Raw genomic sequence first — 1153433 nt, 5'->3', positions numbered from 1 at the left:
CTCACATTTGGGAAAATGTGCACTTATTGGTGATAGGGAGCATGGCCTTGTGAGGGAGAGGCTGTGTGTCACAAACCTGATTTGAGTTTTTTGAGGAAATGACAAAGGTGATTGATAAGGGCAGGGCAGTAGATGCCTATATGGACTTCAGCAAGGCCTTTGACAAAGTCTCTCAAGACAAGCTGATACATAAGGTGAAGTCACATCAGATCCGCAGTGAGCTGGTAAGAGAGATACAGAACTGGCTTAGTCATAGAAGACAGAGAATAATGGTGGAAGGGTACTTTTCTGACTGGGGGGTCTGTGACCAATGGTGTTCCACAGCAATCAGTGCTGGGACCCCTGTTATGTATAATATAGTAGGGGAATGGGTCTGGGTGGGTTACTCTTCGGAGGATCTGTGTGAACTTGTTAGGCCGAAAGGCCTACTTCCACACTGAAGGGAATCTTAAAAATAAATGATTTGGAGAAGAATGTGGCCTGATAAGGAAGTTTTGGGATGGCACAAAGAAGGGGGGAGCTGCAGATAGTGAGGAGGATTGCCAGAGGATCGAGACAGGCTGGAGACTTGGGCGGAGAAATGGCAGATGGAGTTTAATCTGAACAAGTATGAAGTGTTGCATTCTGGGAGATCTAATGCAGGCAGGAAGCCTGCAGTGAATGGCAGAGCCCTTAGTAGCATGAACATAGAGCAGAATCGAGGTGTACAGATTCGCAGTTTCCCTGAAAGTGGCAACACAAGTGGATAAGGTGGTCACGAAGGCATATAACATGCTTACCTTCATTGGTTGGGTCACAGAGTATTAAAAACTGGCAAGTCATGTTGCGGCTGTATGGAAGTTTAGTTCGACCACATTTGGAATATTGTGCATAGGTCTGGTTGAACACTACCTGCAGGATGTGGAGGCCTTGGAGAGGATAGTCAAACAGTTTACCAGGACGTGCCCTGGTTTGCAGGGTATTAGCTGTGAGGAGAGTCTGGACAAACCTGGTTTGTTTTCACTGGAATGTGAAAGGATGAGGAAGGTGAGGGGGGGTGGAGACCTGATAGGTGTTCACAGCATTATAAGAGGCCTGGATAGAATGGATGCTCAGAGTCTTTTTCCCCGGGTAGAAATATCAGTTATTCAGGGATGTAGGTTGAAGATAAAATGGGGTAAGTTTAAGGGAATTGTGCAAGGCAGGTTTTTTTTACACAGAGAGTGGTAAGTGCCTGAGGAGATGGTGGAAGTGAATACAATAACAACATTAAAGAGGCGTCTGACCAGATACATGAGCAGGCAGGGAATAGAGGGATACAGACTGTGCAGAGGCAAAAGGTTTTTAATTTAGAAAGGAGTCATTGGTGGGCTGAATGGCCTGTTCCTGTGTTTCCTATTCTTTATCCTCAAGGGCAACTTGTAACAGGCATTAAATGCTGGATTACCCACCCATGAAAGATTAAAATCTCTGAGCCACGTGTAACTGGTTTGGGGTCTTGCTGATGAAGGAGTCATGTGGGAAGCAGGGGTTGTGATTTTCTGGGGCACTGGGATCAGTGTTCAGGGAAGAGTGAGCTATTCCTTGGATGGGCTGCAGTTCAACTCAGCCAGCACTGATGCCCTGCCCCATCATATAATCAGGGCTAGCCTTAAACGAACAGAGGGGGAGGGTTCACGCAACAGGAGATTTCTAAATCTGAAAAGAAAGGTCAAGGTAACCCTGTGGGTAAAGAGGAGCAGAAGGTGACAGGAAACAACAGAGAGTCTTACTGAAATCCACATAGACTACGTCTACCGCCCTGCCCTCATCGACCTTCCTGGTCACTTCATCAAAGAGCTCTAACAAATTTGCGAGGTATGATCTCCCATGCACAAAGCCATGCTGACTACTCCTAATCAAACCCTGTCCTTTGAAATGCGTGTATATCTTACCTCAGAACCTTCTCAAGTCACTTACCCACCACAGATGTTGAGCTTACAGGTCTATAGTTTCCAGGTTTATCGTTGCAGCCCTTGAATAAGGGCACAACATTCACTCCCCTCCAGTCACCCGTGGCTAATGATAATGCAACAATAAGTAAAGGGTCTTGATTAACACATTGACATATAACATCATAGCAATCGGGGAGAGATAGTTGAGGGAAGGACAGGACAGACATCTCAATATTCTACGGTGTACATACACTGATAGTGATGGTATATCACAAACTCTAACAGGGACGGGAATTTGCAGAGTCTGGAGCTGATTGTATTTTACACACTGACAGAGACATGCTTTTGCAAACCCTGACAGTATTGGCATTTTACACACTATCACAATAGCTGAAGCTTTCACTTTCTGATAATAATGGGATTTTACACACGCTGATATTGATAGAATTTTAGACACTCTGAAATTGATAAGGATTTATACATTCTGGCAGTGATGTGATTTTCCACACTGATAATTATGGGATCTTATGCCTTCTGACAGTGATGGGGTTTTACACAGTCTGAAATTCATCAGATTTTACACACTAAGGCTGTAAGTGGTGTGCTTTTATGTTAAAAACCACACAGCACCAGGTTATAGTCCAACAGGTTTAATTGGAAGCACACTAGCTTTCGGAGCGACGCTCCTTCATCAGGTGATTGTGGAGGGCTCGATCGTAACACAGAATTTATAGCAAAAATTTGCAGTGTGATTTAACTGAAATTATACATTGAAAAATTGATTGTCTGTTAAGCCTTTCATCTGTTAGAATATAGTGATAGTTTCACTTCTTTCATGTGTAAGTCACAAAACCTTTTTTTTTAAAGTTGCATTCTTGGGTTAGCTGTTAACAATGGTGATAGCTAGACAATATGTTGAAGGTGTTAGCCCCCTGTGTTCTCTGTCTATGACCTGATGTTTAGATTGATTCTAATCTAAAAAGTGAGATAACGGAGTTTTACATAAATTCCTGCAGTTTTTGAGCTCAGAGTTCTACATAAATTCATGCAGTTTTTGAGCAAAGTACAATGTAACTCTGCAAGTACAAATTCACCCCACAAAATATATGTGCGCATGTGGGTCTTTGTCTGTCTGTGTGTGTCTGTCTGGGGTGGGGGTTGTGAGTGTGAGAAAGTGTGTGTGTGTTTAGTAAGTCTGTGAGGGGGTGCATGTGTGAGTGTGGGAGTGTGTGTATCTATAAGGGTGTGTGTGGGTGTCTGTGTGCGTCTGTGTGTATCTGTGTCCGTGTGTATGTGAGTGTGTGTGTGTGTAGGAATATCTGTGTGTGTGTGTGTGTAGTGCAATGGTGATCACCTGTAATGTGACATGAACCCAAGGTCCCGGTTGAGGCCCTCCCTATGGGTACCGAACTTAGCTATCAGCCTCTGCTCGGCCACTTTCCTCTGCTGCCTGTCCCGAAGTCCACCTTGGAGGATGGTCACCCGAAGGTCCGAGGCTGAATGTCCTGGACCATTGAAGGGTTCCCCAACTGGGAGGGAACCCTCCTGTCTGTTGATTGTTGTACGGTGCCCATTCATCCATTGTCGTAGCCTTTGCTCGGTTTCCCCAATGTACCATGCCTCTGGGCAGCCCTGCCTGCAACGTATAAGATAGACAATGTTAGCTGAGTCACATGAGTACCTGCCACGTACATGGTGGGAGGTGTCCCCACGTGTAATGGTGGTATCTATGTCCACACTCTGACACGTCTTGCAGTGTTCACCGTGACAGAGTTGTATGGAGTTGTCCTGAGAGCCGGGCAGTTTGCTACGAACAATGATCTGTTTGAGGTTTGGCGGTTGTTTAAAGGCAAGTAGTGGAGGTGTGGGGAAGGTCTTGGTGAGGTGCTCATCTCCATTGATAATGTGTTGCAGGTCATGAAGAACATGGTGTAATTTTTCAGCTCCTGTCAGTTGCAGCACTACACACACACACACACACTTTCTCACACTCACAACCCCCACCCCAGACAGACACACACACACACACACAGACAGACAAAGACCCACATGCGCACATATATTTTGTGGGTGAATTTGTACTTGCAGAGTTACATTGTACTTTGCTCAAAAACTGCATGAATTCATGTAAAACTCTGTTATCTCACTTTTTAGGTTGGAATCAATCTAAACATCAGGTCATAGACAGAGAACACAGGGGGCTAACACCTTCAACATATTGTCTAGCTATCACCATTGTTAACAGCTAACCCGAGAATGCAACTTTAAAAAAAGGGTTTTGTGACTTACACATGAAAGAAGTGAAACTATCACTGTATTCTAACAGATGAAAGGCTTAACAGACAATCAATTTTTCAATGTATAATTTCAGTTAAATCACACTGCAAATTTTTGCTATAAATTCTATGTTACGATCGAGCCCTCCACAATCACCTGATGAAGGAGCGTCGCTCCGAAAGCTAGTGTGCTCCAATTAAACCTGTTGGACTATAACCTGGTGTTGTGTGATTTTTAACTTTGTACACCCCAGTCCAACACCGGCATCTCCAAATCGTGCTTTTATGTGTTATGGAATAGCCACACACAGACATTCACACATACACACACATACAGATGCACACATACACACACATACAGACGTACACATACACACACACAGACACACACACGCGCACGCACACGCACACACAGACACAGATGCACACAGACACACACACACACGCACACAGACACATACACACACACAGACACACAGACACACACGTGCACGCACACGCACACACACACAGACACACAGACACACGCACACAGACACACACACACGCACACACAGACACACACACAGACACACACACAGACACACGCACGCGTATGCACACACACACGCACAGACACACACACACAGACACACACACACAGACACACACACATGCATGATTGGACTGGTCTGCCACTAGGCTTTAATCAAAACATGGCAGGTCAGGCAGCACCCAAGGAGCAGGAGAATCGACGTTTTGGGCATAAGCCCTTCTTCAGGAATGAGGAAAGTGTGCCAAGCAGGCTAAGATAAAAGGTAGGGAGGAGGGACTTGGGGGAGGGGCCCTCCTCCCTACCTTTTATCTTAGCCTGCTTGGCACACTTTCCTCATTCCTGAAGAAGGGCTCATGCCCGAAACGTCGATTCTCCTGCTCCTTGGATGCTGCCTGACCTGCTGCGCTTTTCAGCAACACATTTTCAGCTCTGATCTCCAGCATCTGCAGTCCCCACTTTCTCCTTTAATAAAACATACTTTATTCTTTCAAGACTATTAAAATAAAAGTCATAACTTCCTTGAAATATCCAACAAGACAATGTATTATTTAATCATTAATCATCAGGTGTTCCAATGTAGGCAGCATCACAGAACCACACCATTTGCGAAAACCTCACTGCTTAAGATTTCACTCAAGTTTTTAGCTCGGCAGAACTTCTCAACATGGAAGACGGAAGTAGAAACCTTCCTGGGTCTGTGTGAGCCCTGACCCACCCACTGCTGCTTCTTCTGTCTCATTGAAAAAAAACATGGAGGAAGAGCCCTTACCCAAGCCCTAACCCTGACCTTCCACATTCTACCAGCACTGTGACAACACACCTTTGCAAGACTAACTGCACCGAAAACATCTCTCGTAAAAGCACAGTACCATCACGCCTTCCCGCTAAAACATAAACTATCATTTTCAAAGCCGTATATGCACTGTATTTACTTGAAACGTGCAAATATTAAAAATACAGTTCATTTCAGACTGTTCTTTCTGTCACTAAAAGCTTCGTTCATCCAAGCCATAACAAAGCATTGCCAATTACATTGTCTCATCCTGCCACATGTATACTTTTCAAATTGAATAGCTGTAACAATTACCTCCATCTAAATAGTCTGGTAGTTTTCTCCTTAAACTTTCCCAAAAACGTTAAGGGACTGTGACCAGTAAACATAATCATCTCAGAAACATTACCATATAAATGTTGCAATGCTAAAACCAAACACCAAGATCTGTTTCTCACTGGTAGAATATTTATTTTGATAAACATTTAGCTTTCTGGAAAACTATCCAGTTGGTCTCTCTATTGTCTTCATGCAAGTGTACAGCATGGACACGCACATCACTCACAATAGCCAGCTCACACGGCTTTCCGTGGCTGAGTGTGGCTAACACTGGGGCAGTGGTCAGCACAGCTTTCAGGCGGGGAACTGCCTTCTGACATTCCTCAGTCCGCTGAAACTTTCTTCATTTCTTCAACAGGCCAGTCAGTGGAGCAACCGCTCGCCTTAAATCTGGTGCAAGTTTCTGATAAAAGCTGCTCAGGCTCAGAAATCATAGCAATTCACTCTGTGTCGATGGCATAGGGAACTCCCCAACGGTGGCCCAGTGGTTAGCACTGCTGCCTCACAGCACCAGGGTCCCAGGTTCGATTCCAGCCTCGGTCGTCTGTCTGTGTGGAGTTTGCACATTCTCCCTGTGTCTGTATGGGTTTGCTCCGGTTTCCTCCCACAGTCCAAAGATGTGCAGGTCAGGTGAATTGGCCATGCTAAATTACCCATTGTGCTAGCTGCATTAATTAGAGGGAAATCGGTCTGGGTGGGTTACTCTTCGGAGGGTCGGTGTGGACTGGTTGGGCCGAAGGGCCTGTTTCCACACTGTAGGGAATCTAACTGGGACCATCTGTCCCAGATGGCTCTCACTGTCCACCCTATCTAACCCTCTGATTATCTTATACGTCTCAATTAAGTCACCTCTCAACCTTCTCTCTCACGAAAACAGCCTCAGTTCTCTCAGCCTTTCCTTGTAAGACCTTCCCTCCATTCCACGCAACATCCTAGTAAATCTCCTCTGAACCCCTTCCAAAGCTTCCACATCCTTCCTATAATGCGGTGACCAGAACTGCACGCAATATTCCAAGTGCGGCCGCACCAGAGTTTTGTACAGCTGCAACATGACCTCATAGCTCCGAAACTCAATCCCTCTATCAATAAAAGCTAACACACTGTATGCCTTCTTAACAACCCTATCCACCTGGATGGCAACTTTCAGGGATCTATGCACCTGGGCACTGAGATCTCTCTGCTCATCCATACTACCAAGAATCTTACCATTAGCCACACAACCTTTATTCCTGTTGCTCCTTCCAAAGTGAATCACCTCACACTTTCTCACATTAAACTCCATTTGCCACTTCTCAGCCCAGCTCTGCAGCTTATCTGTGTTCCCCTATAACCTGCAACATCCTTTAGCACCATCCACAATTCCACCGACCTTAGTGTCATCTGCAAACTTACTAACCCACCCATCTATGCCCTCATCTCGGTCATTTATAAAAATGACAAACATCACTGGCCCCAAAACAGATCTTTGTGGTACCCCCCACTAGTAACTGAACTCCAGGATGAACATTTCCCATCAATCACTACCCCCTGTCTTCTTTCAGCTCGCCAATTTCTGATCCAAACCGCGAAATCACCCTCAATCCCATGCCTCCGTATTTTGTGCAACAGCCTTCCATGGAGAACCTTATCAAACACCTTACTGAAATCCATATACACCACATCAACTGCTTTACCCTCATCCACCTGTTTGGTCACCTCAGAGAACTCAATAAGGTTTGAGGGGCACGACCTACCCTTCACAAAACCGTGTTGACTATCCCTAATCGGACATCTCCTGGCTTTGGTACCATCGGTATGGGTGAGCTCCATTCATAGAGTCATACAGTACAGAAACAGACCCTGTGGTCCAACCAGTCTATGCCGACCATAGGTGGGAGACAGTGAGGACTGCAGATGCTGGAGAGTCAAAGTCAAGAGTGTGGTGCTGGAAAAGCACGGCAGGTCAGTCAGCATCCGAGGAGCAGGAGAATCGATGCTTCAGGTGTTAGTCCTTCATCAGGAATCCCAAACTAACCCAGTCCCACCTGTCCGCACTTGGCACTCCAAACATCTCTTGTCCATTTACTTATCGAAATGTATTTTAAATGTTATAACCTGTACCCGCATCCACTACCTCCTCTGGAAGTTCATTCCACACATGAACCACTCTGTGTGGGAACAAATTGCCCCCATGTCTTTTTTAAATCCTTCTCCTCTCACTTTAAAAATATGGCCCCTGCTCTTGAAATCCCCGAGGGAACGGACATCTGCCATTCACCTTATGCAAACTCTGATTATTTTATAAACCTCTAGCTGATCACCACTCAACCTCCTAGCCTTCAGTGCAAAACGTTCCATAGTCTCCTTACAACATAAACCCCCCACCATTCCCACCAACATCCTGGTCAATCGCTTCTGAGCCCTCTACAGGTTAATAATATACTTTCGAGAACAGGGCAACCAGTAGAGTCCTCATCAGTGTCCTGTACAACCTCATCCCACCTCCTGTACTCAAAGGTCTGAGCAATGAGGGCAAGTGTGCTAACTGTCCTCATAACCACCCTATCGATCTGTGATGCAAACTTCAAAGAATTATGTTCCTGAACCTCTAGGCCTCTCTGTTCTACAACACTACCCAAGGCCCTACTTTTAAATGTATAAGTCTTTTTTTTTACCAAAATGTAATACCTAACATTTATCGAAATTAAACTCCATTTTCACTCCTCAGTCCATTGTTCCAATTGATCAAGATCACTTTGTGATCACAGAAAACTTTCTCCACTGTCCATTATACCATCAATCTTGGTGTCATCCACAAATTTACTAGACACGCTTTTGATATTTTCATCTAAATGATGGGCGGCACGGTGGCACAGTGGTTAGCACTGCTGCCTCACAGCGCCAGAGACCCGGGTTCAATTCCCACCTCAGGCGACTGTCTGTGTGGAGTTTGCACGTTCTCCCCGTGTCTGCATGGGTTTCCTCCGGGTGCTCCGGTTTCCTCCCACAGTCCAAAGATGTGCAGGGTCAGGTGAATTGGCCATGCTAAATTGCCCGTAGTGTTAGGTGATGGGGTAAATGTAGGGGAATGCACTTCGGCGGGTCGGTGTGGATTTGTTGGGCCGAAGGGCCTGTTTCCATACTGTAAGTAATCTAATCTAAATAATTTATGTCAATGACAAACATGACCCAGCCCCAATCCCTGTGGAACATCGCTGTGTCACTGGCCTCCAGTCTGAAAGACAACCCACCACCATCACTGTCCATCTATTCAGTCAATTTTGTATCCAGTTGGAAAGCTCATCCTGAATCCCATGCGACCTAACTTTACTAATTAGTCAACCGTGTGGAACCTTGCCCAAGGCTTTACTGAAGTCCAAGTAAACACTATTCACCACTTTGCCCTCGCTGCAGCTCCCTCTGATTGCGTTGTCTCTGAGCATTCTTTCAATCCCTTTCTAAACCTGTACCAATATTATAGGATCCGGTCCTCTAAGCCTCGAAGAATGTTGCTTTAGTTGGAATAGCATTTCCTGTATCTGCATCATGCAGAATCACGATCATACTTCTGAGCTTATTCCCACTTATCTCTCCATGTGACTTTAATACCTCTTTCAGGGTAACTTCAAATTTCCTCTGGAAGGTAGCTCAATAACTTATCCCAATCTTTGACAAATTCCTCGTTATTCAACTTAATTTGAGGAATATCAGTTTCAAACTTATCTGGATTAGATTCTTCCCTCTGTGTTGTAACACAGTGTATTGGTCAGAGTATTGAGTACAGGAGTTGGGAGGTCATGTTGCAGCTGTACAGGACATTGGTTAGGCCACTGTTGGAATATTGCATGCAATTCTGGTCTCCTTCCTATGGGAAAGATGTCGCGAAACTTGAAAGGGTTCAGAAAAGATTTACAAGGGTGTTGCCAGGGTTGGAGGATTTGAGCTATAGGGAGAGGCTGAACAGGCTGGGACTGTTTTCCCTGGAGCGTCGGAGGCTGAGGGGTGACCTTATAGAGGTTTACAAGATTATGAGGGGCATGGATAGGATAAATAGACAAAGTCTTTTCCTTGGGGTCGGGGAGTCCAGAACTAGAGGGCATAGATTTAGGGTGAGAGGGGAAAGATATAAAAGAGATCTAAGGGGCAACTTTTTTCACACAGAGGGTGAATGTATGGAATGAGCTGACAGAGGAAGTGGTAGAGGCTGGTACAATTGCAACATTTAAAAGGATGGGTATATGAATAGGAAGGGTTTGGAGGGATATGGGCCGGGTGCTGGCAGGTAGGACTAGATTGGGTTGGGATATCTGGTCGGCATGGACGGGTTGGACCGAAGGGTCTGTTTCTGTGCTGTACATCTCTATGACTCTATGAGTCTAAGTACCACATTCTCCTTTCACTTTCCATACCTATCCAAATCCTGTTTGAGCAGATTCACACGACACACTCAAAGCTTTCCTTCAATCTGGTGTTTTCATTAAAATTCACCTCACTCAATTTACTTTGATAAGGCCAACTAAACCTTGCCTTTAAATCTTCACCTACCATACACCTTATCTCCAAACGTTATGAATTTTTGATCTCTTGGTTTGCTTCCTGTTCCATCACATGCTGTGTTACTTTCAAATGCTGTCTAGCCAACTCAGCCGCTCTATTTAATCTCTTCCTAAAATCTGACTCACAGCGCTGATGAAGAGTCATCTGGACTCGAAACGTTATTGCTTTGTCTTCACGGAGAATGCCTGACCCACTGTGATTGCCAGCATCTTTGGTTTTCAGCATAATCCAATAATGTAGTCTCTGAACACAGACTCACCAATTCTTCTTTAATTAATTTAAGGGGTCCTCTCCCCTCGTGTCCAAAAACTAATTCAAGTGGACTGAATTTAGTTGATTCATTCGGTGCATTCCTAATTTCAGAACGTACAAATGGAATTCCTTTATCCCAATTCTCTGGCTATTCATGACTATAAGCCCTCAATGTGCCACCATTAAAGTTTGATGCCACCATTCCAATGTTCACTGTGATTCTGGATGGTACCCAGTTAATTTAAATTGTTTTATTCCAAGCCTATCCGTTATTTCATGAGTAATACTTTAATGTCAAATTTGATCCTTGATCCAATTGTATCTCTGTGAGTCGTCGGTATGGAGTGAACAATTTGAGTGACTCTTCTACAATGCTTTTAGCCACGTTACTAGAATATTGGAATGGCCTCTGGAAATCAATTGGACACATCCATTGTGGTCAACAAATAGTGATTCCCACTTTTTGTTTTAGGGAGGGGTCCCTAATGAATTGAGATGTTTGTAAAAGGTTATTTAAGGGGTATTAAGGGGGGTTATTTTAACACTGCCTGAGATTTTCCTATTACCTGGGAACTTTTTTCTAATAGATTCCCTGCAGTGTAGAAACAGGCCCTTCAGCCTAACAAGTCCACACCGACCCTCCAAAGAGTATCCCACCCAAACCCAAGCCCCATTATTCTACACTTATCCCTGACTAATGCACCTAACCTACACATCCCTGAACAATTTAGCATGGCCGATTTAACCAACCTGCACATCTTTGGACTGGGGGAGGAAACCCTCGCAGACACGGGGAGAATGTGCAAACTCCACACAGGCAGTCACCCGAGGTAGGAATCGAACCTGGGTCCCTGGCGCTATGAGGCAGCAGTGCTAACCACTGAGCCTCCGTGCTGCACCATTATGTGATGTGTTCAGCAACATTTGACCACATCTTTATGTAATCCAAGTCAATAGAAATGTTTTTGTATTGTCGCTAGAGTTATCTTTATTCCCAAATGATGTTCTGCTGGTAATTAATGTACTACCCGCAACACTTCATTTCTATAAACAGCCAGTAACACAACTCGATGAACTTATGCCTATTTTTCATCTGCCTGAATATGTAATGGTCTCCATTTCCTCATCAAGACATCATTTTTTAGATAGTAACATGCTTAGTCTGTGTATGACTTTTGATACAGCTGCTTTATTTTTCCATTTTTCTGTTGTAATTCATCTCACATCTCTGAAGGAAAAATGCCCTCTTTGTCGTCTACTCGTTCCTGTTTTCCCTCAAGCATTTGATCAAAAATAGTTTAGTCATAGTCACAATCATAGAGATGTACAGCATGGAAACAGACCCTTCGGTCCAACCTGTCCAGGCTGACCAGATATCCCAACCCAATCTAGTCCCACCTTCCAGCACCCGGCCCATATCCCTCCAAACCCTTCCTATTCATATACCCATCCAAATGCCTCTTAAATGTTGCAATTGTATCAGCCTCCACCACTTCCTCTGGCAGCTCATTCCATACACGTACCACCCTCTGCGTGAAAAAGTTGCCCCTTAGGTAGTTTCTGATAAAATGACTGCAGCGTATTGTCAAAGGGGAGAGTGAGGATCCAGAAGTTGTTCTACACACTGCTAAGATTGACGTTATCAGAGAAAAGAGTTGAGGCTTTGCAGGGTGAAGATAGAAAGTTAGGTAAAGGGTTAAAGAGCAGAACCTCAAAGGGAGTAAACTCTGAATTACTCCCAGTGCCATCAGAGTAGGAATAGGAAAACAAGGCAGATAAATCAATGGCTGAGGAGCTGATGTAGTGGATGAGGATTCAGATTTTTGGATTATTGGGATCTGTTCAGGGCCAGAAAAGACCTGTTTAAAAGGGATGAGTTTCACCTGAACTGGAGAGGGACCAATATCCTGGTGGGGAGATCAGTGAGTGCAGTTCGGAGCCTTTAAACTAATAGGGAGGGAAATAGCAATGAGAATAGAAAGACAGATGAGGATGTTTCTGAATTTAACAAAGCAAGTTAATTAGAAAAGGCAGGCAACAGCAAGTCAGAAATCAAAGTAACTTTAAAGAATTAAACTGCATTTATTTCAATGCAAGGGATCTAACAGGGAAGGGAGATGAATTCAGGGCATGGTTAGGAACATGGGACTGGGATATCATAGAAATTACAGAAACATGGCTCAGGGATGGGCAGGACTGGCAACCCAGTGTTCTGGGGTTTCGATGGTACAGGAAGAATAGAAAGGGAGAGGAGAGATATGGGGAGTGATGTTCTTCATTAATGAAAAATATTCCTGAGGTATCGTCTAGTGAAGCTACATGGGTAAAACTCAGACGTAAGAAGGGGGTGATCAGTTTGACGGGATGTACTATAGGCCCCTCCCAATAGTCAGCAGGAAATTGAGGAACAAATATGCAGAGAGATATCAGATACATGTTAGAATTATAGGGTTGTAATAATAGAGGATGTTAACTTGCCAAACATAGATGGGGACTGCCATTGTGTTAAAGGCTTGGTTAGTGAGGAATCTGTCAATGTGTTCAAGAAAAGTTTCTTTTTTAATACGTAAATGTAGCTACTTGACCTTCCCTTGGGAAATAAGGCATGGCAAGTGACTGCAGTGTCAGAGACGGAGCACTGTGGAGCCAGTGATCATAACTTTATTATGTTTAAAATGGTTATGGAATAAGATAGGCCCTGTATAAAAGTTTACTATTCTTAATTGAAGCAAAGCAAATTTTGATGGTATGAGACAGAAACTTTCAAGATTTGATTGGAGTAAAGGGTGATTGGCAAGTGGGAGGCTTTCAAAAGTGGGATAACAAGAGTTCTGATGCATTATGTTTCTGTTAGAGTGAGGGGTAAGGCTGGTAAGTGTCGGAAACAATGGATGAAGAAAGATATTGGGGCTCTGACCAAGAATAAGGCGTCATACATTGGTAAAGACAAACTGGGATCAAGTGAATCTCTTTGAAGTGTATAAGGCGGGTAGGGGCATTCTCGAGAGGGAAATCAGGAGGACAAAGAGGGAATATGGGATCACCTTGTCAGATAAGGTGGGGGATAATCCAAAGAGATTTTACAAATATGTTAGTAACGAAAGAACAACGAGGGAGAAATTAGGGCCCCTTGAAGAGCAATAAAGTCACTTACATGTGGACCCACAGGAGAGATGCTAAGCAAATATTTCACATCAGTTTATACAATGGAGAAAGATATGGAGGTCAGGGAACGCAGGGAAAAAAAAATCGATGCCTTGAAACAGTCCATATCACAGATGAGGAAATGCTGGAGGTCTTAAACAACATAAAGATGGATAAATCTCCTGATCAAGTTTACCCAAGGGCATTGTAGGGAAGAAATTGTGGGGCGTATAGCAGAGATATCTGTGTCATCCCCTGGTGAAGTGCTAGAGGACTGGAGGCTGGCTAATGTTGTACCTTGATTGAAGAAAGGTTGTAAGGAGAGGCCTGGGAACTACTGACTGGTGAGTCTGACATCAGTGTTGGGTAAGCTGTTGGAGAGGATTCTGAGCGATAGGATTTATGTTCATTTGGAGAGGCAAGGACTGATTAAGGATAGCCAGCTTTGTGCGTGGGGAACCGTGTCTCACAAACCTGATTGAATCTGTTGAGAATGGAACAAAAAGGCCGGAGCCGTAGACATTGTCGAGATGGACTTTAGTAAAGCCTTCGACAAGTTTCCGCATGGAAGAATAATTAGTAACGGCACATCACATAGGATGCAGAGTGAGATCGCCAACTGGATCCAAAATTGGCTTGATGGCAGAGAACAAAGGGTGGAAGTCGAGGGTTGTTTTTCCGATTGGAGGCAAGTGACCAGCAGTGTTCCACAGGGATTCCTGCTGGGTCCACTTTCATTTCTCATTTATACAAATGATTTGGATGAGCATTTAGGAAACCTGGTTAGTAAGTTCGTGGGTGACAGTAAAATTAGTGGCATTGTGGACAGTGATGAACGTTTCAAAGGGATCTTGATCAATTGGGCTGATGGGCTGAGGAGTGGCAGGTGGAGTTTTGATAAAACCAACAAGGGTAGGACTTGTACAGTCAATGGGAGGGCCCTGGGTAGTGTTGTCAAACAGCGAGGCCTGGGGTCCAGATGGATAGTCCTTTGAACATTGCTTCACAGGTGGACAGAGTGGTTCAGGAGGTGTTTAACTGGTTGCCTTCATTGCTCAGGCCTTTGAGTATAGGAGTTGGGATGGCATGTTTAGATTAGATTAGATTACAGTGTGGAAACAGGCCCTTCGGCCCAACAAGTCCACACCGACCCGCCGAAGCGTAACCCACCCATACCCCTACATTTACCCCTTACCTAACACTACGGGCAATTTAGCATGGCCAATTCACCTGATGTGCACATCTTTGGACTGTGGGAGGAAACCGGAGCACCCGGAGGAAACCCACGCAGACACGGGGAGAACGTGCAAACTCCACACAGTCAGTCGCCTGAGTCGGGAATTGAACCCGGGTCTCTGGCGCTGTGAGGCAGCAGTGCTAACCACTGTGCCACCGTGCCGCCCGACTTTGGAAGAACACATGTTGTGGTTGTGCAGGGCATTGTTGAGGTCGCTTTTGGGAATACCGTGCACAGTTCTGGCCGCCCTTGCTATAGGAAGGATATTGTTAAATTGGAGAGGGCTCAGAAAAGACTCACCTGGAGGTTTGCCAGGATTGGAGGGGTGGGGTTAGGAGGTACATGACCCCAGTGTGAAGAATGTAATGGGGTTGTATCAGAGGTGTCACTGATCTGAAATGTTACTCTGTCGACACTCTCTGCACTCAGTGGCCGACCTGCTGTGACGCTGCCCCTTTAAACATCATCTCTGCGATGTAACACTGTCCATTTAAACAGCCCCCAACACTGTGCCGCTGTCCCTTTAAGCCTTCAATGTTCTGTGATGCTGTCCCTTTAAACATCCTACGTGCTGTGGTACAGTCCATTTAAACACGGTAAAAACAAGGACTGCAGATGCTGGACACCAGAGTCTAGATCAGAGTGGTGCTGGAAAAGCACAGCAGGCCAGGCAGCATTCCAAGAGCAGGGAAATCCTCCTCAGATACTGCCTGACCTGCTGTGCTTTTCCAGCACCACTCTAATCCAGTCAATTTAAACAGCCTCCCCACCCCCGCCATGACACAGTCCCTTTAAACAGTTCCTACATTGAGATAATTTCCATTTAAACAGCCTCTACTCTGTGACACTGTCCCTTTAAACAGTCTCTACTCTGTGACACTGTCCCTTTAAACAGCCTCTACTCTGTGACACTGTCCCTTTAAATAGCCTCTACTCTGTGACACTGTCCCTTTAAACAGCCTCTACTCTGTGGCACTGTCCCTTTAAACAGCCTCTACTCTGAGACACTGTCCCTTTAAACAGCCTCTACTCTGAGACACTGTCCCTTTAAACAGCCTCTACTCTGTGGCACTGTCCCTTTAAACAGCCTCTACTCTGAGACACTGTCCCTTTAAACAGCCTCTACTCTGAGACACTGTCCCTTTAAACAGCCTCTACTCTGTGACACTGTCCCTTTAAACAGCATCTACTCTGAGACACTGTCCCTTTAAACAGCCTCTACTCTGAGACACTGTTCCTTTAAACAGCCTCTACTCTGAGACACTGTCCCTTTAAACAGCCTCTACTCTGTGGCACTGTCCCTTTAAACAGCCTCTACTGTGTGACACTGTCCCTTTAAACAGCCTCTACTCTGTGACACTGTCCCTTTAAACAGCCTCTACTCTGAGACACTGTCCCTTTAAACAGCCTCTACTCTGTGACACTGTCCCTTTAAACAGCCTCTACTCTGAGACACTGTCCCTTTAAACAGCCTCTACTCTGTGGCACTGTCCCTTTAAACAGCCTCTACTCTGAGACACTGTCCCTTTAAACAGCCTCTACTCTGAGACACTGTCCCTTTAAACAGCCTCTACTCTGTGACACTGTCCCTTTAAACAGCCTCTACTCTGAGACACTGTCCCTTTAAACAGCCTCTACTCTGTGACACTGTCCCTTTAAACAGCCTCTACTCTGTGGCACTGTCCCTTTAAACAGCCTCTACTCTGAGACACTGTCCCTTTAAACAGCCTCTACTCTGTGACACTGTCCCTTTAAACAGCAGTCCCATTAGCCTGCTCCCTCACTGTCACACGTTTCGATGATTTGACGAGACCCAGTGCTTCAGGTAAATCACCTGAAAAGTCATTGTCAGGTAAAAATCCATGAAGGAGCTGACTCAGTGGGCTGAATGGCCTAATCCTGCTCCCACATCTTAAGGGCTGACCAATCGGACGGCTCGGGGAATGGCCACCCTTGTGCTTTGAGTAATGAGGTATTGAAGGGGAAGTTATTTTGCTGGTGTGGGGGCACAGCCTGAGCTCTGTTGTTAGCTTTGATGTTTCCGAAGGATATTCTGGCCCCTAGATGAATTTTACCCGAGCTGCAGGCTCCTACCATCCAGGCACCCTCACCATGAGGCTTCTCCCAGTGAGCAGTCCATGGGTGCTGAGAGTTAATGGTCTGTTCACTCCATCACACAGGCCCCAGCCAGCTGCGGAGAGAGGGTCTAGCAACATCCACCACACTTCCTTTCGATGGGAGACCCTCTCTTCATTAACAAAAACATCTCCACGAATCTGAAAACAAAACAATGCAATCCCTTCAGTACAGGCCAATGAAGGCCAAGTCTTCTCAAATCTCCCCAACCCATTCATTACACCCCAACCCCCACATTACACCCCAACCCCCTCATTACACCCCAACCCCTTCATTATACTCTAACGCCCACATTACACCCCAACCCCCACATTACACCCCAACCCCCCACATTACACCCCAACCCCCCACATTACACCCCAACCCCCACATTACACCCCAACCCCCACATTACACCCCAACCCCCTCATTATACTCTAACGCCCACATTACACCCCAACCCCCCACATTACACCCCAACCCCCTCATTACACCCCAACCCCCACATTACACCCCAAACCCCACATTATACTCTAATGCCCACATTACACCCCAACCCCCTCATTATACTCTAACGCCCACATTACACCCCAACCCCCCACATTACACCCCAACCCCCTCATTACACCCCAACCCCCACATTACACCCCAAACCCCACATTATACTCTAATGCCCACATTACACCCCAACCCCCACATTATACTCTAACGCCCAAATTACAACCCAACCCCCACATTACACCCCAACCCCCACATTACACCCCAACCCCCACATTACACCCCAACCCCCTCATTATACTCTAACGCCCACATTACACCCCAACCCCCCACATTACACCCCAACCCCCTCATTACACCCCAACCCCCACATTACACCCCAAACCCCACATTATACTCTAATGCCCACATTACACCCCAACCCCCTCATTATACTCTAACGCCCACATTACACCCCAACCCCCCACATTACACCCCAACCCCCACATTACACCCCAATACCCACATTACACCCCAATCCCCATATTACACCCCAACCCGACATTACACCCCAACCCCCACATTACACCCAACACCCTCATTATACTATAACGCCCACATTACACCCCAACCCCCACATTACACCCAACCCCCACATTACACCCCAAACCCCACATTACACCCCAACCCCCTCATTACACCCCAAACCCCAATTACACTCTAATGCCCACATTAAACCCCAACCCCCACATTACACTCTAATGTCCACATTACACCCCAATCCCCAGATTACACCCCAAACCCCACATTACACCCCAATCCCCACATTACACCCCAACCCCCACATTACACCCCAATCCCCACATTACACCCCAACCCCCACATTACACCCCAACCCCCACATTACACCCCAATCCCCACATTACACCCCAACCCCCACATTACACCGCAATCCCCACATTACACCCCAACCCCCACATTACACCCCAACCCCCACATTACACCCCAACCCCCACATTACACTCCAAACCCCACATTACACCCCAATACCCACATTACACCCCAATCCCCACATTACACTCCAATCCCCTACATTACACCCCAACCCCCACAGTACACTCCAACCCCCACAGTACACCCCAAGCCCCACATTACACCCCAAACCCCACATTACATCCCAGCCCCCCACATTACACTCCAACCCCTACATTACACTCCAACCCCACATTATACTCCAACACCCACATTACACCCCAAACCCCACATTACACACCAACCCCCACGTTACACCCCAACCCCCACATTACACTCTAACACCCACATTACACTCCAACCCCCACAGTACACTCCAAACACAACATTGCATCCCAACCCTCACATTACATCCCAACCCCCACATTACACTCCAAACCCCACATTACACCCCAACCCCCACATTACACCCCAACCCCCACATTACACTCTCACCCCCACATTACACCCCAACACCCACATTACACTCTCACCCCCACATTACACTCCACCCCCTACATTATACCCCAAACCCCACATTACACCCCAACTCCCAGATTACACTCGAACCCCCATTACACTCCAACCCCCACATTACACTCCAACCTCCACATTACACTCCAATCCCCACATTACACCCCAACCCCCACATTACACTCTAACACCCACATTACACTCCAACCCCCACAGTACACCCCAAACACAACATTACACTCCAACCCCACATTACAGCCCAAACCCCACATTACACTTCAACTCCCACATTATACTCTAACGCCCACATTACACTCCAACCCCCACATTACACTCTAACCCCCACATTACACTCCAACCCCCACATTACACTCCAACCCCCACATTACGGCCCAACCCCCACATTACACCCCAAACCCCAGAATACACCCCAACCCCCACATTACACTCCAACCCCCACATTATACCCAAACTCCCACATTACACTCCAACACCAACATTACAGCCCAACTCACGCATTACACTCCAACCCCACATTACACCCCAACTCTGACATTACACTCCAACCCCCTCATTCCACCCCAACTCTCACATTACACTCCAACCCCCACATCACAGCCCAAACCCCACATTACACTCCAACCCCCACATTACACTCTAACCCCCACATTACACTCTAACCCCCACATTACACTCCAACCCCCACATTACAGCCCAACCCCCACTTTACACCCCAAACCCCACATTACACCCCAACCCCCACATTACACCCCAAACTCCACATTACACCCCAAACCCCACATTACACTCCAACCCCCACATTACACTCCAAACCCCACATTACACTCTAACCCCCACATTACACTTCAACCCCCAAATTACACTCCAACCCCCACATTACAGCCCAACCCCCACATTACACCCCAACCCCCACATTACACTCCAACCTCCACATTACACGCCAACCCCCACAGTACACCCCAAACCCAACATTACACTCCAACCCCACATTACAGCCCAAACCCCACATTACACTCCATCCCCCACATTACACTCCAACCCCCACATTATACTCTAACGCCCACATTACACTCCAACCCCAACATTACACTCCAAACCCCACATTACACTCCAACCCCCACATTACACTCCAACCCCCACATTACACTCCAACCCCCACATTACAGCCCAACCCCCACATTACACCCAAAACCCCAGAATACACTCCAACCCCCACATTACACCCCAACTCCCACATTACACTCCAACCCCCACATTACACCCCAACTTCCACATTACACTCCAACCCCCACATTACAGCCCAACTCCCACACTACACTCTAACCCCACATTACACCCCAACTCCGACATTACACTCCAACCCCCTCATTACACCCCAACTCTCACATTACACTCCAACCCCCACATCACAGCCCAAACCCCACATTACACTCCAACCCCCACATTACACTCTAATGCCCACATTACACTCTAACGCCCCACATTACTCCCCAAACCCCCACATTACACTCCAACCCCCACATTACAGCCCAACCCCCACATTACACCTCAAACCCCACATTACACCCCATCCCCCACATTACACCCAAACTCCACATTACACTTCAGCCTCCATATTACACTCCAACCCCCACATTACACCCCAAATACCACATTACGGCCCAACCCCCACATTACACTCTAACCCCCACATTACACTCCAACCCCCACATTACACTCCAACCCCCACTTCACACCCCAACACCACATTACAGCCCGATCCCTAGGTTATGTCCCAACCTCCACATTACACCCAACCCCCACATTACAGCCCAAACCCCACATTACACTCTAACCCCCACATTACACTCCAACCCCCACATTACAGGCCAACCCCCACATTACACCCCAAACTCTACATTACACTTCAGTCCACACATTACACTCCAACCCCCACATTACACCCCAAGCCTCACATTACAGCCCAACCTCCACATTATACTCCAAACCCCACATTACACCCCAAATACCACATTACGGCCCAACCCCCACATTACACTCTAAGCCCCACATTACACTCCAACCCCCACATTACACTCCAACCCCCACATTACAGCCCAACCCTCACATTACACCCCAAACTCCACATTCCACTTCAGCCCCCACATTACACTCCAACCCCCACATTACACCCCAAATACCACATTACAACCCATTGCCCCTATTACAGCCCAAATACCACATTACAACCCATTCCCCCTATTACAGCCCAACCCCCACATTACAGCCCAACCCCCACATTACAGCCTAATCCCCACATTACAGCCCAACCCCCACATTACTCCCAACCCCCGTATTATAGCCCAACCCCCACATTACAGCCCAGCCCCCACATTACTCCCAACCCCTACATTACAGCCCAACCCCACATACACCTCAATCCCCACAATACGGCCCAACCCTCACATTACAACTCAAACCCCACATTGCGGCTTAGCCGCCACATTACAGCCCAACCTCCCCATTACAACCCAAGCCCCACATTACACCCAATCCCCACATTGCAGCCCATCCCCCACATTACTGCCCAACCCCTACATTGCAGTCCAAACCCCATATTACAGCCTCACCCCCACATTACACTCTAACCCCCACATTACACCCCAAACCCCACATTACACCCAACCTCCCCATTATTACCCAACCTCCCCATTATTACCCAAACCCCAAATTACACCCAACCCCCATATTACATCCTAACCCCCACATTACACCCCAAACCCCACATTACATCCCAACCTCCCCATTATTACCCAACCCCCACATTACACCCAACGCCCATATTACATCCTAACCCCCACATTACACCCCAAACCCCACATTAGATCCCAACCTCCCCATTATTACCCAACCCCCACATTGCAGCACAACCCCCACATCACTGCCCAACCACCACATTACTCCCAAACCCTACATTGCAGCCCAACCCCACATACACCTCAATTCCCACATTACACTCCAACCCCCACATTACACTCTAATCCCACATTACACTCCAACCCCCTCCTTACACTCTAACCCCCTCATTGCACTCTAACCCCCACATTAAACTCCAAGCCCCACATTACACTCCAACCCCCACATTACAGCCCAACCCCCACAATACACCCCAAACCCCACATTACACCCTCAACCCCCACATTACACCCCAAACTACACATTACACTTCAGCCCCCACATTACACTCCAACACCCACATTACACCCCAAGCCCCACATTACAGCCCAACCCCCACATTACACTCCAATCCCCACATTACACCCCAAACACCACATTACAGCCCAACCCCCACATTACACTCCAATCCCCACAATACACTCCAACCCCCACAGTACAGACCAACCCCCACATTACTCCCAAACCCTACATTGCAGCCCAACCCCACATACACCTCAATTCCCACATTACACTCCAACCCCCACATTACACTCTAAAGCTCACATTACACTCCAACCCCCACATTACACTCTAACACCCACATTACACTCCAACCCCCACATTACACTCCAACCCCCACATTACACTCTAACCCCCACATTACACTCCAACCCCCACATTACACTCCAACCCCCACATTACAGCCCAACCCCCACATTACACCCCAAACCCCAGAATACACCCCAACCCCCACATTACACTCCAACCCCCACATTACACCCAAACTCCCACATTACACTCCAACACCAACATTACAGCCCAACTCCCACATTACACTCCAACCCCACATTACACCCCAACTCTCACATTACACTCCAACCCACACATCACAGCCCAAACCCCACATTACACTCCAACCCCCACATTACACTCTAATGCCCACATTACGCTCTAACCCCCACATTACACTCTAACCTCCACATTACACTCCAACCCCCACATTACAGCCCAACCCTCACATTACACCCCAACCCCCACATTACACCCCAAACTCCACATTACACTTCAGCCCCCACATTACACTCCAACGCCCACATTACACCCCAAATACCACATTACAACCCATTCCCCCTATTACAGCCCAACCCCCACATTACAGCCCAACCCCCACATTATGGCCCAACCTCCACATTACAGCCTAATCCCCACATTACAGCCCAACCCCCACATTACTCCCAACCCCCGTATTATAGCCCAACCCCCACATTACTCCCAACCCCCACACTACAGCCCAGCCCCCACATACACTTCAATCCCCACAATACGGCCCAACCCTCACATTACAACTCAAACCCCACATTGCGGCTTAGCCCCGACATTACAGCCCAACCTCCCCATTACAACACAAGCCCCACATTACACCCAATCCCCACATTGCAGCCCATCCCCCACATTACTGCCCAACCCCTACATTGCAGCCCAAACCCCATATTACAGCCTCACCCCCACATTACACTCTAACCCCCACATTACACCCCAAACCCCACATTACACCCAACCTCCCCATTATTACCCAACCTCCCCATTATTACCCAAACCCCACATTACTCCCAACCCCCATATTACATACTAACCCCCACATTACACCCCAAACCCCACATTACATCCCAACCTCCCCATTATTACCCAACCCCCACATTACAGCCCAACCACCACATTAGTCCCAACCCCCACATTACAGCCCAACCACCACATTACTCCCAAACCCTACATTGCAGCCCAACCCCACATACACCTCAATTCCCACATTACACTCCAACCCCCATATTACACTCCAACCCCCTCCTTACACTTTAACCCCCTCATTGCACTCTAACCCCCACATTAAACTCCAAGCCCCACATTACACTCCAACCCCCACATTACAGCCCAACCCCCACATTACAGCCCAAACCCCACATTACACCCTCAACCCCCACATTACACCCCAAACTACACATTACACTTCAGCCCCCCATTACACTCCAACACCCACATTACACCCCAAGCCCCACATTACAGCCCAACCCCCACATTACACTCCAATCCCCACATTACACACCAAACACCACATTACAGCCCAACCCCCACATTACACTCCAACCCCCACAATACACTCCAACCCCCACAATTCAGCCCAACCCCCACATTACTCCCAAACCCTACACTGCAGCCCAACCCCACATACACCTCAATTCCCACATTACACTCCAACCCCCACATTACACTCTAAAGCTCACATTACACTCCAACCCCAAGATTACACTCTAATCCCACATTACACTCCAAACCCCACATTACACTCCAACCCCACATTACACTCCAACACCCACATTACAGCCCAACCCCCACATTACAGCCCAACCCCCACATTACACCCCAAACCCCAGAATACACCCCAACCCCCACATTACACTCCAACCCCCACATTACACCCCAAACTACACATTACACTCCAACCCCCACATTACAGCCCAACCCCCACATTACACTCCAACCCCCACATTACACTCCAACCCCCACAATACATCCCAACCCCCACATTACAGCCCAATCCCCACATTACAACCTAACCCCCATATTACAGCCCAAAATCCACATTATACTCCAACCCCCACATTACACCCCAAACACCACATTATGGCCTAACTCCCACATTACACTCCAACCCCCACATTACACTCCAACCCCCACTTTACACCCCAACTCCCACATTACAGCCCGATCCCCACATTACATCCTAACCCCCTATATTACAGCCCAACCCTCACATTACACCCCATCCTTTACATTACAGCCCCACACCCACATTACAGTTGAACCCCCACATTATTTCCCAACCCCCACACTACAGCCCAACCTCCACATTACACTCTAAGCCCCACATTACAGCCCAACCCCCACATGTGGGCCCATTCCCCACATTAGACCCCAATCCTCACATTATAGCCCAACCCCCACATTACACCCCAACTCCCACATTACACCCCAAACCCCACATTACATCCCAATCTCCCCATTATTACCCAACCCCAACATTACACCCCAACCCCCACATTACATCCTAACCCCCACATTACACCCCAAACCCCACATTACATCCAAACCTCCCCATTATTACCCAACCCCCACATTACAGCACAACTCACACATTACGGCTCAACCCCCCACATTACTGCCCAACTCCCATATTACACCCCAGACCCCACATTACATTCTAACCCCCACATTACACCACAAGCCCAACATTACATCCCAACGCCCACAATATTACCCAAACCCAAATTACAGCACAACCCCCACTTTACTGCCCAACCCCCACATTACACTCTAACCCCCACATTACACCCCAACCCCACATTACACTCTAACCCCCACATTACTGTCCAGCCCCCACATTACTGCTCAACCCGCACATTATATCCCAACCCCCACATTACACCTGAATCCCCACATTACGGCCCAACCCCACATTACACACCAACCCCCACATTACAGCCCAATCCACACATTACAGCCCAACCCCCACATTACAGCCCAATCTCCACATTACAGTCCAACCCCCACATTACACCCCAACCTCCACATTACAACCCAACCCTCCACATTACACCCCAAGCCCCACATTGTACCCCAAACTTCACATTACAGCCCAACCCCCACATTACAGCATAAACCCCACATTACAGCCCAAACCCCAGAGTACACTCCAACACTAACATTACAGACCAACCCCCACATGGGGGCCCATTCCTCACATTACTCCCCAACCCATATATTTTAGCCCAACCCCCACATTACAGTCCAACCCCCACATTACACCCCAACCCCCACAGTACATCCTAACCCACACATTACACCACAAACTCCACATTACATCCCAACACCCACATTATTACCCAACACCCACATTACAGCACAAACCCCATTTTATGGCCCAACCCCCACATTACACTCTCACCCCCACATTACAGCCCAACCCCCACATTATACCCAACCCCCACATTACAGCCCAACCCCCACATTAATTGGTGGCACGGTGGCACAGTGGCTAGCACTGCTGCCTCACTGCACTAGAGACCTGGGTTCAATTCCCGCCTCAGGTGACTGTCTGTGTGGAGTTTGCACATTGTCCCCGTGTCTGCGTGGGTTTCCTCTGGGTGCTCTGTTTTCCTCCCACAATCCAAAGATGTGCAGGGTCAGGTTAATTGGCCATGCTAAATTGCCCATAGTGTTAGGTGTAGGGGAATGGGTTGCTCTTTGGAGGGTCGGTGTGGACATGTTGGGCCGAAGGGCCCATTTCCACACTGTAAGTTATCTATCTATTACAACTCAATCCTCATATTATACCTGAACACCCACATTGCAGCCCAACCCCTACATTACACTCCAATCTCCTCAAGAGAGTGAACTCCCTTCATTACAGAGTAATTGCCAAATTATGGCTCAATCTTCTCATTACAGCCCGAAGGCTTCTAAAGAGTTTGAACAATGATTTCAGAATTCTCAGTTGCAGTCATTGGGACAATATTGAAATACTACTGTCATTAAATAACTGATATTAGTCACAGTTCCATTTCTCTCTCATTTCTTTCAGCTCACAACCCTGTTTATTTTGGAGCAACTTTCTGACAATTACTAAGAATATCTGAGCTTGCTATCACAACGTATCTCAAACTGTGAAACACAGTCAGAATTCAACTCCAAAAATAGCACTGTCAATCTTGAACCAGGCCCACCCCCCAAACCATACAACCCGACAGTCAGATTCACAACACAATGTATCCAAAGGAAGGACAGTACCACAGGACAGACCCTCACTCAGAGTAACAGGACAGGACAGACTCTCACTCAGAGTAACAACACAGGACAGAACCTCACTCAGAGGAACAGGACAGGACAGACTCTCACTCAGAGTAACAACACAGGACAGACTCTCACTCAGAATAACAGGACAGGACAGACTCTCACTCAGAGTAACAACACAGGACAGAACCTCACTCAGAGGAACAGGACAGGACAGACTCTCACTCAGAGTAACAACACAGGACAGACCCTCACTCAGAGTAACAGGACAGGACAGAATCTCACTCAGAGTAACAGGACAGACTCTCACTCAGAGTAACAACACAGGATAGGCTCTAACTCAAAGTAACAGGACAGGACAGACTCTCACTCAGAGAAACAGGACAGACTCTCACAGAGTAACAGGACAGGACAGAATCTCACACAGACTAACAACACAGGACAGACCCTCACTCAGAGTAACAGGACAGGACAGACTCTCACTCAGAATAACAACACAGGACAGACTCTCACTCAGAGTAACAACACAGGACAGACTCTCACTCAGAGTAACAACACAGAACAGACTCTCACTCAGAGTAACAGGACAGGACAGAATCTCACACAGAGTAACAACACAGGACAGACTCTCACTCAGAGTAACAACACAGGACAGACTCTCACAGAGTAACAACACAGGACAGACACTCACTCAGAGTAACAACACAGGACATAATCTCATTCAGAGTAACAGGACAAGACAGACTCTCACTCAGAGTAACAACATAGGACAGACTCTCACACAGAGTAACAGGACAGGACAGACTCTCACACAGAGTAACAACATATGACAGACTCTCACTCAGAGTAACAACATACGACAGACCATCACTCAGAATAACAACACAGGACAGACTCTCACTCAGAGTAACAGGACAGGACAGACTCTCACTCAGAGTAACAACACAGGACAGACACTCACTCAGAGTAACACCACAGGACATAATCTCATTCAGAGTAACAGGACAGGACAGACCATCACTCAGAGTAACAGGTCAGGACAGATTCTCACTCAGAGTAACAACACAGGACAGACCATCACTCAGAGTAACAGGACAGGACAGAACATCACTCAGAGTAATTAGACAGGACAGATCATCACTCAGAGTAACAGGACAGGACAGACTCTCACTCAGAGTAACAGGACAGGACAGACCATCACTCAGAGTAACAACATAGGACAGACTCTCACACAGAGTAAAAGGACAGGACAGACTCTCACACAGAGTAACAGGACAGGACAGACTCTCACACAGAGTAACAACATATGACAGACTCTCACTCAGAGTAACAACATATGACAGACCATCACTCAGAGTAACAATACAGGACAGACCATCACAACAGAGTAACAGGACAGGACAGACTCTCACTCAGAGTAACAGGACAGGACAGACACTCACCCAGAGTAACAACACAGGACAGACACTCACTCAGAGTAACACCACAGGACATAATCTCATTCAGAGTAACAGGACAGGACAGACCATCACTCAGAGTAACAGGTCAGGACAGATTCTCACTCAGAGTAACAACACAGGACAGACACTCACTCAGAGTAACACCACCGGACATAATCTCATTCAGAGTAACAGGACAGGACAGACCATCACTCAGAGTAACAGGTCAGGACAGATTCTCACTCAGAGTAACAACATGCGACAGACCATCACTCAGAGTAACAACACAGGACAGACCATCACTCAGAGTAACAGGACAGGACAGACCATCACTCAGAGTAACAGGACAGGACAGATTCTCACTCAGAGAAACAGGACAGACTCTCACTCAGTCACAGGACAGGACAGACACTCACACAGAGTAACAGGACAGGACAGACTCTCTCACAGAGTAACAGGACAGGACAGACTCTCACTCAGAGTAACAACATAGGACAAGCTCTCACACAGAGTAACAACATACGACAGACACTCACTCAGAGTAACAACACAGGCCAGACTCTCACTCCGAGTAACAGGACAGACTCTCACTCAGAGTAATAGGACAGAACAGACTCTCACACAGAGTAACAGGACAGGACAGACCATCACTCAGAGTAACAGGACAGGACAGACTCTCACTCAGAGTAACAACATACGACAGACTCTCACTCAGAGTAACAGGACAGGACAGGCTCTCACTCAGAGTAACAGGACAGACTCACACAGAGTAACAGGACAGGATAGACCATCACTCAGAGTAACAACACAGGACAGACTCTCACACAGAGTAAAAGGACAGGACAGACTCTCACACAGAGTAACAGGACAGGACAGACTCTCACACAGAGTAACAACATATGACAGACTCTCACTCAGAGTAACAACATACGACAGACCATCACTCAGAGTAACAATACAGGACAGACCATCACAACAGAGTAACAGGACAGGACAGACTCTCACTCAGAGTAACAGGACAGGACAGACACTCACCCAGAGTAACAACACAGGACAGACACTCACTCAGAGTAACACCACAGGACATAATCTCATTCAGAGTAACAGGACAGGACAGACCATCACTCAGAGTAACAGGTCAGGACAGATTCTCACTCAGAGTAACAACACAGGACAGACACTCACTCAGAGTAACACCACCGGACATAATCTCATTCAGAGTAACAGGACAGGACAGACCATCACTCAGAGTAACAGGTCAGGACAGATTCTCACTCAGAGTAACAACATGCGACAGACCATCACTCAGAGTAACAACACAGGACAGACCATCACTCAGAGTAACAGGACAGGACAGACCATCACTCAGAGTAACAGGACAGGACAGATTCTCACTCAGAGAAACAGGACAGACTCTCACTCAGTCACAGGACAGGACAGACACTCACACAGAGTAACAGGACAGGACAGACTCTCTCACAGAGTAACAGGACAGGACAGACTCTCACTCAGAGGAACAACATAGGACAAGCTCTCACACAGAGTAACAACATACGACAGACACTCACTCAGAGTAACAACACAGGCCAGACTCTCACTCCGAGTAACAGGACAGACTCTCACTCAGAGTAATAGGACAGAACAGACTCTCACACAGAGTAACAGGACAGGACAGACCATCACTCAGAGTAACAGGACAGGACAGACTCTCACTCAGAGTAACAACATACGACAGACTCTCACTCAGAGTAACAGGACAGGACAGGCTCTCACTCAGAGTAACAGGACAGACTCACACAGAGTAACAGGACAGGATAGACCATCACTCAGAGTAACAACACAGGACAGACTCTCACAGAGTAACAGGACAGGACAGAAACTCACTCAGATTAACAACACAGGACAGACACTCACTCAGAGAAACAGGACAGACTCTCACTCAGAGTAACAGGACAGGATAGACCATCACTCAGAGTAACAACACAGGACAGACTCTCACAGAGTAACAGGACAGGACAGATTCTCACTCAGAGTAACAGGACAGGACAGACACTCACTCAGAGTAACAACACAGGACAGACACTCACTCAGAGTAACAACACAGGACAGACTCTCACTCAGAGAAACTGGACAGGCTCTCACTCAGAGTCACAGGACAGGACAGACTCTCACTCAGAGTAACAGGACAGGACAGACCATCACTCAGAGTAACAACACAGGACAGACTCTCACTCACAGTAACAACATAGGACAAGCTCTCACACAGAGTAACAGGACAGGACAGACTCTCGCTCAGAGTAACAACATAGGACAGACACTCACTCAGAGTAACAGATCAGGACAAACTCTCACTCAGATTAACAACACAGGACAGACTCTCACTCAGAGTAACAACACAGAACAGACTCTCAATCAGAGTAACAAGACAGGACAGACTCTCACTCAGAGTAACAGGACAGGACAGACTCTCACTCAGAGTAACAGGACAGGGCAGATTCTCACTCAGAGTAACAGGACAGGACAGACCATCACTCAGAGTAACAGGACAGGGCAGATTCTCACTCAGAGTAACAGGACAGGACAGACCATCACTCAGAGTAACAGGACAGGGCAGATTCTCACTCAGAGTAACAGGACAGGACAGACCATCACTCAGAGTAACAGGACAGGGCAGATTCTCACTCAGAGTAACAGGACAGGACAGACCATCACTCAGAGTAACAAAACAGGACAGACTCTCACTCAGAGTAACTGGACAGACTCTCACACAGTAACTGGACAGGACAGACTCTCACTCAGAGTAACAACACAGAACAGACTCTCACACAGAGTAACAGGACAGGACAGACCATCATTCAGAGTAACAACACAGGACAGACTCTCACAGAGTAACAACACAGGATAGACACTCACTCAGAGAAACAACACAGGACATAATATTATTCAGAGTAACAGGACAGGACAGACCATCACTCAGAGTAATAGGACAGGACAGATTCTCACTCAGAGTAACAACACAGGACAGACCATCACTCAGAGTAACAGGACAGGACAGAACATCACTCAGAGTAATTAGACAGGACAGGCTCTCACTCAGAGTAGCAACACAGGACAGACATTCACTCAGAGTAACAGCACAGGACATAATCTCATTCAGAGTAACAACACAGGACAGACCATCACTCAGAGTAACAGGTCAGGACAGATTCTCACTCAGAGTAACAACATAGGACAGACTCTCACACAGAGTAACAGGACAGGACAGATTCTCACAGATTAACAACATATGACATACTCTCACTCAGAGTAACAGGACAGACTCTCACTCAGTAACAGGACAGGACAGATTCTCACTCAGAGAAACAGGACAGACTCTCACTCAGTCACAGGACAGGACAGACACTCACACAGAGTAACAGGACAGGACAGACTCTCTCACAGAGTAACAGGACAGGACAGACTCTCACTCAGAGGAACAACATAGGACAAGCTCTCACACAGAGTAACAACATACGACAGACACTCACTCAGAGTAACAACACAGGCCAGACTCTCACTCCGAGTAACAGGACAGACTCTCACTCAGAGTAATAGGACAGAACAGACTCTCACACAGAGTAACAGGACAGGACAGACCATCACTCAGAGTAACAGGACAGGACAGACTCTCACTCAGAGTAACAACATACGACAGACTCTCACTCAGAGTAACAGGACAGGACAGGCTCTCACTCAGAGTAACAGGACAGACTCACACAGAGTAACAGGACAGGATAGACCATCACTCAGAGTAACAACACAGGACAGACTCTCACAGAGTAACAGGACAGGACAGAAACTCACTCAGATTAACAACACAGGACAGACACTCACTCAGAGAAACAGGACAGACTCTCACTCAGAGTAACAGGACAGGATAGACCATCACTCAGAGTAACAACACAGGACAGACTCTCACAGAGTAACAGGACAGGACAGATTCTCACTCAGAGTAACAGGACAGGACAGACACTCACTCAGAGTAACAACACAGGACAGACACTCACTCAGAGTAACAACACAGGACAGACTCTCACTCAGAGAAACTGGACAGGCTCTCACTCAGAGTCACAGGACAGGACAGACTCTCACTCAGAGTAACAGGACAGGACAGACCATCACTCAGAGTAACAACACAGGACAGACTCTCACTCACAGTAACAACATAGGACAAGCTCTCACACAGAGTAATAGGACAGGACAGACTCTCGCTCAGAGTAACAACATAGGACAGACACTCACTCAGAGTAACAGATCAGGACAAACTCTCACTCAGATTAACAACACAGGACAGACTCTCACTCAGAGTAACAACACAGAACAGACTCTCAATCAGAGTAACAAGACAGGACAGACTCTCACTCAGAGTAACAGGACAGGACAGACTCTCACTCAGAGTAACAGGACAGGGCAGATTCTCACTCAGAGTAACAGGACAGGACAGACCATCACTCAGAGTAACAGGACAGGGCAGATTCTCACTCAGAGTAACAGGACAGGACAGACCATCACTCAGAGTAACAGGACAGGACAGACCATCACTCAGAGTAACAGGACAGGACAGACTCTCACTCAGAGTAACAACATACGACAGACTCTCACTCAGAGTAACAGGACAGGACAGACTCTCTCTCAGAGTAACAGGACAGACTCACACAGAGTAACAGGACAGGATAGACCATCACTCAGAGTAACAACACAGGACAGACTCTCACAGAGTAACAGGACAGGACAGACACTCACTCAGAGTAACAACACAGGACAGACACTCACTCAGAGTAACGACACAGGACAGACTCTCACTCAGAGAAACAGGACAGACTCTCACTCAGAGTAACAGGACAGGATAGACCATCACTCAGAGTAACAACACAGGACAGACTCTCACAGAGTAACAGGACAGGACAGATTCTCACTCAGAGTAACAGGACAGGACAGACACTCACTCAGAGTAACAACACAGGACAGACACTCACTCAGAGTAACAACACAGGACAGACTCTCACTCAGAGTCACAGGACAGGGCAGATTCTCACTCAGAGTAACAGGACAGGACAGACCATCACTCAGAGTAACAAAACAGGACAGACTCTCACTCAGAGTAACTGGACAGACTCTCACACAGTAACTGGACAGGACAGACTCTCACTCAGAGTAACAACACAGAACAGACTCTCACACAGAGTAACAGGACAGGACAGACCATCATTCAGAGTAACAACACAGGACAGACTCTCACAGAGTAACAACACAGGATAGACACTCACTCAGAGAAACAACACAGGACATAATATTATTCAGAGTAACAGGACAGGACAGACCATCACTCAGAGTAATAGGACAGGACAGATTCTCACTCAGAGTAACAACACAGGACAGACCATCACTCAGAGTAACAGGACAGGACAGAACATCACTCAGAGTAATTAGACAGGACAGGCTCTCACTCAGAGTAGCAACACAGGACAGACATTCACTCAGAGTAACAGCACAGGACATAATCTCATTCAGAGTAACAACACAGGACAGACCATCACTCAGAGTAACAGGTCAGGACAGATTCTCACTCAGAGTAACAACATAGGACAGACTCTCACACAGAGTAACAGGACAGGACAGATTCTCACAGATTAACAACATATGACATACTCTCACTCAGAGTAACAGGACAGACTCTCACTCAGTAACAGGACAGGACAGACCATCATTCAGAGTAACAACACAGGACAGACACTCACTCAGAGTAACAACACAGGACATAATCTCATTCAGAGTAACAGGACAGGACAGACTCTCACACAGAGTAACAACATATGACAGACTCTCACTCAGAGTAACAACATACGACAGACCATCACTCAGAGTAACAACACAGGACAGACAATCACTCAGAGTAACAACACAGGACAGACTCTCACTCAGAGTAACAACATACGACAGACACTCACTCAGAGTAGCAACACAGGACAGACTCTCACTCAGAGTAACAGGATATCCTCTCACTCAGAGTAACAGGACAGAACAGACTCTCACACAGAGTAACAGGACAGGACAGACCATCACTCAGAGTAACAGGACAGGACAGACTCTCACTCAGAGTAACAACACAGGACAGACTCTCACACAGAGTAACAGGACAGGACAGACTCTCACACAGAGTAACAACATATGACAGACTCTCACTCAGAGTAACAACATGTGACAGACCATCACTCATAGTAACAACACAGGACAGACTATCACTCAGAGTAACAACATAGGACAGACTCTCACACAGAGTAACAGGACAGGACAGACTCTCACACAGAGTAACAACATATGAGAAACACTCATTCAGAGTAACAACATATGACAGACCATCACTCAGAGTAACAACACAGGACAGACACTCACTCAGAGTAACAACACAGGACAGACTCTCACTCAGAGTATCAACACAGGACAGACACTCACTCAGAGTAACAACACAGGACATAATCTCATTCAGAGTAACAGCACAGGACAGACAATCACTCAGAGTAACAGGTCAGGACAGATTCTCACTAAGAGTAACAACACAGGACTGACTCACACTCAGAGTAACAACACAGGACAGACTCTCACAGAGGAACAACACAGGACAGACTCTCACTCAGAGAAACAACACAGGACATAATATCATTCAGAGTAACAGGACCGGACAGACCATCACTCAGAGTAACAGGACAGGACAGATTCTCACTCAGAGTAACAACACAGGACAGACCATCACTCAGAGTAACAGGACAGGACAGAACATCACTCAGAGTAACAACACAGGACATAATCTCATTCAGAGTAACAGGACAGGACAGACCATCATTCAGAGTAACAGGACAGGAGAGATTCTCACTCAGAGTAACAACACAGGACAGACACTCACTCAGAGTAACAGCACAGGACATAATCTCATTCAGAGTAACAGGACAGGACAGACCATCACTCAGAGTAACAACATAAGACAGAATCTCACACAGAGTAACAGGACAGGACAGACTCTCACACAGAGTAACAACATATGACAGACTCTCACTCAGAGTAACAGGACAGGACAGACTCTCACTCAGAGTAACAGGACAGACTCTCACTCAGTAACAGGACAGGACAGACCATCACTCAGAGTAACAGGTCAGGACAGACTCTCACTCAGAGTAACAACATAGGACAAGCTCTCACACAGAGTAACAACATACGACAGACACTCACTCAGAGTAACAACACAGGCCAGACTCTCACTCCGAGTAACTGGACAGACTCTCACTCAGAGTAACAGGACAGAACAGACTCTCACACAGAGTAACAGGACAGGACAGACCATCACTCAGAGTAACAGGACAGGACAGACTCTCACTCAGAGTAACAACATAGGACAGACTCACACACAGAGTAACAGGACAGGACAGACTCTCACACAGAGTAACAACATAGGACAGACTCTCACACAGAGTAACAGGACAGGACAGACTCTCACACAGAGTAACAACACAGGACAGACTCTCACACAGAGTAACAGGACAGGACAGACTCTCACTCAGAGTAACAGGACAGGACAGACACTCACCCAGAGTAACAACACAGGGCAGACACTCACTCAGAGTAACACCACAGGACATAATCTCATTCAGAGTAACAGGACAGGACAGATCATCACTCAGAGTAACAGGTCAGGACAGATTCTCACTCAGAGTAACAACACAGGACAGACACTCACTCAGAGTAACAACACAGGACAGACCATCACTCAGAGTAACAACACAGGACAGACCATCACTCAGAGTAACAGGACAGGACAGACCATCACTCAGAGTAACCGGACAGGACAGATTCTCACTCAGAGAAACAGGACAGACTCTCACTCAGTCACAGGACAGGACAGACACTCTCACAGAGTCACAGGACAGGACAGACTCTCACTCAGAGTAACAACATAGGACAAGCTCTCACACAGAGTAACAACATACGACAGACACTCACTCAGAGTAACAACACAGGCCAGACTCTCACTCCGAGTAACAGGACAGACTCTCACTCAGAGTAACAGGACAGAACAGACTCTCACACAGTGTAACAGGACAGGACAGACCATCACTCAGAGTAACAGGACAGGACAGACTCTCACTCAGAGTAACAACATACGACAGACTCTCACTCAGAGTAACAGGACAGGACAGACTCTCTCTCAGAGTAACAGGACAGACTCACACAGAGTAACAGGACAGGATAGACCATCACTCAGAGTAACAACACAGGACAGACTCTCACAGAGTAACAGGACAGGACAGACACTCACTCAGAGTAACAACACAGGACAGACACTCACTCAGAGTAACGACACAGGACAGACTCTCACTCAGAGAAACAGGACAGACTCTCACTCAGAGTAACAGGACAGGATAGACCATCACTCAGAGTAACAACACAGGACAGACTCTCACAGAGTAACAGGACAGGACAGATTCTCACTCAGAGTAACAGGACAGGACAGACCATCACTCAGAGTAACAACACAGGACAGACACTCACTCAGAGAAACTGGACAGGCTCTCACTCAGTAACTGGACAGGACAGACTCTCACTCAGAGTAACAACACAGGACAGACACTCACTCAGAGTAACAACACAGGACATAATCCCATTCAGAGTAACAGGACAGGACAGACCAACACTCACAGCAACAGGACAGGAGAGATTCTCACTCAGAGTAACAACACAGGACAGACTCTCACACAGAGTAACAGGACAGGACAGACCATCACTCAGACACAGGACAGACTGTCACTCAGAGTAACAACATAGGACAAGCTCTAACACAGAGTAACAGGACAGGACAGACTCTCGCTCAGAGTAACAACATAGGACTCTCACTCAGAGTAACAGATCAGGACAAACTCTCACTCAGATTAACAACACAGGACAGGCTCTCACTCAGAGTAACAACACAGGACAGTCTCTCACTCAGAGTAACAGGACAGGACAGACCATCACTCAGAGTAACAGGACAGGGCAGATTCTCACTCAGAGTAACAGGACAGGACAGACCATCACTCAGAGTAACAAAACAGGACAGACTCTCACTCAGAGTAACTGGACAGACTCTCACTCAGTAACTGGACAGGACAGACTCTCACTCAGAGTAACAACACAGGACAGACTCTCACACAGAGTAACAGGACAGGACAGACCATCACTCAGAGTAACAACACAGGACAGACTCTCACAGAGTAACAACACAGGACAGATTCTCACTCAGAGTAACAGGACAGGACAGAACATCACTCAGAGTAATTAGACAGGACAGGCTCTCACTCAGACTAACAATACAGGACATAATCTCATTCAGAGTAACAGGACAGGACAGACCATCACGCAGAGTAACAGGACAGGAGAGATTCTCACTCAGAGTAACAGGACAGGACAGGCACTCACTCAGAGTAGCAACACAGGACAGACATTCACTCAGAGTAACAACACAGGACATAATCTCATTCAGAGTAACAGGACAGGACAGATTCTCACTCAGAGTAACAACATAGGACAGACTCTCACACAGAGTAACTGGACAGGACAGATTCTCACAGATTAACAACATATGACATACTCTCACTCAGAGTAACAGGACAGACTCTCACTCAGTAACAGGACAGGACAGACCATCACTCAGAGTAACAAGTCAGGACAGATTCTCATTCAGAGTAACAACACAGGACAGATTCTCACTCAGAGTAACAACATAGGGCAGACTGTCATACAGAGTAACAGGACAGGACAGACTCTCACTCAGAGTAACAGCACAGACAGGCTCTCACAGAGTAACAACACAGGACAGACACTCACTCAGAGTAACAACACAGGACAGACACTCACTCAGAGTAGCAACACATGACAGACTCTCACTCAGAGTAACAGGATAGACTATCACTCAGAGTAACAGGACAGGACAGACTCTCACACAGAGTAACAGGACAGGACAGACCATCACTCAGAGTAACAGGACAGGACAGACTCTCACACAGAGTCACAGGACAGGACAGATTCTCACACAGAGTAACAACATATGACAGACTCTCACTCAGAGTAACAACATGCGACAGACCATCACTCATAGTAACAACACAGGACAGACTATCACTCAGAGTAACAACATAGGACAGACTCTCACACAGAGTAACAGGACAGGACAGACTCTCACACAGAGTAACAACATATGAGAAACACTCACTCAGAGTAACAACATATGACAGACCATCACTCAGAGTAACAACACAGGACAGACTCTCACTCAGAGTAACAACACAGGACAGACACTCACTCAGAGTAACAACACAGGACAGACTCTCACTCAGAGTAACAACACAGGACAGACACTCACTCAGAGTAACAACACAGGACATAATCTCATTCAGAGTAACAGGACAGGACAGACAATCACTCAGAGTAACAGGTCAGGACAGATTCTCACTGAGAGTAACAACACAGGACAGACTCACACTCAGAGTAACAACATAGGACAGACTCTCACACAGAGTAACAGGACAGGACAGATCATCACTCAGAGTAACAACACAGGACAGACTCTCACAGAGTAACAACACAGGACAGACTCTCACTCAGAGAAACAACACAGGACATAATATCATTCAGAGTAACAGGACAGGACAGACCATCACTCAGAGTAACAGGACAGGACAGATTCTCACTCAGAGTAACAACACAGGACAGACCATCACTGAGAGTAACAGGACAGGACAGAACATCACTCAGAGTAACACCACAGGACATAATCTCATTCAGAGTAACAGGACAGGACAGACCATCATTCAGAGTAACAGGACAGGACAGATTCTCACTCAGAGTAACAACACAGGACAGACCATCACTGAGAGTAACAGGACAGGACAGAACATCACTCAGAGTAACAGCACAGGACATAATCTCATTCAGAGTAACAGGACAGGACAGACCATCACTCACAGTAACAACATAGGACAGACCATCACTCAGAGTAACAACATAGGACAGAATCTCACACAGAGTAACAGGACAGGACAGACTCTCACACAGAGTAACAACATATGACAGACTCTCACTCAGAGTAACAGGACAGGACAGACTCTCACTCAGAGTAACAGGACAGACTCTCACTCAGTAGCAGGACAGGACAGACCATCACTTAGAGTAACAGGACAGGACAGATTCTCATTCAGAGTAACAACACAGGACAGACTCTCACTCAGAGTAACAACATAGGACAGACTCTCACACAGAGTAACAGGACAGGACAGACACTCACTCAGAGTAACACCACAGGACATAATCTCATTCAGAGTAACAGGACAGGACAGACCATCATTCAGAGTAACAGGACAGGAGAGATTCTCACTCAGAGTAACAACACAGGACAGACACTCACTCAGAGTAACAGCACAGGACATAATCTCATTCAGAGTAACAGGACAGGACAGACCATCACTCACAGTAACAACATAGGACAGACCATCACTCAGAGTAACAACATAGGACAGAATCTCACACAGAGTAACAGGACAGGACAGACTCTCACACAGAGTAACAACATATGACAGACTCTCACTCAGAGTAACAGGACAGGACAGACTCTCACTCAGAGTAACAGGACAGACTCTCACTCAGTAACAGGACAGGACAGACCATCACTCAGAGTAACAGGTCAGGACAGACTCTCACTCAGAGTAACAACATAGGACAAGCTCTCACACAGAGTAACAACATACGACAGACACTCACTCAGAGTAACAACACAGGCCAGACTCTCACTCCGAGTAACTGGACAGACTCTCACTCAGAGTAACAGGACAGAACAGACTCTCACACAGAGTAACAGGACAGGACAGACCATCACTCAGAGTAACAGGACAGGACAGACTCTCACTCAGAGTAACAACATAGGACAGACTCACACACAGAGTAACATGACAGGATAGACTCTCACACAGAGTAACAACATAGGACAGACTCTCACACAGAGTAACAGGACAGGACAGACTCACTCAGAGTAACAACATATGACAGACCATCACTCAGAGTAACAACACAGGACAGACTCTCACTCAGAGTATTACGACAGACTCTCACTCAGAGTAACAGGACAGGATAGACCATCACTCAGAGTAACAACACAGGACAGACTCTCACAGAGTAACAGGACAGGACAGACACTCACTCAGAGTAACAACACAGGACAGACTCTCACTCAGAGAAACAGGACAGACTCTCACTCAGAGTCACAGGACAGGACAGATTCTCACTCAGAGTAACAGGACAGGACAGACCATCACTCAGAGTAACAAAACAGGACAGACTCTCACTCAGAGTAACTGGACAGACTCTCACTCAGTAACTGGACAGGACAGACTCTCACTCAGATAACAGGACAGACTCTCACTCAGAGTAACAACACAGGACAGACACTCACTCAGAGTAACAACACAGGACATAATCCCATTCAGAGTAACAGGACAGGACAGACCATCACTCACAGCAACAGGACAGGAGAGATTCTCACTCAGAGTAACAACACAGGACAGACTCTCACTCAGAGTAACAGGACAGGACAGACTCTCACTCTGAGTAACAACATCGGACAGACACTCACTCAGAGTAACAGATCAGGACAAACTCTCACTCAGATTAACAACACAGGACAGACTCTCACTCAGAGTAACAACAATGAACAGACTCTCAATCAGAGTAACAAGACAGGACAGACTCTCACTCAGAGTAACAACACAGGACAGACTCTCACTCAGAGTAACAGGACAGGACAGACCATCACTCAGAGTGACAGCACAGGACAGGCTCTCACTCAGAGTAACAACACAGGACAGACTCTCACTCAGAGTAACAGGACAGGACAGACCATCACTCAGAGTAACAGGACAGGTCAGATTCTCACTCAGAGTAACAGGACAGGATAGACCATCACTCCGAGTAACAAAACAGGACAGACTCTCACTTAGAGTCACAGGACAGGACAGACTCTCACTCAAAGTAACTGGACAGGACAGACTCTCACTCAGTAACAGGACAGGACAGACCATCACTTAGAGTAACAGGTCAGGACAGATTCTCATTCAGAGTAACAACACAGGACAGACTCTCACTCAGAGTAATTAGACAGGACAGACCATCACTCAGAGTAACAACATAGGACAGACCATCACTCAGAGTAACAACATAGGACAGAATCTCACACAGAGTAACAGGACAGGACAGACTCTCACACAGAGTAACAACATATGACAGACTCTCACTCAGAGTAACAGGACAGGACAGACTCTCACTCAGAGTAACAGGACAGACTCTCACTCAGTAACAGGACAGGACAGACACTCACACAGAGTAACAGGTCAGGACAGACTCTCACTCAGAGTAACAACATAGGACAAGCTCCAACACAGAGTAACAACATACGACAGACACTCACTCAGAGTAACAACACAGGCCAGACTCTCACTCCGAGTAACAGGACAGACTCTCACTCAGAGTCACAGGACAGGACAGACTCTCACTCAGAGTAACAGGACAGACTCTCACTCAGTAGCAGGACAGGACAGACCATCACTTAGAGTAACAGGACAGGACAGATTCTCATTCAGAGTAACAACACAGGACAGACTCTCACTCAGAGTAACAACATAGGACAGACTCTCACACAGAGTAACAGGACAGGACAGACACTCACTCAGAGTAACAACACAGGACATAATCTCATTCAGAGTAACAGGACAGGACAGACTCTCACACAGAGTAACAACATATGACAGATTCTCACTCAGAGTAACAACATACGACAGACCATCACTCAGAGTAACAACACAGGACAGACAATCACTCAGAGTAACAACACAGGACAGACTCTCACTCAGAGTAACAGGACAGGACACTCACTCCGAGTAACAACACAGGACAGATACTCATTCAGAGTAACACCACAGGACATAATCTCATTCAGAGTAACAGGACAGGACAGACCATCACTCAGAGTAACAGGTCAGGACAGATTCTCACTCAGAGTAACAACACAGGACAGACCATCACTCAGAGTAACAGGACAGGACAGAACATCACTCAGAGTAATTAGACAGGTCAGACTCTCACTCAGAGTAACAACATAGGACAGGCTCTCACTCAGAGTAATTAGACAGGACAGACCATCACTCAGAGTAACAACATAGGACAGACCATCACTCAGAGTAACAACATAGGACAGAATCTCACACAGAGTAACAGGACAGGACAGACTCTCACACAGAGTAACAACATATGACAGACTCTCACTCAGAGTAACAGGACAGGACAGACTCTCACTCAGAGTAACAGGACAGACTCTCACTCAGTAACAGGACAGGACAGACCATCACTCAGAGTAACAGGTCAGGACAGACTCTCACTCAGAGTAACAACATAGGACAAGCTCTCACACAGAGTAACAACATACGACAGACACTCACTCAGAGTAACAACACAGGCCAGACTCTCACTCCGAGTAACAGGACAGACTCTCACTCAGAGTAACAGGACAGAACAGACTCTCACACAGAGTAACAGGACAGGACAGACCATCACTCAGAGTAACAGGACAGGACAGACTCTCACTCAGAGTAACAACATAGGACAGACTCACACACAGAGTAACATGACAGGATAGACTCTCACACAGAGTAACAACATAGGACAGACTCTCACACAGAGTAACAGGACAGGACAGACTCACTCAGAGTAACAACATATGACAGACCATCACTCAGAGTAACAACACAGGACAGACTCTCACTCAGAGTATTACGACAGACTCTCACTCAGAGTAACAGGACAGGATAGACCATCACTCAGAGTAACAACACAGGACAGACTCTCACAGAGTAACAGGACAGGACAGACACTCACTCAGAGTAACAACACAGGACAGACACTCACTCAGAGTAACAACACAGGACAGACTCTCACTCAGAGAAACAGGACAGACTCTCACTCAGAGTCACAGGACAGGACAGATTCTCACTCAGAGTAACAGGACAGGACAGACCATCACTCAGAGTTACAGGACAGGACAGATTCTCACTCAGAGTAACAGGACAGGACAGACCATCACTCAGAGTAACAAAACAGGACAGACTCTCACTCAGAGTAACTGGACAGACTCTCACTCAGTAACTGGACAGGACAGACTCTCACTCAGATAACAGGACAGACTCTCACTCAGAGTAACAACACAGGACAGACACTCACTCAGAGTAACAACACAGGACATAATCCCATTCAGAGTAACAGGACAGGACAGACCATCACTCACAGCAACAGGACAGGAGAGATTCTCACTCAGAGTAACAACACAGGACAGACTCTCACACAGAGTAACAGGACAGGACAGACTCTCACACAGAGTAACAGGACAGGACAGCCTCTCACTCTGAGTAACAACATCGGACAGACACTCACTCAGAGTAACAGATCAGGACAAACTCTCACTCAGATTAACAACACAGGACAGACTCTCACTCAGAGTAACAACAATGAACAGACTCTCAATCAGAGTAACAAGACAGGACAGACTCTCACTCAGAGTAACAACACAGGACAGACTCTCACTCAGAGTAACAGGACAAGACAGACCATCACTCAGAGTGACAGCACAGGACAGGCTCTCACTCAGAGTAACAACACAGGACAGACTCTCACTCAGAGTAACAGGACAGGACAGACCATCACTCAGAGTAATAGGACAGGACAGATTCTCACTCAGAGTAACAGGACAGGATAGACCATCACTCAGAGTAACAAAACAGGACAGACTCTCACTCAGAGAAACAGGACAGACTCTCACTCAGAGTAACAGGACAGGACAGACTCTCACTCAGAGTAACAACATAGGACAGGCTCTCACACAGAGTAACAGGACAGGACAGACTCTCACTCAGAGTAACAACATAGGACAGGCTCTCACACAGAGTAACAGGACAGGACAGTCTCTCATACAGAGTAACAACATATGACAGACTCTCACTCAGAGTAACAACATACGACAGACCATCACTCAGAGTAACAACACAGGACAGACCATCACTCAGAGTAACAGGACAGGACAGATTCTCACTCAGAGTAACAACACAGGACAGACTCTCACACAGAGTAACAACATATGACAGACTCTCAGTCAGATTAACAACATATGACAGACACTCACTCAGAGTAACAACACAGGACAGACTCTCACTCAGAGTAACAGGACAGGACAGACTCTCACACAGAGTAACAGGACAGGACAGACCATCACTCAGAGTAACAGGACGGGACAGACTCTCACTCAGAGTAACAGGACAGGACAGACCATCACTCAGAGTAACAGGACAGGACAGAACATCACTCAGAGTAATTAGACAGGACAGGCTCTCACTCAGAGTAACAACACAGGACATAATCTCACTCAGAGTAACAACACAGGACAGACACTCACTCAGAGTAACAGCACAGGACATAATCTCATTCAGAGTAACAGCACAGGACAGACCATCACTCAGAGTAACAGGTCAGGACAGATTCTCACTCAGAGTAACAACACAGGACAGACTCTCACTCAGAGTATTACGACAGACTCTCACTCAGAGTAACAGGACAGGACAGACCATCACTCAGAGTAACAGGTCAGGACAGACTCTCACTCAGAGTAACAACATAGGACAAGCTCTCACACAGAGTAACAACATACGACAGACACTCACTCAGAGTAACAACACAGGCCAGACTCTCACTCCGAGTAACAGGACAGACTCTCACTCAGAGTAACAGGACAGAACAGACTCTCACACAGAGTAACAGGACAGGACAGACCATCACTCAGAGTAACAGGACAGGACAGACTCTCACTCAGAGTAACAACATAGGACAGACTCACACACAGAGTAACATGACAGGATAGACTCTCACACAGAGTAACAACATAGGACAGACTCTCACACAGAGTAACAGGACAGGACAGACTCACTCAGAGTAACAACATATGACAGACCATCACTCAGAGTAACAACACAGGACAGACTCTCACTCAGAGTATTACGACAGACTCTCACTCAGAGTAACAGGACAGGATAGACCATCACTCAGAGTAACAACACAGGACAGACTCTCACAGAGTAACAGGACAGGACAGACACTCACTCAGAGTAACAACACAGGACAGACACTCACTCAGAGTAACAACACAGGACAGACTCTCACTCAGAGAAACAGGACAGACTCTCACTCAGAGTCACAGGACAGGACAGATTCTCACTCAGAGTAACAGGACAGGACAGACCATCACTCAGAGTTACAGGACAGGACAGATTCTCACTCAGAGTAACAGGACAGGACAGACCATCACTCAGAGTAACAAAACAGGACAGACTCTCACTCAGAGTAACTGGACAGACTCTCACTCAGTAACTGGACAGGACAGACTCTCACTCAGATAACAGGACAGACTCTCACTCAGAGTAACAACACAGGACAGACACTCACTCAGAGTAACAACACAGGACATAATCCCATTCAGAGTAACAGGACAGGACAGACCATCACTCACAGCAACAGGACAGGAGAGATTCTCACTCAGAGTAACAACACAGGACAGACTCTCACACAGAGTAACAGGACAGGACAGACTCTCACACAGAGTAACAGGACAGGACAGCCTCTCACTCTGAGTAACAACATCGGACAGACACTCACTCAGAGTAACAGATCAGGACAAACTCTCACTCAGATTAACAACACAGGACAGACTCTCACTCAGAGTAACAACAATGAACAGACTCTCAATCAGAGTAACAAGACAGGACAGACTCTCACTCAGAGTAACAACACAGGACAGACTCTCACTCAGAGTAACAGGACAAGACAGACCATCACTCAGAGTGACAGCACAGGACAGGCTCTCACTCAGAGTAACAACACAGGACAGACTCTCACTCAGAGTAACAGGACAGGACAGACCATCACTCAGAGTAATAGGACAGGACAGATTCTCACTCAGAGTAACAGGACAGGATAGACCATCACTCAGAGTAACAAAACAGGACAGACTCTCACTCAGAGAAACAGGACAGACTCTCACTCAGAGTAACAGGACAGGACAGACTCTCACTCAGAGTAACAACATAGGACAGGCTCTCACACAGAGTAACAGGACAGGACAGACTCTCACTCAGAGTAACAACATAGGACAGGCTCTCACACAGAGTAACAGGACAGGACAGTCTCTCATACAGAGTAACAACATATGACAGACTCTCACTCAGAGTAACAACATACGACAGACCATCACTCAGAGTAACAACACAGGACAGACCATCACTCAGAGTAACAGGACAGGACAGATTCTCACTCAGAGTAACAACACAGGACAGACTCTCACACAGAGTAACAACATATGACAGACTCTCAGTCAGATTAACAACATATGACAGACACTCACTCAGAGTAACAACACAGGACAGACTCTCACTCAGAGTAACAGGACAGGACAGACTCTCACACAGAGTAACAGGACAGGACAGACCATCACTCAGAGTAACAGGACGGGACAGACTCTCACTCAGAGTAACAGGACAGGACAGACCATCACTCAGAGTAACAGGACAGGACAGAACATCACTCAGAGTAATTAGACAGGACAGGCTCTCACTCAGAGTAACAACACAGGACATAATCTCACTCAGAGTAACAACACAGGACAGACACTCACACAGAGTAACAACATATGACAGACTCTCAGTCAGATTAACAACATATGACAGACACTCACTCAGAGTAACAACACAGGACAGACTCTCACTCAGAGTAACAGGACAGGACAGACTCTCACACAGAGTAACAGGACAGGACAGACCATCACTCAGAGTAACAGGACGGGACAGACTCTCACTCAGAGTAACAGGACAGGACAGACCATCACTCAGAGTAACAGGACAGGACAGAACATCACTCAGAGTAATTAGACAGGACAGGCTCTCACTCAGAGTAACAACACAGGACATAATCTCACTCAGAGTAACAACACAGGACAGACACTCACTCAGAGTAACAGCACAGGACATAATCTCATTCAGAGTAACAGCACAGGACAGACCATCACTCAGAGTAACAGGTCAGGACAGATTCTCACTCAGAGTAACAACACAGGACAGACTCTCACTCAGAGTAACAACATAGGACAGACTCTCACACTGAGTAACAGGACAGGACAGACCATCACTCAGAGTAACAACACAGGACAGACTCTCACAGAGTAACAACACAGGATAGACACTCACTCAGAGAAACAACACAGGACATAATATCATTCAGAGTAACAGGACAGGACAGACCATCACTCAGAGTAACAGGACAGGACAGATTCTCACTCAGAGTAACAACACAGGACAGACCATCACTCAGAGTTACAGGACAGGACAGACCATCACTCAGAGTAACAGGACAGGACAGATTCTCACTCAGAGTAACAACACAGGACAGACCATCACTCAGAGTAACAAAACAGGACAGACTCTCACTCAGAGTAACAACATAGGACAAGCTCTCACACAGAGTAACAACATACGACAGACACTCACTCAGAGTAACAACACAGGACAGACTCTCACTCAGAGGAACAGGACAGGACAGACTCTCACACAGAGTAACAGGACAGGACAGACCATCACTCAGAGTAACAACATAGGACAGACTCTCACACAGAGTAACAGGACAGGACAGACTCTCACACAGAGTAACAACATACGACAGACACTCACTCAGAGTAACAACACAGGACAGACTCTCACTCAGAGGAACAGAACAGACTCTCACTCAGAGTAACAGGACAGGACAGACTCTCACTCAGAGTAACAACACAGGACAGACTCTCACTCAGAGTAACAACATAGGACAGACTCTCACACAGAGTAACAGGACAGGACAGACCATCACTCAGAGTAACAACACAGGACAGACTCTCACAGAGTAACAACACAGGATAGACACTCACTCAGAGAAACAACACAGGACATAATATCATTCAGAGTAACAGCACAGGACAGACCATCACTCAGAGTAACAGGTCAGGACAGATTCTCACTCAGAGTAACAACACAGGACAGACTCTCACTCAGAGTAACAACATAGGACAGACTCTCACACAGAGTAACAGGACAGGACAGACCATCACTCAGAGTAACAACACAGGACAGACTCTCACAGAGTAACAACACAGGATAGACACTCACTCAGAGAAACAACACAGGACATAATATCATTCAGAGTAACAGGACAGGACAGACCATCACTCAGAGTAACAACATAGGACAGACTCTCACACAGAGTAACAGGACAGGACAGACTCTCACACAGAGTAACAACATCTGACAGACTCTCACTCAGAGTAACAACATACGACAGACCATCACTCAGAGTAACAACACAGGACAGACTCTCACTCAGAGTAACAGCACAGGACAGAAACTCACTCAGAGTAACAGGACAGGACAGACACTCACTCAGAGTAACAGCACAGGACATAATCTCATTCAGAGTAACAGCACAGGACAGACCATCACTCAGAGTAACAGGTCAGGACAGATTCTCACTCAGAGTAACAACACAGGACAGACTCTCACTCAGAGTAACAACATATTACAGACTCTCACACAGAGTAACAGGACAGGACAGACCATCACTCAGAGTAACAACACAGGACAGACTCTCACAGAGTAACAACACAGGATAGACACTCACTCAGAGAAACAACACAGGACATAATATCATTCAGAGTAACAGGACAGGACAGACCATCACTCAGAGTAATAGGACAGGACAGATTCCTACTCAGAGTAACAACACAGGACAGACCATCACTCAGAGTAACAGGACAGGACAGAACATCACTCAGAGTAATTAGACAGGACAGGCTCTCATTCAGAGTAACTACACAGGACATAATCTCATTCAGAGTAACAGGACAGGACAGACCATCACTCAGAGTAATAGGACAGGACAGATTCTCACTCAGAATAACAACACAGGACAGACCATCACTCAGAGTAACAACACAGGACAGCCTCTCACTCAGAGTAACAGGACCGGACAGACTCTCACTCAGAGTAACAGGACAGACTCTCACTCAGTCACAGGACAGGACAGACTCTCACTCAGAGTAACAGGACAGGACAGACTCTCACTCAGAGTAACAGGACAGACTCTCACTCAGTAACAGGACAGGACAGACTCTCACTCAGAGTAACAGGACAGGACAGACCATCACTCAGAGTAACAACACAGGACAGACACTCACACAGAGTAACAGGACAGGACAGAATCTCATTCAGAGTAAGAACACAGGACAAACTCTCACACAGAGTAACAACACAGGACAGACCCTCACTCAGAGTAACAGCATAGCACAGACCCTCACTCAGAGTAACAGGATAGGGCAGACTCTCACTCAGATTAGCAACACAGGACAGACTCTCACTCAGAGTAACAGGACAGGACAGACCATCACTCAGAGTAACAACACAGGACAGACTCTCACTCAGAGTAACAGGACAGGACAGACCATCACTCAGAGTAACAACACAGGACAGACACTCACACAGAGTAACAGGACAGGACAGAATCTCATTCAGAGTAAGAACACAGGACAAACTCTCACACAGAGTAACAGGACAGGACAGACCCTCACTCAGAGTAACAGGACAGGACAGACCCTCACTCAGAGTAGCAACACAGGACAGACTCTCTCTCAGAGTAACAGGACAGGACAGACCCTCACTCAGAGTAACAGGATAGAGCAGACTCTCACTCAGAGTAACAACACAGGACAGACCCTCACTCAGAGTAACAACACAGGACAGACTCTCACACAGAGTAACAGGACAGGACAGACCATCACTCAGAGTAACAGAATAGCCAGACTCTCACTCAGAAGAGGTCAGTGAAGGTGTTGCTCAGCGTACGCATTGAGCTGAGATGTCCATGTCTTTGCCTACACACTCTGTATGGGAATGTATGTGTGTGGTGGCTATTGCTGGCAAGGCTGGTGGTTCCTCCCCTTGAGCTGAGTGACAGTCTGGGCCATTTCAGAGGGTCATTCTGGATCAGCCAGATTACTCTGCATATGGAGATGGCCAGACCAAGTTGGGATAACCAATTTCCTCCCTAAAGGACATTGCTGATCCAGATGGCTTTTCTGAAGACCTACTGATAGCAATTCAGGAAATTAGTGTGAAATTGATAGCTGTCCTCATGGATATTCACCACAAAAAGTGCTTTCACAAGGTGTTGCGGAGGGTTTGGGCCCTGTATCTCCCCCAGCTCCACCCGGCCATGTGTAACAGCAGGCAGTGATACCAACATGGTCCCTGACCTTCACTCAGCTCCAGAGAACTCTCCAAGCTTGCTCTGTCACTGTGAGACATTTACAGTATAAACACTGGTTCAGAGGCTGCACAGAAAGTTACATGTTCAATGAAGGGAGAAAAATGCAGCAAGATTGTCTCAGCTCATCAGACTGGATCAGTGAGACTGAACGGTACACACACACACAGGCAGCAAAGATTAACTCATTGTCTACCCTGTCCAATCCACCCTCCTTCCAATCCACCCTCTGCCCAATCAACTCTCTGCCCAATCCACCCTCTGTCCAATCAACTCTCTGCCCAATCCACCCGCTGTCCAATCCACCCTCCGCCCAATCCACCCTCCGCCCAATCCACCCTCCGCCCAATCCACCCTCCGTCCAATCCACCCTCCGCCCAATCCACCCTCCGCCCAATCCACCCTCCGCCCAATCCACCCTCCGTCCAATCAACCCTCTGTCCAATCCACCCTCCACCCAATCCACTCTCTGTCCAATCAACCCTCTGTCCAATCCACCCTCCGCCCAATCCACCCTCTGTCCAATCAACTCTCTGTCCAATCCACCCTCTGCCCAATCCGCTCTCTGTCCAATCCACCCTCTGTCCAATCCGCTCTCTGCTCTATGTCCAATCCACTCTCGGTCGATTTCAATCCCTGTCCAATCAGCTTTCTGTGCAATCAGCTCTCTGTCCAATCTGCTCTCTGTCCAATCCACTCTCTGTCCAATCTGCTCTCTGTGCAATCAGTTCTCTGTGCAATCCAGTCTGTGTCCAATCAGGTCTTTGTCCATTTCACTCTTCGTCCAATCTACTCTCTGTCCAATCAGCTCTCTGTCCATTCTGCTTTCTGTCCAATCCACTCTCGGTCCAATCCACTCTCTGTCCAATCAGCTCTCTGTCCATTCTGCTTTCTGTCCAATCCACTCTCGGTCCAATCCACTCTCTGTCCAATCAGCTCTCTGTCCATTCTGCTTTCTGTCCAATCCACTCTCGGTCCAATCCACTCTCTGTCCAATCAGCTCTCTGTCCATTCTGCTTTCTGTCCAATCCACTCTCGGTCCAATCCACTCTCTGTCCAATCAGCTCTCTGTCAAATCCAATCTCTGTCCACTCAGCTCTCTGTCAAATCCAATCTCTGTCCACTCAGCTCTCTGTCCCATCCACTCTGTGTCCAATCAGCTCTCTGTCCAATCCACCCTCTGTTCAATCCATTCTCTATCCAATCAGTTTTCTGTCCAATCAGCCTTTTGTCCAATCAGCTCTCTGTGCAATTTGCCCTCTGTCCAATCCACTCTCGGTCCAATCCACTCTCTGTCCAATCAGCTCTCTGTCAAATCCAATCCCTGTCCACTCAGCTCTCTGTCCAATCCAATCTGTGTCCAATCAGCTCTTTGTCCAATCCGCTCTCTGTCCAATGAGCTCTCTGTCCCATCCACTCTGTGTCCAATCAGCTCTCTGACCAATCCACCCTCTGTTCAATCCATTCTCTATCCAATCAGTTCTCTGTCCAATCAGCCTTTTGTCCAATCAGCTCTCTATGCAATGTACCCTCTGTCCAATCCACTCTCTGCCCAATCTGCTTTCTGTCCAATCAGCTCTCTGTCCAAGCCCCTCTCTGTCCAATCAGTTCTCCGTCCAATTCACTGTCTGTCCAATCCCCTCTCTGTCCAATCCACCCTCTGTCCAATTATCTCTCTGTCCAATAAGCCCTCTGTCTAATCCACTCTCTGTCCAATGCACTTTCTGTCCAATCCACTCTCTGTTCAATTAAGACTTGGTCAAGAGTTTGGTTTGATAATTGAGAGCACCAGCAGAAATATAGGAGACATTCTCTCCTCAGGCAGGACCGGTGAGGGATCTGTTCCTGGGCCTCAGCTGTTCTTACATCGATTAAGAGCTTACACACTGCAATGGCGAGATTTATACCCCAGAAAGTGGAGACACAAAGATCAGAGGCAGAGTGAGGAGGGGCTACAGGAAGGTCTACAAATTCCAAAGAGACGTTGACAGAGAGAGAGTCGAGGAGAAACCTACTTCCCTGAGAACAGACAGGGCTCAGCAGCTGGGAATGGGATTGGGATCGGGGTGGTGGGGGTTGGGAGATGATTAACAGGAGAACTAGAGGGAAGATGAAAAGAAATGGTTTTCACTGAGGGGGTTTTGAGGTTTGGAATTCACTGTCTGGCCAAGTGGTGGGCAGAGAAACCCCCCTTTCGATTTAAAAAGGCTTGGAGATGGCATCAGCTCCTGGACTCTGATTGGGATCAGGTCAACACCGAGGTAATGGAGGGAATGGCCTCCCTACCATTGTCAATGGTTGATGGGTAGCTCTCTCTGTCAGTGTGACAGGTAAATTCTAACATGGGAGTAGAATTTGAGTGATTTGACCATTTTGGACATTCAAGAATATTTTCAAGATGGAATTTATGGGACAGTTAAAATTGAAACAGATTTCAGGGTCCAGGACCCAGATCAATAAAACGTCAAGCATGAAGTGATTATGTTTATACCCTGTGAACTGGAATGTGAAGGGGAAGATGGTTTTTAGCTGCAGTCTTCCACAGCCCTGATAAGCCCGTACCAGCAGCGCTGACCTGGACACAATATTTTAAGAAGATATTGTCATTGGGAGGAATCATAGAGTCATAGAGATGTACAGCACGGAAACAGACCCTTCGGTTTAGTCCCACCTGCCAGCGCCCGGCCCATATCTCTCCAAACCCATCCTCATCTTATGGCCCACTGGAATGTGAATGCCACCGTGTCCATCACTGCTGGAGTGATCTGCGGGAGTCCATCTGGTGTCGAGACCAGAGTCCAGCTTTACAAGAATATTCCCAAGTCTCCAAGGTACAGAGCATGAGGAAAACCTGCTGCCTCTTGGTTCGTACTCACCGTGGTACACAAGGAACGTGGGTGATATCATTGAGACGTTGAAAGGGATAGATGGGGTTGGAGAATGAGGAAGTTCATTGGCTGCTACACGGGGTGGGGGGGTTAACCGCAGGAGCTCCAGAGCGAGAGCATCAGGCAAATCAGGAGCTAAAGGGTGCTCCTCACATCCAGAAGGAGAGCACAGACTGCAATCACAGACGTCTAATCGATCCTGTAACCTGGCCAAGCTATTAAGGGGAAACAAAACCGAGACAGCGAAACGGAGGTAAGGTACAGTTCAAGCATGATCTCATTGGAAGGCTCAAGGGATCGAAAGACAGTGTAATTCAGCAAAACACACATTATACCTGCACAGAAGGAGAGCTACAGTAAACCCACAGGGATAACACACACTGACCCCCCATTAAAACTGAGTCCTGGGACCACGGTACATTCATTTTTAAAAATCCATTGTTCTTAAACAATTTCACCTCTGACCTGGGAGTGTTTGGGGACGGTGTAGAGGGATCTTTACTCTGTATCTAGACCTGTGTTGTACCTGTCCTGGGAGTGTTTGGGGACGGTGTAGAGAGATCTTTACTCTGTATCTAGACCTGTGTTGTGTCTGTCCTGGGAGTGTTTAGGGACGGTGTAGAGGGATCTTTACTCTGTATCTAGACCGGCACTGTGCCTGTCCTGGGAGTGTTTAGGGACGGTGTAGAGGGATCTTTACTCTGTATCTAGACCTGTGTTGTGTCTGTCCTGGGAGTGTTTGGGGAAGGTGTAGAGGGATCTTTACTCTGTATCTAGACCTGTGTTGTGTCTGTCCTGGGAGTGTTTAGGGACGGTGTAGAGGGATCTTTACTCTGTATCTAGACCGGCACTGTACCTGTCCTGGGAGTGTTTGGGGACGGTGTAGAGGGATCTTTACTCTGTATCTAGACCTGTGTTGTGTCTGTCCTGGGAGTGTTTAGGGACAGTGTAGAGGGATCTTTACTCTGTATCTAGACCGGCACTGTACCTGTCCTGGGAGTGTTTGGGGAAGGTGTAGAGGGATCTTTACTCTGTATCTAGACCTGTGTTGTGTCTGTCCTGGGAGTGTTTAGGGAAGGTGTAGAGGGATCTTTACTCTGTATCGAGACCTGCTTTGTGTCTGTCCTGGGAGTGTTTAGGGACGGTGTAGAAGGATCTTTACTCTGTATCTAGACCTGTGTTGTATCTGTCCTGGGAGTGTTTGGGGATGGTGTAGAGAGATCTTTACTCTGTATCTAGATCTGTGTTGTACCTGTCCTGGGAGTGTTTGGGGATGGTGTAGAGGGATCTTTACTCTGTATCTAGACCTGCATTGTGTCTGTCCTGGGAGTGTTTGGGGAAGGTGTAGAGGGATCTTTACTCTGTATCGAGACCTGCTTTGTGTCTGTCCTGGGAGTGTTTGGGGAAGGTGTAGAGAGATCTTTACTCTGTATCGAGACCTGCTTTGTGTCTGTCCTGGGAGTGTTTAGGGACAGTGTAGAAGGATCTTTACTCTGTATCTAGACCTGTGTTGTGTCTGTCCTGGGAGTGTTTAGGGACGGTGTAGAAGGATCTTTACTCTGTATCTAGACCTGTGTTGTACCTGTCCTGGGAGTGTTTGGGTACAGTGTAGAGGGATCTTTACTCTGTATCTAGAGCTGTGTTGTACCTGTCCTGGGAGTGTTTAGGGACGGTGTAGAGAGATCTTTACTCTGTATCTAGACCTGTGTTGTGTCTGTCCTGGGAGTGTTTGGGGACGGTGTAGAGGGATCTTTACTCTGTATCTAGAGCTGTGTTGTACCTGTCCTGGGAGTGTTTGGGGATGGTGTAGAGAGATCTTTACTCTGTACCTAGACCGGCACTGTGCCTGTCCTGGGAGTGTTTGGGGACGGTGTAGAAGAATCTTTACTCTGTATCTAGACCTGTGTTGTGTCTGTCCTGGGAGTGTTTAGGGACAGTGTAGAGGGATCTTTACTCTGTATCTAGACCTGTGTTGTGTCTGTCCTGGGAGTGTTTAGGGACGGTGTAGAGGGATCTTTACTCTGTATCTAGACCGGCACTGTGCCTGTCCTGGGAGTGTTTGGGGACGGTGTAGAGGGATCTTTACTCTGTATCTAGACCTGTGTTGTACCTGTCCTGGGACTGTTTGGGGACAGTGTGGAGGGATTTTTACTCTGTGTCTAGAGCTGTGTTGTATCTGTCCTGGGAGTATTTGGGAATGATGTGGAGTGAAGTTTGTTTTCAGTTTATACGAGTGGAGGGAGTTTTACATCCAATTTAAAACCACAGAGAGAGTATCAGCTCTTATCTAAGCCTCTACTGTCCCTGTCCTAATGGGGACAGAGTTGTTGCAATTTCGCTCTCTGTTTAAAAGAGTAGAGGAAGCTTTACTCCGTATCTAACCCCGTGTGGTATACCCCCAGCCTGGCACTGCAGACCCGCCCCCCCACCGTAGCAGCTTCTCTGCATGGCATAGCAGCAACACTTGGTAGTCTTCTGGAGGTAAGTGGTCGTCTCTCAGCCTGGCATGGCAATGCCACAGCGATCTCCCAGCCTCCTGAACCTCGAGGTAAATCCTGACGTGGTCTGGAGCCCAGGCCTGGTGCAGACCAGAGGCCTAATACCAGTGTGGACTGGGTTGGAGGACCGCTGTTGTGAAATGCTGGACTTGTTATTTTTCAATTTTCTAAGATCTTGTAGCTGAAGAAGATGTGATTGAGGTTCACAGGGAGGAGGTGTTAACAATTCTGGAAAGTGTGAAAATAGATACGTCCCCTGGGCCAGATGGGATTTATCCTCAGATTCTCTGGGAAGCCAGGGAGGAGATTGCAGAGCCTTTGGCTTTGATCTTTGTCATCATTGTCTACAGGAATAGTGCCAGAAGACTGGAGGATGGCAAATGTTGTTCCTTTGTTCAAGAATGGAGTAGAGACAACTCTGGACATTGTAGCCTTGTGAGCCTTCGGTTGTGGGTAAAGTGTTGGAAAGGATTATAAGAGATAGGATTTATAATCATCTAGAAAGGAATAAGTTGATTAGGGATAGTCAACATGGTTTTGTGAAGGGTAGGTCGTGCCTCACAAACCTTATTGAGTTCTTTGAGAAGGTGACCAAACAAGTGGATGAGGGTAAAATGGTTGATGTGGTGTATATGGATTTCGGTAAGACATTTGATAAGGTTCCCCACGATAGGCTATTGCACAAAATACAGAGGCATAGGATTGAGGGTGATTTAGCAGTTTGGATCAGAAATTGCTAACTGAAAGAAGACAGAGGGTGGTGGTTGATGGGAAATGTTCATCCTGGAGTTCAGTTACTAATGGTGTACTGCAGGGATCTGTTTTGGGTCCACTGCTGTTTGTCATTTTCATAAATAACCTGGATGAGAGTGTAGATGGATGGGTTAGTAAATTTGTGGATGACACTAAGGTCGGTGGAGCTGTAAGTAGTGACGAAGGATGTTGCAGGTTACAGAGGGACCTAGATAAGCTGTCAAGCTGGACTGAGAGGTGGCAAATGGAGTTTAATGAGGAAAAGTGTGAGGTGATTCACTTTGGAAGGGGTAACAGGAATGCAAAGTACTGGGCTAATGATAAGATTCTTGGTAGTGTGGATGAGCAGAGAGATCTCAGTGTCCATGTACAGAGATCCCTGAAAGTTGCCATCCGGGTTCATAGGGTCGTTAAGAATGCGTACAGTGTGTCAGGATTTACTGGTAGAGGGATTGGGTTTCGGAACCATGAGATCATGCTGCAGCTGTACAAAACCCTGGAGTATTGCATATAGTTCTGCGTTATAGGAAGGATGTGGAAGCTTTGGTAAGGGTTCAGAGGAGATTTACTGGGATGTTGCCTGGTATGGAGGGAAGGTCTTATGAGGAAACGCTGAGGGACTTAGGGCAGTTTTCATTAGAGAGAAGGAGGTTGACAGTGACTTAATTGAGACATAGAAGATATTCAGAGGGTTAGATAGTTGGACAGTGACAGCCTTTTTCCTCAGGTGGCGATAGCTAGCACAAGGGGACATAGCTTTAAATTGAGGGGTGATAGATATAGGACAGATGTCAGAAGTAGTTTCTTTACTCAGAGAGTAGTAGGGGTGTAGAACGCACTGCCTGCAACAGTAATAGACTCGCCAACTTTAAGAGCTTTTAAATGGTCACTGGATAAACATATGGATGAGAATGGAATAGTGTAGGTTAGATGGGCTTCAGATTGGTTCCACATGTCAGCACAACATCGAGGGCTGAAGGGCCTGTCCTGGGCTGTAATGTTCTATGTTCTAAGAAGCTGTATCGAGGTACCTTTGTACCTCAGGTAGGGCTGTAAGTGGTAATGTATAAAATTTTCATTGTACTCATTGAGTATATGTGACAATAAAACTAATTCACTTCAATTCCTGAGAGTGTTTGTTGAAGGGACAATGTAGATGGAGCTTTATTTTGTATCGATCAAAATGCTGTCCTTGCCCTGGGAATGTTTGATGGGGGGACAGTGTAGAGAGAGCTTTACTCTGTCTGTAACCCTGCGCTGTCCCTGTCCTGGGGTGTTTGATGGGGGACAGTGTAGAGAGAGCTTTACTCTGTCTGTAACCCTGCGCTGTCCCTGTCCTGGGGTGTTTGATGGGGGACAGTGTAGAGAGAGCTTTACTCTGTCTGTAACCCTGTGCTGTCCCTGCCCTGGGAATGTTTGATGGGGGGACAGTGTAGAGTGAGCTTTACTCTGTATCTAACCCCGTGCTGTCCCTGCCCTGGGGGTGTTTGATGGGGGACAGTGTAGAGAGAGCTTTACTCTGTCTGTAACCCTGTGCTGTCCCTGCCCTGGGAATGTTTGATGGGGGACAGTGTAGAGAGAGCTTTACTCTGTCTGTAACCCTGTGCTGTCCCTGCCCTGGGAATGTTTGATGGGGGGACAGTGTAGAGCGAGCTTTACTCTGTCTGTAACCCTGTGCTGTCCCTGTCCTGGGGGTGTTTGATGGGGGACAGTGTAGAGGGAGCTTTATTCTGTATCTAACCCTGTGCTGTCCCTGTCCTGGGGGTGTTTGATGGGGGACAGTGTAGAGGGAGCTTCACTCTGTATCTAACCCCATGCTGTCCCTGTCCTGGGGGTGTTTGATGGGGGGACAGTGTAGAGAGAGCTTTACTCTGTCTGTAACCCTGTGCTGTCCCTGTCCTGGGGGTGTTTGATGGGGGGCAGTGTAGCGGGAGCTTTACTCTGTCTGTAACCCTGTGCTGTCCCTGTTCTGGGGGTGTTTGATGGGGTCATAGTTGTAGCATGCTTTGTGGAAGTCACTCCCTTTGGTCAGTTAAGCGGGATGAATAATCTATTAAGTGTGACATGTAAAAGTATTTTTAAATAAGTCAGAACACTCTGTTTCACTGAGACACTAAAAAGTGTCTCCAAGTAATCTTTCCAAAACACTCTGCCCGAGCAGGAAGGGTTAGCGCAGGATTCGGGAACTTTGTGCCAAGGTATTCCTTCTGGGAGCCCTGACCATGAGCTCATTATTACTGAGAACAACCTCAAGTCTATCAGTTAGGTGCCAGCAATCCTTTTCCAAAGGAAAATGCATTGATTTCTTTTTCCCCCTGTGTAATTCAGTCTGTGCTGAGTTAATGAAGCTGTAAAACTAAAAGAGAAACCATTTGATTCCTGATCGCAAGCTGAGAGTTAGAATGTCGAAGGGAAGACCCTTGCTATCCCAATGTCTGAGGGATGAAGGTTTGTACAGATTCCGAATGGCTTAGCATTAATGGTGCCATAATGCTCACTGGGTTTGATTGTTTCCAGAGACTCCCCATACCCACACGAGGGGCCACACCCTTCTCTCTCCAGCTGAAGAAGCCCCTTCTCACAGGGAGCGGGGCAAGTGATGTCCACCAACCCTCAGACTGACTGTGGGTCAGAGTTTCCCAGAATGAGACACAGAAAGGGACTGTACTTGATACCAATGGATAGAAGATCTGGTGAGGGAGGGCCAGGAGACATAGTGGTGTCCCGCCTGAGTGAGTAGGGTCAGCAGACGTCCAGAAGGATTAGTATCTTGGGAGGATGGGGTGACGGAGAGCCATGATGCATCCCTACGTTATTAACATAAACGATCTGGATGTGGATGTACAAGGCGTGATTAGTAAGTTTGCGGATGATACAAAATTAGGAGGTATCGTTGATGGCAAGGGAGGTTATCGAAAATTACAGAGGGATCTTGATCAGATGGGGAAGTGGGCTGAGGACTGGCAAATGCAATTCAATAGAGATGTGTGAGGTGTTGCGCTTTGGAAAGTCAAACTAAGGTAGGACCTATGCAATAAATGCTAAGGTCCTGAGGAGTATTCTAGAACAGGAACATAGGAGTACGAGTACATGATTCTTTCAAGGCAGCGTCACACGGTAGACAGTGGTGAAGAAGGCATTTAGCATCTTGGCCTTCAGTGGTCAAGGCATTGAATGTGGGAGTTGGAACGTTACGTTGCAGTTGTATAAGTCGTTGGTGAGGTTGCACTTGGAGTATTGTGTCCAGTTTTGGTCACCCTGTTATAGGAAAGACAGTTAAACTGGAAAGCCTGCAAAAAAAAGATTTACGAGCATGTTGCCAGGTCTAGTAGGACCTGAGTTAGGGGGAGAGATTGGCCAGGATAGGACTTTATTCCTTGGAATATTGGGGAATGAACCTTACTGAGGTTTATAACATCATGAGGGATATAGTTAGGATGAATACATATCGTCTTTTTCCCTGGGATGGGGAATTGAAAACGAGAGGGTGTAGATTTAAGGTGAGAGGGAGCTGAGGGACAACTTCTTCACACTGAGAGTGGTGCGTATGTGGAATGGGCTGCCAGAGGAAGTGGTTGAGGCAAGTACAATAGCAACATGTAAAAACACTTGGATAGGTACATGGATGAGAAGGGTTTACAGGGATATGGACCAAATGTAGACATTGGGAACTAGCTGAGTCAGGACCATGGTCAGCATCAAGCAGTTTGGGCTGAAGGGCCTGTTTCCATGCTTTATTACTCCAAGTCTCTATGTCTAATAGTCAGAGTTACAGTTTATGACCCTTGGGGAGAGGTATGTGCCCTGGCAGAGTGAGAATGGGTGGTGTGGTGCTATAAGGTTGAGGCAGCAGGGAAACGTTGGTCGCACTTGTGGAGTGCAGAAGATCATTGATCTTCTCCATTTCATTGAGTCACTAAGATCTATTACACAGAACAAAGCCATTGTATCCACACTATCAATAATAGCCACCTCACTATTCCAGCAAATGCCCCCTAACATTGTATGCCTTGGCATCCCAATTGTGCGTCTAAACACTTCTCAAAATTGACCAGGGTTTCTGCCTCTTTCACCCTTACAGACTATGAGCTCTGGATTCGTATCAGCCTCTGGGTGAAAAGGGTTTCCTCATATCTCATCTACTCCTTCTGCCCCTTGTCTTAAATCTTCACCCCTGGTCATTGACCACTCCGTCAAGGGAAAAACATTGCTTCCTGCTTACCTTATCAATGCCCCTCACAGTGAGTGACAGACTGTGATACACTTGCTAGGAAGTGATACACAGTCTATTGACTGTGAAAAACACTGACAGACAATGACAGAGAGTGATGCACAGTGACAGAGAGTGATGCACAGTGACAGAGAGTGATGCACAGTGACAGAGAGTGATGCACAGTGACAGAGAGTGATGCACAGTGACAGAGAGTGATGCACAGTGACAGGGAGTGATGCACAGTGACAGGGAGTGATGCACAGTGACAGGGAGTGATGCACAGTGACAGGGAGTGATGCACAGTGATAGAGAGTGATACCCAGTGATGCGCAGTGATACCCAGTGATGCGCAGTGATACCCAGAGATGCGCAGTGATGCGCAGTAATAGAGAGTGATGCACAGTGATTCGCAGTAATAGAGAGTGATGCACAGTGATAGAGAGATAGACAGTGATAGAGAGTAATACATAGTGATAGAGAGCAATACACAGTGATAGAGAGTGAGAGACAGTGACAGAAAGTGAGAGACAGAGAGTGATACACAGTGATAGAGAGTGATACACAGTGATAGAGAGTGATACACAGTGATAGAGAGTGATACACAGAGAGTGAGAGACCGAGAGTGAGAGATAATGATACACAGTGTCACACAGTGTCACACAGTGTCACACAGTGTCACACAGTGTCACACAGTGTCACACAGTGTCACACAGTGTCACACAGTGTCACACCGTGATAGAGAGTGGTAGAGAGTGGTAGAGAGTGGTAGAGAGTGGTAGAGAGTGGTAGAGAGTGGTAGAGAGTGGTAGAGAGTGGTAGAGAGTGGTAGAGAGTGATAGAGAGTAAAGACATGGATATAGAGTGATACACAGGGATAGAGAGTGATACACAGGGATAGAGAGTGATACACAGGGATAGAGAGTGATACACAGGGATAGAGAGTGACGCACAGGGATAGAGAGTCAGAGACAGTGGTAGAGAGTGATATGCAGTCATATAACGTAATGCACAGTGGTAGACAGTTGTTGGCAGTGATGTAGATTGATAGACAGTGATGTAGAGTAATAGGCAGTGATGGAAAGTGATACACAGTGACATAGAGTGATACACAGTGATATAGAGTGATATGCAATGATATAGAGTGATACACAGTGATATAGAGTGATACACAGTCATAGACAGTGATACAGAGTGATATACAGTGATAGTGATGTACAGTGATAGAGAGTGATAGACAGTGATAGAGAGAGATAAACAGTGATAGAGTGTGATGGGGAGTGATAGACATTAACAGGGAGCGATAGACATTGATGGGGAGTGATGGACATTGATGTGGTACGAGAGATATTATTGGGGAGAGATAGACATAGATGGGGGTGATATTGATGGGGAGTGATGAACATTGGCAGAGAGTGATGGACATTGATGGGGAGTGATGGACATTGGCAGAGAGTGATGGACATTGATGGGGAGTGATGGACATTGGCAGAGAGTGATGGACATTGATGGGGTGTGATATTGATGGGGAGTGATAGACATTGATGGGGTGTGATATTGATGGGGAGTGATGAACATTGGCAGAGAGTGATGGACATTGATGGGGAGTGATGGACATTGGTAGAGAGTGATGGACATTGATGGGGAGCCTTTGACATTGATGGGGAGTGATAGACATTGATGGGGAGTGATGGACATTGATGGGGAGCCTTTGACATTGATGGGGAGTGATGGACATTGATGGGGAGTGATATTGATGGGGAGTGATGAACATTGGCAGAGAGTGATGTACATTGATGGGGAGTATTAGACATTGATGGGGAGTGATGTTGATGGGGAGTGATGGACATTGATGTGGAGTGATATCGATGGCGAGTGATGGACATTGATGGGGAGCGATAGACAGTGATGGAGAGTGATATTGATGGGGAATGATGAACATTGGTAGACAGTGATGGACATTGATGGGGAGCGATAGACATTGATGAGGAGTGATGGACATTGGTAGAGAGTGATGGACATTGATGGGGAGCCTTTGACATTGATGGGGAGCCTTTGACATTGATGGGGAGCCTTTGACATTGATGGGGAGTGATGGACATTGATGGGGAGTGATGGACATTGATGGGGAGTGATGGACATTGATGGGGAGTGATGGACATTGATGGGGAGTGACTGACATTGATGGGGAGCGATAGACATTGATGAGGAGCGATGGACATTGGTAGAGAGTGATGGACATTGGTAGAGAGTGATGGACATTGGTAGAGAGTGATGGACATTGGTAGAGAGTGATGGACATTGATGGGGAGTGACTGACATTGATGGGGAGTGATGGACATTGATGGGGATTGATGGACAATGGTAGAGAGTGACGGACATTGATGGGGAGTGATAGACATTGATGCGGAGTGATATTGTTGAGGAGTGATGGACATTGATGGGGAGTGATGGACATTGATGGGGAGTGATGGACATTGATGGGGAGTGATGGACATTGATGGGGAGTGATGGACATTGATGGGGAACGATGGACGTTGATGGGGAACGATGGACGTTGATGGGGAACGATGGACGTTTATGGGGAACGATGGACATTGATGGGGAGTGATGGACATTGATGGGGAGCGATGGACTTTGATGGGGAGTGATGGACATTGATGGAGAACGATGGACATTGATGGGGAATGATAGACATTGGGAGTGATATTGATGGGGAATGATGAACATTGGTAGACAGTGATGGACATTGATGGGGAGTGACGGACATTGATGGGGAGTGACGGACATTGATGGGGATTGATGGACAATGGTAGAGAGTGACGGACATTGATGGGGAGTGATAGACATTGATGGGGAGTGATGGGCAATGATGGGGAGTGATGGACAATGATGGGGAACGATGGACATTGATGGGGAATGATAGACATTGATGGGGAGTGACGGACATTGATGGGGATTGATGGACAATGGTAGAGAGTGACGGACATTGATGGGGAGTGATAGACATTGATGCGGAGTGATATTGTTGAGGAGTGATGGACATTGATGGGGAGTGATGGACATTGATGGGGAGTGATGGATATTGTTGAGGAGTGATGGATATTGTTGAGGAGTGATGGATATTGTTGAGGAGTGATGGATATTGTTGAGGAGTGATGGATATTGTTGAGGAGTGATGGACATTGATGGGGAGTGATGGACATTGATGGGGAGTGACGGACATTGATGGGGAACGATGGACATTGATGGGGATGACGGACATTGATGGGGAACGATGGACATTGATGGGGAGTGACGGACGTTTATGGGGAACGATGGACATTGATGGGGAGTGATGGACATTGATGGGGAGCGATAGACATTGATCGGGAGTGATATTGATGAGGAATGATGAACATTGGTTGACAGTGATGAACATTGATGGGGAGTGATGGACATTGATGGGGAACGATGGACTTTGATGGGGAGTGATGGACATTGATGGGGAGTGACGGACATTGATGGAGAACGATGGACATTGATGGGGAATGATAGACATTGGGAGTGATATTGATGGGGAATGATGAACATTGGTAGACAGTGATGGACATTGATGGGGAGCAATAGACATTGATGAGGAGTGATGGACATTGGTAGAGAGTGATGGACATTGATGGGGAGTGACTGACATTGATGGGGAGTGACGGACATTGATGGGGAGTGATGGACATTGATGGGGAGTGATGGACATTGATGGGGAGTGATGGACAATGATGGGGAGTGATGGACATTGATGGGGAGTGACGGACATTGATGGGGAGTGACGGACATTGATGGGGAGTGACGGACATTGATGGGGAGTGACGGACATTGATGGGGAGTGACGGACATTGATGGGGAGTGACGGACATTGATGGGGATTGATGGACAATGATGGGGAGTGATAGACATTGATGCGGAGTGATATTGTTGAGGAGTGAAGGACATTGATGGGGAGTGATGGACATTGATGGGGAGTGATAGATATTGTTGAGGAGTGATGGACATTGATGGGGAGTGATGGACATTGATGGGGAGTGATGGACAATGATGGGGAGTGATGGACAATGATGGGGAGTGATGGACAATGATGGGTAGTGATGGACATTGATGGGGAATGATAGACATTGATGGGGAGTGACAGACATTGATGGGGAATGATAGACATTGATGGGGAGTGACGGACATTGATGGGGAACGATGGACATTGATGGGGAGCGATAAACATTGATCGGGACTGATATTGATGAGGGATGATGAACATTTGGTAGACAGTGATGAACATTGATGGGGAACGATGGACATTGATGGGGAACGATGGACTTTGATGGGGAGTGATGGACATTGATGGGGAGTGATGGACATTGATGGGGAGTGACGGACATTGATGGGGAACGATGGACATTGATGGGGAATGATAGACATTGATGGGGAGTGACGGATATTGATGGGGAACGATGGACATTGATGGGGAGTGACGGACGTTTATGGGGAACGATGGACATTGATGGGGAGTGATAGACATTGATCGGGAGTGATATTGATGAGGAATGATGAACATTGGTAGACAGTGATGAACATTGATGGGGAGTGATGGACATTGATGGGGAACGATGGACTTTGTTGGGGAGTGATGGACATTGATGGGGAGTGACGGACATTGATGGGGAGTGATGGACATTGATATGGAGTGATGGACATTGATGGGGAGTGATATTGTTGAGGAGTGATGGACATTGACGGGGAGTGATGGACATTGACATGGAGTGATGGACATTGACATGGAGTGATGGACATTGATGGGGAGTGATGGACAATGATGGGGAGTGATGGACAATGATGGGGAGTGATGGACAATGATGGGGAGTGACGGACATTGATGGGGAGTGACGGACATTGATGGGGAGTGACGGACATTGATGGGGAGTGATATTGATGGGGAGTGAAGGACATTGATGGGGTGTGATAGACAGTGATGGAGAGTGATATTGATGGGGAATGATGAACATTGGTAGACAGTGATGGACATTGATGGGGAGTGACGGACATTGATGGGGAGTGACGGACATTGATGAGGAATGACGGACGTTGAAGGAGAGTGATGGACATTGATGGGGAGTGATGGACATTGATGGGGAGTGATGGACGTAGATGGGGAGTGATGGACGTAGATGGGGAGTGATGGACGTAGATGGGGAGTGATGGTCGTTGATGGGGAGTGATGGTCGTTGATGGGGAGTGACGGTCGTTGATGGGGAGTGACGGACATTGATGGGGAGTGACGGACGTTGATGGGGAACGAAGGACGTTGATGGGGAGTGACGGACGTTGATGGGGAGTGACGGACAATGGTAGAGAGTGACGGACATTGATGGGGAGTGACGGACATTGATGGGGAGTGACGGACATTGATGGGGAGTGACGGACATTGATGGGGAGTGACGGACATTGATGGGGCGTGACGGACATTGATGAGGAATGACGGACGTTGAAGGAGAGTGATGGACAATGGTAGAGAGTGATGGTCATTGATGGGGAGTGACGGACGTTGATGGGGAGTGACGGACGTTGATGGGGAGTGACGGACGTTGATGGGGAGTGACGGACGTTGATGGGGAGTGACGGACGTTGATGGGGATTGATGGACAATGGTAGAGAGTGATGGACATTGATGGGGAGTGATGGACATTGATGGGGAGTGATGGACATTGATGGGGAGTGATGGACATTGATGGGGAGTGATGGACAATGATGGGGAACGATGGACAATGATGGGGAACGATGGACAATGATGGGGAACGATGGACAATGATGGGGAACGATGGACATTGATGGGGAGTGACGGACATTGATGGGGATTGATGGACAATGATGGGGAGTGATAGACATTGATGCGGAGTGATATTGTTGAGGAGTGAAGGACATTGATGGGGAGTGAAGGACATTGATGGGGAGTGATAGATATTGTTGAGGAGTGATGGACATTGATGGGGAGTGATGGACATTGATGGGGAGTGATGGACATTGATGGGGAGTGATGGACAATGATGGGGAGTGATGGACAATGATGGGGAGTGATGGACAATGATGGGGAGTGATGGACATTGATGGGGAATGATAGACATTGATGGGGAGTGACGGACATTGATGGGGAATGATAGACATTGATGGGGAGTGACGGACATTGATGGGGAATGATAGACATTGATGGGGAGTGACGGACATTGATGGGGAACGATGGACATTGATGGGGAGCGATAAACATTGATCGGGACTGATATTGATGAGGGATGATGAACATTTGGTAGACAGTGATGAACATTGATGGGGAACGATGGACATTGATGGGGAACGATGGACTTTGATGGGGAGTGATGGACATTGATGGGGAGTGACGGACATTGATGGGGATTGATGGACAATGATGGGGAGTGATAGACATTGATGCGGAGTGATATTGTTGAGGAGTGAAGGACATTGATGGGGAGTGATGGACATTGATGGGGAGTGATAGATATTGTTGAGGAGTGATGGACATTGATGGGGAGTGATGGACATTGATGGGGAGTGATGGACATTGATGGGGAGTGATGGACAATGATGGGGAGTGATGGACAATGATGGGGAGTGATGGACAATGATGGGGAGTGATGGACATTGATGGGGAATGATAGACATTGATGGGGAGTGACGGACATTGATGGGGAATGATAGACATTGATGGGGAGTGACGGACATTGATGGGGAATGATAGACATTGATGGGGAGTGACGGACATTGATGGGGAACGATGGACATTGATGGGGAGCGATAAACATTGATCGGGACTGATATTGATGAGGGATGATGAACATTTGGTAGACAGTGATGAACATTGATGGGGAACGATGGACATTGATGGGGAACGATGGACTTTGATGGGGAGTGATGGACATTGATGGGGAGTGACGGACATTGATGGGGAACGATGGACATTGATGGGGAATGATAGACATTGATGGGGAGTGACGGATATTGATGGGGAACGATGGACATTGATGGGGAGTGACGGACGTTTATGGGGAACGATGGACATTGATGGGGAGTGATGGACATTGATGGGGAGTGATAGACATTGATCGGGAGTGATATTGATGAGGAATGATGAACATTGGTAGACAGTGATGAACATTGATGGGGAGTGATGGACATTGATGGGGAACGATGGACTTTGTTGGGGAGTGATGGACATTGATGGGGAGTGACGGACATTGATGGGGAGTGATGGGCATTGATATGGAGTGATGGACATTGATGGGGAGTGATATTGTTGAGGAGTGATGGACATTGACGGGGAGTGATGGACATTGACATGGAGTGATGGACATTGACATGGAGTGATGGACATTGATGGGGAGTGATGGACAATGATGGGGAGTGACGGACAATGATGGGGAGTGACGGACAATGATGGGGAGTGACGGACATTGATGGGGAGTGACGGACATTGATGGGGAGTGACGGACATTGATGGGGAGTGATATTGATGGGGAGTGAAGGACATTGATGGGGTGTGATAGACAGTGATGGAGAGTGATATTGATGGGGAATGATGAACATTGGTAGACAGTGATGGACATTGATGGGGAGTGACGGACATTGATGGGGAGTGACGGACATTGATGAGGAATGACGGACGTTGAAGGAGAGTGATGGACAATGGTTGAGAGTGATGGACGTTGATGGGGAGTGATGGACGTAGATGGGGAGTGATGGACGTAGATGGGGAGTGATGGTCGTTGATGGGGAGTGACGGTCGTTGATGGGGAGTGACGGACGTTGATGGGGAACGACGGACATTGATGGGGAGTGACGGACGTTGATGGGGAACGAAGGACGTTGATGGGGAGTGACGGACGTTGATGGGGAGTGACGGACAATGGTAGAGAGTGACGGACATTGATGGGGAGTGACGGACATTGATGGGGAGTGACGGACATTGATGGGGAGTGACGGACATTGATGGGGAGTGACGGACATTGATGGGGCGTGACGGACATTGATGAGGAATGACGGACGTTGAAGGAGAGTGATGGACAATGGTAGAGAGTGATGGTCATTGATGGGGAGTGACGGACGTTGATGGGGAGTGACGGACGTTGATGGGGAGTGACGGACGTTGATGGGGAGTGACGGACGTTGATGGGGATTGATGGACAATGGTAGAGAGTGATGGACATTGATGGGGAGTGATGGACATTGATGGGGAGTGATGGACATTGATGGGGAGTGATGGACATTGATGGGGAGTGATGGACAATGATGGGGAGTGATGGACAATGATGGGGAGTGATGGACAATGATGGGGAACGATGGACAATGATGGGGAACGATGGACATTGATGGGGAGTGACGGACATTGATGGGGATTGATGGACAATGATGGGGAGTGATAGACATTGATGCGGAGTGATATTGTTGAGGAGTGATGGACATTGATGGGGAGTGATGGACATTGATGGGGAGTGATGGACATTGATGGGGAGTGATGGACATTGATGGGGAGTGATGGACATTGATGGGGAGTGATGGACATTGATGGGGAGTGATGGACAATGATGGGGAGTGATGGACAATGATGGGGAGTGATGGACAATGATGGGGAGTGATGGACATTGATGGGGAATGATAGACATTGATGGGGAGTGACGGACATTGATGGGGAATGATAGACATTGATGGGGAGTGACGGACATTGATGGGGAATGATAGACATTGATGGGGAGTGACGGACATTGATGGGGAACGATGGACATTGATGGGGAGCGATAAACATTGATCGGGACTGATATTGATGAGGGATGATGAACATTTGGTAGACAGTGATGAACATTGATGGGGAACGATGGACATTGATGGGGAACGATGGACTTTGATGGGGAGTGATGGACATTGATGGGGAGTGACGGACATTGATGGGGAACGATGGACATTGATGGGGAATGATAGACATTGATGGGGAGTGACGGATATTGATGGGGAACGATGGACATTGATGGGGAGTGACGGACGTTTATGGGGAACGATGGACATTGATGGGGAGTGATGGACATTGATGGGGAGTGATAGACATTGATCGGGAGTGATATTGATGAGGAATGATGAACATTGGTAGACAGTGATGAACATTGATGGGGAGTGATGGACATTGATGGGGAACGATGGACTTTGTTGGGGAGTGATGGACATTGATGGGGAGTGACGGACATTGATGGGGAGTGATGGACATTGATATGGAGTGATGGACATTGATGGGGAGTGATATTGTTGAGGAGTGATGGACATTGACGGGGAGTGATGGACATTGACGGGGAGTGATGGACATTGACATGGAGTGATGGACATTGATGGGGAGTGATGGACATTGATGGGGAGTGATGGACATTGATGGGGAGTGACGGACAATGATGGGGAGTGACGGACATTGATGGGGAGTGACGGACATTGATGGGGAGTGACGGACATTGATGGGGAGTGACGGACATTGATGGGGAGTGATATTGATGGGGAGTGAAGGACATTGATGGGGTGTGATAGACAGTGATGGAGAGTGATATTGATGGGGAATGATGAACATTGGTAGACAGTGATGGACATTGATGGGGAGTGACGGACATTGATGGGGAGTGACGGACATTGATGAGGAATGACGGACGTTGAAGGAGAGTGATGGACGTAGATGGGGAGTGATGGACGTAGATGGGGAGTGATGGACGTAGATGGGGAGTGATGGACGTAGATGGGGAGTGATGGTCGTTGATGGGGAGTGATGGTCGTTGATGGGGAGTGACGGTCGTTGATGGGGAGTGACGGTCGTTGATGGGGAGTGACGGACGTTGATGGGGAACGACGGACATTGATGGGGAGTGACGGACGTTGATGGGGAACGAAGGACGTTGATGGGGAGTGACGGACGTTGATGGGGAACGAAGGACGTTGATGGGGAGTGACGGACGTTGATGGGGAGTGACAGACAATGGTAGAGAGTGACGGACATTGATGGGGAGTGACGGACATTGATGGGGAGTGACGGACATTGATGGGGAGTGACGGACATTGATGGGGAGTGACGGACATTGATGGGGAGTGACGGACATTGGGGCGTGACGGACATTGATGAGGAATGACGGACGTTGAAGGAGAGTGATGGACAATGGTAGAGAGTGATGGTCATTGATGGGGAGTGACGGACGTTGATGGGGAGTGACGGACGTTGATGGGGAGTGACGGACGTTGATGGGGAGTGACGGACGTTGATGGGGATTGATGGACAATGGTAGAGAGTGATGGACATTGATGGGGAGTGATGGACATTGATGGGGAGTGATGGACATTGATGGGGAGTGATGGACATTGATGGGGAGTGATGGACATTGATGGGGAGTGATGGACAATGATGGGGAGTGATGGACAATGATGGGGAACGATGGACAATGATGGGGAACGATGGACATTGATGGGGAGTGACGGACGTTGATGGGGAGTGACGGACGTTGATGGGGAGTGACGGACGTTGAAGGAGAGTGATGGACAATGGTAGAGAGTGATGGTCATTGATGGGGAGTGACGGACGTTGATGGGGAGTGACGGACGTTGATGGGGAGTGACGGACGTTGATGGGGAGTGACGGTCGTTGATGGGGAGTGACGGACATTGATGGAGAGTGACGGACATTGATGGAGAGTGACGGACATTGATGGAGAGTGATGGACAATGGTAGAGAGTGATGGACATTGACGGGGAGTGATAGACGTTGACGGGGAGTGATAGACGTTGACGGGGAGTGATGGACGTTGACGGGGAGCGATGGACGTTGACGGGGAACGATGGACGTTGACGGGGAACGATGGACGTTGACGGGGAACGATGGACGTTGACGGGGAGTGCCGGACGTTGACGGGGAGTGCCGGACGTTGACGGGGCGTGACGGACGTTGATGGGGAGTGACGGACGTTGATGGGGAGTGACGGACGTTGATGGGGAGTGACGGACATTGATGGGGAGTGACGGACATTGATGGAGAGTGACGGACATTGACGGGGAGTGACGGACATTGACGGGGAGTGATGGACGTTGACGGGGAGTGATGGACGTTGACGGGGAGTGCCGGACGTTGACGGGGAGTGCCGGACGTTGACGGGGAGTGCCGGACGTTGACGGGGAACGATGGACGTTGACGGGGCGTGACGGACGTTGATGGGGCGTGACGGACGTTGATGGGGCGTGACGGACGTTGATGGGGAGTGACGGACATTGATGGGGCGTGACGGACATTGATGGGGAGTGACGGACATTGATGAGGAATGACGGACATTGAAGGAGCGTGATGGACAATGGTAGAGAGTGATGGTCATTGATTGCGAGTGACGGACGTTGATGGGGAGTGACGGACGTTGATGGGGAGTGACGGACGTTGATGGGGAGTGACGGTCGTTGATGGGGAGTGACGGACATTGATGGGGAGTGACGGACATTGATGGGGAGTGACGGACAATGGTAGAGAGTGACGGACATTGATGGGGAGTGACGGACGTTGATGGGGAGTGACGGACGTTGATGGGGAGTGACGGACGTTGATGGGGAGTGACGGTCGTTGATGGGGAGTGACGGTCGTTGATGGGGAGTGACGGACATTGATGGGGAGTGACGGACATTGATGGGGAGTGCCGGACATTGATGGAGAGTGCCGGACATTGATGGAGAGTGACGGACATTGATGGAGAGTGATGGACATTGACGGGGAGTGATGGACATTGACGGGGAGTGATGGACATTGACGGGGAGTGATAGACGTTGACGGGGAGTGCCGGACGTTGACGGGGAGTGCCGGACGTTGACGGGGAGTGCCGGACGTTGACGGGGAGTGCCGGACGTTGACGGGGCGTGACGGACGTTGATGGGGAGTGACGGACGTTGATGGGGAGTGACGGACATTGATGGGGCGTGACGGACATTGATGGGGAGTGACGGACATTGATGAGGAATGACGGACGTTGAAGGAGCGTGATGGACAATGGTAGAGAGTGATGGTCATTGATTGCGAGTGACGGACGTTGATGGGGAGTGACGGACGTTGATGGGGAGTGACGGACGTTGATGGGGAGTGACGGTCGTTGATGGGGAGTGACGGACATTGATGGGGAGTGACGGACATTGATGGGGAGTGACGGACAATGGTAGAGAGTGACGGACATTGATGGGGAGTGACGGACGTTGATGGGGAGTGACGGACGTTGATGGGGAGTGACGGTCGTTGATGGGGAGTGACGGTCGTTGATGGGGAGTGACGGACGTTGATGGGGGGTGACGGACGTTGATGGGGAGTGACGGACGTTGATGGGGAGTGACGGACGTTGATGGGGAGTGACGGACGTTGACGGGGAGTGCCGGACGTTGACGGGGAACGATGGACGTTGATGGGGCGTGACGGACGTTGATGGGGCGTGACGGACGTTGATGGGGAGTGACGGACATTGATGGGGCGTGACGGACATTGATGGGGAGTGACGGACATTGATGAGGAATGACGGACGTTGAAGGAGCGTGATGGACAATGGTAGAGAGTGATGGTCATTGATTGCGAGTGACGGACGTTGATGGGGAGTGACGGACGTTGATGGGGAGTGACGGACGTTGATGGGGAGTGACGGTCGTTGATGGGGAGTGACGGACATTGATGGGGAGTGACGGACATTGATGGGGAGTGACGGACAATGGTAGAGAGTGACGGACATTGATGGGGAGTGACGGACGTTGATGGGGAGTGACGGACGTTGATGGGGAGTGACGGACGTTGATGGGGAGTGACGGACGTTGATGGGGAGTGACGGTCGTTGATGGGGAGTGACGGACGTTGATGGGGGGTGACGGACGTTGATGGGGAGTGACGGACGTTGATGGGGAGTGACGGACGTTGATGGGGAGTGACGGACGTTGATGGGGAGTGACAGACATTGATGGGGAGTGCCGGACGTTGCTGGGGAGTGCCGGACGTTGCTGGGGAGTGCCGGACGTTGCTGGGGAGTGCCGGACGTTGATGGGGAGTGCCGGACGTTGATGGGGAGTGCCGGACATTGATGGAGAGTGACAGACAATGGTAGAGAGTGACGGACAATGGTAGAGAGTGACGGACGTTGATGGGGAGTGACGGACGTTGATGGGGAGTGACGGACGTTGATGGGGAGTGACGGACGTTGATGGGGAGTGACGGACGTTGATGGGGAGTGACGGTCGTTGATGGGGAGTGACGGTCGTTGATGGGGAGTGACGGACATTGATGGGGAGTGACGGACATTGATGGAGAGTGACGGACAATGGTAGAGAGTGCCGGACGTTGCTGGGGAGTGCCGGACGTTGCTGGGGAGTGCCGGACGTTGCTGGGGAGTGCCGGACGTTGCTGGGGAGTGCCGGACAATGGTAGAGAGTGACGGACGTTGATGGGGAGTGACGGACGTTGATGGGGAGTGACGGTCGTTGATGGGGAGTGACGGTCGTTGATGGGGAGTGACGGTCGTTGATGGGGCGTGACGGTCGTTGATGGGGCGTGACGGTCGTTGATGGGGCGTGACGGTCGTTGATGGGGCGTGACGGACGTTGATGGGGCGTGACGGACGTTGATGGGGCGTGACGGACGTTGATGGGGAGTGACGGACGTTGATGGGGAGTGACGGACGTTGATGGGGAGTGACGGACATTGATGGGGAATGACGGACGTTGATGGGGAGTGACGGACATTGATGGAGAGTGACGAACAATGGTAGAGAGTGACGGACGTTGATGGGGAGTGACGGACGTTGATGGGGAGTGACGGACGTTGATGGGGCGTGACGGACGTTGATGGGGCGTGACGGACGTTGATGGGGCGTGACGGACGTTGATGGGGAGTGACGGACGTTGATGGGGAGTGACGGACGTTGATGGGGAGTGACGGACATTGATGGGGAATGACGGACGTTGATGGGGAGTGACGGACATTGATGGAGAGTGACGAACAATGGTAGAGAGTGACGGACGTTGATGGGGAGTGCCGGACATTGATGAGGAATGACGGACGTTGAAGGAGAGTGATGGACAATGGTAGAGAGTGATGGACATTGATGGGGAGTGATGGACGTAGATGGGGAGTGATGGACGTAGATGGGGAGTGATGGTCGTTGATGGGGAGTGATGGTCGTTGATGGGGAGTGATGGTCGTTGATGGGGAGTGACGGTCGTTGATGGGGAGTGACGGTCGTTGATGGGGCGTGACGGACGTTGATGGGGCGTGACGGACGTTGATGGGGCGTGACGGACGTTGATGGGGCGTGACGGACGTTGATGGGGCGTGACGGACGTTGATGGGGCGTGACGGACGTTGATGGGGAGTGACGGACAATGGTAGAGAGTGACGGACATTGATGGGGAGTGACGGACGTTGATGGGGAGTGACGGACATTGATGAGGAATGACGGACGTTGAAGGAGAGTGATGGACAATGGTAGAGAGTGATGGACATTGATGGGGAGTGACGGACATTGATGGGGAGTGACGGACATTGATGGGGAGTGACGGACATTGATGAGGAATGACGGACGTTGAAGGAGAGTGATGGACAATGGTAGAGAGTGATGGACATTGATGGGGAGTGATGGAAGTAGATGGGGAGTGATGGAAGTAGATGGGGAGTGACGGAAGTAGATGGGGAGTGACGGACGTAGATGGGGAGTGACGGACGTAGATGGGGAGTGACGGACGTAGATGGGGAGTGCCGGACGTTGATGGGGAGTGCCGGACGTTGATGGGGAGTGCCGGACGTTGATGGGGAGTGCCGGACGATGATGGGGAGTGCCGGACGTTGATGGGGAGTGACGGACGTTGCTGGGGAGTGACGGACGTTGCTGGGGAGTGACGGACGTTGCTGGGGAGTGACGGACATTGATGGGGAGTGACGGACAGTGATGGGGTGTGATAGACAGTGATGGAGAGTGATATTGATGGGGAATGATGAACATTGGTAGACAGTGATGGACATTGATGGGGAGTGACGGACATTGATGAGGAATGACGGACGTTGAAGGAGAGTGATGGACAATGGTAGAGAGTGATGGACATTGATGGGGAGTGACGGACGTTGATGGGGCGTGACGGACGTTGATGGGGCGTGACGGACATTGATGGGGCGTGACGGACATTGATGGGGAGTGACGGACATTGATGAGGAATGACGGACGTTGAAGGAGCGTGATGGACAATGGTAGAGAGTGATGGTCATTGATTGCGAGTGATGGACGTTGATGGGGAATGACGGACGTTGATGGGGAGTGACGGACGTTGATGGGGAGTGACGGACGTTGATGGGGAGTGACGGACGTTGATGGGGAGTGACGGTCGTTGATGGGGAGTGACGGACATTGATGGGGAGTGACGGACATTGATGGAGAGTGACGGACAATGGTAGAGAGTGACGGACGTTGATGGGGAGTGACGGACGTTGATGGGGAGTGACGGACGTTGATGGGGAGTGACGGTCGTTGATGGGGAGTGACGGTCGTTGATGGGGAGTGACGGACATTGATGGGGAGTGACGGACAATGGTAGAGAGTGACGGACATTGATGGGGAGTGACGGACGTTGATGGGGAGTGACGGACGTTGATGGGGAGTGACGGACGTTGATGGGGAGTGCCGGACGTTGCTGGGGAGTGCCGGACGTTGCTGGGGAGTGCCGGACGTTGCTGGGGAGTGCCGGACGTTGCTGGGGAGTGCCGGACGTTGCTGGGGAGTGCCGGACGTTGCTGGGGAGTGCCGGACGTTGCTGGAGAGTGACGGACGATGGTAGAGAGTGACGGACGTTGATGGGGAGTGACGGTCGTTGATGGGGCGTGACGGTCGTTGACGGGGCGTGACGGTCGTTGACGGGGCGTGACGGACGTTGATGGGGCGTGACGGACGTTGATGGGGCGTGACGGTCGTTGATGGGGCGTGACGGTCGTTGACGGGGCGTGACGGTCGTTGACGGGGCGTGACGGTCGTTGACGGGGCGTGACGGTCGTTGACGGGGCGTGACGGTCGTTGACGGGGCGTGACGGTCGTTGATGGGGCGTGACGGTCGTTGATGGGGCGTGACGGTCGTTGATGGGGCGTGACGGACGTTGATGGGGCGTGACGGACGTTGATGGGGCGTGACGGTCGTTGATGGGGCGTGACGGTCGTTGATGGGGCGTGACGGTCGTTGACGGGGCGTGACGGTCGTTGACGGGGCGTGACGGACGTTGATGGGGCGTGACGGTCGTTGATGGGGCGTGACGGACGTTGACGGGGCGTGACGGTCGTTGATGGGGCGTGACGGTCGTTGATGGGGAGTGACGGTCGTTGATGGGGCGTGACGGACGTTGATGGGGCGTGACGGACGTTGATGGGGCGTGACGGTCGTTGATGGGGCGTGACGGACGTTGATGGGGCGTGACGGACGTTGATGGGGCGTGACGGTCGTTGATGGGGCGTGACGGTCGTTGATGGGGCGTGACGGACGTTGATGGGGCGTGACGGTCGTTGATGGGGCGTGACGGACGTTGATGGGGCGTGACGGACGTTGATGGGGCGTGACGGACATTGATGGGGAGTGACGGACGTTGATGGGGAGTGACGGACGTTGATGGGGAGTGACGGTCGTTGATGGGGAGTGACGGACGTTGATGGGGAGTGACGGACGTTGATGGGGAGTGACGGACGTTGATGGGGAGTGACGGACAATTGTAGAGAGTGACGGACGTTGATGGGGAGTGACGAACAATTGTAGAGAGTGACGGACGTTGATGGGGAGTGACGGACGTTGATGGGGAGTGACGGACGTTGATGGGGAGTGACGGACATTGATGGAGAGTGACGAACAATTGTAGAGAGTGACGGACGTTGATGGGGAGTGACGGACGTTGATGGGGAGTGACGGACGTTGATGGGGAGTGACGGACATTGATGGAGAGTGACGAACAATGGTAGAGAGTGACGGACGTTGCTGGGGAGTGCCGGACGTTGCTGGGGAGTGCCGGACGTTGCTGGGGAGTGCCGGACGTTGCTGGGGAGTGCCGGACGTTGCTGGGGAGTGCCGGACGTTGCTGGGGAGTGCCGGACGTTGCTGGGGAGTGCCGGACGTTGCTGGGGAGTGCCGGACGTTGCTGGGGAGTGCCGGACATTGATGGGGAGTGACGGACATTGATGGGGAGTGACGGACATTGATGGGGTGTGACAGACAGTGATGGGGTGTGATATTGATGGGGAATGATGAACATTGGTAGACAGTGATGGACATTGATGGGGAGTGACGGACATTGATGAGGAATGACGGACGTTGAAGGAGAGTGATGGACAATGGTAGAGAGTGATGGACGTAGATGGGGAGTGATGGTCGTTGATGGGGAGTGATGGTCGTTGATGGGGAGTGATGGTCGTTGAAGGGGAGTGACGGTCGTTGATGGGGAGTGACGGTCGTTGATGGGGAGTGACGGTCGTTGATGGGGCGTGACGGTCGTTGATGGGGCGTGACGGTCGTTGATGGGGCGTGACGGACGTTGATGGGGCGTGACGGACGTTGATGGGGCGTGACGGACGTTGATGGGGCGTGACGGACAATGGTAGAGAGTGACGGACGTTGATGGGGAGTGACGGACGTTGATGAGGAATGACGGACGTTGAAGGAGAGTGATGGACAATGGTAGAGAGTGATGGACATTGATGGGGAGTGACGGACATTGATGGGGAGTGACGGACATTGATGGGGAGTGACGGACATTGATGAGGAATGACGGACGTTGAAGGAGAGTGATGGACAATGGTAGAGAGTGATGGACATTGATGGGGAGTGATGGAAGTAGATGGGGAGTGATGGAAGTAGATGGGGAGTGACGGACGTAGATGGGGAGTGACGGACGTTGATGGGGAGTGACGGTCGTTTGATGGGGAGTGACGGTCGTTTGATGGGGAGTGACGGTCGTTGATGGGGAGTGACGGTCGTTGATGGGGAGTGACGGTCGTTGATGGGGAGTGACGGTCGTTGATGGGGAGTGACGGTCGTTGATGGGGAGTGACGGTCGTTGATGGGGAGTGACGGACGTTGATGGGGAGTGACGGACGTTGATGGGGAGTGACGGACATTGATGGAGAGTGACGGACAATGGTAGAGAGTGACGGACATTGACGGGGAGCGATGGACGTTGACGGGGAGCGATGGACGTTGACGGGGAGCGATGGACGTTGACGGGGAACGATGGACGTTGACGGGGAACGATGGACGTTGACGGGGAACGATGGACGTTGACGGGGAACGATGGACGTTGACGGGGAGTGCCGGACGTTGATGGGGAGTGCCGGACGTTGATGGGGAGTGCCGGACGTTGATGGGGAGTGCCGGACGTTGATGGGGAACGATGGACGTTGATGGGGAACGATGGACGTTGATGGGGAACGATGGACGTTGATGGGGAGTGACGGACATTGATGGGGAGTGACGGACATTGATGGGGCGTGACGGACATTGATGAGGAGTGACGGACAATGGTAGAGAGTGACGGACGTTGATGGGGAGTGACGGACGTTGATGGGGAGTGACGGACGTTGATGGGGAGTGACGGACGTTGATGGGGAGTGACGGACATTGATGGGGAGTGACGGACGTTGAAGGAGCGTGACGGACGTTGATGGGGAGTGACGGACGTTGATGGGGAGTGACGGACGTTGATGGGGAGTGACGGACGTTGATGGGGAGTGACGGACGTTGATGGGGAGTGACGGACGTTGATGGGGAGTGACGGACAATGGTAGAGAGTGACGGACGTTGATGGGGAGTGACGGACGTTGATGGGGAGTGACGGACGTTGATGGGGAGTGACGGGCGTTGATGGGGAGTGACGGGCGTTGATGGGGAGTGACGGACGTTGATGGGGAGTGACGGACATTGATGGGGAGTGACGGACATTGATGGGGCGTGACGGACATTGATGAGGAATGACGGACGTTGAAGGAGCGTGATGGACAATGGTAGAGAGTGATGGTCATTGATTGCGAGTGACGGACGTTGATGGGGAGTGACGGACGTTGATGGGGAGTGACGGTCGTTGATGGGGAGTGACGGTCGTTGATGGGGAGTGACAGACATTGATGGGGAGTGACGGACAATGGTAGAGAGTGACGGACATTGATGGGGAGTGACGGACGTTGATGGGGAGTGACGGACGTTGATGGGGAGTGACGGACGTTGATGGGGAGTGACGGACGTTGATGGGGAGTGACGGACGTTGATGGGGAGTGACGGACGTTGATGGGGAGTGACGGACATTGATGGGGAGTGACGGACATTGATGGGGCGTGACGGACATTGATGAGGAATGACGGACGTTGAAGGAGAGTGATGGACAATGGTAGAGAGTGATTGACATTGATGGGGAGTGACGGACGTTGATGGGGAGTGACGGACGTTGATGGGGAGTGACGGACGTTGATGGGGAGTGACGGACGTTGATGGGGAGTGACGGACGTTGATGGGGAGTGACGGACGTTGATGGGGAGTGACGGACGTTGATGGGGAGTGACGGACGTTGATGGGGAACGACGGACGTTGATGGGGAACGACGGACGTTGATGGGGAGTGATGGACAATGGTAGAGAGTGACGGACATTGATGGGGAGTGACGGACGTTGATGGGGAGTGACGGACGTTGATGGGGAGTGACGGACGTTGAAGGAGAGTGATGGACAATGGTAGAGAGTGATGGACATTGATGGGGAGTGACGGACATTGATGAGGAATGACGGACGTTGAAGGAGAGTGATGGACAATGGTAGAGAGTGATGGACATTGATGGGGAGTGATGGAAGTAGATGGGGAGTGACGGACGTAGATGGGGAGTGACGGACGTAGATGGGGAGTGACGGTCGTTTGATGGGGAGTGACGGTCGTTTGATGGGGAGTGACGGTCGTTGACGGGGAGTGACGGTCGTTGACGGGGAGTGACGGACGTTGACGGGGAGTGACGGTCGTTGACGGGGAGTGACGGACATTGATGGGGAGTGACGGACATTGATGGAGAGTGACGGACAATGGTAGAGAGTGACGGACGTTGATGGGGAGTGACGGACGTTGATGGGGAGTGACGGACGTTGATGGGGAGTGACGGACGTTGATGGGGAGTGACGGTCGTTGATGGGGAGTGACGGTCGTTGATGGGGAGTGACGGACATTGATGGGGAGTGACGGACATTGATGGAGAGTGACGGACAATGGTAGAGAGTGACGGACGTTGCTGGGGAGTGCCGGACGTTGCTGGGGAGTGCCGGACGTTGCTGGGGAGTGCCGGACGTTGCTGGGGAGTGCCGGACATTGATGGAGAGTGACGGACAATGGTAGAGAGTGACGGACGTTGATGGGGAGTGACGGACGTTGATGGGGAGTGACGGACGTTGATGGGGAGTGACGGTCGTTGATGGGGAGTGACGGTCGTTGATGGGGAGTGACGGTCGTTGATGGGGCGTGACGGTCGTTGATGGGGCGTGACGGTCGTTGATGGGGCGTGACGGACGTTGATGGGGCGTGACGGACGTTGATGGGGCGTGACGGACGTTGATGGGGCGTGACGGACGTTGATGGGGCGTGACGGACGTTGATGGGGCGTGACGGACGTTGATGGGGAGTGACGGACGTTGATGGGGCGTGACGGACGTTGCTGGGGAGTGACGGACGTTGCTGGGGAGTGCCGGACGTTGCTGGGGAGTGCCGGACGTTGCTGGGGAGTGCCGGACGTTGCTGGGGAGTGCCGGACGTTGCTGGGGAGTGCCGGACGTTGCTGGGGAGTGCCGGACGTTGCTGGGGAGTGCCGGACATTGATGGGGAGTGCCGGACATTGATGGGGTGTGACAGACAGTGATGGAGAGTGATATTGATGGGGAATGATGAACATTGGTAGACAGTGATGGACATTGATGGGGAGTGACGGACATTGATGAGGAATGACGGACGTTGAAGGAGAGTGATGGACAATGGTAGAGAGTGATGGACATTGATGGGGAGTGATGGACGTAGATGGGGAGTGATGGTCGTTGATGGGGAGTGACGGTCGTTGATGGGGAGTGACGGTCGTTGATGGGGAGTGACGGTCGTTGATGGGGCGTGACGGTCGTTGATGGGGCGTGACGGTCGTTGATGGGGCGTGACGGACGTTGATGGGGCGTGACGGACGTTGATGGGGCGTGACGGACGTTGATGGGGCGTGACGGACGTTGATGGGGAGTGACGGACATTGATGGGGAGTGATAGACAGTGATGGAGAGTGATATTGATGGGGAATGATGAACATTGGTAGACAGTGATGGACATTGATGGGGAGTGACGGACATTGATGAGGAATGACGGACGTTGAAGGAGAGTGATGGACAATGGTAGAGAGTGATGGACATTGATGGGGAGTGATGGACTTAGATGGGGAGTGATGGTCGTTGATGGGGAGTGATGGTCGTTGATGGGGAGTGACGGTCGTTGATGGGGAGTGACGGTCGTTGATGGGGAGTGACGGTCGTTGATGGGGAGTGACGGTCGTTGATGGGGCGTGACGGTCGTTGATGGGGCGTGACGGTCGTTGATGGGGCGTGACGGTCGTTGATGGGGCGTGACGGTCGTTGATGGGGCGTGACGGACGTTGATGGGGCGTGACGGACGTTGATGGGGCGTGACGGACGTTGATGGGGCGTGACGGACGTTGATGGGGCGTGACGGACGTTGATGGCGAGTGACGGACAATGGTAGAGAGTGACGGACATTGATGGGGAGTGACGGACGTTGATCGGGAGTGACGGACATTGATGAGGAATGACGGACGTTGAAGGAGAGTGATGGACAATGGTAGAGAGTGACGGACATTGATGGGGAGTGACGGACATTGATGGGGAGTGACGGACATTGATGGGGAGTGACGGACATTGATGGGGAGTGACGGACATTGATGAGGAATGACGGACGTTGAAGGAGAGTGATGGACAATGGTAGAGAGTGATGGACATTGATGGGGAGTGATGGAAGTAGATGGGGAGTGATGGAAGTAGATGGGGAGTGATGGAAGTAGATGGGGAGTGCCGGACGTTGCTGGGGAGTGCCGGACGTTGCTGGGGAGTGCCGGACGTTGCTGGGGAGTGCCGGACGTTGCTGGGGAGTGCCGGACGTTGCTGGGGAGTGCCGGACGTTGCTGGGGAGTGCCGGACGTTGCTGGGGAGTGCCGGACATTGATGGGGAGTGATAGACAGTGATGGAGAGTGATATTGATGGGGAATGATGAACATTGGTAGACAGTGATGGACATTGATGGGGAGTGACGGACATTGATGAGGAATGACGGACGTTGAAGGAGAGTGATGGACAATGGTAGAGAGTGATGGACATTGATGGGGAGTGACGGACGTTGATGGGGCGTGACGGACGTTGATGGGGAGTGACGGACATTGATGGGGCGTGACGGACATTGATGGGGAGTGACGGACATTGATGAGGAATGACGGACGTTGAAGGAGCGTGATGGACAATGGTAGAGAGTGATGGTCATTGATTGCGAGTGATGGACGTTGATGGGGAGTGACGGACGTTGATGGGGAGTGACGGACGTTGATGGGGAGTGACGGACGTTGATGGGGAGTGACGGTCGTTGATGGGGAGTGACGGACGTTGAAGGAGCGTGATGGACAATGGTAGAGAGTGATGGTCATTGATTGCGAGTGACGGACGTTGATGGGGAGTGACGGACGTTGATGGGGAGTGACGGTCGTTGATGGGGAGTGACGGACGTTGCTGGGGAGTGCCGGACGTTGCTGGGGAGTGCCGGACGTTGCTGGAGAGTGACGGACAATGGTAGAGAGTGACGGACGTTGATGGGGAGTGACGGTCGTTGATGGGGAGTGACGGTCGTTGATGGGGAGTGACGGTCGTTGATGGGGAGTGACGGTCGTTGATGGGGAGTGACGGTCGTTGATGGGGCGTGACGGTCGTTGATGGGGCGTGACGGTCGTTGATGGGGCGTGACGGACGTTGATGGGGCGTGACGGACGTTGATGGGGAGTGACGGACGTTGATGGGGAGTGACGGACGTTGATGGGGAGTGACGGTCGTTGATGGGGAGTGACAGACATTGATGGGGAGTGACGGACAATGGTAGAGAGTGACGGACATTGATGGGGAGTGACGGACGTTGATGGGGAGTGACGGACGTTGATGGGGAGTGACGGACGTTGATGGGGAGTGACGGACGTTGATGGGGAGTGACGGACGTTGATGGGGAGTGACGGACGTTGATGGGGAGTGACGGACGTTGATGGGGAGTGACGGACATTGATGGGGAGTGACGGACATTGATGGGGCGTGACGGACATTGATGAGGAATGACGGACGTTGAAGGAGAGTGATGGACAATGGTAGAGAGTGATTGACATTGATGGGGAGTGACGGACGTTGATGGGGAGTGACGGACGTTGATGGGGAGTGACGGACGTTGATGGGGAGTGACGGACGTTGATGGGGAGTGACGGACGTAGATGGGGAGTGACGGACGTTGATGGGGAGTGACGGACGTTGATGGGGAACGACGGACGTTGATGGGGAACGACGGACGTTGATGGGGAGTGATGGACAATGGTAGAGAGTGACGGACATTGATGGGGAGTGACGGACGTTGATGGGGAGTGACGGACGTTGATGGGGAGTGACGGACGTTGAAGGAGAGTGATGGACAATGGTAGAGAGTGATGGACATTGATGGGGAGTGACGGACATTGATGAGGAATGACGGACGTTGAAGGAGAGTGATGGACAATGGTAGAGAGTGATGGACATTGATGGGGAGTGATGGAAGTAGATGGGGAGTGACGGACGTAGATGGGGAGTGACGGACGTAGATGGGGAGTGACGGTCGTTTGATGGGGAGTGACGGTCGTTTGATGGGGAGTGACGGTCGTTGACGGGGAGTGACGGTCGTTGACGGGGAGTGACGGACGTTGACGGGGAGTGACGGACAATGGTAGAGAGTGACGGACGTTGATGGGGAGTGACGGACGTTGATGGGGAGTGACGGACGTTGATGGGGAGTGACGGACGTTGATGGGGAGTGACGGTCGTTGATGGGGAGTGACGGTCGTTGATGGGGAGTGACGGACATTGATGGGGAGTGACGGACATTGATGGAGAGTGACGGACAATGGTAGAGAGTGACGGACGTTGCTGGGGAGTGCCGGACGTTGCTGGGGAGTGCCGGACGTTGCTGGGGAGTGCCGGACGTTGCTGGGGAGTGCCGGACATTGATGGAGAGTGACGGACAATGGTAGAGAGTGACGGACGTTGATGGGGAGTGACGGACGTTGATGGGGAGTGACGGACGTTGATGAGGAATGACGGACGTTGAAGGAGCGTGATGGACAATGGTAGAGAGTGATGGTCATTGATTGCGAGTGACGGACGTTGATGGGGCGTGACGGACGTTGATGGGGCGTGACGGACGTTGATGGCGAGTGACGGACAATGGTAGAGAGTGACGGACATTGATGGGGAGTGACGGACGTTGATGGGGAGTGACGGACATTGATGAGGAATGACGGACGTTGAAGGAGAGTGATGGACAATGGTAGAGAGTGATGGACATTGATGGGGAGTGATGGAAGTAGATGGGGAGTGATGGAAGTAGATGGGGAGTGATGGAAGTAGATGGGGAGTGACGGACGTAGATGGGGAGTGACGGACGTTGCTGGGGAGTGCCGGACGTTGCTGGGGAGTGCCGGACGTTGCTGGGGAGTGCCGGACGTTGCTGGGGAGTGCCGGACGTTGCTGGGGAGTGCCGGACGTTGCTGGGGAGTGCCGGACGTTGCTGGGGAGTGCCGGACGTTGCTGGGGAGTGCCGGACGTTGCTGGGGAGTGACGGACATTGATGGGGAGTGACGGACATTGATGGGGAGTGATAGACAGTGATGGAGAGTGATATTGATGGGGAATGATGAACATTGGTAGACAGTGATGGACATTGATGGGGAGTGACGGACATTGATGAGGAATGACGGACGTTGAAGGAGAGTGATGGACAATGGTAGAGAGTGATGGACATTGATGGGGAGTGATGGACGTAGATGGGGAGTGATGGTCGTTGATGGGGAGTGATGGTCGTTGATGGGGAGTGACGGTCGTTGATGGGGAGTGACGGTCGTTGATGGGGAGTGACGGTCGTTGATGGGGCGTGACGGTCGTTGATGGGGCGTGACGGTCGTTGATGGGGCGTGACGGTCGTTGATGGGGCGTGACGGTCGTTGATGGGGCGTGACGGTCGTTGATGGGGCGTGACGGACGTTGATGGGGCGTGACGGACGTTGATGGGGCGTGACGGACGTTGATGGGGCGTGACGGACGTTGATGGGGCGTGACGGACGTTGATGGCGAGTGACGGACAATGGTAGAGAGTGACGGACATTGATGGGGAGTGACGGACGTTGATGGGGAGTGACGGACGTTGATGGGGAGTGACGGACGTTGATCGGGAGTGACGGACATTGATGAGGAATGACGGACGTTGAAGGAGAGTGATGGACAATGGTAGAGAGTGATGGACATTGATGGGGAGTGACGGACATTGATGGGGAGTGACGGACATTGATGGGGAGTGACGGACATTGATGGGGAGTGACGGACATTGATGGGGAGTGACGGACATTGATGAGGAATGACGGACGTTGAAGGAGAGTGATGGACAATGGTAGAGAGTGATGGACATTGATGGGGAGTGATGGAAGTAGATGGGGAGTGATGGAAGTAGATGGGGAGTGATGGAAGTAGATGGGGAGTGACGGACGTAGATGGGGAGTGACGGACGTTGATGGGGAGTGCCGGACGTTGATGGGGAGTGCCGGACGTTGATGGGGAGTGCCGGACGTTGATGGGGAGTGCCGGACGTTGCTGGGGAGTGCCGGACGTTGATGGGGAGTGCCGGACGTTGATGGGGAGTGCCGGACGTTGCTGGGGAGTGCCGGACGTTGCTGGGGAGTGCCGGACGTTGCTGGGGAGTGCCGGACGTTGCTGGGGAGTGCCGGACAGTGATGGAGAGTGATATTGATGGGGAATGATGAACATTGGTAGACAGTGATGGACATTGATGGGGAGTGACGGACATTGATGAGGAATGACGGACGTTGAAGGAGAGTGATGGACAATGGTAGAGAGTGATGGACATTGATGGGGAGTGACGGACGTTGATGGGGCGTGACGGACGTTGATGGGGAGTGACGGACATTGATGGGGCGTGACGGACATTGATGGGGAGTGACGGACATTGATGAGGAATGACGGACGTTGAAGGAGCGTGATGGACAATGGTAGAGAGTGATGGTCATTGATTGCGAGTGATGGACGTTGATGGGGAGTGACGGACGTTGATGGGGAGTGACGGACGTTGATGGGGAGTGACGGACGTTGATGGGGAGTGACGGACGTTGATGGGGAGTGACGGACATTGATGGGGAGTGACGGACATTGATGGAGAGTGACGGACAATGGTAGAGAGTGACGGACGTTGATGGGGAGTGACGGACGTTGATGGGGAGTGACGGACGTTGATGGGGAGTGACGGACGTTGATGGGGAGTGACGGTCATTGATGGGGAGTGACGGTCGTTGATGGGGAGTGACGGACATTGATGGGGAGTGACGGACATTGATGAGGAATGACGGACGTTGAAGGAGCGTGATGGACAATGGTAGAGAGTGATGGTCATTGATTGCGAGTGATGGACGTTGATGGGGAGTGACGGACGTTGATGGGGAGTGACGGACGTTGATGGGGAGTGACGGACGTTGATGGGGAGTGACGGACGTTGATGGGGAGTGACGGACATTGATGGGGAGTGACGGACATTGATGGAGAGTGACGGACAATGGTAGAGAGTGACGGACGTTGATGGGGAGTGACGGACGTTGATGGGGAGTGACGGACGTTGATGGGGAGTGACGGACGTTGATGGGGAGTGACGGTCATTGATGGGGAGTGACGGTCGTTGATGGGGAGTGACGGACATTGATGGGGAGTGACGGACATTGATGGAGAGTGACGGACAATGGTAGAGAGTGACGGACGTTGCTGGGGAGTGACGGACGTTGCTGGGGAGTGCCGGACGTTGCTGGGGAGTGCCGGACGTTGCTGGGGAGTGCCGGACGTTGCTGGAGAGTGACGGACAATGGTAGAGAGTGACGGACGTTGATGGGGAGTGACGGTCGTTGATGGGGAGTGACGGTCGTTGATGGGGAGTGACGGTCGTTGATGGGGAGTGACGGTCGTTGATGGGGCGTGACGGTCGTTGATGGGGCGTGACGGTCGTTGATGGGGCGTGACGGACGTTGATGGGGAGTGACGGACGTTGATGGGGAGTGACGGACGTTGATGGGGAGTGACGGTCGTTGATGGGGAGTGACGGTCGTTGATGGGGAGTGACGGTCGTTGATGGGGAGTGACGGACGTTGATGGGGGGTGACGGTCGTTGATGGGGAGTGACGGGCGTTGATGGAGAGTGACGGACGTTGATGGGGAGTGACGGACGTTGATGGGGAGTGACGGACATTGATGGAGAGTGACGGACGTTGATGGGGAGTGACGGACATTGATGGAGAGTGACGGACGTTGATGGGGAGTGACGGACATTGATGGAGAGTGACGAACAATTGTAGAGAGTGACGGACGTTGATGGGGAGTGACGGACGTTGATGGGGAGTGACGGACGTTGATGGGGAGTGACGGTCGTTGATGGGGAGTGACGGACATTGATGGAGAGTGACGAACAATTGTAGAGAGTGACGGACGTTGATGGGGAGTGACGGACGTTGATGGGGAGTGACGGTCGTTGATGGGGAGTGACGGTCGTTGATGGGGAGTGACGGACGTTGATGGGGGGTGACGGTCGTTGATGGGGAGTGACGGGCATTGATGGAGAGTGACGGACGTTGATGGGGAGTGACGGACGTTGATGGGGAGTGACGGACATTGATGGAGAGTGACGGACGTTGATGGGGAGTGACGGACATTGATGGAGAGTGACGGACGTTGATGGGGAGTGACGGACATTGATGGAGAGTGACGAACAATTGTAGAGAGTGACGGACGTTGATGGGGAGTGACGGACGTTGATGGGGAGTGACGGTCGTTGATGGGGAGTGACGGTCGTTGATGGGGAGTGACGGACGTTGATGGGGGGTGACGGTCGTTGATGGGGAGTGACGGGCATTGATGGAGAGTGACGGACGTTGATGGGGAGTGACGGACGTTGATGGGGAGTGACGGACATTGATGGAGAGTGACGGACGTTGATGGGGAGTGACGGACATTGATGGAGAGTGACGGACGTTGATGGGGAGTGACGGACATTGATGGAGAGTGACGAACAATTGTAGAGAGTGACGGACGTTGATGGGGAGTGACGGACGTTGATGGGGAGTGACGGACGTTGCTGGGGAGTGCCGGACGTTGCTGGGGAGTGCCGGACGTTGCTGGGGAGTGCCGGACGTTGCTGGGGAGTGCCGGACGTTGCTGGGGAGTGCCGGACGTTGCTGGGGAGTGCCGGACATTGATGGGGAGTGACGGACATTGATGGGGAGTGACAGACAGTGATGGGGTGTGATAGACAGTGATGGAGAGTGATATTGATGGGGAATGATGAACATTGGTAGACAGTGATGGACATTGATGGGGAGTGACGGACATTGATGAGGAATGACGGACGTTGAAGGAGAGTGATGGACAATGGTAGAGAGTGATGGACGTTGATGGGGAGTGACGGACGTTGATGGGGAGTGACGGACATTGATGAGGAATGACGGACGTTGAAGGAGAGTGATGGACAATGGTAGAGAGTGATGGACATTGATGGGGAGTGATGGACATTGATGGGGAGTGACGGACATTGATGGGGAGTGACGGACATTGATGGGGAGTGACGGACATTGATGAGGAATGACGGACGTTGAAGGAGAGTGATGGACAATGGTAGAGAGTGATGGACATTGATGGGGAGTGATGGACATTGATGGGGAGTGATGGAAGTAGATGGGGAGTGATGGAAGTAGATGGGGAGTGATGGAAGTAGATGGGGAGTGACGGACGTAGATGGGGAGTGACGGACGTTGATGGGGAGTGACGGTCGTTGTTGGGGAGTGACGGTCGTTTGATGGGGAGTGACGGTCGTTGATGGGGAGTGACGGTCGTTGATGGGGAGTGACGGTCGTTGATGGGGAGTGACGGACATTGACGGGGAGCGACGGACGTTGACGGGGAGCGATGGACGTTGACGGGGAGCGATGGACGTTGACGGGGAGCGATGGACGTTGACGGGGAGCGATGGACGTTGACGGGGAACGATGGACGTTGACGGGGAGTGCCGGACGTTGATGGGGAGTGACGGACATTGATGGGGCGTGACGGACATTGATGGGGAGTGACGGACATTGATGAGGAATGACGGACGTTGAAGGAGCGTGATGGACAATGGTAGAGAGTGATGGTCATTGATTGCGAGTGACGGACGTTGATGGGGAGTGACGGACGTTGATGGGGAGTGACGGACGTTGATGGGGAGTGACGGACGTTGATGGGGAGTGACGGACGTTGATGGGGAGTGACGGACGTTGATGGGGAGTGACGGACGTTGATGGGGAGTGACGGACGTTGAAGGAGCGTGATGGACAATGGTAGAGAGTGACGGACGTTGATGGGGGGTGACGGACGTTGATGGGGGGTGACGGACGTTGATGGGGAGTGACGGACGTTGATGGGGAGTGACGGACGTTGATGGGGAGTGACGGACGTTGATGGGGAGTGACGGACAATGGTAGAGAGTGACGGACGTTGATGGGGAGTGACGGACGTTGATGGGGAGTGACGGACGTTGATGGGGAGTGACGGGCGTTGATGGGGAGTGACGGACGTTGATGGGGAGTGACGGACATTGATGGGGAGTGACGGACATTGATGGGGAGTGACGGACATTGATGGGGCGTGACGGACATTGATGAGGAATGACGGACGTTGAAGGAGCGTGATGGACAATGGTAGAGAGTGATGGTCATTGATTGCGAGTGACGGACGTTGATGGGGAGTGACGGACGTTGATGGGGAGTGACGGACGTTGATGGGGAGTGACGGTCGTTGATGGGGAGTGACGGTCGTTGATGGGGAGTGACGGACAATGGTAGAGAGTGACGGACATTGATGGGGAGTGACGGACGTTGATGAGGAGTGACGGACGTTGATGGGGAGTGACGGACGTTGATGGGGAGTGACGGACGTTGATGGGGAGTGACGGACGTTGATGGGGAGTGACGGACGTTGATGGGGAGTGACGGACATTGATGGGGCGTGACGGACATTGATGAGGAATGACGGACGTTGAAGGAGAGTGATGGACAATGGTAGAGAGTGACGGACGTTGATGGGGAGTGACGGACGTTGATGGGGAGTGACGGACGTTGATGGGGAGTGACGGACGTTGATGGGGAGTGACGGACGTTGATGGGGAGTGACGGACGTTGATGGGGAGTGACGGACGTTGATGGGGAACGACGGACGTTGATGGGGAGTGACGGACGTTGATGGGGAGTGATGGACAATGGTAGAGAGTGACGGACATTGATGGGGAGTGACGGACATTGATGGGGAGTGACGGACATTGATGGGGCGTGACGGACATTGATGAGGAATGACGGACGTTGAAGGAGAGTGATGGACAATGGTAGAGAGTGATGGTCATTGATGGAGAGTGACGGACGTTGATGGGGCGTGACGGACGTTGATGGGGAGTGACGGACATTGATGGGGCGTGACGGACATTGATGGGGAGTGACGGACATTGATGAGGAATGACGGACGTTGAAGGAGCGTGATGGACAATGGTAGAGAGTGATGGTCATTGATTGCGAGTGATGGACGTTGATGGGGAGTGACGGACGTTGATGGGGAGTGACGGACGTTGATGGGGAGTGACGGACGTTGATGGGGAGTGACGGTCGTTGATGGGGAGTGACGGACATTGATGGGGAGTGACGGACATTGATGGAGAGTGACGGACAATGGTAGAGAGTGACGGACGTTGATGGGGAGTGACGGACGTTGATGGGGAGTGACGGACGTTGATGGGGAGTGACGGACGTTGATGGGGAGTGACGGTCATTGATGGGGAGTGACGGTCGTTGATGGGGAGTGACGGACATTGATGGGGAGTGACGGACATTGATGGAGAGTGACGGACAATGGTAGAGAGTGACGGACGTTGCTGGGGAGTGACGGACGTTGCTGGGGAGTGCCGGACGTTGCTGGGGAGTGCCGGACGTTGCTGGGGAGTGCCGGACGTTGCTGGAGAGTGACGGACAATGGTAGAGAGTGACGGACGTTGATGGGGAGTGACGGTCGTTGATGGGGAGTGACGGTCGTTGATGGGGAGTGACGGTCGTTGATGGGGAGTGACGGACGTTGATGGGGCGTGACGGACGTTGATGGGGCGTGACGGACGTTGATGGGGAGTGACGGACGTTGATGGGGAGTGACGGACGTTGATGGGGAGTGACGGACGTTGATGGGGAGTGACGGTCGTTGATGGGGAGTGACGGTCGTTGATGGGGAGTGACGGTCGTTGATGGGGAGTGACGGACGTTGATGGGGGGTGACGGTCGTTGATGGGGAGTGACGGACATTGATGGAGAGTGACGGACGTTGATGGGGAGTGACGGACATTGATGGAGAGTGACGGACATTGATGGGGAGTGACGGACGTTGATGGGGAGTGACGGACATTGATGGAGAGTGACGGACGTTGATGGGGAGTGACGGACATTGATGGAGAGTGACGAACAATTGTAGAGAGTGACGGACGTTGATGGGGAGTGACGGACGTTGATGGGGAGTGACGGACGTTGATGGGGAGTGACGGACATTGATGGAGAGTGACGAACAATGGTAGAGAGTGACGGACGTTGATGGGGAGTGACGGACGTTGATGGGGAGTGCCGGACGTTGCTGGGGAGTGCCGGACGTTGCTGGGGAGTGCCGGACGTTGCTGGGGAGTGCCGGACGTTGCTGGGGAGTGCCGGACGTTGCTGGGGAGTGCCGGACGTTGATGGGGAGTGACGGACATTGATGGGGAGTGACGGACATTGATGGGGTGTGATAGACAGTGATGGAGAGTGATATTGATGGGGAATGATGAACATTGGTAGACAGTGATGGACATTGATGGGGAGTGACGGACATTGATGAGGAATGACGGACGTTGAAGGAGAGTGATGGACAATGGTAGAGAGTGATGGACGTAGATGGGGAGTGATGGTCGTTGATGGGGAGTGATGGTCGTTGATGGGGAGTGATGGTCGTTGATGGGGAGTGACGGTCGTTGATGGGGAGTGACGGTCGTTGATGGGGAGTGACGGTCGTTGATGGGGCGTGACGGTCGTTGATGGGGCGTGACGGTCGTTGATGGGGCGTGACGGTCGTTGATGGGGCGTGACGGACGTTGATGGGGCGTGACGGACGTTGATGGGGAGTGACGGTCGTTGATGGGGAGTGACGGACGTTGATGGGGAGTGACGGTCGTTGATGGGGCGTGACGGACGTTGATGGGGCGTGACGGACGTTGATGGGGCGTGACGGACGTTGATGGGGCGTGACGGACGTTGATGGGGCGTGACGGACGTTGATGGGGAGTGACGGACAATGGTAGAGAGTGACGGACGTTGATGGGGAGTGACGGACGTTGATGGGGAGTGACGGACGTTGATGGGGAGTGACGGACATTGATGAGGAATGACGGACGTTGAAGGAGAGTGATGGACAATGGTAGAGAGTGATGGACATTGATGGGGAGTGATGGACATTGATGGGGAGTGACGGACATTGATGGGGAGTGACGGACATTGATGGGGAGTGACGGACATTGATGAGGAATGACGGACGTTGAAGGAGAGTGATGGACAATGGTAGAGAGTGATGGACATTGATGGGGAGTGATGGACATTGATGGGGAGTGATGGAAGTAGATGGGGAGTGATGGAAGTAGATGGGGAGTGATGGAAGTAGATGGGGAGTGACGGACGTAGATGGGGAGTGACGGACGTTGATGGGGAGTGACGGTCGTTGTTGGGGAGTGACGGTCGTTTGATGGGGAGTGACGGTCGTTGATGGGGAGTGACGGTCGTTGATGGGGAGTGACGGTCGTTGATGGGGAGTGACGGTCGTTGATGGGGAGTGACGGACGTTGACGGGGAGCGACGGACGTTGACGGGGAGCGATGGACGTTGACGGGGAGCGATGGACGTTGACGGGGAGCGATGGACGTTGACGGGGAGCGATGGACGTTGACGGGGAACGATGGACGTTGACGGGGAACGATGGACGTTGATGGGGAGTGCCGGACGTTGATGGGGAGTGACGGACATTGATGGGGCGTGACGGACATTGATGGGGAGTGACGGACATTGATGAGGAATGACGGACGTTGAAGGAGCGTGATGGACAATGGTAGAGAGTGACGGACGTTGATGGGGAGTGACGGACGTTGATGGGGAGTGACGGACGTTGATGGGGAGTGACGGACGTTGATGGGGAGTGACGGACGTTGATGGGGAGTGACGGACGTTGATGGGGAGTGACGGACATTGATGGGGAGTGACGGACGTTGAAGGAGCGTGATGGACAATGGTAGAGAGTGACGGACGTTGATGGGGGGTGACGGACGTTGATGGGGGGTGACGGACGTTGATGGGGAGTGACGGACGTTGATGGGGAGTGACGGACGTTGATGGGGAGTGACGGACGTTGATGGGGAGTGACGGTCGTTGATGGGGAGTGACGGACAATGGTAGAGAGTGACGGACATTGATGGGGAGTGACGGACGTTGATGGGGAGTGACGGACGTTGATGGGGAGTGACGGGCGTTGATGGGGAGTGACGGACGTTGATGGGGAGTGACGGACATTGATGGGGAGTGACGGACATTGATGGGGCGTGACGGACATTGATGAGGAATGACGGACGTTGAAGGAGCGTGATGGACAATGGTAGAGAGTGATGGTCATTGATTGCGAGTGACGGACGTTGATGGGGAGTGACGGACGTTGATGGGGAGTGACGGTCGTTGATGGGGAGTGACGGTCGTTGATGGGGAGTGACAGACATTGATGGGGAGTGACGGACAATGGTAGAGAGTGACGGACATTGATGGGGAGTGACGGACGTTGATGAGGAGTGACGGACGTTGATGGGGAGTGACGGACGTTGATGGGGAGTGACGGACGTTGATGGGGAGTGACGGACGTTGATGGGGAGTGACGGACATTGATGGGGAGTGACGGACATTGATGGGGCGTGACGGACATTGATGAGGAATGACGGACGTTGAAGGAGAGTGATGGACAATGGTAGAGAGTGATTGACATTGATGGGGAGTGACGGACGTTGATGGGGAGGGACGGACGTTGATGGGGAGGGACGGACGTTGATGGGGAGTGACGGACGTTGATGGGGAGTGACGGACGTTGATGGGGAGTGACGGACGTTGATGGGGAGTGACGGACGTTGATGGGGAGTGACGGACGTTGATGGGGAGTGACGGACGTTGATGGGGAGTGACGGACGTTGATGGGGAACGACGGACGTTGATGGGGAACGACGGACGTTGATGGGGAGTGACGGACGTTGATGGGGAGTGACGGACGTTGATGGGGAGTGATGGACAATGGTAGAGAGTGACGAACATTGATGGGGAGTGACGGACATTGATGGGGAGTGACGGACATTGATGGGGCGTGACGGACATTGATGAGGAATGACGGACGTTGAAGGAGAGTGATGGACAATGGTAGAGAGTGATGGTCATTGATGGAGAGTGACGGACGTTGATGGGGCGTGACGGACGTTGATGGGGCGTGACGGACGTTGATGGGGCGTGACGGACGTTGATGGGGCGTGACGGACGTTGATGGGGAGTGACGGACGTTGATGAGGAATGACGGACGTTGAAGGAGAGTGATGGACAATGGTAGAGAGTGATGGACATTGATGGGGAGTGACGGACATTGATGGGGAGTGACGGACATTGATGGGGAATGACGGACGTTGAAGGAGAGTGATGGACAATGGTAGAGAGTGATGGACATTGATGGGGAGTGACGGACATTGATGAGGAATGACGGACGTTGAAGGAGAGTGATGGACAATGGTAGAGAGTGATGGACATTGATGGGGAGTGATGGAAGTAGATGGGGAGTGACGGACGTAGATGGGGAGTGACGGACGTAGATGGGGAGTGACGGACGTTGATGGGGAGTGACGGTCGTTTGATGGGGAGTGACGGTCGTTGATGGGGAGTGACGGACGTTGATGGGGAGTGACGGACGTTGATGGGGAGTGACGGACGTTGATGGGGAGTGACGGACGTTGATGGGGAGTGACGGACGTTGATGGGGAGTGACGGACGTTGATGGGGAGTGACGGACGTTGATGGGGAGTGACGGACGTTGATGGGGAGTGACGGACGTTGATGGGGAGTGACGGTCGTTGATGGGGAGTGACGGTCGTTGATGGGGAGTGACGGACGTTGATGGGGAGTGACGGACGTTGATGGGGAGTGACGGACATTGATGAGGAATGACGGACGTTGAAGGAGAGTGATGGACAATGGTAGAGAGTGATGGACATTGATGGGGAGTGATGGAAGTAGATGGGGAGTGACGGACGTTGATGGGGAGTGACGGTCGTTGATGGGGAGTGACGGTCGTTGATGGGGAGTGACGGTCGTTGACGGGGAGTGACGGTGGTTGACGGGGAGTGACGGACGTTGACGGGGAGTGACGGACGTTGACGGGGAGCGACGGACGTTGACGGGGAGCGACGGACGTTGACGGGGAGCGACGGACGTTGACGGGGAGCGACGGACGTTGATGGGGAGTGACGGTCGTTGATGGGGAGTGACGGTCGTTGATGGGGAGTGACGGACATTGATGAGGAATGACGGACGTTGAAGGAGAGTGATGGACAATGGTAGAGAGTGATGGACATTGATGGGGAGTGATGGACATTGATGGGGAGTGATGGAAGTAGATGGGGAGTGACGGACGTAGATGGGGAGTGACGGACGTAGATGGGGAGTGACGGACGTAGATGGGGAGTGACGGACGTAGATGGGGAGTGACGGTCGTTTGATGGGGAGTGACGGTCGTTGATGGGGAGTGACGGTCGTTGATGGGGAGTGACGGACGTTGATGGGGAGTGACGGTCGTTGATGGGGAGTGACGGACGTTGATGGGGAGTGACGGACGTTGATGGGGAGTGACGGTCGTTGATGGGGAGTGACGGACGTTGACGGGGAGCGACGGACGTTGACGGGGAGCGACGGACGTTGACGGGGAGCGACGGACGTTGACGGGGAGCGACGGACGTTGACGGGGAGCGACGGACGTTGACGGGGAGCGACGGACGTTGACGGGGAGCGACGGACGTTGACGGGGAACGACGGACGTTGACGGGGAGTGCCGGACGTTGACGGGGAGTGCCGGACGTTGACGGGGCGTGACGGACATTGACGAGGAATGACGGACGTTGAAGGAGAGTGATGGACAATGGTAGAGAGTGATTGACATTGATGGGGAGTGATGGAAGTAGATGGGGAGTGACGGACGTTGATGGGGAGTGACGGACGTTGATGGGGAGTGACGGGCGTTGATGGGGAGTGACGGGCGTTGATGGGGAGTGACGGGCATTGATGGGGAGTGACGGGCGTTGATGGGGAGTGACGGGCGTTGATGGGGAGTGACGGGCGTTGATGGGGAGTGACGGACATTGACGAGGAATGACGGACGTTGAAGGAGAGTGATGGACAATGGTAGAGAGTGATTGACATTGATGGGGAGTGATGGAAGTAGATGGGGAGTGACGGACGTTGATGGGGAGTGATGGAAGTAGATGGGGAGTGACGGACGTTGATGGGGAGTGACGGACGTTGATGGGGAGTGACGGACGTTGATGGGGAGTGACGGGCGTTGATGGGGAGTGACGGGCGTTGATGGGGAGTGACGGGCGTTGATGGGGAGTGACGGGCGTTGATGGGGAGTGACGGGCGTTGATGGGGAGTGACAGGCGTTGATGGGGAGTGCCGGGCGTTGATGGGGAGTGACGGGCGTTGATGGGGAGTGACGGACGTTGATGGAGAGTGATGGACAATGGTAGAGAGTGATGGACATTGATGGGGAGTGATATTGTTGAGGAGTGATGGACATTGATGGGGAGTGATAGACATTGATGGGGTGTGATATTGTTGAGGAGTGATGGACGTTGATGGGGAGTGATGGACGTTGATGGGGAGTGACGGACGTTGATGGGGAGTGACGGACGTTGATGGGGAGTGACGGACGTTGATGGGGAGTGACGGACGTTGATGGGGAGTGACGGACGTTGATGGGGAGTGACGGACGTTGATGGGGAGTGACGGACGTTGATGGGGAGTGACGGACAATGATGGGGAGTGACGGACAATGATGGGGAGTGATGGACAATGATGGGGAGTGGTGGACATTGATGGGGAGTGATATTGTTGAGGAGTGATGGACATTGATGGGGAGTGATAGACATTGATGGGGTGTGATATTGTTGAGGAGTGACGGACGTTGATGGGGAGTGACGGACGTTGATGGGGAGTGACGGACGTTGATGGGGAGTGACGGACGTTGATGGGGAGTGACGGACGTTGATGGGGAGTGACGGACGTTGATGGGGAGTGACGGACGTTGATGGGGAGTGACGGACGTTGATGGGGAATGATGGACGTTGATGGGGAGCGATAGACATTGATTGGGAGTGATATTGATGGGGAATGATGAACATTGGTAGACAGTGATGGATATTGATGGGGAGCGATAGACATTGATGGGGAGTGATGGATATTGATGGGGTGTGATATTGATGGGGAGTCTTGGACAATCGTAGAGAGTGATGGATATTGATGGGAAGTGATATTGTTGAGGAGTGACGGACATTGATGGAGACTGATGGACATTGTTATGGAGTGATGGATATTGTTGTGGAGTGATGGACATTGTTGTGGAGTGATGGACATTGTTGTGGAGTGATGGACATTGTTGTGGAGTGATGGACATTGTTGTGGAGTGATGGACATTGTTGTGGAGTGATGGACATTGATGGGGAGTGATGGACATTGATGGGGAGTGATGGACATTGATGGGGAGTGATGGACATTGATGGGGAGTGACGGACATTGTTGTGGAGTGACGGACATTGTTGTGGAGTGATGGACATTGTTGTGGAGTGATGGACATTGTTGTGGAGTGATGGACATTGTTGTGGAGTGATGGACATTGTTGTGGAGTGATGGACATTGTTGTGGAGTGATGGACATTGATGGGGAGTGATGGACATTGATGGGGAGTGATGGACATTGATGGGGAGTGATGGACATTGATGGGGAGTGATGGACATTGATGGGGAGTGATATTGTTGAGGAGTGATGGACATTGATAGTGAACGATGGATATTGATGGAGACTGATGGACATTGATGGGGAGTGACGGACATTGATGGGGAGTGACGGACATTGATGGGGAATGACGGTCATTGATGGAGAGTGATGGACAATGATAGAGAGTGATGGACAATGATAGAGAGTGATGGACAATGATAGAGAGTGATGGACAATGATAGAGAGTGATGGACAATAATAGAGAGTGATGGACAATGATAGAGAGTGATGGACATTGATGGGGAGTGTTAGACATTGGGGAGTGATGGACAATGATAGAGAGTGATGGACAATGATAGAGAGTGATGGACATTGATGGGGTGTGATGGACATTGATGGGGTGTGATAGACATTGATGTCGAGTGATGGACATTGATGTCGAGTGATGGACATTGATGTCGAGTGATGGACATTGTTATGGAGTGATGGACATTGTTATGGAGTGATGGACATTGTTATGGAGTGATGGACATTGTTATGGAGTGACGGACATTGATGGGGAGTGACGGACATTGATGGGGAGTGACGGACATTGATGGGGAGTGACGGACATTGATGGGGAGTGATAGACATTGATGTCGAGTGATGGACATTGATGTCGAGTGATGGACATTGATGTCGAGTGATGGACATTGATATGGAGTGATGGACATTGTTATGGAGTGATGGACATTGTTATGGAGTGATGGACATTGTTATGGAGTGACGGACATTGATGGGGAGTGACGGACATTGATGGGGAGTGACGGACATTGATGGGGAGTGACGGACATTGATGGGGAGTGACGGACAATGATAGAGAGTGATAGACATTGATGGGGAGTGACGGACATTGATGGGGAGTGACGGACATTGATGGGGAGTGACGGACATTGATGGGGAGTGACGGACATTGATGGGGAGTGACGGACATTGATGGGGAGTGACGGACATTGATGGGGAGTGACGGGCATTGATGGGGAGCGACGGACAATGATAGAGAGTGATGGACATTGATGGGGAGTGATGGACATTGATGGGGAGTGATAGACATTGATGGGGAGTGATGGACATTGATGGGGAGTGATGGACTTTGGGGAGTGATGGACATTGATGGGGAGTGGTGGACATTGATGGGGAGTGATGGACTTTGGGGAGTGATGGACATTGATGGGGAGTGGTGGACATTGATGGGGAGTGATAGACATTGATGGGGTGTGATGGACTTTGATGGGGAGTGACGGACATTGACGGGGAGTGACGGACATTGACGGGGAGTGACGGACATTGACGGGGAGTGACGGACATTGACGGGGAGTGACGGACATTGATGGGGAGTGACGGACATTGATGGGGAGTGACGGACATTGGGGAGTGACGGACATTGATGGGGAGTGACGGACATTGATGGGGAGTGACGGACATTGATGGGGAGTGACGGACATTGATGGGGAGTGACGGACATTGATGGGGAGTGACGGACATTGATGGGGAGTGACGGACATTGATGGGGAGTGATGGACATTGATGGGGAGTGACGGACATTGGGGAGTGACGGACATTGATGGGGAGTGACGGACATTGATGGGGAGTGACGGACAATGATAGAGAGTGATGGACATTGATGGGGAGTGATGGACATTGATGGGGAGTGATGGACATTGATGGGGAGTGATGGACATTGATGGGGAGTGATGGACATTGATGGGGAGTGACGGACATTGATGGGGAGTGACGGACATTGATGGGGAGTGACGGACATTGATGGGGAGTGATGGACATTGATGGGGAGTGACGGACATTGGGGAGTGACGGACATTGATGGGGAGTGACGGACATTGATGGGGAGTGACGGACATTGATGGGGAGTGACGGACATTGATGGGGAGTGACGGACATTGATGGGGAGTGACGGACATTGATGGGGAGTGACGGACTTTGATGGGGAGTGATGGACTTTGATGGGGAGTGATGGACTTTGATGGGGAGTGATGGACTTTGATGGGGAGTGACGGACATTGGGGAGTGACGGACATTGATGGGGAGTGACGGACATTGATGGGGAGTGACGGACAATGATAGAGAGTGATGGACATTGATGGGGAGTGATGGACATTGATGGGGAGTGATGGACATTGATGGGGAGTGATGGACATTGATGGGGAGTGACGGACATTGATGGGGAGTGACGGACATTGATGGGGAGTGATGGACATTGATGGGGAGTGACGGACATTGGGGAGTGACGGACATTGATGGGGAGTGACGGACATTGATGGGGAGTGACGGACATTGATGGGGAGTGACGGACATTGATGGGGAGTGACGGACTTTGATGGGGAGTGATGGACTTTGATGGGGAGTGATGGACTTTGATGGGGAGTGATGGACTTTGATGGGGAGTGATGGACTTCGATGGGGAGTGATGGACTTCGATGGGGAGTGATGGACTTCGATGGGGAGTGATGGACTTCGATGGGGAGTGATGGACATTGATGGGGAGTGATGGACATTGATGGGGAGTGATGGACATTGATGGGGAGTGACGGACATTGATGGGGAGTGACGGACATTGATGGGGAGTGATGGACATTGATGGGGAGTGACGGACATTGATGGGGAGTGACGGACATTGATGGGGAGTGATGGACAATGATAGAGAGTGATGGACATTGATGGGGAGTGATGGACATTGATGGGGAGTGATAGACATTGATGGGGAGTGATAGACATTGATGGGGAGTGATAGACATTGATGGGGAGTGATGGACATTGATGGGGAGTGATGGACTTCGATGGGGAGTGATGGACTTTGGGGAGTGATGGACATTGATGGGGAGTGGTGGACATTGATGGGGAGTGATAGACATTGATGGGGTGTGATGGACTTTGATGGGGAGTGACGGATATTGACGGGGAGTGACGGACATTGACGGGGAGTGACGGACATTGACGGGGAGTGACGGACATTGACGGGGAGTGACGGACATTGACGGGGAGTGACGGTCATTGACGGGGACTGACGGTCATTGATGGGGAGTGACGGTCATTGATGGGGAGTGATGGACATTGATGGGGTGTGATGGACTTTGATGGGGTGTGATGGACTTTGATGGGGTGTGATGGACTTTGATGGGGAGTGACGGACATTGACGGGGAGTGACGGACATTGATGGGGAGTGACGGACATTGACGGGGACTGACGGTCATTGACGGGGACTGACGGTCATTGACGGGGACTGACGGTCATTGACGGGGACTGACGGACATTGATGGGGAGTGACGGACATTGATGGGGAGTGACGGACATTGATGGGGAGTGACGGACATTGATGGGAAGTGACGGACATTGATGGGAAGTGACGGACATTGATGGGAAGTGATGGACATTGATGGGGAGTGATGGACATTGATGGGGAGTGATGGACAATGATGGGGAGTGATGGACAATGATGGGGAGTGATGGACATTGATATGGAGTGATGGACATTGATGGGGAGTGACGGACATTGATGGGGAGTGACGGACAATGGTAGAGAGTGATGGACATTGATGGGGAGTGATATTGATGGGGAACGATGGACATTGATGGGGAACGATGGACATTGATGGGGAGTGATGGACAATGTTAGAGAGTGATGGACATTGATGGGGAGCGATATTGTTGAGGAGTGACGGACATTGATGGTGAACGATGGACATTGATGGGGAGTGATGGACATTGATGGGGAACGATGGACATTGATGGGGAACGATGGACATTGATGGGGAGCGATGGACATTGATGGGGAGCGATGGACATTGATGGGGAGTGATGGACATTGATGGGGAGTGATGGACATTGATGGGGAGTGATGGACAATGATGGGGAGTGATGGACAATGATGGGGAGTGATGGACATTGATGGGGAGTGATGGACATTGATGGGGAGTGACGGACATTGATGGGGACTGACGGTCGTTGATGGGGAGTGACGGTCGTTGATGGGGAGTGACGGTCGTTGATGGGGCGTGACGGTCGTTGATGGGGCGTGACGGTCGTTGATGGGGCGTGACGGACGTTGATGGGGCGTGACGGACGTTGATGGGGCGTGACGGACGTTGATGGGGCGTGACGGACGTTGATGGGGCGTGACGGACGTTGATGGGGCGTGACGGACGTTGATGGGGCGTGACGGACGTTGATGGGGCGTGACGGACGTTGATGAGGAATGACGGACGTTGAAGGAGAGTGATGGACAATGGTAGAGAGTGATGGACATTGATGGGGAGTGACGGACATTGATGGGGAGTGATGGACGTTGATGGGGAGTGACGGACGTTGAAGGAGAGTGATGGACAATGGTAGAGAGTGATGGACATTGATGGGGAGTGATGGACATTGATGGGGAGTGACGGACGTTGATGGGGAGTGACGGACATTGATGGGGAGTGACGGACGTTGAAGGAGAGTGATGGACAATGGTAGAGAGTGATGGACATTGATGGGGAGTGATGGAAGTAGATGGGGAGTGATGGAAGTAGATGGGGAGTGACGGACGTAGATGGGGAGTGACGGACGTTGATGGGGAGTGACGGTCGTTGTTGGGGAGTGACGGTCGTTTGATGGGGAGTGACGGTCGTTGATGGGGAGTGACGGTCGTTGATGGGGAGTGACGGTCGTTGATGGGGAGTGACGGACGTTGATGGGGAGTGACGGACGTTGATGGGGAGTGACGGACGTTGATGGGGAGTGACGGACGTTGATGGGGAGTGACGGACGTTGATGGAGAGTGACGGACATTGATGGAGAGTGACGGACAATGGTAGAGAGTGATGGACATTGACGGGGAGCGATAGACGTTGACGGGGAGCGATGGACGTTGACGGGGAGCGATGGACGTTGACGGGGAGCGATGGACGTTGACGGGGAACGATGGACGTTGACGGGGAACGATGGAGGTTGATGGGGAGTGCCGGACGTTGATGGGGAGTGCCGGACGTTGATGGGGAGTGCCGGACGTTGATGGGGAGTGCCGGACGTTGATGGGGAGTGCCGGACGTTGATGGGGAGTGCCGGACGTTGATGGGGAGTGCCGGACGTTGATGGGGAGTGCCGGACGTTGAAGGAGAGTGATGGACAATGGTAGAGAGTGATGGACATTGATGGGGAGTGACGGACATTGATGAGGAATGACGGACGTTGAAGGAGAGTGATGGACAATGGTAGAGAGTGATGGACATTGATGGGGAGTGATGGAAGTAGATGGGGAGTGACGGACGTAGATGGGGAGTGACGGACGTAGATGGGGAGTGACGGACGTTGATGGGGAGTGACGGTCGTTTGATGGGGAGTGACGGTCGTTGATGGGGAGTGACGGTCGTTGATGGGGAGTGACGGACGTTGATGGGGAGTGACGGACGTTGATGGGGATTGATGGACAATGGTAGAGAGTGATGGACATTGATGGGGAGTGATGGACATTGATGGGGAGTGATGGACATTGATGGGGAGTGATGGACATTGATGGGGAGTGATGGACATTGATGGGGAGTGATGGACTTTGGGGAGTGATGGACATTGATGGGGAGTGGTGGACATTGATGGGGAGTGATAGACATTGATGGGGTGTGATGGACTTTGATGGGGAGTGACGGACATTGACGGGGAGTGACGGACATTGACGGGGAGTGACGGACATTGACGGGGAGTGACGGACATTGATGGGGAGTGACGGACATTGATGGGGAGTGACGGACATTGGGGAGTGACGGACATTGATGGGGAGTGACGGACATTGATGGGGAGTGACGGACATTGATGGGGAGTGACGGACATTGATGGGGAGTGACGGACATTGATGGGGAGTGACGGACTTTGATGGGGAGTGATGGACTTTGATGGGGAGTGATGGACTTTGATGGGGAGTGATGGACTTTGATGGGGAGTGATGGACTTTGATGGGGAGTGATGGACTTTGATGGGGAGTGATGGACTTTGATGGGGAGTGATGGACTTCGATGGGGAGTGATGGACTTCGATGGGGAGTGATGGACTTCGATGGGGAGTGATGGACATTGATGGGGAGTGATGGACATTGATGGGGAGTGACGGACATTGATGGGGAGTGACGGACAATGATAGAGAGTGATGGACATTGATGGGGAGTGATGGACATTGATGGACATTGATGGGGAGTGATGGACATTGATGGGGAGTGATGGACATTGATGGGGAGTGATGGACATTGATGGGGAGTGACGGACATTGATGGGGAGTGATGGACAATGATAGAGAGTGATGGACATTGATGGGGAGTGATGGACATTGATGGGGAGTGATAGACATTGATGGGGAGTGATGGACATTGATGGGGAGTGATGGACTTCGATGGGGAGTGATGGACTTTGGGGAGTGATGGACATTGATGGGGAGTGGTGGACATTGATGGGGAGTGATAGACATTGATGGGGTGTGATGGACTTTGACGGGGAGTGACGGACATTGACGGGGAGTGACGGACATTGACGGGGAGTGACGGACATTGACGGGGAGTGACGGACATTGACGGGGAGTGACGGTCATTGATGGGGAGTGACGGTCATTGATGGGGAGTGACGGTCATTGATGGGGAGTGACGGTCATTGACGGGGAGTGACGGACATTGACGGGGAGTGACGGACATTGACGGGGACTGACGGTCATTGACGGGGACTGACGGTCATTGACGGGGACTGACGGTCATTGACGGGGAGTGACGGACATTGATGGGGAGTGACGGACATTGATGGGAAGTGACGGACATTGATGGGAAGTGACGGACATTGATGGGAAGTGACGGACATTGATGGGGAGTGATGGACATTGATGGGGAGTGATGGACAATGATGGGGAGTGATGGACATTGATATGGAGTGATGGACATTGATGGGGAGTGACGGACATTGATGGGGAGTGACGGACATTGATGGGGAGTGACGGACAATGGTAGAGAGTGATGGACATTGATGGGGAGTGATATTGATGGGGAACGATGGACATTGATGGGGAACGATGGACATTGATGGGGAGTGATGGACAATGTTAGAGAGTGATGGACATTGATGGGGAGCGATATTGTTGAGGAGTGACGGACATTGATGGTGAACGATGGACATTGATGGGGAGTGATGGACATTGATGGGGAACGATGGACATTGATGGGGAACGATGGACATTGATGGGGAGCGATGGACATTGATGGGGAGCGATGGACATTGATGGGGAGTGATGGACATTGATGGGGAGTGATGGACAATGATGGGGAGTGATGGACAATGATGGGGAGTGATGGACATTGATGGGGAGTGATGGACATTGATGGGGAGTGACGGACATTGATGGGGAGTGACGGACATTGATGGGGACTGACGGTCGTTGATGGGGAGTGACGGTCGTTGATGGGGAGTGACGGTCGTTGATGGGGCGTGACGGTCGTTGATGGGGCGTGACGGTCGTTGATGGGGCGTGACGGTCGTTGATGGGGCGTGACGGACGTTGATGGGGCGTGACGGACGTTGATGGGGCGTGACGGACGTTGATGGGGCGTGACGGACGTTGATGGGGCGTGACGGACGTTGATGGGGCGTGACGGACGTTGATGGGGCGTGACGGACGTTGATGGGGCGTGACGGACGTTGATGAGGAATGACGGACGTTGAAGGAGAGTGATGGACAATGGTAGAGAGTGATGGACATTGATGGGGAGTGACGGACATTGATGGGGAGTGACGGACGTTGATGGGGAGTGACGGACGTTGAAGGAGAGTGATGGACAATGGTAGAGAGTGATGGACATTGATGGGGAGTGACGGACATTGATGGGGAGTGACGGACGTTGATGGGGAGTGACGGACATTGATGGGGAGTGACGGACGTTGAAGGAGAGTGATGGACAATGGTAGAGAGTGATGGACATTGATGGGGAGTGATGGAAGTAGATGGCGAGTGACGGAAGTAGATGGGGAGTGACGGACGTAGATGGGGAGTGACGGACGTAGATGGGGAGTGACGGTCGTTGTTGGGGAGTGACGGTCGTTTGATGGGGAGTGACGGTCGTTGATGGGGAGTGACGGTCGTTGATGGGGAGTGACGGTCGTTGATGGGGAGTGACGGACGTTGATGGGGAGTGACGGACGTTGATGGGGAGTGACGGACGTTGATGGGGAGTGACGGACGTTGATGGGGAGTGACGGACGTTGATGGGGAGTGACGGACGTTGATGGAGAGTGACGGACATTGATGGAGAGTGACGGACAATGGTAGAGAGTGATGGACATTGACGGGGAGCGATAGACGTTGACGGGGAGCGATGGACGTTGACGGGGAGCGATGGACGTTGACGGGGAGCGATGGACGTTGACGGGGAACGATGGACGTTGACGGGGAACGATGGACGTTGACGGGGAGTGCCGGACGTTGATGGGGAGTGCCGGACGTTGATGGGGAGTGCCGGACGTTGATGGGGAGTGCCGGACGTTGATGGGGCGTGACGGACGTTGATGGGGAGTGACGGACATTGATGGGGCGTGACGGACATTGATGGGGCGTGACGGACATTGATGGGGCGTGACGGACATTGATGGGGAGTGACGGACATTGATGAGGAATGACGGACGTTGAAGGAGCGTGATGGACAATGGTAGAGAGTGATGGTCATTGATTGCGAGTGACGGACGTTGATGGGGAGTGACGGACGTTGATGGGGAGTGACGGACGTTGATGGGGAGTGACGGACGTTGATGGGGAGTGACGGACATTGATGGGGAGTGACGGACATTGATGGGGAGTGACGGACGTTGAAGGAGCGTGATGGACAATGGTAGAGAGTGATGGTCATTGATTGCGAGTGACGGACGTTGATGGGGAGTGACGGACGTTGATGGGGAGTGACGGACGTTGATGGGGAGTGACGGACGTTGATGGGGAGTGACGGACGTTGATGGGGAGTGACGGACAATGGTAGAGAGTGACGGACGTTGATGGGGAGTGACGGACGTTGATGGGGAGTGACGGACGTTGATGGGGAGTGACGGACGTTGATGGGGAGTGACGGACGTTGATGGGGAGTGACGGACGTTGATGGGGAGTGACGGACATTGATGGGGCGTGACGGACATTGATGAGGAATGACGGACGTTGAAGGAGCGTGATGGACAATGGTAGAGAGTGATGGTCATTGATTGCGAGTGACGGACGTTGATGGGGAGTGACGGTCGTTGATGGGGAGTGACGGTCGTTGATGGGGAGTGACGGTCGTTGATGGGGAGTGACGGACAATGGTAGAGAGTGACGGACATTGATGGGGAGTGACGGACGTTGATGGGGAGTGACGGACGTTGATGGGGAGTGACGGACATTGATGGGGAGTGACGGACATTGATGGGGCGTGACGGACATTGATGAGGAATGACGGACGTTGAAGGAGAGTGATGGACAATGGTAGAGAGTGATTGACATTGATGGGGAGTGACGGACGTTGATGGGGAGTGACGGACGTTGATGGGGAGTGACGGACGTTGATGGGGAGTGACGGACGTTGATGGGGAGTGACGGACGTTGATGGGGAGTGACGGACGTTGATGGGGAGTGACGGACGTTGATGGGGAGTGACGGACGTTGATGGGGAGTGACGGACGTTGATGGGGAACGACGGACGTTGATGGGGAACGACGGACGTTGATGGGGAGTGACGGACGTTGATGGGGAGTGATGGACAATGGTAGAGAGTGACGGACATTGATGGGGAGTGACGGACATTGATGGGGAGTGACGGACATTGATGGGGCGTGACGGACATTGATGAGGAATGACGGACGTTGAAGGAGAGTGATGGACAATGGTAGAGAGTGATGGTCATTGATGGAGAGTGACGGACGTTGATGGGGCGTGACGGACGTTGATGGGGCGTGACGGACGTTGATGGGGCGTGACGGACGTTGATGGGGCGTGACGGACGTTGATGGGGCGTGACGGACGTTGATGGGGCGTGACGGACGTTGATGGGGAGTGACGGACATTGATGGGGAGTGACGGACATTGATGGGGAATGACGGACGTTGAAGGAGAGTGATGGACAATGGTAGAGAGTGATGGACATTGATGGGGAGTGACGGACATTGATGAGGAATGACGGACGTTGAAGGAGAGTGATGGACAATGGTAGAGAGTGATGGACATTGATGGGGAGTGATGGAAGTAGATGGGGAGTGACGGACGTAGATGGGGAGTGACGGACGTAGATGGGGAGTGACGGACGTTGATGGGGAGTGACGGTCGTTTGATGGGGAGTGACGGTCGTTTGATGGGGAGTGACGGTCGTTGATGGGGAGTGACGGACGTTGATGGGGAGTGACGGACGTTGATGGGGAGTGACGGACGTTGATGGGGAGTGACGGACGTTGAAGGAGAGTGATGGACAATGGTAGAGAGTGATGGACATTGATGGGGAGTGACGGACATTGATGGGGAGTGACGGACATTGATGGGGAATGACGGACGTTGAAGGAGAGTGATGGACAATGGTAGAGAGTGATGGACATTGATGGGGAGTGACGGACATTGATGAGGAATGACGGACGTTGAAGGAGAGTGATGGACAATGGTAGAGAGTGATGGACATTGATGGGGAGTGATGGAAGTAGATGGGGAGTGACGGACGTAGATGGGGAGTGACGGACGTAGATGGGGAGTGACGGACGTTGATGGGGAGTGACGGTCGTTTGATGGGGAGTGACGGTCGTTGATGGGGAGTGACGGTCGTTGATGGGGAGTGACGGACGTTGATGGGGAGTGACGGACGTTGATGGGGAGTGACGGACGTTGACGGGGAGCGACGGACGTTGACGGGGAGCGACGGACGTTGACGGGGAGCGACGGACGTTGACGGGGAGCGACGGACGTTGACGGGGAGCGACGGACGTTGACGGGGAACGACGGACGTTGACGGGGAACGACGGACGTTGACGGGGAGTGCCGGACGTTGACGGGGAGTGCCGGACGTTGACGGGGAACGACGGACGTTGATGGGGAGTGCCGGACGTTGACGGGGAGTGCCGGACGTTGACGGGGAGTGCCGGACGTTGACGGGGAACGATGGACGTTGATGGGGATTGACGGTCGTTGATGGGGCGTGACGGACGTTGATGGGGAGTGCCGGACGTTGACGGGGAGTGCCGGACGTTGACGGGGAGTGCCGGACGTTGACGGGGAACGATGGACGTTGATGGGGAACGATGGACGTTGATGGGGATTGACGGTCGTTGATGGGGCGTGACGGACATTGATGGGGAGTGACGGACATTGATGGGGAGTGACGGACATTGATGGGGAGTGACGGTCGTTGATGGGGAGTGACAGACATTGATGGAGAGTGACGGACATTGATGGAGAGTGACGGACAATGGTAGAGAGTGACGGACATTGATGGGGAGTGACGGACATTGATGGGGAGTGACGGACGTTGATGGGGAACGACGGACGTTGATGGGGATTGACGGTCGTTGATGGGGCGTGACGGACATTGATGGGGAGTGACGGTCGTTGATGGGGAGTGACAGACATTGATGGAGAGTGACGGACAATGGTAGAGAGTGACGGACGTTGATGGGGAGTGACGGACGTTGATGGGGAGTGACGGACGTTGATGGGGAGTGACGGACGTTGCTGGGGAGTGACGGACGTTGCTGGGGAGTGATATTGTTATGGAGTGATGGACATTGATGGGGAACGATGGATATTGATGGAGACTGATGGACATTGATGGGGAGTGACGGACATTGATGGGGAGTGACGGACATTGATGGGGAGTGACGGACATTGTTATGGAGTGATGGACATTGTTATGGAGTGATGGACATTGATGGGGAGTGATGGACATTGATGGGGAGTGACGGACATTGATGGGGAGTGATTTATATTTTATTAATATTTATATTTATATTTTATTAAACAAATTACAAACAGTTTACAAAAAAACATTTACAGCTGTACATAAGAGACAGCAATTTTACAAGGGAGAGGAGCAGCAAAGCTAGACCCCAAACCCTACCGTTCAACCATTTTACAGGGAGAGGAGGACAAACCTCAAATCCCAGTTCCACGTATGACAAGACAGTGACAATGACATTTGTACATTTGACAATACCGTTACATACAAAAGTGCAGACAATACAGACCCAGCAAGCCCCCGCCCCTCCCAACTTCCGACCACTCTAAGGCAGCCCGCCCCTACCCACCTTCCGGTTCTCGTCCACCCCATCCCCCTTCCAGTTCTCGGACCGCCCTGACACACCTTTCGACCACCTCTAGGACAGCCCGCCCCGGTACCCGCCCAGGGTGACAGCAGTCAGGACAGCCTACCCACCTTCCGGCTTCACTAACCACCCTCAGCACCTTTAGGAGTAACGGACATTGATGGGGAACGATGGACATTGATGGGGAACGATGGACATTGATGGGGAACGATGGACATTGATGGGGAACGATGGACATTAATGGGGAACGATGGACATTAATGGGGAGTGATGGACATTGATGGGGAGTGACGGACGTTGATGGGGAGTGACGGACGTTGATGGGGAGTGACGGACGTTGATGGGGAGTGACGGAAGTTGATGGTGAGTGACAGACATTGATGGGGAGTGACGGACATTGATGGGGAGTGATAGACATTGATGGGGAGTGACGGACGTTGATGGGGAGTGACGGACGTTGATGGGGAGTGACGGACGTTGATGGGGAGTGACGGACGTTGATGGGGAGTGATGGACAATGATAGAGAGTAATGGACATTGATGGGGAGTGACGGACATTGATGGGGAGTGATGGACATTGATGGGGTGTGATATTGATGGGGAGTGATGGACGATCGTAGAAAGTGATGGATATTGATGGGGAGTGATTTTGTTGAGGAGAGATGGACATTGATGGGGAACGATGGATATTGATGGAGACTGATGGACATTGATGGGGAGTGACGGACATTGATGGGGAGTGATGGACATTGTTATGGAGTGATGGACATTGTTATGGAGTGATGGACATTGTTATGGAGTGATGGACATTGATGGGGAGTGATGGACATTGATGGGGAGTGATGGACATTGATGGGGAGTGATAGACAATGATAGAGAGTGATGGACATTGATGGGGAGTGACGGACATTGATGGGGAGTGATGGACAATGGTAGAGAGTGATGGACGTTGATGGGGAGTGATGGACAATGAAAGAGACTGATGGACATTGATATGGAGTGATGGTCATTGATGGAGAGTGACGGGCATTGATGGGGAGTGATGGTCATTGATGGGGAGTGATGGACATTGATGGGGAGTGATGGACATTGATGGGGAGTGATGGACATTGATGGGGAGTGACGGACATTGATGGGGAGTGATGGACATTGATGGAGAGTGATGGACAATGGTAGAGGGTGATAGACACTGATGGGGAGTGATGGACAATGAAAGAGACTGATGGACATTGATATGGAGTGATGGTCATTGATGGAGAGTGACGGGCATTGATGGGGAATGATGGACATTGATGGGGAACGATGGACATTGATGGGGAACGATGGACATTAATGGGGAACGATGGACATTGATGGGGAGTGACGGACGTTGATGGGGAGTGACGGACGTTGATGGGGAGTGACGGACGTTGATGGGGAGTGACGGACGTTGATGGGGAGTGACGGACGTTGATGGTGAGTGACGGAAGTTGATGGTGAGTGACAGACATTGATGGGGAGTGACGGACGTTGATGGGGAGTGACGGACGTTGATGGGGAGTGACGGACGTTGATGGGGAGTGACGGACGTTGATGGGGAGTGACGGACGTTGATGGGGAGTGACGGACGTTGATGGGGAGTGACGGACGTTGATGGGGAGTGATGGACAATGATGGGGAGTGACGGACATTGATGGGGAGTGATGGACATTGATGGGGTGTGATATTGATGGGGAGTGATGGACGATCGTAGAAAGTGATGGATATTGATGGGGAGTGATTTTGTTGAGGAGTGATGGACATTGATGGGGAACGATGGATATTGATGGAGACTGATGGACATTGATGGGGAGTGACGGACATTGATGGGGAGTGATGGACATTGTTATGGAGTGATGGACATTGTTATGGAGTGATGGACATTGTTATGGAGTGATGGACATTGATGGGGAGTGATGGACATTGTTATGGAGTGATAGACAATGATAGAGAGTGATGGACATTGTTATGGAGTGATAGACAATGATAGAGAGTGATGGACAGATAGAGAGTGACGGACATTGATGGGGAGTGACGGACATTGATGGGGAGTGACGGACATTGATGGGGAGTGACGGACATTGATGGGGAGTGATGGACAATGGTAGAGAGTGATGGACGTTGATGGGGAGTGATGGACAATGAAAGAGACTGATGGACATTGATATGGAGTGATGGTCATTGATGGAGAGTGACGGGCATTGATGGGGAGTGATGGTCATTGATGGGGAGTGATGGTCATTGATGGGGAGTGATGGACATTGATGGGGAGTGATGAACAATGGTAGAGAGTGATGGACATTGATGGGGAGTGACGGACATTGATGGGGAGTGATGGACATTGATGGAGAGTGATGGACAATGGTAGAGGGTGATAGACACTGATGGGGAGTGATGGACAATGAAAGAGACTGATGGACATTGATATGGAGTGATGGTCATTGATGGAGAGTGACGGGCATTGATGGGGAATGATGGACATTGATGGGGAGTGACGGGCGTTGATGGGGAGTGACGGGCGTTGATGGGGAGTGACGGGCGTTGATGGGGAGTGACGGGCGTTGATGGGGAGTGACTGGCGTTGATGGGGAGTGACGGGCGTTGATGGGGAGTGACGGACAATGATGGGGAGTGATGGACAATGATGGGGAGTGATGGACAATGATGGGGAGTGGTGGACATTGATGGGGAGTGATATTGTTGAGGAGTGATGGACATTGATGGGGAGTGATAGACATTGATGGGGTGTGATATTGTTGAGGAGTGACGGACGTTGATGGGGAGTGACGGACGTTGATGGGGAGTGACGGACGTTGATGGGGAGTGACGGACATTGATGGGGAGTGACGGACGTTGATGGGGAGTGACGGACGTTGATGGGGAGTGACGGACGTTGATGGGGAGTGACGGACGTTGATGGGGAATGATGGACATTGATGGGGAGCGATAGACATTGATTGGGAGTGATATTGATGGGGAATGATGAACATTGGTAGACAGTGATGGATATTGATGGGGAGCGATAGACATTGATGGGGAGTGATGGATATTGATGGGGTGTGATATTGATGGGGAGTCTTGGACAATCGTAGAGAGTGATGGATATTGAAGGGAAGTGATATTGTTGAGGAGTGACGGACATTGATGGAGACTGATGGACATTGTTATGGAGTGATGGATATTGATGGGGAGTGACGGACGTTGTTGTGGAGTGATGGACATTGTTGTGGAGTGACGGACATTGTTGTGGAGTGATGGACATTGTTGTGGAGTGATGGACATTGTTGTGGAGTGACGGACATTGTTGTGGAGTGATGGACATTGTTGTGGAGTGATGGACATTGTTGTGGAGTGACGGACATTGTTGTGGAGTGACGGACATTGTTGTGGAGTGATGGACATTGTTGTGGAGTGATGGACATTGTTGTGGAGTGATGGACATTGTTGTGGAGTGATGGACATTGTTGTGGAGTGATGGACATTGTTGTGGAGTGATGGACATTGATGGGGAGTGATGGACATTGTTGTGGAGTGATGGACATTGTTGTGGAGTGATGGACATTGTTGTGGAGTGATGGACATTGTTGTGGAGTGATGGACATTGTTGTGGAGTGATGGACATTGATGGGGAGTGACGGACATTGATGGGGAGTGACGGACATTGTTGTGGAGTGATGGACATTGTTGTGGAGTGATGGACATTGTTGTGGAGTGATGGACATTGTTGTGGAGTGACGGACATTGTTGTGGAGTGATGGACATTGTTGTGGAGTGACGGACATTGTTGTGGAGTGACGGACATTGTTGTGGAGTGACGGACATTGTTGTGGAGTGATGGACATTGTTGTGGAGTGATGGACATTGTTGTGGAGTGATGGACATTGTTGTGGAGTGATGGACATTGTTGTGGAGTGATGGACATTGTTGTGGAGTGATGGACATTGTTGTGGAGTGATGGACATTGTTGTGGAGTGACGGACATTGTTGTGGAGTGACGGACATTGTTGTGGAGTGATGGACATTGTTGTGGAGTGATGGACATTGTTGTGGAGTGATGGACATTGTTGTGGAGTGATGGACATTGTTGTGGAGTGACGGACATTGTTGTGGAGTGATGGACATTGTTGTGGAGTGATGGACATTGTTGTGGAGTGATGGACATTGTTGTGGAGTGACGGACATTGTTGTGGAGTGATGGACATTGTTGTGGAGTGATGGACATTGTTGTGGAGTGACGGACATTGTTGTGGAGTGATGGACATTGTTGTGGAGTGATGGACATTGTTGTGGAGTGATGGACATTGTTGTGGAGTGACGGACATTGTTGTGGAGTGATGGACATTGTTGTGGAGTGATGGACATTGTTGTGGAGTGATGGACATTGTTGTGGAGTGATGGACATTGATGGGGAGTGACGGACATTGATGGAGACTGATGGACATTGATGGGGAGTGACGGACATTGATGGGGAGTGACGGACATTGATGGGGAGTGACGGTCATTGATGGAGAGTGATGGACAATGATAGAGAGTGATGGACAATGATAGAGAGTGATGGACAATGATAGAGAGTGATGGACAATTATGGGGAGTGTTAGACATTGGGGAGTGATGGACAATGATAGAGAGTGATGGACATTGATGGGGTGTGATGGACATTGATGGGGTGTGATGGACATTGATGGGGTGTGATGGACATTGATGGGGTGTGATGGACATTGATGTCGAGTGATGGACATTGATGTCGAGTGATGGACATTGATGTCGAGTGATGGACATTGTTATGGAGTGATGGACATTGTTATGGAGTGATGGACATTGTTATGGAGTGACGGACATTGATGGGGAGTGACGGACATTGATGGGGAGTGACGGACATTGATGGGGAGTGACGGACATTGATGGGGAGTGATGGACATTGATGGGGAGTGATGGACATTGATGGGGAGTGACGGACATTGGGGAGTGACGGACATTGATGGGGAGTGACGGACATTGATGGGGAGTGACGGACATTGATGGGGAGTGACGGACATTGATGGGGAGTGACGGACATTGATGGGGAGCGACGGAAAAAGTGATAGAGAGTGATGGACATTGATGGGGAGTGATGGACATTGATGGGGAGTGATAGACATTGATGGGGAGTGATGGACTTCGATGGGGAATGATGGACTTCGATGGGGAGTGATGGACTTCGATGGGGAGTGATGGACTTCGATGGGGAGTGATGGACTTCGATGGGGAGTGATGGACTTCGATGGGGAGTGATGGACTTCGATGGGGAGTGATGGACATTGATGGGGAGTGATGGACTTTGATGGGGAGTAACGGATATTGATGGGGAGTGATGGACAATGATGGGGAGTGACGGACATTGATGGGGAGTGATGGACTTTGATGGGGAGTAACGGATATTGATGGGGAGTGATGGACAATGATGGGGAGTGACGGACATTGATATGGAGTGATGGACATTGATATGGAGTGACGGACATTGATATGGAGTGATGGACATTGATGGGGAGCGATGGACATTGATGGGGAGCGATGGACAATGATGGGGAGTGACGGACATTGATGGGGAGTGACGGACATTGATGGGGAGTGACGGACATTGATGGGGAGTGACGGACATTGATGGGGAGTGACGGACATTGATGGGGAGTGACGGACATTGATGGGGAGTGATAGACATTGATGGGGAGTGATGGACTTCGATGGGGAGTGATGGACTTCGATGGGGAGTGATGGACATTGATGGGGAGTGATGGACTTTGGGGAGTGATGGACATTGATGGGGAGTGGTGGACATTGATGGGGAGTGATAGACATTGATGGGGAGTGATGGACATTGATGGGGAGTGATGGACTTCGATGGGGAGTGATGGACATTGATGGGGAGTGATGGACTTTGGGGAGTGGTGGACATTGATGGGGAGTGGTGGACATTGATGGGGAGTGATAGACATTGATGGGGAGTGATGGACTTCGATGGGGAGTGATGGACATTGATGGGGAGTGATGGACTTTGGGGAGTGATGGACATTGATGGGGAGTGGTGGACATTGATGGGGAGTGATAGACATTGATGGGGTGTGATGGACTTTGACGGGGAGTGACGGACATTGACGGGGAGTGACGGACATTGACGGGGAGTGACGGACATTGACGGGGAGTGATGGACATTGATGGGGAGTGACGGACATTGATGGGGAGTGACGGACATTGATGGGGAGTGACGGTCATTGATGGGGACTGACGGTCATTGATGGGGAGTGACGGACATTGATGGGGAGTGACGGACATTGATGGGGAGTGACGGACATTGATGGGGAGTGACGGACATTGATGGGGAGTGACGGACATTGATGGGGAGCGACGGAAAAAGTGATAGAGAGTGATGGACATTGATGGGGAGTGATGGACATTGATGGGGAGTGATGGACATTGATGGGGAGTGACGGACATTGATGGGGAGTGACGGACATTGATGGGGAGTGACGGACATTGATGGGGAGTGACGGACATTGATGGGGAGTGACGGACATTGGGGAGTGACGGACATTGATGGGGAGTGACGGACATTGATGGGGAGTGACGGACATTGATGGGGAGTGACGGACATTGATGGGGAGTGACGGACATTGATGGGGAGTGACGGACATTGATGGGGAGTGACGGACATTGATGGGGAGTGACGGACATTGATGGGGAGTGACGGACATTGATGGGGAGTGACGGACATTGATGGGGAGCGACGGAAAAAGTGATAGAGAGTGATGGACATTGATGGGGAGTGATGGACATTGATGGGGAGTGATGGACATTGATGGGGAGTGATGGACATTGATGGGGAGTGATGGACTTCGATGGGGAGTGATGGACTTCGATGGGGAGTGATGGACTTCGATGGGGAGTGATGGACTTCGATGGGGAGTGATGGACATTGATGGGGAGTGATGGACTTTGGGGAGTGATGGACATTGATGGGGAGTGGTGGACATTGATGGGGAGTGATAGACATTGATGGGGAGTGATGGACATTGATGGGGAGTGATGGACTTCGATGGGGAGTGATGGACATTGATGGGGAGTGATGGACTTTGGGGAGTGGTGGACATTGATGGGGAGTGGTGGACATTGATGGGGAGTGATAGACATTGATGGGGAGTGATGGACTTCGATGGGGAGTGATGGACATTGATGGGGAGTGATGGACTTTGGGGAGTGATGGACATTGATGGGGAGTGGTGGACATTGATGGGGAGTGATAGACATTGATGGGGTGTGATGGACTTTGACGGGGAGTGACGGACATTGACGGGGAGTGACGGACATTGACGGGGAGTGACGGACATTGACGGGGAGTGATGGACATTGATGGGGAGTGACGGACATTGATGGGGAGTGACGGACATTGATGGGGAGTGACGGTCATTGATGGGGACTGACGGTCATTGATGGGGAGTGACGGACATTGATGGGGAGTGACGGACATTGATGGGGAGTGACGGACATTGATGGGGAGTGACGGACATTGATGGGGAGTGACGGACATTGATGGGGAGTGACGGACATTGATGGGGAGTGACGGACATTGATGGGGAGCGACGGAAAAAGTGATAGAGAGTGATGGACATTGATGGGGAGTGATGGACATTGATGGGGAGTGATGGACATTGATGGGGAGTGACGGACATTGATGGGGAGTGACAGACATTGATGGGGAGTGACGGACATTGATGGGGAGTGACGGACATTGATGGGGAGTGACGGACATTGATGGGGAGTGACGGACATTGGGGAGTGACGGACATTGATGGGGAGTGACGGACATTGATGGGGAGTGACGGACATTGATGGGGAGTGACGGACATTGATGGGGAGTGACGGACATTGATGGGGAGTGACGGACATTGATGGGGAGTGACGGACATTGATGGGGAGTGACGGACATTGATGGGGAGCGACGGAAAAAGTGATAGAGAGTGATGGACATTGATGGGGAGTGATGGACATTGATGGGGAGTGATGGACATTGATGGGGAGTGATGGACATTGATGGGGAGTGATGGACATCGATGGGGAGTGATGGACTTCGATGGGGAGTGATGGACTTCGATGGGGAGTGATGGACTTCGATGGGGAGTGATGGACATTGATGGGGAGTGATGGACATTGATGGGGAGTGATGGACATTGATGGGGAGTGATGGACATTGATGGGGAGTGATGGACTTCGATGGGGAGTGATGGACTTCGATGGGGAGTGATGGACTTCGATGGGGAGTGATGGACTTCGATGGGGAGTGATGGACTTCGATGGGGAGTGATGGACATTGATGGGGAGTGATGGACTTTGATGGGGAGTAACGGATATTGATGGGGAGTGATGGACAATGATGGGGAGTGACGGACATTGATGGGGAGTGATGGACTTTGATGGGGAGTAACGGATATTGATGGGGAGTGATGGACAATGATGGGGAGTGACGGACATTGATATGGAGTGATGGACATTGATATGGAGTGACGGACATTGATATGGAGTGATGGACATTGATGGGGAGCGATGGACATTGATGGGGAGTGACGGACATTGATGGGGAGTGACGGACATTGATGGGGAGCGACGGACATTGATGGGGAGTGATGGACATTGATGGGGAGTGATGGACATTGATGGGGAGTGATGGACATTGATGGGGAGTGATGGACATTGATGGGGAGCGATGGACTTCGATGGGGAGCGATGGACTTCGATGGGGAGCGATGGACTTCGATGGGGAGTGATGGACTTCGATGGGGAGTGATGGACTTCGATGGGGAGTGATGGACTTCGATGGGGAGTGATGGACTTCGATGGGGAGTGATGGACATTGATGGGGAGTGATGGACTTTGATGGGGAGTAACGGATATTGATGGGGAGTGATGGACAATGATGGGGAGTGACGGACATTGATGGGGAGTGATGGACTTTGATGGGGAGTAACGGATATTGATGGGGAGTGATGGACAATGATGGGGAGTGACGGACATTGATATGGAGTGATGGACATTGATGGGGAGTGATGGACATTGATGGGGAGTGATGGACATTGATGGGGAGCGATGGACTTCGATGGGGAGCGATGGACTTCGATGGGGAGTGATGGACTTCGATGGGGAGTGATGGACTTCGATGGGGAGTGATGGACTTCGATGGGGAGTGATGGACTTCGATGGGGAGTGATGGACATTGATGGGGAGTGATGGACTTTGATGGGGAGTAACGGATATTGATGGGGAGTGATGGACAATGATGGGGAGTGACGGACATTGATGGGGAGTGATGGACTTTGATGGGGAGTAACGGATATTGATGGGGAGTGATGGACAATGATGGGGAGTGACGGACATTGATATGGAGTGATGGACATTGATATGGAGTGACGGACATTGATATGGAGTGATGGACATTGATGGGGAGCGATGGACATTGATGGGGAGCGATGGACAATGATGGGGAGTGACGGACATTGATGGGGAGTGACGGACATTGATGGGGAGTGACGGACATTGATGGGGAGTGACGGACATTGATGGGGAGTGACGGACATTGATGGGGAGTGACGGACATTGATGGGGAGTGACGGACATTGATGGGGAGTGACGGACATTGATGGGGAGTGATAGACATTGATGGGGTGTGATGGACTTTGATGGGGAGTGATGGACTTCGATGGGGAGTGATGGACATTGATGGGGAGTGATGGACTTTGGGGAGTGATGGACATTGATGGGGAGTGACGGACATTGATGGGGAGTGACGGACATTGATGGGGAGTGATAGACATTGATGGGGTGTGATGGACTTTGATGGGGAGTGATGGACTTCGATGGGGAGTGATGGACATTGATGGGGAGTGATGGACTTTGGGGAGTGATGGACATTGATGGGGAGTGATGGACATTGATGGGGAGTGGTGGACATTGATGGGGAGTGATAGACATTGATGGGGAGTGATGGACATTGATGGGGAGTGATGGACTTCGATGGGGAGTGATGGACATTGATGGGGAGTGATGGACTTTGGGGAGTGATGGACATTGATGGGGAGTGGTGGACATTGATGGGGAGTGATAGACATTGATGGGGAGTGATGGACTTCGATGGGGAGTGATGGACATTGATGGGGAGTGATGGACTTTGGGGAGTGATGGACATTGATGGGGAGTGGTGGACATTGATGGGGAGTGATAGACATTGATGGGGTGTGATGGACTTTGATGGGGAGTGATGGACATTGACGGGGAGTGACGGACATTGACGGGGAGTGACGGACATTGACGGGGAGTGACGGACATTGACGGGGAGTGATGGACATTGACGGGGAGTGACGGACATTGATGGGGAGTGACGGACATTGATGGGGAGTGACGGTCATTGATGGGGACTGACGGTCATTGATGGGGAGTGACGGTCATTGATGGGGAGTGATGGACATTGATGGGGAGTGATAGACATTGATGGGGTGTGATGGACTTTGATGGGGAGTGACGGACATTGACGGGGAGTGACGGACATTGACGGGGAGTGACGGACATTGACGGGGAGTGACGGACATTGACGGGGAGTGATGGACATTGATGGGGAGTGACGGACATTGATGGGGAGTGACGGTCATTGATGGGGAGTGACGGTCATTGATGGGGAGTGACGGTCATTGATGGGGAGTGATGGACATTGATGGGGAGTGATAGACATTGATGGGGTGTGATGGACTTTGACGGGGAGTGACGGACATTGACGGGGAGTGACGGACATTGACGGGGAGTGACGGACATTGATGGGGAGTGACGGACATTGATGGGGAGTGACGGTCATTGATGGGGACTGACGGTCATTGATGGGGACTGACGGTCATTGATGGGGAGTGACGGACATTGATGGGGAGTGACGGACATTGATGGGGAGTGACGGACATTGATGGGGAGTGACGGTCATTGATGGGGACTGACGGTCATTGATGGGGACTGACGGTCATTGATGGGGAGTGACGGTCATTGATGGGGAGTGATGGACATTGATGGGGAGTGATGGACATTGATGGGGTGTGATGGACTTTGACGGGGAGTGACGGACATTGACGGGGAGTGACGGACATTGACGGGGACTGACGGTCATTGACGGGGACTGACGGTCATTGACGGGGAGTGACGGACATTGATGGGGAGTGACGGACATTGATGGGGAGTGACGGACATTGATGGGGAGTGACGGACATTGATGGGGAGTGACGGTCATTGATGGGGACTGACGGTCATTGATGGGGAGTGACGGTCATTGATGGGGAGTGATGGACATTGATGGGGAGTGATAGACATTGATGGGGAGTGACGGACATTGATGGGGACTGACGGTCATTGATGGGGACTGACGGTCATTGATGGGGACTGACGGTCATTGATGGGGAGTGATGGACATTGATGGGGAGTGATAGACATTGATGGGGTGTGATGGACTTTGATGGGGAGTGACGGACATTGACGGGGAGTGACGGACATTGATGGGGACTGACGGTCATTGATGGGGACTGACGGTCATTGATGGGGAGTGACGGACATTGATGGGGAGTGACGGACATTGATGGGGAGTGGCGGACATTGATGGGGAGTGACGGACATTGATGGGGAGTGACGGACATAGATGGGGAGTGACGGACATTGATGGGGAGTGACGGACATAGATGGGAAGTGATGGACAATGATGGGGAGTGATGGACAATGATGGGGAGTGATGGACAATGATGGGGAGTGATGGACATTGATATGGAGTGATGGACATTGATGGGGAGTGACGGACATTGATGGGGAGTGACGGACAATGGTAGAGAGTGATGGACATTGATGGGGAGTGATATTGATGGGGAACGATGGACATTGATGGGGAACGATGGACATTGATGGGGAGCGATGGACATTGATGGGGAGCGATGGACATTGATGGGGAGTGATGGACATTGATGGGGAGTGATGGACATTGATGGGGAGTGATGGACAATGATGGGGAGTGATGGACATTGATGGGGAGTGATGGACATTGATGGGGAGTGATGGACATTGATGGGGAGTGACGGACATTGATGGGGAGTGACGGACATTGATGGGGAGTGACGGACAATGGTAGAGAGTGATGGACATTGATGGGGAGTGATATTGTTGAGGAGTGACGGACATTGATGGGGAACGATGGACATTGATGGGGAGTGATGGACAATGATAGAGAGTGATAGACATTGATGGGGAGTGATGGACATTGATGGGGAGTGATAGACATTGATGGGGAGTGACGGACATTGATGGGGAGTGACGGACATTGATGGGGAGTGACGGACATTGATGGGGAGTGACGGACATTGATGGGGAGTGACGGACATTGATGGGGAGTGACGGACATTGATGGGGAGCGACGGAAAAAGTGATAGAGAGTGATGGACATTGATGGGGAGTGATGGACTTCGATGGGGAGTGATGGACTTCGATGGGGAGTGATGGACTTCGATGGGGAGTGATGGACTTCGATGGGGAGTGATGGACTTCGATGGGGAGTGATGGACTTTGATGGGGAGTAACGGATATTGATGGGGAGTGATGGACAATGATGGGGAGTGACGGACATTGATGGGGAGTGATGGACTTTGATGGGGAGTAACGGATATTGATGGGGAGTGACGGACAATGATGGGGAGTGACGGACATTGATATGGAGTGACGGACATTGATATGGAGTGACGGACATTGATGGGGAGTGACGGACATTGATGGGGAGTGACGGACATTGATGGGGAGTGACGGACAATGGTAGAGAGTGATGGACATTGATGGGGAGTGATATTGTTGAGGAGTGACGGACATTGATGGGGAACGATGGACATTGATGGGGAGCGATGGACAATGATGGGGAGTGATGGACAATGATGGGAAGTGATGGACAATGATGGGGAGTGATGGACATTGATGGGGAGTGATGGACATTGATGGGGAGCGATATTGTTGAGGAGTGACGGACATTGATGGTTAACAATGGACATTGATAGGGAACAATGGACATTGATGGGGAGTGATGGACATTGATGGGGAACGATGGACATTGATGGGGAGTGATGGACATTGATGTGGAGTGATGGACATTGATGGGTAGTGATATTGTTGAGGAGTGACGGACATTGATGGTGAGTGACGGACATTGATGGTGAGTGACGGACATTGATGGGGAGTGACGGACATTGATGGGGAGTGACGGACATTGATGGGGAGTGACGGACATTGGTGGGGAGTGATGGACATTGGTGGGGAGTGATGGACATTGGTGGGGAGTGATGGACATTGATGGGGAGTGATGGACATTGGTGGGGAGTGATGGACATTGATGGGGAGTGATGGACAATGGTAGAGAGTGATGGACATTGATGGGGAGTGATATTGTTGAGGAGTGACGGACATTGATGGGGAGTGACGGACATTGATGGGGAGTGACGGACATTGATGGGGAGTGACGGACATTGATGGGGAGTGATAGACATTGATGGGGAGTGATGGACATTGATGGAGAGTGATGGACATTGATGGAGAGTGATGGACATTGATGGAGAGTGATGGACATTGATGGTGAGCGATAGACATTGATGGGGAGTGACGGACATTGATGGGGAGTGACGGACATTGATGGGGAGTGACGGACATTGATGGGGAGTGACGGACATTGATGGGGAGTGACGGACATTGATGGAGAGTGATGGACATTGATGGAGAGTGATGGACATTGATGGAGAGTGATGGACATTGATGGTGAGCGATAGACATTGATGGTGAGCGATAGACATTGATGGGGAGTGACGGACATTGATGGGTAGTGACGGACATTGATGGGGAGTGACGGACATTGATGGGGAGTGACGGACATTGATGGGGAGTGACGGACATTGATGGGGTGTGACGGACATCGATGGGGAGTGACGGACATCGATGGGGAGTGACGGACATCGATGGGGAGTGACGGACATCGATGGGGAGTGACGGACATCGATGGGGAGTGATAGACATTGATGGGGAGTGATAGACATTGATGGGGAGTGATGGACATTGATGGAGAGTGACGGACATTGATGGGGAGTGACGGACATTGATGGGGAGTGACGGACATTGATGGGGAGTGACGGACATTGATGGAGAGTGATGGACATTGATGGAGAGTGATGGACATTGATGGAGAGTGATGGACATTGATGGAGAGTGATGGACATTGATGGTGAGCGATAGACATTGATGGTGAGCGATAGACATTGATGGGTAGTGACGGACATTGATGGGTAGTGACGGACATTGATGGGGAGTGACGGACATTGATGGGGAGTGACGGACATTGATGGGGTGTGACGGACATCGATGGGGAGTGACGGACATCGATGGGGAGTGACGGACATCGATGGGGAGTGACGGACATCGATGAGTAGTGACGTACATTGATGGGGAGTGATAGACATTGATGGGGAGTGATAGACATTGATGGGGAGTGATGGACATTGATGGGGAGTGATAGACATTGATGGGGAGTGATGGACATTGATGGGGAGTGATGGACATTGATGGGGAACGATGGATAGTGGAAGATATTATTAGCGATAAAGTGTGACAGACAGTGGTGAAAACTCAATCTGACAGCATGAGAGATTGAGTTTAACATTGGTCTGGACAGTGTAATAAAGATCTATTGATCGAGTGATAGACAGTGAGAGAGCATTAGCTTGATGAAGGCTATGATTGGCTGTCAGTTCACCCAGCTGTCTGGATGGCAAGCTTGTCATGCAGTGTGTGATCCCAACAGCAAGGGATCAATTCCTACACTGGCTGAAGTCACCATCAAGGACTCTCCTAATCAACCTCGGCCCTTTCTGATGCCTCAGGTTAAACCACTACCAGTCATCTCTCTAACACAAGAGCAGCCCGATGGTCTGGCAGTGAGATAGACAATGCTATCGATTGTGTGCTGTGCAGTGTATTGTACAGTGTGATGTACAGTTGTAAACTGTGGGATGGCCTGAGTGACAGGCTGCCATCCCAAGACAGCTGGCCAGCAGAGCAGCCAATAGCTTGGGAAATATACGGAGTGAATCATCTCCATTTGCAGTAAGCCCACCCCCCTGAAAGGCTGGCCAGCCCTTGGACCCTCGGTGAGGAGGAGGGGGCGTTCACAATGCTGAGCTTTGCTCACTGCGTGGGTGGCACACAATTGACGACACCGTTGCTATGGGAACAGGTGGGTGAATAAATCAGGTGGAATGATGAGAGGTTGAAGGAGACACAGAGACTGAGTCACTGCTTCCAATTCAATAGCTTTCCATTAGACGCTTTTCCCATGTCCAGGCTTGAAACTAGAGCTACCTCTCAGGTTAAACTGTTTGGAAGATGGAAACAGCAAGAGAGCTGTGAATTGGCAACTCACTAACATATATAACAGTGTCCTTCACAGACACAGTGCGGCACTCCCTCAGCACTGACCCTCCAACAGTGCGGCACTCCCTCAGCACTGACCCTCCCACAGTGCAGCACTCCCTCAGCACTGACCCTCGGACAGTGCGGCATTCCCTCAGCACTGACCCTCGGACAGTGCGGCATTCCCTCAGCACTGACCCTCGGACAGTGCGGCATTCCCTCAGCACTGACCCTCGGACAGTGCGGCATTCCCTCAGCACTGACCCTCGGACAGTGCGGCATTCCCTCAGCACTGACCCTCCGACAGAGCGGCACTCCCTCAGCACTGACCCTCCGACAGTGCGGCACTCCCTCAGCACTGACCCTCCGACTGTGCGGCACTCCCTCAGTACTGACCCTCCGACAGTGCCCACTCCCTCAGCACTGACCTCCAACAGTGCCCACTCCCACAACACTAACCCTCCAACAGTGCCCAGTCCCTCAGCACTGACTCTCCGACAGTACGGCACTCCCTCAGCACTGACCCTCCGACAGTGCGACACTCCCTCAGCACTGACCCTCCGACAGTGCGGCCACTCCCTCAGCACTGACCCTCCGACAGTGCACCACTCCCTCAGCACTGACCCTCCGACAGTGCGGCACTCCCTCAGCACTGACCCTCCGACAGTGCGGCACTCCCTCAGCACTGACCCTCCGACAGTGCGACACTCCCTCAGCACTGACCCTCCGACAGTGCGGCCACTCCCTCAGCACACACCCTCCGACAGTGCACCACTCCCTCAGCACTGACCCTCCGACAGTGCGGCACTCCCTCAGCACTGACCCTCCGACAGTGCGGCACTCCCTCAGCACTGACCCTCCGACAGTGCGGCACTCCCTCAGTACTGACCCTCCGACAGTGCGGCACTCCATCAGTACTGACCCTCCGACAGTGCCCACTCCCTCAGCACTGACCTCCAACAGTGCCCACTCCCACAGCACTGACCTCCAACAGTGCCCACTCCCACAGCACTAACCCTCCAACAGTGCCCACTCCCTCAGCACTGACCCTCCGACAGTGCGGCACTCCCTCAGCACTGACCCTCTGACAGTGCGGCACTCCCTCAGCACTGACTCTCCGACAGTACGGCACTCCCTCAGCACTGACCCTCCGACAGTACGGCACTCCCTCAGCACTGACCCTCCGACAGTGCACCACTCCCTCAGCACTGACCCTCCGACAGTGCGACACTCCCTCAGCACTGACCCTCCGACAGTGCGACACTCCCTCAGCACTGACCCTCCGACAGTGCGGCCACTCCCTCAGCACACACCCTCCGACAGTGCGGCCACTCCCTCAGCACACACCCTCCGACAGTGCGGCACTCCCTCAGCACTGACCCTCCGACAGTGCGGCACTCCCTCAGCACTGACCCTCCGACAGTGCGGCACTCCCTCAGCACTGACCCTCCGACAGTGCGGCACTCCCTCAGCACTGACCCTCCGACAGTGCGGCCACTCCCTCAGCACTGACCCTCCGACAGTGCGGCCACTCCCTCAGCACTGACCCTCCGACAGTGCGACACTCCCTCAGCACTGACCCTCCGACAGTGCGGCCACTCCCTCAGCACACACCCTCCGACAGTGCGGCACTCCCTCAGCACTGACCCTCCGACAGTGCGGCACTCCCTCAGCACTGACCCTCCGACAGTGCGGCACTCCCTCAGCACTGACCCTCCGACAGTGCGGCCACTCCCTCAGCACTGACCCTCCGACAGTGCGGCCACTCCCTCAGCACTGACCCTCCGACAGTGCGGCACTCCCTCAGCACTGACCCTCCGACAGTGCGGCACTCCCTCAGCACTGACCCTCCGACAGTGCGGCACTCCCTCAGCACTGACCCTCCGACAGTGCGGCACTCCCTCAGCACTGACCCTCCGACAGTGCGGCACTCCCTCAGCACTGACCCTCCGACAGTGCGGCACTCCCTCAGCACTGACCCTCCGACAGTGCGGCACTCCCTCAGCACTGACCCTCCGACAGTGCGGCACTCCCTCAGCACTGACCCTCCGACAGTGCGACACTCCCTCAGCACTGACCCTCCGACAGTGCGGCACTCCCTCAGCACTGACCCTCCGACAGTGCGGCACTCCCTCAGCACTGACCCTCCGACAGTGCGGCACTCCCTCAGCACTGACCCTCCGACAGTGCGGCACTCCCTCAGCACTGACCCTCCGACAGTGCGGCACTCCCTCAGCACTGACCCTCCGACAGTGCGGCACTCCCTCAGCACTGACCCTCCGACAGTGCGGCACTCCCTCAGCACACACCCTCCGACAGTGCGACACTCCCTCAGCACACACCCTCCGACAGTGCGGCCACTCCCTCAGCACACACCCTCCGACAGTGCGGCACTCCCTCAGCACTGACCCTCCGACAGTGCGGCACTCCCTCAGCACTGACCCTCCGACAGTGCGGCACTCCCTCAGCACTGACCCTCCGACAGTGCGGCACTCCCTCAGCACTGACCCTCCGACAGTGCGGCACTCCCTCAGCACTGACCCTCCGACAGTGCGGCACTCCCTCAGCACTGACCCTCCGACAGTGCGGCACTCCCTCAGCACTGACCCTCCGACAGTGCCCACTCCCTCAGCACTGACTCTCCGACAGTGCGGCACTCCCTCAGCACTGACCCACTGACAGTGCGGCACTCCCTCAGCACTGACCCTCCGACTCTGCGGGACTCCCTATGGTTTGGTTAATTGATTATTTTCTCTGCATCGTGAGATTACTGTGAGACTATTTGGTAATTGGGTTTTATTCTATGAAAATCTGGCCCAATTGGGATGGGAATTGGCCACTCCAGCCCTCTTGAGCATTTGGTCACTGAAATCCATGATAGTTGCTATGTGGGGTAGCACTGTACTAACATTCAATATCCTGTCCACTTGGACCATCAGCCGCTATGTTTTCCACATAAACCTTTCCTACAGCCAGTCAGAACCTGCTTTTCACAAGCAGTTTGTTCCTGATAAATGGTCACACTCGCTCCCTGAATAGTAAATCTCCACCCAGACCCAGCTAACACTCCGTGTAAAAATGTCGAAACAGGATCTTTCTGGTATGAGCAAAGCTGTGGCGTCTTTCACAGAGGGTGGGGAGGGCCGTGTGCCTGTTCTAAGTGTGAATTATACTGTCACATGGCACCAAAGTGATTCATGTGTAGGGACACTCAAACCCACACAAGCCAACCCTGCGCAGATTGTCAGTAAAAGTGCCCAAGAAAATAACCCTTGCATCACTCGCTCCTGCAGACGCACTAGATCACCATACTGTGAAGGAGCTTTTTGGCTGAGATTTTAATTGTGTTGCAATATTGAATTGGAAACCCACAGTTAAACTACCTCAGCTAATGCGTATGCACCAATGATGAAAATGATTGTAGGGAAAGCTAGCTGCTTCAACAGGTTATTGGCAAAATCTACTGGTTTAGAGTTGAAGATATTCCTGTCAGTGTGAATAATTACCACACAACACAGTACCTACCCCAACTTCCATGCTCCAGTAACACGTGCTCAAAGAATATTTAAAGACTTGATAAGTACAGACTTTCAGCACGAGGAAATTTCACAGCAGTCTCTCCCTGGAGTTGTGAAAATTAATTGCTGTTTCTAAATGAAGAAGGAAGCTGCCGATTCAAGGGTTGCTTTCAGGTTCGGGGAAGTTTAGCAGAAACACTTTCAGGCTTCATCGAAATGGGAGTGATTTTTAAAATTCACTCGTGGGATGTGTGCGTCGCTGGTACCAGTCCTTCGTTGCCCTGGAGACGGATCTTGAACTCTCTGCAGTCCATGTGAAAGCCCTCCACCCTGTTCCCTGGCCAACATCTCTGTCTCAGGCTTGCTGCAGTGCTCCAGTGAAGCTCAGTGTAGGCTGGAAGAACAACGCCTCATTTTCCACTTGAGAACGCTGTGGCCCTCTGGACTTCATATCAAGTTTGACTATTGTAGGGCTGTCCTCACACACCGGCCTCATTACCCCATGGTCTGCTATTACACACAACCCATTGTTAGTCACTGATAGTCTCCATTAGCAGCCATTCATTCCCCTAGATTGACCATTTGTCTGTCCAACTGTTTGCCTCTCTCCTTTGGGTTCTACCCTCACCGATCATTTCCCCCTCCTCCCCATTCTATCTTCTGCGTAAAAACATACTTTATCCTCGCTACCAACTCTGAAGAAGGGTCACTGAAACGTTAACTCTGATTTCTCTCCACTGCCAGACCTGCTGAGATGCTCCCCAGCAATTTGAGGTTTTGTTTCAGATCTCCAGCATCTTTTGGGTTTATTTTTTAAATCCCCTTATAGCCTGCTTTCACAGCATACGGACACACAGTCAGCGCGTCACTGTGTCAGCAGTTCAAACCACTCCAGAGGTCTCACACACTGAGACACTGACTCAAGGAATAAGGGTGGTATAGTTGGAATGTCACTAGACTGAATGTTCCGAAGCCCCAGGCTAACACTCTTGGAAACATGAGTTCAAGTCTCACTATAGTGGAATCCCATTTATTAAAATCCGAAATAGAAATTTGACTTCATGAGTAATCAGAGAGCTCTCATCGATGGGTTTTAAAAGTGCTTCTAATTCATGTTAAGGGAAGCAAATCTGCGGCCTTCACCTGGTCCAGTCTCCATGTGACTCCAATCCTCACTGTCGTCTGAAATAACTAAGCAAACTGGTCAATTCAGGGGTAATCAGTGGAGGGCAACAAACACTGACCTTGCCAGAGACACGCAGCCATGAGCGAATGTTTGAAAGCTCCCATGTAATGCCATGGGAGCTGACTGATTACACTGAGTTGTGTCCCTTCTTAATGAGACTAAGCAACACCCAGGAAAGGACTTGAACCCTTCAAGACGCTGTCTGCATTCCCCTGCCATTTACACTGAAACAACACAGAATTGTTCCAGTCTGTGAGCATATTCAAGACCCAAGTGAACAGGTCACCCACGGTTAGCTCGTAGTTTAGAGTCATAGAGCTGTACAGCTTGGACACAGACCCTTCGGTCCAACTCGTCCATGCTGACCAAATATCCTAAATTAATCTAGTCCCATTTGCCAGCACTTAGCCCATATCCCTATAAACCCTTCCTATTCATATATGCATTTTAAATGCTGTGATTATACCAGCCTCCACCGGAGCACAGCCTGCCAACCTGAGAATGAGCCTTTTATTCCTAATCACTGCTTCTAACTAATCCTCAATCCATGCTGCTATATCATCCCCAATCCTTTGTGCTTTAAGTTTGTTCATGAACCCCCTGTGTGGGACCTCATGGAAAGCCTTCTGAAAATCCAAATACACGATATACATTGTTTCCTCCTTAGAAAAACCATTAGATTTGTCAACTATGGCTTTCCTGTCATAAATCTCCAAATGATTATTCTCTAAATATCCTTTATAATAAATCCTGGTATGTTTGCTGTTACTTCCTTTCCTCTTTCTTAAACAGTGGGCTTACCTTCACACTCTTCCAAGAGATGCTGTTTCAATTGGATACAATACAATTAGATAGAGCATGGGATAGCCAGCCATGTGTAAGGATGGCTCAAAGTGGCTCAATGGCCCACTCCTACGTTCTTACACTGCACAAGGAAAATGGCTGGTTATTTACTGAACTAGGAGTCTTCAAGGGAAGGAGATTACAAAGCATTGAGATACTGCAGAAGTTTTAAAAAAACTCAGTGTTACCTCTCACTAGGGTAGGGCACTGGAAACCAAGTCCTGCTATTCGCTGAGTCATCATAAGAGTTAAACCTTTATTAAAAGTACTCAAAATTCCCTAATTTACCTACTTTTCGGTCCCAGGTTGACAGTTTCTGTACTTAACAAGAATGATCATTTATCATAAATACTGTAAATCGATTCTAGCTATAGGTAAACACACAGACACGCAGACACCACATGCATGCATACACGCAAGCACACACACATACATATGCACACGCACACACACATGCACACGCACACGTGCACACACACATGTATACACATGCACAGAAAGGAACAAAAATGGTGTTACAGGCAGAAAGAAAGACTGGGAAGGCAGTTCAATGGTCTGCGTCCTCAGAGTTCACCGAGATGACCTTTTCGAATTGTTATGACATGCTGCTCCTTGATTCCCATTCTCCTGCTACTTCCACTTGCTTGTAGAAGGTACAGGGTGGCTGTTCCATACTCTGACTTACTGGATTAAGAGCCACAGCTTTTAGCAACTGCTGAGGGAGAAATGTAAACTGGCTTCCTTCAGGGTTAAGGTGGTTTTTAACTCCAAAATAAATACAGTTCCTGCTCTTGTAGAGATCTAATGGCTTCTCCCAAATAATCACACCCCGCCCTAAGCTATTCCATTAGTTGGGAACCAATCATGTAGCTGTTGATGGGCAGATTACCTTTATCACCAATAACAGATCACTAGTCTCCAGACTAATCAGTTACTTGTGACTGGTCGAATCTTCATTCATCTTTTCTCTTCCTCCACTCCCTCTTCCTCATCCTCTAAATAAAAAGTCCATCTCTCCCCCTCAAATCCCCATCCCTGTCTTTCAAATCAACAGTCCAGTTCTTTCTCTTGCCCGTGCACAATCAATTTATCAGCCTAACTTCCTTCTGCCCCAACCGACAACCCTTCTCCATCAACAGCTCAACTCTTAGTCTGCTGTCTCTCACTTGACTCTCCTCATTCCAACAGCCTGAGTCTCAGCCTCATCCACAAACTCCATCAACAAACACATCGACCTGGACCCAATATACCGGCCACTACAGCGGACAGCTGAAACTGACAACCGGAAGCGGCAGGGACAGGCCACTATAAATGCCGGAGGAAACAACACAGAAGCGATTCACAGGAGGCTCCCAAGCACTGAGGATGTCACCTAGACAGGGGACGAAACGTTTGCAACAAAAACTTCCAGCTCGGCGAACAGAACCACAGCAACGAGCACCCGAGCTACAAATCTTCTCACAAACTTTGAAGATAAGTTCATTAATGATCTCTAATGATTAGTGGAACACTGTGACTATGGAGCTTTGTAAATGGAATTTGTGACAGAATTATTGTTGGAATACTGATGAGTCTTTGTCAGACCTATTGCAGTCCAAAGAAGATTTGACTTTGGAAAAAAATGATTCTGATTATGCTCCAAACAAAAAACCAGGAGAATCATCTACATTTCTTGGGAGAAGAAGGGCAATATTATTACAGGAAAACAGTATAATCTATCCATTTATAGGTATAAAAACTCTAAAGACATATATGACTAACACAGACAGTAGGCCAGATAGCATATGCTAAGCAAATGGTTGATACTATGGGTCAAGGAAGCATCACAGGCACAAACCATGCCCAGCTGTTTTTTTTTAACAAGTTATTTCTATAAAACTATAGCTCATTTCCGGAAAATGTACATGATTAGATATTATTACTTAACAGCAAAATTTCAAAATCCAATGATAACTAATGTATTCGTGGAGAAAAATTGGTGTTGGATTCAGGGGTGAGGATTGAATATCATGCCTGAAAAAACTGAGCCGGGTGGAACAGCTTTCAAAATCAAAAGTGTGTTACAAGCAATACTACAATACAAATAGTGAAAGAGAGTTGACAGTGTGTATGAGATTCACAATCAACACTTCTCACTTTTGAGACGACATGCACCTTTTGGGCTCAGTATTCATCAGGTAACAGAGGGTGGTCAGTTACTTTCAAGGGATAGGTTTAAGAGAAATTAAGTTATGCCAAAACTGTTCAAAGCAACGCCAGTCAGGGAGAAACCAGCCAAGGTACAACATTGGGCTTTACCAGATTCATGGTAGAACAGACAAAAACACCAAAGGATCTATTGAGCTATCTGTGATGATGTAAGAAGGATGTTTTGTATGGCAAAGAACCAGGGGCAGGCAGTCCAAAATAGGCTCAAGCAAATCTGACAAGAACACAAGGCTGAGTAAACATATACTGCTGCTCATTAGTATTGTGTCAAACGATGGCCAGAGAGAACTTTGACAACTAACAGCATTTCACCGACAGAGATGATGGAAAACTAGTTAGAACTTAGCACATAGAGCGTTACAGCGCAATACAGACCCTTCAGCCCTCGATACTGCGCTGACCTGTGATATTAATCTGATGCCCATCTAATCTACACTATTCCATTATTATCCATATGTACGGCCAATGCCCATCTAAATGCCCTTAACGTCGGTGAGTCTACCACTGTTGCAGGCAGGCCGTTCCACGCCCATACTTCTCTTTGAGTAAAGAAACTTCCCCTGATATCTGTCCTAAATCTATCACCCTTCAATTTAAAGCTCTGTCCCCTCATGTTAGCCATCACCATCCGAGGAAAAAGACTCTCACTGTTCACCTTATCTAACATTCTGATTATCTTATACATCTTGATTAAGTCATTTCTTGACCTATTTCTCTCCAACAGAAACAGCCTCAGTTCCCTCAGCCTTTCCTCATAAGACCTCCCTTCCATACCAGGCAACATCCTAGTAAACCTCCTCTGAACCCATTCCAAAGCTTCCACATCCTTCCTATAATGCGGTGACCAGAACTGTACGCAATACTCCCAAGTGCGACTGCACCAGTGTCTTGTACAGCTGAAATGTGACCTCGTGGCTCCGAAACTCAATCCCCTTACCAATAAACGCCAACACACCATATGCCTTCTTAACAACCCTATCAACCTGGGTGGCAACTTTCAGGGATTTATGCACCTGGACACCGAGCTCTCTCTGTACATCTACACTGCCAAGAATTTCATCATTAGTTATTCCAATTTCTCTTTGGAAGGATAAACTAGGGGTCATTAGGTGCCGGCTATGGCTCAGTTATAGGAGAAAGTGAGGACTGCAGATGCTGGAGATAAGAATCGAGAGTGTGTTGCTGGAAAATCACAGCAGGTCAGGCAGCATTCAAGGAGCAGGAGAATTGATATTTCGGGCCGGAGCCCTTCATCAGGAATGAGGCTGGGAGCCTCCAGGGTGGGGAGATAAATGGGACAGGGGTGGGGGTGGAGGTGGGGCTGGGGGAAGGTGTTGAGAGTGAAATAGGTGGATGGAGGTGGGGGTAAAGGTCAGAGGGGAGGGTGGAGTGGATAGGTGGGAAAGAAGATGGACAGATGGGACAGGTCATGAGGACAGTGCTGAGCTGGAAGTTGGAACTGGGGTAAGGTGAGGGGAGGGGAAATGAGGAATCTGGTGAAGTCCACATTGATGCCCTGGGGTTGAAGTGTTCCGAGGCAGAAGATGAGGCGTTCTTCCTCCAGGCGTCGGGTGATGAGGGAGTGGCGATGAAGGAGGCCCAGGACCTGCATGTCCCTCGGCAGACTGGGATGGGGAGTTGAAATGTTCGGCTACAGGGCGGGTGTGGTTGGTTGATGTGGGTGTCCCGGAGATGTTCTCTGAAGCTCTCTGCGAGAAGGTGTCCAGTCTCCCCAATGTATGATGAGACTGCATTGGGAGTAACAGATACAGTAAGAAGAAGAAACATAATGAGGTATACAACCTACTTGGGCTCATAGATCAGTCTTTCAAACACTGAATCATTTAGTCACTGAAGATTTCTAATTGAATCTACAACCTGAAGTAAACTGCTTTCATCCTTCGCCCCAGACCAGGGCAGCAGATTGAACATGAGAGCGTTCCCACACCAAATGAAGAGAAGCAGCACAACACAGGAAAGCAAAGTCAACGTCCATAGATTAAGAACGCGGTGAAAAATCCCAAATCATCCGGCTCAGAAATCTAGGATACTGTAAAAAACAGTCTTTCCACCAGGAGGTGTTTTCTCATGATGGAAATTCTTCCAGATGCTGGGAGAGGGCAGCTTCTCCAGGAAAGAGTTCCTCAGTAAGAGAACGTTAGGAGACTGAGGGTCCTCCCGATAATGTCTTGGGAATTCTCCCTAATTTAGCAAGAACAACATACTCAGCAAGCGACACCCAAGACAGGAAAGGTCTTCCACTGGAGATTGACCTTGTTGGCCACACAGGATTCAGAAAGGAATCAATGCCAACGGTCCGAGAGTCAAACCCCAACATTCTTCCAATGGGAGAATTGTGAAGCCTCTGGCCTACCTGAGGTTGTGATGTCACAGACACACGGGGTGGGGGGGGAGTTGGACTTTTGACAATTGTATCAATGTTAACTGTGGGTAAATATCCTGGGGGGAGATGTAGAAGATAATGGTTCTGAAACAGTGAATGTTGGAGACTGCACCAACACAGAAACATTGCGACATAGAGGCAAGGAGCCCCTCGTCCCTGCACTGCCATTCAATCTGATCGTGGCTGACCATCGAGCTCAACGCCCTAATCCCACCGTCCCATCATCCCCCTTGACCCGTCTAGCCACAAGAGTTTCATCTCCCTCCTTCTTGAGAGCACATAATGTTACCTTCCCATTCCAGGCAAGTGGCAGAATTCCATCGGTGTGGCCTCTTTGCAAGGGCTTCAGTGATTGTCCGTCAGCATGTGCTGGATATATTCGAGGTCAGTACTAACAGGTATAAAGAGATATATAAACAGGAAGAAGCCATGGATCAATGTGATAAACACATACGTTTTTGATACTGTGCATTTTAAATGTTGAAAAAGTAAACATTAAAAAATATTTTTTGAAAAAGGACAGCACGGTGGCTCAGTGGTTACCACTGCTGCCTCACAGCACCAGGGGCGCAGGTTCGATTCCAGCCTCGGGCGACTGACTGTGTGGAGTTTGCACATTCTCCCCGTGTCTGCGTGGGTTTCCTCCGGGTGCTCCAGTTTCCTCCCACAATCCAAAGATGTGCAGGTCAGGTGAATTGGCTGTGGGAAATTCAGTGTTACAAGGATAGGGTGGGGAGATGGGTCTTTGAAGTGTCGGTGTGGATTTGATGGGCCGAATGATGATTCTATGACCTCCATTGCTTTCTGCAGTAGAGAATTCCACAGGCTCACCTCTCCCTGGGTGAAGAGATTTCTCCTCACCTCAGTCATAAAAGGCTTAACCCCCTCATCCTTAAACTATGACCCCTAGTTCTGGACTCCCCCGCCAACTGGAACATCCTCCCTGCATCTGACCTATCCAGTCCTGGTGGAATTTTATAGGTTTCAATCAGATCCACCCTCATTCTTCTGATAATATCCACTCAATATGACAGTATCATACAAACTTGGGTGGGATAGCGAGGTGCATCTTATCACATTGTGGAGTGTAGACTGATATCCTTAATCTTAGCAGCAAGATCAATCTTATGAATCCAACTTACACATGATTATCAATATGTAATAAACAGCACTGAGTTAAGACAAATGTCTCTTTTTGTTCAGACTTGTGAGTGGTTGCACCTTCCTCATTGTAATGATTGTAACGAGGTCAGCCAGCACTGAATCAGAGTCCCCTGACTGGGGCTATTAACAGGGAGGTCAGAGGTTCTGTTCAGTCTGAGCGCTGACTCTGAGGGAGCTGGATCAAGGACTCTCCATATGTAAATAAAGGGGGGACTTGGTGATGGAATACTGGAGTTATTTCAGGGGCACAGAAAAACATGCTCCTGAAGAAATTCGCTTGCAACAGTCATCTTTGAGCTGGAGTAAGCATCATTCTTTTATGTGGGAAGCTTGACTTGTTCGATCCTGGCACTGAAGACTGGGCCCAGTATACAGAAAGAAAGCATTATTGTTTCTGGGAATAAGACATCGGGACAGATGAAAAACAGCGAGTAATTCTCCTGATGGCCTGTGGACCCACAGCATTTCTGATTATTGAGAGCTTCCCTGAGGTTCCAGATGCTAAAACCTTTCAAGAAGTGATGAACTTAGTTAAGGAATATTACGACCCCAAGCCTCCTCTACTTCTGAGACACTATCAGTTTTACTCAACAATTCGTGAACCAGGGGAAATCCCCATCTGATTTTGAATGAGGTTCAGACGACTGGCAAAGGCTTTGATTTAATGAGATGCTGAGAGGCTGTTTGGTATGTGAGATTAATGGTGTAACCATGCAAAAGTACTGACTAGCTGAAACCCATCTAGACTGCAAACAGGCACGACTACTGGCTTTATCATTGGAAAATGCGGCAAGTGGAGCATATGAGTTGCAGGATGTTCCGATGGAAGTAGACACCCTCATCAGTCCAACTGAGCTTGGGGTATACCACTTGAGTGAAGACAATTACACAGCCTTACTCAGGGCATATCCCCGAACAGAGGGACTCCAGGTCAGTCCACAGCAAAACCCCAAAACAAAGCCAAGCCTTGGCCAAGCAGTTAAAATGTTCTTCAGTATCCAGGCCATTGTATTTGCCCCTGGTAGGTGGACCCCCAGACGGCAAAGAAGTCCTCCTAGACCTGAATTGAGTAAGTGAATGTATAGGCCAGTATCAAGGACAGTGCACACCCTGGAGAGCCCACCTCGATCTGGCTTGGAACGGTTACATTGCGCAGCAACGTCCAAACCAGAGCCAAGCAGAATAAACAGCCGGTTAAATGGTGACTCAGATCGAATAGAGATTGATATTGGCATGACCATTTCAGTGAACGTAGTCTTTAACAGCATTTGCTCTGGACTCCAACTGTTGAAGTGGCGCAAGATTTCGGGCTACACTGAGAACCTATGCTGGAGAATACTTACAGATTAAGGGAATAAAATAATCAGACCCCAGCTTGTTGGGGTGAAATTGGCTGTGAAAGATTCACCTGGATTGGCTTGACACTTCTCGATTATAAAAGGGCTACTTGAATGAAGTCCTAAGGAAGCTTTCCAGGACAGTCTAGGGACAAACAAAGGAGCCAAGGCTGCCTTGCATGTTGACCAGGAAGCAATCCCATGATTCTGCAAGGCCCAGGCAGTGCCAAAAGCAGAGGCAGAAATCCGGAGGCTGGAAAGCGAAGGGGTTATGAAACCAGTCCAGTTGGCAGAGTGGACAGCACCGGTCATGGAGATCGTGAACCTCGATGGGTTCAGTTCACCTTTCTCGGGGTATTAAACAAATGCTTAACTGGATTTCGCAGTTGGATAAATATCCAATCCCTCACACAGAGGATTTATACAAAAATCTAGCGCTATCCTTTACAAAGCTGGATATGAGCCAGGTGTACTTACAATTGCGGTGACAACATAGTATATAGAATAAAGAACATAGTATATAGAATATAGAACAACATGGAATATAGAATATAGAACATAGAATATAGAATACAGAACAACATAGTATATAGAAAAAAAATGGAACATAGAATATAGAACAACATAGAATATAGATTAAGGAACATAGAACATAGAACAACATAGAATATAGATTATAGAACAGTACAGCAGAGGAACAGGCCCTTCAGCCCACGATGTTGTGCTGAAGGTGATGCCAAAAGAAACAAATCCCTTCTGTCCTCCCTCGATCCATCTCCTTCCAATCCTTGCGAATTCATGTGCTTATCTAAAAGTCCCTTAAATGCCCCTATTGCATCTACTTCCAGCAGCATGTTCCAGCCTCCTACTACTCTCCTTTAAACTTTCCGCCTCTCACCTTGAATGTACATTCCCCAGTTCAGACATTTCAACTTTGGGAAAATGATTCAATCCTACCTATGCATTTCATAATTTTACAGGCTTCTATCAAGTCTCCCCTCAGCCTCTGCCACTCCAGAGGAAACAACTTGAGTTTTACTAGCCTCTCCTTGTAGCTCATATCCTCTGACCCAGGCAGCATCCTGGTAAACCTCTTCTGCACTGTCTCCAAAGCATCCACATCCTTCCTGTAATGTGGCAACCAGATTTGAACTCGATACTCTAAGTGTGACCTAACCAAAGTCTTATAAAGCTGCACTATGACATCCTGACTCTTCTCAACAATTCCCTGACCAATAAAGGCAAGCATGCCATACGCCTTTTATACCATCCTACCTACATGCATGGCCACTTTCAGGAAGCTATGGACTTGAAGCCCAAGATCCCTTTGTTCATCAATGCTGTTCAGGCTCCTGCCATTAACTGTATTAACTGTATTCCTTTGATCTCCCAAAGTGCAGCATCTCATACTTACTCGAATAGCTTTTTTATAGACTCGCCAACACAGACATGGAGGAGCAGACTGGGAGGTAGATTTTGGAAAGGTGCAGAAGTAACAGGATTGTTGCCATGGGTGACTTTAACTTCCCTAATATTGTTTGCAACTTCCTTCATGCAAATAGTTTGGACGGAGCAGATTTTGTCAGGTGTGTCCAGAAAGGTTTCCTGACTCAATCTGTAGATAGGCCAACTAGAGGGGAGGCCATGTTGGATTTGGTGCTTGACAACAAACCAGGCCAGGTGTCAGATCTCTCGGTGGGAGAGCATTTCGGTGACAGTGACCATAATTCCCTGACCTTTACTATTTAATTGGGCGAGGGGGAATTAGAATACTATGAGGCAGGAAATGGAACATATGCTGGGAACAGATATTCTCAGTGAAATGCATGACAGAAAATGGAGGTTGTTTAGGGAGCACTTGCTGTGAGTGCTGGACAGGTTTGTCCCACTGACGCAAGGAAGGGATGGTAGGGTGAAGGAACCTTGGATGACAAGGGATGTGGAACATCTAGTCAAGAGGAAGAAGGAAGCTTACTTAAGATTGAAGAAGCAAGGATCAGACAGGGCTCTAGAGGGTTACAAGGTAACCAGGAAGGAACTGAAGAATGGACTTAGGAGAGCTAGAAGGGGATATGAAAGAGCAAGAGCAGGTAGGATTAAGGAAAACCCTAAGACATTCTACACTTATGTGAGGAACAAGAGGATGGCCAGATCAAGTGTAGGCCAATCAGGGATAGTGGAGGGAACTTGTGCGTGGAGTCAGAGGAGGTAGGGGAGGTCCTTAGTGAATATGTTGCATTGGTATTCACTACTGAGAGGGACTTTGACATTTGTGAGGACAGTGTGAAACAGGCTGATACACTCAAACAGGTTGTTGTTAAGAAGGAGGATATGCTGGAAAATTTGAATAACATGAAGATAGATAAGTCCCCTGGGTCAGACAGGATATAACCAAAGGTTTCTACGGGAAGCAAGGGAAGAGATTACTGCGCCCTTGGTGATGATCTTTGCATCCTCACTGTCCATTGGAGTAGTGCTGGATGATTGGAGGGTGGCAAATGTTATCTCCTTGTTCAAGTAAGGGAATAGGGATAATCCTGAGAATTACAGACCAGTCAGTCTTCTATCGGTGGTGGGCAAATTATTGGAGAGGATTCTGACAGACAGGATTTACGATTACTTGGAAAAGCATAGTTTGATTAGAGATGGCTTTGTGAGGGGCAGGTCATGCCTCACAAACCTTAATGAATTCTTTGTGGATGTGACAAGACACATTGATGAAGGTAGAGCAGTGGGTGTGGTATGCATGGATTTTAGCAAGGTGTTTGATAAGGTTCCCCATGGTAGGCTCATTCAAAAAGTAAGGAGGCATGGGATACAGGGAAATCTGTCTGTCTAGATACAGAATTGGCTGACCCATAGAAGACAGAGGGTGATGGTAGATGGAAAGTATTCAGCCTGGAGCACAGTGACCAGTGATGTTCTGCAGGGATCTGTTGGTGGTGGAGTTGTGGAAGCTTGTTGTAGGTTGCAACGGGACATTGACAGGATGCAGAGCTGGGATGGGAAGTGGCAGATGGAGTTCAACCTGGAAATATGTGAAGTGATTCATTTCAGAAGGTCAAATTTGAATACAGATTACAGAGTTAAAGGCAGGATTCATGGCAGTGTGGAGGAACAGAGGGATCTTGGGGTCCATGTCCACAGATCCCTCAAAGTTGTCACCCAGGTTGATAGATTTGTTAAGAAGGCATATGGTGTGTTCACTTTCATTAGCAGGGGGATTGAGTTTAAGAGCCACAAGGTTATGCTGTGGCTCTACAGAGCCCTGATTAGACCACACTTGGAATATTGTGTTCAGTTCTGGTCGCCTCATTATAGGAAGGATGTAAATGCTTTGGAGAGGGTGCAGAATAGATTTATCAGGATACTGCCTGGATTGGAGGGCATGTCTTATGAAGAGAGGTTGACTGAGCTAGGACTTTTCTCATTGGAGAGAAGATGGAAGAGAGGTGACTTGATAGAGATGTACAAGATGATGAGAGACATAGGCTGAATAGGCAGAGACATTTTTCCCAGGGTAGAAATGGCTATCATGAGGGGACATAATTTTAAGATATTGGAGGAGGGTTTAGGGGAGATGTCAGTGGTCGGTTCTTTACACAGAGAGTGGTGGGTGTGTGGAATGCACTGCCAGTAATGGTGGTAGAGTCAGATGCATTAAGGACATTTAAGTGTCTCTTGAATAGGCACATGGATGATAGCAAAATGAAGGGTATGTAGGTTGGTCTGATCTTAGAGTAGGATAGAAGGCCATCACAACATCGAGGGCTGAAGGGACTTTACTGTTCTGTGCTGTTCTATGTTCAATTTAAACTCCATCAGCCATTCCTCCGCCCAAATCTGCAACTGTTGTCTATCCCGCTTTGGAAACCTTCTACACTATCCACAACTCCACTGATCTTTGTAACCACTGCAAACTTACTAACCAACCCATCGACTTATGGACCTCCAGCCTGAGAAACACCCTTCCACCACTTCCCCCAGCCTTCCATTGGCAAGCCAATTCGGAATTCATGCAGCTGGGTCACCATATCCCCAGGCATCTTAATCTTCTTGACAAAGAGTCAGTTAGACTCGAAACGTCAGCTCTTTTCTCTCCTTACAGATGCTGCAAGACTTGCTGAGATTTTCCAGCATTTTCTCTTTTTTGGTTTCAGATTCCAGCATCTGCAATCATTTGCTTTTATCTTAATCTTGATGAGCCTACCACGAGGGCCCTTATCGAAAGCCTTATTAAAATCCATGTAGACAACATCCACTGCTATACTCTCATCGATCACCCTTGTCACCTCCTCAAATAAAATAAATCAAGTTAGGAAGACATTACCCATCCCACACACAGCCAATGCTGACTAACCCTAATTAGACTTTGCTCTTCCAAATGTGTGCAAATCCTGTCCCTAAGAATTCTCTCCAATAGCTTCCCAACCACTGATGTGAGATTCACCAGTCTATAGTTTTTTGGATTATCCCTGTTTCCCAACTTGAACACAGGAACAACATTAGCTACTCACCAATCCCCCAGGATTCCTCAGTGGCTAACAAGGATACAAAGATATTGGTCAATGCCCCAGCAATCTCCTCTCCTGCTTCTCTCAGTAACCTGGGGTAGATCCCATCAGAGCCTGGGGACTTATCCACCTTAATGCTCTTCAAGAGGCCCAACACCACTTCTTTCTTGATCAGCAGGTCTTTAAACAATTTAATGTCCAATGTGGACTTCCCTGATAACAGCTCCTCCCAATTAACCCTCCCAAGCTCCTGCCTAATGCTGACGTAATTTGCCTTTCTCCAATTTAGCACCTTCCCGCAAGGCCCTGACCTATCCTTATTCATAGCCATCTTAAAACTTAAGGAGTTGTGATCACTGTTTCCAAAATGTTCTCCCACTGAAAGGTCAGTCACCTGACCAAACTCATTAGCCAATACAAGGCCCAGTATGGGCCCTCGTCTAGTTGGACTATCCTCATACTGTTTCAAGATACCCTCTTGAATGCACCTAACAAATTCTGCCCGGTCTAAGCCTCTTGCTGTAAAGGACCCCCGGTTAATAATGAGGGAGTTAAAGTGAGTCACCATAACGACTCTGTTTTTTATTGCATCTTTCCATAATCTGCCTGCATATTTATTCCTCAATGTCTCGATGGCTGTTGGGGGCCTCCAGTATAATCCCATCAGAGTGATTGCATCCATTTTATTTTGGAGCTCTACTCATACTGCCTCAGTGGCTGAGTCCCTCCAGTCCGCCCGCTGTGACTGCAGCTGTGACATTCTCCCTGATTAATAATGCAACTCCTCCACCTTCCTCTCTACCTCGTCTCAAACAACGAAACCCAGAAACATTGAGCAGCCAGTCCTGCGCCTCTCTCAACCAGGCCTCTGTAATCATCGTCCCAACGTGCTGATCCAAGCTCAACGCTCATCTGCCTCGTACATCCCAGGAGTATGCTACAATTACTACCCTCACAAGGGTTTGTACCAATATACAAGGTGGCCATTTGGGGTAACATGAGCCCATACAAGTTTTCACGGAATTATGGAGAACACCTTACAAGGTCTACCCTGGATGACATGCTCATAATAGGGAAGACCAATAAGGAGAGATAGTCCTTAGACGTTTCTCCCAGGTGGGCTTACATCTTAAAAGGAAACTGCTGTGTTCCAGGCATCCCAAGTGACTTACATGGGCTACAGAGTTGACAAGACTGACCTTATACCCAGTGGAAGATAAGAGGAGGGCGACGAAAGGTGCCTCAGCTCCCAGTTCTGTATCACAGCTTAAATCTTTCTTTGGGCTCGCGAGTCTCTCTGGAAAGTTCATACATAACCTGTCCTCCATCTTGGCACCTCTGCATCAACTCCTAAAAAAAAGGGGGTCAGCCTTGGAAATTATCCCATTGCAGCTTTCAGGGGATTGAAGACAGAGTTGTTATTCTCCAAGGTGTTGGTAGACTATGGTCACAAGTGAGATCTGGGACGCCTAATAGTGTATGCATACAGGATTCTGGCTAATGCAGAGTATAATACACCCAGCTTCAGCAGGCAGGTTCGGCAGTCATACCTGGAGTCAGGAAGTTCTTGTTGGGCCGAAGGGCCTGTTTCCATACTGTAAGTAATCTAATCTAATCTAATCTAATCTAATCTAATCTAAACTAATCCAGAATCTGGTTTCCAGCATCCGCAGTCATTGTTTTTACCTCTGGGTTCAGTCATTCTTCAGTCGACAGATTTTGTTTCTTCTATGTCAGGTTGAGTTAAGTATCGAGTTGGGGTCGGAATGATGGTACTGAATAAGCACGTGGACCGTACGAAAGCTGCAAACTCTCAAAACAAGGCCTGCCCGGCACCTCAACTATGTGTGTTCCTGAACCTGTGGGTTCTCCCCCACCATCACATTTTGAAGATACCTTGGAATCTGAGATGGAGATGGTGGATGTCATCACTTCGGTGTCTTTACTGCCCGAAGAGGGGAATGAATTTCTTCCGAGATGCTCTGGGTGGCAAAGTGCAGGCCGCTGCGTGTTACACGCTGTCTGTATCAGAGGCAGAGTTGGATGAACCTGACCCAGTGCTAAAACACAGGTAAACCCACGGAGAAGCTAGAGAAAAAAGGCACGGCCTATATCCTCAGACCAAGGAGGGGGAAGGATGTAGTGACAGTGATGTGGACCTTGCGGAATGTGAGTTCCCGGATTGGGACTGTCAATTTGCAAAGGAACATGAGAACGCATTGAGAGTTGCTCTCTTTTCTTATTGGTACTTGTTTTAAACTGAGTATCTGTAATTTATTGTTAACAATCTTATCCCTTTATCGCCCTAATGAACCTTCAGTAACAACTTGTAATGAAAAGCGGCAGTTTAGATTAGAGTGGTGCTGGAAAAGCACAGCAGGTCAGGCAGTATCCGAGGAGCAGGAAAATCGACGTTTCGGGCAAAAGCCCTTCATCAGGAATGGAGGCAGGGAGCCCTCAGAATGGAGAGATAAGTGAGAGGGGGGTGGGGGTGGGGAGAAGGTAGCAAAGAGTACAATAGATGAATGGGGGTGGGGATGGAGGTGATAGGTCAGAGAGGAGGGTGGAGCGGATAGGTGGTAAGGAAGATAGGCAGGTAGGACAGGTCATGAGGGCGGTGCTGAGCTGGAAGGTTGGAGCTGGGGTGAGGTGGGGGAAGGGGAAATGAGGAAACTGGTGAAATCCACATGGATGCCCTGGGGTTGAAGTGTTCCGAGGCGGAAGAGTGGGAGGCCTTGCGATCTGTATTCATTTACACTTCCTTCACTGACCATGGGCTGGGTGTGATTGTTGGTCAAACCAATGAGTCACTTTGGAAGCACTGAGTCAGCTGACCAATGGTTTGATGAAAGGTTTAAAGAGAGTTTTGAAGGAGTAAACTGAGTGAGGTGGAGAGGAGGAGAGCTTTAGGAAGGAGATTCCACTTCTTAGTTCCTTGAAGGATGAAATACGCAGTTATCTGAGCTGGACGGGATTGCACAGAATGATGAGAACATCTGAATTGAGATGTGAAGGACCAGGCAGTGATCTTGCTAATAGGTGCATGGGACTTTGTCCATGGAAGAGCATGTGTAACAGAGTTCAGGGTGATCCCAGATTTACAAAGAGAGACCTCCATTGTTACAATGCCACCAGCCAGGATAATCTTCCTTAATACAATCCCTCAGGAGGCAGATTTCAGAGCAGTTCTGGAATTATTGTAAAAGTCTCTGCCACTCAGTGACAGCTGTTGAGGAAGTGAGCATTATACGGGAGCACTCGGTGAGGACCCAGAATGAGATCAGTCTCGGGGTTTTGACCCCAGTACGTAGGTAGCCTCCATCGCGAACCCTCCACGCTCGCAGCTGTTAGGTCAGATTCCACATGAACTGTCACAGCTCCAGCCCTCGCTGACATGACACTCTCCCTGCTTAGAGCTTGTACAAGTGGATCTCAACAGGCCAGGCCTGTGTTTGAAACTATGATCCAATTTGTCACAGTTGCTTGCTTCTAAACCAGACCAGTGTCCTTGTTTCCTTTCCTGACATTTATTTCATTCATTTTGGCAAGTTTCTATTTTTTTTGTGCCTTCGTGGCATGTGGAAGGTCAGCATGCACTGCCCACCCTAAATTGCCCCTTGAACTGATTGAATCTCTGGGCCATTTCACCTGCACTGCTGAGGGTATGGAGTCACATGTACACCAGACCAGGTAAGAACATGCAGATTCCCTTCCCTAAAGATCACTCATGAAGCAGTTTTATGACAACGGATGATGGTTGTCATGGCCACTGTTACTGAGCCAGGTTTGTTAATTGGATTTAAATTTCACTGGTTGCCATGGTGAGATTTAAACCCGGTGTCTCTAGGCCTCTGGATTACTGATTCAGTGACTGTACCACTACAGCACGGCCTCAAAGTTGAATCCACTCCCACAGCCCTTTCGGAAAATGTTTACCAGATCACGGGGTAGCACGGGGGGCTGACAGTGCCATGGAGCTGAGTTCAATACCAGCCTCAGGAGACAGTCTGGGTGGAGTTATACATTTTCTCCGTGTCTGTATGGGTACCAGATGTGCAGATGAGGTGGATTAGCCATGCTAAATTGCCCAGGGTGTCTGGGGTTGTGTGGGCTAGCTGAATTAGCGATGGGAAATGCCATAACCCTAATCACCCCATCACAATAACCCTAACCCTAACCCTAATCCTCACACTAACCCTAACCCTAACCCTAACCCTACCCTAACCCTAACCCTAACCCTAACCCTATTGCCCTAACCCTAAAGAGGAGAAAGTGAGGTCTGCAGACGCTGGAGATCAAAGCTGAAACTTTATTGCTGGAACAGCACAGCAGGTCAGGCAGCATCCAGGGCACAGGAGATTCGACGTTTCGGGCACAGGCCCATCTTCAGGAATGAAGGGCCTGTGCCCGAAACGTCGAATCTCCTGTTCCCTGGATGCTGCCTGACCTGCTGTGCTGTTCCAGCAATAAGGTTTCTGCCCTAACCCTAAGCCTAACACGAACCCTAACCCTAACCCTAACCCTATCGCCCTAACCCTAAGCCTAACACGAACCCTAACCCTAACCCTAACGCTAACCCTAACCCTAACCCTAACCCTATCGCCCTAACCCTAACCCTAACCCTAACCCTAACACGAACCCTAACCCTAACCCTAACCCTAACCCTAACCCTAACCCTAACCCTAACCCTAACCCTATCGCCCTAACCCTAAACCTAACACGAACCCTAACCTGTACCCTAACCCTAACCCTAACCCTAATCCTAACCTATCCATAACCCTAACCTAACCCTAACCTAACCCTAACCCTAACCCTAACCCTAACCCTACCCTAACCCTAACCCTAAACCTTACGCTGACTCTGACCCTGACCCTAACCCCAACCCACTCCCTGACCCTAACCCTGACCCTGACCTAACACCAACCCTAACCCTAACCCTATCATAATAACCCTAACCCTAAACCTAACCCTAACCCTAACCCTAACCTTAACCCTAACCCTATCACAATAACCCTAACCCTAAACCTAACCCTTACCCTGACTCTGACCCTGACCCTAATCCTAACCCACATCCTGACCCTAACCCTGACCATGACCTAACCCCAACCCTAACCCTAACCCTGACCCTGACCCTAACCGTGACCCTGACCTAACCCCAACCCTAGCCCCAACCCTAACTCTAATCCTGATCCTAACCCTAACCTTAACCCTCAACCTAGCCCTAACCCTAACCCTAACATGGTGTTGTGAGATTTTTAACTTGGCTAACCCTAACCCTAACCCTAACCTACCCCTAACCCAACCCACACAGCCCTAACCCTAACCCTAACACTAATCCTAACCCTAAACCTAACTGCAATCCAAACAGCCCTAACCGTAACCCTAACCTTAACCCTGACCATGACCCTAACCCTAACCTTAACCCTGACCATGACCCTAACCCTAACCCTAACCCTAAGCCTAACCCTAACCCTAACCTTAACCCTGACCCTGACCCTAACCCTAACCCTAATCCTAACACTAAGCCTAACCCTATCGCAGCTGCAACCCACACAGCCCTAATCCTAACCCTAACCCTAACCCACACAGCCCTAACCCTAACCCTAACCCTAATCCTAACCCTAACCCTAACCTAACCCTAACCACACAGCGCTAACCCTAACCCTAACACTAACCCTAACCCTAACCACACAGCGCTAACCCTAACCCTAACACTAACCCTAACCCTAACCACACAGTCCTAACCCTAACCCTAATCCTAACCCGAACCCAACACAGCCCTAACCCTAACCCTAAAACTATCCCTAACCCTAACCCTAACCCAAACCGTATAACATGGTGTTGTGTGATTTTTAACTTGGCTAACCCTAACCCTAACCCTAAACCTATCCCTAACCCAACCCACACAGCCCTAACCCTAACCCTAACCCTAAACCTAACTGCAATCCAAACAGCCCTAACCCTAACCCTAACCTTAACCCTGACCCTACTCCAAACTCGAACCCTAACCCTAACCCTAACCCCTACCCTATCAATAACCCTAACCGAAGCCTAACCCTAACCCTAACCCTAGCCCTAACCACACAGCCCTAACCCTAACCCTAACCACACAGCTCTAACCCTAACCCTAACCTAAAACCTAACCCTAACCCTAATCCTAACCCAAACCACACAACCTAACCCTAACCCTAACCCTAACCAAACAGCCCTAACCCAAAGCCTAACACGAACCCTAACATGTACCCTAACCCTAACCCTAAAACTAACCCTAACCCTAACCCTAACCCTATCGCCCTAACCCTAAGCCTAACACGAACCCTAACCTGTACCCTAACCCTAACCCTAACCCTAAAGCTAACCCTAACCCTAACCCTAACCCTAACCCTAACCCTAACCCTATCGCAGCCCTAAACCTAACCCTAACCCTAACCTTAACCCTAACACAAACTCTAAACCTAGCCCTAACCCTAACCCAAACCCTAACCCAAACCCTATAACATAGTGTTGAGTGATGTTTAACTTGGCTAACCCTAACCCTCCACCTACCCCTAACCCAACCCACACAGCCCTAACCCTAACCCTAACACTAACCCTAACCGTAAACCTAACTGCAATCCAAACAGCCCTAATCCTAACCCTAACCTTAACCCTGACCCTGACCCTAACCATAACCCTAACCCTAACCCTAACCCCTACCCTATCCATAACCCTAACCTAAGCCTAACCCTAACCCTAACCCTAACCCTAAGTCCAATTCTAACACTAACCCAAACACTAACCCTAACCCTGACCCTGACCTAACCCTGACCTTAACCCTAATCCTAACCCTTACCCTTACCCTGACCCTAACCCTAACCCTAACCCTAACCACACATCCCTAACCCTATTCCTAACACTAACCCTAACCCTAACCCTAACCAAAACCCTAATCCTAACCCTCACCACACTGCCCTAACCCTAATCCTAACCCTAACCCTAACCCTAACCACACAGCCCTAACCCTAACCCTAACCCTAACCTGTACCCTAACCCTAACCACACAGCCCTAACCCTAACCCTAACCCTAACCACACAGCCCTAACCCTAACCATTATCACCTGATGAAGGAGCGACGCTCCAAAAGCTGGTGTGCTTCCAATTAAATTTGTTTGACTATAACCTGGTGTTGTGTGATTGTTAACGTGGTTAACCCTAACCCTAACCCTACCCCTAACCGCAACCCACACAGCCCTTACCCTAACCCTAACACTAACCCTAACCTTAACCCTGACCCTGATCCTAACCCTAACCCGAACCCCAACCCTAATCCTGACCCAAACCCTAACTGCAATCCACACAGCCCTAACCCTAACCCTAACACTGACCCAAACTCTAACCCTAACCCTCACCCTGTCTCTGACCCTGGCCCTGACCCTGACCCTAACCCTGACCCTGACCCTTACCCTGACACTGATCCTGACCCTAACCCTGACCTGACCCTGACCTAACCCCAACCCTAACCCTGACCTAACCCGAACCCTAACCCTGACCCTGACCCTAACCCTGACCCTGACCTAACCCCAACCCTAACCCTGCCCCTGACCCTAACCCTAACCCTGACCCTGACCCCAACCCTGCCCCTGACCCTAACCCTGCCCCTGCCCCTGCCCCTGACCCTGACCCTAACCCTGACCCTAACCCTGACCCTGACCCTGACCCTAACCCTAACCCTGCCCCTGACCCTGACCCTAACCCTGACCCTTACCCTGACCCTAACCCATGCTGCAGCAAAGGTACATGATGAAACAATCAGCCCCTTTGAGCTGTACCTCCCGTACTCAGACAGTCTCTGCAGCACCCCCCCCCCCCCCCCCCCCGGCTCTGGGATCACCTGCTGCAGACCCCATGGCCTTTCCATCACGATAGGCCTGGCCAGGCCATCCCAGCAGCAGCAAGGAGAGGCAAGAAGCTGGAGGTGGAGGAGGGAGAGGGAGAGACAGAATTAGAGGGAGAGGCGGAAATGGAGAGGAAGGAGGAGGAGGAGGGAGAGGAGTTGGAGGAAGAGGTAAAGGTGAGAGTGGAGGGAAAGAAGGTGGAATTGGATGGAGAGGTGGCGGAGGAGATAGAGAGAGGAGGAGGAGGGAGAATGAGAGACTGGGGGGGGGGGGGGGGAAAGGAAGGCAGTGGCCCTGCCTTCTCACAGAGTGGGGGATTGGAAGCAGCTCCCATCCCAATCGCACAACCCAGACTCTGGGTACCCTGAAACACCCTGTCCCCAGCCTTGGCTGTTCTGGGACACAGTGCTGGGGGGGGGGTGACTCTTGTACCCGTTCGGTCAACAATGAGAAGGCCTGCTGCTGACAGAGGCCCGGTAATTGTGTGGGAGTGTTCGAGTCACCCTCCCTGTGTGTAGGAGTCGCACTGAAAGGGAAGTATTCACAATGATCACAGCCTGTCAGTACTAATGTGCTCTCACTGATTCATCATTCACTGCTTAACTCTTACACTCATGGCTCCACTCTCTCCCTCCTTATTCATGCCCTTTTTTATTATCGCTTCCTTCTCATTCCTTAGCATTACCATGACAACTGGCACACTACATATCATGCTTACTGCTGCAGAGGAGAACAGGGCACTGAAAGTGGGGTCAAAACTTTACTGCTGAGACAGTTCCATGTCTAAGCTGGTGTTGGAGGGATGGGGTCTGGCTGTGAACAGGGCTCACTGGTCTTGGCTCCAAAAAACCGACTTAATGGAACAACACAGCAATTATCAGTAAACGGCTTGTTACTATGGAGACAGCAACCAAACTCCACAATTAGACAACTTCTACCTTCAAATGTGAGAGTTCCTGAAACCACAGTTACAGAGAAACTGACTGCAGGCTATTCGGCCCATCCACTCTCTGATGGTGTCAGGGTTTGAGCAAACCTTCTCCCCTCCCCGTCTTTCTTCATCTCAATCTACCAGCCTCACCCTCAATTCCCTTCCCTTCAGAGGGTTCACTCGTTCTCCCTCAAATGCATCCATTCTACTTGCCTCCATAACCGACTCAGCTGCCACTTCCTCCAACTACCATCCCCCCTCCCCCAAAGCCACCCCACTCCAGCTCGCCTCCCCCCCCCCCCCCCCCACCCACCACCACTCCATGAATATTTCAAAGCATTTGCCAAGGGGGATGTTCACTATGTTTGGGTTCCCCTCGATACTGTATTAACCGGTCTGTTACATTGTGGTTGCGGTAATCCTCACCAGCCCAGGTTTCCAAGAGGCAATGGGCTAAATGGAGATAGGAGACAAGAGGTACAGGACCTCGCTCCTTGGCCTTCCATCACATCCTGGAACCACTGCCACTGTTGGGCAGCTTCCCCATCAATGTGACAAATCTTTACTTCCATTCTCACTTGTTTCGATACCCTCTCCCGTGCTCTTGGGAATTTCCACTTGGCAAGGATCCTCTTTCTTGCAGGGCAGCCTCAACTGGGCGTTGGAGGTCTCCATCATGGCTCTTGGGTCAGAACCAACAGAGAGTTGGGAAGGACCTGCCAGTCCATCGCACAAGCCAACCACCGACTCCGTCTACACTGCCCACTGCCTCGGGGAAAGCAGCCAATGGCATCAAAGACCCCTCCCACCCCGGTTAGAATCTCTTCCACCCTCTTCCATCGGGCAGAAGGTACAAAAGCTGAAACACAGATACCGACAGATTCAAAAACAGCTTCTCCCCTGCTTAAATTGGACTTCTGAATGGACCTGGTAAAAACAATGACTGCAGATGCTGGAAACCAGATTCTGGATCAGTGGTGCTGGAAGAGCACAGCAATTCAGGCAGCATCCGAAGACAGGCAAAATCGACGTTTCGGGCAAAAGCCCTTGATCAGGAATAAAGGCAGAGAGCCTGAAGCGTGGAGAGATAAGCTAGAGGAGGGTGGGGGTGGGGAGAGAGTGGCATAGAGTACAATAGGTCAGTGGGGAAGGACATGTAGGTGATAGGTCAGGGAGGAGAGGGTGGAGTTCAACAGTTTCCTCATTTCCCCTTCCCCCACCTCATCCTAGCTTCTAACCTCCAGAAACTCGATCCCCTGACCTGTCCGGACTTGTCCGACCTGCCCAGCTCCTTTTCCACCTATCCACTCCACCCTCTCCTCCCTGACCTATCACCTTCATCTCCTTCCCCACTGACCTATTGTACTCTATGCCACTCTCTCCCCACCCCCACCCTCCTCTAGCTCATCTCTCCACGCTTCAGGCTCTCTGCCTTTATTCCTGATCAAGGGCTTTTGCCCGAAACGTCGATTCTGAATGGACCTGTCAATTTTTTAATGTCGTATTGATCTCGCTGTTTGTGGACCATCTCAGCAGCCGGAACACCGTATCCCTCACTCTGTTCTACGACCCTAATAAACTCTGTACGGTATGATCAGCCTGTACTGCATGCAAAGCGAAACATTTCACTCTCTTTGAGTGGATTTGGTTTCTTGTTGTCACATGTACCTAAATACAGTGGAAAGCTTTGTTTTGCAAGCACGTCACAGCACACAGATCACAGTGTGCTTAGGCTGAGCCACACGTACAGGTTACAGGACATACGTATCAGGTACATGGAGCAAGGTAGATGTGATAATAATTAATCAAATCAAAAGAAAAATGGTCACTCAGTGTTGTTCATTGTTGCCTCAAACCATTTTGACATTCTGACGGCATTGTCAGGATGGTAGCCCTGTGTGCAGTGCTACCGCACGAGAATGGAAATATAATTTTAATGTAACATGCATCCAATATCAAATACAGTGAAAACTGACTCCCTCCACTCACCATTCACAGAATAATATTTAAAACACAGACCAATTTTTCGGTGTCTGCTGCAAAAGCATACTGCCACCAGTGCACCACGCCAGATTACACCAGCCCACACCGTGCTGCTGGGAATGTCCCACTCCCCAGACTCCACCAGCCCACACCGTGCTGCTGGGAATGTCCCACTCCCCAGACTCCACCAGCCCACTCCGTGCTGCTGGGAATGTCCCACTCCCCAGACTACACCAGCCCACACCGTGCTGCTGGGCTTGCCCAACTCCCCAGACTCCACCAGCCCACACCGTGCTGCTGGGAATGTCCCACTCCAGACTCCACCAGCCCACACCGTGCTGCTGGGAATGTCCCACTCCCCAGACTACACCAGCCCACACCGTGCTGCTGGGCTTGCCCAACTCCCCAGACTCCACCAGCCCACACCGTGCTGCTGGGAATGTCCCACTCCCCAGACTCCACCAGCCCACTCCGTGCTGCTGGGAATGTCCCACTCCCCAGACTCCACCAGCCCACACCGTGCTGCTGGAAATGTCCCACTCCCCAGATTACACCAGCCCACACCGTGCTGCTGGGAATGTCCCACTCCAGACTACACCAGCCCACACCGTGCTGCTGGGAATGTCCCACTCCCCAGATTACACCAGCCCACACCGTGCTGCTGGGAATGTCCCACTCCAGACTACACCAGCCCACACCGTGCTGCTGGGAATGTCCCACTCCCCAGATTACACCAGCCCACACCATGCTGCTGGGAATGTCCCACTCCCCAGATTACACCAGCCCACACCGTGCTGCTGGGAATGTCCCACTCCCCAGACTCCACCAGCCCACACCATGCTGCTGGAATGTCCCATTCCCCAGACTACACCAGACCACTCCGTGCTGCTGGGAATGTCCCACTCCCCAGATTACACCAGCCCACTCCATGCTGCGATCCATTGCCTATTCCTCACAGAGGCGATATCCCTGCTCCAGGCCTCACAGACTGACCAACTCTCTGCAGCCACACTGCCTCTTAACACAATGCTGTCACTCAGCATCCCATTGAAGGCTCTCTCTGTTGGAGTGCTCCCTTTATCAGATCAGTTTGCTTTCCTGTGCCTTATCAGATCAGTATCAGACCCATTACAAAGCCCAGCACATCACACTTTACTTGAAAAGCACTGGGCACTGTCACACTGGAATCTCATTTTTTACATCTCAACACAAACACAGGAAATGAATCCTTTAGAAATTGGAAGTTGTTAGAAACGAAAATCGCTTCTCAATAATCGCTCTAGACAAATTCAGGAAAACAAAGTTTTATTACAAGTCTGCAGAGTTGGGCACTCCTTCAAGAGAAAGAGAGCCCAGAGGCTTACAAAGTTCTCGTTTAAATACAGTATAAGCTCCTCCCCTCTATAGCTCCAAAGAGCCACGAGGTTCACATTTTAAAAGAAATCATTATTTTAAAGTCTGTAACAAATGTCTTCAGAGTCGTTTCGCTATCCTCAGTCTTATCAGCCAAGGTCTCATTCTTCCCTGTCTGTGTTCATCAATCAATTGCAGCTTGAATTGTTAGACACTATTCTACTTTTAAATATATAAAATGTTAAAATGTTCTAAAGGAAACACAAGCTTTGTCTTTTCTGTGGTTCAGGCACATCTTAAAGTTCAAACCAAAATCACTTCTCACAATTCCACCCTTTTCTTTCTTTAAGATGTGCCTGACCAAGATAAACCCCCCTTTTCAAGGGCCCGGGAAATCCTATGTCTTTCGCAGTAACATCACTTTAAGTTCCCGCGTCCCATGTTGTGGAACCACCACTGCCTGGAGTCGGGAAATATTTTTCTGAATTAAAAACTGAATACAGGGAGTTAGGCAGGGTAATACGAGAAGAAGAATCATGCCGCCCCCAACCACCAGCAACGCCGTGCGCCACCAGCTACCACCTAGGAGACCATCCCACCATCCGATGCCACTAAGAGGACGCCAAGATTGTACTGGCACATGGGCCAATCTCCTGATTTCATCGGAAATTTTCAGAACCGCTTTACCATTATCGTCAATTTCTAGACAGCAGTTTGTCAGGTTAAATTTCCCGCACACACCCCCCACATACAGGAGTAAACTGATCAATATCCCCACCAATACAGTCCAAGTAGAGTTCATTATTACTGTCTTTTCAGTTTTACCGACAACGGCTTGTCCCCTTGCTCGCATGTCCAGGTGCTTTCTTCTTCAGGCGGAACAGGCCCCTTTATCCTTGATGCGTGGACCCACCCTTTTTCTTTCGTCCGAACAGCTGCTTCAGTTGTTAACAGAACCAGGAACGGTCCTTCCCACCGCGGCTGGAGCTTTTCGGCCTTCCAGGTCTTAACAAGTATCCAATCTCCGGGCTCCACCTTATGCAGGAGGAAGTCGAGCGGCGGAGTCTGAGCCAGGAGACCTTTCCTTCGGAGTTCTGCAAAAGAACGGGATAAGGCCAGTAAATAGGTTCGGATAAATACATCCCCCCCTTGTAGAGTGGGACATCCATCAACCTTACTCCAATACGGTAATCCGAAGAGCATTTCATAGGGGGAAACCCCGACATCTTGGCGAGGTGCCGTACGTATCCTCATTAGGGCAATGGGCAGGCACTTTGGCCAGGGTAACTTAGTTTCTAACATCAGCTTAGTCAATTGGGTCTTGAGCGTGCCATTCATTCTCTCAACTCGACCCGAACTCTGAGGATGCCAGGGTGTGTGGAATTTCCATTGGATGCCCAGGGCATTACAGATCAAATGGTGTAGCTTAGAAATAAAATGTGTCCCGCAATCGGAGTCAATAGATTCCATTATGCCATATCTCGGGATTATGTTCTCTAACAACAGTCGGGCCACGGTTGGTGCATCGTCTTTGGCAGTTGGGAAAGCCTCTACCCAGTGAGTGAAATGGTCTACTATTACTAGCAGATATTTCCATCTCTGTACTGGGGGTAATTCTGTAAAGTCAACTTGGATCCTCTGAAATGGCCTAATCGCTAGGGGCTGACCACCAGCTGGCATAGAACGCATGGTTTTCTGATTAATACGCCGGCCTGATATTCGTTCTGGCGTGATACGGCGGTGCCCCTTACTGACTTGATGGCCCAGATATCTTACTTCTCGCTCCACAAACTGGAGTTTTGTCCTGGAGACGCGTAGACCCTGTTTCCCCAGGAAGTTCAACAGGGCAACGGTGTCTGCTCGTACCTCCTCGTCTCTTGGTCCTGAGAGTAAGAGATCATCGACATATTGGAGCAATTGATTCTCCGCGTTACACTGAAATCCTTCTAAGATCTGCTCCAGTATTTGTCCAAACAAATTGGGTGACTCCGTGAATCCCTGCGGCAAGACCGTCCATCTTAACTGTCGCTTTCGTCCTGTGAAGGGATTCTCCCATTCAAAGGCAAAAAGGTTCCGACTTTCTTCGTCAAGGGGGCAACTCCAAAAAGCATCCTTCAGATCTATTACGCTGAACCATTCATGTTCGGGGGGAATTTTACTCATTAACGTGTAGGGATTAGGTACCACCGGGTATCTAGCCTGGACTACTTCATTCAACCCCCGCAGGTCTTGCATCAGCCTATACGTCCCATCCGGCTTTCTCACAGGGAGTATTGGAGTATTGAAAGGGGACATACATTCCTCCAGTAGTCCATCTGTGATTAATCTTTCTATCACAGGTTGTAACCCCTCCCGTCCTTCCATAGCAATCGGGTATTGTTTCCTTCTTACCGGGCCTCTTCCTGGTAACATGGTGATTTGGAGAGGTTTGATGTTTAGACCCCCTCTGTTCCCCTCTCGGTACCATACTTCCGGGTCTATTTGTTGATCATCTTCTTCGGTGAGGGCGAACAACCTTACCACCATTTCCCCGTTACTTGGTACCGTTCCGATCCCTAGTTTGACCTGCAAGTCTCTTCCTAACAAATTAAACCCCGCCGATGGCAGTAGAAGGAAGTCTCGTTTAGTAGTTCTGTTTTCATACCCAATTTCCATGTCCTCCACTACTGGGACTTGCAATGTCTTTCCTCCAATGCCAGAAACCCCCATAACTGTTCTTCCTGCTCGGGTGCCGGGGGGTATTTGGATTATACTTGATCTTTCGGCTCCCTAGTCCACCATAAATGTGATCTCCGATCCTTGGGGCCCTACTTTCAAGTTTACCAGGGGTTCCTGTCGATAGTCCTTTTGCCCCAAGGGTAGGAACCCCCGACCTCCCTAATCTTCCTCCATCAGGGCGTACGACCTCACCTCCCGTTTGTAGCGGGGGCACTCTCGTTTAAAATGTCCCTCTTCATTACAATAGTAACATCTGAGTGTCCTCCTCGTTTCCCTGTCGCGGCCTCGAGTTCCTCCACCCTTCCTTTGTTCCGGCCATGGTTCTCTTTTCCTCTGCTCTTGCCACGACTCTCCCATTTCCTTTCTTCCAGCTGTCATTTGTTGCACCGTTTGCATCATTATCTTTGTCGCCTTCCTTTGCTTCTCATCGTCCCTTCTCACAAACACCTTTTGCGCCTCTCGTAGTAATTCACTTAAAGATTTACTATCCCAATCATCCATTTTCTCTAACTTCTTCCGTATGTCAGGCCAGGCCTTTGATACAAACTCTACCCGTATGAGTTGTTGCCCCACGTCCGTCTCAGGGTCCACCCCAGCAAACTGCTGCACATTCTTCCTAATCCTGTCTAGGAAGTCCGTAGGGGTTTCCTCCGGATTTTGATGATTACCAAAGGCCTTGGTAAAATTGTGCCCCTTCGGGGCTGCGTGTCTTATTCCTTTTATCCAATATTCCCGCATGTCTCTCATGTTGCGCCGTCCTCCCTCCGTGTTCTTATCCCACTCGGGGTCGGTGAGGGGAAACTTCTGCTCCCCTCCTTCTCCCCCCTCTCTCTCCCAGACCAAGAGCGCAGCTTGTCGTATCATCTGACGCTCCTGGCTAGAGAACAATGTTTTCATGATGGAACACATCTCTTCCCACGTGTAAGTATTCGGACCCAGGAACTGATCCAATTGTTCAGCAAGTCCCATGGGGTCCTCTAGTAGACCCTTCATCTCCCTCCTGAAATTCCGTACTTCAGTACTCGTCAAGGGGACGTTCACATATCCCGTCCTTCCTTCCTCGCCTCCCATGGGCACTTCCCGGAGTGGATTCATTCTTGCAATCGAGACAGAGTTTTGTCTGTGACTCTTTTCAGCTTGAGATCTAGTCTGTACTCCTGAGGCACCGGGTGGTCCCTCCCCGCTTTCTTCCCCTTCCCCTGAATCGTCGCCACCCGAAGGACTATTTTGCGGGGCAGACGGGGTCACGTAGGGCGGCGGTAAGTGATCTAAAGGTTCCCATTCTTTCTGCCCTTTCGAGTCTTCATTGGTTAACTTCATTTTGCAAGATAGTGCGACTGGTAGCCAACAAAGGGCGTAATCACTTTCCTCCCTAGTAACATTAGGCTTCGAATTGACATATAAAATTAGAGCTTGCCGGACCCAGTCTTCATCAGTGCCGAATTTAGGCCACCACACTGAGTCGCCCTGAATAGGTTTCTGGGACCACTTTTGACAGTATTTTACCATCTTCCTTTTAGATTTTCCCTTTCTTCCAGCCTGATCCCAATTATTTAGCATTCTCCCTAACGGACTATCGTCAGGTACCCCGGGGTATGTGTCATTGTCCCTGTTTAAGCCTACCTTTCCCTTAATCACCTTAGATCCCTTATTTCCCATTTCCGAGGACTTTGTATTTTTCCCGTGATAATCTATCACAATGTAGCCAATTCCCGGACCTTCAGTCCCGTGATCGCCCAGGTTCCTTTGCAGGCACCCCCGGTCTTTGGATTCCTGTGTCCTACGTCTCTGTGACACAAATCACAGGCACCCCGTAGGTACACGTTCCTCCTCAAACACGGTCTCTGCAAAATCCCTCACAGGCGAGCCCCGGTCTCCAGATTCCTGAGTCCCACGTCTCTGTAGAAAAAAAAAATCCACAGGCACCCCGTAGGTACCCAGTCCTCCGGAAACACGGTCCCCGCAAGTTTTGTCTTACCTGGGTTCGGTGCACCGAAATTACTCGATCGTTAACCGTCCCCACTGCCTCGGGTACACCCCTCCTTTGTTTTCCTGAGCCTCCCGGATATCACTCGCTCAAGCCGCGCGGGGCGACAAGCAAGGAATCAGGGACTGCTGAACTCAGCAGGGTGCACCTTCTCCGATATCCTTCCTCAACTCCCCTTGCGACCGGAGTGTTGATCCCGGACGAGCCCCCAAGTTGTTAGAAACGAAAATCGCTTCTCAATAATCGCTCTAGACAAATTCAGGAAAACAAAGTTTTATTACAAGTCTGCAGAGTTGGGCACTCCTTCAAGAGAAAGAGAGCCCAGAGGCTTACAAAGTTCTCGTTTAAATACAGTATAAGCTCCTCCCCTCTATAGCTCCAAAGAGCCACGAGGTTCACATTTTAAAAGAAATCATTATTTTAAAGTCTGTAACAAATGTCTTCAGAGTCGTTTCGCTATCCTCAGTCTTATCAGCCAAGGTCTCATTCTTCCCTGTCTGTGTTCATCAATCAATTGCAGCTTGAATTGTTAGACACTATTCTACTTTTAAATATATAAAATGTTAAAATGTTCTAAAGGAAACACAAGCTTTGTCTTTTCTGTGGTTCAGGCACATCTTAAAGTTCAAACCAAAATCACTTCTCACAGAAGTCAACCAATTTAACAAGTTTAAAATCACACAACACCAGGTTATAGTCCAACAGGTTTAATTGGAGCACACTAGCTTTCGGAGCGACGCTCCTTCATCAGGTGATTGTGGAGGGCTCGATCGTAACACAGAATTTATAGCAAAAATCTACAGTGTGATGTAACTGAAATTATACATTGAAGAATTGATTGTCTGTTAAGCCTTTCATCTGTTAGAATACAGTGATAGTTTCACTTCTTTCATGTGTAAATCACAAAACCCTTTTTTTAAAGTTACATTCTCGGGTTAGCTGTTAACAATGGTGATAGCTAGACAATATGTTGAAGGTGTTAGCCCCCTGTGTTCTCTGTCTATGACCTGATGTTTAGATTGATTCTAATCTAAAAAGTGAGATATCAGAGTTTTACATAAATTCATGCAGTTTTTGAGCAAAGTACAATGTAACTCTGCAAGTACAAATTCACCCCACAAAATATATGTGTGCATGTGGGTCTTTGTCTGTCTGTGTGTGTGTCTGTCTGGGGTGGGGGTTGTGAGTGTGAGAAAGTGTGTGTGTGTGTGTAGTGAGTGCAGAGTGTCTTAAGTCTGTGAGGGGGTGCATGTGTGGGAGTGTGTGTGTCTATAAGGGTGTGTGTGGGTGTCTGTGTGTGCGTCTGTGTGTATCTGTGTCCGTGTGTATGTGAGAGTGTGTGTGTGTAGGAATATCTGTGTGTGTGTGTGTAGTGCAGTGGTGATCACCTGTAATGTGACATGAACCCAAGGTCCCGGTTGAGGCCCTCCCTATGGGTACCGAACTTAGCTATCAGCCTCTGCTCAGCCACCTTTCACTGCTGCCTGTCCCGAAGTCCACCTTGGAGGATGGTCACCCGAAGGTCCGAGGCTGAATGTCCTGGACCATTGAAGTGTTCCCCAACTGGGAGGGAACCCTCCTGTCTGTTGATTGTTGTGCGGTGCCCGTACAACAATCAACAACCCGTTACCGTAGCCTTTGCTCGGTTTCCCCAATGTACCATGCCTCCGGGCATGTGGATGTGATAACTTGCAGTGATTTTGATGATGTTGTAACTGAGAGAGAAGCTCTGATATATGTTAATAATAAGAACTAGCCACGTTTATCTGTGAACCTGGCAATGAATGAAACTCCAGCTTGTAAGAGGACAACAAAATGTACTTGCAGGCCTTGTCACAAAGTGAAACGACACTGCTCTCCAAACAACACTGCCCAGCTTTGATCTTGTTGTAACCATGTCTCTGTAGTGGCTATATGGTCATACCCATTAACCTCAATTTGTGTGGTAATTCATTTAGTTTATTCAGAACACAATGTGCATTCAGGGTAAGGGTCATTAATTTTGTATTTCTGTCATTTATTCCCCTGTTGATGCTATTTGCTGCTGTTTTTCAATGTTTGCAGACTCTGTGTCTCTTCCTGCCCCACTCTGGATATCACTTGCCAGATAGCTGTCCCCTTGCTGCTTTATTTTTAGATTAGATTACTTACAGTGTGTGGAAACAGGCCCTTCGGCCCAACAAGTCCACACCGACCCTCTGAAGAGCAACCCACCCAGACCCATTCCCCTACATTTACCCCTTCACCTAACACTACGGGCAACTTAGCATGGCCAATTCACCTGACCTGCACATCTTTGGACTGTGGGAGGAAACCGGAGCACCCGGAGGAAACCCACGCAGACACGGGGAAAATGTACAAACTCCACACAGTTAGTCGCCTGAGGTGGGAATTGAACCCGGGTCTCTGACGCTGTGAGGCAGCAGTGCTAACCACTGTGCCACCCCACACTCCTGTTTATTTTTTTTTAACCCCCACACTACTGCCTAACTGCGGTAGTGCTTATTTTTTCCCCAGCACCATGGTGTGTGTGTGTGCAGGTGTGAGACACAGTGAGAGACACAAGGTGCACAACTCTTTATTCAGTTTTCATCACCAGGAAGAAAGGAAACACCCGAGTGGCCAGTGACAAGCAGTGCCCTCCACATCAAAGGGCACACACTCCTGTTTATTATATTTTATTGAACAAATTACCAAAAACAGTTTACAACAAACAGTTACATTTACAGCTGCATACAAGAGACAGCAATTTTACAAGGGAGAGGAGCAGCAAAGCCAGGCCCCAAACCCTACCGTTCAAACAGTTTACAGGGGAATGAGGACAAACCTCAAATCCCAGTTTCACATAAAGATATAAAGAGACAACAGCAATGACAGTTGTACATTAGACAGTACTGTTACATACAAAAGTGCAGACAATACAGACCCAGCAAGCCCCCGCCCCTCCCACCTTCCGACCACTCTAAGGCAGCCCGCCCCTACCCACCTTCCAGTTACACTCCTGTTTATTTATTTTTTTAAATTTTTAAAAAAATTTTTATTTATATCTTTTATTTTATTTTTTGTTTCTTTCTCCCGGGTGGCCAGGGACAACACTGCTATTTTTTTCTTTTTTTTTCCTTTTTTATATTAACCCCCACACTACCACCTAACTGCGGTAGTGCTTATTTTTTTTCCCAGTGCACATGGTGTGTGTGTGCAGGTGTGAGACACAGTGAAAGACACAAAGTGCACCAATCTTTATTCAATTTCCACCACCAGGAAGATAGGAAAACACCCGGGTGGCCAGTGACAAGCACTGCCCTTCACATCAAAGGGCAGTGCTGTGTGATCAAAACAGTGAGGGGGAGGGTAGGGACTAAATCAAAATAGAGTTGGAGGGAGAAATGATGCACTCCACTCCCTGCGGCGCCCACCTCTCCCTGAACAACTCCAGGGTGTTGGTGGACACCGCGTGCTCCTTCTCCAAGGACACCCGGGCTCTAACGTAACCGCGGAAGAGGGGCAGGCAATCAGCCCTAACGACCACCTCCACGGCCCGCTGCCTGGACCTGTTGATGGCCAGCTTGGCCAGGCCCAGGAGCAGACCCACAAGGAGGTCTTCAGACCTGTCCTCCCTCCTCCGTACCGGTTGCCCGAAGATCAGGAGCGTGGGACTGAAGTGCAACCAAAAGCAGAGGAGGAGGTTTTTAAGGAAATCAAAAAGGGAGTGCAAACGCCCACACCCAATATATACGTGGTCCACGGACTCCACAGCGCCACAGAACAAGCAGTTGGGCTGGGAGTCCGTGAACCACCGCAATCTGCGGTTGCAGGGGACTGCTGCGTGCAGCACCCTCCACCCCAGATCCCCGAGAGAAAGGGGGAGGACTCCCGCGTAGAGAGCCCTCCACTGGGGATCCCCACCGCCCGGTGGCAAATGGGCACGCCAAGGCGTGTCCGGACGGTGGATGAGGGAGAAGAGGTGGATGGTGTGCAGCAGCAGTCTGTACAGGGCTCTTCTTTTTATATCCCTAAACAAAACAAAATTAAAATACACTCCTGTTTATCTCTTTTTTTTCTTTATCTTTTTTTTTCCCACACTACCACCTAAGTGCGGTAGTGCTTATTTTTTCCCCCAGCACCCATGGTGTGTGTGCGCAGATGGGAGACACAGTGAAAGACACAAAGTGCACCAATCTTTATTCAAATTCCACCACCAGGAAGATAGGAAAACACCCGGGTGGCCAGTGACAAACACTGCCCTTCACATCAATGGACAGTGCTGCGTGATCAAAACAGTGAAGGGGAGGGTAGGGACTAAATCAAAATAGAGTTGGAGCTGAACTGTGTTTATTTTTTTTTATTTTATTTTTTTTAAATTTAACCCCCACACTACCACCTAAGTGCGGTAGTGCTTATTTTATCCCCAGCACCCATGGTGTGTGTGTGCAGGTGTGAGACACAGTGAAAGACACAAAGTGCACCAATCTTTATTCAATTTCCACCACCAGGAAGATAGGAAAACACCCGGGTGGCCAGTGACAAACACTGCCCTTCACATCAAAGGGCAGTGCTGTGTGATCAAAACAGTGAAGGGGAGGGTAGGGACTAAATCAAAATAGAGTTGGAGGGAGAAATGATGCACTCCACTCCCTGCGGCGCCCACCTCTCCCTGAACAACTCCAGGGTGTTGGTCGACACCGCGTGCTCCTTCTCCAAGGACACCCGGGCCCTAACGTAACCGCGGAAGAGGGGCAGGCAGTCGGCCCTAACGACTCCCTCCACGGCCCGCTGCCTGGACCTGTTGATGGCCAGTTTGGCCAGGCCCAGGAGCAGACCCACGAGGAGGTCTTCAGACCTGCCCTCCTTCCTCCGTACCGGGTGCCCAAAGATCAGGAGCGTGGGACTGAAGTGCAGCCAAAAACAGAGGAGAAGGTTTTTCAGGAAATCAAAAAGGGAGTGCAAACGCCCACACCCAATATATACATGGTCCACGGACTCCACAGCGCCACAGAACAAGCAGTTGGGCTGGGAGTCCGTGAACCACCGCAATCTGCGGTTGCAGGGGACTGCTGCGTGCAGCACCCTCCACCCCAGATCCCCGAGAGAAAGGGGGAGGACTCCCGCGTAGAGAGCCCTCCACTGGGGATCCCCACCGCCCGGTGGCAAATGGGCACGCCAAGGCGTGTCCAGACGGTGGATGAGGGAGAAGAGGTGGATGGTGTGCAGCAGCAGTCTGTACAGGGCTCTTCTTTTTATATCCCTAAACAAAACAAAATTAAAATACACTCCTGTTTATATTTTTTTTTTTCTCTTTTTTTTCTCTTTTTTTTTTATTTTTTTTGTGCAGGTGTGAGACACAGTGGAAGACACAAAGTGCACCAATCTTTACTTTTTTTTTTAAAATTTAATCCCCACACTACCACCTAAATGCGGTAGTGCTTATTTTATCCCCAGCACCCATGGTGTGTGTGTGCAGGGGTGAGACACAGTGAAAGACACAAAGTGCACGAATCTTTATTCAATTTCCACCACCAGGAAGATAGGAAAACACCCGGGTGGCCAGTGACAAACACTGCCCTTCACAGCAAGGGACAGTGCTGTGTGATCAAAACAGTGAAGGGGAGGGTAGGGACTAAATCAAAATAGAGTTGGAGGGAGAAATAATGCACTCCACTCCCTGCGGCGCCCACCTCTCCCTGAACAACTCCAGGGTGTTGGTGGACACCGCGTGCTCCTTCTCCAAGGACACCCGGGCCCTAACGTAACCGCGGAAGAGGGGCAGGCAGTCGGCCCTAACGACTCCCTCCACGGCCCGCTGCCTGGACCTGTTGATGGCCAGTTTGGCCAGGCCCAGGAGCAGACCCACGAGGAGGTCTTCAGACCTGCCCTCCTTCCTCCGTACCGGGTGCCCAAAGATCAGGAGCGTGGGACTGAAGTGCAGCCAAAAACAGAGGAGAAGGTTTTTCAGGAAATCAAAAAGGGAGTGCAAACGCCCACACCCAATATACACGTGGTCCACGGACTCCACAGCGCCACAGAACAAGCAGTTGGGCTGGGAGTCCGTGAACCACCGCAATCTGCGGTTGCAGGGGACTGCTGCGTGCAGCACCCTCCACCCCAGATCCCCGAGAGAAAGGGGGAGGACTCCCGCGTAGAGAGCCCTCCACTGGGGATCCCCACCGCCCGGTGGCAAATGGGCACGCCAAGGCGTGTCCGGACGGTGGATGAGGGAGAAGAGGTGGATGGTGTGCAGCAGCAGTCTGTACAGGGCTCTTCTTTTTATATCCCTAAACAAAACAAAATTAAAATACACTCCTGTTTATTTTTTTTTTTTTTTTCTTTCAAAAATTTAACCCCCACACTACCGCCTAAGTGCGGTAGTGCTTATTTTATCCCCAGCACCCATGGTGTGTGTGTGCAGGTGTGAGACACAGTGAAAGACACAAAGTGCACCAATCTTTATTCAATTTCCACCACCAGGAAGATAGGAAAACACCCGGGTGGCCAGTGACAAACACTGCCCTTCACATCAAAGGGCAGTGCTGTGTGATCAAAACAGTGAAGGGGTGGGTAGGGACTAAATCAAAATAGAGTTGGAGGGAGAAATGATGCACTCCACTCCCTGCGGCGCCCACCTCTCCCTGAACAACTCCAGGGTGTTGGTGGACACCGCGTGCTCCTTCTCCAAGGACACCCGGGCTCTAACGTAACCGCGGAAGAGGGGCAGGCAGTCGGCCCTAACGACCCCCTCCACGGCCCGCTGCCTGGACCTGTTTATGGCCAGTTTGGCCAGGCCCAGGAGCAGACCCACGAGGAGGTCTTCAGACCTGCCCTCCTTCCTCTGTACCGGGTGCCCAAAGATCAGGAGCGTGGGACTGAAGTGCAGCCAAAAACAGAGGAGAAGGTTTTTCAGGAAATCAAAAAGGGAGTGCAAACGCCCACACCCAATATATACATGGTCCACGGACTCCACAGCGCCACAGAACAAGCAGTTGGGCTGGGAGTCCGTGAACCACCGCAATCTGCGGTTGCAGGGGACTGCTGCGTGCAACACCCTCCACCCCAGATCCCCGAGAGAAAGGGGGAGGACTCCCGCGTAGAGAGCCCTCCACTGGGGATCCCCACCGCCCGGTGGCAAATGGGCACGCCAAGGCGTGTCCAGACGGTGGATGAGGGAGAAGAGGTGGATGGTGTGCAGCAGCAGTCTGTACAGGGCTCTTCTTTTTATATCCCTAAACAAAACAAAATTAAAATACACTCCTGTTTATTTTTTTTTTTTCTTTTCTTTTTTTTCCCTTTTTTTTTCTTTTTTTCTTTTTTTTTCCTATTTATTTATTTATTTATTTATTTATTTTTTTTTTTAACCCCCACACTACCACCTAAGTGCGGTAGTGCTTATTTTTTCCCCAGCACCCATGGTGTGTGTGTGCAGGTGTGAGACACAGTGAAAGACACAAAGTGCACCAATCTTTTATTCAATTTCCACCACCAGGAAGATAGGAAAACACCCGGGTGGCCAGTGACAAACACTGCCCTTCACATCAAAGGGCAGTGCTGTGTGATCAAAACAGTGAAGGGGTGGGTAGGGACTAAATCAAAATAGAGTTGGAGGGAGAAATGATGCACTCCACTCCCTGCGGCGCGCACCTCTCCCTGAACAACTCCAGGGTGTTGGTGGACACCGCGTGCTCCTTCTCCAAGGACACCCGGGCTCTAACATAACCGCGGAAGAGGGGCAGGCAGTCGGCCCTAACGACCCCCTCCACGGCCCGCTGCCTGGACCTGTTGATGGCCAGTTTGGCCAGGCCCAGGAACAGACCCACGAGGAGGTCTTCAGACCTGCCCTCCCTCCTCCGTACCGGGTGCCCAAAGATCAGGAGCGTGGGACTGAAGTGCAGCCAAAAACAGAGGAGAAGGTTTTTCAGGAAATCAAAAAGGGAGTGCAAACGCCCACACCCAATATATACATGGTCCACGGACTCCACAGCGCCACAGAACAAGCAGTTGGGCTGGGAGTCCGTGAACCACCGCAATCTGCGGTTGCAGGGGACTGCTGCGTGCAGCACCCTCCACCCCAGATCCCCGAGAGAAAGGGGGAGGACTCCCGCGTAGAGAGCCCTCCACTGGGGATCCCCACCGCCCGGTGGCAAATGGGCACGCCAAGGCGTGTCCAGACGGTGGATGAGGGAGAAGAGGTGGATGGTGTGCAGCAGCAGTCTGTACAGGGCTCTTCTTTTTATATCCCTAAACAAAACAAAATTAAAATACACTCCTGTTTATTTTTTTATTTTTTTTCTTCTCTTTTTTTTTGTTTTAACCCCCACACTACCACCTAAGTGCGGTAGTGCTTATTTTATCCCCAGCACCCATGGTGTGTGTGTGCAGGTGTGAGACACAGTGAAAGACACAAAGTGCACCAATCTTTTATTCAATTTCCACCACCAGGAAGATAGGAAAACACCCGGGTGGCCAGTGACAAACACTGCCCTTCACATCAAAGGGCAGTGCTGTGTGATCAAAACAGTGAAGGGGTGGGTGGGGACTAAATCAAAATAGAGTTGGAGGGAGAAATGATGCACTCCACTCCCTGCGGCGCCCACCTCTCCCTGAACAACTCCAGGGTGTTGGTGGACACCGCGTGCTCCTTCTCCAAGGACACCCGGGCTCTAACGTAACTGCGGAAGAGGGGCAGGCAGTCGGCCCTAACGACCCCCTCCACGGCCCGCTGCCTGGACCTGTTGATGGCCAGCTTGGCCAGGCCCAGGAGCAGACCCACGAGGAGGTCTTCAGACCTGCCCTCCTTCCTCCGTACCGGGTGCCCAAAGATCAGGAGCGTGGGACTGAAGTGCAGCCAAAAACAGAGGAGAAGGTTTTTCAGGAAATCAAAAAGGGAGTGCAAACGCCCACACCCAATATATACATGGTCCACGGACTCCACAGCGCCACAGAACAAGCAGTTGGGCTGGGAGTCCGTGAACCACCGCAATCTGCGGTTGCAGGGGACTGCTGCGTGCAGCACCCTCCACCCCAGATCCCCGAGAGAAAGGGGGAGGACTCCCGCGTAGAGAGCCCTCCACTGGGGATCCCCACCGCCCGGTGGCAAATGGGCACGCCAAGGCGTGTCCAGACGGTGGATGAGGGAGAAGAGGTGGATGGTGTGCAGCAGCAGTCTGTACAGGGCTCTTCTTTTTATATCCCTAAACAAAACAAAATTAAAATATACTCCTGTTTATCTTTTTTTTTTTTTTTTTTCTCTTTTTTTTTTTTTTCTTTTAGTGCACCAATCTTTATTCAATTTCCACCACCAGGAAGAACCTTCTGTTTATTTTTTTTTTTTTTTTTTTTTTTTTTTTTTGCTTATTTTTTCCCCCAGCACCCATGGTGTGTGTGTGCAGGTGTGAGACACAGTGAAAGACACAAAGTGCACCAATCTTTATTCAGCCTCCCAGTTGTTTTTTTTTTTTTTTCTTGTTAATGGCCAGGCCCAGGAGCAGACCCACGAGGAGGTCTTCAGACCTGCCCTTGCAAGCCATTATTTTTTTGTTTTAACCCCCACACTACCACCTAAGTGCGGTAGTGCTTATTTTTTTTCCCCAGCACCCATGGTGTGTGTGTGCAGGTGTGAGACACAGTGAAAGACACAAAGTGCACCAATCTTTATTCAATTTCCACCACCAGGAAGATAGGAAAACACCCGGGTGGCCAGTGACAAGCACTGCCCTTCACATCAAAGGGCAGTGCTGTGTGATCAAAACAGTGAGGGGGAGGGTAGGGACTAAATCAAAATAGAGTTGGAGGGAGAAATGATGCACTCCACTCCCTGCGGCGCCCACCTCTCCCTGAACAACTCCAGGGTGTTGGTGGACACCCCGTGCTCCTTCTCCAAGGACACCCGGGCTCTAACATAACCGCGGAAGAGGGGCAGGCAGTCGGCCCTAACGACCCCCTCCACGGCCCGCTGCCTGGACCTGTTGATGGCCAGCTTGGCCAGGCCCAGGAGCAGACCCACGAGGAGGTCTTCAGACCTGCCCTCCCTCCTCCGTACCGGGTGCCCAAAGATCAGGAGCGTGGGACTGAAGTGCAGCCAAAAACAGAGGAGAAGGTTTTTCAGGAAATCAAAAAGGGAGTGCAAACGCCCACACCCAATATATACATGGTCCACGGACTCCACAGCGCCACAGAACAAGCAGTTGGGCTGGGAGTCCGTGAACCACCGCAATCTGCGGTTGCAGGGGACTGCTGCGTGCAGCACCCTCCACCCCAGATCCCCGAGAGAAAGGGGGAGGACTCCCGCGTAGAGAGCCCTCCACTGGGGATCCCCACCGCCCGGTGGCAAATGGGCACGCCAAGGCGTGTCCAGACGGTGGATGAGGGAGAAGAGGTGGATGGTGTGCAGCAGCAGTCTGTACAGGGCTCTTCTTTTTATATCCCTAAACAAAACAAAATTAAAATATACTCCTGTTTATATCCATCAGTCAGAGCTCCCTGATTGGGCCTATAAATCTGATACAATCAGGGAAATCACATTCTATGAGGACCACCTGGCTGACCTCATTACAATCACGACATCCCTCCCACCCTGAATCCAAGCAAAGAGGCCAGTTCTTTGTTTGGAAGTTCTTTCTGAGGTTTGGAACATAGAACAATACAGCACAGAACAGGCCCTTTGGCCCACGATGTTGTGCCGAACATTTGTCCTAGCTTGAGCACCCATCCATGTACCTATCCAATTGCCACTTAAAGGTCACCAATGATTCTGACTCTACCACTCCCACAGGCAGCGCATTCCATGCCCCCACCACTCTCTGGGTAAAGAACTCACCCCTGACATCTCCCCTATACCTTCCACCCTTCACCTTAAATTTATGTCCCCTTGTAACACTCTGTTGTACCCGGGGAAAAAGTCTCTGATTGTCTACTCTATCTATTCCCCTGATCATCTTATACACCTCTATCAAGTCACCCCTCATCCTTCGCCGTTCCAACGAGAAAAGGCCTAGCACTCTCAACCTATCCTCATACGACCTATTCTCCATTCCAGGCAACATCCTGGTAAATCTTCTCTGCACCCTCTCCAAAGCTTCCACATCTTTCCTAAAGTGAGGCGACCAGAACTGCACACAGTACTCCAAATGTATCCTAACCAAAGTCCTGTACAGCTGCAACATCACCTCACGACTCTTGAATTCAATCCCTCTGCTAATGAGCGCTAATACACCATAGGCCTTCTTACAAGCTCTATCCACCTGAGTGGCAACTTTCAAAGAGCTATGAACATAGACCCCAAGATCCCTCTGCTCCTCCACCTTACTAAGAACCCTACCGTTAACCCTGTATTCCGCATTCTTATTTGTCCTTCCAAAATGGACAACCCCACACTTGGCAGGGTTGAACTCCATCTGCCACTCCTCAGCCCAGCTCTGCATCATATCTAAGTCCCTTTGCAGCCGACAACAGCCCTCCTCACTATCCACAACTCCACCAATCTTCGTATCGTCTGCAAATTTACTGACCCACCCTTCGACTCCCTCTTCCAAGTCATTAATAATAATAAGTCATTAATAATAATAAGTCCTATATTAGCATTGGGTCAGCTCCCTCCAACTCTGCCTCTATTAAGGGTGATGTATAAAGCACAGTAGCTCCCTTCTTGTGCCCGGATTGTCTTGAAAGAAATGCATTTTCTTCTTCTGATTTGGAGGTGCCGATGTTGGACTGGGGTGTATAAAGTGAAAATTCACACACCACCAGGCAAAAGTCCGATAGGTTTATTTGGAAGCACTAGCTTTCGGAGTGCTGCTCCTTCACCAGGTGGCAAAGGCATTGAGGTGGCGATCTCCACTGGGGGTCCATCTCAGATTCTGAGGCCTCTTCAACAGAGAAGGGGAGCCCATGGGTTCTGGAACATTCCGAAAGGCGGTCGAGGAACAGGGCACGTTTTACTCTTACTTTGTGGGCTTGCAACATTCGTATGGTCTATGTGTTTGTTCAGGACTGTTGCACCTACCTGAACTTTATATTTCACTGGATGTGACCTCACATTGACCACGCCTCTTACCCATGCAGGACCATTCCCGTGGTTCCTACAGCAAACTTTGACCCCTGAAGTAAACTGTTTCTCTTCTGTTTGTGGAGACTTGTATCTGACATCGGTGTTCCTGATGCCAATTCACGCTCGCCCCTCAGGTCTGGGAAGATCAGATTTAACCTGGCGCAGAGGCTTCTCCCCATTAACAACTCTGCTGGAGCTATCCCTGTCATTGGATGAGGGGTGGTCCTACAATCAAACAGGAACCGGGACAGTTTGCTATCAAGTGAAGATTTAAGCTGATTCTTTCAGCCTGCCTTCAAATTTTGGACTGCTCTTTCGGCTGGACTATTGGATGATGGATGGGATGGAGCTGTGCTTGTATGTCGAATACCAATCGACTTTCGGAAATACTCCAAGTCCCTGCTGGTAAACAATGGCCCATTATCTGTGACCAACACTTCCATGCATTGCAAAAGATGTGTGCAGTTTTTCTATCGTTATCCCCGTGTTTGATGAACAAACTCTGTGCATGTCCAACCACTTTGAGTGGAGGTCTACAACATCTAAGCACATTGGGCCCCTGATAGGGCTGGCATTGTTGACGTGTAATTGAGTCCAGAGTTTACCCAGCTCTCCCCACGGATGTATGGGAGCTGCTGCCGGTAATTTCTGTCCTTGTGGGTGCTCTGGGCACTGGCCCACCAAAGCAGACATAATGTCTCGCCAACATCTTCACCTTGGAAACCCCTGGATGACCCTGGTGGGGTGTTCAGCCAGTGTCTGGCAGCGACCTCTGCACAGGACAATCCCTCTCGCTCCCCGTAACAATATGTGATCTGGTCTCTCCGGGTCCAAAAAGATTTCAGTCCTGGTTGAGATGGACCTTTGGTTTCCTCCATCACCACCAGCTCTTTCAGTTTTGCCAGGATGGGACCTATCTGTGTCCAAAGTCTGATTTTGTCAATTGTGACTGGAAAAGAGTCCAGAAAATTTAAAACCATTACAGATTCTTCCAGTGGTGGTGTACCTGCCAGAGGGAGGAAACCCAATGCATCTACATTTGCTACTTGGCCTGCTGAATGGTGTTCCAACTTGTAACTAAGTATACTTAGTATAAGAGCCCGCTGCTGAATTTGGCCTGGAGCTATGGGTGGTAAACCTAGCAAACCTACATCTGTAAAATTATTGGCGGAACGTCCTGACTCCAAATGTGACCGCCAACTTCCTTCTCCCTCTGAGTGTACTTACACACTACTCTATTGGGCATTCCCCATCATTGAACAACCTGTGAGCTAACACTACCCCAACACTGTACCGGGAGGCATTGTATGTCAAGGCCAGATCTCACTTGGGATCACAGTTGCCAATGATAGCTGTTTCTTCACTCTGGCTTTGCTACGTGACCAGTGCCAAGTCTGACCCTTTATTAAGAGTTGACGGAAAGGTTCCAGGATGAAGGCCAGGGTGTGTATGAACTTTACGTAATAATTCCCCAACCCAAGGAAAGACCGAAGACCCAGTGGGAGCTGGGCCACTTTTAATCACCCTCACTTTTTCTTCCAAAGGGTGAAACTCAGTCTTGTCAACCCTGGAGACCAAATAGGTCAGTTTTCCCTTCCAAGGTGTACGCCCACCTGAGACAAACATCTACGGGAGACATCCAAGTTCTCAAAGTGCTCCTTCCCTGTTATTATCATGTCATCGAGATAAATAGTGACCCTGAGGTAGACCTTGGAAAATGTTCTCCATCGGCCACTGAAAAACTGCACAGGCTGACAATACCTCAAATGGCACTCTCATATATTGGTACAAACCCTTATGGGTATTATTTGGAGAATACCTCTTGGAATCCTTATCTAACTGCAATTGCAGGTACACAAGGTTCATGTCCAGCTTTGTGAAGGACAGCGTTCCCCCCCCCCCCCGCGACTCCGTCCCCTGCCAGCTTTGTGTACCTCTGTGCGAGGGATTGGGTATTTATCCAGCTGTGAAAAGCCGTTCACCCTTTGTTTAAAATCCCGCAGAGGTGAACCAACCCATTAGGCTTTACGCTGAGCGTGACAAATACCGCCCACTCCACAAACTGGACTGGTTTGATGATTCCTTCACTTTCCAGCCTCCGTTTCTGCATCTACGTTTGCCCGTAAGGCAAATGGAACTGGGCGGGCCTTGCAGAATCGTGGAATTGCTTCCTGGCCTCCTTTGACAGTCCCTAGGCCTGCCTGAAGAACTTCTGGCTATTTAGTTAGAACTTCGCTCAGGCAGCCATTTTATAATCAAAAAATATTGAGCCAATCTAGATGGGTCTTTCTCAACCGGTTTCACCCCATCAAACTTGGGCTGTGGCCTTTCACTGCAATCGGTAGCCAGTCATAATAGACCAAAACTAGAGTTTTACCCTTAATCAGTAACGGTTCCCTGGTGTAGGTTCTCAGTCCAGCGGGGGTCTTACACAAACCTAAGGGTTGGAGTCCAGAGCGAATATTGTTGAAGATTGGTTCTGTAAGTTCTGATACAGCCATGCTGGTATCAACCTCCTTTCGAACTGGGCGGCCATTTAACCAGATGTTTATTTTGATTGGCTCTGATATGGAGGTTGCTAAGCAATTTAGCTGTTCCAGAGCTGATGAAACTGGACTTCCCAGGATATGCACGCTCCTGGATACCAGCCTATCAGTTCTCTTCCTCAATTTAGGTCTCTTTTACTGTCTTGATTCTGCATACTGGCAGCAACTACAATGTCTTGTTGGCCAGGATCCTAGAGAAAGATTTAACCACTTGGCCGAGGCTTGGTCTTGCTGTGGGCTAACCTAGAGTCCCTCTGTTTAGGCGACGTCGAGAGTGAGGCTATATAACTGGCTTCACTCAAATGGTGTTCCCCAGCTTGGTGAGGGTGTCCACTTCCATTGGAATATCCTGCAACTCATATACTCCACTCGCCACATTTTCTAATGATAAAGCCAATTGTAGAGCCTTTATGAAGTCCAGTTGAGCTTCAGTTAGCAGGTACCTCTGCATGGCTACATCATTAATCCCATACACTAAACAGTCTCTCAGCACCTCATTAAGGATTAAACCAAAGTCACATGCCTCTGCCAGTCTTCTTAACCTCATCAAAAATCCCAATGCGGATTCCCTGGTTCTCGAATAAAACTGACAGCATCTCAGAAGTAAGAGGAGGCTTGGGGTCGTAATATTCCTGAACTAGATTCGTCAATTTTTTGAAAGGTTTTAGCATCTGCTGCCTCAGGGAAAGTGAGGCTCTCAATAACTGAAAAAGCAGTGGGTCCACAGGCCGTCACCCGAGGCTGTTCATCTGCCCCAATGTCATTTGCCAAGAAAAGAATTCACGCCTTCTTTCCACATACTGGGCCTTCAGTAACAGGATCGAACTAGTCAAGCTTTCCAAATTAAATCATGAGGCCAGAAATGTTTCCCCCAACTCAACGGCGCCTGTTGCGAGTGAATTTCTTCAGCAGCATGTTGATCTCTCATCACGGCTGGAATAACTCCAGAGGCTGGAATCCTGTCACCTTTTAATGACCCATGGGGAGCCCTTGGCACTGGCCAGTTCACTCAGAGCCAGCTCTCAGAGTGAACAGGATGTCTGACACTCATTGTCTTTTCTCTTTTAGTAAAGGCACCACTGTGCAAATAATTTTATTCAATATTTCCACCACCAGGACAACATCCATGTGGCCAGGGAACCAGTAACAAGCAAGGCCAGATACGGGCAATGCTGAGGTGAGCAAAGTGAAGGGGGTGGGTAGGGATTAAATTAAAATGGAGTTGGAGGAGGAGATAGGGGTGGCACAGTGGCTCAGTGGTTAGCACTGCTGCCTCACAGCGCCAGGGACCCGGGTTCGATTCCAGCCTCAGGTGACCGTCTGTGTGGAGTTTGCACATTCTTCCCGTGTCTGCGTGGGTTTCCTCCGGGTGCTCCGGTTTCCTCCCACAGTCACAAAGATGTGCAGGTCAGGTGAATTGGCCATACTAAATTGCCTGTAGTGTTAGGGTAGGGGAATGGGTCTGGATGGGTTACTCTTCGGAGGGTCAGTGTGGACTTGTTGGGCCGAAGGGCCTGTTTCCACACTGTAGAGAATCTAATCTAAAGTTTCACGTCCCTCCCAATGGTGCCCACCTCTCCCTTAAGGCATCGAGAGTGTTGCTGGATACCGTGTGGGCCCTCTTCAGGGATACCCGGGCTCTAACGTAACTGTGAAAGAGGGGCAGGCAGTCAACAGAAATGACACCCTTCACAGCCCGCTGCCACACTGTCCTTATCTTTTCTTTTTCTTTTTATTTTCTTGGTGTGTGTGTGCAGGTGTGAGACACAGTGAAAGACACAAAGTGCACGAATCTTTATTCAATTTCCACCACCAGGAAGATAGGAAAACACCCGGGTGACCAGTGACAAAGGGCAGTGCTGTGTGATCAAAGCCACACTTTCCTTATCTGTCAGCCAGGGTTCCCTGATTGGACCAGATTAACAGCCACAATCAAGGAACTCATATTCCACACAGTCCCCCTGGCTGACCTCGTTACAAATACTACATTTTGGACGTTTAACCATTTTAAGATGTAAATCAATATCAGAGTCACACAGGACTAAGGGGAGAGTGCAGTACAGTGGGGTTAGTTTTGGTATTGATACAGGTCAATGGGGACAGAACGGGGCATGAGTTCAGGATTGACACACAGCTATGAGGTGAGCGGGAACCCTCTCAGAATGGGATCAGATTAGGATTGATACTGCACTGGCAGTGGGCTTAGTTTGGGATTGATGCAGGATTAAGGGGACAGTGGGGCATTGGGATTAGTTTGGGATTGATGCAGGATTAAGGGGAGAGTGGGGCGGTATGCTTAGTTTGGGATTGATGCAGGATTAAGGGGAGAGTGAGGCAGTGGGATTAGTTTGGGGTGCAATACAGGGCTATGGGGAGAGAGTGGGGCAGTGGGATTAGTTTGGGATTGATGCAGGATTAAGGGGAGAGTGAGGCAGTGGGATTAGTTTGGGATTGATGCAGGATTAAGGGGAGAGTGAGGCAGTGGGATTAGTTTGGGATTGATGCAGGATTAAGGGGAGAGTGGGGCAGTAGGATTAGTTTGAGGATTGATACAGGGCTATGGGGAGACTGGGGCAGTGGGATTAGTTTGGGATTGATGCAGGATTAAGGGGAGAGTGAGGCAGTGGGATTAGTTTGGGATTGAAACAGGATTAAGGGGAGAGTGAGGCAGTGGGATTAGTTTGGGATTGATACAGAGCTATGGGGAGAGTGGGGCAGTGGGATTAGTTTGGGGATTGATGCAGAGCAATGGGTAGAGAGGGAGCAGTGGGATTAGTTTGGAATTGATGCAGGATTAAGGGGAGAGTAGGGCAGTGGGATTAATTTGGGATTGAGACTGCGCTCTGGGAATAACATGGCAATAGGATTAGTTTGGGATTGATGCAGGATTAAGGGGAGAGTGGGGCAGTGGGATTAGTTTGGGATTGATACAGGATTAAGGGGAGAGTGGGGCAGTGGGATTAGTTTGGCGATTGATACAAGGCTATGGGTAGAGAGGGAGCAGTGGGATTACTTTGGGATTGATGCAGGATTAAGGGGAGAGTGGGTCAGTGGGATTAGTTTGGGGATAGATACAGGGCTATGGGGAGAGTGGGGCAGTGGGATTAGTTTGGGATTGATACAGGATTAAGGGGAGAGTGGGGCAGTGGGATTAGTTTGTGATTGATGCAGGGCTATGGGGACAGTGGGGCAGTGGGATTAGTTTGTGATTGATGCAGGATTAAGGGGAGAGTGGGGCAGTGGGATTAGTTTGGGATTGATGCAGGATTAAGGGGAGAGTGGGGCAGTGGGATTAGTTTGGCGATTGATACAGGGCTATGGGGACAGTGGGGCAGTAGGATTAGTTTGGGGATTGATACAGGGCTATGGGGAGAGTGGGGCAGTGGGATTAGTTTGGGATTGATGCAGGATTAAGGGGAGAGTGGGGCAGTGGGATTAGTTTGGGATTGATGCAGGATTAAGGGGAGAGTGGGGAAGTGGGATTAGTTTGGGGATTGATATAGGGCTATGGGGAGAGGTATGGCAGTGGGATAGGTTTGGGGATTGATGCAGAGCTATGGGTAGAGAGGGAGCAGTGGGATTAATTTGGAATTGATGCAGGATTAAGGGGAGAGTAGGGCAGTGGGAATAATTTGGGATTGAGACTGCGCTCTGGGAATAACTTGGCAGTGGGATTAGTTTGGGATTGATGCAGGATTAAGGGGAGAGTGGGGCAGTGGGATTAGTTTGGGATTGATACAGGGTTAAGCGGAGAGTGGGGCAGTGGGATTAGTTTGGGGATTGATACAGGGCTATGGGGAGAGGTGTGGCAGTTGGTTTAGTTTGAGGATTGATACAGGGCTATGTGGAGCGAGCGGGGCAGTGGGATTAGTTTGGGGATTGATACAGGACTATGGGGTGAGGTGGGGCAGTGGGATAATTTGAGGATTGATACAGGGCTATGTGGAGCGAGCGGGGCAGTGGGATTAGTTTGGGGATTGATACAGAGCTATGGGGAGAGGTGTGGCAGTGGGATTAGTTTGAGGATTGATACATGGCTATGTGGAGCGAGCGGGGCAGTGGGATTAGTTTGGGATTGATACAAGGCTATGGGTAGAGAGGGAGCAGTGGGATTAGTTTGGGATTGATGCAGGATTAAGGGGAGAGTGGGGCAGTGGGATTAGTTTGGGATTGATGCAGAATTAAGCGGAGAGTGGGGCAGTGGGATTAGTTTGGGGATTGATACAGGGCTGTGGGGAGAGGTGTGGCAGTGGGATTTGTTTGGGGATTGATACAGAGTTATGGGTAGAGAGGGAGCAGTGGGATTAGTTTGGCGATTGATGCAGGATTAAGGGGAGAGTGGGGCAGTGTGATTAATTTGGGATTGATACTGCGCTCTGGGAATAACGTGGCAGTGGGATTAGTTTGGGATTGATGCAGGATTAAGGGGAGAGTGGGGCAGTGGAATTAGTTTGGGATTGATACAGGGCTGTGGGGAGAGTGGGGCAGTGGGATTAATTTGGGATTGATACTGTGCTCTGGGAATAACGTGGCAGTGGGATTAGTTTGGGATTGATGCAGGATTAAGGGGAGAGTGGGGCAGTGGGATTAGTTTGGGATTGATGCAGGATTAAGGGGAGAGTGGGGCAGTGGGATTAATTTGGGATTGATACTGTGCTCTGGGAATAACGTGGCAGTGGGATTAGTTTGGGATTGATGCAGGATTAAGGGGAGAGTGGGGCAGTGGGATTAATTTGGGATTGATACTGTGCTCTGGGAATAACGTGGCAGTGGGATTAGTTTGGGATTGATGCAGGATTAAGGGGAGAGTGGGGCAGTGGGATTAGTTTGGGATTGATGCAGGATTAAGGGGAGAGTGGGGCAGTGGGATTTGTTTGGGATTGAAGCAGGATTAAGGGGAGAGTGGGGCAGTGGGATTAGTTTGGGATTGATGCAGGATTAAGGGGAGAGTGGGGCAGTGGGATTAGTTTGGGATTGATGCAGGATTAAGGGGAGAGTGGGGCAGTGGGATTAATTTGGGATTGATACTGTGCTCTGGGAATAACGTGGCAGTGGGATTAGTTTGGGATTGATGCAGGATTAAGGGGAGAGTGGGGCAGTGGGATTAATTTGGGATTGATACTGTGCTCTGGGAATAACGTGGCAGTGGGATTAGTTTGGGATTGATGCAGGATTAAGGGGAGAGTGGGGCAGTGGGATTAGTTTGGGATTGATACTGTGCTCTGGGAATAACGTGGCAGTGGGATTAGTTTGGGATTGATGCAGGACTAAGGGGAGAGTGGGGCAGTGGGATTCGTTTGGGATTGATGCAGAATTAAGCGGAGAGTGGGGCAGTGGGATTAGTTTGGGATTGATACAGGGTTAAGCGGAGAGTGGGGCAGTGGGATTAGTTTGGGGATTGATACAGGATTAAGGGGAGAGTGGGGCAGTGGGATTAGTTTGGGATTGAAGCAGGATTAAGGGGAGAGTGGGGCAGTGGGATTAGTTTGGGATTGAAGCAGGATTAAGGGGAGAGTGGGGCAGTGGGATTAGTTTGGCGATTGATACAGGGCTATGGGGAGAGGTGGGGCAGTGGGATTAGTTTGGGGACTGATACAGGATTAAGGGGAGAGTGGGGCAGTGGGATTAGTTTGGGATTGATGCAGGATTAAGGGGAGAGTGGGGCAGTGGGATTCGTTTGGGATTGATGCAGGATTAAGGGGAGAGTGGGGCAGTGGGATTCGTTTGGGATTGATGCAGGATTAAGGGGAGAGTGGGGCAGTGGGATTCGTTTGGGATTGATGCAGAATTAAGCGGAGAGTGGGGCAGTGGGATTAGTTTGAGGATTGATACAGGGCTATGGGGAGAGGTGTGGCAGTGGGATTAGTTTGGGATTGATACAGGGCTATGGATAGAGAGGGAGCAATGGGATTAGTTTGGGATTGATGCAGGATTAAGGGGAGAGTGGGGCAGTGGGATTAGTTTGGGATTGATACTGGATTAAGGGGAGAGTGGGGCAGTGGGATTAGTTTGGGATTGATACAAGGCTATGGGTAGAGAGGGAGCAATGGGATTAGTTTGGGATTGATACAGGATTAAGGGGAGAGTGGGGCAGTGGGATTAGTTTGGGGATTGATACAGGGCTATGGGTAGAGAGGGAGCAATGGGATTAATTTGGGATTGATGCAGGATTAAGGGGAGAGTGGGGCAGTGGGATTGATACAGGATTAAGGGGAGAGTGAGGCAGTGGGATTAGTTTGGGATTGATGCAGGATTAAGGGGAGAGTGGGGCAGTGGGATTAGTTTGGGATTGATACAGGGCTGTGGGGAGTGTGGGGCAGTGGGATTAGTTTGGGGATTAATACAGAGTGGGGCAGTGGGATTAGTTTGAGGATTGATACAGGATTAAGGGGAGAGTGGGGCAGTGGGATTAGTTTGGGGATTGATACAGGGCTATGGGTAGAGAGGGAGCAATGGGATTAATTTGGGATTGATGCAGGATTAAGGGGAGAGTGGGGCAGTGGGATTGATACAGGATTAAGGGGAGAGTGACGCAGTGGGATTAGTTTGGGATTGATGCAGGATTAAGGGGAGAGTGGGGCAGTGGGATTAGTTTGGGATTGATACAGGGCTGTGGGGAGTGTGGGGCAGTGGGATTAGTTTGGGGATTAATACAGAGTGGGGCAGTGGGATTAGTTTGAGGATTGATGCAGGATTAAGGGGAGAGTGGGGCAGTGGGATTAGTTTGAGGATTGATACAAGAGATTGGGGAAGTAAATTTAGTTTGGGATTGATGTAGTGGAGATGGTGCCAACGCTGAATTAGATTACATTACAGTGGGAAATAGGCCCTTCGGCCCAACAAGTCCACACCGACCCGCCGAAGCGCAACCCACCCATACCCCTACATTTACCCCTTACCTAACACTACGGGCAATTTAGCATGGCCAATTCACCTGACCTGCACATCTTTGGACTGTGGGAGGAAACCGGAGCACCCGGAGGAAACCCACGCAGACACGGGGAGAACGTGCAAACTCCACACAGACAGTTGCCTGAGGCGGGAATTGAACCCAGGTCTCTGGCGCTGTGAGGCAGCAGTGCTAACCACTGTGCCACCGTGAAGGTTGAATGGCCTCTTCCATGCCAAAAAGCATTGTCATTTTTGATCAATCTCCTTATCAGCAGAGATAACACAGCCCTCATGATAAACCTGGACAGCTATTTGAATCTATTATTGATGCTGTGGGAACAGTACACTTAGGAAACCATAACGTAATTAGGCAGAATCAACACTAATTTATAACGGGGAAATTACGTTTGGCAAACCTACTGGAGACTTTGGAGGGTGTAACTAGCTGGATGGATGAGACAGGTGCCAGTGGATGTAATATATTTGGATTGGCAGAAGGTGCCAGACAAGACGTTGTCACGCAACATGGGGATTCACAGAAATAAAAGCAAAATATCATGGATGCTGGGAATCTGAAATAAAGGCAGAAAGAAAAGTCACGATGGATTCCAAACTTTTTTGTCTGAACAGTTAACCTTTTAAGATATTAAGCAGAGTGGCGCAGCGGGAGCGTGCTGGGCCCATAACCTAGAGGTCGCTGGATCTAAACCATCCTCTGCTGTTGTTCAACGTCTCCTTGTGATGGTGGCTCTGGTCTGCATCTTGCCTTTCAAACGACTTCCTGAGGGTCTAACTGCCCCGTATCATACCGACACCGTCGCCAAACTCACACCATTCAAGTACCCTTATAAGATATGACCTCTGTTCTCTCTACACAGATGCTCTACCACGCCTGCTGAGTTTTTCTGATACTGTCCGTGCCGAGATTGATGGGTTTGGGGGTTGTATATGTAGAAACGTGCAACAAAAAAAAAACTGAAGCGTGAATGAACAGGCCATCTTCAGAAGGTGGGACTATTTGGCTGCCGCGGTGATCAGTTCTGGGCCCTCAGCTATTTCGAATTGAAAGACTCAGATGAAGAGACTGAGCAAAGTGCATCCAAGTTTGCTGGGACTACAAACCTCAATGGGGAAAATACACAACAGAAATGTTGGGGAAAGTGAGGGACCGCAGTTGCTGCAGAGTCAGAGTCGAAAAGTGTAAAAAAGTGGAAAAAGCCCAGGCAGCATCCGAGGAGCAGGAGAGTCTGATCCACTCCCCCTCTCTCTCTTTGATCCACTCCCCCCTCCATCTCTGATCCACTCCCCCCTCCCTCTCTGATCCACTCCCCCCTCCATCTCTGATCCACTCCCCCCTCTCTCTCTGATCCACTCCCCCCTCTCTCTCTGATCCACTCCTCCCTCTCTCTCTGATCCACTCCACCCTCTCTCTCTGATCCACTCCCCCCTCTCTCTCTGATCCACTCCCCCTCTCTCTCTTTGATCCACTCCCCCCTCCATCTCTGATCCACTCCCCCCTCCCTCTCTGATCCACTCCCCCCTCCCTCTCTGATCCACTCCCCCCTCCATCTCTGATCCACTCCCCCCTCTCTCTCTGATCCACTCCCCCCTCTCTCTCTGATCCACTCCCCCCTCTCTCTCTTTGATCCACTCCCCCCTCCATCTCTGATCCACTCCCCCCTCCCTCTCTGATCCACTCCCCCCTCCCTCTCTGATCCACTCCTCCCTCTCTCTCTGATCCACTCCACCCTCTCTCTCTGATCCACTCCCCCCTCCCTCTCTGATACACCCCCCTCCCTCTCTGATCCACTCCCCCCTCCCACTCTGATACACCCCCCCTCTCTCAGATCCACTCCCCCTCTCTCTGATCCACTCACCCCTCCCTCTCTGATCCACTCCCCCTCTCTCTCTGATCCACTCCTCCCCCTCTCTCTCTCTGATCAACTCCCCCCTCCCTCTCTGATCCACTCCCCCTCCCTCTCTGATCCACTCCCCCCTCTGTCTGATCCACTCCTCCCTCTCTCTCTCTCTGATCAACTCCCCCCTATCTCTCTGATCCACTCCCTCCTCCCTCTCTCATCCACTCCCCCCTCTCTCTCTCTGATCCACTCCCCCCTCTCTCTCTGATCCACTCCCCCCGCCCTCTCTGATCCACTCCCCCCTCCCTCTCTGATCCACTCCCCCCTCTCTCTCAGATCCACTCCTCCCTCTCTCTCTGATCCACTCCCCCCCTCTCTCTCTGATCCACTCCCCACCTCTCTCTCTGATCCACTCCCCCTCCCTCTCTCTGATCCACTCCCCCCTCTCTCTCTGATCCACTCCCCCCCTCTCTGATCCACTCCCCCTCCCTCTCTCTGATCCACTCCCCCCCTCTCTCTGATCCACTCCCCCTCCCTCTCTCTGATCCACTCCCCCCCCTCTCTCTGATACACCCCCCCTCGCTAATCCACTCCCCCCTCCCTCTCTGATACACCCCCCCTCTCTCTTATCCACTCCCCCCTCTCTCTCTGATCCACTCCCCCCCTCCCTCTCTGATCCACTCCCCCCTCCCTCTCTGACCCACTCCCCCCTCCCTCTCTGATCTACTCCCCTCTCTCTCTCTCTCTGATCCACTCCCCCCTCTCTCTCTGATCCACTCCCCCTCTCTCTCTGATCCACTACCCCTCTCTCACTGATCCACTCCCTCCCTCCCTCTCTGATCCACTCCCCCCTCCCTCTCTTATCCACTCCCCCCTCTCTCTCTGATCCACTCCCCCCCTCCCTCTCTGATCCACTCCCCCCTCCCTCTCTGACCCACTCCCCCCTCCCTCTCTGATCTACTCCCCTCTCTCTCTCTCTCTGATCCACTCCCCCCTCTCTCTCTGATCCACTCCCCCTCTCTCTCTGATCCACTACCCCTCTCTCACTGATCCACTCCCTCCCTCCCTCTCTGATCCACTCCCCCCTCCCTCTCTGATCCACTCCTCCCTCTCTCTCTGATCCACTCCCCCCCTCTCTCTCTGATCCACTCCCCCCCTCTCTCTCTGATCCACTCCCCCCTCCCTCTCTGATCCACTCCCCCCTCTCTCTCAGATCCACTCCCCCCTCTCTCTGATCCACTCCCCCCTCCTTCTCTGATCCACTCCCCCCCTCTCTCTGATACACCCCCCTCTCTAATCCACTCCCCCCTCCCTCTCTGATACACCCCCCCTCTCACTTATCTCCTCCCCCCTCCCTCTCTGATCCACTCCCCCTCTTTCTCTGATCCACTCCCCCCTCCCTCTCTGATCCACTCCCCCCTCTGTCTGATCCACTCCTCCCCCTCTCTCTCTCTGATCAACTCCCCCCTCTCTCTGATCCACTCCCTCCTCCCTCTCTCATCCACTCCCCCCTCTCCCTCTCTGATCCACTCCCCCCTCTCTCTCAGATCCACTCCTCCCTCTCTCTCTGATCCACTCCTCCTCCCTCTCTCTGATCCACTCCCCCCTCTCTCTCAGATCCACTCCTCCCTCTCTCTCTGATCCACTCCCCCCCTCTCTCTCTGATCCACTCCCCCCCCTCTCTCTGATCCACTCCCCCCCCTCTCTCTGATACACCCCCCTCTTGAATCCACTCCCCCCTCCCTCTCTGATACACCCCCCCTCTCTCTTATCTACTCCCCCCTCCCTCTCTGATCCACTCCCCCCCTCTCTCTCTGATCCACTCCCCCGTCCCTCTCTGATCCACTCCTCCCCCCTCTCTCTCTGATCAACTCCCCCTCTCTCTCTGATCCACTCCCTCCTCCCTCTCTCATCCACTCCCCCCTCTCTCTCTGATTCATTCCCCCCTCCCTCTCTGATCCACTCCCCCCTCTCTCTCTGATCCACTCCCCCCTCTCTCTCTGATCCACTCACCCCTCTCTCTCTGATCCACTCCCTCCTCCCTCTTTCATCCACTCCCCCCCCTCTCTCTGATCCACTCCCCCCTCTCTCTCTGATCCACTCCTCCCTCTCTCTCACTCTCTGATCCACTCCCCCCTCCCTCTCTGATCCACTCCCCCCTCCCTCTCTTTGATCCACTCCCCCCTCTCTCTCTAATCCACTCCCCCCTCCCTCTCTGATCCACTCCCCCCCTCTCTCTGATCCATTCCCACTCTCTCTCTGATCCACTCCCCCCTCTCTCTCTGATCCACACCCCCCTCTCTCTCTCTGATCCACTCCCCCCTCTCTCTCTGATCCACTCCCCCTCTCTCTGATCCACTCCCCCCTCCCTCTCTGATCCACTCCCCCCCTCTCTCTGATCCATTCCCACTCTCTCTCTGATCCACTCCCCCCTCTCTCTCTGATCCACACCCCCCTCTCTCTCTCTGATCCACTCACCCCTCCCTCTCTGATCCACTCCCCCCTCCCTCTCTGATCCACTCCCCCTCTCTCTCTGATCCACTCCCCCCTCCCTCTCTGATCCACTCCCCCCTCTGTCTGATCCACTCCTCCCTCTCTCTCTCTCCTCTGATCAACTCCCCCCTATCTCTCTGATCCACTCCCTCCTCCCTCTCTCATCCACTCCCCCCTCTCTCTCTCTGATCCACTCCCCCCTCTCTCTCTGATCCACTCCCCCCGCCCTCTCTGATCCACTCCCCCCTCCCTCTCTGATCCACTCCCCCCTCTCTCTCAGATCCACTCCTCCCTCTCTCTCTGATCCACTCCCCCCCTCTCTCTCTGATCCACTCCCCCTCCCTCTCTCTGATCCACTCCCCCCTCTCTCTCTGATCCACTCCCCCCCTCTCTGATCCACTCCCCCTCCCTCTCTCTGATCCACTCCCCCCCTCTCTCTGATCCACTCCCCCTCCCTCTCTCTTATCCACTCCCCCCTCTCTCTCTGATCCACTCCCCCCCTCCCTCTCTGATACAGCCCCCCTCTCTCTTATCCACTCCCCCCTCTCTCTCTGATCCACTCCCCCCTCCCTCTCTGACCCACTCCCCCCTCCCTCTCTGATCTACTCCCCTCTCTCTCTCTCTCTGATCCACTCCCCCCTCTCTCTCTGATCCACTCCCCCTCTCTCTCTGATCCACTACCCCTCTCTCACTGATCCACTCCCTCCCTCCCTCTCTGATCCACTCCCCCCTCCCTCTCTTATCCACTCCCCCCTCTCTCTCTGATCCACTACCCCCCTCCCTCTCTGATCCACTCCCCCCTCCCTCTCTGACCCACTCCCCCCTCCCTCTCTGATCTACTCCCCTCTCTCTCTCTCTCTGATCCACTCCCCCCTCTCTCTCTGATCCACTCCCCCTCTCTCTCTGATCCACTACCCCTCTCTCACTGATCCACTCCCTCCCTCCCTCTCTGATCCACTCCCCCCTCCCTCTCTGATCCACTCCTCCCTCTCTCTCTGATCCACTCCCCCCCTCTCTCTCTGATCCACTCCCCCCCTCTCTCTCTGATCCACTCCCCCCTCCCTCTCTGATCCACTCCCCCCTCTCTCTCAGATCCACTCCCCCCTCTCTCTGATCCACTCCCCCCTCCTTCTCTGATCCACTCCCCCCCTCTCTCTGATACACCCCCCTCTCTAATCCACTCCCCCCTCCCTCTCTGATACACCCCCCCTCTCACTTATCTCCTCCCCCCTCCCTCTCTGATCCACTCCCCCTCTTTCTCTGATCCACTCCCCCCTCCCTCTCTGATCCACTCCCCCCTCTGTCTGATCCACTCCTCCCCCTCTCTCTCTCTGATCAACTCCCCCCTCTCTCTGATCCACTCCCTCCTCCCTCTCTCATCCACTCCCCCCTCTCCCTCTCTGATCCACTCCCCCCTCTCTCTCTGATTCACTCCCCCCCCTCTCTCTGATCCACTCCCCCCTCCCTCTCTGATCCACTCCCCCCTCTCTCTCAGATCCACTCCTCCCTCTCTCTCTGATCCACTCCTCCTCCCTCTCTCTGATCCACTCCCCCCTCTCTCTCAGATCCACTCCTCCCTCTCTCTGATCCACTCCCCCCCTCTCTCTCTGATCCACTCCCCCCCCTCTCTCTGATCCACTCCCCCCCCTCTCTCTGATACACCCCCCTCTTGAATCCACTCCCCCCTCCCTCTCTGATACACCCCCCCTCTCTCTTATCTACTCCCCCCTCCCTCTCTGATCCACTCCCCCCCTCTCTCTCTGATCCACTCCCCCGTCCCTCTCTGATCCACTCCTCCCCCCTCTCTCTCTGATCAACTCCCCCTCTCTCTCTGATCCACTCCCTCCTCCCTCTCTCATCCACTCCCCCCTCTCTCTCTGATTCATTCCCCCCTCCCTCTCTGATCCACTCCCCCCTCTCTCTCTGATCCACTCCCCCCTCTCTCTCTGATCCACTCACCCCTCTCTCTCTGATCCACTCCCTCCTCCCTCTTTCATCCACTCCCCCCCCTCTCTCTGATCCACTCCCCCCTCTCTCTCTGATCCACTCCTCCCTCTCTCTCACTCTCTGATCCACTCCCCCCTCCCTCTCTGATCCACTCCCCCCTCCCTCTCTTTGATCCACTCCCCCCTCTCTCTCTAATCCACTCCCCCCTCCCTCTCTGATCCACTCCCCCCTCTCTCTGATCCATTCCCACTCTCTCTCTGATCCACTCCCCCCTCTCTCTCTGATCCACACCCCCCTCTCTCTCTCTGATCCACTCCCCCCTCTCTCTCTGATCCACTCCCCCTCTCTCTCTGATCCACTCACCCCAATCTCTCTCTGATCCACTCCCCCTCTCTCTCTCTGATCCACTCCCCCCCTCTCTCTCTGATCCACTCCCCCCCTCTCTCTCTGATCCACTCCCCCCCTCTCTCTGATACACTCCTCCCTCTATCTCTATTCCACTCCCCCTCTCTCTCTCTCTTTGATCCACTCCCCCCTCCATCTCTGATCCACTCCCCCCTCCCTCTCTGATCCACTCCCCCCTCCATCTCTGATCCACTCCCCCCTCTCTCTCTGATCCACTCCCCCCTCTCTCTCTGATCCACTCCCCCCTCTCTCTCTGATCCACTCCCCCCTCCCTCTCTGATCCACTCCCCCCTCCCTCTCTGATCCACTCCTCCCTCTCTCTCTGATCCACTCCACCCTCTCTCTCTGATCCACTCCCCCCTCTCTCTCTGATCCACTCCCCCTCTCTCTCTTTGATCCACTCCCCCCTCCATCTCTGATCCACTCCCCCCTCCCTCTCTGATCCACTCCCCCCTCCCTCTCTGATCCACTCCCCCCTCCATCTCTGATCCACTCCCCCCTCTCTCTCTGATCCACTCCCCCCTCTCTCTCTGATCCACTCCCCCCTCTCTCTCTTTGATCCACTCCCCCCTCCATCTCTGATCCACTCCCCCCTCCCTCTCTGATCCACTCCCCCCTCCCTCTCTGATCCACTCCTCCCTCTCTCTCTGATCCACTCCACCCTCTCTCTCTGATCCACTCCCCCCTCCCTCTCTGATACACCCCCCTCCCTCTCTGATCCACTCCCCCCTCCCACTCTGATACACCCCCCTCTCTCAGATCCACTCCCCCTCTCTCTGATCCACTCACCCCTCCCTCTCTGATCCACTCCCCCTCTCTCTCTGATCCACTCCTCCCCCTCTCTCTCTCTGATCAACTCCCCCCTCCCTCTCTGATCCACTCCCCCTCTCTCTCTGATCCACTCCCCCCTCCCTCTCTGATCCACTCCCCCCTCTGTCTGATCCACTCCTCCCTCTCTCTCTCTCTGATCAACTCCCCCCTATCTCTCTGATCCACTCCCTCCTCCCTCTCTCATCCACTCCCCCCTCTCTCTCTCTGATCCACTCCCCCCTCTCTCTCTGATCCACTCCCCCCGCCCTCTCTGATCCACTCCCCCCTCCCTCTCTGATCCACTCCCCCCTCTCTCTCAGATCCACTCCTCCCTCTCTCTCTGATCCACTCCCCCCCTCTCTCTCTGATCCACTCCCCACCTCTCTCTCTGATCCACTCCCCCTCCCTCTCTCTGATCCACTCCCCCCGCTCTCTCTGATCCACTCCCCCCCCTCTCTGATCCACTCCCCCTCCCTCTCTCTGATCCACTCCCCCCCTCTCTCTGATCCACTCCCCCTCCCTCTCTCTGATCCACTCCCCCCCCTCTCTCTGATACACCCCCCCCTCGCTAATCCACTCCCCCCTCCCTCTCTGATACACCCCCCCTCTCTCTTATCCACTCCCCCCTCTCTCTCTGATCCACTCCCCCCCTCCCTCTCTGATCCACTCCCCCCTCCCTCTCTGACCCACTCCCCCCTCCCTCTCTGATCTACTCCCCTCTCTCTCTCTCTCTGATCCACTCCCCCCTCTCTCTCTGATCCACTCCCCCTCTCTCTCTGATCCACTACCCCTCTCTCACTGATCCACTCCCTCCCTCCCTCTCTGATCCACTCCCCCCTCCCTCTCTTATCCACTCCCCCCTCTCTCTCTGATCCACTCCCCCCCTCCCTCTCTGATCCACTCCCCCCTCCCTCTCTGACCCACTCCCCCCTCCCTCTCTGATCTACTCCCCTCTCTCTCTCTCTCTGATCCACTCCCCCCTCTCTCTCTGATCCACTCCCCCTCTCTCTCTGATCCACTACCCCTCTCTCACTGATCCACTCCCTCCCTCCCTCTCTGATCCACTCCCCCCTCCCTCTCTGATCCACTCCTCCCTCTCTCTCTGATCCACTCCCCCCCTCTCTCTCTGATCCACTCCCCCCCTCTCTCTCTGATCCACTCCCCCCTCCCTCTCTGATCCACTCCCCCATCTCTCTCAGATCCACTCCCCCCTCTCTCTGATCCACTCCCCCCTCCTTCTCTGATCCACTCCCCCCCTCTCTCTGATACACCCCCCTCTCTAATCCACTCCCCCCTCCCTCTCTGATACACCCCCCCTCTCACTTATCTCCTCCCCCCTCCCTCTCTGATCCACTCCCCCTCTTTCTCTGATCCACTCCCCCCTCCCTCTCTGATCCACTCCCCCCTCTGTCTGATCCACTCCTCCCCCTCTCTCTCTCTGATCAACTCCCCCCTCTCTCTGATCCACTCCCTCCTCCCTCTCTCATCCACTCCCCCCTCTCCCTCTCTGATCCACTCCCCCCCTCTCTCTCTCTGATTCACTCCCCCCCCCTCTCTCTGATCCACTCCCCCCTCCCTCTCTGATCCACTCCCCCCTCTCTCTCAGATCCACTCCTCCCTCTCTCTCTGATCCACTCCTCCTCCCTCTCTCTGATCCACTCCCCCCTCTCTCTCAGATCCACTCCTCCCTCTCTCTCTGATCCACTCCCCCCCTCTCTCTCTGATCCACTCCCCCCCCCTCTCTCTGATCCACTCCCCCCCCTCTCTCTGATACACCCCCCTCTTGAATCCACTCCCCCCTCCCTCTCTGATACACCCCCCCTCTCTCTTATCTACTCCCCCCTCCCTCTCTGATCCACTCCCCCCCTCTCTCTCTGATCCACTCCCCCGTCCCTCTCTGATCCACTCCTCCCCCCTCTCTCTCTGATCAACTCCCCCTCTCTCTCTGATCCACTCCCTCCTCCCTCTCTCATCCACTCCCCCCTCTCTCTCTGATTCATTCCCCCCTCCCTCTCTGATCCACTCCCCCCTCTCTCTCTGATCCACTCCCCCCTCTCTCTCTGATCCACTCACCCCTCTCTCTCTGATCCACTCCCTCCTCCCTCTTTCATCCACTCCCCCCCCTCTCTCTGATCCACTCCCCCCTCTCTCTCTGATCCACTCCTCCCTCTCTCTCACTCTCTGATCCACTCCCCCCTCCCTCTCTGATCCACTCCCCCCTCCCTCTCTTTGATCCACTCCCCCCTCTCTCTCTAATCCACTCCCCCCTCCCTCTCTGATCCACTCCCCCCCTCTCTCTGATCCATTCCCACTCTCTCTCTGATCCACTCCCCCCTCTCTCTCTGATCCACACCCCCCTCTCTCTCTCTGATCCACTCCCCCCTCTCTCTCTGATCCACTCCCCCTCTCTCTCTGATCCACTCCCCCCAATCTCTCTCTCATCCACTCCCCCCTCCCTCTCTGATCCACTCCCCCCCTCTCTCTCTGATCCATTCCCCCCCTCTCTCTCTGATCCATTCCCCCACTCTCTCTCTGATCCACTCCCCCCGCCCTCTCTGATCCACTCCCCCCTCCCTCTCTGATCCACTCCCCCACCTCTCTCTCTGATCCACTCCCCCCCTCTCTCTCTGATCCACTCCACCCCTCTGTCTCTCTGATCCACTCCCCCCTCTCTCTCTGATCCATCCCCCTACCTCTGTCTAATCCATTCCCCCCTCCCTCTCTCTGATCCACTCCCCCTCTCTCTCTGATCCACTCCCCCTCTCTCTCTGATCCACTCCCCCCTCTCTCTCTGATCCACTCCCCCTCTCTCTCTCTGATCCACTCCCCCTCCCTCTCTGATCCACACCCGCCTTCTCTCTGATCCACTCCCCGTCCCTCTCTGATCCACTCCCCCCTCCCTCTCTGATCCACTCCCCCCCTCTCTCTGATCCACTCCCCCCTCTCTCTCTGATCCACTCACCCCTCCCTCTCTGATCCACTCCCCCCCTCTCTCTCTGATCCACTCCCTCCCCTCTCTCTGATCCACTCCCCCCCTCTCTCTCTGATCCACTCCCCCCTCTCTCTCTGATCCACTCCCCCCGCCCTCTCTGATCCACTCCCCCCTCCCTCTCTGATCCACTCCCCCACCTCTCTCTCTGATCCACTCCCCCCTCTCTCTCTGATCCACTCCCCCCCTCTCTCTCTCTGATCCACTCCCCCCTCTCTCTCTGATCCACTCCCCCCCTCTCTCTCTGATCCATCCCCCTACCTCTCTCTAATCCATTCCCCCCTCTCTCTCTCTGATCCACTCCCCCTCTCACTCTGATCCACTCCCCCCCTCTCTCTCTGATCCACTCCCCCCCTCTCTCTCTGATCCACTCCCCCCTCTCTCTGATCCACTCCCCCGCTCTCTCTCTGATCCACTCACCCCTCTCTCTCTGATCCACTCCCCCTCTCTCTCTGATCCACTCCCCCTCTCTCTCTCTGATCCACTCACCTCTCTCTCTCTGATCCACTCCCCCTCTCTCTCTGATCCACTCCCCCCTCTCTCTCTCTGATCCACTGTCCCCTCTCTCACTGATCCACTCCCCCCGTCTCTCTCTGATCCACTCCCCCACTCTCTCTGATCCACTCCCCCTCTCTCTCTGATCCACTCCCCCTCTCTCTCTCTGATCCACTCCCCCCCTCTCTCTCTGATCCACTCCCCCTCTCTCTCGGATCCACTCCCCCCCCCTCTCTGATCCACTCCTCCCTCTCTCTCTTTTCCACTCCCCCCCTCTCTCTCTGATCCACTCCCCCCCTCTCTCTGACCCACTCCCCCTCTCTCTCTGATCCACTCCCCCCTCTCTCTGATCAACTCCCCCCTCTCTGATCCACTCCCCCCTCCCTCTCTGATCCACTCCCCCCTCTCTCTCTGATCCACTCCACCTCCCTCTCTCTGATCCACTCCCTCCTCCCTCTCTGATCCACTCCACGCCTCTCTCTCTGATCCATTCCCCCTCCCTCTCTGATCTACTCCACCCTCTCTCTCTCTCTGATCTACTCCCCCCTCTCTCTCTCTCTGATCCACTCCCTCCTCTCTCTCTGATCCACTCCCTCCCCTCTCTCTGATCCACTCCCCCCCACGTCTCTCTCTGATCCACTTCCCCTCTCTCTCTCTCAGTTCCACTCCCCCTCTCTCTCTCTCTGATCCACACCCCCCTCTCTCTCTGATTCACTCACCCCCTCTCTGATCCACTCCCCCTCTCTCTCTCTGATCCACTCCCCCCTCTCTCTCTGATCCACTCCCTCCCCTCTCTCTGATCCACTCCCCGCCCGTCTCTCTGATCCACTCCCCCTCTCTCTCTGATCCACTCCCCCCCCCCTCTGATCCACTCCCCCCCCTCTCTGATCCACTCCCCCTCTCTCTCTGATCCACTCCGCCCCCCTCTCTGATCCACTCCCCCTGTCTCTCTCTGATCCACTCCCCCTCTCTCTCTGATCCACTCCCCCCCTCTCTCTGATCCACTCCCCCCCCTCTCTGATCCACTCCCCCTCTCTCTCTGATCCACTCCGCCCCCCTCTCTGATCCACTCCCCCTCTCTCTCTCTGATCCACTCCCCCTCTCTCTCTGATCCACTCCCTCCCCTCTCTCTGATCCACTCCCCCCGTCTCTCTCTGATCCACTCCCCCCCTCTCTCTGATCCACTCCCCCTCTCTCTCTGATCCACTCCCCCTCTCTCTCTCTGATCCACTCCACCCCTCTCTCTCTGATCAACTCCCCCTCTCTCTCTGATCCACTCCCCCCCTCTCTCTGATACACTCCTCCCTCTATCTCTATTCCACTCCCCCTCTCTCTCTCTCTGATCCACTCCCCCGTCTCTCTCTGATCCACTCCCCCCCTCTCTCTGATCCACTCCCCCTCTCTCTCTGATCCACTCCCCCTCTCTCTCTCTGATCCACTCCCCCCCTCTCTCTCTGATCCACTCCTCCTCTCTCTCTGACCCACTCCCCCTCTCTCTCTGACCCACTCCCCCCTCTCTCTGATCAACTCCCCCCTCTCTGATCCACTCCCCCCTCCCTCTCTGATCCACTCCCCCCCCTCTCTCTGATCCACTCCCCCTCTCTCTCTGATCCACTCCCCCCTCTCTCTCTCTGATCCACTCCCCCCTCCCTCTCTGATCCACTCCCCCCCTCTCTCTGATCCATTCCCCCCCTCTCTCTCTGATCCATTCCCCCCCTCTCTCTCTGATCCACTCCCCCCTCTCTCTCTGATCCACTCCCCCCTCTCTCTCTCTGATCCACTCACCCCTCCCTCTCTGATCCACTCCCCCCCTCTCTCTCTGATCCACTCCCTCCCCTCTCTCTGATCCACTCCCCCCCCTCTCTCTCTGATCCACTCCCCCCTCTCTCTCTGATCCACTCCCCCCGCCCTCTCTGATCCACTCCCCCCTCCCTCTCTGATCCACTCCCCCACCTCTCTCTCTGATCCACTCCCCCCCTCTCTCTCTGATCCACTCCCCCCCTCTGTGTCTCTGATCCACTCCCCATTCTCTCTCTGATCGACTCCCCTCCTCTCTCTCTGATCCATCCCCCTACCTCTCTCTAATCCATTCCCCCCTCCCTCTCTCTGATCCACTCCCCCTCTCTCTCTGATCCACTCCCCCTCTCTCTCTGATCCACTCCCCCCTCTCTCTCTGATCCACTCCCCCTCTCTCTCTCTGATCCACTCCCCCTCCCTCTCTGATCCACTCCCCCCTTCTCTCTGATCCACTCCCCCCTCCCTCTCTGATCCACTCCCCCCCTCTCTCTGATCCACTCCCCCCTCTCTCTCTGATCCACTCCCCTCCTCTCTCTCTGATCCACTCCCCCCTCTCTCTCTGATACACTCCCCCCTCTCTCTGATCCACTCCCCCTCTCTCTCTCTGATCCACTCCCCCCTCTCTCTCTGATCCACTCCCTCCCCTCTCTCTGATCCACTCCCCCCCCTCTCTCTCTGATCCACTCTCCCCTCTCTCTCTGATCCACTCCCCCCGCCCTCTCTGATCCACTCCCTCCTCCCTCTCTGATCCACTCCCCAACCTCTCTCTCTGATCCACTCCCCCCTCTCTCTCTGATCCACTCCCCCCCTCTGTCTCTCTGATCCACTCCCCCCTCTCTCTCTGATCCACTCCCCCCCTCTCTCTCTGATCCATCCCCCCCCTCTCTCTCTAATCCATTCCCCCCTCCCTCTCTCTGATCCACTCCTCCCTCTCTCTCTGATCCACTCCCCCCCTCTCTCTCTAATCCATTCCCCCATCCCTCTCTCTGATCCACTCCTCCCTCTCTCTCTGATCCACTCCCCCCTCTCTCTCTGATCCACTCCCGCTCTCTCTCTCTGATCCACTCCCCCTCCCTCTCTGATCCACTCCCCCCTTCTCTCTGATCCACTCCCCCTCCCTCTCTGATCCACTCCCCCCCCTCTCTGATCCACTCCCCCCTCTCTCTCTGATCCACTCCCCCCTCTCTCTCTGATCCACTCCCCCCCTCTCTCTCTGATCCACTCCCCCCTCTCTCTCTGATCCACGCCCCCCTCTCTCTGATCCACTCCCCCTCTCTCTCTCTGATCCACTCCCCCTCTCTCTCTGATCCACTCCCCCCTCTCTCTCTCTGATCCACTGTCCCCTCTCTCTCTGATCCACTCCCCGCTTCTCTCTGATCCACTCCCCCCTCTCTCTGATCCACTCCCCCTCTCTCTCTCTGATCCACTCCTCCCCTCTCTCTCTGATCCACTCCCCCTCTCTCTCTGATCCACTCCCCCACTCTCTCTCTGATCCACTGTCCCCTCTCTCTCTGATCCACTCCCCCCGTCTCTCTCTGATCCACTCCCCCACTCTCTCTGATCCACTCCCCCTCTCTCTCTGATCCACTCCCCCTCTCTCTCTCTGATCCAGTCCCCCCCTCTCTCTCTGATCCACTCCCCCTCTCTCTCGGATCCACTCCCCCCCCCCCTCTCTGATCCACTCCTCCCTCTCTCTCTTTTCCACTCCCCCCCTCTCTCTCTGATCCACTCCCCCACTCTCTCTCTGACCCACTCCCCCTCTCTCTCTGATCCACTCCCCCCTCTCTCTAATCAACTCCCCCCTCTCTGATCCACTCCCCCCTCCCTCTCTGATCCACTCCCCCCCCTCTCTCTCTGATCCACTCCACCTCCCTCTCTCTGATCCACTCCCTCCTCCCTCTCTGATCCACTCCACGCCTCTCTCTCTGATCCATTCCCCTTCCCTCTCTGATCTACTCCACCCTCTCTCTCTCTCTGATCTACTCCCCCCTCTCTCTCTCTCTGATCCACTCCCTCCTCTCTCTCTGATCCACTCCCTCCCCTCTCTCTGATCCACTCCCCCCACGTCTCTCTGATCCACTTCCCCTCTCTCTCTCTCAGTTCCACTCCCCCTCTCTCTCTCTCTGATCCACACCCACCTCTCTCTCTGATTCACTCCCCCCCCCTCTCTGATCCACTCCCCCTCTCTCTCTCTGATCCACTCCCCCCTCTCTCTCTGATCCACTCCCTCCCCTCTCTCTGATCCACTCCCCGCCCGTCTCTCTGATCCACTCCCCCTCTCTCTCTGATCCACTCCCCCCCCTCTCTGATCCACTCCCCCCCCTCTCTGATCCACTCCCCCTCTCTCTCTGATCCACTCCGCCCCCCTCTCTGATCCACTCCCCCTCTCTCTCTCTGATCCACTCCCCCTCTCTCTCTGATCCACTCCCCCTCTCTCTCTGATCCACTCCCCCCCCCCTCTGATCCACTCCCCCTCTCTCTCTGATCCACTCCGCCCCCCTCTCTGATCCACTCCCCCTCTCTCTCTCTGATCCACTCCCCCTCTCTCTCTGATCCACTCCCTCCCCTCTCTCTGATCCACTCCCCCCGTCTCTCTCTGATCCACTCCCCCTCTCTCTCTCTCTGATCCACTCCCCCCGTCTCTCTCTGATCCACTCCCCCCCTCTCTCTGATCCACTCCCCCTCTCTCTCTGATCCACTCCCCCTCTCTCTCTCTGATCCACTCCCCCCCTCTCTCTCTGATCCACTCCCCCTCTCTCTCTGATCCACTCCCCCCCCTCTCTCTGATACACTCCTCCCTCTATCTCTATTCCACTCCCCCTCTCTCTCTCTCTGATCCACTCCCCCGTCTCTCTCTGATCCACTCCCCCCCTCTCTCTGATCCACTCCCCCTCTCTCTCTGATCCACTCCCCCTCTCTCTCTCTGATCCACTCCCCCCCTCTCTCTCTGATCCACTCCTCCTCTCTCTCTGATCCACTCCCTCCCCTCTCTCTGATCCACTCCTCCCTCTCTCTTTTCCACTCCCCCCCTCTCTCTCTGATCCACTCCCCCCCTCTCTCTCTGACCCACTCCCCCTCTCTCTCTCTGACCCACTCCCCCCTCTCTCTGATCAACTCCCCCCTCTCTGATCCACTCCCCCCTCCCTCTCTGATCCACTCCCCCCCCTCTCTCTGATCCACTCCCCCTCTCTCTCTGATCCACTCCCCCTCTCTCTCTCTGATCCACTCCCCCCTCCCTCTCTGATCCACTCCCCCCCTCTCTCTGATCCATTCCCCCCCTCTCTCTCTGATCCATTCCCCCCCTCTCTCTCTGATCCACTCCCCCTCTCTCTCTGATCCACTCCCCCCTCTCTCTCTCTGATCCACTCACCCCTCCCTCTCTGATCCACTCCCCCCTCCCTCTCTGATCCACTCCCCCACCTCTCTCTCTGATCCACTCCCCCCCTCTCTCTCTGATCCACTCTCCTCCTCTCTCTCTGATCCATCCCCCTACCTCTCTCTAATCCATTCCCCCCTCCCTCTCTCTGATCCACTCCCCCTCTCTCTCTGATCCACTCCCCCTCTCTCTCTGATCCACTCCCCCCTCTCTCTCTGATCCACTCCCCCTCTCTCTCTCTGATCCACTCCCCCTCCCTCTCTGATCCACTCCCCCCTCTCTCTCTGATACACTCCCCCCTCTCTCTGATCCACTCCCCCTCTCTCTCTCTGATCCACTCACCCCTCCCTCTCTGATCCACTCCCCCCTCTCTCTCTGATCCACTCCCTCCCCTCTCTCTGATCCACTCCCCCCCCTCTCTCTCTGATCCACTCCCCCCTCTCTCTCTGATCCACTCCCCCCGCCCTCTCTGATCCACTCCCCCCTCCCTCTCTGATCCACTCCCCCTCCTCTCTCTCTGATCCACTCCCCCCTCTCTCTCTGATCCACTCCCCCCTCTGTCTCTCTGATCCACTCCCCCCTCTCTCTCTGATCCACTCCCCCCCTCTCTCTCTGATCCATCCCCCCCCCTCTCTCTCTAATCCATTCCCCCCTCCCTCTCTCTGATCCACTCCTCCCTCTCACTCTGATCCACTCCCCCCCTCTCTCTCTAATCCATTCCCCCCTCCCTCTCTCTGATCCACTCCTCCCTCTCTCTCTGATCCACTCCCCCCTCTCTCTCTGATCCACTCCCGCTCTCTCTCTCTGATCCACTCCCCCTCCCTCTCTGATCCACTCCCCCCTTCTCTCTGATCCACTCCCCCCCCTCTCTGATCCACTCCCCCCTCTCTCTCTGATCCACTCCCCCCTCTCTCTCTGATCCACTCCCCCCCTCTCTCTCTGATCCACTCCCCCCTCTCTCTCTGATCCACGCGCCCCTCTCTCTGATCCACTCCCCCTCTCTCTCTCTGATCCACTCCCCCTCTCTCTCTGATCCACTCCCCCCTCTCTCTCTCTGATCCACTGTCCCCTCTCTCTCTGATCCACTCCCCCCTTCTCTCTGATCCACTCCCCCTCTCTCTCTGATCTACTCCCCCTCTCTCTCTCTGATCCACTCCCCCCCTCTCTCTCTGATCCACTCCCCCTCTCTCTCTGATCCACTCCCCCCCCTCTCTCTGATCCACTCCTCCCTCTCTCTCTTTTTCACTCCCCCCCTCTCTCTCTGATCCACTCCCCCCCTCTCTCTCTGACCCACTCCCCCTCTCTCTCCGATCCACTCCCCCCTCTCTCAGATCAACTCCCCCTCCCTCTCTGATCCACTCCACGCCTCTCTCTCTGATCCATTCCCCCTCCCTCTCTGATCTTCTCCCCCCTCTCTCTCTCTGTGATCTACTCCCCCCTCTCTCTCTCTCTCTGATCCACTCCCTCCTCTCTCTCTGATCCACTCCCTCCCCTCTCTCTGATCCACTCCCCCCCACGTCTCTCTCTGATCCACTTCCCCTCTCTCTCTCTCTGTTCCACTCCCCCTCTCTCTCTCTGATCCACACCCCCCTCTCTCTCTGATTCACTCCCCCCCTCTCTCTGATCCACTCCCCCTCTCTCTCTCTGATCCACACCCCCCTCTCTCTCTGATCCACTCCCTCCCCTCTCTCTGATCCACTCCCCGCCCGTCTCTCTGATCCACTCCCCCTCTCTCTCTGATCCACTCCCCCCCTCTGATCCACTCCCCCTCTCTCTCTCTCTGATCCACTCCCCCTCTCTCTCTGATCCACTCCCTCCCCTCTCTCTGATCCACTCCCCCCGTCTCTCTCTGATCCACTCCCCCTCTCTCTCTCTCTGATCCACTCCCCCCGTCTCTCTCTGATCCACTCCCCCCCCTCTCTCTGATCCACTCCCCCTCTCTCTTTGATCCACTCCCCCTCTCTCTCTCTGATCCACTCCCCCCCTCTCTCTCTGATCCACTCCCCCCTCCCTCTCTGATCCACTCCCCCCTCTGTCTGATCCACTCCTCCCCCTCTCTCTCTCTGATCAACTCCCCCCTCTCTCTGATCCACTCCCTCCTCCCTCTCTCATCCACTCCCCCCTCTCCCTCTCTGATCCACTCCCCCCCTCTCTCTCTGATTCACTCCCCCCCCTCTCTCTGATCCACTCCCCCCTCCCTCTCTGATCCACTCCCCCCTCTCTCTCAGATCCACTCCTCCCTCTCTCTCTGATCCACTCCTCCTCCCTCTCTCTGATCCACTCCCCCCTCTCTCTCAGATCCACTCCTCCCTCTCTCTCTGATCCACTCCCCCCCTCTCTCTCTGATCCACTCCCCCCCCTCTCTCTGATCCACTCCCCCCCCTCTCTCTGATACACCCCCCTCTTGAATCCACTCCCCCCTCCCTCTCTGATACACCCCCCCTCTCTCTTATCTACTCCCCCCTCCCTCTCTGATCCACTCCCCCCCTCTCTCTCTGATCCACTCCCCCGTCCCTCTCTGATCCACTCCTCCCCCCTCTCTCTCTGATCAACTCCCCTTCTCTCTCTGATCCACTCCCTCCTCCCTCTCTCATCCACTCCCCCCTCTCTCTCTGATTCATTCCCCCCTCCCTCTCTGATCCACTCCCCCCTCTCTCTCTGATCCACTCCCCCCTCTCTCTCTGATCCACTCACCCCTCTCTCTCTGATCCACTCCCTCCTCCCTCTTTCATCCACTCCCCCCCCTCTCTCTGATCCACTCCCCCCTCTCTCTCTGATCCACTCCTCCCTCTCTCTCACTCTCTGATCCACTCCCCCCTCCCTCTCTGATCCACTCCCCCCTCCCTCTCTTTGATCCACTCCCCCCTCTCTCTCTAATCCACTCCCCCCTCCCTCTCTGATCCACTCCCCCCCTCTCTCTGATCCATTCCCACTCTCTCTCTGATCCACTCCCCCCTCTCTCTCTGATCCACACCCCCCTCTCTCTCTCTGATCCACTCCCCCCTCTCTCTCTGATCCACTCCCCCTCTCTCTCTGATCCACTCCCCCCAATCTCTCTCTCATCCACTCCCCCCTCCCTCTCTGATCCACTCCCCCCCTCTCTCTCTGATCCATTCCCCCCCTCTCTCTCTGATCCATTCCCCCACTCTCTCTCTGATCCACTCCCCCCGCCCTCTCTGATCCACTCCCCCCTCCCTCTCTGATCCACTCCCCCACCTCTCTCTCTGATCCACTCCCCCCCTCTCTCTCTGATCCACTCCACCCCTCTGTCTCTCTGATCCACTCCCCCCTCTCTCTCTGATCCATCCCCCTACCTCTGTCTAATCCATTCCCCCCTCCCTCTCTCTGATCCACTCCCCCTCTCTCTCTGATCCACTCCCCCTCTCTCTCTGATCCACTCCCCCCTCTCTCTCTGATCCACTCCCCCTCTCTCTCTCTGATCCACTCCCCCTCCCTCTCTGATCCACACCCGCCTTCTCTCTGATCCACTCCCCGTCCCTCTCTGATCCACTCCCCCCTCCCTCTCTGATCCACTCCCCCCCTCTCTCTGATCCACTCCCCCCTCTCTCTCTGATCCACTCACCCCTCCCTCTCTGATCCACTCCCCCCCTCTCTCTCTGATCCACTCCCTCCCCTCTCTCTGATCCACTCCCCCCCCTCTCTCTCTGATCCACTCCCCCCTCTCTCTCTGATCCACTCCCCCCGCCCTCTCTGATCCACTCCCCCCTCCCTGTCTGATCCACTCCCCCACCTCTCTCTCTGATCCACTCCCCGCTCTCTCTCTGATCCACTCCCCCCCTCTCTCTCTGATCCTCTCCCCCCTCTCTCTCTGATCCACTCCCCCCCTCTCTCTCTGATCCATCCCCCTACCTCTCTCTAATCCATTCCCCCCTCTCTCTCTCTGATCCACTCCCCCTCTCACTCTGATCCACTCCCCCCCTCTCTCTCTGATCCACTCCCCCTCTCTCTCTCTGATCCACTCCCCCCCTCTCTCTCTGATCCACTCCCCCCTCTCTCTGATCCACTCCCCCGCTCTCTCTCTGATCCACTCACCCCTCTCTCTCTGATCCACTCCCCCTCTCTCTCTGATCCACTCCCCCTCTCTCTCTCTGATCCACTCACCTCTCTCTCTCTGATCCACTCCCCCTCTCTCTCTGATCCACTCCCCCCTCTCTCTCTCTGATCCACTGTCCCCTCTCTCACTGATCCACTCCCCCCGTCTCTCTCTGATCCACTCCCCCACTCTCTCTGATCCACTCCCCCTCTCTCTCTGATCCACTCCCCCTCTCTCTCTCTGATCCACTCCCCCCCTCTCTCTCTGATCCACTCCCCCTCTCTCTCGGATCCACTCCCCCCCCCTCTCTGATCCACTCCTCCCTCTCTCTCTTTTCCACTCCCCCCCTCTCTCTCTGATCCACTCCCCCCCTCTCTCTGACCCACTCCCCCTCTCTCTCTGATCCACTCCCCCCTCTCTCTGATCAACTCCCCCCTCTCTGATCCACTCCCCCCTCCCTCTCTGATCCACTCCCCCCCTCTCTCTCTGATCCACTCCACCTCCCTCTCTCTGATCCACTCCCTCCTCCCTCTCTGATCCACTCCACGCCTCTCTCTCTGATCCATTCCCCCTCCCTCTCTGATCTACTCCACCCTCTCTCTCTCTCTGATCTACTCCCCCCTCTCTCTCTCTCTGATCCACTCCCTCCTCTCTCTCTGATCCACTCCCTCCCCTCTCTCTGATCCACTCCCCCCCACGTCTCTCTCTGATCCACTTCCCCTCTCTCTCTCTCAGTTCCACTCCCCCTCTCTCTCTCTCTGATCCACACCCCCCTCTCTCTCTGATTCACTCACCCCCTCTCTGATCCACTCCCCCTCTCTCTCTCTGATCCACTCCCCCCTCTCTCTCTGATCCACTCCCTCCCCTCTCTCTGATCCACTCCCCGCCCGTCTCTCTGATCCACTCCCCCTCTCTCTCTGATCCACTCCCCACCCCTCTGATCCACTCCCCCCCCTCTCTGATCCACTCCCCCTCTCTCTCTGATCCACTCCGCCCCCCTCTCTGATCCACTCCCCCTCTCTCTCTCTGATCCACTCCCCCTCTCTCTCTGATCCACTCCCCCCCTCTCTCTGATCCACTCCCCCCCCTCTCTGATCCACTCCCCCTCTCTCTCTGATCCACTCCGCCCCCCTCTCTGATCCACTCCCCCTCTCTCTCTCTGATCCACTCCCCCTCTCTCTCTGATCCACTCCCTCCCCTCTCTCTGATCCACTCCCCCCGTCTCTCTCTGATCCACTCCCCCCCTCTCTCTGATCCACTCCCACTCTCTCTCTCTGATCCACTCCCCCCCTCTCTCTCTGATCCACTCCCCCTCTCTCTCTGATCCACTCCCCCCCTCTCTCTGATACACTCCTCCCTCTATCTCTATTCCACTCCCCCTCTCTCTCTCTCTGATCCACTCCCCCGTCTCTCTCTGATCCACTCCCCCTCTCTCTCTGATCCACTCCCCCTCTCTCTCTCTGATCCACTCCCCCCCTCTCTCTCTGATCCACTCCTCCTCTCTCTCTGACCCACTCCCCCTCTCTCTCTGACCCACTCCCCCCTCTCTCTGATCAACTCCCCCCTCTCTGATCCACTCCCCCCTCCCTCTCTGATCCACTCCCCCCCCTCTCTCTGATCCACTCCCCCTCTCTCTCTGATCCACTCCCCCCTCTCTCTCTCTGATCCACTCCCCCCTCCCTCTCTGATCCACTCCCCCCCTCTCTCTGATCCATTCCCCCCCTCTCTCTCTGATCCATTCCCCCCCTCTCTCTCTGATCCACTCCCCCCTCTCTCTCTGATCCACTCCCCCCTCTCTCTCTCTGATCCACTCACCCCTCCCTCTCTGATCCACTCCCCCCCTCTCTCTCTGATCCACTCCCTCCCCTCTCTCTGATCCACTCCCTCCCCTCTCTCTGATCCACTCCCCCCCCTCTCTCTCTGATCCACTCCCCCCTCTCTCTCTGATCCACTCCCCCCGCCCTCTCTGATCCACTCCCCCCTCCCTCTCTGATCCACTCCCCCACCTCTCTCTCTGATCCACTCCCCCCCTCTCTCTCTGATCCACTCCCCCCCTCTGTGTCTCTGATCCACTCCCCATTCTCTCTCTGATCGACTCCCCTCCTCTCTCTCTGATCCATCCCCCTACCTCTCTCTAATCCATTCCCCCCTCCCTCTCTCTGATCCACTCCCCCTCTCTCTCTGATCCACTCCCCCTCTCTCTCTGATCCACTCCCCCCTCTCTCTCTGATCCACTCCCCCTCTCTCTCTCTGATCCACTCCCCCTCCCTCTCTGATCCACTCCCCCCTTCTCTCTGATCCACTCCCCCCTCCCTCTCTGATCCACTCCCCCCTCCCTCTCTGATCCACTCCCCCCCTCTCTCTGATCCACTCCCCCCTCTCTCTCTGATCCACTCCCCTCCTCTCTCTCTGATCCACTCCCCCCTCTCTCTCTGATACACTCCCCCCTCTCTCTGATCCACTCCCCCTCTCTCTCTCTGATCCACTCCCCCCTCTCTCTCTGATCCACTCCCTCCCCTCTCTCTGATCCACTCCCCCCCTCTCTCTCTGATCCACTCTCCCCTCTCTCTCTGATCCACTCCCCCCGCCCTCTCTGATCCACTCCCCCCTCCCTCTCTGATCCACTCCCCCACCTCTCTCTCTGATCCACTCCCCCCTCTCTCTCTGATCCACTCCCCCCCTCTGTCTCTCTGATCCACTCCCCCCTCTCTCTCTGATCCACTCCCCCCCTCTCTCTCTGATCCATCCCCCCCCTCTCTCTCTAATCCATTCCCCCCTCCCTCTCTCTGATCCACTCCTCCCTCTCTCTCTGATCCACTCCCCCCCTCTCTCTCTAATCCATTCCCCCATCCCTCTCTCTGATCCACTCCTCCCTCTCTCTCTGATCCACTCCCCCCTCTCTCTCTGATCCACTCCCGCTCTCTCTCTCTGATCCACTCCCCCTCCCTCTCTGATCCACTCCCCCCTTCTCTCTGATCCACTCCCCCTCCCTCTCTGATCCACTCCCCCCCCTCTCTGATCCACTCCCCCCTCTCTCTCTGATCCACTCCCCCCTCTCTCTCTGATCCACTCCCCCCCTCTCTCTCTGATCCACTCCCCCCTCTCTCTCTGATCCACGCCCTCCTCTCTCTGATCCACTCCCCCTCTCTCTCTCTGATCCACTCCCCCTCTCTCTCTGATCCACTCCCCCTCTCTCTCTGATCCACTCCCCCCTCTCTCTCTCTGATCCACTGTCCCCTCTCTCTCTGATCCACTCCCCCCTTCTCTCTGATCCACTCCCCCTCTCTCTCTGATCCACTCCCCCTCTCTCTCTCTGATCCACTCCTCCCCTCTCTCTCTGATCCACTCCCCCTCTCTCTCTGATCCACTCCCCCCCTCTCTCTCTGATCCACTGTCCCCTCTCTCTCTGATCCACTCCCCCCGTCTCTCTCTGATCCACTCCCCCACTCTCTCTGATCCACTCCCCCTCTCTCTCTGATCCACTCCCCCTCTCTCTCTCTGATCCAGTCCCCCCCTCTCTCTCTGATCCACTCCCCCTCTCTCTCGGATCCACTCCTCCCCCCCTCTCTGATCCACTCCTCCCTCTCTCTCTTTTCCACTCCCCCCCTCTCTCTCTGATCCACTCCCCCCCTCTCTCTCTGACCCACTCCCCCTCTCTCTCTGATCCACTCCCCCCTCTCTCTCTAATCAACTCCCCCCTCTCTGATCCACTCCCCCCTCCCTCTCTGATCCACTCCCCCCCCTCTCTCTCTGATCCACTCCACCTCCCTCTCTCTGATCCACTCCCTCCTCCCTCTCTGATCCACTCCACGCCTCTCTCTCTGATCCATTCCCCTTCCCTCTCTGATCTACTCCCCCCTCTCTCTCTCTCTGATCTACTCCCCCCTCTCTCTCTCTCTGATCCACTCCCTCCTCTCTCTCTGATCCACTCCCTCCCCTCTCTCTGATCCACTCCCCCCACGTCTCTCTCATCCACTTCCCCTCTCTCTCTCTCTCAGTTCCACTCCCCCTCTCTCTCTCTCTGATCCACACCCACCTCTCTCTCTGATTCACTCCCCCCCCTCTCTGATCCACTCCCCCTCTCTCTCTCTGATCCACTCCCCCCTCTCTCTCTGATCCACTCCCTCCCCTCTCTCTGATCCACTCCCCGCCCGTCTCTCTGATCCACTCCCCCTCTCTCTCTGAACCACTCCCCCCCCCTCTCTGATCCACTCCCCCCCCTCTCTGATCCACTCCCCCTCTCTCTCTGATCCACTCCGCCCCCCTCTCTGATCCACTCCCCCTCTCTCTCTCTGATCCACTCCCCCTCTCTCTCTGATCCACTCCCCCTCTCTCTCTGATCCACTCCCCCCCCCTCTGATCCACTCCCCCTCTCTCTCTGATCCACTCCGCCCCCCTCTCTGATCCACTCCCCCTCTCTCTCTCTGATCCACTCCCCCTCTCTCTCTGATCCACTCCCTCCCCTCTCTCTGATCCACTCCCCCCGTCTCTCTCTGATCCACTCCCCCTCTCTCTCTCTCTGATCCACTCCCCCCGTCTCTCTCTGATCCACTCCCCCCCTCTCTCTGATCCACTCCCCCTCTCTCTCTGATCCACTCCCCCTCTCTCTCTCTGATCCACTCCCCCCCTCTCTCTCTGATCCACTCCCCCTCTCTCTCTGATCCACTCCCCCCCCTCTCTCTGATACACTCCTCCCTCTATCTCTATTCCACTCCCCCTCTCTCTCTCTCTGATCCACTCCCCCGTCTCTCTCTGATCCACTCCCCCCCTCTCTCTGATCCACTCCCCCTCTCTCTCTGATCCACTCCCCCTCTCTCTCTCTGATCCACTCCCCCCCTCTCTCTCTGATCCACTCCTCCTCTCTCTCTGATCCACTCCCTCCCCTCTCTCTGATCCACTCCTCCCTCTCTCTTTTCCACTCCCCCCCTCTCTCTCTGATCCACTCCCCCCCTCTCTCTCTGACCCACTCCCCCCGTCTCTCTCTGGTCCACTCCCCCCCTCTCTCTCTGATCCACTCCCCCCCTCTGTCTCTCTGATCCACTCCCCCCTCTGTCTCTCTGATCCACTCCCCTCTCTCTCTCTGATCCATTCCCCCCTCCCTCTCTCTGATCCACTCCTCCCTCTCTCTCTGATCCACTCCCCCCTCTCTCTCTGATCCACTCCCCCTCTCTCTCTCTGATCCACTCCCCCCTTCTCTCTGATCCAATCCCCCTCCCTCTCTGATCCACTCCCCCCTCCCTCTCTGATCCACTCCCCCCTCTCTCTGATCCACTCCCCCCTCTCTCTCTGATCCACTCCCCCCCTCTCTCTCTGATCCACTCCCCCTCCCTCTCTGATCCACTCCCCCCTCCCTCTCTGATCCACTCCCCCCTCTCTCTGATCCACTCCCCCCCCTCTCTCTGATCCACTCCCCCCGTCTCTCTCTGATCCACTCCCCCTCTCTCTCTCTCTGATCCACTCCCCCCGTCTCTCTCTGATCCACTCCCCCTCTCTCTCTCTCTGATCCACTCCCCCCGTCTCTCTCTGATCCACTCCCCCCCTCTCTCTGATCCACTCCCCCTCTCTCTTTGATCCACTCCCCCTCTCTCTCTCTGATCCACTCCCCCCTCTCTCTCTGATCCACTCCCCCTCTCTCTCTGATCCACTCCCCCCCTCTCTCTGATACACTCCTCCCTCTATCTCTATTCCACTCCCCCTCTCTCTCTCTCTGATCCACTCCCCCCGTCTCTCTCTGATCCACTCCCCCCCTCTCTCTGATCCACTCCCCCTCTCTCTCTGATCCACTCCCCCCGTCTCTCTCTGGTCCACTCCCCCCCTCTCTCTCTGATCCACTCCCCCCCTCTGTCTCTCTGATCCACTCCCCCCTCTGTCTCTCTGATCCACTCCCCTCTCTCTCTGATCCATTCCCCCCTCCCTCTCTCTGATCCACTCCTCCCTCTCTCTCTGATCCACTCCCCCCTCTCTCTCTGATCCACTCCCCCTCTCTCTCTCTGAGCCACTCCCCCCTTCTCTCTGATCCACTCCCCCTCCCTCTCTGATCCACTCCCCCCTCCCTCTCTGATCCACTCCCCCCTCTCTCTGATCCACTCCCCCCTCTCTCTCTGAGCCACTCCCCCCCTCTCTCTCTGATCCACTCCCCCTCCCTCTCTGATCAACTCCCCCCTCCCTCTCTGATCCACTCCCCCCTCTCTCTGATCCACTCCCCCCTCTCTCTCTCTGATCCACTCCCCCCCATCTCTCTCTGATCCACTCCCCCCTCTGTCTCTCTGATCCACTCCCCTCTCTCTCTCTGATCCATTCCCCCCTCCCTCTCTCTGATCCACTCCCCCCTCTCTCTGATCCACTCCCCCCTCTCTCTCTGATCCACTCCCCCCCTCTCTCTCTGATCCACTCCCCCCCTCTCTCTCTGATCTACTCCCCCCTCACTCTGATCCACTCCCCCCCTCTCTCTCTGATCCACTCACCCCTCTCTCTCTGATCCACTCCCCCTCTCTCTCTGATCCACTCCCCCTCTCTCTCTCTGATCCACTCACCTCTCTCTCTCTGATCCACTCCCCCTCTCTCTCTGATACACTCCCCCCTCTCTCTCTCTGATCCACTGTCCCCTCTCTCTCTGATCCACTTCCCCCGTCTCTCTCTGATCCACTCCCCCCCTCTCTCTGATCCACTCCCCCTCTCTCTCTGATCCACTCCCCCTCTCTCTCTCTGATCCACTCCCCCCCTCTCTCTCTGATCCACTCCCCCTCTCTTTCTGATCCACTCCCCCCCCCTCTCTCTGATCCACTCCTCCCTCTCTCTCTGATCCACTCCCCCCCTCTCTCTCTGATCCACTCCCCCCCTCTCTCTCTGATCCACTCCCCCCCTCTCTCTCTGACCCACTCCCTCTCTCTCTCTGATCCACTCCCCCCTCTCTCTGATCAACTCCCCCCTCTCTGACCACTTCCCCCTCCCTCTCTGATCCACTCCCCCTCCCTCTCTCTGATCCACTCCCCCTCCCTCTCTCTGATCCACTCCCCCCTCCCTCTCTGATCCACTCCACGCCTCTCTCTCTGATCCATTCCCCCTCCCTCTCTGATCTACTCCCCCCTCTCTCTCTCTCTGATCCACTCCCTCCTCTCTCTCTGATCCACTCCCTCCCCTCTCTCTGATCCACTCCCCCCACGTCTCTCTCTGATCCACTCCCCCTCTCTCTCTCTCTGTTCCACTCCCCCTCTCTCTCTCTCTGATCCACACCCCCCTCTCTCTCTGATTCACTCCCCCCCTCTCTCTGATCTACTCCCCCTCTCTCTCTCTGATCCACACTCCCTCTCTCTCAGATCCACTCCCTCCCCTCTCTCTGATCCACTTCCCGCCCGTCTCTCTGATCCACTCCCCCTCTCTCTCTGATCCACTCCCCCCCCTCTGATCCACTCCCCCTCTCTCTCTCTCTGATCCACTCCCCCTCTCTCTCTGATCCACTCCCTCCCCTCTCTCTGATCCACTCCCCCCGTCTCTCTCTGATCCACTCCCCCTCTCTCTCTCTCTGATCCACTCCCCCCGTCTCTCTCTGATCCACTCCCCCCCTCTCTCTGATCCACTCCCCCTCTCTCTCTGATCCACTCCCCCTCTCTCTCTCTGATCCACTCGCCCCCCTCTCTCTGATACACTCCTCCCTCTCTCTCTATTCCACTCCCCCTCTCTCTCTCTCTGATCCACTCCCCCTCTCTCTCTCTGATCCACTCCCCCCGCCCTCTCTGATCCACTCCCCCCTCCCTCTCTGATCCACTCCCCCTCCTCTCTCTCTGATCCACTCCCCCCTCTCTCTCTGATCCACTCCCCCCTCTGTCTCTCTGATCCACTCCCCCCTCTCTCTCTGATCCACTCCCCCCCTCTCTCTCTGATCCATCCCCCCCCCTCTCTCTCTAATCCATTCCCCCCTCCCTCTCTCTGATCCACTCCTCCCTCTCTCTCTGATCCACTCCCCCCCTCTCTCTCTAATCCATTCCCCCCTCCCTCTCTCTGATCCACTCCTCCCTCTCTCTCTGATCCACTCCCCCCTCTCTCTCTGATCCACTCCCGCTCTCTCTCTCTGATCCACTCCCCCTCCCTCTCTGATCCACTCCCCCCTTCTCTCTGATCCACTCCCCCCCCTCTCTGATCCACTCCCCCCTCTCTCTCTGATCCACTCCCCCCTCTCTCTCTGATCCACTCCCCCCCTCTCTCTCTGATCCACTCCCCCCTCTCTCTCTGATCCACGCCCCCCTCTCTCTGATCCACTCCCCCTCTCTCTCTCTGATCCACTCCCCCTCTCTCTCTGATCCACTCCCCCCTTCTCTCTGATCCACTCCCCCTCTCTCTCTGATCTACTCCCCCTCTCTCTCTCTGATCCACTCCCCCCCTCTCTCTCTGATCCACTCCCCCCCCTCTCTCTGATCCACTCCTCCCTCTCTCTCTTTTCCACTCCCCCCCTCTCTCTCTGATCCACTCCCCCCCTCTCTCTCTGACCCACTCCCCCTCTCTCTCCGATCCACTCCCCCCTCTCTCAGATCAACTCCCCCTCCCTCTCTGATCCACTCCACGCCTCTCTCTCTGATCCATTCCCCCTCCTCTCTGATCTCCTCCCCCCTCTCTCTCTCTGTGATCTACTCCCCCCTCTCTCTCTCTCTCTGATCCACTCCCTCCTCTCTCTCTGATCCACTCCCTCCCCTCTCTCTGATCCACTCCCCCCCACGTCTCTCTCTGATCCACTTCCCCTCTCTCTCTCTCTGTTCCACTCCCCCTCTCTCTCTCTGATCCACACCCCCCTCTCTCTCTGATTCACTCCCCCCCTCTCTCTGATCCACTCCCCCTCTCTCTCTCTGATCCACACCCCCCTCTCTCTCTGATCCACTCCCTCCCCTCTCTCTGATCCACTCCCCGCCCGTCTCTCTGATCCACTCCCCCTCTCTCTCTGATCCACTCCCCCCCTCTGATCCACTCCCCCTCTCTCTCTCTCTGATCCACTCCCTCCCCTCTCTCTGATCCACTCCCCCCGTCTCTCTCTGATCCACTCCCCCTCTCTCTCTCTCTGATCCACTCCCCCCGTCTCTCTCTGATCCACTCCCCCCCTCTCTCTGATCCACTCCCCCTCTCTCTTTGATCCACTCCCCCTCTCTCTCTCTGATCCACTCCCCCCCTCTCTCTCTGATCCACTCCCTCTCTCTCTCTGATCCACTCCCCCCCTCTCTCTGATACACTCCTCCCTCTATCTCTATTCCACTCCCCCTCTCTCTCTCTCTGATCCACTCCCCCCGTCTCTCTCTGATCCACTCCCCCCCTCTCTCTGATCCACTCCCCCTCTCTCTCTGATCCACTCCCCCCGTCTCTCTCTGGTCCACTCCCCCCCTCTCTCTCTGATCCACTCCCCCCCTCTGTCTCTCTGATCCACTCCCCCCTCTGTCTCTCTGATCCACTCCCCTCTCTCTCTCTGATCCATTCCCCCCTCCCTCTCTCTGATCCACTCCTCCCTCTCTCTCTGATCCACACCCCCCTCTCTCTCTGATCCACTCCCCCTCTCTCTCTCTGATCCACTCCCCCCTTCTCTCTGATCCACTCCCCCTCCCTCTCTGATCCACTCCCCCCTCCCTCTCTGATCCACTCCCCCCTCTCTCTGATCCACTCCCCCCTCTCTCTCTGATCCACTCACCCCCTCTCTCTCTGATCCACTCCCCCTCCCTCTCTGATCCACTCCCCCCTCCCTCTCTGATCCACTCCCCCCTCTCTCTGATCCACTCCCCCCTCTCTCTCTGATCCACTCCCCCCCATCTCTCTCTGATCCACTCCCCCCTCTGTCTCTCTGATCCACTCCCCTCTCTCTCTCTGATCCATTCCCCCCTCCCTCTCTCTGATCCACTCCCCCCTCTCTCTGATCCACTCCCCCCTCTCTCTCTGATCCACTCCCCCCCTCTCTCTCTGATCCACTCCCCCCCTCTCTCTCTGATCTACTCCCCCCTCACTCTGATCCACTCCCCCTCTCTCTCTCTGATCCACTCACCCCTCTCTCTCTGATCCACTCCCCCTCTCTCTCTGATCCACTCCCCCTCTCTCTCTCTGATCCACTCACCTCTCTCTCTCTGATCCACTCCCCCTCTCTCTCTGATCCACTCCCCCCTCTCTCTCTCTGATCCACTGTCCCCTCTCTCTCTGATCCACTTCCCCCGTCTCTCTCTGATCCACTCCCCCCCTCTCTCTGATCCACTCCCCCTCTCTCTCTGATCCACTCCCCCTCTCTCTCTCTGATCCACTCCCCCCCTCTCTCTCTGATCCACTCCCCCTCTCTTTCTGATCCACTCCCCCCCCTCTCTCTGATCCACTCCTCCCTCTCTCTCTGATCCACTCCCCCCCTCTCTCTCTGATCCACTCCCCCCCTCCCTCTCTGATCCACTCCCCCCCTCTCTCTCTGACCCACTCCCCCTCTCTCTCTGATCCACTCCCCCCTCTCTCTGATCAACTCCCCCCCTCTCTGACCACTCCCCCCTCCCTCTCTGATCCACTCCCCCTCCCTCTCTCTGATCCACTCCCCCTCCCTCTCTCTGATCCACTCCCCCCTCCCTCTCTGATCCACTCCACGCCTCTCTCTCTGATCCATTCCCCCTCCCTCTCTGATCTACTCCCCTCTCTCTCTCTGATCCACTCCCTCCTCTCTCTCTGATCCACTCCCTCCCCTCTCTCTGATCCACTCCCCCCACGTCTCTCTCTGATCCACTCCCCCTCTCTCTCTCTCTGTTCCACTCCCCCTCTCTCTCTCTCTGATCCACACCCCCCTCTCTCTCTGATTCACTCCCCCCCTCTCTCTGATCTATTTTCCCTCTCTCTCTCTGATCCACACTCCCTCTCTCTCAGATCCACTCCCTCCCCTCTCTCTGATCCACTTCCCGCCCGTCTCTCTGATCCACTCCCCCTCTCTCTCTGATCCACTCCCCCCCCCCTCTGATCCACTCCCCCTCTCTCTCTCTCTGATCCACTCCCCCTCTCTCTCTGATCCACTCCCTCCCCTCTCTCTGATCCACTCCCCCCGTCTCTCTCTGATCCACTCCCCCTCTCTCTCTCTCTGATCCACTCCCCCCGTCTCTCTCTGATCCACTCCCCCCCTCTCTCTGATCCACTCCCCCTCTCTCTCTGATCCACTCCCCCTCTCTCTCTCTGATCCACTCCCCCCCTCTCTCTCTGATCCACTCCCCCTCTCTCTCTGATCCACTCGCCCCCCTCTCTCTGATACACTCCTCCCTCTCTCTCTATTCCACTCCCCCTCTCTCTCTCTTTGATCCACTCCCCCTCTCTCTCTCTGATCCACTCCCCCCCTCTCTCTGATCCACTCCCCCTCTCTCTCTGATCCACTCCGCCTCTCTCTCTCTGATCCACTCCCCCCCTCTCTCTCTGATCCACTCCTCCTCTCTCTGTGATCCACTCCCCCCCCCCTCTCTCTGATCCACTCCTCCCTCTCTCTTTTCCACTCCCCCCCTCTCTCTCTGATCCACTCCCCCCCCTCTCTCTCTGACCCACTCCCCCTCTCTCTCTCTGACCCACACCCCCCTCTCTCTGATCAACTCCCCCCTCTCTGATCCACTCCCCCCTCCCTCTCTGATCCACTCCCCCCCTCTCTCTCTGATCCACTCCCCCTCTCTCTCTGATCCACTCCCTCCCCTCTCTGATCTACTCCCCCCTCTCTCTCTGATCCACTCCCTCCCCTCTCTCTGATCCACTCCCCCCCACGTCTCTCTCTGATCCACTCCCCCTCTCTCTCTCTCTGTTCCACTCTCCCTCTCTCTCTGATCCACTCCCCCCTCTCTCTCTGATTCACTCCCCCCTCTCTCTGATCCACTCCCCCTCTCTCTCTCTGATCCACTCCCCCCTCTCTCTCTGATCCACTCCCTCCCCTCTCTCTGATCCACTCCCCGCCCGTCTCTCTGATCCACTCCCCCTCTCTCTCTGATCCACTCCCCCCCTCTCTGATCCACTCCCCCCTCTCTCTCTCTGATCCACTCCCCCTGCCCTCTCAAGATCCACTCCCCCCCTCTCTCTGATCCACTCCCCCCCTCTCTGATCCACTCCCCCTCTCTTTTTCTGATCCACTCCCCCTCTCTCTCTGATCCACTCCCCCCCCTCTCTCTCTGATCCACTCCTCCCTCTCTCTCTGATCCACACCCCCCCACTGTCTCTCTGATCCACTCCCCCCTCTCTCTCTGATCCACTCCCCCCTCTCTCTCTCTGATCCATCCCCCTCTCTCTCTGATCCATCCCCCTCCCACTCTCTGATCCATTCCCCCCCTCTCTCTCTGATCCACTCCCTCCCCTCTCTCTGATCCACTCCCTCCCCTCTCTCTGATCCACTCCCTCCTCTCTCTCTGATCCACTCCCTCCCCTCTCTCTGATCCACTCCCCCCTCTCTCTGATCCACTCCCCCTCTCTCTCTGATCCACTCCCCCCTCTCTCTGATCCACTCCCCCCTCTCTCTGATCCACTCCCCCTCTCTCTCTGATCCACTCCCCCCTCTCTCTCAGATCCACTCCCCCCTCTCTCTGATCCACTCCCCCCCCTTCTCTCTGATCCACTCCCCCCCCCCACCGACTTTCACTCCCTCCCCCCCCCCCATGTCTGTGCTGCAGCCTGTAGCCGGTAGGGGCAGTACACACTGTATTGGGACTGTATCTGTGCCTGTGTGTCTGTGTGTGAGCCTGTGCCTCCAGCAGCTGTAGCACTGACAGCTTCACAGGGACACACACACACACACACACACACAGAGGGAGAGAGAGAGAGTGTGTGCGGGAGGAGGCAGGGGACAAGGCGGACTGCGGCCAGAGAGACATCCCGGGCACAGCAAGATCCCAGGCTCTGGACTCGTGCGATGGCAGATCCAGCGCATTGATGGAGAGGAGCATCAATGAAGGAGCAAGCAGGAGGTGGGACACCGACATCCCGGGGGGGGCGAGAGAGCCCGGGGGTGGGGGGGCGAGAGAGAGAGCCCGGGGGTGGGGGGGGGGGAGTAGCCCGGAGGTAGGGTGGGAGAGAGAGATATCCCGGGGGTGGGGGGGGGGAGAGAGACCGGGGGTGGGGGGAGAGAGACCGGGGGTGGGGGGGGAGGGAGAGAGCCCGGGGGGGGGGAGAGAGATATCCCGGGGGTGGGGAGAGAGCCCGGGGTTGGGGGTGGAGAGAGAGAGAGCCCGGGGGTGGGGGGGGGGGAGAGAGAGAGAGCCCGGGGGTGGGGGGGGGGGGGGGGAGAGAGAGAGCCCGGGGGTGGGGGGGGGGAGAGCCCGGGGGTGGGGGGGGGGGGTGAGTGAGCCTGGGGTTGGGGGGGGAGGGAGAGAGAGAGAGCACGGGGGGTGGGGGGGAGACAGAGCCCGGGGGTGGGGGGGGGGAGAGAGCCCGGGGGTGGGGGGGGGGAGACAGAGAGAGAGAGATCCCGGGGGTGGGGGGGGGGGAGAGAGCCCGGGGGTGGGGGGGGGGGAGACAGAGAGAGAGAGATCCCGGGGGTGGGGGGGGGAGAGAGCCCGGGGGTGGGGGGGGGAGACAGAGAGAGAGAGATCCCGGGGGTGGGGGGGGAGAGAGCCCGCGGGTGGGGGGAGACGGAGCCTGGCTAGGGGGGGAGAGAGCCTGTGGGTGGTGGGGAGGGAGAGAGAGAGAGAGACCGGGGGGGTGGGGAGAGAGAGAGAGAGAGAGCCCGGGGGTGGGGGGGGGGGCAGAGAGAGCCCAGGGGTGGGGGCGGGAGTGAGAGAGCCCGGGGGTGGGGGTGAGAGAGCCTGAAGGTGAGGGCAGAGCCTGAGGGTGGGGGGCAGAGCCTGGGGATGGGGGAGAGAGTGGGGAGAGGGGTGTGAAGGAGGGGATACTGTTGATGGGGGGTCAGGGAGGGGCGAAGGATCTGCAGGACACTAGTGTAGCGCTGATGGAAATACTCACCCCCCCCCCCCCCCCCCCCATCCCCCATCCCCCATCCCCCATCCCCCATCCCCTCCACTACCCCCTACTCTTCCCCCCAACCTCCTCCGTCCCCTCCCCCGGCATTTATCCTTCCCCTTTCCCTTTCCCACTCCTCTAACACACACCCTGCCCCCCGATTCATTCTGCCCCTCTCTCACCATCTCTTCTCAATACCCACCCCACTTCCCTCCCCCTCCCCCTTACTGTCCCTGTACAGCTCCCTCCCCCCCCTCACCCGTCCCTGTACACCCCTGTCCTTGTACCCCCCTCCCCCCCCTCACCGTCCCTGTACACCCCTGTCCTTGTACCCCCTCCCCCCCCCACCGTCCCTGTACTCCCCCCCCACCATCCCTGTACAGCCCCTCCCCCCTCACCGTCCCCGTACACCCCCGTCTCCTCTCACCGTCCCTGTACTCCCCCCCCCCCCCACCATCCCTGTACACCCCCCTCCCCCCCTCACCATCCCTGTACACCCCCTCCCCCCCTCACCATCCCTGTACTCCCCCCCCCACCATCCCTGTACACCCCCTCCCCCCCTCACCATCCCTGTACACCCCCTCCCCCCCTCACCATCCCTGTACTCACCCCCCCACCATCCCTGTACACCCCCTCCACCCCTCACCATCCCTGTACTCACCCCCCTCACCGTCCCTGTACTCCCCCCTCACCCCCTCACCGTCCCTGTACTCCCCCCTCACCCCCTCACCGTCCCTGTACACCCCCCCTCACCGTCCCTGTACTCCCCCCCACCGTTCATGTACTCCCCCCTCCCACCTCACCGTCCCTGTACTCCCCCCCACCGTTCGTGTACTCCCCCCTCCCACCTCACCGTTCCTGTACTCCCCCCCTCCCCCCTCACCATTCCTGTACTCCCCCCTCCCCCCTCACCGTCCCTGTACTCCCCCCTCCCACCTCACCGTTCCTGTACTCCCGCCTCACCATTCCTGTACGCCCCCCTCCCCCTCCCCCCTCACCATTCCTGTACTCCCCCCTCCCCCTCCCCCCTCACCGTTCCTGTACTCCCCCCTCCCCCCTCACCGTCCCTGTACTCTCCCCTCCCCCCCCTCACTGTCCCTGTACTCCCCCCGCCACCGTCTCTTTACACTCCCTCCCCCCCACACCGTCCCTGTATTCCCCCCCCACCGTCCCTGTGCTCCCCCCTCCCCCTCACCGTCCCTGTGCTCCCCCCCCCTCACCGTCCCTGTACTCCCCCCTCCCCCCCCTCACCGTCCCTGTACTCCCCCCTCCCCCCCTCACCGTCCCTGTACTCCCCCCTCCCCCCCTCACCGTCCCTGTGCTCCCCCCTCCACCCCACACCGTGCCTGTACACTCCCACCCCCCTCACCGTCTCTGTGCTCCCCCTCCCCCTCACTGTCCCTGTGCTCCCCCCTCCCCTCCACACCGTCCCTGTGCTCCCCCCTCCCCCTCACCGTCCCTGTGCTCCCCCTCCCCATCACCGTCCCTGTACTCCCCCCTCCACCCCACACCGTGCCTGTACACTCCCACCCCCCTCACCGTCCCTGTACTCCCCCCTCCACCCCACACCGTGCCTGTACACTCCCACCCCCCTCACCGTCCCTGTACTCCCCCCTCCACCCCACACCGTGCCTGTACACTCCCACCCCCCTCACCGTCCCTGTACTCCCCCCTCAACCCCTCACCGTCCCTGTACTCCCCCCCCCTCACCGTCCCTGTACACCCCCTCCTCACCGTCCCTGTACTCCCCCCTCAACCCCTCACCGTCCCTGTACTCCCCCCCCTCACCGTCCCTGTACTCCCCCCCCTCACCGTCCCTGTACTCCCCCTCCTCACCGTCCCTGTACACCCCCTCCTCACCGTCCCTGTACTCCCCCCCACCGTTCGTGTACTCCCCCCTCCCCCCTCACCATCCCTGTACTCCCCCTCCTCACCGTCCCTGTACACCCCCTCCTCACCGTCCCTGTACTCCCCCCTCACCCCCTCACCGTCCCTGTACACCCCCTCCTCACCGTCCCTGTACACCCCCTCCTCACCGTCCCTGTACTCCCCCCCCACCGTCCCTGTACTCCCCCCTCCCCTCCTCACCGTCCCTGTACTCCCCCTCCTCACCGTCCCTGTACACCCCCTCACCGTCCCTGTACTCCCCCCTCACCCCCTCACCGTCCCTGTACACCCCCTCCTCACCGTCCCTGTACACCCCCCCACCATCCCTGTACTCCCCCCCACCGTCCCTGTACTCCCCCCTCCCCCCTCACCATCCCTGTACTCCCCCTCCTCACCGTCCCTGTACTCCCCCCCACCGTCCCTGTACTCCCCCCTCCTCACCGTCCCTGTACACCCCCCTCCTCACCGTCCCTGTACACCCCCCCACCGTCCCTGTACTCCCCCCCCACCATCCCTGTACTCCCCCCTCAACCCCTCACCATCCCTGTACTCCCCCTCCTCACCGTCCCTGTACTCCCCCCCACCGTCCCTGTACTCCCCCCTCCCCTCCTCACCATCCCTGTACTCCCCCCCACCGTCCCTGTACTCCCCCCCTCCCCTCCTCACCATCCCTGTACTCCCCCTCCTCACCGTCCCTGTACTCCCCCCTCCCCTCCTCACCGTCCCTGTACACCCCCCCACCGTCCCTGTACACCCCCTCTTCACCGTCCCTGTACACCCCCCCACCGTCCCTGTACTCCCCCCTCAACCCCTCACCGTCCCTGTACACCCCCTCCTCACCGTCCCTGTACTCCCCCTCCTCACCGTCCCTGTACACCCCCTCCTCACCGTCCCTGTACTCCCCCTCCTCACCGTCCCTGTACACCCCCTCCTCACCGTCCCTGTACTCCCCCCTCAACCCCTCACCGTCCCTGTACACCCCCTCCTCACCGTCCCTGTACTCCCCCTCCTCACCGTCCCTGTACTCCCCCTCCTCACCGTCCCTGTACTCCCCCTCCTCACCGTCCCTGTACTCCCCCTCCTCACCGTCCCTGTACTCCCCCTCCTCACCGTCCCTGTACTCCCCCTCCTCACCGTCCCTGTACACCCCCTCCTCACCGTCCCTGTACTCCCCCTCCTCACCGTCCCTGTACACCCCCTCCTCACCGTCCCTGTACTCCCCCTCCTCACCGTCCCTGTACACCCCCTCCTCACCGTCCCTGTACTCCCCCCTCAACCCCTCACCGTCCCTGTACACCCCCTCCTCACCGTCCCTGTACTCCCCCTCCTCACCGTCCCTGTACTCCCCCTCCTCACCGTCCCTGTACTCCCCCTCCTCACCGTCCCTGTACTCCCCCTCCTCACCGTCCCTGTACACCCCCCCACCGTCCCTGTACTCCCCCCTCAACCCCTCACCGTCCCTGTACTCCCCCTCCTCACCGTCCCTGTACTCCCCCTCCTCACCGTCCCTGTACTCCCCCCCCTCACCGTCCCTGTACTCCCCCCCCTCACCGTCCCTGTACTCCCCCTCCTCACCGTCCCTGTACTCCCCCTCCTCACCGTCCCTGTACTCCCCCTCCTCACCGTCCCTGTACTCTCCCCCCCCCTCACCGTCCCTGTACTCCCCCTCCTCACCGTCCCTGTACTCCCCCTCCTCACCGTCCCTGTACTCCCCCTCCTCACCGTCCCTGTACTCCCCCTCCTCACCGTCCCTGTACTCCCCCCCCTCACCGTCCCTGTACTCCCCCTCCTCACCGTCCCTGTACTCCCCCTCCTCACCGTCCCTGTACACCCCCTCCTCACCGTCCCTGTACTCCCCCTCCTCACCGTCCCTGTACACCCCCTCCTCACCGTCCCTGTACACCCCCCCACCGTCCCTGTACTCCCCCCTCAACCCCTCACCGTCCCTGTACTCCCCCTCCTCACCGTCCCTGTACACCCCCTCCTCACCGTCCCTGTACTCCCCCTCCTCACCGTCCCTGTACTCCCCCCTCAACCCCTCACCATCCCTGTATTCCCCCTCCTCACCGTCCCTGTACTCCCCCCTCAACCCCTCACCATCCCTGTACTCCCCCTCCTCACCGTCCCTGTATTCCCCCCTCAACCCCTCACCGTCCCTGTACTCCCCCTCCTCACCGTCCCTGTACACCCCCTCCTCACCGTCCCCTGTACACCCCCCCACCGTTCGTGTACTCCCCCCTCCCCCCTCACCATCCCTGTACTCCCCCCTCACCCCCTCACCGTCCCTGTACTCCCCCCTCCCCTCCTCACCGTCCCTGTACTCCCCCCCCTCACCGTCCCTGTACTCCCCCCTCACCCCCTCACCGTCCCTGTACTCCCCCCCCCCACCGTCCCTGTACACCCCCCCACCGTTCGTGTACTCCCCCCTCCCCCCTCACCATCCCTGTACACCCCCCAACCGTTCCTGTACTCCCCCCTCCCCCTTCACCGTTCCTGTACTCCCCCCTCACCGTTCCTGTACTCCCCCCTCCCCCCTCACCGTTCCTGTACTCCCCCCTCCCCCCTCACCGTTCCTGTACTCCCCCCTCACCGTTCCTGTACTCCCCCCTCACCGTTCCTGTACTCCCCCCTCCCCCCTCACCGTTTCTGTATTCCCCCCTCACCGTTCCTGTACTCCCCCCTCCCCCCTCACCGTTCCTGTACTCCCCCCTCCCCCCTCACCGCCCCTGTATTCCCCCCTCCCCCCTCACTGTTCCTGTACTCCCCCCTCCCCCCTCACCGCCCCTGTATTCCCCCCTCCCCCCTCACCGTTCCTGTACTCCCCCCTCCCCTTCCAACCCGACACCACCTCATCTTTTCATTGTCCCCACCCTCATCCATCTCCTCTGCATCATTCCCTTTGTCCTCTCTCCATCTCTTTCCCTTCCTCTTTCCCCCAATCTCCTCTCAGTCTCATTCACACCCACCTCTCTGCACCCCCACACCCATTCATCATTCTTCCCTCCCTCTCTCCTCTCTCCATCCCCCCCTCCTCCCCCTCTCCATCCCTCCCTCCCTCTCTTCATCCCTCCATCCTCCCTCCCTCTTCATCCCTCCATCCTCCCTCACTCTCCATCCCTCCCTCCCTCCCTCTCTTCATCTCTCCATCCTCCCCCTCTCTTCATCCCTCCCTCCTTCCTCTCTTCATTCCTTCCTCCTTCCTCTCTCCATCCCTCCCTCCTCCCTCTCTCCATCCCTCCCTCCTCCCTCTCTCCATCCCTCCTTCCTTCCTCTCTCCATCCCTCCCTCCTCCCTCTCTCCATCCCTCCCTCCTCTCTCCCTCTCTCCCTCCCACTCTCCATCCCTCCCTCCTCCCTCTCTCCATCCCTCCTTCCTTCCTCTCTCCATCCCTCCCTCCTTCCTCCCTCTCTCCATCCCTCCCTCCTCCCTCTCTCCATCCCTCCCACCTCCCTCTCTCCATCCTTCCCTCCTCCCTCTCTCCATCCCTCCTTCCTTCCTCTCTCCATCCCTCCCTCCTCCCTCTCTCCATCCCTCCTTCCATCCTCTCTCCATCCCTCCCTCCATCCTCTCTCCATCCCTCCCTCCTCCCTCTCTCCATCCCTCCTTCCTTCCTCTCTCCATCCCTCCCTCCTTCCTCCCTCTCTCCATCCCTCCCTCCTCCCTCTCTCCATCCCTCCCACCTCCCTCTCTCCATCCTTCCCTCCTCCCTCTCTCCATCCCTCCTTCCTTCCTCTCTCCATCCCTCCCTCCTCCCTCTCTCCATCCCTCCTTCCATCCTCTCTCCATCCCTCCCTCCATCCTCTCTCCATCCCTCCCTCCTCCCTCTTTCCATCCCTCCTTCCTTCCTCTCTCCATCCCTCCTCCCTCTCTCCATCCCTCCCTCCTCCCTCTCATCATCCCTCCTTCCTTCCTCTCTCCATCCCTCCTCCCTCTCTCCATCCCTCCCTCCTCCCTCTCTCCATCCCTCCCTCCTTCCTCTCTTCATCCCTTCCTCCTTCCTCTCTCCATCCCTCCCTCCTCCCTCTCTCCATCCCTCCTTCCTTCCTCTCTCCGTCCCTCCTCCCTCTCTCCATCCCTCCCTCCTCCCTCTCTCCATCCCTCCCTCCTCCCTCTCTCCATCCCCCCCTTCTCCCTCTCTCCATCCCTCCCTCCTCCCTCTCTCCATCCCTCCTTCCTTCCTCTCTCCATCCCCCCTCCTCCCTCTCTCCATCCCTCCCTCCTCCCTCTCTCCATCCCTGCCTCCTCCCTCTGTCCATCCCTCCTTCCTTCCTCTCTCCATCCCTCCCTCCTCCCTCTCTCCATCCCTCCTTCTTTCCTCTCTCCATCCCTCCCTCCTCCCTCTCTCCATCCCTCCTTCCTCCCTCTCTCCATCCCTCCTTCCTTCCTCTCTCCATCCCTCCCTCCTCCCTCTCTCCATCCCTCCCTCCTTCCTCTCTCCATCCCTCCCTCCTTCCTCTCTCCATCCCTCCCTCCTCCCTCATTCCATCCCTCCCTCCCTCCCTCTCTCCATCCCTCCTTCCTTCCTCTCTCCATCCCTCCCTCCTCCCTCTGATCATCCCTCCCTCCTCCCTCTCTCCATCCCTCCCTCCCTCCTCTCTCCATCCCTTTCTCTCTCTGTCCCTCCTTCCCTGAACTTTTTCCATCGCTCCCTCCCGCTATCTACTTCCCTGCACGTCGCTCCATCCTTCCGTCCTTCTCCATCCCTCCTACCCACGTCCCTGCCTCCCCTTCCCTCCCTCCCTCTCACCCCCTCCCTCACACTCCTTGTGCTCCCTCGCGGCGGTGGTCCCCAGCATTACAGATCCCAGTCTCTATCCAAATCGATTGAGAAATACTGGGTGTTGCGAAGACTACGCGAGTTGGAATGATATGTTGAGGTTGTACAGAAAGATAGGCCTATTCGAGAGTACTGTGTGCAGTTCTATCGCCCTGCTATCGGACGGATATTATTAAGCTGGAGCGGGTTCGGAAGAGATTTACCAGGATGTTGCTGGGAATGGTGGGGTTGAGTTATGAGGGGAGGCTGGATAGGCTGGGGTCTGTTTTCACTGGGGATTGAGAGGTGGCCTAACAGAGGTTTATAAAATCATAAGGAGTGTGGATAAGGGGAGTGGCAGGTGGCTTTTCCCTGGGGTGGGGGATTTCAAGAACAGGGGGCATGTTTTTAAGGTGAGAGGAGAAAGATTTTAAAAAAGCAATAGAGACATTTTTATTTTTACATCGAGAGTGGTTCATGTGTGGAATGAATTTCCTGAGGAAGTGATGGATGTGATTACAGTTACAACATTTCAAAGATATTTGGATAAGACATGTTTGGAGGGATATGGGTCAAACATATCCAGGTAGGTGGGTCTAGGTTAGTTTGGGATTATGGACTGGTTAGACCAGGGGGTCTGTTTCCGCACTGTACGACTCTATGACTGTGGTCGTTGGAGGTCAGTCATCTCAGCTCCAGGCCATCATTGTAGGAGTTCCTCAGTGATAGGCCCAAACATCTTCAGTTGCTTCAACAATGAATTGTCCTCCATCATAAAATCAGATGAGGGAATGTTCACCAATAACTGCACAGTGTTCAGTGCCATTCACAATTCCTCAGGTACTGAAGCAGTCCATGTCCAAAATTCGACAAAATCAAGGCTTGGACAGATGTGAGGCCAAACTTTGACCTGATATTCAAGAGCCAGGCAATGACCATTTCCAACAAGAGACAGTCTCAGCATTAAAACCTTGCAGGTCATTGCATTACTGAGATGGAATCCCCTATTAGCCACATCCTGGGGATTAATAGTGACCAGAAACCCACCCAGATTACCACATAAATACTGTGGCTACAGAAGTAGGCCAGAGGCCTGTGACGAGTAACTCCTTTCCTGACTTCCCCCAGGCGGTCCACCACTTACAAGGCACAAGTCAGGAGTGTGATGGAATACTCCCCACTTGCCTGGATGGATGCACCTCTAATAACACTCAATAGGTTCAACACCCCATCCCCTGAGGATTGCAATGGTTCAAGATGACAGCTCACTACTCCTTTCTCGAGGGACTGAGAGACAGACAGTGCAATTCTGACAATGCTATTGATGCCTATGTTCGGGCTGAATATAAAATGACAAACTCTGCCTGCTGGCAATCTGAGGACTTGGGAAACCCAGTTTAAAATTACAGCCGGATTTTTTGAAGATTAAAAATGAGGAAATACTTCAGCACAGGGAAGAAGAATGAAATTTTGAAATCTCTTCCTCCGTCAGCAACTGATGTCAATTTAATTGTATGTTTTTAGTCTGAGGCCTATGGATCTTTCTTATCTAGAGGTACGGGAGATGTGGGAGATAGAATGAGGTCACAGATTAACGATGAACTGGTTTAATTTTGGAAGAGATTCAAGTGACTTAATTGACCTCCTCCACTTCCTTTGAGATTTCCTGAGGTTTATGCGGAGCCAGACTAATTGGGAGATGGTTTGAATCAGTGAATGTGGCCAACATGAAATCTTTTAGAAATGTTTCTGTGTGTTAGTGAGGAAGAGAGAGGTATATATTAAGGGACTATTCCACTGCACTCATAGCTGCACTGTCATCTTTGACCTTGCGCAGACTGGAGTTTAATCAATTCTCCAAAGTCTTGCTCATCCATTGCCTCAGCTTTCACAAAGCAACACTGTCACTTGTTTGTAACACCTCAACTTTCAAACTCTCAGCCTTGTTTGAAATCAGTTAATGGCCTCAGTCCTCCCAACCTCCTCCTGCCCACAACCCATCTTGAGATCTGCAGTCTCAATATCTACAATCCTCTTGTTCCAGTCTTTGCAAACAGCCCCAGTTCCATTTGCTCAGCCACTGGCGGCTGTTCTTACACCCCTGTCTCTCTAAGCCTTTCTCTCCTTTCAGACACTTTAAAAACCTACCCGTCTCAGAGTCATTACAGCATGCAGTGAGGCCATTCTGCCCTGTGCTATATGCTAGATCTTGTTGTAGAAATCTAGGCACTCCCATTCTCCCGCTCTGTCCTTGCAGCCTTGTGAATTTATTTATCTCATGGGCTGCGATTCTTGCATTGTCACCACATGCTATTTGAAAGTATTCGCCCTCACATCCCTCGTGACTCTCGTCAGATGCTCAAATCTGTCTCACATAGAATTTGCACCATCAGCAAATGGAAACTGCTTTTATCATATCCAGACCTTTCATAATTTTGTGTGTCTCCTCAAATCCCTCCTTGGTTTTTTTTTAGATTAGATTAGATTACATTACAGTGTGGAAACAGGCCCTTCGGCCCAACAAGTCCACACCGACCCGCCAAAGCGCAACCCACCCATACCCCTACATTTACCCCTTACCTAACACTACGGACAATTTAGCGTGGCCAATTCACCTGACCTGCACGTCTTTGGACTGTGGGAGGAAACCGGAGCACCCGGAGGAAACCCACGCAGACACGGGGAGAACGTGCAAACTCCACACAGTCAGTCGCCTGAGGCGGGAATTGAACCCAGGTCTCTGGCGCTGTGAGGCAGCAGTGCTAACCACTGTGCCACCGTGCCGCCCACAAGTTGGTCTCCTTAGCTCCAATGGGAAGCTTTTCCATCTTGATCTTGTGGCTAAACTTCCTTGCCCTGGACCCATGCTGGTGTATGCTATCCAGAACCTCTTAAAGATCTTCAAATCCTTCCTTAAAGTGTGGTGTCCACAACTGGTTGTAAAAATCTAGTTGGAGTTTGAGCAGAGGTTTATAAAGATTCATCTTAACTCTTCTGCTTATGTTCACAGTTTTTGATGTGACTTGTTTTATTATTGTCCCATGTACCTAGATACAGTGAAAAGTTTGTTTGTATGCAGTACAGACAGATCATAACGTACGAGGATCATAGAGAGACAGAACAAAGTGAGGAATACAAAGTTGCGCAGAAAGCAAAATCAACATTAGATTTGAAATTTGAAAGGTCCATTCAGAAGTCTAATAAGAGCGGGGAAGGAACTGAACTTGGAAGAGGCTGGAAGGGATTATAACTGGACTGGGAGGGGTCTTTGATAATGTTGGATGCCTTCCCAAGGCAGAGAGAAGTGTAGATGGAGTCAATGGTTGGAAGGTTGGCTTGTGTGATGGTCTAGGCTGTGCACACAACTCTTTGTAGTTTCTTACGGTCCTCAGGAGAGCAGTTGGTGGACCAAACCATGAAGCACCTGGGGAGAATACCTTCAGTGGTGCATCTGTAAATGTATGTATTTATGAAACGCAACATCTCAGATATTTCACTAACCACCCTCTCAGTATCCTGCTACCTCCAAAGATCACTGCATGTGCACCCCAGTTCCCTTTGTCCTTACAACTCTTCAGAACGTTGCCATTAAGCCTCTCCCTATCCCTTCTGCCAAAATGCATTACCTCTCATTTCTCTGGGTTAAACTCCATCTGCATTTATCTGATCATTCTAAGAGCTCATCTACGCCCTATAGCAGCTCATTAGTATCACCCTCACTTCATACACAACTCCCTAAACTCTGTTTGCAGGACCTCATTTTGAATGAGGTCATTAGTCCTGACATGGACCACGTTCTGCACCTGTTCAGCCTCCTCTTTCAAAATGCCCAGCAGTGTTTCCGTGTCACCCTTGACCCTGGTACTCAGGAGGCAATGGAACATCCTGGAGTCATGTTCACTATTCTCACTAAGCAAAGTTGGCATGTAGATGTTATGTCAACATATTCACTCACAGTTTCTCCAGCCAGCACCACACACTTAGAGGTCCCACAGCAGCTAGAGAACCTCGAGGGAACGCTGGTCACATCTTTAGCTGCAGCAACACCTATCTACTCGCCTCCCTAATTCATCTTCGGCCTCTATTGCCCTTCCACACCCCTCACCCCCCCACTCTGCTGTGCAGTTGGACCACCATGGAGTAGGCTCTGACTGGCCTCCACAGAGGAGCCATCACTCACAGCGTTCCTTAAGGCTGGAAACGCGGCTTGTGAGTGAGATACACACAGCAGGTGCACTGGTCCTCTCTTGCCGACCCAATCTCCCTTTGTGTGCACCGCACTCACTTGCGGGGCTGACCACATCCTGGAATGTCAGACAGGTGAATCCACAGTGAGACCCCCAGCTGAAAACCCAGAGACTGACCGATCCAACTGGAAACCCCTCCTGCACATGATCATCCAGACCACCAGGAGCATCCAGGATTTCCCACAGAGTGGGAATTTCCAACTCATGGGCCAGAGCTCTTTGCCATTCCTTAACTAAATAGAATTTGGATCCTTGCTTTTACTTTACTGGGTCTGATGACATTTCCTCCTCGTCGGCCTCTCTGATTTCAATTTTCAAATCTTTCAGCATCTCTACGTACATTTTGTTTTGGTAAACATCCTCTTCCTTCATAAACATTAATATAAAGTCATGAGCAAGTAAGCGAGCTTTGGCCTGTTTGCTCCCAGCAGGCCCCATCATTCCCTCACCTTGAACTTTTCTTTTAATACACAGGGAGAAAATTATATTTATTCTGTTTTACATTCACACTCAGTCCCTCTCTCCTATTTTCCACTCCACTGCCCTCTCATCCAATTGTATCTCTCCTGGTTCTCACTTGAAGGATTCACCAAATGAAAATCAAGCCCCAGTTTTAGTCTTGTCAGGTTCCCTGCCCCATCATCGGAGGAGGCCTGTTGTTTCACTCCCGACCTTTCACCTTTTACTGGGTTGTGAAATATCTCACCCTTAAAGATTACTCACTGCTCCTTTATAGCTTTTCCTGTCTGCCTTCAGTTCTGTTGTACTTTGACCAGGTCCCCCACCGTGCAATTAAAGTTAACCCTCCCCTAGTTTAGAAATTCTACTTCTGATTGTTCCATTTTTCAGCATTATGAATCTAAAGACTGTTATAAGTCCAAAGCTGTGCAGGCCAGGTGAATTGGCCATGCTAAATTGCCCATTGTGTTAGTCAGAGGGAAATGAGTTTGGGTGGGTTAGTCTTCGGAGGGTCGGTGTGGAATTATAGACAATAGACAATAGGTGCAGGAGTAGGCCATTCGGCCCTTCGAACCAGCACCACCATTCATTATGATCATGGCTGATCATCCACAGTCAGTATCCTGTTCCTGCCTTATCCCCATAACCCTTGATTACACTACCTTTTAAGAGTTCTATCAATCTATGTTCTGAAAGTATCCAGAGACTTGGCCTCCACTGCCTTCTGGGGTAAAGCATTCCATACACCCACCACTCTCTGGGTGAAGACGTTTCTCCTCAACTCTGTTCTGAGTGGCCTACCCCTTATTTTTAAACTGTGTCCTCTGGTTCGGGACTCACCCATCAGCGGAAACATGCTTCCTGCCTCCAGAGTGTCCAATCCTTTAATAATCTTGTACGTCTCAATCAGATCCCCTCTCAGCCTTCTAAACTCAAGGGTATACAAGCCCAGTCGCTACAATCTTTCAACAAATGATAGTCCTGCTATTCTGGGAATTGACCGCGTGAACCTACACTGCACTCCCTCAATAGCCAGAATGTCTTCCTCAAATTTGGAGAACAAAACTGCACACAATACTCCAGGTGCGGTCTCACCAGGGCCCTGTATAGCTGCAGCAGGACCTCTTTATTCCTATATTCAATTCCTCTTGTTATGAAGACCAGCATGCCATTAGCTTTCTTCACTGCCTGCTGTACTTGCATGCTTGCTCTCATTGACTGATGTACAAGAACACCCAGATCTCATTGTACTTCCCTTTTACCTAACTTGACTCCATTTAGATAGTAGGAGAAAGTGAGGGCTGCAGATGCTGGAGATCAGAGCTGAAAAATGTGTTGCTGGAAAAGCGCCGCAGGTCAGGCAGCATCCAAGGAACAGGAGAATCGACGTTTCGGGCATAAGCCCTTCTTCAGGAATGAGGAGAGTGTGCCAAGCAGGCTAAGATAAAAGGTAGGGAGGTGGGACTTGGGGGAGGGGCGTTGGGAATGTGATAGGTGGAAGGAGGTTAAGGTGAGGGTGATAGGCCGGAGAGAGGGTGGGGGCGGAGAGGTCGGGAAGAAGATTGCAGGTCAAGAAGGCGGTGCTGAGTCTCAGGGTTGGGACTGAGACAAGGTGGGGGGAGGGGAAATGAGAAAGCTGGAGAAATCTGTATTCATCCCTTGTGGTTGGAGGGTTCCGAGGCGGAAGATGAGGCGCTCTTCCTCCATGCGTCGTGTTGCCAGGGTCTGGCGATGGAGGAGGCCAAGGACCTGCATGTCCTTGGTGGAGTGGGAGGGGGAGTTAAAGTGTTCAGCCACGGGACGGTTGGGTTGGTTGGTGCGGGGTGTCCCAGAGGTGTTCTCTGAAACGTTCCGCAAGTAGGCGGCCTGTCTCCCCAATATAGAGGAGGCCACATCGGGTGCAGCGGATGCAGTAAATGATGTGTGTGGAGGTGCAGGTGAATTTGTGACCGATATGGAAGGATCCCTTGGGGCCTTGGAGGGAAGTGAGGGGGGAGGTGTGGGCGCAAGTTTTGCATTTCTTGCGGCTGCAGGGGAAGGTGCCGGGAGTGGAGGTTGGGTTGGTGGGGGGTGTGGATCTGACGAGGGAGTCACGAAGGGAGTGGTCTTTTCGGAACGCTGATAGGGGAGGGGAGGGAAATATATCCCTGGTGGTGGGGTCCGTTTGGAGGTGGCGGAAATGACGGCGGATGATGCGCTGTACATGGAGATTGGTGGGGTGGTAGGTGAGGACCAGTGGGGTTCTGTCCTGGTGCGGTTGGAGGGGCGGGGCTCAAGGGCGGAGGAGCGGGAAGTGGAAGAGATGTGGTGGAGGGCATCGTCGACCACGTCGGGGGGGAAATTGCATTCTTTGAAGAAGGAGGCCATCTGGGTTGTGCGTTTTTGGAACTGGTCCTCCTGGGAGCAGATGCGGCGGAGTCGAAGGAATTGGGAATATGGGATGGCGTTTTTACAGGGGGCAGGGTGGGAGGAGGTGTAGTCCAGGTAGCTGTGGGAGTTGGTCGGTTTATAGTAAATGTCCGTGTTGAGTCGGTCGCCCAAGATAGAAACGGAGAGGTCTAGGAAGGGGAGGGAGGAGTCTGAGATGGTCCAGGTAAATTTGAGGTCGGGGTGGAAGGTGTTGGTAAAGTGGATGAACTGTTCAACCTCCTCGTGGGAGCACGAGGCAGCACCGATACAGTCATCGATGTGGCGGAGGAAAAGGTGGGGGGTGGTGCCAGTGTAGCTGCGAAACATGGACTGTTCCACATATCCTACGAAGAGGCAGGCATAGCTGGGGCCCATGCGGGTGCCCATGGCTACTCCTTTGGTTTGGAGGAAGTGGGAGGATTGGAAAGAGAAGTTGTTAAGAGTGAGGACCAGTTCAGTCAGTCGAAGGAGGGTGTCAGTGGAAGGGTACTGGTTGGTACGGCAGGAAAGGAAGAAGCGGAGGGCTTTGAGGCCTTCGTGATGGGGGATGGAGGTGTACAGGGACTGGATGTCCATGGTGAAGATTAGGTGTTGGGGGCCAGGGGAGCAAAAATAATGGAGGAGGTGGAGGGCGTGAGTGGTGTCCCGAACGTAGGTGGGGAGTTCTTGGACTAAGGGGGACTGGACCGTGTCGAGGTATGCAGAGATGAGTTCATCTTCCGTCTCAGACTCCAGATGGCCTCCTTCTTCAAAGACCGCAATTTCCCCTCAGACGTGATTGACGATGCCCTCCACCGCATCTCCTCCACTTCCCGCTCCTCCGCCCTTGAGCCCCGCCCCTCCAATCGCCACCAGGACAGAACCCCACTGGTCCTCATCTACCACCCAACCAACCTCCAGATACATTGCATCATCCTTTGTCATTTCCGCCACCTCCAAACAGACCCCACCACCAAGGATATATTTCCCTCCCCTCCCCTATCAGCGTTCCAGAAAGACCACTCCCTCCGCGACTCCCTCGTCAGGTCCACACCCCCCACCAACCCAACCTCCACTCCCAGCACCTTCCCCTGCAACCGCAAGAAGTGCAAAACTTGCGCCCACACCTCCCCCCCTTACTTCCCTCCAAGGCCCAAATGGATCCTTCCATATCCGCCACAAATTCACCTGCACCTCCACACACATCATTTACTGCATCCGCTGCACCCGATGTGGCCTCCTCTATATTGGGGAGACAGGCCGCCTACTTGCGGAACGTTTCAGAGAACACCTCTGGGACACCCGGACCAACCAACCCAACCGCCCCGTAGCTGAACACTTTTAACTCCCCCTCCCACTCCGCCAAGGACATGCAGGTCCTTGGCCTCCTCCATCGCCAGACCCTGGCAACACGACGCCTGGAGGAAGAGCGCCTCATCTTCCGCCTAGGAACCCTCCAACCATACGGGATGAATGCAGATTTCTCCAGCTTCCTCATTTCCCCTCCCCCCACCTTATCTCAGTCCCAACCCTCAGACTCAGCACCGCCTTCTTGACCCGCAATCTTCTTCCTGACCTCTCCGCCCCCACCCCCTCTCCGGCCTATCACCCTCACCTTAACCTCCTTCCACCTATCACATTCCCAACGCCCCTCCCCCAAGTCCCTCCTCCCTACCTTTTATCTTAGCTTGCTTGGCACACCCTCCTCATTCCTGAAGAAGGGCTCATGCCCGAAACGTCGATTCTCCTGCTCCTTGGATGCTGCCTGACCTGCTGCGCTTTTCCAGCAACACATTTTTCAGCCCCAATACCATGTGCCCTCATACTGCTCACATTGTTGGACTAAAGGCCCTGTTTCCGCACTGTAGGGGAATCTAATCTGAACTTGGTGACATGAAGATCGGTGTCAACCATGTGTTCTCCACAGACACTTGGTTTAGCTCGTTCCCTGACCAAGACAGTACTCATGTCTCTCCTTGGTCAGTATTTCTTTGTGGGTTTTTGTGTAACATTCTATTTGATAATGTTTATCAAACACCTTTTGTCTTATGGTGTTCAAGGTGCATTGACCAGCAGCTTTTGTGTATGCGTGTGAAGGAGTGCTACAGGATATTGGTGAAAGAGGTGAAGATATACGAGAGTGTGATTAGAGGCTTCAGGCATGTGAAAATGTGTCTGGGAGTATGGCGGATGGGGTCAAGTCAAGTCACCATTGTCTTACTAGAACATAAGGCTGCTCCCTCTTTAGAGAGAAGACTGGTGATGATTTAACCCAAGGGCCAGCACACCTCAGGCGAGGGGAGGGATTGAGACGGAGAGTCCTTTATGGTAACCTTGACCAACCATTGGGCATTGAACCCATGCTGTCAGCACTGCAGTACTTCACAAACCAACCGTTCAGCCAACTGAGCTAAACTAACTGTCACAGGGGTACATGAGGGTTTAAGGGAGTGGATCAGAGCATGAGTGCTTTTGCATTGTCCTTAATTTAATCGACTGATATTAAATGTATGCAGATGGAGGATTACTTAAACACATATAGACTGGGAGTGACGTAAAGGTGAATTGGTGTCAGGAGATATGTACCTGCAAGGTTTGTGAAGGTTTGTAGCTCAGGTTGAAGTTTAGGGTGTAGGTTCGCTCGTTGAGCTGTAGGTTTGATATCCAGATGTTTCATTACCTGGCTAGGTAACATCATCAGTGGAGACCTCCAAGTGAAGCGAAGCTGTTGTCTCCTGCTTTCTATTTATATCTTTCTCCTGGATGGGGTTCCTGGGGTTTGTGGTGATGTCATTTCCTGTTTGTTTTCTGAGGGGTTGATAGATGGTATCTAAATCTGTGTTTGTTTATGGCGTTGTGGTTGGAGTGCCAGGCCTCTAGGAATTCTCTGGCATGTCTTTGCTTAGCCTGTCCCAGGATAGATGTGTTGTCCCAGTCGAATTGGTGGTTTCTTTCATCCGTGTGTAGGGCTACGAGGGCTAGCTGGTGTTCGTGTATCCTGGTGGCTAACTTATGTACCTGCAATGCTTTGCTTTGTAAATAAATCTGTCCCAAGTGAAAGTTGGCTTTGGATTCATCTTTTACTAGTTGGCTGTTCTTCCTCGAACACTAATTTGCACAGGAAGAGAAAGTGAGGTCTGCAGATCAGAGCTGAAAATGTGTTGCTGGAAAAGCGCAGCAGGTCAGGCAGCATCCAAGGAGCAGGAGAATCGACGGTTCGGGCGTGAGCCCGAAAGGATTCCTGAAGAAGGGCTCATGCCCGTAACGTCGATTCTCCTGCTCCTTGGATGCTGCCTGACCTGCTGCGCTTTTCCAGCAACACATTTTCAGCTTTGCACAGGAAGAGGCAATGATCTCCAGTATATCAGGACCTATATGAATAACTTAGACTAGGGTGTACTGTATAAGGAACAAGTTCAAAATTTGCATATGACTCAAACCTCAGAAGTGTTATGAATTGTGAGGGGATGGAGGGACTGCCTTATGAGAAGAGATTAAGTAGGTGGAGACTGTACTTGTTGGAATACTAAAAAATGACAGGATTGTTCAAGGAATTGACAGTGTGGATGTGGAAGGGTTGTTTCCTCTTGTGGGGGAATCCAGGGCCAGAGGGCACAATCTCAGAATCAGGGGTCGCACATTCAGGACAGAGATGAGGAGAAACTTCCATCAATTCCAGAGCGCCTGGAATTCTTAACCACTGAGGGCTGTCGACACTGGGTCATTAAGTATATTTTGAGGTAGATTTCTAATTAATAAGGGAGTCAAGGGTTGTGTGGGAAAGACAGGAAGGTGGAATTGAGGATTATCAGATTAGTCATGATCTCTTTGAACGGCATAACAGACCCCCAGTGGGCTGAATGGCCCCCTTTCTGCTGCTACACTTTATGATCCTACACTGACATCCAGGTCAGTGGAGTCGGTGCAGATGTGACAGATAAGATTCACAGCACCGAGGTGTCATCGCTTTTGCCCACCATCTGCAATGGGGCGTGGCTATCTCTCTCCCTTCGAGAGAGACAATTGGTTTTACATTGACTTTATAGGGACACTAATCTAAGGTGGAAGACTTTGATAGGATAAATATGAAAAGAAATATAAACTAATGGGCCCCATTGTGAATGGGCTGCACTTATTATTGAAGTCGGTTGGACAGACTGAGCGAGCGACTAATGAAGGAGATGGCGCCCTTACTTTGTTAATGGAACCAAACGTTTAATGACAAGGAGCTGTATAGATCCTGCACAGAGCCTCTGCTGAAGCATTACAATGGTGAGGGAGTGCGGAGCTGTTCAGGAGAATTATTCTCGGATGCAGGACTTCAGTCACACAGCGGAAGCTGGGGCTGTCCTCTCTGGGAAGAGCAGGATGAGAGGGGATTTGCTGGAGGTGTTCAAAATCCCCATGGAACTGGACAGACTGGATGCCGAGAAACTGTTACCATTGATGATTGGCTGGTGCAGATTTACAGTGATTGGTGAAAGAAGCGATGGAAATAGGAGATGAAATGTTTTCACACAGTGAGTTGTTTCGGTCTGGAACACGCTGCCTGAGAGTGTACTGCAGGCAGGTTCAATCGAGGGAATTGTATTGTTACCTGAAGAACTTTCAGGAGAAGGCCGGGTGGGGCTGCGCTTTGCATTTTATAAACACAAGTGGGACCCAAAAGCCCGTCCTCTCTCTGCAGTGATACAGACTCAGTGCTGATCCTGTCTTATGCAGGGGGTCTATCATTGTGATCATTTACTCTCGTCTCTGTAAAGAGGGGGCTGCTGTTCCTGGGGCATTCCAGTCTGTGTCTGGGTAGGGTTGAGGTCAAAGAACACCATGACCTCATTGAGGGGTGGAACAGGCAGCATCAAAGGAGCAGGAGAATCGATGTTTCGGGCATAAGCCCTTCATCAGGCTTATGCCCAAAACGTCGATTCTCCTGCTCCTTGGATGCTGCGTGACCTGCTGCACTTTTCCAGCAACACATTTTTAAGCTCTGATCTCCAGCGTCTGCAGCCCTCACTTTCTCCTTAAGGAGCAGAATGGCCTCCTCCTGTTTCCCATGTTCTTCTGCCAATGAATATTCTTAATTTGTTTGTGACGGCTTTCAGTGTCTAATAGCTTGGCAATGCTTTCATTCTGGGGCTTACCTATCAAGGCTAGTGGGCTGGCATCTGAGATGCCATGACCCTCCCAACAGCTGGCACATTTGGGAGAGAAGGATAGAGGGATGGGACTGTTTGAGAGACAGCTGCAGATAGCAGATTTATCCGAGTATTAACTGAAATGGTCTGATTTGACAGTTTGCTGTCTGAATAATGGGGACAGTAAACTCTTTCCCTCATTCCCTGTGACCAGAGCTTTGAAATACAGAGAAAGCGAATGTGTGTGTGTGAGAGAGAGAGAAAGATGCACAGAGTGAGAGAGACAGGCAGAGAGAGAACGAGTGTGTTAGAAATGCAAAATAAAAGACTGAGACAGAGAGGGTGAGAGACAGTGAGGATGAGAGAGTGTGAGGGTGAGAGAGTGTGAGGGTGAGAGTGTGAGGGCGAGAGGCAGTGAGGGTGAGAGACTGTGAGGGTGAGAGAGTGTGAGGGTGAGAGGCAGTGAGGGTGAGAGACAGTGAGGGTGAGAGAGTGTGAGGGCGAGAGGCAGTGAGGGCGAGAGACAGTGAGGGTGAGAGAGTGTGAGGGTGAGAGAGTGTGAGGGTGAGAGGCAGTGAGGGTGAGAGACAGTGAGGGTGAGAGGCAGTGAGGGTGAGAGGCAGTGAGGGCGAGAGGCAGTGAGGGTGAGAGAGTGTGAGGGTGAGAGATACTGAGGGTGAGAGGCAGTAAGGGTGAGAGAGTGTGAGGGTGAGAGACACTGAGGGTGAGAGGCAGTAAGGGTGAGAGACAGTGAGGGTGAGAGGCAGTGAGGGCGAGAGACAGTGAGGGTGAGAGAGTGTGAGGGTGAGAGACACTGAGGGTGAGAGGCAGTAAGGGTGAGAGAGTGTGAGGGTGAGAGGCAGTGAGGGTGAAAGAGTGTGAGGATGAGAGAGTGTGAGGGTGAGAGGCAGTGAGGGTGAAAGAGTGTGAGGATGAGAGAGTGTGAGGGTGAGAGGCAGTGAGGGTGAGAGACATTGAGGGTGAGAGGCAGTGAGGGTGAGAGGCAGTGAGGGTGAGAGAGTGTGAGGATGAGAGGCAGTGAGGGTGAGAGGCAGTGAGGGTGAGAGACAGTGAGGGTGAGAGAGTGTGAGGGTGAGAGTGTGAGGGTGAGAGACAGTGAGGGTGAGTGACATTGAGGGTGAGAGACAGTGAGGGTGAGAGAGTGTGAGGGTAAGAGAGTGAGGGTGAGAGACAGTGAGGGTGAGTGAGTGAGAGTGTGAGGGCGAGAGGCAGTGAGGGCGAGAGACAGTGAGGGTGAGAGGCAGTGAGGGTGAGAGGCAGTGAGGGTGAGAGACAGTGAGGGTGAGAGGCAGTGAGGGTGAAAGAGTGTGAGGATGAGAGAGTGTGAGGGTGAGAGGCAGTGAGGGTGAGAGGCAGTGAGGGTGAGAGAGTGTGAGGGTGAGAGACAGTGAGGGTGAGAGGCAGTGAGGGTGAGAGAGTGTGAGGGTGAGAGACACTGAGGGTGAGAGGCAGTAAGGGTGAGAGACAGTGAGGGTGAGAGGCAGTGAGGGTGAAAGAGTGTGAGGATGAGAGAGTGTGAGGGTGAGAGGCAGTGAGGGTGAGAGACATTGAGGGTGAGAGACAGTGAGGGTGAGAGTGTGAGGGTGAGAGAGTGTGAGGGTGAGAGAGTGAGGGTGAGAGACAGTGAGGGTGAGTGAGTGAGAGTGTGAGGGTGAGAGACATTGAGGGTGAGAGACAGTGAGGGTGAGAGAGTGAGGGTGAGAGACATTGAGGGTGAGAGACAGTGAGGATGAGAGACAGTGAGGGTGAGAGAGTGTGAGGGTAAGAGAGTGAGGGTGAGAGACAGTGAGGGTGAGTCAGTGAGAGTGTGAGGGTGAGAGACATTGAGGGTGAGAGACAGTGAGGGTGAGAGACAGTGAGGGTGAGAGACGGTGAGGGTGAGAGACGGTGAGAGTGAGAGAGTGAGGGTGAGAGACAGTGAGGGTGAGAGACGGTGAGAGTGAGAGAGTGAGGGTGAGAGACAGTGAGGGTGAGAGACGGTGAGAGTGAGAGAGTGAGGGTGAGAGAGTGTGAGGGTGAGAGACAGTGAGGGTGAGAGACGGTGAGAGTGAGAGAGTGAGGGTGAGAGACAGTGAGGGTGAGAGACGGTGAGAGTGAGAGAGTGAGGGTGAGAGATTTTGCCCTGGCAAAGGAACAGCGATATATTTCCAAGTCAGGATAGTGAGCGGCTTGGGGGGCAACTTGCAGGTGATAGCATTTGCCCCTCTGGATGGAAGTGATTGTGGGTTTGGAAAGTGCTGTCACTGAAGTATGTAGGTATGAGGTATGTAGGGAAGAGGTGTTGGAAATTCTAGAAAGGGTGAAAATAGATAAGTCCCCTGGGCCTGATGGCATTTATCCTAGGATTCTCTGGGAAGCAAGGGAGGAGATTGCAGAGCCATTGGCCATGATTTTTATGTCCTCGTTGTCTACAGGAATAGTGCCAGAAAACTGGAGGCTAGCAAATGTGGTTCCCTTGTTCAAGAAGGGGAGTAGGGATAACCCTAGTATCTATAGGCCGGTGAGTCTCACTTCTGTTGTGGGCAAAGTCTTAGAGAGAATTGTAAGGGATAGGATTTATGAACATCTGGATTGGAATAATGTGATCGGGGATAGTCAGCATGGTTTTGTGAAGGGCAGGTCGTGCCTCACAAACCTTATTGAATTCTTTGAGAAGGTGACTAAGGAGGTGGACGAGGGTAAAGCGGTAGATGTGGTGTATATGGATTTTAGTAAGGCGTTTGATAAGGTTCCCCATGGTAGGCTACTGCAAAAAATACGGAGGTATGGCATTGAGGGTGAGTTGGAGGTTTGGATTAGGAATTGGCTGGCTGGAAGAAGACAGAGGGTAGTAGTTGATGGTAAAGGTTCATCTTGGAGTGCAGTTACTAGCGGTGTTCCGCAAGGATCTGTTTTGGGACCATTGCTGTTTGTCATTTTTATAAATGACCTGGAGGAGGGGTTAGAAGGTTGGGTGAGTAAGTTTGCGGATGATACGAAAGTCGGTGGAGTTGTTGACAGTGAGGAAGGATGTGGCAGGTTACAGCGGGATATAGATAAGCTGCCGAACTGGGCAGAAAGGTGGCAAATGGAGTTCAATGTAGCTAAGTGTGAGGTGATTCACTTTGGTAAGAGTAACAAAAAGATGGGGTACTGGGCTAATGGTCGGATACTTGGTAGTGTGGATGAGCAGAGGGATCTTGGTGTCCATGTACACAGATCTTTGAAAGTTGCCACCCAGGTAAATAGTGCAGTGAAGAAGGCATATGGCGTACTGGCTTTTATTGGTAGAGGAATTGAGTTCCGGAGTCCTGAGGTCATGTTGCAGTTGTATAAGACTCTGGTACGGCCGCATATGGAGTATTGTGTGCAGTTTTGGTTGCCATACTATAGGAAGGATGTGGAGGCACTGGAACGGGTGCAGAGGAGGTTTACCAGGATGTTGCCTGGTATGGTAGGAAGATCGTATGAGGAAAGGCTGAGGCACTTGGGGCTGTTTTCATTGGAGAAAAGAAGGTTTAGGGGTGACTTGATAGAGGGGTACAAGATGATTAGGGGTTTAGATAGGGTCGACAGCGAGAATCTTTTTCCACGTATGGAGTCAGCTATTACAAGGGGGCATAGCTTTAAATTAAGGGGGAGGTAGGTATAGGACAGATGCTAGGTTCTTTACTCAGCGAGTCGTGAGTTCATGGAATGCCCTGCCAGTAGCAGTGGTGGACTCTCCCTCTTTATGGGCATTTAAACGGGCATTGGATAGGCATATGGAGGATAGTGGGCTAGTGTAGGTTAGGTGGGCTTGGATCGGCGCAACATCGAGGGCCAAAGGGCCTGTACTGCGCTGTATTCTTCTATGTTCTATGAAGTGAATCTTGTAGCGAGTATAAACTGTTGCTCCTGAGTGTTGGAGGGGGAGGGTGTGTATGTGTATGGATGTGGTACCAATCCAGTGGGCTACATTGTCCTGGAGGGTTTTGAGCCTCTCCAGGAGCTGCAGCCATCCAGGTAAGTGGAGAGTATTCTAGCACACTCCTCACACCTGCCTTGTAGATGGTGGACAGGCCTCAGGGAGTCAGGAAGGGAGTTACTCGCTGCAGTATTCGCAGCCTATGACCTGCCCTTGTAACTCCTGCATTTACATTGGCACCAACGACATAGGTAGGAAGAGGGGTGGGGAGGTCATTCAAGAGCTCAAGGAGTTAGGCTGGAAGCTAAAAGCTAGGACAGACAGAGTCGTCATCTCTGGGTTGTTGCCGGTGCCACGTGACAGTGAGGCAAAGAATAGGGAGAGAGTGCAGTTGAACACGTGGCTGCAAGGCTGGTGTAGGAGGGAGGGCTTCAGATATTTGGACAATTGGACTGCATTCTGGGGAAGGTGGGACCTGTACAAACAGGACGGGTTGCACCTGAACCAGAAGGGCACCAATATCCTGGGGGGTAGGTTTGCTAGCACTCTTCGGGGGGGTTTAAACTAATTTGGCAGGGGGATGGGATCCGGACTTGTAGTCCAGCAAGTAGGTTAGCTGTTTGTCAGGATGCCCAAGACTGTAGGGAGGCTGTGGAGAAGGTAGCACTGACAGGGACTACTTGCGGACACAGAGATGGGCTCAAGTGCGTATACTTCAACGCAAGGAGTATCAGAAATAAGGTGGGTGAACTTAAGGCGTGGATCGGTACCTGGGACTACGATGTTGTGGCCATCACGGAAACGTGGATAGATGTGGGACAGGAATGGCTGTTGGAGGTTCCTGGTTACAGGTGTTTCAGTAAGATTAGGGAGGGTGGGAAAAAAGGAGGGGGGGTGGCATTGCTAATTAGAAATGGTATAACGGCTGCAGAAAGGAAGTTTGAGGGGGATCTGCCTCTGGAGGTAGTATGGCCTGAAGTCAGAAATAGGAAAGGTGCAGTCACCTTGTTGGGTGTTTACTATAGGCCCCCCAATAGCAGCAGAGATGTGGAGAAACAGATTAGGAAACAGATTTTGGAAAGGTGCAGAAGCCACAGGGTCGTAGTCATGGGCGACTTCAACTTCCCAAATATTGATTGGAAGCTCTTTAGATCAAGTAGATTGGATGGGGCGGTGTTTGTGCAGTGTGTCCAGGAAGCTTTTCTAACGCAGTATGTAGATTGTCCAACCAGAGGGGAGGCCATATTGGATTTGGTACTCGGTAATGAACCGGGACAAGTGGTGGGCTTGTTAGTGGGTGAACATTTTGGTGATGGTGACCACAATTCTGTGACTTTCACCTTGGTTATGGAGAGAGATAGGTGCGCACAACAAGGTAGATTTTATAATTGGGGGAAGGGAAATTACGATGCTGTAAGGCAGGATTTGAGGAGCATACGTTGGGAGCATAGGCTGTCAGGGAAGGATGTGGTGGAAATGTGGAACTTTTTCAAAGAGCAGATACGACGTGTCCATGATATGTATGTACCTATCAGGCAGGAAAGAAATGGTCGTGTGAGGGAGCCTTGGTTGACGAGAGAGGTTGAATGTCTTGTAAAGAGGAAGAAGGAGGCTTACATAAGGTTGAGGAAACAGGATTCAGACAGAGCAGTGGAGGGATACAGGATAGCCAGAAGGGACCTGAAGAAAGGGATTAGGAGAGCTAAGAGAGGGCATGAAAAATCGTTGGCGGATAGGATCAAGGATAACCCCAAGGCATTTTATGCGTATGTGAGAAACCTGAGAATGACGAGAACGAGGGTAGGTCCGATCAAGGACAGTAGTGGGAGACTGTGTATTGAGTCGGAAGAGATAGGAGAGGTCTTGAACAAGTACTTCTCTTCAGTATTTACGAACGAGAGGGACCGTATTGTAGAAGAGGAGAGTGTGAAATGGACTGGTAAGTTAGAAGAGATACCTGTTAGGAAGGAAGATGTGTTGGACATTTTGAACAACTTGAGGATAGACAAGTCCCCCGGGCCTGACGGGATATATCCTAGGATTATGTGGGAAGCAAGAGAGGAAATTGCAGTACCGTTGGCAATGATCTTCTCATCTTCACTGGCAACGGGGGTGGTACCAGGGGACTGGAGAGTAGCGAATGTTGTGCCCCTGTTCAAAAAAGGGAATAGGGATAACCCCGGGAATTACAGGCCTGTTAGTCTTACTTCTGTGGTAGGCAAAGTAATGGAAAGGTTACTGAGGGATAGGATTTATGAGTATCTGGAAAGACACTGCTTGATTAGGGACAGCCAGCACGGATTTGTGAAGGGTAGGTCTTGCCTTACAAGTCTTATTGAATTCTTCGAGGAGGTGACCAAGCATGTGGATGAGGGAAGAGCAGTGGATGTAGTGTACATGGATTTTAGTAAGGCATTTGATAAGGTTCCCCATGGTAGGCTTATGCGGAAAGTCAGGAGGCATGGGATAGAGGGAAATTTGGCCAATTGGATAGAAAACTGGCTAACCGGTCGAAGGCAGAGAGTGGTGGTAGATGGTAAATATTCAGCCTGGAGCCCAGTTACAAGTGGAGTTCCGCAGGGATCAGTTCTGGGTCCTCTGCTGTTTGTAATTTTTATTAATGACTTAGATGAGGGAGTCGAAGGGTGGGTCAGTAAATTTGCAGATGATACGAAGATAGGTGGAGTTGTGGACAGTGAGGAGGGCTGTTGTCGGCTGCAGAGGGACTTAGATATGATGCAGAGCTGGGCTGAGGAGTGGCAGATGGAGTTCAACCCTGCCAAGTGTGAGGTTGTCCATTTTGGAAGAACAAATAAGAATGCGGAATACAGGGTTAACGGTAGGGTTCTTAGTCAGGTGGAGGAACAGAGGGATCTTGGGGTCTATGTACATAGATCTTTGAAGGTTGCCACTCAGGTGGATAGAGTTTGTAAGAAGGCCTATGGAGTATTATCGTTCATTAGCAGAGGGATTGAATTCAAGAGTCGTGAAGTGATGTTGCAGCTGTACAGGACTTTGGTTAGGCCATAGTTGGAGTACTGTGTGCAGTTCTGGTCGCCTCACTTTAGGAAAGATGTGGAAGCTTTGGAGAGGGTGCAGAGAAGATTTACCAGGATGTTGCCTGGAATGGAGAGGAAGTCGTACGAGGATAGGTTGAGAGTTCTCGGCCTTTTCTCGTTGGAACGGCGAAGGATGAGGGGTGACTTGATAGAGGTTTATAAGATGATCAGAGGAATAGATAGAGTAGACAGTCAGAAACTTTTTCCCCGGGTACAACAGAGTGTTACAAGGGGACATAAATTTAAGGTGAAGGGTGGAAGGTATAGGGGAGATGTCAGGGGTGGGTTCTTTACCCAGAGATTGGTGGGGGCATGGAATGCGCTGCCCGTGGGAGTGGTAGAGTCGGAATCATTGGCGACCTTTAAGCGGCATTTGGATAGGTACATGGATGGGTACTTAATCTAGGTTAGAAGTTCGGCACAACATCGTGGGCCGAAGGGCCTGTTCTGTGCTGTATTGTTCTATGTTCTATGTTCTATATATTTCTGGAGCAGTTCAGTGTCTGGTCAATGGTCAACCTACAGGATTTTGACAGTGGGGTATTCAGTGAATGTTAAGGGGCAATGATTAGACTTTCTGTCTTTGGAGCTGGCCATTGCCTGGCATTTGTGTCGTGAATATGTAACTTGCCACTTGTCAGCCGGTGCCTGGATATTGGCCAGATCTTGTTGCATTTGAACATGGACTGCTTCAGTATCTGAGGAGTGGCCAATGATGCGGAACATTCTGCAGTCATCAGCCAACATCCCCACTTCTGGCCTTATGATGGAGGGAAGGTCATTGATGAATTAGGCAGAGATGTTTTGGGCCTAGGACACTGCCCTGAGGAACTCCTGCAAAGATGTCCTGGAGCTGAGATGACTGACCTCCTATCTGTCAGGTATGACACTAACCACTAGAGAGTTTGCCCCCTGATACCCATTGATTCCAGTTTTGCTAGGGCTCCTTGGTGCCACTCTTGATTGAATGCAGTCAAGGGCTGTCACTCTCCTCTCCTCTCCTCTCTGGGATTCAGCTGCTTTGTCCATGTTTAGACCAAGGCTGTAATGAGGTCAGAAGCTGAGTGTCCCTGGCAGAACTCAAACTGGGCGTCACTGAGCAGGTTATTGCTGAGCAGGTGCTGCTTGATAATGCTGTTGATGACACCTTCCATCATTTTACTGATGATGATGGAGTGTAGATTGATGGGGCAATAATTGACCAGGTTGGATTTGTCCTGCTTTTAGAAGTACAGGGTAATTTTCCACATTGTCAGGTAGATGCCAGTGTTATAACTGTACTGGATCTGTTTGGCTAGGGGAGCGGCAAATTCTGGAGTTCAGTACTATTGCTGGAATGTTGTCAGGGCCTGTAGCCTTTGTACTATCCAGTGTCTCCAACCATTTCTTGATATCATGGGGAGTGAATCAAATTGACTGAAGACTGGTATCTGTGACGCTGGGGACCACTGAAGGAGGCTGAGATGGATCAACTACTTGGCACTTCTGGCTGAAGATTTCTGCAAAAGCTTCAGCCTTATCTTTTACACTAATGTGCTGAACTCTTCCATCATTGAGGATGGGGATATTTGTGGGGCCGCCTCCCCCAGTGAGTTGTTTAATTGTCCGTCACCATTCACGACTGGATGTGGCAGGACTACAGAGCTTACATCTGATCCATTGATTTGGGATTGCTTAGCTCTGTCTAGCACTTGCTACTTTTGCTGTTTGGCAAGTAATCCTGTTTGGTGGCTTCACCACATTGACACCTCATTTTCAGGTATGCCTGGTGCTGCTCCTGGCATGCCCCCCTGTACTCTCCATTGAATGAGGGTTGATGACCCGGCTTGATGGTAATGGTTGAGTGGGGATGTGTTGGGCCATGAGGTTATGGATTGTGCCGGTGTACAGTTCTGCTGCTGTTAATGGCCCATTGTGCCTCATAGATAGCCAGTCTTAAGTTGCTTGACCTGTTCAAAGTCTGTCCCATTTAATACAGTGATAGTGCCACACAACACGTTGGAATTTATTCTCAGTGTGAAGGTGGGACTTTGTCTCCACAAGGACTGTACGATGGTCACTCTTACTGATACTGTCATGGGCAGATACATCTGCAGCTGACATGTTGATAAGGATGAGGTCAGGAATGTTTTATCCCCTCTTGTTGGTTCCCTCACCACCTACTGCAGACCCAGTCTGGCAGCTATGTCCTTTAGGACCTGACCAGCTCAATCTGTAATAATACTGTTGAGCCACTTTTGGTGGTGGATTTTGAAATCCCCCACCCAGAGTACATTCTGTGCCCTTGCCACCCTCAGTGCCTCCTCTAAATGGGGTTCAGCATTTGTACCGATTCATCAGTTGAGGGTAGTTGTTACGTGGTAACCAGGAGGAGGCTTGCCCATATTAAACCTGATACTATGAGACTTAATGGTGTCCAGAGTCAATGCTGAGGACTCCCAGGGCGACTCCCTCCTAACTGTATCCCACTGCGCCTCCACTGCTGCTGGGTCTGACCTGCCAGTGGCTCTGGATATATCCAGGGATGGTGATGGTGGTCTCTGGGAATTAGTCATCCTCACAGGATATTACCTGACAGGCTGTTGCTTGATGAGTTTGTGAGACAGTGTTAGTAAGGAGGACTTTGCAGGGTGGACAGGGTTGTTTGGTCATTGTTTGATCCAGTGCCTGGATTTGACTGTCCAGTTTCATTCTTCTTTTTAGACTTTGTCGTGTGTTGTAGTGGAACTGAGTGACTTGGTGGGTTATTTCAGAGGGAGGTTAAGGGTCAATTCGAGTGGGTCTGGAGTCACTGACTAGGCCAGGCCTACAAGGACAGCAATTTCTTTCTGGGAAGGGGAGTGACAGAGGGTGAAGGAGAGAGCGTGGAGGAGGGGGGAGAGGGTGAAGGAGGAGGAGATAGCGGCAAGAGGTGGAGAGAGGGTGAAGAAGAGAGGGTGGAGGAGGGAGGAGAGGGGAGAGGGTGAAGAGGGGGTGTGAAGAAGAGAGTGAAGAGGGTGAAGGAGAGAGCGGGGATAAGGTGAAGGAGAGGGTGGAGGAGGGGGTAGAGGGGAAATGGGGGAGAGGGTGAAGGAGACGGAGAGGGTGAAGGAGACGGGGGGGGAGGGTGAAGGAGAGAGGGTGGAGGAGGGGGGGAGAGGGTGAAGGTGGGAGGGGAGAGGGTAGAGGAGATGGTGAAAGAGAGGAAGAGAGCGAGGGGGGGGAGAGGGTGAGGGAGAGAGAGGGAGAGAGCGAGGGGGGAGAGGGTGAGGGAGAGAGGGAGAGAGCGAGGGGGGGAAAGGGTGAGGGGGGGAAGAGGGTGAGGGAGAGAGCGAGGGGGGAGAGGGTGAGGGAGAGAGAGGGAGAGAGCGAGGGGGGAGAGGGTGAAGGAGGGAGTAGTGAATCAGTGCAGAGTGTGGGAGGAATTGGGTCAGTCAGGGAGTAAAGGAGTGAACAGAGAGACTATAAAATAAGGGTGGAATTCTACAGAGACGTAGACACAGAGGGATGTTTGCCTTAATTAAAATTGAAAATCAGCTGAAAACAGCAGATGGGATATTTATAAATGGAAGTGTAAGGTACAAAATCAAGGATATTATTGTCAACCTTTACAAAACACAGGCTCACCCTCATCCGAAATATCGTTCATTTATTGACATCACATTTTAAGAAGGATGTGGCGGTTTTGAGACCGAACAGGGGAGATTTCTGAAAATAGATCCTGAGATGAGACATTTATGTTACGCACAGAGGTTGGAGAAGTGAGAGATTTGATTTGAGGCGTTCACAATGCTGAGAAAGACACAGAGCCGCAATTCCAAACTGGTGGAGGGATTGAGAACAGAAGAGACAGGTTGAAAGGGTAAAGGATTCCTCCTGCAGTGTTTGTTTCATATCTGGGATGTGCTGCCTGACAGCATGGTGCAGGGGGACAGCTTCAATCAGCACTTTCTAGAAGGAATCCCTGTCAAGAGAAACCTGCCCAGTGATAGGAAAGGTTGGGGGAATAGGCCAAGGCTTTTGAACAAGATAAATAGCCTCCTTCTGGCTGGCTACCTATGAGTCTGTACTAATTGGAATTAGTGTTAGCTTTTATTTCCCCGTGTACACAGGCACAAGAGTGCTATGAAAAGTGTACAAAATTTCCATCCCCAAGCACCATCTTCGGTGCAAAGATACCGAGGTACAAAATCTTATGTACAAAGTAGAAAAATAAAGAAATACCCTTAAAAGTTCAACATTACAGTCCTTTGAAAGCCATGGGCCTGCAGCCACTCTGAACTGGGCCTCCCCGATGGAGACCCACTCTGGGCCCACTCTTTCCTGAATTTGACAAGACAGGGCATTAGGGGACAATTGGTCGAAGCACAAAATACTCAGAGCACTCGTTGGAGTGAGTCGCTTGACTGAAACTGGAGAGGGGTATGGATCTGTGGAAGTGCTGAATGTCAGATGCTGTTGCCACAAGATCGTGGATGTTTTCCGAGGTGTTGTGGCCACTGTTGATCACTCACCAAAACAGATTCACTGCCCACTCATTGTTCGGCTTTCGGTAAGACCTTGCTGAGGTTAAATGCGCTGGGATGTGCAAACGGGGTATCTGGGGAGCATGAGGGTTGCTGTGAAAATACACAGCCTTCCCTTTCTCTGATCTGTCGCAGCCTTCTTAGCACCTGTCAGAAAATGAGAAGTGTCATTGTCTCTGAATGTTATTTGGGAGAGTGTGTGTCAGAGTGAGGCAGAGAGAGAGGAACAGGCAGAGAGAGAGGGGAACAGGCAGAGAGAGAGAGGAACAGGCAGAGAGAGAGGGGAACAGGCAGCGAGAGAGGGGAACAGGCAGCGAGAGAGGGGAACAGGCAGCGAGAGAGAGGGGAACAGGCAGAGAGAGAGAGGGGAACAGGCAAAGAGAGAGAGGGGAACAGGCAGAGAGAGAGAGGGGAACAGGCAGAGAGAGAGGGGAACAGGCAGAGAGAGAGGGGGGAACAGGCAGAGAGAGAGAGGGGGGAACAGGCAGAGAGAGAGGAACAGGCAGAGAGAGAGGGGGAACAGGCAGAGAAAGAGAGGAACAGACAGAGAGAGAGGGGAACAGGCAGAGAGAGAGAGGAACAGGCAGAGAGAGAGAGGAACAGGCAGAGAGAGAGAGGAACAGGCAGAGAGAAAGGGGAACAGGCAGAGAGAGAGGGGAACAGGCAGAGAGAGAGGGGAACAGGCAGAGAGAGAGAGAGAGGGGAACAGGCAGAGAGAGAGAGGGGAACAGGCAGAGAGAGAGGAACAGGCAGAGCGAGAGGGGAACAGGCAGAGAGAGAGAGAGGGTAACAGGCACAGAGAGGGAACTGGCTGAGAGAGAGGGGAACAGGCAGAGAGAGAGAGGGGAACAGGCAGAGAGAGAGAGGGGGGAACAGGCAGAGAGGGGGGAACAGGCAGAGAGAGAGAGGGGAACAGGCAGAGAGAGAGAGAGGAGAACAGGCAGAGAGAGAGAGGGTAACAGGCACAGAGAGGGAACAGGCAGAGAGAGAGGGGAACAGGCAGAGAGAGAGGGGAACAGGCAGAGAGAGAGGGGGGAACAGGCAGAGAGAGAGGGGGGAACAGGCAGAGAGGGAGAGGGAACAGGCAGAGAGAGGGGGGAACAGGCAGAGAGAGGGGGGAACAGGCAGAGAGAGGGGGGAACAGGCAGAGAGAGGGGGGAACAGGCAGAGAGAGGAACAGGCAGAGAGGGGGGGAACAGGCAGAGAGAGAGGAACAGGCAGAGAGAGAGAGGAACAGGCAGAGAGAGAGAGGGGAACAGGCAGAGAGAGGGGGGGAACAGTCAGAGAGGGGGGGAACAGGCAGAGAGAGAGGAACAGGCAGAGAGAGAGGGGAACAGGCAGAGAGAGAGAGGGTAACAGGCACAGAGAGGGAACAGGCAGAGAGAGAGAGAGGAACAGGCAGAGAGAGAGGGGAACAGGCAGAGAGAGAGGGGAACAGGCAGAGAGAGAGGAACAGGCAGAGAGAGAGAGAGGAACAGGCAGAGAGAGAGAGGGGAACAGGCAGAGAGAGAGAGGGGAACAGGCACAGAGAGGGAACAGGCAGAGAGAGAGGGGAACAGGCAGAGAGAGAGAGGGGAACAGGCAGAGAGAGAGAGAGGAACAGGCACAGAGAGAGAGGGGAACAGGCAGAGAGAGAGAGAGGGGAACAGGCAGAGAGAGAGAGGAACAGGCAGAGAGAGAGGGAGAGTGAGGAACAGGAGGTATCAGTGACTGGGGTTGTCAGGGTCCGGTGGTGGACAGGAAACCTAGAATTCAGGAGTTCCAAAACCCACCCGGACACTCTGGGTCAGTTAGACCCGAAACGTCAGCTCTTTCCTCTCCTTACAGATGCTGCCCGACCTGCTGAGATTTTCCAGCATTTTCTCTTTGTTGGTCTGGGAAGATCACTTCTGCCTGGTGAAGTGCGGCCTGTCCTGTGATGTATTGATTGTTGGTAACGGCTCAGTGAGCTGCTGTAAGCCGACAGTGAGGTGAACAAACTGACCTGGCACGGTCACCACAAACTGACTTCCGTGTGTCCGGTGACTGAGTGCTCCTTGAGCGGCGGTGGATGTTTCTTTGGGAATTTTGGGATCGTGCTGTGTAAGATCATGCAGGAGGGTAAGCAGGCACTGTGATATGACGTGTCTAGAGGAGCAGCTGTTCCTATAGCAACCATCGGTCCTCAGTGGCATTGTTTTATAAATAACTCTGGGCAGGGAGAAGCTTCAGATTAATTACCGAGCACAGTTAGTGTGAGCACAGAGCCCAACACCAGGTGACACTGCAGCCTCTCACCCTCAACAGGAACGTGGAAGGGCCAGGGACTAACGCTCAGCTCACCCCTCACCCTCACCCCTCACTCTCAGCCTCATCCCTCACTCCCAAACCAAGCCCTCACCCTCTCACACACTCCTCACACTCACACCCACCCCTCACACACACTCCTCACCCTCGTTCCTCACTCCTCACATGGATCCCTCACACTCACTCCTACACGCATCCCTCACACCCAAACCAACCCCTCACCCTCACCCACACTCCTCACACTCACACCCACCCCTCACTCTCAGCCTCATCCCTCACTCCCAAACCAAGCCCTCACCCTCTCACGCACTCCTCACACTCACACCCACCCCTCACACACACTCCTCACCCTCGTTCCTCACTCCTCACATGGATCCCTCACACTCACTCCTACACGCATCCCTCACACCCAAACCAACCCCTCACCCTCACCCACACTCCTCACACTCACACCCACCCCTCACTCTCAGCCTCATCCCTTACTCCCAAACCAACCTCTCACACTCACACCCACCCCTCACTCTCACCCACCCCTCACTCTCACCCTCATTCTCACACACACTCCTCACCCTCGTCCCTCGCATGCATCCCTCACACTCACTCCTACACGCATCCCTCACACTCATGCACACTCCTCACAATCACACCCACCCCTCACTCCCAAACCAACCCCTCACCCTCACACACATCCCTCACTCCACTTGCAATCCTCAGCCTCATCCCTCACACCCACCCTTATCCTCACACATACTCCTCAGCCTCATCCCTCAATCCCGCCTCAGGCGACTGACTGTGTGGAGTTTGCACGTTCTCCCAGTGTCTGCGTGGGTTTCCTCCGGGTGCTCCGGTTTCCTCCCACAGTCCAAAGATGTGCAGGGTCAGGTGAATTGGCCATGCTAAATTGCCCGTAGTGTTAGGTAAGGGGTAAATGTAGGGGAATGGGTGGGTTGCACTTCGGCGGGTCGGTGTGGACTTGTTGGGCCGAAGGGCCTGTTTCCACACTGTAATATAATCTAATCTAATCTAATCCCTATCCTCATCCCCCCAGCCTCATTCTTTACACTCACCCCTCACTCCTCAATCTCATCCTCACTCCCAGCCCCGTCCCTCACACACACCGAATCCCTACACTGTGAAAACAGGCCCTTCAGCCCAAGTTCGACACAAACCCTCTAAAGAGTAACCCACCCAGACCCATTTCCCTATTACTCTACATTTGCCCCTGGCAGGAATTGAACCCGGTCCCTGGCGCTGTGAGGCAACAGCGCTAACCACAGAGCCACCAGATTGATACAGTCTATATAGAGAGAATGTGCCAGCGAGATTAGTTTTGGATTGATACAGAGGTATAGAGAGAGAGTAAGCTAGTGGGATTAGTTTGAGTTTAGTACAGGAAAATGGGGAGAGAGTGGGACCATGGAATTAGTTTGAGCTTAATACTCGACTACAGGAAGAGTGTCCAGTGGGATTTGTTTGGGATTGATTCAGGGCTGCAGGGAGACAGCAGGGCAGTGGGATTAGTTTGTTGACCACAGCTAAAATGTATGACCCCAGGTGTATTTGATCCATCTCTCTGGTTGAATGGTTACCACTGTCTGGGACCACCGAATGCAGAAGATGAGCTTCCTGACTGGACGCTGACTGTGGAAAGATTGCTTGACCCTGATAATCATTGGCCATTTCCCTCAGTTGTTAATGAGCTGGTGATAAGTTCACCCTGATTTTCTGGATCTCGCTTGCATTCTCACTTGGAGAAACTTTGTGTAACCTCTCGGTGTTCACTCTGTCTCCATCTCCTGGTGAATTTTAACTTGCAAAGGTGGAATCCTGCAGATAGTGGATTTGAGCTATAGGGAGAGGCTGAACAGGCTGGGGCTGTTTTCCCTGGAGCGTCGGAGGCTGAGGGGTGACCTTATAGAGGTTTACAAAATTATGAGGGGCATGGATAGGATAAATAAACAAAGTCTTTTCCCTGGGGTCGGGGAGTCCAGAACTGGAGGGCATAGGTTTAGGGTGAGAGGGGAAAGATATAAAAGAGACCTAAGGGGCAACATTTTCACGCAGTGGGTGGTAAGTGTATGGAATGAGCTGCCAGAGGAAGTGGTGGAGACTGGTACAATTGCAACATTTAAGAGGCATTTGGATGGGTATATGAATAGGAAGGGTTTGGAGGGATATGGGCCGGGTGTAGGAAGGTGGGACTAGATTGGGTTGGGATATCTGGTTGGCGTAGACAGGTTGGACCGAAGGGTCTGTTTCTGTGCTGTACATCTCTATGACTCTATGACCTGAATTGCAAAGAGCAGAGCTTGCAACATTGGCAGAGGCAGAGAGAAGGAGTTGGTGTTTCCAGTCTGTGACCTTCCAACAGACGTCAGCCAGGTTTGGGATCATCGAGGAAGCAGGAGGGGACTAAACTACAGTTCTCTGATCAGGTGGAAGACAGGACAGATCAAATGTCAAAAACAAAATGGTAGAGAAATGACAAAGGAAGCTTGGAGTTTAATGTGGAAAAGTAAGAGGTGATTCACTTTGGAAGGAGTAACAGGAATGCAGAGTACTGGGCTAATGGTAAGATTCTTGGTAGTGTAGATGAGCAGAGAGATCTCAGTGCCCAGGTACATAGATCCCTGAAAGTAGCCACCCAGGTTGATAGGGTTGTTAAGAAGGCATACGGTGTGTTAGCTTTTATTGGTAGAGAGATTGAGTTTTGGAGCCACGAGGTTATGCTGTAGCTGTACAAAACTCTGGTGCGGCCACACTTGGTGTATTGTGTACAGTTCTGGTCATCGCATTATAGGAAGTATGTGGAAGCTTTGGAAAGGGTTCAGAGAAGATTTACGAGGATGTTGCCTGGTATGGAGGGAAGGTTTTATGATGAAAGGCTGAAGGATTTGAGGCTGTTCTCATTGGAGAGAAGAAGGCTAAGAGGGGATTTGATAGAGACATACAAGATGATCAGAGGATTGGATGGGGTAGACAGTGAAAGTCTTTTTCCTTGGAGGCTGACGTCAGCTTGTATGAGGAGTCATAGCTGCAAGTTGAGGGGTGATAGATTTAAGACAGATGTCAGAGGCAACTTCTTTACTCAGAGTGGTAAGGGCGTGGAATGCCCTACCTGCCAACGTAGTTAACTCTGCCACATTAGGGAGATTTAAACAATCCTTGGATAAGCACAAGGATAATAATGGGATAGTGTAGGGGGATTGGGCTTAGATTAGTTCACAGGTCGGTGCAACATCAAGGGCCGAAGGGCCAGTTCTGCGCTGGATTGTTCTATGTTCTATGTACAGGAGTAAACTGGAGGGCAACATATAAACTGATTAAGAAAGCTTCTGGAGGTATGTGAAAATTATTAAAGACAAAATGAGGAACAAAGAGAAGGCAGATCAATTAACTGTATACTTTGGTTCTGTCTTACCAAAAGAGGACACACATAGCATCAGAGTGTTTGGGAACACAGGGTCTAGTGAAGGAAGTCAGTATTATTAAGGAAATGCTGTGGGGGAAATTAGCGGCATTAAAGGCCAAGAAGCCTGTATTTTAGGAAGTGGCCTAAGAAATCGTGGATGTTTTGGTGGTCATCCTTCAAGATTCTATGGACTGTGAATTGGAGGGTAGCTAATGGAACCCTACTATTTAAAAACGAAGGAGAGAAAATAGTGAATTATAGACTTCTTCGTAGTGAAGAAATGGCGACAGTCATAGACTCAGAGATGTACAGCATGGAAACAGACCCTTCGGTCCAACCCGTCCATGCCGACCAGATATCCCAACCCAGTCTAGTCCCACCTGCCAGCACCCGGCCCATATCCCTCCAAACCCTTCCTATTCATATACCCATCCAAATGCCTCTTAAATGTTGCAATTGTACCAGCCTCCACCACTTCCTCTGGCAGCTCATTCCATACATGTACCACCCTCTGCGTGAAAAGGTTGCCCCTTAGGTCTCTTTTATATCTTTACCCTCTCACCTCTAAAAATGGACTCCCCCACCCCCAGGGAATGGACTTTGACTGTTATCCTATCCATGCCCCAGCCTGTTCAGCCTCTCCCTGTAGCTCAGATCCTCCAACCCTGGCAACATCCTTGTAAATCTTTTCTGAATTCTTTCAAGTTTCACAACATCTTTCTGATAGGAAGGAGACCAGAATTGCATGCAATATTCCAACAGTGGCCTAACCAATGTCCTGTACAGCCGTAACATGGCCTCCCAACTCCTGTACTCAATACTCTGACCAATAAAGGAAAGCATACCAAACGCCTTCTTCACTATCCTATCTACCTGCGACTCCACTTTCAAGGAGCTATGAACCTGCACTCCAAGGTCTCTCTGTTCAGCAACACTCCCTAGGACCTTATCATTAAGTGTATAAGTCCTGCTAAGATATGCTTTCCCAAAATGCAGCACCATCAAAAAAGGTTGAAAGCAGAGTATTTGGGAAAGAGTGGTAGGATTGAACAGAGTCTGCCTGGATTTACAAAAGGAAAACCACACTCAGCAAATCAATATGTTGAGCTAATAAGGTGGAACCAGAGGATGTGGTTTACTTGGACTTTTAGAAGACTTTCAGTAAGGTCCCATTTAACAGATTAGTACGAATATTATAATGGATGAGATTGGGGTAGTGTACATGGACAGGGAACTGGTTAGGAGACAGGAAACAGAGCAGGAATACATGGGCCTTTTTCCGCGTAGCAGCCAGTGACTAGTACAGGATCAGTGTTGGGAGTTCCGCTGTTCACAATCTGTATTAGTGATTTAGCTGGGAGAACTAACACTTACAGACAACACAAAGCTGGGTGAGCTGTGAGGAGAGTGCACAGTGTAATCTGGACAAGCACGGTGGGTGGCCCGGTGGCTTAGTGGTTAGCACTGCTGCCTCACAGCGCCAGGGTCTCAGGTTCAATTCCAGTCTCGGGCGACTGACTGTGTGGAGGTTGCACGTTCTCCCCGTGTCTGCGTGGGTTTCCTCCGGGTGCTCCGGTTTCCTCCCACAGTCCAAAGATGTGCAGGTCAGGTAAATTGGCCATGCGAAATTGCCCGTAGTGTTAGGTCAGTTAGTCAGAGGGAAATGGGTCTGGGTGGGTTACTCTTCGGCGGGTCAGTGTGGACTGGTTGGGCCGAAGGGCCTGTTTCCACACTGTAGGGAATCTAATCTAATCAACATGATCATATTGAATGGGGGAGCGGGCTGAATGGCCTACTTCTGCTCCTAGTTTGTGTGTTTCACACAGACAGTAACAAAGCACACACACACACACTACTACTATGAGTCCTGTGAATCTCAGGCCTGATAAACTGCGAGTGTGCCACTGATAGCAGGGAAGCTACAAACCAATACCAGGAGCAGTAATTTAAAATTCAAATTTCAATTGTCTTTTTTGCAGGGTAGATTCATCGTGAAAGGGTCTGAGGAAATTCAGCAAAGGTTACAGCTCCTTTAAGATGACACGGACAGACCCACCAGACATACTGGTATCTACTGTGTATCGAGAGATTAGAGTCAGCCCAATGCCAGGTGAGCCCAAAGTCTACCGAGCCCAGCGCAAGTGTGATGCCTCCAAGCTCAGCTCCTCTGCCCAGGACAGCCAGCATTACGTTCACAAGCGACAGTGTCGAAGCTTTGACTTCCTGCAGTCACTAGACGGCCAGGCAGAGTCTGGAGCCTCCATGGAGGAGTACATGCCTGGGCGAGGTGTTCGACAGCCAAACAGCCCTGAGCCTGCCTGGGACTCGCTGGGAAGACAAGTCCACCTCCGCTCCTCAGCTCCTGAGCTGGTTGCCAGCAGGCTGTGTGCCCACGCAGGGGAGCCCAGGGAGGCCTTCAGACCAGAGACCAAGAAGAGAGGCAGATCTAAGAGTGCCCCCAGGGTGAAGACCATCTACCGGCCCGTCCCAGTGGAGGTGGGCTCACCTGAGCTGACCCGCAGGGGCCGGGAGGCGCTGCGGGGGCACAGGGAATCCCAGAAGAGGACAGAAACCTCACCGAGGAGGGACCAGCCTCAGCCGGCCCGGACCAGGATCAACGAGGTGCACCCCATCAAGCTGCAGCCCCAACGGGGCGATGCCAGCCTGTACTCCCCTCTGTACGTCAGCGAGAGCAGCGAGGGCTACGAGGAGTGCCCAGTTGGCAAGGCCGGAGCAGGGGCACACGTACGGTACCGTGTCGACATGAAGCCCGAGGACCCGGCGATGACCTCATCCTCGCGGATGTGGAAGACCCCGCAAAAGCAGAGCGCCGTCGGCAGTTGGCAGTGCCAGCCTGGGCGCAGTCTGACCGTCCCAGCTAACCGGCGGGCGGGGAGGACTCACTCTCCGAGCGAGTCGTTCGGCGGCGATTACTGGACACTCACCGCTCACAACAACTGCTCCCCGCATCGGTACTACCACCAGGACGAGGGCAGGAGGGGCATCCCGCAGCTGGTCCAGACCATGCCAGCCTTCAGTCAGCAACCTTACGCCGACCCCAGGAGACTGTCCCGCCCAGGGGCACAGCCCAATATCTACTACACTGAGGAACGGGGGAGGCCTTCACAGCATCGCTACACTTCGCCAATGCATTACCACGACTGGTGGGGCACGTACCGAGCTGCCCATGCCCACCAGAGTTACCTATCTCAATGCCCTCCTTACTGGGAAGGCAGAGCCAGCACCCTGTCCCCTCATGGTTCGTACTACGGCATCGACCAGCACAGGCTGGACTCCGAGTCCCGTTACTACTCCAAGTCCTGGGATAACATCCTGTCCCCGAGCCGACACCGGGCCGAGTTCCCGGCCACCGACTGCCGCAGCTACGAGACCCTGCCCCTGCAGGAGAGGCCTGGCCGCTCGGCCGAGTCCAGGCGCCGGCCCACCGTAGTCAACTTGTCCCGGTCCCCGCAGCGGTACGCCGCCCTCTCCCTGTCCGAGAGCTCACTGGCCGACAAGCTCCAGGGGGACGGCAGCAGGGGGAGCCAGGGGAGGGCTTGGTACATCACCCCAGAGATCACCATCACTGACAACGAGCTGCGGGCTAACGGGCCGCCGCAGGCCCGAGTCAGGCCCGAGTCCGGACGGCAACAGGCCCTGGACAGCGGCAACGGCCTCAGCGCCTCCTTCAACGACCTGCTCTCCTGTAACCTGGAGCCGGGCTCGGGCCCAGCGTCGTCAGGGGCAACGGCGGCCGGGGGAGGTGGGTTTGGAGGGGGAGGCTGTCCTCACCGGCCCGGGAAGCAGCAGCAGCTGGACGACGTGCTGGCCGACCTGGTAATCGACACCTGCAAGGCCCCGGCCGCCAAACCCAGCGACTCGGACGCTCTGGTTGACCAGCTGAGGAGGCTGATTGCCGCCGAGGACCTGTCAGGTGACCGCGGCGTGAGAACCGTGCTGGTACACACCAGCGAGCCGCAGAAGGCCAAGGCCCAGCTGGGGACGTTAGGCCCGAGCCCTGAGTCCCACAGCCTGGGCCTAGGCCTGGGCCTGGGCCCGGGCCTATCACGGAGCCCCAGCTACCCAAGTCCGTGCGACGGGCCTCCCCAAGAGCGCGGCGTCTCGGACGACGTGGACACCATGATGTGCTCGAACCTCAAGTGCGGCCTAACGGAGACCCTGTTCAACGCAAGGCTTTACTTCAAGTCGTGCCACAGCTGCTACACGTACTACTGCTCGCGGAACTGCCGCAAGGACGACTGGGAGATGCACAAGGAGGCCTGCGTCTATGGCCGGGTCAGCAGCACGTGTAAGCGGGTGCTGAGGAGCTGCCGCGAGAACCATGCGGCCCACAAGGCCTTCTCCCGCATTGCCAGGATGGGCTACCTGTCCCGGGGAAAGGGGGTCCTGTTCCAGGGCTTCCCGAACCCGGGCTCGGCCGACAACTTCCTGCAGTACGGCCTGGAGAGCCTGCTGCTGGCCCCCACCTACCTGTCGCTGCGGGAGCTGGATGGCTACGCTGAGCCACTGGGCGAATACCTGAGGGAGATCCAGGAGGCCGCCCAGCTCTACGACCCGGACGAGTGCTTCCTGCTGAACGTGTCGATCGCCCTGGGCCAGAAGGTGCCCGAGAACCCGTCACCCCGGCTCCAGACGCCGACGGTGCGCAGGTTTGCCAAGATCGCGCTGGCCTCCGGTAGCCCTGAGAAGAAGGGCAAGGCGCTGAGGGCCGACGACGAGATGGAGACCCTGATCCTGACGCCGCCGCCGGGCACCGGTGACATCGCGCAGGATGACGAGGCGGGACGCAGGGCCCGGGAGGTATGCTTCATCAACGTGCAGCGGGAGCTGCGCATCCGAGGGGTATTCCTGCGGCACGAGTACCCCCAGATCTACCAGGATCTCTGCGAGTTCGTGGAGAGCAATAAGAGATTTACCCCCACCACCATTTACCCCATTGACAAGAGAACGGGCAAGCAGTTCATGTGTATGATCATGGCCGCCTCCGAGCCACTGACTCTCGAGTGGGTTCGCAAACCCAACCTACTGGAGGACATGATGTGAGGCCGCACTTGTTTAATATCTTTGTAGGTATTGTATTTTATACAAGAACTCTCTGCCAAGGGGCTGGGTGTGATCTGAAAGGGAGAAGGCCGTCTCACCTCGACCTCCCCCTCCCCCACCCCTCCGCTCCCCTCCCCTCCCTTCCCCACACAACCTTGTCACCCTCTAACCCCAACTGGGGCCTAGCAGAGCAACAGAGGCCTGGAGAAGGAAACCACCCGGACCTTTACAACAAGGATGTTGTTAATTTGAAGGGCCCGGATATCAGAGTTCCCTGGGTGGGAAAGCTGTGAAACGCACCCTGTTTCTCCCTGAGAATCACTGGGATTTCACTGCCATGGGTGGACCGACCCCTCTCAGTTGCTGCGGACCTCCCATCTTGTTCCCAGTTCAGGGTTTTAAGAAGTCAGGGTGACTTCCTCTCTTTCTGGGGAGCAGGCAGTGTTCCAGTCAGGCCGAGACAGCGGTGGGGTTGTGTGAGGAAAAGATTTACGTCACTGAAGTACAGCTGAGGCCCAGAGGGAAGTGGCGGAGTTAGGATCGATCGAGCTGTCACTACAAAGGGAGGGAGGTTTCAGGGTGGGGAGACTGAGTTAATACAGTCATGATGGCGCCATTATGGCTCCTCAACGACACAATCACAATCATGGGCCGTGGTTGGGCTACTGGAGACTGAGATGGGAGTTTGGGGAGAAGGCTAAAGGCTTTGGAGGCCGTCAGATCAGAGATTCCCGAGAGCTGCCAGATGGTGTGTAAGTGAGATATTTCCTGCAGCGATCTCAGCCGCACATTGACATAAAGACTCACCTAAGGCAGAAACAGGAAAGCATAACAACACCCCCCCCCCCCCCCCCCCCAGCCCAGCACAGTCTGGGAATGTAACCCTCAGCTCACTGCATCATTGCAATTAACTTTGCTGCCACAGATTAGGACAAGAAAATCCAGACAGCTTTCTTGATCCACGACATTTCCCAGTGTCCATATGAACAGAGGGATTTGATTGGAATTTAATAGAAGCCAGGAGTGAAAACTTAACCACACTGTTTATGTACAAACTGGGGGATGAGGTCAAACACTGACATTTCACACACTGGGACAGTGGGCTACAGTCTGGGACATTAGGTCACACACTGGGACAGTGGGCTACAGTCTGCGACATTAGGTCACACACTGGGACAGCGGGCTACAGTCTGGGACATTAGGTCACACACTGGGACAGTGGGCTACAGTCTGCGACATTAGGTCACACACTGGGACAGTGGGCTACAGTCTGCGACATTAGGTCACACACTGGGACAGTGGGCTACAGTCTGCGACATTAGGTCACACACTGGGACAGTGGGCTACAGTCTGCGACATTAGGTCACACACTGGGACAGTGGGCTACAGTCAGGGACATTAGGTCACTCACTGGAACAGTGGGCTACAGTCTGGGACATTAGGTCACACACTGGGACAGTGGGCTACAGTCTGCGACATTAGGTCACACACTGGGACAGTGGGCTACAGTCAGGGACATTAGGTCACTCACTGGAACAGTGGGCTACAGTCTGGGACATTAGGTCACACACTGGGACAGTGGGCTACAGTCTGGGACATTAGGTCACACACTGGGACTGTGGGCTACAGTCTGCGACTTTAGGTCACACACTGGGACAGTGGGCTACAGTCTGCGACATTAGGTCACACACTGGGACAGTGGGCTACAGTCTGCGACATTAGGTCACACACTGGGACAGTGGGCTACAGTCTGCGACATTAGGTCACACACTGGGACAGTGGGCTACAGTCTGCGACATTCGGTCACACACTGGGACAGTGGGCTACAGTCTGGGACATTAGGTCACACACTGGGACAAGGCTACAGTCTGCGACATTAGGTCACACACTGGGGCAGTGGGCTACAGTCTGGGACATTCGGTCACACACTGGGACAGTGGGCTACAGTCTGGGACATTAGGTCACACACTGGGACAGTGGGATACAGTCTGGAACATTCAGTCACACACTGGGACAGTGGGCTACTGTCAGGGACATTAGGTCACACACTGGGACAGTGGGCTACAGTCTGGGACATTAGGTCACACACTGGGACAGTGGGATACAGTCTGGAACATTCAGTCACACACTGGGACAGCGGGCTACAGTCTGGGACATTAGGTCACACACTGGGACAGTGGGCTACAGTCTGGGACATTAGGTCACACACTGGGACAGTGGGCTACAGTCTGGGACATTAGGTCACACACTGGGACAGTGGGCTACAGTCAGGGACATTAGGTCACACACTGGGACAGTGGGCTACAGTCAGGGACATTAGGTCACACACTGGGACAGTGGGCTACAGTCAGGGACATTAGGTCACACACTGGGACAGTGGGCTACAGTCTGGGACATTAGGTCACACACCGGGACAGTGGGCTACAGTCTGGGACATTCAGTCACACACTGGGACAGCGGGCTACAGTCTGGGACATTAGGTCACACACTGGGACAGTGGGCTACAGTCTGCGACATTAGGTCACACACTGGGACAGTGGGCTACAGTCTGGGACATTAGGTCACACACTGGGATAGTGGGCTACAGTCTGCGACATTAGGTCACACACTGGGACAGCGGGCTACAGTCTGGGACATTAGGTCACACACTGGGACAGTGGGCTACAGTCTGGGACATTAGGTCACACACTGGGACAGTGGGCTACAGTCTGGGACATTAGGTCACACACTGGGACAGTGGGCTACAGTCTGGGACATTAGGTCACACACTGGGACAGTGGGCTACAGTCTGGGACATTAGGTCACACACTGGGACAGTGGGCTACAGTCTGGGACATTAGGTCACACACTGGGACAGTGGGCTACAGTCAGGGACATTAGGTCACACACTGGGACAGTGGGCTACAGTCTGGGACATTAGGTCACACACTGGGACAGTGGGCTACAGTCTGGGACATTAGGTCACACACTGGGACAGTGGGCTACAGTCAGGGACATTAGGTCACACACTGGGACAGTGGGCTACAGTCTGGGACATTAGGTCACACACTGGGACAGCGGGCTACAGTTTGGGACAGGTCACACACTGGGACAGCGGGCTACAGTCTGGGACATTAGGTCACACACTGGGACAGTGGGCTACAGTCTGGGACATTAGGTCACACACTGAGACAGCGGGCTACAGTCTGGGACATTAGGTCACACACTGGGACAGTGGGCTACAGTCAGGGACATTAGGTCACTCACTGTGGCAGCGGGCTACAGTCTGGGACATTAGGTCACACGCTGGGACAGCGGGCTACAGTCTGCGACATTAGGTCACACACTGGGACAGCGGGCTACAGTCTGCGACATTAGGTCACACACTGGGACAGCGGGCTACAGTCTGGGACATTAGGTCACACACTGGGACAGCGGGCTACAGTCTGGGACATTAGGTCACACACTGGGACAGCGGGCTACAGTCTGGGACATTAGGTCACACACTGGGACAGCGGGCTACAGTCTGGGACATTAGGTCACACACTGGGACAGCGGGCTACAGTCTGGGACATTAGGTCACACACTGGGACAGCGGGCTACAGTCTGGGACATTAGGTCACACACTGGGACAGCGGGCTACAGTCTGGGACATTAGGTCACACACTGGGACAGCGGGCTACAGTGTGGGACATTAGGTCACACACTGGGACAGCGGGCTACAGTGTGGGACATTAGGTCACACACTGGGACAGCGGGCTACAGTCTGCGACATTAGGTCACACACTGGGACAGTGGGCTACAGTCTGGGACATTAGGTCACACACTGGGACAACGGGTGATGCAATTTGTTTCACACAGTGGACCACACACTGTCACTTCACAAAGTGGGATTGAGGGTCCCTCGCTCTCATTTCACACACATTAACTGCAACTGCGCATTACATGTCATTTGGGACCATGAATCTCTCAATTTCGCCTCACACCCTGCCACGGTTCACACACTGTCATTTCACTGGGACAGTGGGTCACACCCTGGAACAGTGGATCACACTGTCATTTCACTGGGACAGTGGACCACACACTGTCATTTCACTGGGACAGTGGATCACACACTGTCATTTCACTGGGATAGTGGATCACACACTCATTTCACTGGAACAGTGGGTCACACGCAGTCGTTTCACTAGAACAGTGGATCAGATTGTCATTTCACTGGAATAGTGGGTCACACACTGTCATTTCACTGGGACAGTGGGTCACACACTGTCATTTCACTGGGACAGTGGGTCACAAACTGACTTTTCACTGGGACAGTGGATCAAACACAGTCATTTCACTGGGACAGTGGGTCACACTCATTTCACGAGATCACTGGGTCACACCCTGTGATTTCACTGGGATGGTGGGTCACACACTGCTTCCACAGGGACAGTGGGTAACACTGTCATTTCACTGGGACAGTGGATCACACCCTGGAACAGCGAATCACACTGTTATTTCACTGAGACAGTGGATCACCCCCTGTCATTTCACTGGGACAGTGGATCACATACTGTCATTTCAGTGGATCACACTGTCATTTCACTGGGACAGTGGGTCACATTCATTTCACTGTAACAATGGATCACACACTATCACTTCACTGAGACAGTGGATCACACACTCATTTCACTGGGACAGCGGATCACGCATCATTTCACTGGAACAGTGGGTCACACTGTCATTTCACTGGAACAGTGGATCACACACTGTCGTTTCACTGGGACAGTGGGTCACATTCATTTCACTGGAACAGCGGATCACACACTGTCGTTTCACTGGGACAGTGGGTCACATTCATTTCACTGGAACAGTGGATCACACACTATCACTTCACTGGGACAGTGGATCACACACTCATTTCATTGGGACAGTGGATCATGCATCATTTCACTGGAACAGTGGGTCACACTGTCATTTCACTGGAACAGTGGATCACGCTGTCGTTTCACTGGGACAGTGGATCACAAACTGACATTTCACTGGGACAGTGGATCACACACTGTCATTTCACTGGGACAGTGGATCACACACTGTCATTTCACTGGGACAGTGGATCACACACTGTCATTTCACTGGGACAATAGGTCACACACTGATTTCACTGGGTCACACTGTCATTTCACTGGAACAGTGGGTCACACACTCATTTCACTAGAACAGTGGATCACACATTGTCATTTCACTGGGACAGTGGGTTACACACAGTCATTTCACTGTGACGGTCACACAGTCATTTCACTGGGACAGTGGGTCACACAGTCATTTCACTGGGACAGTGGGTCACACACAGTCATTTCACGAGATCATTGGGTCACACTCATTTCACTAGGACAGTGGATCACTGTCATTTCACTGGGACAGTGGATCACAAACTGTCATTTCACTGGGACAGTGGGTTACACACTGTCATTTCACTGGGACAATAGGTCACACACTGATTTCACTGGGACAGTGGGTCACACTGTCATTTCACTGGAACAGTGGTTCACACTGTCATTTCACTGGAACAGTGGGTCACTCACTCATTTTTCTAGAATAGTGAGTCACACACTACGTTCACTGGAACAGTGGAGCACACTATCATTTCACTAGAACTGTGGATCACACATTGTCATTTCACTGGGACAGTGGATCACACATTGTCATTTCACTGGGATAGTGAGTCACACTCATTTCATGAGATCACTGGGTCACACTGTGATTTCACTGGGACAGTGGATCACACTCATTTCACTGGGACAGTGGATCACTGTCATTTCAATGGGACAGTGGATCACTGTCATTTCACTGGGACAGTGGGTCACACTGTCATTTCACTGGGACAGTGGATCACAAACTGACCTTTCACTGGGACAGTGGATCACACACTGACATTTCACTGGGATAGTGGGTCACACACTGACATTTCACTGGGACAGTGGATCACAAACTGACATTTCACTGGGACAGTGGATCACACACTGACATTTCACTGGGATAGTGGGTCATACACTGTCATTTCACTGGGACAGTGGATCACACACTGACATTTCACTGGGACAGTGGGTCATACACTGTCATTTCACTGGGACAGTGGATGACACACTGTCATTTCACTGGGACAGTGGGCCATACACTGTCATTTCACTGGGACAGTGGATGACACACTGTCATTTCAGTGGTTCAGACATTGTCATTTCACTGGGACAGTGGATCATACCCTGGAACAGTGGATCACACCGTCATTTCACTGGGATTGTGGGTCACACACTGATTTCACTGGAACAGTGGATCACACTGTCATTTCTCTGGGACTGGGTCACACACTCATTTCGCTGGGACAGTAGGTAAGAGGCTGGAACAGTGGGTCACACACTGTCATTTCACTGGAACAGTGGTCACACTGTCATTTCTCTGGGACTGGGTCTCACACTCATTTCGCTGGGACAGTGGGTAAGAGGCTGGAACAGTGGGTCACACACTGTCATTTCACTGGAACAGCGGATAACACACTGGCATTTCACTGGGACAGTGGGTCACACACTGGCATTCCATTGGGGCAGTGGGTCACACACTGGCATTTCACTGGAACAGTGGGTAACAGGCTGGAACAGTGGGTCACACACTGTCATTTCACTGGGACAGTGGATAACACTGTCATTTCACTGGGACAGTGGATAAGAGGCTGGAACAGTGGGTCACACACTCATTTTACACACTGGGACTCTGGGTCTCATACACTAACCCTTCACATGCTGTCATTTCACACATTCAAACAGCAGTAACATTATTCTAACAACTGTTATTTCTTATTAGTGTTTGGTGGGGACAGTATGGAGAAAGTTTCACTTCCAGTTTAAAAGAATAGTAGAAACTTTACACTCTTTCTAACCCCTTTCTGTACCTGGTCTGGGAATATTTGATGGGGACAATGTCAAGGGAGCTTTACTCCATTTCTAAGCCCATGCGGTCGCTGTCCTGGGGGGGGGGGGGGTGTGATGGAGACAGTGTAGAGGGAGCTTCACTTCCAGTTTAAACAAGTTGAGAGAGCGTGACTTGGTATCTAACCTGTGCTTTCCCTGTCCTAGGAGATTTTGATGGGGACAATGTAGAGAATGCTTTACCTTCAGCTTATAGAGGAAAGGGAGCTCTACTGTTGTATATCCCCGGGGGGGGGGGGGGGAGGGCAAGAGCGCATTCAGTTTAATCATGGAGTTATAGAGATGTACAGCATTGAAACAGACCCTTCAGTCTAACCTGTCCATGCCGACCAGATATCGCAACCCAATCTAGTCCCACCTGCCAGCACCCGGCCCATATCCTCCAAACCCTTCCTATTCATATACTCATCCAAATGCTTTTAAATATTCCAATTGTACCAGCCTCCACCACATCATCTGGCAGCTCATTCCATACATGTACCACTCTCTGCGTGAAAAGGTTGCACCTTAGGTCCTTTTATATCTTTCCCCTCTTACCCTAAACCTATGCCCTCTAGTTCTGGACTCCCCCACCCCAGGGAAAAGACTTTGTCTATTTATCCTATCCACGCCCCTCATAATTTTGTAAACCTCTATAAGGTCACCCCTCAGCCTCCGACGCTCCAGGGAAAACAGCCCCAGCCTGTTCAGCCTCTTCCTATAGCTCAAATCCTCCAACCCTGGCAACATCCTTGTAAATCTTTTCTGAACCCTTTCAAGTTTCACAACATCTTTCCGATAGGAAGGAGACCAGAATTGCACGCAATATTCCAACAGTGGCCTAACCAATGTCCTGTACAGCTTCAACATGACCTCCCCAACTCCTGTACTCAATACTCTGACCAATAAAGGAAAGCATACCAAACGCCTTCTTCACTATCCTATCTACCTGCGACTCCACTTTCAAGGAGCTATGAACCTGCACTCCAAGGTCTCTTTGATCAGCAACACTCCCTAGGACCTTACCATTCAGTGTATAAGTCCTGCTAAGATTTGCTTTCCCAAAATGCAGCACCTCGCATTTATCTGAATTAAACTCCATCTGCCACTTCTCAGCCCATTGGCCCATCTGGTCCAGATCCTGTTGTAATCTGAGGTAACCCTCTGCGCTGTCCACTACACCTCCAATTTTGGTGTCATCTGCAAACTTACTAACTATACCTCTTATGCTCGCATCCAAATCTTTTATATAAATGGTGAAAAGTAGAGGACCCAGCACCGATCCTTGTGGCATTCCACTGGTCACAGGCCTCCAGTCTGAAAAACAACCCTCCACCACCACCCTCTGTCTTCTACCTTTGAGCCAGTTCTGTATCCAAATGGCTAGTTCTCCCTGTATTCCATGAGATCTAACCTTGCTAATCAGTCTCCCATGGGGAACCTTGTCGAACGCCTTACTGAAGTCCATATAGATCACATCTACAGCTCTGCCCTCATCAATCCTCTTTGTTACTTCTTCAAAAAATTAAATCAAGTTTGTGAGACATGATTTCCCACGCACAAAGCCATGTTGACTATCCCGAATCAGTCCTTGCCTTTCCAAATACATGTACATCCTGTCCCTCAGGATTCCCTCCAACAACTTGCCCACCACTGAGGTCAGGCTCACTGGTCTATAGTTCCCTGGCTTGTCCTTTCCACCCTTCTTAAACAGTGGCACCACGTTTGCCAACCTCCAGTCTTCTGGCACCTCACCTGTAACTATCAATGATACAAATATCTCAGCAAGAGGCCCAGCAATCACTTCCCTAGCTTCCCACAGAGTTCTCGGGCACACCTGATCAGATCCTGGGGATTTATCCACCTTTATGCATTTCAAGACACCCAGCACTTCCTCCTCTGTAATATGGACATTTTTCATGATGTCACCATCTATTTCCCTACAGTCTATATCTTCCATATCCTTTTCCACAGTAAATACTGATGCAAAATACTCGTTTATTATCTTCCCCCATTTTCTATGGCTCCACTCAAAGGCCGCCTTGCTGATCTTTGAGGGGTCCTATTCTCTCCCTCATTACCCTTTTGTCCTTAATGTATTTGTAAAAACCCTTTGGATTCTCCTTAATTCTATTTGCCAAAGCTATCTCATGTCCCCGTTTTCCCTCTTAAGTATACTCCTACTGCCTTTATACTCTTCTAAGGATTCACTCGATCTATCCTGTCTACACCTGATATATGCTTCCTTCTTTTTCTTAACCAAACCTTCAATTTCTTTAGTCATCCAGCATTCCCTATACCTACCAGCCTTCCCTTTCACCCTGACAGGAATATACTTTCTCTGGATTCTCGTTATCTCATTTCTGAAGGCTTTCAATTTTTCAGCCGTCCCTTTACCTGCGAACATCTGCTTCCAACCAGCTTTTGAAAGCTCTTGCCTAATACTGTCAAAATTGGCCTTTCTTTAATTTAGATCTTCAACTTTTAGACCTGGTCTATCCTTTTCCATCACTATTTTAAAATGAATAGAATTATGGTTGCTGGCCCCAAAGTGCTCCCCCACTGACACCTCAGTCACCTGCCCTGCCTTATTTCCCAAGAGTAGGTCACGTTTTGCACCTTCTCTTGTAGGTACATCCACGTATTGAATCAGAAAATTGTCTTGTACGCACTTAACAAATTCCTTGTTTAAGAGAAAGTGTCTCCAGCAGAGTGGCTCCCAGTCCTGGGCGTGAATGGACAATGCAATGGCTTATTCTGTGGTGAGTTTGGTATTGGCTATGTGGTTAATCATGTGGGAGGGTGACAAATGCTGTGCTTTCTCTGCAGGGTGAAGGACAGTGCCCTGCCCTCCTACCCCGCTATCAGTTGAGACCCTTAAGAGGGTAACTAAAGCTGTTTTTGGAGCCTCGACCAGCTGTGGAGCCAGTGTTGGTATTGTCTCAGTCTATAGGGAGCATAGACGGACAAACCCATGGATATTTGGTCGCAGCATGCCAGGCAGTGATCAAGAGCACTCCCAGATGCCTGATCGAGGAGTCCAGCATTAGGAATTGTGTCCTGCTGAGACACCCCCCCACACTACCCCATCCTTGATGCTGATCGTCTCCTCCTTCCCCTCCCGTAAGGCCCACTACCCCAGCCTGCCACTCGTGCCTGGAGGGGCACAGGATGTGCCACAGAGCTCCCGGGAAAGTGGTGAGGCCTGCTCCTCAGCAGGTCAGCAGCCTCCTGCCTTGTTTCCCTGCCCTTTCCTTGATATTACAGGGTTGGATTATTTGTTCCAGTCCCTGGAGTGAGTCTTAGTAGCCCCGTCCCTCCAACCCACACCGAGTGCCAATAGTCACCGCCTCATGGGGTCAGGTGATTTCCCATGCTCCATCCCTGCCTTTCCAGTCCTCCATGAATCTCCTCACCTTCTGATCCCTACCCTCTCCCTCAGCACCTCTCCCATCCCTCCTCACCTTCTGATCCCTACCCTCTCCCTCAGCACCTCTTCCATCCCTCCTCACCTTCTGATCCCTACCCTCTCCCTCAGCACCTCTCCCATCCCTCCTCACCTTCTGATCCCTACCCTCTCCCTCAGCACCTCTCCCATCCCTCCTCACCTTCTGATCCCTACCCTCTCCCTCAGCACCTCTCCCATCCCTCCTCACCTTCTGATCCCTACCCTCTCCCTCAGCCCCTCTCCCATTTCCTTTTGCCTTTCCCTCATACTCTGCTCCTGTTTCATCCATTTCTCCTCTGTCTTACCTTCCTCTCCCCTCCCTTCAGTTCCTCATTCTCCTCACTCAAACTTCCTCACCTTCCCATGCCTCCCCCCCTCACTCCACTCCTACCACCTTCACTACCCCCTCTGCCTTACTTGGCCTATATCTCCCATCATCCTTTCTCTCGGTTTCTAGCTTACTATTCAGCTGTATACGGAATGTCATTGTTCTGTAGTGTCCATAGTCTGTACAGTATTTTAAAATGACAGAGAATGTTGGCTCTGGATTCCAATGACCTGGTCTATATACTGCACACCTGGAGTGAGTGTTCAACCAACCAGAACTATACCTGGACTTGACTGCTGTTATCCTCTCTCCTGACGTCCACAGCATGACCTGGGTGCATGGGTTAGAGACCTGGAAATTATCTCAGTGAAAGCAGCCCATCATTCCAGTTAAGTCAGCCAGTGAACTACTTAAATCAGCTGTTGATCCGAGCTAAATAGTGATGGTTTAATCAGCCAGTGGCCTGTTAAATCACTCAACAATCTAGTTTAATCCTGGTTTAGTCAACTGGTGATCCTGGTTAAATCAGCCAGCAAGCTATTTAAGTCAGCCAATAAGCCCAGTTTATTCAGGCATTGTCTAGTTAAATCAGCCGGGGATCAGGTTGAATTAGCTAGTGATCTATTCAGCTGGTGATCCAGGATCCGATGTGGTCAGGGATGATGGAAGCCACCTGGTTGATAGCAGAGACTGATTTGTGAATTACAATCTTCCATCTGATCTGTGTGAAGCAGTCCACTCCAGATCCTGGTCCTGGTCATCATCTCATTCCAGTTCTGGCTTTACTTTTGGAACTACTCCTCCTCATGATCCCAGTTCTGGTACAGGTCCTGGTACTGGTCCTGATACTGGTCCTGATACTGGTACGGGTCCTGGTACTGGTCCTGATACTGGTACGGGTCCTGGTACGGGTCCTGATACTGGTCCTGATACTGGTACGGGTCCTGGTACGGGTCCTGATACTGGTCCTGATACTGGTACGGGTCCTGGTCCTGGTCCTGATACTGGTCCTGATACTGGTACGGGTCCTGGTACGGGTCCTGATACTGGTCCTGATACTGGTACAGGTCCTGGTACTGGTCCTGATACTGGTCCTGGTACTGGTCCTGGTCCTGGTCCTGATACTGGTCCTGGTACTGGTCCTGGTACTGGTCCTGATACTGGTCCTGGTACTGGTCCTGGTACGGGTCCTGATACTGGTCCTGATACGGGTCCTGGTACTGGTCCTGATACTGGTACGGGTCCTGGTACGGGTCCTGATACTGGTCCTGATACTGGTACGGGTCCTGGTACGGGTCCTGATACTGGTCCTGATACTGGTACGGGTCCTGGTCCTGGTCCTGATACTGGTCCTGATACTGGTACGGGTCCTGGTCCTGGTCCTGATACTGGTCCTGATACTGGTACAGGTCCTGGTACTGGTCCTGATACTGGTCCTGGTACTGGTCCTGGTCCTGGTCCTGATACTGGTCCTGGTACTGGTCCTGGTACTGGTCCTGATACTGGTCCTGGTACTGGTCCTGGTACGGGTCCTGATACTGGTCCTGATACGGGTCCTGGTACTGGTCCTGATACTGGTACTGGTCCTGATACTGGTCCTGGTCAGGTTCTTGACTCTGTTCTGATTCTGCTCCCCATCATGGCTGCCTTGGTTCTTTATGTTGCAATTTCCAGGATGACTGTAATTTGTAATTGTCATGACAGCAGTGATTAAAAGAATGATATTTCAGGTTCAGTTGCTCACTGTGTATTGTATTCGATTCTGTACAGATGCTCATGTGTTCTTGTGTATATATCTCCATGTATGGAACTGATTTTAAGGGAATGTACATGTGTTTGACTGTATATGTGTTGGAGAAAATAAGCTGCCATGTGATCATGTCATCTATCCATCAGTCTCTCTGTAAGTGTGCTTTTCTCATTGTGTGTCTGGACTTTTATGTAAAAATATTCATAGGGCATTGCTGTCAGGGTCTGCATTTATTGCCCTTGAGCTGGTCTAAGGTGGGCTGCCTCTTTATCTGCTCCAGTCTCTTCATGTACTCCCATATTGCTGTGAGGGAGGGAGTTCCAGGATTTTGACTGAGTGACACTGAATAAACAGCGACATGCAAAGAGATGTTAGGGTGGCACGGTGGCACAGTGGTTAGCACTGCTGCTTCACAGTGCCAGGGACCCGGGTTCGATTCCAGCCTCAGGCGACTGTCTGTGTGGAGTTTGCACATTCTCCCCGTGTCTGCGTGGGTTTCCCCCGGGTGCTCCGGTTTCCTCCCACAGTCACAAAGATGTGCAGGCCAGGTGAATTGGCCATGCTAAATTGCCGCATAGTGTTCAGGGATGTGTGGGTTAGGGCTGAAAATGTGTTGCTGGAAAAGCGCAGCAGGTCAGGCAGCATCCAAGGAGCAGGAGAATCGACGTTTCGGGCATGAGCCCTTCTTCAGAAATCCCCGGCTCATGCCCGAAACGTCGATTCTCCTGCTCCTTGGATGCTGCCTGACCTGCTGCACTTTTCCAGCAACACATTTTCAGCTCTGATCTCCAGCATCTGCAGTCCTCACTTTCTCCTCAATGGGTTAGGGGCATTGGCCGTGCAGCGTTACAGGGATGTATCTCAGTGGGATGCTGGTCAGAGGGTTGGTGTGGATTTGTTGACCTGTTCCCACACTGTAGGGATCCTATGGGATTCACTGAGCTGTACTGCCCAAATATCTGTTAAGTGGCAGAAATTGCGGGTTTGGAAGGTGATGTCAAAGGACACTTGATGAGTTACCTTGGGACATGGCCATCACTGATTGTTGTACTTGCTCGGGCCATTCCAAGTGGCAGTTAAGAGTCAGTTGCATTGCTGTGGGTCTGGAGTCACACATAGACTAGAAAAGGAATACAGATCTCTTCCCTAAAAGACATTGGTGAATCAGATGAGATTCCACAACAACGGATGATAGTTTTACGGTCAGTCTTAGTCCAACCAGCATTTTAGTTTCAGATTGAAATTAATTTCAGAAAGATGGAATTCAGCTGGTAAAGCCATCAACTGAACTCAAGATCTTAGGATGTTGTTCAATAGCAAAACTATTAATAGTGCCCATTATATAAAGACATAATTATTAGAATTTGTATGTTTCTGTAACTCTCTGTCTACATATAGCCATGTGAATATCCTTGTGCATGTGTCTGAGTGAATATCCACATTAGATGGGACTCTGGATGAGTGCGTGATTATATGCACTGATCTGTGTTGATGTGCCTGTGTGTATCTGGATATATAGGAATACCTATTGTCATTAATTATTTGCGAAGGGTGTGTTAAAAAATCAAACTCCCCCCACCCCTTTTAACAAGCCGTCCCAAAATATGTACAAAATCAAATTTGACCACCAAGGTGACCTAGTTGCCTGACTAACTGCTATTCAGGACGAAAGCAATTCACATCCGAACAGTGAACCAATCATTCTATTGGTTTGAACTTCATCAAGCATGGATACAGCATGGACACAGACCCTTTGATTCAACTCATCCATGCTGACCAACTATCCCAAACCCGTCCTCTTCATATACCCATAAAATGAAAGGATCTCTCATTTATGCAACTTAAATTGTACCCTTTCATCAGTAAACGTTGTACGATCAGGAAGGAGAGATCAGATCCAGAGTGGGGCGCAGTCTGAGTGAGTGTGTATTTCTGGGGCGTTGGACGAGCATGGGATTAGAACCGGTAAATATTTCTTTTCTTCCTCCTTTTTAAAAGTTTGAAATGCGTTAGTCTGGCTGAAAGGTTAATAAAGGAGCTGGCTCAGTCGATTCTGAATAGGGCCTCAGTAGGTGTTAATAACTAGTGAGGTTTAACGAGTGTGAGACTCATCTCTGACCTGTTGAAAACAGCCGTGCAGCAAATTGTGGAAGGGGAGTGAGAGACAGCCCAAGGAAGTGTATAGTTCAGGGACATTGGAGACAGTTTGGGAATTCAATACAAAGGGGAAGGGGTGCCCTTTGCTGGCTTGTTTGGCTCATAGTTTGTACGGTTTTGTTTACAGGATAGATTGAAGCCTAGGATGAGGGGCTGACCACAAAGATGGTCACGCCACACTGCTGTTTAAGAAGGGGGAAAGGAGAAAATTGAGAATTACAGATCAGTTAGTCCAACATCTGTGGTCAGGGAAGTTGGGCGTCTATAATCAAGGATGAGGGTAACTGAGCCCCTGAAATATTTTTCAGTTAACTATGGGGAACTATATGGGAAAACCATAAGTTCATTGGTTGGTTCTCCCTGCTAATTTGACTATTGTGAGTTGCTTTCAGATTAAAGGTAAATAGAAGTAATGCTTTCCAGGTTAAAACTAAAAGACCATTAGAAAATTAAAAACAAATCAAGCTAAGGTCTAAATAAATAAACTAGAAATGCTAGGCCGGGCAATGTGTTGTACCTGCATGGTTGAAACCACACCTGTAATAAATGTTGATCGCTTGAGGAACTCCAACTCAGAATTAGATATTAGATTCCCGACAGTGTGGAAACAGGCCCTTGGGCCCAACAAGTCCACACCAACCCTCCGAAGAGTAACCCACCCAGACCCATTTCCCCTTGGACTAATGCACCTAACACTAGGGGCAATTTAGCGTGGCCAATTCACCTGACCTGCACGTCTTTGGACTGTGGGAGGAAACCGGAGCACCCGGAGGAAACCCATGCAGACGCGGGGAGAATGTGCAAACTCCACACAGTCAGTCGCCCGAGGCTGGAATCGAACCTGAGTCTAACCACTGAACCACCCCGTGCCGCCATTTTGATGAGCTGGAATGTGAACTTAGAACACCTTGACCCAACAGGAAGGGAGCGAGTTTGTTTCAGGAGGCAGTCACGCCCCTTAGATTAACTATCTTAAATTCAGTCAATGGTCAGGAACAGGAGGGTGTGACTATGAGTGAGACATGTAGAGGGATCTAGGAGGTAGTGCTGAAGGATCCTCAGGCCCTGAGTTTGAGATTTGAGATTCTTACTCCCTTTGTGAAGGACAGCAGGGTTGTTGGGAGAATGAGCAAACTACCATAGCACTGAGGTAAAGGGAGCGATTCAAATTGGGGGGAGAAAGGAGAGAGTTGTAACTGGGAATAGCGTAGTCAGAGGAAAGGACACTGTTCTCTGGCCGGAATCATGAGTCCCAAAAGCTGTCTTGCCTGTCTGGTGCCTGGGTACAGGATATCTCACCTGGGCTGCAGAGGAACTTGGAGTGGGAGGCGAAATGGCTGGCTAAGGGGGTGGTGTGGGAAGGAAGTGGCAGGCAAATGTATAACAAAGGCAGAGTTGTATTAACAGGGGATTTTAATTCTAATGTAGATTGGGAGAGGCACCTTGTCAGAAAGGTTAGTGAATTTCTGGAGTGTGTACAGGATAGCTTCCTACACCAATATGTCCTGGATGCAACAAGGAGACAAGCAATATTGGACTTAGTTGTGAGTCAGATTTAATTAGTAAGCTAATTATGCATGAAAATTTATAAAATAGTGATCATAATATGATCGAGTTCAATGTAGCATTTGAAAGCGAAAGCATGAATTAACTGCTAGAGTTTTAGATTTGGGTCAGGCCGACTTTAACGAGATGAGATGAGTCTGTCTACATTAAACTTGGAGAATCTGCTCATGGGTAAAACAATCGAAAACAGTGGAGGATGTTTTACACAACATTTAACACAACGCAAAACCAGTTTATAACCCTGAGAGGGAAACGTCTCACTTCGCAGGAAGTGTAGCCATGGACAACTAAAGGGATAAGAGACAGCAGGAAGCTAAAGTAAGGGCTTACAACACTCCCCCCCCCAAAAAAAAAGCAGAGATCCTGTTGAATGGGAAAGATACAAAGACCAACAAAGGGCCACAAAGCAGTTTACAATAGCTACTAGAAGGGTCTGTGAACGAAAGCTTGCAAGGAACCTCAGAATCCATGAAGGGAAATGTTATAGTTACATAAAGGGAAAGAAGGTGATCAGCAGCACTGGTGGCCCATTAAAGACCAACAGTGGGAAAAGTATCAATGACCACAGAGAAATGTAGATAGGTTAAAACAATTATTTTGCCTCAGTATTCACATTAGAAAAGGTGGAGAGCTTGCCAGAAGGCCTGAGAAAATTAATAGTTGATGAGGGACAGGGACTGAATCAAATTAATGTAGGTAAAACATTGATAATGAAGAAACTCAAGGAATTAAAGAGTGACAAATCCCCAGGAACTGACGATTTCCGTGGGAAGGTGATAAATGGAGTAGGGGAAGTTAATTGCCCTAATGATAACTTTTCAGAATTATGCCAATACAGGAATCACCCCTGGGCGCGTCACACTGCTGTTTAAGAAGGAGGAAAGGAGAAAATTGAGAACTACAGATCAGTTAGTCCCAACATCCGTGGTCGGGGAAGTTGTTGGGTGTCTTTAATCAAGGATGAGGGTAACTGAGCCCCTGAAACATTTTTCAGTTAACTACGGGGAACCAGCATAGATTCAGGACAGGCAGGTCATGCTTGACAAACCTCACTGAATATTTTGAAGTGGTGAGTCAGGTAGTGAACAGGAGAATGTTTGTGGATGTTTTTCATATGGATTTCCAGAGGACGCCGAAATCCCACACGAGACCGTTAACCAAGGTAAAACCCCACAGAATCGTGGGAAAATTATTGAAGTCAGTTGAGGGGCAAACAACAGGAAATAGGGATAAAGGGTAGATACTCAAAATGGCAGGATGTGACCAGTGGTGTCCCAAAAGGATCTATGTTAGGGTCTCAATTATTCACACTATTAACAACTTGGCTAATGGCATAGAAAGTCACGTACCCCTGTATCCAGATTTGCTGATGACAGCACTGTAGAGAGTGTAGCGGATAGCATTAAATTACAAACAGATATTGCTAGACGCAGTGAATGGACATGGCAGATAAAGTTCAATGTTAGCAAATGTGAAGTTATCCAACTGGACAAAAACAAACAGGATAGATCAGGGTACTTTCTAGATGGTGTGAGTTTCAATACAGTGGCTGTCCAAAGAGACTTGGGTGTTCAGAAGCATTATTCTTTAAACTGTCATGAGCAGATGCAAAAAATATCAAGGTAGATAATGGAATTTCTGACCTTTATGTCTAGAGGACAGGAGTGAAAGGACGCAGAGGTGATGTCGCAGTTACACAGACCTCTGGTTAGACTCCACTTGGAATACTGTGAGCAGGTCTGGGCACCACACCTCAGAAGGACTTGGAGGGATTGCAACGTTGGGTTTACAAGAATGACACCTGAACTTCAGGGGTTAAGCTATGAGGAGAGACTGTACAAAGTAGGCCTGTTTTCTCTCAAATTCAGAACTTTAAGGGGTGATCTGATTGAAGTCTTCACAGAACAGGAAACAACAGAGTAGATACAGATAAACTATTTCCACTGCTCAGGGATTCTCGAACTAGGGGGCAAAATCTGATCATTAGAGCCAACCCGTTCATCAGAGATGGCCCGAAGAACTTTGACAAATAAAGGCTGATAGGTGTTTGGAACTCTCTTCCAAAGAATGGCAGCAGATGTTGGATCAATTGCTAATTTTAAATCTAAGGTAGATAAAAGTTTTAAGTTATTAAGGGATATGGGCCAAGGGCAGGTATATGGAGTTGGGCCACAGATCAGTCATGAGCTCATTAAATGGTGGAACAGGCTTGAATGGCCTCCACATGTTCCTATGTACCCAGATCCAGGGTACATGTCAGGCCTCAGTTTCACTCATTTTCCCAGTAGCCTGTCCGAAGTGGTTATGTTTGGTTTAAGTTCCTCCCTCCCTTTGGTCTCTTGATTTTCTATTATTCCTGGAACTTCTTTGTGTCTTCCGCTGTGGAGACGAGTTCAAAGCATTTGTTCAAAGTCCCTGCGTTTCTTTGTTTCCTCCTCATTAATTTCTGAATCTCATGCTTTGAGGAATCGATATTACTTTGTTAACTTTGATATCTGTCAGTGTGATCTGAGTGTGTGTTGGTCTGTCAGTGTACATTGGTCTGTTAGTGTGTAAATGGGGAGGTGCCAACCTTGTGATATTCTCACTACACTGTTAAACTAGAGACCCAGGTAATGTCCTGGACGCCTGGCTTCAAATCCTGGCATGGCAGAGGGTGGAATTTGAATTCAATAAAAACCTGGTAATATGAGCCTCATGATGATTACCAAACCATTGTCAGTTATCAGGAAAAAAAACCTTATCTGGTTCCCAAATGTCTTTTAGGGAAGGAAACTGCCATCCTTACCTGGTCTGGCCTGACTCCAGACCCATAACTGCTCTCTGGGGAATTTAATGTTGGACAATAAGTGCTGACCGAGCCAGCAATGCTGTCATCCTGTTAATAAATGAATAGGAGTGTGTCTTGGACAGTCAGTGTGGGTGTATAGTAGGGTGCTCGCGAAATGTTTATTGTCACATACCCGAGTACAGGGATATAGTGAAATGCGCAAAGCTCACCACAACCCAGTTCCATCGGAGAAAACAGAAACGAAAGCAAAAGGAATATCCAGTGAGCTCCTGGCTCTCCCCTCCCAATGCCACTGCCAAAAGGAAAATAGAAAGGAAAATAAAAATAAAGAGAACGGAAAGTGAACAGGAAAGGAGCGGGTTAGCCCTTTGCTTAAGGGTCTTAATGCTGCCATCTTGGAAAAATCCAGTGTGACTGTGTGTGTATTGGTTTATCATGGTGTCTATGACTGTGCAGTTATATGTCACTGTGTCTGAAAGTCTGTATCAGCCTCTCAATGTGCCTAGGAGTATGTATTGTGATATCGTAAGTGCCTGTGACTGCATCTTGGTGTGTGTGTGTGTGTGTATGTGTATTTCTTTGTCACTGTAATCTGATAGTACAGTGATCTGTCATTGTGTCTCTCAGTGAGTCTGAGTGTGTGTATTGGTCTGTCTGTGTGTCTGCGAGTGTGCAATTGTCTGTCAGTATGTCTGTGAGTGTGTGTATTGGTCTGTCAATGTGTCTGTGAAAGTGTGTATTAGTCTGTAAGTGTGTCTGTGAGTGTGTGTATTGGTCTGTCAGTGTGTCTGTGTGTGTGTGTATTTGTATGTCAGGATGCGTGAGTGTGTATTGGTCTGTCAATGTGTCTGTGAATGTGTGTATTGGTCTGTCAATGTGTCTGTGAATGTGTGTATTGGTCTGTCAGTGTGTCTGTGTGTGTATTGGTCTGCCAGTGTGTGTGTGTATGTGTGTATTGGTCTGTCAGTGTGTCTGTGAATGTGTGTATTGGTCTGTCAGTGTGTCTGTGTGTGTGTATTGGTCTGTCAGTGTGTCTGTGAGCATGTGTATTGGTCTGTCAGTGTGTCTGTGTGTATTGGTCTGTCGGTGTGTGTGTGTATGTGTGTATTGGTCTGTCAATGTGTCTGTGTGTATGTGTATTGGTCTGTCAGTGTGTCTGTCTATGTGTATTGGTCTGTCAATGTGTCTGTGAGCATGTGCATTGATCTGTCAATGTGTCTGAGTGTGTGAGTATTGGTCCGTCAATGTGTCTGTGTGTGTGCGTATTTGTATGTCAGTATGTGTGAGTGTGTATTGGTCTGTCAATGTGTCTGTGAACGTGTATATTGGTCTGTCAATGTGTCTGTGAATGTGTGTATTGGTCTGTCAGTGTGTCTGTATGTGCATATTGGTTGTCAGTATGTCTGTGAATGTGTGTATTGGTCTGTCAGTGTGTCTGTGTGTGTATGTGTGTATTGGTCTGTCAGTGTGTCTGTGTGTGTATTGGTCTATCATTGTGTCTATGACTGTGCAGTTATATGTCACTGTGTCTGAAAGTCTGTATCAGCCTCTCAATGTGCCTAGGAGTATGTATTGTGATATCTAAGTGCCTGTGACTGCATCTTAGTGTGTGTGTGTGTGTTTGTGTGTGTATGTGTGTGTGTGTATTTCTTTGTCACTGTAATCTGATAGTACAGTGATCTGTCATTGTGTCTCTCAGTGAGTCTGAGTGTGTGTATTGGTCTGTCTGTGTGTCTGCGAGTGTGCAATTGTCTGTCAGTATGTCTGTGAGTGTGTGTATTGGTCTGTCAATGTGTGTGAAAGTGTGTATTAGTCTGTCAGTGTGTCTGTGAGTGTGTGTATTGGTCTGTCAGTGTGTCTGTGTGTGTGTGTATTTGTATGTCAGGATGCGTGAGTGTGTATTGGTCTGTCAATGTGTCTGTGAATGTGTGTATTGGTCTGTCAGTGTGTCTGTGTGTGTGTATTGGTCTGTCAATGTGTCTGTGAATGTGTGTATTGGTCTGTCAGTGTGTCTGTGTGTGTATTGGTCTGCCAGTGTGTGTGTGTATGTGTGTATTGGTCTGTCAATGTGTCTGTGAATGTGTGTATTGGTCTGTCAGTGTGTCTGTGTGTGTGTATTGGTCTGTCAGTGTGTCTGTGAGCGTGTGTATTGGTCTGTCAGTGTGTCTGTGTGTATTGGTCTGTCGGTGTGTGTGTGTATGTGTGTATTGGTCTTTCAGTGTGTCTGTCTGTGTGTATTGGTCTGTCAATGTGTCTGTGTGTGTGTGTATTGGTCCGTCAATGTGTCTGTGTGTGTGCATATTTGTATGTCAGTATGTGTGAGTGTGTATTGGTCTGTCAATGTGTCTGTGAACGTGTGTATTGGTCTGTCAGTGCGTCTGTGTGTGCATATTGGTCTGTCAGTGTGTCTGTGAATGTGTGTATTGGTCTGTCAGTGTGTCTGTGTGTGTATTGGTCTGCCAGTGTGTATGTGTATGTGTGTATTGGTCTGTCAGTGTGTCTGTGTGTGTGTTGGTCTGTCAGTGTGTCTGTGAGCGTGTATTGGTCTGTCAGTGTGTCTGTGTGTGCGTATTGGTCTGACAGTGTGTCTGTGTGTGTGTATTGGTCTGTCAGTGTGTCTGTGAATGTGTGTATTGGTCTGTCAGTGTGTCTGTGTGTGTATTGGTCTGCCAGTGTGTATGTGTATGTGTGTATTGGTCTGTCAGTGTGTCTGTGTGTGTATTGGTCTGTCAGTGTGTCTGTGAGCGTGTATTGGTCTGTCAGTGTGTCTGTGTGTGCGTATTGGTCTGACAGTGTGTCTGTGTGTGTGTATTGGTCTGTCAGTGTGTCTGTGTGTGTATTGGTCTGTCAGTGTGTCTGTGAGCGTGTATTGGTCTATCAGTGTGTCTGTGTGTGCGTATTGGTCTGACAGTGTGTCTGTGTGTGTGTATTGGGCTGTCAGTGTGTCTGCGAACGTGCATATTGGTCTGTCAGTGTATCTGTGTGTGTGTGTTGGTCTGTCAGTGTGTCTGTGAACGTGTGTATTGGTCTGTCATTGTATTGGTCTGTCAGTGTGTCTGTGAAAGTGTGTATTGGTCTGTCAGTGTGTGTGTGTGTGTATTGGTCCATCAGTGTGTCTGTGAAAGTGTGTATTGGTCTGTCAGTGTGTCTGTGTGTATTGGTCTGTCAGTGTGTCTGTGAAAGTGTGTATTGGTCAGTCAGTGTGTCTGTGAGCGTGTGTTTTGATCGGTCAGTGTGTCTGTGAGCATGTGTTCTGATCTGTCAGTGTGTATTGGTCGGTCAGTGTGTCTGTGAGCGTGTGTTTTGATCTGTCAGTGTGTCTGTGAGCATGTGTTTTGATCTGACAGTGTGTATTGGTCTATCAGTGTGTCTGTGAACATGTGTATTGGCCTGTCATTGTGTCTGTGTGTGTATTGGTCTGTCAGTGTGTCTGTGAAAGTGTGTATTGGTCTGTCAGTGTTTCTGTGTGTATTGGTCTGTCAGTGTGTCTGTGTGTATTGGTCTGTCAGTGAAAGTGTGTATCGGTCTGTCAGTGTTTCTGTGTGTGTGTATTGGTTTGTCAATGTGTCTGTGAACGTGTGTGTTGGTCTGTGAGTGTGTCTGTGAATATGTGTATTGGTTTGTCAGTGTGTCTATGAGTGTGTATTGGTCTGTGAGTGTGTCTGTGAGTGTGTGTATTAGTCTGTCAGTGTGTCTGTGATTGTGTATATTGATCTGTCAGTGTGTCTGTGTGTGTATATTAGTCTATCAGTGTGTCTATGAGTGTGTGTATTGGTCTGTCAGTGTGTCTGTGAGCATGTGTACTGATCTGTCAGTGTGTCTGTGAATATGTGTATTGGTCTGTCAGTGTGTCTATGAGTGTGTATTGGTCTGTGAGTGTGTCTGTGAGTGTGTGTATTAGTCTGTCAGTGTGTCTGTGATTGTGTATATTGATCTGTCTGTGTGTCTGTGTGTGTGTGTATTGGTCTGTCAGTGTGTCGGTGAGTGTATATTAGTCTATCAGTGTGTCTATGAGTGTGTGTATTGGTCTGTCAGTGTGTCTGTGAGCATGTGACTGATCTGTCAGTGTGTCTGTGAGCATGTGTATTGCTCTGTCAGTGTGTATTGGTCTGTCAGTGTGTCTGTGAATGTGTGTATTGGTCTGTCAGTGTGTCTATGAGTGTGTATTGGTCTGTGAGTGTGTCTGTGATTGTGTATATTGATCTGTCAGAGTGTGTGTGTGTGTGTGTATTGGTCTGTCAGTGTGTCTGTGAGCATGTGTATTGATCTGTCAGTGTGTATTGGTCGGTATGTCTGTGAATGTGTATATTGGTCTGTCAGTGTGTCTATGAGTGTGTATTGGTCTGTGAGTGTGTCTGTGATTGTGTATATTGATCTGTCAGAGTGTGTGTGTATGTGAGTGCGTATTGGTCTGTGAGTGTGTCTGTGAGTGTGTGTATTGATCTGTCAGTGTGTCTGTGTGTGTGTATTGGTCTGTCAGTGTATCTGTGAGCGTGTGTATTGGTCTGTCAGTGTGTCTGTGAATGTGTACTGGTCTGTCAGTGTATCTGTGTGTATTGATCTGTCCGTGTGTCTGTATGTGTGTATTGGTCTGTCAGTGTATCAGTGAGTGTGTGTATTGGTCTGTCAGTGTGTCAGTGAGTGTGTACTGGTCTGTCTGTGATTGTGTACTGGTCTGTCAGTGTATCTGTGAGTGTGTATATTGGTCTGTCAGTGTGTTAGTGAGTGTGTACTGGTCTGTCAGTGTGTCTGTGATTGTGTACTGGTGTGTCTGTGATTGTGTACTGGTCTGTCAGTGTGATCTGAGTGTGTACTGGTCTGTCAGTGTGTCTGTGATTGTGTACTGGTGTGTCAGTGAGTGTGTACTGGTCTGTGAGTGTGATCTGAGTGCGTATTGGTCAGTGAGTGTGATCTGAGTGTGTATTGGTCAGTGAGTGTGATCTGAGTCTGTGTTGATTGTGAGTGTGATCTCAGTGTGAATTGATCTGTGAGTGTGATCTGAGTCTGTGTTGATCTGTGAGTGTGATATGAGTGTGCATTGGTCAGTGAGTGTGATCTGAGTGTGTATTGGTCCGTGAGTGTGATCAGAGTGTGTATTGGTCTGTGAGTGTGATCTAAGTGTCTATTGATCTGTGAGTGTTATCTGAGTCTGTGTTGATCTGTGAGTGTGATCTGAGTGTGTATTGGTCTGTGAGTGTGATCTGAATCTGTGTTGATGTGTGAGTGTGATCTGAGTGCGTATTGATGTGTGAGTGTGATCAGAGTGTGTAATCTGAGTCTGTGTTGATGTGTGAGTGTGATCTGAGTGTGTATTGGTCTGTGAGTGTGATCTGAGTGTGTATTTGATCTGTCAGTCTGTCGGAGTGCATCTGTCAGTGTGTATCTGCATTAGTGAGGTCTGTCAGATTGTCTTTGAATGTGAGTTTGTATGGTTTTCACACGTGTGTTTGTGTGTGTATTAATCTGTCAGTGTGATCTGAGTGTGTATTGGTCTGTGAGTGTGATCTGAGTGTGTATTGGTCCGTGAGTGTGATCAGAGTGTGTATTGGTCTGTGAGTGTGAACGGAGTGTGTATTGGTCTGTGAGTGTGATCTGAGTGTGTATTGTTCTGTGAGTGTGATCTGAGTGTGTATTGGTCTGTCAGTGTGATCTGAGTATGTATTGGTCTGTGAGTGTGATCTGAGTGTCTATTGGTCTGTGAGTGTGATCGGAGTGTGTTGTTCTGTGAGTGTGATCTGAGTCTGTACTGGTCTGTGAGTGTGATCTGAGTGTGCATTGGTCTGTGAGTGTGATCTGAGTCTGTACTGGTCTGTGAGTGTGATCTGAGTGTGTTGATGTGTGAGTGTGATCTGAGTCTGTATTGGTCTGTGAGTGTGATTGGAGTGTGTATTGGTCTGTGAGTCTGATCTGCGTGTCTATTGGTCTGTGAGTGTGATCGGAGTGTGTATTGTTCTGTGAGTGTGATCTGAGTGTGTATTGGACTGTGAGTGTGATCGGAGTGTGTATTGTTCTGTGAGTGTGATCTGAGTGTGTATTGGTCTGTGAGTGTGATCGGAGTGTGTATTGTTCTGTGAGTGTGATCTGAGTGTGTATTGGTCTGTCAGTGTGATCTGAGTATGTTTTGGTCTGTGAGTGTGATCTGAGTGTCTATTGGTCTGTGAGTGTGATCTGAGTGTGTATTGCTCTGTGAGTGTGATCTGAGTGTCTATTGGTCTGTGAGTGTGATTGGAGTGTGTATTGGTCTGTGAGTATGATCTGAGTGTCTATTGGTCTGTGAGTGTGATCGGAGTGTGTATTGCTCTGTGAGTGTGATCTGAGTGTCTATTGGTCCGTGAGTGTGATTGGAGTGTGTATTGGTCTGTGAGTCTGATCTGAGTGTCCATTGGTCTGTGAGTGTGATCGGAGTGTGTATTGGACTGTGAGTGTGATCTGAGTGTGTATTGGTCTGTGAGTGTGATCGGAGTGTGTATTGTTCTGTGAGTGTGATCTGAGTGTGTATTGGTCTGTCAGTGTGATCTGAGTATGTTTTGGTCTGTGAGTGTGATCTGAGTGTCTATTGGTCTGTGAGTGTGATCTGAGTGTGTATTGCTCTGTGAGTGTGATCTGAGTGTCTATTGGTCTGTGAGTGTGATTGGAGTGTGTATTGGTCTGTGAGTATGATCTGAGTGTCTATTGGTCTGTGAGTGTGATCGGAGTGTGTATTGCTCTGTGAGTGTGATCTGAGTGTCTATTGGTCCGTGAGTGTGATTGGAGTGTGTATTGGTCTGTGAGTCTGATCTGAGTGTCCATTGGTCTGTGAGTGTGATCGGAGTGTGTATTGGACTGTGAGTGTGATCTGAGTGTGTATTGGTCTGTGAGTGTGATCGGAGTGTGTATTGTTCTGTGAGTGTGATCTGAGTGTGTATTGGTCTGGGAGTGTGATCTGAGTGTCTATTGGTCTGTGAGTGTGATCGGAGTGTGTTGATCTGTGAGTGTGATCTGAGTCTGTACTGGTCTGTGAGTGTGATCTGAGTGTGCATTGGTCTGTGAGTGTGATCTGAGTCTGTACTGGTCTGTGAGTGTGATCTGAGTGTGTTGATGTGTGAGTGTGATCTGAGTCTGTATTGGTCTGTGAGTGTGATTGGAGTGTGTATTGGTCTGTGAGTGTGATCTGAGTGTGTATTGGTCTGTGAGTGTGATCGGAGTGTGTATTGTTCTGTGAGTGTGATCTGAGTGTGTATTGGTCTGTGAGTGTGATCGGAGTGTGTATTGTTCTGTGAGTGTGATCTGAGTGTGTATTGGTCTGTCAGTGTGATCTGAGTGTGTTTTGGTCTGTGAGTGTGATCTGAGTGTCTATTGGTCTGTGAGTGTGATCTGAGTGTGTATTGCTCTGTGAGTGTGATCTGAGTGTCTATTGGTCTGTGAGTGTGATTGGAGTGTGTATTGGTCTGTGAGTATGATCTGAGTGTCTATCGGTCTGTGAGTGTGATCGGAGTGTGTATTGTTCTGTGAGTGTGATCTGAGTGTGTATTGGTCTGTGAGTGTGATCTGAGTGAGTTGATCTGTGAGTGCGATCTGAGTGCGTATTGGTCTGTGAGTGTGATCTGAGTCTGTATTGGTGTGTGAGTGTGATCTGAGTCTGTGTTGATGTGTGTGTGTGATCTGAGTGTGCATTGGTCTGTGAGTGTGATCAGAGTGAGTATTGGTCTGTGAGTGTGATTTGAGTGTGTATTGATCTGTGAGTGTGATCTGAGTCTGTACAGGTCTGTGAGTGTGATCTGAGTCTGTACTGGTCTGTGAGTGTGATCTGAGTGTGTATTAGTCTGTGAGTGTGATCTGAGTCTGTATTGGTCTGTGAGTGTGATCTGAGTGTGTTGATCTGTGTGTGTGATCTGAGTGCATATTGGTCTGTGAGTGTGATCTGAGTGTGTATTGGTCTGTGAGTGTGATATGAATGTGTATTGGTGTGTGTGTGTGATCTGAGTGTGCATTGGTCTGTGTGTGTGATTTGAGTCTGTATTGATCTGAGAGTGTGATCTGAGTGTGTTGATGTGTGAGTGTGATCTGTGTCTGTATTGGTCTGTGAGTGTGATCTGAGTGCGTATTGATCTGTGAGTGTGATCTGAGTCTGTACAGGTCTGTGAGTGTGATCTGAGTGTGTATTAGTCTGTGAGTGTGATCTGAGTCTGTACTGGTCTGTGAGTGTGATCTGAGTGAGTTGATCTGTGAGTGTGATCTGAGTGCGTATTGGTCTGTGAGTGTGATCTGAGTGTGTATTAGTCTGTGAGTGTGATCTGAGTGTGTTGATCTGTGAGTGTGATCTGAGTGTGCATTGGTCTGTGAGTGTGATCTGAGTGTGTATTGGTCTGTGAATGTGATCTGAGTGTGTATTGATCTATGAGTTTGATCTGAGTGTGTATTGGTCTGTGAGTGTGATTGGAGTGTGTATTGATCCGTGAGTGTGATCTGAGTGTGTATTGGTCTGTGAGTGTGATCTGAATCTGTGTTGATGTGTGAGTGTGATCTGAGTGCGTATTGATGTGTGAGTGTGATCTGAATGTGTATTGGTCTGTGAGTGTGATCTAAGTCTGTGTTGATGTGTGAGTGTGATCTGAGTGTGTATTGGTCTGTGAGTGTGATCTGAGTGTGTATTTGATCTGTCAGTCTGTCGGAGTGCATCTGTCAGTGTGTATCTGCATTAGTGAGGTCTGTCAGATTGTCTTTGAATGTGAGTTTGTATGGTTTTCACACGTGTGTTTGTGTGTGTATTAATCTGTCAGTGTGATCTGAGTGTGTATTGGTCTGTGAGTGTGATCTGAGTGTGTATTGGTCCGTGAGTGTGATCAGAGTGTGTATTGGTCTGTGAGTGTGAACGGAGTGTGTATTGGTCTGTGAGTGTGATCTGAGTGTGTATTGTTCTGTGAGTGTGATCTGAGTGTGTATTGGTCTGTCAGTGTGATCTGAGTATGTATTGGTCTGTGAGTGTGATCTGAGTGTCTATTGGTCTGTGAGTGTGATCGGAGTGTGTTGTTCTGTGAGTGTGATCTGAGTCTGTACTGGTCTGTGAGTGTGATCTGAGTGTGCATTGGTCTGTGAGTGTGATCTGAGTCTGTACTGGTCTGTGAGTGTGATCTGAGTGTGTTGATGTGTGAGTGTGATCTGAGTCTGTATTGGTCTGTGAGTGTGATTGGAGTGTGTATTGGTCTGTGAGTCTGATCTGCGTGTCTATTGGTCTGTGAGTGTGATCGGAGTGTGTATTGTTCTGTGAGTGTGATCTGAGTGTGTATTGGACTGTGAGTGTGATCGGAGTGTGTATTGTTCTGTGAGTGTGATCTGAGTGTGTATTGGTCTGTGAGTGTGATCGGAGTGTGTATTGTTCTGTGAGTGTGATCTGAGTGTGTATTGGTCTGTCAGTGTGATCTGAGTATGTTTTGGTCTGTGAGTGTGATCTGAGTGTCTATTGGTCTGTGAGTGTGATCTGAGTGTGTATTGCTCTGTGAGTGTGATCTGAGTGTCTATTGGTCTGTGAGTGTGATTGGAGTGTGTATTGGTCTGTGAGTATGATCTGAGTGTCTATTGGTCTGAGTGTGATCGGAGTGTGTATTGCTCTGTGAGTGTGATCTGAGTGTCTATTGGTCCGTGAGTGTGATTGGAGTGTGTATTGGTCTGTGAGTCTGATCTGAGTGTCCATTGGTCTGTGAGTGTGATCGGAGTGTGTATTGGACTGTGAGTGTGATCTGAGTGTGTATTGGTCTGTGAGTGTGATCGGAGTGTGTATTGTTCTGTGAGTGTGATCTGAGTGTGTATTGGTCTGGGAGTGTGATCTGAGTGTCTATTGGTCTGTGAGTGTGATCGGAGTGTGTTGATCTGTGAGTGTGATCTGAGTCTGTACTGGTCTGTGAGTGTGATCTGAGTGTGCATTGGTCTGTGAGTGTGATCTGAGTCTGTACTGGTCTGTGGGTGTGATCTGAGTGTGTTGATGTGTGAGTGTGATCTGAGTCTGTATTGGTCTGTGAGTGTGATTGGAGTGTGTATTGGTCTGTGAGTGTGATCTGAGTGTGTATTGGTCTGTGAGTGTGATCGGAGTGTGTATTGTTCTGTGAGTGTGATCTGAGTGTGTATTGGTCTGTGAGTGTGATCGGAGTGTGTATTGTTCTGTGAGTGTGATCTGAGTGTGTATTGGTCTGTGAGTGTGATTGGAGTGTGTATTGATCCGTGAGTGTGATCTGAGTGTGTATTGGTCTGTGAGTGTGATCTGAATCTGTGTTGATGTGTGAGTGTGATCTGAGTGCGTATTGATGTGTGAGTGTGATCTGAATGTGTATTGGTCTGTGAGTGTGATCTAAGTCTGTGTTGATGTGTGAGTGTGATCTGAGTGTGTATTGGTCTGTGAGTGTGATCTGAGTGTGTATTTGATCTGTCAGTCTGTCGGAGTGCATCTGTCAGTGTGTATCTGCATTAGTGAGGTCTGTCAGATTGTCTTTGAATGAGAGTTTGTATGGTTTTCACACGTGTGTTTGTGTGTGTATTAATCTGTCAGTGTGATCTGAGTGTGTATTGGTCTGTGAGTGTGATCTGAGTGTGTATTGGTCCGTGAGTGTGATCAGAGTGTGTATTGGTCTGTGAGTGTGAACGGAGTGTGTATTGGTCTGTGAGTGTGATCTGAGTGTGTATTGTTCTGTGAGTGTGATCTGAGTGTGTATTGGTCTGTCAGTGTGATCTGAGTATGTATTGGTCTGTGAGTGTGATCTGAGTGTCTATTGGTCTGTGAGTGTGATCGGAGTGTGTTGTTCTGTGAGTGTGATCTGAGTCTGTACTGGTCTGTGAGTGTGATCTGAGTGTGCATTGGTCTGTGAGTGTGATCTTAGTCTGTACTGGTCTGTGAGTGTGATCTGAGTGTGTTGATGTGTGAGTGTGATCTGAGTCTGTATTGGTCTGTGAGTGTGATTGGAGTGTGTATTGGTCTGTGAGTCTGATCTGCGTGTCTATTGGTCTGTGAGTGTGATCGGAGTGTGTATTGTTCTGTGAGTGTGATCTGAGTGTGTATTGGACTGTGAGTGTGATCGGAGTGTGTATTGTTCTGTGAGTGTGATCTGAGTGTGTATTGGTCTGTGAGTGTGATTGGAGTGTGTATTGTTCTGTGAGTGTGATCTGAGTGTGTATTGGTCTGTCAGTGTGATCTGAGTATGTTTTGGTCTGTGAGTGTGATCTGAGTGTCTATTGGTCTGTGAGTGTGATCTGAGTGTGTATTGCTCTGTGAGTGTGATCTGAGTGTCTATTGGTCTGTGAGTGTGATTGGAGTGTGTATTGGTCTGTGAGTATGATTTGAGTGTCTATTGGTCTGTGAGTGTGATCGGAGTGTGTATTGCTCTGTGAGTGTGATCTGAGTGTCTATTGGTCCGTGAGTGTGATTGGAGTGTGTATTGGTCTGTGAGTCTGATCTGAGTGTCTATTGGTCTGTGAGTGTGATCGGAGTGTGTATTGTTCTGTGAGTGTGATCTGAGTGTGTATTGGTCTGTGAGTGTGATCGGAGTGTGTATTGTTCTGTGAGTGTGATCTGAGTGTGTATTGGTCTGTGAGTGTGATCTGAGTGTGTATTGCTCTGTGAGTGTGATCTGAGTGTCTATTGGTCTGTGAGTGTGATTGGAGTGTGTATTGGTCTGTGAGTATAATCTGAGTGTCTATTGGTCTGAGTGTGATCGGAGTGTGTATTGCTCTGTGAGTGTGATCTGAGTGTCTATTGGTCCGTGAGTGTGATTGGAGTGTGTATTGGTCTGTGAGTGTGATCTGAGTGTCCATTGGTCTGTGACTGTGATCGGAGTGTGTATTGGACTGTGAGTGTGATCTGAGTGTGTATTGGTCTGTGAGTGTGATCGGAGTGTGTATTGTTCTGTGAGTGTGATCTGAGTGTGTATTGGTCTGGGAGTGTGATCTGAGTGTCTATTGGTCTGTGAGTGTGATCGGAGTGTGTTGATCTGTGAGTGTGATCTGAGTCTGTACTGGTCTGTGAGTGTGATCTGAGTGTGCATTGGTCTGTGAGTGTGATCTGAGTCTGTACTGGTCTGTGAGTGTGATCTGAGTGTGTTGATGTGTGAGTGTGATCTGAGTCTGTATTGGTCTGTGAGTGTGATTGGAGTGTGTATTGGTCTGTGAGTGTGATCTGAGTGTGTATTGGTCTGTGAGTGTGATCGGAGTGTGTATTGTTCTGTGAGTGTGATCTGAGTGTGTATTGGTCTGTGAGTGTGATCGGAGTGTGTATTGTTCTGTGAGTGTGATCTGAGTGTGTATTGGTCTGTGAGTGTGATTGGAGTGTGTATTGATCCGTGAGTGTGATCTGAGTGTGTATTGGTCTGTGAGTGTGATCTGAATCTGTGTTGATGTGTGAGTGTGATCTGAGTGCGTATTGATGTGTGAGTGTGATCTGAATGTGTATTGGTCTGTGAGTGTGATCTAAGTCTGTGTTGATGTGTGAGTGTGATCTGAGTGTGTATTGGTCTGTGAGTGTGATCTGAGTGTGTATTTGATCTGTCAGTCTGTCGGAGTGCATCTGTCAGTGTGTATCTGCATTAGTGAGGTCTCTCAGATTGTCTTTGAATGTGAGTTTGTATGGTTTTCACACGTGTGTTTGTGTGTGTATTAATCTGTCAGTGTGATCTGAGTGTGTATTGGTCTGTGAGTGTGATCTGAGTGTGTATTGGTCCGTGAGTGTGATCAGAGTGTGTATTGGTCTGTGAGTGTGAACGGAGTGTGTATTGGTCTGTGAGTGTGATCTGAGTGTGTATTGTTCTGTGAGTGTGATCTGAGTGTGTATTGGTCTGTCAGTGTGATCTGAGTATGTATTGGTCTGTGAGTGTGATCTGAGTGTCTATTGGTCTGTGAGTGTGATCGGAGTGTGTTGTTCTGTGAGTGTGATCTGAGTCTGTACTGGTCTGTGAGTGTGATCTGAGTGTGCATTGGTCTGTGAGTGTGATCTTAGTCTGTACTGGTCTGTGAGTGTGATCTGAGTGTGTTGATGTGTGAGTGTGATCTGAGTCTGTATTGGTCTGTGAGTGTGATTGGAGTGTGTATTGGTCTGTGAGTCTGATCTGCGTGTCTATTGGTCTGTGAGTGTGATCGGAGTGTGTATTGTTCTGTGAGTGTGATCTGAGTGTGTATTGGACTGTGAGTGTGATCGGAGTGTGTATTGTTCTGTGAGTGTGATCTGAGTGTGTATTGGTCTGTGAGTGTGATTGGAGTGTGTATTGTTCTGTGAGTGTGATCTGAGTGTGTATTGGTCTGTCAGTGTGATCTGAGTATGTTTTGGTCTGTGAGTGTGATCTGAGTGTCTATTGGTCTGTGAGTGTGATCTGAGTGTGTATTGCTCTGTGAGTGTGATCTGAGTGTCTATTGGTCTGTGAGTGTGATTGGAGTGTGTATTGGTCTGTGAGTATGATTTGAGTGTCTATTGGTCTGTGAGTGTGATCGGAGTGTGTATTGCTCTGTGAGTGTGATCTGAGTGTCTATTGGTCCGTGAGTGTGATTGGAGTGTGTATTGGTCTGTGAGTCTGATCTGAGTGTCTATTGGTCTGTGAGTGTGATCGGAGTGTGTATTGTTCTGTGAGTGTGATCTGAGTGTGTATTGGTCTGTGAGTGTGATCGGAGTGTGTATTGTTCTGTGAGTGTGATCTGAGTGTGTATTGGTCTGTGAGTGTGATCTGAGTGTCTATTGGTCTGTGAGTGTGATCGGAGTGTGTTGATCTGTGAGTGTGATCTGAGTCTGTACTGGTCTGTGAGTGTGATCTGAGTGTGCATTGGTCTGTGAGTGTGATCTGAGTCTGTACTGGTCTGTGAGTGTGATCTGAGTGTGTTGATGTGTGAGTGTGATCTGAGTCTGTATTGGTCTGTGAGTGTGATTGGAGTGTGTATTGGTCTGTGAGTGTGATCTGAGTGTGTATTGGTCTGTGAGTGTAATCGGAGTGTGTATTGTTCTGAGAGTGTGATCTGAGTGTGTATTGGTCTGTGAGTGTGATCGGAGTGTGTATTGTTCTGTGAGTGTGATCTGAGTGTGTATTGGTCTGTCAGTGTGATCTGAGTGTGTTTTGGTCTGTGAGTGTGATCTGAGTGTCTATTGGTCTGTGAGTGTGATCTGAGTGTGTATTGCTCTGTGAGTGTGATCTGAGTGTCTATTGGTCTGTGAGTGTGATTGGAGTGTGTATTGGTCTGTGAGTATGATCTGAGTGTCTATCGGTCTGTGAGTGTGATCGGAGTGTGTATTGTTCTGTGAGTGTGATCTGAGTGTGTATTGGTCTGTGAGTGTGATCTGAGTGAGTTGATCTGTGAGTGCGATCTGAGTGCGTATTGGTCTGTGAGTGTGATCTGAGTCTGTATTGGTGTGTGAGTGTGATCTGAGTCTGTGTTGATGTGTGTGATCTGAGTGTGCATTGGTCTGTGAGTGTGATCAGAGTGAGTATTGGTCTGTGAGTGTGATCTGAGTGTGTATTGATCTGTGAGTGTGATCTGAGTCTGTACAGGTCTGTGAGTGTGATCTGAGTCTGTACTGGTCTGTGAGTGTGATCTGAGTGTGTATTAGTCTGTGAGTGTGATCTGAGTCTGTATTGGTCTGTGAGTGTGATCTGAGTGTGTTGATCTGTGAGTGTGATCTGAGTGCATATTGGTCTGTGAGTGTGATCTGAGTGTGTATTGGTCTGTGAGTGTGATATGAATGTGTATTGGTGTGTGTGTGTGATCTGAGTGTGCATTGGTCTGTGTGTGTGATTTGAGTCTGTATTGATCTGAGAGTGTGATCTGAGTGTGTTGATGTGTGAGTGTGATCTGTGTCTGTATTGGTCTGTGAGTGTGATCTGAGTGTGTTGATCTGTGAGTGTGATCTGAGTGCATATTGATCTGTGAGTGTGATCTGAGTCTGTACAGGTCTGTGAGTGTGATCTGAGTGTGTATTAGTCTGTGAGTGTGATCTGAGTCTGTACTGGTCTGTGAGTGTGATCTGAGTGAGTTGATCTGTGAGTGTGATCTGAGTGCGTATTGGTCTGTGAGTGTGATCTGAGTGTGTATTAGTCTGTGAGTGTGATCTGAGTGTGTTGATCTGTGAGTGTGATCTGAGTGTGCATTGGTCTGTGAGTGTGATCTGAGTGTGTATTGGTCTGTGAATGTGATCTGAGTGTGTATTGATCTATGAGTGTGATCTGAGTGTGTATTGGTCTGTGAGTGTGATTGGAGTGTGTATTGGTCCGTGAGTGTGATCTGAGTGTGTATTGGTCTGTGAGTGTGATCTGAATCTGTGTTGATGTGTGAGTGTGATCTGAGTGCGTATTGATGTGTGAGTGTGATCTGAATGTATTGGTCTGTGAGTGTGATCTAAGTCTGTGTTGATGTGTGAGTGTGATCTGAGTGTGTATTGGTCTGTGAATGAGATCGGAGTGAGTATTGTCTGTGAGTCTGATCTCAGTGCGTATTGATCTGTGAGTGTGATCTGAGTGTGTATTGGTCTGTGAGTGTGATCGGAGTATGTATTGGTCTGTGAGTGTGATCTGAGTGTGTATTGGTCTGTGAATGTGATCGGAGTACGTATTGGTCTGTGAGTGTGATCTGAGTGTGCATTGGTCTGTGAGTGTGATCTGAGTCTGTGTTGATCTGTGAGTGTGATCTGAGTGTGTTGATCTGTGTGTGTGATCTGAGTGCATATTGGTCTGTGAGTGTGATCTGAGTGTGTATTGGTCTGTGAGTGTGATCGGAGTGTGTATTGTTCTGTGAGTGTGATCTGAGTGTGTATTGGTCTGTGAGTGTGATCGGAGTGTGTATTGTTCTGTGAGTGTGATCTGAGTGTGTATTGGTCTGTCAGTGTGATCTGAGTGTGTTTTGGTCTGTGAGTGTGATCTGAGTGTCTATTGGTCTGTGAGTGTGATCTGAGTGTGTATTGCTCTGTGAGTGTGATCTGAGTGTCTATTGGTCTGTGAGTGTGATTGGAGTGTGTATTGGTCTGTGAGTATGATCTGAGTGTCTATCGGTCTGTGAGTGTGATCGGAGTGTGTATTGTTCTGTGAGTGTGATCTGAGTGTGTATTGGTCTGTGAGTGTGATCTGAGTGAGTTGATCTGTGAGTGCGATCTGAGTGCGTATTGGTCTGTGAGTGTGATCTGAGTCTGTATTGGTGTGTGAGTGTGATCTGAGTCTGTGTTGATGTGTGTGTGTGATCTGAGTGTGCATTGGTCTGTGAGTGTGATCAGAGTGAGTATTGGTCTGTGAGTGTGATTTGAGTGTGTATTGATCTGTGAGTGTGATCTGAGTCTGTACAGGTCTGTGAGTGTGATCTGAGTCTGTACTGGTCTGTGAGTGTGATCTGAGTGTGTTGATCTGTGTGTGTGATCTGAGTGCATATTGGTCTGTGAGTGTGATCTGAGTGTGTATTGGTCTGTGAGTGTGATATGAATGTGTATTGGTGTGTGTGTGTGATCTGAGTGTGCATTGGTCTGTGTGTGTGATTTGAGTCTGTATTGATCTGAGAGTGTGATCTGAGTGTGTTGATGTGTGAGTGTGATCTGTGTCTGTATTGGTCTGTGAGTGTGATCTGAGTGCGTATTGATCTGTGAGTGTGATCTGAGTCTGTACAGGTCTGTGAGTGTGATCTGAGTGTGTATTAGTCTGTGAGTGTGATCTGAGTCTGTACTGGTCTGTGAGTGTGATCTGAGTGAGTTGATCTGTGAGTGTGATCTGAGTGCGTATTGGTCTGTGAGTGTGATCTGAGTGTGTATTAGTCTGTGAGTGTGATCTGAGTGTGTTGATCTGTGAGTGTGATCTGAGTGTGCATTGGTCTGTGAGTGTGATCTGAGTGTGTATTGGTCTGTGAATGTGATCTGAGTGTGTATTGATCTATGAGTTTGATCTGAGTGTGTATTGGTCTGTGAGTGTGATTGGAGTGTGTATTGATCCGTGAGTGTGATCTGAGTGTGTATTGGTCTGTGAGTGTGATCTGAATCTGTGTTGATGTGTGAGTGTGATCTGAGTGCGTATTGATGTGTGAGTGTGATCTGAATGTGTATTGGTCTGTGAGTGTGATCTAAGTCTGTGTTGATGTGTGAGTGTGATCTGAGTGTGTATTGGTCTGTGAGTGTGATCTGAGTGTGTATTTGATCTGTCAGTCTGTCGGAGTGCATCTGTCAGTGTGTATCTGCATTAGTGAGGTCTGTCAGATTGTCTTTGAATGTGAGTTTGTATGGTTTTCACACGTGTGTTTGTGTGTGTATTAATCTGTCAGTGTGATCTGAGTGTGTATTGGTCTGTGAGTGTGATCTAAGTGTGTATTGGTCCGTGAGTGTGATCAGAGTGTGTATTGGTCTGTGAGTGTGAACGGAGTGTGTATTGGTCTGTGAGTGTGATCTGAGTGTGTATTGTTCTGTGAGTGTGATCTGAGTGTGTATTGGTCTGTCAGTGTGATCTGAGTATGTATTGGTCTGTGAGTGTGATCTGAGTGTCTATTGGTCTGTGAGTGTGATCGGAGTGTGTTGTTCTGTGAGTGTGATCTGAGTCTGTACTGGTCTGTGAGTGTGATCTGAGTGTGCATTGGTCTGTGAGTGTGATCTGAGTCTGTACTGGTCTGTGAGTGTGATCTGAGTGTGTTGATGTGTGAGTGTGATCTGAGTCTGTATTGGTCTGTGAGTGTGATTGGAGTGTGTATTGGTCTGTGAGTCTGATCTGCGTGTCTATTGGTCTGTGAGTGTGATCGGAGTGTGTATTGTTCTGTGAGTGTGATCTGAGTGTGTATTGGACTGTGAGTGTGATCGGAGTGTGTATTGTTCTGTGAGTGTGATCTGAGTGTGTATTGGTCTGTGAGTGTGATCGGAGTGTGTATTGTTCTGTGAGTGTGATCTGAGTGTGTATTGGTCTGTCAGTGTGATCTGAGTATGTTTTGGTCTGTGAGTGTGATCTGAGTGTCTATTGGTCTGTGAGTGTGATCTGAGTGTGTATTGCTCTGTGAGTGTGATCTGAGTGTCTATTGGTCTGTGAGTGTGATTGGAGTGTGTATTGGTCTGTGAGTATGATCTGAGTGTCTATTGGTCTGAGTGTGATCGGAGTGTGTATTGCTCTGTGAGTGTGATCTGAGTGTCTATTGGTCCGTGAGTGTGATTGGAGTGTGTATTGGTCTGTGAGTCTGATCTGAGTGTCCATTGGTCTGTGACTGTGATCGGAGTGTGTATTGGACTGTGAGTGTGATATGAATGTGTTTTGGTGTGTGTGTGTGATCTGAGTGTGCATTGGTCTGTGTGTGTGATTTGAGTCTGTATTGATCTGAGAGTGTGATCTGAGTGTGTTGATGTGTGAGTGTGATCTGTGTCTGTATTGGTCTGTGAGTGTGATCTGAGTGTGTTGATCTGTGAGTGTGATCTGAGTGCATATTGATCTGTGAGTGTGATCTGAGTCTGTACAGGTCTGTGAGTGTGATCTGAGTGTGTATTAGTCTGTGAGTGTGATCTGAGTCTGTACTGGTCTGTGAGTGTGATCTGAGTGAGTTGATCTGTGAGTGTGATCTGAGTGCGTATTGGTCTGTGAGTGTGATCTGAGTGTGTATTAGTCTGTGAATGAGATCGGAGTGAGTATTGTCTGTGAGTCTGATCTCAGTGCGTATTGATCTGTGAGTGTGATCTGAGTGTGTATTGGTCTGTGAGTGTGATCGGAGTATGTATTGGTCTGTGAGTGTGATCTGAGTGTGTATTGGTCTGTGAATGTGATCGGAGTACGTATTGGTCTGTGAGTGTGATCTGAGTGTGCATTGGTCTGTGAGTGTGATCTGAGTCTGTGTTGATCTGTGAGTGTGATCTGAGTGTGTTGATCTGTGTGTGTGATCTGAGTGCATATTGGTCTGTGAGTGTGATCTGAGTGTGTATTGGTCTGTGAGTGTGATCTGAGTGTGTATTGGTCTGTGAGTGTGATCGGAGTGTGTATTGTTCTGTGAGTGTGATCTGAGTGTGTATTGGTCTGTGAGTGTGATCGGAGTGTGTATTGTTCTGTGAGTGTGATCTGAGTGTGTATTGGTCTGTCAGTGTGATCTGAGTGTGTTTTGGTCTGTGAGTGTGATCTGAGTGTCTATTGGTCTGTGAGTGTGATCTGAGTGTGTATTGCTCTGTGAGTGTGATCTGAGTGTCTATTGGTCTGTGAGTGTGATTGGAGTGTGTATTGGTCTGTGAGTATGATCTGAGTGTCTATTGGTCTGTGAGTGTGATTGGAGTGTGTATTGTTCTGTGAGTGTGATCTGAGTGTGTATTGGTCTGTGAGTGTGATCTGAGTGAGTTGATCTGTGAGTGCGATCTGAGTGCGTATTGGTCTGTGAGTGTGATCTGAGTGTGTATTGGTGTGTGAGTGTGATCTGAGTCTGTGTTGATGTGTGTGTGTGATCTGAGTGTGCATTGGTCTGTGAGTGTGATCAGAGTGAGTATTGGTCTGTGAGTGTGATTTGAGTGTGTATTGATCTGTGAGTGTGATCTGAGTCTGTACAGGTCTGTGAGTGTGATCTGAGTCTGTACTGGTCTGTGAGTGTGATCTGAGTGTGTATTAGTCTGTGAGTGTGATCTGAGTCTGTATTGGTCTGTGAGTGTGATCTGAGTGTGTTGATCTGTGTGGTGATCTGAGTGCATATTGGTCTGTGAGTGTGATCTGAGTGTGTATTGGTCTGTGAGTGTGATATGAATGTGTATTGGTGTGTGTGTGTGATCTGAGTGTGCATTGGTCTGTGTGTGTGATTTGAGTCTGTATTGATCTGAGAGTGTGATCTGAGTGTGTTGATGTGTGAGTGTGATCTGTGTCTGTATTGGTCTGTGAGTGTGATCTGAGTGCGTATTGATCTGTGAGTGTGATCTGAGTCTGTACAGGTCTGTGAGTGTGATCTGAGTGTGTATTAGTCTGTGAGTGTGATCTGAGTCTGTACTGGTCTGTGAGTGTGATCTGAGTGAGTTGATCTGTGAGTGTGATCTGAGTGCGTATTGGTCTGTGAGTGTGATCTGAGTGTGTATTAGTCTGTGAGTGTGATCTGAGTGTGTTGATCTGTGAGTGTGATCTGAGTGTGCATTGGTCTGTGAGTGTGATCTGAGTGTGTATTGGTCTGTGAATGTGATCTGAGTGTGTATTGATCTATGAGTTTGATCTGAGTGTGTATTGGTCTGTGAGTGTGATTGGAGTGTGTATTGATCCGTGAGTGTGATCTGAGTGTGTATTGGTCTGTGAGTGTGATCTGAATCTGTGTTGATGTGTGAGTGTGATCTGAGTGCGTATTGATGTGTGAGTGTGATCTGAATGTGTATTGGTCTGTGAGTGTGATCTAAGTCTGTGTTGATGTGTGAGTGTGATCTGAGTGTGTATTGGTCTGTGAGTGTGATCTGAGTGTGTATTTGATCTGTCAGTCTGTCGGAGTGCATCTGTCAGTGTGTATCTGCATTAGTGAGGTCTGTCAGATTGTCTTTGAATGTGAGTTTGTATGGTTTTCACACGTGTGTTTGTGTGTGTATTAATCTGTCAGTGTGATCTGAGTGTGTATTGGTCTGTGAGTGTGATCTGAGTGTGTATTGGTCCGTGAGTGTGATCAGAGTGTGTATTGGTCTGTGAGTGTGAACGGAGTGTGTATTGGTCTGTGAGTGTGATCTGAGTGTGTATTGTTCTGTGAGTGTGATCTGAGTGTGTATTGGTCTGTCAGTGTGATCTGAGTATGTATTGGTCTGTGAGTGTGATCTGAGTGTCTATTGGTCTGTGAGTGTGATCGGAGTGTGTTGTTCTGTGAGTGTGATCTGAGTCTGTACTGGTCTGTGAGTGTGATCTGAGTGTGCATTGGTCTGTGAGTGTGATCTGAGTCTGTACTTGTCTGTGAGTGTGATCTGAGTGTGTTGATGTGTGAGTGTGATCTGAGTCTGTATTGGTCTGTGAGTGTGATTGGAGTGTGTATTGGTCTGTGAGTCTGATCTGCGTGTCTATTGGTCTGTGAGTGTGATCGGAGTGTGTATTGTTCTGTGAGTGTGATCTGAGTGTGTATTGGACTGTGAGTGTGATCGGAGTGTGTATTGTTCTGTGAGTGTGATCTGAGTGTGTATTGGTCTGTGAGTGTGATCGGAGTGTGTATTGTTCTGTGAGTGTGATCTGAGTGTGTATTGGTCTGTCAGTGTGATCTGAGTATGTTTTGGTCTGTGAGTGTGATCTGAGTGTCTATTGGTCTGTGAGTGTGATCTGAGTGTGTATTGCTCTGTGAGTGTGATCTGAGTGTCTATTGGTCTGTGAGTGTGATTGGAGTGTGTATTGGTCTGTGAGTATGATCTGAGTGTCTATTGGTCTGAGTGTGATCGGAGTGTGTATTGCTCTGTGAGTGTGATCTGAGTGTCTATTGGTCCGTGAGTGTGATTGGAGTGTGTATTGGTCTGTGAGTCTGATCTGATTGTCCATTGGTCTGTGACTGTGATCGGAGTGTGTATTGGACTGTGAGTGTGATCTGAGTGTGTATTGGTCTGTGAGTGTGATCGGAGTGTGTATTGTTCTGTGAGTGTGATCTGAGTGTGTATTGGTCTGGGAGTGTGATCTGAGTGTCTATTGGTCTGTGAGTGTGATCGGAGTGTGTTGATCTGTGAGTGTGATCTGAGTCTGTACTGGTCTGTGAGTGTGATCTGAGTGTGCATTGGTCTGTGAGTGTGATCTGAGTCTGTACTGGTCTGTGAGTGTGATCTGAGTGTGTTGATGTGTGAGTGTGATCTGAGTCTGTATTGGTCTGTGAGTGTGATTGGAGTGTGTATTGGTCTGTGAGTGTGATCTGAGTGTGTATTGGTCTGTGAGTGTGATCGGAGTGTGTATTGTTCTGTGAGTGTGATCTGAGTGTGTATTGGTCTGTGAGTGTGATCGGAGTGTGTATTGTTCTGTGAGTGTGATCTGAGTGTGTATTGGTCTGTGAGTGTGATTGGAGTGTGTATTGATCCGTGAGTGTGATCTGAGTGTGTATTGGTCTGTGAGTGTGATCTGAATCTGTGTTGATGTGTGAGTGTGATCTGAGTGCGTATTGATGTGTGAGTGTGATCTGAATGTGTATTGGTCTGTGAGTGTGATCTAAGTCTGTGTTGATGTGTGAGTGTGATCTGAGTGTGTATTGGTCTGTGAGTGTGATCTGAGTGTGTTGATCTGTGAGTGTGATCTGAGTGCATATTGATCTGTGAGTGTGATCTGAGTCTGTACAGGTCTGTGAGTGTGATCTGAGTGTGTATTAGTCTGTGAGTGTGATCTGAGTCTGTACTGGTCTGTGAGTGTGATCTGAGTGAGTTGATCTGTGAGTGTGATCTGAGTGCGTATTGGTCTGTGAGTGTGATCTGAGTGTGTATTAGTCTGTGAGTGTGATCTGAGTGTGTTGATCTGTGAGTGTGATCTGAGTGTGCATTGGTCTGTGAGTGTGATCTGAGTGTGTATTGGTCTGTGAATGTGATCTGAGTGTGCATTGATCTATGAGTGTGATCTGAGTGTGTATTGGTCTGTGAGTGTGATTGGAGTGTGTATTGGTCCGTGAGTGTGATCTGAGTGTGTATTGGTCTGTGAGTGTGATCTGAATCTGTGTTGATGTGTGAGTGTGATCTGAGTGCGTATTGATGTGTGAGTGTGATCTGAATGTATTGGTCTGTGAGTGTGATCTAAGTCTGTGTTGATGTGTGAGTGTGATCTGAGTGTGTATTGGTCTGTGAATGAGATCGGAGTGAGTATTGTCTGTGAGTCTGATCTCAGTGCGTATTGATCTGTGAGTGTGATCTGAGTGTGTATTGGTCTGTGAGTGTGATCGGAGTATGTATTGGTCTGTGAGTGTGATCTGAGTGTGTATTGGTCTGTGAATGTGATCGGAGTACGTATTGGTCTGTGAGTGTGATCTGAGTGTGCATTGGTCTGTGAGTGTGATCTGAGTCTGTGTTGATCTGTGAGTGTGATCTGAGTGTGTTGATCTGTGAGTGCGATCTGAGTGCGTATTGGTCTGTGAGTGTGATCTGAGTGTGTATTGGTCTGTGAGTGTGATCTGAGTGTGTATTGCTCTGTGAGTGTGATCTGAGTGTCTATTGGTCTGTGAGTGTGATTGGAGTGTGTATTGGTCTGTGAGTATGATCTGAGTGTCTATCGGTCTGTGAGTGTGATCTGAGTGTGTATTGTTCTGTGAGTGTGATCTGAGTGTGTATTGGTCTGTGAGTGTGATCTGAGTGAGTTGATCTGTGAGTGCGATCTGAGTGCGTATTGGTCTGTGAGTGTGATCTGAGTCTGTATTGGTGTGTGAGTGTGATCTGAGTCTGTGTTGATGTGTGTGATCTGAGTGTGCATTGGTCTGTGAGTGTGATCAGAGTGAGTATTGGTCTGTGAGTGTGATCTGAGTGTGTATTGATCTGTGAGTGTGATCTGAGTCTGTACAGGTCTGTGAGTGTGATCTGAGTCTGTACTGGTCTGTGAGTGTGATCTGAGTGTGTATTAGTCTGTGAGTGTGATCTGAGTCTGTATTGGTCTGTGAGTGTGATCTGAGTGTGTTGATCTGTGAGTGTGATCTGAGTGCATATTGGTCTGTGAGTGTGATCTGAGTGTGTATTGGTCTGTGAGTGTGATATGAATGTGTATTGGTGTGTGTGTGTGATCTGAGTGTGCATTGGTCTGTGTGTGTGATTTGAGTCTGTATTGATCTGAGAGTGTGATCTGAGTGTGTTGATGTGTGAGTGTGATCTGTGTCTGTATTGGTCTGTGAGTGTGATCTGAGTGTGATGATCTGTGAGTGTGATCTGAGTGCATATTGATCTGTGAGTGTGATCTGAGTCTGTACAGGTCTGTGAGTGTGATCTGAGTGCGTATTGGTCTGTGAGTGTGATCTGAGTGTGTATTAGTCTGTGAGTGTGATCTGAGTGTGTTGATCTGTGAGTGTGATCTGAGTGTGCATTGGTCTGTGAGTGTGATCTGAGTGTGTATTGGTCTGTGAATGTGATCTGAGTGTGTATTGGTCTGTGAGTGTGATTGGAGTGTGTATTGGTCCGTGAGTGTGATCTGAGTGTGTATTGGTCTGTGAGTGTGATCTGAATCTGTGTTGATGTGTGAGTGTGATCTGAGTGCGTATTGATGTGTGAGTGTGATCTGAATGTATTGGTCTGTGAGTGTGATCTAAGTCTGTGTTGATGTGTGAGTGTGATCTGAGTGTGTATTGGTCTGTGAATGAGATCGGAGTGAGTATTGTCTGTGAGTCTGATCTCAGTGCGTATTGATCTGTGAGTGTGATCTGAGTGTGTATTGGTCTGTGAGTGTGATCGGAGTATGTATTGGTCTGTGAGTGTGATCTGAGTGTGTATTGGTCTGTGAATGTGATCGGAGTACGTATTGGTCTGTGAGTGTGATCTGAGTGTGCATTGGTCTGTGAGTGTGATCTGAGTCTGTGTTGATCTGTGAGTGTGATCTGAGTGTGTTGATCTGTGAGTGCGATCTGAGTGCGTATTGGTCTGTGAGTGTGATCTGAGTGTGTATTGGTCTGTGAGTGTGATCTGAGTCTGTGTTGATGTGTTTGTGTGATCTGAGTGTGCATCGGTCTGTGAGTGTGATCAGAGTGTGTATTGGTCTGTGAATGTGATCTGAGTGTGTATTGATCTATGAGCGTGATCTGAGTCTGTACAGGTCTGTGAGTGTGATCTGAGTGTGTAATAGTCTGTGAGTGTGATCTGAATCTGTACTGGTCTGTGAGTGTGATCTGAGTGTGTTGATCTGTGAGTGTGATCTGTGTGCGTATTGGTCTGTGAGTGTGATCTGAGTGTGTATTAGTCTGTGAGTGTGATCTGAGTGTGTATTGGTCTGTGAATGTGATCTGAGTGTGTATTGATCTATGAGTGTGATCTGAGTGTGTATTGGTCTGTGAGTGTGATTGGAGTGTGTATTGGTCTATGAGTGTGATCTGAGTCTGTGTTGATCTGTGAGTGTGATCTGAGTGTGCATTGGTCCATGAGTGTGATCTGAGTGTGTATTGGTCTGTGATTGTGATCTGAGTGTGTTGACGTGTGAGTGTGATCTGAGTCTGTATTGGTCTGTGAGTGTGATCTGAGTCTGTGTTGATGTGTGAGTGTGATCTGAGTGTGTATTGGTCTGTGAATGAGATCGGAGTGAGTATTGGTCTGTGAGTCTGATCTCAGTGTGTATTGATCTGTGAGTGTGATCTGAGTGTGTATTGGTCTGTGAATGTGATCGGAGTACGTATTGGTCTGTGAGTGTGTTCTGAGTGTGCATTGGTCTGTGAGTGTGATCTGAGTCTGTGTTGATCTGTGAGTGTGATATGAGTGTGCATTGGTCCGTGAGTGTGATCTGAGTGTGTATTGATCTGTGAGTGTGATCTGAGTGTGTATTGGTCTGTGAATGTGATCGGAGTACGTATTGGTCTGTGAGTGTGTTCTGAGTGTGCATTGGTCTGTAAGTGTGATTGGAGTGTGTATTGGTCTGTGAGTGTGATCTGAGTGCGTATTGGTCTCTGAGTGTGATCTGAGTGTATATTGGTCTGTAAGTGTGATTGGAGTGTGTATTGGTCTGTGAGTGTGATCTGAGTGCGTACTGATCTGAGAGTGTGATCTGAGTGTGTTGATGTGTGAGTGTGCTCTGAGTCTGTGTTGATGTGTGAGTGTGATCTGAGTCTGTGTTGATCTGTGAGTGTATTCTCAGTGTGCATTGGTCAGTGAATGTGATCTGAGTCTGTGTTGATCTGTGAGTGTGATCAGAGTGTGTATTGGTCTGTGAGTGTGATCTGAGTCTGTGTTGATGTGTGAGAGTGATCAGAGTGTGTATTGGTCTGTGAGTGTGATTGGAATGTGTATTAGTCTGTGAGTGTGATCTGAGTGTCTATTGGTCTGTGAGTGTGATCTGAGTCTGTGTTGGTCTGTGAGTCTGATCTGAGTGTGTATTGGTCTGTGAGTGTGATTGGAGAGTGTATTGGTCTGTGAGTGTGATCTGAGTCTGTATGGATCTGAGTGTGTATTGGTCTGTGAGTGTGTATTAGTCCGTGAGTGTGTATTGGCCTGTCAGTGTGTATTGTTCCATGAGTGTGTATTGGCCTGTGAGTGTGTATTGGTCCATGAGTGTGTATTGGCCTGTGAGTGTGTATTGGTCTGTGAGTGTGTATTGGCGTGTGAGTGTGTATTGGTCCGTGAGTGTGTATTGGCCTGTGAGTGTGTATTGGTCTGTCAGTGTATATTGGCCTGTGAGTGTGTATTGTTCCATGTGTGTGTATTGGCCTGAGTGTGTATTGGTCCGTGAGTGTGTATTGGCCTGTGAGTGTGTATTGGTCCGTGAGTGTGTATTGCTGTATGAGTGTGTGTTCGTCCGTGAGTGTGTATTGGTCCGTGAGTGTGTTTTGGTCTGTCAGTGTGTCTTGGTCTGTGAGTGTGTAATGGTCTGAGTGTGTATTGGTCTGTGAGTGTGTAATTATCAGTGAGTGTGTATTGGTCCGTGAGTGTGTATTGGTCTGTCAGTGTGTATTGGCCTGTGAGTTTGGATTGGTCTGTGAGTGTGTAATTATCGGTGAGTGTGTATTGTTCCGTGAGTGTGTATTGGTCTGTGAGTGTGTATTGGTCTGTGATTGTGTTTTGGTCTGTGAGTCTGTATTGGCCTGTGAGTGTGTATTGGTCTGTGAGTGTGTGTATTGGCCTGTGAGTGTATATTGGTCTGTCAGTGTATATTGGCCTGTGAGTGTGTATTGTTCCATGAGTGTGTATTGGCCTGTGAGTGTGTATTGGTCCGTGAGTGTGTATTGACCTGTGAGTGTGTATTGGCCTGTGAGTGTGTATTGGTCTGTCAGTGTGTATTGGTCTGTGAGTGTGTAATGGTCTGTCAGTGTGTATTGGCCTGTGATTTTGGATTGTTCCGTGAGTGTGTATTGGTCTGTGAGTGTGTATTGGCCTGTGAGTGTGGATTGGTCTGTGAGTGTTTATTGGTCCGTGAGTGTGTATTGGTCCGTGAGTGTGTATTGGCCTGTGAGTACGTATTGGTCTGTCAGTGTATATTGGACTGTTAGTGTGTATTGGTCTGTCAGTGTGTATTGGTCTGTGAGTCTGTATTGGCCTGTCAGTGTGTATTGGTCTGTGAGTGTGTATTGGTCTGTCAGTGTGTATTGGTCTGTGAGTCTGTATTGGCCTGTGAGTGTGTATTGGTCTGTGAGTGTGTATTGGGCTGTGAGTGTATATTGGTCTGTCAGTGTATATTGGCCTGTGAGTGTGTATTGTTCCATGAGTGTGTATTGGTCTGTGAGTGTGTATTGGTCTGTGATTGTGTTTTGGTCTATGAGTCTGTATTGGCCTGTGAATGTGTATTGGTCTGTGAGTGTGTGTATTGGCCTGTGAGTGTATATTGGTCTGTCAGTGTATATTGGCCTGTGAGTGTGTATTGTTCCATGAGTGTGTATTGGCCTGTGAGTGTGTATTGGTCCGTGAGTGTGTATTGACCTGTGAGTGTGTATTGGTCTGTCAGTGTATATTGCTGTATGAGTGTGTATTGGTCCGTGAGTGTGTATTGGTCCGTGAGTGTGTTTTGGTCTGTGAGTGTGTTTTGGTCTGTGAGTGTGTATTGGTCTGTGAGTGTGTAATTGTCTGTGAGTGTGTATTGGTCCGTGAGTGTGTATTGGTCTGTCAGTCTGTATTGGTCTGCGAATGTTTAATGGTCTCTGTGTGTGTATTGACCTGTCTGTGTGTATTAGCCTATGAGTGTGTATTGGCCTGTGATTGTGTATTGGTCCATGAGTGTGTATTGGTCTGTCAGTGTGTATTGGTCTGTCAGTGCGTATTGGTCTGTGAGTGTGTATTGGTCCGTGAGTGTGTACTGACCTGTGAGTGTGTATTGGTCTGTCAGTGTGTATTGCTGTATGAGTGTGTGTTCGTCCGTGAATGTGTATTGGTCCGTGAGTGTGTTTTGGTCTGTCAGTGTGTCTTGGCCTGTGAGTGTGTATTGGTCCGTGAGTGTGTTTGGTCTGTGAGTGTGTATTGACCTGTGAGTGTGTATTGGTCTGTCAGTGTGTATTGGCCTGTGAGTGTGTTTTGTTCTGTGAGTGTGTATTGGTCTGTCAGTGTGTATTGGTCTGTCAGTGTGTATTGGTCTGTGAGTGAGTGTTGGTCCATGAATGTGTATTGAGGAGAAAGTGAGGTCTGCAGATGCTGGAGATCAGAGCTGGAGATGTCTTGCTGGAAAAGCGCAGCAGGTCCAAGGATATATTTCCCTCCCCTCCCCTATCAGCATTCTGTAAAGACCACTCCCTCCGTGACTCCCTCGTCAGATCCACACCCCCCACCAACCCAACCTCCACTCCCGGCACCTTCCCCTGCAACCGCAGGAGGTGCAAGATTTGCGCCCACACCTCCCCCCTCACCTCCCTCCAAGGCCCCAAAGGAAACTTCCAGATCCGCCACAGATTCACCTGCACCTCCACACATATCATCTATTGCATCCTTTGCACCTGATGTGGCCTCCTCTATATTGGGGAGACAGGCCGCCTACTTGCGGAGCATTTCAGAGAACACCTCTGGGACACCCGGACCAACCAACCCAACCACCCTGTAGCTCAACATTTCAATTCCCCCTCCCACTCCACCAAGGATATGCAGGTCTTTGGACTCCTCCATCGCCAGACCACAACAAAACGACGGCTGGAGGAAGAGCGCCTCATCTTCCGCCTAGGAACCCTCCAACCACAAGGGATGAACTCGGATTTCACCAGTTTCCTCATTTCACCTCCCCCCACCTTGTCTCAGTCAAATCCATCAAATTCAGCACCGCCTTCCTAACCTGCAATCTTCTTCCCCACCTCTCCGCCCCCACCCCAGTCTGACCTATCACCCTCACCTTGACCTCTTTCCACCTATCACATTTCTGACGCCCCTCCCCCAAGTCCCTCCTCCCTACCTTTTTTCTTAGCCTGCTGGACCAACTTTCCTCATTCCTGAAGAAGGGCTTATGCCCGAAACGTCGATTCTCCTGTTCCATGAATGTGTATTGGCCTGTCAGTATTTATTGGTCTGTGAGTGTGTATTGACCTGTGAGTGTGTATTGGTCTGTCAGTGTGTATTGGCCTGTGAGTGTGTTTTGGGCTGAGTGTGTATTGGTATGTGTGTGTGTATTGGTCCGTCAGTGTGTTCTCGTCTGTGAGTGTGTATTGGCCTGTGAGTGTGTATTGGTCTGTGAGTGTGTATTGGTCTGTCAGTATTTATTGGTCTGTGAGTTTGTATTGACCTGTGAGTGTGTATTGGTCTGTCAGTGTGTATTGGTCTGTGAGTGTGTATTGGTCCGTGAGTGTGTATTGACCTGTGAGTGTGTATTGGTCCATGAGTGTGTATTGCTGTATGAGTGTATGTTCGTCCGTCAGTGTGTATTGGTCCGTGAGTGTGTTTTGGTCTGTCAGTGTGTATTGGTCTGTGAGTGTGTATTGGCCTGTGAGTGTGTATTGGTCTGTGTGTGTGTATTGGTCGATGAGTGTATGTTCGTCCGTGAGTGTGTATTGGTCCGTGAGTGTGTTTTGGTCTGTCAGTGTGTCTTGGTCTGTCATGGTGTCTTGGTCTGTGAGTGTGTATTGGTCCGTGAGTGTGTATTGCTGTATGAGTGTGTGTTCGTCCGTGAGTGTGTATTGGTCCGTGAGTGTGTTTTGGTCTGTCAGTGTGTCTTGGTCTGTGAGTGTGTAATGGTCTGTGAGTGTGTATTGGTCTGTGAGTGTGTAATTACCTGTGAGTGTGTATTGGTCCGTGAGTGTGTATTTGTCTGTCAGTGTGTATTGGTCTGTGAGTGTGTATTGGCCTGTGAGTGTGGATTGGTCTGTGAGTGTTTATTGGTCTGTGAGTGTGTATTGGTCCGTGAGTGTGTATTGGCCTGTGAGTGTGTATTGGTCTGTCAGTGTATATTGGACTGTTAGTGTGTATTGGTCTGTCAGTGTGTATTGATCTGTGAGTCTGTATTGGCCTGTCAGTGCGTGTTGGCCTGTGAGTGTGTATTGGTCTTTCAGTCTGTATTGGTCTGTGAGTCTGTATTGGCCTGTGAGTGTGTATTGGTCTGTCAGTGTATATTGGCCTGTGAGTGTGTATTGTTCCATGAGTGTGTATTGACCTGTGAGTGTGTATTGGTCTGTCATTGTGTATTGACCTGTGAGTGTGTATTGGCCTGTCAGCGTGTATTGGCCTGTGAGTGTTTATTGGTCTGTCAGTGTGTATTGGTCTGTGAGTCTGTATTGGCCTGTGAGTGTGTATTGGTCTGTGAGTGTATATTGGTCTGTCAGTGTATATTGGCCTGTGAGTGTGTATTGTTCCATGAGTGGGTATTGGCCTGTGAGTGTGTATTGGTCCGTGAGTGTGTATTGACCTGTCAGTGTGTATTGCTGTATGAGTGTGTGTTCGTCCATGAGTGTGTATTGGTCCGTGAGTGTGTATTGGTCCGTGAGAGTGTTTTGGTCTGTCAGTGTGTCTTGGTCTGTGAGTGCGTAATGGTCTGTGAGTGTGTATTGGTCTGTGAATGTGTAATTGTCTGTGAGTGTGTATTGGTCCGAGAGTGTGTATTGGTCTGTGAGTGAGTGTTGGTCCATGAGTGTGTATTGGCCTGCCAGTATTTATTGGTCTGTGAGTGTGTATTGACCTGTGAGTGTGTATTGGTCTGTCAGTGTGTATTGGCCTGTGAGTGTGTTTTGGTCTGTGAGTGTGTATTGGTATGTGTGTGTGTATTGGTCCGTCAGTGTGTTCTGGTCTGTGAGTGTGTATTGTTCCATGAGTGTGTATTGGCCTGTGAGTGTGTATTGGTCCGTGAGTGTGTATTGACCTGTGAGTGTGTATTGGTCTGTCAGTGTGTATTGCTGTATGAGTGTGTGTTCGTCCGTGAGTATGTATAGGTCCGTGAGTGTGTATTGTTGCGTGAGTGTGTTTTGGTCTGTCAGTGTGTCTTGGTCTGTGAGTGTGTATTGGGCTGTGAGTGTGTAATTGTCTGTGAGTGTGTATTGGATCTGTGAGTGTGTATTGGTCTGTGATTGTGTATTGGTCTGTGAGTCTGTATTGGCCTGTCAGTGTGTATTGGTCTGTGAGTGTGTATTGGTCTGTCAGTGTGTATTGGTCTGTGAGTGTGTATTGGCCTGTCAGTGTGTATTGGTCTATGAGTGTATATTGGCCTGTGAGTGTGTATTGGTCTGTCAGTGTGTATTGGCCTGTGAGTGTGTATTGGCCCGTGAGTGTGTATTGGTTTGGCAGTGTGTATTGGTCTGTCAGTGTGTATTGGTCCATCAGTGTGTTGTGGTCTGTGAGTGTGTATTGGTCTGTGAGTCTGTATTGGCCTGTCAGTGTGTATTGGTCTGTGAGTGTGTATTGGCCTGTGAGTGTATATTGGTCTGTCAGTGTATATTGGCCTGTGAGTGTGTATTGTTCCATTGGTATGTATTGGCCTGTCAGTGTGTTTTGGTCTGTGAGTGTGTATTGGTCTGTCAGTGTGTATTGGTTTGTGAGTGTGTATTGGCCTGTGAGTGTATATTGGTCTGTCAGTGTATTTTGGCCTGTGAGTGTGTATTGTTCCATGAGTGTGTATTGGCCTGTGAGTGTGTATTGGTCCGTGATTGTGTATTGACCTGTGAGTGTGTATTGGTCTGTCAGTGTGTATTGCTGTATGAGTGTGTGTTCATCCGTGAGTGTATTTTGGTCCGTGAGTGTGTATTGGTCCGTGAGTGTGTTTTTTTCTGTCAGTGTGTCTTGGTCTGTGAGTGCGTAATGGTCTGTGAGTGTGTATTGGTCTGTGAGTGTGTAATTGTCTGTGATTGTGTATTGGTCCGTGAGTGTGTATTGGTCTGTCAATGTGTATTAGTCTGTGAGTGTGTAATGGTCTCTGTGTGTGTATTGACCTGTCAGTGTGTATTAGCCTGTGAGTTTGTATTGGTCCGTGAGTGTGTATTGTTCCATGAGTGTGTATTGGTCTGTGAGTGTGTGTTGGCCTGTGAGTGTGTATTGCTCTGTGAGTGTGTATTGGCCTGTGAGTGTGTATTGGTCTGTCAGTATTTATTGGCCTGTCAGTGTGTATTGGTCTGTGAGTGTGTATTGGTCTGTGAGTCTGTATTGGCCTGTCAGTGTGTATTGGTTTGTGAGTGTGTATTGGCCTATGAGTGTATATTGGTCTGTCAGTGTATTTTGGCCTGTGAGTGTGTATTGTTCCATGAGTGTGTATTGGCTGTGAGTGTGTATTGGTCCGTGATTGTGTATTGACCTTTGAGTGTGTATTGGTCTGTCAGTGTGTATTGCTGTATGAGTGTGTGTTCATCCGTGAGTGTATTTTGGTCCGTGAGTGTGTATTGGTCCGTGAGTGTGTTTTGGTCTGTCAGTGTGTCTTGGTCTGTGAGTGCGTAATGGTCTGTGAGTGTGTATTGGTCTGTGAGTGTGTAATTGTCTGTGATTGTGTATTGGTCCGTGAGTGTGTATTGGTCTGTCAATGTGTATTAGTCTGTGAGTGTGTAATGGTCTCTGTGTGTGTATTGACCTGTCAGTGTGTATTAGCCTGTGAGTTTGTATTGGTCCGTGAGTGTGTATTGTTCCATGAGTGTGTATTGGTCTGTGAGTGTGTATTGGCCTGTGAGTGTGTATTGCTCTGTGAGTGTGTATTGGCCTGTGAGTGTGTATTGGTCTGTCAGTATTTATTGGCCTGTCAGTGTGTATTGGTCTGAAAGTATGTATTGGTCTGTGATTGTGTATTGGTCTGTGAGTCTGTATTGGCCTGTCAGTGTGTATTGGTCTGTCAGTGTGTATTGGTCTGTCAGTGTGTATTGGCCTGTGAGTGTGTATTGGTCTGTGAGTGTGTATTGGTCTGTGAGTGTATATTGGTCTGTCACTGTATATTGGCCTGTGAGTGTATATTGTTCCATGAGTGTGTATTGGCCTGTGAGTGTGTATTGTTCCGTGAGTGTGTTTTGGTCCGTGAGTGTGTTTTGGTCTGTCAGTGTATCTTGGTCTGTGAGTGCGTAATGCTCTGTGAGTGTGTATTGGTCTGTGAGTGTGTAATTGTCTGTGAGTGTGTATTGGTCCGTGAGTGTGTATTGGCCTGTCAGTGTGTATTGACCTGTGAGTGTGTAATGGTCTCTGTGTGTGTATTGACCTGTCAGCGTGTATTAGCCTGTGAGTTTGAATTGGTTCATGAGTGTGTATTGGTCTGTGAGTGTGTATTGGTCTGTCAGTGTGTATTGGCCTGTGAGTGTGTATTGGTCTGTGAGTGTGTAATTGTCTGTGAGTGTGTATTGGTCCGTGAGTGTGTATTGGTCTGTGAGTGTGTATTGGTCTGTGAGTGTGTAATTGTCTCTGTTTGTGTATTGACCTCTCAGTGTGTATTAGCCTGTGAGTTTGTATTGGTCCGTGAGCGTGTATTGGTCTGTGAGTGTGTATTGGTCTGTCAGTGTGTACTAGTCTATGAGTGTGTATTGGTCTGTGAGTGTGTATTGGTCTATGAGTCTGTATTGGTCCATGAGTGTGTATTGGTCTGTCAGTGTGTATTGGTCTGTGAGTGTATATTCATCTGTCAGTGTGTATTGGCCTGTGAGTGTGTATTGGTCGGGGAGTGTGTGTTGGTTGTTCGTGTACATTGGCCTGCGAGTGTGTATTTGTCCGTGAGTGTGCATTGGTCTATGAGTGTGTATTGGTCTGTGAGTGTGTATTGGTCTGTGAGTGTGTATTGGCCTGTCAGTGTGTATTGGTCCGTGAGTCTGTATTGGCCTGTGAGTGTGTATTGGTCTGTCAGTGTGTATTGGCCTGTGAGTGTGTATTGTTCCGTGAGTGTGTATTGACAGGTGAGTGTGTATTGGCCTGTGAGTGTATATTGTTCTGTCACTGTATATTGGCCTGTGAGTGTGTATTGGCCTGTGAGGGTATATTGGTCTGTCAGTGTATATTGGCCTGTGAGTGTGTATTGTTCCATGAGTGTGTATTGGCCTGTGAGTGTGTATTGGTCCGTGATTGTGTATTGACCTGTGAGTGTGTTTTGGTCTGTCAGTGTGTCTTGGTCTGTGAGTGCGTAATGGTCTGTGAGTGTGTATTGGTCTGTGAGTGTGTAATTGTCTGTGAGTGTGTATTGGTCCGTGAGTGTGTATTGGTCTGTCAATGTGTATTGGTCTGTGAGTGTGTATTGGTCTCTGTGTGTGTATTGACCTGTCAGTGAGTATTAACCTGTGAGTTTGTATTGGTCCGTGAGTGTGTATTGTTCCATGAGTGTGTATTGATCTGTGAGTGTGTATTGGCCTGTGAGTGTGTATTGGTCTGTGAGTGTGTATTGGCCTGTGAGTGTGTATTGGTCTGTCAGTATTTATTGGTCTGTGAGTGTGTATTGACCTGTGAGTGTGTATTGGTCTGTGAGTATTTATTGGTCTGTGAGTGTGTATTGACCTGTGAGTGTGTATTGGTCTGTGAGTGTGTATTGGTCTGTGAGTGTGTATTGGTCTGTCAGCGTGTATTGGTCTGTCAGTGTGTATTGTTCTGTGAGTGAGTGTTGGTCCATGTGTGTGTATTGGCCTGTTAGTATTTATTGGTCTGTGAGTGTGTATTGGTCTGTGAGTGTGTATTGGCCTGTGAGTGTGTATTGGTCTGTCAGTATTTATTGGTCTGTGAGTGTGTATTGACCTGTGAGTGTGTATTGGTCTGTGAGTATTTATTGGTCTGTGAGTGTGTATTGACCTGTGAGTGTGTATTGGTCTGTCAGTGTGTATTGGCCTGTGAGTGTGTAATTGTCTGTGATTGTGTATTGGTCCGTGAGTGTGTATTGGTCTGTCAATGTGTATTAGTCTGTGAGTGTGTAATGGTCTCTGTGTGTGTATTGACCTGTCAGTGTGTATTAGCCTGTGAGTTTGTATTGGTCCGTGAGTGTGTATTGTTCCATGAGTGTGTATTGGTCTGTGAGTGTGTATTGGCCTGTGAGTGTGTATTGCTCTGTGAGTGTGTATTGGCCTGTGAGTGTGTATTGGTCTGTCAGTATTTATTGGCCTGTCAGTGTGTATTGGTCTGAAAGTATGTATTGGTCTGTGATTGTGTATTGGTCTGTGAGTCTGTATTGGCCTGTCAGTGTGTATTGGTCTGTCAGTGTGTATTGGTCTGTCAGTGTGTATTGGCCTGTGAGTGTGTATTGGTCTGTGAGTGTGTATTGGTCTGTGAGTGTATATTGGTCTGTCACTGTATATTGGCCTGTGAGTGTGTATTGTTCCATGAGTGTGTATTGGCCTGTGAGTGTGTATTGTTCCGTGAGTGTGTTTTGGTCCGTGAGTGTGTTTTGGTCTGTCAGTGTATCTTGGTCTGTGAGTGCGTAATGCTCTGTGAGTGTGTATTGGTCTGTGAGTGTGTAATTGTCTGTGAGTGTGTATTGGTCCGTGAGTGTGTTTTGGTCTGTGAGTGTGTATTGGTCTGTGAGTGTGTAATTGTCTGTGAGTGTGTATTGGTCCGTGAGTGTGTATTGGTCTGTCAGTCTGTATTGGTCTGCGAATGTTTAATGGTCTCTGTGTGTGTATTGACCTGTCTGTGTGTATTAGCCTATGAGTGTGTATTGGCCTGTGATTGTGTATTGGTCCATGAGTGTGTATTGGTCTGTCAGTGTGTATTGGTCTGTCAGTGCGTATTGTCTGTGAGTGTGTATTGGTCCGTGAGTGTGTACTGACCTGTGAGTGTGTATTGGTCTGTCAGTGTGTATTGCTGTATGAGTGTGTGTTCGTCCGTGAGTGTGTATTGGTCCGTGAGTGTGTTTTGGTCTGTCAGTGTGTCTTGGCCTGTGAGTGTGTATTGGTCCGTGAGTGTGTTTGGTCTGTGAGTGTGTATTGACCTGTGAGTGTGTATTGGTCTGTCAGTGTGTATTGGCCTGTGAGTGTGTTTTGTTCTGTGAGTGTGTATTGGTCTGTCAGTGTGTATTGGTCTGTCAGTGTGTATTGGTCTGTGAGTGAGTGTTGGTCCATGAATGTGTATTGAGGAGAAAGTGAGGTCTGCAGATGCTGGAGATCAGAGCTGGAGATGTCTTGCTGGAAAAGCGCAGCAGGTCCAAGGATATATTTCCCTCCCCTCCCCTATCAGCATTCTGTAAAGACCACTCCCTCCGTGACTCCCTCGTCAGATCCACACCCCCCACCAACCCAACCTCCACTCCCGGCACCTTCCCCTGCAACCGCAGGAGGTGCAAGATTTGCGCCCACACCTCCCCCCTCACCTCCCTCCAAGGCCCCAAAGGAAACTTCCAGATCCGCCACAGATTCACCTGCACCTCCACACATATCATCTATTGCATCCTTTGCACCTGATGTGGCCTCCTCTATATTGGGGAGACAGGCCGCCTACTTGCGGAGCATTTCAGAGAACACCTCTGGGACACCCGGACCAACCAACCCAACCACCCTGTAGCTCAACATTTCAATTCCCCCTCCCACTCCACCAAGGATATGCAGGTCTTTGGACTCCTCCATCGCCAGACCACAACAAAACGACGGCTGGAGGAAGAGCGCCTCATCTTCCGCCTAGGAACCCTCCAACCACAAGGGATGAACTCGGATTTCACCAGTTTCCTCATTTCACCTCCCCCCACCTTGTCTCAGTCAAATCCATCAAATTCAGCACCGCCTTCCTAACCTGCAATCTTCTTCCCCACCTCTCCGCCCCCACCCCAGTCTGACCTATCACCCTCACCTTGACCTCTTTCCACCTATCACATTTCTGACGCCCCTCCCCCAAGTCCCTCCTCCCTACCTTTTTTCTTAGCCTGCTGGACCAACTTTCCTCATTCCTGAAGAAGGGCTTATGCCCGAAACGTCGATTCTCCTGTTCCATGAATGTGTATTGGCCTGTCAGTATTTATTGGTCTGTGAGTGTGTATTGACCTGTGAGTGTGTATTGGTCTGTCAGTGTGTATTGGCCTGTGAGTGTGTTTTGGGCTGAGTGTGTATTGGTATGTGTGTGTGTATTGGTCCGTCAGTGTGTTCTCGTCTGTGAGTGTGTATTGGCCTGTGAGTGTGTATTGGTCTGTGAGTGTGTATTGGTCTGTCAGTATTTATTGGTCTGTGAGTTTGTATTGACCTGTGAGTGTGTATTGGTCTGTCAGTGTGTATTGGTCTGTGAGTGTGTATTGGTCCGTGAGTGTGTATTGACCTGTGAGTGTGTATTGGTCCATGAGTGTGTATTGCTGTATGAGTGTATGTTCGTCCGTCAGTGTGTATTGGTCCGTGAGTGTGTTTTGGTCTGTCAGTGTGTATTGGTCTGTGAGTGTGTATTGGCCTGTGAGTGTGTATTGGTCTGTGTGTGTGTATTGGTCGATGAGTGTATGTTCGTCCGTGAGTGTGTATTGGTCCGTGAGTGTGTTTTGGTCTGTCAGTGTGTCTTGGTCTGTCATGGTGTCTTGGTCTGTGAGTGTGTATTGGTCCGTGAGTGTGTATTGCTGTATGAGTGTGTGTTCGTCCGTGAGTGTGTATTGGTCCGTGAGTGTGTTTTGGTCTGTCAGTGTGTCTTGGTCTGTGAGTGTGTAATGGTCTGTGAGTGTGTATTGGTCTGTGAGTGTGTAATTACCTGTGAGTGTGTATTGGTCCGTGAGTGTGTATTTGTCTGTCAGTGTGTATTGGTCTGTGAGTGTGTATTGGCCTGTGAGTGTGGATTGGTCTGTGAGTGTTTATTGGTCTGTGAGTGTGTATTGGTCCGTGAGTGTGTATTGGCCTGTGAGTGTGTATTGGTCTGTCAGTGTATATTGGACTGTTAGTGTGTATTGGTCTGTCAGTGTGTATTGATCTGTGAGTCTGTATTGGCCTGTCAGTGCGTGTTGGCCTGTGAGTGTGTATTGGTCTTTCAGTCTGTATTGGTCTGTGAGTCTGTATTGGCCTGTGAGTGTGTATTGTTCCATGAGTGTGTATTGGTCTGTGAGTGTGTATTGGTCTGTCATTGTGTATTGACCTGTGAGTGTGTATTGGCCTGTCAGCGTGTATTGGCCTGTGAGTGTTTATTGGTCTGTCAGTGTGTATTGGTCTGTGAGTCTGTATTGGCCTGTGAGTGTGTATTGGTCTGTGAGTGTATATTGGTCTGTCAGTGTATATTGGCCTGTGAGTGTGTATTGTTCCATGAGTGGGTATTGGCCTGTGAGTGTGTATTGGTCCGTGAGTGTGTATTGACCTGTGAGTGTGTATTGGTCTGTCAGTGTGTATTGCTGTATGAGTGTGTGTTCGTCCATGAGTGTGTATTGGTCCGTGAGTGTGTATTGGTCCGTGAGAGTGTTTTGGTCTGTCAGTGTGTCTTGGTCTGTGAGTGCGTAATGGTCTGTGAGTGTGTATTGGTCTGTGAATGTGTAATTGTCTGTGAGTGTGTATTGGTCCGAGAGTGTGTATTGGTCTGTGAGTGAGTGTTGGTCCATGAGTGTGTATTGGCCTGTCAGTATTTATTGGTCTGTGAGTGTGTATTGACCTGTGAGTGTGTATTGGTCTGTCAGTGTGTATTGGCCTGTGAGTGTGTTTTGGTCTGTGAGTGTGTATTGGTATGTGTGTGTGTATTGGTCCGTCAGTGTGTTCTGGTCTGTGAGTGTGTATTGTTCCATGAGTGTGTGTTGGCCTGTGAGTGTGTATTGGTCCGTGAGTGTGTATTGACCTGTGAGTGTGTATTGGTCTGTCAGTGTGTATTGCTGTATGAGTGTGTGTTCGTCCGTGAGTATGTATAGGTCCGTGAGTGTGTATTGTTGCGTGAGTGTGTTTTGGTCTGTCAGTGTGTCTTGGTCTGTGAGTGTGTATTGGGCTGTGAGTGTGTAATTGTCTGTGAGTGTGTATTGGATCTGTGAGTGTGTATTGGTCTGTGATTGTGTATTGGTCTGTGAGTCTGTATTGGCCTGTCAGTGTGTATTGGTCTGTGAGTGTGTATTGGTCTGTCAGTGTGTATTGGTCTGTGAGTGTGTATTGGCCTGTCAGTGTGTATTGGTCTATGAGTGTGTATTGGCCTGTGAGTGTGTATTGGTCTGTCAGTGTATATTTGCCTGTGAGTGTGTATTGTTCCATGAGTGTGTATTGGCCTGTGAGTGTGTATTGGTCCGTGATTGTGCATTGACCTGTGAGTGTGTATTGGTCTGTCAGTGTGTATTGCTGTATGAGTGTGTGTTCATCCGTGAGTGTGTTTTGGTCTGTCAGTGTGTTTTGGTCCATGAGTGTGTTTTGGTCTGTCAGTGCGTCTTGGTCTGTGAGTGCGTAATCGTCTGTGAGTGTGTATTGGTCTGTGAGTGTGTAATTGCCTGTGAGTGTGTATTGGTCCGTGAGTGTGTATTGGTCTGTCAATGTGTATTAGTCTGTGAGTGTGTATTGACCTGTCAGTGTGTATTAGCATGTGAGTTTGTATTGGTCCGTGAGTGTGTATTGTTCCATGAGTGTGTATTGGTCTGTGAGTGTGTATTGGCCTGTGAGTGTGTATTGGTCTGTGAGTGTGTATTGGCCTGTGAGTGTGTATTGGTCTGTCAGTATTTATTGGTCTATGAGTGTGTATTGACCTGTGAGTGTGTATTGGTCTGTGAGTGTGTATTGGTCTGTCAGTGTGTATTGGTCTGTGAGTGTGTATTGTTCTGTGAGTGAGTGTTGGTCCATGAGTGTGTATTGGCCTGTTAGTATTTATTGGTCTGTGAGTGTGTATTGGTCTGTAATTGTGTATTGGTCTGTGAGTGTGTATTGGTCTGTCAGTGTGTATTGTTCTGTGAGTGAGTGTTGGTCCATGAGTGTGTATTGGCCTGTTAGTATTTATTGGTCTGTGAGTGTGTATTGGTCTGTAATTGTGTATTGGTCTGTGAGTGTGTATTGGTCTGTCAGTGTGTATTGTTCTGTGAGTGAGTGTTGGTCCATGAGTGTGTATTGGCCTGTTAGTATTTATTGGTCTGTGAGTGTGTATTGACCTGTGAGTGGTATTGGCCTGTGAGTGTGTTTTGGTCTGTGAGTGTGTGTTGGTATGTGTGTGTGTATTGGTCCGTCAGTGTGTTCTGGTCTGTGAGTGTGTATTGGCCTGTCAGTGTGTATTGGTCTGTCAGTGTGTATTGGTCTGTCAGTGTGTATTGGCCTCTGAGTGTGTATTGGCCTGTGAGTGTATATTGTTCTGTCACTGTATATTGGCCTGTGGGTGTGTATTGTTCCATGAGTGTGTATTGGCCTGTGAGTGTGTATTGTTCTGTGAGTGTGTTTTGGTCCATGAGTGTGTTTTGGTCTGTCAGTGTTTCTTGGTCTGTGAATGCGTAATTGTCTGTGAGTGTGTATTGGTCTGTGAGTGTGTAATTGTCTGTGAGTGTGCATTGGTCCGTGAGTGTGTATTGGTCTGTCAGTGTGTATTGGCCTGTGAGTGTGTAATGGTCTCTGTGTGTGTATTGACCTGTCAGTGTGTATTAGCCTGTGAGTTTGTATTGGTTCATGAGTGTGTATTGGTCTGTGAGTGTGTATTGGTCTGTCAGTGTGTATTGGCCTGTGAGTGTGTATTGGTCTGTGAGTGTGTTATTGTCTGTGAGTGTGTATTGGTCCGTGAGTGTGTATTGGTCTGTGAGTGTGTATTGTTCTGTGAGTGTGTAATTGTCTCTGTGTGTGTATTGACCTGTCAGTGTGTATTAGCCTGTGAGTTTGTATTGGTCCGTGAGCGTGTATTGGTCTGTGAGTGTGTATTGGTCTGTCAGTGTGTACTAGTCTATGAGTGTGTATTGGTCTGTGAATGTGTATTGGTCTATGAGTCTGTATTGGTCCGTGAGTGTGTATTGGTCTGTCAGTGTGTATTGGTCTGTGAGTGTATATTCATCTGTAAGTGTGTATTGGCCTGTGATTGTGTATTGGTCGGGGAGTGTGTTTTGGTTGTTCGTGTACATTGGCCTGCGAGTGTGTATTTGTCCGTGAGTGTGCATTGGTCTATGAGTGTGTATTGGTCTGTGAGTGTGTATTGTTCTGTGAGTGTGTATTGGCCTGTCAGTGTGTATTGGTCCGTGAGTCTGTATTGGCCTGTGAGTGTGTATTGGTCTGTCAGTGTGTATTGGCCTGTGAGAGTGTATTGGTCTGTGAGTGTGTATTGACCAGTCAGTGTGTATTAGCCTGTGAATTTGTATTGGTCCGTGAGTGTGTATTGGTCTGTGAGTGTATATTGGTCTGTCAGTGTGTATTGGCCCCTGAGTGTGTATTGGTCCGTGAGTGTGTATTGGTATGTCACTGTGTATTGGTCTGTCTGTGTGTATTGGTCCGTCAGTGTGTTGTGGTCTGTGAGTGTGTATTGGTCTGTGAGTGTGTATTGGTCTGTGATTGTGTATTGGTCTGTGAGTCTGTATTGGCCTGTCAGTGTGTATTGGTCTGTGAGTGTGTATTGGTCTGTCAGTGTGTATTGGTCTGTGAGTCTGTATTGGCCTGTCAGTGTGTATTGGTCTGTGAGTGTGTATTGGCCTGTGAGTGTATATTGGTCTGTCAGTGTATATTGGCCTGTGAGTGTGTATTGTTCCATGAGTGTGTATTGGCCTGTCAGTGTGTATTGGTCTGTGAGTGTGTATTGGTCTGTCAGTGTGTATTGGTGTGTGAATCTGTATTGGCCTGTCAGTGTGTATTGGTCTGTGAGTCTGTATTGGCCTGTCAGTGTGTATTGGTCTATGAGTGTGTATTGGCCTGTGAGTGTATATTGGTCTGTCAGTGTATATTGGCCTGTGAGTGTGTATTGTTCCATGAGTGTGTATTGGTCTGTGAGTGTGTATTGGTCCGTGATTGTGTATTGACCTGTGAGTGTGTATTGGTCTGTCAGTGTGTATTGCTGTATGAGTGTGTGTTCAGCCGTGAGTGTGTTTTGGTCCGTGAGTGTGTTTTGGTCCGTGAGTGTGTTTTGGTCTCTCAGTGTGTCTTGGTCTGTGAATGCGTAATGGTCTGTGAGTGTGTATTGGTCTGTGAGTGTGTAATTGTCTGTGAGTGTGTATTGGTCCGTGAGTGTGTATTGGTCTGTCAATGTGTATTGGTCTGTGAGTGTGTATTGGTCTCTGTGTGAGTATTGACCTGTCAGTGAGTATTAGCATGTGAGTTTGTATTGGTCCGTGAGTGTGTATTGCTCTGTGAGTGTGTATTGGTCTGTGAGTGTGTATTGGCCTGTGAGTGTGTATTGCTCTGTGAGTGTGTATTGGCCTGTGAGTGTGTATTGGTCTGTTAGTATTTATTGGTCTGTGAGTGTGTATTGGTCTGTCAGTGTGTTTTGGTCTGTGAGTGTGTATTGGTCTGTCAGTGTGTATTGGTCTGTCAGTGTGTATTGTTCTGTGAGTGAGTGTTGGTCCATGAGTGTGTATTGGCCTGTTAGTATTTATTGGTCTGTGAGTGTATATTGGTCTGTGAGTGTGTATTGGTCTGTCAGTGTGTATTGGTCTGTCAGTGTGTATTGTTCTGTGAGTGAGTGTTGATCCATGAGTGTGTATTGGCCTGTTAGTATTTATTGGTCTGCGTGTGTGTATTGACCTGTGAGTGTGTATTGGCCTGTGAGTGTGTTTCGGTCTGTGAGTGTGTATTGGTATGTGTGTGTGTATTGGTCCGTCAGTGTGTATTGGTCTGTGAGTGTGTATTGGCCTGTCAGTGTGTATTGGTCTGTCAGCGTGTATTGGTCTGTCAGTGTGTATTGGCCTGTGAGTGTATATTGGTCTGTCACTGTATATTGGCCTGTGAGTGTGTATTGTTCCATGAGTGTGTATTGGCCTGTGAGTGTGTATTGGTCCGTGATTGTGTATTGACAGGTGAGTGTGTATTGGCCTGTGAGTGTATATTGTTCTGTCACTGTATATTGGCCTGTGAGTGTGTATTGTTCCATGAGTGTGTATTGGTCTGTGAGTGTGTATTGACCTGTCAGTGTGTATTAGCCTGTGAGTTTGTATTGGTCTGTGAGTGTGTATTGGTCTGTCAGTGTGTATTGGCCTGTGAGTGTGTATTGGCCCGTGAGTGTGTATTGGTTTGGCAGTGTGTATTGGTCTGTCAGTGTGTATTGGTCCATCAGTGTGTTGTGGTCTGTGAGTGTGTATTGGTCTGTGAGTGTGTATTGGTTTGTGATTGTGTATTGGTCTGTGAGTCTGTGTTGGCCTGTCAGTGTGTATTGGTCTGTGAGTGTGTATTGGCCTGTGAGTGTATATTGGTCTGTGAGTGTGTATTGACCTGTGAGTGTGTATTGGTCTGTCAGTGTGTATTGCTGTATGAGTGTGTGTTCATCCGTGAGTGTATTTTGGTCCGTGAGTGTGTATTGGTCCGTGAGTGTGTTTTTTTCTGTCAGTATGTCTTGGTCTGTGAGTGCGTATTGGTCTGTGAGTGTGTATTGGTCTGTGAGTGTGTAATTGTCTGTGATTGTGTATTGGTCCGTGAGTGTGTATTGGTCTGTCAATGTGTATTAGTCTGTGAGTGTGTAATGGTCTCTGTGTGTGTATTGACCTGTCAGTGTGTATTAGCCTGTGAGTTTGTATTGGTCCGTGAGTGTGTATTGTTCCATGAGTGTGTATTGGTCTGTGAGTGTGTATTGGCCTGTGAGTGTGTATTGCTCTGTGAGTGTGTATTGGCCTGTGAGTGTGTATTGGTCTGTCAGTATTTATTGGCCTGTCAGTGTGTATTGGTCTGTGAGTGTGTATTGGTCTGTGAGTCTGTATTGGCCTGTCAGTGTGTATTGGTTTGTGAGTGTGTATTGGCCTATGAGTGTATATTGGTCTGTCAGTGTATTTCGGCCTGTGAGTGTGTATTGTTCCATGAGTGTGTATTGGCTGTGAGTGTGTATTGGTCCGTGATTGTGTATTGAACTTTGAGTGTGTATTGGTCTGTCAGTGTGTATTGCTGTATGAGTGTGTGTTCATCCGTGAGTGTATTTTCGTCCGTGAGTGTGTATTGGTCCGTGAGTGTGTTTTGGTCTGTCAGTGTGTCTTGGTCTGTGAGTGCGTAATGGTCTGTGAGTGTGTATTGGTCTGTGAGTGTGTAATTGTCTGTGATTGTGTATTGGTCCGTGAGTGTGTATTGGTCTGTCAATGTGTATTAGTCTGTGAGTGTGTAATGGTCTCTGTGTGTGTATTGACCTGTCAGTGTGTATTAGCCTGTGAGTTTGTATTGGTCCGTGAGTGTGTATTGTTCCATGAGTGTGTATTGGTCTGTGAGTGTGTATTGGCCTGTGAGTGTGTATTGCTCTGTGAGTGTGTATTGGTCTGTGATTGTGTATTGGTCTGTGAGTCTGCATTGGCCTGTCAGTGTGTATTGGTCTGTCAGTGTGTATTGGTCTGTCAGTGTGTATTGGCCTGTGAGTGTGTATTGGTCTGTGAGTGTGTATTGGTCTGTGAGTGTATATTGGTCTGTCACTGTATATTGGCCTGTGAGTGTGTATTGTTCCATGAGTGTGTATTGGCCTGTGAGTGTGTATTGTTCCGTGAGTGTGTTTTGGTCCGTGAGTGTGTTTTGGTCTGTCAGTGTATCTTGGTCTGTGAGTGCGTAATGCTCTGTGAGTGTGTATTGGTCTGTGAGTGTGTAATTGTCTGTGAGTGTGTATTGGTCCGTGAGTGTGTATTGGCCTGTCAGTGTGTATTGACCTGTGAGTGTGTAATGGTCTCTGTGTGTGTATTGACCTGTCAGCGTGTATTAGCCTGTGAGTTTGAATTGGTTCATGAGTGTGTATTGGTCTGTGAGTGTGTATTGGTCTGTCAGTGTGTATTGGCCTGTGAGTGTGTATTGGTCTGTGAGTGTGTAATTGTCTGTGAGTGTGTATTGGTCCGTGAGTGTGTATTGGTCTGTGAGTGTGTATTGGTCTGTGAGTGTTTAATTGTCTCTGTTTGTGTATTGACCTCTCAGTGTGTATTAGCCTGTGAGTTTGTATTGGTCCGTGAGCGTGTATTGGTCTGTGAGTGTGTATTGGTCTGTCAGTGTGTACTAGTCTATGAGTGTGTATTGGTCTGTGAGTGTGTATTGGTCTATGAGTCTGTATTGGTCCATGAGTGTGTATTGGTCTGTCAGTGTGTATTGGTCTGTGAGTGTATATTCATCTGTCAGTGTGTATTGGCCTGTGAGTGTGTATTGGTCGGGGAGTGTGTGTTGGTTGTTCGTGTACATTGGCCTGCGAGTGTGTATTTGTCCGTGAGTGTGCATTGGTCTATGAGTGTGTATTGGTCTGTGAGTGTGTATTGGTCTGTGAGTGTGTATTGGCCTGTCAGTGTGTATTGGTCTGTGAGTCTGTATTGGCCTGTGAGTGTGTATTGGTCTGTCAGTGTGTATTGGCCTGTGAGTGTGTATTGTTCCGTGAGTGTGTATTGACAGGTGAGTGTGTATTGGCCTGTGAGTGTATATTGTTCTGTCACTGTATATTGGCCTGTGAGTGTGTATTGGCCTGTGAGGGTATATTGGTCTGTCAGTGTATATTGGCCTGTGAGTGTGTATTGTTCCATGAGTGTGTATTGGCCTGTGAGTGTGTATTGGTCCGTGATTGTGTATTGACCTGTGAGTGTGTTTTGGTCTGTCAGTGTGTCTTGGTCTGTGAGTGCGTAATGGTCTGTGAGTGTGTATTGGTCTGTGAGTGTGTAATTGTCTGTGAGTGTGTATTGGTCCGTGAGTGTGTATTGGTCTGTCAATGTGTATTGGTCTGTGAGTGTGTATTGGTCTCTGTGTGTGTATTGACCTGTCAGTGAGTATTAACCTGTGAGTTTGTATTGGTCCGTGAGTGTGTATTGTTCCATGAGTGTGTATTGATCTGTGAGTGTGTATTGGCCTGTGAGTGTGTATTGGTCTGTGAGTGTGTATTGGCCTGTGAGTGTGTATTGGTCTGTCAGTATTTATTGGTCTGTGAGTGTGTATTGACCTGTGAGTGTGTATTGGTCTGTGAGTATTTATTGGTCTGTGAGTGTGTATTGACCTGTGAGTGTGTATTGGTCTGTGAGTGTGTATTGGTCTGTGAGTGTGTATTGGTCTGTCAGCGTGTATTGGTCTGTCAGTGTGTATTGTTCTGTGAGTGAGTGTTGGTCCATGTGTGTGTATTGGCCTGTTAGTATTTATTGGTCTGTGAGTGTGTATTGGCCTGTGAGTGTGTATTGGTCTGTCAGTGTGTATTGGCCTGTGAGTGTGTAATTGTCTGTGATTGTGTATTGGTCCGTGAGTGTGTATTGGTCTGTCAATGTGTATTAGTCTGTGAGTGTGTAATGGTCTCTGTGTGTGTATTGACCTGTCAGTGTGTATTAGCCTGTGAGTTTGTATTGGTCCGTGAGTGTGTATTGTTCCATGAGTGTGTATTGGTCTGTGAGTGTGTATTGGCCTGTGAGTGTGTATTGCTCTGTGAGTGTGTATTGGCCTGTGAGTGTGTATTGGTCTGTCAGTATTTATTGGCCTGTCAGTGTGTATTGGTCTGAAAGTATGTATTGGTCTGTGATTGTGTATTGGTCTGTGAGTCTGTATTGGCCTGTCAGTGTGTATTGGTCTGTCAGTGTGTATTGGTCTGTCAGTGTGTATTGGCCTGTGAGTGTGTATTGGTCTGTGATTGTGTATTGGTCTGTGAGTGTATATTGGTCTGTCACTGTATATTGGCCTGTGAGTGTGTATTGTTCCATGAGTGTGTATTGGCCTGTGAGTGTGTTTTGTTCCGTGAGTGTGTTTTGGTCCGTGAGTGTGTTTTGGTCTGTCAGTGTATCTTGGTCTGTGAGTGCGTAATGCTCTGTGAGTGTGTATTGGTCTGTGAGTGTGTAATTGTCTGTGAGTGTGTATTGGTCCGTGAGTGTGTATTGGCCTGTCAGTGTGTATTGACCTGTGAGTGTGTAATGGTCTCTGTGTGTGTATTGACCTGTCAGCGTGTATTAGCCTGTGAGTTTGAATTGGTTCATGAGTGTGTATTGGTCTGTGAGTGTGTATTGGTCTGTCAGTGTGTATTGATCTGTGAGTCTGTATTGGCCTGTCAGTGCGTGTTGGCCTGTGAGTGTGTATTGGTCTTTCAGTCTGTATTGGTCTGTGAGTCTGTATTGGCCTGTGAGTGTGTATTGGTCTGTCAGTGTATATTGGCCTGTGAGTGTGTATTGTTCCATGAGTGTGTATTGGTCTGTGAGTGTGTATTGGTCTGTCATTGTGTATTGACCTGTGAGTGTGTATTGGCCTGTCAGCGTGTATTGGCCTGTGAGTGTTTATTGGTCTGTCAGTGTGTATTGGTCTGTGAGTCTGTATTGGCCTGTGAGTGTGTATTGGTCTGTGAGTGTATATTGGTCTGTCAGTGTATATTGGCCTGTGAGTGTGTATTGTTCCATGAGTGGGTATTGGCCTGTGAGTGTGTATTGGTCCGTGAGTGTGTATTGACCTGTGAGTGTGTATTGGTCTGTCAGTGTGTATTGCTGTATGAGTGTGTGTTCGTCCATGAGTGTGTATTGGTCCGTGAGTGTGTATTGGTCCGTGAGAGTGTTTTGGTCTGTCAGTGTGTCTTGGTCTGTGAGTGCGTAATGGTCTGTGAGTGTGTATTGGTCTGTGAATGTGTAATTGTCTGTGAGTGTGTATTGGTCCGAGAGTGTGTATTGGTCTGTGAGTGAGTGTTGGTCCATGAGTGTGTATTGGCCTGTCAGTATTTATTGGTCTGTGAGTGTGTATTGACCTGTGAGTGTGTATTGGTCTGTCAGTGTGTATTGGCCTGTGAGTGTGTTTTGGTCTGTGAGTGTGTATTGGTATGTGTGTGTGTATTGGTCCGTCAGTGTGTTCTGGTCTGTGAGTGTGTATTGTTCCATGAGTGTGTATTGGCCTGTGAGTGTGTATTGGTCCGTGAGTGTGTATTGACCTGTGAGTGTGTATTGGTCTGTCAGTGTGTATTGCTGTATGAGTGTGTGTTCGTCCGTGAGTATGTATAGGTCCGTGAGTGTGTATTGTTGCGTGAGTGTGTTTTGGTCTGTCAGTGTGTCTTGGTCTGTGAGTGTGTATTGGGCTGTGAGTGTGTAATTGTCTGTGAGTGTGTATTGGATCTGTGAGTGTGTATTGGTCTGTGATTGTGTATTGGTCTGTGAGTCTGTATTGGCCAGTCAGTGTGTATTGGTCTGTGAGTGTGTATTGGTCTGTCAGTGTGTATTGGTCTGTGAGTGTGTATTGGCCTGTCAGTGTGTATTGGTCTATGAGTGTGTATTGGCCTGTGAGTGTGTATTGGTCTGTCAGTGTATATTTGCCTGTGAGTGTGTATTGTTCCATGAGTGTGTATTGGCCTGTGAGTGTGTATTGGTCCGTGATTGTGCATTGACCTGTGAGTGTGTATTGGTCTGTCAGTGTGTATTGCTGTATGAGTGTGTGTTCATCCGTGAGTGTGTTTTGGTCTGTCAGTGTGTTTTGGTCCATGAGTGTGTTTTGGTCTGTCAGTGTGTCTTGGTCTGTGAGTGCGTAATCGTCTGTGAGTGTGTATTGGTCTGTGAGTGTGTAATTGCCTGTGAGTGTGTATTGGTCCGTGAGTGTGTATTGGTCTGTCAATGTGTATTAGTCTGTGAGTGTGTATTGACCTGTCAGTGTGTATTAGCATGTGAGTTTGTATTGGTCCGTGAGTGTGTATTGTTCCATGAGTATGTATTGGTCTGTGAGTGTGTATTGGCCTGTGAGTGTGTATTGGTCTGTGAGTGTGTATTGGCCTGTGAGTGTGTATTGGTCTGTCAGTATTTATTGGTCTATGAGTGTGTATTGACCTGTGAGTGTGTATTGGTCTGTGAGTGTGTATTGGTCTGTCAGTGTGTATTGGTCTGTCAGTGTGTATTGTTCTGTGAGTGAGTGTTGGTCCATGAGTGTGTATTGGCCTGTTAGTATTTATTGGTCTGTGAGTGTGTATTGGTCTGTAATTGTGTATTGGTCTGTGAGTGTGTATTGGTCTGTCAGTGTGTATTGTTCTGTGAGTGAGTGTTGGTCCATGAGTGTGTATTGGCCTGTTAGTATTTATTGGTCTGTGAGTGTGTATTGGTCTGTAATTGTGTATTGGTCTGTGAGTGTGTATTGGTCTGTCAGTGTGTATTGTTCTGTGAGTGAGTGTTGGTCCATGAGTGTGTATTGGCCTGTTAGTATTTATTGGTCTGTGAGTGTGTATTGACCTGTGAGTGGTATTGGCCTGTGAGTGTGTTTTGGTCTGTGAGTGTGTGTTGGTATGTGTGTGTGTATTGGTCCGTCAGTGTGTTCTGGTCTGTGAGTGTGTATTGGCCTGTCAGTGTGTATTGGTCTGTCAGTGTGTATTGGTCTGTCAGTGTGTATTGGCCTCTGAGTGTGTATTGGCCTGTGAGTGTATATTGTTCTGTCACTGTATATTGGCCTGTGGGTGTGTATTGTTCCATGAGTGTGTATTGGCCTGTGAGTGTGTATTGTTCCGTGAGTGTGTTTTGGTCCATGAGTGTGTTTTGGTCTGTCAGTGTTTCTTGGTCTGTGAATGCGTAATTGTCTGTGAGTGTGTATTGGTCTGTGAGTGTGTATTGGTCTGTGAGTGTGTATTGGCCTGTGAGTGTGTATTGCTCTGTGAGTGTGTATTGGCCTGTGAGTGTGTATTGGTCTGTTAGTATTTATTGGTCTGTGAGTGTGTATTGGTCTGTCAGTGTGTTTTGGTCTGTGAGTGTGTATTGGTCTGTCAGTGTGTATTGGTCTGTCAGTGTGTATTGTTCTGTGAGTGAGTGTTGGTCCATGAGTGTGTATTGGCCTGTTAGTATTTATTGGTCTGTGAGTGTATATTGGTCTGTGAGTGTGTATTGGTCTGTCAGTGTGTATTGGTCTGTCAGTGTGTATTGTTCTGTGAGTGAGTGTTGATCCATGAGTGTGTATTGGCCTGTTAGTATTTATTGGTCTGCGTGTGTGTATTGACCTGTGAGTGTGTATTGGCCTGTGAGTGTGTTTCGGTCTGTGAGTGTGTATTGGTATGTGTGTGTGTATTGGTCCGTCAGTGTGTATTGGTCTGTGAGTGTGTATTGGCCTGTCAGTGTGTATTGGTCTGTCAGCGTGTATTGGTCTGTCAGTGTGTATTGGCCTGTGAGTGTATATTGGTCTGTCACTGTATATTGGCCTGTGAGTGTGTATTGTTCCATGAGTGTGTATTGGCCTGTGAGTGTGTATTGGTCCGTGATTGTGTATTGACAGGTGAGTGTGTATTGGCCTGTGAGTGTATATTGTTCTGTCACTGTATATTGGCCTGTGAGTGTGTATTGTTCCATGAGTGTGTATTGGTCTGTGAGTGTGTATTGACCTGTCAGTGTGTATTAGCCTGTGAGTTTGTATTGGTCTGTGAGTGTGTATTGGTCTGTCAGTGTGTATTGGCCTGTGAGTGTGTATTGGCCCGTGAGTGTGTATTGGTTTGGCAGTGTGTATTGGTCTGTCAGTGTGTATTGGTCCATCAGTGTGTTGTGGTCTGTGAGTGTGTATTGGTCTGTGAGTGTGTATTGGTTTGTGATTGTGTATTGGTCTGTGAGTCTGTGTTGGCCTGTCAGTGTGTATTGGTCTGTGAGTGTGTATTGGCCTGTGAGTGTATATTGGTCTGTGAGTGTGTATTGACCTGTGAGTGTGTATTGGTCTGTCAGTGTGTATTGCTGTATGAGTGTGTGTTCATCCGTGAGTGTATTTTGGTCCGTGAGTGTGTATTGGTCCGTGAGTGTGTTTTTTTCTGTCAGTATGTCTTGGTCTGTGAGTGCGTATTGGTCTGTGAGTGTGTATTGGTCTGTGAGTGTGTAATTGTCTGTGATTGTGTATTGGTCCGTGAGTGTGTATTGGTCTGTCAATGTGTATTAGTCTGTGAGTGTGTAATGGTCTCTGTGTGTGTATTGACCTGTCAGTGTGTATTAGCCTGTGAGTTTGTATTGGTCCGTGAGTGTGTATTGTTCCATGAGTGTGTATTGGTCTGTGAGTGTGTATTGGCCTGTGAGTGTGTATTGCTCTGTGAGTGTGTATTGGCCTGTGAGTGTGTATTGGTCTGTCAGTATTTATTGGCCTGTCAGTGTGTATTGGTCTGTGAGTGTGTATTGGTCTGTGAGTCTGTATTGGCCTGTCAGTGTGTATTGGTTTGTGAGTGTGTATTGGCCTATGAGTGTATATTGGTCTGTCAGTGTATTTCGGCCTGTGAGTGTGTATTGTTCCATGAGTGTGTATTGGCTGTGAGTGTGTATTGGTCCGTGATTGTGTATTGAACTTTGAGTGTGTATTGGTCTGTCAGTGTGTATTGCTGTATGAGTGTGTGTTCATCCGTGAGTGTATTTTCGTCCGTGAGTGTGTATTGGTCCGTGAGTGTGTTTTGGTCTGTCAGTGTGTCTTGGTCTGTGAGTGCGTAATGGTCTGTGAGTGTGTATTGGTCTGTGAGTGTGTAATTGTCTGTGATTGTGTATTGGTCCGTGAGTGTGTATTGGTCTGTCAATGTGTATTAGTCTGTGAGTGTGTAATGGTCTCTGTGTGTGTATTGACCTGTCAGTGTGTATTAGCCTGTGAGTTTGTATTGGTCCGTGAGTGTGTATTGTTCCATGAGTGTGTATTGGTCTGTGAGTGTGTATTGGCCTGTGAGTGTGTATTGCTCTGTGAGTGTGTATTGGTCTGTGATTGTGTATTGGTCTGTGAGTCTGCATTGGCCTGTCAGTGTGTATTGGTCTGTCAGTGTGTATTGGTCTGTCAGTGTGTATTGGCCTGTGAGTGTGTATTGGTCTGTGAGTGTGTATTGGTCTGTGAGTGTATATTGGTCTGTCACTGTATATTGGCCTGTGAGTGTGTATTGTTCCATGAGTGTGTATTGGCCTGTGAGTGTGTATTGTTCCGTGAGTGTGTTTTGGTCCGTGAGTGTGTTTTGGTCTGTCAGTGTATCTTGGTCTGTGAGTGCGTAATGCTCTGTGAGTGTGTATTGGTCTGTGAGTGTGTAATTGTCTGTGAGTGTGTATTGGTCCGTGAGTGTGTATTGGCCTGTCAGTGTGTATTGACCTGTGAGTGTGTAATGGTCTCTGTGTGTGTATTGACCTGTCAGCGTGTATTAGCCTGTGAGTTTGAATTGGTTCATGAGTGTGTATTGGTCTGTGAGTGTGTATTGGTCTGTCAGTGTGTATTGGCCTGTGAGTGTGTATTGGTCTGTGAGTGTGTAATTGTCTGTGAGTGTGTATTGGTCCGTGAGTGTGTATTGGTCTGTGAGTGTGTATTGGTCTGTGAGTGTTTAATTGTCTCTGTTTGTGTATTGACCTCTCAGTGTGTATTAGCCTGTGAGTTTGTATTGGTCCGTGAGCGTGTATTGGTCTGTGAGTGTGTATTGGTCTGTCAGTGTGTACTAGTCTATGAGTGTGTATTGGTCTGTGAGTGTGTATTGGTCTATGAGTCTGTATTGGTCCATGAGTGTGTATTGGTCTGTCAGTGTGTATTGGTCTGTGAGTGTATATTCATCTGTCAGTGTGTATTGGCCTGTGAGTGTGTATTGGTCGGGGAGTGTGTGTTGGTTGTTCGTGTACATTGGCCTGCGAGTGTGTATTTGTCCGTGAGTGTGCATTGGTCTATGAGTGTGTATTGGTCTGTGAGTGTGTATTGGTCTGTGAGTGTGTATTGGCCTGTCAGTGTGTATTGGTCTGTGAGTCTGTATTGGCCTGTGAGTGTGTATTGGTCTGTCAGTGTGTATTGGCCTGTGAGTGTGTATTGTTCCGTGAGTGTGTATTGACAGGTGAGTGTGTATTGGCCTGTGAGTGTATATTGTTCTGTCACTGTATATTGGCCTGTGAGTGTGTATTGGCCTGTGAGGGTATATTGGTCTGTCAGTGTATATTGGCCTGTGAGTGTGTATTGTTCCATGAGTGTGTATTGGCCTGTGAGTGTGTATTGGTCCGTGATTGTGTATTGACCTGTGAGTGTGTTTTGGTCTGTCAGTGTGTCTTGGTCTGTGAGTGCGTAATGGTCTGTGAGTGTGTATTGGTCTGTGAGTGTGTAATTGTCTGTGAGTGTGTATTGGTCCGTGAGTGTGTATTGGTCTGTCAATGTGTATTGGTCTGTGAGTGTGTATTGGTCTCTGTGTGTGTATTGACCTGTCAGTGAGTATTAACCTGTGAGTTTGTATTGGTCCGTGAGTGTGTATTGTTCCATGAGTGTGTATTGATCTGTGAGTGTGTATTGGCCTGTGAGTGTGTATTGGTCTGTGAGTGTGTATTGGCCTGTGAGTGTGTATTGGTCTGTCAGTATTTATTGGTCTGTGAGTGTGTATTGACCTGTGAGTGTGTATTGGTCTGTGAGTATTTATTGGTCTGTGAGTGTGTATTGACCTGTGAGTGTGTATTGGTCTGTGAGTGTGTATTGGTCTGTGAGTGTGTATTGGTCTGTCAGCGTGTATTGGTCTGTCAGTGTGTATTGTTCTGTGAGTGAGTGTTGGTCCATGTGTGTGTATTGGCCTGTTAGTATTTATTGGTCTGTGAGTGTGTATTGGCCTGTGAGTGTGTATTGGTCTGTCAGTGTGTATTGGCCTGTGAGTGTGTAATTGTCTGTGATTGTGTATTGGTCCGTGAGTGTGTATTGGTCTGTCAATGTGTATTAGTCTGTGAGTGTGTAATGGTCTCTGTGTGTGTATTGACCTGTCAGTGTGTATTAGCCTGTGAGTTTGTATTGGTCCGTGAGTGTGTATTGTTCCATGAGTGTGTATTGGTCTGTGAGTGTGTATTGGCCTGTGAGTGTGTATTGCTCTGTGAGTGTGTATTGGCCTGTGAGTGTGTATTGGTCTGTGAGTGTGTATTGGCCTGTCAGTGTGTATTGGTCTGAAAGTATGTATTGGTCTGTGATTGTGTATTGGTCTGTGAGTCTGTATTGGCCTGTCAGTGTGTATTGGTCTGTCAGTGTGTATTGGTCTGTCAGTGTGTATTGTCCTGTGAGTGTGTATTGGTCTGTGATTGTGTATTGGTCTGTGAGTGTATATTGGTCTGTCACTGTATATTGGCCTGTGAGTGTGTATTGTTCCATGAGTGTGTATTGGCCTGTGAGTGTGTTTTGTTCCGTGAGTGTGTTTTGGTCCGTGAGTGTGTTTTGGTCTGTCAGTGTATCTTGGTCTGTGAGTGCGTAATGCTCTGTGAGTGTGTATTGGTCTGTGAGTGTGTAATTGTCTGTGAGTGTGTATTGGTCCGTGAGTGTGTATTGGCCTGTCAGTGTGTATTGACCTGTGAGTGTGTAATGGTCTCTGTGTGTGTATTGACCTGTCAGCGTGTATTAGCCTGTGAGTTTGAATTGGTTCATGAGTGTGTATTGGTCTGTGAGTGTGTATTGGTCTGTCAGTGTGTATTGATCTGTGAGTCTGTATTGGCCTGTCAGTGCGTGTTGGCCTGTGAGTGTGTATTGGTCTTTCAGTCTGTATTGGTCTGTGAGTCTGTATTGGCCTGTGAGTGTGTATTGGTCTGTCAGTGTATATTGGCCTGTGAGTGTGTATTGTTCCATGAGTGTGTATTGGTCTGTGAGTGTGTATTGGTCTGTCATTGTGTATTGACCTGTGAGTGTGTATTGGCCTGTCAGCGTGTATTGGCCTGTGAGTGTTTATTGGTCTGTCAGTGTGTATTGGTCTGTGAGTCTGTATTGGCCTGTGAGTGTGTATTGGTCTGTGAGTGTATATTGGTCTGTCAGTGTATATTGGCCTGTGAGTGTGTATTGTTCCATGAGTGGGTATTGGCCTGTGAGTGTGTATTGGTCCGTGAGTGTGTATTGACCTGTGAGTGTGTATTGGTCTGTCAGTGTGTATTGCTGTATGAGTGTGTGTTCGTCCATGAGTGTGTATTGGTCCGTGAGTGTGTATTGGTCCGTGAGAGTGTTTTGGTCTGTCAGTGTGTCTTGGTCTGTGAGTGCGTAATGGTCTGTGAGTGTGTATTGGTCTGTGAATGTGTAATTGTCTGTGAGTGTGTATTGGTCCGAGAGTGTGTATTGGTCTGTGAGTGAGTGTTGGTCCATGAGTGTGTATTGGCCTGTCAGTATTTATTGGTCTGTGAGTGTGTATTGACCTGTGAGTGTGTATTGGTCTGTCAGTGTGTATTGGCCTGTGAGTGTGTTTTGGTCTGTGAGTGTGTATTGGTATGTGTGTGTGTATTGGTCCGTCAGTGTGTTCTGGTCTGTGAGTGTGTATTGTTCCATGAGTGTGTATTGGCCTGTGAGTGTGTATTGGTCCGTGAGTGTGTATTGACCTGTGAGTGTGTATTGGTCTGTCAGTGTGTATTGCTGTATGAGTGTGTGTTCGTCCGTGAGTATGTATAGGTCCGTGAGTGTGTATTGTTGCGTGAGTGTGTTTTGGTCTGTCAGTGTGTCTTGGTCTGTGAGTGTGTATTGGGCTGTGAGTGTGTAATTGTCTGTGAGTGTGTATTGGATCTGTGAGTGTGTATTGGTCTGTGATTGTGTATTGGTCTGTGAGTCTGTATTGGCCAGTCAGTGTGTATTGGTCTGTGAGTGTGTATTGGTCTGTCAGTGTGTATTGGTCTGTGAGTGTGTATTGGCCTGTCAGTGTGTATTGGTCTATGAGTGTGTATTGGCCTGTGAGTGTGTATTGGTCTGTCAGTGTATATTTGCCTGTGAGTGTGTATTGTTCCATGAGTGTGTATTGGCCTGTGAGTGTGTATTGGTCCGTGATTGTGCATTGACCTGTGAGTGTGTATTGGTCTGTCAGTGTGTATTGCTGTATGAGTGTGTGTTCATCCGTGAGTGTGTTTTGGTCTGTCAGTGTGTTTTGGTCCATGAGTGTGTTTTGGTCTGTCAGTGTGTCTTGGTCTGTGAGTGCGTAATCGTCTGTGAGTGTGTATTGGTCTGTGAGTGTGTAATTGCCTGTGAGTGTGTATTGGTCCGTGAGTGTGTATTGGTCTGTCAATGTGTATTAGTCTGTGAGTGTGTATTGACCTGTCAGTGTGTATTAGCATGTGAGTTTGTATTGGTCCGTGAGTGTGTATTGTTCCATGAGTGTGTATTGGTCTGTGAGTGTGTATTGGCCTGTGAGTGTGTATTGGTCTGTGAGTGTGTATTGGCCTGTGAGTGTGTATTGGTCTGTCAGTATTTATTGGTCTATGAGTGTGTATTGACCTGTGAGTGTGTATTGGTCTGTGAGTGTGTATTGGTCTGTCAGTGTGTATTGGTCTGTCAGTGTGTATTGTTCTGTGAGTGAGTGTTGGTCCATGAGTGTGTATTGGCCTGTTAGTATTTATTGGTCTGTGAGTGTGTATTGGTCTGTAATTGTGTATTGGTCTGTGAGTGTGTATTGGTCTGTCAGTGTGTATTGTTCTGTGAGTGAGTGTTGGTCCATGAGTGTGTATTGGCCTGTTAGTATTTATTGGTCTGTGAGTGTGTATTGGTCTGTAATTGTGTATTGGTCTGTGAGTGTGTATTGGTCTGTCAGTGTGTATTGTTCTGTGAGTGAGTGTTGGTCCATGAGTGTGTATTGGCCTGTTAGTATTTATTGGTCTGTGAGTGTGTATTGACCTGTGAGTGGTATTGGCCTGTGAGTGTGTTTTGGTCTGTGAGTGTGTGTTGGTATGTGTGTGTGTATTGGTCCGTCAGTGTGTTCTGGTCTGTGAGTGTGTATTGGCCTGTCAGTGTGTATTGGTCTGTCAGTGTGTATTGGTCTGTCAGTGTGTATTGGCCTCTGAGTGTGTATTGGCCTGTGAGTGTATATTGTTCTGTCACTGTATATTGGCCTGTGGGTGTGTATTGTTCCATGAGTGTGTATTGGCCTGTGAGTGTGTATTGTTCCGTGAGTGTGTTTTGGTCCATGAGTGTGTTTTGGTCTGTCAGTGTTTCTTGGTCTGTGAATGCGTAATTGTCTGTGAGTGTGTATTGGTCTGTGAGTGTGTATTGGTCTGTGAGTGTGTATTGGCCTGTGAGTGTGTATTGCTCTGTGAGTGTGTATTGGCCTGTGAGTGTGTATTGGTCTGTTAGTATTTATTGGTCTGTGAGTGTGTATTGGTCTGTCAGTGTGTTTTGGTCTGTGAGTGTGTATTGGTCTGTCAGTGTGTATTGGTCTGTCAGTGTGTATTGTTCTGTGAGTGAGTGTTGGTCCATGAGTGTGTATTGGCCTGTTAGTATTTATTGGTCTGTGAGTGTATATTGGTCTGTGAGTGTGTATTGGTCTGTCAGTGTGTATTGGTCTGTCAGTGTGTATTGTTCTGTGAGTGAGTGTTGATCCATGAGTGTGTATTGGCCTGTTAGTATTTATTGGTCTGCGTGTGTGTATTGACCTGTGAGTGTGTATTGGCCTGTGAGTGTGTTTCGGTCTGTGAGTGTGTATTGGTATGTGTGTGTGTATTGGTCCGTCAGTGTGTATTGGTCTGTGAGTGTGTATTGGCCTGTCAGTGTGTATTGGTCTGTCAGCGTGTATTGGTCTGTCAGTGTGTATTGGCCTGTGAGTGTATATTGGTCTGTCACTGTATATTGGCCTGTGAGTGTGTATTGTTCCATGAGTGTGTATTGGCCTGTGAGTGTGTATTGGTCCGTGATTGTGTATTGACAGGTGAGTGTGTATTGGCCTGTGAGTGTATATTGTTCTGTCACTGTATATTGGCCTGTGAGTGTGTATTGTTCCATGAGTGTGTATTGGTCTGTGAGTGTGTATTGACCTGTCAGTGTGTATTAGCCTGTGAGTTTGTATTGGTCTGTGAGTGTGTATTGGTCTGTCAGTGTGTATTGGCCTGTGAGTGTGTATTGGCCCGTGAGTGTGTATTGGTTTGGCAGTGTGTATTGGTCTGTCAGTGTGTATTGGTCCATCAGTGTGTTGTGGTCTGTGAGTGTGTATTGGTCTGTGAGTGTGTATTGGTTTGTGATTGTGTATTGGTCTGTGAGTCTGTGTTGGCCTGTCAGTGTGTATTGGTCTGTGAGTGTGTATTGGCCTGTGAGTGTATATTGGTCTGTGAGTGTGTATTGACCTGTGAGTGTGTATTGGTCTGTCAGTGTGTATTGCTGTATGAGTGTGTGTTCATCCGTGAGTGTATTTTGGTCCGTGAGTGTGTATTGGTCCGTGAGTGTGTTTTTTTCTGTCAGTATGTCTTGGTCTGTGAGTGCGTATTGGTCTGTGAGTGTGTATTGGTCTGTGAGTGTGTAATTGTCTGTGATTGTGTATTGGTCCGTGAGTGTGTATTGGTCTGTCAATGTGTATTAGTCTGTGAGTGTGTAATGGTCTCTGTGTGTGTATTGACCTGTCAGTGTGTATTAGCCTGTGAGTTTGTATTGGTCCGTGAGTGTGTATTGTTCCATGAGTGTGTATTAGCCTGTGAGTTTGTATTGGTCTGTGAGTGTGTATTGCTCTGTGAGTGTGTATTGGCCTGTGAGTGTGTATTGGTCTGTCAGTATTTATTGGCCTGTCAGTGTGTATTGGTCTGTGAGTGTGTATTGGTCTGTGAGTCTGTATTGGCCTGTCAGTGTGTATTGGTTTGTGAGTGTGTATTGGCCTATGAGTGTATATTGGTCTGTCAGTGTATTTCGGCCTGTGAGTGTGTATTGTTCCATGAGTGTGTATTGGCTGTGAGTGTGTATTGGTCCGTGATTGTGTATTGAACTTTGAGTGTGTATTGGTCTGTCAGTGTGTATTGCTGTATGAGTGTGTGTTCATCCGTGAGTGTATTTTCGTCCGTGAGTGTGTATTGGTCCGTGAGTGTGTTTTGGTCTGTCAGTGTGTCTTGGTCTGTGAGTGCGTAATGGTCTGTGAGTGTGTATTGGTCTGTGAGTGTGTAATTGTCTGTGATTGTGTATTGGTCCGTGAGTGTGTATTGGTCTGTCAATGTGTATTAGTCTGTGAGTGTGTAATGGTCTCTGTGTGTGTATTGACCTGTCAGTGTGTATTAGCCTGTGAGTTTGTATTGGTCCGTGAGTGTGTATTGTTCCATGAGTGTGTATTGGTCTGTGAGTGTGTATTGGCCTGTGAGTGTGTATTGCTCTGTGAGTGTGTATTGGTCTGTGATTGTGTATTGGTCTGTGAGTCTGCATTGGCCTGTCAGTGTGTATTGGTCTGTCAGTGTGTATTGGTCTGTCAGTGTGTATTGGCCTGTGAGTGTGTATTGGTCTGTGAGTGTGTATTGGTCTGTGAGTGTATATTGGTCTGTCACTGTATATTGGCCTGTGAGTGTGTATTGTTCCATGAGTGTGTATTGGCCTGTGAGTGTGTATTGTTCCGTGAGTGTGTTTTGGTCCGTGAGTGTGTTTTGGTCTGTCAGTGTATCTTGGTCTGTGAGTGCGTAATGCTCTGTGAGTGTGTATTGGTCTGTGAGTGTGTAATTGTCTGTGAGTGTGTATTGGTCCGTGAGTGTGTATTGGCCTGTCAGTGTGTATTGACCTGTGAGTGTGTAATGGTCTCTGTGTGTGTATTGACCTGTCAGCGTGTATTAGCCTGTGAGTTTGAATTGGTTCATGAGTGTGTATTGGTCTGTGAGTGTGTATTGGTCTGTCAGTGTGTATTGGCCTGTGAGTGTGTATTGGTCTGTGAGTGTGTAATTGTCTGTGAGTGTGTATTGGTCCGTGAGTGTGTATTGGTCTGTGAGTGTGTATTGGTCTGTGAGTGTTTAATTGTCTCTGTTTGTGTATTGACCTCTCAGTGTGTATTAGCCTGTGAGTTTGTATTGGTCCGTGAGCGTGTATTGGTCTGTGAGTGTGTATTGGTCTGTCAGTGTGTACTAGTCTATGAGTGTGTATTGGTCTGTGAGTGTGTATTGGTCTATGAGTCTGTATTGGTCCATGAGTGTGTATTGGTCTGTCAGTGTGTATTGGTCTGTGAGTGTATATTCATCTGTCAGTGTGTATTGGCCTGTGAGTGTGTATTGGTCGGGGAGTGTGTGTTGGTTGTTCGTGTACATTGGCCTGCGAGTGTGTATTTGTCCGTGAGTGTGCATTGGTCTATGAGTGTGTATTGGTCTGTGAGTGTGTATTGGTCTGTGAGTGTGTATTGGCCTGTCAGTGTGTATTGGTCTGTGAGTCTGTATTGGCCTGTGAGTGTGTATTGGTCTGTCAGTGTGTATTGGCCTGTGAGTGTGTATTGTTCCGTGAGTGTGTATTGACAGGTGAGTGTGTATTGGCCTGTGAGTGTATATTGTTCTGTCACTGTATATTGGCCTGTGAGTGTGTATTGGCCTGTGAGGGTATATTGGTCTGTCAGTGTATATTGGCCTGTGAGTGTGTATTGTTCCATGAGTGTGTATTGGCCTGTGAGTGTGTATTGGTCCGTGATTGTGTATTGACCTGTGAGTGTGTTTTGGTCTGTCAGTGTGTCTTGGTCTGTGAGTGCGTAATGGTCTGTGAGTGTGTATTGGTCTGTGAGTGTGTAATTGTCTGTGAGTGTGTATTGGTCCGTGAGTGTGTATTGGTCTGTCAATGTGTATTGGTCTGTGAGTGTGTATTGGTCTCTGTGTGTGTATTGACCTGTCAGTGAGTATTAACCTGTGAGTTTGTATTGGTCCGTGAGTGTGTATTGTTCCATGAGTGTGTATTGATCTGTGAGTGTGTATTGGCCTGTGAGTGTGTATTGGTCTGTGAGTGTGTATTGGCCTGTGAGTGTGTATTGGTCTGTCAGTATTTATTGGTCTGTGAGTGTGTATTGACCTGTGAGTGTGTATTGGTCTGTGAGTATTTATTGGTCTGTGAGTGTGTATTGACCTGTGAGTGTGTATTGGTCTGTGAGTGTGTATTGGTCTGTGAGTGTGTATTGGTCTGTCAGCGTGTATTGGTCTGTCAGTGTGTATTGTTCTGTGAGTGAGTGTTGGTCCATGTGTGTGTATTGGCCTGTTAGTATTTATTGGTCTGTGAGTGTGTATTGGCCTGTGAGTGTGTATTGGTCTGTCAGTGTGTATTGGCCTGTGAGTGTGTAATTGTCTGTGATTGTGTATTGGTCCGTGAGTGTGTATTGGTCTGTCAATGTGTATTAGTCTGTGAGTGTGTAATGGTCTCTGTGTGTGTATTGACCTGTCAGTGTGTATTAGCCTGTGAGTTTGTATTGGTCCGTGAGTGTGTATTGTTCCATGAGTGTGTATTGGTCTGTGAGTGTGTATTGGCCTGTGAGTGTGTATTGCTCTGTGAGTGTGTATTGGCCTGTGAGTGTGTATTGGTCTGTCAGTATTTATTGGCCTGTCAGTGTGTATTGGTCTGAAAGTATGTATTGGTCTGTGATTGTGTATTGGTCTGTGAGTCTGTATTGGCCTGTCAGTGTGTATTGGTCTGTCAGTGTGTATTGGTCTGTCAGTGTGTATTGGCCTGTGAGTGTGTATTGGTCTGTGATTGTGTATTGGTCTGTGAGTGTATATTGGTCTGTCACTGTATATTGGACTGTGAGTGTGTATTGTTCCATGAGTGTGTATTGGCCTGTGAGTGTGTTTTGTTCCGTGAGTGTGTTTTGGTCCGTGAGTGTGTTTTGGTCTGTCAGTGTATCTTGGTCTGTGAGTGCGTAATGCTCTGTGAGTGTGTATTGGTCTGTGAGTGTGTAATTGTCTGTGAGTGTGTATTGGTCCGTGAGTGTGTATTGGCCTGTCAGTGTGTATTGACCTGTGAGTGTGTAATGGTCTCTGTGTGTGTATTGACCTGTCAGCGTGTATTAGCCTGTGAGTTTGAATTGGTTCATGAGTGTGTATTGGTCTGTGAGTGTGTATTGGTCTGTCAGTGTGTATTGATCTGTGAGTCTGTATTGGCCTGTCAGTGCGTGTTGGCCTGTGAGTGTGTATTGGTCTTTCAGTCTGTATTGGTCTGTGAGTCTGTATTGGCCTGTGAGTGTGTATTGGTCTGTCAGTGTATATTGGCCTGTGAGTGTGTATTGTTCCATGAGTGTGTATTGGTCTGTGAGTGTGTATTGGTCTGTCATTGTGTATTGACCTGTGAGTGTGTATTGGCCTGTCAGCGTGTATTGGCCTGTGAGTGTTTATTGGTCTGTCAGTGTGTATTGGTCTGTGAGTCTGTATTGGCCTGTGAGTGTGTATTGGTCTGTGAGTGTATATTGGTCTGTCAGTGTATATTGGCCTGTGAGTGTGTATTGTTCCATGAGTGGGTATTGGCCTGTGAGTGTGTATTGGTCCGTGAGTGTGTATTGACCTGTGAGTGTGTATTGGTCTGTCAGTGTGTATTGCTGTATGAGTGTGTGTTCGTCCATGAGTGTGTATTGGTCCGTGAGTGTGTATTGGTCCGTGAGAGTGTTTTGGTCTGTCAGTGTGTCTTGGTCTGTGAGTGCGTAATGGTCTGTGAGTGTGTATTGGTCTGTGAATGTGTAATTGTCTGTGAGTGTGTATTGGTCCGAGAGTGTGTATTGGTCTGTGAGTGAGTGTTGGTCCATGAGTGTGTATTGGCCTGTCAGTATTTATTGGTCTGTGAGTGTGTATTGACCTGTGAGTGTGTATTGGTCTGTCAGTGTGTATTGGCCTGTGAGTGTGTTTTGGTCTGTGAGTGTGTATTGGTATGTGTGTGTGTATTGGTCCGTCAGTGTGTTCTGGTCTGTGAGTGTGTATTGTTCCATGAGTGTGTATTGGCCTGTGAGTGTGTATTGGTCCGTGAGTGTGTATTGACCTGTGAGTGTGTATTGGTCTGTCAGTGTGTATTGCTGTATGAGTGTGTGTTCGTCCGTGAGTATGTATAGGTCCGTGAGTGTGTATTGTTGCGTGAGTGTGTTTTGGTCTGTCAGTGTGTCTTGGTCTGTGAGTGTGTATTGGGCTGTGAGTGTGTAATTGTCTGTGAGTGTGTATTGGATCTGTGAGTGTGTATTGGTCTGTGATTGTGTATTGGTCTGTGAGTCTGTATTGGCCAGTCAGTGTGTATTGGTCTGTGAGTGTGTATTGGTCTGTCAGTGTGTATTGGTCTGTGAGTGTGTATTGGCCTGTCAGTGTGTATTGGTCTATGAGTGTGTATTGGCCTGTGAGTGTGTATTGGTCTGTCAGTGTATATTTGCCTGTGAGTGTGTATTGTTCCATGAGTGTGTATTGGCCTGTGAGTGTGTATTGGTCCGTGATTGTGCATTGACCTGTGAGTGTGTATTGGTCTGTCAGTGTGTATTGCTGTATGAGTGTGTGTTCATCCGTGAGTGTGTTTTGGTCTGTCAGTGTGTTTTGGTCCATGAGTGTGTTTTGGTCTGTCAGTGTGTCTTGGTCTGTGAGTGCGTAATCGTCTGTGAGTGTGTATTGGTCTGTGAGTGTGTAATTGCCTGTGAGTGTGTATTGGTCCGTGAGTGTGTATTGGTCTGTCAATGTGTATTAGTCTGTGAGTGTGTATTGACCTGTCAGTGTGTATTAGCATGTGAGTTTGTATTGGTCCGTGAGTGTGTATTGTTCCATGAGTGTGTATTGGTCTGTGAGTGTGTATTGGCCTGTGAGTGTGTATTGGTCTGTGAGTGTGTATTGGCCTGTGAGTGTGTATTGGTCTGTCAGTATTTATTGGTCTATGAGTGTGTATTGACCTGTGAGTGTGTATTGGTCTGTGAGTGTGTATTGGTCTGTCAGTGTGTATTGGTCTGTCAGTGTGTATTGTTCTGTGAGTGAGTGTTGGTCCATGAGTGTGTATTGGCCTGTTAGTATTTATTGGTCTGTGAGTGTGTATTGGTCTGTAATTGTGTATTGGTCTGTGAGTGTGTATTGGTCTGTCAGTGTGTATTGTTCTGTGAGTGAGTGTTGGTCCATGAGTGTGTATTGGCCTGTTAGTATTTATTGGTCTGTGAGTGTGTATTGGTCTGTAATTGTGTATTGGTCTGTGAGTGTGTATTGGTCTGTCAGTGTGTATTGTTCTGTGAGTGAGTGTTGGTCCATGAGTGTGTATTGGCCTGTTAGTATTTATTGGTCTGTGAGTGTGTATTGACCTGTGAGTGGTATTGGCCTGTGAGTGTGTTTTGGTCTGTGAGTGTGTGTTGGTATGTGTGTGTGTATTGGTCCGTCAGTGTGTTCTGGTCTGTGAGTGTGTATTGGCCTGTCAGTGTGTATTGGTCTGTCAGTGTGTATTGGTCTGTCAGTGTGTATTGGCCTCTGAGTGTGTATTGGCCTGTGAGTGTATATTGTTCTGTCACTGTATATTGGCCTGTGGGTGTGTATTGTTCCATGAGTGTGTATTGGCCTGTGAGTGTGTATTGTTCCGTGAGTGTGTTTTGGTCCATGAGTGTGTTTTGGTCTGTCAGTGTTTCTTGGTCTGTGAATGCGTAATTGTCTGTGAGTGTGTATTGGTCTGTGAGTGTGTAATTGTCTGTGAGTGTGCATTGGTCCGTGAGTGTGTATTGGTCTGTCAGTGTGTATTGGCCTGTGAGTGTGTAATGGTCTCTGTGTGTGTATTGACCTGTCAGTGTGTATTAGCCTGTGAGTTTGTATTGGTTCATGAGTGTGTATTGGTCTGTGAGTGTGTAATTGCCTGTGAGTGTGTATTGGTCTGTCAGTGTGTATTGGCCTGTGAGTGTGTATTGGTCTGTGAGTGTGTTATTGTCTGTGAGTGTGTATTGGTCCGTGAGTGTGTATTGGTCTGTGAGTGTGTATTGTTCTGTGAGTGTGTAATTGTCTCTGTGTGTGTATTGACCTGTCAGTGTGTATTAGCCTGTGAGTTTGTATTGGTCCGTGAGCGTGTATTGGTCTGTGAGTGTGTATTGGTCTGTCAGTGTGTACTAGTCTATGAGTGTGTATTGGTCTGTGAATGTGTATTGGTCTATGAGTCTGTATTGGTCCGTGAGTATGTATTGGTCTGTCAGTGTGTATTGGTCTGTCAGTGTATATTCATCTGTAAGTGTGTATTGGCCTGTGAGTGTGTATTGGTCGGGGAGTGTGTTTTGGTTGTTCGTGTACATTGGCCTGCGAGTGTGTATTTGTCCGTGAGTGTGCATTGGTCTATGAGTGTGTATTGGTCTGTGAGTGTGTATTGTTCTGTGAGTGTGTATTGGCCTGTCAGTGTGTATTGGTCCGTGAGTCTGTATTGGCCTGTGAGTGTGTATTGGTCTGTCAGTGTGTATTGGCCTGTGAGAGTGTATTGGTCTGTGAGTGTGTATTGACCAGTCAGTGTGTATTAGCCTGTGAATTTGTATTGGTCCGTGAGTGTGTATTGGTCTGTGAGTGTATATTGGTCTGTCAGTGTGTATTGGCCCCTGAGTGTGTATTGGTCCGTGAGTGTGTATTGGTATGTCACTGTGTATTGGTCTGTCTGTGTGTATTGGTCCGTCAGTGTGTTGTGGTCTGTGAGTGTGTATTGGTCTGTGAGTGTGTATTGGTCTGTGATTGTGTATTGGTCTGTGAGTCTGTATTGGCCTGTCAGTGTGTATTGGTCTGTGAGTGTGTATTGGTCTGTCAGTGTGTTTTGGTCTGTGAGTCTGTATTGGCCTGTCAGTGTGTATTGGTCTGTGAGTGTGTATTGGCCTGTGAGTGTATATTGGTCTGTCAGTGTATATTGGCCTGTGAGTGTGTATTGTTCCATGAGTGTGTATTGGCCTGTCAGTGTGTATTGGTCTGTGAGTGTGTATTGGTCTGTCAGTGTGTATTGGTGTGTGAATCTGTATTGGCCTGTCAGTGTGTATTGGTCTGTGAGTCTGTATTGGCCTGTCAGTGTGTATTGGTCTATGAGTGTGTATTGGCCTGTGAGTGTATATTGGTCTGTCAGTGTATGTTGGCCTGTGAGTGTGTATTGTTCCATGAGTGTGTATTGGTCTGTGAGTGTGTATTGGTCCGTGATTGTGTATTGACCTGTGAGTGTGTATTGGTCTGTCAGTGTGTATTGCTGTATGAGTGTGTGTTCAGCCGTGAGTGTGTTTTGGTCCGTGAGTGTGTTTTGGTCCGTGAGTGTGTTTTGGTCTCTCAGTGTGTCTTGGTCTGTGAATGCGTAATCGTCTGTGAGTGTGTATTGGTCTGTGAGTGTGTAATTGTCTGTGAGTGTGTATTGGTCCGTGAGTGTGTATTGGTCTGTCAATGTGTATTGGTCTGTGAGTGTGTATTGGTCTCTGTGTGAGTATTGACCTGTCAGTGAGTATTAGCATGTGAGTTTGTATTGGTCCGTGAGTGTGTATTGCTCTGTGAGTGTGTATTGGTCTGTGAGTGTGTATTGGCCTGTGAGTGTGTATTGCTCTGTGAGTGTGTATTGGCCTGTGAGTGTGTATTGGTCTGTTAGTATTTATTGGTCTGTGAGTGTGTATTGGTCTGTCAGTGTGTTTTGGTCTGTGAGTGTGTATTGGTCTGTCAGTGTGTATTGGTCTGTCAGTGTGTATTGTTCTGTGAGTGAGTGTTGGTCCATGAGTGTGTATTGGCCTGTTAGTATTTATTGGTCTGTGAGTGTATATTGGTCTGTGAGTGTGTATTGGTCTGTCAGTGTGTATTGGTCTGTCAGTGTGTATTGTTCTGTGAGTGAGTGTTGATCCATGAGTGTGTATTGGCCTGTTAGTATTTATTGGTCTGAGTGTGTGTATTGGTCCGTCAGTGTGTATTGGTCTGTGAGTGTGTATTGGCCTGTCAGTGTGTATTGGTCTGTCAGCGTATATTGGTCTGTCAGTGTGTATTGGCCTGTGAGTGTATATTGGTCTGTCACTGTATATTGGCCTGTGAGTGTGTATTGTTCCATGAGTGTGTATTGGCCTGTGAGTGTGTATTGGTCCGTGATTGTGTATTGACAGGTGAGTGTGTATTGGCCTGTGAGTGTATATTGTTCTGTCACTGTATATTGGCCTGTGAGTGTGTATTGTTCCATGAGTGTGTATTGGTCTGTGAGTGTGTATTGACCTGTCAGTGTGTATTAGCCTGTGAGTTTGTATTGGTCTGTGAGTGTGTATTGGTCTGTCAGTGTGTATTGGCCTGTGAGTGTGTATTGGCCCGTGAGTGTGTATTGGTTTGGCAGTGTGTATTGGTCTGTCAGTGTGTATTGGTCCATCAGTGTGTTGTGGTCTGTGAGTGTGTATTGGTCTGTGAGTGTGTATTGGTCTGTGATTGTGTATTGGTCTGTGAGTCTGTATTGGCCTGTCAGTGTGTATTGGTCTGTCAGTGTATATTGGCCTGTGAGTGTGTATTGTTCCATTGGTATGTATTGGCCTGTCAGTGTGTTTTGGTCTGTGAGTGTGTATTGGTCTGTCAGTGTGTATTGGTCTGTGAGTCTGTATTGGCCTGTCAGTGTGTATTGGTTTGTGAGTGTGTATTGGCCTGTGAGTGTATATTGGTCTGTCAGTGTATTTTGGCCTGTGAGTGTGTATTGTTCCATGAGTGTGTATTGGCCTGTGAGTGTGTATTGGTCCGTGATTGTGTATTGACCTGTGAGTGTGTATTGGTCTGTCAGTGTGTATTGCTGTATGAGTGTGTGTTCATCCGTGAGTGTATTTTGGTCCGTGAGTGTGTATTGGTCCGTGAGTGTGTTTTTTTCTGTCAGTGTGTCTTGGTCTGTGAGTGCGTAATGGTCTGTGAGTGTGTATTGGTCTGTGAGTGTGTAATTGTCTGTGATTGTGTATTGGTCCGTGAGTGTGTATTGGTCTGTCAATGTGTATTAGTCTGTGAGTGTGTAATGGTCTCTGTGTGTGTATTGACCTGTCAGTGTGTATTAGCCTGTGAGTTTGTATTGGTCCGTGAGTGTGTATTGTTCCATGAGTGTGTATTGGTCTGTGAGTGTGTGTTGGCCTGTGAGTGTGTATTGCTCTGTGAGTGTGTATTGGCCTGTGAGTGTGTATTGGTCTGTCAGTATTTATTGGCCTGTCAGTGTGTATTGGTCTGTGAGTGTGTATTGGTCTGTGAGTCTGTATTGGCCTGTCAGTGTGTATTGGTTTGTGAGTGTGTATTGGCCTATGAGTGTATATTGGTCTGTCAGTGTATTTCGGCCTGTGAGTGTGTATTGTTCCATGAGTGTGTATTGGCTGTGAGTGTGTATTGGTCCGTGATTGTGTATTGACCTTTGAGTGTGTATTGGTCTGTCAGTGTGTATTGCTGTATGAGTGTGTGTTCATCCGTGAGTGTATTTTGGTCCGTGAGTGTGTATTGGTCCGTGAGTGTGTTTTGGTCTGTCAGTGTGTCTTGGTCTGTGAGTGCGTAATGGTCTGTGAGTGTGTATTGGTCTGTGAGTGTGTAATTGTCTGTGATTGTGTATTGGTCCGTGAGTGTGTATTGGTCTGTCAATGTGTATTAGTCTGTGAGTGTGTAATGGTCTCTGTGTGTGTATTGACCTGTCAGTGTGTATTAGCCTGTGAGTTTGTATTGGTCCGTGAGTGTGTATTGTTCCATGAGTGTGTATTGGTCTGTGAGTGTGTATTGGCCTGTGAGTGTGTATTGCTCTGTGAGTGTGTATTGGCCTGTGAGTGTGTATTGGTCTGTCAGTATTTATTGGCCTGTCAGTGTGTATTGGTCTGAAAGTATGTATTGGTCTGTGATTGTGTATTGGTCTGTGAGTCTGTATTGGCCTGTCAGTGTGTATTGGTCTGTCAGTGTGTATTGGTCTGTCAGTGTGTATTGGCCTGTGAGTGTGTATTGGTCTGTGAGTGTGTATTGGTCTATGAGTGTATATTGGTCTGTCACTGTATATTGGCCTGTGAGTGTGTATTGTTCCATGAGTGTGTATTGGCCTGTGAGTGTGTATTGTTCCGTGAGTGTGTTTTGGTCCGTGAGTGTGTTTTGGTCTGTCAGTGTATCTTGGTCTGTGAGTGCGTAATGCTCTGTGAGTGTGTATTGGTCTGTGAGTGTGTAATTGTCTGTGAGTGTGTATTGGTCCGTGAGTGTGTATTGGCCTGTCAGTGTGTATTGACCTGTGAGTGTGTAATGGTCTCTGTGTGTGTATTGACCTGTCAGCGTGTATTAGCCTGTGAGTTTGAATTGGTTCATGAGTGTGTATTGGTCTGTGAGTGTGTATTGGTCTGTCAGTGTGTATTGGCCTGTGAGTGTGTATTGGTCTGTGAGTGTGTAATTGTCTGTGAGTGTGTATTGGTCCGTGAGTGTGTATTGGTCTGTGAGTGTGTATTGGTCTGTGAGTGTGTAATTGTCTCTGTTTGTGTATTGACCTCTCAGTGTGTATTAGCCTGTGAGTTTGTATTGGTCCGTGAGCGTGTATTGGTCTGTGAGTGTGTATTGGTCTGTCAGTGTGTACTAGTCTATGAGTGTGTATTGGTCTGTGAGTGTGTATTGGTCTATGAGTCTGTATTGGTCCATGAGTGTGTATTGGTCTGTCAGTGTGTATTGGTCTGTGAGTGTATATTCATCTGTCAGTGTGTATTGGCCTGTGAGTGTGTATTGGTCGGGGAGTGTGTGTTGGTTGTTCGTGTACATTGGCCTGCGAGTGTGTATTTGTCCGTGAGTGTGCATTGGTCTATGAGTGTGTATTGGTCTGTGAGTGTGTATTGGTCTGTGAGTGTGTATTGGCCTGTCAGTGTGTATTGGTCTGTGAGTCTGTATTGGCCTGTGAGTGTGTATTGGTCTGTCAGTGTGTATTGGCCTGTGAGTGTGTATTGTTCCGTGAGTGTGTATTGACAGGTGAGTGTGTATTGGCCTGTGAGTGTATATTGTTCTGTCACTGTATATTGGCCTGTGAGTGTGTATTGGCCTGTGAGGGTATATTGGTCTGTCAGTGTATATTGGCCTGTGAGTGTGTATTGTTCCATGAGTGTGTATTGGCCTGTGAGTGTGTATTGGTCCGTGATTGTGTATTGACCTGTGAGTGTGTTTTGGTCTGTCAGTGTGTCTTGGTCTGTGAGTGCGTAATGGTCTGTGAGTGTGTATTGGTCTGTGAGTGTGTAATTGTCTGTGAGTGTGTATTGGTCCGTGAGTGTGTATTGGTCTGTCAATGTGTATTGGTCTGTGAGTGTGTATTGGTCTCTGTGTGTGTATTGACCTGTCAGTGAGTATTAACCTGTGAGTTTGTATTGGTCCGTGAGTGTGTATTGTTCCATGAGTGTGTATTGATCTGTGAGTGTGTATTGGCCTGTGAGTGTGTATTGGTCTGTGAGTGTGTATTGGCCTGTGAGTGTGTATTGGTCTGTCAGTATTTATTGGTCTGTGAGTGTATATTGACCTGTGAGTGTGTATTGGTCTGTGAGTATTTATTGGTCTGTGAGTGTGTATTGACCTGTGAGTGTGTATTGGTCTGTGAGTGTGTATTGGTCTGTGAGTGTGTATTGGTCTGTCAGTGTGTATTGGTCTGTCAGTGTGTATTGTTCTGTGAGTGAGTGTTGGTCCATGTGTGTGTATTGGCCTGTTAGTATTTATTGGTCTGTGAGTGTGTATTGGCCTGTGAGTGTGTATTGGTCTGTCAGTGTGTATTGGCCTGTGAGTGTGTAATTGTCTGTGATTGTGTATTGGTCCGTGAGTGTGTATTGGTCTGTCAATGTGTATTAGTCTGTGAGTGTGTAATGGTCTCTGTGTGTGTATTGACCTGTCAGTGTGTATTAGCCTGTGAGTTTGTATTGGTCCGTGAGTGTGTATTGTTCCATGAGTGTGTATTGGTCTGTGAGTGTGTATTGGCCTGTGAGTGTGTATTGCTCTGTGAGTGTGTATTGGCCTGTGAGTGTGTATTGGTCTGTCAGTATTTATTGGCCTGTCAGTGTGTATTGGTCTGAAAGTATGTATTGGTCTGTGATTGTGTATTGGTCTGTGAGTCTGTATTGGCCTGTCAGTGTGTATTGGTCTGTCAGTGTGTATTGGTCTGTCAGTGTGTATTGGCCTGTGAGTGTGTATTGGTCTGTGAGTGTGTATTGGTCTGTGAGTGTATATTGGTCTGTCACTGTATATTGGCCTGTGAGTGTGTATTGTTCCATGAGTGTGTATTGGCCTGTGAGTGTGTATTGTTCCGTGAGTGTGTTTTGGTCCGTGAGTGTGTTTTGGTCTGTCAGTGTATCTTGGTCTGTGAGTGCGTAATGCTCTGTGAGTGTGTATTGGTCTGTGAGTGTGTAATTGTCTGTGAGTGTGTATTGGTCCGTGAGTGTGTATTGGCCTGTCAGTGTGTATTGACCTGTGAGTGTGTAATGGTCTCTGTGTGTGTATTGACCTGTCAGCGTGTATTAGCCTGTGAGTTTGAATTGGTTCATGAGTGTGTATTGGTCTGTGAGTGTGTATTGGTCTGTCAGTGTGTATTGGCCTGTGAGTGTGTATTGGTCTGTGAGTGTGTAATTGTCTGTGAGTGTGTATTGGTCCGTGAGTGTGTATTGGTCTGTGAGTGTGTATTGGTCTGTGAGTGTGTAATTGTCTCTGTTTGTGTATTGACCTCTCAGTGTGTATTAGCCTGTGAGTTTGTATTGGTCCGTGAGCGTGTATTGGTCTGTGAGTGTGTATTGGTCTGTCAGTGTGTACTAGTCTATGAGTGTGTATTGGTCTGTGAGTGTGTATTGGTCTATGAGTCTGTATTGGTCCATGAGTGTGTATTGGTCTGTCAGTGTGTATTGGTCTGTGAGTGTATATTCATCTGTCAGTGTGTATTGGCCTGTGAGTGTGTATTGGTCGGGGAGTGTGTGTTGGTTGTTCGTGTACATTGGCCTGCGAGTGTGTATTTGTCCGTGAGTGTGCATTGGTCTATGAGTGTGTATTGGTCTGTGAGTGTGTATTGGTCTGTGAGTGTGTATTGGCCTGTCAGTGTGTATTGGTCCGTGAGTCTGTATTGGCCTGTGAGTGTGTATTGGTCTGTCAGTGTGTATTGGCCTGTGAGTGTGTATTGTTCCGTGAGTGTGTATTGGCCTGTCAGTGTGTATTGGTCTGTGAGTCTGTATTGGCCTGTCAGTGTGTATTGGTCTATGAGTGTGTATTGGCCTGTGAGGGTATATTGGTCTGTCAGTGTATATTGGCCTGTGAGTGTGTATTGTTCCATGAGTGTGTATTGGCCTGTGAGTGTGTATTGGTCCGTGATTGTGTATTGACCTGTGAGTGTGTTTTGGTCTGTCAGTGTGTCTTGGTCTGTGAGTGCGTAATGGTCTGTGAGTGTATATTGGTCTGTGAGTGTGTAATTGTCTGTGAGTGTGTATTGGTCCGTGAGTGTGTATTGGTCTGTCAATGTGTATTGGTCTGTGAGTGTGTATTGGTCTCTGTGTGTGTATTGACCTGTCAGTGAGTATTAACCTGTGAGTTTGTATTGGTCCGTGAGTGTGTATTGATCCATGAGTGTGTATTGATCTGTGAGTGTGTATTGGCCTGTGAGTGTGTATTGGTCTGTGAGTGTGTATTGGCCTGTGAGTGTGTATTGGTCTGTCAGTATTTATTGGTCTGTGAGTGTATATTGACCTGTGAGTGTGTATTGGTCTGTGAGTATTTATTGGTCTGTGAGTGTGTATTGACCTGTGAGTGTGTATTGGTCTGTGAGTGTGTATTGGTCTGTGAGTGTGTATTGTTCTGTCAGCGTGTATTGGTCTGTCAGTGTGTATTGTTCTGTGAGTGAGTGTTGGTCCATGTGTGTGTATTGGCCTGTTAGTATTTATTGGTCTGTGAGTGTGTATTGGCCTGTGAGTGTGCATTGGTCTGTCAGTGTGTATTGGCCTGTGAGTGTGTTTTGATCTGTGAGTGTGTATTGGTCTGTCAGCGTGTATTGGTCTGTCAGTGTGTATTGTTCTGTGAGTGAGTGTTGGTCCATGAGTGTGTATTGGCCTGTTAGTATTTATTGGTCTGTGAGTGTGTATTGGTCTGTGAGTGTGTATTGGTCTGTCAGTGTCTATTGGTCTGTGAGTGTGTATTGTTCTGTGAGTGAGTGTTGGTCCATGAGTGTGTATTGGCCTGTTAGTATTTATTGGTCTGTGAGTGTGTATTGGTCTGTGAGTGTGTATTGGTCTGTCGGTGTCTATTGGTCTGTGAGTGTGTATTGTTCTGTGAGTGAGTGTTGGTCCATGAGTGTGTATTGGCCTGTTAGTATTTATTGGTCTGTGAGTGTGTATTGACCTGTGAGTGTGTATTGGCCTCTGAGTGTGGTTTGGTCTGTGAGTGTGTATTGATATGTGTGTGTGTATTGGTCCGTCAGTGTGTATTGGTATGTGAGTGTATATTGGTCTGTGAGTGTATATTCATCTGGCAGTGTGTATTGGCCTGTGAGTGTGTATTGGTCTGTCAGTGTGTATTGGTCTGTCAGTGTGTATTGTTCTGTGAGTCAGTGTTGGTCCATGAGTGTGTATTGGCCTGTTAGTATTTATTGGTCTGTGAGTGTGTATTGACCTGTGAGTGTGTATAGGCCTGTGAGTGTGTTTTGGTCTGTGAGTGTGTATTGGTATGTGTGTGTGTATTGGTCCGTCAGTGTGTTCTGGTCTGTGAGTGTGTATTGGCCTGTGAGTGTGTATTGGTCTGTCAGTGTGTATTGCTGTATGAGTGTGTGTTCATCCGTGAGTGTATTTTCGTCCGTGAGTGTGTATTGGTCCGTGAGTGTGTTTTGGTCTGTCAGTGTGTCTTGGTCTGTGAGTGCGTAATGGTCTGTGAGTGTGTATTGGTCTGTGAGTGTGTAATTGTCTGTGAGTGTGTATTGGTCCGTGAGTGTGTATTGGCCTGTCAGTGTGTATTGACCTGTGAGTGTGTAATGGTCTCTGTGTGTGTATTGACCTGTCAGCGTGTATTAGCCTGTGAGTTTGAATTGGTTCATGAGTGTGTATTGGTCTGTGAGTGTGTATTGGTCTGTCAGTGTGTATTGGCCTGTGAGTGTGTATTGGTCTGTGAGTGTGTAATTGTCTGTGAGTGTATATTGGTCCGTGAGTGTGTATTGGTCTGTGAGTGTGTATTGGTCTGTGAGTGTGTAATTGTCTCTGCTTGTGTATTGACCTCTCAGTGTGTATTAGCCTGTGAGTTTGTATTGGTCCGTGAGCGTGTATTGGTCTGTGAGTGTGTATTGGTCTGTCAGTGTGTACTAGTCTATGAGTGTGTATTGGTCTGTGAGTGTGTATTGGTCTATGAGTCTGTATTGGTCCATGAGTGTGTATTGGTCTGTCAGTGTGTATTGGTCTGTGAGTGTATATTCATCTGTCAGTGTGTATTGGCCTGTGAGTGTGTATTGGTCGGGGAGTGTGTGTTGGTTGTTCGTGTACATTGGCCTGCGAGTGTGTATTTGTCCGTGAGTGTGCATTGGTCTATGAGTGTGTATTGGTCTGTGAGTGTGTATTGGTCTGTGAGTGTGTATTGGCCTGTCAGTGTGTATTGGTCCGTGAGTCTGTATTGGCCTGTGAGTGTGTATTGGTCTGTCAGTGTGTATTGGCCTGTGAGTGTGTATTGTTCCGTGAGTGTGTATTGGCCTGTCAGTGTGTATTGGTCTGTGAGTCTGTATTGGCCTGTCAGTGTGTATTGGTCTATGAGTGTGTATTGGCCTGTGAGGGTATATTGGTCTGTCAGTGTATATTGGCCTGTGAGTGTGTATTGTTCCATGAGTGTGTATTGGCCTGTGAGTGTGTATTGGTCCGTGATTGTGTATTGACCTGTGAGTGTGTTTTGGTCTGTCAGTGTGTCTTGGTCTGTGAGTGCGTAATGGTCTGTGAGTGTATATTGGTCTGTGAGTGTGTAATTGTCTGTGAGTGTGTATTGGTCCGTGAGTGTGTATTGGTCTGTCAATGTGTATTGGTCTGTGAGTGTGTATTGGTCTCTGTGTGTGTATTGACCTGTCAGTGAGTATTAACCTGTGAGTTTGTATTGGTCCGTGAGTGTGTATTGATCCATGAGTGTGTATTGATCTGTGAGTGTGTATTGGCCTGTGAGTGTGTATTGGTCTGTGAGTGTGTATTGGCCTGTGAGTGTGTATTGGTCTGTCAGTATTTATTGGTCTGTGAGTGTATATTGACCTGTGAGTGTGTATTGGTCTGTGAGTATTTATTGGTCTGTGAGTGTGTATTGACCTGTGAGTGTGTATTGGTCTGTGAGTGTGTATTGGTCTGTGAGTGTGTATTGTTCTGTCAGCGTGTATTGGTCTGTCAGTGTGTATTGTTCTGTGAGTGAGTGTTGGTCCATGTGTGTGTATTGGCCTGTTAGTATTTATTGGTCTGTGAGTGTGTATTGGCCTGTGAGTGTGCATTGGTCTGTCAGTGTGTATTGGCCTGTGAGTGTGTTTTGATCTGTGAGTGTGTATTGGTCTGTCAGCGTGTATTGGTCTGTCAGTGTGTATTGTTCTGTGAGTGAGTGTTGGTCCATGAGTGTGTATTGGCCTGTTAGTATTTATTGGTCTGTGAGTGTGTATTGGTCTGTGAGTGTGTATTGGTCTGTCAGTGTCTATTGGTCTGTGAGTGTGTATTGTTCTGTGAGTGAGTGTTGGTCCATGAGTGTGTATTGGCCTGTTAGTATTTATTGGTCTGTGAGTGTGTATTGGTCTGTGAGTGTGTATTGGTCTGTCGGTGTCTATTGGTCTGTGAGTGTGTATTGTTCTGTGAGTGAGTGTTGGTCCATGAGTGTGTATTGGCCTGTTAGTATTTATTGGTCTGTGAGTGTGTATTGACCTGTGAGTGTGTATTGGCCTCTGAGTGTGGTTTGGTCTGTGAGTGTGTATTGATATGTGTGTGTGTATTGGTCCGTCAGTGTGTATTGGTATGTGAGTGTATATTGGTCTGTGAGTGTATATTCATCTGGCAGTGTGTATTGGCCTGTGAGTGTGTATTGGTCTGTCAGTGTGTATTGGTCTGTCAGTGTGTATTGTTCTGTGAGTCAGTGTTGGTCCATGAGTGTGTATTGGCCTGTTAGTATTTATTGGTCTGTGAGTGTGTATTGACCTGTGAGTGTGTATAGGCCTGTGAGTGTGTTTTGGTCTGTGAGTGTGTATTGGTATGTGTGTGTGTATTGGTCCGTCAGTGTGTTCTGGTCTGTGAGTGTGTATTGGCCTGTGAGTGTGTATTGGTCCGTCAGTGTGTATTGGCCTGTGAGTTTGTATTGGTCTGTGAGTGTGTATTGGCCTGTGAGTGTATATTGGTCTGTCACTGTATATTGGCCTGTGAGTGTGTATTGTTCCATGAGTGTGTATTGGCCTGTGAGTGTGCATTGTTCCGTGAGTGTGTTTTGGTCCGTGAGTGTGTTTTGGTCTGTCAGTGTGTCTTGGTCTGTGAGTGTGTAATGGTCTGTGAGTGTGTATTGGTCTGTGAGTGTGTAATTGTCTGTGAGTGTGTATTGGTCCGTGAGTCTGTATTGGCCTGTCAGTGTGTATTGGTCTATGAGTGTGTATTGGCCTGTGAGTGTATATTGGTCTGTCAGTGTATATTGGCCTGTGAGTGTGTATTGTTCCATGAGTGTGTATTGGCCTGTGAGTGTGTATTGTTCTGTGAGTGAGTGTTGGTCCATGAGTGTGTATTGGCCTGTTAGTATTTATTGGTCTGTGAGTGTGTATTGGTCTGTCAGTGTCTATTGGTCTGTGAGTGTGTATTGTTCTGTGAGTGAGTGTTGGTCCATGAGTGTGTATTGGCCTGTTAGTATTTATTGGTCTGTGAGTGTGTATTGGTCTGTGAGTGTGTATTGGTCTGTCGGTGTCTATTGGTCTGTGAGTGTGTATTGTTCTGTGAGTGAGTGTTGGTCCATGAGTGTGTATTGGCCTGTTAGTATTTATTGGTCTGTGAGTGTGTATTGACCTGTGAGTGTGTATTGGCCTCTGAGTGTGGTTTGGTCTGTGAGTGTGTATTGATATGTGTGTGTGTATTGGTCCGTCAGTGTGTATTGGTATGTGAGTGTATATTGGTCTGTGAGTGTATATTCATCTGGCAGTGTGTATTGGCCTGTGAGTGTGTATTGGTCTGTCAGTGTGTATTGGTCTGTCAGTGTGTATTGTTCTGTGAGTCAGTGTTGGTCCATGAGTGTGTATTGGCCTGTTAGTATTTATTGGTCTGTGAGTGTGTATTGACCTGTGAGTGTGTATAGGCCTGTGAGTGTGTTTTGGTCTGTGAGTGTGTATTGGTATGTGTGTGTGTATTGGTCTGTCAGTGTGTTCTGGTCTGTGAGTGTGTATTGGCCTGTGAGTGTGTATTGGTCCGTCAGTGTGTATTGGCCTGTGAGTTTGTATTGGTCTGTGAGTGTGTATTGGCCTGTGAGTGTATATTGGTCTGTCACTGTATATTGGCCTGTGAGTGTGTATTGTTCCATGAGTGTGTATTGGCCTGTGAGTGTGCATTGTTCCGTGAGTGTGTTTTGGTCCGTGAGTGTGTTTTGGTCTGTCAGTGTGTCTTGGTCTGTGAGTGTGTAATGGTCTGTGAGTGTGTATTGGTCTGTGAGTGTGTAATTGTCTGTGAGTGTGTATTGGTCCGTGAGTCTGTATTGGCCTGTCAGTGTGTATTGGTCTATGAGTGTGTATTGGCCTGTGAGTGTATATTGGTCTGTCAGTGTATATTGGCCTGTGAGTGTGTATTGTTCCATGAGTGTGTATTGGCCTGTGAGTGTGTATTGGTCCGTGATTGTGTATTGACCTGTGAGTGTGTATTGGTCTGTCAGTGTGTATTGCTGTATGAGTGTATTGGTCTGTCAGTGTGTATTGGTCTGTCAGTGTGTATTGGTCTGTGAGTGTGTATTGGTCTGTCAGTGTGTATTGGCCCGTGAGTCTGTATTGTCCTGTGAGTGTGTATTGGTCTATCAGTATTTATTGGTCTGTTAGTGTGTATTGACCTGTGAGTGTGTATTGGTCTCTCAGTGTGTATTGGCCTGTGTGTGTGTTTTGGTCTGAGAGTGTGTATTGGTCTGTCAGTATTTATTGGTCTGTGAGCGTGTATTGATCCGTGAGTGTGTATTGGCCTGTGAGTGTGTATTGACCTGTGAGTGTGTATTGGTCTCTCAGTGTGTATTGGCCTGTGTGTGTGTTTTGGTCTGAGAGTGTGTTTTGGTCTGTCAGTATTTATTGGTCTGTGAGTGTGTATTGGTGTGTGAGTGTGTATTGGTCTGTGAGTGTGTATTGGTGTGTGAGTGTGTATTGGTCTGTCAGTGTGTATTGGTCTGTGAGTGTGTATTGGTCTGTCAGTGTGTATTGGTCTGTGAGTCTGTATTGGCCTGTGAATGTGTATTGGTCTGTGAGTGTGTATTGGCCTGTGAGTGTATATTGGTCTGTCAGTGTATATTGGCCTGTGCGTGTGTATTGTTCCATGAGTGTGTATTGGCCTGTGAGTGTGTATTGGTCCGTGATTGTGTATTGTTCCATGAGTGTGTATTGGTCTGTCAGTGTGTATTGGCCTGTGAGTGTGTATTGGCCTGTGAGTGTGGATTGGTCTGTGAGTGTTTATTGGTCTGTGAGTGTGTTTTGGTCCGTGAGTGTGTATTGGCCTGTGAGTGTGTATTGGTCTGTCAGTGTATATTGGTCTGTGAGTCTGTATTGGCCTGTCAGTGCGTGTTGGTCTGTGAGTGTGTATTGGTCTTTCAGTCTGTATTGGTCTGTGAGTCTGTATTGGCCTGTGAGTGTGTATTGGTCTGTAAGTGTATATTGGACTGTTAGTGTGTATTGGTCTGTCAGTGTGTATTGATCTGTGAGTCTGTATTGGCCTGTCAGTGCGTGTTGGCCTGTGAGTGTGTATTGGTCTCTCAGTGTGTATTGGCCTGTGTGTGTGTTTTGGTCTGAGAGTGTGTTTTGGTCTGTCAGTATTTATTGGTCTGTGAGTGTGTATTGGTGTGTGAGTGTGTATTGGTCTGTGAGTGTGTATTGGTGTGTGAGTGTGTATTGGTCTGTCAGTGTGTATTGGTCTGTGAGTGTGTATTGGTCTGTCAGTGTGTATTGGTCTGTGAGTCTGTATTGGCCTGTGAATGTGTATTGGTCTGTGAGTGTGTATTGGCCTGTGAGAGTATATTGGTCTGTCAGTGTATATTGGCCTGTGCGTGTGTATTGTTCCATGAGTGTGTATTGGCCTGTGAGTGTGTATTGGTCCGTGATTGTGTATTGTTCCATGAGTGTGTATGGGTCTGTCAGTGTGTATTGGCCTGTGAGTGTGTATTGGCCTGTGAGTGTGGATTGGTCTGTGAGTGTTTATTGGTCTGTGAGTGTGTTTTGGTCCGTGAGTGTGTATTGGCCTGTGAGTGTGTATTGGTCTGTCAGTGTATATTGGTCTGTGAGTCTGTATTGGCCTGTCAGTGCGTGTTGGTCTGTGAGTGTGTATTGGTCTTTCAGTCTGTATTGGTCTGTGAGTCTGTATTGGCCTGTGAGTGTGTATTGGTCTGTAAGTATATATTCATCTGTCAGTGTGTATTGGCCTGTGAGTGTATTGGTCCGGGAGTGTGTAATGGTCTGTCAGTGTACATTGGCCTGCGAGTGTGTATTTGTCCGTGAGTGTGCATTGGTCTATGAGTGTGTATTGGTCTGTGAGTGTGTATTGGTCTGTGAGTGTGTATTGGCCTGTGAGTGTGTATTGGTCCGTGAGTGTGTATTGTTCTGTCAGTGTATATTGGCCTGTGAGTGTGTATTGTTCCATGAGTGGGTATTGGCCTGTGAGTGTGTATTGGTCCGTGAGTGTGTATTGACCTGTGAGTGTGTATTGGTCTGTCAGTGTGTATTGCTGTATGAGTGTGTGTTCGTCCGTGAGTGTGTATTGGCCTGTGAGTGTGTATTGGTCTGTGAGTGTGTATTGGCCTGTGAGTGTGTATTGGTCTGTTAGTATTTATTGGTCTGTGAGTGTGTATTGACCTGTGAGTGTGTATTGGTCTGTCAGTGTGTATTGGTCTGTCAGTGTGTTTTGGTCTGTGAGTGTGTATTGGTCTGTCAGTGTGTATTGGTCTGTCAGTGTGTATTGTTCTTTGAGTGAGTGTTGGTCCATGAGTGTGTATTGGCCTGTTAGTATTTATTGGCCTGTGAGTGTGCATTGGTCTGTCAGTGTGTATTGGCCTGTGAGTGTGTTTTGGTCTGTGAGTGTGTATTGGTCTGTCAGCGTGTATTGGTCTGTGAGTGTGTATTGTTCTGTGAGTGAGTGTTGGTCCATGAGTGTGTATTGGCCTGTTAGTATTTATTGGTCTGTGAGTGTGTATTGGTCTGTGAGTGTGTATTGGTCTGTCAGTGTCTATTGGTCTGTGAGTGTGTATTGTTCTGTGAGTGAGTGTTGGTCCATGAGTGTGTATTGGCCTGTTAGTATTTATTGGTCTGTGAGTGTGTATTGGTCTGTGAGTGTGTATTGGTCTGTCGGTGTCTATTGGTCTGTGAGTGTGTATTGTTCTGTGAGTGAGTGTTGGTCCATGAGTGTGTATTGGCCTGTTAGTATTTATTGGTCTGTGAGTGTGTATTGACCTGTGAGTGTGTATTGGCCTCTGAGTGTGGTTTGGTCTGTGAGTGTGTATTGATATGTGTGTGTGTATTGGTCCGTCAGTGTGTATTGGTATGTGAGTGTATATTGGTCTGTGAGTGTATATTCATCTGGCAGTGTGTATTGGCCTGTGAGTGTGTATTGGTCTGTCAGTGTGTATTGGTCTGTCAGTGTGTATTGTTCTGTGAGTCAGTGTTGGTCCATGAGTGTGTATTGGCCTGTTAGTATTTATTGGTCTGTGAGTGTGTATTGACCTGTGAGTGTGTATAGGCCTGTGAGTGTGTTTTGGTCTGTGAGTGTGTATTGGTATGTGTGTGTGTATTGGTCCGTCAGTGTGTTCTGGTCTGTGAGTGTGTATTGGCCTGTGAGTGTGTATTGGTCCGTCAGTGTGTATTGGCCTGTGAGTTTGTATTGGTCTGTGAGTGTGTATTGGCCTGTGAGTGTATATTGGTCTGTCACTGTATATTGGCCTGTGAGTGTGTATTGTTCCATGAGTGTGTATTGGCCTGTGAGTGTGCATTGTTCCGTGAGTGTGTTTTGGTCCGTGAGTGTGTTTTGGTCTGTCAGTGTGTCTTGGTCTGTGAGTGTGTAATGGTCTGTGAGTGTGTATTGGTCTGTGAGTGTGTAATTGTCTGTGAGTGTGTATTGGTCCGTGAGTCTGTATTGGCCTGTCAGTGTGTATTGGTCTATGAGTGTGTATTGGCCTGTGAGTGTATATTGGTCTGTCAGTGTATATTGGCCTGTGAGTGTGTATTGTTCCATGAGTGTGTATTGGCCTGTGAGTGTGTATTGTTCTGTGAGTGAGTGTTGGTCCATGAGTGTGTATTGGCCTGTTAGTATTTATTGGTCTGTGAGTGTGTATTGGTCTGTCAGTGTCTATTGGTCTGTGAGTGTGTATTGTTCTGTGAGTGAGTGTTGGTCCATGAGTGTGTATTGGCCTGTTAGTATTTATTGGTCTGTGAGTGTGTATTGGTCTGTGAGTGTGTATTGGTCTGTCGGTGTCTATTGGTCTGTGAGTGTGTATTGTTCTGTGAGTGAGTGTTGGTCCATGAGTGTGTATTGGCCTGTTAGTATTTATTGGTCTGTGAGTGTGTATTGACCTGTGAGTGTGTATTGGCCTCTGAGTGTGGTTTGGTCTGTGAGTGTGTATTGATATGTGTGTGTGTATTGGTCCGTCAGTGTGTATTGGTATGTGAGTGTATATTGGTCTGTGAGTGTATATTCATCTGGCAGTGTGTATTGGCCTGTGAGTGTGTATTGGTCTGTCAGTGTGTATTGGTCTGTCAGTGTGTATTGTTCTGTGAGTCAGTGTTGGTCCATGAGTGTGTATTGGCCTGTTAGTATTTATTGGTCTGTGAGTGTGTATTAACCTGTGAGTGTGTATAGGCCTGTGAGTGTGTTTTGGTCTGTGAGTGTGTATTGGTATGTGTGTGTGTATTGGTCCGTCAGTGTGTTCTGGTCTGTGAGTGTGTATTGGCCTGTGAGTGTGTATTGGTCCGTCAGTGTGTATTGGCCTGTGAGTTTGTATTGGTCTGTGAGTGTGTATTGGCCTGTGAGTGTATATTGGTCTGTCACTGTATATTGGCCTGTGAGTGTGTATTGTTCCATGAGTGTGTATTGGCCTGTGAGTGTGCATTGTTCCGTGAGTGTGTTTTGGTCCGTGAGTGTGTTTTGGTCTGTCAGTGTGTCTTGGTCTGTGAGTGTGTAATGGTCTGTGAGTGTGTATTGGTCTGTGAGTGTGTAATTGTCTGTGAGTGTGTATTGGTCCGTGAGTCTGTATTGGCCTGTCAGTGTGTATTGGTCTATGAGTGTGTATTGGCCTGTGAGTGTATATTGGTCTGTCAGTGTATATTGGCCTGTGAGTGTGTATTGTTCCATGAGTGTGTATTGGCCTGTGAGTGTGTATTGGTCCGTGATTGTGTATTGACCTGTGAGTGTGTATTGGTCTGTCAGTGTGTATTGCTGTATGAGTGTATTGGTCTGTCAGTGTGTATTGGTCTGTCAGTGTGTATTGGTCTGTGAGTGTGTATTGGTCTGTCAGTGTGTATTGGCCCGTGAGTCTGTATTGTCCTGTGAGTGTGTATTGGTCTATCAGTATTTATTGGTCTGTTAGTGTGTATTGACCTGTGAGTGTGTATTGGTCTCTCAGTGTGTATTGGCCTGTGTGTGTGTTTTGGTCTGAGAGTGTGTATTGGTCTGTCAGTATTTATTGGTCTGTGAGCGTGTATTGATCCGTGAGTGTGTATTGGCCTGTGAGTGTGTATTGACCTGTGAGTGTGTATTGGTCTCTCAGTGTGTATTGGCCTGTGTGTGTGTTTTGGTCTGAGAGTGTGTTTTGGTCTGTCAGTATTTATTGGTCTGTGAGTGTGTATTGGTGTGTGAGTGTGTATTGGTCTGTGAGTGTGTATTGGTGTGTGAGTGTGTATTGGTCTGTCAGTGTGTATTGGTCTGTGAGTGTGTATTGGTCTGTCAGTGTGTATTGGTCTGTGAGTCTGTATTGGCCTGTGAATGTGTATTGGTCTGTGAGTGTGTATTGGCCTGTGAGTGTATATTGGTCTGTCAGTGTATATTGGCCTGTGCGTGTGTATTGTTCCATGAGTGTGTATTGGCCTGTGAGTGTGTATTGGTCCGTGATTGTGTATTGTTCCATGAGTGTGTATTGGTCTGTCAGTGTGTATTGGCCTGTGAGTGTGTATTGGCCTGTGAGTGTGGATTGGTCTGTGAGTGTTTATTGGTCTGTGAGTGTGTTTTGGTCCGTGAGTGTGTATTGGCCTGTGAGTGTGTATTGGTCTGTCAGTGTATATTGGTCTGTGAGTCTGTATTGGCCTGTCAGTGCGTGTTGGTCTGTGAGTGTGTATTGGTCTTTCAGTCTGTATTGGTCTGTGAGTCTGTATTGGCCTGTGAGTGTGTATTGGTCTGTAAGTGTATATTGGACTGTTAGTGTGTATTGGTCTGTCAGTGTGTATTGATCTGTGAGTCTGTATTGGCCTGTCAGTGCGTGTTGGCCTGTGAGTGTGTATTGGTCTCTCAGTGTGTATTGGCCTGTGTGTGTGTTTTGGTCTGAGAGTGTGTTTTGGTCTGTCAGTATTTATTGGTCTGTGAGTGTGTATTGGTGTGTGAGTGTGTATTGGTCTGTGAGTGTGTATTGGTGTGTGAGTGTGTATTGGTCTGTCAGTGTGTATTGGTCTGTGAGTGTGTATTGGTCTGTCAGTGTGTATTGGTCTGTGAGTCTGTATTGGCCTGTGAATGTGTATTGGTCTGTGAGTGTGTATTGGCCTGTGAGAGTATATTGGTCTGTCAGTGTATATTGGCCTGTGCGTGTGTATTGTTCCATGAGTGTGTATTGGCCTGTGAGTGTGTATTGGTCCGTGATTGTGTATTGTTCCATGAGTGTGTATTGGTCTGTCAGTGTGTATTGGCCTGTGAGTGTGTATTGGCCTGTGAGTGTGGATTGGTCTGTGAGTGTTTATTGGTCTGTGAGTGTGTTTTGGTCCGTGAGTGTGTATTGGCCTGTGAGTGTGTATTGGTCTGTCAGTGTATATTGGTCTGTGAGTCTGTATTGGCCTGTCAGTGCGTGTTGGTCTGTGAGTGTGTATTGGTCTTTCAGTCTGTATTGGTCTGTGAGTCTGTATTGGCCTGTGAGTGTGTATTGGTCTGTAAGTGTATATTCATCTGTCAGTGTGTATTGGCCTGTGAGTGTATTGGTCCGGGAGTGTGTAATGGTCTGTCAGTGTACATTGGCCTGCGAGTGTGTATTTGTCCGTGAGTGTGCATTGGTCTATGAGTGTGTATTGGTCTGTGAGTGTGTATTGGTCTGTGAGTGTGTATTGGCCTGTGAGTGTGTATTGGTCCGTGAGTGTGTATTGTTCTGTCAGTGTATATTGGCCTGTGAGTGTGTATTGTTCCATGAGTGGGTATTGGCCTGTGAGTGTGTATTGGTCCGTGAGTGTGTATTGACCTGTGAGTGTGTATTGGTCTGTCAGTGTGTATTGCTGTATGAGTGTGTGTTCGTCCGTGAGTGTGTATTGGCCTGTGAGTGTGTATTGGTCTGTGAGTGTGTATTGGCCTGTGAGTGTGTATTGGTCTGTTAGTATTTATTGGTCTGTGAGTGTGTATTGACCTGTGAGTGTGTATTGGTCTGTCAGTGTGTATTGGTCTGTCAGTGTGTTTTGGTCTGTGAGTGTGTATTGGTCTGTCAGTGTGTATTGGTCTGTCAGTGTGTATTGTTCTTTGAGTGAGTGTTGGTCCATGAGTGTGTATTGGCCTGTTAGTATTTATTGGTCTGTGAGTGTGTATTGGTCTGTGAGTGTGTATTGGTCTGTCAGTGTGTATTGGTCTGTCAGTGTGTATTGTTCTGTGAGTGAGTGTTGGTCCATGAGTGTGTATTGGCCTGTTAGTATTTATTGGTCTGAGTGTGTGTATTGACCTGTGAGTGTGTATTGGCCTGTGAGTGTGTTTCGGTCTGTGAGTGTGTATTGGTATGTGTGTGTGTATTGGTCCGTCAGTGAGTATTGGTCTGTGAGTGTGTATTGGCCTGTCAGTGTGTATTGGTCTGTCAGCGTGTATTGGTCTGTCAGTGTGTATTGGTCTGTGAGTGTGTATTGGCCTGTGAGTGTGTATTGGTCCGTGAGTGTGTATTGTTCTGTCAGTGTATATTGGCCTGTGAGTGTGTATTGTTCCATGAGTGGGTATTGGCCTGTGAGTGTGTATTGGTCCGTGAGTGTGTATTGACCTGTGAGTGTGTATTGGTCTGTGAGTCTGTATTGGCCTGTGAATGTGTATTGGTCTGTGAGTGTGTATTGGCCTGTGAGAGTATATTGGTCTGTCAGTGTATATTGGCCTGTGCGTGTGTATTGTTCCATGAGTGTGTATTGGCCTGTGAGTGTGTATTGGTCCGTGATTGTGTATTGTTCCATGAGTGTGTATTGGTCTGTCAGTGTGTATTGGCCTGTGAGTGTGTATTGGCCTGTGAGTGTGGATTGGTCTGTGAGTGTTTATTGGTCTGTGAGTGTGTTTTGGTCCGTGAGTGTGTATTGGCCTGTGAGTGTGTATTGGTCTGTCAGTGTATATTGGTCTGTGAGTCTGTATTGGCCTGTCAGTGCGTGTTGGTCTGTGAGTGTGTATTGGTCTTTCAGTCTGTATTGGTCTGTGAGTCTGTATTGGCCTGTGAGTGTGTATTGGTCTGTAAGTGTATATTCATCTGTCAGTGTGTATTGGCCTGTGAGTGTATTGGTCCGGGAGTGTGTAATGGTCTGTCAGTGTACATTGGCCTGCGAGTGTGTATTTGTCCGTGAGTGTGCATTGGTCTATGAGTGTGTATTGGTCTGTGAGTGTGTATTGGTCTGTGAGTGTGTATTGGCCTGTGAGTGTGTATTGGTCCGTGAGTGTGTATTGTTCTGTCAGTGTATATTGGCCTGTGAGTGTGTATTGTTCCATGAGTGGGTATTGGCCTGTGAGTGTGTATTGGTCCGTGAGTGTGTATTGACCTGTGAGTGTGTATTGGTCTGTCAGTGTGTATTGCTGTATGAGTGTGTGTTCGTCCGTGAGTGTGTATTGGCCTGTGAGTGTGTATTGGTCTGTGAGTGTGTATTGGCCTGTGAGTGTGTATTGGTCTGTTAGTATTTATTGGTCTGTGAGTGTGTATTGACCTGTGAGTGTGTATTGGTCTGTCAGTGTGTATTGGTCTGTCAGTGTGTTTTGGTCTGTGAGTGTGTATTGGTCTGTCAGTGTGTATTGGTCTGTCAGTGTGTATTGTTCTTTGAGTGAGTGTTGGTCCATGAGTGTGTATTGGCCTGTTAGTATTTATTGGTCTGTGAGTGTGTATTGGTCTGTGAGTGTGTATTGGTCTGTCAGTGTGTATTGGTCTGTCAGTGTGTATTGTTCTGTGAGTGAGTGTTGGTCCATGAGTGTGTATTGGCCTGTTAGTATTTATTGGTCTGAGTGTGTGTATTGACCTGTGAGTGTGTATTGGCCTGTGAGTGTGTTTCGGTCTGTGAGTGTGTATTGGTATGTGTGTGTGTATTGGTCCGTCAGTGAGTATTGGTCTGTGAGTGTGTATTGGCCTGTCAGTGTGTATTGGTCTGTCAGCGTGTATTGGTCTGTCAGTGTGTATTGGCCTGTGAGTGTATATTGGTCTGTCACTGTATATTGGCCTGTGAGTGTGTATTGTTCCATGAGTGTGTATTGGCCTGTGAGTGTGTATTGGTCCGTGATTGTGTATTGACATGTGAGTGTGTATTGGCCTGTGAGTGTATATTGGTCTGTAACTGTATATTGGCCTGTGAGTGTATATTGTTCCATGAGTGTGTATTGGTCTGTGAGTGTGTATTGACCTGTCAGTGTGTATTAGCCTGTGAGTTTGTATTGGTCTGTGAGTGTGTATTGGTCTGTCAGTGTGTATTGGCCTGTCAGTGTGTATTGGCCCGTGAGTGTGTATTGGTCTGGCAGTGTGTATTGGTCTGTCAGTGTGTATTGGTCCATCAGTGTGTTGTGGTCTGTGAGTGTGTATTGGTCTGTGAGTGTGTATTGGTCTGTGATTGTGTATTGGTCTGTGAGTCTGTATTGGCCTGTCAGTGTGTATTGGTCTGTGAGTGTGTATTGGCCTGTGAGTGTATATTGGTCTGTCAGTGTATATTGGCCTGTGAGTGTGTATTGTTCCATTAGTATGTATTGGCCTGTCAGTGTGTATTGGTCTGTGAGTGTGTATTGGTCTGTCAGTGTGTATTGGTCTGTGAGTGTGTATTGGCCTGTCAGTGTGTATTGGTTTGTGAGTGTGTATTGGCCTGTGAGTGTATATTGGTCTGTCAGTGTATTTTGGCCTGTGAGTGTGTATTGGTCCGTGAGTGTGTATTGGTCTGTCAGTGTATATTGGCCTTTGAGTGTGTATTGTTCCATGAGTGGGTATTGGCCTGTGAGTGTGTATTGGTCCGTGAGTGTGTATTGACCTGTGAGTGTGTATTGGTCTGTCAGTGTGTATTGCTGTATGAGTGTGTGTTCGTCCGTGAGTGTGTATTGGCCTGTGAGTGTGTATTGGTCTGTCAGTGTGTATTGGTCTGTCAGTGTGTTTTGGTCTGTGAGTGTGTATTGGTCTGTCAGTGTGTATTGGTCTGTCAGTGTGTATTGTTCTTTGAGTGAGTGTTGGTCCATGAGTGTGTATTGGCCTGTTAGTATTTTTTGTCTGTGAGTGTGTATTGGTCTGTGAGTGTGTATTGGGCTGTCAGTGTGTATTGGTCTGTCAGTGTGTATTGTTCTGTGAGTGAGTGTTGGTCCATGAGTGTGTATTGGCCTGTTAGTATTTATTGGTCTGAGTGTGTGTATTGACCTGTGAGTGTGTATTGGCCTGTGAGTGTGTTTCGGTCTGTGAGTGTGTATTGGTATGTGTGTGTGTATTGGTCCGTCAGTGTGTATTGGTCTGTGAGTGTGTATTGGCCTGTCAGTGTATATTGGTCTGTCAGCGTGTATTGGTCTGTCAGTGTGTATTGGCCTGTGAGTGTATATTGGTCTGTCACTGTATATTGGCCTGTGAGTGTGTATTGTTCCATGAGTGTGTATTGGCCTGTGAGTGTGTATTGGTCCGTGATTGTGTATTGACATGTGAGTGTGTATTGGCCTGTGAGTGTATATTGGTCTGTCACTGTATATTGGCCTGTGAGTGTATATTGTTCCATGAGTGTGTATTGGTCTGTGAGTGTGTATTGGTCTGTCAGTGTGTATTGGCCTGTCAGTGTGTATTGGCCCGTGAGTGTGTATTGGTCTGGCAGTGTGTATTGGTCCGTCAGTGTGTTGTGGTCTGTGAGTGTGTATTGGTCTGTGAGTGTGTATTGGTCTGTGATTGTGTATTGGTCTGTGAGTCTGTATTGGCCTGTCAGTGTGTATTGGTCTGTGAGTGTGTATTGGCCTGTGAGTGTATATTGGTCTGTCAGTGTATATTGGCCTGTGAGTGTGTATTGTTCCATTAGTATGTATTGGCCTGTCAGTGTGTATTGGTCTGTGAGTGTGTATTGGTCTGTCAGAGTGTATTGGTCTGTGAGTCTGTATTGGCCTGTCAGTGTGTATTGGTTTGTGAGTGTGTATTGGCCTGTGAGTGTATATTGGTCTGTCAGTGTATTTTGGCCTGTGAGTGTGTATTGTTCCATGAGTGTGTATTGGTCTGTGAGTGTGTATTGGTCCGTGATTGTGTAATGGTCTCTGTGTGTGTATTGACCTGTCAGCGTGTATTAGCCTGTGAGTTTGAATTGGTTCATGAGTGTGTATTGGTCTGTGAGTGTGTATTGGTCTGTCAGTGTGTATTGGCCTGTGAATGTGTATTGGTCTGTGAGTGTGTAATGGTCTCTGTGTGTGTATTGACCTGCCAGTGTGTATTAGCCTGTGAGTTTGTATTGGTCCGTGAGTGTGTATTGTTCCATGAGTGTGTATTGGTCTGTGAGTGTGTATTGGCCTGTGAGTGTGTATTGCTCTGTGAGTGTGTATTGGTCTGTGAGTGTGTATTGGTCTGTCAGTATTTATTGGCCTGTGAGTGTGTATTGGTCTGAAAGTATGTATTGGTCTGTGATTGTGTCTTGGTCTGTGAGTCTGTATTGGCCTGTCAGTGTGTATTGGTCTGTCAGTGTGTATTGGTCTGTCAGTGTGTATTGGCCTGTGAGTGTGTATTGGTCTGTGAGTGTGTATTGGTCTGTGAGTGTATATTGGTCTGTCACTGTATATTGGCCTGTGAGTGTGTATTGTTCCGTGAGTGTGTTTTGGTCCGTGAGTGTGTTTTGGTCTGTCAGTGTATCTTGGTCTGTGAGTGCGTAATGCTCTGTGAGTGTGTATTGGTCTGTGAGTGTGTAATTGTCTGTGAGTGTGTATTGGTCCGTGAGTGTGTATTGGCCTGTCAGTGTGTATTGACCTGTGAGTGTGTAATGGTCTCTGTGTGTGTATTGACCTGTCAGCGTGTATTAGCCTGTGAGTTTGAATTGGTTCATGAGTGTGTATTGGTCTGTGAGTGTGTATTGGTCTGTCAGTGTGTATTGGCCTGTGAGTGTGTATTGGTCTGTGAGTGTGTAATTGTCTGTGAATGTATCTTGGTCCGTGAATGTGTATTGGTCTGTGAGTGTGTGTTGGTCTGTGAGTGTGTAATTGTCTCTGTTTGTGTATTGACCTCTCAGTGTGTATTAGCCTGTGAGTTTGTATTGGTCCGTGAGCGTGTATTGGTCTGTGAGTGTGTATTGGTCTGTCAGTGTGTACTAGTCTATGAGTGTGTATTGGTCTGTGAGTGTGTATTGGTCTATGAGTCTGTATTGGTCCATGAGTGTGTATTGGTCTGTCAGTGTGTATTGGTCTGTGAGTGTATATTCATCTGTCAGTGTGTATTGGCCTGTGAGTGTGTATTGGTCGGGGAGTGTGTGTTGGTTGTTCGTGTACATTGGCCTGCGAGTGTGTATTTGTCCGTGAGTGTGTATTGTTCCATGAGTGTGTATTGGCCTGTGAGTGTGTATTGGTCCGTGATTGTGTATTGACATGTGAGTGTGTATTGGCCTGTGAGTGTATATTGGTCTGTCACTGTATATTGGCCTGTGAGTCTATATTGTTCCATGAGTGTGTATTGGTCTGTGAGTGTGTATTGACCTGTCAGTGTGTATTAGCCTGTGAGTTTGTATTGGTCTGTGAGTGTGTATTGGTCTGTCAGTGTGTATTGGCCTGTCAGTTTGTATTGGCCCGTGAGTGTGTATTGGTCTGGCAGTGTGTATTGGTCTGTCAGTGTGTATTGGTCCGTCAGTGTGTTGTGGTCTGTGAGTGTGTATTGGTCTGTGAGTGTGTATTGGTCTGTGATTGTGTATTGGTCTGTGAGTCTGTATTGGCCTGTCAGTGTGTATTGGTCTGTGAGTGTGTATTGGCCTGTGAGTGTATATTGGTCTGTCAGTGTATATTGGCCTGTGAGTGTGTATTGTTCCATTAGTATGTCTTGGCCTGTCAGTGTGTATTGGTCTGTGAGTGTGTATTGGTCTGTCAGTGTGTATTGGTCTGTGAGTCTGTATTGGCCTGTCAGTGTGTATTGGTTTGTGAGTGTGTATTGGCCTGTGAGTGTATATTGGTCTGTCAGTGTATTTTGGCCTGTGAGTGTGTATTGTTCCATGAGTGTGTATTGGTCTGTGAGTGTGTATTGGTCCGTGATTGTGTATTGACCTATGAGTGTGTATTGGTCTGTCAGTGTGTATTGCTGTATGAGTGTGTGTTCATCCGTGAGTGTATTTTGGTCCGTGAGTGTGTATTGGTCCGTGAGTGTGTTTTGGTCTGTCAGTGTGTCTTGGTCTGTGAGTGCGTAATGGTCTGTGAGTGTGTATTGGTCTGTGAGTGTGTAATTGTCTGTGATTGTGTATTGGTCCGTGAGTGTGTATTGGTCTGTCAATGTGTATTAGTCTGTGAGTGTGTAATGGTCTCTGTGTGTGTATTGACCTGCCAGTGTGTATTAGCCTGTGAGTTTGTATTGGTCCGTGAGTGTGTATTGTTCCATGAGTGTGTATTGGTCTGTGAGTGTGTATTGGCCTGTGAGTGTGTATTGCTCTGTGAGTGTGTATTGGCCTGTGAGTGTGTATTGGTCTGTCAGTATTTATTGGCCTGTGAGTGTGTATTGGTCTGAAAGTATGTATTGGTCTGTGATTGTGTATTGGTCTGTGAGTCTGTATTGGCCTGTCAGTGTGTATTGGTCTGTCAGTGTGTATTGGTCTGTGAGTGTGTATTGGTCTGTCAGTGTGTATTGGCCTGTGAGTGTGTATTGGTCTGTGAGTGTGTATTGGTCTGTGAGTGTATATTGGTCTGTCACTGTATATTGGCCTGTGAGTGTGTATTGTTCCATGAGTGTGTATTGGCCTGTGAGTGTGTATTGTTCCGTGAGTGTGTTTTGGTCCGTGAGTGTGTTTTGGTCTGTCAGTGTGTCTTGGTCTGTGAGTGCGTAATGCTCTGTGAGTGTGTATTGGTCTGTGAGTGTGTAATTGTCTGTGAGTGTGTATTGGTCCGTGAGTGTGTATTGGCCTGTCAGTGTGTATTGACCTGTGAGTGTGTAATGGTCTCTGTGTGTGTATTGACCTGTCAGCGTGTATTAGCCTGTGAGTTTGAATTGGTTCATGAGTGTGTATTGGTCCGTGAGTGTGTATTGGTCTGTCAGTGTGTATTGGCCTGTGAGTGTGTATTGGTCTGTGAGTGTGTAATTGTCTGTGAGTGTGTATTGGTCCGTGAATGTGTATTGGTCTGTGAGTGTGTATTGGTCTGTGAGTGTGTAATTGTCTCTGTTTGTGTATTGACCTCTCAGTGTGTATTAGCCTGTGAGTTTGTATTGGTCCGTGAGCGTGTATTGGTCTGTGAGTGTGTATTGGTCTGTCAGTGTGTACTAGTCTATGAGTGTGTATTGGTCTGTGAGTGTGTATTGGTCTATGAGTCTGTATTGGTCCATGAGTGTGTATTGGTCTGTCAGTGTGTATTGGTCTGTGAGTGTATATTCATCTGTCAGTGTGTATTGGCCTGTGAGTGTGTATTGGTCGGGGAGTGTGTGTTGGTTGTTCGTGTACATTGGCCTGCGAGTTTGTATTTGTCCGTGAGTGTGCATTGGTCTATGAGTGTGTATTGGTCTGTGAGTGTGTATTGGTCTGTGAGTGTGTATTGGTCTGTGAGTGTGTAATTGTCTGTGAGTGTGTATTGGTCCGTGAATGTGTATTGGTCTGTGAGTGTGTATTGGTCTGTGAGTGTGTATTGGTCTATGAGTCTGTATTGGTCCATGAGTGTGTATTGGTCTGTCAGTGTGTATTGGTCTGTGAGTGTATATTCATCTGTCAGTGTGTATTGGCCTGTGAGTGTGTATTGGTTGGGGAGTGTGTGTTGGTTGTTCGTGTACATTGGCCTGCGAGTGTGTATTTGTCCGTGAGTGTGCATTGGTCTATGAGTGTGTATTGGTCTGTGAGTGTGTATTGGTCTGTGAGTGTGTATTGGCCTGTCAGTGTGTATTGGTCCGTGAGTCTGTATTGGCCTGTGAGTGTGTATTGGTCTGTCAGTGTGTATTGGCCTGTGAGTGTGTATTGTTCCGTGAGTGTGTATTGGCCTGTCAGTGTGTTTTGGTCTGTGAGTCTGTATTGGCCTGTCAGTGTGTATTGGTCTATGAGTGTGTATTGGCCTGTGAGGGTATATTGGTCTGTCAGTGTATATTGGCCTGTGAGTGTGTATTGTTCCATGAGTGTGTATTGGCCTGTGAGTGTGTATTGGTCCGTGATTGTGTATTGGCCTGTGAGTGTGTATTGGTCTGTCAGTGTATATTGGTCTGTGAGTCTGTATTGGCCTGTCAGTGCGTGTTGGTCTGTGAGTGTGTATTGGTCTTTCAGTCTGTATTGGTCTGTGAGTCTGTATTGGCCTGTGAGTGTGTATTGGTCTGTAAGTGTATATTCATCTGTCAGTGTGTATTGGCCTGTGAGTGTATTGGTCGGGAGTGTGTAATGGTCTGTCAGTGTACATTGGCCTGCGAGTGTGTATTTGTCCGTGAGTGTGCATTGGTCTATGAGTGTGTATTGGTCTGTGAGTGTGTATTGGTCTGTGAGTGTGTATTGGCCTGTGAGTGTGTATTGGTCCGTGAGTGTGTATTGTTCTGTCAGTGTATATTGGCCTGTGAGTGTGTATTGTTCCATGAGTGGGTATTGGCCTGTGAGTGTGTATTGGTCCGTGAGTGTGTTTTGACCTGTGAGTGTGTATTGGTCTGTCAGTGTGTATTGCTGTATGAGTGTGTGTTCGTCCGTGAGTCTGTATTGGCCTGTGAGTGTGTATTGGTCTGTCAGTGTGTATTGGCCTGTGAGTGTGTATTGTTCCGTGAGTGTGTATTGGCCTGTCAGTGTGTTTTGGTCTGTGAGTCTGTATTGGCCTGTCAGTGTGTATTGGTCTATGAGTGTGTATTGGCCTGTGAGGGTATATTGGTCTGTCAGTGTATATTGGCCTGTGAGTGTGTATTGTTCCATGAGTGTGTATTGGCCTGTGAGTGTGTATTGGTCCGTGATTGTGTATTGGCCTGTGAGTGTGTATTGGTCTGTCAGTATATATTGGTCTGTGAGTCTGTATTGGCCTGTCAGTGCGTGTTGGTCTGTGAGTGTGTATTGGTCTTTCAGTCTGTATTGGTCTGTGAGTCTGTATTGGCCTGTGAGTGTGTATTGGTCTGTAAGTGTATATTCATCTGTCAGTGTGTATTGGCCTGTGAGTGTATTGGTCGGGAGTGTGTAATGGTCTGTCAGTGTACATTGGCCTGCGAGTGTGTATTTGTCCGTGAGTGTGCATTGGTCTATGAGTGTGTATTGGTCTGTGAGTGTGTATTGGTCTGTGAGTGTGTATTGGCCTGTGAGTGTGTATTGGTCCGTGAGTGTGTATTGGTCTGTCAGTGTATATTGGCCTGTGAGTGTGTATTGTTCCATGAGTGGGTATTGGCCTGTGAGTGTGTATTGGTCCGTGAGTGTGTTTTGACCTGTGAGTGTGTATTGGTCTGTCAGTGTGTATTGCTGTATGAGTGTGTGTTCGTCCGTGAGTGTGTATTGGCCTGTGAGTGTGTATTGGTCTGTGAGTGTGTATTGGCCTGTGAGTGTGTATTGGTCTGTTAGTATTTATTGGTCTGTGAGTGTGTATTGACCTGTGAGTGTGTATTGGTCTGTCAGTGTGTATTGGTCTGTCAGTGTGTTTTGGTCTGTGAGTGTGTATTGGTCTGTCAGTGTGTATTGGTCTGTCAGTGTGTATTGTTCTTTGAGTGAGTGTTGGTCCATGAGTGTGTATTGGCCTGTTAGTATTTATTGGTCTGTGAGTGTGTATTGGTCTGTGAGTGTGTATTGGTCTGTCAGTGTGTCTTGGTCTGTCAGTGTGTATTGTTCTGTGAGTGAGTGTTGGTCCATGAGTGTGTATTGGCCTGTTAGTATTTATTGGTCTGAGTGTGTGTATTGACCTGTGAGTGTGTATTGGCCTGTGAGTGTGTTTCGGTCTGTGAGTGTGTATTGGTATGTGTGTGTGTATTGGTCCGTCAGTGTGTATTGGTCTGTGAGTGTGTATTGGCCTGTCAGTGTGTATTGGTCTGTCAGCGTGTATTGGTCTGTCAGTGTGTATTGGCCTGTGAGTGTATATTGGTCTGTCACTGTATATTGGCCTGTGAGTGTATATTGTTCCATGAGTGTGTATTGGCCTGTGAGTGTGTATTGACCTGTCAGTGTGTATTAGCCTGTGAGTTTGTATTGGTCTGTGAGTGTGTATTGGTCTGTCAGTGTGTATTGGCCTGTGAGTGTGTATTGGCCCGTGAGTGTGTATTGGTCTGTCAGTGTGTATTGGTCTGTCAGTGTGTATTGGTCCGTCAGTGTGTTGTGGTCTGTGAGTGTGTATTGGTCTGTGAGTGTGTATTGGTCTGTGATTGTGTATTGGTCTGTGAGTGTGTATTGGCCTGTCAGTGTGTATTGGTCTGTGAGTGTGTATTGGCCTGTGAGTGTGTATTGGTCTGTCAGTGTATATTGGCCTATGAGTGTGTATTGTTCCATTAGTATGTATTGGCCTGTCAGTGTGTATTGGTCTGTGAGTGTGTATTGGTCTGTCAGTGTGTATTGGTCTGTGAGTGTGTATTGGCCTGTCAGTGTGTATTGGTTTGTGAGTGTGTATTGGCCTGTGAGTGTATATTGGTCTGTCAGTGTATTTTGGCCTGTGAGTGTGTATTTTTCCATGAGTGTGTATTGGTCTGTGAGTGTGTATTGGTCCGTGATTGTGTATTGACCTATGAGTGTGTATTGGTCTGTCAGTGTGTATTGCTGTATGAGTGTGTGTTCATCCGTGAGTGTATTTTCGTCCGTGAGTGTGTATTGGTCCGTGAGTGTGTTTTGGTCTGTCAGTGTGTCTTGGTCTGTGAGTGGGTAATGGTCTGTGAGTGTGTATTGGTCTGTGAGTGTGTAATTGTCTGTGATTGTGTATTGGTCCGTGAGTGTGCATTGGTCTGTCAATGTGTATTAGTCTGTGAGTGTGTAATGGTCTCTGTGTGTGTATTGACCTGCCAGTGTGTATTAGCCTGTGAGTTTGTATTGGTCCGTGAGTGTGTATTGTTCCATGAGTGTGTATTGGTCTGTGAGTGTGTATTGGCCTGTGAGTGTGTATTGCTCTGTGAGTGTGTATTGGCCTGTGAGTGTGTATTGGTCTGTCAGTATTTATTGGCCTGTGAGTGTGTATTGGTCTGAAAGTATGTATTGGTCTGTGATTGTGTATTGGTCTGTGAGTCTGTATTGGCCTGTCAGTGTGTATTGGTCTGTCAGTGTGTATTGGTCTGTCAGTGTGTATTGGCCTGTGAGTGTGTATTGGTCTGTGAGTGTGTATTGGTCTGTGAGTGTATATTGGTCTGTCACTGTATATTGGCCTGTGAGTGTGTATTGTTCCATGAGTGTGTCTTGGTCTGTGAGTGTGTATTGTTCCGTGAGTGTGTTTTGGTCCATGAGTGTGTTTTGGTCTGTCAGTGTGTCTTGGTCTGTGAGTGCGTAATGCTCTGTGAGTGTGTATTGGTCTGTGAGTGTGTAATTGTCTGTGAGTGTGTATTGGTCCGTGAGTGTGTATTGGCCTGTCAGTGTGTATTGACCTGTGAGTGTGTAATGGTCTCTGTGTGTGTATTGACCTGTCAGCGTGTATTAGCCTGTGAGTTTGAATTGGTTCATGAGTGTGTATTGGTCTGTGAGTGTGTATTGGTCTGTCAGTGTGTATTGGCCTGTGAGTGTGTATTGGTCTGTGAGTGTGTAATTGTCTGTGAGTGTATACTGGTCCGTGAATGTGTATTGGTCTGTGAGTGTGTATTGGTCTGTGAGTGTGTAATTGTCTCTGTTTGTGTATTGACCTCTCAGTGTGTATTAGCCTGTGAGTTTGTATTGGTCCGTGAGCGTGTATTGGTCTGTGAGTGTGTATTGGTCTGTCAGTGTGTACTAGTCTATGAGTGTGTATTGGTCTGTGAGTGTGTATTGGTCTATGAGTCTGTATTGGTCCATGAGTGTGTATTGGTTTGTCAGTGTGTATTGGTCTGTGAGTGTATATTCATCTGTCAGTGTGTATTGGCCTGTGAGTGTGTATTGGTCGGGGAGTGTGTGTTGGTTGTTCGTGTACATTGGCCTGCGAGTGTGTATTTGTCCGTGAGTGTGCATTGGTCTATGAGTGTGTATTGGTCTGTGAGTGTGTATTGGTCTGTGACTGTGTGTTGGCCTGTCAGTGTGTATTGGTCCGTGAGTCTGTATTGGCCTGTGAGTGTGTATTGGTCTGTCAGTGTGTATTGGCCTGTGAGTGTGCATTGTTCCGTGAGTGTGTATTGGCCTGTCAGTGTGTATTGGTCTGTGAGTCTGTATTGGCCTGTCAGTGTGTATTGGTCTATGAGTGTGTATTGGCCTGTGCGGGTATATTGGTCTGTCAGTGTATATTGGCCTGTGAGTGTGTATTGTTCCATGAGTGTGTATTGGCGTGTGAGTGTGTATTGGTCCGTGATTGTGTATTGGCCTGTGAGTGTGTATTGGTCTGTCAGTGTGTATTGGTCTGTGAGTGCGTAGTGGTCTGTGAGTGTGTATTGGTCTGTGAGTGTGTAATTGTCTGTGAGTGTGTATTGGTCCGTGAGTGTGTATTGGTCTGTCAATGTGTATTGGTCTGTGAGTGTGTATTGGTCTCTGTGTGTGTATTGACCTGTCAGTGAGTATTAGCCTGTGAGTTTGTATTGGTCCGTGAGTGTGTATTGTTCCATGAGTGTGTCTTGATCTGTGAGTGTGTATTGGCCTGTGAGTGTGTATTGGTCTGTGAGTGTGTATTGGCCTGTGAGTATGTATTGGTCTGTCAGTATTTATTGGTCTGTGAGTGTGTATTGACCTGTGAGTGTGTATTGGTCTGTGAGTGTGTATTGGTCTGTGAGTGTGTATTGGCCTGTGAGTGTGTATTGGTCTGTCAGTGTGTATTGGCCTGTGAGTGTGTTTTGGTCTGTGAGTGTGTATTGGTCTGTCAGCGTGTATTGGTCTGTCAGTGTGTATTGTTCTGTGAGTGAGTGTTGGTCCATGAGTGTGTGTTGGCCTGTTAGTATTTATTGGTCTGTGAGTGTGTATTGGTCTGTGAGTGTGTATTGGTCAGTCAGTGTCTATTGGTCTGTGAGTGTGTATTGTTCTGTGAGTGAGTGTTGGTCCTTGAGTGTGTATTGGCCTGTTAGTATTTATTGGTCTGTGGGTGTGTATTGGTCTGTGAGTGTGTATTGGTCTGTCGGTGTCTATTGGTCTGTGAGTGTGTATTGTTCTGTGAGTGAGTGTTGGTCCATGAGTGTGTATTGGCCTGTTAGTATTTATTGGTCTGTGAGTGTGTATTGACCTGTGAGTGTGTATTGGTCTGTCGGTGTCTATTGGTCTGTGAGTGTGTATTGGTATGTGTGTGTGTATTGGTCCGTCAGTGTGTATTGGTATGTGAGTGTATATTGGTCTGTGAGTGTATATTCATCTGTCAGTGTGTATTGGCCTGTGAGTGTGTATTGGTCGGGGAGTGTGTATTGGTCTGTCAGTGTGTATTGTTCTGTGAGTGAGTGTTGGTCCATGAGTGTGTATTGGCCTGTTAGTATTTATCGGTCTGAGTGTGTGTATTGACCTGTGAGTGTGTATTGGCCTGTGAGTGTGTTTCGGTCTGTGAGTGTGTATTGGTATGTGTGTGTGTATTGGTCCGTCAGTGTGTATTGGTCTGTGAGTGTGTATTGGCCTGTCAGTGTGTATTGGTCTGTCAGCGTGTATTGGTCTGTCAGTGTGTATTGGTCCGTCAGTGTCTATTGGTCTGTGAGTGTGTATTGTTCTGTGAGTGAGTGTTGGTCCATGAGTGTGTATTGGCCTGTTAGTATTTATTGGTCTGTGGGTGTGTATTGGTCTGTGAGTGTGTATTGACCTGTGAGTGTGTATAGGCCTGTGAGTGTGTTTTGGTCTGTGAGTGTGTATTGGTATGTGTGTGTGTATTGGTCCGTCAGTGTGTTCTGGTCTGTGAGTGTGTATTGGCCTGTGAGTGTGTATTGGTCTGTAAGTGTGTCTTGGTCTGTGATTGTGTATTTGTCTGTGAGTCTGTATTGGCCTGTCAGTGTGTATTGGCCTGTCAGTGTGTATTGGTCCGTCAGTGTGTATTGGCCTGTGAGTTTGTATTGGTCTGTGAGTGTGTATTGGCCTGTGAGTGTATATTGGTCTGTCACTGTATATTGGCCTGTGAGTGTGTATTGTTCCATGAGTGTGTATTGGCCTGTGAGTGTGCATTGTTCCGTGAGTGTGTTTTGGTCCGTGAGTGTGTTTTGGTCTGTCAGTGTGTCTTGGTCTGTGAGTGTGTAATGGTCTGTGAGTGTGTATTGGTCTGTGAGTGTGTAATTGTCTGTGAGTGTGTATTGGTCCGTGAGTCTGTATTGGCCTGTCAGTGTGTATTGGTGTATGAGTGTGTATTGGCCTGTGAGTGTATATTGGTCTGTCAGTGTATATTGGCCTGTGAGTGTGTATTGTTCCATGAGTGTGTATTGGCCTGTGAGTGTGTATTGGTCCGTGATTGTGTATTGACCTGTGAGTGTGTATTGGTCTGTCAGTGTGTATTGCTGTATGAGTGTATTGGTCTGTCAGTGTGTATTGGTCTGTCAGTGTGTATTGGTCTGTGAGTGTGTATTGGTCTGTCAGTGTGTATTGGCCCGTGAGTCTGTATTGTCCTGTGAGTGTGTATTGGTCTATCAGTATTTATTGGTCTGTTAGTGTGTATTGACCTGTGAGTGTGTATTGGTCTCTCAGTGTGTATTGGCCTGTGTGTGTGTTTTGGTCTGAGAGTGTGTATTGGTCTGTCAGTATTTATTGGTCTGTGAGCGTGTATTGATCCGTGAGTGTGTATTGGCCTGTGAGTGTGTATTGACCTGTGAGTGTGTATTGGTCTCTCAGTGTGTATTGGCCTGTGTGTGTGTTTTGGTCTGAGAGTGTGTTTTGGTCTGTCAGTATTTATTGGTCTGTGAGTGTGTATTGGTGTGTGAGTGTGTATTGGTCTGTGAGTGTGTATTGGTGTGTGAGTGTGTATTGGTCTGTCAGTGTGTATTGGTCTGTGAGTGTATATTGGTCTGTCAGTGTGTATTGGTCTGTGAGTCTGTATTGGCCTGTGAATGTGTATTGGTCTGTGAGTGTGTATTGGTCTGTCAGTGTATATTGGTCTGTGAGTCTGTATTGGCCTGTCAGTGCGTGTTGGTCTGTGAGTGTGTATTGGTCTTTCAGTCTGTATTGGTCTGTGAGTCTGTATTGGCCTGTGAGTGTGTATTGGTCTGTAAGTGTATATTCATCTGTCAGTGTGTATTGGCCTGTGAGTGTATTGGTCCGGGAGTGTGTAATGGTCTGTCAGTGTACATTGGCCTGCGAGTGTGTATTTGTCCGTAAGTGTGCATTGGTCTATGAGTGTGTATTGGTCTGTGAGTGTGTATTGGCCTGTGAGTGTGTATTGGTCCGTGAGTGTGTATTGGTCTGTCAGTGTATATTGGCCTGTGAGTGTGTATTGTTCCATGAGTGGGTATTGGCCTGTGAGTGTGTATTGGTCCGTGAGTGTGTATTGACCTGTGAGTGTGTATTGGTCTGTCAGTGTGTATTGCTGTATGAGTGTGTGTTCGACGGTGAGTGTGTATTGGCCTGTGAGTGTGTATTGGTCTGTGAGTGTGTATTGGCCTGTGAGTGTGTATTGGTCTGTTAGTATTTATTGGTCTGTGAGTGTGTATTGACCTGTGAGTGTGTATTGGTCTGTCAGTGTGTATTGGTCTGTCAGTGTGTTTTGGTCTGTGAGTGTGTATTGGTCTGTCAGTGTGTATTGGTCTGTCAGTGTGTATTGTTCTTTGAGTGAGTGTTGGTCCATGAGTGTGTATTCGCCTGTTAGTATTTATTGGTCTGTGAGTGTGTATTGGTCTGTGAGTGTGTATTGGTCTGTCAGTGTGTCTTGGTCTGTCAGTGTGTATTGTTCTGTGAGTGAGTGTTGGTCCATGAGTGTGTATTGGCCTGTTAGTATTTATTGGTCTGAGTGTGTGTATTGACCTGTGAGTGTGTATTGGCCTGTGAGTGTGTTTCGGTCTGTGAGTGTGTATTGGTATGTGTGTGTGTATTGGTCCGTCAGTGTGTATTGGTCTGTGAGTGTGTATTGGCCTGTCAGTGTGTATTGGTCTGTCAGCGTGTATTGGTCTGTCAGTGTGTATTGGCCTGTGAGTGTATATTGGTCTGTCACTGTATATTGGCCTGTGAGTGTATATTGTTCCATGAGTGTGTATTGGCCTGTGAGTGTGTATTGACCTGTCAGTGTGTATTAGCCTGTGAGTTTGTATTGGTCTGTGAGTGTGTATTGGTCTGTCAGTGTGTATTGGCCTGTCAGTGTGTATTGGCCCGTGAGTGTGTATTGGTCTGGCAGTGTGTATTGGTCTGTCAGTGTGTATTGGTCCGTCAGTGTGTTGTGGTCTGTGAGTGTGTATTGGTCTGTGAGTGTGTATTGGTCTGTGATTGTGTATTGGTCTGTGAGTCTGTATTGGCCTGTCAGTGTGTATAGGTCTGTGAGTGTGTATTGGCCTGTGAGTGTATATTGGTCTGTCAGTGTATATTGGCCTGTGAGTGTGTATTGTTCCATTAGTATGTATTGGCCTGTCAGTGTGTATTGGTCTGTGAGTGTGTATTGGTCTGTCAGTGTGTATTGGTCTGTGAGTGTGTATTGGCCTGTCAGTGTGTATTGGTTTGTGAGTGTGTATTGGCCTGTGAGTGTATATTGGTCTGTCAGTGTATTTTGGCCTGTGAGTGTGTATTTTTCCATGAGTGTGTATTGGTCTGTGAGTGTGTATTGGTCCGTGATTGTGTATTGACCTATGAGTGTGTATTGGTCTGTCAGTGTGTATTGCTGTATGAGTGTGTGTTCATCCGTGAGTGTATTTTCGTCCGTGAGTGTGTATTGGTCCGTGAGTGTGTTTTGGTCTGTCAGTGTGTCTTGGTCTGTGAGTGCGTAATGGTCTGTGAGTGTGTATTGGTCTGTGAGTGTGTAATTGTCTGTGATTGTGTATTGGTCCGTGAGTGTGTATTGGTCTGTCAATGTGTATTAGTCTGTGAGTGTGTAATGGTCTCTGTGTGTGTATTGACCTGCCAGTGTGTATTAGCCTGTGAGTTTGTATTGGTCCGTGAGTGTGTATTGTTCCATGAGTGTGTATTGGTCTGTGAGTGTGTATTGGCCTGTGAGTGTGTATTGCTCTGTGAGTGTGTATTGGCCTGTGAGTGTGTATTGGTCTGTCAGTATTTATTGGCCTGTGAGTGTGTATTGGTCTGAAAGTATGTATTGGTCTGTGATTGTGTATTGGTCTGTGAGTCTGTATTGGCCTGTCAGTGTGTATTGGTCTGTCAGTGTGTATTGGTCTGTCAGTGTGTATTGGCCTGTGAGTGTGTATTGGTCTGTGAGTGTGTATTGGTCTGTGAGTGTATATTGGTCTGTCACTGTATATTGGCCTGTGAGTGTGTATTGTTCCATGAGTGTGTATTGGCCTGTGAGTGTGTTTTGTTCCGTGAGTGTGTTTTGGTCCGTGAGTGTGTTTTGGTCTGTCAGTGTGTCTTGGTCTGTGAGTGCGTAATGCTCTGTGAGTGTGTATTGGTCTGTGAGTGTGTAATTGTCTGTGAGTGTGTATTGGTCCGTGAGTGTGTATTGGCCTGTCAGTGTGTATTGACCTGTGAGTGTGTAATGGTCTCTGTGTGTGTATTGACCTGTCAGCGTGTATTAGCCTGTGAGTTTGAATTGGTTCATGAGTGTGTATTGGTCTGTGAGTGTGTATTGGTCTGTCAGTGTGTATTGGCCTGTGAGTGTGTATTGGTCTGTGAGTGTGTAATTGTCTGTGAGTGTATATTGGTCCGTGAATGTGTATTGGTCTGTGAGTGTGTATTGGTCTGTGAGTGTGTAATTGTCTCTGTTTGTGTATTGACCTCTCAGTGTGTATTAGCCTGTGAGTTTGTATTGGTCCGTGAGCGTGTATTGGTCTGTGAGTGTGTATTGGTCTGTCAGTGTGTACTAGTCTATGAGTGTGTATTGGTCTGTGAGTGTGTATTGGTCTATGAGTCTGTATTGGTCCATGAGTGTGTATTGGTCTGTCAGTGTGTATTGGTCTGTGAGTGTATATTCATCTGTCAGTGTGTATTGGCCTGTGAGTGTGTATTGGTCGGGGAGTGTGTGTTGGTTGTTTGTGTACATTGGCCTGCGAGTGTGTATTTGTCCGTGAGTGTGCATTGGTCTATGAGTGTGTATTGGTCTGTGAGTGTGTATTGGTCTGTGAGTGTGTGTTGGCCTGTCAGTGTGTATTGGTCCGTGAGTCTGTATTGGCCTGTGAGTGTGTATTGGTCTGTCAGTGTGTATTGGCCTGTGAGTGTGTATTGTTCCGTGAGTGTGTATTGGCCTGTCAGTGTGTATTGGTCTGTGAGTCTGTATTGGCCTGTCAGTGTGTATTGGTCTATGAGTGTGTATTGGCCTGTGCGGGTATATTGGTCTGTCAGTGTATATTGGCCTGTGAGTGTGTATTGTTCCATGAGTGTGTATTGGCGTGTGAGTGTGTATTGGTCCGTGATTGTGTATTGGCCTGTGAGTGTGTATTGGTCTGTCAGTGTGTCTTGGTCTGTGAGTGCGTAGTGGTCTGTGAGTGTGTATTGGTCTGTGAGTGTGTAATTGTCTGTGAGTGTGTATTGGTCCGTGAGTGTGTATTGGTCTGTGAGTGTGTATTGGCCTGTGAGTATGTATTGGTCTGTCAGTATTTATTGGTCTGTGAGTGTGTATTGACCTGTGAGTGTGTATTGGTCTGTGAGTGTGTATTGGTCTGTGAGTGTGTATTGGCCTGTGAGTGTGTATTGGTCTGTCAGTGTGTATTGGCCTGTGAGTGTGTTTTGGTCTGTGAGTGTGTATTGGTCTGTCAGCGTGTATTGGTCTGTCAGTGTGTATTGTTCTGTGAGTGAGTGTTGGTCCATGAGTGTGTGTTGGCCTGTTAGTATTTATTGGTCTGTGAGTGTGTATTGGTCTGTGAGTGTGTATTGGTCAGTCAGTGTCTATTGGTCTGTGAGTGTGTATTGTTCTGTGAGTGAGTGTTGGTCCATGAGTGTGTATTGGCCTGTTAGTATTTATTGGTCTGTGGGTGTGTATTGGTCTGTGAGTGTGTATTGGTCTGTCGGTGTCTATTGGTCTGTGAGTGTGTATTGTTCTGTGAGTGAGTGTTGGTCCATGAGTGTGTATTGGCCTGTTAGTATTTATTGGTCTGTGAGTGTGTATTGACCTGTGAGTGTGTATTGGTCTGTCGGTGTCTATTGGTCTGTGAGTGTGTATTGGTATGTGTGTGTGTATTGGTCCGTCAGTGTGTATTGGTATGTGAGTGTATATTGGTCTGTGAGTGTATATTCATCTGTCAGTGTGTATTGGCCTGTGAGTGTGTATTGGTCGGGGAGTGTGTATTGGTCTGTCAGTGTGTATTGTTCTGTGAGTGAGTGTTGGTCCATGAGTGTGTATTGGCCTGTTAGTATTTATCGGTCTGAGTGTGTGTATTGACCTGTGAGTGTGTATTGGCCTGTGAGTGTGTTTCGGTCTGTGAGTGTGTATTGGTATGTGTGTGTGTATTGGTCCGTCAGTGTGTATTGGTCTGTGAGTGTGTATTGGCCTGTCAGTGTGTATTGGTCTGTCAGCGTGTATTGGTCTGTCAGTGTGTATTGGTCCGTCAGTGTCTATTGGTCTGTGAGTGTGTATTGTTCTGTGAGTGAGTGTTGGTCCATGAGTGTGTATTGGCCTGTTAGTATTTATTGGTCTGTGGGTGTGTATTGGTCTGTGAGTGTGTATTGACCTGTGAGTGTGTATAGGCCTGTGAGTGTGTTTTGGTCTGTGAGTGTGTATTGGTATGTGTGTGTGTATTGGTCCGTCAGTGTGTTCTGGTCTGTGAGTGTGTATTGGCCTGTGAGTGTGTATTGGTCTGTAAGTGTGTATTGGTCTGTGATTGTGTATTTGTCTGTGAGTCTGTATTGGCCTGTCAGTGTGTATTGGCCTGTCAGTGTGTATTGGTCCGTCAGTGTGTATTGGCCTGTGAGTTTGTATTGGTCTGTGAGTGTGTATTGGCCTGTGAGTGTATATTGGTCTGTCACTGTATATTGGCCTGTGAGTGTGTATTGTTCCATGAGTGTGTATTGGCCTGTGAGTGTGCATTGTTCCGTGAGTGTGTTTTGGTCCGTGAGTGTGTTTTGGTCTGTCAGTGTGTCTTGGTCTGTGAGTGTGTAATGGTCTGTGAGTGTGTATTGGTCTGTGAGTGTGTCATTGTCTGTGAGTGTGTATTGGTCCGTGAGTCTGTATTGGCCTGTCAGTGTGTATTGGTGTATGAGTGTGTATTGGCCTGTGAGTGTATATTGGTCTGTCAGTGTATATTGGCCTGTGAGTGTGTATTGTTCCATGAGTGTGTATTGGCCTGTGAGTGTGTATTGGTCCGTGATTGTGTATTGACCTGTGAGTGTGTATTGGTCTGTCAGTGTGTATTGCTGTATGAGTGTATTGGTCTGTCAGTGTGTATTGGTCTGTCAGTGTGTATTGGTCTGTGAGTGTGTATTGGTCTGTCAGTGTGTATTGGCCCGTGAGTCTGTATTGTCCTGTGAGTGTGTATTGGTCTATCAGTATTTATTGGTCTGTTAGTGTGTATTGACCTGTGAGTGTGTATTGGTCTCTCAGTGTGTATTGGCCTGTGTGTGTGTTTTGGTCTGAGAGTGTGTATTGGTCTGTCAGTATTTATTGGTCTGTGAGCGTGTATTGATCCGTGAGTGTGTATTGGCCTGTGAGTGTGTATTGACCTGTGAGTGTGTATTGGTCTCTCAGTGTGTATTGGCCTGTGTGTGTGTTTTGGTCTGAGAGTGTGTTTTGGTCTGTCAGTATTTATTGGTCTGTGAGTGTGTATTGGTGTGTGAGTGTGTATTGGTCTGTGAGTGTGTATTGGTGTGTGAGTGTGTATTGGTCTGTCAGTGTGTATTGGTCTGTGAGTGTATATTGGTCTGTCAGTGTGTATTGGTCTGTGAGTCTGTATTGGCCTGTGAATGTGTATTGGTCTGTGAGTGTGTATTGGCCTGTGAGTGTATATTGGTCTGTCAGTGTATATTGGCCTGTGCGTGTGTATTGTTCCATGAGTGTGTATTGGCCTGTGAGTGTGTATTGGTCCGTGATTGTGTATTGTTCCATGAGTGTGTATTGGTCTGTCAGTGTGTATTGGCCTGTGAGTGTGTATTGGCCTGTGAGTGTGGATTGGTCTGTGAGTGTTTATTGGTCTGTGAGTGTGTTTTGGTCCGTGAGTGTGTATTGGCCTGTGAGTGTGTATTGGTCTGTCAGTGTATATTGGTCTGTGAGTCTGTATTGGCCTGTCAGTGCGTGTTGGTCTGTGAGTGTGTATTGGTCTTTCAGTCTGTATTGGTCTGTGAGTCTGTATTGGCCTGTGAGTGTGTATTGGTCTGTAAGTGTATATTCATCTGTCAGTGTGTATTGGCCTGTGAGTGTATTGGTCCGGGAGTGTGTAATGGTCTGTCAGTGTACATTGGCCTGCGAGTGTGTATTTGTCCGTAAGTGTGCATTGGTCTATGAGTGTGTGTTGGTCTGTGAGTGTGTATTGGTCTGTGAGTGTGTATTGGCCTGTGAGTGTGTATTGGTCCGTGAGTGTGTATTGGTCTGTCAGTGTATATTGGCCTGTGAGTGTGTATTGTTCCATGAGTGGGTATTGGCCTGTGAGTGTGTATTGGTCCGTGAGTGTGTATTGACCTGTGAGTGTGTATTGGTCTGTCAGTGTGTATTGCTGTATGAGTGTGTGTTCGTCCGTGAGTGTGAATTGGTCCGTGACTGTGTATTGGTCCGCGAGAGTGTTTTGGTCTGTCAGTGTGTCTTGGTCTGTGAGTGCGTAATGGTCTGTGAGTGTGTATTGGTCTGTGAGTGTGTAATTGTCTGTGAGTGTGTATTGGTCCGTGAGTGTGTATTGGTCTGTTAATGTGTATTGGTCTGTGAGTGTGTAATGGTCTCTGTGTGTGTATTGACCTGTCAGTGTGTTTTAGCCTGTGAGTTTGTATTGGTCCGTGAGTGTGTCTTGGTCTGTGAGTGTGTATTGGTCTGTCAGTGTGTATTGGCCTGTGAGTGTGTATTGGCCTGTGAGTGTGTATTGGTCCGTGAGAGTGTATTGGTCTGTCAGTGTGTATTGGTCTGTGAGTGTGTATTGGCCTGTGAGTGTGTATTGGTCTGTCAGTATTTATTGGTCTGTGAGGGTGTATTGGTCTGTGAGTGAGTGTTGGTCCATGAGTGTGTATTGGCCTGTCAGTATTTATTGGTCTGTCAGTGTGTATTGGTGTGTGAGTGTGTATTGGTCTGTCAGTGTGTATTGGTCTGTGAGTGTGTATTGACCTGTGAGTGTGTATAGGCCTGTGAGTGTGTATTGGTCTGTGAGTGTGTATTGGTATGTGTGTGTGTATTGGTCCGTCAGTGTGTTCTGGTCTGTGAGTGTGTATTGGCCTGTGAGTGTGTATTGGTCTGTAAGTGTGTATTGGTCTGTGATTGTGTATTGGTCCGTGAGTCTGTATTGGCCTGTCAGTGTGTATTGGCCTGTCAGTGTGTATTGGTCCGTCAGTGTGTATTGGCCTGTGAGTTTGTATTGGTCTGTGAGTGTGTATTGGCCTGTGAGTGTATATTGGTCTGTCACTGTATATTGGCCTGTGAGTGTGTATTGTTCCATGAGTGTGTATTGGCCTGTGAGTGTGCATTGTTCCGTGAGTGTGTTTTGGTCCGTGAGTGTGTTTTGGTCTGTCAGTGTGTCTTGGTCTGTGAGTGTGTAATGGTCTGTGAGTGTGTATTGGTCTGTGAGTGTGTAATTGTCTGTGAGTGTGTATTGGTCCGTGAGTCTGTATTGGCCTGTCAGTGTGTATTGGTCTATGAGTGTGTATTGGCCTGTGAGTGTATATTGGTCCGTGATTGTGTATTGACCTGTGAGTGTGTATTGGTCTGTCAGTATGTATTGCTGTATGAGTGTATTGGTCTGTCAGTGTGTATTGGTCTGTGAGTGTGTATTGGTCTGTCAGTGTGTATTGGCCCGTGAGTCTGTATTGTCCTGTGAGTGTGTATTGGTCTATCAGTATTTATTGGTCTGTTAGTGTGTATTGACCTGTGAGTGTGTATTGGTCTCTCAGTGTGTATTGGCCTGTGTGTGTGTTTTGGTCTGAGAGTGTGTATTGGTCTGTCAGTATTTATTGGTCTGTGAGCGTGTATTGATCCGTGAGTGTGTATTGGCCTGTGAGTGTGTATTGACCTGTGAGTGTGTTTTGGTCTCTCAGTGTGTATTGGCCTGTGTGTGTGTTTTGGTCTGAGAGTGTGTTTTGGTCTGTCAGTATTTATTGGTCTGTGAGTGTGTATTGGTGTGTGAGTGTGTATTGGTCTGTGAGTGTGTATTGGTGTGTGAGTGTGTATTGGTCTGTCAGTGTGTATTGGTCTGTGAGTGTGTATTGGTCTGTCAGTGTGTATTGGTCTGTGAGTCTGTATTGGCCTGTGAATGTGTATTGGTCTGTGAGTGTGTATTGGCCTGTGAGTGTATATTGGTCTGTCAGTGTATATTGGCCTGTGCGTGTGTATTGTTCCATGAGTGTGTATTGGCCTGTGAGTGTGTATTGGTCCGTGATTGTGTATTGTTCCATGAGTGTGTATTGGTCTGTCAGTGTGTATTGGCCTGTGAGTGTGTATTGGCCTGTGAGTGTGGATTGGTCTGTGAGTGTTTATTGGTCTGTGAGTGTGTTTTGGTCCGTGAGTGTGTATTGGCCTGTGAGTGTGTATTGGTCTGTCAGTGTATATTGGTCTGTGAGTCTGTATTGGCCTGTCAGTGCGTGTTGGTCTGTGAGTGTGTATTGGTCTTTCAGTCTGTATTGGTCTGTGAGTCTGTATTGGCCTGTGAGTGTGTATTGGTCTGTAAGTGTATATTCATCTGTCAGTGTGTATTGGCCTGTGAGTGTATTGGTCCGGGAGTGTGTAATGGTCTGTCAGTGTACATTGGCCTGCGAGTGTGTATTTGTCCGTGAGTGTGCATTGGTCTATGAGTGTGTATTGGTCTGTGAGTGTGTATTGGTCTGTGAGTGTGTATTGGCCTGTGAGTGTGTATTGGTCCGTGAGTGTGTATTGGTCTGTCAGTGTATATTGGCCTGTGAGTGTGTATTGTTCCATGAGTGGGTATTGGCCTGTGAGTGTGTATTGGTCTGTCAGTGTGTATTGCTGTATGAGTGTGTGTTCGTCCGTGAGTGTGTATTGGTCCGTGAGTGTGTATTGGTCCGTGAGAGTGTTTTGGTCTGCCAGTGTGTCTTGGTCTGTGAGTGCGTAATGGTCTGTGAGTGTGTATTGGTCTGTGAGTGTGTAATTGTCTGTGAGTGTGTATTGGTCCGTGAGTGTGTATTGGTCTGTTAATGTGTATTGGTCTGTGAGTGTGTAATGCTCTCTGTGTGTGTATTGACCTGTCAGTGTGTTTTAGCCTGTGAGTTTGTATTGGTCCGTGAGTGTGTCTTGGTCTGTGAGTGTGTATTGGTCTGTCAGTGTGTATTGGCCTGTGAGTGTGTATTGGCCTGTGAGTGTGTATTGGTCCGTGAGAGTGTATTGGTCTGTCAGTGTGTATTGGTCTGTGAGTGTGTATTGGCCTATGAGTATGTATTGGTCTGTCAGTATTTATTGGTCTGTGAGTGTGTATTGACCTGTGAGTGTGTATTGGTCTATCAGTGTGTTTTGGTCTGTGAGTGTGTATTGGTCTGTCAGTGTGTATTGGTCTGTGAGGGTGTATTGGTCTGTGAGTGAGTGTTGGTCCATGAGTGTGTATGGCCTGTCAGTATTTATTGGTCTGTGAGTGTGTATTGGTGTGTGAGTGTGTATTGGTCTGTCAGTGTGTATTGGCCTGTGAGTGTGTTTTGGTCTGTGAGTGTGTATTGTTATGTGTCTGCGTATTGGTCCGTCAGTGTGCTCTGGTCCGTGAGTGTGTCTTGGCCTGTGAGTGTGTATTGGTCTGTCAGTGTATATTGGCATGTGAGTGTGTATTGTTCCATGAGTGTGTATTGGCCTGTGAGTGTGCATTGCTCCGTGAGTGTGTATTGACCTGTGAGTGTGTATTGGTCAGTCAGTGTCTATTGGTCTGTGAGTGTGTATTGTTCTGTGAGTGAGTGTTGGTCCATGAGTGTGTATTGGCCTGTTAGTATTTATTGGTCTGTGGGTGTGTATTGGTCTGTGAGTGTGTATTGGTCTGTCGGTGTCTATTGGTCTGTGAGTGTGTATTGTTCTGTGAGTGAGTGTTGGTCCATGAGTGTGTATTGGCCTGTTAGTATTTATTGGTCTGTGAGTGTGTATTGACCTGTGAGTGTGTATTGGTCTGTCGGTGTCTATTGGTCTGTGAGTGTGTATTGGTATGTGTGTGTGTATTGGTCCGTCAGTGTGTATTGGTATGTGAGTGTATATTGGTCTGTGAGTGTATATTCATCTGTCAGTGTGTATTGGCCTGTGAGTGTGTATTGGTCGGGGAGTGTGTATTGGTCTGTCAGTGTGTATTGTTCTGTGAGTGAGTGTTGGTCCATGAGTGTGTATTGGCCTGTTAGTATTTATCGGTCTGAGTGTGTGTATTGACCTGTGAGTGTGTATTGGCCTGTGAGTGTGTTTCGGTCTGTGAGTGTGTATTGGTATGTGTGTGTGTATTGGTCCGTCAGTGTGTATTGGTCTGTGAGTGTGTATTGGCCTGTCAGTGTGTATTGGTCTGTCAGCGTGTATTGGTCTGTCAGTGTGTATTGGTCCGTCAGTGTCTATTGGTCTGTGAGTGTGTATTGTTCTGTGAGTGAGTGTTGGTCCATGAGTGTGTATTGGCCTGTTAGTATTTATTGGTCTGTGGGTGTGTATTGGTCTGTGAGTGTGTATTGACCTGTGAGTGTGTATAGGCCTGTGAGTGTGTTTTGGTCTGTGAGTGTGTATTGGTATGTGTGTGTGTATTGGTCCGTCAGTGTGTTCTGGTCTGTGAGTGTGTATTTGTCTGTGAGTCTGTATTGGCCTGTCAGTGTGTATTGGCCTGTCAGTGTGTATTGGTCCGTCAGTGTGTATTGGCCTGTGAGTTTGTATTGGTCTGTGAGTGTGTATTGGCCTGTGAGTGTATATTGGTCTGTCACTGTATATTGGCCTGTGAGTGTGTATTGTTCCATGAGTGTGTATTGGCCTGTGAGTGTGCATTGTTCCGTGAGTGTGTTTTGGTCCGTGAGTGTGTTTTGGTCTGTCAGTGTGTATTGCTGTATGAGTGTATTGGTCTGTCAGTGTGTATTGGTCTGTCAGTGTGTATTGGTCTGTGAGTGTGTATTGGTCTGTCAGTGTGTATTGGCCCGTGAGTCTGTATTGTCCTGTGAGTGTGTATTGGTCTATCAGTATTTATTGGTCTGTTAGTGTGTATTGACCTGTGAGTGTGTATTGGTCTCTCAGTGTGTATTGGCCTGTGTGTGTGTTTTGGTCTGAGAGTGTGTATTGGTCTGTCAGTATTTATTGGTCTGTGAGCGTGTATTGATCCGTGAGTGTGTATTGGCCTGTGAGTGTGTATTGACCTGTGAGTGTGTATTGGTCTCTCAGTGTGTATTGGCCTGTGTGTGTGTTTTGGTCTGAGAGTGTGTTTTGGTCTGTCAGTATTTATTGGTCTGTGAGTGTGTATTGGTGTGTGAGTGTGTATTGGTCTGTGAGTGTGTATTGGTGTGTGAGTGTGTATTGGTCTGTCAGTGTGTATTGGTCTGTGAGTGTATATTGGTCTGTCAGTGTGTATTGGTCTGTGAGTCTGTATTGGCCTGTGAATGTGTATTGGTCTGTGAGTGTGTATTGGCCTGTGAGTGTATATTGGTCTGTCAGTGTATATTGGCCTGTGCGTGTGTATTGTTCCATGAGTGTGTATTGGCCTGTGAGTGTGTATTGGTCCGTGATTGTGTATTGTTCCATGAGTGTGTATTGGTCTGTCAGTGTGTATTGGCCTGTGAGTGTGTATTGGCCTGTGAGTGTGGATTGGTATGTGAGTGTTTATTGGTCTGTGAGTGTGTTTTGGTCCGTGAGTGTGTATTGGCCTGTGAGTGTGTATTGGTCTGTCAGTGTATATTGGTCTGTGAGTCTGTATTGGCCTGTCAGTGCGTGTTGGTCTGTGAGTGTGTATTGGTCTTTCAGTCTGTATTGGTCTGTGAGTCTGTATTGGCCTGTGAGTGTGTATTGGTCTGTAAGTGTATATTCATCTGTCAGTGTGTATTGGCCTGTGAGTGTATTGGTCCGTGAGTGTGTAATGGTCTGTCAGTGTACATTGGCCTGCGAGTGTGTATTTGTCCGTAAGTGTGCATTGGTCTATGAGTGTGTATTGGTCTGTGAGTGTGTATTGGTCTGTGAGTGTGTATTGGCCTGTGAGTGTGTATTGGTCCGTGAGTGTGTATTGGTCTGTCAGTGTATATTGGCCTGTGAGTGTGTATTGTTCCATGAGTGGGTATTGGCCTGTGAGTGTGTATTGGTCCGTGAGTGTGTATTGACCTGTGAGTGTGTATTGGTCTGTCAGTGTGTATTGCTGTATGAGTGTGTGTTCGTCCGTGAGTGTGAATTGGTCCGTGACTGTGTATTGGTCCGCGAGAGTGTTTTGGTCTGTCAGTGTGTCTTGGTCTGTGAGTGCGTAATGGTCTGTGAGTGTGTATTGGTCTGTGAGTGTGTAATTGTCTGTGAGTGTGTATTGGTCCGTGAGTGTGTATTGGTCTGTTAATGTGTATTGGTCTGTGAGTGTGTAATGGTCTCTGTGTGTGTATTGACCTGTCAGTGTGTTTTAGCCTGTGAGTTTGTATTGGTCCGTGAGTGTGTCTTGGTCTGTGAGTGTGTATTGGTCTGTCAGTGTGTATTGGCCTGTGAGTGTGTATTGGCCTGTGAGTGTGTATTGGTCCGTGAGAGTGTATTGGTCTGTCAGTGTGTATTGGTCTGTGAGTGTGTATTGGCCTGTGAGTGTGTATTGGTCTGTCAGTATTTATTGGTCTGTGAGGGTGTATTGGTCTGTGAGTGAGTGTTGGTCCATGAGTGTGTATTGGCCTGTCAGTATTTATTGGTCTGTCAGTGTGTATTGGTGTGTGAGTGTGTATTGGTCTGTCAGTGTGTATTGGTCTGTGAGTGTGTATTGACCTGTGAGTGTGTATAGGCCTGTGAGTGTGTATTGGTCTGTGAGTGTGTATTGGTATGTGTGTGTGTATTGGTCCGTCAGTGTGTTCTGGTCTGTGAGTGTGTATTGGCCTGTGAGTGTGTATTGGTCTGTAAGTGTGTATTGGTCTGTGATTGTGTATTGGTCTGTGAGTCTGTATTGGCCTGTCAGTGTGTATTGGCCTGTCAGTGTGTATTGGTCCGTCAGTGTGTATTGGCCTGTGAGTTTGTATTGGTCTGTGAGTGTGTATTGGCCTGTGAGTGTATATTGGTCTGTCACTGTATATTGGCCTGTGAGTGTGTATTGTTCCATGAGTGTGTATTGGCCTGTGAGTGTGCATTGTTCCGTGAGTGTGTTTTGGTCCGTGAGTGTGTTTTGGTCTGTCAGTGTGTCTTGGTCTGTGAGTGTGTAATGGTCTGTGAGTGTGTATTGGTCTGTGAGTGTGTAATTGTCTGTGAGTGTGTATTGGTCCGTGAGTCTGTATTGGCCTGTCAGTGTGTATTGGTGTATGAGTGTGTATTGGCCTGTGAGTGTATATTGGTCTGTCAGTGTATATTGGCCTGTGAGTGTGTATTGTTCCATGAGTGTGTATTGGCCTGTGAGTGTGTATTGGTCCGTGATTGTGTATTGACCTGTGATTGTGTATTGGTCTGTCAGTATGTATTGCTGTATGAGTGTATTGGTCTGTCAGTGTGTATTGGTCTGTCAGTGTGTATTGGTCTGTGAGTGTGTATTGGTCTGTCAGTGTGTATTGGCCCGTGAGTCTGTATTGTCCTGTGAGTGTGTATTGGTCTATCAGTATTTATTGGTCTGTTAGTGTGTATTGACCTGTGAGTGTGTATTGGTCTCTCAGTGTGTATTGGCCTGTGTGTGTGTTTTGGTCTGAGAGTGTGTATTGGTCTGTCAGTATTTATTGGTCTGTGAGCGTGTATTGATCCGTGAGTGTGTATTGGCCTGTGAGTGTGTATTGACCTGTGAGTGTGTATTGGTCTCTCAGTGTGTATTGGCCTGTGTGTGTGTTTTGGTCTGAGAGTGTGTTTTGGTCTGTCAGTATTTATTGGTCTGTGAGTGTGTATTGGTGTGTGAGTGTGTATTGGTCTGTGAGTGTGTATTGGTGTGTGAGTGTGTCTTGGTCTGTCAGTGTGTATTGGTCCGTGAGAGTGTTTTGGTCTGCCAGTGTGTCTTGGTCTGTGAGTGCGTAATGGTCTGTGAGTGTGTATTGGTCTGTGAGTGTGTAATTGTCTGTGAGTGTGTATTGGTCCGTGAGTGTGTATTGGTCTGTTAATGTGTATTGGTCTGTGAGTGTGTAATGGTCTCTGTGTGTGTATTGACCTGTCAGTGTGTTTTAGCCTGTGAGTTTGTATTGGTCCGTGAGTGTGTCTTGGTCTGTGAGTGTGTATTGGTCTGTCAGTGTGTATTGGCCTGTGAGTGTGTATTGGCCTGTGAGTGTGTATTGGTCCGTGAGAGTGTATTGGTCTGTCAGTGTGTATTGGTCTGTGAGTGTGTATTGGTCTGTCAGTGTGTATTGGTCTGTGAGTCTGTATTGGCCTGTGAATGTGTATTGGTCTGTGAGTGTGTATTGGCCTGTGAGTTTATATTGGTCTGTCAGTGTATATTGGCCTGTGCGTGTGTATTGTTCCATGAGTGTGTATTGGCCTGTGAGTGTGTATTGGTCCGTGATTGTGTATTGTTCCATGAGTGTGTATTGGTCTGTCAGTGTGTATTGGCCTGTGAGTGTGTATTGGCCTGTGAGTGTGGATTGGTCTGTGAGTGTTTATTGGTCTGTGAGTGTGTTTTGGTCCGTGAGTGTGTATTGGCCTGTGAGTGTGTATTGGTCTGTCAGTGTATATTGGTCTGTGAGTCTGTATTGGCCTGTCAGTGCGTGTTGGTCTGTGAGTGTGTATTGGTCTTTCAGTCTGTATTGGTCTGTGAGTCTGTATTGGCCTGTGAGTGTGTATTGGTCTGTAAGTGTATATTCATCTGTCAGTGTGTATTGGCCTGTGAGTGTATTGGTCCGGGAGTGTGTAATGGTCTGTCAGTGTACATTGGCCTGCGAGTGTGTATTTGTCCGTGAGTGTGCATTGGTCTATGAGTGTGTATTGGTCTGTGAGTGTGTATTGGTCTGTGAGTGTGTATTGGCCTGTGAGTGTGTATTGGTCCGTGAGTGTGTATTGGTCTGTCAGTGTATATTGGCCTGTGAGTGTGTATTGTTCCATGAGTGGGTATTGGCCTGTGAGTGTGTATTGGTCTGTCAGTGTGTATTGCTGTATGAGTGTGTGTTCGTCCGTGAGTGTGTATTGGTCCGTGAGTGTGTATTGGTCCGTGAGAGTGTTTTGGTCTGCCAGTGTGTCTTGGTCTGTGAGTGCGTAATGGTCTGTGAGTGTGTATTGGTCTGTGAGTGTGTAATTGTCTGTGAGTGTGTATTGGTCCGTGAGTGTGTATTGGTCTGTTAATGTGTATTGGTCTGTGAGTGTGTAATGCTCTCTGTGTGTGTATTGACCTGTCAGTGTGTTTTAGCCTGTGAGTTTGTATTGGTCCGTGAGTGTGTCTTGGTCTGTGAGTGTGTATTGGTCTGTCAGTGTGTATTGGCCTGTGAGTGTGTATTGGCCTGTGAGTGTGTATTGGTCCGTGAGAGTGTATTGGTCTGTCAGTGTGTATTGGTCTGTGAGTGTGTATTGGCCTATGAGTATGTATTGGTCTGTCAGTATTTATTGGTCTGTGAGTGTGTATTGACCTGTGAGTGTGTATTGGTCTATCAGTGTGTTTTGGTCTGTGAGTGTGTATTGGTCTGTCAGTGTGTATTGGTCTGTGAGGGTGTATTGGTCTGTGAGTGAGTGTTGGTCCATGAGTGTGTATGGCCTGTCAGTATTTATTGGTCTGTGAGTGTGTATTGGTGTGTGAGTGTGTATTGGTCTGTCAGTGTGTATTGGCCTGTGAGTGTGTTTTGGTCTGTGAGTGTGTATTGTTCCATGAGTGTGTATTGGCCTGTGAGTGTGCATTGTTCCGTGAGTGTGTTTTGGTCCGTGAGTGTGTTTTGGTCTGTCAGTGTGTCTTGGTCTGTGAGTGTGTAATGGTCTGTGAGTGTGTATTGGTCTGTGAGTGTGTAATTGTCTGTGAGTGTGTATTGGTCCGTGAGTCTGTATTGGCCTGTCAGTGTGTATTGGTGTATGAGTGTGTATTGGCCTGTGAGTGTATATTGGTCTGTCAGTGTATATTGGCCTGTGAGTGTGTATTGTTCCATGAGTGTGTATTGGCCTGTGAGTGTGTATTGGTCCGTGATTGTGTATTGACCTGTGAGTGTGTATTGGTCTGTCAGTATGTATTGCTGTATGAGTGTATTGGTCTGTCAGTGTGTATTGGTCTGTCAGTGTGTATTGGTCTGTGAGTGTGTATTGGTCTGTCAGTGTGTATTGGCATGTGAGTCTGTATTGTCCTGTGAGTGTGTATTGGTCTATCAGTATTTATTGGTCTGTTAGTGTGTATTGACCTGTGAGTGTGTATTGGTCTCTCAGTGTGTATTGGCCTGTGTGTGTGTTTTGGTCTGAGAGTATGTATTGGTCTGTCAGTATTTATTGGTCTGTGAGTGTGTATTGACCTGTGAGTGTGTATTGGTCTGTCAGTGTGTATTGGCCTGTGACTGTGTTTTGGTCTGTAAGTGTGTATTGGTCTGTCAGTGTGTATTGGTCTGTCAGTGTGTATTGTTCTGTGAGTGAGTGTTGGTCCATGAGTGTGTATTGGTCTGTGATTGTGTATTGGTCTGTGAGTCCATATTGGCCTGTCAGTGTGTATTGGTCTGTCAGTGTGTATTGGTCTGTCAGTGTTTATTGGCCTGTGAGTGTGTATTGGTCTGTGAGTGTGTATTGGCCTGTGAGTGTATATTGGTCTGTCACTGTATATTGGCCTGTGTGTGTGTATTGTTCCATGAGTCTGTATTGACCTGTGATGTGTTTTGGTCCGTGAGTGTGTTTTGGTCTGTCAGTGTGTCTTGGTCTGTGAGTGCGTAATGGTCTGTGAGTGTGTATTGGTCTGTGAGTGTGTATTGGTCTGTGATTGTGTATTGGTCTGTGAGTCTGTATTGGTCTGTCAATGTGTATTAGTCTGTGAGTGTGTAATGGTCTCTGTGTGTGTATTGACCTGTCAGTGTGTATTAGCCTGTGAGTTTGTATTGGTCCGTGAGTGTGTATTGTTCCATGAGTGTGTATTGGTCTGTGAGTGTTTATTGGCCTGTGAGTGTGTATTGCTCTGTGAGTGTGTATTGGCCTGTGAGTGTGTATTGGTCTGTCAGTATTTATTGGTCTGTGAGTGTGTATTGACCTGTGAGTGTGTATTGGTCTGTGAGTGTGTATTGGTCTGTGATTGTGTATTGGTCTGTGAGTCTGTATTGGCCTGTCAGTGTGTATTGGTCTGTCAGTGTGTATTGGTCTGTCAGTGTGTATTGGCCTGTGAGTGTGTATTGGTCTGTCACTGTATATTGGCCTGTGAGTGTATATTGGTCTGTCACTGTATATTGGCCTGTGAGTGTGTATTGTTCCATGAGTGTGTATTGGCCTGTGAGTGTTTATTGGCCTGTGAGTGTGTATTGCTCTGTGAGTGTGTATTGGCCTGTGAGTGTATATTGGTCTGTCACTGTATATTGGCCTGTGTGTGTGTATTGTTCCATGAGTCTGTATTGACCTGTGAGTGTGTTTTGGTCCGTGAGTGTGTTTTGGTCTGTCAGTGTGTCTTGGTCTGTGAGTGCGTAATGGTCTCTGTGTGTGTATTGACCTGTCAGTGTGTATTAGCCTGTGAGTTTGTATTGGTCCGTGAGTGTGTATTGTTCCATGAGTGTGTATTGGTCTGTGAGTGTTTATTGGCCTGTGAGTGTGTATTGCTCTGTGAGTGTGTATTGGCCTGTGAGTGTGTATTGGTCTGTCAGTATTTATTGGTCTGTGAGTGTGTATTGACCTGTGAGTGTGTATTGGTCTGTGAGTGTGTATTGGTCTGTGATTGTGTATTGGTCTGTGAGTCTGTATTGGCCTGTCAGTGTGTATTGGTCTGTCAGTGTGTATTGGTCTGTGACTGTGTATTGGTCTGTCAGTATTTATTGGTCTGTGAGTGTGTATTGACCTGTGAGTGTGTATTGGTCTGTCAGTGTGTATTGGCCTGTGACTGTGTTTTGGTCTGTAAGTGTGTATTGGTCTGTCAGTGTGTATTGGTCTGTCAGTGTGTATTGTTCTGTGAGTGAGTGTTGGTCCATGAGTGTGTATTTTTCTGTGATTGTGTATTGGTCTGTGAGTCTATATTGGCCTGTCAGTGTGTATTGGTCTGTCAGTGTGTATTGGTCTGTCAGTGTTTATTGGCCTGTGAGTGTGTATTGGTCTGTGAGTGTGTATTGGCCTGTGAGTGTATATTGGCCTGTCACTGTATATTGGCCTGTGTGTGTGTATTCTTCCATGAGTCTGTATTGACCTGTGAGTGTGTTTTGGTCCGTGAGTGTGTTTTGGTCTGTCAGTGTGTCTTGGTCTGTGAGTGCGTAATGGTCTGTGAGTGTGTATTGGTCTGTGAGTGTGTAATTGTCTGTGAGTGTGTATTGGTCCGTGAGTGTGTATTGGTCTGTCAATGTGTATTAGTCTGTGAGTGTGTAATGGTCACTGTGTGTGTATTGACCTGTCAGTGTGTATTAGCCTGTGAGTTTGTATTGGTCCGTGAGTGTGTATTGTTCCATGAGTGTGTATTGGTCTGTGAGTGTTTATTGGCCTGTGAGTGTGTATTGCTCTGTGAGTGTGTATTGGCCTGTGAGTGTGTATTGGTCTGTCAGTATTTATTGGTCTGTGAGTGTGTATTGACCTGTGAGTGTGTATTGGTCTGTGAGTGTGTATTGGTCTGTGATTGTGTATTGGTCTGTGAGTCTGTATTGGCCTGTCAGTGTGTATTGGTCTGTCAGTGTGTATTGGCCTGTGAGTGTGTATTGGTCTGTCACTGTATATTGGCCTGTGAGTGTATATTGGTCTGTCACTGTATATTGGCCTGTGAGTGTGTATTGTTCCATGAGTGTGTATTGGCCTGTGAGTGTGTATTGTTCCGTGAGTGTGTTTTGGTCCGTGAGTGTGTTTTGGTCTGTCAGTGTGTCTTGGTCTGTGAGTGCGTAATGGTCTGTGAGTGTGTATTGGTCTGTGAGTGTGTAATTGTCTTAGAGTTTGTATTGGTCCGTGAGTGAGTGTTGGTCCATGAGTGTGTATTGGCCTGTTAGTATTTATTAGTCTGTGAGTGTGTATTGACCTGTGAGTGTGTATAGGCCTGTGAGTGTGTTTTGGTCTGTGAGTGTGTATTGGTATGTGTGTGTGTATTGGTCCGTCAGTGTGTTCTGGTCTGTGAGTGTGGATTGGCCTGTGAGTGTGTATTGATCTGTAAGTGTGTATTGGTCTGTGATTGTGTATTGGTCTGTGAGTCTGTATTGGCCTGTCAGTGTGTAATTGTCTGTGAGTGTGTATTGGTCCGTGAGTGTGTATTGGTCTGTGAGTGTGTATTGGTCTGTGAGTGTGTACTGGTCTGTCAGTGTGTATTGGTCTGTGAGTGTATATTCATCTGTCAGTGTGTATTGGCCTGTGAGTGTGTATTGGCCTGTGAGTGTGTATTGGTCGGGGAGTGTGTATTGGTTGTTCGTGTACATTGGCCTGCAAGTGTGTATTTGTCCATGAGTGTGCATTGGTCTATGAGTGTGTATTGGTCTGTGAGTGTGTATTGGTCCGTGAGTCTGTATTGGCCTGTGAGTGTGTATTGGTCTGTCCGTGTGTATTGGCCTGTGAGTGTGTATTGTTCCGTGAGTGTGTATTGGCCTTTGAGTGTGTATTGGTCTGTGAGTGTGTATTGGTTTGTGAGTGTGTATTGGTCTGTGAGTGTGTATTGACCTGTCAGTGTGTATTAGCCTGTGATTTTGTATTGGTCTGTGAGTGTGTATTGATCTGTCAGTTTGTATTGGCCTGTGAGTGTGTATTGGCCCGTGAGTGTGCATTGGTCTGTCAGTGTGTATTGGTCTGTCAGTGTGTATTGGCCTGTGAGTGTGTATTGGTCTGTGAGTGTATATTGGTCTGTCACTGTATATTGGTCTGTGAGTGTGTATTGTTCTGTGAGTGAGTGTTGGTCCATGAGTGTGTATTGGCCTGTTAGTATTTATTGGTCTGTGAGTGTGTATTGGTCTGTGAGTGTGTATTGGTCTGTCGGTGTCTATTGGTCTGTGAGTGTGTATTGTTCTGTGAGTGAGTGTTGGTCCATGAGTGTGTATTGGCCTGTTAGTATTTATTGGTCTGTGAGTGTATATTGACCTGTGAGTGTGTATTGGCCCGTGAGTGTGGTTTGGTCTGTGAGTGTGTATTGGTCTGTGAGTGTGTATTGGTCTGTGATTGTGCATTGGCCTGTGCGTGTATATTGGTCTGTGAGTGTATATTCATCTGTCAGTGTGTATTGGCCTGTGAGTGTGTATTGGTCGGGGAGTGTGTATTGGTCTGTCAGTGTGTATTGTTCTGTGAGTGAGTGTTGGTCCATGAGTGGGTATTGGCCTGTTAGTATTTATTGGTCTGTGAGTGTGTATTGACCTGTGAGTGTGTATAGGCCTGTGAGTGTGTTTTGGTCTGTGAGTGTGTATTGGTATGTGTGTGTGTATTGGTCCGTCAGTGTGTTCTGGTCTGTGAGTGTGTATTGGCCTGTGAGTGTGTATTGGTCTGTAAGTGTGTATTGGTCTGTGATTGTGTATTGGTCTGTGAGTCTGTATTGGCCTGTCAGTGTGTATTGGCCTGTCAGTGTGTATTGGTCTGTCAGTGTGTATTGGCCTGTGAGTGTGTATTGGTCTGTGAGTGTGTATTGGCCTGTGAGTGTGTAATTGTCTGTGAGTGTGTATTGGTCCGTGAGTGTGTTTTGGTCCGTGAGTGTGTTTTGGTCTGTCAGTGTGTCTTGGTCTGTGAGTGTGTTTTGGTCTGTCAGTGTGTCTTGGTCTGTGAGTGTGTAATGGTCTGTGAGTGTGTATTGGTCTGTGAGTGTGTAATTGTCTGTGAGTGTGTATTGGTCCGTGAGTCTGTATTGGCCTGTCAGTGTGTATTGGTGTATGAGTGTGTATTGGCCTGTGAGTGTATATTGGTCTGTCAGTGTATATTGGCCTGTGAGTGTGTATTGTTCCATGAGTGTGTATTGGCCTGTGAGTGTGTATTGGTCCGTGATTGTGTATTGACCTGTGAGTGTGTATTGGTCTGTCAGTATGTATTGCTGTATGAGTGTATTGGTCTGTCAGTGTGTATTGGTCTGTCAGTGTGTATTGGTCTGTGAGTGTGTATTGGTCTGTCAGTGTGTATTGGCATGTGAGTCTGTATTGTCCTGTGAGTGTGTATTGGTCTATCAGTATTTATTGGTCTGTTAGTGTGTATTGACCTGTGAGTGTGTATTGGTCTCTCAGTGTGTATTGGCCTGTGTGTGTGTTTTGGTCTGAGAGTATGTATTGGTCTGTCAGTATTTATTGGTCTGTGAGTGTGTATTGACCTGTGAGTGTGTATTGGTCTGTCAGTGTGTATTGGCCTGTGACTGTGTTTTGGTCTGTAAGTGTGTATTGGTCTGTCAGTGTGTATTGGTCTGTCAGTGTGTATTGTTCTGTGAGTGAGTGTTGGTCCATGAGTGTGTATTGGTCTGTGATTGTGTATTGGTCTGTGAGTCCATATTGGCCTGTCAGTGTGTATTGGTCTGTCAGTGTGTATTGGTCTGTCAGTGTTTATTGGCCTGTGAGTGTGTATTGGTCTGTGAGTGTGTATTGGCCTGTGAGTGTATATTGGTCTGTCACTGTATATTGGCCTGTGTGTGTGTATTGTTCCATGAGTCTGTATTGACCTGTGATGTGTTTTGGTCCGTGAGTGTGTTTTGGTCTGTCAGTGTGTCTTGGTCTGTGAGTGCGTAATGGTCTGTGAGTGTGTATTGGTCTGTGAGTGTGTAATTGTCTGTGAGTGTGTATTGGTCCGTGAGTGTGTATTGGTCTGTCAATGTGTATTAGTCTGTGAGTGTGTAATGGTCTCTGTGTGTGTATTGACCTGTCAGTGTGTATTAGCCTGTGAGTTTGTATTGGTCCGTGAGTGTGTATTGTTCCATGAGTGTGTATTGGTCTGTGAGTGTTTATTGGCCTGTGAGTGTGTATTGCTCTGTGAGTGAGTATTGGCCTGTGAGTGTGTATTGGTCTGTCAGTATTTATTGGTCTGTGAGTGTGTATTGACCTGTGAGTGTGTATTGGTCTGTGAGTGTGTATTGGTCTGTGATTGTGTATTGGTCTGTGAGTCTGTATTGGCCTGTCAGTGTGTATTGGTCTGTCAGTGTGTATTGGTCTGTCAGTGTGTATTGGCCTGTGAGTGTGTATTGGTCTGTCACTGTATATTGGCCTGTGAGTGTATATTGGTCTGTCACTGTATATTGGCCTGTGAGTGTGTATTGTTCCATGAGTGTGTATTGGCCTGTGAGTGTTTATTGGCCTGTGAGTGTGTATTGCTCTGTGAGTGTGTATTGGCCTGTGAGTGTATATTGGTCTGTCACTGTATATTGGCCTGTGTGTGTGTATTGTTCCATGAGTCTGTATTGACCTGTGAGTGTGTTTTGGTCCGTGAGTGTGTTTTGGTCTGTCAGTGTGTCTTGGTCTGTGAGTGCGTAATGGTCTGTGAGTGTGTATTGGTCTGTGAGTGTGTAATTGTCTGTGAGTGTGTATTGGTCCGTGAGTGTGTATTGGTCTGTCAATGTGTATTAGTCTGTGAGTGTGTAATGGTCTCTGTGTGTGTATTGACCTGTCAGTGTGTATTAGCCTGTGAGTTTGTATTGGTCCGTGAGTGTGTATTGTTCCATGAGTGTGTATTGGTCTGTGAGTGTTTATTGGCCTGTGAGTGTGTATTGCTCTGTGAGTGTGTATTGGCCTGTGAGTGTGTATTGGTCTGTCAGTATTTATTGGTCTGTGAGTGTGTATTGACCTGTGAGTGTGTATTGGTCTGTGAGTGTGTATTGGTCTGTGATTGTGTATTGGTCTGTGAGTCTGTATTGGCCTGTCAGTGTGTATTGGTCTGTCAGTGTGTATTGGTCTGTCAGTGTGTATTGGCCTGTGAGTGTGTATTGGTCTGTCACTGTATATTGGCCTGTGAGTGTATATTGGTCTGTCACTGTATATTGGCCTGTGAGTGTGTATTGTTCCATGAGTGTGTATTGGCCTGTGAGTGTTTATTGGCCTGTGAGTGTGTATTGCTCTGTGAGTGTGTATTGGCCTGTGAGTGTATATTGGTCTGTCACTGTATATTGGCCTGTGTGTGTGTATTGTTCCATGAGTCTGTATTGACCTGTGAGTGTGTTTTGGTCCGTGAGTGTGTTTTGGTCTGTCAGTGTGTCTTGGTCTGTGAGTGCGTAATGGTCTCTGTGTGTGTATTGACCTGTCAGTGTGTATTAGCCTGTGAGTTTGTATTGGTCCGTGAGTGTGTATTGTTCCATGAGTGTGTATTGGTCTGTGAGTGTTTATTGGCCTGTGAGTGTGTATTGCTCTGTGAGTGTGTATTGGCCTGTGAGTGTGTATTGGTCTGTCAGTATTTATTGGTCTGTGAGTGTGTATTGACCTGTGAGTGTGTATTGGTCTGTGAGTGTGTATTGGTCTGTGATTGTGTATTGGTCTGTGAGTCTGTATTGGCCTGTCAGTGTGTATTGGTCTGTCAGTGTGTATTGGTCTGTGACTGTGTATTGGTCTGTCAGTATTTATTGGTCTGTGAGTGTGTATTGACCTGTGAGTGTGTATTGGTCTGTCAGTGTGTATTGGCCTGTGACTGTGTTTTGGTCTGTAAGTGTGTATTGGTCTGTCAGTGTGTATTGGTCTGTCAGTGTGTATTGTTCTGTGAGTGAGTGTTGGTCCATGAGTGTGTATTTTTCTGTGATTGTGTATTGGTCTGTGAGTCTATATTGGCCTGTCAGTGTGTATTGGTCTGTCAGTGTGTATTGGTCTGTCAGTGTTTATTGGCCTGTGAGTGTGTATTGGTCTGTGAGTGTGTATTGGCCTGTGAGTGTATATTGGCCTGTCACTGTATATTGGCCTGTGTGTGTGTATTCTTCCATGAGTCTGTATTGACCTGTGAGTGTGTTTTGGTCCGTGAGTGTGTTTTGGTCTGTCAGTGTGTCTTGGTCTGTGAGTGCGTAATGGTCTGTGAGTGTGTATTGGTCTGTGAGTGTGTAATTGTCTGTGAGTGTGTATTGGTCCGTGAGTGTGTATTGGTCTGTCAATGTGTATTAGTCTGTGAGTGTGTAATGGTCACTGTGTGTGTATTGACCTGTCAGTGTGTATTAGCCTGTGAGTTTGTATTGGTCCGTGAGTGTGTATTGTTCCATGAGTGTGTATTGGTCTGTGAGTGTTTATTGGCCTGTGAGTGTGTATTGCTCTGTGAGTGTGTATTGGCCTGTGAGTGTGTATTGGTCTGTCAGTATTTATTGGTCTGTGAGTGTGTATTGACCTGTGAGTGTGTATTGGTCTGTGAGTGTGTATTGGTCTGTGATTGTGTATTGGTCTGTGAGTCTGTATTGGCCTGTCAGTGTGTATTGGTCTGTCAGTGTGTATTGGCCTGTGAGTGTGTATTGGTCTGTCACTGTATATTGGCCTGTGAGTGTATATTGGTCTGTCACTGTATATTGGCCTGTGAGTGTGTATTGTTCCATGAGTGTGTATTGGCCTGTGAGTGTGTATTGTTCCGTGAGTGTGTTTTGGTCCGTGAGTGTGTTTTGGTCTGTCAGTGTGTCTTGGTCTGTGAGTGCGTAATGGTCTGTGAGTGTGTATTGGTCTGTGAGTGTGTAATTGTCTTAGAGTTTGTATTGGTCCGTGAGTGAGTGTTGGTCCATGAGTGTGTATTGGCCTGTTAGTATTTATTAGTCTGTGAGTGTGTATTGACCTGTGAGTGTGTATAGGCCTGTGAGTGTGTTTTGGTCTGTGAGTGTGTATTGGTATGTGTGTGTGTATTGGTCCGTCAGTGTGTTCTGGTCTGTGAGTGTGGATTGGCCTGTGAGTGTGTATTGATCTGTAAGTGTGTATTGGTCTGTGATTGTGTATTGGTCTGTGAGTCTGTATTGGCCTGTCAGTGTGTAATTGTCTGTGAGTGTGTATTGGTCCGTGAGTGTGTATTGGTCTGTGAGTGTGTATTGGTCTGTGAGTGTGTACTGGTCTGTCAGTGTGTATTGGTCTGTGAGTGTATATTCATCTGTCAGTGTGTATTGGCCTGTGAGTGTGTATTGGCCTGTGAGTGTGTATTGGTCGGGGAGTGTGTATTGGTTGTTCGTGTACATTGGCCTGCAAGTGTGTATTTGTCCATGAGTGTGCATTGGTCTATGAGTGTGTATTGGTCTGTGAGTGTGTATTGGTCCGTGAGTCTGTATTGGCCTGTGAGTGTGTATTGGTCTGTCCGTGTGTATTGGCCTGTGAGTGTGTATTGTTCCGTGAGTGTGTATTGGCCTTTGAGTGTGTATTGGTCTGTGAGTGTGTATTGGTTTGTGAGTGTGTATTGGTCTGTGAGTGTGTATTGACCTGTCAGTGTGTATTAGCCTGTGAGTTTGTATTGGTCTGTGAGTGTGTATTGATCTGTCAGTTTGTATTGGCCTGTGAGTGTGTATTGGCCCGTGAGTGTGCATTGGTCTGTCAGTGTGTATTGGTCTGTCAGTGTGTATTGGCCTGTGAGTGTGTATTGGTCTGTGAGTGTATATTGGTCTGTCACTGTATATTGGTCTGTGAGTGTGTATTGTTCTGTGAGTGAGTGTTGGTCCATGAGTGTGTATTGGCCTGTTAGTATTTATTGGTCTGTGAGTGTGTATTGGTCTGTGAGTGTGTATTGGTCTGTCGGTGTCTATTGGTCTGTGAGTGTGTATTGTTCTGTGAGTGAGTGTTGGTCCATGAGTGTGTATTGGCCTGTTAGTATTTATTGGTCTGTGAGTGTATATTGACCTGTGAGTGTGTATTGGCCCGTGAGTGTGGTTTGGTCTGTGAGTGTGTATTGGTCTGTGAGTGTGTATTGGTCTGTGATTGTGCATTGGCCTGTGCGTGTATATTGGTCTGTGAGTGTATATTCATCTGTCAGTGTGTATTGGCCTGTGAGTGTGTATTGGTCGGGGAGTGTGTATTGGTCTGTCAGTGTGTATTGTTCTGTGAGTGAGTGTTGGTCCATGAGTGGGTATTGGCCTGTTAGTATTTATTGGTCTGTGAGTGTGTATTGACCTGTGAGTGTGTATAGGCCTGTGAGTGTGTTTTGGTCTGTGAGTGTGTATTGGTATGTGTGTGTGTATTGGTCCGTCAGTGTGTTCTGGTCTGTGAGTGTGTATTGGCCTGTGAGTGTGTATTGGTCTGTAAGTGTGTATTGGTCTGTGATTGTGTATTGGTCTGTGAGTCTGTATTGGCCTGTCAGTGTGTATTGGCCTGTCAGTGTGTATTGGTCTGTCAGTGTGTATTGGCCTGTGAGTGTGTATTGGTCTGTGAGTGTGTATTGGCCTGGGAGTGTGTAATTGTCTGTGAGTGTGTATTGGTCCGTGAGTGTGTTTTGGTCCGTGAGTGTGTTTTGGTCTGTCAGTGTGTCTTGGTCTGTGAGTGTGTAATGGTCTGTGAGTGTGTATTGGTCTGTGAGTGTGTAATTGTCTGTGAGTGTGTATTGGTCCGTGAGTGTGTATTGGTCTGTCAGTGTGTATTGGCCTGTGTGTGTGTAATGGTCTCTGTGTGTGTATTGACCTGCCAGTTTTGTATTAGCCTGTGAGTTTGTATTGGTTCATGAGTGTGTATTGGTCTGTGAGTGTGTATTGGTCTGTCAGTGTGTATTGGCCTGTGAGTATGTAATGGCTTGTGAGTGTGTATTGGTCTGTGAGTGTGTAATTGTCTGTGAGTGTGTATTGGTCCGTGAGTGTGTATTGGTCTGTGAGTGTGTATTGGTCTGTGAGTGTGTAATGGTCTCTGTGTGTGTATTGACCTGTCAGTGTGTATTAGCCTGTGAGTTTGTATTGGTCCATGAGCGTGTATTGGTCTGTGAGTGTGTATTGGTCTGTCAGTGTGTACTAGTCTATGAGTGTGTATTGGTCTGTGAGTGTGTATTGGTCTATGAGTCTGTATTGGTCCGTGAGTGTGTACTGGTCTGTCAGTGTGTATTGGTCTGTGAGTGTATATTCATCTGTCAGTGTGTATTGGCCTGTGAGTGTGTATTGTTCGGGGAGTGTGTATTGGTTGTTCGTGTACATTGGCCTGCGAGTGTGTATTTGTCCGTGACTGTGCATTGGTCTGTCAGTGTGTCTTGGTCTGTGAGTGCGTAATGGTCTGTGAGTGTGTATTGGTCTGTGAGTGTGTAATTGTCTGTGAGTGTGTATTGTTCCATGAGTGTGTATTGGTCTGTCAGTGTGTATTGGCCTGTGAGTGTGTAATGGTCTCTGTGTGTGTATTGACCTGTCAGTGTGTATTAGCCTGTTGGTTTATATTGATTCATGAGTGTGTATTGGTCTGTGAGTGTGTAGTGGTCTGTGAGTGTGTATTGGCCTGTGAGTGTGTATTGGTCTGTGAGTGTGTAATTGTCTGTGAGTGTGTATTGGTCCGTGAGTGTGTATTGGTCTGTGAGTGTGTATTGGTCTGTGAGTGTGTAAAGGTCTCTGTGTGTGTGTATTGACCTGTCAGTGTGTATTAGCCTGTGAGTTTGTATTGGTACGTGAGTGTGTATTGGTCTGTGAGTGTGTATTGGTCTGTCAGTGTGTACTAGTCTATGAGTGAGTATTGGTCTGTGAGTGTGTATTGGTCTATGAGTCTGTATTGGTCCGTCAGTGTGTATTGGCCTGTGAGTGTGTATTGGTCTGTCAGTGTGTATTGGTCTGTGAGTGTGTATTGGTCTGTGAGTGTGTATTGGTCTGTGATTGTGTATTGGTCTGTGAGTCTGTATTGGCCTGTCAGTGTGTATTGGCCTCTGAGTTTGTGTTGGGCTGTGAGTGTGTATTGGTCTGTGAGTGTGCATTGGCCTGTGAGTGTATATTGGTCTGTCAGTGTATATTGGCCTGTTAGTGTCTATTGTTCCATGACTGTGTCTTGGCCTGTGAGTGTGTATTGCTCCGTGAGTGTGTATTGACCTGTGAATGTGTATTGGTCTGTCAGTGTGTATTGCTGTATGAGTGTGTGTTCGTCCGTGAGTGTTTATTGGTCCGCGAGTGCGTTTTGGTCCGTGAGTGTGTTTTGGTCTGTCAGTGTGTCTTGATCTGTGAGTGCGTAATGGTCTGTGAGTGTGTATTGGTCTGTGAGTGTGTAATTGTCTGTGAGTGTGTATTGGTCCGTGAGTGTGTATTGGTCTGTGAGTGTGTATTGGCCTGTGAGTGTGTAATGGTCTCTGTGTGTGTATTGACCTGTCAGTGTGTATTAGCCTGTGAGTTTATATTGGTTCATGAGTGTGTATTGGTCTGTGAGTGTGTAGTGGTCTGTGAGTGTGTATTGGCCTGTGAGTGTGTATTGGTCTGTGAGCGTGTAATTGTCTGTGAGTGTGTATTGGTCTGTCAGTGTGTATTGTTCTGTGAGTGAGTGTTGGTCCATGAGTGTGTATTGGCCTGTTAGTATTTATTGGTCTGTGAGTGTGTATTGACCTGTGAGTGTGTATAGGCCTGTGAGTGTGTTTTGTTCTGTGAGTGTGTATTGGTATGTGTGTGTGTATTGGTCCGTCAGTGTGTTCTGGTCTGTGAGTGTGTATTGGCCTGTGAGTGTGTATTGGTCTGTAAGTGTGTATTGGTCTGTGATTGTGTATTGGTCTGTGAGTCTGTATTGGCCTGTCAGTGTGTATTGGCCTGTCAGTGTGTATTGGTCTGTCAGTGTGTATTGGCCTGTGAGTGTGTAATTGTTCCATGAGTGTGTATTGGCCTGTGAGTTTGTTTTGGTCTGTCAGTGTGTCTTGGTCTGTGAGTGTGTAATGGTCTGTGAGTGTGTAATGGTCTGTGAGTGTGTATTGGCCTGTGAGTGTGTAATGGTCTGTGAGTGTGTATTGGTCTGTGAGTGTGTATTGGTCTGTGAGTGTGTAATTGTCTGTGAGTATGTATTGGTCCGTGAGTGTGTATTGGTCTGTCAGTGTGTATTGGCCTGTGAGTGTGTAATGGTCTCTGTGTGTGTATTGACCTGTCAGTTTTGTATTAGCCTGTGAGTTTGTATTGGTTCATGAGTGTGTATTGGTCTGTAAGTGTGTATTGGTCTGTCAGTGTGTATTGGCCTGTGAGTGTGTATTGGTCTGTGAGTGTGTATTGGTCTGTGAGTGTGTAATTGTCTGTGAGTGTGTATTGGTCCGTGAGTGTGTATTGGTCTGTGAGTGTGTATTGGTCTGTGAGTGTGTAATGGTCTCTGTGTGTGTATTGACCTGTCAGTGTGTATTAGCCTGCGAGTTTGTATTGGTCCATGACCGTGTATTGGTCTGTGAGTGTGTATTGGTCTGTCAGTGTGTACTAGTCTATGAGTGTGTATTGGTCTGTGAGTGTGTATTGGTCTATGAGTCTGTATTGGTCCGTGAGTGTGTACTGGTCTGTCAGTGTGTATTGGTCTGTGAGTGTATATTCATCTGTCAGTGTGTATTGGCCTGTGAGTGTGTATTGGCCTGTGAGTGTGTATTGTTCGGGGAGTGTGTATTGGTTGTTCGTGTACATTGGCCTGCGAGTGTGTATTTGTCCGTGAGTGAGCATTGGTGTATGAGTGTGTATTGGTCTGTGAGTGTGTATTGGCCTGTCAGTGAGTATTGGTCCGTGAGTCTGTATTGGCCTGTGAGTGTGTATTGGTCTGTCAGTGTGTATTGGCCGGTGAGTGTGTATGGGTCCATGAGTGTGTATTGGTCTGTCAGTGTGTATTGGTCTGTCAGTGTGTATTGGTCCGTCAGTGTGTTGTGGTCTCTGAGTGTGTATTGGTCTGTGAGTGTGTATTGGTCTGTGATTGTGTATTGGTCTGTGAGTCTGTATTGGCCTGTCAGTGTGTATTGGCCTCTGAGTTTGTATTGGGCTGTGAGTGTGTATTGGTCTGTGAGTGTGCATTGGCCTGTGAGTGTATATTGGTCTGTCAGTGTATATTGGCCTGTTAGTGTCTATTGTTCCATGACTGTGTCTTGGCCTGTGAGTGTGTATTGGTCCGTGAGTGTGTATTGACCTGTGAATGTGTATTGGTCTGTCAGTGTGTATTGCTGTATGAGTGTGTGTTCGTCCGTGAGTGTTTATTGGTCCGCGAGTGTGTTTTGGTCCGTGAGTGTGTTTTGGTCTGTCAGTGTGTCTTGGTCTGTGAGTGCGTAATGGTCTGTGAGTGTGTATTGGTCTGTGAGTGTGTAATTGTCTGTGAGTGTGTATTGGTCCGTGAGTGTGTATTGGTCTGTCAGTGTGTATTGGCCTGTGAGTGTGTAATGGTCTCTGTGTGTGTATTGACCTGTCAGTGTGTATTAGCCTGTGAGTTTATATTGGTTCATGAGTGTGTATTGGTCTGTGAGTGTGTAGTGGTCTGTGAGTGTGTATTGGCCTGTGAGTGTGTATTGGTCTGTGAGTGTGTAATTGTCTGTGAGTGTGTATTGGTCTGTCAGTGTGTATTGGTCTGTGAGTGTGTATTGGTCTGTGAGTGTGTAAAGGTCTCTCTGTGTGTGTATTGACCTGTCAGTGTGTATTAGCCTGTGAGTTTGTATTGGTACTTGAGCGTGTATTGGTCTGTGAGTGTGTATTGGTCTGTCAGTGTGTACTAGTCTATGAGTGTGTATTGGTCTGTGAATGTGTATTGGTCTATGAGTCTGTATTGGTCCGTCAGTGTGTATTGGCCTGTGAGTGTGTATTGGTCTGTCAGTGTGTATTGGTCTGTCAGTGTGTATTAGTCTGTGAGTGTGTATTGGTCTGTGATTGTGTATTGGTCTGTGAGTCTGTATTGGCCTGTCAGTGTGTATTGGCCTCTGAGTTTGTATTGGGCTGTGAGTGTGTATTGGTCTGTGAGTGTGCATTGGCCTGTGAGTGTATATTGGTCTGTCAGTGTATATTGGCCTGTTAGTGTCTATTGTTCCATGACTGTGTCTTGGCCTGTGAGTGTGTATTGGTCCGTGAGTGTGTATTGACCTGTGAATGTGTATTGGTCTGTCAGTGTGTATTGCTGTATGAGTGTGTGTTCGTCCGTGAGTGTTTATTGGTCCGCGAGTGCGTTTTGGTCCGTGAGTGTGTTTTGGTCTGTCAGTGTGTCTTGATCTGTGAGTGCGTAATGGTCTGTGAGTGTGTATTGGTCTGTGAGTGTGTAATTGTCTGTGAGTGTGTATTGGTCCGTGAGTGTGTATTGGTCTGTCAGTGTGTATTGGCCTGTGAGTGTGTAATGGTCTCTGTGTGTGTATTGACCTGTCAGTGTGTATTAGCCTGTGAGTTTATATTGGTTCATGAGTGTGTATTGGTCTGTGAGTGTGTAGTGGTCTGTGAGTGTGTATTGGCCTGTGAGTGTGTATTGGTCTGTGAGTGTGTAATTGTCTATGAGTGTGTATTGGTCTGTCAGTGTGTATTGGTCTGTGAGTGTGTATTGGTCTGTGAGTGTGTAAAGGTCTCTGTGTGTGTGTATTGACCTGTCAGTGTGTATTTGCCTGTGAGTTTATATTGGTTCATGAGTGTGTATTGGTCTGTGAGTGTGTAGTGGTCTGTGAGTGTGTATTGGCCTGTGAGTGTGTATTGGTCTGTGAGTGTGTAATTGTCTGTGAGTGTGTATTGGTCCGTGAGTGTGTATTGGTCTGTGAGTGTGTATTGGTCTGTGAGTGTGTAAAGGTCTCTGTGTGTGTGTATTGACCTGTCAGTGTGTATTAGCCTGTGAGTTTGTATTGGTACGTGAGCGTGTATTGGTCTGTGAGTGTGTATTGGTCTGTCAGTGTGTACTAGTCTATGAGTGTGTATTTCTCTATGAGTGTGTATTGGTCTATGAGTCTGTATTGGTCCGTCAGTGTGTATTGGTCTGTGAGTGTGTATTGACCTGTGAGTGTGTATTGGTCTGTCAGTGTGTATTGGCCTGTGACTGTGTTTTGGTCTGTAAGTGTGTATTGGTCTGTCAGTGTGAATTGGTCTGTCAGTGTGTATTGTTCTGTGAGTGAGTGTTGGTCCATGAGTGTGTATTGGCCTGTTAGTATTTAGTGGTCTGTGAGTGTGCATTGGTCTGTGAGTGTGTATTGGTCTGTCAGTGTGTATTGGTCTGTCAGTGTGTATTGTTCTGTGAGTGAGTGTTGGTCCATGAGTGTGTATTGGCCTGTTAGTATTTATTGGTCTGTGAGTTTGTATGACCTGTGAGTGTGTATTGGCCTGTGAGTGTGTTTTGGTCTGTGAGTGTGTATTGGTATGTGTTTGTGTATTGGTCCGTCAGTGTGTTCTGGTCTGTGAGTGTGTATTGGCCTGTGAGTGTGTATTGGTCTGTAAGTGTGTATTGGTCTGTGATTGTGTATTGGTCTGTGAGTCTGTATTGGCCTGTCAGTGTGTATTGGTCTGTCAGTGTGTATTGGTCTGTCAGTGTTTATTGGCCTGTGAGAGTATATTGGTCTGTCACTGTATATTGGCCTGTGAGTGTGTATTGTTCCATGAGTCTGTATTGACCTGTGAGTGTGTATTGTTCCGTGAGTGTGTTTTGGTCCGTGAGTGTGTTTTGGTCTGTCAGTGTGTCTTGGTCTGTGAGTGCGTAATCGTCTGTGAGTCTGTATTGGCCTGTGAGTGTGTATTGGTCTGTCAGTGTGTATTGGCCTGTGAGTGTGTATTGTTCCGTGAGTGTGTATTGGCCTGTCAGTGTGTATTGGTCTGTGAGTGTGTATTGGTATGTGTGTGTGTATTGGTCCGTCAGTGTGTATTGGTCTGTGAGTCTGTATTGGCCTGTCAGTGTGTATTGTTCTGTCACTGTGTATTGGTCTGTCAGTGTGTATTGGCCTGTGAGTGTATATTGGTCTGTCACTGTATATTGGCCTGTGAGTGTGTATTGTTCCATGAGTGTGTATTGGCCTGTGAGTGTGTAATGGTCCGTGATTGTGTATTGACCTGTGAGTGTGTATTGGCCTGTGAGTGTATATTGTTCTGTCACTGTATATTGGCCTGTGAGTGTGTATTGTTCCATGAGTGTGTATTGGTCTGTGAGTGTGTATTGACCTGTCAGTGTGTATTAGCCTGTGAGTTTGTATTGGTCTGTGAGTGTGTATTGGTCTGTCAGTGTGTATTGGCCTGTGAGTGTGTATTGGCCCCATGAGTGTGTATTGGTCTGTCAGTGTGTATTGGTCTGTCAGTGTGTATTGGTCCGTCAGTGTGTTGTGGTCTGTGAGTGTGTATTGGTCTGTGAGTGTGTATTGGTCTGTGATTGTGTATTGGTCTGTGAGTCTGTATTGGCCTGTCAGTGAGTATTGGTCTGTGAGTGTGTATTGGCCTGTGAGTGTATATTGGTCTGTCAGTGTATATTGGCCTGTGAGTGTGTATTGTTCCATGAGTATGTATTGGCCTGTCAGTGTGTATTGGTCTGTGAGTGTGTATTGGTCTGTGAGTCTGTATTGGTCTGTGAGTCTGTATTGGCCTGTCAGTGTATATTGGTCTGTGAGTGTGTATTGGCCTGTGAGTGTATATTGGTCTGTCAGTGTATATTGGCCTGTGAGTGTGTATTGTTCCATGAGTGTGTATTGGCCTGTGAGTGTGTATTGGTCCGTGAATGTGTATTGACCTGTGAGTGTGTATTGGTCTGTCAGTGTGTATTGCTGTATGAGTGTGTGTTCATCCGTGAGTGTATTTTGGTCTGTGAGTGTGTATTGGTCCGTGAGTGTGTATTGGTCTGTCAATGTGTATTAGTCTGTGAGTGTGTAATGGCCTGTGAGTGTGTATTGGTCGGGGAGTGTGTATTGGTCTGTGAGTGTATATTGGTCTGTCACTGTATATTGGCCTGTGAGTGTGTATTGTTCCATGAGTGTGTATTGGCCTGTGAATGTGTATTGTTCCGTGAGTGTGTTTTGGTCCGTGAGTGTGTTTTGGTCTGTCAGTGTGTCTTGGTCTGTGAGTGCGTAATGGTCTGTGAGTGTGTATTGGTCTGTGAGTGTGTAATTGTCTGTGAGTGTGTATTGGTCCGTGAGTGTGTATTGGCCTGTCAGTGTGTATTGGCCTGTGAGTGTGTAATGGTCTCTGTGTGTGTATTGACCTGTCAGTGTGTATTAGCCAGTGAGTTTGAATTGGTTCATGAGTGTGTATTGGTCTGTCAGTGTGTATTGGCCTGTGAGTGTGTATTGGTCTGTGAGTTTGTAATTGTCTGTGAGTGTGTATTGGTCCGTGAGTATGTTTTGGTCCGTGAGTGTGTTTTGGTCTGTCAGTGTGCCTTGGTCTGTGAGTGCGTAATGGTCTGTGAGTGTGTATTGGTCTGTGAGTGTGTAATTGTCTGTGAGTGTGTATTGGTCCGTGAGTGTGTATTGGCCTGTCAGTGTGTATTGGCCTGTGATTGTGTAATGGTCTCTGTGTATGTATTGACCTGTCAGTGTGTATTAGCCTGTGAGTTTGAATTGGTTCATGAGTGTGTATTGGTCTGTCAGTGTGTATTGGCCTGTGAGTGTGTATTGGTCTGTGAGTGTGTAATTGTCTGTGAGTGTGTATTGGTCCGTGAGTGTGTATTGGTCTGTGAGTGTGTATTGGTCTGTGAGTGTGTAATTGTCTCTGTGTGTGTATTGACCTGTCAGTGTGTATTAGCCTGTGAGTTTGTATTGTTCCGTGAGCGTGTATTGGTCTGTGAGTGTGTATTGGTCTGTCAGTGTGTACTAGTCTATGGGTGTGTATTGGTCTGTGAGTGTGTCTTGGTCTATGAATCTGTATTGGTCTGTGAGTGTGTATTGGTCTGTCAGTGTGTATTGGTCTGTGAGTGTATATTCATCTGTCAGTGTGTATTGGCCTGTGAGTGTGTATTGGTCGGGGAGTGTGCATTGGTTGGTCGTGTACATTGGCCTGCGAGTGTGTATTTGTCCGTGAGTGTGCATTGGTCTATGAGTGTGTATTGGTCTGTGAGTGTGTGTTGGTCTGTGAGTGTGTATTGGCCTGTCAGTGTGTATTGGTCCGCGAGTCTGTATTGGCCTGTGAGTGTGTATTGGTCTGTCAGTGTGTATTGGCCTGTGAGTGTGTATTGTTCCGTGAGTGTGTATTGGCCTTTGAGTGTGTATTGGTCTGTGAGTGTGTATTGGTTTGTGAGTGTGTATTGGTCTGTGAGTGTGTATTGACCTGTCAGTGTGTATTAGCCTGAGAGTTTGTATTGGTCTGTGAGTGTGTATTGGTCTGTCAGTGTGTATTGGCCTGTGAGTGTGTATTGGCCCGTGAGTGTGTATTGGTCTGTCAGTGTGTATTGGTCTGTCAGTGTGTATTGGCCTGTGAGTGTGTATTGGTCTGTGAGTGTATATTGGTCTGTCACTGTATATTGGCCTGTGAGTGTGTATTGTTCCATGAGTGTGTATTGGTCTGTGAGTGTGTATTGACCTGTCAGTGTGTATTAGCCTGTGAGTTTGTGTTGGTCTGTGAGTGTGTATTGGTCTGTCAGTGTGCATTGGCCTGTGAGTGTGTATTGGCCCGTGAGTGTGTATTGGTCTGTCAGTGTGTATTGGTCTGTCAGTGTGTATTGGTCCGTCAGTGTGTTGTGGTCTGTGAGTGTGTATTGGTCGGTGAGTGTGTATTGGTCTGTGATTGGGTATTGGTCTGTGAGTCTGTATTGGCCTGTCAGTGTGTATTGGTCTGTGAGTGTGTATTGGCCTGTGAGTGTATATTGGTCTGTCAGTGTATATTGGCCTGTGAGTGTGTATTGTTCCATGAGTATGTATTGGCCTGTCAGTGTGTATTGGTCTGTGAGTGTGTATTGGTCTGTCAGTGTATATTGGCCTGTGAGTGTGTATTGTTCCATGAGTGTGTATTGGCCTGTGAGTGTGTATTGGTCCGTGATTGTGTATTGACCTGTGAGTGTGTATTGGTCTGTCAGTGTGTATTGCTGTATGAGTGTGTGTTCATCCGTGAGTGTGTTTTGGTCCGTGAGTGTGTATTGGTCCGTGAGTGTGTTTTGGTCTGGCAGTGTGTCTTGGTCTGTGAGTGTGTAATGGTCTGTGAGTGTGTATTGGTCTGTGAGTGTGTAATTGTCTGTGAGTGTGTATTGGTCCGTGAGTGTGTAATTGTCTGTGAGTGTGTATTGGTCCGTGAGTGTGTTTTGGTCTGTCAATGTGTATTAGTCTGTGAGTGTGTAATGGTCTCTGTGTGTGTATTGACCTGCCAGTGTGTATTAGCCTGTGAGTTTGTATTGCTCCGTTAGTGTGTATTGTTCCATGAGTGTGTATTGGTCCGTGAGTGTGTATTGGCCTGTGAGTGTGTATTGGTCCGTGAGTGTGTATTGGCCTGTGAGTGTGTATTGGTCTGTCAGTATTTATTGGTCTGTGAGTGTGTATTGGCCTGTGAGTGTGTATTGGTCTGTAAGCATGTATTGGTCTGTGATTGTGTATTGGTCTGTGAGTCTGTATTGGCCTGTCAGTGTGTATTGGTCTGTCAGTGTGTATTGGTCTGTCAGTGTGTATTGGCCTGTGAGTGTGTATTGGTCTGTGAGTGTGTATTGGCCTGTGAGTGTATATTGGTCTGTCACTGTATATTGGCCTGTGAGTGTGTATTGTTCCATGAGTGTGTATTGGCCTGTGAGTGTGTATTGTTCCGTGAGTGTGTTTTGGTCCGTGAGTGTGTTTTGGTCTGTCAGTGTGTCTTGGTCTGTGAGTGCGTAATGGTCTGTGAGTGTGTATTGGTCTGTGAGTGTGTAATTGTCTGTGAGTGTGTATTGGTCCGTGAGTGTGTATTGGTCTGTCAGTGTGTATTGGCCTGTGAGTGTGTAATGGTCTCTGTGTGTGTATTGACCTGTCAGTGTGTATTAGCCTGTGAGTTTGTATTGGTTCATGAGTGTGTATTGGTCTGTGAGTGTGTGTTGGTCTGTGAGTGTGTATTGGCCTATGAGTGTGTATTGGTCTGTGAGTGTGTAATTGTCTGTGAGTGTGTATTGGTCCGTGAGTGTGTATTGGTCTGTGAGTGTGTATTGGTCTGTGAGTGTGTAATTGTCTCTGTGTGTGTATTGACCTGTCAGTGTGTATTAGCCTGTGAGTTTGTATTGGTCCGTGAGCGTGTATTGGTCTGTGAGTGTGTATAGGTCTGTGAGTGTGTAATTGTCTCTGTGTGTGTATTGACCTGTCAGTGTGTATTAGCCTGTGAGTTTGTCAGTGTGTACTAGTCAATGAGTGTGTATTGGTCTGTGAGTGTGTATTGGTCTTTGAGTCTGTATTGGTCAGTGAGTGTGTATTGGTCTGTCAGTGTGTATTGGTCTGTGAGTGTATATTCGTCTGTCAGTGTGTATTGGCCTGTGAGTGTGTATTGGTCGGGGAGTGTGTATTGGTTGTTCGTGTACATTGGCCTGCGAGTGTGTATTTGTCCGTGAGTGTGCATTGGTCTATGAGTGTGTATTGGTCTGTGAGTGTGTATTGGTCTGTGAGTGTGTATTGGCCTGTCAGTGTGTATTGGTCCGTGAGTCTGTATTGGCCTGTGAGTGTGTATTGGTCTGTCAGTGTGTATTGGCCTGTGAGTGTGTATTGGTCCGTGAGTGTGTATTGGTCTATGAGTGTGTATTGGCCTGTGAGTGTGTATTGGGTCTGTGAGTGTGTATTGGTCTGTGAGTGTGTATTGGTCTGTCATTGTGTATTGGTCTGTGTGTGTATAATGTTCTGTCAGTGTGTATTGGTCCATGAGTGTGTATTGGCCTGTGAGTGTGTCTTGGTCTGTGAGTGTGTATTGGTCTGTCAGTGTGTATTGGCCTGTGAGTGTGTATTGGTCCGTGAGTGTGTATTGGTCTGTGTTTGTGTATTGGCTTGTGAGTGTGTATTGGCCTGTGAGTGTATATTGGGTCTGTGAGTGTGTATTGGTCAGTCAGCGTGTATTGGTCTGTGTGTGTATATTGGTCTGTCAGCGTGTATTGGTCCGTGAGAGTGTATTGGCCTGTGAGTGTGTATTGGTCTGTCAGTGTATATTGGCCTGTGAGTGTGTATTGGTCTGTGAGTGTGTATTGGCCTGTCAGTATGTATTGGTCCGTGAGTCTGTATTGGCCTGTGAGTGTGTATTGGTCTGTCAGTGTGTATTGGCCTGTGAGTGTGTATTGGTCCGTGAGTGTGTATTGGTCAATGAGTGTGTATTGGCCTGTGAGTGTGTATTGGGTCTGTGAGTGTGTATTGGTCTGTGAGTGTGTATTGGTCTGTCAGTGTGTATTGGTCTGTGTGTGTATAATGTTCTGTCAGTGTGTATTGGTCCATGAGTTTGTATTGGCCTGTGAGTGTGTCTTGGTCTGTGAGTGTGTATTGGTCTATTAGTGTGTATTGTTCCGTGAATGTGTATTGGTCTGTGAGTGTGTATTGATCTGTGTGTGTGTATTGGTCTGTCAGTGTGTATTGGCCTGTGAGTCTATATTGGGTCTGTGAGTGTGTATTGGTCAGTCAGCGTGTATTGGTCTGTGTGTGTATATTGGTCTGTCAGCGTGTATTGGTCCGTGAGAGTGTATTGGCCTGTGAGTGTGTATTGGTCTGTCAGCGTGTATTGGTCTGTGAGTGTGTATTGACCTGTGAGTGTGTATTGGTCCGTGAATGTGTATTGCTGTATGAGTGTGTGTTCGTCCGTGAGTGTGCATTGGTCCGTGAGTGTGTATGGTCTGTGAGTGTTTATTGGTCTATGAGCATGTATTGGCCTGTGTGTGTGTATTGGTCCGTGAGTGTATATTGGACTGTGAGTGTGTATTGGTCTGTGAGTGTGTATTGGTCTGTCAGTGTGTATTGGTCTGTGAGTGTGTATTGGCCTGTGAGTCTGTATTGGCCTGTGAGTGTGTTTTGGCCTGTGAGTGTGTATTGGTCTGTGAGTGTGTATTGGTCTATCAGTGTGTATTGGCCTGTGAGTGTGTATTGGTCCGTGAGTGTGTATTGGTCTGTGAGTGTGTATTGGCCTGTGAGTGTGTATTGGTCTATGAGTGTGTATTGTTCCGTGAATGTGTATTGGTCTGTGAGTGTGTTTTGATCTGTGTGTGTGTATTGGTCTGTCAGTGTGTATTGGCCTGTGAGTGTGTATTCGGTCTGTGAGTGTGTATTGGTCTGTGAGTGTGTATTGGTCTGTCAGTGTGTATTGGTCTGTGTGTGTATATTGGTCTGTCAGCGTGTATTGGTCCATGAGTGTGTATTGGCCTGTGAGTGTGTATTGGTCTGTAAGTGTGTATTTGTTTGTCAGTGTGTATTGGTCTGTGAGTGTGTATTGGTCTGTCAGTGTGTATTGGCCTGTGAGTGTGTATTGGTCCGTGAGTGTGTATTGGCCTGTGAGTGTGTATTGGTCTGTCAGTGTGTATTGGTCTGTGTGTGTATATTGGTCTGTCTGCGTGTCTTGGTCCGTGAGTGTGTATTGGCCTGTGAGTGTGTATTGGTCTGTCAGTGTATATTGGCCTGTGAGTGTGTATTGCTCCATGAGTGTGTATTGGCCTGTGTGTGTGTGTTGGTCCATGAGTGTGTATTGGCCTGTGAGTGTGTTTGACCTGTGAGCGTGTATTGGTCCCTGAGTGTTTATTGGTCTGTGAGTGTGTATTGGTCCGTGAGTGTGTATTGCTGTATGAGTGTGTGTTCGTCCGTGAGTGTGCATTGGTCCGTGAGTGTGTATTGGTCTGTGAGTGCTTATTGGTCTATGAGCATGTATTGGCCTGTGTGTGTGTATTGGTCCGTGAGTGTGTTTTGGTGTGTCAGTATTTATTGGTCTGTGAGTGTGTATTGACCTGTGAGTGTGTATTGGTCTGTCAGTGTGTATTGGCCTGTGAGTGTGTTTTGGCCTGTGAGACTGTATTGGACTGTGAGTTTGTATTGGTCTGTCAGTGTGTATTGGCCTGTGAGTGTGTATTGGTCCGTGAGTGTGTATTGGTCTGTGAGTGTGTATTGGCCTGTGAGTGTGTATTGGTCTATGAGTGTGTATTGTTCCGTGAATGTGTATTGGTCTGTGAGTGTCTATTGGCCTGTGAGTGTGTTTTGGTCTGTGTGTGTGTATTGGTCTGTCAGTGTGTATTGGCCTGTGAGTATGTATTGGGTCTGTGAGTATGTATTGATCTATGAGTATGTATTGGTCTGTCAATGTGTATTGGTCTGTGAGTGTGTACTCATCTGTCAGTGTGTATTGGCCTGTGAGTGTGTATTTGTCCGTGAGTTTGCATTGGTCTAAGAGTGTGTATTGGTCTGTGAGTGTGTATTGGTCTGTGAGTGTGTATTGGCCTGTCAGTGCGTATTGGTCCGTGAGTCTGTATTGGCCTGTGAGTGTGTATTGGTCTGTCAGTGTATATTGGCCTGTGAGTGTGTATTGGTCTGTGAGTGTGTATTGGTCTGTGAGTGTGTATTGGCCTGTGAGTGTGTATTGGTCTACGATTGTGTATTGTTCCGTGAATGTGTATTGGTCTGTGAGTGTGTATTGATCTGTGTGTGTGTATTGGTCTGTCAGTGTGTATTGGCCTGTGAGTGTATTGGTCCGGGAGTGTGTAATGGTCTGTCAGTGTGTATTGGCCTGTGAGTGTGTATTGGTCCGTGAGTGTGTATTGGTCTGTGAGTGTGTATTGGCCTGTGAGTGTGTATTGGTCTATGAGTGTGTATTGTTCCGTGAATGTGTATTGGTCTGAGAGTGTGTATTGATCTGTGTGTGTGTATTGGTCTGTCAGTGTGTATTGGCCTGTGAGTGTGTATTGGGTCTGTGAGTGTGTATTGGTCTGTGAGTGTGTATTGGTCTGTCAGTGTGTATTGGTCTGTGTGTGTATATTGGTCTGTCAGCGTGTATTGGTCCGTGAGTGAGTATTGGCCTGTGAGTGTGTATTGGTCTGTCAGTGTGTATTGGCCTGTGAGTGTGTATTGCTCCATGAGTGTGTATTGGCCTGTGTGTGTGTGTTGGCCTGTGAGTGTGTATTGGCCTGTGAGTGTGTTTGACCTGTGAGTGTGTATTGGTCCCTGAGTGTTTATTGGTCTGTGAGTGTGTATTGGTCCGTGAGTGTGTATTGCTGTATGAGTGTGTGTACGTCCGTGAGTGTGCATTGGTCCGTGACTGTGTATTGGTCTGTGAGTGCTTATTTGTCTATGAGCATGTATTGGCCTGTGTGTGTGTATTGGTCCGTGAGTGTGTTTTGGTCTGTCAGTATTTATTGGTCTGTGAGTGTGTATTGACCTGTGAGTGTGTATTGGTCTGTCAGTGTGTATTGGCCTGTGAGTGTGTTTTGGTCTGTGAGACTGTATTGGACTGTGAGTGTGTATTGGTCTGTCAGTTTGTATTGGTCTGTGAGTGTGTCTTGGCCCGTGAGTCTGTATTGGCCTGTGAGTGTGTATTGGCCTGTGTGTGTGTATTGGTCTGTGAGTGTGTTTTGGTCTATCAGTATTTATTGGTCTGTGGGTGTGTATTGACCTGTGAGTGTGTATTGGTCTCTCAGTGTGTATTGGCCTGTGAGTGTGTTTTGGTCTGTGAGTGTGCATTGGTCTGTCACTATTTATTGGTCTGTGAGTGTGTATTGGTCCGTAGGTTTTTATTGGTCTGTCAGTGTGTATTGGCCTTTGAGTGTGTTTTGGTCTGTGAGTGTGTACTAGTCTATGAGTGTGTATTGGCCTGTCAGTGTGTATTGGTCTATGAGTCTGTATTGGTCAGTGAGTGTGTATTGGTCTGTCAGTGTGTATTGGTCTGTGAGTGTATATTCATCTGTCAGTGTGTATTGGCCTGTGACTGTGTATTGGTCCGTGAGTGTGTATTGAACTGTGAGTGTGTATTGGTCCGTAAGTGTGTATTGGCCAGTGAGTGTGTATTGGTCTGTCAGTGTATATTGGCCTGTGAGTGGGTATTTGTCCGTGAGTGTGCATTGGTCTATGAGTGTGTATTGGTCTGTGAGTGTGTATTGGCCTGTCACTGTGTATTGGTCCATGAGTGTGTATTGGCCTGTGAGTGTGTATTGGTCTGTCAGTGTATATTGGCCTGTGAGTGTGTATTGTTCCGTGAGTGTGTATTGGCCTGTGAGTGTGTATTGGTCCGTGAGTGTGTATTGGTCTGTGAGTGTGTATTGGTCCATGAGTGTGTATTGGTCTGTGAGTGTGTATTGGTTTGTCAGTGTGTATTGGCCTGTGAGTGTGTCTTGGTCTGTGAGTGTGTATTGGTCTGTCAGTGTGTATTGGCCTGTGAGTGTGTATTGGTCCGTGAGTGTGTATTGGTCTGTGAGTGTGTATTGGCCTGTGAGTGTGCATTGGTCTATGAGTGTGTATTTTTCCGTGAATGTGTATTGGTCTGTGAGTGTGTATTGATCTGTGTGTGTGTATTGGTCTGTCAGTGTGTATTGGCCTGTGAGTGTGTATTGGGTCTGTGAGTGTGTATTGGTCTGTCAGTGTGTATTGGTCTGTCTGCGTGTATATTGGTATGTCTGCGTGTATTGGTCTGTGAGTGTGTATTGGCCTGTGAGTGTGTATTGGTCTGTCAGTGTATATTGGCCTGTGAGTGTGTATTGCTCCGTGAGTGTGTATTGGCCTGTGAGTGTGTGTTGGTCCATGAGTGTGTATTGGCCTGTGAGTGTGTTTGACCTGTGAGTGTGTATTGGTCCCTGAGTGTTTATTGGTCTGTGAGTGTGTATTGACCTGTGAGTGTGTATTGGTCCATGAATGTGTATTGCTGTATGAGTGTGTGTTCTTCCGTGAGTGTGCATTGGTCCGTGAGTATGTATTGGTCTGTCAGTATTTATTGGTCTGTGAGTGTGTAATGACCTATGAGTGTGTATTGGCCTGTGAGTGTGTTTTGGTCTGTGATTGTGTATTGGACCGTGATTGTGTATTGGTCTGTGAGTGTGTATTGGTCTGTGAGTGTGTATTGGTCTGTCAGTGTGTATTGGCCTGTGAGTCTGTATTGGCCTGTGAATGTGTTTTGGCCTGTGAGTGTGTATTGGTCTGTGAGTGTGTATTGGTCTATCAGTGTGTATTGGCCTGTGAGTGTGTATTGGTCCGTGAGTGTGTATTGGTCTATGAGTGTGTATTGGCCTGTGAGTGTGTATTGGGTCTGTGAGTGTGTAATGGTCTGTGATTGTGTATTGGTCTGTCAGTGTGTATTGGTCCATGAGTGTGTATTGGCCTGTGAGTGTGTCTTGGTCTGTGAGTGTGTATTGGTCTGTCAGTGAGTATTGGCCTGTGAGTGTGTATTGGTCCATGAGTGTGTCTTGGTCAGTGAGTGTGTATTGGCCTGTGAGTGTGTATTGGTCTATGAGTGTGTATTGTTCCGTAAATGTGTATTGGTCTGTGAGTGTGTATTGATCTGTGTGCGTGTATTGGTCTGTCAGTGTGTATTGGCCTGTGAGTGTGTATTGGGTCTGTGAGTGTGTATTGGCCTGTCAGTGTGTATTGGTCTGTGTGTGTATATTGGTCTGTCAGCGTGTATTGGTCCGTGAGTGTGTATTGGCCTGTGAGTGTGTATTGGTCTGTCAGTGTTTTTTGGCCTGTGAGTGTGTATTGCTCCGTGAGTGTGTATTGGTCTGTCAGTATTTATTGGTCTGTGAGTGTGTATTGACCTATGAGTATGTATTGATCTGTCAGTGTGTATTGGCCTGTGAGTGTGTTTTGGTCTGTGAGTGTGTATTGGACTGTGAGTGTGTATTGGTCTGTGAGTGTGTATTGGTCTGTGAGTGTGTATTGGTCTGTCAGTGTGTATTGGCCTGTGAGTCTGTATTGGCCTGTGAGTGTGTTTTGGCCTGTGAGTGTGTATTGGTCTATGAGTGTGTATTGGTCTATCAGTGTGTATTGGCCTGTGAGTGTGTATTGGTCCGTGAGTGTGTATTGGTCTGTGAGTGTGTATTGGCCTGTGAGTGTGTATTGGTCTATGAGTGTGTATTGTTCCGTGAATGCGTATTGGTCTGTGAGTGTGTTTTGATCTGTGTGTGTGTATTGGTCTGTCAGTGTGTATTGGCCTGTGAGTGTGTATTGGGTCTGTGAGTGTGTATTGGTCTGTGAGTGTGTATTGGTCTGTCAGTGTGTATTGGTCTGTGTGTGTATATTGGTCTGTCAGCGTGTTTTGGTCCATGAGTGTGTGTTGGCCTGTGAGTGTGTATTGGTCCATGAGTGTGTATTGGTCTGTAAGTGTGTATTGGTTTGTCAGTGTGTATTGGCCTGTGAGTGTGTATTGGTCTGTGAGTGTGTATTGGTCTGTCAGTGTGTATTGGCCTGTGAGTGTGTATTAGTCCGTGAGTGTGTATTGGTCTGTGAGTGTGTATTGGCCTGTGTGTATTGGTCCATGAGTGTGTATTGTTCCGTGAATGTGTATTGGTCTGTGAGTGTGTATTGGTCTGTCAGTGTGTATTGGTCTGTGTGTGTATATTGGTCTGTCAGCGTGTATTGGTCCATGAGTGTGTATTGGCCTGTGAGTGTGTATTGGTCCATGAGTGTGTATTGGTCTGTAAGTGTGTATTGGTTTGTCAGTGTGTATTGGTTTGTCAGTGTGTATTGGTCTGTGAGTGTGTATTGGTCTGTCAGTGTGTATTGGCCTGTGAGTGTGTATTCGTCCGTGAGTGTGTATTGGTCTGTGAGTGTGTATTGGCCTGTGTGTATTGGTCTATGAGTGTGTATTGTTCCGTGAATGTGTATTGGTCTGTGAGTGTGTATTGATCTGTGTGTGTGTATTGGTCTGTCAATGTGTATTGGTCTGTGAGTGTATATTCATCTGTCAGTGTGTATTGGCCTGAGAGTGTGTATTGGTCCGGGAGTGTGTATTGGCCTGTGAGTGTGTATTGGTCTGTCAGTGTATATTGGCCTGTGAGCGTGTATTGTTCCGTGAGTGTGTATTGGCCTGTGAGTATGTATTGGTCTGTGAGTGTGTATTGGCCTGTGAGTGTGTATTGATCTACGATTGTGTATTGTTCCGTGAATGTGTATTAGTCTGTGAGTGTGTATTGATCTGTGTGTGTGTATTGGTCTGTGTGTGTGTATTGGTCCATGAGTGTGTCTTGGTCAGTGAGTGTGTATTGGTCTGTGAGTGTGTATTGGTCTATGAGTGTGTATTGTTCCGTGAATGTGTATTGGTCTGTGAGTGTGTATTGATCTGTGTGTGTGTATTGGTCTGTCAGTGTGTATTGGCCTGTGAGTGTGTATTGGGTCTGTGAGTGTGTATTGGTCTGTCAGTGTGTATTGGTCTGTGTGTGTATATTGGTCTGTCAGCGTGTATTGGTCCGTGAGTGTGTATTGGTCTGTGAGTGTGTATTGGTCTGTCAGTGTATATTGGCCTGTGAGTGTGTATTGCTCCGTGAGTGTGTATTGGTCTGTCAGTATTTCTTGGTCTGTGAGTGTGTATTGACCTATGAGTATGTATTGATCTGTCAGTGTGTATTGGCCTGTGAGTGTGTTTTGGTCTGTGAGTGTGTATTGGACTGTGAGTGTGTATTGGTCTGTGAGTGTGTATTGGGTCTGTGAGTGTGTATTGGTCTGTCAGTGTGTATTGGCCTGTGAGTCTGTATTGGCCTGTGAGTGTGTTTTGGCCTGTGAGTGTGTATTGGTCTGTGAGTGTGTATTGGTCTATCAGTGTGTATTGGCCTGTGAGTGTGTATTGGTCCGTGAGTGTGTATTGGTCTGTGAGTGTGTATTGGCCTGTGAGTGTGTATTGGTCTATGAGTGTGTTTTGATCTGTGTGTGTGTATTGGTCTGTCAGTGTGTATTGGCCTGTGAGTGTGTATTGGGTCTGTGAGTGTGTATTGGTCTGTGAGTGTGTATTGGTCTGTCAGTGTGTATTGGTCTGTGTGTGTATATTGGTCTGTCGGCGTGTTTTGGTCCATGAGTGTGTGTTGGCCTGTGAGTGTGTATTGGTCCATGAGTGTGTATTGGTCTGTAAGTGTGTATTGGTTTGTCAGTGTGTATTGGCCTGTGAGTGTGTATTGGTCTGTGAGTGTGTATTGGTCTGTCAGTGTGTATTGGCCTGTGAGTGTGTATTGGTCCGTGAGTGTGTATTGGCCTGTGTGTATTGGTCTATGAGTGTGTATTGTTCCGTGAATGTGTATTGGTCTGTGAGTGTGTATTGGTCTGTCAGTGTTTATTGGTCTGTGTGTGTATATTGGTCTGTCAGCGTGTATTGGTCCATGAGTGTGTATTGGCCTGTGAGTGTGTATTGGTCCATGAGTGTGTATTGGTCTGTAAGTGTGTATTGGTTTGTCAGTGTGTATTGGCCTGTGAGTGTGTATTGGTCTGTGAGTGTGTATTGGTCTGTCAGTGTGTATTGGCCTGTGAGTGTGTATTGGTCCGTGAGTGTGTATTGGTCTGTGAGTGTGTATTGGCCTGTGTGTATTGGTCTATGAGTGTGTATTGTTCCGTGAATGTGTATTGGTCTGTGAGTGTGTATTGATCTGTGTGTGTGTATTGGTCTGTCAATGTGTATTGGTCTGTGAGTGTATATTCATCTGTCAGTGTGTATTGGCCTGTGAGTGTGTATTGGTCCGGGAGTGTGTATTGGCCTGTGAGTGTGTATTGGTCTGTCAGTGTATATTGGCCTGTGAGTGTGTATTGTTCCATGAGTGTGTATTGGCCTGTGAGTATGTATTGGTCTGTGAGTGTGTATTGGCCTGTGAGTGTGTATTGGTCTACGATTGTGTATTGTTCCGTGAATGTGTATTGGTCTGTGAGTGTGTATTGATCTGTGTGTGTGTATTGGTCTGTCAGTGTGTATTGGCCTGTGAGTGTATATTGGGTCTGTGAGTGTGTTTTGGTCTATGAGTGTCTATTGGTTTGTCATTGTGTATTGGCCTGTGAGTGTGTATTGGTCTGTGAGTGTGTATTGACCTGTGAGTGTGTATTGGTCTGTCAGTGTGTATTGGCCTGTGAGTGTGTTTTGGTCTGTGAGACTGTATTGGACTGTGAGTGTGTATTGGTCTGTCAGTGTGTATTGGCCTGTGAGTCTGTATTGGCCTGTGAGTATGTTTTGGCCTGTGAGTGTGTATTGGTCTGTGAGTGTGTATTGGTCTATCAGTGTGTATTGGCCTGTGAGTGTGTATTGGTCCGTGAGTGTGTCTTGGTCTATGAGTGTGTATTGGCCTGTGAGTGTGTATTGGGTCTGTGAGTGTGTAATGGTCTGTGATTGTGTATTGGTCTGTCAGTGTGTATTGGTCCATGAGTGTGTATTGGCCTGTGAGTGTGTCTTGGTCTGTGAGCGTGTATTGGTCTGTCAGTGAGTATTGGCCTGTGAGTGTGTATTGGCCTTTGAGTGTGTATTGGTCTATGAGTGTGTATTGTTCCGTGAATGTGTATTGGTCTGTGAGTATGTATTGATCTGTGTGTGTGTATTGGTCTGTCAGTGTGTATTGGCCTGTGAGTGTGAATTGGGTCTGTGAGTGTGTATTGATCTGTGTGTGTGTATTGGTCTGTGTGTGTGTATTGGTCCATGAGTGTGTCTTGGTCAGTGAGTGTGTATTGGTCTGTGAGTGTGTATTGGTCTATGAGTGTGTATTGTTCCGTGAATGTGTATTGGTCTGTGAGTGTGTATTCATCTGTGTGTGTGTATTGGTCTGTCAGTGTGTATTGGCCTGTGAGTGTGTATTGGGTCTGTGAGTGTGTATTGGTCTGTCAGTGTGTATTGGTCTGTGTGTGTATATTGGTCTGTCAGCGTGTATTGGTCCGTGAGTGTGTATTGGCCTGTGAGTGTGTATTGGTCTGTCAGTGTATATTGGCCTGTGAGTGTGTATTGCTCCGTGAGTGTGTATTGGTCTGTCAGTATTTATTGGTCTGTGAGTGTGTATTGACCTATGAGTATGTATTGATCTGTCAGTGTGTATTGGCCTGTGAGTGTGTTTTGGTCTGTGAGTGTGTATTGGACTGTGAGTGTGTATTGGTCTGTGAGTGTGTATTGGTCTGTGAGTGTGTATTGGTCTGTCAGTGTGTATTGGCCTGTGAGTCTGTATTGGCCTGTGAGTGTGTTTTGGCCTGTGAGTGTGTATTGGTCTGTGAGTGTGTATTGGTCTATCAGTGTGTATTGGCCTGTGAGTGTGTATTGGTCCGTGAGTGTGTATTGGTCTGTGAGTGTGTATTGGCCTGTGAGTGTGTATTGGTCTATGAGTGTGTTTTGATCTGTGTGTGTGTATTGGTCTGTCAGTGTGTATTGGCCTGTGAGTGTGTATTGGGTCTGTGAGTGTGTATTGGTCTGTGAGTGTGTATTGGTCTGTCAGTGTGTATTGGTCTGTGTGTGTATATTGGTCTGTCGGCGTGTTTTGGTCCATGAGTGTGTGTTGGCCTGTGAGTGTGTATTGGTCCATGAGTGTGTATTGGTCTGTAAGTGTGTATTGGTTTGTCAGTGTGTATTGGCCTGTGAGTGTGTATTGGTCTGTGAGTGTGTATTGGTCTGTCAGTGTGTATTGGCCTGTGAGTGTGTATTGGTCCGTGAGTGTGTATTGGCCTGTGTGTATTGGTCTATGAGTGTGTATTGTTCCGTGAATGTGTATTGGTCTGTGAGTGTGTATTGGTCTGTCAGTGTTTATTGGTCTGTGTGTGTATATTGGTCTGTCAGCGTGTATTGGTCCATGAGTGTGTATTGGCCTGTGAGTGTGTATTGGTCCATGAGTGTGTATTGGTCTGTAAGTGTGTATTGGTTTGTCAGTGTGTATTGGCCTGTGAGTGTGTATTGGTCTGTGAGTGTGTATTGGTCTGTCAGTGTGTATTGGCCTGTGAGTGTGTATTGGTCCGTGAGTGTGTATTGGTCTGTGAGTGTGTATTGGCCTGTGTGTATTGGTCTATGAGTGTGTATTGTTCCGTGAATGTGTATTGGTCTGTGAGTGTGTATTGATCTGTGTGTGTGTATTGGTCTGTCAATGTGTATTGGTCTGTGAGTGTATATTCATCTGTCAGTGTGTATTGGCCTGTGAGTGTGTATTGGTCCGGGAGTGTGTATTGGCCTGTGAGTGTGTATTGGTCTGTCAGTGTATATTGGCCTGTGAGTGTGTATTGTTCCGTGAGTGTGTATTGGTCTGTCAGTGTGTATTGGCCTGTGAGTGTATATTGGGTCTGTGAGTGTGTTTTGGTCTATGAGTGTCTATTGGTCTGTCATTGTGTATTGGCCTGAGAGTGTGTATTGGTCTGTGAGTGTGTATTGACCTGTGAGTGTGTATTGGTCTGTCAGTGTGTATTGGCCTGTGAGTGTGTTTTGGTCTGTGAGACTGTATTGGACTGTGAGTGTGTATTGGTCTGTCAGTGTGTATTGGCCTGTGAGTCTGTATTGGCCTGTGAGTGTGTTTTGGCCTGTGAGTGTGTATTGGTCTGTGAGTGTGTATTGGTCTATCAGTGTGTATTGGCCTGTGAGTGTGTATTGGTCCGTGAGTGTGTCTTGGTCTATGAGTGTGTATTGGCCTGTGAGTGTGTATTGGGTCTGTGAGTGTGTAATGGTCTGTGATTGTGTATTGGTCTGTCAGTGTGTATTGGTCCATGAGTGTGTATTGGCCTGTGAGTGTGTCTTGGTCTGTGAGCGTGTATTGGTCTGTCAGTGAGTATTGGCCTGTGAGTGTGTATTGGTCCATGAGTGTGTCTTGGTCAGTGAGTGTGTATTGGCCTTTGAGTGTGTATTGGTCTATGAGTGTGTATTGTTCCGTGAATGTGTATTGGTCTGTGAGTATGTATTGATCTGTGTGTGTGTATTGGTCTGTCAGTGTGTATTGGCCTGTGAGTGTGTATTGGGTCTGTCAGTGTGTATTGGTCTGTCAGTGTGTATTGGTCTGTGTGTGTATATTGGTCTGTCAGCGTGTATTGGTCCGTGAGTGTGTATTGGCCTGTGAGTGTGTATTGGTCTGTCAGTGTTTTTTGGCCTGTGAGTGTGTATTGCTCCGTGAGTGTGTATTGGTCTGTCAGTATTTATTGGTCTGTGAGTGTGTATTGACCTATGAGTATGTATTGATCTGTCAGTGTGTATTGGCCTGTGAGTGTTTTTTGGTCTGTGAGTGTGTATTGGACTGTGAGTGTGTATTGGTCTGTGAGTGTGTATTGGTCTGTGAGTGTGTATTGGTCTGTCAGTGTGTATTGGCCTGTGAGTCTGTATTGGCCTGTGAGTGTGTTTTGGTCTGTGAGTGTGTATTGGTCTGTGAGTGTGTATTGGTCTATCAGTGTGTATTGGCCTGTGAGTGTGTATTGGTCCGTGAGTGTGTATTGGTCTGTGAGTGTGTATTGGCCTGGGAGTGTGTATTGGTCTATGAGTGTGTATTGTTCCGTGAATGTGTATTGGTCTGTGAGTGTGTTTTGATCTGTGTGTGTATTGGTCTGTCAGTGTGTATTGGCCTGTGAATGTGTATTGGGTCTGTGAGTGTGTATTGGTCTGTGAGTGTGTATTGGTCTGTCAGTGTGTATTGGTCTGTGTGTGTATATTGGTCTGTCAGCGTGTTTTGGTCCATGAGTGTGTGTTGGCCTGTGAGTGTGTATTGGTCCATGAGTGTGTATTGGTCTGTAAGTGTGTATTGGTTTGTCAGTGTGTATTGGCCTGTGAGTGTGTATTGGTCTGTGAGTGTGTATTGGTCTGTCAGTGTGTATTGGCCTGTGAGTGTGTATTGGTCCGTGAGTGTGTATTGGTCTGTGAGTGTGTATTGATCTGTGTGTATTGGTCTATGAGTGTGTTTTGTTCCGTGAATGTGTATTGGTCTGTGAGTGTGTATTGGTCTGTCAGTGTGTATTGGTCTGTGTGTGTATATTGGTCTGTCAGCGTGTATTGGTCCATGAGTGTGTATTGGCCTGTGAGTGTGTATTGGTCCATGAGTGTGTATTGGTCTGTAAGTGTGTATTGGTTTGTCAGTGTGTATTGGCCTGTGAATGTGTATTGGTCCGTGAGTGTGTATTGGTCTGTCAGTGTGTATTGGCCTGTGAATGTGTATTGGTCCGTGAGTGTGTATTGGTCTGTGAGTGTGTGTTGGCCTGTGTGTATTGGTCTATGAGTGTGTATTGTTCCGTGAATGTGTATTGGTCTGTGAGTGTGTATTGATCTGTGTGTGTGTATTGGTCTGTCAATGTGTATTGGTCTGTGAGTGTATATTCATCTGTCAGTGTGTATTGGCCTGTGAGTGTGTATTGGTCCGGGAGTGTGTATTGGCCTGTGAGTGTGTATTGGTCTGTCAGTGTATATTGGCCTGTGAGTGTGTATTGTTCCGTGAGTGTGTATTGGCCTGTGAGTATGTATTGGTCTGTGAGTGTGTATTGGCCTGTGAGTGTGTATTGGTCTACGATTGTGTATTGTTCCGTGAATGTGTATTGGTCTGTGAGTGTGTATTGATCTGTGTGTGTGTATTGGTCTGTCAGTGTGTATTGGCCTGTGAGTGTATATTGGGTCTGTGAGTGTGTTTTGGTCTATGAGTGTCTATTGTTCTGTCATTGTGTATTGGCCTGTGAGTGTGTATTGGTCTGTGAGTGTGTATTGACCTGTGAGTGTGTATTGGTCTGTCAGTGTGTATTGGCCTGTGAGTGTGTTTTGGTCTGTGAGACTGTATTGGACTGTGAGTGTGTATTGGTCTCTCAGTGTGTATTGGCCTGTGAGTCTGTATTGGCCTGTGAGTGTGTTTTGGCCTGTGAGTGTGTATTGGTCTGTGAGTGTGTATTGGTCTATCAGTGTGTATTGGCCTGTGAGTGTGTATTGGTCCGTGAGTGTGTATTGGTCTATGAGTGTGTATTGGCCTGTGAGTGTGTATTGGGTCTGTGAGTGTGTATTGGTCTGTGATTGTGTATTGGTCTGTCAGTGTGTATTGGTCCATGAGTGTGTATTGGCCTGTGAGTGTGTCTTGGTCTGTGAGCGTGTATTGGTCTGTCAGTGAGTATTGGCCTGTGAGTGTGTCTTGGTCCATGAGTGTGTCTTGGTCAGTGAGTGTGTATTGGCCTGTGAGTGTGTATTGGTCTATGAGTGTGTATTGTTCCGTGAATGTGTATTGGTCTGTGAGTGTGTATTGATCTGTGTGTGTGTATTGGTCTGTCAGTGTGTATTGGCCTGTGAGTGTGTATTGGTCCATGAGTGTGTATTGGCCTGTGAGTGTGTCTTGGTCTGTGAGCGTGTATTGGTCTGTCAGTGAGTATTGGCCTGTGAGTGTGTATTGGTCCATGAGTGTGTATTGGTCTGTGAGTGTGTATTGGCCTGTGAGTGTGTATTGGTCTATGAGTGTGTACTGTTCCGTGAATGTGTATTGGTCAGTGAGTGTGTATTGATCTGTGTGTGTGTATTGGTCTGTCAGTGTGTATTGGCCTGTGAGTGTGTATTGGGTCTGTGAGTGTGTTTTGGCATGTGAGTGTGTATTGGTCTGTGAGTGTGTATTGGTCTATCAGTGTGTATTGGCCTGTGAGTGTGTATTGGTCCGTGAGTGTGTATTGGTCTATGAGTGTGTATTGGCCTGTGAGTGTGTATTGGGTCTGTGAGTGTGTAATGGTCTGTGATTGTGTATTGGTCTGTCAGTGTGTATTGGTCCATGAGTGTGTATTGGCCTGTGAGTGTGTCTTGGTCTGTGAGCGTGTATTGGTCTGTCAGTGAGTATTGGCCTGTGAGTGTGTATTGGTCCATGAGTGTGTCTTAGTCAGTGAGTGTGTATTGGCCTGTGAGTGTGTATTGGTCTATGAGTGTGTATTGTTCCGTGAATGTGTATTGGTCTGTGAGTGTGTATTGATCTGTGTGTGTGTATTGGTCTGTCAGTGTATATTGGCCTGTGAGTGTGTATTGGGTTTGTGAGTGTGTATTGGTCTGTCAGTGTGTATTGGTCTGTGTGTGTATATTGGTCTGTCAGCGTGTATTGGTCCGTGAGTGTGTATTGGCCTGTGAGTGTGTATTGGTCTGTCAGTGTATATTGGCCTGTGAGTGTGTATTGCTCCGTGAGTGTGTATTGGTCTGTCAGTATTTATTGGTCTGTGAGTGTGTATTGACCTATGAGTATGTATTGATCTGTCAGTGTGTATTGGCCTGTGAGTGTGTTTTGGTCTGTGAGTGTGTATTGGACTGTGAGTGTGTATTGGTCTGTGAGTGTGTATTGGCCTGTGAGTGTGTATTGGTCCGGGAGTGTGTATTGGCCTGTGAGTGTGTATTGGTCTGTCAGTGTATATTGGCCTGTGAGTGTGTATTGTTCCGTGAGTGTGTATTGGCCTGTGAGTATGTATTGGTCTGTGAGTGTGTATTGGCCTGTGAGTGTGTATTGGTCTACGATTGTGTATTGTTCCGTGAATGTGTATTGGTCTGTGAGTGTGTATTGATCTGTGTGTGTGTATTGGTCTGTCAGTGTGTATTGGCCTGTGAGTGTATATTGGGTCTGTGAGTGTGTTTTGGTCTATGAGTGTCTATTGTTCTGTCATTGTGTATTGGCCTGTGAGTGTGTATTGGTCTGTGAGTGTGTATTGACCTGTGAGTGTGTATTGGTCTGTCAGTGTGTATTGGCCTGTGAGTGTGTTTTGGTCTGTGAGACTGTATTGGACTGTGAGTGTGTATTGGTCTCTCAGTGTGTATTGGCCTGTGAGTCTGTATTGGCCTGTGAGTGTGTTTTGGCCTGTGAGTGTGTATTGGTCTGTGAGTGTGTATTGGTCTATCAGTGTGTATTGGCCTGTGAGTGTGTATTGGTCCGTGAGTGTGTATTGGTCTATGAGTGTGTATTGGCCTGTGAGTGTGTATTGGGTCTGTGAGTGTGTAATGGTCTGTGATTGTGTATTGGTCTGTCAGTGTGTATTGGTCCATGAGTGTGTATTGGCCTGTGAGTGTGTCTTGGTCTGTGAGCGTGTATTGGTCTGTCAGTGAGTATTGGCCTGTGAGTGTGTCTTGGTCCATGAGTGTGTCTTGGTCAGTGAGTGTGTATTGGCCTGTGAGTGTGTATTGGTCTATGAGTGTGTATTGTTCCGTGAATGTGTATTGGTCTGTGAGTGTGTATTGATCTGTGTGTGTGTATTGGTCTGTCAGTGTGTATTGGCCTGTGAGTGTGTATTGGTCCATGAGTGTGTATTGGCCTGTGAGTGTGTCTTGGTCTGTGAGCGTGTATTGGTCTGTCAGTGAGTATTGGCCTGTGAGTGTGTATTGGTCCATGAGTGTGTATTGGTCTGTGAGTGTGTATTGGCCTGTGAGTGTGTATTGGTCTATGAGTGTGTACTGTTCCGTGAATGTGTATTGGTCAGTGAGTGTGTATTGATCTGTGTGTGTGTATTGGTCTGTCAGTGTGTATTGGCCTGTGAGTGTGTATTGGGTCTGTGAGTGTGTTTTGGCATGTGAGTGTGTATTGGTCTGTGAGTGTGTATTGGTCTATCAGTGTGTATTGGCCTGTGAGTGTGTATTGGTCCGTGAGTGTGTATTGGTCTATGAGTGTGTATTGGCCTGTGAGTGTGTATTGGGTCTGTGAGTGTGTAATGGTCTGTGATTGTGTATTGGTCTGTCAGTGTGTATTGGTCCATGAGTGTGTATTGGCCTGTGAGTGTGTCTTGGTCTGTGAGCGTGTATTGGTCTGTCAGTGAGTATTGGCCTGTGAGTGTGTATTGGTCCATGAGTGTGTCTTGGTCAGTGAGTGTGTATTGGCCTGTGAGTGTGTATTGGTCTATGAGTGTGTATTGTTCCGTGAATGTGTATTGGTCTGTGAGTGTGTATTGATCTGTGTGTGTGTATTGGTCTGTCAGTGTATATTGGCCTGTGAGTGTGTATTGGGTTTGTGAGTGTGTATTGGTCTGTCAGTGTGTATTGGTCTGTGTGTGTATATTGGTCTGTCAGCGTGTATTGGTCCGTGAGTGTGTATTGGCCTGTGAGTGTGTATTGGTCTGTCAGTGTATATTGGCCTGTGAGTGTGTATTGCTCCGTGAGTGTGTATTGGTCTGTCAGTATTTATTGGTCTGTGAGTGTGTATTGACCTATGAGTATGTATTGATCTGTCAGTGTGTATTGGCCTGTGAGTGTGTTTTGGTCTGTGAGTGTGTATTGGACTGTGAGTGTGTATTGGTCTGTGAGTGTGTATTGGTCTGTGAGTGTGTATTGGGTCTGTGAGTGTGTAATGGTCTGTGATTGTGTATTGGTCTGTCAGTGTGTATTGGTCTGTGAGTGTGTATTGGGTCTGTGAGTGTGTAATGGTCTGTGATTGTGTCTTGGTCTGTGAGTGTGTATTGGTCTGTCAGTGAGTATTGGCCTGTGAGTGTGTATTGGTCCATGAGTGTGTCTTGGTCAGTGAGTGTGTATTGGCCTGTGAGTGTGTATTGGTCTATGAGTGTGTATTGTTCCGTGAATGTGTATTGGTCTGTGAGTGTGTATTGATCTGTGTGTGTGTATTGGTCTGTCAGTGTGTATTGGCCTGTGAGTGTGTATTGGGTCTGTGAGTGTATATTGGTCTGTCAGCGTGTATTGGTCCGTGAGTGTGTATTGGCCTGTGAGTGTGTATTGGTCTGTCAGTGTATATTGGCCTGTGAGTGTGTATTGCTCCGTGAGTGTGGATTGGTCGGTCAGTATTTATTGGTCTGTGAGTGTGTATTGACCTATGAGTATGTATTGATCTGTCAGTGTGTATTGGCCTGTGAGTGTGTTTTGGTCTGTGAGTGTGTATTGGACTGTGAGTGTGTATTGGTCTGTGAGTGTGTATTGGTCTGTGAGTGTGTATTGGTCTGTCAGTGTGTATTGGCCTGTGAGTCTGTATTGGCCTGTGAGTGTGTTTTGGTCTGTGAGTGTGTATTGGTCTCTGAGTGTGTATTGGTCTATCAGTGTGTATTGGCCTGTGAGTGTGTATTGGTCCGTGAGTGTGTATTGGTCTGTGAGTGTTTATTGGCCTGGGAGTGTGTATTGGTCTATGAGTGTGTATTGTTCCGTGAATGTGTATTGGTCTGTGAGTGTGTTTTGATCTGTGTGTGTGTATTGGTCTGTCAGTGTGTATTGGCCTGTGAATGTGTATTGGGTCTGTGAGTGTGTATTGGTCTGTGAGTGTGTATTGGTCTGTCAGTGTGTATTGGTCTGTGTGTGTATATTGGTCTGTCAGCGTGTTTTGGTCCATGAGTGTGTGTTCGCCTGTGAGTGTGTATTGGTCCATGAGTGTGTATTGGTCTGTAAGTGTGTATTGGTTTGTCAGTGTGTATTGGCCTGTGAGTGTGTATTGGTCTGTGAGTGTGTATTGGTCTGTCAGTGTGTATTGGCCTGTGAGTGTGTATTGGTCCGTGAGTGTGTATTGGTCTGTGAGTGTGTATTGGCCTGTGTGGATTGGTCTATGAGTGTGTATTGTTCCGTTAATGTGTATTGATCTGTGAGTGTGTATTGGTCTGTCAGTGTTTATTGGTCTGTGTGTGTATATTGGTCTGTCAGCGTGTATTGGTCCATGAGTGTGTATTGGCCTGTGAGTGTGTATTGGTCCATGAGTGTGTATTGGTCTGTAAGTGTGTATTGGTTTGTCAGTGTGTATTGGCCTGTGAGTGTGTATTGGTCTGTGAGTGTGTATTGGTCTGTCAGTGTGTATTGGCCTGTGAGTGTGTATTGGTCCGTGAGTGTGTATTGGTCCGTGAGTGTGTATTGGTCTGTGAGTGTGTATTGGCCTGTGTGTATTGGTCTATGAGTGTGTATTGTTCCGTGAATGTGTATTGGTCTGTGAGTGTGTATTGATCTGTGTGTGTGTATTGGTCTGTCAATGTGTATTGGTCTGTGAGTGTATATTCATCTGTCAGTATGTATTGGCCTGTGAGTGTGTATTGGTCCGGGAGTGTGTATTGGTCTGTCAGTGTACATTGGCCTGTGAGTGTGTATTTGTCCGTGAGTGTGCATTGATCTAAGAGTGTGTATTGGCCTGTCAGTGCGTATTGGGCCGTGAGTCTGCATTGGCCTGTGAGTGTGTATTGGTCTGTCAGTGTATATTGACCTGTGAGTGTGTATTGTTCCGTGAGTGTGTATTGGCCTGTGAGTATGTATTGGTCTGTGAGTGTGTATTGGCCTGTGAGTGTGTATTGGTCTACGATTGTGTATTGTTCCGTGAATGTGTATTGGTCTGTGAGTGTGTATTGATCTGTGTGTGTGTATTGGTCTGTCAGTGTGTATTGGCCTGTGAGTGTATATTGGGTCTGTGAGTGTGTATTGGTCTATGAGTGTCTATTGGTCTGTCATTGTGTATTGGCCTGTGAGTGTGTATTGGTCTGTGAGTGTGTATTGACCTGTGAGTGTGTATTGGTCTGTCAGTGTGTATTGGCCTGTGAGTGTGTTTTGGTCTGTGAGACTGTATTGGACTGTGAGTGTGTATTGGTCTGTCAGTGTGTATTGGTCTGTGAGTGTGTTTTGGTCTATCAGTATTTATTGGTCTGTGGGTGTGTATTGACCTGTGAGTGTGTATTGGTCTCTCAGTGTGTATTGGCCTGTGAGTGTGTTTTGGTCTGTGAGTGTGTATTGGTCTGTCACTATTTATTGGTCTGTGAGTGTGTATTGGTCCGTAGGTTTTTATTGGTCTGTCAGTGTGTATTGGCCTTTGAGTGTGTTTTGGTCTGTGAGTGTGTACTAGTCTATGAGTGTGTATTGGCCTATGAGTGTGTATTGGTCTGTGAGTGTGTATTGGTCTATCAGTGTGTATTGGCCTGTGAGTGTGTTTTGGTCTGTGAGACTGTATTGGACTGTGAGTGTGTATTGGTCTGTCAGTGTGTATTGGCCTGTGAGTCTGTATTGGCCTGTGAGTGTGTTTTGGCCTGTGAGTGTTTATTGGTCTGTGAGTGTGTATTGGTCTATCAGTGTGTATTGGCCTGTGAGTGAGTATTGGTCCGTGAGTGTGTATTGGTCTATGAGTGTGTATTGGCCTGTGAGTGTGTATTGGGTCTGTGAGTGTGTAATGGTCTGTGATTGTGTATTGGTCTGTCAGTGTGTATTGGTCCATGAGTGTGTATTGGCCTGTGAGTGTGTCTTGGTCTGTGAGCGTGTATTGGTCTGTCAGTGAGTATTGGCCTGTGAGTGTGTATTGGTCCATGAGTGTGTCTTGGTCAGTGAGTGTGTATTGGCCTGTGAGTGTGTATTGGTCTATGAGTGTGTATTGTTCCGTGAATGTGTATTGGTCTGTGAGTGTGTATTGATCTGTGTGTGTGTATTGGTCTGTCAGTGTGTATTGGCCTGTGAGTGTGTATTGGGTCTGTGAGTGTGTATTGGTCTGTCAGTGTGTATTGGTCTGTGTGTGTATATTGGTCTGTCAGCGTGTATTGGTCCGTGAGTGTGTATTGGCCTGTGAGTGTGTATTGGTCTGTCAGTGTATATTGGCCTGTGAGTGTGTATTGCTCCGTGAGTGTGGATTGGTCTGTCAGTATTTATTGGTCTGTGAGTGTGTATTGACCTATGAGTATGTATTGATCTGTCAGTGTGTATTGGCCTGTGAGTGTGTTTTGGTCTGTGAGTGTGTATTGGACTGTGAGTGTGTATTGGTCTGTGAGTGTGTATTGGTCTGTGAGTGTGTATTGGTCTGTCAGTGTGTATTGGCCTGTGAGTCTGTATTGGCCTGTGAGTGTGTTTTGGTCTGTGAGTGTGTATTGGTCTCTGAGTGTGTATTGGTCTATCAGTGTGTATTGGCCTGTGAGTGTGTATTGGTCCGTGAGTGTGTATTGGTCTGTGAGTGTTTATTGGCCTGGGAGTGTGTATTGGTCTATGAGTGTGTATTGTTCCGTGAATGTGTATTGGTCTGTGAGTGTGTTTTGATCTGTGTGTGTGTATTGGTCTGTCAGTGTGTATTGGCCTGTGAATGTGTATTGGGTCTGTGAGTGTGTATTGGTCTGTGAGTGTGTATTGGTCTGTCAGTGTGTATTGGTCTGTGTGTGTATATTGGTCTGTCAGCGTGTTTTGGTCCATGAGTGTGTGTTGGCCTGTGAGTGTGTATTGGTCCATGAGTGTGTATTGGTCTGTAAGTGTGTATTGGTTTGTCAGTGTCTATTGGCCTGTGAGTGTGTATTGGTCTGTGAGTGTGTATTGGTCTGTCAGTGTGTATTGGCCTGTGAGTGTGTATTGGTCCGTGAGTGTGTATTGGTCTGTGAGTGTGTATTGGCCTGTGTGGATTGGTCTATGAGTGTGTATTGTTCCGTGAATGTGTATTGGTCTGTGAGTGTGTGTTGGTCTGTCAGTGTTTATTGGTCTGTGTGTGTATATTGGTCTGTCAGCGTGTATTGGTCCATGAGTGTGTATTGGCCTGTGAGTGTGTATTGGTCCATGAGTGTGTATTGGTCTGTAAGTGTGTATTGGTTTGTCAGTGTGTATTGGCCTGTGAGTGTGTATTGGTCTGTGAGTGTGTATTGGTCTGTCAGTGTGTATTGGCCTAAGAGTGTGTATTGGTCCGTGAGTGTGTATTGGTCCGTGAGTGTGTATTGGTCTGTGAGTGTGTATTGGCCTGTGTGTATTGGTCTATGAGTGTGTATTGTTCCGTGAATGTGTATTGGTCTGTGAGTGTGTATTGATCTGTGTGTGTGTATTGGTCTGTCAATGTGTATTGGTCTGTGAGTGTATATTCATCTGTCAGTGTGTATTGGCCTGTGAGTGTGTATTGGTCCGGGAGTGTGTATTGGTCTGTCAGTGTACATTGGCCTGTGAGTGTGTATTTGTCCGTGAGTGTGCATTGATCTAAGAGTGTGTATTGGCCTGTCAGTGCGTATTGGGCCGTGAGTCTGCATTGGCCTGTGAGTGTGTATTGGTCTGTCAGTGTATATTGACCTGTGAGTGTGTATTGTTCCGTGAGTGTGTCTTGGCCTGTGAGTATGTATTGGTCTGTGAGTGTGTATTGGCCTGTGAGTGTGTATTGGTCTACGATTGTGTATTGTTCCGTGAATGTGTATTGGTCTGTGAGTGTGTATTGATCTGTGTGTGTGTATTGGTCTGTCAGTGTGTATTGGCCTGTGAGTGTATATTGGGTCTGTGAGTGTGTATTGGTCTATGAGTGTCTATTGGTCTGTCATTGTGTATTGGCCTGTGAGTGTGTATTGGTCTGTGAGTGTGTATTGACCTGTGAGTGTGTATTGGTCTGTCAGTGTGTATTGGCCTGTGAGTGTGTTTTGGTCTGTGAGACTGTATTGGACTGTGAGTGTGTATTGGTCTGTCAGTGTGTATTGGTCTGTGAGTGTGTTTTGGTCTATCAGTATTTATTGGTCTGTGGGTGTGTATTGACCTGTGAGTGTGTATTGGTCTCTCAGTGTGTATTGGCCTGTGAGTGTGTTTTGGTCTGTGAGTGTGTATTGGTCTGTCACTATTTATTGGTCTGTGAGTGTGTATTGGTCCGTAGGTTTTTATTGGTCTGTCAGTGTGTATTGGCCTTTGAGTGTGTTTTGGTCTGTGAGTGTGTACTAGTCTATGAGTGTGTATTGGTTTGTGAGTGTGTATTGGTCTATGAGTCTGTATTGGTCAGTGAGTGTGTATTGGTCTGTCAGTGTGTATTGGTCTGTGAGTGTATATTCATCTGTCAGTGTGTATTGGCCTGTGACTGTGTATTGGTCCGTGAGTGTGTATTGAACTGTGAGTGTGTATTGGTCCGTAAGTGTGTATTGGCCAGTGAGTGTGTATTGGTCTGTCAGTGTATATTGGCCTGTGAGTGTGTATTTGTCCATGAGTGTGCATTGGTCTATGAGTGTGTATTGGTCTGTGAGTGTGTATTGGTCTGTGAGTGTGTATTGGCCTGTCACTGTGTATTGGTCCGTGAGTGTGTATTGGCCTGTGAGTGTGTATTGGTCTGTCAGTGTATATTGGTCCATGAGTGTGTATTGGCCTGTGAGTGTGTCTTGGTCTGTGAGTGTGTATTGGTCTGTCAGTGAGTATTGGCCTGTGAGTGTGTATTGGTCCATGAGTGTGTCTTGGTCAGTGAGTGTGTATTGGCCTGTGAGTGTGTATTGGTCTATGAGTGTGTATTGTTCCGTGAATGTGTATTGGTCTGTGAGTGTGTATTGATCTGTGTGTGTGTATTGGTCTGTCAGTGTGTATTGGCCTGTGAGTGTGTATTGGGTCTGTGAGTGTATATTGGTCTGTCAGCGTGTATTGGTCCGTGAGTGTGTATTGGCCTGTGAGTGTGTATTGGTCTGTCAGTGTATATTGGCCTGTGAGTGTGTATTGCTCCGTGAGTGTGGATTGGTCTGTCAGTATTTATTGGTCTGTGAGTGTGTATTGACCTATGAGTATGTATTGATCTGTCAGTGTGTATTGGCCTGTGAGTGTGTTTTGGTCTGTGAGTGTGTATTGGACTGTGAGTGTGTATTGGTCTGTGAGTGTGTATTGGTCTGTGAGTGTGTATTGGTCTGTCAGTGTGTATTGGCCTGTGAGTCTGTATTGGCCTGTGAGTGTGTTTTGGTCTGTGAGTGTGTATTGGTCTCTGAGTGTGTATTGGTCTATCAGTGTGTATTGGCCTGTGAGTGTGTATTGGTCCGTGAGTGTGTATTGGTCTGTGAGTGTTTATTGGCCTGGGAGTGTGTATTGGTCTATGAGTGTGTATTGTTCCGTGAATGTGTATTGGTCTGTGAGTGTGTTTTGATCTGTGTGTGTGTATTGGTCTGTCAGTGTGTATTGGCCTGTGAATGTGTATTGGGTCTGTGAGTGTGTATTGGTCTGTGAGTGTGTATTGGTCTGTCAGTGTGTATTGGTCTGTGTGTGTATATTGGTCTGTCAGCGTGTTTTGGTCCATGAGTGTGTGTTCGCCTGTGAGTGTGTATTGGTCCATGAGTGTGTATTGGTCTGTAAGTGTGTATTGGTTTGTCAGTGTGTATTGGCCTGTGAGTGTGTATTGGTCTGTGAGTGTGTATTGGTCTGTCAGTGTGTATTGGCCTGTGAGTGTGTATTGGTCCGTGAGTGTGTATTGGTCTGTGAGTGTGTATTGGCCTGTGTGGATTGGTCTATGAGTGTGTATTGTTCCGTTAATGTGTATTGATCTGTGAGTGTGTATTGGTCTGTCAGTGTTTATTGGTCTGTGTGTGTATATTGGTCTGTCAGCGTGTATTGGTCCATGAGTGTGTATTGGCCTGTGAGTGTGTATTGGTCCATGAGTGTGTATTGGTCTGTAAGTGTGTATTGGTTTGTCAGTGTGTATTGGCCTGTGAGTGTGTATTGGTCTGTGAGTGTGTATTGGTCTGTCAGTGTGTATTGGCCTGTGAGTGTGTATTGGTCCGTGAGTGTGTATTGGTCCGTGAGTGTGTATTGGTCTGTGAGTGTGTATTGGCCTGTGTGTATTGGTCTATGAGTGTGTATTGTTCCGTGAATGTGTATTGGTCTGTGAGTGTGTATTGATCTGTGTGTGTGTATTGGTCTGTCAATGTGTATTGGTCTGTGAGTGTATATTCATCTGTCAGTATGTATTGGCCTGTGAGTGTGTATTGGTCCGGGAGTGTGTATTGGTCTGTCAGTGTACATTGGCCTGTGAGTGTGTATTTGTCCGTGAGTGTGCATTGATCTAAGAGTGTGTATTGGCCTGTCAGTGCGTATTGGGCCGTGAGTCTGCATTGGCCTGTGAGTGTGTATTGGTCTGTCAGTGTATATTGACCTGTGAGTGTGTATTGTTCCGTGAGTGTGTATTGGCCTGTGAGTATGTATTGGTCTGTGAGTGTGTATTGGCCTGTGAGTGTGTATTGGTCTACGATTGTGTATTGTTCCGTGAATGTGTATTGGTCTGTGAGTGTGTATTGATCTGTGTGTGTGTATTGGTCTGTCAGTGTGTATTGGCCTGTGAGTGTATATTGGGTCTGTGAGTGTGTATTGGTCTATGAGTGTCTATTGGTCTGTCATTGTGTATTGGCCTGTGAGTGTGTATTGGTCTGTGAGTGTGTATTGACCTGTGAGTGTGTATTGGTCTGTCAGTGTGTATTGGCCTGTGAGTGTGTTTTGGTCTGTGAGACTGTATTGGACTGTGAGTGTGTATTGGTCTGTCAGTGTGTATTGGTCTGTGAGTGTGTTTTGGTCTATCAGTATTTATTGGTCTGTGGGTGTGTATTGACCTGTGAGTGTGTATTGGTCTCTCAGTGTGTATTGGCCTGTGAGTGTGTTTTGGTCTGTGAGTGTGTATTGGTCTGTCACTATTTATTGGTCTGTGAGTGTGTATTGGTCCGTAGGTTTTTATTGGTCTGTCAGTGTGTATTGGCCTTTGAGTGTGTTTTGGTCTGTGAGTGTGTACTAGTCTATGAGTGTGTATTGGCCTATGAGTGTGTATTGGTCTGTGAGTGTGTATTGGTCTATCAGTGTGTATTGGCCTGTGAGTGTGTTTTGGTCTGTGAGACTGTATTGGACTGTGAGTGTGTATTGGTCTGTCAGTGTGTATTGGCCTGTGAGTCTGTATTGGCCTGTGAGTGTGTTTTGGCCTGTGAGTGTTTATTGGTCTGTGAGTGTGTATTGGTCTATCAGTGTGTATTGGCCTGTGAGTGAGTATTGGTCCGTGAGTGTGTATTGGTCTATGAGTGTGTATTGGCCTGTGAGTGTGTATTGGGTCTGTGAGTGTGTAATGGTCTGTGATTGTGTATTGGTCTGTCAGTGTGTATTGGTCCATGAGTGTGTATTGGCCTGTGAGTGTGTCTTGGTCTGTGAGCGTGTATTGGTCTGTCAGTGAGTATTGGCCTGTGAGTGTGTATTGGTCCATGAGTGTGTCTTGGTCAGTGAGCGTGTATTGGCCTGTGAGTGTGTATTGGTCTATGAGTGTGTATTGTTCCGTGAATGTGTATTGGTCTGTGAGTGTGTATTGATCTGTGTGTGTGTATTGGTCTGTCAGTGTGTATTGGCCTGTGAGTGTGTATTGGGTCTGTGAGTGTGTATTGGTCTGTCAGTGTGTATTGGTCTGTGTGTGTATATTGGTCTGTCAGCGTGTATTGGTCCGTGAGTGTGTATTGGCCTGTGAGTGTGTATTGGTCTGTCAGTGTATATTGGCCTGTGAGTGTGTATTGCTCCGTGAGTGTGGATTGGTCTGTCAGTATTTATTGGTCTGTGAGTGTGTATTGACCTATGAGTATGTATTGATCTGTCAGTGTGTATTGGCCTGTGAGTGTGTTTTGGTCTGTGAGTGTGTATTGGACTGTGAGTGTGTATTGGTCTGTGAGTGTGTATTGGTCTGTGAGTGTGTATTGGTCTGTCAGTGTGTATTGGCCTGTGAGTCTGTATTGGCCTGTGAGTGTGTTTTGGTCTGTGAGTGTGTATTGGTCTCTGAGTGTGTATTGGTCTATCAGTGTGTATTGGCCTGTGAGTGTGTATTGGTCCGTGAGTGTGTATTGGTCTGTGAGTGTTTATTGGCCTGTCAGTGTGTATTGGTCTATGAGTGTGTATTGTTCCGTGAATGTGTATTGGTCTGTGAGTGTGTTTTGATCTGTGTGTGTGTATTGGTCTGTCAGTGTGTATTGGCCTGTGAATGTGTATTGGGTCTGTGAGTGTGTATTGGTCTGTGAGTGTGTATTGGTCTGTCAGTGTGTATTGGTCTGTGTGTGTATATTGGTCTGTCAGCGTGTTTTGGTCCATGAGTGTGTGTTGGCCTGTGAGTGTGTATTGGTCCATGAGTGTGTATTGGTCTGTAAGTGTGTATTGGTTTGTCAGTGTCTATTGGCCTGTGAGTGTGTATTGGTCTGTGAGTGTGTATTGGTCTGTCAGTGTGTATTGGCCTGTGAGTGTGTATTGGTCCGTGAGTGTGTATTGGTCTGTGAGTGTGTATTGGCCTGTGTGGATTGGTCTATGAGTGTGTATTGTTCCGTGAATGTGTATTGGTCTGTGAGTGTGTGTTGGTCTGTCAGTGTTTATTGGTCTGTGTGTGTATATTGGTCTGTCAGCGTGTATTGGTCCATGAGTGTGTATTGGCCTGTGAGTGTGTATTGGTCCATGAGTGTGTATTGGTCTGTAAGTGTGTATTGGTTTGTCAGTGTGTATTGGCCTGTGAGTGTGTATTGGTCTGTGAGTGTGTATTGGTCTGTCAGTGTGTATTGGCCTAAGAGTGTGTATTGGTCCGTGAGTGTGTATTGGTCCGTGAGTGTGTATTGGTCTGTGAGTGTGTATTGGCCTGTGTGTATTGGTCTATGAGTGTGTATTGTTCCGTGAATGTGTATTGGTCTGTGAGTGTGTATTGATCTGTGTGTGTGTATTGGTCTGTCAATGTGTATTGGTCTGTGAGTGTATATTCATCTGTCAGTGTGTATTGGCCTGTGAGTGTGTATTGGTCCGGGAGTGTGTATTGGTCTGTCAGTGTACATTGGCCTGTGAGTGTGTATTTGTCCGTGAGTGTGCATTGATCTAAGAGTGTGTATTGGCCTGTCAGTGCGTATTGGGCCGTGAGTCTGCATTGGCCTGTGAGTGTGTATTGGTCTGTCAGTGTATATTGACCTGTGAGTGTGTATTGTTCCGTGAGTGTGTCTTGGCCTGTGAGTATGTATTGGTCTGTGAGTGTGTATTGGCCTGTGAGTGTGTATTGGTCTACGATTGTGTATTGTTCCGTGAATGTGTATTGGTCTGTGAGTGTGTATTGATCTGTGTGTGTGTATTGGTCTGTCAGTGTGTATTGGCCTGTGAGTGTATATTGGGTCTGTGAGTGTGTATTGGTCTATGAGTGTCTATTGGTCTGTCATTGTGTATTGGCCTGTGAGTGTGTATTGGTCTGTGAGTGTGTATTGACCTGTGAGTGTGTATTGGTCTGTCAGTGTGTATTGGCCTGTGAGTGTGTTTTGGTCTGTGAGACTGTATTGGACTGTGAGTGTGTATTGGTCTGTCAGTGTGTATTGGTCTGTGAGTGTGTTTTGGTCTATCAGTATTTATTGGTCTGTGGGTGTGTATTGACCTGTGAGTGTGTATTGGTCTCTCAGTGTGTATTGGCCTGTGAGTGTGTTTTGGTCTGTGAGTGTGTATTGGTCTGTCACTATTTATTGGTCTGTGAGTGTGTATTGGTCCGTAGGTTTTTATTGGTCTGTCAGTGTGTATTGGCCTTTGAGTGTGTTTTGGTCTGTGAGTGTGTACTAGTCTATGAGTGTGTATTGGTTTGTGAGTGTGTATTGGTCTATGAGTCTGTATTGGTCAGTGAGTGTGTATTGGTCTGTCAGTGTGTATTGGTCTGTGAGTGTATATTCATCTGTCAGTGTGTATTGGCCTGTGACTGTGTATTGGTCCGTGAGTGTGTATTGAACTGTGAGTGTGTATTGGTCCGTAAGTGTGTATTGGCCAGTGAGTGTGTATTGGTCTGTCAGTGTATATTGGCCTGTGAGTGTGTATTTGTCCATGAGTGTGCATTGGTCTATGAGTGTGTATTGGTCTGTGAGTGTGTATTGGTCTGTGAGTGTGTATTGGCCTGTCACTGTGTATTGGTCCGTGAGTGTGTATTGGCCTGTGAGTGTGTATTGGTCTGTCAGTGTATATTGGCCTGTGAGTGTGTATTGTTCCGTGAGTGTGTATTGGCCTGTGAGTGTGTGTTGGTTTGTCAGTGTGTATTGGCCTGTGAGTGTGTCTTGGTCTGTGAGTGTGTATTGGTCTGTCAGTGTGTATTGGCCTGTGAGTGTGTATTGGTCCGTGAGTGTGTATTGGTCTGTGAGTGTTATTGGCCTGTGAGTGTGTATTGGTCTATGAGTGTGTATTTTTCCGTGAATGTGTATTGGTCTGTGAGTGTGTATTGATCTGTGTGTGTGTATTGGTCTGTCAGTGTGTATTGGCCTGTGAGTGTGTATTGGTCTGTCAGTGTGTATTGGCCTGTGAGTGTGTTTTGGTCTGTGAGACTGTATTGGACTGTGAGTGTGTATTGGTCTGTCAGTGTGTATTGGCCTGTGAGTGTGTTTTGGTCTGTGAGTGTGTATTGGTCTGTGAGTGTGTATTGGTCTGTGAGTGTGTATTGGTCTGTCAGTGTGTATTGGCCTGTGAGTCTGTATTGGCCTGTGAGTGTGTTTTGGTCTGTGAGTGTGTATTGGTCTGTGAGTGTGTATTGGTCTATCAGTGTGTATTGGCCTGTGAGTGTGTATTGGTCCGTGAGTGTGTATTGGTCTGTGAGTGTGTATTGGCCTGGGAGTGTGTATTGGTCTATGAGTGTGTATTGTTCCGTGAATGTGTATTGGTCTGTGAGTGTGTTTTGATCTGTGTGTGTGTATTGGTCTGTCAGTGTGTATTGGCCTGTGAATGTGTATTGGGTCTGTGAGTGTGTATTGGTCTGTGAGTGTGTATTGGTCTGTCAGTGTGTATTGGTCTGTGTGTGTGTATTGTTCCGTGAGTGTGTATTGGCCTGTGAGTGTGTATTGGTCCGTGAGTGTGTATTGGTCTGTGAGTGTGTATTGGTCCATGAGTGTGTATTGGTCTGTCAGTGGGTATTGGTTTGTCAGTGTGTATTGGCCTGTGAGTGTGTCTTGGTCTGTGAGTGTGTATTGGTCTGTCAGTGTGTATTGGCCTGTGAGTGTGTATTGGTCCGTGAGTGTGTTTTGGTCTGTGAGTGTGTATTGGCCTGTGAGTGTGTATTGGTCTATGAGTATGTATTTTTCCGTGAATGTGTATTGGTCTGTGAGTGTGTATTGATCTGTGTGTGTGTATTGGTCTGTCAGTGTGTATTGGCCTGTGAGTGTGTATTGGGTCTGTGAGTGTGTATTGGTTTGTCAGTGTGTATTGGTCTGTGTGTGTATATTGGTCTGTCTGCGTGTATTGGTCTGTGAGTGTGTATTGGCCTGTGAGTGTGTATTGGTCTGTCAGTGTATATTGGCCTGTGAGTGTGTATTGCTCCGTGAGTGTGTATTGGCCTGTGAGTGTGTGTTGGTCCATGAGTGTGTATTGGCCTGTGAGTGTGTTTGACCTGTGAGTGTGTATTGGTCCCTGAGTGTTTATTGGTCTGTGAGTGTGTATTGACCTGTGAGTGTGTATTGGTCCATGAATGCGTATTGCTGTATGAATGTGTGTTCTTCCGTGAGTGTGCATTGGTCCGTGAGTGTGTATTGGTCTGTGAGTGTTTATTGGTCTATGAGCATGTATTGGCCTGTGTGTGTGTATTGGTCCGTGAGTGTGTATTGGTCTGTCAGTATTTATTGGTCTGTGAGTGTGTAATGACCTATGAGTGTGTATTGATCTATCAGTGTGTATTGGCCTGTGAGTGTGTTTTGCTCTGTGAGTGTGTATTGGTCTGTCAGTGTGTATTGGTCTGTGAGTGTGTATTGGTCTGTGAGTGTGTATTGGTCTGTCAGTGTGTATTGGCCTGTGAGTCTGTATTGGCCTGTGAGTGTGTTTTGGCCTGTGAGTGTGTATTGGTCTGTGAGTGTGTATTGGTCTATCAGTGTGTATTGGCCTGTGAGTGTGTATTGGTCCGTGAGTGTGTATTGGTCTATGAGTGTGTATTGGCCTGTGAGTGTGTATTGGGTCTGTGAGTGTGTTCTGGTCTTTGATTGTGTATTGGTCTGTGAGTGTGTATTGGTCTGTGTGTGTATAATGGTCTGTCAGTGTGTATTGGTCCATGAGTGTGTATTGGCCTGTGAGTGTGTCTTGGTCTGTGAGTGTGTATTGGTCTGTCAGTGTGTATTGGCCTGTGAGTGTGTATTGGTCCATGAGTGTGTCTTGGTCAGTGAGTGTGTATTGGCCTGTGAGTGTGTATTGGTCTATGAGTGTGTATTGTTCCGTGAATGTGTATTGGTCTGTGAGTGTGTATTGATCTGTGTGTGTGTATTGGTCTGTCAGTGTGTATTGGCCTGTGAGTGTGTATTGGGTTTGTGAGTGTGTATTGGTCTGTCAGTGTGTATTGGTCTGTGTGTGTATATTGGTCTGTCAGCGTGTATTGGTCCGTGAGTGTGTATTGGCCTGTGAGTGTGTATTGGTCTGTCAGTGTATATTGGCCTGTGAGTGTGTATTGCTCCGTGAGTGTGTATTGGTCTGTCAGTATTTATTAGTCTGTGAGTGTGTATTGACCTATGAGTATGTATTGATCTGTCAGTGTGTATTGGCCTGTGAGTGTGTTTTGGTCTGTGAGTGTGTATTGGACTGTGAGTGTGTATTGGTCTGTGAGTGTGTATTGGTCTGTGAGTGTGTATTGGTCTGTCAGTGTGTATTGGCCTGTGAGTCTGTATTGGCCTGTGAGTGTGTTTTGGCCTGTGAGTGTGTCTTGGTCTGTGAGTGTGTATTGGTCTGTCAGTGTGTATTGGCCTGTGAGTGTGTATTGGTCCATGAGTGTGTCTTGGTCAGTGAGTGTGTATTGGCCTGTGAGTGTGTATTGGTCTATGAGTGTGTATTGTTCCGTGAATGTGTATTGGTCTGTGAGTGTGTATTGATCTGTGTGTGTGTATTGGTCTGTCAGTGTGTATTGGCCTGTGAGTGTGTATTGGGTTTGTGAGTGTGTATTGGTCTGTCAGTGTGTATTGGTCTGTGTGTGTATATTGGTCTGTCAGCGTGTATTGGTCCGTGAGTGTGTATTGGCCTGTGAGTGTGTTTTGGTCTGTCAGTGTTTTTTGGCCTGTGAGTGTGTATTGCTCCGTGAGTGTGTATTGGTCTGTCAGTATTTATTGGTCTGTGAGTGTGTATTGACCTATGAGTATGTATTGATCTGTCAGTGTGTATTGGCCTGTGAGTGTGTATTGGTCTGTGAGTGTGTATTGGTCTGTGAGTGTGTATTGGTCTGTCAGTGTGTATTGGCCTGTGAGTCTGTATTGGCCTGTGAGTGTGTTTTGGCCTGTGAGTGTGTATTGGTCTGTGAGTGTGTATTGGTCTATCAGTGTGTATTGGCCTGTGAGTGTGTATTGGTCCGTGAGTGTGTATTGGTCTGTGAGTGTGTATTGGCCTGGGAGTGTGTATTGGTCTATGAGTGTGTATTGTTCCGTGAATGTGTATTGGTCTGTGAGTGTGTTTTGATCTGTGTGTGTGTATTGGTCTGTCAGTGTGTATTGGCCTGTGAGTGTGTATTGGGTCTGTGAGTGTGTATTGGTCTGTGAGTGTGTATTGGTCTGTCAGTGTGTATTGGTCTGTGTGTGTATATTGGGCTGTCAGCGTGTTTTGGTCCATGAGTGTGTGTTGGCCTGTGAGTGTGTATTGGTCCATGAGTGTGTATTGGTCTGTAGGTGTGTATTGGTTTGTCAGTGTGTATTGGCCTGTGAGTGTGTATTGGTCTGTGAGTGTGTATTGGTCTGTCAGTGTGTATTGGCCTGTGAGTGTGTATTGGTCCGTGAGTGTGAATTGGTCTGTGAGTGTGTATTGGCCTGTGTGTATTGGTCTATGAGTGTGTATTGTTCCGTGAATGTGTATTGGTCTGTGAGTGTGTATTGGTCTGTCAGTGTGTATTGGTCTGTGTGTGTATATTGGTCTGTCAGCGTGTATTGGTCCATGAATGTGTGTTGGCCTGTGAGTGTGTATTGGTCCATGAGTGTGTATTGGTCTGTAAGTGTGTATTGGTTTGTCAGTGTGTATTGGCCTGTGAGTGTGTATTGGTCTGTGAGTGTGTATTGGTCTGTCAGTGTGTATTGGCCTGTGAGTGTGTATTGGTCCGTGAGTGTGTATTGGTCTGTGAGTGTGTATTGGCCTGTGTGTATTGGTCTATGAGTGTGTATTGTTCCGTGAATGTGTATTGGTCTGTGAGTGTGTATTGATCTGTGTGTGTGTATTGGTCTGTCAATGTGTATTGGTCTGTGAGTGTATATTCATCTGTCAGTGTGTATTGGCCTGTGAGTGTGTATTGGTCCGGGAGTGTGTATTGGCCTGTCAGTATTTATTGGTCTGTGAGTGTGTATTGACCTGTGAGTGTGTATTGGTCTCTCAGTGTGTATTGGCCTGTGAGTGTGTTTTGGTCTGTGAGTGTGTATTGGTATGTGTGTGTGTATTGGTCCGTCAGTGTGTTCTGGTCTGTGAGTGTGTATTGTTCCATGAGCGTGTATTGGCCTGTGAGTGTGTATTGGTCCGTGAGTGTGTATTGACCTGTGAGTGTGTATTGGTCCGTCAGTGTGTTCTGGTCTGTGAGTGTGTATTGTTCCATGAGTGTGTATTGGCCTGTGAGTGTGTATTGGTCCATGAGTGTGTATTGGTCTGTAAGTGTGTATTGGTTTGTCAGTGTGTTTTGGCCTGTGAGTGTGTATTGGTCTGTCAGTGTGTATTGGCCTGTGAGTGTGTATTGGTCCGTGAGTGTGTATTGGTCTGTGAGTGTGTATTGGCCTGTGTGTATTGGTCTATGAGTGTGTATTGTTCCGTGAATGTGTATTCGTCTGTGAGTGTGTATTGATCTGTGTGTGTGTATTGGTCTGTCAATGTGTATTGGTCTGTGAGTGTATATTCATCTGTCAGTGTGTATTGGCCTGTGAGTGTGTATTGGTCCGGGAGTGTGTATTGGTCTGTCAGTGTACATTGGCCTGTGAGTGTGTATTGGTCTCTCAGTGTGTATTGGTCTGTGAGTGTGTATTGGTCTGTCAGTGTGTATTGGCCTGTGAGTGTGTATTGGTCCGTGAGTGTGTATTGGTCCGTGAGTGTGTATTGGTCTGTGAGTGTGTATTGGCCTGTGTGTATTGGTCTATGAGTGTGTATTGTTCCGTGAATGTGTATTCGTCTGTGAGTGTGTATTGATCTGTGTGTGTGTATTGATCTGTGTGTGTGTATTGGTCTGTCAATGTGTATTGGTCTGTGAGTGTATATTCATCTGTCAGTGTGTATTGGCCTGTGAGTGTGTATTGGTCCGGGAGTGTGTATTGGTCTGTCAGTGTACATTGGCCTGTGAGTGTGTATTTGTCCGTGAGTGTGCATTGATCTAAGAGTGTGTATTGGCCTGTCAGTGCGTATTGGGCCGTGAGTCTGCATTGGCCTGTGAGTGTGTATTGGTCTGTCAGTGTATATTGGCCTGTGAGTGTGTATTGTTCCGTGAGTGTGTATTGGCCTGTGAGTATGTATTGGTCTGTGAGTGTGTATTGGCCTGTGAGTGTGTATTGGTCTACGATTGTGTATTGTTCCGTGAATGTGTATTGGTCTGTGAGTGTGTATTGAACTGTGTGTGTGTATTGGTCTGTCAGTGTGTATTGGCCTGTGAGTGTATATTGGGTCTGTGAGTGTGTATTGGTCTATGAGTGTCTATTGGTCTGTCATTGTGTATTGGCCTGTGAGTGTGTATTGGTCTGTGAGTGTGTATTGACCTGTGAGTATGTATTGGTCTGTCAGTGTACATTGGCCTGTGAGTGTGTATTGGTCCATGAGTGTGCATTGGTCTATGTGTGTGTTGGTCTGTGAGTGTGTATTGGTCTGGGAGTGTGTGTTGGCCTGTCAGTGTGTATTGGTGTGTGAGTGTGTAATGGTCCGTGAGTGTGTATTTGTCTGTAAGTGTGTATTGGTCTGTGAGTGTGTAATGGTCTGTGTGTGTGTATTGATCTTTCAGTGTGTATTGGCCTGTGAGTTTGTATTGGTCCGTGAGTGTGTATTGGTCTGTGAGTGTGTATTGGTCTGTCAGTGTGTATTGGCCTGTGAGTGTGTATTGGCCTGTGAGTGTGTAATGGTCTGTGAGTGTGTATTGGTCTGTCAGTATTTATTGGTCTGTCAGTGTGTATTGGTCCATGAGTCTGTATTGGCCTGTGAGTGCGTATTGGCCTGTGAGTGTGTATTGGTCTATCAGTATTTATTGTTCTGTGAGTGTGTATTGACCTGTGAGTGTGTATTGGTCTGTAGGTGTGTATTGGTTTGTCAGTGTGTATTGGCCTGTGAGTGTGTATTGGTCTGTGAGTGTGTATTGGTCTGTCAGTGTGTATTGGCCTGTGAGTGTGTATTGGTCCGTGAGTGTGTATTGGTCTGTGAGTGTGTATTGGCCTGTGTGTATTGGTCTATGAGTGTGTATTGTTCCGTGAATGTGTATTGGTCTGTGAGTGTGTATTGGTCTGTCAGTGTGTATTGGTCTGTGTGTGTATATTGGTCTGTCAGCGTGTATTGGTCCATGAGTGTGTGTTGGCCTGTGAGTGTGTATTGGTCCATGAGTGTGTATTGGTCTGTAAGTGTGTATTGGTTTGTCAGTGTGTATTGGCCTGTGAGTGTGTATTGGTCTGTGAGTGTGTATTGGTCTGTCAGTGTGTATTGGCCTGTGAGTGTGTATTGGTCCGTGAGTGTGTATTGGTCTGTGAGTGTGTATTGGCCTGTGTGTATTGGTCTATGAGTGTGTATTGTTCCGTGAATGTGTATTGGTCTGTGAGTGTGTATTGATCTGTGTGTGTGTATTGGTCTGTCAATGTGTATTGGTCTGTGAGTGTATATTCATCTGTCAGTGTGTATTGGCCTGTGAGTGTGTATTGGTCCGGGAGTGTGTATTGGCCTGTCAGTATTTATTGGTCTGTGAGTGTGTATTGACCTGTGAGTGTGTATTGGTCTCTCAGTGTGTATTGGCCTGTGAGTGTGTTTTGGTCTGTGAGTGTGTATTGGTATGTGTGTGTGTATTGGTCCGTCAGTGTGTTCTGGTCTGTGAGTGTGTATTGTTCCATGAGCGTGTATTGGCCTGTGAGTGTGTATTGGTCCGTGAGTGTGTATTGACCTGTGAGTGTGTATTGGTCCGTCAGTGTGTTCTGGTCTGTGAGTGTGTATTGTTCCATGAGTGTGTATTGGCCTGTGAGTGTGTATTGGTCCATGAGTGTGTATTGGTCTGTAAGTGTGTATTGGTTTGTCAGTGTGTTTTGGCCTGTGAGTGTGTATTGGTCTGTCAGTGTGTATTGGCCTGTGAGTGTGTATTGGTCCGTGAGTGTGTATTGGTCTGTGAGTGTGTATTGGCCTGTGTGTATTGGTCTATGAGTGTGTATTGTTCCGTGAATGTGTATTCGTCTGTGAGTGTGTATTGATCTGTGTGTGTGTATTGGTCTGTCAATGTGTATTGGTCTGTGAGTGTATATTCATCTGTCAGTGTGTATTGGCCTGTGAGTGTGTATTGGTCCGGGAGTGTGTATTGGTCTGTCAGTGTACATTGGCCTGTGAGTGTGTATTGGTCTCTCAGTGTGTATTGGTCTGTGAGTGTGTATTGGTCTGTCAGTGTGTATTGGCCTGTGAGTGTGTATTGGTCCGTGAGTGTGTATTGGTCCGTGAGTGTGTATTGGTCTGTGAGTGTGTATTGGCCTGTGTGTATTGGTCTATGAGTGTGTATTGTTCCGTGAATGTGTATTCGTCTGTGAGTGTGTATTGATCTGTGTGTGTGTATTGGTCTGTCAATGTGTATTGGTCTGTGAGTGTATATTCATCTGTCAGTGTGTATTGGCCTGTGAGTGTGTATTGGTCCGGGAGTGTGTATTGGTCTGTCAGTGTACATTGGCCTGTGAGTGTGTATTTGTCCGTGAGTGTGCATTGATCTAAGAGTGTGTATTGGCCTGTCAGTGCGTATTGGGCCGTGAGTCTGCATTGGCCTGTGAGTGTGTATTGGTCTGTCAGTGTATATTGGCCTGTGAGTGTGTATTGTTCCGTGAGTGTGTATTGGCCTGTGAGTATGTATTGGTCTGTGAGTGTGTATTGGCCTGTGAGTGTGTATTGGTCTACGATTGTGTATTGTTCCGTGAATGTGTATTGGTCTGTGAGTGTGTATTGAACTGTGTGTGTGTATTGGTCTGTCAGTGTGTATTGGCCTGTGAGTGTATATTGGGTCTGTGAGTGTGTATTGGTCTATGAGTGTCTATTGGTCTGTCATTGTGTATTGGCCTGTGAGTGTGTATTGGTCTGTGAGTGTGTATTGACCTGTGAGTATGTATTGGTCTGTCAGTGTACATTGGCCTGTGAGTGTGTATTGGTCCATGAGTGTGCATTGGTCTATGTGTGTGTTGGTCTGTGAGTGTGTATTGGTCTGGGAGTGTGTGTTGGCCTGTCAGTGTGTATTGGTGTGTGAGTGTGTAATGGTCCGTGAGTGTGTATTTGTCTGTCAGTGTGTATTGGTCTGTGAGTGTGTAATGGTCTGTGTGTGTGTATTGATCTTTCAGTGTGTATTGGCCTGTGAGTTTGTATTGGTCCGTGAGTGTGTATTGGTCTGTGAGTGTGTATTGGTCTGTCAGTGTGTATTGGCCTGTGAGTGTGTATTGGCCTGTGAGTGTGTAATGGTCTGTGAGTGTGTATTGGTCTGTCAGTATTTATTGGTCTGTCAGTGTGTATTGGTCCATGAGTCTGTATTGGCCTGTGAGTGCGTATTGGCCTGTGAGTGTGTATTGGTCTATCAGTATTTATTGTTCTGTGAGTGTGTATTGACCTGTGAGTGTGTATTGGTCACTCAGTGTGTATTGGCCTGTGAGTGTGTTTTGGTCTGTGAGTGTGCATTGGTCTGAGTGTGTATTGGTCTATCAGTATTTATTGTTCTGTGAGTGTGTATTGACCTGTGAGTGTGTATTGGTCTCTCAGTGTGTATTGGCCTGTGAGTGTGTTTTGGTCTGTGAGTGTGTATTGGTCTATGAGTGTGTATTGGTCTATCAGTATTTATTGTTCTGTGAGTGTGTATTGACCTGTGAGTGTGTATTGGTCTCTCAGTGTGTATTGGCCTGTGAGTGTGTTTTGGTCTGTTAGTGTGTATTGGTCTGAGTGTGTATTGGTCTATCAGTATTTATTGTTCTGTGAGTGTGTATTGACCTGTGAGTGTGTATTGGTCTCTCAGTGTGTATTGGCCTGTGAGTGTGTTTTGGTCTGTGAGTGTGTATTGGTCTGTCACTATTGATTGGTCTGTGAGTGTGTATTGGTGTGTAGGTTTTTATTGGTCTGTCAGTGTGTATTGGCCTGTGAGTGTGTTTTGGTCTGTGAGTTTGTATTGATCTGTGTGTGTGTATTGGTCTGTCAGTGTGTATTGGCCTGTGAGTGTGTATTTGGTTTGTGAGTGTGTATTGGTCTGTGAGTGTGTATTGGACTGTCAGTGTGTATTGGCCTGTGAGTGTATATTGGTCTGTCAGCGTGTTTTGGTCCGTGAGTGTGTATTGGCCTGTGAGTGTGTATTGGTCTGTCAGTGTGTATTGGCCTGTGAGTGTGTATTGGTCTGTCAGTGTGTATTGGTCTGTGAGTGTGTATTGGCCTGTGAGTGTGTTTTGGTCTATGAGTGTGTCTTGTTCCGTGATTGTGTATTGGTCTGTGAGTGTGTATTGATCTGTGTGTGTGTATTGGTCTGTCAGTGTGTATTGGCCTGTGAGTGTGTATTGGGTCTGTGAGTGTGTATTGGTCTGTGAGTGTGTATTGGTCTGTCAGTGTGTATTGGTCTGTGTGTGTATATTGGTCTGCAGCGTGTATTGTTCCGTGAGTGTGTATTGGTCTGTCAGTGTGTATTGGTCCATGAGTGTGTATTGGTCTGTCAGTGTGTATTGGTCTGTGAGTGTGTATTGGCCTGTGAGTGTGTATTGGTCTGTCAGTGTGTATTGGCCTGTGAGTCTGTATTGGCCTGTGAGTGTGTTTTAGCCTGTGAGTGTGTATTGGTTTGTGAGTGTGTATTGGTCTATCAGTGTGTATTGGCCTGTGAGTGTGTATTGGTCTATCAGTGTGTATTGGCCTGTGAGTGTGTATTGGTCTGTCAGTGTGTATTGGTCTGTGAGTTTGTTTTGATCTGTGTGTGTGTATTGGTCTGTCAGTGTGTATTGGCCTGTGAGTGTGTATTGGTCTGTGAGTGTGTATTGGTCTGTCAGTGTGTATTGGTCTGTGTGTGTATATTGGTCTGTCAGCGTGTTTTGGTCCATGAGTGTGTGTTGGCCTGTGAGTGTGTATTGGTCCATGAGTGTGTATTGGTCTGTGAGTGTGTATTGGTCTGTCAGTGTGTATTGGCCTGTGAGTGTGTATTGGTCCGTGAGTGTGTATTGGTCTGTGAGTGTGTATTGGCCTGTGTGTATTGGTCTATGAGTGTGTATTGTTCCGTGAATGTGTATTGGTCTGTGAGTGTGTATTGGTCTGTCAGTGTGTATTGGTCTGTGTGTGTATATTGGTCTGTCAGCGTGTATTGGTCCATGAGTGTGTATTGGCCTGTGAGTGTGTATTGGTCCATGAGTGTGTATTGGTCTGTAAGTGTGTATTGGTTTGTCAGTGTGTATTGGCCTGTGAGTGTGTATTGGTCTGTCAGTGTGTATTGGCCTGTGAGTGTGTATTGGTCCGTGAGTGTGTATTGGTCTGTGAGTGTGTATTGGCCTGTGTGTATTGGTCTATGAGTGTGTATTGTTCCGTGAATGTGTATTGGTCTGTGAGTGTGTATTGATCTGTGTGTGTGTATTGGTCTGTCAATGTGTATTGGTCTGTGAGTGTATATTCATCTGTTAGTGTGTATTGGCCTGTGAGTGTGTATTGATCCGGGAGTGTGTATTGGTCTGTCAGTGTACATTGGCCTGTGAGTGTGTATTTGTCCGTGAGTGTGCATTGATCTAAGAGTGTGTATTGGCCTGTCAGTGCGTATTGGGCCGTGAGTCTGCATTGGCCTGTGAGTGTGTATTGGTCTGTCAGTGTATATTGGCCTGTGAGTGTGTATTGTTCCGTGAGTGTGTATTGGCCTGTGAGTATGTATTGGTCTGTGAGTGTGTATTGGCCTGTGAGTGTGTATTGGTCTACGATTGTGTATTGTTCCGTGAATGTGTATTGGTCTGTGAGTGTGTATTGAACTGTGTGTGTGTATTGGTCTGTCAGTGTGTATTGGCCTGTGAGTGTATATTGGGTCTGTGAGTGTGTATTGGTCTATGAGTGTCTATTGGTCTGTCATTGTGTATTGGCCTGTGAGTGTGTATTGGTCTGTGAGTGTGTATTGACCTGTGAGTGTGTATTGGTCTGTCAGTGTACATTGGCCTGTGAGTGTGTATTGGTCCATGAGTGTGCATTGGTCTATGTGTGTGTTGGTCTGTGAGTGTGTATTGGTCTGTGAGTGTGTGTTGGCCTGTCAGTGTGTATTGGTCTGTGAGTTTGTAATGGTCCGTGAGTGTGTATTTGTCTGTCAGTGTGTATTGGTCTGTGAGTGTGTAATGGTCTGTGTGTGTGTATTGATCTTTCAGTGTGTATTGGCCTGTGAGTTTGTATTGGTCCGTGAGTGTGTATTGATCTGTGAGTGTGTATTGGTCTGTCAGTGTGTATTGGCCTGTGAGTGTGTATTGGCCTGTGAGTGTGTAATGGTCTGTGAGTGTGTATTGGTCTGTCAGTATTTATTGGTCTGTCAGTGTGTATTGGTCCATGAGTCTGTATTGGCCTGTGAGTGCGTATTGGCCTGTGAGTGTGTATTGGTCTATCAGTATTTATTGTTCTTTGAGTGTGTATTGACCTGTGAGTGTGTATTGGTCTCTCAGTGTGTATTGACCTGTGAGTGTGTTTTGGTCTGTGAGTGTGTATTGGTCTGAGAGTGTATTGGTCTATCAGTATTTATTGTTCTGTGATTGTGTATTGACCTGTGAGTGTGTATTGGTCTCTCAGTGTGTATTGGCCTGTGAGTGTGTTTTGGTCTGTGAGTGTGTATTGGTCTATGAGTGTGTATTGGTCTATCAGTATTTATTGTTCTGTGAGTGTGTATTGACCTGTGAGTGTGTATTGGTCTCTCAGTGTGTATTGGCCTGTGAGTGTGTTTTGGTCTGTGAGTTTGTATTGGTCTGTCACTATTGATTGGTCTGTGAGTGTGTATTGGTGTGTAGGTTTTTATTGGTCTGTCAGTGTATATTGGCCTGTGAGTGTGTTTTGGTCTGTGAGTGTGTATTGATCTGTGTGTGTGTATTGGTCTGTCAGTGTGTATTGGCCTATGAGTGTGTATTTGGTTTGTGAGTGTGTATTGGTCCATGAGTGTGTATTGGTCTGTCAGTGTGTATTGGTCTGTGAGTGTGTATTGGTCTGTGAGTGTGTATTGGTCTGTCAGTGTGTATTGGCCTGTGAGTCTGTATTGGCCTGTGAGTGTGTTTTGGCCTGTGAGTGTGTATTGGTCTGTGAGTGTGTATTGGTCTATCAGTGTGTATTGGCCTGTGAGTGTGTATTGGTCTATCAGTGTGTATTGGCCTGTGAGTGTGTATTGGTCTGTCAGTGTGTATTGGTCTGTGAGTTTGTTTTGATCTGTGTGTGTGTATTGGTCTGTCAGTGTGTATTGGCCTGTGAGTGTGTATTGGGTCTGTGAGTGTGTATTGGTCTGTGAGTGTGTATTGGTCTGTCAGTGTGTATTGGTCTGTGTGTGTATATTGGTCTGTCAGCGTGTTTTGGTCCATGAGTGTGTGTTGGCCTGTGAGTGTGTATTGGTCCATGAGTGTGTATTGGTCTGTGAGTGTGTATTGGTCTGTCAGTGTGTATTGGCCTGTGAGTGTGTATTGGTCCGTGAGTGTGTATTGGTCTGTGAGTGTGTATTGGCCTGTGTGTATTGGTCTATGAGTGTGTATTGTTCCGTGAATGTGTATTGGTCTGTGAGTGTGTATTGGTCTGTCAGTGTGTATTGGTCTGTGTGTGTATATTGGTCTGTCAGCGTGTATTGGTCCATGAGTGTGTATTGGCCTGTGAGTGTGTATTGGTCCATGAGTGTGTATTGGTCTGTAAGTGTGTATTGGTTTGTCAGTGTGTATTGGCCTGTGAGTGTGTATTGGTCTGTCAGTGTGTATTGGCCTGTGAGTGTGTATTGGTCCGTGAGTGTGTATTGGTCTGTGAGTGTGTATTGGCCTGTGTGTATTGGTCTATGAGTGTGTATTGTTCCGTGAATGTGTATTGGTCTGTGAGTGTGTATTGATCTGTGTGTGTGTATTGGTCTGTCAATGTGTATTGGTCTGTGAGTGTATATTCATCTGTCAGTGTGTATTGGCCTGTGAGTGTGTATTGGTCCGGGAGTGTGTATTGGTCTGTCAGTGTACATTGGCCTGTGAGTGTGTATTTGTCCGTGAGTGTGCATTGATCTAAGAGTGTGTATTGGCCTGTCAGTGTGTATTGGTCTGTGTGTGTATATTGGTCTGTCAGCGTGTATTGGTCCGTGAGTGTGTATTGGTCTGTCAGTGTGTATTGGTCCATGAGTGTGTATTGATCTGTCAGTGTGTATTGGTCCGTGAGTGTGTATTGGCCTGTGAGTGTGTATTGGTCTGTCAGTGTGTATTGGCCTGTGAGTGTGTATTGATCTGTGTGTGTGTATTGGTCTGTCAGTGTGTATTGGCCTGTGAGTGTGTATTGGGTCTGTGAGTGTGTATTGGTCTGTGAGTGTGTATTGGTCTGTCAGTGTGTATTGGTCTGTGTGTGTATATTGGTCTGCAGCGTGTATTGTTCCGTGAGTGTGTATTGGTCTGTCAGTGTGTATTGGTCCATGAGTGTGTATTGGTCTGTCAGTGTGTATTGGTCTGTGAGTGTGTATTGGTCCGTGAGTGTGTATTGGCCTGTGAGTGTGTATTGGTCCGTGAGTGTGTGTTGGTCTGTGAGTGTGTATTGGTCTGTCAGTGTGTATTGACCTGTGAGTGTGTATTGGTCTCACTGAAGAAGGGTTATACCCGAAACGTCGATTCTCCTGTTCCCTGGATGCTGCCTGACCTGCTGCGCTGTTCCAGCAACACATTTTCAGCTATGAGTGTGTATTGGCCTGTGAGTGTGTATTGGCCTGTGAGTGTGTATTGGTCTGTGAGCGTGTATTGGTCTATGAGTGTGTATTGGTCTGTGAGCGTGTATTGGTCTATGAGTGTGTATTGGTCTGTCAGTGTGTATTGGACTGTGAGTGTGTATTGGTCTGTCAGTGTGTATTGGTCTATGAGTGTGTATTGGTCTGTCAGTGTGTATTGGCCTGTGAGGGTGTATTCTTCTATGAGTGTGTATTAGTCCGTGAGTGTGTATTGGTCTGTGAGTGTGTATTGGTCTATGAGTGTGTGTTGGTCCCTGAGTGTGTGTTGGTCTGTGAGTGTGTATTGGTCTGTCAGTGTGTATTGGCCTGTGAGTGTGTGTTGGTCTGTCAGTGTGTATTGGCCTGTGAGTGTGTGTTGGTCTGTCAGTGTGTATTGGCCTGTGAGTGTGTGTTGGTCTGTCAGTGTGTAATGGCCTGTGAATGTGTCTTGGTCTGTGAGTGTGTATTGGGTCTGTGAGTGTGTATTGGTCTGTGAGTGTGTATTGGTCTGTCAGTGTGTATTGGTCTGTGTGTGTATATTGGTCTGCAGCGTGTATTGTTCCGTGAGTGTGTATTGGTCTGTCAGTGTGTATTGGTCCATGAGTGTGTATTGGTCTGTCAGTGTGTATTGGTCTGTGAGTGTGTATTGGTCCGTGAGTGTGTATTGGCCTGTGAGTGTGTATTGGTCCGTGAGTGTGTGTTGGTCTGTGAGTGTGTATTGGTCTGTCAGTGTGTATTGACCTGTGAGTGTGTATTGGTCCTCCTGAAGAAGGGTTATACCCGAAACGTCGATTCTCCTGTTCCCTGGATGCTGCCTGACCTGCTGCGCTGTTCCAGCAACACATTTTCAGCTATGAGTGTGTATTGGCCTGTGAGTGTGTATTGGCCTGTGAGTGTGTATTGGTCTGTGAGCGTGTATTGGTCTATGAGTGTGTATTGGTCTGTGAGCGTGTATTGGTCTATGAGTGTGTATTGGTCTGTCAGTGTGTAATGGCCTGTGAATGTGTCTTGGTCTGTGAGTGTGTATTGGGTCTGTGAGTGTGTATTGGTCTGTGAGTGTGTATTGGTCTGTCAGTGTGTATTGGTCTGTGTGTGTATATTGGTCTGCAGCGTGTATTGTTCCGTGAGTGTGTATTGGTCTGTCAGTGTGTATTGGTCCATGAGTGTGTATTGGTCTGTCAGTGTGTATTGGTCTGTGAGTGTGTATTGGTCCGTGAGTGTGTATTGGCCTGTGAGTGTGTATTGGTCCGTGAGTGTGTGTTGGTCTGTGAGTGTGTTTTGGTCTGTCAGTGTGTATTGACCTGTGAGTGTGTATTGGTCCTCCTGAAGAAGGGTTATACCCGAAACGTCGATTCTCCTGTTCCCTGGATGCTGCCTGACCTGCTGCGCTGTTCCAGCAACACATTTTCAGCTATGAGTGTGTATTGGCCTGTGAGTGTGTATTGGCCTGTGAGTGTGTATTGGCCTGTGAGTGTGTATTGGTCTGTGAGCGTGTATTAGTCTATGAGTGTGTATTGGTCTGTGAGCGTGTATTGGTCTATGAGTGTGTATTGGTCTGTCAGTGTGTATTGGTCTGTGAGTGTGTATTGGTCTGTGAGTGTGTATTGGTCTGTCAGTGTGTATTGGTCTGTGAGTGTGTATTGGTCTATGAGTGTGTGTTGGTCCCTGAGTGTGTGTTGGTCTGTGAGTGTGTATTGGTCTGTCAGTGTGTATTGGCCTGTGAGTGTGTGTTGGTCTGTCAGTGTGTATTGGCCTGTGAATGTGTATTGGTCTGTGAGTGTGTATTGGTCTGTCAGTGTGTATTGGCCTGTGAATGTGTATTGGTCTGTGAGTGTGTATTGGTCTTTTACTTTGTCTGTGGGTGCCAGTCTTGTCCATTCCAGTCAAAAACAGCTCAGAAATCTGCAGCTGATATCTCTCCTGGTTCCTTAGGTTTATTGCATTTCAATTTCCATTTCAGTGTAAAGTCCCTAAAGATTAAAAATATGGTCTTTTCCAACAGTGCTTGACAGATCTGTCGGCCTGCTCTCCAAACCTTGTCCCAATCCTTCAGGGATTCGAACACACAAATATGCGGGGTAAAAGGACAGCACTTGGTTATTTCTCAAGCCGAGGTTAATGCTGGTGCCGTCCTTTTTATCACTCTCTGTCACGGTTTGATGAAACTGGGTGATTTCTGGGTCAATTCAGAGGACAGATGAAAGTTAACCACATTCCTGTGGGCATGAAGTCACGTGTAAACCAGGCTGATTAAGGAATTCTTTACCAGAAGGATGTCAGCGAATACATTGGAAGTTTACAAAAATCCAATTGTTCAATGCTCAAATTGCAGAGATAAGCTCATTGATTCAACTTTTATTTAATTCGCTAAGTTCCCAGGTGTTGTGATGAGATGTGAGGTCATGTCTCTGGGTGAGCAGTTCCGTTCCAGAACCACTCCAAAATAATTCTCACGTACAAGTTTAGCATTGCATATTCTCAAAAGGAAAGGGTAGACATTGCACTGATTGGACTCCTGGTCCGTTTAGTCAGCACCAGTCAAAAACAGACCTCCATCTTTTCTCATCCCATTTCCCAGTCCTTTATGACTTGGCATCACAAGTGCACATCTGAATACTTCTTCGATGTTATGAGAGCTTCTGCCTCTGATGGCAATGAGTTTGAGATTCCCATCACCCTCTGGGTATAAACGTTTTCCCTCACATCTCCTTAAAACCTTCTGCCCCCGACCTTAACTCTGTGCCACCAGTCATTAATCCCTCCATCAAGTGGACATGTTTCTCCCTGTCTATCCTACCTATGCCCCACATCATTTTATACATCTCAATCATGACCCTTCTCAACCTCTGCTGTTGTAAGGAAATAACCCCAGTCTGTCCAATCTCTCTCCATCCCTGAAACTCTCCAAACCAGGTACCATCCTGGTGAATTTCTCAGTGTGTCGAAGTTTGGTTTTGCTTGTGTTGACATCTGTGCGTGTGTTGGATTGTCAATGTCGATTGCTTTGTCAATTCCTGTGGTTTCTCAAGCTATCTGTGAGGTTTCCTGAAGAAATGTTAACTGAAACACCAATTTGTTATCCAGCAGCTATCTATATCTTTACTTTTCTTTTGAATTTCACAAATATTGACCGCAGCAGCAGAAATGTTATGTTAACACAAAGTTAATGAGGCATCAGCTTGGCAGCACTTTCAGGGAGTGGTTACACAGTGCTTTACAATCCAACCTCAAGGTAGCAGCAGGAAGATACAGCGTTTCCTGCTGTATAACGCCTCCAGGACCCTGAAACAACTTGGCAATGATGTCATGGAGCCGAACATCACTGAGTATAAATAGTACAGTAGGATTGGAGCTAGACCATTCCACTCCAGCCCAGATGACAACATGGACATGAACATGTGGAGGACATAGATCAGCCCTTGCCTAGTGTAACCATAAGATCAGAGCCGGGTATATCACCCGTTACTTTGTACAGCATTATTTTAGTATTAATGTATAATAAATATTGTTACTCTGAAACTGAAGTCTGAAGCCTATTTTTGACTCTGCCATCTCCTTGCCACCTAATCGTTTGGCATCAAATGTGTGTACGAAATTAGATCAGCGTTAGATTCATGTGTTTACCTAAGAAACATTAGAAATTCTAATCTAGTTATCAACAGGATTATTATTCATTAGTTTGGTGTTGAAATATCTGTATAACTTATTTTAAAGTTTGATCTTGTTTGTTCAGATACCATAGACTGTGGTATTCTGTGTTGGATAGTTTCCTGCCAGTAACCCATTCTCAATGATGGCCCACTTTCCTGTTCAATGGTGAACGATTCCTCACTGTGGAGTCAGTCCTCTTATATAACAGGTTAGTTTATTGCATGATAACAATAGATATAATTAACAATAACTAGTCAGGCAGAAGAACTATAGAGAATACATCTGCTCTGTTTCGGTGTACCTCAGCTGTCTCCACCCTCATGCTGATTTCAGCTAATTCATATCAAACTGAGTCAGATGGGTCAGTCCCTTCACTGGGCTGTTAGCCAAACCTTCACATAACCACAACCTGCACTGATACAGTACCTTCAAACAGCTCAAGGCAGCTCTGATTCTTTTGTAGAATTGGTGAGTTGGAATCCATGAGAATATCTCAACAATGAAAGATAAACTAGTAAAAGCTTAAAACCACTCACTGTGAGTGTCACCAGTACTGTAACACTGATGCATGTAAAACGGATGTATGTAACATGTAACTGACACATAATACGATAGTGTGTAAAACTTGCATGTAATGCTAACATGTGTAACACTAATACTGACACCTGGAACATATGACACTGGTATGTGTAACACTGACACATGAAAACATGTGCAACATTGATAAATGAAACTAACACATTTGACACTGACCTGTAACACCGATGGTTTTTGGATGGCAGTATCCTTCTGGGTAGATTTAGGTGCTGGATGTGTTTTGGATGCACGGTGTGTTGTATAGGTGGTAGGTGTTGTGGGAGCAGAATGTGGTATTTCGGTGTTCGGTGTGGTATGTGGGTGGTGGGTGTTGTAGGTGTGGGGTGCGGTATTTGGGTGGTGGGTGTGGGGTGTGGGGTGAGGTATGTGGATGGTGGGTGGTGGGTGTGGGGTGTGGGGTGAGGTATGTGGGTGATGGGTGGTGGGTGTGGGGTGTGGGGTGAGGTATGTGGGTGGTGGGTGTTGTGGGTGTGGGGTGTGGGGTGAGTTATGTGGGTGGTGGGTGGTGGGTGTGGGGTGTGGGGTGAGGTATGTGGGTGGTGGGTGTTGTGGGTGTGGGGTGTGGGGTGAGTTATGTGGGTGGTGGGTGGTGGGTGTGGGGTGAGGTATGTGGGTGGTGGGTGTTGTGGGTGTGGGGTGTGGGGTCAGTTATGTGGGTGGTGGGTGGTGGGTGTGGGGTGTGGGTTGAGGTATGTGGGTGGTGGGTGTTGTGGGTGTGCGGTGTGGAGTGTGGGGTGAGTTATGTGGGTGGTGGGTGTGGGGTGAGGTATGTGGGTGGTGGGTGGTGGATGTCGGGTGTGGGGTGAGGTATGTAGGTGGTGGGTGGTGGGTGTTGTGGGTGTGGGGTGTGGGGTGAGTTATGTGGGGTGAGTTATGTGGGTGGTGGGTGGTGGGTGTGGGGTGAGTTATGTGGGTGGTGGGTGGTGGATGTGCGGTGTGGGGTGAGGTATGTGGGTGGTGGGTGTTGTGGGTGTGGGGTGTAGGGTGAGGTATGTGGGTGGTGGGTGTGGGGTGTAGGTGGTGGGTGTGGGGTGTGGGTGTGGGGTGTGGTATGTGGGTGGTGGGAGGTGGGTGTGGGTTTTGGGTGGTGGGTGTGGGGTGTTGTGGGTGTGGGTGTGGGCTGTGGGGTGAGGTATGTGGGTGGTGGGTGTGGGGTGCGGTATTTGGGTGGTGGGTGTGGGGTGTGGGGTGAGGTATGTGGGTGGTGGGTGTGGGGTGTGGTATTTGGGTGGTGGGTGTGGGGTGTGGGGTGAGGTATGTGGGTGGTGGGTGTGGGGTGTGGGGTGAGGTATGTGGGTGGTGGGTGTGGGGTGCGGTATTTGTGTGGTGGGTGTAAGGTGTGGGGTGCGGAATTTGTGTGGTCGGTGTGGGATGTGGGGTGAGGTATGTGGGTGGTAGGTGTGGGGTGTGGAGTGAGGTATGTGGGTGGTGGGTGTTGTGGGTGTGCGGTGTGGAGTGTGGGGTGAGTTATGTGGGTGGTGGGTGTGGGGTGTGGGGTGAATTATGTGGGTGGTGGGTGGTGGGTGTTGTAGGTGTGGGGTGAATTATGTGGATGGTGGGTGGTGGATGTTGTGGGTGTGGGGTGTGGGTTGAGTTATGTGGTGGTGGGTGGTGGGTGTTGTGGGTGTGGGGTGTGGGGTGAGGTATGTGGGTGGTGGGTGTGGGGTGTGGGGTAAGATATGTGGGTGGTGGGTGTGGGGTGTGGGTGGTGGGTGTGGATGGTGGGTGTGGTATGTGGGTGGTGGGTGGTGCGTGTTGTGGGTGTGGGGTGTGGTATGTGGGTGGTGGGTGTGGGGTGAGGAATGTGGATGGTGGGTGTGGGGTGTGGGTGGTGGGTGTGGTATGTGGGTGGTGGGTGTGGTATGTGTGTGGTGGGTGTGGTACATAGGTGGTGGGTGTGGGGTGTGGTATGTGGGTGGTGGGTGTGGTATGTGTGTGGTGGGTGTGGTACATAGGTGGTGGGTGTGGGGTGTGGTATGTGGGTGGTGGGTGTGGTATGTGTGTGGTGGGTGTGGTACATAGGTGGTGGGTGTGGGGTGTGGTATGTGTGTGGTGGGTGTGGTATGTGTGTGGTGGGTGTGGTACATAGGTGGTGGGTGTGGGGTGTGGTATGTGGGTGGTGGGTGTGGGGTGTGGGGTGAGGTATGTGGGTGGTGGGTGTGGGGTGTGGATGGTGGGTGTGGTATGTGGTTGGTGCGTGTTGTGGGTGTGGGGTGTGGTATGTGGGTGGTGGGTGTGGGGTGTGGGTGGTGGGTGTGGTATGTGGGTGGTGGGTGAGGTATGTGTGTGGTGGGTGTGGTACATAGGTGGTGGGTGTGGGGTGTGGTATGTGGGTGGTGGGTGTGGGGTGTGGGGTGTGGTATGTGGGTGGTGGGTGTGGGGTGTGGTATGTGGGTGGTGGGTGTGGTATGTGGGTGGTGGGTGTGGGGTGTGGGGTGTGGGTGGTGGGTGTGGTATGTGGGTGGTGGGTGTGGTATGTGTGTGGTGGGTGTGGTATGTGGGTGGAGGGTGGTGGGTGTGGTATGTGGGTGGTGGGTGTGGTATGTTGGTGGTGTCTGGTGGGTGTGGTATGTGGGTGGTGGGTGTGGGGTGTGGTATGTGGGTGGTGGGTGTGGTATGTGGGTGGTGGGTGTGGGGTGTGGTATGTGGGTGGTGGGTGTGGTATGTTGGTGGTGTCTGGTGGGTGTGGTATGTGGGTGGTGGGTGTGGGGTGTGGTATGTGGGTGGTGGGTGTGGTATGTGGGGTGAGGTATGTGGGTGGTGGGTGTGGGGTGTGGGGTGAGGTATGTGGGTGGTGGGTGTGGGGTGTGGATGGTGGGTGTGGTATGTGGTTGGTGCGTGTTGTGGGTGTGGGGTGTGGTATGTGGATGGTGGGTGTGGGGTGTGGTATGTGGGTGGTGGGTGTGGGGTGAGGTATGTGGATGGTGGGTGTGGGGTGAGGTATGTGGATGGTGGGTGGTGGGTGTGGGGTGAGGGTTGTGGGTGGTGGGTGTGGGGTGTTGTTGGTGTGTGTGTAGGTGGTGGGTGTGGGGTGTGGGGTGAGGAATGTGGGAGGTAGGTGTGGGGTGTGGTATTTGGGTAACGGGTGTGGGGTGAGGTATGTGGGTGGTGGGTGGTGGGTGTGGGGTGAGGGTTGTGGGTGTGGGGTGCGGGTTGTGGGTGATGGATGTGGGGTGTTGTGGGTGTGTGTAGTGGGTGTGGGGTGTGGGGTGAGGTATGTTGGTGGTGGGTGTGGGGTGAGGGTTTTGGGTGGTGGGTGTGGGGTGTTGTGGGTGTGGGTATGGTTGGGTGGGGTGAGGTATGTGGATGGTGGGTGTGGGTTGAGGTATGTGGGTGGTGGGTGTGGGGTGCGGTATTTGGGTGGTGGGTGTGGGGTGTGGGGTGAGGTATGTGGGTGGTGGGTGTGGGGTGCGGTATTTGGGTGGTGGGTATGGGGTGTGGGGTGCGGTATTTGGGTGGTGGGTGTGGGGTGTGGGGTGAGGTATGTGGGTGGTGGGTGTGGGGTGTGGGGTGAGGTATGTGGGTGGTGGGTGTTGTGGGTGCGGTATTTGGCTGGTGGGTGTGGGGTGTGGGGTGCGGTATTTGGGTGGTGGGTGTGGGGTGTGGGCTGAGGTATGTGGGTGGTGGGTGTGGGGTGAGGTATGTGGGTGGTGGGTGTGGGGTGTGGGGTGAGGTATGTGGGTGGTGGGTGAGGGGTGTGGTATTTGGGTGGTAGGTGTGGAGTGTGGGGTAAGGTATGTGGGTGGTGGGTGTGGGGCGTTGAGTGAGGTATGTGGGTGGTGGGTGTGGTTTGTAGGTGGTGGATGTGGGGTGCGGTATTTGGGTGGTGGGTGTGGGGTGTGGGGTGAGGTATGTGGGTGGTGGGTATGGGGTGTGGGTGGTGGGTGTGGGGTGTGGTATGTGGGTGGTGGGTATGGGGTGTGGGTGGTGGGTGTGGGGTGTGGTATGTGGGTGGTGGGTAGTGGGTGTGGTATGTGGGTGGTGGGTGTGGTATCTGTCGTGGTGGGTGGTGGGTGTGGGCGTGGTATGTGGGTGGTGGGTGTGCTATGTGGGTGGTGGGTGTGGGGTGTGGGTGGTGGGTGGGGTATGTGGGTGGTGGGTGTGGGGTGAGGTATGTGGGTGGTGGGTGGTGGGTACGGTATGTGAGTGGTGGGTGTGGTCTGTGTGTGGTGGGTGTGGCGTGTGGGTGGTGGGTGTGGGGTGTGGTATGTGGGTGATGGGTGTGCTATGTGGGTGGTGGGTGTGGGGTGTGGGTGGTGGGTGGGGTATGTGGGTGGTGGGTGTGGGGTGAGGTATGTGGGTGGTGGGTGGTGGGTGTGGGGTGTGGGGTGAGGTATGTGGGTGGTGGGTGAGGGGTGTGGTATTTGGGTGGTAGGTGTGGAGTGTGGGGTAAGGTATGTGGGTGGTGGGTGTGGGGTGTTGAGTGAGGTATGTGGGTGGTGGGTGTGGTATGTAGGTGGTGGGTGTGGGGTGCGGTATTTGGGTGGTGGGTGTGGGGTGAGGTATGTGGGTGGTGAGTGTGGTATGTAGGTGGTGGGTGTGGGGTGTGGTATTTGGGTGGTAGGTGTGGAGTGTGGGGTAAGGTATGTGGGTGGTGGGTGTGGGGTGTTGAGTGAGGTATGTGGGTGGTGGGTGTGGTATGTGGGTGGAGGGTGGTGGGTGTGGTATGTGGGTGGTGGGTGTGGTATGTTGGTGGTGTCTGGTGGGTGTGGTATGTGGGTGGTGGGTGTGGGGTGTGGTATGTGGGTGGTGGGTGTGGTATGTGGGTGGTGGGTGTGGGGTGTGGTATGTGGGTGGTGGGTGTGGTATGTTGGTGGTGTCTGGTGGGTGTGGTATGTGGGTGGTGGGTGTGGGGTGTGGTATGTGGGTGGTGGGTGTGGTATGTGGGGTGAGGTATGTGGGTGGTGGGTGTGGGGTGTGGGGTGAGGTATGTGGGTGGTGGGTGTGGGGTGTGGATGGTGGGTGTGGTATGTGGTTGGTGCGTGTTGTGGGTGTGGGGTGTGGTATGTGGGTGGTGGGTGTGGGGTGTGGTATGTGGGTGGTGGGTGTGGGGTGAGGTATGTGGATGGTGGGTGTGGGGTGAGGTATGTGGATGGTGGGTGTGGGGTGAGGTATGTGGATGGTGGGTGGTGGGTGTGGGGTGAGGGTTGTGGGTGGTGGGTGTGGGGTGTTGTTGGTGTGTGTGTAGGTGGTGGGTGTGGGGTGAGGAATGTGGGAGGTAGGTGTGGGGTGTGGTATTTGGGTAACGGGTGTGGGGTGAGGTATGTGGGTGGTGGGTGGTGGGTGTGGGGTGAGGGTTGTGGGTGTGGGGTGCGGGTTGTGGGTGATGGATGTGGGGTGTTGTGGGTGTGTGTAGTGGGTGTGGGGTGTGGGGTGAGGTATGTTGGTGGTGGGTGTGGGGTGAGGGTTTTGGGTGGTGGGTGTGGGGTGTTGTGGGTGTGGGTATGGTTGGGTGGGGTGAGGTATGTGGATGGTGGGTGTGGGTTGAGGTATGTGGGTGGTGGGTGTGGGGTGCGGTATTTGGGTGGTGGGTGTGGGGTGTGGGGTGAGGTATGTGGGTGGTGGGTGTGGGGTGCGGTATTTGGGTGGTGGGTGTGGGGTGAGGTATGTGGGTGGTGTGTGTGGGGTATGGGGTGAGGTATTTGGGTGGTGGGTATGGGGTGTGGGGTGCGGTATTTGGGTGGTGGGTGTGGGGTGTGGGGTGAGGTATGTGGGTGGTGGGTGTGGGGTGTGGGGTGAGGTATGTGGGTGGTGGGTGTTGTGGGTGCGGTATTTGGCTGGTGGGTGTGGGGTGTGGGGTGCGGTATTTGGGTGGTGGGTGTGGGGTGTGGGCTGAGGTATGTGGGTGGTGGGTGTGGGGTGAGGTATGTGGGTGGTGGGTGTGGGGTGTGGGGTGAGGTATGTGGGTGGTGGGTGAGGGGTGTGGTATTTGGGTGGTAGGTGTGGAGTGTGGGGTAAGGTATGTGGGTGGTGGGTGTGGGGTGTGGATGGTGGGTGTGGTATGTGGTTGGTGCGTGTTGTGGGTGTGGGGTGTGGTATGTGGGTGGTGGGTGTGGGGTGTGGGTGGTGGGTGTGGTATGTGGGTGGTGGGTGTGGTATGTGTGTGGTGGGTGTGGTACATAGGTGGTGGGTGTGGGGTGTGGTATGTGGGTGGTGGGTGTGGGGTGTGGGGTGTGGTATGTGGGTGGTGGGTGTGGGGTGTGGTATGTGGGTGGTGGGTGTGGTATGTGGGTGGTGGGTGTGGGGTGTGGGGTGTGGGTGGTGGGTGTGGTATGTGGGTGGTGGGTGTGGTATGTGTGTGGTGGGTGTGGTATGTGGGTGGAGGGTGGTGGGTGTGGTATGTGGGTGGTGGGTGTGGTATGTTGGTGGTGTCTGGTGGGTGTGGTATGTGGGTGGTGGGTGTGGGGTGTGGTATGTGGGTGGTGGGTGTGGTATGTGGGTGGTGGGTGTGGGGTGTGGTATGTGGGTGGTGGGTGTGGTATGTTGGTGGTGTCTGGTGGGTGTGGTATGTGGGTGGTGGGTGTGGGGTGTGGTATGTGGGTGGTGGGTGTGGTATGTGGGGTGAGGTATGTGGGTGGTGGGTGTGGGGTGTGGGGTGAGGTATGTGGGTGGTGGGTGTGGGGTGTGGATGGTGGGTGTGGTATGTGGTTGGTGCGTGTTGTGGGTGTGGGGTGTGGTATGTGGATGGTGGGTGTGGGGTGTGGTATGTGGGTGGTGGGTGTGGGGTGAGGTATGTGGATGGTGGGTGTGGGGTGAGGTATGTGGATGGTGGGTGGTGGGTGTGGGGTGAGGGTTGTGGGTGGTGGGTGTGGGGTGTTGTTGGTGTGTGTGTAGGTGGTGGGTGTGGGGTGTGGGGTGAGGAATGTGGGAGGTAGGTGTGGGGTGTGGTATTTGGGTAACGGGTGTGGGGTGAGGTATGTGGGTGGTGGGTGGTGGGTGTGGGGTGAGGGTTGTGGGTGTGGGGTGCGGGTTGTGGGTGATGGATGTGGGGTGTTGTGGGTGTGTGTAGTGGGTGTGGGGTGTGGGGTGAGGTATGTTGGTGGTGGGTGTGGGGTGAGGGTTTTGGGTGGTGGGTGTGGGGTGTTGTGGGTGTGGGTATGGTTGGGTGGGGTGAGGTATGTGGATGGTGGGTGTGGGTTGAGGTATGTGGGTGGTGGGTGTGGGGTGCGGTATTTGGGTGGTGGGTGTGGGGTGTGGGGTGAGGTATGTGGGTGGTGGGTGTGGGGTGCGGTATTTGGGTGGTGGGTGTGGGGTGTGGGGTGAGGTATGTGGGTGGTGTGTGTGGGGTGTGGGGTGAGGTATTTGGGTGGTGGGTATGGGGTGTGGGGTGCGGTATTTGGGTGGTGGGTGTGGGGTGTGGGGTGAGGTATGTGGGTGGTGGGTGTGGGGTGTGGGGTGAGGTATGTGGGTGGTGGGTGTTGTGGGTGCGGTATTTGGCTGGTGGGTGTGGGGTGTGGGGTGCGGTATTTGGGTGGTGGGTGTGGGGTGTGGGCTGAGGTATGTGGGTGGTGGGTGTGGGGTGAGGTATGTGGGTGGTGGGTGTGGGGTGTGGGGTGAGGTATGTGGGTGGTGGGTGAGGGGTGTGGTATTTGGGTGGTAGGTGTGGAGTGTGGGGTAAGGTATGTGGGTGGTGGGTGTGGGGCGTTGAGTGAGGTATGTGGGTGGTGGGTGTGGTTTGTAGGTGGTGGATGTGGGGTGCGGTATTTGGGTGGTGGGTGTGGGGTGTGGGGTGAGGTATGTGGGTGGTGGGTATGGGGTGTGGGTGGTGGGTGTGGGGTGTGGTATGTGGGTGGTGGGTATGGGGTGTGGGTGGTGGGTGTGGGGTGTGGTATGTGGGTGGTGGGTAGTGGGTGTGGTATGTGGGTGGTGGGTGTGGTATCTGTCGTGGTGGGTGGTGGGTGTGGGCGTGGTATGTGGGTGGTGGGTGCGGTATTTGGGTGGTGGGTGTGGGGTGAGGTATGTGGGTGGTGAGTGTGGTATGTAGGTGGTGGGTGTGGGGTGTGGTATTTGGGTGGTAGGTGTGGAGTGTGGGGTAAGGTATGTGGGTGGTGGGTGTGGGGTGTTGAGTGAGGTATGTGGGTGGTGGGTGTGGTATGTGGGTGGAGGGTGGTGGGTGTGGTATGTGGGTGGTGGGTGTGGTATGTTGGTGGTGTCTGGTGGGTGTGGTATGTGGGTGGTGGGTGTGGGGTGTGGTATGTGGGTGGTGGGTGTGGTATGTGGGTGGTGGGTGTGGGGTGTGGTATGTGGGTGGTGGGTGTGGTATGTTGGTGGTGTCTGGTGGGTGTGGTATGTGGGTGGTGGGTGTGGGGTGTGGTATGTGGGTGGTGGGTGTGGTATGTGGGGTGAGGTATGTGGGTGGTGGGTGTGGGGTGTGGGGTGAGGTATGTGGGTGGTGGGTGTGGGGTGTGGATGGTGGGTGTGGTATGTGGTTGGTGCGTGTTGTGGGTGTGGGGTGTGGTATGTGGGTGGTGGGTGTGGGGTGTGGTATGTGGGTGGTGGGTGTGGGGTGAGGTATGTGGATGGTGGGTGTGGGGTGAGGTATGTGGATGGTGGGTGTGGGGTGAGGTATGTGGATGGTGGGTGGTGGGTGTGGGGTGAGGGTTGTGGGTGGTGGGTGTGGGGTGTTGTTGGTGTGTGTGTAGGTGGTGGGTGTGGGGTGAGGAATGTGGGAGGTAGGTGTGGGGTGTGGTATTTGGGTAACGGGTGTGGGGTGAGGTATGTGGGTGGTGGGTGGTGGGTGTGGGGTGAGGGTTGTGGGTGTGGGGTGCGGGTTGTGGGTGATGGATGTGGGGTGTTGTGGGTGTGTGTAGTGGGTGTGGGGTGTGGGGTGAGGTATGTTGGTGGTGGGTGTGGGGTGAGGGTTTTGGGTGGTGGGTGTGGGGTGTTGTGGGTGTGGGTATGGTTGGGTGGGGTGAGGTATGTGGATGGTGGGTGTGGGTTGAGGTATGTGGGTGGTGGGTGTGGGGTGCGGTATTTGGGTGGTGGGTGTGGGGTGTGGGGTGAGGTATGTGGGTGGTGGGTGTGGGGTGCGGTATTTGGGTGGTGGGTGTGGGGTGAGGTATGTGGGTGGTGTGTGTGGGGTATGGGGTGAGGTATTTGGGTGGTGGGTATGGGGTGTGGGGTGCGGTATTTGGGTGGTGGGTGTGGGGTGTGGGGTGAGGTATGTGGGTGGTGGGTGTGGGGTGTGGGGTGAGGTATGTGGGTGGTGGGTGTTGTGGGTGCGGTATTTGGCTGGTGGGTGTGGGGTGTGGGGTGCGGTATTTGGGTGGTGGGTGTGGGGTGTGGGCTGAGGTATGTGGGTGGTGGGTGTGGGGTGAGGTATGTGGGTGGTGGGTGTGGGGTGAGGTATGTGGGTGGTGGGTGAGGGGTGTGGTATTTGGGTGGTAGGTGTGGAGTGTGGGGTAAGGTATGTGGGTGGTGGGTGTGGGGCGTTGAGTGAGGTATGTGGGTGGTGGGTGTGGTTTGTAGGTGGTGGATGTGGGGTGCGGTATTTGGGTGGTGGGTGTGGGGTGTGGGGTGAGGTATGTGGGTGGTGGGTATGGGGTGTGGGTGGTGGGTGTGGGGTGTGGTATGTGGGTGGTGGGTATGGGGTGTGGGTGGTGGGTGTGGGGTGTGGTATGTGGGTGGTGGGTAGTGGGTGTGGTATGTGGGTGGTGGGTGTGGTATCTGTCATGGTGGGTGGTGGGTGTGGGCGTGGTATGTGGGTGGTGGGTGTGCTATGTGGGTGGTGGGTGTGGGGTGTGGGTGGTGGGTGGGGTATGTGGGTGGTGGGTGTGGGGTGAGGTATGTGGGTGGTGGGTGGTGGGTACGGTATGTGAGTGGTGGGTGTGGTCTGTGTGTGGTGGGTGTGGCGTGTGGGTGGTGGGTGTGGGGTGTGGTATGTGGGTGATGGGTGTGCTATGTGGGTGGTGGGTGTGGGGTGTGGGTGGTGGGTGGGGTATGTGGGTGGTGGGTGTGGGGTGAGGTATGTGGGTGGTGGGTGGTGGGTGTGGGGTGTGGGGTGAGGTATGTGGGTGGTGGGTGAGGGGTGTGGTATTTGGGTGGTAGGTGTGGAGTGTGGGGTAAGGTATGTGGGTGGTGGGTGTGGGGTGTTGAGTGAGGTATGTGGGTGGTGGGTGTGGTATGTAGGTGGTGGGTGTGGGGTGCGGTATTTGGGTGGTAGGTGTGGAGTGTGGGGTAAGGTATGTGGGTGGTGGGTGTGGGGTGTTGAGTGAGGTATGTGGGTGGTGGGTGTGGTATGTAGGTGGTGGGTGTGGGGTGCGGTATTTGGGTGGTGGGTGTGGGGTGAGGTATGTGGGTGGTGAGTGTGGTATGTAGGTGGTGGGTGTGGGGTGTGGTATGTGGGTGGTGGGTATGGTATGTGGGTGGTGGCTGGTGGTTGTGGTATGTGGGTGGTGGGTGTGGGGTGTGGGTGGTGGGTGTGGGGTGTGGTATGTGGGTGGTGGGTAGTGGGTGTGGTATGTGGGTGGTGGGTGTGGTATCTGTCGTGGTGGGTGGTGGGTGTGGGTGGTGGGTGTGGTATGTGGGTGGTGGGTGTGTGGTGTGGGCGTGGTATGTGGGTGGTGGGTGTGCTATGTGGGTGGTGGGTGTGGGGTGAGGTATGTGGGTGGTGGGTGGTGGAAATGGTATGTGAGTGGTGGGTGTGGTCTGTGGGTGGTGGGTGTGGGGTGTGGTATGTGGGTGATGGGTGTGGTATGTGGGTGGTGGGTGTGGGGTGTGGGTGGTGGGTGGGGTATGTGGGTGGTGGGTGTGGGGTGAGGTATGTGGGTAGTGGGTGGTGGGTGTGGTATGTGGGTGGTGGGTGTGGTATGTGGGTGGTGGGTGTGGCGTGTGGGTGGTGAGTGTGGGGTGTGGTATGTGGGTGATGGGTGTGGTATGTGGGTGGTGGGTGTGGGGTGTGGATGGTGGGTGGGGTATGTGGGTGGTGGGTGTGGGGTGAGGTATGTGGGTGGTGGGTGGTGGGTGTGGTATGTGGGTGGTGGGTGTGGTCTGTGGGTGGTGGGTGTGGTATGTTGGTGGTAGGTGTGGTCTGTGGGTGGTGGGTGTGGTATGTTGGTGGTGGATGTGGTCTGTGGGTGGTGGGTGTGGTATGTTGGTGGTGGGTGTGGACTGTGGGTGGTGGGTGTGGTCTGTGGGTGGTGGGTGTGGCATGTGGGTGGTGGGTGTGGTCTGTGGGTGGTGGGTGTGGTCTGTGGGTGGTGTGTGTGGTATGTTGGTGGTGGATGTGGTCTGTGGGTGGTGGGTGTGGTCTTTGGGTGGTGGGTGTGGCATGTGGGTGGTGGGTGTGGTATGTGGGCGGTGGGTGTGGTATGTTGGTGGTGGGTGTGGCATGTTGGTGGTGGGTGTGGTCAGTGGGTGGTGGGTTTGGTATGTTGGTGGTGGGTGTGGTCTGTGGGTGGTGGGTGTGGTATGTTAGTGGTGGGTGTGGTCTGTGGGTGGTGGGTGTGGCATGTGGGTGGTGGGTGTGGTATGTGGGTGGTGGGTGTGGGGTGAGGTATGTTGGTGGTGGGTGGTGGGTGTGGTATGTGGGTGGTGGGTGTGGTATGTTGGTGGTGGGTGTGGTCTGTGGGTGGTGGGTGTGGTATGTTGGTGGTGGATGTGGTCTGTGGGTGGTGGGTGTGGTATGTGGGTGTGGCATGTGGATGGTGGGTGTGGTATGTTGGTGGTGGGTGTGGTCTCTGGGTGGTGGGTGTGGTTTGTTGGTGGTGGATGTGGTCTGTGGGTGGTGGGTGTGGTCTGTGGGTGGTGGGTGTGGTCTGTGGGTGGTGGGTGTGGCATGTGGGTGGTTGGTGTGGTATGTGGGTGGTGGATGTGGTCTGTGGGTGGTGGGTGTGGTATGTTGGTGGTGGGTGTGGTCTGTGGGTGGTGGGTGTGGTATGTGGGTGGTGGGTGTGGTCTGTGGGTGGTGGGTGTGTTATGTTGGTGGTGGGTGTGGTCTGGTGGTGGTGGGTGTGCTCTGTGGGTGGTGGGTGTGGTATGTGGGTGGTGGTTGTGGTATGTGGGAAGTGGGTGTGGTCAGTGGGTGCTGGGTGTGGTATGTTGGTGGTGGGTGTGGTCTGTGGGTGGTGGGTGTGGTATGTTGGTGGTGGGTGTGGTCTGTGGGTGGTGGGTGTGGTATGTTGGTGGTGGGTGTGGTCTGTGGGTGGTGGGTGTGGTCTGTGGGTGTGGCATGTGGATGGTGGGTGTGGTATGTGGGTGGTGGGTGTGGTCTGTGGGTGGTGGGTGTGGTCTGTGGGTGGTGGGTGTAGTCTGTGGATGGTGGGTGTGGTATGTTGGTGGTGGGTGTGGTCTCTGGGTGGTGGGTGTGGTTTGTTGGTGGTGGATGTGGTCTGTGGGTGGTGGGTGTGGTCTGTGGGTGGTGGGTGTGGTCTGTGGGTGGTGGGTGTGGCATGTGGGTGGTGGGTGTGGTATGTGGGTGGTGGATGTGGTCTGTGGGTGGTGGGTGTGGTATGTTGGTGGTGGGTGTGGTCTGTGGGTGGTGGGTGTGGTCTGTGGGTGGTGGGTGTGGTATGTGGGTGGTGGGTGTGGTCTGTGGGTGGTGGGTGTGTTATGTTGGTGGTGGGTGTGGTCTGGTGGTGGTGGGTGTGCTCTGTGGGTGGTGGGTGTGGTATGTGGGTGGTGGTTGTGGTATGTGGGAAGTGGGTGTGGTCAGTGGGTGCTGGGTGTGGTATGTTGGTGGTGGATGTGGTCTGTGGGTGGTGGGTGTGGTCTGTGGGTGGTGGGTGTAGTCTGTGGGTGGTGGGTGTGGTCTGTGGGTGGTAGGTGTGGTCTGTGGGTGGTGGGTGTGGTATGTTGGTGGTGGGTGTGGTATGTTTGTGGTGGGTGTGGTCTGTGGGTGGTGGGTGTGGTATGTTGGTGGTGGGTGTGGTCTGTGGGTGCTGAGTGTGGTCTGTGGGTGGTGGGTGTGGTATGTGGGTGGTGGGTTTGGGGTGAGGTATGTGGGTGGTGGGTGGTGGGTGTGGTATGTGAGTGGTGGGTGTGGGGTGTGGTATGTGGGTGGTGGGTGTGGGGTGAGGTATGTGGGTGGTGGGTGGTGGGTATGGTATGTGAGTGGTGGGTGTGGTCTGTGGGTGGTGGGTGTGGCGTGTGGGTGGTGGGTGTGGGGTGTGGTATGTGGGTGGTGGGTGGTGGGTATGGTATGTGGGTGGAGGGTATGGTCTGTGGGTGGTGGGTGTGGTCTGTGGGTGGAGGGTATGGTCTGTGGGTGGTGGGTGTGGTCTGTGGGTGGTGGGTGTGGTCTGTGGGTGGTGTGTATGGTCTGTGGGTGGAGGGTATGGTCTGTGGGTGGAGGGTATGGTCTGTGGGTGGTGGGTGTGGTCTGTGGGTGGTGGGTGTGGTCTGTGGGTGCTGGGTGTGGCATGTGGATGGTGGGTGTGGTCTGTGGGTGGTGGGTGTGGCATGTGGGTGGTGGGTGTGGTCTGTGGGTGGTGGGTGTGGCATGTGGGTGGTGGGTGTGGTCTGTGAGTGGTGGGTGTGGCATGTGGGTGGTGGGTGTGGTCTGTGGGTGGTGAGTGTGGTCTGTGGGTGGTGGGTGTGGCATGTGGGTGGTGGGTGTGGTCTGTGGGTGTGGCATGTGGGTGGTGGGTGTGGTCTGTGGGTGGTGGGTGTGGCATGTGGGTGGTGGGTGTGGTCTGTGGGTGGTGGGTGTGGCATGTGGGTGGTGGGTGTGGTCTGTGGGTGTGGTCTGTGAGTCGTGGGTGTGGTCTGTGGGTGGTGAGTGTGGTCTGTGGGTGGTGGGTGTGGCATGTGGGTGGTGGGTGTGGTCTGTGGGTGTGGCATGTGGGTGGTGGGTGTGGTCTGTGGGTGGTGGGTGTGGCATGTGGGTGGTGGGTGTGGTCTGTGGGTGTGGTCTGTGGGTGGTGGGTGTGGTCTGTGGGTGGTGGGTGTGGGTAGTCTGTTGGGTCTCGGCGCCGGGATTCTGCGCATGTTCAATGGGCGGCCGCGCTGGTTTGGCGCATGCTCGGCCCTGTACAGCGGGGTGTGCGCATGCTCGGCCCTGTACAGCGGGGTGTGCGCATGCTCGGGCCTCCATGGCGCTGAGTTTGTCGGAAGTGGATGATGTCCGCATTGACCCGGGCGGTGTGTTTAAATACGTCCTGATCCGAGTGTGGGGCGACAGCGACCACCCCCAGGACAAGGTCCTCGTCCGCGGCTGGGCCTCCGCTGAGTATCACGGTAAACGGAAGGGTGGCGCTGGCTCAGGCTCAGGGGGGTCACTGGATTCGGGCAGGAGCCCAACTGTACCCCCCCCCCCCGGGGCTCTCTCCCCCCCCCCCCCCCCCCCGGGGCTCTCTCTCCCCCCGCCCCACCCCCCCCACCCCTCACTGCCCCATCCCCCCCCACCCCTCACCGCCCCACCCCCCCCACCCCTCACCGCCCCATCCCCCCCACCCCTCACCGCCCCACCCCCCCCACCCCTCACCGCCCCATCCCCCCCCCACCCCTCACCGCCCCATCCCCCCCACCCCTCACCGCCCCATCCCCCCCACCCCTCACCGCCCCATCCCCCCCCACCCCTCACCACCCCATCCCCCCCACCCCTCACCGCCCCATCCCCCCCACCCCTCACCGCCCCATCCCCCCCCACCCCTCACCGCCCCATCCCCCCCCACCCCTCACCGCCCCATCCCCCCCCACCCCTCACCGCCCCATCCCCCCCCACCCCTCACCGCCCCATCCCCCCCCACCCCTCACCGCCCCATCCCCCCCCACCCCTCACCGCCCCATCCCCCCCCACCCCTCACCGCCCCATCCCCCCCACCCCTCACCGCCCCATCCCCCCCCACCCCTCACCGCCCCATCCCCCCCCACCCCTCACCGCCCCATCCCCCCCCACCCCTCACGGCCCCATCCCCCCCCACCCCTCACCGCCCCATCCCCCCCCACCCCTCACCGCCCCATCCCCCCCCACCCCTCACCGCCCCATCCCCCCCCACCCCTCACCGCCCCATCCCCCCCCACCCCTCACCGCCCCTCACCGCCCCATCCCCCCCCACCCCTCACCGCCCCGTCCCCCCCCACCCCTCACCGCCCCGTCCCCCCCCACCCCTCACCGCCCCGTCCCCCCCCACCCCTCACCGCCCCGTCCCCCCCCACCCCTCACCGCCCCGTCCCCCCCCACCCCTCACCGCCCCGTCCCCCCCCACCCCTCACCGCCCCGTCCCCCCCCACCCCTCACCGCCCCGTCCCCCCCCACCCCTCACCGCCCCGTCCCCCCCCACCCCTCACTGCCCCACCCCTCCCCCACCCCTCCCCGCCCCATTCCCCCACCCCCCGAGGCTGCCCCCCCCCTCCCCTCACCGCCCCATCCCGCGAGGCCCGGGTGAGGTGGGGGAGAGATGAGGGAGTTTTTGACTGAGTAAAGATTTATTGTTACGTGTACGTCTGCATGAAAATCTGTTAAGTTTTATGCCTCCCTACTACAGCACCTATATTAATAATAAATATATAAATTTAAAAAATATGACAATTAAGACAGTTCATCGCTGTTCTGAGAAATGGGAATTGGATAGGTGGCACTTTCTCAGCCAGCACAGGTATGACGGACTGAATGGCTGTACCCAGTACACAAGTTTTCTATGCTGCCCAGTTGGATGTTGGGGGTGTCTGAGGGGGTGAGTTGGTAGGTTGAGTGAGTGGCAGCGCTCTGGGTGTCAGGATGCACTGTACAGTGAGGTTGGTTACACAGGAATGTTAGAAGGCACCTTGACAGTATGTCATATAGTTTAGGCTCTTACACCCATTGTTTATGTACTGGATCTTTGAAAGAGCTATCTTCATAATCCCATTTCCCTTCAAGTATTTATCCACTTTGTAATATCCGATTCGATTCCCTACAGTGTGGAAACAGGCCCTTCGGCCCAACAGGTCCACACTGACCCTTCGCAGAGTAACCCACCCAGATCCATTTCCCTCTGACTAATGTACCTAACGCTATGGGCAATTTAGTTCATCCAACCTGCACATCTGAGAGAGGAAACCAGGGCACTTGGAAGAAACCCACGCAGACAATGTACAAACTCCACACAGACAGTTGCCCGAGGCTGGAATCAAACCTGGGACCCTGTTGCTGTGAGGCAGCAGTGCTAACCACTGAGCCACCATGCTTTCTGTTCTTTGGGGCGTATCGTTCCAGATCACAACTCCAAACAAAAACAGTTTCTTCATGCCCTGTGACATGTCAGCATCCTTAAACGTGTGTCCATTTGATTATGCACCCGGCCCATTTCCCTCCAAGCCCTTCCTATCCATACACCCATCTGACGCTCCAGGGAAAACAGCCCCAGCCTGTTCAGCCTCTCCCTAGAGCTCAGATCCTCCAACCCTGGCAACATCCTTGTAAATCCTTTCTGAACCCTTTCAAGTTTCACAACATCTTTCCGATAGGAAGGAGACCAGAATTGCACGCAATATTCCAACAGTGGCCCAACCAATGTCCTGTACAGCCGCAATATGACCTCCCAACCCCTGTTTTCAATACTCTGACCAATAAAGGAAAGCATACCAAACGCCTTCTTCACTATCCTATCTACCTGCGACTCTACTTTCACAGCAGTTTGCATTTATCTGGATTAATTGCCATTCCACCACTCACTCCAATCACTTTCCTCCCTTCCAACCTGACTCAGCTGCAGATTTTGAGTTTCTGTACTGAGCGTCTGATGCTAGTCACTCTGATCAATCAAACAAAGATATAGACGTGATCCTAAATGTGTACTTTGCATCTGTATTCCCCCAGGAGAAGGACATGACAGATAGTGAGAGTAGTGTGAGGCATACTAATATGCTAGGGCATTTTGAGGTCAAGAAAGAAGTGGTGTTGGGCCTCTTGAAGAGCATTAAGGTGGATAAGTCCCCAGGCTCTGATGGGATCTACCCCAGGTTACTGAGAGAAGCAGGAGAGGAGATTGCTGGGGCATTGACCAATATCTTTGTATCCTTGTTAGCCGCTGAGGAATCCTGGGGGACTGGTGAGTAGCTAATGTTGTTCCTGTGTTCAAGTTGGGAAACAGGGATAATCCAAAAAACCAGACTGGTGAATCTCACATCAGTGTTTGGGAAGCTATTGGAGAGAATTCTTAGGAATAGGATTTATGCACGTTTGGAAAGGGAAAAGTGAGGACTACAGATGCTGGAGATCAGAGTTGAGAGTGTGGTGCTGGAAAACAGCAGGTCAGGCAGCATCCGGTCAGCAGGAGAGTCGATGTTTCAGGCCGGAGCCCATCATCAGGAATTAGCTTGATAAAATCTAATAGGGGCCAGACGGTGGGCAAATCAGAATTCAAACTGATCGATGAATAACAGTTGGTTTGGTCTGTGGTAGTATCTTTTCCTCAAATTTAAAATTGGGTGATAAGATTCAGATTCTCAAAACAAAAAGTCACGAACTATAAAACAATTAAAATATTATACCACAGTTTAAAATTATATTTTAAAAAAAAACAGTTGAGTGGGTGGAGCAGGAGAAAGTGTTGATAAAAGGCAACCTTTAGAGGAAATGCAGAGTGGAAGAGTTTATCAGAAACGTTGAATCCAGCTAACTTGAAGCAATCCGAGCCGTTTTATTGAGGACATTCTAAGTGACTGAAGAAAGGCTTTGCAGCAATTTGATCAGGCCTTCAGGCACCTATGTTATCAGTGGTCTGAATCTGGGCAATGTACATGTCCGTGCTGCTTACAAATGAGGTTCGATATGGATTCGATATAGTTTTGAACAGACCCCTGGTGTGGAGGGAGCTTTTCATGAATCCCACCTTGGGAATGGGAATGTTTGCTATGAGTTGTGTGATTGACGTGGTGCCTCCAACCACTGACTGTTCAAGAAGGACCAGTCAGGTGACAGTCTGCTTATACTTAACAAATACCCAGCAGTCACGAAATGGTCTTGTGTTTTATCATAACTACAGCTGATATCTATGAGGAAGTGTCTAGCTGGATTCAGAAGAAGGGCCTGCACTGTGAGTGTCTAGGTGGTGGCCGAATTAACCACAACAGTGAGAAGAAGACCATTCATGTGTATGGATACTCCATGGTAAGGACAAGTGGCATGCTTTATTACAGCACTGTCAAGGGAGAGCTGCTGCAGAGACAGTGTTTGTTGTCAGCTGTAACCATTTGGGGCTGTCCCCGAATGAGGAAAGCGCAGGAGGATGGGAGGGTGCCAGGGACAGCCGCACGTGTATACTGTTGGGATGGGGACGGGGTGCACATGAGCGGTCCAGATGTACAAAGAAAGCCCTCCTCATCTCCAACTTATAAATTAGTTCTGAACTGTGTGCCCAGTTCCACGGATACAACGTCCTCTCAGCATGTACTGTTATAGACTGCTCTTTTTTTTCCCCCAAGTTTCAGTAAGGTTAGATCTTCTCACTGAGAGTATAGACTATAGACACGTCCTTTCCTCATAAGAGAAATCCCTTGAACCCCGGAATCAGCTGAGTGAGCCTTCCCACAACTGCTTCAATGCAAATACCTTCCAATTTAGGTTAGAAGACCAAAACTCCAAGTGAAGTCTTCCAAACCTTGAATATTTGTAGCAAGACCTCCTTATTTACTCCATCCCTCTTCCAACATACCATGCTCCTTCCTGATTACTTGCTGTATCTGCCTACTAACTAGCTTTTATCAAGGATATATCAAGATGTTATGGGGTTAGTGTGGGGAAATGGTTGTGGACCAACCTGAAAGGGGCTGAATGGCCTGCACCTTCTATTCCCTATGAACAAGGACACCCAGATTCCTCTGTACTGCAACATTCTACAGACTCTTTCTCTCTCTGTTTAAAGAGGTATTCTGCTTTTCTGTTCTTCCTGCAAAAATGAAACAACTTCATTTTTTTCCCCACATAATTTGTCTGCCATATTTTTAATTGATTCACTGAACCTCTCCATTATCTCTTCCAGACTTCTCCTAACCTCTTCCCCTCTCGCTTTCCTATTTTCATATCATCATGATTTGGAGGTGCCAGGGGGACAGAGTTAAAAATCACACCACACCAGGTTATAGTCCAACAGGTTTAATTGGAAGCTCTAGCTTTCGGAGCGTCGCTCCTTCATCAGGTGGTTGTGACAGCCACATGAAGGAGCTGCGCTCCAAAAGCTAGTGCTTCCTAGCAAACCTAGATTAGAGTGGTGTTGGGAAAGCACAGCAGGTCAGGCAGCATCCGAGGAGCAGGAAACATCGACGTTCAGGCAAAAGCCCTTCATCAGGAATTCATTCCTGAAACGTCGATTCTCCTGCTCCTCGGATGCTGCCTGACCTGCTGTGCTTTTCCAGCACCACTCTAATCTACACTCTGATCTCCAGCATCTGCAGTCCTCATTTTCGCCTTCCAAATAAACCTGTTGGACTATAGGCTGGTGTTGTGATTTTTAACTTGATATCCAGTAACTTGGCTACAATGCAGTTGACCACTCCATTCAAATCATTTATACTCAGCGAGAATGACTGAGCTGATGCCTGAAGACCTTGACTGGAACGTGGGAAGCAGGCTATATAACTCTTGAGGGCATTGCAGCCAGTTCCTCATCTGACCTGGGTAGGGATTGCTCCTTTCTCCATTTAACAGTTTCCCCAGTGAATTTAGGTAATTCAGCACAGGCTAGGATCCCTACAGTCCCTGAACACTACGGGCAATTTAGCATGGCCAGTTCACCTAACCTGCACATCTTTGGACTGTGGGAGGAAACCGGAGCACCCGGAGGAAACCCACGCAGACACAGGGAGAATGTACAAACTCCACACAGACAGTAACCTGAGGCTGGAATCAAACCCGGGTAACCACTGCACTTAGCTAGATCCATTCTGACCTAGCCAATTGTAGCAGAGAATTACTTGTAATCCTGCTCATGCATACCTCGGATGGCCCTCAAAGATCGATTCTTCTTCCACGTTTATTTCTTAACTACATCCACGTCACTATTTCAAAACACAATGTCATATTCCAGACAAACACTAACAACACTAACTCTATCATCTCCTCACATGAAAAGATTGCTTCCCTGACAGTCAGTAAAGGTTGAGCAGAAATTTTCTCCAATTAGATATTGTCACCGTGGTTGTGGATTAGCCAGTGGTTACTTAACCAATGCAGTTTAACAGCCTTATCACTGCAGAAAGTTCCCCTTTGATCAGCTTCCCTGACCTGTCCCCATTCTGTCCCCGGCTTCTCTGTTGAGCCTGCCAAGTCTGTGTGCCCCACGTGGAGCGCCTGTTTAACTCTTACATTGAGCATTTCCCCACTGCCTCAAGCCACTGGCAGTGGGGGTGAGCTGGTAATGAAGCGTGTGGCTGTTTGGGGAATGGGGCTGCGGTTGGAGAGAGGCGATTTATGGGAAGGTGAGTCAGTTTCTGAGGTGAACATCTCCTGAAGCCGTCTCTGTTGAGTGTAGACTGCTGACCCAGTCGGAATGTCAGGTGAAGAGATTGGCCGCTGAAGAGCTGCTGAATCAGACAAGTGGAACCTCCGACTGAATCAGCTTCTTCAGGAGAAGAATGCAGTAAATCAGACAGTCAATCCTGATCCGTCCACCTTTGTGAAGGTTTTCTGCTCCCACAGGACCTGAGTAACAAGCTTATCAAATTATCTTGTCCTTTTGTGCACAGGGTTACGGACGTGCAAAGCATGAGATCACAGCAGAGCTTCTGAAAGCCAAATATCCGGACTGCAATGTGACCTGGGCGAATGAGGGTTATTGATGTGACCTGGGCCTGAATGCAGTGCAGCCCTGTTGCTCAACTTATTTCCCTTGGCTCGGAAGCCTCTGGTTGGAGATGCACTGATCATGTCTGACTGCAATCTGAATTAAAGTAAATTATTTCTGAAGCTTCCTGACTGTGGAAGAATACATTGGTCTCTGTCTGTATGGAGCTATGTATTTACTGAGTGAGTGGCTCTGACTGTGGCAGGTGGAGTTCAATGTGTGGAAAGTAGGAGCTCATCCATTTTGGGGCCAAGAAAGGGGACCTTCTCAATGGGGAGAAGTTCAGAACTGTGGGCGAGCAGAGATTTACAGGTCAAAGTGCAGAAGTCGCTAAAAACAAGCGAGTGGATCCAAACCCGAATGAGAAAGGTGAATGGAAGTTCAGTTTCATCCCCATCAGGCTAGAATACAAAGGCTACAAGTTGTGTTCAAGGTATACAGAACTCTGTCCAGCCTGTGGCTGGAGAGATTGTGGCCAGTCCTATATGGCAGCATCAATTCACTAGAAATTCACCAGTACTAAAAGATTAAAGTAGATACATAGGTGACCAATGAGACTATATTGGGTAAAAACAATGACTGCAGATGCTGGAAACCAGATTCTGGATCAGTGGTGCTGGAAGAGCACAGCAGTTCAGGCAGCATCGAGGAGCTTCAGCAAAATCGACATTTCGGGCAAAAGCCCTTCATCAGGAATAAAGGCAGAGAGCCTGAAGGGTGGAGAGATAAGCTAGACGAGGGTGGGGGTGGGGATAGAGTAGCATAGAGTACAATAGGTGAGTGGGGGAGGGGATGAAGGTGATAGGTCAGGGAGAAGAGGGTGGAATGGATAGGTGGAAAAGGAGCTAGGCAGGTCGGACAAGTCAAGGGGACAGTGCTGAGCTGGAAGTTTGAAACTAGGATGAGGTGGGGGAAGGGGAAATGAGGAAGCTGTTGAAATCCACATTGATGCCCTGGGGTTGAAGTGTTCCGAGGCAGAAGATGAGGCGTTCTTCCTCCAGGCATCTGGTGGTGAGGGAGCGGCGGTGAAGGAGGACCAGGACCTCCATGTCCTCGGCAGAGTGGGAGGGGGAGTTGAAATGTTGGGCCACGGGGCGGTGTGGTTGATTGGTGTGGATGTCCCGGAGATGTTCCGTAAAGCACTCTGCTAGGAGGCGCCCGGTCTCCTCAATGTAGAGGAGACCGCATCGGGAGCAACGGATACAATAAATGATATTAGTTGATGTGCAGGTAAAACTTTGATGGAAATGGAAGGCTCCTTTAGGGCCTTGGATAGAGGTGAGGGAGTTAAATCACCCAGTTAAATCCCCTGAGAATCTTGTGTTTCATTAAGTCACCTTTGACTCTTCTCAGCTCAAGAGAAGGCAGGCCGGGTCTGCCTAACCTTTCTTCATCCAGGTATTAGGCCAGTAAACCTCAACTATTTCCAATGCAATAACATTCTTAAAGTGTGTATGGTGCCCAGTACAGTACACAGTACCCCAGATGTGGGTCTCACCAGTGCTCTGTATAACTGAAGCATAACCTCCCTAGTCTTTGCATTAGCCCATGACATTTTGCGAGGTTTCCTGGTAACTTGCTGAACCTACATACTAATCTTCTGTGATTCATGCACCCGGAGCCTTTTGTAACTCCCACCATCTAGGTGATGCACTTTTCTTTCTAGCAAAATCGACATTTTCACACTTTCCCACATTGTACTCCATTTGTCGGATTATGTATCCCTTTGTAGGCTCCTTCTATCCTTTTCACAACTTGCGTCCCCCACTATTATTGTGGCATCAGCCAATTTAATTACTGCACCTTCAGTCTTTTCATTCAAGTCATTGTGTAGAGCTGATGCCTCAGCATCGACCCCAATGACACACCACTTAAAAGGTCCTGCCAGTGTGAAAAAGACTCATTTATTCCGACCGTCCGCTTCCAATGAACCAACTTGTCTTCTAGCCGTGCCAAGCTGTAACCCACAACACCGTGAGGTCCAGTTTCCCACATGAATCTTTGATGTGGCAACTTATCAAATGCTTTCTGGGAATCCACTTTACTGACAGCGCAAGTTACTTCAAAGAACCCGAATAAATTAGTTAAACGTGGTTTCCCTTTGGCAAAACAATATTGGCTCTGTCTGATTACTTTGAACATATCTGAGAACCTGTCACAGAGACGTACAGCTAAGAAGCAAACCCTTCGGTCCAACCAGTCCTTGCCAACCATAATCCGAAACTAAACAAGACCCACCTGTCTGCGCTTGGCCGCTATCTCTCCAAACTTTCTCTGAAGTCAGCATAACCTTTCCAACGAATTGGCTTTGAACCTTGTGTTGTGGAGTTTTGGATCAAAGTGCAGCTGTAAGTTGGGAGATAACCTGAGGGACCACCGCAATGCTGGGAGCTTGATGGAACACCCCACAGGAGCAGATAATACTCTGAGAGATGGCAGCTTTGGTGTAGATAGTCTTTGTTGCAGGGAGCGGGGAGGTGACAAAGCATTTCTTGAGCCCCTGTCACATTGTCAGGCTGTGTGAAAAGTGTCTCACGGCTAATGAGCTACCGTTGAAGTGTAGACACTGATGGAACATAGGAAAATAGCCAGCCAGTATGCACACAGCAAGCTCCCAGAATAGCAATGAGCAAGTTGGGTATCTAGAGCTCACATAACCTTCCTTGAGTTGGAGCTAAGGGTGATTAGTGGAACATACAGATAGATGAGGACACAACAGCTGTTGAAGAAGGCTCTCTCTCTCCCCACCCCCCGCTGCATACATGTTAACATTTAGTGTTAATAAAGATTTGACTGAGAGCTGGTGGAGCCCATGGAACCAGTAACCCAGAAAGGGTTAGTATCTTCAAGGGAGGAACAGTGAAGGACAATCGCTTGCGTAAAGGCAGGTTCCATTGTCAAGTTGTACGTTCACAGCAAATACATTCGGACTGTAGCAAAGTTCACTGCTGGTAATAAAGCAATTGAGAGATGGAGCCCTCCAAGAAACTGCATGTTAAAGAGTGCAAAGATAACCAGATACCGGCCATACAGCCTTGAACACGTTTCAAGGACACGGCCAGTAACGCTCCTTAATACCCACTGTGTTGTTTTGCAACTGCTGAGAATCCTAAGGTAGCGCCAAGTCACACATACAACTCCACAAAATGTTCAAATATTTCCTCGTATCAGTCACAAGCACTAAAATTGCCTGCCACTCCCCCCTCATACTCAACCTTCCTTGACCATGTTTTAGATTTAGATTTAGATTAGATTACAGTGTGGAAACAGGCCCTTCGGCCCAACAAGTCCACACCGACCCGCCGAAGCGCAACCCACCCATACCCCTACATTTACCCCTTACCTAACACTACGGGCAATTTAGCACGGCCAATTCACCTGACCTGGACTGTGGGAGGAAACCGGAGCACCCGGAGGAAACCCACGCAGACACGGGGAGAATGTGCAAACTCCACACAGTCAGTCGCCTGAGGCGGGAATTGAACCCGGGTCTCTGGCGCTGTGAGGCAGCAGTGCTAACAACTGTGCCACCGTGATGGCATGGATTCATTGTGACAGCCATCGAAACACTGACAGACAGTTTGCACCCTCAGCTCAAACGGATTCTGTTGAATATTCTCACTTGCCTTCGTGCTGCTGCTACATACAGTGCTGAGTCACTGAGTAACCAATTCCCATTCTGGAAGGACGAGGGAGGAGCTCGGCTCATTGGGGAACAGCCTGAAGAGAAATTTACATCTACCTCACATCATTGTTGAGGCCTCAAACAGTTCCAGTGGGGTACAAATTATTCCAGTGAGACGCAGTGGGGTGTGAATGAATTCAGCATGATCCATTTGATGCCAGCAAGATGTAGTGGAGTACCTGACTCCAGTAGGTGCACTGAGTTACAGGTGAATCTAGCAGGATGCAGTGGGGCCTGAATGATGGCAGCAGAGTGAGGGTTTCTGGTGCGGTTCTGCTCTGCCTCAGAGTGAAGGAGTAGTGGGGCAATGGTATCAGAGACAGTGAACTGACCTTATCCACCGAGAAGTGTTTGGAAGGAGTCGAGGGTGTGTTGCTGGAAAAGCACAGCCGGTCAGGCAGCATCCGAGGAGCAGGAGAGGCGACGTTTCGGGCATGAGCCCTTCATCAGGAATGAGGCTTGTAGGCCGGGGCGGGGGGGGGGGGGCTGAGAGATAAATGGGAGTGGGGTGGGGTCGGGGGGAAGGTAACTGAGAATGTGATAAGTAGTTGAAGGTGAAGGAGGTGAGAGGTTGGAGAGGAAGGTGGAGCAGATAGGTGGGGAAGGTAATGGACAGGTCAAGAGGGTGGTGCCGAGTTGGAGGCTTGGGACTGGGATAAGGTGGGGGAGGGGTGGTAAGGGTTTGGCGATAGACAAAGCCCAGGACCTGCATGTCCTTGGTGGAGTGGAGGGGGAGTTGAAGTGTTCAGCCACGGGACGGTGGGGTTGGTTGGTGCAGGTGTCCCAGAGGTGTTCTCTGAAACAATCCGCAAGTTCGTGTCCTGTCTCCCTGATGTAAAGGAGACCACACCGGGTGCAGCAGATACAGCAGATGTCTGTTGGATGTGGAAGGCTCCTTTGGACAGAGGTGAGTGGGGAGGTGGGCACCAAGTTTTGCACTTCTTGTGGTGACAGGGGAAGGTGCCGGGAGTGGGGTGTGGGCTGGTGGGAGGGGGGTGGGTGCTTGGATCTCAATGGAATGCTGATAGGGGTGGGGAAGGGAAAAATATATCTGGTGATGGGGTCTATTTGTAGCTGGTAGAGGATGATGCAATGTATACAGAGGTTGGTGGGGTGGAAGGACCAGGGGGGTTCTATCCTTATTGCATTGAGAGGGGTGGGATTCAAGGGCGGTGGTGCGGGAAGTGGAGGAGATGTGCTGGAGGGCATCGTCGATCACGTGGGAAGGGAAATTGCGATCTTGGAAGAAGGAGGCCATCTGAGATTTTCTGAGGTGGAATTGGTCATCCTGGGAACAGATACAGCAGAGGTGGAGGAATTGGGAATAAGGGGTGGCGTTTTTACAGAAGGTAGGGTGGGAGGAGGTGTAGTATATGTAGCTGTGGGAGTTGATGGGTTTGTAGTAGATGTCCATGCTTTTCCGGCCAGTTGTAGTTAGTCGTAATTTCCCTTCCCACATGGTCACGATGGCCTCCAGCACGTCTCCTCCACTTCCTGTACCACTGCACATGAACTCCACCCCTCCCAATGCAACAAGGACAGAACCCCTCCCTGGTCCTCACCTTCCACCCCACATATACATCACATCATCCTCTGCCATTTCTGCCACCTACAAATGGACCCCACCACCAGAGATATTTTTTGTTCCCCATCCCCATCAGCGTTCCGGAGAACCATTCCCTTGTGAGAGCCACACGCCCCACCCCCCCCTGCCAAGCCAAGCCCCACTCTCAGCACCTTCCCTGCCCCAGCAGGAAGTTCAAACCTGCAGCCACACCTCCCCCTCACCTCCGTCCAAGGGATCCCTCCACATCTGACAGAAATCTACCTGTAACGCCACCAATGTCATCTACTGTATCCGCTGCACCCGATGTGGTCTCCTCTACATCGGGGAGACAGGACACCAGCTTGCGGATTGTTTTAGAGAATGTCTCTGGGACACCAGCACCCACCAACCCCACCGCCCCGTGGCTGAACACTGTAACTCCCCCTCCCACTCCACCAAGGACACGCAGGTCCTGGGCCTCCTCCATCGCCAAACCCTTACCAACCGGCACCCGGAGGAAGGACACAACATACTCTGTCTTGGGACCCTGCAACCGCACGGGGATCAATGTGGAAAACACCAGTTTCCTCATTTCCCCTTCCCCACCTTATCCCAGTCCCAAACCTCCAACTTGGCACCGCCCTCCTGACCTGTCCATCACCTTTCCCACCACCTTCATCTACCTTCCTCCCAACCCCACCCCCCTCCCATTTATCTCTCAGCCCCCCCCCCCCCCCCACCAAGACTCCCAGCCTCATTCCTGATGAAGGGCTCCGGCCCGAAACGTCGATTCTCCTCCCCCTCAGATACTGCCTGACCTGCTGCGCTTTTCCAGAACCACACTCTCGACTCTGATCTTCAGCATCTGCAGTCCTCACTTTTACCCAATATTCGGAGGGAGCCCTGGTCTGCAAAGGGTTACAAGGAGCCAGTGCAATTCCTGGTTAAAGTTCTCTCAAATCCTCATAAACCCAACAAGAATGATTGAGAAACAGCAATGTGTTAGGGAGTTGTTGATAGGGAGGGTTAAAGTGCAGGCTTTCTGCTGCTCTGCTGCACTCCTCGGTCATTGCTGAGGGAAGAAGCTGCCAAATGTTCCTCACCGGGATTATATCGCTGATTGTGCTCCCGTGTAGCCTTCTGGGTGAGTTTTGCTTCACATTTGCTCCTGATTCATCACAGACGGGGACATTAGCCCCTCTCACCCCCCTTCCCACCCACCCCCACCTGGAGAAAGCTTTGCCAGCCTTGGTCACACAGTTCCGTCTGACACTTGTTCTCTGCCCTGGGCCTGGAGTGGGGGAGTCGGTGAGGGAGGGGGGCTGGGCTTAACTTGCAGACAAAGGGGAGGGTCAGGCAGTCAGTGGGAACCTCTGCCATTCCTCAGAGTGTGACTGTCAGCACAGGGGAAACCTCAAAGCAGCAACTTTCACAGCGAAACATTCCTGTAACTCACCTCAAAGAGAGAAGACAGCAGGGATTGACAGGGTGGAGCTGTGGTGGCTGTTTCCTTGCCTCATGCAGACACAGGGTCCTGAGAGTTGTTCTGTGTTTGAGCTGTGCTTAGCTGCCCACTGGTGGCAGTCTAGGAGCTCTGGCTGGGATCCCCTCAGGCTGAGAGGCAGCCTCTGAGTGAACGGAGGGAAGGGATGAGGGTAAAGGGTGGGACCTGAGCAAGTGTCCTCCCCGCGACACAGGGTTAGGGTGAGATCGTATCTCCGTGGATGGCGCTGAAGGCAAGGCTGAAGTATCACCCAGGTGAGCACACCGATGGTGTCAGGCAGGCCCTGAGCTCAGGGAGTGTACGGGCCGGTTCCTCAGGGACTGTCCGATATCAGTCACTGTTCATCTCAGGCTCTCTCTGAGACTCTCACACACAATTATCCTGCTGCCTCCGACTACCCAGCACACCCACCCCCTCAGTCCCTGTGTCTCCCCCTTACCCACTCAGGCCCTGTGTCCCCCCCTTGCCCTCTCAGTCCCTGTGTCCCCCCTTACCCACTCAGGCCCTGTGTCCCCCCTTACCCTCTCAGTCCCTGTGTGTCCCCCTTACCCCCTCAGTCCCTGTGTCCCCCTTACCCCCTCAGTCCCTGTGACCCCCCTTGCCCCCTCAGTCCCTGTGACCCCCTTACCCCCTCAGTCCCTGTGACCCCCTTACCCCCTCAGTCCCTGTGTCCCCCCTTGCCCCCTCAGTCCCTGTGTCCCCCCTTGCCCCCTCAGTCCCTGTGACCACCTTACCCCCTCAGACCCTGTGCCACCTTACCCCCTCAGTCCCTGTGTCCCCTATTATCCCCTCAGTCCCTGTATCTGCCCAATACCCCTTCAGTCCATGTGTCCCCCCCTTACCCCCTCAGTCCCTGTGTCACCCCCTTGCCCCCTCAGTCCCTGTGTCCCCCTTACCCTCTCATTCCCTGTGACCCCCCTCACCCCCTCAGTCCCTGTGTCCCCCTTACCCCCTCAGTCCCTGTCCCCCCTTAACGCCTCAGTCCCTGTGTCCCCCATTACCCCCTCAGTCCCTGTATCTGCCCAATACCCACTCAGTCCCTGTGTTCCCCCCATCAGTTTCTGTGCCCCGTTACCCCCTCACTCCCTGTGTGTCCCCTTACCCCCTCAGTCCCTGTGTCCCCCCTTAACGCCTCAGTCCCTCTGTCCCCATTACCCCCTCAGTCCCTGTGTCCCCCCCTTGCCCCCTCAGTCCCTGTGTCCCCCCTTACCCCCTCAATCCCTGTGCCCCCTTACCCCCTCAGTCCCTGTGTCCCCCATTACCCCCTCAGTCCCTGTATCTGCCCAATACCCACTCAGTCCCTGTGTTCCCCCTTACCCCCTCAGTCCCTGAGTCCCCGCTTAGCCCCTCAGTCCCTGTGTCCCCCAAATGCACCCTCAGTCCCTGTGTCCCCCTTACCCCCTCAGTCCCTGTCCCCGTTTACCCCCTCAGTCCCTGTCCCCCATAACACCCTCAGTCCCTGTGTCTCCCCTTACCCCCTCAGTCCCTGTGTCCCACTTACCCCCTCGGGCCCTGTCCCCCCTTACTCCCTTAGTCCTTATGTCCCCCTTACCCCCACAGTCCTTATGTCCCCCTTACCCCCACAGTGCATGTGTCCCCCCTTACCCCCTCATCCCTGTGTCCCCACCTTACCCCCTCAGTCCCTGTGCCCCGTAACCCCCTCAGTCCCTGTCCCGCCCTTAACCCCTCAGTCCCTGTCCCCTCAGACCCTGCCCCCCTTACCCCCTCAGTCCATGTGTCCCCCTTACCCCCTCAGTCCCTGTGTCCCCCTTACCCCCTCAGTCCTTGTGTGCCCACTTACCCCATCAGTCCCTGTGTCCCCCTCCTTACCCCCTCAGTCCCTCTGTCCCCCTTAACCCCTCAGTTCCTGTCCCCCCTTACCCCCTCAGTCCCTGTGTCCCACCTTAACCCCTCAGTCCCTCTGGCCCCTTTACCCACTCACTCCCTGTGTCCTGCCTTTACCCAGTCAGTACCTGTACCCCCTTACCCCCTCAGTCCCTGTGCCCCCCCCTTACCCCCTCAGTCCCTGCCCCCCCCTCAGTCCCTGTGTCCCCCCTTACACCCTCAGGCCCTGTCCCCCTTTACCACCTTTGTCCCTGTGTCTCCCTTACCCCCTCAGGTCCTGTCCCCCCTTACCCCCTCAGTCCCTGTGTACCCCTTACCCCCACAGTGCCTGTGTCCCCCCCTTACCCCTCATCCCTGTGTCCACCCCTTGCCCCCTCAGTCCCTGTCCCGCCTTACCCCCTCAGTCCCTGTGTCCCCCAACCCCCTCAGTCCCTGTGTCCTCCCTTACCCCTCAGTCCCTGTGTCCACACTTACCCCCTCAGTCCCTGTGTCTGCCCAATACCCCCTCAGTCCCTGTGTCCCCCTAACCCCCTCAGTCCCTGTGTCCCTCCAAAGCCCCCTCAGTGCCTGTGTCCCCCTTACCCCTTCAGTTCCTGAGTCCCTCCTTACCCCCTCAGTCCCTGTTCCACCCTTAAGCCCTCAGTCCCCGTCACCCCCCTTACCCCCTCAATCCCTGTACCCGCTTACCCCCTCAGTCCCTGTGTCCCCCCTTACCCCCTTAGGCCCTGTCCCCCCTTACCTCCTCAGTCCCTATGTCCCGCCTTACCCCCTCTGTTCGTGTGTCCATCAACCCCCCTCAGTCCCTGTGTCCCCTATTACCCCCTCATTCCCTGTGTCCCCCATTACCCCCTCAGTCCATGGGTTCCCCTATTACCCCCTCAGTCCCTATGTCCCGCCTTACCCCTTCTGTTCATGTGTCCATCCACCCCCCTCAGTCCCTGTGTCCCCCATTACCCCCTCATTCCCTGTGTCCCCCATTACCCCCTCAGTCCATGGGTTCCCCCATTACCCCCTCAATCCCTGTGTCCCCCTTTACCCCCTCAGTCCCTGTGCTCCGTTAGCCCCTCAATACGTGACCCCCCTTACCCACTCAGGCACTGTGACCCCCTTTAGCCCCTCAGTCCCTGTGCCCCCCTTTCCTCCATTCAGTCCCTGTGTCCCCCCTTACCCCCTCAGTCCCTTAGCCCCTCAATACGTGACCCCCCTTACCCACTCAGGCACTGTGACCACCCTTTACCCCCTCAGTGCCTGTGTCCCTGCTTACCCCCTCAGTCCCTATGTCCCGCCTTACCCCTTCTGTTCGTGTGTCCATCCACCCCCCTCAGTCCCTGTGTCCCCCATTACCCCCTCATTCCCTGTGTCCCCCATTACCCCCTCAGTCCATGGGTTCCCCCATTACCCCCTCAGTCCCTGTGCCCCCCTTTTACCCCTCAGTCCCTGTCCCCTTTGCCCCCTCAGTCCCTGTGTCCCCCCTCACCCCCTCAGTCCCTGTGTCTGCCCAATACCCCCTCAGTCCCTGTGTCCCCCTAACCCCCTCAGTCCCTGTGTCCCTCCAAAGCCCCCTCAGTGCCTGTGTCCCCCTTACCCCTTCAGTTCCTGAGTCCCTCCTTACCCCCTCAGTCCCTGTTCCACCCTTAAGCCCTCAGTCCCCGTCACCCCCCTTACCCCCTCAGTCCCTGTACCCGCTTACCCCCTCAGTCCCTGTGTCCCCCCTTACCCCCTTAGGCCCTGTCCCCCCTTACCCCCTCAGTCCCTATGTCCCGCCTTACCCCCTCTGTTCGTGTGTCCATCAACCCCCCTCAGTCCCTGTGTCCCCTATTACCCCCTCATTCCCTGTGTCCCCCATTACCCCCTCAGTCCCTGTGTCCCCCCTTAACGCCTCAGTCCCTCTGTCCCCATTACCCCCTCAGTCCCTGTGTCCCCCTTACCCCCTCAGTCCTTGTGTGCCCACTTACCCCATCAGTCCCTGTGTCCCCCTCCTTACCCCCTCAGTCCCTCTGTCCCCCTTAACCCCTCAGTTCCTGTCCCCCCTTACCCCCTCAGTCCCTGTGTCCCACCTTAACCCCTCAGTCCCTCTGGCCCCCTTATCCACTCACTCCCTGTGTCCCCTTTACCCCTTCAGTCCATGCCCCCCTTTTCCCCCTCTGTCCCTGTGTCCCGCCTTTACCCAGTCAGTACCTGTAGCCCCTTACCCCCTCAGTCCCTGCCCCCCCTTACCCCCTCAGTCCCTGTGTCCCCCCTTACCCCCTCAGTCCCTGCCCCCCCTTACCCCCTCAGTCCCTGTGTCCCCCCTTACCCCCTCAGTCCCTGTGTCCCCCCTTAACCCCTCAGTCCCTGTGCCCCTTTACCCCCTCAGGCCCTGTGTCCCCCTTAACCCCTCAGTCCCTGTGTCCCCCCTTACACCCTCAGCCAGTGCCCCCTTACTCCCTCAGTACCTGTGCCCCCTTTCCCCCTCAGTTCCTGTGTCCCCCCCTTACCCCCTCAGGCCCTGTCCCCCTTTACCACCTTTGTCCCTGTGTCTCCCTTACCCCCTCAGGCCCTGCCCCCCCTTACCCCCTCAGTCCCTGTGTACCCCTTACCCCCACAGTGCCTGTGTCCCCCTTTTCCCCCCTCAGTCCCTGTGTCCTGTTAGCCCCTCACGCCGTGTTCCCCCTTACCCACTCAATCCCTGTGTCCCCCCTTACCCCCTCATCCCTGTGTCCCCCCCTTGCCCCCTCAGTCCCTGTCCCGCCTTACCCCCTCAGTCCCTGTGTCCCCCAACCCCCTCAGTCCCTGTGTCCCCCCTTACCCCCTCATCCCTGTGACTCCCCTTACCCCCTCAGTCCCTGTGTCCCCCCTTACCCCCTCAGTCCCTGTGTCCACACTTACCCCCTCAGTCCCTGTGTCTGCCCAATACCCCCTCAGTCCCTGTGTCCCCCTAACCCCCTCAGTCCCTGAGTCCCTCCAAAGCCCCCTCAGTCCCTGTGTCCCCCTTACCCCTTCAGTTCCGGAGTCCCTCCTTACCCCCTCAGTCCCTGTTCCACCCTTAAGCCCTCAGTCCCTGTCCCCCCCTTACTCCCTCAGTCCCTGTCCCCGCTTACCCCCTCAGTCCATGTGTCCCCCCTTACCCCCTCAATCCCTGTGTCCCACTTACCCCCTCAGGCCCTGTTCCCCCTTACCCCCTCAGTCCCTGTGTCCCCCTTACCCCCACAGTGCATGTGTCCCCCCTTTACCCCCTCAGTCCCTGTGCCCCGTTAGCCCCTCAATACGTGACCCCCCTTACCCACTCAGGCACTGTGACCCCCTTTACCCCCTCAGTCCCTGTGCCCCCCTTGCCCCCTCTGTCCCTGTGTCCCCCCTTACCTCCTCAGTCCCTGCCCCCTTTCCCCCTCAGTCCCTGTCCCCCCTTACCCCCTCAGTCCCTGTCCCCCCTTTACCCCCTCAGTCCCTGTGCCCCATTAGCCCCTCAATACGTGACCCCCCTTTACCCCCTCAGTCCCTGTGTCCCCCATTACCCCCTCAGTCCATGGGTTCCCCCATTACCCCCTCAGTCCCTAGGTCCCCCTTTTACCCCTCAGTCCCTGTCCCCTTTGCCCCCTCACCCCCTCAGTCCCACTGTTCCCCCTTACCCCCTCAGTCCCTGTCCCCCCTTAACCCCTAAGTCCCTGTGTCCCCCTTTACCCCATCTGTTTCTGTGCCCCATTACACCCTCACTCCCTGTGTGTCCCCTTACCCCCTCAGTCCCTGTGTCCCCCCTTAACGCCTCAGTCCCTGTGTCCCCCTTACTCACTATGGCCCTGTCCCCCCTTACCATCTCAGTCCCTGTGCCTCCCTCGTCCCCTCAGTGCCTCTGTCCCCCTTTACCCCTCAGTCCCTGTGCCCCGTTACCCCCTCACTCCCTGAGTCACCCCTTACCCCCTCAGTCCCTGTGTCCCCCTTAGCCCCTCAGTTCCTGTGTCCCCATGATCCCCTCAGTCCCTGTACCCCCTTACCCCCTCAGTCCCTGTCCCCCCCTTACCCCTTCTGTCCGTGTGTCCCTCCACCCCCCTCAGTCCCTGTGCCCCGTTAGCCCCTCAATACGTGACCCCCCTTACCCACTCAGGCACTGTGACCCCCCCTTTACCCCCTCGGTCCCTGTGTCCCCCCTTACCTCCTCAGTCCCTGTCCCCCCTTACCCCCTCAGTCCCTAAGTCCCCCTTACCCCCTCAGTACCTGTGTCCTCCCCTTTCCCCCTCAGTCCCTGTGTCCCCCCTTACCCCCTCAGTCCCTGTGTCCCCCTTAACGCCTCAGTCCCTCTGTCCCCCTTACCCCCTCAGTACCTGTGTCCTCCCCTTTCCCCCTCAGTCCCTGTGTCCCCCCTTACCCCTCAGTCCCTGTGTCCCCCTTACTCAATCTGTCCCTGTCCCCCCTTACCCTCTCAGTACCTGTATCCCCCTTGTCCCCTCAGTCCCTATGCCCTGTTACCCCCTCACTCCCTGTGTCACCCCTTACCCCCTCAGTCTCTGTGTCCCCCTTAGCCCCTCAGTCCCTGTGTCCCCCATGATCCCCTCAGTACCTGTATCCTCTTACTCCCTCAGTCCCTGTCCCCCCTTACCCCCTCAGTCCCTGTACCCCCCTTACCCCCTCAGTCCCTGTGTCTCCCTTAACCTCTCAGTCCCTGCGTCCCCCCTTACCCCCTCAGTCCCTGTGCCCCCTTACCCTTCACTCCGTGTCCCCTTAACCCTTCAGTCCCTGTGCCCCCCATTACCCCCTCAGTGCCTGTGCCCCCCATTACTCCCTCAGTCCATGTGTCCCCCCATGACCCCCTCAGTACCTGTGTCCCCCCCCCTTACCCCCTCAGTCCCTGTGTCCCCCTTAGTCCCTCATTCCCTGTGTCCCCCATGATACACTCAGGCCCTGTACCCTCTTACCTGCTCACTCCGTGTCCCCTTACCCCCTCAGTCCCTGTGCCCCCTTACCCTTCACTCCGTGTCCCCTTAACCCTTCAGTCCCTGTGCCCCTTTACCCCCTCAGTACCTTGTCCTCCTTACCCCACTCAGTGCCTGAGTCATCCCTTTACCCCCTCAGTCCCTGTGCTCCATTACCCCCTCACTCTCTGTGTCCCCCCTTACTCCCTCAGTCCCTGTGTCCCCCTTACCCCCTCAGTCCCTGTGTCCTCCCTTAGACCCTCAGTCCCTCTGTCCACCATACCCCTTCACTCCCTGCGTCCCCCTTACCCCCTCCCTGCGTCACCCTTACCCCCTCAGTCCCTGTGTCCCCCTTACCCCTCAGTCCCTGTGTCCCATTTCTCCCTCAGTCCCTGTCCACCCTTTACCCCCTCAGTCCCTGTGTCCCCCTTACCCCCTCAGTCCCTATGTCTCCCCTTACCCCCTCAGTCCCTGCCCCCCTTACCCCCTCAGTCCCTGTGTCCCCCCTTACCCCCTCAGTCCCTGTGCCACCTTACCCCCTCAGTCCCTGTGTCCCCCCTTACCCCCTCAGTCCCTGTGCCACCTTACCCCCTCAGTCCCTGTGTCCCACCTTAAGCCCTCAGTCCCTCTGGCCCCCCCTTACCACCACAGTCCCTGTCCCCCTTAACCCCTCAGTCCCTGTGTCCCCCCTTTCCCCCTCAGTCCCTATGTCCCCCTTCCCCCCTCAGTCCCAGTGCCCCCTTACCCCATCAGTCCCTGTCCCCCCTTTCCCCCTCAGTCCCTGTGTCATGCCCTTACTCCCTCAGTACCTGTGCCCCCTTAACCCCTCAGTTCCTGTGTCCCCCCCTTACCCCCTCAGGCCCTGTCCCCGTTTACCCCCTCTGTCCCTGTGTCTCCCTTACCCCCTCAGGCCCTGTCCCCCCTTACCCCCACAGTGCCTGTGTCCCCCCCATTACCCCCTCAGTCCCTGTGTCCTGTTAGCCCCACACGCCGTGTTCCCCCTTACCCACTCAGTCCCTGTGTCCCCCCTTACTCCTCATCCCTGTGCCCCCCCCTTGCCCCCTCAGTCCCTGTCCCGCCTTACCCCCTCAGTCCCTGTGTCCCCCAACCCCCTCAGTCCCAGTGTCCACCCTTACCCCCTCATCCCTGTATCCCCCTTACCCCCTCAGTCCCTGTGTCCCCCCTTACCCCCTCATCCCTGTGTCCCCCCTTACCCCCTCAGTCCCTATGTCCACACTTACCCCCTCAGTCCCTGTGTCTGCCCAATACCCCCTCAGTCCCTGTGTCCCCCTTACACCCTCAGTCCCTGGGTCCCACCTAACCCCCTCAGTCCCTGTGTCCCTCCAAAGCCCCCTCAGTCCCTGTGTCCCCCTTACCCCTTCAGTTCCTGAGTCCCTCCTTACCCCCTCAGTCCCTGTTCCACCCTTACCCCCTCAGTCCCCGTCCCCGCTTACTCCCTCAGTCCCTGTGCCCCGTTAGCCACTCAATACGTGACTCCCCTTACCCACTCAGGCACTGTGACCCCCCTTTACCCCCTCAGTCCCTGTGTCCCACTTGCCCCCTCAGTCCCTGTGTCCCCCCTTACCCCCTCAGTCCCTGCCCCCTTTCCCCCTCAGTCCCTGTACCCCCCTTACCCCCTCAGTCCCTGTCCCCCCCTTACCCCCTCAGTGCCTGTGTCTCCGCTTACCCCCTCAGTCCCTATGTCCCCCCTTACCCCTTCTGTCCGTGTGTCCCTCCACCCCCCTCAGTCCCTGTGCCCTGTTAGCCCCTCAATACGTGACCCCCCTTACCCACTCAGGCACTGTGACCCCCCTTTACCCCCTCAGTCCCTGTGTCCCCCCTTACCTCCTCAGTCCCTGTCCCCCCTTACCCCCTCAGTCCCTAAGTCCCCCTTACCCCCTCAGTACCTGTGTCCTCCCCTTTCCCCCTCAGTCCCTGTGTCCCCCCTTACCCCCTCAGTCCCTGTGTCCCCCTTAACGCCTCAGTCCCTCTGTCCCCCTTACCCCCTCAGTACCTGTGTCCTCCCCTTTCCCCCTCAGTCCCTGTGTCCCCCCTTACCCCTCAGTCCCTGTGTCCCCCTTACTCAATCTGTCCCTGTCCCCCCTTACCCTCTCAGTACCTGTATCCCCCTTGTCCCCTCAGTCCCTATGCCCTGTTACCCCCTCACTCCCTGTGTCACCCCTTACCCCCTCAGTCTCTGTGTCCCCCTTAGCCCCTCAGTCCCTGTGTCCCCCATGATCCCCTCAGTACCTGTACCCTCTTACTCCCTCAGTCCCTGTCCCCCCTTACCCCCTCAGTCCCTGTACCCCCCTTACCCCCTCAGTCCCTGTGTCTCCCTTAACCTCTCAGTCCCTGCGTCCCCCCTTACCCCCTCAGTCCCTGTGCCCCCTTACCCTTCACTCCGTGTCCCCTTAACCCTTCAGTCCCTGTGCCCCCCATTACCCCCTCAGTGCCTGTGCCCCCCATTACTCCCTCAGTCCATGTGTCCCCCCATGACCCCCTCAGTACCTGTGTCCCCCCCCCTTACCCCCTCAGTCCCTGTGTCCCCCTTAGTCCCTCATTCCCTGTGTCCCCCATGATACACTCAGGCCCTGTACCCTCTTACCTGCTCACTCCGTGTCCCCTTACCCCCTCAGTCCCTGTGCCCCCTTACCCTTCACTCCGTGTCCCCTTAACCCTTCAGTCCCTGTGCCCCTTTACCCCCTCAGTACCTTGTCCTCCTTACCCCACTCAGTGCCTGAGTCATCCCTTTACCCCCTCAGTCCCTGTGCTCCATTACCCCCTCACTCTCTGTGTCCCCCCTTACCCCCTCAGTCCCTGTGTCCCCCTTAACCCTGTAACCCCTCAGTGCCTGTGTCCCCACTTTTCCCCGATCAGTCCCTGAGCCCCCCCTTACTCACTCAGTCCCTGTGTCCCCCCTTAACCCCTCAGTCCCTGTGTCCCCCCTTACCCCCTCAGTCCCTGTGTCCCCCTTAACCCTGTAACCCCTCAGTGCCTGTGTCCCCACTTTTCCCCGATCAGTCCCTGAGCCCCCCCTTACTCACTCAGTCCCTGTGTCCCCCCTTAACCCCTCAGTCCCTGTGTCCCCCTTACCCCTTCAGTCCCTGTCCCCCCTTTACCCCCTCAGTCCCCGTGTCCCCCTTACCCCTTCAGTCCCTATGTCCCACTTCTCCCTCAGTCCCTGTCCCCCCTTTACCCCCTCAGTCCCTGTGTCCCCCTTCTCCCTCAGTCGCTGTCCCCCCTTTACCCCCTCAGTCCCTGTGTCCCCCTTAACCCCTCAGTCCCTGTGTCCCCCCTTAGCACCTCAGGCCCTGTCCCGCCAACCTCCTCAGTCCCTGTGTCCCCCACCTTACCCTAGGTCCCCGTGTCCCCCCTTACACCCCCAGGTCCCTGTGTCCCCCCTTATCCCCTCAGTCCCTGTGTCCCCTTACCCCCTCAGTCCCTGTCCCCCCTTACCTTTTCTGTCCGTGTGTGTCCCCCAACCCCCTCAGTCCCTGTCCCCCTTACCCCCTCAGTCCCTGTGCCCCCCCTTACCCCTCAGTCCCTGTCCCCCCTTACCCCCTCAGTCCCTGTGTTCCCCCTTACCCCCTCAGTCCCTGTCCCCCATTTCCCCCTCAGTCCCTGTGTCCCCCCTTTCCCCCTCAGTCCCTCTGTCCCCCCTCACCCTCTCAGTCCCTGTGAACCCTTACCCCTTCAGTCCCTGTGTCACCCCTTACCCCCTCAGACCTTGTCTCCCCCCTCACCCCCTCTGTCCCTGTGTCCCCACCCTTACCCCTTCAGTCCCTGTGTCCCCACTTACCCCCTCAGTTCCTGTAAACCCCCTTACTCTCTCAGTCCCTGTGTCCCCCCTTACCCCCCCAGTCCCTGCCACCCCTTACCCCCTCAGCCCTGTGTCCCCCCTTCCCCACCATCCCTGTGTCCCCCTTTACCCCCTCAGTCCCTGTGTCCCCCCTTACCCCCTCAGTCCCTGTGTCCCCCCTTACCCCCTCAGTCCCTGTCCCCGCTTACCGCCTCAGTGCCTGTGTCTGCCCCTTACCCCCTCAGTCCCTGTGTCCCCCCAATCCCCCTCAGTCCCTGTCCCCCCTTACCCCCTGTGCCTGTGTCCGCCCCTTACCCCTCAGTCCCTGTACCCCCCATACCCCCTCAGTCCCTGTGCCCCCCTTGACCCCTCAGTCCCTGTGTGCTCCCTCACCCCTCAGTCCCTGTGTCCCCCTCTTAACCCCTCAGTCCCTGTACCCCCTTACCCCCTCAGTCCCTGTGCCCCCCTTACCCCCTCAGTCCCTGTGCCCCCCTTACCCCCTCAGTCCCCGTGTTCACCCCATCCCCCTCAGTCCCTATGGCTCCCCTTATCCCCTCAGTCCCTGTGTTCCCTCTTACCCCCTCAGTCCCTGTGTCCCCAGTTCCCCCTCAGTCCCTGTGTCCCCCCGTTACCAGCTCAGTCCCTGTCCCCCCTTACCACCTCAGTCCCTGTGTCACCCCTCACCCCATCAGTCCCTGTGTCCCCCCCTTACCCCCTCAGTCCCTGTCCATTTCCCCCTCAGTCCCTGTGTCCCCCCTCACCCCCTCCGTCCCTGTGTCCCCCCTTTACCCCTTCAGTCTCTGTACCCCCTTACCCCCTCAGTCCCTGTGAACCCCTTAACCGCTCCAGTCCCTGTGTCCCCCCTTACCCCCTCAGTCCCTGTGACCCCCTTATCCCTTCAGTCCCTGTGTCTTCCCTTACCCCCTCAATCCCCGTGTCCCCCCCACCCCCTCAGTCCCTATTCCCCCTAACCCCCTCCCCTTACCCCCAGTTCCTTTGTCTCCCCCTTACCCCCTCAGTCCCTGTGTCCCCATTTACCCCCTCAGTCCCTGTGTCCCCCCTTACCCACTGAGTGCCTGTGTCCACCCCTTACCACTTCATGTCCCTGTGCCCCCCTTATCCCCTCAGTCCCTGTGCCCCCTTACCCTCTCCGTCGCTGAGTTCCCCTTAGCCCCTCAGTCCCTGTGTTCCCCCTTACTCCCTCAGTCCCTGTCCCCCATTTCCCCCTCAGTCCCTGTCCCCCATTTCCCCCTCAGTCCCTGTATCCCCCCTTTCCCCCTCAGTCTCTCGGTCACCTCTCACCCCCTCAGTCCCTGTGAACCCTTACCCCTTCAGTCCCTGTGTCCCCCCCCTTACCCCTTCAGTCCCTGTACCCCCTTACCCCCTCAGTCCGTATGCCCCCCTTACCCCCTTAGTCCCTGTGAGCCCCCTTATCCCCTCAGCTCCTGTGTCACCCGACTCCCTCAGTCGCTGTGTCCCCCCTTTCTCCCTCAGTCCCTGTGTCCCCCCTTACCCCCTCAGTCCCTGTACCCCCTTACTCCCTCAGTCCCTGTGCCCCCTTACTCCCACCAGTCCCTGTGAGCCCCCTTACCCCCTCAGTCCCTGTACCCCCTTACCCCCTCAGTCCCTGTGCCCCCTTACCCCCTCAGTCCCCGTGTCCACCCAACCCCCTCAGTCCCTATGGCCCCCCTTACCCCCTCAGTCCGTGTGTCCGCCCCTTACCCCCTCAGTCCCTATGTCCCCCCTTAAACCCCAGTCCGTGTGCCCCCCTTACCCCTACAGTCCCTATGTCCCCCTTACCCCCTCAGTCCGTATGCCCCCCTTACCCCCTCAGTCCCTGTGAGCCCCCTTATCCCCTCAGTTCCTGTGTCCCCCCTTCCCCCTGTCCCTCTGTCCCCCCGTTACCACCTCAGTCCCTGTCCCCCCTTACCCCCTCAGTCCCTGTGTCACCCCTCAACCCCTGTGTTCCCCCTTACCCCCTCAGTCCCTGTCCATTTCCCCCTCAGTCCCCATGTCCACCCATTCCCACCTCAGTCCCTGTGTCCCCCCCTACCCTCTCAGTCCCTGTGTCCCCCTCTTATCCCCTCAGTCCCTGTCCCCCCTTACCCCCTCAGTCCCTCTGTCCCCCCTCACTCCCTCAATTCCTGTGTTCCCCCTCACCCCCTCAGTCCCTGTGTTCCCCCTCATCCCCTCAGTCCCTGTGTTCCCCCTTACCCCCTCAGTCCCTGTACCACCTTAATCCCTCAGTCTCTGCCCCCCTTACCCCGTCAGTCCGTGTGCCACCTTACCCCCTCTGTCCCTGTGAGCACCCTTCTCCCCTCAGTCCCTGCCCCCCTTACCCCCTCAGCCCTGTGTCCCCCCTTCCCCACCGGTTCCTGTGTCCCCCTTTACCCCATTACCCCCTCAGTCCCTGTGCCCCCCTTACCCTCTCAGTCCCTGTGTCCGCCCCTTACCCCCTCAGTCCTTGTGCCCCCCTTAACCCCTCAGTCCCTGTGTCCGCCCTCACCCCTCAGTCCCTGTGCAGCCCTTACCCCCTCAGTCCCTGTACCCCTTTACCCCCTCAGTCCCTGTGCCCCCCTTACCCCCTCAGTCCCTGTGTCCACCCCTTACCCCCTCAGTCCCTGTGTCCACCCCTTACCCCCTCAGTCCCTATGTCCCCCCTTACCCCCTCAGTCCCTGTGTCCACCCCTTACCCCCTCAGTCCCTATGTCCCCCTTACCCCCTCAGTCCTTGTGCCCACCATAACCCCTCAGTCCCTGTTTCCCCCGTTACCACCTCAGTCGCTGTCCCACCTTACCCCCTCAGACCCTGTGTTCCCCCTTACCCCCTCAGTCCCTGTCCCCCATTTCCCCCTCAGTCCCTGTGTCCCCCTTACCCCCTCAGTCCCTGTGTTCCCCCTTACCCCCTCAGTCCCTGTGTCCCCTTACCCCCTCAGTCCCTGTGTCCCCTTACCCCCTCAGTCCCTGTGTCCGCCCTTACCCCCTCAGTCCCTGTGTCCCCCCTTACCCCCTCAGTCCCTCTGTCCCCCCTTACCCCCTCAGTCCCTCTGTCCCCCCTCACTTCCTCAGTCCTTGTGTTCCCCCTCACCCCCTCAGTCCCTGTGTCCCCCCTTACCCCTTCAGTCCCTGTGTCCCCCTTAACCCCTTTAGTCCCTGTGTCTTCCCTTACCCCCTCAATCTCGATGTCCCACCCCCACCCCCTCAGTCCCTGTCCCCGCTTACCCCCTCAGTGCCTGTGTCCGCCCCTTACCCCCTCAGTCCCTGTGTCCCCCCTTACCTCCTCAGTGCCTGTCCCCCCTTACCCGCTCAGTGCCTGTGTCCGGCCCTTTACCCCATCAGTCCCTGTGCCCCCCTTACCCCCTCAGTCCCTGTGTCCGCCCCTTACACCCTCAGTCCCTATGTCCCCCCTTACCCCCTCAGTCCTTGTGCCCCCCTTAACCCCTCAGTCCCTGTGTCCCCCCTCACCCCTCAGTCCCTCTGTCCCCCTCTTACCCCCTCAGTCCCTGTCCCCCCCTTACCCCTCAGTCCCTGTGTTCCCCCCTAAACTCCCTCAGTCCCTGTACCACCTTACCCCCTCAGTCCCTGTGCCACCCTTACCCACTCAGTCCCTATGTCCCTCCTTACCCCCTCAGTCCTTGTGCCCCCCTTAACCCCTCAGTCCTTGTACCCCCCTTAACCCCTCAGTCCTTGTGTCCCCCCTCACCCCTCAATCCCTCAGTCCCCCTCTTACCCCCTCAGTCCCTGTGTCCCCCCATTCCCACCTCAGTCCCTGTATCGCCCCCTTACCCCCTCAGTCGCTGTCCCCCCTTACCCCCTCAGGCCCTGTTTCCCCCCCTTACCCTCTCAGACCCTGCCCCCCCTTTCCCCCTAAGTCCCTGTGTCCCCCCCATTCCCACCTCAGTCCCTGTGTCCCCCCTTACCCCCTCAGTCCCTGTCGCCCCTTACCACCACAGTCCCTGTGTCCCCCTCTTATCCCCTCAATCCCTGTCCACCCTTACCCCCTCAGTCCCTCTGTCCCCCCTCACCCCCTCAGTCCCTGTGTTCCCCCTTACCCCCTCAGTCCCTGTGTCTCCTTACCCACTCAGTCCCTGTGTCCCCCCCTTACCCCCTCAGTCCCTGTGTCCCCCCTCACCCCCTCAGTCCCTCTGTCCCCCCTCACCCCCTCTGTCCCCCCTTACCCCCTCAGCCCCCGGGGCCCCTTACCCCCTCAGTCTCTCTGTTCCCCCCTCACTCCTTCAGTCCATGTGTTCCCCCTTACCCCCTCAGTCCCTGTGCCACCCCTTACCCCCTCAGTCCTTGTGCCCCCCATTACCACCTCAATCCCTGTGTCCTTCCTAACCCCCTCTGTCTCTGCCCCCCTTACCCCCTCAGACCGTGTGCCCCCCTTTATCCCCTCAGTCTCTGTGTCCCACCTTCCCCCCAGTCCCTGTGTCCCCTTATCCCCTCAGTCCGTGTCCCCCCTTACCCCCTCAGTCCCTCTGTCCCCCTAGTCCCTGTGTTCCCCCTCACGCCCACAGTCCCTGTGTTCCCCCTTACCCCCTCAGTCCCTGTGTCCCCTTACTCCCTCAGCCCTGTGTCCCCCCTTCCCCACCGGTCCCTGTGTCCACCCTTACCCCCTCAGTGCCTGTGTCTGCCCCTTACCCCCTCAGTCCCTGTGCCCCCCTTACCCCCTCAGTCCCTGTGTCCGCCCCTTACCTCCTCAGTCCTTGTGCCCCCCTTAACCCCTCAGTCCCTGTGTCCCCCCTCACCCCTCAGTCCCTGTGTCGCCCCTTACCTCCTCAGTCCCTGTACCCCCTTACCCCCTCAGTCCCTGTGCCTCCCTTATCCCCTCAGTCCCTGTGTCCGCCCCTTACCCCCTCAGTCCCTGTGTCCCCCCTTACCCCCTCAGCCTCTGTGTCCCCTTACCCCCTCAGTCCCTCTGTCCCCCCTCACTCCTTCAGTCCATGTGTTCCCCCTTACCCCCTCAGTCCCTGTGCCACCCCTTACCCCCCAAGTCCCTGTACCACCTTACCCCCTCAGTCCTTGTGCCCCCCATTACCACCTCAATCCCTGTGTCCTTCCTTACCCCCTCTGTCTCTGCCCCCATTACCCCCTCAGTCCCCGTGTGCCCCCCTTGATCCCCTCAGTCCCTGTGCCCACTTACCCCCTCAGTGCGTGTCCCCCCTTACCCCCTCTGTCCCTCTGTCCCCCCAGTCCCTGTGTTCCCCTCACCCCCTCAGTCCCTGTGTTCCCCCTTACCCCCTCAGTCCCTGTGTCCCCTTACTCCCTCAGCCCTGTGTCCCCCCTTCCCCACCAGTCCCTGTGTCCCCCCTTCCCCACCAATCCCTGTGTCCCCTCTTACCCCCTCAGTGCCTGTGTCTGCCCCTTAACCCCTCAGTACCTGTGCCCCCCTTACCCCCTCAGTCTCTGTTTCCGCCCCTTACCCCCTCAGTCCTTGTGCCCCCCTTAACCCCTCAGTCACTGTGTCCCCCCTCACCCCTCAGTCCCTGTGTCACCCCTTACCCCCTCAGTCCCTGTGTCCGCCCCTTACCCCCTCAGTCCTTTTGCCCCCCTTAACCCCTCAGTCCCTGTGTCCCCCCTCACCCCTCAGTCCCTGTGCCCCCCTTACCCCCTCAGTCCCTGTACCCCCTTATCCCCTCAGTCCCTGTACCCCCTTACCCACTCAGCCCCTGTGTCCCCCCTCACCCCCTCAGTCCCTATGTTCCCCCTTACCCCTTCTCTCCTTGTGTCCCCCTTACCCCCTCAGTCCCTGTGTCCCCCCCATCCCCTCAGTCTCTGTGTTCCCCCTTACCCCCTCAGTCCCTGTCTGCCATTACCCCCTCAGTCCCTGTCCCCCATTTCCCCCTCAGTCCCTGTGTCCCCCCATTCCCAACTCAGTCCCTGTGTCCCCCCCTTACCCCTTCAGTCCCTGTCGCCCCTTTCCCCCTCTGTCCCTCTGTCCCCCCTCACCCCCTCAGTCTCTGGGTCCCCCATTACCGCTTCAGTCCTTGTACCCCGTTACCTCCTCAGTCCCTGTGCCCCCTTATCCCCTCAGCCCTGTGTCCCCCCTTCCCCCCAGTCCCTGTGGCTCCCCTTATCCCCTCAGTCCCTGTGTTCCCTCTTACCCCCTCAGTCCCTGTGTCCCCAGTTCCCCCTCAGTCCCTGTCCCCCCCCGTTACCAGCTCAGTCCCTGTCCCCCCTTACCACCTCAGTCCCTGTGTCACCCCTCACCCCATCAGTCCCTGTGTCCCCCCCTTACCCCCTCAGTCCCTGTCCATTTCCCCCTCAGTCCCTGTGTCCCCCCTCACCCCCTCCGTCCCTGTGTCCCCCCTTTACCCCTTCAGTCTCTGTACCCCCTTACCCCCTCAGTCCCTGTGAACCCCTTAACCGCTCCAGTCCCTGTGTCCCCCCTTACCCCCTCAGTCCCTGTGACCCCCTTATCCCTTCAGTCCCTGTGTCTTCCCTTACCCCCTCAATCCCCGTGTCCCCCCCACCCCCTCAGTCCCTATTCCCCCTAACCCCCTCCCCTTACCCCCAGTTCCTTTGTCTCCCCCTTACCCCCTCAGTCCCTGTGTCCCCATTTACCCCCTCAGTCCCTGTGTCCCCCCTTACCCACTGAGTGCCTGTGTCCACCCCTTACCACTTCATGTCCCTGTGCCCCCCTTATCCCCTCAGTCCCTGTGCCCCCTTACCCTCTCCGTCGCTGAGTTCCCCTTAGCCCCTCAGTCCCTGTGTTCCCCCTTACTCCCTCAGTCCCTGTCCCCCATTTCCCCCTCAGTCCCTGTCCCCCATTTCCCCCTCAGTCCCTGTATCCCCCCTTTCCCCCTCAGTCTCTCGGTCACCTCTCACCCCCTCAGTCCCTGTGAACCCTTACCCCTTCAGTCCCTGTGTCCCCCCCCTTACCCCTTCAGTCCCTGTACCCCCTTACCCCCTCAGTCCGTATGCCCCCCTTACCCCCTTAGTCCCTGTGAGCCCCCTTATCCCCTCAGCTCCTGTGTCACCCGACTCCCTCAGTCGCTGTGTCCCCCCTTTCTCCCTCAGTCCCTGTGTCCCCCCTTACCCCCTCAGTCCCTGTACCCCCTTACTCCCTCAGTCCCTGTGCCCCCTTACTCCCACCAGTCCCTGTGAGCCCCCTTACCCCCTCAGTCCCTGTACCCCCTTACCCCCTCAGTCCCTGTGCCCCCTTACCCCCTCAGTCCCCGTGTCCACCCAACCCCCTCAGTCCCTATGGCCCCCCTTACCCCCTCAGTCCGTGTGTCCGCCCCTTACCCCCTCAGTCCCTATGTCCCCCCTTAAACCCCAGTCCGTGTGCCCCCCTTACCCCTACAGTCCCTATGTCCCCCTTACCCCCTCAGTCCGTATGCCCCCCTTACCCCCTCAGTCCCTGTGAGCCCCCTTATCCCCTCAGTTCCTGTGTCCCCCCTTCCCCCTGTCCCTCTGTCCCCCCGTTACCACCTCAGTCCCTGTCCCCCCTTACCCCCTCAGTCCCTGTGTCACCCCTCAACCCCTGTGTTCCCCCTTACCCCCTCAGTCCCTGTCCATTTCCCCCTCAGTCCCCATGTCCACCCATTCCCACCTCAGTCCCTGTGTCCCCCCCTACCCTCTCAGTCCCTGTGTCCCCCTCTTATCCCCTCAGTCCCTGTCCCCCCTTACCCCCTCAGTCCCTCTGTCCCCCCTCACTCCCTCAATTCCTGTGTTCCCCCTCACCCCCTCAGTCCCTGTGTTCCCCCTCATCCCCTCAGTCCCTGTGTTCCCCCTTACCCCCTCAGTCCCTGTACCACCTTAATCCCTCAGTCTCTGCCCCCCTTACCCCGTCAGTCCGTGTGCCACCTTACCCCCTCTGTCCCTGTGAGCACCCTTCTCCCCTCAGTCCCTGCCCCCCTTACCCCCTCAGCCCTGTGTCCCCCCTTCCCCACCGGTTCCTGTGTCCCCCTTTACCCCATTACCCCCTCAGTCCCTGTGCCCCCCTTACCCTCTCAGTCCCTGTGTCCGCCCCTTACCCCCTCAGTCCTTGTGCCCCCCTTAACCCCTCAGTCCTTGTGTCCGCCCTCACCCCTCAGTCCCTGTGCAGCCCTTACCCCCTCAGTCCCTGTACCCCTTTACCCCCTCAGTCCCTGTGCCCCCCTTACCCCCTCAGTCCCTGTGTCCACCCCTTACCCCCTCAGTCCCTGTGTCCACCCCTTACCCCCTCAGTCCCTATGTCCCCCCTTACCCCCTCAGTCCCTGTGTCCACCCCTTACCCCCTCAGTCCCTATGTCCCCCTTACCCCCTCAGTCCTTGTGCCCACCATAACCCCTCAGTCCCTGTTTCCCCCGTTACCACCTCAGTCGCTGTCCCACCTTACCCCCTCAGACCCTGTGTTCCCCCTTACCCCCTCAGTCCCTGTCCCCCATTTCCCCCTCAGTCCCTGTGTCCCCCTTACCCCCTCAGTCCCTGTGTTCCCCCTTACCCCCTCAGTCCCTGTGTCCCCTTACCCCCTCAGTCCCTGTGTTCCCCCTTACCCCCTCAGTCCCTGTGTCCCCTTACCCCCTCAGTCCCTGTGTCCCCTTACCCCCTCAGTCCCTGTGTCCACCCTTACCCCCTCAGTCCCTGTGTCCCCCCTTACCCCCTCAGTCCCTCTGTCCCCCCTTACCCCCTCAGTCCCTCTGTCCCCCCTCACTCCCTCAGTCCTTGTGTTCCCCCTCACCCCCTCAGTCCCTGTGTCCCCCCTTACCCCTTCAGTCCCTGTGTCCCCCTTAACCCCTTTAGTCCCTGTGTCTTCCCTTACCCCCTCAATCCCCATGTCCCACCCCCACCCCCTCAGTCCCTGTCCCCGCTTACCCCCTCAGTGCCTGTGTCCGCCCCTTACCCCCTCAGTCCCTGTGTCCCCCCTTACCTCCTCAGTGCCTGTCCCCCCTTACCCGCTCAGTGCCTGTGTCCGGCCCTTTACCCCATCAGTCCCTGTGCCCCCCTTACCCCCTCAGTCCCTGTGTCCGCCCCTTACACCCTCAGTCCCTATGTCCCCCCTTACCCCCTCAGTCCTTGTGCCCCCCTTAACCCCTCAGTCCCTGTGTCCCCCCTCACCCCTCAGTCCCTCTGTCCCCCTCTTACCCCCTCAGTCCCTGTCCCCCCCTTACCCCTCAGTCCCTGTGTTCCCCCCTAAACTCCCTCAGTCCCTGTACCACCTTACCCCCTCAGTCCCTGTGCCACCCTTACCCACTCAGTCCCTATGTCCCTCCTTACCCCCTCAGTCCTTGTGCCCCCCTTAACCCCTCAGTCCTTGTACCCCCCTTAACCCCTCAGTCCTTGTGTCCCCCCTCACCCCTCAATCCCTCAGTCCCCCTCTTACCCCCTCAGTCCCTGTGTCCCCCCATTCCCACCTCAGTCCCTGTATCGCCCCCTTACCCCCTCAGTCGCTGTCCCTCCTTACCCACTCAGTCCCTGTGTCCCCCCCTTACCCCCTCAGTCCCTGTGTCCCCCCTCACCCCCTCAGTCCCTCTGTCCCCCCTCACCCCCTCTGTCCCCCCTTACCCCCTCAGCCCCCGGGGCCCCTTACCCCCTCAGTCTCTCTGTTCCCCCCTCACTCCTTCAGTCCATGTGTTCCCCCTTACCCCCTCAGTCCCTGTGCCACCCCTTACCCCCTCAGTCCTTGTGCCCCCCATTACCACCTCAATCCCTGTGTCCTTCCTAACCCCCTCTGTCTCTGCCCCCCTTACCCCCTCAGACCGTGTGCCCCCCTTTATCCCCTCAGTCTCTGTGTCCCACCTTCCCCCCAGTCCCTGTGTCCCCTTATCCCCTCAGTCCGTGTCCCCCCTTACCCCCTCAGTCCCTCTGTCCCCCTAGTCCCTGTGTTCCCCCTCACGCCCACAGTCCCTGTGTTCCCCCTTACCCCCTCAGTCCCTGTGTCCCCTTACTCCCTCAGCCCTGTGTCCCCCCTTCCCCACCGGTCCCTGTGTCCACCCTTACCCCCTCAGTGCCTGTGTCTGCCCCTTACCCCCTCAGTCCCTGTGCCCCCCTTACCCCCTCAGTCCCTGTGTCCGCCCCTTACCCCCTCAGTCCTTGTGCCCCCCTTAACCCCTCACTCCCTGTGTCCCCCCTCACCCCTCAGTCCCTGTGTCGCCCCTTACCTCCTCAGTCCCTGTACCCCCTTACCCCCTCAGTCCCTGTGCCTCCCTTATCCCCTCAGTCCCTGTGTCCGCCCCTTACCCCCTCAGTCCCTGTGTCCCCCCTTACCCCCTCAGCCTCTGTGTCCCCTTACCCCCTCAGTCCCTCTGTCCCCCCTCACTCCTTCAGTCCATGTGTTCCCCCTTACCCCCTCAGTCCCTGTGCCACCCCTTACCCCCCCAGTCCCTGTACCACCTTACCCCCTCAGTCCTTGTGCCCCCCATTACCACCTCAATCCCTGTGTCCTTCCTTACCCCCTCTGTCTCTGCCCCCATTACCCCCTCAGTCCCCGTGTGCCCCCCTTGATCCCCTCAGTCCCTGTGCCCACTTACCCCCTCAGTGCGTGTCCCCCCTTACCCCCTCTGTCCCTCTGTCCCCCCAGTCCCTGTGTTCCCCTCACCCCCTCAGTCCCTGTGTTCCCCCTTACCCCCTCAGTCCCTGTGTCCCCTTACTCCCTCAGCCCTGTGTCCCCCCTTCCCCACCAGTCCCTGTGTCCCCCCTTCCCCACCAATCCCTGTGTCCCCTCTTACCCCCTCAGTGCCTGTGTCTGCCCCTTAACCCCTCAGTACCTGTGCCCCCCTTACCCCCTCAGTCCCTGTTTCCGCCCCTTACCCCCTCAGTCCTTGTGCCCCCCTTAACCCCTCAGTCACTGTGTCCCCCCTCACCCCTCAGTCCCTGTGTCACCCCTTACCCCCTCAGTCCCTGTGTCCGCCCCTTACCCCCTCAGTCCTTTTGCCCCCCTTAACCCCTCAGTCCCTGTGTCCCCCCTCACCCCTCAGTCCCTGTGCCCCCCTTACCCCCTCAGTCCCTGTACCCCCTTATCCCCTCAGTCCCTGTACCCCCTTACCCACTCAGCCCCTGTGTCCCCCCTCACCCCCTCAGTCCCTATGTTCCCCCTTACCCCTTCTCTCCTTGTGTCCCCCTTACCCCCTCAGTCCCTGTGTCCCCCCCATCCCCTCAGTCTCTGTGTTCCCCCTTACCCCCTCAGTCCCTGTCTGCCATTACCCCCTCAGTCCCTGTCCCCCATTTCCCCCTCAGTCCCTGTGTCCCCCCATTCCCAACTCAGTCCCTGTGTCCCCCCCTTACCCCTTCAGTCCCTGTCGCCCCTTTCCCCCTCTGTCCCTCTGTCCCCCCTCACCCCCTCAGTCTCTGGGTCCCCCATTACCGCTTCAGTCCTTGTACCCCGTTACCTCCTCAGTCCCTGTGCCCCCTTATCCCCTCAGCCCTGTGTCCCCCCTTCCCCCCAGTCCCTGTGTCCACCCTTATCCCCTCAGTCCCCGTCGCCCCCTCACGCCCTCAGTCCCTGTGTCCCCCTTTACCCCTTCAGTCCCCGTGTTGCCCTTTACCCCCTCAGTCCCTCTGTACCCCCTCACCCCCTCAGTCCCTGTGTTCCCCCTTCCCCCCTCAGTCCCTGTGTCCCCTTACACCCTCAGTCCCTGTGTTCCCCCTTACCCCCTCAGTCCCTCTGTCCCCTTACACCCTCAGTCCCTGTGCCATCCCTTACCTCCTCAGTCCCTGTACCACCTTACCCCCTCAGTCCTTGTGCCCCCATTACCACCTCAATCCCTGTGTCCTTCCTTACCCCCTCTGTCTCTGCCCCCCTTACCCCCTCAGACCGTATGCCCCCCTTTATCCCCTCAATCCCTGTGAGCCCCCTTATCCCCTCAGTCCCAGTGCCCCCTTACCCCCTCAGTCCCCATGTTGCCCCTAACCCCCTCAGTCCCTCTGTCCCCCATCACCCCCTCAGTGCCGGTGTCCCCCCTTACCCCCTCAGTCCCAGTCCCCCCTTACCCCCTCAGCCCCTGTGTCCCCACTCACCCCCTCAGTCCCTCTGTCCCCCCTTACCCCTTCTCTCCTTGTGTCCCCCATTACCCCCTCAGTCCCTGTGCCACCCCTTACCCCCTCAGTCCTTGTGCCCCCCATTACCACCTCAATTCCTGTGTCCTTCCTAACCCCCTCTGTCTCTGCCCCCCTTACCCCCTCAGACCGTGTGCCCCCCTTTATCCCCTCAGTCCCTGTGTCCCACCTTCCCCCCCAGTCCCTGTGTCCCCTTATCCCCTCAGTCCGTGTCCCCCCTTACCCCCTCAGTCCCTCTGTCCCCCTAGTCCCTGTGTTCCCCCTCACCCCCTCAGTCCCTGTGTTCCCCCTTACCCCCTCAGTCCCTGTGTCCCCTTACTCCCTCAGCCCTGTGTCCCCCCTTCCCCACCGGTCCCCGTGTCCACCCTTACCCCCTCAGTGCCTGTGTCTGCCCCTTACCCCCTCAGTCCCTGTGCCCCCCTTACCCCCTCAGTCCCTGTGTCCGCCCCTTACCCCCTCAGTCCTTGTGCCCCCCTTAACCCCTCAGTCCCTGTGTCCCCCCTCACCCCTCAGTCCCTGTGTCGCCCCTTACCCCCTCAGTCCCTGTACCCCCTTACCCCCTCAGTCCCTGTGCCTCCCTTATCCCCTCAGTCCCTGTGTCCGCCCCTTACCCCCTCAGTCCCTGTGTCCCCCCTTACCCCCTCAGCCTCTGTGTCCCCTTACCCCCTCAGTCCCTCTGTCCCCCCTCACTCCTTCAGTCCATGTGTTCCCCCTTACCCCCTCAGTCCCTGTGCCACCCCTTACCCCCCCAGTCCCTGTACCACCTTACCCCCTCAGTCCTTGTGCCCCCCATTACCACCTCAATCCCTGTGTCCTTCCTTACCCCCTCTGTCTCTGCCCCCATTACCCCCTCAGTCCCCGTGTGCCCCCCTTGATCCCCTCAGTCCCTGTGCCCACTTACCCCCTCAGTGCGTGTCCCCCCTTACCCCCTCAGTCCCTCTGTCCCCCCAGTCCCTGTGTTCCCCTCACCCCCTCAGTCCCTGTGTTCCCCCTTACCCCCTCAGTCCCTGTGTCCCCTTACTCCCTCAGCCCTGTGTCCCCCCTTCCCCACCAGTCCCTGTGTCCCCCCTTCCCCACCAATCCCTGTGTCCCCTCTTACCCCCTCAGTGCCTGTGTCTGCCCCTTAACCCCTCAGTACCTGTGCCCCCCTTACCCCCTCAGTCCCTGTTTCCGCCCCTTACCCCCTCAGTCCTTGTGCCCCCCTTAACCCCTCAGTCACTGTGTCCCCCCTCACCCCTCAGTCCCTGTGTCACCCCTTACCCCCTCAGTCCCTGTGACTGCCCCTTACCCCCTCAGTCCTTTTGCCCCCCTTAACCCCTCAGTCCCTGTGTCCCCCCTCACCCCTCAGTCCCTGTGCCCCCCCTTACCCCCTCAGTCCCTGTACCCCCTTATCCCCTCAGTCCCTGTACCCCCTTACCCACTCAGCCCCTGTGTCCCCCCTCACCCCCTCAGTCCCTATGTTCCCCCTTACCCCTTCTCTCCTTGTGTCCCCCTTACCCCCTCAGTCCCTGTGTCCCCCCCATCCCCTCAGTCTCTGTGTTCCCCCTTACCCCCTCAGTCCCTGTCTGCCATTACCCCCTCAGTCCCTGTCCCCCATTTCCCCCTCAGTCCCTGTGTCCCCCCATTCCCAACTCAGTCCCTGTGTCCCCCCCTTACCCCTTCAGTCCCTGTCGCCCCTTTCCCCCTCTGTCCCTCTGTCCCCCCTCACCCCCTCAGTCTCTGGGTCCCCCATTACCGCTTCAGTCCTTGTACCCCGTTACCTCCTCAGTCCCTGTGCCCCCTTATCCCCTCAGCCCTGTGTCCCCCCTTCCCCCCAGTCCCTGTGTCCACCCTTATCCCCTCAGTCCCCGTCGCCCCCTCACGCCCTCAGTCCCTGTGTCCCCCTTTACCCCTTCAGTCCCCGTGTTGCCCTTTACCCCCTCAGTCCCTCTGTACCCCCTCACCCCCTCAGTCCCTGTGTTCCCCCTTCCCCCCTCAGTCCCTGTGTCCCCTTACACCCTCAGTCCCTGTGTTCCCCCTTACCCCCTCAGTCCCTCTGTCCCCTTACACCCTCAGTCCCTGTGCCATCCCTTACCTCCTCAGTCCCTGTACCACCTTACCCCCTCAGTCCTTGTGCCCCCATTACCACCTCAATCCCTGTGTCCTTCCTTACCCCCTCTGTCTCTGCCCCCCTTACCCCCTCAGACCGTATGCCCCCCTTTATCCCCTCAATCCCTGTGAGCCCCCTTATCCCCTCAGTCCCAGTGCCCCCTTACCCCCTCAGTCCCCATGTTGCCCCTAACCCCCTCAGTCCCTCTGTCCCCCATCACCCCCTCAGTGCCGGTGTCCCCCCTTACCCCCTCAGTCCCAGTCCCCCCTTACCCCCTCAGCCCCTGTGTCCCCACTCACCCCCTCAGTCCCTCTGTCCCCCCTTACCCCTTCTCTCCTTGTGTCCCCCATTACCCCCTCAGTCCCTGTGGCTCCCCTCACCCCCTCAGTCCCTCTGTCCCCCCTCACCCCCTCAGTCCCTCTGTCCCCCCTCACTCCCTCAGTCCCTGTGTTCCCCCTCACCCCCTCAGTCTGTGTTCCCCCTCATCCCCTCAGTCCCTGTGTTACCCCTTACTCCCTCAGTCCCTGTAACACCTTAATCCCTCAGTCTCTGCCCCCCTTACCTTCTCAGTCCCTGTGTTCCCCCTTACCCCCTCAGTCCCGGTGTCCCTTACCCCCTCAGCCCTGTGTCTCCCCTCACCCCCTCAGTCCCTATGTCCCCCCTTACCCCTTCTCTCCTTGTGTCCCCCTTACCCCCTCAGTCCCTGTACCCCCTTATCCCCTCAGTCCCTATACCCCCTTACCCACTCAGCCCCTGTGTCCCCCCTCACCCCCTCAGTCCCTATGTCCCCCCTTACCCCTTCTCTCCTTGTGTTCCCCCTTACCCCCTCAGTCCCTGTGTCCCCCCGTTACCACCTCAGTCCCTGTCCCCCTTACCCCCTCAGTCCCTGTGTCCCCCCATTCCCACCTCAGTCCCTGTATCGCCCCCTTACCCCCTCAGTCGCTGTCCCCCCTTACCCCCTCAGGCTCTGTGTCCCCCCCTTACCCTCTCAGTCCCTGCCCCCCCTTTCACCCTCAGTCTCTGTGTTCCCACTTACCCCCTCAGTCCCTGTGTCCGCCCCTTACCCCCTCAGTCCTTGTGCCCTCCTTAACCCCTCAGTCCCTGTGTCCCCCCTCACCCCTCAGTCCCTGTGTCCCCCCTTACCCCCTCAGTCCCTGTACCCCCTTACCCCTCAGTCCCTGTGCCTCCCTTACCCCCTCAGTCCCTGTGCCTCCCTTATCCCCTCAGTTCCTGTGTCCGCCCCTTACCCCCTCAGTCCCTGTGTCCCCCCGTTACCATCTCAGTCCCTATCCCCCCACTACCCCCTCAGTCCCTGTGTCCCCCTTTACCCCCTCAGTCCCCGTGTCGCCCCTTGCCACCTCAGTCCCTGTGTCCCTCTTACCTCCTCAGTGCCAGTCCTCCCTTTAACCTCTCAGTCCCTGACCCCCTTACCCCCTCAGTCTCTGTGTCCCCCCCACCCTCTCAGTCCCTGTGTCCCCCCCACCCTCTCAGTCCCTGTGTCCCTCCCTTACTCCCTCAGTCCGTGTCCTCCCTTACCCCCTCAGTCCGTGTCCCCCCCTTACCCCCTCAGTGCCTGTGTCTGCCCCTTACCCCCTCAGTCCCTGTCCCCCCTTACCCACTCAGCCCCTGTGCCCCCCCCTCACCCCCTCAGTCCCTATGTCCCCCCTTACCCCTTCTCTCCTTTTGTCCCCCCTACCCCCTCAGTACTTGTGTTCCCCCTTACCCCCTCAGTCCCTGTCTGCCATTACCCCCTCAATCCCTGTCCCCCATTTCCCCCTCAGACCCTGTGTCCCCCCATTCCCAACTCAGTCCCTGTGTCCCCCCCCCCTTACCCCCTCAGTCCCTGTCGCCCCTTTCCCCCTCTGTCCCTCTGTCCCCCCTCACCCCCTTAGTCTCTGGGTCCCCCATTCCTGCTTCAGTCCCTGTACCCCGTTACCCCCTCAGTCCCTGTGTCCCCCTTATCCCCTCAGTCCCTGTGCCCCCTTATCCCCTCAGCCCTGTGTCCCCCCTTCCCCCCATTCCCTGTGTCCACCCTTATCCCCTCAGTCCCCGTCGCCCCCTCACGTCCTCAGTCCCTGTGTCCCCCTTTACCCCTTCAGTCCCCGTGTTGCCCTTTACCCCCTCAGACCCTCTGTCCCCCCTCACCCCCTCAGTCCCTGCGTCCCCTTACACCCTCAGTCCCTGTGCCCCCTTCACCCTCAGTCCCTGTGCCACCCCTTACCCCCTCAGTCCCTGTACCACCTTACCCCCTCAGTCCTTGTGCCCTCCATTACCACCTCAATCCCTGTGTCCTTCCTAACCCTCTCTGTCTCTGCCCCCCTTACCCCCTCAGACCGTGTGCCCCCCTTTATCCCCTCAGTCCCTGTGTCCCACCTTCCCCCCCAGTCCCTGTGTCCCCTTATCTCCTCAGTCCGTGTCCCCCCTTACCCCCTCAGTCCCTCTGTCCCCCCAGTCCCTGTGTTCCCCCTCACCCCCTCAGTCCCTGTGTTCCCCCTTACCCCCTCAGTCCCTGTGTCCCCTTACTCCCTCAGCCCTGTGTCCCCCCTTCCCCACCGGTCCCTGTGTCCACCCTTACCCCCTCAGTGCCTGTGTCTGCCCCTTACCCCCTCAGTCCCTGTGTCCGCCCCTTACCCCCTCAGTCCTTGTGCCCCCCTTAACCCCTCAGTCCCTGTGTCCCCCCTCACCCCTCAGTTCCTGTGTCCCCCCTTACACCCTCAGTCCCTGTGTCCGCCCCTCAACCCCTCAGTCCTTGTGCCCCCCTTAACCCCTCAGTCCCTGTGTCCCCCCTCACCCCTCAGTCCTTGTGTCCCCCCTTACCCCCTCAGTCCCTGTGTCCCCCCTTACCCCCTCAGTCCCTGTGCCTCCCTTATCCCCTCAGTCCCTGTGTCCACCCCTTACCCCCTCAGCCCCTGTGTCCCCCCTTACCCCCTCAGCCCCTGTGTCCCCTTACCCCCTCAGTCCCTCTGTCCCCCCTCATTCCTTCAGTCCATGTGTTCCCCCTTACCCCCCCAGTCCCTGTACCACCTTACCCCCTCAGTCCTTGTGCCCCCCATAACCACCTCAATCCCTGTGTCCTTCCTTACCCCCTCTGTCTCTGCCCCCCTTACCCCCTCAGTCCCCGTGTGCCCCCCTTTATCCCCTCAGTCCCTGTGTCCCCTTACTCCCTCAGCCCTGTGTCCCCCCTTCCCCACCGGTCCCTGTGTCCCCCCTTACCCGCTCAGTGCCTGTGTCTGCCCCTTACCCCCTCAGTCCTTGTGCCCCCCTTACCCCCTCAGTCCCTGTGTCCGCCCCTTACCCCCTCAGTGCGTGTCCCCCCTTACCCCCACAGTCCCTCTGTCCCCCCAGTCCCTGTGTTCCCCCTCACCCCCTCAGTCCCTGTGTTCCCCCTTACCCCCTCAGTCCCTGTGTCCCCTTACTCCCTCAGCCCTGTGTCCCCCCTTCCCCACCAGTCCCTGTGTCCCCCCTTCCCCACCAGTCCCTGTGTCCCCCCTTACCCCCTCAGTGCCTGTGTCTGCCCTTTAACCCCTCAGTACCTGTGCCCCCCTTACCCCCTCAGTCCCTGTTTTTACGCCCCTTACCCCCTCAGTCCTTGTGCACCCCTTTAACCCCTCAGTCACTGTGTCCCCCCTCACCCCTCAGTCCCTGTGTCACCCCTTACCCCCTCAGTGCCTGTTTCCGCCCCTTACCCCCTCAGTCCTTGTGCCCCCCTTAACCCCTCAGTCCCTGTGTCCCCCCTCACCCCTCAGTCCCTGTACCCCCTTATCCCCTCAGTCCCTGTGCCCCCCTTACCCCCTCAGTCCCTGTGTCCGCCCCTTACCCCCTCAGTCCCTATGTCCCCCTTACCCCCTCAGTCCTTGTGCCCACCCTAACCCCTCAGTCCCTGTGTGCCCCCTTACCCCCTCAGTCCCTGTGTCCCCCCGTTACCATCTCAGTCCCTATCCCCCTACTACCCCCTCAGTCCCTCTGTCCCCCTTTACCCCCTCAGTCCCCGTGTCGCCCCTTGCCACCTCAGTCCCTGTGTCCCTCTTACCTCCTCAGTGCCTGTCCTCCCTTTAACCCCTCAGTCCCTGACCCCCTTACCCCCTCAGTCTCTGTGTCCCCCCCACCCTCTCAGTCCCTGTGTCCCCCCCACCCTCTCAGTCCCTGTGTCCCCCCCTTACCCCCTCAGTCCGTGTCCTCCCTTAGCCCCTCAGTCCCTGTCCCCCCTTACCCACTCAGCCCCTGTGTCCCCCCCTCACCCCCTCAGTCCCTATGTCCCCCCTTACCCCTTCTCTCCTTTTGTCCCCCCTACCCCCTCAGTACTTGTGTTCCCCCTTACCCCCTCAGTCCCTGTCTGCCATTACCCCCTCAGACCCTGTCCCCCATTTCCCCCTCTGTCCCTGTGTCCCCCCATTCCCAACTCAGTCCCTGTGTCCCCCCCTGTTTTAAAAAATTCTCAAGGTCAGGTTCGTAGGAGAGTAGTCTGACACAGAACAAACGACCAAGAGGCGAGTCTGCTAGAATATGGGCATTTTATTCCCCGTAGCGTCGCCACAACGGGTCTGGCTTATACTCACTCTACATGTTACCGGAACTGGGAGCCGTCAGTTCTCGTAGAGTGGTTGCCAACAACCCACGCTCGGCGGTTAAACGTAACCCCGGAGCAGACTCACCGAACTGGAGACTTTTCCAGCTGATATACTCTTTTCCAGATATAAACATTCATGTGAACAGCAGAGCAAGGCTAAAAAACACATTCCATTCTGGTTACATACAGATAAGAAGATTCACACGGGACTAAGCAACACCTCCATTCCGGTTAGATTCACACATGTATTGGGACATAATTTTTAACCGTTTCACCACATTCCACTGCTTGGAATTTTACACCACACCCCCCCCTTACCCCCTCAGTCCCTGTCGCCCCTTTCCCCCTCTGTCCCTCTGTCCCCCCTCACCCCCTTAGTCTCTGGGTCCCCCATTACCGATTCAGTCCCTGTACCCCGTTACCCCCTCAGTCCCTGTGTCCCCCTTATCCCCTCAGTCCCTGTGCCCCCTTATCCCCTCAGCCCTGTGTCCCCCCTTCCCCCCAGTCCCTGTGTCCACCCTTATCCCCTCAGTCCCCGTCGCCCCCTCACGCCCTCAGTCCCTGTGTCCCCCTTTACCCCTTCAGTCCCCGTGTTGCCCTTTACCCCCTCAGTCCCTCTGTCCCCCCTCACCCCCTCAGTCCCTGTGTTTCCCCTTCCCCCCTCAGTCTCTGTGCCCCCTTACACCCTCAGTCCCTGTGTCCACCCTTACCCCCTCAGTCCCTCTGTCCCCTTACTCCCTCAGTCCCTGTGCCACCCCTTACCCCCTCAGTCCCTGTACCACCTTACCCCCTCAGTCCTTGTGCCCTCCATTACCACCTCAATCCCTGTGTCCTTCCTAACCCCCTCTGTCTCTGCCCCCCTTACCCCCTCAGACCGTGTGCCCCCCTTTATCCCCTCAGTCCCTGTGTCCCCCCTTCCCCCCCAGTCCCTGTGTCCCCTTATCCCCTCAGTCCGTGTCCCCCCTTACCCCCTCAGTCCCTCTGTCCCCCTAGTCCCTGTGTTCCCCCTCACCCCCTCAGTCCCTGTGTTCCCCCTTACCCCCTCAGTCCCTGTGTCCCCTTACTCCCTCAGCCCTGTGTCCCCCCTTCCCCACCGGTTCCTGTGTCCCCCCTTCCCCACCGGTCCCTGTGTCCACCCTTACCCCCTCAGTGCCTGTGTCTGCCCCTTTCCCCCTCAGTCCCTGTGCCCCCCTTACCCCCTCAGTCCCTGTGTCCGCCCCTTACCCCCTCAGTCCTTGTGCCCCCCTTAACCCCTCATTCCCTGTGTCCCCCCTCACCCCTCAGTCCCTGTGTCCCCCCTTACCCCCTCAGTCCCTGTGTCCGCCCCTTAACCCCTCAGTCCTTGTGCCCCCCTTAACCCCTCAGTCCCTGTGTCCCCCCTCACCCCTCAGTCCCTGTGTCCCCCCTTACCCCCTCAGTCCCTGTATCCCCTTACCCCCTCAGTCCCTGTGCCTCCCTTATCCCCTCAGTCCCTGTTTCCGCCCCTTACCCCCTCAGTCCCTGTGTCCCCCCTTACCCCCTCAGCCCCTGTGTCCCCTTACCCCCTCAGTCCCTCTGTCCCCCCTCACTCCTTCAGTCCATGTGTTCCCCCTTACCCCCTCAGTCCCTGTGCCACCCCTTACCCCCCCAGTCCCTGTACCACCTTACCCCCTCAGTCCTTGTGCCCCCATTACCACCTCAATCCCTGTGTCCTTCCTTACCCCCTCTGTCTCTGCCCCCCTTACCCCCTCAGTCCCCGTGTGCCCCCCTTTATCCCCTCAATCCCTGTGCCCCCTTACCCCCTCAGTGCGTGTCCCCCCTTACCCCCTCAGTCCCTGTGTTCCCCCTTACCCCCTCAGTCCCTGTGTCCCCTTACTCCCTCAGCCCTGTGTCCCCCCTTCCCCACCAGTCCCTGTGTCCCCCCTTCCCCACCAGTCCCTGTGTCCCCCCTTACCCCCTCAGTGCCTGTGTCTGCCATTTAACCCCTCAGTACCTGTGCCCCCCTTACCCCCTCAGTCCCTGTTTCTGCCCCTAACCCCCTCAGTCCTTGTGCCCCCCTTAACCCCTCAGTCACTGTGTCCCCCCTCACCCCTCAGTCCCTGTGTCACCCCTTACCCCCTCAGTCCCTGTGTCCGCCCCTTACCCCCTCAGTCCTTGTGCCCCCCTTAACCCCTCAGTCCCTGTACCCCCTTATCCCCTCAGTCCCTGTACCCCCTTACCCCCTCAGTCCCTGTACCCTCTTATCCCCTCAGTCCCTGTACCCCCTTACCCACTGAGCCCCTGTGTCCCCCCTCACCTCCTCAGTCCCTATGTCCCCCCTTACCCCTTCTCTCCTTGTGTCCCCCTTACCCCCTCAGTCCCTGTGTCCCCCCCATACCCCCTCAGTCCCTGTGTTCCCACTTACCCCCTCAGTCCCTGTCTGCCATTACCCCCTCAGTCCCTGTCCCCCATTTCCCCCTCAGTCCCTGTGTCCCCCCATTCCCAACTCAGTCCCTGTGTCCCCCCCCCCCCTTATCCCCTCAGTCCCTGTCGCCCCTTTCCCCCTCTGTCCCTCTGTTCCCCCTCACCCCCTCAGTCTCTGGGTCCCCCATTACCGCTTCTGTCCCTGTGCCCCGTTACCCCCTCAGTCCCTGTGCCCCCTTACCCCCTTAGCCATGTGTCCCCCCTTCCCCCAGTCCCTGTGTCCACTCTTATCCCCTTCAGTCCCCGTGTTGCCCTTTACCCCCTCAGTCCCTCTGTCCCCACTCACCCCCTCAGTCCCTGTGTTCCCCCTTCCCCCCTCAGTCCCTGTGCCCCCTTACACCCTCAGTCCCTGTGTCCCCCCTTACCCCCTCAGTCCCTCTGTCCCCTTACTCCCTCAGTCCCTGTGCCACCCCTTACCCCCTCAGTCCCTGTACCACCTTACCCCCTCAGTCCTTGTGCCCCCATTACCACCTCAATCCCTGTGTCCTTCCTTACCCCCTCTGTCACTGCCCCCCTTACCCCCTCAGACCTTGTGCCCCCCTTTATCCCCTCAGTCCCTGTGAACCCCCTTATCCCCTCAGTCCCAGTGCCCCCTTACCCCCTCAGTCCCCAAGTTGCCCCTAACCCCCTCAGTCCCTCTGTCCCCCATTACCCCCTCAGTGCCGGTGTCCCCCCTTACCCCCTCAGTCCCAGTCCCCCGTTACCCCCTCAGCTCCTGTGTCCCCCCTCAACCCCTCAGTCCCTCTGTCCCCCATTACCCCTTCTCTCCTTGTGTCCCCCATTACCCCCTCAGTCCCTCTGTCCCCCCTTACCCCTTCTCTCCTTGTGTCCCCCATTACCCCCTCAGTTCCTGTGTCCCCCATTACCCCCTCAGTCCCTGTGTCCCCCCTCACCTCCTCAGTCCGTGTTCCCCCTTACCCCCTCAGTCCCTGTCCCCCATTTCCCCTTCAGTCCCTGTGTCCCCCCATTCCCAACTCAGTCCCTGTGTCCCCCCCCTTACCCCCTCAGTCCCTGTCGCTCCTTTCTCCCTCAGTCCCTCTGTCCCCCCCTCACCTCCTCAGTCCCTGTGATGCCCTTGCCCCTTCACTCCCTGTGAGCCCCCTTATCCCCTCAGTCCCTGTCCCCCCTCACCCCCTCAATCCCTGTGACCCCCTTTACCCCCTCAGACCCTATGCCTCCTTACCCCTTCAGTTTCCGTTTCCTCCCCTTACCCCCTCAGTCCCTGTGCCCTCTTACCCCCTCAGTCTCCGTTTCCTACCCTTACCCCTCAGTCCCTGTGTTCCCCCTTACGCCCTCCGTCTCCGTTTCCTCCCCTTACCCCCTCAGTCCCTGTGTCCCCCCTCACCCCCTCAGTCCCTCTGTCCCCCCTCACTCCTTCAGTCCATGTGTTCCCCCTCACCCCCTCAGTCTGTGTTCCCCCTCATCCCCTCAGTCCCTGTGTTTCCCCTTATTCCCTCAGTCCCTGTAACACCTTAATCCCTCAGTCTCTGCCCCCCTTACCTTCTCAGTCCCTGTGTTCCCCCTTACCCCCTCAGTCCCTGTGTCCCCCCTCACCCCCTCAGTTCCTGTGTTCCCCCTTACTCCCTCAGTCCCTGTCCCCCATTTCCCCCTCAGTCCCTGTGTCCCCCCTTTCCCCCTCAGTCCCTCTGTCACCTCTCACCCCCTCAGTCCCTGTGAACCCTTACCCCTTCAGTCCCTGTGTCACCCCTTACCCCTTCAGTCCCTGTCTCCCCCCTCACCCCCTCTGTCCCTGTGTCCCCGCCTTACCCCTTCAGTCCCTGAACCCTCTTACCCCCTCAGTCCCTGTCCCCCCTTACCTCCTCAGTGCCTGTGTCCGCTCCTTACCCCCTCAGTCCCAGTGCCCCCCTTGCCCCCTCAGTCCCTGTCGCCCCTTTCTCCCTCAAGCCCTCTGTCCCCCCTCACCTCCTCAGTCCCTGTGATGCCCTTGCCCCTTCACTCCCTGTGAGCCCCCTTATCGCCTCAGTCCCTGTCCCCCCTCACCCCCTCAATCCCTGTGACCCCCTTTACCCCCTCAGACCCTATGCCTCCTTACCCCTTCAGTTTCCGTTTCCTCCCCTTACCCCCTCAGTCCCTGTGCCCCCTTACCCCCTCAGTCTCCGTTTCCTCCCCTTACCCCTCAGTCCCTGTGTTCCCCCTTACGCCCTCCGTCTCCGTTTCCTCCCCTGATCCCCTCAGTCCCTGTGTCCCCCCTCACCCCCTCAGTCCCTCTGTCCCCCCTCACTCCTTCAGTCCATGTGTTGCCCCTCAGCCCCTCAGTCTGTGTTCCCCCTCATCCCCTCAGTCCCTGTGTTTCCCCTTATTCCCTCAGTCCCTGTAACACCTTAATCCCTCAGTCTCTGCCCCCCTTACCTTCTCAGTCCCTGTGTTCCCCCTTACCCCCCCAGCCCCTGCGCCCCCTTACCCCCTCAGTCCCTGTGTCCCCCCTCACCCCCTCAGTCCCTGTGTTCCCCCTTACTCCCTCAGTCCCTGTCCCCCATTTCCTCCTCAGTCCCTGTGTCCCCCCTTTTCCCCTCAGTCCCTCTGTCACCTCTCACCCCCTCAGTCCCTGTGAACCCTTACCCCTTCAGTCCCTGTGTCACCCCTTACCCCCTCAGTCCCTGTCTCCCCCCTCACCCCCTCTGTCCCTGTGTCCCCCCCTTACCCCTTCAGTCCCTGAACCCTCTTACCCCCTCAGTCCCTGTCCCCCCTTACCTCCTCAGTGCCTGTGTCCGCCCCTTACCCCCTCAGTCCCAGTGCCCCCCTTGCCCCCTCAGTCCCTGTGTCCGCCCCTTAACCCCTCAGTCCCTATGTCCCCCCTTAACCCCCAGTCCGTGTGCCCCCCTTACCCCCTCAGTCCCTATGTCCCCCTCACCCCCTCAGTCCGTATGCCCCCCTTACCCCCTCAGTCCCTGTGAGCCCCCTTGTCCCCTTAGTCCCTGTGTCACCCCTTACCCCATCAGTCCTGTGTCCCCCCTTCCCCCCGTCCCTGTGTCCCCCCTTACCCCCTCAGTCCCTGCCCCCCTTAACCCCTCAGTCGCCGAGTTCCCCTTACCCCCTCAGCCCTGTGTCCCCCCTTACCCCTTCAGTCCCTGTACCCCTTTACCCCCTCAATCCCCATGTGTCCCCCACCCTCCCAGTCCCTGTGCCTCCCCTTACCACCAAAGTCCCTGTGTCCCCACTTACCCCCTCAGTTCCTGTGTCCCCCCTTACTCCCTCAGTCCCTGTGCCCCCTTACCCCCTCAGTCCCCGTGTCCACCCATCCCCCTCAGTCCCTATGGCCCCCCCTTACCCTCTCAGTCCCTATGTCCCCCCTTAACCCCCAGTCCGTGTGCCCCCCTTACCCCCTCAGTCCCTCTGTCCCCCCTCACTCCTTCAGTCCATGTGTTCCCCCTCACCCCCTCAGTCTGTGTTCCCCCTCATCCCCTCAGTCCCTGTGTTTCCCCTTATTCCCTCAGTCCCTGTAACACCTTAATCCCTCAGTCTCTGCCCCCCTTACCTTCTCAGTCCCTGTGTTCCCCCTTACCCCCTCAGTCCCTGTGTCCCCCCTCACCCCCTCAGTCCCTGTGTTCCCCCTTACTCCCTCAGTCCCTGTCCCCCATTTCCCCCTCAGTCCCTGTGTCCCCCCTTTCCCCCTCAGTCCCTCTGTCACCTCTCACCCCCTCAGTCCCTGTGAACCCTTACCCCTTCAGTCCCTGTGTCACCCCTTACCCCTTCAGTCCCTGTCTCCCCCCTCACCCCCTCTGTCCCTGTGTCCCCCCCTTACCCCTTCAGTCCCTGTGTCCCCCTTACTCACTATGGCCCTGTCCCCCCTTACCATCTCAGTCCCTGTGCCTCCCTCGTCCCCTCAGTGCCTCTGTCCCCCTTTACCCCTCAGTCCCTGTGCCCCGTTACCCCCTCACTCCCTGAGTCACCCCTTACCCCCTCAGTCCCTGTGTCCCCCTTAGCCCCTCAGTCCCTGTGTCCCCATGATCCCCTCAGTCCCTGTACCCCCTTACCCCCTCAGTCCCTGTCCCCCCCTTACCCCTTCTGTCCGTGTGTCCCTCCACCCCCCTCAGTCCCTGTGCCCCGTTAGCCCCTCAATACGTGACCCCCCTTACCCCCTCAGTTCCTGTGTCCCCCCTTACTCTCTCAGTCCCTGTGTCCCCCCTTACCCCCTCAGTCCCTGTACCCCCTTACCCCCTCAGTCCCTAAGTCCCCCTTACCCCCTCAGTACCTGTGTCCTCCACTTTCCCCTTCAGTCCCTGTGTCCCCCCTTACCCCCTCAGTCCCTGTGTCCCCCTTAACGCCTCAGTCCCTCTGTCCCCCTTACCCCCTCAGTACCTGTGTCCTCCCCTTTCCCCCTCAGTCCCTGTGTCCCCCCTTACCCCTCAGTCCCTGTGTCCCCCCTTACTCAATCTGTCCCTGTCCCCTCTTACCCTCTCAGTCCCTGTATCCCCCTTGTCCCCTCAGTCCCTATGCCCTGTTACCCCCTCACTCCCTGTGTCACCCCTTACCCCCTCAGTCTCTGTGTCCCCCTTAGCCCCTCAGTCCCTGTGTCCCCCATGATCCCCTCAGGCCCTGTACCCTCTTACTCCCTCAGTCCCTGTCCCCCCTTACCCCCTCAGTCCCTGTACCCCCCTTACCCCCTCAGTCTCTGTGTCCCCCTTAGCCCCTCAGTCCCTGTGTCCCCCCCCTTACCCCATCAGTCCCTGTGTCCCCCATGATCCCCTCAGGCCCTGTACGCTCTTACTTCCTCAGACCCTGTGCCCCCTTACCCCCTCAGTCCCTGTGTCCCCCTCTTACCCACTCGGTCCCTGTCCCCCCTTACCCCCTCAGTCCCTGTGTCTCCCTTAACCTCTCAGTCCCTGTGTCCCCCCTTACCCCCTCAGTCCCTGCGTCCCCCCATTACCACCTCAGTCCCTGTGCCCCCCATGATACCCTCAGGCCCTGTACCCTCTTACCCCCTCACTCCGTGTCCCCTTACCCCCTCAGTCCCTGTGCCCCCTTACCCTTCACTCCGTGTCCCCTTAACCCTTCAGCCCCTGTGCCCCCCATTACCCCCTCAGTCCCTGTGCCCCCCATTACCCCCTCAGTCCCTGTGCCCCCCATTACCCCCTCAGTCCATGTGTGCCCCCATGACCCCCTCAGTACCTGTGACCCCCCCCTTACCCCATCAGTCCCTGTGTCCCCCTTAGTCCCTCATTCCCTGTGTCCCCCTTAGTCCCTCAGTCCCTGTGTCCTCCCTTAGACCCTCAGTCCCTCTGTCCACCATTCCCCTTCACTCCCTGCGTCCCCCTTACCCCCTCCCTGCGTCACCCTTACCCCCTCAGTCCCTGTGTCCCCCTTACCCCTCAGTCCCTGTGTCCCCCTTACCCCCTCAGTCCCTATGTCTCCCCTTACCCCCTCAGTCCCTGCCCCCCTTACCCCCTCAGTCCCTGTGTCCCCCCTTACCCCCTCAGTCCCTGTGCCACCTTACCCCCTCAGTCCCTGTGTCCCCCCTTACCCCCTCAGTCCCTGTGCCACCTTACCCCCTCAGTCCCTGTGTCCCACCTTAACCCCTCAGTCCCTCTGGCCCCCCCTTACCACCACAGTCCCTGTCCCCCTTAACCCCTCAGTCCCTATGTCCCCCTTCCCCCCTCAGTCCCTGTGTCCCCCCTTTCCCCCTCAGTCCCTATGTCCCCCTTCCCCCCTCAGTCCCAGTGCCCCCTTACCCCATCAGTCCCTGTCCCCCCTTTCCCCCTCAGTCCCTGTGTCATGCCCTTACTCCCTCAGTACCTGTGCCCCCTTAACCCCTCAGTTCCTGTGTCCCCCCCTTACCCCCTCAGGCCCTGTCCCCGTTTACCCCCTCTGTCCCTGTGTCTCCCTTACCCCCTCAGGCCCTGTCCCCCCTTACCCCCACAGTGCCTGTGTCCCCCCCATTACCCCCTCAGTCCCTGTGTCCTGTTAGCCCCACACGCCGTGTTCCCCCTTACCCACTCAGTCCCTGTGTCCCCCCTTACTCCTCATCCCTGTGCCCCCCCCTTGCCCCCTCAGTCCCTGTCCCGCTTACCCCCTCAGTCCCTGTGTCCCCCAACCCCCTCAGTCCCAGTGTCCACCCTTACCCCCTCATCCCTGTATCCCCCTTACCCCCTCAGTCCCTGTGTCCCCCCTTACCCCCTCATCCCTGTGTCCCCCCTTACCCCCTCAGTCCCTATGTCCACACTTACCCCCTCAGTCCCTGTGTCTGCCCAATACCCCCTCAGTCCCTGTGTCCCCCTTACACCCTCAGTCCCTGGGTCCCACCTAACCCCCTCAGTTCCTGAGTCCCTCCTTACCCCCTCAGTCCCTGTTCCACCCTTACCCCCTCAGTCCCCGTCCCCGCTTACTCCCTCAGTCCCTGTGCCCCGTTAGCCACTCAATACGTGACTCCCCTTACCCACTCAGGCACTGTGACCCCCCTTTACCCCCTCAGTCCCTGTGTCCCACTTGCCCCCTCAGTCCCTGTGTCCCCCCTTACCCCCTCAGTCCCTGCCCCCTTTCCCCCTCAGTCCCTGTACCCCCCTTACCCCCTCAGTCCCTGTACCCCCCTTACTCCCTCAGTGCCTGTGTCTCCGCTTACCCCCTCAGTCCCTATGTCCCCCCTTACCCCTTCTGTCCGTGTGTCCCTCCACCCCCCTCAGTCCCTGTGCCCTGTTAGCCCCTCAATACGTGACCCCCCTTACCCACTCAGGCACTGTGACCCCCCTTTACCCCCTCAGTCCCTGTGTCCCCCCTTACCTCCTCAGTCCCTGTCCCCCCTTACCCCCTCAGTCCCTAAGTCCCCCTTACCCCCTCAGTACCTGTGTCCTCCCCTTTCCCCCTCAGTCCCTGTGTCCCCCCTTACCCCCTCAGTCCCTGTGTCCCCCTTAACGCCTCAGTCCCTCTGTCCCCCTTACCCCCTCAGTACCTGTGTCCTCCCCTTTCCCCCTCAGTCCCTGTGTCCCCCCTTACCCCTCAGTCCCTGTGTCCCCCTTACTCAATCTGTCCCTGTCCCCCCTTACCCTCTCAGTACCTGTATCCCCCTTGTCCCCTCAGTCCCTATGCCCTGTTACCCCCTCACTCCCTGTGTCACCCCTTACCCCCTCAGTCTCTGTGTCCCCCTTAGCCCCTCAGTCCCTGTGTCCCCCATGATCCCCTCAGTACCTGTACCCTCTTACTCCCTCAGTCCCTGTCCCCCCTTACCCCCTCAGTCCCTGTACCCCCCTTACCCCCTCAGTCCCTGTGTCTCCCTTAACCTCTCAGTCCCTGCGTCCCCCCTTACCCCCTCAGTCCCTGTGCCCCCTTACCCTTCACTCCGTGTCCCCTTAACCCTTCAGTCCCTGTGCCCCCCATTACCCCCTCAGTGCCTGTGCCCCCCATTACTCCCTCAGTCCATGTGTCCCCCCATGACCCCCTCAGTACCTGTGTCCCCCCCCTTACCCCCTCAGTCCCTGTGTCCCCCTTAGTCCCTCATTCCCTGTGTCCCCCATGATACCCTCAGGCCCTGTACCCTCTTACCTCCTCACTCCGTGTCCCCTTACCCCCTCAGTCCCTGTGCCCCCTTACCCTTCACTCCGTGTCCCCTTAACCCTTCAGTCCCTGTGCCCCTTTACCCCCTCAGTACCTTGTCCTCCTTACCCCACTCAGTGCCTGAGTCATCCCTTTACCCCCTCAGTCCCTGTGCTCCATTACCCCCTCACTCTCTGTGTCCCCCCTTACCCCCTCAGTCCCTGTGTCCCCCTTAACCCTGTAACCCCTCAGTGCCTGTGTCCCCACTTTTCCCCGATCAGTCCCTGAGCCCCCCCCCTTACTCACTCAGTCCCTGTGTCCCCCCTTAACCCCTCAGTCCCTGTGTCCCCCCTTACCCCCTCAGTCCCTGTGTCCCCCTTAACCCTGTAACCCCTCAGTGCCTGTGTCCCCACTTTTCCCCGATCAGTCCCTGAGCCCCCCCTTACTCACTCAGTCCCTGTGTCCCCCCTTAACCCCTCAGTCCCTGTGTCCCCCTTACCCCTTCAGTCCCTGTCCCCCCTTTACCCCCTCAGTCCCCGTGTCCCCCTTACCCCTTCAGTCCCTATGTCCCACTTCTCCCTCAGTCCCTGTCCCCCCTTTACCCCCTCAGTCCCTGTGTCCCCCTTCTCCCTCAGTCGCTGTCCCCCCTTTACCCCCTCAGTCCCTGTGTCCCCCTTAACCCCTCAGTCCCTGTGTCCCCCCTTAGCACCTCAGGCCCTGTCCCGGCAACCTCCTCAGTCCCTGTGTCCCCCACCTTACCCTAGGTCCCCGTGTCCCCCCTTATCCGCCCAGGTCCCTGTGTCCCCCCTTATCCCCTCAGTCCCTGTGTCCCCTTACCCCCTCAGTCCCTGTCCCCCCTTACCCTTTCTGTCCGTGTGTGTCCCCCAACCCCCTCAGTCCCTGTCCCCCTTACCCCCTCAGTGCCTGTGCCCCCCCTTACCCCTCAGTCCCTGTCCCCCCTTACCCCCTCAGTCCCTGTGTTCCCCCTTACCCCCTCAGTCCCTGTCCCCCATTTCCCCCTCAGTCTCTGTGTCCCCCCTTTCCCCCACAGTCCCTCTGTCCCCCCTCACCCTCTCAGTCCCTGTGAACCCTTACCCCTTCAGTCCCTGTGTCACCCCTTACCCCCTCAGACCTTGTCTCCCCCCTCACCCCCTCTGTCCCTGTGTCCCCACCCTTACCCCTTCAGTCCCTGTGCCCCACTTACCCCCTCAGTTCCTGTAAACCCCCTTACTCTCTCAGTCCCTGTGTCCCCCCTAACCCCCCCAGTCCCTGCCACCCCTTACCCCCTCAGCCCTGTGTCCCCCCTTCCCCACCATCCCTGTGTCCCCCTTTACCCCCTCAGTCCCTGTGTCCCCCCTTACCCCCTCAGTCCCTGTGTCCCCCCTTACCCCCTCAGTCCCTGTCCCCGCTTACCCCCTCAGTGCCTGTGTCTGCCCCTTACCCCCTCAGTCCCTGTGTCCCCCCAATCCCCCTCAGTCCCTGTCCCCCCTTACCCCCTGTGCCTGTGTCCGCCCCTTACCCCTCAGTCCCTGTACCCCCCATACCCCCTCAGTCCCTGTGTCCGCCCCTTACACCTTCAGTCCCTGTGTCCGCCCCTTACCCCCTCAGTCTTTGTGCCCCCCTTGACCCCTCAGTCCCTGTGTGCTCCCTCACCCCTCAGTCCCTGTGTCCCCCTCTTAACCCCTCAGTCCCTGTACCCCCTTACCCCCTCAGTCCCTGTACCCCCTTACCCCCTCAGTCCCTATGGCCCCCCTTACCCCCTCAGTCCCTGTGTTCCCTCTTACTCCCTCAGTCCCTGTGTCCCCAGTTCCCCCTCAGTCCCTGTGTCCTCCCTTACCCCCTCAGTCCCTGTGTCCCCCCGTTACCACCTCAGTCCCTGTGTCCCCCCTTACCCCCTCAGTCCCTGTGTCACCCCTCGCCCCATCAGTCCCTGTGTCCCCCCCTTACCCCTTCAGTCCCTGTGTCCCCCCTTTACCCCTTCAGTCCCTGTACCCCCTTACCCCCTCAGTCCCTGTGACCCACTTATCCCTTCAGTCCCTGTGTCTTCCCTCACCCCCTCAATCCTCGTGTCCCCCCCACCCCCTCAGACCCTGTGCCTCCCCTTACCCCCAGTTCCTTTGTCTCCCCCTTACCTCCTCAGTCCCTGTGTCCGCCCCTTACCCCCTCAGTCCCTATGTCACCCCTTACACCCTCAGTCCGTGTGCCCCCCTTACCCCCTCAGTCCCTGTGAGCCCAATTATCCCCTCAGTCCCTGCCCGCCTGGCCCCCTCAGCCCTGTGTCCCCCCTTACCCCCTCAGTCCCTGCCCCCCTGACCCCCTCAGCCCTGTGTCCACCTTTCCCCCTCAGTCCCTCTGTCCCCCCTCACCCCCTCAGTCCCTGTGAACCCTTACCCCTTCAGTCCCTGTGTCACCCCTTACCCCCTCAGACCTTGTCTCCCCCCTCACCCCCTCTGTCCCTGTGTCCCCCCTTACCCCTTCAGTCCCTGTGTCCCCACTTACCCCCTCAGTTCCTGTAAACCTCCTTACTCTCTCGGTCCCTGTGTCCCCCCCTTACCCCCCCAGTCCCTGCCCCCCCTTACCCCCTCAGCCCTGTGTCCCCCCTTCCCCACCATCCCTGTGTCCCCCTTTACCCCCTCAGTCCCTGTGTCCCCCCTTACCCCCTCAGTCCCTGTGTCCCCCCTTACCCCCTCAGTCCCTGTCCCCGCTTACCCCCTCAGTGCCTGTGTCTGCCCCTTACCCCCTCAGTCTCTGTGTCCCCCCAATCCCCCTCAGTCCCTGTCCCCCCTTAACCCCTCAGTGCCTGTGTCCGTCCCTTACCCCCTCAGTCCCTGTACCCCCCATACCCCATCAGTCCCTGTGTCCGCCTCTTACACCTTCAGTCCCTTTGTGCCCCCTTACCCCCTCAGTCTTTGTGCCCCCCTTGACCCCTCAGTCTCTGTGTTCCCTCTTACTCCCTCAGTCCCTGTGTCCCCATTTCCCCCTCAGTCCCTGTGTCCTCCCTTACCCCCTCAGTCCCTGTACCCCCCATACCCCCTCAGTCCCTGTGTCCGCCCCTTACACATTCAGTCCCTTTGTGCCCCCTTACCCCCTCAGTCTTTGTGCCCCCCTTGACCCCTCAGTCCCTGTGTCATCCCTCACCCCTCAGTCCCTGTGTCGCCCTCTTAACCCCTCAGTCCCTGTACCCCCTTAGCCCCTCAGTCCCTGTGCCCCCCTTACCCCCTCAGTCCCTGTGCCCCCCTTACCCCCTCAGTCCCCGTGTTCACCCCATCCCCCTCAGTCCCTATGGCTCCCCTTATCCCCTCAGTCCCTGTGTTCCCTCTTACCCCCTCAGTCCCTGTGTCCCCAGTTCCCCCTCAGTCCCTGTGTCCCCCCGTTACCACCTCAGTCCCTGTCCCTCCTTACCACCTCAGTCCCTGTGTCACCCCTCACCCCATCAGTCCCTGTGTCCCCCCCTTACCCCCTCAGTCCCTGTCCATTTCCCCCTCAGTCCCTGTGTCCCCCCTCACCCCCTCCGTCCCTGTGTCCCCCCTTTACCCCTTCAGTCTCTGTACCCCCTTACCCCCTCAGTCCCTGTGAACCCCTTAACCGCTCCAGTCCCTGTGTCCCCCCTTACCCCCTCAGTCCCTGTGACCCCCTTATCCCTTCAGTCCCTGTGTCTTCCCTTACCCCCTCAATCCCCGTGTCCCCCCCACCCCCTCAGTCCCTATTCCCCCTAACCCCCTCCCCTTACCCCCAGTTCCTTTGTCTCCCCCTTACCCCCTCAGTCCCTGTGTCCCCATTTACCCCCTCAGTCCCTGTGTCCCCCCTTACCCACTGAGTGCCTGTGTCCACCCCTTACCACTTCATGTCCCTGTGCCCCCCTTATCCCCTCAGTCCCTGTGCCCCCTTACCCTCTCCGTCGCTGAGTTCCCCTTAGCCCCTCAGTCCCTGTGTTCCCCCTTACTCCCTCAGTCCCTGTCCCCCATTTCCCCCTCAGTCCCTGTCCCCCATTTCCCCCTCAGTCCCTGTGTCCCCCCTTTCCCCCTCAGTCTCTCGGTCACCTCTCACCCCCTCAGTCCCTGTGAACCCTTACCCCTTCAGTCCCTGTGTCCCCCCCCTTACCCCTTCAGTCCCTGTACCCCCTTACCCCCTCAGTCCGTATGCCCCCCTTACCCCCTTAGTCCCTGTGAGCCCCCTTATCCCCTCAGCTCCTGTGTCACCCGACTCCCTCAGTCGCTGTGTCCCCCCTTTCTCCCTCAGTCCCTGTGTCCCCCCTTACCCCCTCAGTCCCTGTACCCCCTTACTCCCTCAGTCCCTGTGCCCCCTTACTCCCTCCCAGTCCCTGTGAGCCCCCTTACCCCCTCAGTCCCTGTACCCCCTTACCCCCTCAGTCCCTGTGCCCCCTTACCCCCTCAGTCCCCGTGTCCACCCAACCCCCTCAGTCCCTATGGCCCCCCTTACCCCCTCAGTCCGTGTGTCCGCCCCTTACCCCCTCAGTCCCTATGTCCCCCCTTAAACCCCAGTCCGTGTGCCCCCCTTACCCCTTCAGTCCCTATGTCCCCCTTACCCCCTCAGTCCCTGTGAGCCCCCTTATCCCCTCAGTTCCTGTGTCACCCCTTACCCCCTCAGCCCTGTGTCCCCCCTTCCCCCTGTCCCTCTGTCCCCCCGTTACCACCTCAGTCCCTGTCCCCCCTTACCCCCTCAGTCCCTGTGTCACCCCTCAACCCCTGTGTTCCCCCTTACCCCCTCAGTCCCTGTCCATTTCCCCCTCAGTCCCTATGTCCCCCCATTCCCACCTCAGTCCCTGTGTCCCCCCCTACCCTCTCAGTCCCTGTGTCCCCCTCTTATCCCCTCAGTCCCTGTCCCCCCTTACCCCCTCAGTCCCTCTGTCCCCCCCTCACTCCCTCAATTCCTGTGTTCCCCGTCACCCCCTCAGTCCCTGTGTTCCCCCTCATCCCCTCAGTCCCTGTGTTCCCCCTTACCCCCTCAGTCCCTGTACCACCTTAATCCCTCAGTCTCTGCCCCCCTTACCCCGTCAGTCCGTGTGCCACCTTACCTCCTCTGTCCCTGTGAGCACCCTTCTCCCCTCAGTCCCTGCCCCCCTTACCCCCTCAGCCCTGTGTCCCCCCTTCCCCACCGGTTCCTGTGTCCCCCTTTACCCCCTTACCCCCTCAGTGCCTGTGTCTGCCCCTTACCCCCTCAGTCCCTGTGCCCCCCTTACCCTCTCAGTCCCTGTGTCCGCCCCTTATCCCCTCAGTCCTTGTGCCCCCCTTAACCCCTCAGTCCCTGTGTCCGCCCTCACCCCTCAGTCCCTGTGCCCCCCTTACCCCCTCAGTCCCTGTACCCCTTTACCCCCTCAGTCCCTGTGCCCCCCTTACCCCCTCAGTCCCTGTGTCCACCCCTTACCCCCTCAGTCCCTGTGTCCACCCCTTACCCCCTCAGTCCCTATGTCCCCCCTTACCCCCTCAGTCCCTGTGTCCACCCCTTACCCCCTCAGTCCCTATGTCCCCCTTACCCCCTCAGTCCTTGTGCCCACCATAACCCCTCAGTCCCTGTTTCCCCCGTTACCACCTCAGTCGCTGTCCCACCTTACCCCCTCAGACCCTGTGTTCCCCCTTACCCCCTCAGTCCCTGTCCCCCATTTCCCCCTCAGTCCCTGTGTCCCCCTTACCCCCTCAGTCCCTGTGTTCCCCCTTACCCCCTCAGTCCCTGTGTCCCCTTACCCCCTCAGTCCCTGTGTCCCCTTACCCCCTCAGTCCCTGTGTCCGCCCTTACCCCCTCAGTCCCTGTGTCCCCCCTTACCCCCTCAGTCCCTCTGTCCCCCCTTACCCCCTCAGTCCCTCTGACCCCCTCACTCCCTCAGTCCTTGTGTTCCCCCTCACCCCCTCAGTCCCTGTGTCCCCCCTTACCCCTTCAGTCCCTGTGTCCCCCTTAACCCCTTTAGACCCTGTGTCTTCCCTTACCCCCTCAATCCCCATGTCCCACCCCCACCCCCTCAGTCCCTGTCCCCGCTTACCCCCTCAGTGCCTGTGTCCGCCCCTTACCCCCTCAGTCCCTGTGTCCCCCCTTACCTCCTCAGTGCCTGTCCCCCCTTACCCGCTCAGTGCCTGTGTCCGGCCCTTTACCCCATCAGTCCCTGTGCCCCCCTTACCCCCTCAGTCCCTGTGTCCGCCCCTTACACCCTCAGTCCCTATGTCCCCCCTTACCCCCTCAGTCCTTGTGCCCCCCTTAACCCCTCAGTCCCTGTGTCCCCCCTCACCCCTCAGTCCCTCTGTCCCCCTCTTACCCCCTCAGTCCCTGTCCCCCCCTTACCCCTCAGTCCCTGTGTTCCCCCCAAACTCCCTCAGTCCCTGTACCACCTTACCCCCTCAGTCCCTGTGCCACCCTTACCCACTCAGTCCCTATGCCCCCCCTTACCCCCTCAGTCCTTGTGCCCCCCTTAACCCCTCAGTCCCTGTGCCCCCTTAACCCCTCAGTCCTTGTACCCCCCTTAACCCCTCAGTCCTTGTGTCCCCCCTCACCCCTCAATCCCTCAGTCCCCCTCTTACCCCCTCAGTCCCTGTGTCCCCCCATTCCCACCTCAGTCCCTGTATCGCCCCCTTACCCCCTCAGTCGCTGTCCCCCCTTACCCCCTCAGGCCCTGTTTCCCCCCCTTACCCGCTCAGACCCTGCCCCCCCTTTCCCCCTAAGTCCCTGTGTCCCCCCCATTCCCACCTCAGTCCCTGTGTCCCCCCTTACCCCCTCAGTCCCTGTCGCCCCTTACCACCACAGTCCCTGTGTCCCCCTCTTATCCCCTCAATCCCTGTCCACCCTTACCCCCTCAGTCCCTCTGTCCCCCCTCACCCCCTCAGTCCCTGTGTTCCCCCTTACCCCCTCAGTCCCTGTGTCTCCTTACCCACTCAGTCCCTGTGTCCCCCCCTTACCCCCTCAGTCCCTGTGTCCCCCCTCACCCCCTCAGTCCCTCTGTCCCCCCTCACCCCCTCTATCCCCCCTTACCCCCTCAGCCCCCGGGGCCCCTTACCCCCTCAGTCTCTCTGTTCCCCCCTCACTCCTTCAGTCCATGTGTTCCCCCTTACCCCCTCAGTCCCTGTGCCACCCCTTACCCCCTCAGTCCTTGTGCCCCCCATTACCACCTCAATCCCTGTGTCCTTCCTAACCCCCTCTGTCTCTGCCCCCCTTACCCCCCCAGACCGTGTGCCCCCCTTTATCCCCTCAGTCCCTGTGTCCCACCTTCCCCCCCAGTCCCTGTGTCCCCTTATCCCCTCAGTCCGTGTCCCCCCTTACCCCCTCAGTCCCTCTGTCCCCCTAGTCCCTGTGTTCCCCCTCACCCCCTCAGTCCCTGTGTTCCCCCTTACCCCCTCAGTCCCTGTGTCCCCTTACTCCCTCAGCCCTGTGTCCCCCCTTCCCCACCGGTCCCTGTGTCCACCCTTACCCCCTCAGTGCCTGTGTCTGCCCCTTACCCCCTCAGTCCCTGTGCCCCCCTTACCCCCTCAGTCCCTGTGTCCGCCCCTTACCCCCTCAGTCCTTGTGCCCCCTTTAACCCCTCAGTCCCTGTGTCCCCCCTCACCCCTCAGTCCCTGTGTCACCCCTTACCCCCTCAGTCCCTGTACCCCCTTACCCCCTCAGTCCCTGTGCCTCCCTTATCCCCTCAGTCCCTGTGTCCGCCCCTTACCCCCTCAGTCCCTGTGTCCCCCCTTACCCCCTCAGCCTCTGTGTCCCCTTACCCCCTCAGTCCCTCTGTCCCCCCTCACTCCTTCAGTCCATGTGTTCCCCCTTACTCCCTCAGTCCCTGTGCCACCCCTTAACCCCCCAGTCCCTGTACCACTTTACGCCCTCAGTCCTTGTGCCCCCAATTACCACCTCAATCCCTGTGTCCTTCCTTACCCCCTCTGTCTCTGCCCCCATTAACCCCTCAGTCCCCGTGTGCCCCCCTTTATCCCCTCAGTCCCTGTGCCCACTTACCCCCTCAGTGCGTGTCCCCCCTTACCCCCTCAGTCCCTCTGTCCCCCCAGTCCCTGTGTTCCCCTCACCCCCTCAGTCCCTGTGTTCCCCCTTACCCCCTCAGTCCCTGTGTCCCCTTACTCCCTCAGCCCTGTGTCCCCCCCTTCCCCACCAGTCCCTGTGTCCCCCCTTCCCCACCAATCCCTGTGTCCCCTCTTACCCCCTCAGTGCCTGTGTCTGCCCCTTAACCCCTCAGTACCTGTGCCCCCCTTACCCCCTCAGTCCCTGTTTCCGCCCCTTACCCCCTCAGTCCTTGTGCCCTCCTTAACCCCTCAGTCAATGTGTCCCCCCTCACCCCTCAGTCCCTGTGTCACCCCTTACCCCCTCAGTCCCTGTGTCCGCCCCTTACCCCCTCAGTCCTTTTGCCCCCCTTAACCCCTCAGTCCCTGTGTCCCCCCTCACCCCTCAGTCCCTGTGTCCCCCCTTACCCCCTCAGTCCCTGTACCCCCTTATCCCCTCAGTCCCTGTACCCCCTTACCCACTCAGCCCCTGTGTCCCCCCTCACCCCCTCAGTCCCTATGTTCCCCCTTACCCCTTCTCTCCTTGTGTCCCCCTTACCCCCTCAGTCCCTGTGTCCCCCCCATCCCCTCAGTCTCTGTGTTCCCCCTTACCCCCTCAGTCCCTGTCTGCCATTACCCCCTCAGTCCCTGTCCCCCATTTCCCCCTCAGTCCCTGTGTCCCCCCATTCCCAACTCAGTCCCTGTGTCCCCCCCTTACCCCTTCAGTCCCTGTCGCCCCTTTCCCCCTCTGTCCCTCTGTCCCCCCTCACCCCCTCAGTCTCTGGGTCCCCCATTACCGCTTCAGTCCTTGTACCCCGTTACCTCCTCAGACCCTGTGCCCCCTTATCCCCTCAGCCCTGTGTCCCCCCTTCCCCCCAGTCCCTGTGTCCACCCTTATCCCCTCAGTCCCCGTCGCCCCCTCACGCCCTCAGTCCCTGTGTCCCCCTTTACCCCTTCAGTCCCCGTGTTGCCCTTTACCCCCTCAGTCCCTCTGTACCCCCTCACCCCCTCAGTCCCTGTGTTCCCCCTTCCCCCCTCAGTCCCTGTGTCCCCTTACACCCTCAGTCCCTGTGTTCCCCCTTACCCCCTCAGTCCCTCTGTCCCCTTACACCCTCAGTCCCTGTGCCATCCCTTACCTCCTCAGTCCCTGTACCACCTTACCCCCTCAGTCCTTGTGCCCCCATTACCACCTCAATCCCTGAGTCCTTCCTTACCCCCTCTGTCTCTGCCCCCCTTACCCCCTAAGACCGTATGCCCCCCTTATCCCCTCAATCCCTGTGAGCCCCCTTATCCCCTCAGTCCCAGTGCCCCCCTACCCCCTCAGTCCCCATGTTGCCCCTAACCCCCTCAGTCCCTCTGTCCCCCATTACCCCCTCAGTGCCGGTGTCCCCCCTTACCCCCTCAGTCCCAGTCCCCCCTTACCCCCTCAGCCCCTGTGTCCCCACTCACCCCCTCAGTCCCTCTGTCCCCCCTTACCCCTTCTCTCCTTGTGTCCCCCATTACCCCCTCAGTCCCTGTGGCTCCCCTCACCCCCTCAGTCCCTCTGTCCCCCCTCACCCCCTCAGTCCCTCTGTCCCCCCTCACTCCCTCAGTCCCTGTGTTCCCCCTCACCCCCTCAGTCTGTGTTCCCCCTCATCCCCTCAGTCCCTGTGTTACCCCTTACTCCCTCAGTGCCTGTAACACCTTAATCCCTCTGTCTCTGCCCCCCTTACCTTCTCAGTCCCTGTGTTCCCCCTTACCCCCTCAGTCCCGGTGTCCCTTACCCCCTCAGCCCTGTGTCTCCCCTCACCCCCTCAGTCCCTATGTCCCCCCTTACCCCTTCTCTCCTTGTGTCCCCCTTACCCCCTCAGTCCCTGTACCCCCTTATCCCCTCAGTCCCTATACCCCCTTACCCACTCAGCCCCTGTGTCCCCCCTCACCCCCTCAGTCCCTATGTCCCCCCTTACCCCTTCTCTCCTTGTGTCCCCCTTACCCCCTCAGTGCCTGTGTCCCCCCGTTACCACCTCAGTCCCTGTCCCCCTTACCCCCTCAGTCCCTGTGTCCCCCCATTCCCACCTCAGTCCCTGTATCGCCCCCTTACCCCCTCAGTCGCTGTCCCCCCTTACCCCCTCAGGCTCTGTGTCCCCCCCTTACCCTCTCAGTCCCTGCCCCCCCTTTCACCCTCAGTCTCTGTGTTCCCACTTACCCCCTCAGTCCCTGTGTCCGCCCCTTACCCCCTCAGTCCTTGTGCCCTCCTTAACCCCTCAGTCCCTGTGTCCCCCCTCACCCCTCAGTCCCTGTGTCCCCCCTTACCCCCTCAGTCCCTGTACCCCGTTACCCCTCAGTCCCTGTGCCTCCCTTATCCCCTCAGTCCCTGTGTCCGCCCCTTACCCCCTCAGTCCCTGTGTCCCCCCGTTACCATCTCAGTCCCTATCCCCCCACTAGCCCCTCAGTCCCTGTGTCCCCCTTTACCCCCTCAGTCCCCGTGTCGTCCCTTGCCACCTCAGTCCCTGTGTCCCTCTTACCTCCTCAGTGCCTGTCCTCCCTTTAACCCCTCAGTCCCTGACCCCCTTACCCCCTCAGTCTCTGTGTCCCCCCCACCCTCTCAGTCCCTGTGTCCCCCCCTTACCCCCTCAGTGCCTGTGTCTGCCCCTTACCCCCTCAGTCCCTGTCCCCCCTTACCCACTCAGCCCCTGTGCCCCCCCTCACCCCCTCAGTCCCTATGTCCCCCCTTACCTCTTCTCTCCTTTTGTCCCCCCTACCCCCTCAGTACTTGTGTTCCCCCTTACCCCCTCAGTCCCTGTCTGCCATTACCCCCTCAGTCCCTGTCCCCCATTTCCCCCTCAGTCCCTGTGTCCCCCCATTCCCAACTCAGTCCCTGTGTCCCCCCCCCTTACCCCCTCAGTCCCTGTCGCCCCTTTCCCCCTCTGTCCCTCTGTCCCCCCTCACCCCCTTAGTCTCTGGGTCCCCCATTCCTGCTTCAGTCCCTGTACCCCGTTACCCCCTCAGTCCCTGTGTCCCCCTTATCCCCTCAGTCCCTGTGCCCCCTTATCCCCTCAGCCCTGTGTCCCCCCTTCCCCCCATTCCCTGTGTCCACCCTTATCCCCTCAGTCCCCGTCGCCCCCTCACGTCCTCAGTCCCTGTGTCCCCCTTTACCCCTTCAGTCCCTGTGTCCCCTTACACCCTCAGTCCCTGTGCCCCCTTACACCCTCAGTCCCTGTGTCCCCCCTTACCCCCTCAGTCCCTGTGTCCCCCCTCACCCCCTCAGTCCCTGTGTCCCCTTACACCCTCAGTCCCTGTGCCCCCTTACACCCTCAGTCCCTGTGTCCCCCCTTACCCCCTCAGTCCCTCTGTCCCCTTACTCCCTCAGTCCCTGTGCCACCCCTTACCCCCTCAGTCCCTGTACCACCTTACCCCCTCAGTCCTTGTGCCCTCCATTACCACCTCAATCCCTGTGTCCTTCCTAACCCCCTCTGTCTCTGCCCCCCTTACCCCCTCAGACCGTGTGCCCCCCTTTATCCCCTCAGTCCCTGTGTCCCACCTTCCCCCCCAGTCCCTGTGTCCCCTTATCTCCTCAGTCCGTGTCCCCCCTTACCCCCTCAGTCCCTCTGTCCCCCCAGTCCCTGTGATCCCCCTCACCCCCTCAGTCCCTGTGTTCCCCCTTACCCCCTCAGTCCCTGTGTCCCCTTACTCCCTCAGCCCTGTGTCCCCCCTTCCCCACCGGTCCCTGTGTCCACCCTTACCCCCTCAGTGCCTGTGTCTGCCCCTTACCCCCTCAGTCCTTGTGCCCCCCTTAACCCCTCAGTCCCTGTGTCCCCCCTCACCCCTCAGTCCCTGTGTCCCCCCTTACACCCTCAGTCCCTGTGTCCGCCCCTTAACCCCTCAGTCCTTGTGCCCCCCTTAACCCCTCAGTCCCTGTGTCCCCCCTCACCCCTCAGTCCTTGTGTCCCCCCTTACCCTCTCAGTCCCTGTGTCCCCCCTTACCCCCTCAGTCCCTGTGCCTCCCTTATCCCCTCAGTCCCTGTGTCCGCCCCTTACCCCCTCAGACCCTGTGTCCCCCCTTACCCCCTCAGCCCCTGTGTCCCCTTACCCCCTCAGTCCCTCTGTCCCCCCTCACTCCTTCAGTCCATGTGTTCCCCCTTACCCCCCCAGTCCCTGTACCACCTTACCCCCTCAGTCCTTGTGCCCCCCATTACCACCTCAATCCCTGTGTCCTTCCTTACCCCCTCTGTCTCTGCCCCCCTTACCCCCTCAGTCCCCGTGTGCCCCCCCTTTATCCCCTCAGTCCCTGTGTCCCCTTACTCCCTCAGCCCTGTGTCCCCCCTTCCCCACCGGTCCCTGTGTCCCCCCTTACCCGCTCAGTGCCTGTGTCTGCCCCTTACCCCGTCAGTCCTTATGCCCCCCTTACCCCCTCAGTCCCTGTGTCCGCCCCTTACCCCCTCAGTGCGTGTCCCCCCTTACCCCCACAGTCCCTCTGTCCCCCCAGTCCCTGTGTTCCCCCTCACCCCCTCAGTCCCTGTGTTCCCCCTTACCCCCTCAGTCCCTGTGTCCCCTTACTCCCTCAGCCCTGTGTCCCCCCTTCCCCACCAGTCCCTGTGTCCCCCCTTCCCCACCAGTCCCTGTGTCCCCCCTTACCCCCTCAGTGCCTGTGTCTGCCCTTTAACCCCTCAGTACCTGTGCCCCCCCTTACCCCCTCAGTCCCTGTTTTTACGCCCCTTACCCCCTCAGTCCTTGTGCACCCCTTTAACCCCTCAGTCACTGTGTCCCCCTTCACCCCTCAGTCCCTGTGTCACCCCTTACCCCCTCAGTCCCTGTGTCCGCCCCTTACCCCCTCAGTCCTTGTGCCCCCCTTAACCCCTCAGTCCCTGTGTCCCCCCTCACCCCTCAGTCCCTGTACCCCCTTATCCCCTCAGTCCCTGTGCCCCCCTTACCCCCTCAGTCCCTGTGTCCGCCCCTTACCCCCTCAGTCCCTATGTCCCCCTTACCCCCTCAGTCCTTATGCCCACCCTAACCCCTCAGTCCCTGTGTGCCCCCTTACCCCCTCAGTCCCTGTGTCCCCCCGTTACCATCTCAGTCCCTATCCCCCTACTACCCCCTCAGTCCGTGTCCCCCTTTACCCCCTCAGTCCCCGTGTCGCCCCTTGCCACCTCAGTCCCTGTGTCCCTCTTACCTCCTCAGTGCCTGTCCTCCCTTTAACCCCTCAGTCCCTGACCCCCTTACCCCCTCAGTCTCTGTGTCCCCCCCACCCTCTCAGTCCCTGTGTCCCCCCCACCCTCTCAGTCCCTGTGTCCCCCCCTTACCCCCTCAGTCCGTGTCCTCCCTTAGCCCCTCAGTCCCTGTTCCCCCTTACCCACTCAGTGCCTGTGTCTGCCCCTTACCCCCTCAGTCCCTGTCCCCCCTTACCCACTCAGCCCCTGTGTCCCCCCCTCACCCCCTCAGTCCTTATGTCCCCCCTTACCCCTTCTCTCCTTTTGTCCCCCCTACCCCCTCAGTACTTGTGTTCCCCCTTACCCCCTCAGTCCCTGTCTGCCATTACCCCCTCAGTCCCTGTCCCCCATTTCCCCCTCAGTCCCTGTATCCCCCCATTCCCAACTCAGTCCCTGTGTCCCCCCCCACCCCTTACCCCCTCAGTCCCTGTCGCCCCTTTCCCCCTCTGTCCCTCTGTCCCCCCTCACCCCCTTAGTCTCTGGGTCCCCCATTACCGATTCAGTCCCTGTACCCCGTTACCCCCTCAGTCCCTGTGTCCCCCTTATCCCCTCAGTCCCTGTGCCCCCTTATCCCCTCAGCCCTGTGTCCCCCCTTCCCCCCAGTCCCGGTGTCCACCCTTATCCCCTCAGTCCCCGTTGCCCCTTCACGCCCTCAGTCCCTGTGTCCCCCTTTACCCCTTCAGTCCCCGTGTTGCCCTTTACCCCCTCAGTCCCTCTGTCCCCACTCACCCCCTCAGTCCCTGTGTTTCCCCTTCCCCCCTCAGTCCCTGTGCCCCCTTACACCCTCAGTCCCTGTGTCCACCCTTACCCCCTCAGTCCCTCTGTCCCCTTACTCCCTCAGTCCCTGTGCCACCCCTTACCCCCTCAGTCCCTGTACCACCTTACCCCCTCAGTCCTTGTGCCCTCCATTACCACCTCAATCCCTGTGTCCTTCCTAACCCCCTCTGTCTCTGCCCCCCTTACCCCCTCAGACCGTGTGCCCCCCTTTATCCCCTCAGTCCCTGTGTCCCCCCTTCCCCCCCAGTCCCTGTGTCCCCTTATCCCCTCAGTCCGTGTCCCCCCTTACCCCCTCAGTCCCTCTGTCCCCCCAGTCCCTGTGTTCCCCCTCACCCCCTCAGTCCCTGTGTTCCCCCTTACCCCCTCAGTCCCTGTGTCCCCTTACTCCCTCAGCCCTGTGTCCCCCCTTCCCCACCGGTTCCTGTGTCCCCCCTTCCCCACCGGTCCCTGTGTCCACCCTTACCCCCTCAGTGCCTGTGTCTGCCCCTTACCCCCTCAGTCCCTGTGCCCCCCTTACCCCCTCAGTCCCTGTGTCCGCCCCTTACCCCCTCAGTCCTTGTGCCCCCCTTAACCCCTCATTCCCTGTGTCCCCCCTCACCCCTCAGTCCCTGTGTCCCCCCTTACCCCCTCAGTCCCTGTGTCCGCCCCTTAACCCCTCAGTCCTTGTGCCCCCCTTAACCCCTCAGTCCCTGTGTCCCCCCTCACCCCTCAGTCCCTGTGTCCCCCCTTACCCCCTCAGTCCCTGTATCCCCTTACCCCCTCAGTCCCTGTGCCTCCCTTATCCCCTCAGTCCCTGTTTCCGCCCCTTACCCCCTCAGTCCCTGTGTCCCCCCTTACCCCCTCAGCCCCTGTGTCCCCTTACCCCCTCAGTCCCTCTGTCCCCCCTCACTCCTTCAGTCCATGTGTTCCCCCTTACCCCCTCAGTCCTGTGCCACCCCTTACCCCCCCAGTCCCTGTACCACCTTACCCCCTCAGTCCTTGTGCCCCCATTACCACCTCAATCCCTGTGTCCTTCCTTACCCCCTCTGTCTCTGCCCCCCTTACCCCCTCAGTCCCCGTGTGCCCCCCTTTATCCCCTCAGTCCCTGTGCCCCCTTACCCCCTCAGTGCGTGTCCCCCCTTACCCCCTCAGTCCCTCTGTCCCCCCAGTCCCTGTGTTCCCCCTCACCCCCTCAGTCCCTGTGTTCCCCCTTACCCCCTCAGTCCCTGTGTCCCCTTACTCCCTCAGCCCTGTGTCCCCCCTTCCCCACCAGTCCCTGTGTCCCCCCTTCCCCACCAGTCCCTGTGTCCCCCCTTACCCCCTCAGTGCCTGTGTCTGCCATTTAACCCCTCAGTACCTGTGCCCCCCTTACCCCCTCAGTCCCTGTGTCCGCCCCTTACCCCCTCAGTCCTTGTGCCCCCCTTAACCCCTCAGTCCCTGTACCCCCTTATCCCCTCAGTCCCTGTACCCCCTTACCCACTCAGCCCCTGTGTCCCCCCTCACCCCTCAGTCCCTGTGTCCCCCCTTACCCCCTCAGTCCCTGTACCCTCTTATCCCCTCAGTCCCTGTACCCCCTTACCCACTGAGCCCCTGTGTCCCCCCTCACCTCCTCAGTCCCTATGTCCCCCCTTACCCCTTCTCTCCTTGTGTCCCCCTTACCCCCTCAGTCCCTGTGTCCCCCCCTACCCCCTCAGTCCCTGTGTTCCCCCTTACCCCCTCAGTCCCTGTCTGCCATTACCCCCTCAGTCCCTGTCCCCCCATTTCCCCCTCAGTCCCTGTGTCCCCCCATTCCCAACTCAGTCCCTGTGTCCCCCCCCCACCCCTTACCCCCTCAGTCCCTGTCGCCCCTTTCCCCCTCTGTCCCTCTGTTCCCCCTCACGCCCTCAGTCTCTGGGTCCCCCATTACCGCTTCTGTCCCTGTGCCCCGTTACCCCCTCAGTCCCTGTGCCCCCTTACCCCCTTAGCCCTGTGTCCCCCCTTCCCCCAGTCCCTGTGTCCACCCTTATCCCCTTCAGTCCCCGTGTTGCCCTTTACCCCCTCAGTCCCTCTGTCCCCACTCACCCCCTCAGTCCCTGTGTTCCCCCTTCCCCCCTCAGTCCCTGTGCCCCCTTACACCCTCAGTCCCTGTGTCCCCCCTTACCCCCTCAGTCCCTCTGTCCCCACTCACCCCCTCAGTCCCTGTGTTCCCCCTTCCCCCCTCAGTCCCTGTGCCCCCTTACACCCTCAGTCCCTGTACCACCTTACCCCCTCAGTCCTTGTGCCCCCATTACCACCTCAATCCCTGTGTCCTTCCTTACCCCCTCTGTCACTGCCCCCCTTACCCCCTCAGACCTTGTGCCCCCCTTTATCCCCTCAGTCCCTGTGAACCCCCTTATCCCCTCAGTCCCAGTGCCCCCTTACCCCCTCAGTCCCCAAGTTGCCCCTAACCCCCTCAGTCCCTCTGTCCCCCATTACCCCCTCAGTGCCGGTGTCCCCCCTTACCCCCTCAGTCCCAGTCCCCCCTTACCCCCTCAGCTCCTGTGTCCCCCCTCAACCCCTCAGTCCCTCTGTCCCCCCTTACCCCTTCTCTCCTTGTGTCCCCCATTACCCCCTCAGTCCCTCTGTCCGCCCTTACCCCTTCTCTCCTTGTGTCCCCCATTACCCCCTCAGTTCCTGTGTCCCCCATTACCCCCTCAGTCCCTGTGTCCCCCCTCACCTCCTCTGTCCGTGTTCCCCCTTACCCCCTCAGTCCCTGTCCCCCATTTCCCCTTCAGTCCCTGTGTCCCCCCATTCCCAACTCAGTCCCTGTGTCCCCCCCTTACCCCCTCAGTCCCTGTCGCTCCTTTCTCCCTCAGTCCCTCTGTCCCCCCTCACCTCCTCAGTCCCTATGATGCCCTTGCCCCTTCACTCCCTGTGAGCCCCGTTATCCCCTCAGTCCCTGTCCCCCCTCACCCCCTCAATCCCTGTGACCCCCTTTACCCCCTCAGACCCTATGCCTCCTTACCCCTTCAGTTTCCGTTTCCTCCCCTTACCCCCTCAGTCCCTGTGCCCTCTTACCCCCTCAGTCTCCGTTTCCTACCCTTACCCCTCAGTCCCTGTGTTCCCCCTTACGCCCTCCGTCTCCGTTTCCTCCCCTTACCCCCTCAGTCCCTGTGTCCCCCCTCACCCCCTCAGTCCCTCTGTCCCCCCTCACTCCTTCAGTCCATGTGTTCCCCCTCACCCCCTCAGTCTGTGTTCCCCCTCATCCCCTCAGTCCCTGTGTTTCCCCTTATTCCCTCAGTCCCTGTAACACCTTAATCCCTCAGTCTCTGCCCCCCTTACCTTCTCAGTCCCTGTGTTCCCCCTTACCCCCTCAGTCCCTGTGTCCCCCCTCACCCCCTCAGTCCCTGTGTTCCCCCTTACTCCCTCAGTCCCTGTCCCCCATTTCCCCCTCAGTCCCTGTGTCCCCCCTTTCCCCCTCAGTCCCTCTGTCACCTCTCACCCCCTCAGTCCCTGTGAACCCTTACCCCTTCAGTCCCTGTGTCACCCCTTACCCCTTCAGTCCCTGTCTCCCCCCTCACCCCCTCTGTCCCTGTGTCCCCCCCTTACCCCTTCAGTCCCTGAACCCTCTTACCCCCTCAGTCCCTGTCCCCCCTTACCTCCTCAGTGCCTGTGTCCGCCCCTTACCCCCTCAGTCCCAGTGCCCCCCTTGCCCCCTCAGTCCCTGTCGCCCCTTTCTCCCTCAGTCCCTCTTTCCCCCCGTCACCTCCTCAGTCCCTGTGATGCCCTTGCCCCTTCACTCCCTGTGAGCCCCCTTATCCCCTCAGTCCCTGTCCCCCCTCACCCCCTCAATCCCTGTGACCCCCTTTACCCCCTCAGACCCTATGCCTCCTTACCCCTTCAGTTTCCGTTTCCTCCCCTTACCCCCTCAGTCCCTGTGCCCCCTTACCCCCTCAGTCTCCGTTTCCTCCCCTTACCCCTCAGTCCCTGTGTTCCCCCTTACGCCCTCCGTCTCCGTTTCCTCCCCTGATCCCCTCAGTCCCTGTGTCCCCCCTCACCCCCTCAGTCCCTCTGTCCCCCCTCACTCCTTCAGTCCATGTGTTGCCCCTCAGCCCCTCAGTCTGTGTTCCCCCTCATCCCCTCAGTCCCTGTGTTTCCCCTTATTCCCTCAGTCCCTGTAACACCTTAATCCCTCAGTCTCTGCCCCCCTTACCTTCTCAGTCCCTGTGTTCCCCCTTACCCCCTCAGTCCCTGCGCCCCCTTACGCCCTCAGTCCCTGTGTCCCCCCTCACCCCCTCAGTCCCTGTGTTCCCCCTTACTCCCTCAGTCCCTGTCCCCCATTTCCTCCTCAGTCCCTGTGTCCCCCCTTTTCCCCTCAGTCCCTCTGTCACCTCTCACCCCCTCAGTCCCTGTGAACCCTTACCCCTTCAGTCCCTGTGTCACCCCTTACCCCCTCAGTCCCTGTCTCCCCCCTCACCCCCTCTGTCCCTGTGTCCCCCCCTTACCCCTTCAGTCCCTGAACCCTCTTACCCCCTCAGTCCCTGTCCCCCCTTACCTCCTCAGTGCCTGTGTCCACCCCTTACCCCCTCAGTCCCAGTGCCCCCCTTGCCCCCTCAGTCCCTGTGTCCGCCCCTTAACCCCTCAGTCCCTATGTCCCCCCTTAACCCCCAGTCCATGTGCCCCCCTTACCCCCTCAGTCCCTATGTCCCCCTCACCCCCTCAGTCCGTATGCCCCCCTTACCCCCTCAGTCCCTGTGAGCCCCCTTGTCCCCTTAGTCCCTGTGTCACCCCTTACCCCATCAGTCCTGTGTCCCCCCTTCCCCCCGTCCCTGTGTCCCCCCTTCCCCCCGTCCCTGTGTCCCCCCTTACCCCCTCAGTCCCTGCCTCCCTTAACCCCTCAGTCGCCGAGTTCCCCTTACCCCCTCAGCCCTGTGTCCCCCCTTACCCCTTCAGTCCCTGTACCCCTTTACCCCCTCAATCCCCATGTGTCCCCCACCCTCCCAGTCCCTGTGCCTCCCCTTACCACCAAAGTCCCTGTGTCCCCACTTACCCCCTCAGTTCCTGTGTCCCCCCTTACTCCCTCAGTCCCTGTGCCCCCTTACCCCCTCAGTCCCCGTGTCCACCCATCCCCCTCAGTCCCTATGGCCCCCCCTTACCCCCTCAGTCCCTATGTCCCCCCTTAACCCCCAGTCTGTGTGCCCCCCTTACCCCCTCAGTCCCTCTGTCCCCCCTCACTCCTTCAGTCCATGTGTTCCCCCTCAGCCCCTCAGTCTGTGTTCCCCCTCATCCCCTCAGTCCCTGTGTTTCCCCTTATTCCCTCAGTCCCTGTAACACCTTAATCCCTCAGTCTCTGCCCCCCTTACCTTCTCAGTCCCTGTGTTCCCCCTTACCCCCTCAGTCCCTGTGTCCCCCCTCACCCCCTCAGTCCCTGTGTTCCCCCTTACTCCCTCAGTCCCTGTCCCCCATTTCCCCCTCAGTCCCTGTGTCCCCCCTTTCCCCCTCAGTCCCTCTGTCACCTCTCACCCCCTCAGTCCCTGTGAACCCTTACCCCTTCAGTCCCTGTGTCACCCCTTACCCCTTCAGTCCCTGTCTCCCCCCTCACCCCCTCTGTCCCTGTGTCCCCCCCTTACCCCTTCAGTCCCTGAACCCTCTTACCCCCTCAGTCCCTGTCCCCCCTTACCTCCTCAGTGCCTGTGTCCGCCCCTTACCCCCTCAGTCCCAGTGCCCCCCTTGCCCCCTCAGTCCCTGTCGCCCCTTTCTCCCTCAGTCCCTCTGTCCCCCCTCACCTCCTCAGTCCCTGTGATGCCCTTGCCCCTTCACTCCCTGTGAGCCCCCTTATCCCCTCAGTCCCTGTCCCCCCTCACCCCCTCAATCCCTGTGACCCCCTTTACCCCCTCAGACTCTATGCCTCCTTACCCCTTCAGTTTCCGTTTCCTCCCCTTACCCCCTCAGTCCCTGTGCCCCCTTACCCCCTCAGTCTCCGTTTCCTCCCCTTACCCCTCAGTCCCTGTGTTCCCCCTTACGCCCTCCGTCTCCGTTTCCTCCCCTGATCCCCTCAGTCCCTGTGTCCCCCCTCACCCCCTCAGTCCCTCTGTCCCCCCTCACTCCTTCAGTCCATGTGTTGCCCCTCAGCCCCTCAGTCTGTGTTCCCCCTCATCCCCTCAGTCCCTGTGTTTCCCCTTATTCCCTCAGTCCCTGTAACACCTTAATCCCTCAGTCTCTGCCCCCCTTACCTTCTCAGTCCCTGTGTTCCCCCTTACCCCCTCAGTCCCTGCGCCCCCTTACTCCCTCAGTCCCTGTGTCCCCCCTCACCCCCTCAGTCCCTGTCGCCCCTTTCTCCCTCAGTCCCTCTTTCCCCCCGTCACCTCCTCAGTCCCTGTGATGCCCTTGCCCCTTCACTCCCTGTGAGCCCCCTTATCCCCTCAGTCCCTGTCCCCCCTCACCCCCTCAATCCCTGTGACCCCCTTTACCCCCTCAGACCCTATGCCTCCTTACCCCTTCAGTTTCCGTTTCCTCCCCTTACCCCCTCAGTCCCTGTGCCCCCTTACCCCCTCAGTCTCCGTTTCCTCCCCTTACCCCTCAGTCCCTGTGTTCCCCCTTACGCCCTCCGTCTCCGTTTCCTCCCCTGATCCCCTCAGTCCCTGTGTCCCCCCTCACCCCCTCAGTCCCTCTGTCCCCCCTCACTCCTTCAGTCCATGTGTTGCCCCTCAGCCCCTCAGTCTGTGTTCCCCCTCATCCCCTCAGTCCCTGTGTTTCCCCTTATTCCCTCAGTCCCTGTAACACCTTAATCCCTCAGTCTCTGCCCCCCTTACCTTCTCAGTCCCTGTGTTCCCCCTTACCCCCTCAGTCCCTGCGCCCCCTTACCCCCTCAGTCCCTGTGTCCCCCCTCACCCCCTCAGTCCCTGTGTTCCCCCTTACTCCCTCAGTCCCTGTCCCCCATTTCCTCCTCAGTCCCTGTGTCCCCCCTTTTCCCCTCAGTCCCTCTGTCACCTCTCACCCCCTCAGTCCCTGTGAACCCTTACCCCTTCAGTCCCTGTGTCACCCCTTACCCCCTCAGTCCCTGTCTCCCCCCTCACCCCCTCTGTCCCTGTGTCCCCCCCTTACCCCTTCAGTCCCTGAACCCTCTTACCCCCTCAGTCCCTGTCCCCCCTTACCTCCTCAGTGCCTGTGTCCACCCCTTACCCCCTCAGTCCCAGTGCCCCCCTTGCCCCCTCAGTCCCTGTGTCCGCCCCTTAACCCCTCAGTCCCTATGTCCCCCCTTAACCCCCAGTCCATGTGCCCCCCTTACCCCCTCAGTCCCTATGTCCCCCTCACCCCCTCAGTCCGTATGCCCCCCTTACCCCCTCAGTCCCTGTGAGCCCCCTTGTCCCCTTAGTCCCTGTGTCACCCCTTACCCCATCAGTCCTGTGTCCCCCCTTCCCCCCGTCCCTGTGTCCCCCCTTCCCCCCGTCCCTGTGTCCCCCCTTACCCCCTCAGTCCCTGCCTCCCTTAACCCCTCAGTCGCCGAGTTCCCCTTACCCCCTCAGCCCTGTGTCCCCCCTTACCCCTTCAGTCCCTGTACCCCTTTACCCCCTCAATCCCCATGTGTCCCCCACCCTCCCAGTCCCTGTGCCTCCCCTTACCACCAAAGTCCCTGTGTCCCCACTTACCCCCTCAGTTCCTGTGTCCCCCCTTACTCCCTCAGTCCCTGTGCCCCCTTACCCCCTCAGTCCCCGTGTCCACCCATCCCCCTCAGTCCCTATGGCCCCCCCTTACCCCCTCAGTCCCTATGTCCCCCCTTAACCCCCAGTCCGTGTGCCCCCCTTACCCCCTCAGTCCCTCTGTCCCCCCTCACTCCTTCAGTCCATGTGTTCCCCCTCAGCCCCTCAGTCTGTGTTCCCCCTCATCCCCTCAGTCCCTGTGTTTCCCCTTATTCCCTCAGTCCCTGTAACACCTTAATCCCTCAGTCTCTGCCCCCCTTACCTTCTCAGTCCCTGTGTTCCCCCTTACCCCCTCAGTCCCTGTGTCCCCCCTCACCCCCTCAGTCCCTGTGTTCCCCCTTACTCCCTCAGTCCCTGTCCCCCATTTCCCCCTCAGTCCCTGTGTCCCCCCTTTCCCCCTCAGTCCCTCTGTCACCTCTCACCCCCTCAGTCCCTGTGAACCCTTACCCCTTCAGTCCCTGTGTCACCCCTTACCCCTTCAGTCCCTGTCTCCCCCCTCACCCCCTCTGTCCCTGTGTCCCCCCCTTACCCCTTCAGTCCCTGAACCCTCTTACCCCCTCAGTCCCTGTCCCCCCTTACCTCCTCAGTGCCTGTGTCCGCCCCTTACCCCCTCAGTCCCAGTGCCCCCCTTGCCCCCTCAGTCCCTGTCGCCCCTTTCTCCCTCAGTCCCTCTGTCCCCCCTCACCTCCTCAGTCCCTGTGATGCCCTTGCCCCTTCACTCCCTGTGAGCCCCCTTATCCCCTCAGTCCCTGTCCCCCCTCACCCCCTCAATCCCTGTGACCCCCTTTACCCCCTCAGACTCTATGCCTCCTTACCCCTTCAGTTTCCGTTTCCTCCCCTTACCCCCTCAGTCCCTGTGCCCCCTTACCCCCTCAGTCTCCGTTTCCTCCCCTTACCCCTCAGTCCCTGTGTTCCCCCTTACGCCCTCCGTCTCCGTTTCCTCCCCTGATCCCCTCAGTCCCTGTGTCCCCCCTCACCCCCTCAGTCCCTCTGTCCCCCCTCACTCCTTCAGTCCATGTGTTGCCCCTCAGCCCCTCAGTCTGTGTTCCCCCTCATCCCCTCAGTCCCTGTGTTTCCCCTTATTCCCTCAGTCCCTGTAACACCTTAATCCCTCAGTCTCTGCCCCCCTTACCTTCTCAGTCCCTGTGTTCCCCCTTACCCCCTCAGTCCCTGCGCCCCCTTACTCCCTCAGTCCCTGTGTCCCCCCTCACCCCCTCAGTCCCTGTGTTCCACCTTACTCCCTCAGTCCCTGTCCCCCATTTCCTCCTCAGTCCCTGTGTCCCCCCTTTTCCCCTCAGTCCCTCTGTCACCTCTCACCCCCTCAGTCCCTGTGAACCCTTACCCCTTCAGTCCCTGTGTCACCCCTTACCCCCTCAGTCCCTGTCTCCCCCCTCACCCCCTCTGTCCCTGTGTCCCCCCCCTTACCCCTTCAGTCCCTGAACCCTCTTACCCCCTCAGTCCCTGTCCCCCCTTACCTCCTCAGTGCCTGTGTCCGCCCCTTACCCCCTCAGTCCCAGTGCCCCCCTTGCCCCCTCAGTCCCTGTGTCCGCCCCTTAACCCCTCAGTCCCTATGTCCCCCCTTATCACCCAGTCCCTGTGCCCCCCTTACCCTCTCAGTCCCTATGTCCCCCTCACCCCCTCAGTCCGTATGCCCCCCTTACCCCCTCAGTCCCTGTGAGCCCCCTTGTCCCCTTAGTCCCTGTGTCACCCTTTACCCCATCAGTCCTGTGTCCCCCCTTCCCCCCGTCCCTGTGTCCCCCCTTACCCCCTCAGTCCCTGCCCCCCTTAACCCCTCAGTCGCCGAGTTCCCCTTACCCCCTCAGCCCTGTGTCCCCCCTTACCCCTTCAGTCCCTGTACCCCTTTACCCCCTCAATCCCCATGTGTCCCCCACCCTCCCAGTCCCTGTGCCTCCCCTTACCACCAAAGTCCCTGTGTCCCCACTTACCCCCTCAGTTCCTGTGTCCCCCCTTACTCCCTCAGTCCCTGTGCCCCCTTACCCCCTCAGTCCCCGTGTCCACCCATCCCCCTCAGTCCCTATGGCCCCCCCTTACCCCCTCAGTCCCTATGTCCCCCCTTAACCCCCAGTCCGTGTGCCCCCCTTACCCCCTCAGTCCCTATGTCCCCCTTACCCCCTCAGTCCGTATGCCTGCCTCACCCCCTCAGTCCCTGTGTTCCCCCTTACCCCCTCTGTCCCTGTGAGCACCCTTCTCCCCTCAGTCCCTGCCCCCTTACCCCCTCAGCCCTGTGTCCCGCCCTTCCCCACCGGTTCCTGTGTCCCCCTTTACCCCCTCAGTTCCTGTGTCCCCCCTTACCCCCTCAGTGCCTGTGTCTGCCCCTTACCCCCTCAGTCCCTGTGCCCCCCTTACCCCCTCAGTCCGTGTGTCCGCCCCTTACCCGCTCTGTCCTTGTGCCCCCCTTAACCCCTCAGTCCCTGTGTCCCCCCTCACCCCTCAGTCCCTGTGTCCCTCTTACCCCCTCAGTCCCTGTACCCCCTTACCCCCTCAGTCCCTGTGCCTCCCTTACCCCCTCAGTCCCTGAGTCCACCCCTTACCCCCTCAGTCCCTATGTCCCCCCTTACCCCCTCAGTCCCTGTGTCCGCCCCTTACCCCCTCAGTCCGTGTCCTCCCTTACCCGCTCAGTCCCTGACACCCTTACCCCCTCAGTCTCTGTGTCCCCCCCACCCTCTCAGTCCCTGTGTCCGCCCCTTACCCTCTCAGTCCGTGTCCTCCCTTACCCACTCAGACCTTGACCCCCTTACCCCCTCAGTCCCTGTCCCCCCCACCCCCTCAATCCCTGTGACCCCCTTTAACCCCTCCGTCCCTGTACCCCCTTACCCCCTCAGTCCCTGTGTCCGCCCCTTACCCCCTCAGTCCTTGTGCCCCCCTTAACCCCTCAGTCCCTGTGTCCCCCCTCACCCCTCAGTCCCTGTGTCCCCCCTTACCCCCTCAGTCCCTGTTCCCCCTTACCCCCAGAGTCCCTGTGTCCCCCTTACCCCCTCATTCCCTGTCCACCCTTACCCCCTCAGTCCCTCTGTCCCCCCTCACCCCTCAGTCCCTGTGTCCCCCCTTACCCCCTCAGTCCCGGTGTCCTCCCCTTACCCCCTCAGGCCCTGTGTCCCCCCCTTACCCCCTCAGTCCCTGTGTCCCCCCTTACCCCCTCAGTCCCTCTGTCCCCTTACCCCCTCAGTCCCTCTGTCCCCCTCACTCCCTCAGTCCCTGTGTTCCGCCTTACCCCCTCAGTCCCTGTGCCACCTTACCCCCTCAGTCACTGTGCCTCCCATTACCACCTCAATCCCTGTGTCCTTCCTTACCCCCTCTGTCTGACTCCTTACCCCCTCAGTCCCTGTGTCCCCCCTTACCCCCTCAGTCCCTGTGACCCCCCTTACCCCCTCAGTCCCTGTGTTCCCCCTTACCCCCTCAGTCCCTGTGTCCACCTTATCCCCTCAGTCCCTGTGCCCCCTTACCCCCTCAGCCCTGTGTCCCCCCTTCCCCCCAGTCCCTGTGTCCACCCTTATCCCCTCAGTCCCTGTCCCCCCCTCACCCCCTCAGTCCCTGTGTCCCCTTATCCCCTCAGTCCCTGTGTCCCCCTTTACCCACTCAGTCCCTCTGTCCCCCCACACTCCCTCAGTCCCTGTGTTCCCCCTCACCCCCTCAGTCCCTGTGTCCCCCCTTCCCCCCAGTCCCTGTGTCCACTCTTATCCCCTCAGTCCCTGTCCCCCCCTCACCCCCTCAGTCCCTGTGTCCCCTTACCCCCTCAGTCCCTCTGTCCCCCTTTACCCCCTCAGTCCCTCTGTCCCCCCACACTCCCTCAGTCCCTGTGTTCCCCCTCACCCCCTCAGTCCCTGTGCCCCCCCCCCCTTACCCACTCAGTCCCTGTGTCCCCCCCTTACCCCCTTAGTCCCTGTGTCCCCCCCTTACCCCCTCACTCCCTATGTCCCCTTACCCCCTCAGTCCCTCTGTCCCCCCTCACTCCCTCAGTCCGTGTGTTCCTCCTTATCCCCTAAGTCCCTGTGCCACCCCTTACCCCCTCAGTCCCTGTGCCCCCTATTACCACCTCAATCCTTGTGCCCTTCCTTACCCCCTCTGTCCCTGCCGCCCTTACCCCCTCAGTCCGTGTCCCCCCTTACCCCCTCAGTCCCTCTGTCCCCCACACTCCCTCAGTCCCTGTGTTCTCCCTCACCCCCTCAGTCCCTGTGTTGCCCCTTACCCCCTCAGTCCCTGTGTTCCCCCTTACCCTCTCAGTCCCTATGTCCCCTTACTCCCTCAGCCCAGTGTCCCCCCTTTCCCCACCAGTCCTTGTTTCCCCCCTTACCCCCTCAGTGCCTGTGTCTGCCCCTTACCCCCTCAGTCGCTGTGCCCCCCCTTACCCCCTCAGTCCCTGTGTCTGCCCCTTACCCCCTCAGTCCTTGTGCCCCCCTTAACCCCTCAGTCCCTGTGTCCCCCCTCACCCCTCAGTCCCTGTGTCCCCCCTTACCCCCTCAGTCCCTGTGCCACCCCTTACCCCCTCAGTCCCTGTGCCCCCCTTACCCCCCAGTCCCTGTGTCCACCCCTTACCCCCTCAGTCCCTATGTCCCCCCTTACCCCCTCACTCCCTGTGTCCGCCCCTTACCCCCTCAGTCCCTATCCCCCTTACCCCCTCTGTCCTTGTGCCCACCTTAACCCCTCAGTCCTTGTGCCCCCCTTAACCCCTCAGTCCCTGTGTCCCCCCTCACCCCTCAGTCCCTGTGTCCCCCCTTACCCCCTCAGTCCCTGTGTCTGCCCCTTACCCCCTCAGTCCTTGTGCCCCCCTTAACCCCTCAGTCCCTGTGTCCCCCCTCACCCCTCAGTCCCTGTGTCCCCCCTTACCCCCTCAGTCCCTGTGCCACCCCTTACCCCCTCAGTCCCTGTGCCCCCCTTACCCCCCAGTCCCTGTGTCCACCCCTTACCCCCTCAGTCCCTATGACCCCCTTACCCCCTCACTCCCTGTGTCCGCCCCTTACCCCCTCAGTCCCTATCCCCCTTACCCCCTCTGTCCTTGTGCCCACCTTAACCCCTCAGTCCTTGTGCCCCCCTTAACCCCTCAGTCCCTGTGTCCCCCCTCACCCCACAGTCCCTGTGTCCCCCTCTTATCCCCTCAGTCCCTGTCCACCCTTACCCCCTCAGTCCCTCTGTCCCCCCTCACCCCTCAGTCCCTGTGTCCCCCCCTTACCCCCTCAGTCCCGGTCTCCTCCCCTTATCCCCTCAGTCCTTGTGCCCCCCTTAACCTCTCAGTTCCTGTGTCCCCCCCTTACCCACTCAGTCCCTGTGTCCCCCCCTTACCCCCTCAGTCCCTGTGTCACCCCTTACCCCCTCAGTCCCTCTAACCCCTTACCCCGTCAGTCCCTCTGTCCCCCCTCACTCCCTCAGTCCCTGTGTTCCGCCTTACCCCCTCAGTCCCTGTGCCACCCCTTACCCCCTCAGTCCCTGTACCACCTTACCCCCTCAGTCACTGTGCCTCCCATTACCACCTCAATCCCTGTGTCCTTCCTAACCCCCTCTGTCTGACCCCCTTACCCCCTCAGTCCCTGTGTCCCCCCTTACCCCCTCAGTCCCTGTGTTCCCCCTTACCCACTCAGTCCCTATGTCCCCCTTATCCCCTCAGTCCCTGTGCCCCCTTACCCCCTCAGCCCTGTGTCCCCCCTTCCCCCCAGTCCGTGTCCACCCTTATCCCCTCAGTCCCTGTCCCCCCCTCACCCCCTCAGTCCCTGTGTCCCCTTACCCCCTCAGTCCCTGTGTCCCCCTTTACCCACTCAGTCCCTCTGTCCCCCCACACTCCCTCAGTCCCTGTGTTCCCCCTCACCCCCTCAGTCCCTGTGTTCCCCCTTACCCCCTCAGTCCCTGTGCCCCCTTACCCCCTCAGCCCTGTGTCCCCCCTTCCCCCCAGTCCCTGTGTCCACCCTTATCCCCTCAGTCCCTGTCCCCCCCTCACCCCCTCAGTCCCTGTGTCCCCTTACCCCTCAGTACCTCTGTCCCCCTTTACCCCCTCAGTCCCTCTGTCCCCCCACACTCCCTCAGTCCCTGTGTTCCCCCTCACCCCCTCAGTCACTGTGTTCCCCCTTAACCCCTCAGTCCCTGTGTTCCCCCTTACTCCCTCACTCCCTGTGCCACCCCTTACCCCCTCAGTCCCTGTACCACCTTACCCCCTCAGTCCCTGTGCCCCCCATTACCACCTCAATCCCTGTGTCCTTCCTTACCCCCTCTGACTCTGCCCCCCTTACCCCCTCAGTCCCTGTGAGCCCCCTTACCCCCTCAGTTCCTGTCGCCCCTTACCACCTCAGTCCCTGTGTCCCCCTCTTAACCCCTCAGTCCCTGCCCCCCTTACCCCCCCAGTCCCTGTGTCCCCCCTTACCCCCTCAATCCCTCTTTCCCCATTTACCCACTCAGTCCCTGAGTCCCCCCCTTACCCACTCAGTCCCTGTGACCCCCCTTACCCACTCAGTCCCTCTGTCCCCCCCTTACCCCCTTAGTCCCTGTGTCCCCTTACCCCCTCAGTCCCTCTGTCCCCCCTCACTCCCTCAGTCCGTGTGTTCCCCCTTACCCCCTCAGTCCCTGTGCCCCCCATTACCACCTCAATCCTTGTGCCCTTCCTTACCCCCTCTGTCTCTGCCCCCCTTACCCCCTCAGTCCGTGTCCCCCCCTTACCCCCTCAGTCCCTCTGTCCCCCCACACTCCCTCAGTCCCTGTGTTCTCCCTCACACCCTCAGTCCCTGTGTTCCCCCTTACCCCCTCAGTCCCTGTGTTCCCCCTTACCCCCTCAGTCCCTATGTCCCCTTACTCCCTCAGCCCTGTGTCCCCGCTTTCCCCACCAGTCCTTGTGTCTGCCCCTTACCCCCTCAGTCCCTGTGCCCCCCTTACCCCCTCAGTCCCTGTGTCCGCCCCTTACCCTCAGTCCTTGTGCCCCCCTTAACCCCTCAGTCCCTGTGTCCCCCCTCACCCCTCAGTCCCTGTGTCCCCCCTTACCCCCTCAGTCCCTGTGCCCCCCTTACCCCCCAGTCCCTGTGTCCACCCCTTACCCCCTCAGTCCCTGTGTCCCCCCTTACCTCCTCAGTCCCTGTGTCCCCCCTTACCTCCTCAGTCCCTGTGTCCCCCCCACCCCCTCAGTCCCTGTGTCCCCCCTTACCTCCTCAGTCCGTGTCCTCCCATACTCCCTCAGTCCCTGACCCCCTTGCCCCGTCAGTCTCTGTGTCCCCCTACCCCCTCAGTGCCTGTGTCTGCCCCTTACCCCCTCAGTCCCTGTCCAACCTTACCCCCTCAGCCCCTGTGCCCCCCCTCACCCCCTCAGTCCCCCCTTACCCCTTCTCTCCTTGTGTCCCCCATTACCCCCTAAGACCCTGTGTCCCCTACTTACCCCCTCAGTCCCTGTGTCCTCCTCACCCCCTCAGTCCCTGTGTTCCCCCTTACCCCCTCAGTCCCTGTCCCCCATTTCCCCCTCAGTCCCTGTGTCCCCCCATTCCCAACTCAGTCCCTGTTCCCCCCCCTTTTCCCCCTCAGTCCTTGTCGCCACTTTCCCCCTCTGTTCCCCCTCACCCCCTCAGTCCCTGTCTCCCATTACCCCTTCAGTCCCTGTACCCCCTTACCCCCTCAGTCCCTGTGTCCCCTTTATGCCCACAGTCCCTGTGCCCCCTTACCCCCTCAGCCTGTGTCCCCTCCTTCCCCCCAGTCCCTGTGTCCACCCTTATCCCCTCAGTGCCTGCCCCCCCCTCACGCCCTCAGTCCCTGTGACCCCCTTTACCCCCTCAGTCCCTCTGTCCCCCCTCACCCCCTCATTCCCTGTGTTCCCCCTTCCCCCCTCAGTCCCTGTGTCCCCTTACACCCTCAGTCCCTGTGTCTCCCCCCTTACCCCCTCAGTCCCTCTGTCCCCTTACTCCCTCAGACCCTGTGCCACCCCTTACCCCCTTAGTCTCTGTACCACCTTACCCCCTCAGTCCCTTAGCCCCCCATTACCACCTCAATCCCTGTGTCCTTCCTTACCCCCTCTGTCTCTGCCCCCCTTACCCCCTCTGTCTCTGCCCCCCTTACCCCCTCAGACCGTGTGCCCCCCTTTATCCCCTCAGTCCCTGTGAGCCCCCTTATCCTCTCAGTCCCTGTGTTCCTGAAACCAGAAAAATAGCGGCAAAAAGTTCAATCATCTGCGGGCGATGCAGGGATGTTGTCAATGAAAACCTTCCTTCTCCGTGATTAGCGAGAGCACGGAATGTACATGTACTGTCTGGAAATGTGGTGGAGGCAGGTTCAATCTGAGGTATTCCCGACAGTGTGGAAGCTGGACGTTCGGCCCATTGAGTCCACACCACCCACCTGCTAACCTGGTGCTGTGAGGCAGCAGTGCTAACCCCTGAGCCACTATTGAGGGGACGTTGGGTGATTGTCTGGATAGAAATGCAGTGCGGGGCCGTGGAAAAGGCAGGCGTTTAGCACTAGGAGATAGAGCTGGTGCCGACATGATGGGCTGAATGGCCTCCTTATGTACCACAGCAATCCTGTGAAAGGTTATCAGATGTGGACAGGAATGTGAATGTGAGATTCTAGTCAGATTGGCTCCCATGTTATTGATTTACTGATAAGCCGATGGTGCAGATGGAGGGATAGTCTCGAAAGGCCAGCTCCAACTTGATTTCTTTGCTTCCAGCTATCTCTTGTAATTTCGAAGTGGATTTCTGTGAATGGGAAGAAAAGGCGAGCGATGATCTTCAGTGGATTCGTGGTAATGGCAGTGATCTGCTGAAGTACAGCCCAATGTATGATCACACTCTCAACGGCAAAGGTAATTAGGGATGGACCATGGGCTCAAACCTCAGGGCACACAGAGCTAAAGGGTCAGGGTCAGGGTGTGATGGTCAAGTGGTATTGCTGCTGGCCTAGCAATCCCAACAGTAGAAGGTGAGGGCTGCAGATCAGAGCTGGAAATGTGGTGCTGGAAAAGCGCAGCAGGTCAGGCAGCATCCAAGGAGCAGGAGGATCCACGTTTCGGGCATGAGCCCTTCTTCAGGAAACGTCGATCCTCCTGCTCCTTGGATGCCGCCTGACCTGCTGCGCTTTTCCAGCACCACATTTTCAGCTAGTAGCCATCCCAAGAGCCAGGCATTGTTCTGGGGACCCGCGATTGAGTGCAGATGGTGGAATCTGAATTCAATGAAGACGTTTCATCGTTAAACCATGAAATCACTGACGATTCTCGGCTCAGGGAAGGCAATCTGCCAGGTTCACCTGGTCTGGCCTACATGTGACATCAAACCCACAACAACTCTCAGCTGCCCCCTGAACTGGCCCGCAACTCCCTCAGTTGTGTCAGTCACTACAAAGTCTCAACAAAGAAATGAAACCAACTGGACCACCTGGCATTGACTTTGGCACTGATTAGAGTGTTGCTGGAAAAGCGCAGCAGATCTGGCAGCATCCGAGGAGCAGGAAACATCGATGTTTCGGGCAAAAGCTTTTCCTGCTCCTCGGATGCTGCCTGACCTGCTGCGCTTTTCCAGCACCACTGCAATCTTGACTCTAATCTCCAGCATCTGCAGTCCCCACTTCTGCCCAGGAGAAGCAACCCCTGTCGAGCCCGCAAAGTCTCCCTCACTAACATCCAGGGGGGGGATTAGTGTCAAAACGGGGAGAGCTGTCTCACAGACTCGTCAAGCAACAGCCTGACATTGTCATACTCGCGGGACAATACCTTACAGACAATGTCCCGGACACGACCATTACCATCCCTGGATATGTCCTCTCCCACTGGGCAGGACACACCCAGCAGAGGTGGTGGCACACAGTGGGATACAGTCAGGACGGAGTTGCCCTGGAAGTTTTCACCATCGATTCCAGACCCCATAAAGACTTCACATGAAACATGGGCAAGGAAATCCTGCTGATGACCACATCCTGTCCTCCCTCGGCTGGTAAATCAGTACTCCTCCATGTTGACCAACATGTCTGAGGGTAGCAGGGGTGCAGAATGTCCTCTGGGTGGAGGGGTGTCAGAGTCAGCACCATGACTACAGATTGAGCTGGTCAGCTCCTAAAGGACACAGCTGCCGCACTGGGTCTGCAGCAGGCGGTGAGGGAACCAACAACAGGAAAAAAAATACACTCAATCTCATCCTTAACAATCTGCAAATGCAATGAATCATTGTTCAGAATCACCGCCACAAAGTCCTTGTGGAGACAAAGTCCTGCCTTCACATTGTGAATACCTTCCAAATAAGCTAAACAGCTTCTGTCATGGGAGACAGACAGAGGGAACCTTGTACTGCCCTCTGAGGAGAAATGGAGTGGGTTTCAACTTGCAGGTTTGAAGAATGCCAGACTTTTGAAACAGACAAGGTTGTCACCGAACATGACCAGGTAGGTTGTCTCCTTATGGGAGAGTCTAGGGCCAGAGCAGCTAACCTCAGGACATAGGACACTTGGGACAAGTGGAGGGTGAGTTTTCTTTGAGAGTAGTGAATCTGTGCTATTCTTTACCCCTGGGTTGTTCAAGCTGAGGTCGATTGGATTTTTAATAAGGGAGGGGATCAGGGGTTCAGTGGAAAAGGCTGGACAGTAGAGTTCAGGGTGCTGAGATCAGACATGATCTTATTGAATGGTGGAGCAAGTATGATGGGCTGAGTGGCCCACTTCTGCTCCTATATCTGATGACTATTTGACCTGAGAGAGAGTTGATGGGCCTTTGACCTGAATCCCTCTGATCATTATGGGGGACAGTGCTCCAACAATGGGTTTAATCCAGGCATTTAAACAAGAAAGGAATTAGTCCAAGGCAGCATTGCTGTTGGACCTGATGGGGAACCTGTAAATGACAGCACATCTACGAGACAGTACAAAACATTCTGGGCGGCACGGTGGCACAGTGGTTAGCACTGCTGCCTCACAGCGCCAGAGACCCGGGTTCAATTCCCGCCTCAGGCGACTGTCTGTGTGGAGTTTGCACATTCTCCCCGTGTCTGCGTGGGTTTCCTCCGGGTGCTCCAGTTTCCTCCCACAGTCCAAAGGTGTGCAGGTCAGGGTGAATTGGCCATGCTAAATTGTCCGTAGGAAGAAGGGCTTATGCCCGAAACGTCGATTCTCCTGTTCCCTGGATGCTGCCTGACCTGCTGCGCTTTTCCAGCAACACATTTTCAGCTCTAAATTGTCCATAGTGTTAGGTGAAGGGGTAAATGTAGGGGAATGGGTCTGGGTGGGTTGCGCTTCGGTGGGTCGGTGTGGACTTGTTGGGCCGAAGGGCCTGTTTCCACACTGTAATGTAATCTAATCTATAAAGCTGTGAACACAGAACACACCTTTCACCACTAACAAAGCATCCTTTGAATTTCAGGATATTACTTGTTTATCCACAATTCATCAGCCTTACACCCAAACCAGGCAGCAAGGCTCACAACGGTCCTCCAGACTGCCACCTCGGCCAATCAGTGCTTATCCTTCTGGTATCACATGTATGGACCGAAAATTGGTGAGTGTTCAGAAAGCATTGGACAGAAATGACTAACACGAGGGGTCATAGTTTTAAGCTGTTTGAAGGAAAGTGTAGAGGGGATGTCAGAGGCGGGTTCTTTACACAGAGAGTTGTGAGAGCATGGAATGTGTTGCCAGCAGCAGTTGTGGAAGCGAGGTCATTGGGGACATTTAAGAGACTCCTCGACATACATATGGTCACAAACATTTGAGGGTGCATACATGAGGTCATGGGTCGGCACAACATCGTGGGCTGAAGGGCCTGTTCTGTGCTGTACTGTTCTATGTTCTACGTTCAAAATCATTCTCAAAGTATAGCCAGGGAACACTCCTCTACATGTACCAACTCTCAGTAGGACACATTCCGACACACACTGACTCTCATTGGGGTACAGTCCCACCCACACACTGACACTCATTGGGGTACAGTCCCACACACACTGACTCTCATTGGGGGACAGTCCCACACACACTGACTCTCACTGGGATACAGTCCCACACACACTGACTCTCATTGGGGTACAGTCCCACCCACACACTGACACTCATTGGGGTACAGTCCCACACACACTGACTCTCATTGGGGGACAGTCCCACACACACTGACTCTCACTGGGATACAGTCCCACACACACTGACACTCATTGGGGTACAGTCCCACACACACTGACTCTCATTGGGGTACAGTCCCACACACACTGACCCTCACTGGGATACAGTCCCACACACACTGATTCTCACTGGGATACAGTCCCACACACACTGACTCTCACTGGGATACAGTCCCACACACACTGACTCTCACTGGGGTACAGTCCCACACACACTGACCCTCACTGGGATACAGTCCCACACACACTGACTCTCACTGGGATACAGTCCCACACACACTGACTCTCACTGGGGTACAGGGTCCCACACACACTGACTCTCAATGGGGTACAGTCCCACACACACTGACTCTCACTTGGGTACAGTCCCACATACGCTGACCCTCACTGGGATACAGTCCCACACACACTGACACTCATTGGGGTACAGTCACACACACTGACTCTCACTGGGGTACAGTCCCACACACACTGACTCTCACTGGGGTACAGTCCCACACACACTGACTCTTACTGGGGTACAGTCCCACCCACACACTGACTCTCACTGGGGTACAGTCCCACACACACTGACTCTCACTGGGGTACAGTCCCACAGACACTGACTCTCACTGAGGCACAGTCCCACACACACTGACTCTCACTGGGATACAGTCCCACACACACTGACCCTCACTGGGGTACAGTCCCACACACACACTGACTCTCACTGGGGTACAGTCCCACACACACTGACTCTCACTGGGATACAGTCCCACACAAACTGACTCTCACTGGGATACAGTCCCACACACACTGACTCTCACTGTGGTACAGTCCCACACACACTGACCCTCACTGGGATACAGTCCCACACACAATGACTCTCACTGGGATACAGTCCCACACACACTGACTCTCACTGGGGTAGAGGGTCCCACACTCACTGACTCTCACTGGGGTACAGTCACACACACACTGATTCACAATGGGGGACAGTCCCACACACACTGACTCTCACTGGGGGACAGTCCCACACACACACTGACACTCACTGGGGGACAGTCCCACACACACTGACTATCACTGGGATACAGTCCCACACACACACTGACACTCACTGGGGTACAGTCCCACACACACACTGACACTCACTGGGGGACAGTCCCACACACACTGACTCTCACTGGGGGACAGTCCCACACACACTGACTCTCACTGGGGTACAGTCCCACGCACACACTGAATCTCTCTGGGATACAGTCCCACACACACTGACTCTCACTGGGTGACGGTCCCACACACACTGACTCTCACTGGGATTCAGCCCCACCCTCACATTGACTCTCACAGGGGTACAGTCCCACACACACTGACTCTCACTGGGGTACAGTCCCACCCACACACTAACTCTCACTTGGGAACAGTCCCACATACGCTGACTCTCATTGGAGTACAGTCACACACACACTGACTCTCAATGGGGGACAGTCCCACACACACTGACTCTCACTAGGGCACAGTCCCACACACACTGACTCTCACTGGGATACAGTCCCACACACACACTGACTCTCACTGGGGTACAGTCCCACGCACACACTGACTCTCACTGGGGTACAGTCCCACCCACACACTGAATCTCACTAGAGTACAGTCCCACACACACTGACTCTCACTGGGGCACAGTCCCACACACACTGACTCTCACTGGGATACAGTCCCACACACACTGACTCTCACTGGGGTACAGTCCCACCCACACACTGACTCTCACTGGGCCACAGTCCCACACACACTGACTCTCGTTGGGATACAGTCCCACACACACTGACTCTCACTGAGGTACAGTCCCGCACACACTAACTCTCACTGGGATACAGTCCCACACACACTGACTCTCACTGGGTGACGGTCCCACACACACTGACTCTCACTGGGATGCAGTCCCACACATACACTGACACTCACTGGGGGACAGTCCCACACACACTGACTCTCACTGGGGTACAGTCCCACACACAGTGACACTCACTGGGGGACAGTCCCACACACACTGACTCTTACTGGGGTACAGTCCCACACACGCTGACTCTCACTGGGGTACAGTCCCACACACACTGACTCTCACTGTGGTACAGTACCACACACACTGACTCTCACTGGGATACAGTCCCACACACACTGATTCTCACTGGGGTACAGTCCCACACACACTGACTCTCACTGGGGTACAGTCCCACCCACACACTGTCTCTCACTGCGGTACAATCCCACACACACTGACTCTCACTGGGGTACAGTCCCACCCACACACTGACTCTCACTGAGGTACAGTCCCATACACACTGACTCTCATTGGGATACAGTCCCACACACACTGACTCTCACTGGGGTACAGTCCCACCCACACACTGACTCTCACTGGGGTACAGTTCCACAGACACTGAAACTCACTGGGGTACAGTCTCACACACACACAGACTCTCACTGGGATTCAGCCCCACCCTCACATTGACTCTCACAGGGGTACAATCCCACACACACTGACTCTCACTGGGGTACAGTCCCACCCACACACTAACTCTCACTTGGGTATAGTCCCACATACGCTGACTCTCACTGGAGTACAGTCACACACACACTGACTCTCAATGGGGGACAGTCCTACACACACTGACTCTCACTGGGGCACAGTCCCACACACACTGACTCTCACTGTGGTACAGTCCCACCCACACACTGACTCTCACTGGGGTACAGTCCCACCCACACACTGTCTCTCACTGGGGTACAGTCCCACCCACACACTGAATCTCACTGGGGTACAGTCCCACCCACACACTGACTTTCACTGGGGCACAGTCCCACACACACTGACTCTCACTGGGATACAGTCCCACACACACTGACTCTCACTGGGGTCCAGACCCACACACACTGACTCTCACTTGGGTACAGTCCCACACACACTGACATTCACTGGGGGACAGTCCCACACACACTGACTCTCACTGGGGTGACAGTCCCACATACACTGACTCTCACTGGGGTACAGTCCCACACACACTGACTCTCACTGGGGTACAGTCCCCCACACACTGAATCTCACTGAGGTACAGTCCCACACACACTGACTCTCACTGGGGTACAGTCCCACACACACTGACTCTCACTGGGCCACAGTCCCACACACACTGACTCTCACTGGGATACAGTCCCACACACACTGACTCTCACTGGGGTGACAGTCCCACATACACTGAATCTCACTGGGGTACAGTCCCACACACAATGACTCTCACTGGGGTACAGTCCCACACACACTGACTCTCACTGGGGTACAGTCCCACCCACACACTGACTCTCACTGGGGTACAGTCCAACACACACTGACTCTCACTGGGGTACAGTCCCACCCACACACTGATTCTCATTGGGGTACAGTCACACCCGCACACTGACTCTCACTGGGGTACAGTCCCACACACACTGACTCTTACTGGGGTACAGTCCCACCCACACACTGACTCTCACTGGGGTACAGTCCCACACACACTGACTATCATTGGGATACAGTCCCACACACACTGACTCTCACTGGTGTACAGTCCCACCCACGCACTGACACTCACTGGGGTACAGTCCCACCCACACACTGACTCTTACTTGGGTACAGTCCAACCCACACACTGACTCTCACTGGGGTACAGTCACACACACACAGACTCTCACTGGGATACAGTCCCACTCACACATTGACTCTCACTGGGGTACAGTCCCACCCACACACTGATTCTCATTGGGGTACAGTCACACCCACACACTGACTCTCACTGGGGTACAGTCCCACACACACTGACTCTTACTGGGGTACAGTCCCACCCACACACTGACTCTCACTGGGGTACAGTCCCACAGACACTGACTCTCACTGGGGTACAGTCACACACACACAGACTCTCACTGGGATTCAGCCCGACCCTCACATTGACTCTCACAGGGGTAGAGTCCCACATACGCTGACTCTCACTGGAGTACAGTCCCACACACACACTAACTCTCACTTGGGTACAGTCCCACATACGCTGACTCTCACTGGAGTACAGTCACACACACACTGACTCTCAATGGGGGACAGTCCCACACACACTGACTCTCACTGGGGCACAGTCCCACACACACTGACTCTCATTGTGGTACAGTCCCACCCACACACTGACTCTCACTGGGGTACAGTCCCATCCACACACTGACTCTCACTGGGGTACAGTCCCACCCACACACTGAATCTCACTGGAGTACAGTCCCACACACACTAACTCTCACTGGGGCACAGTCCCACACACACTGACTCTCACAGAGGTACAGTCCCACACACACTGACTCTCACTGGGCCACAGTCCCACACACACTGACTCTCACTGGGATACAGTCCCACACACATTGACTCTCACTGGGGTCCAGACCCACACACACTGACTCTCACTGGGGTACAGTCCCACACACATTGACATTCACTGGGGGACAGTCCCACACACACTGACTCTCACTGGGGTACAGTCCCACCCACACACTGACTCTCATTGGGGTACAGTCCCACACACGCTGACTCTCACTGGGGTGACAGTCCCACCCACACACTGATTCACACTGGGGTACAGTCACACCCACACACTGACTCTCACTGGGGTGCAGTCCCACACACACTGCCTCTTACTGGGGTACAGTCCCACCCACACACTGACTCTCACTGGGGTACAGTCCCACACACACTGACTCTCACTGGGATACAGTCCCACACACACTGACTCTCACTGGTGTACAGTCCCACCCACACACTGACTCTCACTGGGGTACAGTCCCACCCACACACTGACTCTCACGTGGGTACAGTCCCACCCACACACTGACTCTCACTGGGGTACAGTCACACACACACTGACTCTCATTTGGGTACAGTCCCACGTACGCTGACTCTCACTGGGGTACAGTCACACACACACTGACACTCAATGGAGGACAGTCCCACACACACTGACTCTCACTGGGGTACAGTCCCACACACACTGACGTTCACTGGGGTACAGTCCCACCCACACACTAACACTCACTTGGGTACAGTCCCACATACGCTGACTCTCACTGGGGTACAGTCACACACACACTGACTCTCAATGGGGGACAGTCCCACACACACTGACTCTCACTGGGGCACAGTCCCACACACACTGACTCTCACTGGAGAACAGTCCCACACACAAAGACTCTCACTGGGGCACAGTCCCACACACACTGACTCTCACTGAGGTACAGTCCTACACAAACACTAACTCTCACTTGGGTACAGTCCCACATATGCTGGCTCTCACTGGGGTACAGTCCCACACACACTGACTCTCACTTGGGTAAAGTCCCACACACACTGACATTCACTGGGGGACAGTCCCACACACACTGACTCTCACTGGGGTGACAGTCCCACATACACTGACTCTCACTGGGGTACAGTCCCACACACGCTGACTCTCACTGGGGTACAGTCACACACACACTGACTCTCACTGGGGTACAGCCCCACCCACACACTGACTCTCACTGGGGTACAGTCCCACACACACTGACTCTCACTGGGGTACAGTCCCACCCACACACTGATTCTCACTGGGGTACAGTCACACCCACAGACTGACTCTCACTGGGGTACAGTCCCACACACACTGTGTCTTACTGGGGTACAGCCCCACCCACACACTGACTCTCACTGGGGTACAGTCCCACCCACACACTGACTCTCACTGGGGTACAGTCCCACCCACACACTGAATCTCACTGGAGTACAGTCCCACACACACTAACTCTCACTGGGGCACAGTCCCACACACACTGACTCTCACAGAGGTACAGTCCCACACACACTGACTCTCACTGGGCCACAGTCCCACACACACTGACTCTCACTGGGATACAGTCCCACACACATTGACTCTCACTGGGGTCCAGACCCACACACACTGACTCTCACTGGGGTACAGTCCCACACACATTGACATTCACTGGGGGACAGTCCCACACACACTGACTCTCACTGGGGTACAGTCCCACCCACACACTGACTCTCATTGGGGTACAGTCCCACACACGCTGACTCTCACTGGGGTGACAGTCCCACCCACACACTGATTCACACTGGGGTACAGTCACACCCACACACTGACTCTCACTGGGGTGCAGTCCCACACACACTGCCTCTTACTGGGGTACAGTCCCACCCACACACTGACTCTCACTGGGGTACAGTCCCACACACACTGACTCTCACTGGGATACAGTCCCACACACACTGACTCTCACTGGTGTACAGTCCCACCCACACACTGACTCTCACTGGGGTACAGTCCCACCCACACACTGACTCTCACTTGGGTACAGTCCCACCCACACACTGACTCTCACTGGGGTACAGTCACACACACACTGACTCTCATTTGGGTACAGTCCCACGTACGCTGACTCTCACTGGGGTACAGTCACACACACACTGACACTCAATGGAGGACAGTCCCACACACACTGACTCTCACTGGGGTACAGTCCCACACACACTGACGTTCACTGGGGTACAGTCCCACCCACACACTAACACTCACTTGGGTACAGTCCCACATACGCTGACTCTCACTGGGGTACAGTCACACACACACTGACTCTCAATGGGGGACAGTCCCACACACACTGACTCTCACTGGGGCACAGTCCCACACACACTGACTCTCACTGGAGAACAGTCCCACACACAAAGACTCTCACTGGGGCACAGTCCCACACACACTGACTCTCACTGAGGTACAGTCCTACACAAACACTAACTCTCACTTGGGTACAGTCCCACATATGCTGACTCTCACTGGGGTACAGTCCCACACACACTGACTCTCACTTGGGTACAGTCCCACACACACTGACATTCACTGGGGGACAGTCCCACACACACTGACTCTCACTGGGGTGACAGTCCCACATACACTGACTCTCACTGGGGTACAGTCCCACACACGCTGACTCTCACTGGGGTACAGTCCCACACACACTGACTCTCACTGGGGTACAGCCCCACCCACACACTGACTCTCACTGGGGTACAGTCCCACACACACTGACTCTCACTGGGGTACAGTCCCACACACACTGTGTCTTACTGGGGTACAGCCCCACCCACACACTGACTCTCACTGGTGTACAGTCCAACACACACTGACTCTCACTGGGATACAGTCCCACACACACTGACTCTCACTGGTGTACATTCCCACCCACACACTGACTCTCACTGGGGTACAGTCCCACCCACACACTGACTCTCACTGGGGTACAGTCCCACCCACACACTGACTCTCATTGTGGTGCAGTCACACACACACAGACTCTCACTGGGCTACAGTCCCACTGACACATTGACTCTCACTGGGGTAGAGGGTCCCACACACACTGACTCTCAATGGGGTACAGTCCCACACACACTGACTCTCACTGGGATACAGTCCCACACACACTGACACTCACTGGGGTACAGTCCCACATACGCTGACTCTCACTGGGGTACAGTCACACACACACTGACTCTCAATGGGGGACAGTCCCACACACACTGACTCTCACTGGGGTACAGTCCCACACACACACTGACACTCACTGGGGGACAGTCCCACACACACTGACTCTCACTGGGGGACAGTCCCACACACACTGACACTCACTGCGGGACAGTCCCACACACACTGACTCTCACTGTGGGACAGTCCCACACACACTGACTCTCACTGGGGTACAGTCCCACCCACACACTGAATCTCACTGGAGTACAGTCCCGCACTCACTGACTCTCACTGGGGGACAGTCCCACACACACTGACTCTCACTGGGGTACAGTCCCACCCACACACTGACTCTCACTGGGGTACAGTCCCACCCACACACTGAATCTCACTGGAGTACAGTCCCACACACACTAACTCTCACTGGGGCACAGTCCCACACACACTGACTCTCACAGAGGTACAGTCCCACACACACTGACTCTCACTGGGCCACAGTCCCACACACACTGACTCTCACTGGGATACAGTCCCACACACATTGACTCTCACTGGGGTCCAGACCCACACACACTGACTCTCACTGGGATACAGTCCCACACACACTGACTCTCACTGGGGTACAGTCCCACCCACACACTGACTCTCACTGAGGTACAGTCCCACATACACTGACTCTCACGAGGATACAGTCCCGCACACACTGACTCTCACTGGGATACAGTCCCACACACACTGACTCTCACTGGGTGACAGTCCCACACACACTGACTCTCACTGGGACACAGTCCCACACACACTGACACTCACTGCGGGACAGTCCCACACACACTGACTCTCACTGGGGGGACAGTCCCACACACACTGACTCTTACTGGGGTACAGTCCCACACACGCTGACTCTCACTGGGGTACAGTCCCACACACCCTGACTCTCACTGGGGTACAGTCCCACACACACTGACTCTCACTGGGGTACAGTCCCACACACGCTGACTCTCACTGGGTTACAGTCCCCCACACACTGACTCTCACTGAGGCACAGTCCCACACACACTGACTCTCACTGAGGTACAGTCCCACACACACTGACTCTCACTGGGGTACAGTCCCACACACACTGACTCTCACTGGGCCACAGTCCCACACACACTGACTCTCACTGGGATACACTCCCACACACACTGACTCTCACTTGGGGACAGTCCCACACACACTCACATTCACTGGGGGACAGTCCCACACATACTGACTCGATCTGTAGTGACAGTCCCACATACACTGACTCTCACTGGGGTACAGTCCCACACACGCTGACTCTCACTGGGGTACAGTCCCACACACACTGACTCTCACTGGGGTACAGTCCCACCCACACACTGACTCTCACTGGGGTACAGTCCCACACACACTGACTCTTACTGGGGTACAGTCCCACCCACACACTGACTCTCACTGGGGTACAGTCCCACACACACTGACTCTCACTGGTATACAGTCCCACACACACTGACTCTCACTGGTGTACAGTCCCACCCACACACTGACTCTCACTGGGGTACAGTCCCACCCACACACTGACTCTCACTGGGGTACAGTCCCACCCACACACTGACTCTCATTGTGGTACAGTCACACACACACAGACTCTCACTGGGCTACAGTCCCACTGACACATTGACTCTCACTGGGCTAGAGGGTCCCACACACACTGACTCTCAATGGGGTACAGTCCCACACACACTGACTCTCACTGGGGGACAGTCCCACACACACTGACTCTCACTGGGATACAGTCCCACACACACTGACTCTCACTGGGGTACAGTCCCACACACACCGACTCTCACTGGGGTACAGTCCCACCCACACACTGACTCTCACTGGGGTACAGTCCCACACACACTGACTCTCACTAGGGTACAGTCCCACACACACTGACTCTTACTGGGGTACAGTCCCACCCATACACTGACTCTCACTGGGATACAGTCCCACACACACTGACTCTCACTGGGGTACAGTCCCACCCACACACTGACTCTCACTGGGGTACAGTCCCACCCACACACTGACTCTCAGTGGGGTACAGTCCCACCCACACACTGACTCTCATCGTGGTACAGCCACACACACACAGACTCTCACTGGGATACAGTCCCACTGACTCATTGACTCTCACTGAGCTAGAGGGTCCCACACACACTGACTCTCAATGGGGTACAGTCCCACACACACTGACTCTAACTGGGATACAGTCCCACACTCACTGAAACTCACTGGGGGACAGTCCCACACACACTGACTCTCACTGGGGGGACAGTCCCACACACACTGACTCTTACTGGGGTACAGTCCCACACACGCTGACTCTCACTGGGATACAGTCCACTCACACATTGACTCTCACTGGGGTACAGTCCCACCCACACACTGATTCTCATTGGGGTACAGTCACACCCACACACTGACTCTCACTGGGGTACAGTCCCACACACACTGACTCTTACTGGGGTACAGTCCCACCCACACACTGAATCTCACTGGGGTACAGTCCCACAGACACTGACTCTCACTGGGGTACAGTCACACACACACAGACTCTCACTGGGATTCAGCCCGACCCTCACATTGACTCTCACAGGGGTAGAGTCCCACACACACTCTCACTATTGTACAGTCCCACACACACACTAACTCTCACTTGGGTACAGTCCCACATACGCTGACTCTCACAGGAGTACAGTCACACACACACTGACTCTCAATGGGGGACAGTCCCACACACACTGACTCTCACTGGGGCACAGTCCCACACACACTGACTCTCATTGTGGTACAGTCCCACCCACACACTGACTCTCACTGGGGTACAGTCCCACCCACACACTGACTCTCACTGGGGTACAGTCCCACCCACACACTGAATCTCACTGGAGTACAGTCCCACACACACTAACTCTCACTGGGGCACAGTCCCACACACACTGACTCTCACAGAGGTACAGTCCCACACACACTGACTCTCACTGGGCCACAGTCCCACACACACTGACTCTCACTGGGATACAGTCCCACACACATTGACTCTCACTGGGGTCCAGACCCACACACTCTGACTCTCACTGGGGTACAGTCCCACACACATTGACATTCACTGGGGGACAGTCCCACACACACTGACTCTCACTGGGGTACAGTCCCACACACGCTGACTCTCACTGGGGTGACAGTCCCACCCACACACTGATTCACACTGGGGTACAGTCACACCCACACACTGACTCTGACTGGGGTGCAGTCCCACACACACTGCCTCTTACTGGGGTACAGTCGCACCCACACACTGACTCTCACTGGGGTACAGTCCCACACACACTGACTCTCACTGGGATACAGTCCCACACACACTGACTCTCACTGGTGTACAGTCCCACCCACACACTGACTCTCACTGGGGTACAGTCCCACCCACACACTGACTCGCACTTGGGTACAGTCCCACCCACACACTGACTCTCACTGGGGTACAGTCACACACACACTGACTCTCACTTGGGTACATTCCCACGTACGCTGACTCTCACTGGGGTACAGTCACACACACACTGACACTCAATGGAGGACAGTCCCACACACACTGACACTCACTGCGGGACAGTCCCACACACACTGACTCTCACTGTGGGACAGTCCCACACACACTGACTCTCACTGGGGTACAGTCCCACCCACACACTGAATCTCACTGGAGTACAGTCCCGCACTCACTGACTCTCACTGGGGGACAGTCCCACACACACTGACTCTCACTGGGGTACAGTCCCACCCACACACTGACTCTCACTGGGGTACAGTCCCACCCACACACTGAATCTCACTGGAGTACAGTCCCACACACACTAACTCTCACTGGGGCACAGTCCCACACACACTGACTCTCACAGAGGTACAGTCCCACACACACTGACTCTCACTGGGCCACAGTCCCACACACACTGACTCTCACTGGGATACAGTCCCACACACATTGACTCTCACTGGGGTCCAGACCCACACACACTGACTCTCACTGGGATACAGTCCCACACACACTGACTCTCACTGGGGTACAGTCCCACCCACACACTGACTCTCACTGAGGTACAGTCCCACATACACTGACTCTCACGAGGATACAGTCCCGCACACACTGACTCTCACTTGGATACAGTCCCACACACACTGACTCTCACTGGGTGACAGTCCCACACACACTGACTCTCACTGGGACACAGTCCCACACATACTGACACTCACTGGGGTACAGTCCCACACACACTGACTCTCACTGGGATACAGTCCCACACACACTGACACTCACTGCGGGACAGTCCCACACACACTGACTCTCACTGGGGGGACAGTCCCACACAAGCTGACTCTCACTGGGGTACAGTCCCACACACCCTGATTCTCACTGGGGTACAGTCCCACACACACTGACTCTCACTGGGGTACAGTCCCACACACGCTGACTCTCACTGGGGTACAGTCCCCCACACACTGACTCTCACTGAGGCACAGTCCCACACACACTGACTCTCACTGAGGTACAGTCCCACACACACTGACTCTCACTGGGGTACAGTCCCACACACACTGACTCTCACTGGGCCACAGTCCCACACACACTGACTCTCACTGGGATACAGTCCCACACACACTGACTCTCACTTGGGGACAGTCCCACACACACTGACTCTCACTGGGGTACAGTCCCACACACACTGACTCTCACTGGGGTACAGTCCCACCCACACACTGACTCTCACTGGGGTACAGTCCCACACACACTGACTCTCACTGGGATACAGTCCCACACACACTGACTCTCACTGGGATACAGTCCCCCACACACTGACTCTCACTGGGGTACAGTCCCACCCACACACTGACTCTCACTGAGGTACAGTCCCACACACACTGACTCTCACTGGGGTACAGTCCCACACACACTGACTCTCACTGGGCCACAGTCCCACACACACTGACTCTCACTGGGATACAGTCCCACACACACTGACTCTCACTTGGGGACAGTCCCACACACACTCACATTCACTGGGGGACAGTCCCACACATACTGACTCGATCTGTAGTGACAGTCCCACATACACTGACTCTCACTGGGGTACAGTCCCACACACACTGACTCTAACTGAGATACAGTCCCACACTCACTGAAACTCACTGGGGGACAGTCCCACACACACTGACTCTCACTGGGGGGACAGTCCCACACACACTGACTCTTACTGGGGTACAGTCCCACACACGCTGACTCTCACTGGGATACAGTCCACTCACACATTGACTCTCACTGGGGTACAGTCCCACCCACACACTGATTCTCATTGGGGTACAGTCACACCCACACACTGACTCTCACTGGGGTACAGTCCCACACACACTGACTCTTACTGGGGTACAGTCCCACTCACACACTGAATCTCACTGGGGTACAGTCCCACAGACACTGACTCTCACTGGGGTACAGTCACACACACACAGACTCTCACTGGGATTCAGCCCGACCCTCACATTGACTCTCACAGGGGTAGAGTCCCACACACACTCTCACTATTGTACAGTCCCACACACACACTAACTCTCACTTGGGTACAGTCCCACATACGCTGACTCTCACTGGAGTACAGTCACACACACACTGACTCTCAATGGGGGACAGTCCCACACACACTGACTCTCACTGGGGCACAGTCCCACACACACTGACTCTCATTGTGGTACAGTCCCACCCACACACTGACTCTCACTGGGGTACAGTCCCACCCACACACTGACTCTCACTGGGGTACAGTCCCACCCACACACTGAATCTCACTGGAGTACAGTCCCACACACACTAACTCTCACTGGGGCACAGTCCCACACACACTGACTCTCACAGAGGTACAGTCCCACACACACTGACTCTCACTGGGCCACAGTCCCACACACACTGACTCTCACTGGGATACAGTCCCACACACATTGACTCTCACTGGGGTCCAGACCCACACACTCTGACTCTCACTGGGGTACAGTCCCACACACATTGACATTCACTGGGGGACAGTCCCACACACACTGACTCTCACTGGGGTACAGTCCCCCACACACTGACTCTCACTGAGGCACAGTCCCACACACACTGACTCTCACTGAGGTACAGTCCCACACACACTGACTCTCACTGGGGTACAGTCCCACACACACTGACTCTCACTGGGCCACAGTCCCACACACACTGACTCTCACTGGGATACACTCCCACACACACTGACTCTCACTTGGGGACAGTCCCACACACACTCACATTCACTGGGGGACAGTCCCACACATACTGACTCGATCTGTAGTGACAGTCCCACATACACTGACTCTCACTGGGGTACAGTCCCACACACGCTGACTCTCGCTGGGGTACAGTCCCACACACACTGACTCTCACTGGGGTACAGTCCCACCCACACACTGACTCTCACTGGGGTACAGTCCCACACACACTGACTCTTACTGGGGTACAGTCCCACCCACACACTGACTCTCACTGGGGTACAGTCCCACACACACTGACTCTCACTGGTATACAGTCCCACACACACTGACTCTCACTGGTGTACAGTCCCACCCACACACTGACTCTCACTGGGGTACAGTCCCACCCACACACTGACTCTCACTGGGGTACAGTCCCACCCACACACTGACTCTCATTGTGGTACAGTCACACACACACAGACTCTCACTGGGCTACAGTCCCACTGACACATTGACTCTCACTGGGCTAGAGGGTCCCACACACACTGACTCTCAATGGGGTACAGTCCCACACACACTGACTCTCACTGGGGGACAGTCCCACACACACTGACTCTCACTGGGATACAGTCCCACACACACTGACTCTCACTGGGGTACAGTCCCACACACACCGACTCTCACTGGGGTACAGTCCCACCCACACACTGACTCTCACTGGGGTACAGTCCCACACACACTGACTCTCACTAGGGTACAGTCCCACACACACTGACTCTTACTGGGGTACAGTCCCACCCATACACTGACTCTCACTGGGATACAGTCCCACACACACTGACTCTCACTGGGGTACAGTCCCACCCACACACTGACTCTCACTGGGGTACAGTCCCACCCACACACTGACTCTCAGTGGGGTACAGTCCCACCCACACACTGACTCTCATCGTGGTACAGCCACACACACACAGACTCTCACTGGGATACAGTCCCACTGACTCATTGACTCTCACTGAGCTAGAGGGTCCCACACACACTGACTCTCAATGGGGTACAGTCCCACACACACTGACTCTAACTGGGATACAGTCCCACACTCACTGAAACTCACTGGGGGACAGTCCCACACACACTGACTCTCACTGGGGGGACAGTCCCACACACACTGACTCTTACTGGGGTACAGTCCCACACACGCTGACTCTCACTGGGATACAGTCCACTCACACATTGACTCTCACTGGGGTACAGTCCCACCCACACACTGATTCTCATTGGGGTACAGTCACACCCACACACTGACTCTCACTGGGGTACAGTCCCACACACACTGACTCTTACTGGGGTACAGTCCCACCCACACACTGAATCTCACTGGGGTACAGTCCCACAGACACTGACTCTCACTGGGGTACAGTCACACACACACAGACTCTCACTGGGATTCAGCCCGACCCTCACATTGACTCTCACAGGGGTAGAGTCCCACACACACTCTCACTATTGTACAGTCCCACACACACACTAACTCTCACTTGGGTACAGTCCCACATACGCTGACTCTCACAGGAGTACAGTCACACACACACTGACTCTCAATGGGGGACAGTCCCACACACACTGACTCTCACTGGGGCACAGTCCCACACACACTGACTCTCATTGTGGTACAGTCCCACCCACACACTGACTCTCACTGGGGTACAGTCCCACCCACACACTGACTCTCACTGGGGTACAGTCCCACCCACACACTGAATCTCACTGGAGTACAGTCCCACACACACTAACTCTCACTGGGGCACAGTCCCACACACACTGACTCTCACAGAGGTACAGTCCCACACACACTGACTCTCACTGGGCCACAGTCCCACACACACTGACTCTCACTGGGATACAGTCCCACACACATTGACTCTCACTGGGGTCCAGACCCACACACTCTGACTCTCACTGGGGTACAGTCCCACACACATTGACATTCACTGGGGGACAGTCCCACACACACTGACTCTCACTGGGGTACAGTCCCACACACGCTGACTCTCACTGGGGTGACAGTCCCACCCACACACTGATTCACACTGGGGTACAGTCACACCCACACACTGACTCTGACTGGGGTGCAGTCCCACACACACTGCCTCTTACTGGGGTACAGTCGCACCCACACACTGACTCTCACTGGGGTACAGTCCCACACACACTGACTCTCACTGGGATACAGTCCCACACACACTGACTCTCACTGGTGTACAGTCCCACCCACACACTGACTCTCACTGGGGTACAGTCCCACCCACACACTGACTCGCACTTGGGTACAGTCCCACCCACACACTGACTCTCACTGGGGTACAGTCACACACACACTGACTCTCACTTGGGTACATTCCCACGTACGCTGACTCTCACTGGGGTACAGTCACACACACACTGACACTCAATGGAGGACAGTCCCACACACACTGACACTCACTGCGGGACAGTCCCACACACACTGACTCTCACTGTGGGACAGTCCCACACACACTGACTCTCACTGGGGTACAGTCCCACCCACACACTGAATCTCACTGGAGTACAGTCCCGCACTCACTGACTCTCACTGGGGGACAGTCCCACACACACTGACTCTCACTGGGGTACAGTCCCACCCACACACTGACTCTCACTGGGGTACAGTCCCACCCACACACTGAATCTCACTGGAGTACAGTCCCACACACACTAACTCTCACTGGGGCACAGTCCCACGCACACTGACTCTCACAGAGGTACAGTCCCACACACACTGACTCTCACTGGGCCACAGTCCCACACACACTGACTCTCACTGGGATACAGTCCCACACACATTGACTCTCACTGGGGTCCAGACCCACACACACTGACTCTCACTGGGATACAGTCCCACACACACTGACTCTCACTGGGGTACAGTCCCACCCACACACTGACTCTCACTGAGGTACAGTCCCACATACACTGACTCTCACGAGGATACAGTCCCGCACACACTGACTCTCACTTGGATACAGTCCCACACACACTGACTCTTACTGGGTGACAGTCCCACACACACTGACTCTCACTGGGACACAGTCCCACACATACTGACACTCACTGGGGTACAGTCCCACACACACTGACTCTCACTGGGATACAGTCCCACACACACTGACACTCACTGCGGGACAGTCCCACACACACTGACTCTCACTGGGGGGACAGTCCCACACAAGCTGACTCTCACTGGGGTACAGTCCCACACACCCTGATTCTCACTGGGGTACAGTCCCACACACACTGACTCTCACTGGGGTACAGTCCCACACACGCTGACTCTCACTGGGGTACAGTCCCCCACACACTGACTCTCACTGAGGCACAGTCCCACACACACTGACTCTCACTGAGGTACAGTCCCACACACACTGACTCTCACTGGGGTACAGTCCCACACACACTGACTCTCACTGGGCCACAGTCCCACACACACTGACTCTCACTGGGATACAGTCCCACACACACTGACTCTCACTTGGGGACAGTCCCACACACACTGACTCTCACTGGGGTACAGTCCCACACACACTGACTCTCACTGGGGTACAGTCCCACCCACACACTGACTCTCACTGGGGTACAGTCCCACACACACTGACTCTCACTGGGATACAGTCCCACACACACTGACTCTCACTGGGATACAGTCCCCCACACACTGACTCTCACTGAGGCACAGTCCCACACACACTGACTCTCACTGAGGTACAGTCCCACACACACTGACTCTCACTGGGGTACAGTCCCACACACACTGACTCTCACTGGGCCACAGTCCCACACACACTGACTCTCACTGGGATACAGTCCCACACACACTGACTCTCACTTGGGGACAGTCCCACACACACCCACATTCACTGGGGGACAGTCCCACACATACTGACTCGATCTGTAGTGACAGTCCCACATACACTGACTCTCACTGGGGTACAGTCCCACACACACTGACTCTAACTGGGATACAGTCCCACACTCACTGAAACTCACTGGGGGACAGTCCCACACACACTGACTCTCACTGGGGGGACAGTCCCACACACACTGACTCTTACTGGGGTACAGTCCCACACACGCTGACTCTCACTGGGATACAGTCCACTCACACATTGACTCTCACTGGGGTACAGTCCCACCCACACACTGATTCTCATTGGGGTACAGTCACACCCACACACTGACTCTCACTGGGGTACAGTCCCACACACACTGACTCTTACTGGGGTACAGTCCCACTCACACACTGAATCTCGCTGGGGTACAGTCCCACAGACACTGACTCTCACTGGGGTACAGTCACACACACACAGACTCTCACTGGGATTCAGCCCGACCCTCACATTGACTCTCACAGGGGTAGAGTCCCACACACACTCTCACTATTGTACAGTCCCACACACACACTAACTCTCACTTGGGTACAGTCCCACATACGCTGACTCTCACTGGAGTACAGTCACACACACACTGACTCTCAATGGGGGACAGTCCCACACACACTGACTCTCACTGGGGCACAGTCCCACACACACTGACTCTCATTGTGGTACAGTCCCACCCACACACTGACTCTCACTGGGGTACAGTCCCACCCACACACTGACTCTCACTGGGGTACAGTCCCACCCACACACTGAATCTCACTGGAGTACAGTCCCACACACACTAACTCTCACTGGGGCACAGTCCCACACACACTGACTCTCACAGAGGTACAGTCCCACACACACTGACTCTCACTGGGCCACAGTCCCACACACACTGACTCTCACTGGGATACAGTCCCACACACATTGACTCTCACTGGGGTCCAGACCCACACACTCTGACTCTCACTGGGGTACAGTCCCACACACATTGACATTCACTGGGGGACAGTCCCACACACACTGACTCTCACTGGGGTACAGTCCCACACACGCTGACTCTCACTGGGGTGACAGTCCCACCCACACACTGATTCACACTGGGGTACAGTCGCACCCACACACTGACTCTGACTGGGGTGCAGTCCCACACACACTGCCTCTTACTGGGGTACAGTCGCACCCACACACTGACTCTCACTGGGGTACAGTCCCACACACACTGACTCTCACTGGTGTACAGTCCCACCCACACACTGACTCTCACTGGGGTACAGTCCCACCCACACACTGACTCTCACTGGGGTACAGTCACACACACACTGACTCTCACTTGGGTACATTCCCACGTACGCTGACTCTCACTGGGGTACAGTCACACACACACTGACACTCAATGGAGGACAGTCCCACACACACTGACTCTCACTGGGGTACAGTCCCACACACACTGACTCTCACTGAGGTACAGTCCCACACACACTGACTCTCACTGGGGTACAGTCCCACCCACACACTGACTCTCACTGGGGTACTGTCCCACCCACACACTGACTCTCACTGGGGTACAGTCCCACAGACACTGACTCTCACTGGGGTACATTCACACACACAGAGACTCTCAATGGGATACAGCCCCACCCTCACATTGACTCTCACAGGGGTACAGACCCACACACACTGACGTTCACTGGGGTACAGTCCCACCCACACACTAACACTCACTTGGGTACAGTCCCACATACGCTGACTCTCACTGGGGTACAGTCACACACACACTGACTCTCAATGGGGGACAGTCCCACACACACTGACTCTCACTGGGGCACAGTCCCACACACACTGACTCTCACTGGAGTACAGTCCCACACACAAAGACTCTCACTGGGGCACAGTCCCACACACACTGACTCTCACTGAGGGACAGTCCTACACAAACACTAACTCTCACTTGGGTACAGTCCCACATATGCTGACTCTCACTGGGGTACAGTCACACACACACTGACTCTCAATGGGGGACAGTCCCACACACACTGACTCTCACTGGGGCACAGTCCCACACACACTGACTCTCACTGGAGTACAGTCCCACACACAAAGACTCTCACTGGGGTCCAGACCCACACACTCTGACTCTCACTGGGGTACAGTCCCACACACATTGACATTCACTGGGGGACAGTCCCACACACACTGACTCTCACTGGGGTACAGTCCCACACACGCTGACTCTCACTGGGGTGACAGTCCCACCCACACACTGATTCACACTGGGGTACAGTCACACCCACACACTGACTCTCACTGGGGTGCAGTCCCACACACACTGCCTCTTACTGGGGTACAGTCGCACCCACACACTGACTCTCACTGGGGTACAGTCCCACACACACTGACTCTCACTGGGATACAGTCCCACACACACTGACTCTCACTGGGGTACAGTCCCACCCACACACTGACTCGCACATGGGTACAGTCCCACCCACACACTGACTCTCACTGGGGTACAGTCACACACACACTGACTCTCACTTGGGTACAGTCCCACGTACGCTGACTCTCACTGGGGTACAGTCACACACACACTGACACTCAATGGAGGACAGTCCCACACACACTGACTCTCACTGGGGTACAGTCCCACACACACTGACTCTCACTGAGGTACAGTCCCACACACACTGACTCTCACTGGAGGACAGTCCCACCCACACACTGACTCTCACTGGGGTACTGTCCCACCCACACACTGACTCTCACTGGGGTACAGTCCCACAGACACTGACTCTCACTGGGGTACATTCACACACACACAGACTCTCAATGGGATACAGCCCCACCCTCACATTGACTCTCACAGGGGTACAGACCCACACACACTGACGTTCACTGGAGTACAGTCCCACCCACACACTAACACTCACTTGGGTACAGTCCCACATACGCTGACTCTCACTGGGGTACAGTCACACACACACTGACTCTCAATGGGGGACAGTCCCACACACACTGACTCTCACTGGGGCACAGTCCCACACACACTGACTCTCACTGGAGTACAGTCCCACACACAAAGACTCTCACTGGGGCACAGTCCCACACACACTGACTCTCACTGAGGTACAGTCCTACACAAACACTAACTCTCACTTGGGTACAGTCCCACATATGCTGACTCTCACTGGGGTACAGTCCCACACACACTGACTCTCACTTGGGTACAGTCCCACACACACTGACATTCACTGGGGGACAGTCCCACACACACTGACTCTCACTGGGGTGACAGTCCCACATACACTGACTCTCACTGGGGTACAGTCCCACACACGCTGACTCTCACTGGGGCACAGTCCCACACACACTGACTCTCACTGGAGTACAGTCCCACACACAAAGACTCTCACTGGGGCACAGTCCCACACACACTGACTCTCACTGAGGTACAGTCCTACACAAACACTAACTCTCACTTGGGTACAGTCCCACATATGCTGACTCTCACTGGGGTACAGTCCCACACACACTGACTCTCACTTGGGTACAGTCCCACACACACTGACTCTCACTGGGGTACAGTCCCACCCACACACTGATTCTCACTGGGGTACAGTCACACCCACAGACTGACTCTCACTGGGGTACAGTCCCACACACACTGTGTCTTACTGGGGTACAGCCCCACCCACACACTGACTCTCACTGGTGTACAGTCCCACACACACTGACTCTCACTGGGGCACAGTCCCACACACACTGACTCTCACTGGAGAACAGTCCCACACACAAAGACTCTCACTGGGGCACAGTCCCACACACACTGACTCTCACTGAGGTACAGTCCTACACAAACACTAACTCTCACTTGGGTACAGTCCCACATATGCTGACTCTCACTGGGGTACAGTCCCACACACACTGACTCTCACTTGGGTACAGTCCCACACACACTGACATTCACTGGGGGACAGTCCCACACACAGTGACTCTCACTGGGATGACAGTCCCACATACACTGACTCTCACTGGGGTACAGTCCCACACACGCTGACTCTCACTGGGGTACAGTCCCACACACACTGACTCTCACTGGGGTACAGTCCCACCCACACACTGACTCTTACTGGGGTACAGTCCCACACACACTGACTCTCACTGGGGTACAGTCCCACCCACACACTGATTCTCACTGGGGTACAGTCACACCCACAGACTGACTCTCACTGGGGTACAGTCCCACACACACTGTGTCTTACTGGTGTACAGCCCCACCCACACACTGACTCTCACTGGTGTACAGTCCCACACACACTGACCCTCACTGGGATACAGTCCCACACACACTGACTCTCACTGGGGTACAGTCCCACCCACACACTGATTCTCACTGGGGTACAGTCACACCCACAGACTGACTCTCACTGGGGTACAGTCCCACACACACTGTGTCTTACTGGGGTACAGCCCCACCCACACACTGACTCTCACTGGTGTACAGTCCAACACACACTGACCCTCACTGGGATACAGTCCCACACACACTGACTCTCACTGGTGTACAGTCCCACCCACACACTGACTCTCACTGGGGTACAGTCCCACCCACACACTGACTCTCACTGGGGTACAGTCCCACCCACACACTGACTCTCATTGTGGTGCAGTCACACACACACAGTCTCTCACTGGGATACAGTCCCACTGACACATTGACTCTCACTGGGGTAGAGGGTCCCACACACACTGAATCTCAATGGGGTACAGTCCCACACACACTGACTCTCACTGGGATACAGTCCCACACACACTGACACTCACTGGGGGACAGTCCCACACACACTGACTCTCACTGGGGGGACAGTCCCACACACACTGACTCTTACTGGGGTACAGTCCCACACACACTGACTCTCACTGGGATACATTCCCACACACACTGACACTCACTGGGGGACAGTCCCACACACACTGACTCTCACTGGGGGGACAGTCCCACACACACTGACTCTTACTGGGGTACAGTCCCACACACGCTGACTCTCACTGGGATACAGTCCCACTCACACATTGACTCTCACTGGGGTACAGTCCCACCCACACACTGATTCTCATTGGGGTACAGTCACACCCACACACTGACTCTCACTGGGGTACAGTCCCACACACACTGACTCTTACTGGGGTACAGTCCCACCCACACACTGAATCTCACTGGGGTACAGTCCCACAGACACTGACTCTCACTGGGGTACAGTCACACACACACAGACTCTCACTGGGATTCAGCCCGACCCTCACATTGACTCTCACAGGGGTAGAGTCCCACACACACTCTCACTATTGTACAGTCCCACACACACACTAACTCTCACTTGGGTACAGTCCCACATACGCTGACTCTCACTGGAGTACAGTCACACACACACTGACTCTCAATGGGGGACAGTCCCACACACACTGACTCTCACTGGGGCACAGTCCCACACACACTGACTCTCATTGTGGTACAGTCCCACCCACACACTGACTCTCACTGGGGTACAGTCCCACCCACACACTGACTCTCACTGGGGTACAGTCCCACCCACACACTGAATCTCACTGGAGTACAGTCCCACACACACTAACTCTCACTGGGGCACAGTCCCACACACACTGACTCTCACTGGGCCACAGTCCCACACACACTGACTCTCAAGGGGATACAGTCCCACACACATTGACTCTCACTGGGGTCCAGACCCACACACTCTGACTCTCACTGGGGTACAGTCCCACACACATTGACATTCACTGGGGGACAGTCCCACACACACTGACTCTCACTGGGGTACAGTCCCACCCACACACTGACTCTCATTGGGGTACAGTCCCACACACGCTGACTCTCACTGCGGTGACAGTCCCACCCACACACTGATTCACACTGGGGTACAGTCACACCCACACACTGACTCTCACTGGGGTGCAGTCCCACACACACTGCCTCTTACTGGGGTACAGTCGCACCCACACACTGACTCTCACTGGGGTACAGTCCCACACACACTGACTCTCACTGGGATACAGTCCCACACACACTGACTCTCACTGGTGTACAGTCCCACCCACACACTGACTCTCACTGGGGTACAGTCCCACCCACACACTGACTCTCACTTGGGTACAGTCACACACACACTGACTCTCACTTGGGTACAGTCCCACGTACGCTGACTCTCACTGGGGTACAGTCACACACACACTGACACTCAATGGAGGACAGTCCCACACACACTGACTCTCACTGGGGTACAGTCCCACACACACTGACTCTCATTGAGGTACAGTCCCACACACACTGACTCTCACTGGAGGACAGTCCCACCCACACACTGACTCTCACTGGGGTACTGTCCCACCCACACACTGACTCTCACTGGGGTACAGTCCCACAGACACTGACTCTCACTGGGGTACATTCACACACACACAGACTCTCAATGGGATACAGCCCCACCCTCACATTGACTCTCACAGGGGTACAGACCCACACACACTGACGTTCACTGGGGTACAGTCCCACCCACACACTAACACTCACTTGGGTACAGTCCCACATACGCTGACTCTCACTGGGGTACAGTCACACACACACTGACTCTCAATGGGGGACAGTCCCACACACACTGACTCTCACTGGGGCACAGTCCCACACACACTGACTCTCACTGGAGTACAGTCCCACACACAAAGACTCTCACTGGGGCACAGTCCCACACACACTGACTCTCACTGAGGTACAGTCCTACACAAACACTAACTCTCACTTGGGTACAGTCCCACATATGCTGACTCTCACTGGGGTACAGTCCCACACACACTGACTCTCACTTGGGTACAGTCCCACACACACTGACATTCACTGGGGGACAGTCCCACACACTGACTCTCACTGGGGTGACAGTCCCACATACACTGACTCTCACTGGGGTACAGTCCCACACACGCTGACTCTCACTGGGGTACAGTCCCACACACACTGACTCTCACTGGGGTACAGTCCCACCCACACACTGACTCTCACTGGGGTACAGTCCCACACACACTGACTCTCACTGAGGTACAGTCCCACCCACACACTGATTCTCACTGGGGTACAGTCGCACCCACAGACTGACTCTCACTGGGGTACAGTCCCACACACACTGTGTCTTACTGGGGTACAGCCCCACCCACATACTGACTCTCACTGGTGTACAGTCCCACACACACTGACCCACACTGGGGCACAGTCCCACACACACTGACTCTCACTGGAGAACAGTCCCACACACAAAGACTCTCACTGGGGCACAGACCCACACACACTGACTCTCACTGAGATACAGTCCTACACAAACACTAACTCTCACTTGGGTACAGTCCCACATATGCTGACTCTCACTGGGGTACATTCCCACACACACTGACTCTCACTTGGGTACAGTCCCACACACACTGACATTCACTGGGGGACAGTCCCACACACACTGACTCTCACTGGGGTGACAGTCCCACATACACGGACTCTCACTGGGGTACAGTCCCACACACGCTGACTCTCACTGGGGTACAGTCCCACACACACTGACTCTCACTGGGGTACAGCCCCACCCACACACTGACTCTCACTGGGGTACAGTCCCACACACACTGACCCTCACTGGGATACAGTCCCACACACACTGACTCTCACTGGTGTACAGTCCCACCCACACACTGACTCTCACTGGGGTACAGTCCCACCCACACACTGACTCTCACTGGGGTACAGTCCCACCCACACACTGACTCTCATTGTGGTGCAGTCACACACACACAGTCTCTCACTGGGATACAGTCCCACTGACACATTGACTCTCACTGGGGTAGAGGGTCCCACACATACTGACTCTCAATGGGGTACAGTCACACACACACTGACTCTCACTGGGATACAGTCCCACACACACTGACACTCACTGGGGGACAGTCCCACACACACTGACTCTCACTGGGGGGACAGTCCCACACACACTGACTCTTACTGGGGTACAGTCCCACACACGCTGACTCTCACTGGGGTACAGTTCCACACACACTGACTCTCACTGGGGTACAGTCCCACACACACTGACTCTCACTGGGGTACAGTCCCACACACACTGACTCTCACTGGGGTACAGCCCCACCCACACACTGACTCTCACTGGGGTACAGTCCCACACACACTGACCCTCACTGGGATACAGTCCCACACACACTGACTCTCACTGGTGTACAGTCCCACCCACACACTGACTCTCACTGGGGTACAGTCCCACCCACACACTGACTCTCACTGGGGTACAGTCCCACCCACACACTGACTCTCATTGTGGTGCAGTCACACACACACAGTCTCTCACTGGGATACAGTCCCACTGACACATTGACTCTCACTGGGGTAGAGGGTCCCACACATACTGACTCTCAATGGGGTACAGTCCCACACACACTGACTCTCACTGGGATACAGTCCCACACACACTGACACTCACTGGGGGACAGTCCCACACACACTGACTCTCACTGGGGGGACAGTCCCACACACACTGACTCTTACTGGGGTACAGTCCCACACACGCTGACTCTCACTGGGGTACAGTTCCACACACACTGACTCTCACTGGGGTACAGTCCCACACACACTGACTCTCACTGGGGGACAGTCCCACACACACTGACTCTCACTGGGGTACAGTTCTACCCACACACTGACTCTCACTGGGGTACAGTTCTACCCACACACTGACTCTCACTGGGGTACAGTCCCACACATACTGACTCTCACTGGGTTACAGTCCCAAGCACACTGACATTCACTGGGGGACAGTCCCACACACACTGACTCTCACTGGGGCACATTCCCACACACACAATGACTCTCACTGGGATACAGTCCCACACACACTGACCCTCACTGGGGTACAGTCCCACACACACTGACTCTCACTGGGATACAGTCCCACACACACTGACTGTCACTGGGGTACAGTCCAACCCACACTGACCCTCACTGGGATACAGTCCCACACACCCTGACACTCACTGGGGTAGAGGGTCCCACACACACTGGCTTTCAATGGGGTACAGTCCCACACACACTGACTCTCAATGGGGTACAGTCCCACACACACTGACTCTCACTTGGGTACAGTCCCATATACGCTGACTCTCACTGGGGTACAGTCACACACACACTGACTCTCAATGGGGGACAGTCCCACCCACACTGTCTCTCACTGGGGTACAGTCCCACACACACACTGACACTCACTGGGGGACAGTCCCACACACACTGACTCTCACTGGGGGACAGTCCCACACACACACTGACACTCACTGCGGGACAGTCCCACACACACTGACTCTCACTGTGGGACAGTCCCACACACACTGACTCTCACTGAGGTACAGTCCCACACACACTGACTCTCACTGGGGCACAGTCCCCCACACACTGACTCTCACTGAGGTACAGTACCACACACACTGACTCTCACTGGGATACAGTCCCACACACACTGACTCTCACTGGGGTCAGTCCCACCCACACACTGACTCTCACTGAGGTACAGTCCCACATACACTGACTCTCACTAGGATACAGTCCCGCACACACTGACTCTCACTGGGATACAGTCCCACACACACTGACTCTCACTGGGTGACGGTCCCACACACACTGACTCTCACTGGGACACAGTCCCACACATACTGACACTCACTGGGGTACAGTCCCACACACACTGACTCTCACTGGGATACAGTCCCACACACACTGACACTCACTGCGGGACAGTCCCACACACACTGACTCTCACTGGGGGGACAGTCCCACACACACTGACTCTTACTGGGGTACAGTCCAACACACGCTGACTCTCACTGGGGGACAGTCCCACACACACTGACTCTCACTGGGGTACAGTCCCACACACGCTGACTCTCACTGGGGTACAGTCCCCCACACACTGACTCTCACTGAGGCACAGTCCCACACACACTGACTCTCACTGAGGTACAGTCCCACACACACTGACTCTCACTGGGGTACAGTCCCACACACACTGACTCTCACTGGGCCACAGTCCCACACACACTGACTCTCACTGGGATACAGTCCCACACACACTGACTCTCACTTGGGTACAGTCCCACACACACTCACATTCACTGGGGGACAGTCCCACACATACTGAATCGATCTGTCGTGACAGTCCCACATACACTGACTCTCACTGGGGTACAGTCCCACACACACTGACTCTCACTGGGGTACAGTCCCACCCACACAGTGACTCTCAATGGGGTACAGTCCCACACACACTGACTCTTACTGGGGTACAGTCCCACCCACACACTGACTCTCACTGGGGTACAGTCCCACACACACTGACTCTCACTGGGATACAGTCCCACACACACTGACTCTCACTGGTGTACAGTCCCACCCACACACTGACTCTCACTGGGATACAGTCCTACACACACTGACTCTCACTGGGGTACAGTCCCACCCACACACTGACTCTCATTGTGGTACAGTCACACACACACACAGACTCTCACTGGGATACAGTCCCACACACACTGACTCTCACTGGGATACAGTCCCACACACACTGACACTCACTGGGGGACAGTCCCACACTCACTGACTCTCACTGGGGGGACAGTCCCACACACACTGACACTCACTGGGGGACAGTCCCACACTCACTGACTCTCACTGGGGGGACAGTCCCACACACACTGACTCTTACTGGGGTACAGTCCCACACACGCTGACTCTCACTGGGGTACAGACTCACACACACTGACTCTCACTGGGGTACAGTCCCACACACACTGACTCTCACTGGGATACAGTCCCACACACACTGACTCTCACTGGGATACAGTCCCACACACACTGACTCTCACTGGGGTACAGTCACACCCACACACTGACTCTCACTGGGGTACAGACCCACACACACTGACTCTCACTGGGGTACAGTCCCACACACACTGACTCTTACTGGGGTACAGTCCCACCCACACACTGACTCTCACTGGGATACAGTCCCACACACACTGACTCTCACTGGTGTACAGTCCCACCCACACACTGACTCTCACTGGGGTACAGTCCCACCCACACACTGACTCTCACTGGGGTACAGTCCCACACACGCTGACTCTCACTGGGGTACTGTCCCACACACACTGACTCTCACTGGGGGACAGTCCCACACACACAGTGACTCTCACTGGGATACAGTCCCACACACGCTGACTCTCACTGGGGTACAGTCCCACGCACACACTGACTCTCACTGGGGTACAGTCCCACCCACACACTGACTCTCACTGGGGTACTGTCCCACACACACTGACTCTCACTGGGATACAGTCACACACACACAGACTCGCACTGGAATGCAGCCCCACCCTCACATTGACTCTCACAGGGGTACAGTCCCACACACACTGACTCTCACTGGGTTACAGTCCCGCCCACACACTGACTCTCACTTGGGTTCAGTCCCACATACGCTGACTCTCACTGGGGTACAGTCACACACACACTGACTCTCAATGGGGGACAGTCCCACACACACTGACTCTCACTGGGGCACAGTCCCACACACCCTGACTCTTACTGTGGTACAGTCCCACCCACACACTGACTCTCCCTGGGGTACAGTTCCACCCACACAAAGACTCTCACTGGGGTACAGTCCCACCCACACACTGAATCTCACTGGAGTACAGTCCCGCACTCACTGACTCTCACTGAGGCACAGTCCCACACACACTGACTCTCACTGAGGTACAGTCCCACATACACTGACTCCCACTAGGATACAGTCCCGCACACACTGACTCTCACTGGGATACAGTCCCACATACACTGACTCTCACTTGGGTACAGTCCCACACACACTGACATTCACTGGGGGACAGTCCCACACATACTGACTCGCACTGTAGTGACAGTCCCACATACACTGACTCTCACTGGGGTACAGTCCCACACACGCTGACTCTCACTGGGGTACAGTCCCACACACACTGACTCTCACTGGGGTACAGTCCCACCCACACACTGAATCTCACTGGAGTACAGTCCCGCACTCACTGACTCTCACTGAGGCACAGTCCCACACACACTGACTCTCACTGAGGTACAGTCCCACACACACTGACTCTCACTGGGGCACAGTCCCCCACACACTGACTCTCACTGAGGTACAGTACCACACACACTGACTCTCACTGGGATACAGTCCCACACACACTGACTCTCACTGGGGTTCAGTCCCACCCACACACTGACTCTCACTGAGGTACAGTCCCACATACACTGACTCTCACTAGGATACAGTCCCGCACACACTGACTCTCACTGGGATACAGTCCCACACACACTGACTCTCACTGGGTGACGGTCCCACACACACTGACTCTCACTGGGACACAGTCCCACACATACTGACACTCACTGGGGTACAGTCCCACACACACTGACTCTCACTGGGATACAGTCCCACACACACTGACACTCACTGCGGGACAGTCCCACACACACTGACTCTCACTGGGGGGACAGTCCCACACACACTGACTCTTACTGGGGTACAGTCCAACATACGCTGACTCTCACTGGGGGACAGTCCCACACACACTGACTCTCACTGGGGTACAGTCCCACACACGCTGACTCTCACTGGGGTACAGTCCCCCACACACTGACTCTCACTGAGGCACAGTCCCACACACACTGACTCTCACTGAGGTACAGTCCCACACACACTGACTCTCACTGGGGTACAGTCCCACACACACTGACTCTCACTGGGCCACAGTCCCACACACACTGACTCTCACTGGGATACAGTCCCACACACACTGACTCTCACTTGGGTACAGTCCCACACACACTCACATTCACTGGGGGACAGTCCCACACATACTGAATCGATCTGTCGTGACAGTCCCACATACACTGACTCTCACTGGGGTACAGTCCCACACACGCTGACTCTCACTGGGGTACAGTCCCACACACACTGACTCTCACTGGGGTACAGTCCCACCCACACAGTGACTCTCAATGGGGTACAGTACCACACACACTGACTCTTACTGGGGTACAGTCCCACCCACACACTGACTCTCACTGGGGTACAGTCCCACACACACTGACTCTCACTGGGATACAGTCCCACACACACTGACTCTCACTGGTGTACAGTCCCACCCACACACTGACTCTCACTGGGGTATAGTCCCACCCACACACTGACTCTCACTGGGGTACAGTCCCACCCACACACTGACTCTCATTGTGGTACAGTCACACACACACACAGACTCTCACTGGGATACAGTCCCACACACACTGACTCTCACTGGGATACAGTCCCACACACACTGACACTCACTGGGGGACAGTCCCACACACACTGACTCTCACTGGGGTACAGTCCCACACACACTGACTCTCACTGGGATACAGTCCCACACACACTGACTCTCACTGGTGTACAGTCCCACCCACACACTGACTCTCACTGGGGTATAGTCCCACCCACACACTGACTCTCACTGGGGTACAGTCCCACACACACTGACTCTCACTGGGATACAGTCCCACACACACTGACTCTCACTGGTGTACAGTCCCACCCACACACTGACTCTCACTGGGGTATAGTCCCACCCACACACTGACTCTCACTGGGGTACAGTCCCACCCACACACTGACTCTCATTGTGGTACAGTCACACACACACACAGACTCTCACTGGGATACAGTCCCACACACACTGACTCTCACTGGGATACAGTCCCACACACACTGACACTCACTGGGGGACAGTCCCACACACACTGACTCTCACTGGGGTACAGTCCCACACACACCGACTCTCACTGGGGTACAGTCCCACACACACTGACTCTCACTGGGGTACAGTCACACCCACACACTGACTCTCACTGGGGTACAGTCCCACACACACTGACTCTCACTGGGGTACAGTCCCACACACACTGACTCTTACTGGGGTACAGTCCCACCCACACACTGACTCTCACTGGGATACAGTCCCACACACACTGACTCTCACTGGTGTACAGTCCCACCCACACACTGACTCTCACTGGGGTACAGTCCCACCCACACACTGACTCTCACTGGGGTACAGTCCCACACACGCTGACTCTCACTGGGGTACTGTCCCACACACACTGACTCTCACTGGGGGACAGTCCCACACACACTGACTCTCACTGGGGTACAGTCCCACACACGCTGACTCTCACTGGGGTACTGTCCCACACACACTGACTCTCACTGGGGGACAGTCCCACACATACTGACTCTCACTGGGGTACAGTCCCAAGCACACTGACATTCACTGGGGGACAGTCCCACACACACTGACTCTCACTGGGGCACAGTCCCACACACACAATGACCCTCACTGGGATACAGTCCCACACACACTGACCCTCACTGGGGTACAGTCCCACACACACTGACTCTCAGTGGGGTACAGTCCAACACACACTGACCCTCACTGGGATACAGTCCCACACACACTGACACTCACTGGGGTAGAGGGTCCCACACACACTGGCTTTCAATGGGGTACAGTCCCACACACACTGACTCTCAATGGGGTACAGTCCCACACACACTGACTCTCACTTGGGTACAGTCCCATATACGCTGACTCTCACTGGGTTACAGTCACACACACACTGACTCTCAATGGGGGACAGTCCCACACACACTGACTCTCACTGGGGTACAGTCCCACACACACACTGACACTCACTTGGGTACAGTCACATATACGCTGACTCTCACTGGGGTACAGTCACACACACATTGACTCTCAATGGGGGACAGTCCCACACACTCTGACTCTCACTGGGGAACAGTCCGACACACACACTGACACTCACTGGGGGACAGTCCCACACACACTGACTCTCACTGGGGGACAGTCCCACACACACACTGACAATCACTGCATGACAGTCCCACACACACTGACTCTCACTGAGGTACAGTCCCATACACACTGACTCTCACTGAGGTACAGTACCACACACACTGACTCTCACTGGGTTACAGTACCACACACACTGACTCTCACTGGGATACAGTCCCACACACACTGACTCTCACTGGGGTACAGTCCCACCCACGCACTGACTCTCACTGAGGTACAGTCCCACATACACTGACTCTCACTGGGATACAGTCCCACACACACTGACTCTCACTGGGGTACAGTCCCACACACACTGACTCTCACTGGGGTACAGTCACACCCACACACTGACTCTCACTGGGGTACAGTCCCACACACACTGACTCTCACTGGGGTACAGTCCCACACACACTGACTCTTACTGGGGTACAGTCCCACCCACACACTGACTCTCACTGGGATACAGTCCCACACACACTGACTCTCACTGGTGTACAGTCCCACCCACACACTGACTCTCACTGGGGTACAGTCCCACCCACACACTGACTCTCACTGGGGTACAGTCCCACACACGCTGACTCTCACTGGGGTACTGTCCCACACACACTGACTCTCACTGGGGGACAGTCCCACACACACTGACTCTCACTGGGGTACAGTCCCACCCACACACTAACTCTCACTGGGGTACAGTCCCACACATACTGACTCTCACTGGGGTACAGTCCCAAGCACACTGACATTCACTGGGGGACAGTCCCACACACACTGACTCTCACTGGGGCACAGTCCCACACACACAATGACCCTCACTGGGATACAGTCCCACACACACTGACCCTCACTGGGGTACAGTCCCACACACACTGACTCTCACTGGGGTACAGTCCAACACACACTGACCCTCACTGGGATACAGTCCCACACACACTGACACTCACTGGGGTAGAGGGTCCCACACACACTGGCTTTCAATGGGGTACAGTCCCACACACACTGACTCTCAATGGGGTACAGTCCCACACACACTGACTCTCACTTGGGTACAGTCCCATATACGCTGACTCTCACTGGGTTACAGTCACACACACACTGACTCTCAATGGGGGACAGTCCCACACACACTGACTCTCACTGGGGTACAGTCCCACACACACACTGACACTCACTTGGGTACAGTCACATATACGCTGACTCTCACTAGGGTACAGTCACACACACATTGACTCTCAATGGGGGACAGTCCCACACACTCTGACTCTCACTGGGGTACAGTCCCACACACACACTGACACTCACTGGGGGACAGTCCCACACACACTGACTCTCACTGGGGGACAGTCCCACACACACACTGACAATCACTGCATGACAGTCCCACACACACTGACTCTCACTGAGGTACAGTCCCATACACACTGACTCTCACTGAGGTACAGTACCACACACACTGACTCTCACTGGGTTACAGTACCACACACACTGACTCTCACTGGGATACAGTCCCACACACACTGACTCTCACTGGGGTACAGTCCCACCCACGCACTGACTCTCACTGAGGTACAGTCCCACATACACTGACTCTCACTAGGATACAGTCCCGCACACACTGACTCTCACTGGGAAACAGTCCCACACAGACTGACTCTCACTGGGTGACGGTCCCACACACACTGACTTTAACTGGGACACAGACCCACACATACTGACACTCACTGGGGTACAGTCCCACACACACTGACTCTCACTGGGATACAGTCCCACACACACTGACACTCACTGGGGGACAGTCCCACACACACTGACTCTCACTGGGGGGACAGTCCCACACACACTGACGCTTACTGGGGTACAGTCCCACACACGCTGACTCTCACTTGGGTACAGTCCCACACACACTGACTCTCACTGGGGTACAGTCCCACACACACTGACTCTCACTGGGGTACAGTCCCACACACGCTGACTCTCACTGGGGTACAGTCCCACGCACACACTGACTCTCACTGGGGTACTGTCCCACACACACTGACTCTCACTGGGATACAGTCACACACACACAGACTCGCACTGGAATGCAGCCCCACCCTCACATTGACTCTCACAGGGGTACAGTCCCACACACACTGACTCTCACTGGGGTACAGTCCCGCCCACACACTGACTCTCACTTGGGTTCAGTCCCACATACGCTGACTCTCACTGGGGTACAGTCACACACACACTGACTCTCAATGGGGGACAGTCCCACACACACTGACTCTCACTGGGGCACAGTCCCACACACCCTGACTCTTACTGTGGTACAGTCCCACCCACACACTGACTCTCCCTGGGGTACAGTCCCACCCACACAAAGACTCTCACTGGGGTACAGTCCCACCCACACACTGAATCTCACTGGAGTACAGTCCCGCACTCACTGACTCTCACTGAGGCACAGTCCCACACACACTGACTCTCACTGAGGTGCAGTCCCACACACACTGACTCTCACTGGGGTACAGTCCCACACACACTGACTCTCACTGGGCCACAGTCCCACACACACTGACTCTCACTGGGATACAGTCCCACACACACTGACTCTCACTTGGGTACAGTCCCACACACACTGACTCTCACTGGGGGACAGTCCCACACATACTGACTCGCACTGTATGACAGTCCCACATACACTGACTCTCTCTTGGGTACAGTCCCACACACGCTGACTCTCACTGGGGTACAGTCCCACACACACTGACTCTCACTGGGGTACAGTCCCACCCACACACTGACTCTCACTGGGGTACAGTCCCACACACACTGACTCTCAATGGGGTACAGTCCCACCCACACACTGACTCTCACTGGGGTACAGTCCCACACACACTGACTCTCACTGGGATACAGTCCCCCACACACTGACTCTCACTGGTGTACCGTCCCACCCACACACTGACTCTCACTGGGGTACAGTCCCACCCACACACTGACTCTCACTGGGGTACAGTCCCACCCACACACTGACTCTCATTGTGGTACAGTCACACACACACAGACTCACACTGGGATACAGTCCCACTGACACATTGACTCTCACTGGGCTAGAGGGTCCCACACACACTGACTCTCAATGGGGTACAGTCCCACACACACTGACTCTCACTGGGATACAGTCCCACACACACTGACACTCACTGGTAGACAGTCCCACACACACCGACTCTTACTGGGGTACAGTCCCACACACACTGACTCTCACTGGGGTACAGTCTCACACACACTGACTCTCACTGGGGTACAGTCCCACACACACTGACTCTCACTGGGATACAGTCCCACACACACTGACTCTCACTGGGGTACAGTCCCACACGCACTGACTCTCACTGGGATACAGTCCCACACACACTGACTCTCACTGGGGTACAGTCCCACACACACTGACTCTTACTGGTGTACAGTCCCACCCACACACTGACTCTCACTGGGTTACAGTCCCACCCACACACTGACTCTCACTGGGGTACAGTCCCACCCACACACTGACTCTCATTGTGGTACAGTCACACACACACAGACTCTCACTGGGATACAGTCCCACTGACACATTGACTCTCACTAGGGTAGAGGGTCCCACACACACTGACTCTCAATGGGGTACAGTCCTACACACACTGACTCTCACTGGGATACAGTCCCACACACACTGACACTCACTGGGGGACAGTCCCACACACACTGACTCTCACTGGGGGGACAGTCCCACACACACTGACTCTTACTGGGGTACAGTCACACACACGCTGACTCTCACTGGGGTACAGGCCCACACACACTGACTCTCACTGGGGTACAGTCCCACACACACTGACTCTCACTGGGGGACAGTCCCACACACACTGACTCTCACTGGGGGGACAGTCCCACACACGCTGACTCTCACTGGGGTACAGTCCCACACAAACTGACTCTCACTGGGATACAGTCCCACACACACTGACACTCACTGGGGTACAGTCCCACACACACTGACTCTCACTGGGGGGACAGTCCCACACACACTGACTCTTACTGGGGTACAGTCCCACACACGCTGACTCTCACTGGGGTACAGTCCCACACACACTGACTCTCACTGGGGTACAGTCCCACACACACTGACTCTCACTGGGGGACAGTCCCACACACACTGACTCTCACTGGGGGGACAGTCCCACACACACTGACTCTTACTGGGGTACAGTCCCACACACACTGACTCTCACTGGGCCACAGTCCCACACACACTGACTCTCACTGGGATACAGTCCCACACACACTGACTCTCACTTGGGTACAGTCCCACACACACTGACTCTCACTGCGGGACAGTCCCACACACACTGACTCTCACTGGGGGACAGTCCCACACACACTGACTCTCACTGGGGTACAGTCCCACCCACACACTGAAACTCACTGGAGTACAGTCCCGCACTCACTGACTCTCACTGAGGCACAGTCCCACACACACTGACTCTCACTGAGGTACAGTCCCACACACACTGACTCTCACTGGGGCACAGTCCCCCACACACTGACTCTCACTGAGGTACAGTACCACACACACTGACTCTCACTGGGCTACAGTCCCACACACACTGACTCTCACTGGGGTACAGTCCCACCCACACACTGACTCTCACTGAGGTACAGTCCCACATACACTGACTCTCACTGGGGTACAGTCCCACACACACTGACTCTCACTGGGTGACGGTCCCACACACACTGACTCTCACTGGGACACAGTCCCACACACACTGACTCTCACTTGGGTACAGTCCCATATACGCTGACTCTCACTGGGGTAGTCACACACGCACTGACTCTCAATGGGGGACAGTCCCACACACACTGACTCTCACTGGGGTACAGTCCCACACACACACTGACACTCACTGGGGGACAGTCCCACACACACTGACTCTCACTGGGGGACAGTCCCACACACACACTGACACTCACTGGGGGACAGTCCCACATACACTGACTCTCACTGGTGTACAGTCCCACCCACACACTGACTCTCACTGGGGTACAGTGCCACCCACACACTGGCTCTCACTGGGGTACAGTCCCACCCACACACTGACTCTCATTGTGGTACAGTCACACACACACAGACTCTCACTGGGATACAGTCCCACTGACACATTGACTCTCACTGGGGTAGAGGGTCCCACACACACCGACTCTTAATGGGGTACAGTCCCACACAAACTGACTCTCACTGGGATACAGTCCCACACACACTGACACTCACTGGGGTACAGTCCCACACACACTGACTCTCACTGGGGGGACAGTCCCACACACACTGACTCTTACTGGGGTACAGTCCCACACACGCTGACTCTCACTGGGGTACAGTCCCACACACACTGACTCTCACTGGGATACAGTCCCACACACACTGACACTCACTGGGGTACAGTCCCACACACACTGACTCTCACTGGGGGGACAGTCCCACACACACTGACTCTTACTGGGGTACAGTCCCACCCACACACTGACTCTCACTGGGGTACAGTCCCACACACACTGACTCTCACTGGGATACAGTCCCACACACACTGACTCTCACTGGTGTACCGTCCCACCCACACACTGACTCTCACTGGGGTACAGTCCCACCCACACACTGACTCTCACTGGGGTACAGTCCCACCCACACACTGACTCTCATTGTGGTACAGTCACACACACACAGACTCACACTGGGATACAGTCCCACTGACACATTGACTCTCACTGGGCTAGAGGGTCCCACACACACTGACTCTCAATGGGGTACAGTCCCACACACACTGACTCTCACTGGGATACAGTCCCACACACACTGACACTCACTGGTAGACAGTCCCACACACACTGACTCTCACTGGGGGGACAGTCCCACACACACCGACTCTTACTGGGGTACAGTCCCACACACACTGACTCTCACTGGGGTACAGTCTCACACACACTGACTCTCACTGGGGTACAGTCCCACACACACTGACTCTCACTGGGATACAGTCCCACACACACTGACTCTCACTGGGGTACAGTCCCACACACACTGACTCTCACTGGGATACAGTCCCACACACACTGACTCTCACTGGGGTACAGTCCCACACACACTGACTCTTACTGGTGTACAGTCCCACCCACACACTGACTCTCACTGGGTTACAGTCCCACCCACACACTGACTCTCACTGGGGTACAGTCCCACCCACACACTGACTCTCATTGTGGTACAGTCACACACACACAGACTCTCACTGGGATACAGTCCCACTGACACATTGACTCTCACTAGGGTAGAGGGTCCCACACACACTGACTCTCAATGGGGTACAGTCCTACACACACTGACTCTCACTGGGATACAGTCCCACACACACTGACACTCACTGGGGGACAGTCCCACACACACTGACACTCACTGGGGGGACAGTCCCACACACACTGACTCTTACTGGGGTACAGTCACACACACGCTGACTCTCACTGGGGTACAGGCCCACACACACTGACACTCACTGGGGTACAGTCCCACAGACACTGACTCTCACTGGGGGACAGTCCCACACACACTGACTCTCACTGGGGTACAGTCCCACCCACACACTGACTCTCACTGGGGTACAGTCCCACACATACTGACTCTCACTGGGGTACAGTCCCAAGCACACTGACATTCACTGGGGGACAGTCCCACACACACTGACTCTCACTGGGGCACAGTCCCATACACACAATGACTCTCACTGGGATACAGTCCCACACACACTGACCCTCACTGGGGTACAGTCCCACACACACTGACCCTCACTGGGATACAGTCCCACACACACTGACTCTCACTTGGGTACAGTCCCATATACGCTGACTCTCACTGGGGTAGTCACACACGCACTGACTCTCAATGGGGGACTGTCCCACACACACTGACTCTCACTGGGGTACAGTCCCACACACACACTGACACTCACTGGGGGACAGTCCCACACACACTGACTCTCACTGGGGGACAGTCCCACACACACACTGACACTCACTGCGGGACAGTCCCACACACACTGACACTCACTGGGGGACAGTCCCACACACACTGACTCTCACTGGGGTACAGTCCCACCCACACACTGAAACTCACTGGAGTACAGTCCCGCACTCACTGACTCTCACTGAGGCACAGTCCCACACACACTGACTCTCACTGAGGTACAGTCCCACACACACTGACTCTCACTGGGGCACAGTCCCCCACACACTGACTCTCACTGAGGTACAGTACCACACACACTGACTCTCACTGGGATACAGTCCCACACACACTGACTCTCACTGGGGTACAGTCCCACCCACACACTGACTCTCACTGAGGTACAGTCCCACATACACTGACTCTCACTGGGGTACAGTCCCACACACACTGACTCTCACTGGGTGACGGTCCCACACACACTGACTCTCACTGGGACACAGTCCCACACATACTGACACTCACTGGGGTACAGTCCCACACACACTGACTCTCACTGGGATGCAGTCCCACACACACTGACACTCACTGGGGGACAGTCCCACACACACTGACTCTTACTGGGGTACAGTCCCACCCACACACTGACTCTCACTGGGATACAGTCCCACACACACTGACTCTCACTGGTGTACAGTCCCACCCACACACTGACTCTCACTGGGGTACAGTGCCACCCACACACTGGCTCTCACTGGGGTACAGTCCCACCCACACACTGACTCTCATTGTGGTACAGTCACACACACACAGACTCTCACTGGGATACAGTCCCACTGACACATTGACTCTCACTGGGGTAGAGGGTCCCACACACACCGACTCTTAATGGGGTACAGTCCCACACACACTGACTCTCACTGGGATACAGTCCCACACACACTGACACTCACTGGGGTACAGTCCCACACACACTGACTCTCACTGGGGGGACAGTCCCACACACACTGACTCTTACTGGGGTACAGTCCCACACACGCTGACTCTCACTGGGGTACAGTCCCACACACACTGACTCTCACTGGGGTACAGTCCCACACACACTGACTCTCACTGGGGGACAGTCCCACACACACTGACTCTCACTGGGGGGACAGTCCCACACACACTGACTCTTACTGGGGTACAGTCCCACCCACACACTGACTCTCCCTGGGGTACAGTCCCACACATACTGACTCTCACTGGGGTACAGTCCCAAGCACACTGACATTTACTGGGGGACAGTCCCACACACACTGATTCTCACTGGGGTACAGTCCCACACACACAATGACTCTCACTGGGATACAGTCCCACACACACTGACCCTCACTGGGGTACAGTCCCACACACACTGACTCTCACTGGTGGACAGTCCCACACACACACTGACACTCACTGCGGGACAGTCCCACACACACTGACTCTCACTGGGGGACAGTCCCACACACACTGACTCTCACTGGGGTACAGTCCCACCCACACACTGAATCTCACTGGAGTACAGTCCCGCACTCACTGACTCTCACTGGGGGACAGTCCCACACACACTGACTCTCACTGGGGTACAGTCCCACCCACACACTGACTCTCACTGGGGTATAGTCCCACACATACTGACTCTCACTGGGGTACAGTCCCAAGCACACTGACATTCACTGGGGGACAGTCCCACACACACTGACTCTCACTGGGGGACAGTCCCACACACACAATGACTCTCACTGGGATACAGTCCCACACACACTGACTGTCACTGGGGTACAGTCCAACACACACTGACCCTCACTGGGATACAGTCCCACACACACTGACACTCACTGGGGTAGAGGGTCCCACACACACTGGCTTTCAATGGGGTACAGTCCCACACACACTGACTCTCAATGGGGTACAGTCCCACACACACTGACTCTCACTTGGGTACAGTCCCATATACGCTGACTCTCACTGGGGTACAGTCACACACACACTGACTCTCATTGGGGGACAGTCCCACACACACTGACTCTCACTGGGGTACAGTCCCACACACACACTGACACTCACTGGGGGACAGTCCCACACACACTGACTCTCACTGGGGGACAGTCCCACACACACACTGACACTCACTGCGGGACAGTCCCACACACACTGACTCTCACTGGGGGACAGTCCCACACACACTGACTCTCACTGGGGTACAGTCCCACCCACACACTGAATCTCACTGGAGTACAGTCCCGCACACACTGACTCTCACTGAGGCACAGTCCCACACACACTGACTCTCACTGAGGTACAGTCCCACACACACTGACTCTCACTGGGGCACAGTCCCCCACACACTGACTCTCACTGAGGTACAGTACCACACACACTGACTCTCACTGGGGTACAGACCCACCCACACACTGACTTTCACTGGGATACAGTCACACACAATCTCACTGAGGTACAGACCCCCACACACTGACTCTCACTGGGGTACAGTCCCACACTCACTGACATTCACTGGGGGACAGTCCCACACACACTGACTCTCTCTAGGGCGACAGTCCCACAAACACTGACTCTCACTGGGTTACAGTCCCACACACACTGACTCTCACTGGGGTACAGTCCCACACTCACTGACTCTCACTGGGTACAGTCCCACACACACTGACTCTCACTTTGGTACAGTCCCTCACACACTGTCTCTCACTGGGCCACAGTCCCACACACACTGACTCTCACTGGGATACAGTCCCACACACACTGACTCTCACTTGGGTACAGTCCCACACGCACTGACATTCACTGGGGGACAGTCCCACACACACTGACTCTCACTGGGGTGACAGTCCCACACACGCTGACTGTCACTGGGGTACAGTCCCACACACACTGACTCTCACTGGGGTACAGTCCCACCCACACACTGACTCTCACTGGGGTACAGTCCCACCCACACACTGATTCTCACTGGGGTACAGTCACTCCCACACACTGACTCTCACTGGGGTACAGTCCCACACACACTGACTCTTACTGGGGTACAGTCCCACCCACACACTGTCTCTCACTGGAGTACAGTCCCACACACACTGACTCTCACTGGGGTACAGTCCCACCCACACACTGACACTCACTGGGGTACAGTCCCACCCACACACAGAATCTCACTGGAGTACAGTCCCGCACTCACTGACTCTTACTGGGGTACAGTCCCACCCACACACGGACTCTCACTGGAGTACTGTCCCACCCACACACTGACTCTCACTGGGGTACAGTCCCACCCACACACAGAATCTCACTGGAGTACAGTCCCGCACTCACTGACTCACTGGTGTACAGTCCCACCCACAAACTGACTCTCACTGGGATACAGTCCCACCCACACACTGACTCTCACTGGGGTACAGTCCCACCCACACAGACTCTCACTGGGATACAGTCCCACTCACACATTGACTCTCACTGGGGTAGAGGGTCCCACACACACTGACTCTCAATGGGGTACAGTCCCACACACACGGACTCTCACTCGGGTACAGTCCCACATACGCTGACTCTCACTGGGGTACAGTCACACACACACTGACTCTCAATGGGGGACAGTCCCACACACACTGACTCTCACTGGGGCACAGTCCCACACACACTGACTCTGACTGGAGGACAGTCCCACACACACACTGACACACACTGGGGGACAGTCCCAAACACACTGACTCTCACTGGAGAACAGTCCAACAAACATTGACTCTCACTGGCGTACAGTCCCACACACACTGACTCTCACTGAGGTACAGTCCCATACACACTGACTCTCACTGGAGGACAGTCCCACACACACACTGACACACACTGGGGTACAGTCCCACACACACTGACTCTCACTGGAGAACAGTCCAACAATCACTGACTCTCACTGGGGTACTGTCCCACACACACTGACTCTCACTGAGGTACAGTCCCAATCACACTGACTCTCACTGGGATACAGACCCACACACACTGACTCTCACTTGGGTACAGTCCCACACACACTGACTGTCACTGGGGTACAGTCCCACACACACTGACTCTCACTGGGGTACAGTCCCACCCACACTGACTCTCACTGGGGCACAGTCCCACACACACTGACTCTCAATGGGGTACAGTCCCACACACACTGACTCTCACTTGTTACAGTCCCATATACGCTGACTCTCACTGGGGTAGTCCCACACACACTGACTCTCACTGGGGGACAGTCCCACACACACTGACTCTCACTGGGGGGACAGTCCCACACACACTGACTCTTACTGGGGTACAGTCCCACCCACACACTGACTCTCCCTGGGGTACAGTCCCACACATACTGACTCTCACTGGGGTACAGTCCCAAGCACACTGACTCTCACTGGGGGACAGTCCCACACACACTGACTCTCACTGGGGTACAGTTCTACCCACACACTGACTCTCACTGGGGCACAGTCCCCCACACACTGACTCTCACTGAGGTACAGTACCACACACACTGACTCTCACTGGGGTACAGACCCACCCACACACTGACTTACACTGGGATACAGTCACACACAATCTCACTGAGGTACAGACCCCCACACACTGACTCTCACTGGGGTACAGTCCCACACTGACTGACATTCACTGGGGGACAGTCCCACACACACTGACTCTCTCTGGGGCGACAGTCCCACAAACACTGACTCTCACTGGGTTACAGTCCCACACACACTGACTCTCACTGGGGTACAGTCCCACACTCACTGACTCTCACTGGGTACAGTCCCACACACACTGACTCTCACTTTGGTACAGTCCCTCACACACTGTCTCTCACTGGGCCACAGTCCCACACACACTGACTCTCACTGGGATACAGTCCCACACACACTGACTCTCACTTGGGTACAGTCCCACACGCACTGACATTCACTGGGGGACAGTCCCACACACACTGACTCTCACTGGGGTGACAGTCCCACACACGCTGACTGTCACTGGGGTACAGTCCCACACACACTGACTCTCACTGGGGTACAGTCCCACCCACACACTGACTCTCACTGGGGTACAGTCCCACCCACACACTGATTCTCACTGGGGTACAGTCACTCCCACACACTGACTCTCACTGGGGTACAGTCCCACACACACTGACTCTTACTGGGGTACAGTCCCACCCACACACTGTCTCTCACTGGAGTACAGTCCCACACACACTGACTCTCACTGGGGTACAGTCCCACCCACACACTGACACTCACTGGGGTACAGTCCCACCCACACACAGAATCTCACTGGAGTACAGTCCCGCACTCACTGACTCTTACTGGGGTACAGTCCCACCCACACACGGACTCTCACTGGAGTACTGTCCCACCCACACACTGACTCTCACTGGGGTACAGTCCCACCCACACACAGAATCTCACTGGAGTACAGTCCCGCACTCACTGACTCACTGGTGTACAGTCCCACCCACAAACTGACTCTCACTGGGATACAGTCCCACCCACACACTGACTCTCACTGGGGTACAGTCCCACCCACACAGACTCTCACTGGGATACAGTCCCACTCACACATTGACTCTCACTGGGGTAGAGGGTCCCACACACACTGACTCTCAATGGGGTACAGTCCCACACACACGGACTCTCACTTGGGTACAGTCCCACATACGCTGACTCTCACTGGGGTACAGTCACTCACACACTGACTCTCAATGGGGGACAGTCCCACACACACTGACTCTCACTGGGGCACAGTCCCACACACACTGACTCTGACTGGAGGACAGTCCCACACACACACTGACACACACTGGGGGACAGTCCCAAACACACTGACTCTCACTGGAGAACAGTCCAACAAACATTGACTCTCACTGGCGTACAGTCCCACACACACTGACTCTCACTGAGGTACAGTCCCATACACACTGACTCTCACTGGAGGACAGTCCCACACACACACTGACACACACTGGGGTACAGTCCCACACACACTGACTCTCACTGGAGAACAGTCCAACAATCACTGACTCTCACTGGGGTACTGTCCCACACACACTGACTCTCACTGAGGTACAGTCCCAATCACACTGACTCTCACTGGGATACAGACCCACACACACTGACTCTCACTTGGGTACAGTCCCACACACACTGACTGTCACTGGGGTACAGTCCCACACACACTGACTCTCACTGGGGTACAGTCCCACCCACACTGACTCTCACTGGGGCACAGTCCCACACACACTGACTCTCAATGGGGTACAGTCCCACACACACTGACTCTCACTTGTTACAGTCCCATATACGCTGACTCTCACTGGGGTAGTCCCACACACACTGACTCTCACTGGGGGACAGTCCCACACACACTGACTCTCACTGGGGGGACAGTCCCACACACACTGACTCTTACTGGGGTACAGTCCCACCCACACACTGACTCTCCCTGGGGTACAGTCCCACACATACTGACTCTCACTGGGGTACAGTCCCAAGCACACTGACATTTACTGGGGGACAGTCGCACACACACACTGACTCTCACTGGGGCACAGTCCCACACACACAATGACTCTCACTGGGATAGAGTCCCACACACACTGACCCTCACTGGGGTACAGTCCCACACACACTGACTCTCACTGGGGGACAGTCCCACACACACACTGACACTCACTGCGGGACAGTCCCACACACACTGACTCTCACTGGGGGACAGTCCCACACACACTGACTCTCACTGGGGTACAGTCCCACCCACACACTGAATCTCACTGGAGTACAGTCCCGCACTCACTGACTCTCACTGGGGGACAGTCCCACACACACTGACTCTCACTGGGGTACAGTCCCACCCACACACTGACTCTCACTGGGGTACAGTCCCACACATACTGACTCTCACTGGGGTACAGTCCCAAGCACACTGACATTCACTGGGGGACAGTCCCACACACACTGACTCTTACTGGGGCACAGTCCCACACACACAATGACTCTCACTGGGATACAGTCCCACACACACTGACCCTCACTGGGGTACAGTCCCACACACACTGACTCTCACTGGGATACAGTCCCACACACACTGACTGTCACTGGGGTACAGTCCAACACACACTGACCCTCACTGGGATACAGTCCCACACACACTGACACTCACTGGGGTAGAGGGTCCCACACACACTGGCTTTCAATGGGGTACAGTCCCACACACACTGACTCTCAATGGGGTACAGTCCCACACACACTGACTCTCACTTGGGTACAGTCCCATATACGCTGACTCTCACTGGGGTACAGTCACACACACACTGACTCTCATTGGGGGACAGTCCCACACACACTGACTCTCACTGGGGTACAGTCCCACACACACACTGACACTCACTGGGGGACAGTCCCACACACACTGACTCTCACTGGGGGACAGTCCCACACACACACTGACACTCACTGCGGGACAGTCCCACACACACTGACTCTCACTGGGGGACAGTCCCACACACACTGACTCTCACTGGGGTACGGTCCCACCCACACACTGAATCTCACTGGAGTACAGTCCCGCACTCACTGACTCTCACTGAGGCACAGTCCCACACACACTGACTCTCACTGAGGTACAGTCCCACACACACTGACTCTCACTGGGGCACAGTCCCCCACACACTGACTCTCACTGAGGTACAGTACCACACACACTGACTCTCACTGGGGTACAGACCCACCCACACACTGACTTTCACTGGGATACAGTCACACACAATCTCACTGAGGTACAGACCCCCACACACTGACTCTCACTGGGGTACAGTCCCACACTCACTGACATTCACTGGGGGACAGTCCCACACACACTGACTCTCTCTGGGGCGACAGTCCCACAAACACTGACTCTCACTGGGTTACAGTCCCACACACACTGACTCTCACTGGGGTACAGTCCCACACTCACTGACTCTCACTGGGTACAGTCACACACACACTGACTCTCACTTTGGTACAGTCCCACACACACTGTCTCTCACTGGGCCACAGTCCCACACACACTGACTCTCACTGGGATACAGTCCCACACACACTGACTCTCACTTGGGTACAGTCCCACACGCACTGACATTCACTGGGGGACAGTCCCACACACACTGACTCTCACTGGGGTGACAGTCCCACACACGCTGACTCTCACTGGGGTACAGTCCCACACACACTGTCTCTCACTGGGCCACAGTCCCACACACACTGACTCTCACTGGGGTGACAGTCCCACACACGCTGACTCTCACTTTGGTACAGTCCCACACACACTGTCTCTCACTGGGCCACAGTCCCACACACACTGACTCTCACTGGGATACAGTCCCACACACACTGACTCTCACTTGGGTACAGTCCCACACGCACTGACATTCACTGGGGGACAGTCCCACACACACTGACTCTCACTGGGGTGACAGTCCCACACACGCTGACTCTCACTGGGGTACAGTCCCACACACACTGACTCTCACTGGGGTACAGTCCCACCCACACACTGACTCTCACTGGGGTACAGTCCCACCCACACACTGATTCTCACTGGGGTACAGTCACACCCAGACACTGACTCTCACTGGGGTACAGTCCCACACACACTGACTCTTACTGGGGTACAGTCCCACCCACACACTGTCTCTCACTGGAGTACAGTCCCACACACACTGACTCTCACTGGGGTACAGTCCCACCCACACACTGACACTCACTGGTGCACAGTCCCACCCACACACGGACTCTCACTGGAGTACTGTCCCACCCACACACTGACTCTCACTGGGATACAGTCCCACACACACTGACTCTCACTGGTGTACAGTCCCACCCACAAACTGACTCTCACTGGGGTACAGTCCCACCCACACACTGACTCTCACTGGGGTACAGTCCCACCCACACAGACTCTCACTGGGATACAGTCCCACTCACACATTGACTCTCACTGGGGTAGAGGGTCCCACACACACTGACTCTCAATGGGGTACAGTCCCACACACACGGACTCTCACTTGGGTACAGTCCCACATACGCTGACTCTCACTGGGGTACAGTCACACACACACTGACTCTCAATGGGGGACAGTCACACACACACTGACTCTCACTGGGGCACAGTCCCCCACACACTGACTCTCACTGAGGTACAGTACCACACACACTGACTCTCACTGGGGTACAGACCCACCCACACACTGACTTTCACTGGGATACAGTCACACACAATCTCACTGAGGTACAGACCCCCACACACTGACTCTCACTGGGGTACAGTCCCACACTCACTGACATTCACTGAGGGACAGTCCCACACACACTGACTCTCTCTGGGGCGACAGTCCCACAAACACTGACTCTCACTGGGTTACAGTCCCACACACACTGACTCTCACTGGGGTACAGTCCCACACTCACTGACTCTCACTGGGTACAGTCCCACACACACTGACTCTCACTTTGGTACAGTCCCTCACACACTGTCTCTCACTGGGCCACAGTCCCACACACACTGACTCTCACTGGGATACAGTCCCACACACACTGACTCTCACTTGGGTACAGTCCCACACGCACTGACATTCACTGGGGGACAGTCCCACACACACTGACTCTCACTGGGGGACAGTCCCACACACACACTGACACTCACTGCGGGACAGTCCCACACACACTGACTCTCACTGGGGGACAGTCCCACACACACTGACTCTCACTGGGGTACGGTCCCACCCACACACTGAATCTCACTGGAGTACAGTCCCGCACTCACTGACTCTCACTGAGGCACAGTCCCACACACACTGACTCTCACTGAGGTACAGTCCCACACACACTGACTCTCACTGGGGCACAGTCCCCCACACACTGACTCTCACTGAGGTACAGTACCACACACACTGACTCTCACTGGGGTACAGACCCACCCACACACTGACTTTCACTGGGATACAGTCACACACAATCTCACTGAGGTACAGACCCCCACACACTGACTCTCACTGGGGTACAGTCCCACACTCACTGACATTCACTGGGGGACAGTCCCACACACACTGACTCTCTCTGGGGCGACAGTCCCACAAACACTGACTCTCACTGGGTTACAGTCCCACACACACTGACTCTCACTGGGGTACAGTCCCACACTCACTGACTCTCACTGGGTACAGTCCCACACACACTGACTCTCACTTTGGTACAGTCCCACACACACTGTCTCTCACTGGGCCACAGTCCCACACACACTGACTCTCACTGGGATACAGTCCCACACACACTGACTCTCACTTGGGTACAGTCCCACACGCACTGACATTCACTGGGGGACAGTCCCACACACACTGACTCTCACTGGGGTGACAGTCCCACACACGCTGACTCTCACTGGGGTACAGTCCCACACACACTGACTCTCACTGGGGTACAGTCCCACCCACACACTGACTCTCACTGGGGTACAGTCCCACCCACACACTGATTCTCACTGGGGTACAGTCACAGCCAGACACTGACTCTCACTGGGGTACAGTCCCACACACACTGACTCTTACTGGGGTACAGTCCCACCCACACACTGTCTCTCACTGGAGTACAGTCCCACACACACTGACTCTCACTGGGGTACAGTCCCACCCACACACTGACACTCACTGGTGCACAGTCCCACCCACACACAGAATCTCACTGGAGTACAGTCCCGCACTCGCTGACTCTTACTGGGGTACAGTCCCACCCACACACGGACTCTCACTGGAGTACTGTCCCACCCACACACTGACTCTCACTGGGATACAGTCCCACACACACTGACTCTCACTGGTGTACAGTCCCACCCACAAACTGACTCTCACTGGGGTACAGTCCCACCCACACACTGACTCTCACTGGGGTACAGTCCCACCCACACAGACTCTCACTGGGATACAGTCCCACTCACACATTGACTCTCACTGGGGTAGAGGGTCCCACACACACTGACTCTCAATGGGGTACAGTCCCACACACACGGACTCTCACTTGGGTACAGTCCCACATACGCTGACTCTCACTGGGGTACAGTCACACACACACTGACTCTCAATGGGGGACAGTCACACACACACTGACTCTCACTGGGGCACAGTCCCCCACACACTGACTCTCACTGAGGTACAGTACCACACACACTGACTCTCACTGGGGTACAGACCCACCCACACACTGACTTTCACTGGGATACAGTCACACACAATCTCACTGAGGTACAGACCCCCACACACTGACTCTCACTGGGGTACAGTCCCACACTCACTGACATTCACTGAGGGACAGTCCCACACACACTGACTCTCTCTGGGGCGACAGTCCCACAAACACTGACTCTCACTGGGTTACAGTCCCACACACACTGACTCTCACTGGGGTACAGTCCCACACTCACTGACTCTCACTGGGTACAGTCCCACACACACTGACTCTCACTTTGGTACAGTCCCTCACACACTGTCTCTCACTGGGCCACAGTCCCACACACACTGACTCTCACTGGGATACAGTCCCACACACACTGACTCTCACTTGGGTACAGTCCCACACGCACTGACATTCACTGGGGGACAGTCCCACACACACTGACTCTCACTGGGGTGACAGTCCCACACACGCTGACTCGCACTGGGGTACAGTCCCACACACACTGACTCTCACTGGGGTACAGTCCCACCCACACACTGACTCTCACTGGGGTACAGTCCCACCCACACACTGACTCTCACTGGGGTACAGTCCCACCCACACACTGACTCTCACTGGGGTACAGTCACTCCCACACACTGACTCTCACTGGGGTACAGTCCCACACACACTGACTCTCACTGGGATACAGTCCCACACACACTGACTCTCACTGGTGTACAGTCCCACCCACAAACTGACTCTCACTGGGGTACAGTCCCACCCACACACTGACTCTCACTGGGGTACAGTCCCACCCACACAGACTCTCACTGGGATACAGTCCCACTCACACATTGACTCTCACTGGGGTAGAGGGTCCCACACACACTGACTCTCAATGGGGTACAGTCCCACACACACGGACTCTCACTTGGGTACAGTCCCACATACGCTGACTCTCACTGGGGTACAGTCACACACACACTGACTCTCAATGGGGGACAGTCCCACACACACTGACTCTCACTGGGGCACAGTCCCACACACACTGACTCACACTGAGGTACAGTCCCACACACACTGACTCTGACTGGAGGACAGTCCCACACACACACTGACACACACTGGGGGACAGTCCCACACACACTGACTCTCACTGGAGAACAGTCCAACAAACATTGACTCTCACTGGCGTACAGTCCCACACACACTGACTCTCACTGAGGTACAGTCCCATAAACACTGACTCTCACTGGAGGACAGTCCCACACACACACTGACACACACTGGGGTACAGTCCCACACACACTGACTCTCACTGGAGAACAGTCCAACAATCACTGACTCTCACTGGGGTACTGTCCCACACACACTGACTCTCACTGAGGTACAGTCCCAATCACACTGACTCTCACTGGGATACAGACCCACACACACTGACTCTCACTGGGGTACAGTCCCACACACACTGACTGTCACTGGGGTACAGTCCCACACACACTGACTCTCACTGGGGTACAGTCCCACCCACACTGACTCTCACTGGGGCACAGTCCCACACACACTGACTCTCAATGGGGTACAGTCCCACACACACTGACTCTCACTTGTTACAGTCCCATATACGCTGACTCTCACTGGGGTAGTCCCACACACACTGACTCTCACTGGGGGACAGTCCCACACACACTGACTCTCACTGGGGGGACAGTCCCACACACACTGACTCTTACTGGGGTACAGTCCCACCCACACACTGACTCTCCCTGGGGTACAGTCCCACACATACTGACTCTCACTGGGGTACAGTCCCAAGCACACTGACATTTACTGGGGGACAGTCCCACACACACTGACTCTCACTGGGGCACAGTCCCACACACACAATGACTCTCACTGCGATAGAGTCCCACACACACTGACCCTCACTGGGGTACAGTCCCACACACACTGACTCTCACTGGGGGACAGTCCCACACACACACTGACACTCACTGCGGGACAGTCCCACACACACTGACTCTCACTGGGGTACAGTCCCACCCACACACTGACTCTCACTGGGGTACAGTCCCACACATACTGACTCTCACTGGGGTACAGTCCCAAGCACACTGACATTCACTGGGGGACAGTCCCACACACACTGACTCTTACTGGGGCACAGTCCCACACACACAATGACTCTCACTGGGATACAGTCCCACACACACTGACCCTCACTGGGGTACAGTCCCACACACACTGACTCTCACTGGGATACAGTCCCACACACACTGACTGTCACTGGGGTACAGTCCAACACACACTGACCCTCACTGGGATACAGTCCCACACACACTGACACTCACTGGGGTAGAGGGTCCCACCCACACTGGCTTTCAATGGGGTACAGTCCCACACACACTGACTCTCAATGGGGTACAGTCCCACACACACTGACTCTCACTTGGGTACAGTCCCATATACGCTGACTCTCACTGGGGTACAGTCACACACACACTGACTCTCATTGGGGGACAGTCCCACACACACTGACTCTCACTGGGGTACAGTCCCACACACACACTGACACTCACTGGGGGACAGTCCCACACACACTGACTCTCACTGGGGGACAGTCCCACACACACACTGACACTCACTGCGGGACAGTCCCACACACACTGACTCTCACTGGGGGACAGTCCCACACACACTGACTCTCACTGGGGTACGGTCCCACCCACACACTGAATCTCACTGGAGTACAGTCCCGCACTCACTGACTCTCACTGAGGCACAGTCCCACACACACTGACTCTCTCTGAGGTACAGTCCCACACACACTGACTCTCACTGGGGCACAGTCCCCCACACACTGACTCTCACTGAGGTACAGTACCACACACACTGACTCTCACTGGGGTACAGACCCACCCACACACTGACTTTCACTGGGATACAGTCACACACAATCTCACTGAGGTACAGACCCCCACACACTGACTCTCACTGGGGTACAGTCCCACACTCACTGACATTCACTGGGGGACAGTCCCACACACACTGACTCTCTCTGGGGCGACAGTCCCACAAACACTGACTCTCACTGGGTTACAGTCCCACACACACTGACTCTCACTGGGGTACAGTCCCACACTCACTGACTCTCACTGGGTACAGTCCCACACACACTGACTCTCACTTTGGTACAGTCCCACACACACTGTCTCTCACTGGGCCACAGTCCCACACACACTGACTCTCACTGGGATACAGTCCCACACACACTGACTCTCACTGGAGGACAGTCCCACACACACACTGACACACACTGGGATACAGTCCCACACACACTGACTCTCACTGGAGAACAGTCCAACAATCACTGACTCTCACTGGGGTACTGTCCCACACACACTGACTCTCACTGAGGTACAGTCCCAATCACACTGACTCTCACTGGGATACAGACCCACACACACTGACTCTCACTGGGGTACAGTCCCACACACACTGACTGTCACTGGGGTACAGTCCCACACACACTGACTCTCACTGGGGTACAGTCCCACCCACACTGACTCTCACTGGGGCACAGTCCCACACACACTGACTCTCAATGGGGTACAGTCCCACACACACTGACTCTCACTTGTTACAGTCCCATATACGCTGACTCTCACTGGGGTAGTCACACACGCACTGACTCTCAATGGGGGACAGTCCCACACACACTGACTCTCACTGGGGTACAGTCCCACACACACACTGACACTCACTGGGGGACAGTCCCACACACACACTGACACTCACTGCGGGACAGTCCCACAAACACTGACTCTCACTGGGGGACAGTCCCACACACACTGACTCTCACTGGGGGACAGTCCCACACACACTGACTCTCACTGGGGTACAGTCCCACCCACACACTGAATCTCACTGGAGTACAGTCCCGCACTCACTGACTCTCACTGAGGCACAGTCCCACACACACTGACTCTCACTGAGGCACAGTCCCACACACACTGACTCTCACTGGGGTACAGTCCCACACTCACTGACTCTCACTGGGCCACAGTCCCACACACACTGACTCTCACTGGGATACAGTCCCACACACACTGACTCTCACTTGGGTACAGTCCCACACGCACTGACATTCACTGGGGGACAGTCCCACACACACTGACTCTCACTGGGGTGACAGTCCCACACACGCTGACTCTCACTGGGGTACAGTCCCACACACACTGACTCTCACTGGGGTACAGTCCCACCCACACACTGACTCTCACTGGGGTACAGTCCCACCCACACACTGATTCTCACTGGGGTACAGTCACATCCACACACTGACTCTCACTGGGGTACAGTCCCACACACACTGACTCTTACTGGGGTACAGTCCCACCCACACACTGTCTCTCACTGGAGTACAGTCCCACACACACTGACTCTCACTGGGGTACAGTCCCACCCACACACTGACACTCACTGGGGTACAGTCCCACCCACACACAGAATCTCACTGGAGTACAGTCCCGCACTCGCTGACTCTTACTGGGGTACAGTCCCACCCACACACGGACTCTCACTGGAGTACTGTCCCACCCACACACTGACTCTCACTGGGATACAGTCCCACACACACTGACTCTCACTGGTGTACAGTCCCACCCACAAACTGACTCTCACTGGGGTACAGTCCCACCCACTCACTGACTCTCACTGGGGTACAGTCCCACCCACACAGACTCTCACTGGGATACAGTCCCACTCACACATTGACTCTCACTGGGGTAGAGGGTCCCACACACACTGACTCTCAATGGGGTACAGTCCCACACACACGGACTCTCACTTGGGTACAGTCCCACATACGCTGACTCTCACTGGGGTACAGTCACACACACACTGACTCTCAATGGGGGACAGTCCCACACACACTGACTCTCACTGGGGCACAGTCCCACACACACTGACTCACACTGAGGTACAGTCCCACACACACTGACTCTGACTGGAGGACAGTCCCACACACACACTGACACACACTGGGGGACAGTCCCACACACACTGACTCTCACTGGAGAACAGTCCAACAAACATTGACTCTCACTGGCGTACAGTCCCACACACACTGACTCTCACTGAGGTACAGTCCCATACACACTGACTCTCACTGGAGGACAGTCCCACACACACACTGACACACACTGGGGTACAGTCCCACACACACTGACTCTCACTGGAGAACAGTCCAACAATCACTGACTCTCACTGGGGTACTGTCCCACACACACTGACTCTCACTGAGGTACAGTCCCAATCACACTGACTCTCACTGGGATACAGACCCACACACACTGACTCTCACTGGGGTACAGTCCCACACACACTGACTGTCACTGGGGTACAGTCCCACACACACTGACTCTCACTGGGGTACAGTCCCACCCACACTGACTCTCACTGGGGCACAGTCCCACACACACTGACTCTCAATGGGGTACAGTCCCACACACACTGACTCTCACTTGTTACAGTCCCATATACGCTGACTCTCACTGGGGTAGTCACACACGCACTGACTCTCAATGGGGGACAGTCCCACACACACTGACTCTCACTGGGGTACAGTCCCACACACACACTGACACTCACTGGGGGACAGTCCCACACACACACTGACACTCACTGCGGGACAGTCCCACACACACTGACTCTCACTGGGGGACAGTCCCACACACACTGACTCTCACTGGGGGACAGTCCCACACACACTGACTCTCACTGGGGTACAGTCCCACCCACACACTGAATCTCACTGGAGTACAGTCCCGCACTCACTGACTCTCACTGAGGCACAGTCCCACACACACTGAATCTCACTGAGGTGCAGTCCCACACACACTGACTCTCACTGGGGCACAGTCCCCCACACACTGACTCTCACTGAGGTACAGTACCACACACACTGACTCTCTCACTGGGGTACAGACCCACCCACACACTGACTTTCACTGGGATCCAGTCCCACACACACTGACTCTCACTGAGGTACAGACCCCCACACACTGACTCTCACTGGGGTACAGTCCCACACTCACTGACATTCACTGGGGGACAGTCCCACACACACTGACTCTCTCTGGGGCGACAGTCCCACAAACACTGACTCTCACTGGGTTACAGTCCCACACACACTGACTCTCACTGGGGTACAGTCCCACACTCACTGACTCTCACTGGGTACAGTCCCACACACACTGACTCTCACTTTGGTACAGTCCCACACACACTGTCTCTCACTGGGCCACAGTCCCACACACACTGACTCTCACTGGGATACAGTCCCACACACACTGACTCTCACTTGGGTACAGTCCCACACGCACTGACATTCACTGGGGGACAGTCCTACACACACTGACTCTCACTGGGGTGACAGTCCCACACACGCTGACTCTCACTGGGGTACAGTCCCACACACACTGACTCTCACTGGGGTACAGTCCCACCCACACACTGACTCTCACTGGGGTACAGTCCCACCCACACACTGATTCTCACTGGGGTACAGTCACACCCACACACTGACTCTCACTGGGGTACAGTCCCACACACACTGACTCTTACTGGAGTACAGTCCCACCCACACACTGTCTCACACTGGAGTACAGTCCCACACACACTGACTCTCACTGGGGTACAGTCCCACCCACACACTGACACTCACTGGGGTACAGTCCCACCGACACACAGAATCTCACTGGAGTACAGTCCCGCACTCACTGACTCTTACTGGGGTACAGTCCCACCCACACACGGACTCTCACTGGAGTACTGTCCCACCCACACACTGACTCTCACTGGGATACAGTCCCACACACACTGACTCTCACTGGTGTACAGTCCCACCCACAAACTGACTCTCACTGGGGTACAGTCCCACCCACACACTGACTCTCACTGGGGTACAGTCCCACCCACACAGACTCTCACTGGGATACAGTCCCACACACACTGACACTCACTGGGGCACAGTCCCACACACACATTGACTCTCACTGGGGTAGAGGGTCCCACACACACTGACTCTCAATGGGGTACAGTCCCACACACACGGACTCTCACTTGGGTACAGTCCCACATACGCTGACTCTCACTGGGGTACAGTCACACACACACTGACTCTCATTGGGGGACAGTCCCACACACACTGACTCTCACTGGGGCACAGTCCCACACACACTGACTCACACTGAGGTACAGTCCCACACACACTGACTCTCACTGGAGGACAGTCCCACACACACACTGACACACACTGGGGGACAGTCCCACACACACTGACTCTCACTGGAGAACAGTCCAACAAACATTGACTCTCACTGGCGTACAGTCCCACACACACTGACTCTCACTGAGGTACAGTCCCATACACACTGACTCTCACTGGAGGACAGTCCCACACACACACTGACACACACTGGGGTACAGTCCCACACACACTGACTCTCACTGGAGAACAGTCCAACAATCACTGACTCTCACTGGGGTACTGTCCCACACACACTGACTCTCACTGAGGTACAGTCCCAATCACACTGACTCTCACTGGGATACAGACCCACACACACTGACTCTCACTGGGGTACAGTCCCACCGACACACAGAATCTCTCTGGAGTACAGTCCCGCACTCACTGACTCTTACTGGGGTACAGTCCCACCCACACACGGACTCTCACTGGAGTACTGTCCCACCCACACACTGACTCTCACTGGGATACAGTCCCACACACACTGACTCTCACTGGTGTACAGTCCCACCCACACAGACTCTCACTGGGATACAGTCCCACTCACACATTGACTCTCACTGGGGTAGAGGGTCCCACACACACTGACTCTCAATGGGGTACAGTCCCACACACACGGACTCTCACTTGGGTACAGTCCCACATATGCTGACTCTCACTGAGGTACAGTCACACACACACTGACTCTCATTGGGGGACAGTCCCACACACACTGACTCTCACTGGGGCACAGTCCCACACACACTGACTCACACTGAGGTACAGTCCCACACACACTGACTCTCACTGGAGGACAGTCCCACACACACACTGACACACACTGGGGGACAGTCCCACACACACTGACTCTCACTGGAGAACAGTCCAACAAACATTGACTCTCACTGGCGTACAGTCCCACACACACTGACTCTCACTGAGGTACAGTCCCATACACACTGACTCTCACTGGAGGACAGTCCCACACACACACTGACACACACTGGGGTACAGTCCCACACACACTGACTCTCACTGGAGAACAGTCCAACAATCACTGACTCTCACTGGGGTACTGTCCCACACACACTGACTCTCACTGAGGTACAGTCCCAATCACACTGACTCTCACTGGGATACAGACCCACACACACTGACTCTCACTGGGGTACAGTCCCACACACACTGACTGTCACTGGGGTACAGTCCCACACACACTGACTCTCACTGGGGTACAGTCCCACCCACACTGACTCTCACTGGGGCACAGTCCCACACACACTGACTCTCAATGGGGTACAGTCCCACACACACTGACTCTCACTTGTTACAGTCCCATATACGCTGACTCTCACTGGGGTAGTCACACACGCACTGACTCTCAATGGGGGACTGTCCCACACACACTGACTCTCACTGGGGTACAGTCCCACACACACACTGACACTCAGTGGGGGACAGTCCCACACACACACTGACACTCACTGCGGGACAGTCCCACACACACTGACTCTCACTGGGGGACAGTCCCACACACACTGACTCTCACTGGGGTACAGTCCCACCCACACACTGAAACTCACTGGAGTACAGTCCTGCACTCACTGACTCTCACTGAGGCACTGTCCCACACACACTGACTCTCACTGAGGCACTGTCCCACACACACTGACTCTCACTGAGGTACAGTCCCACACACACTGACTCTCACTGGGGCACAGTCCCCCACACACTGACTCTCACTGAGGTACAGTACCACACACACTGACTCTCACTGGGATACAGTCCCACACACACTGACTCTCACTGGGGTACAGTTCCACCCACACACTGACTCTCACTGAGGTACAGTCCCACATACACTGACTCTCACTGGGGTACAGTCCCACACACACTGACTCTCACTGGGTGACGGTCCCACACACACTGACTCTCACTGGGATGCAGTCCCACACACACTGACACTCACTGGGGGACAGTCCCACACACACTGACTCTTACTGGGGTACAGTCCCACCCACACACTGACTCTCACTGGGATACAGTCCCACACACACTGACTCTCACTGTGGTACAGTCCCACCCACACACTGACTCTCACTGGGGTACAGTCCCACCCACACACTGACTCTCACTGGGGTACAGTCCCACACATACACTGAATCTCACTGGAGTACAGTCCCGCACTCACTGACTCTCACTGAGGCACAGTCCCACACACACTGACTCTCACTGAGGTACAGTCCCACACACATTGACATTCACTGGGGGACAGTCCCACACACACTGACTCTCACTGGGGTGACAGTCCCACATACACTGACTCTCATTGGGGTACAGTCCCACACACACTGACTCTCACTGGGGTACAGGCCCACACAAACACTGACTCTCACTGGGGTACAGTCCCACCCACGCACTGACACTCACTGGGGGACAGTCCCACACACACTGACTCTCACTGGGGTACAGTCCCACCCACACACTGATTCTCACTGGGGTACAGTCACACCCACACACTGACTCTCACTGGGGTACAGTCCCACCCACACACTGACTCTTACTGGGGTACAGTCCCACCCACACACTGACTCTCACTGGGGTACAGTCCCACACACACTGACTCTCACTTGGATACAGTCCCACACACACTGACTCTCACTGGGGTACAGTCCCACCCACATACTGATTCTCACTGGGGTACAGTCCCACCCACACACTGACTCTCACTGGGGTACAGTCCCACACACACTGACTCTCTCTGGGGTACAGTCCCACACACACTGGCTCTCACTGTGGTACAGTCCCACACACACTGACTCTCACTGGGGTACAGTCCCACACACACTGACTCTCTCTGGGGTACAGTCCCACACACACTGACTCTCTCTGGGGTACAGTCCCACACACACTGGCTCTCACTGGGATACAGTCCCACACACAGTGACTCTCACTGGTGTACAGTCCCACCCACACACTGACTCTCACTGGGGTACAGTCCCACCCACACACTGACTCTCACTGGGGTACAGTCCCACACACACTGACTCTCTCTGGGGTACAGTCCCACACACACTGACACTCACTGGGGGACAGTCCCACACACACTGACTCTTACTGGGGTACAGTCCCACCCACACACTGACTCTCACTGGGATACAGTCCCACACACACTGACTCTCACTGTGGTACAGTCCCACCCACACACTGACTCTCACTGGGGTACAGTCCCACCCACACACTGACTCTCACTGGGGTACAGTCCCACACATACACTGAATCTCACTGGAGTACAGTCCCGCACTCACTGACTCTCACTGAGGCACAGTCCCACACACACTGACTCTCACTGAGGTACAGTCCCACACACATTGACATTCACTGGGGGACAGTCCCACACACACTGACTCTCACTGGGGTGACAGTCCCACATACACTGACTCTCATTGGGGTACAGTCCCACACACACTGACTCTCACTGGGGTACAGTCCCACACAAACACTGACTCTCACTGGGGTACAGTCCCACCCACGCACTGACACTCACTGGGGGACAGTCCCACACACACTGACTCTCACTGGGGTACAGTCCCACCCACACACTGATTCTCACTGGGGTACAGTCACACCCACACACTGACTCTCACTGGGGTACAGTCCCACCCACACACTGACTCTTACTGGGGTACAGTCCCACCCACACACTGACTCTCACTGGGGTACAGTCCCACACACACTGACTCTCACTTGGATACAGTCCCACACACACTGACTCTCACTGGGATACAGTCCCACCCACATACTGATTCTCACTGGGGTACAGTCCCACCCACATACTGATTCTCACTGGGGTACAGTCCCACCCACACACTGACTCTCACTTGGGTACAGTCCCACACACACTGACTCTCTCTGGGGTACAGTCCCACACACACTGACTCTCACTGTGGTACAGTCCCACACACACTGACTCTCACTGGGGTACAGTCCCACACACAGACTCTCCCTGAGGTACAGTCCCACACACACTGACTCTTACTGGGGTACAGTCCCACCCGCACACTCATTCTCACTGGCGGACAGTCCCACCCACACACTGACTCTCACTGGGGTACAGTCCCACACACACTGACTCTCACTGGGTGACAGTCCCACGCACACACTGACTCTCACTGGGGTACAGTCCCACACACACTGACTCTCACTGGGATACAGTCCCACACACACTGACTCTCACTGGGGTACAGTCCCACACACACTGACTCTCACTGGGGTACAGTCCCACACACACTGACTCTCACTGGGATACAGTCCCACCCACGCACTGACACTCACTGGGGGACAGTCCCACACACACTGACACTCACTGGGGTACAGTCCCACCCACACACTGATTCTCACTGGGGTACAGTCACACCCACACACTGACTCTCACTGGGGTACAGTCCCACCCACACACTGACTCTTACTGGGGTACAGTCCCACCCACACACTGACTCTCACTGGGGTACAGTCCCACACACACTGACTCTCACTTGGATACAGTCCCACACACACTGACTCTCACTGGGATACAGTCCCACCCACATACTGATTCTCACTGGGGTACAGTCCCACCCACATACTGATTCTCACTGGGGTACAGTCCCACCCACACACTGACTCTCACTTGGGTACAGTCCCACACACACTGACTCTCTCTGGGGTACAGTCCCACACACACTGGCTCTCACTGTGGTACAGTCCCACACACACTGACTCTCACTGGGGTACAGTCCCACACACAGACTCTCCCTGAGGTACAGTCCCACACACACTGACTCTTACTGGGGTACAGTCCCACCCGCACACTCATTCTCACTGGCGGACAGTCCCACCCACACACTGACTCTCACTGGGGTACAGTCCCACACACACTGACTCTCACTGGGTGACAGTCCCACGCACACACTGACTCTCACTGGGGTACAGTCCCACACACACTGACTCTCACTGGGATACAGTCCCACACACACTGACTCTCACTGGGGTACAGTCCCACACACACTGACTCTCACTGGGGTACAGTCCCACACACACTGACTCTCACTGGGATACAGTCCCACCCACGCACTGACACTCACTGGGGGACAGTCCCACACACACTGACACTCACTGGGGTACAGTCCCACCCACACACTGATTCTCACTGGGGTACAGTCACACCCACACACTGACTCTCACTGGGGTACAGTCCCACCCACACACTGACTCTTACTGGGGTACAGTCCCACCCACACACTGACTCTCACTGGGGTACAGTCCTACACACACTGACTCTCACTTGGATACAGTCCCACACACACTGACTCTCACTGGGGTACAGTCCCACCCACACACTGATTCTCACTGGGGTACAGTCCCACCCACACACTGACTCTCACTGGGGTACAGTCCCACACACACTGACTCTCACTGGGGTACAGTCCCACACACACTGACTCTCACTGGGATACAGTCCCACACACACTGACTCTCACTGGGGTACAGTCCCACACACACTGACTCACACTGAGGTACAGTCCCACACACACTGACTCTCACTGGAGGACAGTCCCACACACACACTGACACACACTGGGGGACAGTCCCACACACACTGACTCTCACTGGAGAACAGTCCAACAAACATTGACTCTCACTGGCGTACAGTCCCACACACACTGACTCTCACTGAGGTACAGTCCCATACACACTGACTCTCACTGGAGGACAGTCCCACACACACACTGACACACACTGGGGTACAGTCCCACACACACTGACTCTCACTGGAGAACAGTCCAACAATCACTGACTCTCACTGGGGTACTGTCCCACACACACTGACTCTCACTGAGGTACAGTCCCAATCACACTGACTCTCACTGGGATACAGACCCACACACACTGACTCTCACTGGGGTACAGTCCCACACACACTGACTGTCACTGGGGTACAGTCCCACACACACTGACTCTCACTGGGGTACAGTCCCACCCACACTGACTCTCACTGGGGCACAGTCCCACACACACTGACTCTCAATGGGGTACAGTCCCACACACACTGACTCTCACTTGTTACAGTCCCATATACGCTGACTCTCACTGGGGTAGTCACACACGCACTGACTCTCAATGGGGGACTGTCCCACACACACTGACTCTCACTGGGGTACAGTCCCACACACACACTGACACTCAGTGGGGGACAGTCCCACACACACACTGACACTCACTGCGGGACAGTCCCACACACACTGACTCTCACTGGGGGACAGTCCCACACACACTGACTCTCACTGGGGTACAGTCCCACCCACACACTGAAACTCACTGGAGTACAGTCCTGCACTCACTGACTCTCACTGAGGCACTGTCCCACACACACTGACTCTCACTGAGGCACTGTCCCACACACACTGACTCTCACTGAGGTACAGTCCCACACACACTGACTCTCACTGGGGCACAGTCCCCCACACACTGACTCTCACTGAGGTACAGTACCACACACACTGACTCTCACTGGGATACAGTCCCACACACACTGACTCTCACTGGGGTACAGTTCCACCCACACACTGACTCTCACTGAGGTACAGTCCCACATACACTGACTCTCACTGGGGTACAGTCCCACACACACTGACTCTCACTGGGTGACGGTCCCACACACACTGACTCTCACTGGGATGCAGTCCCACACACACTGACACTCACTGGGGGACAGTCCCACACACACTGACTCTTACTGGGGTACAGTCCCACCCACACACTGACTCTCACTGGGATACAGTCCCACACACACTGACTCTCACTGTGGTACAGTCCCACCCACACACTGACTCTCACTGGGGTACAGTCCCACCCACACACTGACTCTCACTGGGGTACAGTCCCACACATACACTGAATCTCACTGGAGTACAGTCCCGCACTCACTGACTCTCACTGAGGCACAGTCCCACACACACTGACTCTCACTGAGGTACAGTCCCACACACATTGACATTCACTGGGGGACAGTCCCACACACACTGACTCTCACTGGGGTGACAGTCCCACATACACTGACTCTCATTGGGGTACAGTCCCACACACACTGACTCTCACTGGGGTACAGGCCCACACAAACACTGACTCTCACTGGGGTACAGTCCCACCCACGCACTGACACTCACTGGGGGACAGTCCCACACACACTGACTCTCACTGGGGTACAGTCCCACCCACACACTGATTCTCACTGGGGTACAGTCACACCCACACACTGACTCTCACTGGGGTACAGTCCCACCCACACACTGACTCTTACTGGGGTACAGTCCCACCCACACACTGACTCTCACTGGGGTACAGTCCCACACACACTGACTCTCACTTGGATACAGTCCCACACACACTGACTCTCACTGGGGTACAGTCCCACCCACATACTGATTCTCACTGGGGTACAGTCCCACCCACACACTGACTCTCACTGGGGTACAGTCCCACACACACTGACTCTCTCTGGGGTACAGTCCCACACACACTGGCTCTCACTGTGGTACAGTCCCACACACACTGACTCTCACTGGGGTACAGTCCCACACACACTGACTCTCTCTGGGGTACAGTCCCACACACACTGACTCTCTCTGGGGTACAGTCCCACACACACTGGCTCTCACTGGGATACAGTCCCACACACAGTGACTCTCACTGGTGTACAGTCCCACCCACACACTGACTCTCACTGGGGTACAGTCCCACCCACACACTGACTCTCACTGGGGTACAGTCCCACACACACTGACTCTCTCTGGGGTACAGTCCCACACACACTGACACTCACTGGGGGACAGACCCACACACACTGACTCTTACTGGGGTACAGTCCCACCCACACACTGACTCTCACTGGGATACAGTCCCACACACACTGACTCTCACTGTGGTACAGTCCCACCCACACACTGACTCTCACTGGGGTACAGTCCCACCCACACACTGACTCTCACTGGGGTACAGTCCCACACATACACTGAATCTCACTGGAGTACAGTCCCGCACTCACTGACTCTCACTGAGGCACAGTCCCACACACACTGACTCTCACTGAGGTACAGTCCCACACACATTGACATTCACTGGGGGACAGTCCCACACACACTGACTCTCACTGGGGTGACAGTCCCACATACACTGACTCTCATTGGGGTACAGTCCCACACACACTGACTCTCACTGGGGTACAGTCCCACACAAACACTGACTCTCACTGGGGTACAGTCCCACCCACGCACTGACACTCACTGGGGGACAGTCCCACACACACTGACTCTCACTGGGGTACAGTCCCACCCACACACTGATTCTCACTGGGGTACAGTCACACCCACACACTGACTCTCACTGGGGTACAGTCCCACCCACACACTGACTCTTACTGGGGTACAGTCCCACCCACACACTGACTCTCACTGGGGTACAGTCCCACACACACTGACTCTCACTTGGATACAGTCCCACACACACTGACTCTCACTGGGATACAGTCCCACCCACATACTGATTCTCACTGGGGTACAGTCCCACCCACATACTGATTCTCACTGGGGTACAGTCCCACCCACACACTGACTCTCACTTGGGTACAGTCCCACACACACTGACTCTCTCTGGGGTACAGTCCCACACACACTGGCTCTCACTGTGGTACAGTCCCACACACACTGACTCTCACTGGGATACAGTCCCACACACAGTGACTCTCACTGGGGTACAGTCCCACACACAGACTCTCCCTGAGGTACAGTCCCACACACACTGACTCTTACTGGGGTACAGTCCCACCCGCACACTCATTCTCACTGGCGGACAGTCCCACCCACACACTGACTCTCACTGGGGTACAGTCCCACACACACTGACTCTCACTGGGTGACAGTCCCACGCACACACTGACTCTCACTGGGGTACAGTCCCACACACACTGACTCTCACTGGGATACAGTCCCACACACACTGACTCTCACTGGGGTACAGTCCCACACACACTGACTCTCACTGGGGTACAGTCCCACACACACTGACTCTCACTGGGATACAGTCCCACCCACGCACTGACACTCACTGGGGGACAGTCCCACACACACTGACACTCACTGGGGTACAGTCCCACCCACACACTGATTCTCACTGGGGTACAGTCACACCCACACACTGACTCTCACTGGGGTACAGTCCCACCCACACACTGACTCTTACTGGGGTACAGTCCCACCCACACACTGACTCTCACTGGGGTACAGTCCTACACACACTGACTCTCACTTGGATACAGTCCCACACACACTGACTCTCACTGGGGTACAGTCCCACCCACACACTGATTCTCACTGGGGTACAGTCCCACCCACACACTGACTCTCACTGGGGTACAGTCCCACACACACTGACTCTCACTGGGGTACAGTCCCACACACACTGACTCTCACTGGGATACAGTCCCACACACACTGACTCTCACTGAGGTACAGTCCCACACACATTGACATTCACTGGGGGACAGTCCCACACACACTGACTCTCACTGGGGTGACAGTCCCACATACACTGACTCTCATTGGGGTACAGTCCCACACACACTGACTCTCACTGGGGTACAGTCCCACACAAACACTGACTCTCACTGGGGTACAGTCCCACCCACGCACTGACACTCACTGGGGGACAGTCCCACACACACTGACTCTCACTGGGGTACAGTCCCACCCACACACTGATTCTCACTGGGGTACAGTCACACCCACACACTGACTCTCACTGGGGTACAGTCCCACCCACACACTGACTCTTACTGGGGTACAGTCCCACCCACACACTGACTCTCACTGGGGTACAGTCCCACACACACTGACTCTCACTTGGATACAGTCCCACACACACTGACTCTCACTGGGATACAGTCCCACCCACATACTGATTCTCACTGGGGTACAGTCCCACCCACATACTGATTCTCACTGGGGTACAGTCCCACCCACACACTGACTCTCACTTGGGTACAGTCCCACACACACTGACTCTCTCTGGGGTACAGTCCCACACACACTGGCTCTCACTGTGGTACAGTCCCACACACACTGACTCTCACTGGGATACAGTCCCACACACAGTGACTCTCACTGGGGTACAGTCCCACACACAGACTCTCCCTGAGGTACAGTCCCACACACACTGACTCTTACTGGGGTACAGTCCCACCCGCACACTCATTCTCACTGGCGGACAGTCCCACCCACACACTGACTCTCACTGGGGTACAGTCCCACACACACTGACTCTCACTGGGTGACAGTCCCACGCACACACTGACTCTCACTGGGGTACAGTCCCACACACACTGACTCTCACTGGGATACAGTCCCACACACACTGACTCTCACTGGGGTACAGTCCCACACACACTGACTCTCACTGGGGTACAGTCCCACACACACTGACTCTCACTGGGATACAGTCCCACCCACGCACTGACACTCACTGGGGGACAGTCCCACACACACTGACACTCACTGGGGTACAGTCCCACCCACACACTGATTCTCACTGGGGTACAGTCACACCCACACACTGACTCTCACTGGGGTACAGTCCCACCCACACACTGACTCTTACTGGGGTACAGTCCCACCCACACACTGACTCTCACTGGGGTACAGTCCTACACACACTGACTCTCACTTGGATACAGTCCCACACACACTGACTCTCACTGGGGTACAGTCCCACCCACACACTGATTCTCACTGGGGTACAGTCCCACCCACACACTGACTCTCACTGGGGTACAGTCCCACACACACTGACTCTCACTGGGGTACAGTCCCACACACACTGACTCTCACTGGGATACAGTCCCACACACACTGACTCTCACTGGGGTACAGTCCCACACACACTGACTCTCACTGGGGTACAGTCCCACACACACTGACTCTCACTGGGATACAGTCCCACCCACGCACTGACACTCACTGGGGGACAGTCCCACACACACTGACACTCACTGGGGTACAGTCCCACCCACACACTGATTCTCACTGGGGTACAGTCACACCCACACACTGACTCTCACTGGGGTACAGTCCCACCCACACACTGACTCTTACTGGGGTACAGTCCCACCCACACACTGACTCTCACTGGGGTACAGTCCTACACACACTGACTCTCACTTGGATACAGTCCCACACACACTGACTCTCACTGGGGTACAGTCCCACCCACACACTGATTCTCACTGGGGTACAGTCCCACCCACACACTGACTCTCACTGGGGTACAGTCCCACACACACTGGCTCTCACTGTGGTACAGTCCCACACACACTGACTCTCACTGGGATACAGTCCCACACACAGTGACTCTCACTGGGGTACAGTCCCACACACAGACTCTCCCTGAGGTACAGTCCCACACACACTGACTCTCACTGGGGTACAGTCCCACCCGCACACTCATTGTCACTGGCGTACAGTCCCACCCACACACTGACTCTCACTGGGGTACAGTCCCACACACACACTGACACTCACTGCGGGACAGTCCCACACACACTGACTCTCACTGGGGGACAGTCCCACACACACTGACTCTCACTGGGATACAGTCCCACACACACTGACTCTCACAGGGGTACAGACCCACACACACTGACTCTCACTGGTGTACAGTTCCACACACACTGACATTCACTGGGGGACAGTCCCACACACACTGACTCTCACTGGGGTACAGTCCCACACACGCTGACTCTCACTGGGGTACAGTCCCACACACACTGACTCTCACTGGGGTACAGACCCACCCACACACTGACTTTCACTGGGATACAGTCCCACACACACTGACTCTCACTGGGGTACAGACCGCCACACACTGACTCTCACTGGGGTACAGTCCCACACTCACTGACATTCACTGGGGGACAGTCCCACACACACTGACTCTCTCTGGGGCGACAGTCCCACAAACGCTGACTCTCACTGGGTTACAGTCCCACACACACTGACTCTCACTGGGGTACAGTCCCACACTCACTGACTCTCACTGGGTACAGTCCCACACACACTGACTCTCACTTTGGTACAGTCCCACACACACTGTCTCTCACTGGGCCACAGTCCCACACACACTGACTCTCACTGGGATACAGTCCCACACACACTGACTCTCACTTGGGTACAGTCCCACACGCACTGACATTCACTGGGGGACAGTCCCACACACACTGACTCTCACTGGGGTGACAGTCCCACACACGCTGACTCTCACTGGGGTACAGTCCCACACACACTGACTCTCACTGGGGTACAGTCCCACCCACACACTGACTCTCACTGGGTACAGTCCCACCCACACACTGATTCTCACTGGGATACAGTCCCACACACACTGACTCTCACTGTGGTACAGTCCCACCCACACACTGACTCTCACTGGGGTACAGTCCCACCCACACACTGACTCTCACTGGGGTACAGTCCCACACATACACTGAATCTCACTGGAGTACAGTCCCACCCACACACTGATTCTCACTGGGGTACAGTCACACCCACACACTGACTCTCACTGGGGTACAGTCCCACCCACACACTGACTCTCACTGGGATACAGTCCCACACACACTGACTCTCACTTGGATACAGTCCCACACACACTGACTCTCACTGGGATACAGTCCCACCCACATACTGATTCTCACTGGGGTACAGTCCCACCCACATACTGATTCTCACTGGGGTACAGTCCCACCCACACACTGACTCTCACTTGGGTACAGTCCCACACACACTGACTCTCTCTGGGGTACAGTCCCACACACACTGGCTCTCACTGTGGTACAGTCCCACACACACTGACTCTCACTGGGATACAGTCCCACACACAGTGACTCTCACTGGGGTACAGTCCCACACACAGACTCTCCCTGAGGTACAGTCCCACACACACTGACTCTTACTGGGGTACAGTCCCACCCGCACACTCATTCTCACTGGCGGACAGTCCCACCCACACACTGACTCTCACTGGGGTACAGTCCCACACACACTGACTCTCACTGGGTGACAGTCCCACGCACACACTGACTCTCACTGGGGTACAGTCCCACACACACTGACTCTCACTGGGATACAGTCCCACACACACTGACTCTCACTGGGGTACAGTCCCACACACACTGACTCTCACTGGGGTACAGTCCCACACACACTGACTCTCACTGGGATACAGTCCCACCCACGCACTGACACTCACTGGGGGACAGTCCCACACACACTGACACTCACTGGGGTACAGTCCCACCCACACACTGATTCTCACTGGGGTACAGTCACACCCACACACTGACTCTCACTGGGGTACAGTCCCACCCACACACTGACTCTTACTGGGGTACAGTCCCACCCACACACTGACTCTCACTGGGGTACAGTCCTACACACACTGACTCTCACTTGGATACAGTCCCACACACACTGACTCTCACTGGGGTACAGTCCCACCCACACACTGATTCTCACTGGGGTACAGTCCCACCCACACACTGACTCTCACTGGGGTACAGTCCCACACACACTGGCTCTCACTGTGGTACAGTCCCACACACACTGACTCTCACTGGGATACAGTCCCACACACAGTGACTCTCACTGGGGTACAGTCCCACACACAGACTCTCCCTGAGGTACAGTCCCACACACACTGACTCTCACTGGGGTACAGTCCCACCCGCACACTCATTGTCACTGGCGTACAGTCCCACCCACACACTGACTCTCACTGGGGTACAGTCCCACACACACACTGACACTCACTGCGGGACAGTCCCACACACACTGACTCTCACTGGGGGACAGTCCCACACACACTGACTCTCACTGGGATACAGTCCCACACACACTGACTCTCACAGGGGTACAGACCCACACACACTGACTCTCACTGGTGTACAGTTCCACACACACTGACATTCACTGGGGGACAGTCCCACACACACTGACTCTCACTGGGGTACAGTCCCACACACGCTGACTCTCACTGGGGTACAGTCCCACACACACTGACTCTCACTGGGGTACAGACCCACCCACACACTGACTTTCACTGGGATACAGTCCCACACACACTGACTCTCACTGGGGTACAGACCGCCACACACTGACTCTCACTGGGGTACAGTCCCACACTCACTGACATTCACTGGGGGACAGTCCCACACACACTGACTCTCTCTGGGGCGACAGTCCCACAAACACTGACTCTCACTGGGTTACAGTCCCACACACACTGACTCTCACTGGGGTACAGTCCCACACTCACTGACTCTCACTGGGTACAGTCCCACACACACTGACTCTCACTTTGGTACAGTCCCACACACACTGTCTCTCACTGGGCCACAATCCCACACACACTGACTCTCACTGGGATACAGTCCCACACACACTGACTCTCACTTGGGTACAGTCCCACACGCACTGACATTCACTGGGGGACAGTCCCACACACACTGACTCTCACTGGGGTGACAGTCCCACACACGCTGACTCTCACTGGGGTACAGTCCCACACACACTGACTCTCACTGGGGTACAGTCCCACCCACACACTGACTCTCACTGGGTACAGTCCCACCCACACACTGATTCTCACTGGGGTACAGTCACACCCACACACTGACTCTCACTGGGGTACAGTCCCACACACACTGACTCCTACTGGGGTACAGTCCCACCCACACACTGTCTCTCACTGGAGTACAGTCCCACACACACTGACTCTCACTGGGGTACAGTCCCACCCACACACTGACACTCACTGGGGTACAGTCCCACCCACACACAGAATCTCACTGGAGTACAGTCCCGCACTCACTGACTCTTACTGGGGTACAGACCCACCCACACACTGACTTTCACTGGGATACAGTCCCACACACACTGACTCTCACTGGGGTACAGACCGCCACACACTGACTCTCACTGGGGTACAGTCCCACACTCACTGACATTCACTGGGGGACAGTCCCACACACACTGACTCTCTCTGGGGCGACAGTCCCACAAACACTGACTCTCACTGGGTTACAGTCCCACACACACTGACTCTCACTGGGGTACAGTCCCACACTCACTGACTCTCACTGGGTACAGTCCCACACACACTGACTCTCACTTTGGTACAGTCCCACACACACTGTCTCTCACTGGGCCACAGTCCCACACACACTGACTCTCACTGGGATACAGTCCCACACACACTGACTCTCACTTGGGTACAGTCCCACACGCACTGACATTCACTGGGGGACAGTCCCACACACACTGACTCTCACTGGGGTGACAGTCCCACACACGCTGACTCTCACTGGGGTACAGTCCCACACACACTGACTCTCACTGGGGTACAGTCCCACCCACACACTGACTCTCACTGGGTACAGTCCCACCCACACACTGATTCTCACTGGGGTACAGTCACACCCACACACTGACTCTCATTGGGTACAGTCCCACACACACTGACTCCTACTGGGGTACAGTCCCACCCACACACTGTCTCTCACTGGAGTACAGTCCCACACACACTGACTCTCACTGGGGTACAGTCCCACCCACACACTGACACTCACTGGGGTACAGTCCCACCCACACACAGAATCTCACTGGAGTACAGTCCCGCACTCACTGACTCTTACTGGGGTACAGACCCACCCACACACTGACTTTCACTGGGATACAGTCCCACACACACTGACTCTCACTGGGGTACAGACCGCCACACACTGACTCTCACTGGGGTACAATCCCACACTCACTGACATTCACTGGGGGACAGTCCCACACACACTGACTCTCTCTGGGGCGACAGTCCCACAAACACTGACTCTCACTGGGTTACAGTCCCACACACACTGACTCTCACTGGGGTACAGTCCCACACTCACTGACTCTCACTGGGTACAGTCCCACACACACTGACTCTCACTTTGGTACAGTCCCACACACACTGTCTCTCACTGGGCCACAGTCCCACACACACTGACTCTCACTGGGATACAGTCCCACACACACTGACTCTCACTTGGGTACAGTCCCACACGCACTGACATTCACTGGGGGACAGTCCCACACACACTGACTCTCACAGGGGTGACAGTCCCACACACGCTGACTCTCACTGGGGTACAGTCCCACACACACTGACTCTCACTGGGGTACAGTCCCACCCACACACTGACTCTCACTGGGTACAGTCCCACCCACACACTGATTCTCACTGGGGTACAGTCACACCCACACACTGACTCTCACTGGGGTACAGTCCCACACACACTGACTCCTACTGGGGTACAGTCCCACCCACACACTGTCTCTCACTGGAGTACAGTCCCACACACACTGACTCTCACTGGGGTACAGTCCCACCCACACACTGACACTCACTGGGGTACAGTCCCACCCACACACAGAATCTCACTGGAGTACAGTCCCGCACTCACTGACTCTTACTGGGGTACAGTCCCACCCACACACGGACTCTCACTGGAGTACTGTCCCACCCACACACACTGACTCACTGAGGTACAGTCCCACACACACTGACTCTCACTGGGGTACAGTCCCACACACACTGACTCTCACTGGGATACAGTCCCACACACACTGACTCTCACTGGTGTACAGACCCACCCACACACTGACTCTCACTGGGGTACAGTCCCACCCACACAGACTAATAATGGGATACAGTCCCACTCACACATTGACTCTCACTGGGGTAGAGGGTCCCACACACACTGACTCTCACTGGGGTACAGTCCCACGCACACACTGACTCTCACTGGGGTACAGTCCCACACACACTGACTCTCACTGGGATACAGTCCCACACACACTGACTCTCACTGGGGTACAGTCCCACACACACTGACTCTCACTGGGGTACAGTCCCACACACACTGACTCTCACTGGGATACAGTCCCACCCACGCACTGACACTCACTGGGGGACAGTCCCACGCACACTGACACTCACTGGGGTACAGTCCCACCCACACACTGATTCTCACTGGGGTACAGTCACACCCACACACTGACTCTCACTGGGGTACAGTCCCACCCACACACTGACTCTTACTGGGGTACAGTCCCACCCACACACTGACTCTCACTGGGGTACAGTCCCACACACACTGACTCTCACTTGGATACAGTCCCACACACACTGACTCTCACTGGGGTACAGTCCCACCCACACACTGATTCTCACTGGGGTACAGTCCCACCCACACACTGACTCTCTCTGGGGTACAGTCCCACACACACTGACTCTCTCTGGGGTACAGTCCCACACACACTGGCTCTCATTGTGGTACAGTCCCACACACACTGACTCTCACTGGGATACAGTCCCACACACAGTGACTCTCACTGGGGTACAGTCCCACACACAGACTCTCCCTGAGGTACAGTCCCACACACACTGACTCTCACTGGGGTACAGTCCCACCCGCACACTCATTGTCACTGGCGTACAGTCCCACCCACACACTGACTCTCACTGGGGTACAGTCCCACACACACACTGACACTCACTGCGGGACAGTCCCACACACACTGACTCTCACTGGGGGACAGTCCCACACACACTGACTCTCACTGGGATACAGTCCCACACACACTGACTCTCACAGGGGTACAGACCCACACACACTGACTCTCACTGGTGTACAGTTCCACACACACTGACATTCACTGGGGGACAGTCCCACACACACTGACTCTCACTGGGGTACAGTCCCACACACGCTGACTCTCACTGGGGTACAGTCCCACACACACTGACTCTCACTGGGGTACAGACCCACCCACACACTGACTTTCACTGGGATACAGTCCCACACACACTGACTCTCACTGGGGTACAGACCGCCACACACTGACTCTCACTGGGGTACAGTCCCACACTCACTGACATTCACTGGGGGACAGTCCCACACACACTGACTCTCTCTGGGGCGACAGTCCCACAAACACTGACTCTCACTGGGTTACAGTCCCACACACACCGACTCTCACTGGGGTACAGTCCCACACTCACTGACTCTCACTGGGTACAGTCCCACACACACTGACTCTCACTTTGGTACAGTCCCACACACACTGTCTCTCACTGGGCCACAGTCCCACACACACTGACTCTCACTGGGATACAGTCCCACACACACTGACTCTCACTTGGGTACAGTCCCACACGCACTGACATTCACTGGGGGACAGTCCCACACACGCTGACTCTCACTGGGGTACAGTCCCACACACACTGACTCTCACTGGGGTACAGTCCCACCCACACACTGACTCTCACTGGGTACAGTCCCACCCACACACTGATTCTCACTGTGGTACAGTCACACCCACACACTGACTCTCACTGGGGTACAGTCCCACACACACTGACTCCTACTGGGGTACAGTCCCACCCACACACTGTCTCTCACTGGAGTACAGTCCCACACACACTGACTCTCACTGGGGTACAGTCCCACCCACACACTGACACTCACTGGGGTACAGTCCCACCCACACACAGAATCTCACTGGAGTACAGTCCCGCACTCACTGACTCTTACTGGGGTACAGACCCACCCACACACTGACTTTCACTGGGATACAGTCCCACACACACTGACTCTCACTGGGGTACAGACCGCCACACACTGACTCTCACTGGGGTACAGTCCCACACTCACTGACATTCACTGGGGGACAGTCCCACACACACTGACTCTCTCTGGGGCGACAGTCCCACAAACACTGACTCTCACTGGGTTACAGTCCCACACACACTGACTCTCACTGGGGTACAGTCCCACACTCACTGACTCTCACTGGGTACAGTCCCACACACACTGACTCTCACTTTGGTACAGTCCCACACACACTGTCTCTCACTGGGCCACAGTCCCACACACACTTACTCTCACTGGGATACAGTCCCACACACACTGACTCTCACTTGGGTACAGTCCCACACGCACTGACATTCACTGGGGGACAGTCCCACACACACTGACTCTCACTGGGGTGACAGTCCCACACACGCTGACTCTCACTGGGGTACAGTCCCACACACACTGACTCTCACTGGGGTACAGTCCCACCCACACACTGACTCTCACTGGGTACAGTCCCACCCACACACTGATTCTCACTGGGGTACAGTCACACCCACACACTGACTCTCACTGGGGTACAGTCCCACACACACTGACTCCTACTGGGGTACAGTCCCACCCACACACTGTCTCTCACTGGAGTACAGTCCCACACACACTGACTCTCACTGGGGTACAGTCCCACCCACACACTGACACTCACTGGGGTACAGTCCCACCCACACACAGAATCTCACTGGAGTACAGTCCCGCACTCACTGACTCTTACTGGGGTACAGTCCCACCCACACACGGACTCTCACTGGAGTACTGTCCCACACACACACACTGACTCACTGAGGTACAGTCCCACACACACTGACTCTCACTGGGGTACAGTCCCACACACACTGACTCTCACTGGGATACAGTCCCACACACACTGACTCTCACTGGTGTACAGACCCACCCACACACTGACTCTCACTGGGGTACAGTCCCACCCACACAGACTCTCACTGGGATACAGTCCCACTCACACATTGACTCTCACTGGGGTAGAGTGTCCCACACACACTGACTCTCAATGGGGTACAGTCCCACACACACGGACTCTCACTTGGGTACAGTCCCACATATGCTGACTCTCACTGGGGTACAGTCACACACACACTGACTCTCAATGGGGGACAGTCCCACACACACTGACTCTCACTGGGGCACAGTCCCACACACACTGACTCACACTGAGGTACAGTCCCACACACACTGACTCCTACTGGGGTACAGTCCCACCCACACACTGTCTCTCACTGGAGTACAGTCCCACACACACTGACTCTCACTGGGGTACAGTCCCACCCACACACTGACACTCACTGGGGTACAGTCCCACCCACACACTGACACTCACTGGGGTACAGTCCCACCCACACACAGAATCTCACTGGAGTACAGTCCCGCACTCACTGACTCTTACTGGGGTACAGACCCACCCACACACTGACTTTCACTGGGATACAGTCCCACACACACTGACTCTCACTGGGGTACAGACCGCCACACACTGACTCTCACTGGGGTACAGTCCCACACTCACTGACATTCACTGGGGGACAGTCCCACACACACTGACTCTCTCTGGGGCGACAGTCCCACAAACACTGACTCTCACTGGGTTACAGTCCCACACACACTGACTCTCACTGGGGTACAGTCCCACACTCACTGACTCTCACTGGGTACAGTCCCACACACACTGACTCTCACTTTGGTACAGTCCCACACACACTGTCTCTCACTGGGCCACAGTCCCACACACACTTACTCTCACTGGGATACAGTCCCACACACACTGACTCTCACTTGGGTACAGTCCCACACGCACTGACATTCACTGGGGGACAGTCCCACACACACTGACTCTCACTGGGGTGACAGTCCCACACACGCTGACTCTCACTGGGGTACAGTCCCACACACACTGACTCTCACTGGGGTACAGTCCCACCCACACACTGACTCTCACTGGGTACAGTCCCACCCACACACTGATTCTCACTGGGGTACAGTCACACCCACACACTGACTCTCACTGGGGTACAGTCCCACACACACTGACTCCTACTGGGGTACAGTCCCACCCACACACTGTCTCTCACTGGAGTACAGTCCCACACACACTGACTCTCACTGGGGTACAGTCCCACCCACACACTGACACTCACTGGGGTACAGTCCCACCCACACACAGAATCTCACTGGAGTACAGTCCCGCACTCACTGACTCTTACTGGGGTACAGTCCCACCCACACACGGACTCTCACTGGAGTACTGTCCCACACACACACACTGACTCACTGAGGTACAGTCCCACACACACTGACTCTCACTGGGGTACAGTCCCACACACACTGACTCTCACTGGGATACAGTCCCACACACACTGACTCTCACTGGTGTACAGACCCACCCACACACTGACTCTCACTGGGGTACAGTCCCACCCACACAGACTCTCACTGGGATACAGTCCCACTCACACATTGACTCTCACTGGGGTAGAGTGTCCCACACACACTGACTCTCAATGGGGTACAGTCCCACACACACGGACTCTCACTTGGGTACAGTCCCACATATGCTGACTCTCACTGGGGTACAGTCACACACACACTGACTCTCAATGGGGGACAGTCCCACACACACTGACTCTCACTGGGGCACAGTCCCACACACACTGACTCACACTGAGGTACAGTCCCACACACACTGACTCTCACTGGAGGACAGTCCCACACACACACTGACACACACTGGGGGACAGTCCCACACACACTGACTCTCACTGGAGAACAGTCCAACAAACATTGACTCTCACTGGCGTACAGTCCCACACACACTGACTCTCACTGAGGTACAGTCCCATACACACTGACTCTCACTGGAGGACAGTCCCACACACACACTGACACACACTGGGGTACAGTCCCACACACACTGACTCTCACTGGAGAACAGTCCAACAATCACTGACTCTCACTGGGGTACTGTCCCACACACACTGACTCTCACTGGGGTACAGTCCCACACACACTGACTGTCACTGGGGTACAGTCCCACACACACTGACTCTCACTGGGGTACAGTCCCACCCACACTGACTCTCACTGGGGCACTGTCCCACACACACTGACTCTCAATGGGGTACAGTCCCACACACACTGACTCTCACTTGGGTACAGTCCCATATACGCTGACTCTCACTGGGGTAGTCACACACGCACTGACTCTCAATGGGGGACAGTCCCACACACACTGACTCTCACTGGGGTACAGTCCCACACACACACTGACACTCACTGGGGGACAGTCCCACACACACTGACTCTCACTGGGGGACAGTCCCACACACACACTGACACTCACTGCGGGACAGTCCCACACACACTGACTCTCACTGGGGGACAGTCCCACACACACTGACTCTCACTGGGGTACAGTCCCACCCACACACTGAAACTCACTGGAGTACAGTCCTGCACTCACTGACTCTCACTGAGGCACAGTCCCACACACACTGACTCTCACTGGGGCACAGTCCCCCACACACTGACTCTCACTGAGGTACAGTACCACACACACTGACTCTCACTGGGATACAGTCCCACACACACTGACTCTCACTGGGGTACAGTCCCACCCACACACTGACTCTCACTGAGGTACAGTCCCACATACACTGACTCTCACTGGGGTACAGTCCCACACACACTGACTCTCACTGGGTGACGGTCCCACACACACTGACTCTCACTGGGACACAGACCCACACATACTGACACTCACTGCGGTACAGTCCCACACACACTGACTCTCACTGGGATGCAGTCCCACACACACTGACACTCACTGGGGGACAGTCCCACACACACTGACTCTTACTGGGGTACAGTCCCACCCACACACTGACTCTCACTGGGATACAGTCCCACACACACTGACTCTCACTGTGGTACAGTCCCACCCACACACTGACCCTCACTGGGGTACAGTCCCACCCACACACTGACTCTCACTGGGGTACAGTCCCACCCACACACTGACTCTCACTGGGGTACAGTCCCACACACACACTGAATCTCACTGGAGTACAGTCCCGCACTCACTGACTCACACTGAGGCACAGTCCCACAAACACTGACTCTCACTGAGGTACAGTCCCACACACATTGACATTCACTGGGGGACAGTCCCACACACACTGACTCTCACTGGGGTGACAGTCCCACATACACTGACTCTCACTGGGGTACAGTCCCACACACACTGACTCTCACTGGGATACAGTCCCACACACAGTGATGCTCACTGGGGATCAGTCCCACACACAGACTCTCCCTGAGGTACAGTCCCACACACACTGACTCTCACTGGGGTACAGTCTCACCCGCACACTCATTCTCACTGGCGTACAGTCCCACCCACACACTGACTCTCACTGGGGTACAGTCCCACACACACTGACTCTCACTGGGGTACAGTCCCATGCACACACTGACTCTCACTGGGGTACAGTCCCACACACACTGACTCTCACTGGGATACAGTCCCACACACACTGACTCTCACAGGGGTACAGTCCCACACACACTGACTCTCACTGGGGTACAGTCCCACCCACACACTGACTCTCACTGGGGTACAGTCCCACCCACACACTGACTCTCACTGGAGTACAGACACACACACACAGACTCTCACTGGGATATAGTCCCACCCACACACTGACTCTGAATGGGGTACAGTCCCACACACACTGACTCTCACTCGGGGACTGTACAACAAACACTGACTCTTACTGGGGTACAGTCCCACCCAAACACTGAATTTCACTGGAGTACAGTCCCGCACTCACTGACTCTCACTGAGGCACAGTCCCACACACACTGACTCTCACTGAGGTACAGTCCCACACACACTGACTCTCTCTGGGGTACAGTCCCCCACACACTGACTCTCACTGGGCCACAGTCCCACACACACTGACTCTCACTGAGGTACAGTCCCACACACACTGACTCTCACTGGGATACAGTCCCACACACACTGACTCTCACTGGGGTACAGAACCACACACACAGACTCTCACTGGTGTACAGTCCCACCCACACACTGTCTCTCACTGGAGTGCAGTCCCACACACACTGACTCTCACTGGGGTACAGTCCCACCCACACAGACTCTCACTGGGGTACAGTCCCACCCACACACTGAATCTCACTGGAGTACAGTCCCGCACTCACTGACTCTTACTGGGGTACAGTCCCACCCACACACTGACTCTTACTGGAGTACAGTCCCACACGCACTGACTCTCACTGGTGTACAGTCCCACCCACACACTGACTCTCACTGGGGTACAGTCCCACCCACATACTGACTCTCACTGGGGTACATTCCCACCCACACACTGACTCTCACTGGGGTGCAATCACACACACATACTCTCATTGGGATACAGTCCCACTCACACATTGACTCTCACTGGGGTAGAGGGTCCCACACACACTGACTCTCAATGGGGTACAGTCCCACACACACTGACTCTCACTTGGGTACAGTCCCACATACACTGACTCTCACTGGGGTACAGTCACACACACACTGACTCTCAATGGGGGACAGTCCCACACACACTGACTCTCACTGGGGCACAGTCCCACACACACTGACTCTCACTGGAGGACAGTCCCACACACACACTGACACACACTGGGGGACATTCCCACACACACTGACTCTCACTGGAGAACAGTAAAACAAACACTGACTCTCACTGGCGTACAGTCCCACACACACTGACTCTCACTGAGGTACAGTCCCACACACACTGACTCTCACTGGGATACAGTCCCACACACACTGACTCTCACTGGGGTACAGACCCACACACACTGACTCTCACTGGGGTACAGACCCACACACACTGACTCTCACTGGGATACAGTCCCACACACACTGACTCTCACTGGGGTACAGTCCCACACACACTGACTCTCATTTGGGCACAGTCCCACACACACTGACTCTCACTGTGGTACAGTCCCACCCACACACTGACTCTCACTGGGGTACAGTCCCACCCACACACTGACTCTCACTGGTGTACAGTCCCACCCACACACTGAATCTCACTGGAGTACAGTCCCGCACTCACTGACTCTCACAGAGGCACAGTCCCACACACACTGACTCTCACTGAGGTACAGTCCCACACACACTGACTCTCACTGGGGTACAGTCCCACACACACTGACTCTCACTGGGCCACAGTCCCACACACACTGACTCTCACTGGGATACAGTCCCACACACACTGACTCTCACTGGGGTACAGACCCACACACACTGACTCTCACTGGTGTACAGTCCCACACACATTGACATTCACTGGGGGACAGTCCCACACAAACTGACTCTCACTGGGGTGACAGTCCCACATACACTGACTCTCACTGGGGCACAGTCCCACAAACGCTGACTCTCACTGGGGTACAGTCGCACACACACACTGACTCTCACTGGGGTACAGTCCCACCCACACACTGACACTCACTGGGGGACAGTCCCACACACACTGACTCTCACTGGGGTACAGTCCCACCCACACACTGATTCTCACTCGGGTACAGTCACACCCACACACTGACTCTCACTGGGGTACAGTCCCACCCACGCACTGAATCTCTCTGAGGTACAGTCCCACCCACACACTGACTCTCACTGTGGTACTGTCCCACACACACTGACTCTCACTGGGATACAGTCCCACACACACTGACTCTCACTGGGGTCCAGTCCCACCCACACACTGACTCTCACTGGGGTACAGTCCCACCCACACACTGACTTTCACTGGGGTACAGTCCCACACACACTGACTCTCACTGGGGTACAGTCCCACCCACACACTGACGCTCACTGGGGTACAGTTCCACCCACACACTGACTTTCACTGGGGTACAGTCCCACACACACTGACTCTCACTGGGGTTCAGTCCCACCCACACACTGACTCTCACTTGGATACAGTCCCACACACCCTGATTCTCTCTGGGGTACAGTAACACACACGCAGACGCTCACTGGGGTACAGTCCCACACACACATTGACTCTCACTGGGGTACAGTCCCACACACACTGACTCTCACTGGGGTACAGTCACACAGACATTGACTCTCACTGGGGGACAGTCCCACACACACTGACTCTCAGTGGGATATAGTCCCACAATCACTGACTCTCACTGGGGTACAGTCCCACACACACTGACTCTAACTGGGATACAGTCCCACCCACACACTGACTCTCACTGGGGTGCAGTCCCACCCACACACTGACTCTCACTGGGATACAGTCCCACACACACTGACTCTCACTGGGGTACATTCCCACCCACACACTGATTCTCACTGGGGTACAGTGGCACCCACACACTGACTCTCACTGGGGTACAGTCCCACACACACTGAATCTCTCTGAGGTACAGTCCCACCCACACACTGACTCTCACTGGGGTACAGTCCCACACACACTGACTCTTACTGGGATACAGTCCCACACACACTAAATCTCACTGGGGTACAGTCCCACCCACACACTGACTCTCACTGGGGTACAGTCCCACCCACACACTGACTTTCATTGGGGTACAGTCCCACACACACTGATTCTCACTGGGGTACAGTCACACACACACACTGACTTTCACTGGGGTACAGTCCCACACACACTGACTCTCACTGGGGTACAGTCCCACCCACACACTGACTCTCACTGGGATACAGTCCCACACACACTAACTCTCACTGGGGTACAGTCCCACCCACACACTGACTCTCACTGGGGTACAGTCCCACCCACACACTGACTTTCACTGGGGTACAGTCCCACCCACACACTGACTTTCACTGGGGTACAGTCCCACACACACTGACTCTCACTGGGGTACAGTCCCACACACACACTGACTCTCACTGGGGTACAGTCACACACACACAGACTCTCACTGGGATACAGTCCCACCCACACATTGACCCTCACTGGGGTAGAGGGTCCCGCACACACTGACTCTCAATGGGGTACAGTCCCACACACACTGACTCTCACTTGGGTACAGTCCCACATACGCTGACTCTCACTGGGGTACAGTCACACACACACTGACTCTCAATGGGGGACAGTCCCTCACACATTGACTCTCACTGGGGGACAGTCCCATACACATACTGGCACTCACTGGGGGACAGTCCCACACACATTGACTCTCACTGGGGGACAGTCCCACCCACACACTGATTCTCAATGGGGTACAGTCCCACCCACACACTGAATCTCACAGGAGTACAGTCCCGCACTCACTGACTCTCACTGAGGCACAGTCCCACACACACTGACTCTCACTGAGGTCCAGGCCCATACACACTGACTCTCACTGGGGTACAGTCCCACACACACAGACTCTCACTGGGCCACAGACCCACATACACTGACTCTCACTGGGGTACAGTCCCACACACGCTGACTCTCACTGGGGTACAGTCCCACACTCACTGACTATCACTGGGGTACAGTCCCACACACACACTGACTCTCACTGGGGTACAGTCCTACACACACTGACTCTCACTGGGGTACAGTCCCACCCACACACTGATTCTCACTGGGGTACAGTCCCACCCACACACTGACTCTCACTGGGGTACAGTCCGCCACACACTGACTCTTACTGGGGTACAGTCCCACCCACACACTAACTCTCACTGGGAATCAGTCCCACACACACTGACTCTCTCTGGGGTACAGTCCCACACACACTGACTCTCACTGGGGTACAGTCGCACCCACACATTGACTCTCACTGGGGTACAGTCCCACACACACTGACTCTCACTGGGGTACAGTCCCACACATACATTGAGTCTCACTGGCGTACAGTCCCACCCACACACTGACTCTCACTGGGGTACAGTCCCACACACACTGACTCTCACTGGGGTACAGTTCCACACACACTGACTCTGATTGGGGTACAGTCACGCACACACACACAGACTCTCACTGGGATACAGCCCCACCCTCACATTGACTCTCACTGGGCTACAGTCCCACACACACTGACTCTCACTGGGGTGCAGTACCACCCACACACTGACTCTCACTGGGGTACAGTCCCACACACACTGACTCTCACTTGGGTACAGTCCCACATACGCTGACTCTCACTGGGGTACAGTCCCACCCACACACTGACTCTCACTGGGGTACAGTCCCACACACACACTGACTCTCACTGGTGTACAGTCCCACCCACACACTGACTTTCACTGGGGTACAGACCCACCCACACATTGACTTTCACTGGGGTACAGTCCCACACACACTGACTCTCACTGGGGTACAGTTCCACCCACACACTGACTCTCACTGGGGTACAGTCACACACACACAGACTCTCACTGGGATACAGTCCCACCCACACATTGACCCTCACTGGGGTAGAGGATCCCGCACACACTGACTCTCAATGGGGTACAGTCCCACACACACTGACTCTCACTGGGGGACAGTCCCATACACACACTGGCACTCACTGGGGGACAGTCCCACACACACTGACTCTCACTGGGGTACAGTCCCACGCACACACTGAATCTCACAGGAGTACAGTCCCGCACTCACTGACTCTCACTGAGGCACAGTCCCACACACACTGACTCTCACTGAGGTCCAGTCCCACACACACTGACTATCACTGGGGTACAGTCCTACACACACTGACTCTCACTGGGGTACAGTCCCACCCACACACTGATTCTCACTGGGGTACAGTCCCACCCACACACTGACTCTCACTGGGGTACAATCCCCCACACACTGACTCTTACTGGGGTACAGTCCCACCCACACAGACTCACACTGGGCCACAGACCCACATACACTGACTCTCACTGGGGTACAGTCCCACACACACTGACTCTCACTGGGGTACAGTCCCACCCACACACTGATTCTCACTGGGGTACAGTCCCACACACACAGACTCTCACTGGGCCACAGACCCACATACACTGACTCTCACTGGGGTACTGTCCCACACACGCTGACTCTCACTGGGGTACAGTCCCACACACACTGACTATCACTGGGGTACAGTCCCACACACACACTGACTCTCACTGGGGTACAGTCCTACACACACTGACTCTCACTGGGGTACAGTCCCACCCACACACTGATTCTCACTGGGGTACAGTCCCACCCACACACTGACTCTCACTGGGGTACAGTCCGCCACACACTGACTCTTACTGGGGTACAGTCCCACCCACACACTAACTCTCACTGGGATACAGTCCCACACACACTGACTCTCTCTGGGGTACAGTCCCACACACACTGACTCTCACTGGGGTACAGTCCCACCCACACATTGACTCTCACTGGGGTACAGTCCCACACACACTGACTCTCACTGGGGTACAGTTCCACACACACTGACTCTCATTGGGGTACAGTCACGCACACACACACAGACTCTCACTGGGATACAGCCCCACCCACACATTGACTCTCACTGGGCTACAGTCCCACACACACTGACTCTCACTGGGGTGCAGTCCCACCCACACACTGACTCTCACTGGGGTACAGTCCCACACACACTGACTCTCACTTGGGTACAGTCCCACATACGCTGACTCTCACTGGGGTACAGTCCCACCCACACACTGACTCTCACTGGGGTACAGTCCCACACACACACTGACTCTCACTGGGGTACAGTCCCACCCACACACTGACTTTCACTGGGGTACAGACCCACCCACACACTGACTTTCACTGGGGTACAGACCCACCCACACATTGACTTTCACTGGGGTACAGTCCCACACACACTGACTCTCACTGGGGTACAGTCCCACCCACACACTGACTCTCACTGGGGTACAGTCACACACACACAGACTCTCACTGGGATACAGTCCCACCCACACATTGACCCTCACTGGGGTAGAGGATCCCGCACACACTGACTCTCAATGGGGTACAGTCCCACACACACTGACTCTCACTTGGGTACAGTCCCACATACGCTGACTCTCACTGGGGTACAGTCACACACACACTGACTCGCAATGGGGGACAGTCCCACACACATTGACTCTCACTGGGGGACAGTCCCATACACACACTGGCACTCACTGGGGGACAGTCCCACACACACTGACTCTCACTGGGGGACAGTCCCATGCACACACTGATTCTCAATGGGGTACAGTCCCACCCACACACTGAATCTCACAGGAGTACAGTCCCGCACTCACTGACTCTCACTGAGGCACAGTCCCACACACACTGACTCTCACTGAGGTCCAGTCCCACACACACTGACTATCACTGGGGTACAGTCCCACACACACACTGACTCTCACTGGGGTACAGTCCTACACACACTGACTCTCACTGGGATACAGTCCCACCCACACACTGATTCTCACTGGGGTACAGTCCCACCCACACACTGACTCTCATTGGGGTACAATCCCCCACACACTGACTCTTACTGGGGTACAGTCCCACCCACACAGACTCACACTGGGCCACAGACCCACATACACTGACTCTCACTGGGGTACAGTCCCACACACACTGACTCTCACTGGGGTACAGTCCCACCCACACACTGATTCTCACTGGGGTACAGTCCCACACACACAGACTCTCACTGGGCCACAGACCCACATACACTGACTCTCACTGGGGTACAGTCCCACACACGCTGACTCTCTCTGGGGTAATGTCCCACACACACTGACTATCACTGGGGTACAGTCCCACACACACACTGACTCTCACTGGGGTACAGTCCTACACACACTGACTCTCACTGGGGTACAGTCCCACCCACACACTGATTCTCACTGGGGTACAGTCCCACCCACACACTGACTCTCACTGGGGTACAGTCCGCCACACACTGACGCTTACTGGGGTACAGTCCCACCCACACACTAACTCTCACTGGGATACAGTCCCACACACACTGACTCTCTCTGGGGTACAGTCCCACACACACTGACTCTCACTGGGGTACAGTCCCACCCACACATTGACTCTCACTGGGGTACAGTCCCACACACACTGACTCTCACTGGGGTACAGTCCCACACACACATTGAGTCTCACTGGGGTACAGTCCCACCCACACACTGACTCTCACTGGGGTACAGTCCCACACACACTGACTCTCACTGGGGTACAGTTCCACACACACTGACTCTCATTGGGGTACAGTCACGCACACACACACAGACTCTCACTGGGATACAGCCCCACCCTCACATTGACTCTCACTGGGCTACAGTCCCACACACACTGACTCTCACTGGGGTGCAGTCCCTCCCACACACTGACTCTCACTGGGGTACAGTCCCACACACACTGACTCTCACTTGGGTACAGTCCCACATACGCTGACTCTCACTGGGGTACAGTCCCACCCACACACTGACTCTCACTGGGGTACAGTCCCACACACACACTGACTCTCACTGGGGTTCAGTCCCACCCACACACTGACTTTCACTGGGGTACAGTCCCACCCACACACTGACTTTCACTGGGGTACAGTCCCACACACACTGACTCTCACTGGGGTACAGTCACACACACACAGACTCTCACTGGGATACAGTCCCACCCACACATTGACCCTCACTGGGGTAGAGGGTCCCGCACACACTGACTCTCAATGGGGTACTGTCCCACACACACTGACTCTCACTTGGGTACAGTCCCACATACGCTGACTCTCACTGGGGTACAGTCACACACACACTGACTCTCACTGGGGTACAGTCCCCCACACACTGACTCTCACTGGGGTACAGTTCCACACACACTGACTCTGATTGGGGTGCAGTCCCTCCCACACACTGACTCTCACTGGGGTACTGTCCCACCCACACACCTACTCTCACTGGGGTACAGTCCCACCCACACACTGACTCTCACTGGGGTACAGTCCCACACACACTGACTCTCACTGGGGTACAGTTCCACACACACTGACTCTCATTGGGGTACAGTCACGCACACACACACAGACTCTCACTGGGATACAGCCCCACCCTCACATTGACTCTCACTGGGCTACAGTCCCACACACACTGACTCTCACTGGGGTTCAGTCCCACATACGCTGACTCTCACTGGGGTACAGTCCCACACACACACTGACTTTCACTGGGGTACAGTCCCACACACACTGACTCTCACTGGGGTACAGTCCCACCCACACACTGACTCTCACTGGGGTACAGTCACACACACACAGACTCTCACTGGGATACAGTCCCACCCACACATTGACCCTCACTGGGGTAGAGGGTCCCGCACACACTGACTCTCAATGGGGTACAGTCCCACACACACTGACTCTCACTTGGGTACAGTCCCACATACGCTGACTCTCACTGGGTTACAGTCACACACACACTGACTCGCAATGGGGGACAGTCCCACACACATTGACTCTCACTGGGGGACAGTCCCATACACACACTGGCACTCACTGGGGGACAGTCCCACACACACTGACTCTCAATGGGGTACAGTCCCACCCACACACTGAATCTCACAGGAGTACAGTCCCGCACTCACTGACTCTCACTGAGGCACAGTCCCACACACACTGACTCTCACTGAGGTCCAGTCCCACACACACTGACTCTCACTGGGGTACAGTCCCACACACACAGACTCTCACTGGGCCACAGACCCACATACACTGACTCTCACTGGGGTACAGTCCCACACACGCTGACTCTCACTGGGGTACAGTCCCACACACACTGACTATCACTGGGGTACAGTCCCACACACACACTGACTCTCACTGGGGTACAGTCCTACACACACTGACTCTCACTGGGGTACAGTCCCACCCACACACTGATTCTCACTGGGGTACAGTCCCACCCACACACTGACTCTCACTGGGGTACAATCCCCCACACACTGACTCTTACTGGGGTACAGTCCCACCCACACACTAACTCTCACTGGGATACAGTCCCACACACACACTGACTTTCACTGGGGTACAGTCCCACACACACTGACTCTCACTGGGGTACAGTCCCACCCACACATTGACTCTCACTGGGGTACAGTCCCACACACACTGACTCTCACTGGGTACAGTCCCACACACACATTGAGTCTCACTGGAGTACAGTCCCTCCCACACACTGACTCTCACTGGGGTACAGTCCCACACACACTGACTCTCACTGGGGTACAGTTCCACACACACTGACTCTCACTGGGGTACAGTCACACACACACACACAGACTCTCACTGGGATGCAGCCCCACCCTCACATTGACTCTCACTGGGGTACAGTCCCACACACACTGACTCTCACTGGGGTGCAGTCCCACCCACACCCTGACTCTCACTGGGGTACTGTCCCACCCACACACCTACTCTCACTGGGGTACAGTCCCACCCACACACTGACTCTCATTGGGGTACAGTCCCACACACACCGACTCTCACTGGGGTACAGTCCCACCCACACACTGACTCTCACTGGGGTACAGTCCCACACACACACTGACTCACACTGGGATACAGTCCTACACACACCGACTCTCAGAAGCCCCATTTGAAATGGAAATCTCCATGATGTGATTTCGCGGTGTTTCCGGTGTGGTTAAACTGTCATTCCGTGTTTGGCCTGGTTAGTCCTGAATGCCCTGTGAATCTCCCTGTTCTCCCCATCGCCGACATTGGGCTGATGTGTTGGGATTGTGTTGCTGAGGGTTCTGCAGCGTAAATCAGACTGGGACAGATTGGCCCTTATTTTATCAACAACTCCAGCAGCCCGTGTCTGAGCACCATCATGACTGATAGCATTTGGAAGCAGTTAGGAACGCCCCAATCACAGAATCAAATAGTCATTCAGCAAGAGTTTAACTACTAAGTCTTTCAATGTAAATCTATATGATCTCTAACCGAGCAGACAATGTAGACCCATTAACCCATTAACCTGTCCGCGGAAGTGACACTATTATCCATGAAGGGATTATCCAACAAGGCAAGCTGTCTCCAGCCTGTCGTGTGTCACTGACCAACAGGATGTGGGGATCACACTGAGCTCTCTCTGCAGTGTGTCACTGACCAACAGGATGTGGGGATCACACTGAGCTCTCTCTGCAGTGTATCACTGACCAACAGGATGTGGGGATCACACTGAGCTCTCTCTGCAGTGTATCACTGGCCAACAGGATGTGGGGATCACACTGAGCTCTGTCTGCAGTGTGTCACTGACCAACAGGATGTGGGGATCACACTGAGCTCTGTCTGCAGTGTGTCACTGACCAACAGGATGTGGGGATCACACTGAGCTCTCTCTGCAGTGTGTCACTGACCAACAGGATGTGGGACTCACACTGAGCTCTCTCTGCAATGTGTCACTGACCAACAGGATGTGAGGATCATACTGAGCTCTCTCTGCAGTGTATCACTGACCAACAGGATGTGGGGATCACACTGAGCTCTCTCTGCAGTGTGTCACTGACCAACAGGATGTGGGGATCACACTGAGCTCTCTCTGCAGTGTGTCACTGACCAACAGGATGTGGGGATCACACTGAGCTCTCTCTGCAGTGTGTCACTGACCAACAGGATGTGGGGATCACACTGAGCTCTCTCTGCAGTGTGTCCCTGTCCATAAGGATATGGGGGTCACACTGAGCTCTCTCTGCAGTGTGTCCCTGTCCTTAAGGATATGGGGGTCACACTGAGCTCTCTCTGCAGTGTGTCCCTGTCCATAAGGATATGGGGATCACACTGAGCTCTCTCTGCAGTGTGTCCCTGTCCATAAGGATATGGGGATCACACTGAGCTCTCTTTGCAGTGTGTCACTGACCAACAGGATGTGGGGATCACACTGAGCTCTCTCTGCAGTGTGTCACTGACCAACAGGATGTGGGGATCACACTGAGCTCTCTCTGCAGTGTGTCACTGACCAACAGGATGTGGGGATCACACTGAGCTCTCTCTGCAGTGTGTCACTGACCAACAGGATGTGGGGATCACACTGAGCTCTCTCTCTGCAATGTGTCACTGACCAACAGGATGTGGGGATCACACTGAGCTCTCTCTCTGCAGTGTGTCACTGACCAACAGGATGTGGGGATCACACTGAGCTCTCTCTGCAGTGTGTCACTGACCAACAGGATGTGGGGATCACACTGAGCTCTCTCTGCTGTGTGTCACTGACCAACAGGATGTGGGGATCACACTGAGCTCTCTCTGCTGTGTGTCACTGACCAATAGGATGTGGGGATCACACTGAGCTCTCTCTGCAGTGTGTCACTGACCAACAGGATGTGGGAATCACACTGAGCTCTCTCTGCAATGTGTCACTGACCAACAGGATGTGGGGATCACACTGAGCTCTCTCTGCAGTGTGTCACTGACCAACAGGATGTGGGAATCACACTGAGCTCTCTCTGCAATGTGTCACTGACCAACAGGATGTGGGGATCACACTGAGCTCTCTCTGCAGTGTGTCCCTGACCAACAGGATATGGGGATCACACTGAGCTCTCTCTGCAGTGTGCCACTGACCAACAGGATGTGGGGATCACACTGAGCTCTCTCTGCAGTGTATCACTGACCAACAGGATGTGGGGATCACACTGAGCTCTCTCTGCAGGAACATTGAGTCTCAAGGTGCAGCAACAAGGCCAGCCCGAGGAGCTCCTGTGGACAAAGACAGGGACACATGGCAATCAATGGAGATGGGCATCTCATACCATCGCCCCCCAGAACAAGCACTTCCAGGTAACAACATCCTGTCTGAGGGCCGCACTGTCGGGGGGTCAGTGCTGAGGGAGTGGGCACTGTCGGTGGGTCAGTGCTGAGGGAGGGCCGCACTGTCAGAGGGTCAGTGCTGAGGGAGTGCCGCACTGTCGGAGGGTCAGTGCTGAGGGAGTGCCGCACTGTCAGAGGGTCAGTGCTGAGGTAGTGCCGCACTGTCAGAGGGTCAGTGCTGAGGGAGCGCCGCACTGTCGGAGGGTCAATGCTGAGGGAGCGCCACACTGTCGGAGGGTCAGTGCTGAGGGAGTGCCGCACTGTCGGAGGGTCAGTGCTGAGGGAGTGGGCACTGTCGGGTGGTCAATGCTGAGGGAGTGGGCACAGTCGGAGGGTCAGAGCTGAGGGAGTGCCACACTGTCAGGGGGGTCAGTGCAGAGGGAGTGGGCACTGTCGGAGGGTCAGTGCTGAGGGAGTGGGCACTGTCGGAGGGTCAGTGCTGAGGGAGTGCTGCACTGTCGAAGGGTCAGTGCTGAGGGAGTGGGCACTGTCGGAGGGACAGTGCTGAGGGAATGCCGCACTGTCGGAGGGTCAGTGCTGATGGAGTGGGAACTGTCGGAGGGTCAGTGCTGAGGGAGTGCCACACTGTCGGAGGGTCAGTGCTGAGGGAGTGCCGCACTGTCGGAGGGTCAACGCTGAGGGAGTGCCGCACTGTCGGAGGGTCAGTGCTGAGGGAGTGCCACACTTTCGGAGGGTCAGAGCTGAGGGAGTGCCGCACTGTCGGAGGGTCAGTGCTGAGGGAGTGCCGCAGTGTCGGAGGGTCAGTGCTGAGGGAGTGCCGCACTGTCGGAGGGTCAGTGCTGAGGGAGTGCCACACTTTCGGAGGGTCAGTGCTGAGGGAGTGCCGCACTGTTGGAGGGTCAGTGCAGAGGGAGTGGGCACTGTCAAAGGGTCAGTGCTGAGGGAGTGGGCACTGTCGGAGGGTCAGTGCTGAGGGAGCGCCGCACTGTCGGAGAGTCAGTGCTGAGGGAATGCCGCACTGTCAGAGGGTCAGTGCTGAGGGAGTGGGCACTGTCAAAGGGTCAGTGCTGAGGGAGTGGGCACTGTCGGAGGGTCAGTGCTGAGGGAGTGGGCACTGTCAGAGGGTCAGTGCTGAGGGAGTGGGCACTGTCAGAGGGGCAGTGCTGAGGGAATGCCGCACTCTCGGAGGGTCAGTGCTGAGGGAGTGGGCACTGTCGGAGGGTCAGTGCTGAGGGAGTGGGCACTGTCAGAGGGTCAGTGCTGAGGGAGTGCCGCACTGTCGGAAGGTCAGTGCTGAGGGAGTGCCGCACTGTCGGAGGGTCAGTGCTGAGGGAGTGCCGCACTGTCAGAGGTTCAGTGCTGAGTGAGTGCCGCACTGTCGGAGAGTCAGTGCTGAGGGAGTGCCGCACTGTCGGAGGGTCAGTGCCAAGGGAGTGCCGCACTGTCGGAGGGTCAGTGTTGAGGGAGTGCCGCTCTGTCGGAGGGTCAGTGCTGAGGGAGTGCCGCACTGTCGGAGGGTCAGTGCTGAGGGAGTGCCGCACTGTCGGAGGGTCAGTGATGAGGGAGTGCCGCACTGTTCGATGGTCAGTACTGAGCGAGTGCCGCACTGTCGGAGAGTCAGTGCTGAGGGAGTGCCGCACTGTTGGAGGGTCAGTGCTGAGGGAGTGGGCACTGTCAATGGGTCAGTGCTGAGGGAATGCCGCACGGTCAGACGGTCAGTGCTGAGGGAGTGGGCACTGTCGGAGGGTCAGTGCTGAGGGAGTGGGCACTGTCGGAAGGTCAGTGCTGAGGGAGCGCCGCACTGTCGGAGGGTCAGTGCTGAGGGAGTGCCACACTGTCGGAGGGTCAGTGCTGAGGGAGTGGGCACTGTCGGAGGGTCAGTGCTGAGGGAGTGGGCACTGTCAGAGGGTCAGTGCTGAGGGAGTGGGCACTGTCGGAGGGACAGTGCTGAGGGAATGCCGCACTGTCGGAGGGTCAGTGCTGATGGAGTGGGAACTGTCGGAGGGTCAGTGCTGAGGGAGTGCCACACTGTCGGAGGGTCAGTGCTGAGGGAGTGCCGCACTGTCGGAGGGTCAGTGCTGAGGGAGTGGGCACTGTCGGAGGGTCAGTGCTGAGGGAGTGCCGCACTGTCGGAGGGTCAGTGCTGAGGGAGTGGGCACTGTCAGAGGGTCAGTGCTGAGGGAGTGGGCACTGTCGGAGGGTTAGTGCTGAGAGAGTGCCGCACTGTCAGAGGGTCAATGCTGAGGGAGTGCCGCACTGTCGGAGGGTCAGTGCTGAGCGAGTGGGCACTGTCGGAGGGTAGGTGCTGAGGGAGTGCCGCACTGTCGGAGTGTCAGTGCTGAGGGAGTGCCACACTGTCGGAGGGTCAGTGCTGAGGGAGTGCCGCACTGTCGGAGGGTCAACGCTGAGGGAGTGCTGAGGGAGTGCCACACTTTCGGAGGGTCAGAGCTGAGGGAGTGCCACACTGTCGGAGGCTCAGTGCTGAGGGAGTGCCGCAGTGTCGGAGGGTCAGTGCTGAGGGAGTGCCGCACTGTCGGAGGGTCAGTGCTGAGGGAGTGCCACACTTTCGGAGGGTCAGTGCTGAGGGAGTGCCGCACTGTAGGGGGGTCAGTGCTGAGGGAGTGGGCACTGTCGGAGGGTTAGTGCTGAGAGAGTGCCGCACTGTCGGAGGGTCAATGCTGAGGGAGTGCCGCACTGTCGGAGAGTCAGTGCTGAGGGAATGCCGCACTGTCAGAGGGTCAGTGCTGAGGGAGTGGGCACTGACAAAGGGTCAGTGCTGAGGGAGTGGGCACTGTCGGAGGGTCAGTGCTGAGGGAGTGGGCACTGTCGGAGGGTCAGTGCTGAGGGAGTGCCGCACTGTCAGAGGTTCAGTGCTGAGTGAGTGCCGCACTGTCGGAGAGTCAGTGCTGAGGGAGTGCCGCACTGTCGGAGGGTCAGTGCTGAGGGAGTGCCGCACTGTCGGAGGGTCAGTGCTGAGGGAGTGCCGCACTGTCCGAGGGTCAGTGCTGAGGGAGTGCCGCACTGTCGGAGGGTCAGTGCTGAGGGAGTGCCGCACTGTCGGAGGGTCAGTGCTGAGGGAGTGCCGCACTGTTCGATGGGCAGTACTGAGCGAGTGCCGCACTGTCGGAGAGTCAGTGCTGAGGGAGTGGGCACTGTCAAATGGTCAGTGCTGAGGGAATGCCGCACGGTCAGAGGGTCAGTGCTGAGGGAGTGGGCACTGTCGGAGGGTCAGTGCTGAGGGAGTGGGCACTGTCGGAGGGTCAGTGCTGAGGGAGCGCCGCACTGTCGGAGAGTCAGTGCTGAGGGAATGCCGCACTGTCAGAGGGTCAGTGCTGAGGGAGTGGGCACTGTCAAAGGGTCAGTGCTGAGGGAGTGGGCACTGTCAGAGGGTCAGTGCTGAGGGAGTGGGCACTGTCAGAGGGTCAGTGCTGAGGGAATGCCGCACTCTCGGAGGGTCAGTGCTGAGGGAGTGGGCAATGTCGGAGGGTCAGTGCTGAGGGAGTGGGCACTGTCAGAGGGTCAGTGCTGAGGGAGTGCCGCACTGTCGGAGGGTCAGTGCTGAGGGAGTGCCGCACTGTCGGAGGGTCAGTGCTGAGGGAGTGGGCACTGTCGGAGGGTCATTGCTGAGGGAGTGCCGCACTGTCGGAGGGTCAGTGCTGAGCGAGTGGGCACTGTCGGAGGGTCAGTGCTGAGGGAGTGCCGCACTGTCGGAGGGTAGGTGCTGAGGGAGTGGGCACTGTCGGAGGGTCAATGCTGAGGGAGTGCCGCACTGTCGGAGGGTCAGTGCTGAGGGAGTGCCGCACTGTCGGAGGGTCAGTGCTGAGGGAGTGCCGCACTGTCGGAGGGTCAGTGCTGAGGGAGTGCCGCACTGTCGGAGGGTCAGTGCTGAGGGAGCACCGCACGATCAGAGGGTCAGTGTTGAGGGAGCACCGCACTGTCGGAGGGTCAGTGCTGAGTGAGTGCCGAACTGTCGGAGGGTCAGTGCTGAGGGAGTGCCGCACTGTCGGAGGGTCAATGCTGAGGGAGTGCCGCACTGTCGGAGTGTCAGTGCTGAGGGAGTGCCACACTGTCGGAGGGTCAGTGCTGAGGGAGTGCCGCACTGTCGGAGGGTCAGTGCTGAGGGAGTGCCGCACTGTCGGAGGGTCAGTGCTGAGGAAGTGCCACACTTTCGGACGGTCAGTGCTGAGGGAGTGTGGCACTGTCGGGGGGTCAGTGCTGAGGGAGTGGGCACTGTCGGAGGGTTAGTGCTGAGAGAGTGCCGCACTGTCGGAGGGTCAATGCTCAGGGAGCCCCGCACTGTCGGAGAGTCAGTGCTGAGGGAATGCCGCACTGTCAGAGGGTCAGTGCTGAGGGAGTGGGCACTGTCAAAGGGTCAGTGCTGAGGGAGTGGGCACTGTCGGAGGGTCAGTGCTGAGGGAGTGCCGCACTGTCGGAGGGTCACTGCTGAGGGAGTGGGCACTGTCGGAGGGTCAGTGCTGAGGGAGTGGGCACTGTCAGAGGGTCAGTGCTGAGGGAGTGGGCACTGTCAGATGGTCAGTGCTGAGGGAATGCCACACTCTCGGAAGGTCAGTGCTGAGGGAGTGGGCACTGTCTGAGGGTCAGTGCTGAGGGAGTGGGCACTGTCAGAGGGTCAGTGCTGAGGGAGTGCCGCACTGTCGGAGGGTCAGTGCTGAGGGAGTGCCGCACTGTCGGAGGGTCAGTGCTGAGGGAGTGCCGCACTGTCGGAGGGTCAGTGCTGAGGGAGTGGGCACTGTCGGAGGGTCAGTGCTGAGGGAGTGCCGCACTGTCGGAGGGTCAGTGCTGAGGGAGTGGGCACTGTCAGAGGGTCAGTGCTCAGGGAGTGGGCACTGTCGGAGGGTTAGTGCCGAGAGAGTGCCGCACTGTCGGAGGGTCAATGCTGAGGGAGTGCCGCACTGTCGGAGGGTCAGTGCTGAGCGAGTGGGCACTGTCGGAGGGTCAGTGCTGAGGGAGTGCCGCACTGTCGGAGGGTAGGTGCTGAGGGAGTGGGCACTGTCGGAGGGTCAATGCTGAGAGAGTGCCGCACTGTCAGGTGGTCAGCGCTGAGGGAGTGCCGCACTGTCGGAGGGTCAGTGCTCAGAGAGTGCCGAACTCTCCGAGGGTCAGTGCTGAGGGAATGCTGCACTGTCGGAGGGTCAGTGCTGAGTGAGTGCCGCACTGTCGGAGAGTCAGTGCTGAGGGAGTGCCGCACTGTCGGAGGGTCAGTGCTGAGGGAGTGCCGTACTGTCGGAGGGTCAGTGCTGAGGGAGTGCCGCACTGTCGGAGGGTCAGTGCTGAGGGAGTGCCGCACTGTCGGAGGGTCAGTGCTGAGGGAGTGCCGCACTGTCGGAGGGTCAGTGCTGAGGGAGCGCCGCACGATCAGAGGGTCAGTGTTGAGGGAGCACCGCACTGTCGGAGGGTCAGTGCTGAGGGAGTGCCGTACTGTCGGAGGGTCAGTGCTGAGGGAGTGGGCACTGTCAGCGGGTCAGTGCTGAGGGAGTGCCGCACTGTCGGAGGGTCAGTGCTGAGGGAGTGCCGCACTGTCGGAGGGTCAATGCTGAGGGAGTGCCGCACTGACGGAGTGTCAGTGCTGAGGGAGTGCCACACTGTCGGAGGGTCAGTGCTGAGGGAGTGCCGCACTGTCGGAGGGTCAACGCTGAGGGAGTGCCGCACTGTCGGAGGGTCAGTGCTGAGGGAGTGCCACACTTTCGGAGGGTCAGAGCTGAGGGAGTGCCACACTGTCGGAGGGTCAGTGCTGAGGGAGTGCCGCAGTGTCGGAGGGTCAGTGCTGAGGGAGTGGGCACTGTCGGAGGGTCAGTGCTGAGGGAGTGGGCACTGTCAGAGGGTCAGTGCTGAGGGAGTGGGCACTGTCAGAGGGGCAGTGCTGAGGGAATGCCGCACTCTCGGAGGGTCAGTGCTGAGGGAGTGGGCACTGTCGGAGGGTCAGTGCTGAGGGAGTGGGCACTGTCAGAGGGTCAGTGCTGAGGGAGTGCCGCACTGTCGGAAGGTCAGTGCTGAGGGAGTGCCGCACTGTCGGAGGGTCAGTGCTGAGGGAGTGCCGCACTGTCAGAGGTTCAGTGCTGAGTGAGTGCCGCACTGTCGGAGAGTCAGTGCTGAGGGAGTGCCGCACTGTCGGAGGGTCAGTGCTGAGGGAGTGCCGCACTGTCGGAGGGTCAGTGTTGAGGGAGTGCCGCTCTGTCGGAGGGTCAGTGCTGAGGGAGTGCCGCACTGTCGGAGGGTCAGTGCTGAGGGAGTGCCGCACTGTCGGAGGGTCAGTGATGAGGGAGTGCCGCACTGTTCGATGGTCAGTACTGAGCGAGTGCCGCACTGTCGGAGAGTCAGTGCTGAGGGAGTGGGCACTGTCAAATGGTCAGTGCTGAGGGAGTGGGCACTGTCAATGGGTCAGTGCTGAGGGAATGCCGCACGGTCAGACGGTCAGTGCTGAGGGAGTGGGCACTGTCGGAGGGTCAGTGCTGAGGGAGTGGGCACTGTCGGAAGGTCAGTGCTGAGGGAGCGCCGCACTGTCGGAGAGTCAGTGCTGAGGGAATGCCGCACTGTCAGAGGGTCAGTGCTGAGGGAGTGGGCACTGTCGGAGGGTCAGTGCTGAGGGAGTGGGCACTGTCGGAGGGTCAGTGCTGAGGGAGTGGGCACTGTCAGAGGGTCAGTGCTGAGGGAGTGGGCACTGTCAGAGGGTCAGTGCTGAGGGAATGACGCACTCTCGGAGGGTCAGTGCTGAGGGAGTGCCGCACTGTCGGAGGGTCAGTGCTGAGGGAGTGGGCACTGTCAGAGGGTCAGTGCTGAGGGAGTGCTGCACTGTCGGAGGGTCAGTGCTGAGGGAGTGCCACACTGTCGGAGGGTCAGTGCTGAGGGAGTGCCGCACTGTCGGAGGGTCAGTGCTGAGGGAGTGGGCACTGTCGGAGTGTCAGTGCTGAGGGAGTGCCGCACTGTCGGTGGGTCAGTGCTGAGGGAGTGGGCACTGTCAGAGGGTCAGTGCTGAGGGAGTGGGCACTGTCGGAGGGTTAGTGCTGAGAGAGTGCCGCTCTGTCAGAGGGTCAATGCTGAGGGAGTGCCGCACTGTCGGAGGGTCAGTGCTGAGCGAGTGGGCACTGTCGGAGGGTAGGTGCTGAGGGAGCGCCGCACTGTCGGAGTGTCAGTGCTGAGGGAGTGCCACACTGTCGGAGGGTCAGTGCTGAGGGAGTGCCGCACTGTCGGAGGGTCAGTGCTGAGGGAGTGGGCACTGTCGGAGGGTCAGTGCTGAGGGAGTGCCGCACTGTCGGTGGGTCAGTGCTGAGGGAGTGGGCACTGTCAGAGGGTCAGTGCTGAGGGAGTGGGCACTGTCGGAGGGTTAGTGCTGAGAGAGTGCCGCTCTGTCAGAGGGTCAATGCTGAGGGAGTGCCGCACTGTCGGAGGGTCAGTGCTGAGCGAGTGGGCACTGTCGGAGGGTAGGTGCTGAGGGAGCGCCGCACTGTCGGAGTGTCAGTGCTGAGGGAGTGCCACACTGTCGGAGGGTCAGTGCTGAGGGAGTGCCGCACTGTCAGAGGGTCAACGCTGAGGGAGTGCCGCACTGTCGGAGTGTCAGTGCTGAGGGAGTGCCACACTTTCGGAGGGTCAGAGCTGAGGGAGTGCCACACTGTCGGAGGGTCAGTGCTGAGGGAGTGCCGCAGTGTCGGAGGGTCAGTGCTGAGGGAGTGCCGCACTGTCGGAGGGTCAGTGCTGAGGGAGTGCCACACTTTCGGAGGGTCAGTGCTGAGGGAGTGCCGCACTGTCGGGGGGTCAGTGCTGAGGGAGTGGGCACTGTCGGAGGGTTAGTGCTGAGAGAGTGCCGCACTGTCGGAGGGTCAATGCTGAGGGAGTGCCGCACTGTCGGAGAGTCAGTGCTGAGGGAATGCCGCACTGTCAGAGGGTCAGTGCTGAGGGAGTGGGCACTGTCAAAGGGTCAGTGCTGAGGGAGTGGGCACTGTCGGAGGGTCAGTGCTGAGGGAGTGGGCACTGTCAGAGGGTCAGTGCTGAGGGAGTGGGCACTGTCAGAGGGGCAGTGCTGAGGGAATGCCGCACTCTCGGAGGGTCAGTGCTGAGGGAGTGGGCACTGTCGGAGGGTCAGTGCTGAGGGAGTGGGCACTGTCAGAGGGTCAGTGCTGAGGGAGTGCCGCACTGTCGGAGGGTCAGTGCTGAGGGAGTGCCGCACTGTCGGAGGGTCAGTGCTGAGGGAGTGCCGCACTGTCAGAGGTTCAGTGCTGAGTGAGTGCCGCACTGTCGGAGAGTCAGTGCTGAGGGAGTGCCGCACTGTCGGAGGGTCAGTGCTGAGGGAGTGCCGCACTGTCGGAGGGTCAGTGCTGAGGGAGTGCCGCACTGTCCGAGGGTCAGTGCTGAGGGAGTGCCGCACTGTCGGAGGGTCAGTGCTGAGGGAGTGCCGCACTGTCGGAGGGTCAGTGCTGAGGGAGTGCCGCACTGTTCGATGGTCAGTACTGAGCGAGTGCCGCACTGTCGGAGAGTCAGTGCTGAGGGAGTGGGCACTGTCAAATGGTCAGTGCTGAGGGAATGCCGCACGGTCAGAGGGTCAGTGCTGAGGGAGTGGGCACTGTCGGAGGGTCAGTGCTGAGGGAGTGGGCACTGTCGGAGGGTCAGTGCTGAGGGAGCGCCGCACTGTCGGAGAGACAGTGCTGAGGGAATACCGCACTGTCAGAGGGTCAGTGGTGAGGGAATGGGCACTGTCAAAGGGTCAGTGCTGAGGGAGTGGGCACTGTCAAAGGGTCAGTGCTGAGGGAGTGGGCACTGTCGGAGGGTCAGTGCTGAGGGAGTGGGCACTGTCAGAGGGTCAGTGCTGAGGGAGTGGGCACTGTCAGAGGGTCAGTGCTGAGGGAATGCCGCACTCTCGGAGGGTCAGTGCTGAGGGAGTGGGCACTGTCGGAGGGTCAGTGCTGAGGGAGTGGGCACTGTCAGAGGGTCAGTGCTGAGGGAGTGCCGCAATGTCGGAGGGTCAGTGCTGAGGGAGTGCCGCACTGTCGGAGGGTCAGTGCTGAGGGAGTGGGCACTGTCGGAGGGTCATTGCTGAGGGAGTGCCGCACTGTCGGAGGGTCAGTGCTGAGCGAGTGGGCACTGTCGGAGGGTCAGTGCTGAGGGAGTGCCGCACTGTCAGAGGGTCAGTGCTGAGGGAGTGGGCACTGTCAAAGGGTCAGTGCTGAGGGAGTGGGCACTGTCGGAGGGTCAGTGCTGAGGGAGTGGGCACTGTCAGAGGGTCAGTGCTGAGGGAGTGGGCACTGTCAGAGGGTGAGTGCTGAGGGAATGCCGCACTCTCGGAGGGTCAGTGCTGAGGGAGTGGGCACTGTCGGAGGGTCAGTGCTGAGGGAGTGGGCACTGTCAGAGGGTCAGTGCTGAGGGAGTGCCGCACTGTCGGAGGGTCAGTGCTGAGGGAGTGCCGCACTGTCGGAGGGTCAGTGCTGAGGGAGTGCCGCACTGTCGGAGGGTCAGTGCTGAGGGAGTGCCGCACTGTCGGAGGGTCAGTGCTGAGGGAGTGCCGCACTGTCGGAGGGTCAGTGCTGAGGGAGTGGGCACTGTCAGAGGGTCAGTGCTGAGGGAGTGGGCACTGTCGGAGGGTTAGTGCTGAGAGAGTGCCGCACTGTCGGAGGGTCAATGCTGAGGGAGTGCCGCAATGTCGGAGGGTCAGTGCTGAGCGAGTGGGCACTGTCGGAGGGTCAGTGCTGAGGGAGTGCCGCACTGTCGGAGGGTAGGTGCTGAGGGAGTGGGCACTGTCGGAGGGTCAATGCTGAGAGAGTGCCGCACTGTCGGGTGGTCAGTGCTGAGGGAGTGCCGCACTGTCGGAGAGTCAGTGCTGAGGGTGTGCCGCACTGTCGGAGGGTCAGTGCTGAGGGAGTGCCGCACTGTCGGAGGGTCAGTGTTGAGGGAGTGCCGCACTGTCGGAGGGTCAGTGCTGAGGGAGTGCCGCACTGTCGGAGGGTCAGTGCTGAGGGAGTGCTGCACTGTCGGAGGGTCAGTGCTGAGGGAGTGCCGCACTGTCGGAGGGTCAGTGCTGAGGGAGTGCCGCACTGTCGGAGGGTCAGTGCTGAGGGAGTGCCGCACTGTTGGAGGGTCAGTGCAGAGGGAGTGGGCACTGTCAAAGGGTCAGTGCTGAGGGAGTGGGCACTGTCGGAGGGTCAGTGCTGAGGGAGCGCCGCACTGTCGGAGAGTCAGTGCTGAGGGAATGCCGCACTGTCAGAGGGTCAGTGCTGAGGGAGTGGGCACTGTCAAAGGGTCAGTGCTGAGGGAGTGCCGCACTGTCGGAGGGTCAGTGCTGAGGGAGTGCCGCACTGTCGGAGGGTCAGTGCTGAGGGAGTGGGCACTGTCAGAGGGTCAGTGCTGAGGGAGTGGGCACTGTCAGAGGGTCAGTGCTGAGGGAATGCCGCACTCTCGGAGGGTCAGTGCTGAGGGAGTGGGCACTGTCGGAGGGTCAGTGCTGAGGGAGTGGGCACTGTCAGAGGGTCAGTGCTGAGGGAGTGCCGCACTGTCTGAGGGTCAGTGCTGAGGGAGTGCCGCACTGTCGGAGGGTCAGTGCTGAGGGAGTGGGCACTGTCGGAGGGTCAGTGCTGAGGGAGTGCCGCACTGTCGGAGGGTCAGTGCTGAGGGAGTGGGCACTGTCAGAGGGTCAGTGCTGAGGAAGTGGGCACTGTCGGAGGGTTAGTGCTGAGAGAGTGCCGCACTGTCGGAGGGTCAATGCTGAGGGAGTGCCGCACTGTCGGAGGGTCAGTGCTGAGCGAGTGGGCACTGTCGGAGGGTCAGTGCTGAGGGAGTGCCGCACTGTCGGAGGGTAGGTGCTGAGGGAGTGCCGCACTGTCGGAGGGTCAGAGCTGAGGGAGTGCCACACTTTCGGAGGGTCAGAGCTGAGGGAGTGCCACACTGTCGGAGGGTCAGAGCTGAGGGAGTGCCACACTGTCGGAGGGTCAGTGCTGAGGGAGTGCCGCACTGTCGGAGGGTCAGTGCTGAGGGAGTGCCGCACTGTCGGAGGGTCAGTGCTGAGGGAGTGCCACACTGTTGGAGGGTCAGTGCTGAGGGAGTGCCGCACTGTCGGGGGTTCAGTGCTGAGGGAGTGGGCACTGTCGGAGGGTTAGTGCTGAGAGAGTGCCGCACTGTCGGAGGGTCAATGCTGAGGGAGTGCCGCACTGTCGGAGAGTCAGTGCTGAGGGAATGCCGCACTGTCAGAGGGTCAGTGCTGAGGGAGTGGGCACTGTCAAAGGGTCAGTGCTGAGGGAGTGGGCACTGTCGGAGGGTCAGTGCTGAGGGAGTGGGCACTGTCAGAGGGTCAGTGCTGAGGGAGTGGGCACTGTCAGAGGGGCAGTGCTGAGGGAATGCCGCACTCTCGGAGGGTCAGTGCTGAGGGAGTGGGCACTGTCGGAGGGTCAGTGCTGAGCGAGTGGGCACTGTCGGAGGGTCAGTTGTGAGGGAGTGCCGCACTGTCGGAGGGTAGGTGCTGAGGGAGTGGGCACTGTCGGAGGGTCAATGCTGAGAGAGTGCCGCACTGTCGGGTGGTCAGCGCTGAGGGAGTGCCGCACTGTCGGAGGGTCAGTGCTCAGAGAGTGCCGCACTCTCCGAGGGTCAGTGCTGAGGGAATGCTGCACTGTCGGAGGGTCAGTGCTGAGGGAGTGCCGCACTGTCGGAGGGTCAGTGCTGAGGGAGTGCCGCACTGTCGGAGGGTCAGTGCTGAGGGAGTGGGCACTGTCGGAGGGTCAGTGCTGAGGGAGTGCCGCACTGTCGGAGGGTCAGTGCTGAGGGAGTGGGCACTGTCGGAGGGTCAGTGCTGAGGGAGTGGGCACTGTCAGAGGGTCAGTGCTGAGGGAATGCCGCACTCTCGGAAGGTCAGTGCTGAGGGAGTGGGCACTGTCGGAGGGTCATTGCTGAGGGAGTGGGCACTGTCAGAGGGTCAGTGCTGAGGGAGTGCCGCACTGTCAGAGGGTCAGTGCTGAGGGAGTGGGCACTGTCGGAGGGTCAATGCTGAGAGAGTGCCGCACTGTCGGGTGGTCAGCGCTGAGGGAGTGCCGCACTGTCGGAGGGTCAATGCTGAGAGAAGGCCGCACTGTCGGGTGGTCAGTGCTGAGGGAGTGCCGCACTGTCGGAGGGTCAGTGCTGAGGGAGTGCCGCACTGTCGGAGGGTCAGTGCTGAGGGAGTGCCACACTGTCGGAGGGTCAGTGCTGAGAGAGTGCCGCACTGTCCGAGGGTCAGTGCTGAGGGAGTGGGCACTGTCGGAGGGTCAGTGCTGAGGGAGTGCAGCACTGTTGCAAGGTCAGTGCTGAGGAAGTGCCGCACTGTCGGAGATTCAGTGCTGAGGGAGTGCCGCACTGTCGGAGGGTCAGTGCTGAGGGAGTGCCGCACTGTCGGAGGGTCAGTGCTGAGGGAGTGCCGCTCTGTCGGAGGGTCAGTGCTGAGGGAGTGCTGTAGTGTGGAGGGTCAGTGCTGAAGGAGTGCCGCACTGTCGGAGGATCGGTGCTGAGGGAGTGGGCTCTGTCGGAGGGTCAGTGCTGAGGGAGCTCTGCTCTGTCGGTGTGTCAGTGCTGAGGCAGTGCCGCACTGTCGGAGGGTCAGTGCTGAGGGAGTGCCGCATTGTCGGAGGGTCAGTGCTGAGGGAGTGCCGCATTGTTGGAGGGTCAGTGCTGAGGCAGTGCCGCACTGTTGGAGGGTCAGTGCTGAGCGAGTGGGCACTGTCGGAGGGTCAGTGCTGAGGGAGTGCCGCATTGTCGGAGGGTAGATGCTGAGGGAGTGCCGCACTGTCGGAGGGTCAATGCTGAGAGAGTGCCGCACTGTTGGGTGGTCAGTGCTGAGGGAGTTCTGCACTGTCGGAGGGTCAGCGCTGAGGGAGTGCCGCACTGTCGGAGGGTCAATGCTGAGAGAGTGCCGCACTGTTGGGTGGTCAGTGCTGAGGGAGTTCTGCACTGTCGGAGGGTCAGCGCTGAGAGAGTGCCGCACTGTCGGGTGGTCAGTGCTAAGGGAGTGGGCACTGTCGAAGGGTCAATGCTGAGGGAGTGGGCACAGTCGGAGGGTCAGAGCTGAGGGAGTGCCACACTGTCGGGGGGTCAGTGCAGAGGGAGTGGGCACTGTCGAAGGGTCAGTGCTGTGGGAGTGGGCACTGTCGGTGGGTCAGTGCTGAGGGAGTGCTGCACTGTCGGAGGGTCAGTGCTGAGGGAGTAGGCACTGTCGGAGGGTCAGTGCTGAGGGAGTGCCACACTGTCAGAGGGTCAGTGCTGAGGGAGTGCCGCACTGTCGGCGGGTCAGTGCTGAGAGAGTGCCGCACTGTCGGAGGGTCAATGCTGAGGGAGTGGGCACTGTCGGCGGGTCAGTGCTGAGGGAGTGCCGCACAGTCGGAGGGTCAGTGCTGATGGAGTGCCGCACTGTCGGAGGGTCAGCGCTGAGGGAGTGCCGCACTGTCGGAGGGTCAATGCTGAGGGAGTGCCGCACTGTCGGAGGGTCAGTGCTGAGTGAGTGCCGCACTGTCGGAGGGTCAGTGCTGAGGGAGTGCCGCACTGTCGGAGGGTCAATGCTGAGGGAGTGCCGCACTGTCGGAGTGTCAGTGCTGAGGGAGTGCCACACTGTCGGAGGGTCAGTGCTGAGGGAGTGCCGCACTGTCGGAGGGTCAGTGCTGAGGGAGTGCCGCACTGTCGGAGGGTCAGTGCTGAGGGAGTGCCGCACTGTCGGAGGGTCAGTGCTGAGGAAGTGCCACACTTTCGGAGGGTCAGTGCTGAGGGAGTGCCGCACTGTCGGGGGGTCAGTGCTGAGGGAGTGGGCACTGTCGGAGGGTCAGTGCTGAGGAAGTGCCACACTTTCGGAGGGTCAGTGCTGAGGGAGTGCCGCACTGTCGGGGGGTCAGTGCTGAGGGAGTGGGCACTGTCGGAGGGTTAGTGCTGAGAGAGTGCCGCACTGTCGGAGGGTCAATGCTCAGGGAGCCCCGCACTGTCGGAGAGTCAGTGCTGAGGGAATGCCGCACTGTCAGAGGGTCAGTGCTGAGGGAGTGCCGCACTGTCGGCGGGTCAGTGCTGAGAGAGTGCCGCACTGTCGGAGGGTCAATGCTGAGGGAGTGGGCACTGTCGGCGGGTCAGTGCTGAGGGAGTGCCGCACAGTCGGAGGGTCAGTGCTGATGGAGTGCCGCACTGTCGGAGGGTCAGCGCTGAGGGAGTGCCGCACTGTCGGAGGGTCAATGCTGAGGGAGTGCCGCACTGTCGGAGGGTCAGTGCTGAGTGAGTGCCGCACTGTCGGAGGGTCAGTGCTGAGGGAGTGCCGCACTGTCGGAGGGTCAATGCTGAGGGAGTGCCGCACTGTCGGAGTGTCAGTGCTGAGGGAGTGCCACACTGTCGGAGGGTCAGTGCTGAGGGAGTGCCGCACTGTCGGAGGGTCAGTGCTGAGGGAGTGCCGCACTGTCGGAGGGTCAGTGCTGAGGAAGTGCCACACTTTCGGAGGGTCAGTGCTGAGGGAGTGCCGCACTGTCGGGGGGTCAGTGCTGAGGGAGTGGGCACTGTCGGAGGGTCAGTGCTGAGGAAGTGCCACACTTTCGGAGGGTCAGTGCTGAGGGAGTGCCGCACTGTCGGGGGGTCAGTGCTGAGGGAGTGGGCACTGTCGGAGGGTTAGTGCTGAGAGAGTGCCGCACTGTCGGAGGGTCAATGCTCAGGGAGCCCCGCACTGTCGGAGAGTCAGTGCTGAGGGAATGCCGCACTGTCAGAGGGTCAGTGCTGAGGGAGTGGGCACTGTCAAAGGGTCAGTGCTGAGGGAGTGGGCACTGTCGGAGGGTCAGTGCTGAGGGAGTGCCGCACTGTCGGAGGGTCAGTGCTGAGGGAGTGGGCACTGTCGGAGGGTCAGTGCTGAGGGAGTGGGCACTGTCAGAGGGTCAGTGCTGAGGGAGTGGGCACTGTCAGAGGGTCAGTGCTGAGGGAATGCCACACTCTCGGAAGGTCAGTGCTGAGGGAGTGGGCACTGTCGGAGGGTCAGTGCTGAGGGAGTGGGCACTGTCAGAGGGTCAGTGCTGAGGGAGTGCCGCACTGTCGGAGGGTCAGTGCTGAGGGAGTGCCGCACTGTCGGAGGGTCAGTGCTGAGGGAGTGCCGCACTGTCGGAGGGTCAGTGCTGAGGGAGTGGGCACTGTCGGAGGGTCAGTGCTGAGGGAGTGCCGCACTGTCGGAGGGTCAATGCTCAGGGAGCCCCGCACTGTCGGAGAGTCAGTGCTGAGGGAATGCCGCACTGTCAGAGGGTCAGTGCTGAGGGAGTGGGCACTGTCAAAGGGTCAGTGCTGAGGGAGTGGGCACTGTCGGAGGGTCAGTGCTGAGGGAGTGCCGCACTGTCGGAGGGTCAGTGCTGAGGGAGTGGGCACTGTCGGAGGGTCAGTGCTGAGGGAGTGGGCACTGTCAGAGGGTCAGTGCTGAGGGAGTGGGCACTGTCAGAGGGTCAGTGCTGAGGGAATGCCACACTCTCGGAACGTCAGTGCTGAGGGAGTGGGCACTGTCGGAGGGTCAGTGCTGAGGGAGTGGGCACTGTCAGAGGGTCAGTGCTGAGGGAGTGCCGCACTGTCGGAGGGTCAGTGCTGAGGGAGTGCCGCACTGTCGGAGGGTCAGTGCTGAGGGAGTGCCGCACTGTCGGAGGGTCAGTGCTGAGGGAGTGGGCACTGTCGGAGGGTCAGTGCTGAGGGAGTGCCGCACTGTCGGAGGGTCAGTGCTGAGGGAGTGGGCACTGTCAGAGGGTCAGTGCTCAGGGAGTGGGCACTGTCGGAGGGTTAGTGCTGAGAGAGTGCCGCACTGTCGGAGGGTCAATGCTGAGGGAGTGCCGCACTGTCGGAGGGTCAGTGCTGAGCGAGTGGGCACTGTCGGAGGGTCAGTGCTGAGGGAGTGCCGTACTGTCGGAGGGTAGGTGCTGAGGGAGTGGGCACTGTCGGAGGGTCAATGCTGAGAGAGTGCCGCACTGTCAGGTGGTCAGCGCTGAGGGAGTGCCGCACTGTCGGAGGGTCAGTGCTCAGAGAGTGCCGAACTCTCCGAGGGTCAGTGCTGAGGGAATGCTGCACTGTCGGAGGGTCAGTGCTGAGTGAGTGCCGCACTGTCGGAGAGTCAGTGCTGAGGGAGTGCCGCACTGTCGGAGGGTCAGTGCTGAGGGAGTGCCGCACTGTCGGAGGGTCAGTGCTGAGGGAGTGCCGCACTGTCGGAGGGTCAGTGCTGAGGGAGTGCCGCACTGTCGGAGGGTCAGTGCTGAGGTAGTGCCGCACTGTCGGAGGGTCAGTGCTGAGGGAGCGCCGCACGATCAGAGGGTCAGTGTTGAGGGAGCACCGCACTGTCGGAGGGTCAGTGCTGAGGGAGTGCCGTACTGTCGGAGGGTCAGTGCTGAGGGAGTGGGCACTGTCAGCGGGTCAGTGCTGAGGGAGTGCCGCACTGTCGGAGGGTCAGTGCTGAGGGAGTGCCGCACTGTCGGAGGGTCAATGCTGAGGGAGTGCCGCACTGACGGAGTGTCAGTGCTGAGGGAGTGCCACACTGTCGGAGGGTCAGTGCTGAGGGAGTGCCGCACTGTCGGAGGGTCAACGCTGAGGGAGTGCCGCACTGTCGGAGGGTCAGTGCTGAGGGAGTGCCACACTTTCGGAGGGTCAGAGCTGAGGGAGTGCCACACTGTCGGAGGGTCAGTGCTGAGGGAGTGCCGCAGTGTCGGAGGGTCAGTGCTGAGGGAGTGCCGCACTGTCGGAGGGTCAGTGCTGAGGGAGTGCCACACTTTCGGAGGGTCAGTGCTGAGGGAGTGCCGCACTGTCGGGGGGTCAGTGCTGAGGGAGTGGGCACTGTCGGAGGGTTAGTGCTGAGAGAGTGCCGCACTGTCGGAGGGTCAATGCTGAGGGAGCGCCGCACTGTTGGAGAGTCAGTGCTGAGGGAATGCCGCACTGTCAGAGGGTCAGTGCTGAGGGAGTGGGCACTGTCAAAGGGTCAGTGCTGAGGGAGTGGGCACTGTCGGAGGGTCAGTGCTGAGGGAGTGGGAACTGTCAGAGGGTCAGTGCTGAGGGAGTGCTGCACTGTCGGAGGGTCAGTGCTGAGGGAGTGCCGCACTGTCGGAGGGTCAGTGTTGAGGGAGTGCCGCTCTGTCGGAGGGTCAGTGCTGAGGGAGTGCCGCACTGTCGGAGAGTCAGTGCTGAGGGAGTGCCGCACTGTCGGAGGGTCAGTGCTGAGGGAGTGCCGCACTGTCGGAGGGTCAGTGCTGAGGGAGTGCCGCACTGTCCGAGGGTCAGTGCTGAGGGAGTGCCGCACTGTCGGAGGGTCAGTGCTGAGGGAGTGCCGCACTGTCGGAGGGTCAGTGCTGAGGGAGTGCCGCACTGTTCGATGGTCAGTACTGAGCGAGTGCCGCACTGTCGGAGAGTCAGTGCTGAGGGAGTGGGCACTGTCAAATGGTCAGTGCTGAGGGAATGCAGCACGGTCAGAGGGTCAGTGCTGAGGGAGTGGGCACTGTCGAAGGGTCAGTGCTGAGGGAGTGGGCACTGTCGGAGGGTCAGTGCTGAGGGAGCGCCGCACTGTCGGAGAGTCAGTGCTGAGGGAATGCCGCACTGTCAGAGGGTCAGTGCTGAGGGAGTGGGCACTGTCAAAGGGTCAGTGCTGAGGGAGTGGGCACTGTCAAAGGGTCAGTGCTGAGGGAGTGGGCACTGTCGGAGGGTCAGTGCTGAGGGAGTGGGCACTGTCAGAGGGTCAGTGCTGAGGGAGTGGGCACTGTCAGAGGGTCAGTGCTGAGGGAATGCCGCACTCTCGGAGGGTCAGTGCTGAGGGAGTGGGCACTGTTGGAGGGTCAGTGCTGAGGGAGTGGGCACTGTCAGAGGGTCAGTGCTGAGGGAGTGCCGCACTGTCGGAGGGTCAGTGCTGAGGGAGTGCCGCCCTGTCGGAGGGTCAGTGCTGAGGGAGTGCCGCACTGTCGGAGGGTCAATGCTGAGGGAGTGGGCACTGTCGTAGGGTCATTGCTGAGGGAGTGCCGCACTGTCGGAGGGTCAGTGCTGAGGGAGTGGGCACTGTCAGAGGGTCAGTGCTGAGGGAGTGGGCACTGTCGGAGGGTTAGTGCTGAGAGAGTGCCGCACTGTCGGAGGGTCAATGCTGAGGGAGTGCCGCACTGTCGGAGGGTCAGTGCTGAGCGAGTGGGCACTGTCGGAGGGTCAGTGCTGAGGGAGTGCCGCACTGTCGGAGGGTAGGTGCTGAGGGAGTGGGCACTGTCGGAGGGTCAATGCTGAGGGAGTGCCGCACTGTCGGAGGGTCAGTGCTGAGGGAGTGCCGCACTGTCGGAGGGTCAGTGCTGAGGGAGTGCCGCACTGTCGGAAGGTCAGTGCTGAGGGAGTGGGCACTGTCGGAGGGTCAGTGCTGAGGGAGTGGGCACTGTCAGAGGGTCAGTGCTGAGGGAGTGCCGCACTGTCGGAGGGTCAGTGCTGAGGGAGTGCCGCACTGTCGGAGGGTCAGTGCTGAGGGAGTGCCGCACTGTCGGAGGGTCAGTGCTGAGGGAGTGGGCACTGTCGGAGGGTCAGTGCTGAGGGAGTGCCGCACTGTCGGAGGGTCAGTGCTGAGGGAGTGGGCACTGTCAGAGGGTCAGTGCTCAGGGAGTGGGCACTGTCGGAGGGTTAGTGCTGAGAGAGTGCCGCACTGTCGGAGGGTCAATGCTGAGGGAGTGCCGCACTGTCGGAGGGTCAGTGCTGAGCGAGTGGGCACTGTCGGAGGGTCAGTGCTGAGGGAGTGCCGCACTGTCGGAGGGTAGGTGCTGAGGGAGTGGGCACTGTCGGAGGGTCAATGCTGAGAGAGTGCCGCACTGTCGGGTGGTCAGCGCTGAGGGAGTGCCGCACTGTCGGAGGGTCAGTGCTCAGAGAGTGCCGCACTCTCCGAGGGTCAGTGCTGAGGGAATGCTGCACTGTCGGAGGGTCAGTGCTGAGGGAGTGCCGCACTGTCGGAGGGTCAGTGCTGAGGGAGTGCCGCACTGTCGGAGGGTCAGTGCTGAGGGAGTGGGCACTGTCGGAGGGTCAGTGCTGAGGGAGTGCCGCACTGTCGGAGGGTCAGTGCTGAGGGAGTGGGCACTGTCGGAGGGTCACTGCTGAGGGAGTGGGCACTGTCAGAGGGTCAGTGCTGAGGGAGTGGGCACTGTCAGAGGGTCAGTGCTGAGGGAATGCCGCACTCTCGGAAGGTCAGTGCTGAGGGAGTGGGCACTGTCGGAGGGTCATTGCTGAGGGAGTGGGCACTGTCAGAGGGTCAGTGCTGAGGGAGTGCCGCACTGTCGGAGGGTCAGTGCTGAGGGAGTGCCGCACTGTCGGAGGGTCAGTGCTGAGGGAGTGGGCACTGTCGGAGGTTCAATGCTGAGAGAGTGCCGCACTGTCGGGTGGTCAGCGCTGAGGGAGTGCCGCACTGTCGGTGGGTCAATGCTGAGAGAAGGCCGCACTGTCGGGTGGTCAGTGCTGAGGGAGTGCCGCACTGTCGGAGGGTCAGTGCTGAGGGAGTGCCGCACTGTCGGAGGGTCAGTGCTGAGGGAGTGCCACACTGTCGGAGGGTCAGTGCTGAGAGAGTGCCGCACTGTCCGAGGGTCAGTGCTGAGGGAGTGGGCACTGTCGGAGGGTCAGTGCTGAGGGAGTGCAGCACTGTTGCAAGGTCAGTGCTGAGGAAGTGCCGCACTGTCGGAGATTCAGTGCTGAGGGAGTGCCGCACTGTCGGAGGGTCAGTGCTGAGGGAGTGCCGCACTGTCGGAGGGTCAGTGCTGAGGGAGTGCCGCTCTGTCGGAGGGTCAGTGCTGAGGGAGTGCTGTAGTGTGGAGGGTCAGTGCTGAAGGAGTGCCGCACTGTCGGAGGATCGGTGCTGAGGGAGTGGGCTCTGTCGGAGGGTCAGTGCTGAGGGAGCTCTGCTCTGTCGGTGTGTCAGTGCTGAGGCAGTGCCGCACTGTCGGAGGGTCAGTGCTGAGGGAGTGCCGCATTGTCGGAGGGTCAGTGCTGAGGGAGTGCCGCATTGTTGGAGGGTCAGTGCTGAGGCAGTGCCGCACTGTCGGAGGGTCAGTGCTGAGCGAGTGGGCACTGTCGGAGGGTCAGTGCTGAGGGAGTGCCGCATTGTCGGAGGGTAGATGCTGAGGGAGTGCCGCACTGTCGGAGGGTCAATGCTGAGAGAGTGCCGCACTGTTGGGTGGTCAGTGCTGAGGGAGTTCTGCACTGTCGGAGGGTCAGCGCTGAGGGAGTGCCGCACTGTCGGAGGGTCAATGCTGAGAGAGTGCCGCACTGTCGGGGGGTCAGTGCAGAGGGAGTGGGCACTGTCGAAGGGACAGTGCTGTGGGAGTGGGCACTGTCGGTGGGTCAGTGCTGAGGGAGTGCTGCACTGTCGGAGGGTCAGTGCTGAGGGAGTAGGCACTGTCGGAGGGTCAGTGCTGAGGGAGTGCCGCACTGTCAGAGGGTCAGTGCTGAGGGAGTGCCGCACTGTCGGCGGGTCAGTGCTGAGAGAGTGCCGCACTGTCGGAGGGTCAATGCTGAGGGAGTGGGCACTGTCGGCGGGTCAGTGCTGAGGGAGTGCCGCACAGTCGGAGGGTCAGTGCTGATGGAGTGCCGAACTGTCGGAGGTATCAGCGCTGAGGGATTGCCGCACTGTCGGAGGGTCAATGCTGAGGGAGTGCCGCACTGTCGGAGGGTCAGTGCTGAGTGAGTGCCGCACTGTCGGAGGGTCAGTGCTGAGGGAGTGCCGCACTGTCGGAGGGTCAATGCTGAGGGAGTGCCGCACTGTCGGAGTGTCAGTGCTGAGGGAGTGCCACACTGTCGGAGGGTCAGTGCTGAGGGAGTGCCGCACTGTCGGAGGGTCAGTGCTGAGGGAGTGCCGCACTGTCGGAGGGTCAGTGCTGAGGAAGTGCCACACTTTCGGAGGGTCAGTGCTGAGGGAGTGCCGCACTGTCGGGGGGTCAGTGCTGAGGGAGTGGGCACTGTCGGAGGGTTAGTGCTGAGAGAGTGCCGCACTGTCGGAGGGTCAATGCTCAGGGAGCCCCGCACTGTCGGACAGTCAGTGCTGAGGGAATGCCGCACTGTCAGAGGGTCAGTGCTGAGGGAGTGGGCACTGTCAAAGGGTCAGTGCTGAGGGAGTGGGCACTGTCGGAGGGTCAGTGCTGAGGGAGTGCCGCACTGTCGGAGGGTCAGTGCTGAGGGAGTGGGCACTGTCGGAGGGTCAGTGCTGAGGGAGTGGGCACTGTCAGAGGGTCAGTGCTGAGGGAGTGGGCACTGTCAGAGGGTCAGTGCTGAGGGAATGCCACACTCTCGGAAGGTCAGTGCTGAGGGAGTGGGCACTGTCGGAGGGTCAGTGCTGAGGGAGTGGGCACTGTCAGAGGGTCAGTGCTGAGGGAGTGCCGCACTGTCGGAGGGTCAGTGCTGAGGGAGTGCCGCACTGTCGGAGGGTCAGTGCTGAGGGAGTGGGCACTGTCGGAGGGTCAGTGCTGAGGGAGTGCCGCACTGTCGGAGGGTCAGTGCTGAGGGAGTGGGCACTGTCAGAGGGTCAGTGCTCAGGGAGTGGGCACTGTCGGAGGGTTAGTGCTGAGAGAGTGCCGCACTGTCGGAGGGTCAATGCTGAGGGAGTGCCGCACTGTCGGAGGGTCAGTGCTGAGCGAGTGGGCACTGTCGGAGGGTAGGTGCTGAGGGAGTGGGCACTGTCGGAGGGTCAATGCTGAGAGAGTGCCGCACTGTCAGGTGGTCAGCGCTGAGGGAGTGCCGCACTGTCGGAGGGTCAGTGCTCAGAGAGTGCCGAACTCTCCGAGGGTCAGTGCTGAGGGAGTGCCGCACTGTCGGAGGGTCAGTGCTGAGTGAGTGCCGCACTGTCGGAGAGTCAGTGCTGAGGGAGTGCCGCACTGTCGGAGGGTCAGTGCTGAGGGAGTGCCGCACTGTCGGAGGGTCAGTGCTGAGGGAGTGCCGCACTGTCGGAGGGTCAGTGCTGAGGGAGTGCCGCACTGTCGGAGGGTCAGTGCTGAGGTAGTGCCGCACTGTCGGAGGGTCAGTGCTGAGGGAGCGCCGCACGATCAGAGGGTCAGTGTTGAGGGAGCACCGCACTGTCGGAGGGTCAGTGCTGAGGGAGTGCCGTACTGTCGGAGGGTCAGTGCTGAGGGAGTGGGCACTGTCAGCGGGTCAGTGCTGAGGGAGTGCCGCACTGTCGGAGGGTCAGTGCTGAGGGAGTGCCGCACTGTCGGAGGGTCAATGCTGAGGGAGTGCCGCACTGACGGAGTGTCAGTGCTGAGGGAGTGCCACACTGTCGGAGGGTCAGTGCTGAGGGAGTGCCGCACTGTCGGAGGGTCAACGCTGAGGGAGTGCCGCACTGTCGGAGGGTCAGTGCTGAGGGAGTGCCACACTTTCGGAGGGTCAGAGCTGAGGGAGTGCCACACTGTCGGAGGGTCAGTGCTGAGGGAGTGCCGCAGTGTCGGAGGGTCAGTGCTGAGGGAGTGCCGCACTGTCGGAGGGTCAGTGCTGAGGGAGTGCCACACTTTCGGAGGGTCAGTGCTGAGGGAGTGCCGCACTGTCGGGGGGTCAGTGCAGAGGGAGTGGGCACTGTCGGAGGGTTAGTGCTGAGAGAGTGCCGCACTGTCGGAGGGTCAATGCTGAGGGAGTGCCGCACTGTTGGAGAGTCAGTGCTGAGGGAATGCCGCACTGTCAGAGGGTCAGTGCTGAGGGAGTGGGCACTGTCAAAGGGTCAGTGCTGAGGGAGTGGGCACTGTCGGAGGGTCAGTGCTGAGGGAGTGGGCACTGTCAGAGGGTCAGTGCTGAGGGAGTGGGCACTGTCAGAGGGGCAGTGCTGAGGGAATGCCGCACTCTCGGAGGGTCAGTGCTGAGGGAGTGGGCACTGTCGGAGGGTCAGTGCTGAGGGAGTGGGCACTGTCAGAGGGTCAGTGCTGAGGGAGTGCCGCACTGTCGGAAGGTCAGTGCTGAGGGAGTGCCGCACTGTCGGAGGGTCAGTGCTGAGGGAGTGCCGCACTGTCAGAGGTTCAGTGATGAGTGAGTGCCGCACTGTCGGAGAGTCAGTGCTGAGGGAGTGCCGCACTGTCAGAGGGTCAGTGCTGAGGGAGTGCCGCACTGTCGGAGGGTCAGTGTTGAGGGAGTGCCGCTCTGTCGGAGGGTCAGTGCTGAGGGAGTGCCGCACTGTCGGAGGGTCAGTGCTGAGGGAGTGCCGCACTGTCGGAGGGTCAGTGATGAGGGAGTGCCGCACTGTTCGATGGTCAGTACTGAGCGAGTGCCGCACTGTCGGAGAGTCAGTGCTGAGGGAGTGCCGCACTGTTGGAGGGTCAGTGCTGAGGGAGTGGGCACTGTCAATGGGTCAGTGCTGAGGGAATGCCGCACGGTCAGACGGTCAGTGCTGAGGGAGTGGGCACTGTCGGAGGGTCAGTGCTGAGGGAGTGGGCACTGTCGGAAGGTCAGTGCTGAGGGAGCGCCGCACTGTCAGAGGGTCAGTGCTGAGGGAGTGGGCACTGTCAAAGGGTCAGTGCTGAGGGAGTGGGCACTGTCGGAGGGTCAGTGCTGAGGGAGTGGGCACTGTCGGAGGGTCAGTGCTGAGGGAGTGGGCACTGTCAGAGGGTCAGTGCTGAGGGAGTGGGCACTGTCAGAGGGTCAGTGCTGAGGGAATGCCGCACGGTCAGACGGTCAGTGCTGAGGGAGTGGGCACTGTCGGAGGGTCAGTGCTGAGGGAGTGGGCACTGTCGGAGGGTCAGTGCTGAGGGAGTGGGCACTGTCAGAGGGTCAGTGCTGAGGGAGTGGGCACTGTCAGAGGGTCAGTGCTGAGGGAATGACGCACTCTCGGAGGGTCAGTGCTGAGGGAGTGGGCACTGTCGGAGGGTCAGTGCTGAGGGAGTGGGCACTGTCAGAGGGTCAGTGCTGAGGGAGTGCTGCACTGTCGGAGGGTCAGTGCTGAGGGAGTGCCACACTATCGGAGGGTCAGTGCTGACGGAGTGCCGCACTGTCGGAGGGTCAGTGCTGAGGGAGTGGGCACTTTCGGAGGGTCAGTGCTGAGGGAGTGCCGCACTGTCGGAGGGTCAGTGCTGAGGGGGTGGGCACTGTCAGAGGGTCAGTGCTGAGGGAGTGGGCACTGTCGGAGGGTTAGTGCTGAGAGAGTGCCGCACTGTCAGAGGGTCAATGCTGAGGGAGTGCCGCACTGTCGGAGGGTCAGTGCTGAGCGAGTGGGCACTGTCGGAGGGTAGGTGCTGAGGGAGCGCCGCACTGTCGGAGTGTCAGTGCTGAGGGAGTGCCACACTGTCGGAGGGTCAGTGCTGAGGGAGTGCCGCACTGTCGGAGGGTCAACGCTGAGGGAGTGCCGCACTGTCGGAGTGTCAGTGCTGAGGGAGTGCCACACTTTCGGAGGGTCAGAGCTGAGGGAGTGCCACACTGTCGGAGGGTCAGTGCTGAGGGAGTGCCGCAGTGTCGGAGGGTCAGTGCTGAGGGAGTGCCGCACTGTCGGAGGGTCAGTGCTGAGGGAGTGCCACACTTTCGGAGGGTCAGTGCTGAGGGAGTGCCGCACTGTCGGGGGGTCAGTGCTGAGGGAGTGGGCACTGTCGGAGGGTTAGTGCTGAGAGAGTGCCGCACTGTCGGAGGGTCAATGCTGAGGGAGTGCCGCACTGTCGGAGAGTCAGTGCTGAGGGAATGCCGCACTGTCAGAGGGTCAGTGCTGAGGGAGTGGGCACTGTCAAAGGGTCAGTGCTGAGGGAGTGGGCACTGTCGGAGTGTCAGTGCTGAGGGAATGGGCACTGTCAGAGGGTCAGTGCTGAGGGAGTGGGCACTGTCAGAGGGGCAGTGCTGAGGGAATGCCGCACTCTCGGAGGGTCAGTGCTGAGGGAGTGGGCACTGTCGGAGGGTCAGTGCTGAGGGAGTGGGCACTGTCAGAGGGTCAGTGCTGAGGGAGTGCCGCACTGTCGGAGGGTCAGTGCTGAGGGAGTGCTGCACTGTCGGAGGGTCAGTGCTGAGGGAGTGCCGCACTGTCAGAGGTTCAGTGCTGAGTGAGTGCCGCACTGTCGGAGAGTCAGTGCTGAGGGAGTGCCGCACTGTCGGAGGGTCAGTGCTGAGGGAGTGGGCACTGTCGGAGGGTCAGTGCTGAGGGAGTGCCGCACTGTCCGAGGGTCAGTGCTGAGGGAGTGCCGCACTGTCGGAGGGTCAGTGCTGAGGGAGTGCCGCACTGTCGGAGGGTCAGTGCTGAGGGAGTGCCGCACTGTTCGATGGTCAGTACTGAGCGAGTGCCGCACTGTTCGATGGTCAGTACTGAGCGAGTGCCGCACTGTCGGAGAGTCAGTGCTGAGGGAGTGGGCACTGTCAAATGGTCAGTGCTGAGGGAATGCCGCACGGTCAGAGGGTCAGTGCTGAGGGAGTGGGCACTGTCGGAGGGTCAGTGCTGAGGGAGTGGGCACTGTCGGAGGGTCAGTGCTGAGGGAGCGCCGCACTGTCGGAGAGTCAGTGCTGAGGGAATGCCGCACTGTCAGAGGGTCAGTGGTGAGGGAGTGGGCACTGTCAAAGGGTCAGTGCTGAGGGAGTGGGCACTGTCAAAGGGTCAGTGCTGAGGGAGTGGGCACTGTCGGAGGGTCAGTGCTGAGGGAGTGGGCACTGTCAGAGGGTCAGTGCTGAGGGAGTGGGCACTGTCAGAGGGTCAGTGCTGAGGGAATGCCGCACTCTCGGAGGGTCAGTGCTGAGGGAGTGGGCACTGTCGGAGGGTCAGTGCTGAGGGAGTGGGCACTGTCAGAGGGTCAGTGCTGAGGGAGTGCCGCAATGTCGGAGGGTCAGTGCTGAGGGCGTGCCGCACTGTCGGAGGGTCAGTGCTGAGGGAGTGGGCACTGTCGGAGGGTCATTGCTGAGGGAGTGCCGCACTGTCGGAGGGTCAGTGCTGAGCGAGTGGGCACTGTCGGAGGGTCAGTGCTGAGGGAGTGCCGCACTGTCGGAGGGTAGGTGCTGAGGGAGTGGGCACTGTCGGAGGGTCAATGCTGAGGGAGTGCCGCACTGTCGGAGGGTCAGTGCTGAGGGAGTGCCGCACTGTCGGAGGGTCAGTGCTGAGGGAGTGCCGCACTGTCGGAGGGTCAGTGCTGAGGGAGTGCCGCACTGTCGGAGGGTCAGTGCTGAGGGAGCACCGCACGATCAGAGGGTCAGTGTTGAGGGAGCACCGCACTGTCGGAGGGTCAGTGCTGAGTGAGTGCCGCACTGTCGGAGGGTCAGTGCTGAGGGAGTGCCGCACTGTCGGAGGGTCAATGCTGAGGGAGTGCCGCACTGTCGGAGTGTCAGTGCTGAGGGAGTGCCACACTGTCGGAGGGTCAGTGCTGAGGGAGTGCCGCACTGTCGGAGGGTCAGTGCTGAGGGAGTGCCGCACTGTCGGAGGGTCAGTGCTGAGGAAGTGCCACACTTTCGGAGGGTCAGTGCTGAGGGAGTGCCGCACTGTCGGGGGGTCAGTGCTGAGGGAGTGGGCACTGTCGGAGGGTTAGTGCTGAGAGAGTGCCGCACTGTCGGAGGGTCAATGCTCAGGGAGCCCCGCACTGTCGGAGAGTCAGTGCTGAGGGAATGCCGCACTGTCAGAGGGTCAGTGCTAAGGGAGTGGGCACTGTGAAAGGGTCAGTGCTGAGGGAGTGGGCACTGTCGGAGGGTCAGTGCTGAGGGAGTGGGCACTGTCAGAGGGTCAGTGCTGAGGGAGTGGGCACTGTCGGAGGGTCAGTGCTGAGGGAATGCCGCACTCTCGGAGGGTCAGTGCTGAGGGAGTGGGCACTGTCGGAGGGTCAGTGCTGAGGGAGTGGGCACTGTCAGAGGGTCAGTGCTGAGGGAGTGGGCACTGTCGGAGGGTTAGTGCTGAGAGAGTGCCGCACTGTCGGAGGGTCAATGCTGAGGGAGTGCCGCAATGTCGGAGGGTCAGTGCTGAGCGAGTGGGCACTGTCGGAGGGTCAGTGCTGAGGGAGTGCCGCACTGTCGGAGGGTAGGTGCTGAGGGAGTGGGCACTGTCGGAGGGTCAATGCTGAGAGAGTGCCGCACTGTCGGGTGGTCAGTGCTGAGGGAGTGCCGCACTGTCGGAGGGTCAGTGCTGAGGGCGTGCCGCACTGTCGGAGGGTCAGTGCTGAGGGAGTGGGCACTGTCGGAGGGTCATTGCTGAGGGAGTGCCGCACTGTCGGAGGGTCAGTGCTGAGCGAGTGGGCACTGTCGGAGGGTCAGTGCTGAGGGAGTGCCGCACTGTCGGAGGGTAGGTGCTGAGGGAGTGGGCACTGTCGGAGGGTCAATGCTGAGGGAGTGCCGCACTGTCGGAGGGTCAGTGCTGAGGGAGCACCGCACGATCAGAGGGTCAGTGTTGAGGGAGCACCGCACTGTCGGAGGGTCAGTGCTGAGTGAGTGCCGCACTGTCGGAGGGTCAGTGCTGAGGGAGTGCCGCACTGTCGGAGGGTCAATGCTGAGGGAGTGCCGCACTGTCGGAGTGTCAGTGCTGAGGGAGTGCCACACTGTCGGAGGGTCAGTGCTGAGGGAGTGCCGCACTGTCGGAGGGTCAGTGCTGAGGGAGTGCCGCACTGTCGGAGGGTCAGTGCTGAGGAAGTGCCACACTTTCGGAGGGTCAGTGCTGAGGGAGTGCCGCACTGTCGGGGGGTCAGTGCTGAGGGAGTGGGCACTGTCGGAGGGTTAGTGCTGAGAGAGTGCCGCACTGTCGGAGGGTCAATGCTCAGGGAGCCCCGCACTGTCGGAGAGTCAGTGCTGAGGGAATGCCGCACTGTCAGAGGGTCAGTGCTAAGGGAGTGGGCACTGTCAAAGGGTCAGTGCTGAGGGAGTGGGCACTGTCGGAGGGTCAGTGCTGAGGGAGTGGGCACTGTCAGAGGGTCAGTGCTGAGGGAGTGGGCACTGTCGGAGGGTCAGTGCTGAGGGAATGCCGCACTCTCGGAGGGTCAGTGCTGAGGGAGTGGGCACTGTCGGAGGGTCAGTGCTGAGGGAGTGGGCACTGTCAGAGGGTCAGTGCTGAGGGAGTGCCGCACTGTCGGAGGGTCAGTGCTGAGGGAGTGCCGCACTGTCGGAGGGTCAGTGCTGAGGGAGTGCCGCACTGTTGGAGGGTCAGTGCTGAGGGAGTGCCGCAATGTCGGAGGGTCAGTGCTGAGGGAGTGCCGCACTGTCGGAGGGTCAGTGCTGAGGGAGTGGGCACTGTCAGAGGGTCAGTGCTGAGGGAGTGGGCACTGTCAGAGGGTCAGTGCTGAGGGAGTGGGCACTGTCGGAGGGTTAGTGCTGAGAGAGTGCCGCACTGTCGGAGGGTCAATGCTGAGGGAGTGCCGCAATGTCGGAGGGTCAGTGCTGAGCGAGTGGGCACTGTCGGAGGGTCAGTGCTGAGGGAGTGCCGCACTGTCGGAGGGTAGGTGCTGAGGGAGTGGGCACTGTCGGAGGGTCAATGCTGAGAGAGTGCCGCACTGTCGGGTGGTCAGTGCTGAGGGAGTGCCGCACTGTCGGAGAGTCAGGGCCGAGGGTGTGCCGCACTGTCGGAGGGTCAGTGCTGAGGGAGTGCCGCACTGTCGGAGGGTCAGTGTTGAGGGAGTGCCGCACTGTCGGAGGGTCAGTGCTGAGGGAGTGCCGCACTGTCGGAGGGTCAGTGCTGAGGGAGTGCCGCACTGTCGGAGGGTCAGTGCTGAGGGAGTGCCGCACTGTTCGATGGTCAGTACTGAGCGAGTGCCGCACTGTCGGAGAGTCAGTGCTGAGGGAGTGCCGCACTGTTGGAGGGTCAGTGCAGAGGGAGTGGGCACTGTCAAAGGGTCAGTGCTGAGGGAGTGGGCACTGTCGGAGGGTCAGTGCTGAGGGAGCGCCGCACTGTCGGAGGGTCAGTGCTGAGGGAGTGGGCACTGTCGGATGGTCAGTGCTGAGGGAGTGGGCACTGTCAGAGGGTCAGTGCTGAGGGAGTGGGCACTGTCAGAGGGTCAGTGCTGAGGGAATGCCGCACTCTCGGAGGGTCAGTGCTGAGGGAGTGGGCACTGTCGGAGGGTCAGTGCTGAGGGAGTGGGCACTGTCAGAGGGTCAGTGCTGAGGGAGTGCCGCACTGTCTGAGGGTCAGTGCTGAGGGAGTGCCGCACTGTCGGAGGGTCAGTGCTGAGGGAGTGCCGCACTGTCGGAGGGTCAGTGCTGAGGGAGTGGGCACTGTCGGAGGGTCAGTGCTGAGGGAGTGCCGCACTGTCGGAGGGTCAGTGCTGAGGGAGTGGGCACTGTCAGAGGGTCAGTGCTGAGGGAGTGGGCACTGTCGGAGGGTTAGTGCTGAGAGAGTGCCGCACTGTCGGAGGGTCAATGCTGAGGGAGTGCCGCACTGTCGGAGGGTCAGTGCTGAGCGAGTGGGCACTGTCGGAGGGTCAGTGCTGAGGGAGTGCCGCACTGTCGGAGGGTAGGTGCTGAGGGAGTGCCGCACTGCCGGAGGGTCAGAGCTGAGGGAGTGCCACACTTTCGGAGGGTCAGAGCTGAGGGAGTGCCACACTGTCGGAGGGTCAGAGCTGAGGGAGTGCCACACTGTCGGAGGGTCAGTGCTGAGGGAGTGCCGCACTGTCGGAGGGTCAGTGCTGAGGGAGTGCCGCACTGTCGGAGGGTCAGTGCTGAGGGAGTGCCACACTTTCGGAGGGTCAGTGCTGAGGGAGTGCCGCACTGTCGGGGGTTCAGTGCTGAGGGGGTGGGCACTGTCGGAGGGTTAGTGCTGAGAGAGTGCCGCACTGTCGGAGGGTCAATGCTGAGGGAGTGCCGCACTGTCGGAGAGTCAGTGCTGAGGGAATGCCGCACTGTCAGAGGGTCAGTGCTGAGGGAGTGGGCACTGTCAAAGGGTCAGTGCTGAGGGAGTGGGCACTGTCGGAGGGTCAGTGCTGAGGGAGTGGGCACTGTCAGAGGGTCAGTGCTGAGGGAGTGGGCACTGTCAGAGGGGCAGTGCTGAGGGAATGCCGCACTCTCGGAGGGTCAGTGCTGAGGGAGTGGGCACTGTCGGAGGGTCAGTGCTGAGGGAGTGGGCACTGTCAGAGGGTCAGTGCTGAGGGAGTGCCGCACTGTCGGAGGGTCAGTGCTGAGGGAGTGCCGCACTGTCGGAGGGTCAGTGCTGAGGGAGTCCCGCACTGTCAGAGGTTCAGTGCTGAGTGAGTGCCGCACTGTCGGAGAGTCAGTGCTGAGGGAGTGCCGCACTGTCGGAGGGTCAGTGCTGAGGGAGTGCCGCACTGTCGGAGGGTCAGTGCTGAGGGAGTGCCGCACTGTCGGAGGGTCAATGCTGAGGGAGTGGGCACTGTCGGAGGGTCATTGCTGAGGGAGTGCCGCACTGTCGGAGGGTCAGTGCTGAGGGAGTGGGCACTGTCAGAGGGTCAGTGCTGAGGGAGTGGGCACTGTCGGAGGGTTAGTGCTGAGAGAGTGCCGCACTGTCGGAGGGTCAATGCTGAGGGAGTGCCGCACTGTCGGAGGGTCAGTGCTGAGCGAGTGGGCACTGTCGGAGGGTCAGTGCTGAGGGAGTGCCGCACTGTCGGAGGGTAGGTGCTGAGGGAGTGGGCACTGTCAGAGGGTCAATGCTGAGGGAGTGCCGCACTGTCGGAGGGTCAGTGCTGAGGGAGTGCCGCACTGTCGGAGGGTCAGTGCTGAGGGAGTGCCGCACTGTCGGAAGGTCAGTGCTGAGGGAGTGGGCACTGTCGGAGGGTCAGTGCTGAGGGAGTGGGCACTGTCAGAGGGTCAGTGCTGAGGGAGTGCCGCACTGTCGGAGGGTCAGTGCTGAGGGAGTTCCGCACTGTCGGAGGGTCAGTGCTGAGGGAGTGCCGCACTGTCGGAGGGTCAGTGCTGAGAGAGTGGGCACTGTCGGAGGGTCAGTGCTGAGGGAGTGCCGCACTGTCGGAGGGTCAGTGCTGAGGGAGTGGGCACTGTCAGAGGGTCAGTGCTCAGGGAGTGGGCACTGTCGGAGGGTTAGTGCTGAGAGAGTGCCGCACTGTCGGAGGGTCAATGCTGAGGGAGTGCCGCACTGTCGGAGGGTCAGTGCTGAGCGAGTGGGCACTGTCGGAGGGTCAGTGCTGAGGGAGTGCCGCACTGTCGGAGGGTAGGTGCTGAGGGAGTGGGCACTGTCGGAGGGTCAATGCTGAGAGAGTGCCGCACTGTCGGGTGGTCAGCGCTGAGGGAGTGCCGCACTGTCGGAGGGTCAGTGCTCAGAGAGTGCCGCACTCTCCGAGGGTCAGTGCTGAGGGAATGCTGCACTGTCGGAGGGTCAGTGCTGAGGGAGTGCCGCACTGTCGGAGGGTCAGTGCTGAGGGAGTGCCGCACTGTTGGAGGGTCAGTGCTGAGGGAGTGGGCACTGTCGGAGGGTCAGTGCTGAGGGAGTGCCGCACTGTCGGAGGGTCAGTGCTGAGGGAGTGGGCACTGTCGGAGGGTCAGTGCTGAGGGAGTGGGCACTGTCAGAGGGTCAGTGCTGAGGGAATGCCGCACTCTCGGAAGGTCAGTGCTGAGGGAGTGGGCACTGTCGGAGGGTCATTGCTGAGGGAGTGGGCACTGTCAGAGGGTCAGTGCTGAGGGAGTGCCGCACTGTCGGAGGGTCAGTGCTGAGGGAGTGCCGCACTGTCGGAGGGTCAGTGCTGAGGGAGTGGGCACTGTCGGAGGGTCAATGCTGAGAGAGTGCCGCACTGTCGGGTGGTCAGCGCTGAGGGAGTGCCGCACTGTCGGAGGGTCAATGCTGAGAGAAGGCCGCACTGTCGGGTGGTCAGTGCTGAGGGAGTGCCGCACTGTCGGAGGGTCAGTGCTGAGGGAGTGCCGCACTGTCGGAGAGTCAGTGCTGAGGGAGTGCCACACTGTCGGAGAGTCAGTGCTGAGGGAGTGCCGCACTGTCGGAGGGTCAGTGCTGAGGGAGTGCCGCACTGTCGGAGGGTCAGTGCTGAGGGAGTGCCGCACTGTCGGAGGGTCAGTGCTGAGGGAGTGCCGCACTGTCGGAGGGTCAGTGCTGAGGTAGTGCCGCACTGTCGGAGGGTCAGTGCTGAGGGAGCGCCGCACGATCAGAGGGTCAGTGTTGAGGGAGCACCGCACTGTCGGAGGGTCAGTGCTGAGGGAGTGCCGTACTGTCGGAGGGTCAGTGCTGAGGGAGTGGGCACTGTCAGCGGCTCAGTGCTGAGGGAGTGCCGCACTGTCGGAGGGTCAGTGCTGAGGGAGTGCCGCACTGTCGGAGGGTCAATGCTGAGGGAGTGCCGCACTGACGGAGTGTCAGTGCTGAGGGAGTGCCACACTGTCGGAGGGTCAGTGCTGAGGGAGTGCCGCACTGTCGGAGGGTTAACGCTGAGGGAGTGCCGCACTGTCGGAGGGTCAGTGCTGAGGGAGTGCCACACTTTCGGAGGGTCAGAGCTGAGGGAGTGCCACACTGTCGGAGGGTCAGTGCTGAGGGAGTGCCGCAGTGTCGGAGGGTCAGTGCTGAGGGAGTGCCGCACTGTCGGAGGGTCAGTGCTGAGGGAGTGCCACACTTTCGGAGGGTCAGTGCTGAGGGAGTGCCGCTCTGTCGGGGGGTCAGTGCTGAGGGAGTGGGCACTGTCGGAGGGTTAGTGCTGAGAGAGTGCCGCACTGTCGGAGGGTCAATGCTGAGGGAGCGCCGCACTGTTGGAGAGTCAGTGCTGAGGGAATGCCGCACTGTCAGAGGGTCAGTGCTGAGGGAGTGGGCACTGTCAAAGGGTCAGTGCTGAGGGAGTGGGCACTGTCGGAGGGTCAGTGCTGAGGGAGTGGGCACTGTCAGAGGGTCAGTGCTGAGGGAGTGGGCACTGTCAGAGGGGCAGTGCTGAGGGAGTGCCGCACTGTCGGAAGGTCAGTGCTGAGGGAGTGCCGCACTGTCGGAGGGTCAGTGCTGAGGGAGTGCCGCACTGTCAGAGGTTCAGTGCTGAGTGAGTGCCGCACTGTCGGAGAGTCAGTGCTGAGGGAGTGCCGCACTGTCGGAGGGTCAGTGCTGAGGGAGTGCCGCACTGTCGGAGGGTCAGTGTTGAGGGAGTGCCGCACTGTCGGAGAGTCAGTGCTGAGGGAGTGCCGCACTGTCGGAGGGTCAGTGCTGAGGGAGTGCCGCACTGTCGGAGGGTCAGTGTTGAGGGAGTGCCGCTCTGTCGGAGGGTCAGTGCTGAGGGAGTGCCGCACTGTCGGAGAGTCAGTGCTGAGGGAGTGCCGCACTGTCGGAGGGTCAGTGCTGAGGGAGTGCCGCACTGTCGGAGGGTCAGTGCTGAGGGAGTGCCGCACTGTCCGAGGGTCAGTGCTGAGGGAGTGCCGCACTGTCGGAGGGTCAGTGCTGAGGGAGTGCCGCACTGTCGGAGGGTCAGTGCTGAGGGAGTGCCGCACTGTTCGATGGTCAGTACTGAGCGAGTGCCGCACTGTCGGAGAGTCAGTGCTGAGGGAGTGGGCACTGTCAAATGGTCAGTGCTGAGGGAATGCAGCACGGTCAGAGGGTCAGTGCTGAGGGAGTGGGCACTGTCGAAGGGTCAGTGCTGAAGGAGTGGGCACTGTCGGAGGGTCAGTGCTGAGGGAGCGCCGCACTGTCGGAGAGTCAGTGCTGAGGGAATGCCGCACTGTCAGAGGGTCAGTGCTGAGGGAGTGGGCACTGTCAAATGGTCAGTGCTGAGGGAGTGGGCACTGTCAAAGGGTCAGTGCTGAGGGAGTGGGCACTGTCGGAGGGTCAGTGCTGAGGGAGTGGGCACTGTCAGAGGGTCAGTGCTGAGGGAGTGGGCACTGTCAGAGGGTCAGTGCTGAGGGAATGCCGCACTCTCGGAGGGTCAGTGCTGAGGGAGTGGGCACTGTTGGAGGGTCAGTGCTGAGGGAGTGGGCACTGTCAGAGGGTCAGTGCTGAGGGAGTGCCGCACTGTCGGAGGGTCAGTGCTGAGGGAGTGCCGCACTGTCGGAGGGTCAGTGCTGAGGGAGTGCCGCACTGTCGGAGGGTCAATGCTGAGGGAGTGGGCACTGTCGTAGGGTCATTGCTGAGGGAGTGCCGCACTGTCGGAGGGTCAGTGCTGAGGGAGTGGGCACTGTCAGAGGGTCAGTGCTGAGGGAGTGGGCACTGTCGGAGGGTTAGTGCTGAGAGAGTGCCGCACTGTCGGAGGGTCAATGCTGAGGGAGTGCCGCACTGTCGGAGGGTCAGTGCTGAGCGAGTGGGCACTGTCGGAGGGTCAGTGCTGAGGGAGTGCCGCACTGTCGGAGGGTAGGTGCTGAGGGAGTGGGCACTGTCAGAGGGTCAATGCTGAGGGAGTGCCGCACTGTCGGAGGGTCAGTGCTGAGGGAGTGCCGCACTGTCGGAGGGTCAGTGCTGAGGGAGTGCCGCACTGTCGGAAGGTCAGTGCTGAGGGAGTGGGCACTGTCGGAGGGTCAGTGCTGAGGGAGTGGGCACTGTCAGAGGGTCAGTGCTGAGGGAGTGCCGCACTGTCGGAGGGTCAGTGCTGAGGGAGTTCCGCACTGTCGGAGGGTCAGTGCTGAGGGAGTGCCGCACTGTCGGAGGGTCAGTGCTGAGAGAGTGGGCACTGTCGGAGGGTCAGTGCTGAGGGAGTGCCGCACTGTCGGAGGGTCAGTGCTGAGGGAGTGGGCACTGTCAGAGGGTCAGTGCTCAGGGAGTGGGCACTGTCGGAGGGTTAGTGCTGAGAGAGTGCCGCACTGTCGGAGGGTCAATGCTGAGGGAGTGCCGCACTGTCGGAGGGTCAGTGCTGAGCGAGTGGGCACTGTCGGAGGGTCAGTGCTGAGGGAGTGCCGCACTGTCGGAGGGTAGGTGCTGAGGGAGTGGGCACTGTCGGAGGGTCAATGCTGAGAGAGTGCCGCACTGTCGGGTGGTCAGCGCTGAGGGAGTGCCGCACTGTCGGAGGGTCAGTGCTCAGAGAGTGCCGCACTCTCCGAGGGTCAGTGCTGAGGGAATGCTGCACTGTCGGAGGGTCAGTGCTGAGGGAGTGCCGCACTGTCGGAGGGTCAGTGCTGAGGGAGTGCCGCACTGTTGGAGGGTCAGTGCTGAGGGAGTGGGCACTGTCGGAGGGTCAGTGCTGAGGGAGTGCCGCACTGTCGGAGGGTCAGTGCTGAGGGAGTGGGCACTGTCGGAGGGTCAGTGCTGAGGGAGTGGGCACTGTCAGAGGGTCAGTGCTGAGGGAGTGGGCACTGTCAGAGGGTCAGTGCTGAGGGAATGCCGCACTCTCGGAAGGTCAGTGCTGAGGGAGTGGGCACTGTCGGAGGGTCATTGCTGAGGGAGTGGGCACTGTCAGAGGGTCAGTGCTGAGGGAGTGCCGCACTGTCGGAGGGTCAGTGCTGAGGGAGTGCCGCACTGTCGGAGGGTCAGTGCTGAGGGAGTGGGCACTGTCGGAGGGTCAATGCTGAGAGAAGGCCGCACTGTCGGGTGGTCAGTGCTGAGGGAGTGCCGCACTGTCGGAGAGTCAGTGCTGAGGGAGTGCCACACTGTCGGAGGGTCAGTGCTGAGGGAGTGCCACACTGTCGGAGGGTCAGTGCTGAGGGAGTGCCGCACTGTCGGAGGGTCAGTGCTGAGGGAGTGCCGCACTGTCGGAGGGTCAGTGCTGAGGGAGTGCCGCACTGTCGGAGGGTCAGTGCTGAGGTAGTGCCGCACTGTCGGAGGGTCAGTGCTGAGGGAGCGCCGCACGATCAGAGGGTCAGTGTTGAGGGAGCACCGCACTGTCGGAGGGTCAGTGCTGAGGGAGTGCCGTACTGTCGGAGGGTCAGTGCTGAGGGAGTGGGCACTGTCAGCGGGTCAGTGCTGAGGGAGTGCCGCACTGTCGGAGGGTCAGTGCTGAGGGAGTGCCGCACTGTCGGAGGGTCAATGCTGAGGGAGTGCCGCACTGACGGAGTGTCAGTGCTGAGGGAGTGCCACACTGTCGGAGGGTCAGTGCTGAGGGAGTGCCGCACTGTCGGAGGGTTAACGCTGAGGGAGTGCCGCACTGTCGGAGGGTCAGTGCTGAGGGAGTGCCACACTTTCGGAGGGTCAGAGCTGAGGGAGTGCCACACTGTCGGAGGGTCAGTGCTGAGGGAGTGCCGCAGTGTCGGAGGGTCAGTGCTGAGGGAGTGCCGCACTGTCGGAGGGTCAGTGCTGAGGGAGTGCCACACTTTCGGAGGGTCAGTGCTGAGGGAGTGCCGCTCTGTCGGGGGGTCAGTGCTGAGGGAGTGGGCACTGTCGGAGGGTTAGTGCTGAGAGAGTGCCGCACTGTCGGAGGGTCAATGCTGAGGGAGCGCCGCACTGTTGGAGAGTCAGTGCTGAGGGAATGCCGCACTGTCAGAGGGTCAGTGCTGAGGGAGTGGGCACTGTCAAAGGGTCAGTGCTGAGGGAGTGGGCACTGTCGGAGGGTCAGTGCTGAGGGAGTGGGCACTGTCAGAGGGTCAGTGCTGAGGGAGTGGGCACTGTCAGAGGGGCAGTGCTGAGGGAGTGCCGCACTGTCGGAAGGTCAGTGCTGAGGGAGTGCCGCACTGTCGGAGGGTCAGTGCTGAGGGAGTGCCGCACTGTCAGAGGTTCAGTGCTGAGTGAGTGCCGCACTGTCGGAGAGTCAGTGCTGAGGGAGTGCCGCACTGTCGGAGGGTCAGTGCTGAGGGAGTGCCGCACTGTCGGAGGGTCAGTGTTGAGGGAGTGCCGCACTGTCGGAGAGTCAGTGCTGAGGGAGTGCCGCACTGTCGGAGGGTCAGTGTTGAGGGAGTGCCGCTCTGTCGGAGGGTCAGTGCTGAGGGAGTGCCGCACTGTCGGAGAGTCAGTGCTGAGGGAGTGCCGCACTGTCGGAGGGTCAGTGCTGAGGGAGTGCCGCACTGTCGGAGGGTCAGTGCTGAGGGAGTGCCGCACTGTCCGAGGGTCAGTGCTGAGGGAGTGCCGCACTGTCGGAGGGTCAGTGCTGAGGGAGTGCCGCACTGTCGGAGGGTCAGTGCTGAGGGAGTGCCGCACTGTTCGATGGTCAGTACTGAGCGAGTGCCGCACTGTCGGAGAGTCAGTGCTGAGGGAGTGGGCACTGTCAAATGGTCAGTGCTGAGGGAATGCAGCACGGTCAGAGGGTCAGTGCTGAGGGAGTGGGCACTGTCGAAGGGTCAGTGCTGAAGGAGTGGGCACTGTCGGAGGGTCAGTGCTGAGGGAGCGCCGCACTGTCGGAGAGTCAGTGCTGAGGGAATGCCGCACTGTCAGAGGGTCAGTGCTGAGGGAGTGGGCACTGTCAAATGGTCAGTGCTGAGGGAGTGGGCACTGTCAAAGGGTCAGTGCTGAGGGAGTGGGCACTGTCGGAGGGTCAGTGCTGAGGGAGTGGGCACTGTCAGAGGGTCAGTGCTGAGGGAGTAGGCACTGTCAGAGGGTCAGTGCTGAGGGAATGCCGCACTCTCGGAGGGTCAGTGCTGAGGGAGTGGGCACTGTTGGAGGGTCAGTGCTGAGGGAGTGGGCACTGTCAGAGGGTCAGTGCTGAGGGAGTGCCGCACTGTCGGAGGGTCAGTGCTGAGGGAGTGCCGCACTGTCGGAGGGTCAGTGCTGAGGGAGTGCCGCACTGTCGTAGGGTCATTGCTGAGGGAGTGCCGCACTGTCGGAGGGTCAGTGCTGAGGGAGTGGGCACTGTCAGAGGGTCAGTGCTGAGGGAGTGGGCACTGTCGGAGGGTTAGTGCTGAGAGAGTGCCGCACTGTCGGAGGGTCAATGCTGAGGGAGTGCCGCACTGTCGGAGGGTCAGTGCTGAGCGAGTGGGCACTGTCGGAGGGTCAGTGCTGAGGGAGTGCCGCACTGTCGGAGGGTAGGTGCTGAGGGAGTGGGCACTGTCGGAGGGTCAATGCTGAGGGAGTGCCGCACTGTCGGAGGGTCAGTGCTGAGGGAGTGCCGCACTGTCGGAGGGTCAGTGCTGAGGGAGTGCCGCACTGTCGGAAGGTCAGTGCTGAGGGAGTGGGCACTGTCGGAGGGTCAGTGCTGAGGGAGTGGGCACTGTCAGAGGGTCAGTGCTGAGGGAGTGCCGCACTGTCGGAGGGTCAGTGCTGAGGGAGTGCCACACTTTCGGAGGGTCAGAGCTGAGGGAGTGCCACACTGTCAAAGGGTCAGTGCTGAGGGAGTGGGCACTGTCGGAGGGTCAGTGCTGAGGGAGTGGGCACTGTCAGAGGGTCAGTGCTGAGGGAGTGGGCACTGTCAGAGGGGCAGTGCTGAGGGAGTGCCGCACTGTCGGAAGGTCAGTGCTGAGGGAGTGCCGCACTGTCGGAGGGTCAGTGCTGAGGGAGTGCCGCACTGTCAGAGGTTCAGTGCTGAGTGAGTGCCGCACTGTCGGAGAGTCAGTGCTGAGGGAGTGCCGCACTGTCGGAGGGTCAGTGCTGAGGGAGTGCCGCACTGTCGGAGGGTCAGTGTTGAGGGAGTGCCGCACTGTCGGAGAGTCAGTGCTGAGGGAGTGCCGCACTGTCGGAGGGTCAGTGCTGAGGGAGTGCCGCACTGTCGGAGGGTCAGTGTTGAGGGAGTGCCGCTCTGTCGGAGGGTCAGTGCTGAGGGAGTGCCGCACTGTCGGAGAGTCAGTGCTGAGGGAGTGCCGCACTGTCGGAGGGTCAGTGCTGAGGGAGTGCCGCACTGTCGGAGGGTCAGTGCTGAGGGAGTGCCGCACTGTCCGAGGGTCAGTGCTGAGGGAGTGCCGCACTGTCGGAGGGTCAGTGCTGAGGGAGTGCCGCACTGTCGGAGGGTCAGTGCTGAGGGAGTGCCGCACTGTTCGATGGTCAGTACTGAGCGAGTGCCGCACTGTCGGAGAGTCAGTGCTGAGGGAGTGGGCACTGTCAAATGGTCAGTGCTGAGGGAATGCAGCACGGTCAGAGGGTCAGTGCTGAGGGAGTGGGCACTGTCGAAGGGTCAGTGCTGAAGGAGTGGGCACTGTCGGAGGGTCAGTGCTGAGGGAGCGCCGCACTGTCGGAGAGTCAGTGCTGAGGGAATGCCGCACTGTCAGAGGGTCAGTGCTGAGGGAGTGGGCACTGTCAAATGGTCAGTGCTGAGGGAGTGGGCACTGTCAAAGGGTCAGTGCTGAGGGAGTGGGCACTGTCGGAGGGTCAGTGCTGAGGGAGTGGGCACTGTCAGAGGGTCAGTGCTGAGGGAGTGGGCACTGTCAGAGGGTCAGTGCTGAGGGAATGCCGCACTCTCGGAGGGTCAGTGCTGAGGGAGTGGGCACTGTTGGACGGTCAGTGCTGAGGGAGTGGGCACTGTCAGAGGGTCAGTGCTGAGGGAGTGCCGCACTGTCGGAGGGTCAGTGCTGAGGGAGTGCCGCACTGTCGGAGGGTCAGTGCTGAGGGAGTGCCGCACTGTCGGAGGGTCAATGCTGAGGGAGTGGGCACTGTCGTAGGGTCATTGCTGAGGGAGTGCCGCACTGTCGGAGGGTCAGTGCTGAGGGAGTGGGCACTGTCAGAGGGTCAGTGCTGAGGGAGTGGGCACTGTCGGAGGGTTAGTGCTGAGAGAGTGCCGCACTGTCGGAGGGTCAATGCTGAGGGAGTGCCGCACTGTCGGAGGGTCAGTGCTGAGCGAGTGGGCACTGTCGGAGGGTCAGTGCTGAGGGAGTGCCGCACTGTCGGAGGGTAGGTGCTGAGGGAGTGGGCACTGTCGGAGGGTCAATGCTGAGGGAGTGCCGCACTGTCGGAGGGTCAGTGCTGAGGGAGTGCCGCACTGTCGGAGGGTCAGTGCTGAGGGAGTGCCGCACTGTCGGAAGGTCAGTGCTGAGGGAGTGGGCACTGTCGGAGGGTCAGTGCTGAGGGAGTGGGCACTGTCAGAGGGTCAGTGCTGAGGGAGTGCCGCACTGTCGGAGGGTCAGTGCTGAGGGAGTGCCGCACTGTCGGAGGGTCAGTGCTGAGGGAGTGCCGCACTGTTGGAGGGTCAGTGCTGAGGGAGTGGGCACTGTCGGAGGGTCAGTGCTGAGGGAGTGCCGCACTGTCGGAGGGTCAGTGCTGAGGGAGTGGGCACTGTCAGAGGGTCAGTGCTCAGGGAGTGGGCACTGTCGGAGGGTTAGTGCTGAGCGAGTGCCGCACTGTCGGAGGGTCAATGCTGAGGGAGTGCCGCACTGTCGGAGGGTCAGTGCTGAGCGAGTGGGCACTGTCGGAGGGTCAGTGCTGAGGGAGTGCCGCACTGTCGGAGGGTAGGTGCTGAGGGAGTGGGCACTGTCGGAGGGTCAATGCTGAGAGAGTGCCGCACTGTCGGGTGGTCAGCGCTGAGGGAGTGCCGCACTGTCGGAGGGTCAGTGCTCAGAGAGTGCCGCACTCTCCGAGGGTCAGTGCTGAGGGAATGCTGCACTGTCGGAGGGTCAGTGCTGAGGGAGTGCCGCACTGTCGGAGGGTCAGTGCTGAGGGAGTGCCGCACTGTCGGAGGGTCAGTGCTGAGGGAGTCGGCACTGTCGGAGGGTCAGTGCTGAGGGAGTGCCGCACTGTCGGAGGGTCAGTGCTGAGGGAGTGGGCACTGTCGGAGGGTCAGTGCTGAGGGAGTGGGCACTGTCAGAGGGTCAGTGCTGAGGGAGTGGGCACTGTCAGAGGGTCAGTGCTGAGGGAATGCCGCACTCTCGGAAGGTCAGTGCTGAGGGAGTGGGCACTGTCGGAGGGTCATTGCTGAGGGAGTGGGCACTGTCAGAGGGTCAGTGCTGAGGGAGTGCCGCACTGTCGGAGGGTCAGTGCTGAGGGAGTGCCGCACTGTCGGAGGGTCAGTGCTGAGGGAGTGGGCACTGTCGGAGGGTCAATGCTGAGAGAGTGCCGCACTGTCGGGTGGTCAGCGCTGAGGGAGTGCCGCACTGTCGGAGGGTCAATGCTGAGAGAAGGCCGCACTGTCGGGTGGTCAGTGCTGAGGGAGTGCCGCACTGTCGGAGGGTCAGTGCTGAGGGAGTGCCGCACTGTCGGAGGGTCAGTGCTGAGGGAGTGCCACACTGTCGGAGGGTCAGTGCTGAGAGAGTGCCGCACTGTCCGAGGGTCAGTGCTGAGGGAGTGGGCACTGTCGGAGGGTCAGTGCTGAGGGAGTGCAGCACTGTTGCAAGGTCAGTGCTGAGGAAGTGCCGCACTGTCGGAGATTCAGTGCTGAGGGAGTGCCGCACTGTCGGAGGGTCAGTGCTGAGGGAGTGCCGCACTGTCGGAGGGTCTGTGCTGAGGGAGTGCCGCTCTGTCGGAGGGTCAGTGCTGAGGGAGTGCTGTAGTGTGGAGGGTCAGTGCTGAAGGAGTGCCGCACTGTCGGAGGATCGGTGCTGAGGGAGTGGGCTCTGTCGGAGGGTCAGTGCTGAGGGAGCTCTGCTCTGTCGGTGTGTCAGTGCTGAGGCAGTGCCGCACTGTCGGAGGGTCAGTGCTGAGGGAGTGCCGCATTGTCGGAGGGTCAGTGCTGAGGGAGTGCCGCATTGTTGGAGGGTCAGTGCTGAGGCAGTGCCGCACTGTCGGAGGGTCAGTGCTGAGCGAGTGGGCACTGTCGGAGGGTCAGTGCTGAGGGAGTGCCGCATTGTCGGAGGGTAGATGCTGAGGGAGTGCCGCACTGTCGGAGGGTCAATGCTGAGAGAGTGCCGCACTGTTGGGTGGTCAGTGCTGAGGGAGTTCTGCACTGTCGGAGGGTCAATGCTGAGAGAGTGCCGCACTGTCGGGTGGTCAGTGCTAAGGGAGTGGGCACTGTCGAAGGGTCAATGCTGAGGGAGTGGGCACAGTCGGAGGGTCAGAGCTGAGGGAGTGCCACACTGTCGGGGGGTCAGTGCAGAGGGAGTGGGCACTGTCGAAGGGTCAGTGCTGTGGGAGTGGGCACTGTCGGTGGGTCAGTGCTGAGGGAGTGCTGCACTGTCGGAGGGTCAGTGCTGAGGGAGTAGGCACTGTCGGAGGGTCAGTGCTGAGGGAGTGCCGCACTGTCAGAGGGTCAGTGCTGAGGGAGTGCCGCACTGTCGGCGGGTCAGTGCTGAGAGAGTGCCGCACTGTCGGAGGGTCAATGCTGAGGGAGTGGGCACTGTCGGCGGGTCAGTGCTGAGGGAGTGCCGCACAGTCGGAGGGTCAGTGCTGATGGAGTGCCGCACTGTCGGAGGGTCAGCGCTGAGGGAGTGCCGCACTGTCGGAGGGTCAATGCTGAGGGAGTGCCGCACTGTCGGAGGGGCAGTGCTGAGGGAGTGCCGCACTGTCGGAGGGTCAGTGCTGAGGGAATGCCGCACTGTCGGAGGGTCAGTGCTGATGGACTGCCGCACTGTCGGAGGGCCAGTGCTGAGGGAGTGGGCACTGTGGGAGGGTCAGTGCTGAGGGAGTGCCGCACTGTCGGAGGGTCAGTGCTGAGGGAGTGCCGCACTGTTCGATGGTCAGTACTGAGGGAGTGCAGCACTGTCGCAGAGTCAGTGCTGAGGGAATGCTGCACTGTCGGAGGGTCAGTGCTGAGGGAGCGCCGCACTGTCGGAGAGTCAGTGCTGAGGGAGTGCCGCACTGTTGGAGGGTCAGTGCTGAGGGAGTGGGCACTGTCAAAGGGTCAGTGCTGAGGGAATGCCGTACTGTCAGAGGGTTAGTGCTGAGGGCGTGGGCACTGTCGGAGGGTCAGTGCTGAGGGAGTGGGCACTGTCAAGGGGTCAGTGCTGAGGGAGTGCCGCACTGTCGGAGGGTCAGTGCTGAGGGAGTGGGCACTGTCGGAGGGTCAGTGCTGAGGGAGTGGGCACTGTCGGAGGGTTAGTGCTGAGGGAGTGCCGTGCTGTCGGAGGTCAGTGCTGAGGGAGTGCCGCACTGTCGGAGGGTCATTACTGAGGTAGTGGGCACTGTCGGAGGGTCAGTGCTGAGGGAGTGGGCACTGTCGGAGGGTTAGTCCTGAGGGAGTGCCGCACTGTCAGAGGGTCAGTGCTGAGGGAGTGGGCACTGTCGGAGGGTCAGTGCTGAGGGAGTGGGCACTGTCGGAGGGTTACTGCTGAGAGAGTGCCGAACTGTCGGAGGGTCAATGCTGAGGGAGTGCCGCACTGTCGGAGGGTCAGTGCTGAGCGAGTGGGCACTGTCGGAGGGTCAGTGCTGAGGGAGTGCCGCACTGTCGGAGGGTCAATGCTGAGAGAGTGCCGCACTGTTGGGTGGTCAGTGCTGAGGGAGTTCTGCACTGTCGGAGGGTCAGCGCTGAGGGAGTGCCGCACTGTCGGAGGGTCAATGCTGAGAGAGTACCGCACTGTCGGGTGGTCAGTGCTAAGGGAGTTGGCACTGTCGAAGGGTCAATGCTGAGGGAGTGGGTACTGTCGGCGGGTCAGTGCTGAGGGAGTGCCGCACAGTCGGAGGGTCAGTGCTGATGGAGTGCCGCACTGTCGGAGGGTCAGCGCTGACGGAGTGCCGCACTGTCGGAGGGTCAATGCTGAGGGAGTGCCGCACTGTCGGAGGGTCAGTGCTGAGGGAGTGCCGCACTGTCGGAGGGTCAGTGCTGATGGACTGCCGCACTGTCGGAGGGCCAGTGCTGAGGGAGTGGGCACTGTGGGAGGGTCAGTGCTGAGGGAGTGCCGCACTGTCGGAGGGTCAGTGCTGAGGGAGTGCCGCACTGTTCGATGGTCAGTACTGAGGGAGTGCAGCACTGTCGCAGAGTCAGTGCTGAGGGAATGCTGCACTGTCGGAGGGTCAGTGCTGAGGGAGCGCCGCACTGTCGGAGAGTCAGTGCTGAGGGAGTGGGCACTGTCGGAGGGTCAGTGCTGAGGGAGTGGGCACTGTCGGAGGGTCAGTGCTGAGGGAATGCCGCACTGTCAGAGGGTTAGTGCTGAGGGCGTGGGCACTGTCGGAGGGTCAGTGCTGAGGGAGTGGGCACTGTCAGAGGGTCAGTGCTGAGGGAGTGCCGCACTGTCGGAGGGTCAGTGCTGAGGGAGTGGGCACTGTCGGACGGTCAGTGCTGATGGAGTGGGCACTGTCGGAGGGTTAGTGCTGAGGGAGTGCCGTGCTGTCGGAGGTCAGTGCTGAGGCAGTGCCGCACTGTCGGAGGGTCAGTGCTGAGGGATTGTTGGAGGGTCAGTGCTGAGGCAGTGCCGCACTGTCGGAAGGTCAGTGCTGAGGGAGTGCCGCACTGTCAGACGGTCAGTGCTGAGCGAGTGGGCACTGTCGGAGGGTCAGTGCTGAGGGAGTGCCGCACTGTCGGAGGGTAGGTGCTGAGGGAGTGCCGCACTGTTGAGTGGTCAGTGCTGAGGGAGTTCTGCACTGTCGGAGGGTCAGCGCTGAGGGAGTGCCGCACTGTCGGAGGGTCAATGCTGAGAGAGTGCCGCACTGTCGGGTGGTCAGTGCTAAGGGAGTTGGCACTGTCGAAGGGTCAATGCTGAGGGAGTGGGCACAGTCGGAGGGTCAGAGCTGAGGGAGTGCCGCACTGTCGGGGGGTCAGTGCAGAGGGAGTGGGCTCTGTCGAAGGGTCAGTGCTGTGGGAGTGGGCACTGTTGGTGGGTCAGTGCTGAGGGAGTGCGGCACTGTCGAAGGGTCAGTGCTGAGGGAGTAGGCACTGTCGGAGGGTCAGTGCTGAGGGAGTGGGCACTGTCAGAGGGTCAGTGCTGAGGGAGTGCCGCACTGTCGGAGGGTCAGTGCTGAGGGAGTGGGCACTGTCGGACGGTCAGTGCTGATGGAGTGCCGCACTGTCGGGGGGTCAGTGCAGAGGGAGTGGGCTCTGTCGAAGGGTCAGTGCTGTGGGAGTGGGCACTGTTGGTGGGTCAGTGCTGAGGGAGTGCGGCACTGTCGAAGGGTCAGTGCTGAGGGAGTAGGCACTGTCGGAGGGTCAGTGCTGAGGGAGTGGGCACTGTCAGAGGGTCAGTGCTGAGGGAGTGCCGCACTGTCGGAGGGTCAGTGCTGAGGGAGTGGGCACTGTCGGACGGTCAGTGCTGATGGAGTGGGCACTGTCGGAGGGTTAGTGCTGAGGGAGTGCCGTGCTGTCGGAGGTCAGTGCTGAGGCAGTGCCGCACTGTCGGAGGGTCAGTGCTGAGGGATTGTTGGAGGGTCAGTGCTGAGGCAGTGCCGCACTGTCGGAAGGTCAGTGCTGAGGGAGTGCCGCACTGTCAGACGGTCAGTGCTGAGCGAGTGGGCACTGTCGGAGGGTCAGTGCTGAGGGAGTGCCACACTGTCGGAGGGTAGGTGCTGAGGGAGTGCCGCACTGTTGGGTGGTCAGTGCTGAGGGAGTTCTGCACTGTCGGAGGGTCAGCGCTGAGGGAGTGCCGCACTGTCGGAGGGTCAATGCTGAGAGAGTGCCGCACTGTCGGGTGGTCAGTGCTAAGGGAGTTGGCACTGTCGAAGGGTCAATGCTGAGGGAGTGGGCACAGTCGGAGGGTCAGAGCTGAGGGAGTGCCGCACTGTCGGGGGGTCAGTGCAGAGGGAGTGGGCTCTGTCGAAGGGTCAGTGCTGTGGGAGTGGGCACTGTTGGTGGGTCAGTGCTGAGGGAGTGCGGCACTGTCGAAGGGTCAGTGCTGAGGGAGTAGGCACTGTCGGAGGGTCAATGCTGAGGGAGTGGGCACTGTCGGCTGGTCAGTGCTGAGGGAGTGCCGCACAGTCGGAGGGTCAGTGCTGATGGAGTGCCGCACTGTTGGAGGGTCAGCGCTGAGGGAGTGCCGCACTGTCGGAGGGTCAATGCTGAGGGAGTTCTGCACTGTCGGAGGGTCAGTGCTGAGGGAGTTCTGCACTGTCGGAGGGTCAGCGCTGAGGGAGTGCCGCACTGTCGGAGGGTCAATGCTGAGAGAGTGCCGCACTGTCGGGTGGTCAGTGCTAAGGGAGTTGGCACTGTCGAAGGGTCAATGCTGAGGGAGTGGGCACAGTCGGAGGGTCAGAGCTGAGGGAGTGCCGCACTGTCGGGGGGTCAGTGCAGAGGGAGTGGGCTCTGTCGAAGGGTCAGTGCTGTGGGAGTGGGCACTGTTGGTGGGTCAGTGCTGAGGGAGTGCGGCACTGTCGAAGGGTCAGTGCTGAGGGAGTAGGCACTGTCGGAGGGTCAGTGCTGAGGGAGTGCCGCACTGTCAGAGGGTCAGTGCTGAGGGAGTGCCGCACTGTCGGCGGGTCAGTGCTGAGAGACTGCCGCACTGTCGGAGGGTCAATGCTGAGGGAGTGGGCACTGTCGGCGGGTCAGTGCTGAGGGAGTGCCGCACAGTCGGAGGGTCAGTGCTGATGGAGTGCCGCACTGTCGGAGGGTCAGCGCTGAGGGAGTGCCGCACTGTCGGAGGGTCAATGCTGATGGAGTGCCGCACTGTCAGAGGGTCTGCGCTGAGGGAGTGCCGCACTGTCGGAGGGTCAATGCTGAGGGAGTGCTGCACTGTCGGAGGGTCAGTGCTGAGGGAGTGCCGCACTGTCGGAGGGTCAGTGCTGAGGGAATGCCGCACTGTCGGAGGGTCAGTGCTGAGGGAGTGCCGCACTGTCGGAGGTGCAGTGCTGAGGGAGTGCCACACTGTCGGAGGGTCAGTGCTGAGGGAATGCCGCACTGTCGGAGGGTCAGTGCTGATGGACTGCCGCACTGTCGGAGGGCCAGTGCTGAGGGAGTGGGCACTGTGGGAGGGTCAGTGCTGAGGGAGTGCCGCACTGTCGGAGGGTCAGTGCTGAGGGAGTGCCGCACTGTTCGATGGTCAGTACTGAGGGAGTGCAGCACTGTCGCAGAGTCAGTGCTGAGGGAATGCTGCACTGTCGGAGGGTCAGTGCTGAGGGAGCGCCGCACTGTCGGAGAGTCAGTGCTGAGGGAGTGCCGCACTGTTGGAGGGTCAGTGCTGAGGGAGTGGGCACTGTCGGAGGGTCAGTGCTGAGGGAATGCCGCACTGTCAGAGGGTTAGTGCTGAGGGCGTGGGCACTGTCGGAGGGTCAGTGCTGAGGGAGTGGGCACTGTCAGAGGGTCAGTGCTGAGGGAGTGCCGCACTGTCGGAGGGTCAGTGCTGAGGGAGTGGGCACTGTCGGAGGGTTAGTGCTGAGGGAGTGCCGTGCTGTCGGAGGTCAGTGCTGAGGCAGTGCCGCACTGTCGGAGGGTCAGTGCTGAGGGAGTGCCGCACTGTCGGAGGGCCAGTGCTGAGGGAGTGGGCACTGTGGGAGGGTCAGTGCTGAGGGAGTGCCGCACTGTCGGAGGGTCAGTGCTGAGGGAGTGCCGCACTGTTCGATGGTCAGTACTGAGGGAGTGCAGCACTGTCGCAGAGTCAGTGCTGAGGGAATGCTGCACTGTCGGAGGGTCAGTGCTGAGGGAGTGCCGCACTGTCGGAGAGTCAGTGCTGAGGGAGTGCCGCACTGTTGGAGGGTCAGTGCTGAGGGAGTGGGCACTGTCGGAGGGTCAGTGCTGAGGGAATGCCGCACTGTCAGAGGGTTAGTGCTGAGGGCGTGGGCACTGTCGGAGGGTCAGTGCTGAGGGAGTGGGCACTGTCAGAGGGTCAGTGCTGAGGGAGTGCCGCACTGTCGGAGGGTCAGTGCTGAGGGAGTGGGCACTGTCGGAGGGTTAGTGCTGAGGGAGTGCCGTGCTGTCGGAGGTCAGTGCTGAGGCAGTGCCGCACTGTCGGAGGGTCAGTGCTGAGGGAGTGCCGCATTGTCGGAGGGTCAGTGCTGAGGGAGTGCCGCATTGTTGGAGGGTCAGTGCTGAGGCAGTGCCGCACTGTCGGAGGGTCAGTGCTGAAGGAGTGCCGCACTGTCGGAGGGTCAGTGCTGAGCGAGTGGGCACTGTCGGAGGGTCAGTGCTGAGGGAGTGCCGCACTGTCGGAGGGTAGGTGCTGAGGGAGTGCCGCACTGTCGGAGGGTCAATGCTGAGAGAGTGCCGCACTGTTGGGTGGTCAGTGCTGAGGGAGTTCTGCACTGTCGGAGGGTCAGCGCTGAGGGAGTGCCACACTGTCGGAGGGTCAATGCTGAGAGAGTGCCGCACTGTCGGGTGGTCAGTGCTAAGGGAGTGGGCACTGTCGAAGGGTCAATGCTGAGGGAGTGGGCACAGTCGGGGGGTCAGTGCAGAGGGAGTGGGCACTGTCGAAGGGTCAGTGCTGTGGGAGTGGGCACTGTCGGTGGGTCAGTGCTGAGGGAGTGCGGCACTGTCGAAGGGTCAGTGCTGAGGGAATAGGCACTGTCGGAGGGTCAGAGCTGAGGGAGTGCCGCACTGTCGGAGGGTCAGTGCTGAGGGAGTGCCGCACTGTCAGAGGGTCAGTGCTGAGGGAGTGCCGCACTGTCGGCGGGTCAGTGCTGAGAGAGTGCCGCACTGTCGGAGGGTCAATGCTGAGGGAGTGGGTACTGTCGGCGGGTCAGTGCTGAGGGAGTGCCGCACTGTCGGAGGGTCAGTGCTGAGGGAGTGCCGCACTGTCGGAGGGTCAGCGCTGAGGGAGTGCCGCACTGTCGGAGGGTCAATGCTGAGGGAGTGCCGCACTGTCGGAGGGTCAGTGCTGAGGGAGTGCCGCACTGTCGGAGGGTCAGTGCTGAGGGAATGCCGCACTGTCGGAGGGTCAGTGCTGATGGACTGCCGCACTGTCGGAGGGCCAGTGCTGAGGGAGTGGGCACTGTGGGAGGGTCAGTGCTGAGGGAGTGCCGCACTGTCGGAGGGTCAGTGCTGAGGGAGTGCCGCACTGTTCGATGGTCAGTACTGAGGGAGTGCAGCACTGTCGCAGAGTCAGTGCTGAGGGAATGCTGCACTGTCGGAGGGTCAGTGCTGAGGGAGCGCCGCACTGTCGGAGAGTCAGTGCTGAGGGAGTGCCGCACTGTTGGAGGGTCAGTGCTGAGGGAGTGGGCACTGTCAAAGGGTCAGTGCTGAGGGAATGCCGCACTGTCAGAGGGTTAGTGCTGAGGGCGTGGGCACTGTCGGAGGGTCAGTGCTGAGGGAGTGGGCACTGTCAGAGGGTCAGTGCTGAGGGAGTGCCGCACTGTCGGAGGGTCAGTGCTGAGGGAGTGGGCACTGTCGGAGGGTCAGTGCTGAGGGAGTGGGCACTGTCGGAGGGTTAGTGCTGAGGGAGTGCCGTGCTGTCGGAGGTCAGTGCTGAGGGAGTGCCGCACTGTCGGAGGGTCAGTGCTGAGGTAGTGGGCACTGTCGGAGGGTCAGTGCTGAGGGAGTGGGCACTGTCGGAGGGTTAGTCCTGAGAGAGTGCCGCACTGTCAGAGGGTCAGTGCTGAGGGAGTGGGCACTGTCGGAGGGTCAGTGCTGAGGGAGTGGGCACTGTCGGAGGGTTACTGCTGAGAGAGTGCCGAACTGTCGGAGGGTCAATGCTGAGGGAGTGCCGCACTGTCGGAGGGTCAGTGCTGAGCGAGTGGGCACTGTCGGAGGGTCAGTGCTGAGGGAGTGCCGCACTGTCGGAGGGTAGGTGCTGAGGGAGTGCCGCACTGTCGGAGGGTCAATGCTGAGAGAGTGCCGCACTGTTGGGTGGTCAGTGCTGAGGGAGTTCTGCACTGTCGGAGGGTCAGCGCTGAGGGAGTGCCGCACTGTCGGAGGGTCAATGCTGAGAGAGTACCGCACTGTCGGGTGGTCAGTGGTAAGGGAGTTGGCACTGTCGAAGGGTCAATGCTGAGGGAGTGGGCACTGTCGGCGGGTCAGTGCTGAGGGAGTGCCGCACAGTCGGAGGGTCAGTGCTGATGGAGTGCCGCACTGTCGGAGGGTCAGCGCTGAGGGAATGCCGCACTGTCGGAGGGTCAATGCTGAGAGAGTGCCGCACTGTCGGAGGGTCAGTGCTGAGGGAGTGCCGCACTGTCGGAGGGTCAGTGCTGAGGGAATGCCGCACTGTCGGAGGGTCAGTGCTGATGGACTGCCGCACTGTCGGAGGGCCAGTGCTGAGGGAGTGGGCACTGTGGGAGGGTCAGTGCAGAGGGAGTGCCGCACTGTCGGAGGGCCAGTGCTGAGGGAGTGCCGCACTGTTCGATGGTCAGTACTGAGGGAGTGCAGCACTGTCGCAGAGTCAGTGCTGAGGGAATGCTGCACTGTCGGAGGGTCAGTGCTGAGGGAGCGCCGCACTGTCGGAGAGTCAGTGCTGAGGGAGTACCGCACTGTTGGAGGGTCAGTGCTGAGGGAGTGGGCACTGTCGGAGGGTCAGTGCTGAGGGAATGCCGCACTGTCAGAGGGTTAGTGCTGAGGGCGTGGGCACTGTCGGAGGGTCAGTGCTGAGGGAGTGGGCACTGTCAGAGGGTCAGTGCTGAGGGAGTTCCGCACTGTCGGAGGGTCAGTGCTGAGGGAGTGGGCACTGTCGGAGGGTCAGTGCTGAGGGAGTGGGCACTGTCGGAGGGTTAGTGCTGAGGGAGTGCCGTGCTGTCGGAGGTCAGTGCTGAGGGAGTGCCGCACTGTCGGAGGGTCAGTGCTGAGGTAGTGGGCACTGTCGGAGGGTCAGTGCTGAGGGAGTGGGCACTGTCGGAGGGTTAGTCCTGAGGGAGTGCCGCACTGTCAGAGGGTCAGTGCTGAGGGAGTGGGCACTGTCGGAGGGTCAGTGCTGAGGGAGTGGGCACTGTCGGAGGGTTACTGCTGAGAGAGTGCCGAACTGTCGGAGGGTCAATGCTGAGGGAGTGCCGCACTGTCGGAGGGTCAGTGCTGAGCGAGTGGGCACTGTCGGAGGGTCAGTGCTGAGGGAGTGCCGCACTGTCGGAGGGTAGGTGCTGAGGGAGTGCCGCACTGTCGGAGGGTCAATGCTGAGAGAGTGCCGCACTGTTGGGTGGTCAGTGCTGAGGGAGTTCTGCACTGTCGGAGGGTCAGCGCTGAGGGAGTGCCGCACTGTCGGAGGGTCAATGCTGAGAGAGTGCCGCACTGTCGGGTGGTCAGTGCTAAGGGAGTTGGCACTGTCGAAGGGTCAATGCTGAGGGAGTGGGCACTGTCGGAGGGTCAGTGCTGTGGGAGTGGGCACTGTCGGAGGGTCAGTGCTGTGGGAGTGGGCACTGTCGGAGGGTCAGTGCTGAGGGAGTGCTGCACTGTCGAAGGGTCAGTGCTGAGGGAGTAGGCACTGTCGGAGGGTCAGTGCTTAGGGAGTGCCGCACTGTCAGAGGGTCAGTGCTGAGGGAGTGGGCACTGTCGGAGGGTCAGTGCTGAGGGAGTGCCACACTGTCGGTGGGTCAGTGCTGAGGGAGTGCCGCAATGTCGGAGGGTCAGTGCTGAGGGAGTGGGCACTGTCGGAGGGTCAGTGCTGAGGGAGTGGGCACTGTCGGAGGGTTAGTGCTGAGAGAGTGCCGCACTGTCGGAGGGTCAATGCTGAGAGAGTGCCGCACTGTCGGGTGGTCAGTGCTGAGGGAGTGCTGCACTGTCGGAGGGTCAGTGCTGAGGGAGTGCTGCACTGTCGGAGGGTCAGTGCTGAGGGAGTGCCACACTGTAAGAGGCTCAGTGCTGAGGGAGTGCCGCACTGTCGGAGGGTCAGTGCTGAGAGAGTGCCGCACTGTCGGAGGGTCAATGCTGAGGGAGTGGGCACTGTCGGCGGGTCAGTGCTGAGGGAGTGCCGCGCAGTTGGAGGGTCAGTGCTGAGGGAGTGCCGCACTGTCGGAGGGTAAATGCTGAGGGAGTGCCGCACTGTCGGAGGGTCAGTGCTGAGGGAGTGCCGCACTGTCGGAGGGTCAGTGCTGAGGGAATGCCGCACTGTCGGAGGGTCAGTGCTGATGGACTGCCGCACTGTCGGAGGGCCAGTGCTGAGGGAGTGGGCACTGTGGGAGGGTCAGTGCTGAGGGAGTGCCGCACTGTCGGAGGGTCAGTGCTGAGGGAGTACCGCACTGTTCGATGGTCAGTACTGAGGGAGTGCAGCACTGTCGCAGAGTCAGTGCTAAGGGAATGCTGCACTGTCGGAGGGTCAGTGCTGAGGGAGCGCCGCACTGTCGGAGAGTCAGTGCTGAGGGAGTGCCGCACTGTTGGAGGGTCAGTGCTGAGTGAGTGGGCACTGTCAAAGGGTCAGTGCTGAGGGAATGCCGCACTGTCAGAGGGTTAGTGCTGAGGGCGTGGGCACTGTCGGAGGGTCAGTGCTGAGGGAGTGGGCACTGATAGAGGGTCAGTGCTGAGGGAGTGCCGCACTGTCGGAGGGTCAGTGCTGAGGGAGTGCTGCACTGTCGGAGGGTCAATGCTGAGGGAGTGCCGCACTGTCGGAGGGTCAATGCTGAGGGAATCCCGCACTGTCGGAGGGTCAGTGCTGAGGGAGTGCCACACTGTCGGAGGGTCAGTGCTGAGGGAGTGCCGCACTGTCGGAGGGTCAGTGCTGAGGGAGTGCCACACTGTCGGAGGGTCAGTGCTGAGGGAGTGCCGCAATGTCGGAGGGTCAGTGCTGAGGGAGTGGGCACTGTCGGAGGGTCAGTGCTGAGGGAGTGGGCACTGTCGGAGGGTTAGTGCTGAGAGAGTGCCGCACTGTCGGAGGGTCAATGCTGAGAGAGTGCCGCACTGTCGGGTGGTCAGTGCTGAGGGAGTGCTGCACTGTCGGAGGGTCAGTGCTGAGGGAGTGCTGCACTGTCGGAGGGTCAGTGCTGAGGGAGTGCCACACTGTAAGAGGCTCAGTGCTGAGGGAGTGCCGCACTGTCAGAGGGTCAGTGCTGAGTGAGTGCCGCACTGTCCGAGGGTCACTGCTGAGGGAGTGGGCACTGTCGGAGGGTCACTGCTGAGGGAGTGGGCACTGTCGGAGGGTCATTGCTGAGGGCGTGCTGCACTGTCAGAGGGTCAGTGCTGAGGGAGTGCCGCACTGTCGGAGGGTCAGTACTGAGGGAGCGCCGCACTGTCGGAGGGTCAGTGCTGAGGGAGTGCCGCACTGTCGGAGGGTCAGTGCTGAGGGAGTGCGCACTGTCGGAGGGTCATTGCTGAGGGAGTGGGCACTGTCCGGGGGTCAGTGCTGATGGAGTGCCGCACTGTCGGAGGGTCAGTGCTGAGGGAGTGCTGCACTGTCGGAGGGTCAGTGCTGAGGTAGTGCGCACTGTCGGAGGGTCAGTGCTGAGGGAGTGCCGCACTGTCGGAGGGTCAGTGCTGAGGGAGTGCTGTAGTGTCGGAGGGTCAGTGCTGAGGGAGTGGGCACTGTCGGAGGGTCAGTGCTGAGGGAGTGGGCACTGTCGGAGGGTCAGTGCTGAGGGAGTGTCGCACTGTCGGAGGGTCAGTGCTGAGGGAGTGGGCACTGTCGGAGGGTCAGTGCTGAGGGAGTGCCGCACTGTCGGAGGGTCAGTGCTTAGGGAGTGGGCACTGTCGGAGGGTCAGTGCTGAGGTAGTGCGCACTGTCGGAGGGTCATTGCTGAGGGAGTGGGCACTGTCCGGGGGTCAGTGCTGAGGGAGTGCCGCACTGTCGGAGGGTCAGTGCTGATAGAGCGCCGCACTGTCGGAGGGTCAGTGCTGAGTGAGCGCTGCACTGTCGGAGGGTCAGTGCTGAGGGAGTGCTGCACTGTCGGAGGGTCATTGCTGAGGGAGTGGGCACTGTCGGAGGGTCAGTGCTGAGGTAGTGCGCACTGTCGGAGGGTCAGTGCTGAGGGAGTGCCGCACTGTCGGAGGGTCAGTGCTGAGGGAGTGCTGTAGTGTCGGAGGGTCAGTGCTGAGGGAGTGGGCACTGTCGGAGGGTCAGTGCTGAGGGAGTGGGCACTGTCGGAGGGTCAGTGCTGAGGGAGTGTCGCACTGTCGGAGGGTCAGTGCTGAGGGAGTGGGCACTGTCGGAGGGTCAGTGCTGAGGGAGTGGGCACTGTCGGAGGGTCAGTGCTGAGGGAATGCCGCACTGTCAGAGGGTCAGTGCTGAGGGAGTGCCGCACTGTCGGAAGGTCAGTGCTGAGGGAGTGGGCACTGTCGGAGGGTCAGTGCTGAGGGAGTGGGCACTGTCGGAGGGTCAGTGCTGAGGGAGTGGGCACTGTCGGAGGGTCAGTGCTGAGGGAGTGCCGCGCTGTCGGAGGGTCAGTACTGAGGGAGTGCTGTGTTCTGTCATTACTGAACTGAATGGGTGCCCTACGTCCCTCTGGTTGTCGACACCACTTACACCAAATATCAATATAGTGCTTGACATGGCAAGGAACTGTGGAGCTGGTGATAAATGTCTTGTTTGTTTGCAGCTGATGTTTGTAGCCTCTCCAGGAGCTGGTATCGGGGACATTGCCATTGATGACGTGAGTGTTGTGGGAGGGGAGTGTGAAGTCCAGGGACTGTGCTCCTTCGAGGCGAACACTTGCCAGTACACATCACCCGGAATGCTGAGCTGGAACCGCCTCATTGGCAACATGTCCAATCGGCCAGTCACTGACCACACAACAGAGACCGCTGAGGGTGAGTGCACCTTCCATTGTCCAGCTCAGCCTGGACCCAACCTGGCTTCACCTTCACTGTTTAATCTTGTGCCAAGACAGCCATGATGCGATCAGTGTACTCCAGGACATTTGTAGGGGTGGGGGATGCTCGAGGGAGCACTGTGGTAGTGGGGCATCTGAGAGTGACAGTCACTCTCTATCCTTCACTCTGCCTGTCTGCCCTTTGCCAGGGTATGGTACCTCTCCTCAGAGCTACTGTGGTACAGGGAAGGTGCCTTCGGTATTTTCTTGGCCGGTACCAGGCACGTCGTCCCCACAGAGGAGGACTGACATTGTCAGGGTAAGGAGCTGGGCCCTCACGTCAGCAGCAGGCCCTCCCTCCCTCTGCAGGTTATGACCAGAGCCGCCTGTAACCTGTCACGATGGGAGGTGGGAGCAGTGCGTTTTTAAGGGAGAGGTGGCGCGATTCTCAGGGACAGCCGCTGGTCCTCAGAGGGAGGCCGGACCCCAAGGTCAGGTTGTAGTCAGATCAGGTTCGAGAGATGAACGCGCCTGGTCCAGCTGGAGTTGTGAAGCATTAACACCAGCCCTGGGGAGGCCATGATGTGGAGGTGCTCACGTTGGACTGGAGTGGACACAGTCAGAAATCACACAACACCAGGTCAGAGTCCGGTGACAAAGGAGCAGCGCTCCAAAAACTTGTGATTTCAAATAAACCTGTTGGACTATAACCTCGTGTCCTGTGAATTCTGACTTATTTCCGGGGAGGGTGGAGTAACTGGCACTGTCTGCATTCTGGGACTGGAGTTCACGTGAGTCAGAAGCAGGGGATAGACAGAGTTTCCAACTATATACAGGGGGAATAAGATTTGTGGGGGAAGACTGGGTAACTTTAAGGGAAATGACAACTGATCGAACGAGAGGATGCCAGGAAGGGACAGTGAGAGCAGACATGGTCAGAGTTTACAAAAGCAGTAAAGAGGACCTCAGTTCATGGCTCTGGGTCTGAATACATGCAGCATTCATAATCAAACAAATGAATTGTCAACTCCGATTAAAACACCATCTCTATGACCTGACAGCCTCACGTTCCTGATGAAGGGCTTATGCCTGACTCTCCTGCTCCTCGGATGCTGTCTGACCTGCTGTGCTTTTCCAGCGCCACACTTTTCGACAGCCACCTCAAAGACGTGCTTCCGGAGCAAAGGCCAAACTCGAAGGGGAGCGAGTTGGCAGAAGGTGCTCGGGCAGCCCTCTTGATGAGAGGGAACATTTGTACCCACATGAGAAATGATCTTGGGTTCCCAAGTTTCCCAACTTCGAATCAATTAAGGTGGAAGTTAGAAACGTCAAGGACGCTCGTTGTGAGTTCTTCAGAGGCCATCAGAGAGCAGTCTCATGGGCTCAGGTTAAACAGGGCAAGGAAACCCTCTGCTGATTACCACAGACTGTCCTCCCTCGGCTGATGCAATACTCCATGTAAAACAACACTTTGAGGAAGCACTGACGGTGACAAAGACCCAGAATGTGCCCTGGGTGAGGGATTTCAGTGTCCACCACCAGCAGGGGCTCTGCAGAAACACGACTGCTTGAGCTGGTCGGATTTAAAGCACATAGCTGCTGGACTGGATCTAGATTAGAGTGGTGCTGGAAAAGCACAGCAGGTCAGGCAGCTTCCGAGGAGCAGGAAACATCGACATTTCGGGCAAAGTGCAGAGAGTGGGTGAGGGACAGATGCAGAGGGTGTTGCCTGGCCTGGAGAGCTTCAGTTATGAAGAATGATTGGGCAGCCTGGGGGTGTTTCCCTTGGCGCAGTGGGGGCATGAGTGAGACGGCTAAAATTATGAAGGGCATAGGCAGGGTAGACAGGAAGAAACGTTTGCCCCTGGGGAGTCATGCATGACCAGGGGGCAGACATTTATTGGTGGGGCAGAAGGTTTCGAGGAGATGTAGGGAAACCTTTCACACCCAGAGGGTGATGGGAATCGGAACGCAGGAGCAGAGGCCGAAACCCTTCGCACTTTTCGGAAAAATTTAGAGGTGCTCCCGAGATGTCAAGGCATATGGGCCAAGTGCTGGGAAGTGGGATGAGTGGGGTTAGGTGGCTGTTTTTGACTGGTTTGGATACGGGGGGTGAACTGAAGGGCCTTTATAATTCCACAGGTTACGACTCATTCTGGGGCAGGTGGGTCAGACAGTGTTCTGTCCCACGTGTATGTGAAGCCTCCTCAGATGGAGCGTGTTGAGCCCGTTAACTCAGATGGTTTGTGGTCTCCCTTGTGATTAGGACACTTCATGTTGGCCGATACCAGCGCTGGCAACCTTCAGAGCAGCGAGGCACTGCTCCTGGCTTCACCCGTCCAGGAGCCCATGGAAGCTGGTGGCTGTCTTCAGTTCTGGTTCCAGATGAACGGTGACCATCCAGGTAACAGCTTCACAGGGGGGGGGCACCCTCCCACCGTGACCTCTGCAGACCGGAGCTCAGTGACACCGACCACCACCTGAGCCCCGGTCTGCAGCAGGATTCTCACAGACAGACTCTGAGCTCTCCTGGCGGGGGGGGGGGGGGGGGGGGGGGGGGGGCTCCTGTTAGATCAATACAAAAATATTGGCAATATGCTTGCCCATAGCCTCCACAGGCGACCAGTCCTGCTGACGCAACATCGCAATAATTTGTGATCGTCAAAGATTCAATTTGCTTTACACTCACCTACAGGAGGAGAAGGAGAGCACAGCAAAAACATTCACAGCCTCTGAGTGAGGGGGTGGGAGTGAGGGGGTGGGAGTGAGGGGGTGGGAGTGAGGGGGTGGGAGTGAGGGGGTGGGAGTGAGGGGGTGGGAGTGAGGGGTGGGAGTGAGGGGTGGGAGTGAGGGGGTGGGAGTGAGGGGGAGGGAGTGAGGGGTGAGAGTGAGGGGGTGGAAGTGAGGGGGTGGGAGTGAGGGGGTGGGAGTGAGGGGTGGGAGTGAGGGGGTGGGAGTGAGGGGGAGGGAGTGAGAGGGTGGGAATGAGGGGGTGGGAGTGAGGGGGTGGGAGTGAGGGGGTGGGAGTGAGGGGTGAGAGTGAGGGGGTGGGAGTGAGGGGGAGGGAGTGAGGGGGTGGGAGTGAGGGGTGAGAGTGAGGGGGTGGGAGTGAGGGGTGAGAGTGAGGGGGAGGGAGTGAGGGGGAGGGAGTGAGGGGGAGGGAGTGAGGGGGAGGGAGTGAGGGGGTGGGAGTGAGGGGGTGGGAGTGAGGGGGTGGGAGTGAGGGGGTGGGAGTGAGGGGGTGAGAGTGAGGGGGTGGGAGTGAGGGGGTGAGAGTGAGGGGGTGAGAGTGAGGGGGTGAGAGTGAGGGGGTGAGAGTGAGGGTGTGGGAGTGAGGGGGTGGGAGTGAGGGAGTGAGGGGGAGGGAGTGAGGGGGTGGGAGTGAGGGGGTGGGAGGGGGAGTTAAAGTGTGGGCTATGGGGTGGTTGGGTTGGTTGGTCCGGGTGTCCCAGAGGTATTCTCTGAAACGTTCCGCAAGTAGGCGGCCTGTCTCCCCAATATAGAGGAGGCCACATCGGGTGCAGCGGATGCAGTAGATGATGTGTGTGGAGGTGCAGGTGAATTTGTGGCGGATATGGAAGTGTCCCTTGGGGCCTTGGAGGGAGGTGAGGGGGGAGGTGTGGGCGCAAGTTTTGCATTTCTTGCGGTTGCAGGGGAAGGTGTCGGGAGTGGAGGTTGGGTTGGTGGGGGGTGTGGACCTGACGAGGGAGTCACGGAGGGAGTGGTCTTTTCGGAACGCTGATAGGGGAGGGGAGGGAAATATATCCAGACCATGGCAACACGACGGTTGGAGAAAGAGCGCCTCATCTTCCGCCTAGGAACCCTCCAACCACAAGGGATGAACTCAGATTTCTCCAGCTTCCTCATTTCCCCTCCCCTCACCTTGTCTCAGTCCCAACCCTCAGACTCAGCACCGCCTTCCTAACCTGCAATCTTCTTCCTGACCTCTCCGCCCCCACCCCAGTCTGACCTATCACCCTCACCTTGACCTCTTTCCACCTATCGCATTTCCGATACCCCTCCCCCAAGTCCCTCCTCCCTACCTTTTATCTTAGCCTGCTGGACACTCTTTCCTCATTCCTGAAGAAGGGCTCATGCCCGAAACGTCGATTCTCCTGCTCCCTGGATGCTGCCTGACCTGCTGCGCTTTTCCAGCAACACATTTTCAGCTCTGATCTCCAGCATCTGCAGCCCTCACTTTCTCCTGGATAGAGTAAATAGGTAAAGTCTTCTCCCTGGATTCGGGGAGTCCAGAACTAGAGGGCAAAGGTTTAGGGTGAGAGGGGAAAGATATAAAAGAGACCTGAGGGGCAACCTTTTCACGCAGAGGGTGGTACGTGTATGGAATGAGACGATGTGGTGGAGGCTGGTACAATTGCAACATTTAAAATGATGGGTATATGAATAGGAAGGGTTTGGAGGGATATGGGCCAGGTGCTGGCAGGTGGGACTAGATTAGGTTGGGATTTCTGGTCGGCATGGACGGGTTGGGCCGAAGGGTCTGTTTCCGTGCTGTACATCTCTATGACTCTATGACCCTAAGGTTTGAATCCAGGAGATTCTATTTCCAATCCTGGCACCGAGCAGATTTTGCACTGATCATGAATCTCTGTGTCAGACACACTGTCCCAGGTGTGGGTGAGACTGGCAATGGTCATCAATACCTCAACACTTTTCGCTTCTCCCAGGGACTCTGAATGTCTATGTGGAGGAAGAGACACGGAGGAAGCTGAAGGTGTGGAGCATGAGTATAGGCCAGGACCTGACATGGAGCTTGAGCAGTGTCAAGATTCACACAGCACACAAGTGGAAGGTAAGGGTCTGGCTCCCACTCTGTCTGAGCAGCCCAGCGCTGGCTGACACTCACCATCAACATTACAGGCTTTCACTTGTCTCCCTCAAAAAGCCCAGCGCTGCTGGTTACGCGGTGACCTGACTGGGACCATCTTCAGTCTGTTGGTGTTGGTCTCCTGGAGGGGACGGGCTCTCTGTCAGGGGGGAGTTTCTTGGAGGGGTTATCACGGAGGCAGAATTACACAGGGGTTGTCTGAGTGGGGTCCCTTATGTCTGAGGGATTTCTCTGGGGGTCACTGACGCTCTCTCTTTCTGCAGTTAATCTTCGAGGCGATTGGAGGAGGAGCCACTGAGTCACACATTGCCATCGATGATGTCATGCTAAGTCACACAGACTGTCCTCAAATTGGTGAGTGACCTCACTGTGACCCCACTGTGACCCCAGTGACCCCCATAGTGACTACACAGTGACCCCAAAGTGAGCCATACTGTGATCCACACAGTGAGCTTAGTGAACCCCATAGTGGCCCCCACAGTGACCCCCAGATTGACCCCTAGTGTGACCCTAGAGTGACCTCAGTGACCCTCATAGTGACCCCACAGTGACTGCACAGTGACCCCAAAGTGAGCCTTACCATGACCTCCACAGTGACCTCAGTGACCCGCATAGTGACTCCACAGTGACCTCACAGTGACCCCTGGTGTGACATGTAGAGTGGCCTCAAGAAACCCCACAATGACCTCACAGTGAACCCACAGTGATCCCCGATTGACATCCACAGTGACCTCAATGTGACCCCTATTGTGACCCTAGAGTGACCTCAGTGACCCCCACAGTGACCCCAAAGTGAGCCTTACTGTGACCTCCACAGTGACCTCAGTGACCCTCATAGCGACTCCACAGTGACCTCACAGTGACCCCACAGTGATCCCTGAGTGACATCCACAGTGACCTCACATTGACCCCAGAGTGACCTCACAGTGACCCCAGAGTGACATCCAGAGTGACCTCACCCCCCAGTGTGACCCCAGAGTGACCTCACAGTGACCCCAGAGTGACATCCAGAGTGACCTCACCCCCCTAGTGATCCAGTGACCCCACAGTGGCAGCACAGTGACCCCTACTGCATCCTCACAGTGACCCTTGGTGACCCCACAGTGACCTTACAGTAACCCCTGCAGTGATCTCTCTGCTCCAAGCACCTCCCAATGAGTGATGCCCCAATGAGCCACCTCCAAGTGCCATGCCCTACCACCCAGATCGGAGAGGCAGTCAGGCCCCGGGCCTTTCAGCCTGGTGCTCCAGCTGAAATACACCAGCCGCCTCAGCCGCACAGTGACTTACAGTCACACGCTGTGTAATCCAGGGCCTGAAGAAACAGAGGCCTAGGATTTGGGCACACGGTCCCCCCCCTCCGTTTCCTGGCACAATGTGGGGCTTTTCGGCAGCTGGCCCGTCTGTTGATGACAGTACATCACAGAATCAGGCAACCTGACCTTCAGCTCCTTCAAACTCTCTCCCCCCCTACCTGCTGAGGGCCCAGAAGAGCCAAATAAAATCTGAAAGGATGCTGTCAATTGGAAACAACAAGAGATTGCTGGAAAAGCTCAGCAGATCCAGCGGCATCTGTGGAGAGAAATCAGGGTTAATGTTTCAGGTTGAATGAGCCTTCCTCAGAGTTCTGAGGGAGCAGGCTGGTGTGTACCAGGGACGGAGGCACTGCTGAATTTCCAGCTGCTCCTTACATTCCAAACACCTCATCCTGCCCCTCGTGGGCACAGCCTAGGGCCACTATTGGGCACAGTGAGGGGCTGGGCTGGGCTGGGGCTGGACAGAGTTGGGTCTAGCTCAAACAAACTAGCCCAGACTGGTCTGGACCACACTGGGTCAGGGGGGGTTGGGCCTGGAATGTCAGATACTTACCGAAGAACATATTTGGTGAATTGTTCTGGTTTTTTCTGCCCAGGAGCCTGTGACTTTGAACAGGACCTGTGTAATTGGAAGAATGTTCTGGACCCCAATCTAGACACCATGGACTGGAACTGGAGCAACGGGCAAACCCCCAGCTCCTTCATGGGGCCTGAGGTGGACAACACAATGAAGAGCCCACAAGGTGAGTGACAATGGAAGATCAGGTCTTTCCAGCCAAGACAGACCTGCTCCTCTGAGCAGCGAGAGCACAATCACCCAATAGGTCATCCCCATAACAACACAGCTTCACTGATCGGGAGTGGCAGAGTTAACCCAGTAAAAGGGCCTGGATCACAGAAAGGGAACCTCTGCTCATGAATATGTGTTAACATCTGTGTGTGTGTGTGGGCTTCACACGGTGTGTATGTGTCTGTGTGTTGGAGAGTGGGGTGGTATATGAATCACAGTGCACATGGATCCGTGTGGTAGAGTGTGTCACTGTGTGAGTGAGTGTGTCAGTGTGTGAGTGAGTGTGTCAGTGTGTGAGTGGGTGTTTCAGTGTGTGAGTGAGTGTGTCAGTGTGTGAGCGGGTGTTTCAGTGTGTGAGTGAGTGTGTCAGTGTGTGAGTGGGTGTTTCAGTGTGTGAGTGAGTGTGTCAGTGTGTGAGTGGGTGTTTCAGTGTGTGAGTGAGTGTGTCAGTGTGTGAGCGGGTGTTTCTGTGTGTTGGTGGGTGTGTCAGTGTGTGAGCGGGTGTGTCAGTGTGTGAGCGGGTGTGTCAGTGTGTGAGCGGGTGTGTCAGTGTGTTGGTGGGTGTGTCAGTGTGAGAGTGGGTGTGTCAGTGTGTTGGTGGGTGTGTCAGTGTGTTGGTGAGTGTGTCAGTGTGGGAGTGGCTGTTTCAGTGTGTTGGTGGGTGTGTCTGTGTGTGAGTGGGTGTTTCAGTGTGTTGGTGAGTGTGTCAGTGTGTGAGCGGGTGTTTCAGTGTGTTGGTGAGTGTGTCAGTGTGTGAGCGGGTGTGTCAGTGTGTTGGTGGGTGTGTCAGTGTGAGAGTGGGTGTGTCAGTGTGTTGGTGGGTGTGTCAGTGTGTTGGTGAGTGTGTCAGTGTGGGAGTGGCTGTTTCAGTGTGTTGGTGGGTGTGTCTGTGTGTGAGTGGGTGTTTCAGTGTGTTGGTGAGTGTGTCAGTGTGTGAGCGGGTGTTTCAGTGTGTTGGTGAGTGTGTCAGTGTGTGAGTGGCTGTTTCAGTGTGTTGGTGAGTGTATCAGTGTGTGAGCGGGTGTTTCAGTGTGTTGGTGAGTGTGTCAGTGTGTGAGTGGCTGTTTCAGTGTGTTGGTGGGTGTGTCAGTGTGTGAGTGGGTGTTTCAGTGTGTTGGTGAGTGTATCAGTGTGTGAGCAGGTGTTTCAGTGTGTTGGTGGGTGTTTCAGTGTGTTGGTGGGTGTGTCAGTGTGTGAGTGGGTGTGTCAGTGTGTGAGTGGGTGTTTCAGTGTGTTGGTGAGTGTGTCAGTGTGTGAGTGGGTGTGTCAGTGTGTTGGTGGGTGTGTCAGTGTGTTGGTGGGTGTGTCAGTGTGTTGGTGGGTGTGTCAGTGTGTGAGTGGGTGTGTCGGTGTGTGAGCGGGTGTGTCAGTGTGTTGGTGGGTGTGTCAGTGTGTGAGTGGGTGTGTCAGTGTGTTGGTGAGTGTGTCAGTGTGTTGGTGTGTGTTTCAGTGTGTTGGTGGCTGTGTCAGTGTGTGAGTGGGTGTTTCAGTGTGTTGGTGGCTGTGTCAGTGTGTGAGTGGGTGTGTCAGTGTGTGAGCGGGTGTTTCAGTGTGTTGGTGGCTGTGTCAGTGTGTGAGCGGGTGTGTCAGTGTGTTGGTGGGTGTGTCAGTGTGTTGGTGGGTGTTTCAGTGTGTTGGTGGCTGTGTCAGTGTGTGAGCGGGTGTTTCAGTGTGTTGGTGAGTGTGTCGGTGTGTGAGTGGGTGTGTCAGTGTGTTGGTGGGTGTGTCAGTGTGTTGGTGGGTGTTTCAGTGTGTGAGTGGGTGTTTCAGTGTGTGAGTGGGTGTGTCGGTGTGTGAGTGGGTGTTTCAGTGTGTTCGTGAGTGTTTCAGTGTGTGAGTGGGTGTTTCAGTGTGTTGGTGGGTGTGTCAGTGTGTTGGTGGGTGTGTCACTGTGTGAGTGGGTGTTTCAGTGTGTTGGTGGGTGTGTGAGTGTGTTGGTGGGTGTGTCACTGTGTGAGTGGGTGTTTCAATGTGTTGGTGGGTGTGTCAGTGTGTGAGTGGGTGTTTCAGTGTATTGGTGAGTGTGTCAGTGTGTGAGTGGGTGTGTCAGTGTGTTGGTGGGTGTGTCAGTGTGTTGGTGGGTGTGTCAGGGTGTGAATGGGTGTGTCAGTGTGTGAGTGGGTGTGTCAGTGTGTTGGTGGGTGTGTCAGTGTGTTGGTGGGTGTGTCAGTGTACTGGTGAGTGTGTCAGTGTGTTGGTGGGTGTTTCAGTGTGTTGGTGGCTGTGTCAGTGTGTGAGCGGGTGTTTCAGTGTGTTGGTGAGTGTTTCAGTGTGTTGGTGGGTGTGTCAGTGTGTGAGTGGGTGTTTCAGTGTGTTGGTGAGTGTTTCAGTGTGTTGGTGGGTGTGTCAGTGTGTGAGTGGGTGTGTCAGTGTGTGAGTGGGTGTGTCAGTGTGTGAGTGGGTGTTTCAGTGTGTTGGTGGGTGTGTCAGTGTGTGAGCGGGTGTTTCAGTGTGTTGGTGAGTGTGTCGGTGTGTGAGTGAGTGTTTCAGTGTGTGAGTGGGTGTGTCAGTGTGTGAGTGGGTGTTTCACTGTGTTGGTGGGTGTGTCAGTGTGTTGGTGGGTGTGTCAGTGTGTGAGTGGGTGTTTCAGTGTGTTGGTGAGTGTGTCGGTGTGTGAGTGAGTGTTTCAGTGTGTGAGTGGGTGTTTCACTGTGTTGGTGGGTGTGTCAGTGTGTTGGTGGGTGTGTCAGTGTGTTGGTGGGTGTGTCAGTGTGTTGGTGGGTGTGTCAGTGTGTGAGTGGGTGTTTCAGTGTGTTGGTGGGTGTGTCAGTGTGTGAGTGTGTGTTTCAGTGTGTTGGTGGCTGTGTCAGTGTGTGAGTGGGTGTTTCAGTGTGTTGGTGAGTGTGTCAGTGTGTGAGTGGGTGTTTCAGTGTGGTGGTGAGTGTGTCAGTGTGTGAGTGGGTGTTTCAGTGTGTTGGTGGGTGTGTCAGTGTGTTGGTGGGTGTGTCAGTGTGTTGGTGGGTGTGTGAGTGTGTGAGTGTGTGTTTCAGTGTGTTGGTGAGTGGTTCAGTGTGTTGGTGGCTGTGTCAGTGTGTGAGTGGGTGTTTCAGTGTGTTGGTGTGTGTGTCGGTGTGTTGGTGGGTGTTTCAGTGTGTTTGTGGATGTGTCAGTGTGTGAGTGGCTGTTTCAGTGCGTCGGTGGGTGTGTCAGTGTGTGAGTGGGTGTGTCAGTGCGTCGGTGGGTGTGTCTGTGTGTGAGCGGGTGTTTCAGTGTGTTGGTGAGTGTGTCAGTGTGTAAGTGTGTGTTTCAGTGTGTTGGTGGGTGTGTCAGTGTGTGAGCGGGTGTGTCAGTGTGTTGGTGGGTGTGTCAGTGTGTTGGTGAGTGTGTCAGTGTGTGAGTGGGTGTTTCAGTGGTGGGTGTGTCAGTGTGTGAGCGGGTGTTTCAGTGTGTTGGTGAGTGTGTCAGTGTGTGAATGGGTGTTTCAGTGTGTTTGTGGATGTGTCAGTGTGGGAGTGTGTGTTTCAGTTTGTTGGTGGGTGTGTCAGTGTGTTGGTGAGTGTGTCAGTGTGTGAATGGGTGTTTCAGTGTGTGAGTGTGTGTTTCAGTGTGTTGGTGGGTGTGTCAGTGTGTTGGTGAGTGTGTCAGTGTGTGAATGGGTGTTTCAGTGTCTTTGTGGATGTGTCAGTGTGTGAGTGTGTGTTTCAGTGTGTTGGTGGGTGTGTCAGTGAGGGAGCAGGTGTTTCAGTGTGTTGGTGGGTGTGTCAGTGTGTTGGTGGGTGTGTCAGTGTGTGAGTGGGTGTGTCAGTGTGTTGTTGGGTGTGTCGGTGTGTGAGTGGGTGTTTCAGTGTTGGTGGGTCTGACAGTGTGTGAGCGGGTGTTTCAGTGTGTTGGTGAGTGTGTCAGTCTGTGAGCGGGTGTTTTAGTGTGTTGGTGGGTGTGTCAGTGTCTGAGTGGGTGTTTCAGTGTGTTGGTGGGTGTTTCAGTGTGTCGGTGGGTGTGTCAGTGCGTCGGTGGGTGTGTCAGTGTGTGAGTGGGTGTTTCAGTGTGTTGGTGGGCGTTTCAGTGTGTTGGTGAGTGTGTCAGTCTGTGAGTGGGTGTTTCAGTGTGTTGGTGAGTGTGTCAGTGTGTGAGTGGGGGTATCAGTGTGTTGGTGAGTGTGTCAGTGTGTGAGTGGGTGTTTCACTGTGTTGGTGGGTGTGTCAGTGTGTGAGTGGGTGTTTCAGTGTGTTGGTGAGTGTGTCAGTGTGTGAGTGGGTGTTTCAGTGTGTTGGTGGGTGTGTCAGTGTGTGAATGTGTGTTTCAGTGTGTTGGTGGGTGTGTCAGTGTGTTGGTGGGTGTGTCACTGTGTGAGTGGGTGTTTCAGTGTGTTGGTGGGTGTGTCAGTGTGTTGGTGGGTGTGTCACTGTTTGAGTGGGTGTTTGTGTGTTGGTGGGTGTGTCAGTGTGTGAATGGGTGTGTCAGTGTGTGAGTGGGTGTTTCAGTGTGTTCGTGGGTGTGTCAGTGTATTGGTGAGTGTGTCAGTGTGTTGGTGGGTGTTTCAGTGTGTTGGTGGGTGTGTCAGTGTGTTGGTGGGTGTGTCAGTGTGTGAATGGGTGTGTCAGTGTGTGAGTGGGTGTGTCAGTGTGTTCGTGGATGTGTCAGTGTATTGGTGAGTGTGTCAGTGTGTTGGTGGGTGTTTCAGTGTGTTGGTGGGTGTGTCAGTGTGTTGGTGGGTGTGTCAGTGTGTGAATGGGTGTGTCAGTGTGTGAGTGGGTGTTTCAGTGTGTTCGTGGGTGTGTCAGTGTATTGGTGAGTGTGTCAGTGTGTTGGTGGGTGTTTCAGTGTGTTGGTGGGTGTTTCAGTGTGTTGGTGGGTGTGTCAGAGTGTGAGTGGGTGTTTCAGTGTGTTGGTGGGTGTGTCAGTGTGTTTGTGGATGTGTCAGTGTGTGAGTGGGTGTTTCAGTGTGTCGGTGGGTGTTTCAGTGTGTCGGTGGGTGTGTCAGTGTGTCGGTGGGTGTGTCAGTGCGTCGGTGGGTGTGTCTGTGTGTCAGCGGGTGTTTCAGTGTGTTGGTGAGTGTGTCAGTCTGTGAGCGGGTGTGTCAGTGTGTTGGTGGGTGTGTCAGTGTGTGAGTGGGTGTTTCAGTGTGTGAGTGGGTGTGTCAGTGTGTTGGTGAGTGTGTCAGTGTGTTGGTGTGTGTTTCAGTGTGTTGGTGGCTGTGTCAGTGTGTGAGTGGGTGTTTCAGTGTGTTGGTGAGTGTGTCAGTGTGTGAGTGTGTGTTTCAGTGTGTTGGTGGGTGTGTCAGTGTGTGAGCGGGTGTGTCAGTGTGTTGGTGGGTGTGTTAGTGTGTTGGTGAGTGTGTCAGTGTGTGAGTGTGTTTCAGTGTGTTGGTGGGTGTGTCAGTGTGTGAGTGTGTGTTTCAGTGTGTTGGTGGGTGTGTCAGTCTGTGAGCTGGTGTTTTAGTGTGTTGGTGGGTGTGTCAGTGTGTGAGTGGGTGTGTCAGTGTGTTGGTGGGTGTGTCACTGTGAGTGGGTGCTTGTGTGTTGGTGGCTGTGTCAGTGTGTGAGTGGGTGTTTCAGTGCGTCGGTGGGTGTGTCAGTGTGTGAGTGGGTGTGTCAGTGCGTCGGTGGGTGTGTCTGTGTGTGAGCGGGTGTTTCAGTGTGTTGGTGAGTGTGTCAGTGTGTGAGTGTGTGTTTCAGTGTGTTGGTGGGTGTGTCAGTGTGTGAGCGGGTGTTTCAGTGTGTCGGTGGGTGTGTCAGTGTGTTGGTGAGTGTGTCAGTCTGTGAGTGGGTGTTTCAGTGTGTTGGTGTGTGTGTCAGTGTGTGAGTGGGGGTATCAGTGTGTTGGTGAGTGTGTCAGTGTGTGAGTGGGTGTTTCAGTGTGTTGGTGGGTGTGTCAGTGTGTTGGTGGGTGTGTCAGTGTGTGAATGTGTGTTTCAGTGTGTTGGTGGGTGTGTCAGTGTTTGGTGGGTGGGTCACTGTGTGAGTGGGTGTTTCAGTGTGTTGGTGGGTGTGTCAGTGTATTGGTGAGTGTGTCAGTGTGTTGGTGGGTGTGTCAGTGTGTGAATGGGTGTGTCAGTGTGTGAGTGGGTGTTTCAGTGTGTTCGTGGGTGTGTCAGTGTATTGGTGAGTGTGTCAGTGTGTTGGTGGGTGTTTCAGTGTGTTGGTGGGTGTGTCAGTGTGTTGGTGGGTGTGTCAGTGTGTGAATGGGTGTGTCAGTGTGTGAGTGGGTGTTTCAGTGTGTTGGTGGGTGTGTCAGAGTGTGAGTGGGTGTTTCAGTGTGTTGGTGGGTGTTTCAATGTGTTGGTGGGTGTTTCAGTGTGTTGGTGGGTGTTTCAGTGTGTTTGTGGATGTGTCAGTGTGTTTGTGGATGTGTCAGTGTGTGAGTGGGTGTTTCAGTGTGTCCGTGGGTGTTTCAGTGTGTCGGTGGGTGTTTCAGTGTGTTGGTGGGTGTGTCAGTGCGTCGGTGGGTGTGTCAGTGCGTCGGTGGGTGTGTCTGTGTGTGAGCGGGTGTTCCAGTGTGTTGGTGAGTGTGTCAGTCTGTGAGCGGGTGTGTCAGTGTGTTGGTGGGTGTGTCAGTGTGTGAGTGGGTGATTCAGTGTGTGAGTTGGTGTGTCAGTGTGTTGGTGAGTGTGTCAGTGTGTTGGTGTGTGTTTCAGTGTGTTGGTGGCTGTGTCAGTGTGTGAGTGGGTGTTTCAGTGTGTTGGTGAGTGTGTCAGTGTGTGAGTGTGTGTTTCAGTGTGTTGATGGGTGTGTCAGTGTGTGAGCGGGTGTGTCAGTGTGTTGGTGGGTGTGTCAGTGTGTGAGTGGGTGTTTCAGTGTTGGCGGGTGTGTCAGTGTGTGAGCGGGTGTGTCAGTGTGTTGGTGGGTGTGTTAGTGTGTTGGTGAGTGTGTCAGTGTGTGAATGGGTGTTTCAGTGTGTTTGTGGATGTGTCAGTGTGGGAGTGTGTGTTTCAGTTTGGTGGGTGTGTCAGTGTGTTGGTGAGTAGTGTCAGTGTGTGAATGGGTGTTTCAGTGTGTTTGTGGATGTGTCAGTGTGTGAGTGTGTATTTCAGTGTGTTGGTGGGTGTGTCAGTGTGTTGGTGAGTGTGTCAGTGTGTGAATGGGTGTTTCAGTGTGTTTGTGGATGTGTCAGTGTGTGAGTGTGTGTTTCAGTGTGTTGGTGGGTGTGTCAGTGTGTGAGCGGGTGTGTCAGTGTGTTCGTGGGTGTGTCAGTGTGTGAGTGGGTGTTTCAGTGTTGGTGGGTGTGTCAGTGTGTGAGCGGGTGTGTCAGTGTGTTGGTGGGTGTGTTAGTGTGTTGGTGAGTGTGTCAGTGTGTGAATGGGTGTTTCAGTGTGTTTGTGGATGTGTCAGTGTGTGAGTGTGTGTTTCAGTGTGTTGGTGGGTGTGTCAGTGAGGGAGCAGGTGTTTCAGTGTGTTGGTGGGTGTGTCAGTGTGTTGGTGCGTGTGTCAGTGTGTTGGTGGGTGTTTCAGTGTGTGAGTGGGTGTGTCAGTGTGTTGTTGGGTATGTCGGTGTGTGAGTGGGTGTTTCAGTGCGTCGGTGGGTGTGTCAGTGTGTGAGCGGGTGTTTCAGTGTGTTGGTGAGTGTGTCAGTCTGTGAGCGGGTGTTTTAGTGTGTTGGTGCGTGTGTCAGTGTGTGAGTGGGTGTTTCAGTGTGTTGGTGGGCGTTTCAGTGTGTTGGTGGGCGTTTCAGTGTGTTGGTGAGTGTGTCAGTGTGTGAGTGGGTGTTTCAGTGTGTTGGTGTGTGTGTCAGTGTGTGAGTGGGGTATCAGTGTGTTGGTGAGTGTGTCAGTGTGTGAGTGGGTGTTTCAGTGTGTTGGTGAGTGTGTCAGTGTGTGAGAGGATGTTTCAGTGTGTTGGTGGGTGTTTCAGTGTGTGAGCGGGCGTTTGAGTGTGTTGGTGAGTGTGTCAGTGTGTTGGTGGGCGTTTCAGTGTGTTGGTGTGTGTGTCAGTGTGTTGATGGGCGTTTCAGTGTGTTGGTGGGCGTTTCAGTGTGTTGGTGAGTGTTTCAGTGTGTTGGTGAGTGTGTCAGTGTGTGAGTGGGTGTTTCAGTGTGTTGGTGAGTGTGTCAGTGTGTGAGTGGGTGTTTCAATGTGTTGGTGGGTGTGTCAGTGTGTTGGTGGGCGTTTCAGTGTGTTGGTGAGTGTGTCAGTGTGTTGATGGGCGTTTCAGTGTGTTGGTGAGTGTGTCAGTGTGTGAGTGGGTGTTTCAATGTGTTGGTGGGTGTGTCAGTGTGTTGGTGAGTGTGTCCGTGTGTGAATGGGTGTTTCAGTGTCTTTGTGGATGTGTCAGTGTGTGAGTGTGTGTTTCAGTGTGTTGGTGGGTGTGTCAGTGAGGGAGCAGGTGTTTCAGTGTGTTGGTGGGTGTGTCAGTGTGTGAGTGGGTGTGTCAGTGTGTTGTTGGGTGTGTCGGTGTGTGAGTGGGTGTGTCGGTGTGTGAGTGGGTGTTTCAGTGCGTCGGTGGGTGTGTCAGTGTGTGAGCGGGTGTTTCAGAGTGTTGGTGAGTGTGTCAGTCTGTGAGCGGGTGTTTTAGTGTGTTGGTGGGTGTGTCAGTGTCTGAGTGGGTGTTTCAGTGTGTGAGTGGGTGTTTCAGTGTGTTGGTGGGCGTTTCAGTGTGTTGGTGAGTGTGTCAGTCTGTGAGTGGGTGTTTCAGTGTGTTGGTGTGTGTGTCAGTGTGTGAGTGGGGGTATCAGTGTGTTGGTGAGTGTGTCAGTGTGTGAGTGGGTGTTTCACTGTGTTGGTGGGTGTGTCAGTGTGTGAGTGGGTGTTTCAGTGTGTTGGTGGGTGTGTCAGTGTGTGAATGTGTGTTTCAGTGTGTTGGTGGGTGTGTCAGTGTTTGGTGGGTGGGTCACTGTGTGAGTGGGTGTTTCAGTGTGTTCGTGGGTGTGTCAGTGTATTGGTGAGTGTGTCAGTGTGTTGGTGGGTGTGTCAGTGTGTTGGTGGGTGTGTCAGTGTGTGAATGGGTGTGTCAGTGTGTGAGTGGGTGTTTCAGTGTGTTCGTGGGTGTGTCAGTGTATTGGTGAGTGTGTCAGTGTGTTGGTGGGTGTTTCAGTGTGTTGGTGGGTGTGTCAGTGTGTTGGTGGGTGTGTCAGTGTGTGAATGGGTGTGTCAGTGTGTGAGTGGGTGTTTCAGTGTGTTCGTGGGTGTGTCAGTGTATTGGTGAGTGTGTCAGTGTGTTGGTGGGTGTTTCAGTGTGTTGGTGGGTGTTTCAGTGTGTTGGTGGGTGTGTCAGTGTGTTGGTGGGTGTGTCAGTGTGTGAATGGGTGTGTCAGTGTCTGAGTGGGTGTTTCAGTGTGTGAGTGGGTGTTTCAGTGTGTTGGTGGGCGTTTCAGTGTGTTGGTGAGTGTGTCAGTCTGTGAGTGGGTGTTTCAGTGTGTTGGTGTGTGTGTCAGTGTGTGAGTGGGGGTATCAGTGTGTTGGTGAGTGTGTCAGTGTGTGAGTGGGTGTTTCAGTGTGTTGGTGGGTGTGTCAGTGTGTGAGTGGGTGTTTCAGTGTGTTGGTGGGTGTGTCAGTGTGTGAATGTGTGTTTCAGTGTGTTGGTGGGTGTGTCAGTGTTTGGTGGGTGGGTCACTGTGTGAGTGGGTGTTTCAGTGTGTTCGTGGGTGTGTCAGTGTATTGGTGAGTGTGTCAGTGTGTTGGTGGGTGTGTCAGTGTGTTGGTGGGTGTGTCAGTGTGTGAATGGGTGTGTCAGTGTGTGAGTGGGTGTTTCAGTGTGTTCGTGGGTGTGTCAATGTATTGGTGAGTGTGTCAGTGTGTTGGTGGGTGTTTCAGTGTGTTGGTGGGTGTTTCAGTGTGTTGGTGGGTGTGTCAGTGTGTTGGTGGGTGTGTCAGTGTGTGAATGGGTGTGTCAGTGTGTGAGTGGGTGTTTCAGTGTGTTCGTGGGTGTGTCAGTGTATTGGTGAGTGTGTCAGTGTGTTGGTGGGTGTTTCAGTGTGTTGGTGGGTGTTTCAGTGTGTTGGTGGGTGTGTCAGTGTGTTGGTGGGTGTGTCAGTGTGTGAATGGGTGTGTCAGTGTGTGAGTGGGTGTTTCAGTGTGTTGGTGGGTGTTTCAGTGTGTTGGTGGGTGTGTCAGAGTGTGAGTGGGTGTTTCAGTGTGTTGGTGGGTGTTTCAGTGTGTTGGTGGGTGTTTCAGTGTGTTTGTGGATGTGTCAGTGTGTTTGTGGATGTGTCAGTGTGTGAGTGGGTGTTTCAGTGTGTCGGTGGGTGTTTCAGTGTGTCGGTGGGTGTGTCAGTGCGTCGGTGGGTGTGTCTGTGTGTGAGCGGGTGTTTCAGTGTGTTGGTGAGTGTGTCAGTCTGTGAGCGGGTGTGTCAGTGTGTTGGTGGGTGTGTCAGTGTGTGAGTGGGTGATTCAGTGTGTGAGTGGGTGTGTCAGTGTGTTGGTGAGTGTGTCAGTGTGTTGGTGAGTGTTTCAGTGTGTTGGTGGCTGTGTCAGTGTGTGAGTGGGTGTTTCAGTGTGTTGGTGGGTGTGTCAGTGTGTGAGCGGGTGTGTCAGTGTGTTGGTGGGTGTGTCAGTCTGTGAGTGGGTGTTTCAGTGTTGGTGGGTGTGTCAGTGTGTTGGTGGGTGTGTTAGTGTGTTGGTGAGTGTGTCAGTGTGTGAATGGGTGTTCCAATGTGTTTGTGGATGTGTCAGTGTGGGAGTGTGTGTTTCAGTTTGTTGGTGGGTGTGTCAGTGTGTTGGTGAGTAGTGTCAGTGTGTGAATGGGTGTTTCAGTGTGTTTGTGGATGTGTCAGTGTGTGAGTATGTATTTCAGTGTGTTGGTGGGTGTGTCAGTGTGTTGGTGAGTGTATCAGTGTGTGAATGGGTGTTTCAGTGTGTTTGTGGATGTGTCAGTGTGTGAGTGTGTGTTTCAGTGTGTTGGTGGGTGTGTCAGTGTGTTGGTGGGTGTGTCAGTGTGTGAGTGGGTGTTTCAGTGTTGGTGGGTGTGTCAGTGTGTGAGCGGGTGTGTCAGTGTGTTGGTGGGTGTGTTAGTGTGTTGGTGAGTGTGTCAGTGTGTGAATGGGTGTTTCAGTGTGTTTGTGGATGTGTCAGTGTGTGAGTGTGTGTTTCAGTGTGTTGGTGGGTGTGTCAGTGAGGGAGCAGGTGTTTCAGTGTGTTGGTGGGTGTGTCAGTGTGTTGGTGGGTGTTTCAGTGTGTGAGTGGGTGTGTCAGTGTGTTGTTGGGTGTGTCGGTGTGTGAGTGGGTGTTTCAGTGCCTCGGTGGGTGTGTCAGTGTGTGAGTGGGTGTTTCAGTGCGTCGGTGGGTGTGTCAGTGTGTGAGCGGGTGTTTCAGTGTGTTGGTGAGTGTGTCAGTCTGTGAGCGGGTGTTTTAGTGTGTTGGTGGGTGTGTCAGTGTGTGAGTGGGTGTTTCAGTGTGTTGGTGGGCGTTTCAGTGTGTTGGTGGGCGTTTCAGTGTGTTGGTGAGTGTGTCAGTGTGTGAGTGGGTGTTTCAGTGTGTTGGTGTGTGTGCCAGTGTGTGAGTGGGGGTATCAGTGTGTTGGTGAGTGTGTCAGTGTGTGAGTGGGTGTTTCAGTGTGTTGGTGAGTGTGTCAGTGTGTGAGAGGATGTTTCAGTGTGTTGGTGGGTGTTTCAGTGTGTTGGTGAGTGTGTCAGTGTGTTGATGGGCGTTTGAGTGTGTTGGTGAGTGTGTCAGTGTGTGAGTGGGTGTTTCAATGTGTTGGTGGGTGTGTCAGTGTGTTGGTGGGCGTTTCAGTGTGTTGGTGAGTGTGTCAGTGTGTTGATGGGCGTTTCAGTGTGTTGGTGAGTGTGTCAGTGTGTGAGTGGGTGTTTCAGTGTGTTGGTGGGTGTGTCAGTGTGTTGGTGGGCGTGTCAGTGTGTTGGTGAGTGTGTCAGTGTGTTGATGGCCATTTCAGTGTGTTGGTGAGTGTGTCAGTGTGTTGGTGAGTGTGTCAGTGTGTTGGTGGGCGTTTTAGTGTGTTGGTGAGTGTGTCAGTGTGTTGATGGGCGTTTCAGTGTGTTGGTGAGTGTATCAGTGTGTGAGTGGGTGTTTCAGTGTGTTGGTGGGTGTGTCAGTGTGTTGGTGGGCGTTTCAGTGTGTTGGTGAGTGTGTCAGTGTGTTTATGGGCGTTTCAGTGTGTTGGTGAGTGTGTCAGTGTGTTGGTGAGTGTGTCAGTGTGTTGGTGGGCGTTTCAGTGTGTTGGTGGGCGTTTCAGTGTGTTGGTGTGTGTGTCAGTGTGTTGATGGGCGTTTCAGTGTGTTGGTGAGTGTGTCAGTGTGTTGGTGAGTGTGTCAGTGTGTTGGTGGGCGTTTCAGTGTGTTGGTGAGTGTTTCAGTGTGTTGGTGAGTGTGTCAGTGTGTGAGTGGGTGTTTCAGTGTGTTGGTGAGTGTGTCAGTGTGTGAGTGGGTGTTTCAGTGTGTTGGTGAGTGTGTCAGTGTGTGAGTGGGTGTTTCAGTGTGTTGGTGAGTGTTTCAGTGTGTTGGTGAGTGTGTCAGTGTGTTGGTGAGTGTTTCAGTGTGTTGGTGAGTGTGTCAGTGTGTGAGCGGGTGTTTCAGTGTGTTGGTGAGTGTTTCAGTGTGTGAGTGGGTGTTTCAGTGTGTTGGTGGGTGTGTCAGTGTGTGAGTGGGTGTTTCAGTGTGTTGGTGGGTGTGTCAGTGTGTGAGTGGGTGTTTCAGTGTGTTGGTGAGTGTGTCAGTGTGTGAGCGGGTGTTTCAGTGTGTTGGTGAGTGTGTCAGTGTGTGAGTGGGTGTTTCAGTGAGTTGGTGGGTGTGTCAGTGTGTTGGTGGGTGTGTCAGTGTGTTGGTGGGTGTGTCAGTGTGTTGGTGGGTGTGTCAGTGTGTGAGTGGGTGTTTCAGTGTGTTGGTGAGTGTGTCAGTGTGTTGGTGAGTGTTTCAGTGTGTTGGTGTGTGTGTCAGTGTGTTGATGGGCGTTTCAGTGTGTTGGTGAGTGTGTCAGTGTGTTGGTGGGCGTTTCAGTGTGTTGGTGAGTGTTTCAGTGTGTTGGTGAGTGTGTCAGTGTGTGAGTGGGTGTTTCCGTGTGTTGGTGAGTGTGTCAGTGTGTGAGTGGGTGTTTCAGTGTGTTGGTGAGTGTGTCAGTGTGTTGGTGAGTGTTTCAGTGTGTTGGTGAGTGTGTCAGTGTGTGAGTGGGTGTTTCAGTGTGTTGGTGAGTGTTTCAGTGTGTTGGTGAGTGTTTCAGTGTGTGAGTGGGTGTTTCAGTGTGTTGGTGGGTGTGTCAGTGTGTGAGTGGGTGTTTCAGTGTGTTGGTGAGTGTGTCAGTGTGTGAGTGGGTGTTTCAGTGTGTTGGTGAGTGTGTCAGTGTGTGAGCGAGTGTTTCAGTGTGTTGGTGAGTGTGTCAGTGTGTGAGTGGGTGTTTCAGTGTGTTGGTGAGTGTGTCAGTGTGTGAGTGGGTGTTTCAGTGAGTTGGTGGGTGTGTCAGTGTGTTGGTGGGTGTGTCAGTGTGTTGGTGGGCGTGTCAGTGTGTTGGTGGGTGTGTCAGTGTGTTGGTGAGTGTGTCAGTGTGTGAGTGGGTGTTTCAGTGTGTTGGTGAGTGTGTCAGTGTGTGAGCGGGTGTTTCAGTGTGTTGGTGAGTGTGTCAGTGTGTGAGTGGGTGTTTCAGTGTGTTGGTGAGTGTGTCAGTGTGTGAGTGGGTGTTTCAGTGTGTTGGTGAGTGTGTCAGTGTGTGAGCGGGTGTTTCAGTGTGTTGGTGAGTGTTTCAGTGTGTTGGTGGGTGTGTCAGTGTGTTGGTGGGTGTGTCAGTGTGTTGGTGGGTGTGTCAGTGTGTGAGTGGGTGTTTCAGTGTGTTGGTGAGTGTGTCAGTGTGTGAGCGGGTGTTTCAGTGTGTTGGTGAGTGTGTCAGTGTGTGAGCGGGTGTTTCAGTGAGTTGGTGGGTGTGTCAGTGTGTGAGTGGGTGTTTCAGTGAGTTGGTGGGTGTGTCAGTGTGTTGGTGGGTGTGTCAGTGAGTTGGTGGGTGTGTCAGTGTGTGAGTGGGTGTGTCAGTGTGTTGGTGAGTGTGTCAGTGTGTGGGTGGGTGTTTCAGTGAGTTGGTGGGTGTGTCAGTGTGTTGGTGGGTGTGTCAGTGAGTTGGTGGGTGTGTCAGTGTGTGAGTGGGTGTGTCAGTGTGTTGGTGGGTGTTTCAGTGAGTTGTTGGGTGTGTCAGTGTGTTGGTGGGTGTGTCAGTGAGTTGGTGGGTGTGTCAGTGTGTTGGTGGGTGTGTCAGTGTGTGAGTGGGTGTTTCAGTGTGTTGGTGAGTGTTTCAGTGTGTTGGTGAGTGTGTCAGTGTGTTGGTGAGTGTTTCAGTGTGTTGGTGTGTGTGTCAGTGTGTTGATGGGCGTTTCAGTGTGTTGGTGAGTGTTTCAGTGTGTTGGTGAGTGTGTCAGTGTGTTGGTGAGTGTTTCAGTCTGTTGGTGGGTGTGTCAGTGTGTGAGTGGGTGTTTCAGTGTGTTGGTGAGTGTGTCAGTGTGTTGGTGAGTGTTTCAGTGTGTTGGTGAGTGTGTCAGTGTGTGAGTGGGTGTTTCAGTGTGTTGGTGAGTGTGTCAGTGTGTGAGTGGGTGTGTCAGTGAGTTGGTGGGTGTGTCAGTGTGTTGGTGGGTGTGTCAGTGTGTTGGTGGGTGTGTCAGTGTGTGAGTGGGTGTTTCAGTCTGTTGGTGGGTGTGTCAGTGTGTTGGTGAGTGTTTCAGTGTGTTGGTGAGTGTGTCAGTGTGTGAGTGGGTGTTTCAGTGTGTTGGTGAGTGTGTCAGTGTGTGAGTGGGTGTGTCAGTGAGTTGGTGGGTGTGTCAGTGTGTTGGTGGGTGTGTCAGTGTGTTGGTGGGTGTGTCAGTGTGTTGGTGGGTGTTTCAGTGTGTTGGTGGGACACATATGTAAGGATGTATTTGATCCATTTCAGACTGAAAAACGATAGATGTAGGTGTTTCTTCGAAGGTACCAAGTTATATGCAGTGGATGCCTGATGAGGGTCGGGGATTCCGGTGCACAGCTCTGTAAAATGTCACAAATAAATGCAGCAAATGGTCCGGAGCGTGAATGAAATTCTGACCTTAATATTTTCACGGCGGGAGCAGGGATGCTGCAGTTACACAAAACGCTAAAGAGACCCCACTGTCATTCCCGTCTGGAGATCTGGGCACTGGGGTGTTCTGGGTTGGAGAGACGTCAACACAGGTTAATTGGCTCACAACATTTGAGCATTTCATTGTTGGGGCAGCACTGTGGCACAGTGGTTAGCACTACTGCCTCACAGCACCAGGGTCCCAGGTTCGATTCCAGCCTCGGGCAACTGTCTGTGTGGAGTTTGCATGTGTTTGTGTGGGTTTCCTCCGGGTGCTCCTGTTTCCCCCCACAGTCCAAAGCTGTGCAGGTTAGGGTGAATTGGCCATGGGAAATTGCCCGTAGTGTTAGGTACATTAGTCAGAGGGCAATGGGTCTGGGTGGGTTACTCTTCGGAGGGTCGGTGTGGACTGGTTGGGCTGAAGGGCCTGTTTCCACACTGTCGGGAATCTAATCTAACTTTGATACATTGAAGTGGTGAATTAAATACTGTTCCTCACGTTATGGCAGGGCCAGCCCTGTACCCCAGCTCTCAGTGTCGGGGAACATGCAGACTGTGATTTAACCAGCTCTCAGTGTCGGGGAACAGGCAGACTGTGATTTAACCAGCTCTCAGTGTCGGGGAACAGGCAGACTGTGATTTAACTAGCTCTCAGTGTTTGTGAACAGGCAGACTGTGATTTAACTAGCTCTCAGTGTTTGTGAACAGGCAGACTGTGATTTAACCAGCTCTCAGTGTTGGTGAACAGGCAGAGTGTGATTTAACCAGCTCCCAGTGTTGGTGAACAGGCAGACTATGATTTAACCAGCTCTCAGTGTCGGGGAACAGGCAGACTGTGATTTAACCAGCTCTCAATGTTGCTGAACATGCAGACTATGATTTAACCAGCTCTCAGTGTCGGGGAACAGGCAGACTGTGATTTAACCAGTTCTCAGTGTTGGGGAACAGGCAGACGATGATTTAACCAGCTCTCAGTGTCGGGGAACAGGCAGATTGTGATTTAACCAGTTCTCTGTGTTGGGGAACAGGCAGACTGTGATTTAACCAGCTCTCAGTGTCGGGGAGCAGGCAGACTGTGATTTAACCAGCTCTCTGTGTTGGGGAACAGGCAGACTGTGATTTAACCAGCTCTCAGTGTTGGGGAACAGACAGACTGTGATTTAACCAGCTCTCAGTGTCGGGGAACAGGTAGGCTGTGATTTAACCAGCTCTCAGTGTCAGGGAACAGGCAGACTGTGATTTAACCAGCTCCCAGTGTTGGTGAACAGGCAGAGTGTGATTTAACCAGCTCTCAGTGTTTGTGAACAGGTAGACTGTGATTTAACCAGCTCTCAGTGTCGGGGAACAGGCAGACTGTGATTTAACCAGCTCTCAGTGTTGGGGAACAGGCAGACTGTGATTTAACCAGCTCCCGGTGTTGGTGAACAGGCAGACTGTGATTTAACCAGCTCTCAGTGTTTGTGAACAGGTAGACTGTGATTTAACCAGCTCTCGGTGTTGGTGAACAGGCAGACTGTGATTTAACCAGCTCTCAGTGTTGGGGAACAGGGCGACTGTGTTTTAACCAGCTCTCAGTGTTGGGGAACAGGCAGACTGTGATTTAACCAGATCTCAGTGTCGGGGAACAGGCAGACTGTGATTTGGCCAGCTCTCAGTGTCGGGGAACAGGCAGACTGTGATTTAACCAGGTCTCAGTGTCGGGGAACAGGCAGACTGTGATTTAACCAGTTCTCAGTGTTGAGGAACAGGCAGACTATGATTTAACCAGCTCTCAGTGTCGGGGAACAGGCAGATTGTGATTTAACCAGTTCTCTGTGTTGGGGAACAGGCAGACTGTGATTTAACCAGCTCTCAGTGTCGGGGAACAGGCAGAGTGTGATTTAACCAGCTCTCTGTGTTGGGGAACAGGCAGACTGTGATTTAACCAGCTCTCAGTGTTGGGGAACAGACAGACTGTGATTTAACCAGCTCTCAGTGTCGGGGAACAGGTAGGCTGTGATTTAACCAGCTCTCAGTGTCAGGGAACAGGCAGACTGTGATTTAACCAGCTCCCAGTGTTGGTGAACAGGCAGAGTGTGATTTAACCAGCTCTCAGTGTTTGTGAACAGGTAGACTGTGATTTAACCAGCTCTCAGTGTCGGGGAACAGGCAGACTGTGATTTAACCAGCTCTCAGTGTTGGGGAACAGGGCGACTGTGATTTAACCAGCTCTCGGTGTTGGGGAACAGGCAGACTGTGATTTAACCAGCTCTCAGTGTTGCTGAACAGGTAGACTGTGATTTAACCAGCTCTCGGTGTTGGTGAACAGGCAGACTGTGATTTAACCAGCTCTCAGTGTTGGGGAACAGGGCGACTGTGATTTAACCAGCTCTCAGTGTTGGGGAACAGGCAGACTGTGATCTAACCAGATCTCAGTGTCGGGGAACAGGCAGACTGTGATTTGGCCAGCTCCCAGTGTCGGGGAACAGGCAGACTGTGATTTAACCAGGTCTCAGTGTCGGGGAACAGGCAGACTGTGATTTAACCAGCTCTCAGTGTTGCTGAACAGGCAGAGTGTGATTTAACCAGCTCTCAGTGTTGGGGAACAGGCAGACTGTGATTTAACCAGCTCTCTGTGTTGGGGAACAGGCAGACTGTGATTTAACCAGCTCTCAGTGTTGCTGAACAGGCAGAGTGTGATTTAACCAGCTCTCAGTGTTGGGGAACAGGCAGACTGTGATTTAACCAGCTCTCAGTGTCAGGGAACATGCAGAGTGTGATTTAACCAACTCTCAGTGTCGGGGAACAAGCAGACTGTGATTTAACCAGCTCTCAGTGTCGGGGAACAGGCAGAGTGTGATTTAACCAGCTCTCAGTGTCGCTGAACAGGCAGAGTGTGATTTAACCAGCTCTCAGTGTCGGGGAACAGGCAGAGTGTGATTTAACCAGCTCTCAGTGTTGCTGAACAGGCAGACTGTGATTTAACCAGCTCTCAATGTCGGGGAACAGGCAGACTGTGATTTAACCTGCTCTGTGTCGGGGAACACGCAGACTGTGATTTAACCAGCTCTCAGTGTCGGGGAACAGGCAGACTGTGATTTAACCAGCTCTCAGTGTTGCTGAACAGGCGGACTGTGATTTAACCAGCTCCCAGTGTTGGGGAACAGGCAGACTATGTTCAACCAGCTCTCAGTGTCGGGGAACAGGCAGACTGTGATTTAACCAGCGCTCAGTGTTTGTGAACAGGCAGACTGTGTTCAACCAGCTCTCAGTGTCGGGCAACAGGCAGACTGTGATTTAACTAGCTCTCATTGTTTGTAAACAGGCAGAGTGTGATTTAACCAGCTCTCAGTGTTGGGAAACAGGCAGACTGTGATTTAACCAGCTCCCAGTGTTGTGGAACAGGCAGACTATGATTTAACCAGCTCTCAGTGTCGGGGAACAGGAAGACTGATTTAACCAGTTCTCAGTGTTGGGGAACAGGCAGATTGTGACTTAACCAGTTCTCAGTGTCGCGGAACAGGCAGACTGTGATTTAACCAGCTCTCACTGTCGGTGAACAGGCAGACTGTGATTTAACCAGCTCTCAGTGTCGGGGAACAGGCAGACTGTGATTTAACCAGCTCTCAGTGTTGCTGAACAGGCGGATTGTGATTTAACCAGCTCTCTGTGTTGGGGAACAGGCAGAGTGTGATTTAACCAGCTCCCAGTGTTGGGGAACAGGCAGACTGTGTTCAACCAGCTCTCAGTGTCGGGGAACAGGCAGACTGTGATTTAACCAGCGCTCAGTGTCGGGCAACAGGCAGACTGTGATTTAACCAACTCTCAGTGTCGGGGAACAGGCAGACTGTGATTTAACTAGCTCTCATTGTTTGTAAACAGGCAGAGTGTGATTTAACCAGCTCTCAGTGTTGGGAAACAGGCAGACTGTGATTTAACCAGCTCTCAGTGTCGGGGAACAGGCAGGCTGTGATTTAACCAGCTCTCAATGTTGGGGAACAGGCAGACTATGATTTAACCAGCTCTCAGTGTCGGGGAACAGGCAGATTGTGATTTAACCAGTTCTCTGTGTTGGGGAACAGGCAGACTGTGATTTAACCAGCTCTCAGTGTTGGGGAACAGGCAGACTGTGATTTAACCAGCCCTCTGTGTTGGGGAACAGGCAGACTGTGATTTAACCAGCTCTCAGTGTTGGGGAACAGACAGACTGTGATTTAACCAGCTCTCAGTGTCGGGGAACAGGTAGGCTGTGATTTAACCAGCTCTCAGTGTCGGGGAACAGGCAGAGTGTGATTTAACCAGCTCTCGGTGTTGGGGAACAGGCAGACTGTGATTTAACCAGCTCTCAGTGTTGGGGAACAGGGCGACTGTGATTTAACCAGCTCTCAGTGTTGGGGAACAGGCAGACTGTGATTTAACCAGATCTCAGTGTCGGGGAACAGGCAGACTGTGATTTGGCCAGCTCTCAGTGTCGGGGAACAGGCAGACTGTGATTTAACCAGGTCTCAGTGTCGGGGAACAGGGCGACTGTGATTTAACCAGCTCTCAGTGTTGGGGAACAGGCAGACTGTGATTTAACCAGATCTCAGTGTCGGGGAACAGGCAGACTGTGATTTGGCCAGCTCCCAGTGTCGGGGAACAGGCAGACTGTGATTTAACCAGGTCTCAGTGTCGGGGAACAGGCAGACTGTGATTTAACCAGCTCTCAGTGTTGCTGTACAGGCAGAGTGTGATTTAACCAGCTCTCAGTGTTGGGGAACAGGCAGACTGTGATTTAACCAGCTCTCAGTGTCAGGGAACATGCAGAGTGTGATTTAACCAACTCTCAGTGTCGGGGAACAAGCAGACTGTGATTTAACCAGCTCTCAGTGTCGGGGAACAGGCAGAGTGTGATTTAACCAGCTCTCAGTGTCGCTGAACAGGCAGAGTGTGATTTAACCAGCTCTCAGTGTCGGGGAACAGGCAGAGTGTGATTTAACCAGCTCTCAGTGTTGCTGAACAGGCAGACTGTGATTTAACCAGCTCTCAGTGTCGGGGAACAGGCAGACTGTGATTTAACCTGCTCTGTGTCGGGGAACACGCAGACTGTGATTTAACCAGCTCTCAGTGTCGGGGAACAGGCAGACTGTGATTTAACCAGCTCTCAGTGTTGCTGAACAGGCGGACTGTGATTTAACCAGCTCCCAGTGTTGGGGAACAGGCAGACTATGTTCAACCAGCTCTCAGTGTCGGGGAACAGGCAGACTGTGATTTAACCAGCGCTCAGTGTTTGTAAACAGGCAGAGTGTGATTTAACCAGCTCTCAGTGTTGGGAAACAGGCAGACTGTGATTTAACCAGCTCCCAGTGTTGTGGAACAGGCAGACTATGATTTAACCAGCTCTCAGTGTCGGGGAACAGGAAGACTGATTTAACCAGTTCTCAGTGTTGGGGAACAGGCAGATTGTGACTTAACCAGTTCTCAGTGTCGCGGAACAGGCAGACTGTGATTTAACCAGCTCTCAGTGTCGGTGAACGGGCAGACTGTGATTTAACCAGCTCTCAGTGTCGGGGAACAGGCAGACTGTGATTTAACCAGCTCTCAGTGTTGCTGAACAGGCGGATTGTGATTTAACCAGCTCTCTGTGTTGGGGAACAGGCAGAGTGTGATTTAACCAGCTCCCAGTGTTGGGGAACAGGCAGACTGTGTTCAACCAGCTCTCAGTGTCGGGGAACAGGCAGACTGTGATTTTACCAGCGCTCAGTGTCGGGCAACAGGCAGACTGTTATTTAACCAACTCTCAGTGTCGGGGAACAGGCAGACTGTGATTTAACTAGCTCTCATTGTTTGTAAACAGGCAGAGTGTGATTTAACCAGCTCTCAGTGTTGGGAAACAGGCAGACTGTGATTTAACCAGCTCCCAGTGTTGTGGAACAGGCAGACTATGATTTAACCAGCTCTCAGTGTCGGGGAACAGGAAGACTGATTTAACCAGTTCTCAGTGTTGGGGAACAGGCAGATTGTGACTTAACCAGTTCTCAGTGTCGCGGAACAGGCAGACTGTGATTTAACCAGCTCTCAGTGTCGGTGAACAGGCAGACTGTGATTTAACCAGCTCTCAGTGTCGGGGAACAGGCAGACTATGATTTAACCAGCTCTCAGTGTTGCTGAACAGGCGGACTGTGATTTAACCAGCTCTCTGTGTTGGGGAACAGGCAGAGTGTGATTTAACCAGCTCCCAGTGTTGGGGAACAGGCAGACTGTGTTCAACCAGCTCTCAGTGTCGGGGAACAGGCAGACTGTGATTTAACCAGCGCTCAGTGTCGGGCAACAGGCAGACTGTGATTTAACCAACTCTCAGTGTCGGGGAACAGGCAGACTGTGATTTAACTAGCTCTCATTGTTTGTAAACAGGCAGAGTGTGATTTAACCAGCTCTCAGTGTTGGGAAACAGGCAGACTGTGATTTAACCAGCTCTCAGTGTCGGGGAACAGGCAGGCTGTGATTTAACCAGCTCTCAATGTTGGGGAACAGGCAGACTATGATTTAACCAGCTCTCAGTGTCGGGGAACAGGCAGATTGTGATTTAACCAGTTCTCTGTGTTGGGGAACAGGCAAACTGTGATTTAACCAGCTCTCAGTGTCGGGGAACAGGCAGACTGTGATTTAACCAGCTCTCTGTGTTGGGGAACAGGCAGACTGTGATTTAACCAGCTCTCAGTGTTGGGGAACAGACAGACTGTGATTTAACCAGCTCTCAGTGTCGGGGAACAGGTAGGCTGTGATTTAACCAGCTCTCAGTGTCGGGGAACAGGCAGAGTGTGATTTAACCAGCTCTCGGTGTTGGTGAACAGGCAGACTGTGATTTAAACAGCTCTCAGTGTTGGGGAACAGGGCGACTGTGATTTAACCAGCTCTCAGTGTTGGGGAACAGGCAGACTGTGATTTAACCAGATCTCAGTGTCGGGGAACAGGCAGACTGTGATTTGGCCAGCTCTCAGTGTCGGGGAACAGGCAGACTGTGATTTAACCAGGTCTCAGTGTCGGGGAACAGGCAGACTGTGATTTAACCAGCTCTCAGTGTTGCTGAACAGGCAGAGTGTGATTTAACCAGCTCTCAGTGTTGGGGAACAGGCAGACTGTGATTTAACCAGCTTTCAGTGTCAGGGAACATGCAGAGTGTGATTTAACCAACTCTCGGTGTCGGGGAACAAGCAGACTGTGATTTAACCAGCTCTCAGTGTCGGGGAACAGGCAGAGTGTGATTTAACCAGCTCTCAGTGTCGCTGAACAGGCAGAGTGTGATTTAACCAGCTCTCAGTGTCGGGGAACAGGCAGAGTGTGATTTAACCAGCTCTCAGTGTTGCTGAACAGGCAGACTGTGATTTAACCAGCTCTCAGTGTTGGGGAACAGGCACACTGTGATTTAACTAGCTCTGTGTCGGGGAACACGCAGACTGTGATTTAACCAGCTCTCAGTGTCGGGGAACAGGCAGACTGTGATTTAACCAGCTCTCAGTGTTGCTGAACAGGCGGACTGTGATTTAACCAGCTCCCAGTGTTGGGGAACAGGCAGACTGTGTTCAACCAGCTCTCAGTGTCGGGGAACAGGCAGACTGTGATTTAACCAGCGCTCAGTGTGTGTGAACAGGCAGACTGTGTTCAACCAGCTCTCAGTGTCGGGCAACAGGCAGACTGTGATTTAACCAACTCTCAGTGTCGGGGAACAGGCAGACTGTGATTTAACTAGCTCTCATTGTTTGTAAACAGGCAGAGTGTGATTTAACCAGCTCTCAGTGTTCGGAAACAGGCAGACTGTGATTTAACCAGCTCCCAGTGTTGTGGAACAGGCAGACTATGATTTAACCAGCTCTCAGTGTCGGGGAACAGGAAGACTGATTTAACCAGTTCTCAGTGTTGGGGAACAGGCAGATTGTGACTTAACCAGTTCTCAGTGTCGCGGAACAGGCAGACTGTGATTTAACCAGCTCTCAGTGTCGGTGAACAGGCAGACTGTGATTTAACCAGCTCTCAGTGTCGGGGAACAGGCAGACTGTGATTTAAACAGCTCTCAGTGTTGCTGAACAGGCGGACTCTGATTTAACCAGCTCTCTGTGTTGGGGAACAGGCAGAGTGTGATTTAACCAGCTCCCAGTTTTGGGGAACAGGCAGACTGTGTTCAACCAGCTCTCAGTGTCGGTGAACAGGCAGACTGTGATTTAACCAGCGCTCAGTGTCGGGCAACAGGCAGACTGTGATTTAACCAACTCTCAGTGTCGGGGAACAGGCAGACTGTGATTTAACTAGCTCTCATTGTTTGTAAACAGGCAGAGTGTGATTTAACCAGCTCTCAGTGTTGGGAAACAGGCAGACTGTGATTTAACCAGCTCTCAGTGTCGGGGAACAGGCAGGCTGTGATTTAACCAGCTCTCTGTGTCGGGGAACAGGAAGAGTGTGATATAACCAGATCTCAGTGCCGGGGAACAGGCAGACTGTGATTTGACCAGCTCTCAGTGTTGGGGAACAGGCAGACTGATGTAACCAGCTCTCAGTGTCGGGGATCATGCAGAGTGTGATTTAACCAACTCTCAGTGTCGGGAAACATGCAGAGTGTGATTTAACCAGCTCTCAGTGTTGGGGAACAGGGCGACTGTGCTTTCACCAGCTCTCAGTGTCGGGGAACAGGCAGACTGTGATTTAACCAGCTCTCAGTGTTGCTGAACAGGCAGAGTGTGATTTAACCAGCTCTCAGTGTCGGGGAACAGGCAGACTGTGATTTAACAAGCTCTCAGTGTTGGGGAACAGGCAGAGTGTGATTTAACCAGCTCTCAATGTTTGGGAACAGGCAGAGTGTGATTTAACCAGCTCTCTGTGTTGGGGAACAGGCAGAGTGTGATTTAACCAGCTCTCTCTGTTGGGGAACAGGCAGAGTGTGATTTAACCAGCTCTCAGTGTTGGGGAACAGGCAGAGTGTGATTTAACCAGCTCTCAGTGTTGGGGAACAGGCAGAGTGTGATTTAGCCAGCTCTCAGTGTCGGGGAAAAGGCAGACTGTGATTTAACCAGCTCTCAGTGTTGGGGAACAGGCAGTGTGTGATTTAACCAGCTCTCTGTGTTGGGGAACAGGCAGAGTGTGATTTAAACAGCTCTCAGTGTCGAGGAACAGGCAGACTGTGATTTAACCAGCTCTCAGTGTTGGGGAACAGGCAGATTGTGATTTAACCAGCTCTCAGTGTTGGGGAACAGGCAGAGTGTGATTTAACCAGCTCTGTGTTGGGGAACAGGCAGACTGTGATTTAACCAGCTCTCAGTGTTAGGGAACATGCAGAGTGTGATATAACCAGCTCTCAGTGTCGGGGAACAGGCAGACTGTGATTTAACCAGCTCTCAGTGTTGCTGAACACGCAGAGTGTGATTTAACCAGCTCTCAGTGTCAATCAACAGGCAGAGTGTGATTTAACCAGCTCTCAATGTTGCTGAACAGTCAGAGTGTGATTTAACCAGCTCTCAGTGTTGGGGAACAGGCAGAGTGTGATTTAACCAGCTCTCAGTGTTGGGGAACAGGGCGACTGTGATTTAACCAGCTCTCTGTGTCGGGGACCAGGCAGACTGTGATTTAACCAGCTCTCAGTGTTGCTGAACAGGCAGAGTGTGATTTAACCAGCTCTCAGTGTCAATGAACAGGCAGAGTGTGATTTAACCAGCTCTCAATGTTGGGGAACAGGCAGAGTGTGATTTAACCAGCTCTCAGTGTCGGGGAACAAGCAGAGTGTGATTTAACCAGCTCTCAGTGTTGATGAACAGGCAGAGTGTGATTTAACCAGCTCTCAGTGTTGGGGAACAGGCAGAGTGTGATTTAACCAGCTCTCAGTGTTGGGGAACAGGCAGACTGTGATTTAACCAGCTCTCAGTGTCAGGGAACAGGCAGAGTGTGATTTAACCAGATCTCAATGTTGGGGAACAGGCAGAAGTGTGATTTAACCAGCTCTCAGTTTCAGGGAACAGGCAGAGTGTGATTTAACCAGCTGTCAGTGTCAGGGAACAGGCAGACTGTGATTTAACAAGCTCTCAATGTTGGGGAACAGGCAGAGTGTGATTTAACCAGCTCTCAGTTTCAGGGAACAGGCAGACTGTGATTTATCCAGCTCTCAGTGTTGCTGAACAGGCAGAGTGTGATTTAACCAGCTCTCAGTGTCAATGAACAGGCAGAGTGTGATTTAACCAGCTCTCAATGTTGGGGAACAGGCAGAGTGTGATTTAACCAGCTCTCAGTGCCGGGGAACAAGCAGAGTGTGATTTAACCAGCTCTCAGTGTTGATGAACAGGCAGAGTGTGATTTAACCAGCTCTCAATGTTGGGGAACAGGCAGAAGTGTGATTTAACCAGCTCTCAGTTTCAGGGAACAGGCAGAGTGTGATTTAACCAGCTGTCAGTGTCAGGGAACAGGCAGACTGTGATTTAACAAGCTCTCAATGTTGGGGAACAGGCAGAGTGTGATTTAACCAGCTCTCAGTGTTGGGGAACAGGCAGACTGTGATTTAACCAGCTCTCAGTGTCAGGGAATAGGCAGATTGTGATTTAACCAGTTCTCAGTGTTTGTAAACAGGCAGACTGTGATTTAACCAGCTCTCATTGTTTGTAAACAGGCAGAGTGTGATTTAACCAGCTCTCAGTGTTGGGAAACAGGCAGACTGTGATTTAACCAGCTCTCAGTGTCGGGGAACAGGCAGGCTGTGATTTAACCAGCTCTCTGTGTCGGGGAACAGGAAGAGTGTGATATAACCAGATCTCAGTGCCGGGGAACAGGCAGACTGTGATTTGACCAGCTCTCAGTGTTGGGGAACAGGCAGACTGATGTAACCAGCTCTCAGTGTCGGGGATCATGCAGAGTGTGATTGAACCAACTCTCAGTGTCGGGGAACATGCAGAGTGTGATTTAACCAGCTCTCAGTGTTGGGGAACAGGGCGACTGTGCTTTCACCAGCTCTCAGTGTCGGGGAACAGGCAGACTGTGATTTAACCAGCTCTCAGTGTTGCTGAACAGGCAGAGTGTGATTTAACCAGCTCTCAGTGTCGGGGAACAGGCAGACTGTGATTTAGCAAGCTCTCAGTGTTTGGGAACAGGCAGAGTGTGATTTAACCAGCTCTCTGTGTTGGGGAACAGGCAGAGTGTGATTTAACCAGCTCTCTCTGTTGGGGAACAGGCAGAGTGTGATTTAACCAGCTCTCAGTGTTGGGGAACAGGCAGAGTGTGATTTAACCAGCTCTCAGTGTTGGGGAACAGGCAGAGTGTGATTTAGCCAGCTCTCAGTGTCGGGGAAAAGGCAGACTGTGATTTAACCAGCTCTCAGTGTTGGGGAACAGGCAGTGTGTGATTTAACCAGCTCTCTGTGTTGGGCAACAGGCAGAGTGTGATTTAAACAGCTCTCAGTGTCGAGGAACAGGCAGACTGTGATTTAACCAGCTCTCAGTGTTGGGGAACAGGCAGACTGTGATTTAACCAGCTCTCAGTGTTGGGGAACAGGCAGAGTGTGATTTAACCGGCTCTGTGTTGGGGAACAGGCAGACTGTGATTTAACCAGCTCTCAGTGTTAGGGAACATGCAGAGTGTGATATAACCAGCTCTCAGTGTCGGGGAACAGGCAGACTATGATTTAACCAGCTCTCTGTGTTGTGGAACAGGCAGAGTGTGATTTAACCAGCTCTCAATGTTGGGGAACAGGCAGAGTGTGATGTAACCAGCTCTCTGTGTTGGGGAACAGGCAGAGTGTGATTTAACCAGCTCTCAGTGTCGGGGAACAAGCAGAGTTTGATTTAACCAGCTCTCAATGTTGGGGAACAGGCAGAGTGTGATTTAACCAGCTCTCAGTGTAGGCGAACAGGCAAAGTGTGATTTAACCAGCTCTGTGCTGGGGAACATGCAGAGTGTGATTTAACCAGCTCTCGGTGTTGGGGAACAGGCAGACTGTGATTTAACCAGCTCTCAGTGTCAGGGAACAGGCAGAGTGTGATTTAACCAGATCTCAATGTTGCTGAACAGTCAGAGTGTGATTTAACCAGCTCTCAGTGTTGGGGAACAGGCAGACTGTGATTTAACCAGCTCTCGGTGTTGGGGAACAGGCAGACTGTGATTTAACCAGCTCTCAGTGTCAATCAACAGGCAGAGTGTGATTTAACCAGCTCTCAATGTTGCTGAACAGTCAGAGTGTGATTTAACCAGCTCTCAGTGTTGGGGAACAGGCAGAGTGTGATTTAACCAGCTCTCAGTGTTGGGGAACAGGGCGACTGTGATTTAACCAGCTCTCTGTGTCGGGGAACAGGCAGACTGTGATTTAACCAGCTCTCAGTGTTGCTGAACAGGCAGAGTGTGATTTAACCAGCTCTCAGTGTCAATGAACAGGCAGAGTGTGATTTAACCAGCTCTCAATGTTGGGGAACAGGCAGAAGTGTGATTTAACCTGCTCTCAGTGTCGGGGAACAAGCAGAGTGTGATTTAACCAGCTCTCAGGGTTGATGAACAGGCAGAGTGTGATTTAACCAGCTCTCAGTGTTGGGGAACAGGCAGAGTGTGATTTAACCAGCTCTCAGTGTTGGGGAACAGGCAGACTGTGATTTAACCAGCTCTCAGTGTCGGGGAACAGGCAGATTGTGATTTAACCAGTTCTCAGTGTTTGTAAACAGGCAGACTGTGATTTAACCAGCTCTCACTGTCGGTGAACAGGCAGATTGTGATTTAACCAGCTCCCAGTGTTGGTGAACAGTCAGACTATGATTTAACCAGCTCTCAGTGTCGGGGAACAGGAAGACTGTGATTTAACCAGCTCTCAGTGTTGGGGAACAGGCAGATTGTGATTTAACCAGTTCTCAGTGTCGGGGAACAGGCAGACTGTGATTTAACCAGCTCTCAGTGTCGGTGAACAGGCAGACTGTGATTTAACCAGCTCTCATTGTTGGGGAACAGACAGACTGTGATTTAACCAGCTCTCTGTGTGGGGGAACAGGCAGACTGTGATTTAACCAGCTCTCAGTGTCGGGGAACAGGCAGGCTGTGATTTAACCAGCTCTCTGTGTCGGGGAACAGGAAGAGTGTGATATAACCAGCTCTCAGTGTCGGGGAACAGGCAGACTGTGATTTAACCAGCTCTCAGTGTTGCTGAACAGGCAGAGTGTGATTTAACCAGCTCTCAGTGTCAATGAACAGGCAGAGTGTGATTTAACCAGCTCTCAATGTTGGGGAACAGGCAGAGTGTGATTTAACCAGCTCTCAGTGTCGGGGAACAAGCAGAGTGTGATTTAACCAGCTCTCAGTGTTGCTGAACAGGCAGAGTGTGATTTAACCAGCTCTCAGTGTTGGGGAACAGGCAGACTGTGATTTAACCAGCTCTCAGTGTCAGGGAACAGGCAGATTGTGATTTAACCAGTTCTGTGTTTGTAAACAGGCAGACTGTGATTTAACCAGCTCTCAGTGTTGGTGAACAGGCAGACTGTGATTTAACCAGCTCTCTGTGTTGTGGAACAGGCAGAGTGTGATTTAACCAGCTCTCTGTGTTGGAGAACAGGCAGACTGTGATTTAACCAGCTCTCAGTGTTGGTGAACAGGCAGACTGTGATTTAACCAGCTCTCTGTGTTGTGGAACAGGCAGAGTGTGATTTAACCAGCTCTCAATGTTGGGGAACAGGCAGAGTGTGATGTAACCAGCTCTCAGTGTTGGGGAACAGGCAGATTGTGATTTAACCAGTTCTCAGTGTCGGGGAACAGGCAGACTGTGATTTAACCAGCTCTCAGTGTCGGTGAACAGGCAGACTGTGATTTAACCAGCTCTCATTGTTGGGGAACAGACAGACTGTGATTTAACCAGCTCTCAATGTTGGGGAACAGGCAGAGTGTGATGTAACCAGCTCTCAGTGTTGGGGAACAGGCAGATTGTGATTTAACCAGTTCTCAGTGTCGGGGAACAGGCAGACTGTGATTTAACCAGCTCTCAGTGTCGGTGAACAGGCAGACTGTGATTTAACCAGCTCTCATTGTTGGGGAACAGACAGACTGTGATTTAACCAGCTCTCTGTGTGGGGGAACAGGCAGACTGTGATTTAACCAGCTCTCAGTGTCGGGGAACAGGCAGGCTGTGATTTAACCAGCTCTCTGTGTCGGGGAACAGGAAGAGTGTGATATAACCAGCTCTCAGTGTCGGTGAACAGGCAGACTGTGATTTAACCAGCTCTCAGTGTTGCTGAACAGGCAGAGTGTGATTTAACCAGCTCTCAGTGTCAATGAACAGGCAGAGTGTGATTTAACCAGCTCTCAATGTTGGGGAACAGGCAGAGTGTGATTTAACCAGCTCTCAGTGTCGGGGAACAAGCAGAGTGTGATTTAACCAGCTCTCAGTGTTGCTGAACAGGCAGAGTGTGATTTAACCAGCTCTCAGTGTTGGGGAACAGGCAGACTGTGATTTAACCAGCTCTCAGTGTCAGGGAACAGGCAGATTGTGATTTAACCAGTTCTGTGTTTGTAAACAGGCAGACTGTGATTTAACCAGCTCTCAGTGTTGCTGAACAGGCAGATTGTGATTTAACCAGCTCCCAGTGTTGGTGAACAGGCAGACTATGATTTAACCAGCTCTCAGTGTCGGGGAACAGGAAGAATGTGATTTAACCAGCTCTCAGTGTTGGGGAACAGGCAGATTGTGATTTAACCAGTTCTCAGTGTCGGGGAACAGGCAGGCTGTGATTTAACCAGCTCTCAGTGTTGGGGAACAGGCAGACTGTGATTTAACCAGCTCTCAGTGTCAGGGAACAGGCAGATTGTGATTTAACCAGTTCTGTGTTTGTAAACAGGCAGACTGTGATTTAACCAGCTCTCAGTGTTGCTGAACAGGCAGACTATGATTTAACCAGCTCTCAGTGTCGGGGAACAGGAAGACTGTGATTTAACCAGCTCTCAGTGTTGGGGAACAGGCAGATTGTGATTTAACCAGTTCTCAGTGTCGGGGAACAGGCAGGCTGTGATTTAACCAGCTCTCAGTGTCGGTGAACAGGCAGACTGTGATTTAACCAGCTCTCATTGTTGGGGAACAGGCAGACTGTGATTTAACCAGCTCTCTGTGTTGGGGAACAGGCAGACTGTGATTTAACCAGCTCTCAGTGTCGGGGAACAGGCAGGCTGTGATTTAACCAGCTCTCTGTGTCGGGGAACAGGAAGAGTGTGATATAACCAGCTCTCACTGTCGGGGAATAGGCAGATTGTGATTTAACCAGCTCTCAATGTTGGGGAACAGGCAGAGTGTGATTTAACCAGCTCTCAGTGTTGGTGAACAGGCAGAGTGTGATTTAACCAGCTCTCAGTGTTGGTGAACAGGCAGAGTGTGATTTAACCAGCTCTCAATGTTTGGGAACAGGCAGAAGTGTGATTTAAACAGCTCTCAGTGTCGGGGAACAGGCAGAGTGTGATTTAACCAGCTCTTAGTGTTGCTGAACAGGCAGACTGTGATTTAACCAGCTGTCAGTGTCAGGGAACAGGCAGAGTGTGATTTAACCAGCTCTCAGTGTTGGGGAACTGACAGACTGTGATTTAACCAGCTCTCGGTGTTGGGGAACAGGCAGACTGTGATTTAACCAGCTCTCTGTGTTGGAGAACAGGCAGACTGTGATTTAACCAGCTCTCAGTGTTGGTGAACAGGCAGACTGTGATTTAACCAGCTCTCTGTGTTGTGGAACAGGCAGAGTGTGATTTAACCAGCTCTCAATGTTGGGGAACAGGCAGAGTGTGATGTAACCAGCTCTCTGTGTTGGGGAACAGGCAGAGTGTGATTTAACCAGCTCTCAGTGTCGGGGAACAAGCAGAGTTTGATTTAACCAGCTCTCAATGTTGGGGAACAGGCAGAGTGTGATTTAACCAGCTCTCAGTGTTGGGGAACAGGCAGATTGTGATTTAACCAGTTCTCAGTGTCGGGGAACAGGCAGACTGTGATTTAACCAGCTCTCAGTGTCGGTGAACAGGCAGACTGTGATTTAACCAGCTCTCATTGTTGGGGAACAGACAGACTGTGATTTAACCAGCTCTCTGTGTGGGGGAACAGGCAGACTGTGGTTTAACCAGCTCTCAGTGTCGGGGAACAGGCAGGCTGTGATTTAACCAGCTCTCTGTGTCGGGGAACAGGAAGAGTGTGATATAACCAGCTCTCAGTGTCGGGGAACAGGCAGACTGTGATTTAACCAGCTCTCAGTGTTGCTGAACAGGCAGAGTGTGATTTAACCAGCTCTCAGTGTCAATGAACAGGCAGAGTGTGATTTAACCAGCTCTCAATGTTGGGGAACAGGCAGAGTGTGATTTAACCAGCTCTCAGTGTCGGGGAACAAGCAGAGTGTGATTTAACCAGCTCTCAGTGTTGCTGAACAGGCAGAGTGTGATTTAACCAGCTCTCAGTGTTGGGGAACAGGCAGACTGTGATTTAACCAGCTCTCAGTGTCAGGGAACAGGCAGATTGTGATTTAACCAGTTCTGTGTTTGTAAACAGGCAGACTGTGATTTAACCAGCTCTCAGTGTTGCTGAACAGGCAGATTGTGATTTAACCAGCTCCCAGTGTTGGTGAACAGGCAGACTATGATTTAACCAGCTCTCAGTGTCAGGGAACAGGAAGACTGTGATTTAACCAGCTCTCAATGTTGGGGAACAGGCAGATTGTGATTTAACCAGTTCTCAGTGTCGGGGAACAGGCAGGCTGTGATTTAACCAGCTCTCAGTGTCGGTGAACAGGCAGACTGTGATTTAACCAGCTCTCATTGTTGGGGAACAGGCAGACTGTGATTTAACCAGCTCTCTGTGTTGGGGAACAGGCAGACTGTGATTTAACCAGCTCTCAGTGTCGGGGAACAGGCAGGCTGTGATTTAACCAGCTCTCTGTGTCGGGGAACAGGAAGAGTGTGATATAACCAGCTCTCACTGTCGGGGAATAGGCAGATTGTGATTTAACCAGCTCTCAATGTTGGGGAACAGGCAGAGTGTGATTTAACCAGCTCTCAGTGTTGGTGAACAGGCAGAGTGTGATTTAACCAGCTCTCAGTGTTGGTGAACAGGCAGAGTGTGATTTAACCAGCTCTCAATGTTTGGGAACAGGCAGAAGTGTGATTTAAACAGCTCTCAGTGTCGGGGAACAGGCAGAGTGTGATTTAACCAGCTCTTAGTGTTGCTGAACAGGCAGACTGTGATTTAACCAGCTGTCAGTGTCAGGGAACAGGCAGAGTGTGATTTAACCAGCTCTCAGTGTTGGGGAACTGACAGACTGTGATTTAACCAGCTCTCGGTGTTGGGGAACAGGCAGACTGTGATTTAACCAGCTCTCTGTGTTGGAGAACAGACAGACTGTGATTTAACCAGCTCTCAGTGTTGGTGAACAGGCAGACTGTGATTTAACGAGCTCTCTGTGTTGTGGAACAGGCAGAGTGTGATTTAACCAGCTCTCAATGTTGGGGAACAGGCAGAGTGTGATGTAACCAGCTCTCTGTGTTGGGGAACAGGCAGAGTGTGATTTAACCAGCTCTCAGTGTCGGGGAACAAGCAGAGTTTGATTTAACCAGCTCTCAATGTTGGGGAACAGGCAGAGTGTGATTTAACCAGCTCTCAGTGTTGGCGAACAGGCAGAGTGTGATTTAACCAGCTCTGTGCTGGGGAACATGCAGAGTGTGATTTAACCAGCTCTCGGTGTTGGGGAACAGGCAGACTGTGATTTAACCAGCTCTCAGTGTCAGGGAACAGGCAGAGTGTGATTTAACCAGATCTCAATGTTGGGGAACAGGCAGAAGTGTGATTTAACCAGCTCTCAGTTTCAGGGAACAGGCAGAGTGTGATTTAACCAGCTGTCAGTGTCAGGGAACAGGCAAACTGTGATTTAACAAGCTCTCAATGTTGGGGAACAGGCAGAGTGTGATTTAACCAGCTCTCAGTGTCAGGGAACAGGCAGACTGTGATTTAACCAGCTCTCAGTGTTGCTGAACAGGCAGAGTGTGATTTAACCAGCTCTCAGTGTCAATGAACAGGCAGAGTGTGCTTTAACCAGCTCTCAATGTTGGGGAACAGGCAGAGTGTGATTTAACCAGCTCTCAGTGTCGGGGAACAAGCAGAGTGTGATTTAACCAGCTCTCAGTGTTGATGAACAGGCAGAGTGTGATTTAACCAGCTCTCAGTGTTGGGGAACAGGCAGAGTGTGATTTAACCAGCTCTCAGTGTCAGGGAACAGGCAGATTGTGATTTAACCAGTTCTCAGTGTTTGTAAACAGGCAGACTGTGATTTAACCAGCTCTCACTGTCGGTGAACAGGCAGATTGTGATTTAACCAGCTCCCAGTGTTGGTGAACAGGCAGACTATGATTTAACCAGCTCTCAGTGTCGGGGAACAGGAAGACTGTGATTTAACCAGCTCTCAGTGTTGGGGAACAGGCAGATTGTGATTTAACCAGTTCTCAGTGTCGGGGAACTGGCAGACTGTGATTTAACCAGCTCTCAGTGTCGGTGAACAGGCAGACTGTGATTTAACCAGCTCTCAGTGTCGGTGAACAGGCAGACTGTGATTTAACCAGCTCTCATTGTTGGGGAACAGGCAGACTGTGATTTAACCAGCTCTCAGTGTCGGGGAACAGGCAGACTGTGATTTAACCAGCTCTCAGTGTCGGGGAACAGGCAGGCTGTGATTTAACCAACTCCCTGTGTCGGGGAACAGGAAGAGTGTGATATAACCAGCTCTCAGTGTCGGGGAACAGGCAGACTGTGATTTAACCAGCTCTCAGTGTTGCTGAACAGGCAGATTGTGATTTAACCAGCTCCCAGTGTTGGTGAACAGGCAGACTATGATTTAACCAGCTCTCAGTGTTGGTGAACAGGCAGACTGTGATTTAACCAGCTCTCTGTGTTGTGGAACAGGCAGAGTGTGATTTAACCAGCTCTCAATGTTGGGGAACAGGCAGAGTGTGATGTAACCAGCTCTCTGTGTTGGGGAACAGGCAGAGTGTGATTTAACCAGCTCTCAGTGTCGGGGAACAAGCAGAGTTTGATTTAACCAGCTCTCAATGTTGGGGAACAGGCAGAGTGTGATTTAACCAGCTCTCAGTGTTGGCGAACAGGCAGAGTGTGATTTAACCAGCTCTGTGCTGGGGAACATGCAGAGTGTGATTTAACCAGCTCTCGGTGTTGGGGAACAGGCAGACTGTGATTTAACCAGCTCTCAGTGTCAGGGAACAGGCAGAGTGTGATTTAACCAGATCTCAATGTTGGGGAACAGGCAGAAGTGTGATTTAACCAGCTCTCAGTTTCAGGGAACAGGCAGAGTGTGATTTAACCAGCTGTCAGTGTCAGGGAACAGGCAAACTGTGATTTAACAAGCTCTCAATGTTGGGGAACAGGCAGAGTGTGATTTAACCAGCTCTCAGTGTCAGGGAACAGGCAGACTGTGATTTAACCAGCTCTCAGTGTTGCTGAACAGGCAGAGTGTGATTTAACCAGCTCTCAGTGTCAATGAACAGGCAGAGTGTGATTTAACCAGCTCTCAATGTTGGGGAACAGGCAGAGTGTGATTTAACCAGCTCTCAGTGTCGGGGAACAAGCAGAGTGTGATTTAACCAGCTCTCAGTGTTGATGAACAGGCAGAGTGTGATTTAACCAGCTCTCAGTGTTGGGGAACAGGCAGAGTGTGATTTAACCAGCTCTCAGTGTCAGGGAACAGGCAGATTGTGATTTAACCAGTTCTCAGTGTTTGTAAACAGGCAGACTGTGATTTAACCAGCTCTCACTGTCGGTGAACAGGCAGATTGTGATTTAACCAGCTCCCAGTGTTGGTGAACAGGCAGACTATGATTTAACCAGCTCTCAGTGTCGGGGAACAGGAAGACTGTGATTTAACCAGCTCTCAGTGTTGGGGAACATGCAGATTGTGATTTAACCAGTTCTCAGTGTCGGGGAACTGGCAGACTGTGATTTAACCAGCTCTCAGTGTCGGTGAACAGGCAGACTGTGATTTAACCAGCTCTCAGTGTCGGTGAACAGGCAGACTGTGATTTAACCAGCTCTCATTGTTGGGGAACAGGCAGACTGTGATTTAACCAGCTCTCAGTGTCGGGGAACAGGCAGACTGTGATTTAACCAGCTCTCAGTGTCGGGGAACAGGCAGGCTGTGATTTAACCAACTCCCTGTGTCGGGGAACAGGAAGAGTGTGATATAACCAGCTCTCAGTGTCGGGGAACAGGCAGACTGTGATTTAACCAGCTCTCAGTGTTGCTGAACAGGCAGATTGTGATTTAACCAGCTCCCAGTGTTGGTGAACAGGCAGACTATGATTTAACCAGCTCTCAGTGTCGGGGAACAGGAAGACTGTGATTTAACCAGCTCTCAGTGTTGGGGAACAGGCAGATTGTGATTTCACCAGTTCTCAGTGTCGGGGAACAGGCAGACTGTGATTTAACCAGCTCTCAGTGTCGGTGAACAGGCAGACTGTGATTTAACCAGCTCTCATTGTTGGGGAACAGGCAGACTGTGATTTAACCAGCTCTCTGTGTTTGGGAACAGGCAGACTGTGATTTAACCAGCTCTCAGTGTCGGGGAACAGGCAGGCTGTGATTTAACCAGCTCTCTGTGTCGGGGAACAGGAAGAGTGTGATATAACCAGCTCTCACTGTCGGGGAATAGGCAGATTGTGATTTAACCAGCTCTCAATGTTGGGGAACAGGCAGAGTGTGATTTAACCAACTCTCTGTGTTGGTGAACAGGCAGACTGTGATTTAACCAGCTCTCAGTGTTGGTGAACAGGCAGAGTGTGATTTAACCAGCTCTCAATGTTTGGGACAGGCAGAAGTGTGATTTAAACAGCTCTCAGTGTCGGGGAACAGTCAGAGTGTGATTTAACCAGCTCTTAGTGTTGCTGAACAGGCAGACTGTGATTTAACCAGCTGTCAGTGTCAGGGAACAGGCAGAGTGTGATTTAACCAGCTCTCAGTGTTGGGGAACAGGCAGACTGTGATTTAACCAGCTCTCTGTGTTGGAGAACAGGCAGACTGTGATTTAACCAGCTCTCAGTGTTGGTGAACAGGCAGACTGTGATTTAACCAGCTCTCTGTGTTGTGGAACAGGCAGAGTGTGATTTAACCAGCTCTCAGTGTCAGGGAACAGGCAGACTGTGATTTAACCAGCTCTCAATGTTGGGGAACAGGCAGAGTGTGATTTAACCAGCTCTCTGTGTTGGGGAACAGGCAGAGTGTGATTTAACCAGCTCTCAGTGTCGGGGAACAAGCAGAGTTTGATTTAACCAGCTCTCAATGTTGGGGAACAGGCAGAGTGTGATTTAACCAGCTCTCAGTGTTGGCGAACAGGCAGCGTGTGATTTAACCAGCGCTGTGCTGGGGAACATGCAGAGTGTGATTTAACCAGCTCTCAATGTTGGGGAACAGGCAGAGTGTGATTTAACCAGCTCTCAATGTTGGGGAACAGGCAGAAGTGTGATTTAACCAGCTCTCAGTTTCAGGGAACAGGCAGAGTGTGATTTAACCAGCTGTCAGTGTCAGGGAACAGGCAGAGTGTGACTTAACCAGCTCTCAGTGTCGGGGAACAGGCAGACTGTGATTTAACCAGCTCTCCGTGTTGTAGAACAGGCAGACTGTGATTTAATCAGCTCTCAGTGTTGGTGATCAGGCAGACTGTGATTTAACCAGCTCTCAGTGTTGGGGAACATGCAGGGTGTGATTTAACCAGCTCTCAATTATGCGGAACAGGCAGAAGTGTGATTTAACCGGCTCTCAGTGTCAGGGAACAGGCAGAGTGTGACTTAACCAGCTCTCAGTGTCGGGGAACAGGCAGACTGTGATTTAACCAGCTCTCATTGTTGGGGAACAGGCAGACTGTGATTTAACCAGCTCTCAGTGTCGGGGAACAGGCAGACTGTGATTTAACCAGCTCTCAGTGTCGGGGAACAGGCAGGCTGTGATTTAACCAACTCCCTGTGTCGGGGAACAGGAAGAGTGTGATATAACCAGCTCTCAGTGTCGGGGAACAGGCAGACTGTGATTTAACCAGCTCTCAGTGTTGCTGAACAGGCAGATTGTGATTTAACCAACTCCCAGTGTTGGTGAACAGGCAGACTATGATTTAACCAGCTCTCAGTGTCGGGGAACAGGAAGACTGTGATTTAACCAGCTCTCAGTGTTGGGGAACAGGCAGATTGTGATTTCACCAGTTCTCAGTGTCGGGGAACAGGCAGACTGTGATTTAACCAGCTCTCAGTGTCGGTGAACAGGCAGACTGTGATTTAACCAGCTGTCATTGTTGGGGAACAGGCAGACTGTGATTTAACCAGCTCTCTGTGTTTGGGAACAGGCAGACTGTGATTTAACCAGCTCTCAGTGTCGGGGAACAGGCAGGCTGTGATTTAACCAGCTCTCTGTGTCGGGGAACAGGAAGAGTGTGATATAACCAGCTCTCACTGTCGGGGAATAGGCAGATTGTGATTTAACCAGCTCTCAATGTTGGGGAACAGGCAGAGTGTGATTTAACCAACTCTCTGTGTTGGTGAACAGGCAGACTGTGATTTAACCAGCTCTCAGTGTTGGTGAACAGGCAGAGTGTGATTTAACCAGCTCTCAATGTTTGGGAACAGGCAGAAGTGTGATTTAAACAGCTCTCAGTGTCGGGGAACAGTCAGAGTGTGATTTAACCAGCTCTTAGTGTTGCTGAACAGGCAGACTGTGATTTAACCAGCTGTCAGTGTCAGGGAACAGGCAGAGTGTGATTTAACCAGCTCTCAGTGTTGGGGAACAGGCAGACTGTGATTTAACCAGCTCTCTGTGTTGGAGAACAGGCAGACTGTGATTTAACCAGCTCTCAGTGTTGGTGAACAGGCAGACTGTGATTTAACCAGCTCTCTGTGTTGTGGAACAGGCAGAGTGTGATTTAACCAGCTCTCAGTGTCAGGGAACAGGCAGACTGTGATTTAACCAGCTCTCAATGTTGGGGAACAGGCAGAGTGTGATTTAACCAGCTCTCTGTGTTGGGGAACAGGCAGAGTGTGATTTAACCAGCTCTCAGTGTCGGGGAACAAGCAGAGTTTGATTTAACCAGCTCTCAATGTTGGGGAACAGGCAGAGTGTGATTTAACCAGCTCTCAGTGTTGGCGAACAGGCAGCGTGTGATTTAACCAGCGCTGTGCTGGGGAACATGCAGAGTGTGATTTAACCAGCTCTCAATGTTGGGGAACAGGCAGAGTGTGATTTAACCAGCTCTCAATGTTGGGGAACAGGCAGAAGTGTGATTTAACCAGCTCTCAGTTTCAGGGAACAGGCAGAGTGTGATTTAACCAGCTGTCAGTGTCAGGGAACAGGCAGAGTGTGACTTAACCAGCTCTCAGTGTCGGGGAACAGGCAGACTGTGATTTAACCAGCTCTCCGTGTTGTAGAACAGGCAGACTGTGATTTAACCAGCTCTCAGTGTTGGTGATCAGGCAGACTGTGATTTAACCAGCTCTCAGTGTTGGGAACAGGCAGAGTGTGATTTAACCAGCTCTCTGTGTTGGGGAACATGCAGGGTGTGATTTAACCAGCTCTCAATTATGCGGAACAGGCAGAAGTGTGATTTAACCAGCTCTTAGCGTCAGGGAACAGGCAGAGTGTGATTTAACGAGCTCTCAGTGTCAGGGAACAGGCAGACTGTGATTTAACAAGCTCTCAATGTTGGGGAACAGGCAGAGTGTGATTTAACCAGCTCTCAGTGTCAGGGAACAGGCAGAGTGTGATTTAACCAGCACTCAGCGTCGGGGAACAGGCAGAGTGTGATTTAACCAGCTCTCTGTGTTGGGGAACAGGCAGAGTGTGATTTAACCAGCTCTCAATGTTGGGGAAAAGGCAGAGTGTGATTAAACCAGCTCTCAATGTTGGGGAACAGGCAGAGTGTGATTTAACCAGCTCTCAGTGTCGGGGAACAAGCAGAGTTTGATTTAACCAGCTCTCAATGTTGGGGAACAGGCAGAGTGTGATTTAACCAGCTCTCAGTGTTGGCGAACAGGCAGTGTGTGATTTAACCAGCGCTGTGCTGGGGAACATGCAGAGTGTGATTTAACCAGCTCTCAATGTTGGGGAACAGGCAGAGTGTGATTTAACCAGCTCTCAATGTTGGGGAACAGGCAGAAGTGTGATTTAACCAGCTCTCAGTTTCAGGGAACAGGCAGAGTGTGATTTAACCAGCTGTCAGTGTCAGGGAACAGGCAGAGTGTGACTTAACCAGCTCTCAGTGTCGGGGAACAGGCAGACTGTGATTTAACCAGCTCTCCGTGTTGTAGAACAGGCAGACTGTGATTTAACCAGCTCTCAGTGTTGGTGATCAGGCAGACTGTGATTTAACCAGCTCTCAGTGTTGGGAACAGGCAGAGTGTGATTTAACCAGCTCTCTGTGTTGGGGAACATGCAGGGTGTGATTTAACCAGCTCTCAATTATGCGGAACAGGCAGAAGTGTGATTTAACCAGCTCTTAGCGTCAGGGAACAGGCAGAGTGTGATTTAACGAGCTCTCAGTGTCAGGGAACAGGCAGACTGTGATTTAACAAGCTCTCAATGTTGGGGAACAGGCAGAGTGTGATTTAACCAGCTCTCAGTGTCAGGGAACAGGCAGAGTGTGATTTAACCAGCACTCAGCGTCGGGGAACAGGCAGAGTGTGATTTAACCAGCTCTCTGTGTTGGGGAACAGGCAGAGTGTGATTTAACCAGCTCTCAATGTTGGGGAAAAGGCAGAGTGTGATTAAACCAGCTCTCAATGTTGGGGAACAGGCAGAGTGTGATTTAACCAGCTCTCTGTGTTGGGGAACAGGCAGAGTGTGATTTAACCAGCTCTCAATGTTGGGGAACAGGCAGACTGTGATTTAACCACCTCTCTGTGTTGGGGAACAGGCAGAGTGTGATTTAACCAGCTCTCAGTGTCGGGGAACAGGCAGACTGTGATTTAACCAGCTCTCAGTGTTGGTGAACAGGCAGACTGTGATTTAACCAGCTCTCAGTGTTGGGAGCAGGCAGAGTGTGATTTAACCAGCTCTCTGTGTTGGGGAACATGCAGGGTGTGATTTCACCAGCTCTCAATTATGGGGAACAGGCAGAAGTGCGATTTAACCAGCTCTTAGTGTCAGGGAACAGGCAGAGTGTGCCTTAACCAGCTCTCAATGTTTGGGAACAGGCAGAGTGTGATTTAACCAGCTCTCAATGTTGGGGAACAGGCAGAGTGTGATTTAACCAGCTCTCTGTGTTGGGGAACAGGCAGAGTGTGATTTAACCAGCTCTCAATGTTGGGGAACAGGCAGAGTGTGATTTAACCAGCTCTCAGTGTTGGGGAACAGGCAGACTGTGATTTAACGAGCTCTGTGTCGGTGAACAGGCAGAGTGTGATTTAACCAGCTCTCAGTGTCGGGGAACAGGCAGAGTGTGATTTAACCAGCTCTCAGTGTCAGGGAACAGGCAGACTGTGATTTAACAAGCTCTCAATGTTGGAGAACAGGCAGATTGTGATTTAACCAGTTCTCAGTGTCGGGGAACAGGCAGAGTGTGAGTTAACCAGCTCTCAGTGTCGGTGAACAGGCAGACTGTGATTTAACCAGCTCTCATTGTTGGGGAACAGGCAGACTGTGATTTAACCAACTCTCTGTGTTTGGGAACAGGCAGACTGTGATTTAACCAGCTCTCAGTGTCGGGGAACAGGCAGGCTGTGATTTAACCAGCTCTCTGTGTCGGGGAACAGGAAGAGTGTGATATAACCAGCTCTCACTGTCGGGGAATAGGCAGATTGTGATTTAACCAGCTCTCAATGTTGGGGAACAGGCAGAGTGTGATTTAACCAACTCTCTGTGTTGGTGAACAGGCAGACTGTGATTTAACCAGCTCTCAGTGTTGGTGAACAGGCAGAGTGTGATTTAACCAGCTCTCAATGTTTGGGAACAGGCAGAAGTGTGATGTAAACAGCTCTCAGTGTCGGGGAACAGTCAGAGTGTGATTTAACCAGCTCTTAGTGTTGCTGAACAGGCAGACTGTGATTTAACCAGCTGTCAGTGTCAGGGAACAGGCAGAGTGTGATTTAACCAGCTCTCAGTGTTGGGGAACAGGCAGACTGTGATTTAACCAGCTCTCTGTGTTGGAGAACAGGCAGACTGTGATTTAACCAGCTCTCAGTGTTGGTGAACAGGCAGACTGTGATTTAACCAGCTCTCTGTGTTGTGGAACAGGCAGAGTGTGATTTAACCAGCTCTCAGTGTCAGGGAACAGGCAGACTGTGATTTAACCAGCTCTCTGTGTTGGGGAACAGGCAGAGTGTGATTTAACCAGCTCTCTGTGTTGGGGAACAGGCAGAGTGTGATTTAACCAGCTCTCAGTGTCGGGGAACAAGCAGAGTTTGATTTAACCAGCTCTCAATGTTGGGGAACAGGCAGAGTGTGATTTAACCAGCTCTCAGTGTTGGCGAACAGGCAGCGTGTGATTTAACCAGCGCTGTGCTGGGGAACATGCAGAGTGTGATTTAACCAGCTCTCAATGTTGGGGAACAGGCAGAGTGTGATTTAACCAGCTCTCAATGTTGGGGAACAGGCAGAAGTGTGATTTAACCAGCTCTCAGTTTCAGGGAACAGGCAGAGTGTGATTTAACCAGCTGTCAGTGTCAGGGAACAGGCAGAGTGTGACTTAACCAGCTCTCAGTGTCGGGGAACAGGCAGACTGTGATTTAACCAGCTCTCCGTGTTGTAGAACAGGCAGACTGTGATTTAACCAGCTCTCAGTGTTGGTGATCAGGCAGACTGTGATTTAACCAGCTCTCAGTGTTGGGAACAGGCAGAGTGTGATTTAACCAGCTCTCTGTGTTGGGGAACATGCAGGGTGTGATTTAACCAGCTCTCAATTATGCGGAACAGGCAGAAGTGTGATTTAACCAGCTCTTAGCGTCAGGGAACAGGCAGAGTGTGATTTAACGAGCTCTCAGTGTCAGGGAACAGGCAGACTGTGATTTAACAAGCTCTCAATGTTGGGGAACAGGCAGAGTGTGATTTAACCAGCTCTCAGTGTCAGGGAACAGGCAGAGTGTGATTTAAGCAGCACTCAGCGTCGGGGAACAGGCAGAGTGTGATTTAACCAGCTCTCTGTGTTGGGGAACAGGCAGAGTGTGATTTAACCAGCTCTCAATGTTGGGGGAAAGGCAGAGTGTGATTAAACCAGCTCTCAATGTTGGGGAACAGGCAGAGTGTGATTTAACCAGCTCTCTGTGTTGGGGAACAGGCAGAGTGTGATTTAACCAGCTCTCAATGTTGGGGAACAGGCAGGGTGTGATTTAACCACCTCTCTGTGTTGGGGAACAGGCAGAGTGTGATTTAACCAGCTCTCAGTGTCGGGGAACAGGCAGACTGTGATTTAACCAGCTCTCAGTGTTGGTGAACAGGCAGACTGTGATTTAACCAGCTCTCAGTGTTGGGAGCAGGCAGAGTGTGATTTAACCAGCTCTCTGTGTTGGGGAACATGCAGGGTGTGATTTCACCAGCTCTCAATCATGGGGAAAAGGCAGAAGTGCGATTTAACCAGCTCTTAGTGTCAGGGAACAGGCAGAGTGTGATTTAACCAGCTCTCAGTGTCAGGGAACAGGCAGAGTGTGACTTAACCAGCTCTCAATGTTTGGGAACAGGCAGAGTGTGATTTAACCAGCTCTCAATGTTGGGGAACAGGCAGAGTGTGATTTAACCAGCTCTCTGTGTTGGGGAACAGGCAGAGTGTGATTTAACCAGCTCTCAATGTTGGGGAACAGGCAGAGTGTGATTTAACCAGCTCTCAGTGTTGGGGAACAGGCAGACTGTGATTTAACGAGCTCTGTGTCGGTGAACAGGCAGAGTGTGATTTAACCAGCTCTCAGTTCGTGGTACAGGCAGAGTGTGATTTAACCAGCTCTCAGTGTCAGGGAACAGGCAGACTGTGATTTAACAAGCTCTCAATGTTGGGGAACAGGCAGAGTGTGATTTAACCAGCTCTCAGTTTCAGGGAACAGGCAGAGTGTGATTTAACCAGCTCTCAATGTCGGGGAACAGGCAGAGTGTGATTTAACCAGCTCTCAGTGTCGGGGAACAAGCATAGTTTGATTTAACCAGCTCTGTGTTGGGGAACAGGCAGAGTGTGATTTAACAAGCTCTCAGTGTCGGGGAAAAGGCAGACTGTGATTTAACTAGCTCACAATGTTGGGGAACAGGCAGAGTGTGATTTAACCAGCTCTTAGTGTCAGGGAACAGGCAGAGTGTGATTTAACGAGCTCTCAGTGTCAGGGAACAGGCAGACTGTGATTTAACAAGCTCTCAATGTTGGGGAACAGGCAGAGTGTGATTTAACCAGCTCTCAGTGTCAGGGAACAGGCAGACTGTGATTTAACCAGCACTCAGTGTCGGGGAACAGGCAGAGTGTGATTTAACCAGCTTTCTGTGTTGGGGAACAGGCAGAGTGTGATTTAACCAGCTCTCAATGTTGGGGAACAGGCAGAGTGTGATTTAACCAGCTCTCTGTGTTGGGGAACAGGCAGAGTGTGATTTAACCAGCTCTCAATGTTGGGGAACAGGCAGAGTGTGATTTAACCACCTCTCTGTGTTGGGGAACAGGCAGAGTGTGATTTAACCAGCTCTCAGTGTCGGGGAACAGGCAGACTGTGATTTAACCAGCTCTCAGTGTTGGTGAACAGGCAGACTGTGATTTAACCAGCTCTCTGTGTTGGGAGCAGGCAGAGTGTGATTTAACCAGCTCTCTGTGTTGGGGAACATGCAGGGTGTGATTTAACCAGCTCTCAATTATGGGGAACAGGCAGAAGTGCGATTTAACCAGCTCTTAGTGTCAGGGAACAGGCAGAGTGTGATTTAACCAGCTCTCAGTGTCTGGGAACAGGCAGACTGTGATTTAACAAGCTCTCAGTGTTGGGGAACAGGCAGAGTGTGATTTAACCAGCTCTCAGTGTCAGGGAACAGGCAGAGTGTGACTTAACCAGCTCTCAATGTTTGGGAACAGGCAGAGTGTGATTTAACCAGCTCTCAATGTTGGGGAACAGGCAGAGTGTGATTTAACCAGCTCTCTGTGTTGGGGAACAGGCAGAGTGTGATTTAACCAGCTCTCAATGTTGGGGAACAGGCAGAGTGTGATTTAATTAGCTCTCAATGTTGGGGAACAGGCAGAGTGTGATTTAACCAGCTCTCAGAGTTGCTGAACAGGCAGACTGTGATTTAACCAGCTCTCAATGTTGGGGAACAGGCAGAGTGTGATTTAACCAGCTCTCAGTGTTGGGGAACAGGCAGACTGTGATTTAACGAGGTCTGTGTCGGTGAACAGGCAGAGTGTGATTTAACCAGCTCTCAGTGTCGGGGAACAGGCAGACTGTGATTTAACAAGCTCTCAATGTTGGGGAACAGGCAGAGTGTGATTTAACCAGCTCTCAGTTTCAGGGAACAGGCAGAGTGTGATTTAACCAGCTCTCAATGTTGGGGAACAGGCAGAGTGTGATTTAACCAGCTCTCAGTGTCGGGGAACAAGCATAGTTTGATTTAACCAGCTCTGAGTTGGGGAACAGGCAGAGTGTGATTTAACAAGCTCTCAGTGTCGGGGAAAAGGCAGACTGTGATTTAACTAGCTCACAATGTTGGGGAACAGGCAGAGTGTGATTTAACCAGCTCTCGGTGTCGGGGAAAAGGCAGACTGTGATTTAACTAGCTCACAATGTTGGGGAACAGGCAGAGTGTGATTTAACCAGCTCTCGGTGTCGGGGAAAAGTCAGACTCTGATTTAACTAGCTCACAATGTTGGGGAACAGGCAGAGTGTGATTTAACCAGCTCTCTGTGTTGTGGAACACGCAGACTGTGATTTAACCAGCTCTCAGTGTTGGTGAACAGGCAGACTGTGATTTAACCAGCTCTCTGTGTTGTGGAACAGGCAGAGTGTGATTTAACCAACTCTCAGTGTTGCGGAACAGGCAGACTGTGATTTAACCAGCTCTCAGTGTCAGGGAACAGGCAGAGTGTGATTTAACCAGCTCACAATGTTGGGGAACAGGCAGAAGTGTGATTTAACCAGCTCTCAGTTTCAGGGAACAGGCAGAGTCTGATTTAACCAGCTCTCAGTGTCAGGGAACAGGCAGACTGTGATTTAACAAGCTCTCAATGTTGGGGAACAGGCAGAGTGTGATTTAACCAGCTCTCTGTGTCAGGGAACAGGCAGAGTGTGATTTAACCAGCTCTCAGTGTTGGGGAACAAACAGACTGTGATTTAACCAGCTCTCGGTGTTGGGGAACAGGCAGACTGTGATTTAACCAGCTCTCTGTGTTGGAGAACAGGCAGACTGTGATTTAACCAGCTCTCAGTGTTGGTGAACAGGCAGACTGTGATTTAACCAGCTCTCAGTGTCAGGGAACAGGCAGACTTTGTTATAACCAGCTCTCAATGTTGGGGAACAGGCAGAGTGTGATTTAACCAGCTCTCTGTGTTGGGGAACAGGCAGAGTGTGATTTAACCAGCTATCAGTGTCGGGGAACAGGCAGACTGTGATTTAACAAGCTCTCAGTGTTGGGGAACAGGCAGAGTGTGATTTAACCAGCTCTCAGTGTCAGGGAACAGGCAGAGTGTGACTTAACCAGCTCTCAATGTTTGGGAACAGGCAGAGTGTGATTTAACCAGCTCTCAATGTTGGGGAACAGGCAGAGTGTGATTTAACCAGCTCTCTGTGTTGGGGAACAGGCAGACTGTGATTTAACCAGCTCTCAATGTTGGGGAACAGGCAGAGTGTGATTTAACCAGCTCTCAGTGTTGGGGAACAGGCAGACTGTGATTTAACGAGCTCTGTGTCGGTGAACAGGCAGAGTGTGATTTAACCAGCTCTCAGTGTCGGGGAACAGGCAGAGTGTGATTTAACCAGCTCTCAGTGTCAGGGAACAGGCAGACTGTGATTTAACAAGCTCTCAATGTTGGGGAACAGGCAGAGTGTGATTTAACCAGCTCTCAGTTTCAGGGAACAGGCAGAGTGTGATTTAACCAGCTCTCAATGTTGGGGAACAGGCAGAGTGTGATTTAACCAGCTCTCAGTGTCGGGGAACAAGCATAGTTTGATTTAACCAGCTCTGTGTTGGGGAACAGGCAGAGTGTGATTTAACAAGCTCTCAGTGTCGGGGAAAAGGCAGACTGTGATTTAACAAGCTCTCAATGTTGGGGAACAGGCAGAGAGTGATTTAACCAGCTCTCAGTGTCAGGGAACAGGCAGAGTGTGATTTAACCAGCTCTCAGTGTCAGGGAACAGGCAGACTGTGATTTAACCAGCTCCCAGTGTCGGGGAACAGGCAGAGTGCGATTTAACCAGCTCTCTGTGTTGGGGACCAGGCAGAGTGTGATTTAACCAGCTCTCTGTGTTGGGGAACATGCAGGGTGTGATTTAACCAGCTCTCAATTATGGGGAACAGGCAGAAGTGCGATTTAACCAGCTCTTAGTGTCAGGGAACAGGCAGAGTGTGATTTAACCAGCTCTCAGTGTCAGGGAACAGGCAGACTGTGATTTAACAAGCTCTCAGTGTTGCGGAACAGGCAGAGTGTGATTTAACCAGCTCTCAGTGTCAGGGAACAGGCAGAGTGTGACTTAACCAGCTCTCAATGTTTGGGAACAGGCAGAGTGTGATTTAACCAGCTCTCAATGTTGGGGAACAGGCAGAGTGTGATTTAACCAGCTCTCTGTGTTGGGGAACAGGCAGAGTGTGATTTAACCAGCTCTCAATGTTGGGGAACAGGCAGAGTGTGATTTAATTAGCTCTCAATGTTGGGGAACAGGCAGAGTGTGATTTAACCAGCTCTCAGAGTTGCTGAACAGGCAGACTGTGATTTAACCAGCTCTCAATGTTGGGGAACAGGCAGAGTGTGATTTAACCAGCTCTCAGTGTTGGGGAACAGGCAGACTGTGATTTAACGAGGTCTGTGTCGGTGAACAGGCAGAGTGTGATTTAACCAGCTCTCAGTGTCGGGGAACAGGCAGAGTGTGATTTAACCAGCTCTCAGTGTCAGGGAACAGGCAGACTGTGATTTAACAAGCTCTCAATGTTGGGGAACAGGCAGAGTGTGATTTAACCAGCTCTCAGTTTCAGGGAACAGGCAGAGTGTGATTTAACCAGCTCTCAATGTTGGGGAACAAGCAGAGTGTGATTTAACCAGCTCTCAGTGTCGGGGAACAAGCATAGTTTGATTTAACCAGCTCTGAGTTGGGGAACAGGCAGAGTGTGATTTAACAAGCTCTCAGTGTCGGGGAAAAGGCTGACTGTGATTTAACTAGCTCACAATGTTGGGGAACAGGCAGAGTGTGATTTAACCAGCTCTCGGTGTCGGGGAAAAGGCAGACTGTGATTTAACTAGCTCACAATGTTGGGGAACAGGCAGAGTGTGATTTAACCAGCTCTCGGTGTCGGGGAAAAGTCAGACTCTGATTTAACTAGCTCACAATGTTGGGGAACAGGCAGAGTGTGATTTAACCAGCTCTCTGTGTTGTGGAACAGGCAGAGTGTGATTTAACCAACTCTCAGTGTTGGGGAACAGGCAGACTGTGATTTAACCAGCTCTCAGTGTGAGGGAACAGGCAGAGTGTGATTTAACCAGCTCACAATGTTGGGGAACAGGCAGAAGTGTGATTTAACCAGCTCTCAGTTTCAGGGAACAGGCAGAGTCTGATTTAACCAGCTCTCAGTGTCAGGGAACAGGCAGACTGTGATTTAACAAGCTCTCAATGTTGGGGAACAGGCAGAGTGTGATTTAACCAGCTCTCTGTGTCAGGGAACAGGCAGAGTGTGATTTAACCAGCTCTCAGTGTCGGGGAACAGGCAGAGTGTGATTTAACCAGCTCTCAGTGTCAGGGAACAGGCAGACTGTGATTTAACCAGCTCCCAGTGTCGGGGAACAGGCAGAGTGTGATTTAACCAGCTCTCTGTGTTGGGGACCAGGCAGAGTGTGATTTAACCAGCTCTCAATGTTGGGGACCAGGCAGAGTGTGATTTAACCAGCTCTCTGTGTTGGGGAACATGCAGGGTGTGATTTAACCAGCTCTCAATTATGGGGAACAGGCAGAAGTGCGATTTAACCAGCTCTTAGTGTCAGGGAAGAGGCAGAGTGTGATTTAACCAGCTCTCAGTGTCAGGGAACAGGCAGACTGTGATTTAACACGCTCTCAGTGTTGCGGAACAGGCAGAGTGTGATTTAACCAGCTCTCAGTGTCAGGGAACAGGCAGAGTGTGACTTAACCAGCTCTCAATGTTTGGGAACAGGCAGAGTGTGATTTAACCAGCTCTCAGTGTCGGGGAACAGGCAGAGTGTGATTTAACCAGCTCTCTGTGTTGCTGAACAGGCAGAGTGTGATTTAACCAGCTGTCAGTATCAGGGAACAGGCAGAGTGTGATTTAATTAGCTCTCAATGTTGGGGAACAGGCAGAGTGTGATTTAACCAGCTCTCAGTGTCAGGGAACAGGCAGAGTGTGATTTATCCAGCTCTCAATGTTGGGGAACAGGCAGAGTGTGATTTAACCAGCTCTCAATGTTGGGGAACAGGCAGACTGTGATTTAACGAGGTCTGTGTCGGTGAACAGGCAGAGTGTGATTTAACCAGCTCTCAGTGTCGGGGAACAGGCAGAGTGTGATTTAACCAGCTCTCAGTGTCAGGGAACAGGCAGACTGTGATTTAACAAGCTCTCAATGTTGGGGAACAGGCAGAGTGTGATTTAACCAGCTCTCAGTTTCAGGGAACAGGCAGAGTGTGATTTAACCAGCTCTCAATGTTGGGGAACAAGCAGAGTGTGATTTAACCAGCTCTCAGTGTCGGGGAACAAGCATAGTTTGATTTAACCAGCTCTGAGTTGGGGAACAGGCAGAGTGTGATTTAACAAGCTCTCAGTGTCGGGGAAAAGGCTGACTGTGATTTAACTAGCTCACAATGTTGGGGAACAGGCAGAGTGTGATTTAACCAGCTCTCGGTGTCGGGGAAAAGGCAGACTGTGATTTAACTAGCTCACAATGTTGGGGAACAGGCAGAGTGTGATTTAACCAGCTCTCGGTGTCGGGGAAAAGTCAGACTCTGATTTAACTAGCTCACAATGTTGGGGAACAGGCAGAGTGTGATTTAACCAGCTCTCTGTGTTGTGGAACACGCAGACTGTGATTTAACCAGCTCTCAGTGTTGGTGAACAGGCAGACTGTGATTTAACCAGCTCTCTGTGTTGTGGAACAGGCAGAGTGTGATTTAACCAACTCTCAGTGTTGGGGAACAGGCAGACTGTGATTTAACCAGCTCTCAGTGTGAGGGAACAGGCAGAGTGTGATTTAACCAGCTCACAATGTTGGGGAACAGGCAGAAGTGTGATTTAACCAGCTCTCAGTTTCAGGGAACAGGCAGAGTCTGATTTAACCAGCTCTCAGTGTCAGGGAACAGGCAGACTGTGCTTTAACAAGCTCTCAATGTTGGGGAACAGGCAGAGTGTGATTTAACCAGCTCTCTGTGTCAGGGAACAGGCAGAGTGTGATTTAACCAGCTCTCAGTGTCGGGGAACAGGCAGAGTGTGATTTAACCAGCTCTCTGTGTTGGGGACCAGGCAGAGTGTGATTTAACCAGCTCTCAATGTTGGGGAACAGGCAGAGTGTGATTTAACCAGCTCTCAGAGTTGCTGAACAGGCAGACTGTGATTTAACCAGCTCTCAATGTTGGGGAACAGGCAGAGTGTGATTTAACCAGCTCTCAGTGTTGGGGAACAGGCAGACTGTGATTTAACGAGGTCTGTGTCGGTGAACAGGCAGAGTGTGATTTAACCAGCTCTCAGTGTCGGGGAACAGGCAGAGTGTGATTTAACCAGCTCTCAGTGTCAGGGAACAGGCAGACTGTGATTTAACAAGCTCTCAATGTTGGGGAACAGGCAGAGTGTGATTTAACCAGCTCTCAGTTTCAGGGAACAGGCAGAGTGTGATTTAACCAGCTCTCAATGTTGGGGAACAAGCATAGTTTGATTTAACCAGCTCTGAGTTGGGGAACAGGCAGAGTGTGATTTAACAAGCTCTCAGTGTCGGGGAAAAGGCTGACTGTGATTTAACTAGCTCACAATGTTGGGGAACAGGCAGAGTGTGATTTAACCAGCTCTCTGTGTTGTGGAACACGCAGACTGTGATTTAACCAGCTCTCAGTGTTGGTGAACAGGCAGACTGTGATTTAACCAGCTCTCTGTGTTGTGGAACAGGCAGAGTGTGATTTAACCAACTCTCAGTGTTGGGGAACAGGCAGACTGTGATTTAACCAGCTCTCAGTGTCAGGGAACAGGCAGAGTGTGATTTAACCAGCTCACAATGTTGGGGAACAGGCAGAAGTGTGATTTAACCAGCTCTCAGTTTCAGGGAACAGGCAGAGTCTGATTTAACCAGCTCTCAGTGTCAGGGAACAGGCAGACTGTGATTTAACAAGCTCTCAATGTTGGGGAACAGGCAGAGTGTGATTTAACCAGCTCTCTGTGTCAGGGAACAGGCAGAGTGTGATTTAACCAGCTCTCAGTGTCGGGGAACAGGCAGAGTGTGATTTAACCAGCTCTCTGTGTTGGGGACCAAGCAGAGTGTGATTTAACCAGATCTCAATGTTGGGGAACAGGCAGAGTGTGATTTAACCACCTCTCTGTGTTGGGGAACAGGCAGAGTGTGATTTAACCAGCTCTCAGTGTCGGGGAACAGGCAGAGTGTGATTTAACCAGCTCTCAGTGTTGCTGAACAGGCAGACTGTGATTTAACCAGCTGTCAGTGTCAGGGAACAGGCAGAGTGTGATTTAACCAGCTCTCAGTGTTGGGGAACAAACAGACTGTGATTTAACCAGCTCTCTGTGTTGGAGAACAGGCAGACTGTGATTTAACCAGCTCTCTGTGTTGGAGAACAGGCAGACTGTGATTTAACCAGCTCTCAGTGTTGGTGAACAGGCAGAGTGTGATTTAACCAGCTCTCAGTGTCAGGGAACAGGCAGACTTTGGTATAACCAGCTCTCAATGTTGGGGAACAGGCAGAGTGTGATTTAACCAGCTCTCTGTGTTGGGGAACAGGCAGAGTGTGATTTAACCAGCTATCAGTGTCGGGGAACAGGCAGACTGTGATTTAACAAGCTCTCAGTGTTGTAGAACAGGCAGACTGTGATTTGACCAGCTCTCAGTGTTGGTGAACAGGCAGACTGTGATTTAACCAACTCTCAGTGTTGGGGAACAGGCAGACTGTGATTTAACCAGCTCTCAGTGTCAGGGAACAGGCAGAGTGTGACTTAACCAGCTCTCAATGTTTGGGAACAGGCAGAGTGTGATTTAACCAGCTCTCTGTGTTGTGGAACACGCAGACTGTGATTTAACCAGCTCTCAGTGTTGGTGAACAGGCAGACTGTGATTTAACCAGCTCTCTGTGTTGTGGAACAGGCAGAGTGTGATTTAACCAACTCTCAGTGTTGGGGAACAGGCAGACTGTGATTTAACCAGCTCTCAGTGTGAGGGAACAGGCAGAGTGTGATTTAACCAGCTCACAATGTTGGGGAACAGGCAGAAGTGTGATTTAACCAGCTCTCAGTTTCAGGGAACAGGCAGAGTCTGATTTAACCAGCTCTCAGTGTCAGGGAACAGGCAGACTGTGATTTAACAAGCTCTCAATGTTGGGGAACAGGCAGAGTGTGATTTAACCAGCTCTCTGTGTCAGGGAACAGGCAGAGTGTGATTTAACCAGCTCTCGGTGTTGGGGAACAGGCAGACTGTGATTTAACCAGCTCTCTGTGTTGGAGAACAGGCAGACTGTGATTTAACCAGCTCTCAGTGTTGGTGAACAGGCAGACTGTGATTTAACCAGCTCTCAGTGTCAGGGAACAGGCAGACTTTGTTATAACCAGCTCTCAATGTTGGGGAACAGGCAGAGTGTGATTTAACCAGCTCTCTGTGTTGGGGAACAGGCAGAGTGTGATTTAACCAGCTATCAGTGTCGGGGAACAGGCAGACTGTGATTTAACAAGCTCTCAGTGTTGGGGAACAGGCAGAGTGTGATTTAACCAGCTCTCAGTGTCAGGGAACAGGCAGAGTGTGACTTAACCAGCTCTCAATGTTGGGGAACAGGCAGAGTGTGATTTAACCAGCTCTCAATGTTGGGGAACAGGCAGAGTGTGATTTAACCAGCTCTCAGAGTTGCTGAACAGGCAGACTGTGATTTAACCAGCTCTCAATGTTGGGGAACAGGCAGAGTGTGATTTAACCAGCTCTCAGTGTTGGGGAACATGCAGACTGTGATTTAACGAGCTCTGTGTCGGTGAACAGGCAGAGTGTGATTTAACCAGCTCTCAGTGTCGGGGAACAGGCAGAGTGTGATTTAACCAGCTCTCAGTGTCAGGGAACAGGCAGACTGTGATTTAACAAGCTCTCAATGTTGGGGAACAGGCAGAGTGTGATTTAACCAGCTCTCAGTTTCAGGGAACAGGCAGAGTGTGATTTAACCAGCTCTCAATGTTGGGGAACAGGCAGAGTGTGATTTAACCAGCTCTCAGTGTCGGGGAACAAGCATAGTTTGATTTAACCAGCTCTGTGTTGGGGAACAGGCAGAGTGTGATTTAACAAGCTCTCAGTGTCGGGGAAAAGGCAGACTGTGATTTAACAAGCTCTCAATGTTGGGGAACAGGCAGAGTGTGAGTTAACCAGCTCTCAGTGTCAGGGAACAGGCAGAGTGTGATTTAACCAGCTCTCAGTGTCAGGGAACAGGCAGACTGTGATTTAACCAGCTCCCAGTGTCGGGGAACAGGCAGAGTGTGATTTAACCAGCTCTCTGTGTTGGGGACCAGGCAGAGTGTGATTTAACCAGCTCTCAATGTTGGGGACCAGGCAGAGTGTGATTTAACCAGCTCTCTGTGTTGGGGAACATGCAGGGTGTGATTTAACCAGCTCTCAATTATGGGGAACAGGCAGAAGTGCGATTTAACCAGCTCTTAGGGTCAGGGAACAGGCAGAGTGTGATTTAACCAGCTCTCAGTGTCAGGGAACAGGCAGACTGTGATTTAACAAGCTCTCAGTGTTGCGGAACAGGCAGAGTGTGATTTAACCAGCTCTCAGTGTCAGGGAACAGGCAGAGTGTGACTTAACCAGCTCTCAATGTTTGGGAACAGGCAGAGTGTGATTTAACCAGCTCTCAATGTTGGGGAACAGGCAGAGTGTGATTTAACCAGCTCTCTGTGTTGGGGGACAGGCAGAGTGTGATTTAACCAGCTCTCAATGTTGGGGAACAGGCAGAGTGTGATTTAATTAGCTCTAAATGTTGGGGAACAGGCAGAGTGTGATTTAACCAGCTCTCAGAGTTGCTGAACAGGCAGACTGTGATTTAACCAGCTCTCAATGTTGGGGAACAGGCAGAGTGTGATTTAACCAGCTCTCAGTGTTGGGGAACAGGCAGACTGTGATTTAACGAGGTCTGTGTCGGTGAACAGGCAGAGTGTGATTTAACCAGCTCTCAGTGTCGGGGAACAGGCAGAGTGTGATTTAACCAGCTCTCAGTGTCAGGGAACAGGCAGACTGTGATTTAACAAGCTCTCAATGTTGGGGAACAGGCAGAGTGTGATTTAACCAGCTCTCAGTTTCAGGGAACAGGCAGAGTGTGATTTAACCAGCTCTCAATGTTGGGGAACAAGCAGAGTGTGATTTAACCAGCTCTCAGTGTCGGGGAACAAGCATAGTTTGATTTAACCAGCTCTGAGTTGGGGAACAGGCAGAGTGTGATTTAACAAGCTCTCAGTGTCGGGGAAAAGGCTGACTGTGATTTAACTAGCTCACAATGTTGGGGAACAGGCAGAGTGTGATTTAACCAGCTCTCGGTGTCGGGGAAAAGGCAGACTGTGATTTAACTAGCTCACAATGTTGGGGAACAGGCAGAGTGTGATTTAACCAGCTCTCGGTGTCGGGGAAAAGTCAGACTCTGATTTAACTAGCTCACAATGTTGGGGAACAGGCAGAGTGTGATTTAACCAGCTCTCTGTGTTGTGGAACACGCAGACTGTGATTTAACCAGCTCTCAGTGTTGGTGAACAGGCAGACTGTGATTTAACCAGCTCTCTGTGTTGTGGAACAGGCAGAGTGTGATTTAACCAACTCTCAGTGTTGGGGAACAGGCAGACTGTGATTTAACCAGCTCTCAGTGTCAGGGAACAGGCAGAGTGTGATTTAACCAGCTCACAATGTTGGGGAACAGGCAGAAGTGTGATTTAACCAGCTCTCAGTTTCAGGGAACAGGCAGAGTCTGATTTAACCAGCTCTCAGTGTCAGGGAACAGGCAGACTGTGATTTAACAAGCTCTCAATGTTGGGGAACAGGCAGAGTGTGATTTAACCAGCTCTCTGTGTCAGGGAACAGGCAGAGTGTGATTTAACCAGCTCTCAGTGTCGGGGAACAGGCAGAGTGTGATTTAACCAGCTCTCTGTGTTGGGGACCAGGCAGAGTGTGATTTAACCAGCTCTCAATGTTGGGGAACAGGCAGAGTGTGATTTAACCAGCTCTCAGAGTTGCTGAACAGGCAGACTGTGATTTAACCAGCTCTCAATGTTGGGGAACAGGCAGAGTGTGATTTAACCAGCTCTCAGTGTTGGGGAACAGGCAGACTGTGATATAACGAGGTCTGTGTCGGTGAACAGGCAGAAGTGTGATTTAACCAGCTCTCAGTTTCAGGGAACAGGCAGAGTCTGATTTAACCAGCTCTCAGTGTCAGGGAACAGGCAGACTGTGATTTAACAAGCTCTCAATGTTGGGGAACAGGCAGAGTGTGATTTAACCAGCTCTCTGTGTCAGGGAACAGGCAGAGTGTGATTTAACCAGCTCTCAGTGTCGGGGAACAGGCAGAGTGTGATTTAACCAGCTCTCTGTGTTGGGGACCAGGCAGAGTGTGATTTAACCAGCTCTCAATGTTGGGGAACAGGCAGAGTGTGATTTAACCAGCTCTCAGAGTTGCTGAACAGGCAGACTGTGATTTAACCAGCTCTCAATGTTGGGGAACAGGCAGAGTGTGATTTAACCAGCTCTCAGTGTTGGGGAACAGGCAGACTGTGATATAACGAGGTCTGTGTCGGTGAACAGGCAGAGTGTGATTTAACCAGCTCTCAGTGTCAGGGAACAGGCAGAGTGTGATTTAACCAGCTCTCAGTGTCAGGGAACAGGCAGACTGTGATTTAACAAGCTCTCAATGTTGGGGAACAGGCAGAGTGTGATTTAACCAGCTCTCAGTTTCAGGGAACAGGCAGAGTGTGATTTAACCAGCTCTCAATGTTGGGGAACAAGCAGAGTGTGCTTTAACCAGCTCTCAGTGTCGGGGAACAAGCATAGTTCGATTTAACCAGCTCTGAGTTGGGGAACAGGCAGAGTGTGATTTAACAAGCTCTCAGTGTCGGGGAAAAGGCTGACTGTGATTTAACTAGCTCACAATGTTGGGGAACAGGCAGAGTGTGATTTAACCAGCTCTCTGTGTTGTGGAACACGCAGACTGTGATTTAACCAGCTCTCAGTGTTGGTGAACAGGCAGACTGTGATTTAACCAGCTCTCTGTGTTGTGGAACAGGCAGAGTGTGATTTAACCAACTCTCAGTGTCAGGGAACAGGCAGAGTGTGATTTAACCAGCTCACAATGTTGGGGAACAGGCAGAAGTGTGATTTAACCAGCTCTCAGTTTCAGGGAACAGGCAGAGTCTGATTTAACCAGCTCTCAGTGTCAGGGAACAGGCAGACTGTGATTTAACAAGCTCTCAATGTTGGGGAACAGGCAGAGTGTGATTTAACCAGCTCTCTGTGTCAGGGAACAGGCAGAGTGTGATTTAACCAGCTCTCAGTGTCGGGGAACAGGCAGAGTGTGATTTAACCAGCTCTCTGTGTTGGGGACCAGGCAGAGTGTGATTTAACCAGCTCTCAATGTTGGGGAACAGGCAGAGTGTGATTTAACCACCTCTCTGTGTTGGGGAACAGGCAGAGTGTGATTTAACCAGCTCTCAGTGTCGGGGAACAGGCAGAGTGTGATTTAACCAGCTCTCAGTGTTGCTGAACAGGCAGAGTGTGATTTAACCAGCTGTCAGTATCAGGGAACAGGCAGAGTGTGATTTAACCAGCTCTCAGTGTTGGGGAACAAACAGACTGTGATTTAACCAGCTCTCTGTGTTGGAGAACAGGCAGACTGTGATTTAACCAGCTCTCTGTGTTGGAGAACAGGCAGACTGTGATTTAACCAGCTCTCAGTGTTGGTGAACAGGCAGAGTGTGATTTAACCAGCTCTCAGTGTCAGGGAACAGGCAGACTTTGGTATAACCAGCTCTCAATGTTGGGGAACAGGCAGGGTGTGATTTAACCAGCTCTCTGTGTTGGGGAACAGGCAGAGTGTGATTTAACCAGCTATCAGTGTCGGGGAACAGGCAGACTGTGATTTAACAAGCTCTCAGTGTTGTAGAACAGGCAGACTGTGATTTGACCAGCTCTCAGTGTTGGTGAACAGGCAGACTGTGATTTAACCAACTCTCAGTGTTGGGGAACAGGCAGACTGTGATTTAACCAGCTCTCAGTGTCAGGGAACAGGCAGAGTGTGACTTAACCAGCTCTCAATGTTTGGGAACAGGCAGAGTGTGATTTAACCAGCTCTCAATGTTGGGGAACAGGCAGAGTGTGATTTAACCAGCTCTCTGTGTTGGGGAACAGGCAGAGTGTGATTTAACCAGCTCTCAATGTTGGGGAACAGGCAGAGTGTGATTTAATTAGCTCTCAATGTTGGGGAACAGGCAGAGTGTGATTTAACCAGCTCTCAGAGTTGCTGAACAGGCAGACTGTGATTTAACCAGCTCTCAATGTTGGGGAACAGGCAGAGTGTGATTTAACCAGCTCTCAGTGTTGGGGAACAGGCAGACTGTGATTTAACCAGCTCTCAGTGTTGGTGAACAGGCAGACTGTGATTTAACCAGCTCTCTGTGTTGTGGAACAGGCAGAGTGTGATTTAACCAACTCTCAGTGTTGGGGAACAGGCAGACTGTGATTTAACCAGCTCTCAGTGTCAGGGAACAGGCAGAGTGTGATTTAACCAGCTCACAATGTTGGGGAACAGGCAGAAGTGTGATTTAACCAGCTCTCAGTTTCAGGGAACAGGCAGAGTCTGATTTAACCAGCTCTCAGTGTCAGGGAACAGGCAGACTGTGATTTAACCAGCTCTCTGTGTCAGGGAACAGGCAGAGTGTGATTTAACCAGCTCTCAGTGTTGGGGAACAAACAGACTGTGATTTAACCAGCTCTCGGTGTTGGGGAACAGGCAGACTGTGATTTAACCAGCTCTCTGTGTTGGAGAACAGGCAGACTGTGATTTAACCAGCTCTCAGTGTTGGTGAACAGGCAGACTGTGATTTAACCAGCTCTCAGTGTCAGGGAACAGGCAGACTTTGTTATAACCAGCTCTCAATGTTGGGGAACAGGCAGAGTGTGATTTAACCAGCTCTCTGTGTTGGGGAACAGGCAGAGTGTGATTTAACCAGCTATCAGTGTCGGGGAACAGGCAGACTGTGATTTAACAAGCTCTCAGTGTTGGGGAACAGGCAGAGTGTGATTTAACCAGCTCTCAGTGTCAGGGAACAGGCAGAGTGTGACTTAACCAGCTCTCAATGTTGGGGAACAGGCAGAGTGTGATTTAACCAGCTCTCAATGTTGGGGAACAGGCAGAGTGTGATTTAACCAGCTCTCTGTGTTGGGGAACAGGCAGACTGTGATTTAACCAGCTCTCAATGTTGGGGAACAGGCAGAGTGTGATTTAACCAGCTCTCAGTGTTGGGGAACATGCAGACTGTGATTTAACGAGCTCTGTGTCGGTGAACAGGCAGAGTGTGATTTAACCAGCTCTCAGTGTCGGGGAACAGGCAGAGTGTGATTTAACCAGCTCTCAGTGTCAGGGAACAGGCAGACTGTGATTTAACAAGCTCTCAATGTTGGGGAACAGGCAGAGTGTGATTTAACCAGCTCTCAGTTTCAGGGAACAGGCAGAGTGTGATTTAACCAGCTCTCAATGTTGGGGAACAGGCAGAGTGTGATTTAACCAGCTCTCAGTGTCGGGGAACAAGCATAGTTTGATTTAACCAGCTCTGTGTTGGGGAACAGGCAGAGTGTGATTTAACAAGCTCTCAGTGTCGGGGAAAAGGCAGACTGTGATTTAACAAGCTCTCAATGTTGGGGAACAGGCAGAGTGTGATTTAACCAGCTCTCAGTGTCAGGGAACAGGCAGAGTGTGATTTAACCAGCTCTCAGTGTCAGTGAACAGGCAGACTGTGATTTAACCAGCTCCCAGTGTCGGGGAACAGGCAGAGTGTGATTTAACCAGCTCTCTGTGTTGGGGACCAGGCAGAGTGTGATTTAACCAGCTCTCAATGTTGGGGACCAGGCAGAGTGTGATTTAACCAGCTCTCTGTGTTGGGGAACATGCAGGGTGTGATTTAACCAGCTCTCAATTATGGGGAACAGGCAGAAGTGCGATTTAACCAGCTCTTAGGGTCAGGGAACAGGCAGAGTGTGATTTAACCAGCTCTCAGTGTCAGGGAACAGGCAGACTGTGATTTAACAAGCTCTCAGTGTTGCGGAACAGGCAGAGTGTGATTTAACCAGCTCTCAGTGTCAGGGAACAGGCAGAGTGTGACTTAACCAGCTCTCAATGTTTGGGAACAGGCAGAGTGTGATTTAACCAGCTCTCAATGTTGGGGAACAGGCAGAGTGTGATTTAACCAGCTCTCTGTGTTGGGGGACAGGCAGAGTGTGATTTAACCAGCTCTCAATGTTGGGGAACAGGCAGAGTGTGATTTAATTAGCTCTAAATGTTGGGGAACAGGCAGAGTGTGATTTAACCAGCTCTCAGAGTTGCTGAACAGGCAGACTGTGATTTAACCAGCTCTCAATGTTGGGGAACAGGCAGAGTGTGATTTAACCAGCTCTCAGTGTTGGGGAACAGGCAGACTGTGATTTAACGAGGTCTGTGTCGGTGAACAGGCAGAGTGTGATTTAACCAGCTCTCAGTGTCGGGGAACAGGCAGAGTGTGATTTAACCAGCTCTCAGTGTCAGGGAACAGGCAGACTGTGATTTAACAAGCTCTCAATGTTGGGGAACAGGCAGAGTGTGATTTAACCAGCTCTCAGTTTCAGGGAACAGGCAGAGTGTGATTTAACCAGCTCTCAATGTTGGGGAACAAGCAGAGTGTGATTTAACCAGCTCTCAGTGTCGGGGAACAAGCATAGTTTGATTTAACCAGCTCCTAGTTGGGGAACAGGCAGAGTGTGATTTAACAAGCTCTCAGTGTCGGGGAAAAGGCTGACTGTGATTTAACTAGCTCACAATGTTGGGGAACAGGCAGAGTGTGATTTAACCAGCTCTCGGTGTCGGGGAAAAGTCAGACTCTGATTTAACTAGCTCACAATGTTGGGGAACAGGCAGAGTGTGATTTAACCAGCTCTCTGTGTTGTGGAACACGCAGACTGTGATTTAACCAGCTCTCAGTGTTGGTGAACAGGCAGACTGTGATTTAACCAGCTCTCAGTGTCAGGGAACAGGCAGAGTGTGATTTAACCAGCTCACAATGTTGGGGAACAGGCAGAAGTGTGATTTAACCAGCTCTCAGTTTCAGGGAACAGGCAGAGCCTGATTTAACCAGCTCTCAGTGTCAGGGAACAGGCAGACTGTGATTTAACAAGCTCTCAATGTTGGGGAACAGGCAGAGTGTGATTTAACCAGCTCTCAGTGTCAGGGAACAGGCAGAGTGTGATTTAACCAGCTCTCAGTGTCGGGGAACAGGCAGAGTGTGATTTAACCAGCTCTCTGTGTTGGGGACCAGGCAGAGTGTGATTTAACCAGCTCTCAATGTTGGGGAACAGGCAGAGTGTGATTTAACCACCTCTCTGTGTTGGGGAACAGGCAGAGTGTGATTTAACCAGCTCTCAGTGTCGGGGAACAGGCAGAGTGTGATTTAACCAGCTCTCAGTGTTGCTGAACAGGCAGAGTGTGATTTAACCAGCTGTCAGTATCAGGGAACAGGCAGAGTGTGATTTAACCAGCTCTCAGTGTTGGGGAACAAACAGACTGTGATTTAACCAGCTCTCTGTGTTGGAGAACAGGCAGACTGTGATTTAACCAGCTCTCTGTGTTGGACAACAGGCAGACTGTGATTTAACCAGCTCTCAGTGTTGGTGAACAGGCAGAGTGTGATTTAACCAGCTCTCAGTGTCAGGGAACAGGCAGACTTTGGTATAACCAGCTCTCAATGTTGGGGAACAGGCAGAGTGTGATTTAACCAGCTCTCTGTGTTGGGGAACAGGCAGAGTGTGATTTAACCAGCTATCAGTGTCGGGGAACAGGCAGACTGTGATTTAACAAGCTCTCAGTGTTGTAGAACAGGCAGACTGTGATTTGACCAGCTCTCAGTGTTGGTGAACAGGCAGACTGTGATTTAACCAACTCTCAGTGTTGGGGAACAGGCAGACTGTGATTTAACCAGCTCTCAGTGTCAGGGAACAGGCAGAGTGTGACTTAACCAGCTCTCAATGTTTGGGAACAGGCAGAGTGTGATTTAACCAGCTCTCAATGTTGGGGAACAGGCAGACTGTGATTTAACCAGCTCTCTGTGTTGGGGAACAGGCAGAGTGTGATTTAACCAGCTCTCAATGTTGGGGAACAGGCAGAGTGTGATTTAATTAGCTCTCAATGTTGGGGAACAGGCAGAGTGTGATTTAACCAGCTCTCAGAGTTGCTGAACAGGCAGACTGTGATTTAACCAGCTCTAAATGTTGGGGAGCAGGCAGAGTGTGATTTAACCAGCTCTCAGTGTTGGGGAACAGGCAGACTGTGATTTAACGAGGTCTGTGTCGGTGAACCGGCAGAGTGTGATTTAACCAGCTTTCAGTGTCGGGGAACAGGCAGAGTGTGATTTAACCAGCTCTCAGTGTCAGGGAACAGGCAGACTGTGATTTAACAAGCTCACAATGTTGGGGAACAGGCAGAGTGTGATTTAACCAGCTCTCAGTTTCAGGGAACAGGCAGAGTGTGATTTAACCAGCTCTCAATGTTGGGGAACAGGCAGAGTGTGATTTAACCAGCTCTCAGTGTCGGGGAACAAGCATAGTTTGATTTAACCAGCTCTGAGTTGGGGAACAGGCAGAGTGTGATTTAACAAGCTCTCAGTGTCGGGGAAAAGGCAGACTGTGATTTAACTAGCTCACAATGTTGGGGAACAGGCAGAGTGTGATTTAACCAGCTCTCGGTGTCGGGGAAAAGGCAGACTGTGATTTAACTAGCTCACAATGTTGGGGAACAGGCAGAGTGTGATTTAACCAGCTCTCGGTGTCGGGGAAAAGTCAGACTCTGATTTAACTAGCTCACAATGTTGGGGAACAGGCAGAGTGTGATTTAACCAGCTCTCTGTGTTGTGGAACACGCAGACTGTGATTTAACCAGCTCTCAGTGTTGGTGAACAGGCAGAGTGTGATTTAACCAGCTCTCTGTGTTGTGGAACAGGCAGAGTGTGATTTAACCAACTCTCAGTGTTGGGGAACATGCAGACTGTGATTTAACCAGCTCTCAGTGTCAGGGAACAGGCAGAGTGTGATTTAACCAGCTCACAATGTTGGGGAACAGGCAGAAGTGTGATTTAACCAGCTCTCAGTTTCAGGGAACAGGCAGAGTCTGATTTAACCAGCTCTCAGTGTCAGGGAACAGGCAGACTGTGATTTAACAAGCTCTCAATGTTGGGGAACAGGCAGAGTGTGATTTAACCAGCTCTCTGTGTCAGGGAACAGGCAGAGTGTGATTTAACCAGCTCTCAGTGTCGGGGAACAGGCAGAGTGTGATTTAACCAGCTCTCTGTGTTGGGGACCAGGCAGAGTGTGATTTAACCAGCTCTCAATGTTGGGGAACGGGCAGAGTGTGATTTAACCACCTCTCTGTGTTGGGGAACAGGTAGAGTCTGATTTAACCAGCTCTCAGTGTCGGGGAACAGGCAGAGTGTGATTTAACCAGCTCTCAGTGTTGCTGAACAGGCAGACTGTGATTTAACCAGCTGTCAGTGTCAGGGAACAGGCAGAGTGTGATTTAACCAGCTCTCAGTGTTGGGGAACAAACAGACTGTGATTTAACCAGCTCTCGGTGTTGGGGAACAGGCAGACTGTGATTTAACCAGCTCTCTGTGTTGGAGAACAGGCAGACTGTGATTTAACCAGCTCTAAGTGTTGGTGAACAGGCAGAGTGTGATTTAAACAGCTCTCAGTGTCAGGGAACAGGCAGACTTTGTTATAACCAGCTCTCAATGTTGGGGAACAGGCAGAGTGTGATTTAACCAGCTCTCAGTGTCGGGGAACAGGCAGAGTGTGATTTAACCAGCTATCAGTGTCGGGGAACAAGCAGAGTTTGATTTCACCAGCTCTCAATGGTGGGGAACAGGCAGAGTGTGATTTAACCAGCTCTCAGTGTTGGGGAACAGGCAGAGTGTGATTTAACCAGCTCTCGGTGTTGGGGAACAGGCAGACTGTGATTTAACCAGCTCTCAGTGTCAGGGAACAGGCAGAGTGTGATTTAACCAGCTCTCAATGTTGGGGAACAGGCAGAAGTGTGATTTAACCAGCTCTCAGTTTCAGCGAACAGGCAGAGTGTGATTTAACCAGCTGTCAGTGTCAGGGAACAGGCAGAGTGTGATTTAACCAGCTCTCGGTGTTGGGGAACAGGCAGACTGTGATTTAACCAGCTCTCTGTATCGGGGAACAGGCAGAGTGTGACTTAACCAGCTCTCAGTGTCGGGGAACAGACAGACTGTGATTTAACCAGCTTTCGGTGTTGGGGAACAGGCAGACTGTGATTTAACCAGCTCTCTGTATCGGGGAACAGGCAGAGTGTGACCTAACCAGCTCTCTGTGTGGGGAACAGGCATACTGTGATTTAACCAGCTCTCTGTGTTGTAGAACAGGCAGACTGTGATTTAACCAGCTCTCAGTGTTGGTGAACAGGCAGACTGTGATTCAACCAGCTCTCAATGTTTGGGAACAGGCAGAAGTGTGATTAAACAGCTCTCAGTGTCAGGGAACAGGCAGAGTGTGATTTAACCAGCTCTCAGTGTCAGGGAACAGGCAGACTGTGATTTAGCAAGCTCTCAGTGTTGGGGAACAGGCAGAGTGTGATTTAACCAGCTCTCAGTGTCAGGGAACAGGCAGAGTGTGACTTAACCAGCTCTCAATGTTTGGGAACAGGCAGAGTGTGATTTAACCAGCTCTCTGTTGGGGAACAGGTAGAGTGTGATTTAACCAGCTCTCTGTGTTGGGGAACAGGCAGAGTGTGATTTAATCAGCTCTCAATGTTGGGGAACAGGCAGAGTGTGATTTAACCAGCTCTGTGTCGGTGAACAGGCAGAGTGTGATTTAACCAGCTCTCAGTGTCGGGGAACAGGCAGACTGTGATTTAACAAGCTCTCAGTGTTGGGGAACAGACAGAGTGTGATTTAACCACCTCTCTGTGTTGGGGAACAGGCAGAGTGTGATTTAACCAGCTCTCAGTGTCGGGGAACAGGCAGACTGTGATTTAACCAGCTCTCAGTGTTGGTGAACAGGCAGACTGTGATTTAACCAGCTGTCAGTGTCAGGGAACAGGCAGAGTGTGATTTAACCAGCTCTCAGTGTTGGGGAACAAACAGACTGTGATTTAACCAGCTCTCGGTGTTGGGGAACAGGCAGACTGTGATTTAACCAGCTCTCTGTGTTGGAGAACAGGCAGACTGTGATTTAACCAGCTCTCAGTGTTGGTGAACAGGCAGAGTGTGATTTAAACAGCTCTCAGTGTCAGGGAACAGGCAGACTTTGTTATAACCAGCTCTCAATGTTGGGGAACAGGCAGAGTGTGATTTAACCAGCTCTCAGTGTCGGGGAACAGGCAGAGTGTGATTTAACCAGCTATCAGTGTCGGGGAACAAGCAGAGTTTGATTTCACCAGCTCTCAATGGTGGGGAACAGGCAGAGTGTGATTTAACCAGCTCTCAGTGTTGGGGAACAGGCAGAGTGTGATTTAACCAGCTCTCGGTGTTGGGGAACAGGCAGACTGTGATTTAACCAGCTCTCAGTGTCAGGGAACAGGCAGAGTGTGATTTAACCAGCTCTCAATGTTGGGGAACAGGCAGAAGTGTGATTTAACCAGCTCTCAGTTTCAGCGAACAGGCAGAGTGTGATTTAACCAGCTGTCAGTGTCAGGGAACAGGCAGAGTGTGATTTAACCAGCTCTCGGTGTTGGGGAACAGGCAGACTGTGATTTAACCAGCTCTCTGTATCGGGGAACAGGCAGAGTGTGACTTAACCAGCTCTCAGTGTCGGGGAACAGACAGACTGTGATTTAACCAGCTTTCGGTGTTGGGGAACAGGCAGACTGTGATTTAACCAGCTCTCTGTATCGGGGAACAGGCAGAGTGTGACCTAACCAGCTCTCTGTGTGGGGAACAGGCATACTGTGATTTAACCAGCTCTCTGTGTTGTAGAACAGGCAGACTGTGATTTAACCAGCTCTCAGTGTTGGTGAACAGGCAGACTGTGATTCAACCAGCTCTCAATGTTTGGGAACAGGCAGAAGTGTGATTAAACAGCTCTCAGTGTCAGGGAACAGGCAGAGTGTGATTTAACCAGCTCTCAGTGTCAGGGAACAGGCAGACTGTGATTTAGCAAGCTCTCAGTGTTGGGGAACAGGCAGAGTGTGATTTAACCAGCTCTCAGTGTCAGGGAACAGGCAGAGTGTGACTTAACCAGCTCTCAATGTTTGGGAACAGGCAGAGTGTGATTTAACCAGCTCTCTGTTGGGGAACAGGTAGAGTGTGATTTAACCAGCTCTCTGGGTTGGGGAACAGGCAGAGTGTGATTTAATCAGCTCTCAATGTTGGGGAACAGGCAGAGTGTGATTTAACCAGCTCTGTGTCGGTGAACAGGCAGAGTGTGATTTAACCAGCTCTCAGTGTCGGGGAACAGGCAGACTGTGATTTAACAAGCTCTCAGTGTTGGGGAACAGACAGAGTGTGATTTAACCACCTCTCTGTGTTGGGGAACAGGCAGAGTGTGATTTAACCAGCTCTCAGTGTCGGGGAACAGGCAGACTGTGATTTAACCAGCTCTCAGTGTTGGTGAACAGGCAGACTGTGATTTAACCAGCTCTCAGTGTTGGGAGTAGGCAGAGTGTGATTTAACCAGCTCTCTGTGTTGGGGAACATGCAGGGTGTGATTTAACCAGCTCTCGGTGTCGGGGAAAAGGCAGACTGTGATTTAACTAGCTCACAATGTTGGGGAACAGGCAGAGTGTGATTTAACCAGCTCTCGGTGTCGGGGAAAAGGCAGACTGTGATTTAACTAGCTCACAATGTTGGGGAACAGGCAGAGTGTGATTTAACCAGCTCTCAGTGTCGGGGAACAAGCATAGTTTGATTTAACCAGCTCTGAGTTGGGGAACAGGCAGAGTGTGATTTAACAAGCTCTCAGTGTCGGGGAAAAGGCAGACTGTGATTTAACTAGCTCACAATGTTGGGGAACAGGCAGAGTGTGATTTAACCAGCTCTCGGTGTCGGGGAAAAGGCAGACTGTGATTTAACTAGCTCACAATGTTGGGGAACAGGCAGAGTGTGATTTAACCAGCTCTCGGTGTCGGGGAAAAGTCAGACTCTGATTTAACTAGCTCACAATGTTGGGGAACAGGCAGAGTGTGATTTAACCAGCTCTCTGTGTTGTGGAACACGCAGACTGTGATTTAACCAGCTCTCAGTGTTGCTGAACAGGCAGAGTGTGATTTAACCAGCTCTCTGTGTTGTGGAACAGGCAGAGTGTGATTTAACCAACTCTCAGTGTTGGGGAACAGGCAGACTGTGATTTAACCAGCTCTCAGTGTCAGGGAACAGGCAGAGTGTGATTTAACCAGCTCACAATGTTGGGGAACAGGCAGAAGTGTGATTTAACCAGCTCTCAGTTTCAGGGAACAGGCAGAGTCTGATTTAACCAGCTCTCAGTGTCAGGGAACAGGCAGACTGTGATTTAACAAGCTCTCAATGTTGGGGAACAGGCAGAGTGTGATTTAACCAGCTCTCTGTGTCAGGGAACAGGCAGAGTGTGATTTAACCAGCTCTCAGTGTCGGGGAACAGGCAGAGTGTGATTTAACCAGCTCTCTGTGTTGGGGACCAGGCAGAGTGTGATTTAACCAGCTCTCAATGTTGGGGAACGGGCAGAGTGTGATTTAACCACCTCTCTGTGTTGGGGAACAGGCAGAGTCTGATTTAACCAGCTCTCAGTGTCGGGGAACAGGCAGAGTGTGATTTAACCAGCTCTCAGTGTTGCTGAACAGGCAGAGTGTGATTTAACCAGCTGTCAGTGTCAGGGAACAGGCAGAGTGTGATTTAACCAGCTCTCAGTGTTGGGGAACAAACAGACTGTGATTTAACCAGCTCTCGGTGTTGGGGAACAGGCAGACTGTGATTTAACCAGCTCTCTGTGTTGCTGAACAGGCAGAGTGTGATTTAACCAGCTGTCAGTGTCAGGGAACAGGCAGAGTGTGATTTAACCAGCTCTCAGTGTTGGGGAACAAACAGACTGTGATTTAAACAGCTCTCAGTGTCAGGGAACAGGCAGACTTTGTTATAACCAGCTCTCAATGTTGGGGAACAGGCAGAGTGTGATTTAACCAGCTCTCAGTGTCGGGGAACAGGCAGAGTGTGATTTAACCAGCTATCAGTGTCGGGGAACAAGCAGAGTTTGATTTCACCAGCTCTCAATGGTGGGGAACAGGCAGAGTGTGATTTAACCAGCTCTCAGTGTTGGGGAACAGGCAGAGTGTGATTTAACCAGCTCTCGGTGTTGGGGAACAGGCAGACTGTGATTTAACCAGCTCTCAGTGTCAGGGAACAGGCAGAGTGTGATTTAACCAGCTCTCAATGTTGGGGAACAGGCAGAAGTGTGATTTAACCAGCTCTCAGTTTCAGGGAACAGGCAGAGTGTGATTTAACCAGCTGTCAGTGTCAGGGAACAGGCAGAGTGTGATTTAACCAGCTCTCGGTGTTGGGGAACAGGCAGACTGTGATTTAACCAGCTCTCTGTATCGGGGAACAGGCAGAGTGTGACTTAACCAGCTCTCAGTGTCGGGGAACAGACAGACTGTGATTTAACCAGCTTTCGGTGTTGGGGAACAGGCAGACTGTGATTTAACCAGCTCTCTGTATCGGGGAACAGGCAGAGTGTGACCTAACCAGCTCTCAGTGTCGGGGAACAGGCATACTGTGATTTAACCAGCTCTCTGTGTTGGGGAACAGGCAGAGTGTGATTTAACCAGCTCTCTGTGTTGTAGAACAGGCAGACTGTGATTTAACCAGCTCTCAGTGTTGGTGAACAGGCAGACTGTGATTCAACCAGCTCTCAATGTTTGGGAACAGGCAGAAGTGTGATTAAACAGCTCTCAGTGTCAGGGAACAGGCAGAGTGTGATTTAACCAGCTCTCAGTGTCAGGGAACAGGCAGACTGTGATTTAGCAAGCTCTCAGTGTTGGGGAACAGGCAGAGTGTGATTTAACCAGCTCTCAGTGTCAGGGAACAGGCAGAGTGTGACTTAACCAGCTCTCAATGTTTGGGAACAGGCAGAGTGTGATTTAACCAGCTCTCTGTTGGGGAACAGGTAGAGTGTGATTTAACCAGCTCTCTGGGTTGGGGAACAGGCAGAGTGTGATTTAATCAGCTCTCAATGTTGGGGAACAGGCAGAGTGTGATTTAACCAGCTCTGTGTCGGTGAACAGGCAGAGTGTGATTTAACCAGCTCTCAGTGTCGGGGAACAGGCAGACTGTGATTTAACAAGCTCTCAGTGTTGGGGAACAGACAGAGTGTGATTTAACCACCTCTCTGTGTTGGGGAACAGGCAGAGTGTGATTTAACCAGCTCTCAGTGTCGGGGAACAGGCAGACTGTGATTTAACCAGCTCTCAGTGTTGGTGAACAGGCAGACTGTGATTTAACCAGCTCTCAGTGTTGGGAGTAGGCAGAGTGTGATTTAACCAGCTCTCTGTGTTGGGGAACATGCAGGGTGTGATTTAACCAGCTCTCGGTGTCGGGGAAAAGGCAGACTGTGATTTAACTAGCTCACAATGTTGGGGAACAGGCAGAGTGTGATTTAACCAGCTCTCGGTGTCGGGGAAAAGGCAGACTGTGATTTAACTAGCTCACAATGTTGGGGAACAGGCAGAGTGTGATTTAACCAGCTCTCGGTGTCGGGGAAAAGTCAGACTCTGATTTAACTAGCTCACAATGTTGGGGAACAGGCAGAGTGTGATTTAACCAGCTCTCTGTGTTGTGGAACACGCAGACTGTGATTTAACCAGCTCTCAGTGTTGGTGAACAGGCAGAGTGTGATTTAACCAGCTCTCTGTGTTGTGGAACAGGCAGACTGTGATTTAACCAGCTCTCAGTGTCAGGGAACAGGCAGAGTGTGATTTAACCAGCTCACAATGTTGGGGAACAGGCAGAAGTGTGATTTAACCAGCTCTCAGTTTCAGGGAACAGGCAGAGTCTGATTTAACCAGCTCTCAGTGTCAGGGAACAGGCAGACTGTGATTTAACAAGCTCTCAATGTTGGGGAACAGGCAGAGTGTGATTTAACCAGCTCTCTGTGTCAGGGAACAGGCAGAGTGTGATTTAACCAGCTCTCAGTGTCGGGGAACAGGCAGAGTGTGATTTAACCAGCTCTCTGTGTTGGGGACCAGGCAGAGTGTGATTTAACCAGCTCTCAATGTTGGGGAACGGGCAGAGTGTGATTTAACCACCTCTCTGTGTTGGGGAACAGGCAGAGTCTGATTTAACCAGCTCTCAGTGTCGGGGAACAGGCAGAGTGTGATTTAACCAGCTCTCAGTGTTGCTGAACAGGCAGACTGTGATTTAACCAGCTGTCAGTGTCAGGGAACAGGCAGAGTGTGATTTAACCAGCTCTCAGTGTTGGGGAACAAACAGACTGTGATTTAACCAGCTCTCGGTGTTGGGGAACAGGCAGACTGTGATTTAACCAGCTCTCTGTGTTGGAGAACAGGCAGACTGTGATTTAACCAGCTCTCAGTGTTGGTGAACAGGCAGAGTGTGATTTAAACAGCTCTCAGTGTCAGGGAACAGGCAGACTTTGTTATAACCAGCTCTCAATGTTGGGGAACAGGCAGAGTGTGATTTAACCAGCTCTCAGTGTCGGGGAACAGGCAGAGTGTGATTTAACCAGCTATCAGTGTCGGGGAACAAGCAGAGTTTGATTTCACCAGCTCTCAATGGTGGGGAACAGGCAGAGTGTGATTTAACCAGCTCTCAGTGTTGGGGAACAGGCAGAGTGTGATTTAACCAGCTCTCGGTGTTGGGGAACAGGCAGACTGTGATTTAACCAGCTCTCAGTGTCAGGGAACAGGCAGAGTGTGATTTAACCAGCTCTCAATGTTGGGGAACAGGCAGAAGTGTGATTTAACCAGCTCTCAGTTTCAGGGAACAGGCATAGTGTGCTTTAACCAGCTGTCAGTGTCAGGGAACAGGCAGAGTGTGATTTAACCAGCTCTCGGTGTTGGGGAACAGGCAGACTGTGATTTAACCAGCTCTCTGTATCGGGGAACAAGCAGAGTGTGACTTAACCAGCTCTCAGTGTCGGGGAACAGACAGACTGTGATTTAACCAGCTCTTGGTGTTGGGGAACAGGCAGACTGTGATTTAACCAGCTCTCTGTATCGGGGAACAGGCAGAGTGTGACCTAACCAGCTCTCAGTGTCGGGGAACAGGCATACTGTGATTTAACCAGCTCTCTGTGTTGGGGAACAGGCAGAGTGTGATTTAACCAGCTCTCTGTGTTGTAGAACAGGCAGACTGTGATTTAACCAGCTCTCAGTGTTGGTGAACAGGCAGACTGTGATTCAACCAGCTCTCAATGTTTGGGAACAGGCAGAAGTGTGATTAAACAGCTCTCAGTGTCAGGGAACAGGCAGAGTGTGATTTAACCAGCTCTCAGTGTCAGGGAACAGGCAGACTGTGATTTAGCAAGCTCTCAGTGTTGGGGAACAGGCAGAGTGTGATTTAACCAGCTCTCAGTGTCAGGGAACAGGCAGAGTGTGACTTAACCAGCTCTCAATGTTTGGGAACAGGCAGAGTGTGATTTTACCAGCTCTCTGTGTTGGGGAACAGGTAGAGTGTGATTTAACCAGCTCTCTGTGTTGGGGAACAGGCAGAGTGTGATTTAATCAGCTCTCAATGTTGGGGAACAGGCAGAGTGTGATTTAACCAGCTCTGTGTCGGTGAACAGGCAGAGTGTGATTTAACCAGCTCTCAGTGTCGGGGAACAGGCAGACTGTGATTTAACAAGCTCTCAGTGTTGGGGAACAGACAGAGTGTGATTTAACCACCTCTCTGTGTTGGGGAACAGGCAGAGTGTGATTTAACCAGCTCTCAGTGTCGGGGAACAGGCAGACTGTGATTTAACCAGCTCTCAGTGTTGGTGAACAGGCAGACTGTGATTTAACCAGCTCTCAGTGTTGGGAGCAGGCAGAGTGTGATTTAACCAGCTCTCTGTGTTGGGGAACATGCAGGGTGTGATTTAACCAGCTCTCAATTATGGGGAACAGGCAGAAGTCCGATTTAACCAGCTCTTAGTGTCAGGGAACAGGCAGAGTGTGATTTAACCAGCTCTCAGTGTCAGGGAACAGGCAGACTGTGATTTAGCAAGCTCTCAGTGTTGGGGAACAGGCAGAGTGTGATTTAACCAGCTCTCAGTGTCAGGGAACAGGCAGAGTGTGACTTAACCAGCTCTCAATGTTTGGGAACAGGCAGAGTGTGATTTAACCAGCTCTCAATGTTGGGGAACAGGCAGAGTGTGATTTAACCAGCTCTCTGTGTTGGGGAACAGGCAGAGTGTGATTTAACCAGCTCTCAATGTTGGGGAACAGGCAGAGTGTGATTTAACCAGCTCTCAGTGTTGGGGAACAGGCAGACTGTGATTTAACGAGGTCTGTGTCGGTGAACAGGCAGAGTGTGATTTAACCAGCTCTCAGTGTCGGGGAACAGGCAGAGTGTGATTTAACCAGCTCTCAGTGTCAGGGAACAGGCAGACTGTGATTTAACAAGCTCTCAATGTTGGGGAACAGGCAGAGTGTGATTTAACCAGCTCTCAATGTTGGGGAACAGGAAGAGTGTGATTTAACCAGCTCTCAGTGTCAGGGAACAGGCAGAGTGTGATTTAACCAGCTCTCAGTTTCAGGGAACAGGCAGAGTGTGATTTAACCAGCTCTCAATGTTGGGGAACAGGCAGAGTGTGATTTAACCAGCTCTCAGTGTCGGGGAACAAGCATAGTTTGATTTAACCAGCTCTGAGTTGGGGAACAGGCAGAGTGTGATTTAACAAGCTCTCAGTGTCGGGGAAAAGGCAGACTGTGATTTAACTAGCTCACAATGTTGGGGAACAGGCAGAGTGTGATTTAACCAGCTCTCGGTGTCGGGGAAAAGGCAGACTGTGATTTAACTAGCTCACAATGTTGGGGAACAGGCAGAGTGTGATTTAACCAGCTCTCGGTGTCGGGGAAAAGTCAGACTCTGATTTAACTAGCTCACAATGTTGGGGAACACGCAGACTGTGATTTAACCAGCTCTCAGTGTTGGTGAACAGGCAGACTGTGATTTAACCAGCTCTCTGTGTTGTGGAACAGGCAGAGTGTGATTTAACCAACTCTCAGTGTTGGGGAACAGGCAGACTGTGATTTAACCAGCACTCAGTGTCAGGGAACAGGCAGAGTGTGATTTAACCAGCTCTCAATGTTGGGGAACAGGCGGAAGTGTGATTTAACCAGCTCTCAGTGTCAGGGAACAGGCAGACTGTGATTTAACAAGCTCTCAATGTTAGGGAACAGGCAGAGTGTGATTTAACCAGCTCTCTGTGTCAGGGAACAGGCAGAGTGTGATTTAACCAGCTCTCAGTGTCGGGGAACAGGCAGAGTGTGATTTAACCAGCTCTCTGTGTTGGGGACCAGGCAGAGTGTGATTTAACCAGCTCTCAATGTTGGGGAACAGGCAGAGTGTGATTTAACCACCTCTCTGTGTTGGGGAACAGGCAGAGTGTGATTTAACCAGCTCTCAGTGTCGGGGAACAGGCAGAGTGTGATTTAACCAGCTCTCAGTGTTGCTGAACAGACAGACTGTGATTTAACCAGCTGTCAGTGTCAGGGAACAGGCAGAGTGTGATTTAACCAGCTCTCAGTGTCGGGGAACAAACAGACTGTGATTTAACCAGCTCTCGGTGCTGGGGAACAGGCAGACTGTGATTTAACCAGCTCTCTGTGTTGGAGAACAGGCAGACTGTGATTGAACCAGCTCTCAGTGTTGGTGAACAGGCAGAGTGTGATTTAACCAGCTCTCAGTGTCAGGGAACAGGCAGACTTTGTTATAACCAGCTCTCAATGTTGGGGAACAGGCAGAGTGTGATTTAACCAGCTCTCTGTGTTGGGGAACAGGCAGAGTGTGATTTAACCAGCTATCAATGTCGGGGAACAAGCAGAGTTTGATTTAACCAGCTCTCAATGTTGGGGAACAGGCAGAGTGTGATTTAACCAGCTCTCAGTGTTGGGGAACAGGCAGAGTGTGATTTAACCTGCTCTCGGTGTTGGGGAACAGGCAGACTGTGATTTAACCAGCTCTCAATGTCAGGGAACAGGCAGAGTGTGATTTAACCAGCTCTCAATGTTGGGGAACAGGCAGAAGTGTGATTTAACCAGCTCTCAGTTTCAGGGAACAGGCAGACTGTGATTTAACCAGCTGTCAGTGTCAGGGAACAAGCAGAGTGTGATTTAACCAGCTCTCAGTGTTGGGGAACAGGCAGAGTGTGATTTAACCAGCTCTCGGTGTTGGGGAACAGGCAGAGTGTGATTTAACCAGCTCTCAATGTTGGGGAACAGGCAGAAGTGTGATTTAACCAGCTCTCAGTTTCAGGGAACAGGCAGAGTGTGATTTAACCAGCTGTCAGTGTCAGGGAACAGGCAGAGTGTGATTTAACCAGCTCTCAGTGTTGGGGAACAGACAGACTGTGATTTAACCAGCTCTCGGTGTTGGGGAACAGGCAGACTGTGATTTAACCAGCTCTCTGTATCGGGGAACAGGCAGAGTGTGACTTAACCAGCTCTCGGTGTCGGGGAACAGGCATACTGTGATTTAACCAGCTCTCTGTGTTGGGGAACAGGCAGAGTGTGATTTAACCAGCTCTCTGTGTTGTAGAACAGGCAGACTGTGATTTAACCAGCTCTCAGTGTTGGTGAACAGGCAGACTGTGATTTAACCAGCTCTCAGTGTTGGGAACAGGCAGAGTGTGATTCAACCAGCTCTCAATGTTTGGGAACAGGCAGAAGTGTGATTTAAACAGCTCTCAGTGTCAGGGAACAGGCAGAGTGTGATTTAACCAGCTCTCAGTGTCAGGGAACAGGCAGACGGTGATTTAACAAGCTCTCAGTGTTGGGGAACAGGCAGAGTGTGATTTAACCAGCTCCCAGTGTCAGGGAACAGGCAGAGTGTGAGTTAACCAGCTCTCAATGTTTGGGAACAGGCAGAGTGTGATTTAACCAGCTCTCTGTGTTGGGGAACAGGCAGAGTGTGATTTAACCAGCTCTCTGTGTTGGGGAACAGGCAGAGTGTGATTTAACCAGCTCTCAATGTTGGGGAACAGGCAGAGTGTGCTTTAAACAGCTCTCAGTGTCAGGGAACAGGCAGAGTGTGATTTAACCAGCTCTCAGTGTTGGGGAACAGGCAGACTGTGATTTAACAAGCTCTCAGTGTTGGGGAACAGGCAGAGTGTGATTTAACCAGCTCTCAGTGTCAGGGAACAGGCAGAGTGTGACTTAACCAGCTCTCAATGTTTGGGAACAGGCAGACTGTGATTTAACAAGCTCTCAATGTTGGGGAACAGGCAGAGTGTGATTTAACCAGCTCTCTGTGTCAGGGAACAGGCAGAGTGTGATTTAACCAGCTCTCAGTGTCGGGGAACAGGCAGAGTGTGATTTAACCAGCTCTCTGTGTTGGGGACCAGGCAGAGTGTGATTTAACCAGCTCTCAATGTTGGGGAACAGGCAGAGTGTGATTTAACCAGCTCTCGGTGTTGGGGAACAGGCAGACTGTGATTTAACCAGCTCTCTGTATCGGGGAACAGGCAGAGTGTGACTTAACCAGCTCTCAGTGTCGGGGAACAGGCATACTGTGATTTAACCAGCTCTCTGTGTTGGGGAACAGGCAGAGTGTGATTTAACCAGCTCTCTGTGTTGTAGAACAGGCAGACTGTGATTTAACCAGCTCTCAGTGTTGGTGAACAGGCAGACTGTGATTTAACCAGCTCTCAGTGTTGGGAACAGGCAGAGTGTGATTCAACCAGCTCTCAATGTTTGGGAACAGGCAGAAGTGTGATTTAAACAGCTCTCAGTGTCAGGGAACAGGCAGAGTGTGATTTAACCAGCTCTCAGTGTTAGGGAACAGGCAGACTGTGATTTAACAAGCTCTCAGTGTTGGGGAACAGGCAGAGTGTGATTTAACCAGCTCTCAGTGTCAGGGAACAGGCAGAGTGTGACTTAACCAGCTCTCAATGTTTGGGAACAGGCAGAGTGTGATTTAACCAGCTCTCTGTGTTGGGGAACAGGCAGAGTGTGATTAAACCAGCTCTCTGTGTTGGGAAACAGGCAGAGTGTGATTTAACCAGCTCTCAATGTTGGGGAACAGGCAGAGTGTGATTTAACCAGCTCTGTGTCGGTGCACAGGCAGAGTGTGATTTAACCAGCTCTCAGTGTCGGGGAACAGGCAGAGTGTGATTTAACCACCTCTCAGTGTTGGGGAACAGGCAGACTGTGATTTAACCAGCTCCCAGTGTTGGGGAACATGCAGAGTGTGATTTAACCAGCTCTCAGTGTCGGGGAACAGGCAGACTGTGATTTAACCAGCTCTCAATGTTGTAGAACAGGCAGACTGTGATTTAACCAGCTCTCAGTGTTGGGGAACAGGCAGACTGTGATTTAACCAGCTCCCAGTGTTGGGAGCAGGCAGAGTGTGATTTAACCAGCTCTCAATGTTTGGGAACAGGCAGAAGTGTGATTTAAACAGCTCTTAGTGTCAGGGAACAGGCAGAGTGTGATTTAACCAGCTCTCAATGTTGATGAACAGGCAGAGTGTGATTTAACCAGCTCTCTGTGTTGGGGAACAGGCAGTGTGTGATTTAACCAGCTCTCTGTGTTGGGGAACAGGCAGACTGTGATTTAACCAGCTCTCAATCTTGGGGAACAGGCAGAGTGTGATTTAACCAGCTCTGTGTCGGTCAACAGGCAGAGTGTGATTTAACCAGCTCTGTGTCGGGAACAGGCAGAGTGTGAATTAACCAGCTCTCAGTGTTGGGGAACAGGCAGACTGTGGATTAACCAGCTCCCAGTGTTGGGGAACATGCAGAGTGTGATTTAACCAGCTCTCAATGTTGGGGAACAGGCAGAGTATGATTTATCCAGCTCTCTGTGTTGTGGAACAGGCAGAGTGTGATTTAACCAGCTCTCAATGTTGGGGAACAGGCAGAGTGTGATTTAACCAGCTCTCAGTGGCAGGGAACAGGCAGAGTTTGATTTAACCAGCTCTCAATGTTGGGGAACAGGCAGAGTATGATTTATCCAGCTCTCTGTGTTGGGGAACAGGCAGTGTGTGATTTAACCAGCTCTCAGTGTCGGGGAACAGGCAGAGTGTGATTTAACAAGCTCTGTGTTGGGGAACATGCAGAGTGTGATTTAACCAGCTCTCTGTGTTGGGGAACAGGCAGAGTGTGATTTAACCAGCTCTCAATGTTGGGGAACAGGCAGAGTGTGATTTAACCAGCTCTCGGTGTCGGGGAAAAGGCAGACTGTGATTTAACTAGCTCTCAATGTTGGGGAACAGGCAGAGTGTGATTTAACCAGCTCTGAGTGTTGCTGAACAGGCAGACTGTGATTTAACCAGCTCTCAGTGTTGGTGAACAGGCAGACTGTGATTTAAACAGCTCTCTGTGTTGTGGAACAGGCAGAGTGTGATTTAACCAGCTCTCTGTGTTGTGGAACAGGCAGAGTGTGATTTAACCAGCTCTCAATGTTTGGGAACAGGCAGAAGTGTGATTTAAACAGCTCTTAGTGTCAGGGAACAGGCAGAGTGTGATTTAACCAGCTCTCAGTGTCAGGGAACAGGCAGACTGTGATTTAACAAGCTCTCAGTGTCGGGGAACAGGCAGAGTGTGATTTAACAAGCTCTCAGTGTCGGGGAACAGGCAGAGTGTGATTTAACCAGCTCTCAGTGTCAGGGAAAAGGCAGACTGTGATTTAACAAGCTCTCAATGTTGGGGAAAGGCAGAGTGTGATTTAACCAGCTCTCAGTGTTGGGGAACAGGCTGACTGTGATTTAACCAGCTCTCTGTGTTGTGGAACAGGCAGAGTGTGATTTAACCAGCTCTCAGTGTTGGGGAACAGGCAGAGTGTGATTTAACCAGCTCTCAATGTTGGGGAACAGGCAGAGTGTGATTTAACCAGCTCTCAATGTTGGGGAACAGGCAGAGTGTGATTTAACCAGCTCTCAGTGTCGGGGAACAGGCAGACTGTGATTTAACCAGCTGTCAGTGTTAGGGAACAGGCAGAGTGTGATTTAACCAGCTCTCAATGTTGGGGAACAGGCAGACTGTGATTTAACCAGCTCTCAGTGTTGGGGAACAGGCATACTGTGATTTAAAGAGCTCTGTGTCGGTGAACAGGCAGAGTGTGTTTTAACCAGCTCTCAGTGTCGGGGAACAGGCAGAGTGTGATTTAACCAGCTCTCAGTGTCAGGGAACAGGCAGACTGTGATTTAACAAGCTCTCAATGTTGGGGAACAGGCAGAGTGTGATTTAACCAGCTCTCAGTGTCAGGGAACAGGCAGAGTGTGATTTAACCAGCTCTCAATGTTGGGGAACAGGCAGAGTGTGATCTACCCAGCTCTCAGTGTCGGGGAACAAGCAGAGTTTGATTTAACCAGCTCTGTGTTGGGGAACAGGCAGTGTGAGATTTAACCAGCTCTCAGTGTCGGGGAAAAGGCAGACTGTGATTTAACTAGCTCACAATGTTGGGGAACAGGCAGAGTGTGATTTAACCAGCTCTCGGTGTCGGGGAAAAGGCAGACTGTGATTTAACTAGCTCACAATGTTGGGGAACAGGCAGAGTGTGATTTAACCAGCTCTCGGTGTCGGGGAAAAGGCAGACTCTGATTTAACTAGCTCACAATGTTGGGGAACAGGCAGAGTGTGATTTAACCAGCTCTCTGTGTTGTGGAACACGCAGACTGTGATTTAACCAGCTCTCAGTGTTGGTGAACAGGCAGACTGTGATTTAACCAGCTCTCTGTGTTGTGGAACAGGCAGAGTGTGATTTAACCAGCTCTCAGTGTTGGTGAACAGGCAGACTGTGATTTAACCAGCTCTCAGTGTCAGGGAACAGGCAGAGTGTGATTTAACCAGCTCACAATGTTGGGGAACAGGCAGAAGTGTGATTTAACCAGCTCTCAGTTTCAGGGAACAGGCAGAGTGTGATTTAACCAGCTCTCAGTGTCAGGGAACAGGCAGACTGTGATTTAACAAGCTCTCAATGTTGGGGAACAGGCAGAAGTGTGATTTAACCAGCTCTCAGTTTCAGGGAACAGGCAGAGTGTGATTTAACCAGCTCTCAGTGTCGGGGAACAGGCAGAGTGTGATTTAACCAGCTCTCTGTGTTGGGGAACAGGCAGAAGTGTGATTTAACCAGCTCTCAATGTTGGGGAACAGGCAGAGTTTGATTTAACCAGCTCTCTGTGTTGGGGACCAGGCAGAGTGTGATTTAACCACCTCTCTGTGTTGGGGAACAGGCAGAAGTGTGATTTAACCAGCTCTCAGTGTTGGGGAACAGGCAGAGTGTGATTTAACCAGCTCTCAGTGTTGCTGAACAGGCAGACTGTGATTTAACCAGCTGTCAGTGTCAGGGAACAGGCAGAGTGTGATTTAACCAGCTCTCAATGTTGGGGAACAGACAGACTGTGATTTAACCAGCTCTCGGTGTTGGCGAACAGGCAGACTGTGATTTAACCAGCTCTCTGTGTTGGTGAACAGGCAGACTGTGATTTAACCAGCTCTCTGTGTTGTGGAACAGGCAGAGTGTGATTTAACCAGCTCTCGGTGTCGGGGAAAAGGCAGACTGTGATTTAACTAGCTCTCAATGTTGGGGAACAGGCAGAGTGTGATTTAACCAGCTCTCTGTGTTGGGGAACAGGCAGAGTGTGATTTAACCAGCTCTCAATGTTGGGGAACAGGCAGAATGTGATTTAACCAGCTCTCTGTGTTGGGGAACAGGCAGAGTGTGATTTAACCAGCTCTCTGTGTTGGGGAATAGGCAGAGTGTGATTTAACCAGTTCTCAATGTTGGGGAACAGGCAGAGTGTGATTTAACCAGCTCTCTGTGTTGGGGAACAGGTACACTGTGATTTAACAGCTCTCAGTGTCAGGGAACAGGCAGAGTGTGATTTAACGAGCTCTCAATGTTGGGGAACAGGCAGAAGTGTGATTTAACCAGCTCTCAGTTTCAGGGAACAGGCAGAGTGTGATTTAACCAGCTCTCAGTGTCAGGGAACAGGCAGAATGTGATTTAACAAGCTCTCAATGTTGGGGAACAGGCAGAGTGTGATTTAACCAGCTCTCTGTGTTGGGGAACAGGCAGAGTGTGATTTAACCAGCTCTCAGTTTCAGGGAACAGGCAGAGTGTGATTTAACCAGCTCTCAATGTTGGGGAACAGGCAGAAGTGTGATTTAACCAGCTCTCAGTTTCAGGGAACAGGCAGAGTGTGATTTAACCAGCTCTCAGTGTCAGGGAACAGGCAGACTGTGATTTAACAAGCTCTCAATGTTGGGGAACAGGCAGAGTGTGATTTAACCAGCTCTCTGTGTTGGGGAACAGGCAGAGTGTGATTTAACCAGCTCTCAGTGTCGGGGAACAGGCAGAGTGTGATTTAACCAGCTCTCAATGTTGGGGAACAGGCAGAGTGTGATTTAACCAGCTCTCAGTGTCGGGGAACAGGCAGAGTGTGATTTAACCAGCTCTCGGTGTCGGGGAAAAGGCAGACTGTGATTTAACTAGCTCTCAATGTTGGGGAACAGGCAGAGTGTGATTTAACCAGCTCTCTGTGTTGTGGAACAGGCAGACTGTGATTTAACCAGCTCTCAGTGTTGGTGAACAGGCAGAGAGTGATTTAACTAGCTCTCAGTGTTGGGGAACAGGCAGAGTGTGATTTAACCAGCTCTCAGTGTCATGGAACAGGCAGAGTGTGATTTAACCAGCTCTCAATGTTGGGGAACAGGCAGAAGTGTGATTTAACCAGCTCTCAGTTTCAGGGAACAGGCAGACTGTGATTTAACCAGCTCTCTGTGTCAGGGAACAGGCAGACTGTGATTTAACAAGCTCTCAATGTTGGGGAACAGGCAGAGTGTGATTTAACCAGCTCTGTGTCAGAGAACAGGCAGAGTGTGATTTAACCAGCTCTCAATGTTGGGGAACAGGCAGAGTGTGATTTAACCAGCTGTCGGTGTTGGGGAACAGGTACACTGTGATTTAACCAGCTCTCTGTGTTGGGGAATAGGCAGAGTGTGATTTAACCAGCTCTCAATGTTGGGGAACAGGCAGAGTGTGATTTAACCAGCTCTCAGTGTTGGTGAACAGGCAGAGTGTGTTTTAACCAGCTCTCTGTGTTGGGGAACAGGCAGAGTGTGATTTAACCAGCTCTCAGTGTTGGGGAACAGGCAGACTGTGATTTAACCAGCTCTCAGTGTTGGTGAACAGGCAGACTGTGATTTAACCAGCTCTGTGCTGTGGAACAGGCAGAGTGTGATTTAACCAGCTCTCAGTGTTGGGGAACAGGCAGACTGTGATTTAACCTGCTCTCAGTGTCAGGGAACAGGCAGAGTGTGATTTAACCAGCTCTCAATGTTGGGGAACAGGCAGAAGTGTGATTTAACCAGCTCTCAGTTTCAGGGAACAGGCAGAGTGTGATTTAACCAGCTCTCAGTGTCAGGGAACAGGCAGACTGTGATTTAACAAGCTCTCAATGTTGGGGAACAGGCAGAGTGTGATTTAACCAGCTCTCAGTGTCAAAGAACAGGCAGAGTGTGATTTAACAAGCTCTCAATGTTGGGGAACAGGCAGAGTGTGATTTAACAAGCTCTCAGTGTCAGGGAACAGGCAGAGTGTGATTTAACCAGCTCTCAGTGTCAGGGAACAGGCAGAGTGTGATTTATCCAGCTCTCAATGTTGGGGAACAGGCAGAGTGTGATTTAACCAGCTCTCAGTGTCAGGGAACAGGCAGAGTGTGATTTAACCAGCTCTCAATGTTGGGGAACAGGCAGAAGTGTGATTTAACCAGCTCTCAGTTTCAGGGAACAGGCAGAGTGTGATTTAACCAGCTCTCAGTGTCAGGGAACAGGCAGACTGTGATTTAACAAGCTCTCAATGTTGGGGAACAGGCAGAGTGTGATTTAACCAGCTCTCAGTGTCAGGGAACAGGCAGACTGTGATTTAACAAGCTCTCAATGTTGGGGAACAGGCAGAGTGTGATTTAACCAGCTCTCTGTGTTGGGGAACAGGCAGAGTGTGATTTAACAAGCTCTCCATGTTGGGGAACAGGCAGAGTGTGATTTAACCAGCTCTCAGTGTCAGGGAACAGGCAGAGTGTGATTTAACCAGCTCTCAATGTTGGGGAACAGGCAGAGTGTGATTTAACCAGCTCTCAATGTTGGGGAACAGGCAGAGTGTGATTTAACCAGCTCTCTGTGTTGGGGAACAGGCAGACTGTGATTTAACCAGCTCTCAGTGTCAGGGAACAGGCAGAGTGTGATTTAACCAGCTCTCAATGTTGGGGAACAGGCAGAAGTGTGATTTAACCAGCTCTCAGTTTCAGGGAACAGGCAGAGTGTGATTTAACCAGCTCTCAGTGTCAGGTAACAGGCAGACTGTGATTTAACAAGCTCTCAATGTTGGGGAACAGGCAGAGTGTGATTTAACCAGCTCTCAGTGTCAGGGAACAGGCAGACTGTGATTTAACAAGCTCTCAATGTTGGGGAACAGGCAGAGTGTGATTTAACCAGCTCTCCATGTTGGGGAACAGGCAGAGTGTGATTTAACCAGCTCTCAGTGTCAGGGAACAGGCAGAGTGTGATTTAACCAGCTCTCAATGTTGGGGAACAGGCAGAGTGTGATTTAACCAGCTCTCTGTGTTGGGGAACAGGCAGAGTGTGATTTAACCAGCTCTCTCTGTTGGGGAATAGGCAGAGTGTGATTTAACCAGCTCTCAATGTTGGGGAACATGCAGAGTGTGATTTAACCAGCTCTCTGTGTTGGGGAACAGGCAGAGTGTGATTTAACCAGCTCTCAATGTTGGGGAACAGGCAGAGTGTGATTTAACCACCTCTCTGTGTTGGGGAACAGGCAGAGTGTGATTTAACCAGCTCTCAGTGTCGGGGAACAGGCAGAGTGTGATTTAACCAGCTCTCAGTGTTGCTGAACAGGCAGACTGTGATTTAACCAGCTGTCAGTATCATGGAACAGGCAGAGTGTGATTTAACCAGCTCTCGGTGTTGGGGAACAGGCAGACTGTGATTTAACCAGCTCTCTGTATCGGGTAACAGACAGAGTGTGACTTAACCAGCTCTCAGTGTCGGGGAACAGGCAGACTGTGATTTAACCAGCTCTCTGTGTCGGGGAAAAGGCAAACTGTGATTTAAACAGCTCTCAATGTTGGGGAACAGGCAGAGTGTGATTTAACCAGCTCTCTGTGTTGGAGAACAGGCAGGCTGTGATTTAACCAGCTCTCAGTGTTGGTGAACAGGCTGACTGTGATTTAACCAGCTCTCTATGTTGTGGAACAGGCAGAGTGTGATTTAACCAGCTCTCAGTGTTGCTGAACAGGCAGAGTGTGATTTAACCAGCTCTCAGTGTTGGGGAACAGGCAGAGTGTGATTTAACCAGCTCTCAATGTTGGGGAACAGGCAGAGTGTGATTTAACCAGCTCTCTGTGTTGGGGAACAGGCAGAGTGTGATTTAGCCAGCTCTCAATGTTGGGGAACAGGCAGAGTGTGATTTACCAAGCTCTCAGTGTTGGGGAACAGGCGGAGTATGATTTAACCAGCTCTGTGTTGGGGAACATGTAGAGTGTGATTCAACCAGCTCTCGGTGTTGGGGAACAGGCAGACTGTGATTTAACCAGCTCTCAGTGTCAGGGAACAGGCAGAGTGTGATTTAACCAGCTCTCAATGTTGGGGAACAGGCAGAAGTGTGATTTAACCAGCTCTCAATGTTGGGGAACAGGCAGAGTGTGATTTAACCAGCTCTCTGTGTTGGGGAATAGGCAGTGTGTGATTTAACCAGCTCTCAATGTTGGGGAACAGGCAGAGTGTGATTTAACCAGCTCTCAGTGTCAGGGAACAGGCAGAGTGTGATTTAACCAGCTCTCAATGTTGGGGAACAGGCAGAGTGTGATTTAACCAGCTCTCTGTGTTGGGGAACAGGCAGAGTGTGATTTAACCAGCTCTCTGTGTTGGGGAATAGGCAGAGTGTGATTTAACCAGCTCTCAATGTTGGGGAACAGGCAGAGTGTGATTTAACCAGCTCTCTGTGTTGGGGAACAGGCAGAGTGTGATTTAACCAGCTCTCAATGTTGGGGAACAGACAGAGTGTGATTTAACCACCTCTCTGTGTTGGGGAATAGGCAGAGTGTGATTTAACCAGCTCTCAGTGTCAGGGAACAGGCAGAGTGTGATCTAACCAGCTCTCAGTGTTGCTGAACAGGCAGACTGTGATTTAACCAGCTGTCAGTATCATGGAACAGGCAGAGTGTGATTTAACCAGCTCTCGGTGTTGGGGAACAGGCAGACTGTGATTTAACCAGCTCTCTGTATCGGGTAACAGACAGAGTGTGACTTAACCAGCTCTCAGTGTCGGGGAAAAGGCAGACTGTGATTTAAACAGCTCTCAATGTTGGGGAACAGGCAGAGTGTGATTTAACAAGCTCTCAGTGTCAGGGAACAGGCAGAGTGTGATTTAACCAGCTCTCAGTGTCAGGGAACAGGCAGAGTGTGATTTAACCAGCTCTCAGTGTCAGGGAACAGGCAGAGTGTGATTTAACCAGCTCTCAATGTTGGGGAACAGGCAGAAGTGTGATTTAACCAGCTCTCAGTTTCAGGGAACAGGCAGAGTGTGATTTAACCAGCTCTCAGTGTCAGGGAACAGGCAGACTGTGATTTAACAAGCTCTCAATGTTGGGGAACAGGCAGAGTGTGATTTAACCAGCTCTCAGTGTCAGGGAACAGGCAGACTGTGATTTAACAAGCTCTCAATGTTGGGGAACAGGCAGAGTGTGATTTAACCAGCTCTCTGTGTTGGGGACCAGGCAGAGTGTGATTTAACAAGCTCTCCATGTTGGGGAACTGGCAGAGTGTGATTTAACCAGCTCTCAGTGTCAGGGAACAGGCAGAGTGTGATTTAACCAGCTCTCAATGTTGGGGAACAGGCAGAGTGTGATTTAACCAGCTCTCAATGTTGGGGAACAGGCAGAGTGTCATTTAACCAGCTCTCTGTGTTGGGGAACAGGCAGACTGTGATTTAACCAGCTCTCAGTGTCAGGGAACAGGCAGAGTGTGATTTAACCAGCTCTCAATGTTGGGGAACAGGCAGAAGTGTGATTTAACCAGCTCTCAGTTTCAGGGAACAGGCAGAGTGTGATTTAACCAGCTCTCAGTGTCAGGTAACAGGCAGACTGTGATTTAACAAGCTCTCAATGTTGGGGAACAGGCAGAGTGTGATTTAACCAGCTCTCAGTGTCAGGGAACAGGCAGACTGTGATTTAACAAGCTCTCAATGTTGGGGAACAGGCAGAGTGTGATTTAACCAGCTCTCTGTGTTGGGGAACAGGCAGAGTGTGATTTAACAAGCTCTCCATGTTGGGGAACAGGCAGAGTGTGATTTAACCAGCTCTCAGTGTCAGGGAACAGGCAGAGTGTGATTTAACCAGCTCTCAATGTTGGGGAACAGGCAGAGTGTGATTTAACCAGCTCTCTGTGTTGGGGAACAGGCAGAGTGTGATTTAACCAGCTCTCTCTGTTGGGGAATAGGCAGAGTGTGATTTAACCAGCTCTCAATGTTGGGGAACATGCAGAGTGTGATTTAACCAGCTCTCTGTGTTGGGGAACAGGCAGAGTGTGATTTAACCAGCTCTCAATGTTGGGGAACAGGCAGAGTGTGATTTAACCACCTCTCTGTGTTGGGGAACAGGCAGAGTGTGATTTAACCAGCTCTCAGTGTCGGGGAACAGGCAGAGTGTGATTTAACCAGCTCTCAGTGTTGCTGAACAGGCAGACTGTGATTTAACCAGCTGTCAGTATCATGGAACAGGCAGAGTGTGATTTAACCAGCTCTCGGTGTTGGGGAACAGGCAGACTGTGATTTAACCAGCTCTCTGTATCGGGTAACAGACAGAGTGTGACTTAACCAGCTCTCAGTGTCGGGGAACAGGCAGACTGTGATTTAACCAGCTCTCTGTGTCGGGGAAAAGGCAAACTGTGATTTAAACAGCTCTCAATGTTGGGGAACAGGCAGAGTGTGATTTAACCAGCTCTCTGTGTTGGAGAACAGGCAGGCTGTGATTTAACCAGCTCTCAGTGTTGGTGAACAGGCTGACTGTGATTTAACCAGCTCTCTATGTTGTGGAACAGGCAGAGTGTGATTTAACCAGCTCTCAGTGTTGCTGAACAGGCAGAGTGTGATTTAACCAGCTCTCAGTGTTGGGGAACAGGCAGAGTGTGATTTAACCAGCTCTCAATGTTGGGGAACAGGCAGAGTGTGATTTAACCAGCTCTCTGTGTTGGGGAACAGGCAGAGTGTGATTTAACCAGCTCTCAGTGTTGCTGAACAGGCAGAGTGTGATTTAGCCAGCTCTCAATGTTGTGGGAACAGGCAGAGTGTGATTTACCAAGCTCTCAGTGTTGGGGAACAGGCGGAGTATGATTTAACCAGCTCTGTGTTGGGGAACATGTAGAGTGTGATTCAACCAGCTCTCGGTGTTGGGGAACAGGCAGACTGTGATTTAACCAGCTCTCAGTGTTGGGGAACAGGCAGAGTGTGATTTAACCAGCTCTTAGTGTCAGGGAACAGGCAGAGTGTGATCTAACCAGCTCTCAGTGTCAGGGAACAGGCAGACTGTGATTTAACAATCTCTCAGTGTTGGGGAACAGGCAGAGTGTGATTTAACCAGCTCTCAATGTTTGGGAACCGGCAGAGTGAGATTTAACCAGCTCACTGTGTTGGGGAACAGGCAGAGTGTGATTTAACCAGCTCTCTGTGTTGGGAAACAGACAGAGTGTGATTTAACCAACTCTCAATGTTGGGGAACAGGCAGAGTGTGATTTAACCAGCTCTCAGAGTTGCTGAACAGGCAGACTGTGATTTAACCAGCTCTCAGTGTCGGGGAACAGGCAGAGTGTGATTTAACCAGCTCTCAATGTTGGGGAACGGGCAGAGTGTGATTTAACCAGCTCTCAGTGTTGGGGAACAGGCAGACTGTGCTTTAAACAGCTCTCAATGCTGGGGAACAGGCAGACTGTGATTTAACAAGCTCTCAATGTTGGGGAACAGGCAGAGTGTGATTTAACCAGCTCTCAGAGTTGCTGAACAGGCAGACTGTGATTTAACCAGCTCTCAGTGTTGCTGAACAGGCAGAGTGTGATTTAACCAGCTCTCAATGTTGGGGAACAGGCAGAGTGTGATTTAACCAGCTCTCAATGTTGGGGAACACGCAGAAGTGTGATTTAACCAGCTCTTAGTGTCAGGGAACAGGCAGAGTGCGATGTAACCAGCTCTCAGTGTCAGGGAACAGGCAGACTGTGATTTAACAAGCTCTCAGTGTTGGGGAACAGGCAGAGTGTGATTTAACCAGCTCTCAATGTTTGGGAACAGGCAGAGTGTGATTTAACCAGCTCTCAGAGTTGCTGAACAGGCAGACTGTGATTTAACCAGCTCTCAGTGTCGGGGAACAGGCAGAGTGTGATTTAACCAGCTCTCAGTGTTGGGGAACAGGCAGACTGTGATTTAAACAGCTCTCAATGTTGCTGAACAGGCAGACTGTGATTTAACCAGCTCTCACTGTTGGGGAACAGGCAGAGTGTGATTTAACCAGCTCTCAGTGTCCGAGAAAAAGCAGAGTTTGATTTAACCAGCTCTCAATGTTGGGGAACAGGCAGAGTGTGATTTAACCAGCTCTCAGTGTCAGGGAACAGGAAGACAGTGATTTAACAAGCTCTCAATGTTGGGGAACAGGCAGAGTGTGATTTAACCAGCTCTCAGTTTCAGGGAACAGGCAGAGTGTGATTTAACCAGCTCTCAATGTTGGGGAACAGGCAGAGTGTGATTTAACCAGCTCTCAGTGTCGGGGAACAAGCAGAGTTTGATTTAACCAGCTCTGTGTTGGGGAACAGGCAGAGTGTGATTTAACCAGCTCTCAGTGTCGGGGAAAAGGCAGACTGTGATTTAACTAGCTCACAATGTTGGGGAACAGGCAGAGTGTGATTTAACCAGCTCTCAGTGTCGGGGAACAGGCAGACTGTGATTTGACCAGCTCTCTGTGTCGGGGAAAAGGCAGACTGTGATTTAAACAGCTCTCAATGTTGGGGAACAGGCAGAGTGTGATTTAACCAGCTCTCTGTGTTGGGGAACAGGCAGAGTGTGATTTAACCAGCTCTCTGTGTTGGGGAATAGGCAGAGTGTGATTTAACCAACTCTCAATGTTGGGGAGCAGGCAGAGTGTGATTTAACCAGCTCTCAGAGTTGCTGAACAGGCAGACTGTGATTTAACCAGCTCTCAGTGTCGGGGAACAGGCAGAGTGTGATTTAACCAGCTCTCAATGTTGGGGAACAGGCAGAGTGTGATTTAACCAGCTCTCAGTGTTGGGGAACAGGCAGACTGTGATTTAAACAGCTCTCAATGTTGCTGAACAGGCAGACTGTGATTTAACCAGCTCTCAATGTTGGGGAACAGGCAGAGTGTGATTTAACCAGCTCTCAGTGTCCGAGAAAAAGCAGAGTTTGATTTAACCAGCTCTCAATGTTGGGGAACAGGCAGAGTGTGATTTAACCAGCTCTCAGTGTCAGGGAACAGGAAGACAGTGATTTAACAAGCTCTCAATGTTGGGGAACAGGCAGAGTGTGATTTAACCAGCTCTCAGTTTCAGGGAACAGGCAGAGTGTGATTTAACCAGCTCTCAATGTTGGGGAACAGGCAGAGTGTGATTTAACCAGCTCTGTGTTGGGGAACAGGCAGAGTGTGATTTAACCAGCTCTCAGTGTCGGGGAAAAGGCAGACTGTGATTTAACTAGCTCACAATGTTGGGGAACAGGCAGAGTGTGATTTAACCAGCTCTCGGTGTCGGGGAAAAGGCAGACTGTGATTTAACTAGCTCACAATGTTGGGGAACAGGCAGAGTGTGATTTAACCAGCTCTCGGTGTCGGGGAAAAGGCAGACTGTGATTTAACTAGCTCACAATGTTGGGGAACAGGCAGAGTGTGATTTAAACAGCTCTCGGTGTCGGGGAAAAGGCAGACTCTGATTTAACTAGCTCACAATGTTGGGGAACAGGCAGAGTGTGCTTTAACCAGCTCTCTGTGTTGTGGAACAGGCAGAGTGTGATTTAACTAGCTCTCAGTGTTGGGGAACAGGCAGACTGTGATTTAACCAGCTCTCAGTGTCAGGGAACAGGCAGAGTGTGATTTAACCAGCTCACAATGTTGGGGAACAGGCAGCAGTGTGATTTAACCAGCTCTCAGTGTCAGGGAACAGGCAGAGTGTGATTTAACCAGCTCTCAGTGTCGGGGAACAGGCAGAGTGTGATTTAACCAGCTCTCTGTGTTGGGGAACAGGCAGAGTGTGATTTAACCAGCTCTCAATGTTGGGGAACAGGCAGAGTGTGATTTAACCAGCTCTCAATGTTGGGGAACAGGCAGAGTGTGATTTAACCAGCTGTCAGTGTCGGGGAACAGGCAGAGTGTGATTTAACCAGCTCTCAGTGTTGCTGAACAGGCAGACTGTGATTTAACCAGCTCTCGGTGTTGGGGAACAGGCAGACTGTGATTTAACCAGCTCTCTGTATCGGGGAACAGGCAGAGTGTGACTTAACCAGCTCTCAGTGTCGGGGAACAGGCATACTGTGATTTAACCAGCTCTCAATGTTGGGGAACAGGCAGAGTGCGATTTAACCAGCTCTCAGTGTCGGGGAGCAGGCAGATTGTGATTTAACCAGCTCTCAGTGTCGGGGAACAGGCAGAGTGTGATTTAACCAGCTCTCAGTGTTGGGGAACAGGCAGAGTGTGATTTAACCAGCTCTCAATGTTGGGGAACAGGCAGAGTGTGATTTAACCAGCTCTCTGTGTTGGGGAACAGGCAGAGTGTGATTTAACCAGCTCTCAGTGTTGCTGAACAGGCAGAGTGTGATTTAACCAGCTCTCAATGTTGGGGAACAGGCAGAAGTGTGATTTAACCAGCTCTCAGTTTCAGGGAACAGGCAGAGTGTGATTTAACCAGCTGTCAGTGTCAGGGAACAGGCAGAGTGTGATTTAACCAGCTCTCAATGTTGGGGAGCAGACAGACTGTGATTTAACCAGCTCTCGGTGTTGGGGAACAGGCAGAGTGTGCTTTAACCAGCTCTCTGTATCGGGGAACAGGCAGAGTGTGACTTAACCAGCTCTCAGTGTCGGGGAACAGGCAGACTGTGATTTGACCAGCTCTCTGTGTCGGGGAAAAGGCAGACTGTGATATAAACAGCTCTCAATGTTGGGGAACAGGCCGAGTGTGATTTAACCAGCTCTCTGTGTTGTAGAACAGGCAGACTGTGATTTAACCAGCTGTCAGTGTTGGTGAACAGGCAGAAGTGTGATTTAACCAGCTCTTAGTGTCAGGGAACAGGCAGAGTGCGATGTAACCAGCTCTCAGTGTCAGGGAACAGGCAGACTGTGATTTAACAAGCTCTCAGTGTTGGGGAACATGCAGAGTGTGATTTAACCAGCTCTCAATGTTGGGGAGCAGGCAGAGTGTGATTTAACCAGCTCTCAGAGTTGCTGAACAGGCAGACTGTGATTTAACCAGCTCTCAGTGTCGGGGAACAGGCAGAGTGTGATTTAACCAGCTCTCAATGTTGGGGAACAGGCAGAGTGTGATTTAACCAGCTCTCAGTGTTGGGGAACAGGCAGACTGTGATTTAACCAGCTCTCAATGTTGGGGAACAGGCAGAGTGTGATTTAACCAGCTCTCAATGTTGGGGAACAGGCAGAGTGTGATTTAACCAGCTCTCAATGTTGGGGAACAGGCAGAGTGTGATTTAACCAGCTCTCAGTGTCAGGGAACAGGCAGACAGTGATTTAACAAGCTCTCAATGTTGGGGAACAGGCAGAGTGTGATTTAACCAGCTCTCAGTTTCAGGGAACAGGCAGAGTGTGATTTAACCAGCTCTCAATGTTGGGGAACAGGCAGAGTGTGATTTAACCAGCTCTCAGTGTCGGGGAACAAGCAGAGTTTGATTTAACCAGCTCTGTGTTGGGGAACAGGCAGAGTGTGATTTAACCAGCTCTCAGTGTCGGGGAAAAGGCAGACTGTGATTTAACTAGCTCACAATGTTGGGGAACAGGCAGAGTGTGGTTTAACCAGCTCTCGGTGTCGGGGAAAAGGCAGACTCTGATTTAACTAGCTCACAATGTTGGGGAACAGGCAGAGTGTGATTTAACCAGCTCTCAGTGTCAGGGAACAGGCAGAGTGTGATTTAACCAGCTCACAATGTTGGGGAACAGGCAGCAGTGTGATTTAACCAGCTCTCAGTGTCAGGGAACAGGCAGAGTGTGATTTAACCAGCTCTCAGTGTCGGGGAACAGGCAGAGTGTGATTTAACCAGCTCTTAGTGTCAGGGAACAGGCAGAGTGCGATGTAACCAGCTCTCAATGTTGGGGAACAGGCAGAGTGTGATTTAACCAGCTCTCAATGTTGGGGAACAGGCAGAGTGTGATTTAACCACCTCTCTGTGTTGGGGAACAGGCAGAGTGTGATTTAACCAGCTCTCAGTGTCGGGGAACAGGCAGAGTGTGATTTAACCAGCTCTCAGTGTTGCTGAACAGGCAGAGTGTGATTTAACCAGCTCTCAATGTTGGGGAACAGGCAGAAGTGTGATTTAACCAGCTCTCAGTTTCAGGGAACAGGCAGAGTGTGATTTAACCAGCTGTCAGTGTCAGGGAACAGGCAGAGTGTGATTTAACCAGCTCTCAATGTTGGGGAGCAGACAGACTGTGATTTAACCAGCTCTCGGTGTTGGGGAACAGGCAGACTGTGATTTAACCAGCTCTCTGTATCGGGGAACAGGCAGAGTGTGACTTAACCAGCTCTCAGTGTCGGGGAACAGGCAGACTGTGATTTGACCAGCTCTCTGTGTCGGGGAAAAGGCAGACTGTGATATAAACAGCTCTCAATGTTGGGGAACAGGCAGAGTGTGATTTAACCAGCTCTCTGTGTTGTAGAACAGGCAGACTGTGATTTAACCAGCTGTCAGTGTTGGTGAACAGGCAGAAGTGTGATTTAACCAGCTCTTAGTGTCAGGGAACAGGCAGAGTGCGATGTAACCAGCTCTCAGTGTCAGGGAACAGGCAGACTGTGATTTAACAAGCTCTCAGTGTTGGGGAACATGCAGAGTGTGATTTAACCAGCTCTCAATGTTGGGGAGCAGGCAGAGTGTGATTTAACCAGCTCTCAGAGTTGCTGAACAGGCAGACTGTGATTTAACCAGCTCTCAGTGTCGGGGAACAGGCAGAGTGTGATTTAACCAGCTCTCAATGTTGGGGAACAGGCAGAGTGTGATTTAACCAGCTCTCAGTGTTGGGGAACAGGCAGACTGTGATTTAACCAGCTCTCAATGTTGGGGAACAGGCAGAGTGTGATTTAACCAGCTCTCAATGTTGGGGAACAGGCAGAGTGTGATTTAACCAGCTCTCAATGTTGGGGAACAGGCAGAGCGTGATTTAACCAGCTCTCAGTGTCAGGGAACAGGCAGACAGTGATTTAACAAGCTCTCAATGTTGGGGAACAGGCAGAGTGTGATTTAACCAGCTCTCAGTTTCAGGGAACAGGCAGAGTGTGATTTAACCAGCTCTCGGTGTCGGGGAAAAGGCAGACTCTGATTTAACTAGCTCACAATGTTGGGGAACAGGCAGAGTGTGATTTAACCAGCTCTCAGTGTCAGGGAACAGGCAGAGTGTGATTTAACCAGCTCACAATGTTGGGGAACAGGCAGCAGTGTGATTTAACCAGCTCTCAGTGTCAGGGAACAGGCAGAGTGTGATTTAACCAGCTCTCAGTGTTGGGGAACAGGCAGAGTGTGATTTAACCAGCTCTCTGTGTTGGGGAACAGGCAGAGTGTGATTTAACCAGCTCTCAATGTTGGGGAACAGGCAGAGTGTGATTTAACCAGCTCTCAATGTTGGGGAACAGGCAGAGTGTGATTTAACCACCTCTCTGTGTTGGGGAACAGGCAGAGTGTGATTTAACCAGCTCTCAGTGTCGGGGAACAGGCAGAGTGTGATTTAACCAGCTCTCAGTGTTGCTGAACAGGCAGACTGTGATTTAACCAGCTGTCAGTGTCAGGGAACAGGCAGAGTGTGATTTAACCAGCTCTCAGTGTTGGGGAACAGGCAGACTGTGATTTAACCAGCTCTCTGTGTTGGAGAACAGGCAGACTGTGATTTAACCAGCTCTCAGTGTTGGTGAACAGGCAGACTGTGATTTAACCAGCTCTCAGTGTTGGGGAACAGGCAGAGTGTGATTTAACCAGCTCTCAGTGTCAGGGAACAGGCAGACTGTGATTTAACCAGCTCTCAATGTTGGGGAACAGGCAGAGTGTGATTTAACCAGCTCTCTGTGTTGGGGAACAGGCAGAGTGTCATTTAACCACCTCTCAATGTTGGGGAACAGGCAGAGTGTGATTTAACCAGCTCTCAGTGTTGGTGAACAGGCAGACTGTGATTTAACCAGCTCTCTGTATTGTGGAAAAGGCAGAGTGTGATTTAACCAGCTCTCAGTGTCAGGGAACAGGCAGACTGTGATTTAACAAGCTCTCAATGTTGGGGAACAGGCAGAGTGTGATTTAACCAGCTCTCAGTGCTGGGGAACAGGCAGAGTGTGATTTAACAAGCTCTGTGTTGCGGAACAGGCAGAGTGTGATTTAACCAGCTCTCAATGCTGGGGAACAGGCAGAGTGTGACTTATCCAGCTCTCTGTGTTGGGGAACATGCAGAGTGTGATTTAACCAGCTCTCAGTGTCGGGGAACAGGCAGAGTGTGATTTAACAAGCTCTGTGTTGGGGAACATGCAGAGTGTGATTTAACCAGCTCTCTGTGTTGGGGAACAGGCAGAGTGTGATTTAACCAGCTCTCAATGTTGGGGAACAGGCAGAGTGTGATTTAACCAGCTCTCAGTGTTGGTGAACAGGCAGAGTATGATTTAACCAGCTCTCGGTGTCGGGAAAAGGCAGACTGTGATTTAACTAGCTCTCAATGTTGGGGAACAAGCAGAGTGTGATTTAACCAGCTCTCTGTGTTGTGGAACAGGCAGACTGTAATTTAACTCGCTCCCAGTGTTGGTGAAAAGGCAGAGTGTGATTTAACCAGCTCTCAGTGTTGGGGAACCGACAGACTGTGATTTAACCAGCTCTCTGTGTCAGGGAACAGGCAGAGTGCGATGTAACCAGCTCTCAGTGTCAGGGAACAGGCAGACTGTGATTTAACAAGCTCTCAGTGTTGGGGAACAGGCAGAGTGTGATTTAACGAGCTCTCAATGTTTGGGAACAGGCAGAGTGTGATTTAACCAGCTCTCTGTGTTGGGAAACAGACAGAGTGTGATTTAACCAACTCTCAATGTTGGGGAGCAGGCAGAGTGTGATTTAACCAGCTCTCAGACTTGCTGAACAGGCAGACTGTGATTTAACCAGCTCTCAGTGTCGGGGAACAGGCAGAGTGTGATTTAACCAGCTCTCAATGTTGGGGAACAGGCAGAGTGTGATTTAACCAGCTCTCAGTGTTGGGGAACAGGCAGACTGTGATTTAAACAGCTCTCAATGTTGCTGAACAGGCAGACTGTGATTTAACCAGCTCTCAATGTTGGGGAACAGGCAGAGTGTGATTTAACCAGCTCTCAGTGTCCGAGAAAAAGCAGAGTTTGATTTAACCAGCTCTCAATGTTGGGGAACAGGCAGAGTGTGATTTAACCAGCTCTCAGTGTCAGGGAACAGGCAGACAGTGATTTAACAAGCTCTCAATGTTGGGGAACAGGCAGAGCGTGATTTAACCAGCTCTCAGTTTCAGGGAACAGGCAGAGTGTGATTTAACCAGCTCTCAATGTTGGGGAACAGGCAGAGTGTGATTTAACCAGCTCTCAGTGTCGGGGAACAAGCAGAGTTTGATTTAACCAGCTCTCAATGTTGGGGAACAGGCAGAGTGTGATTTAACCAGCTCTCAGTGTCGGGGAAAAGGCAGACTGTGATTTAACTAGCTCACAATGTTGGGGAACAGGCAGAGTGTGATTTAACCAGCTCTCGGTGTCGGGGAAAAGGCAGACTGTGATTTAACTAGCTCACAATGTTGGGGAACAGGCAGAGTGTGATTTAAACAGCTCTCGGTGTCGGGGAAAAGGCAGACTCTGATTTAACTAGCTCACAATGTTGGGGAACAGGCAGAGTGTGCTTTAACCAGCTCTCTGTGTTGTGGAACAGGCAGAGTGTGATTTAACTAGCTCTCAGTGTTGGGGAACAGGCAGACTGTGATTTAACCAGCTCTCAGTGTCAGGGAACAGGCAGAGTGTGATTTAACCAGCTCACAATGTTGGGGAACAGGCAGAAGTGTGATTTAACCAGCTCTCAGTGTCAGGGAACAGGCAGAGTGTGATTTAACCAGCTCTCAGTGTCGGGGAACAGGCAGAATGTGATTTAACCAGCTCTCTGTGTTGGGGAACAGGCAGAGTGTGATTTAACCAGCTCTCTGTGTTGTAGAACAGGAAGACTGTGATTTAACCAGCTCTCAGTGTTGGTGAACAGGCAGACTGTGATTTAACCAGCTCTCAGTGTTGGTGAACAGGCAGAGTGTGATTTAACCAGCTCTCAATGTTTGGGAACAGGCAGAAGTGTGATGTAAACAGCTCTTAGTGTCAGGGAACAGGCAGAGTGTGATTTAACCAGCTCTCAGTGTCAGGGAACAGGCAGACTGTGATTTAACAAGCTCTCCGTGTTGGGGAACAGGCAGAGTGTGATTTAACCAGCTCTCAGTGTCAGGGAACAGGCAGAGTGTGACTTAACCAGCTCTCAGTGTTGGGGAACAGGCAGAGTGTGATTTAACCAGCTCTGTATCGGTGAACAGGCAGAGTGTGATTTAACCAGCTCTCAGTGTCGGGGAACAGGCAGAGTGTGATTTAACCAGCACTCAATGTTGGGGAACAGGCAGACAGTGATTTAACAAGCTCTCAATGTTGGGGAACAGGCAGAGTGTGATTTAACCAGCTCTCAGTTTCAGGGAACAGGCAGAGTGTGATTTAACCAGCTCTCTGTGTCAGGGAACAGGCAGAGTGCGATGTAACCAGCTCTCAGTGTCAGGGAACAGGCAGACTGTGATTTAACAAGCTCTCAGTGGTGGGGAACAGGCAGAGTTTGATTTAACCAGCTCTCAATGTTGGGGAACAGGCAGAGTGTGATTTAACCAGCTCTCAGTGTCGGGGAACAAGCAGAGTTTGATTTAACCAACTCTGTATTGGGGAACAGGCAGAGTGTGATTTAACCAGCTCTCAGTGTCGGGGAAAAGGCAGACTGTGATTTAACTAGCTCACAATGTTGGGGAACAGGCAGAGTGTGATTTAACCAGCTCTCGGTGTCGGGGAAAAGGCAGACTGTGATTTAACTAGCTCACAATGTTGGGGAACAGGCAGAGTGTGATTTAAACAGCTCTCGGTGTCGGGGAAAAGGCAGACTCTGATTTAACTAGCTCACAATGTTGGGGAACAGGCAGAGTGTGCTTTAACCAGCTCTCTGTGTTGTGGAACAGGCAGAGTGTGATTTAACTAGCTCTCAGTGTTGGGGAACAGGCAGACTGTGATTTAACCAGCTCTCAGTGTCAGGGAACAGGCAGAGTGTGATTTAACCAGCTCACAATGTTGGGGAACAGGCAGAAGTGTGATTTAACCAGCTCTCAGTGTCAGGGAACAGGCAGAGTGTGATTTAACCAGCTCTCAGTGTCGGGGAACAGGCAGAATGTGATTTAACCAGCTCTCTGTGTTGGGGAACAGGCAGAGTGTGATTTAACCAGCTCTCAATGTTGGGGAACAGACAGAGTGTGATTTAACCAGCTCTCAATGTTGGGGAACAGGCAGACTGTGATTTAACCAGCTCTCTGTGTTGGGGACCAGGCAGAGTGTGATTTAACCAGCTCTCAATGTTGGGGAACAGGCAGAGTGTGATTTAACCACCTCTCTGTGTTGGGGAACAGGCAGAGTGTGATTTAACCAGCTCTCAGTGTCGGGGAACAGGCAGAGTGTGATTTAACCAGCTCTCAGTGTTGCTGAACAGGCAGACTGTGATTTAACCAGCTGTCAGTGTCAGGGAACAGGCAGAGTGTGATTTAACCAGCTCTCAGTGTTGGGGAACAGGCAGACTGTGATTTAACCAGCTCTTAGTGTTGGTGAACAGGCAGAGTGTGATTTAACCAGCTCTCAATGTTTGGGAACAGGCAGAAGTGTGATTTAAACAGCTCTTAGTGTCAGGGAACAGGCAGAGTGTGATTTAACCAGCTCTCAGTGTCAGGGAACAGGCAGACTGTGATTTAACAAGCTCGCCGTGTTGGGGAACAGGCAGAGTGTGATTTAACCAGCTCTCAGTGTCAGGGAACAGGCAGAGTGTGACTTAACCAGCTCTCAGTGTTGGGGAACAGGCAGAGTGTGATTTAACCAGCTCTGTATCGGTGAACAGGCAGAGTGTGATTTAACCAGCTCTCAGTGTCGGGGAACAGGCAGAGTGTGATTTAACCAGCGCTCAATGTTGGGGAACAGGCAGACTGTGATTTAACCAGCTCCCAATGTTGGGGAACATGCAGAGTGTGATTTAACCAGCTCTCAGTGTCGGGGAACAGGCAGACTGTGATTTAACCAGCTCTCAATATTGGGGAACAGGCAGAGTGTGATTTAACCAGCTCTCTGTGTTGTGGAACAGGCAGAGTGTGATTTAACCAGCTCTCTGTATTGTGGAAAAGGCAGAGTGCGATTTAACCAGCTCTCAGTGTCAGGGAACAGGCAGACTGTGATTTAACAAGCTCTCAATGTTGGGGAACAGGCAGAGTGTGATTTAACCAGCTCTCAGTGTCAGGGAACAGGCAGAGTGTGATTTATCCAGCTCTCTGTGTTGGAGAACAGGCAGACTGTGATTTAACCAGCTCTCAGTGTTGGTGAACAGGCAGAGTGTGATTTAACCAGCTCTCAATGTTTGGGAACAGGCAGAAGTGTGATTTAAACAGCTCTTAGTGTCAGGGAACAGGCAGAGTGTGATTTAACCAGCTCTCAGTGTCAGGGAACAGGCAGACTGTGATTTAACAAGCTCTCCGTGTTGGGGAACAGGCAGAGTGTGATTTAACCAGCTCTCAGTGTCAGGGAACAAGCAGAGTGTGACTTAACCAGCTCTCAGTGTTGGGGAACAGGCAGAGTGTGATTTAACCAGCTCTGTATCGGTGAACAGGCAGAGTGTGATTTAACCAGCTCTCAGTGTCGGGGAACAGGCAGAGTGTGATTTAACCAGCACTCAATGTTGGGGAACAGGCAGAAGTGTGATTTAACCAGCTCTCTGTGTTGTAGAACAGGCAGACTGTGATTTAACCAGCTCTCTGTATTGTGGAAAAGGCAGAGTGTGATTTAACCAGCTCTCAGTGTCAGGGAACAGGCAGACTGTGATTTAACCAGCTCTCAATGTTGGGGAACAGGCAGAGTGTGATTTAACCAGCTCTCTGTGTTGTGGAACAGGCAGAGTGTGATTTAACCAGCTCTCAGTGTTGGTGAACAGGCAGACTGTGATTTAACCAGCTCTCTGTATTGTGGAAAAGGCAGATTGTGATTTAACCAGCTCTCAGTGTCAGGGAACAGGCAGACTGTGATTTAACAAGCTCGCAATGTTGGGGAACAGGCAGAGTGTGATTTAACCAGCTCTCAGTGTCAGGGAACAGGCAGAGTGTGATTTAACAAGCTCTCCGTGTTGGGGAACAGGCAGAGTGTGATTTAACCAGCTCTCAGTGTCAGGGAACAGGCAGAGTGTGACTTAACCAGCTCTCAGTGTTGGGGAACAGGCAGAGTGTGATTTAACCAGCTCTGTATCGGTGAACAGGCAGAGTGTGATTTAACCAGCTCTCAGTGTCGGGGAACAGGCAGAGTGTGATTTAACCAGCACTCAATGTTGGGGAACAGGCAGACTGTGATTTAACAAGCTCTCAATGTTGGGGAACAGGCAGAGTGTGATTTAACCAGCTCTCAGTTTCAGGGAACAGGCAGAGTGTGATTTAACCAGCTCTCTGTGTCAGGGAACAGGCAGAGTGCGATGTAACCAGCTCTCAGTGTCAGGGAACAGGCAGAGTGTGATTTAACCAGCTCTGTATCGGTGAACAGGCAGAGTGTGATTTAACCAGCTCTCAGTGTCGGGGAACAGGCAGAGTGTGATTTAACCAGCTCTCAGTTTCAGGGAACAGGCAGAGTGTGATTTAACCAGCTCTCTGTGTCAGGGAACAGGCAGACTGTGATTTAACAAGCTCTCAGTGTTGGGGAACAGGCAGAGTTTGATTTAACCAGCTCTCAATGTTGGGGAACAGGCAGAGTGTGATTTAACCAGCTCTCAGTGTCGGGGAAAAGGCAGACTGTGATTTAACTAGCTCACAATGTTGGGGAACAGGCAGAGTGTGATTTAACCAGCTCTCGGTGTCGGGGAAAAGGCAGACTGTGATTTAACTAGCTCACAATGTTGGGGAACAGGCAGAGTGTGATTTAAACAGCTCTCGGTGTCGGGGAAAAGGCAGACTCTGATTTAACTAGCTCACAATGTTGGGGAACAGGCAGAGTGTGATTTAACCAGCTCTCTGTGTTGTGGAACAGGCAGAGTGTGATTTAACCAGCTCTCAGTGTTGGGGAACAGGCAGACTGTGATTTAACCAGCTCTCAGTGTCAGGGAACAGGCAGAGTGTGATTTAACCAGCTCACAATGTTGGGGAACAGGCAGAAGTGTGATTTAACCAGCTCTCAGTGTCAGGGAACAGGCAGAGTGTGATTTAACCAGCTCTCAGTGTCGGGGAACAGGCAGAATGTGATTTAACCAGCTCTCTGTGTTGGGGAACAGGCAGAGTGTGATTTAACCAGCTCTCAATGTTGGGGAACAGGCAGAGTGTGATTTAACCAGCTCTCAATGTTGGGGAACAGGCAGAGTTTGATTTAACCAGCTCTCTGTGTTGGGGACCAGGCAGAGTGTGATTTAACCAGCTCTCAATGTTGGGGAACAGGCAGAGTGTGATTTAACCACCTCTCTGTGTTGGGGAACAGGCAGAGTGTGATTTAACCAGCTCTGAGTGTCGGGGAACAGGCAGAAGTGTGATTTAAACAGCTCTTAGTGTCAGGGAACAGGCAGAGTGTGATTTAACCAGCTCTCAGTGTCAGGGAACAGGCAGACTGAGATTTAACAAGCTCGCCGTGTTGGGGAACAGGCAGAGTGTGATTTAACCAGCTCTCAGTGTCAGGGAACAGGCAGAGTGTGACTTAACCAGCTCTCAGTGTTGGGGAACAGGCAGAGTGTGATTTAACCAGCTCTGTATCGGTGAACAGGCAGAGTGTGATTTAACCAGCTCTCAGTGTCGGGGAACAGGCAGAGTGTGATTTAACCAGCACTCAATGTTGGGGAACAGGCAGACTGTGATTTAACCAGCTCCCAATGTTGGGGAACATGCAGAGTGTGATTTAACCAGCTCTCAGTGTCGGGGAACAGGCAGACTGTGATTTAACCAGCTCTCAATGTTGGGGAACAGGCAGAGTGTGATGTAACCAGCTCTCAATGTTGGGGAACAGGCAGAGTGTGATTTAACCAGCTCTCAGTGTCAGGGAACAGGCAGAGTGTGATTTATCCAGCTCTCAGTGTTGGTGAACAGGCAGAGTGTGATTTAACCAGCTCTCAATGTTTGGGAACAGGCAGAAGTGTGATTTAAACAGCTCTTAGTGTCAGGGAACAGGCAGAGTGTGATTTAACCAGCTCTCAGTGTCAGGGAACAGGCAGACTGTGATTTAACAAGCTCTCCGTGTTGGGGAACAGGCAGAGTGTGATTTAACCAGCTCTCAGTGTCAGGGAACAAGCAGAGTGTGACTTAACCAGCTCTCAGTGTTGGGGAACAGGCAGAGTGTGATTTAACCAGCTCTGTATCGGTGAACAGGCAGAGTGTGATTTAACCAGCTCTCAGTGTCGGGGAACAGGCAGAGTGTGATTTAACCAGCACTCAATGTTGGGGAACAGGCAGAAGTGTGATTTAACCAGCTCTCTGTGTTGTAGAACAGGCAGACTGTGATTTAACCAGCTCTCTGTGTTGTGGAACAGGCAGAGTGTGATTTAACCAGCTCTCAGTGTTGGTGAACAGGCAGACTGTGATTTAACCAGCTCTCTGTATTGTGGAAAAGGCAGATTGTGATTTAACCAGCTCTCAGTGTCAGGGAACAGGCAGACTGTGATTTAACAAGCTCGCAATGTTGGGGAACAGGCAGAGTGTGATTTAACCAGCTCTCAGTGTCGGGGAACAGGCAGAGTGTGATTTAACAAGCTCTCCGTGTTGGGGAACAGGCAGAGTGTGATTTAACCAGCTCTCAGTGTCAGGGAACAGGCAGAGTGTGACTTAACCAGCTCTCAGTGTTGGGGAACAGGCAGAGTGTGATTTAACCAGCTCTGTATCGGTGAACAGGCAGAGTGTGATTTAACCAGCTCTCAGTGTCGGGGAACAGGCAGAGTGTGATTTAACCAGCACTCAATGTTGGGGAACAGGCAGACTGTGATTTAACAAGCTCTCAATGTTGGGGAACAGGCAGAGTGTGATTTAACCAGCTCTCTGTGTCAGGGAACAGGCAGAGTGCGATGTAACCAGCTCCCAGTGTCAGGGAACAGGCAGAGTGTGATTTAACCAGCTCTGTATCGGTGAACAGGCAGAGTGTGATTTAACCAGCTCTCAGTGTTGGGGAACAGGCAGAGTGTGATTTAACCAGCTCTCAGTTTCAGGGAACAGGCAGAGTGTGATTTAACCAGCTCTCTGTGTCAGGGAACAGGCAGAGTGCGATGTAACCAGCTCTCAGTGTCAGGGAACAGGCAGACTGTGATTTAACAAGCTCTCCGTGTTGGGGAACAGGCAGAGTGTGATTTAACCAGCTCTCAGTGTCAGGGAACAAGCAGAGTGTGACTTAACCAGCTCTCAGTGTTGGGGAACAGGCAGAGTGTGATTTAACCAGCTCTGTATCGGTGAACAGGCAGAGTGTGATTTAACCAGCTCTCAGTGTCGGGGAACAGGCAGAGTGTGATTTAACCAGCACTCAATGTTGGGGAACAGGCAGAAGTGTGATTTAACCAGCTCTCTGTGTTGTAGAACAGGCAGACTGTGATTTAACCAGCTCTCTGTATTGTGGAAAAGGCAGAGTGTGATTTAACCAGCTCTCAGTGTCAGGGAACAGGCAGACTGTGATTTAACCAGCTCTCAATGTTGGGGAACAGGCAGAGTGTGATTTAACCAGCTCTCTGTGTTGTGGAACAGGCAGAGTGTGATTTAACCAGCTCTCAGTGTTGGTGAACAGGCAGACTGTGATTTAACCAGCTCTCTGTATTGTGGAAAAGGCAGATTGTGATTTAACCAGCTCTCAGTGTCAGGGAACAGGCAGACTGTGATTTAACAAGCTCGCAATGTTGGGGAACAGGCAGAGTGTGATTTAACCAGCTCTCAGTGTCGGGGAACAGGCAGAGTGTGATTTAACAAGCTCTCCGTGTTGGGGAACAGGCAGAGTGTGATTTAACCAGCTCTCAGTGTCAGGGAACAGGCAGAGTGTGACTTAACCAGCTCTCAGTGTTGGGGAACAGGCAGAGTGTGATTTAACCAGCTCTGTATCGGTGAACAGGCAGAGTGTGATTTAACCAGCTCTCAGTGTCGGGGAACAGGCAGAGTGTGATTTAACCAGCACTCAATGTTGGGGAACAGGCAGACTGTGATTTAACAAGCTCTCAATGTTGGGGAACAGGCAGAGTGTGATTTAACCAGCTCTCAGTTTCAGGGAACAGGCAGAGTGTGATTTAACCAGCTCTCTGTGTCAGGGAACAGGCAGAGTGCGATGTAACCAGCTCCCAGTGTCAGGGAACAGGCAGACTGTGATTTAACCAGCTCTGTATCGGTGAACAGGCAGAGTGTGATTTAACCAGCTCTCAGTGTCGGGGAACAGGCAGAGTGTGATTTAACCAGCTCTCAGTTTCAGGGAACAGGCAGAGTGTGATTTAACCAGCTCTCTGTGTCAGGGAACAGGCAGAGTGCGATGTAACCAGCTCTCAGTGTCAGGGAACAGGCAGACTGTGATTTAACAAGCTCTCAGTGTTGGGGAACAGGCAGAGTTTGATTTAACCAGCTCTCAATGTTGGGGAACAGGCAGAGTGTGATTTAACCAGCTCTCAGTGTCGGGGAACAAGCAGAGTTTGATTTAACCAGCTCTGTATTGGGGAACAGGCAGAGTGTGATTTAACCAGCTCTCAGTGTCGGGGAAAAGGCAGACTGTGATTTAACTAGCTCACAATGTTGGGGAACAGGCAGAGTGTGATTTAAACAGCTCTCGGTGTCGGGGAAAAGGCAGACTGTGATTTAACTAGCTCACAATGTTGGGGAACAGGCAGAGTGTGATTTAAACAGCTCTCGGTGTCGGGGAAAAGGCAGACTCTGATTTAACTAGCTCACAATGTTGGGGAACAGGCAGAGTGTGCTTTAACCAGCTCTCTGTGTTGTGGAACAGGCAGAGTGTGATTTAACTAGCTCTCAGTGTTGGGGAACAGGCAGACTGTGATTTAACCAGCTCTCAGTGTCAGGGAACAGGCAGAGTGTGATTTAACCAGCTCACAATGTTGGGGAACAGGCAGAAGTGTGATTTAACCAGCTCTCAGTGTCAGGGAACAGGCAGAGTGTGATTTAACCAGCTCTCAGTGTCGGGGAACAGGCAGAATGTGATTTAACCAGCTCTCTGTGTTGGGGAACAGGCAGAGTGTGATTTAACCAGCTCTCAATGTTGGGGAACAGGCAGAGTGTGATTTAACCAGCTCTCAATGTTGGGGAACAGGCAGAGTTTGATTTAACCAGCTCTCTGTGTTGGGGACCAGGCAGAGTGTGATTTAACCAGCTCTCAATGTTGGGGAACAGGCAGAGTGTGATTTAACCACCTCTCTGTGTTGGGGAACAGGCAGAGTGTGATTTAACCAGCTCTCAGTGTCGGGGAACAGGCAGAGTGTGATTTAACCAGCTCTCAGTGTTGCTGAACAGGCAGACTGTGATTTAACCAGCTGTCAGTGTCAGGGAACAGGCAGAGTGTGATTTAACCAGCTCTCTGTGTTGGGGAACAGGCAGAGTGTGATTTAACAAGCTCTCAGTGTTGGGGAACAGGCAGAGTTTGATTTAACCAGCTCTCAATGTTGGGGAACAGGCAGAGTGTGATTTAACCAGCTCTCAGTGTCGGGGAACAAGCAGAGTTTGATTTAACCAGCTCTGTATTGGGGAACAGGCAGAGTGTGATTTAACCAGCTCTCAGTGTCGGGGAAAAGGCAGACTGTGATTTAACTAGCTCACAATGTTGGGGAACAGGCAGAGTGTGATTTAACCAGCTCTCGGTGTCGGGGAAAAGGCAGACTGTGATTTAACTAGCTCACAATGTTGGGGAACAGGCAGAGTGTGATTTAAACAGCTCTCGGTGTCGGGGAAAAGGCAGACTCTGATTTAACTAGCTCACAATGTTGGGGAACAGGCAGAGTGTGCTTTAACCAGCTCTCAGTGTTGGGGAACAGGCAGAGTGTGATTTAACCAGCTCTGTATCGGTGAACAGGCAGAGTGTGATTTAACCAGCACTCAATGTTGGGGAACAGGCAGAAGTGTGATTTAACCAGCTCTCTGTGTCAGGGAACAGGCAGAGTGCGATGTAACCAGCTCCCAGTGTCAGGGAACAGGCAGAGTGTGATTTAACCAGCTCTGTATCGGTGAACAGGCAGAGTGTGATTTAACCAGCTCTCAGTGTTGGGGAACAGGCAGAGTGTGATTTAACCAGCTCTCAGTTTCAGGGAACAGGCAGAGTGTGATTTAACCAGCTCTCTGTGTCAGGGAACAGGCAGAGTGCGATGTAACCAGCTCTCAGTGTCAGGGAACAGGCAGACTGTGATTTAACAAGCTCTCCGTGTTGGGGAACAGGCAGAGTGTGATTTAACCAGCTCTCAGTGTCAGGGAACAAGCAGAGTGTGACTTAACCAGCTCTCAGTGTTGGGGAACAGGCAGAGTGTGATTTAACCAGCTCTGTATCGGTGAACAGGCAGAGTGTGATTTAACCAGCTCTCAGTGTCGGGGAACAGGCAGAGTGTGATTTAACCAGCACTCAATGTTGGGGAACAGGCAGAAGTGTGATTTAACCAGCTCTCTGTGTTGTAGAACAGGCAGACTGTGATTTAACCAGCTCTCTGTATTGTGGAAAAGGCAGAGTGTGATTTAACCAGCTCTCAGTGTCAGGGAACAGGCAGACTGTGATTTAACCAGCTCTCAATGTTGGGGAACAGGCAGAGTGTGATTTAACCAGCTCTCTGTGTTGTGGAACAGGCAGAGTGTGATTTAACCAGCTCTCAGTGTTGGTGAACAGGCAGACTGTGATTTAACCAGCTCTCTGTATTGTGGAAAAGGCAGATTGTGATTTAACCAGCTCTCAGTGTCAGGGAACAGGCAGACTGTGATTTAACAAGCTCGCAATGTTGGGGAACAGGCAGAGTGTGATTTAACCAGCTCTCAGTGTCGGGGAACAGGCAGAGTGTGATTTAACAAGCTCTCCGTGTTGGGGAACAGGCAGAGTGTGATTTAACCAGCTCTCAGTGTCAGGGAACAGGCAGAGTGTGACTTAACCAGCTCTCAGTGTTGGGGAACAGGCAGAGTGTGATTTAACCAGCTCTGTATCGGTGAACAGGCAGAGTGTGATTTAACCAGCTCTCAGTGTCGGGGAACAGGCAGAGTGTGATTTAACCAGCACTCAATGTTGGGGAACAGGCAGACTGTGATTTAACAAGCTCTCAATGTTGGGGAACAGGCAGAGTGTGATTTAACCAGCTCTCAGTTTCAGGGAACAGGCAGAGTGTGATTTAACCAGCTCTCTGTGTCAGGGAACAGGCAGAGTGCGATGTAACCAGCTCCCAGTGTCAGGGAACAGGCAGACTGTGATTTAACCAGCTCTGTATCGGTGAACAGGCAGAGTGTGATTTAACCAGCTCTCAGTGTCGGGGAACAGGCAGAGTGTGATTTAACCAGCTCTCAGTTTCAGGGAACAGGCAGAGTGTGATTTAACCAGCTCTCTGTGTCAGGGAACAGGCAGAGTGCGATGTAACCAGCTCTCAGTGTCAGGGAACAGGCAGACTGTGATTTAACAAGCTCTCAGTGTTGGGGAACAGGCAGAGTTTGATTTAACCAGCTCTCAATGTTGGGGAACAGGCAGAGTGTGATTTAACCAGCTCTCAGTGTCGGGGAACAAGCAGAGTTTGATTTAACCAGCTCTGTATTGGGGAACAGGCAGAGTGTGATTTAACCAGCTCTCAGTGTCGGGGAAAAGGCAGACTGTGATTTAACTAGCTCACAATGTTGGGGAACAGGCAGAGTGTGATTTAAACAGCTCTCGGTGTCGGGGAAAAGGCAGACTGTGATTTAACTAGCTCACAATGTTGGGGAACAGGCAGAGTGTGATTTAAACAGCTCTCGGTGTCGGGGAAAAGGCAGACTCTGATTTAACTAGCTCACAATGTTGGGGAACAGGCAGAGTGTGCTTTAACCAGCTCTCTGTGTTGTGGAACAGGCAGAGTGTGATTTAACTAGCTCTCAGTGTTGGGGAACAGGCAGACTGTGATTTAACCAGCTCTCAGTGTCAGGGAACAGGCAGAGTGTGATTTAACCAGCTCACAATGTTGGGGAACAGGCAGAAGTGTGATTTAACCAGCTCTCAGTGTCAGGGAACAGGCAGAGTGTGATTTAACCAGCTCTCAGTGTCGGGGAACAGGCAGAATGTGATTTAACCAGCTCTCTGTGTTGGGGAACAGGCAGAGTGTGATTTAACCAGCTCTCAATGTTGGGGAACAGGCAGAGTGTGATTTAACCAGCTCTCAATGTTGGGGAACAGGCAGAGTTTGATTTAACCAGCTCTCTGTGTTGGGGACCAGGCAGAGTGTGATTTAACCAGCTCTCAATGTTGGGGAACAGGCAGAGTGTGATTTAACCACCTCTCTGTGTTGGGGAACAGGCAGAGTGTGATTTAACCAGCTCTCAGTGTCGGGGAACAGGCAGAGTGTGATTTAACCAGCTCTCAGTGTTGCTGAACAGGCAGACTGTGATTTAACCAGCTGTCAGTGTCAGGGAACAGGCAGAGTGTGATTTAACCAGCTCTCTGTGTTGGGGAACAGGCAGAGTGTGATTTAACAAGCTCTCAGTGTTGGGGAACAGGCAGAGTTTGATTTAACCAGCTCTCAATGTTGGGGAACAGGCAGAGTGTGATTTAACCAGCTCTCAGTGTCGGGGAACAAGCAGAGTTTGATTTAACCAGCTCTGTATTGGGGAACAGGCAGAGTGTGATTTAACCAGCTCTCAGTGTCGGGGAAAAGGCAGACTGTGATTTAACTAGCTCACAATGTTGGGGAACAGGCAGAGTGTGATTTAACCAGCTCTCGGTGTCGGGGAAAAGGCAGACTGTGATTTAACTAGCTCACAATGTTGGGGAACAGGCAGAGTGTGATTTAAACAGCTCTCGGTGTCGGGGAAAAGGCAGACTCTGATTTAACTAGCTCACAATGTTGGGGAACAGGCAGAGTGTGCTTTAACCAGCTCTCAGTGTTGGGGAACAGGCAGAGTGTGATTTAACCAGCTCTGTATCGGTGAACAGGCAGAGTGTGATTTAACCAGCTCTCAGTGTCGGGGAACAGGCAGAGTGTGATTTAACCAGCACTCAATGTTGGGGAACAGGCAGAAGTGTGATTTAACCAGCTCTCTGTGTTGTAGAACAGGCAGACTGTGATTTAACCAGCTCTCTGTATTGTGGAAAAGGCAGAGTGTGATTTAACCAGCTCTCAGTGTCAGGGAACAGGCAGACTGTGATTTAACCAGCTCTCAATGTTGGGGAACAGGCAGAGTGTGATTTAACCAGCTCTCTGTGTTGTGGAACAGGCAGAGTGTGATTTAACCAGCTCTCAGTGTTGGTGAACAGGCAGACTGTGATTTAACCAGCTCTCTGTATTGTGGAAAAGGCAGATTGTGATTTAACCAGCTCTCAGTGTCAGGGAACAGGCAGACTGTGATTTAACAAGCTCGCAATGTTGGGGAACAGGCAGAGTGTGATTTAACCAGCTCTCAGTGTCGGGGAACAGGCAGACTGTGATTTAACAAGCTCTCCGTGTTGGGGAACAGGCAGAGTGTGATTTAACCAGCTCTCAGTGTCAGGGAACAGGCAGAGTGTGACTTAACCAGCTCTCAGTGTTGGGGAACAGGCAGAGTGTGATTTAACCAGCTCTGTATCGGTGAACAGGCAGAGTGTGATTTAACCAGCTCTCAGTGTCGGGGAACAGGCAGAGTGTGATTTAACCAGCACTCAATGTTGGGGAACAGGCAGACTGTGATTTAACAAGCTCTCAATGTTGGGGAACAGGCAGAGTGTGATTTAACCAGCTCTCAGTTTCAGGGAACAGGCAGAGTGTGATTTAACCAGCTCTCTGTGTCAGGGAACAGGCAGAGTGCGATGTAACCAGCTCCCAGTGTCAGGGAACAGGCAGAGTGTGATTTAACCAGCTCTGTATCGGTGAACAGGCAGAGTGTGATTTAACCAGCTCTCAGTGTCGGGGAACAGGCAGAGTGTGATTTAACCAGCTCTCAGTTTCAGGGAACAGGCAGAGTGTGATTTAACCAGCTCTCTGTGTCAGGGAACAGGCAGAGTGCGATGTAACCAGCTCTCAGTGTCAGGGAACAGGCAGACTGTGATTTAACAAGCTCTCAGTGTTGGGGAACAGGCAGAGTTTGATTTAACCAGCTCTCAATGTTGGGGAACAGGCAGAGTGTGATTTAACCAGCTCTCAGTGTCGGGGAACAAGCAGAGTTTGATTTAACCAGCTCTGTATTGGGGAACAGGCAGAGTGTGATTTAACCAGCTCTCAGTGTCGGGGAAAAGGCAGACTGTGATTTAACTAGCTCACAATGTTGGGGAACAGGCAGAGTGTGATTTAACCAGCTCTCGGTGTCGGGGAAAAGGCAGACTGTGATTTAACTAGCTCACAATGTTGGGGAACAGGCAGAGTGTGATTTAAACAGCTCTCGGTGTCGGGGAAAAGGCAGACTCTGATTTAACTAGCTCACAATGTTGGGGAACAGACAGAGTGTGCTTTAACCAGCTCTCTGTGTTGTGGAACAGGCAGAGTGTGATTTAACTAGCTCTCTGTGTTGTGGAACAGGCAGACTGTGATTTAACCAGCTCTCAGTGTCAGGGAACAGGCAGAGTGTGATTTAACCAGCTCACAATGTTGGGGAACAGGCAGAAGTGTGATTTAACCAGCTCTCAGTGTCAGGGAACAGGCAGAGTGTGATTTAACCAGCTCTCAGTGTCGGGGAACAGGCAGAATGTGATTTAACCAGCTCTCTGTGTTGGGGAACAGGCAGAGTGTGATTTAACCAGCTCTCAATGTTGGGGAACAGGCAGAGTGTGATTTAACCAGCTCTCAATGTTGGGGAACAGGCAGAGTTTGATTTAACCAGCTCTCTGTGTTGGGGACCAGGCAGAGTGTGATTTAACCAGCTCTCAATGTTGGGGAACAGGCAGAGTGTGATTTAACCACCTCTCTGTGTTGGGGAACAGGCAGAGTGTGATTTAACCAGCTCTCAGTGTCGGGGAACAGGCAGAGTGTGATTTAACCAGCTCTCAGTGTTGCTGAACAGGCAGACTGTGATTTAACCAGCTGTCAGTGTCAGGGAACAGGCAGAGTGTGATTTAACCAGCTCTCTGTGTTGGGGAACAGGCAGAGTGTGATTTAACAAGCTCTCAGTGTTGGGGAACAGGCAGAGTTTGATTTAACCAGCTCTCAATGTTGGGGAACAGGCAGAGTGTGATTTAACCAGCTCTCAGTGTCGGGGAACAAGCAGAGTTTGATTTAACCAGCTCTGTATTGGGGAACAGGCAGAGTGTGATTTAACCAGCTCTCAGTGTCGGGGAAAAGGCAGACTGTGATTTAACTAGCTCACAATGTTGGGGAACAGGCAGAGTGTGATTTAACCAGCTCTCGGTGTCGGGGAAAAGGCAGACTGTGATTTAACTAGCTCACAATGTTGGGGAACAGGCAGAGTGTGATTTAAACAGCTCTCGGTGTCGGGGAAAAGGCAGACTCTGACTTAACTAGCTCACAATGTTGGGGAACAGGCAGAGTGTGCTTTAACCAGCTCTCTGTGTTGTGGAACAGGCAGAGTGTGATTTAACTAGCTCTCAGTGTTGGGGAACAGGCAGACTGTGATTTATCCAGCTCTCAGTGTCGGGGAACAGGCAGAGTGTGATTTAACCAGCTCACAAAGTTGGGGAACAGGCAGAAGTGTGGTTTAACCAGCTCTCAGTGTCAGGGAACAGGCAGAGTGTGATTTAACCAGCTCTCAGTGTCGGGGAACAGGCAGAATGTGATTTAACCAGCTCTCTGTGTTGGGGAACAGGCAGAGTGTGATTTAACCAGCTCTCAATGTTGGGGAACAGGCAGAGTGTGATTTAACCAGCTCTCAATGTTGGGGAACAGGCAGAGTTTGATTTAACCAGCTCTCTGTGTTGGGGACCAGGCAGAGTGTGATTTAACCAGCTCTCAATGTTGGGGAACAGGCAGAGTGTGATTTAACCACCTCTCTGTGTTGGGGAACAGGCAGAGTGTGATTTAACCAGCTCTCAGTGTCGGGGAACAGGCAGAGTGTGATTTAACCAGCTCTCAGTGTTGCTGAACAGGCAGACTGTGATTTAACCAGCTGTCAGTGTCAGGGAACAGGCAGAGTGTGATTTAACCAGCTCTCAGTGTTGGGGAACAGGCAGACTGTGATTTAACCAGCTCTCAGTGTTGGTGAACAGGCAGAGTGTGATTTAACCAGCTCTCAATGTTTGGGAACAGGCAGAAGTGTGATTTAAACAGCTCTTAGTGTCAGGGAACAGGCAGAGTGTGATTTAACCAGCTCTCAGTGTCAGGGAACAGGCAGACTGTGATTTAACAAGCTCTCCGTGTTGGGGAACAGGCAGAGTGTGATTTAACCAGCTCTCAGTGTCAGGGAACAGGCAGAGTGTGACTTAACCAGCTCTCAGTGTTGGGGAACAAGCAGAGTGTGATTTAACCAGCTCTGTATCGGTGAACAGGCAGAGTGTGATTTAACCAGCTCTCAGTGTCGGGGAACAGGCAGAGTGTGATTTAACCAGCACTCAATGTTGCGGAACAGGCAGACTGTGATTTCACCAGCTCCCAATGTTGGGGAACATGCAGAGTGTGATTTAACCAGCTCTCAGTGTCGGGGAACAGGCAGACTGTGATTTAACCAGCTCTCAATGTTGGGGAACAGGCAGAGTGTGATTTAACCAGCTCTCTGTGTTGTGGAACAGGCAGAGTGTGATTTAACCAGCTCTCTGTATTGTGGAAAAGGCAGAGTGTGATTTAACCAGCTCTCAGTGTCAGGGAACAGGCAGACTGTGATTTAACATGGTCTCAATGTTGGGGAACAGGCAGAGTGTGATTTAACCAGCTCTCAGTGTCGGGGAACAGGCAGAGTGTGATTTAACCAGCTCTCAGTGTTGCTGAACAGGCAGACTGTGATTTAACCAGCTGTCAGTGTCAGGGAACAGGCAGAGTGTGATTTAACCAGCTCTCAGTGTTGGGGAACAGGCAGACTGTGATTTAACCAGCTCTCAGTGTTGGTGAACAGGCAGAGTGTGATTTAACCAGCTCTCAATGTTTGGGAACAGGCAGAAGTGTGATTTAACCAGCTCTCAGTTTCAGGGAACAGGCAGAGTGTGATTTAACCAGCTCTCTGTGTCAGGGAACAGGCAGAGTGCGATGTAACCAGCTCCCAGTGTCAGGGAACAGGCAGAGTGTGATTTAACCAGCTCTGTATCGGTGAACAGGCAGAGTGTGATTTAACCAGCTCTCAGTGTCGGGGAACAGGCAGAGTGTGATTTAACCAGCTCTCAGTTTCAGGGAACAGGCAGAGTGTGATTTAACCAGCTCTCTGTGTCAGGGAACAGGCAGAGTGCGATGTAACCAGCTCTCAGTGTCAGGGAACAGGCAGACTGTGATTTAACAAGCTCTCAGTGTTGGGGAACAGGCAGAGTTTGATTTAACCAGCTCTCAATGTTGGGGAACAGGCAGAGTGTGATTTAACCAGCTCTCAGTGTCGGGGAACAAGCAGAGTTTGATTTAACCAGCTCTGTATTGGGGAACAGGCAGAGTGTGATTTAACCAGCTCTCAGTGTCGGGGAAAAGGCAGACTGTGATTTAACTAGCTCACAATGTTGGGGAACAGGCAGAGTGTGATTTAACCAGCTCTCGGTGTCGGGGAAAAGGCAGACTGTGATTTAACTAGCTCACAATGTTGGGGAACAGGCAGAGTGTGATTTAAACAGCTCTCGGTGTCGGGGAAAAGGCAGACTCTGATTTAACTAGCTCACAATGTTGGGGAACAGACAGAGTGTGCTTTAACCAGCTCTCTGTGTTGTGGAACAGGCAGAGTGTGATTTAACTAGCTCTCTGTGTTGTGGAACAGGCAGACTGTGATTTAACCAGCTCTCAGTGTCAGGGAACAGGCAGAGTGTGATTTAACCAGCTCACAATGTTGGGGAACAGGCAGAAGTGTGATTTAACCAGCTCTCAGTGTCAGGGAACAGGCAGAGTGTGATTTAACCAGCTCTCAGTGTCGGGGAACAGGCAGAATGTGATTTAACCAGCTCTCTGTGTTGGGGAACAGGCAGAGTGTGATTTAACCAGCTCTCAATGTTGGGGAACAGGCAGAGTGTGATTTAACCAGCTCTCAATGTTGGGGAACAGGCAGAGTTTGATTTAACCAGCTCTCTGTGTTGGGGACCAGGCAGAGTGTGATTTAACCAGCTCTCAATGTTGGGGAACAGGCAGAGTGTGATTTAACCACCTCTCTGTGTTGGGGAACAGGCAGAGTGTGATTTAACCAGCTCTCAGTGTCGGGGAACAGGCAGAGTGTGATTTAACCAGCTCTCAGTGTTGCTGAACAGGCAGACTGTGATTTAACCAGCTGTCAGTGTCAGGGAACAGGCAGAGTGTGATTTAACCAGCTCTCTGTGTTGGGGAACAGGCAGAGTGTGATTTAACAAGCTCTCAGTGTTGGGGAACAGGCAGAGTTTGATTTAACCAGCTCTCAATGTTGGGGAACAGGCAGAGTGTGATTTAACCAGCTCTCAGTGTCGGGGAACAAGCAGAGTTTGATTTAACCAGCTCTGTATTGGGGAACAGGCAGAGTGTGATTTAACCAGCTCTCAGTGTCGGGGAAAAGGCAGACTGTGATTTAACTAGCTCACAATGTTGGGGAACAGGCAGAGTGTGATTTAACCAGCTCTCGGTGTCGGGGAAAAGGCAGACTGTGATTTAACTAGCTCACAATGTTGGGGAACAGGCAGAGTGTGATTTAAACAGCTCTCGGTGTCGGGGAAAAGGCAGACTCTGACTTAACTAGCTCACAATGTTGGGGAACAGGCAGAGTGTGCTTTAACCAGCTCTCTGTGTTGTGGAACAGGCAGAGTGTGATTTAACTAGCTCTCAGTGTTGGGGAACAGGCAGACTGTGATTTATCCAGCTCTCAGTGTCGGGGAACAGGCAGAGTGTGATTTAACCAGCTCACAAAGTTGGGGAACAGGCAGAAGTGTGATTTAACCAGCTCTCAGTGTCAGGGAACAGGCAGAGTGTGATTTAACCAGCTCTCAGTGTCGGGGAACAGGCAGAATGTGATTTAACCAGCTCTCTGTGTTGGGGAACAGGCAGAGTGTGATTTAACCAGCTCTCAATGTTGGGGAACAGGCAGAGTGTGATTTAACCAGCTCTCAATGTTGGGGAACAGGCAGAGTTTGATTTAACCAGCTCTCTGTGTTGGGGACCAGGCAGAGTGTGATTTAACCAGCTCTCAATGTTGGGGAACAGGCAGAGTGTGATTTAACCACCTCTCTGTGTTGGGGAACAGGCAGAGTGTGATTTAACCAGCTCTCAGTGTCGGGGAACAGGCAGAGTGTGATTTAACCAGCTCTCAGTGTTGCTGAACAGGCAGACTGTGATTTAACCAGCTGTCAGTGTCAGGGAACAGGCAGAGTGTGATTTAACCAGCTCTCAGTGTTGGGGAACAGGCAGACTGTGATTTAACCAGCTCTCAGTGTTGGTGAACAGGCAGAGTGTGATTTAACCAGCTCTCAATGTTTGGGAACAGGCAGAAGTGTGATTTAAACAGCTCTTAGTGTCAGGGAACAGGCAGAGTGTGATTTAACCAGCTCTCAGTGTCAGGGAACAGGCAGACTGTGATTTAACAAGCTCTCCGTGTTGGGGAACAGGCAGAGTGTGATTTAACCAGCTCTCAGTGTCAGGGAACAGGCAGAGTGTGACTTAACCAGCTCTCAGTGTTGGGGAACAAGCAGAGTGTGATTTAACCAGCTCTGTATCGGTGAACAGGCAGAGTGTGATTTAACCAGCTCTCAGTGTCGGGGAACAGGCAGAGTGTGATTTAACCAGCACTCAATGTTGCGGAACAGGCAGACTGTGATTTCACCAGCTCCCAATGTTGGGGAACATGCAGAGTGTGATTTAACCAGCTCTCAGTGTCGGGGAACAGGCAGACTGTGATTTAACCAGCTCTCAATGTTGGGGAACAGGCAGAGTGTGATTTAACCAGCTCTCTGTGTTGTGGAACAGGCAGAGTGTGATTTAACCAGCTCTCTGTATTGTGGAAAAGGCAGAGTGTGATTTAACCAGCTCTCAGTGTCAGGGAACAGGCAGACTGTGATTTAACATGGTCTCAATGTTGGGGAACAGGCAGAGTGTGATTTAACCAGCTCTCAGTGTCGGGGAACAGGCAGAGTGTGATTTAACCAGCTCTCAGTGTTGCTGAACAGGCAGACTGTGATTTAACCAGCTGTCAGTGTCAGGGAACAGGCAGAGTGTGATTTAACCAGCTCTCAGTGTTGGGGAACAGGCAGACTGTGATTTAACCAGCTCTCAGTGTTGGTGAACAGGCAGAGTGTGATTTAACCAGCTCTCAATGTTTGGGAACAGGCAGAAGTGTGATTTAAACAGCTCTTAGTGTCAGGGAACAGGCAGAGTGTGATTTAACCAGCTCTCAGTGTCAGGGAACAGGCAGACTGTGATTTAACAAGCTCTCCGTGTTGGGGAACAGGCAGAGTGTGATTTAACCAGCTCTCAGTGTCAGGGAACAGGCAGAGTGTGACTTAACCAGCTCTCAGTGTTGGGGAACAAGCAGAGTGTGATTTAACCAGCTCTGTATCGGTGAACAGGCAGAGTGTGATTTAACCAGCTCTCAGTGTCGGGGAACAGGCAGAGTGTGATTTAACCAGCACTCAATGTTGCGGAACAGGCAGACTGTGATTTCACCAGCTCCCAATGTTGGGGAACATGCAGAGTGTGATTTAACCAGCTCTCAGTGTCGGGGAACAGGCAGACTGTGATTTAACCAGCTCTCAATGTTGGGGAACAGGCAGAGTGTGATTTAACCAGCTCTCTGTGTTGTGGAACAGGCAGAGTGTGATTTAACCAGCTCTCTGTATTGTGGAAAAGGCAGAGTGTGATTTAACCAGCTCTCAGTGTCAGGGAACAGGCAGACTGTGATTTAACATGGTCTCAATGTTGGGGAACAGGCAGAGTGTGATTTAACCAGCTCTCAGTGTCAGGGAACAGGCAGAGTGTGATTTATCCAGCTCTCTGTGTTGGAGAACAGGCAGACTGTGATTTAACCAGCTCTCAGTGTTGGTGAACAGGCAGAGTGTGATTTAACCAGCTCTCAATGTTTGGGAACAGGCAGAAGTGTGATTTAAACAGCTCTTAGTGTCAGGGAACAGGCAGAGTGTGATTTAACCAGCTCTCAGTGTCAGGGAACAGGCAGACTGTGATTTAACAAGCTCTCCGTGTTGGGGAACAGGCAGAGTGTGATTTAACCAGCGCTCAGTGTCAGGGAACAAGCAGAGTGTGACTTAACCAGCTCTCAGTGTTGGGGAACAGGCAGAGTGTGATTTAACCAGCTCTGTATCGGTGAACAGGCAGAGTGTGATTTAACCAGCTCTCAGTGTCGGGGAACAGGCAGAGTGTGATTTAACCAGCACTCAATGTTGGGGAACAGGCAGAAGTGTGATTTAACCAGCTCTCTGTGTTGTAGAACAGGCAGACTGTGATTTAACCAGCTCTCTGTATTGTGGAAAAGGCAGAGTGTGATTTAACCAGCTCTCAGTGTCAGGGAACAGGCAGACTGTGATTTAACCAGCTCTCAATGTTGGGGAACAGGCAGAGTGTGATTTAACCAGCTCTCTGTGTTGTGGAACAGGCAGAGTGTGATTTAACAAGCTCTGTGTTGGGGAACATGCAGAGTGTGATTTAACCAGCTCTCAATGTTGGGGAACAGGCAGAGTGTGATTTATCCAGCTCTCTGTGTTGGGGAACATGCAGAGTGTGATTTAACCAGCTCTCAGTGTCGGGGAACAGGCAGAGTGTGATTTAACAAGCTCTGTGTTGGGGAACATGCAGAGTGTGATTTAACCAGCTCTCTGTGTTGGTGAACAGGCAGAGTGTGATTTAACCAGCTCTCGGTGTCGGGAAAAGGCAGACTGTGATTTAACTAGCTCTCAATGTTGGGGAACAGGCAGAGTGTGATTTAACCAGCTCTCTGTGTTGTGGAACAGGCAGACTGTAATTTAACTCCCTCTCAGTGTTGGTGAAAAGGCAGAGTGTGATTTAACCAGCTCTCAGTGTTGGGGAACAGACAGACTGTGATTTAACCAGCTCTCTGTGTCAGGGAACAGGCAGAGTGCGATGTAACCAGCTCTCAGTGTCAGGGAACAGGCAGAGTGTGATTTAACAAGCTCTCAGTGTTGGGGAACAGGCAGAGTGTGATTTAACCAGCTCTCAATGTTTGGGAACAGGCAGAGTGTGATTTAACCAGCTCTCTGTGTTGGGGAACAGGCAGACTGTGATTTAACCAGCTCTCAATGTTGGGGAACAGTCAGAGTGTGATTTAACCAGCTCTCAGAGTTGCTGAACAGGCAGACTGTGATTTAACCAGCTCTCAGTGTCGGGGAACAGGCAGAGTGTGATTTAACCAGCTCTCAATGTTGGGGAACAGGCAGAGTGTGATTTAACCAGCTCTCAGTGTTGGGGAACAGGCAGACTGTGATTTAAACAGCTCTCAATGTTGCTGAACAGGCAGAGTGTGATTTAACCAGCTATCAGTGTCAGGGAACAGGCAGAGTGTGATTTAACCAGCTCTGAATGTTGGCGAACAGGCTGAGTGTGATTTAACCAGCTCTCTGTGTTGGGGAACAGGCAGAGTGTGATTTAACCAGCTCTCTGTGTTGGGGAACAGGCAGAGTGTGATTTAACCAGCTCTCAGTGTCGGGGAACAGGCAGAGTGTGATTTAACCAGCTCTCAGTGTTGCTGAACAGGCAGACTGTGATTTAACCAGCTCTCGGTGTTGGGGAACAGGCAGACTGTGATTTAACCAGCTCTCAGTGTCAGGGAACAGGCATACTGTGATTTAAACAGCTCTCAGTGTCGGGGAAAAGGCAGACTGTGATTTAACTAGCTCACAATGTTGGGGAATAGGCAGAGTGTGATTTAACCAGCTCTCGGTGTCGGGGAAAAGGCAGACTGTGATTTAACTAGCTCTCTGTGTTGGGGAACAGGCAGAGTGTGATTTAAACAGCTCTCGGTGTCTGGGAAAAGGCAGACTCTGATTTAACTAGCTCACAATGTTGGGGAACAGGCAGAGTGTGATTTAACTAGCTCTCAGTGTTGGGGAACAGGCAGACTGTGATTTAACCAGCTCTCAGTGTCAGGGAACAGGCAGAGTGTGATTTAACCAGCTCACAATGTTGGGGAACAGGCAGAAGTGTGATTTAACCAGCTCTCAGTGTCAGGGAACAGGCAGAGTGTGATTTAACCAACTCTCAGTGTCGGGGAACAGGCAGAGTGTGATTTAACCAGCTCTCTGTGTTGGGGAACAGGCAGAGTGTGATTTAACCAGCTCCCAGTGTTGGGGAACAGGCAGAGTGTGATTTAACCACCTCTCTGTGTTGGGGAACAGGCAGAGTGTGATTTAACCAGCTCTCATTGTCGGGGAACAGGCAGAGTGTGATTTAACCAGCTCTCAGTGTTGCTGAACAGGCAGACTGTGATTTAACCAGCTGTCAGTGTCAGGGAACAGGCAGACTGTGATTTAACCAGCTCTCAGTGTTGGGGAACAGGCAGACTGTGATTTAACCAGCTCTCTGTGTTGGAGAACAGGCAGACTGTGATTTAACCAGCTCTCAGTGTTGGTGAACAGGCAGACTGTGATTTAACCAGCTCTCTGTGTTGTGGAACAGGCAGAGTGTGATTTAACCAGCTCTCAGTGTCAGGGAACAGGCAGACTGTGATTTAACCAGCTCTAAATGTTGGCGAACAGGCAGACTGTGATTTAACCAGCTCTCTGTGTTGGGGAACAGGCAGAGTGTGATTTAACCAGCTCTCAGTGTCGGGGAACAAGCAGAGTTTGATTTAACCAGCTCTCAATGTTGGGGAACAGGCAGAGTGTGATTTAACCAGCTCCCAGTGTTGGGGAACAGGCAGAGTGTGATTTAACCAGCTCTGTGTTGGGGAACATGCAGAGTGTGATTTAACGAGCTCTCGGTGTTGGGGAACAGGCAGACTGTGATTTAACCAGCTCTCAGTGTCAGGGAACAGGCAGAGTGTGATTTAACCAGCTCTCAATGTTGGGGAACAGGCAGAAGTGTGATTTAACCAGCTCTCAATGTTGGGGAACAGGCAGAGTGTGATCTAACCAGCTGTCAGTGTCAGGGAACAGGCAGAGTGTGATTTAACCAGCTGTCAGTGTTGGGGAACCGACAGACTGTGATTTAACCAGCTCTCGGTGTTGGGGAACAGGCAGACTGTGATTTAACCAGCTCTCTGTATCGGGGAACAGGCAGAATGTGACTTAACCAGCTCTCAGTGTCGGGGAACAGGCAGACTGTGATTTAACCAGCTCTCTGTGTTGGGGAACAGGCAGAGTGTGATTTAACCAGCTCTCTGTGTTGTAGAACAGGCAGACTGTGATTTAACCAGCTCTCAGTGTTGGTGAACAGGCAGACTGTGATTTAACCAGCTCTCAGTGTTGGTGAACAGGCAGAGTGTGATTTAACCAGCTCTCAATGTTTGGGAACAGGCAGAAGTGTGATTTAAACAGCTCTTAGTGTCAGGGAACAGGCTGAGTGTGATTTAACCAGCTCTCAGTGTCAGGGAACAGGCAGACTGTGATTTAACAAGCTCTCCGTGTTGGGGAACAGGCAGAGTGTGATTTAACCAGCTCTAAGTGTCAGGGAACAGGCAGAGTGTGACTTAACCAGCTCTCAGTGTTGGGGAACAGGCAGAGTGTGATTTAACCAGCTCTGTGTTGGGGAACATGCAGAGTGTGATTTAACGATCTCTCGGTGTTGGGGAACAGGCAGACTGTGATTTAACCAGCTCTCAGTGTCAGGGAACAGGCAGAGTGTGATTTAACCAGCTCTCAATGTTGGGGAACAGGCAGAAGTGTGATTTAACCAGCTCTCAATGTTGGGGAACAGGCAGAGTGTGATCGAACCAGCTGTCAGTGTCAGGGAACAGGCAGAGTGTGATTTAACCAGCTGTCAGTGTTGGGGAACAGACAGACTGTGATTTAACCAGCTCTCGGTGTTGGGGAACAGGCAGACTGTGATTTAACCAGCTCTCTGTGTTGGGGAACAGGCAGAGTGTGATTTAACCAGCTCTCTGTGTTGTAGAACAGGCAGACTGTGATTTAACCAGCTCTCAGTGTCAGGGAACAGGCAGACTGTGATTTAACCAGCTCTCAGTGTTGGTGAACAGGCAGAGTGTGATTTAACCAGCTCTCAATGTTTGGGAACAGGCAGACTGTGATTTAACAAGCTCTCCGTGTTGGGGAACAGGCAGAGTGTGATTTAACCAGCTCTAAGAGTCAGGGAACAGGCAGAGTGTGACTTAACCAGCTCTCAGTGTTGGGGAACAGGCAGAGTGTGATTTAACCAGCTCTCAGTGTCGGGGAACAGGCAGAGTGTGATTTAACCAGCTCTCAATGTTGGGGAACAGGCAGACTGTGATTCAACCATCTCCCAATGTTGGGGAACATGCAGAGTGTGATTTAACCAGCTCTCAGTGTCGGGGAACAGGCAGACTGTGATTTAACCAGCTCTCAATGTTGGGGAACAGGCAGACTGTGATTTAACCAGCTCTCAGTGTTGGTGAACAGGCAGAAGTGTGATTTAAATAGCTCTTAGTGTCAGGGAACAGGCAGAGTGTGATTTAACCAGCTCTCAGTGTCAGGGAACAGGCAGACTGTGATTTAACAAGATCTCCGTGTGGGGGAACAGACAGAGTGTGATTTAACCAGCTCTCAGTGTCAGGGAACAGGCAAAGTGTGACTTAACCAGCTCTCAGTGTTGGGGAACAGGCAGAGTGTGATTTAACCAGCTCTGTATCGGTGAACAGGCAGAGTGTGATTTAACCAGCTCTCAGTGTCGGGGAACAGGCAGAGTGTGATTTAACCAGCACTCAATGTTGGGGAACAGGCAGACTGTGATTTAACCAGCTCCCAATGTTGGGGAACATGTAGAGTGTGATTTAACCAGCTCTCAGTGTCGGGGAAAAGGCAGACTGTGATTTAACCAGCTCTCAGTGTTGGTGAACAGGCAGAAGTGTGATTTAAACAGCTCTTAGTGTCAGGGAACAGGCAGAGTGTGATTTAACCAGCTCTCAGTGTCAGGGAACAGGCAGACTGTGATTTAACAAGCTCTCCGTGTGGGGGAACAGACAGAGTGTGATTTAACCAGCTCTCAGTGTCAGGGAACAGGCAGAGTGTGACTTAACCAGCTCTCAGTGTTGGGGAACAGGCAGAGTGTGATTTAACCAGCTCTGTATCGGTGAACAGGCAGAGTGTGATTTAACCAGCTCTCAGTGTCGGGGAACAGGCAGAGTGTGATTTAACCAGCACTCAATGTTGGGGAACAGGCAGACTGTGATTTAACCAGCTCCCAATGTTGGGGAAAATGCAGAGTGTGATTTAACCAGCTCTCAGTTTCGGGGAACAGGCAGACTGTGATTTAACCAGCTCTCTGTGTTGGGGAACAGGCAGAGTGTGATTTAACCACCTCTCTGTGTTGTAGAACAGGCAGACTGTGATTTAACCAGCTCTCAGTGTCAGGGAACAGGCAGACTGTGATTTAACCAGCTCTCAGTGTTGGTGAACAGGCAGAGTGTGATTTAACCAGCTCTCAATGTTTGGGAACAGGCAGAAGTGTGATTTAAACAGCTCTTAGTGTCAGGGAACAGGCAGAGTGTGATTTAACCAGCTCTCAGTGTCAGGGAACAGGCAGACTGTGATTTAACTAGCTCTCCGTGTTGGGGAACAGGCAGAGTGTGATTTAACCAGCTCTAAGTGTCAGGGAACAGGCAGAGTGTGACTTAACCAGCTCTCAGTGTTGGGGAACAGGCAGAGTGTGATTTAACCAGCACTCAATGTTGGGGAACAGGCAGACTGTGATTCAACCAGCTCCCAATGTTGGGGAACATGCAGAGTGTGATTTAACCAGCTCTCAGTGTCGGGGAACAGGCAGACTGTGATTTAACAAGCTCTCCGTGTGGGGGAACAGACAGAGTGTGATTTAACCAGCTCTCAGTGTCAGGGAACAGGCAGAGTGTGACTTAACCAGCTCTCAGTGTTGGGGAACAGGCAGAGTGTGATTTAACAAGCTCTGTGTTGGGGAACCTGCAGAGTGTGATTTAACCAGCTCTCAATGTTGGGGAACAGGCAGAGTGTGATTTATCCAGCTCTCTGTGTTGGGGAACATGCAGAGTGTGATTTAACCAACTCTCAGTGTCGGGGAACAGGCAGACTGTGATTTAACCAGCTCTCAATGTTGGGGAACAGGCAGAGTGTGATTTAACCAGCTCTCAGTGTCAGGGAACAGGCAGACTGTGATTTAACAAGCTCTCAATGTTGGGGAACAGGCAGAGTGTGATTTAACAAGCTCTCAGTGTTGGGGAACAGGCAGACTGTGATTTAACCAGCTCTCAGTGTCAGGGAACAGGCAGAGTGTGATTTAACCAGCTCTCAATGTTGGGGAACAGGCAGAAGTGTGATTTAACCAGCTCTCAGTTTCAGGGAACAGGCAGAGTGTGATTTAACCAGCTCTCAGTGTCAGGGAACAGGCAGACTGTGATTTAAAAAGCTCTCCGTGTTGGGGAACAGGCAGAGTGTGATTTAACCAGCTCTCAGTGTCAGGGAACAGGCAGACTGTGATTTAACAAGCTCTCAATGTTGGGGAACAGGCAGAGTGTGATTTAACCAGCTCTCTGTGTTGGGGAACAGGCAGACTGTGATTTAACTAGCTCTCTGTGTTGGGGAACAGGCAGAGTGTGATTTAACCAGCTCTCAATGTTGGGGAACAGGCAGAGTGTGATTTAACCACCTCTCTGTGTTGGGGAACAGGCAGAGTGTGATGTAACCAGCTCTCAGTGTCGGGGAACAGGCACAGTGTGATTTAACCAGCTCTCAGTGTTGCTGAACAGGCAGACTGTGATTTAACCAGCTGTCAGTGTCATGGAACAGGCAGAGTGTGATTTAACCAGCTCTCAGTGTTGGGGAACAGACAGACTGTGATTTAACCAGCTCTCGGTGTTGGGGAACAGGCAGACTGTGATTTAACCAGCTCTCTGTATCGGGAAACAGACAGAGTGTGACTTAACCAGCTCTCAGTGTCGGGGAACAGGCAGACTGTGATTTAACCAGCTCTCTGTGTCGGGGAAAAGGCAGACTGTGATTTAAACAGCTCTCAATGTTGGGGAACAGGCAGAGTGTGATTTAACCAGCTCTCTGTGTTGGAGAACAGGCAGACTGTGATTTAACCAGCTCTCGGTGTTGGTGAACAGGCTGACTGTGATTTAACCAGCTCTCTATGTTGTGGAACAGGCAGAGTGTGATTTAACCAGCTCTCAGTGTTGCTGAACAGGCAGAGTGTGATTTAACCAGCTCTCAGTGTTGGGGAACAGGCAGAGTGTGATTTAACCAGCTCTCAATGTTGGGGAACAGGCAGAGTGTGATTTAACCAGCTCTCTGTGTTGGGGAACAGGCAGAGTGTGATGTAACCAGCTCTCAGTCTCGGGGAACAAGCAGAGTTTGATTTAACCAGCTCTCAATGTTGGGGAACAGGCAGAGTGTGGTTTAACCAGCTCTCAGTGTTGGGGAACAGGCGGAGTATGATTTAACCAGCTCTGTGTTGGGGAACATGTAGAGTGTGATTCAACCAGCTCTCGGTGTTGGGGAACAGGCAGACTGTGATTTAACCAGCTCTCTGTGTTGGGGAACAGGCAGAGTGTGATTTAAACAGCTCTTAGTGTCAGGGAACAGGCAGAGTGCGATGTAACCAGCTCTCAGTGTCAGGGAACAGGCAGACTGTGATTTAACAAGCTCTCAGTGTTGGGGAACAGGCAGAGTGTGATTTAACCAGCTCTCAATGTTTGGGAACAGGCAGAGTGTGATTTAACCAGCTCTCTGTGTTGGGGAACAGGCAGAGTGTGATTTAACCAGCTCTCTGTGTTGGGAAACAGACAGAGTGTGATTTAACCAACTCTCAATGTTGGGGAACAGGCAGAGTGTGATTTAACCAGCTCTCAGAGTTGCTGAACAGGCAGACTGTGATTTAACCAGCTCTCAGTGTCGGGGAACAGGCAGAGTGTGATTTAACCAGCTCTCAATGTTGGGGAACAGGCAGAGTGTGATTTAACCAGCTCTCAGTGTTGGGGAACAGGCAGACTGTGATTTAAACAGCTCTCAATGTTGCTGAACAGGCAGACTGTGATTTAACCAGCTCTCAATGTTGGGGAACAGGCAGAGTGTGATTTAACCAGCTCTCAGTGTCCGAGAAAAAGCAGAGTTTGATTTAACCAGCTCTCAATGTTGGGGAACAGGCAGAGTGTGATTTAACCAGCTCTCAGTGTCAGGGAACAGGCAGACAGTGATTTAACAAGCTCTCAATGTTGGGGAAAAGACAGAGTGTGATTTAACCAGCTCTCAGTTTCAGGGAACAGGCAGAGTGTGATTTAACCAGCTCTCAGTGTCGGGGAACAGGCAGAGTGTGATTTAACCAGCTCTCAATGTTGGGGAACAGGCAGAGTGTGATTTAACCAGCTCTCAGTGTTGGGGAACAGGCAGACTGTGATTTAAACAGCTCTCAATGTTGCTGAACAGGCAGACTGTGATTTAACCAGCTCTCAATGTTGGGGAACAGGCAGAGTGTGATTTAACCAGCTCTCAGTGTCCGAGAAAAAGCAGAGTTTGATTTAACCAGCTCTCAATGTTGGGGAACAGGCAGAGTGTGATTTAACCAGCTCTCAGTGTCAGGGAACAGGCAGACAGTGATTTAACAAGCTCTCAATGTTGGGGAAAAGACAGAGTGTGATTTAACCAGCTCTCAGTTTCAGGGAACAGGCAGAGTGTGATTTAACCAGCTCTCAATGTTGGGGAACAGGCAGAGTGTTATTTAACCAGCTCTCAGTGTCGGGGAACAAGCAGAGTTTGATTTAACCAGCTCTGTGTTGGGGAACAGGCAGAGTGTGATTTAACCAGCTCTCTGTGTCGGGGAAAAGGCAGACTGTGGTTTAACTAGCTCACAATGTTGGGGAACAGGCAGAGTGTGATTTAACCAGCTCCCGGTGTCGGGGAAAAGGCAGACTGTGATTTAACTAGCTCACAATGTTGGGGAACAGGCAGAGTGTGATTTAACCAGCTCTCGGTGTCGGGGAAAAGGCAGACTCTGATTTAACTAGCTCACAATGTTGGGGAACAGGCAGAGTGTGATTTAACCAGCTCTCTGTGTTGTGGAACACGCAGACTGTGATTTAACCAGCTCTCAGTGTTGGTGAACAGGCAGACTGTGATTTAACCAGCTCTCAGTGTCAGGGAACAGGCAGAGTGTGATTTAACCAGCTCTCAGTGTTGGGGAACAGGCAGACTGTGATTTAACCAGCTCTCAGTGTCAGGGAACAGGCAGAGTGTGATTTAACCAGCTCACAATGTTGGGGAACAGGCAGAAGTGTGATTTAACCAGCTCTCAGTGTCAGGGAACAGGCAGAGTGTGATTTAACCAGCTCTCAGTGTTGGGGAACAGGCAGAGTGTGATTTAACCAGCTCTCAATGTTGGGGAACAGGCAGACTGTGATTCAACCATCTCCCAATGTTGGGGAACATGCAGAGTGTGATTTAACCAGCTCTCAGTGTCGGGGAACAGGCAGACTGTGATTTAACCAGCTCTCAATGTTGGGGAACAGGCAGACTGTGATTTAACCAGCTCTCAGTGTTGGTGAACAGGCAGAAGTGTGATTTAAACAGCTCTTAGTGTCAGGGAACAGGCAGAGTGTGATTTAACCAGCTCTCAGTGTCAGGGAACAGGCAGACTGTGATTTAACAAGCTCTCCGTGTTGGGGAACAGACAGAGTGTGATTTAACCAGCTCTCAGTGTCAGGGAACAGGCAGAGTGTGACTTAACCAGCTCTCAGTGTTGGGGAACAGGCAGAGTGTGATTTAACCAGCTCTGTATCGGTGAACAGGCAGAGTGTGATTTAACCAGCTCTCAGTGTCGGGGAACAGGCAGAGTGTGATTTAACCAGCACTCAATGTTGGGGAACAGGCAGACTGTGATTTAACCAGCTCCCAATGTTGGGGAAAATGCAGAGTGTGATTTAACCAGCTCTCAGTGTCAGGGAATAGGCAGAGTGTGATTTAACCAACTCTCAATGTTGGGGAACAGGCAGAGTGTGATTTAACCAGCTCTCAGAGTTGCTGAACAGGCAGACTGTGATTTAACCAGCTCTCAGTGTCGGGGAACAGGCAGAGTGTGATTTAACCAGCTCTCAATGTTGGGGAACAGGCAGAGTGTGATTTAACCAGCTCTCAGTGTTGGGGAACAGGCAGACTGTGATTTAAACAGCTCTCAATGTTGCTGAACAGGCAGACTGTGATTTAACCAGCTCTCAATGTTGGGGAACAGGCAGAGTGTGATTTAACCAGCTCTCAGTGTCCGAGAAAAAGCAGAGTTTGATTTAACCAGCTCTCAATGTTGGGGAACAGGCAGAGTGTGATTTAACCAGCTCTCAGTGTCAGGGAACAGGCAGACAGTGATTTAACAAGCTCTCAATGTTGGGGAAAAGACAGAGTGTGATTTAACCAGCTCTCAGTTTCAGGGAACAGGCAGAGTGTGATTTAACCAGCTCTCAGTGTCGGGGAACAGGCAGAGTGTGATTTAACCAGCTCTCAATGTTGGGGAACAGGCAGAGTGTGATTTAACCAGCTCTCAGTGTTGGGGAACAGGCAGACTGTGATTTAAACAGCTCTCAATGTTGCTGAACAGGCAGACTGTGATTTAACCAGCTCTCAATGTTGGGGAACAGGCAGAGTGTGATTTAACCAGCTCTCAGTGTCCGAGAAAAAGCAGAGTTTGATTTAACCAGCTCTCAATGTTGGGGAACAGGCAGAGTGTGATTTAACCAGCTCTCAGTGTCAGGGAACAGGCAGACAGTGATTTAACAAGCTCTCAATGTTGGGGAAAAGACAGAGTGTGATTTAACCAGCTCTCAGTTTCAGGGAACAGGCAGAGTGTGATTTAACCAGCTCTCAATGTTGGGGAACAGGCAGAGTGTTATTTAACCAGCTCTCAGTGTCGGGGAACAAGCAGAGTTTGATTTAACCAGCTCTGTGTTGGGGAACAGGCAGAGTGTGATTTAACCAGCTCTCTGTGTCGGGGAAAAGGCAGACTGTGGTTTAACTAGCTCACAATGTTGGGGAACAGGCAGAGTGTGATTTAACCAGCTCCCGGTGTCGGGGAAAAGGCAGACTGTGATTTAACTAGCTCACAATGTTGGGGAACAGGCAGAGTGTGATTTAACCAGCTCTCGGTGTCGGGGAAAAGGCAGACTCTGATTTAACTAGCTCACAATGTTGGGGAACAGGCAGAGTGTGATTTAACCAGCTCTCTGTGTTGTGGAACACGCAGACTGTGATTTAACCAGCTCTCAGTGTTGGTGAACAGGCAGACTGTGATTTAACCAGCTCTCAGTGTCAGGGAACAGGCAGAGTGTGATTTAACCAGCTCTCAGTGTTGGGGAACAGGCAGACTGTGATTTAACCAGCTCTCAGTGTCAGGGAACAGGCAGAGTGTGATTTAACCAGCTCACAATGTTGGGGAACAGGCAGAAGTGTGATTTAACCAGCTCTCAGTGTCAGGGAACAGGCAGAGTGTGATTTAACCAGCTCTCAGTGTTGGGGAACAGGCAGAGTGTGATTTAACCAGCTCTCAATGTTGGGGAACAGGCAGACTGTGATTCAACCATCTCCCAATGTTGGGGAACATGCAGAGTGTGATTTAACCAGCTCTCAGTGTCGGGGAACAGGCAGACTGTGATTTAACCAGCTCTCAATGTTGGGGAACAGGCAGACTGTGATTTAACCAGCTCTCAGTGTTGGTGAACAGGCAGAAGTGTGATTTAAACAGCTCTTAGTGTCAGGGAACAGGCAGAGTGTGATTTAACCAGCTCTCAGTGTCAGGGAACAGGCAGACTGTGATTTAACAAGCTCTCCGTGTTGGGGAACAGACAGAGTGTGATTTAACCAGCTCTCAGTGTCAGGGAACAGGCAGAGTGTGACTTAACCAGCTCTCAGTGTTGGGGAACAGGCAGAGTGTGATTTAACCAGCTCTGTATCGGTGAACAGGCAGAGTGTGATTTAACCAGCTCTCAGTGTCGGGGAACAGGCAGAGTGTGATTTAACCAGCACTCAATGTTGGGGAACAGGCAGACTGTGATTTAACCAGCTCCCAATGTTGGGGAAAATGCAGAGTGTGATTTAACCAGCTCTCAGTGTCGGGGAACAGGCAGACTGTGATTTAACCAGCTCTCTGTGTTGGGGAACAGGCAGAGTGTGATTTAACCAGCTCTCTGTGTTGTAGAACAGGCAGACTGTGATTTAACCAGCTCTCAGTGTCAGGGAACAGGCAGACTGTGATTTAACCAGCTCTCAGTGTTGGTGAACAGGCAGAGTGTGATTTAACCAGCTCTCAATGTTTGGGAACAGGCAGAAGTGTGATTTAAACAGCTCTTAGTGTCAGGGAACAGGCAGAGTGTGATTTAACCAGCTCTCAGTGTCAGGGAACAGGCAGACTGTGATTTAACTAGCTCTCCGTGTTGGGGAACAGGCAGAGTGTGATTTAACCAGCTCTAAGTGTCAGGGAACAGGCAGAGTGTGACTTAACCAGCTCTCAGTGTTGGGGAACAGGCAGAGTGTGATTTAACCAGCTCTCAGTGTCGGGGAACAGGCAGAGTGTGATTTAACCAGCACTCAATGTTGGGGAACAGGCAGACTGTGATTCAACCAGCTCCCAATGTTGGGGAACATGCAGAGTGTGATTTAACCAGCTCTCAGTGTCGGGGAACAGGCAGACTGTGATTTAACCAGCTCTCAATGTTGGGGAACTGGCAGAGTGTGATTTAACCAGCTCTCAGTGTTGGTGAACAGGCAGAAGTGTGATTTAAACAGCTCTTAGTGTCAGGGAACAGGCAGAGTGTGATTTAACCAGCTCTCAGTGTCAGGGAACAGGCAGACTGTGATTTAACAAGCTCTCCGTGTGGGGGAACAGACAGAGTGTGATTTAACCAGCTCTCAGTGTCAGGGAACAGGCAGCGTGTGACTTAACCAGCTCTCAGTGTTGGGGAACAGGCAGAGTGTGATTTAACCAGCTCTGTATCGGTGAACAGGCAGAGTGTGATTTAACCAGCTCTCAGTGTCGGGGAACAGGCAGAGTGTGATTTAACCAGCACTCAATGTTGGGGAACAGGCAGACTGTGATTTAACCAGCTCCCAATGTTGGGGAACATGCAGAGTGTGATTTAACCAGCTCTCAGTGTCGGGGAACAGGCAGACTGTGATTTAACCAGCTCTCAGTGTTGGTGAACAGGCAGAAGTGTGATTTAAACAGCTCTTAGTGTCAGGGAACAGGCAGAGTGTGATTTAACCAGCTCTCAATGTTGGGGAACAGGCAGACTGTGATTTAACAAGCTCTCCGTGTGGGGGAACAGACAGAGTGTGATTTAACCAGCTCTCAGTGTCAGGGAACAGGCAGAGTGTGACTTAACCAGCTCTCAGTGTTGGGGAACAGGCAGAGTGTGATTTAACCAGCTCTGTATCGGTGAACAGGCAGAGTGTGATTTAACCAGCTCTCAGTGTCGGGGAACAGGCAGAGTGTGATTTAACCAGCACTCAATGTTGGGGAACAGGCAGACTGTGATTTAACCAGCTCCCAATGTTGGGGAACATGCAGAGTGTGATTTAACCAGCTCTCAGTGTCGGGGAACAGGCAGACTGTGATTTAACCAGCTCTCAGTGTTGGGGAACAGGCAGAGTGTGATTTAACCAGCTCTCAGTGTCGGGGAACAGGCAGAGTGTGACTTAACCAGCTCTCAGTGTTGGGGAACAGGCAGAGTGTGATTTAACCAGCTCTGTATCGGTGAACAGGCAGAGTGTGATTTAACCAGCTCTCAGTGTCGGGGAACAGGCAGAGTGTGATTTAACAAGCTCTGTGTTGGGGAACCTGCAGAGTGTGATTTAACCAGCTCTCAATGTTGGGGAACAGGCAGAGTGTGATTTATCCAGCTCTCTGTGTTGGGGAACATGCAGAGTGTGATTTAACCAGCTCTCAGTGTCGGGGAACAGGCAGAGTGTGATTTAACAAGCTCTCAGTGTTGGGGAACAGGCAGACTGTGATTTAACCAGCTCTCAATGTTGGGGAACAGGCAGAGTGTGATTTAACCAGCTCTCAGTGTCAGGGAACAGGCAGACTGTGATTTAACAAGCTCTCAATGTTGGGGAACAGGCAGAGTGTGATTTAACAAGCTCTCAGTGTTGGGGAACAGGCAGACTGTGATTTAACCAGCTCTCAGTGTCAGGGAACAGGCAGAGTGTGATTTAACCAGCTCTCAATGTTGGCGAACAGGCAGAAGTGTGATTTAACCAGCTCTCAGTTTCAGGGAACAGGCAGAGTGTGATTTAACCAGCTCTCAGTGTCAGGGAACAGGCAGACTGTGATTTAACAAGCTCTCAATGTTGGGGAACAGGCAGAGTGTGATTTAACCAGCTCTCAGTGTCAGGGAACAGGCAGACTGTGATTTAACAAGCTCTCAATGTTGGGGAACAGGCAGAGTGTGATTTAACCAGCTCTCTGTGTTGGGGAACAGGCAGACTGTGATTTAACTAGCTCTCTGTGTTGGGGAACAGGCAGAGTGTGATTTAACCACCTCTCTGTGTTGGGGAACAGGCAGAGTGTGATGTAACCAGCTCTCAGTGTCGGGGAACAGGCACAGTGTGATTTAACCAGCTCTCAGTGTTGCTGAACAGGCAGACTGTGATTTAACCAGCTGTCAGTGTCATGGAACAGGCAGAGTGTGATTTAACCAGCTCTCAGTGTTGGGGAACAGACAGACTGTGATTTAACCAGCTCTCGGTGTTGGGGAACAGGCAGACTGTGATTTAACCAGCTCTCTGTATCGGGAAACAGACAGAGTGTGACTTAACCAGCTCTCAGTGTCGGGGAACAGGCAGACTGTGATTTAACCAGCTCTCTGTGTCGGGGAAAAGGCAGACTGTGATTTAAACAGCTCTCAATGTTGGGGAACAGGCAGAGTGTGATGTAACCAGCTCTCTGTGTTGGAGAACAGGCAGACTGTGATTTAACCAGCTCTCGGTGTTGGTGAACAGGCTGACTGTGATTTAACCAGCTCTCTATGTTGTGGAACAGGCAGAGTCTGATTTAACCAGCTCTCAGTGTTGCTGAACAGGCAGAGTGTGATTTAACCAGCTCTCAGTGTTGGGGAACAGGCAGAGTGTGATTTAACCAGCTCTCAATGTTGGGGAACAGGCAGAGTGTGATTTAACCAGCTCTCTGTGTTGGGGAACAGGCAGAGTGTGATGTAACCAGCTCTCAGTCTCGGGGAACAAGCAGAGTTTGATTTAACCAGCTCTCAATGTTGGGGAACAGGCAGAGTGTGATTTAACCAGCTCTCAGTGTTGGGGAACAGGCGGAGTATGATTTAACCAGCTCTGTGTTGGGGAACATGTAGAGTGTGATTCAACCAGCTCTCGGTGTTGGGGAACAGGCAGACTGTGATTTAACCAGCTCTCAGTGTCAGGGAACAGGCAGAGTGTGATGTAACCAGCTCACAATGTTGGGGAACAGGCAGAAGTGTGATTTAACCAGCTCTCAGTTTCAGGGAACAGGCAGAGTGTGATTTAAACAGCTCTTAGTGTCAGGGAACAGGCAGAGTGCGATGTAACCAGCTCTCAGTGTCAGGGAACAGGCAGACTGTGATTTAACAAGCTCTCAGTGTCAGGGAACAGGCAGACAGTGATGTAACAAGCTCTCAATGTTGGGGAAAAGGCAGAGTGTGATTTAACCAGCTCTCAGTTTCAGGGAACAGGCAGAGTGTGATTTAACCAGCTCTCAATGTTGGGGAACAGGCAGAGTGTTATTTAACCAGCTCTCAGTGTCGGGGAACAAGCAGAGTTTGATTTAACCAGCTCTGTGTTGGGGAACAGGCAGAGTGTGATTTAACCAGCTCTCTGTGTCGGGGAAAAGGCAGACTGTGGTTTAACTAGCTCACAATGTTGGGGAACAGGCAGAGTGTGATTTAACCAGCTCTCGGTGTCGGGGAAAAGGCAGACTGTGATTTAACTAGCTCACAATGTTGGGGAACAGGCAGAGTGTGATTTAACCAGCTCTCGGTGTCGGGGAAAAGGCAGACTCTGATTTAACTAGCTCACAATGTTGGGGAACAGGCAGAGTGTGATTTAACCAGCTCTCTGTGTTGTGGAACACGCAGACTGTGATTTAACCAGCTCTCAGTGTTGGTGAACAGGCAGACTGTGATTTAACCAGCTCTCAGTGTCAGGGAACAGGCAGAGTGTGATTTAACCAGCTCTCAGTGTTGGGGAACAGGCAGACTGTGATTTAACCAGCTCTCAGTGTCAGGGAACAGGCAGAGTGTGATTTAACCAGCTCACAATGTTGGGGAACAGGCAGAAGTGTGATTTAACCAGCTCTCAGTGTCAGGGAACAGGCAGAGTGTGATTTAACCAGCTCTCAGTGTCGGGGAACAGGCAGAGTGTGATTTAACCAGCTCTCTGTGTTGGGGAACAGGCAGAGTGTGATTTAACCAGCTCTCAATGTTGGGGAACAGGCAGAGTGTGATTTAACCAGCTCTCAATGTTGGGGAACAGGCAGAGTTTGATTTAACCAGCTCTCTGTGTTGGGGACCAGGCAGAGTGTGATTTAACCAGCTCTCAATGTTGGGGAACAGGCAGAGTGTGATTTAACCACCTCTCTGTGTTGGGGAACAGGCAGAGTGTGATTTAACCAGCTCTCAGTGTCGGGGAACAGGCAGAGTGTGATTTAACCAGCTCTCAGTGTTGCTGAACAGGCAGACTGTGATTTAACCAGCTGTCAGTGTCAGGGAACAGGCAGAGTGTGATTTAACCAGCTCTCTGTGTTGGAGAACAGGCAGAGTGTGATTTAACCAGCTCTCAGTGTTGGTGAACAGGCAGACTGTGATTTAACCAGCTCTCTGTGTTGTGGAACAGGCAGAGTGTGATTTAACCAGCTCTCAGTGTCAGGGAACAGGCAGACTGTGATTTAACCAGCTCTCAATGTTGGCGAACAGGCAGACTGTGATTTAACCAGCTCTCTGTGTTGGGGAACAGGCAGAGTGTGATTTAACCAGCTCTGTGTTGGGGAACATGCAGAGTGTGATTTAACGAGCTCTCGGTGTTGGTGAACAGGCAGACTGTGATTTAACCAGCTCTCAGTGTCAGGGAACAGGCAGAGTGTGATTTAACCAGCTCTCAATGTTGGGGAACAGGCAGAAGTGTGATCTAACCAGCTCTCAATGTTGGGGAACAGGCAGAGTGTGATCTAACCAGCTCTCAGTGTCAGGGAATAGGCAGAGTGTGATTTAACCAGCTGTCAGTGTTGGGGAACAGACAGACTGTGATTTAACCAGCTCTCGGTGTTGGGGAACAGGCAGACTGTGATTTAACCAGCTCTCTGTATCGGGGAACAGGCAGAATGTGACTTAACCAGCTCTCAGTGTCGGGGAACAGGCAGACTGTGATTTAACCAGCTCTCTGTGTTGGGGAACAGGCAGAGTGTGATTTAACCAGCTATCAGTGTTGGTGAACAGGCAGACTGTGATTTAACCAGCTCTCAGTGTTGGTGAACAGGCAGAGTGTGATTTAACCAGCTCTCAATGTTTGGGAACAGGCAGAAGTGTGATTTAAACAGCTCTCAGTGTTGCTGAACAGGCAGACTGTGATTTAACCAGCTGTCAGTGTCAGGGAACAGGCAGAGTGTGATTTAACCAGCTCTCTGTGTTGGAGAACAGGCAGAGTGTGATTTAACCAGCTCTCAGTGTTGGTGAACAGGCAGACTGTGATTTAACCAGCTCTCTGTGTTGTGGAACAGGCAGAGTGTGATTTAACCAGCTCTCAGTGTCAGGGAACAGGCAGAGTGTGATTTAACCAGCTCTCTGTGTTGGAGAACAGGCAGAGTGTGATTTAACCAGCTCTCAGTGTTGGTGAACAGGCAGACTGTGATTTAACCAGCTCTCTGTGTTGTGGAACAGGCAGAGTGTGATTTAACCAGCTCTCAGTGTCAGGGAACAGGCTAGACTGTGATTTAACCAGCTCTCAATGTTGGCGAACAGGCAGACTGTGATTTAACCAGCTCTCTGTGTTGGGGAACAGGCAGAGTGTGATTTAACCAGCTCTCAGTGTCGGGGAACAAGCAGAGTTTGATTTAACCAGCTCTCAATGTTGGGGAACAGGCAGAGTGTGATTTAACCAGCTCTCAGTGTTGGGGAACAGGCAGAGTGTGATTTAACCAGCTCTGTGTTGGGGAACATGCAGAGTGTGATTTAACGAGCTCTCGGTGTTGGTGAACAGGCAGACTGTGATTTAACCAGCTCTCAGTGTCAGGGAACAGGCAGAAGTGTGATTTAACCAGCTCTCAATGTTGGGGAACAGGCAGAAGTGTGATCTAACCAGCTCTCAATGTTGGGGAACAGGCAGAGTGTGATCTAACCAGCTCTCAGTGTCAGGGAATAGGCAGAGTGTGATTTAACCAGCTGTCAGTGTTGGGGAACAGACAGACTGTGATTTAACCAGCTCTCGGTGTTGGGGAACAGGCAGACTGTGATTTAACCAGCTCTCTGTATCGGGGAACAGGCAGAATGTGACTTAACCAGCTCTCAGTGTCGGGGAACAGGCAGACTGTGATTTAACCAGCTCTCAGTGTTGGGGAACAGGCAGAGTGTGATTTAACCATCTATCAGTGTTGGTGAACAGGCAGACTGTGATTTAACCAGCTCTCAGTGTTGGTGAACAGGCAGAGTGTGATTTAACCAGCTCTCAATGTTTGGGAACAGGCAGAAGTGTGATTTAAACAGCTCTTAGTGTCAGGGAACAGGCAGACTGTGATTTAACAAGCTCTCAGTGTCAGGGAACAGGCAGAGCGTGACTTAACCAGCTCTCAGTGTTGGGGAACAGGCAGAGTGTGATTTAACCAGCTCTGTATCGGTGAACAGGCAGAGTGTGATTTAACCAGCTCTCAGTGTTGGGGAACAGGCAGAGTGTGATTTAACCAGCACTCAATGTTGGGGAAAAGGCAGACTGTGATTTAACCAGCTCCCAATGTTGGGGAACATGCAGAGTGTGATTTAACCAGCTCTCAGTGTCGGGGAACAGGCAGACTGTGATTTAACCAGCTCTCAATGTTGGGGAACAGGCAGAGTGTGCTTTCACCAGCTCTCAGGGTTGGTGAACAGGCAGACTGTGATTTAACCAGCTCTCAGTGTCAGGGAACAGGCAGACTGTGATTTAACCAGCTCTCAATGTCAGGGAACAGGCAGACTGTGATTTAACAAGCTCTCAATGTTGGGGAACAGGCAGAGTGTGATTTAACCAGCTCTCAGTGTCAGGGAACAGGCAGAGTGTGATTTAACCAGCTCTCAATGTTGGGGAACAGGCAGAGTGTGATTTATCCAGCTCTCTGTGTTGGGGAACATGCAGAGTGTGATTTAACCAGCTCTCAGTGTCGGGGAACAGGCAGAGTGTGATTTAACAAGCTCTGTGTTGGGGAACATGCAGAGTGTGATTTAACCAGCTCTCTGTGTTGGGGAACAGGCAGAGTGTGATTTAACCAGCTCTCAATGTTGGGGAACAGGCAGAGTGTGATTTAACCAGCTCTCTGTGTTGGGGAACATGCAGAGTGTGATTTAACCAGCTCTCAGTGTCGGGGAACAGGCAGAGTGTGATTTAACAAGCTCTGTGTTGGGGAACATGCAGAGTGTGCTTTAACCAGCTCTCAGTGTCGGGGAACAGGCAGAGTGTGATTTAACCAGCTCTCGGTGTCGGGGAAAAGGCAGACTGTGATTGATCCAGCTCTCTGTGTTGGGGAACATGCAGAGTGTGATTTAACCAGCTCTCAGTGTCGGGGAACAGGCAGAGTGTGATTTAACAAGCTCTGTGTTGGGGAACATGCAGAGTGTGATTTAACCAGCTCTCTGTGTTGGGGAACAGGCAGAGTGTGATTTAACCAGCTCTCAATGTTGGGGAACAGGCAGAGTGGGCTTTAACCAGCTCTCAGTGTCGGGGAACAGGCAGAGTGTGATTTAACCAGCTCTCGGTGTCGGGGAAAAGGCAGACTGTGATTTAACCAGCTCTCAGTGTTGGGGAACAGACAGACTGTGATTTAACCAGCTCTCAGTGTCAGGGAACAGGCAGAGTGTGATTTAACCAGCTCTCAGTGTTGGGGAACAGACAGACTGTGATTTAACCAGCTCTCGGTGTTGGGGAACAGGCAGACTGTGATTTAACCAGTTCTCTGTGTTGTGGAACAGGCAGAGTGTGATTTAACCAGCTCTTAGTGTCAGGGAACAGGCAGACTGTGATTTAACAAGCTCTCAATGTTGGGGAACTGGCAGAGTGTGATTTAACCAGCTCTCAGTGTCAGGGAACAGGCAGAGTGTGATTTAACCAGCTCTCAATGTTGGGGAACAGACAGAGTGTGATTTATCCAGCTCTCTGTGTTGGGGAACAGGCAGAGTGTGATTTAACCAGCTCTCAGTGTCGGGGAACAGGCAGAGTGTGACTTAACCAGTTCTGTGTTGGGGAACATGCAGAGTGTGATTTAACCAGCTCTCTGTGTTGGGGAACAGGCAGAGTGTGATTTAACCAGCTCTCAATGTTGGGGAACAGGCAGAGTGTGATTTAACCAGCTCTCAGTGTCGGGGAACAGGCAGAGTGTGATTTAACCAGCTCTCGGTGTCGGGGAAAAGGCAGACTGTGATTTAACTAGCTCTCAATGTTGGGGAACAGGCAGAGTGTGATTTAACCAGCTCTCTGTGTTGTGGAACAGGCAGACTATGATTTAACCAGCTCTCGGTGTTGGTGAACAGGCAGACTGTGATTTAAACAGCTCTCTGTGTTGTGGAACAGGCAGAGTGTGATTTAACTAGCTCACAATGTTGGGGAACAGGCAGACTGTGATTTAACCAGCTCTCAGTGTCAGGGAACAGGCAGAGTGTGATTTAACCAGCTCTCAATGTTGGGGAACAGGCAGAAGTGTGATTTAACCAGCTCTCAGTGTCAGAGAACAGGCAGAGTGTGATTTAACCAGCTCTCAATGTTGGGGAACAGGCAGAGTGTGAATTAACCAGCTCTCGCTGTTGGGGAACAGGTACACTGTGATTTAACCAGCTCTCTGTGTTGGGGAATAGGCAGAGTGTGATTTAACCAGCTCTCAATGTTGGGGAACAGGCAGACTGTGATTTAACCAGCTCTCAGTGTTGGTGAACAGGCAGACTGTGATTTAACCAGCTCTCTGTGTTGGGGAACAGGCAGAGTGTGATTTAACCAGCTCTCAGTGTTGGGGAACAGGCAGAGTGTGATTTAACCAGCTCTCAGTGTTGGTGAACAGGCAGACTGTGATTTAACCAGCTCTCTGTGTTGGGGAATAGGCAGAGTGTGATTTAACCAGCTCTCAGTGTTGGGGAACAGGCAGACTGTGATTTAACCAGCTCTCAGTGTTGGTGAACATGCAGACTGTGATTTAACCAGCTCTGTGTTGTGGAACAGGCAGAGTGTGATTTAACCAGCTCTCAGTGTTGGGGAACAGGCAGAGTGTGATTTAACCAGCTCTTAGTGTCAGGGAACAGGCAGACTGTGATTTAACAAGCTCTCAATGTTGGGGAACTGGCAGAGTGTGATTTAACCAGCTCTCAGTGTCAGGGAACAGGCAGAGTGTGATTTAACCAGCTCTCAATGTTGGGGAACAGACAGAGTGTGATTTATCCAGCTCTCTGTGTTGGGGAACAGGCAGAGTGTGATTTAACCAGCTCTCAGTGTCGGGGAACAGGCAGAGTGTGACTTAACCAGTTCTGTGTTGGGGAACATGCAGAGTGTGATTTAACCAGCTCTCTGTGTTGGGGAACAGGCAGAGTGTGATTTAACCAGCTCTCAATGTTGGGGAACAGGCAGAGTGTGATTTAACCAGCTCTCAGTGTCGGGGAACAGGCAGAGTGTGATTTAACCAGCTCTCGGTGTCGGGGAAAAGGCAGACTGTGATTTAACTAGCTCTCAATGTTGGGGAACAGGCAGAGTGTGATTTAACCAGCTCTCTGTGTTGTGGAACAGGCAGACTATGATTTAACCAGCTCTCGGTGTTGGTGAACAGGCAGACTGTGATTTAAACAGCTCTCTGTGTTGTGGAACAGGCAGAGTGTGATTTAACTAGCTCACAATGTTGGGGAACAGGCAGACTGTGATTTAACCAGCTCTCAGTGTCAGGGAACAGGCAGAGTGTGATTTAACCAGCTCTCAATGTTGGGGAACAGGCAGAAGTGTGATTTAACCAGCTCTCAGTGTCAGAGAACAGGCAGAGTGTGATTTAACCAGCTCTCAATGTTGGGGAACAGGCAGAGTGTGAATTAACCAGCTCTCGGTGTTGGGGAACAGGTACACTGTGATTTAACCAGCTCTCTGTGTTGGGGAATAGGCAGAGTGTGATTTAACCAGCTCTCAATGTTGGGGAACAGGCAGACTGTGATTTAACCAGCTCTCAGTGTTGGTGAACAGGCAGACTGTGATTTAACCAGCTCTCTGTGTTGGGGAACAGGCAGAGTGTGATTTAACCAGCTCTCAGTGTTGGGGAACAGGCAGAGTGTGATTTAACCAGCTCTCAGTGTTGGTGAACAGGCAGACTGTGATTTAACCAGCTCTCTGTGTTGGGGAACAGGCAGAGTGTGATTTAACCAGCTCTCAGTGTTGGGGAACAGGCAGACTGTGATTTAACCAGCTCTCAGTGTTGGTGAACATGCAGACTGTGATTTAACCAGCTCTGTGTTGTGGAACAGGCAGAGTGTGATTTAACCAGCTCTCAGTGTTGGGGAACAGGCAGACTGTGATTTAACCAGCTCTCAGTGTCAGGGAACAGGCAGAGTGTGATTTAACCAGCTCTCAATGTTGGGGAACAGGCAGAAGTGTGATTTAACCAGCAATCAGTTTCAGGGAACAGGCAGAGTGTGATTTAACCAGCTCTCAGTGTCAGGGAACAGGCAGAGTGTGAATTAACCAGCTCTCGGTGTTGGGGAACAGGTACACTGTGATTTAACCAGCTCTCTGTGTTGGGGAATAGGCAGAGTGTGATTTAACCAGCTCTCAATGTTGGGGAACAGGCAGAGTGTGATTTAACCAGCTCTCAGTGTTGGTGAACAGGCAGACTGTGATTTAACCAGCTCTCTGTGTTGGGGAACAGGCAGAGTGTGATTTAACCAGCTCTCAGTGTTGGGGAACAGGCAGAGTGTGATTTAACCAGCTCTCAGTGTTGGTGAACAGGCAGACTGTGATTTAACCAGCTCTCTGTGTTGGGGAACAGGCAGAGTGTGATTTAACCAGCTCTCAGTGTTGGGGAACAGGCAGACTGTGATTTAACCAGCTCTCAGTGTTGGTGAACATGCAGACTGTGATTTAACCAGCTCTGTGTTGTGGAACAGGCAGAGTGTGATTTAACCAGCTCTCAGTGTTGGGGAACAGGCAGACTGTGATTTAACCAGCTCTCAGTGTCAGGGAACAGGCAGAGTGTGATTTAACCAGCTCTCAATGTTGGGGAACAGGCAGAAGTGTGATTTAACCAGCTCTCAGTTTCAGGGAACAGGCAGAGTGTGATTTAACCAGCTCTCAGTGTCAGGGAACAGGCAGACTGTGATTTAACAAGCTCTCAATGTTGGGGAACAGGCAGAGTGTGATTTAACCAGCTCTCAGTGTTGGGGAACAGGCAGACTGTGATTTAACAAGCTCTCAATGTTGGGGAACAGGCAAAGTGTGATTTAACCAGCTCTCTGTGTTGGGGAACAGGCAGACTGTGATTTAACTAGCTCTCTGTGTTGGGGAACAGGCAGAGTGTGATTTAACCAGCTCTCAATGTTGGGGAACAGGCAGAGTGTGATTTAACCAGCTCTCAATGTTGGGGAACAGGCAGAGTGTGCTTTAACCAGCTCTCAGTGTCGGGGAACAGGCAGAGTGTGATTTAACCAGCTCTCGGTGTCGGGGAAAAGGCAGACTGTGATTGATCCAGCTCTCTGTGTTGGGGAACATGCAGAGTGTGATTTAACCAGCTCTCAGTGTCGGGGAACAGGCAGAGTGTGATTTAACAAGCTCTGTGTTGGGGAACATGCAGAGTGTGATTTAACCAGCTCTCTGTGTTGGGGAACAGGCAGAGTGTGATTTAACCAGCTCTCAATGTTGGGGAACAGGCAGAGTGTGCTTTAACCAGCTCTCAGTGTCGGGGAACAGGCAGAGTGTGATTTAACCAGCTCTCGGTGTCGGGGAAAAGGCAGACTGTGATTTAACCAGCTCTCAGTGTTGGGGAACAGACAGACTGTGATTTAACCAGCTCTCAGTGTCAGGGAACAGGCAGAGTGTGATTTAACCAGCTCTCAGTGTTGGGGAACAGACAGACTGTGATTTAACCAGCTCTCGGTGTTGGGGAACAGGCAGACTGTGATTTAACCAGTTCTCTGTGTTGTGGAACAGGCAGAGTGTGATTTAACCAGCTCTTAGTGTCAGGGAACAGGCAGACTGTGATTTAACAAGCTCTCAATGTTGGGGAACTGGCAGAGTGTGATTTAACCAGCTCTCAGTGTCAGGGAACAGGCAGAGTGTGATTTAACCAGCTCTCAATGTTGGGGAACAGACAGAGTGTGATTTATCCAGCTCTCTGTGTTGGGGAACAGGCAGAGTGTGATTTAACCAGCTCTCAGTGTCGGGGAACAGGCAGAGTGTGACTTAACCAGTTCTGTGTTGGGGAACATGCAGAGTGTGATTTAACCAGCTCTCTGTGTTGGGGAACAGGCAGAGTGTGATTTAACCAGCTCTCAATGTTGGGGAACAGGCAGAGTGTGATTTAACCAGCTCTCAGTGTCGGGGAACAGGCAGAGTGTGATTTAACCAGCTCTCGGTGTCGGGGAAAAGGCAGACTGTGATTTAACTAGCTCTCAATGTTGGGGAACAGGCAGAAGTGTGATTTAACCAGCTCTCTGTGTTGTGGAACAGGCAGACTATGATTTAACCAGCTCTCGGTGTTGGTGAACAGGCAGACTGTGATTTAAACAGCTCTCTGTGTTGTGGAACAGGCAGAGTGTGATTTAACTAGCTCTCAGTGTTGGGGAACAGGCAGACTGTGATTTAACCAGCTCTCAGTGTCAGGGAACAGGCAGAGTGTGATTTAACCAGCTCTCAATGTTGGGGAACAGGCAGAAGTGTGATTTAACCAGCTCTCAGTGTCAGAGAACAGGCAGAGTGTGATTTAACCAGCTCTCAATGTTGGGGAACAGGCAGAGTGTGATTTAACCAGCTCTCGGTGTTGGGGAACAGGTACACTGTGATTTAACCAGCTCTCTGTGTTGTGGAACAGGCAGAGTGTGATTTAACCAGTTCTCAGTGTTGGGGAACAGGCAGACTGTGATGTAACCAGCTCTCAGTGTCAGGGAACAGGCAGAGTGTGATTTAACCAGCTCTCAATGTTGGGGAACAGGCAGAAGTGTGATTTAACCAGCTCTCAGTTTCAGGGAACAGGCAGAGTGTGATTTAACCAGCTCTCAGTGTCAGGGAACAGGCAGACTGTGATTTAACAAGCTCTCAATGTTGGGGAACAGGCAGAGTGTGATTTAACCAGCTCTCAGTGTTGGGGAACAGGCAGACTGTGATTTAACAAGCTCTCAATGTTGGGGAACAGGCAAAGTGTGATTTAACCAGCTCTCTGTGTTGGGGAACAGGCAGACTGTGATTTAACTAGCTCTCTGTGTTGGGGAACAGGCAGAGTGTGATTTAACCAGCTCTCAATGTTGGGGAACAGGCAGAGTGTGATTTAACCAGCTCTCTGTGTTGGGGAACAGGCAGAGTGTGATTTAACAAGCTCTCAATGTTGGGGAACAGGCAGAGTGTGATTTAACCAGCTCTCAGTGTCAGGGAACAGGCAGAGTGTGATTTAACCAGCTCTCAAAGTTGGGGAACAGGCAGAGTGTGATTTAACCAGCTCTCTGTGTTGGGGAACAGGCAGAGTGTGATTTAACCAGCTCTCTGTGTTGGGGAATAGGCAGAGTGTGATTTAACCAGCTCTCAATGTTGGGGAACAGGCAGAGTGTGATTTAACCACCTCTCTGTGTTGGGGAACAGGCAGAGTGTGATTTAACCAGCTCTCAGTGTCGGGGAACAGGCAGAGTGTGATTTAACCAGCTCTCAGTGTTGCTGAACAGGCAGACTGTGATTTAACCAGCTGTCAGTGTCATGGAACAGGCAGAGTGTGATTTAACCAGCTCTCAGTGTTGGGGAACAGACAGACTGTGATTTAACCAGCTCTCGGTGTTGGGGAACAGGCAGAGTGTGATTTAACCAGCTCTCTGTGTTGGGGAACAGGCAGAGTGTGATTTAACCAGCTCTCAGTCTCGGGGAACAAGCAGAGTTTGATTTAACCAGCTCTCAATGTTGGGGAACAGGCAGAGTGTGATTTAACCAGCTCCCAGTGTGGGGGAACAGGCAGAGTGTGATTTAACCAGCTCTCTGTGTTGTGGAACAGGCAGAGTGTGATTTAACAAGCTCTCAATGTTGGGGAACAGGCAGACTGTGATTTAACCAGCCCTCAGTGTCAGGGAACAGGCAGAGTGTGATTTAACCAGCTCTCAATGTTGGGGAACAGGCAGAGTGTGATTTAACCAGCTCTCTGTGTTGGGGAACAGGCAGAGTGTGATTTAACCAGCTCTCTGTGTTGGGCAATAGGCAGAGTGTGATGTAACCAGCTCTCAATGTTGGGGAACAGGCAGAAGTGTGATTTAACCAGTTCTCAGTTTCAGGGAACAGGCAGAGTGTGATTTAACCAGCTGTCAGTGTCAGGGAACAGGCAGAGTGTGATTTAACCAGCTGTCAGTGTTGGGGAACAGGCAGACTGTGATTTAACCAGCTCTCGGTGTTGGGGAACAGGCAGACTGTGATTTAACCAGCTCTCTGTATCGGGGAACAGGCAGAGTGTGACTTAACCAGCTCTCAGTGTCGGGGAACAGGCAGACTGTGATTTAACCAGCTCTCTGTGTCGGGGAAAAGGCAGACTGTGATTTAAACAGCTCTCAATGTTGGGGAACAGGCAGAAGTGTGATTTAACCCGCTCTCTGTGTTGTAGAACAGGCAGACTGTGATTTAACCAGCTATCAGTGTTGGGAACAGGCAGAGTCTGATTTAACCATCTCTCAATGTTGGGGAACAGGCAGAAGTGTGATTTAACCAGCTCTTAGTGTCAGGGAACAGGCAGAGTGTGATTTAACCAGCTCTCTGTGTTGTAGAACAGGCAGACTGTGATTTAACCAGCTATCAGTGTTGGGAACAGGCAGAGTGTGATTTAACCAGCTCTCAATGTTGGGGAACAGGCAGAAGTGTGATTTAACCAGCTCTCAATGTTTGGGAACAGGCAGAGTGTGATTTAACCAACTGTCAATGTTGGGGAACAGGCAGAGTGTGATTTAACCAGCTCTCAGAGTTGCTGAACAGGCAGACTGTGATTTCACCAGCTCTCAGTGTCGGGGAACAGGCAGAGTGTGATTTAACCAGCTCTCAATGTTGGGGAACAGGCAGAGTGTGATTTAACCAGCTCTCAGTGTTGGGGAACAGGCAGACTGTGATTTAAACAGCACTCAATGTTGGGGAACAGGCAGACTGTGATTTAACAAGCTCTCAATGTTGGGGAACAGGCAGAGTGTGATTTAACCAGCTCTCAGTGTTGCTGAACAGGCAGAGTGTGATTTAACCAGCTCTCAATGTTGGGGAACAGGCAGAGTGTGATTTAACCAGCTCTCTGTGTTGGGGAACAGGCAGAGTGTGATTTAACCAGCTCTCAGTGTCGGGGAACAAGCAGAGTTTGATTTAACCAGCTCTCAATGTTGGGGAACAGGCAGAGTGTGATTTAACCAGCTCTCAATGTTGGGGAACAGGCAGAGTGTGATTTAACCAGCTCTCTGTGTTGGGGAACAGGCAGAGTGTGATTTAACCAGCTCTCAGTGTTGGGGAACAGGCAGACTGTGATTTAACCAGCTCTCAGTGTTGGTGAACATGCAGACTGTGATTTAACCAGCTCTGTGTTGTGGAACAGGCAGAGTGTGATTTAACCAGCTCTCAGTGTTGGGGAACAGGCAGACTGTGATTTAACCAGCTCTCAGTGTCAGGGAACAGGCAGAGTGTGATTTAACCAGCTCTCAATGTTGGGGAACAGGCAGAAGTGTGATTTAACCAGCTCTCAGTTTCAGGGAACAGGCAGAGTGTGATTTAACCAGCTCTCAGTGTCAGGGAACAGGCAGACTGTGATTTAACAAGCTCTCAATGTTGGGGAACAGGCAGACTGTGATTTAACCAGCTCTCAGTGTTGGGGAACAGGCAGACTGTGATTTAACAAGCTCTCAATGTTGGGGAACAGGCAAAGTGTGATTTAACCAGCTCTCTGTGTTGGGGAACAGGCAGACTGTGATTTAACTAGCTCTCTGTGTTGGGGAACAGGCAGAGTGTGATTTAACCAGCTCTCAATGTTGGGGAACAGGCAGAGTGTGATTTAACCAGCTCTCAATGTTGGGGAACAGGCAGAGTGTGCTTTAACCAGCTCTCAGTGTCGGGGAACAGGCAGAGTGTGATTTAACCAGCTCTCGGTGTCGGGGAAAAGGCAGACTGTGATTGATCCAGCTCTCTGTGTTGGGGAACATGCAGAGTGTGATTTAACCAGCTCTCGGTGTCGGGGAACAGGCAGAGTGTGATTTAACAAGCTCTGTGTTGGGGAACATGCAGAGTGTGATTTAACCAGCTCTCTGTGTTGGGGAACAGGCAGAGTGTGATTTAACCAGCTCTCAATGTTGGGGAACAGGCAGAGTGTGCTTTAACCAGCTCTCAGTGTCGGGGAACAGGCAGAGTGTGATTTAACCAGCTCTCGGTGTCGGGGAAAAGGCAGACTGTGATTTAACCAGCTCTCAGTGTTGGGGAACAGACAGACTGTGATTTAACCAGCTCTCAGTGTCAGGGAACAGGCAGAGTGTGATTTAACCAGCTCTCAGTGTTGGGGAACAGACAGACTGTGATTTAACCAGCTCTCGGTGTTGGGGAACAGGCAGACTGTGATTTAACCAGTTCTCTGTGTTGTGGAACAGGCAGAGTGTGATTTAACCAGCTCTTAGTGTCAGGGAACAGGCAGACTGTGATTTAACAAGCTCTCAATGTTGGGGAACTGGCAGAGTGTGATTTAACCAGCTCTCAGTGTCAGGGAACAGGCAGAGTGTGATTTAACCAGCTCTCAATGTTGGGGAACAGACAGAGTGTGATTTATCCAGCTCTCTGTGTTGGGGAACAGGCAGAGTGTGATTTAACCAGCTCTCAGTGTCGGGGAACAGGCAGAGTGTGACTTAACCAGTTCTGTGTTGGGGAACATGCAGAGTGTGATTTAACCAGCTCTCTGTGTTGGGGAACAGGCAGAGTGTGATTTAACCAGCTCTCAATGTTGGGGAACAGGCAGAGTGTGATTTAACCAGCTCTCAGTGTCGGGGAACAGGCAGAGTGTGATTTAACCAGCTCTCGGTGTCGGGGAAAAGGCAGACTGTGATTTAACTAGCTCTCAATGTTGGGGAACAGGCAGAGTGTGATTTAACCAGCTCTCAGTGTCAGGGAACAGGCAGAGTGTGATTTAACCAGCTCTCAATGTTGGGGAACAGACAGAGTGTGATTTATCCAGCTCTCTGTGTTGGGGAACAGGCAGAGTGTGATTTAACCAGCTCTCAGTGTCGGGGAACAGGCAGAGTGTGACTTAACCAGTTCTGTGTTGGGGAACATGCAGAGTGTGATTTAACCAGCTCTCTGTGTTGGGGAACAGGCAGAGTGTGATTTAACCAGCTCTCAATGTTGGGGAACAGGCAGAGTGTGATTTAACCAGCTCTCAGTGTCGGGGAACAGGCAGAGTGTGATTTAACCAGCTCTCGGTGTCGGGGAAAAGGCAGACTGTGATTTAACTAGCTCTCAATGTTGGGGAACAGGCAGAGTGTGATTTAACCAGCTCTCTGTGTTGTGGAACAGGCAGACTATGATTTAACCAGCTCTCGGTGTTGGTGAACAGGCAGACTGTGATTTAAACAGGTCTCTGTGTTGTGGAACAGGCAGAGTGTGATTTAACTAGCTCTCAGTGTTGGGGAACAGGCAGACTGTGATTTAACCAGCTCTCAGTGTCAGGGAACAGGCAGAGTGTGATTTAACCAGCTCTCAATGTTGGGGAACAGGCAGAAGTGTGATTTAACCAGCTCTCAGTGTCAGAGAACAGGCAGAGTGTGATTTAACCAGCTCTCAATGTTGGGGAACAGGCAGAGTGTGATTTAACCAGCTCTCGGTGTTGGGGAACAGGTACACTGTGATTTAACCAGCTCTCTGTGTTGGGGAATAGGCAGAGTGTGATTTAACCAGCTCTCAATGTTGGGGAACAGGCAGAGTGTGATTTAACCAGCTCTCAGTGTTGGGGAACAGGCAGAGTGTGATTTAACCAGCTCTCTGTGTTGGGGAACAGGCAGAGTGTGATTTAACCAGCTCTCAGTGTTGGGGAACAGGCAGACTGTGATTTAACCAGCTCTCAGTGTTGGTGAACATGCAGACTGTGATTTAACCAGCTCTGTGTTGTGGAACAGGCAGAGTGTGATTTAACCAGCTCTCAGTGTTGGGGAACAGGCAGACTGTGATTTAACCAGCTCTCAGTGTTGGTGAACATGCAGACTGTGATTTAACCAGCTCTGTGTTGTGGAACAGGCAGAGTGTGATTTAACCAGCTCTCAGTGTTGGGGAACAGGCAGACTGTGATTTAACCAGCTCTCAGTGTCAGGGAACAGGCAGACTGTGATTTAACCAGCTCTCAATGTTGGGGAACAGGCAGAAGTGTGATTTAACCAGCTCTCAGTTTCAGGGAACAGGCAGAGTGTGATTTAACCAGCTCTCAGTGTCAGGGAACAGGCAGACTGTGATTTAACAAGCTCTCAATGTTGGGGAACAGGCAGAGTGTGATTTAACCAGCTCTCAGTGTTGGGGAACAGACAGAGTGTGATTTATCCAGCTCTCTGTGTTGGGGAACAGGCAGAGTGTGATTTAACCACCTCTCAGTGTCGGGGAACAGGCAGAGTGTGACTTAACCAGTTCTGTGTTGGGGAACATGCAGAGTGTGATTTAACCAGCTCTCTGTGTTGGGGAACAGGCAGAGTGTGATTTAACCAGCTCTCAATGTTGGGGAACAGGCAGAGTGTGATTTAACCAGCTCTCAGTGTCGGGGAACAGGCAGAGTGTGATTTAACCAGCTCTCGGTGTCGGGGAAAAGGCAGACTGTGATTTAACTAGCTCTCAATGTTGGGGAACAGGCAGAGTGTGATTTAACCAGCTCTCTGTGTTGTGGAACAGGCAGACTATGATTTAACCAGCTCTCGGTGTTGGTGAACAGGCAGACTGTGATTTAAACAGGTCTCTGTGTTGTGGAACAGGCAGAGTGTGATTTAACTAGCTCTCAGTGTTGGGGAACAGGCAGACTGTGATTTAACCAGCTCTCAGTGTCAGGGAACAGGCAGAGTGTGATTTAACCAGCTCTCAATGTTGGGGAACAGGCAGAAGTGTGATTTAACCAGCTCTCAGTGTCAGAGAACAGGCAGAGTGTGATTTAACCAGCTCTCAATGTTGGGGAACAGGCAGAGTGTGATTTAACCAGCTCTCGGTGTTGGGGAACAGGTACACTGTGATTTAACCAGCTCTCTGTGTTGGGGAATAGGCAGAGTGTGATTTAACCAGCTCTCAATGTTGGGGAACAGGCAGAGTGTGATTTAACCAGCTCTCAGTGTTGGTGAACAGGCAGACTGTGATTTAACCAGCTCTCTGTGTTGGGGAACAGGCAGAGTGTGATTTAACCAGCTCTCAGTGTTGGGGAACAGGCAGAGTGTGATTTAACCAGCTCTCAGTGTTGGTGAACAGGCAGACTGTGATTTAACCAGCTCTCTGTGTTGGGGAACAGGCAGAGTGTGATTTAACCAGCTCTCAGTGTCGGGGAACAGGCAGAGTGTGACTTAACCAGTTCTGTGTTGGGGAACATGCAGAGTGTGATTTAACCAGCTCTCTGTGTTGGGGAACAGGCAGAGTGTGATTTAACCAGCTCTCAATGTTGGGGAACAGGCAGAGTGTGATTTAACCAGCTCTCAGTGTCGGGGAACAGGCAGAGTGTGATTTAACCAGCTCTCGGTGTCGGGGAAAAGGCAGACTGTGATTTAACTAGCTCTCAATGTTGGGGAACAGGCAGAGTGTGATTTAACCAGCTCTCTGTGTTGTGGAACAGGCAGACTATGATTTAACCAGCTCTCGGTGTTGGTGAACAGGCAGACTGTGATTTAAACAGGTCTCTGTGTTGTGGAACAGGCAGAGTGTGATTTAACTAGCTCTCAGTGTTGGGGAACAGGCAGACTGTGATTTAACCAGCTCTCAGTGTCAGGGAACAGGCAGAGTGTGATTTAACCAGCTCTCAATGTTGGGGAACAGGCAGAAGTGTGATTTAACCAGCTCTCAGTGTCAGAGAACAGGCAGAGTGTGATTTAACCAGCTCTCAATGTTGGGGAACAGGCAGAGTGTGATTTAACCAGCTCTCGGTGTTGGGGAACAGGTACACTGTGATTTAACCAGCTCTCTGTGTTGGGGAATAGGCAGAGTGTGATTTAACCAGCTCTCAATGTTGGGGAACAGGCAGAGTGTGATTTAACCAGCTCTCAGTGTTGGGGAACAGGCAGAGTGTGATTTAACCAGCTCTCTGTGTTGGGGAACAGGCAGAGTGTGATTTAACCAGCTCTCAGTGTTGGGGAACAGGCAGACTGTGATTTAACCAGCTCTCAGTGTTGGTGAACATGCAGACTGTGATTTAACCAGCTCTGTGTTGTGGAACAGGCAGAGTGTGATTTAACCAGCTCTCAGTGTTGGGGAACAGGCAGACTGTGATTTAACCAGCTCTCAGTGTTGGTGAACATGCAGACTGTGATTTAACCAGCTCTGTGTTGTGGAACAGGCAGAGTGTGATTTAACCAGCTCTCAGTGTTGGGGAACAGGCAGACTGTGATTTAACCAGCTCTCAGTGTCAGGGAACAGGCAGAGTGTGATTTAACCAGCTCTCAATGTTGGGGAACAGGCAGAAGTGTGATTTAACCAGCTCTCAGTTTCAGGGAACAGGCAGAGTGTGATTTAACCAGCTCTCAGTGTCAGGGAACAGGCAGACTGTGATTTAACAAGCTCTCAATGTTGGGGAACAGGCAGAGTGTGATTTAACCAGCTCTCAGTGTTGGGGAACAGACAGAGTGTGATTTATCCAGCTCTCTGTGTTGGGGAACAGGCAGAGTGTGATTTAACCACCTCTCAGTGTCGGGGAACAGGCAGAGTGTGACTTAACCAGTTCTGTGTTGGGGAACATGCAGCGTGTGATTTAACCAGCTCTCTGTGTTGGGGAACAGGCAGAGTGTGATTTAACCAGCTCTCAATGTTGGGGAACAGGCAGAGTGTGATTTAACCAGCTCTCAGTGTCGGGGAACAGGCAGAGTGTGATTTAACCAGCTCTCGGTGTCGGGGAAAAGGCAGACTGTGATTTAACTAGCTCTCAATGTTGGGGAACAGGCAGAGTGTGATTTAACCAGCTCTCTGTGTTGTGGAACAGGCAGACTATGATTTAACCAGCTCTCGGTGTTGGTGAACAGGCAGACTGTGATTTAAACAGGTCTCTGTGTTGTGGAACAGGCAGAGTGTGATTTAACTAGCTCTCAGTGTTGGGGAACAGGCAGACTGTGATTTAACCAGCTCTCAGTGTCAGGGAACAGGCAGAGTGTGATTTAACCAGCTCTCAATGTTGGGGAACAGGCAGAAGTGTGATTTAACCAGCTCTCAGTGTCAGAGAACAGGCAGAGTGTGATTTAACCAGCTCTCAATGTTGGGGAACAGGCAGAGTGTGATTTAACCAGCTCTCGGTGTTGGGGAACAGGTACACTGTGATTTAACCAGCTCTCTGTGTTGGGGAATAGGCAGAGTGTGATTTAACCAGCTCTCAATGTTGGGGAACAGGCAGAGTGTGATTTAACCAGCTCTCAGTGTTGGTGAACAGGCAGACTGTGATTTAACCAGCTCTCTGTGTTGGGGAACAGGCAGAGTGTGATTTAACCAGCTCTCAGTGTTGGGGAACAGGCAGAGTGTGATTTAACCAGCTCTCAGTGTTGGTGAACAGGCAGACTGTGATTTAACCAGCTCTCTGTGTTGGGGAACAGGCAGAGTGTGATTTAACCAGCTCTCAGTGTTGGGGAACAGGCAGACTGTGATTTAACCAGCTCTCAGTGTTGGTGAACATGCAGACTGTGATTTAACCAGCTCTGTGTTGTGGAACAGGCAGAGTGTGATTTAACCAGCTCTCAGTGTTGGGGAACAGGCAGACTGTGATTTAACCAGCTCTCAGTGTCAGGGAACAGGCAGAGTGTGATTTAACCAGCTCTCAATGTTGGGGAACAGGCAGAAGTGTGATTTAACCAGCTCTCAGTTTCAGGGAACAGGCAGAGTGTGATTTAACCAGCTCTCAGTGTCAGGGAACAGGCAGACTGTGATTTAACAAGCTCTCAATGTTGGGGAACAGGCAGAGTGTGATTTAACCAGCTCTCAGTGTTGGGGAACAGGCAGACTGTGATTTAACAAGCTCTCAATGTTGGGGAACAGGCAAAGTGTGATTTAACCAGCTCTCTGTGTTGGGGAACAGGCAGACTGTGATTTAACTAGCTCTCTGTGTTGGGGAACAGGCAGAGTGTGATTTAACCAGCTCTCAATGTTGGGGAACAGGCAGAGTGTGATTTAACCAGCTCTCTGTGTTGGGGAACAGGCAGAGTGTGATTTAACAAGCTCTCAATGTTGGGGAACAGGCAGAGTGTGATTTAACCAGCTCTCAGTGTCAGGGAACAGGCAGAGTGTGATTTAACCAGCTCTCAAAGTTGGGGAACAGGCAGAGTGTGATTTAACCAGCTCTCTGTGTTGGGGAACAGGCAGAGTGTGATTTAACCAGCTCTCTGTGTTGGGGAATAGGCAGAGTGTGATTTAACCAGCTCTCAATGTTGGGGAACAGGCAGAGTGTGATTTAACCACCTCTCTGTGTTGGGGAACAGGCAGAGTGTGATTTAACCAGCTCTCAGTGTCGGGGAACAGGCAGAGTGTGATTTAACCAGCTCTCAGTGTTGCTGAACAGGCAGACTGTGATTTAACCAGCTGTCAGTGTCATGGAACAGGCAGAGTGTGATTTAACCAGCTCTCAGTGTTGGGGAACAGACAGACTGTGATTTAACCAGCTCTCGGTGTTGGGGAACAGGCAGAGTGTGATTTAACCAGCTCTCTGTGTTGGGGAACAGGCAGAGTGTGATTTAACCAGCTCTCAGTCTCGGGGAACAAGCAGAGTTTGATTTAACCAGCTCTCAATGTTGGGGAACAGGCAGAGTGTGATTTAACCAGCTCCCAGTGTTGGGGAACAGGCAGAGTGTGATTTAACCAGCTCTCTGTGTTGTGGAACAGGCAGAGTGTGATTTAACAAGCTCTCAATGTTGGGGAACAGGCAGAGTGTGATTTAACCAGCTCTCAGTGTCAGGGAACAGGCAGAGTGTGATTTAACCAGCTCTCAATGTTGGGGAACAGGCAGAGTGTGATTTAACCAGCTCTCTGTTATGGGGAACAGGCAGAGTGTGATTTAACCAGCTCTCTGTGTTGGGCAATAGGCAGAGTGTGATGTAACCAGCTCTCAATGTTGGGGAACAGGCAGAAGTGTGATTTAACCAGTTCTCAGTTTCAGGGAACAGGCAGAGTGTGATTTAACCAGCTGTCAGTGTCAGGGAACAGGCAGAGTGTGATTTAACCAGCTGTCAGTGTTGGGGAACAGGCAGACTGTGATTTAACCAGCTCTCGGTGTTGGGGAACAGGCAGACTGTGATTTAACCAGCTCTCTGTATCGGGGAACAGGCAGAGTGTGACTTAACCAGCTCTCAGTGTCGGGGAACAGGCAGACTGTGATTTAACCAGCTCTCTGTGTCGGGGAAAAGGCAGACTGTGATTTAAACAGCTCTCAATGTTGGGGAACAGGCAGAAGTGTGATTTAACCCGCTCTCTGTGTTGTAGAACAGGCAGACTGTGATTTAACCAGCTATCAGTGTTGGGAACAGGCAGAGTCTGATTTAACCATCTCTCAATGTTGGGGAACAGGCAGAAGTGTGATTTAACCAGCTCTCAATGTTTGGGAACAGGCAGAGTGTGATTTAACCAACTGTCAATGTTGGGGAACAGGCAGAGTGTGATTTAACCAGCTCTCAGAGTTGCTGAACAGGCAGACTGTGATTTCACCAGCTCTCAGTGTCGGGGAACAGGCAGATTGTGATTTAACCAGCTCTCAATGTTGGGGAACAGGCAGAGTGTGATTTAACCAGCTCTCAGTGTTGGGGAACAGGCAGACTGTGATTTAAACAGCACTCAATGTTGGGGAACAGGCAGACTGTGATTTAACAAGCTCTCAATGTTGGGGAACAGGCAGAGTGTGATTTAACCAGCTCTCAGTGTTGCTGAACAGGCAGAGTGTGATTTAACCAGCTCTCAATGTTGGGGAACAGGCAGAGTGTGATTTAACCAGCTCTCTGTGTTGGGGAACAGGCAGAGTGTGATTTAACCAGCTCTCAGTGTCGGGGAACAAGCAGAGTTTGATTTAACCAGCTCTCAATGTTGGGGAACAGGCAGAGTGTGATTTAACCAGCTCTCAATGTTGGGGAACAGGCAGAGTGTGATTTAATCAGCTCTCTGTGTTGTGGAACAGGCAGACTGTGATTTAACCATCTCTCAGTGTTGGTGAACAGGCAGACTGTGATTTAAACAGCTCCCTGTGTTGTGGAACAGGCAGAGTGTGATGTAACCAGCTCTCAGTGTTGGGGAACAGGCAGACTGTGATTTAACCAGCTCTCAGTGTCAGGGAACAGGCAGAGTGTGAATTAACCAGCTCTCAATGTTGGGAACAGGCAGAAGTGTGATTTAACCAGCTCTCAGTGTCGGTGAACAGGCAGAGTGTGATTTAACCAGCTCTCGGTGTTGGGGAACAGGTAGACTGTGATTTAACCAGCTCTCTGTGTTGGGGAACAGGCAGAGTGTGATTTAACCAGCTCTCAGTGTTGGGGAAGAGGCAGAGTGTGATTTAACCAGCTCTCAATGTTGGCGAACAGGCAGAGTGTGATTTAACCAGCTCTCTGTATCGGGGAACAGGCAGAGTGTGACTTAACCAGCTCTCAGTGTCGGGGAACAGGCATACTGTGATTTAACCAGCTCTCTGTGTCGGGGAAAAGGCAGACTGTGATTTAAACAGCTCTCAATGTTGGGGAACAGGCAGAGTGTGATTTAACCAGCTCTCTGTGTTGTAGAACAGGCAGAGTGTGATTTAACCAGCTCTCAGTGTCGGGGAACAGGCAGATTGTGATTTAACCAGCTCTCAGTGTCGGGGAACAGGCAGATTGTGATTTAACCAGCTCTCAGTGTCGGGGAACAGGCAGACTGTGATTTAACCAGCTCTCTGTTTCGGGGAAAAGGCAGACTGTGATTTAAACAGCTCTCAATGTTGGGTAACAGGCAGAGTGTGATTTAACCAGCTCTCTGTGTTGTAGAACAGGCAGACTGTGATTTAACCAGCTATCAGTGTTGGGAACAGGCAGAGTGTGATTTAACCAGCTCTCAATGTTGGGGAACAGGCAGAAGTGTGATTTAACCAGCTCTCAATGTTTGGGAACAGGCAGAGTGTGATTTAACCAACTGTCAATGTTGGGGAACAGGCAGAGTGTGATTTAACCAGCTCTCAGAGTTGCTGAACAGGCAGACTGTGATTTAACCAGCTCTCAGTGTCGGGGAACAGGCAGAGTGTGATTTAACCAGCTCTCAATGTTGGGGAACAGGCAGAGTGTGATTTAACCAGCTCTCAGTGTTGGGGAACAGGCAGACTGTGATTTAAACAGCTCTCAATGTTGGGGAACAGCCAGACTGTGATTTGACAAGCTCTCAATGTTGGGGAACAGGCAGAGTGTGATTTAACCAGCTCTCAGTGTTGCTGAACAGGCAGAGTGTGATTTAACCAGCTCTCAATGTTGGGGAACAGGCAGAGTGTGATTTAACCAGCTCTCTGTGTTGGGGAACAGGCAGAGTGTGATTTAACCAGCTCTCAGTGTCGGGGAACAAGCAGAGTTTGATTTAACCAGCTCTCAATGTTGGGGAACAGGCAGAGTGTGATTTAACCAGCTCTCAATGTTGGGGAACAGGCAGAGTGTGATTTAACCAGCTCTCTGTGTTGTGGAACAGGCAGACTGTGATTTAACCAGCTCTCAGTGTTGGTGAACAGGCAGACTGTGATTTAAACAGCTCCCTGTGTTGTGGAACAGGCAGAGTGTGATTTAACCAGCTCTCAGTGTTGGGGAACAGGCAGACTGTGATTTAACCAGCTCTCTGTGTTGTGGAACAGGCAGACTGTGATTTAACCAGCTCTCAGTGTTGGTGAACAGGCAGACTGTGATTTAAACAGCTCCCTGTGTTGTGGAACAGGCAGAGTGTGAATTAACCAGCTCTCAATGTTGGGAACAGGCAGCAGTGTGATGTAACCAGCTCTCAGTGTCGGTGAACAGGCAGAGTGTGATTTAACCAGCTCTCGGTGTTGGGGAACAGGTAGACTGTGATTTAACCAGCTCTCAATGTTGGCGAACAGGCAGAGTGTGATTTAACCAGCTCTCTGTATCGGGGAATAGGCAGAGTGTGATTTAACCAGCTCTCTGTGTCGGGGAAGAGGCAGAGTGTGATTTAACCAGCTCTCAATGTTGGCGAACAGGCAGAGTGTGATTTAACCAGCTCTCTGTATCGGGGAACAGGCAGAGTGTGACTTAACCAGCTCTCAATGTCGGGGAACAGGCATACTGTGATTTAACCAGCTCTCTGTGTCGGGGAAAAGGCAGACTGTGATTTAAACAGCTCTCAATGTTGGGGAACAGGCAGAGTGTGATTTAACCAGCTCTCTGTGTTGTAGAACAGGCAGAGTGTGATTTAACCAGCTCTCTGTATCGGGGAACAGGCAGATTGTGATTTAACCAGCTCTCAGTGTCGGGGAACAGGCAGAGTGTGATTTAACCAGCTCTCAGTGTTGTGGAACAGCCAGAGTGTGATTTAACCAGCTCTCAGTGTTTGGGGAACAGGCAGAAGTGTGATTTAACCAACTCTCAATGTTGGGGAACAGGCAGAGTGTGATTTAACCAGCTCTTTGTGTTGGGGAACAGGCAGAGTGTGATTTAAACAGCTCTCAGTGTCGGGGAACAGGCATACTGTGATTTAACCAGCTCTCTGTGTTGGGGAACAGACAGAGTGTGATTTAACCAGCTCTCAGTGTCGGGGAACAGGCAGACTGTGATTTAACCAGCTCTCTGTGTCGGGGAAAAGGCAGACTGTGATTTAAACAGCTCTCAATGTTGGGGAACAGGCAGAGTGTGATTTAACCAGTTCTCTGTGTTGTGGAACAGGCAGAGTGTGATTTAACCAGCTCTTCGTGTCAGGGAACAGGCAGACTGTGATTTAACAAGCTCTCAATGTTGGGGAACTGGCAGAGTGTGATTTAACCAGCTCTCAGTGTCAGGGAACAGGCAGAGTGTGATTTAACCAGCTCTCAATGTTGGGGAACAGACAGAGTGTGATTTATCCAGCTCTCTGTGTTGGGGAACAGGCAGAGTGTGATTTAACCAGCTCTCAGTGTCGGGGAACAGGCAGAGTGTGACTTAACCAGTTCTGTGTTGGGGAACATGCAGAGTGTGATTTAACCAGCTCTCTGAGTTGGGGAACAGGCAGAGTGTGATTTAACCAGCTCTCAATGTTGGGGAACAGGCAGAGTGTGATTTACCCAGCTCTCAGTGTCGGGGAACAGGCAGAGTGTGATTTAACCAGCTCTCGGTGTCGGGGAAAAGGCAGACTGTGATTTAACTAGCTCTCAATGTTGGGGAACAGGCAGAGTGTGATTTAACCAGCTCTCTGTGTTGTGGAACAGGCAGACTATGATTTAACCAGCTCTCGGTGTTGGTGAACAGGCAGACTGTGATTTAAACAGCTCTCTGTGTTGTGGAACAGGCAGAGTGTGATTTAACTAGCTCTCAGTGTTGGGGAACAGGCAGACTGTGATTTAACCAGCTCTCAGTGTCAGGGAACAGGCAGAGTGTGATTTAACCAGCTCTCAATGTTGGGGAACAGGCAGAGTGTGATTTAACCAGCTCTCGGTGTTGGGGAACAGGTACACTGTGATTTAACCAGCTCTCTGTGTTGGGGAATAGGCAGAGTGTGATTTAACCAGCTCTCAATGTTGGGGAACAGGCAGAGTGTGATTTAACCAGCTCTCAGTGTCGGGGAACAGGCAGACTGTGATTTAACCAGCTCTCTGTGTTGGGGAACAGGCAGAGTGTGATTTAACCAGCTCTCTGTGTTGGGGAACAGGCAGAGTGTGATTTAACCAGCTCTCAGTGTTGGTGAACAGGCAGACTGTGATTTAACCAGCTCTCTGTGTTGGGGAACAGGCAGAGTGTGATTTTACCAGCTCTCAGTGTTGGGGAACAGGCAGACTGTGATTTAACCAGCTCTCAGTGTTGGTGAACATGCAGACTGTGATTTAACCAGCTCTGTGTTGTGGAACAGGCAGAGTGTGATTTAACCAGCTCTCAGTGTTGGGGAACAGGCAGACTGTGATTTAACCAGCTCTCAGTGTCAGGGAACAGGCAGAGTGTGATTTAACCAGCTCTCAATGTTGGGGAACAGGCAGAAGTGTGATTTAACCAGCTCTCAGTTTCAGGGAACAGGCAGAGTGTGATTTAACCAGCTCTCAGTGTCAGGGAACAGGCAGACTGTGATTTAACAAGCTCTCAATGTTGGGGAACAGGCAGAGTGTGATTTAACCAGCTCTCAGTGTTGGGGAACAGGCAGACTGTGATTTAACAAGCTCTCAATGTTGCGGAACAGGCAAAGTGTGATTTAACCAGCTCTCTGTGTTGGGGAACAGGCAGACTGTGATTTAACTAGCTCTCTGTGTTGGGGAACAGGCAGAGTGTGATTTAACCAGCTCTCAATGTTGGGGAACAGGCAGAGTGTGATTTAACCAGCTCTCTGTGTTGGGGAACAGGCAGAGTGTGATTTAACAAGCTCTCAATGTTGGGGAACAGGCAGAGTGTGATTTAACCAGCTCTCAGTGTCAGGGAACAGGCAGAGTGTGATTTAACCAGCTCTCAATGTTGGGGAACAGGCAGAGTGTGATTTAACCAGCTCTCTGTGTTGGGGAACAGGCAGAGTGTGATTTAACCAGCTCTCTGTGTTGGGGAATAGGCAGAGTGTGATTTAACCAGCTCTCAATGTTGGGGAACAGGCAGAGTGTGATTTAACCACCTCTCTGTGTTGGGGAACAGGCAGAGTGTGATTTAACCAGCTCTCAGTGTCGGGGAACAGGCAGAGTGTGATTTAACCAGCTCTCAGTGTTGCTGAACAGGCAGACTGTGATTTAACCAGCTGTCAGTGTCATGGAACAGGCAGAGTGTGATTTAACCAGCTCTCAGTGTTGGGGAACAGACAGACTGTGATTTAACCAGCTCTCGGTGTTGGGGAACAGGCAGAGTGTGATTTAACCAGCTCTCTGTGTTGGGGAACAGGCAGAGTGTGATTTAACCAGCTCTCAGTCTCGGGGAACAAGCAGAGTTTGATTTAACCAGCTCTCAATGTTGGGGAACAGGCAGAGTGTGATTTAACCAGCTCCCAGTGTTGGGGAACAGGCAGAGTGTGATTTAACCAGCTCTCTGTGTTGTGGAACAGGCAGAGTGTGATTTAACAAGCTCTCAATGTTGGGGAACAGGCAGAGTGTGATTTAACCAGCTCTCAGTGTCAGGGAACAGGCAGAGTGTGATTTAACCAGCTCTCAATGTTGGGGAACAGGCAGAGTGTGATTTAACCAGCTCTCTGTGTTGGGGAACAGGCAGAGTGTGATTTAACCAGCTCTCTGTGTTGGGCAATAGGCAGAGTGTGATGTAACCAGCTCTCAATGTTGGGGAACAGGCAGAAGTGTGATTTAACCAGTTCTCAGTTTCAGGGAACAGGCAGAGTGTGATTTAACCAGCTGTCAGTGTCAGGGAACAGGCAGAGTGTGATTTAACCAGCTGTCAGTGTTGGGGAACAGGCAGACTGTGATTTAACCAGCTCTCGGTGTTGGGGAACAGGCAGACTGTGATTTAACCAGCTCTCTGTATCGGGGAACAGGCAGAGTGTGACTTAACCAGCTCTCAGTGTCGGGGAACAGGCAGACTGTGATTTAACCAGCTCTCTGTGTCGGGGAAAAGGCAGACTGTGATTTAAACAGCTCTCAATGTTGGGGAACAGGCAGAAGTGTGATTTAACCCGCTCTCTGTGTTGTAGAACAGGCAGACTGTGATTTAACCAGCTATCAGTGTTGGGAACAGGCAGAGTCTGATTTAACCATCTCTCAATGTTGGGGAACAGGCAGAAGTGTGATTTAACCAGCTCTTAGTGTCAGGGAACAGGCAGAGTGTGATTTAACCAGCTCTCTGTGTTGTAGAACAGGCAGACTGTGATTTAACCAGGTATCAGTGTTGGGAACAGGCAGAGTGTGATTTAACCAGCTCTCAATGTTGGGGAACAGGCAGAAGTGTGATTTAACCAGCTCTCAATGTTTGGGAACAGGCAGAGTGTGATTTAACCAACTGTCAATGTTGGGGAACAGGCATAGTGTGATTTAACCAGCTCTCAGAGTTGCTGAACAGGCAGACTGTGATTTAACCAGCTCTCAGTGTCGGGGAACAGGCAGAGTGTGATTTAACCAGCTCTCAATGTTGGGGAACAGGCAGAGTGTGATTTAACGAGCTCTCAGTGTTGGGGAACAGGCAGACTGTGATTTAAACAGCACTCAATGTTGGGGAACAGGCAGACTGTGATTTAACAAGCTCTCAATGTTGGGGAACAGGCAGAGTGTGATTTAACCAGCTCTCAGTGTTGCTGAACAGGCAGAGTGTGATTTAACCAGCTCTCAATGTTGGGGAACAGGCAGAGTGTGATTTAACCAGCTCTCTGTGTTGGGGAACAGGCAGAGTGTGATTTAACCAGCTCTCAGTGTCGGGGAACAAGCAGAGTTTGATTTAACCAGCTCTCAATGTTGGGGAACAGGCAGAGTGTGATTTAACCAGCTCTCAATGTTGGGGAACAGGCAGCGTGTGATTTAATCAGCTCTCTGTGTTGTGGAACAGGCAGACTGTGATTTAACCAGCTCTCAGTGTTGGTGAACAGGCAGACTGTGATTTAAACAGCTCCCTGTGTTGTGGAACAGGCAGAGTGTGATTTAACCAGCTCTCAGTGTTGGGGAACAGGCAGACTGTGATTTAACCAGCTCTCAGTGTCAGGGAACAGGCAGAGTGTGAATTAACCAGCTCTCAATGTTGGGAACAGGCAGAAGTGTGATTTAACCAGCTCTCAGTGTCGGTGAACAGGCAGAGTGTGATTTAACCAGCTCTCGGTGTTGGGGAACAGGTAGACTGTGATTTAACCAGCTCTCTGTGTTGGGGAACAGGCAGAGTGTGATTTAACCAGCTCTCAGTGTTGGGGAAGAGGCAGAGTGTGATTTAACCAGCTCTCAATGTTGGCGAACAGGCAGAGTGTGATTTAACCAGCTCTCTGTATCGGGGAACAGGCAGAGTGTGACTTAACCAGCTCTCAGTGTCGGGGAACAGGCATACTGTGATTTAACCAGCTCTCTGTGTCGGGGAAAAGGCAGACTGTGATTTAAACAGCTCTCAATGTTGGGGAACAGGCAGAGTGTGATTTAACCAGCTCTCTGTGTTGTAGAACAGGCAGAGTGTGATTTAACCAGCTCTCAGTGTCGGGGAACAGGCAGATTGTGATTTAACCAGCTCTCAGTGTCGGGGAACAGGCAGATTGTGATTTAACCAGCTCTCAGTGTCGGGGAACAGGCAGACTGTGATTTAACCAGCTCTCTGTTTCGGGGAAAAGGCAGACTGTGATTTAAACAGCTCTCAATGTTGGGTAACAGGCAGAGTGTGATTTAACCAGCTCTCTGTGTTGTAGAACAGGCAGACTGTGATTTAACCAGCTATCAGTGTTGGGAACAGGCAGAGTGTGATTTAACCAGCTCTCAATGTTGGGGAACAGGCAGAAGTGTGATTTAACCAGCTCTCAATGTTTGGGAACAGGCAGAGTGTGATTTAACCAACTGTCAATGTTGGGGAACAGGCAGAGTGTGATTTAACCAGCTCTCAGAGTTGCTGAACAGGCAGACTGTGATTTAACCAGCTCTCAGTGTCGGGGAACAGGCAGAGTGTGATTTAACCAGCTCTCAATGTTGGGGAACAGGCAGAGTGTGATTTAACCAGCTCTCAGTGTTGGGGAACAGGCAGACTGTGATTTAAACAGCTCTCAATGTTGGGGAACAGCCAGACTGTGATTTGACAAGCTCTCAATGTTGGGGAACAGGCAGAGTGTGATTTAACCAGCTCTCAGTGTTGCTGAACAGGCAGAGTGTGATTTAACCAGCTCTCAATGTTGGGGAACAGGCAGAGTGTGATTTAACCAGCTCTCTGTGTTGGGGAACAGGCAGAGTGTGATTTAACCAGCTCTCAGTGTCGGGGAACAAGCAGAGTTTGATTTAACCAGCTCTCAATGTTGGGGAACAGGCAGAGTGTGATTTAACCAGCTCTCAATGTTGGGGAACAGGCAGAGTGTGATTTAACCAGCTCTCTGTGTTGTGGAACAGGCAGACTGTGATTTAACCAGCTCTCAGTGTTGGTGAACAGGCAGACTGTGATTTAAACAGCTCCCTGTGTTGTGGAACAGGCAGAGTGTGATTTAACCAGCTCTCAGTGTTGGGGAACAGGCAGACTGTGATTTAACCAGCTCTCTGTGTTGTGGAACAGGCAGACTGTGATTTAACCAGCTCTCAGTGTTGGTGAACAGGCAGACTGTGATTTAAACAGCTCCCTGTGTTGTGGAACAGGCAGAGTGTGAATTAACCAGCTCTCAATGTTGGGAACAGGCAGCAGTGTGATGTAACCAGCTCTCAGTGTCGGTGAACAGGCAGAGTGTGATTTAACCAGCTCTCGGTGTTGGGGAACAGGTAGACTGTGATTTAACCAGCTCTCAATGTTGGCGAACAGGCAGAGTGTGATTTAACCAGCTCTCTGTATCGGGGAATAGGCAGAGTGTGATTTAACCAGCTCTCAGTGTCGGGGAAGAGGCAGAGTGTGATTTAACCAGCTCTCAATGTTGGCGAACAGGCAGAGTGTGATTTAACCAGCTCTCTGTATCGGGGAACAGGCAGAGTGTGACTTAACCAGCTCTCAATGTCGGGGAACAGGCATACTGTGATTTAACCAGCTCTCTGTGTCGGGGAAAAGGCAGACTGTGATTTAAACAGCTCTCAATGTTGGGGAACAGGCAGAGTGTGATTTAACCAGCTCTCTGTGTTGTAGAACAGGCAGAGTGTGATTTAACCAGCTCTCTGTATCGGGGAAAAGGCAGATTGTGATTTAACCAGCTCTCAGTGTCGGGGAACAGGCAGAGTGTGATTTAACCAGCTCTCAGTGTTGTGGAACAGGCAGAGCGTGATTTAACCAGCTCTCAGTGTTGGGGAACAGGCAGAAGTGTGATTTAACCAACTCTCAATGTTGGGGAACAGGCAGAGTGTGATTTAACCAGCTCTTTGTGTTGGGGAACAGGCAGAGTGTGATTTAAACAGCTCTCAGTGTCGGGGAACAGGCATACTGTGATTTAACCAGCTCTCTGTGTTGGGGAACAGACAGAGTGTGATTTAACCAGCTCTCAGTGTCGGGGAACAGGCAGACTGTGATTTAACCAGCTCTCTGTGTCGGGGAAAAGGCAGACTGTGATTTAAACAGCTCTCAATGTTGGGGAACAGGCAGAGTGTGATTTAACCAGCTCTCAGTGTCGGGGAACAGGCAGATTGTGATTTAACCAGCTCTCAGTGTCGGGGAACAGGCAGAGTGTGATTTAACCAGCTCTCAGTGTTGGGAAACAGGCAGAGTGTGATTTAACCAGCTCTCAGTGTTGGGGAACAGGCAGAAGTGTGATTTAACCAGCTCTCAATGTTGGGGAACAGGCAGAGTGTGATTTAACCAGCTCTTTGTGTTGGGGAACATGCAGAGTGTGATTTAAACAGCTCTCAATGTTGGCGAACAGGCAGAGTGTGATTTAACCAGCTCTCTGTGTTGGGGAACAGGCAGAGTGTGATTTAACCAGCTCTCAGTGTCGGGGAACAGGCAGAGTGTGATTTAACCAGCTCTCAATGTTGGGGAACAGGCAGAAGTGTGATTTAACCAGCTCTCAGTTTCAGGGAACAGGCAGAGTGTGATTTAACCAGCTGTCAGTGTCAGGGAACAGGCAGAGTGTGATTTAACCAGCTCTCGGTGTTGGGGAACAGGCAGACTGTGATTTAACCAGCTCTCTGTATCGGGGAACAGGCAGAGTGTGACTTAACCAGCTCTCAGTGTCGGGGAACAGGCAGACTGTGATTTAACCAGCTCTCTGTGTCGGGGAACAGGCAGAGTGTGATTTAAACAGCTCTCTGTGTTGTAGAACAGGCAGACTGTGATTTAACCAGCTCTCAGTGTTGGTGAACAGGCAGACTGTGATTTAACCAGCTCTCAATGTTGGGAACAGGCAGAGTGTGATTTAACCAGCTCTCTGTGTTGGGGAACATGCAGAGTGTGATTTAACCAGCTCTCAATGTTGGGGAACAGGCAGAAGTGTGATTTAACCAGCTCTTAGTGTCAGGGAACAGGCAGAGTGTGATTTAACCAGCTCTCAGTGTCAGGGAACAGGCAGACTGTGATTTAACAAGCTCTCAGTGTTGGGGAACAGGCTGAGTGTGCTTTAACCAGCTCTCAATGTTTGGGAACACGCAGAGTGTGATTTACCCAGCTCTCTGTGTTGGGGAACAGGCAGAGTGTGATTTACCCAGCTCTCTGTGTTGGGGAACAGGCAGAGTGTGATTTAACCAGCTCTCAGTGTCCGAGAAAAAGCAGAGTTTGATTTAACCAGCTCTCAATGTTGGGGAACAGGCAGAGTGTGATTTAACCAGCTCTCTGTGTTGTGGAACAGGCAGACTGTGATTTAACCAGCTCTCAGTGTTGGTGAACAGGCAGACTGTGATTTAACCAGCTCTCTGTGTTGTGGAACAGGCAGAGTGTGATTTAACCAGCTCTCAGTGTTGGGGAACAGGCAGACTGTGATTTAACCAGCTCTCAGTGTCAGGGAACAGGCAGAGTGTGAATTAACCAGCTCTGAATGTTGGGGAACAGGCAGATGTGTGATTTAACCAGCTCTCAGTGTCGGGGAACAGGCAGAGTGTGATTTAACCAGCTCTCGGTGTTGTAGAACAGGCAGAGTGTGACCTAACCAGCTCTCAATGTTTGGGAACAGGCAGAGTGTGATTTAACCAGCTCTCTGTGTTGGGGAACAGGCAGAGTGTGATTTAACCAGCTCTCTGTGTTGGGGAACAGGCAGAAGTGTGATTTAACCAGCTCTCAATGTTGGGGAACAGGCAGAGTGTGATTTAACCAGCTCTTTGTGTTGGGGAACAGGCAGAGTGTGACCTAACCAGCTCTCAATGTTTGGGAACAGGCAGAGTGTGATTTAACCAGCTCTCTGTGTTGGGGAACATACAGAGTGTGATTTAACCAGCTCTCTGTGTTGTAGAACAGGCAGACTGTGATTTAACCAGCTCTCAGTGTTGGTGAACAGGCAGACTGTGATTTAACCAGCTCTCAGTGTTGGGAACAGGCAGAGTGTGATTTAACCAGCTCTCTGTGTTGGGGAACATGCAGAGTGTGATTTAACCAGCTCTCAATGTTGGGGAACATGCAGAAGTGTGATTTAACCAGCTCTCAGTGTCAGGGAACAGGCAGAGTGTGATTTAACCAGCTCTCGGTGTCAGGGAACAGGCAGACTGTGATTTAACAAGCTCTCAGTGTTGGGGAACAGGCAGAGTGTGATTTACCCAGCTCTCAGGGTCAGGGAACAGGCAGAGTGTGACCTAACCAGCTCTCAATGTTTGGGAACAGGCAGAGTGTGATTTAAACAGGTCTCTGTGTTGGGGAACAGGCAGAGTGTGATTTAACCAGCTCTCTGTGTTGGGGAACAGGCAGAGTGTGATTTAACCAGCTCTCAATGTTGGGGAACAGGCACAGTGTGATTTAACCAGCTCTCAATGTTGGGGAACAGGCAGAGTGTGATTTAACCAGCTCTCAGAGTTGCTGAACAGGCAGACTGTGATTTAACCAGCTCTCAGTGTCGGGGAACAGGCAGAGTGTGATTTAACCAGCTCTCAATGTTGGGGAACAGGCAGACTGTGATTTAACCAGCTCTCAGTGTCAGGGAACAGGCAGAGTGTGATTTAACCAGCTCTCAGTGTCAGGGAACAGGCAGAGTGTGATTTAACCAGCTCTCAATGTTGGGGAACAGGCAGAGTGTGATTTAACCAGCTCTCAGTGTCGGTGAACAGGCAGAGTGTGATTTAACCAGCTCTCGGTGTTGGGGAACAGGTAGACTGTGATTTAACCAGCTCTCTGTGTTGGGGAACAAGCAGAGTGTGATTTAACCAGCTCTCAGTGTTGGGGAAGAGGCAGAGTGTGATTTAACCAGCTCTCAATGTTGGCGAACAGGCAGAGTGTGATTTAACCAGCTCTCTGTATCGGGGAACAGGCAGAGTGTGACTTAACCAGCTCTCAGTGTCGGGGAACAGGCATACTGTGATTTAACCAGCTCTCTGTGTCGGGGAAAAGGCAGACTGTGATTTAAACAGCTCTCAATGTTGGGGAACAGGCAGAGTGTGATTTAACCAGCTCTCTGTGTTGTAGAACAGGCAGAGTGTGATTTAACCAGCTCTCAGTGTCGGGGAACAGGCAGATTGTGATTTAACCAGCTCTCAGTGTCGGGGAACAGGCAGATTGTGATTTAACCAGCTCTCAGTGTCGGGGAACAGGCAGACTGTGATTTAACCAGCTCTCTGTTTCGGGGAAAAGGCAGACTGTGATTTAAACAGCTCTCAATGTTGGGTAACAGGCAGAGTGTGATTTAACCAGCTCTCTGTGTTGTAGAACAGGCAGACTGTGATTTAACCAGCTATCAGTGTTGGGAACAGGCAGAGTGTGATTTAACCAGCTCTCAGTGTCAGGGAACAGGCAGAAGTGTGATTTAACCAGCTCTCAATGTTTGGGAACAGGCAGAGTGTGATTTAACCAACTGTCAATGTTGGGGAACAGGCAGAGTGTGATTTAACCAGCTCTCAGAGTTGCTGAACAGGCAAACTGTGATTTAACCAGCTCTCAGTGTCGGGGAACAGGCAGAGTGTGATTTAACCAGCTCTCAATGTTGGGGAACAGGCAGAGTGTGATTTAACCAGCTCTCAGTGTTGGGGAACAGGCAGAGTGTGATTTAACCAGCTCTCTGTGTTGGGGAACAGGCAGAGTGTGATTTAACCAGCTCTCAGTGTCGGGGAACAAGCAGAGTTTGATTTAACCAGCTCTCAATGTTGGGGAACAGGCAGAGTGTGATTTAACCAGCTCTCAATGTTGGGGAACAGGCAGAGTGTGATTTAACCAGCTCTCTGTGTTGTGGAACAGGCAGACTGTGATTTAACCAGCTCTCAGTGTTGGTGAACAGGCAGACTGTGATTTAAACAGCTCCCTGTGTTGTGGAACAGGCAGAGTGTGATTTAACCAGCTCTCAGTGTTGGGGAACAGGCAGACTGTGATTTAACCAGCTCTCAGTGTCAGGGAACAGGCAGAGTGTGAATTAACCAGCTCTCAATGTTGGGAACAGGCAGCAGTGTGATGTAACCAGCTCTCAGTGTCGGTGAACAGGCAGAGTGTGATTTAACCAGCTCTCGGTGTTGGGGAACAGGTAGACTGTGATTTAACCAGCTCTCAATGTTGGCGAACAGGCAGAGTGTGATTTAACCAGCTCTCTGTATCGGGGAATAGGCAGAGTGTGATTTAACCAGCTCTCAGTGTCGGGGAAGAGGCAGAGTGTGATTTAACCAGCTCTCAATGTTGGCGAACAGGCAGAGTGTGATTTAACCAGCTCTCTGTATCGGGGAACAGGCAGAGTGTGACTTAACCAGCTCTCAATGTCGGGGAACAGGCATACTGTGATTTAACCAGCTCTCTGTGTCGGGGAAAAGGCAGACTGTGATTTAAACAGCTCTCAATGTTGGGGAACAGGCAGAGTGTGATTTAACCAGCTCTCTGTGTTGTAGAACAGGCAGAGTGTGATTTAACCAGCTCTCTGTATCGGGGAACAGGCAGATTGTGATTTAACCAGCTCTCAGTGTTGGGGAACAGGCAGACTGTGATTTAACCAGCTCTCAGTGTCAGGGAACAGGCAGACTGTGATTTAACCAGCTCTCAGTGTTGGGGAACAGGCAGAAGTGTGATTTAACCAGCTCTCAATGTTGGGGAACAGGCAGAGTGTGATTTAACCAGCTCTTTGTGTTGGGGAACAGGCAGAGTGTGATTTAAACAGCTCTCAGTGTCGGGGAACAGGCATACTGTGATTTAACCAGCTCTCGGTGTTGGGGAACAGGCAGAGTGTGATTTAACCAGCTCTCAATGTCGGCGAACAGGCAGAGTGTGATTTAACCAGCTCTCTGTATCGGGGAATAGGCAGAGTGTGATTTAACCAGCTCTCAGTGTCGGGGAAGAGGCAGAGTGTGATTTAACCAGCTCTCAATGTTGGCGAACAGGCAGAGTGTGATTTAACCAGCTCTCAGTGTCGGGGAACAGGCAGAGTGTGATTTAACCAGCTCTCAGTGTTGGGGAACAGGCAGAGTGTGATTTAACCAGCTCTCAGTGTTGGGGAACAGGCAGAAGTGTGATTTAACCAGCTCTCAATGTTGGGGAACAGGCAGAGTGTGATTTAACCAGCTCTTTGTGTTGGGGAACAGGCAGAGTGTGATTTAAACAGCTCTCAATGTTGGCGAACAGGCAGAGTGTGATTTAACCAGCTCTCTGTGTTGGGGAACAGGCAGAGTGTGATTTAACCAGCTCTCAGTGTCGGGGAACAGGCAGAGTGTGATTTAACCAGCTCTCAATGTTGGGGAACAGGCAGAAGTGTGATTTAACCAGCTCTCAGTTTCAGGGAACAGGCAGAGTGTGATTTAACCAGCTGTCAGTGTCAGGGAACAGGCAGAGTGTGATTTAGCCAGCTCTCGGTGTTGGGGAACAGGCAGACTGTGATTTAACCAGCTCTCTGTATCGGGGAACAGGCAGAGTGTGACTTAACCAGCTCTCAGTGTCGGGGAACAGGCAGACTGTGATTTAACCAGCTCTCTGTGTCGGGGAACAGGCAGAGTGTGATTTAAACAGCTCTCTGTGTTGCAGAACAGGCAGACTGTGATTTAACCAGCTCTCAGTTTCAGGGAACAGGCAGAGTGTGATTTAACCAGCTGTCAGTGTCAGGGAACAGACAGACTGTAATTTAACCAGCTCTCGGTGTTGGGGAACAGGCAGACTGTGATTTAACCAGCTCTCTGTATCGGGGAACAGGCAGACTGTGATTTAACCAGCTCTCTGTGTCGGGGAACAGGCAGAGTGTGATTTAAACAGCTCTCTGTGTTGTAGAACAGGCAGACTGTGATTTAACCAGCTCTCAGTGTTGGTGAACAGGCAGACTGTGATTTAACCAGCTCTCAATGTTGGGAACAGGCAGAGTGTGATTTAACCAGCTCTCTGTGTTGGGGAACATGCAGAGTGTGATTTAACCAGCTCTCAATGTTGGGGAACAGGCAGAAGTGTGATTTAACCAGCTCTTAGTGTCAGGGAACAGGCAGAGTGTGATTTAACCAGCTCTCAGTGTCAGGGAACAGGCAGACTGTGATTTAACAAGCTCTCAGTGTTGGGGAACAGGCTGAGTGTGATTTAACCAGCTCTCAATGTTTGGGAACACGCAGAGTGTGATTTACCCAGCTCTCTGTGTTGGGGAACAGGCAGAGTGTGATTTACCCAGCTCTCTGTGTTGGGGAACAGGCAGAGTGTGATTTAACCAGCTCTCAGTGTCCGAGAAAAAGCAGAGTTTGATTTAACCAGCTCTCAATGTTGGGGAACAGGCAGAGTGTGATTTAACCAGCTCTCTGTATTGTGGAACAGGCAGACTGTGATTTAACCAGCTCTCAGTGTTGGTGAACAGGCAGACTGTGATTTAACCAGCTCTCTGTGTTGTGGAACAGGCAGAGTGTGATTTAACCAGCTCTCAGTGTTGGGGAACAGGCAGACTGTGATTTAACCAGCTCTCAGTGTCAGGGAACAGGCAGAGTGTGAATTAACCAGCTCTGAATGTTGGGGAACAGGCAGATGTGTGATTTAACCAGCTCTCAGTGTCGGGGAACAGGCAGAGTGTGATTTAACCAGCTCTCGGTGTTGTAGAACAGGCAGAGTGTGACCTAACCAGCTCTCAATGTTTGGGAACAGGCAGAGTGTGATTTAACCAGCTCTCTGTGTTGGGGAACAGGCAGAGTGTGATTTAACCAGCTCTCTGTGTTGGGGAACAGGCAGAAGTGTGATTTAACCAGCTCTCAATGTTGGGGAACAGGCAGAGTGTGATTTAACCAGCTCTTTGTGTTGGGGAACAGGCAGAGTGTGATTTAACCAGCTCTCAAAGTTGGCGAACAGGCAGAGTGTGATTTAACCAGCTCTCTGTGTTGGGGAACAGACAGAGTGTGATTTAACCAGCTCTCAGTGTCGGGGAACAGGCAGAGTGTGATTTAACCAGCTCTCAGTGTTGGGGAACAGGCAGAGTGTGATTTTACCAGCTCTCTGTATCGGGGAACAGGCAGAGTGTGACTTAACCAGCTCTCAGTGTCGGGGAACAGGCATACTGTGATTTAACCAGCTCTCTGTGTCGGGGAAAAGGCAGACTGTGATTTAAACAGCTCTCAATGTTGGGGAACAGGCAGAGTGTGATTTAACCAGCTCTCAGTGTCAGGGAACAGGCAGAGTGTGATTTAACCAGCTCTCAGTGTCTGGGAACAGGCATACTGTGATTTAACAAGCTCTCACTGTTGGGGAACAGGCAGAGTGTGATTTAACCAGCTCTCAGTGTCAGGGCACAGGCAGAGTGTGACCTAACCAGCTCTCAATGTTTGGGAACAGGCAGAGTGTGATTTAACCAGCTCTCTGTGTTGGGGAACATACAGAGTGTGATTTAACCAGCTCTCTGTGTTGTAGAACAGGCAGACTGTGATTTAACCAGCTCTCAGTGTTGGTGAACAGGCAGACTGTGATTTTACCAGCTCTCAGTGTTGGGAACAGGCAGAGTGTGATTTAACCAGCTCTCTGTGTTGGGGAACATGCAGAGTGTGATTTAACCAGCTCTCAATGTTGGGGAACATGCAGAAGTGTGATTTAACCAGCTCTTTTTGTCAGGGAACAGGCAGAGTGTGATTTAACCAGCTCTCGGTGTCAGGGAACAGGCAGACTGTGATTTAACAAGCTCTCAGTGTTGGGGAACAGGCAGAGTGTGATTTACCCAGCTCTCAGGGTCAGGGAACAGGCAGAGTGTGACCTAACCAGCTCTGAATGTTGGGGAACAGGCAGATGTGTGATTTAACCAGCTCTCAGTGTCGGGGAACAGGCAGAGTGTGATTTAACCAGCTCTCTGTGTTGGGGAACAGGCAGAGTGTGATTTAACCAGCTCTCTGTGTTGGGGAACAGGCAGAAGTGTGATTTAACCAGCTCTCAATGTTGGGGAACAGGCAGAGTGTGATTTAACCAAATCTTTGTGTTGGGGAACAGGCAGAGTGTGATTTAACCAGCTCTCAAAGTTGGCGAACAGGCAGAGTGTGATTTAACCAGCTCTCTGTGTTGGGGAACAGACAGAGTGTGATTTAACCAGCTCTCAGTGTCGGGGAACAGGCAGAGTGTGATTTAACCAGCTCTCAGTGTTGGGGAACAGGCAGAGTGTGATTTTACCAGCTCTCTGTATCGGGGAACAGGCAGAGTGTGACTTAACCAGCTCTCAGTGTCGGGGAACAGGCATACTGTGACTTAACCAGCTCTCTGTGTCGGGGAAAAGGCAGACTGTGATTTAAACAGCTCTCAATGTTGGGGAACAGGCAGAGTGTGATTTAACCAGCTCTCAGTGTCAGGGAACAGGCAGAGTGTGATTTAACCAGCTCTCAGTGTCTGGGAACAGGCATACTGTGATTTAACAAGCTCTCACTGTTGGGGGACAGGCAGAGTGTGATTTAACCAGCTCTCAGTGTCAGGGCACAGGCAGAGTGTGACCTAACCAGCTCTCAATGTTTGGGAACAGGCAGAGTGTGATTTAACCAGCTCTCTGTGTTGGGGAACATACAGAGTGTGATTTAACCAGCTCTCTGTGTTGTAGAACAGGCAGACTGTGATTTAACCAGCTCTCAGTGTTGGTGAACAGGCAGACTGTGATTTTACCAGCTCTCAGTGTTGGGAACAGGCAGAGTGTGATTTAACCAGCTCTCTGTGTTGGGGAACATGCAGAGTGTGATTTAACCAGCTCTCAATGTTGGGGAACATGCAGAAGTGTGATTTAACCAGCTCTTTTTGTCAGGGAACAGGCAGAGTGTGATTTAACCAGCTCTCGGTGTCAGGGAACAGGCAGACTGTGATTTAACAAGCTCTCAGTGTTGGGGAACAGGCAGAGTGTGATTTACCCAGCTCTCAGGGTCAGGGAACAGGCAGAGTGTGACCTAACCAGCTCTCAATGTTTGGGAACAGGCAGAGTGTGATTTAAACAGGTCTCTGTGTTGGGGAACAGGCAGAGTGTGATTTAACCAGCTCTCTGTGTTGGGGAACAGGCAGAGTGTGATTTAACCAGCTCTCAATGTTGGGGACCAGGCACAGTGTGATTTAACCAGCTCTCAATGTTGGGGAACAGGCAGAGTGTGATTTAACCAGCTCTCAGAGTTGCTGAACAGGCAGACTGTGATTTAACCAGCTCTCAGTGTCGGGGAACAGGCAGAGTGTGATTTAACCAGCTCTCAATGTTGGGGAACAGGCAGACTGTGATTTAACCAGCTCTCAGTGTCAGGGAACAGGCAGAGTGTGATTTAACCAGCTCTCAGTGTCAGGGAACAGGCAGAGTGTGATTTAACCAGCTCTTAGTGTTGGGGAACAGGCAGAGTGTGATTTAACCAACTCTCTGTGTTGGGGAACAGGCAGAGTGTGGTTTAACCAGCTCTCAATGTTGGGGAACAGGCAGAGTGTGATTTAACCAGCTCTCAGTGTCAGGGAACAGGCAGAGTGTGATTTAACCAGTTCTCAGTGTTGGGGAACAGGCAGAGTGTGATTTAACCAGCTCTCAATGTTGGGGAACAGGCAGAGTGTGATTTAACCAGCTCTCAATGTTGGGGAACAGGCAGAGTGTGATTTAACCAAATCTTTGTGTTGGGGAACAGGCAGAGTGTGATTTAACCAGCTCTCAAAGTTGGCGAACAGGCAGAGTGTGATTTAACCAGCTCTCTGTGTTGGGGAACAGACAGAGTGTGATTTAACCAGCTCTCAGTGTCGGGGAACAGGCAGAGTGTGATTTAACCAGCTCTCAGTGTTGGGGAACAGGCAGAGTGTGATTTTACCAGCTCTCTGTATCGGGGAACAGGCAGAGTGTGACTTAACCAGCTCTCAGTGTCGGGGAACAGGCATACTGTGACTTAACCAGCTCTCTGTGTCGGGGAAAAGGCAGACTGTGATTTAAACAGCTCTCAATGTTGGGGAACAGGCAGAGTGTGATTTAACCAGCTCTCAGTGTCAGGGAACAGGCAGAGTGTGATTTAACCAGCTCTCAGTGTCTGGGAACAGGCATACTGTGATTTAACAAGCTCTCACTGTTGGGGGACAGGCAGAGTGTGATTTAACCAGCTCTCAGTGTCAGGGCACAGGCAGAGTGTGACCTAACCAGCTCTCAATGTTTGGGAACAGGCAGAGTGTGATTTAACCAGCTCTCTGTGTTGGGGAACATACAGAGTGTGATTTAACCAGCTCTCTGTGTTGTAGAACAGGCAGACTGTGATTTAACCAGCTCTCAGTGTTGGTGAACAGGCAGACTGTGATTTTACCAGCTCTCAGTGTTGGGAACAGGCAGAGTGTGATTTAACCAGCTCTCTGTGTTGGGGAACATGCAGAGTGTGATTTAACCAGCTCTCAATGTTGGGGAACATGCAGAAGTGTGATTTAACCAGCTCTTTTTGTCAGGGAACAGGCAGAGTGTGATTTAACCAGCTCTCGGTGTCAGGGAACAGGCAGACTGTGATTTAACAAGCTCTCAGTGTTGGGGAACAGGCAGAGTGTGATTTACCCAGCTCTCAGGGTCAGGGAACAGGCAGAGTGTGACCTAACCAGCTCTCAATGTTTGGGAACAGGCAGAGTGTGATTTAAACAGGTCTCTGTGTTGGGGAACAGGCAGAGTGTGATTTAACCAGCTCTCTGTGTTGGGGAACAGGCAGAGTGTGATTTAACCAGCTCTCAATGTTGGGGACCAGGCACAGTGTGATTTAACCAGCTCTCAATGTTGGGGAACAGGCAGAGTGTGATTTAACCAGCTCTCAGAGTTGCTGAACAGGCAGACTGTGATTTAACCAGCTCTCAGTGTCGGGGAACAGGCAGAGTGTGATTTAACCAGCTCTCAATGTTGGGGAACAGGCAGACTGTGATTTAACCAGCTCTCAGTGTCAGGGAACAGGCAGAGTGTGATTTAACCAGCTCTCAGTGTCAGGGAACAGGCAGAGTGTGATTTAACCAGCTCTTAGTGTTGGGGAACAGGCAGAGTGTGATTTAACCAACTCTCTGTGTTGGGGAACAGGCAGAGTGTGGTTTAACCAGCTCTCAATGTTGGGGAACAGGCAGAGTGTGATTTAACCAGCTCTCAGTGTCAGGGAACAGGCAGAGTGTGATTTAACCAGTTCTCAGTGTTGGGGAACAGGCAGAGTGTGATTTAACCAGCTCTCAATGTTGGGGAACAGGCAGAGTGTGATTTAACCAGCTCTCAGTGTCAGGGAATAGGCAGAGTGTGATTTAACCACCGCTCTGTTGGTGAACAGGCAGAGTGTGATTTCACCAGCTCTCAGTGTTGGGGAACAGGCAGAGTGTGATTTAACCAGCTCTCAGTGTTGAGGAACATGCAGAGTGTGATTTAACGAGCTCTCAATGTTGGGGAACAGGCAGAGTGTGATTTACCCAGCTCTCAGTGTTGGGGAACAGTCAGACTGTGATTTAACCAGCTCTCTGTGTTGGTGAATAGGCAGAGTGTGATTTAACCAGCTCTCAGTGTTGGGGAACAGGCAGAGTGTGATTTAACCAGCTCTCAGTGTTGGGGAACAGGCAGACTGTGATTTAACCAGCTCTCAGTGTCAGGGAACAGGCAGAGTGTGAATTAACCAGCTCTCAATGTTGGGAACAGGCAGAAGTGTGATTTAACCAGCTCTCTGTGTTGGGGAACAGACAGAGTGTGGTTTAACCAGCTCTCAGTGTCGGGGAACAGGCAGACTGTGATTTAACCAGCTCTCAGTGTTGGGGAACAGGCAGACTGTGGTTTTACCAGCTCTCTGTATCGGGGAACAGGCAGAGTGTGACTTAACCAGCTCTCAGTGTCGGGGAACAGGCATACTGTGATTTAACCAGCTCTCTGTGTCGGGGAAAAGGCAGACTGTGATTTAAACAGCTCTCAATGTTGGGGAACAGGCAGAGTGTGATTTAACCAGCTCTCAGTGTTGGGAACAGGCAGAGTGTGATTTAACCAGCTCTCAGTTTCGGGGAACAGGCAGACTGTGATTTAACCAGCTCTCAATGTTGGGGAACATGCAGAAGTGTGATTTAACCAGCTCTTCATGTCAGGGAACAGGCAGAGTGTGATTTAACCAGCTCTCAGTGACAGGGAACAGGCAGACTGTGATTTAACAAGCTCTCACTGTTGGGGAACTGGCAGAGTGTGATTTAACCAGCTCTCAGTGTCAGGGCACAGGCAGAGTGTGACCTAACCAGCTCTCAATGTTTGGGAACAGGCAGAGTGTGATTTAACCAGCTCTCTGTGTTGGGGAACATACAGAGTGTGATTTAACCAGCTCTCTGTGTTGTAGAACAGGCAGACTGTGATTTAACCAGCTCTCAGTGTTGGTGAACAGGCAGACTGTGATTTAACCAGCTCTCAGTGTTGGGAACATGCAGAGTGTGATTTAACCAGCTCTCAATGTTGGGGAACATGCAGAAGTGTGATTTAACCAGCTCTTAGTGTCAGGGAACAGGCAGAGTGTGATTTAACCAGCTCTCGGTGTCAGGGAACAGGCAGACTGTGATTTAACAAGCTCTCAGTGTTGGGGAACAGGCAGAGTGTGAGTTACCCAGCTCTCAGGGTCAGGGAACAGGCAGAGTGTGACCTAACCAGCTCTCAATGTTTGGGAACAGGCAGAGTGTGATTTAACCAGCTCTCTGTGTTGGGGAACAGGCAGAGTGTGATTTAACCAGCTCTCTGTGTTGGGGAACAGGCAGAGTGTGATTTAACCAGCTCTCAATGTTGGGGAACAGGCACAGTGTGATTTAACCAGCTCTCAATGTTGGGGAACAGGCAGAGTGTGATTTAACCAGCTCTCAGAGTTGCTGAACAGGCAGACTGTGATTTAACCAGCTCTCAGTGTCGGGGAACAGGCAGAGTGTGATTTTACCAGCTCTCAATGTTGGGGAACAGGCAGACTGTGATTTAACCAGCTCTCAGTGTCAGGGAACAGGCAGAGTGTGATTTAACCAGCTCTCAGTGTCAGGGAACAGGCAGAGTGTGATTTAACCAGCTCTTAGTGTTGGGGAACAGGCAGAGTGTGATTTAACCAGCTCTCTGTGTTGTGGAACAGGCAGAGTGTGGTTTAACCAGCTCTCAATGTTGGGGAACAGGCAGAGTGTGATTTAACCAGCTCTCAGTGTCAGGGAACAGGCAGAGTGTGGTTTAACCAGCTCTCAATGTTGGGGAACAGGCAGAGTGTGATTTAACCAGCTCTCAGTGTCAGGGAACAGGCAGAGTGTGATTTAACCAGTTCTCAGTGTTGGGGAACAGGCAGAGTGTGATTTAACCAGCTCTCAATGTTGGGGAACAGGCAGAGTGTGATTTAACCAGCTCTCAGTGTCAGGGAATAGGCAGAGTGTGATTTAACCACCGCTCTGTTGGTGAACAGGCAGAGTGTGATTTCACCAGCTCTCAGTGTTGGGGAACAGGCAGAGTGTGATTTAACCAGCTCTCAGTGTTGAGGAACATGCAGAGTGTGATTTAACGAGCTCTCAATGTTGGGGAACAGGCAGAGTGTGATTTACCCAGCTCTCAGTGTTGGGGAACAGTCAGACTGTGATTTAACCAGCTCTCTGTGTTGGTGAATAGGCAGAGTGTGATTTAACCAGCTCTCAGTGTTGGGGAACAGGCAGAGTGTGATTTAACCAGCTCTCAGTGTTGGGGAACAGGCAGACTGTGATTTAACCAGCTCTCAGTGTCAGGGAACAGGCAGAATGTGAATTAACCAGCTCTCAATGTTGGGAACAGGCAGAAGTGTGATTTAACCAGCTCTCTGTGTTGGGGAACAGACAGAGTGTGGTTTAACCGGCTCTCAGTGTCGGGGAACAGGCAGACTGTGATTTAACCAGCTCTCAGTGTTGGGGAACAGGCAGACTGTGGTTTTACCAGCTCTCTGTATCGGGGAACAGGCAGAGTGTGACTTAACCAGCTCTCAGTGTCGGGGAACAGGCATACTGTGATTTAACCAGCTCTCTGTGTCGGGGAAAAGGCAGACTGTGATTTAAACAGCTCTCAATGTTGGGGAACAGGCAGAGTGTGATTTAACCAGCTCTCAGTGTTGGGAACAGGCAGAGTGTGATTTAACCAGCTCTCAGTTTCGGGGAACAGGCAGACTGTGATTTAACCAGCTCTCAATGTTGGGGAACATGCAGAAGTGTGATTTAACCAGCTCTTCATGTCAGGGAACAGGCAGAGTGTGATTTAAGCAGCTCTCAGTGACAGGGAACAGGCAGACTGTGATTTAACAAGCTCTCACTGTTGGGGAACAGGCAGAGTGTGATTTAACCAGCTCTCAGTGTCAGGGCACAGGCAGAGTGTGACCTAACCAGCTCTCAATGTTTGGGAACAGGCAGAGTGTGATTTAACCAGCTCTCTGTGTTGGGGAACATACAGAGTGTGATTTAACCAGCTCTCTGTGTTGTAGAACAGGCAGACTGTGATTTAACCAGCTCTCAGTGTTGGTGAACAGGCAGACTGTGATTTAACCAGCTCTCAGTGTTGGGAACATGCAGAGTGTGATTTAACCAGCTCTCAATGTTGGGGAACATGCAGAAGTGTGATTTAACCAGCTCTTAGTGTCAGGGAACAGGCAGAGTGTGATTTAACCAGCTCTCGGTGTCAGGGAACAGGCAGACTGTGATTTAACAAGCTCTCAGTGTTGGGGAACAGGCAGAGTGTGAGTTACCCAGCTCTCAGGGTCAGGGAACAGGCAGAGTGTGACCTAACCAGCTCTCAATGTTTGGGAACAGGCAGAGTGTGATTTAACCAGCTCTCTGTGTTGGGGAACAGGCAGAGTGTGATTTAACCAGCTCTCTGTGTTGGGGAACAGGCAGAGTGTGATTTAACCAGCTCTCAATGTTGGGGAACAGGCACAGTGTGACTTAACCAGCTCTCAATGTTGGGGAACAGGCAGAGTGTGATTTAACCAGCTCTCAGAGTTGCTGAACAGGCAGACTGTGATTTAACCAGCTCTCAGTGTCGGGGAACAGGCAGAGTGTGATTTTACCAGCTCTCAATGTTGGGGAACAGGCAGACTGTGATTTAACCAGCTCTCAGTGTCAGGGAACAGGCAGAGTGTGATTTAACCAGCTCTCAGTGTCAGGGAACAGGCAGAGTGTGATTTAACCAGCTCTTAGTGTTGGGGAACAGGCAGAGTGTGATTTAACCAGCTCTCTGTGTTGTGGAACAGGCAGAGTGTGGTTTAACCAGCTCTCAATGTTGGGGAACAGGCAGAGTGTGATTTAACCAGCTCTCAGTGTCAGGGAACAGGCAGAGTGTGATTTTCCCAGTTCTCAGTGTTGGGGAACAGGCAGAGTGTGATTTAACCAGCTCTCAATGTTGGGGAACAGGCAGAGTGTGATTTAACCAGCTCTCAGTGTCGGGGAATAGGCAGAGTGTGATTTAACCACCTCTCTGTTGGTGAACAGGCAGAGTGTGATTTAACCAGCTCTCAGTGTTGGGGAACAGGCAGAGTGTGATTTAACCAGCTCTCAGTGTTGAGGAACATGCAGAGTCTGATTTAACCAGCTCTCAATGTTGGGGAACAGGCGGAGTGTGATTTAACCAGCTCTCAGTGTTGGGGAACATGCAGAGTGTGATTTCACCAGCTCTCAGTGTTGGGGAACAGGCAGAGTGTGATTTAACCAACTCTCAGTGTTGAGGAACATGCAGAGTGTGATTTAACGAGCTCTCAATGTTGGGGAACAGGCAGAGTGTGATTTACCCAGCTCTCAGTGTTGGGGAACAGTCAGACTGTGATTTAACCAGCTCTCTGTGTTGGTGAATAGGCAGAGTGTGAGTTAACCAGCTCTCTGTGTTGGGGAACAGGCAGAGTGTGATTTAACCAGCTCTCAATGTTGGCGAACAGGCAGACTGTGATTTAACCAGCTCTCTGTGTTGGGGAACAGGCAGAGTGTGATTTAACCAGCTCTCTGTGTTGGGGAACAGGCAGACTGATTTAACCAGCTCTCAGTGTTGGGGAACAGGCAGACTGTGATTTAACCAGCTCTCAGTGTCAGGGAACAGGCATACTGTGATTTAACCAGCTCTCTTTGTCGGGGAAAAGGCAGAGTGTGATTTAACCAGCTCTCTGTGTTGTAGAACAGGCAGAGTTTGATTTAACCAGCTCTCAGTGTTGGTGAACAGGCAGACTGTGATTTAACCAGCTCTCAGTGGTGGGAACAGGCAGAGTGTGATTTAACCAGCTCTCTGTGTTGGGTAACATGCAGAGTGTGATTTAACCAGCTCTCAATGTTGGGGAACAGGCAGGAGTGTGATTTAACCAGCTCTTAATGTCAGGGAACAGGCAGAGTGTGATTTAACCAGCTGTCGGTGTCAGGGAACAGGCAGAGTGTGATTTAACCAGCTCTCAGTGTTGGGGAACAGACAGACTGTGATTTAACCAGCTCTCGGTGTTGGGGAACAGGCAGACTGTGATTTAACCAGCTCTCTGTATCGGGGAACAGGCAGAGTGTAACTTAACCAGCTCTCAGTGTCGGGGAACAGGCAGACTGTGATTTAACCAGCTCTCTGTGTCGGGGAACAGGCAGAGTGTGATTTAAACAGCTCTCTGTGTTGTAGAACAGGCAGACTGTGATTTAACCAGCTCTCAGTGTTGGTGAACAGGCAGACTGTGATTTAACCAGCTCTCAATGTTGGGAACAGGCAGAGTGTGATTTAACCAGCTCTCTGTGTTGGGGAACATGCAGAGTGTGATTTAACCAGCTCTCAATGCTGGGGAACAGGCAGGAGTGTGATTTAACCAGCTCTTAATGTCAGGGAACAGGCAGAGTGTGATTTAACCAGCTGTCGGTGTCAGGGAACAGGCAGAGTGTGATATAACCAGCTCTCAGTGTCAGGGAACAGGCAGACTGTGATTTAACAAGCTCTCAGTGTTGGGGAACAGGCTGAGTGTGATTTAACCAGCTCCCAATGTTTGGGAACAGGCAGAGTGTGATTTAACCAGCTCTCTGTGTTGGGGAACAGGCAGAGTGTGATTTAACCAGCTCTCAGTGTCCGAGAAAAAGCAGAGTTTGATTTAACCAGCTCTCAATGTTGGGGAACAGGCAGAGTGTGATTTAACCAGCTCTCAATGTTGGGGAACAGGCAGAGTGTGATTTAACCAGCTCTCTGTGTTGTGGAACAGGCAGACTGTGATTTAACCAGCTCTCAGTGTTGGTGAACAGACAGACTGTGATTTAACCAGCTCTCTGTGTTGTGGAACAGGCAGAGTGTGATTTAACCAGCTCTCAGTGTTGGGGAACAGGCAAACTGTGATTTAACCAGCTCTCAGTGTCAGGGAACAGGCAGAGTGTGAATCTATCAGCTCTGAATGTTGGGGAACAGGCAGAAGTGTGATTTAACCAGCTCTCAGTGTCGGGGAACAGGCAGAGTGTGATTTAACCAGCTCTCGGTGTTGTAGAACAGGCAGAGTGTGATTTAACCAGCTCTCAGTGTTGGGGAACAGGCAGAGTGTGACCTAACCAGCTCTCAATGTTTGGGAACAGGCAGAGTGTGATTTAACCAGCTCTCTGTGTTGGGGAACAGGCAGAGTGTGATTTAACCAGCTCTCTGTGTTGGGGAACAGGCAGAAGTGTGATTTAACCAGCTCTAAATGTTGGGGAACAGGCAGAGTGTGATTTAACCAGCTCTTTGTGTTGGGGAACAGGCAGAGTGTGATTTAACCAGCTCTCAAAGTTGGCGAACAGGCAGAGTGTGATTTAACCAGCTCTCCGTGTTGGGGAACAGGCAGAGTGTGATTTAACCAGCTCTCAGTGTCGGGGAACAGGCAGACTGTGATTTAACCAGCTCTCAGTGTTGGGGAACAGGCAGACTGTGATTTTAACAGCTCTCTGTATCGGGGAACAGGCAGAGTGTGACTTAACCAGCTCTCAGTGTCGGGGAACAGGCACACTGTGATTTAACCAGCTCTCTGTGTCGGGGAAAAGGCAGACTGTGATTTAAACAGCTCTCAATGTTGGGGAACAGGCAGAGTGTGATTTAACCAGCTCTCAGTGTTGGGAACAGGCAGAGTGTGATTTAACCAGCTCTCAGTTTCGGGGAACAGGCAGACTGTGATTTAACCAGCTCTCAATGTTGGGGAACATGCAGAAGTGTGATTTAACCAGCTCTTCATGTCAGGGAACAGGCAGAGTGTGATTTAACCAGCTCTCAGTGTCCGGGAACAGGCAGACTGTGATTTAACAAGCTCTCTCTGTTGGGGAACAGGCAGAGTGTGATTTAACCAGCTCTCAGTGTCAGGGCACAGGCAGAGTGTGACCTAACCAGCTCTCAATGTTTGGGAACAGGCAGAGTGTGATTTCACCAGCTCTCTGTGTTGGGGAACATACAGAGTGTGATTTAACCAGCTCTCTGTGTTGTAGAACAGGCAGACTGTGATTTAACCAGCTCTCAGTGTTGGTGAACAGGCAGACTGTGATTTAACCAGCTCTCAGTGTTGGGAACAGGCAGAGTGTGATTTAACCAGCTCTCTGTGTTGGGTAACATGCAGAGTGTGATTTAACCAGCTCTCAATGTTGGGAACAGGCAGAGTGTGATTTACCCAGCTCTCAGGGTCAGGGAACAGGCAGAGTGTGACCTAACCAGCTCTCAATGTTTGGGAACAGGCAGAGTGTGATTTAACCAGCTCTCTGTGTTGGGGAACAGGCAGAGTGTGATTTAACCAGCTCTCTGTGTTGGGGAACAGGCAGAGTGTGATCTAACCAGCTCTCAATGTTGGGGAACAGGCACAGTGTGATTTAACCAGCTCTCAATGTTGGGGAACAGGCAGAGTGTGATTTAACCAGCTCTCAGAGTTGCTGAACAGGCAGACTGTGATTTAACCAGCTCTCAGTGTCGGGGAACAGGCAGAGTGTGATTTAACCAGCTCTCTGTGTTGGGGAACATGCAGAGTGTGATTTAACAAGCTCTCAGTGTTGGGGAACAGGCAGAGTGTGATTTACCCAGCTCTCAGGGTCAGGGAACAGGCAGAGTGTGACCTAACCAGCTCTCAATGTTTGGGAACAGGCAGAGTGTGATTTAACCAGCTCTCTGTGTTGGGGAACAGGCAGAGTGTGATTTAACCAGCTCTCTGTGTTGGGGAACAGGCAGAGTGTGATCTAACCAGCTCTCAATGTTGGGGAACAGGCACAGTGTGATTTAACCAGCTCTCAATGTTGGGGAACAGGCAGAGTGTGATTTAACCAGCTCTCAGAGTTGCTGAACAGGCAGACTGTGATTTAACCAGCTCTCAGTGTCGGGGAACAGGCAGAGTGTGATTTAACCAGCTCTCAGTGTCCGAGAAAAAGCAGAGTTTGATTTAACCAGCTCTCAATGTTGGGGAACAGGCAGAGTGTGATTTAACCAGCTCTCAATGTTGGGGAACAGGCAGAGTGTGATTTAACCAGCTCTCTGTGTTGTGGAACAGGCAGACTGTGATTTAACCAGCTCTCAGTGTTGGTGAACAGACAGACTGTGATTTAACCAGCTCTCTGTGTTGTGGAACAGGCAGAGTGTGATTTAACCAGCTCTCAGTGTTGGGGAACAGGCAAACTGTGATTTAACCAGCTCTCAGTGTCAGGGAACAGGCAGAGTGTGAATCTATCAGCTCTGAATGTTGGGGAACAGGCAGAAGTGTGATTTAACCAGCTCTCAGTGTCGGGGAACAGGCAGAGTGTGATTTAACCAGCTCTCTGTGTTGGGGAACAGGCAGAGTGTGATTTAACCAGCTCTCAATGTTGGGGAACAGGCACAGTGTGATTTAACCAGCTCTCAATGTTGGGGAACAGGCAGAGTGTGATTTAACCAGCTCTCAGAGTTGCTGAACAGGCAGACTGTGATTTAACCAGCTCTCAGTGTCGGGGAACAGGCAGAGTGTGATTTTACCAGCTCTCAATGTTGGGGAACAGGCAGACTGTGATTTAACCAGCTCTCAGTGTCAGGGAACAGGCAGAGTGTGATTTAACCAGCTCTCAGTGTCAGGGAACAGGCAGAGTGTGATTTAACCAGCTCTTAGTGTTGGGGAACAGGCAGAGTGTGATTTAACCAGCTCTCTGTGTTGTGGAACAGGCAGAGTGTGGTTTAACCAGCTCTCAATGTTGGGGAACAGGCAGAGTGTGATTTAACCAGCTCTCAGTGTCAGGGAACAGGCAGAGTGTGATTTTCCCAGTTCTCAGTGTTGGGGAACAGGCAGAGTGTGATTTAACCAGCTCTCAATGTTGGGGAACAGGCAGAGTGTGATTTAACCAGCTCTCAGTGTCGGGGAATAGGCAGAGTGTGATTTAACCACCTCTCTGTTGGTGAACAGGCAGAGTGTGATTTAACCAGCTCTCAGTGTTGGGGAACAGGCAGAGTGTGATTTAACCAGCTCTCAGTGTTGAGGAACATGCAGAGTCTGATTTAACCAGCTCTCAATGTTGGGGAACAGGCGGAGTGTGATTTAACCAGCTCTCAGTGTTGGGGAACATGCAGAGTGTGATTTCACCAGCTCTCAGTGTTGGGGAACAGGCAGAGTGTGATTTAACCAACTCTCAGTGTTGAGGAACATGCAGAGTGTGATTTAACGAGCTCTCAATGTTGGGGAACAGGCAGAGTGTGATTTACCCAGCTCTCAGTGTTGGGGAACAGTCAGACTGTGATTTAACCAGCTCTCTGTGTTGGTGAATAGGCAGAGTGTGAGTTAACCAGCTCTCTGTGTTGGGGAACAGGCAGAGTGTGATTTAACCAGCTCTCAATGTTGGCGAACAGGCAGACTGTGATTTAACCAGCTCTCTGTGTTGGGGAACAGGCAGAGTGTGATTTAACCAGCTCTCTGTGTTGGGGAACAGGCAGACTGATTTAACCAGCTCTCAGTGTTGGGGAACAGGCAGACTGTGATTTAACCAGCTCTCAGTGTCAGGGAACAGGCATACTGTGATTTAACCAGCTCTCTTTGTCGGGGAAAAGGCAGAGTGTGATTTAACCAGCTCTCTGTGTTGTAGAACAGGCAGAGTTTGATTTAACCAGCTCTCAGTGTTGGTGAACAGGCAGACTGTGATTTAACCAGCTCTCAGTGGTGGGAACAGGCAGAGTGTGATTTAACCAGCTCTCTGTGTTGGGTAACATGCAGAGTGTGATTTAACCAGCTCTCAATGTTGGGGAACAGGCAGGAGTGTGATTTAACCAGCTCTTAATGTCAGGGAACAGGCAGAGTGTGATTTAACCAGCTGTCGGTGTCAGGGAACAGGCAGAGTGTGATTTAACCAGCTCTCAGTGTTGGGGAACAGACAGACTGTGATTTAACCAGCTCTCGGTGTTGGGGAACAGGCAGACTGTGATTTAACCAGCTCTCTGTATCGGGGAACAGGCAGAGTGTGATTTAACCAGCTCTCAGTGTCGGGGAACAGGCAGACTGTGATTTAACCAGCTCTCTGTGTCGGGGAACAGGCAGAGTGTGATTTAAACAGCTCTCTGTGTTGTAGAACAGGCAGACTGTGATTTAACCAGCTCTCAGTGTTGGTGAACAGGCAGACTGTGATTTAACCAGCTCTCAATGTTGGGAACAGGCAGAGTGTGATTTAACCAGCTCTCTGTGTTGGGGAACATGCAGAGTGTGATTTAACCAGCTCTCAATGCTGGGGAACAGGCAGGAGTGTGATTTAACCAGCTCTTAATGTCAGGGAACAGGCAGAGTGTGATTTAACCAGCTGTCGGTGTCAGGGAACAGGCAGAGTGTGATATAACCAGCTCTCAGTGTCAGGGAACAGGCAGACTGTGATTTAACAAGCTCTCAGTGTTGGGGAACAGGCTGAGTGTGATTTAACCAGCTCCCAATGTTTGGGAACAGGCAGAGTGTGATTTAACCAGCTCTCTGTGTTGGGGAACAGGCAGAGTGTGATTTAACCAGCTCTCAGTGTCCGAGAAAAAGCAGAGTTTGATTTAACCAGCTCTCAATGTTGGGGAACAGGCAGAGTGTGATTTAACCAGCTCTCAATGTTGGGGAACAGGCAGAGTGTGATTTAACCAGCTCTCTGTGTTGTGGAACAGGCAGACTGTGATTTAACCAGCTCTCAGTGTTGGTGAACAGACAGACTGTGATTTAACCAGCTCTCTGTGTTGTGGAACAGGCAGAGTGTGATTTAACCAGCTCTCAGTGTTGGGGAACAGGCAAACTGTGATTTAACCAGCTCTCAGTGTCAGGGAACAGGCAGAGTGTGAATCTATCAGCTCTGAATGTTGGGGAACAGGCAGAAGTGTGATTTAACCAGCTCTCAGTGTCGGGGAACAGGCAGAGTGTGATTTAACCAGCTCTCGGTGTTGTAGAACAGGCAGAGTGTGATTTAACCAGCTCTCAGTGTTGGGGAACAGGCAGAGTGTGACCTAACCAGCTCTCAATGTTTGGGAACAGGCAGAGTGTGATTTAACCAGCTCTCTGTGTTGGGGAACAGGCAGAGTGTGATTTAACCAGCTCTCTGTGTTGGGGAACAGGCAGAAGTGTGATTTAACCAGCTCTAAATGTTGGGGAACAGGCAGAGTGTGATTTAACCAGCTCTTTGTGTTGGGGAACAGGCAGAGTGTGATTTAACCAGCTCTCAAAGTTGGCGAACAGGCAGAGTGTGATTTAACCAGCTCTCCGTGTTGGGGAACAGGCAGAGTGTGATTTAACCAGCTCTCAGTGTCGGGGAACAGGCAGACTGTGATTTAACCAGCTCTCAGTGTTGGGGAACAGGCAGACTGTGATTTTAACAGCTCTCTGTATCGGGGAACAGGCAGAGTGTGACTTAACCAGCTCTCAGTGTCGGGGAACAGGCACACTGTGATTTAACCAGCTCTCTGTGTCGGGGAAAAGGCAGACTGTGATTTAAACAGCTCTCAATGTTGGGGAACAGGCAGAGTGTGATTTAACCAGCTCTCAGTGTTGGGAACAGGCAGAGTGTGATTTAACCAGCTCTCAGTTTCGGGGAACAGGCAGACTGTGATTTAACCAGCTCTCAATGTTGGGGAACATGCAGAAGTGTGATTTAACCAGCTCTTCATGTCAGGGAACAGGCAGAGTGTGATTTAACCAGCTCTCAGTGTCCGGGAACAGGCAGACTGTGATTTAACAAGCTCTCTCTGTTGGGGAACAGGCAGAGTGTGATTTAACCAGCTCTCAGTGTCAGGGCACAGGCAGAGTGTGACCTAACCAGCTCTCAATGTTTGGGAACAGGCAGAGTGTGATTTCACCAGCTCTCTGTGTTGGGGAACATACAGAGTGTGATTTAACCAGCTCTCTGTGTTGTAGAACAGGCAGACTGTGATTTAACCAGCTCTCAGTGTTGGTGAACAGGCAGACTGTGATTTAACCAGCTCTCAGTGTTGGGAACAGGCAGAGTGTGATTTAACCAGCTCTCTGTGTTGGGTAACATGCAGAGTGTGATTTAACCAGCTCTCAATGTTGGGAACAGGCAGAGTGTGATTTACCCAGCTCTCAGGGTCAGGGAACAGGCAGAGTGTGACCTAACCAGCTCTCAATGTTTGGGAACAGGCAGAGTGTGATTTAACCAGCTCTCTGTGTTGGGGAACAGGCAGAGTGTGATTTAACCAGCTCTCTGTGTTGGGGAACAGGCAGAGTGTGATCTAACCAGCTCTCAATGTTGGGGAACAGGCACAGTGTGATTTAACCAGCTCTCAATGTTGGGGAACAGGCAGAGTGTGATTTAACCAGCTCTCAGAGTTGCTGAACAGGCAGACTGTGATTTAACCAGCTCTCAGTGTCGGGGAACAGGCAGAGTGTGATTTAACCAGCTCTCTGTGTTGGGGAACATGCAGAGTGTGATTTAACAAGCTCTCAGTGTTGGGGAACAGGCAGAGTGTGATTTACCCAGCTCTCAGGGTCAGGGAACAGGCAGAGTGTGACCTAACCAGCTCTCAATGTTTGGGAACAGGCAGAGTGTGATTTAACCAGCTCTCTGTGTTGGGGAACAGGCAGAGTGTGATTTAACCAGCTCTCTGTGTTGGGGAACAGGCAGAGTGTGATCTAACCAGCTCTCAATGTTGGGGAACAGGCACAGTGTGATTTAACCAGCTCTCAATGTTGGGGAACAGGCAGAGTGTGATTTAACCAGCTCTCAGAGTTGCTGAACAGGCAGACTGTGATTTAACCAGCTCTCAGTGTCGGGGAACAGGCAGAGTGTGATTTAACCAGCTCTCAGTGTCCGAGAAAAAGCAGAGTTTGATTTAACCAGCTCTCAATGTTGGGGAACAGGCAGAGTGTGATTTAACCAGCTCTCAATGTTGGGGAACAGGCAGAGTGTGATTTAACCAGCTCTCTGTGTTGTGGAACAGGCAGACTGTGATTTAACCAGCTCTCAGTGTTGGTGAACAGACAGACTGTGATTTAACCAGCTCTCTGTGTTGTGGAACAGGCAGAGTGTGATTTAACCAGCTCTCAGTGTTGGGGAACAGGCAAACTGTGATTTAACCAGCTCTCAGTGTCAGGGAACAGGCAGAGTGTGAGTCTATCAGCTCTGAATGTTGGGGAACAGGCAGAAGTGTGATTTAACCAGCTCTCAGTGTCGGGGAACAGGCAGAGTGTGATTTAACCAGCTCTCGGTGTTGTAGAACAGGCAGAGTGTGATTTAACCAGCTCTCAGTGTTGGGGAACAGGCAGAGTGTGACCTAACCAGCTCTCAATGTTTGGGAACAGGCAGAGTGTGATTTAACCAGCTCTCTGTGTTGGGGAACAGGCAGAGTGTGATTTAACCAGCTCTCTGTGTTGGGGAACAGGCAGAAGTGTGATTTAACCAGCTCTAAATGTTGGGGAACAGGCAGAGTGTGATTTAACCAGCTCTTTGTGTTGGGGAACAGGCAGAGTGTGATTTAACCAGCTCTCAAAGTTGGCGAACAGGCAGAGTGTGATTTAACCAGCTCTCCGTGTTGGGGAACAGGCAGAGTGTGATTTAACCAGCTCTCAGTGTCGGGGAACAGGCAGACTGTGATTTAACCAGCTCTCAGTGTTGGGGAACAGGCAGACTGTGATTTTAACAGCTCTCTGTATCGGGGAACAGGCAGAGTGTGATTTAACCAGCTCTCAGTGTCGGGGAACAGGCACACTGTGATTTAACCAGCTCTCTGTGTCGGGGAAAAGGCAGACTGTGATTTAAACAGCTCTCAATGTTGGGGAACAGGCAGAGTGTGATTTAACCAGCTCTCAGTGTTGGGAACAGGCAGAGTGTGATTTAACCAGCTCTCAGTTTCGGGGAACAGGCAGACTGTGATTTAACCAGCTCTCAATGTTGGGGAACATGCGGAAGTGTGATTTAACCAGCTCTTCATGTCAGGGAACAGGCAGAGTGTGATTTAACCAGCTCTCAGTGTCCGGGAACAGGCAGACTGTGATTTAACAAGCTCTCACTGTTGGGGAACAGGCAGAGTGTGATTTAACCAGCTCTCAGTGTCAGGGCACAGGCAGAGTGTGACCTAACCAGCTCTCAATGTTTGGGAACAGGCAGAGTGTGATTTCACCAGCTCTCTGTGTTGGGGAACATACAGAGTGTGATTTAACCAGCTCTCTGTGTTGTAGAACAGGCAGACTGTGATTTAACCAGCTCTCAGTGTTGGTGAACAGGCAGACTGTGATTTAACCAGCTCTCAGTGTTGGGAACAGGCAGAGTGTGATTTAACCAGCTCTCTGTGTTGGGTAACATGCAGGGTGTGATTTAACCAGCTCTCAATGTTGGGAACAGGCAGAGTGTGATTTACCCAGCTCTCAGGGTCAGGGAACAGGCAGAGTGTGACCTAACCAGCTCTCAATGTTTGGGAACAGGCAGAGTGTGATTTAACCAGCTCTCTGTGTTGGGGAACAGGCAGAGTGTGATTTAACCAGCTCTCTGTGTTGGGGAACAGGCAGAGTGTGATCTAACCAGCTCTCAATGTTGGGGAACAGGCACAGTGTGATTTAACCAGCTCTCAATGTTGGGGAACAGGCAGAGTGTGATTTAACCAGCTCTCAGAGTTGCTGAACAGGCAGACTGTGATTTAACCAGCTCTCAGTGTCGGGGAACAGGCAGAGTGTGATTTAACCAGCTCTCTGTGTTGGGGAACATGCAGAGTGTGATTTAACAAGCTCTCAGTGTTGGGGAACAGGCAGAGTGTGATTTACCCAGCTCTCAGGGTCAGGGAACAGGCAGAGTGTGACCTAACCAGCTCTCAATGTTTGGGAACAGGCAGAGTGTGATTTAACCAGCTCTCTGTGTTGGGGAACAGGCAGAGTGTGATTTAACCAGCTCTCTGTGTTGGGGAACAGGCAGAGTGTGATCTAACCAGCTCTCAATGTTGGGGAACAGGCACAGTGTGATTTAACCAGCTCTCAATGTTGGGGAACAGGCAGAGTGTGATTTAACCAGCTCTCAGAGTTGCTGAACAGGCAGACTGTGATTTAACCAGCTCTCAGTGTCGGGGAACAGGCAGAGTGTGATTTAACCAGCTCTCAATGTTGGGGAACAGGCAGACTGTGATTTAACCAGCTCTCAGTGTCAGGGAACAGGCAGAGTGTGATTTAACCAGCTCTCAGTGTTGGGGAACAGGCAGAGTGTGATTTAACCAGCTCTCTGTGTTGGGGAACAGGCAGAGTGTGATCTAACCAGCTCTCAATGTTGGGGAACAGGCACAGTGTGATTTAACCAGCTCTCAATGTTGGGGAACAGGCAGAGTGTGATTTAACCAGCTCTCAGAGTTGCTGAACAGGCAGACTGTGATTTAACCAGCTCTCAGTGTCGGGGAACAGGCAGAGTGTGATTTAACCAGCTCTCAATGTTGGGGAACAGGCAGACTGTGATTTAACCAGCTCTCAGTGTCAGGGAACAGGCAGAGTGTGATTTAACCAGCTCTCAGTGTCAGGGAACAGGCAGAGTGTGATTTAACCAGCTCTCAGTGTTGGGGAACAGGCAGAGTGTGATTTAACCAGCTCTCTGTGTTGGGGAACAGGCAGAGTGTGGTTTAACCAGCTCTCAATGTTGGGGAACAGGCAGAGTGTGATTTAACCAGCTCTCAGTGTCAGGGAACAGGCAGAGTGTGATTTAACCAGTTCTCAGTGTTGGGGAACAGGCAGAGTGTGATTTAACCAGCTCTCAATGTTTGGGAACAGGCAGAGTGTGATTTAACCAGCTCTCAGTGTCAGGGAATAGGCAGAGTGTGATTTAACCACCTCTCTGTTGGTGAACAGGCAGAGTGTGATTTAACCAGCTCTCTGTGTTGGGGAACAGGCAGAGTGTGATTTAACCAGCTCTCAGTGTTGAGGAACATGCAGAGTGTGATTTAACCAGCTCTCAATGTTGGGGAACAGGCAGAGTGTGATTTAACCAGCTCTCAGTGTTGGGGAACAGGCAGACTGTGATTTAACCAGCTCTCTGTGTTGGTGAATAGGCAGAGTGTGATTTAACCAGCTCTCAGTGTTGGGGAACAGGCAGAGTGTGATTTAACCAGCTCTCAATGTTGGGGAACAGGCAGAGTGTGATTTAACCAGCTCTCTGTTTTGGGGAACAGGCAGAGTGTGATTTAACCAGCTCTCAATGTTGGCGAACAGGCAGACTGTGATTTAACCAGCTCTCTGTGTTGGGGAACAGGCAGAGTGTGATTTAACCAGCTCTCTGTGTTGGGGAACAGGCAGACTGTGATTTAACCAGCTCTCAGTGTTGGGGAACAGGCAGACTGTGATTTAACCAGCTCTCAGTGTCAGGGAACAGGCATACTGTGATTTAACCAGCTCTCTGTGTCGGGGAAAAGGCAGAGTGTGATTTAAACAGCTCTCAATGTCAGGGAACAGGCAGAGTGTGATTTAACCAGCTCTCTGTGTTGTAGAACAGGCAGAGTGTGATTTAACCAGCTCTCAATGTTGGCGAACAGGCAGACTGTGATTTAACCAGCTCTCTGTGTTGGGGAACAGGCAGAGTGTGATTTAACCAGCTCTCTGTGTTGGGGAACAGGCAGACTGTGATTTAACCAGCTCTCAGTGTTGGGGAACAGGCAGACTGTGATTTAACCAGCTCTCAGTGTCAGGGAACAGGCATACTGTGATTTAACCCGCTCTCTGTGTCGGGGAAAAGGCAGAGTGTGATTTAAACAGCTCTCAATGTCAGGGAACAGGCAGAGTGTGATTTAACCAGCTCTCTGTGTTGGGTAACATGCAGAGTGTGATTTAACCAGCTCTCAATGTTGGGGAACAGGCAGGAGTGTGATTTAACCAGCTCTTAATGTCAGGGAACAGGCAGAGTGTGATTTAACCAGCTCTCAGTGTCAGGGAACAGGCAGAGTGTGAATTAACCAGCTCTCAATGTTGGGGAACAGGCAGAAGTGTGATTTAACCAGCTCTCAGTGTCGGGGAACAGGCAGAGTGTGATTTAACCAGCTCTCGGTGGCGGGGAACTGGCAGAGTGTGATTTAACCAGCTCTCAGTGTTGATGAACAGGCAGACTGTGATTTAACCAGCTCTCAGTGTTGGGAACAGGCAGAGTGTGATTTAACCAGCTCTCTGTGTTGGGGAACATGCAGAGTGTGATTTAACCAGCTCTCAATGTTGGGGAACAGGCAGAAGTGTGATTTAACCAGCTCTCAATGTTGGGGAACAGGCAGAGTGTGATTTAACCAGCTCTTTGTGTTGGGGAACAGGGAGAGTGTGATTTAACCAGCTCTCAATGTTGGCGAACAGACAGAGTGTGATTTAACCAGCTCTCTGTGTTGGGGAACAGGCAGAGTGTGATTTAACCAGCTCTCACTGTCGGGGAACAGGCAGAGTGTGATTTAACCAGCTCTCAATGTTGGGGAACAGGCAGAAGTGTGATTTAACCAGCTCTCAGTTTCAGGGAACAGGCAGAGTGTGATTTAACCAGCTCACAATGTTGGGGAACAGGCAGAGTGTGATTTAACCAGCTCTCAGTGTTGGGGAACAGGCAGACTGTGATTTAACCAGCTCTCGGTGTTGGGGAACAGGCAGACTGTGATTTAACGAGCTCTCTGTATCGGGGAACAGGCAGAGTGTGACTTTACCAGCTCTCTGTGTTGTAGAACAAGCAGACTGTGATTTAACCAGCTCTCAGTGTTGGTGAACAGGCAGAAGTGTGTTTAACCAGCTCTTAGTGTCAGGGAACAGGCAGAGTGTGATTTAACCAGCTCTCAGTGTCAGGGAACAGGCAGACTGTGATTTAACAAGCTCTCAGTGTTGGGGAACAGCCAGAGTGTGATTTAACCAGCTCTCAGGGTCAGGGAACAGGCAGAGTGTGATTTAACCAGCTCTCTGTGTTGGGGAACAGGCAGAGTGTGATTTAACCAGCTCTCTGTGTTGGGGAACAGGCAGAGTGTGATTTAACCAGCTCTCAGTGTTGCTGAACAGGCAGAGTGTGATTTAACTAGCTCTCAGTGTTGGTGAACAGGCAGACTGTGATTTAATCAGCTCTCAGTGTTGGGAACAGGCAGAGTGTGATTTAACCAGTTCTCAGTGTTGGGGAACAGGCAGAGTGTGTTTTAACCAGCTCTCAGTGTCAGGGAACAGGCAGAGTGTGATTTAACCAGTTCTCTGTGTTGGGGAACAGGCAGAGTGTGATTTAACCAGCTCTCTGTGTTGGGGAACAGGCAGAGTGTGATTTAACCAGCTCTCAATGTTGGCGAACAGGCAGACTGTGATTTAACCAGCTCTATGTGTTGGGGAACAGGCAGAGTGTGATTTAACCAGCTCTCTGTGTTGGGGAACAGGCAGAGTGTGATTTAACCAGCTCTGTGTCGGGGAACAGGCAGAGTGTGATTTAACCAGCTCTCAGTGTTGCTGAACAGGCAGACTGTGATTTAACCAGCTCTCGGTGCCAGGGAACAGGCATACTGTGATTTAACCAGCTCTCTGTGTCGGGGAAAAGGCAGAGTGTGATTTAAACAGCTCTCAATGTTGGGGAACAGGCAGAGTGTGATTTAACCAGCTCTCAATGTTGGGGAACAGGCAGAGTGTGATTTAACCAGCTCTCTGTGTTGGGGAACATGCAGAATGTGATTTAACCAGCTCTCAATGTTGGGGAACAGGCAGAAGTGTGATTTAACCAGCTCTTAATGTCAGGGAACAGGCAGAGTTGATTTAACCAGCTCTCAGTGTCAGGGAACAGGCAGACTGTGATTTACCAAGCTCTCAGTGTTGGGGAACAGGCAGAGTGTGATTTAACCAGCTCTCAGGGTCAGGGAACAGGCAGAGTGTGACCTAACCAGCTCTCAATGTTTGGGAACAGGCAGAGTGTTATTTAACCAGCTCTCTGTGTTGGGGAACAGGCAGAGTGTGATTTAACCAGCTCTCTGTGTTGGGGAACAGGCAGAGTGTGATTTAACCAGCTCTCAGTGTTGCTGAACAGGCAGAGTGTGATTTAACTAGCTCTCAGTGTTGGTGAACAGGCAGACTGTGATTTAATCAGCTCTCAGTGTTGGGAACAGGCAGAGTGTGATTTAACCAGTTCTCAGTGTTGGGGAACAGGCAGAGTGTGATTTAACCAGCTCTCAATGTTGGGGAACAGGCAGAGTGTGATTTAACCAGCTCTCAGTGTCAGGGAACAGGCAGACTGTGATTTAACAAGCTCTCAGTGTTGGGGAACAGGCAGAGTGTGATTTAACCAGCTCTCAGGGTCAGGGTACAGGCAGAGTGTGACCTAACCAGCTCTCAATGTTTGGGAACAGGCAGAGTGTTATTTAACCAGCTCTCAGTGTTGGGGAACAGGCAGAGTGTGATTTAACCAGCTCTCTGTGTTGGGGAACAGGCAGAGTGTGATTTAACCAGCTCTCAATGTTGGGGAACAGGCAGAGTGTGATTTAACCGGCTCTCTGTGTTGGGGAACAGGCAGAGTGTGATTTAACCAGCTCTCAGTGTTGGGAACAGGCAGAGTGTGATTTAACCAGTTCTCAGTGTTGGGGAACAGGCAGAGTGTGATTTAACCAGCTCTCAGTGTCAGGGAACAGGCAGACTGTGATTTAACAAGCTCTCAGTGTTGGGGAACAGGCAGAGTGTGATTTAACCAGCTCTCTGTGTCAGGGATCAGGCAGAGTGTGATTTAACCAGCTCTCAATGTTGGGGAACAGGCAGAGTGTGATTTAACCAGCTCTCAGTGTCAGGGAACAGGCAGACTGTGATTTAACCAGCTCTCAGTGTTGGGGAACAGGCAGAGTGTGATTTAACCAGCTCTCAGTGTCAGGGAACAGGCAGACTGTGATTTAACAAGCTCTCAGTGTTGGGGAACAGGCAGACTGTGATTTAACCAGCTCTCAGTGTCAGGGATCAGGCAGAGTGTGATTTAACCAGCTCTCAATGTTGGGGAACAGGCAGAGTGTGATTTAACCAGCTCTCAGTGTCAGGGAACAGGCAGACTGTGATTTAACCAGCTCTCAGTGTTGGGGAACAGGCAGAGTGTGATTTAACCAGCTCTCAGGGTCAGGGAACAGGCAGAGTGTGACCTAACCAGCTCTCAATGTTTGGGAACAGGCAGAGTGTTATTTAACCAGCTCTCTGTGTTGGGGAACAGGCAGAGTGTGATTTAACCAGCTCTCTGTGTTGGGGAACAGGCAGAGTGTGATTTAACCAGCTCTCAATGTTGGGGAACAGGCAGAGTGTGATTTAACCGGCTCTCTGTGTTGGGGAACAGGCAGAGTGTGATTTAATCAGCTCTCAGTGTTGGGAACAGCAGAGTGTGATTTAACCAGTTCTCAGTGTTGGGGAACAGGCAGAGTGTGATTTAACCAGCTCTCAGTGTCAGGGAACAGGCAGAGTGTGATTTAACCAGTTCTCTGTGTTGGGGAACAGGCAGAGTGTGATTTAACCAGCTCTCTGTCTCAGGGAACAGGCAGAGTGTGATTTAACCAGTTCTCTGTGTCGGGGAACAGGCAGAGTGTGATTTAACCAGCTCTCAGTGTTGGGGAACAGGCAGAAGTGTGATTTAACCAGCTCTCAGTGTCAGGGAACAGGCAGACTGTGATTTAACAAGCTCTCAGTGTTGGGGAACAGGCAGAGTGTGATTTAACCAGCTCTCAGTGTCAGGGAACAGGCAGACTGTGATTTAACAAGCTCTCAGTGTTGGGGAACAGGCAGAGTGTGATTTAACCAGCTCTCTGTGTTGGGGAACAGGCAGAGTGTGATTTAACCAGCTCTCTGTGTTGTAGAACAGGCAGAGTGTGATTTAACCAACTCTCAGTGTTGGTGAACAGGCAGACTGTGATTTAACCAGCTCTCAGTGTCGGGGAACAGGCAGAGTGTGATTTAACCAGCTCTCTGTGTCAGGGAACAGGCAGAGTTTGATTTAACCAGTTCTCAGTGTTGGGGAACAGGCAGAGTGTGATATAACCAGTTCTCTGTGTCGGGGAACAGGCAGAGTGTGATTTAACCAGTTCTCTGTGTCGGAGAACAGGCAGAGTGTGATTTAACCAGCTCTCAGTGTCGGGGAACAGGCAGAAGTGTGATTTAACCAGCTCTTAATGTCAGGGAACAGGCAGAGTGTGATTTAACCAGCTCTCAGTGTCAGGGAACAGGCAGACTGTGATTTAACAAGCTCTCAGTGTTGGGGAACAGGCAGAGTGTGATTTAACCAGCTCTCAGGGTCAGGGAACAGGCAGAGTGTGACCTAACCAGCTCTCAATGTTTGGGAACAGGCAGAGTGTGATTTAACCAGCACTGTGTGTTGGGGAACAGGCAGAGTGTGATTTAACCAGCTCTGTGTGTTGGGGAACAGGCAGAGTGTGATTTAACCAGCTCTCTGTGTTGGGGAACAGGCAGAGTGTGATTTAACCCGCTCTCAATGTTGGGGAACAGGCAGAGTGTGATTTAACCAGCTCTCAATGTTGGGGAACAGGCAGAGTGTGATTTAACCAGCTCTCTGTGTTGGGGAACAGGCAGAGTGTGATTTAAACAGCTCTCAATGTTGTAGAACAGGCAGAGTGTGATTTAACCAGCTCTCAGTGTTGGTGAACAGGCAGACTGTGATTTAACCAGCTCTCAGTGTTGGGAACAGGCAGAGTGTGATTTAATCAGCTCTCTGTGTTGGTGAACAGGCAGACTGTGATTTAACCAGCTCTCAGTGTTGGGGAACAGGCAGAGTGTGATTTAAACAGCTCTCAATGTTGTAGAACAGGCAGAGTGTGATTTAACCGGCTCTCTGTGTCAGGGAACAGGCAGAGTGTGATTTAACCAGTTCTTAGTGTTGGGGAACAGGCAGAGTGTGATTTAACCAGCTCTCAGTGTCAGGGAACCGGCAGAGTGTGATTTAACCAGTTCTCTGTGTTGGGGTACAGGCAGAGTGTGATTTAACCAGCTCTCAGTGTCTGGGAACAGGCAGAGTGTGATTTAACCAGTTCTCTGTGTCGGGGAACAGGCAGAGTGTGATTTAACCAGCTCTCAGTGTCGGGGAACAGGCAGATGTGTGATTTAACCAGCTCTCAATATTGGGGAACAGGCAGAGTGTGATTTAACCAGCTCTCAGTGTCGGGGAACATGCAGAGTGTGATTTAACCAGCTCTCAGTGTTGGGGAACAGGCAGAGTGTGATTTAACCAGCTCTCAGTGTTGGGGAACAGGCAGAGTGTGATTTAACCCGCTCTCAATGTTGGGGAACAGGCAGAGTGTGATTTAACCAGCTCTCAATGTTGGGGAACATGCAGAGTGTGATTTAACCAGCTCTTAGTGTCAGGGAACAGGCAGAGTGTGATTTAACCAGCTCTTAGTGTCAGGGAACAGGCAGAGTGTGATTTAACCAGCTCTTAGTGTCAGGGAACAGGCAGAGTGTGATTTAACCAGCTCTCTGTGTTGGGGAACAGGCAGAGTGTGATTTAACCAGCTCACAATGTTGGGGAACAGGCAGAGTGTGAGTTAACCAGCTCTCAGTGTCAGGGAACAGGCAGAGTGTGATTTAACCAGTTCTCAGTGTTGGGGAACAGGCAGAGTGTGATTTAACCAGCTCTCAATGTTGGGGAACAGGCAGAGTGTGGTTTAACCAGCTCTCAGTGTCAGGGAACAGGCAGAGTGTGATTTAACCAGTTCTCAGAGTTGGGGAACAGGCAGAGTGTGATTTAACCAGCTCTCAATGTTGGGGAACAGGCAGAGTGTGATTTAACCAGCTCTCAGTGTCAGGGAACAGGCAGAGTGTGATTTAACCAGCTCTCTGTGTTGGGGAACAGGCAGAGTGTGATTTAACCAGCTCTCTGTGTTGGGGAACAGGCAGAATGTGATTTAACCAGCTCTCTGTGTTGGGGATGAGGCAGAGTGTGATTTAACCAGCTCTCAATGTTGGGGAACAGGCAGAGTGTGATTTAAACAGGTCTATGTGTTGGGGAACAGGCAGCGTGTGATTTAACCGGCTCTCAGTGTCGGGGAACAGGCAGAGTGTGATTTAACCAGGTCTCTGTGTTGCTGAACAGGCAGACTGTGATTTAACCAGCTCTCAATGTTGGGGAACAGGCAGAGTGTGATTTAACCAGCTTTCTGTGTTGGGGAACAGGCAGAGTGTGATTTAACCAGCTCTCAGTGTCGGGGAACAGGCAGAGTGTGATTTAACCAGCTCTCAGTGTTGGGGAACAGGCAGAGTGTGATTTAACCAGCTCTCAATGTTGGGGAACAGGCAGAGTGTGATTTAACCGGCTCTCTGTGTTGGGGAACAGGCAGAGTGTGATTTAACCAGCTCACAATGTTGGGGAACAGGCAGTGTGTGATTTAACCAGCTCTCTGTGTTGCGGAACAGGCAGAGTGTGATTTAACCAGCTCTCTGTGTTGGGGAACAGGCAGAGTGTGATTTAACCAGCTCTCTGTGTTGGGGAACAGGCAGAGTGTGATTTAACCAGCTCTCAGTGTCGGGGAACAGGCAGAGTGTGATTTAACCAGCTCTCAGTGTTGGGGAACAGGCAGAGTGTGATTTAACCAGCTCTCAATGTTGGGGAACAGGCAGAGTGTGATTTAACCGGCTCTCTATGTTGGGGAACAGGCAGAGTGTGATTTAACCAGCTCTCAGTGTCGGGGAACAGGCAGAGTGTGATTTAACCAGCTCTCAGTGTTGGGGAACAGGCAGAGTGTGATTTAACCAGCTCTCAATGTTGGGGAACAGGCAGAGTGTGATTTAACCGGCTCTCTGTGTTGGGGAACAGGCAGAGTGTGATTTTACCAGCTCACAATGTTGGGGAACAGGCAGAGTGTGATTTAACCAGCTCTCAGTGTTGGGGAACAGGCAGAGTGTGATTTAACCAGCTCTCAATGTTGGGGAACAGGCAGAGTGTGATTTAACCAGCTCTCTGTGTTGGGGAACAGGCAGAGTGTGATTTAACCAGTTCTGTGTCGGGGAACAGGCAGAGTGTGATTTAACCAGCTCTCAATGTTGGGGAACAGGCAGAGTGTGATTTAACCAGCTCTCAGTGTTGGGGAACAGGCAGACTGTGATTTAACCAGCTCTCTGTGTCAGGGAACAGGCAGAGTGTGATTTAACCAGTTCTCTGTGTCGGGGAACAGGCAGAGTGTGATTTAACCAGCTCTCAATGTTGGGGAACAGGCAGAGTGTGATTTAACCAGCTCTCTGTGTTGGGGAACAGGCAGAGTGTGATTTAACCAGTTCTCTGTGTCGGGGAACAGGCAGAGTGTGATTTAACCAGCTCTCAGTGTTGGGGAACAGGCAGAAGTGTGATTTAACCAGCTCTCAGTGTCAGGGAACAGGCAGACTGTGATTTAACAAGCTCTCAGTGTTGGGGAACAGGCAGAGTGTGATTTAACCAGCTCTCAGTGTCAGGGAACAGGCAGACTGTGATTTAACAAGCTCTCAGTGTTGGGGAACAGGCAGAGTGTGATTTAACCAGCTCTCTGTGTTGGGGAACAGGCAGAGTGTGATTTAACCAGCTCTCTGTGTTGTAGAACAGGCAGAGTGTGATTTAACCAGCTCTCAGTGTTGGTGAACAGGCAGACTGTGATTTAACCAGCTCTCAGTGTCGGGGAACAGGCAGAGTGTGATTTAACCAGCTCTCTGTGTCAGGGAACAGGCAGAGTTTGATTTAACCAGTTCTCAGTGTTGGGGAACAGGCAGAGTGTGATATAACCAGTTCTCTGTGTCGGGGAACAGGCAGAGTGTGATTTAACCAGTTCTCTGTGTCGGGGAACAGGCAGAGTGTGATTTAACCAGCTCTCAGTGTCGGGGAACAGGCAGAAGTGTGATTTAACCAGCTCTTAATGTCAGGGAACAGGCAGAGTGTGATTTAACCAGCTCTCAGTGTCAGGGAACAGGCAGACTGTGATTTAACAAGCTCTCAGTGTTGGGGAACAGGCAGAGTGTGATTTAACCAGCTCTCAGGGTCAGGGAACAGGCAGAGTGTGACCTAACCAGCTCTCAATGTTTGGGAACAGGCAGAGTGTGATTTAACCAGCACTGTGTGTTGAGGAACAGGCAGAGTGTGATTTAACCAGCTCTGTGTGTTGGGGAACAGGCAGAGTGTGATTTAACCAGCTCTCTGTGTTGGGGAACAGGCAGAGTGTGATTTAACCAGCTCTCAATGTTGGGGAACAGGCAGAGTGTGATTTAACCAGCTCTCAATGTTGGGGAACAGGCAGAGTGTGATTTAACCAGCTCTCTGTGTTGGGGAACAGGCAGAGTGTGATTTAAACAGCTCTCAATGTTGTAGAACAGGCAGAGTGTGATTTAACCAGCTCTCAGTGTTGGTGAACAGGCAGACTGTGATTTACCCAGCTCTCAGTGTTGGGAACAGGCAGAGTGTGATTTAATCAGCTCTCTGTGTTGGTGAACAGGCAGACTGTGATTTAACCAGCTCTCAGTGTTGGGGAACAGGCAGAGTGTGATTTAAACAGCTCTCAATGTTGTAGAACAGGCAGAGTGTGATTTAACCGGCTCTCTGTGTCAGGGAACAGGCAGAGTGTGATTTAACCAGTTCTCAGTGTTGGGGAACAGGCAGAGTGTGATTTAACCAGCTCTCAGTGTCAGGGAACCGGCAGAGTGTGATTTAACCAGTTCTCTGTGTTGGGGTACAGGCAGAGTGTGATTTAACCAGCTCTCAGTGTCTGGGAACAGGCAGAGTGTGATTTAACCAGTTCTCTGTGTCGGGGAACAGGCAGAGTGTGATTTAACCAGCTCTCAGTGTCGGGGAACAGGCAGATGTGTGATTTAACCAGCTCTCAATGTTGGGGAACAGGCAGAGTGTGATTTAACCAGCTCTCAGTGTCGGGGAACATGCAGAGTGTGATTTAACCAGCTCTCAGTGTTGGGGAACAGGCAGAGTGTGATTTAACCAGCTCTCAGTGTTGGGGAACAGGCAGAGTGTGATTTAACCAGCTCTCAATGTTGGGGAACAGGCAGAGTGTGATTTAACCAGCTCTCAATGTTGGGGAACATGCAGAGTGTGATTTAACCAGCTCTTACTGTCAGGGAACAGGCAGAGTGTGATTTAACCAGCTCTTAGTGTCAGGGAACAGGCAGAGTGTGATTTAACCAGCTCTAAGTGTCAGGGAACAGGCAGAGTGTGATTTAACCAGTTCTCAGTGTCGGGGAACAGGCAGAGTGTGATTTAACCAGCTCTCAATGTTGGGGAACAGGCAGAGTGTGGTTTAACCAGCTCTCAGTGTCAGGGAACAGGCAGAGTGTGATTTAACCAGTTCTCAGTGTTGGGTAACAGGCAGAGTGTGATTTAACCAGCTCTCAATGTTGGGGAACAGGCAGAGTGTGATTTAACCAGCTCTCAGTGTCAGGGAACATGCAGAGTGTGATTTAACCAGCTCTCTGTGTTGGGGAACAGGCAGAGTGTGATTTAACCAGCTCTCTGTGTTGGGGAACAGGCAGAATGTGATTTAACCAGCTCTCTGTGTTGGGGATGAGGCAGAGTGTGATTTAACCAGCTCTCAATGTTGGGGAACAGGCAGAGTGTGATTTAAACAGGTCTATGTGTTGGGGAACAGGCAGCGTGTGATTTAACCGGCTCTCAGTGTCGGGGAACAGGCAGAGTGTGATTTAACCAGGTCTCTGTGTTGCTGAACAGGCAGACTGTGATTTAACAAGCTCTCAATGTTGGGGAACAGGCAGAGTGTGATTTAACCAGCTTTCTGTGTTGGGGAACAGGCAGAGTGTGATTTAACCAGCTCTCAGTGTCGGGGAACAGGCAGAGTGTGATTTAACCAGCTCTCAGTGTTGGGGAACAGGCAGTGTGATTTAACCAGCTCTCAATGTTGGGGAACAGGCAGAGTGTGATTTAACCGGCTCTCTGTGTTGGGGAACAGGCAGAGTGTGATTTAACCAGCTCACAATGTTGGGGAACAGGCAGTGTGTGATTTAACCAGCTCTCTGTGTTGCGGAACAGGCAGAGTGTGATTTAACCAGCTCTCTGTGTTGGGGAACAGGCAGAGTGTGATTTAACGAGCTCTCAATGTTGGGGAACAGGCAGAGTGTGATTTAACCTGCTCTCTGTGTTGGGGAACAGGCAGAGTGTGATTTAACCAGCTCTCAGTGTCGGGGAACAGGCAGAGTGTGATTTAACCAGCTCTCAGTGTTGGGGAACAGGCAGAGTGTGATGTAACCAGCTCTCAATGTTGGGGAACAGGCAGAGTGTGATTTAACCGGCTCTCTATGTTGGGGAACAGGCAGAGTGTGATTTAACCAGCTCTCAGTGTCGGGGAACAGGCAGAGTGTGATTTAACCAGCTCTCAGTGTTGGGGAACAGGCAGAGTGTGATTTAACCAGCTCTCAATGTTGGGGAACAGGCAGAGTGTGATTTAACCGGCTCTCTGTGTTGGGGAACAGGCAGAGTGTGATTTTACCAGCTCACAATGTTGGGGAACAGGCAGAGTGTGATTTAACCAGCTCTCAGTGTTGGGGAACAGGCAGAGTGTGATTTAACCAGCTCTCAATGTTGGGGAACAGGCAGAGTGTGATTTCACCAGCTCTCAATGTTGGGGAACAGGCAGAGTGTGATTTAACCAGCTCTCAGTGTTGGGGAACAGGCAGACTGTGATTTAACCAGCTCTCAGTTTTGCAGAACAGGCAGACTGTGATTTAACCAGCTCTCAGTGTTGGTGAACAGGCAGACTGTGATTTAACCAGCTCTCTGTGTTGTGGAACAGGCAGAGTGTGATTTAACCAGCTCTCAGTATTGGGGAACAGGCAGAGTGTGATTTAACCAGCTCTCAATGTTGGGGAACAGGCAGAGTGTGATTTAACCAGCTTTCAGTGTCGGGGAACATGCAGAGTGTGATTTAACCAGCTCTCTGTGTTGGGGATGAGGCAGAGTGTGATTTAACCTGCTCTCAATGTTGGGGAACAGGCAGAGTGTGATTTAAACAGGTCTATGTGTTGGGGAACAGGCAGCGTGTGATTTAACCGGCTCTCAGTGTCGGGGAACAGGCAGAGTGTGATTTAACCAGCTCTCTGTGTTGCTGAACAGGCAGACTGTGATTTAACCAGCTCTCAATGTTGGGGAACAGGCAGAGTGTGATTTAACCAGCTTTCTGTGTTGGGGAACAGGCAGAGTGTGATTTAACCAGCTCTCAGTGTCGGGGAACAGGCAGAGTGTGATTTAACCAGCTCTCAGTGTTGGGGAACAGGCAGAGTGTGATTTAACCAGCTCTCAATGTTGGGGAACAGGCAGAGTGTGATTTAACCGGCTCTCTGTGTTGGGGAACAGGCAGAGTGTGATTTAACCAGCTCACAATGTTGGGGAACAGGCAGTGTGTGATTTAACCAGCTCTCTGTGTTGCGGAACAGGCAGAGTGTGATTTAACCAGCTCTCTGTGTTGGGGAACAGGCAGAGTGTGATTTAACGAGCTCTCAATGTTGGGGAACAGGCAGAGTGTGATTTAACCAGCTCTCTGTGTTGGGGAACAGGCAGAGTGTGATTTAACCAGCTCTCAGTGTCGGGGAACAGGCAGAGTGTGATTTAACCAGCTCTCAGTGTTGGGGAACAGGCAGAGTGTGATTTAACCAGCTCTCAATGTTGGGGAACAGGCAGAGTGTGATTTAACCGGCTCTCTGTGTTGGGGAACAGGCAGAGTGTGATTTAACCAGCTCTCAGTGTCGGGGAACAGGCAGAGTGTGATTTAACCAGCTCTCAGTGTTGGGGAACAGGCAGAGTGTGATTTAACCAGCTCTCAATGTTGGGGAACAGGCAGAGTGTGATTTAACCGGCTCTCTGTGTTGGGGAACAGGCAGAGTGTGATTTTACCAGCTCACAATGTTGGGGAACAGGCAGAGTGTGATTTAACCAGCTCTCAGTGTTGGGGAACAGGCAGAGTGTGATTTAACCAGCTCTCAATGTTGGGGAACAGGCAGAGTGTGATTTAACCAGCTCTCTGTGTTGGGGAACAGGCAGAGTGTGATTTAACCAGTTCTGTGTCGGGGAACAGGCAGAGTGTGATTTAACCAGCTCTCAATGTTGGGGAACAGGCAGAGTGTGATTTAACCAGCTCTCAGTGTTGGGGAACAGGTAGACTGTGATTTAACCAGCTCTCAGTTTTGCGGAACAGGCAGACTGTGATTTAACCAGCTCTCAGTGTTGGTGAACAGGCAGACTGTGATTTAACCAGCTCTCTGTGTTGTGGAACAGGCAGAGTGTGATTTAACCAGCTCTCAGTATTGGGGAACAGGCAGAGTGTGATTTAACCAGCTCTCAATGTTGGGGAACAGGCAGAGTGTGATTTAACCAGCTTTCAGTGTCGGGGAACATGCAGAGTGTGATTTAACCAGCTCTCAGTGTCGGGGAACATGCAGAGTGTGATTTAACCATCTCTCAGTGTCAGGGAACAGGCAGAGTGTGATTTAACCAGCTCTCAGTGTCGGGGAACAGGCAGAGTGTGATTTAACCAGCTCTCAATGTTGGGGAACAGGCAGAGTGTGATTTAACCGGCTCTCTGTGTTGGGGAACAGGCAGAGTGTGATTTAACCAGCTCTCAGTGTCGGGGAACAGGCAGAGTGTGATTTAACCAGCTCTCAGTGTTGGGGAACAGGCAGAGTGTGATTTAACCAGCCCTCAATGTTGGGGAACAGGCAGAGTGTGATTTAACCGGCTCTCTGTGTTGGGGAACAGGCAGAGTGTGATTTAACCAGCTCACAATGTTGGGGAACAGGCAGAGTGTGATTTAAACAGCTCTCAGTGTTGGGGAACAGGCAGAGTGTGATTTAACCAGCTCTCAATGTTGGGGAACTGGCAGAGTGTGATTTAACCAGCTCTCTGTGTTGGGGAACAGGCAGAGTGTGATTTAACCAGCTCTGAGTGTCGGGGAACAGGCAGAGTGTAATTTAACCAGCTCTCAGTGTTGGGGAACAGGCAGAGTGTGGTTTAACCAGCTCTCAGTGTCAGGGAACAGGCAGAGTGTGATTTAACCAGTTCTCAGTGTCGGGGAACAGGCAGACTGTGATTTAACCAGCTCTCAGTGTTGGGGAACAGGCAGAGTGTGATTTAACCAGCTCTCTGTGTTGTGGAACAGGCAGACTGTGATTTAACCAGCTCTCAGTGTTGGTGAACAGGCAGACTGTGATTTAACCAGCTCTCTGTGTTGTGGAACAGGCAGAGTGTGCTTTAACCAGCTCTCAGTGTTGGGGAACAGGCAGACTGTGATTTAACCAGCTCTCAGTGTCAGGGAACAGGCAGAGTGTGATTTAACCAGCTCTCAATGTTGGGGAAAGGGCAGAAGTGTGATTGAACAAGCTTTCTGTGTCAGGGAACAGGCAGAGTGTGATTTAACCAGTTCTCAGTGTCAGGGAACAGGCAGACTGTGATTTAACAAGCTCCCAGTGTTGGGGAACAGGCAGACTGTGATTTAACCAGCTCTCAGTGTCAGGGATCAGGCAGAGTGTGATTTAACCAGCTCTCAATGTTGGGGAACAGGCAGACTGTGATTTAACCAGCTCTCAGTGTTGGGGAACAGGTAGAGTGTGATTTAACCAGCTCTCTGTGTTGTGGAACAGGCAGACTGTGATTTAACCAGCTCTCAGTGTTGGTGAACAGGCAGACTGTGATTTAACCAGCTCTCTGTGTTGTGGAACAGGCAGAGTGTGCTTTAACCAGCTCTCAGTGTTGGGGAACAGGCAGAGTGTGATTTAACCAGCTCTCAGTGTCAGGGAACAGGCAGAGTGTGATTTAACCAGCTCTCAATGTTGGGGAAAGGGCAGAAGTGTGATTGAACAAGCTTTCTGTGTCAGGGAACAGGCAGAGTGTGATTTAACCAGTTCTCAGTGTCAGGGAACAGGCAGACTGTGATGTAACAAGCTCCCAGTGTTGGGGAACAGGCAGACTGTGATTTAACCAGCTCTCAGTGTCAGGGATCAGGCAGAGTGTGATTTAACCAGCTCTCAATGTTGGGGAACAGGCAGACTGTGATTTAACCAGCTCTCAGTGTCGGGGAACATGCAGAGTGTGATTTAACCAGCTCTCAATGTTGGGAACAGGCAGAGTGTGATTTAACCAGCTCTCAATGTTGGGGAACAGTCAGAGTGTGATTTAACCAGCTCTCTATGTTGGGGAACAGGCAGAGTGTGATTTAACCAGCTCTCAATGTTGGGGAACAGGCAGAGTGTGATTTAACCAGCTCTCAGTGTCGGGGAACATGCAGAGTGTGATTTAACCAGCTCTCAGTGTTGGGGAACAGACAGAGTGTGATTTAACCAGCTCTCAGTGTCAGGGAACAGGCAGAGTGTGATTTAACCACCTCTCAATGTTGGGGAACAGGCAGAGTGTGATTTAACCAGCTCTCAATGTTGGGGAACAGGCAGAGTGTGATTTAACCAGCTCTCTGTGTTGGGGAACATGCAGAGTGTGATTTAACCAGCTCTCAATGTTGGGGAACAGGCAGAAGTGTGATTTAACCAGCTCTTAATGTCAGTGAACAGGCAGAGTGTGATTTAGCCAGCTCTCAGTGTCAGGGAACAGGCAGACTGTGATTTAACAAGCTCTCAGTGTTGGGGAACTGGCAGAGTGTGATTTAACCAGCTCTCAGGGTCAGGGAACAGGCAGAGTGTGACCGAACCAGCTCTCAATGTTTGGGAACAGGCAGAGTGTGATTTAACCAGCTCTCTGTGTTGAGGAACAGGCAGAGTGTGATTTAACCAGCTCTCTGTGTTGGGGAACAGGCAGAGTGTGATTTAAACAGCTCTCAATGTTGTAGAACAGGCAGAGTGTGATTTAACCAGCTTTCAGTGTTGGTGAACAGGCAGACTGTGATTTAACCAGCTCTCAGTGTTGGGAACAGGCAGAGTGTGATTTAATCAGCTCTCTGTGTCAGGGAACAGGCAGAGTGTGATTTAACCAGTTCTCAGTGTTGGGGAACAGGCAGAGTGTGATTTAACCAGCTCTCAGTATCAGGGAACCGGCAGAGTGTGATTTAACCAGTTCTCTGTGTTAGGGTACAGGCAGAGTGTGATTTAACCAGCTCTCAGTGTCTGGGAACAGGCAGAGTGTGATTTAACCAGTTCTCTGTGTCGGGGAACAGGCAGAGTGTGATTTAACCAGCTCTCAGTGTCGGGGAACAGGCAGATGTGTGATTTAACCAGCTCTCAATGTTGGGGAACAGGCAGAGTGTGATTTAACCAGCTCTCAGTGTCGGGGAACATGCAGAGTGTGATTTAACCAGCTCTCAGTGTTGGGGAACAGGCAGAGTGTGATTTAACCAGCTCTCAGTGTTGGGGAACAGGCAGAGTGTGATTTAACCAGCTCTCAGGGTCAGGGAACAGGCAGAGTGTGACCTAACCAGCTCTCAATGTTTGGGAACAGGCAGAGTGTTATTTAACCAGCTCTCTGTGTTGGGGAACAGGCAGAGTGTGATTTAACCAGCTCTCTGTGTTGGGGAACAGGCAGAGTGTGATTTAACCAGCTCTCAGTGTTGCTGAACAGGCAGAGTGTGATTTAACTAGCTCTCAGTGTTGGTGAACAGGCAGACTGTGATTTAATCAGCTCTCAGTGTTGGGAACAGGCAGAGTGTGATTTAACCAGTTCTCAGTGTTGGGGAACAGGCAGAGTGTGATTTAACCAGCTCTCAATGTTGGGGAACAGGCAGAGTGTGATTTAACCAGCTCTCAGTGTCAGGGAACAGGCAGACTGTGATTTAACCAGCTCTCAGTGTTGGGGAACAGGCAGAGTGTGATTTAACCAGCTCTCAGGGTCAGGGAACAGGCAGAGTGTGACCTAACCAGCTCTCAATGTTTGGGAACAGGCAGAGTGTTATTTAACAAGCTCTCAGTGTTGGGGAACAGGCAGAGTGTGATTTAACCAGCTCTCTGTGTTGGGGAACAGGCAGAGTGTGATTTAACCAGCTCTCAATGTTGGGGAACAGGCAGAGTGTGATTTAACCGGCTCTCTGTGTTGGGGAACAGGCAGAGTGTGATTTAACCAGCTCTCAGTGTTGGGAACAGGCAGAGTGTGATTTAACCAGTTCTCAGTGTTGGGGAACAGGCAGAGTGTGATTTAACCAGCTCTCAGTGTCAGGGAACAGGCAGACTGTGATTTAACAAGCTCTCAGTGTTGGGGAACAGGCAGAGTGTGATTTAACCAGCTCTCTGTGTTGGGGAACAGGCAGAGTGTGATTTAACCAGCTCTCTGTGTTGTAGAACAGGCAGAGTGTGATTTAACCAGCTCTCAGTGTTGGTGAACAGGCAGACTGTGCTTTAACCAGCTCTCAGTGTTGGGAACAGGCAGAGTGTGATTTAACCAGCTCTCTGTGTCAGGGAACAGGCAGAGTTTGATTTAACCAGTTCTCAGTGTTGGGGAACAGGCAGAGTGTGATATAACCAGCTCTCAGTGTCAGGGAACAGGCAGAGTGTGATTTAACCAGTTCTCTGTGTCGGGGAACAGGCAGAGTGTGATTTAACCAGCTCTCAGTGTCGGGGAACAGGCAGAAGTGTGATTTAACCAGCTCTTAATGTCAGGGAACAGGCAGAGTGTGATTTAACCAGCTCTCAGTGTCAGGGAACAGGCTGACTGTGATTTAACAAGCTCTCAGTGTTGGGGAACAGGCAGAGTGTGATTTAACCAGCTCTCAGGGTCAGGGAACAGGCAGAGTGACGTAACCAGCTCTCAATGTTTGGGAACAGGCAGAGTGTGATTTAACCAGCTCTGTGTGTTGGGGAACAGGCAGAGTGTGATTTAACCAGCTCTCTGTGTTGGGGAACAGGCAGAGTGTGATTTAACCAGCTCTCAATGTTGGGGAACAGGCAGAGTGTGATTTAACGAGCTCTCAATGTTGGGGAACAGGCAGAGTGTGATTTAACCAGCTCTCAGAGTTGCTGAATAGGCAGACTGTGATTTAACCAGCTCTCAGTGTCGGGGAACAGGCAGAGTGTGATTTAACCAGCTCTCAATGTTGGGGAACAGGCAGAGTGTGATTTAACCAGCTCTCAGTGTTGGGGAAGAGGCAGACTGTGATTTAGCCAGCTCTCAGTGTCGGGGAACAGGCAGACTGTGATTTAACCAGCTCTCAGTGTTGGGGAACAGGCAGAGTGTGATTTAACCAGCTCTCTGTGTTGTGGAACAGGCAGACTGTGATTTAACCAGCTCTCAGTGTTGGTGAACAGGCAGAGTGTGATTTAACCAGCTCTCTGTGTTGTGGAACAGGCAGAGTGTGCTTTAACCAGCTCTCAGTGTTGGGGAACAGGCAGACTGTGATTTAACCAGCTCTCAGTGTCAGGGAACAGGCAGAGTGTGATTTAACCAGCTCTCAATGTTGGGGAAAGGGCAGAAGTGTGATTGAACAAGCTCTCTGTGTCAGGGAACAGGCAGAGTGTGATTTAACCCGTTCTCAGTGTCAGGGAACAGGCAGAGTGTGATTTAACCAGCTCTCAATGTTGGGGAACAGGCAGAGTGTGATTTAACCAGCTCTCAGTGTCAGGGAACAGGCAGACTGTGATTTAACCAGCTCTCAGTGTTGGGGAACAGACAGAGTGTGATTTAACCAGCTCTCAGGGTCAGGGAACAGGCAGAGTGTGACCTAACCAGCTCTCAATGTTTGGGAACAGGCAGAGTGTTATTTAACCAGCTCTCTGTGTTGCGGAACAGGCAGAGTGTGATTTAACCAGCTCTCTGTGTTGGGGAACAGGCAGAGTGTGATTTAACCAGCTCTCACTGTTGGGGAACAGGCAGAGTGTGATTTAACCGGCTCTCTGTGTTGGGGAACAGGCAGAGTGTGATTTAACCAGCTCTCAGTGTTGGGAACAGGCAGAGTGTGATTTAACCAGTTCTCTGTGTCGGGGAACAGGCAGAGTGTGATTTAACCAGCTCTCAGTGTTGGGGAACAGGCAGAAGTGTGATTTAACCAGCTCTCAGTGTCAGGGAACAGGCAGACTGTGATTTAACAAGCTCTCAGTGTTGGGGAACAGGCAGAGTGTGATTTAACCAGCTCTCAGTGTCAGGGAACAGGCAGACTGTGATTTAACAAGCTCTCAGTGTTGGGGAACAGGCAGAGTGTGATTTAACCAGCTCTCTGTGTTGGGGAACAGGCAGAGTGTGATTTAACCAGCTCTCTGTGTTGTAGAACAGGCAGAGTGTGATTTAACCAGCTCTCAGTGTTGGTGAACAGGCAGACTGTGATTTAACCAGCTCTCAGTGTTGGGAACAGGCAGAGTGTGATTTAACCAGCTCTCTGCGTCAGGGAACAGGCAGAGTTTGATTTAACCAGTTCTCAGTGTTGGGGAACAGGCAGAGTGTGATATAACCAGCTCTCAGTGTCAGGGAACAGGCAGAGTGTGATTTAACCAGTTCTCTGTGTCGGGGAACAGGCAGAGTGTGATTTAACCAGCTCTCAGTGTCGGGGAACAGGCCGAAGTGTGATTTAACCAGCTCTTAATGTCAGGGAACAGGCAGAGTGTGATTTAACCAGCTCTCAGTGTCAGGGAACAGGCAGACTGTGATTTAACAAGCTCTCAGTGTTGGGGAACAGGCAGAGTGTGATTTAACCAGCTCTCAATGTTTGGGAACAGGCAGAGTGTGATTTAACCAGCTCTGTGTGTTGGGGAACAGGCAGAGTGTGATTTAACCAGCTCTGTGTGTTGGGGAACAGGCAGAGTGTGATTTAACCAGCTCTCTGTGTTGGGGAACAGGCAGAGTGTGATTTAACCAGCTCTCAATGTTGGGGAACAGGCAGAGTGTGATTTAACCAGCTCTCAATGTTGGGGAACAGGCAGAGTGTGATTTAACCAGCTCTCAGAGTTGCTGAATAGGCAGACTGTGATTTAACCAGCTCTCAGTGTCGGGGAACAGGCAGAGTGTGATTTAACCAGCTCTCAATGTTGGGGAACAGGCAGAGTGTGATTTAACCAGCTCTCAGTGTTGGGGAACAGGCAGACTGTGATTTAGCCAGCTCTCAGTGTCGGGGAACAGGCAGACTGTGATTTAACCAGCTCTCAGTGTTGGGGAACAGGCAGAGTTTGATTTAACCAGCTCTCTGTGTTGTGGAACAGGCAGACTGTGATTTAACCAGCTCTCAGTGTTGGTGAACAGGCAGACTGTGATTTAACCAGCTCTCTGTGTTGTGGAACAGGCAGAGTGTGCTTTAACCAGCTCTCAGTGTTGGGGAACAGGCAGACTGTGATTTAACCAACTCTCAGTGTCAGGGAACAGGCAGAGTGTGATTTAACCAGCTCTCAATGTTGGGGAAAGGGCAGAAGTGTGATTGAACAAGCTCTCTGTGTCAGGGAACAGGCAGAGTGTGATTTAACCAGTTCTCAGTGTCAGGGAACAGGCAGACTGTGATTTAACAAGCTCCCAGTGTTGGGGAACAGGCAGACTGTGATTTAACCAGCTCTCAGTGTCAGGGATCAGGCAGAGTGTGATTTAACCAGCTCTCATTGTTGGGGAACAGGCAGACTGTGAGTTAACCAGCTCTCAGTGTCGGGGAACATGCAGAGTGTGATTTAACCAGCTCTCAATGTTGGGAACAGGCAGAGTGTGATTTAACCAGCTCTCAATGTTGGGGAACAGTCAGAGTGTGATTTAACCAGCTCTCTATGTTGGGGAACAGGCAGAGTGTGATTTAACCAGCTCTCAATGTTGGGGAACAGGCAGAGTGTGATTTAACCAGCTCTCAGTGTCGGGGAACATGCAGAGTGTGATTTAACCAGCTCTCAGTGTTGGGGAACAGGCAGAGTGTGATTTAACCAGCTCTCAGTGTCAGGGAACAGGCAGAGTGTGATTTAACCACCTCTCAATGTTGGGGAACAGGCAGAGTGTGATTTAACCAGCTCTCAATGTTGGGGAACAGGCAGAGTGTGATTTAACCAGCTCTCTGTGTTGGGGAACATGCAGAGTGTGATTTAACCAGCTCTCAATGTTGGGGAACAGGCAGAAGTGTGATTTAACCAGCTCTTAATGTCAGTGAACAGGCAGAGTGTGATTTAACCAGCTCTCAGTGTCAGGGAACAGGCAGACTGTGATTTAACAAGCTCTCAGTGTTGGGGAACAGGCAGAGTGTGATTTAACCAGCTCTCAGGGTCAGGGAACAGGCAGAGTGTGACCGAACCAGCTCTCAATGTTTGGGAACAGGCAGAGTGTGATTTAACCAGCTCTGTGTGTTGGGGAACAGGCAGAGTGTGATTTAACCAGCTCTGTGTGTTGGGGAACAGGCAGGGTGTGATTTAAACAGCTCTCAATGTTGTAGAACAGGCAGAGTGTGATTTAACCAGCTCTCAGTGTTGGTGAACAGGCAGACTGTGATTTAACCAGCTCTCAGTGTTGGGAACAGGCAGAGTGTGATTTAATCAGCTCTCTGTGTCAGGGAACAGGCAGAGTGTGATTTAACCAGTTCTCAGTGTTGGGGAACAGGCAGAGTGTGATTTAACCAGCTCTCAGTGTCAGGGAACAGGCAGATGTGTGATTTAACCAGCTCTCAATGTTGGGGAACAGGCAGAGTGTGATTTAACCAGCTCTCAGTGTCGGGGAACATGCAGAGTGTGATTTAACCAGCTCTCAGTGTTGGGGAACAGGCAGAGTGTGATTTAACCAGCTCTCAGTGTTGGGGAACAGGCAGAGTGTGATTTAACCAGCTCTCAATGTTGGGGAACAGGCAGAGTGTGATTTAACCAGCTCTCAATGTTGGGGAACATGCAGAGTGTGATTTAACCAGCTCTTAGTGTCAGGGAACAGGCAGAGTGTGATTTAACCAGCTCTTAGTGTCAGGGAACAGGCAGAGTGTGATTTAACCAGCTCTCAGTGTCAGGGAACAGGCAGAGTGTGATTTAACCAGCTCTCTGTGTTGGGGAACAGGCAGAGTGTGATTTAACCAGCTCACAATGTTGGGGAACAGGCAGAGTGTGATTTAACCAGCTCACAATGTTGGGGAACAGGCAGAGTGTGATTTAACCGGCTCTCAGTGTCGGGGAACAGGCAGAGTGTGATTTAACCAGCTCTCTGTGTTGCTGAACAGGCACAGTGTGATTTAACCAGCTCTCAATGTTGGGGAACAGGCAGAGTGTGATTTAACCAGCTCACAATGTTGGGGAACAGGCAGAGTGTGATTTAACCAGCTCTCAATGTCGGGGAACAGGCAGAGTGTGATTTAACCAGCTCTCAGTGTTGGGGAACAGGCAGTGTGAGATTTAACCAGCTCTCAATGTTGGGGAACAGGCAGAGTGTGATTTAACCGGCTCTCTGTGTTGGGGAACAGGCAGAGTGTGATTTAACCAGCTCACAATGTTGGGGAACAGGCAGTGTGTGATTTAACCAGCTCTCTGTGTTGCGGAACAGGCAGAGTGTGATTTAACCAGCTCTCAGTGTCGGGGAACAGGCAGAGTGTGATTTAACCAGCTCTCTGTGTTGGGGAACAGGCAGAGTGTGATTTAACCAGCTCTCTGTGTTGGGGAACAGGCAGAGTGTGATTTAACCACCTCTCAATGTTGGGGAACAGGCAGAGTGTGATTTAACCAGCTCTCAATGTTGGGGAACAGGCAGAGTGTGATTTAACCAGCTCTCTGTGTTGGGGAACATGCAGAGTGTGATTTAACCAGCTCTCAATGTTGGGGAACAGGCAGAAGTGTGATTTAACCAGCTCTTAATGTCAGTGAACAGGCAGAGTGTGATTTAGCCAGCTCTCAGTGTCAGGGAACAGGCAGACTGTGATTTAACAAGCTCTCAGTGTTGGGGAACTGGCAGAGTGTGATTTAACCAGCTCTCAGGGTCAGGGAACAGGCAGGGTGTGACCGAACCAGCTCTCAATGTTTGGGAACAGGCAGAGTGTGATTTAACCAGCTCTCTGTGTTGGGGAACAGGCAGAGTGTGATTTAACCAGCTCTCTGTGTTGGGGAACAGGCAGAGTGTGATTTAAACAGCTCTCAATGTTGTAGAACAGGCAGAGTGTGATTTAACCAGCTCTCAGTGTTGGTGAACAGGCAGACTGTGATTTAACCAGCTCTCAGTGTTGGGAACAGGCAGAGTGTGATTTAATCAGCTCTCTGTGTCAGGGAACAGGCAGAGTGTGATTTAACCAGTTCTCAGTGTTGGGGAACAGGCAGAGTGTGATTTAACCAGCTCTCAGTATCAGGGAACCGGCAGAGTGTGATTTAACCAGTTCTCTGTGTTGGGGTACAGGCAGAGTGTGATTTAACCAGCTCTCAGTGTCTGGGAACAGGCAGAGTGTGATTTAACCAGTTCTCTGTGTCGGGGAACAGGCAGAGTGTGATTTAACCAGCTCTCAGTGTCGGGGAACAGGCAGATGTGTGATTTAACCAGCTCTCAATGTTGGGGAACAGGCAGAGTGTGATTTAACCAGCTCTCAGTGTCGGGGAACATGCAGAGTGTGATTTAACCAGCTCTCAGTGTTGGGGAACAGGCAGAGTGTGATTTAACCAGCTCTCAGTGTTGGGGAACAGGCAGAGTGTGATTTACCCACCTCTCAGGGTCAGGGAACAGGCAGAGTGTGACCTAACAAGCTCTCAATGTTTGGGAACAGGCAGAGTGTTATTTAACCAGCTCTCTGTGTTGGGGAACAGGCAGAGTGTGATTTAACCAGCTCTCTGTGTTGGGGAACAGGCAGAGTGTGATTTAACCAGCTCTCAGTGTTGCTGAACAGGCAGAGTGTGATTTAACTAGCTCTCAGTGTTGGTGAACAGGCAGACTGTGATTTAATCAGCTCTCAGTGTTGGGAACAGGCAGAGTGTGATTTAACCAGCTCTCTGTGTTGGGGAACAGGCAGAGTGTGATTTAACCAGCTCTCAATGTTGGGGAACAGGCAGAGTGTGATTTAACGAGCTCTCAATGTTGGGGAACAGGCAGAGTGTGATTTAACCAGCTCTCAGAGTTGCTGAATAGGCAGACTGTGATTTAACCAGCTCTCAGTGTCGGGGAACAGGCAGAGTGTGATTTAACCAGCTCTCAATGTTGGGGAACAGGCAGAGTGTGATTTAACCAGCTCTCAGTGTTGGGGAAGAGGCAGACTGTGATTCAGCCAGCTCTCAGTGTCGGGGAACAGGCAGACTGTGATTTAACCAGCTCTCAGTGTTGGGGAACAGGCAGAGTGTGATTTAACCAGCTCTCTGTGTTGTGGAACAGGCAGACTGTGATTTAACCAGCTCTCAGTGTTGGTGAACAGGCAGAGTGTGATTTAACCAGCTCTCTGTGTTGTGGAACAGGCAGAGTGTGCTTTAACCAGCTCTCAGTGTTGGGGAACAGGCAGACTGTGATTTAACCAGCTCTCAGTGTCAGGGAACAGGCAGAGTGTGATTTAACCAGCTCTCAATGTTGGGGAAAGGGCAGAAGTGTGATTGAACAAGCTCTCTGTGTCAGGGAACAGGCAGAGTGTGATTTAACCCGTTCTCAGTGTCAGGGAACAGGCAGAGTGTGATTTAACCAGCTCTCAATGTTGGGGAACAGGCAGAGTGTGATTTAACCAGCTCTCAGTGTCAGGGAACAGGCAGACTGTGATTTAACCAGCTCTCAGTGTTGGGGAACAGACAGAGTGTGATTTAACCAGCTCTCAGGGTCAGGGAACAGGCAGAGTGTGACCTAACCAGCTCTCAATGTTTGGGAACAGGCAGAGTGTTATTTAACCAGCTCTCTGTGTTGGGGAACAGGCAGAGTGTGATTTAACCAGCTCTCTGTGTTGGGGAACAGGCAGAGTGTGATTTAACCAGCTCTCACTGTTGGGGAACAGGCAGAGTGTGATTTAACCGGCTCTCTGTGTTGGGGAACAGGCAGAGTGTGATTTAACCAGCTCTCAGTGTTGGGAACAGGCAGAGTGTGATTTAACCAGTTCTCTGTGTCGGGGAACAGGCAGAGTGTGATTTAACCAGCTCTCAGTGTTGGGGAACAGGCAGAAGTGTGATTTAACCAGCTCTCAGTGTCAGGGAACAGGCAGACTGTGATTTAACAAGCTCTCAGTGTTGGGGAACAGGCAGAGTGTGATTTAACCAGCTCTCAGTGTCAGGGAACAGGCAGACTGTGATTTAACAAGCTCTCAGTGTTGGGGAACAGGCAGAGTGTGATTTAACCAGCTCTCTGTGTTGGGGAACAGGCAGAGTGTGATTTAACCAGCTCTCTGTGTTGTAGAACAGGCAGAGTGTGATTTAACCAGCTCTCAGTGTTGGTGAACAGGCAGACTGTGATTTAACCAGCTCTCAGTGTTGGGAACAGGCAGAGTGTGATTTAACCAGCTCTCTGCGTCAGGGAACAGGCAGAGTTTGATTTAACCAGTTCTCAGTGTTGGGGAACAGGCAGAGTGTGATATAACCAGCTCTCAGTGTCAGGGAACAGGCAGAGTGTGATTTAACCAGTTCTCTGTGTCGGGGAACAGGCAGAGTGTGATTTAACCAGCTCTCAGTGTCGGGGAACAGGCAGAAGTGTGATTTAACCAGCTCTTAATGTCAGGGAACAGGCAGAGTGTGATTTAACCAGCTCTCAGTGTCAGGGAACAGGCAGACTGTGATTTAACCAGCTCTCAGTGTTGGGGAACAGGCAGAGTGTGATTTAACCAGCTCTCAATGTTTGGGAACAGGCAGAGTGTGATTTAACCAGCTCTGTGTGTTGGGGAACAGGCAGAGTGTGATTTAACCAGCTCTGTGTGTTGGGGAACAGGCAGAGTGTGATTTAACCAGCTCTCTGTGTTGGGGAACAGGCAGAGTGTGATTTAACCAGCTCTCAATGTTGGGGAACAGGCAGAGTGTGATTTAACCAACTCTCAATGTTGGGGAACAGGCAGAGTGTGATTTAACCAGCTCTCAGAGTTGCTGAATAGGCAGACTGTGATTTAACCAGCTCTCAGTGTCGGGGAACAGGCAGAGTGTGATTTAACCAGCTCTCAATGTTGGGGAACAGGCAGAGTGTGATTTAACCAGCTCTCAGTGTTGGGGAACAGGCAGACTGTGATTTAGCCAGCTCTCAGTGTCGGGGAACAGGCAGACTGTGATTTAACCAGCTCTCAGTGTTGGGGAACAGGCAGAGTTTGATTTAACCAGCTCTCTGTGTTGTGGAACAGGCAGACTGTGATTTAACCAGCTCTCAGTGTTGGTGAACAGGCAGACTGTGATTTAACCAGCTCTCTGTGTTGTGGAACAGGCAGAGTGTGCTTTAACCAGCTCTCAGTGTTGGGGAACAGGCAGACTGTGATTTAACCAGCTCTCAGTGTCAGGGAACAGGCAGAGTGTGATTTAACCAGCTCTCAATGTTGGGGAAAGGGCAGAAGTGTGATTGAACAAGCTCTCTGTGTCAGGGAACAGGCAGAGTGTGATTTAACCAGTTCTCATTGTCAGGGAACAGGCAGACTGTGATTTAACAAGCTCCCAGTGTTGGGGAACAGGCAGACTGTGATTTAACCAGCTCTCAGTGTCAGGGATCAGGCAGAGTGTGAGTTAACCAGCTCTCAATGTTGGGGAACAGGCAGACTGTGAGTTAACCAGCTCTCAGTGTCGGGGAACATGCAGAGTGTGATTTAACCAGCTCTCAATGTTGGGAACAGGCAGAGTGTGATTTAACCAGCTCTCAATGTTGGGGAACAGTCAGAGTGTGATTTAACCAGCTCTCTATGTTGGGGAACAGGCAGAGTGTGATTTAACCAGCTCTCAATGTTGGGGAACAGGCAGAGTGTGATTTAACCAGCTCTCAGTGTCGGGGAACATGCAGAGTGTGATTTAACCAGCTCTCAGTGTTGGGGAATAGACAGAGTGTGATTTAACCAGCTCTCAGTGTCAGGGAACAGGCAGAGTGTGATTTAACCACCTCTCAATGTTGGGGAACAGGCAGAGTGTGATTTAACCAGCTCTCAATGTTGGGGAACAGGCAGAGTGTGATTTAACCAGCTCTCTGTGTTGGGGAACATGCAGAGTGTGATTTAACCAGCTCTCAATGTTGGGGAACAGGCAGAAGTGTGATTTAACCAGCTCTTAATGTCAGTGAACAGGCAGAGTGTGATTTAACCAGCTCTCAGTGTCAGGGAACAGGCAGACTGTGATTTAACAAGCTCTCAGTGTTGGGGAACAGGCAGAGTGTGATTTAACCAGCTCTCAATGTCAGGGAACAGGCAGAGTGTGACCGAACCAGCTCTCAATGTTTGGGAACAGGCAGAGTGTGATTTAACCAGCTCTCTGTGTTGGGGAACAGGCAGAGTGTGATTTAACCAGCTCTCTGTGTTGGGGAACAGGCAGAGTGTGATTTAAACAGCTCTCAATGTTGTAGAACAGGCAGAGTGTGATTTAACCAGCTCTCAGTGTTGGTGAACAGGCAGACTGTGATTTAACCAGCTCTCAGTGTTGGGAACAGGCAGAGTGTGATTTAATCAGCTCTCTGTGTCAGGGAACAGGCAGAGTGTGATTTAACCAGCTCTCTGTGTTGCTGAACAGGCAGAGTGTGATTTAACCAGCTCTCAGTGTCAGGGAACAGGCAGATGTGTGATTTAACCAGCTCTCAATGTTGGGGAACAGGCAGAGTGTGATTTAACCAGCTCTCAGTGTCGGGGAACATGCAGAGTGTGATTTAACCAGCTCTCAGTGTTGGGGAACAGGCAGAGTGTGATTTAACCAGCTCTCAGTGTTGGGGAACAGGCAGAGTGTGATTTAACCAGCTCTCAATGTTGGGGAACAGGCAGAGTGTGATTTAACCAGCTCTCAATGTTGGGGAACATGCAGAGTGTGATTTAACCAGCTCTTAGTGTCAGGGAACAGGCAGAGTGTGATTTAACCAGCTCTTAGTGTCAGGGAACAGGCAGAGTGTGATTTAACCAGCTCTCAGTGTCAGGGAACAGGCAGAGTGTGATTTAACCAGCTCTCTGTGTTGGGGAACAGGCAGAGTGTGATTTAACCAGCTCACAATGTTGGGGAACAGGCAGTGTGTGATTTAACCAGCTCACAATGTTGGGGAACAGGCAGAGTGTGATTTAACCGGCTCTCAGTGTCGGGGAACAGGCAGAGTGTGATTTAACCAGCTCTCTGTGTTGCTGAACAGGCACAGTGTGATTTAACCAGCTCTCAATGTTGGGGAACAGGCAGAGTGTGATTTAACCAGCTCACAATGTTGGGGAACAGGCAGAGTGTGATTTAACCAGCTCTCAGTGTCGGGGAACAGGCAGAGTGTGATTTAACCAGCTCTCAGTGTTGGGGAACAGGCAGAGTGTGATTTAACCAGCTCTCAATGTTGGGGAACAGGCAGAGTGTGATTTAACCGGCTCTCTGTGTTGGGGAACAGGCAGAGTGTGATTTAACCAGCTCACAATGTTGGGGAACAGGCAGTGTGTGATTTAACCAGCTCTCTGTGTTGCGGAACAGGCAGAGTGTGATTTAACCAGCTCTCAGTGTCGGGGAACAGGCAGAGTGTGATTTAACCAGCTCTCTGTGTTGGGGAACAGGCAGAGTGTGATTTAACCAGCTCTCTGTGTTGGGGAACAGGCAGAGTGTGATTTAACCACCTCTCAATGTTGGGGAACAGGCAGAGTGTGATTTAACCAGCTCTCAATGTTGGGGAACAGGCAGAGTGTGATTTAACCAGCTCTCTGTGTTGGGGAACATGCAGAGTGTGATTTAACCAGCTCTCAATGTTGGGGAACAGGCAGAAGTGTGATTTAACCAGCTCTTAATGTCAGTGAACAGGCAGAGTGTGATTTAGCCAGCTCTCAGTGTCAGGGAACAGGCAGACTGTGATTTAACAAGCTCTCAGTGTTGGGGAACTGGCAGAGTGTGATTTAACCAGCTCTCAGGATCAGGGAACAGGCAGAGTGTGACCGAACCAGCTCTCAATGTTTGGGAACAGGCAGAGTGTGATTTTCCCAGCTCTCTGTGTTGGGGAACAGGCAGAGTGTGATTTAACCAGCTCTCTGTGTTGGGGAACAGGCAGAGTGTGATTTAAACAGCTCTCAATGTTGTAGAACAGGCAGAGTGTGATTTAACCAGCTCTCAGTGTTGGTGAACAGGCAGACTGTGATTTAACCAGCTCTCAGTGTTGGGAACAGGCAGAGTGTGATTTAATCAGCTCTCTGTGTCAGGGAACAGGCAGAGTGTGATTTAACCAGTTCTCAGTGTTGGGGAACAGGCAGAGTGTGATTTAACCAGCTCTCAGTATCAGGGAACCGGCAGAGTGTGATTTAACCAGTTCTCTGTGTTGGGGTACAGGCAGAGTGTGATGTAACCAGCTCTCAGTGTCTGGGAACAGGCAGAGTGTGATTTAACCAGTTCTCTGTGTCGGGGAACAGGCAGAGTGTGATTTAACCAGCTCTCAGTGTCGGGGAACAGGCAGATGTGTGATTTAACCAGCTCTCAATGTTGGGGAACAGGCAGAGTGTGATTTAACCAGCTCTCAGTGTCGGGGAACATGCAGAGTGTGATTTAACCAGCTCTCAGTGTTGGGGAACAGGCAGAGTGTGATTTAACCAGCTCTCAGTGTTGGGGAACAGGCAGAGTGTGATTTAACCAGCTCTCAGGGTCAGGGAACAGGCAGAGTGTGACCTAACCAGCTCTCAATGTTTGGGAACAGGCAGAGTGTTATTTAACCAGCTCTCTGTGTTGGGGAACAGGCAGAGTGTGATTTAACCAGCTCTCTGTGTTGGGGAACAGGCAGAGTGTGATTTAACCAGCTCTCAGTGTTGCTGAACAGGCAGAGTGTGATTTAACTAGCTCTCAGTGTTGGTGAACAGGCAGACTGTGATTTAATCAGCTCTCAGTGTTGGGAACAGGCAGAGTGTGATTTAACCAGTTCTCAGTGTTGGGGAACAGGCAGAGTGTGATTTAACCAGCTCTCAATGTTGGGGAACAGGCAGAGTGTGATTTAACCAGCTCTCAGTGTCAGGGAACAGGCAGACTGTGATTTAACAAGCTCTCAGTGTTGGGGAACAGGCAGAGTGTGATTTAACCAGCTCTCAGGGTCAGGGAACAGGCAGAGTGTGACCTAACCAGCTCTCAATGTTTGGGAACAGGCAGAGTGTTATTTAACAAGCTCTCAGTGTTGGGGAACAGGCAGAGTGTGATTTAACCAGCTCTCTGTGTTGGGGAACAGGCAGAGTGTGATTTAACCAGCTCTCAATGTTGGGGAACAGGCAGAGTGTGATTTAACCAGCTCTCAGTGTCAGGGAACAGGCAGACTGTGATTTAACCAGTTCTCAGTGTTGGGGAACAGGCAGAGTGTGATTTAACCAGCTCTCAGTGTCAGGGAACAGGCAGACTGTGATTTAACCAGTTCTCAGTGTTGGGGAACAGGCAGAGTGTGATTTAACCAGCTCTCAGTGTCAGGGAACAGGCAGACTGTGATTTAACAAGCTCTCAGTGTTGGGGAACAGGCAGAGTGTGATTTAACCAGCTCTCTGTGTTGGGGAACAGGCAGAGTGTGATTTAACCAGCTCTCTGTGTTGTAGAACAGGCAGAGTGTGATTTAACCAGCTCTCAGTGTTAGTGAACAGGCAGACTGTGATTTAACCAGCTCTCAGTGTTGGGAACAGGCAGAGTGTGATTTAACCAGCTCTCTGTGTCAGGGAACAGGCAGAGTTTGATTTAACCAGTTCTCAGTGTTGGGGAACAGGCAGAGTGTGATATAACCAGCTCTCAGTGTCAGGGAACAGGCAGAGTGTGATTTAACCAGTTCTCTGTGTCGGGGAACAGGCAGAGTGTGATTTAACCAGCTCTCAGTGTCGGGGAACAGGCAGAAGTGTGATTTAACCAGCTCTTAATGTCAGGGAACAGGCAGAGTGTGATTTAACCAGCTCTCAGTGTCAGGGAACAGGCAGACTGTGATTTAACAAGCTCTCAGTGTTGGGGAACAGGCAGAGTGTGATTTAACCAGCTCTCAGGGTCAGGGAACAGGCAGAGTGTGACGTAACCAGCTCTCAATGTTTGGGAACAGGCAGAGTGTGATTTAACCAGCTCTGTGTGTTGGGGAACAGGCAGAGTGTGATTTAACCAGCTCTCTGTGTTGGGGAACAGGCAGAGTGTGATTTAACCAGCTCTCAATGTTGGGGAACAGGCAGAGTGTGATTTAACGAGCTCTCAATGTTGGGGAACAGGCAGAGTGTGATTTAACCAGCTCTCAGAGTTGCTGAATAGGCAGACTGTGATTTAACCAGCTCTCAGTGTCGGGTAACAGGCAGAGTGTGATTTAACCAGCTCTCAATGTTGGGGAACAGGCAGAGTGTGATTTAACCAGCTCTCAGTGTTGGGGAAGAGGCAGACTGTGATTTAGCCAGCTCTCAGTGTCGGGGAACAGGCAGACTGTGATTTAACCAGCTCTCAGTGTTGGGGAACAGGCAGAGTGTGATTTAACCAGCTCTCTGTGTTGTGGAACAGGCAGACTGTGATTTAACCAGCTCTCAGTGTTGGTGAACAGGCAGACTGTGATTTAACCAGCTCTCTGTGTTGTGGAACAGGCAGAGTGTGCTTTAACCAGCTCTCAGTGTTGGGGAACAGGCAGACTGTGATTTAACCAGCTCTCAGTGTCAGGGAACAGGCAGAGTGTGATTTAACCAGCTCTCAATGTTGGGGAAAGGGCAGAAGTGTGATTGAACAAGCTCTCTGTGTCAGGGAACAGGCAGAGTGTGATTTAACCCGTTCTCAGTGTCAGGGAACAGGCAGAGTGTGATTTAACCAGCTCTCAATGTTGGGGAACAGGCAGAGTGTGATTTAACCAGCTCTCAGTGTCAGGGAACAGGCAGACTGTGATTTAACCAGCTCTCAGTGTTGGGGAACAGACAGAGTGTGATTTAACCAGCTCTCAGGGTCAGGGAACAGGCAGAGTGTGACCTAACCAGCTCTCAATGTTTGGGAACAGGCAGAGTGTTATTTAACCAGCTCTCTGTGTTGGGGAACAGGCAGAGTGTGATTTAACCAGCTCTCTGTGTTGGGGAACAGGCAGAGTGTGATTTAACCAGCTCTCACTGTTGGGGAACAGGCAGAGTGTGATTTAACCAGCTCTCAGTGTCAGGGAACAGGCAGACTGTGATTTAACCAGTTCTCAGTGTTGGGGAACAGGCAGAGTGTGATTTAACCAGCTCTCAGTGTCAGGGAACAGGCAGAGTGTGATTTAACCAGTTCTCAGTGTTGGGGAACAGGCAGAGTGTGATTTAACCAGCTCTCAGTGTCAGGGAACAGGCAGACTGTGATTTAACAAGCTCTCAGTGTTGGGGAACAGGCAGAGTGTGATTTAACCAGCTCTCTGTGTTGGGGAACAGGCAGAGTGTGATTTAACCAGCTCTCTGTGTTGTAGAACAGGCAGAGTGTGATTTAACCAGCTCTCAGTGTTAGTGAACAGGCAGACTGTGATTTAACCAGCTCTCAGTGTTGGGAACAGGCAGAGTGTGATTTAACCAGCTCTCTGTGTCAGGGAACAGGCAGAGTTTGATTTAACCAGTTCTCAGTGTTGGGGAACAGGCAGAGTGTGATATAACCAGCTCTCAGTGTCAGGGAACAGGCAGAGTGTGATTTAACCAGTTCTCTGTGTCGGGGAACAGGCAGAGTGTGATTTAACCAGCTCTCAGTGTCGGGGAACAGGCAGAAGTGTGATTTAACCAGCTCTTAATGTCAGGGAACAGGCAGAGTGTGATTTAACCAGCTCTCAGTGTCAGGGAACAGGCAGACTGTGATTTAACAAGCTCTCAGTGTTGGGGAACAGGCAGAGTGTGATTTAACCAGCTCTCAGGGTCAGGGAACAGGCAGAGTGTGACGTAACCAGCTCTCAATGTTTGGGAACAGGCAGAGTGTGATTTAACCAGCTCTGTGTGTTGGGGAACAGGCAGAGTGTGATTTAACCAGCTCTCTGTGTTGGGGAACAGGCAGAGTGTGATTTAACCAGCTCTCAATGTTGGGGAACAGGCAGAGTGTGATTTAACGAGCTCTCAATGTTGGGGAACAGGCAGAGTGTGATTTAACCAGCTCTCAGAGTTGCTGAATAGGCAGACTGTGATTTAACCAGCTCTCAGTGTCGGGTAACAGGCAGAGTGTGATTTAACCAGCTCTCAATGTTGGGGAACAGGCAGAGTGTGATTTAACCAGCTCTCAGTGTTGGGGAAGAGGCAGACTGTGATTTAGCCAGCTCTCAGTGTCGGGGAACAGGCAGACTGTGATTTAACCAGCTCTCAGTGTTGGGGAACAGGCAGAGTGTGATTTAACCAGCTCTCTGTGTTGTGGAACAGGCAGACTGTGATTTAACCAGCTCTCAGTGTTGGTGAACAGGCAGACTGTGATTTAACCAGCTCTCTGTGTTGTGGAACAGGCAGAGTGTGCTTTAACCAGCTCTCAGTGTTGGGGAACAGGCAGACTGTGATTTAACCAGCTCTCAGTGTCAGGGAACAGGCAGAGTGTGATTTAACCAGCTCTCAATGTTGGGGAAAGGGCAGAAGTGTGATTGAACAAGCTCTCTGTGTCAGGGAACAGGCAGAGTGTGATTTAACCCGTTCTCAGTGTCAGGGAACAGGCAGAGTGTGATTTAACCAGCTCTCAATGTTGGGGAACAGGCAGAGTGTGATTTAACCAGCTCTCAGTGTCAGGGAACAGGCAGACTGTGATTTAACCAGCTCTCAGTGTTGGGGAACAGACAGAGTGTGATTTAACCAGCTCTCAGGGTCAGGGAACAGGCAGAGTGTGACCTAACCAGCTCTCAATGTTTGGGAACAGGCAGAGTGTTATTTAACCAGCTCTCTGTGTTGGGGAACAGGCAGAGTGTGATTTAACCAGCTCTCTGTGTTGGGGAACAGGCAGAGTGTGATTTAACCAGCTCTCACTGTTGGGGAACAGGCAGAGTGTGATTTAACCGGCTCTCTGTGTTGGGGAACAGGCAGAGTGTGATTTAACCAGCTCTCAGTGTTGGGAACAGGCAGAGTGTGATTTAACCAGTTCTCTGTGTCGGGGAACAGGCAGAGTGTGATTTAACCAGCTCTCAGTGTTGGGGAACAGGCAGATGTGTGATTTAACCAGCTCTCAGTGTCAGGGAACAGGCAGACTGTGATTTAACAAGCTCTCAGTGTTGGGGAACAGGCAGAGTGTGATTTAACCAGCTCTCAGTGTCAGGGAACAGGCAGACTGTGATTTAACAAGCTCTCAGTGTTGGGGAACAGGCAGAGTGTGATTTAACCAGCTCTCTGTGTTGGGGAACAGGCAGAGTGTGATTTAACCAGCTCTCTGTGTTGTAGAACAGGCAGAGTGTGATTTAACCAGCTCTCAGTGTTGGTGAACAGGCAGACTGTGATTTCACCAGCTCTCAGTGTTGGGAACAGGCAGAGTGTGATTTAACCAGCTCTCTGCGTCAGGGAACAGGCAGAGTGTGATTTAACCAGCTCTCAGTGTCGGGGAACAGGCAGAAGTGTGATTTAACCAGCTCTTAATGTCAGGGAACAGGCAGAGTGTGATTTAACCAGCTCTCAGTGTCAGGGAACAGGCAGACTGTGATTTAACAAGCTCTCAGTGTTGGGGAACAGGCAGAGTGTGATTTAACCAGCTCTCAATGTTTGGGAACAGGCAGAGTTTGATTTAACCAGTTCTCAGTGTTGGGGAACAGGCAGAGTGTGATATAACCAGCTCTCAGTGTCAGGGAACAGGCAGAGTGTGATTTAACCAGTTCTCTGTGTCGGGGAACAGGCAGAGTGTGATTTAACCAGCTCTCAGTGTTGGGGAACAGGCAGAAGTGTGATTTAACCAGCTCTTAATGTCAGGGAACAGGCAGAGTGTGATTTAACCAGCTCTCAGTGTCAGGGAACAGGCAGACTGTGATTTAACAAGCTCTCAGTGTTGGGGAACAGGCAGAGTGTGATTTAACCAGCTCTCAATGTTTGGGAACAGGCAGAGTGTGATTTAACCAGCTCTGTGTGTTGGGGAACAGGCAGAGTGTGATTTAACCAGCTCTGTGTGTTGGGGAACAGGCAGAGTGTGATTTAACCAGCTCTCTGTGTTGGGGAACAGGCAGAGTGTGATTTAACCAGCTCTCAATGTTGGGGAACAGGCAGAGTGTGATTTAACCAGCTCTCAATGTTGGGGAACAGGCAGAGTGTGATTTAACCAGCTCTCAGAGTTGCTGAATAGGCAGACTGTGATTTAACCAGCTCTCAGTGTCGGGGAACAGGCAGAGTGTGATTTAACCAGCTCTCAATGTTGGGGAACAGGCAGAGTGTGATTTAACCAGCTCTCAGTGTTGGGGAACAGGCAGACTGTGATTTAGCCAGCTCTCAGTGTCGGGGAACAGGCAGACTGTGATTTAACCAGCTCTCAGTGTTGGGGAACAGGCAGAGTTTGATTTAACCAGCTCTCTGTGTTGTGGAACAGGCAGACTGTGATTTAACCAGCTCTCAGTGTTGGTGAACAGGCAGACTGTGATTTAACCAGCTCTCTGTGTTGTGGAACAGGCAGAGTGTGCTTTAACCAGCTCTCAGTGTTGGGGAACAGGCAGACTGTGATTTAACCAGCTCTCAGTGTCAGGGAACAGGCAGAGTGTGATTTAACCAGCTCTCAATGTTGGGGAAAGGGCAGAAGTGTGATTGAACAAGCTCTCTGTGTCAGGGAACAGGCAGAGTGTGATTTAACCAGTTCTCAGTGTCAGGGAACAGGCAGACTGTGATTTAACAAGCTCCCAGTGTTGGGGAACAGGCAGACTGTGATTTAACCAGCTCTCAGTGTCAGGGATCAGGCAGAGTGTGATTTAACCAGCTCTCAATGTTGGGGAACAGGCAGACTGTGAGTTAACCAGCTCTCAGTGTCGGGGAACATGCAGAGTGTGATTTAACCAGCTCTCAATGTTGGGAACAGGCAGAGTGTGATTTAACCAGCTCTCAATGTTGGGGAACAGTCAGAGTGTGATTTAACCAGCTCTCTATGTTGGGGAACAGGCAGAGTGTGATTTAACCAGCTCTCAATGTTGGGGAACAGGCAGAGTGTGATTTAACCAGCTCTCAGTGTCGGGGAACATGCAGAGTGTGATTTAACCAGCTCTCAGTGTTGGGGAACAGACAGAGTGTGATTTAACCAGCTCTCAGTATCAGGGAACAGGCAGAGTGTGATTTAACCACCTCTCAATGTTGGGGAACAGGCAGAGTGTGATTTAACCAGCTCTCAATGTTGGGGAACAGGCAGAGTGTGATTTAACCAGCTCTCTGTGTTGGGGAACATGCAGAGTGTGATTTAACCAGCTCTCAATGTTGGGGAACAGGCAGAAGTGTGATTTAACCAGCTCTTAATGTCAGTGAACAGGCAGAGTGTGATTTAACCAGCTCTCAGTGTCAGGGAACAGGCAGACTGTGATTTAACAAGCTCTCAGTGTTGGGGAACAGGCAGAGTGTGATTTAACCAGCTCTCAGGGTCAGGGAACAGGCAGAGTGTGACCGAACCAGCTCTCAATGTTTGGGAACAGGCAGAGTGTGATTTAACCAGCTCTGTGTGTTGGGGAACAGGCAGAGTGTGATTTAACCAGCTCTCTGTGTTGGGGAACAGGCAGAGTGTGATTTAAACAGCTCTCAATGTTGTAGAACAGGCAGAGTGTGATTTAACCAGCTCTCAGTGTTGGTGAACAGGCAGACTGTGATTTAACCAGCTCTCAGTGTTGGGAACAGGCAGAGTGTGATTTAATCAGCTCTCTGTGTCAGGGAACAGGCAGAGTGTGATTTAACCAGTTCTCAGTGTTGGGGAACAGGCAGAGTGTGATTTAACCAGCTCTCAGTGTCAGGGAACAGGCATATGTGTGATTTAACCAGCTCTCAATGTTGGGGAACAGGCAGAGTGTGATTTAACCAGCTCTCAGTGTCGGGGAACATGCAGAGTGTGATTTAACCAGCTCTCAGTGTTGGGGAACAGGCAGAGTGTGATTTAACCAGCTCTCAGTGTTGGGGAACAGGCAGAGTGTGATTTAACCAGCTCTCAATGTTGGGGAACAGGCAGAGTGTGATTTAACCAGCTCTCAGTGTTGGGGAACATGCAGAGTGTGATTTAACCAGCTCTTAGTGTCAGGGAACAGGCAGAGTGTGATTTAACCAGCTCTTAGTGTCAGGGAACAGGCAGAGTGTGATTTAACCAGCTCTCAGTGTCAGGGAACAGGCAGAGTGTGATTTAACCAGCTCTCAGTGTCAGGGAACAGGCAGAGTGTGCTTTAACCAGCTCACAATGTTGGGGAACAGGCAGAGTGTGATTTAACCAGCTCACAATGTTGGGGAACAGGCAGAGTGTGATTTAACCAGCTCTCAGTGTCGGGGAACAGGCAGAGTGTGATTTAACCAGCTCTCTGTGTTGCTGAACAGGCACAGTGCGATTTAACCAGCTCTCAATGTTGGGGAACAGGCAGAGTGTGATTTAACCAGCTCACAATGTTGGGGAACAGGCAGAGTGTGATTTAACCAGCTCTCAGTGTCGGGGAACAGGCAGAGTGTGATTTAACCAGCTCTCAGTGTTGGGGAACAGGCAGAGTGTGATTTAACCAGCTCTCAATGTTGGGGAACAGGCAGAGTGTGATTTAACCGGCTCTCTGTGTTGGGGAACAGGCAGAGTGTGATTTAACCAGCTCACAATGTTGGGGAACAGGCAGTGTGTGATTTAACCAGCTCTCTGTGTTGCGGAACAGGCAGAGTGTGATTTAACCAGCTCTCAGTGTCGGGGAACAGGCAGAGTGTGATTTAACCAGCTCTCTGTGTTGGGGAACAGGCAGAGTGTGATTTAACCAGCTCTCTGTGTTGGGGAACAGGCAGAGTGTGATTTAAACAGCTCTCAATATTGTAGAACAGGCAGAGTGTGATTTAACCAGCTCTCAGTGTTGGTGAACAGGCAGACTGTGATTTAACCAGCTCTCAGTGTTGGGAACAGGCAGAGTGTGATTTAATCAGCTCTCTGTGTCAGGGAACAGGCAGAGTGTGATTTAACCAGTTCTCAGTGTTGGGGAACAGGCAGAGTGTGATTTAACCAGCTCTCAGTGTCGGGGAACAGGCAGAGTGTGATTTAACCAGCTCTCAGTGTTGGGGAACAGGCAGAGTGTGATTTAACCAGCTCTCAATGTTGGGGAACAGGCAGAGTGTGATTTAACCGGCTCTCTGTGTTGGGGAACAGGCAGAGTGTGATTTAACCAGCTCACAATGTTGGGGAACAGGCAGTGTGTGATTTAACCAGCTCTCTGTGTTGCGGAACAGCCAGAGTGTGATTTAACCAGCTCTCAGTGTCGGGGAACAGGCAGAGTGTGATTTAACCAGCTCTCTGTGTTGGGGAACAGGCAGAGTGTGATTTAACCAGCTCTCTGTGTTGGGGAACAGGCAGAGTGTGATTTAAACAGCTCTCAATGTTGTAGAACAGGCAGAGTGTGATTTAACCAGCTCTCAGTGTTGGTGAACAGGCAGACTGTGATTTAACCAGCTCTCAGTGTTGGGAACAGGCAGAGTGTGATTTAATCAGCTCTCTGTGTCAGGGAACAGGCAGAGTGTGAGTTAACCAGTTCTCAGTGTTGGGGAACAGGCAGAGTGTGATTTAACCAGCTCTCAGTGTCAGGGAACAGGCAGATGTGTGATTTAACCAGCTCTCAATGTTGGGGAACAGGCAGAGTGTGATTTAACCAGCTCTCAGTGTCGGGGAACATGCAGAGTGTGATTTAACCAGCTCTCAGTGTTGGGGAACAGGCAGAGTGTGATTTAACCAGCTCTCAATGTTGGGGAACAGGCAGAGTGTGATTTAACCAGCTCTCAATGTTGGGGAACATGCAGAGTGTGATTTAACCAGCTCTTAGTGTCAGGGAACAGGCAGAGTGTGATTTAACCAGCTCTTAGTGTCAGGGAACAGGCAGAGTGTGATTTAACCAGCTCTCGGTGTCAGGGAACAGGCAGAGTGTGATTTAACCAGCTCTCTGTGTTGGGGAACAGGCAGAGTGTGATTTAACCAGCTCACAATGTTGGGGAACAGGCAGAGTGTGATTTAACCAGCTCACAATGTTGGGGAACAGGCAGAGTGTGATTTAACCGGCTCACAGTGTCGGGGAACAGGCAGAGTGTGATTTAACCAGCTCTCTGTGTTGCTGAACAGGCACAGTGTGATTTAACCAGCTCTCAATGTTGGGGAACAGGCAGAGTGTGATTTAACCAGCTCACAATGTTGGGGAACAGGCAGAGTGTGATTTAACCAGCTCTCAGTGTCGGGGAACAGGCAGAGTGTGATTTAACCAGCTCTCAGTGTTGGGGAACAGGCAGAGTGTGATTTAACCAGCTCTCAATGTTGGGGAACAGGCAGAGTGTGATTTAACCGGCTCTCTGTGTTGGGGAACAGGCAGAGTGTGATTTAACCAGCTCACAATGTTGGGGAACAGGCAGTGTGTGATTTAACCAGCTCTCTGTGTTGCGGAACAGGCAGAGTGTGATTTAACCAGCTCTCTGTGTTGGGGAACAGGCAGAGTGTGATTTAACGAGCTCTCAATGTTGGGGAACAGGCAGAGTGTGATTTAACCAGCTCTCTGTGTTGGGGAACAGGCAGAGTGTGATTTAACCAGCTCTCAGTGTCGGGGAACAGGCAGAGTGTGATTTAACCAGCTCTCAGTGTTGGGGAACAGGCAGAGTGTGATTTAACCAGCTCTCAATGTTGGGGAACAGGCAGAGTGTGATTTAACCGGCTCTCTGTGTTGGGGAACAGGCAGAGTGTGATTTAACCAGCTCTCAGTGTCGGGGAACAGGCAGAGTGTGATTTAACCAGCTCTCAGTGTTGGGGAACAGGCAGAGTGTGATTTAACCAGCTCTCAATGTTGGGGAACAGGCAGAGTGTGATTTAACCGGCTCTCTGTGTTGGGGAACAGGCAGAGTGTGATTTTACCAGCTCACAATGTTGGGGAACAGGCAGAGTGTGATTTAACCAGCTCTCAGTGTTGGGGAACAGGCAGAGTGTGATTTAACCAGCTCTCTGTGTTGGGGAACAGGCAGAGTGTGATTTAACCAGTTCTGTGTCGGGGAACAGGCAGAGTGTGATTTAACCAGCTCTCAATGTTGGGGAACAGGCAGACTGTGATTTAACCAGCTCTCAGTGTCGGGGAACATGCAGAGTGTGATTTAACCAGCTCTCAATATTGGGAACAGGCAGAGTGTGATTTAACCAGCTCTCAATGTTGGGGAACAATCAGAGTGTGATTTAACCAGCTCTCTATGTTGGGGATCAGGCAGAGTATGATTTAACCAGCTCTCAATGTTGGGGAACAGGCAGAGTGTGATTTAACCAGCTCTCAGTGTCGGGGAACATGCAGAGTGTGATTTAACCAGCTCTCAGTGTTGGGGAACAGACAGAGTGTGATTTAACCAGCTCTCAGTGTCAGGGAACAGGCAGAGTGTGATTTAACCAGCTCTCAATGTTGGGGAACAGGCAGAGTGTGATTTAACCAGCTCTGTGTGTTGGGGAACATGCAGAGTGTGATTTAACTAGCTCTCAATGTTGGGGAACAGGCAGAAGTGTGATTTAACCAGCTCTTAATGTCAGTGAACAGGCAGAGTGTGATTTAACCAGCTCTCAGTGTCAGGGAACAGGCAGACTGTGATTTAACAAGCTCTCAGTGTTGGGGAACTGGCAGAGTGTGATTTAACCAGCTCTCAGGGTCAGGGAACAGGCAGAGTGTGACCGAACCAGCTCTCAATGTTTGGGAACAGGCAGAGTGTGATTTAACCAGCTCTCTGTGTTGGGGAACAGGCAGAGTGTGATTTAACCAGCTCTCTGTGTTGGGGAACAGGCAGAGTGTTATTTAAACAGCTCTCAATGTTGTAGAACAGGCAGAGTGTGATTTAACCAGCTCTCAGTGTTGGTGAACAGGCAGACTGTGATTTAACCAGCTCTCAGTGTTGGGAACAGGCAGAGTGTGATTTAATCAGCTCTCTGTGTCAGGGAACAGGCAGAGTGTGATTTAACCAGTTCTCAGTGTTGGGGAACAGGCAGAGTGTGATTTAACCAGCTCTCAGTGTCTGGGAACAGGCAGAGTGTGATTTAACCAGTTCTCTGTGTCGGGGAACAGGCAGAGTGTGATTTAACCAGCTCTCAGTGTCGGGGAACAGGCAGATGTGTGATTTAACCAGCTCTCAATGTTGGGGAACAGGCAGAGTGTGATTTAACCAGCTCTCAGGGTCGGGGAACATGCAGAGTGTGATTTAACCAGCTCTCAGTGTTGGGGAACAGGCAGAGTGTGATTTAACCAGCTCTCAGTGTTGGGGAACAGGCAGAGTGTGATTTAACCAGCTCTCAATGTTGGGGAACAGGCAGAGTGTGATTTAACCAGCTCTCAATGTTGGGGAACATGCAGAGTGTGATTTAACCAGCTCTTAGTGTCAGGGAACAGGCAGAGTGTGATTTAACCAGCTCTTAGTGTCAGGGAACAGGCAGAGTGTGATTTAACCAGCTCTTAGTGTCAGGGAACAGGCAGAGTGTGATTTAACCAGCTCTCTGTGTTGGGGAACAGGCAGAGTGTGATTTAACCAGCTCACAATGTCGGGGAACAGGCAGAGTGTGAGTTAACCAGCTCTCAGTGTCAGGGAACAGGCAGAGTGTGATTTAACCAGTTCTCAGTGTTGGGGAACAGGCAGAGTGTGATTTAACCAGCTCTCAATGTTGGGGAACAGGCAGAGTGTGGTTTAACCAGCTCTCAGTGTCAGGGAACAGGCAGAGTGTGATTTAACCAGTTCTCAGTGTTGGGGAACAGGCAGAGTGTGATTTAACCAGCTCTCAATGTTGGGGAACAGGCAGAGTGTGATTTAACCAGCTCTCAGTGTCAGGGAACAGGCAGAGTGTGATTTAACCAGCTCTCTGTGTTGGGGAACAGGCAGAGTGTGATTTAACCAGCTCTCTGTGTTGGGGAACAGGCAGAATGTGATTTAACCAGCTCTCTGTGTTGGGGATGAGGCAGAGTGTGATTTAACCAGCTCTCAATGTTGGGGAACAGGCAGAGTGTGATTTAAACAGGTCTATGTGTTGGGGAACAGGCAGCGTGTGATTTAACCGGCTCTCAGTGTCGGGGAACAGGCAGAGTGTGATTTAACCAGCTCTCTGTGTTGCTGAACAGGCAGACTGTGATTTAACCAGCTCTCAATGTTGGGGAACAGGCAGAGTGTGATTTAACCAGCTTTCTGTGTTGGGGAACAGGCAGAGTGTGATTTAACCAGCTCTCAGTGTCGGGGAACAGGCAGAGTGTGATTTAACCAGCTCTCAGTGTTGGGGACCAGGCAGAGTGTGATTTAACCAGCTCTCAATGTTGGGGAACAGGCAGAGTGTGATTTAACCGGCTCTCTGTGTTGGGGAACAGGCAGAGTGTGATTTAACCAGCTCTCAATGTTGGGGAACAGGCAGTGTGTGATTTAACCAGCTCTCTGTGTTGCGGAACAGGCAGAGTGTGTTTTAACCAGCTCTCAGTGTCGGGGAACAGGCAGAGTGTGATTTAACCAGCTCTCAGTGTTGGGGAACAGGCAGAGTGTGATTTAACCAGCTCTCAATGTTGGGGAACAGGCAGAGTGTGATTTAACCGGCTCTCTGTGTTGGGGAACAGGCAGAGTGTGATTTAACCAGCTCTCAGTGTCGGGGAACAGGCAGAGTGTGATTTAACCAGCTCTCAGTGTTGGGGAACAGGCAGAGTGTGATTTAACCAGCTCTCAATGTTGGGGAACAGGCAGAGTGTGATTTAACCGGCTCTCTGTGTTGGGGAACAGGCAGAGTGTGATTTTACCAGCTCTCAATGTTGGGGAACAGGCAGAGTGTGATTTAACCAGCTCTCTGTGTTGGGGAACAGGCAGAGTGTGATTTAACCAGTTCTGTGTCGGGGAACAGGCAGAGTGTGATTTAACCAGCTCTCAATGTTGGGGAACAGGCAGAGTGTGATTTAACCAGCTCTCAGTGTTGGGGAACAGGCAGACTGTGATTTAACCAGCTCTCAGTTTTGCGGAACAGGCAGACTGTGATTTAACCAGCTCTCAGTGTTGGTGAACAGGCAGACTGTGATTTAACCAGCTCTCTGTGTTGTGGAACAGGCAGAGTGTGATTTAACCAGCTCTCAGTATTGGGGAACAGGCAGAGTGTGATTTAACCAGCTCTCAATGTTGGGGAACAGGCAGAGTGTGATTTAACCAGCTTTCAGTGTCGGGGAACATGCAGAGTGTGATTTAACCAGCTCTCAGTGTCGGGGAACATGCAGAGTGTGATTTAACCATCTCTCAGTGTCAGGGAACAGGCAGAGTGTGATTTAACCAGCTCTCAGTGTCGGGGAACAGGCAGAGTGTGATTTAACCAGCTCTCAATGTTGGGGAACAGGCAGAGTGTGATTTAACCGGCTCTCTGTGTTGGGGAACAGGCAGAGTGTGATTTAACCAGCTCTCAGTGTCGGGGAACAGGCAGAGTGTGATTTAACCAGCTCTCAGTGTTGGGGAACAGGCAGAGTGTGATTTAACCAGCTCTCAATGTTGGGGAACAGGCAGAGTGTGATTTAACCGGCTCTCTGTGTTGGGGAACAGGCAGAGTGTGATTTAACCAGCTCACAATGTTGGGGAACAGGCAGAGTGTGATTTAAACAGCTCTCAGTGTTGGGGAACAGGCAGAGTGTGATTTAACCAGCTCTCAATGTTGGGGAATAGGCAGAGTGTGATTTAACCAGCTCTCTGTGTTGGGGAACAGGCAGAGTGTGATTTAACCAGCTCTCAGTGTCGGGGAACAGGCAGAGTGTAATTTAACCAGCTCTCAGTGTTGGGGAACAGGCAGAGTGTGATTTAACCAGTTCTCAGTGTCGGGGAACAGGCAGACTGTGATTTAACCAGCTCTCAGTGTTGGGGAACAGGCAGAGTGTGATTTAACCAGCTCTCTGTGTTGTGGAACAGGCAGACTGTGATTTAACCAGCTCTCAGTGTTGGTGAACAGGCAGACTGTGATTTAACCAGCTCTCTGTGTTGTGTAACAGGCAGAGTGTGCTTTAACCAGCTCTCAGTGTTGGGGAACAGGCAGACTGTGATTTAACCAGCTCTCAGTGTCAGGGAACAGGCAGAGTGTGATTTAACCAGCTCTCAATGTTGGGGAAAGGGCAGAAGTGTGATTGAACAAGCTCTCTGTGTCAGGGAACAGGCAGAGTGTGATTTAACCAGTTCTCAGTGTCAGGGAACAGGCAGACTGTGATTTAACAAGCTCCCAGTGTTGGGGAACAGGCAGACTGTGATTTAACCAGCTCTCAGTGTCAGGGATCAGGCAGAGTGTGATTTAACCAGCTCTCAATGTTGGGGAACAGGCAGACTGTGATTTAAACAGCTCTCAGTGTTGGGGAACAGGCAGAGTGTGATTTAACCAGCTCTCAATGTTGGGGAACAGGCAGAGTGTGATTTAACCAGCTCTCTGTGTTGGGGAACAGGCAGAGTGTGATTTAACCAGCTCTCAGTGTCGGGGAACAGGCAGAGTGTAATTTAACCAGCTCTCAGTGTTGGGGAACAGGCAGAGTGTGGTTTAACCAGCTCTCAGTGTCAGGGAACAGGCAGAGTGTGATTTAACCAGTTCTCAGTGTCGGGGAACAGGCAGACTGTGATTTAACCAGCTCTCAGTGTCGGGGAACAGGCAGAGTGTGATTTAACCAGCTCTCTGTGTTGTGGAACAGGCAGACTGTGATTTAACCAGCTCTCAGTGTTGGTGAACAGGCAGACTGTGATTTAACCAGCTCTCTGTGTTGTGGAACAGGCAGAGTGTGCTTTAACCAGCTCTCAGTGTTGGGGAACAGGCAGACTGTGATTTAACCAGCTCTCAGTGTCAGGGAACAGGCAGAGTGTGATTTAACCAGCTCTCAATGTTGGGGAAAGGGCAGAAGTGTGATTGAACAAGCTCTCTGTGTCAGGGAACAGGCAGAGGGTGATTTAACCAGTTCTCAGTGTCAGGGAACAGGCAGACTGTGATTTAACAAGCTCCCAGTGTTGGGGAACAGGCAGACTGTGATTTAACCAGCTCTCAGTGTCAGGGATCAGGCAGAGTGTGATTTAACCAGCTCTCAGTGTTGGGAACAGGCAGAGTGTGATTTAACCAGCTCTCAATGTTGGGGAACAGTCAGAGTGTGATTTAACCAGCTCTCTATGTTGGGGAACAGGCAGAGTGTGATTTAACCAGCTCTCAATGTTGGGGAACAGGCAGAGTGTGATTTAACCAGCTCTCAGTGTCGGGGAACATGCAGAGTGTGATTTAACCAGCTCTCAGTGTTGGGGAACAGACAGTGTGAGATTTAACCAGCTCTCAGTGTCAGGGAACAGGCAGAGTGTGATTTAACCACCTCTCAATGTTGGGGAACAGGCAGAGTGTGATTTAACCAGCTCTCAATGTTGGGGAACAGGCAGAGTGTGATTTAACCAGCTCTCAATGTTGGGGAACAGGCAGAAGTGTGATTTAACCAGCTCTTAATGTCAGTGAACAGGCAGAGTGTGATTTAACCAGCTCTCAGTGTCAGGGAACAGGCAGACTGTGATTTAACAAGCTCTCAGTGTTGGGGAACAGGCAGAGTGTGATTTAACCAGCTCTCAGGGTCAGGGAACAGGCAGAGTGTGACCGAACCAGCTCTCAATGTTTGGGAACAGGCAGAGTGTGATTTAACCAGCTCTCTGTGTTGGGGAACAGGCAGAGTGTGATTTAACCAGCTCTCTGTGTTGGGGAACAGGCAGAGTGTGATTTAAACAGCTCTCAATGTTGTAGAACAGGCAGAGTGTGATTTAACCAGCTCTCAGTGTTGGTGAACAGGCAGACTGTGATTTAACCAGCTCTCAGTGTTGGGAACAGGCAGAGTGTGATTTAATCAGCTCTCTGTGTCAGGGAACAGGCAGAGTGTGATTTAACCAGTTCTCAGTGTTGGGGAACAGGCAGAGTGTGATTTAACCAGCTCTCAGTATCAGGGAACCGGCAGAGTGTGATTTAACCAGTTCTCTGTGTTGGGGTACAGGCAGAGTGTGATTTAACCAGCTCTCAGTGTCTGGGAACAGGCAGAGTGTGATTTAACCAGTTCTCTGTGTCGGGGAAACAGGCAGAGTGTGATTTAACCAGCTTTCAGTGTCGGGGAACAGGCAGATGTGTGATTTAACCAGCTCTCAATGTTGGGGAACAGGCAGAGTGTGATTTAACCAGCTCTCAGTGTCGGGGAACATGCAGAGTGTGATTTAACCAGCTCTCAGTGTTGGGGAACAGGCAGAGTGTGATTTAACCAGCTCTCAGTGTTGGGGAACAGGCAGAGTGTGATTTAACCAGCTCTCAATGTTGGGGAACAGGCAGAGTGTGATTTAACCAGCTCTCAATGTTGGGGAACATGCAGAGTGTGATTTAACCAGCTCTTAGTGTCAGGGAACAGGCAGAGTGTGATTTAACCAGCTCTTAGTGTCAGGGAACAGGCAGAGTGTGATTTAACCAGCTCTTAGTGTCAGGGAACAGGCAGAGTGTGATTTAACCAGCTCTCTGTGTTGGGGAACAGGCAGAGTGTGATTTAACCAGCTCACAATGTTGGGGAACAGGCAGAGTGTGATTTAACCGGCTCTCTGTGTTGGGGAACAGGCAGAGTGTGATTTAACCAGCTCACAATGTTGGGGAACAGGCAGTGTGTGATTTAACCAGCTCTCTGTGTTGCGGAACAGGCAGAGTGTGTTTTAACCAGCTCTCAGTGTCGGGGAACAGGCAGAGTGTGATTTAACCAGCTCTCAGTGTTGGGGAACAGGCAGAGTGTGATTTAACCAGCTCTCAATGTTGGGGAACAGGCAGAGTGTGATTTAACCGGCTCTCTGTGTTGGGGAACAGGCAGAGTGTGATTTAACCAGCTCTCAGTGTCGGGGAACAGGCAGAGTGTGATTTAACCAGCTCTCAGTGTTGGGGAACAGGCAGAGTGTGATTTAACCAGCTCTCAATGTTGGGGAACAGGCAGAGTGTGATTTAACCGGCTCTCTGTGTTGGGGAACAGGCAGAGTGTGATTTTACCAGCTCTCAATGTTGGGGAACAGGCAGAGTGTGATTTAACCAGCTCTCTGTGTTGGGGAACAGGCAGAGTGTGATTTAACCAGTTCTGTGTCGGGGAACAGGCAGAGTGTGATTTAACCAGCTCTCAATGTTGGGGAACAGGCAGAGTGTGATTTAACCAGCTCTCAGTGTTGGGGAACAGGCAGACTGTGATTTAACCAGCTCTCAGTTTTGCGGAACAGGCAGACTGTGATTTAACCAGCTCTCAGTGTTGGTGAACAGGCAGACTGTGATTTAACCAGCTCTCTGTGTTGTGGAACAGGCAGAGTGTGATTTAACCAGCTCTCAGTATTGGGGAACAGGCAGAGTGTGATTTAACCAGCTCTCAATGTTGGGGAACAGGCAGAGTGTGATTTAACCAGCTTTCAGTGTCGGGGAACATGCAGAGTGTGATTTAACCAGCTCTCAGTGTCGGGGAACATGCAGAGTGTGATTTAACCATCTCTCAGTGTCAGGGAACAGGCAGAGTGTGATTTAACCAGCTCTCAGTGTCGGGGAACAGGCAGAGTGTGATTTAACCAGCTCTCAATGTTGGGGAACAGGCAGAGTGTGATTTAACCGGCTCTCTGTGTTGGGGAACAGGCAGAGTGTGATTTAACCAGCTCTCAGTGTCGGGGAACAGGCAGAGTGTGATTTAACCAGCTCTCAGTGTTGGGGAACAGGCAGAGTGTGATTTAACCAGCTCTCAATGTTGGGGAACAGGCAGAGTGTGATTTAACCGGCTCTCAGTGTTGGGGAACAGGCAGAGTGTGATTTAACCAGCTCACAATGTTGGGGAACAGGCAGAGTGTGATTTAAACAGCTCTCAGTGTTGGGGAACAGGCAGAGTGTGATTTAACCAGCTCTCAATGTTGGGGAATAGGCAGAGTGTGATTTAACCAGCTCTCTGTGTTGGGGAACAGGCAGAGTGTGATTTAACCAGCTCTCAGTGTCGGGGAACAGGCAGAGTGTAATTTAACCAGCTCTCAGTGTTGGGAACAGGCAGAGTGTGATTTAACCAGTTCTCAGTGTCGGGGAACAGGCAGACTGTGATTTAACCAGCTCTCAGTGTTGGGGAACAGGCAGAGTGTGATTTAACCAGCTCTCTGTGTTGTGGAACAGGCAGACTGTGATTTAACCAGCTCTCAGTGTTGGTGAACAGGCAGACTGTGATTTAACCAGCTCTCTGTGTTGTGGAACAGGCAGAGTGTGCTTTAACCAGCTCTCAGTGTTGGGGAACAGGCAGACTGTGATTTAACCAGCTCTCAGTGTCAGGGAACAGGCAGAGTGTGATTTAACCAGCTCTCAATGTTGGGGAAAGGGCAGAAGTGTGATTGAACAAGCTCTCTGTGTCAGGGAACAGGCAGAGTGTGATTTAACCAGTTCTCAGTGTCAGGGAACAGGCAGACTGTGATTTAACAAGCTCCCAGTGTTGGGGAACAGGCAGACTGTGATTTAACCAGCTCTCAGTGTCAGGGATCAGGCAGAGTGTGATTTAACCAGCTCTCAATGTTGGGGAACAGGCAGACTGTGATTTAAACAGCTCTCAGTGTTGGGGAACAGGCAGAGTGTGATTTAACCAGCTCTCAATGTTGGGGAACAGGCAGAGTGTGATTTAACCAGCTCTCTGTGTTGGGGAACAGGCAGAGTGTGATTTAACCAGCTCTCAGTGTCGGGGAACAGGCAGAGTGTAATTTAACCAGCTCTCAGTGTTGGGGAACAGGCAGAGTGTGGTTTAACCAGCTCTCAGTGTCAGGGAACAGGCAGAGTGTGATTTAACCAGTTCTCAGTGTCGGGGAACAGGCAGACTGTGATTTAACCAGCTCTCAGTGTCGGGGAACAGGCAGACTGTGATTTAACCAGCTCTCTGTGTTGTGGAACAGGCAGAGTGTGCTTTAACCAGCTCTCAGTGTTGGGGAACAGGCAGACTGTGATTTAACCAGCTCTCAGTGTCAGGGAACAGGCAGAGTGTGATTTAACCAGCTCTCAATGTTGGGGAAAGGGCAGAAGTGTGATTGAACAAGCTCTCTGTGTCAGGGAACAGGCAGAGGGTGATTTAACCAGTTCTCAGTGTCAGGGAACAGGCAGACTGTGATTTAACAAGCTCCCAGTGTTGGGGAACAGGCAGACTGTGCTTTAACCAGCTCTCAGTGTCAGGGATCAGGCAGAGTGTGATTTAACCAGCTCTCAGTGTTGGGAACAGGCAGAGTGTGATTTAACCAGCTCTCAATGTTGGGGAACAGTCAGAGTGTGATTTAACCAGCTCTCTATGTTGGGGAACAGGCAGAGTGTGATTTAACCAGCTCTCAATGTTGGGGAACAGGCAGAGTGTGATTTAACCAGCTCTCAGTGTCGGGGAACATGCAGAGTGTGATTTAACCAGCTCTCAGTGTTGGGGAACAGACAGTGTGAGATTTAACCAGCTCTCAGTGTCAGGGAACAGGCAGAGTGTGATTTAAACAGCTCTCAATGTTGTAGAACAGGCAGAGTGTGATTTAACCAGCTCTCAGTGTTGGTGAACAGGCAGACTGTGATTTAACCAGCTCTCAGTGTTGGGAACAGGCAGAGTGTGATTTAATCAGCTCTCTGTGTCAGGGAACAGGCAGAGTGTGATTTAACCAGTTCTCAGTGTTGGGGAACAGGCAGAGTGTGATTTAACCAGCTCTCAGTATCAGGGAACCGGCAGAGTGTGATTTAACCAGTTCTCTGTGTTGGGGTACAGGCAGAGTGTGATTTAACCAGCTCTCAGTGTCTGGGAACAGGCAGAGTGTGATTTAACCAGTTCTCTGTGTCGGGGAAACAGGCAGAGTGTGATTTAACCAGCTTTCAGTGTCGGGGAACAGGCAGATGTGTGATTTAACCAGCTCTCAATGTTGGGGAACAGGCAGAGTGTGATTTAACCAGCTCTCAGTGTCGGGGAACATGCAGAGTGTGATTTAACCAGCTCTCAGTGTTGGGGAACAGGCAGAGTGTGATTTAACCAGCTCTCAGTGTTGGGGAACAGGCAGAGTGTGATTTAACCAGCTCTCAATGTTGGGGAACAGGCAGAGTGTGATTTAACCAGTTCTCAGTGTCAGGGAACAGGCAGACTGTGATTTAACAAGCTCCCAGTGTTGGGGAACAGGCAGACTGTGATTTAACCAGCTCTCAGTGTCAGGGATCAGGCAGAGTGTGATTTAACCAGCTCTCAATGTTGGGGAACAGGCAGACTGTGATTTAAACAGCTCTCAGTGTTGGGGAACAGGCAGAGTGTGATTTAACCAGCTCTCAATGTTGGGGAACAGGCAGAGTGTGATTTAACCAGCTCTCTGTGTTGGGGAACAGGCAGAGTGTGATTTAACCAGCTCTCAGTGTCGGGGAACAGGCAGAGTGTAATTTAACCAGCTCTCAGTGTTGGGGAACAGGCAGAGTGTGGTTTAACCAGCTCTCAGTGTCAGGGAACAGGCAGAGTGTGATTTAACCAGTTCTCAGTGTCGGGGAACAGGCAGACTGTGATTTAACCAGCTCTCAGTGTCGGGGAACAGGCAGAGTGTGATTTAACCAGCTCTCTGTGTTGTGGAACAGGCAGACTGTGATTTAACCAGCTCTCAGTGTTGGTGAACAGGCAGACTGTGATTTAACCAGCTCTCTGTGTTGTGGAACAGGCAGAGTGTGCTTTAACCAGCTCTCAGTGTTGGGGAACAGGCAGACTGTGATTTAACCAGCTCTCAGTGTCAGGGAACAGGCAGAGTGTGATTTAACCAGCTCTCAATGTTGGGGAAAGGGCAGAAGTGTGATTGAACAAGCTCTCTGTGTCAGGGAACAGGCAGAGGGTGATTTAACCAGTTCTCAGTGTCAGGGAACAGGCAGACTGTGATTTAACAAGCTCCCAGTGTTGGGGAACAGGCAGACTGTGATTTAACCAGCTCTCAGTGTCAGGGATCAGGCAGAGTGTGATTTAACCAGCTCTCAGTGTTGGGAACAGGCAGAGTGTGATTTAACCAGCTCTCAATGTTGGGGAACAGTCAGAGTGTGATTTAACCAGCTCTCTATGTTGGGGAACAGGCAGAGTGTGATTTAACCAGCTCTCAATGTTGGGGAACAGGCAGAGTGTGATTTAACCAGCTCTCAGTGTCGGGGAACATGCAGAGTGTGATTTAACCAGCTCTCAGTGTTGGGGAACAGACAGTGTGAGATTTAACCAGCTCTCAGTGTCAGGGAACAGGCAGAGTGTGATTTAAACAGCTCTCAATGTTGTAGAACAGGCAGAGTGTGATTTAACCAGCTCTCAGTGTTGGTGAACAGGCAGACTGTGATTTAACCAGCTCTCAGTGTTGGGAACAGGCAGAGTGTGATTTAATCAGCTCTCTGTGTCAGGGAACAGGCAGAGTGTGATTTAACCAGTTCTCAGTGTTGGGGAACAGGCAGAGTGTGATTTAACCAGCTCTCAGTATCAGGGAACCGGCAGAGTGTGATTTAACCAGTTCTCTGTGTTGGGGTACAGGCAGAGTGTGATTTAACCAGCTCTCAGTGTCTGGGAACAGGCAGAGTGTGATTTAACCAGTTCTCTGTGTCGGGGAAACAGGCAGAGTGTGATTTAACCAGCTTTCAGTGTCGGGGAACAGGCAGATGTGTGATTTAACCAGCTCTCAATGTTGGGGAACAGGCAGAGTGTGATTTAACCAGCTCTCAGTGTCGGGGAACATGCAGAGTGTGATTTAACCAGCTCTCAGTGTTGGGGAACAGGCAGAGTGTGATTTAACCAGCTCTCAGTGTTGGGGAACAGGCAGAGTGTGATTTAACCAGCTCTCAATGTTGGGGAACAGGCAGAGTGTGATTTAACCAGCTCTCAATGTTGGGGAACATGCAGAGTGTGATTTAACCAGCTCTTAGTGTCAGGGAACAGGCAGAGTGTGATTTAACCAGCTCTTAGTGTCAGGGAACAGGCAGAGTGTGATTTAACCAGCTCTTAGTGTCAGGGAACAGGCAGAGTGTGATTTAACCGGCTCTCTGTGTTGGGGAACAGGCAGAGTGTGATTTAACCAGCTCTCAGTGTCGGGGAACAGGCAGAGTGTGATTTAACCAGCTCTCAGTGTTGGGGAACAGGCAGAGTGTGATTTAACCAGCTCTCAATGTTGGGGAACAGGCAGAGTGTGATTTAACCGGCTCTCTGTGTTGGGGAACAGGCAGAGTGTGATTTAACCAGCTCACAATGTTGGGGAACAGGCAGAGTGTGATTTAAACAGCTCTCAGTGTTGGGGAACAGGCAGAGTGTGATTTAACCAGCTCTCAATGTTGGGGAATAGGCAGAGTGTGATTTAACCAGCTCTCTGTGTTGGGGAACAGGCAGAGTGTGATTTAACCAGCTCTCAGTGTCGGGGAACAGGCAGAGTGTAATTTAACCAGCTCTCAGTGTTGGGGAACAGGCAGAGTGTGATTTAACCAGTTCTCAGTGTCGGGGAACAGGCAGACTGTGATTTAACCAGCTCTCAGTGTTGGGGAACAGGCAGAGTGTGATTTAACCAGCTCTCTGTGTTGTGGAACAGGCAGACTGTGATTTAACCAGCTCTCAGTGTTGGTGAACAGGCAGACTGTGATTTAACCAGCTCTCTGTGTTGTGGAACAGGCAGAGTGTGCTTTAACCAGCTCTCAGTGTTGGGGAACAGGCAGACTGTGATTTAACCAGCTCTCAGTGTCAGGGAACAGGCAGAGTGTGATTTAACCAGCTCTCAATGTTGGGGAAAGGGCAGAAGTGTGATTGAACAAGCTCTCTGTGTCAGGGAACAGGCAGAGTGTGATTTAACCAGTTCTCAGTGTCAGGGAACAGGCAGACTGTGATTTAACAAGCTCCCAGTGTTGGGGAACAGGCAGACTGTGATTTAACCAGCTCTCAGTGTCAGGGATCAGGCAGAGTGTGATTTAAACAGCTCTCAATGTTGGGGAACAGGCAGACTGTGATTTAAACAGCTCTCAGTGTTGGGGAACAGGCAGAGTGTGATTTAACCAGCTCTCAATGTTGGGGAACAGGCAGAGTGTGATTTAACCAGCTCTCTGTGTTGGGGAACAGGCAGAGTGTGATTTAACCAGCTCTCAGTGTCGGGGAACAGGCAGAGTGTAATTTAACCAGCTCTCAGTGTTGGGGAACAGGCAGAGTGTGGTTTAACCAGCTCTCAGTGTCAGGGAACAGGCAGAGTGTGATTTAACCAGTTCTCAGTGTCGGGGAACAGGCAGACTGTGATTTAACCAGCTCTCAGTGTCGGGGAACAGGCAGAGTGTGATTTAACCAGCTCTCTGTGTTGTGGAACAGGCAGACTGTGATTTAACCAGCTCTCAGTGTTGGTGAACAGGCAGACTGTGATTTAACCAGCTCTCTGTGTTGTGGAACAGGCAGAGTGTGCTTTAACCAGCTCTCAGTGTTGGGGAACAGGCAGACTGTGTTTAACCAGCTCTCAGTGTCAGGGAACAGGCAGAGTGTGATTTAACCAGCTCTCAATGTTGGGGAAAGGGCAGAAGTGTGATTGAACAAGCTCTCTGTGTCAGGGAACAGGCAGAGGGTGATTTAACCAGTTCTCAGTGTCAGGGAACAGGCAGACTGTGATTTAACAAGCTCCCAGTGTTGGGGAACAGGCAGACTGTGATTTAACCAGCTCTCAGTGTCAGGGATCAGGCAGAGTGTGATTTAACCAGCTCTCAGTGTTGGGAACAGGCAGAGTGTGATTTAACCAGCTCTCAATGTTGGGGAACAGTCAGAGTGTGATTTAACCAGCTCTCTATGTTGGGGAACAGGCAGAGTGTGATTTAACCAGCTCTCAATGTTGGGGAACAGGCAGAGTGTGATTTAACCAGCTCTCAGTGTCGGGGAACATGCAGAGTGTGATTTAACCAGCTCTCAGTGTTGGGGAACAGACAGTGTGAGATTTAACCAGCTCTCAGTGTCAGGGAACAGGCAGAGTGTGATTTAACCACCTCTCAATGTTGGGGAACAGGCAGAGTGTGATTTAACCAGCTCTCAATGTTGGGGAACAGGCAGAGTGTGATTTAACCAGCTCTCTGTGTTGGGGAACATGCAGAGTGTGATTTAACCAGCTCTCAATGTTGGGGAACAGGCAGAAGTGTGATTTAACCAGCTCTTAATGTCAGTGAACAGGCAGAGTGTGATTTAACCAGCTCTCAGTGTCAGGGAACAGGCAGACTGTGATTTAACAAGCTCTCAGTGTTGGGGAACAGGCAGAGTGTGATTTAACCAGCTCTCAGGGTCAGGGAACAGGCAGAGTGTGACCGAACCAGCTCTCAATGTTTGGGAACAGGCAGAGTGTGATTTAACCAGCTCTCTGTGTTGGGGAACAGGCAGAGTGTGATTTAACCAGCTCTCTGTGTTGGGGAACAGGCAGAGTGTGATTTAAACAGCTCTCAATGTTGTAGAACAGGCAGAGTGTGATTTAACCAGCTCTCAGTGTTGGTGAACAGGCAGACTGTGATTTAACCAGCTCTCAGTGTTGGGAACAGGCAGAGTGTGATTTAACCAGCTCTCTGTGTCAGGGAACAGGCAGAGTGTGATTTAACCAGTTCTCAGTGTTGGGGAACAGGCAGAGTGTGATTTAACCAGCTCTCAGTATCAGGGAACCGGCAGAGTGTGATTTAACCAGTTCTCTGTGTTGGGGTACAGGCAGAGTGTGATTTAACCAGCTCTCAGTGTCTGGGAACAGGCAGAGTGTGATTTAACCAGTTCTCTGTGTCGGGGAAACAGGCAGAGTGTGATTTAACCAGCTTTCAGTGTCGGGGAACAGGCAGATGTGTGATTTAACCAGCTCTCAATGTTGGGGAACAGGCAGAGTGTGATTTAACCAGCTCTCAGTGTCGGGGAACATGCAGAGTGTGATTTAACCAGCTCTCAGTGTTGGGGAACAGGCAGAGTGTGATTTAACCAGCTCTCAGTGTTGGGGAACAGGCAGAGTGTGATTTAACCAGCTCTCAATGTTGGGGAACAGGCAGAGTGTGATTTAACCAGCTCTCAATGTTGGGGAACATGCAGAGTGTGATTTAACCAGCTCTTAGTGTCAGGGAACAGGCAGAGTGTGATTTAACCAGCTCTTAGTGTCAGGTAACAGGCAGAGTGTGATTTAACCAGCTCTTAGTGTCAGGGAACAGGCAGACTGTGATTTAACCAGCTCTCTGTGTTGTGGAACAGGCAGAGTGTGCTTTAACCAGCTCTCAGTGTTGGGGAACAGGCAGACTGTGATTTAACCAGCTCTCAGTGTCAGGGAACAGGCAGAGTGTGATTTAACCAGCTCTCAATGTTGGGGAAAGGGCAGAAGTGTGATTGAACAAGCTCTCTGTGTCAGGGAACAGGCAGAGTGTGATTTAACCAGTTCTCAGTGTCAGGGAACAGGCAGACTGTGATTTAACAAGCTCCCAGTGTTGGGGAACAGGCAGACTGTGATTTAACCAGCTCTCAGTGTCAGGGATCAGGCAGAGTGTGATTTAACCAGCTCTCAATGTTGGGGAACAGGCAGACTGTGATTTAAACAGCTCTCAGTGTTGGGGAACAGGCAGAGTGTGATTTAACCAGCTCTCAATGTTGGGGAACAGGCAGAGTGTGATTTAACCAGCTCTCTGTGTTGGGGAACAGGCAGAGTGTGATTTAACCAGCTCTCAGTGTCGGGGAACAGGCAGAGTGTAATTTAACCAGCTCTCAGTGTTGGGGAACAGGCAGAGTGTGGTTTAACCAGCTCTCAGTGTCAGGGAACAGGCAGAGTGTGATTTAACCAGTTCTCAGTGTCGGGGAACAGGCAGACTGTGATTTAACCAGCTCTCAGTGTCGGGGAACAGGCAGAGTGTGATTTAACCAGCTCTCTGTGTTGTGGAACAGGCAGACTGTGATTTAACCAGCTCTCAGTGTTGGTGAACAGGCAGACTGTGATTTAACCAGCTCTCTGTGTTGTGGAACAGGCAGAGTGTGCTTTAACCAGCTCTCAGTGTTGGGGAACAGGCAGACTGTGATTTAACCAGCTCTCAGTGTCAGGGAACAGGCAGAGTGTGATTTAACCAGCTCTCAATGTTGGGGAAAGGGCAGAAGTGTGATTGAACAAGCTCTCTGTGTCAGGGAACAGGCAGAGGGTGATTTAACCAGTTCTCAGTGTCAGGGAACAGGCAGACTGTGATTTAACAAGCTCCCAGTGTTGGGGAACAGGCAGACTGTGATTTAACCAGCTCTCAGTGTCAGGGATCAGGCAGAGTGTGATTTAACCAGCTCTCAGTGTTGGGAACAGGCAGAGTGTGATTTAACCAGCTCTCAATGTTGGGGAACAGTCAGAGTGTGATTTAACCAGCTCTCTATGTTGGGGAACAGGCAGAGTGTGATTTAACCAGCTCTCAATGTTGGGGAACAGGCAGAGTGTGATTTAACCAGCTCTCAGTGTCGGGGAACATGCAGAGTGTGATTTAACCAGCTCTCAGTGTTGGGGAACAGACAGTGTGAGATTTAACCAGCTCTCAGTGTCAGGGAACAGGCAGAGTGTGATTTAACCACCTCTCAATGTTGGGGAACAGGCAGAGTGTGATTTAACCAGCTCTCAATGTTGGGGAACAGGCAGAGTGTGATTTAACCAGCTCTCTGTGTTGGGGAACATGCAGAGTGTGATTTAACCAGCTCTCAATGTTGGGGAACAGGCAGAAGTGTGATTTAACCAGCTCTTAATGTCAGTGAACAGGCAGAGTGTGATTTAACCAGCTCTCAGTGTCAGGGAACAGGCAGACTGTGATTTAACAAGCTCTCAGTGTTGGGGAACAGGCAGAGTGTGATTTAACCAGCTCTCAGGGTCAGGGAACAGGCAGAGTGTGACCGAACCAGCTCTCAATGTTTGGGAACAGGCAGAGTGTGATTTAACCAGCTCTCTGTGTTGGGGAACAGGCAGAGTGTGATTTAACCAGCTCTCTGTGTTGGGGAACAGGCAGAGTGTGATTTAAACAGCTCTCAATGTTGTAGAACAGGCAGAGTGTGATTTAACCAGCTCTCAGTGTTGGTGAACAGGCAGACTGTGATTTAACCAGCTCTCAGTGTTGGGAACAGGCAGAGTGTGATTTAATCAGCTCTCTGTGTCAGGGAACAGGCAGAGTGTGATTTAACCAGTTCTCAGTGTTGGGGAACAGGCAGAGTGTGATTTAACCAGCTCTCAGTATCAGGGAACCGGCAGAGTGTGATTTAACCAGTTCTCTGTGTTGGGGTACAGGCAGAGTGTGATTTAACCAGCTCTCAGTGTCTGGGAACAGGCAGAGTGTGATTTAACCAGTTCTCTGTGTCGGGGAAACAGGCAGAGTGTGATTTAACCAGCTTTCAGTGTCGGGGAACAGGCAGATGTGTGATTTAACCAGCTCTCAATGTTGGGGAACAGGCAGAGTGTGATTTAACCAGCTCTCAGTGTCGGGGAACATGCAGAGTGTGATTTAACCAGCTCTCAGTGTTGGGGAACAGGCAGAGTGTGATTTAACCAGCTCTCAGTGTTGGGGAACAGGCAGAGTGTGATTTAACCAGCTCACAATGTTGGGGAACAGGCAGAGTGTGAGTTAACCAGCTCTCAGTGTCAGGGAACAGGCAGAGTGTGATTTAACCAGTTCTCAGTGTTGGGGAACAGGCAGAGTGTGATTTAACCAGCTCTCAATGTTGGGGAACAGGCAGAGTGTGGTTTAACCAGCTCTCAGTGTCAGGGAACAGGCAGAGTGTGATTTAACCAGTTCTCAGTGTTGGGGAACAGGCAGAGTGTGATTTAACCAGCTCTCAATGTTGGGGAACAGGCAGAGTGTGATTTAACCAGCTCTCAGTGTCAGGGAACAGGCAGAGTGTGATTTAACCAGCTCTCAATGTTGGCGAACAGGCAGAGTGTGATTTAACCAGCTCTCTGTGTTGGGGAACAGGCAGAATGTGATTTAACCAGCTCTCTGTGTTGGGGATGAGGCAGAGTGTGATTTAACCAGCTCTCAATGTTGGGGAACAGGCAGAGTGTGATTTAAACAGGTCTATGTGTTGGGGAACAGGCAGCGTGTGATTTAACCGGCTCTCAGTGTCGGGGAACAGGCAGAGTGTGATTTAACCAGGTCTCTGTGTTGCTGAACAGGCAGACTGTGATTTAACCAGCTCTCAATGTTGGGGAACAGGCAGAGTGTGATTTAATCAGCTTTCTGTGTTGGGGAACAGGCAGAGTGTGATTTAACCAGCTCTCAGTGTCGGGGAACAGGCAGAGTGTGATTTAACCAGCTCTCAATGTTGGGGAACAGGCAGAGTGTGATTTAACCGGCTCTCTGTGTTGGGGAACAGGCAGAGTGTGATTTAACCAGCTCACAATGTTGGGAACAAGCAGTGTGTGATTTAACCAGCTCTCTGTGTTGCGGAACAGGCAGAGTGTGATTTAACCAGCTCTCTGTGTTGGGGAACAGGCAGAGTGTGATTTAACGAGCTCTCAATGTTGGGGAACAGGCAGAGTGTGATTTAACCAGCTCTCTGTGTTGGGGAACAGGCAGAGTGTGATTTAACCAGCTCTCAGTGTCGGGGAACAGGCAGAGTGTGATTTAACCAGCTCTCAGTGTTGGGGAACAGGCAGAGTGTGATTTAACCAGCTCTCAATGTTGGGGAACAGGCAGAGTGTGATTTAACCGGCTCTCTGTGTTGGGGAACAGGCAGAGTGTGATTTAACCAGCTCTCAGTGTCGGGGAACAGGCAGAGTGTGATTTAACCAGCTCTCAGTGTTGGGGAACAGGCAGAGTGTGATTTAACCAGCTCTCAATGTTGGGGAACAGGCAGAGTGTGATTTAACCGGCTCTCTGTGTTGGGGAACAGGCAGAGTGTGATTTTACCAGCTCACAATGTTGGGGAACAGGCAGAGTGTGATTTAACCAGCTCTCAGTGTTGGGGAACAGACAGAGTGTGATTTAACCAGCTCTCAATGTTGGGGAACAGGCAGAGTGTGATTTAACCAGCTCTCTGTGTTGGGGAACAGGCAGAGTGTGATTTAACCAGTTCTGTGTCGGGGAACAGGCAGAGTGTGATTTAACCAGCTCTCAATGTTGGGGAACAGGCAGAGTGTGATTTAACCAGCTCTCAGTGTTGGGGAACAGGCAGACTGTGATTTAACCAGCTCTCAGTTTTGCGGAACAGGCAGACTGTGATTTAACCAGCTCTCAGTGTTGGTGAACAGGCAGACTGTGATTTAACCAGCTCTCTGTGTTGTGGAACAGGCAGAGTGTGATTTAACCAGCTCTCTGTGTCGGGGAACAGGCAGAGTGTGATTTAACCAGCTCTCAATGTTGGGGAACATGCAGAGTGTGATTTAACCAGCTTTCAGTGTCGGGGAACATGCAGAGTGTGATTTAACCAGCTCTCAGTGTCGGGGAACATGCAGAGTGTGATTTAACCATCTCTCAGTGTCAGGGAACAGGCAGAGTGTGATTTAACCAGCTCTCAGTGTCGGGGAACAGGCAGAGTGTGATTTAACCAGCTCTCAATGTTGGGGAACAGGCAGAGTGTGATTTAACCGGCTCTCTGTGTTGGGGAACAGGCAGAGTGTGATTTAACCAGCTCTCAGTGTCGGGGAAAAGGCAGAGTGTGATTTAACCAGCTCTCAGTGTTGGGAAACAGGCAGAGTGTGATTTAACCAGCTCTCAATGTTGGGGAACATGCAGAGTGTGATTTAACCGGCTCTCTGTGTTGGGGAACAGGCAGAGTGTGATTTAACCAGCTCACAATGTTGGGGAACAGGCAGAGTGTGATTTAAACAGCTCTCAGTGTTGGGGAACAGGCAGAGTGTGATTTAACCAGCTCTCAATGTTGGGGAACAGGCAGAGTGTGATTTAACCAGCTCTCTGTGTTGGGGAACAGGCAGAGTGTGATTTAACCAGCTCTCAGTGTCGGGGAACAGGCAGAGTGTAATTTAACCAGCTCTCAGTGTTGGGGAACAGGCAGAGTGTGATTTAACCAGTTCTGTGTCGGGGAACAGGCAGAGTGTGATTTAACCAGCTCTCAATGTTGGGGAACAGGCAGAGTGTGATTTAACCAGCTCTCAGTGTTGGGGAACAGGCAGACTGTGATTTAACCAGCTCTCAGTGTTGTGGAACAGGCAGACTGTGATTTAACCAGCTCTCAGTGTTGGTGAACAGGCAGACTGTGATTTAACCAGCTCTCTGTGTTGTGGAACAGGCAGAGTGTGATTTAACCAGCTCTCAATGTTGGGGAACAGGCAGAGTGTGATTTAACCAGCTCTCAGTGACGGGGAACATGCAGAGTGTGATTTAACCAGCTCTCAGTGTCGGGGAACATGCAGAGTGTGATTTAACCATCTCACAGTGTCAGGGAACAGGCAGAATGTGATTGAACCAGCTCTCTCTGTTGGGGAACAGGCAGAGTGTGATTTAACCAGCTCTCAATGTTGGGGAACAGGCAGAGTGTGATTTAACCAGCTCTCAGTGTCAGGGAACAGGCAGAAGTGTGATTTAACCAGCTCTCAGTCTCAGCGAATAGGCAGAGTGTGATTTAACCAGCTCTCAGTGTTTTGGAACAGGCAGAGTGTGATTTAACCAGCTCTCAGTGTCAGGGAACAGGCAGACTGTGATTTAACAAGCTCTCAGTGTTGGGGAACAGGCAGACTGTGATTTAACCAGCTCTCAGTGTCAGGGATCAGGCAGAGTGTGATTTAACCAGCTCTCAATGTTGGGGAACAGGCAGAGTGTGATTTAACCAGCTCTCAGTGTCGGGGAACAGGCAGAGTGTGATTTAACCAGCTCTCAGTGTTGGAGAACAGGCAGAGTGTGATTTAACCAGCTCTCAGTGTTGGGGAACAGGCAGAGTGTGATTTAACCAGCTCTCAATGTTGGGGAACAGGCAGAGTGTGATTTAACCAGCTCTCAATGTTGGGGAATATGCAGAGTGTGATTTAACCAGCTCTTAGTGTCAGGGAACAGGCAGAGTGTGATTTAACCAGCTCTTAGTGTCAGGGAACAGGCAGAGTGTGATTTAACCAGTTCTCAGTGTTGGGGAACAGGCAGAGTGTGATTTAACCAGCTCTCTGTGTTGGGGAACAGGCAGAGTGTGATTTAACCAGCTCACAATGTTGGGGAACAGGCAGAGTGTGAGTTAACCAGCTCTCAGTGTCAGGGAACAGGCAGAGTGTGATTTAACCAGTTCTCAGTGTTGGGGAATAGGCAGAGTGTGATTTAACCAGCTCTCAATGTTGGGGAACAGGCAGAGTGTGGTTTAACCAGCTCTCAGTGTCAGGGAACAGGCAGAGTGTGATTTAACCAGCTCTCTGTGTTGGGGAACAGGCAGAGTGTGATTTTACCAGCTCACAATGTTGGGGAACAGGCAGAGTGTGATTTAACCAGCTCTCAGTGTTGGGGAACAGACAGAGTGTGATTTAACCAGCTCTCAATGTTGGGGAACAGGCAGAGTGTGATTTAACCAGCTCTCTGTGTTGGGGAACAGGCAGAGTGTGATTTAACCAGTTCTGTGTCGGGGAACAGGCAGAGTGTGATTTAACCAGCTCTCAATGTTGGGGAACAGGCAGAGTGTGATTTAACCAGCTCTCAGTGTTGGGGAACAGGCAGACTGTGATTTAACCAGCTCTCAGTTTTGCGGAACAGGCAGACTGTGATTTAACCAGCTCTCAGTGTTGGTGAACAGGCAGACTGTGATTTAACCAGCTCTCTGTGTTGTGGAACAGGCAGAGTGTGATTTAACCAGCTCTCAGTATTGGGGAACAGGCAGAGTGTGATTTAACCAGCTCTCAATGTTGGGGAACATGCAGAGTGTGATTTAACCAGCTTTCAGTGTCGGGGAACATGCAGAGTGTGATTTAACCAGCTCTCAGTGTCGGGGAACATGCAGAGTGTGATTTAACCATCTCTCAGTGTCAGGGAACAGGCAGAGTGTGATTTAACCAGCTCTCAGTGTCGGGGAACAGGCAGAGTGTGATTTAACCAGCTCTCAATGTTGGGGAACAGGCAGAGTGTGATTTAACCGGCTCTCTGTGTTGGGGAACAGGCAGAGTGTGATTTAACCAGCTCTCAGTGTCGGGGAAAAGGCAGAGTGTGATTTAACCAGCTCTCAGTGTTGGGAAACAGGCAGAGTGTGATTTAACCAGCTCTCAATGTTGGGGAACAGGCAGAGTGTGATTTAACCGGCTCTCTGTGTTGGGGAACAGGCAGAGTGTGATTTAACCAGCTCACAATGTTGGGGAACAGGCAGAGTGTGATTTAAACAGCTCTCAGTGTTGGGGAACAGGCAGAGTGTGATTTAACCAGCTCTCAATGTTGGGGAACAGGCAGAGTGTGATTTAACCAGCTCTCTGTGTTGGGGAACAGGCAGAGTGTGATTTAACCAGCTCTCAGTGTCGGGGAACAGGCAGAGTGTAATTTAACCAGCTCTCAGTGTTGGGGAACAGGCAGAGTGTGATTTAACCAGTTCTGTGTCGGGGAACAGGCAGAGTGTGATTTAACCAGCTCTCAATGTTGGGGAACAGGCAGAGTGTGATTTTACCAGCTCACAATGTTGGGGAACAGGCAGAGTGTGATTTAACCAGCTCTCAGTGTTGGGGAACAGACAGAGTGTGATTTAACCAGCTCTCAATGTTGGGGAACAGGCAGAGTGTGATTTAACCAGCTCTCTGTGTTGGGGAACAGGCAGAGTGTGATTTAACCAGTTCTGTGTCGGGGAACAGGCAGAGTGTGATTTAACCAGCTCTCAATGTTGGGGAACAGGCAGAGTGTGATTTAACCAGCTCTCAGTGTTGGGGAACAGGCAGACTGTGATTTAACCAGCTCTCAGTTTTGCGGAACAGGCAGACTGTGATTTAACCAGCTCTCAGTGTTGGTGAACAGGCAGACTGTGATTTAACCAGCTCTCTGTGTTGTGGAACAGGCAGAGTGTGATTTAACCAGCTCTCAGTATTGGGGAACAGGCAGAGTGTGATTTAACCAGCTCTCAATGTTGGGGAACATGCAGAGTGTGATTTAACCAGCTTTCAGTGTCGGGGAACATGCAGAGTGTGATTTAACCAGCTCTCAGTGTCGGGGAACATGCAGAGTGTGATTTAACCATCTCTCAGTGTCAGGGAACAGGCAGAGTGTGATTTAACCAGCTCTCAGTGTCGGGGAACAGGCAGAGTGTGATTTAACCAGCTCTCAATGTTGGGGAACAGGCAGAGTGTGATTTAACCGGCTCTCTGTGTTGGGGAACAGGCAGAGTGTGATTTAACCAGCTCTCAGTGTCGGGGAAAAGGCAGAGTGTGATTTAACCAGCTCTCAGTGTTGGGAAACAGGCAGAGTGTGATTTAACCAGCTCTCAATGTTGGGGAACAGGCAGAGTGTGATTTAACCGGCTCTCTGTGTTGGGGAACAGGCAGAGTGTGATTTAACCAGCTCACAATGTTGGGGAACAGGCAGAGTGTGATTTAAACAGCTCTCAGTGTTGGGGAACAGGCAGAGTGTGATTTAACCAGCTCTCAATGTTGGGGAACAGGCAGAGTGTGATTTAACCAGCTCTCTGTGTTGGGGAACAGGCAGAGTGTGATTTAACCAGCTCTCAGTGTCGGGGAACAGGCAGAGTGTAATTTAACCAGCTCTCAGTGTTGGGGAACAGGCAGAGTGTGATTTAACCAGTTCTGTGTCGGGGAACAGGCAGAGTGTGATTTAACCAGCTCTCAATGTTGGGGAACAGGCAGAGTGTGATTTAACCAGCTCTCAGTGTTGGGGAACAGGCAGACTGTGATTTAACCAGCTCTCAGTGTTGTGGAACAGGCAGACTGTGATTTAACCAGCTCTCAGTGTTGGTGAACAGGCAGACTGTGATTTAACCAGCTCTCTGTTTTGTGGAACAGGCAGAGTGTGATTTAACCAGCTCTCAATGTTGGGGAACAGGCAGAGTGTGATTTAACCAGCTCTCAGTGACGGGAACATGCAGAGTGTGATTTAACCAGCTCTCAGTGTCGGGGAACATGCAGAGTGTGATTTAACCATCTCACAGTGTCAGGGAACAGGCAGAATGTGATTGAACCAGCTCTCTCTGTTGGGGAACAGGCAGAGTGTGATTTAACCAGCTCTCAATGTTGGGGAACAGGCAGAGTGTGATTTAACCAGCTCTCAGTGTCAGGGAACAGGCAGAAGTGTGATTTAACCAGCTCTCTGTGTTGGGGAACAGGCAGAGTGTGATTTTACCAGCTCACAATGTTGGGGAACAGGCAGAGTGTGATTTAACCAGCTCTCAGTGTTGGGGAACAGACAGAGTGTGATTTAACCAGCTCTCAATGTTGGGGAACAGGCAGAGTGTGATTTAACCAGCTCTCTGTGTTGGGGAACAGGCAGAGTGTGATTTAACCAGTTCTGTGTCGGGGAACAGGCAGAGTGTGATTTAACCAGCTCTCAATGTTGGGGAACAGGCAGAGTGTGATTTAACCAGCTCTCAGTGTTGGGGAACAGGCAGACTGTGATTTAACCAGCTCTCAGTTTTGCGGAACAGGCAGACTGTGATTTAACCAGCTCTCAGTGTTGGTGAACAGGCAGACTGTGATTTAACCAGCTCTCTGTGTTGTGGAACAGGCAGAGTGTGATTTAACCAGCTCTCAGTATTGGGGAACAGGCAGAGTGTGATTTAACCAGCTCTCAATGTTGGGGAACATGCAGAGTGTGATTTAACCAGCTTTCAGTGTCGGGGAACATGCAGAGTGTGATTTAACCAGCTCTCAGTGTCGGGGAACATGCAGAGTGTGATTTAACCATCTCTCAGTGTCAGGGAACAGGCAGAGTGTGATTTAACCAGCTCTCAGTGTCGGGGAACAGGCAGAGTGTGATTTAACCAGCTCTCAATGTTGGGGAACAGGCAGAGTGTGATTTAACCGGCTCTCTGTGTTGGGGAACAGGCAGAGTGTGATTTAACCAGCTCTCAGTGTCGGGGAAAAGGCAGAGTGTGATTTAACCAGCTCTCAGTGTTGGGAAACAGGCAGAGTGTGATTTAACCAGCTCTCAATGTTGGGGAACAGGCAGAGTGTGATTTAACCGGCTCTCTGTGTTGGGGAACAGGCAGAGTGTGATTTAACCAGCTCACAATGTTGGGGAACAGGCAGAGTGTGATTTAAACAGCTCTCAGTGTTGGGGAACAGGCAGAGTGTGATTTAACCAGCTCTCAATGTTGGGGAACAGGCAGAGTGTGATTTAACCAGCTCTCTGTGTTGGGGAACAGGCAGAGTGTGATTTAACCAGCTCTCAGTGTCGGGGAACAGGCAGAGTGTAATTTAACCAGCTCTCAGTGTTGGGGAACAGGCAGAGTGTGATTTAACCAGTTCTGTGTCGGGGAACAGGCAGAGTGTGATTTAACCAGCTCTCAATGTTGGGGAACAGGCAGAGTGTGATTTAACCAGCTCTCAGTGTTGGGGAACAGGCAGACTGTGATTTAACCAGCTCTCAGTGTTGTGGAACAGGCAGACTGTGATTTAACCAGCTCTCAGTGTTGGTGAACAGGCAGACTGTGATTTAACCAGCTCTCTGTGTTGTGGAACAGGCAGAGTGTGATTTAACCAGCTCTCAATGTTGGGGAACAGGCAGAGTGTGATTTAACCAGCTCTCAGTGACGGGGAACATGCAGAGTGTGATTTAACCAGCTCTCAGTGTCGGGGAACATGCAGAGTGTGATTTAACCATCTCACAGTGTCAGGGAACAGGCAGAATGTGATTGAACCAGCTCTCTCTGTTGGGGAACAGGCAGAGTGTGATTTAACCAGCTCTCAATGTTGGGGAACAGGCAGAGTGTGATTTAACCAGCTCTCAGTGTCAGGGAACAGGCAGAAGTGTGATTTAACCAGCTCTCAGTCTCAGCGAATAGGCAGAGTGTGATTTAACCAGCTCTCAGTGTTTTGGAACAGGCAGAGTGTGATTTAACCAGCTCTCAGTGTCAGGGAACAGGCAGACTGTGATTTAACAAGCTCTCAGTGTTGGGGAACAGGCAGACTGTGATTTAACCAGCTCTCAGTGTCAGGGATCAGGCAGAGTGTGATTTAACCAGCTCTCAATGTTGGGGAACAGGCAGAGTGTGATTTAACCAGCTCTCAGTGTCGGGGAACAGGCAGAGTGTGATTTAACCAGCTCTCAGTGTTGGGGAACAGGCAGAGTGTGATTTAACCAGCTCTCAGTGTTGGGGAACAGGCAGAGTGTGATTTAACCAGCTCTCAATGTTGGGGAACAGGCAGAGTGTGATTTAACCAGCTCTCAATGTTGGGGAATATGCAGAGTGTGATTTAACCAGCTCTTAGTGTCAGGGAACAGGCAGAGTGTGATTTAACCAGCTCTTAGTGTCAGGGAACAGGCAGAGTGTGATTTAACCAGTTCTCAGTGTTGGGGAACAGGCAGAGTGTGATTTAACCAGCTCTCTGTGTTGGGGAACAGGCAGAGTGTGATTTAACCAGCTCACAATGTTGGGGAACAGGCAGAGTGTGAGTTAACCAGCTCTCAGTGTCAGGGAACAGGCAGAGTGTGATTTAACCAGTTCTCAGTGTTGGGGAATAGGCAGAGTGTGATTTAACCAGCTCTCAATGTTGGGGAACAGGCAGAGTGTGGTTTAACCAGCTCTCAGTGTCAGGGAACAGGCAGAGTGTGATTTAACCAGCTCTCAGTGTTGGGGAACAGGCAGAGTGTGATTTAACCAGCTCTCAATGTTGGGGAACAGGCAGAGTGTGATTTAACCAGCTCTCAGTGTCAGGGAACAGGCAGAGTGTGAATTTAACCAGCTCTCTGTGTTGGGGAACAGGCAGGGTGTGATTTAACCAGCTCTCTGTGTTGGGGAACAGGCAGAGTGTGATTTAACCAGCTCTCTGTGTTGGGGATGAGGCAGAGTGTGATTTAACCAGCTCTCAATGTTGGGGAACAGGCAGAGTGTGATTTAAACAGGTCTATGTGTTGGGGAACAGGCAGCGTGTGATTTAACCGGCTCTCAGTGTCGGGGAACATGCAGAGTGTGATTTAACGAGCTCTCTGTGTTGCTGAACAGGCAGACTGTGATTTAACCAGCTCTCAATGTTGGGGAACAGGCAGAGTGTGATTTAACCAGCTTTCTGTGTTGGGGAACAGGCAGAGTGTGATTTAACCAGCTCTCAGTGTCGGGGAACAGGCAGAGTGTGATTTAACCAGCTCTCAGTGTTGGGGAACAGGCAGAGTGTGATTTAACCAGCTCTCAATGTTGGGGAACAGGCAGAGTGTGATTTAACCAGCTCTCAATGTTGGGGAACAGGCAGAGTGTGATTTAACCAGCTCTCAGTGTCAGGGAATATGCAGAGTGTGATTTAACCAGCTCTCAGTGTTGGGGAACAGGCAGAGTGTGATTTCACCAGCTCTCAGTGTCGGGGAACAGGCAGAGTGTGATTTAACCAGCTCTCAATGTTGGGGAACATGCAGAGTGTGATTTAACCAGCTCTTAGTGTCAGGGAACAGGCAGAGTGTGATTTAACCAGCTCTTAGTGTCAGGGAACAGGCAGAGTGTGATTTAACCAGTTCTCAGTGTTGGGGAACAGGCAGAGTGTGATTTAACCAGCTCTCTGTGTCGGGGAACAGGCAGAGTGTGATTTAACCAGCTCTCAGTGTCGGGGAACATGCAGAGTGTGATTTAACCAGCTCTCAGTGTTGGGGAACAGGCAGAGTGTGATTTAACCAGCTCTCAATGTTGGGGAACAGGCAGAGTGTGATTTAACCAGCTCTCAATGTTGGGGAACATGCAGAGTGTGAGTTAACCAGCTCTTAGTGTCAGGGAACAGGCAGAGTGTGATTTAACCAGTTCCCAGTGTTGGGGAACAGGCAGAGTGTGATTTAACCAGCTCTCAGTGTTGGGGAACAGGCAGAGTGTGATTTAACCAGCTCACAATGTTGGGGAACAGGCAGAGTGTGAGTTAACCAGCTCTCAGTGTCAGGGAACAGGCAGAGTGTGATTTAACCAGTTCTCAATGTTGGGGAACAGGCAGAGTGTGATTTAACCAGCTCTCAATGTTGGGGAACAGGCAGAGTGTGGTTTAACCAGCTCTCAGTGTCAGGGAACAGGCAGAGTGTGATTTAACCAGCTCTCAGTGTTGGGGAACAGGCAGAGTGTGATTTAACCAGTTCTGTGTCGGGGAACAGGCAGAGTGTGATTTAACCAGCTCTCAATGTTGGGGAACAGGCAGAGTGTGATTTAACCAGCTCTCAGTGTTGGGGAACAGGCAGACTGTGATTTAACCAGCTCTCAGTGTTGTGGAACAGGCAGACTGTGATTTAACCAGCTCTCAGTGTTGGTGAACAGGCAGACTGTGATTTAACCAGCTCTCTGTGTTGTGGAACAGGCAGAGTGTGATTTAACCAGCTCTCAGTATTGGGGAACAGGCAGAGTGTGATTTAACCAGCTCTCAATGTTGGGGAACAGGCAGAGTGTGATTTAACCAGCTCTCAGTGACGGGGAACATGCAGAGTGTGATTTAACCAGCTCTCAGTGTCGGGGAACATGCAGAGTGTGATTTAACCATCTCTCAGTGTCAGGGAACAGGCAGAGTGTGATTGAACCAGCTCTCTCTGTCGGGGAACAGGCAGAGTGTGATTTAACCAGCTCTCAATGTTGGGGAACAGGCAGAGTGTGATTTAACCAGCTCTCAGTGTCAGGGAACAGGCAGACTGTGATTTAACAAGCTCTCAGTGTTGGGGAACAGGCAGACTGTGATTTAACCAGCTCTCAGTGTCAGGGATCAGGCAGAGTGTGATTTAACCAGCTCTCAATGTTGGGGAACAGGCAGAGTGTGATTTAACCAGCTCTCAGTGTCGGGGAACATGCAGAGTGTGATTTAACCAGCTCTCAGTGTTGGGGAACAGGCAGAGTGTGATTTAACCAGCTCTCAGTGTTGGGGAACAGGCAGAGTGTGATTTAACCAGCTCTCAGTGTTGGGGAACAGGCAGAGTGTGATTTAACCAGCTCTCAATGTTGGGGAACAGGCAGAGTGTGATTTAACCAGCTCTCAATGTTGGGGAATATGCAGAGTGTGATTTAACCAGCTCTTAGTGTCAGGGAACAGGCAGAGTGTGATTTAACCAGCTCTCAGTGTCGGGGAACATGCAGAGTGTGATTTAACCAGCTCTCAGTGTTGGGGAACAGGCAGAGTGTGATTTAACCAGCTCTCAGTGTGGGGGAACAGGCAGAGTGTGATTTAACCAGCTCTCAATGTTGGGGAACAGGCAGAGTGTGATTTAACCAGCTCTCAATGTTGGGGAATATGCAGAGTGTGATTTAACCAGCTCTTAGTGTCAGGGAACAGGCAGAGTGTGATTTAACCAGCTCTTAGTGTCAGGGAACAGGCAGAGTGTGATTTAACCAGTTCTCAGTGTTGGGGAACAGGCAGAGTGTGATTTAACCAGCTCTCTGTGTTGGGGAACAGGCAGAGTGTGATTTAACCAGCTCACTATGTTGGGGAACAGGCAGAGTGTGAGTTAACCAGCTCTCAGTGTCAGGGAACAGGCAGAGTGTGATTTAACCAGTTCTCAGTGTTGGGGAACAGGCAGAGTGTGATTTAACCAGCTCTCAATGTTGGGGAACAGGCAGAGTGTGGTTTAACCAGCTCTCAGTGTCAGGGAACAGGCAGAGTGTGATTTAACCAGTTCTCAGTGTTGGGGAACAGGCAGAGTGTGATTTAACCAGCTCTCAATGTTGGGGAACAGGCAGAGTGTGATTTAACCAGCTCTCAGTGTCATGGAACAGGCAGAGAGTGAATTTAACCAGCTCTCTGTGTTGGGGAACAGGCAGAGTGTGATTTAAACAGGTCTATGTGTTGGGGAACAGGCAGCGTGTGATTTAACCGGCTCTCAGTGTCGGGGAACATGCAGAGTGTGATTTAACCAGCTCTCTGTGTTGCTGAACAGGCAGACTGTGATTTAACCAGCTCTCAATGTTGGGGAACAGGCAGAGTGTGATTTAACCAGCTTTCTGTGTTGGGGAACAGGCAGAGTGTGATTTAACCAGCTCTCAGTGTCGGGGAACAGGCAGAGTGTGATTTAACCAGCTCTCAGTGTTGGGGAACAGGCAGAGTGTGATTTAACCAGCTCTCAATGTTGGGGAACAGGCAGAGTGTGATTTAACCAGCTCTCAATGTTGGGGAACAGGCAGAGTGTGATTTAAACAGCTCTCTGTGTTGGGGAACCGGTAGAGTGTGATTTAACCAGCTCTCAGTGTCGGGGAACAGGCAGAGTGTAATTTAACCAGCTCTCAGTGTTGGGGAACAGGCAGAGTGTGATTTAACCAGCTCTCAGTGTCAGGGAACAGGCAGAAGTGTGATTTAACCAGCTCTCAGTGTCAGGGAATAGGCAGAGTGTGATTTAACCAGCTCTCAGTGTTGGGGAACAGGCAGAGTGTGATTTAACCAGCTCTCAATGTTGGGGAACAGGCAGAGTGTGATTTAACCAGCTCTCAGTGTTGGGGAACAGGCAGACTGTGATTTAACCAGCTCTCAGTGTTGTGGAACAGGCAGACTGTGATTTAACCAGCTCTCAGTGTTGGTGAACAGGCAGACTGTGATTTAACCAGCTCTCTGTGTTGTGGAACAGGCAGAGTGTGATTTAACCAGCTCTCAGTATTGGGGAACAGGCAGAGTGTGATTTAACCAGCTCTCAATGTTGGGGAACATGCAGAGTGTGATTTAACCAGCTCTCAGTGTCGGGGAACATGCAGAGTGTGATTTAACCATCTCTCAGTGTCAGGGAACAGGCAGAGTGTGATTTAACCAGCTCTCAATGTTGGGGAACAGGCAGAGTGTGATTTAACCAGCTCTCAGTGTCAGGGAACAGGCAGAAGTGTGATTTAACCAGCTCTCAGTGTCAGGGAATAGGCAGAGTGTGATTTAACCAGCTCTCAGTGTTGGGGAACAGGCAGAGTGTGATTTAACCAGCTCTCAGTGTCAGGGAATAGGCAGAGTGTGATTTAACCAGCTCTCAGTGTCAGGGAACAGGCAGACTGTGATTTAACAAGCTCTCAGTGTTGGGGAACAGGCAGACTGTGATTTAACCAGCTCTCAGTGTTGGGGAACAGGCAGAGTGTGATTTAACCAGCTCTCAGTGTCGGGGAACAGGCAGAGTGTGATTTAACCAGTTCTCAGTGTTGGGGAACAGGCAGAGTGTGATTTAACCAGCTCTCAATGTTGGGGAACAGGCAGAGTGTGGTTTAACCAGCTCTCAGTGTCAGGGAACAGGCAGAGTGTGATTTAACCAGTTCTCAGTGTTGGGGAACAGGCAGAGTGTGATTTAACCAGCTCTCAATGTTGGGGAACAGGCAGAGTGTGATTTAACCAGCTCTCAATGTTGGGGAATATGCAGAGTGTGATTTAACCAGATCTTAGTGTCAGGGAACAGGCAGAGTGTGATTTAACCAGCTCTCAGTGTCGGGGAACATGAAGAGTGTGATTTAACCAGCTCTCAGTGTTGGGGAACAGGCAGAGTGTGATTTAACCAGCTCTCAGTGTTGGGGAACAGGCAGAGTGTGATTTAACCAGCTCTCAATGTTGGGGAACAGGCAGAGTGTGATTTAACCAGCTCTCAGTGTCGGGGAACATGCAGAGTGTGATTTAACCAGCTCTCAGTGTTGGGGAACAGGCAGAGTGTGATTTAACCAGCTCTCAGTGTTGGGGAACAGGCAGAGTGTGATTTAACCAGCTCTCAGTGTTGGGGAACAGGCAGAGTGTGATTTAACCAGCTCTCAATGTTGGGGAACAGGCAGAGTGTGATTTAACCAGCTCTCAATGTTGGGGAATATGCAGAGTGTGATTTAACCAGCTCTTAGTGTCAGGGAGCAGGCAGAGTGTGATTTAACCAGTTCTCAGTGTTGGGGAACAGGCAGAGTGTGATTTAACCAGCTCTCAGTGTCAGGGAACAGGCAGAGTGTGAATTTAACCAGCTCTCTGTGTTGGGGAACAGGCAGAGTGTGATTTAACCAGCTCTCTGTGTTGGGGAACAGGCAGAGTGTGATTTAACCAGCTCTCTGTGTTGGGGATGAGGCAGAGTGTGATTTAACCAGCTCTCAATGTTGGGGAACAGGCAGAGTGTGATTTAAACAGGTCTATGTGTTGGGGAACAGGCAGCGTGTGATTTAATCGGCTCTCAGTGTCGGGGAACATGCAGAGTGTGATTTAACCAGCTCTCTGTGTTGCTGAACAGGCAGACTGTGATTTGACCAGCTCTCAATGTTGGGGAACAGGCAGAGTGTGATTTAACCAGCTTTCTGTGTTGGGGAACAGGCAGAGTGTGATTTAACCAGCTCTCAGTGTCGGGGAACAGGCAGAGTGTGATTTAACCAGCTCTCAGTGTTGGGGAACAGGCAGAGTGTGATTTAACCAGCTAACAATGTTGGGGAACAGGCAGAGTATGATTTAACCAGCTCTCAATGTTGGGGAACAGGCAGAGTGTGATTTAACCAGCTCTCAGTTTCAGGGAACAGGCAGAGTGTGATTTAACCAGCTCTCAATGTTGGGGAACAGGCAGAGTGTGATTTAACCAGCTCTCAGTGTTGGGGAACAGGCAGAGTGTGATTTAACCAGCTCTCAGTGTTGTGGAGCAGGCAGACTGTGATTTAACCAGCTCTCAGTGTTGGTGAACAGGCAGACTGTGATTTAACCAGCTCTCTGTGTTGTGGAACAGGCAGAGTGTGATTTAACCAGCTCTCAGTGTTGGGGAACAGGCAGAGTGTGATTTAACCAGCTCTCAATGTTGGGGAACAGGCAGAGTGTGATTTAACCAGCTCTCGGTGACGGGGAACATGCAGAGTGTGATTTAACCAGCTCTCAGTGTCGGGGAACATGCAGAGTGTGATTTAACCATCTCTCAGTGTCAGGGAACAGGCAGAGTGTGATTTAACCAGCTCTCAATGTTGGGGAACAGGCAGAGTGTGATTTAACCAGCTCTCAGTGTCAGGGAACAGGCAGAAGTGTGATTTAACCAGCTCTCAGTGTCAGGGAATAGGCAGAGTGTGATTTAACCAGCTCTCAGTGTTGGGGAACAGGCAGAGTGTGATTTAACCAGCTCTCAGTGTCAGGGAATAGGCAGAGTGTGATTTAACCAGCTCTCAGTGTCAGGGAACAGGCAGACTGTGATTTAACAAGCTCTCAGTGTTGGGGAACAGGCAGACTGTGATTTAACCAGCTCTCAGTGTCAGGGATCAGGCAGAGTGTGATTTAACCAGCTCTCAATGTTGGGGAACAGGCAGAGTGTGATTTAACCAGCTCTCAGTGTCGGGGAACAGGCAGAGTGTGATTTAACCAGTTCTCAGTGTTGGGGAACAGGCAGAGTGTGATTTAACCAGCTCTCAATGTTGGGGAACAGGCAGAGTGTGGTTTAACCAGCTCTCAGTGTCAGGGAACAGGCAGAGTGTGATTTAACCAGTTCTCAGTGTTGGGGAACAGGCAGAGTGTGATTTAACCAGCTCTCAATGTTGGGCAACAGGCAGAGTGTGATTTAACCAGCTCTCAATGTTGGGGAATATGCAGAGTGTGATTTAACCAGCTCTTAGTGTCAGGGAACAGGCAGAGTGTGATTTAACCGGCTCTCAGTGTCGGGGAACATGCAGAGTGTGATTTAACCAGCTCTCAGTGTTGGGGAACAGGCAGAGTGTGATTTAACCAGCTCTCAGTGTTGGGGAACAGGCAGAGTGTGATTTAACCAGCTCTCAATGTTGGGGAACAGGCAGAGTGTGATTTAACCAGCTCTCAATGTTGGGGAATATGCAGAGTGTGATTTAACCAGCTCTCAGTGTTGGGGAACAGGCAGAGTGTGATTTAACCAGCTCTCAGTGTTGGGGAACAGGCAGAGTGTGATTTAACCAGCTCTCAGTGTTGGGGAACAGGCAGAGTGTGATTTAACCAGCTCTCAGTGTTGGGGAACAGGCAGAGTGTGATTTAACCAGCTCACAATGTTGGGGAACAGGCAGAGTGTGATTTAACCAGCTCACAATGTTGGGGAACAGGCAGAGTGTGAGTTAACCAGCTCTCAGTGTCAGGGAACAGGCAGAGTGTGATTTAACCAGTTCTCAGTGTTGGGGAACAGGCAGAGTGTGATTTAACCAGCTCTCAATGTTGGGGAACAGGCAGAGTGTGGTTTAACCAGCTCTCAGTGTCAGGGAACAGGCAGAGTGTGATTTAACCAGTTCTCAGTGTTGGGGAACAGGCAGAGTGTGATTTAACCAGCTCTCAATGTTGGGGAACAGGCAGAGTGTGATTTAACCAGCTCTCAGTGTCAGGGAACAGGCAGAGTGTGAATTTAACCAGCTCTCTGTGTTGGGGAACAGGCAGAGTGTGATTTAACCAGCTCTCTGTGTTGGGGAACAGGCAGAGTGTGATTTAACCAGCTCTCAGTGTCAGGGAACAGGCAGAGTGTGAATTTAACCAGCTCTCTGTGTCGGGGAACAGGCAGAGTGTGATTTAACCAGTTCTCAGTGTTGGGGAACAGGCAGAGTGTGATTTAACCAGCTCTCAATGTTGGGGAACAGGCAGAGTGTGGTTTAACCAGCTCTCAGTGTCAGGGAACAGGCAGAGTGTGATTTAACCAGTTCTCAGTGTTGGGGAACAGGCAGAGTGTGATTTAACCAGCTCTCAATGTTGGGCAACAGGCAGAGTGTGATTTAACCAGCTCTCAATGTTGGGGAATATGCAGAGTGTGATTTAACCAGCTCTTAGTGTCAGGGAACAGGCAGAGTGTGATTTAACCAGCTCTCAGTGTCGGGGAACATGCAGAGTGTGATTTAACCAGCTCTCAGTGTTGGGGAACAGGCAGAGTGTGATTTAACCAGCTCTCAGTGTTGGGGAACAGGCAGAGTGTGATTTAACCAGCTCTCAATGTTGGGGAACAGGCAGAGTGTGATTTAACCAGCTCTCAATGTTGGGGAATATGCAGAGTGTGATTTAACCAGCTCTTAGTGTCAGGGAACAGGCAGAGTGTGATTTAACCAGCTCTCAGTGTCGGGGAACATGCAGAGTGTGATTTAACCAGCTCTCAGTGTTGGGGAACAGGCAGAGTGTGATTTAACCAGCTCTCAGTGTTGGGGAACAGGCAGAGTGTGATTTAACCAGCTCTCAGTGTTGGGGAACAGGCAGAGTGTGATTTAACCAGCTCTCAGTGTTGGGGAACAGGCAGAGTGTGATTTAACCAGCTCTCAATGTTGGGGAATATGCAGAGTGTGATTTAACCAGCTCTTAGTGTCAGGGAACAGGCAGAGTGTGATTTAACCAGCTCTTAGTGTCAGGGAACAGGCAGAGTGTGATTTAACCAGCTCTCTGTGTTGGGGAACAGGCAGAGTGTGATTTAACCAGCTCACAATGTTGGGGAACAGGCAGAGTGTGAGTTAACCAGCTCTCAGTGTCAGGGAACAGGCAGAGTGTGATTTAACCAGTTCTCAGTGTTGGGGAACAGGCAGAGTGTGATTTAACCAGCTCTCAATGTTGGGGAACAGGCAGAGTGTGGTTTAACCAGCTCTCAGTGTCAGGGAACAGGCAGAGTGTGATTTAACCAGTTCTCAGTGTTGGGGAACAGGCAGAGTGTGATTTAACCAGCTCTCAATGTTGGGGAACAGGCAGAGTGTGATTTAACCAGCTCTCAGTGTCAGGGAACAGGCAGACTGTGAATTTAACCAGCTCTCTGTGTTGGGGAACAGGCAGAGTGTGATTTAACCAGCTCTCTGTGTTGGGGAACAGGCAGAGTGTGATTTAACCAGCTCTCTGTGTTGGGGATGAGGCAGAGTGTGATTTAACCAGCTCTCAATGTTGGGGAACAGGCAGAGTGTGATTTAAACAGGTCTATGTGTTGGGGAACAGGCAGCGTGTGATTTAATCGGCTCTCAGTGTCGGGGAACATGCAGAGTGTGATTTAACCAGCTCTCTGTGTTGCTGAACAGGCAGACTGTGATTTGACCAGCTCTCAATGTTGGGGAACAGGCAGAGTGTGATTTAACCAGCTTTCTGTGTTGGGGAACAGGCAGAGTGTGATTTAACCAGCTCTCAGTGTCGGGGAACAGGCAGAGTGTGATTTAACCAGCTCTCAGTGTTGGGGAACAGGCAGAGTGTGATTTAACCAGCTCTCAATGTTGGGGAACAGGCAGAGTATGATTTAACCAGCTCTCAATGTTGGGGAACAGGCAGAGTGTGATTTAACCAGCTCTCAGTGTCGGGGAACATGCAGAGTGTGATTTAACCAGCTGTCAGTGTTGGGGAACAGGCAGAGTGTGATTTCACCAGCTCTCAGTGTTGGTGAACAGGCAGAGTGTGATTTAACCAGCTCTCAATGTTGGGGAACATGCAGAGTGTGATTTAACCAGCTCTTAGTGTCAGGGAACAGGCAGAGTGTGATTTAACCAGCTCTTAGTGTCAGGGAACAGGCAGAGTGTGATTTAGCCAGCTCTCAGTGTTGGGGAACAGGCAGAGTGTGATTTAACCAGCTCTCTGTGTTGGGGAACAGGCAGAGTGTGATTTAACCAGCTCACAATGTTGGGGAACAGGCAGAGTGTGAGTTAACCAGCTCTCTGTGTTGGGGAACAGGCAGAGTGTGATTTAACCAGTTCTCAGTGTTGGGGAACAGGCAGAGTGTGATTTAACCAGCTCTCAATGTTGGGGAACAGGCAGAGTGTGGTTTAACCAGCTCTCAGTGTCAGGGAACAGGCAGTGTGTGATTTAACCAGTTCTCAGTGTTGGGGAACAGGCAGAGTGTGATTTAACCAGCTCACAATGTTGGGGAACAGGCAGAGTGTGATTTAACCAGCTCTCAGTGTCAGGGAACAGGCAGAGTGTGAATTTAACCAGCTCTCTGTGTTGGGGAACAGGCAGAGTGTGATTTAACCAGCTCTCTGTGTTGGGGAACAGGCAGAGTGTGATTTAACCAGCTCTCTGTGTTGGGGATGAGGCAGAGTGTGATTTAACCAGCTCTCAATGTTGGGGAACAGGCAGAGTGTGATTTAAACAGGTCTATGTGTTGGGGAACAGGCAGCGTGTGATTTAATCGGCTCTCAGTGTCGGGGAACATGCAGAGTGTGATTTAACCAGCTCTCTGTGTTGCGGAACAGGCAGACTGTGATTTGACCAGCTCTCAATGTTGGGGAACAGGCAGAGTGTGATTTAAACAGGTTTCTGTGTTGGGGAACAGGCAGAGTGTGATTTAACCAGCTCTCAGTTTCAGGGAACAGGCAGAGTGTGATTTAACCAGCTCTCAATGTTGGGGAACAGGCAGAGTGTGATTTAACCAGCTCTCAGTGTTGGGGAACAGGCAGACTGTGATTTCACCAGCTCTCAGTGTTGTGGAACAGGCAGACTGTGATTTAACCAGCTCTCAGTGTCAGGGAACAGGCAGAAGTGTGATTTAACCAGCTCTCAGTGTCAGGGAATAGGCAGAGTGTGATTTAACCAGCTCTCAGTGTTGGGGAACAGGCAGAGTGTGATTTAACCAGCTCTCAGTGTCAGGGATTAGGCAGAGTGTGATTTAACCAGCTCTCAGTGTCAGGGAACAGGCAGACTGTGATTTAACAAGCTCTCAGTGTTGGGGAACAGGCAGACTGTGATTTAACCAGCTCTCAGTGTCAGGGATCAGGCAGAGTGTGATTTAACCAGCTCTCAATGTTGGGGAACAGGCAGAGTGTGATTTAACCAGCTCTCAGTGTCGGGGAACAGGCAGAGTGTGATTTAACCAGTTCTCAGTGTTGGGGAACAGGCAGAGTGTGATTTAACCAGCTCTCAATGTTGGGGAACAGGCAGAGTGTGGTTTAACCAGCTCTCAGTGTCAGGGAACAGGCAGAGTGTGATTTAACCAGTTCTCAGTGTTGGGGAACAGGCAGAGTGTGATTTAACCAGCTCTCAATGTTGGGCAACAGGCAGAGTGTGATTTAACCAGCTCTCAATGTTGGGGAATATGCAGAGTGTGATTTAACCAGCTCTTAGTGTCAGGGAACAGGCAGAGTGTGATTTAACCAGCTCTCAGTGTCGGGGAACATGCAGAGTGTGATTTAACCAGCTCTCAGTGTTGGGGAACAGTCAGAGTGTGATTTAACCAGCTCTCAGTGTTGGGGAACAGGCAGAGTGTGATTTAACCAGCTCTCAATGTTGGGGAACAGGCAGAGTGTGATTTAACCAGCTCTCAATGTTGGGGAATATGCAGAGTGTGATTTAACCAGCTCTTAGTGTCAGGGAACAGGCAGAGTGTGATTTAACCAGCTCTCAGTGTCGGGGAACATGCAGAGTGTGATTTAACCAGCTCTCAGTGTTGGGGAACAGGCAGAGTGTGATTTAACCAGCTCTCAGTGTTGGGGAACAGGCAGAGTGTGATTTAACCAGCTCTCAGTGTTGGGGAACAGGCAGAGTGTGATTTAACCAGCTCTCAGTGTTGGGGAACAGGCAGAGTGTGATTTAACCACCTCTCAATGTTGGGGAATATGCAGAGTGTGATTTAACCAGCTCTTAGTGTCAGGGAACAGGCAGAGTGTGATTTAACCAGCTCTTAGTGTCAGGGAACAGGCAGAGTGTGATTTAGCCAGCTCTCAGTGTTGGGGAACAGGCAGAGTGTGATTTAACCAGCTCTCTGTGTTGGGGAACAGGCAGAGTGTGATTTAACCAGCTCACAATGTTGGGGAACAGGCAGAGTGTGAGTTAACCAGCTCTCAGTGTCAGGGAAAAGGCAGAGTGTGATTTAACCAGTTCTCAGTGTTGGGGAACAGGCAGAGTGTGATTTAACCAGCTCTCAATGTTGGGGAACAGGCAGAGTGTGGTTTAACCAGCTCTCAGTGTCAGGGAACAGGCAGAGTGTGATTTAACCAGTTCTCAGTGTTGGGGAACAGGCAGAGTGTGATTTAACCAGCTCTCAATGTTGGGGAACAGGCAGAGTGTGATTTAACCAGCTCTCAGTGTCAGGGAACAGGCAGAGTGTGAATTTAACCAGCTCTCTGTGTTGGGGAACAGGCAGAGTGTGATTTAACCAGCTCTCTGTGTTGGGGAACAGGCAGAGTGTGATTTAACCAGCTCTCTGTGTTGGGGATGAGGCAGAGTGTGATTTAACCAGCTCTCAATGTTGGGGAACAGGCAGAGTGTGATTTAAACAGGTCTATGTGTTGGGGAACAGGCAGCGTGTGATTTAATCGGCTCTCAGTGTCGGGGAACATGCAGAGTGTGATTTAACCAGCTCTCTGTGTTGCTGAACAGGCAGACTGTGATTTGACCAGCTCTCAATGTTGGGGAACAGGCAGAGTGTGATTTAACCAGCTTTCTGTGTTGGGGAACAGGCAGAGTGTGATTTAACCAGCTCTCAGTGTCGGGGAACAGGCAGAGTGTGATTTAACCAGCTCTCAGTGTTGGGGAACAGGCAGAGTGTGATTTAACCAGCTCTCAATGTTGGGGAACAGGCAGAGTATGATTTAACCAGCTCTCAATGTTGGGGAACAGGCAGAGTGTGATTTAACCAGCTCTCAGTGTCGGGGAACATGCAGAGTGTGATTTAACCAGCTGTCAGTGTTGGGGAACAGGCAGAGTGTGATTTCACCAGCTCTCAGTGTTGGGGAACAGGCAGAGTGTGATTTAACCAGCTCTCAATGTTGGGGAACATGCAGAGTGTGATTTAACCAGCTCTTAGTGTCAGGGAACAGGCAGAGTGTGATTTAACCAGCTCTTAGTGTCAGGGAACAGGCAGAGTGTGATTTAACCAGTTCTCAGTGTTGGGGAACAGGCAGAGTGTGATTTAACCAGCTCTCTGTGTTGGGGAACAGGCAGAGTGTGATTTAACCAGCTCTCAGTGTCGGGGAACATGCAGAGTGTGATTTAACCAGCTCTCAGTGTTGGGGAACAGGCAGAGTGTGATTTAACCAGCTCTCAATGTTGGGGAACAGGCAGAGTGTGATTTAACCAGCTCTCAGTGACGGGGAACATGCAGAGTGTGATTTAACCAGCTCTCAGTGTCGGGGAACATGCAGAGTGTGATTTAACCATCTCTCAGTGTCAGGGAACAGGCAGAGTGTGATTTAACCAGCTCTCTGTGTTGGGGAACAGGCAGAGTGTGATTTAACCAGCTCTCAGTGTCAGGGAACAGGCAGAAGTGTGATTTAACCAACTCTCAGTGTCAGGGAATAGGCAGAGTGTGATTTAACCAGCTCTCAGTGTTGGGGAACAGGCAGAGTGTGATTTAACCAGCTCTCAGTGTCAGGGAATAGGCAGAGTGTGATTTAACCAGCTCTCAGTGTCAGGGAACAGGCAGACTGTGATTTAACAAGCTCTCAGTGTTGGGGAACAGGCAGACTGTGATTTAACCAGCTCTCAGTGTCAGGGATCAGGCAGAGTGTGATTTAACCAGCTCTCAATGTTGGGGAACAGGCAGAGTGTGATTTAACCAGCTCTCAGTGTCGGGGAACAGGCAGAGTGTGATTTAACCAGCTCTCAATGTTGGGGAACAGGCAGAGTGTGATTTAACCAGCTCTCAGTGTTGGGGAACAGGCAGACTGTGATTTAACCAGCTCTCAGTGTTGTGGAACAGGCAGACTGTGATTTAACCAGCTCTCAGTGTTGGTGAACAGGCAGACTGTGATTTAACCAGCTCTCTGTGTTGTGGAACAGGCAGAGTGTGATTTAACCAGCTCTCAGTATTGGGGAACAGGCAGAGTGTGATTTAACCAGCTCTCAATGTTGGGGAAAAGGCAGAGTGTGATTTAGCCAGCTCTCAGTGACGGGGAACATGCAGAGTGTGATTTAACCAGCTCTCAGTGTCGGGGAACATGCAGAGTGTGATTTAACCATCTCTCAGTGTCAGGGAACAGGCAGAGTGTGATTTAACCAGCTCTCAATGTTGGGGAACAGGCAGAGTGTGATTTAACCAGCTCTCAGTGTCAGGGAACAGGCAGAAGTGTGATTTAACCAGCTCTCAGTGTCAGGGAATAGGCAGAGTGTGATTTAACCAGCTCTCAGTGTTGGGGAACAGGCAGAGTGTGATTTAACCAGCTCTCAGTGTCAGGGAATAGGCAGAGTGTGATTTAACCAGCTCACAATGTTGGGGAACAGGCAGAGTGTGAGTTAACAAGCTCTCAGTGTTGGGGAACAGGCAGACTGTGATTTAACCAGCTCTCAGTGTCAGGGATCAGGCAGAGTGTCATTTAACCAGCTCTCAATGTTGGGGAACAGGCAGAGTGTGATTTAACCAGCTCTCAGTGTCGGGGAACAGGCAGAGTGTGATTTAACCAGTTCTCAGTGTTGGGGAACAGGCAGAGTGTGATTTAACCAGCTCTCAATGTTGGGGAACAGGCAGAGTGTGGTTTAACCAGCTCTCAGTGTCAGGGAACAGGCAGAGTGTGATTTAACCAGTTCTCAGTGTTGGGGAACAGGCAGAGTGTGATTTAACCAGCTCTCAATGTTGGGCAACAGGCAGAGTGTGATTTAACCAGCTCTCAATGTTGGGGAATATGCAGAGTGTGATTTAACCAGCTCTTAGTGTCAGGGAACAGGCAGAGTGTGATTTAACCAGCTCTCAGTGTCGGGGAACATGCAGAGTGTGATTTAACCAGCTCTCAGTGTTGGGGAACAGGCAGAGTGTGATTTAACCAGCTCTCAGTGTTGGGGAACAGGCAGAGTGTGATTTAACCAGCTCTCAATGTTGGGGAACAGGCAGAGTGTGATTTAACCAGCTCTCAATGTTGGGGAATATGCAGAGTGTGATTTAACCAGCTCTTAGTGTCAGGGAACAGGCAGAGTGTGATTTAACCAGCTCTCAATGTTGGGGAACATGCAGAGTGTGATTTAACCAGCTCTCAGTGTTGGGGAACAGGCAGAGTGTGATTTAACCAGCTCTCAGTGTTGGGGAACAGGCAGAGTGTGATTTAACCAGCTCTCAGTGTTGGGGAACAGGCAGAGTGTGATTTAACCAGCTCTCAGTGTTGGGGAACAGCCAGAGTGTGATTTAACCACCTCTCAATGTTGGGGAATATGCAGAGTGTGATTTAACCAGCTCTTAGTGTCAGGGAACAGGCAGAGTGTGATTTAACCAGCTCTTAGTGTCAGGGAACAGGCAGAGTGTGATTTAGCCAGCTCTCAGTGTTGGGGAACAGGCAGAGTGTGATTTAACCAGCTCTCTGTGTTGGGGAACAGGCAGAGTGTGATTTAACCAGCTCACAATGTTGGGGAACAGGCAGAGTGTGAGTTAACCAGCTCTCTGTGTCAGGGAACAGGCAGAGTGTGATTTAACCAGTTCTCAGTGTTGGGGAACAGGCAGAGTGTGATTTAACCAGCTCTCAATGTTGGGGAACAGGCAGAGTGTGGTTTAACCAGCTCTCAGTGTCAGGGAACAGGCAGAGTGTGATTTAACCAGTTCTCAGTGTTGGGGAACAGGCAGAGTGTGATTTAACCAGCTCTCAATGTTGGGAAACAGGCAGAGTGTGATTTAACCAGCTCTCAGTGTCAGGGAACAGGCAGAGTGTGAATTTAACCAGCTCTCTGTGTTGGGGAACAGGCAGAGTGTGATTTAACCAGCTCTCTGTGTTGGGGAACAGGCAGAGTGTGATTTAACCAGCTCTCTGTGTTGGGGATGAGGCAGAGTGTGATTTAACCAGCTCTCAATGTTGGGGAACAGGCAGAGTGTGATTTAAACAGGTCTATGTGTTGGGGAACAGGCAGCGTGTGATTTAATCGGCTCTCAGTGTCGGGGAACATGCAGAGTGTGATTTAACCAGCTCTCTGTGTTGCTGAACAGGCAGACTGTGATTTGACCAGCTCTCAATGTTGGGGAACAGGCAGAGTGTGATTTAACCAGCTTTCTGTGTTGGGGAACAGGCAGAGTGTGATTTAACCAGCTCTCAGTGTCGGGGATCAGGCAGAGTGTGATTTAACCAGCTCTCAATGTTGGGGAACAGGCAGAGTGTGATTTAACCAGCTCTCAATGTTGGGGAACAGGCAGAGTATGATTTAACCAGCTCTCAATGTTGGGGAACAGGCAGAGTGTGATTTAACCAGCTCTCAGTGTCGGGGAACATGCAGAGTGTGATTTAACCAGCTGTCAGTGTTGGGGAACAGGCAGAGTGTGATTTCACCAGCTCTCAGTGTTGGGGAACAGGCAGAGTGTGATTTAACCAGCTCTCAATGTTGGGGAACATGCAGAGTGTGATTTAACCAGCTCTTAGTGTCAGGGAACAGGCAGAGTGTGATTTAACCAGCTCTTAGTGTCAGGGAACAGGCAGAGTGTGATTTAACCAGTTCTCAGTGTTGGGGAACAGGCAGAGTGTGATTTAACCAGCTCTCTGTGTTGGGGAACAGGCAGAGTGTGATTTAACCAGCTCTCAGTGTCGGGGAACATGCAGAGTGTGATTTAACCAGCTCTCAGTGTTGGGGAACAGGCAGAGTGTGATTTAACCAGCTCTCAATGTTGGGGAACAGGCAGAGTGTGATTTAACCAGCTCTCAATGTTGGGGAACATGCAGAGTGTGATTTAACCAGCTCTTAGTGTCAGGGAACAGGCAGAGTGTGATTTAACCAGCTCTTAGTGTCAGGGAACAGGCAGAGTGTGATTTAACCAGTTCTCAGTGTTGGGGAACAGGCAGAGTGTGATTTAACCAGCTCTCTGTGTTGGGGAACAGGCAGAGTGTGATTTAACCAGCTCACAATGTTGGGGAACAGGCAGAGTGTGAGTTAACCAGCTCTCAGTGTCAGGGAACAGGCAGAGTGTGATTTAACCAGTTCTCAGTGTTGGGGAACAGGCAGAGTGTGATTTAACCAGCTCTCAATGTTGGGGAACAGGCAGAGTGTGGTTTAACCAGCTCTCAGTGTCAGGGAACAGGCAGAGTGTGATTTAACCAGTTCTCAGTGTTGGGGAACAGGCAGAGTGTGATTTAACCAGCTCTCAATGTTGGGGAACAGGCAGAGTGTGGTTTAACCAGCTCTCAGTGTCAGGGAACAGGCAGAGTGTGATTTAACCAGTTCTCAGTGTTGGGGAACAGGCAGAGTGTGATTTAACCAGCTCTCAATGTTGGGGAACAGGCAGAGTGTGATTTAACCAGCTCTCAGTGTCAGGGAACAGGCAGAGTGTGAATTTAACCAGCTCTCTGTGTTGGGGAACAGGCGGAGTGTGATTTAACCAGCTCTCTGTGTTGGGGAACAGGCAGAGTGTGATTTAACCAGCTCTCTGTGTTGGGGATGAGGCAGAGTGTGATTTAACCAGCTCTCAATGTTGGGGAACAGGCAGAGTGTGATTTAAACAGGTCTATGTGTTGGGGAACAGGCAGCGTGTGATTTAACCGGCTCTCAGTGTCGGGGAACATGCAGAGTGTGATTTAACCAGCTCTCTGTGTTGCTGAACAGGCAGACTGTGATTTAACCAGCTCTCAATGTTGTGGAACAGGCAGAGTGTGATTTAACCAGCTTTCTGTGTTGGGGAACAGGCAGAGTGTGATTTAACCAGCTCTCAGTGTCGGGGAACAGGCAGAGTGTGATTTAACCAGCTCTCAGTGTTGGGGAACAGGCAGAGTGTGATTTAACCAGCTCTCAATGTTGGGGAACAGGCAGAGTGTGATTTAACCAGCTCTCAATGTTGGGGAACAGGCAGAGTGTGATTTAACCAGCTCTCAGTGTCGGGGAACATGCAGAGTGTGATTTAGCCAGCTCTCAGTGTTGGGGAACAGGCAGAGTGTGATTTCACCAGCTCTCAGTGTTGGGGAACAGGCAGAGTGTGATTTAACCAGCTCTCAATGTTGGGGAACATGCAGAGTGTGATTTAACCAGCTCTTAGTGTCAGGGAACAGGCAGAGTGTGATTTAACCAGCTCTTAGTGTCAGGGAACAGGCAGAGTGTGATTTAACCAGTTCTCAGTGTTGGGGAACAGGCAGAGTGTGATTTAACCAGCTCTCTGTGTTGGGGAACAGGCAGAGTGTGATTTAACCAGCTCTCAGTGTCGGGGAACATGCAGAGTGTGATTTAACCAGCTCTCAGTGTTGGGGAACAGGCAGAGTGTGATTTAACCAGCTCTCAATGTTGGGGAACAGGCAGAGTGTGGTTTAACCAGCTCACAATGTTGGGGAACATGCAGAGTGTGATTTAACCAGCTCTTAGTGTCAGGGAACATGCAGAGTGTGATTTAACCAGCTCTTAGTGTCAGGGAACAGGCAGAGTGTGATTTAACCAGTTCTCAGTGTTGGGGAACAGGCAGAGTGTGATTTAACCAGCTCTCTGTGTTGGGGAACAGGCAGAGTGTGAGTTAACCAGCTCACAATGTTGGGGAACAGGCAGAGTGTGAGTTAACCAGCTCTCAGTGTCAGGGAACAGGCAGAGTGTGATTTAACCAGCTCTCAGTGTTGGGGAACAGGCAGAGTGTGATTTAACCAGCTCTCAATGTTGGGGAACAGGCAGAGTGTGGTTTAACCAGCTCTCAGTGTCAGGGAACAGGCAGAGTGTGATTTAACCAGTTCTCAGTGTTGGGGAACAGGCAGAGTGTGATTTAACCAGCTCTCAATGTTGGGGAACAGGCAGAGTGTGATTTAACCAGCTCTCAGTGTCAGGGAACAGGCAGAGTGTGATTTAACCAGCTCTCTGTGTTGGGGAACAGGCAGAGTGTGATTTAACCAGCTCTCTGTGTTGGGGAACAGGCAGAGTGTGATTTAACCAGCTCTCTGTGTTGGGGATGAGGCAGAGTGTGATTTAACCAGCTCTCAATGTTGGGGAACAGGCAGAGTGTGATTTAAACAGGTCTATGTGTTGGGGAACAGGCAGCGTGTGATTTAACCGGCTCTCAGTGTCGGGGAACATGCAGAGTGTGATTTAACCAGCTCTCTGTGTTGCTGAACAGGCAGACTGTGATTTAACCAGCTCTCAATGTTGGGGAACAGGCAGAGTGTGATTTAACCAGCTTTCTGTGTTGGGGAACAGGCAGAGTGTGATTTAACCAGCTCTCAGTGTCGGGGAACAGGCAGAGTGTGATTTAACCAGCTCTCAGTGTTGGGGAACAGGCAGAATGTGATTTAACCAGCTCTCAATGTTGGGGAACAGGCAGAGTGTGATTTAACCAGCTCTCAGTGTCAGGGAATAGGCAGAGTGTGATTTAACCAGCTCTCAGTGTCAGGGAACAGGCAGACTGTGATTTAACAAGCTCTCAGTGTTGGGGAACAGGCAGACTGTGATTTTACAAGCTCTCAGTGTCAGGGATCAGGCAGAGTGTGATTTAACCAGCTCTCAATGTTGGGGAACAGGCAGAGTGTGATTTAACCAGCTCTCAGTGTCGGGGAACATGCAGAGTGTGATTTAACCAGCTCTCAGTGTTGGGGAACAGGCAGAGTGTGATTTAACCAGCTCTCAATGTTGGGGAACAGGCAGAGTGTGATTTAACCGGCTCTCTGTGTTGGGGAATAGGCAGAGTGTGATTTAACCAGCTCACAATGTTGGGGAACAGGCAGTGTGTGATTTAACCAGCTCTCTGTGTTGCGGAACAGGCAGAGTGTGATTTAACCAGCTCTCTGTGTTGGGGAACAGGCAGAGTGTGATTTAACGAGCTCTCAATGTTGGGGAACAGGCAGAGTGTGATTTAACCAGCTCTCTGAGTTGGGGAACAGGCAGAGTGTGATTTAACCAGCTCTCAGTGTCGGGGAACAGGCAGAGTGTGATTTAACCAGCTCTCAGTGTTGGGGAACAGGCAGAGTGTGATTTAACCAGCTCTCTGTGTTGGGGAACAGGCAGAGTGTGATTTAACCAGCTCTCAGTGTCGGGGAACATGCAGAGTGTGATTTAACCAGCTCTCAGTGTTGGGGAACAGGCAGAGTGTGATTTAACCAGCTCTCTGTGTTGGGGAACATGCAGAGTGTGATTTAACCAGCTCTCAGTGTTGGGGAACATGCAGAGTGTGATTTAACCAGCTCTTAGTGTCAGGGAACAGGCAGAGTGTGATTTAACCAGCTCTTAGTGTCAGGGAACAGGCAGAGTGTGATTTAACCAGTTCTCAGTGTTGGGGAACAGGCAGAGTGTGATTTAACCAGCTCTCTGTGTTGGGGAACAGGCAGAGTGTGATTTAACCAGCTCACAATGTTGGGGAACAGGCAGAGTGTGAGTTAACCAGCTCTCAGTGTCAGGGAACAGGCAGAGTGTGATTTAACCAGTTCTCAGTGTTGGGGAACAGGCAGAGTGTGATTTAACCAGCTCTCAATGTTGGGGAACAGGCAGAGTGTGGTTAAGCAGCTCTCAGTGTCAGGGAACAGGCAGAGTGTGATTTAACCAGTTCTCAGTGTTGGGGAACAGGCAGAGTGTGATTTAACCAGCTCTCAATGTTGGGGAACAGGCAGAGTGTGGTTTAACCAGCTCTCAGTGTCAGGGAACAGGCAGAGTGTGATTTAACCAGTTCTCAGTGTTGGGGAACAGGCAGAGTGTGATTTAACCAGCTCTCAATGTTGGGTAACAGGCAGAGTGTGATTTAACCAGCTCTCAGTGTCAGGGAACAGGCAGAGTGTGAATTTAACCAGCTCTCTGTGTTGGGGAACAGGCAGAGTGTGATTTAACCAGCTCTCTGTGTTGGGGAACAGGCAGAGTGTGATTTAACCAGCTCTCTGTGTTGGGGATGAGGCAGAGTGTGATTTAACCAGATCTCAATGTTGGGGAACAGGCAGAGTGTGATTTAAACAGGTCTATGTGTTGGGGAACAGGCAGCGTGTGATTTAACCGGCTCTCAGTGTCGGGGAACATGCAGAGTGTGATTTAACCAGCTCTCTGTGTTGCTGAACAGGCAGACTGTGATTTAACCAGCTCTCAATGTTGTGGAACAGGCAGAGTGTGATTTAACCAGCTTTCTGTGTTGGGGAACAGGCAGAGTGTGATTTAACCAGCTCTCAGTGTCGGGGAACAGGCAGAGTGTGATTTAACCAGCTCTCAGTGTTGGGGAACAGGCAGAGTGTGATTTAACCAGCTCTCAATGTTGGGGAACAGGCAGAGTGTGATTTAACCAGCTCTCAATGTTGAGGGACAGGCAGAGTGTGATTTAACCAGCTCTCAGTGTCGGGGAACATGCAGAGTGTGATTTAGCCAGCTCTCAGTGTTGGGGAACAGGCAGAGTGTGATTTCACCAGCTCTCAGTGTTGGGGAACAGGCAGAGTGTGATTTAACCAGCTCTCAATGTTGGGGAACATGCAGAGTGTGATTTAACCAGCTCTTAGTGTCAGGGAACAGGCAGAGTGTGATTTAACCAGCTCTTAGTGTCAGGGAACAGGCAGAGTGTGATTTAACCAGTTCTCAGTGTTGGGGAACAGGCAGAGTGTGATTTAACCAGCTCTCTGTGTTGGGGAACAGGCAGAGTGTGATTTAACCAGCTCTCAGTGTCGGGGAACATGCAGAGTGTGATTTAACCAGCTCTCAGTGTTGGGGAACAGGCAGAGTGTGATTTAACCAGCTCTCAATGTTGGGGAACAGGCAGAGTGTGGTTTAACCAGCTCACAATGTTGGGGAACATGCAGAGTGTGATTTAACCAGCTCTTAGTGTCAGGGAACATGCAGAGTGTGATTTAACCAGCTCTTAGTGTCAGGGAACAGGCAGAGTGTGATTTAACCAGTTCTCAGTGTTGGGGAACAGGCAGAGTGTGATTTAACCAGCTCTCTGTGTTGGGGAACAGGCAGAGTGTGAGTTAACCAGCTCACAATGTTGGGGAACAGGCAGAGTGTGAGTTAACCAGCTCTCAGTGTCAGGGAACAGGCAGAGTGTGATTTAACCAGTTCTCAGTGTTGGGGAACAGGCAGAGTGTGGTTTAACCAGCTCTCAGTGTCAGGGAACAGGCAGAGTGTGATTTAACCAGTTCTCAGTGTTGGGGAACAGGCAGAGTGTGATTTAACCAGCTCTCAATGTTGGGGAACAGGCAGAGTGTGATTTAACCAGCTCTCAGTGTCAGGGAACAGGCAGAGTGTGATCTAACCAGCTCTCTGTGTTGGGGAACAGGGAGAGTGTGATTTAACCAGCTCTCTGTGTTGGGGAACAGGCAGAGTGTGATTTAACCAGCTCTCTGTGTTGGGGATGAGGCAGAGTGTGATTTAACCAGCTCTCAATGTTGGGGAACAGGCAGAGTGTGATTTAAACAGGTCTATGTGTTGGGGAACAGGCAGCGTGTGATTTAACCGGCTCTCAGTGTCGGGGAACATGCAGAGTGTGATTTAACCAGCTCTCTGTGTTGCTGACCAGGCAGACTGTGATTTAACCAGCTCTCAATGTTGGGGAACAGGCAGAGTGTGATTTAACCAGCTTTCTGTGTTGGGGAACAGGCAGAGTGTGATTTAACCAGCTCTCAGTGTCGGGGAACAGGCAGAGTGTGATTTAACCAGCTCTCAGTGTTGGGGAACAGGCAGAATGTGATTTAACCAGCTCTCAATGTTGGGGAACAGGCAGAGTGTGATTTAACCAGCTCTCAGTGTCAGGGAATAGGCAGAGTGTGATTTAACCAGCTCTCAGTGTCAGGGAACAGGCAGACTGTGATTTAACAAGCTCTCAGTGTTGGGGAACAGGCAGACTGTGATTTTACAAGCTCTCAGTGTCAGGGATCAGGCAGAGTGTGATTTAACCAGCTCTCAATGTTGGGGAACAGGCAGAGTGTGATTTAACCAGCTCTCAGTGTCGGGGAACATGCAGAGTGTGATTTAACCAGCTCTCAGTGTTGGGGAACAGGCAGAGTGTGATTTAACCAGCTCTCAATGTTGGGGAACAGGCAGAGTGTGATTTAACCGGCTCTCTGTGTTGGGGAATAGGCAGAGTGTGATTTAACCAGCTCACAATGTTGGGGAACAGGCAGTGTGTGATTTAACCAGCTCTCTGTGTTGCGGAACAGGCAGAGTGTGATTTAACCAGCTCTCAGTGTTGGGGAACAGGCAGAGTGTGATTTAACGAGCTCTCAATGTTGGGGAACAGGCAGAGTGTGATTTAACCAGCTCTCTGAGTTGGGGAACAGGCAGAGTGTGATTTAACCAGCTCTCAGTGTCGGGGAACAGGCAGAGTGTGATTTAACCAGCTCTCAGTGTTGGGGAACAGGCAGAGTGTGATTTAACCAGCTCTCAATGTTGGGGAACAGGCAGAGTGTGATTTAACCGGCTCTCTGTGTTGGGGAACAGGCAGAGTGTGATTTAACCAGCTCTCAGTGTCGGGGAACAGGCAGAGTGTGATTTAACCAGCTCTCAGTGTTGGGGAACAGGCAGAGTGTGATTTAACCAGCTCTCAATGTTGGGGAACAGGCAGAGTGTGATTTAACCAGCTCTCTGTGTTGGGGAACAGGCAGAGTGTAATTTTACCAGCTCACAATGTTGGGGAACAGGCAGAGTGTGATTTAACCAGCTCTCAGTGTTGGGGAACAGGCAGAGTGTGATTTAACCAGCTCTCAATGTTGGGGAACAGGCAGAGTGTGATTTAACCAGCTCTCTGTGTTGGGGAACAGGCAGCGTGTGATTTAACCGGCTCTCAGTGTCGGGGAACATGCAGAGTGTGATTTAACCAGCTCTCTGTGTTGCTGAACAGGCAGACTGTGATTTAACCAGCTCTCAATGTTGTGGAACAGGCAGAGTGTGATTTAACCAGCTTTCTGTGTTGGGGAACAGGCAGAGTGTGATTTAACCAGCTCTCAGTGTCGGGGAACAGGCAGAGTGTGATTTAACCAGCTCTCAGTGTTGGGGAACAGGCAGAGTGTGATTTAACCAGCTCTCAATGTTGGGGAACAGGCAGAGTGTGATTTAACCAGCTCTCAATGTTGGGGAACAGGCAGAGTGTGATTTAACCAGCTCTCAGTGTCGGGGATCATGCAGAGTGTGATTTAGCCAGCTCTCAGTGTTGGGGAACAGGCAGAGTGTGATTTCACCAGCTCTCAGTGTTGGGGAACAGGCAGAGTGTGATTTAACCAGCTCTCAATGTTGGGGAACATGCAGAGTGTGATTTAACCAGCCCTCAGTGTTGGGGAACAGGCAGACTGTGATTTAACCAGCTCTCAGTGTTGTGGAACAGGCAGACTGTGATTTAACCAGCTCTCTGTGTTGTGGAACAGGCAGACTGTGATTTGACCAGCTCTCAGTATTGGGGAACAGGCAGAGTGTGATTTAACCAGCTCTCAATGTTGGGGAACAGGCAGAGTGTGGTTAAGCAGCTCTCAGTGTCAGGGAACAGGCAGAGTGTGATTTAACCAGTTCTCAGTGTTGGGGAACAGGCAGAGTGTGATTTAACCAGCTCTCAATGTTGGGGAACAGGCAGAGTGTGGTTTAACCAGCTCTCAGTGTCAGGGAACAGGCAGAGTGTGATTTAACCAGTTCTCAGTGTTGGGGAACAGGCAGAGTGTGATTTAACCAGCTCTCAATGTTGGGTAACAGGCAGAGTGTGATTTAACCAGCTCTCAGTGTCAGGGAACAGGCAGAGTGTGAATTTAACCAGCTCTCTGTGTTGGGGAACAGGCATAGTGTGATTTAACCAGCTCTCTGTGTTGGGGAACAGGCAGAGTGTGATTTAACCAGCTCTCTGTGTTGGGGATGAGGCAGAGTGTGATTTAACCAGATCTCAATGTTGGGGAACAGGCAGAGTGTGATTTAAACAGGTCTATGTGTTGGGGAACAGGCAGCGTGTGATTTAACCGGCTCTCAGTGTCGGGGAACATGCAGAGTGTGATTTAACCAGCTCTCTGTGTTGCTGAACAGGCAGACTGTGATTTAACCAGCTCTCAATGTTGTGGAACAGGCAGAGTGTGATTTAACCAGCTTTCTGTGTTGGGGAACAGGCAGAGTGTGATTTAACCAGCTCTCAGTGTCGGGGAACAGGCAGAGTGTGATTTAACCAGCTCTCAGTGTTGGGGAACAGGCAGAGTGTGATTTAACCAGCTCTCAATGTTGGGGAACAGGCAGAGTGTGATTTAACCAGCTCTCAATGTTGAGGGACAGGCAGAGTGTGATTTAACCAGCTCTCAGTGTCGGGGAACATGCAGAGTGTGATTTAGCCAGCTCTCAGTGTTGGGGAACAGGCAGAGTGTGATTTCACCAGCTCTCAGTGTTGGGGAACAGGCAGAGTGTGATTTAACCAGCTCTCAATGTTGGGGAACATGCAGAGTGTGATTTAACCAGCTCTTAGTGTCAGGGAACAGGCAGAGTGTGATTTAACCAGCTCTTAGTGTCAGGGAACAGGCAGAGTGTGATTTAACCAGTTCTCAGTGTTGGGGAACAGGCAGAGTGTGATTTAACCAGCTCTCTGTGTTGGGGAACAGGCAGAGTGTGATTTAACCAGCTCTCAGTGTCGGGGAACATGCAGAGTGTGATTTAACCAGCTCTCAGTGTTGGGGAACAGGCAGAGTGTGATTTAACCAGCTCTCAATGTTGGGGAACAGGCAGAGTGTGGTTTAACCAGCTCACAATGTTGGGGAACATGCAGAGTGTGATTTAACCAGCTCTTAGTGTCAGGGAACATGCAGAGTGTGATTTAACCAGCTCTTAGTGTCAGGGAACAGGCAGAGTGTGATTTAACCAGTTCTCAGTGTTGGGGAACAGGCAGAGTGTGATTTAACCAGCTCTCTGTGTTGGGGAACAGGCAGAGTGTGAGTTAACCAGCTCACAATGTTGGGGAACAGGCAGAGTGTGAGTTAACCAGCTCTCAGTGTCAGGGAACAGGCAGAGTGTGATTTAACCAGTTCTCAGTGTTGGGGAACAGGCAGAGTGTGATTTAACCAGCTCTCAATGTTGGGGAACAGGCAGAGTGTGGTTTAACCAGCTCTCAGTGTCAGGGAACAGGCAGAGTGTGATTTAACCAGTTCTCAGTGTTGGGGAACAGGCAGAGTGTGATTTAACCAGCTCTCAATGTTGGGGAACAGGCAGAGTGTGATTTAACCAGCTCTCAGTGTCAGGGAACAGGCAGAGTGTGATCTAACCAGCTCTCTGTGTTGGGGAACAGGGAGAGTGTGATTTAACCAGCTCTCTGTGTTGGGGAACAGGCAGAGTGTGATTTAACCAGCTCTCTGTGTTGGGGATGAGGCAGAGTGTGATTTAACCAGCTCTCAATGTTGGGGAACAGGCAGAGTGTGATTTAAACAGGTCTATGTGTTGGGGAACAGGCAGCGTGTGATTTAACCGGCTCTCAGTGTCGGGGAACATGCAGAGTGTGATTTAACCAGCTCTCTGTGTTGCTGAACAGGCAGACTGTGATTTAACCAGCTCTCAATGTTGGGGAACAGGCAGAGTGTGATTTAACCAGCTTTCTGTGTTGGGGAACAGGCAGAGTGTGATTTAACCAGCTCTCAGTGTCGGGGAACAGGCAGAGTGTGATTTAACCAGCTCTCAGTGTTGGGGAACAGGCAGAATGTGATTTAACCAGCTCTCAATGTTGGGGAACAGGCAGAGTGTGATTTAACCAGCTCTCAGTGTCAGGGAATAGGCAGAGTGTGATTTAACCAGCTCTCAGTGTCAGGGAACAGGCAGACTGTGATTTAACAAGCTCTCAGTGTTGGGGAACAGGCAGACTGTGATTTTACAAGCTCTCAGTGTCAGGGATCAGGCAGAGTGTGATTTAACCAGCTCTCAATGTTGGGGAACAGGCAGAGTGTGATTTAACCAGCTCTCAGTGTCGGGGAACATGCAGAGTGTGATTTAACCAGCTCTCAGTGTTGGGGAACAGGCAGAGTGTGATTTAACCAGCTCTCAATGTTGGGGAACAGGCAGAGTGTGATTTAACCGGCTCTCTGTGTTGGGGAATAGGCAGAGTGTGATTTAACCAGCTCACAATGTTGGGGAACAGGCAGTGTGTGATTTAACCAGCTCTCTGTGTTGCGGAACAGGCAGAGTGTGATTTAACCAGCTCTCAGTGTTGGGGAACAGGCAGAGTGTGATTTAACGAGCTCTCAATGTTGGGGAACAGGCAGAGTGTGATTTAACCAGCTCTCTGAGTTGGGGAACAGGCAGAGTGTGATTTAACCAGCTCTCAGTGTCGGGGAACAGGCAGAGTGTGATTTAACCAGCTCTCAGTGTTGGGGAACAGGCAGAGTGTGATTTAACCAGCTCTCAATGTTGGGGAACAGGCAGAGTGTGATTTAACCGGCTCTCTGTGTTGGGGAACAGGCAGAGTGTGATTTAACCAGCTCTCAGTGTCGGTGAACAGGCAGAGTGTGATTTAACCAGCTCTCAGTGTTGGGGAACAGGCAGAGTGTGATTTAACCAGCTCTCAATGTTGGGGAACAGGCAGAGTGTGATTTAACCAGCTCTCTGTGTTGGGGAACAGGCAGAGTGTAATTTTACCAGCTCACAATGTTGGGGAACAGGCAGAGTGTGATTTAACCAGCTCTCAGTGTTGGGGAACAGGCAGAGTGTGATTTAACCAGCTCTCAATGTTGGGGAACAGGCAGAGTGTGATTTAACCAGCTCTCTGTGTTGGGGAACAGGCAGCGTGTGATTTAACCGGCTCTCAGTGTCGGGGAACATGCAGAGTGTGATTTAACCAGCTCTCTGTGTTGCTGAACAGGCAGACTGTGATTTAACCAGCTCTCAATGTTGTGGAACAGGCAGAGTGTGATTTAACCAGCTTTCTGTGTTGGGGAACAGGCAGAGTGTGATTTAACCAGCTCTCAGTGTCGGGGAACAGGCAGAGTGTGATTTAACCAGCTCTCAGTGTTGGGGAACAGGCAGAGTGTGATTTAACCAGCTCTCAATGTTGGGGAACAGGCAGAGTGTGATTTAACCAGCTCTCAATGTTGGGGAACAGGCAGAGTGTGATTTAACCAGCTCTCAGTGTCGGGGATCATGCAGAGTGTGATTTAGCCAGCTCTCAGTGTTGGGGAACAGGCAGAGTGTGATTTCACCAGCTCTCAGTGTTGGGGAACAGGCAGAGTGTGATTTAACCAGCTCTCAATGTTGGGGAACATGCAGAGTGTGATTTAACCAGCCCTCAGTGTTGGGGAACAGGCAGACTGTGATTTAACCAGCTCTCAGTGTTGTGGAACAGGCAGACTGTGATTTAACCAGCTCTCTGTGTTGTGGAACAGGCAGACTGTGATTTGACCAGCTCTCAGTATTGGGGAACAGGCAGAGTGTGATTTAACCAGCTCTCAATGTTGGGGAACAGGCAAAGTGTGATTTAACCAGCTCTCAGTGACGGGGAACATGCAGAGTGTGATTTAACCAGCTCTCAGTGTCGGGGAACATGCAGAGTGTGATTTAACCATCTCTCAGTGTCAGGGAACAGGCAGAGTGTGATTTAACCAGCTCTCTCTGTTGGGGAACAGGCAGAGTGTGATTTAACCAGCTCTCAATGTTGGGGAACAGGCAGAGTGTGATTTAACCAGCTCTCAGTGTCAGGGAACAGGCAGAAGTGTGATTTAACCAGCTCTCAGTGTCAGGGAATAGGCAGAGTGTGATTTAACCAGCTCTCAGTGTTGGGGAACAGGCAGAGTGTGATTTAACCAGCTCTCAATGTTGGGGAACAGGCAGAGTGTGATTTAACCAGCTCTCAGTGTTGGGGAACAGGCAGAGTATGATTTAACCAGCTCTCTGTGTTGGGGAACAGGCAGAGTGTGATTTAACCAGCTCTCTGTGTTGGGGAACCGGCAGAGTGTGATTTAACCAGCTCTCAGTGTCGGGGAACAGGCAGAGTGTGATTTAACCAGCTCTCAGTGTTGGGGAACAGGCAGAGTGTGATTTAACCAGTTCTGTGTCGGGGAACAGGCAGAGTGTGATTTAACCAGCTCTCAATGTTGGGGAACAGGCAGAGTGTGATTTAACCAGCTCTCAGTGTTGGGGAACAGGCAGACTGTGATTTGACCAGCTCTGTGTTGCGGAACAGGCAGACTGTGATTTAACCAGCTCTCAGTGTTGGTGAACAGGCAGACTGTGATTTAACCAGCTCTATGTGTTGTGGAACAGGCAGAGTGTGATATAACCAGCTCACAGTATTGGGGAACAGGCAGAGTGTGATTTAAACAGCTCTCAATGTTGGGGAACAGGCAGAGTGTGATCTAACCAGCTCTCAGTGTCGGGGAACATGCAGAGTGTGATTTAACCAGCTCTCAGTGTCGGGGAACATGCAGAGTGTGATTTAACCCTCTCTCAGTGTCGGGGAACAGGCAGAGTGTTATTTAACCAGCTCTCAGTATTGGGGAACAGGCAGAGTGTGATTTAACCAGCTCTCAATGTTGGGGAACAGGCAGAGTGTGATTTAACCAGCTCTCAATGTTGGGGAACAGGCAGAGTGTGATTTAACCAGCTCTCAATGTTGGGGAACAGGCAGAGTATGATTTAACCAGCTCTCAATGCTGGGGAACAGGCAGAGTGTGATTTAACCAGCTCTCAATGTTGGGGAACAGGCAGAGTGTGATTTAACCAGCTCTCAATGTTGGGGAACAGGCAGAGTGTGATTTAACCAGCTCTCAGTGTTGCTGAACAGGCAGAGTGTGATTTAACCAGCTCTGTGTCAGGGAATAGGCAGAGTGTGATTTAACCAGCTCTCAGTGTCGGGGAAAAGGCATACTGTGATTTAACCAGCTCTCAGTGTTGGGGAACAGGCAGAGTGTGATTTAACCAGCTCTCAATGTTGGGGAACAGGCAGAGTGTGATTTAACCAGCTCTCTGTGTTGGGGAACAGGCAGAGTGTGATTTTACCAGCTCACAATGTTGGGGAACAGGCAGAGTGTGATTTAACCAGCTCTCAGTGTTGGGGAACAGGCAGAGTGTGATTTAACCAGCTCTCAATGTTGGGGAACAGGCAGAGTGTGATTTAACCAGCTCTCTGTGTTGGGGAACAGGCAGAGTGTGATTTAACCAGTTCTGTGTCGGGGAACAGGCAGAGTGTGATTTAACCAGCTCTCAATGTTGGGGAACAGGCAGAGTGTGATTTAACCAGCTCTCAGTGTTGGGGAACAGGCAGACTGTGATTTAACCAGCTCTCAGTTTTGCGGAACAGGCAGACTGTAATTTAACCAGCTCTCAGTGTTGATGAACAGGCAGACTGTGATTTAACCAGCTCTCTGTGTTGTGGAACAGGCAGAGTGTGATTTAACCAGCTCTCAGTATTGGGGAACAGGCAGAGTGTGATTTAACCAGCTCTCAATGTTGGGGAACAGGCAGAGTGTGATTTAACCAGCTTTCAGTGTCGGGGAACATGCAGAGTGTGATTTAACCAGCTCTCAGTGTCGGGGAACATGCAGAGTGTGATTTAACCATCTCTCAGTGTCAGGGAACAGGCAGAGTGTGATTTAACCAGCTCTCAGTGTCGGGGAACAGGCAGAGTGTGATTTAACCAGCTCTCAATGTTGGGGAACAGGCAGAGTGTGATTTAACCGGCTCTCTGTGTTGGGGAACAGGCAGAGTGTGATTTAACCAGCTCTCAGTGTTGGGGAACAGGCAGAGTGTGATTTAACCAGCTCTCAGTGTTGGGGAACAGGCAGAGTGTGATTTAACCAGCTCTCTGTGTTGCGGAACAGGCAGAGTGTGATTTAACCGGCTCTCTGTGTTGGGGAACAGGCAGAGTGTGATTTAACCAGCTCACAATGTTGGGGAACAGGCAGAGTGTGATTTAACCAGCTCTCAGTGTTGGGGAACAGGCAGAGTGTGATTTAACCAGCTCTCAATGTTGGGGAACAGGCAGAGTGTGATTTAACCAGCTCTCAGTGTTGGGGAACCGGTAGAGTGTGATTTAACCAGCTCTCAGTGTCGGGGAACAGGCAGAGTGTAATTTAACAAGCTCTCAGTGTTGGGGAACAGGCAGAGTGTGATTTAACCAGTTCTGTGTCGGGGAACAGGCAGAGTGTGATTTAACCAGCTCTCAATGTTGGGGAACAGGCAGAGTGTGATTTAACCAGCTCTCAGTGTTGGGGAACAGGCAGACTGTGATTTAACCAGCTCTCAGTGTTGTGGAACAGGCAGAGTGTGATTTAACCAGCTCTCAGTGTTGGTGAACAGGCAGACTGTGATTTAACCAGCTCTCTGTGTTGTGGAACAGGCAGAGTGTGATTTAACCAGCTCTCAGTATTGGGGAACAGGCAGAGTGTGATTTAACCAGCTCTCAATGTTGGGGAACAGGCAGAGTGTGATTTAACCAGCTCTCAGTGACGGGGAACATGCAGAGTGTGATTTAACCAGCTCTCAGTGTCGGGGAACATGCAGAGTGTGATTTAACCATCTCTCAGTGTCAGGGGACAGGCAGAGTGTGATTTAACCAGCTCTCTCTGTTGGGGAACAGGCAGAGTGTGATTTAACCAGCTCTCAATGTTGGGGAACAGGCAGAGTGTGATTTAACCAGCTCTCAGTGTCAGGGAACAGGCAGAAGTGTGATTTAACCAGCTCTCAGTGTCAGGGAATAGGCAGAGTGTGATTTAACCAGCTCTCAATGTTGGGGAACAGGCAGAGTGTGATTTAACCAGCTCTCAGTGTTGGGGAACAGGCAGAGTATGATTTAACCAGCTCTCTGTGTTGGGGAACAGGCAGAGTGTGATTTAACCAGCTCTCTGTGTTGGGGAACCGGCAGAGTGTGATTTAACCAGCTCTCAGTGTCGGGGAACAGGCAGAGTGTGATTTAACCAGCTCTCAGTGTTGGGGAACAGGCAGAGTGTGATTTAACCAGTTCTGTGTCGGGGAACAGGCAGAGTGTGATTTAACCAGCTCTCAATGTTGGGGAACAGGCAGAGTGTGATTTAACCAGCTCTCAGTGTTGGGGAACAGGCAGACTGTGATTTAACCAGCTCTGTGTTGCGGAACAGGCAGACTGTGATTTAACCAGCTCTCAGTGTTGGTGAACAGGCAGACTGTGATTTAACCAGCTCTCTGTGTTGTGGAACAGGCAGAGTGTGATTTAACCAGCTCACAGTATTGGGGAACAGGCAGAGTGTGATTTAACCAGCTCTCAATGTTGGGGAACAGGCAGAGTGTGATCTAACCAGCTCTCAGTGTCGGGGAACATGCAGAGTGTGATTTAACCAGCTCTCAGTGTCGGGGAACATGCAGAGTGTGATTTAACCATCTCTCATTGTCGGGGAACAGGCAGAGTGTGATTTAACCAGCTCTCAGTGTCGGGGAACATGCAGAGTGTGATTTAACCATCTCTCAGTGTCAGGGAACAGGCAGAGTGTGATTTAACCAGCTCTCTCTGTTGGGGAACAGGCAGAGTGTGATTTAACCAGCTCTCAATGTTGGGGAACAGGCAGAGTGTGATTTAACCAGCTCTCAGTGTCAGGGAACAGGCAGAAGTGTGATTTAACCAGCTCTCAGTGTCAGGGAATAGGCAGAGTGTGATTTAACCAGCTCTCAGTGTTGGGGAACAGGCAGAGTGTGATTTAACCAGCTCTCAATGTTGGGGAACAGGCAGAGTGTGATTTAACCAGCTCTCAGTGTTGGGGAACAGGCAGAGTATGATTTAACCAGCTCTCTGTGTTGGGGAACAGGCAGAGTGTGATTTAACCAGCTCTCTGTGTTGGGGAACCGGCAGAGTGTGATTTAACCAGCTCTCAGTGTCGGGGAACAGGCAGAGTGTGATTTAACCAGCTCTCAGTGTTGGGGAACAGGCAGAGTGTGATTTAACCAGTTCTGTGTCGGGGAACAGGCAGAGTGTGATTTAACCAGCTCTCAATGTTGGGGAACAGGCAGAGTGTGATTTAACCAGCTCTCAGTGTTGGGGAACAGGCAGACTGTGATTTAACCAGCTCTGTGTTGCGGAACAGGCAGACTGTGATTTAACCAGCTCTCAGTGTTGGTGAACAGGCAGACTGTGATTTAACCAGCTCTCTGTGTTGTGGAACAGGCAGAGTGTGATTTAACCAGCTCACAGTATTGGGGAACAGGCAGAGTGTGATTTAACCAGCTCTCAATGTTGGGGAACAGGCAGAGTGTGATCTAACCAGCTCTCAGTGTCGGGGAACATGCAGAGTGTGATTTAACCAGCTCTCAGTGTCGGGGAACATGCAGAGTGTGATTTAACCATCTCTCATTGTCGGGGAACAGGCAGAGTGTGATTTAACCAGCTCTCAATGTTGGGGAACAGGCAGAGTGTGATTTAACCAGCTCTCAATGTTGGGGAACAGGCAGAGTGTGATTTAACCAGCTCTCAATGTTGGGGAACAGGCAGAGTGTGATGTAACCAGCTCTCAATGTTGGGGAACAGGCAGAGTATGATTTAACCAGCTCTCAATGTTGGGGAACAGGCAGAGTGTGATTTAACCAGCTCTCAATGTTGTGGAACAGGCAGAGTGTGATTTAACCAGCTCTCAGTATTGGGGAACAGGCAGAGTGTGATTTAACCAGCTCTCAATGTTGGGGAACAGGCAGAGTGTGATTTAACCAGCTCTCAGTGACGGGGAACATGCAGAGTGTGATTTAACCAGCTCTCAGTGTCGGGGAACATGCAGAGTGTGATTTAACCATCTCTCAGTGTCAGGGGACAGGCAGAGTGTGATTTAACCAGCTCTCTCTGTTGGGGAACAGGCAGAGTGTGATTTAACCAGCTCTCAATGTTGGGGAACAGGCAGAGTGTGATTTAACCAGCTCTCAGTGTCAGGGAACAGGCAGAAGTGTGATTTAACCAGCTCTCAGTGTCAGGGAATAGGCAGAGTGTGATTTAACCAGCTCTCAGTGTTGGGGAACAGGCAGAGTGTGATTTAACCAGCTCTCAATGTTGGGGAACAGGCAGAGTGTGATTTAACCAGCTCTCAGTGTTGGGGAACAGGCAGAGTATGATTTAACCCGCTCTCTGTGTTGGGGAACAGGCAGAGTGTGATTTAACCAGCTCTCTGTGTTGGGGAACCGGCAGAGTGTGATTTAACCAGCTCTCAGTGTCGGGGAACAGGCAGAGTGTGATTTAACCAGCTCACAGTGTTGGGGAACAGGCAGAGTGTGATTTAACCAGTTCCGTGTCGGGGAACAGGCAGAGTGTGATTTAACCAGCTCTCAATGTTGGGGAACAGGCAGAGTGTGATTTAACCAGCTCTCAGTGTTGGGGACCAGGCAGACTGTGATTTAACCAGCTCTGTGTTGCGGAACAGGCAGACTGTGATTTAACCAGCTCTCAGTGTTGGTGAACAGGCAGACTGTGATTTAACCAGCTCTCTGTGTTGTGGAACAGGCAGAGTGTGATTTAACCAGCTCACAGTATTGGGGAACAGGCAGAGTGTGATTTAACCAGCTCTCAATGTTGGGGAACAGGCAGAGTGTGATCTAACCAGCTCTCAGTGTCGGGGAACATGCAGAGTGTGATTTAACCAGCTCTCAGTGTCGGGGAACATGCAGAGTGTGATTTAACCATCTCTCATTGTCGGGGAACAGGCAGAGTGTGATTTAACCAGCTCTCAGTGACGGGGAACATGCAGAGTGTGATTTAACCAGCTCTCAGTGTCGGGGAACATGCAGAGTGTGATTTAACCATCTCTCAGTGTCAGGGAACAGGCAGAGTGTGATTTAACCAGCTCTCTCTGTTGGGGAACAGGCAGAGTGTGATTTAACCAGCTCTCAATGTTGGGGAACAGGCAGAGTGTGATTTAACCAGCTCTCAGTGTCAGGGAACAGGCAGAAGTGTGATTTAACCAGCTCTCAGTGTCAGGGAATAGGCAGAGTGTGATTTAACCAGCTCTCAGTGTTGGGGAACAGGCAGAGTGTGATTTAACCAGCTCTCAATGTTGGGGAACAGGCAGAGTGTGATTTAACCAGCTCTCAGTGTTGGGGAACAGGCAGAGTATGATTTAACCAGCTCTCTGTGTTGGGGAACAGGCAGAGTGTGATTTAACCAGCTCTCTGTGTTGGGGAACCGGCAGAGTGTGATTTAACCAGCTCTCAGTGTCGGGGAACAGGCAGAGTGTGATTTAACCAGCTCTCAGTGTTGGGGAACAGGCAGAGTGTGATTTAACCAGTTCTGTGTCGGGGAACAGGCAGAGTGTGATTTAACCAGCTCTCAATGTTGGGGAACAGGCAGAGTGTGATTTAACCAGCTCTCAGTGTTGGGGAACAGGCAGACTGTGATTTAACCAGCTCTGTGTTGCGGAACAGGCAGACTGTGATTTAACCAGCTCTCAGTGTTGGTGAACAGGCAGACTGTGATTTAACCAGCTCTCTGTGTTGTGGAACAGGCAGAGTGTGATTTAACCAGCTCACAGTATTGGGGAACAGGCAGAGTGTGATTTAACCAGCTCTCAATGTTGGGGAACAGGCAGAGTGTGATCTAACCAGCTCTCAGTGTCGGGGAACATGCAGAGTGTGATTTAACCAGCTCTCAGTGTCGGGGAACATGCAGAGTGTGATTTAACCATCTCTCATTGTCGGGGAACAGGCAGAGTGTGATTTAACCAGCTCTCAGTATTGGGGAACAGGCAGAGTGTGATTTAACCAGCTCTCAATGTTGGGGAACAGGCAGAGTGTGATTTAACCAGCTCTCAATGTTGGGGAACAGGCAGAGTGTGATTTAACCAGCTCTCAATGTTGGGGAACAGGCAGAGTATGATTTAACCAGCTCTCAATGTTGGGGAACAGGCAGAGTGTGATTTAACCAGCTCTCAATGTTGGGGAACAGGCAGAGTGTGATTTAACCAGCTCTCAATGTTGGGGAACAGGCAGAGTGTGATTTAACCAGCTCTCAGTGTTGCTGAACAGGCAGAGTGTGATTTAACCAGCTCTGTGTCGGGGAACAGGCAGAGTGTGATTTAACCAGCTCTCAGTGTCAGGGAATAGGCAGAGTGTGATTTAACCAGCTCTCAGTGTTGGGGAACAGGCAGAGTGTGATTTAACCAGTTCGCAGTTTTGGGGAACAGGCAGAGTGTGATGTAACCAGCTCTCAGTGTCGGGGAACAGGCAGACTGTGATTTAACCAGCTCTCAGTGTTGGGGAACAGGCAGAGTGTGATTTAACCAGCTCTCAGTGTTGGGGAACAGGCAGAGTGTGATTTAACCAGCTCTCAGTGTCCAGGAATTGGCAGAGTGTGATTGAACCAGCTCTCAATGTTGGGGAACAGGCAGAGTGTGATTTAACCAGCCCCCAGTGTCGGGGAACAGGCAGAGGGTGATTTAACCACCTCTCAATGTCGGGGAACGGGCAGAGTGTGATTTAACCAGCCCCCAGTGTCGGGGAACAGGCAGAGCGTGATTTAAACAGCTCTCAATGTCAGGGAATAGGCAGACTGTGATTTAACCACCTCTCAGTGTTGGGGAACAGGCAGAGTGTGATTTAACCAGCTCTCAATGCTGGGGAACAGGCAGAGTGTGATTTAACCAGCTCTCAGTGTTGGGGAACAGGCAGAGTGTGATTTAACCAGCTCTCAATGTTGGGGAATAGGCAGAGTGTGATTTAACCAGCTCTCAGTGTTGGGGAACAGGCAGAGTGTGATTTAACCAGCTCTCAATATTGGGGAACAGGCAGAGTGTGATTTAACCAGCTCTCAGTGTTGGGGAACAGGCAGAGTGTGATTTAACCAGCTCTCAATATTGGGGAACAGGCAGACTGTGATTTAACCAGCTCTCAATAATGGGGAACAGGCAGAGTGTGATTTAACCAGCTCTCAGTGTCAGGGAATAGGCAGAGTGTGATTTAACCAGCTCTCACTGTCAGGGAACAGGCAGAGTGTGATTTAACCACCTCTCAGTGTTGGGGAACAGGCAGTGTGTGATTTAACCAGCTCTCAATATTGGGGAACAGGCAGAGTGTGCTTTAAACAGCTCTCAGTGTCAGGGAATAGGCAGACTGTGATTTAACCACCTCTCAGTGTTGGGGAACAGGCAGAGTGTGATTTAACCAGCTCTCAATGCTGGGGAATAGGCAGAGTGTGATTTAACCAGCTCTCAGTGTTGGGGAACAGGCAGACTGTGATTTAACCAGCTCTCAATATTGGGGAACAGGCAGAGTGTGATTTAACCAGCTCTCAGTGTTGGGGAACAGGCAGAGTGTGATCTAACCACCTCTCTGTGTTGGGGAACAGGCAGACTGTGATCTAACCACCTCTCTGTGTTGCTGAACAGGCAGACTGTGATTTAACCAGCTCTCTGTGTTGGGGAACAGGCAGAGTGTGATTTAACCAGCTCTCAGTGTTTGGGAACAGGCAGACCGTGATTTAACCAGCTCTCTGTGTTGGGGAACAGGCAGACTATGATTTAACCAGCTCTCTGTGTTGGGGAACAGGCAGACTGTGATTTAACCAGCTCTCAGTGTTGGGGAACAGGCAGAGTGTGATTTAACCATCTCTCAGTGTCGGGGAACAGGCAGAGAGTGATTTAACCAGCTCTCAGTGTTGCTGAACAGGCAGACTGTGATTTAACCACCTCTCTGTGTCGGGGAACAGGCAGAGTGTGATTTAACCACCTCTCTGTGTCGGGGAACAGGCAGAGTGTGATTTAACCCGCTCTTAATGTCAGGGAACAGGCAGAGTGTGATTTAACCACCTCTCATTGTTGGGGAACAGGCAGAGTGTGATTTAACCAGCTCTCAGTGTCGGTGAATAGGCAGACTGCAATTTAACCAGCTCTCAGCGTTGCTGAACAGGCAGACTGTGATTTAACCAGCTCTCAGCGTTGCTGAACAGGCAGACTGTGATTTAACCAGCTCTCCGCGTTGCTGAACAGGCAGACTGTGATTTAACCAGCTCTCAGCGTTGCTGAACCGGCAGACTGTGATTTAACCAGCTCTCAGTGTCGGGGAACATGCAGAGTGTGATTTGACCAGCTCTCAATGTTGCTGAACATGCAGAGTGTGATTTAACCAGCTCTCAGTGTCGAGGAACATGCAGAGTGTGATTTAACCAGCTCTCAGTGTCGGGGAACAGGCAGACTGTGATTTAACCGCCTCTCTGTGTTGGGGAACAGGCAGACTGTGATTTAACCAGCTCTCTGTGTTGGGGAACAGGCAGAGTGTGATTTAACCAGCTCTCAGTGTCGGGGAAAAGGCAGACTGTGATTTAACCAGCTCTCAGTGTCGGGGAACAGGCAGACTGTGATTTAACCAGCTCTCTGTGTTGGGGAACAGGCAGAGTGTGATTTAACCAGCTCTGTGTTTGGGAACAGGCAGAGCGTGATTTAACCAGCTCCCAGTAACGGGCAACAGGCAGACTGTGATCTAACCACCTCTCTGTGTTGGGGAACAGGCAGAGTGTGATGTAACCAGCTCTCAGTGTTGGGGAAAAGGCAGACTGTGATTTAACCAGCTCTCTGTGTTGGGGAACAGGCAGAGTGTGATTTAACCAGCTCTCAGTGTCAGTGAACAGGCAGAGTGTGATTTAACCAGCTCTCAGTGTCGGGGAACAGGCAGAGTGTGATTTAACCAGCTCTCAGTGTCGGTGAACAGGCAGAGTGTGATTTAACCAGATCTCTGTGTTGGGGAACAGGCAGAGTGTGATTTAACCACCTCTCTGTGTCGGGGAACAGGCAGAGTGTGATTTAACCAGCTCTCAATGTTAGGGAACAGGCAGAGTGTGATGTAACCAGCTCTCTGTCAGGGAACAGGCAGAGTGTGATTTAACCAGCTCCCAGTGTTGGGGAACATGCAGAGTGTGATTTAACCAGCTCTCAGTGTCGGGGAAAAGGCAGACTGTGATTTAACCAGCTCTCTGTGTTGGGGAACAGGCAGAGTGTGATTTAACCAGCTCTCAGTGTTGGGGAAAAGGCAGACTGTGATTTAACCAGCTCTCTGTGTTGGGGAACAGGCAGAGTGTGATTTAACCAGCTCTCAGTGTCAGTGAACAGGCAGAGTGTGATTTAACCAGCTCTCAGTGTCGGGGAACAGGCAGAGTGTGATTTAACCAGCTCTCAGTGTCGGTGAACAGGCAGAGTGTGATTTAACCAGATCTCTGTGTTGGGGAACAGGCAGAGTGTGATTTAACCACCTCTCTGTGTCGGGGAACAGGCAGAGTGTGATTTAACCAGCTCTCAATGTTAGGGAACAGGCAGAGTGTGATGTAACCAGCTCTCTGTCAGGGAACAGGCAGAGTGTGATTTAACCAGCTCCCAGTGTTGGGGAACATGCAGAGTGTGATTTAACCAGCTCTCAGTGTCGGGGAAAAGGCAGACTGTGATTTAACCAGCTCTCTGTGTTGGGGAACAGGCAGAGTGTGATTTAACCAGCTCTCAGTGTTGGGGAACAGGCAGAGTGTGATTTAACCATCTCTCAGTGTCGGGGAACAGGCAGAGTGTGATTTAACCAGCTCTCAGTTTCGGTGAACAGGCAGAGTGTGATTTAACCACCTCTCTGTGTTGGGGAACAGGCAGAGTGTGATGTAACCAGCTCTCAGTGTTGGGGAACATGCAGAGTGTGATTTAACAAGCTCTCATTGTCGGGGAAAAGGCAGACTGTGATTTAACCAGCTCTCAGTGTCGGTGAACAGGCAGAGTGTGATTTAACCAGCTCTCAGTGTCAGGGAACAGGCAGAGTGTGATTTAACCAGCTCTCAGTGTTGGGGAACAGGCAGAGTGTGATTTAACCAGTTCTGTGTCGGGGAACAGGCAGAGTGTGATTTAACCAGCTCTCAATGTTGGGGAACAGGCAGAGTGTGATTTAACCAGCTCTCAGTGTTGGGGAACAGGCAGACTGTGATTTAACCAGCTCTGTGTTGCGGAACAGGCAGACTGTGATTTAACCAGCTCTCAGTGTTGGTGAACAGGCAGACTGTGATTTAACCAGCTCTCTGTGTTGTGGAACAGGCAGAGTGTGATTTAACCAGCTCACAGTATTGGGGAACAGGCAGAGTGTGATTTAACCAGCTCTCAATGTTGGGGAACAGGCAGAGTGTGATCTAACCAGCTCTCAGTGTCGGGGAACATGCAGAGTGTGATTTAACCAGCTCTCAGTGTCGGGGAACATGCAGAGTGTGATTTAACCATCTCTCATTGTCGGGGAACAGGCAGAGTGTGATTTAACCAGCTCTCAGTGACGGGGAACATGCAGAGTGTGATTTAACCAGCTCTCAGTGTCGGGGAACATGCAGAGTGTGATTTAACCATCTCTCAGTGTCAGGGAACAGGCAGAGTGTGATTTAACCAGCTCTCTCTGTTGGGGAACAGGCAGAGTGTGATTTAACCAGCTCTCAATGTTGGGGAACAGGCAGAGTGTGATTTAACCAGCTCTCAGTGTCAGGGAACAGGCAGAAGTGTGATTTAACCAGCTCTCAGTGTCAGGGAATAGGCAGAGTGTGATTTAACCAGCTCTCAGTGTTGGGGAACAGGCAGAGTGTGATTTAACCAGCTCTCAATGTTGGGGAACAGGCAGAGTGTGATTTAACCAGCTCTCAGTGTTGGGGAACAGGCAGAGTATGATTTAACCAGCTCTCTGTGTTGGGGAACAGGCAGAGTGTGATTTAACCAGCTCTCTGTGTTGGGGAACCGGCAGAGTGTGATTTAACCAGCTCTCAGTGTCGGGGAACAGGCAGAGTGTGATTTAACCAGCTCTCAGTGTTGGGGAACAGGCAGAGTGTGATTTAACCAGTTCTGTGTCGGGGAACAGGCAGAGTGTGATTTAACCAGCTCTCAATGTTGGGGAACAGGCAGAGTGTGATTTAACCAGCTCTCAGTGTTGGGGAACAGGCAGACTGTGATTTAACCAGCTCTGTGTTGCGGAACAGGCAGACTGTGATTTAACCAGCTCTCAGTGTTGGTGAACAGGCAGACTGTGATTTAACCAGCTCTCTGTGTTGTGGAACAGGCAGAGTGTGATTTAACCAGCTCACAGTATTGGGGAACAGGCAGAGTGTGATTTAACCAGCTCTCAATGTTGGGGAACAGGCAGAGTGTGATCTAACCAGCTCTCAGTGTCGGGGAACATGCAGAGTGTGATTTAACCAGCTCTCAGTGTCGGGGAACATGCAGAGTGTGATTTAACCATCTCTCATTGTCGGGGAACAGGCAGAGTGTGATTTAACCAGCTCTCAATGTTGGGGAACAGGCAGAGTGTGATTTAACCAGCTCTCAATGTTGGGGAACAGGCAGAGTGTGATTTAACCAGCTCTCAATGTTGGGGAACAGGCAGAGTGTGATTTAACCAGCTCTCAATGTTGGGGAACAGGCAGAGTATGATTTAACCAGCTCTCAATGTTGGGGAACAGGCAGAGTGTGATTTAACCAGCTCTCAATGTTGTGGAACAGGCAGAGTGTGATTTAACCAGCTCTCAGTATTGGGGAACAGGCAGAGTGTGATTTAACCAGCTCTCAATGTTGGGGAACAGGCAGAGTGTGATTTAACCAGCTCTCAGTGACGGGGAACATGCAGAGTGTGATTTAACCAGCTCTCAGTGTCGGGGAACATGCAGAGTGTGATTTAACCATCTCTCAGTGTCAGGGGACAGGCAGAGTGTGATTTAACCAGCTCTCTCTGTTGGGGAACAGGCAGAGTGTGATTTAACCAGCTCTCAATGTTGGGGAACAGGCAGAGTGTGATTTAACCAGCTCTCAGTGTCAGGGAACAGGCAGAAGTGTGATTTAACCAGCTCTCAGTGTCAGGGAATAGGCAGAGTGTGATTTAACCAGCTCTCAGTGTTGGGGAACAGGCAGAGTGTGATTTAACCAGCTCTCAATGTTGGGGAACAGGCAGAGTGTGATTTAACCAGCTCTCAGTGTTGGGGAACAGGCAGAGTATGATTTAACCAGCTCTCTGTGTTGGGGAACAGGCAGAGTGTGATTTAACCAGCTCTCTGTGTTGGGGAACCGGCAGAGTGTGATTTAACCAGCTCTCAGTGTCGGGGAACAGGCAGAGTGTGATTTAACCAGCTCTCAGTGTTGGGGAACAGGCAGAGTGTGATTTAACCAGTTCCGTGTCGGGGAACAGGCAGAGTGTGATTTAACCAGCTCTCAATGTTGGGGAACAGGCAGAGTGTGATTTAACCAGCTCTCAGTGTTGGGGACCAGGCAGACTGTGATTTAACCAGCTCTGTGTTGCGGAACAGGCAGACTGTGATTTAACCAGCTCTCAGTGTTGGTGAACAGGCAGACTGTGATTTAACCAGCTCTCTGTGTTGTGGAACAGGCAGAGTGTGATTTAACCAGCTCACAGTATTGGGGAACAGGCAGAGTGTGATTTAACCAGCTCTCAATGTTGGGGAACAGGCAGAGTGTGATCTAACCAGCTCTCAGTGTCGGGGAACATGCAGAGTGTGATTTAACCAGCTCTCAGTGTCGGGGAACATGCAGAGTGTGATTTAACCATCTCTCATTGTCGGGGAACAGGCAGAGTGTGATTTAACCAGCTCTCAGTGACGGGGAACATGCAGAGTGTGATTTAACCAGCTCTCAGTGTCGGGGAACATGCAGAGTGTGATTTAACCATCTCTCAGTGTCAGGGAACAGGCAGAGTGTGATTTAACCAGCTCTCTCTGTTGGGGAACAGGCAGAGTGTGATTTAACCAGCTCTCAATGTTGGGGAACAGGCAGAGTGTGATTTAACCAGCTCTCAGTGTCAGGGAACAGGCAGAAGTGTGATTTAACCAGCTCTCAGTGTCAGGGAATAGGCAGAGTGTGATTTAACCAGCTCTCAGTGTTGGGGAACAGGCAGAGTGTGATTTAACCAGCTCTCAATGTTGGGGAACAGGCAGAGTGTGATTTAACCAGCTCTCAGTGTTGGGGAACAGGCAGAGTATGATTTAACCAGCTCTCTGTGTTGGGGAACAGGCAGAGTGTGATTTAACCAGCTCTCTGTGTTGGGGAACCGGCAGAGTGTGATTTAACCAGCTCTCAGTGTCGGGGAACAGGCAGAGTGTGATTTAACCAGCTCTCAGTGTTGGGGAACAGGCAGAGTGTGATTTAACCAGTTCTGTGTCGGGGAACAGGCAGAGTGTGATTTAACCAGCTCTCAATGTTGGGGAACAGGCAGAGTGTGATTTAACCAGCTCTCAGTGTTGGGGAACAGGCAGACTGTGATTTAACCAGCTCTGTGTTGCGGAACAGGCAGACTGTGATTTAACCAGCTCTCAGTGTTGGTGAACAGGCAGACTGTGATTTAACCAGCTCTCTGTGTTGTGGAACAGGCAGAGTGTGATTTAACCAGCTCACAGTATTGGGGAACAGGCAGAGTGTGATTTAACCAGCTCTCAATGTTGGGGAACAGGCAGAGTGTGATTTAACCAGCTCTCAGTGTCGGGGAACATGCAGAGTGTGATTTAACCAGCTCTCAGTGTCGGGGAACATGCAGAGTGTGATTTAACCATCTCTCATTGTCGGGGAACAGGCAGAGTGTGATTTAACCAGCTCTCAGTATTGGGGAACAGGCAGAGTGTGATTTAACCAGCTCTCAATGTTGGGGAACAGGCAGAGTGTGATTTAACCAGCTCTCAATGTTGGGGAACAGGCAGAGTGTGATTTAACCAGCTCTCAATGTTGGGGAACAGGCAGAGTATGATTTAACCAGCTCTCAATGTTGGGGAACAGGCAGAGTGTGATTTAACCAGCTCTCAATGTTGGGGAACAGGCAGAGTGTGATTTAACCAGCTCTCAATGTTGGGGAACAGGCAGAGTGTGATTTAACCAGCTCTCAGTGTTGCTGAACAGGCAGAGTGTGATTTAACCAGCTCTGTGTCGGGGAACAGGCAGAGTGTGATTTAACCAGCTCTCAGTGTCAGGGAATAGGCAGAGTGTGATTTAACCAGCTCTCAGTGTTGGGGAACAGGCAGAGTGTGATTTAACCAGTTCGCAGTTTTGGGGAACAGGCAGAGTGTGATGTAACCAGCTCTCAGTGTCGGGGAACAGGCAGACTGTGATTTAACCAGCTCTCAGTGTTGGGGAACAGGCAGAGTGTGATTTAACCAGCTCTCAGTGTTGGGGAACAGGCAGAGTGTGATTTAACCAGCTCTCAGTGTCCAGGAATTGGCAGAGTGTGATTGAACCAGCTCTCAATGTTGGGGAACAGGCAGAGTGTGATTTAACCAGCCCCCAGTGTCGGGGAACAGGCAGAGGGTGATTTAACCACCTCTCAATGTCGGGGAACGGGCAGAGTGTGATTTAACCAGCCCCCAGTGTCGGGGAACAGGCAGAGCGTGATTTAAACAGCTCTCAATGTCAGGGAATAGGCAGACTGTGATTTAACCACCTCTCAGTGTTGGGGAACAGGCAGAGTGTGATTTAACCAGCTCTCAATGCTGGGGAACAGGCAGAGTGTGATTTAACCAGCTCTCAGTGTTGGGGAACAGGCAGAGTGTGATTTAACCAGCTCTCAATGTTGGGGAATAGGCAGAGTGTGATTTAACCAGCTCTCAGTGTTGGGGAACAGGCAGAGTGTGATTTAACCAGCTCTCAATATTGGGGAACAGGCAGAGTGTGATTTAACCAGCTCTCAGTGTTGGGGAACAGGCAGAGTGTGATTTAACCAGCTCTCAATATTGGGGAACAGGCAGACTGTGATTTAACCAGCTCTCAATAATGGGGAACAGGCAGAGTGTGATTTAACCAGCTCTCAGTGTCAGGGAATAGGCAGAGTGTGATTTAACCAGCTCTCACTGTCAGGGAACAGGCAGAGTGTGATTTAACCACCTCTCAGTGTTGGGGAACAGGCAGAGTGTGATTTAACCAGCTCTCAATATTGGGGAACAGGCAGAGTGTGCTTTAAACAGCTCTCAGTGTCAGGGAATAGGCAGAGTGTGATTTAACCAGCTCTCTGTGTTGGGGAACAGGCAGACTGTGATTTAACCAGCTCTCTGTGTTGGGGAACAGGCAGACTGTGATTTAACCACCTCTCAGTGTTGGGGAACAGGCAGAGTGTGATTTAACCAGCTCTCAATGCTGGGGAACAGGAAGAGTGTGATTTAACCAGCTCTCAATGTTGGGGAATAGGCAGAGTGTGATTTAACCAGCTCTCAGTGTTGGGGAACAGGCAGACTGTGATTTAACCAGCTCTCAATATTGGGGAACAGGCAGAGTGTGATTTAACCAGCTCTCAGTGTTGGGGAACAGGCAGAGTGTGATCTAACCACCTCTCTGTGTTGGGGAACAGGCAGACTGTGATCTAACCACCTCTCTGTGTTGCTGAACAGGCAGACTGTGATTTAACCAGCTCTCTGTGTTGGGGAACAGGCAGAGTGTGATTTAACCAGCTCTCAGTGTTTGGGAACAGGCAGACCGTGATTTAACCAGCTCTCTGTGTTGGGGAACAGGCAGACTATGATTTAACCAGCTCTCTGTGTTGGGGAACAGGCAGACTGTGATTTAACCAGCTCTCAGTGTTGGGGAACAGGCAGAGTGTGATTTAACCATCTCTCAGTGTCGGGGAACAGGCAGAGAGTGATTTAACCAGCTCTCAGTGTTGCTGAACAGGCAGACTGTGATTTAACCACCTCTCTGTGTCGGGGAACAGGCAGAGTGTGATTTAACCACCTCTCTGTGTCGGGGAACAGGCAGAGTGTGATTTAACCCGCTCTTAATGTCAGGGAACAGGCAGAGTGTGATTTAACCACCTCTCAATGTTGGGGAACAGGCAGAGTGTGATTTAACCAGCTCTCAGTGTCGGTGAATAGGCAGACTGCAATTTAACCAGCTCTCAGCGTTGCTGAACAGGCAGACTGTGATTTAACCAGCTCTCAGCGTTGCTGAACAGGCAGACTGTGATTTAACCAGCTCTCCGCGTTGCTGAACAGGCAGACTGTGATTTAACCAGCTCTCAGCGTTGCTGAACCGGCAGACTGTGATTTAACCAGCTCTCAGTGTCGGGGAACATGCAGAGTGTGATTTGACCAGCTCTCAATGTTGCTGAACATGCAGAGTGTGATTTAACCAGCTCTCAGTGTCGAGGAACATGCAGAGTGTGATTTAACCAGCTCTCAGTGTCGGGGAACAGGCAGACTGTGATTTAACCGCCTCTCTGTGTTGGGGAACAGGCAGACTGTGATTTAACCAGCTCTCTGTGTTGGGGAACAGGCAGAGTGTGATTTAACCAGCTCTCAGTGTCGGGGAAAAGGCAGACTGTGATTTAACCAGCTCTCAGTGTCGGGGAACAGGCAGACTGTGATTTAACCAGCTCTCTGTGTTGGGGAACAGGCAGAGTGTGATTTAACCAGCTCTGTGCTTGGGAACAGGCAGAGCATGATTTAACCAGCTCCCAGTAACGGGCAACAGGCAGACTGTGATCTAACCACCTCTCTGTGTTGGGGAACAGGCAGAGTGTGATGTAACCAGCTCTCAGTGTTGGGGAAAAGGCAGACTGTGATTTAACCAGCTCTCTGTGTTGGGGAGCAGGCAGAGTGTGATTTAACCAGCTCTCAGTGTCAGTGAACAGGCAGAGTGTGATTTAACCAGCTCTCAGTGTCGGGGAACAGGCAGAGTGTGATTTAACCAGCTCTCAGTGTCGGTGAACAGGCAGAGTGTGATTTAACCAGATCTCTGTGTTGGGGAACAGGCAGAGTGTGATTTAACCACCTCTCTGTGTCGGGGAACAGGCAGAGTGTGATTTAACCAGCTCTCAATGTTAGGGAACAGGCAGAGTGTGATGTAACCAGCTCTCTGTCAGGGAACAGGCAGAGTGTGATTTAACCAGCTCCCAGTGTTGGGGAACATGCAGAGTGTGATTTAACCAGCTCTCAGTGTCGGGGAAAAGGCAGACTGTGATTTAACCAGCTCTCTGTGTTGGGGAACAGGCAGACTGTGATTTAACCAGCTCTCAGTGTTGGGGAACAGGCAGAGTGTGATTTAACCATCTCTCAGTGTCGGGGAACAGGCAGAGTGTGATTTAACCAGCTCTCAGTTTCGGTGAACAGGCAGAGTGTGATTTAACCACCTCTCTGTGTTGGGGAACAGGCAGAGTGTGATGTAACCAGCTCTCAGTGTTGGGGAACATGCAGAGTGTGATTTAACAAGCTCTCATTGTCGGGGAAAAGGCAGACTGTGATTTAACCAGCTCTCAGTGTCGGTGAACAGGCAGAGTGTGATTTAACCAGCTCTCAGTGTTGCTGAACAGGCAGACTGTGATTTAACCACCTCTCTGTGTCGGGGAACAGGCAGAGTGTGATTTAACCACCTCTCTGTGTCGGGGAACAGGCAGAGTGTGATTTAACCAGCTCTTAATGTCAGGGAACAGGCAGAGTGTGATTTAACCAGCTCTCAATGTTAGGGAACAGGCAGAGTGTGATGTAACCAGCTCTCAGTGTCAGGGAACAGGCAGAGTGTGATGTAACCAGCTCTCAGTGTCAGGGAACAGGCAGAGTGTGATTTAACCAGCTCTCAGTGTCGGGGAAAAGGCAGACTGTGATTTAACCAGCTCTCAGTGTCGGGGAACTGGCAGACTGTGATTTAACAAGCTCTCAGTGTCGGGGAAAAGGCAGACTGTGATTTAACCAGCTCTCTGTGTTGGGGAACAGGCAGAGTGTGATTTAAACAGCTCACAGTGTCGGGGAACAGGCAGAGTGTGATTTAACCACCTCTCTGAGATGGGGAACAGGCAGACTGTGATTTAACCAGCTCTCAGTGTTGGGGAACAGGCAGACTGTGGTTTAACCAGCTCTCAGTGTTGGGGAACAGGCAGAGTGTGATTTAACCATCTCTCAGTGTCGGTGAACAGGCAGAGTGTGATTTAACCAGCTCTCAGTGTTGGGGAACAGGCAGAGTGTGATTTAACCACCTCTCTGTGTCGGGGAACAGGCAGAGTGTGATTTAACCAGCTCTTAATGTCAGGGAACAGGCAGAGTGTGATTTAACCAGCTCTCAATGTTAGGGAACAGGCAGAGTGTGATGTAACCAGCTCTCAGTGTCGGGGAACAGGCAGAGTGTGATTTAACCAGCTCCCAGTGTTGGGGAACATGCAGAGTGTGATTTAACCAGCTCTCAGTGTCGGGGAAAAGGCAGACTGTGATTTAACCAGCTCTCAGTGTCGGGGAACTGGCAGACTGTGATTTAACCAGCTCTCAGTGTCGGGGAAAAGGCAGACTGTGATTTAACCAGCTCTCTGTGTTGGGGAACAGGCAGAGTGTGATTTAAACAGCTCACAGTGTCGGGGAACAGGCAGAGTGTGATTTAACCACCTCTCTGAGATGGGGAACAGGCAGACTGTGATTTAACCAGCTCTCAGTGTCGGTGAACAGGCAGAGTATGATTTAAACAGCTCTCAGTGTTGGGGAACAGGCAGACTGCAATTTAACCAGCTCTGAGTGTCGAGGAACAGGCAGACTGTGATTTAACCAGCTCACAGTGTCGGGGAACAGTCAGAGTGTGATTTAACCACCTCTCTGTGATGGGGAACAGGCAGACTGTGATTTAACCAGCTCTCAGTGTTGGGGAACAGGCAGACTGTGGTTTAACCAGCTCTCAGTGTTGGGGAACATGCAGAGTGTGATTTAACCAGCTCTGTGTTGGGGAGCAGGCAGAGTGTGATTTAACCATCTCTCAGTGTCGGTGAACAGGCAGAGTGTGATTTAACCAGCTCTCAGTGTCAGTGAACAGGCAGACTGCGATTTAACCAGCTCTCAGTGTTGCTGAACAGGCAGAGTGTGATTTACCCACCTCTCTGTGTTGGGGAACAGGCAGAGTGTGATTTAACCAGCTCTCAGTGTTGCTGAACAGGCAGACTGTGATTTACCCAGCTCTCAGTGTCAGGGAACATGCAGAGTGTGATTTAACCAGCTCTCAGTGTCGGGGAACATGCAGAGTGTGATTTAAACAGCTCTCAATGTTGGGGAACAGGCAGAAGTGTGATTTAACTAGCTCTCAGTGTCACGGAACATGCAGAGTGTGATTTAACCAGCTCTCAGTGTCGGGGAACAGGCAGACTGTGACTTTATCAGCTCTCTGTGTTGGGGAACAGGCAGTCTGTGATTTAACCAGCTCTCAGTGTTGTTGAACAGGCAGAGTGTGATGTAACCAGCTCCCAGTGTCGGGGAACATGCAGAGTGTGATTTAACCAGCTCTCAGTGTCGGGGAACAGGCAGACTGTGATTTAACCACCTCTCTGTGTTGGGGAACAGGCAGAGTGTGATGTAACCAGCTCTCAGTGTTGGGGAACATGCAGAGAGTGATTTAACCAGCTCTCAGTGTCGGGGAACAGGCAGACTGTGATTTAACCAGCTCTCTGTGTTGGGGAACAGGCAGAGTGTGATTTAACCAGCTCTCTGTGTTGGGGAACAGGCAGACTGTGATTTAACCAGCTCTCAGCGTTGCTGAACAGGCAGACTGTGATTTAACCAGCTCTCAGTGTCGAGGAACAGGCAGAGTGTGATTTAACCAGCTCTCAGTGTCGGGGAACATGCAGAGTGTGATTTGACCAGCTCTCAATGTTGCTGAACCGGCAGAGTGTGATTTAACCAGCTCTCAGTGTCGAGGAACAGGCAGAGTGTGATTTAACCAGCTCTCAGTGTCGGGGAACAGGCAGACTGTGATTTAACCACCTCTCTGTGTTGGGGAACAGGCAGAGTGTGATGTAACCAGCTCTCTGTGTTGGAGAACAGGCAGAGTGTGATGTAACCAGCTCTCAGTGTTGGGGAACATGCAGAGTGTGATTTAACCAGCTCTCAGTGTCGGGGAAAAGGCAGACTGTGATTTAACCAGCTCTCAGTGTCGGGGAACAGGCAGACTGTGATTTAACCAGCTCTCTGTGTTGGGGAACAGGCAGAGTGTGATTTAACCAGCTCTGTGTTTGGGAACAGGCAGACCGTGATTTAACCAGCTCCCAGTGACGGGCAACAGGCAGACTGTGATCTAACCACCTCTCTGTGTTGGGGAACAGGCAGAGTGTGATTTAACCAGCTCTCAGTGTTGGGGAACAGGCAGAGTGTGATTTAACCATCTCTCAGTGTCGGGGAACAGGCAGAGTGTGATTTAACCAGCTCTCAGTGTCGGTGAACAGGCAGAGTGTGATTTAACCAGCTCTCAGTGTTGCTGAACAGGCAGAGTTTGATTTAACCAGTTCTCAGTGTTGCTGAACAGGCAGACTGTGATTTAACCAGCTCTCAGTGTCGGGGATCAGGCAGAGTGTGATTTAACCAGCTCTCAGTGTTGCTGAACAGGCAGAGTGTGATTTAACCACCTCTCAATGTTGGGGAACAGGCAGAGTGTGATTTAACCATCTCTCAGTGTCGGTGAACATGCAGAGTGTGATTTAACCAGCTCTCAGTGTCGGTGAATAGGCAGACTGTGATTTAACCAGCTCTCAGCGTTGCTGAACAGGCAGAGTGTGATTTAACCAGCTCTCAGTGTCGAGGAACAGGCAGAGTGTGATTTAACCAGCTCTCAGTGTCGGGGAACATGCAGAGTGTGATTTGTCCAGCTCTCTGTGTTGGGGAACAGGCAGAGTGTGATTTAACCACCTCTCTGTGTTGGGGAACATGCAGAGTGTGATTTAACCAGCTCTCAGTGTCGGGGAACAGGCAGACTGTGATTTAACCAGCTCTCTGTGTTGGGGAACAGGCAGACTGTGATTTAACCAGCTCTCAGTGTCGGGATACATGGAGAGTGTGATTTGACCAGCTCTCAGTGTCGGGGAACAGGCAGACTGTGATTTAACCAGCTCTCTGTGTTGGGGAACAGGCAGAGTGTGATTTAACCAGCTCTCAGTGTTGTGGAACATGCAGAGTGTGATTTAACCAGCTCTCAGTGTCGGGGAACAGGCAGACTGTGATTTAACCAGCTCTCTGTGTTGGGGAACAGGCAGACTGTGATTTAACAAGCTCTCAGTGTCGGGGAACAGGCAGAGTGTGATTTAACCAGCTCTCAGTGTCGGGGAACATGCAGTCTGTGATTTAACCAGCTATGTGTCGGGGAACAGGCAGACTGTGATTTAACCAGCTCTCTGTGTTGGGGAACAGGCAGAGTGTGATTTAGCCACCTCTCAGTGTTTGGGAACAGGCATACTGTGATTTAACCAGCTCCCAGTGACGGGGAACAGGCAGACTGTGATCTAACCACCTCTCTGTGTTGGGGAACAGGCAGAGTGTGATTTAACCAGCTCTCAGTGTCGGGGAACAGGCAGAGTGTGATTTAACCATCTCTCAGTGTCGGGGAACAGGCAGAGTGTGATTTAACCAGCTCTCAGTGTCGGTGAACAGGCAGAGTGTGATTTAACCAGCTCTCAGTGTTGCTGAACAGGCAGAATGTGATTTAACCAGCTCTCTGTGTTGGGGAACATGCAGAGTGTGATTTAACCACCTCTCAATGTTGGGGAACAGGCAGACTGTGATTTAACCAGCTCTCAATGTTGTGGAATAGGCAGACTGTGATTTAACCGGCTCTCTGTGTTGGTGAACAGGCAGACTGTGATTTACCCAGCTCTCAGTGTCGGGGAACAGGCAGACTGTGATTTACCCAGCTCTCAGTGTCGGGGAACAGGCAGACTGTGATTTACCCAGCTCTCAGTGTCGGGGAACAGGCAGACTGTGATTTACCCAGCTCTCAGTGTCGGGGAACAGGCAGAGTGTGATTTACCCAGCTCTCAGTGTCGGGGAACAGGCAGACTGTGATTTACCCAGCTCTCAGTGTCGGGGAACAGGCAGACTGTGATTTAACCAGCTCTCAGTGTCGGGGAACAGGCAGACTGTGATTTAACCAGCTCTCTGTGTCGGGGAACAGGCAGACTGTGATTTAACCAGCTCTCAGTGTTGGGGAACAGGCAGACTGTGATTTACCCAGCTCTCAGTGTCGGGGAACAGGCAGACTGTGATTTACCCAGCTCTCAGTGTCTGCCTGGTAAAATCACATTCTGCCTGTTCCTGACACTGAGAGCTGGTTAAATCACAGTCTGCATGTTCCTGACACTGAGAGCTGGGACACGGGACTGACCTTGACTTTAACTTGAGGAACATTATTTAATTCATCATTTAAGTGTATCAACGATCTGCCACTTATCAGGCCAGTTGTGCCGGGATGGGGTTTGTTACTCCATGGTTACTGAATGACAATGAGGATGGTCCTCCAAACCAGGTGACCAGACACTGAGAGTCTGCAGCTTGGTGGGTCGAGCCAGTGATATATCGGAAAGGTGCTTCAGAACATCTTCCAATTGTGAAGTGTGCTATATAAATGCAAGTCTTCTTCCTTCCCAGGTCATTCTATGTTTGTGGACTTTGAGGCCCTAAGTGTTGGTGATACCGCATGGCTCCTGAGTGAACATCTCCGTCTGACCAAGGGCTCCTGCTTCATGTTCTATTACAGCACCAATATCTCCAGGCAGCTCTGTGAGTGCCCTCTATCATGATCCTGTCAGCACACCTCAAGGTGACAGCGCAAACCCAACTAAAACTCAGAGAGACTGGAAACACTCAACTGGCCAGGCAACCCTGGGGGGAATGTTTCAGATCAATGAAAATAAATCAGAGAGCAAGCTGAGACCTTATCCCCATGATTGTCCCCACACAGACACTGACTAACTCACTGCCCAGCTTCTGGCATTCTCCTTACCTCATTAACCATTACACCTCAGGTGACTGACTGTGTGGAGTTTGCACGTTCTCCCAGTGTCTGCGTGGGTTTCCTCCGGGTGCTCCGGTTTCCTCCCACAGTCCAAAGATGTGCAGGTCAGGTGAACTGGCCACGCTAAATTGCCCGTAGTGTTAGGTAAGGGGTAAATGTAGGAGAATGGGGTCTGGGGGGGGGGTTGTGCTTCGGCGGGTCAGTGTGGACTTGTTGGGCCGAAGGGCCTGTTTCCACACTGTCAGTAATCTAATCTAATCTAATCTAAACTCATCCACCCTGCTCCAACCTCGCCTCCCAAACCCCCATCCACTTCCAGCTGCAAGGTCCAGGGCAGCAATGACTGTCAGTTAAACCATTGTTCGTTTTTACATCCGAGATCTTTATATCATTTAATAATCAAAGCACTCGGGATGGTATTCCGAGCAACTCCATGCCAACTGTTCACCACTGTGCAGCCACCTCTGCCGGTGGGGGGGGCAGGACGTACGCAGGAACGGTGATGGTGGTGTCTGGGATATTGTCAGTCAGGTACGACAATATCAGGCCGTTGCTTGACTAGGCCGTGAGACAGCTCTCCCAGTGTTGGCACTGGCTCCCCCCCCAAGATGTTAGTGAGGGAGACTTTGCAGGGCCCACAGGGCTGTTGTCTTCTCCAGAGCCTAGGCTTCTGCCGCATATCTGTTTGGTTTCATTTCTTTGAGAATTTGTTGTGATTGATACAGCAGAGTGACCTGCTGGGCCATTTTCAGGGGGCAGTTGGAGGGTCAACTGCATTGCTGTGGGTCTGGAGCCACGTGTAGGCCAGACCAGGTGCAGTTGGCAGATTTCCCTTCCCTGAAGGAACCAGATGGGCATTTCTGACAAGCAGCAATGCTGACCAGTAGATTTTCAATTCCAGATTGGTTTCAAAGTTGAATTTAAATTCCATCATGGAGGGGTTCAAGCGCGGGTCCCCAGGACATTAGCTGGGTTTCCGGATTAGTAACCTCATGATAAATGCTACTAGACCATCACCTACTCTAAATACGCTCAATGACTAGGCCTCCTGAGCTCCACAGATTCAACACCCCAAGTTGGGACGTCATATTGAGGTTGTACAGGATGTTGGGGAGGCTTGCGCTGGAGTACAGTGGGCGCCCTGTTATGGGAAGGATACGATTAAGTTGGAGAGGGTTGAGAAACAATTCACAAGGATGTTGACGGGGGAATGCAGGTTTTGAAGTATAAAGATAGACTGGGACTTTTTTTTAACGGCCGCGCAGGCGGTTGAGGGGTGACCTTGTCGAGGTTTATCAAACCATGAGAGGTGCGGGTAAGGTGAATAGGAAAGGTCATTTCCCTCGGGTGGGAAGTTCAAAACCAGGGGGCATATTGTTAAGGTGAGAGAAGAAGGTTTTAAAAAGGACCTGACGGGCAACATGTTTCCACAGAAAATGGTTTGTGTGTGGAATGAGCTGCCAGAGGAAGTGGTGGGTGGGGGTACAGTTACAACATTTCCAGGACATTTTGGATAAGGTCACGAGTAGGAAAGGTTTAGAGGGATATGGGCTAAATGCAGCCAAGTGGGACTAGTTTAGTTTGGTTTGGGAATGTGGTCATCATGGGCTAGTTGAACCAAAGGGTCTGTTTCCATGCTGTATGCCTCTGTAAAGGGTCGTTCCTTCACTCTGAGGTTATACTGAGGCCTCAGTATTCTGAAAGTTTTCATCAGAAGTTTCCCCCTCCTCCTCCTCAACTCCGTCAAGTATAGACGCTGTGTTCTTAACAACGACTCATATGATGGGCCCTCCATCCCCTGGATTATTCTTGTGAACGTCGTCCAAACCCCGAATCTGTTACGCCCCGCCAGGCCCGTACATCCTTCCTCAGATACAGGGCCCAAAAACTGCTCACAATATTCCAGCTGCAGTTTGACCAGAGCCTCATACAGCCTCAGCAATACGTCTCGGCTCTCGTATTCCAGCCCGGTGGGGTTCGGTGTTGGGGCCAGAGGCTGCAAAGTATCTGATTGGATGATGAGGTGCAGTTCCTCAGGAGTATCAATCCTGTCTGGAATGGTGCGGCAGCTCTGATGACAGGGAGGTCAGAGGTCACAGCAGGGTCACTGGTAGGCGACTGGGACCTCAGGCGAAAGTGAGGACTGCAGATGCTGGAGGTCAGAGTCTAGGTTAGAGCGGTGCTGGAAAAGCGCAGCAGGTCAGGCAGCCTCCGAGGAGCAGGAGAATCGACGTTTTGGAATGGAGCCCTTCATCAGGAATGAGGCTGGGAGCCTCATGGGTGGAGAGATAAATGGGAGGGGAGTGGGGTTAGGAAGAAGGTAGCTGAGAGTGTAATAGGTGGATGGAAATGGGGCTAAAGGTGATAGGTCAGAGGGGAGGGTGGAGTGAATGGGTGGGAAGGAAGATGGACAGATGGGACAGGTCACGAGGGCGGTGATGAGCTGGAAGGTTGGAGCTGGGGATCTCAGGGTCATGCATCGGGGCTTTCCAGGATACAGGAGACCCCATGGTCAGTACGGACACCATTCCCAAAGAAATAGGAGTTAATCACCCAGCTTGACCTGGAAGGAGTGTCAGGCAGAGAGAGCGAGGGAGGAGAGGGGGCACAAACATCTGTCATGGAAAGGGACAAGGTGTACTGGGGGGGGGAGCAGGCAGCTGTGGAGGGAATGGAGCAGAGGGTGGGGAGGCTGGTGGGGGCACACTGTGCTGGATGTAGGGAAAGAGGATTGAATAGCCAGGGGGGGGGGGGGACACATCCAGAACATGAATCGGGCTTGGAGGGACAGGGGGAAAGTGAAGATGTACAGGACGTAGGAATGGACATGCTCTAGGGCCCTAGCAGCCATGGGTTTGGTTGAGGTGCAAGGAATGAGGGCAGGTATGTGTCATCAGAACCAAGGGAGAGATGGAGAGGCTGGGAGAATGGAATGGGATTCCACCAGGAAGCAGGGAGTGAGGGGCTGTGGCTGAGGTCGTCGTGGGAGTCAGTGGCTCATCAGGAATCTTGGCCAATATTCCGTCCCTGGAAATGGAGTTGGAGAAATTAAGGAAGGGATGAGTTGGGGTTGGAGCAGGTGAAGGTGAGAAAAGGGGAAATTGAGAAGCCAAGTTGATGAAATGTTTGAGTTTGGGGCAAGAGGGGATACCGTCACCAACAGCGCACTGTCGTGGGTAATCGTTGAATTTCAATAGATGGCCATTCGCCCTTATACTACCAAGTGGAAACCAGTCACAGCAGACTGTCTGACCAATCAGGGCTCCAGGAGAGGGGGATCGATGACATCACCACCAGTTGGTGCTCGGTACTGGGGGCATTGTCCAGTCTCTGTAAGCAACAGGACAGACAGCGACAGTCCCTGTGAGCATGTGTTTGATGACAGTGCTGGATCGTGGAGTGCAACAAATTCAAAATTTGGAGTGGCACGGTGGCTCAGTGGTTAGCACTGCTGCCTCACAGCGCCAGGGACCCGGGTTCGATACCCACCTCGGGCAACTGTCTGTGTGGAGTTTGCACATTCTCCCCGTGTCTGTATGGGTTTCTTCCAAATGAACCGGTTTCCACCCACAGTCCAAAGATGTGCAGGTCAGCTGAACTGGCCTTGCTGAATTGCCCATAGTGTTAGGGGCATTAGTTGAGGTAAAAGATAGGGTACGGGAATGGGTCTGGGTATGTTACTGTTCGGAGGCTCAGTGTGGACTTGCTGGGCCGAAGGGCCTGTTTCCACACTGTAGGGAATCTAATCAAAAGGAGACAGGTTAGACTGCAAGAGGGGAGCAGTCTGAGTGAGGGTGTGTGTGTGTGTGTAGAGGGTGTGTGTGTGTGTAGAGGGTGTGTGAGTGAGGGTGTGTGAGTGAGGGTGTGTGTGTAGAGGGTGGGTGTAGAGGGTGTGTGTGTGTGTGTGTAGAGGGTGTGTGTGTGTTGAGGGTGTGAGTGAGGGTGTGTGTGTGTGAGTGAGGGTATGTGTAGAGGGTGTGTGCGAGAGGGTGTGTGTGTGAGTGAGGGTGTGTGTAGAGGGTGTCTGAGTGAAGGTGTGTGTGTCTAGAGGGTGTATGTGGTGTAGAGGGTGTGTGAGTGAGGGTGTGTGTGTGTAGAGGGTGTGTGAGTGAGGGTGTGTGTAGAGGGTGTCTGAGTGAAGGTGTGTGTGTCTAGAGGGTGTATGTGGTGTAGAGGGTGTGTGAGTGAGGGTGTGTGTGTGTGTAGAGGGTGTGTGTAGAGGGTGTGTGTAGAGGGTGTGTGAGTGAGGGGGTGTGTGTAGAGAGTGTGTGAGTGAGTGAGGGTGCGTGTAGAGGGTGCGTGACTGAGGGTGTGTGTAGAGGGTGTGTGAGTGAGGGTGTGTGAGTGAGGGTGTGTGTAGAGGGTGTGTGAGTGAGGGTGTGTATGTGAGTGAGGGTGTGTGTGTGTGAGTGAGGGTGTGTGTAGAGGGTGTGTGTGTGAGTGAGGATGTGTGTAGAGGGTGTGTGTGTGTGTAGAGGGTGTGTGTGTGTGTAGAGGGTGTGTGTGTGAGTGAGGATGTGTGTGTGAGTGAGGGTATGTTTGTGTGTAGAGGGTGTGTGTGTGTGAGTGAGGATGTGTGTCGCGGATGTGTGTGTGAGAGTGAGGGTGTGTGTGTGAGAGTGAGGGTGTGTGTGTGTAGAGGGTGTGTGTGTGAGAGGGTGTGTGTGTGAGTGAGGGTATGTTTGTGTGTAGAGGGTGTGTGTGTGTGAGGGTGTGTGTAGAGGGTGTGTGTGAGTGAGGGTGTGTTTATATGAGTGAGGGTGTGTGTGTGTGAGTGAGGGTGTGTGTGTGTGTGTGTGTGAGTGAGGGTGTGTGTGTGTGAGTGAGGGTGTGTGTGTGTGAGTGAGGGTGTGTGTGTGAGTGAGGGTGATTGAGAGTGAGGGTGTGTGTGTGTGAGTGAGGGTGTGTGTAGAGAGTGTGTGTGTGAGTGAGGATGTGTGTAGAGGGTGTGTGTGTGTGAGGGTGTGTGTGTATAGGGTGTGTGTGTGAGTGAGGGTGTGTGTAGAGGGTGTGTGTGTGTGAGGGTGTGTGTAGAGGGTGTGTGTGAGGGTGTGTGTAGAGGGTGTGTGTGAGGGTGTGAGTGAGGGTGTGAGGGTTTGTGTGTGAGTGAGGGTGTGTGTGGGTGAGGGTGTGAGGGTGTGTGTGTGTGAGGGTGTGAGGGTGTGTGTGAGTGAGGGTGTGTGTGTGAGTGAGGATGTGTGTGTGAGTGACGGTGTGTGTGTGAGGGTGTGTATGTGAGTGAGGATGTGTGAAGAGGGGGTGTGTGTGTAGAGGGGGGTTGTGAGTGAGGGTGTGTGTAGAGGGTCTGTGTCGCGGATGTGTGTGTGAGTGAGGGTGTGTGTGTGAGAGTGAGGGTGTGTGTGTGAGAGTGAGGGTGTGTGTGTAAGAGTGAGGGTGTGTGTGTAGAGGGAGTGTGTGTAGAGGGAGTGTGTGTAGAGGGAGTGTGTGTAGAGGGTGTGTGTGTGAGAGGGTGTGTGTGTGAGTGAGGGTATGTTTGTGTGTAGAGGGTGTGTGTGTGTGAGGGTGTGTGTAGAGGGTGTGTGTGAGTGAGGGTGTGTTTATATGAGTGAGGGTGTGTGTGTGTGAGTGAGGGTGTGTGGATTTGTGTGTGAGTGAGGGTGTGTGTGTGTGTGTGAGTGAGGGTGTGTGTGTGTGAGTGAGGGTGTGTGTGTGTGAGTGAGGGTGTGTGTGTGAGTGAGGGTGATTGAGAGTGAGGGTGTGTGTGTGTGAGTGAGGGTGTGTGTAGAGGGTGTGTGTGTGAGTGAGGGTGTGTGTAGAGGGTGTGTGTAGAGGGTGTGTGTAGAGGGTGTGTGTGAGGGTGTGAGGGTTTGTGTGTGAGTGAGGGTGTGTGTGGGTGAGGGTGTGAGGGTGTGTGTGTGTGAGGGTGTGAGGGTGTGTGTGAGTGAGGGTGTGTGTGTGAGTGAGGGTGTGTGTGTGAGTGAGGGTGTGTGTGTGAGGGTGTGTATGTGAGTGAGGATGTGTGAAGAGGGGGTGTGTGTGTAGAGGGGGGTTGTGAGTGAGGGTGTGTGTAGAGGGTCTGTGTCGCGGATGTGTGTGTGAGAGTGAGGGTGTGTGTGTGAGAGTGAGGGTGTGTGTGTGAGAGTGAGGGTGTGTGTGTAGACGGAGTGTGTGTAGAGGGAGTGTGTGTAGAGGGAGTGTGTGTGAGAGGGTGTGTGTGTGAGTGAGGGTGTGATTGTGAGGGTGTGTGTAGAGGGTGTGTGTATATGAGTGAGGGTGTGTGTGTGAGAGTGAGGGTGTGTGTGTATAGGGTGTGTGTGAGTGAGGGTGTGTGTAGAGGGTGTGTGTAGAGGGTGTGTGTGAGGGTGTGTGTAGAGGGTGTGTGGATTTGTGTGTGAGTGACGGTGTGTGTGTGAGGGTGTGTATGTAAGTGAGGATGTGTGAAGAGGGGGTGTATGTGTAGAGGGGGTGTGTGAGTGAGGGTGTGTGTAGAGGGTCTGTGTAGAGGGTGTGTGTGTGAGTGAGGGTGTGTGAGGGTGTGTGTAGAATGTGTGTGTGTGAGTGAGGGTGTGTGAGCGAGGGTGTGTGTGTGTAGAGGGTGTGTGTGTGTGTAGAGGGTGTGTGTGTGTGAGGGTGTGTGTAGAGGGTGTATGAGTGAGGGTGTGTGAGTAAGGGTGTGTGTGTGTAGAAGGTGTGTGTGTGTGAGGGTGTGTAGAGGGTGTGTGTGTGAGTGATGGTGTGTGTAGAGGGTGTGTGTGTGTGAGGGTGTGTGTGTGTAGAGGGTGTGTGAGGGTGTGTGAGTGAAGGTGTGTGAGTGAGGGTGTGTGTGTGAGTGAGGGTGTGTGTGTGAGTGAGGGTGTGTGTGTGAGTGAGGGTGTGTGTGTGTGAGAGGGTGTGTGTGTGTGAGAGGGTGTGTGTGTGAGAGGGTGTGTGTGAGTGAGGGTGTGTGTGTAGAGGGTGTGTGTGTAGAGGGTGTGTGTGTAGAGGGTGTGTGTGTGAGTGAGGGTGTGTGAGCGAGGGTGTGTGTGTGTGTGTGTGAGAGGGTGTGTGTGTGTGTGAGGGTGTGTGTGTGAGTGAGAGTGTGTGTGTGAGGGTGTGTATGTGAGTGAGGATGTGTGTAGAGGGTGTGTGTGTGTGTAGAGGGGGTGTGTGTGAGTGAGGGTGTGTGTCGGGGGTGTGTGTGAGTGAGGGTGTGTGTCGGGGGTGTGTGTGAGTGAAGGTGTGTGTGTGTTTGTAGAAGGTATGTGTGTGAGTGAGGGTGTGTGTGAGTGAGGGTGTGTGTAGAGGGTGTGTGTAGAGGCTGTGTGTGTGAGTGTGTGTGTGAGAGGGTGTGTGTGTGAGTGAGGGTGTGTGTATGTAGAGGGTTTGTGTGTGTGAGGGTGTGAGTGAGGGTGTGTGTATGTGAGTGAGGGTGTGTGTGTGAGAGTGAGGGTGTGTGTGTGAGAGTGAGGGTGTGTGTGTGTGAGTGAGGGTGTGTGTGTGTGTAGAGGGTGTGTGTGTGAGTGAGGGTGTGTGTAGAGGGTGTGTGTGTGTGAGGGTGTGTGTGAGGGTGTGTGTAGAGGGTGTGTGAGTGAGGGTGTGAGGGTTTGTGTGTGAGTGAGGGTGTGTGTGTGTGGGTGTCAGGGTGTGAGTGAGTGAGGGTGTGTGTGTGATGGTGTGTATGTGAGTGAGGATGTGTGTAGAGGGTGTGTGTATGTAGAGGGGGTGTGTGAGTGAGGGTGTGTGTGAGTGAAGGTGTGTGTGTTTGTAGAGGGCATGTGTGTGAGTGAGGGTGTGTGTATAGGGTCTGTGTAGAGGGTGTGTGTGTGAGTGAGGGTGTGTGTGTGTGAGGGTGTGTGTAGAGGGTGTGTGTGTGAGTGAGGGTGTGTGAGCGAGGGTGTGTGTGTGTGAGTGAGGGTGTGTGTGTGTGAGTGAGGGTGTGTGCGTGTGTAGAGGGTGTGTGTGTGTGTGTGAGGGTGTGTGTGTGTGTGTAGAGGGTGTGTGTGTGAGGGTGTGTGTGAGGGTGTGTGTAGAGGGTGTGTGAGAGAGGGTGTGTGAGAGAGGGTGTATGTATGTGAGTGAAGGTGTGTGTAGAGGGGGTGTGTGTGTGAGGGTGTGTGAGTGAGGGTGTGTGTGTGAGGGTGTTTGAGTGAGGCTGTGAGGGTGTGTGTGAGTGAGGGTGTGTAAGTGAAGGTGTGTGTGTGAGTGAGGGTGTGTGAGTGAAGGTGTGTGTGTGAGTGAGGGTGTGTGAGTGAAGGTGTGTGTGAGGGTGTGTGTATGAGTGAGGGTGTGTGTGTGTCGAGGGTGTGTGTGTGTGAGGGTGTGTGCAGAGGGTGTGTGTGTGTGAGGGTGTATGTAGAGGGTGTGTGTGAGGGTGTGTGTGTGTGTGGAGGGTGTGTGTGTGAGTGAGGGTGTGTGAGTGAGGGTGTGTGTGAGTGAGGGTGTGTGTGTGTGTGAGGGTGTGTGTGTGAGTGAGGGTGTGTGTAGAGGGTGTGTGAGAGAGGGTGTGTGTGTGTGAGTGAGGGTGTGTGTGTGTGTGAGGGTGTGTGTGTGAGTGAGGGTGTGTGTAGAGGGTGTGTGAGAGAGGGTGTGTGTGTGTGAGTGAGGGTGTGTGTGTGTGGAGTGGGTGTGTGTGTGTGAGGGTGTGTGTAGAGGGTGTGTGTGTGTGAGAGTGTGTGTAGAGGGTGTGTGTGTGAGTGAGGGTGTGTGTGTGAGGGTGTGTGAGTAAGGGAGTGAGGGTGTGTGTGTGAGTGAGGGTGTGTGTGTGAGTGAGGGTGTGTTTGTGAGGGTGTGTGTGTTTGTGAGGGTGTGTGTGTTTGTGAGGGTGTGTGTGTTTGTGAGGGTGTGTGTGTGAGTGAGGGTGTGTGTGTGAGTGAGGGTGTGTGTGTGAGTGAGGGTGTGTGTAGAGGGTGTGTGAGAGAGGGTGTGTGTGTGTAGAGGTTGTGTGTGTGTGAGAGGATGTGTGTGTGAGTGAGTGTGTGTGTGTGAGGGTGTGTGTAGAGGGTGTGTGTGTGAGTGTGGGTGTGTGTGTGTGAGTGAGGGTGTGTGAGTGAGGGTGTGTGTGTGTGTGAGTGAGGGTGTGTGTGTGAGGGTGTGTGTGTGTGTGTGTGTGTAGAGGGTGTGTGTGTGAGTGAGGGTGTGTGAGTGAGGGTGTGTGTGTGAGGGTGTGTGTAGAGGGTGTGTGTAGAGGGTGTGTTTGTGAGTGAGGGTGTGTGTGTGAGGGTATGTGTAGAGGGTGTGTGTGTGTGAGGGTGTGTGAGTGAGGGTGTGAGGGTGTGTGTGTGAGTGAGGGTGTGTGTGAGTGAGGGTGTGTGAGTGAGGGTGTGTGAGTGAGGGTGTGTGAGTGAGGGTGTGTGAGTGAGGGTGTGTGTGTGAGTGAGGGTGTGTGTCGGGGGTGTGTGTGTGAGTGAAGGTGTGTGTGTTTGTAGAGGATATGTGTGTGAGTGAGGGTGTGTGTAGAGGGTCTGTGTAGAGGGTGTGTGTGTGAGTGAGGGTGTGTGTGTGAGTGAGGGTGTGTGTGTGAGTGAGGGTGTGTGTGTGTAGAGGGTGTGTGAGTGTGTGAGAGTGTGTGTAGAGGGTGTGTGTGTGTGAGAGAGGGTGTGTGTGTGTGAGTTAGGGTGTGTGTGTGTGTGTAGAGGGTGTGTGTGTGAGTGAGGGTGTGTGTGTGTGTAGAGTGTGTGAGGGTGTGTGTAGAGGGTGTGTGTGTGAGTGAGGGTGTGTGTGTGAGTGAGGGTGTGTGTGTGAGTGAGGGTGTGTGTGTGTAGAGGGTGTGTGAGTGTGTGAGAGTGTGTGTAGAGGGTGTGTGTGTGAGAGTGAGGGTGTGTGTGTGTGTAGAGGGTGTGTGTGTGAGTGAGGGTCTGTGTAGAGGGTGTGTGTAGAGGGTGTGTGTGTGTGAGGGTGTGTGTAGAGGGTGTGTGTGAGGGTGTGTGTAAAGGGTGTGTATGAGGGTGTGTGTAGAGGGTGTGTGAGTGAGGGTGTGAGGGTGTGTGTGAGTGAGGGTGTGAGGGTGTGTGTGAGTGAGGGTGTGTGTGAGTGAGGGTGTGTGTGAGTGAGGGTGTGTGTGTGAGGGTGTGTATGTGAGTGAGGATCTGTGTAGAGGGTGTGTGTGTAGAGGGGGGGTGTGTCGGGGGTGTGTGTGAGTGAAGATGTGTGTGTGTTTGTAGAAGGTATGTGTGTGAGTGAGGGTGTGTGTGTGTAGAGGGTGTGAGGGTGTGTGTGTGAGTGAGGGTGTGTGTAGAGGGTGTGTGAGTGAGGGTGTGTGAGTGAGGGTGTGAGAGTGTGTGAGTGAGGGTGTGTGTGTGTGTGAGTGAGGGTGTGTGTGTGTGTGTGAGTGAGGGTGTGTGTGTGAGTGAGGGGGTGTGTGTGTGTGTGAGTGAGGGTGTGTGTGTGTGAGTGAGGGTGTGTGTGTGTGTGTGTGTGAGGGTGTGTGTGTGTGTGTGTGTGAGGGTGTGTGTGTGTGAGGGTGTGTGTGTGAGTGAGGGTGAGTGTGTATGAGTGAGGGTGTGAGGGTGTGTGTGAGTGAGGGTGTGTGTGTGTGAGTGAGGGTGTATGTGTGAGTGAGGATGTGACGGTGTGTGTGTGTGAGGTTGTGTGTGAGTGAATGAGGGTGTGAAGATGTGAGAGTGAGGGTGTGAGGGTGTGTGTGTGAGTGAGGGTGTGTGAGTGAGTGAGGGTGTGTGAGTGAGTGAGGGTGTGTGTGGGTGTGAGTGTGTGTGAGGGTGTGTGTGTGAGTGATGGTGTGTGTGTGTGTGAGTGAGTGATGGTGTGTGTGTGTGTGAGTGAGGGTGTGTGTGTGAGTGAGGGTGAGAGAGTGAGTGAGGGTGTGTGTGAGTGTGAGTGAGGGTGTGTCTGAGTGTGAGTGAGGGTGTGTGTGTGAGTGAGGGTGTGTGTGTGAGTGAGGGTGTGTGTGTGAGTGAGGGTGTGAGAGTGTGAGTGTGAGGGTGTGTGTGTGAGTGAGGGTGTGTGTGTGAGTGAGGGTGTGTGTGTGAGTGAGGGTGTGAGGATGTGTGAGTGAGGGTGTGTGTGTGAGTGAGGATGTGAGGGTGTGTGAGTGAGGGTGTGAGTGTGAGTGAGGGTGTGAGTGTGAGTGAGGGTGTGAGTGTGAGTGAGGGTGTGAGTGTGAGTGAGGGTGTGTGAGTGAGGGTGTGAGTGAGGGTGTGTGAGTGAGGGTGTGTGAGTGAGGGTGTGTGAGTGTGAGTGAGGGTGTGTGTGTGAGTGAGGGTGTGTGTGTGTGAGTGAGGGTGTGTGTGTGTGAGTGAGGGTGTGTGTGTGTGTGTGTGTGAGTGAGGGTGTGTGTGTGTGAGTGAGGGTGTGAGGGTGTGTGTGTGTGAGTGAGGGTGTGAGTGAGGGTGTGAGTGAGGGTGTGTGATTGAGGGTGTGTGTGTGAGTGAGGGTGTGTGTGTGAGTGAGGGTGTGAGTGTGTGTGTGAGTGAGGATGTGTGTGTGAGTGAGGATGTGTGTGTGAGTGAGGATGTGTGTGTGTGAGAGTGAGGGTGTGTGTGTGTGTGAGGGTGTGTGTGTGAGTGAGGGTGTGTGTGTGTAGAGGGTGTGTGAGTGTGTGAGGGTGTGTGTGTGTGAGTGAGGGTGTGAGTGTGTGTGTGTGAGTGAGGGTGTGAGTGAGGGTGTGTGATTGAGGATGTGTGTGTGAGTGAGGATGTGTGTGTGAGTGACGATGTGTGTGTGTGAGAGTGAGGGTGTGTGTGAGTGAGGGTGTGTGTGTGAGTGAGGGTGTGTGTGTGTAGAGGGTGTGTGAGGGTGTGTGTAGAGGGTGTGTGTGTGTGAGGGTGTGTGTGTGTGAGGGTGTGTGTGTGTGAGGGTGTGTGTGTGAGTGTGAGTGAAGGGATGAGTGTGAGTGAGGGTGTGTGAGTGAGGGTGTGTGTGTGAGTGAGGGTGTGTGTGTGAGTGAGGGTGTGTGTGTGTGTGAGGGTGTGTGAGGGTGTGAGGGTGTGTGTGTGAGTGTGTGAGGGTGTGTGTGTGAGTGAGGGTGTGTGTGTGAGTGAGGGTGTGAGGGTGTGTGTGTGAGTGTGAGTGAGTGAGGGTGTGAGGGGGTGAGTGTGAGTGAGGGTGAGTGTGAGTGAGGGTGTGTGTGTGAGTGAGGGTGTGAGGGGGTGAGTGTGAGTGAGGGTGAGTGTGAGTGAGGGTGTGTGTGTGAGTGAGGGTGTGTGTGTGTGAGTGAGGGTGTGAGTGAGTGAGGGTGTGAAGGTGTGAGGGGGTGAGTGTGAGTGAGGGTATGTGTGTGTGAGGGGGTGAGTCTGAGTGTGAGTGAGGGTGTAAGGGTGTGGGTGAGGGTGTGAGTGTGTGTGAGGGGTGTGTGTGAGTGTGAGTGAGGTTGTGTGTATGTGAGTATGAGTGAGGGTGTGTATGTGTGTATGTGAGTGAGGGTGTGAGTGTGAGGGTGTGTGTGTGAGTGAGGGTGTGTGAGGGTGTGAGTGAGTGAGGGTGTGTGTGAGTGTGAGGGTGTGAGTGTGAGTGTGAGTGAGGGTGAGTCTGAGTGAGGGTGTGAGGGGGTGAGTGTGAGTGAGGGTGAGTGTGAGTGAGGGTGTGGGGGTGTGGGTGAGGGTGTGAGGGTCTGTGTGTGAGTGTGAGTGAGGTTGTGTGTGTGTGAATGTGAGTGAGGGTGTGAGTGTGAGGGTGTGTGTGTGAGTGAGGGTGTGTGAGGGTGTGAGTGAGTGAGGGTGTGTGTGTGTGTGTGTGAGTGAGGGTGTGAGTGTGAGGGTGTGAGTGAGGGTGTGAGTGTGAGTGTGAGTGAGGGTGTGAGTCTGAGTGAGGGTGTGTGTGAGGGTGTGAGGGTGTGTGAGTGAGGGTGTGAGTGAGGGTGTGAATGTGTGTGAGTCTGAGTGAGGGTGTGTGTGAGGGTGAGTGTGTGTGAGGGTGTGAGTGTGAGGGTGTGAGAGTGAGGGTGTGTGTGAGTGAGGGTGTGAGTGAGGGTGTGAGTGAGTGGGTCACCGCTCCTGTTTCCGATCCCGGTTCTGATGTACTGAGGTTGCTGCTTTCAGGTTGTTTTATTTGCTGGTTGTGAACGTGTCTGGGCTGAGTGTGAACAGCAGGCCCGGTTACAGGCCAGGGGCCAGGCCAGGGTCACACAGTGAGTGTGTACAGGTACAGGCTGATGGCTGCTCTGTGGACTGTTCCAGTGCATGGAGCCCTGACGGTGTTCCGATACCAGGATGGTCATGAGTCGGTGATCTGGGAGGCCAAAGACGCTCAGACCAAGGAATGGAGGCCTGTCAATATCACCGTGGAAAGTTCAACAGTCTTCCAGGTAAGTCCCACTTCCCAGGTTTAGCCAGTCGCTGGGAGATTCCTCAAACTCGGATTGCTATAACACTGACTTTCAGCCAGGAAACATCAGGAATGTTAATGTCACACACAAAGAGGACAGATGGTGAATACAACTGCATCTGATTCACAAACCCTTCCTCTGATATCCCTCCGCTACAGTCACACACACTTTACCACAACCGAACAGTGACCACACAACGACAGCTTTCAGTGAGAGGCAGTGTATGTGGAACTCTCCCACATCCCAATGTGGCGTTCCTCCAGCACTGACCTGACCGGGTCCGAAGGGACTCACTGTAAGGATCTGGGCAACGGAGGAAAAAATACACCCAATGCCACCCTCACCCTGATGGCCACCTTTGTGTGTGGCTGCATCAAGCTGTGCGTGGATCCCTGGTACACAAACACCAAGTGTCACTACGTACTGAGGTCCTACCTGTCCCCGGTGTTGCGAAGGATGGGCCTGGCCTTGCTGCTGCGGAACGCTCCGAGTAGTTGGACCGTTCTGTATCACCTGTCCTTCGTGGAGAAGTTTATGAAGAAAAACACCTTTGACCACAAGTCCATCAGGAAGTGGTCAGCACGTAGTGTCCTTGAGACCCTTCAGGAAAAGGAGAGGGCGGATCCTATCGAGCGTTTCCCTGAGCAGACTGTCAAAGCCATTTGGCAGAATGTCTCATCGCCAGAACTTTCCAACAAGCACCAAGACATGACTTGGCTGGTGGTGAGAAGGGCTGTGCCTGTGAGATCCTTTATGCACGCCCGGACTCTCAGCCGCTCCGCACGCTGCCCTCGAAGCGGCTGCGGGGGGGACGAGACTGTCACACACCTCCTTCTGGAATGTGCCTACGCAGAGGAAGTCTGGAGAGGAATGCAGTGGTGTTTGTCGAGGTTCATCCCGAGCAGCGCCATGACGCGGGACTCCGTGCTCTACGGCCTGTTCCCCGGGATGCACACCGAGACGAACATCAACTGTGCCTGGAGGATTGTCAACTCGGTGAAGGACGTTCTCTGGGTGGTCCGAAACCTGCTGATCTTCCAGCTGAAGGAGTTGACCCCGACTGAGTGTTGCAGACTGGCACATTCCATGGTCCAGGACCACGTGTTGAGGGACGCGCTGAAGCTTGGGGCAGCTGCCGCCAAGGCGCGGTGGGGAAAGACCACTGTGTAAAGTCTGCCTGCCTAACGAAGAACAGGGGGCCCATGCAGTCATTTGGGCTCTGCTGACGCCTCAGCTAATTATATGGGCATATGATCAAAAAATGTACAGACCTGTATAAAAATGATAAGTTTTGATCTCTGTATGTACATGTTTACATACGTATGGCATGACCAACTGTACAGACCATCAAATTATTTATGAATAAAGTATATTTTTGAAATAAAAAAAAAGACCCTCCATCAGTGCAGCACTCTTCCAGTGCTGACCCTCCGACAGTGCGGCGCTCCCTCAGCACTGACCCTCCGACAGTGCGGCACTCCCTCAGCACTGACCCTCTGACAGTGCCCACTCCCTTAGCACTGACCCTCCAACAGTGTAGCATTCCCTCAGCACTGACCCTCTGACAGTGCCCACTCCCTCAGCACTGACCCTCCGACAGTGCCGCACGCCCTCAGCACTGACCCTCCGACAGTGCGGCGCTCCCTCAGCACTGACCCTCCGACCGTGCGGCACTCCCTCAGCACTGACCCTCTGACAGTGTGGCACTCCCTCAGCACTGACCCTCCGACAGCGCGGCGCTCCCTCAGCACTGACCCTCCGACCGTGCGGCACTCCCTCAGCACTGACCCTCTGACAGTGTGGCACTCCCTCAGCACTGACCCTCTGACAGTGTGGCACTCCCTCAGCACTGACCCTCCGACCGTGCGGCACTCCCTCAGCACTGACCCTCTGACAGTGTGGCACTCCCTCAGCACTGACGCTCCGACAGTGCGGCATTCCCTCAGCACTGACCCTCTGACAGTGCCCACTCCCTCAGCACTGACCCTCCGACAGTGCCGCACTCCCTCAGCACTGACCCTCCGACAGTGCCGCACGCCCTCAGCACTGACCCTCCGACAGTGCGGCGCTCCCTCAGCACTGACCCTCCGACCGTGCGGCACTCCCTCAGCACTGACCCTCTGACAGTGTGGCACTCCCTCAGCACTGACCCTCCGACAGCGCGGCGCTCCCTCAGCACTGACCCTCCGACAGTGCCGCATGCCCTCAGCACTGACCCTCCGACAGTGCGGCGCTCCCTCAGCACTGACCCTCCGACAGTGCGGCACTCCCTCAGCACTGACCCTCTGACAGTGTGGCACTCCCTCAGCACTGTCCCTCCGACAGTGCGGCACTCCCTCAGCACTGACCCTCCGACAGTGCAACGCTCCCTCAGCACTGATCCTCCGACAGTGCGGCACTCCCTCAGCACTGACCCTCCGACAGTGCGGCACTGCCTCAGCACTGACCCTCCGACAGTGCGGCGCTCCCTCAGCACTGACCCTCCGACAGTGCGGCACTCCCTCAGCACTGACCCTCCAACAGTGTGGCACTCCCTCAGCACTGACCCTCCGACAGTGCGGCACTCCCTCAGCACTGACCCTCCGACAGTGCGGCACTCCCTCAGCACTGACCCTCCGACAGTGCGGCGCTCCCTCAGCACTGACCCCCCCCCGACAGTGCGGCGCTCCCTCAGCACTGACCCTCCGACAGTGCGGCACTCCTTCAGCACTGACCCTCCGACAGTGTGGCCCTCCCTCAGCACTGACCCTCCGACAGTGCCCACTCCCTCAGCACTGACCCTCCGACAGTGCGGCACTCCTTCAGCACTGACCCTCCGACAGTGCGGCACTCCCTAGCACTGACCCTCCGACAGTGCCCACTCCCTAGCACTGACCCTCCGACAGTGCCCACTCCCTCAGCACTATAATTGAGTGACACGGTTCCTTATCGGTTGTAGTTTCTGGCTTGGCCATTGCCCCCTTCACCCTGTGAGCTGGGAACTGAGTGCCTCCATGGTGTTCTGGTAGGATGGTGACTGACCCGGTAGTAGCCCTACCTTTTGGCATGCCGTGCCCCTGAAACACAGGGCCGCTGGCCCACTGACTGTGTGTTGTGGGTGACTGTCTCCCTGTTCCAGGTGGGTTTCAAAGCTGTAAAATCGGACACAGCGGAGGTTGGATACGTTGCCATTGACGACGTTGCGTATTCTGCTGGAGTGAACTGTCACGGAGTGCGAACAGATGAAGCTGTTTGGGGTAAGACCCGTGTCCAATTCCAACATGATGTGGAGGTGCCGCTGTTGGACTGGGGTGGTCAAGGTTAAAAATCACATGACACCAGGTTACAGTTCAACCGGTTTGTTTAAAAATGCCAGCTTTCCGAGTGCTGCTGCTTCATCAACAAGGCCCTGAAAGCTGGGCATTTTCAAATAAACCTGTTGGCCTGTCACCTGGTGTGCAGTGATTTTCACCAAGTACATCCAGAAGCGAATGTTGCTGCGACCCTGCGCGGTGTATTGGTCGGTGCAGGTCCCTTATGGGTGACAGGCGGGAGACTGTGAGAGCCAGCAGCAACATCACACCTCATTCCCAGAGCAGGGAGTGCATGGGGTTAGGTACAGAGTCTTTCTCCCAGAGTGGGAATGTGAAATACTAGAAGGGGAAAGTTTGAAGGAATTGTACAATTCTTGGAACAGACATTTCGGAAGCACTTACTCAGGGAATGGGGGATATGGACCATGTGCACGCAGATGGGTTTAGTTTAGATTGGCATCATGGTCAGCACAGACCATGGGCTCAGGGGCTTATTCTGTGTTGTACTGTTCTGTGTTTTAACGCTCCCTCAACACTATTCCTAACACCCAGGACAGGGGTTGGCCTGGGGTTAGATACGGAGGAGATGGTGGCTGAAGGACAGTATTAATGCTGTGGTTGATGATATGTTGTGGATTACAGGTTCCAGTCAGACTCCTGGGATTGTTGCTTCAGTGATCATCGTGCTGGCTGTGGTGGTCTCCCTGACTGTGGGCCTTGTTTACTGGCAGAAGAAGCGAGTCAGTCCCCCCGGAACGTCAAGCAGGCAATTTGGATTCGATAACATGTTCTACCGCAGTCAGAACTAGGTGACTGCAGTTCTGCTCGAGAGCACTACAGATGTAATGTTTAAAGGTTTATGTGGTTTTCTGAGGAACAATATATCCGCCCTGGTATTACCGAGTTGTTAAAAATCATACTGTGTTTTGGTGGCTGAGGTAAGAAGGAGCTGGTTTCAGATTGTCAAAAGGGAACAGAGAATGAGATAAACATGATCCAATAAATTATTCAGGGTATGGTCAGGCTGAACATTTGGTGGAAGAGGATTCAGCAACGATTTGTAAATAAAACACTCTTGGGATTGAGTTTCAGGACATAGGGTCAAGGGAGGCTGTTCAGCCCCTCCATGCTGTTTGATCAGGCAATGAGATCCTGCTCCATCTGTCGATCACCAGCCGTGGATCACTTGGGGGATCCAACCTCTATCAGGGGGATGTGACTGAAGCTCACATCCACTACTTGTGTTGGGAGAGTGTCCGTCAGATCCTGCCTTTTGCTTGAAGAATATTTCCGACCCCGTCCCTGAATGGCCTGGTCGGATTTAATGTTCCCTCTCGATGCGTCAGATCAGCCATGTTCTCACTGAAGGGCAGGACAGACGTGAAGGGCTGAGTGGCCTACTGGCTGCTTCTGTTACCTTATATTCTCCCCAGACCGAGCCGAGATTATTAAATGTAATCCAACATTTGGGAAACCACTCTGATGAATTTCCAAGGAATGATCTAGCAGCCTTGCGAGGCCGGTGTATCTTTGCCGAGGAATGCTATCAGTGCTGTAAGCTGGGAATTTCCTGCAGCTGGGGAAAACTGCAGCAAACTCTCTCGCCCTTTCTATGGTAGACCTTTAAATATTTCACTGGACCTTCGAATCATTTTCCATCCAGTCTGCTCCATTCAATGACCAATGTGATGAAGCTGAAAACCCCAGGATCTGCCATTAGACAAAGTCTTACTCAGTGAACAGACTTAAACTAACCTTCGCTTTGGTCCAAATTGGATAACCCCACATTAATTTCTGTTGGGATTTATTTGTCCTTATCTACTTTGTGGCCATCTCATCTCAGTTGATCAATGATTGTAAAACTCTGCACCTCTCAGGTACCAGCTGCTCTGCTCTGTTCACTCTCTCTAGCAATGTCTCTTTGTCATTTGTAGCTCTCCTTACTTTGCCTCGAATTGATCACCAAGCTGGGATAGTTCACCCTCTGTCGTGTTACTGAAATGTTTAAGAAGCTTGTGAACAGCTTGTTTTGGGGAAATGCAGTTTCACTGGCTGGACTTGCAGTAATCTCCAGAGCAAGATCTCTGCTCTCAGCTCCTTCTGCAAAGTCTGTGGACACCAGTAAACACAGATGATACGAAACGCAGTAAAAAAGGGGTGGCTCAGTGGTTAGCCTCACAGCACCAGGGTCCCAGGTTCAATTCCCGCCTCGGGCAACTGACTGTGTGGAGTTTGCACGTTCTCCCTGTGTCTGCGTGGGTTTCCTCCGGGTGCTCCGGTTTCCTTCCACAGTCCAAAGATGTGCAGGTCAGGTGAATTGGCCATGCTAAATTGCCCGTAGTGTTAGGTAAGGGGTAAATGTAGGGGAATGAGTCTGTGTGGGATGCTCTTCGGAGGGTCGGTGTGGACTTGTTGGGCCGAAGGGCCTGTTTCCACACTGTAGGGAATCTAATCTAATCAGAGAGGGCTGCAAACATGTAGATTTTCCAAGCTGTAAGAGTGCCACCTACTGAAAGAAACAGGAAGGATTTCCTAACAAAGCAAGTCCGTAAGTTAGAATGACTGCTCACGTCAAAATGGCTTTACTTTTACCTCTGCTTACTGCTATGAAAACGATACGTAATGTGAGACAGGCTTGGAATTTTTTCCACTCTCACCAGCAAAGCTGTGAAAGAGCCTCAGAATTAATTTTAAAAACCTGAGCATATAAGTATAGGATCCCTGCTATCACTGCTGGATAGTCTTCCAAAAAAGGGCTCACCCAAGTCAGAAAGGAGAGATTTTGTAGGTTTTGAAGAGACACTCTAAATCCCACATTAATTTTACTTTCATGAACAGTGTTTGTTCATCACCCCTGCTCAAGTGGAGAGGGAGGCTATTGCTCAGAATGTGACTGAACTGACTCATCCAGCTGTATCCTGACAGTTTGCACAACTGAAGGATCACCAGAGATAGGATTGTTTTAGGCACAAATGATCATGTTGTGAGAGCATGACTGCTGAGAGAGGAGAGGCATACTTTCAAGAAAGCTAGAGACATGTGTAATAACTTCAAAGTAGATAATCATCAGCCTGGGGGTATTAATGAGAAAACAGGCAGGACTTTGCATGATGCTAAGTGACTCACCAGGCCGAACGAGAACGATATATCAACAAAAAGGACAAAAAGTATTTGCAGAGAAGCCAGCAGAAAGATCAAAGCTAGAGGTCAGATGTAAATATTGTGGAGAGCTTCACAAATTAGGATAGGATGAGAATGCCAGGGGGCTGACTGTCTTTCTCCTCTCAACAGAAAGCCACCTTCTGCCGACGTGTAGGGTTAAAACCTGACCATAACCTGGTGTGTGTTCTGGTGGGAGAAATGCGCGAGCGAACTGAGGTTCAAGTATATGAGCCTGGGTTAGGACGCTAGTGTGTGTGGAGATCACAGGCAAAGCAAAATCCATTCGCCACCCCTGCATTACAGGTGGAATCAGTCTCTCACTCTTAGTGTGAGAAGCCTACTCATCAGCAAGACAGTCAGAAAGAAACAGGATAAGGACTCTCTCACTGTCCATCCCACCAGACAACCACTATCTAAAGAGAACAGGGCAAAGGGATTTCAACTCACAGCATCCCAAGAATCTTGAAATCCACAGGGTAACAATCAATATTCCACTATCCACTCTTCAGAAACCATCAATGTACCTTCCAATTTTTCTCTCTTTTTCAACCTATTTCTCATTTTCAATCTATTATATGTATGCTGCTTTATTATTATTTCTCTTTAGTATGTAATAAACCTACTTGAGAAAGCTTGCTTGGCTTGGCTCCTTTTTAAGACATAAATTCAGTTGGGCTCGGTAACCCACATGAGAGGGGTTACTTCTTAAACTAACCTTGTTGTAGCTGGTTAAGTGGGCAGCTGAAAAAGGAATGGAATCCAGTTCCCTCCTTCTCACCCGGGATGCTGACTGTTTGAGGTATCCCATCTAGATCATAATAACGTGAGGAACCTTTGCCTGGGGACTGGTCAGATCCGCCAAGCTGCAGATCTTCCACAGCAGTGTCCACCCCAGGAAGCTCACTGACTCTCTGGTGTTCCTCTGGAGCACTGGAAATGCACACAGAGGCAGTCAAATCCCCTCCTCGACATCCAGAATGCAGCCAGCAAAGTGCTGCACTGGCCAGAAAGCACCGTTCACATTGAGGAGCGTAAAGGCCTCAGCGAGGGGGAAGGGGTCTTCAGTGGTCAGGATGGGACGGTGAGATCTCCTCAAAGCGTCATCGAGATGCACACTCTCGGTTTTCCAGCCTGTCTCACTGCTCCCATGCTACTGATCGCGTCTGTGGGGAGTTATCACTTTCTCAAGGGAGTTATTGCTTTCTTGAGGGAATTATCACTTTCTTGAGGACTGCCGCCTTTAAAAACTCCTTGTGTTTGTCTTTCAGGCTGGGTTGGAGGGCAGCTGAACATGTCATCAACAGATACTCAACTCTCTCCGTCTCATCTACTCTACCAGGAAGACATCCAGAACCTGTTAAAACATCTTGATTACCTTCTAGGATCTGCTGGACAGTCAATGATCCCTAAAATCTCTTCTGGCTTGGTTAGGATTAGGAGTCTGGGCGTTGGTCTTGCTTCAGCTGCACTGAGGGGGACTTTGCTTTAGTTTCCTGTCTGAAGCTGGAGACCCTCCCATTGTTTCAGGCCCTCAGATGCATTTGTCCTCGTAGCTTCAGTATCACTCCATCAGGGGAGCCTCAACCTTACGCCCAAGAGCTTCACACTTGGGTCATCAACCTTGTGATAGTTTACATGGTGTCAGTGAAGGGCATGATGCTGCACAAAACACTGGTGTCTGTCTCAATTGGTGTTCATTTGATGATCTGCAGCCTTCATTCTCGCAGACGCAATAAACTAATTCATCAAAATCATTGGGTAAGAGGTTCCCAGCACTTTGGACATTCGCTTTAATTCCTTCTTGATAAATGTTTACCAGGTAGCACTGACTATATCCGTAATCTACCAGACAGCACTGACTATATCCATGATCTACCAGATAGCACTGACTATATCCATGATCTAGCAGACAGCACTGACTATATCCATGATCTACCAGATAGCACTGACTATATCCATGATCTACCAGACAGCACTGACTATATCCATGATCTACCAGATAGCAATGACTATATCCATGATCTACTAGATAGCACTGACTATAACCATGATCTACCAGACAGCACTGACTATATCCATGATCTACCAGATAGCAATGACTATATCCATGATATACCAGACAGCACTGACTATATCCATGATCTACCAGATACCACTGACTATATCCATGATCTACCAGACAGCACTGACTATATCCATGATCCACCAGATAGCACTGACTATATCCATGATCTACCAGATAGCACTGACTATATCCATGATCTATCAGACAGCACTGACTATATCCATGATCTATCAGATAGCACTGACTTTATCCGTGATCTACCAGACAGCACTGACTATATCCATGATCGACCAGATAGCACTGACTATATCCATGATCTACCAGACAGCACTGACTATATCCATGATCTACCAGATAGCACTGACTATATCCATGATCTACCAGACAGCACTGACTATATCCATGATCTACCAGACAGCACTGACTATATCCATGATCTACCAGACAGCACTGACTATATCCGTGATCTACCAGACAGCACTGACTATATCCATGATCTACCAGATATAACTGACTATATCCGTGATCTACCAGATAGCACTGACTATATCCATGATCTACCAGATAGCACTGACTATATCCGTGATCTACCAGATAGCACTGACTATATCCATGATCTACCAGACAGCACTGACTATATCCGTGATCTACCAGACAGCACTGACTATATCCGTGATCTACCAGATAGCACTGACTATATCCATGATCTACCAGACAGCACTGACTATATCCGTGATCTACCAGATAGCACTGAATATATCCGTGATCGACCAGATAGCACTGATTTTAAGAGTGATCTACCAGATAGTACTGACTTTATCAGTTATACACCAGATAGCACTGAATATATCCATGATCCAAAAGATAGCACTGACTATATCCATGATCTACCAGATAGCACTGACTATATCCATGATCCACCAGATAGCACTGACTATAACCGTGATCTAGCAGACAGCACTGACTTTATCCGTGATCTACCAGATAGCACTGACTATATCCATGATCTATCAGATAGCACTGACTTTATCCGTGATCTACCAGACAGCACTGGCTATATCCATGATCGACCAGATAGCACTGACTATATGCGTGATCTACGAGATAGCACTGACTATATCCATGATCTACCAGACAGCACTGACTATATCCATGATCTACCAGATAGCACTGACTATATCCATGATCTATCAGATAGCACTGACTTTATCCGTGATCTACCAGACAGCACTGGCTATATCCATGATCGACCAGATAGCACTGACTATATCCGTGATCTACCAGATAGCACTGACTATATCCATGATCTATCAGATAGCACTGACTTTATCCGTGATCTACCAGACAGCACTGGCTATATCCATGATCGACCAGATAGCACTGACTATATCCATGATCTACAAGACAGCACTGACTATATCCATGATCTACCAGACAGCACTGACTATATCCGTGATCTACCAGACAGCACTGACTATATCCGTAATCTACCAGACAGCACTGACTATACCCGTGATCTACCAGATAGCACTGACTTTATTGGTGATCTACCAGATAGCACTGACTTTAACCGTGATCTACCAGATAGCACTGATTTTAACCGTGATCTACCGGATAGCACTGACTTTATCCGTGAATTACCAGACTGCACTGACTTTATCCATGATCTACCAGATTGCACTGACTTTATCCGTGAACTACCAGATAGCACTGACTTTATCCATGATCCACCAGATAGCACTGACTTTATCCGTGATCTACCAGATAGAACTGACTTTATCAGTTATCGACCAGATAGTACTGAATATATCAGTGATCAACCAGATAGCACTGATTTTAACCGTGATCTACCGGATAGCACTGACTTTATCCGTGATCTAGCAGATAGCACTGACTTTATCCATGATCTACCAGATAGCACTGACTTTATCCATGATCTACAAGATAGCACTGACTTTATCCGTGATCTACCAGATGGCACTTACTTTATCCGTTATCTACCAGATAGCACTGACTTTATCCGTGATCTACCAGATAGTACTGACTTTATCAGTTATCTACCACATAGCACTGACTCTATCCGTGATCTACCAGATAGCACTGATTTTAATCGTGATCTATGGGATAGCACGGACTTTAACCGTGATCAAGGAGACAGCACTGACTATAACCGTGATCTAGCTGATAGCACTGACTTTATCCATGATCTACCAGACAGCACTGGCTATATCCATGATCGACCAGATAGCACTGACTTTATCCATGATCTACCAGATAGCACTGACTATATCCGTGATCTACCAGACAGCACTGACTATATCCGTGGTCTACCAGACAGCACTGACTATATCTGTGATCTACCAGACAGCACTGACTATATCCATGATCTACCAGATAGCACTGACTTTAACCGTGATCTACCGGATAGCACTGACTTTAACCGTGATCTAGTAGACAGCACTGACTTTATCCATGATCTACCAGATAGCACTGACTTTTTCCGTGAATTACCAGATAGCACTGACTTTATCCATGATCTACCAGATAGCACTGACTTTATCCGTGATCTACCAGATAGCACTGACTTTAACCGTGATCTACCAGATAGCACTGATTTTAACCGTGATCTACAGGATAGCACTGACTTTAACCATGATCTAGTAGACAGCACTGACATTATCCATGATCTACCAGATAGCACTGACTTTATCCGTGAATTACCAGATAGAAATGACTTTATCCATGATCTACCAGATAGCACTGACTTTATCCGTGATCTACCAGATAGCACTGACTTTATCCATGATCCACCAGATAGCACTGACTTTATCCGTGATCTACCAGATAGTACTGAGTTTATCAGTTATCGACCAGATAGCACTGAATATATCCGTGATCTACCAGGTAGCACTGATTTTAACCGTGATATACCGGATAGGACTGACTTTACCCGTGATCTACCAGATAGCACTGACTATAACCATGATCTACCAGACAGCACTGACTGTATCCATGATCTACCAGACAGCACTGACTATATCCATGATCTACCAGATAGCACTGATTTTATCCATGATCTACCAGATAGCACTGACTTTATCCGTGATCTACCAGATAGTACTGACTTTATACGTTATCTACCAGATAGCACTGAATATATCCGTGATCGACCAGATAGCACTGATTTTAACCGTGATCTACCAGATAGCACTGACTCTATCCGTGATCTACCAGATAGCACTGACTTTATGCATGATCTACCAGATTGCACTAACTTTATCTGTGATCTACCAGATAGCACTGACTATATCCGTGATCTACCAGATAGCACTGACTTTATCCATGATACACCAGATAGCACTGACTATATCCATGATCCAAAAGATAGCACTGACTATATCCATGATCTATCAGATAGCACTGACTATAACTGTGATCTAGCAGACAGCACTGACTATATCCATGATCTACCAGATAGCACTGACTATATCCATGATCTACCAGATACCACTGACTATATCCATGATCCACAAGGTAGCACTGACTATAACTGTGATCTAGCAGACAGCACTGACGATATCCGTGATCTACCAGATAGCACTGACTATATCCATGATCTACCAGACAGCACTGACTATATCCATGATCTACCAGATAGCACTGACTATATCCATGATCTACCAGATAGCACTGACTATATCCATGATCCACCAGATAGCACTGACTATAACCGTGATCTAGCAGACAGCACTGACGATATCCGTGATCTACCAGATAGCACTGACTATATCCATGATCTACCAGACAGCACTAACTATATCCATGATCTACCAGATAGCACTGACTTTATCCATGATCTACCAGATAGCACTGACTTTATCCATGATCCACGAGATAGCACTGACTTTATCCGTGATCTACCAGATAGTACTGACTTTATCAGTTATCGACCAGATAGCACTGCCTATATCCATGATCGAGCAGATAGCACTGACTATATCCATGATCTACAAGACAGCACTGACGATATCCATGATCTACCAGACAGCACTGACTATATCCGTGATCTACCAGACAGCACTGACTTTATCGGTGATCTATCAGATAGCACTGACTTTAACCGTGATCTACCAGATAGCACTGACTATATCCGTGATCTACCAGATAGCACTAACTATATCCGTAATCTACCAGACAGCACTGACTATATCCGTGATCTACCAGATAGCACTGACTTTATCGGTGATCTATCAGATAGCACTGACTTTAACCGTGATCTACCAGATAGCACTGACTTTAACCGTGATCTACCGGATAGCACTGACTATATCCGTGATCTACCAGATAGCACTGACTTTATCCAAGATCTACCAGATAGCACTGACTTTATCCATGATCTACCAGATAGCACTGACTTTATCCATGATCCACCAGATACCACTGACTTTATCCGTGATCTACCAGATAGTACTGACTTTATCAGTTATCTACCAGATAGCACTGAATATATCCGTGATCTACCAGATAGCACTGACTTTATCTGTGATCTACCAGATAAAACTGACTTTATGCATGATCTACCAGATAGCACTGACTTTATCCGTGATCTACCAGATAGCACTGATTTTATCCATGATCCACCAGACAGCACTGTCTATATCCATGATCTACCAGACAGCACTGACTATATCCATGATCTACCAGAGAGCACTGACTATATCCATGATCTACCAGATATAACTGACTATATCTGTGATCTACCAGACAGCACTGACTATATCCATGATCTACCAGATAGCACTGACGAAATCCGTGATCTACCAGATAGCACTGACTATATCCGAGATCTACCAGATAGCACTGTCTATATCCATGATCTACCAGACAGCACTGACTATATCCATGATCTACCAGAGAGCACTGACTATGTCCATGATCTACCAGATATAACTGACTATATCTGTGATCTACCAGACAGCACTGACTATATCCATGATCTACCCGATAGCACTGACGAAATCCGTGATCTACCAGATAGCACTGACTATATCCGTGATCTACCAGATAGCACTGACTATATCCATGATCTACCAGATAGCACTGACTATATCCATGATCTACCAGATAGTACTGACTTTATCAGTTATCTACCACATAGCACTGACTCTATCCGTGATCTACCAGATAGCACTGATTTTAATCGTGATCTATGGGATAGCACGGACTTTAACCGTGATCAAGGAGACAGCACTGACTATAACCGTGATCTAGCTGATAGCACTGACTTTATCCATGATCTACCAGACAGCACTGGCTATATCCATGATCGACCAGATAGCACTGACTTTATCCATGATCTACCAGATAGCACTGACTATATCCGTGATCTACCAGACAGCACTGACTATATCCGTGGTCTACCAGACAGCACTGACTATATCTGTGATCTAGCAGACAGCACTGACTATATCCATGATCTACCAAATAGCACTGACTTTAACCGTGATCTACCGGATAGCACTGACTTTAACCGTGATCTAGTAGACAGCACTGACTTTATCCATGATCTACCAGATAGCACTGACTTTTTCCGTGAATTACCAGATAGCACTGACTTTATCCATGATCTACCAGATAGCACTGACTTTATCCGTGATCTACCAGATAGCACTGACTTTAACCGTGATCTACCAGATAGCACTGATTTTAACCGTGATCTACAGGATAGCACTGACTTTAACCGTGATCTAGTAGACAGCACTGACATTATCCATGATCTACCAGATAGCACTGACTTTATCCGTGAATTACCAGATAGAAATGACTTTATCCATGATCTACCAGATAGCACTGACTTTAACCGTGATCTACCGGATAGCACTGACTTTAACCGTGATCTAGTAGACAGCACTGACTTTATCCATGATCTACCAGATAGCACTGACTTTTTCCGTGAATTACCAGATAGCACTGACTTTATACATGATCTACCAGATAGCACTGACTTTATCCGTGATCTACCAGATAGCACTGACTTTAACCGTGATCTACCAGATAGCACTGATTTTAACCGTGATCTACAGGATAGCACTGACTTTATCCGTGATCTACCAGATAGCACTGACTTTATCCATGATCCACCAGATAGCACTGACTTTATCCGTGATCTACCAGATAGTACTGATTTTATCCATGATCCACCAGACAGCACTGTCTATATCCATGATCTACCAGACAGCACTGACTATATCCATGATCTACTAGAGAGCACTGACTCTATCCATGATCTACCAGATATAACTGACTATATCTGTGATCTACCAGACAGCACTGACTATATCCATGATCTACCAGATAGCACTGACGAAATCCGTGATCTACCAGATAGCACTGACTATATCCGTGATCTACCAGATAGCACTGACTATATCCATGATCTACCAGATAGCACTGACTATATCCGTGATCTACCAGAGAGCACTGACTATATCCATGGTCTACCAGATCGCACTGACTATAACCGGGATCTAGCAGACAGCACTGACCATATCCATGATATACCAGATAGCACTGACTATATCCATGATCTACCAGATAGCACTGACTATATCCGTGATATACCAGATAGCACTGACTATATCCATGATCTACCAGATAGCACTGGCTATATCCTTGATATATCAGACAGCACTGACTATATCCATGATCTACCAGATAGCACTGACTATATCCATGATCTACCAGACAGCACTGACTATATCCATGATCTACCAGATAGCACTGACTTTATCCATGATCTACCAGATGGCACTGACTATATCCATGATCTACCAGACAGCAGTGACTATATCCGTGATCTACCAGATAGCACTGCCTATATCCATGATCTAACAGACAGCACTGACTTTATCCATGATCTACCGGACAGCACTGGCTATATCCGTGATCTACCAGATCGCACTGACTATATCCATGATCTACCAGATAGCACTGACAATATCCGTGATCTACCAGATCGCACTGACTATATCCGTGATCTACCAGATAGCACTGACAATATCCGTGATCTACCAGATAGCACTGACTTTATCCGTGATCTACCAGACAGCACTGACTATATCCGTGATCTACCAGATAGCACTGACTATATCCATGATCTATCAGATAGCACTGACGTTATCCGTGATCTACCAGATAGCACTGACTATATCCACGATCTACCAGACAGCACTGACTTTATCCGTGATCTACCAGACAGCACTGTCTTTATCCGTGATCTACCAGACAGCACTGACTATATCCGTGATCTACCAGATAGCACCGACTTTATCCATTATCTACTAGATAGCACTGACTTTATCCGTGATCTACCAGATAGCACTGACATTATAAGTGATCTTCCTGATAGCACTGACATTATCCGTGATCTACCAGATCGCACTGACTATATCCGTGATCTACCAGATAGCACTGACATTATCCGTGATCTACCAGATAGCACTGACTTTATGCGTTATCTATCAGATAGCACTGACTTTAACAGTGATCTACCAGGTAGCACTGACTTTATCCGTGAATTACCAGATAGCACTGACTTTATCCATGATCTACCGGATAGCACTGACTTTATCCGTGAATTACCAGATAGCACTGACTTTATCCATGATCTATCGGATAGCACTGACTATATCCGTGATCTACCAGATAGCACTGACTTTATCCGTGATCTACCAGATAACACTGACGTTATCCATGATCTACCTGACAGCACTGACTATATCCGTGATCTACCAGATAGCACTGACTTTATCCGTGATCTTCGAGGAGAAAGTGAGGTCTGCAGATGCTGGAGATCAAAGTTGAAACTTTATTGCTGGAACAGCACAGCAGGTCAGGCAGCATCCAGGGAACAGGAGATTCGACGTTTCGGGCACAGGCCCTTCTTCAGGAATGAGCAGAGAGTGTTCAGCAGGAGAAGATAAAAGGTAGGGAGGAGGGACTTGGAGGAGGGGAGTTGGAAATGTGATAGGTGGAAAGAGGTCAAGGTGAGGGTGATAGGTCGGAGTAGGGTGGAGGCGGAGAGGTCAAGAAGAAGACTGCAGGTCAGGAAGGCGGTGCCGGGCTGGAAGGATCCGGCTGAGACAAGGTGGGGGGAGGGGGGATGAAGAAACTGGTGAAGTCCAAGTTCATCCCCTGCGGTTGGAGGGTTCCCAGTCGGAAGATAAGACGCTCCTCCTCCGACCGTCGGGTTGTTGTGGTTTGGCGGTGGATGAGTCCAATGACCTGCATATCCTCGGTGGAGTGGGAGGGGGAGTTGAAATGCTGTGCCACAGGTTGGTTGGGTTGGTTCGTCCGGGTGGCCCAGAGGTGCTCCCTGAATCGCTCCGCAAGTAGGCGGCCTGTCTCCCCAATATAGAGGAGGCCACACCGGCTGCAGCGGATGCAGTAGATGATGTGGGTGGAGGTGCAGGTGAATCTGTGGCGGATATGGAAGTTTCCCTTGGGGCCTTGGAGAGAAGTGAGGGGGGAGGTGTGGGCGCAAGTGTTGCACCTCCTGCGGTTGCAAGGGAAGGTGCCGGGAGTGGTGGTTGGGTCGGTGGGGGGTGTGGATCTAACTCCCTTGCACTGACTATATCTGTGATCTACAAGATAGCACTGACTTTATCCATGATCTACCAGATAGCACTGACTTTATCCGTGACCTACCAGATAGTACTGACTTTATCCATAATCTGGCAGACAGCACTGACTTTATCCATGATCTACCAGATAGTACTGACTTTATCCGTGATCTACCAGATAGCACTGACTTTAACCGTGTTCTAGCAGATAGCACTGACTTTATGCATGATCTACCAGATAGTACTGACTTTATCCGTGATCTACCAGATAGCACTGACTTTATCCGTTATCTATCAGATACCAATGACTTTATCCGTGATCTAACAGATAGCACTGACTTTATCCGTGATCTACCAGATAGCACTGACCTTAACTGTGATCTACCAGATAGCACCGGCTTTCTCCGTTAACTACCAGATAACACTGACTTTGTCCGTGATCTAGCAGAGAGCACTGACATTATCCGTTATCTACCAGATAGTACTGACTTTATCCGTTATCTACCAGATAGCACTGACTTTAACTGTGATCTAGCAGACAGCACTGACTTTATCCATGATCTACCAGATAGTACTGACTTTATCCGTGATCTACCAGATAGCACTGGCTTTATCCGTTATCTACCAGATAGCACTGACTTTATCTGTGATATACCAGATAGCACTGACTATATCCATGATCTAACAGATAGCACTGACTTTATCCATGATCTACCAGATAGTACTGACTTTATCCGTTATCTACCAGATAGCACTGACTTTATCTGTGATATACCAGATAGCACTGACTATATCCATGATCTAACAGATAGCACTGACTTTATCCATGATCTACCAGATAGTACTGACTTTATCCGTTATCTACCAGATAGCACTGACTTTATCTGTGATATACCAGATAGCACTGACTATATCCATGATCTACCAGATAGCACTGACTTTATCCGTGATCTAGCAGATAGCACTGACTATATCCATGATCTACCAGATAGCACTGACTTTATCCGTGATCTAGCAGCTAGCACTGACTTTATCCGTTATCTACCAGATAGCACTGACTTTATCCGCGATCTAGCAGATCGCACTGACTTTATCCATGATCTGCCAGATAGTACTGACTTTATCCGTGATCTACCAGATAGCACTGACTTTATCCGTTATCTACCAGATAGCACTGACTTTATCCGTGATCTAACAGATAGCACTGACTTTAACCGTGATCTACCAGATAGCATTGACTTTAACCGTGATCTACCAGATAGCACTGACGTTATCCATGATCTACCAGATAGTACTGACTTTATCCGTTATCTACCAGATAGCACTGACATTATCTGTGATATGCCAGATAGCACTGACTTTATGCATGATCTAGCAGATAGCACTGACTTTATCCGTGATCTACCAGATAGCACTGACTTTATCCGTTATCTACCAGATAGTACTGACTTTATCCGTTATCTACCAGAGAGCACTGACTTTAACCGTGATCTACCAGACAGCACTGACTTTATCCGTGCTCTTGCAGATAGCACTGACTTTTTCTGTTATCTACCAGATAGCACTGACTTTATCCGTTCTCTACCAGATAGCACTGACTTTAACCGTGATCTAGGAGACAGCACTGACTTTAACCGTGATCTAGCAGAAAGCACTGACTTTATCCATGATCTACCAGATAGCACTGACTTTAAGCGTGATCTAGCAGATAGCACTGACTTTATCCGTGATCTACCAGGTAGCACTGACTTTATCCGTGATCTACCAGATAGTACTGACTTTTTCTGTTATCTACCAGATAGCACTGACTTTATCCGTTCTCTACCAGATAGCACTGACTTTAACTGTGATCTAGGAGACAGCACTGACTTTAACCGTGATCTAGCAGAAAGCACTGACTTTATCCATGATCTACCAGATAGCACTGACTTTAAGCGTGATCTAGCAGATAGCACTGACTATATCCGTGATCTACCAGATAGCACCGACTTTAACCGTGATCTGGCAGATAGCACTGTCTTTATCCATGATCTACCAGATAGTACTGACTTTATCCCTGATCTACCAGGTAGCACTGACTTTTTCCGTTATCTACCAGATAGCACTGACTTTATCCGTGATCTACCAGATAGCACTGACTTTATCCCTGATCTACCAGGTAGCACTGACTTTTTCCGTTATCTACCAGATAGCACTGACGTTATCCATGATCTACCAGATAGCACTGAATATATCCGTGATCTACCAGGTAGCACTGATTTTAACCATGATCTACCGGACAGCACTGACTTTAACCGTGATCTAGGAGACAGCACTGACTTTAACCGTGATCTAGCAGAAAGCACTGACTTTATCCATGATCTACCAGATAGCACTGACTTTAACCATGATCTACCAGATAGTACTGACTTTATCCATGATCTACCAGATAGTACTGACTTTATCCGCGATCTAGCAGACAGCACTGACTTTATCCATGATCTACCAGATAGTACTGACTTTATCCGTTATCTACCAGATAGCACTGACTTTATCTGTGATCTACCAGATAGCATTGACTTTAACGGTGATCTACCAGATAGCACTGACTATATCCGTGATCTACCAGATAGCACTGACTTTAACCGTGATCTGACAGATTGCACTGACTTTATCCATGATCTACCAGATAGCACTGACTTTATCTGTGATCTACCAGATAGCACTGACTATATCTGTGATCTACCAGATAGCACTGACTATATCCATGATCTACCAGATAGCACTGACTTTAACCGTGATCTGACAGATAGCACTGACTTTAACCGTGATCTACCAGATAGCACTGACTATTTCCGTGATCTACCAGGTCGCACTGACTTTTTCCGTTATCTACCAGATAGCACTGACTTTATCCGTGATCTACCAGATAGTACTGACTTTATCAGTTATCTACCAGATAGCACTGAATATATCCGTGATCTACCAGGTAGGACTGATTTTAACCGTGATCTACCGGATAGCACTGACTTTAACCGTGATCTACCAGACAGCACTGACTTTATCCGTGATCTACCAGATAGCACTGACTTTATCAGTTATCTACCAGATAGCACTGAATATATCCGTGATCTACCAGGTAGCACTGATTTTAACCGTGATCTACCGGATAGCACTGACTTTAACCATGATCTAGCAGACAGCACTGACTTTATCCGTGATCTAGCAGATAGCACTGACTTTATCCGTGATCTAGCATATAGCACTGACTTTATCCGATATTTATCAGATAGCACTGGCTTTATCTGTGATCTACTAGATAGCAATGACTTTATCTGTGATCTAGCAGATAGCACTGACTTTAACCGTGATCTACCAGATAGCACTGACGTTACCGTGATCTACCAGATAGCAGTGACTTTATCCGTTATCTACCAGATAGCACTGACTTTATCCGTGATCTACCAGATAGTACTGACTTCATCCGTGATCTACCAGATAGCACTGAATATTTCCGTGATCTACCAGATAGCACTGATTTTTACCGTGATCTACCGGATAGCACTGACTTTAACCGTGATCTCGCAGACAGCACTGACGTTATCCGTGATCCAGCAGATAGCACTGACTTTATCCATGATCTGCCAGATAGTACTGACTGAATCCGTGATCTACCAGGTCGCACTGACTTTTTCCGTTATCTACCAGATAGCACTGACTTTATCCGTTCTCTACCAGATAGCACTGAATTTATCCGTGATCTACCAGATAGCATTGACTTTATCCGTGATCTATCAGATAGCACTGACTTTAACCGTGATCTAGGAGACAGCACTGACTTTAACTGTGGTCTAGCAGATAGCACTGACTTTATCCGTGGTCTAGCAGATAGTACTGACTTTATCCGTGATCTACCAGATAGCACTGACTTTAAAGGTGATCTACCAGACAGCACTGACTTTATCCGTGTTCTAGCAGATAGCACTGACTTTATCCATGATCTACCAGATAGCACTGACTTTATCCGTGATCTACCAGATCGTACTGACTTTATCAGTTATCTACCAGATCGCACTGAATATATCCGTGATCTTCCAGATAGCACTGATTTTAACCATGATCTACCGGACAGCACTGACTTTAACCGTGATCTAGGAGACAGCACTGACTTTAACCGTGATCTAGCAGAAAGCACTGACTTTATCCATGATCTACCAGATAGCACTGACTTTAACCATGATCTAGCAGATAGCACTGACTTTATCCATGATCTACCAGATAGTACTGACTTTATCCGTGATCTACCAGATAGCACTGACTATAACCATGATCTACCAGACAGCACTGACTATATCCATGATCTACCAGAAAGCACTGACTATATCCATGATCTACCAGACAGCACTTACTATATCCATGATCTACCAGATAGCACTGACTATAACCGTGATCTAGCAGACAGCACTGACTATATCCATGATCTACCAGATAGCACTGACTATATCCATGATCTACCAGATAGCACTGACTATAACCGTGATCTAGCAGATAGCACTGACTTTAACCGTGATCTAGGAGACAGCACTGACTTTATCCGTGGTCTAGCAGATAGTACTGACTTTATCCGTGATCTACCAGTTAGCACTGACTTTATCCGTGATCTACCAGATAGCACTGACTTTAAAGGTGATCTACCAGACAGCACTGACTTTATCCGTGTTCTAGCAGATAGCACTGACTTTATCCATGATCTACCAGATAGCACTGACTTTATCCGTGATCTACCAGATCGTACTGACTTTATCAGTTATCTACCAGATCGCACTGAATATATCCGTGATCTTCCAGATAGCACTGATTTTAACCATGATCTACCGGACAGCACTGACTTTAACCGTGATCTAGGAGACAGCACTGACTTTAACCGTGATCTAGCAGAAAGCACTGACTTTATCCATGATCTACCAGATAGCACTGACTTTAACCGTGATCTAGCAGATAGCACTGACTTTATCCATGATCTACCAGATAGTACTGACTTTATCCGTGATCTACCAGATAGCACTGACTATAACCATGATCTACCAGACAGCACTGACTATATCCATGATCTACCAGAAAGCACTGACTATATCCATGATCTACCAGACAGCACTTACTATATCCATGATCTACCAGATAGCACTGACTATATCCATGATCTACCAGATAGCACTGACTATATCCATGATCTACCAGATAGCACTGACTATATGCATGATCCACCAGATAGCACTGACTATAACCGTGATCTAGCAGACAGCACTGACTATATCCATGATCTACCAGATAGCACTGACTATATCCATGATCTACCAGATAGCACTGACTATAACCGTGATCTAGCAGACAGCACTGACGATATCCGTGATCTACCAGATAGCACTGACTATATCCATGATCTACCAGACAGCACTAACTATATCCATGATCTACCAGATAGCACTGACTATATCCATGATCTACCAGATAGCACTGACTATATCCATGATCCACCAGATAGCACTGACTTTATCCATGATCTACCAGATAGTACTGACTTTATCCATGATCCACGAGATAGCACTGACTTTATCCATGATCTACCAGATAGTACTGACTTTATCAGTTATCGACCAGATAGCACTGGCTATATCCATGATCGAGCAGATAGCACTGACTATATACATGATCTACCTGACAGCACTGACTATATCCGTGATCTACCAGACAGCACTGACGTTATCGGTGATCTATCAGATAGCACTGACTTTAACCGTGATCTAATAGATAGCACTGACTATATCCATGATCTACCAGACAGCACTGACTATATCCATGATCCACCAGATAGCACTGACTTTATCCATGATCTACCAGATAGCACTGACTTTATCCATGATCCACCAGATACCACTGACTTTATCCATGATCCACGAGATAGCACTGACTTTATCCGTGATCTACCAGATAGCACTAACTATATCCGTAATCTACCAGACAGCACTGACTATATCCGTGATCTACCAGATAGCACTGACTTTATCGGTGATCTATCAGATAGCACTGACTTTAACCGTGATCTACCAGATAGCACTGACTTTAACCGTGATCTACCGGATAGCACTGACTTTAACTGTGGTCTAGTAGACAGCACTGACTTTATCCATGATCTACCAGATAGCACTGAATTTATCCGTGATCTACCAGATAGTACTGACTTTATCAGTAATCAACCAGATAGCACTGAATATATCCGTGATCTACAAGATAGCACTGATTTTAACCGTGATCTATCGGATAGCACTGACTTTAGCCGTGATCTACCAGATAGCACTGACTTTATCCATGATCTACCCGCTCGCACTGACTTTATCCGTGATCTACCAGATAGTACTGACTTTATCAGTTATCGACCAGATAGCACTGAATATATCCGTGATCTACCAGATAGCACTGATTTTAACCGTGATCTACCGGATAGCACTGACTTTAACCGTGATCTAGGAGACAGCACTGACTATATCCGTGATCTAGCAGATAGCACAGACTTTATCCATGATCTACCAGATGGCACTTACTTTATCCGTTATCTACCAGATAGCACTGACTTTATCCGTGATCTACCAGATAGTACTGACTTTATACGTTATCTACCACATAGCACTGAATATATCCGTGATCTACCAGATAGCACTGATTTTAATCGTGATCTACGGGATAGTACGGACTTTAACCGTGATCAAGGAGACAGCACTGACTTTATCCGTGATCTAGCTGATAGCACTGACTTTATCCGTGATCTACCAGACAGCACTGGCTATATCCATGATCGACCAGATAGCACTGACTATATCCATGATCTACCAGACAGCACTGACTATATCCGTGATCTACCAGATAGCACTGACTTTATCCAAGATCTACCAGATAGCACTGACTTTATCCATGATCTACCAGATAGCACTGACTTTATCCATGATCCACCAGATACCACTGACTTTATCCGTGATCTACCAGATAGTACTGACTTTATCAGTTATCTACCAGATAGCACTGAATATATCCGTGATCTACCGGATAGCACTGACTTTAACTGTGGTCTAGTAGACAGCACTGACTTTATCCATGATCTACTAGATAGCACTGACTTTATCCGTGATCTACCAGATAGCACTGACTTTATCTATGATCTACCAGATAGCACTGAATTTATCCGTGATCTACCAGATAGTACTGACTTTATCAGTAATCAACCAGATAGCACTGAATATATCCGTGCTCTACAAGATAGCACTGATTTTAACCGTGATCCACCAGACAGCACTGTCCATATCCAAGATCTACCAGACAGCACTGACTATATCCATGATCTACCAGAGAGCACTGACTATATCCATGATCTACCAGATATAACTGACTATATCTGTGATCTACCAGACAGCACTGACTATATCCATGATCTACCAGATAGCACTGACGAAATCCGTGATCTACCAGATAGCACTGACTATATCCGTGATCTACCAGATAGCGCTGACTATATCCATGATCTACCAGATAGCACTGACTATATCCGTGATCTACCAGAGAGCACTGACTATATCCATGATCGACCAGATCGCACTGACTATAACCGTGATCTAGCAGACAGCACTGACCATATCCATGATATACCAGATAGCACTGACTATATCCATGATCTACCAGATAGCACTGACTATATCCGTGATATACCAGATAGCACTGACTATATCCATGATCTACCAGATAGCACTGACTATATCCTTGATATACCAGACAGCACTGACTATATCCATGATCTACCCGCTCGCACTGACTTTATCCGTGATCTACCAGATAGTACTGACTTTATCAGTTATCGACCAGATAGCACTGAATATATCCGTGATCTACCAGATAGCACTGATTTTAACCGTGATCTACCGGATAGCACTGACTTTAACCGTGATCTAGGAGACAGCACTGACTATATCCGTGATCTAGCAGATAGCACTGACTTTATCCATGATCTACCAGATGGCACTTATTTTATCCGTTATCTACCAGATAGCACTGACTTTATCCGTGATCTACCAGATAGTACTGACTTTATACGTTATCTACCACATAGCACTGAATATATCCGTGATCTACCAGATAGCACTGATTTTAATCGTGATCTACGGGATAGTACGGACTTTAACCATGATCAAGGAGACAGCACTGACTTTATCCGTGATCTAGCTGATAGCACTGACTTTATCCATGATGTACCAGACAGCACTGGCTATATCCATGATCTATCAGATAGCACTGACTTTATCCGTGATCTACCAGACAGCACTGGCTATATCCATGATCGACCAGATAGCACTGACTATATCCATGATCTACCAGACAGCACTGACTATATCCGTGATCTACCAGATAGCACTGACTTTATCCAAGATCTACCAGATAGCACTGACTTTATCCATGATCTACCAGATAGCACTGACTTTATCCATGATCCACCAGATAGCACTGACTTTATCCGTGATCTACCAGATAGTACTGACTTTATCAGTTATCTACCAGATAGCACTGAATATATCCGTGATCTACCAGATAGCACTGATTTTAACTGTGATCTACCAGATAGCACTGACTTTATCTGTGATCTACCAGATAAAACTGACTTCATGCATGATCTACCAGATAGCACTGACTTTATCCGTGATCTACCAGATAGCACTGATTTTATCCATGATCCACCAGACAGCACTGTCTATATCCATGATCTACCAGACAGCACTGACTATATCCATGATCTACCAGAGAGCACTGACTATATCCATGATCTACCAGATATAACTGACTATATCTGTGATCTACCAGACAGCACTGACTATATCCATGATCTACCAGATAGCACTGACGAAATCCGTGATCTACCAGATAGCACTGACTATATCCGTGATCTACCAGAGAGCACTGACTATATCCATGATCTACCAGATAGCACTGACTATATCCGTGATCTACCAGAGAGCACTGACTATATCCATGGTCTACCAGATCGCACTGACTATAACCGTGATCTAGCAGACAGCACTGACCATATCCATGATATACCAGATAGCACTGACTATATCCATGATCTACCAGATAGCACTGACTATATCCGTGATATACCAGATAGCACTGACTATATCCATGATCTACCAGATAGCACTGACTATATCCTTGATATACCAGACAGCACTGACTATATCCATGATCTACCAGATAGCACTGACTATATCCATGATCTACCAGACAGCACTGACTTTATCCATGATCTACCGGACAGCACTGGCTATATCCGTGATCTACCAGATCGCACTGACTATATCCGTGATCTACCAGATAGCACTGACTTTATCCGTGATCTACCAGACAGCACTGACTATATCCGTGATCTACCAGATAGCACTGACTATATCCATGATCTACCAGATAGCACTGACGTTATCCGTGATCTACCAGACAGCACTGACTATATCCATGATCTACCAGATAGCACTGACTATATCCATGATCTACCAGATAGCACTGACTTTATCCATGATCTACCAGATAGCACTGACTATATCCACGATCTACCAGACAGCACTGACTTTATCCGTGATCTACCAGACAGCACTGTCTTTATCCGTGATCTACCAGACAGCACTGACTATATCCGTGATCTACCAGATAGCACCGACTTTATCCATTATCTACTAGATAGCACTGACTTTATCCGTGATCTACCAGATAGCACTGACATTATACGTGATCTTCCTGATAGCACTGACATTATCCGTGATCTACCAGATCGCACTGACTATATCCGTGATCTACCAGACAGCACTGACATTATCCGTGATCGACCAGATAGCACTGACTTTATGCGTTATCTATCAGATAGCACTGACTTTAACAGTGATCTACCAGTTAACACTGACTTTATCCGTGATCTACCAGATAGTCCTGACTTTATCCGTGAATTACCAGATAGCACTGACTTTATCCATGATCTACCGGATAGCACTGACTTTATCCGTGAATTACCAGATAGCACTGACTTTATCCATGATCTATCGGATAGCACTGACTATATCCGTGATCTACCAGATAGCACTGACTTTATCCGTGATCTACCAGATAACACTGACGTTATCCATGATCTACCTGACAGCACTGACTATATCCGTGATCCACCAGATAGCACTGACTTTATCCGTGATCTACCAGATAACACTGATGTTATCCATGATCTACCTGATAGCACTGACTTTAACCGTGATCTAGCAGATAGCACTGACTTTATCCGTGAATTACCAGATAGCACTGACTTTATCCGTGAATTAAGAGATAGCACTGACTTTAACCGTGATCTACCAGATAGCACTGACTATATCGATGATCTACCTGATAGCACTGACTTTAACCGTGATCTGACAGATAGCACTGACTTTAACCGTGATCTGACAGATAGCACTGACTTTATCCATGATCTACTAGATAGCACTGACTTTATCCGTGACCTACCAGATAGCACTGACATTATCCGTGATCTACCAGATAGCACTGACTTTAACCGTGATCTACCAGATAGCACTAACTTTATCCGTGATCTACCTGATAGCACTGACTATATCCGTGATCTACCAGATAGCACTGACTTTATCCATGATCTACCTGATAGCACTGACTTTAACCGTGATCTGATAGATAGCACTGACTTTATCCGTGATCTACCAGATAGCACTGACATTATCTGTGATCTACCAGTTAGCACTGACATTATCTGTGATCTACCAGTTAGCACTGACTTTATCCATGATCTACCAGATAGTACTGACTTTATCCACGATGTAGCAGATAGCACTGACTTTATCCATGATCTACCAGATAGTACTGACTTTATCCATTATCTACCAGATAGCACTGACTTTATCCGTGATCTATCAGATAGCACTGACTTTATCCATGATCTACCAGATAGTACTGACTATATCCGTGATCTAAAAGATAGCACTAACTTTATCCGTGATCTGCCAGATTGCACTGACTTTATCCGTGATCTACCAGATAGCACTGACATTATCTGTGATCTACCAGTTAGCACTGACATTATCTGTGATCTACCAGTTAGCACTGACTTTATCCATGATCTACCAGATAGTACTGACTTTATCCACGATGTAGCAGATAGCACTGACTTTATCCATGATCTACCAGATAGTACTGACTTTATCCGTGATCTACCAGATAGCACTGACTTTATCCATTATCTACCAGATAGCACTGACTTTATCCGTGATCTATCAGATAGCACTGATTCTAACCGTGATCTAGCAGGTAGCACTGACTTTATCCATGGTCTACCAGATAGCGCTGACTTTATCCGTGAATTACCAGATAGCGCTGACTTTATCCGTGAATTACCAGATAGCACTGACTTTATCTGTGATCTACCAGATAGTACTGACTTTATCCGCGATCTAGCAGATAGCACTGACTTTAACCGTGATCCACGAGATAGCACTGACTTTATCCGTGATCTACCAGATAGCACTGACTTTATCCGTTATCTACCAGATACCAATGACTTTATCCGTGATCTAACAGATAGCACTGACTTTATCCGTTATCTACCAGATAGCACTGACTTTATCTGTGATATACCAGATAGCACTGACTATATCCATGATCTACCAGATAGTACTGACTTTATCCGTGATCTAGCAGATAGCACTGACTATATCCATGATCTACCAGATAGCACTGACTTTATCCGTGATCTAGCATCTAGCACTGACTTTATCCGTTATCTACCAGATAGCACTGACTTTATCCGCGATCTCGCAGATCGCACTGACTTTATCCATGATCTGCCAGATAGTACTGACTTTATCCGTGATCTACCAGATAGCACTGACTTTATCCGTTATCTACCAGATAGCACTGACTTTATCCGTGATCTAACAGATAGCACTGACTTTAACCGTGATCTACCAGATAGCATTGACTTTAACCGTGATCTACCAGATAGCACTGACGTTATCCATGATCTACCAGATAGTACTGACTTTATCCGTTATCTACCAGATAGCACTGACTTTATCTGTGAAATACCAGATAGCACTGACTTTATGCATGATCTACCAGATAGTACTGACTTTATCCGTGATCTACCAGATAGCACTGACTTTAACCGTGGTCTAGCAGATAGCACTGACTTTATGCATGATCTACCAGATAGTACTGACTTTATCCGTGATCTACCAGATAGCACTGACTTTATCCGTTATCTACCAGATACCAATTACTTTATCCGTGATCTAACAGATAGCACTGACTTTATCCGTTATCTACCAGATACCAATGACTTTATCCGTGATCTACCAGATAGCACTGACTTTAACTGTGATCTACCAGATAGTCCTGACTTTATCCGTGAATTACCAGATAGCACTGACTTTATCCATGATCTACCGGATAGCACTGACTTTATCCGTGAATTACCAGATAGCACTGACTTTATCCATGATCTATCGGATAGCACTGACTATATCCGTGATCTACCAGATAGCACTGACTTTATCCGTGATCTACCAGATAACACTGACGTTATCCATGATCTACCTGACAGCACTGACTATATCCGTGATCCACCAGATAGCACTGACTTTATCCGTGATCTACCAGATAACACTGATGTTATCCATGATCTACCTGATAGCACTGACTTTAACCGTGATCTAGCAGATAGCACTGACTTTATCCGTGAATTACCAGATAGCACTGACTTTATCCGTGAATTAAGAGATAGCACTGACTTTAACCGTGATCTACCAGATAGCACTGACTATATCGATGATCTACCTGATAGCACTGACTTTAACCGTGATCTGACAGATAGCACTGACTTTCACCGTGATCTGACAGATAGCACTGACTTTATCCATGATCTACTAGATAGCACTGACTTTATCCGTGACCTACCAGATAGCACTGACATTATCCGTGATCTACCAGATAGCACTGACTTTATCCGTGATCTACCAGATAGCACTAACTTTATCCGTGATCTACCTGATAGCACTGACTATATCCGTGATCTACCAGATAGCACTGACTTTATCCATGATCTACCTGATAGCACTGACTTTAACCGTGATCTGACAGATAGCACTGACTTTATCCGTGATCTACCAGATAGCACTGACATTATCTGTGATCTACCAGTTAGCACTGACATTATCTGTGATCTACCAGTTAGCACTGACTTTATCCATGATCTACCAGATAGTACTGACTTTATCCACGATGTAGCAGATAGCACTGACTTTATCCATGATCTACCAGATAGTACTGACTTTATCCGTGATCTACCAGATAGCACTGACTTTATCCATTATCTACCAGATAGCACTGACTTTATCCGTGATCTATCAGATAGCACTGACTTTATCCATGATCTACCAGATAGTACTGACTATATCCGTGATCTAAAAGATAGCACTAACTTTATCCGTGATCTGCCAGATTGCACTGACTTTATCCGTGATCTACCAGATAGCACTGACATTATCTGTGATCTACCAGTTAGCACTGACATTATCTGTGATCTACCAGTTAGCACTGACTTTATCCATGATCTACCAGATAGTACTGACTTTATCCACGATGTAGCAGATAGCACTGACTTTATCCATGATCTACCAGATAGTACTGACTTTATCCATTATCTACCAGATAGCACTGACTTTATCCGTGATCTATCAGATAGCACTGATTCTAACCGTGATCTAGCAGGTAGCACTGACTTTATCCATGATCTACCAGATAGCGCTGACTTTATCCGTGAATTACCAGATTGCACTGACTTTATCCATGATCTACCAGTTAGCACTGACTTTATCTGTGATCTACCAGATAGCACTGACTTTATCCATGATCTACCAGTTAGCACTGACTTTATCTGTGATCTACCAGATAGCACTGACTTTATCCATGATCTACCAGATAGCACTGACTTTATCCGTGAATTACCAGATAGCACTGACTTTATCCGCGATCTAGCAGATAGCACTGACTTTATCCGTTATCTACCAGATAGCACTGACTTTATCCGTTATCTACCAGATACCAATGACTTTATCCGTGATCTAACAGATAGCACTGACTTTATCCGTTATCTACCAGATAGCACTGACTTTATCTGTGATATACCAGATAGCACTGACTATATCCATGATCTACCAGATAGTACTGACTTTATCCGTGATCTAGCAGATAGCACTGACTATATCCATGATCTACCAGATAGCACTGACTTTATCCGTGATCTAGCAGCTAGCACTGACTTTATCCGTTATCTACCAGATAGCACTGACTTTATCCGCGATCTCGCAGATCGCACTGACTTTATCCATGATCTGCCAGATAGTACTGACTTTATCCGTGATCTACCAGATAGCACTGACTTTATCCGTTATCTACCAGATAGCACTGACTTTATCCGTGATCTAACAGATAGCACTGACTTTAACCGTGATCTACCAGATAGCATTGACTTTAACCGTGATCTACCAGATAGCACTGACGTTATCCATGATCTACCAGATAGTACTGACTTTATCCGTTATCTACCAGATAGCACTGACTTTATCTGTGATATACCAGATAGCACTGACTTTATGCATGATCTACCAGATAGTACTGACTTTATCCGTGATCTACCAGATAGCACTGACTTTAACCGTGGTCTAGCAGATAGCACTGACTTTATGCATGATCTACCAGATAGTACTGACTTTATCCGTGATCTACCAGATAGCACTGACTTTATCCGTTATCTACCAGATACCAATTACTTTATCCGTGATCTAACAGATAGCACTGACTTTATCCGTTATCTACCAGATACCAATGACTTTATCCGTGATCTACCAGATAGCACTGACTTTAACTATGATCTACCAGATAGCACCGGCTTTCTCCATTAACTACCAGATAACACTGACTTTATCCATGATCTAGCAGAGAGCACTGACATTATCCGTTATCTATCAGATAGCACTGACTTAATCCGTTATCTACCAGATAGCACTGACTTCAACTGTGATCTAGCAGACAGCACTGACTTTATCCATGATCTACCAGATAGTACTGACTTTATCCGTTATCTACCAGATAGCACTGACTTTATCTGTGATATACCAGATAGCACTGACTTTAATGGTGATCTACCAGATAGCACTGACTATATCCATGATCTACCAGATAGCACTGACTTTATCCATGATCTATCGGATAGCACTGACTTTATCCGTGATCTACCAGATAACACTGACGTTATCCATGATCTACCTGACAGCACTGACTATATCCGTGATCTACCAGATAGCACTGACTTTATCCGTGATCTACCAGATAGCACTGACTTTATCCGTGATCTACCAGATAACACTGATGTTATCCATGATCTACCTGATAGCACTGACTTTAACCGTGATCTAGCAGATAGCACTGACTTTATCCGTGAATTACCAGATAGCACTGACTTTATCCGTGAATTAAGAGATAGCACTGACTTTAACCGTGATCTACCAGATAGCACTGACGATATCTGTGATCTACCAGATAGCACTGACTATATCCGTGATCTACCAGATAGCACTGACTATATCCGTGATCTACCAGATAGCACTGACTTTATCGATGATCTACCTGATAGCACTGACTTTAACCGTGATCTGACAGATAGCACTGACTATATCCGTGATCTATCAGATAGCACTGACTTTATCCATGATCTACTAGATAGCACTGACTTTATCCGTGACCTACCAGATAGCACTGACATTATCCGTGATCTACCAGATAGCACTGAATTTATCCGTTGTCTACCAGATAGCACTGTCTTTATCCATGATCTACCGGATAGTACTGACTATATCCGTGATCTACCAGATAGCACTGACTTTATCCATGATCTACCGGATAGTACTGACTATATCCGTGATCTACCAGATAGCACTGACATTATCCGTGATCTACCAGATAGCACTGAATTTATCCGTTGTCTACCAGATAGCACTGACTTTATCCGTGATCTAGCAGATAGCACTGACTTTATCCATGATCTACCAGATAGTACTGACTTTATCCGTGATCTACCAGATAGCACTGACTTTATCCATGATCTACCAGATAGCACTGACTTTATCCGTGATCTATCAGATAGCACTGACTTTATCCGTGATCTACCAGATAGCACTGACTTTATCCGTGATCTATCAGATAGCACTGACTTTATCCATGATCTACCAGATAGTACTGACTATATCCGTGATCTAAAAGATAGCACTAACTTTATCCGTGATCTGCCAGATAGCACTGACTTTAACAGTGAGCTATCAGATAGCACTGACTTTATCCATGATCTACCAGATAGTACTGACTATATCCGTGACCTAAAAGATAGCACTAACTTTATCCGTAATCTAGCAGATAGCACTGACTTTATCCATGATCTACCAGATAGCACTGACTTTATCCGTGATCTAACAGATAGCACTGACTTTATCCATGATCTGCCAGATAGTACTCACTATATCCGTGATCTACCAGATAGCACTGATTTTATCCGCGATCTAGCAGATAGCACTGACTTTATCCGTGAATTACCAGATAGCACTGACTTTATCCATGATCTACCAGTTAGCACTGACATTATCTGTGATCTACCAGATAGTACTGACTTTATCCGCGATCTAGCAGATAGCACTGACTTTAACCGTGATCCACGAGATAGCACTGACTTTATCCGTGATCTACCAGATAGCACTGACTTTATCCGTTATCTATCGGATAGCACTGACTTTATCCGTGATCTACCAGATAGCACTGACTTTATCTGTGATATACCAGATAGCACTGACTTTATCTGTGATATACCAGATAGCACTGACTTTATCCGTGATCTACCAGATAGTACTGACTTTATCCGTGATCTACCAGATAGCACTGACTTTAACCGTGTTCTAGCAGATAGCACTGACTTTATGCATGATCTACCAGATAGTACTGACTTTATCCGTGATCTACCAGATAGCACTGACTTTAACTGTGATCTACCAGATAGCACCGGCTTTCTCCGTTAACTACCAGATAACACTGACTTTGTCCGTGATCTAGCAGAGAGCACTGACATTATCCGTTATCTATCAGATAGCACTGACTTTATCCGTTATCTACCAGATAGCACTGACTTTAACCGTGATCTAGCAGACAGCACTGACTTTATCCATGATCTACCAGATAGTACTGACTTTATCCGCGATCTAGCAGATAGCACTGACTTTATCCATGATCTACAAGATAGTACTGACTTTATCCGTTATCTACCAGATGGCACTGACTATATCTGTGATCTACAAGATAGCACTGACTTTATCCATGATCTACCAGTTAGCACTGACTTTATCAGTGACCTACCAGATAATACTGACTTTATCCATGATCTACCAGATAGCACTGATTTTATCCGTGATCTACCAGATAGCACTGACGTTATCCATGATCTACCAGATAGTACTGACTTTATCCGTTATCTACCAGATAGCACTGACTTTATCTGTGATCTACCAGATGGCACTGACTTTATCCGTGTTCTACCAGATACCACTGAATTTATCCGTGATCTAGCAGATAGTACTGACTTTATCCGTTATCTCCCAGATAGTACTGACTTTATCCGTTATCTACCAGATGGCACTGACTATATCTGTGATCTACAAGATAGCACTGACTTTATCCATGATCTACCAGTTAGCACTGACTTTATCCGTGACCAACCAGATAGTACTGACTTTATCCATGATCTAGCAGACAGCACTGACTTTATCCGTGATCTACCAGATAGTACTGACTTTATCAGTGATCTACCAGATAGCACTGACTTTAACCGTGGTCTAGCAGATAGCACTGACTTTATGCATGATCTACCAGATAGTACTGACTTTATCCGTGATCTACCAGATAGCACTGACTTTATCCGTTATCTACCAGATACCAATGACTTTATCCGTGATCTAACAGATAGCACTGACTTTATCCGTTATCTACCAGATACCAATGACTTTATCCGTGATCTACCAGATAGCACTGACTTTAATAGTGATCTACCAGATAGCACCGGCTTTCTCCGTTAACTACCAGATAACACTGACTTTATCCGTGATCTAGCAGAGAGCACTGACATTATCCGTTATCTATCAGGTAGCACTGACTTTATCCATGATCTACCAGATAGCACTGACTTTATCCGTGATCTATCAGATAGCACTGACTTTATCCATGATCTACCTGATAGTACAGACTATATCCGTGATCTAAAAGATAGCACTAACTTTATCCGTGATCTGCCAGATAGCACTGACTTTAACAGTGATCTACCAGTTAGCACTGACTTTATCCGTGATCTACAGATAGCACTGATTTTAACCGTGATCTAGCAGGTAGCACTGACTTTATCTATGATCTACCAGATAGCACTGACTTTATCCGTGAATTACCAGATAGCACTGACTTTATCCATGATCTACCAGATAGCACTGACTTTATCCGTGATCTACCAGATAGCACTGACTTTATCCATGATCTATCAGATAGCACTGACTAAAACCGTGATCTATCAGATAGCACTGACTATATCCGTGATCTACCATGTAGCACTGACTTTATCCGTTATCTATCGGAGAGCACTGACTTTATCCGTTATCTATCAGATAGCACTGACTTTAACCGTGATCTATCAGATAACACTGACTATATCCGTGTTCTACCAGATAGCACTGACTTTATCCGTTATCTACCAGATAGCACTGACTTTATCCGTGAACTACCAGATAGCACTGACTTTATCCGTGATCTACCAGATAGCACTGACTTTATCCGTGAACTACCAGATAGCACTGACTTTATCCGTTATCTACCAGATAGCACTGACTTTAAACGTGATCTAGCAGACAGCACTGACTTTATCCATGATCTAGCAGATAGCACTGACTTTATCCATGATCTACCAGATAGCACTGACTTTATCCGTGATCTAACAGATAGCACTGACTTTATCCATGATCTGCCAGATAGTACTGACTATATCCGTGATCTACCAGATAGCACTGATTTTATCCGTGATCTACCAGATAGCACTGACGTTATCCATGATCTACCAGATAGTACTGATTTTATCCGTTATCTACCAGATAGCACTGACTTTATCTGTGATCTACCAGATGGCACTGACTTTATCCGTGATCTACCAGATACCACTGACTTTATCCGTGATCTAGCAGATAGTACTGACTTTATCCGTTATCTACCAGATAGTACTGACTTTATCCGTTATCTACCAGATTGCACTGACTATATCTGTGATCTACAAGATAGCACTGACTTTATCGATGATCTACCAGTTAGCACTGACTTTATCCGTGACCTACCAAATAGTACTGACTTTATCCATGATCTAGCAGACAGCACTGACTTTATCCGTGATCTACCAGATAGTACTGACTTTATCAGTGATCTACCAGATAGCACTGACTTTAACCGTGGTCTAGCAGATAGCACTGACTTTATGCATGATCTACCAGATAGTACTGACTTTATCCGTGATCTACCAGATAGCACTGACTTTATCCGTTATCTACCAGATACCAATGACTTTATCCGTGATCTACCAGATAGCACTGACTTTAATAGTGATCTACCAGATAGCACCGGCTTTCTCCGTTAACTACCAGATAACACTGACTTTATCCGTGATCTAGCAGAGAGCACTGACATTATCCGTTATCTAGCAGACAGCACTGACTTTATCCATGATCTACCAGATAGTACTGACTTTATCCGTTCTCTACCAGATAGTACTGACTTTAACCGTGACCTAGGAGACAGCACTGACTTTAACCGTGATCTAGCAGAAAGCACTGACTTTATCCATGATCTACCAGATAGCACTGACTTTAACCGTGATCTAGCAGATAGCACTGACTTTAACCGTGATCTACCAGACAGCACTGACTTTAACCGTGATCTGGCAGATAGCACTGTCTTTATCCATGATCTACCAGATAGCACTGACTTTAACCGTGATCTACCAGATAGCACTGACTTTATCTGTGATCTACCAGATAGCACTGACTTTCACCGTGATCTACCAGATAGCACTGACTATATCCGTGATCTACCAGATAGCACTGACTATATCTGTGATCTACCAGATAGTACTGACTTTATCCCTGATCTACCAGGTAGCACTGACTTTTTCCGTTATCTACCAGATAGCACTGACTTTATCTGTGATCTACCAGATAGCACTGACTTTAACCGTGATCTACCAGATAGCACTGGCTTTATCTGTGATCTACCAGATAGCACTGACTATATCTGTGATCTACCAGATAGCACTGACTATATCCATGATCTACCAGATAGCACTGACTTTATCTGTGATCTACCAGATAGCACTGACTATATCTGTGATCTACCAGATAGCACTGACTATATCCATGATCTACCAGATAGCACTGACTTTATCCGTGATCTACCAGATAGCACTGACTTTAACCGTGGTCTAGCAGATAGCACTGACTTTATGCATGATCTACCAGATAGTACTGACTTTATCCGTGATCTACCAGATAGCACTGACTTTATCCGTTATCTACCAGATACCAATGACTTTATCCGTGATCTAACAGATAGCACTGACTTTATCCGTTATCTACCAGATACCAATGACTTTATCCGTGATCTACCAGATAGCACTGACTTTATCCGTTATCTACCAGATACCAATGACTTTATCCGTGATCTACCAGATAGCACTGACTTTAATAGTGATCTACCAGATAGCACTGGCTTTCTCCGTTAACTACCAGATAACACTGACTTTATCCGTGATCTAGCCGAGAGCACTGACATTATCCGTTATCTAGCAGACAGCACTGACTTTATGCATGATCTACCAGATAGTACTGACTTTATCCGTGATCTACCAGATAGCACTGGCTTTATCCGTTATCTACCAGATAGCACGACGTTATCCATGATCTACCAGATAGCACTGACTTTATCTGTGATATACCAGATAGCACTGACTTTATGCATGATCTACCAGATAGTACTGACTTTATCCGTGATCTACCAGATAGCACTGACTTTATCCGTTATCTACCAGATACCAATGACTTTATCCGTGATCTAGCAGATAGTACTGACTTTATCCGTTATCTACCAGATAGTACTGACTTTATCCGTTATCTACCAGATTGCACTGACTATATCTGTGATCTACCAGATAGCACTGACTTTATCGATGATCTACCAGTTAGCACTGACTTTATCCGTGACCTACCAAATAGTACTGACTTTATCCATGATCTAGCAGACAGCACTGACTTTATCCGTGATCTACCAGATAGTACTGACTTTATCAGTGATCTACCAGATAGCACTGACTTTAACCGTGGTCTAGCAGATAGCACTGACATTATGCATGATCTACCAGATAGTACTGACTTTATCCGTGATCTACCAGATAGCACTGACTTTATCCGTTATCTACCAGATACCAATGACTTTATCCGTGATCTAACAGATAGCACTGACTTTATCCGTTATCTACCAGATACCAATGACTTTATCCGTGATCTACCAGATAGCACTGACTTTAATAGTGATCTACCAGATAGCACCGGCTTTCTCCGTTAACTACCAGATAACACTGACTTTATCCGTGATCTAGCAGAGAGCACTGACATTATCCGTTATCTAGCAGACAGCACTGACTTTATCCATGATCTACCAGATAGTACTGACTTTATCCGTGATCTATCAGACAGCACTGACTTTATCCATGATCTACCAGATAGCACTGACTTTATCTGTGATATACCAGATAGCACTGACTTTATGCATGATCTACCAGATAGTACTGACTTTATCCGTGATCTACCAGATAGCACTGGCTTTATCCGTTATCTACCAGATAGCACGACGTTATCCATGATCTACCAGATAGTACTGACTTTATCCGTTATCTACCAGATAGCACTGACTTTATCTGTGATATACCAGATAGCACTGACTATATCCATGATCTACCAGATAGCACTGACTTTAACCGTGATCTACCAGATAGCACTGACTATATCCATGATCTACCAGATAGCACTGACTTTATCCGTGATCTAGCAGCTAGCACTGACTTTATCCGTTATCTACCAGATAGCACTGACTTTATCCGTTATCTACCAGATAGCACTGACTTTATCCGTTATCTACCAGATAGCACTGACTTTATCCATGATCTGCCAGATAGTACTGACTTTATCCGTGATCTACCAGATAGCACTGACTTTATCCGTTATCTACCAGATAGCACTGACTTTATCCGTGATCTACCAGATAGCACTGACTTTATCCGTTATCTACCAGATAGCACTGACTTTATCCGTGATCTACCAGATAGCACTGACTTTAACCGTGATCTACCAGATAGCATTGACTTTAACCGTGATCTACCAGATAGCACTGACGTTATCCATGATCTACCAGATAGTACTGACTTTATCCGTTATCTACCAGATAGCACTGACTTTATCTGTGATATACCAGATAGCACTGACTTTATGCATGATCTACCAGATAGCACTGACTTTATCCGTTATCTACCAGATAGCACTGACTTTATCCGCGATCTAGCAGATCGCACTGACTTTATCCATGATCTGCCAGATAGTACTGACTTTATCCGTGATCTACCAGATAGCACTGACTTTATCCGTTATCTACCAGATAGCACTGACTTTATCCGTGATCTAACAGATAGCACTGACTTTAACCGTGATCTACCAGATAGCATTGACTTTAACCGTGATCTACCAGATAGCACTGACGTTATCCATGATCTACCAGATAGTACTGACTTTATCCGTTATCTACCAGATAGCACTGACTTTATCTGTGATATACCAGATAGCACTGACTTTATGCATGATCTACCAGTTAGTACTGACTTTATCCGTGATCTACCAGATAGCACTGACTTTAACCGTGGTCTAGCAGATAGCACTGACTTTATGCATGATCTACCAGATAGTACTGACTTTATCCGTGATCTACCAGATAGCACTGACGTTATCCATGATCTACCAGATACCAATGACTTTATCCGTGATCTAACAGATAGCACTGACTTTATCCGTTATCTACCAGATACCAATGACTTTATCCGTGATCTACCAGATAGCACTGACCTTAACTGTGATCTACCAGATAGCACCGGCTTTCTCCGTTAACTACCAGATAACACTGACTTTATCCATGATCTAGCAGAGAGCACTGACTTTATCCGTGATCTACCAGATAGCACTGACGTTATCCATGATCTACCAGATACCAATGACTTTATCCGTGATCTAACAGATAGCACTGACTTTATCCGTTATCTACCAGATACCAATGACTTTATCCGTGATCTACCAGATAGCACTGACCTTAACTGTGATCTACCAGATAGCACCGGCTTTCTCCGTTAACTACCAGATAACACTGACTTTATCCATGATCTAGCAGAGAGCACTGACATTATCCGTTATCTATCAGATAGCACTGACTTTATCCGTTATCTACCAGATAGCACTGACTTTAACCGTGATCTCCCAGATAGTACTGACTTTATCCGTTATCTACCAGATAGCACTGACTTTATCTGTGATATACCAGATAGCACTGACTTTAACGATGATCTACCAGATAGCACTGACTATATCCATGATCTACCAGATAGCACTGTCTTTATCCGTGATCTAGCAGATAGCACTGACTATATCCATGATCTACCAGATAGCACTGACTTTATCCGTGATCTACCAGATAGCACTGACTTTATCCGTTATCTACCAGATAGCACTGACTTTATCCGTGATCTAACAGATAGCACTGACTTTAACCGTGATCTACCAGATAGCACTGACTTTATCCATGATCTGCCAGATAGTACTGACTTTATCCGTGATCTACCAGATAGCACTGACTGTAACTGTGATCTACCAGATAGCACTGACTTTATCCGTGATCTACCAGATAGCACTGACTTTATCCGTTATCTACCAGATAGCATTGACTTTAACCGTGATCTACCAGATAGCACTGACTTTATCCATGATCTGCCAGATACTACTGACTTTATCCGTGATCTACCAGATAGCACTGACTTTATCCATTATCTACCAGATAGCACTGACTTTATCCGTGATCTACCAGATAGCACTGACTTTATCCGTTATCTACCAGATAGCACTGACTTTATCCGTGATCTACCAGATAGCACTGACTTTAACCGTGATCTACCAGATAGCATTGACTTTAACCGTGATCTACCAGATAGCACTGACGTTATCCATGATCTACCAGATAGTACTGACTTTATCCGTTATCTACCAGATAGCACTGACTTTATCTGTGATATACCAGATAGCACTGACTTTATCCGTGATCTACCAGATAGCACTGCATTTATCCGTTATCTACCAGATAGCACTGACTTTATCCGTGATCTACCAGATAGCACTGACTTTATCCGTTATCTACCAGATAGCACTGACTTTATCCGTGATCTACCAGATAGCACTGACTTTAACCGTGATCTACCAGATAGCATTGACTTTAACCGTGATCTACCAGATAGCACTGACGTTATCCATGATCTACCAGATAGTACTGACTTTATCCGTTATCTACCCGATAGCACTGACTTTATCTGTGATATACGAGATAGCACTGACTTTAACGGTGATCTACCAGATAGCACTGACTATATCCATGATCTACCAGATAGCACTGACTTTATCCGCGATCTAGCAGATCGCACTGACTTTATCCATGATCTGCCAGATAGTACTGACTTTATCCGTGATCTACCAGATAGCACTGACTTTATCCGTTATCTACCAGATAGCACTGACTTTATCCGTGATCTAACAGATAGCACTGACTTTAACCGTGATCTGCCAGATAGCATTGACTTTAACTGTGATCTACCAGATAGCACTGACTTTATCCATGATCTGCCAGATAGTCCTGACTTTATCCGTGATCTACCAGATAGCACTGACTTTATCCGTTATCTACCAGATACCAATGACTTTATCCGTGATCTAACAGATAGCACTGACTTTATCCGTTATCTACCAGATACCAATGACTTTATCCGTGATCTACCAGATAGCACTGACTTTAATAGTGATCTACCAGATAGCACCGGCTTTCTCCGTTAACTACCAGATAACACTGACTTTATCCGTGATCTAGCAGAGAGCACTGACATTATCCGTTATCTAGCAGACAGCACTGACTTTATCCATGATCTACCAGATAGTACTGACTTTATCCGTTATCTACCAGATAGCACTGACTTTATCTGTGATATACCAGATAGCACTGACTTTATCCATGATCTACCAGATAGCACTGACTTTATCCGTGATCTAGCAGATAGCACTGACTATATCCATGATCTACCAGATAGCACTGACTTTATCCGTGATCTAGCAGCTAGCACTGACTTTATCCGTTATCTACCAGATAGCACTGACTTTAATAGTGATCTAGCAGATCGCACTGACTTTATCCATGATCTGCCAGATAGTACTGACTTTATCCGTGATCTACCAGATAGCACTGACTTTATCCGTTATCTACCAGATAGCACTGACTTTATCCGTGATCTAACAGATAGCACTGACTTTAACCGTGATCTACCAGATAGCATTGACTTTAACCGTGATCTACCAGATAGCACTGACGTTATCCATGATCTACCAGATAGTACTGACTTTATCCGTTATCTACCAGATAGCACTGACTTTATCTGTGATATACCAGATAGCACTGACTTTATGCATGATCTACCAGATAGTACTGACTTTATCCGTGATCTACCAGATAGCACTGACTTTAACCGTGGTCTAGCAGATAGCACTGACTTTATGCATGATCTACCAGATAGTACTGACTTTATCCGTGATCTACCAGATAGCACTGACTTTATCCGTTATCTACCAGATACCAATGACGTTATCCGTGATCTAACAGATAGCACTGACTTTATCCGTTATCTACCAGATACCAATGACTTTATCCGTGATCTACCAGATAGCACTGACTTTAACTGTGATCTACCAGATAGCACCCGCTTTCTCCGTTAACTACCAGATAACACTGACTTTATCCATGATCTAGCAGAGAGCACTGACATTATCCGTTATCTACCAGATAGCACTGACTTTATCCGTTATCTACCAGATAGCACTGACTTTAACCGTGATCTAGCAGACAGCACTGACTTTATCCATGATCTACCAGATAGCACTGGCTTTATCCGTTATCTACCAGATAGCACTGACTTTATCTGTGATATACCAGATAGCACTGACTTTAACGGTGATCTACCAGATAGCACTGACTATATCCATGATCTACCAGATAGCACTGACTTTATCCGTAATCTAGCAGATAGCACTGACTATATCCATGATCTACCAGATAGCACTGACTTTATCCGTGATCTAGCAGATAGCACTGACTATATCCATGATCTACCAGATAGCACTGACTATATCCGTTATCTACCAGATAGCACTGACTTTATCCGTGATCTAGCAGATAGCACTGACTATATCCATGATCTACCAGATAGCACTGACTATATCCGTGATCTAACAGATAGCACTGACTTTAACCGTGATCTACCAGATAGCATTGACTTTAACCGTGATCTACCAGATAGCACTGACGTTATCCATCATCTACCAGACAGTACTGACTTTATCCGTTATCTACCAGATAGCACTGACTTTATCTGTGATATACCAGATAGCACTGACTTTATGCATGATCTAGCAGATAGCACTGACTTTATCCGTGATCTACCAGATAGCACTGACTTTATCCGTTATCTACCAGATAGTACTGACTTTATCCGTTATCTACCAGAGAGCACTGACTTTATCCGTGATCTACCAGACAGCACTGACTTTATCCGTGCTCTTGCAGATAGCACTGACTTTATCCGTGATCTCCCAGATAGTACTGACTTTATCCGTTCTCTACCAGATAGCACTGACTTTAACCGTGATCTACCGGATAGTACTGACTTTAACCGTGACCTAGGAGACAGCACTGACTTTAACCGTGATCTAGCAGAAAGCACTGACTTTATCCATGATCTACCAGATAGCACTGACTTTAACCGTGATCTAGCAGTTAGCACTGACTTTAACCGTGATCTACCAGACAGCACTGACTTTAACCGTGATCTGGCAGATAGCACTGTCTTTATCCATGATCTACCAGATAGCACTGACTTTAACCGTGATCTACCAGATAGCACTGACTTTATCTGTGATCTACCAGATAGCACTGACTTTCACCGTGATCTACCAGATAGCACTGACTATATCCGTGATCTACCAGATAGCACTGACTATATCTGTGATCTACCAGATAGTACTGACTTTATCCCTGATCTACCAGGTAGCACTGACTTTTTCCGTTATCTACCAGATAGCACTGACTTTATCTGTGATCTACCAGATAGCACTGACTTTAACCGTGATCTACCAGATAGCACTGACTATATCCATGATCTACCAGATAGCACTGACTTTATCTGTGATCTACCAGATAGCACTGACTATTTCCGTGATCTACCAGGTAGCACTGACTTTTTCCGTTATCTACCAGATAGCACTGACTTTATCCGTTATCTACCAGATAGTACTGACTTTATCCGTTATCTGCCAGAGAGCACTGACTTTATCCGTGATCTACCAGATAGCACTGACTTTATCCATGATTTACCAGATAGTACTGACTTTATCCATGATCTACCAGGTAGCACTGACTTTTTCCGTGATCTACCAGATAGCACTGACTTTATCCGTGATCTACCAGATAGTACTGACTTTATCCGTGATCTACCAGATAGCACTGACTTTAACCGTGATCTACCGGATAGTACTGACTTTAACCGTGATCTAGGAGACAGCACTGACTTTAACCGTGATCTAGCAGAAAGCACTGACTTTATCCATGATCTACCAGATAGCACTGACTTTAACCGTGATCTAGCAGATAGCACTGACTTTAACCGTGATCTACCAGATAGCACTGACTTTATCTGTGATCTACCAGATAGCACTGACTTTAACCGTGATCTACCAGATAGCACTGACTATATCCGTGATCTACCAGATAGCACTGACTTTATCCCTGATCTACCAGGTAGCACTGACTTTTTCCGTTATCTTCCAGATAGCACTGACTTTATCCATGATCTACCAGATAGTACTGACTTTATCCGTTATCTACCAGATAGCACTGAATATATCCGTGATCTTCCCGGTAGCACTGATTTTAACCGTGATCTACCGGATAGCACTGGCTTTAACCATGATCTAGCAGACAGCACTGACTTTATCCATGATCTAGCAGATAGCACTGACTTTATCCGTGATCTAGCATATAGCACTGACTTTATCCGTTATCTATCAGATAGCACTGACATTATCCGTTATCTATAAGATGGCACTGACTTTATCCGTGACCTACCAGATAGCACTGACTTTATCCGTGATCTACCAGATAGCACTGACTTTAACCGTGATCTACCAGATAGCACTGACGTTACCGTGATCTACCACATAGCAGTGACTTTATCCGTTATCTACCAGATAGCACTGACTTTATCCGTGATCTACCAGATAGTACTGACTTCATCCGTTATCTACCAGATAGCACTGAATATTTCCGTGATCGACCTGATAGCACTGATTTTTACCGTGATCTACCGGATAGCACTGACTTTAACCGTGATCTAGCAGACAGCACTGACGTTATCCGTGATCCAGCAGATAGCACTGACTTTATCCATGATCTGCCAGATAGTACTGACTGAATCCGTTATCTCCCAGGTCGCACTGACTTTTTCCGTTATCTACCAGATAGCACTGACTTTATCCGTGATCTACCAGATAGTACTGACTGAATCCGTGATCTACCAGGTCGCACTGACTTTTTCCGTTATCTACCAGATAGCACTGAATTTATCCGTGATCTACCAGATAGCACTGACTTTATCCGTGATCTACCAGATAGCACTGATTTTAACCGTGATCTACCGAATAGTGCTGACTTTAACCGTGATCTAGGAGTCAGCACCGACTTTATCCGTGGTCTAGCAGATAGTACTGACTTTATCCGTGATCTACCAGTTAGCACTGACTTTATCCGTGATCTACCAGATAGCACTGACTTTAACCGTGATCTACCAGCCAGCACTGACTTTATCCGTGTTCTAGCAGATAGCACTGACTTTATCCATGATCTACCAGATAGCACTGACTTTATCCGTGATCTAGCAGATAGCACTGACTTTAACCGTGATCTACCAGATAGCACTGACTTTATCTGTGATCTACCAGATAGCACTGACTTTAACCGTGATCTACCAGATAGCACTGACTATATCCGTGATCTACCAGATAGCACTGACTTTATCCCTGATCTACCAGGTAGCACTGACTTTTTCCGTTATCTTCCAGATAGCACTGACTTTATCCATGATCTACCAGATAGTACTGACTTTATCCGTTATCTACCAGATAGCACTGAATATATCCGTGATCTTCCCGGTAGCACTGATTTTAACCGTGATCTACCGGATAGCACTGGCTTTAACCATGATCTAGCAGACAGCACTGACTTTATCCATGATCTAGCAGATAGCACTGACTTTATCCGTGATCTAGCATATAGCACTGACTTTATCCGTTATCTATCAGATAGCACTGACATTATCCGTTATCTATAAGATGGCACTGACTTTATCCGTGACCTACCAGATAGCACTGACTTTATCCGTGATCTACCAGATAGCACTGACTTTAACCGTGATCTACCAGATAGCACTGACGTTACCGTGATCTACCACATAGCAGTGACTTTATCCGTTATCTACCAGATAGCACTGACTTTATCCGTGATCTACCAGATAGTACTGACTTCATCCGTTATCTACCAGATAGCACTGAATATTTCCGTGATCGACCTGATAGCACTGATTTTTACCGTGATCTACCGGATAGCACTGACTTTAACCGTGATCTAGCAGACAGCACTGACGTTATCCGTGATCCAGCAGATAGCACTGACTTTATCCATGATCTGCCAGATAGTACTGACTGAATCCGTTATCTCCCAGGTCGCACTGACTTTTTCCGTTATCTACCAGATAGCACTGACTTTATCCGTGATCTACCAGATAGTACTGACTGAATCCGTGATCTACCAGGTCGCACTGACTTTTTCCGTTATCTACCAGATAGCACTGAATTTATCCGTGATCTACCAGATAGCACTGACTTTATCCGTGATCTACCAGATAGCACTGATTTTAACCGTGATCTACCGAATAGTGCTGACTTTAACCGTGATCTAGGAGTCAGCACCGACTTTATCCGTGGTCTAGCAGATAGTACTGACTTTATCCGTGATCTACCAGTTAGCACTGACTTTATCCGTGATCTACCAGATAGCACTGACTTTAACCGTGATCTACCAGCCAGCACTGACTTTATCCGTGTTCTAGCAGATAGCACTGACTTTATCCATGATCTACCAGATAGCACTGACTTTATCCGTGATTTACCAGATAGTATTGACTTAATCAGTTATCTACCAGATCGCACTGAATATATCCGTGATCTTCCAGATAGCACTGATTTTAACCGTGATCTACCGGATAGCACTGACTTTAACCGTGATCTTGCCGATAGCACTGACTTTATCCATGATCTACCAGATAGTACTGACTTTATCCGTTATCTTCCAGATAGCACTGATTTTATCCGTGATCTAACAGATGGCACTGACTTTATCCATGATCTACCAGATAGTTCTGACTATATCCGTGATCTACCAGATAGCACTGACTTTATCCGTGATCTACCAGATAGCACTGACTTTATCCATTATCTACCAGATAGTACTGACTTTATCCGTTATCTACCAGAGAGCACTGACTTTATCCGTGATCTACCAGACAGCACTGACTTTATCCGTGCTCTTGCAGATAGCACTGACTTTATCCATGATCTACCAGGTAGCACTGACTTTAACCGTGATCTACCAGATAGCACTGACTTTATCTGTGATCTACCAGATAGCACTGACTTTAACCGTGATCTACCAGATAGCACTGACTATATCCGTGATCTACCAGATAGCACTGACTATATCTGTGATCTAGCAGACAGCACTGACTTTATCCATGATCTACCAGATAGTACTGACTTTATCCCTGATCTACCAGATAGCACTGGCTTTATCCGTTATCTACCAGATAGCACTGACTTTAACCGTGATCTACCAGATAGCACTGACTATATCCGTGATCTACCAGATAGCACTGACTATATCTGTGATCTAGCAGACAGCACTGACTTTATCCGTTATCTACCAGATAGCACTGACTTTATCCATGATTTACCAGATAGTACTGACTTTATCCGTGTTCTAGCAGATAGCACTGACTTTATCCATGATCTACCAGATAGCACTGACTTTATCCGTGATCTACCAGATAGTATTGACTTTATCAGTTATCTACCAGATCGCACTGAATATATCCGTGATCTTCCAGATAGCACTGATTTTAACCGTGATCTACCGGATAGCACTGACTTTAACCGTGGTCTAGCAGATAGCACTGACTTTATCCATGATCTACCAGATAGTTCTGACTATATCCGTGATCTACCAGATAGCACTGACTTTATCCGTGATCTACCAGATAGCACTGATTTTAACCGTGATCTACCGGATAGCACTGATTTTATCCGTGTTCTAACAGATGGCACTGACTTTATCCATGATCTACCAGATAGTTCTGACTATATCCGTGATCTACCAGATAGCACTGACTTTATCCGTGATCTACCAGATAGCACTGATTTTAACCGTGATCTACCGGATAGCACTGACTTTATCCGTGGTCTAGCAGATAGCACTGACTTTAATCGTGATCTATCAGATTGCACTGACTATATCCGTGATCTACCAGATAGCACTGACTTTAACCGTGATCTGACAGATAGCACTGACTTTATCCATGATCTACCAGATGGCACTGACTATATCCGTGATCTAAAATATAGCACTAACTTTATCCGTGATCTGCCAGATAGCACTGACTTTAACAGTGATCTACCAGATAGCACTGACTTTTTCCATGATCTACTGGATAGCACTGACTATATCCGTGATCTACCAAATAGCACTGACTTTATCCATGATCTACTAGATAGCACTGACTATATCCGTGATCTACCAGATAGCACTGACTTTATCCATGATCTACTAGATAGCACTGACTATATCCGTGATCTACCAGATAGCACTGACTTTATCCATGATCTACTAGATAGCACTGACTATATCCGTGATCTAGCAGATAGCACTGACTTTTTCCATGATCTACTGGATAGCACTGACTATATCCGTGATCTACCAAATAGCACTGACTTTATCCATGATCTACTAGATAGCACTGACTATATCCGTGATCTACCAGATAGCACTGACTTTATCCATGATCTACTAGATAGCACTGACTATATCCGTGATCTAGCAGATAGCACTGACTTTATCCGTGATCTACCAGATAGCAATGACATTATCCGTGATCTACCAGATAGCACTGACTTTATCCGTGATCCACCAGATAGCACTGACTTTATCCATGATCTACCAGATAGCACTGACTTTAACTGTGATCTACCAGATAGTACTGACTTTATCCGTGAATTACCAGATAGCACTGACTTTAACCGTGATCTACCAGATGGCACTGACTATATCTGTGATCTACCAGATAGCACTGACTTTATCCATGATCTCCTGGATAGCACTGACATTATCCGTGATCTACCACATAGCACTGACTATATCCGTGATCTACCAGTTAGCACTGACTTTATCCGTGATCTACCTGATAGCACTGACATTATCTGTGGTCTACCAGATAGCACTGACTTTATCCATGATCTACTAGATAGCACTGACTTTATCCGTGATCTACCAGATAGCACTGACTTTATCCATGATCTACTAGATAGCACTGACTTTATCCGTGATCTACCAGATGGCTCTGACATTATCCGTGATCTACCACATAGCACTGACTGTATCCGTGATCTACCAGATAGCACTGACTTTATCCGTGATCTACCAGATAGCACTGACATTATCTGTGATCTACCAGATATCACTGACTTTATCCATGATCTACTAGATAGCACTGACTATATCTGTGATCTACCAGATAGCACTGACTTTATCCATTATCTACTAGATAGCACTGACTATATCCGTGATCTAGCAGATAGCACTGACTTTATCCGTGATCTACCAGATAGCAATGACATTATCCGTGATCTACCAGATAGCACTGACTTTATCCGTGATCTACCAGATAGCACTGACTTTATCCGTGATCTACCACATAGTACTGACTTTATCAGTTATCTACCAGATAGCACTGAATATATCCGTGATCTACCAGATAGCACTGACTTTAACCGTGATCTAGCAGATAGCACTGACTTTATCCATAATCTACCAGATAGCACTGACATTATCTGTGATCTACCAGGTAGCACTGACTTTATCCGTGATCTACCAGACAGCACTGACTTTAATCGTGATCTATCAGATAGCACTGACTTTATCCGTGATCTACCAGATAGCAATGACATTATCCATGATCTACTAGATAGCACTGACATTATCCGTGACCTACCAGATAGCACTGACTTTATCCGTGATCTACCATGTAGCACTGACTTTATCCGTGATCTACCAGATAAACATCCAAGGGTTTTCAACTTAGCGAAAAGGCAGGGAGGTGGGCAGAGGGGGCGGGGTTGCCTTGTTAGTTAAGAACAAAATTAAATCTATGGTGCTGAATGACCTAGGGTTGGTGATGTGGAGTCTGTGTGGGTGGAATTGAGGAACCATAAAGGCAAAAAAACCATAGTGGGATTTATGTACAGACCTCCTAACAGTGGTCAGGACCAGGGGTGCAACATGTACCGGGAAATAGGGAAGGCATGTCAGAAAGGCAAGATCACGGTGATCATGGGAGACTTCAATGTGCAGGTGGACTGGGTAAATAATGTTGCCAGTGGATCCAAAGAAAGGGAATTTATGGAATGCTTACAGGATGGCTTTTTGTAACAGTTTGTCATGGAGCCCACAAGGGAGCAGGTAATTCTGGACCTAGTGCTATGTAATGAACCAGACTTTATAAAAGATCTTAAAGTAAGGGAACACTTAGGAAGTAGCGATCATAATATGGTAGAGTTCAGTCTGCAGTTTGAAAGAGAGAAGGCAAAATCGGATGTAATGGTGTTACAGTTAAATAAAGGTAACTATGAGAGCATGAGAGAGGAACTGACGAAAATAGACTGGAAGCAGAGCCTTGCAGGGAAGGCAGTAGAGCAAAAATGGCGGGAGTTTGTGGGTAAAATTGAGGACACTGTACAGAGGTCCATCCCCAAGAAGAGAAAGATTATCCGGGGAGAGCTTAGACAGCCATGGCTGACAAAGGAAGTCAGGAAATCTATCAAAGACAAAGAGAGAGCCTATAAAGTGGCCAAGAGCACTGGGAAATCAGAAGATTGGGAAGGCTACAAAAACAAACAGAGGATAACAAAGAGAGAAATAAGGAAGGAGACGATCAAATATGAAGGTAGGCTAGCCAGTAATATTAGAAATGATAGTAAAAGTTTCTTTCAATACATAAGAAACAAACGACAGGCAAGAGTAGACATTGGGCCACTTCAAACTGATGCTGGAAGTCTAGTGATGGGAGATAAGGAAATATCAGGAGAACTTAATAAGTACTTTGCGTCAGTCTTCACAGTGGAAGACATGAATAATATCCCAATAATTAACGGGAGTCAGGGGGCTGAGTTGAGTATGGTTGCCATTACAAAAGAGAAAGTGCTAGAAAAGCTAAAAGGTCTTAAAATTGATAAATCTCCTGGCCCTGATGGGTTACATCCTAGAGTTCTGAGGGAGGTGGCTGAGGAAATAGCGGAGGCGTTGGTTGAGATCTTTCAAAAGTCACTGGAGTCAGGGAAAGTCCCGGATGATTGGAAGATTGCTGTTGTAACCCCCTTGTTCAAGAAAGGATCAAGGCAAAAGATGGAAAATTATAGGCCAATTAGCCTAAACTCGGTTGTTGGTAAAATTCTAGAATCCATCATTAAGGATGAGGTTTCTAAATTCTTGAAAGAGCAGGGTCGGATTAGAACAAGTCAACATGGATTTAGTAAGGGGAGGTCGTGCCTGACAAACCTGTTGGAGTTCTTTGAAGAGGTGACAAGTAGGTTAGACCGGGGAAACCCAGTGGATGTGGTCTACCTAGACTTCCAAAAGGCCTTTGATAAGGTGCCACATGGGAGGCTGCTGAGCAAGGTGAGGGCCCATGGTGTTCGAGGTGAGTTACTGGTATGGATTGAGGATTGGCTGTCTGACAGGAGGCAGAGAGTTGGGATAAAAGGTTCTTTTTCAGAATGGCAGCCGGTGACAAGCGGTGTCCCGCAGGGTTCAGTGTTGGGGCCGCAGCTGTTCACATTATATATTAATGATCTGGATGAAGGGACTGGGGGCATTCTAGCGAAGTTTGCCGATGATACAAAGTTAGGTGGACAGGCAGGTAGTACTGAGGAAGTGGGGAGGCTGCAGAAGGATCTAGACAGTTTGGGAGAGTGGTCCAGGAAATGGCTGATGGAATTCAATGTGAGCAAATGCGAGGTCTTGCACTTTGGGAAAAAGAATAGAAGCATGGATTACTTTCTAAACGGTGAGAAAATTCGTAAAGCCAAAGTACAGAGGGATCTGGGAGTGCTAGTTGAGGATTCTCTAAAGGTAAACATGCAGGTTGCGTCCGTGATTAAGAAAGCGAATGCAATGTTGTCAACTATCTCAAGGGGATTGGAATATAAAAGCACTGTTGTGCTACTGAGACTTTATAAAGCTCTGGTTAGGCCCCATTTGGAGTACTGTGTCCAGTTTTGGTCCCCATACCTCAGGAAGGACATACTGGCACTGGAGCGTGTCCAGCGGAGATTCACACGGATGATCCCTGGAATGGTAGGTCTAACATACGAGGAACGGCTGAGGATCCTGGGATTGTATTCATTGGAGTTTAGAAGATTAAGGGGAGATCTAATAGAAACTTACAAGATAATACATGGCTTGGAAAGGGTGGACGCTAGGAAATTGTTTCCGTTAGGCGAGGAGACTAGGACCCGTGGATACAGCCTTAGAATTAGAGGGGGTAAATTCAGAACAGAAATGCGGAGACATTACTTCAGCCAGAGAGTGGTGGGCCTGAGGAATTCATTGCCACAGAGTGCAGTGGGGGCTGGGACGTTAAATGTCTTCAAGGCAGAAATTGATAAATTCTTGATGTCACAAGGAATTAGGGGCTACGGGGAGAATGCGGGTAAGTGGAGTTGAAATGCCCATCAGCCATGATTGAATGGCGGAGTGGACTCAATGGGCCGAATGGCCTGACTTCCGCTCCTATGTCTTATGGTCTTGTGGTCTTATAGCACTGACTTTATCCGTGATCTACCAGACAGCACTGACTTTATCCGTGATCTACCAGACAGCACTGACTTTATCCGTGATCTTTTTAATGTCCATAGTAGTCCTCATTAAAAAAATCTTGAAATTAATAAAGTTAAGCATGTGTATTGTATTTTTGGGTTTTGGTCAGTTGTCATGTCATTTCCTGTGTGGGACAATGAGAGTCGGTGAAAACAAATGAAATATAAACACCAACCGAGAGAGACGTACGTATTCATTCTCTCATTGGTGATTATGACCTTTTCTGTTCTAACCAGGTCTGAGGATTGCAGAAAGGACATTGCAATCATATTCATTTCCTAGTAATGAGGGTGATTTTTAAATGGGTATGGTTGAAGGAATAAACTCCAATGGAATAACTTGGTGGTCTGGATCTTAATCATTTCCACTAAGTTAATATGTTGTGGACAGCAGTAGTGTTCCCTTTCATTTCTTTTCTCTTTTGCACAGGACCCTGAAGTCCGTGTTCCACAATGACATCTGGAGCCAGTGGTGTTTCCAGTGGGGACATAGCTTTAAGTTGAGGGATGATAGATATCGGACAGATGTTAGAGGTAGTTTCTTTACTCAGAGAGGAGGAGGGATGTGGAACGCACTACCTGCAACAGTAATAGACTCGCCAATTTTAAGGGTGTTTAAATGGTCATTGGATAGGCACATGGAGGAGAATGGAACAGTGTGGGTTAGGTGGGCTTCAGATTGTTTCCACAGGTCGGTGCAACATCGAGGGCCGATGTTCTATGTTAACACTACGATCCACATTGGCATGGCCATCAGATACAATGTCAGTCAGTATAATTGTGGTCTCTCTGTAGCCAGACGTATATCTGTAAGGGTTTGAGAGCCAGTAAGAACCAAGGGGTTCCATCCCTATTGTGCAGAAATGTCTCTAGTGCCTGTTTAGTTTTTTTCTGGCGGAGATCTCTCTCTGAAGGAAAACAACCTCTATCCCAAGGTCACTCACACCGATGGCTACATTAAAGGAGTTATTGAAGGAGTGAGCGTATCTATTGGGTTGTTAAAACAGCAGTTATGGTATTTCTCAAGCCACACTAGCTTTGCTATGTTCTGCCGTAGGTCTGTCAGATTCATGGTCTCCAGTTTTATTGTGGAAATGGGGGACTGTGCTGCTGCTTCTACCTTTGTGGCCTTGGACAGTACCTGTCCTTCACCTGCTATATATCCCAGGGAGGTCAGGGAGGTCAGGGAGGTCAGGGAAGTCAGGGAAGTCAGTGAGGTCAGAGAGGTCAGTGAGGTCAGGGAAGTCAGGGAGGTCAGGGAAGTCAGTGAGGTCAGAGAGGTCAGTGAGGTCAGGGAAGTCAGGGAGGTCAGGGAAGTCAGTGAGGTCAGAGAGGTCAGGGAAGTCAGTGAGGTCAGGGAAGTCAGGGAGGTCAGGGAAGTCAGTGAGGTCAGAGAGGTCAGGGAAGTCAGTGAGGTCAGGGAGGTCAGTGAGGTCAGGGAAGTCAGTGAGGTCAGTGAGGTCAGTGAGGTCAGGGAAGTCAGTGAGGTCAGGGAGGTCAGGGAAGTCAGTGAGGTCAGTGAGGTCAGGGAAGTCAGTGAGGTCAGGGAGGTCAGTGAGGTCAGGGAAGTCAGTGAGGTCAGGAAGGTCAGTGAGGTCGGGGAAGTCAGTGAGGTCAGGGAGGTCAGGGAAGTTAGGGAGGTTAGTGAGGTCAGGGAGGTCAGTGAGGTCAGGGAAGTCAGTGAGGTCAGGGCGGTCAGTGAGGTCAGGGAGGTCAGTGAGGTTGGGGAAGTCAGTGAGGTCAGGGAGGTCAGGGAGGTTAGGGAGGTCAGGGAAGTTACGGAGGTCAGGGAGGTCAGTGAGGTCAGGGAGGTCAGTGAGGTCAGGGAAGTCAGGGAGGTCAGGGAGGTCAGTGAGGTCAGGGAGGTCAGGGAAGTTAGGGAGGTCAGGGAGGTCTCTGTGAACTCACTGCTTATGAGATTAGCCACCAGGGCGGGGCACAGTATTTCCTGCAAGAGGGCTTCCGGTTTCTCCTGATGTGGAGGTGCCGGTGTTGGACTGGGGTGGACAAAGTTAAAAATCACACAACACCAGGTTATAGATCCAACAGGTTTAATTAGAAGCACACTAGCTTTCAGAGCGACGCTCCTTCATCTTGTGGTCTTTCATCCACCTGATGGAGCGTCGCTCCGAAAGCTAGTGCTTGCAGTTTCTCCAAGTGTGTTTCCCACGTGTCTCTGTTCACCAGGAGGATGGCTACCTACACGACACAATGAGACATGCCCAGCACCATCTGGTTCATCAGCCTTTGGAAAGGGGCTGGAGTATTTCAGAGTCCGAGTGGTATGACCAGATAGTGGTCGTCCAGGTTTGTTGCAGTGGGACACTTGTCCCTTTGCAGTGGCACTGTTTCCTTCTCACAGCGACAAGGCACAGCCTTTACTCTTCCACTGACCTGGAGATAATTCACTTTCCCAAGCTCCTCACTCACTCACACCAGCCCTAATGCAGTCTGTGTTGAATGGTTCCCTGTGTGTTGTTGAATGAGCTAACGCATGGTCTCCTGGCTGAAAGATTCACGTCCTGGAACATTTGTCTCCCGATGCCAACGACACCCCAGTGTTACAGCTTGTTCTGATGCCACTGCCCCTCTCTTGCCCACACCAGTCCATCAGATCACTCGTTGTTCCTGGGTCAACTGGTGTGTGGTTCAGGTGATAACCCTGAGAGATTGCTCGCTTTGAGGTGCTGATTTTTAATCTCATGCTGTGCCTCTGCCCTCACACCCCCCTGTCCCAGTGTGGACACTGGCAGCCATAGGTCATCCCCCTTCACTTCCGTGTTCCAGTCCAGCCATTTCGCAGACACCCCGGGGCCTGGGAAAGAGACACCCTCCCTGATTTCGGGAGGGGATGGGGATCTAACACTCTCTCACTCCTCGGGGTTTGCTGCTCCTGATCCCCCACCAACCCCCAAACCTGCTCAGCCTCGCGCTCCACGTAGAGCACACAATCGCTCCTTAATCTCAAAACTCAGCACTACGTCCTTAAACTAGAAAATTACAATTATTTTTAAAATGAAGTTGAACTCTGGCCTTCCTCAATGCAGCTTTAATGTTGAAGATAACAGTTTACCAGGAGGCAGTGAGGGCTGCAGAGGCTGGGGATGGGTCAGGGGTGAGGGGGTGGCACTGGGGAGTTACAGCAGGTCAGGCAGCATCTGAGGACCGTGTTGACCAAAGGCAAATGTAATTTTGCAAATATAAATCCCCACTCCCCCCCCCCTCAAACCTCCATGTGTATGTGGGGGAGTGTGTGTGTGTGTGTGTGTAGTGGGGTCACCTGTAGTGTGACATGAACCCAAGGTCCCATACACTCACACTCAAGAGGTTGTGGGAAGGCAGTAGTGATACCTCCGGGGCAGCAGAGGGCGCAGTGTGTTAGGAGTGTGTGCTCAGTGATACCTCCGGAGCAGCAGAGGGCGCTGTGTGTTGGGGGCGTGTGCTCAGAGATACCTCCGGAGCGGCAGAGGGCGCTGTGTGTAGGGGGTGTGTGCTCAGAGATACCTCCGGAGCGGCAGAGGGCGCTGTTCGTTGGGGGGGGGGAGTGTGATCAGTGATACCTCCGGAGCGGCAGAGGGCGCTGTGTGTTAGGGGGTGTGTGCTCAGAGATACCTCCGGAGCGGCAGAGGGCGCTGTGTGTTGGGGGGGTGTGCTCAGAGATACCTCCGGGGCAGCAGAGGGCGCTGTGTGTTGGGGGGGGTGTGCTCAGTGATACCTCCGGAGCGGCAGAGGGCGCTGTGCGTTGGGAGTGTGTGCTCAGTAATACCTCCGGAGCGGCAGAGGGCGCTGTGTGTAGGGGGATGTGCTCAGTGATACCTCCGGGGCAGCAGAGGGCGCTGTGTGTTGGGGGGGGTGCTCAGTGATACCTCCGGAGCGGCAGAGGGCGCTGTGTGTAGGGGGTGTGTGCTCAGAGATACCTCCGGAGCGGCAGAGGGCGCTGTGCGTTGGGGGTGGGGGGAGTGTGTGCTCAGTGATATCTCCGGAGCGGCAGAGGGAGCTGTGTGTTGGGGGGGGTGTGCTCAGTGATACCTCCGGAGCGGCAGAGGGAGCTGTGTGTTGGGGGGGGTGTGCTCAGTGATACCTCCGGAGCGGCAGAGGGCGCTGTGTGTAGGGGGTGTGTGCTCAGAGATACCTCCGGAGCGGCAGAGGGCGCTGTGTGTTGGGAGTGTGTGCTCAGTGATACCTCCGGGGCAGCAGAGGGCGCTGTGTGTTGGGGGTGTGCTCAGTGATACCTCCGGGGCAGCAGAGGGCGCTGTGAGTTGGGGTGGGGTGTGCTCAGTGATACCTCCGGAGCGGCAGAGGGAGCTGTGTGTTGGGGGGGTGTGCTCAGTGATACCTCCGGAGCGGCAGAGGGCGCTGTGTGTAGGGGGTGTGTGCTCAGAGATACCTCCGGAGCGGCCGAGGGCGCTGTGCGTTGGGAGTGTGTGCTCAGTGATACCTCCGGAGCGGCAGAGGGCGCTGTGTGTTGGGGGTGTGTGCTCAGTGATACCTCCGGGGCAGCAGAGGGCGCTGTGTGTTGGGGGTGTGCTCAGTGATACCTCCGGAGCGGCAGAGGGAGCTGTGTGTTGTGGGGGGATGTGCTCAGTAATACCTCCGGAGCGGCAGAGGGCGCTGTGTGTAGGGGGTGTGTGCTCAGAGATACCTCCGGAGCGGCAGAGGGCGCTGTGTGTTGGGGGGGGGGAGTGTGATCAGTGATACCTCCGGAGCGGCAGAGGGCGCTGTGTGTAGGGGGTGTGTGCTCAGAGATACCTCCGGAGCGGCAGAGGGCGCTGTGTGTTGGGGGGGGGGAGTGTGCTCAGAGATACCTCCGGGGCAGCAGAGGGCGCTGTGTGTAGGGGGGGTGTGCTCAGAGATACCTCCGGAGCGGCAGAGGGCGCTGTGCGTTGGGAGTGTGTGCTCAGTAATACCTCCGGAGCGGCAGAGGGCGCTGTGTGTTGGGGGGTGTGTGCTCAGTGATACCTCCGGAGCGGCAGAGGGCGCTGTGCGTTGGGAGTGTGTGCTCAGTAATACCTCCGGAGCGGCAGAGGGCGCTGTGTGTTGGGGGGGTGTGCTCAGTGATACCTCCGGAGCGGCAGAGGGCGCTGTGTGTTGGGAGTGTGTGCTCAGTGATACCTCCGGAGCGGCAGAGGGCGCTGTGTGTTGGGGGGGGTGTGCTCAGTGATACCTCCGGAGCGGCAGAGGGCGCTGTGCGTTGGGAGTGTGTGCTCAGTGATACCTCCGGAGCGGCAGAGGGCGCTGTGTGTTGGGGGGGGTGTGCTCAGTGATACCTCCGGAGCGGCAGAGGGCGCTGTGCGTTGGGAGTGTGTGCTCAGTGATACCTCCGGAGCGGCAGAGGGCGCTGTGCGTTGGGAGTGTGTGCTCAGAGATACCTCCGGAGAGGCAGAGGGCGCTGTGCGTTGGGAGTGTGTGCTCAGTGATACCTCCGGAGCGGCAGAGGGCGCTGTGTGTAGGGGGATGTGCTCAGTGATACCTCCGGAGCGGCAGAGGGCGCTGTGTGTAGGGGGATGTGCTCAGTGATACCTCCGGAGCGGCAGAGGGCGCTGTATGGAGATGCTTGGCCAATGAGCAAGGACGGTGTGTCAGGCAGACCAATGATCGTCCGGCGGGAGGCCCGTGTGGCGGGGTCAGGGGTGAGGGGGCGGTTCGTGCCGGGGCTGAGGTGACTGGGGGGGGGGATGGCCGGCGGTTCCCGCTCCGCCCTGCTCAGGCTGCACGGTGTGTTCGCCGTTTACAAACCGCCCGGAATTCACTGGAAACGGACTCGAGACACCGTGGAAAGCAAACTACTGAATGGTGAGGGACCCCCTAACACTGACCCTTAACCCCAGCCCGTGACCCCTAACACTGACCCTTAACCCCAGCCCGTGACCCCTAACACTGACCCTTAACCCCAGCCCGTGACCCCTAACACTGACCCTTAACCCCAGCCCGTGACCCCTAACACTGACCCTTAACCCCAGCCCGTGACCCCTAACACTGACCCTTAACCCCAGCCCGTGACCCCTAACACTGACCCTCACCCCCAGCCCGTGACCCCTAACACTAACCCTCAACCCCAGCCCGTGACCCCTAACACTGACCCTTAACCCCAGCCCGTGACCCCTAACACTGACCCTTAACCCCAGCCCGTGACCCCTAACACTGACCCTCACCCCCAGCCCGTGACCCCTAACACTGACCCTTAACCCCAGCCCGTGACCCCTAACACTGACCCTCAACCCCAGCCCGTGACCCCTAACACTGACCCTTAACCCCAGCCCGTGACCCCTAACACTGACCCTCAACCCCAGCCCGTGACCCCTAACACTGACCCTTAACCCCAGCCCGTGACCCCTAACACTGACCCTTAACCCCAGCCCGTGACCCCTAACACTGACCCTCACCCCCAGCCCGTGACCCCTAACACTGACCCTTAACCCCAGCCCGTGACCCCTAACACTGACCCTCAACCCCAGCCCGTGACCCCTAACACTGACCCTTAACCCCAGCCCGTGACCCCTAACACTAACCCTCAACCCCAGCCCGTGACCCCTAACACTGACCCTTAACCCCAGCCCGTGACCCCTAACACTGACCCTTAACCCCAGCCCGTGACCCCTAACACTGACCCTCACCCCCAGCCCGTGACCCCTAACACTGACCCTTAACCCCAGCCCGTGACCCCTAACACTGACCCTCAACCCCAGCCCGTGACCCCTAACACTGACCCTTAACCCCAGCCCGTGACCCCTAACACTGACCCTTAACCCCAGCCCGTGACCCCTAACACTGACCCTCAACCCCAGCCCGTGACCCCTAACACTGACCCTCAACCCCAGCCCGTGACCCCTAACACTGACCCTCAACCCCAGCCCGTGACCCCTAACACTGACCCTTAACCCCAGCCCGTGACCCCTAACACTGACCCTCACCCCCAGCCCGTGACCCCTAACACTGACCCTCACCCCAGCCCGTGACCCCTAACACTGACCCTTAACCCCAGCCCGTGACCCCTAACACTGACCCTCACCCCCAGCCCGTGACCCCTAACACTGACCCTTAACCCCAGCCCGTGACCCCTAACACTGACCCTTAACCCCAGCCCATGACCCCTAACACTGACCCTTAACCCCAGCCTGTGACCCCTAACCCCTTCTCCCCCAGACAATCTTTTTGGTTTGTTGTGTTGTGTGCGTTTGTCATATCTGCTTGGAACAGTGATAGGGATCTCCTTAACCATGTATCTTCTCATCCTGGGACAGAACTCAACACCTTGGAGCAGCCAGTTATTCAGCAGCAAATCCGGTTTGTGCCAAGTTTAATCAACAATGAGAATGGAAATGAAACCCAACTGACTGTAACCCAAGTCCCAGTACTGGCCAGTCACCCACGAGGTAAGGGAGATGGGATAAGGGCACTGAATACAGAGTGCAGTGAACTGTGCTGTAAACTCTGGGCTTGCAATCAATGGGAGGGGGATTGAGTGCATTCAGCGTTCATGGTTGCGAGTGTGGTGCTGGAAAAGCACAGCAGGTCAGGCAGCATCCGAGGAGCAGGAAAATCAACGTTTCGGGCATAAGCCCTTCATCACGCTTATGCCTAGAATGTCGATTCTCCTGTTCCTCAGATGCTGCCTGACCTGCTGCGCTTTCCCAGCACCACACTTGCAACTCTGATCTCCAGCATCCACAGTCCTCACTGTCTCCCTGCATGCATACAGGCATTAAAACTGTGTGGGTGCAAAAATACAGTCCTTAATTCTGGTCTAGAGTACATCCTTAGAATTGCAGAGATTCATGCTGGAAATTAGAATATTGCTGTATGTAATTTTAAAAACTTATTTTGGGTATGTGGGCATTGCTGGCTGACCAACATTTATTCCCCATCGCTAACTGTCCTTGTGAAGGTGGCGGTGAGCTGCCTTCTTGAACCGTTAACCATCCATGTGCTATAAGAGGACACATTGTCCTTAGAGAGGGAATTCCAGGATTCACTCCCAGCTTGGAGCTGCCCTGCGATTCCTTTAATCATTAATAACTTGTTAATACTAGTCGACCTTAATAAAGCTCATTATTGTTGAAAATGTTTTGCCAATAATAATAAACTCTTCTGTTACTAAGCCTTACTAATCAAGAGAAACCCTACTAATACTTGACAAAACATGATACCTTTCTGTATTTTTTTGATTGTGAACTGAAAGGGGATTATTGAAGGATTGCTGAACTTTTTTTTTAAAGAGACAATAAAACTGCAGATGCTGGAATCCAAAGTAGACCGACAGGAGGCTGGAGGAACACAGCAAGCCAGGCAGCATCAGGAGGTGGAGACGTCAATGTTTCAGATGTAGGTTACACCCGAAAGGTTGATGTCTCCACCTCCTGATGCTGCCTGCCTTGCTGTGTTCCCACAGCCTCCTGCCTGTCCCTCCTGATGCTGCCTGGTTTGCCGTGTTCGCCCAGCCTCCTGCCTGTCCCTCCTGATGCTGCCTGCCTTGCTGTGTTCGCCCAGCCTCCTGCCTGTCCCTCCTGATGCTGCCAGCCTTGCTGTGTTCCCCCATCCTCCTGCCTGTCCCTCCTGATGCTGCCTGCCTTGCTGTGTTCCCTCAGCCTCCTGCCTGTCCCTCCTGATGCTGCCTGGTTTGCCGTGTTCGCCCAGCCTCCTGCCTGTCCCTCCTGATGCTGCCTGCCTTGCTGTGTTCGCCCAGCCTCCTGCCTGTCCCTCCTGATGCTGCCAGCCTTGCTGTGTTCCCCCATCCTCCTGCCTATCCCTCCTGATGCTGCCTGCCTTGCTGTGTTCCCTCAGCCTCCTGCCTGTCCCTCCTGATGCTGCCTGCCTTGCTGTGTTCCCACAGCCTCCTGCCTCTCCCTCCTGATGCTGCCTGCCTTGCTGTGTTCCCTCAGCCTCCTGCCTCTCCCTCATGATGCTGCCTGCCTTGCTGTGTTCCTCCAGCCTGTCCCTCCTGATGCTGCCTGTCTTGCTGTGTTCCCTCAGCCCCCTGCCTGACCCTCCTGATGCTGCCTGCCTTGCTGTGTTCCCCCAGCCTCCTGCCTCTCCCTCCTGATGCTGCCTGTCTTGCTGTGTTCCCTCAGCCTCCTGCCTGTCCCTCCTGATGCTGCCTGCCTTGCTGTGTTCCCCCAGCCTCCTGCCTCTCCCTCCTGATGCTGCCTGTCTTGCTGTGTTCCCTCAGCCTCCTGCCTGTCCCTCCTGATGCTGCCTGCCTTGCTGTGTTCCCTCAGCCTCCTGCCTGTCCCTCCTGATGCTGCCTGCCTTGCTGTATTCCCCCAGCCCCCTGCCTGTCCCTCCTGATGCTGCCTGCCTTGCTGTGTTCCCCCAGCCTCCTGCCTGTCCCTCCTGATGCTGCCTGCCTTGCTGTGTTCCCCCAGCCTCCTGCCTGTCCCTCCTGATGCTGACTGCCTTGCTGTGTTCCCTCAGCCTCCTGCCTGTCCCTCCTGATGCTGCCTGCCTTGCTGTGTTCCTCCAGCCTCCTGCCTGTCCCTCCTGATGCTGCCTGCCTTGCTGTGTTCCCTCAGCCTCCTGCCTTCCCTCCTGATGCTGCCTGTCTTGCTGTGTTCCCCCAGCCTCCTGCCTCTCCCTCCTGATGCTGCCTGTCTTGCTGTGTTCCCTCAGCCTCCTGCCTGTCCCTCCTGATGCTGCCTGCCTTGCTGTGTTCCCCCAGCCTCCTGCCTCTCCCTCCTGATGCTGCCTGTCTTGCTGTGTTCCCTCAGCCTCCTGCCTGTCCCTCCTGATGCTGCCTGCCTTGCTGTGTCCCCCAGCCCCCTGCCTGTCCCTCCTGATGCTGCCTGCCTTGCTGTGTTCCCTCAGCCTCCTGCCTGTCCCTTCTGATGCTGCCTGTCTTGCTGTGTTCCCTCAGCCTCCTGCCTGTCCCTCCTGATGCTGCCTGCCTTGCTGTGTCCCCCAGCCTCCTGCCTGTCCCTCCTGATGCTGTCTGCCTTGCTGTGTTCCCTCAGCCTCCTGCCTCTCCCTCCTGATGCTGCCTGCCTTGCTGTGTTCCCCCAAACTCCTGCCTGTCCCTCCTGATGCTGCCTGCCTTGCTGTGTTCCCCCAGCCTCCTGCCTGTCCCTCCTGATGCTGCCTGCCTTGCTGTGTTCCCCCAGTCTCCTGCCTGTCCCTCCTGATGCTGCCTGCCTTGCTGTGTTCCCCCAGTCTCCTGCCTGTCCCTCCTGTCGCTGCCTGCCTTGCTGTGTTCCCCCAAACTCCTGCCTGTCCCTCCTGATGCTGCCTGCCTTGCTGTGTTCTCCCAACCTCCTGCCTCTCCCTCCTGATGCTGCCTGCCTTGCTGTGTTCCCTCAGCCTCCTGCCTGTCCCTCCTGATGCTGCCTGCCTTGCTGTGTTCCCCAGCCTCCTGCCTCTCCCTCCTGATGCTGCCTGCCTTGCTGTGTTCTCCCAGCCTCCTGCCTGTCCCTCCTGATGCTGCCTGCCTTGCTGTGTTCCTCCAGCCTCCTGCCTGTCCCTCCTGATGCTGCCTGCCTTGCTGTGTTCCCCCAGCCTCCTGCCTGTCCCTCCTGATGCTGCCTGCCTTGCTGTGTTCCCCCAGCCTCCTGCCTGTCCCTCCTGACGCTGCCTGCCTTGCTGTGTTTCTCCAGCCTCCTGCCAGTCCCTCCTGATGCTGCCTGCCTTGCTGTGTTCCCCAGCCTCCTGCCTCTCCCTCCTGATGCTGCCTGCCTTGCTGTGTTCCCCCAGCCTCCTGCCTGTCCCTCCTGATGCTGCCTGCCTTGCTGTGTTCCTCCAGCCTCCTGCCTGTCCCTCCTGATGCTGCCTGCCTTGCTGTGTTTCTCCAGCCTCCTGCCTGTCCCTCCTGATGCTGCCTGCCTTGCTGTGTTCCTCCAGCCTCCTGCTGTCTACTTCTTTTTCAAAGCAAGTAACTTGATCCTCATTATGTGGAGGTGCCAACATTGGACTGGGCTGGACAACGTTAGAAATCACACAACACCAGGTTATAGTCCAACAGGTTTATTTGGTAGTACTTGCTTTCGGAGTGCTGCTTCTCATCAGGTAACTCATGGGACAGGATCATAAGACACAGAATTTAAAGCAAAAGATCATAATGTCATACAATTAAAACAGTATACTGAATACTCACCCGTCAATCCATCAGATACTTCCCTGTGAAGTTAAAGTTTGATGTTCTGGCAATGTAGTTGGTCCTCAGGGATCCACCTTCCTGTCCTGCTCCTCCAATGTACAACTCCTTCTGTTTCTCCCCACACCCCTTATCTTCAGGTCTGCCTGGTGCTGCTCCTGCCGTGCCCTCCTGTACTCTCCATTGAACCAGGGTTGATGCCCTGGCTTGATGGTAATGGTTGAATGGGGGATATGCTGGGCCATGAGGTTACAGATTGTGCTGGAGTACAGTTCTGCTGCTGTTGATGGCCCACAGTGCCTCATGGATGCCCAGTCCGGAGTTGCTAGATCAGTTTGAAGTCAGAATGTAGCACAGTGATAGTGCCATACAACGCAGTGGAGCTTATTCTCAATGTGACGGTGGGCCTTGGTCTCCACAAGGACTGTGCAGTGGTCACTCTTACCGATACTGTCATGGACAGGTGTATCTGCAGCTGGCAACTTGGTAAGGATGAGGTCGAGTATGTTTCTCTCTCTTGTTGGTTCCATCATCACCTGACCCAGTCTAGCAGCTAGGACCCGATCACGTGGAGCAGTAGTGCTGCTGCCAAGCCACTCTTGGTGGTGGGCAATGAAATGCCTCACCCAGAGTATGTCTGCGCTGTTTCCAATCTCGGTATTCTCTCCAATCTGATTTATCAGGACATAGGCATCAGCAGGAGATTTCCTTACCCATGTCATTGGCGTACTATGGTTGGCAGCACTGCAGCTGGCACTCACTCACTGAGTTGTTCTATTCCAGTGACAGGTCCGAGATTTGTTGGTCTGAAGGTGGGGGCTGGTCACCGCCTGGACTGGCAATCCTCTGGTGTGCTGGGTAAGTGTGTGTTGTGACACTGAATCTTATTTTCTGATCTGTTTTATTTGAAAGGGTTTGCTAAACTGACAGACCTGAGGTGATCAAATTGACAGCATCCGGGGGGCAGCCCGGTTGGGATTGTAAGCTACTGCCCTCACACAGCGCCCGCTGAACTGGGTGTAACAGGGGCAGCCTCCAGAATGATGCAGCCTTATAGGATCAGGCCAATCACTAACAGACGGTCTGCTGTTTTATCCCAACAGTGCTGGGTGTTGGAAATGGAAACAAGCAGCTAAACAGTCTCCACCACTGCCACCTGACCAAGGTAATGCTACTCAGATTCTGGGACCAGATTTCCCTGCAGTCTGGAACCTGTCCTTCTCAGTAAATAATTAATTCACAGGGTTCTACATCACCCACAAGAGCTACTCCCTAACTTTACCCTGAATCAGCAATCAGTCCCACTGGGCCATGGGTTCAAACCACATTCCATAAACTCATCAACCAGACTGACAACCCAGAATAGTGCTGAGGGAGTGCCGCACTGTCGGAGGGTCAGTGCTGAGGGAGTGGGCACTGTCGGAGGGTCAGTGCTGAGGGAGTGGGCACTGTCGGAGGGTCAGTGCTGAGGGAGTGGGCACTGTCGGATGGTCAGTGCTGAGGGAGTGGGCACTGTCGGATGGTCAGTGCTGAGGGAGTGGGCACTGTCGGATGGTCAGTGCTGAGGGAGTGGGCACTGTCGGATGGTCAGTGCTGAGGGAGTGGGCACTGTCGGATGGTCAGTGCTGAGGGAGTGGGCACTGTCGGAGGGTCATTGCTGAGGGAGTGGGCACTGTCGGAGGGTCATTGCTGAGGGAGTGGGCACTGTCGGAGGGTCATTGCTGAGGGAGTGGGCACTGTCGGATGGTCAGTGCTGAGGGAGTGGGCACTGTCGGAGGGTCATTGCTGAGGGAGTGGGCACTGTCGGAGGGTCAGTGCTGAGGGAGTGGGCACTGTCGGAGGGTCAGTGCTGAGGGAGTGGGCACTGTCGGAGGGTCATTGCTGAGGGAGTGGGCACTGTCGGAGGGTCATTGCTGAGGGAGTGGGCACTGTCGGAGGGTCAGTGCTGAGGGAGTGGGCACTGTCGGAGGGTCAGTGCTGAGGGAGTGGGCACTGTCGGAGGGTCAGTGCTGCACTGTCGGAGGGTCAGTGCTGAGGGAGTGCTGCACTGTCAGAGGGTCAGTGCTGAGGGAGTGCTGCACTGTCAGAGGGTCAGTGCTGAGGGAGTGCTGCACTGTCGGAGGGTCAGTGCTGAGGGAGCGTCGCACTGTCGGAGGGTCAGTGCTGAGGGAGCGCCGCACTGTCGGAGGGTCAGTGCTGAGGGAGCGTCGCACTGTCGGAGGGTCAGTGCTGAGGGAGCGTCGCACTGTCGGAGGGTCAGTGCTGAGGGAGTGTCGCACTGTCGGAGGGTCAGTGCTGAGGGAGTGTCACACTGTCGGAGGGTCAGTGCTGAGGGAGTGTCGCACTGTCGGAGGGTCAGTGCTGAGGGAGTGTCGCACTGTCGGAGGGTCAGTGCTGAGGGAGTGTCGCACTGTCGGAGGGTCAGTGCTGAGGGAGTGTCGCACTGTCGGAGGGTCAGTACTGAGGGAGTGCCGCACTGTCGGACGGTCAGCACTGAGGGACTGGGCACTGTCAGAGGGTCAGTGCTGAGGGAGTGGGCACTGTCGGAGGGTCAGTGCTGAGGGAGTGCCGCACTGTCGGAGGGTCAGCGCTGAGGGAGCGCCGCACCGTTGGACGGTCAGCGCTGAGGGACTGGGCACTGTCAGAGGGTCAGTGCTGAGGGAGTGGGCACTGTCGGAGGGTCAGTGCTGAGGGACTGGGCACTGTCGGAGGGTCAGTGCTGAGGGAGTGGGCACTGTTGGAGGGTCAGTGCTGAGGGAGTGGGCACTGTCGGAGGGTCAGTGCTGAGGGCGTGCCGCACTGTCGGGCGGGGTCAGTGCTGAGGGAGAGCCGCACTGTCGGGGGTTCAGTGGAGGTTGGCTAATGTGGTGCCACTGTTTAAGAAGTGTGGTAAGGACAAGCCAGGGAACTATAGACCAGCGAGCTTGACCTCGGTGGTGGGCAAGCTGTTGGACGGAATCCTGTTGGACAGGATGTACATGTATTTGGAAAGGCAAGGACTGATTAGGGATAGTCAACATGGCTTTGTGCATGGGAAATCATGTCTCACAAACTTGATTGAGTTTTTTGAAGAAGTAACAAAGAAGATTGATGAGGGCAGAGCAGTAGATGTGATCTATATGGACTTCAGTAAGGCGTTCGACAAGGTTCCCCATGGGAGACTGGTTAGCAAGGTTAAATCTCATGGTATACAGGGAGAACTAGCCATTTGGATACAGAACTGGCTCAAAGGTCGAAGACAGAGGGTGGGTGATGGAGGGTTGTTTTTCAGACTGGAGGCCTGTGACTAGTGGAGTGCCACAAGGATCGGTGCTGGGCCCTCTACTTTTTGTCATTTATATAAATGATTTGGATGTGAGCATAAGACGTACAGTTAGTAAGTTTGTAGATGACACCAAAATTGGAGGTGTAGTGGACAGCGAAGAGGGTTACCTCAGATTGCAACAGGATCTGGACCAGATGGGCCAATGGGCTGAGAAGTGGCAGATGGAGTTTAATTCAGATAAATGCGAGGTGCTGCATTTTGGGAAAGCAAATCTTAGCAGGACCTATATACTTTATGGTAAGGTCCTAGAGAGTGTTGCTAAACAAAGAGACCTTGGAGTGCAGGTTCATAGCTCCTTGAAAGTGGAGTCTCAGGTAGATAGGATAGTGAAGAAGGCGTTTGGTATGCTTTCCTTTATTGGTCAGAGTATTGAGTACAGGAGTTGGGAGGTCATGTTGTGGCTGTACAGGACATTGGTTAGGCCAGTGTTGGAGTATTGCGTGCAATTCTGGTCTCCTTCCTATCGGAAAGATGATGTGAAACTTGAAACGGTTCAGAAAAGATTTACAAGGATTGGAGGATTTGAGCTATAGGGAGAGGCCGAACAGGCTGGGGCTGTTTTCCCTGGAGCGTCGGAGGCTGAGGGGTGACATTATAGAGGTTTATAAAATCATAAGGGGCATGGATAGGGTAAATAGACAGTCTTTTCCCTGGGGTGGGGGAGTCCAGAACTAGAGAGTGTAGGTCTAAGGTGAGAGGGGAAAATTTTAAGTTATTTAAGGAGCAACTTTTTCACGCAGAGGGTGGTACGTGAATGGAATGAGCTGCCAGAGGATGTGGTGGAGGCTGGTACAGTTACAGCATTTAAGAAGCACTTGGATGGGTATATGAATAGGAAAGGTTTGGAGGGATATGGACCAGGTGCTGGCAAATGGGACTGGATTAATTTTGGATATCTGGTCGGCATGGATGAGTTGGACTGAAGGATCTGTTTCTGTGCTGTACATCTCCCTGACTTTATACGGACAAATGCAGTGTCAATAATGGGAGTCAGCACAGGGTTAGGGACAAATTATATTTGATAAACTCGCTTGCGGTTTTTGAAAAGGTATCAGAGAGAGTTGCTGAGAGTGAGCATCCACAACACTCTGGTGAAAGAACTCAAAAGATTTGCCACCCTTTGAGTAAAGTTCTTTGACCTCACCTCAGTCTGAAAGAATTGGCCCCTTCTCCTAAGATTGTTCCCCTGTTCTAGATTCCCCAGCCCAGGGGGAAACAGCCCCTTTGTTCCTGTCTCTGGATCCCCTCCCAGTTTTCGAAACCCCAATAAGGATGGTCCAACCTGCTCACTCTTTCCTTCTAAGGTCACCCCTACATCTCAGAAATCAGCCAAGGCTACCGTTTCAAAACTGTATCCGACACGTTTCTCCCTCCTTGACAAAACTGTACCCACTACTCTAAATGAGGTCTCACCAATCCCTGTACAACTCTGGGAAGACTTCTCTAGTTTTGTGTTCAATTCCCCTTGCACCAGAGTCCGCTTTTCATCCAACATTACAGCACGGTTCGGCCCTCGATGTTGGGCCGACCTGTGGAACCAACCTGAAGCCCATCTAACCTACACTATTCCATTCTCATCCGTATGTTTATCCAATGCCCATTTAAATGCCGTTAATGTTGGCGAGTCTACCACTGTTGCAGACAGGGAATTCCACGCCTTAGCTATTCTGAGTAAAGAAACTACCTCTGACATCTGTCCTACATCTATCACCCCGCAATTTAAAGCTGTATTCCCTCGTGCTCGCCATCACCATCTGAGGAAAAAGGCTCTCACTGTCCACCCTGTCTAACCTTCTGATTATCTTGTATGTCTCTCTTAAGTCATCTCTTAACCTTCTAACGAAAACAGCCTCAAGCCCTCAGTCTTTCCTCATAAAAACTTTCCTCATACCAGGCAACATCCTGATAAATCTCTGCACCTTTTCCAATGTTTCCACGTTCTTCCTATAATGCAGCGACCAGAACTGTACACAATATTCCAAGTGCGGCCGCACCGGAGTCTTGTACAGCTGCAGCATGACCTTGTGGCTCCAAAACTCAATCCCTCTACCAATAAAAGCTAACACAATGTATGTCGTCTTAACAACTCTATCAACCTGGGTGGCAACTTTCAGGGATCTATGCACATGGACATCGAGGTCTCTCTGCTCATCTACATTACCAAGAATCTTACCATTAGCCCAGTACTCTATATTCCTGTTACTCCTTCCAAAGTGAATCACCTCACACTTTTCTGCATTAAATTCCACTTGCCATCTCTCAGCCCAGCTCTGTAGTTTATTTATTTCCCTCTGTAACCTACAATATCCTTCCGCACTATCCACAATTTCACCGATGTTAGTGTCATCCACAAATTTACTAACCCATCCTTCTACACCCTCGTCCAGGTCATTTATGAAAATGACAAACAGCAGTGGCCCCAAGAAGATCCTTGCGGTACTCCACTAGTAACTGAACTCCAGGATGAACATTTCCCATCAACTGCCACCCTTTGTCTTCTTTCATCTTGCCAACTTCTGATCCAAACCACTAAATCACCCTCAATCCCATGCCTTTATATTTTGTGCAATAACTTACCGTGGAGAAACTTATCAAATGCCTTACTGAAATCGATATGCACCACATCGACCACTTTACCCTCATCCACCTGTTTGGTCATCATCTCAAAGAACTCAATAAGGTTTGAGGGGCATGCCCTACTCTTCACAAAACCGTGTTGACTGTCCCTATTCAACTTATTCCTTTCTAGATGATTAAAGATCCTCACTCCTCAAATCCTTTCCAACACTTAACCCACAACCGAAGTAAGGCTCACTGCTTTATAACTATCTACTCCCCTTCTTGAACAAGGGGACAGCATTTGCTCTCCTCCAGTCTTCTGGCACTATTCCTGTAGACAACGACGACATAAAGATCAAAGCTATGTGCTTTTGTAATTACTTGTCGTATTTGCATTCTAATATTTTGTCACCCCTTCTCTAATTTTGTGTGTTTGTTATTTACTTTTTGCTAAATGAGCCCCCATTGGAGTTTGAGCCCTTTGCCCAGTGACACACGTTATAGGGCTGGTTTGATTTTTCAGGAATACATTGTGAAAGGCAGCTTTGGAACAGCAACTGAGGACTTCTCAAACACAGGCAGAGTGATTGAGAGAACAACTTATGGTAAGAACTAGCACTGTGTGCCAACTCAGCAGGAGAGAGTCGGTGGGCCTGAGTTTCCTGAATCAACCATGTGTTTAGAAGCAGCCAGGAGATGCATGAATACTGGGCTCACTTCTCTCGCATTCACGAACGACTCTAAGCTACAGATCATCCCAGTAGCCTGTTTACAACTCGTTAGTCCCATACCCCCATGTCCCTTGATCATCTTCCCCTCCCGAATCCTGCCGATTGTCCTGTTTATACCAGTCAGTCTCAATCTTGATTCCTCTGTCCCTTAACGTTCACTTTGCCTTTTCATCTGTTCTCATTTTGGAACTGTTCTGTGGCTGTGCCACTGTTCTGGATTTTGAATGATTTAATTTGGGATGGTGTGTCTGATCGAGGTCACGTTTACTTCCTGTGGCACGTCAGATGAGAAACAGTCACCAGGCAGTAATCCGGCTGCCATGGGCTGAGCTCCCTGCAGCCTGTCCCAGGCTCATGGTGGACACTGGAACTCCTTCTCAATCCTGCCTGGCTCCTTATTCCTCGGGAGACAGAGCTCCTAGCATTGCGGTATTCCTGGGATAGCGTGTGCAGCTGATGTTACTCTGTGGGAGCCTCTGCTTTTGTCTGAACTGAATGGATGATGTTGTGTTGCAGATCACATCACACAGGACAGGCTGGAGCGTATCATCGCCGTGGTCCAGGGCAGCCACCAGCGAGCACTGCTAACGTATGTACGAGAGCTCGGGATGTAGTGAGGGAGAGTTGTGTGATCAGCCCCTCACTGGGCTTTCACCGAGAAGCCCAAGTGATCATCTATCCCACCCACAGTGAAGGAAATCCTCCTAACCAGAATCATTGAAACAGAATGGCTTATTGGGCTGGTGCTAGCTCAATGAAAGCGATCAATAGCCCAGTTCCCCAGCTCACTCCTTGTAGCTTGTCAAATTCCTCCTCCTGACAGTGCATTCCAGCTCACTGCATCAAAGGATTGTCACCTTCGACCTGTTCTCCCTGGTGACTGCTTACCTCGGTGTGAGTGGAAGCACTTTCTGATTTACCCTGTCAAAGTCCTCTATCAGCGAGCGATGAGAACGTCCCTTCTGCTAGAAGCACAGCAGTGTCCGCATCTCGCCATTTCACTGAAGCTGTGCTCGTATTTTCCCTGAATCTGGGGCTGAGATAGGCCCTGTTCTATGTCAGGGCCATTGTACAGACTTATTATTTATCTGTCCCCTCCCCACCCAGCCCAGGTTATCCAGGGTCGCGCACCCTTCCCCACAGTCTGGCTGATATAGCACTGGATGTAAAGCTGTGGGCCATGGATAAGTGTGAATATTTTATTCGTATGTGGGATGTAGGTGTTGCTACCCATCCCGAGTTGCTGCTGAAGGAAGTGTGGGTGGGCTGCCTTGTGAATTGCTGCAGTCTTTGGGGATGTAGGTAGACCCCCACTCAGCAGCATCAACACCCAACCCAACCCAACGTGCTGACCCCCATGTTAACCTTGGCAGGGTATGCAAGTGTAGGAGGTAGTAGACACTGTGGTTGGTTCCTGGTGAGGCTGATAGAGGGTATGGGTGCCAGTGTGGAAGTATACTGAGCTGGCTGGATTAACCATGTTCTATAATCTCAGTAACACTGTTCTTTGTTCCAGGTATTCAGATGTTGATTTGAAAAGCCAGGAGGCCTATGAGCTTGCGTCCCGGGGGCTGTTACGGCCCATGAATAAATCCCCTCCAATCATTACCGCTATTCGGTGTGTACACTTCTCCCCTCCAAGCTTCACGCTAGGTATGTACGTCTGTACCTTCTGAAACACACCATAGAGTGAGGGGGGGTTCCTGACGTCCTCTGTGCTCCTCACTCCCTGATTATGGATCGAGTCCATTCTTCAGCAGTGAGCTGTCAGCACAAGCTTCATCTCCAAGAGTTTCAGAGCCCATTCCCCAACACTGCACAGGCAGGTCCACACCCTCTGCTGGCAACCCTACCTGCCCTTCTCCTGACACACTCCCCCATCTTGTCCCAGACTGTCTGATCGTGTCAGCACATACTCAGCCTGACCTTGCTGCTTCCACCATATAAACAGCGACATTGTTTTATTACAACACATCTTGACCCCCTCCTGTTGTCTCCAGTTTATTTCCTGTTGGCATATGTCTGTATGTATATGTGTGAGCGCACACAGTGGCTGCTGTTCTGACCCCAGGACCACTCTCACTCATTTCTCTTTGTCACCTCCTGTTCACCCTTGCCTTTCATCATGGCTACTCCTATTTGCATTTGAGCACTTGTCTTCCCAAATCTCTACCTCCCCCTGTGTCTCCTGCACATGTCAGAGCTTCAGGACAGTGAAACAGTTCCAGATAGTCAGTGTGAAGTCAACAACTTATTACTGGAGGAGGGGGAAAACAAGGAGGGCAAGAATCAATCCTCCTCAATACGCTGCTGCCCCACAGTGACATAATCCAAAATTACATCAGCTTGCAGTGGTACCCTGACGATATCCAACTCCTGTTGATGAACATTCTCCTTTCTCCTCAGAGATCCAGTGTCTCCATGAGACCCAGCAGTACCTGCGGAAGCTTGTCCATGAGATCGGTTTGGAGCTGAGGTCATCAGCAGTGTGTACCCACGTTCGCCGCACGCGGGATGGGATTTTCACAGTGGACAATACGTTAATCAGGACGCAGTGGGACCTGCCGAGTATACTGGCTGCTGTCCAGGCCAGCCGACTGAAAGTGAAAGGCAAGCTGCGAGAGAACAGCTGGAGGCTCTCGGCCTCCTCTGAGGAAGGCACGTGCACAGGGGTCAAAGCCAGGGGCCTAGAGAAAGGAACTCACTGTCTGGGACCCACAGCAGTGAGGGACTGAACTGGGGAACGTTGACACAGAGCTCCCTCTGAGATTGCAGCATGCACAGTGTTCATTTTGGGAACTGCAGGAACCATATTCCAGGACAGTGTTTTGAAACACTTGGTTTTTTTTTCCCATAATGTAATCCTGTGAATACTAATGTTGAAGGAATAAAGAGAGAGGCCCTGACAACATGCAGGAAACCCTGCAGATGGCAGTCAGGAGCCAATACTGGGAGCAGCAGAAAAATCAGAATCCCTGAAGTGTGGAAACAGGCCATTTGGCCCAACAAGTCTACACCCAGACCCTATAACTCTACATTTACCCCTGACTAATGCATCTAACCTACACATGCCCAATTCACCGAACCTGCACATCTTGGACTGTGGGAGGAAACCCATGCAGTCATCCAAAGCTGGAATCGAACTTGGGTCCTTGACGCTCTGAGGCAGCAGTGCTAACCACTGAGCCACCACAATGTTATTGTTTGGGAACCAGCAGTGAGCTATACCCATGTAACTGGGCTGGCAGCAGTCTTTAAGATAGCAATGGGGATATTTTGTTTTCACCACCTTCACCCCTTTAGCTCAGGTGGATGGGGATGTGGAATTAGGAACACAAATCAATGTCAATCTTAGGATGGCAGCGTAGGCTTGAGGCCTACCCTTGTATTTATTAATTATCCTTATTCTAAGTCCAAAACAAGCCCAAGACTGGGACCGGGTCACCGCACCGTCATGAGTCTACACTGTTTCTGGAAGGTGTTAGACCTGAATACATGGGCTGGGATGGAAGGGGTCAGTCCCCACCTCATGGTCAGTCAGCTCTGCTCAATGACTTCTCCTTCGATGATGTCTGGAGTTTAGGGTATCATAAGGCTGTCTCCACACAATTAAATTCACTCCTGTGTTCCTAACACGTCAATGTTATGATTGAACAGTGGGACAGGGTAATATCCCAATCTCTTCTCTGAGTGATTCGAGACTCTGTTCCCATCGATTCTCATAGTGGAAGTTCATCATACACTGAGCTGTCCTGCTGCACCGTACAGCCCACGGGATTAAGTCTGTTACTAAAACCTGGATATTCCTGTAAGGGAGACAAGAATGTTTAAGTTTGCAGCAGTTAAATGAGTGAGGGAGCGTCTGCCCATTCTCCCAGTCCTACAGGGACTGAGGCTTTACACCATTAGATTAGATTCCCTACAGTGTGGAAACAGGCCCTTCGGCCCAACAAGTCCACACCGACCCACCGAAGCGTAACCCACACAGACCCATTCCCCTACATTTACCCCTTCACCTAACACTACGGGCAATTTAGCATGGCCAATTCACCTGACCTGCACATCTTTGGACTGTGGGAGGAAACCGGAGCACCCAGAGGAAACCCACGCAGACACGGGGAGGATGTGCAAACTCCACACAGACAGTCGCCTGAGGCGGGAATTGAACCCGGGTCTCTGGCGCTGTGAGGCAGCAGTGCTAACCACTGTACCACCGTGCCGCCCACAATGTTGTTACGGGGGCAAACAGACTCTGGTCTGGCCTCCCATAGGCAGTGTCACTGCCCCTCAGGCAGAGGGTTTTAGCCAGGATAGTGATTTTACATTGTATGAATAATCCAGCAGAGATTGAGAGCTCAGATGCAGAATTTAAATCTGGAAATGAAAAGCTGATGGTTCAGTAGCATCCTTTTGAGGAGCTTTCCCTAATCTGGTATGTACATACTCCAGTCACAAGTCAATGTGTTTGACTTGAACAGCTAATGGAAGTCGCTTAATGTAATGATCACCAGCACAAAGTATCCAGGTGCTCTCGAGTTCAGAGTTAGGAACTGAACTGCTCTGTAACTACAAAGCCAAAGGTGAAAGGGCTTCTTAAGGTAAAACCATGTGATACCTCAGCAGGATGTGACCAGGATGATATCAATGACCAGACCTACCCTGCCGAGACACAGGATGGCTCAAACTCAGTCTGAACTCAAAACAGTTTCTCACAAAGTAACAATACTCACCTGGCAGACAGGTGGAGAGGACCAAACATAGCTCCCAGAATACACATAGGCAGACCAGTCTGCATTGCCTCAAACCACTTGACTGCAACCTCACCTGATAAATACAGTGAGACACAGGATCAGTAGAGGAAAGAATAGCAACGGGTCACACAGTAGGCGTACAGCCCAGCACCTCATCCAGAAGCCGCTAGGGTGTCTATTTTACACTCTAGTGCTTGATGGTACATCAGAATAAAGTCCATCTTTCCCGCTTGGTGGCTAGCCCAGCCCAGCCCAACCCAACGCTCCCTGAACAGGTAGAGAAGGTGAAATGCTTCTGACGCTGCATCCCTGCTGATGCAGTCTGATATTCATTTCCAGATCAACGCTGGCAGGGTGATCACAATCTACAGGCTGAACCTTAGGTCTCTTTTATATCTTTCCCCTCTCACCCTAAACCTATGCCCTCTAGTTCTGGACTCCCCGACCCCAGGGAAAAGACTTGGTCTATTTATCCTATCTATGCACCTCATGATTTTATAAACCTTTATAAGGTCACCCCTCAGCCTCCAACACTCGAGGGAAAACAGCCCCAGCCTGTTCAACCTCCTGTTAGTCTCCTAATACTGCCCCTCTCGGTCTGATCTGTTTGGATCCTGCTTCTATTTTCCTGTTGGCGTATGGTTATCGGAGACATTTCCTGGGTGCCGTTTGCAACGTATTTTGCTCTCATTGCTGCCGGTCGACCTCCCCTTCGTGTCTGCGAGGTGGGAGCTTGTTTCCTCCACTATCAGTTTGTTGGTGACTTTCGCTGCACATCATTTGTTTAGCACAAGCATAATAATTCTCAGTATGTATGGTCCTGCAAACCTGAAATTAAATTACACCTTTGAGGTAATTCATTAGTCCTTTAATCATATATCATTGAATTACTTTCTGCAATCGGTTGGCTTTGGTTGTTCACAGAGGACCCTTGCAATCAGCAGAGAAAGGGAATTTTTAATCCATCAGTCCGAGTTGCCATTTCAACACAGAAATAGACAACTTGTACAATTTTATGATCTAACATTTGTAATTGCTAACTATTACAAGCGTGAAAAGGTCAGGGGCTAGGAGGGTCTTGTTGCAGTTACACACACAATTAACCGGGGGAAGAATCTTAGCAGGAACAGGCAGAGATTGGTCAGTGATACGACTTACCGAGAATGTTTGTGGGCATGCCCAGCAGTGTGTGCATGAAGTCATGTACTTCACGGTAACGCTGAATCACATAGGCAAGTTCCTCATCATCAACAAACTTCACAGGCATCCGGCTGTCAGGAGTGACTTTCTGTAAAGCAAGGAGGAACAGCTGTGTGATGACACTTCACTGAGGAGGAAGCAGACCAGTGAGCTGTTAATCTGGTAAACATCAACTTGGTGGAGGAAGAGGCAGAAGCCAATGTGTCTTCCACGTGGGTTTATTCACAATAGCCAGTTCAGGGTCAGTGCAGCGTACTGTTCCCATCCAGGCAGTCACCCAAAGCAGGCGGCAGCTGGCTCTTACACTGTCATACAGCACAGAAGCAAACCCTTTGGTGCATCCATCCACACAGACCATAATCCCACACTAAACTAGTCTCACTCTGCCCATATTCTTCCACACATTTCTTATTCACGTACTTATCCAAACGTCTTTTAAACGGTGTAACTTCCTGCATCTGCAACCCCCCTGTGGAAGTTCATTCCACACACAAACCACTCTGGTGTAAAACATTGCCCCAATGTCTGTTTTAAATTTTTCTCCTCTCATCTTCAAAATGTGGGCGGCATGGTGGCACAGCGCCAGAGACCCGGGTTCAATTCCCACCTCAGGCGACTGACTGTGTGGAGTTTGCACGTTCTCCTCGTGTCTGGGTGGGTTTCCTCCGGGTGCTCCGGTTTCCTCCCACAGTCCAAAGATGTGCAGGTTCGGTGAATTGGCCATGCTAAATTGCCCGTAGTTTTAGGTGAAGGGGTAAATGTAGGGGTATGGGTGGGTTGCGCTTCAGCGGGTCGGTGTGGACTTGTTGGGCCGAAGGGCCTGTTTCCACACTAAGTAATCTAATCTAATCTAATTCTAATTCTAATTCAATGTCCCCTGGTTTTGAAATCCTCCACCTTGGGAAAAAGACACCTGCCATTTAACTTACCTGTACTTATTTCTGTATCATCCGGTTCACCTCTGCAGCAGGTGGGCTTGAAGCTGGGTCGCTCTGGCTCAGAGGTAGAGACACTATCACTGTAGCCCCAAATCTAAACAGGACTAGCTGCCATGGTGGGATTTGAACCTGTCTCCCCACACCATCAGGCTTGCTTCTGGATTTCTAGTCCAGTGATGTTACGATTTAACTCCACCACCTTCCCCAAACTGGTTTTAATACTCTTGACTAAATCAAACGAACTCATTAACTAGTTAACTATAGAGCCATCTTTAAAGAGAAAGTCTGTTTATGCTCTTAAACTAAAGCCCGTTATAAAAGATTTAATAGCAGAGCATTTGTGGAAAACAGGGTCAGCACGGATTTATGACAGGGAAATCTGCCTGAACAACTGACTGAAATTTTACAAGGATCTAAATAGTGGAGCTGATGCGGGAAATCAATGGAATATCGCTTACTTGGACTTTCAGCAAAATCCCATGTAACAGATTAGCATGAATGCCATGGGATTGGGGTATTGTACTGATACGGACAGAATAGGAATAAATGAGTCTTTCTCAGAGTGGCAGCCAGTACCACAGGTCTGCAGCTGTTCACAATCTGTATTAATGATTTAGATCAGAGAACTAACACGTACAGACAACACAACTCTGGGAGAGCTGTGAGGAAGGTGCACAGATTCTTCAGTGTAATTTGGACAAGTTGAGTGAGTGGGCAGATGCTTGGCAGATGAAATATAAGGAGGTATAAAAAACAGGAAGGCAGATTATCGATTGAACAGCAATTGTTTGGAAAGGCTGGGGAGTGCAATGAGGGTGTCTTTGTACACCAATCACAGAGACAGCATGTAGATTCGGCACGTGAAGAAAGCAAATGGTTATGTTGGCCTTCATCGCGAGAGGATTCCAGTAAAGAAACAGGGATACCCTGCCGTAGTGAAACAGGACGCTTGGGGAGACCAGATTGTGTTCAGTTTTGAGTCTTATCTGAGAAATGATGTTCTTGCTAAACAGCGAATGCAACAAAGGTTTTACCAGGCAGTTTCCTGGGATGGCAGGACTTACATATAAAAAAAGACTGAATCGATTAGGACGACACTCACTAACAGGACTAGACAGGGGAGATGCAGAATAGACGTTCCTGGTGGGTCCTGGAATAGGGTTCACAGACTAAGATATGGGGTCGACCATTTCAGACTGAGATGAGGAGAACTGTTTTCACCCAGACAGTGGGGAGCCGCTGGAATTGTCTGCCACAGGAACTGGTTGAGGCCAAAACATTGAAAGGTTTCAAGACAGAGTTAGATATAGCTCTTGGAGTTAAAGGGATCAAAGGGTTTGTGGAAAAACTGGGAACAGGATACGGAGTTGGACAATCAGCAACGATCATAGTGAATGGCAAGGTAGGTATAAAGGGCCAAATGGCCTTCTGCAATCATTATTATCTATGTTTTTAATAAACCAAATTAATAAGCAATACCCCATTAAAGAGAAATTGCCAGTTTATACTAAATTTAATGACTAATAAAACCAAATTACAAGGTAACACATAAAGGGATTAAAAAAACAAAATGTTCAAATTTCAAAATTTACATTAATGTATCACTATAGGTGGGAATACAGCAGCCACCCCCTGGTAGTGCCCACTGGTGACCTCAATCGTCCTGATCAACACCACATCCTCCCTCTCTAGGTGGGAATGTACCGAGGCAGGCAGTCACCTCAAATGACCTGGTTCTTTTAATCAGCCTGTTCAGGGATGTTCTGAAACTTGACTCAGGCCTTCTGGCTCAGAGGCACGGACACTACCAATGCAACACAACAGGCCTCCTTGTTGTTTTAATCAGCCTGCCTACAGATACAAGGTAGGTGGGACTTGAACCCAGCACCTCTGGAATAAGGTCGAGACTGTGGAGCTGGAAAAGGTCAGACAGCATCCGAGGAGCAGGAGAATCGACGTTTCAGGCATAAGCTCTTCATCAGGAATGAGGCTTGTGGGGCGGGGGGAATGAGAGGTAAATGGGAGGGTGTGGGGTTGGGGGAAGGTAGCTGGGAATGTGATAGGTAGTTGAAGGTGGAGGAGATGATGATAGGTCCGAGTGGATAGATGAGAAGGACGATAGACAGGCCCAGAGGGCGGTGCCGAGTTGGAGGCTTGGGACTGGCATTCTTCCTCCAGGTATCGGGTGGTCAGAGGGACCTGCATGCCCTTGGCAGAGTGGGGTTGGTTGGTGCAGAGATATTCTCTGAAACGGTCCTTGGACAGAGGTGAGAGGCGTGGTGTGGGCACAGTTTTGCACTTCCTTCAGTGGCTGGGGAAGGTGCCGGGAGTGGAGTATGGGCTGGTGGGGGGTGTGGACCTGACGAGGGAGTCGCGGAGGGAATGGTCTCTCTGGAACGCTGATAGGGATGGGGAGGGAAAGATATCTCTGGGTGGTGGGGTCTGTTCGTAGGTGGTGGAAGTGGCAGAGGATGATGCAATGTATGTGGAGATTGATGGGGTGGAAGGTGAGGACCAGGGGCATTTCTGTCCTTGTTGCATTGGGAGGGAAGAAGTGGGGTTCCAGGGCGGTGTGCGGGAAGTGGAGGAGATGCGGTGGAGGGCATCGTCGACCATGTGGGAAGGGAAATCTACCTATTGCACTTCTCCCTCACCTTCATCTACCTACTGTAGCACCAACCAACCCCAGCGCCCCATGGCCAAACACTTCAACTCCCCCTCGCACTCCGCCAAGGACATGCAGGTCCTGGGGCTTGTCCATTGCCAAGCCCTTACCACCTGGCGCCTGGAAGAATAATGGCTCATATTCCACCTCGGGACCCTGCAACCACACAGGATCACCAGTTTCCTCATTCCGCGCCGCCGCCCTCCTGACCTGTCCATCATTTTTCCCATCTACCTGCTCCACCCTCCTCCCCGACTTATCACGTTCTCCCCCACCTTCATCTACCTATCACATTCCCAGCTACCTTCCCCCCAGCCCCATCCTCCTCCCATTTATCTCTTGGCCCCTTGGCCCACAAGCCTCATTCCTGATGAAGGGTTTATGCCCGAAACGTTGACTCTCCTGCTCCTCGGATGCTGCCTGACCTGCTGCACTTTTCCTGCACCACACTCTCAACTCTGAATCTCCAGCATCTGCAGTCCTCACTTTCTACCTCTTCATTAAAGGCAGGGACTCTACCGTTGCACAAGAGGTTCTTATAAAAGGAGCCTCATCTTTCCCCAGTTATCCCTGGTATTAGCTGCTCTTAATATAACTAGAGCATGGACATCCATGTAAAGGACAGCACAGCACAACAGGAGTACACTGCCTCCAGCCATACTAGTCTGAAATAAAATACTCAGTCTGGCCTGACCTTGGCTAAGCAGCCTCAGGCCTACTTGGTACTTCAACGCGAGACCCATGGGAATACCAGCTGCAATTGGGGCCCTCTTACGGCACAGTACTAGTGTCCCTATCCCTCGATCAGGAGTTACACCTGCTCCAGAGGTGTGTAATAACATCTCTGAACAGGTTTATTAGAAAAATAAATTAATTAAAAAAGAAACAGGAGTAAGTGAGTCCACACTATGCTGTGTATGAGGGAGGGCACTCCTACCTGTCATATTCACTCAACATTTAAGCCTACTCAGTGACTTAGCGCCAGGCCTCTGCAGTTGTTTCACATCCCTTATTACCTTTGTTTAACAAAATTGTATAAATATCAGATCTAAATATTATTTAGCCAAGTTAAGGAACCCTTTAGGTCTATAATTTAAATCTTAATTTCTAGGCTATCTTCCCAGTCTCAGACACCTCAACTTGCAGAAGCCGTGTATATCCACATTATCAATTAGCCTTAAATTATTCTAAATCACCCCATAACTTTCTAAATTCCACGAAATACAATCCTCGTTTATAGAATCTCCCCTCACAATTCAACTCTTGGTTAACATCCTTGTAAACCTACAAGGCACTCTCATTAATGTCACCCAGGCTCACCAATGCCCTTTCGGGAAGGAAACTGCCATCCCCATCTGGTCTGGCCCACAAGTGACCTCAGACCCATAGCAACGTGGTTCACTCTTGCCTGCCCTCTAGACAATAAATGCTGAGCTGGCTGTGTTGAATCGTTACAACTCAGGAATTCAATAAGCAGCTTCTGGTACTGAACTGCCTCAGCAGACCACTGCAGCAGGGGCTTTAAAATGCACTCAGTCTGCTTCCACCCTAGCAGAGGACAAAGGAGTTGGTCAGGTCCCACCTTCCTCAGTGTAATACAGCCTGACTGCCGGGAACGGAGTGACAGTGACGGAAATCATCTTCAAACTGACTCCTCATCACTTCCATTACTTTACACGGATCAAAGTCAGATCTCTGGGCTCTGTAACAGTCCCCATTTTATCCTATTTGATTTGATCAACAAATTATCCTTCCCCTGTTAACCTCCATTAATTCCACACTAATCTCAGTTTCTCAGAGCTGTCCCAGATAAATACCAGATATTGCTCAGTCTCTCTCAGCACTCCCACATAAATCCCATCACTACCCCAGTCTATGTCAGCACTCACAGATAAATCCCAGCACCTTCCCCATTCCCAGATAAATCCCAACTCCTCCCCAATCTCTCTCAGTACCCTCCAGATAAACCCCAGCACTTGCCTCGTCTCTGTCAGCACTCCCAGATAAATCTCAGCTCTTTCCCAGTCGGTCAGTACTCCCATGAAAATTCTCAGCTACCAAATAAATTGCATCACTTCCCCAGTCTCCCTCAGCACTCACCCAGATAAATCCCAGCCCCTCTGAGCACTCCCAGATAATTCCCAACCTTTCCCCAGTCTCTCAACACTCTCATATAATTCCCAGTACTTTCTCAGTTTCTCTCAGCACTCCTTTACGTAACCCAGCTAGTCCAGCCAATTTATTGATTCTTAAATCTTGTCAAGCTCTCCAGAGTTTACTTCTCAGTGTGAGGTGTGTGAAGAGGGTGGGGAGGGAGGTTGGTTCCTCTGATCTGTGCTGGAAAATATATTAATTGACCTGTGCTCATTGTCACTTTCAGGTCTGTTCACACCTTGGAACAGTCTAATCTCTGGCTGCAAATGAAGTTGTTAAAGAATGCTTGACTGAAGGATATGACTCTCTACTTCTGCTTTATTCAGCCAGCTCTCTATCACTGTCGGAGGGTCGGCGCTGAGGGACTCCTTGTCTCGTCTCTTGGGTGACTGACTATGATCCACGAATCATTTCAGAAAGATCTATGGGAGATTCCCAGTCGTTTTCTGATGTTGGGCTAGTAGCACTAAAACAGACACTGCTCATTATTAAACTGCTGCTTGTGGGATCTTGCCATGTATAAATTAGCTGCTGTAAGGCCACACTTCATTGGCTGTTAAGATGTTTGCACCTTCAATGTTGCGGTCAAAACACAAGACTTCCTTTCCTCTCGGTAATTCGACTTGTTTTAGTCGGGATGACTCTACAGGGGACTTGTTGGGGAGCCTGAGCCCTGATACCTCACTATGTAACTATTCTCCCTCCACATGGCAGCCATTAGGTGGAGGATCAGCTTCAGAAAGTGCTGTCTGAGAAACAATCCGAAAAACACGGTCACCTCCTTGTCCAGGATTACCTTTGCCCACCAGACTTTTCCAGTTGATATAAAAGTTATAATCTCCCATGATCTTTGAACATAGAACATTACAGCGCAGTACAGGCCCTTCGGCCCTCGATGTTGCGCCGACCTGTCATACCAATCTGAAGCCCATCTAACCTACACTATTCCATGTACGTCCATATGCTTGTCCAATGACGACTTAAATGTACTTAAAGTTGGCAAATCTACTACCGTTGCAGGCAAAGCATTCCATACCCTTACTACTCTTTTGAGTAAAGAAACTACCTCTGACATCTGTCCTATATCTATCACCCCTCAATTTAAAGCTATGCCCCCTCGTGCTCGCCGTCACCATACTTGGAAAAAGGCTCTCTCTGTCCACCCTATCTAACACTCTGATTATCTTATAGGTCTCTATTAAGAACCTTCTTCTCTCCAACGAAAACAGCCTCAAGTCCCTCAGCCTTTCCTCGTAAGACCTTCCCTCCGTACCAGGCAACATCCTAGTAAATCTCCTCTGCACCCTTTCCAAAGCTTCCACATCCTTCTTATAATGTGGTGACCAGAACTGTACACAATATTCCAAGTGCAGCCGCACTAGAGTCTTGTACAGCTGCAGCATAACCCCACTGTTCTGGAACTCGATCCCTCTATTAATAAAAGCCAAAACACTGTATGCCTTCTTAACAACCCTGTCAACCTGGGTGGCAACTTTCAAGGATCTGTGTACCTGGACACCGAGATCTCTCTGCTCATCTACACTACCAAGAATCTTACCATTAGCCCAGTACTTTGCATTCCAGTTACTCCGACCAAAGTGAATCACCTCACACTTGTCCACATTAAACTCCATCTGCCACCTCTCAGCCCAGCTCTGCAGCTTATCGATGTCTCTCTGTAACCTACAACATCCTTCGTCACTATCCACAACTCCACCGACCTTCGTGTCGTCTGCAAATTTACTAACCCACCCTTCTACGTCATTATCCAGGTCATTTATAAAAATGACGAACAGCAGTGGACCCACCCAACACTGACCCTTGCGGTACACCGCTAGTAACTGGACTCCAGGATGAACATTTCCCATCAACCACCACCCTCTGTCTTCTTTCAGCAAGTCAATTACTGATCCAAACTGCTATATCTCCCACAATCCCATTCCTCCCCATTTTGTACAATAGCCTACTGTGGGGAACCTTATTGAACGCCTTGCTGAAATCCAAATACACCACATCAACTGGTTTACTCTCATCTACCTGTTTGGTCACCTTCTCAAAGAACTCAATAAGGTTTGTGAGGCTCGACCTACCCTTCACAAAACCGTGCTGACAAAGGCTTGGCAATCTCCTCCCTGGCTTCCCAGAGGATCCTGGGATAAATCCCATCCGGCCCAGGGGACCTATCTATTTTCACACTCGGCAGGATTTCTAATACCTCTTCCTTGTGAACCTCAATCCCAACTAGTCTAGTAGCCTGTATCTCAGTATTCTCCTCGACAACATTGTCGTTTTTTAGAGTGAATACTGTCGAAAAATATTCATTTAGTGCTTCCCCTATCTCCTCTGACTCCACACACAACTTCCCACCACTATCCTTTGCCTGGCTTTACTGACAACCTCTTGTTAATTCTTCCTTGATACCCTTTGCTCCTACAGGTTGTTCTCCTATAATGCGTGTTTTGTCAATGCAATTTGGTTGTAACGTGATTGGTGAATTGGAGAATGATTTTTTTAAAACTGAACTCCTGCTGGCTATTATGCAATTCCATCCCTGGTTACTTTAAGTCCACTCAAGGTGTTTACTTCAGGTCAAGCAAAAGAGGTTGGATGACAGGGCAAATTCTTCCTGACCTTATTGTTGATGTTTTTGAGGATGTTTCGAAATTGTTGCAGGAGGAAATGTCTGTGTTTCAAGATTCTCCTCATTCTGGACAATGCACCAAGCCATCCTCCCACCATTGGTGAACTTCCTGAAAACATCAAAGTGCTATTTCTACCTCCGAACACAACCTCTCTCATTCAACCCATGTACCAGGATGCAATAGCAGCTTTTAAAGCTTATTATTTAAGGCGCACAGTCAGGAAGTTGATTGCAGCTACTAAGGGAGCTAATGAGAACAGTGTTCTTCAATTTTGGAAGAGCTCTAACATTAAGAATGCTATTAACGTCATTGAGGCGGCCTGGGATGATGTCAGTAAGGCCTACTTGCATGCAATTTGGTGGAAGCTTCTCCCAGATTTTCTTCATGATTTTAAAGGCGTTGAACCATCAGAGGAGCTTCCAACAATCAAAGAACATTGTGTCACTGTTGCAAAGCAAGCTGGATTTGTACAAGTTGAGACTGATCTACAACAACTTGTTGCTGCAGGGGGAATTGAAGCTCAAGATGAAGATCAAGTAGGCCAGGATGCAGCACCACGAGAAATTTCCACTTCTGTTTGTCTTTTATCTTGAGGGAAGTTGAGAAGCAGTTGCAGCTCTTAGAAGACAATGAAGAGTGCAGCAGGATAGCAGTTCCTGGCAGAATGTCTTACACCCTATGAACAGCTTCTTCATGAAAGAAGAAAGATGCAAAGCAGCAAACACTGGTTCCCTTTTTTTAAGCCAACCTGCAAGAAACAGTCTTGAGGACAGTAAACCACAGCCATCCACCTCTGCACTAAATATTTTCTTTTGTCATAACCCTGAATCCAGAACTGCACCTGAAAGTAATGATGATAATAACCCTCAGCCCCTGTCTTAATACAGTACTGTAACTCAGCAAACTCAAACCCCTTAAACCCTTACAATAAATTTAATATTATTTCATTAAAATATATGCTATTAATATTTACTTAGACTGTGCTATCATTTGTGTTTGGCTAACTACTATTTTTGGTTTGATTTTTACTGATATGGTTAGGGGTTGACCCACCAAAACTGTTTTTCCCATAGGCCCTGTTATTTCTATTGCGTGATTTTCTATAACACGAGGTTGCTCGAGAATACAACGACTGCGTTATACGAGAACAGACTGTAAATGATTAGGGGACCTATACAGAACAACCTTAGTTATCCAAACATCAATTATCTGAATTTCGGATTACCCAAAGAAGACCTCAAGGTCCTGTAAAACTGTCATATCAAAGAGGTGTCACTGACACTGGGGATACCATTAACAAAGCTATCAACGTTTGCACCTTTTCATGAAGCGATACCACGGGGGCGGTAAGAGCAGTTTGGGGCTGAGAGGAGCGACAGATATACAATAATACTAATCATATTCACCTCGGTTGCTATTGTTGTGAGCAGTTATTGGTGGGTAACAGTCGCCAGGACGACAGCGCTTTATTCAGAAGGTAACAGTTGCTATAACTGAAGCCACTGCTGCCTGCTCCCACACACTCTAAGGTGTACAGGACTGAAATGACTGGACAAGCAATAACCTTCAGTGAGACTCTCCCCATCTTTTTGGAAAGGCCATGTAGATTGCAGAGACTTGATATCTGGAGCGTCGGAGGCTGAGGGGGGACCTTATAGAGGTTTACAAAATTATGAGGGGCATGGATAGGATAAATAGACAGTCATTTCCCTGGGGTTGGGGGAGTCCAGATCTAGAGGACATTGGTTTAGGGTGACAGGGGAAAGATATGAGAGAGACCTAAGGGGCAACTTTTTCATGCAGAGGGTGGTACGTGTATGGAATGAGCTGCCAGAGGAAGTGGTGGAGGCGAGTACAATTGCAACATTTAAGAGGCATCTGGATGGGTATATGAATAGGAAGGGTTTGGAGGGATATGGGCTGGGTGCTGGCAGGTGGGACTAGATTGGGTTGGATATCTGGTCGGCATGGACGGGTTGGACCGAAGGGTCTGTTTCTGTGCTGTACATCTCTATGACTATTTTGAAAAATGAAAGCTCATTGAATAGGGGAAAACATATAGACTGGCATAAACAGGTCAGTTTCATTTTGGCAAGATGTAACAAATGAGTAGTGTGGCACAAGGGTCAGTACAGAAGCCTCACATTTTTATAATTTATATAAATGACGTAAAGATCCCTATGGTACGGTAGTGAAATTTGCAAATGACACAAAGATAGTTAGTTGTGAAGAGGACAGGAGGAGGCTGAGGGGTGGCGATGAGAGGGCAGATGTCTGGTAGATACTGCATAATGTGGAAAAAGGTTTATTATGGCAGGAAGAATAAAGAAGCACATTATCTAAATGATGAGAGATTGTAGAGGTCTAAGATGTAGAGAGATCTCAATGCCATAGCACATGAACCTAAGGGTATAGTAAATAATCAGGAAAGATACTAGAATGTTATTATTTATTATGAGAGGAATTAAATGTTAAAGTCAGGAGGTTCTGGCTTTATTGTACAGGGCAGTAGTGAGGCCAAAACCAGACCAAAACCTCCTTGCTTTAAGGAAGATTGTAGTTGGAAGCAATTCAGAGAGGGTTCACCGACCGATAACTGGGCTGAGCTGTCACGAGGAAACAATGGACAGACTAGATTTGCATCAGCTGTAGTTTAGAGGAGGCAACTTCATTAAAACAAGTGGTCTTGACAGGGTAGATGTGGAGAGGACTCTTCTTGCGGGAGAATCTAGAATTGGATCCACTGTCAAACACTAAGCCATTGCATATTTAAGAGGGAGATGAACAGAATATTTTTCTCACAGGGGTTTAGGAGTCTTTGGAACAGACTTGAGAGGGGCAGCAGAATCTTAAGGGTGCAAGTGGATAGCATCTTGATAAACAATGGGGGGGGGGGGGGGGGGGGGGGGGGGCGGACAGGTGGGCAGAAATGTGGAATAATTGGCTCAGCCATGAGAGCAGACGAGAGGGGCCACCCTATGTGTGAATGTAAAGACAGTTATCATGCACAAGTGGCTGACTGCCTGCTATAGGATACTGCGGGTCTCTCTCATTTTACCCGGTTACAATCAGGAAAGTACCACTCACATTAACATCAAGGAAACGGACGTACTCTCTGCCAAATGTGCCATCAGGTAACTCTCTCAGGCTGACCAAATCCAAGGTAGACGTGCTGATCCGAGGTCTCTCCCTAGAAACAAGGACCCCAGGGACAGTGAACTCCTCACCTTGGGAATGCAGTGAATGGTGAAAATGAACCCTGCCTCCTCTCCCCTCAATCACTTCTTAATCAGTAAGACTTTAATCAACTCCCGCTGCTCTCTACAAGACACCAGTCTGCTGTCAAACACGTTCTCTCGCCAGTCTATGATAAAAGCCACAATTAACCATCTCTCATTGCTTCAATGAATTTAAAACCATGGGACCCTGTCTCCTTCTCCACGTACTGGCTTAAACACCCAAACTTCCTGTCTCCTTCTCCACGTACTGGCTTAAACACCCAAACTTCCTGTCTCCTTCTCCACGTACTGGCTTAAACACCCAAACTTCCTGTCTCCTTCTCCACATACTGGCTTAAACACCCAAACTTCTTGTCACAGGTACACAGCTTCGTAACGTGCCTTATTTTTTTCTCACTATCCCTCACTGCCAAACTCCCCACGCTGTGGTGGTGAGCTTCTTCTTGAACAGCTGGAGGTAAACCCCCAATGCCCTTAGGGAGAGAATTCCAGGAGTTTGACCCCAGTGAGTGAAGGAATAGCGATATATTTCCGACTCAGGATGGCTGAATGGCTTGAAGGGGACCTTGCAGGGAATGGTTCCATCCATCTGCTGCCCTTGTCCTTTGAGGTAGGCAGCACCTTCCAAACTCATGACTAAGGATCTTGTCAATAGGACACACTGCTGCTACTGAGCATCAGTGGTGGAGAAAGTGGATGCTTGTGGATGTAGTGCTGGCTGTTTTGTCCTGGATGCTGACAAGCTTCTTGAATGTTGTTGGAGCTGCACCCATCCAGGTAAGTGGACAGAATTCTATCATACTCCTGACTTGAGCCTTGTAGATGGACAGGCTTTAGTAAGACAGGATGTGAGTTACTTCCAGTTGGACTCCTAGCCTCTGATCTGGTTTTGCAGCCACTGCATTTATTTATTTTATTCATTCATGAGATGTGTGTGTCACTGTCCCGGCCAGCATTTATTGCCCAGAGGACAGTTAAGAGTCAACCACATTGCTGTGGGTCTAGAGTCACATGTTGGTCAAACCAGGCAAGGATGGCAGTTTCTTTCCCTAAAAAAACGTGAGTGAATCAGATGAGTTTCATGGTCATCATTAGACTCTTAATTCCACATTTTTGTTGAATTCAAATTTCACCATCTGCTGTGGCAGGATTCAAACCCAGGTCCCCAGAGCATGAGCTGAGTTTCTGGATTAATAGGCTAGCGATAGTACCACAACGCCATCGCCTCCTCCGCTTATATGACTATTCCAGTTGAGGGTCTGGTCAATGGTAATCCCCAGGATGTTGATCGTGGGGGATTCAGTAATGGTCATGCCATTAAATGTCAAGGGCCATGGTTAGATTCTTGCTGGAGATGGTCATTGCCTGATGTGTGAGGCACGAACATTACTTGCCACTTGTCAGCCCAAGCCTGGATTTGTCCAGGTCTTATTGCACTTGGACATGGCCTGCTTCAGGATCTGAGGAGTTGTGCGTGGTGTTAAACATTGCGCAATCAGCAGCAAACATTCCCACTCCCGACCTTATGATGGAGAGAAGGTCATTGATGGAACAGCCGAAGATGGTTGGACCAAGGACACTACCCTGAGGACCTCCTGCAGAGATGTCCTGGAGCTGAGATCACTAACTTCCAACAGCCACTTCTGCCTGCCTGCCAGATATGACTCCGACCGACCCTTAATCCCGACTCCAGTTTAGCTAAGGCTCCTTGACACCACATTCGGTCAAATATGGCCCTGATGTCAAGAGCTACCACTCACCTTCAGCTCTTTTGCCCATGTTTGAACCAAGGCTGTGATGAGGTCAGGAGCTGGGTGGACCTGACTGAACTGAAACTGAGCATCAGTGAGCAGGCTGTTCCCTTATAAGTGCCACTTGGTAGCATTATCAACAACCTATTGGTAGTTACTGACAATCAAGAGTAGACTGATGGGATGGCATTTAATTCATCCTATTATTTGTAATGATCCACATTGTCAGGTAGATAATAATGTTGTGGTTGAACTGAATCAGCTTGGCTAGGGACACAGCAAGTTCTGAAGCACAATTCTTCAGTGCTATTGCCGAAATGTTGATAGGGCCAACAGCCTTTGCCTCCATTCATTTCTTGTTGTCACGTGGAGTGAATTGGATCGGCTGAAAATTGGTACGAGAGATGATGGGAATCACCGGGGGAGGCTGGGATGGATCATCCACTTGGTACATCTGGCTGACAATTGTTGCAAATGCTTTAGCCTTATCTTTTGCACTGTTGTGTTGGGTTGCTGCCTCACTGAGGTTTGGGATATATTGCACCATTTACAACTGAATGTAGCAGGACTGCAGAGCTTAGATCTGAACCATTGTTATCACTTAGCTCTGTCAATCACTTACTGCTTATGCAAGTTGCTTCACCTGAAACCCGTCACTTTCAGGTATTTTAATGCTGTTCCTGGCATTGTGCACTCTCCACTGAACTAGGGTTGATCCCTGGCTAGGTGGTAATGGTAGAGTGGGGGATATTGCTGTGGGTCTGAAGCACATGTAAGCCAGACTGGGTAAGGATGACAGATTTCCTTCCCTGGAGAACATTAGAGAACCTGACAGGTTTTTCAGACAATCATATATTTGTCACCATTGGACTGACATTTAATTCTAGATTGCATTAATTTCAAATTTCATCTGCCATGATAGGACTTTGAACCAATGTTGAAAACCATGAGCCACCATCAGTCTACTCTTGATTGTCAGTAAACTAACAATAGGTTGTTGATAATGCTACCAAGTGGCACTTATAAGGGAAAAGCCTACTCACTGATGCTCAGTTTCAGTTCAGTCAGATCCACCCAGCTCCTGACCTTATCACAGCCTTGGTTCAAACATGGACAAACACTATTACTGGGCCAGTGACATTACCCAGTCCATTGCCTCCTCCAGTGATCCACCCCCTAGCCGCTGCGCCGCTGCCCATATCATCATGCCTTCTGGTCCTGTATTCCCAGCATCTTCTGCCTTTAATTTGATCTTTTATGAAGTAAAAACTAAAGTAACTGGTTCCTTTTAACGGTTATCATCACCTCTCCTCCAGTATAAACATTGCAACTGCACTTACTGCAGAATCTGGAATCCCTCAGGATGGTTCTGCATCCTGTCTCGCAGCTTTCGGATTGCCAGCAGCCCTGTTGTTTCTCCCAGTACAGCCACCATATCTGCAACAAAAAGAGAACAGATCAAATTTGAGTCACACTCCCTCATAATAAACTGGCTTCACATCATGTATCCTACATAATTCAACTACAAGGCGGCAATCCTTTCAGCTAAGTCCAACTCCAGGGCCTGAATACGAGAACACAGGCTGACAGTCCAGCAAATCTTCACCCATTAAAGTGAATCCAGTCTGATCCTCCCCGGTGACCCCAGTATGAGCCTAAGCCTACCCAGAGACTTTAGTGTGACCCTGTCACTCTGCTGCGATGCTGAAATCACACCGGGAGGAGAAAGTGAGGTCTGCAGATGCTGGAGATCAGAGATGGAAATGTGTTGCTGGAAAAGCGCAGCAGGTCAGGCAGCATCCAGGGAACAGGAGAATCGACGTTTCGGGCGTAAGCCCTTCTTCAGGGCTTATCACACCCCCTTGCAATGTGTAACCCCCTCCCGCGGTGACCCCGGACCCCCTCCCTCCAGGTGAATCTCCCCACCCCCCCCCAGTTTGGCCCTGACGAGTCTCGGTGAATCCAGGATCATTCTGACCCTCCCCAGTGGATCTGGTGACCGTGACCGTGACCGTCTCCAGGGTGACTCCAGCGGCCCCCTGGGGTGGGGGTGACGGACGGACGGGGGGGGGGAGGGGGGGGTGTCACTGGGATCTTACCGTGCCGGTACGGGTTGTATAGAGCCATCAAGGCGGATCCTGAGGCCAGCAGCAGTTTCTGGAGCCGGCTGCTGGGGATGTGGCTCCGATAGCGGCGGCTGTGCTCGGCCTCCGCACTCGCCCCCTCCCCGAGACCTGCAAAGACACAAACCGGGTGAGAGCGGCCCTCGGTCCCGCCGCCGCCCCCGGCCCCCGGCCCCCGGCCCCGGCCCCCGGCCCGGGATCACTTACCGGCTGAGACCGTGGCTGCAGGCCGCACGGAGCCTGCCCCCAGCCTCGGGCCCGGGCTGAGCCTCCCGCCGCGGCCTGACAGCCCGTGCAGGCCCCGACTGAGAGTCAGGGTCAGGCCCTGGACCCCGCTCCTCAGCACCGTCCCCATGACAGACCCACAACCGGCAGCGGTACCACCGCCTCACAGCGCAGGCGCACTGCACGTAGTCAATATCCGGGTCACGGCGCAGGCGCACTGCACGTAGTCAATATCCGGGTCGCAGCGCACTGTCAATACCCGGATCACAGCGCAGGCGCACTGCCCGGATCACAGCGCACTGTCATTACCCGGATCACAGCGCAGGCGCACTGCCCAGGTCACAACGCGATGTCAATACCCGGATCACAGCGCAGGCGCACTGTCAATGCCTGTGCCATGGACAATGTCCATTGTGCTGGTGTTTTATCTGAGAACCCAGTGTTGTTCCTGTCCCTCAAGTACAAAACCCCTTGTGCACAAGTTATTTCAGACGAACTTATGTTCCAACTCAAATTCCTCCAGGCGTCGTGTTGCCATGGTCTGGTTAACTCCCCACCTACACTCGGGACACCACCCACGCCCTCCACCTCCTCCATGATTTTCGCTTCCCCGGCCCTCAACGCCTTATCTTCACCATGGACATCCAGTCCCTGTACACCTCCATCCCCCATCACGAAGGACTCAAAGCTCTCTGCTTCTTCCTTTCCTGCCGACCCAACCAGTACCCTTCCACTGACACCCTCCTTCGACTGACTGAACTGGTCCTCACTCTGAACAACTTCTCTTTCCAATCCTCCCACTTCCTCCAAACCAAAGGAGTAGCCATGGGCACCTGCATGGGCCCCAGCTATGCCTGCCTCTTCGTAGGGTATGTGAAACAGTCCGTCATCCGCAGCTACACTGGCACCACCCCCCACCTTTTCCTCCGCCACATCGATGACTGTATCAGCGCCGCCTCGTGCTCCCACGAGGAGGTTAAACAGTTCATCCACTTTACTAACACCTTCCACCCCGACCTCAAATCTACCTGGACCGTCTCAGACTCCTCCCTCTCCTTCCTAGACCTTTCCATTTCTATCTTGGGTGACCGACTCAACACGGACATTTACTATAAACCGACCGACTCCCACAGCTACCTAGATTACACCTCCTCCCACCCTGCCCCCTGTAAAAACGCCATCCCATTCTCCCAATTCCTTCGCCTCCGCCGCATCTGCTCCCAGGAGGACCAATTCCAATACCGAACACTCCAGATGGCCTCCTTCTTCAAAGACTGCAATTTCCCCCCAGACATGGTCGACGATGCCCTCCACCGCATCTCCTCCACTTCCCACTCCTTAGCCATTGAGCCCCGCCCCTCCAATTGCCACCAGGACAGAACCCCACTGGTCCTCACCTACCACCCCACCAACCTCCAGTTACATCGTATCATCCTTCATCATTTCTGCCACCTCCAAACAGACCCCACCACCAAGGATATATTTCCCTCCCCTCCCCTATCAGTGTTCCGGAAAGACCACTCCCTCCGCGACTCCCTTATCAGGTCCACACCCCCCACCAACCCAACCTCCACTCCCGGCACCTTCCCCTGCAACTGCAAGAAATGCAAAACTTGCGCCCACACCTCCCCCCTCACTTCCCTCCAAGGCCCCAAGGATCCTTCCATATCTGTCACAAATTCACCTGCACCTCCACACACGTCATTTACAGAATCCGCTGCACCCAATGTGGCCTCCTCTATATTGGGGAGACAGGCCACCTACTTGCAGAACATTTCAGAGAACACCTCTGGGACACCCGGACCAACCAACCCAACCACCCCGTAGCCCACACTTTAACTCCCCCTCCCACTCCGCCAAGGTCCTTGGCCGCCTCCATCGCCAGACCATGGCAACACGACGGTTGGAGGAAGAGCGCCTCATCTTCCACCTAGGAACCCTCCAACCACAAGGGATGAACTCAGATTTCTCCAGCTTCGTCATTTCCCCTCCCCCCACCTTGTCTCAGTCAAATCCCTCGAACTCAGCACCGCCTTCCTAACCTGCAATCTTCTTCCCGACCTCTCCGCCCCCACCCCACTCCGGCCTATCACCCTCACCTTAACCTCCTTCCACCTATCGCATTTCCAATGCCCCTCCCCCAAGTCCCTCCTCCCTACCTTTTATCTTAGCCTGCTTGGCACACCCTCCTCATTCCTGAAAAAGGGCTTATGCCCGAAACATCGATTCTCCTGCTCCTTGGATGCTGCCTGACCTGCTGTGCTTTTCCAGCAACACATTTCCAGCTCTGATCTCCAGCATCTGCAGACCTCACTTTCTCCATAAAAATACATAGGCATGGATCAAGAATTGGTTAACAGGCAAGAGAATGGGAATAAATGGATCTTTTTCTGAGTGAAGACAGTAACTAGGCCAGGATCAGTGCTCAAGCCCTAGCTATTCATGATATATACATAACTGCCCTGGATGAGTGAACCAAATGCAACATTTCCAGGTTTGCTGGTGACACAAAACTGAGTGGGACTGAGTTGTGAACAGGATGCAAGGAAGCTTCAAGGTGATTTAACAGGTTGGGGAAGTGGGTAAACACATGATTCCTGAGGAAGGGCTTTTGCCCAAAACGTTGATTCTCCTGCTCCTTGGATGCTGCCTCCTGCTGTGTTTTTCCAGCACCACACTCTCAACTCTGATCTCCAGCATCTGCAGTCCTCAGTTTCTCCCACATGGCAAATGCAGTACAACATAATTAAAAGTCATACACTTCAGTGTGAAAAAAAAGGCAGCGTATTATTTAAACAGAGAACTATTGGGAAGTGTGGATGTACAAAGGGATCTGGGTGTCCTTGTCCTCCAGTCAATAAATTAGACATGCAGGTGCAGCAAGCAATTAGGAAGGTAAATGTTATATTGGCCTACATTGCAAGAGGATTGGAGTTCAGAAATAAGGATGTCTTATTACAGGTTTGCAAGACACTGGCTGAGATCACACCTGGAGTACTGTGTGCAGTTTTCATCTCCCTACCTAAGAAAGGGTATACTTGCGACTAAGTGAGTGCAGCTGAGGTTCACTAAGCCAATACCAGGGATGGCAGAACTGCCCTATGAGGATCAACTGGGCCTGTATTCAATAGAGTTTAGAAAGATAGGAGAGGATCTGATTAAAATAAATTCTAACAGGGCTGGACAGACTCAATGCAGTGAGGATGTTTTGCCTGATCGAGGAGTCTAGAACTGGGGGTTAGAGTAGGCCATTTAGGTTTGAGATAAGGAAAATATTCTTCACTCAAAAGGGTAGTGAACCTAGGGAATTCTCTACCGTAGAACGCTAACAGAGGCCAACTCATTAAATAGATTCAAGGAAGAGATAGATATATTTTTAGATTTTCAAAGCACCAAAGAGCGTGAGGGTAATGCAAGAATACAGCATTGAGAAAGAGGACACACAGAACGGCAAAGCACACTTGAAGGGTTGAATGGCCTTCTCTTGCTCCTGGTTTCTCTGTCGATGTCTGACACATTGAAAGATAAAGAGCGCGAGTAATGGACAGCAATTCAGAAGTTGGGGTAATAGTCAGAAAGAAACCTGTTGGTGGTATTTCTAGTCTCCACTAAATCTGTGAAAGTTGTAAAACTAAAGTTGTAAATCTGCTGATGCCATTCAGACAGACTGGCTCACACACCAGTCCCTTTACTTTAATAAAGCAAGGCTGCTCTTGCTGACACCCAAAAGCACGAGCAGCAATCTCACAATTATATGGAAACCAGGAGTGGCAAATACCTAATAATGAAAATCATCTAAAAGAAAGAGTATGTTGGTTAATAAAGTGTTAAACAAAGCAGAATTATTTTACTTTGTAAAAGTTAGCTTAGTATTGTGTATTCCCATGCCTCCATCAGATTATTGATATGTTTGTTGAAATCAACAGAGAAAAGATGGGTCTCCAACAATGTGGATCAAAGCTCTTGTGGACTTACTTTGTCCTCCTTTACTGCATCAATTGAGCACTGTCGCCAGTTGACTCAAAGCCTTCAGAAACCAAAACAACAGCGCAACAGCCCAGAAATGACTTCTTGGTAGCATCCTCTTAAAAGGAAAGTGCGGTTGTTAGGATAAACCAATCCCCACTCTCAGTCTTCCATCTGAATTAGTGCTTCAGTGTATTAATGATCCTGTAATTAAATCCAGCTTTTAATTTTAGCCTGTAAACAAATGTTGAACAGTATAGAATTTGCCAATATCTGAATCAGAGCATGTGGACGACAACACACTGGCCTCCAGCAATTGATACTGGAGTAAGTAAAGAGTTGTCTATTCAAGTAGGGTTTTGGATTAGTGGGCTGGAAGAGCACAGCAGTTCAGGCAGCATCCGAGGAGCAGCAAAATTGCTGCTCCTCGGATGCTGCCTGAACTGCTGTGCTCTTCCAGCACCACTAATCCAAAATCTGGTTTCCAGCGTCTGCAGTCATTGTTTTTACCTATTCAAGTAGGATGTCCATACCTAAGGTTGATGTATTTATATATACACAGCTCATTAAACAAAGCAAAATACCCTGAGGCACTTCACAGAAATCTTATCAGACAAAGCTTGACAGTAAGCCACATGAAGAGATAACAGAGCAGGTGACCAGAAGCTTGGTCAAAAAGGTCAGCTAATGATAGTTAGATGGAGAGAGTGGAGGGGTTCAGCAGAGAACACCACAGGTTAGCACCCAGGCAGTGGGCAAAAACAGTGGAGCGATAAAAAGCCAGGCACACTCACAAAGCCAGAAGTAAAACAGCACCGATATCTCAGAAGGCTGGAAGAGATTCCTGAGGTATGGAGTGCTGAGACCACTAAGGGATTTAAAAACCAGGTTGAGAATTTCAAAATCAAGGTGTTGCTTTGCTGGGAGCCAGGGAAGGTAAGTGAGCATTCAGCAGATTGGGAATTGAACTCGGGCAAGGGCAAGGGTAGCAGGGGTTTGAAACTGATAAAAGCAAATATTTTGGAACTGCAGAACTGAAATAAAGACAGAAAATGCTGGAAATATTTAGCAGGTGAGGCAACATCTGTTGGGAGAGAAATAAGAATTAGCACTTTGTGCCCAATGTCATTAGGTGAAAATCAGTTTGTATCAAATTCAACTGCAGTGAAAATAAAATGAATGACGTTTCAGGGACAAACGGAACATAGATTTTATTCAAATTGAAGAAACTGAGTGGAGTGGAAATGCATCCAATTTCAATGCACTTTGATCCGTTACCTTGTAGTTTCCCCGGAAACCCGTTCAGAAACGTCACACAGCCATTTCCTCATCAGTGATGGTGTTTCAAAGCACAGTGGCTGCTGGGAACACTGGCAATGACAAGGTGACCACGCTATAAACATCGCTCTTTGGGACCCTTGCCTGGCACATGTAGGAGTGTATCCAGTCACCGTGGGCACATGGCATGGCGCCCACCATCCACTGGCAGTGTGACTCCAGTGATGAAGGAAGCTGCGTCGGAGGCCAGGAAGGCAATGGCTTGAGCCACTTCATCCACCTGTCCAGGACGCCCCAAGGCATGGGTCACCTTGCATTTATTCAGGAACTGCAAGGAAATGAGAGATAAGGTCAGAGCTAGCACACACCCACAATACCCATCCCTGTCTCTAGCCCCTCTCCCTGAATTAGCAATCCCCTTCTCCGTGCATTGTGCCACTCTCCTCCTGCTTCGCCCTCTCCCTCAATACTACAACCAATTGGCTATGAAGGCCGTCTCAGCCCCAGGACATCACCGCAGGAGTTCCTCAGGGTAACGTCCTAGACCTCCTGTGCATCAGACGTTTGCTGATTGTGCAACGTTCAGCACAATTTGTGACTCTCAGATACTAAGGCAGTCCACATCAAAATTCAACAAGACCTGGACAATCCCCAGGCTTTGGCTGACAAGTGGCAATTAGCATTTATGCCACACGAATGCCAGGCAATTTGCCATCTCCAACGAGTGAGTCTAACATTGCCCCTTGATGTTCACTAACATCACTGAAACCCCCACTACTAACATTCTAAAGGTTGCCACTTTACAGAAACTGATGAGGGGACAGTTACAATGTTTCAAAGATATTTAGATAGGGACATGAATAAGAAATGTTTGGAGGGAGGGATATGGGCCAAGCTCAGGCAGGTAGGACCTTTTTAGTTTGGGATTATGGCCAGCACAGACTGGTTAGATGGAATGGTCTGTTTCTATGCTGCATGACTCTATGAACTGAATCTATACTGTGGCTGCAAGAGCAACTCAGAGGCTGGGAATACAGTAGTGGATACCTCACCTCCTGACTCCCCAAAGCCTGTCCACCATCTACAAGGAGAAAGTGAGGACTGCAGATGCTGGGGATCAGAGCTTAAAAATGTGTTGCTGGAAAAACGCAGCAGGTCAGGCAGCATCCAAGGAGCAGGAGAATTGACGTTTCTACAAGGCTCAAGCCAGGAGTGTGAGGGAATACTCCCCACTTGCCCTGGATGGGTGCGGCTCCAACAACACTCAAGAACCTTGACGCCATCCAGGACAAAGCCACCAGCTTGATTGACACCACAGCCACAAACATCAAGTCACTCCACCATCAACACCCAGCAGATGAACTGCAGAAATTCACCAAGGCACTTACACTGCATCATCCAACTCCATACCAAAAAGACTAGATTAGATTCCCTACAGTGTGGGAACAGGCCATTTGGCCCATCAAGTCCACACCGACCCACCAAGAGTAACCCACCCCCCTACATTTACCCCTGACTAATGCACCTAACACTATGGGCAATTTAGCAAGGCCAATTCACCTGACCTGCTCATCTTTGGATTGTGGGAGGAAACCTACACAGACACGGGGAGAATATGCAAACTCCACACAGACAGTGACCCGAGGTGGGAATTGAACCCGGGTCCCTGGTAACGTGAGGCAGCAGGGCTAACCACTGAGCCACCGTGCCACCCCAAACGATACTAGCACAGCCGATACATGGGAAAACCACCATCTGTAAGTTCCTCTACATCCATTCACCAATCCAACTTGGAAACATATCATCGTTTCTTCACTGTCACTGTGTCGAAATCCTGGAATTCCCTCCCTGAGAGCAGTGTGGATCGCAAGGACTGCAGTGATTCAAGAAGGCAGCTCAGTACCACCATCTCAAGGCCAACTAGGGACTGAACAATACATGCTGGCCCCACCAGCAACACCCACATCTCCCAAATTAATTTTTAAAAAATTAGAAGACGGGAACTGTGTATCAGGGACAAAGAAGAGAAGTTCACCCAGCAATGCCTCCAGTGCATTCCCTGGATTCAGCGGGAGAGCCATTAAACAAAGCCTAGCTTACAGACAGCGAAATTTGAACTTAATTTTAGAAATCCAGAAATCAAAACAAGCAGACACTTGGCAGAACTTCAATAGAAAGGAATGTAAGGCAATGCACTTCAGGAAGACCAACCACAGAGAGACAATAAAGGCTCAATGATATAATTCTGAGGGGAGTACAGGAGCAGAGGGACCTCGGGGTTCACGCTCACAATTCTCTGAAGGTGGCCACGCAAGGCGTCACAGTTGTTAAGGTGGTTTTTAGGATCCTCGGGTTTTTAAATAGAAGTACAGAGTATACAGTTAATTGCATGGAAGTGATGCTACACCTCTACACAGCATTGGTCAGACCACATTAGGGGTATTGCGTTCAGTTCTGGGCACTCTATTTAAGGGAGGATGTTAAAATCCTGGAGAGAGAGCACAATGTGTGCTCGAATTATACTTGAAATGAGGGATCTTAATTGCAAGGAAAGATTGGAGAAATTGGGTTTATTCTGTTTACAGCAGAGAAGATTAACAGGTGGCCTTATTGAGGTGCTCAGTCTTCTGAACAGGGCAAAGAAGGGTGTTCCATTTCCACTCAGTGGTATGTCCATAACTGCATCACAATTTAAAGACTGTCAGCAAGACAGCTAGGAGTGAGATGAGGAGAGTTGTTAGGAATTTGAAATACCTTGCTTGGGAGAGTGTTGGAAGCAGATTCCACAAGAGGTTGCAAAAGAGAGCTGGATATATACTTGAAAGGGATGAATTTAGAGGGCTATGGAGATAGGGCTGGAGAATAGGAATGGCTGGACAGGAGCCAGTATAGACTAGATGGGCCAATGGTCTCCTTCTGTAAAATTTGCTGAACATGTAATAAATATGTATTGAGGTAGGTAATCCCTGCATTCACCCTGGAGTAGTAGTGGCAGATGAGAGTAGGTCACCTGTTTCACACAATGAATATTCAAGTCAGAATCTCAAAAACTTGAGGAAACAGTGAGGATTACAAAGCTGCATGTGCCAAGGGGTTCTTCAGTTTGCTCCCTAACCCTGTGCTGCACCTCCTCCCATTCCTGTAGCTGCAGGTTAGGTTCTGGACCCAACCCTCAGCCCCTCTGTAACAGACTGGGCACGGTGTAGAGTTATCCCAATCCCTCACACCCTGAGGGGTATCCCCAAAATGGAACTGACTGGGTGGCTCAACTACAGAATGAAAACATTACAGTGAGCAATCACTGAGTCAGCTGACAGTCCAGTGACACTGGTCAGGAACGTACCTCAGCGTAATCGCCCTCACTCAGGCCAGCTCGCTTATGGATGTCCGTCACAATCACTCCAGGGCTAGAAAGGGGCAGGAAAATGAGAGAAGATTCAACAGTAGAGTGAGAAGAAGGCACACACACACTGCGGCTCAGACCAGGGAACTTGCTGCTGATCTCTCACTGTTCTGAGCTAGTCACTCTCACCAGTGGGAGCAGGAACTGGTGGGAAATTGGCCTCAGTACCGAGAACCTAAGATCCACGCACATTGTGGCCAGAGAGAGAGAGAGAACTAGAGTTCTGAAGAAGTCATACTGAACTTGAAACATTAAGTCTATTTCTCTCTCTACCATTCTGCCAGTCCTGCTGAGTTTCTCCAGCAAGCTCTGTGCTTTTCAGACTGATGGTCTGTGACCAGTAGTATTCCGCAAGGCTCTATGCTGGGACCTCTGTTGTTTGTAATTTATAAAAATGATTTAGTTGAAAATGAAAGCGCTCTGATTAGTAGCTTTACAGACAACATGAAAATTGGTGGAGTTGTGGATAGTGAGGAAGATTGTCAAAGAATACAGAAGGATATAGAGAAGTTGGAAACATAGGCAGAGAAATGGCAGATGGAGTTTAATCCAGACAAATGCGAGGTGATGTATTTTGGGAGGTCAAACGCAAGACAAAATTGACAGGTGGGTAGCTTAGGTGGATTGGCCATGATAATTTGCCCATAGTGTTCAGGGATGTGTAGGTTAGGTACATTAGAGAGGGGTAATGTAGAGTAATAGAGTAGGGGAATGGGGCTGGGAGGGTAACTCTTCAGAGGGTCAGTGTGTATTTGTTGGGCCGAAGGGCCTGTTTCCACACTGTCGGGATTCTATGACATGACCCTTCAGAGTACTGACATGGACGGGGGGGGGGGGGTGGTGCAAGTCCGTAGCTCCCTGAAAGTGCAACTCAAGTAGATAAGGTGGTAGGGAAGGCATCCAGCCTGATTGCCTTCATCACGGCACGGTGGCACAGTGGTTAGCACTGCTGCCTCACAGCGCCAGAGACCCGGGTTCAATTCCCAACTCAGGCGACTGTCTGTGTGGAGTTTGCACGTTCTCCCCGTGTCTGCGTGAGTTTCCTCCGGGTGCTCCGGTTTCCTCCCACAGTCCAAAGATGTGCAGGTCAGGTGAATTGGCCATGGTAAATTGCCCGTTGTGTTAGGTGATGGGGTAAATGTAGGGGAATGGGTCTGGGTGGGTTGTTCTTCAGAGAGTCAGTGTGGACTTGTTGGGCCGAAGGGCCTGTTTCCACACTGTAAGTAATCTAATCTAATCAGCTGAGTATAAAAGTTGACAAGTTATGTTATAGCTGTATAGAACTTTAGTTAAGCCTCATTTGGGGTATTATGCGCAGTTCTGGTCACCACTTTATGGGAAGGATGTAGAAGCTTTGCAGAGGGTACAAAGAGGTTTCCCAGGATGTTGAAGTGTATTAGATATAAAGGGAGGTTGGACAAATTTGGACTGTCTTCCCCAGAGTATCAGAGGCTGAGGGGGCGACCTGGTAGAAATAAACAAAATTATAAGAGGCATTGATAGGTGGATAGTCAGAATCTTTTTTTCTGGAAATGTGTTGCTGGAAAAGCGCAGCAGGTCAGGCAGCATCCAGGGAACAGGAGAATCGACGCTTCGGGCATAAGCCCTTCCTCAGGAATCCCCAGGGTAGAGATATGAAATACTAGAGGGCATAGTTTTAAGGTTAGAGGGTGAACGCTTAAAGAAAATGTGATGAGAAAAGTTCTTTCTTCTGCAAAGGGTGGTAGGTGCCTGGAAGATGAGATGTTAAAAACAGAGATGACAGCAATATTTAAGAGGCATTTAAACAGACATATAGACAGGCAGCATTTAGAGGGATATGGAGTATGTGCGGGCAGATGGGATTAGTTTAGAATTGCATCATGGTCAGCACAGACATGGTGCGCCAAAGGGCCTGTTTTTGTGCTGTATTGTTCGATGTTTGTTGATGATATCAAAGAACCAGGCTCAGGTGTGGTGCACTCTAAACAAGGGAGAGAGGGAAAGAGTGCCCAAGGCAAGACAGGACAGCGAGAGCATGGATGTGTGCAGCAAATCGGTGAAGGAGTGGGGAAGAAGAACAGAAGATAGGGTGCTTGAGAGGTGACATGGGATGGAGGGAGGAGAAGGTCACATCTGGGGCGGTGTGAGCAGAAATAGGTTGGGGGGGGGGGGCAAGATACTCACTGGGGAAGGGAAACACAGACCTCAGGGCAGGGTGTTGGAGGGAGGGGGAGGGACAGGGACCATGCCGGAGGGATGAAGGGGGAAGGAGAGGGCAAAGCAGAAAGGGAATGAGAGGGAGCAGATGGCATGGGCAAATGGAGGGCAGGTGGGAGGAATAACTGAGAGGACAAGAGAGGGTTTGCAGGATAACAGTGACAGAAAATGTTAAGACAACACCAGATAATCCAGAACAGATCAGAAATGGGAAGAGAATAGCCATGACTCACCACACAGCATTCACTCGAACCTTTTTGGGAGCCAGATCTAGAGGGAGAGAAGCAGAGTATTACACTGGAGTCCTTTCCTCCTTCCATTGGCAGTGTCACCCCCTGACTGTCTCCAACCCACTGCAGATTTCAGAAACTCCAGGCCAGAATACAAGATTAGTCCAGCAGGGCTGAAACAGAACCAAGCAGGGAAAGCCCCTCTTTATCAACACAGATGTGATCAGAATGGGCTGACAGAATTTCAGCCTCGGAGCTGAAGCTCTCACATTTCCTCGGAAAACTGTGAACTCCATGTCTCCCTCAGCTCTCAGATAAAAATATGGCAAAGACACAGCTAGGAGAGAATCAAACTAAGGGTGAAACCAAAACCAGAGCCCAGAGTAATATCAATGAGACAAATCACAGATGGAAGTCCAACATAATGAGACAACACAGAATGCAGTCTCAAAGTTGGATGGTGTAAAGGGAGCTTTACCCTGTGCCTAACTCCATGTCCTTAGCGTGTTTGATGGAGATAGTATCAAGGTAGCTTTGCATTCAGTTTAAAAGAGTAGAGAGAATTTTACTCTGTATCTGACTCCATGCTGTACCTGTCCTTGGAGTGTTTAATGGGACAGTGTCCAGGTTGCTTTACTCGGTATCTAACTCCATGCTGTACCTGTCCTTGGAATATTTAATGGGAAAGTGTCAAGGAAGCTTTGCTTTCAGCTTAAAAAAGTAGATTGAATTATTACTTCAGTTTATAAAAAAATGTAGAGAAAGCTTTACTCTGTATCCAATGCCATGCTGTCCCTGTCCTGGACTGTTTGATGGGGATAGTGCAGGTGGAGATGTACTTTAAGTTTAAAAGAGTAGAGGGAACTTTAGACCGTAAGCTATAGGAGCGGAAATTAGTCCATTCAGCCCAAGTGTGCTCCTCCATTCAATCATGGCCGATAATTTTCTCCTACTTTGTCCTTAAAACCTTTGATCCCTTTAACAATCAAGAACCTATCTACCACTGTTTTAAATATAGTCAATGACCTGGCCTCCACAGCCTTCTGTGGCAATGCCTTCCATAGATTAGAAACATAGAAGATAGGAGCAGGAAGAGGCCATTCGGCCCTTCGAGCCTGCTCCACCATTCATCACCATCATGGCTGATTGTCCAACTTAATAGCCTCAACCTGCTTTCTCCATTTAATCTTTGATCCCATTCGCCCCAAATGCTACACTCTAGCTGCTTCCTGAATACATTTAATGTTTTGGTCACAACTCCTTCCTGTGTTAATGAATTCTACAGGCTCATCACTCTTTGGGTGAAGAAATAGCTCCTCATCTCTATCATAAATGGTCTCCCCTGAATCCTCAGACTGTGACCCCTAGTTCTGGGACTCACCCACCATTGGGAACATCCTTGCCGCATCCACGCTGTCTAGTCCTGTCAGAGTTTTGTAAGTCTCTATGAGATCACTCCTCATTAGTCTGAACTCCAATGAAAAGAATGCTAACCCTCGTCAATCTTCCCTCATGCATCAGTCCCACCATCCCCGGAAGCAGCCTGGGAAACCTTCGCTGTACTCCCTCGAGAGGAAGAGCATCCTTCCTCAGAAAAGGAGACCAAAACGGCTCACAATATTCTAGGTGTGGCCTTACCAAGGCCCTGTATAACTGCACCAACCACATCCCTGCTCCTGTACTAAATACCTCTCTCTATTCGGCTCAACATACCTTTTGCCTTCTTTCCCGCCTGCTGCACCTGCATGTTTACCTTCAGCGCCTGGTGCACAAGGACATCCAGGTCCCACTGCACACTCCTCCCTCCCAATTTACAGCCATTCAGATAGTAACCTGCCTTCTTGTTTTTGCTTCCAAAGTGAATAACCTTACATTTATCCAAATTATACTGCATCTGCCATTTATCTGCCCACTCACCCAACCAGTCCAGATCATGCTGAAGGATCCCTGCACCCTCCCACCTAACTCGAGATGTTACATTTTGTTTCCTCATCCAAATCATCAGCATATATTGTGAATAGCTGGGGCCCTAGCAACGATCCTTGTGGCACCCCACTGCTTAATGCCTGACAAATTGAAAAGGATTCATTAATTCCTACTCTTTGATTCCTCCCTGCCAACCAGCTTTCTATCCAGCTCAATACATTTCACCCCTCTCTGGCAGAAGAAGTTTCTCTTTGTCTCCATTCTTAAGGATCTTTCCTTTACTCTATGACTGTGCCCTCAGGTTGTAGTCTCTCCTCCAAATAGAAACACCTTCCCAATGTCCACTCTATCCCAGCCTTTCAGCATTCTGTAAGATTCCCCCACACACCTTCTAAACTCCATCCAGTATAGATCCAGAGTCCTCAAACATTCCTTATATGTTCGGCTTTTCATTGCTGGGATCATTCTCGTGAAGCTCCTCTGAATCCACTCCAGGGCCAGTACATCCTTCCTGAGGTATGGGGCCCAAAATTAGAGATCACAATATTCTAAATGTGGTCTGACCAGCGGCTTATAAAGCCTCAAAAGTACATTCCTGCTTTTGTATTTTAGTCAGCTCGAAATAAATGCCAACATTGTATTTGCTTCCTTGGTGGGCGGCACGGTGGCACAGTGGTTAGCACTGCTGCCTCACAGCGCCAGAGACCCGGGTTCAATTCCCGCCTCAGGCGACTGACTGTGTGGAGTTTGCACGTTCTCCCCGTGTCTGTGTGGGTTTCCTCCGGGTGCTCCGGTTTCCTCCCACAGTCACAAAGATGTGCAGGGTCAGGTGAATTGGCCACACTAAATTGCCCGTAGTGCTAGGTAAGGGGTAAATGTAGGGGTATGGGTGGGTTTCGCTTCGGCGGGTCGGTGTGGACTTGTTGGGCCGAAGGGCCTGTTTCCACACTGTAATCTAATCTAATCTAATCTAATCTACCGACTCATCCTGCAAGTTAACCTTCAGAGAATCCTCTACTAGGACTGTGTGAATTCATGTACACTTTCAGCCCTGTCCCTCTTCTCATTGTCATCCCTTTAGCCAATGTGCTTAAAGTTAGATTCCTGACCCTTTTCCAAACACTGTCCTTTTTACTCTGTATCTAACCCCTATGCATTGTGTCTCCTTGGAATGTTTAATGGGGACAGGATAAAGGGAGGTTTTCTTTCAGTTTACAAGAGTACAGTTAGCTTTACTTTCAGTTTAAAAGTATACAGTGAGCTCCAATTTTGATCAGCATTAAACAGAGCTCAAAATGTAATAACAGCTAATTTTCTAGCAACTTGAACAAAGTAACATGTCCCATCGGTTTCACGCAACATTCTGCTGAACGCTAGGAGGTTTTAAGACTGACAAAATGTCAGTCAAAGATGGAGTTTTCCAAGGAAAAGGTGAGGGGAAGCAACAGAAAGCTAAAATGATTTTGGGGAGGAAATTCCGAATTGAGGGGTCAGGCATCTGATAGCATAAACACCAAAAACTGGGGAACCAAAATGGGAGATACTAAAGAGTGCAGAATGTGAGGAAGGCAAATAATTCAGAGGACTGTGGTGCATGAGAGAGAGAGAGAGAGAGGGGTTCGGGGGGGGGGGGGGGGGGGGGGGGGGGGGGGAGGCAGGACCATGGAAGTGTTATGATTTAACACAATAGTAGACAGAATTTTCCAAAGAGACTACACTCACCGAGGGCCAAACACCGTGTGAACTGGTCCAGGGCTGATTTTGACATGCAGTAGGCCACAACTCCAGGGAACTACAGAAAGTGAAGATTTAAAAAAAAAATCATTGTAAGTACTGGATACAGGTTCAGGTTTTATGGGAATATCTGTGACTCTTCTCCACCAGCCCCGAACCAAGTCAAATGGTCATTCAGTCTCTCACTGCTCCAGCAGCTCGACAGTTAAATCACGGTCCTCATGTGAGTGACAAAATCCTGGAGCTCCCTTCCTAACAGCACTCTGGGCGTTTCCAAGGACTGCTCACCGCTACCTTTTCAAGGGCAATCAGGAATGAGCCATAAATACTAGCCTCACCAGTGACACTAACTCAATATGAATAAATTACGTAAAAAAAAACAATTTGCGCATGACAAGGTCCCACAGACAGCAATGTGATCACGAGCTGATATTGTTTGAAGGATAAGTAGGAAAATCCAAAGGGGGTAAGAGGCAGTAAGTGCAAAATTAAGTATGAACAAATACTTGTAAGGAATGTTGAACTAATAGTAATCATGGACAGCTGGTACAATAAGAGATAAGGAGCTGGCAATAGTTTATATCTGTTTTCATCGAGAAGGAAGGAGACCAACAAAACTGAGCAATAAGTCACAAGGATTAGTGAACTTAGTGAGTTTAGTACAAATTTCGAAAAAGTTAAGATTAGATTAGATTACATTACAGTGTGGAAACAGGCCCTTCGGCCCAACAAGTCCACACCGACCTGCTGAAGCGCAACCCACCCATACCCCTACATTTACCCCTTACCTAACACTACGGGCAATTTAGCATGGCCAATTCACCTAACCTGCACATTTTTGGACTGTGGGAGGAAACCGGAGCACCCGGAGGAAACCCACGCAGACACGGGGAGAACGTGCAAACTCCACACAGTCAGTCGCCTGAGGCGGGAATTGAACCCGGGTCTCTGGCGCTGTGAGGCAACAGTGCTAACCACTGTGCCACCATGCTGCCCACTAAATATAGCAAATGAAAATCAAAGGCAGACAGATGTTCAGGACCTGGTAGCTCCCATAGAATCACAGAAATCCGACAGTGCGGAAGCAGGCCACTCAACCCATCGTCCATACTAATCTTCCAAAGAGCATCGCACCCAGACCCACCCCCTACTCTATCCCTGTAACCCTGCATTTCCAATGGCTAATCCACCTCGCCTGCGAATCTCTGGATAGTATGGGCAATTTAGCATGGCCAATCCACCTAACCTGCACATCTTTAGATTGTGGGAGGAAACCAGAGCACCCGGAGGGAACCCACGCAGTCACGGGCAGACTCCACTCAGACAGTTGCCCAAGGGTGGAATCGAACATAGATGCCTGGCGCTGTGAGACAGCAATGCTAATCGCTGAGCCACCGTGCTGACCATCCTGGTGAATGAATGGAAACAGATGCAGGAACTGTACATGCATCAGCGAAAGCTTTTTACAAATCCTATTTCAGAATATTTAACATGTCACCAAGAATTCAGACAAGACTTCTTGGTTTAGCTGTGGTTGCCAGTATAGACCTCTGACAGTGCAGCACTCCCTCAGCCTGGACCATGCTCAAGTCCCTAATGTGGGAGGTAAATTCATTACCCACCCTCTCTCAGTATCATAGATTCAAACTCATGACAGAACAGTGGGGAATGCTACAATCCCAGCCATTCGTTACTGGAATCAATAAACAGTTACAATCAGGGAGTTCTGTTTTTTCACACTTACCGATCGCTGGCCATTGACACTGGACACATTGACAATGGAGCCCTGGCTCTGGATGAGATGGGGCACAGCCAGGCGTGTGAGATTGTAGACAGACCTATTGGACAGAACACAAACACACAACGTCGAGAATAAAGAACTGCCTGAAAGCTCAGCCTTTCCACATGTGAGGGAGTCGAAAACCAGAGGGCGTAGGTTTACAATGAGAGGAGAAAGATTTAAAAGGGACCTAAGGGGCAACTTTTTCACGCAGAGGGTGGTACGTGTATGGAATGAGCTGCCAGAAGAGGTGATAAAGGCTGGTACAATTGCAACATTTAAAAGGCATCTGGATGGGGACATGAATAGGAAGGGTTTGGAGGGATATGGGCCAGATGCTGGAAAATGGGACGAGGTCAGATTGGGATGTCTGGTTGGCATGGACGAGTTGGAACCGAAGGGTTTGTTTCCATGTTGTACAGCTCTATGACATCCTGTAAACAGCTTTAACTAATTGATAGAGAAGGGATTGTGGGGCTAGATTTATATCAAATCAGGACCATAAAGAAAGATAAATCTCAATGGTGAGTAGATAACTCACAGCAACATCAAATTAGCTAAGAATTTTCAGTAATTTTATTAACTGTCTTAGAAGCATTTAATGGAATTCCGCACCTTCATTAAAACAGTCTGAGACAACGGAGGGGTTTTGTAGCATATTTCAGAGAAATTTATCTTAATAATGTTGAACTTGTTTCATTCATCGTCCCCAACAAGCACCCCAGCACAAGGTTAGATACAGAGCAATGCTCCCTTGACTCTTTCAAATTGAACGTCAAGCTTTTTCTACTCTTTTAAACTGAAAGTAAAGCTCCATCTACTCATTTAAACTGAAAGTAAAGCTTCCCCTACACTATCTCTTTCAATACTCCAAACGAGGGACAGCACCAGGTTAGATATTGTGTAGAACTGCCCCAATCCTATTTTCAAACTGAAAGAAAAGCTCGCTCTACAATGTCTCTGTTAAACACTCCCAGGACAGGTAAAGTATAGCGTTAGATACTCAGTAAAGCTCTATGTACACTACTCAAAAACCCCCAAGTCAAATACATCATGGGGCGAGACACAAAGTTGACCTTCTCCTACACTTTTAAACTACAAGTAGAGTTTTCGCGACACTGTCCCTTCAAACACTCCCAGAACAGATATTGCATAAAGTTAGATGCAGAGTATTGCTCCATTGGGGGAAGAGAGAGGCAAAAAAAAAGGGGGGGCGGGGGGAAGAGAGGGGGAGAAGAGAGAGGGGGAAGGAGCAAGAGGGGGAAGGAGCAAGAGGGGGGAAGACATAGAGAAATGGGGGGGGAAGACGACGGGGAAAGATGGGAGGCAAGGGGGAGGAAGAGGGAAGACTGGGGGGGAGGGAAGACTGGGGGGGAGGGAAGACTGGGGGGAGGGGGGAGGGGGGGAGGGAAGACGGGGGGGGGGGGAGGGAAGACTGGGGGGGGGGGGGGAGGGAAGACTGGGGGGGGGGGGGGGGAGGGAAGACTGGGGGGGGGGGGGAGGGAAGACGGGGGGGGGGGGGGGGGGGGGGGGAAGACTGGGGGGCCGGGTGGGGGAAGACGTGGGGCAAGGGGGTGAATACGGGGAGGTAATGACAGGGGGAGAGGAGCTGTTTCTCAGGAGTGATCCAGTGAAAATAGCCCAAGAGCTGGCTATACCTGACATTAACATTCATAACTTGGTCAAAGTGTTCCATGCTTGTGGTTTCAATAGTCCCCATGTGCAGTATTCCTGCACTGTTTACAAGTACATCCAACCGTCCATAGTGATTCAGCGTTTCTTCAACCACCTTCTCCACAGTCACCTCATCGGTCAGGTCACCGGGAAGCAGCAGAGGCTGAAGGGGAAACAAAGGGAAACACTGAGTTTACAGCGAAACACACCTAGAGATTTCTCAATTCTCGCTGTAGCTTGGTGGTAATCTCTGGAATGCTCTGGCCCAGAAGGCAGTGGAGGCCAAGTCTTTGGAAACTTTCAAGAAAGAGATGGACAGTGCTCTTAGTCATAGTGGAATCAAGGGTTTGATTAGATTAGGTTCCCTACAGTGTGGAAACAGGCCCTTCAGCCCAACAAGTCCACACCGACCCGCCAAAGAGTAACCCACCCAGACCGGTTTCCCTCTGACTAATGCACCTAACACTATGGACAATTGAGCACGGCCAATTCACCTGACCTGCACATCATTTGGATTAGTGGGAGGAAACCAGAGCGCCCAGAGGAAACCCATGTAGACACGGGGAGAATGTGCAAACTCCACACAGACAGTCACCCGAGGCTCGAATCGAACCTGGAACCTTGGTGCTGTGAGACCCAGCGTTATGGAGATAAGGCAGGAACAGGATACTAACTGTGGATGATCAGCCATGATCATAATGAATGGTGGTGCTGGCTCGAAGGGCCGAATGGCCTACTTCTGCACCTATTGTCTAAACTCACTGTGGCACAGGGTTAAAACAAATACAGTTGAGAAGGGGAAGAAATCAATTGCTGGATATTTTGGGGTATAAAAGATGTGAACCACTAAGATCCAGGGTGAATCATGAGGATGGCTGCAACAATGCCAAGCCATTTCCTCGCCCCACCCACCTCACGGTGGTGCAGTACACCTGGAAATGTCAGATTTCCATGACTGTTTACTCACCAGGCACTCTCCTCCCTCTTCACATGCCTTGCCCACTTTGGTCAGGTTCTCTACATTCCTTCCATTCAGAGCCAATTTGACTCCCAGTCTGGCAAAAAGGATGGCAGTGCCAGCCCCAATTCCTGAACTGGCACCAGTGACGAGTGCCACTTTCCCCTGGAGCGACAGTCTCTGGAAATAGACAAAAACATCAGCTGGTGGGGGGGCTGGTCAGAAGGGGAGAGCAGGGGAGAGAGTGGGAGAGTAATGGGCAGGGGAGAGAGTGAGGGGGGGGGGGAAAGAGTGGAGGGGGATGGGAAGGGAGAGAATGGGAGGGGAGAGAGAATGGGGGGGAGAGAGAATGAGAGGGGAGGGGGGAGAGAATGGGAGGGGAGGGGGAGAGAGAATGGGAGGGGAGGGGGGAGAGAGAATGGGAGGGGAGGGGGGAGAGAGAATGGGAGGGGAGGGGGGAGAGAGAATGGGAGGGGAGGGGGGAGAGAGAATGGGAGGGGAGGGGGGAGAGAGAATGGGAGGGGAGGGGGGAGAGAGAATGGAGGGGAGGGGGGAGAGAGAATGGGAGGGGAGGGGGGAGAGAGAATGGGAGGGGAGGGGGAGAGAGAATTGGAGGGGAGGGGGGAGAGAGAATGGGAGGGGAGGGGGGAGAGAGAATGGGAGGGGAGGGGGGGAGAGAGAATGGGAGGGGAGGGGGGAGAGAGAATGGGGGGGAGGGGGGAGAGAGAATGGGGGGGAGGGGGGAGAGAGAATGGAGGGGAGGGGGGAGAATGAGGGGGAGAATGGGAGGGGAGAATGAGGGGGGAGAATGGGAGAGGGGAGAATGGGAGGGGAGGGGGAGAATGAGAGGGGAGGGGGGAGAATGGGAGGGGAGGGGGAAGAATGGGAGGGGAGGGGGAAGAATGGGAGGGGAGGGGGGAGAATGGGAGGGGAGGGGGGAGAATGGGAGGGGAGGGGGGAGAATGGGAGGGGAGAGAATGGGAGGGGAGGGGAGGGGAGGGGGGAGAATGGGAGGGGAGGGGAGGGGAGGGGGGAGAATGGGAGGGGAGGGGAGGGGAGGGGGGAGAATGGGAGGGGAGGGGAGGGGAGGGGGGAGAATGGGAGGGGAGGGGAGGGGAGGGGGAGAATGGGAGGGGAGGGGAGGGGGGAGAATGGGAGGGGAGGGGAGAGAATGGGAGGGGAGGGGAGGGGGGAGAATGGGAGGGGAGGGGAGGGGAGAATGGGAGGGGAGGGGAGGGGGAGAATGGGAGGGGAGGGGGGAGAATGGGAGGGGAGGGGGGAGAATGGGAGGGGAGGGGAGGGGGGAGAATGGGAGGGGAGGGGAGGGGGGAGAATGGGAGGGGAGGGGGGAGAATGGGAGGGGAGGAGGGAGAATGGGAGGGGAGAATGGGAGGGGAGGGGGAGAATGGGAGGGGAGGGGGAGAATGGGAGGGGAGGGGGGAGAATGGGAGGGGAGGGGGGAGAATGGGAGGGGAGGGGGGAGAATGGGAGGGGAGGGGGAGAATGGGAGGGGAGGGGGGAGAATGGGAGGGGAGGGGGGAGAATGGGAGGGGAGGGGGGAGAATGGGAGGGGAGAATGGGAGGGGAGGGGGAGAAGGGGAGGGGAGGGGGAGAAGGGGAGGGGAGGGGGAGAATGGGAGGGGAGGGGGGGGAGAATGGGAGGGGAGGGGGGGGAGAATGGGAGGAGGGGAGGGGGGGGAGAATGGGAGGGGGGGAGGGGGGGGAGGGGGGGGGAGAATGGGAGGGGGGGAGGGGGGGGAGGGGGGGGGAGAATGGGAGGGGGGGAGGGGGGGGAGGGGGGGGGAGATGGGGGGGAGGGGGGGGGAGGGGGGGGGGAGATGGGGTGGAGGGGGGGTGGAGGGGGGGGGGAGGGGGGGGTGGGGGGGGTGGGGAGGGGGGGGTGGGGGGGGTGGGGAGGGGGGGATGGGGGGGGGAGGGGGGGAGGGAGGGGAGGGAAGGGAGGGGGGAGGAGAGGGGGGAGGGGGGAGGGAGGAGAGGGGGGGAGGGGGGAGGGAGGGAGGGGGGAGGAGAGGGGGGAAGGGGGAGGGTGGGTGGGGGGAGGAGGGGAGGGAGGGGGGAGGAGAGGGGGGTGGGGGGAGGAGAGGGGGGAGGGGGGAGGGGGAGGAGAGGGGGGAGGGGGGAGGGGGGGAGGGGGGAGGGGGGGAGGGGGGAGGGGAGGGGGGTGGGGGGGGGGGGAGGGGAGGGGGGAGGGGGGGGGAGGGGGGAGGGGGAGGGGAGGGGGGAGGGGGGGAGGGGGGAGGGGAGGGGGGGAGGGGGGGAGGGGGGAGAGGGGGGAGGGGGGGGAGGGGGGAGGGAGGGAGGGGGGGAGGGAGGGGGGGGGGAGGGGGTGGGAGGGGAGGGGGGGGGGGGGGTGGGAGGGAGGGGGGGGAGGGGGTGGGAGGGAGGGGGGGGAGGGGGTGGGGGGGGGGGAGGGGGTGGGAGGGGGGGTGGGGGTGGATGGGGGGGAGGGGGTGGATGGGGGGGAGGGAGGTGGAATGGGGGGGAGGGGGGTGGATGGGGGGGAGGGGGGTGGAATGGGGGGGAGGGGGGTGGAATGGGGGGGAGGGGGGTGGAATGGGGGGGGAGGGGGTGGAATGGGGGGGAGGGAGTGGAATGGGGTGAGGGGGGTGGAATGGGGGGGAGGGGGGTGGAATGGGGGGGAGGGGGGTGGAATGGGGGGGTGGGGGGTGGAATGGGGGGGAGGGGGTGGAATGGGTGGAATGGGGGGGAGGGAGGTGGATGGGGGGAGGGGGTGGGAATGGGGGGGAGGGGGTGGATGGGGGGGAGGGGGTGGAATGGGGGGGAGGGAGGTGGAATGAGGGGGAGGGGGTGGAATGGGGGGGAGGGGGGTGGAATGGGGGGGAGAGGGTGGAATGGGGGGGAGGGAGTGGAATGGGGGGCGGGGGGGAGGGGGGGGAGGGGGGGTGGGAGGTGTTGGAATGGGGGGGGAGGGGGGTGGGAGGGGGGGAGGGGGGTGGGAGGGGGGTGGAATGGGGGGGGAGGGGGTGGAATGTGGGGGGATGGGGGTGGAATGTGGGGGAGGGGGGTGGAATGGGGGGGAGGGGGTGGAATGGGGGGGGAGGAGTGGAATGGGGGGGAGTGGGGGTAATGGGGGGGAATGGGGGGGAATGGGGGGAGGGGGGGAATGGGGGGGAATGGGGGGGAATGGGGGGAGGGGGGAATGGGGGGAGGGGGGTAATGGGGGGGAATGGGGGAGGGGGGGGGGGAATGGGGGGGGGGAATGGGGGGAGGGGGGGAATGGGGGGGAATGGGGGGGGAATGGGGGGGGAATGGGGGAGGAATGGGGGGGAGGGGGGGAATGGGGGGAATGGGGGAGGGGGGGGAATGGGGGGAATGGGGGGAATGGGGGAGGGGGGAGTGGGGAGGGGGAATGGGGAGGAATGGGGGAGGGGGGGGAATGGGGAGGAATGGGGGAGGGGGGAATGGGGGGGGGGGGGGGAATGGGGGGGGAATGGGGGGGAGGGGGTGGGAATGGGGGGAGTGGGGGAAATGGGTGGGGGAGGATGGGAAATGGGGGGGAGGGGGGGAATGGGGGGGAGGGGAAATGGGGGGGAGGGGGGGGGAAATGGGGGGGAGGGGGGGGAATGGGGGGGAGGGGGGGGGGAATGGGGGGGAGCGGGGAGAATGGGGGGGAGGGGGAGAATGGGGGGGGGAGGGGGAGAATGGGGGGGGAGGGGGTGAATGGGGGGGGAGGGGGAGAATGGGGGGGGGAGGGGGAGAATGGGGGGGGAGGGGGAGAATGGGGGGGGAGGGGGAGATGGGGGGGGGAGGGGGAGAATGGGGGGGGGAGGGGGGAATGGGGGGGGAGGGGGAGATGGGGGGAGGGGGGGAATGGGGGGAGGGGGTGGAATGAGGGGGAGGGGGTGGAATGGGGGGGAGGGGGGTGGAATGGGGGGGAGGGGGGTGGAATGGGGGGGTGGGAGTGGAATGGGGGGGGAGGGAGTGGAATGGGGGGGGAGGGGGGAATGGGGGGGAATGGGGGGGATTGGGGGGAATGGGGAGGGAATGGGGGGAGGGGGGGAATGGGGGGGAGGGGGGGTAATGGGGGGTAATGGGGGGGAATGGGGGAGGGGGGGAATGGGGGAGGGGGGGAATGGGGGGGAGCGGGGGAATGGGGGGGGGGAATGGGGCGGAATGGGGGAGGAATGGGGGGGAATGGGGAGGCGGGATTGGGGAGGGGGGAATGGGGAGGAATGGGGGAGGGGGGAATGGGGGAGGGGAATGGGGGAGGGGGGAAGGGAGGGGGAATGGGGGAGGGGGAAAGGAGGGGGAATGGGGGAGGGGGAAAGGGGGGGGAATGGGGGAGGGGGAATGGGGGGGGAATGGGGGAGGGGGGAAAGGGGGGGAATGGGGGAGGGGGGAAAGGGGGGGAAATGGGTGGGGGAGGATGGGAAATGGGGGGGAGGGGGGAGAATGGAGGGGGAGGGGGGAGAAATGGGGGGGAGGGGGGAGAAATGGGGGGGGAGGGGGGAGAAATGGGGGGGAGGGGGGAGAAATGGGGGGGGAGGGGGGAGAAATGGGGGGGGAGGGGGGAGAAATGGGGGGGGAGGGGGGAGAAATGGGGGGGAGGGGGGAGAAATGGGGGGGAGGGGGGAGAAATGGGGGGAGGGGGAGAATGGGGGGAGGGGGAGAATGGGGGGGGGGAGGAAGAATGGGGGGAGGGGGGGGAAGGGGAGAGGGGGGAGGAGATGAGAGAATGGGGGGGTACAGAAGGCGGTGAAGGGGTAGAACGAAGAGTGACGGGTCGAGTGGATGATGCCGCTCGGCCCCTCTCCCCGGGTCCCGCACGGACCTGAGTGACCGCGTCCACCGGCAGCGCCGCCATTTTCACCGGAAACCGCCCTCAGAGAGAGACAGGGGGGTGGGGACAGTGTGTTGTCAGTGTACTGACCCCCTCAGGGAGTGGGGACAGTGTGTTGTCAGTGTACTGACCCCCCTCAGGGAGTGGGGACAGTGTGTTGTCAGTGTACTGACCCCTCAGGGGGTGGGGGACAGTGTGTTGTCAGTGTACTGACCCCCCTCAGGGAGTGGGGACAGTGTGTTGTCAGTGTACTGACCCCCCTCAGGGAGTGGGGACAGTGTGTTGTCAGTGTACTGACCCCCCTCAGGGAGTGGGGACAGTGTGTTGTCAGTGTACTGACCCCTCAGGGGGGCGGGGACAGTGTGTTGTCAGTGTACTGACCCCCCTCAGGGAGTGGGGACAGTGTGTTGTCAGTGTACTGACCCCTCAGGGGGTGGGGACAGTGTGTTGTCAGTGTACTGACCCCCTCAGGGGGTG

At 51.2% G+C, this 1153433-nt stretch overlaps 6 protein-coding genes across 11 annotated transcripts; 4 read left to right on the top strand and 2 right to left on the bottom strand.

The window, feature by feature from the left end:
* The first annotated feature begins 215935 nt into the window (after positions 1-215935).
* ajm1 (apical junction component 1 homolog) lies at positions 215936-259575 on the top strand. 2 transcript variants are annotated; one of them, XM_087998660.1, is made up of 2 exons: positions 215936-216119; positions 255136-259575. In XM_087998660.1, exon 2 carries the CDS (start codon positions 255189-255191, stop codon positions 258213-258215), a length of 3027 nt encoding a protein of 1008 aa, XP_087854786.1. In that variant the 5' UTR covers positions 215936-216119; positions 255136-255188; the 3' UTR covers positions 258216-259575. The 2 variants fall into 2 exon arrangements, with proteins under 2 accessions (XP_087854786.1, XP_087854785.1); XM_087998659.1 differs by having other exon boundaries at positions 255131-259575.
* A 215166-nt stretch (positions 259576-474741) lies between these two features.
* On the top strand, positions 474742-481557 carry LOC122547583 (14 kDa phosphohistidine phosphatase-like). Its single transcript, XM_087998581.1, has 3 exons — positions 474742-474908; positions 478640-478764; positions 481338-481557. The coding sequence occupies exons 1-3, from the start codon at positions 474764-474766 to the stop codon at positions 481428-481430; spliced, it is 363 nt and encodes a 120-aa protein (XP_087854707.1). The 5' UTR covers positions 474742-474763; the 3' UTR covers positions 481431-481557.
* Positions 481558-487673: 6116 nt separating this feature from the next.
* Positions 487674-1043853, top strand: LOC122546186 (apical endosomal glycoprotein-like). The gene is made up of 14 exons (XM_087998580.1): positions 487674-487810; positions 557488-557622; positions 560164-560298; positions 654867-654994; positions 708648-708858; positions 711127-711264; positions 713549-713673; positions 713973-714063; positions 715622-715768; positions 1022047-1022178; positions 1035484-1035611; positions 1038751-1038868; positions 1039568-1039734; positions 1043356-1043853. The coding sequence occupies exons 1-13, from the start codon at positions 487759-487761 to the stop codon at positions 1039732-1039734; spliced, it is 1707 nt and encodes a 568-aa protein (XP_087854706.1). The 5' UTR covers positions 487674-487758; the 3' UTR covers positions 1043356-1043853.
* A 51408-nt stretch (positions 1043854-1095261) lies between these two features.
* On the top strand, positions 1095262-1112905 carry trub2 (TruB pseudouridine (psi) synthase family member 2). Of its 2 annotated transcripts, XM_043719814.2 has the most exons (8): positions 1095262-1095396; positions 1096845-1096976; positions 1101467-1101541; positions 1101787-1101848; positions 1107091-1107172; positions 1107815-1107887; positions 1108815-1108951; positions 1109705-1112905. In XM_043719814.2, the coding sequence occupies exons 1-8, from the start codon at positions 1095279-1095281 to the stop codon at positions 1110031-1110033; spliced, it is 1008 nt and encodes a 335-aa protein (XP_043575749.2). In that variant the 5' UTR covers positions 1095262-1095278; the 3' UTR covers positions 1110034-1112905. The 2 variants fall into 2 exon arrangements, with proteins under 2 accessions (XP_043575749.2, XP_043575750.2); XM_043719815.2 differs by lacking the exon at positions 1101467-1101541.
* On the bottom strand, positions 1110648-1129133 carry coq4 (coenzyme Q4 homolog (S. cerevisiae)). 2 transcript variants are annotated; one of them, XM_043719812.2, is made up of 7 exons: positions 1128969-1129131; positions 1128738-1128872; positions 1127979-1128075; positions 1124736-1124838; positions 1113208-1113337; positions 1112029-1112122; positions 1110648-1111104 (listed from the first exon to the last, which is right to left on the bottom strand). In XM_043719812.2, the coding sequence occupies exons 1-7, from the start codon at positions 1129114-1129116 to the stop codon at positions 1110942-1110944; spliced, it is 870 nt and encodes a 289-aa protein (XP_043575747.2). In that variant the 5' UTR covers positions 1129117-1129131; the 3' UTR covers positions 1110648-1110941. The 2 variants fall into 2 exon arrangements, with proteins under 2 accessions (XP_043575747.2, XP_043575748.2); XM_043719813.2 differs by lacking the exon at positions 1128738-1128872 and having other exon boundaries at positions 1128969-1129133.
* Positions 1129134-1134137: 5004 nt separating this feature from the next.
* LOC122564595 (uncharacterized) lies at positions 1134138-1152997 on the bottom strand. 3 transcript variants are annotated; one of them, XR_015760747.1, is made up of 9 exons: positions 1152897-1152997; positions 1148144-1148314; positions 1147161-1147339; positions 1145467-1145560; positions 1143711-1143780; positions 1142377-1142499; positions 1140066-1140102; positions 1137574-1137637; positions 1134540-1134558 (listed from the first exon to the last, which is right to left on the bottom strand). XR_015760747.1 is itself a non-coding variant. In XM_087998578.1 (8 exons), the coding sequence occupies exons 1-8, from the start codon at positions 1152978-1152980 to the stop codon at positions 1134400-1134402; spliced, it is 858 nt and encodes a 285-aa protein (XP_087854704.1). In that variant the 5' UTR covers positions 1152981-1152997; the 3' UTR covers positions 1134138-1134399. The 3 variants fall into 3 exon arrangements, 2 of the variants coding, with proteins under 2 accessions (XP_087854704.1, XP_087854705.1); XM_087998578.1 differs by lacking the exon at positions 1142377-1142499 and having other exon boundaries at positions 1134138-1134558; XM_087998579.1 differs by lacking the exon at positions 1142377-1142499 and having other exon boundaries at positions 1134138-1134558; positions 1152948-1152992.
* Between the last annotated feature and the right edge of the window lie 436 nt (positions 1152998-1153433).

The sequence above is a fragment of the Chiloscyllium plagiosum genome, unplaced genomic scaffold (genome assembly GCF_037043375.1).
Source record: "Chiloscyllium plagiosum isolate Xiang-an unplaced genomic scaffold, Cpla_swu_hap1 HiC_scaffold_21, whole genome shotgun sequence".
NCBI lineage: Eukaryota > Metazoa > Chordata > Chondrichthyes > Orectolobiformes > Hemiscylliidae > Chiloscyllium > Chiloscyllium plagiosum.
Note: the sequence above shows the minus strand (reverse complement) of the source record. Positions and strands in the feature narration are given on the sequence as shown.

Bases quoted from the DNA above. Each gene is read 5' to 3' on its own strand.
- LOC122564595 (XM_087998578.1), bottom strand. From the start codon at position 1,152,980: ATGGCGGCGCTGCCGGTGGACGCGGTCACTCAGGTCCGTGCGGGACCC. The intron at 1,148,315-1,152,896 runs GTCACTCTTCGT...GTCTATTTCCAG, and splicing joins CGGCATCATCCACTCGACCC to AGACTGTCGCTCCAGGGGAA. The intron at 1,134,559-1,137,573 runs GTACGTTCCTGA...ATTTCCTTGCAG, and splicing joins GTGAGGGCGATTACGCTGAG to TTCCTGAATAAATGCAAGGT.
- ajm1 (XM_087998660.1), top strand. From the start codon at position 255,189: ATGACACGGACAGACCCACCAGACATACTGGTATCTACTGTGTATCGA.
- coq4 (XM_043719812.2), bottom strand. From the start codon at position 1,129,116: ATGGGGACGGTGCTGAGGAGCGGGGTCCAGGGCCTGACCCTGACTCTC. The intron at 1,128,076-1,128,737 runs GTAAGATCCCAG...TTTTTGTTGCAG, and splicing joins ATACAACCCGTACCGGCACG to ATATGGTGGCTGTACTGGGA. The intron at 1,113,338-1,124,735 runs GTGAGTGGTACT...CTTGCTTTACAG, and splicing joins TCCGTTTCCTTGATGTTAAT to AAAGTCACTCCTGACAGCCG.
- LOC122547583 (XM_087998581.1), top strand. From the start codon at position 474,764: ATGGCGCTGAGTTTGTCGGAAGTGGATGATGTCCGCATTGACCCGGGC. The intron at 474,909-478,639 runs GTAAACGGAAGG...TCATAACTACAG, and splicing joins GGCCTCCGCTGAGTATCACG to CTGATATCTATGAGGAAGTG. The intron at 478,765-481,337 runs GTAAGGACAAGT...TTTTGTGCACAG, and splicing joins ATGTGTATGGATACTCCATG to GGTTACGGACGTGCAAAGCA.
- trub2 (XM_043719814.2), top strand. From the start codon at position 1,095,279: ATGGCCGGCGGTTCCCGCTCCGCCCTGCTCAGGCTGCACGGTGTGTTC. The intron at 1,095,397-1,096,844 runs GTGAGGGACCCC...ATCCTGGGACAG, and splicing joins GGAAAGCAAACTACTGAATG to AACTCAACACCTTGGAGCAG. The intron at 1,107,888-1,108,814 runs GTATGTACGAGA...TCTTTGTTCCAG, and splicing joins CACCAGCGAGCACTGCTAAC to GTATTCAGATGTTGATTTGA.
- LOC122546186 (XM_087998580.1), top strand. From the start codon at position 487,759: ATGTTCCTCACCGGGATTATATCGCTGATTGTGCTCCCGTGTAGCCTT. The intron at 711,265-713,548 runs GTAACAGCTTCA...CGCTTCTCCCAG, and splicing joins GATGAACGGTGACCATCCAG to GGACTCTGAATGTCTATGTG. The intron at 715,769-1,022,046 runs GTGAGTGACAAT...CTTCCTTCCCAG, and splicing joins CACAATGAAGAGCCCACAAG to GTCATTCTATGTTTGTGGAC.